At 42.2% G+C, this 1,122,389-nt stretch overlaps 3 protein-coding genes and 1 long non-coding RNA gene across 4 annotated transcripts; 2 read left to right on the top strand and 2 right to left on the bottom strand.

The window, feature by feature from the left end:
- The first annotated feature begins 241,889 nt into the window (after positions 1-241,889).
- LOC121283397 (cytochrome c oxidase subunit 7B, mitochondrial-like) lies at positions 241,890-242,292 on the top strand. Its single transcript, XM_041197949.1, has one exon. The coding sequence runs from the start codon at positions 241,916-241,918 to the stop codon at positions 242,153-242,155; it is 240 nt and encodes a 79-aa protein (XP_041053883.1). The 5' UTR covers positions 241,890-241,915; the 3' UTR covers positions 242,156-242,292.
- Positions 242,293-502,750: 260,458 nt separating this feature from the next.
- On the bottom strand, positions 502,751-1,049,689 carry LOC121282868 (autism susceptibility gene 2 protein-like). Its single transcript, XM_041196681.1, has 4 exons — positions 1,049,310-1,049,689; positions 746,012-746,221; positions 523,705-523,806; positions 502,751-502,834 (listed from the first exon to the last, which is right to left on the bottom strand). The coding sequence occupies exons 1-4, from the start codon at positions 1,049,598-1,049,600 to the stop codon at positions 502,751-502,753; spliced, it is 687 nt and encodes a 228-aa protein (XP_041052615.1). The 5' UTR covers positions 1,049,601-1,049,689.
- LOC121283255 (cytochrome c oxidase subunit 6C-like) lies at positions 716,639-716,869 on the bottom strand. The gene has a single exon (XM_041197639.1). It carries the CDS (start codon positions 716,843-716,845, stop codon positions 716,639-716,641), a length of 207 nt encoding a protein of 68 aa, XP_041053573.1. The 5' UTR covers positions 716,846-716,869.
- Positions 1,049,690-1,050,806: 1,117 nt separating the features above from the next.
- On the top strand, positions 1,050,807-1,054,116 carry LOC121283394. Its single transcript, XR_005944249.1, has 2 exons — positions 1,050,807-1,051,600; positions 1,052,394-1,054,116. It is a non-coding gene; the product is annotated as an uncharacterized LOC121283394 (long non-coding RNA).
- The last annotated feature ends 68,273 nt before the right edge of the window (positions 1,054,117-1,122,389 follow it).

The following is a 1,122,389-nucleotide window of genomic DNA, read 5'->3' as shown; positions in this document are numbered from 1 at the left end:
AGATGGCTCACTACCACCTCCTCAGGGATGGGCAATAAATGTTGGCCTCGTCAGTGAAGCCAACGTTCCATGAATGAATGAAAAAAAGAGGACAATAGTACAGTTGCAATGTTTTCCCCACAAATCTAAAGCAAGAAAAGGCAGTTTAGCGTGTGATTTCATGCGTCAAGTTCTGGTACAATTCTATCCCCTCCCATCACTTCAGAATGTTTAATGTGTTCATATGACATTCCTTTATCTAGCATTTTAGTGGCAGAGTCAATCATTTTATAGTAAACATCCATTAAAACAATGGACAGAGAAATATCATGCAAACATGTTAAATGTTCAGGCGCTTTATCACCATCAGTAATATTTAACCTCTTGTTTTAATGTTCTAAAAATAAAAATGTTTGAAATGCAGCAACTCATTGATCCTCATGTATGAGGTGAAAATGTAAGTTATTGTTTAGGGAAGAAGTGAACTCACTTCTTTGGTTTTGCTTATAAAGAGCTGAATCACCATCCCCTCAATCTATTTAATCCACAGTTTCTGAGCTACTATGGGGCCAAGAATCAGGCAGGGACCAGAAGATCAGCCAGTTACATTTCTGAATTCACTGGTGATTATGACTACTATGGTTGGTTGATGGCGGGGTGGGTGACGCAGCGAGGGAATCAGGAGCCAACGTAGGCCAGAGAAGGCAGGAGCAATTGGGTGAGCAGGATACGATACATCTGACTTTTGGATGAGTTGAAGTTATTGGAGGGTAGAGAATGGGAGATTGGATGGGGAAGTATTACATTAGTTGAGTGGCAGATCTACTTACTGCATTGGAAGATGTCTGTCATCATTTATTATGCATCAAGTGACCCGGGTTTGACAAGTGGGATAAACAACAATACATGGTGGGAAACATTTAAAGGGCTCCATTCTCTCGAACTGAGCACCTTAGTGCATCAAATCAGGCTGGTGCAACATTGTCAAAGTCAAATCAGAGTCATTTTTCTGCAAACAGTGATACAGAAAAATTTATATTCAATTGAATCATTTAAATTGTCCAGGAATATTATAAACTTAGTGAATCCCTTAGTGGGCAATGTTTGATGTGGTTGTCACAGTTTTCAGGTTTCCATGCTAGACACTTCCTCAGGTTGAGCATCACTGCTCACTCCATAACAGGATTTCAAGTCCCTTGCAATTGAGAGTGCACCCTTTTCTGCCAAGTATCTCAACAGTAAGGAACATATTTTTTTATTTTTTACTGGACTATGAATTAAAATGACAATGGCTGCAGCTTGAAAGACGTGCCCATCGAAATAGGATTAGACATATATACAATGTTGCAGTCCTGGAACAGAGTGTGCCATGAAAGACAGGATAGTGCTGGAAAGGAGTCCTGGACCAATTGAGCTGCCTGACAACAGCATTTTAATTGGCTTCTGACCAGGTTTTGAATGAGAAGCAGCACAGCAAAATAGCTCCTAGCCTAAAAGGAACAAGACCTAAAGTCCCTTGCTCCTGTATGTGGAAGATTCCAGAAATTCCACAATAATAGCTAGCTGCCTAGCTCCTCATATCTCTATAAAGTGCTCTCTCTCTGAAAACCCCTGTCAGGAGGCAAAGGGGAAAATCACTGTTAGACACATTGAAAGGCAAGTGTTCAACCAGTGAAATAAGTGCTGAAAGACCACCTTATGTCATCAACAAGAACTGAAAAGAATTTGGAAGACATTGATCAAAATCAACCCATCGAATCCTGTACTCTGGAATTGGTGCTATTCAACTGTTTTATCCTACCTTTAAAATCCATGTTCTTGTGTGTCTTATGTGTCTTATATGTCTTGTATGTATGTGTGTAGGGATTTAAAAAGGGGGTAGAGTTTAATTTATGGTGTTAGAAATTAGCAGTTCATATTTCTTTCTTTTACCACTGGTTAAAGACAATTTGTTCAATAAACAGTTATTTACTCAGTAAGTTGACAAACCTGGTGCTTGTATTCTGTTAACCTAAATTAAACAATTAGGTAGAATTGGGGCAGTCTGGTGGTTTGGTCAAACTTTTCACATTTGTCGCAGCTCGGGAAACAGTGGGACTTGATATTACAGTGCACTATCCCAGTGCATCGTGATACCATAAATAATGAGAGCCAGGGATTATAACAGAGACAATACTCTATAATATTCTGAAAGATGATGTGCTATCACATGAATTCTCCTCTTTTTGGAGAAAGCACATAGAAACAGCACTCCAACAAGACAAAGAACAGCCTCAGGCCATCAACTGGTTTATTTACATAACAGACATGCATCAACAGTATACAGTTTTCAGTGACTTCTCCTCAGTCACGAAAAAGAACAATAAGGAGGATCTCTCTAAATATGCTTAGCTTCTTGGGTTTATGTTCCAATAATCATGCCTTTTACTGCTGCTGCTTTGAGGCTATAGATTGAGTGAGAGGTGCAGAAGGAGAGATGGAGATAGAGGGCACACAGGGATAGAAAGAAAGAGGAAGGAGAGAAATACAAGTAGAGGAAGAGTGAAACAGGAAAAAAGAAAGGACATTCATACAACTGTTCTTTTATGAGCTGCCATTTATGTCCACTAGATGGGAGTTGGTCCACTAAACTGTCAACCATTGTTAACAAAAATAAAAATACCTGGAAAAACTCAGCAGGTCTGGCATCATCTGCGGAGAGGAACACAGTAAAAATAGATGTTCTGTTGAAGAATAAAACGGACTTGAAAAGTTAACTGTGTTCCTCTCCGCAGATGCTGCCAGACCTGCTGAGTTTTTCCAGGTATTTTTATTTTTGTTTTGGATTTCCAGCATCCGCAGTTTTTTGCTTTTATCTTAGCGTCAACCATTGTTACTACCCTAAGGCAAGAACTCAGATCTTTGATATGTGTGAAGTAGGCAAACAAGCATTCACTTAGCTAAGGCTCCCTGCTGTACAAACCTAGTAGAATGACCAGTTGAAACCTCAGGTGTCCCAGGCAGTGATCATCTCACAATCGCCTGAAGTGCTTAAGGTTGTAACTCTTTCGAGTGCAAACCCGTTTCCATCTATTTCAGATGAAGTTACATTGTTTCATAGTTTGCCATTGTGAGATTTGAGCTCTTGATCTTGAGGTTACAAACCCAGTACCGTAACCACTTGGCTATTTAGGCCAAGCATGCTTAAGGTTGTACATAATGATCCTACCTCTGTATACTAATTAACATTCCAAATTACTAGTGTTGAAGTGAGCTTCAGATTACTAGCCCAATGTTGAGACAAAATGCTGCATGCAGTCTTGGGATTTAATCCTGATAAACTAGATCAAATATAAAAATATAAATTTTTTTAAAAATTCAACTCAGAGTAACCCATGCAAAAATCCAATTAGCCACAATGCAAATGAGCGATACACAGCAGAAAAGTCCCAGCTTCAGTCTCTTGTCATTTGCTGAGTTAGGTGACCTCAGCTGTGAAAGTTCAAAATAGAATGAGCTACAGAGGGCTAAAATAACCTGCATTGCTGCTCCAGATTGTAACCCAGTGACACCTGCTGGAAAGTGCACGTGTGGACAACAGATGCAATGCCTTCCAGGGTCAAGTAGCCTGCCAGCACTTAGTGTCTAGGTTGTCAGGCATGAAGAATGGGCACATTACAAGGTACCAGAGGGTTGCTAGTATTGGTGAAACAGTACAAAGGTTGATGTCTTCACTAGAAGAGAGCAAAAAGAAAGCAAATTGGATACAATTATTTTATCACTAGTCTCTTGGAGAATACTGTGTGTGTGAAAATGTGCTTCCTGATTTCACTTGAAAATGGCCTAGGTCTTATTTTAAAACTATGGCCCCTTGTTCTGGATTTCCTTACCAGAAGTAGTTTCTCAGTATCTACCCTGTAGAATTCCTTTATCTCTTCAAATATCTGAATTAGATAATCCTTCAACCTTATATACTTAAGCAAATTTATGCACCCTGCCCTTATAATTTACCTCTTCAAGCCCTGGTATTAACATGTCAATATATCTTTTCTTTTGAGGTCTGGTGTCCAAAATTAAATGCAGTACTCCAGATGGGGTCTGATCAAGGCTCTGTATAATTAAAGCATCACATCTTCATTTTTGAATGCAAAGCTCCGAGTGAAAGATCAGCAATCCATGAGCTGTGATTTGTGTACCTCGACACATAGACCTGAATTTTAGCTTTGGCGGGTGCGCACAAGCAGTGGGCCCGGGAGCAGTCGGGAAACGACCCCTTGACCGCGATCAGCCTCCAACCGCTCTTTCACACTGGCTGGCCAAATAGCGGCCAGCCAGCGTGAAACGTGCGCTGAAAAGCTCAGCATTGCCAGGGTGAGGGCGGGCGATGACATTTTCATGGGCGTGGGTGCACATTGAAAGAAAGCTCTTGAAGTCAGACAGCTGCCTCAGGGAGCTGCAGGCCTGAAAATCAGCAATTAAAGTTTCAAAAAGCTGCAAAAAGGTGTCCATGCATCAATCAGGCACCTGAAAACATAGCTGATAAAAATGCTGTCCACAGATTTTTTTTATTTATTTTATTTCGGAAGTTTCATTCTGCCCTTGAATGAGGTTTGATGAAAAACGTAAAGGCCGCCTGGCCGATTGGCCCGTCCGCCAACCGTAAGGCTGGAAAGGCCACCAAAAATCTGAGACAATTGCACCATTAATGGGCTTAATTAACCTCCTAATTGTTGGCAGGCACACTTCTGATTTTTGCACGCGCCTGAGCAAAATATCGTGTGAGTGCGCAATGACATCAGGACCCTCGCCCAACATCTTCTCGCACGATTTTACGGCTGAACGGACTTCCACCATGCCTCAGGATGCTCAGTGAATAAGACACAATGGCAAACATTTACCAACACCACTAACATTATTTTGAAACAATTATGATCTTGATGCTATGGTCATTTTCAAGGATAGGAATCGTGAAACAAATTCAGAGAGCCATTACTCAGAAAAGACAATAGAAAGTGAAACAGCAGTGCCTTGACTTACAAAAGGAAAAGCTTTGAATGAACACTTGAAACATTATACGTGACCATTTTAGATTTAAAAATCTTTTTGTTTGGCTTTAGGGATTTTCTGCACCGATTCTTAGAAATTAATATATTTGCCCACTGAATTTCACATCAGATTTGTGTCAATTGACCATGGAACAAACAACATACATTTGAAAGATTTCTGAACAATGTTCAGTCAGTTGAGTCTGATGTGGTACTAAGATGTACACACCAGATGGCCAAGGTTTCAACCCTTGGCCTCTACTACAATGTATACATTAGTTGATCCCAGACATAGCAACAGCTGGGGATCTACAAGTGGACTCAGAATTCCTGTGCTATAGAAAGGTAAAGTAAATAGGTCAGGGTTGATGCGCCTCTTTGTCACCCTGTCGACAAAAGGCTCGGTGTGGATTGCAGATGAGAATAAGGCTGCAATACCCCTCTGTGGCCAAAGAAACCTATTGACGCTCAAACCTAGGCTTTTCAGTCTTTTAACACTAGAGTTAAGCAGGTGTTACAGACAGTGTCAGGAGTGAACACTTGTAACACTTTCCCTAACTGGCCATAATCAGTGTGGTTTTTGGAGAGGAAGATGCGCATGTTTCTAAGCAACCACTACACCACCACCCCCCACCCCCCACCAGCACCACCACCACCACCCCCCCCCGCACCCCCCCCCCCCCAGCACGCTGGGGTATGTGGCCAATTTAAATAACAGTAGCAAGCTTTTGTGGGTTTAAATACAGAGGATTATTTGTTCACGCATTCACCTCAAAATTCTAAATGCCAATCACTAAGCACTCACACACGTACACGTGCTCAAGAAAAAAATAGAGAAAATAGTGTACTTTTACAAGTTGTCAACAAAAGAATAATTCATAGTTCATGCGTCTGATTCATTGTAGGCAAACAGTCATTGTGGGCTCGTTAAAGAAAGGAGTTTTCTCCACTCAAACAGCTGAAGTTGGATATCAGGGTTACTGCAGGATTCCCTCGAAGAGATAAATGTTCAGCAGGTCACAAAGCTAGGCACTTATAATTTTCATATTAGGAAGTCAGATTTCTTTACAGGTGGACTTGGGTTTAGGAATCAAGCTGTGAGGCATTTTAGGCTTTACAGCCTCCTGTTCTTAAAGACAAAGATGACACTGCCTTTTCTGCAACTGCTGTGGCTTGTGGTGTTCTCTGCAGACTGCCCAGGTCTTTCTGGGTCTTCAGATAAAAAAAACCTGTTATTTCTAGAAGGTTTTGGTCACATGACCAATACTGGTGTTGTCCACCAAGGATGGCTCAGCTGAACACTATTGCTATGCAATGGAGATAATGGATGAGTTTTTAAAAAATTTGTTCATGGGATGGGGGCATCGCTGTCCAGGCCAGTATTTTTTGCCCATCCCTAATTGCACTTGAGAACTGAATGGCTTGCTAAGCCATTTCAGAGGGCATTTAAGAGTCAACAACATTGCTGTGGGTCTGGAGTCACATGTAGGCCATACCCGGCAAGGGCATCAGATTTCCTTCCCTAAAGGACATAAGCAAACCAGAAAAGTTCTTCACACTTATTCAGGATGAACTGATTTCACCCAGCCCTCATTGTTCGGGTTTCAACTTGGAGACTTGTGTCTTGGGTAAATCCCCAAACAATAGCAAGTGTAAATTCCACAGATAGTATTCGCCTTGGTATGTCCATTCCAAGGAGAGGCCCCCACCCAGGATTCAATTAGGAACTTTCCAGAAACTGCAGATAATCTGCGTGGAAGTTGCAAAGGTCACCTGATGCTTGACAGCCATCTTAGCCACCTGGTTTTTGCCATTAATAAAAGACAGTTCCAGAAGCTTCCATACAAATGCAGCCTATGTTTAAAGTGATGAGTAGGATATTCCTTCACTGGGCATAACACTGGCAACATTGGCATACTTTAATGTTGGCATTAAAATAATTAGTTGGAAAATCTAGCCTTCACCATTCAGGCTGACACACAAAAGTAGCCAGCTGGATGAGCTCTGAAAGAGCTGTTAACAGGCATGGAACAATCCTTCCTCAGTAATCCATAACCAACCATTACAAACATCTGCTTTCAGCCACAATCTGCCCCCATTTCAGCAAATACCCTGTCTTCTTATTCTGCTAATCAGTACCAAATTAAATATCCCTAATTGATTCTTGAAATCTATGTCTGATCAATAACCCTATCATATGAATCTTCAGCCTTTTCTTCCCAAATGTGAAGAGTCCAGGTTCTGAGTCTGTCCTCATATGTTTTATTCTTTAGTTCCCTAACTATTCCAGTAACTCTTCTCTGCACCCTTCTATGTTCAACTACACCCTTCCTGTAGTGGTCTAAAACCGCACACAATAATCCAGTGCAATCTGACCAACATTCTATACAGTGGCAAGAGAAAATCCCTCAAACTACACTCAGCCTAACCAACATTGCTTCCTTGACAGGTGTCTGGCATTGATTCGATGGTTGAGCAAACAATCTGTTATAATTCCAGATCCCTTTCATCTTTTATCAGTATTTTTACGTTAATCCTATAATCCCTCTGCTTAATTCACATCCCTAAGAGCATGGCTTTACACTTATCTACATTAAATAGCATCCGCCAATTGTCAGCCTACGACTACCACCCCTGAATATAGTTCAAGATCTCCTATAGCTCGTTCCCATCTTTCACCACAGAAAGCACTCTACTATCTTGGTGTCATCCACAAAGATAGAAGCAAAGCTACCCACATTCTCTGAAAAATTGTGTATGTCATAACTCGGGCACACTGAGTTCAGTGCTCAGTTCTCAAATTCTCAACCCTGGAAATGAAGCTTCACACATCAAAAGGTTTCCCCTTCCCAGCCAGGTAGCAATGCAGTGGATGAGAGCTGGAGAGCAACACAACAGAGTCCAGACAACCAAAATATGTGGTACCATATCACAGAGTGCAATGGCAAATTAGCTGCTTACTAATTAGCCACAACAATGAGACTGCAGCTATCAGTTTTTTAAACACTTCAAGGTTCATGAGTAAAGTTACACCTATCAATGTTGCTTGTATCCATTGTCAAGTGCTAGTTTAAAAGCACTTTAATGATTGGCAGTTCTCGTCTAGTTGAAATAACTTATTGACACACAGCATATTTTGAAGTTTTGATGTATTTTCAAGTTTGTTATCAACTGAATTGCAAATACTGCATGGTACCAGAATTGGAATTTCCTGCAACTCATTGAATCTCCCTGAATATTTTAAATGACATTTTACTTCCCCTCCATATAAAATAATGAAACTAATGGCTAGGGCAAAACTTGAGGATCATCTGTACAACAGTACCTTGGTTAACAGTACTGAAGGGGGAAAGGTCCTGTCTGGCTAGTCTCCTTGACTTATTTGAGGAAGTGACAGACAAACTGAATTGTGATTAATTCTATGATGCACCTTGATTTCCAAAAATGATTAAATGTTCCACATATCAACTGAAAGCTGTGGTAATTCAAATCCTGGGAATGAATAAGAAATGGATGAAGAGTAGAAACACTTAGCACTCATCAATACAGTTAACTTAGAGGAGGGGTGAGCAGGGAGTGGAGTGTCTCAGGCTTCAATGCCAGGGCTGTTTCTAATTTATATAAATTACCTAAGAAAGAAGCTAAATGCAAATTGGATAAATTTGCAGATGAAGGCAAACTAGGAGCGGCCATGGAACCTGAAGAGGTAGGCAGCAAAAAAGTTGGGCAAAATATTAAAGTGGGCAGAAAACTGGCAGATGACGTTTAATGCAGATAGTACACAGTGTTACAGATGGAAAGGCACAACAGGTGACATTCATACTTTATGAATGGTGCTGAAATAGCTCAGGATGAAGCTGAGAGCGACCTATAGGAGTCCTAAGTGAAGTTCAAATTTACATGTCCAATCAATGCAGAGCAGCAAGCAGCAGGAAAAATCAATAAGATGTTGAACTGCATAGGCAAAAACAGTAGAATACAAATCAAAGGAGGTAATGATCAAGCTTCAGAGTTGGAGTGCATCTTGAATATTATATCCACTTCTAGTTGCCAAGAAGTAAGGCAGATGTTCGAGCAGCCCAGCTGAGTTTCAAATAGTGCCAAGTGGACGTGGGCCTGTTGTAGGTGTGCCACTCATTCAACATAAGCAACTTGCACCAATGAACTAGGAGGACATGATGATGAAAGATGATTCATCAAAACTCACTAACCCAGATTAGCAGTGAAGTGCCTGGATGTTTTCAAAGGCGAGGGGAAGTTAGGTGGCTTTCTGCACCTTCAAATTGGCCCCAGGGCTCAATCTATACAATTGGCAGCCAGGAAACTATCCGTCTGTGAAAAAGCAAATCAGCCTGTTGATAGGACGCTCTTCTGAATGACTGGGCCTCTTTAGTGGCAGTGGTAATGAAGAGAATGATGAAGTACACCTGTGCACTGATCCAAAGCCACTTAACACAAACTTTAAACATAATCATTACCCATTTTAAGCAATAGATGATGTTCTGCTTTAATCAGCAAAGGCTATTCACAGTTGCAAAGGCAAAGACTGAGTTTTGGCACGTTATATTACAAGAAGAAATGAGAGGCACTTTTTCACCATTTGGAAGATTTGGTGATTCCATATGCCTTTCTGAAAGTATCAACATAGTAAGCTAAAGCTCGAACAGGAACCTCAGATAGAAAGGCTCCTGTTAACATATAAGCATCAAGCATTCCTGAAAACAGAGTAGGCGAATAATGTGAAAACCACCTAACAGCGATGTGTCGACCAGTGAGTTTGGATGAATAATTAATACTGGAACAAGGACTTTATAACGCATAAAGATTTTGATCGTCATGATGATAAAGTGCATCTTATTTTGAACGACAGATATATTATCAGTGTAAATTTGTCATTATAGGTACAGGAAGTTCCCTCTGGTCTGGAATGTTTGATTGACTGCTGCTCGAAGTCCAGTTGAGATTCCTGATTTGTAAACATCACACTTTGAAGTTCTTCAGGTTTTCTTGTTTAATTCAACTAAAATTAGCAAGTACTATAGGGTTTGGACAGCACTGTGGCAGATAGAGTAATAATACACTGCAACTTTAAGGGCTAATTTCATTAGTTTAGCAGGGAGCTGCACTTCCAGAGAGACAGATCACAGAACCAGGACTACAAGGTCACAGTCTGACCTCCAGCTAATGCTACCTGCTGGAACAAAGAATCACAGAATTATCTCTCCTACCTCTCCAGAGTAAAAATAGTACTTCATTAGATAGAGAACCAGATAGTAATACACTAGCTGCAGCCCGGACAACAGCACAACAAATGGATAATCAGATAGCACCATGGCCCAGGTAACGCTCCTGCAAATAGAGACCAGAGAGCACTACTGTGGATACGGAGACCAGACAGTGCTTCATCAGGGAGACTAGAAAGCACTACAGCAGATAAAGACAGCGGACAGTATTACACAGTGGATAGAGACACCTGGGAGCACAACAGCAGATAGAGACAATGGAGAACTACGGCAGATAGAAAGCATGGTTAACACTAAAGCAGACTGAAAGCCCAGGGAGCATTACAATGGATAGAGAAGCCAGATATCACAATCACAGAAAAAAAAAGTTAGCCTGCTCCCTAATGGCATTGTCATGTCTTTCTCAGTGATCCAGGAATTCAGCTAATTGACAAAGCCTAAAAGTGGTGCTCTAAATTGTAGTCAACTAGATGTATAGGACAAATGTACAACAAATAGAGGAGTGCGATTTTGCATCAAATTTCACTTCTTTGCACATCGGAATTTATCATATAGAACACACGGGCAAGTTTAGTTACGCGTATGCAAGGATACCTATTTTATTTGAAGTTCTAAAGCAATATTATTCATTAGTTGGTTCCTTAATTAAATTGCAGCAATACTACGTCTCATCCTAGGCTATATAGTAAGATGGTGGTAAAGCTACCTTGCTACATATCTATCTATACACCTTTAAAATAAGTTGTCCTAATATACATCTTAACAATGATCCTTCTAAAATTTAACATGCATTATGTACACAGGCAAGCTGTGAGGTGGTAAATCTTGTTAACTAAGGTTCGCTGCACAGCTGTGAGTAATTAACGGTGGCATATTGTAGAAATGAGTAATAAATAAGCAAGAGGTCTGTCTGAAGCTATTGCCAAACAAAATGGAGTCTCCACAGCCGTTTCTATATTTGAGCCAAAACTATGTGTTTCCAACTCCTCATTTTTTTCCCCCCACTCAAACAGGCATCTTTCAATGCTTCACCAAATGGGAATTCAAACCTCTGGGTGTTTTTGGCTCAGTTTCTCCATTAAAATAGATGCCAAAATCCAACAAAACATGATCCTGGCCTTCCTTCACCAGAAATGTGTTTTTTATTTCAACGTACTGTGCAGTCAAGAACGTGAACTGATGATGTTGAAAAATGGAGCTTTTGCCCCTAGTGACAGTAGCACAGATGGGTAACTCAGTAAGGCAGGTGTTGTCATTTGAGTTTGTTGTGGAACAGGCTCTATGGCACAAAGCTGTCTTTGAGTTTATGGCCTCCCTTCCTCTCCCCTCCCCTAGCTTCACAGTTGTACTAAAAAGGTCATGGAAAAGGCACAGCAATTCACTAAAGGGCAAGGAGTATCGTAGAACTGCAATGTAAATGTATCAGATGGAGGTATGTAAGGGAGAGAAAGTGGGCTGCATCAAGATATCACACCCAACTGTGCTAATTGAAGCTAGTTCTGAGGTGGGAGAGAGAGGATCCAAGGGAAGCGGGGGGGGGGGGGGAGGAGCCGTTGAAAGCGGGGGAAGAGGAGCCGGGGGAGGAGGAGGGTGGGGAGAGAGGACCAAGGGAAGGTGGGGGAGAACAGCTGGGGGAGAGGAACCGGGGGAGGCGGAGAAGAGGAGCTGGGGAGAAGGGGGAGAGGAGCCAGAAGAGTGGAGCCGGGGTTGTGGAGGAGAGGAACTGGGCAAGTGGGGAAATCAAAAAGAACATTTTAATGGCCTATGATAACTGTCTACAGCAACAAAGCCTTGGATTTTATTGCCAACATTTTCATCTACCCTGCCTAACAGATTTACTTTTCCCTAACTTTACTGACTTATATTTGTGCTAGTGGGCCCTAAATTTTTTCATGTATGAATCTGTGCAAGTTATGGGCAAAATGGCAGAATTCTCAAATTAATGGATAGTACAAAATTAAAACGTTTGTACAGAAAGCAGTTTAAACCAGCAAAATCAATTTGGCTGTCGATACTTGCTATGAATAACTATATCAAGAAAGCAAGGTTGAAAACAAGTAGAGCTGCCAAACATCGTTTGTGCCTGCTGCAATTATCTTGCTCCAGCTCCCCATTGGCACTGCAGTATTTACGGACACTGGTATATACGGTTTCCAGTACGCCTGGCCTCCCACCAATGAAAAATTAACCACTACCTTTGGTTAAAGTGAAAAAAATGATTTTAAATTTTTAACTTATTTTGTTACTGTGAACATATCTCTTTATGGTAATGAATGGAAGAATAAAAAACCTGCCTGAGATACGAGTAACAGGAAAAAGCTGTGAGCGAAAGCTGTCAGAATGTAATTATAATGTGCCATCTGGAACCTAAATGAAGTGGTACTCGAAGGGCCACTGTTAATGAGGGTTTTTTTTTAATACAATGTGTTGCAATTAGAGCTTTGGAAGTCAGAAATTCCTAAATGTAATCAAATCACCTGTTGCAATCTGTCCATCACTACCAGCGGGCTCAAAGCTCTTGTCAGAACCTTTTCAATAGCACTATTTTTAAAGCATTTAAACACTGAAGCTTCCAACTAACCGTTGCACAGTTCCAACAGATCAGAAATAGTGCTAGTGAGAGGACCATTGCAGACTTGCTGTCTGGCAACACACTGGATTCCTGCTACTACTATCGCTAACAGATTCAGCTGTTCTAACTTATATCTGTATTAGTTCACCTTTCTGCCCTCCCTAGTGAGTCAACACCACCTGTTTAAGTAGGAGAGGTCATTAGGGCTAGTACAAGCTGTCTTCTTACGTCATCTGAGTGGCCTTTGTCCAAATGGAAATCTGAGCTCGCTGACCATGCTGAAGCTTTTGAAAGCAATCTCTCACTGTGTAAATGTGCGTTGGTCTGAGATCATGATGGTACAAGATCAATCCCTACCCTTTCTGAAGGCATTACCATTGGCCTCAGTATCCCTTGGGCTGGGATGGTGAGAGGAGAATATATAGCAGCCTTAGACAGCATCTTCCAAACCCATGACCACTACCACCTAGAAGGAAAAAGACAGCAGACACATGGGAACACCAACACCTGGAAGTTTCCCTCCAAGCTACTCATCATCCTGACTTGGAAATATATCGCCGATCCTTCACTGTCACTAGGTCAAAATCCTGGAACTCCTTCCCAGCAGCATGGTAGGTGTACCTACACCAAATGTGCTGCAGGGGTTCAAGAAGGCAGCTCACCACCACCTTCTCAAGGGAAATTAGGAATGGGCAATAAATACTGGCCTAGCCAGCGATGCCCACATCCCATGAGTTAATAAAGAAGAGTTACTGTTCCTCGTTATTACCTTATGAACCCTACTGAAAGTGCATGTACGGACATGGGTTAGGACAAGATTAATGTTAGCCATGATGCATCACAAGGATACATAACCCACTCACTCATTATCTAGGCGCACTCATGAAAGAGCCGATATGGCAAACATTGACCAACTATATTTCCCAAATGACTGTGACCATGTGACTGTGGAGCCTCCACTGCAGGTCACTCAATTGCGACAACTGAGCTAAGATTCAGTGCTTTTTATTCTTGCTTTCAGTGAGAGATTTCTGCCAGGAGATAGGTTTATCCAGATTTCATGGAGTAAGTGAAAGGCCTCTATTAAAGTGGAGGCATGCAATAGAATTACATTAATACTGCAATCTTTTTTTGTCTTCGGGGAAAAGCTTGGCCACCACTTGGCATCTGTGCGGAGGAATTACAAGAGAAGACCCTCATCCTATTTTGCAATATGTTTCGACATTCCTGAGAGTAGCCCTCAGGCAAAATATTGGCTGGATGTTTTTGCAGGTAGTGTGTAACATCCCCACTACACAAATCCATCTTAAATTCATATCTGACATAGCTAATCTTTGGGAGTTAACTGGATTTAATAATAGTCGTCATCATCACAAAACATTCTAGTCTGTAGCAAATGGTTGAAATTCTTTTCTATACTGATGCAGTACGTCATAGGGAACATAATTAAGTTGGACACTGTAGCCCAAGAAAGTTGCATATATTTCCCAATAAAAGTATAAATAAATTAGAATAAAACTTATTTAATCCAGAAAATGGGCAGATTTACATTGCTAGAAGACACCTTTGTCTCATTTGCAATGCCAGTGAGAAAGAAGCTATAAAACCATTGTATCATACAGCATTGTTCCCAATTACAGGTGAGAAAAGACAGAGCTGCAAGCAATAATTTAAATTTACTTCAAAATTCCTAAGTCTTTCTCAAGTATACAATGCTAAGTAGTCCAGTGAATATCATTGTTTCAAATTGACTGTTTCTCTACGAATGGGTTGGAGGCTAGAAGGATCAATTACAACTATGCTTTGTAACAGCATCTGAATGAAGAAGTGATTTGTGGCTCAGATCTGTCTGTCTCGCGCCACGCCATGTCCTTTTGTATTCATCTGAGAGTTCAACATGTGTGTGTCGTAGATTGGCACCAGCTAAAGCAATTAGATAACAACTGGACCAAGCTGATTTCTTGCTAAGTATGCAAATTGCCATTTACTAATTGAAAGCTTTTAGTTTGAACTAGGCTGGTGTTCAAGGACAACTTAAACCAGGCTAAGTGAAGTCAACATAGCTCTCAGTAGTACTTTTCCCCACCCTTTAATGAACAGTACAGATTGAGAATTTGCCACAGAATTGAATTAATAGCTCAAGTAGGCGGTAAGTGTATGGCAGAAAACCACAGTTTATGGAACTATAGTACTCCTTTCTCAGCCTCTCAAAGGTGTACTGTGAAATATACATTTTTTTGTTATAAGCAAGCATATATGAAACAGTGGCTTCACCCTTGTCACATATTCCTGGTATTTGTGTGAAAATTATGACAGTTATCAATCAAATAAACCGAAGTGTTACTGATGCAAAATTTCTGCAACCTTCATTTTCCTTAATATTAAATGCTCACACTCCTTTCTTCCATGTGTACTAAAAGCAATTGCTCCTGCTTGTTGTCCACTGTCACTCCTGTTGCCATTGCACTAAGTTAAGTAAGCAAACTGTGATCTAAACCTTCCCTGGCTGCTCAGACAGAATTTCCTTCCATCTGACCTTTCAACAGCACATCGAGATCAACCTGACAGCTTGGCATCCACCTGAGGGCCTTATTAACCCATCTTCTTGCATTAGACAGGCCATCCCCAAACAACCCCAACCAGAGGCAAAGTCTCTGATTGACAGCAGCATAATTGAGAAAGACAAACCTTATATCCAGAGCAACAGCTTACGGCTCTTCAGAGCACTCACTTTCCCCCTGCCCAACCCCTCCCCCCACCACCATTCCCCAAACTGCCAGCACAATCCATTCCTCCAAAAATAAGAACCAAATGTTGACCATTGCACGTCACTTCAAATTTTCAAACATGACCTGCTGCTGACAATATAGACCTAAAACAAATCTGTAAATATCACACCATTTAAAGAAAAAGCACATATACAAACATGGGACCGCTCGAGTCCTGCATTATAAAATGCTGACAGGTGTTGAGTTGACAGCTGAAAGCAGCTGCTGCACATTCTACAGGTAAAAATATCAACTGGAGCTTGCTGACCTTTCACCCTAGGATGCAAGGGTTATTTTGTAAACGCTACTCGTCATGAAATGCTGACTAGCTGCACACGCTTGGGAGGTTTTAAAAAAAAACAATCAAAATTTACCAAAAATTCTGGATCAAAAATGCTATTAACATCTAGCATGCATTGAGCTGAGTGAATTTGTGGATTAATAAACTGGCCTGTTACTTTGCAAACATAGAGATTGAATGTAGTCCCGACTCATGAGATAAAGGTTTTCTCCATTAGCTGTCAGGGCCTATATGAAATGACTCTGGGCAGTCTCGATCCATATCCTAGTAGACGTGGGCCTGAAGCACATTTGGCATTAACTAGCACAGACACTCAAATAGACTAGGCTGTCAGCATGGTACAGCAGGGGCTACTCTTTTGAGATAGTGGTTGAAGCACTGTATTGGAGAAGAACAGAGGCTGCTATACTTCATATCTCACCTTGCTATAACTGAACAGGAGTTTCTCATGTTGCCCCTGGATGCCTACATTAACAAAGTGTTTCTAGCATTAATATTCTTCATGAGCAAACCTAACTTGAGCAGCTTAATTTACTGGGAATTCATCCTCTTCTCAGTTTTAAAATTGCAGATAAACAAGTGTCAAGGTCGAAAACAAAATGAAAATGATCAACAACTGAGTTGCCTGGACAACATATGGGCATCTTCCAGCTTTCGGTATAAAAAAGCTGCCAATGTAATCATGCCAAGTTGTTTTTAAAGTCCAACTTTGCTTTTCCCCAGTGGCTGGAGAAGGTTTGCAGAAGCCAGCAAATGCAAAGCCATTGGACCAGCTCCAAGTCCTGACGGTCATTTTTCAATGTTCTATTTTGAGGACTCCCATATTTAGCCTTTCCTGTGGCTTGTCTATGTAAACTAAAGCTACCACTTTTGTGTCCACTCCAGACCCAAGTTCCCTTAACTGATTACTGGTGACCTTCCACTCCAATATACTGCCCCTTTATCTCCCATTTCCTCTCATCTTTGCCACGTTCCCTTTAGGGCTGGATTCAACCCATGAACTGGACACCATAGGATCTAAAGGATTGACGTGGGTTTCAGTGTGAACTGACCGACCTGTTCATACATCATCATCGGGAAAATGGAACCAGTTATTTAAAATTACCCACTTGACTTGGGTGAAGCACAGACACATTTTCATATCGTCCCAACTCAGACAAATCAATTACGTTTAAACTACAAAATTGAAAATAAAAAATATATGAGCAGATTTTTTGCAGTAATGGCACAATGAAAATCAAAACATGATGAGCACATCATCCTGAGGTTAAGGGAAAATAGTCGTAAGATTTCTGCAATTATGAAGGGCTCACGATGGACAAATGCCAATGGTAATTTAAAGGTCTGGCAGGCTTGAAATGTGGTTTCATTCAGGAGAACCCAGTGTTCCTGTCAAAAAGCTAATTGGAAAAAATATCCAGCGTTTTAAGCTTTATGATGGTTTACACCTTGTTACAAACTCAAGGCAAAAAACACAGTAGCATTTAACACTTATCAAAGATCTGGTGTGTTTACAGGTCATGTCTGACAATGCCTCACTTTTTATTATCCACGTTCTTCTATCTTTAATCCTAAATTCTCAAAAGCCCGAAAGGTGAAAAAAGTCAGTATTCTCGGCCGTTTCGCTCTCAGATTGCAGACGCTATTTAGCTGCCTAAAGAACAGTGATTCTCCAGTGCATGTCCTTTAGTTTCAACTGTCCTTCACCCACTTCAAACCCTATCATTGAGACCCAGTACAAATTAACCAGCTAAGTATTTGATACTGTCAACCTTAGATTCCTCGTTGCTTTCAATATGTTAATCAAGAGTGAAACTAAGTGTAGCACTGCAATGTTGAATCAAAGGACACAGTACAGTTACAGCTAAAGAAAAAAACTTACATTATACAGTACCTTATCTTGATTTTTGGAAATTTCTCAAGTGGGGCATAACAGCCATGCTGTGCATAGGAAGATTTTGCAGACAGCAAAGAGATGAATTGCTATTTATTCGGTTTTGGATGTGTTGCCTAAGCAACCAAGAAACAATACTCGCATATCATTTGTCAAATTGGATATCTTTAGTGGACCTGAAGGAGCACTTCCCAATAGTAAATACAGGGCCTATCTAAATTCTGTGTTATATAGAATCACAAAATGCATTATCAATTTTATCTAAATGACTTATAAAATTAACTCTACATTGCCCCATTTTCAGTATCTGTGCCATTAATAGAATAGCCCAGACCTTATTCCAACAGCAATTCCACTTTGGCATTGTACACAGCAAGACGGCAGCACACACAGAGAAATGATAGCCCCCTACATCGAGTTAGGATACTTATTTCTGCAATGTTGGCTTGAACACAGATCTATACAATGTTCAGGAAAGACTTTCCTGATGTTAGATAACCAATGTTGCGTCACACTTAGCCATACTGTACAGAAAGGTAGCAAGCTTGATCACGAAGCTACTCTAAATCTATGTGTAGTGAGGCCTAGCCTCATATTTGGCTGTGATGTTCCTCAGAATCAGGTAAGGCACTGATACTGGCTAATTAGGCTCACATGTAAAGAGTGACCACCTAAATGAGGTTCCACAAGGGCTTCCAGTGCTGATGGAACTGCACCTGAACATGAGGCAAGAATGGAGTCAACACGGGGAGGAAAGTGTTGGGCTGGCATTTTACCTGTTGTCAAGCTCCCATGAACAAGCTGCTGACTTTGTATTGTGGGGAGTATTGTTTAACATCAAGGAGGATGCACAGATGCATTAGATGCTACCTTGAACAATAGAACATCCCCTTCATTCACAATCAATTAGCATCTACACTCAAAGGCATAATCCATTTCAAAAGAGGGCCCTTGAAAGGTTTAGTGGATCTTTTGTTTGCAATCTCTAGAGAAAGTTTACACTAAGCGTTCAAATAGCTCTCCCAATACCATGCAATGTATACTGAAGGTGTGCCATTGAGCCAGCTTCTACTTTGACACATCAGCGTGTGTTTGCTGAAGGGAGCTCCACACAGAATGTAGGATTGCTGAAACAGTCCAGACACTGAGCTGTCATCTTTTATCAAGATCACTGCGTAAGGTCAGGGCATTTATCAGTGCTCAGGTCTGTTCACTTCACAACTTTGAATTTAAAGTAAACCTTTCAAGTATTACCCTATCTTTTATTTTTCAAATCCAGACATTTTCTGTCAAATAACATGGACCAAAAGGATTTTCTGCAAGTGTTTCATGCTGGAAAAAAATAGGATAAACCTAGGGAAGTATGCAGAGCAAGCAAACATCTCATAATGCCTTTTTCTCTCACTGATATAGGACTTGTGATTCCAACTGTCTTGATTAGGAGAAGGCCAGATTTCCTACTTAGTTGTCATTACCAATACAAACGCACCTGTCTTTTATGGTTATCAAGCTGGTCTGAGCAGAGGCTGGGTGTGAAGAACATATGTTCTAAAATATAATGGAAAAGACAAGTATGGTTTTTAACTTACTAATTGCTTTGTAGCTTTTGAAATGTTAGTTTCAGCTTTTTAGCTTAGCAATAGGCCATGCATACAGAAATCTGAATTGACATACTGTTGTAACTGTCACTTGATTAAAATCTGTTACATCTCGAATTGCTCCCAGTTCATTGCCCTGAAATGTTAACTCTGTTTCTCTCTTCACAGATACTGCCAGACTTGCTAAGTATTTCTAACATTTTCTGTTTTTATTTCAGATTTTGAGTATCCACAGTATTTTCCTTTTTGTAACTGTCTATGTTGGACTCGTTAATCTAGGAACTGCTAGGTTGATGTTGATGTGATGTTGCTTTCTTAATTATATTATTCAATTGACTCTTTGAATCACAGAAATGCTATAGCATAGAAGGAAGCCATTTGGCCCACCATGTCTGCACCGGCTCTCTGAACGAGCAATTCGCTTTACATCCTTCCTAAAGGGCAGCATCCAGTACTGGGCACAACACTTCAGATGAGGCCAAACTAATGCCTTATACAGCTCAACATAAACCTTTGCTCTTGTACTCTATGCCCCTATTAATAAAGCCTAGGATGCTGTATGTGGTTAATGGGTGTTCATCGGGATAGAGGAAGGTTTGTAGGGAAGTGTAACAAACTTGGCGTACCAGACAGGTTTCTTGTAAGAAAGAGTAATCTTTATTTACAGAACTCCTGATGAAGCTACATGCTTGTACTGAGCCCAAGGCTAGAAAGCTCCACCCCTAAGATTATCCACGTTTAGGGCTGATTCATATGTACAGTCACATGACCCTCACAACAGTACAAAAGGTTTTACTTACAATTACTACATGTAGTACCCCAGGAGTCAGTGTTGGGGACCGTGTTTTTCCTGGTATATATTAATGACCTATACCTTGGTCTACAGGGCACAATTTCAAAATTTGAATTGTGAACTATGAGGTGGACAGTGTAAACTTCAAAAGGACAAGTTGGTAGAATGAGTGGACAGGTGACAGATGACTTTCAATGCTGAGAAATATGAAGTGATTAATTTTGGTAGGGGAACATGGAGAGACAATATAAAATAAAGGGTACAACTCTAAAGGGGTTGCAGGGGTAGAGGGACCAGAGTAAATATGTGCATAAGTTATCAAAGGTGGCAGGAAAAGTTGAGAATGCGGTTAATAAAACATACAGCATATTTCTAGAAGTCTCCCCACTGCTGAGGTTAAACTGACTGGCTTGTAGTTGCTGGGCTGATCTTTACACCCTTTTTTGAACAATAATGTAACATTTGCAATTCTTCAGTCCTCCGTCACCAACCCTGAACCTATGGAAGAATGGAAATAAATGGCCAGTGCCTCCGTAATTTCCACTCTCATTTCCCTCAGTACGCATCTAATCTGGTCCTGGTGCCTTACTAACTTTAAGTACAATAACCTATTCAATACCACCTCATCAATTTAAATTTTTCTAGCATCTGAATTCCCTCCTCTTTCACAATGGCCTGGGCAGCATCTCCTTCGTTGGTAAAGCCAAATGCACAAATATTCATTTAATACTTCAGCTATGCCCTCTGCCTCCATGTGTAAATTACCTTTTTGGTCACTAATTGACCCTACTTCCCTTTTACTATTCTTTTACAATTTATATGCATATAGAAGACTTTGGGATCCTCTTTTACTTTAGCTGCCAGTTTCTTTTCATACTCCCACTTATTTACTTTCTCATCTCCCCTCGAAACCTTCCATATTCAGCCTGGTTCATTAGTGTATTTTCCACCTGACATTTGTTATAAGCATACTTTTTATTTATTTTAATTTCTACCCCTTTTGTCATCCAGGAAGCTCGATTTGTTTTGCCCTACCTGTCCTTTCAAGAGAATATACCTTGATTGTGCCCAAACATTCTTTAAAGGTAGCTCATTGTTCAGCTACCAGTTTTCCTGCCAACCTTTGACTCCAATTTATTTGGCCCAGATCCATTCTGACCCCACTGAAGTTGGTTTTCCCCCAAATAATTATTATTGCACTGGATTGTTCTTTGTCTTTTTCCATAACCAGCCTAATAAACCTTATAATACAATGATCTCTGTCTTCTAAATGCTCTCCTACTGACACTTGACCTGCTCTTCTTTTTAATCTTGACAATGGTACATTTGACAGTAGTTCGTTCATCTTTCCGGTGGCGAAAATACAATAGGCACGCACAATGAGGTTGCATGTCTATACATTTATGCACCAATTTGCAGAGAATTTGCCTATCTTCTCCTTTATAACTCCTAAAAATTATGTCTTCCCATTTTCATGTATTAGATTAACAAATGGCATTAAATAAAATGTAAAGAATAGCAGAAATTCCCTATTTGTAAAGTGAAGTGAATAAACAAAAATAAAATGACAGTACGCATCCTGTTTGATGATTGGGTCAGTGGCCCAAAGCATTTGAAATTTTTGTTTCATCTTTCCCCATCCCCTGCTAATCTCCATATTGATTGTCCTTAAAAACAGGTTGGAATTGGTCTCAGGGATGTTAGTTAAAGCCTGTTAATTTTAGGCCACAGCCTTCAGACATGTCACACCCACTCTTGCATCTCAATCACTATGTAGATTACACAGTCACAAAAATACTGTCATTGCCTCCAATGGGTTAAAGGCCACACAGCTCTGATGATTCTTAATTGAATACAAGCTTTTGACACAGTATGTTGCATTTTTGTTATTGTAATTTAAGCAAACAAATGATTATCCAACACTTTCAGTCATACTAATTGGCCTGTTAATTGGTGCTCACTGAACTTTCTCCATTTCATTGAATGATTAGACTTGATGCTAAATGTTGACACATCTGTGGGCAAGAGACTACTGTCTATAATTACTGTTAATGCTAAATAAATGTTAGTTAATTGGAGGTTTCATTGAATGCACTATTCTTGAAAATGCTGAATAAAATTAGTTATTTAGCCAGCAATCTGACTGTGAAGAAAAGCTTTTATATGTATGTAAACTAAATGACTTGTTTTTAAATACCTAGTTTTACAACAGCTTCTGAAATCTGACTTGTTGAATATCAGCAACTGTATTTGGTTTACTCAAGATTCTTTTTTTCTGTTTGATGTTATAGTTACTCTGGAAGAGAGATGAGTAGACTTAGCATCTGGATGGGGTTAGGGCGGTGGTCGGGAACTTTGTGTATTTGCACCAACAGACACATGTCATTGGGGCAGAGAGCAAATATTCAACGTTAAAAATTGAGGAAACGTTCCCAAAATTTCTCACTTCCTTTACGTCAGTCTGCCAATATCTGTGCCCGAGCGCATCTCAGCATGTTGTAATGATCCACACCCACTTCACAAGCTAAAGAAAACTGTACACACATATATCCTGCAGTCACACTGGCAAGAGTAGTTAGGAATTTGAAGTTTCACACACCAGATGATCCATTGCCTCCTTTCCCTGGACTTCTTGTCCCCAGGACTTGAGTGCACACACTTGTATTCATTGTAAAATATGCCGCTTTCTATCTTCTGGATTAAGATATAATCTGTTTCTCTTAAATTGCTTAATTTGTATTATTAAGTACTGAATTCCACTTTGGACAATAATAAAACAATGCGGATATTGGAAATCTGAAATAAAAACAGAAAATGCTGGAAATACTCAGCAAGTTTGGCAACCTCTGTGGAGAGAGAAACAGACTTAAGGTTTCAAGTCAATGACCTTTCATCAGGTCCCAATTTGGACTCTATTTAATGTTGCATAATTTGAATTTCATTTCAAATCCATTTGAATTACTAACAGCAAATTATTTTTAAAAAAATACAATATTGCAATGAGTGAAATTCCAAGAACCTCCAATTGATTAGCTCACCCCAGCCAAGGCAATAAGATGAATATGTTGCTTATGCCTTCCAAAAGCCATGCCTCCTGGAAGGATCATCCTCCAAATAACATTTATGCCACACTCCCTGGCCTTCCAGTCTTTCTGAATAAAGCTAACAACACTGAATACTTGGGCAGTTTCATATTGCTTTCTTGGGATTTGAAATCATGAAAGCTTGTTTCATGATACCCCAGTGACAAAATACTTTTGCACCAGGGAAGATTTCAAAATTCCAGCAAAAGAAAGCAAAATGTTGATGTTCAGACATGAGCTTTCATCAAAATAGGCAGTTCTGGCAGATCGGATGAAGGGTTATGACTGAAAATGACAACTTATCACTTCTCTTTCTAGGTGCTGTGCTTGATCTCCTGAGTTTTTTTCCCAGCATTTTTATGTTTTTATTTCAATTTTCCATGATCTGCATTTTTTTGTATTTTGTTCAAAAATTCCAGTCACAGATATACAATTTAACTACCTCAGTTTGTTCCACATGAAGGGAAACCTACACCAGCTCAACTCTGACCACCCACATGCCCATCCATGCTGTGGGTTCCAGATTCCATAATCCAGAATACAATGTGCTGTAAGATGACTTATACAATGTCACATAGCATTATTACAAAGCTTCAACTGTAGCAATTAGATGTGTACCATCCCATGTTTCAATTGCGAAGTAAATGTTTGCAATATAGGAAATTCGCTTATAGTATAAATCAGACCCATTCAAGACTTTAGGCATGAAAAGCCATTTTAACCAAATTATGTAGCCTGATAGAAATGGGAAAGAGGACACTTAAAGTCTACTAATGAAACTGAATTCAAACAAGTTCTAGAGCTAAGAGGGCAATTTTAGATTGAGCACTATCAAAATGGAGGATATCCATTGTGTTGATAGGGGAAAATCCGATTAGAACATGTACACATACCTATGGGACCTCTAGTCAAGAAGTTGAAAGACCATTGAAAAAGACATAGATAAAGAACAATGTTGGAAATAATCTATTAAGTCACACATTGTCTTAGAAAAAAACAACTTAACAAGATGAATTTAAGGGAATAGCAAATATGTCCCTCTGGCTAAAACATATTAATTACTAAGTTGGTTGAGTGAATTTGACAATTAGCTGCAGCACATGGCATGGTTCCCAATGGCAGGCGTCAATTCTCCAGCTGCCACCCGGTGCTAAAGGCAGGTTAATTGCTTAATGACCTTTACTGCAGTGGAGGAGGCTTGTTTTGGGAAGACCTTTTAAAAAGGACTTGCAATCTAAATTGGAGCATATAACAGGCTTACCTCATCAAGGTCAGGCCAACAGGTTGAACTTTTACGTCCTCAAGATATGGTTACACACTAATAACTGACTGAAAAGTATTACACTGTATTGATTTTGTATGCTTTACTCCCATGTTCATTTAGCTCTTGGCCTCGATGTCTTGCCAATGCTTCCAGGTGAAACACCTTTTGACTTTTTGCCAGTATTGTCAAAGATGATTATTTTGAAAACCTGTACATACTGCCACAGTGGCACTCTGGGGCAACTAGCCAATACCTACTAAATACAATGGGGTTAAATTTGATAGTCCCTGAAAATGGGGATTTAGATCGTAATGCAGTGTCAACTTGCGCCCGTTGCTTCTGATGCAGGCACCATGCCAACTTTGTGGTAACTGCTAATTTGCAGGATTGCTACGTGCAGCCAGTGCTAAGCATGTTGCTGAGTGGCTGCACACCTCAGCAGGGGCCCAAGCTCGTGCAAAATAGACACCATTTAAAGCTAGCCTGCACTGCTTAAGGCCAGCCAGCACCACTTAAAAGGGATGTGCGATCTAGCTGGAAGTAGGGGTTGTACTCTTTGTGAAAGAGTGTCTGAGCAGGAAGAATAGTGTATTATGGTGTTACTAGGTAGAGAGCATTCTTCAAGATTCTCTGACACTTCATTGCAGGCCTTGGTGAGGAGGTAGAAAGGGAGGAAAGATGTGCTTTATCTGAAGAAAGTCAGGGGGCTCTCCAGACAAACTGTGCAACAGAAATGGAAGCAGATTGCAGTGGTGGTCAATGCCAGGAATCAAGCCTGAAAACTTTGAACTTCTTGCGGTACTGTGTCTATGATGTCACATGAGTGTTTAAGGTCAGTGAAGTCAACTTTTAATCTCAAATCCTTACAACTGCACAATTGGTCTCACATGTTGATCAATTCACCACATTGCCTTCACTCACATACCAACAACCTTCATACATCAGGACTCATAAATAACATTCATAGCTTCTCCTCACCCTCAGACACTTAGCACTGTTGCAAGCCTCACACCCATATCTCACAGCCTGCATGCATTGTCCACTATTCAGTCATAACGGCCACATCACCCAAACAGACTGCAGCACAATTACTGAGTTATACACTTTAAGAATTTGCTTAGAATTGTGTTTCATACTAGGTCATAAAATAGTCAGGCACATGGGGCGGAATCTTCGGTTGGCAGTGAGGATCTTGCCTGCTGGCTGGAGAGCTGGTGGGAGACCCGCACTGCATCTTCTTCGAAAGGCCCACTGAATCTTAATCTGGCAGATCCGGAGACACCATTGGGCCTTCCTCCAGAATTAAGTCCCTGGAGGTGAAAGTCCTGCCCACCAAGAGCTGCTGGGCAATCAGATCGACAGCGCCATGGAGGAGGCTGTGCCTGTCATCAGACAGCAACCCACCCCCAGCAATCCCAATGCCTAGGAGAAAGGTAAGTAATTGAGAAGAGGAAGGAGAGTTCTTGGGGTGGGAGTTATAGGGAGGCAGTGGCAGGGAGTTAAGAACCAAGGGCAGGCAGTGGTTCTCAGGTGGTAATCCCCTGCCCAACTTCCATGTCCTTGCTCAGACATGGAGTGCCTTTGATCGAGGGAACCCCCCCACCCCCACCACCACCCCCAAGTGAGAGGCAGCCTGCACTCTTTAATCAGTCATGCTGGCCGCATGTTGGCAAGCCTGCCTGGAGCTGAGTTAATCACAGCAGTGGCGGGAAGAGGCCCTTACATGGTCATTAATTGACCATTTCAGAGTCTTAATTGGTGGCAGGGCATAAAAGTTGACCCTAGGCCTTTCTGCCCTGAACTTAATTCTGGTGGAGGCAGGGAAGTGGCAGGGTTTAGGTACACCACCAACCTGCCTAATTACGTGTCCCTCCCACATCCAAGCTTGCCAACTCTGGGAGCATAAGATTCCACCCAAGTAGAGAGGCATATAGACAGCTGTGACTGCAGAGATGTGTGGACAGCTGTGGCTATAGATCCATATAGATTGTTGGGTTGGGACATCTAGCTTATTCTGTAATGGCATATAGTGTATGTACTGCATAAATGAGACTGATATTGAATTTTCGGAGGCAGCCAAAGAATTAAAGCTTACGAGTCAGGAAATCATCGGAAATTAAACCTTCACAAATAACAACTTTAAGCAATAAGTGAATGTTACACATCAAGGAGCTATGAACAGGTCCCAGTCCCAGATTTTGGTGGACAGTTACACTAAGGGCAGGATTTTCCACACCCATCCACCGCTGGGATCTTCCAGCCCCTCCACAAGTCAATGGGCTTCTGGCTGGGATGCTGCCTCACCCACGACAGGGCTGGAAAATCCCGGCCTTATTTACATTATGTTAATGCTTATCATCATTTTATATTCCTTCATCTTATATTCATTCTATATGATGCTTCACTTTACATTCTTTTAGGATATTATGTTGGCTACAGCTGTTATCAGCTCTGTCATTCCTCGAATCTTCCCTTTTACAAAGCATATTTGTCTCTCTCCAGTCCCTTATCACAACACTCATATTTAGCAATTAACAGTTCCACTCATTCCAAATTATAAATATGGACTGTAAAATCCAGAACTGAAGATACATCTTTCAGGAATTATTTAACACTCTGCAAGCCAGTAGTTGGTTACTCGGATGGGGTGATAGTTGTTGGCAGTTTGAAGGGATCTCCAAAAGCTCTTTGCTGGTCTGTATGTCTCTGCTGAAGGCAGGAGCTCAATCCATGGATGCCGTGTGGAATCTTGTCTAACTGACAATCATTCATGTGTGAGTCTGAACAGAGTGTTGTTAGGCTATTGAGAGTAGGGAGCACCACAGTAAATTCCAGTCCAATGTCAGTTGTGGGTCAGTTGGTAGTACTCTCGCCTGTAAGTCAGAAGGTTGTGGGTTCAAGTTCTGCTCCGGAGACCTGACTAGGAAACCTAAGCTGACACACCAGTTGAAGGAATGCTGCCCTATTGGGGTGCCTTCCTTTGGATAACTCAAGGCCCTGTGTGCTCTCTCATGGCACTCTTTCAAAGGGGAGCCCTGGCCAATATTTATCCCTTAACCAACTCCGTTAATACAGATTATCAGGTCAGTAACAGATTACTATTTGTACACTCAGGTTAGGGGTTCATTCCCCATACTGGCTGGGGGGGGCAAAGATGTTCTGCCTCAAGGAATGCATGTATCTTTATTTTTCCTGTCCTCTTTTCAGCAGAGCCTTCTGGGTGCATATCAGCCTTAGCACTCAATTTTATCCCCACCACAACCCTACCAAACACCCTAGATGGTGAACATGGTCATCTTCACTTTGACGGGCGAACAAGAGATTTGTAAAAGCTTGCATTGTGCAAATCAGCTGCCAAGTTTCCTATATCACAATGGTGACTATATATCAAAAGTCCTTCATTAACCATAAAGCACCTAGGAACACTGTGAAAGGCACTAAATGAATGCAAGTCTTTCTTTTCACTCAATGGATACCTACATGCATTCTTCCAGTAGGGGTCAGTGGATAGCTAATCACAAATGGGAACTCTGGGTAGTTATATTACCTCTAGCTGAAAACACTTAAGGTAATTGTCGTGGCCTGACACTACCCCGGCTGTGCTCAATTAGCTGAGCTGCATAAGATAAAAAACAGAAATTTCCTCCGCTGTACAATCCAGTTTGAATTGTTACTGTACATAGACTACATAAATTCCAGTTCCTGTAAACCTAACACTATAACAATGGCTAGTGTGGAGCAAGCACAAACAATTATTCAGGAAGCATCACCCAGAATAGAGAGTAACCCACATACAAAACTTCAACTTATAAAAATTGTACTTCTAAGTCGCTGACCTGATAATATTTTCAATATTGGGCACAGTAAAATGAAAAAGGAAGAACATAATTATTAAAAAATGGGGAGCACTTTAAAGTGGCAATTAATGTAACAGAAAATATAATATAATTAGATCCATATATTCAAAATTGGAATTCAGGTCAACTGCACTCATTTGTGAAATTAAGTCTTTTTTCACTCAAGCATTTTAAAGTGAGTGCTTCATTTTAATATATTTCATACAAATCTGTATGGAATCACAGATGTCTGGGAATGTGATAACAGTTAGATGTAAAGATCTTTAAATAAACAGTACCCAAATCAAGAAAACATTTCTAATAACAATAGCAAGAAATAAAGTTTAAATGCTCTGTATAATCATAGAAAAAAGACCCAAAGAACAAAAATATTGTTGCCTCACGCATCTGCCTTGAAGCAAACATTTAGATTATTTCTTCACAAAAAGACTCCTCTCAAGCACAATTTTCTTCAATGCTAGGACAGTGAATACAAGTTCCCTTGAACAAAACAGTTGCCGTACTTTCATTGATCTCTGCATCCCCAATAAAAATTCCAAGAGTCCAACCTTCCAACACCTGCATTTACATTTATCTCTTGTCACTTATGCTGGCAACACAAATTAGCACATGGCGTGAGGAAAACACTCATGAGGAGAAAAAAAAAGGTTATTTTCATGGAAATAAGGGCAGAGAAAAATATACTAAAGGCCTATTTGTGTGTGTTTCCTGGCAATGTTTTTTCTTATAAAAAGCTGCTGTTGATTTAAGGCCACACAAAGAAACCTTAATCCTTTCACAGGAACTAAATCACCTCAAAAAACTGCAGTTGGATAAAGAATCTCTGTCAAGCATGGCCATTCACAACTAAATGGATGCCACAAATCAAACTGTATGAGTAAACAAAGATGAGAATGTGGGAAATACATTCAAATCCAGAAAGAAAGCAGGGGCAAGAGGAAAGGCCTTTTGTTCATCAATCATCCCTTGCTTCTACAACTTGAGAGCCCTTCACCCTAGTTACCAGCAATGAAGTAGGAATGTTGATTCACTGGTTGCCCTCTTTTATACTGGCTGCAAACCAAAAAAAAAGGAATACTCAAATCTGAACGCTTTCTCTACAATTAGCAGTTTAAAAGTGCCACTTTGCATATGGCTTAAGGTCAGTAGGCTCGTTAAGGAGACAGCCGTTGGTAAGATGGGGGATGGCCTACCTTTACTTGTGGTCGTATTGAAAAGTTTCTCTGAAGTGGCATCCGAAACCTAGAGGAGAACAAAAAAGAAAGTTATATTTTGATTAAAGGAAAAATTATAATTCCAGAGCAAATTAGAGCAAGTATTTTTCTATGTAGTTACTTCAATCCTCCACAAGATAGAGCCAGAGTATTTTTTTAAACTGCATTTAAAGATTACACTTTAAGATAGATAATCTTGTACATCTTTTGACTACATATTGAAAACCAATACTTTAGCATGGAGTGCAATAAATGCAATTTTGTTGTAGGTTTTCTAACTAGTTGCGGCATATTGTACTCTACTAACCACCATTTTTGTTTGACTAGACAGCTTCACCAATGTTGGAACATTCTGGACCTGAAGATCTCATCATCCAGCTCAACGTTCATACCCAGAGATGTAAGCTCCACCCTTTTTTACTTTATTTGATACAGATTCAACCACTTCCCCTAGTTCACACTGTTACAAATGAAGAAACATTTTTCTTGAATAAACTTATTGAGTTGTAAACATCCACAAATATTCATGAAAGTCACAAAGCAAGCTCAAGACATGCCTAGACAGAGTACAGTTTTTGTCTTCCCCTCCCTCCCCCACCTCACTCCCTCTGCCTGCATTCAACTTAAACCTTTAACCTAACCCTATGGCACAGGGTCACAACATCAACAACAACTGTGCTCCCAATGCACCTTTTTACAAAGAGACCCAGTTCCAAAAATAAAGGAGTTCAAGAAACAAATTATTAAATTCTAAATTACAAGTGGTTTTCAAGAATATTAATCATGTGAGAATATAAAATTAAAACACACAAAATAAATTATAAACTCAGATTCCTCAATGGTCTCTTTCTCAGTTTCTTGGGATAAAACACTTATTTATAAGTGATGGACATTCTGAAGAGGAATGTTAAAGAGGGACAAGAACTTCCAGCTGCCAAGCTTTTATTTGACACAAGATTTTTTTAAAATCGCAACGCAAGCCCCCTCTCCCTTCTCTCTAGGGGCTGTTGGAAATCCATCGCTCCCTTATGTCATTCCATTCATGCAGTAAAGTCCATCTTGGGAACTAGAACATTTCATGAATCGAAGAGCAAGCTTCCCTGGCAGGAGGGCGGGAACAGGGGAAGAGCTAGGTAGCTGGATGATATGCCGCCACTTGGATACACATGTTAGCTGCTAATTATTTCCCAGTCCCTGCATTTCAAATGGCCGATAAGTTGTCACTTAGAGCAGTGTGGCAATTGAAGTGGTACAGTGTTCTTGATCATCTATTATCAGCAACTGCCAGGGTGCAGCAGTATCAGGTTCTGTGATAAAGCACCAGCTTGACACAAGTAAATCATCATCCCCTTGCAAGAAGGCTCTTTCCTCTCATTAAATGTAACCTTATCGCTTGAACACTGCAATCCTTTGCAAATGACAATGACATTTAATCTAATTTTCCAACAAGCAAACCTGACAGCACCCTCGTTTCTTTCTGACTCCTGAAACACATAGCCCGACAGAAATTAATCTGTCAATCAAAACCTGTGAAAGAGGACAAAAAGAACCCCCCCCCCCTACCCTCACACCTCCCATTGCTTGTTCGAACATGAAAGACTGATGAGATAGCCAAATGAAGCTCAAACTGAACCTCACATGCTAATTACTGAACCCATGACAGTTTAACCGGAAGTTAGAATGGCTTCTGAAGGTTAAAGGTAAAGGAATATTAAAGCTGTTGTGAACAGTGTTCAATTACATGCACAATTGACTGGGGTAGCAATATAAATCGGATTCCTTTCTTCAAAGAAACAGAGACAGACTAATAGAAATGCTACTCACTGATGCAATATCTAATTTCCTTTATGTCCTGGTTTTGCACAGTACCATTTCATTTGAGTCAAAATCTCTTTGCTGTCAATCCTTCATTGGTTGCTATGCCAAGCATTCTTTACTCTGCACCTATGCAGATTATTCTTGTGCCAATCTAATGACCTGATAATGCAGCTCTATTTCTGTGCAATCATCTTGATCCTAACATTATATTGCCTTCTGGCAATTTTCGCCCTTTTCTCCTCTCCTGAAGGTCTTGTGTTCTTGCTGCTCAATGGTTCTATTGGTGGCTGTCTCTCTCTTTGTCTGCTACCTTGACTAAGTGGATCATATTCATCCGTGATCTTTAAAAGTGTCAACAGTCCATTCAACCATGGGAAGTGGATTACAGCAATCTGATTCTACCTGGCATCAACAGGAGCAACTTCCAGCAAGGTATGGTGTCCCATCTTTATTGTTAGGTCAGTAGTTTGTGTAAATAGGAGTTACTGTGGTCAGAATTTGAAGCTGCAAACAGTTGGCTCTCTGTTGCTGTACTAAAAAGCTCCATTAGTATACACACATGATCACATAAGCAACAGCAGCCTTATGGTACCTATTCAAGGAACTCTTAGTGTGATGGTAAACAGTGCGTGCCAACAGGCAGCTTCTCATGGTGGGTATCACAGCTGAACCCAAACCTGAGGAAATTAAGAGTTTACTTTTTCCCTTCCGCAACTCAGGAGGCCAATGGTGGCAGCTGAATCTGAGGCTTTCCAGTAGTATTAAATTTTCTGTGCTCCCCCATTAACGTGCAAAGTGATGGACGTGGATGAGGAACATTGGACCAGGAGGAGGCCATTCAGCACATCGGGCCTGCTACACCACTCACTTAGATCCTGACGTATCTACATTTCATTTCATGTTTCTGCCTTTCTTCCACATCCCTTGGTATCCTTACCCAACAAGAACCTATTGAACTCAGTCTTGAAAGCTCCAATTGGCTCAGCATCCAGTCTTGTGGTACAGAGAGTTCCAAATTCATAGCACCTTTTGTGTGAAAGAGAGCACTGAGAACTGCCTACTGGAGGATTACTGATTGCTATAAAAGTTACAAATAATTTGCATAATTGATAGTTGATTTTGATGTATTCTGTTCTTTTGACTGGAACATTTAATCTTTTGAAAAAGAAAACAACCTCAAGATTCAAGTTTACATTTATATTTCTCTCAGGGTGACCAAATGTCCTGGATTTCCCAGGACAGTCCTGTAATTTGGCTTCTCTTCCCATGTCCCAGGAAGGCCTGACCCAGGACATGTTTTGTACTGTATTTCTTCTGTCTGAGATTTCTACTGCAGGCGTTGTTTCTGCACATGCATTGGGCACGGCAAGATTGATATTGTGTGTTTAGGGCTGTCCTGCGTTTGTTGAGTGGCAGGGCCCAAGCTGGCAGCATCAGAATGGGAGCAGGCTATGCAACTCTCAAGGAGTCACCAGCATTGCCACCCGCCATCCCCCTGCCGCACCCATGGACTAACCACAAGTCCCTGCCCCCATTCCAAAGGAATCACTTGCACCCAACATGGCGAAGTGTCCCTCAATCTTTTTTTATCCATAGTCACCTTGATTTCACTACATACAGCAAGTTCACAATTTCAGCTAGTGTCAAAGGGCTAAGACTTCAAACAACTTGTTGTCTCTGAAAAAAACCCCTAATGACCTCCTGTGGGCTGCAGAGATCAAATTCAAAGGGAACTATACAAAGGCCATCCACATTTCATAAGCCAGGCTTGGCCAACCAGAGCCAATTCGTCTGCTAGGCCAAAGGACCCCACAACCTTCCTTTAAGACTTAATGGCTGGAACACTAACAATCTCAGGGACCTAGACAAAGTAATACACCCCCATTTGTCAAAGCCAGAGTGGAAAGGTGGGCATCAAGTAACATGGCCCCTAGCTGGTGATATTGCCTTGTGGAGCTGCAAAGCTCAGTCTTCTATCTACCGAGCAGCAGCACAGTAAAGGGGCTCATGCCAGGCTAAATGCCTGGCCCCATCTACATTGTTTCGACTGAAACTTCTGTACCATCACCTGCAAGACAGATTCATCTCTGTATGCCTATCTCATCAAGAAAGTCAACTCTAATGGAGAAGTGAATTATCCAGCATCAGTTCAGCCTGCTGACCTCTGTGAAGGAATACACCATTAGACTTCGATTCTGGACCCTGAACTAAAGGAGCTATTTAGCAGATACGAAGAAGTTTACAACTTGTTGTCTCTGAGAAGATCTTAACGACCTCCTGTGGGCTGCAGAGATCAAATTCAAAGGGAACTATACAAAGGCCATCCACATTTCATAAGCCAGGCCTAGCCAACCACATAAAATAATAATTCTTTTCTCTGTGGTCTTTGCCCTGTAAATCTTTTCCTCCATCCATCTTTATTGAATGAGGGCTCAGGGGGCTACATGGTGACCCACCCTCCCACGTTTTGAGTATGTGCAAATAAACTAACCCTTTGAGTTCATCCTATCACGAGATTGCTGTGGGGTTATTAATAGAAAATTGGATCACACCAAAAATGAGGGGTTGGGAAATACACCACCACTTATTAAGGGGGAAACAAATCAAAACACCTTTCTGCTTACAGATGGGTGGAGAGAGGAGAAATCAGCGCTGTTTAAATGACCCCTCGCCGTCCATACTACCAGACTGTGATGCAGAGGATTAAATGTGGTGTCTGCCCTTAAGATTTAATGAGGAAGAACATGAAAAAACCTGATCAATAGATACTAGGAAGGCCCACTGGTTTACTCCTTGCTCTGTGTTGAGTGTGCTAACCTCAGCTGAGACCGCAGTAAGGAGACCATAATTGGCTTTGGTGTCCTTTCCCTAAGCTGGAGACAACAAACAACAACAACCTGCCTTTATATATCACTCTTATCATAATAAAACATTCCAAAGCCCTTAACAGCAGCATATTCCAACAAACTTTTGCCACTGAACCACGTAGGAGATATTAGGATAGGTGACCAGAAGCTTGGTAAAGATGTAGCTTTTAAGAAGCATCCCAAAAGAGGAGAGCTAGAGATGCAAAGCAATTTAGGGGGGGAATTTCAGAGCAGAGATCTCAGATAGTTTTAGGGATGAAGGAGATTACAGAGATAAGGATGAGCGAGGCCATAGAGGGATTTAAAAATAAGAATGAGAATTTCAAAATTGAGGTGTTGCTGGACCAGTAGCCAATGCACAATTAAAATTGCAGCATTTAACTTTTGTAACAGTTAATCAGGTAGTTTTAAAACAATTTAATAGAACATTTTCAGTAAATATTACAAGAACCTACATGTGGAAATGTTGCACAAATACTCAAAATGCACAAGTTCATCCCATTCAAATTCTGATTACTGGGCCAAAATTAAATGTGAGTATTTTTTACATGCACTGGCGTGATGGGTGAATAGATCAGTGCAAGCTTCCCCCTCCTAACTGTCTTTAGTAATCCCTGGCTATCGGGAACACAAACACAATTCAAGAGGCAAATGCTCTGACAGCGAAGCTGAACACGTTACTACAATTGCTGCCTTTCAAATGAACCATGCAATTTTCCTCAGGACATGGTGAAAACGTTTTGAAACATACAAATCCCTATTTAAGAGTGAGGAGAAGTACGAGAAATTTACCGCACAAGTCTGGAGCTCAAGAAAGACATTGAAAGAATAGATTCAAAAATCAAAACATGAACAAAATGCACAGCCACGTAAAATCTGTAAACTACAAATGAGCAAAAAGCCATGGCAAGTGGAATAGTCAGGAAATCAATGCAGAGAAAGTTTGAAAATACATCACATATCGATGGGAACTTTTCGTGAAATCAATCTTTTGTTTTTAAAATTGGAGATGTGCAACATTACCCTTTGGATTAATTTTTGGATTATTGATATATCTAAAAATCATTGTTTTAAAATTAACTTTCACGTCAAAATAAATACCATGGTGTGATTGTAAATAAGTCAATTAGAAATTAGTGAATGATTTCCTGAAATATTTATTTTACACCACCACATAAAAATACTCATTTAATTTTTGGCCCAGTAATCAGAATTTGAATGGGACAAACTTATGCATTTTGAGCATTTGTGCAACATTTCTGCATTTGGGTTCTTGTAATTTTTACTGAAAATATTCTATTAAATGGTTTTAAAACTACCTGATTACCAGTTACAAAAGTTAGATACTGTAATTTTAATTGCACATTGACAAATGTATTGGTCCCAAAACTTATGGGGATGCAGGGAGGATGAAGCCAAAAATAGTCGATGAACCTGGCAAAGCCGGAAACACAAGACGCTCATTCGAATTTAATGACAGGGCCTCTTAAAACTTTTTAGCTCTAGTTCCCGCCCATCAGTTGGACAAATGGATAGCCTGACTGGCGGGTGGGAGAGAACAACGTGGCAAGAAGAATTGTGTTTGATAATAGGATGCTGAGAGAGCCCTGTAATTGGGGTTGGGGACAGGGAGAAGAGGCCCATGACAAACGCTGATGGGGAGGCCCATGATTAGGAGAGGAAAGGCCGAAAACTTCCTTCAGGGGTCAGGGTGAGCACCACTGCTGCTCCTAGCCCAGAAGGAGTGCTGGAAAAGACACTTACCCTGTTGAATCAGCAGCTCCCACCTGCCTTTCACATCAGGTTTCCCGACAATGGGCTCCAATTGCACTGCCCAATTACGTGTGAGAATTATTTTTCTGTTCCAAGGCAGGACTTCCAGAATCTGCCGTGTAGGCAGATGCATGCATGACATTTTGGGGATGTGTTTCCCACATTTACTCTTTAACCATCGCCATCAGCCAGAATAGATAATACCAAGGCCACTGAGTTCACATTCTTTTTAACACCAGCATTAATTTGAAAATACAATTGGAAGACTGCATTTTGCACAAAATTCCAATTTTTGCAAGTATTTTATCATATATATCATATAAAATCTGTAATATTTAATTAATTCTATGCACTTAGACCATTGAGCTACTGACTGACATTGTAAAACATGTCCAACAGTATTGACAAAAGTAAAATACTGCGCAAGCTGGAAATCTGAAATAAAAACAGAAACACCTGCTGGTAACACTCAGCAATCTGGCAGCATTTCTAGTTGGAGAAATAAAGTTAATGTTTCAGGTCTGTGACCTTTCATCAGAACTTCAAATGAAAGGTCACAGGCCTGAAATGTTAACTCTGTTTCTCTCTCCACCGATGCTGCCGGAGCTGTTCAACCCAGTTTCGCAAACATTACTTGGGTGGCTCTTCTTTAAATTCATTCTCCAGATATGGGCACTGTTGGCATGGCCAACATACATTGCCTTTGAGATGATGGCAGTGAGCTACCTTCCTCAAACACTACAGGTCTATGTGGTGAAGGGGGTTCCTGGACTTTGACCCTGTGACCATGAAGTTCCAAGTTAGGATGTTGTGCGACTTGGAGCTGATGATATTCCCATGCACCTACTGCCATTTTCCTTCTAGCTGGTGGAGGTTATGGGTTTGGGAAGTGTTGGAGATTTGGCCTTGGCGAGTTGGTACCATTCAACCTGTAGATAGCACACGCCGCAACCACAGTGTGCGGATGGTGGAGGGAGCGTATTTTTCAGCTGGTGGATGGGTGCCAATCAAGTGTTGTACCTGAGGTCAATTTATTCAAGAAAGAAAAGGAGATAACAGAAATAAACTGGGAAAAAAACACAATTAGTGGTGGAAATTGAACTGCTCAGCCTGCAAACATTGGGTGTATGGAAGATATCCATCAGCTGTCCTTTTGCTTTGGAATATATCAAAGGTGTAAACAGCCTCATGCTACACTCAAATTATTTCATGTTCTAGTCGACAGGTCAGTGTAGCTGACAGACAGGAAATCTGATGGAGTCCAACATGCATTCTGTGATGAGATTCAAAAAATGCCTCCAAGAAACAGTCACTGAAATCTAGTGCAGTTATCTCACTATTTTCGCTTCCACAATGCTTTTGAGAGGAGCGACATCAACAGGGATTACAGGGTTGGAAGAAAGAAACTTCTGCTGACAAACAATCAGCTTACAATGTTCTTGGTCCTCACAAAAGTAACTCATTGAAGATGGCGGCTGGCAGGTCAAGTCCAAAGCTAGCTGAAAAAAATATTGTTCCGAGGAATCACAATCCAAAGTTTTCTCACAAAAGTGTGTTTTATATCAAAGTCCCATTTCTGATGCAATTTTGGCATCGGTCAAAATTTTCCATTCCTGTTGGCAGTGGATGTGCTTAGCGGCATGAGCGGACAATATGGTGAAAAAGCCAAAAATCAGTTTTATGCCGTGGTGAAACAAGGTTGCGATCGTTCGCCCTGCCTGTTGATGGCAGGCCTCCTCTTTCCCACCGTCCAACGCGAGAACCTAATTTCAATATTTTAGCATCTCATCATCTTGCCTGCCCACCCGAATCATCCTCCCCACACTGGATCATCCAGGCACGTCAGCGTGTTTCATAATTGAACATAAATGATGTGCATCTGGCAAGCAGCACTCCTCTCAGGACTTAGAGATTTGTTTGCCTACCTTGCTTCAGACAGCACTTGCAGTCATCAGCGCCATGCTTCACAGGCAGCACCACATCAATTTTAGGGCGGCTCATGGGCAAGTCGTTACCTACCAAATTAGCCATAAGGCAGGAGGTTTTTCAATGGCTGCAGGGCTAGGGCTTGCTTGGGAAGAAGTGGGCTCAGGCAAGGGAAGAGGCTGCAGGGCAAAGACTGTGCTGGGGAAGGAGGGTATCCCAGGGTGTGTGTGGGGACACATGTTGAGGCAAGTGGCCTCAAGATGGTGAGGGCTGAGGAGGCAGTCTCCAGAGGAAATGAGGCCAGATAGAGATGTGAGGGTGTGTGCGAGAGAGTGAGTGGTGATGTCCTTTGTGCTGGCAGCAAGTGAGATGCCCGGTGTGACAGGCTTGTGAATGTGAGAGTTTAGAGTGATGCGTTGGTTGCCTTACCCTGGCAGCACGGATGAGATCATTTACCCTCTTTCTGCACTGGATGGTGAACTTCTTCTGTGCAGCATTGGCACTGACTACCACTGCCACAGCCTCCCAAGCCGTAGTGGTGACACTGATGGGCCTCCTGCGGCCAGAGCTATGGTAGAGGACATCGCAGCGGCCCTCCACAGCGACCAAAAGGCGTTCCAGGGACACGTCAGAAAAATGGTGGGCTGCAGTCTTCTTGCCTTTTGGGACAATATTTTCTGTGCAGCAGTCCTGGGCTGCAAGCATCGAGAGCTGTGCACGCAGTTGCAATTCAAAGGAAGCAGCAAGGTGAAGGCGCACAGGGCGAATTGGAGGAAGCCCACCAGCAAAACGGCGTGTTTTTCATGACTGCATAAATAATGAGGCAGGAGGGGGCAATACAGTGCCAAAACCCACCATTGTGGCCGGCGCTATACATTGCTTTACACACCTGCGACAATACTTAGGGCAATTCTGGGACGATTCCACCCATAGAGTCTTAACAAACTGGATATATCAGCACTATCAACACCATCACTAAATTAACTGCCCCGCTAAGATCAAGGGTTCACATAGTAAATTTTTGATAACAATTCAAACATTACTCTGTTCTGAAATGTTTTTCTGATAATAGCTGATGATCATTTTTGAGTTTCCTGATGTTTTTCTAATGCAGTCCCCAATATGAGGTGGATTTTCCTCTTAAGTTTAAATGAATTAAGGAGTAGTTTAATTTGAAAAAAGAAATGAAAGTATATCCTGCCAGAAAGAACAACTCATATTCATACATCATCCTCAAAGCAGTTTGCATAAAATGAAGAATTCTGAGGTGCAGTAACTGTTGTTGTTTGGGCAAATGCAGCAGCCATTTTGCTTGCAGCAGGATTCCATGAAAATCAGTGAGATGAAGGATCAGTCTGATAGCAGGAATTGCAAACTGAGCTAGGGTGCATTCTTGGGTGTTCGAAGGAACGATACATAACTTGCAGCTTTTAGATTGAAATGTTAGGAAACTGGAAAACAGACATGCCACATTAAATAACGTTACAGTTAATTAGTTTTGTGCAGAATAACCCAAATCGCAGTCAAAAAGTTTAGGTTGGAGCCCTTTGGAGATTTAGATTGGATCTAGTTCAGTCTAGTGCAGAGTTAAGTATCCTTCAGTACAATCAAAACAAAGTTACTAATGGCTCACTTTTGTCTTTAGAGCAAAGGGGAAGCACCTTCTGATCAAAAGTCGCAAATTAACTTATACCTTTAATGCTTCGTTTAGTGGGTGCTCACTTGTTCAGCAGTTCAGGTTAAGGAGATTGAAACCAATTTAGTTGAGGAAATCTGACTCAAAAAAGTCAGATTTATATAAATCTAAAAATTTCAAGTGAAGTTTCGGTATAACAATGTGAAATTTCTCAAGCGGTATTTAATGGGGGCGGCTGGGGTCTTGTCCATCGGCTGGAGAGCCAGTGAGAGCCTCACATTGCTTCCTTTTGGGAAGGCCCACTGAATTAAGTTCTAATCAGGCACTTAACTGGGCGAGATTATCCCAAGAATTAAAGGGTGGGTGCTCACTTGTTCAGCAATTCAGGTTAAGGAGATTGAAACCAATTCAGTTGAGGAACCCAGGATCAAGAGAATTTCCCAAGAGTGGAAATTCCACCAGCCATCAACCCACCCCTCCCCCCCTGCCCGCCCCACATCCCCACCTCCGAGAGCTGCCGGACAATCAGAGGCCGGCAGCTGTGCATAGCTCGACAGCACCACTGGGGAAGCAGTAACTGCTGCCAGCAACGCACCCACCCGATGCCTAGGATTGCTGAGGGACCAAGGCCATAAGTCAGTGATGCTGGGATGCGGGTCACAGGGTGTGAGCTGGAGGTTTTGGGGGGGTGAGGACGGCAGCAGGGACAGAGGAGTGGCTTTCAGCAGTGCTCCCCCATTCCCAGTGCCATATCCTTCAATCAAGCACTAAGTGTTTTTGAACGTGCGACCAGCCCCACTCTCCCATCCCCCACCCCACATCCCCCACAAACCAGGGTTTGTTTATCCGGCTTCCTGCATGCCACGTCTCCCACCTGCATCTGATGATACCAGCAAGGGGGGTTAAGGTCTGAAGAAGGGTCATAGGGACTCGAAATGTTAACTCAGTCTCTCTCTCCACAGATGTTGTCAGGCCTGCTGAGTTTTTCCAGCATTTTCTGTTTTTATTTCAGGTTTCCAACATCCGCAGTATTTTGCTTTTATTATACCTGCAAGGAGGTACTAATTACCCTCTTAAGGGTTCAAATGGTGGTGGGGCGTGGAGGATGTCCATGAGCCTTTCTGCCCTGGACTTCATCGGGGCAGGGGTGGGGGAGTGTCCACACCAGTCACTCTCCGGCCTGATTAAATGCCCCCACCTTCAAACTCACCTCAGGGGAGGGCATTAAATTCCACCCCACATTTTTGCACCCTAAGACTCATTTTATACAGAAGGCTATTAATTTTTAAATATTCCTCAATGGCTTTCTTCCTATTTCAACCCCTTTTAACTTAATGTGCTTGCAGAATAGTCAGCAAACACGCTGGCAAACGATGGGTTAAAACATATTATAAAGGCCTGCTTCAGTTTCTGTGTTCCTCCACTGCTCTCGACAGCAGGTTAAAATCTGCCTTCCATGTACTAAACCTCTACTCACTGAAAGAGAGAGTTACTGCAGAGGAAACAAGTCATTACTTGTCCAACCTCTGTGAAATACAATCAGAACCAGCTCCCTCCCCCCCAACTCCCCCCAGGGTCTGTGGGGTTTGACCTGAAGAAAAGACCTCCCAGATCTAGATGTCTGCAGGCTTTGAAGTCTTGTGCCATCTCCGATCCCTGTGGAGAGCCATCATCAGACCCCTACTTTCGCTATTTAACAATCACATTCAGCAGGCTCTCTTCTTGCAGGTCTGACAGAATGAACTCTGTGGGGAGTTTCTGGTGGTTGAACATTTCAGCCATGTTTCACGCCAGGATGAAAAGCTCCATGGTAAATGCACTGAAGCAACTGAATGCAGTAAAAGTCATAGCTCCTGAAGGCATTTCCTTTTTGTTTAGTTTTCCCCTTAAGACTTTTCAATGCAGCCTATGTTCCTTCAGATGAGGGAATGGAAGAGTCTGGACCTGGAATCCCTGGATCACCTTTTATCAAGAAAATGTAGTGATCGGCCTCCAGCTACAGCATTCTAGCCTTTGAACCAAACACTAGTTTAAATTTTGTCTAAGTTAAAATGCCACACTTTACAGCAACACTTTATGTCTGTTATGTTTGACACCTAGATTATAGCCTCTGAAGCGGCCCACTATTTTTGCTTTTGATTATAGAAGACTGCCTTTTCCTCCTTGCCAGTACGCCATTTTGACTTTTTCTTTTATTTTTTGCTGTTCATCAATTACCTTCCCCGAAAGAAAACCTTCCCAAATTAAATTTCTGCTCCAATCATTAAAACATTCATAAAGAAATTACATTCCGGGGACACAGTCACCAAAGCAGTTCCTCAACCCACCACACACACCGTTGTAAAAATAACGCCAATCACACAGCAAATACAAAAGATATTCACGAAACTATCCTGAAAATTGGCTATTAACTCAGCTGCCGTAATATCACCTTCCACAAACAAAACCGTAGGGCCTTTAAATATTCTGGTCGCTTCCCCTGAACTCCACCCCATTCCCTCCCCCACCTCCCACCCATATCCCACAATCTCTACTGGCTAGCTGACTGCAATCAAGCTTTTTCCAATCAGCGATATTCTAACAGCAGTAACTCATTTATTTTAAATGGGCTCCTGCCAGCGTCAAAAGAATACTCATCAAAAAATCTGAGATTTCTTGTTCAGAGGCCCATTGTAAAGGCCTTCATGTAAACAAACAAAATGTGAACCCGCAGGAGTCCACCTCCAATGTAGGAGATTACAATTCTCAGGCGGCATCATGCAGCTAGAGCTCTCTTACATGTAGAAAAGAATACACTTCTTTCTTTGTGCAATAGTCTCTGCTATGGAGGCAGCCACCCCCGATCCTTTCTCTTCTTTGTGCTGCATCAGTAGCCTCAGCCCCACTCCTTCGCAGTCTGTGCCACATTGGCAATCTCAGTCCACTCGCTCTAAGTTTCGATACTACACCAGGGAGCCAGGTCTGCCCCCTCCCACTGTTTGTGCTTCACCATTGACCTCAGCCCACTCCAATGCTATACCAGCAGTCCTGCCCAGCCCAACACAAACCCTCCCATTCCCTGCTGTATCAGTGTCATCAACCAGCAACCTTCTCTGTTCCCACACTGCACTACAAATGCTGTTAAGGAATGGAGCAAAAAAAATTGCTGTGGACAAACAAGACAGAAGAATAAAAACTGAAAAATGCAGGTGATAAAAGGAAAATGGAAGGAAGCAAGATCGAAACAGAAGTGAAGTTGTGAGAGGGGAGAGATAGAGAACATATGAAAGCTCACGCATTAAAGCACAGAAGGCAGAAAGTGCAAGCACAGCAGGAAGGAGAGAGAAGATAACACACTTATGCAAGAGAGCATGGAGGGAGAGGAAGGGAGAGCAAGAGCTCCTCCTTGAGATCCACTGCTAATTTACTATATGTAACAGAAAAGTGCAATGTTCTAAGGTTTTTGGACATGGACATTTCCATGGGGCAGAATTTTGCCCTTGATGGGCGGGTGGGCCCGACTGACTCGGCGGCAGGCGGGCAGCCGATCGCCGCCGCCGAAATGGGCCCTGCCATTTTACATGGGTGGGCCAATTAAAGCCCGCCCAGCGTGCTGCCCGACAGGAAGTGCTGCGCGCTTCCTGTGCAGGCTTGGGGGGGGGGGGGGGGAGGTATTCCCCACCTGCGAGAGTGCGCTCTTTCAGGCATGCGCACGAAAGAGCGCACATACTCCTGAGGCTAATTGCTGCCTCAGGGAGATCGCTGACAGTCTGTGAAACTCTAAAAATAGAAAAATAAAAAAATCATTAACATGTCCCCCTCATTTGAAAATGTCACATGAGATGGGACATGTTAATGAAATACACAAACACTTTATTAAACTTTTAAAATTTCGATATCAAACCTCATTCCACCACTGGATGAGGTTTGTAAAAAAATCACTCACCCGCCTGTCCGTTGGGCCCGTAAGCTGAGCCGAAGTTTGCACGGGTCCCTCAAAATCCTGGTCGATTGGTGAGTTAATGGCCTTAACAAGACCTTTAATTAATGGCGGGCGCGCGTCCCACTGCATAGCGCAGCCGCCGAACGAAACATCACAACGCTGCGCACTGGCGTCGGGACACTCGCGCGACATTTTAAACGCTGGTGTGCAGGCTCCGCCACCTGCACACTAGTCAGAAGATTCAACCTATGGTCGCCATTCGATGACCTTCACTGATTAACTAGCAAGGAGGTTAGTTATATTCCCAAGGCAGAACCCTTTTACACTTTAGCACCAATGGGGTGGAATCCTGTGGAGCCAACAGTGATCTCGGCTACTGGCTGAAGAGCCGGCGAGACCCCCAGGTTGCCTCTTTTAGGGAAGCCACGCTGCATTTTGTTCCATTCAGGCACTTGACAGTGGCGGGTATCAATGGCGTAGAGGTGCGTAGCGGTCTCATCTGCCGAGACCTGCCAGGTAATCGGAGGCCAACAGCTCTATTGAATAGAAGCACCATTGGGAAGGCAGTGGCTGCAGCAGATATGACACCCACCGAAAGCCTACTGGATCCCAGTCCAGAGGTGAGTGATGGAGGTTGAAGAGAAGGAGTTGGCAGCAAGGGCAGGGGGTGAATCTCAGCAGGATCCCCTTCGTAATGCCCGCTCCCTCAATCAGGCACTAAGTGCCTTTGAATGTGGGACCTGTCCAACTCCCCCACCCCTGTCTGGGAACCTACATGCAACCCCCCCCCACTTAAGGGCCCCAATTGGTAGCAGGGCAGGAAGGCTGTCCACATCCAGCCTGAGTTCAACACCATCCTGTTTCAATAAATCTATATGTACTTGTTGGCCATTTGTCATGGATACTTGTGCTGCAAAGCATGTCATGATGTTGACAGTTGCAACAACTAAATATTTTTTCATGACCAGTTCTCAGACATTTGCAATTAGAAAAAATTGTGAAGTTTTTTTTATATATAAGCATATATTATATATATTCTATATTATTCATTACCTCACTTTCCACAATCACTGCTTTTTTTTGGAACATCTGTCTATATCTGTTGGGGAAGTGGGTAGGTGAAGTGTGTGTGCATGTTACCCATTTCTGAAGCCTTTCTCACCTCTCCCTACTCTGTTATATATTAGTTATAGTTTCTCTGGGGACTTCAAATTCATATCATCCCATGTTTGGGGAAGTGATGAAATTTTAATTAAGCCAGCCCAAACACAGATCTCTAATAGTTATGTCAGATACCAGATATTGAATTTTTTACACTGACAACACTTTCTATGGTTTATAAAATAAATGATATCTGCATCAGAATAACATCCATAACAGCTTGAATCTTGCACTAAAGATTACATTTTCAAATACAGCCATAAATGAGCAGCCGACTGCATATTCAAAATGTACATATTCCAAGCAGTTAACTGGAGTTCTGCAGGAACTGATTGAACGGTTCACACTTTGGATATCAAATGAAATAGAAATGCAAATCTATTAGTTCTTTTGGTGCTTGCTATTTGATTTGACATTGTAATCTACATTAACCAATGACTGCTGTGTCTTCCATTTCCTGACTACCAGTTGACACAGCTAAGAGTATGCCTCACCTGCTGGCTCTTTCTTCTTTCATCCATCCATTTACATTGCTCAAATCCATCATCAATAAAATTGCTCTCAGACCAACTCGGGAACCTGCAACGCTTTCAGCTAAATGGCTGTCAAGTGTTCTCTTTGTCATTTCAAACAGATGTGACTAGACCACGCTGTGCTAAGCTACAGGCTAATCATTTTGTTCTACAAGCTGTTAAAAGGTCAGCTCCCTGGAACCAAGCTAAAGATTTCACAGGGAGTTCATTGGAAACCGCCAGCCAATAGACTGAAATTGCTCCATGAAAGGGAACGTTTTCCATGCTCAGTGGAAAGATTTCTCAAGTAAATGCAAAAGAAAATAGAGATATGAATTATCACCGAATAATTGGTGACACTGAATACATGCATGTCAATTGTCAAACTCAGTTCTTTTCCCACCAACATTAGAGGGCATCAGTATCAACTAGTCTTGTGATTTAGAGAGTGAAGCTGGCGCCTGTGAAGACCATCTAGTTGGAGGGCAGGGCTGGAACTGATCAAACATTATGATCTTCCAATGTTTGTTATGTGCAAACTTGAGATGGCAACGTTTAAAATGGCCAGTTATTTTTTTGAGCATCCCAAGCTACATGTATGTTCTTTTTTTAAAGAGCCCCCTAAAATGTTATATGTAACAAATAAAATCCAACTTCTAAATACTTTCCATTTCCTGATTTCTTGAACAGTGTTTGCAGATGGATTTTTTTAAAGATGCAACAGCATTCCCATATGTCAATTCATGAACTAGTTTATTTGACCCCTATTCTTGTTGCTCTACTTTTGGAAAAGCCAAAATTTACAAATAAAATAGAGCTGGAGTGATGATATATTTAACTTAAAAAGAATTATTCTGAGAATCACGCACCACAAGCTCCAAAATTCTAGTAAATGCACCAAATCAGATGCAAAAACTAAAGTGCTCCAGAGGGGCAACGCCCTCCTAGAAAATAATTCTCATTCCATCAGCGCTGATGGAAGCACCGAAGCAGTCCATGTCCAAATGCAGCAAGACCTGGACAATATCCAGGCTTGGGCTGACACATGTTCCAGGAAATGACCACAAGAGAGAATCCAACCATCGCCCCTTGACATTCAATGGCATTACCTTCACTGAATGCCCCACTACCAACATCCTGGGGTTACCATTGACCAGAAACTGAACTGGACTAGCTATATAAATACTGTGGCTACAAGAGGTCAGAGGCTAGGAATCCTGCGGCAATTAACTCATCTTCTGACTCCCCAAAGTCTGTCCATCATCCACAAGACACAAGTCAGGAGTGTGATGGAATACTTTCCACTTGCCTGGATGAGTGCAACTTCAACAACAGTCAAGAAACCTGACGCCATCCAGGACAAAGCAGTTCGCTTAATTGGCAACACATCCAAAAACATTCACTCACTCCATCACCGACGCACAGTAGCAGCAGTGTGTGCCGTCTACAAAGTGCACTGCAGGAATTCACTAAGGCTTCTTGGGCAACACCTTCCAAATCCATCACCACTACCATCTAGAAGGACATGGGCAGCAGATACATGGGAATACCACCTCCTGGGAATTCCCCTCCAAGCCACTCACCCATCATGACTTGGAAATATATCTTGGAAGTGCCATTCCTTTACTGTTGCTGGGTCAAAATCCTGGAACTCCCTCCCTAACAGCACTGTGAGTGTACCTACATTGCAGGGACTGCAGAGGTTCAAGAAGGCAGCTCAACACCACCTTCCCAAGGGCAATTAGGGATGGGCAATAAATGCTGGCCCAGCCAGCGAAGCCCACATCCCGTAAATGAATTTTAAAAATCTCATATTATCCTTAACAATAAGTCCAGTAATGCAACTCCTTACATCACCACCGTTGCTAACTTTCTTTGGGATATATGCAGTGCAGGTTATACCAAGGCCAGATCCCCTTAGCTGTCAATGCAACTCTTTGCTGTCATGTGCTGTAGTTCCTTATTCGGAGTTAATTTTATGCTGTTATCCAGTTTTGTTAGTTCGCTAAGTTGGTCAGTATATGCAAAAAAAATTTTAGACTTCACTTAAATGGGTGTCAAGAATTTGTGTAATTGCTTATCATTACAGAATAAAGCCAATGGCCTGGATTTCCAAAAAGACAGAAGGACCGCAAGTCCCATCTGCACATCCAACATTAACCATTTTCAATGTTGGGGGGAAATGGGATTGGGACATGACTCCCACATGTGGGAATCCCGAACTCAGCAGCGTCACTTGAACTCTGTGTTATTTTCATTTGCAGACATGATCCTAACCCACAGTCTGGGAGTTACGAATCTTTACAGTAGTCATAAATGCTCATGAAGGGTGAACAAGATATGGAGAACTGTCAAGTTATTTAAATAGCCAGCCCTTTAAGATGAGAAAAAAAACTGCCAGTCTGTGTCTGCAAGAGTTGGAAAACATCTGTTCCAGCAGTTCAATAGCTGTTTGGTGACAAAACTCTAAGCATTACCATTATAGCATTATCAATGTTTGGCGGCTTTACTGACAGCTCGTAGAGATTACTAAAGTACTTTCTGTCTTTGATGTAGGGTTATGAATACAAGACTGTTTGTTTGATTAGGAGTTAAGTACTTAAGGGGATTTAAGTGTTTTGAATGGGCTTTTATGAAAGGGTGTGTTTTTGATATACTGAATTCTGTAATAGATATTTAGGACTATATTGAATTTCATCTCAGCATGGTTTCTGATGTCTACCCTTAGTGGTGACTGGGTGAGTTGGCATGGAGGGTATAAGGACAATAGGTGGTTGGTAGGGGGGGTCATGAATTGGCATTAAGCTGGCATAGGGGTTATAAGGGGAGTATAGGTTAGCATGTATGGGCATGGGGAGTGGATGGGGGAGTGAGGGGGTGTGAGGGGTAAAGGCTAGAGAGCCTAATGTTTAAGGAGACAACTGGGACCAAGTCCCAAAGAACCAAAGCAGGCCTTTTAAACAGCCTGCCTTGGCATTCACCAGCCCGTGGCTTCCTTTAATCTGCGTACGGAGCAGTGGCCCTGACTCAATCCCATACCCACCTACCCTGAACGAGGATCCCAGCTTTTGGGCCACCTTTCCCTGAGGCAGGTGTGGTGAGCCATGCTGCCTAACTTGGAAGCAAAAGTCCAGGCGTAGTGATATTGTCTCTGGGTTGATAATCCAGAGGCCCAGGGTAATGCTGTGGGGATCCGGGTTCGAATCCTACCATGGCAGATGGTGGAATTTGAATTCAATAAAAATCTGCTTTAAAAGTCTGATGATGACCATGAAAATATTGTCGATTGTCGTAAAAACCTATCTGGTTTACTAATGTCCTTTAGGGAAAGGAAATCTGCTGTCCTTCCCTGGTCCAGCCTACATGTGACTCCAGACCCACAGCAATGTGGTTGACACTTAAATGTCCTCTGAACAAGGGCAATTAGGGATGGGCAATAAATGCTGGCCTAAACAGCGACACCCATGGCATCCAGTGAGCAAATAGAGGTAGAGTTTTTAATGACTGCGTCTGAATTAAGGTTGCGTCAAGTTTGGAATTGTGCTTCATTCTCATTTGGAATGTCTTTCCAAGTTGTCAGAAAGATCTGGCAATCCATCTTTCCATCTTCCACAAACAACATAGTAATTGGGTACAGGTTACTGAAGTAGAAGACAGCAATATTGTTCTGTATGACAACCTGTCGGTTGGTGACGTGGAACAGATTTGAGGGGCTGAATGACCTATTCTTATGTTTCCATATTAAGAACACAAAAAGGTACCATAAAATGAGTAATACTTATACACAGCTATTTTATTTGTGTGCACTTCCCTTTTTCCCTCTGTAATACATTTATACTCCTAGCCTCTTCTCCAGTTTGTATCATGTAGTTGTGAAGACAGTGGGCTGAATTGTCCATGCCTGCTAGCAGCAAGTGTGTTTGGTGGCGTGAAAGGATAATACAGCAAGGCCAAAAATCGGTTTCACAATGTCGTGAAGCCAGTTTGCAATCATCCGCTCAGCCTGCCGATGGGGGCCATGGACGTCGGGAACCTCATTGCAATACCTCTGCATGTCATTAGAGGACTAGCCCGCCGGACTCATCCCCCACACTGGATCGTCCGCCCACATTAGCGTGATTGCACACCAACATGTTTTACAACTGCACATAAGTGACGTGCACCTGGTGAGCTGTGCTTCACTCGGGACTTTGAGATCTGTTTGCCTGTCTAGCTTCGGGCAGCACTCGCAGTCATCAGCGCCAGGCATTGCAGGCAGCACTACATCACTTTTAGGGGGGCTCACAGGCAGATGTCTACCTACCAGACCAGCCATAAGGTGGGGGGTGGCTTTGTATGGCTGCAAGGTTAACGCTTGCATGGGGAAGAGGGAGAAGTGGCCTCAGGCAAGGGAAGAGGCTGCAGGGTGAGGGCTGTACTAAGGAATGTGTGCCCCCAAACAAATCGTGGCGCACAAGTTGATCTGTGCAAGCGGCCTCAAGATGGTGAGGACTGAGAAGGCAGTCTCCAGAGCAGATAAGGCCAGATGGAGACGTGAGTATGTGTGTGAAAGAGTGAGTGGTGATGTCCCTTGAGCTGGCAGTGAGTGAGATGCCAGTAAGTGTGTGATGGGCTTGAGTGTGTGAGTTTAGAGTGATGAGATGGTTGCCTTAACCTGGTGGCACAGATGAGATCATTCATCCCGCTGCACTTAGTGCAAATCTGGGACGATTCCGCCCAGTATGTTTTACATCAAGGATTTCTCAATGCTGTTCCACACATGTTGACGTATACAACACAGGATGTGCTCAGCCCAATTCCAAAAGGCTCTTCATTTTCCAAGAGGCATTCCACATCACAGAAGAGCATCAAAAACCCATTGATGAATGTTAATCAAGTTTAGGCTGGGTTTCAACATGGATATCTGAAGGAAATACTGATTTTTCAGATCTAGACCAGTCTGCTTTATGGGAAATTAATGATCTACTGGACTTAGCAACATGTTTTCAATCCACTTACGCTAAGTTGAGTTAACCTTTTCAGGGCCAATGCATCCTTTGCAGCTTTAGATAAATGCAAAATCTTGATCACCTTTGGTGCACCTACCAAAGAGCCATCTGTTACATTACACATCACATTTAGGAATTGAGCACAACCTCTGATAAATCCATTGCTTACTTGCCAGAAAATCTGCTTGATTCAGGATTTCCAGAGATGGCTTCATAAAAAGGACCAGTTTGTTAAGCTTGCACATCAGCCCATTTAATTACTCATGATGGAACTGAATCTAAATTAAATCTCTGTTTTACACAAAATATAATCAGTTACACAAGGTTGTTAGTGCATGAAGAATGACTAAGAAGAACTAGGCTGACAACCATCAGTTTCCCTGGCAATGATGATGGAAGCTTGAAATGCAAGCCAGATCGTCATCGAAGCAAAAGCTCAGTTGCAATTTTGCACTTCCTAACTGATTGCTGGCCAATATCATACCATGTCCTCTTGATCAACGACTCATTATCCTGAACCTACCTTTACACGATTTTGCTAGCCCCTTTCCATCAAACTAGGTTGGGTTACACCCCTTCACAAAGATAAAGTTACACTTCCATTTTCATGACAATGCGAAGAATTGTAAGTTGTTCATCATCACAAGAGTAAGAATATAATTCAATGGTTCTACCTGTAGCCTAATGTTCAAGGGTACTAAGACCATGAGATATCAGACCCCTCCCCTTTGAGGTCATATTTAAATTCACCTCAGGCGCAGTTTTCATTTAATTCCAGCCTGACGCAAAACAATATTTTGTTATTTGTCCTCCATTGCATTTTCAGGCCATTTTCTAAACATGTTTTTCAATGTTTTAATGTTAGAAGAAAGCAGATTTGAACTCTCCTAACCCAGCCACCAGGGAAGTGCAGAGCTCTTCCTTGGCTAACCTCAGTAAAGCACCCCTCTGGTAAAACTCTGCTCAGTTTTCTGTGCATCACACCTCCTTCACTGATACAGTTCAAGAACAGTAGCTGCCACCTAACACCAGCTTAGTTTTGACAACTGATGCCTAATAAGCTTATAGAATGCAGGTTCCTGTGGAGTTGCTCAGAGAGACCAGCATTTGGAGCTCTGTTTCAGATGCTCACTATGTCCCCACAATCGTCTAAATGTAATGGCAGTTTATAGTGTATTTATTGAAGCAATTTATCAAATGACTAAAACAAAATAAAAATATTACATGCCATATCACACAAAGGAGCTCTGTTGCTGAAGCAAAGCCCATAAATTATTTTAAAAGGGAATGAAACGTTTATTTGAAAAATAATATTTAAGAGCGTGGGGAGCAAGCAGGAGAATGAGATTAAAGTATGTAACTCAGTCTAATAAAAACAATAGTGTGGACTCGAAGGGCCGAATGTTCTATTTCTGTGCTATGAAATTGTATTTTCCATGATGGATTTGTAGTTCACCCGCAACCGCTACTATTTAGATTCACTTCTACTGATATGCTCGTCCATGTCACACAGCAAACCTTGCTTGGAGATTTCACTTCATATGTTCTTATAGATTTAACATTACTATTGGCCTCTTTCAAAAGATCCTCACAATTTGAGAGGTGGTTTTACTACAAGTATAATACTTACTCTCCTTGCATTCAAACATGAAAGGGGTAGTCCCCTTAATGACAAAATACAACTACAGTGACTCTTGGAGTTCACAATCATCAATACTACAATTAGCCAAATATGAACAATTTCCTGCGAAAAGAATACACGTAAAACTATCTTTTCCATCAGATGACATTGGATTGGTCACAGTACTTTCAGCAGGATGCTTGTAACACCATCAACATAGCATGGCTTGTAGAGTCGAATTTTACAGCCACATTGCGGCAGGTGTGGGGCTGGGGCTGTAAAATGCAGTGAGCCGTTCAAAAGTCCATTGACTTCAGTGGAACCGTAAAATCCCACTGGCGTAAAATTTCACCCATTAGAGAAAAAAAAGTGGCCAGTTTAATATTTTCTTGTAATATTACATTATGTTAGTCACTTAACCAAGGCTATTATCTGAAACCATGCACAGTATGTTGATTGTATAAATGATGAAAATACAACAGCATTTCAATTGTTAAAAAAGTATGATAGTATTTTTCTGTCACCTCACATCCTCCTCTAGATGGCCCACAATCTTCTACCCTTTTGAAACTAAATGACCAGCGATCTGACATAGGGCAGAATTCTGATCATCAGATAATAACAAAGTTTCTATTTTGTTGGAAGGTACCAGAAAATGTATCTATAATGATTTCTTTGTGGAACATCTCTATGATCAAAAATTGACTACTTGTGCCTTTTTGTGCTCACAAGTACCATGCAGTATTTCAATTAGGCAGGAGTCATTGGAAAAGCCAAGATAACAGATTTTCCCCTCCATTTCTCATGATAAAAAAGCCGACTAATGGACTGGTTTCAAAAAGATGAAATTAAATGAATTGTGACAGCTAAGTATGAATGATAGATAGGTCTGAAACTTGAACTCATGACCTTCTGGTTAAGTCTCAAATTCTCAAATACCCCTGCAGCTCATGACTGGTAATCACCATTTTTACAATATATCAATTACACATGCTCACTCTGCAGGCATCAGAGGTCTCGTAACATAACCATATAAAAGGAGTTCACCACTGATTCAAAGTTTGGTGTAAGTTTGAATACTGTGTTCATGTTTGTCTGCTGTTGAATCAATCTTTGTATAGATTTATATCTCAAAATAACTTTAATAATTTAATTCATTTAATGGTTTACAAATTTATATCTTCCATGTAAATATTACTAAATGAAGCTTTATTTACTGATATTAAATTGGGCACAGAACAGGTATATAATTTATAGTGGTTCTTACTTTTGCTATTGCTTGACCACAGGTAACGTGGTGTTTCTGCTGTTCATATCATTTTACTCAAATTTTGGGGCCTCCAAATTGGCTCCCAGGTCAATCTGAAATCACAACACACTTTGTACTGAGGAACGTGTCCACGCCAAACTCTGCTATATTAGTGATGCCATTGACAGGATGATTCTCTATTCAGATAAATCAACTTTAAAAACAAAAATCAAGTGATAATGTTTGTAAACCAATTTAAATAGCTATGTGAAGAATACCTAAAGCAAAACACAGTTGCAAGGTTTTCCATTTCCTTTTGGAAAGTATTCTTGCTTTCTGCACTATATACATACATATATGTATGTACTTAAAAAAAAACCCATAAACGGTTCCAATGTAGAAAAAAGAAAAACTAAATAGTCCGTGTGCAAGAAAAAAATGACTTGAAATTGACACATAATACAGTATACTGTAAACAGGGACTTTTACCTGAGAACCTGCTCAAGACAAAACACAAGATCTAATACATCCTCAGATGTGGTTAGGTTTGTTGTCGATGGCCCGATTTGCACTGACGGCACTACAGAGATTGCATTCCACCTGGGTCAGGCTGCAAGTCTCATGCTTTGCTCTCCTAGTCAATCACAAGGTCAGTGTTCCACTCATCGCAAATGACCAAACTGTTGCCCGTTCTTGACTGTTTCGTTCAATTCAAAACTGAGCCCACAAAGAGGCTTAAGGGAAGGAGCATTAAATTAGGAAAACAAATTCTACAGGCAGGAGTACACGTACAGGATTTGATCTCCCCACCACCATCACCAATAGAGATTCCAGTACCATCAACCAACTCCAGCTTCCATTCATTTCACGGTTTCTATATTTACAGAGTATAAATAATTGAAGCAGCGACTTTAATATGCCTTTTAAATTCACTTCCACACGTGTGTTTTATAAATATTTTACATTGTACAATTTAGAAGACAAATGTTGGCGAAATGTTAGGCAGCCTATCTTTCAATGTTGAACAGCGCTGAGATGCAGCCACTTTTAAGATCTTAACACCTCCTCATTGTTGGCAGCTCAAAGGTCGGCAATTTCATTCTGAAAAGACACCCACAGTAAATGTCAACTGGATGCGTGTCTAATCCCTGTCATCATCCTTCAGTGCAGAAGATATTTGCTTTGGGAAATTAAGAATTTTAAAAGCAATTTATGGCAACAGAGGTGTCCTCACTAGGTGGTTTCATCAGTTAATAATCCCCACCTTAGATCGCTGCATGTTTCTCACCATTTTTTCAGAACTCTTATAATATCTTTCTTCAGTCTGATGAATTTACCCGTTGCAATTAGTAACCACCTCCTAGAATGCAAGGGCAACTCAGATCAATTAATTTGCAGCTGCCTTAATTCGTAGTCCACAGTTACACTGGTGAACTGATTGAGCCATCAAAGGTGCCATCTTCATAGCAAACCCATCTATCTTTAAACTATCCCAAGAGTGAAACAGTTATCTGACATGCACAGTGATGAACTCACTTATTCTAATTAGTATCAGTTTAAAACACAAAATATTCATTTATAATTCTTTCACCTTCTGACTTTACCTTCAATGCCTTTTCCTACAACCTGATGTATGAGGTCGCAGCAAACCCGTATCTATCTTCTTTCTTTTAGTTTCTCATTTCTATGTCTGCTGGCATGCTGCAAGCCCAAACTCAATTTCTGATTTTTTCTTCTACTCTTAATCTAACACAATCTGAGCATATTTTTTATTCTTACCCTAGTACAGGTGTGGGGTGTAGAGGTTTGTAAGGGTGGGATAGCTCCTCTCACATGCAGGCTCGCCACGCTCTTTGGAGTGGCTCAAGTTGCATTGGTCCTCAGCTCTTACCTGTGGTTCCATGCATGTGACAGTGGCCATACCCCACTTTGACAGGCGGCACAATCCAGGTGAGGATAGCTGTCTGGTCTCCTGCCTTCACCGGCTTATGGATTTGTGAACCCTGGCAAGCAAAGACTGATTCCGGCAGACTGGGCAGATGAGACCAATCTAAGGTCCAACAGTCTTGAAGGTGAGTCAGCACCGTGATGTAGGATGCCTAGAGCTCCACAAGACACAGAAGACATCCTGGCCTCTTGCTGCATCTGGATTTGTGTCCAGCTATCAAGACTCATCTTGTCACTGGACCAAGTTAGGTCGGGATGAGAGTGAGGCTGATGATGCACAACTCTCCCTCACTATAAGCTTATTCACACGCAAGTCATGTCCTTCATCTTTCCATCATCCGTCATCCATCAATTCTCTGTCACAAGTCCTGTAGCGATGGGTGGCCGATGCAGCAGCAGGTGTGAATTGGCTGGGAGCTGAAGCCCTGAACTTGCACACAAGCAGCTCAGGCCATAGGGTCATTTTTCACTGGAAGAAATCAAAAGTGGAACTCCCTGAACGACGGAACAGCTCTTTTCAGGGCCACACTGCTTACTTCCCTCGTATGAGGAAAGACTTAGAAAAGATGCTCTATGCATTGTCTGCTTCACCTCCCTGGCCAGCATGCCACAGCTGGCAGGGATCCCATCAATATCTACGCAATCTTGCACAGAGTCATTTTGTGTGTGTGTGTGCGTGTGTGTTCAGTGGATTGCTCTCTTCACATGTTGCATTTTCTGTGATGTCACTAGAATTTCTGCAGTTTTTGTTGTTATCTTGGCACACTCAATAATTTATCGCCAAAAAATACGCACAGCAAAGCAGTTCCTTAAAAAAAGCTTTTATTGAGGTCCTGAATTTCTTTCTGAGCCTCGAAGGAGCTTTCAGTCTGTAGAAAAGGTGGTTATGATAGGAACTTTGACAAGACATTGTTTATTATAAACAGTTTCCCTGTTTATGGCTCATCAGGAGACAGTCAAGAGATTTAAGAATCATACAGGGTAAAAAACTGCAACTCAAGTCTCAACGGCCACAGCAACAAATATTCCCCTCCCTAATTTTCTGCAATTCTACCCGAATTGCACAGATGTAACTACGGGAAACAAGCAGGAATTTTTTACGGATGATTCAACTGTTGGTGTATTTGTCTTTTTTTCTGTCTAGTACATAGCAAAAATGATTATGCTAAAGGAAAAGTGCATTAAATTAGGAAAACATGTCCTACATTTGGCCAAGCCTTCAAGGCACTAATTTGTCCTCAATCTGTTCCCTTATCATTGATCTTGATGTGAATCTTATTATCAGCCAGAACAGGAACCATGAACTTATAAACAAATTGTCATCGTCTTTTACTATTTTAGAAGCTTGTCACTGAGAGTAAATGATTTGAGCTGCTGAGTCACATGGTGTTTATTCAATTTCACAGAGTTGGAAGAAAATCGCTACTTCAAGATGTTTTTAAAAACAGACAATAATTTGTTTAACTTGTGGACTTGATCCTTTCACTACCACAAAGCAACATCTTTAAACTGATTACATTTGCCTTAATGAGCACAGATCAAATCCCAGGCAGTCACCCTGCTTACTTTACAACCATGTTAGCACTCTTCACTGATTTATAGTTGAATTGTAATACGGTGAAAGTAGAAGAGTAAACCATACGGAGAGAGTGATTTGTTCTTAGTTCAGATCTTACCATCTCTTGACCCAGCGTCAACATTTCTTGATTGTAAACAAAGTTGTCTGTTGTGAACCAGTGGCTGAGCTGGGAGTCACAGATAGCGATGGAAATAAAATTGGAGCAATGTGATCATCAAATATGAAAAGTGAATATTTACAAGTGAGGGATTTTTCTGACCTTTTACTGGCAATTCATGTAAATACACTATTGAGAGGAACAGGTCATATCACAGATCACAATCCCTTTGTAGTATTTGAAATTCATGCTGAATTGAATACAATTAATCAAATGATGCTGCTTAATATTGCACTGCACCAGACAGGATCACCATTTTTAGTATAGGTGCACATTAAATGTATGTGGAAAAATACAACCAAAAGTCTCACTTTAAATGTCCAAAAACAAAGGCTGTAGTCTTCCAATGATTGAGAAATTTTGATTTTTCAAACGTAGTTTACAATGGAAGACCAGTAAACAACAAAATAGTGACTTTAAATAAGAAGCACAGAGAGGAGTTAAAGCAATGATAAGATCACCTATCACTTCTGGCTGATGGTAGGTATCAGTCACACTCAGACAAGATTACTATCAGTGGGTTAATGCCTTTACAGTGAAAAGCAGGACTTTGAAAGCCCCATACAACATGTTATCAGGATATCTGACAGCTAGATAGGCCCTTACTCCTCTTTCACTCAAGCACCACTTCCTGAGTAATGAAATGGCAGATGCTAAAGAGACAACAGATTACATGGAAGGATTCACATGCAAGAGCATACATTTTACATCAAGCACTTAAAATCAATTTAGTTATAGTAAGATTGCAAAGTTTTGTAAATACCAGGGTTTATTTAAACCCCAATTAGCACCTTTCTTCAGAAAACGTCATCTCTGCTGCCCTAAACAATTCAAAACTCATTAGGAATTTATCAAAACCATATCTACTTAATATTTGCATGCAAATTGCCTGGACAGAAAAATTACTTTGGCTGGGAATTGGTTCCTCAATTTAATCAAGTATTTTCATGATTAAGTGAGTATTTTCCACAATTTTCCTACATTTTTAAAGGTTCAGCAAAATCTTTGTCAGTCGGGCTGTCCACTTTTAATATGACTCCAGTCACTGTGCATGCAAGTCTGGTCACTACTAATTTTCATCCCAACTTATTGCTTATAATAGGACTGCAGGTTTTTAAAAAATCACTACTCCATTCATTGTTTAAGTGAATTCTCCCCAACCATTCCCTCAGAAAAAATCATGAGGAAAAGTGGGCAAGATTTTTGCAGAATTCTAGCCAGCATTTATCCCTCATATCAACACCTCAAAACAAGTCATGAGGTTATTATTACATTGCTGTTTGTGTGAGTTTGCCGTGTGCAATTGGTTGCAATGTTTCCTATGTTACAACAGCAACTGCACCTGAAAAATACTTCACTGAATATAAAGCCATTTGGGTTGAAAGCACTATAGAGTTGCAAATCTTTCTTTCCAATAACTTTATGCCCCTTCTCAAAACAAAATATTTTTATCAGAATTTGATCATCCACTCACAAGACTATTAGAGTAATCCTACAATTCATATATCAGGCGTTACCTTATGGACAAAGCTGGCATTTGGTGCCTTGTGTCCATTAGCACAATGAATTAGCAACCCATCGGCATTAACTTCTACGCCACTCTGATACTAATTTTCTTGTCAAAGGGCAAATTTGATGATGGCAAGATCAATGTTCACCTGCCAGTCTGATAACAAGGGGAAACATTTTACATGAACAAAAACAACTAAGGTTTATATAACGCCTTTAATGTAATAGAACATACAAAGATGCTTAACAAGATTATTCTCAGATGAAATATGGGGCAGATGGCCAAAAGCTTGGCAGGTTTTAAGAAGAATCTTAAAGGAGAGAGAGGTAGTAAGGTGGAGAAGTTTAGGATGAGGGTAAGGGTCAAGGTAACTGAAGGTATAGATATCAAAGATGAAGATGAGGAATGCACAAGAGGCCAGAATTGAAGGAGTGCAGAGATCCCAGAGGGAATCAAGGTGCTGCTGGACCAAGGAACTCCCTGAGAAATTGATATAAGAAACAAGTGCATAGATGAAAATAACAGGTGACCTGTCTGCTGGGTTTGTGACCTTGCTGTTAGGACTTTGATCATTTGCAAAAACAGACAAAAAATACAAGAGATTCTGCCCAATGATCAGCTTGTTCATGATCTCTAAGGGAACGTTTTTTTTTACTGACACAATTTTTCTCATCTGTTAGACACTTTTATTGCAATAAAAGAAAGCTTTTATTTACAGCATAAGATTTGAGGTTAGAAAATAAAACATTTCATTTATTTACATTATACACCTCCCAGGAACTATACACTAAAGACAAAATAAGGTTCAGATTAAATTATTACTGAAAGAGATTTGAGAAAGAAGACTATTTTTCCATAGCCAAGCTTTCTTTTGCATTCCAGCCTGCATCAGGTTCTGCTGCATTGTCTCCACGGAGGCAGTCAATAACTAGCTAAAATTCCGAAGAAAATTTTCCCAAGGAAGTAATTAGATTTCATTTAGTAGGATGACAAATTGATCCAGCGTGAATCACACCTAGCTATGAATCTAAACTAAACTGCCATGTCTGCAGCTCCATTTGCCAAGCCACAGGTGTAAAAGATGTGTTTACTCTATGGAAACACAATCCTTCTCCCACCATCCAGCCTCCCCACCCACATTCCCCCCACCACCCCACCTCCCCAACCACCACTCCTCACCCCCTTTGGCAGTGGGTGTGAAGCTGAACTGAAGACAGAGAGGGAAAAAAGACACAGTTCTTCTCGAGTTCATTATCGCCTCACTTAAAGCGTGAAGGTAGTGTGAAATGGGTTAGTTGCAAGAATGCTTCTGCTAGTGGCAAGCTGCACATCATTAGGAATTGAATGAACAATATTGCAGAGTGGGACAGAAATGATTTGACTGTCAAGCTAGGCATCTGAAAAAACCTGGAAAAGGACCAAATAACCAGAGCGAAGGCACGTTACTGCTCTGAATAGCTTCAGTAGCACTCAGCAACCTGATCATTTGACACACAAAACAGCCAGTACATTAATGGTAATGTTAGTTAAATAGCTACACGAACGATGCGATTCAGTCTAAAAATATATCCTGAGAGTGTAACGGTTCACATGAAGAAATTAAAATATGAAAAGGTATTTAATATTAGGTAGGGTCTTTCCACTTACAGGAGAGGTTAAAACAGGGGACACAGATTTACAATAACTGGCAAAAAAACCTGGGGTGTTGAGCAGAATTTTTTTCCTCAGCGAGATATGATGATCTGGGATGCACTGCCTGAAAGGACGGTGGAAGCAGATTCAATGGCAACTATCAAAACAAACCTGGATAAATATTTGAAAAGGACTATTCCAAGGGGCTACGGAAAGGACAGGGGAGTGGGACAAATTGCTTCCTCTTTCAGAGAGTGGCACAGCCATGAAGGGCCAAATGGCCTCCTCTTGCGCTGTAAGATTCCATGATGATTTAATTTTGTACAGATCTCCCGTGACCTGACCTCTGAAGCAGTGCATTCAGTGGGAGGCAGCTGTTTCAGGGCCATGGTGAGCGGCACAGCTCGTACTCTACATAAGCCATTTGTGGCTGTGTGGTTATGGAAAGTCCTATTTGTTCTACCAAGAGTGTGTCCTTTCAAACATATTTATGCTTTTGAATACTGTTGCACATATTAAAACACAACAGGTGTGGGGGATGCTTTTAGGCCTTAGGTCCAGGCAAGAGTAACCTTCCGCACTAATTACAGCTAGACAAATGGTCTACCGCACTCTAGCTAATCTCCCTCCGTAAACTTGAAGTCATCCAAAATTATATGCCTCCACTTCATACCTTGTTTTGTAATGCTCCTATGAAGCGCCTTGGGACATTTTATTACGTTAAAGGTGCAACACAAATTTAAGCTGTTGGTGTTGTCACAAGGGGTGGAATTAATGCCACAGTGGCAGGCCCGTCCACTGGCTCGAGAGCCAGTGGCAAAGCTGTTCCAGCCATTCCATCCCCCCCGACTCCATTTAATGCCAATTAGACATTTACCTGGTTGTCGCTGGAGTCCTTATCGTCTTCAGGGCAGATATCCCAACTCTAAGAGCTGTGAGCCAATGAGAGACTGGAAGCTCTCCACTACCTGCAGCATCACCAGTTAGGGCAATCACTGCTCATACTGCATGAGGCCCAAGCTGCAAGATTGTCTCTGGAGTGAAGGTAGGTAAGGTGGGCTTTCTAGGGCCAGTTGGAGAGGCCCTGGGAAGGTGGGGAGGGGTGTTAGTATTAAGGGCAGGAAGGGTCTTCATCCATGGGGTGTCCTCTGTCTCTGGCAGGGGCCACCTAAGTAGAAGAGACCCTCCAACAGGCCATGGGCAAGTCCACCAGGGTTTACCTGGCAGGTTGCCCACAAAGCATGGGCTCTGCCAGCTGCTGGTTGAATACCAGCATCAGTGGGATGAGGCGTTTAAGTGGCCACTTATGGGCCTCAACTGGCTTCCAGGCAGGAACGTCTTCAGGCCTCAGGCTTAATTGTGGGAAGTCGGGAAAGCAACAGGAGCTCCATCCCAGACCTTCCCACCCGACTGAAGTGGGCTTCTCCACTTCCCAGCCTGCCTCTGGGAGGGAGAATTGAATTCCGTTCATGGCTATGAATAATCTTCCATGTAGTCTTGACACTGCACGAAGAATATGACTCAAAAATCCATATATTTATTTGGACAATTGTATAAAGATTTTTTTTCAAAGTGTATTTTGTAAATAAAGGCCCAGGTCATATGGTACTAGATAAACTTGGCCCCAGCCATAAAACCAGTGTCACAGATTGGTTGCCCATTACTGAAGCTACCCAATTTTCATTCCCAATGATTATCTACCCAATACTCTTCATCACAAAGTACAATCAGGCTGATAAGTTACCTTGAAATTTGCCTTAGCCATACTGTATAAAAGAGTATTATTTTTCTCTTCTTCCTAACCTCTGCAAAGCTTTTGAGCACCGTTGCAAACAGATATGGTATGGCAGACTTTTCTGAAAAAGACAACTATTTTCTCAGTAGTTGCCCCACAGGCCCCTTGTGCACCCAAACCCATGAGTTCTGCCATTATTAGTAAATAGATTTCCAACCTGTCTGATTGTTTTCAGCCGTCTTGAGGATTTCCAAATTATTCCCTATCTTCGCACATCATACATGTTTGCATTCCAACAAAACAAGCAAAAACTATCCTCATGTTACCTTGCAATACAAAGAACATCATGATTCACTGCAAGACCAAGATTGGAACAGCGCCAAAAAGGCAAAGCTTCAGCAACAGTTTGCTTGAGCTGGATTCAGTTTCAAATTTGGCAGATTTCTCTGTTCTCTAACTTATTCGAATGATAAGCACATGAGTTGCTGGAGACGAGCCAGATTTACCTGGACCATTGACTATGACACAGCAAATGGCTGTAGAATTTGAATAGCTTTGATCTAAATTAAGAATGGATGGATGCGAGTCATTTGACTGAACCAAGTAGAAATTTGGAACCAAGCCTTGCTCACTCATCCATGCTGCACAAGAAAATCACAAGTGCCGCACAGTATAGAAGGTAGTTTAGTGCACTTATTTGATCAGGAAAAATAATGCAATAATTCAGGGATGGAAAACATCAGTTTTTCAGAGGTCAGAACCTCAGACAATTTTGGTATCAAGTGCTCAAATATTAAATTAATAATTGACTTTTGATCACAGAATCTCAAGAAACACAAACTCATTATGTAAGTAAATGCCCCTTGTTAACTTCAGATATTATATGCAGTAACTTGCATGTCTGTCCATCCTTGGCCACAGTCAATAATTTCTAGTGACTGACCATACTAGAGACAGGGCTAAAAGGCAAAGAAAATCCCTGGATGTGAGCATTTGAGTATGTATAATTATCCACAAAAAAGCAATCTACTTGCTCATCAGAAATTCAGTTTTCTACTTTTGGTTCTCTCCTTGGACATTGTTCCTGTCAAACAGAGACTGTTAAGACTAATCTCAATCCGTCTGCAGCCTTTGACATGGCTGACAGCACCATCCTCCTGTCAAGCCTCTCCTTCGTCATTACTTTAGGTCCCTGCCACAAACTCCAATCCCGAAAGACAGAGCCCATCTCTACTCTTAGCAACTGTCTGAGGGTGCAGCCCACCGTTTGCAAACTTGGTGCCATATTCGACACCAAGATGAGCTTCCAACACATATCTGCTCCATCAGCAAGACCACTTCTGTAACATTGTCCAACTCCACCCCATTGCCTCAGCTCATCTGCTACTGAAACCTTCATCCATGCCTTTGATACCTTTAGACTGTACCATTCCAATAGTCTCCTGGCCAGCCTCCCATCTTCCACTCTACATAAACTCGAACTCATCCAAAACTTTGCTGCCTGCATCATCCTAACTCGCATCAAGTCCAGTTCAACTGTCAGCACTGTGTTCATAGGCCTAAAATGGCTCCTGGTCTGGCAATGCCTCATTTTTAACATTTTCCACCTTTTCAAATCCTTCCATGGCCTCACCCCTCCCTACCTTTGTAATCTCCTCCAGCCCTAATCCTTTGAGATTTCTGCGCTCCTCCAATTCTGGATTCTTGTGCGTCCCTGATTTTAAAAGTTCCTCCACTGGTGTGTTCAGCTGCCTGGGCCCTAAGGTCTGGAATTCCCTTTCTAAAGCTCTCCACCTGTCTACCTCTCTGTTTTCCTTTAAGATGCTCCTTAATAGCTACCTCTTTTGTTCAGTCTTTTGGTCATCTGTCCTGATACCTTTTATGTAACTCAGTGTCTACGTTTAGTTTGATAGTTTTTGAAAAATTCATTTACAGGATGTGGGTGTCGCTGGCTGGGCCAGCATTTATTGCCCATCCCTAAATGCTTTTGAAAAGATAGCGGTCAGCTGCCTTCTTGAACCACTGCAATCCCTGTGGTGGACATTGTCCCTAACAGCACTATGGGTGAGAGTTCCAGGATTTTGACCAAGTGACATATATCTTTCTGGTGATATATTTCTGAGTCAGGGTGGTGAGTGACTTGGAGGAGAACTTCCAGGTGGTGGTGTTCCCATGTGTCTGCTGCCCTTGTCCTTCTAGATGGTAGTGGTCGTGGGCTTGGAAGGTGCTGCCTAAGGTGCCTTGGTGAGTTTTGTAGTGCATCTTGTCGATGAATGTGAAGCACCTTAGGAGTTACTTTGCTAAGTAACTATATAAATGTAAGTTGGTATTGATCCAAAACATCCCACACTGGTGCAAATTAGTTTCAAGCCATTAACTTGAAACTTCAAACAATTAACTTGAAAAGCCATCTTAAACCTCAGATTAACCCCTGCTCAAGTTACAGTAGGAGAATTGTTTACCCCTAATAGCCAAGGTCTAGAAAATGTGGGAGCAGAGAAAGGATAAAGGTTATTCCGTCCAAAGTTCAAGTTTTAAACTTGACTGAAATTATTGTTCTAAACAGTTAATTGTTCAGCATCAAACAACAATATTCTAAGAGAGTGACTTATTTTGATTTTTTTTCATTCTTTCATGGGATGTGAGTGTCGCTGGCTAGGCCAGCAGTTGTTGCCCGTACCTAATTGCTCGAGAAAGCAGTGATGAGCTGCCTCTTTAACCGCTGCAGTCCATGTGGTGCAGGTACACCCACAGTGTGCTCAGAAGGGAGTTCCAGGATTTTGACCCAGCAATGGTGAAGAAAGGTTGCAGCAGTTCCAGCTTAGGAAAGAGAACTACAGACCAGTGAGTCTCACATCAGTGGTAGGGAAACTATTGGAGAAAATCTATCTCCACTTGGAGAGGGAAGGTTTGATCAGGGACAGTCAGCATGGCTTTGTCAGAAGGAGGTCATGCCTGACAAATTTGATTGCTTTGTTGAGGAGTTGACCAGCTGTATAGGTGAGGGTAATGCAGTTGATGTAGTTTATATGGATTTCAGCAAAACCTTTGACATGGTCCCACATGGGAGACTTATAAAGAAGACAAATGCACATGGGATACAGGGTAATTTGATAAGGTGGATTCAAATTGGCTTAGTTGTAGGAGACAGAGAGGGTGATGACAGAAGGCTGCTTTAGTGACTGGAAGCCAGTGTCCAGTGGCGTACCACAGGGATCTGTGCAGGGTCCCTTATGATTCGTCATTTGTATAAACGACATAGGTGACATTGTTGGGGGGGTAAGGATTAGTAAGTTCGCAGATGACACAAAGATTGGCCGGGTGGTTAACAGTGAAGTTGAGTGTCTTGGGCGACAGGAAGATATAGACAGGATGGTCAAATGGGCAGATAAATGGCAGATGGAATTTAACCCTGAAAAGTGTGAGGTGATACACTTTGGAAGGAGTAATTTGACAAGGAAGTATTCAATGAACAGCATGACACTAGGAAGTTCTGAGGAACAAAGGGACCTTGGCGTGTGTGTCCCTAGATCTCTGAAGGCGGAGGGGCATGTTAGTGGGGTGGTGAAAAAGGCATATGGGACACTTACCTTTATCAATCGAGGCATAGATTACAAAAGTAGGGAGGTCATGTTGGAGTTGTATAGAACCTTGGTGAGGCCACAGCTGGAATACTGTGTGCAGTTCTGGTCGCCACATTATAGGAAGGATGTGATTGCACTGGAGGAGGTGCAGAGAAGATTCATCAGGATGTTGCCTGGGATGAAACATTTAAGTTATGAAGAGAGTGGATAGACTTGGGTTGTTTTCGTTGGAGCAGAGAAGACTGAGTGGCGACCTGATCGAGGTGTACAAGATTATGAGGGGCATGGACAGGGTGGATAGGGAGCAGCTGTTCCCCTTAGTTGAAGGGTCAGTCACAAGCGGACATAAGTGCAAGGTGAGGGCCAGGAGGTTTAGGGGGGATGTGAGGAAAAACTTTTTTACCCAGAGGGTGGTGACGGTCTGGAATGCTCTGCCTGGGAGGGTGGTGGAGGCGGGTTGCCTCACATCCTTTAAAAAGTACCTGGATGAGCACTTAGCATGTCATAACATTCAAGGCTATGGGCCAAGTGCGGGTAAATGGGATTAGGTAGGTAGGTCAGGTGTTTCTCACATGTCGGTGCAGACTCGATGGGCCAAAGGGCCTCTCCTGCACTGTGTGATTCTGTGTGTTGCTTTTAAGGGAACTTGCAGGTGGTGGTGTTCCCAGGTGTCTGCTACTTTTGCCCTCCTAGGTGGTAGAGGTTGAAGGATTTGAAAGTGTTGTCAAAGGAGTGTGTGGCAATTGACAGTCACCAAAATTCAAATATTTATATATCTAATTCTAAAATAAATTCAACTATTCAGAAACTGGAAAGTAGACCATCCACATATGGTGGTCTGAGAAAACTGCCAGCATTTCATATGAACACATAACAATAATTGGTTGATGCCTAAAGTCAAGGCAGCATATTGCCAAATTGGAGGCAGTTTTCCCCAAAATCCTGAAAACTGTAAAACAGGTTTCAATAACTATTAAAGTGTCAATCGGTCACAACCCTACTCATCCTGAGTTAATGTGTAAAACTGTAGGATTCAGAATCCATTTTAATTTAAATGCAGTGTTCACATACTCCTACTTTGTCAGGAGAACAACGCTCTATTAAAGACAGTTTTTGTTAACACTCAGATCCATTAAACTATTATCAACTGCAATTACTGGCATCTGAACCAGCAAAAGAAATCAATCAACAGTACCAACATTGTGTTTAAATGGATTAGCTGGCAACTTTCTTAAGACTATGCTTCTTTTTAATCCTCCATTCCTCCTTTGTTTCCACAGAGCAGTTTATTCAGCTAGAATGTGAAGTAAACCTCCATGCTTGCAGCTCACTTTGGAAATGCTATCAGCTAATGGGTCTTTTATTAAAACCCAATGCTGAACAGTTTGCAGTGCTCAATCTACACCCACCAGCACTTTTTCTTTCTAAAACAGTAATTGCGTGGTTTAAGACTGTAAAGTCCTGGACATTATTAAGATTAGAAAAGACTTGCCGAGATTTTTAAAAATTCATCAATGTCATTTATTTGGATTGTGATTTATTTAACTTCAATTCAGGTTCAAGTTATATTTACCAACTTTGTTTGATTCTGAACCATCTTAGTGAATCTGCTAAAGGCGATTGGGATGAACAGAGCTGTCTCTCAACAGCACTGGAGGAGGTTAATTAGCTTCTCAAAGTCATCCTGCATTACTGTACCTACCTCAGCGAGGACAAAAAAACTGACAGACAGCAACCCAGGCACTATCAAGTTAACACGATACTGTAACCAAGTATGCACTTAAATCAGACAGGAATCAATCTTGCAATGCCCAGACTGCAGACAGATACCAAACCTGTGAGCCCCAATAGCTCAGTGGACAGATAAGGATTAATTACATGGCTGAGCTGAGATATGGCAGGTGGATTTCAATGTGGATAACAGATGTAACACAGTCTTTAACCCAAAATGGTCCTAAGCAAAGCCACCACTGACAGATGCCAAAAATGAAACGGGTTTGGCAGTAATCAATTATCAGCCCCTGAAAGCATCTGGTCAGTGTGAAGCAGATATGAAGTCATGCATCTGCAGGGCATTGAACTACAAATCAGAACAATTCACAATGTGTACAAATCAATGTTGAGGCCAATCTTGGAATACTGTGTGCAGGTTTAGTCACCCGACCTCAACAAGGATATCGTTTCATTAGAAAGGAGTCAGAGAAGAATGTGAAAGATGATTCCAGGCCTTAGGGGACTAAGTTATGAACAAAGGCTACATTTATTTTCACTGGAGAAAAGACAACTGAATGGGGACATAATACCGGTCTTCCGCAATAAAAGGTACTGGTGAAGTGGAAGCAAATGGGACTTATCTTGGACAATGAGCACATTACCACAGGAATTAAGTAAATCCTAAAGTAAGGTTACAGATTAGAATTTTTTTTCTCCCAAAGGATACTCAATATGTGGAATAAACCCCAATAAAAGGTTGTTTGATTTGAGAGTCAATTGTTATCTTTAAAGAGGAGCTGGATTAATATCTATTAAGATGCAAGGTGGAAGGTTGTAGAGATATTTAATAACACTGCTTGATTTCTTTTCAGCTGAAGTTTCCCAAAATTCATGGTTAGACTCATTTTAGTCCAGTTTCTGCCTGGATCATATACAAAGCTTACTCCAGCCAAAGTTCTAAATGTCAATTTCTGTGATGGTGTGATGCAATATTTCTGTTGACCTCGTTGTAGTATTTGAAATAGTTGATCATGTTATACTTTTTTACCTTCCTCTGTTGCCCAGCTCCGTAGGGTTACCCTGCATTGTTCCACTCCCATCTTTATGAATTCATCTCTTCAAATGGCTTATCCTTGGCCCAATCGTCTCTCTTATATGCAGCTGCTGACATGGGATTAGTTTCCATCTGCACAGTGACACCACGCACCTCTACTTCTCCAATGATTCCTCTGATCCCACAAGAACGTCCTGCTGTTAGAATGCGCATCCAACATGAAGCTATGAATCACAAATTCTTCCAAATGAATATTGGGAAGACCAAGGCCATTGTTTCAGGCCTCTGCCATTGAGACTAACTCCCTCTCTGTGCACTTGCTCCGGCCGAAGCAGGTTGTGGGAAATCTTGCTGTCCTGTTGGATCCGAGCAGGGCTTTGAACACATCTATGAACAAGACTGCTTATTTTCACCTCTACAACAGTGTCCATCTCTAACCCTCCTACAGATTGTCTGTCATTGACATCCTTACTTGTAAGGGCATAAGAAATAGGTGAAGAAGTAGACCATACAGCCCCTCAGGTCTGTCCCACCATTCAATAAGTTTGTGGTTGAACTTTAACGTCAACTCCCCCTTCCCACCCCATCCGCATATCCCTCGATTCCTATCATATCCAAGAATCTATTTATCTTAGTCTTGAATATTCTCATTAACTGAGCATCCACAGCCTACTGGGATAGAGAATTCTAAAGATTCTTAACACTCTTGAGCGAAGAAATTTCTCATCTCAATCCTAAATGGCTGACCAATTTATCTTGAGACTGTGACTTCCAGTTCGAGACTCTCCAGCTAGGGTAAACAGCCACTCACCATCTATGTTGTTAAGTCCTCTAAGAATGTTACACACATTTCAACAAGATCACCTCCCATTCTTTTAAACTCTGAAGAATAACGGCTCATTCTATTCAATCTCTCTTCATAAGGCAGCCTTCTAATTCCAGGAATGAATCCAGTGAACTTTCACAACATCCCCCCTATGTCAAGTTTATTCCTCTGGGCTTGATCATACCTTAGTTCCTGGAGCTGCAAAGGCAAGCTCGGGAATATCAGAAAGGGACGTCTGCTGCACTCAGATTGCAAGGCACAATGAAGGAGTCTGTCCGCCTTCAGTCAGAGGTGATAGCGCCAGCATGCCAAAGCACCGAGGTCAACACTGTAGGGTGGCGGCCACCACCTTGGTCCAGAGCCTCGTTCCTGCAATGCTGCGCGGGCCGAGCTCCATTGCTGACACCACAGTTGGCCTCCAACAGTGTCAATGCAAGAGGGATGCAGGGCAGCTTGATCTCACTCCAGCTTCCCCTTCTCCTCAAGGAGTCAGCCAGGGGCCCTCGGGCACCCACAGGGAGGAGGATCAGCAGGTGCACATCCTGGGGCCATCCACTCAGGTGACTCCGGGAGTCCGGCCCATCTGAATCCCCTCTTCCTGTGACCCCAGGCAGTTCTAGCTCCGCAGGCCAGTGAGGGTGCCACTGCCACACAGCAGGGCCCAGAAAGCAGGCCAGGGCCATCCAGGTGTGGGCTCTCCAGAGGACGCCCGCCAAAGTCATCACAAGCGGCGTTGCAGTCAGCAGGCTGCCTCCACCTCCGCTGCGGATGTCAGGGGAGCACCAAGATGTAGCAGCAGGATTAGGAAGGTTAAGATGATGTAACTCTTTCGAGTACAAACCCGTTTCCATCTGTTTCAGATTAAGTTACATTGTTTCATAGTTTGCCATTGTGAGATTTGAACTCTTGATTTTGGGGTTACAAACCCAGTACCATAACCACTTGGCTATTTAGGCCAAGATGAAGTAATTGCATAGGCTGGGCATGGGTGTTAATCACTTGTACTCTGCTCACTATTGTAAATCAACTTCCAAGAACATCTCCATGCCCATGGCTCCTTGTTATGATGAGCATGTTTGTGTCACTCAGATGTCAAACCTTGGTTCCTGCACAAGATAAAGGCAGATGTCTCAGTCCAGGGTCTCTTCCCTGTGCAGTGTGTAACATTCAGACCAAAGTGATGGTCCGGCTTCACACTTACTGGACACATTGGTGATGCCTGCACCTCAAAGGTGCTTGTTATTGCTGCCAGAATTCATAGGCAGGCGTCAAAGAGTTTCATCATTCTCTTTGTGTTTTCAGCACCTTTGAGGTGTGTCTGGTCCCCCATCTCTTCAGCATCTGTGATCGGTGACGCTGTACTCCTGTAGGGGTCAGGTGCTGCAGGCTGACAAAGGATCAGGTACTTTTCAAGTTTTAAAAATGCATCTCCATGATATGTGCCAGAGAACTGAGGGTATGTAAGCTGCCATCAGCCGTACAGGAGTCAAACATTCACAGATGCAAGGTGAGGATGTCAGGACTGATCTCACTGCATCTTGTCATCATCCTCCATGAATCCTGTGACTATGAGGACCTCCTGAGTGCCCCTGCCTCGTCCGGTCATCGCCGGCATCCTTACCTTCCAGGACCTCATCATTGTCATCCCCTTCAATGTCCTCCTCATTGGAGGATATGTGCAGCTTCTCCTCAGCCAGGTGCTCCCCGCTTTGCAACGGCAGATTGCGGAGCTTGCAGTGACACCCTTTGGAGGCCCTATTGCAGGACTCCACCAGGCCTGTCGAGGCACTGAAACCTCAAAATGCCTATCATTTGCTCCACCAAATTCTGGATTGTGACATGAGCCTCGTTATACCATCGTTCTGCTGCAGTCTGAGGCCTCCGCACAGGCATCATCAGCCACGCCCTCTCTGGGTAGCCCTTGCCCCGAGAAGCCTGCAGCCTCTCTGGACCTTGGGAGATGTAAGGGACCTGAGACCTGCCAAGGATCTAGGAGTCGTGCATGCTCCCTGGAAATTGTGCGCAGACCTGTAGGATGCATTCGTGGGTGGTTGCACACCAGCTGAACATTCAGCGAGTGGAAGGCTTTGAGATTGACATAGTTGACTGCTCGTTGACACAGAGATCTAAGCGCCACATGGAAAACCTGAGATCTGTGCAAATCCCAGCGCTCTTGCTTCCTGGCTTCCCTGATCCCAGGCGCAATGCACAAAGCTTTGTGCCTTTGCAAAGATGGATCTCCTGGATACATTTGTGGAGGGTTATGAGATCCCACATTGTGGGGCCCTGGAAGAAGCCGCTGACATAAAGATTGAGCGCCGCGGTCACTTTCATGACCACTGACAGTGGATGTCCTCCATGCCCCCGTGGCACCAAATCCTGCAGCAGATGGCATATGTGACCAACCAGTTCCCTAGACATGTGCAGTCTTTGGTGGCACTGGTTCTCAGTCATCTACAGGAATGACAGGCGCCGTCTCTTGATCCTGGGTCTAGCGAGGCACCTATGGGCAATGGCACACTGTGGATCTTCAGTCGTGTGCGTAGCATGCCCTGCTACCCCTTCATCTTGACAGAGGTGCTCCGCCCTTTGCCGAGCCAGGTGCCCCCGCCGCTCTCTTCTTCTCTGCTCTCAGTAAGCCATGAGGCATATCGCTAAATCACCAGGTTCCATGATCCTGATGTTCTCCTACTACAGGATCAAAGAAAGGATGTGTGGGTTAGCATGGGTGTACTCTCTTGGTTAAGTCTGAAGGCCCTTTCACACATGCAGGAGAATGCTGGCCATCACTTGGATGGCCAGTGTTTAGTGCGCTCATTGGCCACCTGAAACCCCACCCACCTCCGCCCCACTCCACTTGTCCGACCTGCAGCTGCTTCAGCCACTGGACTGCATGCTGTGCTCTCAGCTGAGGTGCAGGCATTCTCCTAACCCACACTGCAAGGCTGCACTGTTAGCTTGAACCATAATGGATACTGATCCGAACCTTATCAAAGACATTGCAAGGGGCTTTGAGCACCTCCACCAGTGACTGTACCATTGCCACCTCTCACAAGGGGATTGTACACTTGCCCAGTCGGCCAATTGTTCTGCTGACCCCAAAAACGCACATTAGTTTGCAGTCAGCGCCTGAGGGGTGAAAAGTTCTGGAGCATTTGGTGGCACTTTGATGCGTTTGCATTGTTTGATGGAGAAAACAGCTTTAGAGGCCTGACGCCAAGCATGTTAATGGAGCTGATGCTGAACGGTCTCAGCTGTGGAAATTACTCACTTTTGACAAGCTTTTCTAAGTGCGTGGCAGCTTCCCTCAACCCCCTCTCCCTCCATCTCCACCCCCACCTCCTCTCGGTATGTGCTTGAGTATTTCCTTCAGTCTGCCTTTCCCCCTACCCCTTCATTCCACCCCTGATCTGACCCGCACTGAAGTCAGCTCCAGCACTACATTGAAAGCTGAGAAAGCAACTTGCCTGTGCGCCCCCGCCCTGCCAACCCTCCCCCCCAACCCAAATGCTTGGCACCTCTTCCTTGATATCCTACGGGCAACATTCGCGAGCACTGTGCAAAGTTGTGTGTACTCACCTCCGAGTTCCCCCTGATGTTCAGGTTGCCAGGTGCACACCTTTTAAGGTAGTTGTGAAGCATGCCATTCTGAAGTCACGGCAACATAGGCAGTATATTTGGCGTGGGGGGTTGATTCTGGCAAGCAGTGCTTATAATTAGATGCAAATTATTAAAATTGTATTTTTGACGTGTGGCAGTGGGAATGGCGGCCCGCCACTGACGGGTGGAGCGGATGATCACAAACTGGTTTGGGGGCGGACTTCCAGGTCTGGATCCCATCTGCCATTTTTAAAGGTCCGCAGAGACTCCATGGAAATCTGGTCTAGTGTCTGAACACTGATCCTAAATCTGTGGTGTAAATATACCACAACACAGACTGCCACTAGTTCTCCCCAACCTTTGCCTTCACATCAAAGATTCATATGAATAGAAATATATGTATCGTGCATCTACATAAACATACAACTGTAAACAGTTGTAACCAGATATTTCTCAGCTGCTCATTGTAAAAAGAGTTTTCCTCTATCTTTTCCACTCTGCAAATTTTAAACCGAATCTAATCAGGAGTGCATTACGCCTAGGCAGCATAGTCATGCGGCTCCAGTAACATAATCAACTGAAAGAGCAAAGCCCCAAGTGGGTTATAAACAGTGAATTTACATTCCAACCTTGTAACTTTCTCAGTGATAAGTTTCCTGACTATCCTCAAGATTCAGAGATAAAAGCTATGATGTTCATGAAGGTCCCAAACTCGAACCTCGCTCTGTGCTGTGCTAGTTAATCTCAGCTATGGAAACAGGTGGGAGTACTACCATTGGCTGCACCAATCCTGGGGAAGGAATGGAAAAATTGGCCTGGGTTCCTGGTCCTGATTGCTATCCAGTGGGCACTGGTGAAAATGTGCTAGCATGGATATCAGGTGATGTCAGAATTGTAATCAACCACGAGGTGCTCGCTGGTCAACATCCCAACACTCACTGTCAAGGTTCACACAAGAACAATGGCCCCTTGGGTAAGATACTCCTGAGAGAAATGGATGCTTCAGCAAAAAGTTGGAGAGAAAATTAATCTGACATATGTATGCTGTCTACAAAGCATATGTATCTGATTAAGGAATGAATGTTGCAATGCCCTTGCATACATAGATATTACACAATTTGAAGAGTAATGGTACATATGGGATTATGCAGCGCTCAGGACTTTACAATCTAATCATACTAAAGCAGAACATATGCCTCTTATCTAGGGGATGTTGAATGATGCTTTCATAAAAATATGATGCATTGTCCATTCTGCCATCTATTCCTTCCTTGACTGTCACTACATGTTGTTTCTGCTGGCATCTGGTATGAGGCAATTGAGAAACAGCATCTTGTAGCAAGAGGGAATCTGAGCAAGTTATTGTTTGTGGTTTTGTTGCTGTTTGCTGGAAAAATTAAGTAAAACAAGCTGTCAGTTCCCTACAGTAACTCTTCCCTATTGGCTCAATCAGGAAGTGGAGGTGAGCTATGCAAACCATGAAGCATTCAGGTTAGTCCAGTCCCTGGTCCATGCGGGCATGTCTGATCTCAGCAAAGGTGGCAATAATGGGGCAACGCATCTTCCCCTCTGAGCTACAGAGGAGAAATTTCAACCACCTATTTCCAGTTCAGGTCAATATCCAGTGGCTTTTATTTTATTCATTTATGGGATGCTGAACATCACTGGCAAGGCCAGCATTCATTGCAAATCCCCAAATGCCCTCAAGAGGATGATGGTGAGCTGCCTTCTTGAACTGCAGCAGTACATGTGGTGTAGGTACACCCACTGTGCCATTCAGGAGAGAGTTCTGGGATTTTGACGTCATGGCAGTGAAGGAAAAGTAATATGGTTCCAAGTCAAAGCGGTTTGTGACCTGGAGGGGAACTTGCAGGTGGTGGTGTTCCCATGCATCTGCTGAAGTAGAGTAAGTGTATGTATTTGCACATACACACTGGATGGGAACAGAATTAGGCTCAACTCTGAGGGCCCAATGGTTGCTGAGTTTCAACATTCTCAATCTCTTTGAGTGAAGCATACTGAAGGGCACCAGGTCCTTGTGGAATTACACCACCGCAAACATCACTTTCTGTGGAGGAATAGTCTTACTTTCAGTTAAAAATCAAACACTCAAACTCAAAGTCAAAGTGCACTTTGGAACTACAACTGCCATTGCACCATATTTTATAAAAATATCTGAACATAACTATATTTGTCTGGTGTCAGTGAAAAGCAATCATTTGAAGAAAATCATCCTAAATGCTTTTGATTTTGTGAGATGAAGTTGAAAGGATTACACTCACAACTTCTCACAGAAAGCATTCTCTTTTGGCATTGATGTTGAGATGTGTTTAATCAGCTAGCAACATAAAGGATTAGTCTCAGTCTATTCCCGTCAGCGACACAAACCTAGCCTGAATTCAGCAGCCTTGCAGTTCAATGAAAATCAGGTTAATGGTGTGGAAAATGCTGTCGCCACTTTCATGTAACTCACTGCCTTCGCCAACCTTCAGGTTCAAAATGTCTCTACAGCCGAGATGGCTATTATTTTTACTCACAACGGCCAGTTCCAGTTAATACCAGGCATCACTTTTCCTGTGGTTTTATTCTGCTATCTGTTGAAAACAGTTACAGGGAAGAATTGCTCTGACCACTGCGTGCGCTAAGGTTATGAGTGCATTGAAAAAGAGTGTTTGCATTCCACTGTGCGTCAGTGCAAATTCTTTGCACTCTTTTCCTGTTAAAAGCAGGGTTTGGCACAACAACTTGCATTTGTATAGTGCCTTTGACACAGAAAAATGCTGCAATGCGCTTCATGGGGACATAATCAGACTACACCGGAACTGATCATCGCAATGAGTGGTTAAAAATACATAAAAAGGAAACTACAAAATGAAGTTCAGGCACTACCTGGTTTCCTACATTTTATGCTGAGAATGTAATTACTTTACACGAGCACAACTTACGTATATGATTCAATTTAACACAAGGGGGCAAAATTGTTCATTCTCCACTAATTTTTAGAGTTATTACTAGCCAGTTTTAATGATGCAACAGAAGAACATATAGTGCAAAGCAGTGTTTATTTTCAAGTTGCATCATTTTTTTTTCCATTAATTGTGATAATTAATTTGGAATTTTACCAACATTTCTGTTAGCTCACTTTTCTGTGTGGATTTTGCACAGTGTCATTCAGCTCTGAATACAGCCAAAACATAAAAGACAACAAATGTTGTTTAGGATTGAGTCAGTGAAAGAATTAGAAAGGCAATATCACCATGCCTTCCAAAGTTGGCATATGTGCTCGTGAACAATTGAGAAAATTTGGAAAATGGATTGATGAAAGAATTTCAGCATGATCTTCACATCAGTGCAGTTCAAACTCTAGAGGAATCTTTTTGTGGGAGTGGGAACCTTTGAAATTCTTCATCACCTGCATGGTTGTAAAGCTCATAATTGGCACATCACCTTGACTAGTGTCAAGCTCATGCTTGCAACTGCAGTGCCACTATAGGTTATCGCCCTCTGGTAGCTGGGAGCCCGGGTTTCCTTGTGGATGCAGCCATCTTGTCTAATTGCTTTGTACTCTTGTATTGGTGGCTGCATTAAAATTTCGACGTTTTCACCTCAACACTATTGTGAACCTGTGTATGTGTCAATCTAAAAGTAGAAACAACCTACTGGCATGATGGCAGCTTCAGAAAATTTTCATGCCCCACAAAGTAAATTTAAGAGTTTATTTGCCACTTATACTTGGATATTGACCTCTACTTAGCCCACAATATTACAGTACTGTAACAGCAGAAACTATGGCAGCCATGCATCAGGCACTGAGGCAGTGGTGCATAGGAATTGAGCATTGGTGACAAAATCTAAATTACCCTTTGATGCTTGATCCCAACTTTGCCTCGTTCCTTGGTGCCGGTTTCACATGGGATAAGAAAACCAGGGATAACCCTCTCCATGGAGTCAGAGACTCAGAAAATGAAAGGACATCTCCAGGACTCCCAGACAACAAAAAGTGACCTTATTGGACCAGACTGGTAAATAGCAAGTTACTGCCCCATGTTATCATGCAACTCCATAGTTAAAGCATCGACTTAACTTGCTTCAGTATCCGCCTACATTATGGCTTCCAGACCACAGGTGCCCACCTCTTAGACCAGCCTGATTTCAGGTTCCAATCAGATGAACAGAATGAGGATCTGTATCAACATCTGATGGCTTCTTTGAGGATAATCTCTTGCAGAAAGGTGGGCTCAGTCATCACATCGACCTCTTGACAAGGATGAAAAGATGTCACCCTCACTGGAAAACATAATGGTTCTATATTGGCTACAACTCATTCACCCTAGCTTACCACTTCTAGTCAAGCAGAGAGTTATGGCACTGAGCTCAGGTCACGGGCATCTGTCAAGCCAGAGATCTCCCAAGCCTTGGATTCGTTGTTAGTTGAGATTCACATCTGCTGATGCCAAGGCTCCCTGTGTTGCTTGTTCCGCCTTCCAGAAGCTCTGGACTATTTCACTTTCACCGGACAAGAGCAGACTCCGTGATTCCCCTCTTTCACATTCACGACATTACGTAAGCAAATGGATTGACCAGATATGCATTTTCCCAGCAAATGTAGTTTTCGGCCAGATCAAGACCACCAATACATGGCTGAGTCTCATAAGATAGCTGCTATCTTGGATGGTGATGATAGCATCTCAGATGCTTGTTTAGACGAAGGGATGAGGAATCTGTTGACGTGTCATTGGAATCAGCTGCACTCCGTGTACAGATCTGTCAGTCACCCTACTTAGACACATTCTTCAAGCACCATGCTGATCAGGTGACCATCGTCAGTGGAGCCACTGGCAATATGATCCATGCTTCACAGTTATGAAACTCAGTGTTCCAGTCAAAAATTCATCCCAATCTGCCCACCAGGCTGATGATTTGTCACCTTTCCATATGGTTGGAGATGATTTGTCACCCTTTACATGTGCAGAAAATGTACTTCACTTAATTAAGGTACATGGAGATCAGGAGATTGAAGAACCTCAACAAGAACCCAGCAGCAGAGAATACAGTACAGGAATTGGAGGATGGGCTCCCATGCCAAGACACAGGAGGTCCTATCACATCTTTAGCTCTGTCCATCGCCAGGGCATAAAACAACTCATGTCGCCAGTCTCGGGGTCTTTCTGCTGGAGAATTATGGACACAAACAGACCAGTTCACCAATGTTCCGATTCCTCTGTCTGACGATAGGGTTATTGAGACTCAACATTGGCTCCATCAAGTCAACCACCCGCACAGTCAGAAGTCCAAGTGCAGCCAACACTCACCTCAGTTGATGCTGGTAATCTGGTCTACCTTCACACTGATCACAAGTCACAGGCCCACCAAAGCTACTTGGTTACCCATTGATGACAGCTGGTGCAATATTTACAAATTCATTGTTTCTCAGCTGCGTAGCACAACTTATCAGGTCAAGAGATCTGAATGCTACAAGGTCCCTTCCTTCTGCTCTGGCTCTGCCATCTGCTCCAATTGCAGTTATGGTCCTACCACCCATGGTGAATGCCCCTCACCCATCTGGACTGTTCCTGCAAACCCTGACATATCAGCTGACCTATCTATGTAGACAGTTCAAGTGATGTCAGGTATATCAACTATTGGTCAACCTCGCAAACTCCTACAGTGGATCCCATGGTCCTGTCTCCATCACTTCCTCTGGGAGGAATCCCTGAGCTACCCCCCCAATATGGAGATGCTGATACCAGATCCAAGACCACAGTGTTTATTGCCCACTCTGGTTTACAGCCCCCAGCTCAGGCTCCTGATTCCTTAGCACCAGCCTTTTTGAAAAAAAAAAATTCTTTCATGGGATATGAAAACCACAGGCAAGGTCAACATTTGTTGCCCATCCCTAATTACCTTTGAACTGAGTGGCTTGCTAGGCCATTTCAGAGGGAAGTTAAGAGTTAAACCACATTATTGTGGATCTGGAGTCACATGTAGACCAGGCCAAGTAAGGATGGCAGATTTCCTTCCCTAATGGACATTAGTGAATCAGATTTGATTTTAGTACAATCAATGATAGCTTCATGGTCACCATTGCCAAGACTTGCTTTCAATTCAAAAAAATTTTTCAATTGAATTTAAGTTCCATCAGCTGCCTTGGCCATTACCCTGGGCCTCTGAATTACTACTCCAGTGACATAACCACTGCACCACCATCTCCCTGCCACAGGCCCTGCAGCACGCCTAGCCAGCTGCCCAGCATACCACTAGACCTGTTCCCTCAATGCCTGTTTTAAAATACCCCACTCGTCAGACATCCCCAAGACCATATATCAGATTTCATACTTGATGCTGAATAAACCTCAGTGGCTACAGGGTAGTTCACCCCTTTGAAATGTGTTTGTTTGCCCAGTATGTACACCATTTGTTGGGATACCTATGCATGTGTTTGGACTGCTGTTCTCAACAATGTTTTTGTTTCTTACGTTTATGGTGTATACTTCTTGGCTACTGAGTGCATTTTGATGACAGAACACTGTTTACATGTATTCGTCTCTGTTTGTTTTTGGGTATGTTAACACAAGATGGGTCTGTGATGTGCAGGAGAGAGGGAGAGATAAAGAAAGAGGTCATGCCACTATAGGTTATCACCCTCTGATGGCTGGGAGCCTGGGGTTCTCTTGTGGGTGTGTCCATTTTTGCCTCATTGCTTTGAACTATTGTTTTGGTGGCTGCAGTAAAGTGCGACGTTTTCACCTCAACACTGATTGTATTGCAATCCTGTGTATGTGCCAACCTGAGAATAAACACAGCCTACTGACACAGCAGTTAAACCTAATATTGCACTTAGATTACAAAATCATGCTGCATGTTTACATTGTGAAGGGACTGCTTTGTGTGCTCGAATGGCAGGCGACGTAATGTGCGATCAATTGTCTCAACCAAGCGTTCTCCAATAGCCTCTAAGGTCTGTGTATGTCAGGGATTGGAAAACTGCAATATTGAACTGTACGAATAGGCTAAGCAATCAATCTACCAGTTGTCCAACCTCCACTAAGACTTCTGTCTCTGGTGGTGCCAATAAAAAAAATACCTCTTTAGGTTGACATTTAATTGTAGCATAAGTAGTTCCCAGCATCAGGCTGTATACTGCCCCTCCAGTGGCAGGGCAGTAATGTAATTGTGCCCACATGACGAATGTAACTCAAAAAATACACATGGTGTATTTAGGGCATGAATAATACTGGCATCACAATGACATAAAGGTATATTTTGAGTTTAAATGACATTTTGAAGTTTGCAATATCAAAGCCACTTTAAGTCTGTTGAGTTTTGGGGACCAATGTGTAAAACTGACACAAGCACGATGTCTACTAAATTAACCCAGCTTGCTTCATAATATTCAACATGGCATTAACACTATGTGAATGAGTCCATGGGCCACTGAATGGGTTAATCTTCCATGATACAGAGCCAGCAGCTTCCTTATGCTATCTTATGGCAGGTCGAAGACTAATAGCATTAAATTACAGTCTGAAAAATTTCCAATGTGCTGCGTTTCTTGCTTGCAGCCCTACAGTGAGACAGTGTCTCCAGGCATCTGAATGTGACATGTTTAACTTATTACTGAGTCTGCAGCTATACTGCGCAGATGAAGCCTGTGGCTGCAAGTGGCTATTATATATTATTTATGGCGCCTATAAAACAGAATTTGCAGTAAATGTTAGACAAAGTTAAATATGTTACCATTTCAGGAGCAAAAATATACAACAGAGAAGATTCTGTCCTCATTATTGTATTTATCAAACAATTGCTACAAACACTGCGGTTTTTCTTCCCTCAAAAAAATCCTGAATAAACATGAAAGCCTTTCAGTCTTTGCCTAGGCTGTCAACAAAGAGCAATAAAATAACAATAAGTGTCTCAGCATGATGTGTTTGACAGGACTCCCCTCTGCTGCAGATCTTTTCAATTCCAGCTTGCAGGTAAACTGTATAATCTCTTGCTCTCTTGGGAATCCTGAATCCGATGACCTCCGAACCCTCACAGTTGGATGGATGACCGGAGATTTGTCCCGCTCATCATCGGCTAATAACCATTTGAGCAGAAGGAGATGACTCACACCTGCTGCCCAGTGTGGGGCGAGACCCGTCTCCAAAGTGAGTGGATCAATGTGGAAAGAAATGCAGACAGCGACAAATCCACTCCTCACCCGCACTAGAATTGCAAATTCAAAGCCTTGCTTGTAGCTCATTAGTTCCCTAAAAGGCTCTGATTTGCCGCTAACTAGTGCCTCAGCTGCTGTCTTTTTTGATTATTGTTGCTACGTTCAGGAGCTGCTGCTGCTGTATCAGTAAGCTTTGAGCTCTCAAGACGGATGACGTGCAGCTGTGGGGATTGGGGATCAGCGAAAGGTTTGGTTTTAACAAGCCCCCTTTTAATGGCTTACTCACATTTCCTCCTGGACATCTAGAAAGAATTGATTTAACTGTTTCATTAAAATAAATTTTCCTTGCCGCTATTTTCCAAAGACACGTTATATTACCTTCATGGAAGGGTATTAAAAATGCTCTTTTGATTTGTAACGGGCAACAACAAAAAATCTCAGTCAGTAATATAATGGTGTCATGACATCCACATGGACACTGAGATAATTGATTGGCGCCTGGTTCATAGCTTGGATCCCCATTCCTACGTCCTTCCCCCACAGTGACCAACATACCCAAAAAGCAACAAAAGCCACATTGTTTAGCTGAAGGAATATTGGTTGTTGATGAATCAAAGGCATTAGGTCATGAATATCAGTGCACTATTGCTTGAATTGGTAGTGTTGGTAACAGCGGTGATGTTCTTGAGTATGCAGGAATCGGCTGGAAAACATCAAAACCCCTGGCAACACTAAATGGCCCTTAAAGAGATATCTCTAACCCAAACTTTTTTTTTAATCCCAGTTGCACATTTTGGGATAAGTGCAAATTTAAGCCCAAAATCCAAGCTGTCCTGAATTTGGCCAGCTCAGCATAGCAGCAGGAGTAGGCCATTCAGCAGGTGAACTAGAACTATTCTAGATTCACATGTCTTTCATTCCATTGCATCTTAATAGCAAAATGGAAATATGGACCACAGCCAAGTTTTTACTTTGTGGCAGAGCTGGATGACAGAGTAGTAATCATACAGTTAGGATTTGGTTGCAATACATTGAGGGGCCATTTGCTCATCTCGAGTTTAACGACTTTACAGGGATTCATTTATTAAATATTTACAGCAAAAAAATTGCTTAATGGCAAAACTAGTCTGGAGATAGTTTATCATGACTTGGTTCAGTGCCAGCTGTTTTCTGTGCTGGAGTACCCATTGAAGAACATGACAGATGGTAGTTAGTTAAAACATTGAGTGGTAGCTACACATCACAGAATTTAATGTGATGATGGGATGATTTGTCTCAGCTTTATACACATTTCTTCTACCATGCTCAGTACAATAATGTTGCACATCATTAAAAAGTACATAGTCGGGGATTTCCAGTCATGTAGCTCTTGGTAAGTCGAATGATGTCATTTATAAAACAGAACAGGAACATTATATCATGTTATGTAAAATGTCACGATAAAACAGTAAAAATGAACTTGCACTTTTATAGCTCCATTCACTCTCTCAGGGCATCTCAAAGTACTTTACAATTAATGAAGTACTTTTGAGATGTAGTTACTGTTGTAACATAGGAAACGCAGCAGCCTACTTGCACACAGAAAGCTCCCACAAAAAACAATGTGATAATCTGTTTAATGATATCGGCTAGGGAAACGGGAAGAATTCTTCTGCTCTTTTTCAAAATAGTGCCATGGGAGAGGGCAAAGAGGGCCTTGGTTTTTAATGTCTCATCTGAAAGATAGTACTGAACAGTGCAACACTCCTGCAATACAGCACTCGAGTGTCTGCCTAGATTTCTTTTTGCTCACTCTCTGAGTGGGACTTGAACCCACAATCCTTCATGGACAGCGATATAAATTAGGTATCATGTCCTCCTGCAGAGCATGACACAGAGTAGTTATTGAGGAAACAGCAGTTCAGGTTTGGGGTCATGGCTGGAATCAATCTCTTGGCAAGAATAAGAAAAGAAATTTTCCTATATTACAATGAATTTGATGATAACCATTACACATTTGTCTATGCTAAGTGTGACAGAGAAGTATTACAAGTCTTATGGGAAGTATCTAATGGTGCAAGCCAAACGTGAAACATATGACTGATATATCTGCTGTGATGTTGTTCATGGTGTGTAAGGTTTGTTTTTAAACAATAATGACATTCTGCCATGTAATACATAACATCATATCAAAGCCACTTACTTAAAGTAATGGCAGAAGAAATTATGTTTTATTAAATCAGTATTTTCTCTGGAAGCCCTAAATGTACAACATTTACTATAACGTACAACAATTTCTTTAGCCATGTAATTCATACTTAATATATAAAAATATAGAAGATGTAGCAGGTTGGATGTAAGTATGTATGGAACAACAGAGGGAAGGTGGGATTGTGCACTTTTGTCTTATGCCCTTGACACTGGGATAACAATGGGTGTTGGTTCTGCATTGCAATAATAAGTGGACTCTGCAACTTGGCAACACTGTGTCTGGAATCTCATGTTTCATTTACTGGATGATTCCTGGGATCTGGTTGTTGTTGTGATGTCCAAAGGTTTGGGTGGGAGAACTGACCTCATGTAGGACAACAATTGGTACTGGGACCAGGAAGGTGTCCAGGATGTGAAGGGAATGGGGCTCTGGGAGAAGGTGATTGTGGTAATTCTGGGGAAGTCCAGATAGAGTAGAATCCCAAGGTTGGGTAGCATTAACAAAGTGGCCCTGGGATATGGGAACATTGAAGGGGCACACAGGACTCAGGCAGTATTGAAGGAGGTCTGGAACATGGCTGCATTGGATGTTGCGTCCCCAGGAAGACATGGCCAGACCCAGCCTAGTGTTTCTAGCCTGAAGCTAGTCTTTGAATATGAAATTCATGGTTATTGTAGTTGTTGACAGTATGCCAGCATGTACCGCATTTTAAAGTGCCTCATATTTATAACTAGGTTCAGCCTGGGCTTTCATAATGGTGGAGTGTGCTAAAATTCAATTTTTTTCAACATTATGAAAAACAATTTCAATCAAAAGAATATCTGGAATTTTGTGACAGGGAAATATTTTCACACAGATATGAGCTGATTTTTAACTTGCCACAGGCTACAGAACCTGTTTAGTCTAGGCTATGGCCAGCAACTGTCAATATCCTATAGCATTACCACTGGCTGCAGGCTAACAGGCTACCGAAAGGCAATAGCTTTTCAGGACTCCACGTGAAGTTCATCAGTGAAGGTGAGCACCCATCCTTCCAACATTAACATTCAGAAGCAGTGTGGATTCAAAGAACTTGGATTCCAAAGGGCGTCACTGCAATTCAAATAACTGGAATCGTACATGCTTGTAAGGAGGCTGAATATTGAATTAGCTCAAGTTTGCTAACTGTGGACTCAGATATATCAAAGCAGTACCGTGCTTAATAAAACACATGACTTTAATAAAAACAATGACTTCTCTAAAATTATTTTTACAGTTAGCTTATTATAACTGGTAACTAAATGACTCACTGAATTGATATAAACCAGCTGGCAATCAGTAGTAACATGTGAAGGCAGGCAGTACTCAAACATTAACATGCCTGTAGTGTTCATCCTCACAGATGATGAGAGTATCCATAGTCACTGAATTGCTGCAGTTTTCTTACATGAAAAATACCCATTATTATGTTGATATTTTCTGAGTGACGAAAACTGTGCATCTGCAGTGCTCTCAAGGCATGAAGGAAGGTGCTTCGCACAAGTGAAAAAATCCCACATTATCTTAATCAATGGACATGATGTTCTGTCAATGTTGCTTTAAAAAGATAAGCCATCATATACATTTGAATGTTAAACTCCATTTCATACTGAGGTTTCAAGCTCATTCTCAATCTTTTGGAAAGCAAAATTGTAAACTTAAAAATATAACCACAAGCAAAAAAGGGGGAAAAATTATTTTCACAATCAGACATGGATCCAGCAGATTTTGGAATGCTTAGTCCTTTCACTCTGAAAAATGTGTAAGTTCCTATCCTTGCCCACATGAATAGGCTGCCTATTTTCCTACATTACAAGAGTGACTACACTTCAGAAGTCCTTCCGTGGCTGTGAAATCTTTCCAGACATCCTGGGGACTTGAAAGGCACTTCATAAATCCAATTCCGACCACTTTCCACCTGATACAAGGGAAAGGGTAATAAAGGGTTTCTGTGTGATTCCCAGGAAATCCCAGCATTTTGATAGGTATCTGATGATGCACATGACAGCACTTTGAAAATCTTTACCTGTGCCAATTTACATAGGTGAAGGTGGCCTGGCTTTGGCACAGGTAAGGGGGAACAGGATAGGAATTTGTATGTGACTCATGGGTTGAGATGGTGATACAATTATAAACTCTACAACATAGCTTCAAGACTGAACTTATTTGGGGATGTAGTTTATTATAGTACATAACATCAGGTTTAGTCTATGTCATGAGTCGAATTTTGGGATAAACTATTTTGCCTCCGCACAATTGTGATATTCCTGAAGAAAAATGCATTAATTATTTTACATATTGACAGCACTGCAAGGGTGCTGAACCTTACACCTTGAAAGGGGCAAATGAACCAGCAGAGAAACATTTACAGCCTATTTAAGCGCATTCACTCACTATCATGTCCCAGCGACACTCAAGAGAAATCAACAAAACTGAAGTGTTCCCCCTGTCAATGTAATTTGCTGCTTATGGCAGTTTGACAGCAAATATTATTGAGGAGAATTGATGTCTAATAATTAAAACAGGTTACCAATTAACCTTCAAGCGACAAGCTCCTTCGCAATTTAACAAAGCATGGGAAAGATTTAATTCTGGAAGCTTCAGTGAATTACAAGAATGTAACCAAGAGCTACAAAATACTCGGAAGGGAAGAAAAAAACAGATTACCGAGTTTTTCCCACTGTGCCATTAAATTAAGCATGTCTGAGTGAAGTGTTTTTTAAAAAATTTATTCTTTTTTTATTGTATATTTACAGGATGTGAGTGTTATAGGCAAGACCAACATTTATTGCCCATACCCCTGAGAAGCTGGTGGTAAGTCACCTTCTTGAAGCCGCTGCAGTCCATGTGGTAAATGGTCCTTTGCTGTGCCGAGCTCCAGCTCACAGGGTAAGAAATGGAAACCAGAGATCCCTCACAGAACTAACCTTCACTGATGTATATTCAAATCCCTGACTACAGAGCTGCACCTACTAAATTATTTTAACATGTATTAAAAATTTTGTTTTTTGTAACAGGAGTTTGGAAGTGGAAATGGGTTTGATTCTACATCCATGAAGTGTATTCCTTTATGAAAATATTAATAGCTGATCAATACAAGAGCAAAAAACCTGATCATTGATCCTATAGACAAGGTTGGACTAATAAGAAATACAAAAATTCAATGAATGAAATATTCCAATGTACTAAATTACAATATTTAACTGTGTTTCCTGAATGGTTCCAACAGATTTATTAAAAATGTCATTCCTGTACTAAATGTTTCAGATCATATTTTTTAATCGCTGGAATAGGGAGGATCAAAAGTTAGAGTCCTTCATCAGTAAAGTGTCCTGTACTTTACAGTGGGATTGAATTGGGAAATTGTGTTTCTGGTGACATGCTCAATAACGTGTGTGGTAAACTGAATGGCTCTTTGGAAATAGTTATTAAAGTACAAGTAGCACACTGTGATTTAAAGCAGTCAATGAACCAGCCTTTATTATCATGAATGATTGTAGGTTAAAGAATTGCCTTAGAAGCCAATGCTGCTGAATGAACAAAGCTTTGAAGCAATAAAGCTTTACCCTTAAACCACTACACATGAGAATAATGGACTATATGGCAATGTAGCAGTTTTACCCCCTCCATCCCCCAATAGATAATGATGTGAAAACAAAATCTATAGGCTGGTGCGGTGCTGATAAAGTCCTGTGGTGAGGCATTAGCTCAAACTGAAAATATCTTGTGTCCAGCAGGGACCCACCTGGACTCTTAGTCATTTGAGACTGACATTTTAATAGTGCCTTACCAGAAGCCAAGCGGCTGTTTGTCACCGAGAGTGGCACACTGAGGGCAGACCTGAGCTGCCTGTCATGTCAGCCTCGGAGGAAGCAGCCCATCCTGACAGACTGAGCAATAATTTGAACTTACTGCACCAAGCCTGTGGGACATCAATGCCACACTTTATCTTCTTCATTAAAATACACTCAACGAAAAAAAATCCATTTTCCTTTAAAGTCCCAAGAACAGATGGAGCAAAATTAATTGCGCCATTGAGTCCCGGTAGACAACATCAGAATGGCTCCTCTTTCAAGTGCTCATGTGTGTTACAAAGTACTCTTCGTAAAAAGCAATTACTGCAACATTCCCTTATAAAATAAAGGTTGCTTTAATGGCCAATAAAAACAGGCTTCAAATTTTTATGAAATTGGTCTCAGAAGAGTACTGTTATTTCCAGTTCAAAGACTCCACTAGCTTTGGTGTCTATACTGAGGTTCGAGACCTTCCAGTAGATTTCTTTCATTGCCTACATTCTGTACTGAACGTTTCCTCTCCGGTAGCTGCTAGTAAGGATAAACCGACAATATTCAGCATTATAATGGCATGAGTATATGGAATGGTATGAACGTGCCTGTGCAAATACCTGAATAAATGAACACAGTGCTCAGCCGATATATGCTCGATTGTGCCACAAGTCTACGCTTCTTGATTAATACCACAGTCTGCAGAAATGGATGCCTACTCATTCCTAGCTTGTGAATAATGTCCATTTCTTGGCAAGTAATTTGTTCGTTTAGCAAGTATAATCTTAATAAAGTACAGCCAAAAATCCCACATGTAATAATACTGAATTGAAGTCTGTTTACCAAAATATCTAATCCACTTGATACATTGTAAATGCTATTTAACTCTTTTTGTTCTGCCAGTGTAGGGTTGTAGGATTTATTACATATAAAACGTAATGCAAGCAAACTGCATATGCTACTATGTGTAATAAAAGCCTATAATTTAATAAAAGGGAAATATGTGCTTTGGTCAAAAAAATACAAAGGTCGGAGAAGCATGTTTAATACTGGAATATGATGTTATCAGTTTGTACATCAGAGGCATTTTGGTGGAAGTCCACAGTTAAGATTTCTTTACTTCCCCTCCCCACCCCTCCCTTCCACATACACAAAAGGAAGATGAAATTAAAAATTAAAGACTGATTCAAATCAGCAGCATCCTTCAGCACTGCTGCCGTTTCACACTTTCACAACACTGAGCTCAACAGGGAAGCCAAGGGGCTCCTCGGAGCTCCTCCATTAAAATAAGATCACGTCCAGTATGTCAATCTTAAAACATCAAACATACTGTAATTTGTTTGGCAGATGCTAATCCCACAGCAAGGCGTGAGATGGTGGTGGTGGTGGGGGTAGGTGAGGGGAGGGGGTTCATCTTTAAAATATCTGAGTTGAAAACAGTCTGCTCCCCCCAACTGCTCCATGCTTGCCTTTAATGAGCTGCCCTAAATGACAGCCTTAATCACTGCCTCTGGCCACTGAAAGAGCCCATTAATGATAAAAAAAGAACTGAGGACCATTTGCATCAATCAGCTTTAAATCACTTTTTATGATAATGCATCCAAGCAGAGCAGATAATCTCCAATGCCTCTTGCATGATGAAGTACCGCTGTACTGGCTGCTTAACCCTGACCGTCATATAGTAAATCTTTTAAACTCCATCTTTATTACAAACAATTTTTTTCCCCTCCATTTGAACAGCCTCTATCGCAAGAGTCACAGTGCGATTAGTGAAGGCTGTGATTAAAGCCTGAAGGAATTTCTTCAATGTACTTTTCAATCCATTGTCAAAATAGTGAATTATTAGATGTCAGGTTATAATTTTTGTCCATAAAGTCATTCCCTCCACTCTTGCTACACTGCTGTCGCCAGAAGTGCTGGATGGTAAGACCTGATCTGAAGAACGATTTCATTTATTCAGAGAAAGTATATCTTACAGAACACTTGTGAAAAGGTTCGAAATTAAGATTACCCTTTACTAGAACTCATCCACTTTGTCAGCTGCAAATCACCTGCAAAGTCTAGCCAGTTTTTCTCAATAGCTAATGTCTCCCATGTACAGCAACAACTGAGCACTGATAAATACTGGTATTATTTATTGAATGAAAGATTATGTCTGTGGTAAGCCTGTCGAAATGGACTTTCTTATCAGCATTACAACCAACTGCTGATTCTTTTAGGCAAATTCACTGCAATTAAAGAAACCCCAAAACCAAAATCCCTGCAGCAGAAACAATCAGTCTACATTCAGAGTTGTCTCTGGATATTTCTGAGAGCTGCTACAGTCTTTCCCCACTAATTTGAGTTGATCAGTAACAGTTATTCCTCAGCCACAATGCACCCCATGCCTTTGATCAATACCTTTAGCTGCAATAACACCGGACATGGTCTTGACAACAAACAAGAGAGAGGTGGGTTTACAGTGAACGGCTGGGCATGTTTTTCTTTCAGGGTTTACATGCATTTCTCTTGTTAAAGAAAACACTGATTTTAATAGGAAGTCTGACTCACCACTGAAGAGAGCACTGAATTTCTCAGATCCCAGTGTATATCCCAAGGTCTCGATCGAACCGAGGTTATAGATATAGATTTTTTTTAAAATCCAGATACGAGCAGGACTTCAAGAATCTCCCCTGACTGTCAGAAGTGACAGTTTGTCTTTTCCCCAGTGGTCAGCCAGCTATGCCAATAAACTGATGCGAGAGCACTAAAAAGGAGCCGAGGAGACAGTCTCGCCGGCAACAACACAAAAATCCTCTTTGGTAAATAAGAGCCCTCGCGAGTGAATCGTGGAGACAACTGGATTCAAACTGCAAGCAGGCATTAGAGTGCCCCTCTAGGCAGCCTGGCTCCCTCTTCCACACAGCGGCTTCCTTCCAACATGCGAACAGTGATGTGCAATTTCCCCAGTAATCCCCAGCCACACAGATGGTAACGCTTGTTACTGCTCTCCCTGATAACAACAGCAAGTCAAATTTGAGCCAACAAAAGGTCGCCTCGTATTAGACTTCTCTCTCCCTCTCCACGGATACACCTAATTCCCATGATAAGCTGCTCTGAAACTACAACTGTTCATCCTTACAGCACTCGCACTCAAATCCTGTTCTGCACTAAGACCCTAAATCTGGTTGGAGCTAATTTACACTGCCACAGATCACAGAGACTGGAGCTTTTCAGTGGCTAGACCAGATCCATCAAACACGGAGACAGTGATCTCACTCAAAAATAATTTGTGGGATAACAAAGAATTAACAGATGACACAGAAAAGGGGTGGCGAGGTGAGGCCAAGAAGGGCGGGGGAGGGGGTCATTTTGAGGGAGGGAATGGCTGCTAAGAGAGCCAATACTTGCAGCCAATCAGCTAATACAGAAGGGGTGGGGAGAATGAAAGGAGGAATAGAGAGGGCTGTGTTTAAAGAAAGGAAGGTTTCATATTCACTGCAATCTAACAGCTAAGTAAATTGCATTTTATTGATTGCTTTTGCCTCACACTGTCATGCAGTGGGCCACCCAATCAGATTGATGCAATGTGCAGAGTTTCAAGAATTTATTTTCTCTTTGGCTAATCTACAAATGTGACACCAGCAAAACAACATATAATTTATAGGAAAATAAAATAAAAGCACGGATACAAAATAAAGGTATTCACAGCATCTTAAGTACGGAACTGGATAAAATACTTCTGTAAACATGTCTCGCAAATTGAAAATTCCAAGGGGACAAATGAGGGGATTTCCAACATGGTGACAGTTGCTGAGGTCCTACTGATGCTGCCAGCAACATTGCAATGGTTTGAAGGATTCCATTGTGTTTGTGTTTGTGAAATTATTCGACAGTGACATCCAAATTTCCGGCTTTTGGTCAAAAGTCATTGCTAGAAGTTTGATCACCTGACATTCTGATCGCATGACACTTGCAAATGTTACTGCATTTATCTTGTAAATCTTGGGTTCCCTGTAGTTGAGTTTCTTTGATCATGATTTCATGCTAGCAGCTGCTGTGCACTGAAGTTCCTTGAATTAGAAGGCAACCCATAAGCAAGTGAAGATGGGAAGCTGATGAGGAACAACTTTAATTTATACACAGTGCCATGTTGATAAAACATCCCAAGGCGCATCACAAGTGTGTTATCAATTTGAATCTAAATCACTAAAGGAGATATCGGGATAACGAGCAAAAGCTTGGTCGAAGTCATGGGTTCTAAGGAATGTCTTAAAGGAGGAAAGGGAGCTATAGTGGGGGAGATGTTCAGAGAGGGACTTTCAGAGCTTAGGACCAAAGTAACCGAAGGCCTGATTGACCATGGTGGAATTATTAACATCAGGGATGTGCAAGAAGCTAGATTTGGAGGAATGCAGAGATATATAGAGGGCAAGAGGGTTGGAGGAGTTTACAGGGACAGGGAAAGGGAGAGGGCGAGGTCATAGAGGGAAGTATGGGCGAGAATTTGACAACTGATACACTGCAAGACTGGGAGTCAATGCAGGTCAGCAAGTTAGGATAGGCCTACACAGTTTTGGATGAGCTCAAGTTTATATAGGGTGCAAGGTGAGAGGCTGACCCAATGAATGTTGAGATAATCCAGTCTACAGGTAGCAAAGGCATGGATGATGGTTTTAGCAACAGATGAGCTGAGGCAGGGACAGACAAGCAACATCTCCCTCTCTCCCCATCCCCCAGCCCTAATTCCCCAGTCTCCCTCTCTACCCACTCCATTCCTGAAGGCAGCAGGATATTCTCATGGGAAATTTGAAGCACAAAGTTTTGGCTGCGTGCTAACAACATGTTCAGGAGATTCATGCCTCACGTTTTAAGAGAGGCCCTAGCAATCTGCCATCAGTTCAGCAATGAAGCTGTTTCAAATAGTTTATACCATCTTATGTTTGCAAGATATCCTTTCATCTTCTCTCAATATTCTTCTTCTCCCTCCCCATTCTTGAAATCAGTGTCATTTGCTCAGTCTTGGTTTCATAGCTGCTGACAGTCAGCAGTTCCTCATCCAAATAACTACCCTTTGTTTTACACAGTATGATCCTCCAGAGATTTATTAACAAGATTATTCAATGGGCGAAGGAGCAATACTGTCAAGCCTGATCCTTCCCCTCTTGCACCATCCAAACGTACAATCTTAAAGTCTTCAGACACCAATTAGGAACAGGAATCTCGGCTGTTTTAGCATCCAAGTGCAAAACCTCCACTGCTACCTGCATGAAGTAAGGACAGAGAGGGAAGTGAACTTGAAATCTTCCAAGCCCATATGGGTCAGTATCACACCCAGTGATTTTACCAATCTTCCACCATGTCAAACCAGGCACAATGTTCTCCTGAAGGATAAGGAACATCACCATATTTTCTTGAAAGTATGCCTAAATGTTTATATCTATACTTATAAAAGTACTTGAGACCAGATGTACCAAATCCCCTCTCTTCTTAGACACCTCTGTAACATCACTGATAGGGATTCTGAAGGGGTGCCATTGCCTTTAGCTGCCAAGTGCACAGGTAAATCCTCATTAGTGGGATGGTTTTTCTTGAGGTCAGCCAGATCCACATGGGCCTCTAGGTTGGTATGAAGTGGTTAAAATGAAGCTAACCATTCAAGAAAGCACAGGGGCTTCTCCTCGTCGGCCACATCATCACAGCAGCCTGCAAGGAAAGAGCCCTGACGTGGCGCTAAGGTAAGGCATTTCATTTGTAAGAAACAAGGGATATCTTTATATGATTTTTGAAAATAGACGTCAGAGGGTTACTTTGAATAAAAGATCCTCCTCCATAATTTCCTTTAAACTGACCCCAGATGACCTCAGCAGTTAGATGAAAGATCAGCAATGCTGAAAACATTTTATTTAAAAAGAGGATAAAGAGCAGAACCTCAGTTAAGATATTATAACTAACTGTACACATTTAAATAAAAATACAATTCCTTTAAACCCTACAAATATCTATTTTTATGTGTACTAATTACAAGAGCCATTTCAGATCCCTGGCTGCAGAAGAAAGAAACTACAGTATATTTTTGCCTAATTAAATAAGTATTTTTACAGTATCGGCAACTTAATGTATAAGTTTATTTTTTTATCAATTTATATTTCCCTAGCGAGACTCATAAAATGCTGTGTCACTTTCAGATATGAAAAGAAGGCTTCTTTTCAATTGAAAACGCACCAATAAATATGGCACAAATTCCAGTGCACAGCAGTAGAGTAAAATAAACCAGAGGAAGGATTAAAGGAAATAGTGGAGTGGGTGGTGGATTCCAATCTCTAATAAACCCCAGCTGAATATATAAAATGACTCTTGCGCTTAAGACTATAAGAGTTTCTTTTAATGGAACCACACTGATCCACAGTCTTAAAGGATGGAATTTAATCCGAAATAGTCCAATTAAACAGCCTCGCACATAAAGTTCTCCACAACAAATAAAATCTTCAGCAGTTTAAAACTACGCCAGAACTGGAAGGAGAGATGCAACAGTGAGGAGGAGGCCAATGACAAGGCTCATGTCAACCAGTGAACGTCTCAACAACTGCTCATGATGCACTTGGAACAGCCACACAAGCTCAGCTTGAAATCATGTTGATGGTGGAGAAAAGGACAGAACTTTACCTCAGACAGTAAGCCAATGATTCTTAAGTAATTTTTTTTTCTAAATTTGTGAAGTTAAATGGCTTACTTTTATATTTCCAATTAAACAACATTGCAGTCTTCCCGAGTGGTAAACCACTACTCACAAGGAAGCTGAGTCGAAAAGACCAAGAGGATGTCTGCCCTTTTGGCTCAGCTGGTTGAGCAGTGAATAGCTGGATTGTGTAGGGAGGTCCATTCCCAGATTTGATCATCTGTAGCAAGGTGTTGAAAGATCTCCATGAATGGGTTTAGTGTCCAAGGAAGGTGGGGAAAGAAATTGCGAGAGATCCTTCTCCTGATTGCTACCCAGCAACAATGGATGGCAGAAAGATTTATATAACATCCGTAGAGCGCCTTTCAGTTCCTCTGACATCTCAAGGGGCAGAATTTTGCCCTTGGTATGTGAGATCAGAGGGGGCAAGCAGGGGCGGTCGGGAAACTGACCACCGCCCGTGATCGGCAGTGCACCATGATTATACCCAGACAGGCCAATTAGGCACGCTCAGCGTAAGAAGCAGCTGTAGAATGAGTATTAAGGGGCAGGCGGGGGCCAGTGCTTAATGTCCGCTGGGTCCGATGGTGACCCGGCAGCCGATTCAAATTCAGCCTCGCAGCCCTTGGAAGGTTGCCACCGAAGAATGTGGAAGTCGTGATGGACAGCGTTGCGGTGGACACAGCAGGCGAGAGGGCAGGTTGGTGGGGCATTCGGCCTTGCATTTCTCCAATGAGTGCTGTGGCAGCACAGAAAGAAATCCTTATCCCGTGGACGGGAGAAGGAGGCCCCCCACCGCGCCGCCCCCCCCCCCCCCCCCCCCCCCCCCCCCCCGGGAGGAGGTGGCATCCAGGGTCAGCAGCCACAATGTGGTGAGGTGCACATGGGTGCAGTGCCGGAAGCACTTCAATGATCTCCTGCGATTGGGGAGGGTGAGTACTGTGTTGACATGGGTCACTTAGCACAGCAGTTAAGAGCTGCCCATCCTCCCCGTGGACCTCAGAAGTGTCAGAGTGAGAGTGGCAAATGTCAATGAGGCAGGAGCTGGGAAAGAGGGTGAGCCCTGGCTGCCTGGACTGAGGGCCTTGCGGCTCCAGGGTCACGAATTGGCTGAGCCCTGCGAGGTCTTCCTCAGGTGAGGTTGGCCAGGCTGCAATCGCACTGCAGGCAGAGAGTGGACTAATCAATGCTCTGCTGCCCATTCGTGAGAAAACATCCCTTAACAATGCAGAGGAGGTCATGGACTGGCAGGGGACCACCACACCTACTAATCCTCACTCGTTGTGAGCAGGAGGCCCTGGAGCTGAAGCGACAACATTAGCCTAGGTCAAGCTGTCGTAGTGAGGTTGGGATGTCACAGGGAGGTAAGAGTGCAGTGCACTGATGTGAGAATGTCTGTAATTGCAACCATTCCACTGTAGTCGATACATTGATGTCAGCCTTGAATTTGGAATTCCCATTGATAATGGAAAGACGAGGGCACCCTCATGCATATCTCAGCTAGGTGCCTGTCCATCAATGGTGAACAGGGAGGTCCAGAGTGACCTCATGTTGGCGCACGAGCTGCCTGTTGTCTCTGTGGGCTCCTCTCAGGGCGCTTCGGACAAGGGCAGCAGCTCCTCCGCCCCTCTGCCAGTGACCATGGCATCTGATGAGGTGACTGGTGGGACTGGCTGCTCCCTCCTGGGCAGGGCCAGCACAGCCTCCGCTGACCAGAGGACGCCCACCAAAGTCATCACGGCCAACAGGATAGCAGACTGAGCAGGCTGTCTCCAATGCCAGTGCCAGCGAGGGGGGAGCACCAAGACTTAGCACCCACAAGGGAAAACTTAAAGCATCTTAATCACAACCTGGCCTGATCACAGGTGATATTTGTTTCCCCCATTTTTCCGCTCAGTGTTTATGAGTGTGATGGAAAACACCTGTCAATGTTAATTTGTAGAATGTTTGCCAGGCACCAGTTAATTAAATGAGTTTTTGTGCAACTGGCCTCTGGATGCTTCATTTGTTCTGCAGGGTAAGCCATGATTTATGATAGCTCTCCTTAAACTTTATTGAAATGGCACATAGTGACATGTTGACCAAGGAACTGGTCCTGTCAGGGGTCGAGTATGGAGCCTGCAGCCCTGGCATGTGGTGGTGGCTCTTGGTTGGCTGGCTGAAGGAGCATTGGATCAAAGCATCTCGGACGCCACTGCCTCCCTGGAGGTTGCCCAGGTCAGTGCCCATGCCCTCAGCGTTCTCCTGACCATGCTCGTCCTCGGACTCACTACTGGACTCGTTGTCTGTTGCATGTGCAGCTCCGTTCACATCTGCTTCCTCCACTTTGTCCCACCCGTTTCCAGTGCCAGATTGTGGAGAGCGCAGCATGCAATCACTATCAGTAACACATGATCTGGGGGATATTGTAGTGCTCCGCCTGAACAGTCCAGGCATTGGAAGTGCATCTTGAGAAGACCTCTGGTTCTCTCTACCACTGCCCTGGTGGAGGCGTGGCTCCCATTGTACCGCTGCTCAGCCTCTGCTCTTGGGTGGCGGTGGGGCTCTGAGAGTCAAATTCTGAGGGGATAGCCCTCATTACCCAGCAGCCATCCATCCAGTTAGGCTGGAGCACTGAAGAATCTTGGCACCTGGGAGTGTCTCAGGATGTAAATGTCATGGGAGCTGCCTTGGTACCTCGCATAGACTTGCAGAATCTGCATCCTGTGGTCACACAGTATCTGCACGTTCATGGAGTGGAATCCCTTCCTGTTGACAAAGACACCCACCTGACCTGCTGGCGCCTTGATGGCCACATGTTTGCAGTCGATCGCACCCTGGATGTGCGTGTACACAGCAATGGCTGCAAAGCCTCTGGCGCAATTTGCCTGGCTGGCCTCCTCCGTGTGGTAGTGAATAAAAGTCAATGCACACCTGAACAGAGCGTCTGTCACCTGCTTGATGCAACTGTGGGCAGCTCCACATAGATCCCCCAATGAGTCCTGGAAGGAGCCAGAGGCATAGAAGTTGAGGGCCACCATGACCTTTAGCACCACTGGCATGTGGTGTCCACCCTCACAGTCGAAGCTGATCTCAGGGCCGATCCTCTGACAAATGGAGGTCGCTGTCTCCCAAGAGGCAGAGCCTCCTTCGGCATTGCATCTCAGAAAAATTGAGGTAGCTGCATCGCTGCCTGTAAACCCTGGCAGCAGGATAGTGGCGTCTTCTGCGGCCCCTTCAACCTTGGACTTCCTGTTGGCCCTGCGCCCCTTGTGCCCGTGCCTCTCCTCCAACAGGCCACTCCCCTGGAGGCTGAATAGGGACACCTGGCCTCCTCACCCTTCTGGCCCTCTCTTCCTCCTCAGAGGAGGTGCCACCAACGGAAAGCGCCATCCCCATTAACAGGGTAAGGGAAAGCTGTCTGATACCTGGAAGGCCCCAAGTGGTATAAATCCTCCTGGGGCATGGAAAATAACACTGAGTCCTGAACTGAAGCCTGTTATTTCTCTCAATGCAGCTCTGAAGCAAAATGAAGGTGCCCTGTTCACACAAGCAACCAGCAGCTAGTTACATCCTAAACTACAAGCCACTCACATTTACAAGCCCATTGACCCCTCTTATCCTGCCCGTGGATGAGGTTTTTGAAACTGTGGCCTGCCCACCTGCCCATTTAGCCCATGCAGCAGCCAGAAAGTCGCACAGGCTATGTAAAATCTGAGACAATTAGTGTCTCAAGGGCCTTAACTGGCCACTTAATTAATGGCGAGCACGCTTACTGAAATATCGTGAGTCTGCGCGTTGATGTCGGCACACTCAGCCGACATCAACGTGCTTTATTTCATGTCTGGGTATGCGCCCGCATGCCGAGCTAACAATTCTGGACAAGGTGCTTTGCAGCTAATGTGTTGTAACGTAGGGAAAATACGGCACCTAGTTTACACATGATCCCACAAATAGCAAAGCACAAATGATCGCCTTCTCGTACCATGCCCTAAGAGGGCGTTGGCGACTATGGGCTTCTATTGGATTGGTCCATGATTATGCTTGGCAAAGTATTGCAGTGGTTTGCTGTTGCCTCCTGCAGTATGGCAGATAAAGAAATCTTCCTGCTCTACCGCCGCCCATCAGGCATATTGGAAGGATTTACAGGCTGATAATCAACCTGTTTGGCCAGATTATGAACGCACCTTCCATGGCCATCAAGTCCTGAAGTGGCACTGAAACCTGGAGGTCCTGGCCCAGAGTTAGGGACATTACCATTGCACCATAAGACCTTCCTCAAAAATGACCAGATAATCTATTTTCGTGGTGTTGGCTGAGGAATAACTTTTCCCAAGGACACCGGGAAAATTCAAAAAATGCCAAGGCATCTTTTTTGTTAACCTGAGGGGACAGATCAGGGCTCGCTTTAGTGCCTCATCTGAAAAACAGCTCTTTCAACCATGCAGCATTCCCTCAGAACTGTCAGTCACAATCGTGTACCCAAGTGTCTGGAGTGCAACTTGAATCCACAACCTGCTGAGAAGAGATAGCAGATTATTTTCCAAAGGACTTTTGTTGGAATCCTAGATCTTTGTAACTGAAGATAAAGTTCATTTTCTAATGCAACAGTTTCAGTTAATGATGCAAAGTAATTCTCATCTCAGAAACAAAAACCTAAGTTACTTTCTTATTACTGCCAACAGTGTTTCTTAGTGTTGCATAAAAATGCAACTTTTCTCTTTACACACTCTAAGTAGTGTAACTGCATGCACCCACCACTGAAACATATTTTAAAGATATGCTCCTGCAGAATTCCTACAGCTCTGTCCATCTCATGCATTGTGGTTCCTGCTGAGCTAAAACAGAACTAAAATGAGTCAATTTTGCAATGCAAGGGGGTTCTGCCAAAGGCTTTGGATTACAATACGAGAATGGGAACGCCCATTTGGAATGTTTCTAATTGGCTGTGACCTTCAACAAACTTTACCAATTCAAACAGAAGGAAACGCCAGAGGAGATACTTTGAAATCACCCCAGATACATTCCATGCAATTATTTCATTTTTAGAAGGGATTGGTTTCCAGATTAAGGTGATACATTTTAAGAAGTATGGTACCAAGCCTTAGACCAAAACATCAAGTGGAAAAGCACAGATGTTACTACTGAAGTGCAATTCTATTTTTTTAATTTGTTTTCAGGATGTGGCTAACAACTTGGCCACATTTATTGTCCATCCTTTGTTTCCCTGAGAAGATGGTATTAGGCCTTCTTGAACTGCTATAGTCCTTACTGTGATGGTGCTCCACTGGTCTTCAGTAACTCTTTCGAGTACAAACCCGTTTCCATCTGTTTCAGATGAAGTTACATTGTTTCATTGTTTGACATTGTGAGATTTGAACTTTTGATCTTAGGGTTATAAACCCAGTACCATAACCACTTGGCTATTTAGGCCAAGCTGGTCTTCAGTAAGGAAAACAGATTTTGACCCAACAACAATGAGGAATCAATGTCCTAATCAGGAAGGTGTGTGGCTTGGAAGAAAATTTGCAGCTGATAAGCATTTCCGACATTAGGGAAGTTGTGGGGCTGGAAGCTCCTGTTAAAGTAAGCTTGGTGAGGTGCTGCAGTGCAGTGCAGTGCAGTGCTGAAGATAATATGTCCCACAGACATATTGTGCTGGAGGTAAGAACATAAGACACAGGAGCAGGAGTAGGGTATTTGGCCCTTCAAGCCTACTCCACTATGCAACAAGATCATGGCTCATCTTCTACCTCAACTCCACCTTCCCTGCCCTATCCTTGTTATCACTTAATTCTTTTAGTACCCAAAAATATATTGACTTCTGTCTTGAATATAACCAACAACTGAGCATTCACAGCTCCCCAGGATAGGGAATTCCAAAGAGTCACAACTCCTTGAGTGAAGGAATTTCTTCTCAGCTTGGTTATAAATGGCTGACCACATCTTCTGAGGCTGTGACTCCATGTTCTCGATTCCTCAGCCAGGGGAGACAGGGGCTTGGATTTTAAGGCACCGAAATGGATAACAATGGAGGTGGGGGAGGGCCATAAAGTTGTGTGGGATGACATTGGGTGGCATCATCACGCTGGGCCGCAATTTTACGAGCAGCGTAGGTCAAGCCATGTAGCAATGCTGTTTGTGATTCTGTAACGAGCAATTGAGAGGTAACTGAAGTTGTTAAGGAAGTGTATGAACCTGTTTTTTTTTTTACAGGCCCCTTCTTGCTTTTTGGTAAGTGCATGGAAGATGGGGGGTGGATGGGAGCTTCGGCACTGTTTAAAGGGTGGTAATGGGTGGTGGTTGTTAGTATTCCTGCACTCAGCAGCTGTACAGGGTGGCTTTTTACTTTCTTTTCCAGAAGGGAGTTGGGTGTTGCGTACTTCTGTTGAGCACAAATGTACCAATCAAATAATAAGGATTGGTTGAACAATAATGTGGGCTCTTCATTTGAAGTTAAGGCTATATACATACAATGGTAACTGGGAGGCTATGTAGAACACATCTCATCTGTAGAACTGCTCCTCTGTCTGTCTACAGAGTATATGGGATTCTCCATCACATCCTGTCTCGTGGATAGTGATGGACAGCAGTTTAAGATACTCCCTTAAAGGTACATCACAACATTGGGCAGTCATTGATTTGGGTTTGAGATCCCCTTGAGGAGATCGGACACCAGGCTATTGGGGTGGTCACTGGCTGCTGGATGTTTGGAGGCCTCAGTCTTCCCTAGATGGCTGCAGGTAGGATTGCTGAGGCAAAGATCGTTCAGCTGAGCTTTGAGCGCTGGCAGCCTTTGAAACATGGCGCCAAAACTTCCTTTTGCATCAGCTGATGATGTGGCCATCGCCTCAAAGCTAGTCTCTGGCAACTGAGAGTTTGGCCACCCCATCTGCCAGCCAGCAAGAGATCACACCACGAGGTGAGATCAGAGGGGGAGTGCCAGTATCACCTGCCTCTGGTTCTGCCTCCATATTCCTGCCAGGTCCAGAAAAATCTGGGCCATGCTCTCAGTATGTACCCTGTCACCTTTCTTCAGAATTTTATATGTTTCAATTAATAAGCTCTCATTCTTCTAAACTCCAGGGAACATAGGCCTAGTTTACTCAATCTCTTCTCAATTCCTTCATCCGAGGAACCAGCTTAGTGAATCTTTGTTTCACTCCTTTTCAGGTATTATGCCCTTCCTTAGGCAAGGAGACCAAAACTACACACAGTGCTTACTCCATGTGTGGCATTACCAATGTGCTGCATAATTGTAGTTAGATTTCTTTTCTCTCACACTACAATCCCTTTGTTATAAAAGCTAGCATACCATTTGTGTCCTAATTGCTTGTTGTAACTGCTTAACTTTCTGTAATGCATACAATGACACCCAAGTCTCTCTGAGTGCAAACATTTCCCAGTGTCTCACCATTCAAAACATATTCTGCTTTTTTATTTTTCCTCCCAAAGTGGATAACTTCATACTTCACCACCATCGTACAGTATTCCACCTGGCATGTTCTTGTCCATTCTCCCAATTTGTCCGTATCCCTCTGCAGCCAACTTTGATATTTACTCAAAGATTAGTTAGGGGTGTATCAAAAGACATATATACCCACATTACCCAATCTCAACTTGACAAATTAATCCAAAGCACTCGTGAAAAGGTTTGAAAGCACTGCTCAGGCAACATGAATTATATTTCCACAAGAGCAGTTTTGATTTGCATTGTTTAGAGATTGAAGGTAAATGGAATTGAGAATCCCAATCCATCTGGAATCAGAGCATTTCAGACCTATATGGAAAAATATTGAACTTCCATTCAATGGATCACTTTGAATGTTTTTCATCAGCTGTCTGTTTTTTTTTTGGTAGAATTTTACCATGTACCTCCAGAAAAGTCATCATAGGAGAGAGAAAAATCATTATTCAATTGGTTGCCTGAACTTCAATAATGTTGTATGTAGTAGGTAAAATACCACATGAAATGGGAGGTTCAGGTTCAATCCCATTTGAACTGCATGAATCTGCCTTTAGTACAGAGGGATGAAGCTAGTAGAATAATAAACTCATGTTCCTGAGAAAGTATTATGAGTTACCGACACCAGGACTTCCTATCAAATATTCCTGTGTGTTTTCATGTTATACAAAGAACAGACTTTTTCAATGAGTTTAGTTATATCAATCCAGAATGGAGACAATCTAGAAAAGAATCACAAAATAGGATTATTGGCAATTCAATTAGAGGTGAGGTTTGAACATGAGGTATTAAGTCAGATGGATATTTGTGAAGTTTAAGCGATATGCCCTTAATGGGCAGATGCTGACACGAGCAGTAAGATTGACGGGCCGGTTGTTAATTGTCAGTTCCATCGCAGCCTTAATTGTTTTAGCAGACATGCCTGCAGAAAATGAAGGGGAGCATGATCTTCATATATGACAGCATTCATAAAGAATGCGTGTGAAAGCCATTATGGTATTAGAGGTGTCATGTGCCAACAGAAGAATCCTCATCAGATAGACAGCCTTCTGGAGTTTGCTTTAAGGTTATTGGAAACCTGTCATTCACATTAGGATGTTGAATGCAACTGAAATTCCTTCATTAGCTTGTTTTGCTTGGTGGAAGAACACACCAAGCCTGCTGTTGTTTTCTGCGTATTTCTTATTAACAGCTGATGATGGTGAGCAAATGGTGGAGAGCGCACCAATGCACTCCACCTCGTGTCCCGGCTCATTAGCAGCCCGTGGTAAAATCGAGAGACGAGTGGACACTGAAGCAGGTTCCTTTTTCCTTGCATCAGCAGGCCAGAGAGCTCTCAGTAGATTTAATTAAAGCTGCAGTGAACAGATGGAGAAGATGGAAAGAAGTCTAGCTTGAGACCGCTCATCTGTCTAGGCCTTGCAGCTTTCAATGAAGCTTTAGCTCTTGCCTGTTTCAGTTCCAAGCTTCTGTCAGGGTTAGGATCTCACGCGCGCAGCTCATCCTCATCTGTAACCTTGGCTGAGTTTAAAGTTATGCACTCATATGAAAAAAAAGCAAAACTTCAAACGAGTTTCCTCTAAACTAGTTATACAACACTGTAAAAAGGCTTTTGCTGAGTTCAATTCACTACTACATTAATCTCATTATCCCTTGAACCGTTTAACTGGGAATGCCAAATGCAATTTGTATTCTGGAGCAAGGCAAATGTTCTAAACTGATTATCCCAATATGAACCATGGCAATCCTCTATATTGTTGGGTTTGAAAGAACATCTAACTGCTGAATAGTGTTCCCATATGCCTTCTGAGTTTCATGACACACTGTTGCGTCTGCTTTGCAAGGGATAAATTAAGCGTGTGAAAGTCTCAGCAAAGCCCTCATTTTCCAGTTAATCAAATCTCCCCTAATCAAATTAGCACACATAATTCCTTGAGCCGCATTGCACAAAAGTACATTATCTCCTTCTTTAGGAGTTGAAAAGAAGAAATCAGCATGGTGCTTTTCTCCTCTGCCTGAGCAGGTCTGAATAGAGGGGCTCTTCCGAAAGCTCCCCGAGAAAAGCAGGGAGACTGTAAACTTCAGCACTGGCGGAGTTCCCAGCTCATTAAAAACTCTGCCTCCGTGGCCACCTCCGGGGACCACTGAAGCATTTGGTAATGAGATACTTGTTTAATTTTCTTTCAAAGCGAGACATCTGTGATAAAACTCCCTGTGTTAGCCCCACACAAGGCAGATCTATCAATGAACCAAAGGCCTCAATCTAGTTGATGGAGTGTTTGTCATTGAATGAACTAGATAATAAATTTTGAAGAGAAGAGAACAATTACCATTAACTCTGCACTCTCCAAAGAGTCAAAGCCCATCATGAAAATTCAACAGTGGAAGCTAAAGGGATAAATGTTCACAGTCAACCGTCTTAATTGATTTCACTCTATAAGATGGACTATTGGGCCGAAGCTCCCCATTTAACCCTCCTGTTTCATTGCAAATGCATTTAGGGCCGCTGCTAAAATAGTAATCCCTTGTGGGAAAAATAAATCTGTGGGGGATTGGATTATTAGATCAATTCCCAGTAGTGTCAACAGACTACAAAAGGAGAAAGCATATCATAGCTCTTTCAACACCTCACCAATTTCAGCCTTTATTGAAAGCTAGCAATCCGCATCTTGACAATTGACACAAATAAGTAGCAACAGCAATCTGACATAATGGGAATCAGATGAACGTAGACATCTTTGTACTGAAATTAAACTAATTCGACTGTGCCCAATAATGGGGATTGCACACACTTTCTTTTTCTTGTTACACTGAAGCGCTGAAGAGGAGATTATCCATAAATCTGCATGAACCTGGCTAATGGGTGGGTATTTAGGAAAATTCCAGTGATGAAACAATAGCAAATTTGAACAGGAGTGCACAATGACACAGTTGAAGACACTGTTAACAATCACTCCAAGCCAAAAAAAAGTGTATCTAAAAGCACTGCAAGAGTTCATGCCACAAAAGAATAGCATCTGCTCCTGTATGAAATCAGTGAATCTTCCATCATAGTGGCTCAGACTTTAGCACAGAGTCTTATTGATTGTTCCAAATAAAATAAGCGGGATAACATTTTCCTGTCTGTAAAATTAAAGAACGCCCTTCTGAATAAATTATTGAAGACCAAATGACAGTTTACTGAAAGATTTCTTTACAGATACAGAAGAAGATAGCCACCGTAACAATAATCCTTTAGTTTGAAAACCAAAAGCAAAAATAACTGATGCTGGACATCTGAAGCAAAATAAATAGTAAAAACAAAATAAATGATAAAGGCCAAGTGTAGATTAGGTAACTGCTTTGCCAAATGTCCCTGTTCTGGGTACAAGGTACAAGCAATCCTAAGCTTCTGGCCCCATGCCATTTTAATTCCCCATTCCTTTCCCAGACTGGCCATTGCTTTGGTTATTAACACAGTTCCAAGGAAACTCAAGACAAATTTGAGGAAGCTATGATAAGATCTCAAAGGTGGAGCATGATCACCACTTAAGCAGCAGCAAGTAGCTGAGCCATACAAAATAGATTGATCCCACATCAATCCATAACCTATGCTGAGTTGGGTTCATCTCAGCCGGTGCTGAGGTAGATAGCGATGGCCACAACTGACCTCAGCAGCTGTTGATTAATGTGGGCAAATTTGATTTCTGTCTTAATAGATCGAAATGTACGTGTGGATATAACTCTTTAGAGTACAAACACGTTTCCATCTGTTCCTATTCAGATGAAGTTACATTGTTTCATAGTTTGCCATTGTGAGATTTGAACTCGATTTTATATATATATAGGCCTCAACTGTAACTCTTTTGAGTACAAACCTGTTTCCATCTGTTTCAGAGGAAGTTACATTGTTTCATAATTTGCCATTGTGAGATTTGAACTCTTGATCTTGGGGTTACAAGCCCAGTACCATAACCACTTGGCTATTTAGGCCAAGCCTTACATGTGGATATAGGTGAAGTTTGATTACAATGTCTCAGGATAACAAATGAAGAATGACCAATGAGGCAAGATAGATGACAATTAGGCCAGGATTTTCTGTGCCCGCTGGCATTGGTGCATTTGGTGGCGTGAGCAGACAATATGGTGCAATCGGTTTCATGACAGTGTGAAACCAGTTTGCGATTGTCCGCTCAGCTCGCTGATGGCGGGCTGCGTTTCCCACCACTGGGTGTTGGGAACCTCATTGTAATACATATGCATATCATTTTAGGCCAGACAGCCAGAATCAACCCCACTCCCCGAATGGTGTGGGGGGAGGTGGGGCGGGAAGTGGTGATGGGGGGCGGTGTGCCTTAGCTGCAAGGTTAGGTTGGAAAAGCTGTGGTTGTTCTCCTGGAAGCAGAGGAGATTTGATAGAGGTGCAAAGCTTATGACAGGCTCAGATAAGGTAGGCAAGGAAAACCTCTTCCCATTAGCTAATGGTACAAGGATTAGGAGGCACAGAGTTTGGCGTGAAACGCAGAGAGAAAATGAGGAAGAACTTTTTTTACCCAGAAAGTGGTAATAACTTGGATCTCACTGCCCACCAGAGTGGTGGGAGTGGAATCCATCAATCATTTTAAAAGGAAATTGAATGGCACTTTAAAGAACTAAACCTGAAGGGCCAAGGGGATCCAGTAGAGAGTGGGGTTGACAGGATTGCTCCTTGGGAAACCAGAAAGGACTCAATGGGCCAAATGGCCTCCTTCTGTGCCATAAATGATGCTATAACTCTAAATTTCCAACAACCTTCCACTTTTTGTAGCTTTTACTTCCACATAAATCAGAACCAATGCAAATTAAACATGAATTAAAAGGAAAATGATACTTCAACTAAAGAGTTGTCGCTCAATTTAAAGATGACATCTATTCAGGGCCTCAAGTTTCTGCCTTGGGTCTTCACGGGCAAAAACGTTACCTTGGTGGGCGCACACCCGACCTGCTTGAGTGTAAAATGACGCGTGTTGACGTTGGGCGCGTGTCCCAGTCGGCAGGCGTGTGCTGACCACTAACAAAGTAATTAAAATAAATTTTTCGCTGACCGTCCAACATTACGGTATTGCCAGCAGGCGAAAAGGCCAAGCGACCTTTGCACTTCTGAGGAAACCTCATCCATGGGTGGGATAATGTTCCCTAGAGCAAATAAAAATAAAATTTAAATTTAAAACTTTAATGAACAACATGTCCTTGCTCATGTGTGACAGTGTCACATGAGGGGACATGTTTTATAACATTTTAAAAAGTTTTATTTATTTTATTTTGAAAAGTGTTCATCTCCTTGAGGCAGCTCCGTGCCTCAGGGACATTTGCAAGCATGGATTCGCCCTGCTCGTCCTCCTCCCCCTGCCGGCCCCCGCCTGCAACAACTGCGCCCCGCCCAACAAGGGCTAAATTCTACCTCATGTGACCAAACAGGCCAGTTCTTGATCCACAGGTCTTTGAGCACATGGGGCAGAGTAACCCACAATGTAGTAGGATCCAGAGTGCAGGATTTGCACTCCTTTTCTTTCTTTCTCTGCCACCGCTCTGCCCCATCTTTAAGACATTGTGACGCAAGATATGAAGCAACCTGATGGACAAATTATCGCCATTTTGAACGATTTGTAGCAAGTTCCTTCCTGTCATCCGCATTTCAAAGAGAGCTTCAGAAGGCCCTTGAAGCGTTTTCTTCATCCTCCCCGAAATGTTGCCAATTTGAGAGTTGGGAAAACGTGACCTGTTGGGAGAGATGTTTCTCGTCCATCCAGACACAGTGGTCAGCCCATCAAGTTGATTTTGCAGTTTTGCCTGAATGCTTGTGGAGCTGGCTTAAAGAAAGACGCAAGCTTTTGTTTGATGGTACTCCAATTGAATCCGGAGGATGTTGCAGAGGCATTGCTAGTGAATTTTTTTCGAGTGCTCTTATGTGTTGCTAATACACAGTCCGGATCTCAATGCAATACAGGAGTCTGGTGCCGATAACTACTCTGTACGCTAGGACTTTTGATGGCTTGCAGAGGTCTTTATTATAAAAGGCAAGCTACTGTAGTTGGTAAAAGGCTAAGCTGGCGCAACTGACCTGGCGTTGGACTTACGAACATACGAAGTAGGAGAAGTAGGCCATTCAGCCCCTCTAGGCTGCTCTGTCATTCATTAAGATTGTGCTTGATCCGTTTGTGTTTCGAATTCCACATTCCCTTCTACCTTGATAACCTTTGATTCCCTTGCCTAACAAGAATCTATCTCCCTCCTCCTTAAAAATATTCATTGAACCTGTCTCCACCACCTTCTGAGGCAGAGTGTTCTAAAGTTGCACAAAGCTCAGAGAAAAAAATTCTGCTCATCTCTGCCCTATAAGGGCAACCCCTAATTTTAAAACAGTCTCCCCTAGTTCTGGGCTCACCTACAAAAGGAAACATCCTTTACACATCCATCATGTCAAAACTGTTCAGAATCTCAAATACTTCAATCAAGTCACCCATCACTTTTCTAAATTCCGGTGGAAACAAGTCCAATCTGTCTAATCTTTCCTCATAAGACAACCCACTCATTCCAGGTATCAATCTCATAAACCTCCTTTGAACTGCCTTCAACACATTTACATCCTTCCTTAAATAAGGAGACCAAAACTGCACATAGCATTCCAGATGTGGTCTCACCAATGCCCTGTATGACTGAAGCATAACATCCTTAATTTTATGTTCAATTCCTCTTGTAATAAAGGATAATATTCCATTAGCCTTCATAATTACTTGCTGCACCTGCATACTTACTTTTTGTGACTCATGCACTAGGACACCTAGATCACTCTGCAGCTCAGAATTCGGTAGCCGTTCTCCATTTAAGTAATACTCTGCTTTTTTATTCTTCTTGCCAAAGTGAACAACTTCACATTTTCCCAAATTACACTCCATCTGCCATATTTTTGCCCACTCACTCAACCTATCTATATCCATCTGCAACCTCCTTATGTTCTCTTCACAACATATTTTCCTACCTATCTTTGTGTCATCTGCAAAGTTAGCTATCATGCCTTCACTCTCCTCATCTAAGTCAGTGATATAAATTGTAGAAAGTTGAAATGCCTGCAGGACTCTATTCGTCACGCCTGCCAATCGGAAAAAAAAACCCATTTGTGCATACTCTCTGTTTCCTGCCAGCCAGCTAATCTTCTATTCATGCCAATACATTACCCCCAACATCATGAGCTTTTAATTTCCGCAATAATCATTGATGTGGCACCTTATCAAATGCTTTCTGAAAATCCAAGTACAGCACGTCTTCTACAGGCTCCCCTTTATCCAAAGCACATGTTATTCCTTCAAAGATCTCCCCTTTTGAGAGAGGCAGTTGACAAGGTATGGGAAAGACTCAACATATTCCAATCTCTCCTTCACCATATATTGGAAGTGGAACATTTGGCTGGCCAGGCGTGGAATACTATATGAGTTTTCTTCTCCGAACATTCAAGGCTAGGCCGAGTTTCTTTTGTACAGAATTGCAGGGATTAAGAGGGGCTTACAAATCTGGTGCAAAGTGGGCAACAACACTGCAGTTGTCTGCAAATTGTAGATCATGTATGTCTATGATGCTTAGTTTACTTTTGGCACGGAGGCAACTGAGGTTAAAGAGTTTTTCATCTTGGCAGTATGTAATATTGACACTCAGGGGCAAATGATTTTTCATGAGATTCCACTTTTTATAACTTTTACTTTAACTTGAGTCCAAACCAATGCAAATTAAATATAAATTAAGAGGCAAAAAATACTTCAAATAAAAAGATAAATTTCATTTTAAATAGTCAATGCAACAAAGATACATCTGACACAACCATAAGCACCGCATTACTCCCCACAAAAATGTGGCAATACGTGCAATAGAACCACAGAACCATAGAAAAGTTACAGCGTAGAAAGAAGCCATTAACTCCATCGTGCCTGCACTAGCCTAAAAAGAGGAAAAAAAGAAACTAGCCACTCATTTTAATCCCACTTTCCAGCACCTGGTCCATAGCCTTGCGGGTTACAGCACTTTAGATGCAGATCCAGGTACCTTTTAAATGACAAGATAAAAGCAAAATACTGCGGCTGCTGGAAATCTGAAACAAAAACAGAAAACGCTGGAAAAACTCAGCAGGTCCAACAGCATCTGTGGAGAGAAAAACAGGGTTAACGTTTCGAGCCCGTACGACTCTTCTTCAGAGCTAAAGAGAAGTAAAAATGTGATGAAGTTTACACTGTTTAAGGGGAGTGGGGTAGATGAAGCTGGATAGAAGGCCAGCGATTGGTGGAGACAAAGGAGGGATTGACAAAGGTGTCATGAAGAAATGGGCAAAGCGGATGTTAATGGTAGTGGTAAGGGCTAAAGGAGGTGCTGATGGTGGCATTAAGATAGGAAAGCAGGATGTGATAATAGGGTCCATCCTGCTCTCAAACCCAAATGTCCGTCCTTGGCCTGCTGCAATATTCCAGTGAAGCCCAAAGCAAGCAGGAGGAACAGCATCTCATTTACAGCCTTCTGGGATTGACACTGAGTTCAACAACTTCAGACCATGAACTCTCTCCTCTATCTTCACCCTTTTTTTAATCCCTTTTTCCAATATTCATTTTTATTTTTTAATTTTAAGTTTTTATCCACTTGTTTTTAGTTATTTGCGTTTTTATTCATTTATTCATTGTTTTATCCCCACTTTTTATCCTATTTTCGATCTTTTTACCCCACCACCGTCCCCTCCCCCACCCCACCCCCACAAGGGCCATCTGTTACTTGTTCATACTGTTCTTTTCAGAGTGCTTACCTTTGTCCTGCTATTATCACATCCTGCTTTTTTACTTTAATGCCACTATCAGCATCTCCTTTAGCCCTTACCACAGCCATTAACACTTGCTTTGCCCTTTTCTTCATGGCATCTTTGCCAATCCCTCCTTTGCCCCCAGCTTTCGCTGGCCTTCTTTCCAGCCTAACTTGCTCCACCCCACCTTAAACAGTATAAACTTCATTACATTTTTACTTCTCTTTAGCTCTGAAGAAGAGTCATACAGACTCAAAACAACATCTCTGTTTTTCTCTCCACAGGTGCTGTTAGACCTGCTGAGCTTTTCCAGCATTCTCTGTTTTTGTTACCTTTTAAATGAGTTAAGTGTTTCAAGCTCAACTACCAATTCAGGCAGTGAATTCCAGGCGCCGACCACCCTCTGGGTGAAAAAGCTTTTCCCTCATATCCCCTCTAATCCTTCTACAATCACCTTAAATCTATGACCCCTGGTAATTGACCCCTCAGCCCGGGGAAACAGGCCTTTCCTGCCTGCCCTATCTAGTCCCCTCATAATTTTGTACACCTTAATTAGATGATCATTTAAATAGAAACAATGTGCAGGGTTACAGGAAAAGGCAGGAGAATGGCACTGAGTCATAAAGCTCATTTGGAGGCCATGTGCAGGCACAATGGGCCAAATGGCCTCCTTCTGCACTGTAACAATTCTGTGATTTTGTGAGGTCACCCCTCAGCCTCCTCTGTTCTAAGGAAAACAACCCCTGCCTATCCAATCTTTCCTCATAGCTGCAATTTTCAAGTCCTGGCATCTTTCCTGTAAATCTCCTCTGTGCTCTTTCCAGAGTAATTACATCCTTCCTGTAACGTGGTGGCCAGAATTTTACATAAAATTCCAGCTGTGGCCTAACCAGCTTTTTATACAGTTTCATCATAACATTCCTGCACTTGTATTTAATATCTCGTCCAATAAAGGAAAGCATTCCATATGCTTTCTTTACCACCTTATCCCACCTGCCCTGCCACCTTCAGGGACCTGTAGACATAAGCTCCAAAGTCTCCCACATCCTCAATCCCTCTCAACATCCTCCCATTTATTGAGGATTCCCCTGCATTTTTTGCCCTCCCCAAATACATTACCTCACACTTTTCAGAACTGAGTTCCATTTGCCACTTTTCTGTCCACTCAACCAAACCATTGATATCATTCTGGAGACAACAGCCATCCTTTTTGCTATGAACTATATGGCCAATTTTTGTGATATCTGCCATTTTCCTGATTATGCCTCCTACATTTAAGTCCAAATCATTAATATATACAACAAACAGCAAGGGCCCCAAGACTGAGCCCTGTGGAACGCCACTGGAAACCACTTTCCATTCGCAAAAACATCAACCACCATTACTCTTCGTTTCCTGTCGCAGAGTCAATTTTGGATCCAACTTGCTACCTTCCCTGTATGCCAGGGGATGTCACTTTTCTGACCAAGGTCAAAAGTCTTGCTAAAATCCATGTAGACAACATCTACTGCACTACCCTCATCAATCCTCCTTGTTACATCCTCAAAAAATTTGATTAAGTTAGGAAGACACCATCTACCCCTAACAAAACCCTAACAATTCCACAGCTTTTCCAACTCAATCAATTCAGCCCTCAAGTTGCAGTCCCCGGTAGCAGTATTCCATCTGAGATCCCTGGATATGGTTAACATCGACAAGGTACACGCCTAAAAACCCTCTCTCACTCAGGTCATGGCAGTCTTGATGATGCTGCTTTACAGATTTCCTTTTCAACTGACCAACCGACAATACCCGGTTCATGATAAACACTCAGTTCTTTCACATGCCTGAACAATTTGCATCACTTCTTAGGATTCAGTCCCTTTTTAGCTCACTCGTACATTGCCCGAGGGCTATTGGAATTCTGTTTTTCATCTTGCTGCCAAACAGAAAACCAACCTTTTCATAGAGAACTTTGCTAGCTTCTTTTCACATGAATTCTATGCTTCTCTTTCTGTGACTGTCTGCATTCCCTTTTTGTCTGCACTGTGTGATCATATTCTACAGCTCTCCTTTTCTTCTTTACAGCAGTAGCTTCTTTGTCCATCTTCTCTGTGTCTGGCCACATACCTTTCGTATCTTAATTTCCTGCTGGTACTGCTGCCAGGTCAATTGTTGCCAGGTCACATGGACCAGTATTTCTTACAGCTCCAGGAAATTACAAATGATCCCTTTACAATTGATGTAAATTCTTAAGAAGTCCTTTTCGAACATTCTTAGAAACAACTACAGATTCCATAGACATTTTTTTAAAATTACAAATTTTCATTACAACACTGCTTCCACGTCAAAGGTCACCACACTTAGCATGTTGAACCTTAATTGACAATGCTTTCAGGGCTAGAGAGGAAATAAATTGGTGCAAAAGAGGCAGGGGGTAAAAGGGGTTGGGCTTAATCTACATCTGTCAAATCCATAATGAATTTGATTTCAAAATTTCTAGCCACACACAAAAAGTAGTGAAAATCTGGAACTCTCTTCCTCAAAAATGCAGTTCAATTGACCATTTTAAAACTTAGGTTGATAGATTTTTGTTAGGTAAGGGCAAAGAAGTGGATGGAATTAAGATGAATAATTAAGTTCAGGCATAAACCAGCTATTATCTAATTGAATGGTGGGATAGTTTGAGCACTGAATGGCCTTGGAGAGCTCTCAGCCAGTCAGAAGGCCCGCAGCACTGTAGTCTCAACAGTGCCAGACCTGGGCAGTGGCCACTGCTGGGACTACAGGCAGTCCTCGATAGATTTCATCATTGCAGCCAGACACCAAGGTAAGTAAGGAGGGGGTCATGGGAGTGGGGTGGGGAACGACTGGAGTGGGAAATCAGGTATGAGAGGTCAGGGTGGGGTGTAAAGAGGCAAGTGTGATCTTGGTGGAGTGCCTCTGATGGGCAAAGGGTTGCCCCCCCCCCACCCACCCTCTCCATCAAACACCAGCCTGCGCAGCTACAGCTTCCAGGCTTCCCACATGGGGCAGGCCATATCCTGCCATGGCTAAAATAGCAGCAGTGGTGGGAGGCCTTTACGAAGCCATTAATTGGTCCTTTAAGGGCCTCAATTGGCCCAAGGGTGGGCAGACCGCCCGCCATCTCCACTGGCCCCTGTAAAATTTCATAAAGGTTGGGGGAGGGCGGGTATGCAGTGAGAAGGCCATGCACAGCATTTTACAAGCCCTTTTGCCTTCAAACCCAGTGGCGGCGGAACATAAAATATCGTCCAGTGTTTCTATGTTCAATGATCTGAGGCTTGTGTATTGATGTCTGGTGATAGGTTTGCTCAGTTATCAACTGATTGTTACTGGGGTTCCTATTTTCAGGCTTCCTTAGTAAATCCAATGGTCTGGAGTTTTTGATAGTAATGATGGTGAAACTGTCGGTGTTCGTCACCATTACATCTCTAAAACTGACAGCAAACTCTGAAGTTTGCACATGTGCAGTTAAATGCAGATGTCCAAAAGTTGCTGTCAGTGACTCTACACCTCCCCACAGGTTGTGTTTTTGAAGTCCCCCCAAAATGCAATCAAGTAGAAGTCACTGAGCCGGTGAAAACTTAACCAGTTAACATTATTCATCTGGCTGTAAAAACCCTTGCAAAAGTTACACTTTGTTGAATGATGTTCAATATTTAACAGAGTACTTAGTTCATAATTACCACTGAACAGCTTTTCTATTCCCAAAAAAAATGTTATATTTGCGAAATTCCAAATTACTCCAATATGATAAAAAATGTTTTTTTTAAATAGTATTTTGGGAAGTTTATGAATATATTTCTTAATTCCATGTGAAGCCCCAATCATTTCTTTCCCTCGCTGTAAAATCTTAATTAATTGCAATAATCCAGTGCAATTTACTTCCTGTTTTGCTGTCTACGAGCATACTTCAATGTGATTATCTGTTTGATAACATCACTGTTGCTGGAGATTGCCTCGAAGGCACCCCATTCAAGCTAAGATCAGGATAGGGGAAATCCAAATCAGAGACATCCCAGGATCATTATGGGCAGCCTTCTTCGAGGTTAGTGGTGAGCACTGTTGCTTCACCACTGACTTGTTAAATCCAGGCCAATGAATTTCCAACCCTTGGAAAAATTTGGAGTCAGTATTAACTTCGCAAACTGAATATCAGAAATCCTAAAATCAGAGTAGGGCCAGTGTTTTGCTGCACTGTTATAAGACGGTACAATGTAAATTTACTAAATGATAGTGGCATTTCCACCCCCCCGCCTCCTTGTTTTCCTGCTCATCCAACTAGGACATGAGTTTCCAGTGGTAAAAGCCAAGTTGAGAAAGTGCAGCAACTATTAGCTGATCACGCTGCAGAACAAAACTATTTGTGATCAATGTGTTGTCTGAGAAGCAGGGCCAATCCTGCTGGCTGAAGACAAGACAACGCTGTTGGCAGATGAAGGGCACGCAATAAAATCAGGAGCCCAGTGGCCATGAAATGCAAAGTAAGCGTGGTTGGAGATAGGAAAATTGGGTGAAATATGTAAAGGGAGGTCAATTTACTACTGCCAATTTGACACTTCTGCCTCATTATTCCAACATCATTATCTTAAGATAAAAATACCAGAAATGCTCAGCTTCAGCAAAAGTCTTTAAGGCACATTTTGCCTTATGATCCACATATGCTTCTGACCAATAAATGCTGAGCTGGTTTTAGTAGACCAGCATCCTAATACTGTGGCATAAATATACAGACATATGGAAGCATCTCAGTATGAGGCCCAAGCCCTACCAAATGCAACTTTGAAATAAAATTCACACAACGTTGAAAGAACAAGAGCAAGGTTGGAATTCATCATCTATTTCTGCAAACTCCCTATCACCTTTTGTCTGCTGAAGGGTTCAATTTGCCTCCTAATCGATAGCAACGTCTCTTTTCCAAATAAGGCACCTTAGAAGAACTGAGTCAATCGACAGTTTTAAACAAACATATCTGATTGTGGGAGACCACCGCTATGTAAAGTCAAAGTGCCCTGAGAGGCAACTTGAACAATGAATGAGACGGAAAATTGATGAAAAATAAACATGAGACAAAAAGGAATTCTATCCCATTTTCATGATTAATATTTCAATCCTGGTATGAATGCCTATTGTGAACCACGCACATGAGCTTGCACACCTACAAATCATTGGATATCAACAATGTAAGGGGATGGCTATCCAAGTGCTTCACAGTGCTAACACACTCTACTCTGTGCTATTTTGATTTGTGGGTTCTCAGACTGACAGAGCAACATTTCCATCTTATTAAAATCACTGGAACATAACAAGCGGTCAACTCTGGTCTGAAATCCTAAATCAAACTGCCCCGATTCCATCTCTCAAGAACACTGAGGCTCATGTGTCAGAACATTTTGATTTTTTGTAGGTTAATTTTCCCTGTCCAATTTTCTATTTTCATTTCAAGATGTTGGCTCTTTAAGTGATATGGTCTGGGGCACTGACCATCCTCCAGCGCTATCCCAAATGTTTACTCTTCTCGTACAAGCTGAGACAATGACTGCTGACAGACCAGAGCCACTCCTGAGTCTTCACAAGCAATTCTTCAAATTCCAGCTTTTTAAACTTACTTTCATTTGATTTAATTTTTAACAATTGTTTGGTTGGAGTCGTATTGGTGTCTTCCAATCATCCAATCACTTTGCACATGCAACTTCCAGCCCAGGTCACTGGAGAGCCTAGCAGCCAATGAAAACATCTGTTTTAGAGCCAACTGAAAGTGGTCACATTTGACCCAACAAGTGTCTCAAAGGACGACCCCACAAGTGCCTCATAAGATGATACCATAAGGGTCTGAAATAAGGATGACCTCACAACTGCCTCATAGGACTACCCATCTCATAGAATGAGTTCACAACCACCTCATAGAATGGGCTCATTACCATGTGGAATCTAACATTTATATTATAAACACCTTCTAGAATGTATCACATATTAAGGAGAAGTAAGTGTTAATTAACTACAAGTAGTTATCATTTTTACTTTTGCGATAATTAATTATCACATTCCCAGGCCACAGAATTATCACAAACACACATGGAACATAATGTTTTTAATAAACACTGAAACAGTTAAAAGAAATTCAAGCAACAAGCCGATGAAAGCTGTAATGGATGTGGTAGTAATTGTTCACACAGAGGCTGTTATGATTTTTTCCATTTGCCAATATTACCATAATTTTTCATTCCCTAAATTTCCTAATATATATATTTTTAACTGGTTTGGGTACTTACAAATGCTGGAGCCTGGATCAGTGTTCTCTATGTGTGAGCCCAAACGCTGTGTCAGTGACAAATTATTCATGCTGGGAAGGCATCACACTCGAGCCAGAACCTGTTCTTGCCCACCATGCAACAAAGAGTCACTTGAAAGCTATTGGGAAGAGAAATTCTTGCTGATTTTTATCCTCCCAAGACCAGGGCCGCTAAGTTCAATTGTAAAAGCCTTATCTGAGATCAGCAAGCTCAGTATGGAATAGGCGCATCAAAAGTATGTAAAATCGGATGTAAAGTGGTTTTAGCGCCACACCCATGTTGCATTACCTCACCTAAACTGTCAGGAAAGCTGCTTCCTCTGTTTTTTTTTCTTTTAGCTCCATTAGGGATGTCACACATGCACATGACTGAAGGACTGACAAAATGAAACACATTTAAATGACAGAGAATTATGTAGAATTTACGGCAGAGAAACAGACCATGTAACCCAACCAGTGCGTGTCAGTGTTTATGCTCCACATAAGCTTCATCCCATCTTAATTAATCTCACCCTCTCAATATATTACTCCAATTCCTTTCTTGCTCATGTATTTATCCAGCTTCCAGTTAAATGCATCTTTGCCATTCGCCTCAATTACTTCGTGTAGTAGCAAGTTCCACATTCTAACTCCTCTCAATGAAGATGTTTCCCCTAAATCTCTTAGTGGATTTATTAGTGACTACTTGAGAATTATCACCCCTAGTATTGGATTCCCCAAGTAGAAACAGCTTCTCTGCAACTAGCCTATCAAACAAAGTAAAAGGGTTGTGTTGATATGTTCCTGAAATGGTAAATGTTTCAATTTAAGGGTGTCCCATGTACATCGATCATCCTGTGGCAGTCCCAGTTTCTAAAGTACTTTCGATACTGCATACTGGAATCCAAATCATTGATGCTTGTCACTTCTCGGTTGCCAAGTAGTGCTTGCGTTGCTCAATATTCCAGTTTCAAATGTTGATTTTTCTAGAGACTCTTCAGATAGTTTCTTCCTTCCTCTATTTTCAATCTCTTCCAGCTACCCAGGCTACATACAATTCTGCAGCTGAGAAGGCAGAAGTGGTTAAAACTAGGCTTCCAATTACCAGTATGAGCATGCTACCAAGAACTGTAAGGGAGCTGTGCACTCATTCTTGTTATTAATGCTTTCTGGAGCATCTGCTGCCTTTCACAATGATGAAGTCGAGATCAAGAATTCAGTGAGTGAGGGACTGAGACTGTGGGTGGACTTTAATGCTCCCTTCAGAAGTGGGCTGGGAGGTGGGGCAGCCCGTATAATCAGACACAACGATGCAGGATGGAGACACTGTTGCTTTCTTGAACTCCCCCGATCAAGTTCTTCCTAATTCATTTATGGGATTTAGGCTTTACATGCTGGGCCAGCATTTATTGCCCATTCCTCATTGCACTTAAGAAGGTGGTGGTGAGCTGCCTTCTTAGACTGCTACAATTCCTGTGGTGTAAGTACACCCACAGTGCTGTTAGGGAAGGAGCTACAGGGTTTTGACCCAGCAACAGTGAAGGAATGGCGATATATTTCTAAGTCAGGATGGTGAGTGACTTGGAAGTGAACTTCCAGGTGGTTGTGTTCCCATGTGCGTGCTGCCCTGGTCCATCTAGATGGTAGTGGTCATGGGTTTTGAAGGTGCTGTCTAAGGAGCCTTGGTGAGTTCCTGAAGTGCATTTTGTAGATGGTACACACTGTTGCCACTGTGCATTGGTGGTGGAGGGAGTGAATGTTTGTGGACAGGACACTTTGTCCTGGATGGTGTCAAGCTTCTTGAGTGTTGTTGGACCTTTACTCATCCAGGCAAGTGGGGAGTATTGCATCACACTCCTGACTTGTGCCTTGTAGATTGTGGACAGGCTTTGGGGAGTCAGGAGGGAGTTACTTGCTGCAGGATTCCTAGCCTCTGACCTGCTCTTGTAGCCACAGTATTTATAAGGCTAGTCCAGTTCAATTCCTGGTCAATGGTAACCCCCAGCGATGTTCAGCTGTTTCTTGATATCACATATGGAGTGAATCGAGTTGGCTGAAGACTGACATCTGTGAACCTGGGGACATCTGGAGGAGGCTGAAATGGATCATCCACTCGGCACTGCTGGCTGAGATTGTTGCAAATGCTTCAGCCTTATCTTTTGCACTGATGTGCTGGGCTCCCCCATCATTGAGGATGGGGATATTTGCAGACCCTTCTCCTCCAGTGAGCTGGTTAATTGTTCACCACCATTCATGATTGGTTGTGGCAGGGCTACAAAGCTTAGATCTGAACTGTTGGTTGTGAAATCGCTTAACTCTGTCTATCACTTACTGCTTATACTGTTTGGCATGCAAGTAGTCCTGTGTTATAGCTTCACCAGATTGACACCGCATTTTTAGGTATGCTTGGTGCCCTCCTGCACTCTTCATTGAACCAGGGTTGATCCCCTGGCATAATGGTAAGGGTAGAATGGGGGATATGCCAGGCCATGAGCTTACATATCGTGGTTGAGTACAATTCTGCTGCTGCTGATGGCCCACAGAGCCTCATGGATGTCCAGTCTCGAGTTGCTAGATCTGTTCTAAATCTATCCCATTTAGCACAGTGGTAGTGCCACACAACACAATGGAGGGTATCCTCAATGTGAAGGCAGGGCTTCATCTCCACAAGACTGTGTGGTGGTCACTCTTACCGATAGGTCATGGTCAGATGCATCTGCAGCAGGCAGGTTGGTGAGGATGAGGTCAGGTATGTTTTTCCCTGTTGTTGGTTCCCTCACCACCTGCTGCAGACCCAGTTTAATAGCTATGTCATTTAGGACTCGGCTAGCTAGGTCTGTACTGGTGCTACTGAGCCACTCTTGGTGATGGACATTGAAGTCCCCCACCCAGAGTATATTCTATACCCTTGCTTCCTCCAAGTGATGTTTAATGTGGAGGAGCACTGATTCATCAGCTGAGGGACGGTATGTGGTAATGAGCAAGATGTTTTTTTGCCCATGTTTGACCTGATGTCATGAGACTTCATGTGCTCTGGAGTTGATGTCAAGGACTCCCAGGGCAATTCTCTCCCAACTGTAAAATACTGTGCCGCCATGTCTGCTGAGTCTGTCCTACTGGTGGGACAGGATGTATTCAGGGATGGTGATGATGGTGTCTGGCACATTGTCCGTAAGGTATGATTCAGTGAGTAGGATTATATCAGGCTGCTGCTTGTCTAGTCTGTGAGACAACCCTCCCAATTTTGGCACAAGCCCCAAGTTGTTACAAAGAAGGACTTTACAGGGGTGACAGGGCCAAGTTTGTCATTGTCGTTTCCTGTGCCTAAGTTGATGCCGGGTGGTCCATCTGGTTTCATTCCTTATTGACTTGTTTTTAGCAGTTTGATACAACTGAGTGACTTGTGAGGCCATTTCAAAGGGCATTTAAAAGGCAACCACATTGCTGTGGGTCTGGAGTCACATGTAGGCCAGACCAGGTAAGGATGGCAGATTTCCTTCCCTAAAGGACATTGGCGAACCAGATGGGTTTTTACAACAATCGACAATGGTTTCATAGTCATCATTAGAAGTTTTAATTCCAAAGTTTTATTGAATTCTAATTTCACCATCTACCATGATGGATTTCGAACTTGGGTCACCAGAGCATTGCCATAGGTCTATGGATTACTAGTCTTGAGACAATACCACCACAGTCAGGGGTTCTTGGAATGACTGGTGGGATTGGCACCGGCCCACTCCTTGGAGCATTAAATTCCACACAGTATCTCACCAGTACGCCACTGCGGACCCTGCCACAAAATATCTATGTTCAAAGCGAACAGTCATTTATATTGATTAACATCAAAACAAAAAGAAGAAAGACATGCATTTATAGTATTTGATGGTTTTCACAACTTTAGGACATCCCAAGTACTTTTAAAGTGTAGTCACTGTTGTAACAGTGTAGGAACTCAGCAACCACTTTGCACAGCAAGGTCCCCAAAACAGTGATGATGAGCAGATCATTGATTTTAATAATAGTTGTGTGGTTGTACAAAGCTTGGGTATTGCTGAAAAAAAGAGACATATCGAAGCTTTTCATCTTGCACTCATCAGGACACCTCACAAGAATACCAATATAGAGGGAAAACTACAATTTATACTGTGTGAGAAGAGAGTCCACTTGCCAACCAATCAGCATTCTCTTCTCATACAGCATAAATTGTTGTTTTCTCCTGTTATTGGTATTCTTGTGAAGTGTCCTGATTTTAATAATGCAGTTGAGGGATAAATATTGGCCAGGACACTGGGGAGAACTTAACTGTTCTTCGAGCAGTGCCACGGGATCTTTTACGTCCACCTGAGATAACAGACAGGATTTTGGTTTAATGTCTCATGTAGAAGATGACACCTCCTACAGTGCAGCACTCCTTCACAGTACTTGTGTCAGTCTAAATTTTGTGTTCAAATCTCTGGAGTGGAACTTGAACCTATAACCATCTGATTCAGAGGAGAGAGTGCTACTAACTGAGTCCCAGCAGAATTTTGCATTGGTGCCAATTTTAAAGTTGCATGAAGGGCTGCATTTATTTCAGGCAGAAACAAACAGCATGGTCCAGTAATTTGATTCTATGGGTGTGCAGACTGGATGACTATATTAACCTCGCTCCTGTAGGAGTGGCAAATCCTACAAATGCCCTTTAAGGGGAAATATTTCCAGAAGACAGGTGGACAATACATTGAAAGTTTTTGAAGGAATCCTAGATGAACATAGTTCTTAAGCTAGGCATAGCTATGAAAACTAAGACCCCTTGGTTACCGGGACCTCTCAGTCAGGTGGCAATGATACAGCAAATGTTAAAAACTTTTGGCATTCATGGTCCCCAGATGTCATGTTCAGCACAGATAACAGGCTAAATCTCATTCTCAGGGGCTCGCACACTGCAAGCAGCGGGGACTGTACTGCTATCACTCCACACCTGTGGCAGTTCACAGAATCACAGAGTGCAGAAGAGGCCCTTCTGCCCATTGAGTCTGCACCAACACGTGAGAAACACCTGACCTACCTACCTAATCCCATTTATCAGCACCTGGCCCATTGCCTTGAATGTTATGACGTGCCAAGTGCTCATCCAGGTACTTTTTAAGGAATGTGAGGCAACCTGCCTCTACCACCCTGCTGGGCAGTGCATTCCAGACCGTCACCACCCTCTGGGTAAAAAAGTTTTTCCTCACATCCCCCCCTAAATCTCCTGCCCCTCACCTTGAACTTATGCCCCCTTGTGACTGACCCTTCAACTAAGGGGAACAGCTGCTCCCTATCCACCCTGTCCATGCCCCTCATAATCTTGTACACCTCGATCAGGTCGCCCCTCAGTCTTCTCTGCTCCAACGAAAACAACCCAAGTCTATCCAACCTCTCTTCATAACTTAAATGTTTCATCCCAGGCAACATCCTGGTGAATCTCCTCTACACCCCCTCCAGTGTAATCACATCCTTCCTATAATGTGACGACCAGAACTGCACACAGTACTCCAGCTGTGGCCTCACCAAGGTTCTATACAACTCCAACATGACCTCCCTACTTTTGTGGTTACACAATTTGTGAGCTTGCTTCTTTGGAACTATGACATCACATACTCAGAGAAAAGACCCGTGCATACGCTGAGAATCCTCCTTGGACTGTACAACTGATAGTTGAGTAACAAAACAAAAACAGAATTACCTGGAAAAACTCAGCAGGTCTGGCAGAGTTGTGAATAAGTGAGGCGACTGGATTAAGAGGTTGAGTGTTGGGTCAGTTAAATAGCCACTTCTTCAGTTCCATCAAGCTCAAATTTAGCTGTTCTGCATTTGGGAATAAAAAAGTAAAGGCCGATTTTCCTGGCCCTGATCAGGCTGAAGCGGAGATGGACAAGTAAGAAAAAATGGCGGCCATGTCACGTGGCTGGAGGTCCTGATCCATTTCCACCCTCTGATTTTCCTGACATCAGGGGACAGCACAAGCCTCAGCACTGGCCCATACCTTTTATGAGGCCAATTAATATCGCGACAGCTTATTAAAACCCTGTCTCCTGAAACTTTTCCAATATTCCCTGAGGAGCTGGTGTTTAGCAGCTGTTTCTGCCAGATCAGCTGCATGGAGGTGAGGAACATGTTTGGGGCAAGTCATGGAGGTGGGAAGAATCTAAAAGGGTAAGTAAAAATGTTGTTCTAGGTCCTTACCATTTTGAAGTTAAAGTTGCAGCAGCCCACCTTAGGTCACAGGAGGAGACAGGTTTGCCAATTCAGGGGTCATCACCCTCCTGATTCACGTGGGCCTTGGAGCAGTGTCCCATCGGAGGAGGGTTTCTGAGACAAAAACAGACCTGGCTCCTATTTCCCATCTCCAAGAGGAAAATCCAGCCCCCCAAAGTCAGAATATTTCAGTCTCAAAAGAGAAACGGGTGCATCTATCCAACTCTGTGATTCAGCAAAGTTCCACCAATGTACGGTTTGTATTTGTGGATTTGGAATGAAAAAATGACTTCCTAAAATGACATTTCTACATATTGTACTGTTCTGCGTGAGCTCATTGTGATTATAATTTTTAAACTTAAAAAAAAAACAAGACTTGAATCCAAAAAATCAACCCGAAGTTGAGAGCAGCTTGAATTTCCTTGCTCTGTGATGAACATATTCTTATAAATCTCCAGAAAATTGAGCTTAAAAAAGACAGGTCTGTCTCAATGGATTGTAAAACTGCCTGCAATCAGACCGACACACCATTATCCCCAACGTATTCCAGCATGGCAATTTAGAAGACAATTTAAATAAATGTAGTTAAAGATGGCGGTACTTGAGCTAAATAAGAAATATGGTTTGTTCTTACAAACTGGAAAAAGTCAAAATTGCAATTAAAAAAAAACACCGAAAAACTGAAAAAATCTGTTCCATCTGTGGGGAATTGTGGAAAGGAAGCTCAATTAAAACTACCAATCGAGGTGCTGAATGGCTCGATAAAACCAACTCAATGGTGCCAAACAGTGAAAATGTATCTACATGAGCTGTTACTTTTAAGGAACTGAGAATTGTTGTGCAAGCTTGTTCATCAAAGCTTATTTAGAACTGCACTGAACTGCAAGTCTAATACTATAAACCTAGCTGCTGAGGTTGAAATAAGCAATAGGTTAATCCTGCCACCCCATATCAGCTCTGCATCTGGACTATAAAGTCAAGCAGGCCCCCATTGTTAAAACTAATAATTGCCTAAAATTTACTCTTGACAATGCTACAGGACAATCACCCAGTTCATTTGTATGATTTTCCTCTGCTATTTTAGTCCAGGTGTTAATCCATTTTAAATAAACAAGGCAAAACCCTGCATTAAAAGAACTAACAAAGGAATGTAGTGTTAAGTTTCGGACTATCAGCTGTAATTTCCTGGTTTATAGTTTCCAAGGTAAAAACAGAACACCTGGGAATACTCAGCAGGTCTGGCAGCATCTATGGAGAAATAAAGAGAGTTCACAGCGGGACTTTTCGGGATTAGAAATTCTCAACCCAAAGTTAACGGGCCTTTGGCTCATCGTCCCTCCCATGACGATCGCTGCCACAGGCGGGACCAGAAAATCCTGGTTTCAGGTGGTGGCCTTTCACAGATGCTGCCAGGCCTGCTGAATGCGAAATCGTGATGCGTCAGAGTTGGATGACATGAGATTCCAATTATGTCGAAGTTGTCAACCATTCTCGCCAGTGGAATAACAAATCCCATTATACGATGCTCCTGATAAACTGAAATTCCACCCTGTAACTCCAGAATTTGTCTAAGCTTGTCATATGACCAGTGTGGAGTTAGACCACAAGAGAGCATGAAATCATGGAGCGCTGGGGAGCCATCACTTGACATCGAGATCTCCCTGTGAAAGAATGTGCAAAACCTACAAGTATGGCCAAGCCTGTGAGAAAACTAAAAGTGCTGTTGATTGGAGAGAAGGTGAAGTTGATACTGTAAGTGGAAAATCATGGCGCGAAGAGGAAAACAGGTGTTGCAAAGGAGTGGGAGATTCCACCGTCAAGTTTGTCCACCAATATGAAACACAAGGTTGTTCCAACCTTGGAACAGTTCGACAAGCAGACACTCTCTCCTGCAAGGAAGAAGATGAGGACGGCTGCCTATTCTGATGTTGAAGAAGCTCTGCTAACAGGGTTCAAGGCAGTTCGATCAGAGAATGTTCCCATCTCCGGTCTAATCCTGCAAGAAAGGGGAGTCACCGTGACAAAGAAGCTGGGCTACATGGAGTTTACCTGTAGCAATGGATGGCTGGGCCAATTCAAGATAGGACACGGCATCATCTTCCACACAGTAAGTGGTGAGGGTGCAGTGGTTACGTTAGTAAAGACAGGTGATTAGTTCCAAAATGGTCTCGTCCGCATCCTGAATGAGTATGCGCCACAAGACATTTTAGCGTGGATAAAACCAGACTGTTTTACAGTCTTTTTCCAGATCCGCCCTTTGATGTTTAAAGGTAAAACATGTGATGGTGGAAAGTGGAGCAAGGAAGGAGTCACTGCTATGAGCTGCACCAACTTGGATGGCACCAAAAAGCTGCCACTTCTTGTGATTGGAAAGTCAAAGAGGCTACGTTGCTTGGCAAATGCCAAGATATTGTGCACGCAGCATGAGGAAAACCATAGAACCACAGAGAAGTTACAGCACAGAAGGAGGCTATTCAGCCCATCTTGTCCATGCCAGCCCGAGGACACCCAGGTGCCCTTTCTAATCCCACCTTCCTGCACCCAGCCCATAGTCCTGCAGTTTACAGCACTTAAGGTGCAGATCCAGGTACTTTTTCAAAGAGTTTAGAGTTTCTGCCTCCAACACCAACTTGGGCAGCGAATTCCAGACACCCATTACCCTCTGCGTAAAAAAGTTCTTCCTCATGTCCCCGCTACGCCTTCTGCCACTTATCTTGAATCTATGTCTCCTGGTTCTAGAATTCTCCACCAAGTGAAACAATTTTATCCTGTCCACTCTTATCTATTTCCCCTCATAATTTTGTACACCTCAATCAAATCACCTCTCAGCCTTCTTTGTTCTAAGGAAAATAACCCCAACCTATCCAATCTCTCTTCGTAGCTACACTTTTCTAACCCTGGCAACATTCTTGTAAACCTTCTCTGCACTCTCTCTAGAGCTATTACGTTCCTCCTGTAATGTGGTGACCAGAACTGCACACAAAACCCCAGTTGTGGCCTCACCAGTGTTTTATATCCATACTTTTATATTCTATACCTCTGCCAATGAAGGAGAACATTCCATATGCCTTCTTTACAACCCTGTCCACTTGAATTGCTGCTTTCAGGGACCTGCGTACTTGTCTGCCAAGATCTCTCACTTCATCTACCCTTCTTAGTATATTCCCATTTATTGTGTAATCCCTGTAGCTGTTTGACCTTGCTAAATGTATGACTTCACACTTCTCTATGTTAAAATCCATCTGCCACTTTACCACCCACTCCACCAACCCATCTATAGTGTTTTGGAAATTATGGCTATCCTTTACACTATCCACTACTCGGCCAATCTTTGTGTCATCTGCAAATTTCCCAATCGTGCCCCCCACGTTCATGTCCAAATCGTTAATATATAACACAAACAGCAAGGGTCCCAACACCGAGCACTGTGGTACACCACTTGAGACAACTTTCCATTCGCAAGGGCATCCATCGACCATTACCCTTTGATTCCTGTTACAAAGCCAGCCTTTTATCCAGTTTGCCACATTACCCTGAATCCCATGGGCTTTTACTTTCCTGACCAATCTACCTTGTCAAATGCCTTGCTAAAATCCATGTACACAACATCCACTGGACTACTTTCATCAACCACCTGGATGACCTCCAACATTTTTGAGGCATGGATCAGGAAAGTGGACAAAACATATCAGTGAAAGAAAAGGGAGACTGTCAGCATTTCAGACAACTGCCCAGGCACCCTGACATTGCTTGCCTCAAGAATGTCAAGCTGATGTTGTTGCCTCCCAACGCCATGGCCAATGGATCATAGGGTGCTTAGGAACCTGAAAACCCACTACTGATGGCAGCTGATCTCTCAGGTTATTGAGGCCATCGATAAGTAGCAGGAGTACTATCCAACTGTTCGAGAGGCCATGTCCGTAATGAAGGAGGTAAGGAAGATGGTGATGGAAGCCACAATTGCCAACTGCTTCCACCACACTAGGGTCAAACAGGTTATGACTGCACAAGGCATCGAAAACAAGGAGCAGCAGGGTGAAGCCAACCAACCTGAAGATGAGGCACTTCTTGGTTGCTTACCAGAGGCCAGCATGGAAATTCCAGCAGAGACGACCATGGAAACTTGCGTGGAGGTGGAAAATGCCTTATATGCTGCATGACAGAACTCCCAGATGATGTCATCATAGATACAGTACATTCTTTGACCGAGGAGCCCGAGAAGGCCAATAACCCTGAAGAGTCCAACAAATGCCCACCCGCTTGCACTCCTGTCTCCATAAAGACAGAGATGCTCCGGGATTTCACACTACAGCATGAAAACACCAAAAACATGTTTGACTGCATTGACGATGTGGGGGACTGTATCACACGCACCCAAAGACAACATATTAAGCAGAAAAAGATTATGCAGCTATTCTGGAGCTAACTCATGACATTCTTCAATGCAAAGCTCCAGCCTTTTACAAGGTCCGGCCATTGTAAGGCATGAACAAATTGAATAAAGATTTTTTTCAACATTTACTGCTTTATTTTGTTTTCAGTTCACATTTGTACCTGTTGTTTTGACATAGACTGCATTTTTAGGTATATGGGGTTACATAGAGACACATTCATGTGGGAATGGGGTCTCCTTGGCTATCACGAGGTTCACTTTACACAAACTTTGGGTGGATCCTCTGGTATTCAACTCACTGGGATTTTACTGTATTTCCAGCATTTTCTGTTTTTATTTTGGATTTCCAGCATCTGCAGTATTTTGCTTTTAGCTTTAAAATTTCCATGTTTAACTTCAGCATGCTGCAGCCAATACCTTATCTAGTGTAAATAACAATTTTTTGTTTATGTTTGATATCTTCACAAAACCTATGAATCAAATGACATCGCTTGACAATATAGCATTAAGAAGCTCTGCAAGACTGATGTCCATAGTACTAACTTCAGCAATTAAAATGATGTCATATACTGACTTTTTAAAACTGAAGGAGTGCAAATGACAGAAGATGGGTAGATCTGCACTCAGGAATATGGATGACCTGATCTGCAGATAGTCAAGGGCCAGTGTGGGTCTATACATCTGCCACTGGATTAAGGCTCCCTGGTGCAGCACATTTAGTTTTAAGATCAAAACCCACGTGTTTTCACTTCTCCAATAATCGGACTGGATCCCAACATGGCTAATTGTGCATGTTCGTGCGCGTTTGCTTGTGCATGTGTGTCATGCATGTCATATATAGTCAGAGCTATGGATAGTGGTGGTAAAGGCTCCAATTTTCTTTCTATCACATGGCTGACCAAGAATCTCTCCCACTCTAAGAGCGGGATTTTCTGGAACCCGACACCAGTGGGCATTGTCGCGGATGGGACAGAGATGCCTGCCATTGTCGGGGCAGGAAAATCCCAGCCTATTTTTTTTTTACGGTACCCAAGGACAAATCTATGACAGGGAGAGTGGCAGTGGAATCTGGACTCATGGGAACTGGAGTAGGCCATTCAGGCTCTTGAGCTTGTTCCATCGTTCAGTTAGATCACTGCTGATCAGTACCTCAACTTCATTTACTCATCTTTGTTCCTTATATCTTCATACCCTTGATCAGTAAAATATTTCCATCTCAGTCCTGAAATCTTCAATTCAGTCAGTATCCACCAACTTTTTGGGTGAGTAAATTCCCGACTTTCATTACACTTTGTGTGAAAAGTGCTTCCACATTTCAATAATAAATGGTTTTGCTCTTATTTTAGGATTATGTCTTCTTGTTCTGGATTCTCCCATTGTCAAATGAAATAATTTCTTTATATGGATCCCATTAAACCCTTAATCCTTTGACTAGATCACCCCTCAATTTTCTAAACTCAATGGAATACAAGCAAAGTTTATGCAACCTGTCCTCATAATCTATCCCTCAATGTCCAGATAATATTCTAGTGAATCGGCAACGTACCCCTTCCAAGGCCAGTGTTACCCAAGGCTCTGTATAATTGAAGCGTAACTCACTTCCCTTTGCAATCCAGCCACCTTAAGATAAAGGCCCATTCCATTAGTCTTTTTGATTGCTTTTTGTACCTGCATATTATCTCTTGAACCAAAAACAAAGCAAAACTGATAAACTAAAAAGAAAGCCTTAAGAACATCATAAAAGAGGTCTTAATGTGTGTTTACAATTTTGGAGAGGCAGGCTGACACAGATCAGAAGCAAGATCTCTGAAATCACAGTGCCTGAAAAGGATTGCACTGAGTCAGCATCTCAAAATAAGAAAGTATACCAGATTTAAGTTACATACAAAGTTCTCCCTCTCTGTATGCTTCAATGGCGTGTAGCACTTTATATAAAAAACATTTTCAAGTATAAATGTTACCACAAGATCCCCCTCTTAAAATTTCAAAAATGCTGGGAATAATTTCAGGTGGTTCTGCCCATCCGTCACATTATTACCTCAAACAATTACTGCTTTATGCATCAAAACGTATGCACGCCTGCAATATACCTCAATTTAATCCTGCATCCACATTTGACATTTAAAATTGAATGCTCACATTTCATATCTGTACTTAAATGGTAACACTTGTAGTTGAACTTACATCTTGTACAAATACGTACATTTCAGAATCCCATTGTTCATACTAGCATTACAGAATAATGAGCTGGATGAGAAAATCCAATAGTAAAACTTCTCTAAAATGAGCAGATGTGATACATGACACAGAATATTATGCATGTTAAGGCTGTAGAACAGGGATGTTTCAACTGGTGCTGCTGCTCTTCAGTTCCTTTGTTGTAGAGAATGGGAGAGCACCAAGAGGGGTTGGACAGCAGTTTCACAATGTGGGAAAAGATTAGCTTTACACCATTGACAAGCTTCGTCTCACATCTCCTTCACTTGACAGTTTTAAAGTGATTTAAAACTTGCAGCATCATATCCGTTAATTAAAGTGCTGTCTGCCCACAAATTTACCTGCTGGATTTCACATTCATGGTACAAAACTGGCCTACTGCTGTTTATGGTACTCAAAAGAACAACAGTTATGGCATTTTCACTGCATTGCGGTTTCAATAAGTGAAGAGGGCACCCAGTAGAGCACAAGCATCCAATATGCTGTGTTAACTCAAAGTTATTTCAATTACACAGCTTTTCCCTGTCTGGTTGATGCTCTGTCACTACAAAGCTGAAAAAAAGAAATCTTTTTATCAAGAGCTACCATCTCACTGAGGAGGTTTGAGGCCAGTCCACATCCAACAAGCTGCCCTGAAAACTCTGTTCACATTTTGACAGCTGTGACAAATTCCACCACACCAGCTGAGGCAATCTACAGCATCCTAAATAAAACAACCCACAACATTCTTTAAAAAAAAGCCAATTCACCCAATCTTAATGGATCCTTTACAAAATTCCAGGATCCACATATTCACCAAAAAACAATCAGTTCTTCCTTTGGCTATACCCTGTGTACCAAGTTTTGTTGAAATCCATCTATTAGTTTTTGCGTTATATTGTTCACAGACAAAACAGACCAACAGGGATGAAAACATTACCTCTGTTCACCTCTGCTTACCTCACCTTGGCAGAGGTAACAAATAGAAGGTGGTTTTCTAATGTTCACAATGAATATCTTTAGTAACCATTTTTTTAAAAAAGGAAACTGTTGAAGGACAAGCCTATTCTTCCCTGTTTACTCGACAGAGCTCAATGAGGGAATGTTTTTTTAGGTTCAATCCTGTTAACTGTGGATGAGAATCCACATGTTGCCTGTGATTCAGCACTGAATTATCAGCACTACTCGGAGATTGGTGTGGGAAGTGAAAATATCACACTGGAGCAGGAGGGTGCGCTACTCCTCGCACAGAGTTCAGTCATTCTGTTGGGGGCAATTAGAGCTGGATACACTGAGGGAGAGCTGAATGATGCAGGTGCAGTGGAGAAAGTGAATATTTTAGACTCTAGTAGTGATATCAGTCAGTCTGAACACATTTCCACTGACATCCCATTCAACACTTCCAGCCTTAATTACTTAAATCTGAATGGTGTTTGCTAAGAGGTCAGTCTCTGCTGAATAATTTTGTTTATAGGCCTGTAAAACCACTTTGTATCCACTGAATTTGACTGTCAGTGCACCTCGCTTTTTTGCGCTTTTGTAAAAATTAGTTCATCCTTTGAAGCGTAGTGCTTAGTACTGCCTACATGTAGTAGCTCAGCCACAGGGGCAATTCTGCAAAAAAAAAAATGACATAGTAGTCACCATCTCATATTTTGAATATCCTTGATTGTCAAAACTGCACCAATACAATTATTTCTCCAGCATCATCTGTGTTATGGAATCCACTCTGCAGCACAATAGGCTAGATTCCGGAAACATCACAACATTCCCGAACTCCTTCATTGACTTTCAGATCTGGGACTTATCCAAGTGCGGGGAGAGTTACCATGCCACAGAAAGGGTATACATGTGTATGACCACCTACTGTACTGTGATAAGGTTTACGTAACCCTTTTGAAATTATAAACATAGGTTGTGGAAATGCACAATAGCTCAATCACCTTAGGAAAGAGAAAGTATGCTTATGTTGCAGGCATTTTTAAAAATTCTTTCATGGGATGTGCGCATTGTTGACAAGACCAGCATTTGTTGCTCATCCCTAATCATCCTTGAGAAGATGGTGGTGAGCCGTCCTTTTTGAACTGCTACAGTCTATCTGATGTCGGTCATCCACAGTGCTGTTAGGAAGGGAAATCCAGGATTTGCGACAGTGAAGGAACAATGATACGAGTTCAAGTGCAGACGGTGTGTGGTTTGGAGAGGAACTTGGAGGCGATGGTGTTCCCATGCATCTGCTGCCCATGTCCTTCTAGGTAGAAGAGACTGTGGGTTTGGAAGGTGCTGTCAAAGGAGGCCTAGTTTTCTCTTTCAGATGCTGAACGACTTGCTGCACAGTGTCTGTTTTTATTTCTGATTTCCAGCATTCTCAATTTTTCTCGGTGTCCCACAATGCTTGACAAAAACCTACACAAAACTAGTCAATGGCTGAGGCACAAGCTCTCCACACAATGCACATGAGTGATTGCTCCTCCAAATGGCTAAGGAGAGGTAAACAAGTTAAGGATGGATTTTAATTTAAACCTTTAAAGGGCAAGGGAAATGCAAGTTTATTCAGTTACTTAGAGATTAGTTTTAATATTTCTTTCAAATTATACTGTCTGCATATAGGAAGAAAAGGGCATGTCACCTTTGAAACCTTTCAAATCAGTCTCTGTAGGCTCATGGATCGACCTTGCGTCTGTTTGTATGTCTCTTGCCAACAAACCAGTGGACTGTAAACCACAATGTCAAACTCTGGGCAACCATTTCTGAATGGATGAATGAACGGATTGTAACAGCCAGTATGTGCATACGGCTATCAGTTTCTGACAACTGTCATCCTCCCTGTCGAGGCTAAGTCTTCGGTCTAAATTCTAAAAGCAGTATGCGTGATCAGGTTACTGGGACAGGATGTCAAAATTCTTCACTGTGAAAAAGAAAGGCAGCTAACTAAGCTCTCATTAGTGGAGCTTTCTGTCATCCCTAGCCACAAGACTCCACTGAATAACACTGACACCCTGGAAATGACCACATATAGCTCAACTGTGTACCATCTGGTCAGTGCATTGGGGCCAATCAATCAGAGACTTCTTTTTCAGTGGGACTTGGGACAATTATATACAACATGCTCATATTTTTGTTTGCAAGCAACAGTAAATATCAGGCACATAACTCTTACACAGATATTATTCTGTATTCACAATATCCATGGAAAATAAATGTTGTTTAATAAATTACTTACTCCAAATCCATAACATTGGGTTGGATTTTAGGCTGCCCCACAACAATTTAACGCAGGGAGCAGCTTAATTGCTTGAAGGCGAGACGTCCTTGCTCAGGAGGAAGACCCGCTTGAGAGAGCTGCCAGCCAATGCAATGGCTGGCAGTTCCGTAGCCCCACCAGTTCCAGCAGGAGTGCTGGCAATTGCTGGGACTACAGGCAATCCCACCACTCTAAAAAGCCCATTTAAGTCTGGAGTCTGGTGTCAGGGGGTCTGTTGGGGTGGGGGGAGGGTGTGGGATGGCGGGGAATGGGCAAGGGGAAGGGGGAAGGCCAGGTTCAAGAGACCAGGGGAGAGGGTTAAAGGGGACGGCGACCTTTATGAGGGGTGTCTCCAATGGGTTTGGGGAGGCTCCCAAAGGAGGTCCCTAACTGTCCAATACCAATTAAACCTGCCGGGCTTCCCGCATGGCATGCCCTCCCCCTGCCACATGTAAAGTACCGCTAGCAGCAGGATTAGGCCCTTAAGTGGCCTTTACTTGGCCACTAAGGGCCTCAACAGGCCCAAGCACAGGCCGGCTGTTCAATGTCTCTCCCGCCCCTTGTACAATTTCAGACAGATAGGGGGCAGGTGGCAGGATGGCCACTGCTGGACTTTACCCATCCCCATTGCCTTTGAACCTTCTGGTGGGGAAGCATGAAATTCAGCTCATTGTGTATAAAATATATAGCCACTTATTCCTACATCACAACAGTGACTACTCTTCAAAATAAACTAATTAGCTTATGTCTTGATATCATGGAGATGCTACATAAATGCAAGTTCTTTCTTTCTTCATAATATTTGTACTTTTTGTTATTCTTTTACTGGATGTGGGCATCAGTGGCTAGGCCAACATTTATTACCCATCCCTAATTGCCTTTGAGAAGGTGGTGGTGAGCTGCCTTCGCTGCAGTCCACATGGTGTAGGTACACCCACAATGCGGTGAGGGTGGGAGCTCCAGGATTTTGACCCTGCAGCAGTGAAAGAATGGCGATATATTCCCAAGTCAGGATGGTGAGTGACTTGGACGAGAACCTGCAGTTGGTGTTCCCATGCATCTGCTGCCCTTGTCCTTCTAGGTGGTAGAGTTGGGGAGTTTGGAAGGTGCTGTCGAAGAAGTCTTGGTGAGTTGCTGCAGTGCATCTTGTAGGTGGTACATTGTGCTGCCACTGTGCGTCAATGGTGGAGGGAGTGAATGTTTGTGGATGGGGAGGCAATCTAACGGGCTGCTTTGCCCTGGATGGTGTCGAGCTCCTTGAGTGTAACTGGAGCTGCACTCATCTAGGCGAGGGTGTGTATTCCATCACACTCCTGACTAGTGCCTGGTAAATGGTGGACAGTCTTTGGGGAGTCAGGTGGTGAGTTATTCTTTGCAACATTCCCAGCCTCTTTCCTGTTTCTGTGGTATTTATATGGCTGATCCAGTTCAGATTCTGGTCAATAGTAACCCCGAGGATGTTGATAGTGGGGGATTCAGTGATGGTAATGCCATTGAATCTTAACAGGAGATGATTGGATTCTCTCTTGCTGGAGATGGTCATTTCCTGGCACTTGTGTGGCATGAATGTTGCTTGACACTTATCAGCCCAAGCCCGAATGCCATCCGGGTCTTGCTGCATATCAGCACGGACTGCTCAGTATCTGGGGAGCTGCAAATGCATTCATCAGTGAACATCCCCACTTCTGACCTTATGATGGAGGGATAGTCATTGATGAAGCAGCTGAAGATGGCTGGGCCTAGGGCACTATCCTGAGGAACTCCTGCAATGATGTCTTGGGACTGAGATGATTGACCTCCAACAACCACAATCATCTTCTTTTGTGCTAGGTATGACTACATTAATGAAGAATTCTCAAGGTTGGTCCACAAGCTCAGGTGGCCTACATGGGGTGAAAAGCTGGAGCAGAACTAGCTTTGGTCTAAAACTTGCCATTAACAGTCCTGACTGCCTCCTCCCTTCTGGCTCATTTCCACCTAAGATAAATCACATTAAATAAAGGGATGCTTTTACTCAAAGGGGTTGTGAAGGTAAAATATCATTAAAATGTATGAATGAAAAAATGTCGCTCAGCCTACAGAATCTCAGCCTTCACAGGAATTCAGGCATAATTTGTTTTATTTTGGTTTGGGGTGTATGTGCTTGGGCAGCATTACTTATGAACAATGTGAGGCGGGTCAGTTGTGTGTCCAAATTGTGAATAAATATGACTAATCACAGCTTCAAATGGGTATATTAAACTGCCCTCTGGGAGTACAAAACTTTCATTAAAACAATGGCCAGAATTTTCTGGCCCCATTGGCTTCAGGTGTCATGGCGAGCAGGGAGGGACAATACGGCAAGACAGCCAAAAATCTGTCCTCAATTATTTACAATATATATTAATAATTTAGATGAGGGAAGTGACACAAAAATAGGTGAGAAGGCAAGTGGTGAGGATGACACAAGGACTCTACAGAGGGCTATAGATAGGTTAAGTGAGTGGGTAAAAACTTGGCAGATGGAAAATAATGTGGGAAAATGTGATGAAATGCACTTTGCCAGGAAGAATAGAGGAACTGAATATTATTTAAATGGAGAAAGACTGCAGAAAGCTGCAGCACAAAGGGATTTGGGAATCCTTGTGCATGCATCCCAAAAAGCTAACATACAAGTTCAACAGGTAATAGGGAAGGCAAACAGAATGTTGGCCTTTATTTCAAGGGGAATGGAGTATAAAAATTGGGAAGTCTTGCTAAAACTGTACAAGGCACTAGTTAGACCACACCTAGAATACTGTAGACAATTTTGGTCCCCTTATCTTAGGAAAGATATACTGGCATTGGAGGCAGTCCAGAAGGTTCACTGGTTTGATTCTGAGCATGGAAGGATTCTCTTATGAGAAGAGGTCGAGTATGTTAGGCCTGTACTCATTGGAGTTTAGAAGAATGAGAAGAATGGGAGGCGACCTTATTGAAACATACAAGATTCTTAGGGGGCATGATAGGGTAGATGCTGAGAGGTTGTTTCCGCTTGTGGGAGAGTATCGGACCAGAGGGTATAATCTTAAGAGTAAGGGGGGGGGGGGGCGCCCATTTAAAACAGAGATGAGGAGGAATTTCTTCTCTCAGAGGGTAGTTAATCTGTGGAATTCTTTACCGCAGAGGGCTGTAAAGGCTGGGTCATTAAGTATATTCAGGCTGGAGATAGACAGATTATGAGGAAAAGGCAGGAAAGTGGAGTTGAGGATTATCAGATCAGCCATAATCTCATTGAATGGCGGAGCAGACTCGATGGGCTGAATGGCCTACTTCTGCTCCCCTGTCCTATGGTCTCATACACCGTCTTGAAACCAGTTTGCGATCGTCCAATGGCGGGCCATGTTTCCCATTGGCGTTCACAACTGCACATAAGCAGCGTGCACCTGGCGAGCAGCACTTCACTCGGGACTTCGAGTTTTGTTTGCCTACCTTGCTTTGGGCAGCACTCGCGATCATCAGCGCCAGACTTCACAGACAGCACTACATTACTATTAGGGGGGCTCATGGGCAGGTCTCTACCTACCAGCTCAGCTGTAAGGCAGGGGTGGCTTTGTATGGCTGCAGGATTAGGGTTTGCTTGGGGAAGGGGGAGAAGTGGCCTCAAGCAAGGGAAGAGGCTGCAGGGTAAGGGCTTGTTTGGGGAAGGGGGTATCCCAGGATGCGTGTAGGGGCACATGTTGATCTGTGCAAGTGGCGTCAAGATGGTGAGTGCTCCAGACGAGATGAGGCCAGATAGAGATGTGAGGGCGTGTGAGAGAGAGTGAGTGCTGATGTCCCTTGAGCTGGCAGCGAGTGAGATGCCAGTGAACGTGTGATGGCCTTGTGAGTGTGTGAGCTTAGACTGATAAGATGGTTGCCTTACACTGGCGGCATGGATGAGATCATTCATCTATTTTCTGCCGACCTCTTGGGTACAGCAGTGGCACTGACCACCTCTGCCAGCGTCTCCCAAGGCGGAGTGGTGAGACCGATAGGCCTCCTGTGACCAGAGCGGGGGTACAGGACATAAAGGCAGGCCTTCACGGCATCCAAAAAGCAACCAGGGCTGCACTCTTCTTGGTTTTTGGAGCCATGTCTTCACCAGAGCAGTTCTGGGCTGCAAGCATTGAGAAGTGCGCCCACAGCTGCAGTTTAAATATGGCGGCCTGTGTGAGGAAGCAGTGAGGTAATAGCATGATGGGCAAATCGGAGGCCGCCTGCCAGTGAGACAGTGTGTTTCCGGTGCCTGCATAATTAATGAAATGGGAATGGGATGATATGGCGCGAAAACTCACCATTGCAGCCAGCAGGTAAAACGACTTTCATCCCATCCCCACTATTTCACTTTGCGAATCTGGGAGTATTCCGCCCAATGTGTATTAATATACAAAAGGGCTTTTGTTATTAACTGTACACACAGGACTCAAGGGACAGACAAAGCACAGCTGTTTGATTGCAAGAATCTATGCTTGTCATGACCCGAGTCATCTATGAACCTTTATGATAGAGGAGTTGAGGTAATGGACACTGAAGAATGATTAATGATCTGTCAGGAGTTTTATGACACTGTTTATAGCAGTGTTTAATTTCCAGGAACCATTTGCCACCTCATAATATGACTTCTCATGTATGAAAAGCTAGTCTGAAAACATACATAGGCTTTTTTAGATCAGCTCTTGTACGGTGAGGTCAATAGGTGGTCTACATTACACTGTCACTTCTATCTGCACTAAAAACGAACTGCGAAGTGATATCTCTGTCTGCTGATTTAGTTCTCTCAATGACAGGTGCATAGGGTCTGTACTATGAAGTTCAGTATAGATAATAATCAGACCTTATGAACAGTCAATTGACCGAAACACTTCTTCAGCCTTTGCTGAATCATTGGAAAGATAAGTGGGCTACCAGCAATATAATGCAGACTGGGAAATATATATAAAAGGAAATGAATTTTATGGGAAGAAAACAGCATCAAGCCCATTACAAGCTTTGAGAAATATACCGAGTCCCAACACAGGAAGCAAGGTTTGATATGAGACTAGGGGTAGGAGGTGGATTCTTTTAAAAGTTGATGAACCTGCTCTAAACTTGAAGGGTTAAGCAATGCTTTTGACTGCATTCCTCTCAAACGATGAGTCAGTGATTCTAAAGCTCAGTTATCCTAACCCAACTCCCATCACCTTGCAGCTTCGCTCGTCAACACCGGCCTGTTTGAACCTCATCTTTTCTACAAGACTCACATCCTGCCCCTGTGATCTCCTCACAACCGACTTCTGACAACTCAATGTCAAGTTTGCTCCCAGTGTTTACCAACATGACACTGCCCCATTCCTTCACCATCATTCCCTCCTCAAAAATCCAAGCTTGACTTATCATGATCTCCATCTCGTGCCAAAACTCTAGCCCTTGAAGGCATCATTGCCTCCCAGTTCTGCAATCACTTCTCCCACAACTCAGCTCAAAACCCAATTTCAGGCCGCCTCATGACATTTTTGAGAATAGCTGGTGAGTGTGACCACACCCACATTGCACTGTCTCTCCTTGTCCTCACTGTGATGTTTAACAAGGCCGATTACAAAATCCTCCAATATTCACCTTCGCCTGTCCTTCTGTGGTCCAACTCCTACTGGCACCAACACAGGCAGCTTTTCCTGCAGTTCCTTCATGACCGCCTCTGCTCTCCCTCAACGATCCATCCTTTGCTCCCTTCTCTCCCTCATTTGCTTGCTAACAGTGACAAGATTCAGGACGTGGCACAATGTCAGCTTCCAAATGCATGCCATTGGCACCCAGATTCATACCATTGCCAATTCTCTGAGTCGCGCAGCTATCTTCTGTGCTATCACCCACGTCATGGTGAAGTTAGAATCTCATCCATTTAATCAGGAATGCAAAATCCATAATTTTCTTCTTCCTGGCTTCTCTCTCAGGTGAAACAGCCAACCTCATCTTTCAGCCCTCATTTTAACGACATTGCCCAACTCTGCTCTAATCCATTGCAACTGAAACCTTTATCCATCCTTCAACCTTCTGGCTCAATAACTTCAATGTCTTCCTTGCTGGTCTCCAGACATCAAAATCTTTACTACCTAAATGCCCTAAACACTCATCATCACCTCAGTTTTCACAAATCTAAATTGGCTTCCTTTTGCCTGGTCCAGGATACATAGCAGAGGTTGTCCAGCACAGACCTGCCTCTCTGGTCATGAGCATAAGATGATGAAATTACGGGCAGAAACGTACACTGGTCAGTAATCTTTCTCAACAGAAAGTTTCCAGGGCAGGCTTTGGCCCAGTCTTGGAAGTTTGGTCACAGGTAGCCGAAAGTTATTTTTAAGTCAAGCAAGCTATCCTGATTTCAATATTCATCTCTTGGGTTACACTATTGTGGTATATAGATATTGGGCAGTGAGATGCAAGGAATACAAAAGATATGAGACCTGCTCATGGAATGACAGATGCCACTGAATTCATGATGATATCTTTCTTTCCATTTATTAATTTATGGGATGTGGGTGTCATTGGCTAGGCCAGCATTTATTGTCTATTCCTAATTGCCCTCAAGAAGATGGTGGTGAGCTGTCTTCTTAAACTACTGCATTTCATGTGGGCAAGGTACTGCCACAGTGCTGTCAGGTAGGGAGCTCCAGGATATTGATCCTGCAATGAGGAAGGAACAGAGGTATATTTCCAAGTCAGGATGGGTGGGAAGACTTGTAAGGGATGATGTTCCCATGTGCCTGCTACAGTTGTCCTTCTAGACAGTGCAGGTTGCACATTTGGGAATTGCTGCTGAAAAAGCTTTGGCAAATTGCTACATTGCATCTTGTGTTTCGTACACACTGTACCGTAGTGCATTGATGGCGGATGTAGTTTATGTTTAAGGTGCTGGATAGGGTGCTCACCACCCCGACCTCTCAAGGGGCTCCCCCCACCTCCCACTAGCGCCTGAACTCCACGGGACTCACCCCCCCCTCCCACTGCCTCCCCTGACTAGGCTGCCAACTCCCCCACTACCCCTCTGACTAACCCCCTGACACTCCCACAGAACTTCCCTAACCCCCACAGGACTCCTTGACTACCCTACGGGAGTCCCCCCCATACTCCCCACTACCACCTGACCCAGCCTGCCAACCCAAACTACCCAATCAACCAGACTCCGTCCCCCTCAGCCAGCCCCACCCAACACCACCACCCCCAATCCCACCGACCCAACCTCCCCAGCCCCCAGGCCCAAACTGACTCAACACCTTGCCACCTCCCCCAGGCCCAGCCCCACCTGACGAACCCCCAGGTTCAACCCAAACCCCCAGGCCTGGCTCGACAGTTTCAAGAATTGTGATAATCCCAGCGACAACAGGGGCCAAAATTTCCATTGAGACACAATGAATACCATCCTAGTAGCAATTCAGCAACTCATTGATAATCCCACTATAAAGGTAACAGATCTACATTATCCAAGCAGGCACAGAAATCAACAAGACTTTTGCTTGGCTAGGGTCCTCAATACTTCATGTAATGTCATGTCTACACAGTTGTGCATGAACATAATAATTATGAAATGTGAGTGTCAGTTAGAATGGGTTTGTACTTTGATCTTACATGTTGAGGGGTTAAAAAAAAAACAAAAACAGAACCAAAAGCACAGTTGGGAAGAAAGCAGTGGCCCTGATGTTTGTGCACTTCTTACATGGCACAACCTTCATAATTCAAGTACTTTTTTCAATCTGTCATCTTCATGCAGTTTAGTCATTTACAACTGAGAAGCTGTTTCATTAATAATAAATAGAGAGCCAAGCAATCTGCCTCAGACCACAAGTCCAATCAGTGGCCATTTCAACTGCAAATTTTTATGTCAATGAGTGAACCTATCTCAGAGACCTTGGTGAAGGACTAATCCACGAAACTCTACAGGTCATCTGCTGTATTACCAGTTTCACAAATCTTCATTATGGATTTGAAGGGCATCAGCTCATGTCTCTGCATCAAATATGAAACAATTTAAGCTGGTTTGTCCTGGATCAGATAACTTCATTGTTCCTTGCAATTTCCAATTTTATTTCTTCAGCTGTAATTTAATGGTTATGAGTCAAAATCAAAACCCAGCTGAGCTCTATGAATTTGGGATATGCTCTACCCTTTTCCGCTAGTAATACTTTCATAGGGCTGAGGGTCATGTCCCTCGAAAAAGCCAGCCTACCCTACTGCACAACCACAAGGTTTGAAGGGGGAGCTTCATTCAGATGTTTGAATTGCTTGTGATTCAGTGCATGGGTTTCAAATGTAGTTTAAAGTTTCTAAGTCAATCTTCACGGCATGCTTCTCATTCAGGTGCTTTAACACAAGATGCAAAATCCAGAATTTGATGAAACTGGCATCAGCTTTGCAAAACTTACTGACCCTAACATTGCAGCCCTCGCTCTTGACAATGGCAGCCAGTTTCTGTAATGATGCCTCAACTTTCTAAATAACACATATGGCTTGCTTCACATCCATGCTCCAGGTTTTATGTTACAGTGCTATTAATGTCAAGCTGTTCTTCCTCCACAGTGCCATCAAGCAAGTTGACATTCCAGTGCAGCACCTGAAACAGTGCTAGGTGCTTCAAATGAAGTATCACCCCACCAGCTTGTTTCAATAGTTAAAAATATACAGAAACAGGAGAAGGCCATTTAGCACCTCGAGCTTGTTCCACCATTCAATCAGATCGTGGCTGATCTGCAACCTACTCCAAGTACCTACTTTTGCCACATATCCCTAAATGCCCTTAGCTAACAAAGATCTATCAAAAACAAAAACAGAATTACCTGGAAAAACTCGGCAGGTCTGGCAGCATCGCCGGAGAAGAAAGGAGTTGACGTTTCGAGTCCTCATGACCCTTCGACAGAACTTGAGTGAGTCCAAGAAAGAGTTGAAATATAAACTGGTTTAAGGTGTGTTTGGGGGGGGGGCTGGGAAGAGAGAGAGAGAGAGAGAGAAGTGGAGGGGGTTGGTGTGGTTGTAGGGACAAACAAGCAGTGATAGAAGCAGATCATCAAAAGGTGTCACAAACAACAGAACAAAAGAACACATAGGTGTTAAAGTTGGTGATATTATCTAAACGAATGTGCTAATTAAGAATGGATGGTAGGGCACTCAAGGAATAGCTCTAGTGGGGGTGGGGGGAGCATAAAAGATTTAAAAATATTTAAAAATAATGGAAATAAGTGGGAAAAGAAAAATCTATATAATTTATTGGAAAAAAACAAAAGGAAGGGGGAAACAGAAAGGGGGTGGGGATGGAGGGAGCTCAAGACCTAAAGTTGTTGAATTCAATATTCAGTCCGGAAGGCTGTAAAGTGCCTAGTCGGAAGATGAGGTGCTGTTCCTCCAGTTTGCCTTGGGCTTCACTGGAACAATGCAGCAAGCCAAGGACAGACATGTGGGCAAGAGAGCAGGGTGGAGTGTTAAAATGGCAAGCGGCAGGGAGATTTGGGTCATTCTTGCGGACAGACCGCAGGTGTTCTGCAAAGCGGTCGCCCAGTTTACGTTTGGTCTCTCCAATGTAGAGGAGACCACATTGGGAGCAACGCATGCAATAGACTAAGTTGGGGGAAATGCAAGTGAAATGCTGCTTCACTTGAAAGGAGTGTTTGGGCCCTTGGACGGTGAGGAGAGAGGAAGTGAAGGGGCAGGTGTTGCATCTTATGCGTGGGCATGGGGTGTGCCATAGGAGGGGGTTGGGGAGTAGGGGGTGATGGAGGAGTGGATCAGGGTGTCCCGGAGGGAACGATCCCTACGGAATGCCGACAGGGGGGGTGAAGGGAAGATGTGTTTGGTGGTGGCATCATGCTGGAGTTGGCGGAAATGGCGGAGGATGATCCTTTGAATGCGGAGGCTGGTGGGGTGATAAGTGAGGACAAGGGGCACCCTATCATGTTTCTGGGAGGGAGGAGAAGGCATGAGAGCGGATGCGCGGGAGATGGGCCGGACACAGTTGAGGGCCCTGTCAACTATCAATCTCAATCTATCTATCAATCTCAGATTTAAAATTAACAATTGATCTAGCATCAAATGCCAGTTGTGGAAGACAGTTCCAAATATTTACCATTGCGTGGGTTAAGAAGTCTTGCCTAATTTCACTCTTTCACTCCTGAAAGGTCTGGCTCTAATTTTTAGACTATGCCTCCTCATCCTATATTCCCCAAACAGCAGGAAGTGTTTCTCTCTATCTACCCTATCTGTTCCATTAATATTTTGAAAACTTTGATTAAATCACCTCTTAACCTTCAAAATATCTCACCTCATAACTTGTTACAATCTCACCTCCATTTAAACTTGGGAGGCCAGGTATCATTCTGGTAAACCTATACTGCATTCCCTCCAGGGCCAATATATTCATCCTAAGGTGTAATGCCCAGAGCTGCTCAAAGGGTTCTGTACAGCTGAGCATTTTATCTTCAGCAAAACCCCCCCAACCTTGTATTCTAGTGCTCTTAATATAAAAGCCAGCATTCCATCTGCTTTTTTGATTATTCTCTGTAACTGTTCATAACATCTAATGATCTATATAACTTGACCTCAAACTGGACCTCTCTTTGGATCTCTGCTGTGTCTAGCTTTTCACCAGTTAGTGAGCACCCTGTTCTGTCCTTTTTGGCCCCAAGTGGATGATGTCACATTTGTCTACATTGAAATCCACTGGCCACAGTTTTGCCCATTCGATTAATTTATAAACATCTCCTTGCAATTTTCCTGCTGCCACCTATCTTTGTCTCATCAGCAATTTTGGATATGTGGTTATTTGGATATCATCTAAGGCTTTAATAAATACAATGAATAGTTGAGGCTCCAACACAGATTCATTGGGGGGAACACCATGTTGCCAATTAGGGTATCTACCCCATTATCTCTACTCTCTGACTTCTGTTGCTCAGCCAATTTCCTAGCTAGGCCAACAGTTTGCCTTCAATTCCATGAGCTTCAACTTTAGCTAACAGTTTCTCATAAGGGACATCAAATGCCTTCTGGAAATCCAAACAATAGTATCCCATAGACATTCCCCTGTCCAGTGCTTTAGGCACCTCTTCAAAAATTCAATAAGGTTCATAAGGCATGTTCGACTCTTTACAACTCCATTCTGACTCTCTCTGATCAGCTGGAAGTTTTCAAGATGCACAGTCACCCTAACCTTAAATATAGAGACTAATAAGTTGCCAACAATAGATGTTAGGCCAACTGGACTGTAATTCCCTTGCTTTCCTCCATCATCCTTTTCTTAAATAGCAGGGTGGCATACATGATTTTCCAATCTATAGGAACTTTTCCTGAATTGAGAGAACTTTGGAAGATTGTAGTTAGGACATCTGCAATGTTCTCACCTACGTCCTTTAAAACCTTGGGATAGTCATTTAGTCCTGGGGGTCTGTCACACTTCAGTGCCATTACTTTCTTCCTTATTGATATTTTGCTTACATTAATTTTGATGAGTCCCCTGCACCTGACTCAACGTTGGGTTGCTTGGGATTTCTGGCACGCCATCTCTTATCCTTATAACTTATAAATACTTACACAAAGGATCATTCCACAAGTCCCTTGCATGTCTCTTTTCATACTCCTTTTTTGTAGCTCTTACTATTTGCTTTATCGCTTCTTGTTGTTCTTTGTATTTTTCCTATTTGCCAGGATCTGTGCTATTTTTGCATTTTTGTATGCCTTTTTCCTTTATCTTTATGTTGTTTCTTACCTCTTTAGAAAATTATCAATTTTTTTGGCAAATAAAACTTGTCCCTTAGGGGCAAAAATGGCTTCTGTGTATTTTTTTTTGAACAACCACCACCCCCTCCCCCATTATCTTCTCTCATTTTACCCATTGTGGACAGTCCCTGTCTCATCTCATTGAAATCAGACTTACCTATATCTAGAATCTTGAGCCTTCTGGGTTGGGTTCACTGGCTCCAGCAGTACAGCCCTGGGATGAACTCCAAAGCTGTTTCACATTTCTCCCTTTCAAACAATCTGCTGAACTTGGTCATATTATAATTGCTATTAGGTAAACGTTTATGCACAGTTAGGCTGTTAACTGAATCTGGCCTATTGCTCATTATTAAATCTAATCTGGCAAGCCCCTTTGTTGGGTTCTAGGACATACTGCTGCAGAAAACTATTCTGGACACTTAAGAAATTCACTATCTTTCTGGTAACTAGCCTGCTTGTCCCAATCTATATTAAAGTTAAAATCCTCTGTTAAACCCATAATGCCTTTGCTATATGCTTGCCTAATCTCTGCATTTAGGCAATCTGCCACTTCACAACTGGCACCTGTACACAACTCCCAATATAGTCATATATCCATTTCTATTTATTACTTGTATCCATTAAGGCTCTATTGCCTGCTTGCCACATCTCAATTTATGCTCTCTTATCATTGAAATGATTTGATCCTAAACTTTGAAGCTCCTAACAGGCCATCTGAAAAACAGTTCTTTGGTGCCTTGGTCAACATTCTTCCCTCAACGAATATCACAAAATTAGAATCCTGAGGTCCGACTGGGCACAAATCCATAGTTAAGAGTGCCCACATAAGACAGTCTCTACACTTCAAAGTATTTATTTGCAGGCCAAACACTGAGACAATATAGACAGCTTGTAACAAGATGTTTTATAAATGCAAGCCTTTCTTTCTTCCTTTGCATTGACAAATGGCTCCACTTTAATTTCAAACTGATTCATGTTATGATTGGAACTTTATAGTGATATAACTTTTGGGGACTGGGGCTTTCATATATCGTCGGTTACCCTTTTCTCAGAACTCGTGAATCACAAAGTATGTAAGCAAAAACTTTGAAACTAAGGTGTATTTGATATTCATTTGTAAAGTGCTTTGAATGCTTATTCTCACTTAGAAACTGTACCAATTATAAAATCGCTACATTTTCTTAAACTGTAATCAGTTCTGGTTTTATTGCTCCTATTGTTAATTTTGACCAATAGGGATGAATGAATTTAATCTTGTTCCATAGCACCATTAATTTTCCTGGTATTCAAATAAGGGAATGAAGGTTTAACTGTTTATGGAATGCAAGTCAAAAACACAAGAACATAAGAAATAGGAGCACAAGGAGGCATTTCAGTCCTCTGAGCCTGCTCTGCCAATTAATAATATCATGATTTGCTTCATCTTTCCACACTATCCCAAAACTACTAATAGCAGAGTTGCAAGGTTATTCCAAGGGGTCCCCAACAGTTCAGTTCATTGATGCATTGCGTAATTGAGACAATAAGACCAGGAAAATCCCAAATTTAGTTTCCAATCTGTATTGAGCTATAATGGAGTGGGGAAAGGTCCACATTCCTGATCACTATCAGGCAATCTCTGCTAGAAATTCCATGCCTGGATATTAAACAACAATTGGACAGAACTGTGCCATGATGCTCCATACAATTGACTAGCCAAAGCACGTTATCAATGCTCACAAGTGAACAATGGCCGCTTGGGACAGTTACTGGTGGAACCAAAATCTGCAGGTGAGGATGTGAGGGGGAAAAAAAACTCTCAGGTTCTCACATGCACTCTGTCCTGAATATTCCATGGCTGTCTCTGCTCTTTGTTAAACACTAAGGAAAGATTTTTGTCCTTGGCATGTGGGATCAGCTGCCCACGATCGGCAGCACACTGCAATTTTATGTGGGTGGGCCAATGAAGGCCCACTGAGTGTAAGACATAGCTACAGGATAAGCGTGAAGGAGCGGGTGCTCAACACCCACCGGGTCCAATGGCGACTAGGTGGCAAATTCAAATGCAGCCTCGGCAACTCTTGGAAGGCTGTCACCAAAGGACACAGAAGTCGTGATGGAGAGTGTTGTGGGTGGGCACAGCAGACATGAGGGCAGATCAGTGGGGCATTCAGCTCCATGTTTCCCTTTTGGGTGCCCCGCAGCTCTCCTGAAGGAGGTGGCCATGCGCAGAGAAATCCTTGGCCCCAGGGATGGGAGGAGGCACCTCTCATGGCGCTCCAGATGAAGCAGCAGCTCCTCCGTCCCTCTGCCAGTGACCGTAGCATCTGATGAGGTGACTGGGGAAATGCCAGCCGTGGGACTGGCCGCTCCCTCCCGGGCAGGGCCAGCACAGCCTCTGCTGGCCAGAGGACGCCCGCCAAAATCATCACGGCCAACAGGATATCAGACTCCAATGCTGGTGCCAGCAAAGGGGGAGCACCTAGACGTAGCACCCAAAAGGGAAAACTTAAAGCAGCTTAATCACAACCTGGCCTGATCATGGGTGATATTTGTTCCCCCCATTTTTCCGCTCAGTGTTTATGGGTGTGATGGAAAACACCTGTCAATGTTAATTTGTAGAATGTTTGCCAGGCAACAGTTAATTAAATGAGTTTTTGTGCAACTGGCCTCTGGATGCTTCATTTGTTCTGCAGGGTGAGCCATGATTTATGATGGACGTGTTTCTCCTTAAACTTTAATGAAATGGCACATAGTGTATGTTGTTGACCAAGGAACTGGTCCTGTCAGGGGTCGAGTATGGAGCCTGCAGCCCTGGCATGTGGTAGTGGCTCTTGGTTGGCTTGCTGAAGGAGCATTGGATCAAAGCATCTCGGATGTCCCTGCCTCCCTGGAGGATGCCCAGGTCAGTGTCCATGCCCTCAGCGTTCTCCTGCCCGTCCTCGTCCTCGGACTCACTACTGGACTCATTGTCTGATGCCTGTGCAGCTGTGTCTACATCTTCTTCCTCGACTGTGTCCCCTTATTTCCAGTGCCAGATTGTGGAGAGCACAGCATGCAATCACTGTCAGTAATTCACCATCTGGGTGGTATTGAAGTGCCCCCCCTGAATGGTCCAGGTATCTGAAGTTCATCTTGAGAAGACTTATGGTTCTCTCCAACACAGCACTTGTGGAGGCGTGGCTCCCATTGTACCGCTGCTTGGCCTCTGCTCTTGGGTGGTGGAGAGACTTCCCCTTTTGAGGGGATAGCCGATATCACCCAGTAGCCATCCATCCAATCGGGCTGGAGTGCTGAAGAGCCTCAGCACCTGGGCATGTCTCAGGATGTAAGCATCATGGATCTGCCAGGGTACCTTGCACAGATTTGCAGAATCTGCATCCTGTGGTCACGCACTATCTGCACGTTCAGGGAGTGGAATCTCTTCCTGTTGATGAAGGCACTCGGCTGACACACTGGCATCTTGATGGCCACATGTTTGTAGTCGATTGCACCCTGATGCGCGAGTACACAGCAATTGCTGCAAAGCCTCTGGCTCGCTCTGCCTGGCTGGCCTTGACGGTACAATAATGAATGAAAATCAATGCATGCCTGAACAGAGCGTCTGTCACCAGCTTGACGTAACTGCAGACAGCTGATTGGGAGACTCCACATAGACCCTCCCGTGACCCCTGGAAGGAGTCAGAGGCATAGAAGTCAAGGGCCACTGCAACCTTCAGCACCACTGGCATGGCACCACCCACACAATCGGAGCTGATCTCAGGGCCGATCCTCTGACAGATGGAGGTCGCTGTCTCCCTTGAGGGGTGGAGCCTCCTTCAGCATTGCACCTCAGAAATATTGAGGTAGCTGCATTGCTGCCTTCAAACCCTGGCAGCAGGATAGTGGCATCTTCTACAGCCCCTTCCACCTTGGACTTCCTGTTGGCCATGTCCCCCTTGTGCCTGTCCTCCCACAGATCACTCCCCTAGAGGCTGAATAGGGACACCTGGCCTCCTCCCCCTTCTGGCCCTCTCTTCCTTCTCAGAGGAGGTGCCACCAGCAGAGACCACAATCCTCATTCCCAGCATAAGGGAAGGCTGTCTGATATCTGGAAGGCCCCAAATGGTATGGATCCTCTGGGGGCATGGAAAATAACACTGAGTCCTGAACTGTAGCCTCTTATTTCTGTCAATGCAGCCCTGAAGCAAAATGAAGATGTCCTGTTCTCACAAGCAACCAGCAGCAAGTGATATCCTAAACAACAAACTACTCGCATTTACAAGCCCACTGACCCCTTTTATCCCGCCCGTGGATGAGGTTTTTGAAATTGTGGCCTGCCCGTTTAGCCCAAGCAACGGTCTGAAAATTGCACGAGCTACATAAAGTCTGAGACAATAGGTGTCTCAAGGGCCTTAGTTAGCCACTTAAATTATGGCGGCGCGCCTCAGTCTTCATCGCATGCTCGCCTACTGAAGTATCGCGAGAGCGCACATTGATGTCGGCACGCTCGGCCGATGTCAAGGTGCTTTATTTCATGCTTGAGCGTGTTGGGTGCCCGCACGTCGAGCTAAAAATTCTGGCCAAATTAGGTGGCACAGTTTGAAGGATTGCTACAACATATGGCTATAAAATGGGTTATGATCCTATTAGGGAAAATCAATATATATATATATATCTATATATAGATATATGTGTATTTCATGTATAAAAATATATATATATATGCAAAATGACATTTTATTTGACATCATCAATATATTATACCTCAACTCCTGGAATATTCTTTTCTGTGGGGGGTGTATAGGGTGAGCCCTAAAGGGAGCACCTCTGTCAGGCAAACAACTGCACTCAGAAAGGTGATTTTACCAGCTGTTGGTCCTGACAACTCACCCAGTTAATTGTCATGCGCTTTGAGGCCTTGCCTCAGCTGGCACATCAAATCCAGTAAGAATAGCTAAGAGAGCACTTTGCAAATCAAATTTGGAAATCGATTTGGCCCCATCATCGCTGCTGAGACAACAGGGGGAATTTAGTCACAGAAGTAATATTTCAAGTGAGTTTTACTTTTACAAGTGAACTTTACAACCAAACTGGCTTCTTTCCAGTTGTGCCCTGTTGCCACTCTGCCTAATATTCATTGCTCAATAGGGTAGCACACAACCACTGAGAGTCAGTCAAATAAAGCACATGTCTACCCTTGTGAGCAGCAATTCAAACATCGCACTTGAACTCTTGCTTGTTTAGTCAAAAGATTGTTGTTCCCAAGTAAGTATTTGAGTGAACAAGGCAGAATATACATGTTTAAAAATATTGAAAGGGAATGACTATTGAGCACAAGATCATGTAGCAGAATTTTAATCATGATAGAGAATTTCTGCTCTATGAATAATGTTTGCCATAAGAGACCACGAGCACAAGGGTATCAATGAGTTCCGCTCAAGCATCTAGTCTTGTTGAATGAAATCACTCACTGTACTAACATCTTGCTGCTGGCAACACCCAAAACTCACTGCGAGGCATCTGTACGAGTTGCTGTGAACACAAAAATAAGAGTACAGTATTCTCTTGTTTATACATCTGAAAGGATTCAAGTTCACTCTTCATGGGACTCACTGCTTTCCACCTATTGACATTTAAAAAGCAGCTTAAATCATGCATGGAAGGCCTCAGGCATATAAAGCTCAGATAACAACCATTCATCCCAAGGAATCAAAACTGACCAATTGTCTTCATCAGAGTAGGCTATGAGTGAAAGCTTCTGCAAACACCTTAAAAGTCTCCACTCAAATGATGGCTATTGGAGTGCACACAGGTAAAGGAAAGTACTTACCAAAAGTATGCAGACACTTTGATGGATAGAATGCCTTACTAACCATTTGATGAAAGGAGTTGTTAAAGGTCGTTCATCATCAATTATTTTAAAAACTGCAACCCAGGAATAAAATTTTGAAGAAACGGCGCTTCCAATTGGAATTTAACACTTTTGGCCTGTTCCTTGTATTATACATCTGCGAGGAGGATGACAACAGGGCTTTAATTTCCCTTCCTGGGGTGAGAGGTAGCAGGTATTATCTTTGTACAAAGATCTTGAATCAAGTTTTTAGACAGAAGAAAAAAAGAAACACAGGCATTTGTCTGTGTTGAGAAATCCATTGCCATGTACCAGATGTGCTGCAGCAAATCACCAAAAGTTCTTCAGCAGCAGCTTTCAAACTGAGGCCTCCACCACCTTGAAGGACATGGGCATCAAGTGCATGGGAACATCATCACCCTCATTAAGAGGCCACTGGCACCAAGGGTACTGGAACCCAACAAGGAAGTGATACCAGGAAGGAAGAAAGCAAGATAATTAGTGAGAAAAATGGGAGAAAAAATATAATACTAAAATAAAAATAAAAAAGAACAGCCTTAGAATGTAGTATTTAATAGAAGATCACAAGCAAAATGTACCTAGAGTTTTGACATTTCTCTATTGGGAGCTAAAACTTAAAGAACATTATCATAGTAAGAAAGCAACATCTGACTGTGTCAAAATCCTGTTTATAGCTTGGTTTGCTGTTTCTCAGAGTATTTTGTTTTGATGACCTGGACATAAAAACGCTAGCGCCAGTCAGACAACAAAATCCAACCTGTGTTAAAAGTGAAAACTTTGCCTCAAGAGTGTTGTAAAATGAAGCTGCAATATGAAATACTTTATAATGGACCTCCTTGTCTTTACATTATAACTGTGAACGCTGCTATTGTGCTAAGTGCAAAGCTTTTATGCAAAGTCAGTAAGCTGGTTAATGAACCACTGGAATCTCAAACCATCAACTCCTGATTTTCCACAATCAAAAATATAAATTGAAAATAGCTTAATTACTTATTATTCTGTGGGCACAAAAATTAATGTTTAATATTTATAATTGTAAGGATTGTTTGAAGAGCTTACCGTAGGATCTTTCCACTGTCTGCACTCTAATAAGAATATGAATAATTAAAAGACTATCTTTTGCAATGGTATCAATCAGCTTCCGCCTGATGTTCCTAGATGCCAGTCTTCAGCCAGTTCATCTCACTCCACATTATATCAAAAAACAGCTGAAGGCACTGGATACTGCAAAAGCTATGGGTCCTGACAATATTCTGGCAATACTTCTGCAGACTTGTGCTCCAGAACTGGCAGCGGCCTTAGCCAAGCTGTTCCAGTACAGCTACCTGACAATGAGGAAAATTGACCAGGTATGCCCTGTACACAAAAAGCAGGACAAATCCAACCCAGCCAATTACCTTGTCATCAGTCTACTCTCAATCATCAGCAAAATGATGGAAAAGGTCGTCAACAATCTAACAAGTGGCACTTACTCAGAATTAACCTACTCAGTTAATGCTCAGTTTGTGTTCCACCAGGTCCAATAAGCTCTAGGCTTCATTGCAGCTTTGATCCAAATATGGATAGAAGAGCAGAACTCAAGAGGTAAGGTATGAGTGATTGCCCTTGTCATTGAGGCAGCATGTGACTGAGTGTGGCATCAAGGAGTCCTAACAAAACTGGAGTCAATGGGAATCAGGGAAAACTTTCCACTGGTTGGAGTTGTACCTAGCACAAAGGAAGGTGGTTGTGGTTGTTGTAGGTCAATCATCTCGGCCCCAGGGCATCACTGCAGGAGTTCCTCAGGGTCGTGTCCTCGACCCAACCATCTTCAGCTGCTTCATCAATGATCTCCCCTCCATCATAAGGTCAGAAGTGGGAATGTTCATTGATAACTGTACAATGTTCAACACCATTCTCGACTTCTCAGATACTGAAGCAGTCTTTATCCATCTGCAGCAAGACTGGACAATTTTCAGGCTTTGGCTGAAAATTGGGAAGTAACATTCATGCCACACAAGGGTTAGGCAATTACCATTTACAACAAGACAGAATTTAGCCATTGTCCCTTGACGAAGGCATTACCATTGCTGAATCCTCCACTTTTAACATCCTGGGTGTTACCATTGACCAGGAACTGAACTGGACTAGCCATATAAATACTGTGGCTACAAGAGCTTGTCAGAGGCTGGGAATTCTGTGGAGAGTAACTCACCTCCTGACTTCACAAAGCCTGTCCACCATTTACAATGCACACGACAGGAGTGTGATGGAACATTCTCCACATGCCTGGATGACTGCAGCTCCAACAACACTGAAGAAGCTCGACAGTCCAGGACAAAGCAGCCCATTTGATCAGCACCCCATCCACCACCTTAAACATTTACTCCCTCCACCACTGATGTACAATGACAACAGTGTGCACCATCTGCAAGATGTACTGCAGCAAACCACCAAGGCTCCTTCAACAGCACGTTCGAAACCCATGACCCCTATAATCTAGAAGGACAAGGGCAGCAGATGCATGGGATCACCACCACCTGGAAGTTCCCCAAGTCACACACCATCTTGTCTTGGAAATATATTGTCCGTCCTTCACTAGGTCAAAATCCCGGAACTCCCTCCTAACAGCACTGTGGGTGCACCTACGCCACATGGACTGCAGCAGTTCAAGAAGGTGGCTCACCACCACCTTCTCAAGGGTAAATGGGGTTGGGCAATAAATGCTGGCCTAGCCATCGACGTCCACATCCCGGGAACAAATTTTTGTTTTATTTATATAATAAAATGAAAAATAATAAAATAAATGAAGACAAGAACTGCCAAACAACATTCAGTGGAAAATGACCCTAATCATCTAAATGCATGCTTTTGGGGTTGACACAAGATCAGTGTGATGACTGAATTCACACTGGGAGTGAACACTTTTGGCTTTCAGTGTCAGCATCAAGCTTATGTCAGGTTAACACTGGCTTGATGCGCAAGCTCTCCAACAATGCGATTTAATAATAACCTCAAGATCCACTACTGGGAATATTTTCACTTCCTGCCTCGTCACTAAGTTGCGCTGCCACTTTATACTGCTCCTAATGGAAGGGCAGTCAGGTACTTTTCTAACTAGCCTGGGACTCTCCCTGCCAGGTGTTCCTTGTTGCACATCACCTGGGTGCCCGCTCAATATTGAAATGGAAAGATACAAGTTTTCCCCTATAATTCTATAACAGCAAAGCCCCAATGCAGATTAAGCCTTATGTATGTAAAACATGTGACCAAACAGTTCTCCTTCCAGGCATAATTTAAAAGCCCTTCTTTTAGACTGTGTGCAAGAACCAGGACTAAGCTGTGAGATGGGTTTGTGAAGAATAAGGAAAACTGATAGACAGAGTGAGAGATAACCCTGACCTACTTTGACATGCTATTGAATATCTTGAAGGGAGAGCTGGCTTCATAGCGAGCACATGTATTTCACCAAGCTCATCCTATGAGGGCCTAGTTTACACAGCTGGTGCATTGTACACTATGTAGAATGCCACAGTCGCCTAGTTATTAACTAACACAGAGGAATTGAATTTATAATCCAATCATGAGTTCAATAAATCTGGTTATTTGTGACCTACCGCCAGCAAAATGACAATGAAAGCTGCTGGATTCATGTAAAATCCCAACTCTTTCATGAAAGTCCTTTAGAGAATGGGTACTGCTATCCCTAACCAGTCTGACCTACACATGGTAGATTCTTATTGCCCCCAGGTTAATTAGGGATGAGCGATAAGTTCTGATTTACCATTGGCATTAGCAGCCCCCCAGGGTACTTTCTCCTCCAGCATACAAGCTATACAATAAATGGAATCCAGTTTAAGTTCAAACAATCTAAAGTGGAATTGCACTCTCACTCTGGATTTTCGAGGGACCGAGGGGTCTCTTGCTTAGCCAAAATGGTGCCAAAGCCCTGAATCCAGAAGTCCCGTCCCCAAGTCTGCCACTCACCATTTTTTCCAGGGGTGTGGGGAATGGGGCGGGGGGGAGTTAATTTGCATATCCATGGTTTACAGAGGCAGCTGGGCATGTATATGTGTAGCTGCCTTAGAACAGATGCAATTTTCATTAGTGGGATGTTCAAAACCCGGTTCCTGGGCTTTAAACATTTGAGCAAAAGGCCTAAAGCTGCTGCAGTCATTTGGGGAGGTAGGATACCCTTTTGGATAGGTCCAGGGACCCCTTTGGAGAGTCAGGTGCCATTTGGGGTTATTAAAATTAGACATGTATGTGTGTAAAAAGTGGATAAACTCATTGGGCTTGATTTTGCAGCCCGACACCGGCCATCGTCGCAGGCAGGGCGGGAAAATTTCGAGAGCCATTAAAAGTCAACGGCTCTGAAGAAGAGTCATATGGACTCAAAACGTTAACTTTGTTTCTCTCTCCACAGATGCTGTCAGACCTGCTGAGATTTTCCAGCATTTTCTGTTTTTATTTCAGATTTCTAGCATCTGCAGTATTTTGCTTTTATTTAAATTTCTTGCATTTTAAATTTTAGAAAAAGCCTGCCATGACTGCTTGCAATTTCATTTGCTGTCCATTGGCATAGCTAGAGGGCTTGTAAGTTCAAGGTTTGATTGACTGCTCCAAGTAGGGGTTATAAAGTCTTTGATGTGGGGCAATGAATACAAATGTTTGTTTTCATAAGGAATTAGATATTTGCAGGAATTTAAATGTATTGAATGGGTGTTTATCAACAAGACTTTTTTTTTAAATAGTGAAGTCATCAATGGAGATATTATCTTATTTAATCTCAGCATGGTTCCTGAGGCCTGGCCATGGTGGATACTGAGTGAGATGGCATGGAGTGTTTAAGGGCAAAGGGTGATGGGTGGGAGGTTATGAGTTGGCACTGTTTGCATAAGGGCTAAAAGGGCCACGGGGACGGATCAAGGGGCATAAGCATCGAGGGTATGAGGGGACATGGGGATGTGGGTGAGGGGCATGAGGTGGCATGAATTGGCAGGGATGGATTGTGTGTGGTGGGTGAGGGGTGACAGCTCGAGGGCTGTTTTTTGTTTTATTGTTTTTTTTTTTACAGCTGGGACAAAGTCTCCGGATCACCGAGCCGGGGCTTATACACCGACTGCCGCCGCACCTGGCAGCCCTGTGGCTGCCTACCAAACCCTTTCCGGGCATAGCGAGTCTGACTCCAGCATGCACCCACCCTCCAGAACAAAAATTAGAACAGCCGGGGCCCTTTCTCCCAAGTCTGCACTCCCAACTTGGGAGCGAAAGTTCGGCCCTCAGTGTCAGCATTTGTTTTATACGTGTCATATATGTTCCAGCTTTCATAGAAAAATGAACTGAACTGCAGAATGCGATCCCCAAGAGCTGCTAAATATACTGGCATCCAAATTAATAGGAATAAAATTTAACTTCTTCAGTCATTATAAAACATTAGGATGGTCATCAGCTTATATTCAGCATTACTTTTGAATTCTCAATCTCCTTTGTTTTTGTTTAGTTGTTAGCTTCTGTGGGGGTTTTATCAGTGTAATTGATGTTGCTAGTTTTCTAGGTTAGCATGAACCATGTCACTTAGTGGAACAGGCATTGAGGACAATGTTTATTTCACCTCATTTCTATATTTCCTCAGTTCTGATTAAGAGTCATACAGACTCGAAATGTTAACTGTGTTCCTCTCCACAGATGCTGTCAGGCCTGCTGAGTTTTTCCAGCTATTTTTATTTTTGTTTCTTCAGCACTGTCTCATTTATGAATCTGAAATGCCACAGACTTTGGAGCTGCCATCCTGGAGCTTGACTGTGATGGCTGAGAAGACGCAACTGGGAGAAGAGTTCCTTTTACTGAAGAAAGTTTGCTGTTTGCTGCTGAAGGAGCTGTAGTGAAGTTGGAAACGGTGGAGGCAAACAGTATCCTCCTTTCTGAGCCAGCGTGCAGAGAACATAGCAGGACATGCCTAACATGTAAATGGAATCTCGTATACCATTGCCGATATGACTGAGGAACAGTGCCTATGTATAACTGAGTTAATTGTGTCCACCCAAAATAAAGGGATGTGAATACCATACACATACCAGTTACTGCACCCCCAACATTAGATAAGCAGGTTGAAAAGCACTGGCCCCGCTCTTCATATCTTTCCCGTCCCCCAATTACAATGTTTCTAAAGTTTGGGCTACAATTTGGTGATTACCAATGACAAAAGCTTCCTTTGCCTCAAAAAACACTTTCATTTCAAGGTCACTAATCACTATGGTGTCTCAAACAACTTGCATGCTCTTCATTCACCCTTTCGCACATACTGAGTCTTAATGCAGCTGGCATCGATTTGGTCACGGCAGCGGTGGTAAAGCAAGCCAGTTGCACCACTTCACTTACCACGAGGAGCAGCCCCTGAAAATTGTTTTCTTTGAGGCCATTGGGAATTTGGGCTAAGGAGAGCATGGTGTTATTGTGGTAACTCAAGAAGCCATGCATCCTCTTCAACTTTTTTTCTCCTAGCCCTCAATGAGTCATATAAATAATCATTTGTCCGTCAACAGCAAAGCATCATGCTGTCTTAATTTTTACTGCACAGTTATTTGTCACAAACCACAGGCTAACCATACTTCCTTTCCCTTGTTTAGGGATTCCAAAAGTGATGTAACAAGCAGCTACCAGAAAGCTGGCCCATCTCATAAAAACATGCCAAGGGCATAAGGGCATAAGAAATAGGAACAGGAGTAGACCATTCGACCCCTCAAGCCTGCTCCGCTATTCAATATGATCATACCTGATCTTGTGTTTAGATTTCTACATTCCCATCTAACCCTGATAGCCTTTGATTCCCTTGCCCATCAAGAATCTATCTACCTCTGCCTTAAAAATATTCAATGAACCCCGTCTCCACCACCTGAGGCAAAGAGTTCCAAAGTCGCACAATCCTCCGAGAGAAAAAAAATTCTTCTCATCTCTGTCCTAAAAGGACAACACCTAATTTTAAAATGCCCCCTCGTTCTGGACTCACCCACAAAAGGAAACATCCTTTTGACATTCACCTTGTCAAGGCTGTTCAGGATCTTGTATACTTCAATCAAATCATCCCTCACTCTTCTAAACTCCAAGCCCAGTCTGTCCAACCTCTCCTCATAAGACAACCCACTCATTCCAGGTTTCAATCTAGTAAAGCTCCTTTGAACTTACTCCAATGCATTTACATCCTTCCTAAGGAGACCAAAACTGCACACAATATTCGATTGGTCACACCAATGCCCTGTATAACTGAAACATAACAACCTTACCTTTAAGTTCAAGTTCCTCTCGTAATAAAGGATAACATTCCATGAGCCACCTTAATTACCTGCTGTACCTGCAAAATAACTTTTTGTGACTCATGTACTAGAATACCTAGAGCCCTCTGCAGCTCAGAATTATGCAGACTCCTCAACCCACTGGCATTAGTGCAAAAATATCCACTTTGGGGGATTTAAATTGAGAATCAAAATGCAGCACCAGGTAAAAGCCCAACTTCAGTGCAAGGAGAAGCTGCTGCAGGCAGGCAACAAGAGCAGAGAGCTCTAGGCAAATCTGTCCAGTCTGCTCGCTCCTTGAAATATGCTGGTACCATCAATTTGGCATTAGTTAAAGACATTGTGGTTGCTGTCAGGGCATTATATCCTTCCTGTGGTCCCAATGACACCTGTGCGTTGAAGAAACAGAAGTCTTTCTACATAATTTTTGTCTTAAGGTTGACAATAGGAGCCTTGATGACTATATGTATACCATCAATGAGATCATGTACATTTGAGAAACTTATCACCTTGCAGTTTTATGTAAGGTGAGGGGACTTACATTTTTGTGTACGGGGTATCACGTTTCTCCATAATCATATATGGTCCAGTCAAATGTACCGGATTCTCAACTCCAAAAGGGTCAGAGATTTCTGAACAAAACCCTTGAGTGGTGTTACAGTACAGAAACATTTCAAGTGTCTGCCTTGTGTACAGGACAGAGCACATCTGCTATTTGAACAGTTGCACAACTATCAGTTTTGCAAAAAGGTGAACAATTTTACATGGACAATAACAATATCAGTTTGGTCACCCATAAAATCTCAATAGGTGACCACTCAAGCAATCTGCATGTCTTCCTAATAGCTGTGTAGAAAATGATTCTTAGGCATATGAAATATTAAATATCCAATCAATAACTGGTTTAGCATGAGTATGACTCATTATGTCATTCTTGATAATATTCCTTCTTTGATTTTTGTAACTATGGGGCTCCAACACTGATTGATAGTGACCTTAAAGCAATCCCACAGTGATATCTTAATCCAGTCAATCGCGACAAACTATATTGCAGATAGTGACAGTGAATTGGAGCTCAAACAAAAAGATCAAAGATAAAAGGACTATTATTAGGATCATGCATGGATCAACTATTTCTCAAAGTTAGAATATGCAAATAAATAAAGTTGTGCCACTGTAAAACACAATTATGACAAATCAAATGGAACTTTAGTGTTCATTATTCAGGAAGCTCAATGTTGGGATTTTCAGGATAAAGAGAGAGATGATAAAGCAGTGTCTTGCTGTTATTGAAAATGTTTGAAATAAGACTGATCGGAAGATCTAGTTCAAAATATCAGCTTAGGGAGAAAAACCGTTCCAGGTTCGCAGTTGTGCAAGCAGACAGGGAGGTTGTTGGCCTATCAAAAATCAGGCCTCAAGCCTCATCTACGTTATTGGGGCTGCTGGCACCTGCAAGAAAAACAAATTTCAGACTGCCAGTGTGGCACAAGGTAAGTTCCAGGAGATGGGGTGGTTTTGGGCAATGTCCCGGGGTGGTGCTGGGTGGGCAAAAGCCAGGACCATGAAGACAATGGGAGCAACCTAATTTCTCCTGGCTTTACAAAAAGCATTTTAAAAAATTAAAATTATAAAAAAATATATACTTATCTCTAGTTGCTGAAGAATTGATGCCTCAGCAAGTATCCTTTAAAAAGAGCACCCATATGGTAACATGTCCTATACTCCCTGTAAATCTACTTTCCCTCATTTATGATGTTTCTTGGTGTATATTTTCACAGATTATGAACATTAGAGAATTACATTTTTTTCTATCCACAGTTACCATCAGGGACCCTATGGCAGATACGACAAGGTTACTTGAAACACATGTCTTATCCAGATAGCTAGATAGTGGCCATCAAGAAGAATATCTCATATTACATCAGCACATTTCTAGTTCCTACTTATTGCTTCTTATTCTCTCAGAAATTTTTCCAATAAATTACCATTAAAGATGTACTCAGAGAAAAGTTCTTGGCTTCTCAGCAATCAACTCCAAAAGGATAATTTTTAAAAAGTAGCCTTAAATCTCTTTGCTTTTTGAAGGTTTGTGTTAATATATTTTCATTTTCTTGTTTCTTTACTTGTATCTAATAATGTCTCCCCAATCTCCTTTCTTTTCACAGTTACTATTAGGCACTTCAATAGCCTTGCTCATAAGTGCAACTATTGGATTAAAACCACGATAAACTGACAGCAAAATCCCGAAAAACATTGCTACCAAAAAGAAAGGAAATAGATCAAGGCGATGATAGAATGGTTGAGTGAGAGAGAGCGAGAGAGAGGGGCAACCAAATACAAAGGGAAGGAAAAGAGAACAAAAATAATAGCAGCTTGTCCACTTTCTGATACAGTTTTTGACTGGTACAGAAGAGAGGAGATTCTATAATCTGGCATTCCCAATGGCAAATGTCACTTGCAGCCTGTGATTTTTAACCCATTTGTGAGCCATTCCCTGCTGGGAGCATCAGATTACACGATCACCACCAAGGACCCAGGGCATCAGCGCTTGTGCCCCGCACACTAGAAACAGCTTTGTGGGGAGCCTCATCATATCAGATTGGACGCGAGGAGTTAAGGCACATGTCATGCATGATTTTCTGACCAATTGGCTGCAGCACACATGGGAATTATCACAGTTCTCTCAACAGGCAAGGACTAAGGTCTGTAGCATGAAGTTGGAAAATGGTGTAAATAATTTTTAAATTTCAAATTGTTCTGCAGCGCTTTAACAAATGTTTGAACCATGAAAAGCTTCATTGTCTTTATTTAAGACTCTTAGGAAGAAAGATATTGACTTTGAGATCTCTAAATGAAGATAAAATCCAGTGATAAAAGCAAAAAACTGCGGATGCTGGAAATCCAAAACAAAACATAAATACCTGGAAAAACTCAGCAGGTCTGGCAGCATCTGTGGAGAGGAGCACAGTTAACGTTTCGAGTCCATATGACTCTTCACAAATCCAGTGTTGTGTTCATTCAGTCCTCTAATGAAAAAGCCACCAGTTTATATGAATGGTTGCAATACAGAATAGTTGTTTTGTGAGGCTATACCATATAATCCAGCCAAAGAAAAAAAAAGGTGACACCCCGTTCAGCATATTCACTGACAGTATCTGACAATTTCTATGATATAACTGCCTTAGGGACACAAGGACACATCTGCAACTGAATGTAGTAGCTGCCATCTGTACTAACTGCATTATTTAACTGCACTGGTACTGATTAACATTTGCTGTAACCTATGGTAATGGACTCTTGGGTTTTACATGTCTGCTGTGTTCTGACAGACGGTCCACTGTCCCAGCTAACAAAAACAAGGCTGTTTAATTTTTAATACAGCACATGTTCGATTGACTATACAAACAAAATTAGCAAAATTGAACTGCACAATAAGCTCTGTTAAAATTATAGGATTCCTTTATCTTTGTGTGTCAATTTTGACACCTCTAACAAATTAAATGAAAACCGTTACTTGGCTCTCTTTCAATTCTAATTGGATCATTTTTCTTTTAAAAATCATTGATAAGAAGAAAAAAAGTTTCCACATACCCTGCAATATTAATTATGCTCATGGAAGAAGGCTTTCTCTTTTCACTATTGGGATTACGCTGAAAAGAAATCCTAGGATCAAACTGGATTTCTAGGTAGTGCATAATTCCCAAATCAGATAGAGTGGTTAGAAACTAACAAGTTAAACCAACCCAGATAAAAGAAAGCACTCAAGAACTAAAGATTAGTGCAATGCAGTATTGCAAAGCCAATTAGACCACTGCCACTTGTTAGTGTGCACCAAATTTTGGATACATTTAAATTGAAACGCTCCTCTTCTTAAACTCATTTGCGCTTTCAGCTTTTTCCATGCAACATGGGGTCGCCACAATGCAGCTTGATCATCTTTCATGCAAAATATATATTTTTTGGATTTGGTGGGTGTTTTTTTTTTTAGCCAATGCCCTTCCTGCTGCTAACCCTCCCCATTTGGCTGGGGACCGGCACAGATACATACTGGCTTGCCTGCACCTGTAGCTTGGCTCTTCTGTGGCCAACAAGTCCTGGAGTGAGACTAGAACCTGGGAGCTCAGAGGCAGGAGCACTACCAACTGTGCCACTTGCTCTTCTTCTTAAAAAGAGGGCCAAGTGTCATTCTGAATTTACATAGCGCCACTATCCACAATCAATTTCAAGTTTCCTATCATCAAGAGGGCACCACACACTCCTCTGTTCAGAGCTAGTAATTTGCCTTGCAAGAACTTTTACCAGATGATGATGGCCCTTTGAGTATACTGTACCAGTGTGTCGTAACACGAAGTCTACCAGAAGCATGTCAATCATCCAAATTCATAAATTGAAGCACCACTAATTCACAAAGGTACCTTGTACCTGTATGAGTATCAATTTACTTTATTAATTAGATTTTTTTCCATTTTGTCTGATAACTGACACAATGGATCCTCCATCAGCTTAAGAATGCAGGCCAAACTGTGACAGAGGCTTCCCTATAGTCACGTTTCTTGACACAGTGACAGTATTATTCCAATGGTGTTGCTGAAAATTGTGAAATGCTGTCAGAGCTTTTCATTTTGCACTCATCAGGGCAGACAGAAGAATACCAAATTTCAAAGGGAACAACAATTTACACTGCACGAGAAAAGGGTGCTGATTGGTTAGCAAGTGGACTTTGATTGGTCAAGGCAAAGCCTTGGAGAATGCACCAGGAAACAGTTATCCTCCCAATCTTTTGTTTAAATTCAAAAAAGGCAAGCTGACTCTGATTGGTTGAGCCGTATGGAATGCACCAGGGAAGAGCTGTCCCTGTTAATCTTAAATTGGTTGTAGAATCATTATTAGCATACTCAGCAATAGCAACATGAATGGCATTCTTCACTAACACGATGCTGCTGTCAAGCCACACAAATGATTAACATGGTATATGAATTTCAGTGCCAGTGGGATACCAGGTGTTGTAGGCCATACATCCCAAAAGCTGGCGGATTGTATCAAACAGCATGTCCCTTTGGCTGTTAGCAACAGGCAGGGTACTGACAGAACTCAGCCGGCCCGTGTTAGCAAAACTCAGAACATAGGCCAGAAGTTTACATCGTTTGAGTGGGTGTGTGCCCAACCTGACAGTGTATGAAATCGAGCAAGGAGATGTCGGTCAGGCATCCCCAACATCGCGCAATATTATGCTCGGCATGCACAGCAGTCAGAAGCACACCCACCAACAATTTAGCAGGCAATTAAGCCCATTAAGGAGTCAATTGAAAGTGATTTTATGTGGCCTGTCCACTCTTATGGTTGGCAGAAAGGCCAATCAGCCAAGTGACCTTCACATGTGCACTACAACCTTGACCCAGGGCAGGATGAAATGTCCGGGGTGAAATATAATAAGAGATGTCTGGGGACTGAGGTTTTTTTGAGTTCTGCTGTCAGGCGCTTGAATGTGCTGCATAGACACGGTTTGCTGCATTTTTTTCTTTTTTAATTTGTACAGATCTGCAGCACCTTGAGGCAGCTCCGCAGCAGCTATCTACCTTCAGGGAGCTCATGAGAAGCACCCACCGGCACCCTCACTTTTCTCGGTACCCGTCCTCTTCCTGCTACCCCTCTTCCCGGCAGCTCTGAGCCTTTCTCAGCGCACATTTCAGGTTGGCTGCCCATTAATTGGCCAGCTGTGTGAAATCATGTTCAGGGGTCGCTGGAAGTGCATTTTGCATTCATTTCCAGGCCCGTCGATTATGTGTGCCTGATGAGCACAAGATTCAGACCAGTGTGTCCAACATTAGATGTGATTCTGCGATTGGACAGCACTTATTAAACAATCCCGAATGTGCTAAAAACTATACTAACCGACTTAAGAATATCAGTTGAGCTTGCAATCTGATTCACTTTTGCTTGTTAGAAGCTACACATGTTCATATGTAGGGCTCTCTCTTCTGCAAATAGAAAGAACATGTCCAGACATTTTATCTTTTTCAATTAAACAAACACATGGGAGGTGACTGTTCCCTGGTGCACTCTCCATGACAATGCCTTGAGGAGTCAGAGTCCACTTGCCAACCAATCAGCACCCTTTTCTTATGCAGAATAAATTGTTGTTCCCTTTGAAATTTAGTATTTTTGCATCTGTCCTGATGAGTACAAGATGAAAAGCTTTAACAGCATGTCACATTCTGTACCATCTTGCAGCTATTATTATTCAAACAAGAGAAATTGGGCATTTTCAGATTTTCCATCCTTCAAGACAGCAACCATCATCACTCACATACTCATGGGTCATGCAATTTGCAACAAATGTCATCCAACTGGAACAAATGAGTTTGCGTGAAAGGCAACTCTTCTGATTGCTGTGGATGGGAAGTAACTATTCAACTACTTGATGTAGGACTCCAAAATCTGATGGACAGATACTTCTTACTTGGCTGGAATGAGACAATGTTGGTCAAATACAACCGTGTTATGCAGCCTTTCAGCAGGTCGGCCACACAATCTTCCTGTAATACCCCTCTGCCATTGTCCAGCTCAATGAGATTACCTACGCTTGGTACCACACTAATCCTATCTATCCAATCATCTGTGCAGAGCATTTCCATCAATATCTTCTCTGCCTATTCTCACAACATTACCTCTGAGTTTCCTGAGGGCCTATTCTTGGACACCTCCCTCTTTTACATTTACATGCTGCCACTTGAAAACATCATCACCAAAGGTAGCTTCAATATCTAGGCTGGTGAAATTCAGGTCTACCTCCCACAACCCATTCCGATCCCTCCACTGCTCTGTGTTGTCAAACTGCTTGCCCAGTATCCGGTCTTGGAAGAAGTACAACTTTCTTCAGTTAAATATTGGGAAGACCAGAGCAGTGGTTTTCATCCTTCGACACAAACTCTGTACCTTTGTCCTCAATTCCACCCCTCTCCCTAGTCACTGGCTGAGGTTTAACTACACAGTTCATAATCTTGGCATCCTATTGACCCCTGAGCTAAATTTCCAATTTCGTATTCTCACAAAGACCATGCCCTATTCTATTCTTCTCTATAACCACCTCCAGTCCTACAACCCCATACAGAGCTTTTTGTTTCACCAATTATAGACACCTGTGCACCTCCCATCCATTTGCTCCACTACTGACAGCCATTTCATTAGCCATCTATGTCCCATGCTCTGAATTCCCTCCTTAAACCCTCCCACCTCCCTATCTTCCCTCAGGAACATAATTAACTACTCTTCACCTAAGCTTTTTGATCACCCCTCCTTCTTTAGCCTGGCATTTGTTTTTGCCGAATTAGAACTCTGTGAAGTGTTTCAGAATGCCTTATTCCTTTAAAGGTGCTGTATAAATGATGATCTTCTTAGCAGGATCACGCTACTCAACAGCTCCAGCCTACTCCATGCATATTAGTAAAAAGTCATGTGTAGTGTTGTGTGTCAGAGTAGGTCATAGATTCTGAGTAATTGAGTACAAAGGATCAGTCAGCAATAAATGAACAACAGTTTGATTGGGGCTAGGTCCTTTTTAACCTTTGATCTTTTAAGGCAAATTGCATACGGAGGAGTCACTGATTTGAGGTAGAATTTTATTTTAGAAAAACACTCCATTAATATCATGCCTCTGGCCTGTTATAGCAGTAGCCATTCAGCCCCTTGAACCTGATCAATGATTCAACTAGACCATGGTTAATCATGGTTCAACTCTATACACAGGCCTCTGCTCCATAGCCCTTGATGCCCTTACCTAACAAAAGTCTACCTATCTCAGTCCTGAAAATTGATCCAGCATCCACAGCCTTTTGGGAACAGAAAAAGAAGTCACATCACAATCCTTTAGCAAGCAGCAATACTTTATGACCTTACAATAACAGAGTAATAAAAAGAACAGGATCCACAAAGCTCCCCCAGTGGTTCAGTGAATAAACACTGTAGTACTAAGCCATATAAACTAAGTTCAATCCCTGTTGTATCATTTTATCTCAGATAGGGTAGCAGTTGGTACATTGAGGATTATCTCAATGGCTGGTATTTAACATTGGAGGCGATGGACCCCACCCACAAGCCGCAAAGTCAGAGGTGACTCTGCCAGCTCTGGAAGCCACGGCCGAGTTTAATGCTGCAGGAGGCTGTGGCTTTGTCCTCAGGAGCGGCTGCCACTGCTGGGACTACAATAGGTTTGGGAGCAGAAGCAGTGCGGGAGGTCTGGAGTAAAAGTAATTAGGGTGGGCTCTCTGGGGTCAGTCAGAGAGGCACCTATGAGGAGGGGAAGAGGGATGATCGAGTCACCATGGGGGATTTCAAGAAAGGATGTTTCTTATGATGGGGGGGCCCTTCCATGGGGCACAGGGTGCCCAAATAGGAAGACTACCTGCAATCAGACTGTCAAGGTATTCCATGTGGGCTGGAGAGAAGCCCTTAAGTGGCCATTAATTAGCTATTTAAAGGCATCAATTGACCCAAGGTCAGCTGGACTGCCCACTATTACCCCTGTCACTGGTAAAATACCAGTGGAGGCAGATAGAAAATGGGCACAGCATCTCAGCATCCCACCCGATTTTACGCATTCTCCCTTCCCAGCCTGCTTCCCAGGGGTGGGGGAGGCATAAAATTCCAGCCACATGGGTGAGAAAGATTCAGAATGTCTACTCCTGATTGTTATCCAGTGATCCCTACTGGAAAATGCATGGACAAGTATTATGCAAGCGTGGAATTGGGCTCATCTGCAATGCAGCCATGTTCAAATAATGTGCCAACACTCATTACTTCAGCCCATGCATTGGCGAGGGAATGAAGCACAACCAAGCACTCATGGATCTGTAGCCCAGCAAGAGTTAACACTTCCAAATCAGAAAGGGAGGAATAGGGCAGGGGAAGCAAATTGATCACATACTATTAGCTCTGGTACTACTAAAGGCTTTATGTACCTGGTCAGCATAACTGATAGTTCTGATGTTGAAGTTTATTAATGATTTAAATTTATATATCACAGTATCCTCCCGCTGTTAAAACAGCTTCTAAGGAGTCCACAAGCTCTGGTGCAGATTAACAGGGTTATATTTTTCCTGAGGGAAATTTCAGCAACCTTGTGAAACAACTTTTAAATATCAGGTTTTTTTTGAGTGGCGAATATTTGAACAGCCTGCTAAAAATATTGCAAAGCAGCATTACTGTGATTTTGCTGAGCACAAAAAAATTCAGAAAAAATAAACTTACACAACTCCATTATTCGTGTGTTTTTTTAAAAAAAACTCAAGGGGCACTCTCTTTAAACCTGTCCATCTTTTATTGAAGGGCTGATTGATTCTGCCCATCCTGCCTGAACTGAAGTAAATGTGAACATTACAATGCCTGTATTTAAACACAGTCAATAATTTTGACTTCTTTTTCTTGTCGACCATCATCAACCTAGTCAGCAAAACTGTAAAGATCATTACTTGTTCACACGTAGCTTGTCAGCTGTTTATTTCGGTGATTTTTCTGTTAATTTAAAAATGCCGACTTACTTTTGAATTTCACCAATTTCTGGTATGGTGGCCTGTGAAGATAGAAAACCTTATAGCCAAAGACTGCAATCAAAATATGTGATTCAGTGACTACTTTCTATCAAACTTAAACCACCTTGTGAACCTCCTTTTGTACTGGCAAATCTGAATACCATTTGCAGGATCATTTGCAGAAATCATTTGCAGGATAAATTTCGATGGAATTTTTGATTTAAAAATGCCATCCTCTGTCCATCACATAACCCAAACATGCCTTTAAATACCTTCCAGAATGGCTAAGTTATCCATTGTACTGACCACAATGGAACTGAGCAAAACAAATAATTAAGTTCCCAGATCTAATGTCCCAGCCTGACTCCAGTTGGCTTATCAGCTGCGGTCATGGTTGAGTGCACTATCATTGTCCTCAGTAGAAGAAGGATCAACAATAAGCCAAGGTTTCCACTCCTGATTGCCATCAAGCAATTCCTACTCAAAAATATATGCGTTCATAGCAGCTAAGGGTAGGATCATCCATGATCTCCCACATCATCTAATAGTCTACCAGAGAATGACTAGATCCTGTAGTGCCAAACATCACCATACATCAGGCAATGATGTACTCTCAGCCTCTGGCACTGCTGTGAAGTGGTCAACAAGAGATTTACACGCAAGGCTGATTATTTAATTTCCCATCATTGCCAATAGCTCCCAGAAATATTGCAAATTCACCATGTGGGGACTCTCAGGGACAAACTGGATTCCCTTCCTTAGTGCACATTGGTGCACTAACCATCTGAGCCACTGGGCTGTCCCACTCAATGTTTTTGATTTATTCCTCCATAAACTGTGAGATACATCACTAAGCCACTGCAATCAACCTTGTCACACTGCATGATGCACAGCTCCACCATTCCAGTAAACGACAGAGATAAATGGAGAAGGGAAGGCAGACTGTTACACCTGGATAAATGAATGGGGCCAAGATTAACTGATGAAAATGCAATTATTATTATCTATTATTGAATCAAAAAATAATATACAGCTACTTTCTCCTTCCATAGCACAGTGTTTAGTAATAGTGCCCTATCTACAAATACACATACCAAGACTCAGATCCAATCAACACCTGAGAAAATTGATATGGAAGAATTACATTTAGGTACTAAGTATCAGGGGAAAAAAATTAATGGAGTGAATATCAGAATATCTGCCTTTCCTTTTTAAAAAAATACATTTTCTCTTTTGGAGTCCCATCATTTCTCTATATTTAATACTCCTTAAGAATCAAAATATAAATTTATTTTTAAAACTCTGGTACAATTATTTAAAGATTTGAAATCACTTAGTAGAATTCAAGAGATTAACCTACACCATATTCTGAAACTGCGTGTCATTACAACTTGCAGGTCTTTCAGGGATTACAGCATATCATATATATTTGTCAAATTCTCATTTATTTAACTCATCATGGAAAACAGATTTTAAAGAATTGTTTATCGGATGCTATATTCTTAGAAAAATATTTTTCAGAAAGTGGTAATCAGGGAACTAGCTGGTTTGATGGGTTAGACACTAATTCTTTAGCTCTGGGATTTGGATTCAAATCTAACCAAGATTAATATGAAGAGTCTCCTTTATCTGCCAGCTGTAATGGTTTGGGCAGTCTTGATCCATTTCCTAGTGGGCATGGATCAATAGCACAAAATTGACCCCAATTCAGCACTAATTTTCAATCTCTCACAGGGATGAATACCTTCAGGAATTCAAAACTCTATAAAGTTAATTAACCCATCTTGAAATACTGCCACCAATGCTAAAGCAGTCAAGTTTCCGACCCGCAAAAAACACTTGCATGTCAGTCTGATGAGGGAGAGGTTTGCATGCAGATGGAGGAAGCAACAATGTAATTTATTTTTATTTGCTCATGATACGTGGACTTCACAGGTAAATGCAGCATTCATTGCCCATCCCTAACTGTCTTTGAGAAAGTGGTGGTGAGGCATCTAATTGAACTGCTGCAGTCCGTGTGGTGTAGGTGCATGCACAGTATGGTTACGAAAGGGAATTCCAGGATTTTGACCCAGCAACAGTGAAGGAATGGCAATATTTTCCCATGTCAGGATGTTGAGTGATTTGGAGGGGAACTTGCATATGGTAGTGTTCCAATGCATTTGCTGCCCTTGTTCTTCTAGGTGGTTAGATAGCAGGTTTCAAAGGTGCTGTCTAAGGAGCCTTGGTGAGTTGCTGCAGTGCATCTTTTGGATGATACATACTACTGCCACTGTGATTAAAGTGTTGCGTGGGGGTGCCAATCAAGTGCATTGTTTTGTCCTGAATGGTGTTAAGGTTTTTGTCATTGGCGATCTCCAGGATGTTGATGGTAGGGGATTCAGTGATAAGAATATCATTGAATGTCAAGGGAATTAAGTTAGAGTTTTCTTGTTGGAGATGTCATTGCCTGGCACTTGTGTAGCACATATGTTACTTGCCACTTAACAGCCTGAGTGTTGTTCCTGCCATGCTGCATATGAGCACTTATGCCATGCTTCAGTATGAGGAATTGTGAATGCTGTTGAACATTGTGCAATCATCAGCATACATCCCCATTTCTGATAATGGAGGGAAGGTCACTGGTGAAGCAGCTGAAGATGGCTGGGCCGAGGACACTACCCTACTCTCAGTATGAATCTCCAGATGGTACACAGGAGTGAGACCCTACCTGATTTTTCTTTGCTGTCCTTAGTCCAGCAGCACCAAGGTCAACAGTAGTGGCTCAACAGACACTGCAGCTGAGACTGGTATGGGTTATGAATCAAATCACAGAGGTTCTAGCCTTGAATAAGGATGAACATTCACAAAATACTTAACTCTCTCCAATTTCTGTATATTCAGTGTGGTACGCCAAGGCTTTTCCCCATCACAACAGACGGCAAATAAATTCCATGGACAGTAGAAAGAGAGCTCTACTTGTTCATTTTCACAGATTATTATGGTGAAAAGGAGTTTTGTTTTGTCACCATTTAATATTTATAAGTTATTGCTCTTGTCTACTTAAGCATTAATGAGACCACTGCATATCATTTTCCTGGTTCAAAAATTGAAAATCGCTAAAAGAGGCAGATTGTTTCTGTCAATTTACTTTTGTTTTGTAATGGTATCAACTAGTGCATGCCAATTTTCCCATGTATAAAAATTGAAAATCGGTTAAAAGAAAGAAAGGCCTGAACTTATAACTTACACAATGGCCAATAAAGTGCTTTGAAGTGTAGTCACTGTTGTAATGCAGCAAACATGGGAACTAATTTGTGCAGAGCAAGTTCCACAAACAGCAATATAATATTGACCAATGGGAGGCGGTAGTGTAGTGGTATTGACACTGGACCAGTATTCTAGAGACCCAGGGTAATGCTCTGGGGACCAGAGTTTGAATCCCACCAGAGCAGATGGTGAAATTCGAATTCAATAAAAATCTGGAATTAAAAGTCTGATGATGACCATTGTCGATTGTTGTAAAAACCCATCTGGTTCATTAACGTCCTTTAGGGAAGGAAATCTGCTGTCCTTACCTGGTCTGGCCTAAATGTGACTCCAGACCCACAGCAATGTGGTTGACTCTTAAAATGCCCTCTGAACAAGGGCAATTAGGGATGGGAAATAAATGCTGGCCTAGTCAGCGACACCCATGTCCCATGAACGAATAAAAAATGTTTTTGTGATGTTGATTGAGGGATAGATGTTGCCCAGGACATGGGGTGATCTCTCTCGCTCTTTTTCAAACTAATGCCATGGAATCATTCACATCCACCTATGCATATAAAATTATTTTGAGTTATTCTATTTGGTGTACATTTTAAACTTGTAATATGTTATAACACAACTTTGTTTTTGCGTAATGCATGGAGATTACCTACCTCCTGCACTGGGATGCACTGAGAAGCACTAACCTATACAAACAAGTCAAGGGCAGTGTTTTACCTGTGGTCATAATGACTGGCCAACTGAGTCCGTGATTCGATTTTTAATCAATACAATGATTTAAGTGATTTAAAGAATCACATCCAGTTAACTTCAGCAAATATGTATCATTAAAGCACCATTTCAATATTGGATTTGTCAACTTAGGTATTATAAGATCAGGGTGTTACAACGCTTCTGAAATTTGTATTCCTGCTGGCTCTCTGCCTGAGCCTTCAGAAACATGAGCCTGAGTGAACATTAATATCATGCTAGCTTCAGAATAACCATGAGATGGCACATGAAATTTAATGCAGAGAAGTGTGAAGTGATTCATTTTGGTGGAGACAATATAAACTAAAGAGTACAATTCGAAAGGTGTGCAGGATCAGAGGGATCTGGTAGTATATGCGCATAAATCATTGAAGGTAGCAAGATGGGTTGAGAGGGCAGTTAATAAAGCATAGAGCCTGCTAGGCTTTATTCGTTTGGGCATGGAGTACAAAAGCAAGGGAGTTATGTTAAACTTGTATAGAACACTGGTTCTGTTTTAACTGGAGTATTGCATCCAGTTCTGGCTGGCACATTTCAGGAAGGACATGAAGGTGTTTGTTGGGGGTGCAGAAAGGATTCACAAGAATGGATGAGGAAGTTCATTTATGTAGATAGATTGGAGAAGTTGGGATTGTTTTCCTTGGAGAGGAGAAGGTTCAGAGGACATTTGATAGAGGTATGCAATATCATGAGGGGTCTGGACAAAGTAGATAGGTAAAAACTGTTCCCATTGGTGGAATGATTAAGAACAAGGGGGCACAGAGTTTATCATAATTGGCAAAAGAGGCAATGATGATCAGGAAAAACTTTGTCACCCAGCGAGTGGTCAGGATCTGGAATGCACTGCACGAGAATGTGGTGGAGGCAGGTTCAATCAAGGCAATCAAGAGGGAATTGAATAATTATTTGAAAAGGAAGATTATGCAGGACTATAGCCAAGTGGTTATGGTACTGGGCTTGTAACCCCAAGATCAAGAGTTCAAATCTCACAATGGCAAACTATGAAACAATGTAACTTCATCTGAAACAGATGGAAACAGGTTTACTCAAAAGAGTATCAAGAGTTCAAATCTCACAATGGCAAACTATGAAACAATGTAACTTCATCTGACTAAACAGATGGAAAAGTGTTTTTTTGCTTGGCCTAAATAGCCAAGTGGTTATGGTACTGGGTTTGTAACCCCAAGATCAAGAGTTCAAATCTCACAATGGCAAACTATGGAACAATGTGACTTCATCTGAAACAGATGGAAACAGGTTTGTACTCGAAAGAGTATCAAGAGTTCAAATCTTACAATGGCAAACTATGAAACAATGTAACTTCATCTGAATAGGAACAGATAGAAACGTGTTTGTACTCGAAAGAGTTACAGGAAGGGGGCACCAGGGAGGATAGATGCTCCACCAGGTGGGGAGGCTGCCAGCTGATTACAGACAGCCTCCCAGCAGCAGCAGGCTGTCGGAGGGGTGGGGAGGAGGGGCGGAGGTAGTGTTTTTCTAAGCAAAGTGGGGGCTACAGGCAGGAAAGACAGCCCCTGTGACCCCCAACCATATCTCCAGAGGGATTTCCCTTCCATCAGTGGTGCTTTTAAAAAATTCTTTTTGGCCTAGCTTCTGCAAGCTGCAGAGCCCATTCCTTCCTCAGGAGTGGCCACCATTCCTGGTGATGCTGCTGAGGCTCCTGAGCTGCTGGCGAATCTGATTGGCCGGCAGCTATCTGAGGCGGGACTGCCTCCCAAGTGAGGGGTGGAAGTGTCTTCTCCAGCCGATTAATGCTCTGCGGTGCCTTGAACTGCTGAAATTGAAGAGCCAACTTTTTTGGCAGTGGGGCAGCAAACCCCACTATCCAAAAAATCCTGGCCATGAAATCTAAACAAAAAAATGCCAGAAACATTCAGAGGATCAGGCAGCATCTATGCAGAGTTAGGATTTCAGGTTGATGACTTTTCATCAAAGCTGTAAGGTGTTATAGACAAACAGCCTGTTAAGCAAGTACAGAGCCCAGGATTATCATCTCCTTTTGCCACCATTATTTTTTCCATTTAATTTACTCATGCCCTCCACCCTATCACAAGCCTCTCCCTTTTGTTCCTTTCCTGCCCCTTTTCACTGGTTCTGAACTTTTTTAAAAAACTGTTCATCTCTAAGATCTTCCAATCTCTAAGATCTTCATCTACCTGAAACACTAACTCGATTCCTGAGTCTGCAGATTCTGCCAGACCTGCTGAGTGTTTACAACTTTTTTCTGTTTTTATTTCTAAATCTGTTGGCTCTTGGGTTTTGGTTTTATAGCCTGGGATGAAGCAAGTCTAAAATACTTATGTATTTCCTCCTCCCTATGCCATTAGAGGCATTATTACTGTTGTATTTAAGTGGTACATAGTTTAAGATTTAAAATATATATTAGCATAAAGTAGTGAGGTGTTAATCTCTATGGTTGAGACCATGGGGAGGAAAATACAAATTAAACACATGACAGACCCAATGCCTTTAGTTTTCATCTGATCATGAATTAAATTCAAAAAGCCAGAATAATAATAATGGCTGGGATTTTGTGGTCAGTGCTGAAGCAAGAGCGCCTGCCACTGCAAAAGCACTTCTTTAGAAATTTTTACATAGAGTAAAATAAAGGACGGAATCATCCCAGATTCGCACTGAGGTAGCAAGCTGAAAAAGAGGACGTTTTACCCGCTGGCTGCAATGGCAGGTTTTCACACCGTATCATCCTAATCCCACCTCAGTAATCATGCATCTTCAGGAAACAAACCGTTTCGCTGGCAGGCAGTCTCCAGTTCAGCCACCATGCCGTCACCTCACTGCTTCCTCATGTCAGGCGCCATATTTAAAGTGCAGCCGCACACACACCTCTCAGTGCTTCCAGCCCAGGACTGCTGCACAGAAGACACGGCCCCAAAAGGCAAGACAACTGCAGCCCCCCAATTCAGTGATGTATCCCTGGGATACTGCTGGAGCCTGTCATGATGTCCCCTACCCCTGCTTTAGCCTCAGGAGGCCCATCAGTGTCACCCACCCTGGTTTAGAAGGGGGTGGCAATGGTGGTCAGTGCCAACGCTGCACAGAAAAGGTTCGCCATCCAGTGCAGAAAGAGGATGAATGATCTCATCCGTGCTGCCAGGCTAAGGGAACCATCTCATCACTCTAAACTCACACACTCACAAGACCATCACACATTCACTGGCATCTCAGTCGTTGCCAGCTCAAGGGACATCTCCACTTACTCAATCACACACGCCCTCACATCCCCATCAGGACTCATCTCCTCTGCAGACTGCCTCCTCATCCCTTAACCTCTTGAGGCCACTTGCATAGATAAACGCGTGCCCCCAAATACAACCTGGGATTCCCCCTTGCCCTGTAATGCCCTAGCCCTGCAGTCTCCTCCCTTTCCTGAAGCTACTTCTTTCGCAAGCAAGCCCTAGCCTTGCAGCCATTGAAAAGCCACCCCCACCTTATGGCTGGCCTCATAAGTAGAGACCTGCCCATGAGTCCCCCCTAAAAGTGATGCCGAGCTGCCTGCGAAGCCTGGTGCTAATGACCATGAGTGCTGCCTGAAGCAAGGTAGGCAAACAAGCCTCAAAGTCCTGGGCAAAGTGCAGTTTGCCACGTGTTCATTTGTGAAACAGGTTGGCATGTGTGCCTGGATGATCCAGCATGGGGTGGGGGATTGACTCTGGTGAGCTGGGCTTAGAATGATATGCCGATGTATTACAATGAAATTCCCGACTGTGCTGTGGCATGAAATGTGGCACGCCGTTGACGGGGTGCAGTGCGTGATTGCAAACTGGTTTCACAAAGTGGAAACTGATGTGGCATGAAAAAATGTTTTTAAAAATTATTTTAGAAAATTCATTTAAAAATCTAGAAATTAATTGTAATAGAAGCATTTAACAGCATTCCATAAATAAAAAATTATTTTTTCAGGGCCACGTTGGTTGTTCAACAATAGTTATTACTCAGGTTACCATAAAAAGAATGGGGTCCGTAGTGGTGCAGTGACTGACCCCAACTTCAGGATTTCCACATTAATCTGCCTATACGGCTGAAGTTGCATTCAGTTCCAGAGGAGTAATGACAGTAAAGGCTGACAGCTCAGAGCCAAAAAACCCACAAATTCAAGGCTATTATTAAGAAATAAAAATGTTAGGTGATTGAACATTCCTGGTAATGTGCTCAGTTGCATAAATGCCCCTATTTTGACCACGTTACTGATGCAGGCAAATTGGGCCGAATGGTTTATTTCTGTGCTGTATCACTCTGTGAAGCTAGCAATATGAGAGGAATGCTTACAGCTGCTTACCTGGGGTGAGTGAGCCACACGGGTGAAGTGGTTGGTTACAATTAAGAACCATTAGCAAATGACAGAGCAGCAACATTACAGATTTATTCCCATCCGTATTTCAGAACATGCAGAACAGTGTTGGCCTTTTATTTGTTTTTTTTTTACCGCTTTGCAGGGATTCAGAACCCTGAACATGGGAGGGGGGGGGGGGGGGGGGGGGGGGGGGGGGGGGGGGGGGTAGCCAAAAAAAAACTCACAAGAAAACATACAACAATAACTTAGTATTTTACATAAATCAAAGGGATTTAACTAATAAGAGGGTTGGCAAATGGAAACAGGGATCCTCCCATCCAAAGGATTAAACTATTCCACCAGGAATTAGGGCATGAAGAACTCAGCATAAGGTATCTATCCAGAATGAATAGACGTATAGAAACTGATTTAGGACACTGACATCTACAACGGTTCTACAACCTCCTATTCCCAGGAGGACATAACACAGATGGCAATTAGATCAGAAGGACATCAACAATAACTAGCTTCATATAGCAACACCACCCAGAGACGGGAGAGCAGACTCCCATGATTCAGTCATCAGACTGTTTACTGCAAAGCCTCAACAAAATATCCTCCTGATAAAACTTCTATGGTAAACTTTTTCTTTCATAATGCTGATATTATCTCTGCTGATCTTTTCTTATCACAACTCAAGACAGGTTTAATTTATTGGAAACTTCACCAATGGGTGCTGGTGCTGGTAAAAGGATGTATACTAGCCATGCTTATCTAGTAAAAGAGAGATATATAATCTGAAGGACATGTGTTCTAACCCTAACCATCGAATGAAGGGGCATACCAGCCAGTGAAGGAAATACATGATCCATTCCAGGCTACGTAGTGAATGAGCCTATTTATCCCATTCCTAGCCAGTGGGTCAGGACAGATATGCCTCTTCTGCCCACCCACAGTGCCTTGCTAGGAATTCTAATAACATTAATTAATAAATAAATAAATAAATAAACAAACAATCAATCAATCTGTTTGTCCTACAGTCCAAAATAAATTTCCACACAGGAATTCTGATGGCTTATAAGTTCCATCTTGCAGACTGGCAAACTTATCCAGGCTGGATCTAACCAGTTGCCTAGATACCAAATTTACTGGTGTCATGGGAAAGTGCCTAAATTCTCATATTCAAATTGATGCCTGGTAAATGTGTAGATTTGCTATCTTTGGCCCACTCAGTAGGTATATGCATCCCATTCTGAAAAGACTCGAGGGTGATTTGCTGCACCTCTAGTCATTTGCAGATCCCAACTGCAAGTCTGCGTAACCTGAAATGGGTGGATGAAGGAAATACCTTTGCTCAGAAAAGAATAGGTTAAAAAACTCACACTAGAAGACTGAACTTATTATAACTGGTTTTAGTATAGTAGATCTTTGAAAAAAAGACGTATAAATAAATTTGATTAGATTCTCTAATCAGCATCTGTACAACATTCAGGAAATGAAAATAATTTCAAGCATTGCTGGGTATCTAATTTCATAAAAATCGTCAGTTTTAATTTGACTAATGAAAGACTGAAGCCTTTTATTTGCTTGTTAAAAATAAGTAAAGGCTTTAAGTATACAACAGAAATAAACTACTACAGTAGAAGGTTAAATCCCACTTGGAATTTGAGATCAATCGCCTCTGTCATTGGCGATAAAAATAAGGCAGAGTTATGTGGCATTTTTTAATCTGAAGATGAGATAACAGCCAATTGCACGATGCCATAACTTGTATTATCATAATAGTGTTTGGCAATGTGATAAGGTTTTTGTATTTTTTCAGTAAGTGTTTTCCCTTTTAAAAATCTAACGCTAGGATGTAACATTAGTTACATTAGTTTTAGAAATTCAATTCCCATTAAAAGGGGTTATATAGTACTGCATTCTTTGTATAAATATGGTGTCCATGAGGGCTTCATCACATTGCTGTTTGTGTGTGCTGTGCTCAGTTTTCAATACAAAAAAAACCTGAAGTTAAATTCTGCTTTTTAAAACCCACTTGGGAAAATCTCACACTGTAGGAACCAGTCTGTTGCCCAGAGTGGATAATTACAGCCTCATGCAGCAGCCTGTTCCCTACTGCCTGAGGGATGGAATTAGCGTACACAACCACCCCCTGATAACATAGCGCCTTTATGATTAATAGATTAAATCATAACTGGAGCCTAGGACTGCTGTTAGACTTCAGATTCAGACAGTGCAAACTAGCAAACTGGAGTGAAGCTTTCTTTTCTTTGACCTCAGTGTTAGCTGTGTAGGTTGCATGAATTGTGTGTATTTTGTACAGAGCCTCATGTGAACTTTCTGTCGTAAATTTCAGGAGTTTACTTCAAACCATAACTGCTGTTAGATAGATGTATTTGGGTTTGGTTCTACAGTTCTGAACTCATGTATAATTAAGTCTGTACAGTGAATTTTGTCAAGGTCAATCGCTCGAAATGTAATTTAATTGATCAATTAAATCTTTATTTTCATGTGTCCAGAAACTTTGATGGCAATGTGCTATGGAATGACAACAGAAATCACTTCTTAGTTAAAAGCTTCTGTTGAAACTTAACTTTGGTTATTACAGGAGAAGGACACCTCAAAATTGAGTGAAATGTACATCTTTTAAAAATGTTGGCATGTATGGAATCAAACAATCTTATGGCACAGAAAGAGGCCATTTGGCCCATTGTGACAATGCCAGCTCTTTAAAAGGGTGATCCAATTAGTCACACATATACCTCCCCATTTTAGATTCCCCTGCAACTGGAAGGATTGGTGAGGCGGGGGGGGGGGGGGGGGGGGGGGGGGGGGAGGGGGGTTGGTGGTGGTGGTGAGGTTCACAATAAAAGGGGATAATTTCAAAACTTTGGCCATTAAGGAACAAAATCAGTAAACACTTCATAACACAAAGGGTAGTGGGAAGCTGGAACTTGCTCCTTAAAAGGGTTGTAGTTGCTAGGCCAGCTGGAATTTTGAACAGTAAGATCACCAAACAAATAAGTAAGGAGAGTAAGGTTTGTAAGGATATCAAGCAAAATGGAACAAAGGTGGTAAATAGAGTTGAGGCACAACTCAGCCTTGATCCAATTAAATGGCAAAAAAGGCTCAAGAGTTGAATAGCCTACTCCTTTCCCTCTTTTTCTTTCTACGTGCTTTCAGAGAAATATGTATCTGCACCCATTCAGGATTTCCAGTCGTGGCTGAGAAATGGGGTCTGCATAATGTTACTTTCCACAAACATGGAGTTGTACAAAGCTGCCAACTCCATTTTGTTTCTTGTTTTTAACTCAGTTCCGTATTCTTCAAAGTCTTCAAAGCAGAATTCTCAGTTCAGGCAGGTGTCAATTATGAGACTGTGGACAGCTGGCTCTGGTACTGTGTTTTTCTGGGGAGTTTATGTATACTTTTCGTTGAAGTGTGGCACAGAAAATTGAATGTGATGTTCAAAGTGAGGCAGGGAAATGTGACATTCACAAAATGCACACAAGGGCATGGATTTTTGCTCCTGGATCAGGAGTTGGGACAATTCCCAGCTCCATAAACTCAACCCGGGAAAAGTGGCCCGGAAGGTTGGATTTTTGGTCTGTTTCAGGGAGTGGGGTGGGGGGTTGGGGGATTGTGAGTTGTGGCGGGAAACCCCAGAAAGAGGTTGGAGGTTGCTGGGTGCTGAAATGGGCTGAATGAAAAGTTCGTCTAAGTGCACCAGCTATGAAAGAAAACTATAAAATGAAAAACAGCACTCTAGCCCTCACCTCTCACACCATTTCACCACTCCCCAAGCCCTATCCATGCCAACCCATGCCACCTCATGCCCCCACCCACTCCCATGGCCCCTCATACCATCCATGCCAACCCATGCCCATCCACCCAACCCCCCCCCCCACGGCCCTTTATAGCCCCTATGTCAACTTAGTGCCAACCTATATCACCAACCACCCTTTGTCATTACACCTACCATGCCAACTCATCCAGTACCCACCATGGTCATGCTGACATTAAATAAAACTGTGCAGTGTCTATGGATGAATTCACTATTTCATTTAAAAAAACACTTCATTGATAAAAACCCACTGTACATTTAAACAAGTATTTGTTTTCATAGCCCTACTTAAAAGAGTTTGTTACCGCTTGGATCTGTCAGTCAAACTGTGAACTGTCAGGCACCCCACTGTGATAATGAAATGTTGTGAAATCAGTCATACAGCACTAATCCTGTAATGATAACCTTCAGGTTTATGTCAACAGAGGAAAATAGCAAGCAATGATATTTTTTAAACACTGCAGGCTATTCGATTAAAAATTTAAAGGGCAGGAGATTTAAAATCATTCACAGCTATCTTGATGGTTTTCTTGACAGTTCCATTGAGCTTGATAGTTCAAATGAATTTATGCACTTTTTACATACATTCATGTCTAATTTTAACAATCCCAAAAGGCATCGTACCACACCCAAAGGGCAACTTACCACTCAAAAATGACACCACACCTCTCCCATAGGTGTCCCGAGACCATATCCAAAAGGTACCCTACCCCTCCAAAGAACTCCGGCAGCATTAGACCTTCTCCTACCTGGTCTAAAGTGCACACATCATGTTTTAGAATTAGCACTAACCAAAATCAGATCTGACTGAGGCAGTTGCACTTTAACATGTGTAATTGATTCTGTGAACCACAGATGGGTAAATGAGAACCTGCCCCCTACGAAAATAATGAGCAGCAGATTCAGAGGTAGAACTTACGGATCCGGGACCTGTCACCATTTTAATAAAGATGGAGAGCTTCTCCATCTGTGTGAAAATTCAGGCTTCGATGTGCCATTTGTATAATATTGTTGGATGACCTGTGGTGGTGGATTGAGGAAATTGTGGAGGAGATTTATCTGTGAGACGATATGAGGGTAACAGAGAACTAACACATGGTATTAATAAAAGTACAATACAATACAGTAGCAGTTTAAAATGTTAACTGAAATGCAAGATTTTAGAATGGTTAATTGGAGAACTGGGAAGGAAAGTTTATGAAGCAATTTAATTTAGAACATTTTATTTATTTTACTCTATGAATGCTCTACTTCTCGAAGCAAAGCAAAAGTGGTGTTACTCAGAGTACAGGCTGCGCCAAATTTCCTGACAGAACTCCCTCCACTAATTTAGCAAATTAATTCCTTCCAATGGCAGGTGTTTAAAACAAAGTATATTCTGAAATAGTACCTGAACACAAGGTGGCTATTACAGGAATGAAAACTGCATGTTATATTACAAATCACATTTGAGGCTCCTCCTGGGTCATTTGGCTTAAGTATTCACTCGATAAACTTGAGTCTTCACAACAGTCAGATGGTGTGCTTAACTATTGAGTCACTGGGGTGTTTCCTTTGCTTTGAAGTAAAAAAATTCAAGACCCTGATGTATAACTGCAGCAGGAACCTTTATTAACACTTCCAAAGTCGTGGTCAACTCCCATACTTTAAATGAATAAATGAGCCTCTGGTCTATTGTACAATTTGCATTGACTATCGATCTTACAGTAATGGCTAGCGATAGTTATCTCTGAAGCACTCTCCCCTAGCATCATTGCAGTAATATGTAGCACAAAAGCCATCTGACATTACCAAAGGACTGGCTGCCTCTTAAAGTGACATTCAAGAAGTCCTTTATAAAAGGCCCCAGGCCATGGAACTAATGAGAAGGAGAAGGAACAAAGGGAAGTAAAGTTTTCATAACTGTATTTAGACATTACAATTCAACGTTGCGGTTTAATAAACTCCAGGTTGTTATCTGTCCCTGATCCAATATGTAATATGAGCCATCACTTGAACATTACAACAGCCACTGATGGAAATTCTCAGTGAAAATGAAGAAAATGCCTCAAATATTTCGGTGAGAAATTCTTAAAGCTATTATACTATCTAGTAAGTTGCGAATAACAAATAGTAGCATGAGTAGTTCTCGGCTGCTCATACCAAAGTGTGTTTAGTAATATCATGTTGTAGAAGTGATGTGATGGGAACAGATTGACTTTGATACATTTATTTCCAAAATAATACTGTACGTGTTGTTTGGACTGTCTCAGTTGAAACTCTTATCTAAACATGTTATCAAGATCGTGCAGCTGAATCCATTCCAGGATGGGTTTACTGCAAAATTACAGGAGATTCAATCTGTTGAAACCTTTCCTGTTATCGAATATGCTGCTCCATGAGAAACAGGGAGCTTAGATACAGCAGGGGTCGTCAGCAGGAGCTTCAGATGAGAAATTTCTCAAGACCTCCAACATAGCTCAATTCCTCAGTTTACAATATGCATGATTGTTGCTTCTGACAGGTGTGACAACCTTTGACCTGGAAGTAGTACAGAAAGGAAAATTCATAATCTCTTAAAGGTCTGTGGAATCTGTAATTGTTTTAGGAATGTTTGAAAAGGGCTGTGAAGAGTTTGCATCAATAGTAAAGGTATCAATTGTAATTTTCTTTGATAATAAGAAATATTGGTCCATGTGGCCTGGCAATCTTTGACCTGGAAGCAGTAACAACAGGAAATAAGTTAAGAAGATGGTTGTGTGGCTGGCAGGATCAAAGAAGAGCTGGAGGGTGAAGGCAATCGGTGCACAGAAGAAACAAAGAGAAAACAAGACAGAGACAGAAAGATAAACATGCTGAATTCTTGTGAGGAGAAGAAACAAATCTCTTTCAAGAAGAGGGCAGTTTTTCTGTTTGGCAGAAAAGGAGACAGGAGCTCCTGAAGATACTATACGAGCTGGCTTAGAAGGTCTAAAACCTGCAAAGTTGGGTGATGCTGGTGTGGTGGTCATGTCATTGGACTAGTAATCCAAGACCCAGGCTAACGATTTGGGGACACAAGTTCAATTCCCATCATGGCAGCTGGTGGAATTTAAATTCAAGTAATAAAATTTGGAATTGAAAGCTAGTCTCAGTAATGGAAACCATGAAATTATCACTGATTGTTGTAAAAACCCATCTTTGACACTAATGTCCTTTAGGGAAGGAAATCTGCCATCCTTACCTGGTTTGGCCTACATGTGACTCCAGATCCATAACAATGTGGTTAACAGACCTCTAAAATGGCCGAGGAAGTCACTCAATTAAAGGGCAATTAGGGATGGGAAACAAATGCTGGCCTTAAAAGCAATGCCCACATCCCATGAAACAATAAACAGAAAACTAAAGAGCTGGGTGTTTTCCAAGACATGGCCAAATCGGGAACCGGAGTGTTATTGCTTGGCTGATTGAAAAGGAACTCTGCAAAACTACACCATCAGGGCTGCTGCGACCCGAGAGTTTGTAGAAGTGTACCTTGCTGATGATAATCATACCCGTGAAACTTGGAGATGAAAGTTGTTGTCACATAGGACTCCTGACCTACCTTGTGTGAATAAAGAACAGCATATTGTGGAACTGTGTACCTAGTGCCACATTTGAGCAGGCAGTGATGTGAATTCTTGTGCTTGTGTGAAACGTATCTTTGTTGTATCGACTATTTAAAGGGAAACTTATCTTTTTATTTGAAGCATCAGTTGCCTGTTAATTCAAACGTAATTTGTGTTGTTAAAGTAAAAGCTGCAAAAAGCGGAATCTTGTTGGGTGAGGGGAGCCGGTTATCCAATAAATTTGATTGTTTTAGTTTACAGTTGCCCCACGGGGATCATAACACAGGTTTCAGAATGGGGAGATGCACAGTGTGTCAGGCTGTGCAAGGCACTAAAGATAGCAGCACTTAAAATATGCATGCATTAAACCTTTTAAAAAGAAATTATTTCCTTATTAAAGGGATAAAAATGTAATTGAGCACATCTGTAGTTGCTCGCTAAACTAATAGTGGCAACCTTATAATATAAAGGTAAGCTTTAATATCTTTTAATGAATGCTCCACTAGTCCTAGAGAGACATCTTTTAATGATTCTTCCTGAAGTCTAGGAAAACCTTATGAGGCAGGGCTTAGTCCTTGCAGTTGAAACAGAAGTTCGCATACTGCTATCTAAAAAATATGAAAAAATCATAAAGCAGCACATAGTAATGAATCTGGGGAATTCTGCCAAGAGAGGCCTGCCCTTTCAACAGGTGAATTTGAAGGTGAATCATGATTTGCAGCTAGCAGGCATGGAGTACTCTTTTGTAAGATGAATAATTCTGTTTAGGTGCGATCTAACTGAATTGATATATAATTCTGTTTAAAGTCCACTATTAATATATATTTCAATTCGTAACCATAAAAAAAATTATGAATTGCCTTTCAGCCTTGGTCTTCCCCAGCACTTGCCACTGGCATTACATTTACACATTTTCAACACAATTTTCATGGGCTGGGCAGAATGCTGAAAAATTCATTTTAACTTCTTCTGAGGAGTAATCTTCCATTTGAAAAACTGCAGCTCGGTTGACTGGAAACGGCATGAGCTAAAAGTTTAAAATCTGAAAACAAGCCTCTTATTCTGAAGGGCTCCTTAATCCATATTTGAACACCTGTTTGCCATTATGGTGACATGTTCAACCGGTTCCTTTTTCTATCAACACAGTCAGTGCTTAAGTTCAGAGTACGTCTCTTTTAATTGCTGGCATCTGCAAAAGCCAACTTTTAAATTGGACTCAATGTGGCTTTGAAACATTGAGCATGTCTGATGGATTCCTGTGGTACTTAGCTGTCTGGACAAGTTTATCAATTTACACTCCCAAGTCTAACTGACAGCAGCAATGAATAAAGATCCACATTCAAGTCTGAAAATCGTTTTCACTGCCAATCTCAACCGTGATTTAAAGTGGTGGCGCATGCCCCGACAGAAAACCACCACGTGGACCACCATTGTGCTTCATCTGCCAGGGCCCAGACTGTGGTAATCACAAGTGTATTTTAAGTCAATACTTTGCTTCCGAATGATTAAGAAAGCTTGAGAAAGCCTCGCCAAATGCATCACAAATGTTAAAAGTTGGCCCCCTTTTTAATTGTCAGTAAGAAATGAATGTCGTATGAGCTGCCCTGCCATAACACCAAAACAAGTTCATACTCTCAAGACCAAATGACACAAGCAATGAGTAAACATTCATAATCACATCTAAAACCATTTTTACTTCCAGGGCTTAGAGACTTGAGGCATCGGAATAATGCCAAAGCCAATTAAAATATATCCCTCTATTTTAATTTATTAGAATAAACCTTTCCCAGTTCTAACCTTCCTTCTTCCCCAAGGTTCTTGAATACAATTCTTTTTCGCTCAGCTGCATACTCTCAATTCCCAATGTCTCTCTTTGAAGCCCAAAGACATTCGCTGTGACTAAGATCCGGGCACAATATCCCTCTTTGTCCTCCTTGACCTTTCTGCCGCATTCAACATAAGTTCACTGCTCCATCTCTTCCAAAATCCCTCATCTGTGGTCCATCTCCAACACACTGATTCCACTTCTGCTTGATTCAATGCTGACACCATATGTACAGTAACTCCTCTCATCCCCACACTAAGATTCCATGCCTACTACTTTCCTTGTCCTAGTTCAGATGTTGTTTCTGAGACAATATCCTTATGTATGTTGATAGCACTCAGTTCCAACTCTCCATCACCACTCTTGATTCCACAACCACTTCTCTGTTGGCAGACTGCACCATTTGACATCGAGTCACAGATAAGGCGAAGCTTTCTCCAATTAAAGATTGAGAAAATCAAAAACCATCTTAATTTTAAAAAACCCTCAAATTCTTGCTTCAGACTACAACTCTCTTCCAGCAGCTCCCTCATGTTGAATCAAATGGTGCACATTCTGAGAGTCCTGTTCAGCGCTGAGCTGAACTTCAAGCCTTCAGCTGAGCTCAAAGCCTACATCTGATCCATCACCATGACCACCACTCAAACCCTAATCTATATTTTAGGAAGCTCAGGCCTCCACTACTCAAATGTCCTGCTTAACCACAGGAGAAGAGCTAAGGTCAAAGGATTGTGCAGTGGAGGATTGTCAAAGTCCAAATTTAGATGACCTGGCAAAGGACAATCACAATGACATAGTCCAATGCTGCACTGTTATTCTCATCAGACTCAAAAAGGAAACACGTTCATGATAGGGAATTTAAACATTAAGTGAATCAATTATTTTGAACCATGGCCTGCCCTGCATTAAGTCCCACTTACTCTCGCTCTCAACCTCACTAAATCACCCTAGTGCACTGAATTCAAGTTCCACTTTAACAAATCCACCCATGGTCTTGCTGCATCTTATAGCTGCAATTTTCTCTAGCCCAACACACCGGCTATGATCCTCAAACCCTGAATGCTTGTGCATCTCACTTCCTCCCTGGTATGGTCTAGTCAGCGGCAGAGCCTTCAGCTATCAAGTTCCTACCTTTGGATCTCTCTCCTTAGTTCATGGACCTTGTTAAAATGTTCATTACCGTTAAAAGCCTGCTGGAAAACTATCTTTCTGACCCTACATTCAGTCAATTCAGCATTTATATAGTACCTTTAATATAGAAAATCATGTAAAAAAAAATCTTTGCAGGAATATTATCAGGCAAAATTTGACACCAATCCACACAAAGCGGCATTAGGACAGGTGACCAAAAGCTTAGTTAAGAGACAGGTTTTCAGAAACAACTTTAAGGAGTAAAGACAGAGAGATTTTGGGAGGGAATTCCAGAGTTTAGGGCCAAGGCAGCTGAAGGCATGGCTACCAATGGTGCAGTGACAGAAATCAGGGACGCTCACGGGTTCAAAATTGGAAAAGCATAGAGATCTTGAAGGGTTGTAGGATTGTAGCAGGTTTCAGAGGTAGGTATGGGCGAGTGCTTGGAGGAAACTGAACACAAGGATGCAAATCTACATAATCAAGATGTTGTTGGACCAGAAGCCAATGTATGTCAGCAAGAAGAGAGGGGATGGATGAGGAGGATTTGTTGTGAGTTAGGATACGGTTGGCAGAGTTTTGAATGAGTTAAGGACTGCAGGTGGGAGGCCAGCCAGGAGAGCATTGCAAGTTTGCAGGGAACAAAGACAGGGATGGGGGTTTTAACAGCACTTAATTCTTCAACTACTGGAGGAACAGCACCTCCTCTTCCGACTAGGCACTTTTCAGCCTTCCAGACTGGATATTGAATTCAACGACTTTAGATCTTGAACTCCCTCCTCCATCCCCACTCCCTTTCCGTTTCATCCCCCTCCCTTTTATTTTTTCCAATAATTTATATAGATTTTTCTTTTCCCACCTATTTCCATTATCTTTAAATCTATACCTTTTATGCCCTTTTAGTCTTATTTCACCCACCCCCACTAGAGCTGTACCTTGCCATCCATTCTTAATTAGCACATTCTCTTAGATAATATCACCACCTTCAACACCTCTTTGTTCTTTTGTCTGTGACATCTTTTGATTATCTGCTCCTATCACTGCTTGCTTGTCCCTACAACCACTCCCCCACCCCACTTCTCTCCCTCCACACCCACTCCCCCACCTTAAACCAGCTTATATTTCACTCCTCTCCTATTTTTACTTAGTTCTGTTGAAGGGACATGAGGACTCGAAACGTCAACTTTGTTCTTCTCTGCCGATGCTGCCAGACCTGCTGAGTTTTTCCAGGTAATTCTGTTTTTGTCTTCAACTACTGCTTGGTTTACATGACGTGCCTGAAATATTTTATCACATTGAAGGCGCTGTGTAAATGCAGGTTGTTTCTTTTAGAATGCAAACAATTGAACACAAACTTTATCAGATTAAAATATCACTTGATCACTTCACAGTCAATTGCTTCTAGAAAGAACTTAGACTAATGGAATACTGGCAATGTTGCAAATTGTTGCCATCACACTTCCAAGTAATCCCTTCCTCCCCCTACCAATTTTTTTATATGCAGGTGATAATTGAGGACCGGCTCTTTGGAAGAGAAGACAAAAAAATGACTACTTAATTGGAAAATCTAACTCGGTGAAGCGCCCTGTCGCCCCAGACCTACATCATTAAAGCTGCCAGCCAACAAACATCAAACACACGGCATTATTAATGAACCAGATGTATTAATTTCCCATTTATGAGAAGCTAAGCAACTGGCTAGCTTCTCTGACAGTGCTATTAATGATCTTTAATGCCCCACAGGCAGTAATGGGTCCCACTGGGAGCACAGGAATACTGCAATTTGTACTGAGGATTTAGACATAACAAAAAAAAACTATGCTCCTGGGAGCGAGCATTTGATCAGAAGGCTGCCTCAGTGGAATACTGCAGCCGAATAATAAATGACAGCTCCACGATTAAATCAAACATTCTGCCTTAAGTGTGAAAGCGTTTGATTGCCATTAACAACCTAGTGCTTGTGAATGCCTCTGGGGTCCGAAACAAATAGCTGGTCTACCCACAAAAAAATAAAAGGAAGGGAAAAGCAAAGGCAAGAAAAGGAAAGGCGAAAGAGGATGAAGATGAAAACAGAGCTTGCGGCTGGAGGCAGAAGATTAAAAAAAAAGTTTGTGAGACATTGCCATTCAGCTTGCTGCATAATAGATTGAGGAAGACAGAGCTTGCTTTCATTTTTAAAAAATATTTTTTCTTTAGCAGTTCAAAATCCAAAATCATCCAGAAGGGGGTCTGGCAAATCGTCACGTTCTGTAGTTGTGCAGATGGTCTGCAGAAATTATTCTCTGTGAGCGAAGCTTTTCATCCCCACCCCCCACCTTTCTCTGATGTTCAAGTCTACCCCCACCCCCTGTCAACTATGCCCCCACCCCTCCCCCCATCAAATTGCTGGAATGTTTTATTAAATGGGAATGTGTGTCTTACTTGGGTGTTAAGATCTCAGCGATGTCTCTGCTACGCCTGGGTTGGAAATGTGGCTGGCATCAGGTCTTCTGAAAGTTTACAGACCAGGTGGGTAAAATGATGCAGCAAGGCTTAGTAAATTCTGGCAACGTACTCCGTGATGCTAAAACCCAATGTTCAAATGGGCCACTCACAATATTATATTATATTTAGCTTATACCTAACTCATGAGTCTCTGCTCACAATGGAGCTTTTACACCTACTTACACTGAATTTAGACAACACAGAGGCAAATTCTATGACAATGTCAGTGATATCCTATGGCTAGTGAGATACTAGAATTCACATGTCACTGGTCATCTCCAATAAGACTGGTTCAATTCCACCAAAACAATATTCACAAAACAAAACTCATATCTGCAAGATTAAACTGCATTTCAAATTAATCAATTAGTCTTGTAACAAGCTGAAGGAAGGTCTGTTTGTTCACTTTCACTTTGCGCATTATTGGCACCTTTCCATTTGTATACTGTTCTCCATCATTGAGATCGAACCTAGTTCACGTCAAGATGATTCCATATAAGTTGGTAATGAGGATGTCTCCAAGTGAAGGCATGCGGCAGGTATTAAATTAATCATCCAACCCATTCGCTGACTTTTTCTGCTTCACAACCTTAAAGGATATGGGTCCTGAAGAATGCTTCTCCTTGATTCAACTAGTTTTAGCATCAATCATTTCAAAACACACAATAAAACTCTCTCTGTGCTGCCCCAACAACAGGCTGGATTTCAAATTATCTGATTCTCCAGGAGCAGGAGGTCAGTAGACTGAAGTTCGGAATCCCCTATACACACTGTGGAGTTTTACTCAGGGTCTCAGGGAGCAGGTGGCGGGGAGGGGGATCCCATAGAAGACTGCAGGCCTCGGGGGGAGATTAATGGCTCCTATGGGAGCAGTAGAAAAGGAGGCCTGGGGCGGGAGCAGAGAGGCATCAGAGGCATGGGATGGGGAAGGCCGGAGGCCCCTCTGGTGGAGTGGGGTGAGGGGGGATGGGGGCTGGGTGTGGAGGTCAAGGCATCGGGGTGTGGGAGAAAGTCAGAGGAGAGCAGAAAAGGTCAGATAGAGATTTCCCGATCCTGGCGTTTATCTGGGGCAGGCACACTGGATCCATCAGGCAAGTGGAAGGGCACATGACTCCTGGATCTAAGAGTCCTCGCCTAGGTTTAGCTGCCGGGAAACTCTGTCAATCACAGTTAAATACAAAATAGTGAATAAAAATGAGGCTCACACCCTGATTTTAATATGTTAAGTGCCAGCCCGCCTCCTTGGAGCAGATTGGTTACATGTCCTCTGATCTGCCTCTGGTAAAACCAGAAGTGGGCATGTTTGGAGATGGGTTGGGGTCGGGATTCAAATTTCTATCACTTTCACCCGACCCAAACTAGCCCATGCATTAGGGTTGAAATTCCCCCCAGTGTGTCTTAGCTTTTATCTCTGAGGAATCTCTCCATTTGTGCTGTGATCTTTCCATTTCACAGGCTGGCAATCTTTACAGGTCCACAGCCAGATTCCCTGCCAAATTGTGTTGTGAACTGGCACCAATTAGGAATTAAACTGCAATTGTTTGAATTTCGTTCACTTTGGACTCTTACAGTTGACCAAAAGAGAAGACTTGCAACTGTTAAATTTGGGCTTTATTTTGACCTCGAGGTCTCAAATTGAAAATTGTTGTCTACCTGAATACATCTTTTGGTCTTCAAATTTATTTGACTTTCAAAGTTCAAGCTGACATCTATCTGGCAATGAGCCACATCAGCTACTGTCTTAACGTAAGACTATTCATCTGTGTCACTGACCCAGAGAAAACTGGCACAGGAAGCCATGAATTATTACTTCAGAGCAGAGCTGCACTGATTTTCTCAGAGGTGATTCTGACTGACAGTAACTGCAAATCAACTTCTAAGCATTGAACACTGAAATCTAACTTCTTGTCTTACTTCACAAAGAAGCCTGGTCTTGAGGCCTGGTGGTGGCCCAAAATTGCTCATCCCTCTTCTGCACAGGATCAGCTGATTTCTTGATAGTCTCTGCCGTGATTCAGCTAATTGGTAACACTCTTGTCTGAGTCAGAGGTTGTCGGTTCAAGTCCCTCTCCAGGGACTTGAGCACAAAAAGTCTCATTTAACATTCCAATGCAGTACTGAGGGAATGCTACACTATCTTTCTGATGAGATGTGAACCTGAGATCACATCTGCTCTCTCAGGTGGACGTGACAGATCCCATAGCACTATTTTGAAGAGAAACAAGGGAGTTATCCGTGCCCTGGTCAATATTTATTCCTCAATCAACATCGCTCAAACAGATTGCCCCATCATTATCACACTGCTGTTTGTGGGAGCTTGCTGTGTGCAAATCCCCACATTACAACAAAAACTGCCCTTCAAAAGTACTTCATTAACTGCAAGGTACTTTGGGAAATCCTGATAGTGTAAAAGGTCTGAGGTAAATTTAAATCTTTCCTTTTAGATTAAATTTGTCTGCAAATTTTCCTCAACCCAGACTCAACTACTGCCACTGACGCAAATGTTCATTGACATGCAGACAATCCATCTATGGCCTTGCCTTGAATATGCCCAAAGTAATGTGACTGCGTTGCCACAGCTCTGTTAACCCTTAAGTTGTTGCAATGTTGATTTGCCCCCCAAATCACTGTCCTACCATTATAATCTGACAGATTCCGTTTCATATACCCTATTTGTAGAAAAGCACCACATCTAAAATGACCTGATCCCATCTTGGTGGATAACTGGTTTATAACTCCTTGATCATTTATTATTTTGTATTTATTTTACAGGTGTCCATGCTAACTGTCCCAGTCCTGGACTGTGGAATTATCTACATGTAGTGGTTATTCAGCAGCCTGCACCTGCAATGCGCAACACATTCCGTCATGCATTTAGAAGTAGACCCATAGAATAAATAGCCTATTTCACTTGTGTCATTGACTGACTCATGAGAAAGAGTCATAACTCCTTTGTGCCTGAAGCACTCATGATTTATGAGTCTCTCACAATCCTATATGAATTCCCATAATGCACTCCCTCCAACACAATAGTCTAAATCTATTAAATAACTTATTGTCTGATTCTTCACAGGTTAACTAGCTAACTGATGAAGCGCCATTAACTAGTTATTTTTCTGCACTAATTATGAAGTTCTAAGGACTTAGAATTCCTCCAATGAGGGACGAATTGTCCTTTTTAAGCAGAGGTGAGGCTCACTGCAGCTGCTGAAGCCACTTGCAGGTCTGGGCTGCCAAGCTGTGGCAGCCATGATTTACAGCCGTGTTTAACTGAATTTAATCAAGAACGTGAACATTCCACGCTTTCTGGCAGACATCATAACTGCTATAATTATTCACACATTTTGGCACGCTGTATGGTTATCTCCACCAAGCTCCCAAATCCCAACGGATCACTTATAATAAATGAAATGGAATCAAAAAAGGTTTTAAAATTAAATTCCCTTCCAAATGTATCTGAACTAGTTCCGGGTCATTTGTGACATTGGCTTTAGAGGCAATACCCATGAAACCCTAGATAGACAAGCAATAGTTTTTTGTGTACATGTGTGCAAGTGGTTTTATAGGCCTGATCTTGAGGCTCCAATGCAGGAGAAAAAGAGCAGAAACAATGAAGATTTAATTGTATACACTTTATTCTACAGGGATTGCAAATGACCATGTTATGAATCGCATTTGGAATTCATTGCTCTCCATTTTCAAAATTAATTCTTGGATGTGGGCATTGCTGGCAGGGCTGGTGGTTGCCCTTGAGGAGAGGGCAGTGTGGCACTGCTTAACCTGCTGCAGCTCGTGTGGTGAAATTGCTCCCACAATGCTGACAGGTAAATGAAGGTACGGCTTTCTATGTCCAAGTCAGGATGGCAACTGTGCAAAGTTAAAAAATATATTCAGGAGCAATATTAAATGCCAGAAAAGCTAGCTAATTGAAGCTGGTATAACAGCTCCAATGCTATGACACCAGGCACTGATTAAGATGTGAGGTTTTTAGACTTAATTGAGGTCATCCAAGATCCTTGATACAAAAGTGGCCAGTGAGTTGGTCTAAAAATGAGCACTACTTGCGATTGTGAAAGTGTCCATGAAGCATTCTAACATTCTGGTCAGGAACAGCAGTTTGGTTGGGTGTAAAAAGGAATGAAATTAGGTTACTTGTGCGGTACCCCTACAGATTCTCCAACAAACTATTTCAGTTGCCCTCAGAATACAGGGAAAGGTTCAGGAAACTGAAATATTTCATTTATGCCCCCTGTATTCTTACGGCTCTCTTGAAGGCAGTGACTTACACTGGAATATAGCTCCACAGGTGCCAGGTTGATTTAACCACATAGGATGAGGCACTATCACAGTTCAGCCTCATCCTCTCCCTTTCGGACATTCACACACAAGCTCATTATACAAGATACCACTGAATAAGAAGGAGGATTATTGGCTGTAATTGATTTCTCTCCCCAAGCCAGGGATCTGAAAGCCAACACTAACACATCCACCAACATGTTGACTAACTGCATTGACCAGAGATCGAACCTATGAAATTCTTAGTGTCTATGGTGAAGTACACACCACTCAATGTATTTGTCCATGGAATGACATAATATTTCTTTGCAATCAGTTTCACATACTGATAATGAATCAAGATGTAAGACATGGGAAAAATCCTCAACTTCACCATCTGGGTGATAATCTGGAGCAGCAGATCGCTCTCCCTTTGTAGAACTCATTTCTACATTGATTTCAATAGAATCAAACCTAGGGCAGGTTCTCCAATGGATAGCTGACTGACTTCACCAAATTATTGCTCAAGCAGTGAATATAAAATTTTATCCATAGTTTCTTGTGCATGTGCAGGGATGACTTTTGAATTCATGGGCAATAAAGAGGTGAGAATTTGGAAATCACCTGGGTGCATCAGACAGAATGGCGGACCTCAGCTAATAAGTGAGATTTTGTTTATACCAGTATACTCGTGCTCAGTTCAATAAGTTAACAGTGCAGACTGGAGATAGAAACAAAACAAAAATATTGTAAAATTTATAAGGGAAAAAGCAATACACTGCAACCCTCCATTTCTTATCAAGCCTGCAGCCTTCAGCAAGTAAAGCATCATGGCAAATTAGAGGGATTAGGAGCGGTCTACTAAGCCCTCGACCAATATTGGCAGCTTTTCCTACTGTTATCTCAGACCTGTCACCATGATTCACCAGCTTCAAGGACTGGCAGTACCAAGCGCAGAAGGAAGTTGCCTCATTGATATTTATATGCAGCAGCCAGGTACGGCGCAGGCAGTGATGGCACTGGCAGAGGAGGAAGGGTTGAAACTCAGTACCAAATTCCAGCAGTTGTTTTGTCTCTGTCCCACACAATTTCTGGCCAGATAGTGGAAGAAAATCCACGCCAAATTCTTAATAATCCAATGTACAAATGGAGTGGCCTAGATACAGTTTGGATAAAAGTTTAAATATATGGAGTGTGAGAATGCACCAGCATATGTGAAATTAAATTTTAAGGTTATAAGAGCTTAGCGACACTCTTTCAAGAGTAGTTTAGTTCAGGTTCTGAAGGACCAACTCACCACTTCTCAACTGATGAATGTGGGTCCCTCGTCTTAGCAGCATTTTCATGTCAAACCATCTCCCAGAACCCAAACTAAATAAGTCCTAGTGTAAAAAGACCTTAAAAATGCCACAGAGGCATTTCAAATGTAATCTTCAAAGAAAAAAGCTTGGTGACCACCGGCCTTTAATCACTGAAGTTAGTAGTCATTATCTCAATCATCCCAAGGGTCTGAAGGCTTTAGAGAGGGTGCAGAAAAGATTCCTGAGCATGGTTCCAGGAATGAGGGACTTCAGTTGGACGGACAGATTGGAGAAGCTGACACTGCTCTCATTAGAGAAGAGAAGGTTGACAGGAAATTTGATAGAGGTGCTCAAAATCATGAGGGGTCTAGACAAAGTAGATTGCGAGAAACTGTTCCCATTAGCAGGAGGGTCAAGAATTAGAGGACAAAAGAACCAATGGAGGCATGAAGAAAGGATGGAGGAATGGGAGTAACTAAATCGCTCATGCAGTGAGCCGATTTAACCACTCTATCATTAATATAAGAAAGCTAGTGAAATAACTGCTGATATGGCATTTTACACAGACAATATCCCACTTCTACAATTACAGAACCATTACAGTGACTCCACAAGTCTAGCTGGACTCTAAGGTCAGCAGCTGAGGTGAGAGAGGTCCTGGCTCCAAGTCCCAAAAGACTGTGATTGACAGCAGATCGCACAGCCTAAGGTTTAAATGCACTACCTCAATTTCTCTGTTCAGATCTTTACATCAATCTTTCCTCCCCTCTCTCTTTGTCTATTGCCTTTCCTTACTGTGCACATAGCAAAACAATTGAGAAAGGTTAGCAAAGATAATGTTGTGGAACTGGAAAGAATAAATTACCTGATCTGCTGAAAGGCTGCTGACACAGTAACACAAATCTTTTTTGATTCACGCTTTTAAAGATATTATCATATCTGAACCTATGTATTCATATGATTTTAGTTATTTTGTTTGATTTGAACCTTGCTCTTGTATGCTTTTGCCTACATAACAACAGTGACTGCACTTCAAAGTAATTCATTGTACATTAAGTGCTTTGGAAAATATTTTAGTGGCATGATAAGGGAAGAGCTTTAAAATGATACTTATTCCTCAGTCTACCAAGTGGAGCTCGCTGTGTGTTTTGCTAACTTGTCCCTGAGCCTCAGTTATCTCTGTCTTACTTACCTATGTCCTGGGCTAATAATGACCAGGGGTCATAATCCTGAGTCAGTTGTGAAATTTAACATGCTATCATTTCTCTTCACTGTGTAATTTATATTGTGGAACATAGGACGAATATTATTGACCTTCAAAGGATAGTGCTGATGAGCAACAATGATTGATGGTTGTGGGTATCAGGAACTTAAGTTGTAAGAAAAGGTTAAGGAGGCCTTTTTTTAAAAAGAGACTTTGTGGTGATCAGCTGCAGATTATGGAGGAAATGAATAAAATTGGTGTTATCTATTTGTTCATTATGGTGCAGTCATTAACCATCAGGACTCACAAATTAAAAAATAATTTAGAGGAAAGAACCAGAAGTGAAATCTGAACTTTTTCACCAAAGGGCAGAGCTCTAGATGAAGTTATGGGGGAAGATCACAGTTACTTCTATATCGATTTTAAGCACCTGGTTATCTTGTACTCAGCTGGCATGTGAAGCTGCATCACTAGTGGCTAAAACAATGCAATTTTCTTCTTGTCCTTTTCATCTCCTGCTGTCAAGCACTGACCAGTTAAGAGTGCTGCTCCATGTCAGCACAAACTTTGTGCACTTTGGCCACACTTGCTGCTGCTACCAATACGTTTTAGTAACAGCATGTACACAGCAGTCCTAACGGGCTGACAACATGATGCAGCTAGATTGTGCATGTCGCAGTCACTTTGTGCATATGTGTCCCTGGGAGCACAATGTTAAGCCTTTTTTGCTCCAATACTTATCTGACTTCACCATTGTAGACCACTCCCATTGGCAAGCTCTTGCTACTGATGATCTGACCAACATCCAGGTAGTGTGGAGCATACCCAGAATCAAAAGTCATCGTTTGGCAGAATAAACACTTCACTAAACTGTGGCTTAGGCAGTAAACTGGCAAAAGGATTTATTGAATAGTAAATGGATAACTGAGCAGAAGCCATACCACACTGTAGATTCACAGTAGTTATAAGTCTAACTATTCCCCTCTAGAAGATACAAAATAATAGATGGTCACATACGCTATGCTAAAGAGCAACATAAACTGGTCCAAACAAAGCCCTTGACTATTAACATTTATGTGATGATGCTGACAGCCTATGGAATTTCTCTCTGGCTCCTCTATCTCTTGTGACTTTAGATGGATCATTCAGCAGAACCCAACAGTGTGAAAAACACTGTCAAAATTTATCCTGGACAAAGGAATTTTACACTCCAAAAAGAGCTGCTGATCAAATATAAATACAAATAGAAACCACAAGATGCTTGTACTTGAATTGAATTGTTTAGCCCTCCCTTGGATACCTGTCCAGACAGAAAAATCTATATTCTGGAGTCATGTGGATCAAAAGAAATTGAACCATTTTCTGTGAGTAAACCTGGCTATTATCCCCATATGTGTCATCCCCATAACCGAAAGCGAAAACAGCACATTATATTGTGGACAGAAATCCTTCACTTTTGGCACATGCTCTTTGCTGCCAATTCACAGAGTAACTCATGGCAAAATGCGTGTAAATTCAGGAGAAATGTGCTCTTGGGCTGCACTCCCAAGACCCAGTCTCTAGTTTTTTTCTGTTGAAGCTGACAGTGTAAATGGGTCCACGAGACACTTAATTGTGTCTCTGGAGGATGGAGAGAGGAACATGATGGGCAGGATGCAATGATCTCTGAAGACGAATAGCCTTAGCCTGTTTCTGAGCATTATTTTTCAGATATTTACAAAATTTTATAAGGCATTACAATGAGTTACTTTAAAAACATGGTCTATATAAACATTCCTTTCTCCAGGGCATACACATTCATACCCATCACCAAACTCTAACATCATACTGCTACTATACCACCTCCAGATTCAGCTAAAGTGTATACTATGTACAGCTCACTTTATCTTTCAGGCAGTCAATATTCAATATCCAAAGAAGATGGAATTGACAGGAAACATGAGGTCTTTGAGATCAACTTCTATTTTAATGAGTATAAACTTTTTGCCAACTGCAAAAGATTACAATATCAGAGGACTGTTTCAAATTCAAATATACAAATTTTTAATTCCTCTCACAATCAACTCCTTAATTACATGCTGAAGCAGGCAGTCTCCAAGATTTTTTCACCGCCATTAGTTTCCTTCACCAGTTTACCATTTAACAACTCTTCTTGCACCTTCACCTACTCCCCAGAGTCTCTCTTCCCTTGCATCTCAAAGCTAGTCAGCATGTTGCTAATGCTCAGGAGAAAAGAAGCTTTGTAAAACCCATTGTGCAAACAAGCCTTCCTGCTCATTTATCACATTTAGCATGCGCTCTGCCACACTCCATCAAATAAAGCCATAGCTAGTAACTTACTTCCCTCTCCCAATTACAAATTAGCCCATTAGGCAGTCTACAGTAAGCCCTCTGTCTCCTCTTGATAATGGCTTCTGAGATTTCCACCATAATCATAATGGCTCCCAAAGCACCCATGAGTGCAGATGGAGGCAGCTCTTGGGTAATGAGCTATCATGCTACCAAAGGGCAAAGCTTCAGCTTCATTATTCAGCATTGGTTTTTGATAACAAGAAAGATAAACACTAAAGTGAACATTTTATAGCACCACAACCGGCAATTTAAACTGCTTTTATATAATGTGAAATTGAAATGAGCAAATGTGAACGATGCACATTAAGCTGTCATAAGATGCCTATGGAGGCCTAACTTCTTGAAAGTGCATTCTGTGCGCTGCTGAGATTATTCTTCTGAGAGCTTTCAGCTCTTACCATCTGCTTGTGGATCTCCATCCAGGAGAAAAAGGATGGAATTGCACAACAGTGTTAAATTATCACTGAAAATGCAGCAGGCCTCACTATAGCCTAGTCTAACAGCTGTCACATTGTGACATTACTCAGCACCCCCCTCATCCAATAATCTGTGATGTTTACTTACTGAAGTTACATTTTCTCAGCCCTAAGTGGCAACATAAATGCATATCTCCCTACTCATTATCAGATTATCTCCCTGGTATACACAAGGCCTAGAGTGCAAAACATCACATTTTTGTGATTAACAGCATAGTCCCACTGAATATTTTCAGAGTTTTCTCGATAATCGCTTTTTTGTATTTCAGATGTTAATGCTATATGCTGAATGCAAATGCTTTAGCAAAAATTCCACAGATCTGAATGGAAATACAGCATTATAAATACTCACTCGCTCACTTTTCCAGAACCGCTTCATCCAATTCAGGGTTGCGGAAAGTCGGAGCCTATCCCGACAGGCAATGGGTGCTAGGCGGGGCATAATAAATACTTTGTGTTCAAAATATATGAAGTCGAAACAATAGTTTGCAGGTTGACGGGCAATAATTCCTGAAGTCTGCCTCCAGTACAACAAAGAAATTCAGCTCAAAACTAGAGGGTGTCTTGAAGTCCCAGACAGTTGGGTCCCATTGTGTCACTACTTAAACAGTTTGGAACACCTCAGTCTACTTTCCATGCAAAAGACTTGATAACAACATTAGTCATTGAAGTCAAATGTGCACGTAGTTTAAACCACTGACTTTTTGCAAGGATTTTAGACCTGAGTATTAACTTAAGCAAGAACTATGTTTGTCTTGTTGACTCTAGACACTTATCCAGTGACTAGTTGAATTTTGTTCTGGACATGAAGTCCCAGTATTGATTTATGTTTTCAATTGGCTGATCTCAGCCAGGATGATGGAGGAGGCTCTTGGTTTAGTCATAGAAAGGTCAGAATTCTTCATCTGAATTGACAGATGTAGAGCAGGAAAAGTATTGGACTTGGTGTGGTGGCACCCCACACCTCCCCAGCACCTGGCATCACCTGGACCATACCCAGCAATAGTTAACACTTTAGGAGGATGGGAGAGTCAAAATCTACAATTTAACCTATCACCATTTTGTACAGATGTTCACCATTTGTCCAGCTCCGTCTCCCCTGCCCTGCCATTCTGCCTCCTAAATTCCAGCTCCATCTCACAGAAGAGAGAGTTGTGAGTTTGAGATCTTGAGGCACTGGGAAAGTGAAGTTGGTAAGAGCTACATTTGAGGAAGAGCTAGGTTTCAAGTTATCCCTAGATCATATTCAGACCTCTACCTTATCTATTATTTTTTGAACATGCATTTAACTTCTATCATAAGGTAAGCAGCAAGAAGCCTTTAGAAGTCAGAATGGTATGTTTTAGTTAACATCCTGTATGAACGATATAGTTTGTTTACAAGTGTTATGCTCAGAAGGGTGAAAGGTGTTAGGCTGGGAATAGCATTTCAGAAACCTACAAAGCATTCCCAGGGCGGTCTGCACAGCTCAATGTAAGCAAATATTATGGCCCAGATTTTCACCATGACAGAGGGGCTGTCCATTGTGGTGAAAATCCCAGAAATTGATAACATTTCTAAGTGCCACCCCTGATGATGGCATTTCCCATCTTCACTGGGGCAGGACTGAAGTCGGGCTGGAGTTCGTGCGTGCGTGATTCGTGGAGGCAGCTGGCCATTTACATCACCAGCTGCCTCCACTGACTTCCGATTTTTGAACCCTAGCTTCATGAATCCTGGCGTGCACAGAGCAAATCAGATAAGAAGTTTCCCCATCAAGATTAATATTTAAGAAAAGAAAGCTGACATAGGAATTTATTCCTGATCATTCAATTAAAAGATTTAAACCTTTATTTAGTTTTCTAACCTCCCTCATAAGTGCGCAGATTCTTGGGAATGTGGGTGGGGGTAAGTTCCATAGTTAACAGCAATCCCTACCCACAGGGCCATCATTCACATCTAAGTGCTTGTAGGCTAACTAATTTGTGTCCAATCCCATCCTGTCCTCACCTGATTTCTACAAATATGTGTCACCAGATAGGAATCAGAAATTGCCACGATAACATCAACAGAATTCCAAAATAGGATTAAAAAAACAATTTTATTCAATTTATTCATTCCGCTGCTACACTGTAAGAAACCTCAATATAATGAAGGTTATAGGTCAAAGGTGAAAGGTCAATGAGAAGACTTGATATCCAGTCTGAACTTGACTAGCAAGAATTGACAGATGCTGTGGCATTGAGATCCCCCTCCCCCAACCCTGGAACGGTTATCCAATTTAAAAAAGTGAACTATTCACATTTTACACGGTTATAGAGGACTGTAGGCATGCCCCGATTAATAACTCTATACTGCTCTGGAACAGCAAAATGCACCCTTCCACTTACAAGGAAAAAAGCAGCCGGCAGGCCAAGACCTCTTTTGTATTCCCAGTTGTAAGGTCTAGACAGAAAGTTGATGGGATCAATGGCAACCCAGTAAATGAAAATTGTATTATAAATATGATCTAATTTCCCTCGAGGTCTCTGTCTAATACTAAAAACAAAATAAAATATCAAGTTTGCTCTGGGGTAATGCTATAACTAGCACTAGCATTTAAAAATGACAGCTTTCTATTATGTTGACTTAACTAGATCATAATTAAGAATTGCACTACAAGTGCTGAGTTATTAGCATTGGTTTATTCCCAGTCATTTTTTTAAAAAAAATGATTAAGCATTATTTTTATATGGCAGCTTTGCCATACAGGAAGGAACGTGTAGGATCTCAGCCCCGACTGGCCCACTCCTCCATCAAAACACTTGAGGAAAACTCCAACCCATGAGACTAAATAAGCAACTGTCTTCACTATCTGGAATTACAACAAAAATAGGAAGTCCACTCCCAACAAAGATTCAAGGTTCGCCCGATGTTTCATCTGACCCCTCTCAATAAAATGAGTAAGTACTAATGTGCTCTAGCCAGGAAACACAATGTTAAGTCCAAATTACAGAATTTCAGCTTACTGATTCATGCGTTCAATAACAAGTGCCAGATTTTAGCCAATAAATTCTATAAACAGGATCAATAGCTTAAGGATATGGTTTTAGGCATGAAACTCGAGCCTCGATTTTCCCTCAGGATCGACTCACTGCTGAAGGAAAGTTAGGGTAGGGCTAACCCCCCCCAACTGGCCAACCCTGCCATGAACATAAACTGTTTTCCTTGGTTCAGGAGTGGTGAGGTAGCAGGGGTGGGGGAAGGGGATCTTTTTGTTTTGCAGAGTATGTTGAATTCCTAGCATCAAGGGAAAAGCCCACTGCCAGGAACGATGAAACAGGTGTGCTGTGGTGGGACATCCACTGCACTACCAGAAGAGAAGAAGCCTAAGTTAAAGGGGGCAGAAGAACTGGAAATGTCTGATGCAAAATTTTAGGCATTGACCGAGCCTTGACCTAAGATAAAAGTTACAGTTTTGGGACCCGAAGAGAGAATGAAATTCTCTTCACTGGGATCCCTCGTTCAAAAGTGACTTCAACAGGCCTTCCCCTGCTGCCTCAAACCACCACCCTTTTCCTGGCAGAAGACAGGGAGATCAGGTTGTTTTTTTGGACTCTGCCTCCCTGCCACCATTCATGCGTGGCAGAGTGGTCAAAAAGTGACCAGCTGCCTTCCATGCTGGGGCGGAGTGAAGTAAATCTACAGCAGTACTGGCAGGAATGTGATGCGGGTTAAGTCCCTCTATCAATTTCCTTCAGTTATAGTGGAGGAAATTCCAGCCTGTGATAACTTCGTATCGGAGTCACACTGGTTGATTTCCCAGAAAGCCATTCCCTCCGTATCCCTTATGCACCAATGGGAAACATTCATAACTAGCAAAACACTTGACATAATGGAATCCAGAGCAAGTTATTCCCCAGACAAACTGGAAAGTTGCAGTAAATTTTGGGGTAGGATAGATGTTGGGCAGGATTTTCCAGCCCCGCCACTGTTGGGCATTGTCACAGGCTGTACGGGAAAATCTGGAGAGTTGCAACAATGCCTGCCAGCGTCAGGGCCAGAAATTCTCTCCCATCATCTTGGGCTAAATCTTCTGAGGAGCGACAATTGCCATTGGATTGCCACTCTGCTCCTATTTACTTACCTTACACTGAAGCTGTGCATTTATAACACTCCCAGCGTACTTACTGCAGGACATAGGTTCCAGAATGCTGCACGACAATGCTAGCGGTAAATCACCTTCTGGCCAATGGCTGTCACTTAATTTGTTTAGCTGAAACAGGCACATTGTGTGTACAGCTGTACAAAATAAGTACAGCCATTCATTGATTCGTTCCTCAGGGCAATGTCTTGACCAATTAGGGTCAAGCTGTCTTGTTTAAATTTCAAACAATGCTTGGCAGTTAACTGTCAGTAACCATCACTGGTGCATCCTCCATGGCAACGCCTCTACCAATCAGAGTCCACTTGCCAACCAATCAGCAGTCTCTTCTCAGACAGTATAAGTTGTTGTTTTCCCTTTATATTGGTTTCCTTGCGAAGTGTCCTGATGAATGCAAGACGAAAAGCTTCAACATGTCTCTTTTTTCAGCAATAGTCAAGTTCTGCACAACCAAATGACAATTCTGGTAATAGCCAAAATGAAAAGGCAGTGTGTGCCATTTTGCATATTTCATCAGGTCCTGTTTCAGCTCACAGCAAAATAATCTTGCCATGGCAATATCCCCAATATGGAATAATTATGTACCTTCTTATTATCAAGAGATACTCTTTCCATCAATTCCCATTCAACACGGAGTTAAAGAACAGATGCGTGGTTTTCCAAATTTAAGCAGAAAATTTTCAATGGAGCAAAATGTGAATCAGTAGAATGTTCACAATTTTGCTCTCTTATCTCTGCCGCTCACTTTATACCATCATTTTTAATAAAGTTTTATGGTGTAAGAATGTATGTAAGAGCCATCTTCACTATTATTCGCAGTGTTGGCACTTCCTAAGTGCTGTCAGTCAAAGCAGTGATGCTGTAAACACCAGCAAAAAAAAAAGCAAGCCTCTGCACAGACTTTATTGCATGTTGCTACTCAGGACAGCCACACTTCACTGCTTTGACTGACAAATGAAATTCAGACACTGTGAATACCGAAAAAGGCGTTCCTACAGGTCAGAGATTCTACAACAACAACTTGCATTTATATAATGTCAGTAATGCAGTAAAATGTTCCATGTAGCTTTACTGTAGCTGATACAACTATACAAGCTCAATTGTAATTGATAAATGAGATTTACACCGTTCAAGAAATGATTAAACTTTAAGTGCAAAACCCTGGGTTTTAATCCAACTGTGCAATTTTCTATTTAGATTAAAACATTGTCAAACTCTGCTTCTTTATCAAGAAATGAAGATTTTACTTCAAGCTTATATTTTTGCACTTTTTTGAATTTCTGAGCAAAAACACATTCTCATCCGTGGGAAGCAATGCACCAGACTGGGTGCAAATGAGATAACTGTGATGAACTTGCCTCCTGCAGCAAAATGACCTGAAGGTCAAGTCCGGAAGATTCATAAGTAGGTGCCAACTCCTCAGGACTCTGCCCAGCATGGATGTGGAGGGCTGTACACATATAGGAGATATGAAGTGGAATTTTCAGTTGTCCCTCCCACAGGTGGTTGTGCTGGTCGACAATCTAGGAAGTGTAAACCAAATTCCTGTGGTCTGGAAAGGATGGCCAATTTCAGTTGCAGCCAAAAAAGGCAACCAAGAGGAAAGACAAACACTCCACCCATGTATCCACTCTATGAGTAATTTTTTTGAGAGCAAAATGATTCATCAGGGCTGAAACCCTGAGGTGTAATGGGTAATTGTGATTCCACACTCTCAGTTGGAGCCACACCCATGGGCCTCAGAATTGCAGCTAGAACATTGTTGAAATTGCCCCTTTAAATGCCCTTCTTCCCCAGAGTTTGACAGCACAGTCAAAACAAAATACTTGGCTCTCCATATAAATTATAATCCCCACCAGTGCCTGGTGTGCTGGTTGGTAGTTGTGGAGAGGGAGGCCATGCCTGTTGCCTGCCCACCTCTGCTGGTATTTTACCTGCAGCAGTTGGAGGCATCACGCCAGTGGATGCCTGTCCTTGAGCCAATTGAAGCCCTTAAGCAGCCAATTAATGGCCACTTAAGGGCCTCTGTGCCACTGCCACTGATATTTTACACACATGTGGTGAGGCCATCAGACTTTTAAGCCTGGGGTGTCGCCATCAGCTCCATGTAAAATCCAGCCCTATGAGTCACAGAGACATAGGCTTAGCTACATTCCAGGCTGTACATAAGCAATGTATTACTAAAGAGACATTAAGAGAATCAAGGGTTGCAAGAAAATTTAGGTTTCAGCCTTGACACAATAGTAGCATTCTGGCCTTCGAGTCAGTAGTTCATGAGCTCAAGCTCCTTGGAGGCTTGAGCTGGCACTTAAGTGCAGTACTGAAGAAGTGCAGCACTACCATCCTTTGGATGAGATGTTAAACAGAGGTTCTGTCAAATAGACCTAAAAGATCCCTTGACACTACTCCAGCTATAGCAGGCGTTTTCTTTCTGGTCTGTTCTGGCCAATGTTTCCTGAAAACTGCAGGGATGGCCATGCAGCAGCCTGGAAGGTACCATTCATATGTTCCCCATACGATACAGCGTATGCATGATCAGACAAAAAAAAAAGGCACAGTACATTCAGATAAACAGATTGTGCACAATAAAAAGAACATTTATCCCTCAACTAACACCTAAAACAGATTATCTGGTCATTTATTTCTTTGCTGCTTCTATGACCTTGCTGTCGGCAACTTGGCTCCAATATTTGTACATTATTTCTTACAGTATACAATTCTTGACAGAGCAGATGACAACATTATCAACGCAATGTAGAAAGTCATTTTATTTGGGAGGGGCATCAATCATCAGCCCGAACCCATTGAAGGCATTGCATTCTATGTTGAATAGTTAGTAGCTGATTCTAAAAACTACTATTTTTTGTTGTACTTGGATGCATTCCATTTAACTCCACAGCTCCACAACACTTGCCTTTTCATAAAGCTTGCATTCCTCACCACCTCCTCCTCCTCGCTTTGCACTGCAATTCAAATACTATCAATTACTCAAAAGGAACCAATTTCCTAAGTTCTTTGCCAAGGTTAAACTCCGTGAACGAGAGGAATGCTGCCAGAGGCTCTACACCTTTTTGCACCAGTCCCACGTGGCCTTGCTCAATTTCTCTAGCAGTAACCACTGCCCTCCCATTACCCTTTGACAGGCAATATATTTTGTTGACATTCCCATAATTAATTTTTTATTGGGCAAATTCGAATCCCACCACAGAGACTGGGCGCACATTATATGGAAAATAATGCAGGCTGATTCTAATATGGAAATGCAGACAATCTGTCACATTCACTACATGAAACGCAGATCCCTCAAAGGAGGCCTTTTCAGGATTGACGAGGGCTATTCTCACCAATTAACAACCACTTTAGTGCTCGTCATCAGTCAAGGTTGTAAGAATTAAGTTGCTTCTTGTGGCTCAGTGAAGAACCTTGATTAAACTGCGACAGTTCAGCCTACAAGGTCATATGCTTTTGTTTCACGAAATGTAGCCTGAGGCTGTAATGAGTTTCTTTGCTCCTTAACACATTAAGGTGCACATAAAATAAGACAAGTAAAAATCCTCAGATAAAAATAAAAAACTGCAGATGCTGGAAATCCAAAACAAAAATAAAAATAAAAATACCTGCAAAAACTCAGCAGGTCTGGCAGCATCTGCAGAGAGGAACACAGTTAACGTTTCGAGTCCGTATGGCTCTTCAACAGAAATTAAATACCGAATGTAAATGGTGGCCATTAGTCTTTGTGACCGTCGTTTTTACCTGCTGCAGAACAGGCCAGCAATTAATTCTTTGCATTTCTGGGCAAAACAGACCTTCCTCTGACATCAAGGTTGGTTTGCAGTCAGAGGCACTGCTCATTTACATTGTTCCTGTTTTACCTATTCTTGGGATCTGCCCCATTGGACAAACGGCAAGGATTCAAAGCACAATGCGCAGTACACCATTTCCATTGGAACTGGGAATGCAAATAAAAATAATGTACGAATTAATGCCTATGTCAGTGCTAATGGAAATGTAAAGGAAACCAAACTGTGACGTGACGTGTTTAGAAAGATGGAAGGGAAGTGTGCAAAACAAGAAGATGGAAGAGCAAGTTAGAGAGTGAGAGAAGGGGTGAGAGAAGGGGAAAGAGAGAGAGAGAGAGAGAGACAGTTAGAGGGAGTAAAATGAAGCCTACAGAGATGGGCCTCACTACATATTGGCACTATTCCAAATTGTTGTCAGATTCATCAAGTCAGAAAAGAAGCTTTAAGCTGTCATCAGTAGCCATGATCAGATTTCATTTTGTACCGACTGCTCCACCTAATGAGGGCTATAAACATTCCCACTGCCACTGCTGACAGAGAGTGGAAAAAAGGTTTGCAGCGTGGTTAGGTTAAATTGTGCTGGGCAGAAGAAATAATTTCAGCACAAACTCAAGCGTGTCTTTGGGCTTTGCTAATGCCAGCATGTCACTCCAAAGCTGCCCTTTGGTGCAGAGCGTAGCATCAGGAGACCACAGGAAGCAAGCAGTCCACAACATAGGCAAGGTTGTCTTGACAAATGACATCATCCAATCACCTTGCTGAAGGATGGCAGGAGCACTGAGGCTTTCATCATTAAAGCTTGCCCGGGGTGGAGGCTTGCGTAGTGCAGCTCACTGGAGGAGCTGGTAAAAATTTAATGCACTCTGTAGACTGGTCATGTCATACTTTGTTATGGCAAATAATCCCAGATGTCTGCAAGCACTAAAATGGAGCTGTAATGTTCTTCCCTACTAACCCAGGCTGACAAGAATGATGTACGACTACCATTACCAGGAAAATATCACTTCAACTAACCCATGATCCGGCTCCGCTAAGGGTCATATTATCCAGGAGGAACAAATTACACTCCCAAAGTAAATACAAATTTTCTACATGAAATGGGTATAAAGCAGGGAAAGGGGCGATATGTTACCTTTGACAACACGCTGAAAAGTGACATTGGTGATAAACTACTTGACAAATCATTGCCTGACAGAGCATTCTGGCACAATCAACCGCTGCCTCGGCCTAGCAAGCATGCACTCAAGCCTGTAAACACAATCTTCTATCCTCAGCAGCAAAAAAAAGCCACATAATCCTTTAACATCCATGTGTATTACTCTTATTTCAATGCCTTTACTCTTTTCTGATGGGTGGGGGAAGCTGTGTATTAAGCGTAACACATAAAATGAATCAGATCATACACATTTGCTCTAAATTACCTTTATATCTTAAGAGACTTGCTTTATGATTGCTTTAGGCTGAACAAAGAAACAAAGTGTGCTGTGCAACGGCATGTGCTTGTATGGTTCTAGCATTTCTTGTACCCTAGATCAGTTTAATATGTAACCACATTTATAAATCTCTATGATATGCCACAACCATGTTAGAACAAGCATTTGCAAGCAATGCCCTTTAATCGAGGATTGATGGGAAACCCTCCTTTTAACTCACGTTTTATTTATGGCTTATAAAGACAGGGGATGGGGTTAAATTTAAATGGGATCACACCACTCGTCTGCCATGAGTTTGATGAAAGAGCTGTGGAAACCCAGGAAAAGCAGTGCAAATGCCATCCCCCAGTGGTTAACGAGGCCCTTTCATGGCCGTCACAGTGGTTCAGCAGGTGTATAGCCATGGAAATTCACGCCAGTGTAATAACTGTGGCCTTAAAGCCCTGGGGCAGTGAAGAGAAAAGAGTCACAAAATGTTAACTCTGTTTCTCTCTCTACCTATGCTGCCTGTCTTGCTGAGTGCTTTCAGTATTTTCTGTTTTGATTGTTGCTCTAAATTTCAGTCTTCATTACATCTTCTAAATACATTATATAAATGGAGCTGAGATAGAGATCAAAAGGGGAATAGGCTGCTTCTTGTTCTTACATTCTTGCACATTTGGTGCAAGTTTTCAAGGGCAGGAAAATGCATTAGGGTGGACAGGATTCTGTTATGGATTTCTGAGGGAGGGGGGCCTGGTCCATAAATTCTGGGGCCGATACAAATGGTGTCACAGCCAGTGGGCGGGAATGGGAAAATTGGGAGAAAGTGAACCCTGCCAGGGACCCAAGGGAGCTGTTCCCGATTAAGGTTAGTGCAAGGGGGAGGAGATTCCTAAAGAGCTGCCAATGGTGGGAGGGAAAGGGAAAGCTAAAAGTTGGGGTTGCCCAAGGATTCAAAGTGGAACTTGGAGGAACGCTTCCATTGCTCCGGGCCCACAATGAACTATCACAACAATAAAATTAATATGAGTATAGCTGAAAATAGAGACATGTTGCCGAAGGTTTTCGTGCACTCATCAGGACAAATGCAAGAATGACAAATTTCAAACAAACAATCACAATAATTTATACCACAGGAGCAAAAGGGTGCTGATTGGTTGACAAGTCGACTTTGATCGGCCAATGTCATGGAGAAAGTAGTGGTAGACTATAGGCTCCCCACAACTTTGGGTAATTCAAAAAAGGCGCAAAGCTTGGAAACATTCATTTTGTTTGCAGAGAAGGGGCCTCTGTGTAAGAACGTTTGTCACTAATAACAAACATAAAGCCACTTTAATGAGCTCAACCGATTATCTTAAATTGGTTGTTAGTGTGGCTATTAGCACATTCAGAAGTGTTCAGTAAGTGCTGCCCAGTCACAGAATCTATCTAATAGCAGACATTTTGTTTTGGGTTTTGCAATATAGGCTGGTTGAGTACGATCCATATCCTGCCAATTATGAACTGCTGAAGCTTTGTCCATGGAAATGCCTCAGCCAGAGTTGGCTTGCCAGCCCATCAGCACTCCTTTCTTCTGTACTATAACTTGTTGTGATCATCTGAAATTTGGCATTCTTGCCAACTCCTGATGAGTGCAAGACAAAAAGTTCCAGCAATGTGTCTCTCTTTTCAGCAATAGCCAAGTTCTGTATTACCAAAACTTAATATGCTTACCCTGGTCCCTTCTGCCCACTGCTGTCCCCTGATAGGTATTATTGATGGAACTGGCATCTAGGGGTCTCCTACGATTTTAGGTTAAAATTGCTTTGTGGTGCCAACCATGTCATTAGATGGATTGCGTGGTGGGTGGCCTGCAGGCTGCTGAATCCCACCACTTAAAATGTCAGGGAGCGGGACTGCTTAGAGAATGTAGAGGCTCTCACAATTGGCTGTCATTTTACTCACAAAATCCCATTGTTTTCACCACATGGGCTGGGTTCAATCAGGGCACTGGTATTGGAGGCAAGGGGTGGGGTGTTCAGTCCATTCAGGTAGCTCTATAAGCACAATCAAGGAATGGGCAAGCTCAGGGCATCAAAATGCCGTTATCTGGGGTCCTGCCAAATATTTAGGTAGAAATCTGAGCATTCCCCTAAGATTCAAAAGCCTACCAAAATAAAGATGTTGCAGCAACTTTGAACACTTTTGCTCAGAAGGTGGTTCATAGTTCAGCAGAACAAATGAGAGCACCAGGTTCATGGTGAAAGTCTTCTCAATGAAGTTATGCAGAGAAGAGAGGCATTATTTGAAGTTCTACTATATTGTCCAGCAAGGAGGCAGCACTGCAGCTCAGGCATTCAGTGCCAACTCCACAGTCAAAGCAGTGGCACCAACAATTTAATGCCCATTTTAGGTTTGTTCAGTGGAACCAACTACACCCTCCAGGAATGTATTGAAATAAGCATATTTGAACATTATAATCAACTTCCCTTCCTTGTGCTAAGTACGCACCATCAATGTCCATGGGTCTCCTATGTAGGACAACTGCCCTTGCTAAGATTGGTAAAGGTTTTAAGGAGGTACTCTGTGCAAGCTAAAATGTAAAGAAAAGGGACCTCAGTCGATGCCACCTTTGTGGTGGGAAGGGGTAAGATATACTCTGGACTATTTGCACGTTGGCCAGATGTTAAGAGAAGGCTTCCCATGGCAGGCTGGTCTGAATGTCTCTTGCACCCAGCAATCAGTTGCACCCAGTTTTGGCAGTTGCTACGATGTGTCTGACCAATTCTACTCCCTCAACTAACATCATTGCCTTGGGTGCCTTCCTACTCTGGGGCCTTCATGATGAAGCTATTTGCAATAGGCAGCACAGAAACACATCCCTTGAGAATAAAGGTGGGCTATAATTCAGTGCACACCCCCAAAACAGAGAGATCCAAACACCTGAACCATGCCTTCAAAATCCCAATGTTGTGGTCTAAAATGACTCTGCTTGGTAAAATGGATCCTATATTGGGATGCTAAGCTAAGTTGGGAAAGTGTACAGGAGCCATCAACCATCGCTTTAGGTGCTATCCTTGATCTCCCAGGGGTTACCCACAGACTTGCTATACCAAATGAAACAGTGTAGCTACAGTGAACTACTTTATAATGAAGGCATTGTAGCAACAGTTGGGTAAAATGTGAGCATTTTTCTATGGGATGTGATACTGCTGGTTGCAAATGAGCTGGACATCGCGAAAGTGGATTCCTATCCTGTCTATACAAGTGGATACTGTCCATATAAGTGGACACTAATCAAGGGAGCAAGTGTGGCTACATGGGCGAAATTTATGACTTGTTGGATCCTGGGGGATTCTGCCACTCCTTGAAGCTGCGGTGTTCCACTGTGCGGCTGCCTGTTATTTGAAGAAGGTGATAAACTGACAAGTTCTGACAAGCAATGCACTACGACTTGCTTTATTGCTGGGGGTGGCAATTGGTCACTGGACTAGTATTGGTGGTATTGTCACTGGACTAGTATTCCAGAGACCCAGGGTAATGTTCTGGGGGCCTGGGTTCCGATCCTACCTCGGTAGATGGTGAAATCTGAATTTAATAAAAATCTGGATTTAAAAGTCTGATGATAACTATGAAACCATTGCCAACTGTCGTAAAAACCCACCTGGTTCAATCATGTTCTTTAGGGAAGGAAATCTGCCATTCTACATGTGACTCCAGACCCACAGCAATGTGGCTGACTCTTAAATACCCTCTGAACAAGGGCAATAATTTTCTGGCGTATCCAGCAATGTCCAGATCCCATGAATGAAAAGAACTGATTGACTCATGTTGTTCATGTCCCCAATGGCAGTTGATGGAGTTGCATAGATTTTCTCTGTTAAAGTCTTGGCTGAAGATGCTTTTACACAGCCCATTTTATTTTACTCAGCTAGCAGCAGTCTAATCAGATGATTATGGGGTCAGATGGCACTTTAGTCTGGACAACCAGCCCTGTGAAATATCGAGCAAGTGTTTTAGAGGTGCTGTCTTTCAGATGAGATGTCTGCTGTTCAAACTTTCCATCAATATTGCCAGATGAACTGGTCATTCAGCTCACTAGATAATGTGATTTGCCATGTATGCCAATGACTTTAAGTGTATGTCAATTCTTTGCTGATGATAAAAAGTGATGTAAATACAAGATGGGCAGTGGCTTCTAGAGCCATTCCTCAATATTCTCGTTCAATACATTATCAAGTGTTCCTATTATCCTGAATTTGAAATCCTATCCAAAAATGCAGCAATGGAATTACACTCTCTATCCCAAATGAAAATATATTAATGCCAGGGAGGACATTTTGAAGGAAAGTGACAGTAGAGCCTGATGTTTTATGACGTGAAACTATATGATTATTTCTGGAGCGGTCCCTTTTTCTACCAGAGATGGTGAACTGACAGGAGGCATGGTATTCAGTGCTTTCATCTTAGGCTTGCAAGGTGATCGATTTTTTTGGGATGATCTGGTGATCCCACGATTTCAGCAGCAGCCAGACTCACAATAAGCTCGAAGCAAAGGATTAGGGTGACAGTGTTGTAACTCTACCTGTGTGATTGCCGCTCACTGCTCAGAATGCAATCACCATTTTACTTAACAGCAAAGATGCTTCATTGGAAAATGCATTGGTGCGATTACTCCTTTAATTGTTTAACATAGTTTCTAGCATGTAGTCTCTTATATGCCCATGAAATAAGAGTGAATGAATCCTACCACCTACTTTGGGCCAAATCACTGCACAGAGTCAAGGATAATTCAAACTGCGCAAAATGGCTTCTCCATGCACACCCTGATATCACTCGGTTACCATTCTATATTTGACTCAATATCAGCTTTTCTTAAAAATAGCATAAAAAAGAAAAAACAAACGTTATTCTAAAAAGGGGTCTCTTTCCCTATACAACAAGAACAAGCACTGATCTCAGAACATGGAAGTGTTCAATTAAAGCACAAAGACATACTGCAAGGCTGATAGCGCAATGACGTCTTTCAGGCCTCAGTAGTGAATTTAATGGGGAACAGTGTGCACGCATCAATCACCACTGTAATTGATCAATTACATGCATCTCCAATGACAGCAAAACTCCATGGTAACCATCTGTGCCTTATAGAGCCTCAAATAGATTATTGTATATAAGGGCACTACTCTGTAAAATGTTCAATACCACTTTAACCAAGTATCGAGTTTCTTACATATTTACCTGTGTTTCTTGAAAAATATTCCATGAATCCTTATATTCATTACATGCATCAATAAAACTCTAACCCTGGGCCTGCAAAGGAATAACACTGAGACAGAAAGTTTAGGGAGGTGTGAAGATGAAGAAAATTAGAGCATCATGATTTGACAGAGAGCAGTTTGAGACCAATAACCGTTTAGGACAAGGGGTTGATGTATCTGAGTAAAATAGTCATCTCAATAATACTCTCTGCCTAGAGAAAACAGAGTCGTGTGTGTCAATGGGGTGGAAATTAGCTTGCATTTATCCATTTGGACGTAAAATTGATGTAAAGCATACCAACTTGGCGGTGGGACAGCTTGTGCCAAATCTGCCCAGACATTGCTTCCACTGGTATTTTTGTGGGGCCCTTTATTTAGGTGTCCACATCAAAATATAAATTAGGGGCCTAACAGCTGGTGAAGAACCCCCATCAAGAATTGAGTTAGGTGTTGGCTCTATTCCTTTCAGGATTCTTTGGCGGTACGCTATTCTAGGGAAATAATTTTTTTTAAAAGTCTAAAGACAAATGTGTCCTGTGGAGAAAGGAAGAGCAGGAGTGCTCCCCGTACGCCAAACAAGTGGCAATCACAATTCCCTGGAGCCCATTCTAACCACCCCTCACCTGAGGACTGCTTCCAGTGAGGAAGGTGGCCCAACATGACATCTTTGCTCGGACGAGTGTGTTGATGAGGCCTGAAAACTGATTTCCATCTACCCTTGGGCCTCCCCGCCACCCCCGGTTTGTGTACACCCTCGTCGCTCAGTGCTGAACCTGGGCTCCAATAATGAGTTTCTAGGCCACTGACACCTGATTGCCAGTTACATTTCACAGTTAACCACGGGCCAGATACCCACTTTCTGCTAATATTAATAAAACTTGAAACAAACTTTAAAAAGTTTCTTTGTAGTTCCTTTTGACAAATGGATATCCATGGGGCTGCATTTCTACTGCTGCAGGTAGGAAACCAAAGCAGTATGAGAATAGTTTCAGGAAGTGACTATTCCTCCAAATTATGCTACTTACAATGATGCAAACCTATAACCACTTGGCACTGATTCAAACCGTATTGCATAGCTATCCAAATAATAGGCTCTGCTTGCTGCCAATTTCTGGAGCAGTGATAACAAGCAACTGCACAGCTATGTATCCTGTCCTACAAAATGGAGGACATAGGATAAAAGGAATGGGGACACTGTCAATCCAAAAAAATGGAATTACAGAAGGGAACGGAGTATGAATTTTCTAAGGCAGCAAGTCAAGGTAGTTTATCAGGACTTTAAAAGTAGGAAACTCAACCCTACTTTACATCTGGCACATTTCACTCAAGTGCACAATTACACTATGGTGGCAATCTGCAGAATAAAGTCAATCTACAAATGTGCCAATCTGTCTGAGGCCATTGGTAACTCTCAACGAGCCCTTTAAACACAATTTAACATTCTTGGTTCTCAATAGAAATACATTTCATTGAACAATTCATAACATTTCCGAGCACTTGAAGCTCTATAGGAAAAAACAGCGTAACTTAAAAGCCTGCTAAAGCTTTGAATGCAAACTCTCAAGTCTCACCTATAAATAGTGACTAGCTGAAAATGAGAACAATTGCTATGACTTGAGTGTCCTGATATATATTTTAAAAATCCCTCAATGCTGCTCACTGCAATGGGGTTGGATTCTAGGAGCCAGTTCATTTTTGTGCATATACATGAGACATTAATGAAACATTTTTGCTATGTCTGCCCCAATTTCACAGAACAGAATACCAAATCTGTTCAGATGTCGATTGCTGCCCGCCATTTGCACTTCACTTAAAATCACCCAAAGTTACAGGATAAAACAAATGTACTGTCCTATCAAGTCTATGTTAGTGTCTTTTTCCATGAGCCCCAAAGTCTTGTCCCACTCTCCTACTTGGCCCCATTACCTTTAATATTCCTCTTTATTTTAGAATTATTTCATTCCTGTTTGAAAGGATTCTACAGGCCCTGCTTTACAATAGTGCTTGGCAGAGAATTCCACATTTTAACCACTCTTTGGATGAAGACCTTTTGCTGCATTGTTCCAGTGAAGCCCAACGCAAACTGGAGGAACAACACCTCATCTTCCGACTAGGGACTTTACAGCCTTCCGGACTGAATATTGAATTCAACAACTTTAGGTCGTGAGTCCCCTCCCCCATCCCCACCCCCTTTCTGTTTCCCCCTTCTTTTTTTTTTCCCAATAAATTATAAAGATTTTCCTTTTCCCACCTATTTCCATTATATAAAAAAAAACCCACTAGAGCTATACCTTGATTGCCCTACCATCCATTCTTAATTAGCACATTCGTTTCGATAATATCACCAACTTTAACTTTAACACCTATGTGTTCTATTGTACTATTGTTGTTGACATCTTTTGATGATCTGCTTCTATCACTGCTTGTTTGTCGCTACAACCACACCAACCCCCTCCACCTCTCTGTCTCTCTATCTCTCCGCCCCCCACACACACACCTTAAACCAGCTTATATTTCAGCTCTTTCCTGGACTCGAACTCAAGTTCTGTCGAAGGGTCATGAGGACTCGAAACGTCAACTCTTTTCTTCTCCGCCGATGCTGCCAGACCTGCTGAGTTTTTCCAGGTAATTCTGTTTTTGTTTTGGATTTCCAGCATCCGCAGTTTTTTTGTTTTTACCTTTTTCTAACTTGCTTTTAATTCTTTTTATGATGGCTGCAAGTAGATGAAAATATATAGCAGATCGGCAATGGTAAACGTATCACAAATTAAAATATAATTTGCTATGAATATGATTTCCCTTAATGAATAAAAGCCCACAGGAAAAGTGGCCCAACCATGACTAACAAGGGAAGCTAGAATTATATTAAAGGAAGAGCCTTATAATGTTGTCAAAAAGAGTAGTTAGTCAGCTTGAAGATTTAGAGGATTTTAAAATTCAGCAGAGAATGACAAAGAACTGGCTAAGGGAAAATTGGATATGAGGGTACACTAGCTAGAGATCTTTTACTGTCTCTGATGGACAGCTAGGAGATGGGAAGGGTATTTAATTAGGTGGGATTTGCTGCACTAGAAACCCATCACCTTCCCACCTTAAGTTATGGGCAGGAAGGCCCGAGGTTGATCTTCCCACCCCACTGTCAATTGAGGCCCTTAAATGGCCAATTAATGACCAGTCAAGGGCCTCATCCTGCCTCTGCTGGTATTAACCCAGCTGCAGCCCTGTCGCTATGCCTCATACAAGGCAGCTAAAACTCTGTGACCAGCTTGTCACCTCCTAGGGGGTTGGGTCCCTCAGTCAAAGGCATTCATTGCCTGATTGAGGGACTGGACATCGAGAAGGGGGAATCCGCTGAGAACTATCCCCCCTCCCTTACTGCTGACCCACCTGCGCCCCTCTCCCCCTGACCCCTACACCACAACATCCATAGCCCCCTCACTATTTACTTCTGCCCTGAGTCATTCCACAACCCTGGGACTCTGGTGACTGTCCCTCCAGCAGCAGCCACAGCCTCTCCAATGGCGCTGCTGAGCACAAGAGCTGCCGGCCTCTGACTGCCAGCAGATCTCGCTAGGCAAGACTTCCACCCCTGGGATCTTGATTCCAGGGGAAGGCCTGTCGTCAGCCTCGCCACTGCCTGATTGGTTTGTGGTTAGACAGGCCTTCAGGAAAGAGGCAGCAAGGGTCTCTCACTGGCTCTCCAGCCAGCAGACGAGACCCACCCAATGCCTCAACAAGGTTCTGCCTATAAAAAACAAATTATAAAAGCTTCTATAGGTATGGAAAGAGGAAGAGATTAGTGAGAGTAAACACGAGTCCCTAAGAGGCAGAGAAAGGAGAAATTATGGGGAATAAGGAAATGGCAGCAACATTAAACAAATATTTAGTATCTCTCTTGATAGTGAGGAATCTGGAGATTTTTGAATAATAAGGAATTCAAGAGATATGGGGATAGTGTGGGAAGGTGTCGCTGAGGTAGATCAGGAGTGATTTTATTGAATGGTGAAACAGGTTTGAGGGACTGAATGACTTACTGATGCCAGATCCTATTTCTTGTATTTTATATAAATTTACTGCTCTTTATGGCAACTATTTTTGAATATTATGAAAAAAGACTTCAATTTATTCAGCATTTTTCATGATCACTAGACATCTCAAAGTGCTTCATAGTCAATGAAGTATTTTTGAAGTGTAGTCACGGTTTCACTTCAGGAAGCTATACCTCCCCTATATAATTCATTACACTTTGGACAAGTACAGTTTTTTTTAATGCATAGCTTTTATATAGTCACTGTGCACTTTGTCACACCGTGTTAAAAAGGGATACAGTGGTACTTTGAGGTTCTTGCTTCATTGTCCACACTGGGAACTATTGGCCTTAATTCTGGAATCTGGCTGGTTCAGCAGGATCATTGGCAATCACTGTGTAGAGTTTAAGCATTGTCTTTTGTGGAGCAATGAGATTAGTTTGGGACTTCACTTCGATTTCCTTGAGGAATTGTGGCGTATGCCTGAGACATGTGGACTTCAAAGAATGTGTTTTCAAATGACCTGGAATTTTTCAGGTTCCAGAAGGAGCAATGAACCAGTCTCTTTGTCTGGCATACTTTCCACAAACCTTTCACTTATACCTGTTGAGAGGAGGATTCTGTCACAGTGAAGGATATAGATCAACTTGCGGTCAGCAGAGGCAGAACATCCAAATTGCTGCCAGAAAAGCTGAAGGGGGTGGGTACAGGGCCAAAACATATGCAGCAATGTGTTCTTGTGACAGAAACCCCTCCAGCAAGTTTCCAATTCGAGGGGTGGTATTTATGGAGCAGTGTCAAGCATCAATATATGAGCAGGCATTTTGCTGCAATGTGGTAAGTTTGTCAGAGTTTGCTTTCATATTTCTCTCCATTCTTCCACTATTAACTGGTGACTGACATCTCACTCCCAAGTCCTTTCTAGGCTTTCTGTAATATCTTTCGTACCGTTTTTGATTCGGAAACAAATACAAAACAGAGAGTAAAGTTGTATTTCCAGGGAGTTGCATGGAGTGGACTTACAGATCTGAGGTGGGGTGGGGGTGGGGGAGAGGGAAGGGCGCTGGTTGGCTCATGAGAGTTTTTTTTTAATATGCCTTTGGGACTTAGTTAATTCATAAATTGACAGAATAGATTGTCAGCTGTTAGCAATAAAGCAGAAAAGCATTTACTGGCCTTGCTTGAGAAGTTGGCCTAACCTGGTGACACTTTTGGCATGCCAGGTTTGGAATCCAACTGCTGTAAATGCATCTGAAAGTTAACCATCTTGTCAGATTGGGGAGGTGACTGATAGGTCCTAAGGGGGTTTCCAGGACATTGGCTAGCCTCACCATTAGTATCATGTGTTTTTGAGCTTGCATCAAGCTGTGTTGAGTGAATATCTGGGAGGCCTTATTCTCCATCCTCACACAAGGATTGGAGGTGGAGGCAATGAAATCTAGGCCACTGCTACCCATGGCAGGGCTGCCTGAGTTTGGGAAGGCTGAATCTTCATACTTGGACAGTTTCTGAGACATACCTGTGGTTTCCTGCCTGCCACAGAAACTTGGAGACGGGACCCGTGACTGTTGCTATGTTTGTGTTCCTTCCACTTAACAGCATTTTAAGATTACTTTTCTGCTTACACCACAAGATGGCACAAAATTCAAGAGATCAGTTTTCAGCTGGTCAAAGCTTTATAAATAAACAAGTTCTTGACTTTTTGGAGGAGGGCACCCTGTACATTCTTCCGTATCAGACATGGGCAGAGTAGGGAAAGGACCCACAGACTCATTGTGTTCTGCTATTAAGCCCTCTACCCCACTGTTCATTTATACATACCACCAAACATCTCACACAGCACCATGAAGTGCAAACTGACAGTACCCATGCCACAAGAAGAGGTTGAAACAAAGCTACTCACTGGTCAGACCAGGCTTCTGCTGGAACTGTTGCTCTCACAATGACATTCAGGTTTTGGATTGTGCAGGAACAAGATTGAAAATAACAATGCAAACTGTAGAAGGATGGAGCAAGCACAATGTGCTTCTTTTAAACAAAATCAAGATGAGAACTAAGGACATGGTTCTTGGCAACTGAGAATGCAGTCAATGGTGAGTTTTGAAGATAAAATAGAATCAGTGCTCCTGATTTGAATGTTAGAAGAGATGACAGGCCTAATGTTTAGCCAAAAGATTAGACCTGCAAACATCCAGAAATCAAAAATGGAAAACCCTGAGTAGCAATAACACAGAGATAATTAACATACACACAAACTTCAAAAATATTCACAGAGGAGACTGTAACTACAATAGTTCTTTCATGTAAGCCAGAGGAAAACTAACAAACATCCCGGTTTAATAGCACGTACTTTACCTGTCATCCAACAGCCCATTAACATGTCACACCTGAGTACTCATTCCCAAAGGTCACTTTGTTTATAATGACAAGAGTAATGCACATGTCAACGAGCTGACAGACATGACTGTCCTTCAAAGATGAAAATGAGAGCCAAGCACCTGTTCTTATCTGAGAAACATGCTTATGTCTATCATCTAAATGAAGCAAAATGCCATTCCTCAGGAGAGCTCTTTCTTCATTTCCTGGCTTCAAGAATATCAAACAAGCACCATTTGTCTTCCTATCAAGGCGCATATGCTTGAATAATTAAGAGAAACTTTTGAAATGCTGATAAAAGTCCTAAGGAAGCACTTCAGACTCATGTAATCACTTTTCATTTCATATTTCACTCTGACACATGGTCAGAGCACTGAATATAATTCAGGCTCATAATGTTACAAAAATATATAACAATGCACAAAAATAAAAATTATGTTGGACCCATTCAAAGCCAAGTGACTGCCTAAAACTGGGATGATCCACCCTTCAAACAAGTATCAAGACAAAACATTGTCAGTATGCAACAGGAAGGGGACAGAATTCCCAGAAGTTAAACAGTACTTTCAATTTTGTATTATGTGGATGATTAGGTGTCTGCTGTATGTCAGCAGTGGCTCAGTTGATAACACTTTCTTCTCTTGCGTCAAACGTTTCTGGGTTCAAGGCCCACTCGAGGACTCGGGCACAAATTTAAGGCCGATACTCAAGTGCAATACTGAGGGAGTGCTGCATTGTTGGAGATGCTGTCTTTTAGATGAGATGTTAAACTGAGGCCCCATCTGCCTATTTGGGTGGTTGTAAAAGATCCCAAAGCACTATTTTGAAGAAGATCAGGGGAGTTCTCTCCAGTATCCTTGTTAATTGAGGAATAAATATTGGCATCACCAAAACAGATTATCTGGTCATTATCACATCACTGTTTGTGGGTGTTTGCTCTGTGCAAATGGCTGTTGTCTTTTCTATATTACAACAGTGACAATACTTCAAAAGTGCATGCCTTATTGGCTGTTACACTGTGAGACATCCAGTAGTTGTGCAAAGCATTTTATAAATGCAAGTCTCTTCTTTGCTCTATGGAGCCAAAGCCATGGTGAAGGGAGCTCTTCTGTAAAATTACTGGTGGTGGATGATGTGTTTTGAATCCAGGCAGTCTCACAGTGTATGAATAGAATTCCCTGGTGGTCTTTTCAATGAGACTGCCGAATTCCTCGATAGCGTGGTGGTGAGTGTACTTTGGTAGTCTGGTGATAAGTATACATTCTGTTCCATAAGCATGTGCGTTCTCAGACTGCACAGTAAAAAGCCATAGCAGCATCCCTGACAGTCACCAAGGGCAGAGCAGGTAGATGCATCCATTGTCTGACAAGACAGTGGAAAAAGGGGGATATGTGCTCATTACCTGACAGCCTAGTGAGGACAGGGAGATGTACCCATTGTCTGGCAGTGCCGTGTGTCAGCAGAAAGGGAGTTGCAGCTGCCTTGATCTCTAGGATTTCCTTTAGGGTTTTTGTTAGCATGATGATATGTTATGTGAAATGGAATGAGATAATCAGGTACTCTCAGGGAATAAACATAACCTCTCCACTTGTACTCCAGTTCTAGCCCTTTAGCCCAGCAGTGATGCAGAGTTCCTGCTCTACTAATAGCACCAATCCTCCAGCGTTTTGTCCAAATGGCTACTCCGTATGAACAAGTCTGAACAGTGGCTACTGAACTGAATGTGAAACTGTGATCACTCAGCATTTATGTACGCATTCATGTAATAGGGAATTGTTGGGTAATGGTCAGGAGCAAAAACCCTGGACAGCATCTCTCTCCACATCCCAGGGCCACTGAGGCCTCCACCCAAGGTAAGATTCATCCAAACAAGACAAAGAACCTAGGAATTTGCAGTCTATCATGTTATGTGGAGCTCTGCCTGAAGGCAGGTTCTTGGCTTATTGTCTGCTGATGCTTCATCCTGAGCCATTTTGGTGGCAGTTTTTGTCAATGATTGTTTGCCCTCCTCACGGGGCAAGGAAGCAGGTCCCAAGTCTACCTCAGCCGGATCGGAAATAAAACCCATGCATTATTCACTAAGATAACCAGCCCCCTCTGCAGTCTATATGGTAAAACTAAAGTTCTCAAATTAAGGCTAAGCATGTCATTATTTCACAAGCATTGCCAAAAATAAAAGCAGAATCTTGGAGAAAATTTTACACCTGGCTCAGGAATTATATTTGACAGAAACAAGTGGAAATTTGCTCTGATACATCGCATGTCAGTAATAGACTTATATGGTGAGATGAGAATAATAATTTGGTCAAATAAGTACTTAGTGCCAAACTGGCTGTATTTCCATATGAAGTACACATTTGAAATTCCCATTACTTTCTGAAGATAAAGTAGGAATCATTTGGGATTTGCAAAGTACTTGATGTCATGCACGTTTGTAGATTACTGCCTGAAATGACAGCTGAATAAACAATCTGCTTAACACAAGCCCGGGCCCCCAACCACCCAACAACCAACACAAAATGTGTAACTGATTATTAATTCTAATTATTCATCTTTATTTATGGTGCACAGCTGTTGGGACTGCTTAAGTTACAAAAAATGTGCCTTGAAGTACAGAATGTTCCCATCATAAAGATTGCCAGTATGTCCCCTGTGATGGATCCATGCAATATATGGTCCTGTTGACAGTCTAAAATGCTGAATTTGACTGTGTTTATGGGTCTTACAGTCCCTTTACACTTTAAATATGAAACAGCACTTCGATAATGGCCCATTAAATCTGCATCCCTCAGACGCAGCAGCACAGCCAATTCCTGTGATTGTCAAGTTTAATTTAGAAATCTGAGTGCAACGGTAATGCCCCATTCGATTAAAATCCTATTGCAAAATGTTGAGAACACACATGGTAGTAAAAGTTGACAATTTGTTAAAAACATTTATTTTTGAGGCTGACATATCAGGATTTTACCAATATGTATTCTTATTGGACATTTTTCTGAGGTAAAATGGTTGAACCCAAGGTTTCACCTAACATTGTCTTCCTATTTGGCACTGCACACCAAAAAGTCTAGACTCAGTGAAGTAAGGAGCATCAACTAGACTTTCAGGAAGACCTAAAGCAACGAGAACCTTTAGCTCACTTGATCTCAGCTCTCCAGGATGCCAACCATACCACCTTCCCACTTCTAACTGCTCCTGAAATAAATCAAGTGCCCTAGCTCCAAACACTGTCAAACTGAATGTTGAGTAAACTTGCATTGCAGCAGTTGATAGACATCCAGTGCATAAAGGGCTGCAATATATTATATAGCACCTACAGCACAGAAAAAGGCCATTCATCCTACTCCTCATGATTACTCTTAATGAAACATATAAGATTGTTAGGGGGCTTGACAGGATAGATGCTGAGAGGTCGTTTCCCCTTGAGGGTGAATCTAGGACCAGAGGGCATAATCTCAGAGTAAGAGGTCATCCATTTAAAACAGAGATGAGGAAGAATTTCTTCTCTCAGAGGGTAGTTAATCTGTGAAATTCTTTACCGCAGAACGCTGTAAAAGCTGGGTCATAAAGTATAGTCAAGGTGAAGATAGACAGATTTTTAATCAGTAAGGGAATCAAGGGTTATGGGGAAAAGGCAGGAAAATGAAGTTGAGGATTATCAGATCAGCCATGATCTCATTGAATGGCAGAGCAGACTCAATGGGCCAAATGGCCTACTTCTGCTCTGACATCTTATGGTCACAAGCCTCATCCCATCTTACCTGATATCCCTCTATTCCCTTCTCGCTACTGAGTGCATCAAACCTAACCTTTTATATATATTAACCTGCTTCAGCAACTTCATGTGGCAGCAAGTTTCACATTCTCACCAATGTTTTTTCCTGAAGAGCAGTTTATATTTACTAAGAAACTTAAGGGATTGTGTAGTGATCAGAGATACTAGACTGCTGAGTTAGGTGGTACACTTTCAGCAATTCCGTAACTTGTCCAATGTGGTGCTGAGGCATACACTTGAAGGAGTTCCTGGATTGGTCCATAATGAGTTAGTTCAACTCTGCTGAGAAAATGGTGGGATATGGGAAAAATTAAGATGGGTTTCTCAGTCCAAATCATTGCACAAGACCACTGCTGGATAACATATTTTTGGCAAACAAACACACAAATATATATCGGTAACAACGGGGCCAGGAGGCTATTCAAATGTTGGAGCCATGAGTGGTGGAATAACCTGCCAGCAATTACTACTAAGGTAGCAAGTATCCATTTAGGTGAGATTTTTGAGGATGCTAATGCCTTTAGAGCTACAGTCCACTTTGAGGAGAGTGTTAGAAGAGACGGAAGGGAAGTGGGAAGGGTAAAAGAATAATGTCTTGCTATGTATCGACAAAACAAGCAAAGAGTCTCACTAGACAGATGACCAGGCAGCAAAACCCCCTTTCATAAACTGATTCATGTTAGAATCCTGGGGTCAATCTGCTGTATTATTTAAGGATCTCAGTAAAGTAAATGTAATGTGAACCTGCACTAGGCAAATGCTTTCTGCTTTAATTTATCACTGTACTTACACGCCAAGGAGCTTTCTCTACATGAGATTCGTTCATTTTTTCCTGTACATGATATATATAAAAAAAAAACACACCTCTTTTTACATTAATTTGAATCACAGATTCTTTCTTTCTGTTTGCCTCCAAACAATGTGAGTTTATCTTCAAATACTGTTACCAACCACACACTTTGTTTATCATCCATTGGGCATTGCTTTCACGGGGCTGGGATGGACACCAAAGGGTAGAGCACATCATGATAAGTACTATAGCAGACACTGTGCCACTGTGAGGTGTCAGCCAAGGAAGGAGGTATGCACCACTTTCAGGTGAGCACTTTTGTACTTATCATGGAACAGCTGACATGAGTTTTCTTCTTCTGCTGTACAATCACATCATGATTATGTGGTTTGTTTTGAAGGATTTTTTCAACCCAATTTACTAAAAGTTTGTTTCCTCTTCATTCTCTTCAGTGCTTTTTTATGTTGTCATCAAGAACTTCCACCTACCAGACCAGCAGAGAACTACTGATTACTACCCAGTCGGACGCAGAGGCCTTAGTTCTTTAAGCACAATATAAAAGCACTTCTGGTCTAGCTCACATGCCTTGCTGCAGCAAAGCCCATCGTTGTGGGTCCTATTGACACTCCTTATCGGGATAACAAAAAGCTTATTGTGGCATTCACTGCGTTTATGCAGAAAAATATCACAGCCATCTGCAAACAATAACATACTCTAGCAGATGTGGAAAAGCATTGTGTGCTGTAATCTCAGTGTCCCTTTGTTTCCTCTCCGCTCATCTTCGATGCGTACGTGACTTCAAGCGTTCCCCATATCAGCCTGTGACAGACCTGAGAAGAACCATCTGGTGTGAACACCATCAGAACACAATACCTATCAACATGACATCACTCAGCAGTGACTGCTGTGGCCTCTACTAGACTGCAACACTCTGATACAAAGAATTAAAACGTTATTCTTTAATGTTAGAAAAGACAGCAGTGAAGATTCAGGGGGATCTACTTTAGGCTTACAAAAGTCTGAAATGTTCTGAAAGTGTAAACAGTGAAAGATTAGCCAAACGGTCAAAAAATCAGTAACAAGAGGAAATGGATTTGGGATAATAACTGGGAGAAAGAAATATTCTCACACAGAAAGGAATTAAAAGCATTGAAAAGCTTTACTGAAAGTGTTTATTAAGGCAGAAACCATTACAACAGTTAAAAGGATAAGTATTTGCAAAGAAAACAAAACAAGTGGGGATAGCTCAGGGTTATGTGGTGAAATGAGATAGCTGCAATTGAAGAACTAGTGCTCACAATGAACTGAATGGGCTTTTTCATTAACCTAGTTTCTATGATTCGATGAAAAGATGAGAATTTCTATTCTCATTGAAGTTACTGAACATAATTAAAGAGCAGTAGGACCATCAGGCAGCCCAGTAGACTTCTTTTGAAAGCCAAATATATTTTGATAATTTTACTAACTGTTCCATCACTGCTCCATTATCACCAAAACCCCATCACCGCTCCATTATCACCAAAACCCCATCACTGCTCCATTATCACCAAAACCCCATCACTGCTCCATTATCAACAAAACCCCATCACCGCCCCATTATCAACAAAACCCCATCACTGCTCCATTATCACCAAAACCCCATCACTGCTCCATTATCACCAAAACCCGATCACCGCCCCATTATCAACAAAACCCCATCACTGCTCCATTATCACCAAAACCCCATCACCGCCCCATTATCAACAAAACCCCATCACTGCTCCATTATCACCAAAACCCCATCACTGCTCCATTATCACCAAAACCCCATCACTGCTCCATTATCACCAAAACCCCATCACCGCTCCATTATCACCAAAACCCCATCACCGCTCCATTATCATCAAAACCCCATCATCGCTCCATTATCAACAAAACCCCATCACCGCTCCATTATCACCAAAACCCCATCACTGCTCCATTATCACCAAAACCCCATCACTGCTCCATTACCACCAAAACCCCATCACTGCTCCATTACCACCAAAACCCCATCACTGCTCCATTATCATCAAAACCCCATCACCGCTCCATTATCACCAAAACCCCATCACTGCTCCATTATCACCAAAACCCCATCACTGCTCCATTATCACCAAAACCCCATCACCGCTCCATTATCACCAAAACCCCATCACCGCTCCATTACCACCAAAACCCCATCACTGCTCCATTATCATCAAAACCCCATCATCGCTCCATTATCACCAAAACCCCATCACCACTCCATTACCACCAAAACCCCATCACCGCTCCATTATCACCAAAACCCCATCACCGCTCCATTACCACCAAAACCCCATCACTGCTCCATTATCATCAAAACCCCATCATCGCTCCATTATCACCAAAACCCCATCACCGCTCCATTATCACCAAAACCCCATCACTGCTCCATTATCACCAAAACCCCATCACCGCTCCATTATCACCAAAACCCCATCACCACTCCATTACCACCAAAACCCCATCACCGCTCCATTATCACCAAAACCCCATCACCGCTCCATTATCACCAAAACCCCATCACCACTCGATTATCACCAAAACCCCATCACCGCTCCATTATCATCAAAACCCCATCACCGCTCCATTATCACCAAATCCCCATCACTGCTCCATTATCAACAAAACCCCATCACCGCTCCATTATCAACAAAACCCCATCACTGCTCCATTATCATCAAAACCCCATCATCGCTCCATTATCACCAAAACCCCATCACCACTCGATTATCACCAAAACCCCATCATCACTCCATTATCACCAAAACCCCATCACCGCTCCATTATCATCAAAACCCCATCATCGCCCCATTATCACCAAAACCCCATCACTGCTCCATTATCACCAAAACCCCATCACTGCTCCATTATCACCAAAACCCCATCATCGCCCCATTATCACCAAAACCCCATCACTGCTCCATTATCACCAAAACCCCATCACTGCTCCATTATCACCAAAACCCCATCATCGCCCCATTATCACCAAAACCCCATCACTGCTCCATTATCACCAAAACCCCATCACTGCTCCATTATCACCAAAACCCCATCACTGCTCCATTATCACCAAAACCCCATCATCGCCCCATTATCACCAAAACCCCATCACTGCTCCATTATCACCAAAACCCCATCACCGCTCCATTATCACCAAAACCCCATCACTGCTCCATTATCATCAAAACCCCATCACCGCTCCATTATCATCAAAACCCCATCATCGCTCCATTACCACCAAAACCCCATCACTGCTCCATTATCACCAAAACCCCATCATCACTCCATTATCACCAAAACCCCATCACTGCTCCATTACCACCAAAACCCCATCACTGCTCCATTATCACCAAAACCCCATCATCGCCCCATTATCACCAAAACCCCATCACTGCTCCATTATCACCAAAACCCCATCACTGCTCCATTATCACCAAAACCCCATCATCGCCCCATTATCACCAAAACCCCATCACTGCTCCATTATCACCAAAACCCCATCACTGCTCCATTATCACCAAAACCCCATCACTGCTCCATTATCACCAAAACCCCATCATCGCCCCATTATCACCAAAACCCCATCACTGCTCCATTATCACCAAAACCCCATCACCGCTCCATTATCACCAAAACCCCATCACTGCTCCATTATCATCAAAACCCCATCACCGCTCCATTATCATCAAAACCCCATCATCGCTCCATTACCACCAAAACCCCATCACTGCTCCATTATCACCAAAACCCCATCATCACTCCATTATCACCAAAACCCCATCACTGCTCCATTATCACCAAAACCCCATCACTGCTCCATTATCATCAAAACCCCATCATCACTCCATTATCACCAAAACCCCATCACTGCTCCATTATCATCAAAACCCCATCACTGCTCCATTATTACCAAAACCCCATCACCGCTCCATTATCACCAAAACCCCATCACTGCTCCATTATCACCAAAACCCCATCACTGCTCCATTATCACCAAAACCCCATCACTGCTCCATTATCATCAAAACCCCATCATCACTCCATTATCACCAAAACCCCATCACCACTCCATTATCAACAAAACCCCATCACTGCTCCATTATCACCAAAACCCCATCACCGCTCCATTATCACCAAAACCCCATCACTGCTCCATTATTACCAAAACCCCATCACTGCTCCATTATCACCAAAACCCCATCACTGCTCCATTACCACCAAAACCCCATCACCGCTCCATTATCAACAAAACCCCATCACCGCTCCATTATCATCAAAACCCCATCATCGCCCCATTATCACCAAAACCCCATCCTCACTCCATTATCACCAAAACCCCATCACTGCTCCATTATCACCAAAACCCCATCACCGCTCCATTATCACCAAAACCCCATCACCGCTCCATTATCATCAAAACCCCATCACTGCTCCATTACCACCAAATCCCCATCACTGCTCCATTATCACCAAAACCCCATCACTGCTCCATTATCACCAAAACCCCATCACCACTCCATTATCACCAAAACCCCATCACTGCTCCATTATCAACAAAACCCCATCACTGCTCCATTATCACCAAAACCCCATCACTGCTCCATTATCATCAAAACCCCATCACTGCTCCATTATCATCAAAACCCCATCACTGCTCCATTATCACCAAAACCCCATCACTGCTCCATTATCACCAAAACCCCATCACCGCTCCATTATCACCAAAACCCCATCACCGCTCCATTATCAACAAAACCCCATCATCGCCCCATTATTACCAAAACCCCATCACTGCTCCATTATCACCAAAACCCCATCACTGCTCCATTATCACCAAAACCCCATCACTGCTCCATTATCACCAAAACCCCATCACTGCTCCATTATCATCAAATCCCCATCACTGCTCCATTATCATCAAAACCCCATCACCGCTCCATTATCACCAAAACCCCATCACTGCTCCATTATCATCAAAACCCCATCATCGCCCCATTATCACCAAAACCCCATCACTGCTCCATTATCACCAAAACCCCATCACCGCTCCATTATTACCAAAACCCCATCACTGCTCCATTATCACCAAATCCCCATCACTGCTCCATTATCAACAAAACCCCATCACCGCTCCATTATTACCAAAACCCCATCATCGCTCCATTATCACCAAAACCCCATCACTGCTCCATTATCATCAAATCCCCATCACTGCTCCATTATCATCAAAACCCCATCACCGCTCCATTATCATCAAAACCCCATCATCGCTCCATTATCACCAAAACCCCATCACTGCTCCATTATCATCAAAACCCCATCATCGCTCCATTATCACCAAAACCCCATCACCACTCGATTATCACCAAAACCCCATCATCACTCCATTATCACCAAAACCCCATCACTGCTCCATTATCATCAAAACCCCATCACTGCTCCATTATCATCAAAACCCCATCATCGCTCCATTACCACCAAAACCCCATCACTGCTCCATTATCACCAAAACCCCATCACCGCTCCATTATCATCAAAACCCCATCATCACTCCATTATCATCAAAACCCCATCATCGCTCCATTATCACCAAAACCCCATCACTGCTCCATTATCATCAAAACCCCATCACTGCTCCATTATTACCAAAACCCCATCACCGCTCCATTATCAACAAAACCCCATCACCGCCCCATTATTACCAAAACCCCATCACTGCTCCATTATTACCAAAACCCCATCACTGCTCCATTATCACCAAAACCCCATCACTGCTCCATTATTACCAAAACCCCATCACTGCTCCATTATTACCAAAACCCCATCACCGCTCCATTATCAACAAAACCCCATCACCGCTCCATTACCACCAAAACCCCATCACTGCTCCATTATTACCAAAACCCCATCACCGCTCCATTATCAACAAAACCCCATCACCGCCCCATTATTACCAAAACCCCATCACTGCTCCATTATTACCAAAACCCCATCACTGCTCCATTATTACCAAAACCCCATCACTGCTCCATTATTACCAAAACCCCATCACCGCTCCATTATCAACAAAACCCCATCATCGCTCCATTATTACCAAAACCCCATCACCACTCCATTATCAACAAAACCCCATCATCACTCCATTATCACCAAAACCCCATCACCGCTCCATTATCACCAAAACCCCATCACCGCCCCATTATCACCAAAACCCCATCATCGCTCCATTATCACCAAAACCCCATCATTGCTCCATTATCACCAAAACCCCATCATCACTCCATTATCAACAAAACCCCATCATCACTCCATTATCACCAAAACCCCATCACCGCTCCATTATCACCAAAACCCCATCATCGCTCCATTATCACCAAAACCCCATCACCACTCGATTATCACCAAAACCCCATCATCGCTCCATTATCACCAAAACCCCACCATCGCTCCATTATCACCAAAACCCCATCATCACTTGATTATCACCAAAACTCCATCATTGCTCCATGATCACCAAAGCCCCATCACTGCTCCGTTATCACCACATGTCCACTACCATTACATCATCCATCGACCCTACAATAGTGAGGGGAAGGAAACTGCTTTTCAGTTAAGGGATCCTTCCTTATGCCAAGTTCATTATCTCAACCATAGCATTGCTACAAAATGAAAGAAATTAGCGAATTGAAAAAAAATTGTTACAAAGGCATTTACAAATGCAATTCCCTGGAGATACAGTGGCATTTTTACAGCAGTCCGCGCTCATTGTTTTAAATTTAGATTAACATGAAGAGCACAATTCCAAACTGCCACAAATGGTACTTATTTGCAACATTTGCGTCATTAACAGATCATTTAAATGACATGTCCACCTGAGTTTAATACAGCCAAAAGGTACTGAGTAGAGCATAAAGCGCTTTTCTCAATTTAGAATATGTGAGCATTGCAGAGAAAAAAGCATGGTACAAAGGAGCAATCTAACAGTTCATATTAGTGCAGTGAATCTGTCAAGACAGCTCATTGTTGGCATCGACTTCAGGTGACCTGTACAGGTGGTCTCCAATATAATTTCAAATTAGATTCAATAATTCATGAAATGGAATGTTGTTACACACTTAGTCACCACAGACGGGCCTATAAAGTCAGAGTTTGGTGAAAACTGTTGTGCATCTCATGTCTTGTTAAAGGAAAACGTCAAAATTGAACCGCTTGCGTTACTGGTGCAATTTGCTCATCATAGGTACAATTAAACCCAGTCCAGGCAAATTTCTAGGCAGTCTGAACCTGTTAAAAGCAGATTACAGTTCTTAGGTTGTTTCTGAAAAGTGGTTGCAATGAAAGGTTGGCTACTTTTTCAACATCGGTTAGCATCCTGCAGTGCTATGGAAGCAGCAGGTACACCCCACATAAAATCCATGATGCAAAGACTGCCTATTGCTTCATGCAGATGCTGCGGGAAGTCTGGACTTGATTTGGAAAAAATAGAATCAAAGCATCAAAGACGCCAAATTTGAAGACCACAGTTGCTCAATCCAATGCAAGGTGTGTATGTGTGAGTATGTTTGCATGTATGTGGATGGGTGGGTGTGCGTGTGTGTGGCTGGGATTTTAGTGGAGTCAGTCTGAGTCGGAAGGCCTTTAAATATGATGGGCAGTACCCGATTCCTGGAATCCCACCCCCATTTCTGTTGATAGCAACTTTTGCTGGCACGGGATAAGAGTGCAGGTAGCTGGCCCGCACACAGCACTCCCACCCTTGCAGTCTCAACTGCCCAGGTGGACTTTTCAAACACCCCACAATTTTAATAGAGCTGGGCCTGTTTTGTTAGTAGATGTGGCTCATGCTGCTTCAGAGAAGTCGTGAACCAAGGGGTACCCTTAGTCGAGAGTCAGGAACCAAAAAAAAACAGCTATTCTACATCCCCTTTGAAATACATCGCCCCTTCTTACCTCCTCATAAAGCTGTCAATCAATCACAGCCACTCATAGTATCAATGACAAAAAGCCTTAATCCACTTCACACTTCTTAATCTTGTGTAAATGAACAGGCATTGCAGAAACCCTTCAAAGAAAGATCAGGTTATTCCAAGGTAATTAAGGTTTCAATCAAACAAAGTTAGCACTCCCCTTCAAACTGTGTCAATATTACAGGCCTGAGTCCATTAGCCATTCGTCAAGCTCAACCAAGCATTCATAATGAGGCCAACGAAAGAAAAAGCAAATATTTGGCCATCAGTTCAGCCTGCTTCTGTTGATATAGTTGCAGATGGGTTCGGTACCTTCCAGTGGATACTGGAAGAGTGGGAATGGAGGATGCACGGGGGCATTAAAGGGGTGTGGCATATATAAGGGTGCTCAGTGAGAGCATGGGAGGTATATGGGGCAAGGGGGAATCAGAGGACATGGAGGGGGCATGGAGAAGATTTGGTGGTAAAGGGGTGAGAGCTAAAGGACCTAACAGTCTTGATTACAACTGGAACGATGCCCCATTAAACAGGCTTTCTAGTCTGCAGACCTCACCGTTTATCCACCTCCATTGCTGCTGCAGGCCTATCTCCAGCCCATCCTCGCATTCCCGACATGAAAACAGGACAGGCAGGCTCCTCCAAAATAGAAACAGGATCGTGGTGTATTGAAAATTCCCGACTCCCAATACCTGTCTCCTTGACGAAAATCCGGCCCAGTGTACAGCCGTGTTTTGTGTAAGTGTACACCAGTGTTTACTGGCAATACAAATGTGAAACACCTATCATAAGTTTGAACATGTGACTCACCCCCTCAGTAGTACAGTTGTGCAAACAAGATAGAAAAAGCATTCAACATTTCATATTCAACGCTAAATTATATCACTGTACTTCAAGCCTAATCATAATCTTTATAGGCAATAAGAACCAGAAATTTCCTGCATTGAAAACTAGCAGGAGCTGAACAACTACTTCCAAACCTACAAAACAGTTGGATCTTGAGAAAAGTCCTGGAATAGATACACAAACAGTAACATGAGACAGGAATTGTCAGAACTGTTCCTGAATCCTGTACAATATTCCTTAATTTTTATAGCAAGTGAAGAAATAGTGGGCTATTACTGATGCCTGCAGTTTATTATGTTGCTTTATAGTTTTATTGACACGGAGACACTCTCCATCCCTCTTCCCCAAGTGCATGGAAACTCTTCCCCTGCAGTTCATTCTCTCCTTCAATCTATGCTGCTTATCTCTCTCCCCAGGCTCTCACTCAGATTTTAGTTGCTTCCACTCCCAGTTCAGGGTGTTAATTTCTTTCTGCTTCTCCCATTCTGGCTCCTACTGTGTTCCAGGGACTAAGCTCTGCCACACACTGTGGGCAGGAATAGTACTAATAGACTGGGGGTGGGATTTTACAGTCCCGCCAAAGTCAATGGATGTTAGAATGACTTGCTGCATTTTACGGCCTCACCCCCGCCTCAAAAAAGCCGTAAAATTCTGCCTTAGGTATTCTCCATTCACAGGATGCATAAGCCTTTGATCCTGGTGTAAAGCAACAGTGACTGGTGAAAAGGACTAGTTCAGCGTCAAGGACCAGGGCCAATCATATCATCTCATCGGCAACCTCACTGGAGTGTGGGTAATTTGAATCTACACTATTGTATACAAGGGGACATCAAGTTTGAAATGCTGGTTGTCTACTTAATATGTTTGGTGTATATATGTGCATACCTGTTTATTAGTATTTTTCTCAACATATGCAACAAATGTCACATATATATTGAATATTTACTTCCTACTCTGTAACTCAATGTACGCTACACTGTAACACAGAACCATTTACATTCAGGCCCAACTATCTCACCTTCAATACCTCAATACCAACAGAACTCTAAGAAAGAAGGGGCCAATGGAGAAAAGAATGGCTTGTATGTACCAAGACGACAGGAAGAATGGGCTCATCTAGCTTGGCTTTTATCTATCTCTTGTGTCTTTCCACCATGATTCCATTGTAACAATGCCAAAATCACCTATGTTCCTGCATTGCCGCTGGGTCAAAATCCTGGAACTTCCTTCCTTAACAACACTGAGCATGTTCTACAACACTAGGACTGCAGCAGTTCAAGAAGGGGGCTCACCCTCTCAAGGGCAAGTAAGGATGAGCAACAAATGCTGGCATAGCCAGCCACATCCCATGAAAGAATAAAAAAAAATTCTCCTGGGTTCCTTCATACCTCCATGGCCCATGCACCTTCCACCTCTCTAAAAGTCACCAGCATGGTAACAAGGTTTAATGCGAGCGGCAGTAATGAAGCCTGCTGGTCAGAAGAAAGGCAATCAAGCCAGAGAGAGAGAGAGAGAAAAAGAGGGAGCGAGAGAGAGGGAGAGAGCGACAAGACATAAAGCAACATCAGAATTATTTGAAATGGCTGAGTGTATGCAGAACACAGGATAATGGGATGTTGAAGTGGCAGCCTTTAGGCAGCAGGGGGATATGCTGGATGTTGTCAGAGAGTCCTGACTAGGGGACACTGACTAGTCTACATGAGATGGGGGTGGTTGCAATGTCTCCAGCCATGGTTTGCTTGGATTTAGTTTCTCATTCTTCATAATATAAAACTAGATAAGGGCAGCTAATCCGAGGGTAATTACGCATAAGAGCATCTTTGATTATACAAGGATTGATTTTATAAATCCTGGTATCAGTGGGACTTGCAGGATTTTCCATCCATTCAATGGAGGCCTGACAGCTCTGATTGGATGTATTCCACGAGGCTGCATCACATGACCTCCAATTACCTCACCCAGTCAAACAGCCTTTTCTTCCATCTGTAACTAAAGCAAAACGTTCAATGGAAAAGAAATATTGGTTGGGATTTTCTAGCCCTGACACCAGCGAGCATCATAGCGGGCAGGTCGGGAAAATTTGGAGAGCCTTTAAAAGTCAACAGCTCTCCAAATCTTCCTGTCCTGCCTGCAACAATGCCCACTGGTGTCGTGGCCAGAAAATCCTGCCCATATTTTGAATTTCTTGCTGATTTTTTTTTTCTCCTGGGTTGCTTACAGCAATGTCCAGGGAGACTAGTTTTTAAATCTTGGGGCCTCCAGGAAATTTCTGGAGGATTGGCAACCCTAATCTGCGCTGAACCTTCATGCCTAAAATTTTCAAAGTGTGCTCCGGGTGAATGAAGCTCTGCAATACAAGCACAAATTCGTAAAACACTTACTCTGTACAATATTATCAGCCCATGTGCCAACAAGTTAATTAAAGCCTCGAATAAATCCTAGTGTATTTTGCAGATAACTTGCTACTATTGCTGCATTCTCTATTTTTCAGTTCAGACCCTATTAAATTCGACAGATTCCTGGCTGCCCAACACATTCCACATATTACTTTCCATTTCTGCCACATTATATCGATTCTCAGTTGACAGCTTTCCATAGATTACATACTATCCCTGCTAGATTCTGCTTATTCTTTGCAAGCCCACCCTCTAAGCACAGATTCCAGGCAGCCCACGTTGTGTTCTACTCATTCTAATATTTTTATTCCTATCAACTACATGCTGCATCCTCCACACTATTAGCAGAATCTGTTGCATCCCACAGATTTCAGGCCGGTCCACATGGCATCGCACCCAGCCCATGCTCAATCCTGCACATTCCTGGTCAGCCCTTACTCAATCCTGCAAAGTCCTGGTCAGTTCATGCTGAATCCTGGACATGCCTGGTCAGCCCATACTGCATGCTGCACATTTCTGATCAGCTCATCTTGTATCCTATACATTCCAAGTCAGTCCATGCTACATCCCTCCGATTCCTGGTCAATCATGCTGCCTCCCACAAATTTTTCCACAGCAGATTCTGCATTCTAGATTGCTTGCCATTCTATACAGCAATCCACAGGTTTCTGACTTGTTAAACTGTATTCCACAGTTTCCAGGCAAACTCATTATCAAACAACCAAAGAAGGCACTCAGTACAGCACATAACGCCATCATGTTATGTTAACATTATTATAATTATGCAACTCTTCCTTGAAGCTTTTGCCTGTCTGGCTGATGCTCTGCAACTACAAAGCTGAAAAAAGAAATCTTTTCACTAAGAGCATAAGTCTCACTGATAAGGCTTCAGGCCAATCCACATTCAACAACCTGATCTGAAAACTCTGCTCACATTTTGACAGCTGTGACAAATTCCATCACAACAGCTGAAACAATTCTCAACATTATAAAATAATCAACAACATTCTAAGTAAAACAACCAACAACATTTTTTTTAAAAAGTCAATTTGCCCTATCTCCCAATATTAATGGATTCTTTAAAATATATCCAGGATCCGGATCCACACCTTCGCCAAAAACTAATCGGTTCTTCCTTGGGCCATACCCTATTTGTGTGCCAACATTTATTGTCCATTCCTAATTGCCCTTGAGAACTGAGTGGCTTGCGAGATCATTTCAGAGGGCATTTAAAAGTCAACCACATTGCCATGGGTCTGAGGTCACATGTAGGCCAGGTCAGGTAAAGATGGCAGATTTCCTTCCCTAAAGGACATTAGTGAACCAGATAGGTTTTTATGACAATTGACAATGGTTTCATGGTCATCATTAGACTTTTAATTCCAGATTTTTTATTGAATTCAAATTTCACCATCTGCTGTGGTAGGATTCAACCCCAGGTCCCCAGTGCATTACCCTGGGTATCTGGAGTACAAGTCCAGTGACAACGCCACTACACCACCACTTCCCGTCACCGTGGCAGAGTTAAGGAGCAATTACTTCAACATATTGAACTAACTTTCTACAGAACAAATAATGAACATCCTTCCACTCTGGTCTTCACTTGTATGGATCAGAAGATAATATTTGATTTTGGGAAATTGCTGTTAACTCTGAACTTTTGCATGAGGGGTCTCTGTATGTATTGAAGTAAGTAACAGCAGCTCAAGGTAAAAATTATATTTTTAAAATCTTGATTTCTCCCTCTGCTGAAACCAGTGACTAAAGTTTGGGAATGGTCCCATGGGTACCAGACAGCAACGATACCTCATCCAAGTGGCCATTCATGTGTAAACTAAGAGACTGAGTGCCAGCAAACTAATTAGTAGTAAGGTTCATCACAGTAAAGGCTGATGGTTTGATTCAATGACAGCACTTTCCTGGTAATTAGGAATGGGAACACAGACTGATTCTTCCTTTCACTGGAGATGGTCTGTAGTGCCTCTAATGCGAGGTCAGCAAAGATCAGCCAACTGAGCACAGAGTAAGAATCTAACACAGGAGCTACTGGCCTCTATACTTTAGCTTCACACCTACATTGAGCTTTTTGGGATGGTGATAAAACATTAATTTTAATCACCTGTTACTGTTCCCCAACATAGGATAGCATAGTGCATGATTTATCCTAGGAAAGGATAGGCTAAGGTTTAAAATTCATGTCGCAGTGCTCTATGCAATTAGCTTTAACTTCAGATCAACGTTTTACCACCCTGACCTTGCAACTAAATGACTCATTAATTCCCTGGCTACCTTGCATTTTGGGAACTACTTTTACTGTGTTCTTCAGGCTTCTAATAATCTGGTGGCAACAAAAAATTAACAATAACTTCAGTTATAAAGAACTTTACATTCAGGCATCATTCAGATTGCTCAAACTCTGCACAGAACAGCCAACTTGCAGTCCAACCTATTTCTCCAGCCTAGTTCTAACCAGTTAGGCTTAATTCCATACATGGTTTTGATCCTCAATGAAGTACTTAAATGATGAAATTTGTATCTACTTCAGTGCCTGCAGTGTAGGAACGTTGTATTGATTTGCAATTTTAATATAATTTTAATTCAACATTATTCTTCCTTTAATCCACCATCCACCCGTTACCTGCTGAATTTGTTTGTCTATTTTTGTCACTACATGGTTGTTACGGGTCTGTGCATTTTTAACCTGAATACTTAGTCTATATATGCAAATCACACTGAATTCAGCTTTTGGGCTGCGAATGCGTTTCTTAAATAAAATGCCATTATTATTATAATTGAAACATTCAGGGATATCTGCAAATTCTCATACTCTCAAACCTGCGTAATTATAGAAGCCAGAGAACAATTCTTGAAATTAAATACAAACAAGTTCTCAAAAGCACTATGAGTCCCAGAATTTGTCTCTGAACTGGGCAAGACTGGAAAACTTAAGTCCAATTCAAATAGAACTCTGTTAAGTGCAGGTTCACTAGTAAGTCACTTTATTGTGGAAGAGAGACATGTATCCCATATGTCAATACCGTTTCATCCAAAAATAAGTGATTAATGGCATTCAGACAGATAGCAATGTACTTTTATTTTATCAAATGATAGGCCAGGAGAAGTCAAGTGGTTTTAATGTAAAAATGCGCAGCATGATAGCAGAACAGAATGCAGTTATCTAATTGGACATTCTCGTTAAGCAAACTCACGGTGGCCATCAATGCTTTCACCACAGAAACAAATAGCACAGACAAGGTGGGGGTAATCTCAATGTATCTAGGCCTACAGCCATATACAGTTGAAAATCAATTCAGCACCTAATCCCCAAACTCATTTAGATAGCTGCACAAAATGCAATTATTATTGAATGAACAGGATTTCACAATCCCCAAACATCCCTGATTCAAATTAATTGCAAGCAATGTGATAAGTATGAGCAATTTTCACCTTGCTTGGCTTCAAATGATAATTATGATTATTTTTGCAAACATTATCCAAGGCTACAATCCCCAGCCTCATTGATTACTTATTTCCAAACATGACTTTTACTTATTTCTATAATACTTCATTCATAGCGGCATAGGTATGATTAGCCAAGCCCAATGGAACTTCACCATCGCGTGCAAATCATGTGTTGTGTATGGATTTGAACCATACATGTTGCTGCATTCCCATTAAAGATCAGACGACAGTGAACCCACTGCAAACTATTTCTCTTCTGAAGCTGCCAGGCAACAACCAATCATTTCTGAAAGTTGCACACTCTCTCACTGAATTTGCACAATAATCCAAGAACATATGGCGGTTTTGTGGCTGCACTTTCTCTAAATCAAATAATATAAATTTAATCTCAAAACATTTTTGAAAATACAAAGAAAATCCACTTCTGGTTTCCAATATAACTACCTTTCTTTTAAATGAAATTTTGTATGTAATCTTCCAAAAAAAAAGATACTGACATAAATAATTACATGGATTGTCAGACACTGAGAAAAAATAATCTTACCTTCTCATCTGGATCACTTTCACTGTCACACTGAAACAAAAAGGGAAAAAGACATTAGGAGAAATTGATAAAGAGTTGGAGCATTGACTCAATGAAAGTTAATAAACATTATGGTGTTTTTCTTTCTTTCAAAGTTCAGCGGAATACTGCAATTTGACAGAAGAAACAACTAACTCTGAAGTTATACCATTATTAATGAACACTAATCAGAAGTGATTAAAAATAACACATTCACAAAGTGTCAACAGAGCACATCATAAAGCTGCCACAAGCTAATGAATTTCAGCAACATTATTGGGCAAGGTGGGCCAGAACTTCATTAGTTGTTTCTTTGTGGGAATTTTAGGTGTGAATCTGCTGAATGTTAAGTGTTTTCTCTTTCACAAAACAAATTAAAATTGCAATCAAGTGCACTTTATATAATTGTTATATTAACAAAAAATAATGATATTTCAATGCAACCATGAAACTGTTCCAAAGCAGAAATGCCTCACACTGACTGTTCCTTTGAAATGAGAATGAATTGAATGAAATTTAAGTGGACTTAAAGAAATCAATCCCCCAACCCCACCTCAATATTAGTAAGAATTGTCCAGCTTCTTTGAGTAAACTGAGAAACTCCCTTAAAATCTGAGCCACTCAGAACAGAATCATTTCACAGGGCAAAAGAGAGTGGCTTTTGTCAATATTCAAAAAAGAGCAGAGGAAGGGAGGATGTGAGAAAGGGGGAAAGGGAAAGGGAAAAGTCTATCCTACTCTCAGACCACAGTAGACAGGGGAGAAATTCTCCACAACTTTTTTCCATAGCTGCCAGTTCTTCCTACTAGTTATTAAAACATATTTGCTCATGGAAAAGTAAGATTTCCAAACCCCTCAATGGGTGGAATTTTACAGCCCCTCCCACCGGTGCAATCTATCATTCCCGCCCGAGTCAATGGAGCTTTGAACGGCTTGTCACATTTTACAACCGCTCTATGACGGGACCGTAAAATTTCCCCCATTAAGTAATTTGAGTGGTCAGTTTGGTCCACCAGCATTTTTCAAATATTAATTTAGGTGGTTGAAGGATAAATAATTCAGAATTTATTACCACCAAACTGAAAAAGATGCATTTTTAGAATTTTTTTGTTATACATAATTCTGGTAATGAAACTCTAACTCATTTAAGAATAATACCTTAAGGTGTTGGTATGCAAAGATTCCATTATTGATAATTCTTACTGACTGAAATTATATGAAGTTAAGAAAAATGAAGAATATAGAGCCAAAGAACTTTGCCTTAAAGAAATATCACAACCCTGGTTTTAAAAAATATGGCAACAAAAAATGCCAAATATCGATTCCCTCTTGGCTTTGCATTGTTGAAATAGATTAACTGCATTACAGGAAACATGGCCACGGCATTATAAAACCTGTATGATGCATTGGCTTATTACTTCTGACAGAAATGAATCGTTTTTAAAGGTTAGTTGTGCATACAAAGTGAGAATTTAGATTCAGCTCAGCTTGTGCACTGTGGCCTGGGCGTGGAATGATTAGCTGCTGTAATAAATTAACATTTTCAAGTAAACATTGCAGATGTAAATTATTGGAGCAAATGAAGGATCTTTCCCCACAAGCAGAAAGGTCTGCGTATAGGGAAGGCCAGTGGCACATTTATGAGGCAAGTCCAATTGACTTTTTAATTAAGTTGTTTATTGAGTTAATGGAGATATACACAGCACAAGATGCATTATAGATTGTTGTTCATAACAGGGGCTGTATACATAAAAACATCGCATAGTAATCAGAAGTCACATTTCTGTTTTGATCGTTCTGGGTATTAGATGTGGTAGGTCTGGATTTACAGACAATGCTGGAGGCAAGACTGATTGTATAATATTCAATAAAAGGTAGAAATTACTAACTATGTCCAAACAGACTCAGCAGGAGGCTCTACATAGAACGATCCCTTTCCATGCTGTTGTCGTGTGACTTACATCACTGATGATGTAGACTATATATCTATCTATATATATATATATATATATATATATACACATACTTAACATTAACCCTTTATACCAAAACATTATTCCCACAGAAATGACACAAGATATTATGACATACTGATTTGCAACATGCCAATAACCATAAAGTGCATACCATCCTTTGAAGGAATCCACCTATTAATCGTTATAAAATTAAGAAGAGTGATTCTCCTATAAAGTATTGATTAAAATTAAAGAGCAGAAGTTTAAAAGGTTTAAAAGTTTATAAACATGTCTGGGCATAATTAGGCACTCAAGGACACCAACATCCTGTAGCATAGGACAAGGCATATCCCTTACCCACAAGGCAGACCCAAAAAAACAGGAACTGGCCTCTACAAGCAAGACATTGATAAATTGTGAGATACCACAATCTAACAATGGATAACCTTAAGATTGGCCCTAAATAACCTGATTGCTGAATTCTGGAAACTGGGTGTAGTGATCATTAACTGCACCTCTTAATATCCTGTTTATTTGAAGGATGTGGACTAAAAAGAAGGATGTTGACAAAAGCAAAGGATGTTGTCCAGCACGAGTATGCAACATGCTTCCTGCTGGTTTAGTTCTCTTATGGTATAAATACTGAAACCACACAGGAGGATTTTTAGATTCATTAGATTCACTACAGTAAAGGCATAACTATTGTAGTGTAATAATGATAGTTCTCCCCTTAATTGGGATAGAGATATCTTGCTAAATGCTGTAGCTTTCTATTCTGGGATTTAAGATAAGTACTACTTTAAATATTGATGGATTTCTTACACGTCTCTCTGCAACATTAATAAAACTTGGATTCTCTATTTGAAACAAGTTTATACTTTCTTTCCCTAGGGTTATCAATTTTGCAATTACCATCAAAAGTTAATTGTATGTTCGGTTCTTCAATAAACTTTTATATAATTTAGGAAGTATATTGTCTCAGATTATCTTCTGAATCCAAACTTGACAACCCAGCTTTGTACACTCTTCAGTGGAGACGCATATTGTTGAGGAGAGATGCCCACACCTTGTAATGTCTGGGTTTTAACAATATAGCTAAAACTTTTGTTAAAAAGGCTACCTAGAGGATGGTAATATTCTCTGGTGGTTCCTTTCATTTGGGGGGATCAGTTAGATCAAGTTCTTCATTTAAGAGTCTGCAGGTCTATTTTTCTCAACCTTAAGCGAGAGTGATCATCCAAGGAGTACACCTGATCTGGGATAGTCCCAAAAGGGGTTTGGATTATAATTCACTTCAAGCCATTACCTTTCCATCTACTCAGTTGGAAAATACAAGGAGTGGATCATATAACGGTCTTCCCATTCTAATAATGAAAATCAAAGGGTAAACCAGGTTTGATAGGTGAGCAAATACATAAATCATCAATCTTCTTAACATCCCTTGTATCAGTGTACAATTATTTTAGGACATAATAGTTTTCCTCAGGCAAGTAATTTGCAGAACCTAAATATGCACGGATAAACCTTATTTTACAAGACTGGCCGTGTGTGGAAGCCATCATTGTGTGATATTTAGTAATGGTCAGTAATGCAAACTCAAACTTCAATTAACAGAGGAACACAAATTGATGAGGGTGCAGTTGGAATTTTCCAGTTTTTTAGAACTATATATTGAGAAAACCTAACTACAAATATAGCATAAATGTAGACTTACGTGAGTAAGATCAGACACTCTGCTGAATTATGTTGTGCAGCTTTCACTTGCTGCAATAAAGCTAATGATTTTTTTTGTGCTAGGATGTTTCTGTTTTGTTCCAATGCTTTTGCCTTGCAGTGACATGAAGTGATCAACGAAGTGCAGCAGGTGGGTATCATTTCTGGGTCAATTATTATTTTCAGTGTATAATAATAATTCAGAGGAAAGGATTGGAACAACACCCTCCAAGTTTACCAATGGCACTAAATTGGATAGGATTGTAAATGGTGGAAAAGAAGTGAGCCAGTTGCAGAGAGATTTGGATAGTTGAAAAATTGCCTAAAAATGGGAAGATAATATTTAATGTAAAGAAGTTCAAAGTCAAGGAACCAGGGAGGGGAATTTTAAGAATGGGAACACAAAATAAGTGCTGTTAGGCTACAACAAAGGATAGAAATATGCAAATTGTAGTGGAAAACACTCTTAAGTTGTCACCACAATTTCCTGAAGGGTAAACGGACGCGAGGTGGAGATGGTGCCTTTAGCCAAGAGTCTGCTTTCCCTGTCCGGTCGGAGCATTCGTCAAATTGTAACAAGACAAGCTCATCACAAAACTGGTCCTGACTTTCATGACAAGAATGGAAATGCTGTCCTTGTGGGAGGATTAACATTCTGTGTTGCAGTCTGGGGTTATGTTGCAACGCAGACTGGGCTCACATGGAACGTGTCTCCCATTGGCAAGATCACCCCTCAAAATTGGAGGGAAGACTAGAGGAATGGACCAAGTGTTTGCAAGAAATTGAGTAAAGATGGGCTGGATTGCAAATTTGCGTCTAGCTCATGGCTTCTACTGTACTGATTACCTCTGTATATTGGGTATCATAGTAAATCAATAAATTATAGAAACTTTAAAAAAAAAAGGAAACATTAAGCATAGGATACATTCCTCACCATATACGGCACATGTCTAGACATATCTGATGATGCATCATGGATACCTTGCTCTCAGAGTTTCTTTGACTTCCTTAGGAGGGAATGTATTTACTTCTCTTCTCTTGCCTTTATGAGGAGTTGGGTTTGCAAATGATTGGCGAAGATGTTGCATTACGTTACAACATTTAACAGCAAGGGTGAGTGTGCAATAGGCCTTTTAGTCTTTGTTTAGTTTCCTTTTCACTTGACTGCAATACTTATCAAGCAAATAGGGAAGTAAAGACTCTATTACAATTAAATTTTCAAGATAACTATTAATATATTAATATTTCCTAAATTAATGAACTCATAATTACATTGCATTGATAGTAATTAATAGGTGTTAATTAAAACACTAAAATGTGTCATGAAGCATTGTAAAAAAAAAGACTTATTGTATTAATTTGGCGAAGTTTTCTTCTGACCCCAACTCAGGCCAAATTTTTCAGTATTGAGTCCTTTCATAAAATGGACCTCAGTAGAAATAAAAATGTTTCACTATGAATGCAAGCTAGCTACTGACCTGACCTTCCTGTGTAGCTCCAATGTGCATTATTTGCACAGCACCACCGAGGACATATGCAAGCCTTTTAGATGTTCTACAGGCATTTACGGCTATGGACCAGGTGCTGGAAAGTGGGATTAAAATGAGCAGCTAGTTTCTTCTTTCTTTTCTTGGATGGCACAGACATGATGGGCTGAATGGCCTCTTTCTGCACCGTAACTTTTCTATTGGTAAGATTTTTGGGTTGGCAAGCGGGGGCGGGTGTCCTGACTTCACTGCGTGTCATTTGGCTTTTCAGTTTGGCGGGTGCGTAGCCAACTTGGCTGCGCACCCACTGAACTGTCAAAGGCCTATTAAAAACTAATTGAACTAATAAAATGAACTAATAAAACCTTAAGGTTAGCGGGCAGGCGAAGAGCCCAGGTGGTCTTCGCATTTTTATGGAACCTCATCCACGGGCGGGATGAGGTTTCATGAAGTGTTTAAAAATTCAACAAAGTTTTAAAAAAAAATTCATTGACATGTCCCAACTCATGTGATACTGTCACATGAGGGGACAAATTTTTAAATTTCTTTATTTTGATGTTTAAAACTTAAACTAATCTGTGCCTCAGGGAAATTTCTGCACTCTTTTGCGCGCATGCATGAAAGAATGCAGGCCCTGACTCAAGGAATTCCCCCCTCCCACCCCACCCCACATAGGGAGCATTATGCTGGGTGGGCCTTAATTGGCCCGCCCATGTAAAATGGCGGCACGGATCCAATCAGGGGCGCCGATCGGGTTCACGCCCACTCCCGCACAACCCCCCCCCAACGGAGGGAAATTCTGCCCTATGGTTCTATGTTCTGCTGTAACTCTATGTTCATTCAGGTATCATTTATTTTGAGAAATTAGGGCAACTATCATTGACCTTTTGGAACAATAAAGCATTTGGTGGCAATTATAATTAATCACATTTAAAATACAAAGTAACAGGTCAAAATATTTCCTACTGGTTGAACATTTTTTCTTTTGTCAATTTTCTCTGCCGTCCTCCCTTGCTCTGTAATCACAAAGGTGTTGACTCCTTGGGCCTGTGGATCTCAGTGGACACCTCACCCAAGTAGTCAACCTTCCAGTGAGAGTCTTGACCACGAGTGTTGTCATGTTGATTGACTGTGATGAATACATGATCGAGAGTCCAATTCTGTCCTCCCTGATTTCTAGACTAATGCACTTTTAGCAGGGAAGCTTGCTGAGTAATGATCAGGCGGGGCGGCGGGGGGGGGGGTGAAATTGGATGATTTTCCTCCTCCCCAATCTGGAGACACTAAAGTTAATTGGAATGTGCCTTCCACAAAGAGACAATTTAGCACAGACTAGAAGATTAACCCAGAATTGTTAAATATACAATGTTAACTGTTCTTAAAATAAAAAAGCATGATGAAAATGCAGACATTATATTTTGAATTTTATATTATGATTCATAGATAATCTGGTTATTAACCACAGTAAAACTATCCAATGTGGCCAAGAAGCTACCAGTAACCCAATCAATTACCAGATTGAAAATGTTATAAAGTGCCAAACAATTCAATTTCTTGACATTTATTGCCTGTCACTCATTGTTATATTCATTATAAATCTGTAATTTGCCCTCTTGCAAATTCTGAACAGAAGCTTCAGCCCACCAGGCCGATTTCTTGTTGCTAAACCAAATTTTTATGATTGGTTCAAAGCCTGCAACAGCTTCATTTCCAGAACTACGCACCCAGCCAATAAGCAGGTTCTGTTAGTGGCCGTTCTGTAAGCAGGCTGTAAACCAAACATATGCTTTCCTTGCAGCCAACAGAAGATTGACAGGCTGTGAGTTGGCCACCATCATCACACTCGGCTCCTGACAAAGCTTCTGCTGCTTTGGAGACTTTGTAGGCTCAGAGGTACCAGCTCAATTTCTGGCACAGAAGCTCTCTGCTGACCTGCGGCCAGCTCACCAGGAGCATACCATTGAATTTACAATTCTGTCCCCTCAAGAGCTCAATGCGCCATTGCTTGGCAGAGATGGATGATCTCCAGCAGCACATAAATTATGTAAAGGCAATAAAATGAATTGTGCAAAACAGTTCAAACAGTTGCAAGTCTGGGACCCAAGTGCGTTTTATAGACAGGAGCTGTACTTAACGAGATAATGTCTTTTTAACTGACTCATATAGTCTTAACTGGTAGAATATTCTTCTCTTATCCATCTTACTTTTGGCATACAGATCAATATGTTTTGTATGTACATTTGTTTGCACTAGGTATCTTCACATTGCAAATATTAATTGCCCCAATCTATCAAACATATATATTTTCAGAATGGCATAATTTTTATGAATGAATTTCATGGAGCAAGTTCATTCATGGAGCAGGCATGAGCCAATCATTACCTTGCCAAAGATTTGGATCAGTAATCTGTCAACATGCTTTGCCAGAATACCATTCTTCAGTAAACACAAATAACAATTGCAAATTAAATACCCACTCATTTTCAAAAGTGCAGTCATATTTAAGATATTTGTGAGCATGCCCAAATTCTGCCTCTACTCTTGAAAAGAAGAGAATACATAGAAAAAAAGATAAATTTCCAATCCATGATGCTCAGAAATTTGTTAAGTACTGAGCTACCTTCAGTGTCTTGCTATTACAACATTATGCTGTGAAAAATGTACTGTAAAAATCTCCACCGCTGTCCACATTTACAGGATCCTTATCCTCCCCTCCTAGTTTTATAAAGCCCAGGGCTGTTTGAGTGAAAACATCTAAGTCTTGCCCTTGAACGAGAAAAAAAGATTCTTACATACAGTAATATGAAGGTATTTCTCACCAATTTTTCTGTCAAAGGTAACAATTGAATTGTTTCTCCATTTCTCCACTGGAGGACTGTGAATTGAACTCCAAGCAAAGGAAATGGAGGGGAGATCAGCAGCAATGGCTCAGGGCCACACATGACTTCAATGAAAATCTTTACATTTCTCGGTTTGGCCAATTCAAAGTGGATGCAAACACATTTTCTGTTCCTCCTCCTTTATCAGCTTCAAATTTCCCCCAAGGATGAAGGTGGTAAGGCAGAAGGGTTTAATGAGGGAATCCCAGAGGACAGTGGCAAAGTTTTCTCGACGCTTGAGCTTGCTTTTATTGTCATTTTAATCAATCGTGCTTATAATTGTGTTATTCGTGGCCTAACAATGCCAGAAGAGCATGCAGGAAGTGCCACAGATGCTGTGCAATAGAACACAATCTATGAATAGTAAATTGTTATAGTAGCTGAGTGACAGTTTTGCAAAGCTTATGCTCAATTTATTTTTGTTAAAAAACATGGAATGATATGCACCTTTCATACAATTTACTTTGTCAGTATTGCTGTCTGCACAGACACAACAAATGGCAACCTGTCGCCCAAATAGCTTTTCACAGAATAGCGCCGATTAAAATATCTCATTCATGTAATTTCATAGAAAGTGCATTTTTGTTCTTTAAAGCAAACTGCACTTTTTTAAACAGGGAAATCTCTTCAATGGTGTTGTGATCCATTAAAAATGGGCCATTCTCTTCCTTTTGTGCCAAATTGTTTTGATTGCCTCCACGCAAGCACACAGAAATGACTTCCCTGACTTGTGAAGCAGATGGAGTATGTTAATACAATCCGGCATCCTGCTCGATGCAAAAGTGCCATACTTCATTACTTTAAGATAAAAGAAGATCATTGAAGACGGGAAGCAGAATTGACTTTTTGCAGTGTTGACTTGATGATGATTTAATCAACTGCACTCTTTCAGTTCTTATACACGCAGCTGTCGTTTCTCAGGTAGCCCTAAATGAGAACCTCTCAAAGTAAGGGGGAAGAACAGGACTTGCCGTCACACCTTCACTGCGAGGTGATATGCAAATCCAAGAGAAGAAACTGCAGCTCGCATTCACCCTGAAATTTGAAGGATTGCAACTGATGGGTAAGGCCAGATAGTCTGAATCCATTTCAACTGAGCCAATTGGGCTCATTTAGTAAAGGCAAGCTCAATAAAACAGCACTGCTTGATGATAAATGCGCTCAGTGAGGGGATAACTGCAGATGTTTACATGAGGGCAATAACAACAATGACTTGCATTTATACTGCACATTTAACATGGCTTAATGTCCCATGATGCTCCAAAAAGTGATATTTGGTACCAAGCCGCAGAAGAAAGTATCAGGACAGATGACCAAATGTTTAGTCAAAGGACTAAGATGTGAGGAAGAGAGAGGCAGAGAGCTCGAGCTATCCTGGACAGCATGACTGCTCTTCCTCAAATTTGGAATAGAGTACCATCAGTTATATGGGAAGCACAAACAATATTAAAACAGCAGTAGCATCAATAACATGCAGCCCATTTAATGGCTCACTAATTGAATGAAGAGCTTAACTTCCAAAGCTAAACATGCATCCCCCAATAAATGAAGAGGTCTAACCAATTTGTTTTCCTCCTAGTGGGGTGGCCCTCATTCGGCCAGCTTAAAGCTGACTGAAGTTGACTAATCGACTGGCACACAGTCACAGGGACTTAAACTAGCAACCCCAAACATTGACATTACCTAGATCAATGCTCCCACACAGAGATGTCACATTGGCATATACGATTGTAAAGCATGAAATTATCAATGGAATACTGTTTCAGCATATCACTGAATTCCATAAGAAATTGTTTAAGTTCATGCACTGCAATGTGGTATAGAAAGTTTTCATTAACTTTACATTTTACGTAGCTCTTAACAATACTAATTAAAGTAGAAATTATTGAAATGAGATGAGTTTCAATATACATTTATTACAACACTTAAATTGTTCACTAGCTAACATAATACTTTGTAGTAAGAAATCAGGGCAGGGTCCCCCCCTGCACGGGAGCGGGCGGGTTCTTGAGGCGTCATTTTATGTGGGCGGTCCAATTAAGTGCTGCCTCAGGGAGATTGGCTCAGGTTTGAAACATTAAATAAAGATGAGGATAAAAAATTACTGACATGTCCCCTCATGTGCCACTGTCACATGAGCTGGGGCATATCAATTTCTCTTATTTGGAGATTTCATACAAATTTTAATACCCTCATGAAACCTCGTCCCACCTGTGGATAAGGTTTCATGTTTTTTCAGAAGCCTGCCTGGGCTCCCGGCCTGCCCACCAACCTTAAGGCTGGACAGGGAGGTCCATTGATTGCCTCTATTTATTAATGGACTTTATTAATGGACTTACGTGGCCGTTGACAGGTCGGCGGGGTGACGTCGGGACCGTGTCATTTTACGTGTCGGCGAGCGGGCCCTGCCCACCCTGCTCACTGACCAGAAGATACAGCCCCATGTTTCACTCATCGTAGTATGTTGTAGAATATTAGGGTGGATTTTGCAGTAGAAATAACAGTGAGGCTATCAGTACTCTCCATTATTGAAGTGTAAATTAGACAGCAGCTTCCATTGACAGCAAAGGCACAGTTATACGTGGAAATCAGGACGTTTCTGTCTGATTTATCCAGCTCTTCTACAAGCTTTGTTATCCCACTGTCTCGCTGTGAGGCTCAGCATGCAATGGCATGGAGTTTCTGTATTTGCATAATAGACACAAGTAAACACACCAGAAAATGTTAGGGTTTGACCATTTCCATGTAAGTGAACTTGTAACAGTGTGTTACGTTTTAATTAGTACCAAACAACCTCTCTGGCCCTGAAAATTAACTTCTACTAGTGGAAGTCTTATTTTTTCAGATTGTTTGAGATTTTTAACTTCTCCTTTGTCCCTTTTATCTCTCTCTCTTAATTCTATCTTTCTATCATTCTCTAATTCTCTTTCTGCACAAGACTTGGCACTGAAAAAAATACTTGATTGACACTTTCTGGTTCAGACTCTGCACTGTTCAGTAACCATTCTTGAGGCTGATTGTTACATTCTGTCCCAGATTTCTGAGTGTGCCACATCAAAATGGCTTTCTATTACAGCAAGTTCTGGTATAAAAGCCCATAGACAGCTTGTGGACAAGTGTCATGTAATCAACAGCTGGCGCCATTGTTACATATATCCGTAAAGTTTGGACTACTATAATGGCAATTTTGTAATGCAATTTTGATCACTGAAATTGGCATATGGCTAACACATGACAAAAGTACCACTGCTGCTTTTTTTGCCTTTGCTTAGTAATCTGGTTGCATGGATAAGCATATGTTTTGGTGTTATTACCAAGTCATATAAACCAGGAAGATCCCCACTAAATCCCTGATGTGTCCTGCGAGAGGTGATGTAAGTCAAGATGTCAGTAGCTCAGTATTTAGGAATCATACAAGGAAAAATTACATAAGGTTGCCACTCAGTATTATCCAGTAACCCCTGCCCGTGTGCCAGCCATTGCTCAATTAGTAGCAATCTTACCTTTGAGTCAGAAGGTTCAAGTTCCACTCCTGGACTTGAGCACAAAAATCAAAGCTGACACCCCATACAATACGGAAGGAGTGCTGCATTGTTGAAGGTGGCCTCTTTTGGATGAAATGTAATACTGAGGCCCTGCCTGCCCTCTTGGGTGGACACAAAAGATCCCATGACACTATTTTTAAGAAGAGCAGGGGAGTTATCCGTGTGTCCTGGAAAATATTTATCCCTCAATCAATATTACAAAAACAGAATAACTAATCATTGGGCAGAATCATCCTAGATTTGCACTAAGTGTGGGAGTGGGCAGGTAAAACGGCGTTTTACTCGCCTGCTGCAATAGCGGCTTTTCACGCCGTATCGTCCCAAACCTGCCGCATTAATTATGCATCCTGGGAAACATGCCATTTCCATGGCGGACGGGCTCTTATTCCCCTGCCACTCCATCACCTCACCACTTTAGCATGCCAGGAGCCATATTTAAAGTGCAGCTACACACATATGTCTCAGTGCTTCCAGCCCAGGACTGCTGTATAAAAGGTGGATGGCCTCGAAAAGCAAAAAGACTGCAGCTCCCAGGTACAGTGACGCGTTCTTCGAGTGCCTTTTGGATACCTTGGATGCCTGCCATGATGTCATCTACCCTCGCTCTGGCTGTAGGAGGGGCAGCAACATTACCACTCTGGCTTGGTAGGTGATGGCAGTGGTGATCAGAGTCAATGCTGCACAGAAGAGGTTGGCCATCTAATACAGACAGAGGATGAATAATCTCATCTATGCCGCCAGGGTAAGGCAACCATCTCATCAATCTAAACTCACACACTCAAGCCCATCACACATTCACTGGCCTCTCACTCACTGCCAGCTCAAGGGACATCACCACTCAATCTTTCACACACATCTCCATCTAGTCTCATCTCCTCCAGAGACTGCCTCCTCAGTCCTCACCATCTTGAGGCCACTTGTACAGATCAACTTGTGCCCCCACACAGACCTTGCGATACCCACCTTCTACAGTACAACCCTTACCCTGCAGCCTCTTCCCTTGCCTGAGGCCACTTCTCCACGTTCCCCAAGGAAGCCTTGCAGCCGTACAAAGCCACCCCTGCCTTATGGCTGGCCTGGTCGGTAGAGATATGCCCATGAGCCCCCTAAAAGTGATGCGGTGCTGTCTGTGATGCCTGGCTTTGATGACCAAGATCGCTGCCCAAAGCAAGGTAGGCAAACAAACCTCGAAGCCCAGAGCAAAGCGCAGCTGTTGTGAAACACGTCAGTATGCTATCACACCAACGTGGGCGGAGGATCCAGCGTGGGGGGAGAAGTCCGGCGAGCTGGCCTTGTAATGATTTGCAGATGCATTACAATGAGGTTCCCGTCATCTGATGGCAGGAGACGCAATCCGCTATCAACAGGCTGAAGGGATGATCGCAAACAAGTTTCACAAAGCCTTCTCGCCATAATGTCTGCTCAGGCCACCAAACACGCTCGACGTCAGCGGGCATGGACGATTGTGCCCATTATCACATTGCGGCTCGTGAGAACTTGATGTGCTCAAATTAGCTATTGCATTTCCTACAATAGAACATGATTGGCTGTAAAGCATTTTGAGAAGTCCGGCAATCATGGAAGATGCTACAAAAATGCAAGTCCTCTTTTGTGGGACATTGTTCAAGGACAGGACTGGGCTCAGCTGTGATGGGTGAACAGACTGCTAACATTTACTATGAAGATTCACATTTGAAGAATAGCAAGTCACCATAATTTGTAAAACTGCACCATAGCATGAATCAATGGAGAGGATTGAGTAAGAGTAGAACATTAAAAAAGGGAAGGAAAGTGCTGAAGTAAACCCTGACGCCTCCCAATGGGCTTTGGGGGGGGGGGGGGGGGGGCCACCCGTTTGGGCGCTCAGGCAGCACTGGTCACCCCAGTGGCACTGGCACTGTCAGCCCTCAGCAACACTCACCTTCTCACCCCTTTCTGGGATTTGCCTGATTGGCAAACCCCAGACACCGTTTAACTTAATTTGAGGGCGCACACCTATCGATGCACCCTCATCCTCCAGTTGCAACCTCAGCAGTGGCCACCACTCCTGGTGGCATTGTTGAGCTGCCAGCCCTCTGATTGGGCCAGCAGCGTTTGGGGTTGGGCTTCCATCCTTAATTGGCAACTCAGATGCTGCCGTCCGCCACTTTCAGCCTCAGCAGAGGGACACCTGTGTCTCCGACAATTCCTGGCAATTTAATCAAAATAAAACATTAGAAGACAGGAGTTATTGCTTTGGGCTGTAACAAACTTTACTGCAACCAATTCGCCCATCGGGCTAGGTTAGTCCTGTGAATCTTCACTTTGGGTGATGGTAGATTAAAGGAGGGGGTCCAGTTAGCTCAGTTGGCTAAATGGCTACCATGTGCATCAGATTAATCCCAACAGAATGGGGTTCGATTCTGGCTGAGGTAGACTCAGAGCATGCCTCCTTGCCCTACCTGGAGTAAAAAAAATAATTTCGGCACTTTGCTGTAATTTTGCGGATAATCACCAAGGACCTGCCTTCGGGCTGACAACCAAGGTGGTGGTTAAATAAGCAATATTATCAGCAAAATATGTTCAGAAACTGTCAAGTCACATGCTCTGTATGGATGGAATAATTAATTGAATGGAAACTTACCTCAGTGACCAACAGTGAAGGCATGCAGCGGAATTTTCAGTGCATGTTTCCCGCACATTCTAGGAAAATAGGCTGCTGAAAACTCCACACTACAAGCAACATGACCCCTTTAATTTGCAACACCTGACTTTTGAGGAGATACATAATATAAAGAGTGTGGCCTCTCTGCAGATATGAACAGTTAATGCTGCAGATTGCCTTGCTGAGAGTGCAGGACAGCATGAAGGATGGATGCCATTGCCTCGGTCTAAACTGACAGTGCCAGTTTGATGTGTTGCTGTCAAGGGCCTGATAAAAACGCAGCATCCTGATGGTTTTCTGATGCGAACAGTCGCATCGCAAAATGGCTTTGGTCTCCCACCGCCTCTGCTTCCATCTGCCGCTGAGCCACGGTGCAGCCGGCTGCCTGCCTGTCACAGCATGTATGCAAATTAGCTAGGGAGGAGGCACTCAGTTGTGCTAATTACATTTTAATCATTAGAAATGTGTTGGCAAATCAACCCTTGATTGCCATCTCCAAGTCTGTCTTCTCCAGCTGAGTGAAGGACCTGGCTGCATTAGCTGAGGCCTGCTGGGCATCTCTTCCTGTGCAAGATGGATACGGTGATTGCTGTTCCCAGCCGGCCCACCACTGAGGCTGTTCTGGCACATTATTAAAAAGCCACAAGCCTCTTTTCAAATCGTCGCTGCGTGAGCTCTATTCATTCTCGTGTCTCTATATTTAGAGCATCTCAGTAGTTTAACCCATCTGCGGCTTGTCAAAAACCAGACTGTTAATGTCACACTGTTAAGGGCAATGGTCATGTTTAGTCTTCTGGTACTGTAGCACACTTTCCGCTAGCTTCTGAAGCCATGAATCATGTACAAAGATAAATTTCCAGTTTGCAATATATTCATGCTATTAGCACTGAGTTCTCACTTTTACAGACCTTAACCCTTTGTCCTCAACATTCAAAATTAAATTTAGTTGTGCTGAAAAAATATTGCCAAAGGCACAGACTATCAGTCCTAATAAAATATCACTGTTCTGCAAGATGTGCAACTGTCATTTGAACATATTTGCGCTCCTCTTATTAGATACAAAATTATATCCAAACGTTATTTGTATATTAAACTAATTCTGGAAGCCATTCTATATTTGAAGAAGATAACAATACATATCCTGACTCCATCGCATAGATCAGGAAGATTTCCGTTTCGATGTGTGGTTGGTCCTGCATTAGCTGATCTTAACCCCAGGGTGCCAATGGGGCTACAGCATGTGGCCTTGGTGTCTTCAGGTTAACAAAGGACACAAGTAATCCAGGCTTCCAAACCTTTAATCACAATCCAGTGACTCCTGCTGGACAGTGCATTCACAAGGACATCGGGTGACAGCATGGCTGTCGTAGCAATCCTCCTCATTGTCTTAAGGTCCCACACCAGATAGACAAAATAATAGGGGTAATGGAGATCCTGGGGATCCATGCCCCTACACAATTGAGCACCTTCAGGAAACATTGCACATTATCAAATTTCGATGGGTTTTGGAATACCTATCCCTGAAGCTCATTCGCTTCTGTTCAGTAACTATCCTCATTCATCTCTGACATTACTGAACAGGCTATCATACAGGAGCAAGACATTGTGTGCTGAAGCAGGAGAAACAGGAACACCAGGTGGATTTCAAGAGCACTTGGGTTGGACATCTCAAATTTTATGAGATGTTACACAAAAGATGTTAAACATAAGAAGTTAATCAGCACCCAAATAAAATATATTTCAGTATGGTACTCCATCTGGGGGAAAAACTGACACCAGACCAGTTTGGTTCGCTTGAGTTCCTTACTCACTAGCTGATTAGTTAACAGCATTTGAGAGCGATCTTATATAGACCTTCAATCCAGGCTATCCTGCTGCCTGGACTAAAGAGCTGCTCTTGCAAATTGGGGGCAAAAGATGATATTAGACAAAATTAAATTTGTTTTGCAATGCTTGTACCTATTAGCAGTCATCGCCTTTCTCAGTTTAGCCATGAAAGAGAATTACTTCACTGCTCTTCTATTTCCCTCTCCAAAACCAATGTAATAATGTTAAGGAAATTGAAGCTTGGAATAGTGAACCTATTTCCAACAGCAGTGTGGTATTTTCCAGTACTGAATGTCCTTTTGGCTTTTGCAGGTGAGATTACTAATTTCTGCAACAACTCTTTAGACCCTTGTGCGCAGGAATATTACTCTCGGGGGAAGAACTTCATCCTTTTTGCCAGAACTTCATCTAGTTTGTGTGTGTCAAGAAATAGTTTTACACAGAAATATAAGCCAGAAGTAAGGAGTCAAACAGTATTTGACATAACATTGATAGTGTGTTATCAAACACCAATATTGTGTGAATATCATAAAATGGTTGACTTGGCTTTAAATTTAGTTACTATTTCTGAATGTTTTCATATTCCTCTGAGCATCACAGTCTTTATTTGCTTATCCAAATCAGCTCACTTGCTGTGACATTTATCTCTGAGAAAAATGACAGGCGAATAACCAATGTTTTGAGGTAAAGGTAGTAACACCTTTCCTGTAATGATAAAAGGAAAAAAGCTTATTTTGCGATAACAAACAGAACTCGCTGATTGTGAATTTTCATAACCATTAGAGGGTGTTGTGCCAGATAGAAATTGCGAAAGGGTTTGCATCAGGCCTGATGCAATGCACAGCAATCATACTTCAGTTGTTACCCACATCCTTAAACTTGTCTGAATAGTAGAAATAATTAGTATTATGTAATTATCATCTGATTAGAAAGAATCAAAGGTCGCCTTCAAAGAAGCAGGCACCACTTTGAAGAACTTGTGAGATATATATGCATAGCTATTCTAGTTTGTTTCCTTCATACCTCAACTATTCATTTATGCATCACAGCAGTAAGATGGAGCTCAAAGGACACAAAAGCTACTCATGAAAAATTTGAATTAGAGTCTTGAGAATTCAAATACTTTGCAAATTACATGTAAGAGGCAATTTAATGTTAAATACTGTTTGATTACTTACCTTTTGGCTTATATTTCTGTATAAACCTATTTCTTGTAATAAATATGATATATAGTTTTAGCCAGAGTAATATGTCCTAACATTCTGGTGCTTCTACACCTATTAAAGAAAGCGTAGAGTGGGTATCCCATATATTTAATATGTAACACAAAGGTGCAAGGCATATCAGATGAAGAATCATTGACCTAAAACATTAACTCTGTTTCTCTCTCTACAGATGCTGCCAGACCTCTGAGTATTTCCAGCATTTCCTGTTTTTATTTCAGATTTCCAGCATCCACTGTAGTTTGCTTTTGTATTATGGCACAGGGTATGTTGTTAGTCTTTAGTACTCCTATTCACCACAGGCTCGATAAATTGTAGGTGTTTTTAAATTCATAGGTAACATGCGTATGCCACGAATATGAATGAAGAGTTTTCGGAGAGGGTCCATGCGGTAAAGTGGAGTACCATGGACCTTTAAGAGAATGCAAGTGGACTAACCATGTGATAGTACTGATCAGTCACTGTACAGCATGAGATACTGGTTGACTGGAAGTCTAGTACTGATCAGTCACTGTACAGCATGAGATACTGGTTGACTGGAAGTCTAGAACTGGAGGTGGTTGTGGGAGCACACAAGGATTTAGTGTTCTGCCCTCTGTTGCAATAAACAATCACAGTTTGTTCTTATATCAGTCTCTCTCCGTTATTGATAGTAAGTATCAACTGACAGGTGTATATGAAGGCAATCCGAGTTTACTTGACTAGTGAACTCATCGACTCAAGACATAAAACTGACGCCAAGGATTAAAATAGAAAAATTGCAAGACCCCTGAGTGCAAATTCACAAGACGGGTGAGCAGAACATTGGAAAGAGAATCTATACTTGCATATCAAATAGGCAGCGATCAGAGCAGAAAGAAGTGCTGCAGTTTTAAATTTGAAAAAAAACCCCTGCAGGATCGCAATCGTGGGGATCCCACAAAAACTCAAAAAGAGCACGAAACCCAGCACAGAAAAGCCGACAACTGCAGAGATGGAGTTGAAAACAAACGGTGACAGCTCTTAAAGCGGCAATACATTTAAAGAGGTACATGCAAGAAAAATGCCTATGGACAGGAAATTATAAGAGCGCCCAGAAAGAGGGCTACTCTGTGGAAGGCAGAACACGAATTGATCACCGGCAGTCAAGAAAGCTGCAGTAAGCCAAACACCTGAATTTGTCATTAACTGGGAAGCCATTGGAAGTGTGGTCCCCTTGCAGTCATTCACGATGCCGCAGTTTAGCTGTTTCAATCCATTTGACCCCAGTTCAGATGACTGGTCTCAGTATGCCTGGCGTACTTTTTTACCACTAACGACATCACAGGGGAGGAAAAGAAGAGGCCAATTCTTTTGTCCACACACAGGAGCAAAACGTACAGGCTGATCCACAGCCTTATGTCACCTAACACCCCCAACTTGAAGACATTCAATGAGCTAATAAAAACTGTACAAAGCCACCTGAGACCAAAACCTTCAGTTACTATTCAGCACTTCAAGTTCAATTCAAGAAATAGGCTTCTAGGGGAGACAAAAGTTGACTAGGTTGCCATCTTAAAGGCATTAACTGAACATTGAGAATTCGGAACATCCATTTGGGATTTATTGAGAGACCGGCTGATATGCAGGATTGGAGATGGTACTATTCAAAGGTGTTTGCTAGCCGAAGTTAATCTAGACTTCAATAAAGCATTAGAATTAGCCACAGCCATGGACAGTGCTGTTAGAAATTCACAAGCTATAAGAGATGCATAAAATGGCGCTGTCCATCTGGTAGGGTGGGACAGATCAGCATCAAAAGGCACAAAAACATCCGACCCCACAGAAAGGCGGGAAACATGTCCTATGTACAGATAAGTAAAAAACAGCAGTACCACAGCGAAAACCCACAAATGAATGCAAGAAATGCATCCAGGCATCCAGTAGGTGATCAACAATTCAAACAAGACAAATGCTTTTTCTGCCACCGCTATGGTCACATAAGGCAGCACTGCAGAGATAAGCTGAGACAGCATTTTAAAGGCAAAGCGGGAAATCGTGACATATGTCTCATGGAAGAACCAGAAGAAATAGAATCAAACATCCATTCATTATATAACCTGAAAGTGGATAAAACCAAGTCGATCTAAGTAGTCATTGTAGTGAATTGACAACCCGTTAAGATGGAAGCTGATACTGGAGCATCGATGTCCGTCACTGGAGAACATACATTCAGATGCTTGAATAAAGGAACCCATCCTTTAAGATTGAAAGTTTCAGACGCTAAACTGAGAACATACAATGGTGAAGAAATAAGACTGAAAGGGATATGTCACGTCAAGGTAAGAGGAACAGTCTGCAAAATTACCCCTATTTGTCACGTCAGGCAGGGGACCCAGTCTCCTCTGACGGAACTGGCTGGGAGAGATAAACCTTGAGGGTCCACTAAGTTCCTAACTGGAAACTAGGAGCGTTACTACAGGAAAAAATGAGTGCGCAAAGACACAACTGGAGAAGCCTGTAGAAGTGTTACACCAGGACAGAGTGCAAGCTGAAGTCAGCATCCTTCAAGAAGAAAAGGTAAACCTATTAAAGGACTTTCGTGCACTACAGAATTCAATCAGCTCCCAATTTGTGCCATTCAAAAGACATGAAGAAGAAAAGGAAGAGTTAAACCTGTCTCTGGCCGAGTTAAGGAATTAATTATCTGAGAAGGGGCAATGATATGAAGTTCTCCAGCTAGCTATTAATAAGAATAGGAAAGAATTAAAAGAGCTGAAGCAGCAACTGTGTAAAAGCCCTAATGTTTTAAAACTAGAAGACCCTGAGTTCTCAGAAGAGTTGTGGGAAAACCCAACTATTGAGCTCACTCACGTTCAGCTCTCGCCTGAATCTAGTCAGGTCAATAGTGAAATTAAAGAGAAGACCGAGATACGGATCAGTGCTACCAAGAAAAGGACACGCAGGAAGAAGAGGCATTATTGGCAATCCTCAAAAAGAAAAACAATTTTTTTTCTTTTCTTTCTGTGTTGCTTTGTGCTTGTTGCCTTTATCTGTTTCAGCTTGGAGGGGAAGGGCAGCAGGAGAGAATGTGACTGCACCTGGAAGATGGTGAAATCATCCACTGAGGAACCTAGTGGATCACTGTCCCTGAAAAGGTGGTCTCGGAAACACCAGCAGACATTGTTGAACTGCAATGCTCAACATGTCCAAGAATGCCTCCTGAGAGACTTAATTTGTAAATAGTTATTAGTGTAAATAGTTCACGTTATTAAGTTTGTCAACTGGATTTTTTTTTAAGTAAAGGGGGAGGGATGTGGTAAAGTGGAGTACCATGTACCTTTAAGAGACTGCAAGTGGACTAACCATGTGATGGTACTGACCAATCACTGTACAGCGCAGGCTACTGGTTAAGTGGAAGTCTAGAGCTGGAGGTGGTTCTGGGAGCACGCAAGGATTTAGTGCTCTGCCCTCTGTTGCAATAAACAATCACAGTTTGTTCTTAAACAAAAATAGAAAATGCTGGAAAAACTCAGCAGGTCTAACAGCATCGGTGGAGGGAAAAAAAAGAGTTAATGTTTCGAGTCCTTATGACTCTTCTTCAGCTCTGAAGAAGAGTCATAAGGACTCGAAATATTAACTCTGTGTTTTTTTTCTCTCCACAGATGTTGTTAGACCTGCTGAGTTTTTCCAGCATTTTCTGTTTTTGTTTCAGATTTCCAGCATCCGCAGTATTTTGCTTTTGCTTAACAGTTTGCTCTCACGCGGTCTCTCCTTTATTGACAGCGAGCATCAACTAACAGGCATATATGAAGGCATGCAATTCGAGTTTACTTGACTAGTGAACTCATAGACTCAAGGCATAGGAGTCCAGATTACAAAATCTAGTTAACTGGTTTCAATTGTACCAGCATACGGAACACAGTGTGTGCTAAATATGGAACCTCATAAGGGTGCAGTTTTACTACAGATATTGGTTTGAGACGGAAGGGACTGAAGATCCCAGAAACACTGCCAACTCTGCGTCCTCTTCTGGTGAGGAAAAATGGAGCACTACAGTTAAAGGAGGCATTAGTGAAATGTGCAACTACCTACTTCAGGTAGACACAAACCAATTACTGTCATTGTGGGTGGTTTAGTACTGGAGTACACTTGCACATTTAAAAGAAGTCAAAATTGCTTAAATGTAATGCAAAATGTTTCATGTAAAGAGCCTATAAAATTCCATAATACAAGATATTCATGCTTTCATTGACAGGAAAACCATTTTACTTCTGCTTTTTAATTCATCACAACATGCTTTCTGTATGACTTTCAGCATTACACACAATGGGTGAAATTTGACCCACTTGGTATCATGACCCAAGTCAGCTTCGTCATTCACAGGCCTTTACAGTAGATCATTTACACAGTAAGGCTGCGCTAATTATTTCAGTTGCTGCTGTCTGAAATACAGCTGCAGCATTTTGGTTGAAGTCGTTATACCACCAGCCTGCTACAGCTTTACAAGGTCCTGCTCTCCACTGAGTTTGGTGGGAAATTGGGACTCCTCCAAAATGACTTGTGCTTTTATTTGCAAAAAAAAATCTGTTTTCTCCATAGACTGCGAAGAGTCTGGATCAAAATCCAAATGAGAAAGTGAACAGCTGCCAGCACAGCCCAGTAGCACAGGCTGCAGAGCGCCTGCCTACCTCTCAAGCAGATGGCTGCAGGTTTTAGTCCTCGGCTGCCGTCACTCAAGCCTGCCTGACACTGCTGGGAGGGAGCATTGCCAGTTCTCAACCCAGCCTGTTGTATGGAGTACTTCAAAATAGGACTGAATGATTTGTTATGGGGATGGGTGGCAGGGTGGTGAAGTTGAAGGTTTCCAATGCTGTAACTGCAATTCCCTGTTGGCTGATCAGCATGATTGAAGAAGGTTAAATATTTGGTAAGCAGATTCAAGAGGACATAGTAAAAATTGAATGGGGGATTAAATTCTATTCCAACCAGCCCCACAACCCACTGAGAACTCTGCATTCCTCCATCTCTGGCCTTTTGTGCATCATCAATTTCATTCACCTCACCAGTGGCTGCTGTGCCTTTAGCTGCCTCAGCTCTAAAATCTGTAATTCCTTCCCTGAGTCTCTCTGCCTTTTGCCTCCTCCTTTAAGATGCTCCTTAAAACCTAATTCTTTGATCAAGCTTTCGGTTACTGATCCTAATGTGGCTCAATGCCACACTTTAGGTGACAACGCCCTTGTTAAGCACATTGGGACATGTTACTGCATAAGGTGCTATATAAATGCAAGTAGTTATTGTTGCTTACTGATATGGTATCCTGCTGATATAATTAGCATTGCACAGCTCTCTTCGAGGGAGGCTGAAGCAGCACTGAGTGACTGTTGCAAATATCAGGGCAACTTTACTTTACATCCCAGAGACCCCAGTCACACTTCCTTAATAGATTGGGCCCTGCTACATGGTCTACAAGGACACATTTCAGTGTTCAGGCAAGCAAAGACTACCATTCATCCTTTAAACAGTTCAAACACAAAACAAAACCTAGAAATGCAGCTGAAATCCATCAAAATAACTTGTCAAGAAGGCTGCTCCCCGCAACAGATGTGGAGGCAGTGCTGAGAGTGGTATATGGCAGAAACAGATGGTGCCTGAGGGCAACTTTCTGTTCTGTCACTCTCAGGGGTATCAATGGGCAAGGAGGGAGGCTCTGGTGTTTGCAAGCAGCAGGTAAAGTCCATTTGTTACGCCAGCCTGAAACAGCTATTGGCATGAACGTTAATATCTAAAGCCAATGAGGCATTCTTCCCGGTCACTAGCCTGAAAGACCCAAAGGAGACTGACATAAAGGTCTTTGAGTACATGACCACTTCTATCTTCCAAAGGATGTTGGGAAATTCTATTATAGATTTATCACAGTTATACTCCCCTTCCACTGCAATGATATATTATGCTTACAGCACTGAATGTCATTTGCAGCTTTTGAAATGCAATACGCAATTTAACACACCATCTGTAAAATCGGTATCCTCTCTATATGTCTAATGTCAAACATTATTAAGTAGATTTAGCCAATTCTCTGAGACCAGAGAACATTTCTTTAATTATGTAATTCTCTGCTTAACCTTAGTCACTGTAATCTGAATAATTGTCAGCATTATATCTTGCAGCAATTATAACCTTCAAAACGCTACCTATTTCACTGTGATTCCTAGTATGTTGATATAGTCACCATGCGAGCAGACAGGATCAGCAATAATCTGTCACATAGGAAGTTACAACAATGTAATCATAATAAATGTGTGCTTTATTTCACTGATGCATGGAAGTTATTATTCCCTATTACTTCCTGAAAGTGCGCACCTGTTCTGGGGTTTGGGTGCACAAGCAAAGGTTTCCCCCCAGTATCATGACTGAGTGATAACTCTTTACCGGATCCAACACACTGAGCACCAGTTACCTGATTGCTTGGAGATTCAGCATGATGTCCCTATATTGGCACTGTCCAAAGATGATCACTGATCAACGCCTGGGTTGGAAACACTGCCTGATTTTCCTATCTTTGCTCAGAATTTGGCCCTGGCCCAGCAACAATTCTGCTGTCCTGTACGGCTCAGCAATATTTTGAGCAGCCCCCATTAACTTGCGTTTATTCCAAAGTCCTGTGGTTGTTACCTCTTAAAACAATGTTAATTTGACAAATCAGAACAAATCTAATGTGTTGCCATCATGCTCAATATTATCAAACACTGCGCTGCTCTGTGCAAAGGCTGAATTGCAGAGCACCAGTACTTTGTATCATTTGGTTTTTACGAGCTTTAAATGTCGTTAGGTCAGCACAAAACATTTCACAGTAAATTAATTACACTGAAGTGCAATCACTGCTCTTATGCAGATAAAAAAGGTAGTAAATTTGGACACCAAGATCACACAAACAACAGATAAGAGAGATAGCAAGATTATTTTGTTTTTGGTACTTTTGCCAACCCCATATTAAAACGTTGGGCTCCTGCCAACCACTGATTGCCTCTCCTTCCTAACCACTGCCTCGCCCTGGTCCCCAATGACCCCTATCCTGTTGTTCAAACACTCTCCCTTTCCCGACTACTTTTCCTTCCTCTTTCAGCACTTAGCTAGCAACTGCTGCCAGCAATGGAGAGCCATAAATTCAAAGCCTTTTCTCCAACGATACATCTGAAGGTGGCCATCAAGTGTCTGCACCTCGCCTGTCTCATTTAAAGGAGGCCCGAGGCCTAATATTGGGCATACCTCAGGCCTACTCGTTCAGGCACAGGGATCTCTGCCCTTGTCCTCTGCACTGCATTCTAAATGAATGAGGAAGTCCCTTGCCTGAACGTCGTTCTTGGGGGGGGGGGGGGGGGGGGGGGGGCATCCATGACCTCAATAATTCATTCCAAAATAAGGTATGGTGACAAAGTGGGAGTGAGGTCCATTGCCTGAAAAATAGATTTATGCTCCAAAGACTCAATAGAAAGATCAATTGGGATGGGACAAACAACACAAGGTCAGATGAGAAAGTTCGTTGAATCTAGAGTACTGCTCATTCCATAAGGGAACTTCATCACCTAGCTATTCTACTCAAAAACTCCATGGCCTGTCCAGATTAGCTGATGCAGAGCATCCATATTTCCTAATGATCATGGTAAAGTACAAATCTTTGCCATAGAGGAATCCCATTACATAATCTTGCCCGCATTTAACTTAGCTCCCCTTCACAGGGACAGGTTTCCCATCACTTATTTCCCCTTTCTTCCCAAACTAATCTCATTGTCCTGTCATCTTCCCTAACATCACAAATTCTTCTTCCATAAGAAATCATCTAGTACCTTTTTGAATGAAAATGCAAGCGGACAATAATGTCAGATTATATCTTAAACCATTTTGGTAAATACAATTTATTCTACATTCAGCTAAATGATACCAATTTGCAACATTTTAAGTTACCTACGGGGTGTTTTTAACTCTGACAGGAAAGTACATAAAATTATCCAGGTTAATAACCTGCTGGAAAACTGCCAGGATCCCATTATTTGGGATTTTAACCTGCTCTCCAAAGCAGGTAGCAAAGACACCCACTGGAAAAGAATCCTTCTTTACTAATGTATGATGCTTTAGTATTGCTGAAAGAAAGAGACGTGTCGAAGCTTTTCATCTTGCTCTCATCAGGACACTTCACAAGAATACCAATAAAAGGGGAAAACACTTCTTGTGAGTGTCCTGATGAGTGCAAGATGAAAAGCTTTGACATGTCTCTTTTTTCAGCAAACCTCAAGTTCTGTACTACCAAACAACTATATGTATAATACATTTTTAATTGAGGCCTGAGCTGGGAAGGCACTATTCCTGCGAGGTAAAAGTCAGGACCTTATGGAAAGAAGAGGTGGCTGGAAATGGCAAGTTTTTTTTCCTTTCTTTGTGGGACCAGGAATGATCCTCTAGGCCCCGCAAGGAAGACCTCTCCTGTACTCGATTCCCAACCTTCTTGTCCAAACACAATATCCCTACGAGATGATTTCAGAACTTAATACATATACTTACCTGGTGTTAGACAATTTTCCATAGCTTCCTGCTGAGTTCCAATCCAGAGCAGGAATGGGGTTGAATTGCTGCAATGTGTGTGTCAAGGCACTCTCAAAATGCTGTCAGGTAGAATTGTGACCCAGTGACAATGAGGATCAGTGATATATGCTCAAATCAAGATATACTATTACTTAAATGAGGCTTGGGAGTTAAAATAGCCTGGGTATTATTTCTTCAGCAAGTTTCTCACTCACCTTGCTATCCAACCAACAAAACCCAGCTGGAGTTAAAATTGAGGCCTAATCATTAATTGCGACACAGCTGTGCAAAAAGGCACAACAAATAACATTGGGAATTCAGCTTCCGAATTTCAATTCTTTATGTCTAAATTGTATAATTCCTGCTAATCATGCATTACAAAAGAGCACTCTGTGGACTACAGAAAGACATCTAACACTGACCTGCTATAATCAAGCCAGTCCCAGAGTGTACCAGTCCAATAGAGTTTATTTTCCCTTCAAAGTCATTTGTTATAAACAGGAATAAAAATGAATCTCAAGGCATTGCTGTAAGGGCAACTTCCAACTAGTCCCTTGGGTCTTAATTAGGCAAAAGTTTACTGTGTGCACATGGGAGAGGCTGATGAACTGATCACGGTTTATTTGAAGAATCTCTACAAGGCTGTTCAATCTATTTCACAAGGCACCGTACCTTATTGTAGAAGCAACATCTTTCAGTTCAAACCTTTCAGAGATAGTGACTAGGGGAAGACACTGAGAGACACAATAACACGATGCTTTGGTATGCAATTGTACACCTGAAGTATATTTCTGATCACACTAGGGAGCTTGCACATTCTTGCCATTGAAGAACTCTTCAATGTTTTACCCAGTGCTGACTGAATACAAAAGCTCATTTCACTGACAGTTTGACAGAAGAAGCTGTTTTTCTTTCCGTTTCACAGACTTCACATACGTATGCCATCAAATGTGTCAGAAGCTTCTTCTATCTCTTTGAATGCAGGCTTGGCATTCAGTCCCAGTAGGGAGCACTCATAACCTGCAATATATTACATCCGACCTACATATCAGCAAAAATTTGACGTGAGAAACTTGGAAGAAAAATCTCTTTGAATTGCTCATTGGTTGGTCTATCACACAACCACATAAATGCAATACTAAGCTTACTTGCTTGTCTCCTGCCACCGCACAACTGCTTTCTAGTAGGAGGGTGGTAAATAGGTAACTTATTTCTCTGCTGCTTAAGCAACAATGTCATGCAAAGTTCAGCTGGGAGATGACAAACTGAGCAAAAGGATCTAATAGATTGTGCACAAATGCAGGCTCGAATTCCCAATTCATTCACGTTTTTGTGAGAAAATATGTCATATTAACAGCTTTGTTTTGGATCCAAATATAAGGGTTTCATGAGTACTGAGTATTTCTCTGCCTGTAAAATAAAACAATAAAATAGACAAGAGCAAGCAGGTACGCAAGACAAACAATGACTGGAAACAAACCAAAATGTCAGATTCTAGCACTAGTCTAGGCTGGATTTTTAAAACAGGATGGGTCAGGATCAAAGGCAGGCTGGTGCGCAATTTAGGGCCACTGGCCTCCATGCCAGCTTCCCGCCATGATCCTGACCAGAGCCATTTTGAAAGAGGCTGGTCAAGAAGTGGGTAGCCAATTTAGGTAAATGGTGTTCAATTAAGGGGCCTATTATGGCCCTATTCCCACGCCAACTGCGATTTCCAGTTGGTAATGTGGGCAGCCCAAGTTGGCCTGGACCACATCCAGGGTGGGAAGGTGGGGGTATGATGGGTCACATAAAGAACTACCTCCCAGCACCCGCAATGGCTGCCAGGCCACAGCTGTGGCTGCTGGCCATCCCCTGGAGGTGGTGCCCTTCCAGCATCATGGTGAGGCAGCTGTGGCATTTTAAAAATGAAAACACATTTTACCTGCACTTGTTCCTTGCTGTCTGCATCCTCACATCAACAGCTTCCACCTCAGCTGGACGCCCTGCTCACTGGCCCTGATTGGACAGCAAGCCTTCTCCCTAGCTTTTAATTGGCTGAAGCATTGAAAATTGTGTTGAGCTTGTCTAAGGCATGCTGCATGGTGTTGGGACCCAGAACTAGCCCCATGCCTGGTTCCTGACCCCTGACTACAAATACAGGCTTTTATGCCTTGCTCCAATTGTGGAAGAGCCGAACAGTGATTAATAGAATCCAAGAACCATTGTTAAAAGGGCCATGAAGGCCTGCTTAAAGAATATTAATGAAAAGATTAGATAAACAATGCGGGGAGAACAAAATAACTGAATTTTGATATCTGAGTCAGTGATTGACCATTTGGACGTATTAACAGGTCTGTTGGTTCAGAAATAATCAGTCGTAGATTTAGGACAGATGGACTGGATGTGGCTTGATCCCTTGTGTAACCAGGCTCCCTGTGACATTCTGACCCCCAATAACAGCCCAGACCTAGTGATTCTCTGCATATTAAGGCTGTAAGTTGTTAGCTTGAAGCTTATTCATTGTAGTGCCACCAATCATTGGGTATGGGTTGAGTGTTCAAGTCAGGAGTTGGACTTGATGGAGCTGTCAGCAAGTCACCACCGGAGTCAAATCTAATAAGGGCTGACAGCAGGCATTTGATGAGATCGTGACTGACAATAAGAATTTGGTCAGGGTATTGTATTTTGATCTCTCTGTTGGGACATACGTAAAAGGGGTTTTGCAAAATGCACAAGTTAAACAAGACGCTTGCCATGTACAACAACAACTTGCATTTATATAGCACCTTTAATGCAGTACAACATTCCAAGATGCATCACAGGAGGGTAAATCGACAAAAACTGACAATGAACCAAGGAAGAGGACGTCAGGCGGTGTGACTAAAAGCTTAGTTCAAGGGCAAGTTTTAAGAAATAACTTGAAGGTGAAGAAGTAAGAGAGGTTTAGAGAGCCACATCCAATTTAGCATCTTCAGAAGTGACAAGTGATCATTAGTGAGGTGTCATGATGAGTCAGTTTTCTGATTTTCCTATTTTAAAATGTGTTGGGATAAACTGGGTGCGGTAAAAATGCATTCCTATTTTTAGTGCTGATCATTAAATGCCTTGAAAAGTAGGGTACAGTAGGGCTTTGAGCAAAGAGGAAAACAGAAGCTTTAGTGTGGTTTGAGCAGGACTGAATCTATGTATCTTAACCAAGCTTTGTTTTCTCACTGTTAGACCATAAATAAACATTTCAGCATGTTTTGTGTCAGAAATAAATGGCAGAAAGCTAAATAATTTATGATTTATTATCTACTATTCTAAGAATACAGGTTTTTCCTAACACTGCCACAACCATTTATTAATGGCCTATCATCAGTTTGGCTTTTGGCAGTGGTAAATTCATGCCATAGGGACATCATTTGGATGCCATAAGTGCTGGAAAGGACCTGAGGATGTTGAGAATAATTCATGGAAAGGATAAACCCTACAGTTATTTCTGAATTTGCATCAATCCTATTTTGATTCAGTTTTTGCCATTTTGGACTTGAGGTACAACTTCAGCCCATCTCACATGTCTCACATTACACAATGTTTTGTGATTGTACTCCTTTATATAGATTTTGTTTGATCATTTAAAGATGAATTCCACTACAAAATTGGCCGATTTTCTTCAGTTACTCTGAGACACACACAATCATATTCACCTCAAATTGTGTTGTATTCTAGAGACACTTAGCTTGTTGCACTGCCATTTTTAATCATACAGGAGGGAGCTATTCATTCCCATCCAGCAGTGTTTATGAGTCAGTGTGGCTTGGATTTCCCTGTGGAATACATTACTGAGACTAGCACTGAGAGTTGCAAATACTTTGCTCTAATCATAAAGTAGCTGAAATGGGTTTTTTTTCAAATTCTGAACTATAATTTTGTTGCAATCTTCATAATAATGCCATTTTCAAAAGCTTTTAGAGTGCAATCTTCCCACAGAAATTCAAACTGTTGAAACTCCCCCAAAAAGCACAATTAAAAGCATCAAGCTAGATTTTCAGTCATCCACTGTCTTATGTGTAAGCTATATATTTGTCAGACAGAAATTCTGGCTAACGAGACAAAAATCTTTTATAAGCTTTTCAAGTCGGGATCATTAAAATAAAGAATATAGCCAATGTGATATTTTTTTCTTAAACTGGATAGAGTCATGCAAGTCTCATAAGGCAATTCATAAGATTTAGCAATGTTATGCAGTGTCATGAAAAATACAACATCATCATAACATGCTTTTAGCATGGACTGCAAATTCTCAGCTACTCAAATTAAAACATTGGTGGGAAAACTGAGGGAAGAAGATTTGCTGAAAAATTGGAGCACAATTATTTCTTCCTTTACTGGCACAGTTGCCTTTACTCGAATCCAACTAATCATGAGAATGCTACTACAAATGATTAAATATTTTGTTTTCTGTTTTGCCAACCATATTTCACAATGGTGTTGTAAATCTAAAGCTGCAAAGGGAATCTAATGCTCATACGCTTAATGTGTCATCAAACTTACTCAGAACATTATGAGAATAAGATTGGGTTCTATTCAAGGGAAGCTTTGGCAACAGGCTTTCGGACAGGTTTCTATCAGCTTATACAAGCCATATTTCTTTTAAAAAGGACACTGAAATCTTTGGAGAATTGACTGCTTCGCTAACTTAGTAAGAATATTGTCAGCACCATTTAGATTTTAGAAGCCAGTTCAAAAGTGTATTCCTATTTTGTAGATTCTGTAAAACAATTCCACAATAGGAGGAAGCTGTCTCAGCAGAGAAATGGGCTGACCTGCTTAAGGGATTCAGAGCATTCAGCTCAGCAGGTGGGGCCTGTTCAGCAGCATTTACTGTTATTTCAAGGCTGACAGGAAGCATACATCATACAGAGCCATAAATACTGCCAGATTCTGAAGCAACATGATCAAAGGCTGTCACCAGACAACAAAGTGGTTTTAATATGATGTTTTGACCATATAATTGGAAACTAATTACGGCTGACAAAACACCTTATCATTTCCAAAGATGGGATATGCCCTTGATAATGCACACTTGCCTCTGTCACAGGAACAAAGGAGCAGCGCTGATGGCCTATCTACTGTGTAGTGTAAACCTCTTCTCTGGTGAATATTTCCTTTCAAGGAGAAAGGATATTCTTCCCAACAATTTCAGCATCATTAAATACTTACGGAAAACAGAGTTCTTCCCCACTCCCTCTCCAAACCTAATTGTTCCCTTACCATGTTGAAGGTGGTGACTCAAAGGTTTAATAGGTAGCTATAGCCATCCAGTATTTTGACCAAGTGACCTTTCTTCAAGTACGGTCCTGGACAGGGTACCTCAATAGGCCACTCAGTCTTGAGAGGACCAATCTGATTGTTACCTCATCTGACATGTGTACTTTCCAAGAATAGGAACTAAGTAGTAATTGGGAGTGGGAATTCTGGCCAATTTTGTCCTCCTTACTGTTATTCAAACTGAGATCAACAAAAATAGCACATAATTCCTGGTCTCTAAAGCTTTGATTGCACTGTGCTTATCCATAAAGCACTGGAAGTAGATGTAAGATCATGTTCCTGTGCTATGGAGACCAAGACTGAATGCTTCCACTTTCCATTTAACGTTGACTTCAAGAGATTCTAGATCTGATTTGACATGGGGCATTCCGTATAGCCTGTTCTAACCTTTATTGTCTCTGTTCCTCGGAAGACCACCCCATTACTTCATCAAAGTAACATCAAGGTAATACATCAAAACCAAGCTACAAAAATAAACTGTTATGAGTCATGTGATAGAAATGCTTGTTGCTAACCTGATGCTATAAAATTAACTCCCTTAAACAAGTATTACTTACCTAGTGTCATGAATATCAGATTTGTGTCAGAGCTCTGTCTATCGTTGGCTACCTAAGATTACTTGAATAAGAGAGGCCAAAGGAATAAAACCCATATTTACAGAAAGGGTATGGAGCTGCTGATAACCATTTTTAAGCGTACCTATACAATGGAAACTGAATTTTGGAGAGCATGGCCATTCAATCAAGTACAATGAAGTCCCAACATATTCTTGACATCCCAAGCACATTCAACATTGATTAAAAAAATTAATTAGCAAGATGGCCAAATATTATGGGGCAGGCTTTTCTCTTTATTGCATCTGTAACTTAAGCACGATCAGGTGTAGCAGAGGAAACGGGTAGAGAATCACCATCATGTTTCTGCCTTCGATACCTTGCTTTGTGATTTATGCCTGTCCCCAGTTTAGCAAAAGACACAAAAATACTGCAGCAGAAAACATATCTAGTCTCCGCCTCCCCTTTTCTGACTTTGTTCATTGGGTGCCTAAACTGAGGAATGCGTGAAAGATCTGGGAGCACCCTAAAGATCCCCCTCTTCACTGTCTTTGTTTGAAACCCAATTGTTGACCAGAGAGAAAGAATGGTCCCTATGTATTTTTTTTTTAAATCTAGAGAGCTAAAGGTGTGGGGGCAAATGGACAGAGTGTGTGTGTGTGTGTGTGTGTGTGGTAGCAGGAGTTGGGGGGGGGGTGGGTGGCAGGCCAGGGGGATGGTGGAGGGAAGGTACAGGAGAGATTCAAGCCTGGATATTAGAGTTTGGTTTTAGTTTTAAGTTGTAGCTTAGCTTGTCCATTGAACCCACCTCCTAGTCCCTCAAACTTATTTCCACTAAACTGATAGCTGCCCAACTTCCCTTACCAATCCCCACATTAATGGTTCTCTTTCCTTAGGTACTGTCACCCTCCTCTTCAAATCTGCTGTCATCACCCCTCCCCTAAAAAAAACCCTCTATCTTTGCAACTACCACCCATCTGCAGCCTCCTTTTGCTCTCCAAAGTCCTTGAGCATGCTGGCGCCTCCCAAATCCAATCCCATCTTTCCTGGGACTACATGTTGAGTCTTTCCAAACAGCTTTTTGCCTTGCCAGGCTACCAAAATAGCTATCATCATAGTAACAAATGACATAAGCTCATAAGAAATAGGAACAGGAGTAGGCCATTCAGCCCCTCAAGCCTGCTCTGCCATTCAATAAAATCATGGTTGATCTAATTGTGGCCTTAACTCCACTTTCCTGCTGCCCCCCATAATCTTTTCTAGCCTTGTCATACAAAAATCTGTCTAACTCAGCCTGAATATATTCAGTGACCCAGCCTCCACTTTTTTCTGGAGAAGCAAATTCCATAGACTAAAGACCCGCTAAGCGAGGAAAATTCCTCTTCATTTCTGTCTTAAATAGGACACCTCTTATTTTTAAACTGTGCCTCCTTGTTAGACTCCCCAACAAGGGGAAACATCTTCCCAGCATCCACCATCAAGTCCTTTCAACCTTATAGTTTTAATAAGATCTTTTGTCATTCTTCTGAATGCCTGCTGAACATTTCCTCATAAGGTGCAGAGTGCACTTTGTCTAAACTGCTTCTAATGCAATGATATCCCTCCTCAAGTAAGGAGACATAAACTGTACACAGTACTCCAGATGCTAAGGCACTGAACAGCTGTAGCAACACTTCCCTACTTTTATATCCTGTTCCCTTTGCAATAAAAGGCCAACATTCCATTTAAGTCTTCTGTAACTGTGGTAAACTACCCCTCTTGATTCTTCTGGATCTGTTTGCAGCCTTTGGCATTGCTGACCACACCATCCCTCTCCAATGCCTCTTGACCATCAACAAATTCGGCTGGACTGTATGCACCTGGTTCTACTCATCTATCCAGTCATAGCTTGCTCCAACAGCCTTACCTCTAGTTTCCCCTAAGGATCAATCCATGAACGCCTCCTACTTCTAATCTAGATGATGCCCTTCGGCACCACAGCTGAAAATATGTCAGTTTCCATATGTAGACTGACAATATCTAAACCTACCTCACTACCACCTCTCCTTACCCCTCTACTGTCTTTAAATTGTTTGGTTTTTTGTCTGGCACCCAGAACTGGATGAGCAGAAATTTCCTTTCAGCTAATTATTGGGAAAACCAAAGCCATTGTCTTTGGATCCCACCATAATTGCTCCTTAGTCACCGACTCCATCCCTGTACCTGGTAACTTGAGGCTGAATCAGATTGCTTGCAATCTTGGTGTTGTGCCAGATACGTTTCCAACCAAACAGCCAAACCATCACCAAGACCATCAATCCTACCTTCACCCTGCCTCAGCTCAGGTCATCTGCTGAAAGCCTCACCCTGTACTTGTTACGTCCAGAATTGATTATTCCAATACATTCCTGTCCAGCATCCTATTTACACTCCTCATAAACTTGAGGTCTTTCAAACTCTGTGGCCTTTGTTATTATCCACAAATCCTGCTCCCTTAGCACCCCTGTTATTACTGACCTACATTGACTGCTGGTTAAGCCTCAATTTTAAAATAACATCCTGTTTTCAATACCTCCCATCACCTCGCTTTCTCTGGAACCTTCTCTTGGCATACAGTCCTCAGATATCTGCACTCCTCCAACTCTGGCATGTTGTGCATCCCTGATTTTTATCATTCCACTACTGGCGGTGGTGCCTTCAGCTGCCAAGGCCCTAAACTCTGGAATTTGATCCCTAAATCTCTCCACCTCTTAAGACACTCATTAAAACCTATCTCCTTTGACCAAGCTTTTGGTTATCTGCTCTAATATCTCCTTCCATGGCTCAGAGTCAAATGGTGTTTGATAATGCTACTGTGGAGCACCATGGGGTATTGTTAAAGGCACTATATAAATACAATGTTGCCACACTACAGTGTGTGGGAGCTAAAAACAAAAAACTGTGGATGCTGGAAATCCAAAACAAAAACAGAATTACCTGGAAAAACTCAGCAGGTCTGGCAGCATCGGCGGAGAAGAAAAGAGTTGACGTTTCGATTCCTCATGACCCTTCAGCAGAACTGAGTGAATCCAAGGAGAGGGGTGAAATATAAGCTGGTTTAAGGTGGGGGGGAGATGGAGGGGGGTGGTGTGGTTGTAGGGACAAGCAAGCACTGATAGGAGCAGGTAATCACAAGATGTCACAGACAAAAGAACAAAAGAACACAGAGGTGTTGAAATTGGTGATATTATCTAAACGAATGTGCTAATTAAGAATGGATGGTAGGGCACTCAAGGTATAGCTCTATGGGGGTGGGGGGGCATAAAAGATTTAAAAATAATGGAAATAGGTGGGAAAAGAAAAATCTATATAAATTATTGGACAAAACAAAAGGAAGGGGGAAGAAACAGAAAGGGGGTGGGGATGGAGGAGGGAGGTCAAGATCTAAAGTTGTTGAATTTAATATTCAGTCCGGAAGGCTGTAAAGTGCCTAGTCGGAAGATGAGGTGCTGTTCCTCCAGTTTGCCTTGGGCTTCACTGGAACAATGCAGCAAGCCTAGGACAGACATGTGGACAAGAGAGCAGGGTGGAGTGTTAAAATGGCAAGCGACAGGGAGGTTTGGGTCATTCTTGCGGACAGACCGCAGGTGTTCTGCAAAGCGGTCGCCCGGTTTATGTTTGGTCTCTCCAATGCAGAGGAGACCGCATTGGGAGCAACGCATGCAGTAGATTAAGTTGGGGGAAATGCAAGTGAAATGCTGCTTCACTTGAAAGGAGTGTTTGGGCCCTTGGACGGTGAGGAGAGAGGAAGTAAAGGGGCAGGTGTTGCATCTTTTGTGTGGGCATGGGGAGGTGCCATAGGTGGGGGTTGAGGAGTAGGGGGTGATGGAGAAGTGGACCAGGGTGTCCCGGAGGGAACGATCCCTATGGAATGCCGCCAGGGGGGGTGAAGGGAAGATGTGTTTGGTGGTGGCATCATGATGGAGTTGGCGGAAATGGCGGAGGATGATCCTTTGAATGTGGAGGCTGGTGGGGTGATAAGTGAGGACAAGGGGGACCCTATCATGTTTCTGGGAGGGAGGAGAAGGCATGAGGGCGGATGCGCAGGGGATGGGCTGGACACGGTTGAGGGCCCTGTGTGTGAGAGCAGCAGGTGCAGTTACTTCCATACAATGAACAAAAGATAATTAGATCAAAAAAAGAGTTGCACAATGTTTTGCATTAAACATTATCTAAAGCTTAGAAGTCCACAGGAAGAGCATGATGTTATAATTCAGGCTCCTCACTAATATTTTTGTCCTACATTAATGACAAAAGCCATGCTTTCATGGACTGAGTTGCCTATGATCCAAAACTCTCAGCCTTATATATGCTGTGAAAGGGCGCTGAGAATTAAAAATTATCTAATTGTGTTGTGTAAATGACTGGAGATTACATGCTATTACATGGGATGTACATCAACTCTCTTGTCTCTCTGAAAAGGCAGATAATATCTCACCATCAAGCCAAAATATACAGTCCAACGCTAATAGCCAAATTGGTTTACAGTTTAATTAATGTAAAGGAACTAAATGGTACATCAAAAAATAAATCAACACAATTTTTGAAAACTGAATCAGAAAGTCCATAAAGGGTTAAAATATACATTTTACAATTTATTTATTACAAATTCTGATAAACAACAAGTCAGGCTTATCTTTTGGAAGGTTTTCTGGATGCAATGTTGTATACAGACAATGTGAATCTCAGTTCATCCACAGAGTTCAGATCTCATGGAAGAACTAAAAAGAACAAATGAATTCCCTAGTACCTCTCCAGTCTAAAAGGCTTCCTTAATTGTTGCTGCCAATTATCCACAATTAAAGACACAATAGTCAGGATTATTACTTAGAATGTTAACGAGCAAGTGTTTACACATTGTCTGGGTTCCAAGTGCCTATTAATGCCTTGACCATGTACAATTCAATTAATGCCTCGATGAGAGTCCCTGACTAATTTCCGGATCAATCAATCTGGTCTGGCCTCATATGCAACACTTTTCCTGACCTTCGCTTAGAAATTTGGTAAAAGACATCTTACATTTTAACTCTAGCTATTTCATTTCACATAGTTTTGAAATACAGAAACCTGTTTCATCACACAGGTTTTGATTCCTACTTGTTATTAAGCTATTTTAAAATGAAACAGGCTAACAGTCAAATGCATACAGTGACCTTCAAAACTTAAAATTGTTGACAAATAATATTAAGTTTATCTATTCAAGACTGTTTACCATAATTCTGAGTGAATTTATGTTCAATTTAACACACTTGACATGTTTTGGTAATTTCTAAATCAAGTTATTTTTCAATTTGTGGTAATTAAGTTTACAATAATCTTAATCTTGCCTGCATAGCCAAGGCTACATAAAGTGTCAACTTGGCTCAACAATCAACAGTAACACTCTCATATGAGTCAAATGTCATGGATTCAAGCCTCATACCAGGACCCAACTATAAAAATACAACACCAAGTACTAAGAAAGAGCTGCATGATTGAAGGTACCAACTTTCAGATAAAATATTGAACCAACAGCCCAACATGTCAGTTCAGATGGATGTAAGTGATCCCACTGCACTATCTGAAGAAGTGTAGGGAGTTATTCCAGTATCCTGGTGAATATGTATTCCTGGTAAAGTACAGAATAAGAGTGAGGAGGACAACATTTAAGAAATTTAACATCTAGGAGGCTGCAGCCTACTTAATCGGCACACCAACCACCGTCATCTAAAACATTCATTCCCTCCACCACTGCCACACAGTGGGAGGAATTTAATGAGGTCAATGGCGGCAGAGGAAGGTAGGAGGTGGGGGGTCAGGGGGACACCACATCTACCACCAAAACTGGCAGCACCCCTGATGAACTGATCTCCGGGAGACTGGAGGGAGTTAAATCTCTAATAGGCAGCAGCAATCCTGCCTCCTGGGCTTCCAGCTCCATTGGGGGCATTTAATTGCAGCATTTACCCCAGTGGTGCAGAAATCCCATTCCCAAGAGCTGCCAGCCAATCAGAGGCCAGCAAATCTCATTTACCAGTGTTTCAGAGCCAATTAAGTACTTTTTGAAGTATAGTCACCGTTGGAATGAAGGAAAAGTGGTAGCCAATTTGGACAGAACAAGGATCCACAAATAGCAAAGTGGTAATGATCAGATAATTTGTCTTAGTAGTGTTGTTTGAGGTGTTAATGTTGGTCATGGAAAGCTCCCTTGCTCTTTTTTGAAATAGATATCATATGTCCATCGGAATGGCACCTCTGACTGCACAGTATTCTCTCAGTATCGCATTAGAGTATCAACCTGGATTAGGTGCTAAAATTTCTGAAGTGGGGTTTGAAATTATGACCTTCTGACTCAGACACAAGTGTGCTACCAATGGAGTCAGAGCTGACACCTTACCTAGGATGAAACCATATCATCCACGCATGTCATTGACTCTAGATATTACAGAAAACATGCAGGTCCATACAGTCACTGCACTAATAACCATGACATCTTAAATTATAAGCCATCTATTGATCCAGCACAACGATCTAGAGGACCACCTCAATCCACAGAGGCACATAGTTAATAAGCAGAAAAATATATTGCAAGCATTTGCAAAGGGGAGACACACTGAATACACCTGCACCACACATTGCTAGAGTTTAAAAAATAGGTTAATAGATATTTTTGTATTTAAAGTCATGGAAATATATATATATATATCTATATATATATATCAAATTGTATAGTTTACAGCACAGAGGAGGCAGTTCAGTTACTTTGCCAAAACGTTGGCAAACGTTGTCCCTTGACCTTGAATGATTCCTCATACATTGTACGTTAGGAGTGGGATGATACCAGGTTGATAAGCTAACCTTCATTCAAATGTGTTGCACTCAAAAGTCTGCAGCCTCACATAATGACAGCTACTACACCAAATCCATTGTTATCTTGTGATGGATGGAGAATGCAGGGATAAATAATTCACACTTCACTTAGGTTGCCATGTCTTTCACTCCCTTCCAATCAGTTCCTGCTCACCACAAAACTCCCCCATCAAATTCTCTACTGGCTGTGATCACAACAAACCTGCATGTTGGAATTTTTAGTGAATTGTACGGAAAACTACATAGCCATGTTCAACAATATTCAACAAATCTCAATCATTGTTCATCAAACTTATGGTCTTATCTGAACTTTCCAACATATTACACACTTCCAAATTTGATTTTCCTGTACTGGTATTTTTTACGCACTATTGTGTGACATCTCATTGACTCTTGTTCACAAGAAACTCCAATAGTTGGTGGTAAGACAGACATGATCTTAACTGATTTTAGTTGTTCAGTTTGTGAAGACTGAAAACTTGGGATCTACATTTAGAGGTCCCATGTGACACAAACTGATGTAAGCACCTACTTGCTATCTGGCTAAAACAGCAGTTTTGAGTATTAAGAACAACCAAGTATCACTGAAAATTACTGAGCCCCTATCCTGTTCATTGTTTCAATTTTTAAAGAAAAAAATAAATAGCAAAAACAAACACATTTAGAGTGACAGCTTGATTTCATTGGTGGAATCTTGCCATTTAAACCACATGAAGGATTATTTTTGTTTTGATTCTTTCATGGTGTGTGGGCAGCACTGGCTAGGCCAGCATTTATTGCCCATCCCTAATTGCCCTTGTTCAGAGGGCATTTAAGAGTCAACTACATTGCTGTGGGTCTGGAGTCACACGTAGGCCAGACCAGGTAGGGACAGCAGATTTCCTTCCCTGAAGGACATTAGTGAACCAGATGGGTTTTCACAACAATTGGCAGTGGTTTCGTGGTCATCATCAGATTTTTAACTCCATATTTTTATTGGATTCAAATTTCACCATCTGTCATGAAAACTACCATGGGTCTCTGGAATACTAGTCCAGTGATAACACCATTATGCCACTGCCTCCCTGCTATTACCACACTTCAGTTCCGTGCAGAAACGTTGAACTGTCTTGTGTGCTGGCTTTTAGATGAGACATTAAACCGAAGACCTATATGACTATTCAGATGAATCTCCATGGCATTATTCAAAGGGGAGCCAGGATTCTCTCAGCATCCTGTCAACCTTCCTTAACAAAAGAAATGATTAACTGGTCATTTATCATATGTACCGTGTGGGGGGCTTAGTCGTGAATACATACCTACATACCAGTGACTGTACTTAAAGTAATTAATTGAGATATGCTTTGTCAGGTTCTGAGGTTCTAATACAGTACAATTAAAATACAAGTCTCTTCTTCCTCCCTGTAAATTTTACATTGAAAATACTACGGGCAAGTTTAATCCTGAACTGAAGTAGCACAATAATGTCCCACCTCCACCACATTTTTCTTCCCAATCTTTTCTATGTAAATTTAGATATAATCATTATTGTCTGTTCACCTTCAAGATACAAACTGACTTGAATAGGTGAGGGGTCAGTATTTGCTGGATGTGAAAGACCACTGAGAATTCTGGATGCTCGTGGAGACAGAAAAGCCTTATACATGACAGTCAGCAAAATGAGTGATCAAATCTGAAAGTCAGTCACTGACTGTTTGCCACTTTACCTGAGGCTTATGAAAAAAGGACTCAGCCCCATTTAGTCCAAGAAATGTCACAAGTGTGGAAGAGGTCGAAACCTTGGAGACTTGGAATTCTACAACTGTGATCCATAATAGAAACTGACAACAGGAAACATGGCTGTATTTTAATCAATTTTGATCGTAGAAGTGTTGGTTTTAATGACCAGACATGCACACACAATCACACCTGCAAAAGCATCAATAAGCAGATAAACTCCAGCATTAGTGCAGCCATATCCATGACAGATGTGATGAATGCCCAATCACCAATGTTTAACTGAATCAATCCATTCCTCAGTGGCTGTAGGCCCACAGCAACATGGTCTTATTCGACACTAATTGACATTACTTAGGTAAAAATGATTAGAGAGGCATGGAAAATCGTACTAGCACAGAAGACAGTTGAAACAAATCATTAGGGCTTGCACTAAACAGCTGGGCCCTATCTTCGCAGATCTGCAAACTGAGATTTTCTGACCGAGCACCATGCAGCCCAACCAGAAATAAAGTGATGCAGGAAGGACATCTATTGACCTTTAGCGCGCCGATTCTCCCTGCTTATATCCAGAGTCAACATTATTTGCATAACGGAGGCAAGCTCCCAGCTTGAAAAATGTTCATCATGTGGAGTTTGCCTTTAGGAGATGGGAAGTCAGCTACTGCTGCAGGATTTAAAGGCCTGCAGCAACTTAAAAAGGCAGTAATCTTACAAAGAGTACCAAAAGAATTGACTGATGAAACTGGTCATTTTCAGACCAGTAACTTCAAATGGCCATTCAAAGTGTAAGTAATGCTTGAAAACTGAAATTAGCTGACATGACAACAATCTTTAAAAACAGGTATATGGACAATCTTAAGAATTGCCATTTGCTGTAGATAAAGTACTGGATGGCACTGTGAAAGAAAACAAAACAACCAACTTGATACAGCAGGTTAAAAACTTGCCTTATTTTCCTTAAATTTGTAGTGCGCAAAACTCCAGGCAGTTTACTCATTCAAAAATTGGAACTGAAATATTCTCAGCAAGCGTGATAATATATTTGTAATTCTCATGGTCATAAAGCACTTTTGGGACATCATGTAGACGTGAAAGGTCCTATGTAAGTGCAAGATCCTTCTTCAAAGTATTTCTGAGACAGTGGAATGCAAAGTTAGCATTTGGAAGGAGGGGGAGAGAATGAAATTATGTTCAAAGAAATGCAAATAAACTGGTCGCGAGTTTCCAATCTTAGCTGTGTGAATGAAGCCATGAGACGTTGTTGCTCTGCATCTGCCACACATCACTGCAACAGTTATAGCTTTGAGAGAAGTGTTGTTAAAGATACTGAATATTCTACAATTCTAAGTTAAAAGCTTTCACCACAGTGAAGGAAGACAAGCTTTGAGCAGTGATAAAGACATAAAGCATCATGTAATGTTTTTGGGTCTTGTGTGAATCTGGAACCACCAAAAACAACATAGGGCAATTTGTCCTTTCAACTTTGGGATCTGAGTTCAAACCAGAGTTAGACAGATGAGATGAAAGGCTCCTCTCCAGAAGAGAGAGATGTAAAAGGCCCTATGTGAAACAAGCCTTTAAAGTCCTAGTCTGGTTCCCAAGAGACGAGAGACGGTAGGTCGGAATTCTTTCACTAATCTTACAATGAAGAACTGCCATCTGCTTTCTAGGATGAAAGAAAACAGCAAAAAAAAAATGACCAGCCATTAAATAGATTAAAAGGAAGTTAGGGAACTATTCTAGTTAAATCAATCCCCCTCCACATATGAATTTTGTCACATTTATTTAGACTAGTACAATGACTTCCTAGAAATGCAAACTATTCCCCTGGCATCAAGTGATCCAACGGGATTTTTCTTTATGGGTATGGATAAAATCCTTCAGCTTTCCCTGCCAAAATAAAGCAAAATCCACTGGAACTAATTTACAAACCAAGTTAGCGTCTATAGTAAAATCCAGCACAATAAACAGATGTGCTAATGGTGGCCATAGGTTCTTTTCCATCACTTTTCCACATTTTAGTTAAGTAAACCAACATAAATACAAATCAGCTGCAAATTTGAACAGGGGAAATACACCAGCAATCATTAAAAACAATAATTCACAAAGATGCTGAACACATGCAAAAATGGCAACATTTTTACCCTGGAAACCCACTCAAGAGATTTGTTGCAGTAGAAGTGCCATTTAACACTGACTTGCAGTGTCCTACTGTATTTTTCCATCCTGTTTTCAGTGCAAGCTTGCAAAACCCGGTCCCAGACAACTTCATCAATTATTCAGATGGCATTACAGTGTGTATGTCAGCAGTCTCCCAATGTTTTAAAAACGTAACTACAAGCCAATTAAAATGTAAACTGAGAAAGACGGATGGGGCTGGGTCATGGTGCTATGAACTCCAGCGGCATTATTTCTCATAACAATACATACTACAATTTCCAGTCTCTCTAATTTGACAGCTACTTTCATCAGTGTAGCTTTTCTACATTTGCAACTTCTGTTAGGGCAAGCAGCAGATTATTCCCCCGAGCCCTGCATCGCTGCACGCAGTCACTACAAGGGAACAATGACTATTTCTATTATGAAGAAAACAACAGTTGCACTTCTTGTCCAACCTCTTGGTGGTAGGCCCTCCTATTATTACCAAGGATCACTGAGAATTGGAGCATCTCTAGTTAAAAGGAATCACGGTATCAACATTTACTTAAAGCTATGATTATTAGGGAGAAATATTAATGAATAGAAATTATAGTTATTGCTAACTGGGCTCATCATTAAACTAATTAAATCTAATGTAAATATATATCATCAAGCCATTGTGTTCAGGACAGTCACTGACCTCCCATCCAATGGAGATCTTCCCTCAGCAGCCTCCAACCTCAGAGATCCCCAAATCCCGAACAGCCCACTTCTACTTATTTCCTTAATCCATAAACAAGACTGGTTAACCCATTGTTTCAGCTTGTTCCTGCTATTTCTTCCCAGCTCAGCTCCAATTTTTCTCCAATTGTACAGTCTCTTCCTACCTACATCTTTCAATGCCCCATGGCTCCTGAGTCCCCAAAGCCTGTCCACCATCTACAAGGCACAAGTCAGGAGTGCACTGGAATGCTCCCCACTAGTCTGGATGAGTGCAGCTCCCACAATGCTCAAGAAGCTTAACACCATCCAGGACAAAGCAGCCCGCTTGATTAGCACCATCCACAAACATTCACTCCTTCTTTCTGAAGTGTGGAGTGAAAATTACCATTGACCAGAAACTGAAGTGGACTCACCATATAAATATTGTGACTACAAGAATGGGTCAGAGGCTAGGAATCCTACAACGAGTAACTCACCTCCTGACTCCCCAAAACCTGTCCACCAACAAGGCACAAGTCAGTACTCAAGGAGCTTGACACCATCCAGAACAAAACAGCCTGCTTGATTGGCACCACATCCACAAAGATTCACTCACTCCACCACTGATGCACAGTAGCTGCAGTGTGTACCACCAACATGATGCACTGCAGGAATTCACCAAGGCTCCTTAGACAGCACCTTCCAAATCTATAACCACTATCATCTAGTAGGACGAGGGCAGCAGCTATATGGGAACACCATCACCTGGAAGCTCCCCTCCAGGTCACTCAGCATCCTGACTTGGAAATATTTCACTGTTCCTTCACTGTCGCTGGGTCAAAATCCTGGATCTCCCTTCCTAACAGCACATGGACTGCAGCGTTTAAAAAAGGCACCTCACCACCATCTTCTCAAGGGCAACTAGGGATGGGCGATAAATGCTGGCCCAGCCAGCGAAGCCCACACCCCGTGAGTGAATAAAAAAATATATTAAATTTGGTACAGGGGCATGTTTGATTAAAATATCACTTTGAACGAATTTTGTGTGTTAAGGGTGGCACTCAGTGTGACATAATCAAGCAGCTAGTGATTTATAGGGTTTGTTTCAACTCTGGGTGGAAACTGGGGCATAGGAGCCAGGGAGCTGAAGTGGGTGGTGATCCGATTGGGGAACTGGGTACTGAATGAGGCACACAGAATATGTTCTTGGCCATGTAAATGAGGAAGAGGGGTAGGGGGGCCAGTCGGGGTTAAATCAGCAGCAGCACCTACCTACCTACACCACATGACCTGTAGCGGTTCAAGAAGACATGCACCACCTTTGCAAGGAGAACTAGAGATGGGCAATAAGTGCTGGCCCAGCCAGAGAAGCCCACATCCCGTGAATAAATTAAAAAAAAGTAATGAATGGAGACAGTGGGGAGAGCCTGGGGCAGCTGGGGTTGAAGGGGTTTCTGCTTGGGTATCCCTTTCTGATCATTAGGTGTTCTCCTGCTGCTTCTAGTCCACAAGGAATCATGATAAGTGAAAATGAATATATTTACTTGGTTCTGCTGTTGCTTGCTGCCAGCTTTCACTGTGGATCCAAACCTATGCAACCCTTTGTCACCCCACAGTTAAAATGCCAAGCCCATCCAAACTATGTAATTGGATGTTGGCTTCACTATTTGAAATAGGCCCTGTTTCTTTAGGATATGTAGATATCTGTGGCTGGTATCGGGTGTTAAAACGATGGTGGTGGGGCTTATGAACACTTATGGAATCTCGATCACTCCCACCAGATGGAGTTAAAATCAAGGCTCATAGTACACAAAAATTAAGCAATCAGGTCAACAGGTGATTACAAATTGCTCAAAATGTTTTCTAAAAACTACTCACTTCCCATTTGTTTACAGTAACTGAAATTTCTAATGCTCAAAACTGAGGGGGGATGGTGGTGGGTGGCGGAATCCAACATCATCTCAAGGGCAAGACTAGAACTAGGGGGCGAGTTTAAAAATAAGGGGTCTGCCTTTTAAGATGGAGATGAGGATTATTTTTTTCTCTGGGGGTCTTTAGCATGTGAAATTCTCTTGCCCAGAAAGCAGTGAAGGCTGGTGTTCTGAGATGGTCCTTCTATCTTGGACTCTAAGTATGGGACTTGGATGGTAGACAGACTGCAGTCATGCTCTGGTATCTGCTTAACACTTGTTTATTAATACTAAATCTGAACAGGTTACAGAGTAGGCAGGTTGCTCCTAGGCATGGCGTTCCAACCTCTCTCTCTCGAGAGAGAGTCTAACACATGACTGACTGATGTCAGTGGTACATCATCATCCATGTCATTCATTAGCATATCCCATGTTAATCCTTTATACTACACCCACCCACTCCCGAAGTATACTATCCAATTTTCAACAGCATGAAAGCATATTAATAACTATATATATTGCATTTCTGTAACTCCCATTTTACAACTACAGGTTCTACCCAACTACAACTCCTCCCTTCCTCAAGTCTCAGTCCTGGGCGATTCAATCTCCCACAGTATCCTCTGCTCTAATGAGATACATCTTGGAGACATGAAGACTTTTGTCTACCTTCGGTAGGACATTATCATCATCTGCAGAATGGGACAGCACTTCAACAGCATTGCTGGGAAACGGAATGTAGGGTGCAGGCTGACTGAATTGCAAGGGCAACAAAGACTTTTCAACAAAAGACTAATCCAAGAAAGAAGGTCGAAGAGCGCTGCCATTTGGGCCCTCTGGGACTAGAAGAAAAGAACTCGAGACACTCTGAGAAACTTGTTGCTCCCTCGAAGCACACTGGGGAAGACATTCAGAAGAGGAATGATCTTCAACTCCAGGGAAGACTGTCACAGCCATTTCATCCATAACGAAGACTGAAAAGGCATTGAAGGTCTGAGATTTCTATTAACTTAGACAATGAAGGAAAAAAACAACACAATTCCTATAAGACTGGGAAATCATCTCTTTTCCTGACAATGGTATTTCAGAGGACTCTCCACTTTCTGAAGGCCGTGGGAAGACAGCTATGCTGCTCCGTGTGAGGTCGCTCCATCATGGGCAATGGGAAGATTTGCTGAGGATATGAAGATGACAGCCTCATCTTCTGTAATAAGACTAAATTTCCTGTAGGTAATCAACTTGGGGACAAGAATACTGTACAGGATTCTGCAACTTCAGAAGTGCTAAGGGTTCTGGCACAGCTTCTGTGCTGACATCCAGCTCGGGGAGTGTTTGTGTGTGTGTGTGTGTGTGTGTGTGTGTGTGGTGGGGGGGGGAGAAGATTTTCAGCTGGGACTGAAGTATGGGTTTAAATTGACTTTCACCCCTGGAATGCACCAGTTCTTTAGCAGTGTGATTCTCGATGGATTCTGATAGTGCCTCAGGCAAGGCATCCTCTCTACAGTATTCTTCATGGACAACAGGAGTTGGTCTAGGCAATACATTGGTAGGTTCAGTGGGTCAAAGAACTGATTGCTGCTCTGTCACTAGAAACACAGCTGACTCCTTGAAAAGAAGAGCAGAAATTTCATATGGTGCATCTCTCAACTGAAAAGACAGGACATCCTCTAGGACCTCAACCTCCAACAGATCACACAGTACTCAAGGGAATCTTCTTCATCACTTTCTAGGAAGAGCAAATTCAGGTCCAGCATGGTCATTCATGCGGATGGTCACTGTCTGCTCCAGTGCCTTCTGTATCTATCACCTCTGGCCTTACTTCATGAAGAATTGAGAGATTTATACCTTCAACCTCCACCTGGTGTCAAGTGGATGGTGTCTCTGTGAAAGCAAGGAACTTGCTGCTGATTGTATAAACTTCCTCAGTTTCTGAAGGCTGAAGTTCCACTGCTTCTAAATAAAAGGTTGAAGATTGTTGCATAAACAACTATGAGTCATTCAAATGGGGGGCATCATCTGTTTTATCTAGGATTCCTAGAAGTATACTAACATTGCCACTCAATAAGAATGTGTGTTGATTATGAAGAACATAGAGAGAATCAACAATCTATTGCCCCTTGTAGCAAAGAGGTGCGATAATTCTGCCTTTAATTGGAAGGTCTGTGCTGCCTGGACCTTGTAATTTGATTCTGGCAGAATCATTGGCTGAAGCCAGTTGAGGTCATCCGTTAATATGTTAACAGCAGCTCCTGTATCAATTTTAAAGGTGGTATTGAAGCCTTGAACTTGCGCTATGACTAACCAATAGTCTGGACTGAGACTATCAACTTCTCCTAGGAATTCCGTAATTTTGTCTTTTTCTTGACTTTCCATTTCTTGGGTAGAGTGTATTTCATAAATACTTTCTTGTCTTCTACCTTGATTAAAATTGTTGGATTCACAGAAACACTTGAAATGTCCAGTTTTGTCACATTGGAAGACCCTGCTGGGCAGTCCTGGCATCTATGTTGATTTTTCACGCCACGATGTGAGCATCTCAAAATGGCCACTGGTGTGGAGTCTCCCGCCCTTTCACCTGGTTTGGCAGGCTTTCTTGTGGGTGGGACCACTGCACCGTGTGCCTAGCCAGTCAATGGAGTCATGTGAAGCCTCGGCGTCCTGTCAAATTATAGCACAATTAAATTTTCCAAGCTTGGCCTGCCTCGCATACTGGACCACTTGATCCAATGTAAGGTCATCTGTGGTCTGCAGAAAGTCAGGGAGTTTTCATCTTTGATACCCATGGCTATGCGATCATGGATTAGCTCATCCTTCAGTACCCTGTATCCGCAAGAACAAGCTAGGCGATATAGGTCAGTTAGAAATAATTTAATCGATTCCCCATGTCTTTGCAACTGCTGGATAAAACCTGCTCATTCAATTACTAAGTTTTGCTTCAGGCTAAAGTAAGTGTCAAAGGCTTTAAGAATGGTCTCAAAGTCCATGGTGGACTCCTGCACCACCTGCTTAGGAGAATGTTGTTTGTTACTGTTCCTACAGCAGAAAGAAAGAAACTGACTTGAAACTTTTGCTTCTTTTTATGAAGGCCTGATGCTCTTGACACTGGAGAAAATGGCATTTCTATAACTCCCATTGCTGGCCTCTCTGTGGGTCCTCAAGACAGTGAAATGGGTGGGGCAGAGGCAGGGCCTGTTTACCAGGGACAACCAGCGATACCTCTGTCCAGAGTGCCTCCTCTTTCCATTGATTTGTTATAAGCTGCTGTCAAGGTTTTCTTCACCCTGTGGCTCCTTCAATAACATCAGTGTTTTTTACATCAATGTCTCCACTGCTGCCACCATGTTCCGAGATGGTCTTTCCACCTTGGATTCTAAACATGGGACTTGGTTAGTAGACAGACTGCAGTCATACTCTGGTGTCTGCTTAACATTGTTTATTGCTGAAAAAATACATTTTTGTTGAAGCTTTTTGTCTTGCACTCATCAGGACAATTTCAAGAATACCAATGTCAGAGAAAGCAACAACTTTATACTATATGAGAAGAGAGTGCTGATTGGTTGGCAATTGGACTCTGATTGGTAGAGGCTTTGACATGGAGAGTGCACCAGTTAATGGTGACTAACAGTTAGTGCAAGGCAAAAAGCTTGAACAAAATGTCTTTTTTCAGCAATATTCAAGTTCTGGGCTACCAAATGACTATTTAACACTTGTTTATTAGAACTACATCTAAACAGGTTACAAAGTTGGCAGACTACTCCTAGGCATGGTGTTCCAACCTCTCCCTCGAGAGTCTAACACGTCAGATGTGTCTGACATCAGTGGTACATCATCATCTACGTCATATATTAGCATATCCCATCTGTTAACCCTTTACACTACAGCTGGGTCATTGAATTTATTCAAAGCTGAGTTAGGTAGAGTTTTGATAGACAAGGGAGTCGAAGTTACAGGGAAGCAGACTAAAAAGTGGAACTTGACTACAAACAGATCGGTCATGATCTTATTGAATGGCAGAGCAGGCACAAAAGGCTGAATGGCCCAATCCTGCTCCTAAGTCCAATATTCCTATGTTGAAGTCCCAGTCTCTCCAAAAGCCTGGACTAGAACTTTATAGTCACAACTCTGGGTTTTACTTAGAGTTGTGACTATAAACTGAACTTGGATTGTGCAATCTATACGTGTGACATGTACCTAATCTCCTAGGTGCTTCAGCACTATTAAGTCAGCTGTAATCCTGAATTTTTTAACCTAATACTTTCTGCCCTTTAGCTTTTCTTCAAACAATTTTGATAAGCAAGAGGACAAATTTCCCAAAGTTTGTGTGGAGTAAACTTATTTGAATATTTTATTTAAGTAGAAACGCTATTTGTGGGTAAATAAGAGACAGAGAGACAAGTTTCCTGATGACACCAGTTGTAGCTTTTCATTTGAGTTTTGTAAACCTTAAAAAGTATCTGACTCAAGTGATGGGGCTGGGAGGTGGTTGGAGTGGGGGTGGTGAAACACTAGTGAGAGGGGAGAGAGATACCAGGGTCAGAGAGAGACAATGGAGGCAGAAGGAAATAATCAAAGTCTGTTGCTTCATGTAATGTTAGTTCAATCTTCAAAAAATTACCAGTCAAACTTTGAACCCAACTAATTATCTCATTTGTGCTTTGCTGACAGAAAAGGTCAATGTTAATCGTATACACCTGTAAGAGACTCTAATTTCTGTCACCATGAGACAAAGGAAGTAAGAGAAGACAGACAGAGAAAATATATATATATAGATAGATAGAGAGAGAGAGAGAGAGAGCGAGAGAGAGAGAGCGAGAGAGCGCAAGGCAGACTAGCTGATTTCTCCTCTTCTCAGTTTAATTTCTTCAAAAAGATGAATTTTGAAAGCAAACAAAACATCCTTGAGAGAAACAGATGGGCAGAGGTATAGGGGACAGAAGAAAGAAAGAAAACTGGTTGACGGCGTGTATACACCTACTCTTCAGTGGAGCGAGTGACAGTGGCGAAGAATAATTGGAGGGTTAGTGAATGATATGAGTTACTGAGGAGCAATGGGGAAAGAACAATACAAAAGTTGCAGGGGTAGTGCAAGGTGAAAGTTTTATTTTATTCATTCATGGGATGTGGGCTTCACTGGCTGGGCCAGCATTTATTGCCCATCCCTAGTTGCCCTTGAGAAGGTGGTGGTGAGTGAAAAGAGTCAGTGAAAAGAGGTAGTGAAGGAGTGAGGGATTTGTTAGAAAGGGAATGGATGATGGGCAGGTCATGGTAAATGCATAAGAGCTATGAGAGGGCCAAGGGTTGGTGGGAAACAGGGGTGACTAGTTGGTGGGGATGGGAAGGCAGCAACTTACAGCTACATTTCCCAGTAACTCCCAACACAAATGAAGCCTGCAATCATTGGTGGCTAGTGTTCCTACAACACCACCCGCCACCTCCCACCCAAAAGGAAGACGACAGGAAAGAGGAGAGAAGCAGCAGAAAGAAGAAAGAGAGACAGAAGCAGATGAAGACACATAAAGACTCAGCAACACGAAGACAACAGAGGGTGCTCATAGTCTTAGATAAAAGGATACACATATTCTCCAAATTCTTCTTTACTTCATTCATGGGATGTGCGCATCACTGGTGAGGCAGTATTTATTGTCCTAAGGTGGTGGTAAATCATTTTCTTGAATACAATTGAGGACATTTCAGAGGGCTCTTAAGAGTCAACCACATTACTGTGGGTCTGCAGTCTTGTAGAGGACAGACATGTACAGGTGCCAGTTTTCCTTCCCTTAAGAACATTGTCCTAAAAACCCATGTGGTAGACTAATCTGGTAGTCATATGGTTACCTTTACTGATACTAGCTTTTTATTTCAGATTTATTTGCTTAACTGAAGGACACCCAAAAACCACAGTGGGATTTGCACTCATTATTTGTTTCATTTGTCCAGGCCTCTGGGTTGTTTTCCGGGAACATAACCACTATGCTACTGTACACTCCTGATTTACTGTGAAAACACTACATGGCGTCTGCCACTTCTTTGTGTCCAGACCTCACCTTCCAACAGCCAGTAGTAAATTAACTAATACCCTTCTGCACCCCTTCCCTTGTTCCTGATGTACTCAATGAATTCTTTGAGATTGCCCTTTAATATTTTCCACTGTATCTCTCACATGTTCCTTTGTAAATTTTAGTAGTTTCTTCACCTTCTGCCATCTTATTTTATATTTCTCGCTATCCTGTCTTTTTCCCTATACTTCTTGGAATTGTATGCTCATGTCCTATCTGCCTAATGACTTGCATGACCTGCCTTTCCACCCATGCGGATTTTCTGCTTGGTCCTCCAGTGGTTTTTTGGAAAAACCGTAAAAATCTTCCTTAAAAATCCTCCTGATTTCCCTCCACCTCTTTTTCTCAAAATAATTCCTTTTGTGCATAATTTCATTTCCTCAGAGCCTTCTCTTGAAGTTCAATGTTTTAAATAGTTTTTATTATCTGATCTGCCCTCATTTCAATCTTAAATTTAACAACTTTATGATCACTGACCTATAAGTTCTCTCATTTCAACATGGCTTATGTTTTTTATTCACTTATGGGATGTGGGAGTCACTGGCTAGGTGAGCATTTATTGCCCATTCCTAGTTGTCCTCGAGGAGGTGGTGGTGAGCTGCCTTCTCGAACTACTGCGATCTACGTGGGGTAGGTACACCCACAGTGCTGTTAGGGAGGGAGTTACATGATTTTGACCCAGGGACAATGAAGGAACGGTGATATGTTTCCAAGTTAGGATGGTGAGTAGCTTGGAGGTGAACTTCCAGGTGGTGGTGTTCCCATGTGTCTGCTGCCCTTGTCCATTGAATGGTAGTGGTCATTACAAGTTAGGAAGCAAATCCAATATTGCCTTTCCTCTTGTGGTGTTCACTAATTTGCTCTTTAAGGAAAGATTCTTGAAATATTTCAATAAACTTACTGATGCATGCAGATTGCCCCCACTCTCCCAGTCCATGTCAGGAATTATTGAACTCCCCCATGATTACAATTGAGGTTTTGGCATCAATTTTTTTTTAAATGGCCTCCTCCAGGAATACTGCTGCCCCTCCATTTTATTGACTAGTGGCTTCTAACATATTCCAACCACTAGCATTTCTGCTATCTTCCAGATCCAACCAGAGACTGTGTAAATTCCCAGTTCATTCCTCTCAACTTCTCTGATGAACTATACAACCCATCCCCCCAACCAATTCCTTTCTTTTCAGCTCTGTGTCTTTGACACACATAGGCCTGAATTTTTAGGATGGCAGGTGCCCAGTTGTCTTCTGAAGGCAAACACATTGCCGCCAACTCTGACAACCCCACTGCCATTTTACACTCTAACAAGTATTGATTGGCATAAGGTGACACTTCTGCCTCTTACTCGGGAGGAAGTCCCGCCTTGGAGAGCCGACGGTCAATCAGATTAGCTAGCAGCTCCCAGTACCTCCAGCAACAGTGCTACAGTGGCCAGAAGAGGAACTGGAGAGAAAGGTATCAGGGGTCCCAGGGAAGGAAGGGTAGAGAAGGCCTGGGGGTTATGGGAGGGCCACTGGGGGATAGGCAGAGAGCGGGGGGTGGGGAGTGAGGGTCGGAGCTCACCAGGCCTTAAGGGGAGGGTGGCCCCCCAGTCACAAAGGGACTTTTGATGGAGGGGCCCCACTGCAGTCCCTTCCAGTCCAAGATCGAACGTTTTTGTTTCTGGGATCCCCCCGCGAGCTTTCACCTGCCCAACAGCCTAAAACTTGATACTGGGCAGGATACAGCCCTTAAACAGCCATTAATTGGCCACTTAAGGGCCTCAAATGGGGCAAGGGCGGGCTTCCCATCCAAGGCCCTGCATGCCGCAGCGTAATTTCCCTACGAGGTTGGGGCCGTCAAGAACTCGGAGGGAATCCTTTCCATGCAATTTCATGGTATCCCCCGACCCTATGTCAGAACCCACTTGGGGGGGTGGGGAAGAGCATAAAATTCTGGTCATAATCTTACAGATGTGTTGATTAATCACCTCTTCCACTCATCAAGTTTCAGCTTCACCTCCGATATCTATTAGTTCCCTATTTTCCAACACTTCTAATTCATCCACATCATTTCTTATGCTCCTGGCATTTATCTTGGATCATTCCTTGCTGAACTGACATGACATTTTCACAGTAATTGATTCACGCTGTTACCCTTCACCCATTTCTCTAGTTCTGAATTCTTTCCAATTGTTTTATTTATCCCACCAGCCAAGACATATTGTCTTGTCAGTTTAGATAATATAGCCCCAACAGAATTGAAACCTTCCCTCCGACACAATGTGCTGAGCCACACACTGACCTCTCTATTAGGCCACGTATGTGGTATGGGCATTAAATCTTGTTGCAACTATCCTGAAAGTCTTTTTTTTCCAATCTATTCCCTAGTTCCTGACGTTCCCTTTTTATCATACCATCCTACACCTAGCTATGTTGCTGGTTACCATGTGAACTACGACCTCTGGTTGCTCCCCTTCTCACTACATGATCTTATCCAACATGCTCAAGTCAAGTCTCCAACCTTCAAAGCAATGTACAATTCAGGACTTTGCTTTGTGTCCGAAGAAGATTCAATTAGTTTCTCTTACTATAGAGTCCCCACAATAACAATGCTAGTTGTAATTTTATTTCCTCTGTGACAAACTTTGATTTGGCTTTTAATCAAGTCAGAATGTTGAAGGAGTTTTAAGTTTAAAAACACAAGTCCATATCCTAGCTAAAGGTTTTACATATGTTACAAAGTTGGTGGAAATTAGTTTGAGGGAATGAACCAAGATACTTTTAAACAAATACAGGCTTGTGCGATTTGTTCAGTTAAATGTTTGGCAGCCAATTATTTTTAAATCTAAATGGCAGCTACCAGTCTTTTAAAGAATAGTCACTGTGTAATTTACTAGTCCCAACACGGAGTTTGTCGGGCATGTCAGTCATTACTCCTTAACAAGTATGTATTATTTTCTATGCTTCAGACAATTTTTAATTCATTCCCAAGTTTTGTCCTGAATCCTCACAGCTTTGAGTTTAATTAGTAATCTTGTGTGTGAAACTTTATCAAATGCCCTCTGGAAGTCTAAGTGCCATGACATTATAGGTAAGTAAATGCAAGTTGTCACTTCCTCATAGACAGAGAGAGAGGAGGTTGGCTTAGCAGGATTTTTGTGTCTAAAGCTGTATTAACTACTGCTTACTTGGTTGTTGTCCAGATAATCCTCAAATTCATTCCAGATAATCGATTTTATTATTTTACATTGAATTGAAGTAAGGCTAATGGGGCTATAGTTATCTGTGTCTGTTCTGTTATGTTTTTTGAATTCAGGCACATTAGCCTGTTACCAATCTACCAATATCTCCCCAGTGTCCATTGATTATCTCCTAATGATTGGCAGTGCCTCAAAAATGTACTTGCTAGCTTCTTTCAACACTCTCTCAAAGTACCAGCTAACCCAAGGGATTTATTTATTTTAAGCCCTTTCAATTTGTCTAGGACTTTCATCTCATTTATATTGAAGTTCTGAATTATGCCAAGGTACTTCTTTTGAGGCAGTGTATGTTGTTCATGTCTTCCCTTGTGAGTTCTGTGAGTAAGTCATCATTCAGGATATTCACCATCTTGAATTCATTATCAGTTTCAAGACCATATGCGTCTTTTAATGTTCTCACCTCGTCTCTGACAGTCCTCATACTATTAGCACTGATGGAGTGTTTGTATTGTTATATTCTGCCTCTGTAGCAATTTTTTAGCTATAACTATACAATTGCATTAGATTATTTACTCATTCATTATTTACTAAACCTGCTTAATATTTTAAATCTAAACTGAAGTCTGATATGATGCTCCCACACTTTCAAAACCCAAGGAGAGATCCTGTGGAAGGTAATTCCAGCAGTTTAAAAATAATTACCATGCAGATAAATGTGAAGCATTGGTAGGAAGGAAATGCAATATAAAATAAAGGGTACAATTTTAAAGTGGGTACAGGAACAGAGAGACCTGGGGGGTCTATGTGCACAAAATGTTGAAGGTAGCAGAAGGTAGCCATTGAGAAAATGGCTAAAAAGACATATGAATAGAGGCATAGAGCATAAAAGCAAGAGAGTTATGAAAAACTTTTATAAAACATTGGCTGAGCCTCAGCTGGAGTTTGGTGTCCATCTGGGCCATGTACTTTAGGAAATACGTAATGGCTTTAGAGAAGGTGCAGAAAAGATTGATGAGAATAGTTCCAGGGGTGAGGGACTTCAGTTATGTGGACAGACTGGAGAAGGTGGTTGGGGTCTTTCAGCTGAGAGAAGAGAAGATTCAGAGAAGATTTGAAAGAGGTGTTCAATATCAGAGAAGATTTGATAGAGGGTTCTGGACAGAGCAAGTGGACAGAAACTGTTACCATTGGCAGAAGAGTCAAAAACCAGGAGACACAGACTTAAAGTAATTGGCAAAAGAACCAACCGCGACACGAGGAAAAACTTTCTTATGCAGTAAATAGTTGGGATCTGCAATGCACTGCCTGAGAGTGTGGTGGGGACAGATTCAGTCATGGCTTTCAAAAAGAAATTGAATATGCACCTGAAGAGGAAAAGAATTGCAGGACTATAGGAAAAAGGTAGGGGAGTAGGGTTGGTAAATTACTCATGCCGATAGCCAGCATTGACAGGGCAGGACTCCTTCTGTACTGTAACTGTTCTATGATTCTATAATGTGAATTTTGATATGTAGTGGATTGTAAACTGCACTTGAAATTCTGAAATCTTTTGGACTGGCTTAGCTTATTTGCTGAAATGTTCCAATTCCAGCTTTGTATCCTCGATACATGCAAATGCTAAGTGTTGCCCATCAATTAGAAAAATTGGCTACGTATGCATCACTGAAAAACCTTGCAAAATATAAATATATTGCTGGCACTGCGATATATTGATCACTGCCAAAGGAAAACATTTAGCATCTTTTTTATTTCTTGCAATGCATTGAGCAACACTTGCTGCAGGAGAAAATAACTCATCAAAAGTATGTTGATGAGAAGCTTGTGAAAATGATTCGGAAACGAGTCAATACATGATAAAGGTAATTACATGCAGACATGAAAATGTCCCGGTAAATTGGAAAAGTCCATCAGTGCAGTGATGGTGAAAGCTCGAGATTATTTTTGTGGAAGCATAACTCCTCAGATACTGAAGTAGTCCATGTCCAATGCAGCAAGACCTGGACAATATCCAGGCTTGGGCTGACATGTGGCAAGTAACATGCCACGCAAGTGCCAGGCAATGGCCATCGCCGACAAGGGAGAATCTATCCATAACAATTGTAAGTTAAACCCATTTATTACTGTTATGGGGATCAGGTGATTGTATAGACGAATCAGCCTGAAGCGTGGGGCATCTTGGGGGCACAGCACTTTAGCCTTGGTATTGGAACATGCACGTAGCCTCATCTGGAGTCAGTAAATAAAGTTTCCTGTTTCTTACAAGAAATCCACTCTGTATTCCAAGTTTAGTACAATTGGCGATGAGGATAAATAGCACTGACATAGCACCTTGCCTTGCGACTGTGAGTATTCTGATATTTTAAGGAAAGTAAAGAAGAAAAGAAGTGTACTCATCAGCAATGCCTCTCTTTGGCAGAATTGACCCATACGACATAACAAAGGTGTTCCATAAAGTGGTCACCCAGTTTGCATTTCGTCTCTCTCCGCAAGCATGACCCAGACCCCCCTGTCGCTTGCCATTTCAACACTCCACCCTGCTCTCGTGCCCACATGTCCGTCCTTAACCTGCTGCAATGTTCCAGTGAAACTCAACGCAAACTGGAGGAATAGCACCTCCTCTTCCGACTAGGCACTTTACAGCCTTCCGGACTGAATATTGAGTTCAACAACTTTAGATCATGAACTCGCTCCTCCATTCCCACCCCCTTTTCGATCCCCCTTTTTTCCAATAATTAATATAGATTTTTCTTTTCCCACCTATTTCCATTATTTTTAAATGTATTTCCATCCATTGTTTTATCTCTACCTTTTAGCCTATTTCGATCCCTTCCCCCCACCCCACCCCCACTAGGGCTATCTGTACCTTGCTTGTCCTGCTTTCTACCCTTAATGTCACCTATTAGCACATTTCTTAGCTAATATCACCACTGTCAACACCTCTTTGTCCTTTTGTCTATGACATCTTTTGGCTATCTCCACCTATCACTGGCCCTCTATCCAGCTCTACCTGTCCCACCACCCCCCCCTTAAACCAGCTTATATTTCACCTCTCTTCTATTTTTCCTTAGTTCTGTTGAAGAGTCACTCGGACTCGAAACGCCAACTGTATTCCTCTCCGCAGATGCTGTCAGACCTGCTGAGTTTTTCCAGGTATTTTTATTTTTGTTTTTGTTTTGGATTTCCAGCATCTGCAGTTTTTTGCTTTTACATTGCAAGGTTGTTTGGTTTGCCGCATAAGCGATGACGCCATTCAGCACCGTTTGCTTGCAGAAGTTAAGATAAATCTGAGGCGCGTCAAGGAGACAGTGCTAGCAATGTAGATTGCTGAGAGGGCTCGCAGGCTTTATAGAGTGTGCAACATGGCATTGTTCTGCAACTAGGGCAGGATCCTGCTGCTGGGCACGGTGCAAATATCAGGGATAATATCATGAATCAGGACACGGTCCCTACCACTAGAATAATAAAAAGAAATACTGGAAGCAGCTCACCACTAATCCAGAAGTTAAAGTGTTACCATTGTGGGGGTAATCTTGGACCCAAAGTCTGTAGATTTAAAGAGGCAGAGTGCCATTATTGCCATAAAACAGGACATGTTGTTAAACAGTGCAGGACTCGATCAAGGCAGGTTTTCAGATATCAGGTCAAGTTAAATCAAGTACACAATATAGGCGAATCAGAAAATACTGAGGCTGACGTTTATTCCCTACACAATCTGAGGGCTAGGAAAACTGAACCAATCATTGTTACACTTCCAAGTAAATGGAAAGCCTCTGGTCATGGAGGTTGACACAGGAGCATTGACCAGAATGGTGAGAGAACACATCTTTAAATACCTCAGAGAAGGCACCCAGCCATTGAATTTGGAGAAAACCACTGCTCAGTTAAAAACATGGACAGGAGAACTTGATACAGATGAAAGGCATCACCTCTGTACCTGTATCATACAGGCAACGGACCGTTCAGCTGCCAATAATTGTTGTAACTGGAGATGAGATTGGTTGAAAGAAATCAAACTAAACTGGTCAGAAATTTTTCAGGTCAGCACAGGAGGAATTCCAGAGTTGCTGAAAAAGCGTGACAGAGTATTCCGAGATGAGTTGGGGAAAATAGAAGGTCCACAAGCTAAAATATGCGTGGACTCTGAAGCAACACCCCAGTTTTTTAAGGCAAGACCTGTGCCTTACACTCTAAGAGAAAAGGTAGATGCAGAATTATGTCATTTGGAGAAGTTAGGAATAATACAGCCAGTCCAATTTTCAGAATGGGCAGCGCCCAGAGTCCCTGTGCTAAAACCAGACCAAACCATTCATAGCTGCAGGGATTAGAAGTTAACGGTAAACAAGGCTGTGAAATTAGACAAACAGCTAATACTGAAGATTAAAGATCTGTCTGCTAAACTTGCAGGAGACAGATCCTACACTAAACTGGATATGAGTCATGCGTATTAACATTTTGAGCTGGACAACAATATCAAGAGTTTATGTCACCATAAACATGCACAAGGGCCTGTACCAATGAGCATACCTACCCTTCAGTGGGTCTTCTGCCTGTGTAATTTTCCAAAGAACCATGGAAAGCTTACCTTATAGTGTACTTGGATGACATCCTAATCACAGGATCTACAGGAGCAGGACATGTGGCAAACCTGGAAGAAGTTATAAAGAGATTTCTGGAGGCTAGTGTTCATTTAAAAAAAGAAAAGTGCATCTTCCAAGCAAAGGAAGTTGTGTATCTGGGTCATCGAGTGGATGCCCGAGGGTTGCATCCATTAGAGCAGAAAGTCAGGGCAATCAAGGAAGTGCCCTCTCCTATCAAGTCTTTTTTGGGCATGGTAAACTATTACGTTGAATTTTGCCTTATCTAACTACAATGTTAACCCCCTTACACTTATTATTGAAGAAGAACCATAGATGGTCTTCAAAGGCACAGCAAGAGGAAGCCTTCACAAGAGTGAAGGAACTTTTACACTTGTTGTGTCTGCTAGTGAACTATGACCCCTCTAAGGAATTGATACTCACTTGTGATGCATCTCCCTACGGAGTGGCAGCAGTATTGTCATACAAGATGGAGGATGGATCTCAAAGATCGATAGGATGTGTATCCAAAACCATGTCTGCAACCGAGAAAGGATACTCGCAAATTGAAAAAGAAGGCTTATCTATCATATTTGGAGTAAAGTTCCATCAACATTTGCTCGGTCGACACTTCACCATAATGTCAGATCATAAGCCACTGTTAGGATTAAAAACAGAAAATGCTGAAAAAACTCACTAGTTCTGATAGCGTCTGTGGAGAGAAAAACTGAGTTAACGTTTCAAGTGTGTATGACTCTGAAGAAGATAGGTATCTTGTTATGGGGAGCAAGAGTCATTATCCCTTTGCCAAGGAAGAGAACAATTATTGGAAGAACTTCATAGGGCACATCCTGGTATTTCGAAAATTAAGATGCTTGCACAAAGTTATATTGGTGGCCAAGTATAGACAGTGATGTAGAAAAAATGGTGAAACACTGTCTCCAGTGTCAGCAACAGCAGAAGTTGCCCATTTCAGCTCCACTGCATCCGTGGGAGTGGCCTGGTCAACCCTGGGTTAGACTGCATATAGCCTATCTAGGTCCATTTCCAGGTAGCGTGTTTCTGGTGATTATCGACGCACATTCCAATTGGATGGGCATATTTGAAGTGGCATCATCTACTTCGTCTACAACCATTGAACGAGTGCACCAGAGTTTGTTCATGGTTTACCTGGAGTTATGTGGTGCTGCTTTCATGAACACTGAATTCCAAAGATTTGTGAATCTAAATGGCATTAAACACATCAGAACAGCACCATATTATCTCTCTTCCAATGGGTTAGCAGAAAGAACAGTACAAACCTTTAAAGCAGGCATGAAGAAACTATCAAAGGGAACATTGGAAACATGAATTTCATGATTTCTATTCAGCTATCGCACAACTCCTCATGTGATTACTGGTTTAATGGCTTCTGAATTGCTAACGAAGCACTGACTTTGTACAAGAGTGAGAGTCTAATATACCCTAATTTAGAGGGGAAGGCGGAGAAAAACCAGAGTAGTCAGAAAGTGAATCATGGTGTTCATAGTAGGTCAAGAGTTTACTGTGGGAGACAGTTTTTGTACAAGATTTTGCAACTGGACCGAGATGGGTCCCTGGTACAATCATCTCTGAAACAAGACCTTTATCTTATCAAGTTGAGGTGAAAAACAGGATTGTTAGGAAACACGTGGATTATCTCAGAAGTTGAGAAACCCCCGACAACCAGTAAATCCACCTGAAATTGAAATCAAAACTTCAACCCGAGATGCCAGATTGACAAAGAGTAGACATACTGGATGTCTCTCCTGAAGAAAATAATTCTGAACTGCCATTGTCTAGGGACATCCCTGATGCTGCAGTTTCTGTGCAAGTCAATTCAATGGAATAACCTCCAGTTGTAGAGTTGCGTCGCTCTACCCAAACCTGAAAACCTCCTCAAAGACTAAAGTTATAATGACGTGAACTGTATATAACTGTATATAACATGGGTTAAGATTTTTTGTAAAAGAGGGTAAAACAAAATTCAAAGGGGAGGAATTAATTATTATAAGTGAAACCATTTCTTATGTTATGGGGACCATATAACTGTATAGACAATTCAGCCCTAAGCGCGGGGAATCTTAGGGGCAGAGCTTTTTAGCCTTGGTCTTAGAATAAGCATGTAGCCTCACCTAGAGTCAGTAAATAAAGTTTACTGTTTCTTACAAGAAACTAGTCCTGCATTCCAAGTTTATTACACTAACCATCGCCCCTTGACATTCAATGGCATTACTATCGTTGAACCCCCCCACTCTCAAAATTCTGGGGTTACCATTGACCAGAAACTGAACTAGATCAGCCGGAGGCTAGGAATCCTGTGGTGGGTAACTCACCTTCTGACTCCCCAAAGCCTGTCCACCATCTACAAGGCACAGGTCAGGAGTGTGATGGAATACTCTCCACTTGCCTGGATGAGTGCAGCTCCCACAACACTCAAGCAGCATGACACCATCCAGGATAAAGCATCCCACTTGATTGGCACCCCATCCACAGATATTCACTCCCTCCACCACCAATGCACAGTGGCAGCACTGGAAATAACTTTATTAGAAATCTTGCTTTTTGTTTATTGCCTCCGAATTCCTTCCCTTTTCTCCTGACCAGCTCTCCTCAGCACTCGGCTGCCCCCATGGCCGTCCAGGGTCTGCTTTGGGGTTGTCAGGCCCGACCCAATTTTGCTCCGGCCTCCCCACTGGGCCCTTTAAACCAGGGCGGGTTTGCTGAGTCAGGACATTTCTCGACTCAAGCTACCCACCTCAGTAACAAAATTCCATCCCCTGGTTTTCTGCACCTGTGGAAGATAATGTAAACGTAGAGCCATTGAGGTCTACAGCACAGAAAAAGGCCCTTCAGCCCATCGAGTCTGTGCCGGTCAAACAAGTACCTAACTATTCTAATCCCATTTTCCAGCACTAGGCCCATAGCCTTGTATGCCACGGCATCACAAATGCACATCCAAATACTTCTTAAGGGATAAAGACTCCAACAAGTTGGTTTGCAGCTGCTTTTCGAGAACCGAGAGCAGGTAATGAACAACTCCAGAATAAAGCTGCCCATAATCGATTACAGATTGGTACAGACATCAATTAATGCTCCTCATTTTTAAAATGAACAAAGTTTGAGAGCATTCGTGCCTGTACACAGTGATGGGTTGCAGAAAAGGAATAATAATCTTCCGTCCAAGAAAAGAACTAGCCAGGGTGCTTGCATTGGCATGGTTTGTTTTCTTACATATCACTGCTATTTAACGCGACTGAGATGTATTGTTTGTGCTCATCAATCTACTCTCCTGCATTAAACACAAATACTTCACCTTTTCCGCAGTTTCAATCAGGATTTTTGCTTTGTACTTCGTCAGTTTGGAGCATGGTGCAATACTGATTTTATAAACCAAAGCTTTTCTGACTGAAATGCTTTGGGGCTGTTTCAAATATTCAGCAAAATCCTTCAATATTAAAAACTAAAGCTTTGATACTGTCAGGAATTGTTAGTTTTAAAGCACAGTGCTCTTTCATGGGCATTTCTGTCCTTGATTTCTGACTTGAAGATCCAGAAATCCCAGCTGGCACATTTAATTGGACTGTAATGGTTGGGTAATTCAAACATTCATATTCATAAGGCCATGAAGGCCTTGAGCAGGTGTCAGCCTTACCACACTCACCTCTGAATCAGAAGGTTGTGGGTTCGAGCTCCACTCCAATAATTTGCTCACATAATCCAGGCTGACACTTGGGTGCCGCAATGAGGGAGTGTCAGCCGAGATTACACGAACAAGCTTCTGAAAGTTTCTCTTGAAGTGCTGCCTTTCGGATGAGGCATTAAACCAAGGCAATCAAATTGTGTCACAGGCGGATGTGAAAGATCTCATGGGGTCCTGATCGATGACACCAAAACCAGTTGTTCTAGTAGTTCACTGCAATGCTGCTTGTGCAACCTTGCTGAGTACAAATAAACTGCTACATTTCATCACGTAGCAGTGATTACACTTCAAAAAATACGATAGCAATGAAGGGCTTGGAGGAATCCTGGAACCATGAAAGGTCTTTTATAAATGCAACCCTTTTTTGCAGTCTTCCAGTTCTGTGCAAATAGGTCCCACAACTACTTGTTTGAATCCCTTGGATTCCCTTTCCTTTTGTGCCGCTAATTGGCTTCCTTCCCACCGGGCGACCACTAAATGACCATCCGACACTTGATTCGCCATGTCGAGGTGCGAGCACAGGAGTGAGTAAACCACTCGCTTTCCATTCTGCTTCTCTCAGCCTGCCAAAAACAGTAAAATCCAACCCATTGTCTAAGTCTGCTTCCCTTGACACATAATGGCTATTCCCACAATCTCATCATCTCCAAATCATTTCTCCAAACTCAATCTCCAAATCATGCAAATCTCTGTTGCCTGCAGCCTGTTCTCCACCAAACCCCAATCATTTATCAATCCTGTTTTCACCATTCTACATTAGTCCCCTGTTCCTGGTCTACTGAACTTAAAATAGTCCCAGCTACAAATCCCTCCATGGCCTTACCCCTGACCTTCTGCATCCAATATTCCCTCACATGCTCGCTGGTCCTTTGACGATGGCCTCCTGTCTCCCTTCATCTCGTCAGGCATTTCTTTTCCCTCTCTGTGATGCCCTGTTGATAATCTATGAAAAGCCTGTAGAAGTAGAAGCTGTTGTTCATACTGCTTGTGGTGCTATAAATAACTGTCAAAATCATAACAACAACTTGGAGTAATGGGATCACTGCAATGAATACATTTGACAATCAGCATTTCAGAATGTAACCAGTTAAAGTCCTCAACGCAGGCATCAATTCCCACCTTTGGGTAGCTCTACTGCAATACTGAGAACGACCAAAGTTTGACTCTTAGAGTTAGCAGCTATTGGCCAGGCTGAAAGTAGGGACATTGCAACTATCATAGTCCCTAGGATAACTAGGAGAAAAACTATTAGGGTTCCAATTCCTCATTACCACCCAGCTAACCCTGAAAGAGATGTATGCAGATGGACTTCAACTCAGCACAGTTTTAGGTGCAGTTGTACTGGTGTTCATGATATAACAACAGTATGTTGACACTCGCTAACCATGGAACAGCACCCCAGCACAGGTCATAGCCATGGGTGTAAAGGAAAAAAAACAATCTATTTTATTATTCAAAAACTATTCAGAGCAGTTGGTTTATAGTTGACTCTGGGTTGTTGTTTTGAGTCCAGACCTGAGGTTTGGAAATTTTACAACTTTGATTGTCAGAACCATCCACACAGGCATCTCAAAAGATTGCTAAGAAAACAAAACCACATGACCTCACAGTGGTCCCCTCCTGCATGACTAAGGTGGACTTCTGTACCCTAGAGCTGTGTGCATGCTGCACTGAAACAAGAGAAGAGATGTACTGGGGTGAACTCAAGGTCTAAAGCATGATTAGGTTGTGCTGATAATAGGACTGTAATCTAAGGTCCCATTCCAAATTTTGCTCTTAAACTGATGCTGTGGCTAATTTATTCCAGGACAACACTGGGAAACATATAGGCAGCTTCACTGGGGACCAGGTCTGGATGCAGTCTACTTCATTTAAAAGTATTAAAGTGATTTTTTTTTCATTCAGGGGATGTGTTTTCTTTTATTCATTCAGGGGATGTGGGCTTCTCTGGCTAGACCAACATTTATTGCCCATCCCTAATTGCCCTTAAGAAGATGGTGGTGAGCTGCTTTTTTGAACCGCTGCATTTCATATGGTGTAGGTACATTCACAGTGCTGTTAGGGAGGGGGTTCTAGGATTTTGACCCAGTGACAGTGAAGGAACGGTGATATATTTCCAAGTCAGGACGGTGAGTGACTTGGAGGGGAACTTCCAGGTGGTGGTGGTGTTCCCATCTATCTGCTGCCCTTGTCCTTCTAGATGGTAGTGGTCGTGGGTGTGGAAGGTGCTGTCAATGGAGCCTTCGTGAGTTCCTGTAATGCATCTTGTAGATGGTACACACTGCTGCTACTGTGCATTAATGGTGGAGGGAGTGAATGTTTGTGGATGTGGTGCCATTCAAGCAGGCTGCCTTGTCCTGGACGGAAGCTTCTTGAATATTGTGGGAGCTGCACTCATCCAGGCAAGTGGGTAGTGTTCCATCACACTCCTGACTTGTGCCTAGTAGATGGTGGACAGGCTGTGAGGAGTCAGGAGGTGAATTACTTGCCGCAGGATTCCAAGCCTCTGACCTGCTCTTGTAGCCACGGTATTTATATGGCTAGTCCAGTACAGTTTCTGGTCAATGGTGATTTCCATTCTACACTCCAAAAGATGGCACCGATTAGAATTGTGTAGCCGTTGTTTCAGCAAATGAGGACACCTCATGAGAGGTTAAGGATAACAATACTGGTACACCAATGAATTCAATTGGCCTGAATTCGCTGATCACCTGTCTGGTCATAATCACACAAGATTAAATATGATTTGCTCTGATCCTGGACCCGTTGAGATTTTACATATACATTAGTCAAAATAGCTAAAGGAAAATAGGCGGAATATTGTTTTTCCCCTTGTAATACTCATAATCCTATCTTTCTATGTTCCTGTAATAATTACAGCAATCCATGTTGCATGTCTACTCTATGATGCCGGTAATTCACAGGAAGATAGTTAGCACCACAGTAAGGAAGTGAGATCCAGTCCAGAAATGACAGCTACAAAGCTAGAGAGATTTATGTGATTGATTAAGCAATGACAGAACAAGTCTGCAATAAAAGACAGCAGCGAAATTGGCAATTATCTTGCATTCAAATGATTATGTGGACCCTACAGTTTCTCTGACAAGTGAGTTATCCCATATTCTTCCTGTATAATGGCCAGTAAAATGCATTATTTGATAATTAACAGTTCAGACACATAAATTACAGGGTGCAGCAATTCATCTACATCATTCATTACTTCAGAGTATTGATTTAAAACACCATCTACCTTTTCAAAGGTCCGAACTGCAACATAATATATGTGCATATCACCTGACAAATCAAGGCCCAATTTTATGTCTTCAAATACCACACCAGCCTCAACCACAGTTCATTGAAAATTTTACAAAATTCTGTGTAATTCTGAATGATTGATCCCTTTCTGAATCCCTAATGAAAAGAAATTTCTGAAAGTCCATTCCTTATTTGGAACACATTAATTAAAGTGTTAAAGGTATGAAGCATCGATGTCTTTTCCTGGCCTTCCCCCAAGGTAATGTCTTGTACTTGTTCAGCCCTGAGGTATACTTGCACTAACTGAAAAAGCCCCACTAAGACCAATTAAGTCCTTTACTAAGAGGCTGAAAGGAAGACAAATGGAGGTAGAAAGCCCGATTACAAGGAACCTTTGTACAGATGTAAAGCAATTAGAGTAGTCTCAAGAGCCAGACAAAGCGGTACCTGCAAGTAATGGATCCTGCAGCTTGTCTAAACTTGGAACAATTCCTCTATTTTGTGTTATAGGGATAAAATCAGCCTCGTATTGGTATCATATAACAGTTGATAGTAGAGTATCACATTCCGGGCCTAGTGAAGTAGCATTGGTTTCCTGAACAGTATTACTTTAATCTCAGAATACGTCAGATTTCATCTACCCAATGTTATATACATCTTGCAAATTTTTACATGGCTGTTACAAAAAGAATATCTTAATTAAAATCAATGAGGTATGGATGAGTGAACAGTCCATAATTGACTTACCCTGAAAAGGACAAATTCTTTGATCCAGTTTCTTTGGAACTTTTCTACAGTTTCCGAACCAAGAAATAGTAGCAACCCTCTCTGAACAAAATCGAAATTAGTTATGACTATTGTGTTTGTTAATATTAGAAGATCTACTTTTGTAAGTAGTGGCCAAGTTGATAGCATTGATCAGCAGACACTTCTTGGATGGAAACTAAAAGTTTATTTACAAGGAATTCAGCAGCAATACCTGTGTGCTTTCAACTCAAACTCTATCTCTATACTAACTATGAGGTAGTCCATGCTACTCTCCTATTGGGTGCTAAAGATCATGTGATCTTCCTTAACAAGCATTATTCTTAAAGGTATATTAAACACCAAATAAAACCATAATTACTACATCTACCTTTATGCAAAGGATTGAAAAACTGATAAATACATGAGGGAGATTAGCAAAGATAGCGTTACTGGTTTTCAAAAATGAGAGTAAAAGATCAAAAGAAACCATATCAAAAGATCCACTACAAAGAGGGAATCATCCTCAGTATCTCTTGTTTGATTGACTATATCTTTGATCTCTTGTATATTTTTGCATAAACAGTAGGTCTTGATGAGAGAGGAATTGGGAAAGAGATCAGAATCTGATGGTGATCAGGAGCTGGTTTAACACCCATAAATAAATAAAAGGAAAACTTGCATTTAAATAGCACCTTTGCTGAGCTCAGAAACATCTCAAAGTGTTTTAATCAACGAGCTGTAAAAACCTCTGCTGTGTAGATAAAATTGGGAACAATTCTTTTACATAGCAAGATCCCAAATGAAATTGAAAGACCTAATTTGCTGGTTAGATGCAGGTGCAGTCACTTATCTGATTATGTCACTAGTTTGCATGTTTACAAAAGAAAATTCCAGAATTTTACAGAAATACTGCAATAAACATAAATACAGCATTATTTTTAATAGATCAATTTGAAAAAAATGGCCATTAAATACAAGATTTTCTCATTACATTGGATAGTTTAATGTGACCTATACCTTTAATGGTTTGATTTTGAAGGAACTCCTGGTCAGCAAAGTACTACGTTAATGGACAATTTTTGTTCCAATGGGGAGAGCGAGGCATAACCAATTATTGAGAACAGATTTGGACAAGAATAAAGATAGTTGTATTTAACATTGTGACTGGTTAGGAGCTTCATTGCAATTTCCTCTACATTCACTTTGAAGGGTTTAGATAGACTAATCATCGGATGCATGAAAAATAGTGTCACTGAAGATATTGTAACAGCCACATTGGCCACCGTTATGTCAGTTATGGGAAGTGATTATGGAAAAGTCTAAAGCTCAGATTAGTCCAACGCTTTGATGATTAAAATCTCCCTCAGGCGATAACTGTGGAGAAAAATATAGGAAAGACAATCGACAAAATTAATTTAATTCTAGAGTTAGATAGACAAAAATGAGGCATTTCTTGTCTTTTTTAATTGATTTATTTCATATTATCAATACCTGTCCCTTAGTAATCAGGATTAGCAATCAGGCTGCCGACTCCTTCGCAGCTTTCAACGTCTGTTCAGTGGCAGGGAATAACTTATGGTGTTAGTTTATCAGTCAAAGCAATGTAAATATGGACTGGCAGCAAACGGTCTGATTGTTATTGCAATAATGCTTCATGGGGCCTAGTTATATTGAAGAAGTTCTCTAGTTGAGATTTCAGGCTAGTTTTTTTGCAGCAGTCTGGCAGAACTAGTGGTCAAAAAGGATGGCTACTGCCAGCTGTGGATCTGAAGTCCCCTGCATCACAACTGTTAAAAGCAACAAAGTGGTTTTGCTGCTGCTGATCTTTTCAAGAGCAGCATGTGGGGTTCAGTAGCACTCTTGCCTCCACATCAGAAGGTTGTGGGTTCAAATCCCATACAAACATCCAAATTAGGAGGAGTAGGCCACTCAGCCCATCGAGTCTGCTTGCCATTCAATAAGATCGTAGCTGATCTGATTGTAACCTCAACTTCACATACCCCCATAACCTTTCACCCCATAACCTTTCATCCCCTTGCTTGTCAAGTATCTTTTCAAAGACTCTGCTTCCACTGCCTTCTGAGGAAGAGAGCTCCAAAGACTCACTAGCCTCAGAGAAAAAATTTCTCTTCATCTCTGTTCAAAATGGGTGACCCCTTATTTTTAAACAATGGCCCCTAGTACTAGATTCTGCCACAAGAGGAAACATCCTTTCTGCACTGACCCTGACAAGGCCTCTCAGGATCTTATATGTTTCAATAAAGTTGCCTCTTACTCTTCTAAATTCCAGTGGATACAAGTCTACCCTGTCCAACCTTTCCTCATTGGAAAACCCACCCAATCCAGGTATTAGTTTAATAAACCTTCTCCGAACTGCTTCCCATGCATTTGCATCCTTCCTTAAATAAGGAGAACAATACTGTACACAGTACTCCAGATGTGGTCTCAACAGTGCCCTGTATAACTGAAGTGTAACCTCCCTACTTTTGTGTATGCTTCTTTTTTATTCTTCTTGCCAAAATGGTCAATTTCATACTTTCCCACATTATACTCTATTTGCCAGGTTTTTGCCCACTCACTTAACCTATCTAAATCCCTTTGTAGCCTCCTGTCTCCTTCTCACATCTTACTATTTTATCTAACTTTGTGTCATCAGCAAATGCAGCAACCATATCTTTGATCCTTTCATCCAAGTCATTTATATAAATTGTAAAACGTTGAGGCCCCAGCAATGATCCCTGGGCCACACTACTTATTACATCTTGCAGACAAAGACCCATCTATGCCAATTCTCTGTTTCCTGTTAGCTAGCCAATCTTCTATCCATGCCATTATGTTACCCCCTACACTACAAGCTTTCACTTTTAGCGATAACCTTTAATATAGCACCTTATCAAATGTGTTCCGAAATCTATGTACAGTACATCCACCAGCACCCCCTTTATCCACAGCATAACTTGGTTAAACATGATTTCCCTTTCACAAAGCCTTGTTGATTCTGCCTGATTACCCTGAATGTTTCCAAGTGCCTTGCTATAACGTCTCTATTAATAGCTTCTAATATGTTTCCTATGACAGAAGTTAAGCTAACTGGCCTGTAGTTTCCTGTTTTCTGCCTCCCTCCCTTTTCTAAATAAGGGAGTTACATTTGCTATTTTCCAATCTAATGGAACCTTCCCTGAATCTAGGGAATTTTGTAAAATTAAAAACAATGCATCAACTAACTCACCAGCCACTTCTTTCAAGACCCTAGGATGAGTTCCATCAGGACCCGGGGACTTGTCAGCCCGTAGCTCCAACAATTTTCCCAGTACCACATCCCTGGTGATTGTAATTTTCCTGAGCTCTTCCCTCCCTTTCATTTCCTGGTTTACAGCTGTTTCTGGGATGTTGTTTGTATCCTCTATAGTGAAGACTAATGCAAAATATTGTTTCAATTCATCTGCCATCTCCTTATTTTCCATTATTAATTCTCCAGACTCACTTTCTATTGGACCATGCTCAGTTTGTTAACTCTTTTCTTTTTAAAATATCTATCAAAACTCACTACCTGTCTTTATATTTCTAACTAGCTTCTCTCATACTCTAATTTTTCCTTCCTTATCAATCTTTCGGCCATTCTTTGCTGATTTTTATATTCTAACCAATCTTCTGACCTACTACCCATCTTTGCACAATTATATGCTTTTCTTTTAAGTTTGATACTATTTTTAACTTTTTTAGTTAACCACAGATGGTGGGTCCTCTGCTTGGAATGTTTCTCATTGGAATATATCTATTTTGTGCATTCTGAAATATCCCTTTAAATGTCTTCCACTGTATCTCTATTGACCTATCCCTTAAACAAATCTGCCAGTTCACTTTTGCTAGCTGTGCTTTCATGTTCTCATAATTGCCCCTTTTTTAAGTTTAAAATATTAGTCTTGGACCCACTCTTCTCTCCCTCAAACTGAATGTAAAATTCAGTCACTTTATGATCGCAGCTACCTAGGAGCTCCTTCACTATGAGGTCATGAATTAATCCTATTGCATTGCACAATACCAGGTCTGGTATAGCTTGCTCTCTGGTTGGTGCCAGAATGTGTTATTCTAAGAAACTATCCTGAAAACATTCTATGAATTCTTCACCTACACTATCTTTGCCCATCTGATTTTTTTCAGTCTATATGCAGGTTAAAATCCCCCATGATTATGGACACTCCTATTATTTCTTCCTTTATACCTTGTCCTATTGTATAGTTACTGTTAGGAGACCTATACGCCACTCCGACAAGTTGATTTCTTGTCTTTATCATTACTTATCTTTACCCAAACTATTTCTACATCTTGGTTTCCTGAACATAGGTCATCCCTCCCTGATGTGCTAATACCATCATTAATTAACAGAGTGACCCCTCCACCTCTTGCTAGCTTTCTGTCCTTCCTAAAGGTTTTGTACCCTTCAAAATTGAGGTTCCAATCTGTGTCATCCTGCAGCCAGCCATGTCTCTGTAATGGCTATCAAGTCGTACTTATTTATTTCTATTTGTGCTCACAGTTCATCTGTTTTGTTTTGAATGCAACATGCATTCAGATATAGAGCCTTTAGTTTTGTCCTTATATTATTTTTGTAACCTTTAGCCTTATCTGCTGATTTACACTTAATGATTTACATTTACGCTTAGTACTTTTAGAGTACTCCCTGGAATCTCTGTCCCTTCCTGTCATGTTCATAATTTCCCATATTAATACCTTTCTCTCTTGCCTTTTCTCTACCCTCAAATAACCACAGCTTCCCAGATTTGATCCCTTGCCCCCACTCTTTGTTTAAAACCCTCTATGCTTCCCTAGTTATGCAGTTCATTAGAACACTGGTCCCTGCACGGTTCAGGTGCAGACCATCCCGATGGTACAGCTCCACCTTCACTAGTGCTGATGTCAATGCCCCCCAAACCAGAACCCAATTCTCTAGCACCAGTCTTTGAGCCACATATTCATCTCTCTAATTTTATATACCCTTTGTCAATTTGCATTTGGCTCAAGTAATAATCCAGAGATTATTACCTTTGGGGTTTTGCTTTTTAATTTAGTGCTTATCTCCTCATACTCTCTATGCAGAATTTCTTTCTTAGTTCTACCTATGTCATTGGTGCCTACATGGGCCATGACAACTGAATCCTCCCCTTCCCCTTGCAAGTTCCTTTCCAGCCCTGATCAAAGGTCCTGATCCGTGGCACTGGGCAGGCAACACAGCCATCTGGATTCTCGATCTTTGTTGCAGGGAGCAGGGTCAATTCCCCTGACTGCCCCTTATTACCATTGTATTCATTTATGCCCTCCCTCATTGCCACTTGAATGGCTTCCTGTACCATGGCCAGTTTGTTCATCTGCCCTGCATCCCCCCTCTCCAAAAAGCTGAGAGAACCTCAAACCAATTAGGCAATTGCAAAGGCTGATGCTCTTGCACTCCTGCCCTTTGGGTCCCTTTACCTGCCTCACTTTCAGTCACACTCTCCTGTCCCTGACCACTGACCAAAACAGAAGACCCTATCCTAAGTGGTGTGACTGCCTCCTGGTACAAAGTATCCAGGTAATTCTCCCCCTCCCTGATGTGTCACTGTGCCTGCAGCTTAGCCTCCAGCTCAATGACTCCGAGCCAAAGCTCCTTGAGCTGTAAACTCTTACTGCAGATAGTCATAGAGTCAGAGTTATACAGCACAGAAACAGGCCCTTCGGCCCATCATGTCCATGCTGCCCATCAAGCACCTATCTATTCTAATCCCATTTATCAGCACTTGGCCCGTAGCCTTGTATGCTACGGTGTTTCAAGTGCTCATCTAAATAATTGTTAAACGTTGTGAGGGTTACTGCCTCTACCACCCTGTCAGGCAATATGTTCCCCAGATTCCAACCACTTTCTGGATGAAAAATGTTTTCCTCAAATCCCTTCTAAACCTCCTGCCCCTTACCTTAAATCTTTGCCCCTGGTTATTGACACCTCCGTTAAGGGGAAAAGTTTTTTTCCTATCTAAAACAAGAAGAAAGAACAAACAAATGTACAGCACAGGAACAGGCCCTTCAGCCCTCCAAGCCTGTGCCAATCTTTTTGCCCGTCAACTAAAACATTTTGCACTTCCGGGGTCTATATCCCTCTATTCCCATCCTATTCATTTATTTGTCAAGCTGCCTCTTAAACACCACTATTGTACCTGCTTCCACCACCTCCTCTGGCAGCGAATTCCAGACACTCACCACCCTCTGCGTAAATAAATTGCCCCGCACATCTCCTCTATAGTTTTCTCCTTAAATCCTTATTCCCCTAGTAATTGCCTCTTCCACCCTGGGAAAAAGCTTCTGACGATCTACTCTGTCCATGCCACTTATAATTTTGGAAACTTCTATCAAGTCGAAATCTACCCTATCTATGCCTTTCATAATTTTGTTATGCCCTTCATAATCTTGTATACATCTATCAGGCCCCCTGTCAGCCTTCTCTGCTCTAAGAAAAACAACCCTAGCCTATCCAATCTCTCTTCATAGCGGAAACGCTCCACCCAGGCAACATGCTGGTGAATCTCCTCTGCGCCCTCTCCAGTGCAATCACATCCTTCCTATAGCTTGGTGACCAGAACTGCACACGGTACTGCAGCTGTGGCCTAACTAGCGTTTTATTCAGCTCCAACCTCCCTGCCCTTATGTTCTATGCCTCGGCTAATAAACTCAAGTATCCCATATGTCTTCTTAACCACCTTATCTACCTGTGCTGCTGGCTTCAGGGACCTATGGGCATATACACCAAGGTCCCGTTGATCCTCTGTACTTCCTAGGGTCCTACCATTCATTATGTATCCCCTTGCCATGTTAGTCCTCCCAAAAGGATCACCTCATACTTCTCAGGATTAAATTCCATTTGCCACTGCTCTGCCCATTTTACCAGCCCACCTATATCGTCCTGTAATCTAAGGCTTTCCTCCTCACTATTTACAACATCACCAAAATGTGTTTGCCCTGAATCACACTAGCATCCAGCACCTCCCACATGCTACAGCTTTGATACATCACCTGTTCTGCCATCCTTAATGTGTTTAAACTAATTATTTAATTATATTATACATTAATTACAGCCTTGGTTCAAACATGGACAAAAGAGCTGAACTCCAGAAGTGAGGTGAGAGTGACTGCCCTTGACATCAAGGCAGCATTTGGCCAAGTGTGACATCAGAGAGCCCTAGCGAAACTGGAGTTAATGGGAATCAGAGAGAAAACTCTCCATTGGTTGGAGGCATACCTAGCACAAAAGAAAATGATTGTGGTTGTTGGAGGTCAATCATCTCAGTTCAAGGACATTGCTGCACGAGTTCCTCATGTTAGTGTCCTAGGCCCAACCATCTTCAGCTGTTTCCATCATAAGGTCAGAAGTGGGGATGTGTGCTGATGATTGCACAATGTTCAGCATCATTCACGACTCCTCAGATACTGAAGCAGTCCATGTCCAAATGCAGGAAACCTGAACAGTATCCAGGTTTGGGCTGACAAGTGGCAAGTAACATTCGTGCCACAGAAGTGACAGGCAATGTCCATTTCCAACAAGGGTGAATCTAATCATCGTCCCTTGACTTCAATGGCATTCCCATCACTGAATCTCTCACTATCAATATCCTGAGGGTTACCATTGACAAGAAACTGAACTGGACTAGCCATATAAATACTGTGACTACAAGAGCAGGTCAGAGGCTAGGAATCTTGTGGTTGGTAACTCACCTCCTGATTCCCCAAAGTCCATCCACCACCTACAAAGCACAAGTCAGCAGTGTGATGGAATACTCCCCACTTGCCTGGATGAGTGCAGCTCCAACAACACTCAAGAAACTTGACACCATTCAGGACAAGGCAGCCCACTTGTTTGGCACCCCATTCACAAATATTCACTCCCTCCACCACAGATGCACAGTGACAGCAGTGTGTATCATCTACAACATGCACTGCAGGAACTCACCAAGGTCCCTCAGACAGCACCTTCCAAACTCACAACCTCTACCATCTAGGTGAACAAGGGCAGCAGACACATAGGAACACTGCCACCTGGAAATTCCCCTCCAAACCACACAGCACGCTGATTTGGAAATATATTGCCATTCCTTCACTGTCGCTGGGTCAAAATTCTGGAACTCCCTCCCTAACAGTACTGTGGGTGCACCTACACCACGTGTACTGCAGCATTTCAAGAAGGCAGCTCACCACCACCTTGCCAAGGACAATTAGGAATGGGCAATAAATGCTGGCCCAGCCAGCGATGGCCACATCCCATGAATGAATTTTTAAAAATGATTTTAATTTTTTATATATTTTATTAATGTTACAACCAGTTTATATACTATTTTAAACCTTAGGACTGGAACAGACCTTAACCACTTACCAGATACTCACCAAACAACTAGCTCCTTTCCCTGTAGTAGAGTAAGAACCAATTCCTACAGCGTGAAAATGATAGTGAAAACAAAAAGGAAGGAACACCTCCTTCCCCTCCTCACCGAACTCGCCACTCACCAAACTTCCAAGTATGTACTCAGTTGCAAAGCTGCACTTGTTGGCCACTCTAGAGTCTTGAGGGCATAATCTACGCTGACACTTAGTGCAGCACACCCTCAGTACTGCAGATGTCAGAGATGCTATCTTTTAGGTGAAATGTTAAAAAGAGGCCATGTCTGCACTCTCAGGTGGACAAAAAGATCCCACAGCCCTTTTTTGAAGAAGGGTGAGGGAGTTTCTCCACAATGTCCTGGTCAATCTATAAACCTCAAAGAGAATGACTAAAAAAAATACCTGATTATTATTACACTGCTATGCAAATTGGTTGTCATATTTACCACATTACAATAATGACTAACATTTCAAAACTGCTTCAGTGCCTGCTAAGCACTTTGGGGCATTTTACAATGTTTAAGGTGCGATATAATTTCAAATCTTTGCTCACTAACAATTTGAGGAATGTGCCAGGAACAAAGAAGATAATAAAGTTCCGCCAGATGCTCTGGTTTCCTCCCACCATCCAAAGATGTGTTGGTTAGCTGGATTGGCTACAGTTAAATTGCCCCTTAGTGTGTGTGCCTCTGTTGTGCATGTGCCCTATGATGGACTGGCGTCGCATCCTGGGTGTACCCTGACTAGCACCCATTGCCTGTGGGGATAGGCTCCGACTCTCCGTGACCCTGAATTGGATAAAGCGGTTCTGGAAAAGTGAGTGAGTGAGTTTCAAAATACTTGTGAATGAGCAAATGGCCCTGAAATTGATGCTCTTAATTATTTTCTTCTGCAGTGTGCATGGGACAAGAAGATTTTGTTGCCTCTACATTTAATTGCTTTTAAATGGTGCTTTACGTGGAAACAATAGATGATGAAGCAGACAGAACAGGGTAAATGGTGTCTTGCATTAACACTCTGACACAAGAATTCTTCAAGCCATAAGTGACTTGGTAAATGCGTTCGTAAAGATCGCCTGTGTTTTGCAAATGTAGCAAAATTGTAAAAGTATTCTTTCAGAATTCTTATTAATGCTTTTGTTGGAAATACCTAAAAAAGAAATGTTCATAAATGCATTGAGAATGCCACTTCACAGATTGACTTGAGGATTTCTAATTAACCCTCTCCCAGTTAAAGTGTGGATGATCAACATCCATATATTGTCCGTAGTTTCCATCACAGTAACTGTTCTACATTACTAATGTGCCAGATTAAAAATCACAAGTGAACAATTTTGTTTTATATATAAATGAACAGGGAAAAGTTATGAATAATTAATTACCCTTTAGGAAGTGAACAATACATGAATTATAATGGAGAAGGGAAGTGTTGATGAGGCAGTGGATTTAAAAGGTCTCACCTTCCTGATACCATCTAAAGACTATTGTCCAACCCTCCTTGCAACCTTTGATATTATTTTATACCTATCTTACCTAACAGGAGGAAGATATCTGTCCAATGTTTCCAACAGTGCTACAATATTAGTTATAACCTTGTCTCTTAGCAGGTTCGGTGTCAGGGAGTTGTACCCTGAGTCCCACCTCTTCGGAAACAGTGTTCTGCTGAGACTCTTTAATAAATATCTCACAACAGTGTACTATGTTCAAAATAAAAATATTTAGTATTCAAAGGACAACAGAGAAGAACATCTCTGGTACTGCAATAGCTTAATGACTGTCATTAAAAATACCTCACAAAACAGTGTAGTTGAAAAGCAAAACTGAAGACATTATTTCCAAAGCATTAGATTGGTTTCACATGAGCTGATTAGAATCATCCATGCTAATTACAGTGAAGAGAGCCAATTAGGACAACCTTTCATTCTGTAATTAGGGGTTCGACTTTAACCTTGTCTGTATTGAATTTATTTTATAGACTGCAGCATATTAACAAAGCTTTCTGTCACAAAATAAATGGCAAAATATAACCTATATTTTCAACTACAAATCAAGAGGGCACTTTTTCGTCTATCAAGCAGCAATGGCTTGGATCCGCTAAACTACTCTGCTACTATGCAGTTTTCTAAAATTTGGCTACAGATGTTCATTTACAGGGTTTTTGAAAGAAAAATGCAATAATTTACAGATATATAATTCACTTAATGCAAAGTTAGGTCATGACAGCAAAGAATATTAAATGAAACATGATACAAGGAGCAGAATCATGTTGAGGGTTCGGAGGTCTCACCAGCTGGCTGGAGAGCCGGTGCGAGATCCACACTGCCTCTTTTTCGGAAGGCTCGCCGAACCACAAGCCAATCAGGCAGTGGTGAGGCCACTAGTGGACCCTAACCTGGAATTAAGCACTTGAGAGCTACCAGGCAGATTAGAGGTTGGCAGCTCTTGTGCTCAGCAGCACCACAGGGGAGGTGGTGACCACTGCAGGAAAAACACCTACCCGAGCCCCAGGACCACAGAGCAACCCAGGCCATAGGCAATTAATACGGCGGGGGGAGGAAGAGGAGGAAAAGGGGTAGGAGTTGCCTCGTATGGGGTCACGGGGAGAGGGATGTAGGGAGGTTGTCAGCAAGGGCACGGGGATGGTTTTCAGGGCACCCCCTTCCCCCCCACTGATGTTGAGTGCCGCGATCAGGCACTGGGTGCCTTTGATCAAGGGACACCCCTTCCCACCACTCCACCTGCCTCCTACAGTGGTAGCCATTGTACACGCTGCATGGTGACAGGCCTGCCTGCAGCTGGGTTAATACCAGAAGTAGTGGATGAGGCCCTTAAATGGTCATTAATTAGTCAGCTAAGGACCTCAATAGGTAGCAGCGTGAGAAAGTCGGCCATGGTCTTCCTGCCCAGAAGTTAATTTTGGTGGGGGTGCGAAGGCGGCAGGCATCCGGTACGCCACCATCCTGCCTAAGTACATGCCCTTCCCACCTTCAAGCCACCAGCCAAGAACAAAAGATTCTGCACAAGATTTCAACTGGTGAAAAGAGACTTTAAAATATGAAGTTGCAAGTTTTTTGTTCTGAATGTATGGCATTAAACAAGAGAATACAAAAGAAAGGTTTAGGAAAAAGGTCAAATGACGATAAAAAGTGTCATTTCTCATCTCAGATCAGAAATCTGAATAGAAGGTTAAATTTTACAAATTATCTCCTAGAATAGAGCCTTGCTGTTGGCACAACATGCAGGCAACTCTGAGGGAACTGCCAATACTTGTCTAACTACGTAATTGGACAAAAAAATTATGGCGGGCACAATTTTCCACAACGTGCTCCCAGAAGCTAAGGCTCCACATTAGGCGAGTACATTCATAAAATTTATCCTATGTGATAAACCACTGTCTCAACCTATTAGTGCAACTAAAGTGGACCCATGTAAAAGGGCTTTAGGTAAGTTTTAATCATATGAGAGAGGTGATTACATGCAGCAGCTAAAATGTCGAAAGTCACTGAAAGTTTGATTGGATTTAAAATTCAGACAGGCAATCCGTTATCATATGATAAAAATGAAACATGATAAAACATGCCTGGAAGCTTTGTCAAGTGATCTATTTTGCCAAGTGGTTCAGATAGCCAGTACATGAGAAGCAGACTAGTGTAGTTTTGACATTGACAGTGCATATTTTATCTGGATTATACGCAACTGGATTATGTGCAACAGGTTACATGCAGTTAGCTGTTGATGTTTGGACCCTAGCCACTTGGCAATTGGCGGAAATTTGGAGAGAAAGACTTCAGATAGGTGAGTGAGCACACTGTTTGGTGTAATTTCATCAGCAAATGAAACCTATCCTTACATCATAGATCAAAGCAAAATACAGCGGATGCTGGAAATCAGAAACAAAAACAGGAAGTGCTGGAAAAACTCTGCAGGTCTGGCAGCATCTATGGAGAGAGAAACAGAGTTAACATTTTGAGTCCATATGACCCTTCTTCAGAGCCTCAGACCCTCTCCTTACATCGTTCAGTTCTTCATAACTCTTAAAGGTTAATTCATGACCAAGATGTACTACACCACGATACACTGCTTCCATGAGAAAGTCCATACTCTGGTAGGGATGTAGGAAGCTTAAACATCTCCACTTGTTGACTGGCACACAGTTCATTTCATAATTCCTACATCTAAGAAGGGAACATGTCCAGGGAATTATAGACCAGTCAGTTTAAAATCAGTGGTTGGTAAAATAATGGAATCTCTACTAAAAGGAGAGACTGGAAGGACATCTCGAAACAAAAAAAGTGTTACAACGAAGATTCAGCATGGATTTCAAAAGGGCAAACATTGCTTGACCAACCTTATTGAGGTTTTTGAGGAGGAGACAGATAGAGTAGACAATAGTAATGCAATGGTAATTTATCTGAATTTCAAAAAGCCTTTGATAGGGTGCCCCATAACAAACTAATAAATGTGCAGTCAGGAACATGCATCAGAATGGATTTCAGGCTAGCTTCAAGACAGAATGCTGAGAGTGGGAGTATAGGATAGTTATTCAGAGTAGCAAAAGGCGGGGAGTGATGTTCCATAAGGATCAATGCTGAGACCACTGTTGTTCAGAATTTACATTAATGCTTTGGACTTTGGAATCAAAAAAGAGGGCCTGGATTTTGAACATTGAAGAGGGTAGTGGGAGCCAACAAAATTGCTGGCAAGACCTGTCCAACTTGGAAGAAAGTGCCCACAAGGATGGGATTTTAATTGTAGGTGGAGAGGTTGGGGGAGGCGCAGTTGCAGGCTGGAGTTGGTCCAGCTGACCCTGGAAAAGCTTGGAGGAAGCCAAAGGGACTGTCGGGTGCTGAGGCGGACTGTTTTAAAGGCCCGTCTCAGTGCTGTGGAACTTCATCTCAGTTAAAATAAAAACAGGAAGGCCTTCCATCCTTCGCCTCTCTTACACATGCCCCAAGCTCTATCCATGGCATGGGGGGGTCACGAAGGGGTTCTTTGAACTTAACTTTCAAAAGATCTCCTTGTGCAGACTATGGCTCACAAAACCCCTGAGGTGCCGTGAACCATGAATCGTTGAACACCTGGTCAGACTCCATCAAAAATGCAGAGGACGAGGACATGCTTATCCCCACAATGGAGCTGGCCAGATCAGGAGTGCCGAGTGCAGACTTTTGACCCGAACCAGCCCACACCCTTAAAAGGCACTCCTGAAAATTGGAAACCCTGGGAACGGGGGTCGGGAATCCTGGAACCAGGACCGAGTCATCCCAACTCAGTGAAATTTCAGGTGTTGTAAATACCTAGTTCATTGTTCATAGTAATATTTTAGAGGTAACTTTTAGTTCTAGAAAAGTTAAAGTTTAACTGTAGAAAATGGGATAAATACAATTAAAGCAGCTTGAAGACTATTACACTTAAAAGGTTGGGGCCATGCTGACTTAAGAGGTTAACAGCCAGAAGCATAAGATCATAAAACAGCAAGTGGGCTTACTTGGCTGGAGAATTGGAGATCAGGGGCCTACACTGATGATCAAGCAATGCAGTCCTGAGAGTTGTTACGTTCTGTGTAGTTGGGGCTCAGGAGATGTCCCAGGAGCCATTTGATAGCTCCGCACAAGTCTCCTGAAAGTAGTCCTGACAACTGCTGGCTTTCTGAAGTCAAACTTAGGAATTTATGAAGTTTGCTCGAAACAACTGAAATCTTTATATCATTCAGGTCATTATATAATTTCTTTTTGTCACTGATGTGGTGATGCTTTGAACTGTTAAGTGCACTAACATTAGATCTGGCTTGCAGGAAACTATTCATCTTTTAAGTTAACTGTGCATCCAGGAAATAATTCACATGTCCCTCATCAATCAAATTAACAAGGTTATAACAAGCAAAATTTGGCTTTTTCAAAAATAAATTTTTCACTAAATTTGTTAATCAGTTTTTTTTTTGGAGGGGTGCTAATTCCGCAGGGTTGCACCAAACTTGGATGAATAATTTGTTAAAATTTATGTAAGGTCATCTTGACCTGAAGCGATAACTCTGTTTCTTTCCATAGATGCTGCCTGACCTGCTGAGCATTTTCAGGATTTTTTATGTTTTTTTCAGGTTTTCAGTATCCTGCTTTTGTACTAGTTGTTACTCCCTACATCCGTCCTCTTTTTGTACAAAATGTCATGTCCTTCGCTTTTATTATGTGTTGGGGCTAAGAAGTGGTTTTGAAATCATCTGTCCATAATATCAACAGTGCAGAACTCTTCTGTGGTGGAACAATAAACCTCAAATTGTTGTGGTGCTTGGCAGTAACTCTATATGAAGGGTCATACAGTAAAACAAAAAGAAATGGCCCATGGTATGCTATGAGGCCTTCAGATGAAGTTACAAACTGTGGCTTTGAAAGGTTATCTGAACTCAACTATTATGGCTTCGAACACAATACTAACTATTTCTGGCAGAATTACAATTTTTGAAACTGTAGGGATTCTTAGCCGAGTGAGTTTCTTCTTGTTTTTAAAGCCATTTCTGGGACTTTTTCCTGCTGTCTTAGTATTGTAGTCACTGTGGCCAGTGCCAAAGTCCATTAGTGTTGTGCTAAATAGTGGTGAATTAGAAATTAACAGCAACTCTGTACATTGTACATAGTTACACAATAAACATTAAGGGTTCAGCAAGTCTTATCTATCTAGTCTAATCTGTCTAGCTGGGTCTTCAAAATCTCCTGTCAGAAAACTCCTATATTTCTTAAAATTAAAGTCTCTTTAACACCAAGCAACGTTTTTCTGTTCCACTGCCTCTAATGTTAATTTGTTTCACAATTCCATCACCATCTTATTAAAAATATGTTCAAATTCTCCTCTGAGTGAAATGCCTTAGGTTATTTTTGATGTAAAAGGCACTACATAAATGCAAGTTGTGTTATGCTTAAGGTCACCAGGTCTAATTGCTACAAAAGAGATCTATTAGAAGATAATTCTGTTTACATACATCCTGATGTCAATTAGATCATAACCGTTCCTCTGTAGATTGACAGATGCTTATTTATCAATGGCTTCTCCTCAAACTGAGAAGAACGAAGAAGAAATGACTGCCTTTCTGCATATATATTATTTTTTCTTGATATGTATTATATTCTGATACTTAACAAGGACTAAATTAACATCCACCTAGAGGGAGAGAAGGTGATTTTTATGAAAAACATATTCAGAATCAAGAAATGACACACGTGCAGACCTCTCACAGTGAAGGTGTTGGAAGAATGTGTTACCAAGGAATAAGCCAAGAGCATATAGGAAAGTATATATATGGGCAGGTGGGGGCTCAAAAATCATGTTTTTATAGGAAGTTTTTGAAGGAGTGAGACAACTGGAAGGGTTAAGTGGTTTTGGAAGATAGTCTTAAATGATAGGGTCATGGTGGAGGAGGCAGAGCGGGGACAAGAGTAATCTACAGTCAAAACAATCAATGTGGAATTACTATTCCTGTATACAATGCAGCCAGAAGGGGTAGGAATGTAACCTGGGTGGTGGCACAAAATAGGCAATACAGCATTGGCCACCCATTAAATGCAATGCCAGATATACAATTCCACTGCAGTCAATCAAACAACATCCAGATGCTATGCAGAATATGTGGCTCATCTGATATTACTCATTTTGCGCCACCACCTGAGACGAACTTCTACCCCAATATATTTTAAAAAATTGTCAGAGTATACTGGAAACCTATGACGCTTTTTGCACAATATGGCACTGGATTGACAAAGGTTCTGCTCATCGGAAAAGCGAAGACATGAATAATTGAGATGAATGCTTTAATCAGAATTACAGATTTAAGTCTACTGGCTGGATTAGAAATTGTACTTAATGAAAGTGGATAAGCAGTGATTTGGTACATTGGAATTCTATGCTCGATTCATACTACCATATATGGCTCAATCAAATATCTCCTTATCAGAAGCAGATAAGCCACAGTTTTTGATGTTTGCCAATCACAGATAATTCTACAAAAATGTGTAAGTAGAAATCAACACAGTGACACTGAGGGGAAATGTTTTAATATATGTTATGCATATTACGTAGATAAACAGACATTTTTATTTAATATGTTGAAAAGTTAGACTGAAAAACAAAATAATGAAAAATGAATTCCAGAGCACAAAATCTCTGCTACCATTCAGATATTAAGTCAGAAGCATCAAAACCAAACAAAAACTTACTACATAGTGTAGTTGGAGTCATGGCCCAGATGTTTTGGGAAAAACTTATATTTTGTGTTGGGATGATTCTCCCTTTAGGAACTAAATTTCTGTAGGGGATGATTTCCAATAAAGCACTTTGCATCCAAATTTGCAACCAAATTCCCTGGAATATAAACAATAGAAAATAGGGTAACACGAAGGTAATTACTGGGTCAGTAGATTGTTGGTGTGGCTCTGGTCTCAATCAGAGTTTCAGTTTTATTAGGAAATAGAGATAGTTTACATATGTTATATTTGGGTCTGTGGGTGTTAGGAATGAGTTTTAGCTTTCATATTTAAGTTTGATTTGTATTTCTGTACCTGTGTGTTAAGAAAGGTCAAATAGAGTTTTGGTTTCACTTTAAAAGGCTGCTTGCATTTCTAATGAGAAGGTTACAACCCCTATAAAGTAAAAGTAATCATACAAGAGAAGAAAGAATAGTGCAGTTGCCTAGCAAAGCGGGGCCAGATAAGCAGGTTCCTCCTATAAACATACACACAGAACCAAAGAAACAGCAGTTTGATTTGGAAGCTGTTAGGGTTTAGCTGGCTTTGGAGTTGCTGCCAGGAGAGACTGGAGCAAAGGGGACAGACAGAAGCCCCAAGCCATAGAAAAACCCCAAAAATCCAAGGGAGCGGAAAGGGGAAAGTCCAAAGAAGACCTTGTAGTCAAAGTAAGGACAGGAAATGGGGAAAAGGTGCTGTAAGTAAAGTTAAGAATGAGGGGCAGAGAGAAAGGCTCCAAGCTTCAGATTTAAAGTGAGAACAACTTGCAAGAAGCAAGAAGCTGCAAAGAGACAACTGAAGGTTTGTAATTCTTTGCTATGGATATGTGAAGCAGTGGTGTACTCTTAAGGCTGAGTTGGTGAGAGAGAGTGCATGGAAGACAGCTTGAATCCATGTGGTGACCCAGGGAAGAAGAACATCAGGAGAGTTAAAGTGTTTCATTCTTTTGATAAAAATTCATCAGCTGACTCCTATGCCTCTGTTCAGTAGCTACTCTCCACGTACCTAAACAAACAAAATAAAAATTAAGATCTATCAAGCCGGGTTCCACTCTGGGATCAGGCTTGTCCAGGAGTAACCTCAGCTTGCTTCAGAACACTTCAGAACAAGCTTGCTGCAGGAAGGATCTCTTTCAAGCAGGATTCAGTTGCAATTTTGTGTGCTGGCTAAAAGAGTTTACAACTCGTGATAACTGAAGGACTCCTAACAATGAGTTGGACTTCTGGTATAGCCAAGTTGAGGGGAGCGAGAGGGGGAGAGAGGAGAGACAGAGGAGGGAGAGAGAGCCCTGCGCTCGCAGGTAGTTGGCAATAGCAAGACTGGTGTCCAGCAGAGAGAGGGTGAAAGTTTCTTGAATGCCCTATGGACGTGCTTCCAATTTTGTGAAGTGGTTTCCAGTTGATACCACTTTTGAAAGATGTCTACTGAAGCATCTGCTGAGGCAAATGAGTAGGAGCAATTGATGTTTTCTCTTTTACATGGGGGCAAAGTCAGAGGATCAGCCAGGAACGGAGACCATGGCTATTTCAGAGAATAACTTTCACTGAAGAACCATTGTCTCTGGAGTCAAGCACACCTTCCACTAGTGCAAATACAATGACCTTGTCTTGTGACTTTGGAATGGGTGGCACAAGGTGAGCATCATGGCACATGTGAGCAGGAGCAAGTGTAGGAGGCAGAGGGTGCTGTGGGTAGTGTTTAACAGGAGAAAGAGGACAGTTCCAGTCACAGTTACCCTGCCAGAAATGCTTAAGCTTGGGGGCCATGTACAAAGGGGTAACAGGAGATGTGTAGACATCCGGCAGAGTTTCCTGAAACAGTGTGGTCCTTTGCAATGAAAATCGAGGAGTCCATTCATGACATGAGCACCACAACGTCTCAGCCATGTGAATCCGTGAACTCCTCCATTGAAAGAGTGGCCACACCCATGGACAGTCATGTGCCTCAGTCCACCAAATGGATCCAGAAGCAATCGGCTGGCATGAGCAGAATGTAAGATGCGTTCTGTAGCATTGACTAGTCTGTTGCAGCGATGGCATTGTTAATGTCTTGTGAAATTACACTGTTAAGGTTAAGAGAAACAGGTGATGGGTATTAATTGAGCACATATAAATAGGGGATAGCTGGAACACTGGGTTGTGTGAAAGGACAGCTGTGAGACATCACAAGCCAATGAACTCTCTCAATAAAAAAAAGCTCTGTGCCTTTCTTTCTGCCTCATCAACTGGTTTGGATCCTATTAACAGGCACATAGATGTATGCAAGCCCAATCAGGTGTTCTCACACACCTGCTAAGTGCAGATGTGCAGCTGAGCCATCAAAAGGGCTGAGGCAGGAAGGGATGATGTTGATGGTGTCACAACCCAAGTGACCCCATGTTCTGAAGCTGCTTTCCACTCTTCTGATTGAGACATACGGTAAAGCTTCACGCCCCCTAACCCACATTGTCCCTACACAAATGCAACTGGCATAAACTCTCGTGGTGCATTCATGCACACAGCAGGCCTGAGGAAGGATGCCATGGGCATCCTTCTTGAGCAGCTTTCTCCACATCTGCTCCAACCACAGGGGGAGCACTATGCAGTAGCTATCACAACAGAGCAGGGATGCAGCGTTAGTATCACAAAGGGGTTCACCACCAGGCTGCACATTATAAAGCTTTTGTTAAATCCATGCACTTTAATGTGTCTCAAAATGTTACATTTGTCTTGTTTGTTGTGGGGCAGAGCAACATTGTCACAAGATCCCACCTATATATGAGGCTTGGGTGCCATTTGCCCTCACAAGATCAGTCCATGGTCTCTGGATGGGGCCGCGATGTATAAACCGGCAGTTCAATTTAGAGTTTTCCATTATATCTGCTGTGTGCGAGAGAAATATTCCTGTATCAGGACAACCTGGGCTTCCCAGCTATCCTGGTCAGCGGGTTTTCACTTGATCTCTGGATCGATCACTTGATCCCTGGATTATCATGACTCGCCACCAGCCTTCTGCAGAGCACAACAAGCTGGGAAACCCTTGAAGGAGTGTACTGGAGGGCTCCCTCCCATGTGTCAAGGCACTAAAATCACAACTTCAGGAAGCTGATAGCCTACTCAGTGGTGGCAGGGTTTGTATCACTCTTGTGCTGCAATTGTGGGGTTTCACATTGGCAGCAGCAGTGATCTCTTTACTGGTACTCCTTGTCCACCAGGAGCCATCCACATAGTCCTTGTAGTGGAACAAATAGCTTTGGCACCTGAGAGTGCCTCAAGGATGAATGAATCATGACAGCTGCTAGGAAACTTTTTGCGCAGCTAAAGGAAGCATTTATGATGGTCACACACCAGCTGAACGTTTAATGAGTGAATGCCCTTCCTGTTGGTGAATGCTCTGGCTTGAGAAGATGGGACTTTTTTCATGCAGTCGTGGGATATGGGCATTGCTGACTAGGCCAGCATTTATTGCCCATCCCTAATTGCCCTTGAGAAGGTGGTGGTGAGCTGCATTCTTGAACCGCTGCAGTCCATGTGGTGTAGGTGCACCCACAGTGCTGTTAGGGAGGGAGTTCCAGAATTTTGACCCAGCGATAGTGAAGGAATGGCGATATATTTCCAATTCAGGATGGTGAGTGGCTTGGAAGGGAACTTCCAGGTGGTGGTGTTCCCATGTGTGTGCTGCCCTTGTCCTTCTAGATGGTAGTGGTTGTGGGTTTGGAAGGTGCTGTCTAAGGAGCCTTGATGAGTTCCCGCAGTGCATCTTGTAGATGGTACACACTGCTGCCACTGTGCATTGGTGGTGAAGGGAGTGAATATTTGTGGATGGATTGCCAATCAAGTGGGTTGCTTTGTCCTGGATGGTGTCAGGCTTCTTGAGTGTTGTTGAAGCTGCACTCATCCAAGCAAGTGGAGAGTATTCCATCACAGTCCTGACTTGTGCCTTGTGGATGTTAGACAGGATTTGGGGATTCAGGAGGTGAGCTACTCGCCACAGGATTCCGAGCCTCTGGCCTGGTCTTGTAGCTACAGTATTTATATGGCTAGTCCAGTTCAGTTTCTGGTCAATGGTAACCCCAGGGTGTTGATAGTGGGGGATTCAGAGTTGGTAATAGCGTTGAGCATCAAGGGCCAATGGTTAGATTCTCTCTTGTTGGAGATGGTCATTGCCTGGCACTTGTGAGGCACAAATGTTACTTGCTACTTGTCAACCCAAGCCTTGATATTGTCCAAGTCTTGCTGTATTTGGACATGGACTGCTTCAGTACCTGAGGAGTCACAAATGGTGCTGAACATTGTGCAACCATCAACAAACATCCCCACTTCTGACCTTATGATGGAAGGAAGGTCATTGATGAAGCAGCTGAAGTGGTTGGGCCCAGGACACTACCTTGAAGAACTCCTGCAGTGATGTTCTGAAACTGAGTTGACTGCCCTCCAACAACCTTCCTTTGTGCTAGGCATGACTCCAGCCAGCGGAGAGTTTTCCCCCTGATTCCTATTGAGCCCAATTTTGCAAGGCCTCCTTGATGCCACACTCGGTCAAATGTTACCTTGATGTCAAGGGCCGTCACTCTCACCTTGCTCTGGAGTTCAGCTCTTTTGTCCACGTTTGAACCAAGGTTTTAATGAGGTCAGGTGCCAAGTGGCCCTGACGGAACCCAAACTGAGTGTGAGCTTGTAAGTTATTGCCAAGCAAGCGCTTGATAGCACTGTTGACGACCCCTTCCATCACTTTACTGATGATCAAGAGTAGACTGATGGGGTGGTAATTGGCCAGGTTGGATTTGTCCTGCTTTTTTGTGTGTATAGGACATACCTGGGCAATATTCCACATTGCTGGGTAGATGCTAGTGTTGTAGCTGTACTGAAACAGCTTGGATAGGGGCGTGGCAAGTTCTGGAGCACAAGTCTTGCTGGAATATTGTCAGGGCCCATAGTCTTTGCAGTACCCAGGAACTTCAGCCATTTCTTGATGTCACATGGAGTAAATTGAATTGGCTGAAGACTGACAACAGTGATGCTGGGGGCCTCCGTAGGAGACCGAGATGGATCATCCAATCGGCACTTCTGGCTGAAAATTGTTGCAACTGCTCCACCCGTACCTTTTGCATTGATGTGTTGGGCTCCCCCATCATTGGGGATGGGGATATTTGTGTAACTCTCTCCAGAGAGTTCTTTAATTGTCCACCACCATTGGATGTGGCAGGACTGCAGAGTTTCAATTTGATTGGTTATTGTGAAATCACTTAGCTCTGTCTATCATTTGCTGATTATGCTGTTTGGCATGCAAGCAGACCTGTGTTGTAGCTTCACTAGATTGACACCTCATTTTTAGGTATGCCTGGTGCTGCTCGTGGCATGTCCTCCTGTCTTCTTCATTGAACCAAGGTTGATCCCGTGGTTTGTTGGAATTGGGGTTATCCTGGTCTATAGGGTTACAGATTGTGGCTGAGTACAATTCTGCTGCTGCTGATGGCCCATAGTGTCTCATGGATGCCTGGTCTTGTTTGAAATCTATCCCACTTAGCACAATGATAGTGCCACACAACACGATGGAGGGTATCCTCAATGTGAGGGTGGGACTTCGTCTCCACAAGGACTGTGCGGTGGTCACTCCTACTGATACTCTTGTGGATCTACAACAGGTAGATTGGTATCACATGGAATGAATTGAATTGGCTGAAGGTTGGTATCTGTGATGACGGGGACCTCCAGAGGAGGCTAAGGTGGATCATCCACTCAGCACTTCTGGCTAAGATTGTTGCAAATGCTTCAGCCTTATCTTTTACACTGATGTGATGGGCTCCTTCATCATTGAGGATGGGGGTACTTGTGTAACATGTGTGCAGTCGATCACATCTTACACCAGAGGGAATCCTGCCATTGAGGCAAACTTCACTGCCAACCCTGAAACAAGCCAGAAGCCAGAAGGTTCCCATTGCTCCAGCCCACTTCTGAGCAGGAGTATCCCCAGTCTCGGGTACTAGGACTTCAGCTATCAAATTTCTATTCCACCCTTACAAGAGATGTTCTCTAAGACCCTCCTTTCCTGTCACCAATTCTAATCGCACAGCTCTGCTTCAAGAATGGCAGCTTTGTGGTTGTGCATGAGCTTCTGCTTGATGATTCCTTATTTTCAAGGGAATTCTAAATGGTTGGCACTCTAGTCAATTGATTTCCACTGTGCAGCCACCTCATCTACTTGGATGAGGTACTGACACAGTGTTGGGGCCCATGCGCCTCTGGTCAAATCTCAATTCCTTATTTAATTGCCACCACTAGTAGGCGGGGTGGCCATCCTCCCAGAGGAGCCACCTCAGAATAAATTGCACAGAGGTGGCTTCACATCAGGCAACCACGCCATGAATTTGCTGGCTCACGTGCCCTCTAGCCCACCTCCACCACCATGTCAAAATGAAGTCAAGTATATATTTACTGACACAGTGACCGTGAAACACAATGTGAGGCCATTATTCTCACCCAATCTTTATCAAATGATTTCTAATTTGATCCAGAACCATGAGGAAGTATTAAAATGAAGAATGGATGTACCCGAAGCAGCCTTGCTCAGTCAGTGCCTCAAGAGTTAATTTGTTACAAGACACAATTAAGCTTTCTTATGACAATCACAGCCAGCGTGATCATATTTCCCTTTTTATACTGTTTGCCTTGCAAATAGAAAGCCGGCTCTCCAAGTCCACTTAATCCTTCAAAACTGTTGCAGCAATCAAAATATTAGAGTTACTTTATTCAGAATAAGAATCCTGGAACAACTTGTTTGATTAAATCTAAGAGTAGAGAGCGCAATTTGCTAAATTACAAGCATTTTGAACATGTAAATATAGTTTAATTACTGCAATTAGAGTAGATTACTGCAGATTGGCAGATGGGGCTGCAATGCTGTTCTAATTAGGGCTTTTTAATGCTCAGCAATATGAGGGAAACTTTAACTATTTGGATAGCTGGAGGCATTTAGATAGCTAAAAATATCCAGTACTTTCATCTGACTACAGTTAAGTCTAGATTAATAAATACCTAAATATATTTCTGATTCGGTATAAAAGGCTCAATGTTATCTGCACTCTTTGATTTCCAAAATAATTAAATATGTTTGTAATTATGTTGACATTATGTCATTGTTGACCACAAACATCATCTGGCTGGCTTATGTGCATCTTTACAAGGTCAATACTAAAAAGTGAATCGTTAAATTGTATCAGTGAGAAACCTGGTTACCTTAAGGTTTTTGCTGCAAGTGCTTTTCACAAAGCCAAGTAAATGGGGCCTTACTCAATGCTATAATTTTCCCCTCATGGAGCTGGATTCAAATCCAGGCCAAGCTGATGGTTTGAAAGACTCCTTTCTTCAGATGACTGTTAAGGTTCCTCAGTAATTAATTTTAAATCTCACTTCAGTTCCTCGTAATGTGACCACAGACAGCACAAGCCTGGCTGTAATGTGACATTAATTGCCACTAATTGGGCAATCAGATTTAGAAAGGCCAAAAGATCAATGATACAGGAAAAGGAAATGTCACACCATTAAAAGGTAGATTGCTCTTTGAAGAATTGGATTGGAGGCAATTGTCAAAGCCATCATGGGTTGTGGGTAATACATTTAGAAGTGAATTCTACAGAGACTTTTAAATGCTTTCTGTCTCCACCTGTGTATAATTCCAGTGGTATCTGAGGGCATATGTTCTCAGAAAAAAATTATTTTTCCACACTAAAAGTGGAGAATTCAGGTAATTTTAAACACTTTCCTACATTTTTAAATAATCTATTAAATTGGAGGTAAAAAGATGATTTATTCAAATTCAGGGGATAAAGAAGGCAACCACTTCCTTGAAAACTACCTGACCTGTCACTTTTCCTTTTAGAATTCCCCTCCAACTCTCAGTCTAACTCAAAACAAAAACAGAAATACCTGGAAAAACTCAGCAGGTCTGGCAGCATTGGCGGAGAAGAGCAAAGTTGACGTTTCGAGTCCTCATGACCCTTCAACAGAACCAAGTAGAAATAGGAAAGGGGTGAAATATAAGCTGGTTTAAGGGGTGACGGGGTTGCTGGGACAAGCAAGCAGTGATAGGAGGAGATAACCAAAAGATGTCACAGACAAAAGAACAAAGAGGTATTGAAGGTGGTGATATTATCTAAAAGAATGTGCTAATTAAGATTGGCAAGCAGGACAAGCAAGGTAGCTCTAGTGGGGGTGGGGTGAAATATACCATGGGTGGAATACATTTAAAAATAATGGAAATAGGTGGGAAAAGAAAAATCTATATAAATTATTGGAAAAAAACAAAAGGAAGGGGGAAGAAACAGAAAGGGGGTGGGGATGGAGGATGGAGTTCAAGAACTAAAGTTGTTGAGTTCAATATTCAGTCCGGAAGGCTGTAAAGTGCCTAGTCGGAAGATGAGGTGCTGTTCCTTCAATTTGCGTTGAGCTTCACTGGAACAATGCAGCAAGCCAAGGACAGACATGTGGGCAAGAGAGCAGGGTGGAGTGTTAAAATGGCAAGCGACAGGGAGGTCTGGGTCATGCTTGCGGACAGACCGAAGGTGCTTTGCAAAGTGGTTACCCGGTCTGCGTTTGGTCTCTCCAATGTAGAGGAAACACATTGGGAGCAACGAATGCAGTAGACTAAGTTGGGGGAAATGCAAGTGAAATGCTGCTTCACTTGAAAGGAGTGTTTGGGCCCTTGGACGGTGAGGAGAGAGGAAGTGAAGGGGCAGGTGTTGCATCTTTTGCATTTGCATGGGGAGGTGCCGTAGGTGAGGGTTGAGGAGTAGGGGGTGATGGAGGAGTGGACCTGGATGTCACGGAGGGAACGATCCCTACGGAATGACGCCGGGGGGGGGGGGGTGGGGGTGAAGGGAAGATGTGTTTGGTAGTGCCATCGCTGGAGTTGGCGGAAATGGCGGAGGATGATCCTTTGAATGCGGAGGCTGGTGGGGTGATAAGTGAGGACAAGGGGGACCCTATCATGGTTCTGGGAGGGAGAAGAAGGCGTGAGGGCGGATGCGCGGGAGATGGGCCAGACACGGTTGAGGGCCCTGTCAACTACTGTGGATGGAAAACCTCGGTTAAGGAAGAAGAAGGACATGTCAGAGGAACTGTTTTTGAAGGTAGCATCATCAGAACAGATGTGACAGAGGCAAAGGAACTGAGAGAATGGGATGGAGTTGCAGGTCTGGCAGCATCGGTGGAGAAGAGCAAAGTTGACGTTTCGAGTTGCAGGTCTGGCAGCATCTGGCACCTGCTGAGTTTTTCCAGGTATTTCTGTTTTTGTTTTGGATTTCCAGCATCCACAGTTTTTTGTTTTTATCTCAGTCTAACTCAAATGGGTTTGTCTCCTCCTTAAACTACTCCCCCTCTCAGGCCACATCTAATCTGCTCAAATTCACTGAGGTACTTTCCTACTCCAACTGCCTCCTACTTCACAGATTATGCATGACCTTCTCACCCTCATCTCGAATTTTCCTGATGCCATGGCGGCACTCTTGAAAGCAGGAGAGGCCAGGAAAATAGGGCATGAACCAGGTCAGGAAGGCTCCCAGATGAATTCCTGCCACTGGGGAACTTTCCAAGGGGCAGGACGGGAACTGAGTGGGCTGCCTGTTCCGCGGAGGTGGGGAGATAATTTGTATAGTTAAGGCCCCAATTAGGATTAATTTAGGGCCTTGCTACCATTTTGTCATTTTGCTGTATGTGGAGGCCGCCAGCTAACTGGGTGGGAGGAGGGGGAGGAGGTATCTAGGGTGTAGGCTGTAAGGTGTAGGGGCTGGGGCGGGGGCGGGGCGTGGTGGGTGGTGTGCAGGGTGCAGGGGATGGGGACTGTGCTGAGGGTGTGCAGGGGTGGCATTTGATCGGAGGCTCCATGCCGTAAAGTAGGGGCTGAAGTATCACAAGGTTGCAATCAAGGCCCAAACCAATTCAATGGAAGGGTTTCTCCTCCATCCCATTTGTATTTAACTAGTCTGAATCATTCTTATTGGAGTACAACTGTTCATGCCAGCGAGGGTGCCTTCATGTTGATGTGCGCTTGTGGTCCCTGATCTGCCTCACCAGCACCCACCTCTCCCAGTGAGGCTGCTAATACTCTAGAGTGTTAGCCCTCTGACTGGGCCAGCAGCAGAATGGATGTCTCCAGAAGATTGTTACACAGACTCAGGACCCCATTTGGTGCTGGCATCGGAGTCCCGAAGTCCATGCCAAAATCCAGCCCATTAATTCTGTTCCCCTTTCTTGATCTGCAGGGAAGTCGGGGGTTGTGGCAGGGGAGGGCGGTGGGGTGGGCAGGAGGGTGGATTTGGGGCCATGCTCAGATTGGGCATAACCTTGTTGCATGGCAGAGTGGGCTTGATGGGCCAAATGGCCTACTCCTGCTCCTAATTCTTATGATTTCCACAGATGCTACCTGACCTGCTAAGTATTTCCAGCATTTTCTGTTTTCTTCTGGCATCCGGGGCATTTTATGTTAATAACCAGAGAGGTGGCCTGGCTTCCTGGAAAGGGATCCTTCGGGATCACCCCGGAAAAAAAAGGCGACATCCAACAATGCAGCCCTCTGGAAGCACTCAAGAGGGCACTTGGGAAATCTCCCAGTCCGCATCTTCCCCATTCACAAAAGCATTTCCCCCCCTTCTTCATCTCACTCTGGTCCCAGCTGCACCTCCCATTGTTACTTCACTCCACACCGAGAGTGGGCTAGGTGCTGCAGCAGAGGATCTGTGATCCACCTGGAATTCTCATTTACAGCCTGAAGCACATGTCTGCTCTCCAAGTGAAGCAGCAGTGGTAGGTGCGAGCTGTCAGTGAGAAGATTATTGAGGGTCCAGAGCAGCAGCAGATACTCTGCCACATCACTCGAAGCAGACAATCAACACTTGCACCAAAAGCCCTCCAATTTGACACCCAAGGGGATGATAGGAGCTGCTCGTCCAAACCATAGATGAGGAGCTACGCCAGTGCATTCAAGCTCTACTTGACTGGTGAGCGCTTCATGCCCTCGCATTAAGGGGCATAACAAACCCCAGCCAAATCTTTGTTTGCTTGGTTCAAACAGGGTCTAATGCAAAAGGGTCAAAACAACATCAGGAAAATGGACATGAAACCATTTGTTACATAGAATTGATTCAAATAAATTGTTCAAATAGTCTGGTTCATTCTGCAAAAACAGAAAGCAGCAATTATATACACTCTCTGAAGGGTCTTCGTAGGCTGTCTCTTCTGATAAGTAGCAAATTACATTATACAAAGTATTTCTGGCAGATTCAAAGGCATCTCAGTAAGTTTTTATCCGTAAAAGTCAAAAGCTTATTAGAAATTCCAACTGAAGGTTCAATACCCTGCACACTGTGCAGTAATTAAGGCTGACATCAAAAAGCTATTAAAAGAGCCTAATCTCTATTTACCATTTGGTATTTCAAAGCCCAACTTTGTACTTGTTAGGCAGATCAATTGCATTAATTTACAAATGGGGGGAAAATGTCACCCTTCAGCCTTTAAATCTCATTGTGGCGCAGATCAGCATCAGTGAATCAGACCGTGCGTTTCCCATATTAGCAAGAATAAGTGTCGTGGGAGACTTGACCTACAAATTTTAATTACTGCATTTAAAAAAAATCCTCTCCTTAGAGGAACAGTGACACCAGAAGAAGAGAAGTTCACTTGAAGTGTCTGGGGTGATTAAAGGAACTTAACAGCTAAAGACTTTTGGTGCTACACCAGCCAGCAGCTTTTAGGCAGATTCCACAGAATGGTCCTTTCACATCAACAGGCGTGTGACTAGCCACACAAAGGCCTCCTTCCAGTAATCCCATGAATGTGCTATTATCCGAGAGACTCTGTACACAGACATACATTTTATGCTTCTGTCACCTGTGGCTGCTTTTTAAAAAAATATACAACAGTTGCTGGGAACAGCATTGATGAAAAATAACTGCTTAAAGACTAAACAAGTGTGATAACGTGCTCCAAGAATTCGACGACCTTGTATGCTTCCATTCACCAAACTGTTCTTATTGTGCCTATTAACTCCAGGTTGGGATGAAGACAGCCTCTCCAATGGAGCAATGGAGATGTGATTTTGGAAATTGTATACTTTAAATCAAATCTTTTTCACCCGAGAGCATTGGAATCACAAGTCAAATGCCTAGAGATCAGGCGCGCGTGTTTTAATTGGATTGACGTCATGCAGATTATTCGCAAATCTTAATACAAATCGAGAAAAATGGTGCTATTATTTTCTAGCTTTATTGGGTTCATGCATCAGGAACACTCAAATATTGCAGGAACAAAAAAGTTTAATTCAGTTCACTGCTTACCATCACTGATCATATGAGTCATAAATTAAAAATGCACAGTTAACTAAATATTCCCCTAAAACTGATAAGTCAGTATGAATTATTTAATTTGCTTTATGTTTACTGTAAAGGGAATATATTTTAGGAGAAAGGGTGTGTTAGAATTCCTTTTCACTTCTGAGATTTAGGTACATATTTGGCCCGGGCTCTGATTATGGAGAAGGCCACAAGTGAAATAATTCAGATTGTTTGCCAGAGTTCCAGAATTTGGATTAACTGACACAAGGACTGGTTGATCTATGAAATGCATGGCACACCATGCAGTAGGGATGTGATTAAAAGACATTGTTGAGGCAAAATAAAGATAACTTTATTCTATATCTAGACCATGTTGTACCTGACTTTGTGGTTCTGACACCAATTAAAATATTCCACTTCCCAGAACCAACACCCCTTTGTCTGATGGGCACAAAAATAAGAGTCATTCTCTGTCAGTGATAAATCAAAACAAGATTTCAAGGAAAAGAAAAATTGTAAGTGGTGTATAAAGGGAAGTTGATCCAACACCACACACCAAATTTGAATTTTATTCCTGAGATGTTTACAAGAATTTACTGTAAGGAAGAACTTGCATTTCGCATACCATCTTTGAAGATGGTAGGAAAAATTAATAAGGATGTTAAAAATGCATATGGGATCCTTAGCTTTATAAATAGAGGCATTGACCTGAATTTTTGCGAAGGTGCCAAAAGAGGCCCAAATCCGGAAGTCCCGCCCCCAACTCTGGCCTCTATTTTCACAGGGAGAGAATGGGGGCGGTTCTAAGTTGCACATCCATGGTTCTCAGAGGCTGCTGGCCATTTAAATCAGTAGCTGCCTCCACTCATGTGTGATTTTCGTGAGGTAAGTGCCTGAAACTCAAAGTGTGCAAATTAAATCTGGTGGGAGCAGGTCTGAACCTTATGGATTCATTTGGATAGCCAGGGTACCCTTCTGGAGAGGTATGGTATACCTTTGGATATGGTCTTGTGACACCTTTGGGAGAGATCAGATACCCTTTGATGGAGGGAAGGTACCCTTTGGGAGAGGTCAGGTGCCCTTTGGGAGAGATCAGGTACCCTTTGTGATTGATAAAAGTAAACATGAATATGTGTAAAAAAGTGCGTAAAGTCATTGGGACTGTTAAAGCCATCGGGACTGTTAAAGCCATCAAAGAACTGTCAAGATTTTAAAAGCTGTCAAGATGTCAAAGAACTGTCAAAACTCATTGGAACTGTCAAAGCTCATTTGAACACTCAAAGCTGTCAAGAGATTTAATTCTGCTGGGCTTTACATTCAAAAAAAATGTGAAGCTAAAAAAAAATCAGTGCTGGCTATTTTGCTCTGTCTATTGACAAAAGCCTGAGGGCTATCATTATAGCATTTGTATTGCATGACTAATTTCACAACCCAACATTATCACAGTGGGGTGCCTGTTAAATGAGTGGTTTGATTGACAGCTCCAAGTGGTTATAGTTTAGAGATATTTGTTTTCATACGAGATAAGTGCTTAAGTTAAATGCTTGTTTTCATAAGAAATTAGTTGAAGGAATTTCAACTAATGTCACAGTGCCAGTACATAGAGGTAGGCTTTAGGCCAGCCTGCCCCCTGCCCCCTCCCCCCTCCCTACTCCAGGGATGAAAATCCCAACTTCTGGGTCCCTTTCTCCAGTGTTGGGTTCACAGAGCCAGGAAATGTCCTGACTTTGCAACTGACCCGAGATCGAAAATCTGAGCCATTGAGTAGAAAAGCAAGAAAGTTATAGCAAGCCAAAAATCATGGATTAGGCCTCAGCCAGCGTAATGTGCTTAATTTTTGGGCACCAAAGTTTAAGAAGGATGTTAAGACCTTGGAGAGATTGGAAAGCAGATTTACCAGAATTGTACCGGGAATGAGGTAATTCTGTTGCATGGAGAGTCATCTAGAAGTTGGGATTCATAGAATCACAGAATCACACAGTGCAAAAGAGGCCCTTCGGCCCATCGAGTCTGCACTGACACGTGAGAAACACCTGACTGACCGACCTAATGCCATTTAGCAGCAATTGGCCCATAGCCTTCAATGTTATGACGTGCCAAGTGCTCATCCAGGTACTTTTTAAAGGATGTGAGGCAACCTGCCTCCACCACCCTCCCAGGCAGCGCATTGCAGACCGTCACCACCCTCTGAATAAAAAGGTTTTTCCTCACATCCCCCCTGAACCTCCTGCCCCTCACCTTGAACTTGCGTCTCCTCGTGACTGACCCTTCAACTAAGGGGAACAGCTGCTCCCTATCCACCCTGTCCATGCCCCTCAAATTCTTGTACACCTCGATCAGGTCGCCCCTCAGTCTTCTCTGCTCCAACAAAAACAACCCAAGTATATCCAACCTCTCTTCATAACTTAAATGTTTCATCCCAGGCAACATCCTGGTGAATCTCCTCTGCACCCTCTCCAGTGCAATCACATCCTTCCTATAATGTGGCAACCAGAACTGCACACTGTACTCCAGCTGTGGCCTCACCAGGGTTCTATACAATTCCAACATGACCTCTCTACTTTTGTAATCTATGCCTCGATTGAGAAAGACAAGTGTCCCATATGCCTTTTTCACCATCCCACTAACATGCCCCTCCACCTTCAGAGACCTATGGACACAGACACCAAGGTCCCTTTGTTCCTCAGAACTTCCTAGTGTCATGCCATTCATTGAATACTTCCTTGTCAAATTACTCCTTCCAAAGTGTATCACCTCACACTTTTCAGGGTTAAATTCCATCTGCCACTCGTCTGCCCATTTGACCATCCCGTCTATATCTTCCTGCAGCCCAAGACACTCAACCTCACTGTTAACCATTTGATCAATCTTTGTGTCATCTGCAAACTTACTAATCCTACCCCCCACATAGTCATCTATGTCGTTTATATAAATGACAAATAATAGGGGACCCAGCACAGATCCCTGTGGTACGCCACTGGACACTGGCTTCCAATCACTAAAGCATCCTTCTGTCATCACCCTCTGTCTCCTACCACTAAGCCAATTTTGAACCCACCTTATCAAATTACCCTGTATCCCATGTGCATTTGCCTTCTTTATAAGTCTCCCATGTGGGACCTTGTCAAAGGTTTTGCTGAAATCCATATAAACTACATCAACTGCATTACCCTCATCTACACACCTGGACACCACCTCAAAAAATTCAATCAAATTTGTTAGGCATGACCTCCCTCTGACAAAGCCATGCTGACTATCCCTGATCAAACTTTGCCTCTCCAAGTGGAGATGGATTCTCTCCTTCAGAATTTTCTCCAATAGTTTCCCTACCACTGACATGAGACTCACTGGCCTGTAGTTCCCTGGCTTATCTCTACAACCCTTTTTAAATAGCAGAAACACATTAGCTGTTCTCCAGTCCTCTGGCACCTCCCCCATGGCCAGAGAGGAATTAAAAATTTGGGACAGAGTCCCTGCGATTCCTCCCTTGCCTCCCTCAGCAGTCTGGGACACAAATCATCTGGACCTGGAGATTTGTCCACTTTTAAGCCTGTGAACACTTCCAATACCTTGTCACTTCTTATATCAATTTGATCATTGGTCTCCTTAGAATAGACAAGATCAAGTGGTGATTTGATAGAGATGTTCAAAATGTTGAGAGGCTTTGAGAGAGTAGGGGAGAAAGTCTTTCCATTGACAAGAAGATTGGGAACCAAAGGATACAGATTTAAGATAATTGGTAACAAAGCTGAGGTTGTTCTCCTCAGGGAAGAGATGATTGAGAGGGAATTTGACAAAGGTATCCCAAATCATGAATGGTCTCGACAGCGGATAAAGAGAAACTCTTCCCATTGGCAGAAGGGTCAAGAACCAGAGAACATGGATTAAAAGTGATTAGCAAAAGAAACAAAGGTCACATGAGGAAAAACTTTTTTTTTTTTACATAGTAAGTGATTTCAATTTGGAATGCCTGAGAGTGTCATGGAGGTAGATTCAATCATGGCTTTCAAAAGGGAATTGGATAGTCACCTGAAGGGAAAAGAATTGCAGGAACACAGTGAAAAGACAGGGAGTTGCACTGGCTAAATTGCTCCTGCAGACAGCCAGCAAGGGCTTGATGGGCCAAATAGCCTCCTTCTGTGCTGCAACTATTCTATGGGCAGAATTTTGCCCTTGGTTGGCGGGCAGGCCGCCAAACTCCACCACCGAAACGGGGCCCGCCGCAGTTTTGAGTGGGTGGACCAATTAAGGCCCACCCAGCAGCCTGCCCATCAGGAAGTGCTATGCGCTTCCTCTGTGTGTGTGTGTGTGTGTGTGTGTGTGTGTGTGTGTGTGTGTGTGTGTGTGTGTGTGGGGGGGGGGGGGGGGGGGGGGGGGGGGGGGGGGGGGGGGGGGGGGTGAGAGGAGAGGAATTCCCCAACTGTCAAAGTGCGCTCTTTCGCACATGTGCGCACTGCTCCCTAAGTCAACGTGATGTCAGGGAGATTACTGACGTTCTAAAAAAACTTTTAAAAATAGAAAAATATTAAAATTATTAACATGTCCCCCTCATGTCACAATGTCACACAAGATGGGACATGATATTAAGAAGCACATAAACTTTATTAAAGTTTTTAAAACCGGACATGAAACCTCATCCCACCAATGGATGAGGTTTCATGTATTAACAGAAGCCCGCTGGGGCTCCTGGCCTGCCCGCCAGCCTTAAGGTTGGACAGGCAGGGCATTTAACTACCTTAATTATCCTGTCAATGGCCTTAATTGGCCATTGACAGGTCAGCGGGTGGACAGCTGATTTCGCTGTCCACACGCCTTCCTCAATATTTAAATGGACCGGGATGACGTCGGGGGTTCCTACCGAAGTCATCTTGCTCCATTTTTCCGTCAGCGAGCAAGCCCCGCCCCCAAATCGCAGGCAGGAAAATTCAGACCTATGATTCTACAAATCCAGGAGGGAAATTAGGAGAATTTTCTTTCTCCATGTAGCGAATTTTAATGATCTGGAATCACTGACTGAAAAGATGATGGAATAGTAATTTTGAAAAGGGAATTGGATATATATTCAAATATAGGATGCAACTAATCCTTTGTTCAGTCACACTACGACAGCTGTGTCATGTGACAGAGACCTACCTGTTGTTACATTCTTGCAAACAACCCTCAAATGTAAGCACTGACTCAAAAGAGCATTGACACATTGTTTCCAGCCTCAGAAACTGTCCCCAGTTCTGACTAACTGATGAACAATGTTCCCTCTAAGCTGTGCGGTACCTGAAGGTTTCTGCGCATGCTGTGCACAAGTCAGCCCCTTTAAGTTACTGCTGCGCAAAAAAATGCACATATAAATGAATTGCCTGTGCCGTATTAAAAAAAGAGTACTTTGCTTATGAATCTCAGACCACCAGATTACAAAGCTTTAAAAAATAACCTTAAGGGTTGTTTGATATCTCCATTCACAAAATGTTGCTCCTACTAGATGGCTGGCTAATAACTTAATTATGTCCCATAATAATTTTAGTGCCTGTTAAACATAAGCTCTCATTTCCAACAACTTTTTATAAAGGTGCAGGATGACATATTTATTATTTATTATATACAGAGATAAAAACAAAAAAACTGCGGATGCTGGAAATCCAAAACAAAAACAAAAACAGAATTACCTGGAAAAACTCAGCAGGTCTGGCAGCATCGGCGGAGAAGAAAAGAGTTGACGTTTCGAGTCCTCATGACCCTTTGACAGAATGTCGAAGGGTCATGAGGACTCGAAACGTCAACCTGCTGAGTTTTTCCAGGTAATTCTGTTTTTGTTTTTGTATTTATTATATAGTCAGTCAAATAATTGCAATGTGCAAATACTGTGATGAACAGTAAAGTAAAATGGCTGCTACGTGTCAATTTGAAACGGCTGTGTCTGGAATGGCCTCTTTTCACTTCTTCTCAGCCTCAAAATTCCTGGACTGGAATTAGGTGATATAGTCAGTTGAAAAGAAAGGTCAGAATGACCATGAACCTTTTAGGTTTCACAACAAAGTGATGCAAAACTCTAATGGTTGTTTCAGCCAAGTATCTGCGACATTAAATGACCCTCATTTGTACTCATTATCCACCAAGGCTGTGTAATATGTGGGGATCCTCTAAATGCCACAAGCACTTAGCACTAACAGAAGTTACCACTTAGATAAATAATAAATTATGCCTTTTTAGCTGATAATCAGCTACTTGATTGTGCTGTACTGTGCCAATCACTATAACACTGTTTTCTTATAGCTCCCAAGGGGAACATTAAAATCAGAGTCACTTATTGTACAATATCTGTTATCAGGATGTGTCTCGGGGAGTTCTGATAGGTTTTTCATTAAGCTTTCAGATATTTTAAACAAATATAAATTTGTGGAAGATGTCAGGTTATTAAAATGCCCAGCAGATGACAAGAAGCCAAGTTACCATTAGTTATATTGCTTACATTGTATTAAAAGTAAGGATTTCTGCTCTGCACTCCACAAGCATTACGTTAGCAGTGGAATAATTTTACATTACAAATCATTTATTTACAATTTATGTCTGTTTTTGATATTCATTTCCAGCTTTATAATTTAGCTTTTTTCCCCCCGAATCATCCTTCAGCTTGGAGGCTGCACATTTTGCACACTGTCTTAATGTCTGTGTTCAACGAGTGACATAGCAAAAGAAAAATAACAAATGTCTGCCTACTCCCTCATGTTCCAAAACAAAAGTCTTTCCATAAGGCCTAGTCCAATTACCATGTGACTGATTACTTCAATATATTTGTAGTTGGACAAGATAAAATGGAGAGTGCATTGATTCTTCCATTAATTCATGTAACTAAAACATCTCATGTTATTTCTGTATGTTGCAGACAAGTATTTTTCAGGCTTCAGTTCTCACATATAATCTGTCTTTTCTTTTAGCAGATGCTGACTAGCTTGCTGTATATTTCCAGCATTTTCTGTTTTTCTTTCATGTTCCCAGCATTCACAATTTTATAAATATTTATTAAACTGGTTCCTGGGCTTAGGCTATGAACTTGATTAGATCAATCATGAAGAATTTTACAATACTGAAGAACGTGGCTAGCTAACGATGAGGATAGTCAAGTCTACTCTCTGAAACAAAGTAGTTGCGCACATCCACCCATCCAGACCTCCCATCTAAGTTATAACATGCTGAAACAACAAAATGTATCCTCTCTCTAAGCAGTTACAAAATATCAGTAGCCAATATCCTGCAGGGATATATAAAGCTTTCCACGTGGTACAGATTATGTTTAAAATAAGTCTCACACACAGGCCAATTTCTAGGCTTAATAGCACAGTAAATACTACCAAAGTGGTGTTCTGAAATATTGCATATAAACAACCAGCAGACACACACACTTCTTTATGCATCAAGGAATTGCTTCCATTTTCTAGTTCTCTTACGGGTGAATTGTCAAGCACGTGACTAAACAAAAGGCTGATTAGCAAGGTCCCATAAGTTGCTGCTTGTGACAGCTCTGCCTTGGCCCATGTACCAAAAGCTGACATTCTGCACTCCAAGCTTAAGGCAAGTTGTAATCAAATGCTCGGCTAAAAATCAAATTTGAAAAAGCGAAGAATATTAGAATCACAAGCTGCATCGCTGTATGTCAGACTTAACTTCAAAGCCATTGCCAAAGGCTCTGAAAAGCATTTTCTTTTCCAAGACAAAATATCCCTGTATGAAAGAATCAGAAACTATATGGTTCCATTTTCATAAATGCATAACATGTGAAGCCTTTATTACTGTTGTTTCTTCATATAAATTTCTGCAAGATCAATACAGACAATACAGGCAAGGTATGTAGTGGATGACCACAGAATGCCCTGTGACAAATCTAACTGTATAACCAATAATGGAGACAAAGAAGTTCTAAGTGAAGTATACCAAAAGCACACCAGATGCAACTATGTTCAGGTTGCAGCCATGGCTTAGTTGGTAACACTCTCATCCCTGAGTCAGAAGGGTGGCTCATGTCCCACTCAAAGAGACTCGAGCATAAAATCTAGGCTGACATTCCAGCGTAGTACTGACAGCAGGTTGCATCATTGGAAGCACTTTCTTACAGACGATATGTGTAAACTGAGGGCCCTCCTGATAAACTATGACATTGTTTCAAAGAAAAGTTCTCCCTGATGTCCTGGACAATACTTATCCCCCAACCAACATCTCTGTAAAATATTTCCTAATTATCATCACATTACTGTTTGTGGGAGTTTGCTGTGCACAAATTGGCTGCTGCCTTCCCTACATTACAACAGTGACAACACTTAAAAAGTACTTAATTGGCTGTAAATCATTTTGTAATGTCCTGAAGTCATGAAAGTCTTTAGAGCAATGCTAGTTCTTCCTTTCCTTCTTTAAAACAGGGGCTGGGTGGGAGAACAGAAACTGAGTTGGTGTGCATTGCATGTATCGCTGACACTGGAGGTGCCAGATAAATTTATGATTCTGGGCCTTAGCATGCCAAGACTCTAATAGATGACAATGCAACCAAATTAAACATGGCCGGCCTGTTAGCCTTTATTTGTGGCTTAAGACAATTTATCATTGGATGAAACTGGCTAAAAATTGACAATGTGAAAACCTTGTGCTCTATGTGTTATGCAGTAGTTGTTCTAATGGTTGTTAATGGATTCCTGCATAAACTATGAATAGAATATTCTATTGGATCAATAGTAGTGTAGTGACTTAACTTGGAATTACTTTTAATATTGATAGGAAATATAATTCCTTTCAAAGGACCATAGTTGCCCTAGCTAACTGATACCCCTTATCACATACAATTAATGGCTCCCTTATGAAAAACCTTCCATGAAGCATCCTCCTATAATGTTAGTTTTTACTTTCACACACTAACTAACCCTTGTCCCCAAAGCAAGGAAAAACAAGAAAACTAGTATAGTGTTTTCTGTAAAGACTTAACTAACTTGGTGAGTTAAGACAATCCAAAATTGGTTATGATTTAAAATCATTTAACCTCAAAGATGAGCAATATTGCACAATAAAAACCCATTTCAAAAGAATTATCTATATTTAATTACAAATAATTTGTTGTACTCATTCGACTAAATGAATTAAATTACTTCACCTAACTTTAATTCCCTTAAATGAGGTGATATTGCTTTGTGGATTCGTAGGAGAAAGCTTTCCCCAAGTGATATAGAGCAGACTTGAATCAAGTTAATATAATTACAACTAATGAAATAAGTACTTTTTAGACGACACTGCAGCATTTGCTTGCACAGTATATGGTCTCAATTTAATGAGTAACTGTTCAGTTACTCTGTCTCTTTGCAAGTGCAAATTGTCATCAAGAGGTTGACGATAGTAATAGTTGTTATGGCAACACTGGCAGTTATTCCTGCTGTTTGAAATGCCCATGCAGATACACAGCCTCAATTTCCTACTTATTGCAGCCATGGTTCAGTTGGTAGTACTCTTGCCTTTGAGTCAGGAGGTTGTGGGTTCAAGTCCCACTCAAAGACTTCAGCACAACAATCTAGGCTAACACTGCGCACAGCACTGAGGAATTGCTGAACTGTTGTAGGTGCCGTCCTTCAGAAGAGATGTTAAATCGAGGATTTCATCTGCCGCCTTCAGGTGGATGTAAAAGATCCAATGGTGCTATTTTCAAGTACAGGGGAGTTATCCTCGTATCCTGGCTAATAGTTATCCCTCAATCAACATCACAAACAGATTACCTAATCATTATCACATTGCTGTTTGCACGCATTTGCTGTGTGCAAGTTAGCTGCCACCTTTTCTGCATTACAACAGTGACTACACTTCAAAAGTATTTAATTGGCTGTAAAATGATTTGGACATCCAAAGGTTGTGAAAGGCGCTACAAACAATAAACGAAAGTCTTTCTTTTCATTTCACTGAACATCTGCCAACTACTTCTTAAACCTCTTGTCTGTCAAAAGCATAAGAAAACTGGGCATTAGTTCTAATCACAGTGAATGCAGTGTCCTGAAAAGTGTACAACTTTCCATCAATGCCTTTGTCAAACGGCATTCTCGGCATATGATAACCATGAGAAAAATATCAATTGAAATTCAATTTGAGCCTATCACTTCACTTTCTTTTGATAAATGTGGCTCAGTGTCTACTTTCTGCCTAGTTCTTGGAGACTTTATTTTTAACAGAAAGTTCACCAACAACGCAAAATCAAAGTAACATAGCATATGCCCCAGAATGTGTGTTCGGTATATCAGGTAGAGTAACATGGTGTGGATGTTACTGAGCTCATAATCCAGAGGACTGGACCAATGATCTAGAGACACAAGTTCAAATCCCACCATGGCAGTTGGAGAACTTAAATTCTGTGAATTAAATAAATCTGCAATAAAAAGCTATCACTAATGGTGACCAGGAAACTACAGAATTAAAAAAATCCATCTGGTTTACTAATGTCCTTTTGGGAAGAAAATCTGCTTTTCACCCCATCTGCCCTATATGTGGCTCTGACACTTAATTGTCCTCTGAAATGTCTTAGAAAGCCACTATGAAAAGGCATAAAAATTGGACAGATCTTTCAGCTTCAACCTCAGAATTGGATTTGGATATGACAATGGCGCAGATTGACACGGCAAAGTCCTCCTCACTAACAACTGGGGATGTGTGCCAAAGTTGGGAGAGCTGCCTAACAGTCTAGTCAAGCAACAGCCTGACATAACTATACTCACAGAATCATATCTTTCAGCCAACATCCCAGACTCCCTGATCACCATCCCTGAGCAGTCTTGCCTCACTGGTTGGACAGACTCATCAGAGATGGCAGCACAGTGGTATACAGTTAGTAGCATACAGACAGATTCAGGAAGGTTCCGTTAGATTGGAAAATAGCAAATGTAACTCCCTCATTCAAAAAGGGAGACAGAAAGCAGGAAACTATGCGCCAGTTGGCCTGATATCTGTCATAGGGAAAATGTTAGAAACTATGACTAAAGATGTTATAGCAGGGCACTTAGAAAAATTCAAGGCAATCAGGCAGAGTCAACATGGTTTTGCGAAAGGGAAATCATGTTTAACCAATTTATTGGAGTTCTTTGAAGGTTATACAGTGGATAAAGGTGGATGTACTATACTTAGGTTTCCAGAAGCATTTGATAATGTGCCATCTTAAAGGTTATTGAGGAAAATAAAAACTCCTGGAATAGGGGGTAAGGTATTGGCATAGATAAAAGATTGGCTAGCTAACAGGAGGCAGAGATTTGGCATAAATGGGTCTTTTTCTGGCTGTTGGGATGTGACAAGCAGTGTGCCACAGGGATCGGTGCTGGGACCTCAACATTTTACAATTTAAATAAATGACTTGGATGAAGGGACCGAAGGAATGGTTGCTAAATTTGCTGATGATACAAAGATAGCTAGGAAAATAAATTGTGAAGAGGACATAAGGAGACATAGGTTAAGTAAGTGGGCAAAGATCTGGCAAATGGAGTATAATGTGGGTATAGTGAAATCGTTCATTTTGGCAGGAAGAATAAAAATTAAGCTTATTATCTAAATGGTGAGTGACTGCAGAGCTCTGAGATTCAGAGGGATCTGGGTGTCCTCGTGCATGAATCACAAAAGGCTAGTATGCAGGTACAGCAATTATTTAGGAAAGCTAATAGAATGTTATAATTTATTGTGAGAGGAATTGATTACAAAAGTAGGGAGGTTATGCTTCAGTTGTACAGGGCATTGGTGAGACCACATCTGGAGTATTGTGCACAGCACTGGTCTCCTTATTTTAGGAAAGATGTAAATGCGTTAGCAGTTCAGAGAAGGTTTACTAGACTAATACCAGAAATGGGTGGATTGTCTTATGAGGAAAGGCTGGACAGGTTAGGCTTGTATCCACTGGAGTTTAGAAGAGGTGACTTGGTTGAAACTTTTAAGATCCTGAGAGGTCCTGACAGAGTGGATGTGGAAAGGATGTTCCCTCTTGTGGGAGAATCTAGAACTAGGGGTCATTGTTTAAAAATAAGGGGTCGTGCATTTAAGACAGAGATGAGGAGAATTTTTTTCTCTTACGAGGGTAATGAGTCTTTGGAACTCTTCCTCAAAAGGCGGTGGAAGCAGAGTCTTTGAATATTTTTAATGCAGAGCTAGATAGATTTTTGATTAACAAGGGAGTGAAAGGTTATTGGGGGTAGACAGGAACGTGGGGATTGAGGTTACAATCAGATCAGCCATGATCTTATTGAATGGCGGAGCAGGCTCGAGGGGCAGCAGTGGCCTACCCCTGCTCCTAATTTGTATTTTCGTATGTAAAGTGGCCCTGAGAATCCTCAACATTGATCTGGACACCATGAAATTTCACTGTGTCAGGTCAAACAAGGCCAAGGAAACTTCTGCTCTCTTGCCCACATGTCTGTCCTTGGCTTGCTGCATTGTTCCAGTGAAGCTCAACGCAAACTGGAGGAACAGCACCTCATCTTCCGACTAGGCACTTTACAGCCTTCCGGACTGAATATTGAATTCAACAACTTTAGATCTTGAACTCCCTCCTCCATCCCCATGCCTTTTCCATTTCTTCCCCCTCCCTTTTGTTTTTTTCCAATAATTTATATAGATTTTTCTTTTCCCACCTATGTCCATTATTTTTAAATGTATTCCACCCATGGTTTATTTCACCCCACCCCCACTAGAGCTACCTTGCTTGTCCTGCTTGCCAATCTTAATTAGCACATTCTTTTAGATAATATCACCACCTTCAACACTTCTTTGTTCTTTTGTCTGTGACATCTTTTGGTTATCTCCTCCTATCACTGCTTGTTTGTCCCAACAAACCCCCACCCCCATAAACCAGCTTATATTTCACCCCTTTCCTATATCTACTTAGTTCTGTTGAAGGGTCATGAGGACTCAAAACATTAACTTTGCTCTTCTCTGCCGATGCTGCCAGACCTGCTGAGGTTTTCCAGATATTTCTGTTTTTCTTAAGGCCAAGGAAACTTACTGCTGACCCCCACCTACTGCCCTTCCTCAGCTGATGAATCATTAGTTGTCCATGTTGAATACCACTTAGAAGAAGCACTGAGGGCAGCAAGGGCACCGAATGAATTCTTGGTGGAGGACTTCAATGTCCTTCACCAAGAGTGGCTAGGTAGCAGGTAGCACCACTACTGATTGAGCTGGCCAAGTCCTGAAGAACATAGCTGCCAGATTGGGCCTTTGGTGAAAGAATCCACAAGAGAGAATAAGTTACTTCATTTTGTCCTTACCAATATAACTCTCGGAGGTACATCTGTCCATGACAGGTAGGAGTGACTGATGTCCAATCCTTGTTGAGACAATGTCCCATCCTCACACTGAGGACACCCTCCATTGGATTGAGTGGCACTACCACTATACTAAGGGGTTAGATTTGGAACAGATCCAGTAGCGCAAAATTGGGCATTCATGAAGCCATCATTTGCAGCAGAATCATATTCCACCAGAATCAGTAACCTCATGGCCCAATATATCTTTCACTCTACCGTTACCACCAAAACAGGGGACTAATTCTGGTTCAATGAGGATGGTGGAAGAGCATGTCAAGAACAGAACCAGGAGTACCTAAAAAAGAGGTGGCAACCTGGTGAAGCTGCAGCATGAATCACATATATGTAAAACAGTGGTAACAGCAAGCTACTGACAGAGTTAAGCAATCGCACAACCAATGGATCAGATCAAAGATCAGCAATGCTGCCACAAATGGTCGTGGACAATTAAACAACTAGCCAGAGGAGGAAGCATCATGATCATCCCCATCTTAACGATGGGAGAACCCAGCATTTAAGTGAAAAAGTCGAAGCGGAAGTATTTGTACCCACCTTCAGTCTGAAATGTCGCTGCATCTTAGCCTCTTCCTGAAGTCCCCCTCCTTCACAGAAATGAGACTTTAGCCAATTTGATTCATCCAATATAATATTAAGAAAGAGCTGTGCACACTGGATACAGCAAATGCTATAGGCCCTGACAACATCCCGGCTGTAGTACTGAAACCTTGTGATCTAGAACCACCTGTGCCTCCCAGTATAGCTATAACACTGGCATCTACGCAATAATGCACAAAATTGCTTAGGTATGTCCTATTCACAAGAAACTAATCCAACTGATTGCAGTTCCATCAGTCTACTCTCAATCGTCAGCAAAGTGAGGTGTTATCAATATTGCTATCAAGCTGCAGTTACTCACAAGAAATGTGTAAAATCTGAAAACACTGAAATGAGTTTGTATTATTGTATCTGATAGGTTGTTTATTGTGCTTGTACCAATCCACTCCCTTATGCTACTTCAACTGTACACAATGTCCCCTGTCCTAACTTTTGTCTTAGGCAAATATGAGACATCTAAAAACACTTCTAAAACACCTCTGATAGTGTATAATATTGAATGGAAGATTTTGTTTTTACAATTTGAAATTGAAATCTCGATGCAAGCTAATTATATTCACAGATAACACAAAATGGAGGAGACCGTGGGTTTGAAGAGGCAGATAACATTTTACAGAGTTCCACAGAATTTGCATCTGGGTTGAACAGCGACAACAGAAAGCCGACACAGATATTTATAAAGTACTGCCAGCAAGTACTGGAAGTAAAAATACTAGAGACCTATACTCAACGTAACTTGCCAAAAAGGAAGCTGAAAAACAATATGTATTCATTCAGTTGTTGCTCACCATGTCCAAACAGTGTTATGTGGCAATAAGGAAAGTAAATAGGATCCGGGGTTATTTTATTAACACAGTCCAGTTCAAATCTCCAGAAGTTATGGTTAAACAGTATAGTAGCCTGACCAGATTACATCCAGAGCACTCCAAAATGTTCAACTCATACTGAACAGGCCTTAGGAGCATTGTACAGGGAAGCACCAATATCAATCATGGTTGTGAGAAAAAGGAGCTGTGGAGAACAATTTGATAAATTAGAATTCTTCAGTTTGAAAAAGCAATGACTAAAGGTTATTCATCGGGATAAAGAAAGCAAATCTAAAACAGTTTGAGGCATACCGGGGCAGCAAGACAGGAGGACACAAGTTCAGGTTGTGAAAGGTGATGAATCTCTGGAATAGGTTGCTAGCAAGGGTGGTTGAGCTTAGATGCTAGATTCATTTCAAACATCTAGATGCTGCCGTGATGTGAAAATAGAGTTGGTATTGTGGAGGGGTGAGATAAAATGGGCCACAAGGATCCTATTCTTCCAAACCTACCTTCTGATCTTGTATGGACACCAAAAACTAGGAAAGATCCAAATTCACATTAGCTGGGTTATCCATCTTAGTAGCTTGTCAACATGTTTTTCATTTCACTGTTATCTAAAAATATGGTACGGTTAAAAATTTTATCACTAACAGAAGATATTTATGAATGTAAAAATGACTGTAATGCAGTTACCAAATGGACTCGGGTCAGCAGGAAGACCCCAGTCCCACAGGATTACAGCCAAGTGATTTCTTTAACCTTTCTATTGCTTATTAAAGGAAACCTAAGTGGTTTCCATAGCATCCATTATTGCTGTGTTTTCATTCATTTTCTCTAGAGATGGGATGCTCCATCACCGTAAGGTTTATTTCTCATCTGGCAGTTTAGGTATCATCCCAACTGATTTATTTAACCTGCCTATGAGTTAGTGACTTCACTTAATTGGAAATATCCAAGTTAAGCTAATAATTTATAGTGCGCAAACTGAATCAGAATATTTACATATTTATAATAACCATGCCTGTTTGACTCAATTTCCCATCAAGCCAGATTTCCCACTTTAACTTAGCCCTGAACCCCTGAACTAGTTTCTCTCGCATTTGCCTCCACGCCTTATCTTAGCTCTCCTCATCCATGAGATCCACTGCTTCCCTCCCTTGGCCTGATTCCTACTAAACTGCTGACCATCTTCTGCAAGTCTGTCTCCCTACTTTTTAAGGTCACTCTCCCTCTTCAAAAAATTCCACCCACAAACCCTCTGTTCCTAGAAATTACTGCCCTTTCTTGAACTCCTGCCTTGGTTGCGTAAAGTTTAACATCCTTGCCTGACAAAAATCTTATCAAGCTCAGTTTTGAAATTTCTAATTGATTGAAGTCACAGCAGCTTTTGAGAGGGTTTGGGGGTGGGGGTGGGCAGTATAACAGTTCAAGATTTCCATTATGTGCATTAACAAGTTATTCCTGACATCACCCTTAATTCTTAACTCTAATTTTAGGCTGCTTTGTTCTGGACTCTCCCACCAGAGGAAATAATTTATCTGTATTTACCCCATTTATCATCAATCCATTATGAGATAACCCTTAATCTTCATGCTTCAAGCTAGTGCAAGCCTAATCTATGCAACCTTTCCTCATAAAATAATCCTTTTAGACCAATATATTTTTTTGAATCCACGCTACAAACCTCCATCTAAGGCCAGTATATTTTTTATTCGTTCAAAGGATGTGGACATCACCGGCTAGGCCAGCATTTATTGACCATCCCTAATTGCCCTTGTCCAGAGGGTATTTAAGAGACAACCACATTGGTGTGGGTCTGGAGTCACATGTAGGCCAGACCAGGTAAAAAGGGCAGAATTCCTTCCCTAAAGGATGGATTTTTACTTCATCTTACCCACCGGCGACAATGGCAGTTACTCACGCTATATCGTCCCAAACCCGCTGCATTAATTATGCATTCCTGGGGATCAGGCCGTTTCAATGGCAGTCAGGCTCTCATACCTACACTCCATCACAGGAACCATGGGTGAGTTCCTGCAGCGGCAATGCAAGAGGGAAACGGAGTACCACGACGTCCCTCCAGGTGCTCTTTCCCCTCAAGGAGTCAGGCCAGGGGCCCCGGGCACCCGAAGGCAGGAACAGTGGCAGCTGGACACCCCTGAGTCATCCATCAGGAATCTCAGAGGCTGTCCGCTCCCTGCGTGTCCCCTTTGCCTGTATGCCCCTCAACTTTGTCCTCTGTCACTGCAGAGGGAGCAGCTGGCCAATAAAAGATTCTGGAGGGAGTAGTGTGTGTGTGGCAGGGCCTTTTGGAGCCTCGTGCAAGGATTCACCCATGCGTGTGGATCCTTCATCCATCACACTCATCTCAATATCCTGTGCATTTTCAATGCTGCCTGCTGGGGTTCACTTTCAATTGTCTATCTGACCTGACCTGCATCTCCATCCACCCACTGATCACACTCCCGTGCAGCACCTGATCTTGCCCACCACGACTTTCGTTTCACTTTTGATTTGGACAGCATGGTTGTGATTGTTTTTCGTGTGCTCCCCCGTCTTTTCCCCTCCCCCAGTCACCCATTTCCTTTCCCTCATCACTGTTGACCCCCTAGCATCACATTCCACCTATCCTCCGTTACCTACCAGCAACAACCCTTACACATTTCCTTCCTTCCCAAAAATCCCACCCCCATCCACATTAATCTCGCTGACCACCTCCTTCCCACCCCCCGGGGTCCATGTCTACCTCAGAGTCCCCACCAACTACCCTCGCTGTCCCTTCTACCGCTACTGTTGAACCTTCCCCCCTCCAACCCCTCATTCTGCCCTTGGTCATTCTCACCATTCCCTCGTACCACATCCATCCTCAGTTTGCTCCCCAGGAGGCAGACATGGACTCATCGTAGCCCTCCCTTTGCATATTCACCTGGAGATCCCCTCCTTTCCTGCAAGGACCCCTTTCCCCCCGCCAGAACCCATTGCTACCCTGAACTACCCCACCCCCGGACTCTGCCCCCACCCTTAGTCCGCGCTGTGCCCCTCCTGGACCCCCTACAGCTTCACCCTTACCCCGTCCTGACTCCTTCAGACACCCTTACTTCTTCCTCCAGCCTTACTCCCTCCCCTTTCCATACTCCTTCCTGCCCCCAGACTCCCTCCCCTCTCCGTACTCCTTCCTTTACACCTTCCACCTCACCCCCCTTAAACCTACCTGCCCAGTTGCCATCTTCTCCCCCGTTAACTGCTCCCCCCGAACACCTTTATTCCCCCCTGCCACCCCCACCCTGTTACCTTCATTTCCCCGCTCCCAACCTCACCTCCCCCTTGGACACCTCTTCCTTCCCTGGTCAACCCTAGATGTTCCTCTCCCAACCCCATGGTACATCTTCCTCCCCCAAACACAGCTGGATCTTCCGTTCTGCCCCCTCAATCATCATCCACTGTGAGCATCAACAATGACTTTCCACCTTCCGTGAGCTGCTTTGCCCAACATGTCATGGACCTTCTCCAGTGTCACTGCTGTCGGGCTCCAGCATCATCTACTCCCCGGATGTCTGTGATATGAGCAAGGGCCTGACGAAAAGTCCTGACTTTCGCACGTCGCACTTGCGAAGATGTGTTCTGCACCAGTGTGCAATGACACCAATGCAGGCGGACAATCCAGCAGGAGGCGGGGGGATGATTCCAGCCGGCTGGGGAACGCGGCCCACCATCGACAGGCCAAGCGGATAATCGTAAACTGGTTTCACAACGCCGTGAAACTGATTTCTGGCCTTCTCACCGTATTGTCCGCTGATGCCAAAGGGTACACCCGACGCCAGCGGGCCTGGAAAATTCTGCCCTTTGTCTCCTATCCTAATCAATTCCTTATCCAAGTCAATAAATTGTCACCCTTCACATTTTTGTTGACAAGTTTCCATCCCAACCACAGCACCAAAATGACTCTATCCAAAGTGACAAATGACATTTCCTGTGACTGTGGTGCATTATTGTTCTCAATCTCTGCAGCATCTGACACGTTTGATCACACCATTCTTCTCCAACATACTTTCTTCCTTTATCCAGTTTGATGGGACTGTTCTTGTTTAGCTCATTCCAGGGCATTTTCGACACTGGCTTCACATCCTGCCTCCACACTGTTACTTCTGGGGTTTTCCAAGAAGCCTTCCTTGGCTGATGAGCTGAAATTTCCTCCAGCTACACAATGGGAAGTCCAGGCTAACATCTTTGACCCCCGCCATAAACTCCATTCCTGTTTTGTTATTGTCACAGGCTGACACAAACTGTTCATAAGCTCAACAATTTTTTTAACATCAATGTGAGGTTTCAACCTGGCACTCTCTCCATCATGAAGACCTCCTAATTCAATTTTTCTTTCATTCTCGGTCTATGGACATCACTTGCTAGGCTAGCATTTATTACACATCCTGAGCTGCTCTCGAGAAGGTGATAAAGGATACTCATCTTGAGCCGCTGCAGTCCATTTGGTGAAAATATTCTCACAGTGCTGTTAGGTTTGGAGTTCCAGGAATTCAGTATGATCCCCCAAAACCTCTACCACTGAAACATGAATATGGGTCTTTGCCACCTCCAGATTTGGCTATTCCAGTGTTTACATGATGTGTCTGGCATCTGCCACCCTCGTAAACTTCAGCTCATCAAAATCACTGCTGCCCTCATCCTATCCGGCACCAAGTCATGCTCATCATCCCTGTTTTTAAAGATCTCCATTAGCTTCCAGTCCAAACACCATGAATTTAAAATGATCATCCTTCTGTTTAAATTCCTTAAAAATCTTGTCCTCCCCTATCACTATAACCTCTTCCAATCCAACAACTTCCCCTCAAACTCTACTCCTTCTGTGCGTCTTTCCTTCATGTCACCCCACAGTTAGTGACAGTACCTTCAGTTGCCTAGGTTCCACATTCTGGAATTCCCTTTCTAAACTCCACCCTATCCCCACAATCTAGACTCCCATTAAAAACCACCTTCTTACCAAGCTTTTACTCAGCACTCTCACATTTATTTCTTGAGCTCAGCATCCTTCTTTTGATTATGCCTCTGTGAAGCATCATGTGATATTTTTCTACTTTAAAGACAAATTATCAATGCAAGTGTCTCTTGAATGAGCCTTAGGTGTACTATACAATACAGCTAGACTTTCGGCAGCTTAGATACACCAGGAAAAACCATACTAGAGAATGAAGTTACTAACTTCCCTTTCAGATCTGTTAAGTTGAGAAAAAGAGTCAAATCTCAAATGCATTATTAAAGTTAAAAATTCCAAATTCAAGGTTTGCTACAGGATCAGTAGCCAGTTCAATAAAACCATGTTTCAGCCAGTTAGAGCCAATGGCAGCATCATTTTCCTGCTAGACATGTCTTGATCTGGCAAGAGGCCAGTTAATTGATGGTTGCTTGGTTTCTGAACGACAGCTCCCCAGGTGATGCCACGAAGATGGTCTTGATCTTTACTGATGTTAGTTTGAAGTTGGAAGCGGAGAAAGCAACATCCAAAACAATTACTGCTCGACATGACTTCAACCTTTGTTTACCTCTGCTTTCTCAATTTAAGTTTTGATTTTTCTGCTAGGCTTCAGCAGCTTTGTTTGTTGCTGTCTTGCCAGATTGTGAGCTTTGATCTTTATAATTGCAACCTTTACCATTCCGTACAACTTGGATTCCAAGGCACATCTTCAGATTTCCAAAAGAAAATTCACCGAAGTTCCATCCGTTTCTTTGAGTTATGTACAATAGGCTAATTTGCTCCAGGTTATTTTCTATCAGCATCAATGCTTTTCAACATTACAAAGATTGCCTTGAACATAAAATAAAGATTGCAATTATGTAATACTTTACCCAACCACAAGCTATCCCAAAATGCGTGACAGCCAATTAACCTTTCCTTGAGAGCTACTATCACGGTTGTATTAAGTCTACCATGATACCACCAATCAGCACCACTGGGCCTTCAGTGCTATGAGCTATCTCTATGATCACCAACCATTATCCAGCCTTGATGACCTGCATTTATGTCTACCTCAATTGTCGTTTTCAGTTTTCTATTATTGCCTCCAGAGCTGTCTTCGTTAAGGTCCCTCTGTCACCAGATACTGAGCTGCTTTGTCAATTCTACTCATAAGCTCCCCATTGATTTTTGACTTTCACTGGCAGAATTATTGCTGTTATGTACAGTGGCGATGAATATGCAATTATCTTGGATGCTCACAAATCAAATCTTCAATTGTATTCAACATGAACCACATACTTCAAAAGTGGCAAGAGAAAACTTCCGAGAAGCCTTGTGATTTTCAACACAGCTCCCACCATTTCTGGTACATAGACTTGTGTGAATTTTAGGTATATATTGAGGGTTGTCTTATTCGTTTCTGACTTAGAGCTACCAAAGTCTATCTGGCTGACCCCAGAATAGCCTATGTTACACCCAGTACTATTCTGGTGAGCAACGAATGGAATGGAACTGGATGGACCACCCGATATTGGCCTAGGCATTGGAAACGACAATGGCAAACTCAGCCCTGTCGACCCTGCAAAGTCCTTCTTGCTAACATCTGTGGGCTAGTGCCAAAATTGGGAGAGCTGTCTCACAGACTAGTCAACAACAGCCTGACATAGTCATTCTCACAGAATCATATCTCACAGATAATGTCCCAGGCAGCACCATCACTCAGTATGTCCTGTCCCACCGGCAGGACAGGCCCAATCGAGGTAGCGGCACAGTGGTATACAGTCAGGAGGGAGTTGCCCTGGGAGTCCTCAACATCGACTCCAGACCCCATGAAGTCTCATAGCATCAGGTCAAGGGAATCAAAGGTTATTGGGGGTAGATGGGAATGTAGAATTCAAACCACAAACAGATCAGTTATGATCTTATTGACTGGTGGACGGCTCGAGGGCCAAATGGCATACTCCTGCTCCTATTTCACATGTTTGTATGTTCGGATGTAAGGCAGCTCACCACCATCTTCTCAAAGGCAATTAGAGATGGGCAATAAATGACGCCCATATCCCATGAATGAAAAAAAGAGGTTGAGTGAAGGGGCAAAAAATAGCAATAGTAACTATTTAAAATTGAATTAGCAAATCATAACCATAAGATTTCCTTTTTCAAAATTATATTTTCAAATGGTTTCAGAAGTTAAGGAAACATTTTCATATCCTATGTATCTGGACTACAAGCAAACGTGAGGGTCAGTGTTGCAAAACAAACTCTAATTTTATTTCAAACTATTAATTTTGTAAAATAAAATCCCTTAGTTAAAAAAGGCTAAAAACAACTTTCAGGCCCACTGCCTACACCCAACAAAGCATTTTTCAGCCATGCACTGAGCTGCACAATTCAACACAAATGGGCTAGTCGATTTTCACCTCAGTTGTTAAAAAATCTAGTTTGAGTCAGAAATTGCTGAGTTTAAGTATCCCAGTTTCTCTCATTTATCTGGATTAGGCTGGAAAGTCACTACATCATGAGTCAAATGTGAAAGTCTGTGTCTTATCACAGCATGACAAAATGCACTGTATGTAAATCTGCTGCACTGTTACCAAACTTGCTTTAAGAATCAAATGGTTGCATAGTGCAAGTGTATGGGAACACAAGCACCTCCAAGTCATGTACTATCCTGACTTTGGCCTATATTTCTGTTCCTTCACTGTCGCTGGTCACAATCCTGTAACTAATTCACCATCAGCACGTGGGGGTGCTTTCTACATACAGACTGTGATGGTTCAAGAAGGTGGCTCACTATCACCTTCTCCAAGGCAACTAGGAAGAGGCATTAAATTTTAGCCTTGCCAGCAATACTCATGCCCTCAGAGTGAATTTAAAAAAAAAACAAACGTTGGATTACAGACTGGATCCAGACACAGAAGCCCACAGTAGTCATTAGCTATAGAACAATACTGATCAAAATCAGCTGCTTTCCTGCATAGTTCTTTGGTCCCTTGCAGATACAATTACACAGCAGGATATCTTCTGTAATTTGCCAATCGTGCTTCAGAGAACTTGTTGGCAGTGTACAACGTGTAATTGTCACATTAGTGTAGTCCTGTATTGGTGGTATCAGGAATGACTCAGTTGGTCGCACACTCATCTCTGAATCAAAAGGTTTAGGGTTCAAGTTCCACTGCAGGGCTTGAGCATAAAAATCAAGGCTGACACTCCAGTGCAGTATTGAGGGAGCATTGCAATGTTGGAGACCTTAAACTGAGGCCTTATCTGCCTGCTCAGGTAGATGTGTAAGGTCCTATAGCATGACTTTGAAAATGACTGGGGAGTTATCCCCTGTGTCCTGGCCAATATTTATTCCTCAAGTAACATCACAAAATACAGATGATCTGATCATTATCACATTGCTGTTTGTGAGAGTTTGCTGTGTGCAAATTAGCTGCAGTGTTTCCTACATTACAATAGTAACTGCACTTCATTGGCCATAAAGTGCTTTGAGACGTCGGTGATTGTGGAAAGCACTACATAAATGCAAGCCTTTCTTTAGTGTTCTTCTGATGTTGGGTTGAAGGTACATTGTTACAGCAGTTTAAAAGGATGCTCTGCATGTGCTGTATTTGTTATGACAGTGAACGGTTGAGTGGGAAAGTGGAAAATCTAACCTCAAAGTTAACAGTATTCACTCCTCCCACCCTCCTAAAAATATTATGGAAACAAACAAGATTTTTTCTTATTTTTCCCAAGATTCATTAACTTCAGAATTAACTGAGAAATACTAAATTATGGGGCACCTTGATTGTTGTTTGTATGACTTATAATTTAGCAGTTTGAGGCTTCCTACTATTTAAGTGACTGAGCACCTAATTCCCAAACCGGAAGGTCTTAAGTTTGAGATTCAGAGCTGACAGCCATTGAAATGGACTAGAGATGACAGTGGGAGGACCAACTTCAAGGGGAGTCTTCCATACATTTCGAAGAGAAGACTAAGTTCATCAAAGTCTCTCAGCTTGAACTAAATATCCTAACACCTGTCTGTGGGATGAATTTGCAAGTAGAAATTGAGAAGCATAGTGGGCTGGTTAGATCAAATGGCTAGATGGCTAGTGTGTGGTTCAGAATAAAACCAACTGCATGGGTTCAATTCCTGTTCAAACTGAGATAGACTTGTGACCTGCCTCGTCACCCTGCCCCTGAGAATGGGAGGTAGTGGCAAACCATTGCTGATGACAACTACCAAGAAAAATGGTTCAGGATGAAGAATCAGCAACAATGAGCCACAGACCTAACTTTGGGCAGAGCACTCATGAATTGGAATGGAATGGAGAGACAAACAGCCTGAATGGCTGTGTCTTATCAGTGGAAGTGGTGATATTGTGGTCAGGAGTCCAGAAGAGAGAAACTGGGAAACAGGAGTGAGGGAAAAAAATTCAAGACAAAGATTAAAAATCAGAAGTTTGATAATTCTTAAGTTATCTTGCACAAATATTATCAGATTGTAGAGTCTTCAACGTACAATACTGATCCTTCTAAATGACTCAAGAGCTCTGAAATGGTAAGTTCCACCCCAATCTATTGAATGTCTTCTACTTACACTTGTAAACTACAGGAAGGAAGGAAGTATGGTCACTTTAGGCATTACTACTGGCAACCACTTTCACTGTACAGCAAGCAGATTGGAAACCATAAAAAAACCAATGTTGTGCTTATTTGTACGCACTGTGAGGTGCATTGATTGCACTCTGAGCTAAAATGTTTGTGTGTCAGAACAATCTTTTCACAGAGCTGGACAGCTGTACTCGCAGGGGATCAGGAATCAGCCTGCAAGGAACTGCTGCTGTCCTTCATCTAGCAATTAACGCTGAGTCCATTACAGCTCCTGAAGGGCTCCAGGGAGCCACAAAGGCATCATCAGAAAGGTCATATCCATCCGAGGGTGCAGCCAAGCTCTGCCTCGTGAAATGGAGTAGAAAGCAGTAGCCATTTGTCACTCGCCAGTAATTTGGGCTTTAGAATTCTTGCACAACCATCAGCGTGTGTCACTGACAGGACCATAAATAAAATCACTGGCTTTGGTTCTGTCAAGCTCTCCGGGCAAGCCAATATCAGCATTCAGTTTAACTACTACACAGACTGCACAGGAACCTCTTTCTGGTGCAAGCTTTATATTCATGAAATCTTGGAATGAACTATATTTGACAAATCAAGAATGTTTTCATTTGTTTAAGAGTTAAAACAAACTATGTTCATATTGTTTAGTACACAGATTTTAATGCTTTAAAGCATCTTTGTTACTTAGTACTACATTGCATTTTACAGAGATACTTTTTGTTAAGCCTATCATGTCTGTTAATCTTTTTTTAAATTGAAGCTCAAGTGGATTTATTCAAATTCTATCAACTAGCAGTATTTGTGAAATGTCACTAAACAGATTAGTGTGTCAATAGCTTTGAAATGAAACTTAATTGAAATATAGTGATTATAAGAATTTAGATTGAGGAAAAGTCATTTTCAAAGTGGTTTACATTTTACCGTAAAAGACAATACTGCTTTTACAGGCAAATATTTGGACACCTGTGGTGCTACGTTGGGGGTATAACTGCATTGAAAATGCTCACATTGCTGGAGAATAAATTAAATGTAAAGTTTTTTTTGAAAGCAATTGTTATTGGTAATAAAAAATGCTGGAAATACTCAGCAGATCTGGCTGCATTTGTGGAGAGAAACAGAGTGTGAATGGGCAGAATTTAATGCCCTCCTCTGAAGTGAGTTTGGAGGTGGAGGGCATTTAATTGGGCTAGAGGGGAACCAGCCACCATTTGGCAATGATGGCCAGGGCAGGAAGGCTTCTGGATTGCTTTCCTGTCCCAATGCCAATATAGGCCCTTAAATGGAAAATGAATGGCAATTTAAGGACCTCATCCCACCATTGCCGGCATTCAACCAGCAGCGGGCAGGGCAGTTGCCATGTGGGGAGCCCAAAAAGCAAACCTATCAGCAGGCTCCAAGGTGCTGGGGAGGAGAGGTCCTTGATCAAGGCACCTGACTTCAGGAAGATGTGGTGGCATTGGCTGCTGAGAGCTAAACCCCTGCCCTTTCTACAGATGGCCCTGCCCCTCATTCCTCCCCCAGCATCCACAGCCAGCAACCCCCTGCCCACCCTCACTCACCTGTGGCCTGCATCCCTCACTGTTCCTGGACCTCTGGTGGGTGCATTGTCAGCAGGTGTCACCACTCCTGGTAGTGCTGCTGCTGCAATGGAGTTTGGCCCTTAGGAGTGTGGGATTTCCACCCCAGGGTCACTGATCCTGGGGAAGGCCTGGCTGATTGACATTTGATATGGCAGGCCTTCCTCAAAGGAGGTGACAAGGGCCTTTCTCCGCGTAGTAATTATAGTTTTGATAAATGAAGGACTGTAATTTAAGAATAATCCTGTGTTTTAAATCACACGATCTGTGTAAACCAATCAGTTTGCAGTGTGGGGAACCTCTAGGAGGAGTTCTTCTTTAGTTATATAGGGCAGAATTTTCTGCCTATCAGGCAGGCAGGCCCAACCCAATCTCCGGTGGGCGGGGAGCCGATTCCCACCAGAGAAGTGGGCCCTGCCACCATTTTACGTGGGTGGGCCAATTAAGGCCCGCCCAGCGTGACATCCGGCAGGAAGCGTTATGTGCTTCCTTAGAGGGCGGGGGGATTCCCTAAAAGTGAGGGTGTGCTTTTTCGTACATGTGCACGAAAGAGCACACATCTAGCCTCAGGGAGATCGCTGACAGTTTTAAAAACATTAAAATAAGAAAAAAAAATCCTTAACATGACCCCTCATGTGACAATGTCACATGAGATGGGACATGTTCATAAGTTACACTAAAATTTTATTGAACTTTTAAAATCCCTACATGAAACCTCATCCCGCTGGTGGATGATTTTGCTGCGCCCCCGCCTTCCTGAAAATTTAGATGGGGCGGGATGACATTGGGGGTTCCCCCTGACTTCATCCCGCGTCGGCGAGCGGGCCCCGCCCCCTGCTCACCGATGGCAAAATTCAGCCTACAGTTAGGTGCACACATAGTTAGGTACAAGTTGCTGCTGCCAACTTGTAAACAAAGTTCAATGTTTCCACCAAGAAAAGTTGCCTGGACAATCAACTCGATAACAAACTGATGACGAGGATAAATCAGATCCAATGCTATTCCTCACCCGGCTATTGTGGCTATCTAAGAGAATTAAAAAGAAAGAAGATATGCTCATCTGAGCTGCCACAGTTTGGCAGAATCAATCCCTTAGAACCAGTCACAGACGACTGGTCTGAATATATAGAACGTCTCGGGTTATCCTTTCAAGCCAACAAAATCACGGGGGAGGAAAAGAGGAGACTTCTAAGTCTTTGTGGGAGCAAGACCTACAGTTTAATTCAAAGCTTGACGACTCCCAATGCCCCTGATTCGAAGTCCTTCACTGATTTAGTAGACCTCATTAAGGGATATTTTCAATCCAAACCCTCAGTCACAATGCAGAGATTCAGGTTCAGTTCACGGAATAAAGCCCCCAGGGAGACCATTGCTCCCAATGTGGCAAAATTAAAACAACTAACGGAATATTGTGATTTCGGTGAAACCCTGAATGATATGATAAGAGATTGTTTGGTCTGTAGCATGCAAGATGATGCTATTCAGTGAAGATTGCTGGCTGAAGCGGACCTTGATTTTAAGAAAGCATTAGAAATAGCACTTACGATGGAAAGCGCTGTCAAGGATTCATAAGTGATTCAAGGTGCACAAAATGGCGCCGTTTTCCCAGTTGGGCGGCAACGGTCAGTCAAAAGTGGCACAAAAAGCCGGAACCCTGCCACAAAGCGGGAAACAGCCCCCACTATCTGAAAATTTAGAGGAAGCAGCTCAGCAGCAAATTCAAAAACCAATCGTTTTCGATGGGGAAACAATCATACTTCTAACGATTGGCAATTTGAAGAGGTGGGGTGTTATTTTTGTCTTAAAAGAGGGCACAGGTTGAAAAATTGCAAAGCAAGGTTAAAACAGGCTTCCAGGTAACAAACAAAGTCAAATGAAGTATATAGTGTGGAAGAACCAGAAACATCCAATTCTGACATTTATTCCTTATTCAACATGAAAGTTGGGAAGACAGGGCCAAACACTGTCACTTTACAGGTGAATGGGAAACCCTTAAAAATGTAAGTAGATGCTGATGCTTCTTCCACAGTAGTAGGAGCACACTTTCAGATGTTTAAATAAAGGTGCTCAACAATTAAATTTGGAACAGACTTCTGCCAAGCTGAAAACATATACAGGCAAAGAAATCCAAATAAAGGGTATTACCAGTGTACCTGTTTATTATAGACACCAAACAGCACAACTACTAGTGATGGCGATAGAAGGTGAAGGACCAAGCCTTCTAGGTCATGATTGTTTGAAAGAGATTAAATTAGACTGGTCCGAAATCTTCCAGTTGTGAGGAGGACGACTGCCAGAGCTGCTAATAAAAAAATGACACCGTCTTCCGGGATGAACTGGGGAAAATTAAAGGCCTAGAGGCCAAGAGATACATGGACTCTGAAGAAACTCCTCAATTCTTGAAAGCAAGACAGGTGCCATACACCATGAAAGAGAAGGCTGACGTTGAGTTGAACCGGCTAGAAAGGCCGGGTGTCATAAAAGCAGTTTGGTTCTTAGAGTGGGCAGCTCCCATAGTCCCTGTCCTAAAACCAGATCAGATCGTCTGGTTCTGTGGGGACTATAAACTAACAGTCAACGAAGCAGCCAAACTGGACAAGTACCCTATTTCCAAAATTGAAGACCTCTATGTTAAACTAGCAGGAGGGACAACGTGTACAAAGCTAGGTCTGAGTCAAGCATTATCAGCAACTGGAACTGGATGATGCTTCCAGAAAATTTGTGACCATAGACACCCACAAAGGGTTATATCAGTAAACACGCCCGTCCTTTGGTGTTTCTTCGGCCTGTGCCATTTTCCACAGGATGATGGAGAGCTTGCTAGAAGGAATACCTGGACGATGTACTAACAACTGGATTCAAGGAAACAGAACACTTGGCTAATCTGGAGGAAGTCCTGAAATGATTTTAGAAGCAGGGGTGCACCTAAAGAAGGAAAAGTGTACTTTTCAGGCAAATTAAGTCATTTATTTGGGCCATCGGGCAGATGCCTAAGGGTTATACCCTATTGAAGAGAAGGTTAAAGCAATCAGAGAGACACCTACACCTAAGAACGTCTCTGAATTTAAATAATTTTTAGGGATGGTAAATTATTATGGCCCATTTCTATCAAATTTATCAATGGTTCTAGCTCCTCAACATTCACTGCAAAAGAAAAAACAGTTGTTGGGTTTGGAAGTCACCCCAAGAAGAAGCTTTCATGAAAGTCAAACAGCCCTTGCACTCTTCAAATTTGTAACTGCACCATGACCCGACAACGGAATTAGTGCCAACCTGCAATGGTTTTTCCTTATGGAGTGGGAGCGGTACTATCTCACAAGATAGACGACGATGCAGAGATGCCAATAGGCTATGTATCCAGGAGACTCACCACAGTCGATAAAGGATATTCTTAGATCGAAAAGGAAGGTCTGATGATTATTTTTAGCGTAAAAAAATTCCACCAATACGTGCATGGGCGACACTTCATGATAATATCAGACCACAAACCCCTTTTGCGTCTGTTTAGCGAAGAAAAGGCGATACCTCCCTTAGCTTCTGCATGAATTCAAAGATGGGCCCTAATTTTAGCGGCATATGAATACACTTTTGTGTACAGACCAGGGATTCATATAGTCAACTCCCTAAGTCACCTTCCTTTGCAAGAGAACAATGACCATGTCCCATTTCCCCAAGAGACTGTATTAGCGATGAATTTCCTGGATTCCTCACCAATCTGTGCCAGGCAGATAGGAAACTGAATGAATCGTGATCCAGTCCTGTCTCGAGCGAGAGACCAAGTGTTAAATGGGTAGTCTGAGGCACCAGTCCCTGATGAATTGAAGCCATTTTTCAACCGAAGACATGAAATGAGCAGTCAAGATGGTATCCCATTATGGGGTGTGCAAGTAGCAGTTCCTTCACAAGGAAGGGAACTGCTCTTAGTAGAGTTATCCAGGAATCTCACAAATGAAGATGATCTTGCAAAGTTATCTTTGGTGGCCGGGAATGGATGGCGACATTGAGAAGGTGGTTAAATACTATGCGCAATGCCAACTACAGAAGTTGCTGGTGGCAGCCCCATTACACCCATGAGTGTGGCCTGGTAGGCCCTGGGTGAGATTGCACATAGATTACATCGCTCCTTTTCTTGGAACTGTGTTTCTACTGATTATAGATGCTCATTCCAAGTGGTTAGAAATACATGAGGTTAAATCGCCAACGTCAGGTGCTACTATAGAAAAATTATACCAAAGCTTTTCTATTCATGGATTGCCAGAAGTAATCATCTCAGATAACGGTGCTGCATTTACTAGTGCTGAATCAAAGATTTGTCAGCCTAAATGATATCAACCACCTGAAAACTGCATCATGCCATCCATCATGTAATGGACTGGTGGAAAGAGAAGTACAAACTTTTAAAGTGGGAATGAAAAAGTTAATAGGTGAATCATTGGAAACTAAACTTGCTAATTTCCTATTTCGCTACAGAACAACCCCCCCCCCCCACATGACTGCAGGTACAACACCTGCAGAAATACTGATGAGACGCTGTCTTTGAACAAGACTGAGCCTGATACTTCCCAATTTGGAGGGGAAGCTGGAGAAAAGTCAAAGGAACCAAAAAGCGACTCACAATTTGCATAATCATGAGCGACAATTTACTGTTGGAGAAGCAGTATATGTAAGGAATTTCGGTGGAGGACCAAAGTAGTTACCTGGTAAAGTAAGCTCTGTGACCGGACCATTGTCGTACCATGGGGAAGTGGAGGGCTGGATCACCCCTAACCATGTGGATCATTTAAGAAGAAAGGTACCCTGTCAAAATTATGTTTCACCTGTAACCATTGCTGAACCTGTGGCTGCTGTTGAAGTTGTTCAACCAAGGATAGACAAACCCGATGTCTCTATCAGAGTGGATGACACTGAACTGCCTGTGCCTAATGAGGTACCTGATGCTATTGTGGGTCCAGAGACTGTAGTTCCTGACAAAGAATCAAAACTCATGGAGCTACAATGTTCAGGAGACCACCTGAAAGGCTGAACTTATAATTTCATGACCTGCGTGAATATTGTAATGTCATGCAATACATATTCTTGTAAATACAAAATGTACAGAAAAGTTAAAGGGGGAAGAATATAGTAATTATAGTTTTGATAAACATAGGACTGTAGCTTTAAAAATAACCCTGTGTTATAAGATCAGATGATCTGTGTAAACCAATCATTTTGCAGCATGGGGAACCTCTAGGAGGGAGTTCTTTAATTATAGAGTTAGATGCGCACATGTAGCTGCTGTTGCTGTCTTGTAAATAAAGTTCAATGTTTCCACCAAGAAATGTTGCCTGGACAATCAACTCTATCACACTCTGGCTCTCCAGCTAGTGGTGGGACCCCTGTCGGCCAGATTAAATTGCACCAAACATTTCAGGTCAATGACCTTTCATCAGACTCAGGTCAAATATAAGGTCATCAACCTGAAATGTTAATTCTGTTTCTCACTCCACAGCTGCAGCCAGACGTGCTGAGTATTTCCTGCATTTTCTGTTTTTAGTTCAGATTTCCAACATCTGCCATATTTTGTTTGTGTATCAATGCTATTGGTGATGTGCTATTGGTAATGTGCTTTGCTTTGAGTTTCATTTTATGAGAAGTTTTTCATCCCCTGTAAATATTGATGAATTGCTACAATTTAAGAAAATTGCACAATGCAGACTGCTAAATACACCGTGCACTGCAACCTTTGAGCATGTGGTAGCCACTGCAAACAGTATTAAAGGGAACAGTGATTCAACCTTTTTACAATATGAATTTGCTGCTTTTAAGGATTGTTTTCATAATGTTTTTAAGGGAATAGGTATATACTTACAGTTAGCAGTGTGATCCGTGTGCCTGCTTCTCACTGCTGTCTGTCTATGCTTGGCAGGAGCCTGGAGAGAGGGCAGGAGCCCAGAGTGAGGGCATGAGCCCAGAAAGATCTGAGCAAGGAGGGAGCAAGGACATGGAGAGAGACTCAGAAAAGCAGGATCCTAAGGAAGAGCAGAGTACGTCTGTGACTGTCACTCGCTTGCTCTTGGCTATAGTGCCCTGGGCAATCACTCACCTGTAAGACTGACCCTGCATCGTGGACCCCCGAAAGTTCTCTGCGGACCCCCATTTGAAAACCGCTGCTATAGAAAAACCATCATTGCCAAAAATCGGATGCATTCTTTTAATAATCAAGCTGAATTAAATAAATCAGTATTTGTTTGAAATTAATGATGGACTAGGTGTAATGTCAGCTAATTGATCAGATCAAACAACCAGTTATATGCAGAAATATAGTGAGGCATTTGAGAGCTTCATTTCAGTGGGATATGATCCAATAAGAAGTGTGAAAGACAAAAGTAAGGAGGAGGGAAGAGAATGGAAAGGGAGGAATAAGGGAAACAAAAGAAGGAAAGGAGGAAATTAGATGTATTATAATGGATACAATCTATTGTACATCCCATGAGTGAATTGATGTAACAATTGACAGGCAGTATTGTGGTCATCAGGAGTAGGATATAAACAACATTTTAAAAATCTTCATCAAGCTCTTTACTCTCTATATGTGGCACAACAGGTGAACAACTAAAATAAAACCAAAACCTAGATGATAATTAAGTACAAACGACAATGATGACTGACTCCAGAGATTTTCTCTTTGTGCTCTTGGTTCTCAATTATGATCTCACCTCACATGCTAAACCTTTTTGAGTGAATAACATTGTCATTAATAATACTTTGCAGTTTTGCAAACTTTCCAGTTTCAAAACAATGAGACGGACAAACAGCTGGTTGCTGACACTGAAATGTAGTTAACATCTGTCTTTGCTATGAAAAGTCTAGCCTTCTGTAACCTGTTTTGCAGTCCATACAACACAATGTTACAATTGTGTAAATTAACGGCAATTTATAAAATTGACAACCGCTGCATAACAAAGCACAGCAAAACAAAACAGCCAGACTGTTGTTTCCCTTGCAGTTGGCAAATCCTAGCACCACAATAGGAACGGGGTAAGGCAAGTTCTGCTTTTCAAACAGGCTGCACCAACTGCTGAGCACGAGAGAGGCTAGAATACAGCATTGAGAGGCTAGACAATGACTCTGCAGGGTTGTGTGACTACGATTAACAGGGATAGGATCAACAACTATTTAGAACTAGTCCATATACCATCTAGTCTGGCAGCAAGAAAAGTGCTAACCAACAATCTGTCTGTTAATACTGCATTAAACGGAAGCTAAGAGCACCTGTTCCCTCAGTATCTGCATAATGCAGTTTTAAAGTTTCACTGGATAGGGGACAGAATCCTATCCGAGGGTTAAAAAAAATTGCTGGAGTTTCATATTTTAAGCCTGTTGCAAAATCTCAGATGGGCTGCTACACAGTATATTTTCTTTAATTTAACTTAGCTAAATAAAGCATTCCATTTCCATGTGAAAGTTATTACCTTTATGCTTACATAAAGCAGGGTAAGCACTGCAATAAACAAAAGATTTTGATCCTTTTGCTGTCTCCAATTTCATTTAATAGGGCTGCCTTCCATTTTATCTGACAGCCATTAAAAGGGTAATGTCTGAATTGGGTTTAAAGAGCTTGTTATGCCCCCAGTGTGTTGAAAGTCCCCTGTTCTGTACATAGGTTGATGATTACTTCACATTGCAAATGCTAGAGGGTCAGCAAATTTCTCCTCGAAATAGAACTCCCAAGCTGAGAAACCTTTATGAGTACCAATGCAATTCCTTTACAAAAATCTTTCCATCATACGTTGTCACAATTGTTTTCAGTTCTTTAATGATGTCCACTAAGCTAATTGATCCTTTAAATATTGAAAGTTCTTTTAGGATTTTCCAAAGCACATATCACATTTAGGAATATATCACAACAACACTAGGCATTACAAAGCATGTCTACCACAAGAAGAATCAGAAACATTTCTGACTTTTTTCAGAAGCAAACATACTTTGTACAAAATAAATTGCTCCTTTTATCTCATTGGGCCTCATTCATGCCCAAGAGTGTGTCACAGCCTATCTACAGGCTTCAGTTAACATCACCCTGAAGCTAATTTATCCTTCATCTTGTGGTGCTCACCAGTCCTATTTTGTACTTCTCCACAATAAAGCAGCCGAGTTCAAGAACTCCCTGGAATGGGTGAACATGGGCACGAGGACCCAAGTGCGGCACGAAGTACTAGTGCTCTACCATACTGTGTGACTGAAAATATCACTAACTTCTTCATTAAACAGTCATTTGAACAAAAATTCACAATATTTATATTGTTTTTCAGTTGTCATTATGGAATTGAAGTACTTCTGCAGCCTTCAAAATTATAACAGATCAACAGACTATGGAGCACTAATCAACATCCTCCCCACCATTCTTCTCTCACACTGGCTTTGCTGGGCAAGGTTCAATAGATCCTGATCACGCTCTGTTATCTTGTTGAGTGCCTAGTGGAGACTATATATTTAAACCCAAACATTGAGGACCACTTGTTTGGGTAGTAATTCTTTTGAGTACAAACCCGTTTCCATCTGTTTCAGATGAAGTTACATTGTTTCATAGTTTGCCATTGTGAGATTTGAACTCTTGATACTCTTTTTGAGTAAACCTGTTTCCATCTGTTTCAGATGAAGTTACATTGTTTCATAGTTTGCCATTGTGAGATTTGAACTCTTGATCTTGGGGTTACAAACCCAGTACCATAACCACTTGGCCATTTAGGCCTTTTTTTTAACATGTTTCCATCTGTTTCAGATGAAGTTACATTGTTTCATAGTTTGTCATTGTGAGATTTGAACTCTTGATCTTGGGGTTACAAACCCAGTACCATAACCACTTGGCTATTTAAGCCAAGCCCTTGTTTGGGTAGTACTTGGGCAGGATGAGATCTGGGGTAAATCTGATGTTGCATTCCCCAATTACTTCATCACTCATCCAATATTTTAAAACAGGCTTTCTGAATGACAAAGTAGGCATACTTAAGTGTGCTGGTAACGAGGTGGTGATGTTATCACTCCAATTTCTTGTAATTACAACCTCATTAACAATGAACACAAGTCATACCTGCATAAAACAGGCATCTGGTGTTTCTAAGTAGTGCTGAAGTATGGGTTGATTTAAAGGCCCCCACAGGGACTTTAAAAACAATCGCAGAAAGCTTATTTCTCAGCCAACATTCATATTTTCTTGAATTAATCTGCTGCTGCCAACTGAATTTTGCTGATGGGTTCCCCTTCTACTTGCCCCCAGAGGCTAGAATGCATTTCCCATTCAGAATATTCCTATACCTTAGCTCTTTGGAAGAAGAGTAAAGAAGGGAAGCCAAGGCCGATCAACCTGCGCAAGGGACATTTGGTTATCCACCTGTATCCCCACACCAGTCAGTTATACTAGAAAGGCAAATCTCTGGATCACTCCGAGGATCTCAATTCTCCCTTCTACAACCAGGGCTGATGAAAACTGCATTTCACAGCCATCAGCTGAGCCACCACAATTGGCATTTTGAACGTGTCCTTCGAGTGCCGGAATTAATCTGGAGGTTTTCTTCAATCTGGTTCAGGTTACAAAGATCATCGTTGTGTGCTGCACAATTTTGCCTTACAAAGAGGCCTCCTCAGAAGATGATAATTATGATAAAGGCCATTTTGTCCATTTTAGTTCAACCAACCAAGAATGGCACTCAAATCTCCACCATCGCAGTATCTGTTTTATGAATTGATTCAATGATTCAATTTATCAGCCCATTCCAAGATTCCTGTGTGTGTGAAGACAGAAACCCTAAATTTGCCATTTGAACCTGTAGCCATTTGTCATGCTCATGATTACCTTCCATCATGGGATCCACAGGAAGAAGACAGTTAAGGAGAGTGGTGGGATCAACCAGAGGAGCAGCAGCAGCCAGAAAAGGATCCGAAGCATAAATACTTGTTTTTTTTTTAATTCATCTGCATCGCTAATAAGTGTTAGGGAAGGAAACAATTAACTGTCAAGGGGTGTTTAAGTGGTAATTCTAAGTTAACAAGCTAAGCCCTTCACTTGGTGTATAAATAAAGGGAAAACATGTGTCTGTGGAGTTTTATGCTTCACAATAAAACTCTGTTTAGAGAAGTCAGTCTTTGTATTCAAGCAGCTATTGCAATTTAGCAATAAGGAGACTTTTGTTGATCACCAAACCTGACTAATATTTCAGTAATGTATCGTCCCCCCCACCACCCCATCATAAAGATGCCTTAATGACAAGCTCATAAATAAATAAGCTCTACATTTAAATTTCACAATATTAGTGTATAAAAAGTCTGTTCTATAATGCCATGATTTAAGACGTATACCATCATGAGATCAGGCTGAGGGACCAGATTCAATTTCTTTCCTGCTAAATTGGCTTAGATGCATACTAAACCATGAGGCGATCAGTGAAACAGGCCAATTCTTACTGAATCACTGATATAAATGGGCACATTCCATAAAATCCACTGTGTAGATTGGACTTTAATGTAGATTTTATGAGCTGCAAAAAATTGAGGATGCAACTTTATGCACTGCAGCAATTTGAAAATTCTAATGGCCAGAGTAAAGATCTTGTATGTAGCTTGTACAACCAATAAATTAGATTTTACAGCCTCCAATAAACTATAATTAATTAATGCACACCGCAAACCATCACAAGGAAAATAGTCTAAACATATCAAGTCGCTTTCAGTCATCCACATATCCTGTAACAGAGCCAAAGGTCTTCTTGTGGGTAACACAATAGCGCGGCAAATACACTTACTGCTTGTTAACAAGAGAACAGGCATATCTGAAATGGGATAGTTACAGTCCTCAAGCATTTAAAATAGAAGCTTAGCATCTCATTGATTTACTTACTCATCTCACACTGATGAGCTCAGCAAGATGTGTTTGCAATGATCAAAATTTCTCAATTTAAAAACAAGCACTTTCATTTTCTAAAAATATCCTAATTGACTTTTTGGATTTAGCACTCATCAGTTCTAGGACACGATTCCCAATTTTATACAGCTGAAGGAGATCTTCCATAAAAGCATCAATGCTTTTGGAAATAAGGATTTTTTTTTAAACAAACTGGACTAAATTGGACTGCAGATAAGTTCAAATACACAAGATTCTGAAGGGGCTTTACAGGTTGGACACTGAGAGGTTGCTTCTTCTGGTTGCAAAATCTAGAACAAGGGGGCACAGACTCAGGATAAGGGGCTGATCGTTTAGGACAGAGATGAGGAGAAATTGCTTCACTCAAAGGATTGTGAATCTTTGGAATTCTCTGCCCCAAAGGGTTGTGATTCTCCATCATTGGATATGAATAAGGTTGAGATTGACAGATTTATAGCCTCTCAGGGAATCGAGGGATATTGGGAGTGGGTGAGAAAGTGGAGTTGAAGCCAAAGATCAGCCATGATCATACTGAATGGTGCAACAGGCTTGACAGGCCCCATGGTCTACTCCTGCTCTTATTTCATATCTTCTTATATTCCTACATGCGTCTAAGTCAATTTCTGTTTGTGTCCAACTGAGAAAAATGTTGGTGTAAATACCCCTTTGAATAATGGCCCCTCTTCTGCTTTCCCGTTGGGAAATAATTATGTAATCAGGGATCGGAATCTCCTTCTCCGGGCAGTTCCTCTTCTGGGGTTATTCATTCAGCATACAGAATTATTCAAAACCTTTGGAGTTATTTTTCATGCACAACTCTGAAAGTACAGAAATGTAAGGAATGGTGACAGTTATGACTGCAAGAGAAATGGCCTGCGATGGGAACTTCCTGCCACCGTCGCATCTCAATTCTGCACACAGTCATTTCCTGTGGAGATGAGATTGTCGTCTCCAGTGCTGGCGTGTGATTAAAATGCAGAGGTGGCAGCCAAACTGTTCTCATCACGCAACTCAATGCTAGAGACAACATTCTTATCTCCGTACAAAATGTCATTACACAGCATATAAACAGATTATAATTCATAAAAACAAAATTATGGTCTTATCTTTAGGCATTATAAATCTGTTAGGTTACTCATTTAAATTCACTAAATGCTCCACACAGGGTAGCTGATAAATCATCTGGTTTGTACTGTAAATAGCAGCATGAAACTGGTAATGCAGTTATCTGATTGGCCCGTCTTCATGCCATGATCCAAAGGCATCACTGTAGCAAAACTAGACAGCACCATTATGTTTCCTTCATTAATAAATCATTTTGAAATCTCCAATTGTTTGAACCTGTTATACCTCTCCATCTGAGGTTCTCTGCCAAGGCTTTCTCCATTACCTGTCTTTTGTGGACCATAGCAGCTTCACAATTGATGCTTCAGGAGTGAGGAAAAGGTCGCCACTCACAACTTTGTCTCCTCTATGCCTCAGCTCCAAGTTGAATCATTCTGGACATCAAGTGGGACTAAAACCAAACTCAACTGTACAGGGCAGCCAAGGCTCAAGTCAAAATGCCAGGATGTACAAATGGGAGCCAACACTCCAACATTAGAAGCTGCTGATATCCTTGACGTACCTCATTTTAAAAAGTTGAATGGGTCTCATACAGTTTGCAGAATTGCTCATGAACAAACACATACCTTAACGCTATAGCATTTTTTTCCAGCACCCTACTCCCAACATTATTAATTTCCAATTTCAAGGCAAGTATATAAAGTTATGACAGAGAAAAGTCTGTAAAATATTGTCTTTTAGCAATAAACTTTACCTTCATGATCTGGACATCTAATTAATCATTTGAATGAATTATTTTTTTTTGCAGATAGGTTTCACCTTTGGGGGAATGTTTTCAATTTGACTGGACATATTGACTTATCTACTTTTATTTTCCCTTTCTGTGGAGCACGAAACCTGTTAAGAGTGTTGCCTTTCTTTACTATTTCATCTGTTGTTTCGATGAGCCACCTTTTTTGAGCTTTGAGCAATATAAAATCAATATTGCACAAGTGAATTGGCACTTAGCACTCAGCATAATGCAGTGTTTCAGAGCTTGCCCCCGGCAACCCCTAAAGACCAGCTAGTGTACACAATCAGGAACAATGAGATGTAATTTATCCCAAGAGCGAGGAAGACCTCAAAGCACAAGAGTGGCAAGTGGTTCTCAAAGTCTTAATCACACATAGGATATGCTCTGAACACCTGATATTAGCCAAATATTTATTCTTTTTATACTTCAGGTAACATACAGCCAAATTATTTATGTGGCAGAGCACTCCAATACAGCTTCCACTTGCCTGCAGTCATAAGGGGGAGCTGCTGAAATGGCCTTTCCCTTGCAGTCTATGCATATAGTAATAGAATTCCCACTTCCCATGCTTATGGTGGCCATCTTGGTACCAACATCATTTTTTCAGGTGTATGTGTTGGTCACTGTAACCAAGAAAATCGAAAAGTTACTTGCAGACATGGGTTTCAGCAAGAGGGACCCACAATAGTTCTAGAGGTCACAGGGTGGGCTGCGGGTTGATTGAAGACAGTGGAGCTGTTCATTCCAACTGCCTCCTGGAGCAGTTGACAGTACACTTGGCTGATTGAAGCTGCCTGAAGTCTCCACTGGCAGTTTGCACTGTTAGCAACTAAGGGAGATAATGGGAATTTCAGGGCAGCTTCAATCAGCTGATAAACATAAGATCAGGTAATCCTTCACTATAACCGTCCTTTAGCTTGAAGTTGCACTGTCCTCAGGGTTTGTGAAAAAGCAACAACTCTCAGACTTGGACGCATTTTCTCACCAACCACAGTTTAGCCATGATCACATGAAAGGCCATTTTATTTGTAGACTCAAAATAGATGTTACTGAAAGCAGATGTTTCAGTCCTTTTAGTGACGTTCCCCCTTCAAAACAGAAATGTACCTTCAATACAGTAGATAATTCTTAAATTGCTCGTCACCCTTGAGGACAATCACACAAGACAGTGGATATTAACAACAGCATCACACCTGGGCCATACAGCACAAAGGAATTCTTTTGATAGTGGTGTGGCTTGGCATCTTTCTGGTCTACAGCTCTCATCAGCTACAAAGTCGTACTCCAGGGACTCAACCTCCCCGAGGTCTGGCATCAGCACACACAAATGTATACTCATCTACGTGACCACTAAGATCCTTATTCCCTTCTCTGGGGGACAGATTTATCTTACTACTATAAATAAAAGTAGCAGGTGACATGTAAACAACATTGATAGAGCATGGAGATTCATACCCCACAGAGAGATAGGTTGCAAAGTTGCTGCGTTGTAAAAAAATAAACGATAGTGTTTCACTGGTACTTTGGCTATTGTTTATCCTTCCAACAGCATCAAAAGACAGGTTATCTGGTCATTATCCCAAGCTATTTGTGTGGGTTTGTTCTGCACAAACTGGCTGCTACATTTCCTACATTACGACAGTGACTACGCTTCAAAAGTACTTCATTGGCTGTAAGCTCTTTAAGACACCTGGTGGACTTTTTTTCAAAGAACTGGTGATCTGAGTTTCAATATTACTAACCATTGTCCCTCAGCTTTCACAGGTGACACCTTCAATCATGCTGGAAATCTGCCATAACTGTCCATGTGGGAATCAGTACCTTAAAGTTGTAAGTTTTGATTTGTCATTAAGACAGCTTGATTCTTGTACAGGGTAATCCTAATGGACAGGCACATTTTTCAGTTAGTATTTTCCCAGAAGTTTCTTCTCTCAGTTATTACTTGCCAGTAATTTACTTGGTAGGAGTGCTATCACCACAAGGAATGTAACAGTAGAAGATCCATGATCTCAGGGCAACAAATGCGTCTTTGCCAGCCTCACCCACACGCTGAGATTTTTAAAAGTATTTTATTTACCACTTATTATTTTGACCAAATTAAACCTCTCGTCTTGTGGTGAACACATTGGGGGTGATTTTAACTTAACCCACTCAGCGAGAAATTGACAGGATAAGGTTGGCTCTCCAGTTTGCATCCGTCCCGTTTTACTCCCAAGTAAAAGTTGGACAGGAAAATAATCAATCATTCGGCTGTTAGGTTAAAACTGAGGCTTCTTCGTTTGGGTATTGTTTCAGGTGCTCCACGCTCTAGCACTTTATCCAAGTGACAGTTATTTATGTGCGAACTTTAAAAGATCATTTTTTCTTTCCATTCCTGGGATATAGGTGTTACTGGCTAGACCAGCATTTGTGACCCATCCATAATTGCCCTTGGGCAAGTGCTAGTGAGTTGCCTTCTTGAACTGTTACAAACCAAGTGCCGTTAGGAAGGGAGTTTCAAGGTTTTTATCTAGCAACGCTGAAGGAACAACGGCATAGTTCCAAGTCAGGATGGTGCGTAGGTGGCGGTGTTCCCATACATCTCCTGCCCTAGTCCTTCTAGCTGAAGAGGTTGCAGGTTTGGAAGGTGCTGTCAAAGGAGTTTTGATAAGTTGTTACAGTGCTTCTTACAGCTAGCACATATTGCTGCCACACTGCAGCAGCGGTAGAGGGAGAAAATGTTTAAGATGGAAGTAGGGTGTCAATCATGCAGGCTGCTTTATCTTGGATGGTGTTAAACTTCTTGAGCTGCACTCACCCAGGTTAGTGGAGAGTATCCCATAACATTCCTGACTTGTGCCTTGTAGATGGTGGACGGGCTTTAGGAGTCAGGAGGTGAGCCACTCACCGCAAAATTCCCAGCCTCTAACCTGACCATAATCCATTCCCAGCTGTGGGAAAAATCTCAAGCTATCTCATCCTATTCTAACATGATGTCATATATTTCATACATATTCAGCAGGAGATATTGGATAGTGATCCAAATTTGGAACCTAGGAAAATTTCCCCCTTTCTAACACAGGAATGTGAAGACCAATTGTATTTCATTCCATCACCCAACTGAGATCCACTAACTCAGCAGTTAAAACCAGGATTGGGCATTTTGTATTATTCACTAACTATACATGTTGAGCCATCAGGGAGGCCTCAGTTTCTTTTTTAAACTATCCCATATGAATGATGTTATGGTTGGTCACAAAAGTAGTTCATTCCCCTGTGAAATGAGAAAGAAAGTCACTTTTGAACTTTCAGCTTTTGAAAAATCACACACTGATGGCACAATTCAATGATCAAATCTTGACCATGTTTGCACACTGTGGAAATCTAACTTGCATGTCTAAAACAAAAGCTCATTCAATTCCTTTTCAAGTCAATAAGCCATATCTCTCTTCATGAGTGGTGTAATTTGTCATAACGATTTACTGCTCAATTTCAGTTACTTGAATTTGGAAACAACACAACATACTTTGTTCAGTCATAGGAAACAGTCTAAGTTCTGAAAAAAAACAATTTTGTTTTCAAAGGAATGGAGCAGGAATAAAGCCCCTTATTCAACAAATATCACTCCCCTTGGCTGATTCAAGTGCTTATCTATGATCTTCCTGCAATGCAAAGATGGCACAAACTTTTAGGGCATGATGAAGCAATATATCTTGGAACAACTGCATTAAGAAACAATGGATACGATCTTACGGTTGTGAAGTAAATATCTGGAAGATATGACTGTACATCAGCTAATGAGAGAATAAGGAAGAGGTACATGAGGAATGCAGATATTTTACCCTTTTTGATAACAGTTGCTAGCATGACTATTTTCCTTTCGTTGATTTGTGAGCAAAAATATTGGTGCAAGTGTACAAAGAGAGGCCCATCTAGTATTATTTCTATATTTTCGGAGAAATCCCAGGTTTTCTCAGTAGGTATAGATTGAACACCAATATTTTCTATCCATTCAAAAGAAATAAAAGTCAGTGTTTCCTGCAGATTGACCCAAAACCTAGCAGAACATTTTAACACCCTGGTTAAGCAGTAAAACAAGAAAAGGTTTCAATCACCTCATAAATGGTTATCTATATAAAAAAATTGCAAACTCCAAACTGCTTAATACCTTTAATGCCAATATGCCCACTTATTATTTACATTTTTAATTTGTTGAAGATTAAAACTCTCATGACTAAGAGGTACTGACTGCGTCCTGGATTGGTTCGGCGAAATCATCGAGTATATATTACAATCCCTTAAACAAACGCATCAGTGGTATGAAGGACATTTTAAGGTCATTTTTGAGTTGGGTTGTTCGCTGCTGTGCGAGATGAGAAGTGTTCTAGGAAGTAAATGAGTAATTCACCATTAACGTGACATCTTAGTGAGCTTGTGGCCCTTAGGTTAAACAAACACCAATCTCGCCAAAGCATAAAAGCACATTGCCTAGCAACCCCGTCCACAAAACAAAAACAATGGCATCGTACTGTTAGAAAGAATTGAAAAAATAAGTTGTCAGGGGTGTAGTACGAAAATCATTTTAATACAGCTAAAAACTAAAGTAAATTTATCTTAATAGACCACTCAATGTTAGCAATTGATTCTCAGAAACATACCTGCACAATCATTAATGTAGGTAGATGGACATATTGTGAGTAACCAGTGGTCATCTGCCCGAACATCTTGTTTTCTGGATTGTTGCTGAGTCTTGCTTTAATGTTCCTGTGAAGCACCTTGGGACATTTTACTATGTTAAAGAAGTTTTATAAATTGTTGTACATTGTCATTTGTTCACTTATCCCATCACAGGAATGGTACTGAGGACAAAAATGCTTTGGTCTGGCCCTTTAGCAGTTTTACTTGGTAAGATAGAGAAATCGATGGTAACAGGACTAGCAGAATGTGCCATTAAGATGATGAAATGTTGGGGGAATAAGGTTGCCAATGGATGTGGCTTTCCAGGGGAGGGGAGGGGGGAAAGGAACAATAAATGGCAATAATGGTGTCAGTAAGTGGCAATGGGGGAGAGAAGGGGGAAATGATGGCAAAGGATGGAAGGATAGCAATCAGTGATAATGAAGGGGTGTGGGAAGAAGTCATGAAGGTGAAAACAGGTAGTAGCTAGAGCCTACTGCTGTAGCAATTAATATGAGCACGGAGCAAGAATGATAGTCTTCATCAGCTGGGGAGCAGATTGAACGAGGGACAGGGTTAAGCTGTCTAAACTGGGCAGGGGATTGGATGTGGGAGTTTGATTGTTGAGGTAATGTCTGGTGAATTGGTGAACTTGCTGGCTTGTTGAAAATCAAAATGAAATTTTGAAAGGGTAAAAAGCTCTTAGTTGCGAAATATAAAGGTACTTAAAATGAACCATGATGTTTAATCTTATCTTAAAACTTAAAGATTTGTCAGGGGTCCCTTTACCCACCTATCCACCCCCAGAAATGCATCACCAACTTTGTACCTTCCTCCTTCAGGCACCTTGAACTCATGTTTTCCTTTCTTTCATTTCAAGTGAAAGAAATGTTGCACTAAAGTTCTAAGTCTGTGTAATATCTATTTACACATTTCTAAAAAATATATAACCAGAACGACCATTGAGGCATCAACACTGGCAATGCACAGTATTTTTTAAGCTGTTGGTCAGAAATTTTCTTTAAATTATATGTGAGACATGGAATAAACAATAATTGCAAGTATATTACTGGACCCCTAAAGTCTCATGGCATCAGGTCAAATATGGGCCAGGAAATCACCTGCTGATTACAGCGTTTCACCCCCCGCCGTCCCATAAGCTAATGAATCAGTGCTCCACCATAACAAAAACAAAAACAGAATTACCTGGAAAAACTCAGCAGGTCTGGCAGCATCGGCGGAGAAGAAAAGAGTTGACGTTTCGAGTCCTCATGACCCTTCGACAGAACTTGAGTTCGAGTCCAAGAAAGAGTTGAAATATAAGCTGGTTTAAGGTGTGTGTGTGGGGGGCGGAGAGAGGACACCACTTGGAGGAAGCACTGAGGGTGGCAAGGGTGCAGGGACTTCAATATCCATCACCAAGAGTGGCTCGGTAGCACCACCACAGACCAAGGTGGCCAAGTGCTAAATGACATAGCTGCTAGGCTGGGTCTGTGGCAGGTATTGAGGGAACCAACAAGAGGGAAATACATACTTGGCCCCATCCTCACCAACCTGCCTGCAGCAGATGCATCTGTCCATGACAGAACCAGTAGGAGTGACCACTGCACAGTCGTTATGGAGACAAAGTCCCACCTTCACACTGAGGATACCATCCATCATGTTGTGTGGCACTACCACCGTGCTAAATAGAATAGATTTCAAACAGGTCTAGCAACTCAAAGACTGTGCATCCATGAGGCACTGTGAGCCATCAGCAGCAGCAGTATTGTACTCAACCACAATCTGTAACCCCATGGCCCGGCATGTCCCCCACTCTACCATTACCACCAAGCCAGAGGATCAACTCTGGTTCATTGAAGAGTGCAGAAGGGCATGCCAGGGGCAGAACCAAGCATACCTAAAAATGAGATGTCAACCTGATGAAGCTACAACACAGGACTACTCTGCGCCAAACAGCATAAGCAGCAAGTGATAGACAGAGCTAAGCGATCCCACAACTAACGGAGCAGGTCTAAGCTCTGCAGTCCTGCTACATCCAGTCGTGAATGGTGGCGAACAATTAAACAATTCACTGGAGGAGGAGGCGGCTTCAAAAATATTCCCATCCTGAATGATGGAGGAGCCCAACACATCAGTGCAAAAGTTAAGGCTGAAGCATTAATAACAATCTTCAGCCAGAAGTGCCAAGTGGATGACTAATCCCAGCCTCCTCCAGAGGTCCCCAGTATCACAGATGTCAGTCTTCAGCCAATTCGATTCACTCCACCTGATATCAAAAAACAGCTGAAGGCACTGGATACCTCAAAGGTCATGAGCTCTGGCAATATTCCAGCAATAGTACTGAAAACTTGTGCTCCAGAATTTGTCTCGTCCCTAGCAAACTGTTCCAATACTGCTACAACACTGGCATCTATTCAGCAATGTGGAAAATTGCCCAGGTATGTTATGTACACAAAAAGCAGGACAAATCCAACCCAGCCAATTACCACCTCATCAGTCTACTCTCGATCATCAGTAAAGCGATGGAAGGGGCTATCAACAGTGCTATCAAGCAGCACTTGCTTAGCAATAACCTGCTCACTGACACTCAGTTTGGGTTCCACCAGGGTCACTCAGCTTCTGACCTCATTACAGCCTTGATCCAAACATAGACAAAAGAGCTGAACTCCAGAGGTGAGGTGAGAGTGACTGTCCTTGATGTCAAGGCAACATCTGACCCAGTGTGGCATCAAGGAGCCCTAGCAAAACTGGAATCAATGGGAATCAGGGGGGATACTCCCTGCTGGTTGGAGCCATACCTAGTACAAAGTAAAGTGGTTGTGGTTGTTGTTTGTCAATCATCTCAGTTCCTGCAGGAGTTCCTCAGGGTGGTGTCCTAGGCCCAACCTTCTTTGGCTGCTTCATCAATGTCTTTCCTTCCATCATAAGGTCAGAAGTGGGGATGTTCACTATTGATTGTACAATGTTCAACACCATTCATGACTTCTCAGATACTGAAGCAGTCCATGTCCAAATGCAGCAAGACCTGGACAATATCCAAGCTTGGGCTGACAAATGGCAAGTAACATCTGTGCCACGTAAGTGCCAGGCAATGACTATCTCCAACAAGAGAAAATCCAACCCTCACCGCTTGACATTCAATAGCATTACCATTTCTGAATCCCCCATTATCAACGTCCTGGGGGTTACCATTGACCAGAAACAGAATTGGATTAACCATTTAAATACTATGGCTACAAGAGCAGGTCAGAGGCTCGGAATTCTGAAGTGAGTAACTCACCTCCTGACTCCCCAAAGCCTGTCCACCATCTTCAAGGTACAAGTCAGGAGTGTGATGGAATAGTCTCCACTTGCCTGGATAAATGCAGCTCCAACAACACTCAAGAAGCTTGACACCATCCAGGACAAAGCAGCCCGTTTGATTGGCACCCCTTTCATAAACATTCACTCCCTCCACCACCAACAAACAGTAGCTGCAGTGTGTACCATCTACAAGATGCACCGCAGAAACTCACCAAGGCTCCTTATGCAGCATCTCCCAAACCCTTGGCCACTATCATCTAGAAGGAAAGGGTAACAGATACATGGTAACACCACCACCTGGAAGTTCCCCTCCAAGCCACTCACCATCCTGACTTGGAAATATATCACACTTCCTTCCCTGTCACTGAGTCAAAATCCAGGAACAGCACTGTTGGTGTACCTACGCCACATGGACTGCAGCAGTTCAAGAAGGCAGCTTATCACCACCTTCTCAAGAGCAATTAGGGGTGGGCAATAAATGCTGGCATAGCCAATAATGCTCACATCCTGTAAATGAATAAAAAAAAGATTGAGGTGCTTAGATGATGTCAGTGAAATTCTAAACACATGATGGAGCCTTTAGAACATTAGTACAATGGGTTTATACCTTTTGTACGGTGCTTCATTTCACTCTGTTTGGCTTTCAGATATTTCTTACTAAAATTATACTTGTATTTTTTTAACCATTTGTAGGTGTGGGAGTTGAGCTATTAAAATAGGTTTGATATTAGATTTGGGTTTATTGTAGAGTTTCAGGCACGAAAAGGGTTCTACAATGAAACAACATGCTCAGAGGTATAGTACTTCTTTGTCTGTTGTGATATATCCAGCATTATTTTCGGATGTTTGGAATTGTAAATCTCTTTACATTGCACAAATGAAAGGGAGTTCTTAGCCACGATACACTTAAAAAAAGTCTTTCATCCCAATAACAGTTTACATCCACAGTTTTTCTGCAGAACATACTCTCTCAAGTCCCACAAGAACAGCCCTATTCAAACCCTACATCAATGCTTTCAGCGCCACATTCATTTCTGCAGTGAGCCTAGTGAATTTGAACCTTCCAGAATCATTTGGCCCTTATTACCAGAAGGCTTTGCACTTAAATAGGTCATAACTCCTGCTAATAGGCTCCATAATCAGAGCTGAATCGAACTAAGAGGCCCAGAACATCCTGCCATCATTCATGCTTACTCTCAATCAACTCTTATCAGCGCAGTAGAAACACTATTTCTGGCCAAATACCAATGTCATTTCCTAATTGCTCCCCATTATAGAAAGTCAGTATCCCATATGCATATTCAACACCCTTTGGTGTTTATTTCCTTAATTATATTTGGCCTTTTCAGTGTTGACTGTGTGCATTTTTGAATTAACAGAACGAAATACATTTATAAAGTATATTATGACTCTCAAAGGTCTCAAAGCAGCTCCCAAACAGTTACTTCTGAAGTGCAGTGACTATTGTTACGTAGACATGGTGGCACTATTTCCACCACTGCAGAGGAAGCTAACAGGAGGTTTTTAAAATGATGACAGATTTTTGTAGTGTGAAGAAGGATAGGTTATATTCTCTCAGCAGGGAGTTCGGATCAGGGATAATCAATTTTAAATGTTCAGTAATAGAATGAGAAGAGGAGGAGGAGAAATTACTTCATGAAGTGGTTTGTGGAGATTGGCGGCATTGTGGCCGCATGCAATGTGGGTGTCGTTGGCATTCGTTGCCTAATTGGCCTTAAGAAGGTGTTTGTAAGCAGCCTGTGATATAAAAGAATGACACACAAAACTGTAATGAAACAACAGGCTGCCTTTAGGTTCAGGTACATTCCTGAAGGAGAAAGGTAGGACAAACAAAGCCAGAGCTCCCTGGATGATGAAAAATATGGAGAGCAAGACAAAGCCAAAAAAGGGGCATATGACAGATGTCGGGTTGATAATACTAGTGCGAATCAGGTGGAATATAGAAAGTTCAGAGGGATAGTGAGAAAGGAAACAAGAGAGGTAAAGCGAGAGTATGAGAAGAAACTGGCAACTAACATAAAAGGAAATTCAAAATTCTCCAAAGGCAGATGTAGTAAAAGGGTCATAAGAGGAGGGGTGAAGCCGATTACGGACCATGGGAGAATTTTATGGAGGTCACGGGGTTCTCAACTGCTGGCTGGAGAGCCGGCAAGAGACCCGCATTGCCTCCTTTATTGGTCCACCAAATTATGAGTCAATCAGTATACTACCAGACCATCTAAGGCGGACTTTCCACAGGTTCAGGACCCCCAGGTACAGGAGGTACCATCCGCCAAGAGCTGCCAGCCAATCAGAGGCCAAAAGCTCTTTTGCTTCTCTATGCCATTAGGAAGGTGACGGCTGCTGTGCAAAATACATTCACCAGACGCCCAGGATTGCACAGTGACCTAGCCAGAGCTAAGTGATGGCTTGAGAGGTTTCACGGGGTACGGACCGTGGGGCAGAGGGTGCAGGGGGGATGGCAGCAAGGGCAGTGGTGGGTCTCAGTGGGACCCTCCCTTCCCGCTGCTAGGTCCCTCGATCAGGCACCAAGTGTCTTTGAACAGGGAACCCTCACAAGATCCACAAATAAACATACGCATGTTTGTTATCGTACTCCCCACATGGTGAGTCCCCCGCTCGCTGCTGGTATGGGATGAGGCTTTTAAGTGAGCATTAATTGCCCACTTAAGGGCCTCAATTGGCAATAGGGCAGGAAGGTCGAGTCTAGCAGAGTGGCGCCCATAACCCAGAGGTCAATGTATCAAAACCATCCGCTGCTATTTACATTCTTGTTACACTGAAAAGAACAATTTGGCTTCTACACACAAACATATCCGATACTTCTTTTATTGAATATCGTGAGATAAGTGTGAAGTTATCCACTTTGGTAGAAAAAACAGAAAAATAGAGTATTTCTTAGATATTGAAAGGTTGGGAAGTGTTGGTGTCCAAAAGGACCTGGGTGTCCTTGTTCATGAGTTACTAAAAGCTAGCACGCAGGTGCAACAAGCAATTAGGAAGGCAAATGATATGTTGGTCTTCATCACAAGGGGATTTGAGTACAGGAGTAAAGATGTCTTCCTGCAATTGCTTGGTGAGACCGCACCTCGAGTATTGTGTACAGTTTTGGTCTCATTATCTAAGGAAGGATACATTTCCCATAAAGGAAACACAATGGAGGTTCACCAGACTATTCCCTGGGATGGCAAGATAGTCTTATGAGGAGAGATTGAGGAAACTAGGCCTATAGTCTGTAGAGTTTCGAAGAAGGAGCGGTGGTCTCATTGAAACTTACAAAATTTTACAGGTGTGACAGGACATGTGGATAGGATGTTTCTCCTGGCTGGTGAGCCTAGAACCAGGGGAACAGAGTCTCAGAATAAGGGGCAGGCCATTTAAAACTGAGATGAGGAGGAATTTCTTCATTCAGAGGATGGTGAATCTCTATAATTCTCTACCTCAAACGGCTGTGGAAGCTCAATCATTGAGCATGTTCAAGAGAGAAATTGTAAGATTTCTGGATACTAATAGCATCAAGGAATATGGGGGTAATGGGGAAAAATGCCCTTGTGGTAGATGACCAGCTGTGATCTGTTTGAATGGCAGAGTAGGCTCGACAGGCTGAATGGCCTACTCCTGCCCTTATTTCCTATGTTCCTAAGGCCATTGCTTTTGGTTCCTGCTCAAAACTCCATTCCATAGCTACCGGTTCCATCCCTTTTCCTGGTAATAGTTGAAGACTAAACCAGTCTGTTCACCATCACCAAGACCACATATTTCTGCCTCTGTAACATCCCCCAACTTTGCCCCTGTTCAGCTCATCTACTGCTGAAACCCTCAGCCATGCCTTTGTTACCTCTGGATATGACTATTCCAACAAACCCCTGGCTGGTCTCCCACATTCTACCTCTGTAGGCTTGAGGACATTTTAAACTCTGGTGTCCATGTCTAACCTTGCACCCAAGTCCCATTCACCTGTCAACCATGTGTTGACTGATCTACATTAGCTCCTGCTGAAGCAACATATTGATTTCGAAACTCTCATCCTTATCTCCTGTCCATGGCCTTATGCGTCCTATCTCTGTCTCCTCCACACCCACATTCTTCTCAGATATCTGAGCTCATATAATTCTGGTTTCGAGTATTCCCGGTTTTAATCGCTCCACCATTGGTGGCCGTGCCTTCAGGTGCCTAGGCTCTAAGTTCTGGAATCCCATCCCTAAGCCTTGCCATCTCCCTATCTCGCTTCCCTTAGAAAAGGTTTACAAAAACGATTCCAGGGATGAGAAACTTCAGTCGTGAAGATAGACTGAAGAAGCTGGGAATGTTCTCCTTGGAGAGGGGAAGACTAAGAGGACATCTGATGATGTGTTCAAAATCATGAGTTGGCTGGACTGAGTAGATAGTGAGAAACTGTTCCCGCTAGTAAAATGATTGAGAACTAGAGGACACCGATTTAAAGTGATTTGCAAAAGAAGCAAATGCGATGTGAAAAAATAATTTTTCGCACAGCGAGTGGTTCGGGTCTGGAATGCACTGCCTGGAAGTGTGGTGGAGGCAGCTTCAATCAAGGCATTCAAGAGTCATTACATGATTATTTAAACAGAAACAAGATGCAGGGTTACAGGGAAAAGGAAGGAGAATGGCATTGAGTCATAATGCACATTGGGGAGCAGGTGCAGACACGATGGGCCGAATGGCTTCCTTCTGCACTGTAATAATTCTGCGATTCCGTGATCTGACCTAATATCCCATTATGTGGCTCAGTATCATATTTTGCTTTGCAATGCTTTTGTGAAACGCCTTGGGACGTTTAGTACGTTAAAAGTGCTATATAAATGTGAGTTGTTGTTGTTGTATGAGGTACCACTGGAACAGAAGGAAAATTATTTGCACCTGCTAGGTACTTGTGTGCTAAAATTTCAAGGATAAATTAACATTTTTAAAAACGGAATTCCAATTTACCAAATCACTTCCAATTCTCTCCCAATGTCCAAGACGGAACCAAGCTGTGGTAAAACCACACAATGCTCTAAGCCTGTTCTGTCCTATGTTTGAAGATTTCCTTGCCACTCTCAAACAGTCCAGCACACTGGTTAGAAATTTTAGTAAAGCTACGGACATTCTAAGTCACTAACTAAATAACATCTTAAATACTGTACAATAATTAAAATACTCTTCACAGACTTAAAATATTATATATTTTTTTAAGTGTAGGAATTCTTATATAGGTATGCAATTTCTTAAACAGACATAGACTTTTACCACAAAGATTCAGGCATGTAATTTGATCGGGGTATTAAAATCAGTTCATGATATATAATCCCCAATTTTGACCTGATTGCCTCACATTTAAAAAAAGGTGCCTCTGAAATGCCACACAATCGAAAGCATTATTAAGAGAGACTGCCGCGCACTTACTGTTCTGTCTCTGTTCCTGTGTTTTATGTTTTGAAACTGTTGCTCAGAGGCATCGTGGGAGCAGACATTTTGTTCAGAATCCCTCTTCAGTGCCACCATGAAGGTCAACTCCAGTCATATCATAAATTCAAACTATAGCCATCTTTCCCCATTCACAACATCACACAAGAGGGAATTCGGCATAAAATGTCTGTTCCTAGGTTACCTCTGGGTCGTAGTCTTAAAGCATAAAGCAAAGAAGATGGAGAGACACCTGTGAGTGTACAGAATTCTCCCTTGACAACACTTAGGTTTTTAAATGACAACTCAGGCAAATACACTAAAGGCCACAGGAAGAAAATGTAAAAAGCATAAAATACCACACCACTGGAGGAACAGAGCTCAAGGCTTAGGCACATTCAGTAAGTACACTTATCTATAACGCATTCCTGTAGTCCTCCCAACAAATAAAGACAAACAGAAAGCGTGGTATTTACATAGCATCTCTTGCAACCTCCGGATGCCCCAAAGTGCATTACAAGTAATGAAGTGTAGTCACTGTGATAATGCAAGGAATGCGACAGACAATTTGCACACAATAAGTCGATGTAATGCCTGAGCAGATACTCTGTTTTAGTGATGTGTGTTGAGGGGTAAATATTGACCAGGACACCAGGGAGCACTCTGCTGCTCTTCTTCAAAGTATTGTCATGGGATTTTAACCATGCACCCAAAAGGACAGATAGCACATGTGTTTTACACCTCTTCCAAAAGATGGCACCTGCAGCAGCACAGCAATCTGTCAGTATGCACTGAAGAGTCAGCCTAGATTTTCAAAAAAGGTTTCTCGATGTTTCCTGAACCTCCATGAACTTCTGCTGAAAACTGGCCAAGGCATAAAATGCTTGTCTACCTCAACTTAAAATAATGGGCCCCCATCCACAAACAGTCTGAGATATACAGTATCTCAGTACATAGCTCCATATTTGCAGCATGCACAGGAGAAAAAGCTCCTCTCTCTTGGGTCCTCCAACAATGATCATGACATGGGGGAAACTAATCTGTCAACACCGACGTGAAACATAACAGAGGCATGCACTGAACGCTGACAGGATGAAAAGAAAACAGGAGTGAGAGAAGGGAAGGAAAGCATGAGAAAGGAGGTAGAGAGAAAAGGAAAGTTACAAAGATAAAGAAAGGAACAAACCTGGAGAAATTATCTGCAAGAAGTAAAGGTGTTGAAAAGAGAGAAGTAACACAAAAGTTATTAGTGAGCATGATGTCTAACAGCTAACCATAGATTAGAAGGTCCCACAGGCACAGAGTTAAAAACACAAGTGCAGCAGCTGGCCAAATGGTCCATTAATGCTCCAAATGAATCTCCTCCCACATCACTTCATCTAACCCAATCAACATTACCTTCTATTCCCTTCTCTCTCATGTGTTTACCCAGCTTCCCCTACTTGTCTCAACTGCTTCTTGTGGCAGGAGTTCTGTATTGATACCATTTTTTGGGTAAAAGTGCTTCAGAATTCCCTTTTGGATTTTTTGGTGACTATCTTCTATTTATGGCCTCCGGTTTTAGTCTTCCCCACAAATGAAAACACCTTCTCTCTGCATTTACCTTAAACCAACTGCAATTGGAGAATCCAGATTTGAATCTAAAACATCTTTAGTAGGGCAAATTTTAATTCTTTGGCAGGAAAGTTGGTAAGGACCACATGGCTTTTCCACCAGGGTGCCTCTGGTGGGGAGCCTCAGTGATCTGGACAATGTAGCCTCACTTACATCCCTCCACCTAGCTGCCCATCAAGCAGCTGAGTTTCAGTAGGTCAAAATCGTGGGGTCCAGAGATTCCCCTCTGGCACAAAGGTGGGGATGGGAGCAAGGCTGTTTTGCAGGTGGGAAGGGGAGAAATCATGCCCCAAATTCTGCTGAACTCCTGACCACACAGGGAAAGCTTTTAAGTATACCCTAGTGTGCCTTCTCTCCTTCTCCATCAGGTTATACTGAATGGGGAACCTGTAGCTATACCATGTTCAGTATGATGCCAAAATGCCATCGGGGTCCTTCCTATAAATAATATACGGTTAAAATGTGGCTGACGGGAATTGAGGGGAAATGCAAGAACTGAACGCCAGCCCTGTTCTGGACAGGTGGGGTGGAATAAAATAACTATTTAGTGCATTTATATAGCACCTCAGCACTGCGCAGGAGTTAAATTAAATTAAATTAATGCAGAAAAAAATTGGTTGTGATTTATAGGAAAACCCTGATGTTGTCCTAGGAGTACAAGAGAATACCAGGACTCAATAAAGGAAGTGGCTTGACTATTTCCATCCCTTATTGACGGTAGTTAATGATGTCAGGTGAGAGAAAAGTCATCTTTCACTTTGATAAGAAGACACACATGCACAATAACAGCTAATAACTTCAATTACACAGATTTCCTATAGGATGTCCAAATTATTCAATCATTTTACATTTACCTAACTCTTTGGGGACATATGAGATCACAACAAGTGGGATCATGAACAATTTCCCTTTATATAATAGCAGCATTTTGTTTGTGCAGGAAAAATTATTTTTTGTGGCAAAAATGACAATGGAAGTTGCAGTGTATATGCATGGTTGCGTTTCACCCTTTCACACTTGCTATATTAACACTTCATTGCTTTGAGCCCGCAGCACAAAATGTAGGTTGACATTCTGGTGCAGTGCTGGGGGAGTGTGGCACTGTCGGATGTGTCACTTTCAAATCAGAAAATATCCCATTATGCTACTCAAAGGAGAAGAGGGGTGTTCCACATGTGCCTTGGGCAACACTTAGATTTCAGTCAACAGCACCAGAACAGATGATCCAGTTAATTATTTGATTGTGGATTCTGGGATCTTGCCATGTCCCTACATTGCAACAAAGATAGCACTTCAAAATTATTTCATTAGCTGCGAAGTGTTGCGAAAAATGCTGAGGTTATGAATGGTGCCATATAAATGCAAATCTCTCTTTTTTTCTCCTGACCCTGCATGTTTACTCTCTTATTGCTGTGATGCATGCAGCTTTGGCCACACTTAGGCCAGGAATTTTCATTGGTCGGGTGGGCTCGGTGGCAGCGGCTAGGGAGTTGACCACTGCCCATGATTGGCTTGGCACCATGATTTCACGCAGGCGGGCCAATTAAGGCCCACCCAGCGTGGATCGCGAGCGGCAGCGCTGAGTGCTACCTCTGCGGGCAGAGAGGAGGGAGAGTTGGGTCCAGCGCGCAGTTTACACATGCACACGAAAGAGCGCTTCAATCTCCCTGAGGCACGGAGCTGCCTCAGGGAGATCGAAACGATTGTTTAAAAAAATAAATACATTAGAAATTTAATGACACATGTCCCCTCGTGTGACTGTGTCACATGAGATGGGGCATGTTTTTATTTTTTAAATAAAGTTTGTATTCAAGTTGTAATAGCTTTAGGAAACCTCATCCCACTTGTGGATGAGATTTCCTAAAAACGTAAAGGCTGCTTGGCTTTTTTGCTTGTCCGCCAACCGTTAGGTTGGATGGGCAGCATAAATTTGGAGTTAATTAATACGTTAATGGCCTTAATAGGCAGGCGAGCAGCTGACTCCTGCACGCGCCCGCTGAACAAAATATCACAAGACAGCACGATGACGTTGGGATGCACGCCCGACATCATCGCACGTCATTTTACGTTCCGGCTTGTCGGGCCCGCCCGCGCATGCCGAATGTAAAATTCTGCCCTTAGGTCTGATGTGAAACCAGATTTGACTCCTTCAATATTTTTGTGCAAGAATTGTGATACTTGACAGCAAATCATTCTATACACTGTTGGCATAGAGATTTTCAGCAATTGTTGGGGGCTGCTGGGTGAGGACATATTCTTTTAATGTTCATTTTGAACCACAAGTTGGAGGTGAAACCAATGTTGTCACTTGTTTTCCAGCTTGATCAATGCAGTTGCACAAGCAACAATACAATTGTTTATGTGTTCAAGGAAGTTAAAAATATTTTAGACATTCATACCAATCTCATCTATTTCTAAATAATTGCAGGTGGTAGAAATGTGCTAATCTCCGAGGCAATGAAGTTTATCAAATAATCAGGATGTGGACTGCATAAATTCAGAGCCTGGAAAATTTATGCATTGTGTGTGAAGTGTAAGGCCGGCAAATGTAAGAGTTGAGTTTGCCTTTAGCCTGGGCTCTGTCCGCGCACCCAGCACCCACCACTCCAAACCCCGCCCACACTCACAGGACCCTCTCCTCCATCCCTGCAGCACTAAGAGGGTTGAGGTGAGAAGGAAAAACCCTCAGCATTTGTTCCTCTCACCTCTTGCCCAGAAAGCATAAGCCATGATCAAGAAGGTCACTGAATCCCCAGCTGACTCATAGTAATATGGGGCAGACTTATTCCCTCGTCAGGCTGGCACGGCGGGTGGGCCCGGAAGCAGCCCCATCCACAATTTCATGCTGGCAGGCCAATTAAGGCCCACACAGCGTGAGACATGGCTCCGCACTGGCCGGAAAGGGCAGTGCGGGGGCAGGGGCCTGTCAGCCGCCGGGTCCAATGGCGACCCGGCAGCCGGTTTTAAAACGGCCCAGGCAGCCCCAGAAAGGCTCCCAGGGAAGGACGTCTGTCTGTCATTGTAATGATGGAGTCAAGTGCGGCTGCATGGTTGGAGGGCAGGTCGGGTGGGCACTCGGCCCCCAGATTTTCTGATGAGTGCCTTGCTGTCCTCCTGGAGGGGCTGGCTGCCAGGATGGATACCCTTGTCCCCAAAGATGGGAGGAGGAGGCCACCACACCTCACACAGAGGGCATGGGAGGAAGCAGCAACCCTGGTGAGCAGCTATGGCATGGTGCAGCGCACATGGGTGCTTTGCCGGAAGCTTCAATGACCTGCTATGCTAAGGAAGGACGAGTACCGCGTTGGCATGGGTCAGTGTGCAGAAGTGTTAAGGTGTGGCCGTACCCCCATGGACCTCAGAAGTGCTAGAGTCTGAGTGCCAACTGTGAATCATGTCAGAGCTGGCCAAGGGAGTGAGCACTGGCTGCTAAGACCGACTGCCTTGGGGCTTGAGGGCCACGACTCGGATGTGCCTTGTGAGGTGGTCCTCAGCTGGGGTTGGCCAGGGTGCAATGGCGCTGCAGAGAGTGGACTAATCAATGCTCCTCTGTCCTTTCAGGAGAAGATGAGCCATAACCAAGCCAAGAGGGCAAGTACAGGCAGAGGCACGCCCAACCTGCTGCTGCTCTCCCGGTTCATGCAGGATGCCCTAGAGCTCAAGCCCGTACAACTGGGCATGGAGAGGCGGGGATGCCAGACAAAGGTAAGAGTGCAGTGCACAAGAAATGAGACTTTCGGCTTGTGCAATCATTCTAGTGTAATCTCTTCATTAATGGGAGCCTTGAGCTTGGAGTCCCCATTGATCATTGAAGGACGAGGGCACCATGATGCAGATCTCCATTGTCTCACCAGGATGCCTGGCATGCACATTGACAGTGTGATGACTTTAACTATTGACATGTCCTTCTCCTCTCTTTTAGGTTCGCCAGCAGGCGTCTGATCTGCAGACCCCGAAGGGGCACCCCTGACACTGGAGGACCATCGGGCATCATTTTCACCTGCATCACACCTGCTCTCTGAAGCAGGCACCAGTGCAGATGCCAACACCTCGGTGGGCATTAGAGCGATGGCTCGTAGCTCGGAGCACATTGGTGAAGGCACTTCATAGTCACTTGAGGTGCAGGCAGAGGCAGAGAGTGCCCAGGGCGCCAGCAGTCAGAGGGCTGCTGGGGACCAGGACGATGCTCAGTCGAAGGCAGATGTTGAGGCTCTAGAGTTGTCCATTAGGCAGCAGAGATTGGATGTGAGGTGTGCAGGAGGATCTGGAGGAGATCCATGAGGGTCTGCGTGCCATGGTCTCCATGATGGATGAGTCCATGAGGAGCGTGAGCACTCCGTTGACTGTCATGGGTGAACACAATGCCTCCTCCATTGACAGAGTGTCGACCACGGACAGAATCAGGGATTCCTGGGGTTGCACTCGGACCTGCACAAGTCCTCACAGAGGCAATGATCTCAGGTGGTCAGTGTCAGTGTGGGAGATGGATGAGGTACCCAGTATCCCAGTTAGGTGCCTGTCCACCAATGGTGCCCAAGGAGGTCCAGAGCAACCTCATGTTGGCAATGAGCTGCCTGTCCTCTCTGTGGACTCCTCTCAGGGTGCTCTGGGTGAGGGCAGGAGCTCCTCTGCCCCTCTGCCAGTGACCATGGCATCTGATGAGGCTGCGATGACTGGGGAAATGCCAGGCGGGAGCAGCACAGGCTTCACTGGCCAGAGGACGACCACCAAGGTCATCAAGGCCAACAAAACAGCAGAGTCAGCTGCTGTCTCCAATGCCGGTACCAGCGAGGGGGGAGCACCTAGACGTAGCACGTGCAAACATAAGTTAAAGGCACCATGAGCACAAGAAGGGCAGGTCATGAGTAATTTTATATTCATTTATGTTTACTTTATCTATACTGATCTGGGAATGAAGACCAGATAAGTTTATGTAAAGAGTTTGGAATTGTCCAAATGGGATAAATTTTGTTTTTGTCGCATGGCCTGAGCGTGCTTCACCTTTTTATTTTATTGGTGCAGGGTATGCCAGTTTGTAATGTTGGACGTATGTGGCTTTGACTTTATTGCACAGGTACTTAGTGTTCTTTGTGTTCAAATAAGAGGGTCCTTTCAGACATCAGGATGGAGGAGGTGGCCCTGGCATGCGTTTGAAGTTGATCTTTGGTAGCCTAGCTGAAGGAACGTTGAATCAAGGCATCCCTGGTGTCCCTGCCTCCTTAGAATTTACCAAGGTCTGGCTCCACACCCTCAGTGTTCTCCTCACCATGCTCATCTTCGGACTCACTATTGGACTCATCACCTGTGGCCTGTGCAGCTGCATCAAGATCCCTTTCCTCCAGTGGGCCAGTGCCAGATTGTGGAGAGAGCAGCATGCAACCATGATTAGTGACACGCCCTCTTGGGGGTATTGTAGTGCTACTCCTGAACAGTTCAGGCATTGGAAGTGCATCTTGAGAAGACCAATGGTCCTCTCTACCACTGCTCTTGTGGAGTCATAACTCATATTGTAATGTTTCTCTGCCCCTGTTCTTAGGTGGTAGAAAGGTGTCATGAGCCACCTCTTCAATGGATAGCCCTTGTCACCCAGCAGCCATCCATCCAGTCAGGCTGGAGTACTAAAGAGACTCAGCACCTGGGGGTGTCTGAGGATGTATGCATCATGGGAGCTGCTTGGGTATCTTGCATAGACATGTAGAATCTGCATCCTGTGATCACACACTATCTGCACGTTCATCAAGTGGAAGCCCTGGCTGACCTGCTGGCTTCTTGATGGCCACATGTGTGTGGTCGATGAACCTGGGGGAACCCAGCAATCTCTGCAAAGCCTCTGGCTCGCTCAGCCTAGCTGCCTTTTCCGAACGGTAAAGAATAAAGGTCAATACCTGCCTGAACAGAGCGTCTGTCACAGGTTTGATGCAACTGTGGACAGCTGATAGGGAGTCTCCACACAGATCCCCCACTGACCCCTGGAAAGAGCCCAAGGCATAGATGTTGAGGGCCACTATGACCTTCAGAATCACTAACCTGGAGTGTCCACTCACAGCCAGAGCTGATCTCAGGCCTACTCAACTGGCAAATGGAGGTCACTGTCTCCCTCGAGAGGCGGAGCCCCTTTGTGGCATTGCACCTTGGACACATTGAGGTAGCTGCATTGCCGCCTGTAAACCATGGCGGCAGGTTAGTGGCATCTTCTGCGGCCCCTTCTGCCTTGCACTACCTGCTGGCCCTGCACCCTTGTGCATGCGCCCCTTCTCCCACAGGTCCCTACCCTGGGAGCTGCATTGGGACACCTGCCCTCCTCTTCCTTCTGACCCTCGCTTCTTCCTCAGAGGAGGTGCCTCCAGTGGAGGCCACAGTCCCCATTATCATGGTTACAGAAGGCTGTCTGATACCTGGAAGGGGTCCACATGGTCTGAATCCCCTGGAGGCCTGGCAGACAGCAATCATCCCTGAGATGAGGCCTGGAAATGCTAAGAATGAAGCCCCGAACAGAGATGAAGCTGCCAAGTACCAATAAGCAACCAGCTGCAAAGTATCTCCAAAACTCCTCACTACTCACACTGGCAATGCTGTGGCCCCTTTTATCCCGCCCTTGGATGAGGTTTGTGAAAATTTCAGCAGAAAATCGCACGGGTAAGGAAAAATCACCATCAATTGGAGTGTTAAGGGCCTTAATTAGCCTGTTTATTAATGGCAGGCGCCACTCCGACACCCACACATGCCTGCCGAGCGAAACAGCGCGCGAGTATGTGATGGCGTCAGGGCACTCACCCGACTTCATCGTGCACTATCTTCCCCAATTGTGGCAGGGAGTGTGCCCACCCATGGGATGAAAAATTCTGCCCATAGAATTCAAAGACTTGAGTCACATTTTTTAAACAACTTAAGACACACGAAGCATGACTGCCCTTCAATGTATGCCGATGTTAATGTTTCCCATTTAAAAACAGCAATGCACACTTTACTTCCTCTGCTCAGTATCCATTTTGCGTCTGCAGTTAAAAAAAATGGAATCTCTTATCTGCAGAATTATGAAAATGTGATGGGAGTCCAAAATATCTGAAAACAACAAGAAGCTTCTTTGAATCTATGTCCTCAGGAGAGTATAAAGCACAATCTCATTACCTCGTGCTGAGAACGCGTCCCAGCCAGAGAGTTCAAGGTGATGGGAGATTAGGGCATTTGGCCTCGCCTCATTCATATGCAGCGCACATTACTCCCTGCCTATGAACATGAAATTACATTGAACCTGGGGAGTCTAACTCCATTAATTTTAAATGGAAGATTAATTTAACAATATGCGTCGGATATTTGTTACAAACCTATCATGTAAAAGTGATGGTTAGCAATAAATTGCACAGATACCAACTTGCCAGCGGTTCCTGCACAAATAAATCAGGATGCATTTAGACTAAATTACTGTTTTTTAAAGAAGGGACAGAGGAGATATGTTATTCTGATGAAAGAATAGATATCTTTCCCTTTCAAAATAAAACCAGCTTCTATAGCAAACCTTTCTTGAAAACTGCAGAGTGCCATTATGCAGACTCTTAAAAACTATATTATTAGTAATGGTGTCCAAAACCATCAACACAGCCATGAACCTGTGACTCTACATGTCCATTGTAGTACCGACTGCAATCCGTGCCAGTGCGACATGGAAGAGAACTGCAAAGCTGTCACGTAAGTTGGGTGTCTTTCAACAACGCTGCCTACCATAAGATCCTGGGCATCATCACATGGAGAGGCAGCATCACCATCAAAGAAGTGCTGCATTATATTTTCCAGTAATGCACTGCTGAAAACACTCTTGTAATGCTATGTAGTGACGTATGCACCGTAGGTATATCGCAGCGCCTGACACCATGGCCTTTAAAGTCTTCATGTTAGCTGTTGCCCAATCACAGCAATATTTTTGCCTTGGAAAAATAGCATCAAAATATGGTGTAGAAAGCATTTCTGATTGATGAATATTGTTCTGTAATGGATTTGCCAACGTTCTGATTTCATATTCAGTAGTGTCGGATCATTTTAGTTTGGGATGGGTTAACTTCTGGAAGTGGGCATACTCTTCTGTTTGCAGTCAGCACAGAAAGTTGATTCATTGCAGTGAGATTTCATGAATTAATCAGTGGATGTCCAGTTAAATAGTGAGCTACTAAATCTGGCATTACTTATTTATTTAGACTTAGTTCCTCCGGTCCCATGCAGGACAATGGGCAGCAAGACTCTGCCACCTGACCTGGTCCATCGCTATTTCTTTTGCTCCAGCCCAGGTAGTGTCCCACTTTTGAAGGCCCTTCTTAAATGTACTTTGCCAGGTCTTCTTTGGATGGCCCCATCTTCTTTTTCCATCTGATGGTGTCTATTTTACTGCCAGAAGCGCCTGCCGGATGTCATGACGGAGAGACGACGGAGATTGCAGGGACCCGCATTTCACCTCCTGGGTGTATGCCCCGCCAGAGTGGCAGTAGAATGGACACCACCAGATGGGGAAAGACGATGGCGGTGTCTTGCTGCCCATTGTCCTGCACGGGACCAGAGGAACTATGGGCAGGACTTTTCATCCCACAGGCAGCCATGTGCCCGACCCGATCAGGAATGAAATAGTGCATGACGGTGTTGGGCGAGCTTCCCGACATCATCGTGCACTCTTGCGATCTTTCAGTCGGCAGGCATGCACGAAAGGCAGCAGTGCGCCCGCCAACAATTACAAGGCCTATTAAGGCCCATAATTAATTAATGAATTTGTATTTTTTGCTGCCCACTCAACTGTTCAATTGGCGGGTGGGCGAATAGGCCAGGTGGCCTTTGCTTTTTTACGAAATCTCATCCATGGGCAGGATGAGGTTTCCATTGGTTACTAAAAAAAAAAATAATGTGACTGAGTCACATCTGGGGACATGCTTATATCATTTTAAAGTGTTTATTTTTGTATTTAAAATTCTTCAGCTCCCTGAGGCAATGCTGTGCCTTCAGGGAGCTGTCAGCGTGTGCTCCCCCGTGCACACACGCACTCCCGCGCTTGCACTCCGTCCGCCCCCAGCCCACCAGCACTGAGGCTCTTAGTGCGCATTTCACACTGGCTGGCTGTTAATTGGCCAGCCACATAAATTCGGAGCCCGATCGCGTGGCTGTTCCCAGGCTGCATGCCGTGCCCGCCCGACAAGGGGAATATCCTGCCCTATCTTTAATTAAGTAAGTAATGCCAGATTTAGTAGTTCACCGTTTAACTGGACATCCACTGATTAATTCATCAAATCTCACTGTAATGAATCAACTTTCTGTGGCTGGCTGCAAAAAGAAGAATATGCCAACCTCTAAAAGTTAACCCATCCCAAACTAAAATGATCTGACACTACTGAATATGAAATCAGAACTATAGCAAATCCATTACAGAACAATATTCATCAATCAGATATGCTTTCTGCACCATATTTTGATGCTATTCCTCTACATTACACGAAGCAAAAATATTACTGTGATTGGACAATGGCTAACATGAAGGCCTTAAAGGCCATGGTGTCAGGCGCTGCGATATGCCTTTGGTGTGTATGTCTTCAAGAATATGTTTTCAGCAGTGCATTACTGGAAGATATAATGCACCCCAGACAATACAATAGTGAGAAATAAGCCACACCTGGGGCATAAACATCCAAGATCTCAATACACTGAAACACTTCAAACATGGTCTCCATAACTACCATCGACACTATCCATTGAGCAATAACGCTTGGCTTTGATTAATGCTTCTTGTTGTTCTGTCGCGATGTGATTTTCAATATTTGTTTCACTGCACAGCCTATCGGATATAGGGCCAAAATGGACAACAATGGGTCCATCTCCTTTGCTTCTTGTTGTGCACTAAAAGAGGAAATTTCACATGGGACTATGTTGCCTAATTACTGGAATTAATACCTCCACTGCTTCATAATGAGGCCAAGACATTTCAATGTCGTTAAAGATTAACAAGGCAATAGCTCTAGACCTAAGCAGCATTTCCTCAGAATTCACAGGCTCTCCTTTGAAGGCTTAAAAAAATGAATTAAAAAAAAGCAATCCCTGACTAGTCAACTGTAAATGTTGGTTTATTGCAATTTTTAAAACTGACAGCAAGAAGAAAATTACACGGTGAGATCTCCTTTTCCACTTAATGAAGAATTAAGGCCCACATTTACCATATTAGAAGGTTCATCAGAGGCCTCCATTCTGCATTGCCTCTATTTGACAGCAATGTCACTTTATCTTTGAATGAGCTCAGAAGTGCGTGTCAGTACATCATCCGAATCTGTCAGAACTGCTTATCTGCCTCATTGTCACTCTGCTAAGAAATTCAGGTCATGTCTTTGTAGGAAAGGGCTTAACTGTTGGTGTACTGAATTCCAACTAAGCTACAAGACACCAATACATTCTCCCCTGCCAGCACCACAACAAGCAAAAAAAAAGTGAGACCTTACTGTGTGCAAATTGACTGCTGTGTTTGCATATATTACAACAGTGATTATGCCATGAATAATTCATTGGCTGTGAAACATATCTTGAAGATGTTATACAAACACAAGTGCATTTCTTGCCTTTGATTCAACACAAACTCTCTCTCAGAATGTCTTGGCGTGTACAGGAAGTGTAAACATGCATTCTTGTGCCATTTAAGGATCACTTCTGAGTTTGGGCTTAGGCACATTTTAGGAGTCAGAATAGACTAATTTTTCCCCCTAGCTTGAGTCCTTAGAGCCAATAAAGGTAGAAGCCCCGAACATTTATATGCCTCATGTGTGCAAAATTCATCCAAGAAAAAATGTAGAATGACGTCTAACAGTCTCAATGGGGTTGTAAACTCACTGCAGGATTAAAATAAATTTCATCAGCTAACAAAACCAGTTAACATACAGCACATGGAATGCTACTGCCAGGAGATGATGTTAACTGACTAAAGTAAAATTACAGAACTTCATTTTCCATAACATTTCATAAATTAGGTATATCACTAACTCATTCAGGTAAATTAAGAAAGGAAGCCAGTTAAACGTGCATGTGAATAGATTTGTAAGATGCACACATGAACAGGAAACAAAGAACATTCTGCAAGCTTACTTTGCAAATACAGCCAACAGTAATTATGACCATTTCACCACTTGATTCTGCATAATGAGTGCAGACCCCCACATCCTCCCTGTGAAGGTGTCAATATTTTTGCGTGAAAAATATATAAGGGACAGCTTGCACAAGTTAGCATTTACAGTCTTAATTCACAGAAAGGCAAATGGACAAGCAGATACAGAGGTCCTCCCAATTTTTCAGTTAATTGTTTTAAATATCCCCATGTGCTTGCAAATTTTGATAAGAGCTTGAGCTCTTCACTTAAATAGAGCATTCTAAAATGGAGGAATCGCCCATAAATTTGCTGTTACAAGCCTTCCTGCCAGATTGAAGTTAACTAGGCTCATCAATTTATTGACCATGAACACCTTGCACATAATACAGATCACACACTAAGTCAAAAGATATTTCTGCATGCGAACAATGCTGGCTTTTCCCTCAACATCCTGAATTAAGAATAAATGTGTGAAAAGAGGAATATTATACAATGCAGGATGAACTTCAAAACAAGAAAGGTACCACTGTAAGCGTAACAAAACTTGACTGATATGAACTTAGACATCATAACTATTTATTCATATGGCAAGCTTAGTTTCCCAAGAAATTAAAATCCAGTTGATTCATGTAGGTGTTCTAAGTGTCAGTCTTTAGGCAAAATCTTCTGCCTGTTGACTGTATATAATGTTAACATTGGCCCAAAACATGCTGTGGCAGGGCAAAGAATAGGCACTATTTCATGTTTCAGATTTCCAGCATCCGCAGCATTTTGCTTTTATCAAAGAGTAGCTCTTGCCTGTTTAATGTCAATGATATTTTACCTTGCAAGTTACGAGGAATGGGAGATGAAAATGGCATGACACCCTTTACAGGGTATCAAGGATCTGAGTAAACTGGACAAGCAATTGTGTATCAGCTAAACCAATAGATTGAGAGGTTGAAGATCAGTGTGAAGTCTGATCAAGGAAGTGCAAATTAGAGTGGGTGAATTCAATATTAAATCAGATACAGAAAGGAGGAGAGGGAAAGGAATATTAGACTGATAGAGAAAAAAAAAGAGACAAAGAAAATGTAAAATTAATTCTATTTAGCTCTCCATAACAATTAAAATGAAGGAATGAGACTCTACATTTGTAATACAGGTACAGTGTCGCAAATTGAGCTGTCCAAAAACAGGTTGAAAGCAAAATACTGCGAATGTTAGAAATCTGAAATAAAAGTAAATTTGGGAAAAACTCAGCAGGTCTGGCAGCATCTGTGGAGAGCAAAACAGAGTTAACATTTCAAGGCCATATGGCTCTTCTTCAGAGCTAAAGAGAAGTAGAAATGTGATAGATTTTATACTGTTTAAGAGGGGGTGGAGCAGGTGGACCAAGATAGAAGGTCAGGGATAGGTGGGGGCTAAGGAGAGATTGACAAAGATATCATGGACACAAGACAAACAGAGTGTTAATGGCAGTGGTGAAGACTAAGAACGGTGATGATAGTGGCATAAAGATAAGATAGCAGAATGTATTAATGGCAGAACAAGGGTCAGCGTTCTGTGAAAGCACAACATAGAAACAAATGACCGATGGCCCGGTGGGGGGAGGGGGGAGGGGGGTTGAGGGAAAAGGATTAAAAAATGAATAAATAAAAGAATAAAATAAAGTTAAAAAAATAAATAAATAAAAATTGGATATAAAATGGGGTCACGATGGAGGACAGAGTTCATGGTCTGAAATTGCTGAACTCGATGTTGAGTCCGGAAGGCTGTAAAGTGCCTAATTGGAAGATGAGGTGCTGTTCCCCCAGCTTGTGTTGGGCCTCACTAGAACATTGCAGGTCTTGGCCTGCTGAAATGTTCCAGTGAAGCCCAACGCAAAAACTGGAGGAGCAGCACCTCATCTTTGGATTAAGTGCTTTACAGCCTTCCAGACTTAACACTGAGTTCGGTAACTTCAGACCATGAACTCTCTCCTCCATCTTGGCCCCTTTTATAATCCAAGTTTTATTTTTTAAATTTTATTTTATTGTTTTATTTATTCATTTTTTAATCCTTTTACCCCAACACCCCCTCAGGGCCAGATGTCACTTGTTTCTATGTTGTGCTTTCACAAAGCACTGACTCTTGTTATGCTATTAACAGCTTCTGCTATCTTACCTTTATGCTGCTATCAGCACCTTCTTTAGTCTTTACCACTACTATTAACACTGTTTTTGTCTTGTATCCACGAAACATTTGTCAATCTTTCCTTAGCTCCCACCTATCCCTGACCTTCTATCTTGCTCCATCCCCTCTTAAACAGTATATAATCTATCACATTTCTACTTCCATTTAGCTCTGAAGAAGAGTTATGTGGACTCAAAATGTTAACTCTGTTTCTCTCTCCACAGATGCTGCCAGACCTGCTGAGTTTTTCCAGCATTTTCAGTTCTTGGTCCAAAAACATGAGTTGTCTGAAAACTGGATATTTTTACAATGTTTAATTCATCAACTTTCATTGAGTAAAATTAAAAAATACTTGGAGAATTTGGCTATGTGCTGTATTGGGTTGGTATGGCACCTGCCTAGTTATCAGCTTTGCACGCCACTCAATCTCGTGCTCCAAGTAACCCTTGACCCCAACTGACCTGGCTTGACCTGAACTGCCCACAGCCCGAACTGAAATCCAGCAATATCTGAAATTCAGCACAGCCTTGAACCTGAGGTTGCTGGATTTGGGCTGCTGTACTTGTAGTTAATTTTCAACATCAAAATGTTAGACTGGCAGTAATTAACACATCATGTTATAAGAAGGGTGCTTATGGACTTGAACTGATTTGACTTAAATTTCTGTGCCAAGTTCACTTCACATAAGAACATAAAAAATATGAGCAGGAGCTAGTTATATGGGCCATTGAGCCTGCTGCGCCATTCAGTACGATCATGACTAAATTTCTACATCAACTCCACTTTCCTGTTCCATCCCCTGTATCTACAGTCTAAGTTAGTGGAACTTTGTGCCACTTAATGAATTTCAAGTGAGGCACTCAGTTGAGATATCATTTTCGAAAGTTAATGCTGGAGTAGTACATCTTGTGCAGCAACCTTTTGATTTCCACATTTAATACTGCATCCATCCTCATTCTCAGCACTGAAATTTAAGACAAGTCAGTTCAAGACTAAGTACCCATCTAATAATATGATGTATTAATTGCTACCAGTCTCACACTCTGACACTGAAAATTAACCATTACAAATGTGGATTCTCATTCCTTCATTGTAATTGTTGTGGAGGACTAAACAGAAACAATTTTACTTTCTATTTGTCTCTTCTTTTCCTCTTCTAATCTAATATTTCTTACTCTTTCTTTTTCTTTCTATGGCTGATTTAACATTGAATTCACCATCCCTAACTTGCACTCGTTGATCAGACCTCATGCTGCTTAATTTTGCAATTGCTGTGGCATTTAAGCATAAATAACTGTAGGTGCTATTAGTCTCAACATTAGCTTGATAGCAAATATTGGGCAGTTGTTATTGTAAAGATTTGTCTTCCATAGAATGCAAAGGAAGGTTTGACTCAGCAACCGGCATAGTTACAATTTTAGTCATCTTTGACTAAAAATTCTATTGTGTACATTTAAATTTCCAGCTGCCAGCCCTAGAGCACCAAGATGCAATGATAGAAAGTAGCAAGCCATGTGTTTGTGTTTGCAATACCACGATTGCTAAGTTCCTGATCTCAGCAGTAACATCATGAGGTCTGAGTATGAAGAGGTGCCTGGCAGGAGAGTCTCGCCACACTAGAGTTTTGCACCTGTTAGCAATGTTTGTCCTTCTCAACCACAGTTGGGGTGCCGCCAAATGAAGTCAAGAGAGGGGAAGAGAAAAAGCAGTCTTAGAGAATTAACTCAAGGGCCCCATGAAAATGGTTGTGTGGGAAAATTGTTTGGTTACACGGAATAGGTTTTTGTATTTATTGCCTGGGTGGAACACAGAAAGGAAAATTTAGCAGAGGGACTCAAACAAACTCTCACAGCTCCTTCAATTGAAGTTAATGAGAGGAAAATTCTGTTGAGCTGTCCCAGTTGACAATTTAGTGATCTTTTGATGTGACGCATCAGGCTGCAGAAGCATGGTGGAATTTCCCGTATTCCAAGTTCTTGAACCCAGCTAGGGAAAAGCTTTCAGCTGAGTATGAAATCTCTCCTCTCACTGAGAGGGGGGTAACAAGGGCTGCCCAGAGGATGAAGCAATCATCCATGACTGTAACATTGCCACAGTGCTGTTAATGGTACTGTACTATATTTGAACACTTTATACATTATGACCTTCAAATAAAATTTTAAAACATAACAAAGATAACATTCTCATGTACAATGTATCCTGTCGCACTACAATGTAAAACCATGCACACCTTCGTTTGTTTCACTTACGTAATTGCCTTCCGTAAATTTTTTGTTCTTTCATTCATAATTCATTATATCTCCTAGCTTAGTATCATCAAAGATAAATATACTTTCTATCACAAAAATTCAGAACTTTACACAGGAAATAAAGCACTTAAGACCCAGCAGGGAAACGACACTTTTCACTGTTCATCATTTTGAGAAAGTTATTTTTCATCCCAATTAGCTACCTATTACTTCCCAATCAATGTTCATCTCCAATTCTATTCACCTTAATTTAAAAATAATCTTTTGCGCAGAATCTTATCAAATTCTTTCTAAAAATCCATGCATAAGACATTCATTGATCTTCCTATGTCTGCCATTTCAATAGACCTTATGTCCTTGAAAAAAAGCATTTAAGGGACAAAGACACTTCACAAAGTCCTTAGAACTCCAAGTTATATGGTGGTACAGTGAGATAGAAACTTCCATCAAATAACTTTACTCATTAACTAGACAAGATATATCTTTTAAAAAATCATGTTGATGTCTTCCCAATAAACACGTGCTATTCCAAATCCCTGAAAATGCAGTTCTCTATTGCTGACATTAAGTTTCTTAGCTGCTTGGATTATCCTGTATTCCTTCTTTGAATAAAGGTATAATGTTTGCTAATGTTAACCCAGAATCAAGTGATCTTCACAAGATGATAACAAATACATCTCAATCTCATGTATTTATTTCAATACCTTTGATAAAGGGTCATAGCTCAAATATTGCTTCATAAGTATTAATCTATCTTCTTTTCCAAAAGCAGATTCATGAACCTACATTTCTATTTTGTGCTCTTAGCTCAGATTTCCAATATCCATTGTATTTTTTCCCTAGTTCTGTCTGTCAGGTTCACGTTGAAGAATGTTATGCTTCTACTTTATTTATTTCCCTTTAAGAAATTAAACTGTGTTCCATTTAAAAACTTTTAAAAAATTTCTGGCTCAAATCACTCCCATTGCTCCTCATCCTTTTTTTCAAAGCAACATTTTCTTCACCCTGATCCTCACCAGGCTCCAATGACTCTCTGCCCCTTTATAAAGTAATTTCAAAATCCTTATTCAAAAATTGCCTCCACAAATTTGCCCAAACCCACTTCTATGGCCCTCTTCAACCTTACGTCCCTCGCTTGTAGCTTCTATCTTCTCACGCTGGTTTGGTTGTTGCCTATTTCCATTGCTCTACCATAGATGGCTACTTTATCAATCACCTACTTCTGGAGTTCCCTCTCTGATTTCAAAAACCTTCTTATAAATAAACTTCCTTTATCAACCATTCCCTAATACCAATCCTCCTCCTGTGTTCAGCTTCTTCCCTGTTCTTTTGAAGTACAAGAAGTCTTTACACAGGTAGGAATGATATGTAGATGCAAGCTGTATAGATGCTATTGTAGAGAAGCTACCACCAAAACATTAAAATTGAAAATAGCTCATTGAAATCTATTCCTAATGAAAAACCCCGTGGCCCTAGTATTGTCATGGAGGAAGAAGTTTGGACCATTCTCCTGTCGCTAAACTATTTCTCTTCTTCTCAACAGCAATGGGCACACTTTAAACGAGATATGCTCCTGTAGAACATTTCTGAACCACCAAATGTGACAGTACACTTTTTAAAACTCCTCGCTTGGGATAGAACTGTGTCTTTCTTTGGAAACTGCCCCAGGCACATTTTTTTCTGGGTTTCTTTGGTTGCTGTTATAAATCATGATCTGTAATCGAGAAATCAGGTTAATTGAAATTATTTGGAAGTTTATCATGTGCCTGTACATTGAAGCTTGGGGATGGTAATCTGTTACTTGCTATCTTTCCAAAGGGAAGCATTGGCACCACCAGAGATCCGTTTTTAATGAAAAATAAATTAGTCAAAAAGAAGTTTCATGTTTTGCCTCAAGCTAGTTCATATTAGCTTTGAATTCAAATTTGTGGAAGAAATTACTGAGCCAAGCCATATTAACAGTCTCTGAAGCTACATTACCATCCTTTATCCAGGTGTATATGATAATTATGCTTCAATTCCACACTATGAAATTATTTTCTTCACAAATAAATGCAATTGATGCACGTAGAACACTTTTTTTTTGCTGAATTGAAGTGAGACTGTTGCTGTACCAGCTCTTTTCACCAGAGCAATGTTTGAAAGCATCTTTAGGATTTTATGAAGCCCAGCTCTAAAACTTTGCTTCTTACAAAATAAATGGCGGGGGTGGTGGTGGTTGGGGAGAACAGGTGTTAAAAAGGTTCTGAAGGTTTGGTTCAGGTTTTCTGAAACTTTCAAGCGCTTTAAAGAACTGATGGGGTAGTCTTCCTCAGTTTGTAGCAAAATCGTTAACAGGAAAAGTTTGTAAATAGTGAACCAAGGAAATCTCTCTCCAGAGTGATTTCTGTAATGGCCAGTTCAGCTCATGATTTCAGTCCTGCTTCTTTTCAGGAACTCTCCCAGTCATACAACCATTGTGCTTCCTAGGCTGACCACACTTCTGCACACATTAGTCCTGGATTTTAAACCCATTTCCTTTGAGGAAAATTGAGAGTTGGTAAATGCAGGAGCAGAATGTGTACCCAATTTTGTTTCTAGGAGAAAACATGATTGCATTTATACAGCATTGTACTACATCTCACGGGAATACCTAAAAAATTACCGATGTAAATGAGCAATTCACTCAGTTTTAATGGTGTTGGTTGAGTGAGAATTGTTGGTCAACACATCGGGTGAGCTGTTTAAATAGTGCTGTAGGACCTTACTGTTCATTTGAATGACCAGAAAAGGCACATAGGGATTCACCCAAATTATTGCACCTCTATCAATACAAGCCCCTTCTTCAATACGAAATTGAAGTTATCAACCTACATTATGGCACATAAGTCCTGGAATAGGGTTTGAACTCACAACCTTCTGATTCAATGGGGCAGTGTCACCAGCTGAGTTAAACTTGCATTTAATCAGTCCGTCCTTTTAACTGGAATTTTCTGGTTTTGTTTAAGATTTTCAGTGACTGCAGTATTTTACTTTTTGCTCATCTTCTCTTAATTGCTTGCTGTCCATATAAAAATACGATCCCAAATCACCTAAGTATATAAGAATGTTAAACTTTAGGGTTATAATTAATTGCTGTAGTACTCAATGCTCCATAACTTCACATAACACAATATCTATTCAAAATGTGTGTAACAAAATCATAAACACACATATTAAGAAAAGATGTAAAACCTTCAGTAGAATAAAATAATAAAAAAAACTCTTGCTTCATTATAATTAATTTAGGTCTTTCTTTAGAAACTGAATTGTAAAGCCCCTTTTCTTACTTTTCAAAATTACTTGTTTACCACATACTACCCTATAAATTCGCAAGCATGGCAGGACAAAGGAAATTAAGGCAGACTATTAGTTTTGTCGTGTAAGAAAAAACCTAAGGGGAAAATTACATTAATGAGCTAGCTATCAAAATGTTCACAAAAAATAGTGGCTCTTTAAAAAGTGAAGCCAGCAGTTACCACCTCTTAAGAAGTTGGTTAAGTTAAAGTCTTTGCACTTCCTAGTAAAAAGCCCCCAACAATGTCTCCATGAGCTAAATGAAGCTTTAAATTACAAAATCTGCAGGTTGGAACAAATGAAGCTTCTTAGCAGAAGAGGAAGAAAAAGCAGCATCAAAGAGCTGCTGGGGATATGGAACAAAAAGAAAAATGACTTCTGACTTGCCTGATCCTTGTACTTTTCATTTGTACATTTAAGTAGAGGCCTATAGCCTATACATGTTAAATGAAGCAGTTAATAATAACCCTTCTGAGAGCAATCCAAGTTTAGCAACAATATAGTGACATTAGAACAGTGACTACACCTCCAAAGTATTTCATTGGCTGTAAAGCACTTTGGGAAGTCCTGAAATTGTGAAAGGAGCTATATAAATGAGTCTTTCTTTCCTTAAAAATAAAATTAATGCATTTTGCTGACTATATTCAAATTTTCCATTTTTCATACTCCAGTACTATTACTGAGAATTGCCCAACCAACATACCTTGCATTTCCTTTTACACAACTGTAGAAAGTTTGGAAAAAACTTGAGAGAGAACATCACAAGAATAGACATCCCACTAAGAGGACTCTGGATGAAGATTGCCAGCCAATAAGTTCACGGAATATCACTTTGGCAAACAAATTGGTTGACTGGAGTTTCCTTCTTTCTCTTGGAGCTCTAATGATGTTGTATGTCCTCACACTGCAAACTGAGTTTAAGAGTAGGTTGGGATGTCCACACTTATTTTGATTTGGTAACAGGAGATACACTTAAAGGAGGGAGATAGATTGGTTTTTCATTTCCTACCTGCCCGGCACCCCCAAAAAGAATTGATTCTTATTTTCTCACATTGTCCCTCAGGGAGACAAGTGAGAACTGAAAAAACTTAATAAAAGAAGGCAGATAACGGCACGGTAAATGACAGGATACAAATTCTGATCTCATTGTCCAACACTCTACAACTGGGAAATACATTGTGAAACATACAAAAAATATATTTACGGTCTAAACTGACCTCAATTATATTAAAAAAAAAGTTTGTGAGATTTATTCTTTCAGTATACTCTGATTGTCAGCATTACTTCCATGTGTATTACTTAAGCAGAATACTAAATTCTTCAATATTCATGCCAATGTTTTTCTCCCTTTCCTCCTCTGTGGACTGTGACTCATACTGGGGTCCAGTTCCTCAGCTCCAGTAGTCACAAGCACTTTGGCCAAGCGGCTGTTAATGTGTGGGCTGAGACAGTGAGTACTGGCAGAACATTTAATCAGAGAAAAGATTATAGCCAAGCCTAATTCTATCATTACCTGGCATCTACACATGAACACTTTCCAGCAAGGGTCGGTAGATAACAATCAGGAGTGCAAAATCTTGGCTGATTTCTCCTTCCCCTAGACCAGGGTGGAAAGGAAATTGTAGTGACTACATGGTCATTCCAGCTAACTCAGTACAGAGTTGGAATCAGCACAACCTATCTGGTCTGAAATTACACTGTATGCAGTAAACCATCAGGACCAATCAGCTAATTATTTTAAAATTTCTGGTGATCAAGAAAATGACTAAGATTTAAAAAAAAAACATAATACTTTTGGAAATTGGTCCAAAGTAACTGAAAATAGCCCATATTGCTGTGCACTTCTGTGCCATGCTTCAACTGAAGCAATTAGCAGGAAGATTAACTCATTAAAATTGACCTTCGTAGCCTGTGCTGAGTTAGCAGATCTCAACCTGGACCCCAATATGGTCATAGATTTCCTCAAGCTATAAATGAAGAGCTCATGGATGTGCCTGGTCTATGCCATCAGAAACTCCTTACTCCAGGCCTCAGTTATGCCTTGCCTTGGATGCGAGAGGAAATACTTTAAGTTCAAAGGATGGAGTTTGTCACTACTTTCACAAGAAATATAGATGTGTACAGTCTGAAAAATAAGATTGTCATAAAAGTACCTATTTTTATCAAGGTTCTACCTCTGAAACTTGTTTCACAGAAGAGATAGCACTCCAGCGGTAAGCCAACTGTTTAAAGCAGAAACAGGATCCCACCACAGAAAACAGGTACATTGTTCCTCTTGCCAGCAAACATGAATAAGACTAAAGGGTCTTTAAGTGCAACAGAAGCAATTATAGATCATTGGCATCATAAACATGGAGCGAAGCTCTGTATGCTTCTGAAATACTCACAGGCTAAAGCACAGTGCATTTACCACAGGTAATACGCCTCTACTGCTTAACATTCCACATGCATTCCTGCTTTCTCGGTGTAATACTTCCATCAGACACCCTCACTGACCTCTGCAGTTGTTGCTGCCCAACATAACTGTAGTATCACTGCTATCAAACAATTTCAAAATGACACTGTGTCTTATATAATGTTAGGCCGCAACCAACAAGTACCAGGTAACCTGTGCTGACAAAGCATTACTGAGCTGCCATAAGCAATCAGCATCTGGGTGAAGCCAAACAGCACAGAAGAATTGTTGGAGTACATTAAACCATGTGAATATTGAATAGGTTTAGCATTTGGTGAGGCAATATTTTTGCAGCAGTAATAGGTCTAGGTAATTTTTATTATATCAACGAAGAATAGCAAGTCTTCAAAACTGAACATGTTATACTTTTCAAATATGAATATTTTTAGCCACGTATGGTGCAACCAAGTGGATTTACAGCTCTTTGGGTAAATCTGACTTCACAATACGTTTCGACTCAGTTCCAATTTCTGGAGATCATGTCCCATCAGTTCGTCCAACGTCACATTCCACCAGTGGTGCCAACCTGGCAACTTTGAATTAGAAATAGGCCAATTCAGGTCATCTTTGGGGAAAGAGTCCACCAATGGATAAGGAAAGTGGTTCAACACTGCTCTCTCTCAACCTTTATGAGCAAAAAGGTAAAACAAGCTAGGACCCCAGAAAAGCACCTGGTAATTGTTGTTCATGGATTCAAAAGAAATTCAAAGTTACTTTGAAAGACTATTTTTTCTGTCAAGAAAAAGCTTCAGATACAGATTTAAAAAAAACTGTTGAGGGACTTACAATACTGTGTATCCAATAACTGCAGATGTAAAATGTATGTGTGGTTTTGGAGGTACTTGTTCCTCGGTTTCTCTTGTCTAAAATCTAAGCTGAAGGTAGAAATGTGGAGACAGTCTCACTGGCTCTTGATGGGTAACAAACCTGTTTGCATAGCACCACTTCAAAGCAGTGTTATGTAGGCTATGGGGATTCCCTGTGGGTAGGCCACGCTGTGGGGTGATACCCGCATGACCCGCATGGGTTTCCTCAGGTCAATGGAGAAACCCATTTTGAAGTGGCACAAACAAATAGTCCAATAGTTTCTTTCGAACTATTTACAAATTATATTTGGCATTTGATATTTTTTGGAATGACTAATCCAATCGATCCCAAGCTCCACAGTTAGAGAGGCAGTTGACTGAGAGGCATCAACATGCTAAGCTACCGTCACAAAGGTATTCAATTAGTTGAGATTCTGGACAATTGGTATTTACTTTCTCAACACCTTTGTCTTTGCAATAATCTAAGAGAAATAGTTGTGTTGCTTCATGATGATTGACAATCTTTTCGAAGGAAATTGGCTTTGTTAACTGAAAATGTTTGTTGCCAGAAAGGACTGTCACCGAAAGTATATCAAAGTGGCTCAAATATTTCAAAAGGCTCACATTCTGTACAGGGAACATTTGAGAGGAAACCCCAAAGAACTGATCACTGCCCCATGTGCCATTTGAACAGTATGATGATAACACTTTGTGAGCATTGTTATTTTCTATCGAAGGTAATAAGAAAAACCAACTGGCCATTTAAGTCTTGACGTATGCATTTTGGAAAACAAAGTAGTTTTGAACTGCATAGTGTATTGTGGTTTTGAACCTTCAGAGCTTCATTTGTAACAAAATAATAGCAATTTCATTCTGTGCAAGTCTGATTTGGTACATGAATATTTCCATGTTCAAACTATCAGGAGACATGATGTGAATTCCAGCATCGTGTCATTTAAAAATAGGGTGAGGGGAAATTCTGGACTATGCAGCAAAGTAAGTTCCTCCTTGTAACTCTTGCCCAATAACAAGGCGGGGGGAAGAATGTTTTAGCTGCCAGTGGAAGATCCTACACATGCTGCCCTTTGTGCTATAAATAGCAGCAGTTTCTACTGAGCAACAGAGATAGATGTAATAAGGCATGTTTTTTTTTACCTGACACTATACACATCATCAAAACAAAGCAACCTAAAGAGCGTATTCATTTTGTCAGGTGTCACAAGCTATTGCATTATTTCAGTCGGGGTGTCACAGACTGTTCTTCCACACTTATAACTCAACTTCTTGTCCCTTCACCACTTAACTCCTCAGCCAGATCCCATGTCACTTGACTGCAACTGTAATTTTAAATTATATATATACATTATATATTTTATACAGGAGAGCAAAATTACTTGGCAGTATGCTTCAAGGCTGTGAGACCTCTCATGTACAGTTAAGATACATAAATCACCCAGATCTTTACTTCGGCAGTTTCTAACTTGACCTGAGCTCTACAACGTGTTCAAATGCACAAAATACCTGTTACTCAATATGCCACTTATGTAGTCAGGTTTTCAAAGTAATCTAGGGCTAGACTTTCTGGGACTCCACATTCCCCGTACACCCTGTTTAAAAGGTCAGGGGAGGGGAACTCATTCACAATGCTGATAGCTACCCCACAGCAATTTAACACTGGGGGCAGGGCTAGCCGATAGCAGGCTGGTCCACCCTGCTGCGCAGCCCAGTTAAATCCAGGGTGGGGGGGTCTCAACGAGACAGGTAGGGGGCCAGATTCAAGAGTCTGGGAGAAGGGCTGAAGTGGGGTATTGACCTTGGGGGAGGGGAAAGTGCCTCTGATGGGAATCCCACAAAGGAAGCTCCCCTCCACTTGCCCGACACTAACCGACACAACTAAAGCTGCCAGGCTTCCTATGTGGTATAGGCCTCCTCCCCACCATGGGTAAAATACCAGAGGTGATGGGATGAGTGCTTTAAATGGCTATTAATTGGCCACTTAAGGATCTCAATAGGCCCAAGGGCGGGCAGGCCACCTGACGCTTCTCCATCCCCGGTAAAATTTCAGACTGGGTCAGGTGTGGATGGAGAGGTGGTAGGCAGGCTACCCGCTAGATTTTATATGCCTTCCCCACCAACACCTTCAAACCCACCAGCGGGGGAGTGTAAAATCCAGCCCCTAGTGTAAATCATTCATTTAGGCTTTATTAATTTCTTTCGGTCAAATTAATTGTCCAATTTGAACTGTGCACTATCAACACAAATCACCTTCTGGCCCACAAATTACTGTGTGCTCCACCTAACCCTATTAGTTTTGAAAATGATGCGTTGTTTCATCAGTGCAGCTGCTCTCTTTATTACATTGCAGAATTAGACAGAAGAAACATGGCCAAAAAATTTGGCAGTGTTACAAATTAATCATCAGCAGCCATTTGCCAGTTTAGCTCTAAATATAGAGCTGTCAGCTTTGGACAAAAGCTTGAGGTTTTCAGTTGCCATGCATTTAAGGCTTCATCATGTCAAAAAAATTAAACTTTGAACCATGTTAATTAAGAGTTTTCGCTATCTCTAGGGTTGGTGGAACAGTGCAACTCTCTAAGTGTTCCCTTGGTTTCTTTCATTCCCAAAGGATGAAAATGCAAGACTTGTGACAATTTTAATCCTAGGGCGGGGGATTGTGATCTTGTGCATAACTCCCTTTTGAATTTGGATGTACAGCTACGCCAGTCTAAACTGGGCATGCCATATTAAAGGTGACACCTCAAATTTTAAAAGTTACACTAGCTAATATTTGTGAAAAAAACATCAAGTGGCAGGCCAGAGCGGTGGATATTTAAAATAAAAAATTAAGGGGTGCATCCCAAGTCACTGCATGAAACTACTGCATTTTTAAATATTCTTTCACAGGATGTCAGCATTGTTGGCTGTGGCCTAAAGGCATTTATTGCCCATCCCTAATTGCCACTAAAGTGGTGGTGGTTGAGCTGCCTTCTTGAACTGCTGTAATACATGTGGTGTAGTTACACACATAGCATTGTTAGGAAGGGATGTGTTGGGCAATGTGCAAGTCACCTGTCTCTGACAGGAGGAACACTTATCCAGCAGCTAAATGGAGGTGAATGCTAATGGCTCCAGCAGGCAAACCCTTTTTGGACCACTTTGTGTCAGCCTGGAGGAATCAGAGTGCTGCCCCCTGGCCTCACAAGGAAGCCTCCGGCCTCCATCTATTCCAATCGTGACCTCTTCACCAAGCCCCAATCTCGATCCTCCTGCTGAGTCATGACCATGACTTCCCATCAAGCCCCCAGTCTCTTCTTCCTTCCCTCCCACGCTCGTTTAAGACAGAGATGATAATTTTTTTCTCTCAGAGGGTCATGAGTCTTTGGAACTCTCTTCCTTAAAAGGTAGTGAAAGTAGAGTCTTTGGATGCTTTTAAGACAGAGCTAGATAGATTCTTGATGAACAAGGGGGTAAAAGGTTATCAGGAGTAAGTGGGAATATGGAGTTGAAGTGGGAATGTGGAGTTGAGGCCACAATCAGATCAGCCATGATCTTATTGAATGGCAGAGCAGGCTCGAGGGGCCAACTCCTGTTCCTAATTCGTATGTTTGTATGTATACCATCTCCAAGCCCTGATCTTTCATGATTGGCAGGGCTGTGCGAATGTAAGCAATCTCTGATCTCCTAATCTTAAATGACAGTTGCAAAAATGATTTTCTCTGATTTCCTTTTGTTAAGAATGATGCTGACCAACACACACGCCATACACAGGACAGCACAGGAATGATGAATCTGTGACAGGAAATCACAAAGCAATAACACAATCTCAGAGTTTATGTCAGATCACAAACTATAACAGGGAAATGCTTCACACAATTCATCTGAAACTCAGGATTGTGCTCCTATTTTTAATTCCCTCCTAAATGTGCACCTTTTGAAAAGATATATGCTGGTAAGAGCTAAACTTTCTAACATTGCTGCAATGAGAAAGGGAGATATCAGTGAACACAGATCACAGTTATGTAACTACCAGAGGACAACTGGAAGTTGTATACAAGAAGAATGGTATCATTAGGTCTTCACTCCTGGGACAAAGGGCAGAATCTTCTAGTTCCATCAGCAGCGGGACACAATATGAGGAGGCCCTTATGCATGCACTAGAATGTCATGCATGTTCATTAAATGACCACTTGAAGGAATTAAGTTCCTCCTCCAAATTAAGTTCCCTGTCAGCGAGAAATTAGAACATTCACTTTTATGACTGTATATAAGTGGTGTGCACATGGCGAGCTTCACTTTTTCCATGATTAAAGGTGAGTTGCCACTGCATTGTCCTCTTTGGACAGTGTCTGTAAATGCCAGCCTATGCTTCAGAACGGGTGGTGGCAGTGAAGGATGACCAAAGGAGGGAGGGAAGGAGACAAGCTTAGCATGGAAGGGTGGAGCAGTGGCTGGGGAAAGATGGGGGAGCGCGGGCTGTACAGGGTGGGGGAGCGCGGGCTGTCCGGGGTGGGGGAGCGCGGGCTGTCCAGGGCCAATTGAGGCAGGCTGATCCACTCAAGCGGGCATTGGTCATGCTTTTGCCTGGGGGAGGTACTGTCTCGGTTGTGATGATGACAAAGGAAAGTGTCTAAAGTGTGGATGCTGAGGGTTAAGATTAGGGCACTGGAAGGCAGAGGGTATGGTGACAGTGATGGGGGAAGTGAATCTGGTGGGGTGGCCATGGCAGGACCATGGTCTTGTAGGGTTTCATGGTGGCAGTGGTAAAAAGTCAAGTTAACAGTGGCCTCGAGGATGGCAGGCGTTGGGGTCAGAGTGGGCACCTGCACTTGGACATTAACCAACAGTTAATCACGCAGTGGCAGGGGGGAGCAGAGATAAAGACAAAGTGTTATAGGGTCAAGGGCAACAGGGGGAGCTGCTGGGTGAACAGCAGGGAGATGAAGGATAATGTTGGTGAAGGAAGATGGGGGAACTTGGTGGGTGACAAGGGAAGGGTAGAATTTGTTGCACTTTCCTGCTGCCATCCCATGGAAACAGGACCTCCTGCCTTCGCTGGATAGCCTGGAGAAGAGTCTCTAGGGGGACTTTCTGTGAACTGTGGAGTCGCACATTGTTTTCTTCTCTGGGGCATTACAGATGTCCAGACTGAAGCTCTTGGCTTTTAGTGAGTGAATGACTGCCCGGGTGCCCTTTAATTATGGTGCCTGGAACTGTGAGCTCACAGCAGTGGGGACAGCAACTTTCTGCCCGGCTCTGCCGCGAGATTTGCACGGATGCATATTTAATGAGCTAGCCAGCACAAGATTGCCCCTTGCTGTGGGAATTTGCTCCCGGCACCAAGCTTAGACTTCAGAATGGAAGATTCCATCCCAAGAAATTACATAGCAGGCAGCACCAAGAATTTCATTCTCCATGTTTGCTGCTTCACAAACTTCAAGTAGCAAGATCACTGGTTGAAAGGCTTGTGGCCTCGGCTTATCCTCAACCTTTGTGTAGGGACAATGGTACCATCCTTCGAGTGAAATGGGTTCCAGGAAATAGTACCCAATCGTAAAAAGAATAACTGCTACAAAACTGGCTTGAATACGGCTGTCTCTTTCAGAGACTAGCATATAGAAAATGAAGATTCTTCAACTGTGCATTTCTTGCCTTCATAATTTTAAAAAAAAGCATTTGAAAAGCACAAAACTCCAAGCAAATGTCAAGTATCTTTACAGTGCAGAAGGAGGCCATTCAGCCCATCAAGTCTGTACTGGCTGTCTGAAAGAGCATTCCGCCTAGCCCCACTCCCCTACCTTATCCCTGTAACCTTGCACATTCTCTCTTTTCAGGTAGCAATTCAATTCCCTTTTAGCCTTAGGCCAGTCATTTGTGGCTTGCTTATTTCCTTCATCTTTAGCCTTTCAACCACCTCCCTACTTCTTCTGATTTAAAAAATATATAATAGTGATTACCAACTAGTAACTACTTATATTCTGAGTACATCATGGAGAGCTGATCATATTTTTTAAGAATCAAAAATTTGCAAAGCTGATTGTACTGGACACAACTGGCTTTAAATAAATAAGAAGATGAAGGAAATCAAGAAGTGATGTTAAGGTGAGGCCACGTTTGAATTGTAAGAACCTGAGGATTGTAGGAAGTTGGTAAAATAGTAGGAGTTAAGGAGCACCTAAGTATTGGATTGGATCCTTCAAAATAGCCAAAAGCTAACTGATTCAAAAAAGTTACAACTTATTACAGGACTCCTTCAGAGACAGGATGATGAGTGTCATTCCTTGGTTGAGCCTAAGAAGCTGATGAAAGTATGGCATGCCAGATTGGCAGAGTGAAAGCTGCATGCTGAACTGGCCCATCTAAGGGCCCTCCTAACTGACAGAGGCTGCCCTCTTGACTAGAGTGTGGTGCATACCACTGACAAACCTGAACGCATGGAATGGAACAGCTTACAACAAAAAATAGACAAGTTACACAGGAGGAGCCCAACAATCACCACAACACACTCAAAATTTCTTAATTCTTTTCCTCGCCTCCCGCTAATAATTTATGGAAAATCCCTTTGGAAACCAGCTTTGCACTAAACATGCTTTATCCTTGTACAAGTACTAGACCCTCTCTAATGGTACTTTTGGGAGCCATACGGAGAGCATATTAAGGCATACGGAGAATTTTAACACTGAGGGGCCTCAGTTCTTTGCTGTTAGCGAGGGAGTCATAAAGGTGCGTTTGAGTACTCTGGGACAGCATTACGGCGAGGGGCTACCGGGCACTATAAACAAACAATTTAGATATTCGTCAAAAAGAAGATCCTTTATACATAAACAACAGCACACAGAGCTCAGAATTGTACCATCGTCTTTACCCACACTGGGAAGGGTGCCTCCAGGTTTGCTGGCACTGTAATAATACCTTTGAAACAAAAGACCCCAGCCGTGTCCTAATTAAAGAATCTGAAGCGCCGGAATTTAATCTGCATTGCGTGACAATTCAATTCCATGATCGCTTCCCCTCGTTTTGAAATTCACACAGAACGTATTAATTCAACATGATGAATCCTGTATTCAAGCCACTGGAGTGAATAATTAAAATTAGCTGATAAAACTTTCAGCAGAATTACTTTGTGAAATTGCTGAACAGATGTGTCATTTTAATGAAAATCCACATACAAGCACATTCCCCCCTCGGCAGGATAAAAAATATTATCCCCACAGCGCAAACTTAATTTGGTGGTAAATACACTCCGAGCGGATGGCAGGAGCGAGAGACAGAGAAAAAAGCAACTTGTCACACTCAGTGACTTGATTTTTCCCCAGCATGCACTAACAGCTATCTACTGTAATTCATGGCGCTCTATTGTTGTGGCAAATCCCAAAGAGAACTTATTAAAATGCAATAATCTCCTATTTAAACAGAAACAATAACCATTAAATTTCCTGTGGATTCAAAATTGAGCGCAAGCCCCATCTGCTAAGAATGATTAGAGGCCTGTTGAGGGAATTTAATTTGCAACATTCAAAGACTAAATCTGAGCAGATCCTGTCACAGGGGAGTTGAGCACTGCCTGCTGTCACCAACCTAATGCAAACGAGTGTCCTACAAAAGCTTACATTGTGGCAGTTCTTAGGGGTTATGCCCTTGGGGTTTTTTTTTGTGGGGGGGAGGGTTTGGTGAGGGCAGTGGAAGGGGAGTGAATGTTGTAAAATATTGATCAAAACTCTTCTTCCAGATGCTCACAGCCAAGTAGGCGCTCTAGCTTAATTGGATTATGCTTAACTCTTTCAGTGAAGGCTATAAACATTGGCACGGCATGTTTGAATTAAAAGTCTTGGACTGTAGGTGGGAGATTGTACATCAGTCAGAACATGAAGCGTTCTGAGCCATCCTGTTCGCTGTTCGCGGCAGAACATCTGGCACAGCACACAGCAAAGACAACAAGTATTAGAGCTGCCCAGTTATCTCATTTTTTGTTTGCAATCAAGAAAACAGAGCTCCACAAATACACACAATCAGTACTTATAGACTGGGATCAGCACTGTGTGGAAAAATACACTGTATATGAAAATAGTTCACTGTACATGCATCCAGTGTGGATTACCTGGCAAACAAACCGCAAGAAGACATGTTTCATTCTTACTTAACGGATCCAGACTTGCAGTCTTTTTAATTTTGATGTATGCAGCTGAAGAATTTAAAACTCAGATGGATATAGACAATAACATTTGCCCATGTTGAGGACCAAGAATTTTTTTTCTGGCATTCCTGTGTGCCATGTGCAGAATTTCACAGCAGCAGGATTTTACGTTCCCGCTGAAGTCAATGGGGTTTATAATGTCTCGTTGCATTTTACAGCCCCATCCCCGCTGAAACGGGGCCATAAAATTCTGCCCAGTGAGTTGGCCCACTGTGCTTTCACATTAAGGTCATGATTTTAAAGTGTAATAGAAGAGCTTAAATTGACTCTGCATGGGGGATTTTTAGCCCCATTGGGATTGGGAATGGACATGGGTGAGCGCCCAGCTCCATCCCATCCCCAAGGCCATTTTCCCGGAAGTGGGTTGTAGTTTGAGCGGGGTGGGGGGGGATTGGTGGTTGTAGAAGGTGGTGCCATTGGGCAACACGCCTGCAAGGGGCGAATAGCCAACTGATGTACTTAAAGGCCTATTGAAGGACATCACTGGGATTTTCCAGTCAACCTTCTGGTCCCCAAAGGCAGCTGGGGGGAACAGTTTAGCTTCTTGGAGGTGGCCTCCTGTCAGCTGACCGTTGGCCCAGTGCTCCACGGAGGTTTAGAGGCCACCTTGCCTACCTGGGTTCAGCAGCAGCTGCAGGCTGCCCTGTGGTTGGGCTCTCTGGCTGCAAAGTCCTTTTTTTACTTCAATTTTGAAGGAGCTGGAGAGAAAGAGGGAGAGAGAGAGAGAGAGAGAGAGAGAGAGAGCACCCTCTCCAGCATTTATCTGCCATGTCATCTAGCTACTACTTTAAAGCAGGAAGGCCTCTTATTGGTACTCGAGCTTCAAGAGCCTGCCCATCATCCTTAATTCGACAGTGATTACACTGTCTGGCTACTAATTGGCCAATGCAGGAAAATCATGTTGAGTCGGAGAAGTAAAGTGTTGACGTTTCGAGTCCTCATGATCCTTCAGCATAACTGAAGTTCTGCTGAAGGGTCATGAGGACTCGAAACGTCAACTCTTTTCTTCTCTGCCGATGCTGCCAGACCTGCTGAGGTTTTCCAGGTAATTCTGTTTTTGTTTTGGATTTCCAGCATCCTCAGTTTTTTGTTTTTAAATCATGTTGAGTGACTGTTCCCCACACAGTGCAGGCTGCCATTGGAGCCTGACAGCAGGATTCATAAACACACTGAAAATGTTGGATTCCAAGAATTGTTCATTCATAGCAATGGGTCACCAGCATTTTTGTGCATGCTTTTTGCTGTTCTAAATGCACATTTTTAAATTAAAATCCATGTGATGTCACATGATATCAAGAAATGGCTGAATACTGGATACTGCAAAAGCTATTGGCCCTCATAATATTCTGATAGTACAGAAAACTTGTGCTCCAAAACTAGCTGCGCTCCTAGCTAAGCTCTTCTAGTACAGCTACAACAGTGGCTTCTACCCGACAATGTGGAAAATTGTTGACATATGTCCTATCCACAAAAAACAGGATATATCCTACCCACCAATTACCGCCCTATCAATCTACTTTCGATCATCAGCAAAGTGATGGAAGAGGTCATCGACAGTGGCAATTACTCAGCAACAGCCTGCTCACAGATGCTCAGTTTAGGTTCCACCAGAGCCACTCAACTGCTGACCATATTGTAACCTTGGCCCAAACATGGCCAAAAGAGCTGAACACAAGAGATGAAGTGAGAGTGACTGCCCTTGGCAGAAAGCAACATTTGACCAAGTTTGGCATCAAGGAACCCTAGCAATTCTGCAGTCCATGAGAATCTGGGGAAAAACTGATTGGAGTCATACCTAACACAAAGGAAGATGGTTGGGGTTGTTGGAGTCAATCATCTCAGTCCCAGGACATCAATGTAGGAATTCCTCAGCGTAGTGACTGAAGACCAACCACCTTCAACTGCTTCATCAATGACCTCCTCTTCATCACATGGTCAGAAGCGTCGCTGATAATTGCACAATGTTCAGTACCATTTGTGACTCCTGAGATACTGAAGCAGTCCATGTCTATATGCAGCAAGTAGACAACATTCAGGCTTCGGCTCATAAGTGGCAAGTAGCATTCGCATCACACAAGTGCCAGGATTGACCATCTCCAACAGGGAGAGAATCTAATTGTTTCCCTTGACATTCAATGACATTACCATCACTGAATCCCCCACAATCAACATCCTGGGGGTTACCATTGACCAGAAACTGAACTGAACCAGCCATATAATTACTGTAGCTACAATAGCAGGTCAGTGGTTGGAAATTCTCCAGGCAGTGACTCACCTCCTGACTCCCAAAACCTGTCCACTATCTACAAGCAAATATCATGGATGCTTCCTATTCGCCTGGATAAGCTCTGTTCCAACAACACTCAAGCAGCTCGACACCACCCAGGACAAAGCAGCCCGCTTGATTGGCGTCCCATCCACCATCTTAAACATTCACTCCTTCCACAACAAGGCAGCAGTGTGTACCATTTACAAGATTCACTGCAGTAACTCACCAAGGCTCCTTCGACAGCACCATCCAAACCCAAAACCTCGACTACCTAGAAGTATAAGGGCAGCAGACATATGGGAACACCACCACTTGGAATTTCCCCTCCAAGCCACACACCATCCTGACTTGGAACTATATTGCCATTCCTTCATTATTGTGGGATCAAAATTCTGGAACTCCCTCCCTAACAACACTGTGGGTGTACCTACACTATATGGACAGCAGTAGTTCAAGAAGGGGGCTCACCATTACCTCCTCAAGGGCAATTAGGGATGGGCAATAAATGCTGGCCTAGCCAGCGCTGCCTACATCCAGTGAAAAAAAATTGATTGTATCAATAAAATGTGACAAACAGAACTGACAGCTAGGAAAGGAAAGGTGCACTGGAACAAGTCTGTAAGTTAGATCTTCTTGGTGTGAATTCTTTCTAAGGATATCACCACTGCAGTCATAGAATTCCATGCTTTGGCTTTACAAAACATAGCAGAAAAGTCATCATTCTTCCCAAATAACTACAACAGAGGGGTTTCCAACCTGAACTAACCATCCATTTTGATTGAAATAAAACAGGTTATAGTGACCCACTTGCAGTTGCCCATCTAAATAAGTAAAATGCATCTTGCCTAGTTAGTGCTGGCAGATGCTTTAACTTGCAATGAAACTTAATATAGGAGCTTTGTCATTTTTTAAAAATGCTTGCATTAGGTGTGGGCATCACTGGCAGGCCAGCATTTGTTACACATCCCTAAGTGACCTTGAGGTGGTTAAGAACCGCCTTCTTGAACCGTTGCAGTCCTCTGTTGTAGGTACACCCACAATGCTGTTAGGTTCCAGCATTTTGATCCAACAACAGTAAAGGGATGACCATATATTTCCAAATCAGGATGGTGTGTGGCTTTCAGGTGGTTGTGTTCCAATGCATATGCTGCCCTGCCCTTCTAGGAGGTAGAGTTTGTGGGATTGGAAGGTGCTGTCAATGGAGCTTTGGTTGAGTTGCTGCAATGCATTTTGTAGATGGCACAGGGAGTGGATGTTTAAGTTGGAAGATAGGGTGTCAATCAAGCGGATTGTCTTGATCTGGAAGGTGTTGAGCTTCTGGGGTTAGAGCTGCATTAATCCAGGCAAATGTAGAGCATTCCATCACACTCCTTACCACTCCTGATTTGTGCCTTGTAGACGGAGTACAGGCTTTGCGGAGTCAGGAGGTGAGTTACTTACCTCAGAATTCTAAGCCTCTGACCTGGTCTTGCAGCCGTGGTATTTATATGGCTGATCCAGTTCAGTTTCTGTTCAGAGGTAACTCCCAGAATGTTGATAGTGGAGGATTCGGTGATGGTAATGCCATTGAATGTCAAAGGGAGATGCTTGGGTACTCTCTTGTTGGAGATGATGATTGCCTGGAGCTTGCATGGCACTAATGTTATTCGTCATTTATCAGCCCAAGCCTGGATATTGTCTAGGTCTTGCTGCATATGGGCATGGACTGCTTCAGTATCTGAGGAGTTGCAAATGGTACAAAACATTGTGTAGACATCAGCGAACATCCCCACTTCTGACCATATGTTGGAGAGAAGATCATTGATGAAGGAGCTGAAGATGGTTGGGCCTTGGAGACTACCTGAGGAACTCCTGCAGTGGGACTGAGATGATTGACCTCAAACAACCATAGCCATCTTCCTTTGTGCTAGTTATAACTTCAGCCAGCGGAGAGTTTTCCCCTTGATTCCCATTTTCAATTTTGCTAGGGCGCCTTGATGCCACACTGAATCAAAAACCACACTTGATTAAATGGTAAATCACCTCCCAATACCTATAGGTCAGTATGTAAATAGGGCTATCCAACATTCTACCTTTATTCCCGAATAGACGAAGGTAAAACATTGCTTGTTGTTCACTTGTAATCAAGGTCCAAATAATGTTTGTTATGATTGACAGGTCTGGGAGAAATATCCCTGAAAGTATTTATGAATGTTTAGATTTATTTTCACAAGTGGCAGTGATGAGGTTATGTAAGAACATTTTAATTAGATGAATAATTCAAGCATGAAAACAGGATTGTGCAATGAGCTTCTATGTTGTTTTAAGGCTTGAATAAAGGAGGAGCTTCAGTTACGTACAGTAATAGTTCAAGCCAATGAATAATTTGCATTTCTGGAAATAGCCTATTGAGAATATGTTAATTAAGTAGAGTATATTTACTACAATGATTACATTGACAAATAATAACAGAAAAGGTAAGGTGGAAGACTTTACACTTTCAAATAAAATTAAGGAATAAATTTTCATTAATAGATCAGCAGAGTTCCAAGCAGTGAATCAGAACTTACACTGTCATATGATGTCTGAAATGTGAGGAGTGAAGTGTTTCAGGAAGTAAATGTGATGCTTTTAGGAAATAAAGCTACAAGGAAGACCTTTTATATATTATACATACAAGTAACCTTGATAGGAAAGGGGGTGAGAAGACTAATATTTTAACTTAAATGTCTGTGCTCCATTGGGAGCCTTGTAATCAACTCTGATGCTTCCTACTTTATCGATATGTTGACAATTATAGTGACAAAAATGGGAGAAGATGAATGCAGTTATAAAGCATGTCCTAACTTTCATCATTGCCACATGTTTTCTTATTCTCCATTTGGCCTCTTTGAACTTCAATTTTTCCTGCAGTGTGTTTTTCAGAAAAATGAGTTATAGCACATGGATTGATAGCTATTTCATTTACAGCTGGTTTCTATTTATTTCATGGTCAGACAAGACTTCAAAAGTACAATAGCAACTAAACAAGCATCTGTACCCATTCCCTTGATGGAAAGGCCTTCAGACGAGTTAGTGTATCCAAAGTGGATGATGTAATTACTGGTCTTCAAGCCTTGGGGGACCAGTTGGAGAGGACAACGGAATGGGACTTTTGACAGCTTTGGGATAACATCTCTCAGAGTCATGCTCAGGAGCCAATACAAGTGATGTGATGAGAGCCTGTTACATGACGTCTATTATGACACAGCTGATGGTAAATGCTGAGTTGTTCAAATCTCAGAGGGAAACTTGAAACAACTGTCATAGCCAATTTTTGAAATTTGTTTATTTCGAGATGCAGGCTTTGAATTCAGTTATAAGGCCACTGTGTCTCAAGAGGTTTTTACAAAATAAATATAAAATAAATTAAACATTTATTAATTAAAAGACTGTAAGCACCTATATGTCTACAAATTACTATGATAATAACTTCTAAAAAATCCCCTAATTACTCTGACTCTCAGTTACACCTCCGTTAAGGAAACAGTAAAACACACAGGTCTAAACAGACCCCTGGCAAAGTGCACTCAGGACAGTCACATTCAAAATGAGTTTCTTTTAGCTCTGGGTCCTTGCGGACTGCAGCTTGAGGCTTACAGGCCACAGACTTTAGATCTTAGAACTCCTCTTCTTTACCTTTATTCATATTTTCTTCTTTAAATGCAAATTCTCATTGTATCACTAGGTGTTTTGAACTTTACCTCTTCTAACAATAAAACCCCTTCATAACATCAATTTTATTAGTAAGCTTTGAAAAAAGTAAACATATTGTTTAGCTTCTTCTGGCTAGGTGTAATATTTCACCCATTCTTTTGAATGGTTTGTTAAAAAATGCAAATTGCCCCCTTTACACTTCACCTTGTATCTTCCCTATGTTTACCTAATTAACATTTCAAACCTACTTCTCTTCTATACGTCACAGCCTCTGGACCAGCTGGCTTTAATCCATTTAACAAAAACACATGTAGGGCAGAGTATTGCCGTCGGCATGCAGAAAGCGGGCAAGTGTTCCAACGTCACTGCGTGTCATTTTGATATTGTGTCTGGCAGGCGCGCGCCAGAGGCGGCTGCACGCCTGCCGAACTGTCAACGGCCTATTAAAGCCATTAATAAAGTACTTTACCTGATTAACAACCTGATTAAGGTCCAACCTTAAGGTTGGCGGACAGGCGAAGAGCCAAGCGGCCTTCGCGTTTTCCAGGAAACCTCATCCACGGGGCAGGATGAGGATTTATAAAATTAATAAGTTTGGTAAACTTCACAAACATGTCGCAGCTCGTGTGACACTGTTATGTGTCACAAAAATTATTTTAAAACTTTTATGTACTTAATCACCCTGAGGTAACTCCGTGCCTCAGGGTGACTGCTGCACTCTTTTGCATGCATGCACGAAAGAGCCCAGGCCCTGATTCTCCCTCCTCCCCCTGCCTGCATAGATAGCGCTGAGCTTTACCAGCCACATGTTATGCTGGGTGGGCCTTAATTGGCCTGCCTGTGTAAAATGGCGACACGCAGCCGATTGTAGGTGGTGATCGGCTCCGCACCCACCCCCGCCCAGTCCGCCCGACATAGGTAAGATTCTACCCATAGATACAGACATGATTAGAACTCTATCTTAAAATAATTTCCAATAATATTATAAACATAATTATATCTTCTTGACATTGTCATCCTTTCTTCTCGTGAGAGATCATGGTACCTTTACAGCCAGGCCCCTCAAATGCCTGGTCACATAGGATACAAGATCAGGTTGTTCGCACAATGACAGCAGTGCAGTAGCCTGATGAAAAGTCTACTTGGGGCTCGCACAAGGTTCAAAGGTCACCCCACACCACCAACCTCATGACACCTCAGACCAGGCAAACACCACCGTTGTCCTTGGTTCTCAGCTATCACCTGGGCACAGCTTCAGGTCAGGTTTAAGTACAGCACAGAAAAGCACTGGGGTAGGAATGGTCAAAATAAGAATAACTTGCTGGAAATATAAATATATATTGTATATATGTAAAGCATATGAAATTGATTGTTCTGAATTTGAATACACTAGGTTTTTTTTTGATGGCTGGTGCTGAAGGATATTTTCCTAACTTCAAGACTGCTCCCAGACATGGGTATAATTGTTTACATTCCTCTTGGAATACAAACTTGGAGAAGGAACAGAGGCCAAGCATATCAAGACAAGCTGCGACAAGAGGAAGGAGCAGGAGGATGAAAAGTGCTCAGCAGCAAGATGATATCCACACAGAGTGAGGAGGCAGCAAGTCTCCAATTGAACCTCAAGTGAGAAACAACATGTATGGCGCCTGTGCTTCAACAAGCATGTCCTCCCCAAAACCCTGCTGCAGCCACAACTGCAATTCCAGTGCAAGGCATGGATTGTTGCTGTGAGGGTAACCACTGTGATGAACTTTTATGTGTTTGGCTCTTTCTAGGCTGGAGTTGGAACCATTTACAATATCTCACAGTTTGCCATTCACCAATATGTAGGGCAGAACACTGAGGCTCTGTCTTCAATGAGAGCTAACTCCATTTCATTCTGTCTTGCCAGAAAGAAGCTGGCGGAGTGAGCATGTGGCTTGGCAAGGATTACAGGCCTCCCCATGGTGCAGGGTGCCACTGACTGCATAGCTGAGGCTTTGTGAGCACTGCATGCGACATCTGCCCTAAACTGAAATTGAAAGGGGTTCTACTCCCTCAAGCATCAGAAAAACCTTGCAGTCTGCTCTTCCCATGTTGTGCCATTCCTCATTCTCTCCCAGGTCAGATTTTCTTCAACCATGACTCCCAGCGCCTGCTCCAGCTACAATGCAGCCCCTCTTTGAGAAGTGCATGCTAGCTTTCAGTGGTGCTTGCTATTTGTGATATTGGCCCCCTGCTGATGCGCCCAGCCAATGAATAGTGCGCTTAATGCTGGCTGGACACAAATCATTTAAATGAGCAGAGAGCATGAAGCTGGTGCACAGGCTGCATCGAAAGAAGCTCACACGTGTTAATCGTGCATCACAATCCTGCATCTTTTTTCAGGAGCTGTCCAATTTAGCCTCCTATGAATAGATCCAATGGTGAAGTTAAATTGAACAACTGCCCATTTTCGGTTAGTGAACATACACTCATTTAATCAGCAATAGCCAATGGCAGACTCTGATTTGCAATTGTAAAACACACCTTACAGCATACTCTTAAATGTTGCACGCTGGGCTGCCAATGAAGCTCAAAGATGATGTGCAAGTAAAATTGACAGTGATTGTTTTACTAAATCAAAGTGTTTATACGTTAATGACCAAGGGAGAAGTGTGCCAACCTGGCCCAGTTGGTGCATTCTCCCCTCTGTGTCAGAAGGCTGTGCATACATTCCAAGGCTTGTGCTCATAATCTGGGATGATATTCCTGCTAAAGCATTAAAGGGGCCCAAATGCATCGTCTTGCTGATGAGATGTTCAACTTCTTCTGGACAGTCAATTCTGGTGGATGCTAAAGTTACCGTGGCACCACCCAGAGCGTTTCCCCGTGTCCTAGATGGATTCCGCCCTCAAATAATGCCATCAAAAAAATATGTCAACTGGTCATTTATCACATTGTTGTTGGTAGAACACGGTTGATGCATAACAGCTAACACATTTGCCTATGTAACAGTCTCTGTACTTCAAAAGGAATTTACTGTGTGAAGGTGCTGTATGATACAAGGTGCGAGCGTGGGATGATGGAAATGTGAGCTAAATGTTATGTTTTTATGGTACTTGTGTGAATATGAAAATTTTTGTTACCATTGCTGTTGATCAATGGAATTCATTAGCCCAACCCTAAATCATAGAACTGTTTGGTACATTTTATGCTCCTGCAATAACTAATTTCCCTTTCAATGTTGCAAGCATAGGTAGGTCTTGACAAAATTATTGTTTGCAAGTTCCAGTTTGCAATTATCTCTTGAGTGAGGTGACAAAGTTAGGTGTTTTTAATAAAAGAATCCTGTCAGCCTTATTATAAAGTGGTGACGTGTTAAGCCAGTTGGATACTGGGTGCTATTGACTATTAACTGTGCTTAATGCTGCTATCACTGTGGTGCAGCTTGCTGGCTCAGTTGTGCCTGCACATTACCCCATGTGGTTTCTTTGATAAAACCCTGCACAGAAGACTGCCTCAGTGTTTATGGGCCACTGCTCTTCCAGAGGAAAAGACATACGTACTCCTCATGTAGTATGGCCAGAGCCACGAAACAACATCATTGTCCAATACTTCCTTTTTGTTTAATGCAAAAATAAATTTATCATGAGCAAACTGACAGAAACAATGAGTTAAGAAAAAATTTAAAATGCTTTATATTTTGACAGGGTATAGAAGCTACATCTGAGTGAAGCTATTTTGCAAGAGCTTCCACCTGGTTAGGATTCGTGTTGCTTCCTGCTGAGATATATGGAAACTCTATTCAACTGCAAGATGAAAGTTTGACAGTACCATTATCTCTTAATACCCAACATAATAACACTGTTACAAAACAGCTTCTCATTATCTAGAAAAATACAATGCTGCAGAATCATCTTTTGGATTGCAGCAAACTGGCTCCTTATGTAAGGTGTCTGTAAAGTGTAGGTAACATACAATGACATTTTATGGTATTTTAGACAGGATTAGGGCTGTTAGCACACAGTTGCAGTATTTAGTCATAGTGAGCTATTCTTGGTAAAAGCCTGCAGGAAAGGGTCTGAGAAGTGCCACCATACTGGCACAGAGAGAATACTGTAGACCCAAAGGGTAAATCGAAAGCTTTTGACTACTGTCATATCAGGACCCTCTCAGCCATCAATTTAGCTGAAAGTGACTCATGTACGGTATTGAAAGGTATTTGGCAAAGTGATTCAGGCAAATTGTTCAGTATAGGAAAGGACTAAGAACCAGCAGGAGAAAAGCTAATTTTACATTGTTAGAAACTAAAATTCAAGTAGAACTTTTACAGTTCAAGGAAAACCATTGTAGAAGGCAATGCAAATGGCTTCAAATACAATGAATTTCTGAAGCGAGAAGGGTTTGAAGAATTGGCAGGAAAAGAAGATAAATGCGTTTGAAAAAAGGAGGGACTCCTGAGGCCGAATGGGATTTTTAGTTCCAAAAGCAATGTGTTTAATCTTTAACCTTTAATCTTTGCACAATTATGCTGAGCTGATCCAGTTGATAAGTCAGTCGTGCAAGCTAGAAAACAAGGTTGCATTTATCTTTCAAATATATTGAAGATTATCTAAAACTGAGCTAATTAGTAATGAAATAAATGACCTGCAGAGGCATGTGAACAATTCTAAGTTCTTTTCCTGCAGCAGGCAAGCCTAGTTTACTTCTGTGTGCTAACCACAATGCAGATAAAGCTGAATTTTAGGTACTTACACTCGACTGAATATAGGGATATGGGCCAGAAATCTCCCCCCGGCAGGGGGGGGGGCGGAGTGGTTTGCGCGGGGGTGGGCAGGGGCAGGCGCGAACCCAATCGGGTCCGCGCTGCCATTTTATGTGGGCGGGCCAATTAAGGCCCGCCCATTGTGACATGCGCCTGGAAACGCTGAGTGCTCCCTGAGCGGACGGGGGCGTGGGGATTCCGAGTGGTTCCCTGTGCTCTTTCGCGCATGTTAAAATCTTTTCAATAAAGGATTTTTAAACTTTTAAAACATTTCCCCTCATGTGACACTATCACATGAGCTGGGACATGTCAAAGAATAAATGTATAGATTTTTATTAGATTTTAAAACAGTTCATGAAATCTCATCCCACCTGTGGATGAGGTTTCATGAAAAATGCGAAGGCCGCCTGGGGTCTTAAGGTTGGACAGACAGCTTATTAAATTGAGTTAATTAGGTTTTAAACGGCCTTAACTCAGCTGCGCGCCCACCAAACTGAAAACCTAAATGATGTGCGGTGATGTCAGGGCACCCAACCAACGTCACTGCACGCCATTTTACGCGTCAGTGAGCTGGCCCAGCCCCTCACTTGCCAACGGGAAAATGCTGCTCATGATGATATGGGAAGGTTTGAACCAGTAGAACAGGTAAGAGTGAGGTCACTCAGCTGTGCAGTCAGCCGAGGCAGAGGTGGGTATAGGGGTGCATCATTTGACAAGTTTTCTCAGCAAAGTTCTGAGCAGTTATCACTCAGTAGGTAACGGTAGTAGGGAAATAGAAGTAAAAAGATAGCCTCCATTATTAATTCCAGTTTAAAGAAACAAATAAAAACTTCCCTTTGGATCAAAGGAGATTGAGGGGAGATTTGATAGAGGCGTACAAGATTATGAAAGCTTTGAATCAGGTAGACAAAGAGAGCTATTCCCATTAGCTGATGGTACAAGGACTAGGAAACATATGTTTAAGGTTTTGTTTAAGAATTTCAAGGGGGATCTGAGGAAAAATGTTTTTACACTTGAGCAGTAATGACCTGAAACTCGCTGACTATGAGGGTGGTAAAAGCGGAGAAGATTAATGATTTCAAACGGAAATTAGATGGGCACTTGAGGGGGGAAAAAAGCTTGCAGGGCCATGGGGATACAGCACAGCAAAAAAAAAATCCCACAAACAGCAATATGAGAATGACCAGGAAATCTGCTTTTAGGTGATGGTTGAGGGAGAAGTATTAGCCAGGACACTGGGGGGAACTCCCCTACCCTTCTTTGAAATAGTGCCTTGGGTTCTTTAACAGCCACCTGAGAATACAGATAGGGCCTCGGTTTTACTTCTCACCTGAAAGGTGCCAGCTCCGACAGTGCAGCCCTTCCTGGGTACTACACTGAAGTGGCAGTTTAGATGTTGTGTTCAAGTCCACAGGATGGAGCTTGGACCCATGATCTTCTGCCACAGAAGAGAGTGCACTATCACTGAGGCATGGTTTAACTGCCCATTAGAGTGCATAACCTCTAGTGCAAACAATTTTGGCTATAGTCATGACAACTGTAAAGGCTTTCACATTAACCAAAAATTTTCTTTTGCATTCATTGTAGAATGGCAGTTTATGCAAACAGGACCAGGACCTGCCACTGCATATTGTCTGCGTCTCAGACAGAGTTCCAAGGATTAACAAATTGCCTTTGCTCTTTGACACTGAGCACTGGGGATCATGGATCATGCCCACCATGTTCTCTTATTTTGTCTGAAAAGCAGCAATGCGCTTAGGCTGAAAAACATATTCATACGTTACATACACATAGTGTAATACTTGAAGCAATAGGGACAAAATCAGTTCTCGAACTCCTTTCTTACGCTACATGTTGATCTGCAGGAATTTTGGATGGAAATAGTCTTTCATTTGACTTGCTGTTTGTGATGCTGTTTTGGGATGACATCAGTCCCCAAGCCACAGTGTACCAATCTCCACACACACATCATGCCATAGGAAACCTTTCAATTTCACAGGCAACTGGAAAGCACAACAGCATTTCTCATTTTGTCGGATAAGGTATTAATGTTGGTATATCGCTGTCTGCCTGCAACAGCTCACTTTAACAGTTCAGCAGTCAAAGTAATTAATTTTTCTGTTCGTTTGCATTTATTAAGTTATTAGGTGAGAACAAAGCTTATAAGAAATAGGAGCAGGAGTAGGCTAATAGAATCATGGCTGGGCTCCCACCTCAACTTCACCTTCCTGCACTAATCTCATGTCCCTTAATCCGCTAAATATCCAGAAATCTATCGATCCGAGTCTTCGCTATACTCAATGACTGAATATCTGCAGCTCTCTGGGGTACAGAATTCCTAATATCTGCAACAGTTTGAGTGAAGAAATTTCTCCTCACCTCAGTCCTAAATGGTTGGCCCTTTATTCCCAGACTCTGACTCCACAGCCAAGGAAACATCTTCCCGGCATCTAGCCTGTCAAGCCTCTTAAGGATTTTATATGTTTCAATGAAATTATCTCTTATTTTTCTAGACTTTAGGCCTGATCTACTCAATCTCTCCTCGTAGGACAACTTCCTCATCAATAACTTATATTTATATAGCGCCTTTAACATAAAACATCACGAGACTCTTCTCAGGAGCGTTATAAAACTAAATCTGACACTAAGCCATATAAGCAGATATTAGGTCATATGGCCAGAAGCTTGGTCAAAGAGGTAGGATGCTCAAGAGGCTGGAATTGGATGAGCGCAGATATCTCAGAGGGGTGTGGGGCTGGAAGAGGTTACAGAGATAGGGAGGGGTAAGGGCATGAAGCGATTTGAAAGCAAGGATGAGAATTTGAAAATCAAGACATTGTTTGACTGGGAGCCAATGTAGGTCAACGAGCAATGGGATTTGGTGTGAGTCACATCTAATCCCTTTTTCATAAACTCAAAGTTGCCATTTGCTTGCTGTGCCTGCATGTTAAATTTCTGTAATTCTTCTACAAGGACTATGAGGTCCCTCTGAATACCAACTTTTCCTAGTATCTCACCATTCAAAAATATTAGTCCCCTAAATTATATTCCATCCACCATGTTTTTGATGAATTAATTAATCTATCTGTAGCCCTTTGCATTCTTCTCACAGCTTACATTCCCTGCTAGCTTTGTAACTTCAGCAAACATGGCTACTTTAGATGAGGGGACCGAGTGGAAGTTGTTAATAAAGTTTGTAGATAGCTGAGCCCCAAGCACTGATCCTTGTGACACCCAGCTGCTACAGCCTGCCAACCCGAAAATGATCCCTTTTTTCTCACTCTTTGCTTTCTGTTCATTGACCAGTCCATGCAAGCATACTACCACAATTCCCATGAGCCTCAATTTTGTATAATAATTTGTTATGTCGTCCTCTTCTTCGACAGTCCCTCAGGACTGAGGATGGTTTTCATCCACTCCGGGGTTGTGGCTCCTGAGGTGACTGAAGAATCCAATGCTGAATCCGCACACGCTGCCACAGGTGGGGCAGGTAGTTTTTGATGAGGCGGGTGGGTGGGATGCTCGGATTTTGGTACGCTACTTCCACCGTTTGCGCTTGGCCTCCACCTGGGCCTGTCAGAGACGTTTGAAATGGCTGGCTCCTTCGTGGATGCTTCTTCCCCAGTTTGGCAGTCTCATGCAAGAGATTCCCACATGTTGCATTTTTTCAGGGAGGCTTTGGGGACATCCCTGAAACTTTTTCTCTGTCCTCTTGGTAACCGCCTACCTTGATGAAGCTTGGAGTCAAAAGTTTATTTTGGGAGTCTTGTGTCAGGCATGAGGATGATGTGGCCTGCTCAACGTAGCTGATTAACTATAAACAGTGCCTCGATACTGGGGATGTTGGTCTGAGAAAGGACACTAACATTGGATGGCAGGATTTTGCCGAGGCATCACTGGTAATATTTTTTCAGGGAGTTAAGGTGTCTGCTGTACATTACCCATGTCTCTGATACATACAGGAGGACAGGTAGCACTGCAGCCCTGTAGAACATGAGCTTGGCACCAGTGTGCGCATACACAGGCGTCATCCGCATATTGCAGCCTGATGACAGAGGTTGAAGTGATCTTGATTCTGGAATAGAGGCTTAGTAGTTTGAGTCATTTCCAGCCCATCCTGTAGAGTGGCTCCACAGGGATGGGGTGGAGTGTTGCAGTGAGGAAGGTGGGAAGGAGCGTTGGTGCAATGACACAGACTTGCTTGAGCCAAGTTTGCACTCATATTGGATCCATGGCAGATCTATTGGGTAAGGTTCACAGCTTGCATGTCATCAGGCAGCAGGTGGAGGATGGTGATGAATTCCTGCGGGCAGCCAAATTTGAGGACAAACCTCCACAGTCCCTCCTGGTTGACAAAAGTCAAAGGACTTTGTGAGGTCAAAGAAGGGCATGAATAGAGATTGCTGCTGCTCTCTGCATTTTTCTTGGACTTGTCTTACTGTGAAGATCATATTCACTGGGCCTCTTGATGGATTGAATCCACACTGTGACTCTGGTAGGAGCTCTTCAGCCACGGGGAGAAGGTGATTGAGAAGAACTTTTGCAATGACCTTCCCTGTGGCACCTTATCAAACGATTTTTGAAAATCCAAATGCACTGGTCTGGATTTTCATGGAGTTGAGCCAAGTCAGGAGGCCTTTAGAAATGTTGGGAGGAACCCAGCTCCGGGATTCCTGCCCCCATTCTCGTTTCTGGAAATTTTTGCCAGAGAGGGGAAAAGGTGTGTGTAGCTAGCCTGCATGCAACACTCCTGCCCTTGCCAGCTTCATTGTGGGCATGCATCCCGCCAACCACCCCCATCCACCCCTCACAAAAAATAATTTTGATAGTCGAGCACATTCTGATAAGAGACATGTATAAACAGATGTCTAGCCATCTGTTCTGAATGCTTCTCTGGATACAGTTGCCAGGTGGTCTCCTTATGAATGCTTGGCTGAACTCCATGAATGAGTAATTCATTTATCTCTCAGCAGGCAATGTTTACACAGCTGCAGGGGACAGTGAAAGCTTTGTTTGATTGGCATCTTTATAACCATGTGTTATGATCATGTGAGGGGTCAAATGGCTCCCCTCTTTTTACCTCCTCGTTTGACTGTCACAGGGTTTTTGTGAAAAGGAAACACTTGCCAATTCAGTTCACAGCGCTGTGATCATACAAGACACAATCAGGCAGGTTTTCTCGAGTTTATACTTAACTCGGTCTAAGGAAAAATTTAAAAAACACACTCCGACTTTCATGCATACACACAGACATTTGAAGTTCACATGCATACACACACACATGCATACACACACACAGACACACACACACACACACACACAAACAGAATGGAGAAGAAGAGATTAATCAAATTAAAGTCCAGAGAAATAAAAAATGTACGTTCTGCAGGGGTTGACTTCAGGCTGAACTTGGTGGTCTTGCAATTTTCCCTCAGTGGCCTTGATGCTTTCAGCATCATGGCGATTCAAAGGTTAGATAGTAGATTTGGCTGATCTCCTGGCGGCTGTGATGCCTGGTTGAATTCCTTCAAGAAGTCTCTGTCTGTAACACGGGTGCCCGTGGCTGGTCACAGTCAGCAAACAGGGTTCCAAAGCTTTTAAGTCGGCTTGGATAGAAAGGGAGGAAGGGGGGACCCCGCATGGGCTTCTCTCGTCAGTATTTTAGCAGCTTTTCTACTTACTGCAGAGAAAGCAGATGCTTAAACACACAAAGGGTTAGCCTGTTACATGACTGTAACCCAGTGATTCAAACAAGGTCATAAGTAGTGTATTCCCCCTTGTTAGTTAATCAGTTCATGTCTGGGAATCCCTTCTCTCAGCCAGCGTTCTATTTGTTCAAATGATTGGGTTTAAAGAGTATTCCCATTGTAGCTGTGATGAGTTTATATCTGGGGATCGCCTGTTGAATATCCCAAGCGATTGCCTCATGCCTTGCTAATGGGTAGGATGTGTGGCTTACTCATATCCACCTGAGATCATTGTCCTTGATGGGTCTTTGCAGATGTGGTGTCTCCATCTCGGTGGATTAGAATGTGGAGAGTACAGTGATATAAATTGGGTAGCCAACTTTGGCTGCGAGCTCAAGTCTAGGCCTAGATTTTTGCTTCGGGGTTGGAAGTGCAGAGTCAGGACATTTCTCAGTTCATCTCAGCTCCAGGATATCACTGCAGGGGTTCCTCAGGGTAGTGTCCTCAGCCCAATCATCTTCAGCTGCTTCATCAATGACCTTCCTTTCATCACACAGTCAGAAGTGGGGATGTTTGCTGATGATTGCACAATGTTCAGCACCATTTGCGACTCCTCAGATAACGAAGCAGTCCATGGCAAATGCAGCAAGACCTGGACAATATCCAGGCTTAGGCTGACAATTGGCAAGTCACATCCGCATCACACAAGTGCCAGGCAATGACCATCTCCAATAAGACATTTTGGACATTTCCCAGCTCTGCAAACCCAATTTGTAAGTAAGTGCCCCTGAAGTGTGCATTTTTGTTTCAGGGTGGTGGGGTTCTCTGGGGATTGTAAACATCGCCCCAGGAATGCGTGTGCAGCTTGCCCAGTACCAAGGCGGCCTGAGCAGAAAACATGCCTCCGTGCTCCAGCACTGTGGGCAAGACTTTTTAAAAAAGCAATAAAACAAAAAAACAGCCCTCTAGCTCTCACCACTCACGTCCCCTCACCCCACGCATTCCCCATCCATGCCAACCTATGCCCCTCCACCCATTCCCCATGGTCCCTCATATCCTCCATGCCAACCTATGCCCCTCTACCCACCCTAAGAGCCCCTCATACGCTCCATCTTATTTTTATTCATTCATGAGATGTAAGCATCGCTGGCTAGGCCAGCATTTATCACCCATCCCTAATTGCCCTTGAGAAGGTGGTGGTGAGCTGTCTTCTTGAACTGCTGCAATCCATGTGCTGTAGGTGCACCCACAATGCTGTTAGGGAGGGAGTATCAGGATTTTGACCAAGAGACATTGAAGGAACAGCGATGTATTTCCAAGTCATGATGGCGAGTGGCTTGGAGGGGAACTTTCAGGTCTTTGTGTTCCCATGTGGCTGCTGTCCTTGTCCTTCTAGATGGCAGTGGCCATGGGTTTAGAAGGTTTTGCCTAAGGAGGTTTAGTGAGTCCCTACAGTACATCTGTTGATGGTACACACTGCTGCCATCGTGCGTCAGTGTTGGAGGGAGTGAATGTTTGTGGATGGGGTACCAATCATGCTTTGCCCTGGATGGTGTCAATCTTCTTGAGTGTTGTTGGAGTTGCACTCATCCACACAAGTGGCGAGTATTCCATCCTTCTCCTGACTTGTACATTGTAGATGGTGGACAGGCTTTGGGGAGTCAGGAGGTGAGTTACTCACCACAGGATTCCTAGCCCCTGATCTGTTCTTGTAGCCACAGTATTTAGATACTAGTCTAGTTCAGTTTCTGGTCAATGGTACCCCCCCAGGATATTCATAGTGGGGGATTCAGCAATGATGATGCCATTGAATGTCAAGGGACGATGGTTAGATTCTCTCTTGTTGGAGATGGTCATTGCCTGACACTTGTATGGTGCAAATGTTACTTTCCACTTGTCAGCCCAAGCCTGGATATTGTCCAGTTCTTGCTACATATGGACATGGACTGCTTCAGTATTTGAGGGGTTGCAAATGGTGCTGAACATTGTTCACTGATGATTGCACATTCTCACTTCTGACCTTATGATGAAAGGAAGGTCATTGATGAAGCAGCTGAAGATGGTTGGCCCTAGGACACTACTCTGAGGAACATCTGCATTGATGTCCTGGAGCTGAGATAATTGACCTCTAACAACCACAACCATCTTCTCTTGTGCTAGATACAACTCCAACCAACAGAGAGTTTTCCCTCTGAATCCCATTGCTATTTTGCTATTTTCCCATTTACCATGCCAAACCCCCTACCCGCCCCAATGGCTCCTTACTGCACCTGTACCCCCATCTATCACCCTTTGCCCTTACACCTACCATGTCAACTCACCCAGTATCCACCACGGATAGACCTCAGGAGCCATGATGAAATTAATTTAAATAAAGTTCTAAGTGTCTGTTGCAGACGTTATTTTAAAAAAAACTCTCATTCATTAATAAATTCACTAGATTTACATTCTTTCAATTACATTCTTATAAAAATAAGCATTTCCTTCAAGTGCTTAATCCACCATAAAACAAACATTGGAACTGATAGTTCCACTTCAAAGAGTCTGTAACAACTTGGAACTGTCAATCAAACTGTGAAGTGGACAGCACCATACTGTAATCATTGAAGGTTGTTAGTCATTCAGCACTAACCTAGTAATGGTAGCCCTCAGGCTTATGTCAACAGACAGAGTGAAACAGCAAGCAATGATTTTTTTTAAACACTCCAGACATTATTTTTCCAAAGACTTAAAGGGCAGGGGTTTTGAATGTCTAGACAGATTAATAGTTGTTTCTGATAGTTCATTTTGGCACTTCCAGTGAGCTTGACAGTTAATGAGTTCATGTACTTTTTTATACACATTCATGTTTACTTTTAACAATCCCAAGAGGTACCTGACCTTCCCAAAGGAGTCCCAGGACCATATCCAAATAAGTTCCCTACCTCTCCTAAAGGGTAGCCCACCTCTCCAAAGGATTCCACAAAGTTCAGACCTGTTCCTACCAGATCTAACCTGTGCCATTGTGTTTTACACACCTGGGTCATCAAAACTAGACATGAGTGGAGCCAGCTGCTAATTTATATGGGCAGCTGCTTCTGCGAATAAGTATGCAAAAATCCTGACACAGGCCCATTCCCACACCCATTAAAATGGTGGTGATTTGTTCGGGGTGGGACCTCCAATTTTTGGCCTCTTCCACCATTTTCACAATAACAACAAAGCCCTCCATTGTTCTGAAAATCCAAGCCATTGCCTCTGTTTTTAAACGTACAGTTTGGGTTTCTAGAGAGTGTATTAAAATATCATATTTGACATAAAGCTTGTTATTGTGACACACCTAGTAAGTTTTTTCTTTATTTGAAGAGTTTATTTGATGCCTGTGTGTTTATTTACACAATATTAAGAGGTGCGAAGTGGATAATAGCTGTTTGTCACTGATACTATGAATGTCAGTGGTTGATTAACACTTTAAAGAGGTAGCATGAGTCAGGAAAGCTCCTGACTCCAAAAACCCTTCTCAATTAAGGAGGTCCCTATCCACAATATTTTTGTCCTGGGGAGGTGGGGCAGGATGGAGTTTGGCTTGCCACCTCACAAGTCAGCCTCAAGTGGGAAATCAAGCTGAGCAAATGGTGAAGCCAGCAGACTAGACGAGCAGTTTTTTGAAGTATATTTTCAAAGCCTCTTTGCTTGTTGAGTTAGTTTCAGGATCACTTCAAAGACTTTTCAGACTTATTGCTCTGGCTCTGTACATAGTGGATACTGGGAGAGTGAGTATGGAGGATGCATGTGAAAGTGTGAGGGCTTGAGGGCCTGACAGTCATGATTACAACTGGGCTGATCCAGTTTACTGTCCCAGTAAACAGAAGCGGCCTGTCTAGTCTGCTGGCTTCACCATTTGCTCAGCTTGATTTCCCACTTGAGGCTGACTTGTGAGGTGGCAAGCCAAACTCCATCCTGCCCCACCTCCCCAGGACAAAAATATGTGGATAGGGACCTCCTTAATTGAGAAGGGTTTTTGGAGTCAGGAGCTTTCCTGACTCATGCTACCCATCTCCTTCATGAAAATTCAGCCCACTACATCCACTATTCCCACTTATCTAACCTGCTAATAATAACCGCAAAAAACTCTGACTGATTTGTCAGACAGAATTCCACTTTCCTTGATCTCTGTTAGCTCTGGCCAATCATGTTATGTTGTCCTAGATGCACTGCTAACATGTCCCTAATAATCAGTTTGTGTATTTCCCAATTACTGATGTCAGGCTAGCTAGCCCATTTTTCCTTGCTTACTCTCTTCCTCCTTTCCTGAATAGCAGGGTTATGTTTGCTACCTTCCAATCTATGGGGACTGTTCCAGAATTCAGGGAATTTTGGAAGATCAAAACAAAGGCACCCACTATCTCTGCAGTTGGCTCTTTTAAAATCCTAGGGTGCAGGCTTTCAGATCCAGGGGAACTGTCAAGTTAATATCTCCAATAATGTTTCTTGATTAATAATATCCCTAAGGTCTTTATTTCCACTAGATCCTTGGTTTGCCACTATTTCTAGATTTTTAAAAATTAGTTATTATTTTATTAACCCTAGCCATCAGCTAATTTATGATTAATAATCAGAACTAAGGTGTTGAAGCAAACAAAGGGAAGTTACACAGGAGAAACATCTCCCATTGTCACAGAAATAATGAACTTGACTTGGAAATATTGCCAGTTCAAGCCAATTTTTAAAATCACATGAAAGAAAATGGGGCAGATTTTGTTCTCAACATAATGACGCACCATTATTTATACGTAAATGGTACAGCAACAGTAATTATGCTGTGGATATGAAATTAAATTTGCCACAGAAAGTTAAGTCTAGGCATTATAAACACTAGCTTAATGACATGCTAACTAATAATTACCACCAATCAACCTCTCTGGCACAGAAATGGGTTTTGAAGATTTTAACAATGACAAATTTCAAATTAATTTTTTTGTTACTTTTCTGTCTCTTCTCTATTGCTCTTAATCTAATCACCCTTTCCCTCTTTTTTTTCTCTATATCTTATTTTATATTAGCTTCAGCCACTCTAATTTACACTTCCTTTCTAGTCATTCCTCTGCTTATTTCTCAATCCTTCATTCTAATTGATGAAGGAGACACACAGTTACTTACTCTCTTCACTTAGGTCTTTGTTGCCCAGCTCCCCCTCACTGGGCCCATTACCAGCTCACACTTTGAGCAACTAGCCCCGCCAAGATTTTTAACACCCTAAATGTGTAAGGGTTAGTCTAACTAAATGCAGGTGAATCAGATGCCCAGTTACTGCAAACTCTGGGCCAATACTTCATCCCCCATTTTGACACATCAACAAATATCTGCATTCATTGAAGGCCTTGTGGTTTTATGAGAAACCTCCTGGTTTTCAGAAAAAAAATGACTACTCAACTAAGGTGGCTATTTATTTAACGAGAATCTATTATTATGGTTTTTGCATTTTTACTGAAATAATCTGGAATAACTCAGGCTGTTTCCTATGACTCGTCATGTTTTTGACATTAGGTGGAAAGTTGAAAGACAAATGCATTCATAAAAGGAGTTTGACATTTTGTAACATTGGCCACTTTCAAACTTATAATTAGTTGCTGGAAACCAGTGAAAGGGGAAGGGTAGCATTTGAAAAGTAATCACATGGACAGATTTCACTATAATTTATAGGGAAGAATAACATGTTGATTCAGGACTGTCACCACTGGGTACAGAGTTACTTCCTTTGTTACCGAAACCTTGTCTTTGCCTCTTAACATCTCAGATTCACAACACTCTCACAGTAAAAACAGATTTCTTAATCAGCCCCCAAGGCAAATGGAAGGAAGACAGTTCCATGCAACATTTCTTTGTATAATATCCCTCTGCAGCTCCGGGGAATACTTAATGCACAAAAGATTGAGGCTTTATAATGTTAATTCGAGAGCCAGACTTTAGCCAAAGGAAACAATCCATCATTTTAAAGAGCAACAATGTTGTCCCTGACAAAAAAAGTTTACATCTCAAAGGCAGTTTAGATTCTGCCGCACCATTTAAGCTCTACCAGACACAAGAGCAGTCTTGTACAAATGTAGAGCTCTGAACTATATTCAACCACCATTTAAACTACAATGAAGGCGATTGACCAGTGCAGAGATTTATAACTGTACTGATTGTGCACATAAGGTTTGAGCTCCACTGAGTTTCTTCTATGAATACCATCGAGGGTGCAATTCACTAATGTTCAAAAGAAATATTTAAACCTCAAAATACACCAATCTCTCCAGCTGGAGACTGTACACACTGGTTTTCCAATTCCTATTAATACTCAATTTCCTGGATATAATTGTATCACTGTGTGCTGTAGTAACTCTGCTGTTAATACATTCAATTTATTGAGAACACTAAGGATGGCAAAGGAATATGCAGAAATATGGCAACTCTAAGATGTCCTTTCTTATTCGGTAAATTAGCTAGTCTAGTGGCAATTTAGAGTTAGCGTTTTTATTCATTCATGGGGTGTGTCCATCAGCGACAAGGCCAGCATTTATTCTCTATCCCTAACTACCCTTGAGGAGCTGGTCACGAGCCCCTACTTAAATACAACTGGATTGAGTATAGCTCCAACAACACTCCAGAAGCTCAACGTCATCCAGGACAAAGCAGCCTGCTTGATTCATTACCCCATTCACTACCATCAACATTCAGTCCCTCCACCACCAATGCACTGTGGCAAAAGAAGCACTGCAGCAACTGACCGAGGTACCTTTGAGAGCACCTTTCAAACTCACCACCTTTGCCACCAAGAAGGACAAGGGCAGGAGGGAAACACCACCACCTGCAAGCTCCCCTCCAAACCACTCATCATCCTGAATTGGAAGTACATTGCCATTCCTTCACTGTCGCTGGGCCAAAATCCTGGAACTCCCTCCCTAACAGCACTGTGGGTGTACCTACACCACATGCAGCAATGGTTCAAGAAGGATCTCATCACCACCTTCTCAAGGGCAATTAGGGATGGGCAATAAATGCTGGCCCAGCCAGCGATGCCCACATCCCATGAACGATAAGTAAAACAAAAACTGAGTGACTTGTTAGGCTATTTCAGAGGGCAGTTAGGTGTTGACCACATTGCTGAGAGTCTGGAGTCACATGCAGGCCAGACTGTGTTAGGACGGCAGATTTCCTTCCCTCAAGGGACATCAATAAGCCAGATGGGTTTGTATAATGATCCGGTGATTTCATGGTCACTCTTGCTGATTGTAGCTTTTTTATTTCAGGTTAATTGAATTTAAATTCCTCAGCTCCTGTTGGATTTGAACCTGTGTCTCTGGATCGTTAGTCCAGGCCTCTGGATTACAACAAAAGCAAAATACTGCAAATGCTTGGAATCGCAAATGAAAACAGAAACTGCTGGAAATACTCAGCAATTGATAGTTCTCCAGCAAACTCAAATATTGATCACTGGCATCATCTGTGGAGAGAGAAGATGGTTTAAAATTTCAGGATAGTGACCTTTCATCAGAACTGTTCTTGACCTGCTGTTCCTGACAGTTCCAGCATTTTCTGCTTTTCCTCTGAATACTAACCCAGTGACATAACCACTTTGCTGCCATTCCTCTTCGTTTCACAAATATAATGATATTTAAAATGTGTCTATACAACAAAAAATATCCTGCATACATTATGTCACATCCTGTCCGAAGAATGTCAACCTTCCTGAATTACACTTGAGGCATATTTGGCCTAAGCACAGAAGTGATGAGCTACATTGTAAATCTATTATTCTATGGGCTGTAACATAAATATATTTAAAGAAACAATATTTCATAATAACAAAATTAAATTTTGGGTCACTGTTACATCCCCATGCATTGTGGAAATACCTGAAAATCACGAGATGCACTCACCACGCCATTCCCTACCCCTGCCATCTTCTTCTGCATGGCCAATCCAGTGCTTGCTTGTTTGAATTGAATTCTCACATGCTAATCGGAATCCGGCAACACATGTGGACTCCCCCAACTGAATTCAGAGGTGTCTGGCGTTCCTGGCACATACCCGCTGTCAGCTTCTTGAGAAGCTGCTCTCCATAAAGGCTGTGCTACAAGCGAAGATTCACCAAATGCCATCTTATTTTCCAAGTTGTAGGCCAATGCTGCCCTGAAATAACCACATTAACTACAAGCGACAGTGATCAACATTTGAGTTTAGCAGAGAACTATGAACTGTGATGCAGAGGCAAAAATTCCTGCTTCTTTAATTGAACTGACATGAGGGAAATAAATGACTGACCATTGGCAAAATCAAAATGACCATCATATAATTTTGACTGATCCAGTACCAAAATTGTATAAAAACCTTCTAATGTTAATGTGTCCAATATTGTGCACTTAACTGTCATCAGTAGTTGTATTTCTTAAAAATTAGTTTGGTATTCCACATATTTAAAATAATCTCTCTTTTGGATTTTACGATTCTATCTAGATAGACACAAAGGAGATAGTAAAGCAAATTCCCCTGGTTCATTGTGTTGCTGTAATCTATCGTAATCCTTCTATTTAAGATTTATATGCGCAAGGAGCTGCTAATGAAATGGTCTCTACTTGTCCCTTCACCACTGAGAGTTAAGCTAATGAGCTGTACAGTACTCAGGAAATAGAGGATAGTTCCCATAAGACACCATCTAATTATCTACAGTAGGTAAACCTGCTCCCAGTATCCAACACGCTCTCACAGGGGTGATGTGAATAGAGTTTTGCTATGGCAATTATGAGGCATACTTTAGTTCTTGTCAAGTAGGAATGGGTGATTTCACTTAAAGGGGGACTAAATCTTAGGAGTAAATTTTTTTTCTTAATTGAACTGCTTTTTTTTCTCTCACTGCTCATACTACATTTCTCTGCTGTTACCGTTTTCTTGTTATCCTGTTCATTACTGCATCTAGAATACTCGGTGATGCCAATCCATCCAACATATTATTACAAAGATAGAACGGCACGCTGCCCAGTGTAACCACTGATTGCCATGGTGCCTCCCTTCTATTAATAAATCTGGCTACATTATTAAATCCTATTACCTTGTTAAGGCTGGTCCTCGCAATATCATTACTACTGCTCATAGATCAATTTACACAATTCTCTGCAGTAAAAGAGCTTTCAAAAACAGACAACCATAATGTGTTATTCTCAAGTATAGGAATTAGAAGCCATAAATATAAAAGCATCAACACAGGTGAAAGTAAATAATGGGGGAATAGAGAAGTTGTCCCAACTCCTCAAATGTTGCCTTGACAGAGTGCATTTAGCTCGCTATTGAGGATAAGTTGTTCATAAGCAGTTTCTTTTGAAAACCAATCGTCCACTGTATAATTTAGTTAATACATGCGTGGTTGATTTATTTAATTGTGCTGTAATATTAAAATATTGTTTAAAAATAAATTTTAAAATGTCATTTACTATCTCACAGTCGATCACCGCCATTTTTTTTAAATTGCAGTTTTAACTACAGAAGGACAATAAAAGCTGCAAGAAGGTGATAAAACCCAAGTGTTTCATGAACATCCTTCGGGGAAGTGGATCCACCACATTAACCGGTCTGGCCTACAGTCTCACACACCAAGAGATGGATAATAAATTCTATTTTCCTGGTGTTACCCGCATCCCAAACACACCATAAAAATATGTAATGGTCTGCAATATTTAAAATGCAAACTTATAATATGAGCAAATTCTCTGACGCATGACAAGCAATAAAACTGCCACTTTTCCCACCATGCAGGTGCCAGATATCACTGATGCATTATTGTAGTTTCAGCCCGTACAACACAACCCCTCTACATGAGGTGGGAGGAACAGATGGTGCAGTTATCAGCTGCCATCTCGAACAATCTAAGCATACTTTTTGTTAATCTAAACTTTTTTTTTGCATGAGTCAGCAATCCACCAGAACACCCTATGCATCACACGGCCAGCCATTTCTCCTCTTGTCAGGCCTTCTTCTAAGAATCACCATATCCATGTCCCACAAATCCATGACAGTGTACCTTCATTTCACTTACTTTCATCTGCATCTCTGCACTGAACCACCAGCTCTGTAGCTTCATGTGTCCCCCTGATTTTGTCTACAAAACTGTCCAGTTTCTTCGTTCAATTTGATTATAACACCATAGCCAACCTCAGATTGGTTCCAACCATCTCTGGTGCATAAAAGTGCCTCCCAAACTCTACTATCAGGTTTCAAACTTTTATGCCAAACAATAATCCATCTTTACTTTTGTTCTTCTATCATTCCTCATCCAGTGGTTCTCCTTTACAAACTCAACTACTAACTGCTCCTTCTGATTGCCATCCCTTTAAAACCTCCATGTGCTGCTTCGCTGCATCCTTGACAACCTTCAGTGGCACATTACAAAGCCATGTTCACCAATTAAGCGTAATTTAAGTTGCCACATGCATCCCACTTACAGCACCCACAAAGGGAGCCACTTTATTGAAGTCAGCCTAGCTGGCAAGCAACCGTCATGCCAGAGCGAAAATGGACACATCCATTGACCAAAGCTAGTTCCATGACACATTTCACTTCTTCATGCTCTTTCCCCACATTCTTGTGCACTCTGCTGTGAAATCCTGCACTCTTGCTCTCCGAATTTCAGTCCTGATGTTACTAGTTCACCACTGCCACTTATCGTCTACTTGCTCTGCCCTTTTCATTGCTATGTGTCGTGTCCCCGTCTCCTCCTCTTGCAGTTTCTCCCACAAATTTGCTTTCCGAATTATTAACTCTGCCTCCTCCTCAGGATTCCACTTTCAGAATAAATATGTACTGGGTTATAATTATTACTGCTTTCCTATCAGTTGCTCTTGTATAATTTTGAGTTATATAAGAGGAACTCTAATTGGATTGCAGTCTTACAGGAGAACCTTTGCAGTAAATTATGAATGTTATCGTCATGACTATTGCCAGAGAGGTCATCATGAAGCATAAAAGCTGTTTAGCCACATACACCTATAAGTAATTCCCAGCTCTTCCACAGACGCAATTGGAAAGTTCATTTTTTTAAGGAACTGGCTGCTCCTACAAGCTTCAATTATCAAGTCAAGGTCAAACTGATTCACCATTGCTAGAGGCATACCCATTTGTGTATGTATAAATGCACATCTCTGAAGTTCCTTACCTTACTTTTACAAGATTAATTTACTTCAAAATCAAATAAGATGCAATACAGTAGCTCCTCACTTTAAGTTGTCCCACTTAACTTCGCCTCATTTTAACGTTGGTTGGGCCTGTTTTTCCCACCTGTGTTGCCATTTTCATGTTTACAATGTCTGCACTCTGCCCCCCACACCACACCCCCCCCCACCCAGGTGCTGCACTCTCAGCTAGCTACTACCATGTTCTCATGCCAAAGTCACTGCTGCTATCACCAGAGGGAGCAAGTGAGGCCCGAGATCCAGGAGCAGGAGCACGGGGCAATGACAGGAAGCTGCCCACCGCTGTTTGGGTGGTGAGGTGAGAACCTGGTGGGGGGTGGGAGGGAAGGAGTGACCTCCTTACCTTATTCTGCGGCTCCCCGGCTCCTCCATCTGCAGTCCGCTTCGGCTGCATCTGCGCCTCGCCCCACCCCCACCCGCCACCCCAGGCTTCATCCGTGGTCCAGGATCGGGCTCAGTCCACTGCAGGCTGTTAGGAAGAGGTCCAAGGTCCAGGCTCCGAGTCAAGGTACAGCCTCTGACAGGGAGTTGGCCAGAGTCTTGGGTTGTTGAGTCACTGCCCTGGGCTGGGTGAGATGAGGTTGAGGAGGATGGGGGTGAGACAGTTTGGGAAAGAGAGAGAGAGAGAAAGAAAAATATAGACAGACAGGCTGAGTGGGAAAGGAAAGCAAGCACAAAGTTCAGCTGAGTTTCAGGAGTAGGTGAGACACAGAAGCTATGCTACTCAGGCCTTGGGTGTTTGGCTTATTTAGTGTTATCTAATTTGAATTTACACAGCATTTCTATTATATTCAGTGATTTATTTTATTTTGCAAGTTATTCCAGCTGGGAATGCACAATGTTGTACAGGTGTGGTACAGTATTATAATGTGTACATTGTTATTTTCGGGCAAGAAATGTCTGAAGGAACTTAACTCCGACTTTAACATTGATTCCCATGGTAACCTATGACTCACTTAAAGTTGTTTCATTTAAAGTTGGGACTTTCAGGAACACAACACAGCTTTTAGCGAGGACTTAGTGCATCAGCAAGTAATGGCATACAATACCCTTAATCCAAGGACACAAATAACTCGATGGACTTCAATTTTGTATGTGTAACATTTTACTGACTCTGATTCCCTTGGGAACTGTCTCATTATACACTCTTTTCTATCTGAAACATATTTAGATTGGCCCGTAAACCCATTGCTTATATAAATATTCTTATTAAAAGTATTTGTTAGCAAAGGTGAGTAAATGGAGTTGAAGTGCGGATTAGCCCTGATCTAATTGAAACAAGACGCTGAATGATTTACACATATTCTTAATGTTTCTTTGTTGTAATAGCATTGGGGGAAGGGGGATGGGGGAGGGGTGGAGTGTGAAATGCTGTTTGAATGGGCAGTGTGATTGTGAGCAAATCTCCAGAAATATGTTCAAGCAGACTTAAAAACTGATGAGAACCACTTATGAAGATAAAAAGAAATTCAAGGCATAGAATGAAACTGAAGCTTGTGTACCTAGGCTTGGAGCACACTGGTTTAAAACGTGGGAGTCTCAGACCATTATCTCAATGCCACACTATGATTGCTTGGAGAAACTCAATGGTCTAGATTCATTCTCTGATCATCACATTGTATCTTGTTACAATTGAGGTTTAGAAGATTGTTACATTTTGGGGCTGGGTCTTTAACTGAAGGTATAATGCAAGAGGTCATATGACCTGTTTTGAACTCTACCTCACAGCAAGCATGGGTGGTTTAATCATTAGAGATTGATGGGCCCCAGGTTGTTTTACTGGGAAGGAAGTGCAAGGTGTTTACACTTGGAGACAATGACAAGGTGTGCTAACAGTGGACAAACTATGGAAAGGATTTTCCCTTCCACGGACTAAGTGCAGTGGCGGGCAGGAAAAGTGGCATCTTCCCTGCCAAGAGCAATGGCGCTTTTTAGCGCCTGATTATCCACCTCTCGCTTCATTAAATATACGTCAGCTGGGAACACGCCATTTTGCCAGCAGGCAGCCTGTGATTCACCTGCCCTGCCATGACCTCAGTGGATCCTTGCTCTGGGTGCCAAATTTAACCGCACCCACAAACACTTCTCTCAAAGTCTGCAGTCCAGGACTGCTCCAGGCGAGAAATGGCCCCCAGGTTTAGTGATGCCTCGTTGGGTCACCTTCTGGGCAATGTCGAAGCCTGTGCTAACCCCAGGATGGCCAGTGGAGGTCCAACAAGATCGCCAACCTAGCCTAGAAGGAGGTATCTGTAGCGGTGAGCGCCATCTCAGCCCACAGGGGAACAGCGATACAGTGCCTCAAACTGATGAATGGTCTCATCTGCACAGCCAGGGCAAGTCAACCTTCTTATCCCACTCAGCTCACACTCCCACACGTTCGCAGGATGACAGTCCACAAGGATCTCACACATTACCAGCACAAGGGACATCATCACCCTGAGATACCTATCCGGGCTCACCTGTGCAGTTTGTGTCCTCATCCTATACACAGCTCCACTCAGCACACAAACAAGGCAGGCCTTGTCCTTATCATCAGCCTTGGCATGCTTCCTGCTCACACTCTCTCCATCAGTCTTCATGCAGGCCGAGCTCACCCATAATAAAAGAGAGAGGTCCCAGACCAGTGGCGGGATGGCAGAAACCTGGGCCCTCATCCAGTATGAGATGCATGCAGTACCCCTGCCTGGAGAGGACCTGGGCTGTGCCTGTGCTGATAGTGAGGTCGGGGACGCACACCCAAGTGAGGACCCTGCACCAGCTGACTCTTCAAGCAGCGAGACTGAGAGTTCAATGTTATGTCTTGGAGGCTGTTGCCATGCACTAATTATCTCTATTCTCTTACATTGGCGCCACAACCAAGTGCCCCAGGGACAATGGGGAATCAGCCCCTCATTCCTAGCCCGAAAGACACCTCAGATGAAGATCTTGAGGACCCACTTTTTGAGTCACAGCGCTCACCCATACTCTCCACCAGCACACACCTTGGTGGGACCTAGGTCTAGAGCAGGCTCGGTGTCACAATTTGGTGAGGACATTGCATCTGTGCTGCTGCAGAAGTTGCACTCCATCGCTGTAGGAGTTGATGACATTGACTAATGGCTACACGAGAGGGAGCCAGGGCAGCCATATCTTATTCCAGTTGCCCCTTTACCTTAAGGAATCAGCCAGGGGCCCCCGGGCACCCATAGGGATGAGGACCTGCAGCTGGACACCCCAGGGCCATCCACCCTGGTGAACCCCAGAGTGTCCAGCTGATTCTAATTCCCTTTGCCTGTAACTTCAGCAGCTCCAGCTCTACAGGCCGAGGAGACACCTGCCCCACAGCAGGGCACCCAAAGCAAGCTGAGGCCCACCAAGTCTCGGCCCTCCAGAAGACGCCCACCAAAGTCATCACAGACACCAGGAGATAAAAGTCAGCAGGCTGCCTTCACCTCTGCTGTGGATGTCAGGATGCACCAAGTAGCATTAGGGTTAGGAAGACAAGAAATATTATGAGCACAACGGTGGCACGGCTGTTCACCACGTCTCTACTTTCCACCAATGTAAATAGAATTGCAGCCATTCTACATCTCCTCTGTGTATGCCTCCTCTGTATGCTGAGTTGTGTTGTGCTCGATCAGATGTCACAACATGTTCCCTCCTCAAGTTATTGGAGATTTCATACTATGTGCCTCTGGTCAATGTTGTGCGCAGCACAGTATATGTCCCTTCTCAGTTCATTACTGACATCAGTGATGCCTGACCCTCAATGCTAAGTATGCGTGTGCAAGGCATCTTGTCAACAGGTTTTGGAGGTTGGTTACTGAGCACAATTATAATTACTCATGCTTTCAACATACATGTTGTACATATTAGCCAAATGCTGGTCTAATACCTGAAACACTTACATTCTAAATTTGTAACAAAGGCTGAATCAAACAATCAAAGAATTGTAATTCTCAGAGGCTAATTTGTATCAATGTACCGCAGTAGTTCCCAGAAACATGTGATCTTGTGATATCCTGCAACCAAGCTTTCTTTCACAGATTGCTGGATGGTTTAAAAATACTCCAATAGGTTTGTTGGTTATTTAAGTGATATGTTGTGGTGCACTGACCATGGAAACACTATTCAGGGAGCACTGATATTAAATGATTTTCTTGTCACCACAATCTGATAACCCACTTACATGGATAGTTCAACATCGCATCAATACCCACTTGTGTACTTAATAACACATCATGTTTCAGCTAACTTGTCTTGTGAGCTCTCATTTACAAAGTGGCCTCAAAAGTTAAACATAGTCATTCAGTATGTTTACATGCAACAGATTCATTGACTTTACAATAAAGTCAATATATCCTCGCTGTGCTTTAAAACATCATTACACGGGTCAACATGAGACAGGCTGTCAGAGTTATACAAGTCAGCACGTATGGGTAATGTTCCACATCCGTAGTATATAACAAAATGTTTGCCTTTCCCCACAGAAAATTAACATGGAGTGTGGCACGACTGTTTAGCTAACACAGATACCCTGATGTTAAAGGTGCTCATGTGTTCTATCAGCCATGGCTCAGTTGGTGACCACTCACCATCCTGACTTGGAAATATATCACCGTTCCTTCACTGTCGCTGGGTCAAAATCCTGGAACTCCCTCCCTAACAGCACTGTGGATGTACCTACACCACAGGGACTGCAGTGGTTCAAGAAGGCAGCTCACCACTAGCTTCTCAAGGGCAATTAGGGATGGGCAATAAATGCTGGCCCAGCCAGTGATGCCCACATCCCATGAATGAATAAAACAAACCTCTCGCCTGTGTCAGCAGGTCATGGGTTTAAGTTTCATTCTAGGACTTGAGCACAAAAATCAAAGCTAACACGCCAGCATAGTACTGTGGAAATGCTGCTTTGTTAGAGGTGCTATTTATTGAATGAGGTGGATATAAAAGTTCCCATGACACTACTTTGATAGAGAAGTTATCCCCAGTGCCCTGGCCAAGATTTATTCCTCACTCAACATCATACTACTAGATTATCTGGTTATCATCACACTGGTGTTTGTAGGAGCTTACTGTGTGCAAACTGCCTGCTGGGTTTCCTACATTACAAGAATGACTACACTCGCTTGGCTGTAAAGAGCTTTGGGACATCCTGAGATTGTGAAAGGTGCTATATAAATGCAAGATTCTCTTCTTTTTTAAAAACCTTCACAAAAGCAATTTCTATGCAGTTTGTGTTATACAGTTTTGAAGTAACGAGTTAAGATGAAAGCTGAACATCAATATAATGGGTTGGAACAGACTTGGCTACAGCACCTGATTCAGTTGTTTGATCAATAAATTAGTCAAGGCTCAGATATTTTTCTGAGGTATGAGATGGATTTGGTCAAAACATTAATAAATATATGCAATCTGGATGAGCTCCAAGCACCAATTTGTCAAGTTCTTGCTAATGCACAGAATGCTCCATTGTGTATTTGTATTTGATTGACCAATCATTCTTCAATCAGGCTTTCACACACTGGCAGAGATACTGGAGATTTTCTTGTGGCTTTCAGTTCAGCCGAACAAATAGCTCTGTGCAGTATGGAGGGATTTCACTTTGGCAGCAACGAAAACAACATGCATTTAGAAAAGGAACATGGAAAGATTTACAGCACAAAAGGCCATTCGGCCTACTGTGTCCATGACAACCTAGTGACGCAAACTTTATGCAGTTCTCTAACTATACACTTCTATCTGAAGAAGAGTCATACGGACTCGAAACATTAACATTCTTTCTCTCCACAGATGCTGTCAGACCTGCTGAGTTTTTCCAGCATTTTTTGTTTTTGCTTCAGATTCCAGAATCCGCAGTATTTTGCCCTTATCTATACATTTCTATCATAAGCTCTCTACTATTATGCTCTCAACCTCAGCCAATAAAAGACAGTATTCCATATACTTTCTTAACTGCCTTATTTACCTGTCTTTCAAGGAGCTGTAGACATACACCCCAAGGTCCCTCTGTTCTTTAACAATTCTCAGTATCCTACCAGTATCACCTATTCCCTTGTTTGTTCTCCCCAAATGCGTAACCTCACACTTCTCCGGATTGATTTCCACTTGCATCTTTTTTGCCCATTGATATCTTTCTGCAGTTTACAGGCATTTTTATAGAGCATTCCTGATGTGAAGGAAGCTGCCTCAGAGCACTTTACAATAAAGATGAGAATGCTGGATGCCAAACGTAGGGAAATGGAGAGGATAGTTTGAGAAAGCAAATGCATGGTCAAAGAAGGGGAGAGTTTTGATGCATGGAGAGAATTCTTGAACACAGCAATTTAGTGTGAACAAGCAGCTACTAATGGTGGAGCATGGGGACTGAGATGAGAAAGGAGCACAGCATGCATACAGATATCTAAAGCAACAGGAGGTAATTGAATTAGAGCATAGGAGAATATGGCTGCGCACTCAGGTCTTGAAATATTGGACACAGGGAGCCAATGGAAATCAAGAGGGCCAGGTTGATGGTAATGTGGGATTTAGTGTGGTTAGGGAAATAGGCCGCAGTGCCTTTAAGGTCTTAACTCTCTGAACTCTGTTCAAAACTGATGAGGGTCATCCATCTAGAAGTATCTTGGCCAAGTCAAAAAGTGAGGTCATGGGCACGTGATTTGGCAGTAGAGTAGAGAAGGATGAGGAAGTGGGCAGTCTAACTGCAAACACCTCATCACAAAGTCAATATAAAATGTTCATCGAAAAGCCTTGCAGATTATTGGATGTTTGGAAGAAATTTGTTCTAAAGTGGATAATTGAAGCACTTGTGGGTTGAATCACCATTACTGTATTCTCGAAGTATTGCACTATCAGGAATTTGCTGTCCCCCGGTGTTTCAGTTTAGCTTATCAAGTTAAAAAGTGTTGGGAGCTTTCAAGCACTAACTCCTTACTATGCACAAAGTACAGCTCTATTCTCCTACATGACAACAGCATTTGCAATTCAAATGAATTCACTTAATGTGACGCATGGGGGATATTTCCACCAGAGTTGGTAAGGTGCAAGAGAAATGTAAATCCTTTCTTCTGTGCTCAAAATATATATGGCTGGCTTTCCGGGAAGACAGGCACCCAGGACAACGTGAGATCAGTGCACCTGAGATGTGCTCTGCTGTGTCAGGGGGAGCTGAAATGAGCACACAATTTTCCAGTAGAGTCTTGTGGATGCAGTCAATTTGGTACCAAGATGAAACTAAGAGGAAGACTTAGCACTAGCTAGGTCTCCAAGGCAGCAACAATGTTTAAGGAATGGGTCAAATGGAAGCCCACAGAGACCTCAGGAGATTTTTGAATTGTAAAGGTAAGGGGCACAATTTTTGCATCTGATGTGCCATTGTTACTTAATTTAATTTATCCTTGCCAGAACCTGTGGTTTTTGCATGTTAATTTAAAGTTTCATTCCATATGACTGAGTGTGCGCTGAATGTTGAGCAGCAGACCAGGCTCCTCTGCAGTCTGCCTTGGAGGTAAGAGGTCCTCGCAGTAGGAGAAGGAAGAGGAAAACTGGCGAGGCGATTGGTGGTTTGTCAATACTGCTGCCTTGACTTTGGCTTTTTATTTCAGGTAGCATGAAGTGTGGTACATTGTCTGGGAGTGGGGATATTGCTTCTTTTTGAGGTAGGCAATTGTTGGTGGCTCAGGCAAATTTCTTCAGCAGCTACCAAGGGAGCTTGTGGTTGCTGCTGTTCATCTGCTTCCAAGTAAGACATCTAACAAAAGCGAGGTAGGAGGAGACATCCACAATGAATGCTGATCATGGCCTTTCACATTTGCCAGTGTAGACAAACAGCATTCCAAAGGACTGAAGGAGCAATGCAATTTTAAACTCAAAACTCCAAAAACGATAAGCTGGCTCAGCCTGAAGCTCTGGAATTCCCTAAACACGTTTCCCCCATTTGACGTCTCCTCCTTTAAGACAGTCCATAAAAACTACCTCTTTGAACAAGCTTTCCATCATCTGTCCAAATATCTCCTTATCTTGTTTAGTGTCACATGCTCCTCTCAAGTGCCTTGGGACAATTTACAATGTTAAAGGTGCTATAGAAATGCAAATTGTTGTTGTTGTTGTTTTTGACAATACTAGCTTATCCCTTTAAATGGATAACATTTAAACTGCAGTTCTCAAAAAAGGAGTCCAACATCTTTTTTTGAAAGACTCTGTGTTCCTTATTTGCACACAACACTATTGCAGGGAAGATAAAAGCAAAATACTGCAGATACTGGAAATCTGAGACAAAAACAAAAATAGCTGGAAAAACTCAGCAGGTCTGACAGCATCTGCAGAGAGGAACACAGTTAACGTTTCGTGTCCATATGACGTTTCATCAGAACTAAGGAAATGTGGAAATGAGGTGAAATATAAGCTATTATAGGGAAAATGTATTGCAACAAAACAATCTGATATTCATTTGCAGGTTAGTTACATCACTGCATCCTTTTCAACCACAGTCAGCTGTAGCTATCTAAAATGTTAAAAAAAATTCAGAACAATGCTACTCAGATGTAGAATGTGGAAAAAAGGTTTACAACCAATTTTCCTATGAGTACCTCCATTTTCCATCTAAAACCCAGGAAAATGGCCTTATCTAAATTATTGAAAAGACATCATGCTTCCTATGTTAATTTTACAAGCAATAATATTTGAACTATTTTTTTCTCCTTTGGAGAGGGGATTTACAAATTTACATCAAATATAATTCTGTTGATAAATTGATTTGAGGGAACCCAAATTTTGACTTTGCGTCCAGAAGCATCTTTAATTATTCCATGGCTTTCGAAGAATGCCTACAATGCAAAGTCCAATGGTGTGCAAGAAGTTTTGGTGGCAATTTCATAAATCAGCGGGATTAACATGATCAACTTTGATCCTGAGTGGAATCAATACCTCGTTTACTTTGAAACCATAGCTCATGCTTTATATCTTTGTGCAAGCTCCTTGATGCCTTCTGCTACTTTTTCTTATTTTCTAACCGTTGAATGGACACACTTAATACACTGTAACAAAATTTGTTATACACATTAACATGAAAGAAATAGTTGCCTAATTGTGATAAATTCAACTGGACAATTATGTCACATGTACAGCCAAATAGGTCAACAACTACGCAGTAATCATTTCAATTCTAAATAAAGGATTGCTTCTGATGTCAATAAAGTATTCATTGCAGACATGGCATGCAAGTGTAATTACATGGTTAGAAGCTGTTCAGCTACATCAATTTAAATTGGTACATAGCTTTCCAAGCTTTGCAATAGTAAGGACTACTCTTTCCATGATAGTTCATCATCGTAAAGATCTGGGAAATGGCTTCAGTAAAGAGACATTGGGGTGACCAATTAGAAACTCTGAGGATGATAAAAGTAAAAGATTGCATCAGACAAAGTTAATTCAGGCAAATTGGTCACTGCCTGTGAACAGGATTGACTATCAGGGAATGGAAGTTAAAATCAGAGTTAGGGACATTTTCTTCTGCATCTGTATAGCACCCTTCATGACTTCAGATGTCCCAAAGCACTTTGCAGCAAATTAAGTAATTCTGAAATGTAGTTTCTGTGGTAATGCAGAAAATTCAATACCAGGAGGTATTTAATGGAGGTGACGGCGTCTCGCCCACCAGCTGGATTGCTGGTGAGAGCCCTGCATCACCTACTTTGGTTAAGGCCCGCTGAATTATCTGCTAATCAGGCATTTAACTGGGCAGCAGTGACCTTCCCGATGGGCTGAAATCCCATCTCCTGAGAGCATCTGGCCAATCAGAGGCCAGCAGCTGTGCATTGCTCAAAAATAGCGTCACAGGGGAAGCAGTAGTTATTGCAGTAGTACACCCACCCAGGCCCAGGATCAGTGAGAGACCCAGATCACATGTGAGTGGTGGTGGGATGGGGGTCATGAGGAAGGAGGGAAGGAGCAGCAAGGTCAGAGGCTAGCTCTCAGCTGGCACCCCCTGTCAATGCCCGGTCCCTCAAACAAGCACCGAGTGTATTGAGTGCGTAAGCTCGAGGGACACCCCCAGCACCCCTACCAGGAGCTTGCAAGTAATCCCAACAGGGTTTGCTTTTCAAGCTTCCTGCATGGCAAGTCCCCAGACCTTGCTGAGTGAATACCAATGACAGCAGCAATGACAGATGGGCATTAACTGCCCACTTAAGGGCCATAGTTTGCAGTAGGGCAGAAAGGCCATCCATGAGCCTTCCCACCCTGGACTTAATTTGGGCAGAGGCAGAAAGGTAGCGGGGTCCCCACCAGCCACTCACCTGCTCAATTAAATGCACCCCTGCCTCCAAACCCATCTCACAGAAGGGCATTAAATTGCACACAGCAGATCCCAAAAAAAGCAATGTGGTGATGACCAGATAATCTGTTTTTAGTGATGATAGTTGAGAGATAAATATTGGCTAGGGTACAGGGAGAAATCCCCTGTGCAGGATAATAGACTTGTGGAATAATTGCTGTCGAGGTCCATTGAAGTGGGCATACAAATGGATCTGAGAGGCATTAAATGTGTTTGTGAAAGGCTTGTGATATGGTGAGAAGGTTGGCAAATTGGATTGAGACTGAACAAAAAGGGATGATAATCTTAGACCTAATAGCACTAACTTTTTCCTGAAAATTCTCCATGATTCTGGGATGAAAATAAAAACATAAAACTATGAGAAATAGTATGTAAAGGAGCAAAGAAAGAGATCAGAAAGGCTAAGAGAGTGTCTGTGAAACGTTTGGTGGGGCATTTAAATGGACCGTGCAAAGGCACAAAAGTGTAAGCACATAGGAAGCCAAATATTGTTAAAAGAAAAACAGAATTACCTGGAAAAACTCAGCAGGTCTGGCAGCATCGGCGGAGAAGAAAAGAGTTGACATTTCGAGTCCTCATGACCCTTCAACAGAAGGTTCACTTAGCAATGTCTTCAGCATGTGAGAATCGAGCAGAAAATGAATGACAACACAAATGCATTTGGTGCTTTTAACATAGGGAAACCCTGGAAGCTCTTCACAGAGGTGTATTTAAAATAATGGGCACTGGGCCAAAGAAGGAACAATTAAGAAAGGTGACTCAAAGCTTTGTCAAAGAGATGGGTTAAAAGGAGGGTTTTAAAGGAGGAGAGAGAAGTGGAAAGCTAAAGGGGTTTTTAAGACATGGAACCTAGGTAACTGAAGGCATGTAAATGAATGGTGAGGCAAAAGGATGGGGAGTTGTGGATGGTCCAGTGTCAGAGGAATGCAAAGTTCTGGGAAAGTTGTATGAGGATACAGAGATAGGGAGTGGTAAGATCATGATGGGGTTCTCTCACAAGGTGCTGGGGGGACCAAGCGCCTAGATAGGTCAGAGAGCAACGAGCAATGGATGAGCAGAAGTTGTTGCAGGAGAGTTCTGGATGAGTTGAAGTTTGTGAAGTATGGAGGATGTGAGGTCAACAGACCTGAAGCCATGGGTGAGGGTATCAGCAGCACATAGACTGAGGCACAGTTAGATGAAGCTACAAGTAGAATTTGTGATGGAGAAATGTGGCAGATGTTGTATAAATGGATTTTCAAGTGAAATATGAAATTGGAAAAGTATTTACAAGAATATTAAAGGAGGCAAGGAAAAGAGAAATGGGATTATAGTCGGTGTGTCCAGTAAAGACAGTGCTAGCCCAAACAGAATGGGTCAATGGCTTCCTGCTGGAATATAAATTCAACAATACTATGCAAAATTTAGGAAGGACATATGATGCTATAGATGATGTAAGGTTAAAAAGACCTGCAAGGAAGTCATTTTATATCAAATGATTAAGGTGTCACTTTCTAATTTATGCATATTTGTATTCATGCTGTCGTCCTGAAGCAATGTTGTCAGAAAAGCTTGTTTCCAAATTCAAAAGTAGTATAAATAGGGTTGTGTAAACAGTACACACAATCTCATCCAGTTAAGTCTCCTACCAGTTAGGTTAGGCTAAAATGACACTTCTTATATTTAGTTACTTAACGTCCTTGTATAACTCTTGCTTCATTTTTCTGAATATAATGTGCAAATGAAAAATCAATTATAAGTGAACTGACTTCAAAAAGTATTACAAACCAAATATGAAGTGCAGCAACAGAAGTAAGAAATGGTTCCATTCAACAGAATCTCTCCTACAGTCATACACATATTTAAAAATAATGGATCACATTCATTTTTTTGATGAGTAAAGGTTATTTTAAATTTGAGGGTAAAATTCCAATTTGTGTAGTCACATTTGTTCATAAAGCTTTGTTGATGGTGCTGTAACATCGATCATGAGGGAGAGGGTGAGGGCAAATTGAAAAAATCTCTGTTTCTGCATTGTCATATGTCTTTTATAAGGTCTGTCATTCACTACACACAGCAAATTCTTTACTCTTTCTTGCCTGTATTTTTGAACAACACACTGGAAAACACACAACCTAAAATGTAGCTCTTGCTAGTTATATCGTTGCCTTAACATTTCAGCAATTTAATTCCAGCAGTTTTGAAAAGTGTATAATGGCCGCCAAGTTCCTATCTTGTCAGCTAACTATACCAAGGCTTTTACAACTTTGTGCAGAGTCTCAGTATCTTTGCGCATCCTGGAGAATCCTATAAAGTGGGCACCAAACATCAAGTCTTTCATTTATACACGATTTCACTTCCTTGTTTCTACCTTCCATTTCTATCTTGCTGTTTGGCAGACATAGGTGGCAGGGGTGACAGGAAGGACAGTAGAGGGTTCCTAGGGCAGGAGTCCCACCTTGCACCAGTGGGGATCTAAGGAGCAGAGCGCTGCATGGAACAGACCCATCTAGCAGGTCTTAAAGCTACGTTTTGGTCTCCCAGTAACTGATGTGGCCCGGATGAGGTGATTTTTCATATTTTTGTGGAGTGTGAGAGGTTGCAGCTCCTCTTTTGTTATTTGAAGGAGCTGCTCCTCAACTTCTGGCTCCACAAGGCCCATTTTGGGTCTTTAGATGCCTGGTGCTGAAGGTGGTGGAGGCGGCGTGTGCACAAATCTCCAGGTGGGCCTGCTGCCCGGCCTGGTCAACGTGGCCAGCCACAGATATGGGCTGGATGCATCCTTTAGGGAGTAACTGCCCTGCCTACCTCTGCCCTGCACTGTTTTCTGCACCCTGATGAGCCTGGAGAAGCAACATGCAATATCTGCTGGTACGCTGGAGGCTTTTCGCAACTAGTGGGCACCGCAGGGACAGAAGTGTATACTGGATACTAACAGCAATAGATAAGTTTACAAGTTTCTTTAGTTTTTCTTAGTTCTTTAATAGTTGCACTCCTATAAAAATGGGCACTTTGTTGTTTAATGACACTGAGATGACCCAGTGTCTTCTTGCTGGTTTATTTAGAAAAGGTATATTGATGTTCCAATGTGCTGCAGTAAGCAAGTCAGCTAGTCAGTTTATTTGTAATGAATTTCAAATATACTTCAAGTTATTCTCATATTGAGAATGCACAATTAGAGAGGAGATTAAGCTAAGTGGAACAATGTCAACTTCGACTAAACAAATTAAGTTACACTTAGAAAACATTAAAATGTGGTCCCAATTTCCCCATACACTGGGCACAAATACAATATGTCCATGGGTAACCATCTTTCAATGTCAAATTAATGTTTCTCTGTGTTTTGGTGAGATACCTTTTATTAAACTAGAAGTAAATATGGAACAAATTAGATTTTCAAATGTCATGATTAGTGTTACAGCTCATTTAATGGTTCAACATCACTCCAGGAGAAGCCAAACTCTACCCAGCTTCAAACAATGTTAAGATCAGTATTATGTATCCGGTTTCAATTAATTCGGCTATTAATATTGGTTAATGTCATTGTTTTTGAACTGACTAGTGTTAAGATTGATGATGTTGTACCCTGTTGGCCACAAAATGCAGGGCCAGTGCTCGCAATTTCCTGGATCCAGGCCAGAGTCTTTGATTTGTACATCAGATAGAATGCAATGTTTTGGCCTAAAATAATCTGATTAAACCTCATCAACGTAATGCCTGGAGAAAGGTTTGAACATTTGCTGCAACACTCTGGATGTTCCATTGTGGGTTCGAAATTGAATGGTCAGTAGCTATTTTCCACGGTCAGTAGTTATTTTCTATTGTCTGCTGGACTGGGATATATATTCAGCTGACTTCTTCCCATATCCAGTTCAGATGTCTTTTCAGTTCGGTTTCAGCAGAAGATCTGAAGTTTAGATACTCTGGCCTTCTACACAGAAGCATCTCATCAGGAAGTTTACCATAGTCACTCCTCTGTGAGGCTTGCTCTGCACTGGACTGTGTAAGAGCTAACATCTAAAGAAGATACAAAAACAAAAATAGCTGGAAAAACTCAGGAGGAGAAAACAGTTAACATTTCAAGTCCGTATGACTCTTCATCAGAACTATAAATAAACAGAAATGAGGTGAAATATAAGCTGTTTGAGGGGGGGTGTGACAGGTAGAGCTGGATAGAGGGCCAGTGATAGGTGGAGGCAAAGAAGAGATTGCCAAAAATGTCATAGGCAAAAGAACGAAGGGGATGTTGACGGTGGTGATATTAGCTAAGGAATATGTTAATGGTGACATTAAGGGTAGAAAGCAGGACGAGCAAGTGACAGATGGCCCTAGTGGGGGTGGGGTGGGGGGAAGGGATCGAAATGGGCTAAATGGTGGAGATAAAACAATGGATGGAAATAAATTTAAAAATAATAAAATAGGTGGGAAAAGAAAAATATATATTTTTTTTAATTATAAATTATTAGAAAAAAGGGGGATTGGAAGGGGGGTGGGGATGGAGGAGAGAGTTCATGATCTGAAGTTGTTGAACTCAATGTTAAGTCCGGAAGGCTGTAAAGTGCCTAATCGGAAGATGAGGTGCTGTTCCTCCAGTTTGTGTACAGCTTCACTGGAAAATTGCAGCAAGCCAAGGATGGACACTTGGACATGAGAGCAGGGTGCTGTGTTGAAATAGCAAGCGACAGGGAGGTCTGAGTGATGCTTGCGGACAGCCCGAAGGTGTCCCACAAAGCGGTCACCCAGTCTGCGTTTGGTCTCTCCAATGTAGAGGAGATCACATTGGGAGCAGCGAATGCAGTTCCCCCTACTCCACCCCCACTAGGGCCATCTGTCACTTGCTCGTCCTGCTTTCTACCCTTAATGTCACCATTAGCATATTCCTTAGCTAATATCACCACCGTCAACACCTCTTTGTCCTGTTGTCTATGACATCTTTGGCAATCTCTCCTTTGCTTCCACCTATCACTGGCCCTCTATCCAGCTCCACCTGTCACACCCCCCTCAAACAGCTTATATTTCACTTCATTTCTCTTTTTCTTTAGTTCTGTTGAAGAGTCATACGGACTCAAAACGTTAACTGTATTCCTCTCCGCAGATTTATTTTTGTTTCAGATTTCCAGCATCCGCAATATTTTGCTTTTATCTAAAGAAGATTCTTGCTTGAGCTCTTATGGGCTTAGTCAATATTTGTTGTTTTTATTAGCATTTGTACCATGAATACCTACTTAATTTTGTTTCCATGCAATTGTATTTCTTCTAAATAAATTTAACCTATAGTTTTGGCCTGAATTATATGGTCTGGTAGCCTGGTGGCTTTTCTATCTGTCACACAGAGCAAGTGTATATTGTGGGTAGCCTGTGCAGCTTCCAGTGCAAACTATTTCAGGGAAATGGTTAATTGTGAGTTCTCTGGTATTCTTATCCTATTCACAAAATACATTAGGTTACAAGTTTTAGATCAAAGGGAATTGTCCACATATTGAAACTTGAACTTGCAGTAATGTAACACAGATAAAAGAGTTTGAAGGGAGCCAGGTAGCATTTACATTTAACAATTGAACATCATTGCAAGTGTATAGTTTTGTACCCATTTTATCTGTGGTTAACGTGCACTTAACATAAGTATTATAGCATCCACTGTTATATCTGCATGGTTAAAAAAAAGACAAAATGAGTCCTGATCTGGGCCCTGAGTAGAACAGCGAGAGACCTTTTGAAGGCAACTACCTTGTACAATTTGTGTTTAATAATGCACAGAATCAAACCAGCGTTACAGATTGCTCAGGGACAGCCAGTTTGCTAGATTTAAACACTTTAAGATTGTGCTCAAAGCTTATTTAAATGTATCATGGAAGCAGCCACAGCCCCTGCCTATGCTTTATTTTGAGAGCGCAAAAATTATTTTGAGAAGGTGGACTGTGCCCATACATCGACGCATGAATGCACAGAGCCCTCTCCTGGGCCTAAAAGCCTCATTTGCAGCCAGGCACAATAAACAAGGTACTGCTGGCTGTGAAGGAACACTGCAGCTGCCAATCTGTGATACACTATATTAAAAGGGTAATTGCAAATGGTTGACTGGCTGAATGATAATGGAAAATGCTGCAAATATACACCACAGGAGTTGGTATCTACAACAAGACAGGTTAATGTTTCACCTTCATGGTGCTCCGTTACATAGCTCCAGCCCAGTTAGCCTTAACTGTCACATGACAGTATAATTTTTTGCTATCCCAATTAACAGTTTATTTTTACAACTGTCCTGTCATTTCAAGTATATATCTGTGTAGTTCTGAAGGGTTTCTTCACCCACGTCCTGAAAATTCAACCTCTCTTTCCGAGGCTGACTGACCACTGTGCATTTCCAGCATATTTCTGTTTTCTTTTTCAACCTGCCAGATTCCTTAACTGGCACTACCGGTACATCGAGAGCTTGTCAGCCTCTGATTGGCCAGCGGCTCTCTGAGGTGGGATTTCCTGTCCAAGGGGTAGAAATACCATCTCCAGCCAATTGGTCCTTAAATGGCTACAGGGCAGCTGTTCTTTGCCTGGGCGGATTCCCCCTCCCCCTCCAGACTCTTTTAGCCCTGTATAATTTAGGCCCATATTACACCTTGCAAAGCTCTGTGCTTAGCACAATGAACCTGTTCATTTAAAATGAGATAATGGGGAGAATTTACGCCACGTTGACTGGGGGCGGGGCCCGCTCACTGAGGTGTAAAATGATGCAGGGTGACATCGGGTGTGCGTCCCGACATCACCGCGTGTCATTTAGATTCCCACGCCCGCCGAATTGTCAAAGGCCTATTGAGGCCATTTAAAAATTAATTAAACTAATAAACTGAGCTGTCCGTCCAAACTTAAGGTTGGTGGGCAGGCGAAGAGCCCAGGCGGCGTTTGCATTTTTCATGGCGCCTCATCCACGGGCGGGATGAGGTTTCATGAAGGGTTTATAAATTGAATAAAAATTTTTATAAAAATTCATTGACACGTCCCAGCTCATGTGACACTGTCACGAGGGGATGTCTTAAAATTTTTTCTTTATTTAAATTTTTAAAACAAACTAATCTGCCTAAGGCACCTCTGTGCCACCTGCCCCCACCTGTCCCCGCACCCGCACAAACCCCCGATGGGGGGAAAATTCTTCCCCATGTTTTCTTGTGCGTTCAAGTATGTGACCAATGGGGCCACAGACAATTGCAGGGAAGCACTTATTCCTGCTTTATCCTTAGTGATAACACTAAGCCCTGTCACATCAGGCATGATTTGGCTAATGTGTAATACACAGGTCTCCTATATTATTCTGACAATGTGCATCATTAGATCACACATGTGCACCCCCCACCCCCCCAACTTCCCCCACCCCCAATCCCCAACTGATGGTTTATTCTTGTTAATTTATTTCAAAACCAAGAAGTAATTGTCAGATTACTTAAAGTCACAAAGGGTCAGAGGGATCACCTGCATTTCTGAATAAAAATTGATTAACTTACATTACTGTCTGATCAGCCATGGCTTTGCACATGAGTGTTATAATCCTGAGAGCCAGTTGATGAAGGACGATACTGGAACCAATCTTTACTCAGTCTTATATTCATTTACGGAGTCAAACATTACAAGCACATACCTCCTAACTCAACCACAAACAGTTTGTGTCTCTTAATATGCGCTCAAGAAAAGCCTCAATTAACGCCCTCTACCAGCATATATTTAAACACAATTGAAATGCAATTAATAATGGATGCTAAACACCATGCAGTATTTCACTTTCTGATTTTGAAAATGCAAAAGAAAATGATGTTGTTCCTTAAAGCATCAGATAATCAAACACCCCTATTAATGAGAGATGCAAATGAAAAGGAAACTGAATAAACAAGCAAAGTTTGAATCCTGTGAAATGCATCTCTTTTCTGTTTTATACCACATAATGCCTAAGCACCACCTCAACTCAAACAAAGCTGAAATGTGCCAAACATGCCACTATTGTCCTATAGCAAAGGCTAAACTCAGGCTAAGGCTAAGCACTGCAGGAAACCAACTGCACATCAAATAAAACCAATCAATCCCACTCGCATCAACTTTAAACATGCCACAGCAACACACTATGGAGAAACGTCCCCACTACCACTCCAATTGGCATTTTGAATGTCAATTGTCAAAGTGTCAAAAGTATTTTAATAGACATGAATAACGAATAAAGACCAAAGAAAATTCTGTAAACTAAATGAAGGTACCATACTCAATACATCAGAAAAGAAACTTAATATGAGTAACCAATAAAATAAAACTGTTTACATGCCACTGTTGTAATATAGGGAATTGCTGCAACTAAGCTGGGCGTACAAGATTCCACAAACAACAATGAGATAAATGACCAGATTTTTTTTTCCTCCAAAGTGATGTAGTTTGAGGGATAAATTTTTGCTAAGACACTAGGAAAATTCCCATGTTCTTCTTCAAATAGTGGGATGGGACCTGTTACAGCCACCTAAGAGGGTAGACTGTATCTTAGTTAATTGAAACTTCGAGACTGTACCCATGTCGATTGTCATTACCCACACTCCCAACTGAAGAAAAACTCCGTGCCCAGGAGTTAGAGGTTTGAAGTAGGAGCTGACGTAGATTCCAGTTAACCTTCCTTGCCTTCCATTTCTGCCTCCCTTTAGTGCTAAAGTGGGAAACTTAGATAAATGAAGCCACTCTCAATCTAGAAGGAACCCAGGAACCAAAACTAGTTGAGGCTTTATTCATAGGTATTTTCTCGCAAGCATGTTAATATACCACAGCATCAGAGCTCATCACAATTTTACCTTTACAGTTTGATGCAGACCAAAACTCCCCCTACAGTCTTAACAATGGACCTTACCTCAGAAGTACATCTCTATTACACTAAAGCGTATCTTTCCATTTTTCACACACCAGACATGCTTACCAACGAGATTACAGTTTAACACCAAATTGAATTGAGGACCCAAAACTCATTTCATATAATATCATTAGAGCCAACAGCAATGGAAACTAAAGAACACTATTATTTGACTCTCCAAGCTTGCTGTCCCCAAACTGTGGGCTGTGACCCAGCAACAGCAATGGGAATGGTATGTTTCCCCTCCTCCAAGACTGCACCCTGCACTGGGAGACAGGCAGCATCCTGCCTTTGCCCTGCTAGCCTATCGGTCTCAGGATTTTTTGCTTCTTCTCATGACGATTTAAAAATGTCGCTTGCAGGGCCACAGCCACACACTGACTCAGGCTTGGACATTCAGAGCTGTTGTGCCTCCCCAATGGACACCAGCCACATGTGTGAGTGGGTGGTGGGAGTTGGTGGGGGGGGGGGGGGGGGGGGGGGGGGGGTGGGGGTGGTGGGGGGAGTGGCAGGATGGTGGAGAGGGTCATTACTTTATCTTCTGTCACTGGGGAATAGAGAGCTTGGCTGAAACCTCAGTGTCCATTAACTGTCGCACGTTATATCCTATGCCTGTTCAGAAGCACTCCACTTTCCTTATAAAGCCGGAACCTAGGTTGGCAGGAGCATGGCTCCATATTCAGGTAAGTTGTTTAGCTATTTTAAAGTTTCACTGTGTGTAGAAGAATCCACAGAGCCTCTAGGATGATGAATATTATATTGTGTCTTTTGAAATCCTCAGTGGAAAATTAGAAGTTTATTTGACTTATCTCGCATTAAAAACTATGATATTAAGATGGTCTTTGAGGAACCCTAGTGTGATGTTGCTATACATCAGTAATGCTGAATACAAATTTGAACATCAATAATATCCGCTGCTTCTTGACTGAGGTCCATGAGCTGGAGCAGCTCATATCAAATAATGCACTGGTGAGTACATAAAATAATATTGTTACACAGTACTTTAAATACAAATTTTCAAATTTATGAATAATTATATATTGATCTATAATATGCAAACTTTAACACTTTAATAATCATGTATTGAATGCATGTTACTTATTGCTGTTTTGTTTTTGTTGGTGTCTGGGGTCATGTTAATTTTCAAGTGTTAAAATGGGGTCACATTTGAAAATAGTTTGGGAAACACTGTTCTAACCAATGCTATGATAAATACTAAACACTTAGGATAACCCAAAAGGTTCAAATGTTCCACAATGTCACTTACAATCTTCACCATAATCAACATGGCTTCCAGTTACAACCATTTCATACACATTTCTGTTTTCAATCCAATATCTGCAGTGTTATGAGAGTCATCAGGTAAAAAATAACTGCACTAATCCTTGATAGAACTAACAGTCATGATACAAAAATACTTTCTTTTACTATGTGAATCTCATTTTTGAATTGTGATACCATCTCCTCCATTAAAGTTAATCAAAAAGTACTTCTTAAAATGTTTCTCAGAAAACAGACATAATGCTGCATTATTTTCCTCCTGTTTGTTTCATGGGATTTAATTCTGAAAATTAACTCCATATATAATTCTTTAAAACAATCCAAAGTTAAAAAAAAACTGCTTCGGGTTATGGCAACAAATTAAAATAATAATAGCACAAAGACATGTTTCATTTAAGCGACAGAGGTGGAAAATTCGCTCTGCCTTAATATTAATGTATTCAATATGGGGGCTAGATTTTGAGCTGGAGATGTGGCAGATCAATGACTAATGCTTTAATAGCAAAAATGTATTAAAATAATTTTGATGTAGTGTTCTGTTGCAAGCAAAACACTGGAGTCCACATTTAAGAAGAAGGAGGAAATTATATGATTACTTCTACAGATCGACCAAGACCCAATGGACCTTATTCACACAAAGACTTTGCATCTGCTGAAAACCTGGAGTCAGATGAAAGGAGTAAATGGAGACATGTGTTACGATTCTGTATAGTAACGCAATACAAACGCTAATGGACTTTCAGAACCAAAGGCCAGAAGAGGATTTGGTAAGTAAGACCAATTTGCCCCACATTACAACAATCACACCACAAGTGGTTAAATATGAGAAGCCTGAGAGAGCAAACACAAAGGGATCTGCCAGGATGTGTAAACAAAGTTTGAACCCTCGTCAGTCACCTTCAATAAAAACAGTTTCTAAATGGTTTCCAATCAATATCATATTTAGGCCAGAAAGGGCTGTTGCTTTACATGAAGCTTTGACTGTAAAGCAGACATAAAAGACAGGCGATACTCTCTGAGGTCCCTCGCAGCTATAATATCCCTCCTTCACAGCACTGTTGGCATTTACTTGCCCTGCTTTCTAGTCATCTTCTAACAGCTATACTATACTCTCTAGGGCTTGCCGACCGAGTGAGCAGATAACAAACCTGTCAAGAAGGGTTTAGCTCGGGAATAAATCCTGCATTCACCGGGAAATGATGTGTACAAAGGGAAAATGTAAGGGATGACATGAGCTTTACCTCCGAGACCCAAGCTGAGAGACGCCTGAAATGTTACAATGTGTGGTAAATGGACATTGCGATGGCTGATTAGATCCTATCTCTGCTGTTTCAAGTGACTGCTTTTTATTTCTGTATGTGCAGGTACCAAGACAAGGAGTGCTGACAAAAAGACTTTTTTTAAAACAAAAAAAGTCTATGTTGGCTCCAGCCTGCAAAACGTCTCAAACCTTTGACTCCGGGCTACAGTCACATGGGAGCTTTCTTTATTTATTGTTCTTTGGGTACTAGATACCATCAAGTATAATTTACTTAAGAAACCATATGTTCCTGCAAAAGCCATTGTTAAAAATACTGTTCTGCATCAGGAAATATTGTGGACCACCATCCGAATGCCATTGACTTGTACTCTGAAACACTTTGGATGTCATATTTTGACGCTCAAATAAGTACTATGAAATTAAATACCACAATGGAAACAGAATTCCAAAAACTTACAAAAACAATATAGATAAAAATGTACTTGCACTGAGACTCCTCCATTAATCAATTATGTATGTAAGATTCAAGGCAATTTAAAATGGAACTCGGGTCATTTTCCCACTGCATACAACGTAAGCCACTCTAAACTGGCAGAAACAATTGAAATACCACAACCTGCAAAAGCATGTAAAATGTTAATACATTCTCTCAAACCTTTTTTCTTCAAAACTGGAGTTAAATGTCTGAGGTGCAGCCAGTTCTCCTCCCCCACCACTAGTTTTTCATTAGTCTCCATTACTGGATGCAATTGCACCACCAATAAAAACATTTCCCTCCACAGTCCTGACTGCACATGGCTCACTCCTCACCAAACTACTCAGCATGGTTGAAATCATTCTATGAATGATACTGTGCTTCCACTGTGTGCCACACTTTTGTTCACTGTTTCCGAGTTCTAATAGCAAAGAGCAAGGTGTGGCAGCAATCTTGGGGTCAACCCAGGATGAAGACAAGGAAAGATACAAATAGAATTTTATAAAACACAATTTGAGAAATAACAGGTGACAAGAGTTTGAGGCACTCAATGATCAGGGGAAATATAAAAGCAATGATTGCTGTACAGAAGAAAAGGTAAGGGCATTGGAAGGGAAAGGCCATAACTAGTGAGGGCACTGTTAAAAAGTGTTTAGTGGTTCTTTCAGAGCAGTGTTTTCTCTTTCAGTCTGCACGAGTGTGACCATGAAGTTTAGCGATGCTACAGAGCTAAGTATGGAATGCTACCAGCAACTTCAGGCCTAGCCCATGTAGCAATCCCTGACAGTAAGAAGGCTGACCTGCTTGTTGGTCTGCGACCATGCTCAGAAGATCCTGGCAGTGAATGTCCTGACAGCAGTCACGACACTTTCAATCAGCACCAGTCAGCTGTTCCATTCATCCACCAAGAGCAACCAGAGGCTGGCTGCGGGGTGACAAGGGATACCCAGTGTATACCTGGCTCATGACTCCTCTCTGCCACCCAACCAGGCGAGAATAGCACAGCCACAATGAGAGCCATGCTGCCAACAGGAACGTTGTGCAGCAAACTACTGGCATCCTGAAACAATGATTCCGCTGCCTGGATGGCTCAACAGGACAATTCCCCAAGTTCATGGCGGTGTGCTGTGCCCTCCACAGCTTCATATTCATGACAGTGCAACCCTTGCCACCAGGCCTTTGGAGGGCTCATCGGGAGGAGGAAGAGGAGGAGGAAGGGAGGTGGCATTGGGACCCCTTCGCCCCAGACATGCTGTTAGTGTGCAGATACTCAGACTTCGGTTCCCGTGACCTCATCTCCCCATCACAGTTGCCCCATATTTTCCCACATTTCAGCAACAATGCTACATCCCATCACACATCCCCTTGGCCAAAATCCTTAAAGAAAAACCATCACTAAATGAACCATTCCATAATAGTTTCATTCAAGAACACTTCCAATAATATGTGCTCAATGGAACTATTCACCCTTGTGTATTCCTTTAGTACTTGTAGTGCAGGTGCCTTTGCCTGCCTGGTGTTCCTACGCAGTGCTACCCCAGTGGCTGCAGCATGGCTGGTAGGAGGCTCCTGACTTTCAGTGGGGGAGGCTGCAGATGGCCTTGCAGTATGTCCTCAAGCAGCTAAGGACCTTCAGGGCGCAACTTCGGACTGCACCACCTCATGGTCATGGGTCTCATAACCTCAGTCTGAGCTTCCACTGCACCACTCAACTTCTGTCTGTGCTGCAATGGAATGTGGGACATCAGATGTTGCATCGTAGTTTGATCCACAGGTGATGAAATGGAGTTGGCCACCACTTCCATACCGTAAGGAAAGGTTCCATGTTCTATGTGAAGCCCTGTGCCAATTTGGAGCTGGCTCCTCCGTGTTCCTGAAGTTCTGTGGCAAGCCTGCCAATGTACCAAACATCTCAGTGTGCATGCCCATCAGTGTTCTCATGTACCCTACTGCATCACAGTCCGCATTTGAGGCCAGTGGAACAGAACTGGTCTGTGACCTTACCCTTGGGCAAGCTGGAAGATGTGCTACCTTTTCCCCCTTGCCCTGACTGCAGCCCACTCGTGCCAGGTGTCTCACCACATGCAGGTTCTGAGTCAGTGCTACCCTCTAACTGTGCCAATAACTGAGCTGCTGGCTACGACAGTCAGATCAAATGACAGTGCTTCGCCAGAGGTCTGCTGTTGCTCTTGAGATTTGGAACTGCACTAACTGACCAGGTTACAAGTATTGGGTATCTGAAAGCAAAATCGCTGAATGGGAAGGTTAGGATGAGGGAAGGTGGGCAGAATGGAAAGCAAGAGGTGCATGGTCACACCATCTACTGCTTGCAATTCATGTCTGGTAGGAGGATGTGGTAAGTGAACTGTAAGGTGGGCCATAAGGAGGTTACCATCCTTCCTGAATGTTCATAGTGACACCAGATACAATGGCCTCAGTGTGATATCTTCGCAAGACAAAAAAGAGACAGTGTGCTGACATGGAGTCCAAAGTACCCAACTGAAAACTTGTTTATTCTATAAGTACATACGCACACAAATGCCCACAGAGAGCGCTAGTACACTCAGTCACAGCCATCCCATGACTGAACTTGTTGGATTACTACAGCCAGGCCCTTAGGCCAGATTCCAGTAACTGATCTCCCTGGTCACCTGCTTCTATTTCATTCACATTGTGTGCCTTGAGGGCCTTCTGGCCCCCTGTGAAACAAGGTCTCTTCTCCTATTGCCCCCCCCACCATCGCCAGATCTGAAAACCTAGGAGCCCTCTTTCTGTTCTGCTGCTCTATTACTGGCCCTCTTCCTTCCACCAAATCCTTCCTGACAATGTCCCAGCAGTTGCTATAGCCTGAGTGCACCTTCTTTTAAGAGGTCCAGGCCAGCTGTGCATCATGCTAGCCACATCAAGCACTGCCGGGCTGTGTCTCAAGCGTGCAACCAGTCAGCAGTGGGTTTTGTGCTGGGTTGCGCGCTACAATCATGTTGTTGAGGTGATGAGCACAAAGTTTGTTTGCATGCTGCCTGCCTCAGCAGGACTGGGCGTGGGGTAATCACACATCATGATCCCAAACTGATATCGTGCCTAATTGGATTTTCGCCCCTTCACATTTGAAAATAACCATTCCCTTTGAAAAAAGACATGGCTCAAAATTTTGATGAGCAATAAAACTGCTCATTTCTCTAAAATATCCATTTTATATGTATTTTTTTCTCATCTTACAATTTACTTTTATCTTCCTGTACGCTTCAATTTGGCTGTGAAGATATCTGAACATTTGCTGGAAAAATATAGTCTATTTGTCTTGGTTGAATGAAAGTGTTGAGACAATTTTGTAACCGCTGTTCCTGGAGAATGTCCGAAGAACTGGGTCGAATAATAGAAGTGATTTGAATTTTTATCAGTTCGAAAACGTTGGAACAGAGTATCAAGATAGAAAAGATTACCGTTTGTCCAAGTTTGACAAAAGTAGTGGATTATTCTAGGGGGAAAAAATCAATCTTGTGTAAATGGCATTGCAACGCTGCATCCAAGTATTATCTGTGTCGTTAAGGCCAAAAAAGCAATGATTGTGGTATAGAAGAGGAAAAGGGAATTAGAGAGGAGACACTTAGAGACTTAAGTTGAAATATGTGGAAACCTGTACAAAGAAGGATGTTCACACAAAGTTCAAAGAATTATGAAGCAAAGTTACAACAGCAACTGCTGTTAAAAGTGCATCCGTTTGAGAGGACATAAGCTGCAACTATTCAATATCATCACTGGAACTCATGCATCAATGTTAGCAAATTCTTCACTAACAAAGACGTTAGAGGATCTGAGAAGAACGTAGATCCTATCTAATGGAGGTATTGCAGGAAGCTGAGCGAAACTAAACCTTTGTAGTCACAGTGAAATAGCTTTAAAGACTTTGATATAGGAAGCAAGCTCTAAATTTGACCTGGAAACGGCAAGGTGAATGGAATTCGGGCATCCAAAAAGGGTTGAAGGGAAGAGGAACAGGTAGATTGTAGGAGTAGAAATCTAAAACAGGCAAGAGTTATTTCCTAGCTTTAATTTTTTTTTTTGGGGGGAACAAGATACACGTCCTGTGCTGCTGTATGTTGCATCAGTGAAAAGGTTCCTAATTCTTAAACTTTTAAATGCTGTACTTGTCTATTTAAACAAAACTGGTTTGCAAGTCTTGCAGAATGGAATTTCGAATAATCAAAGAATTTCCTCACTGAGGGGACCCATTTGGCCCATTATGCTGCTACAAGTGCGAGCTCCACATTAAGGTCACCTGCTTTAAGCCCATTTCTAAACACCTAGAAATCGTTTCTCACTTGTTATTAAATGTCAGGATTGTCTGGTCTCCAGTGGTCACCTGTCAAGGTTTTCAAGAGGTTGAGAGGGCAAATAAAGGAAAAAGATTATTTTCACTGGTATGTGAATTCATAATGAGGTTTGAAACAATTTTTTTCAAATAAAGGAATATTAAAATGCTTCATCAGCATTATAGGCCAAGTAAAGGCAGAGCTGGATAAGAGTGCAGAGGTGAAATAAGTAATCATAATCATGGACAGAATATGGGGCTTTTGGTTTGTGCGCCAACTGATTCAGCCTCAATAGAAGCACTGGGGTAGAGGAAAAGGAGAAAAGTAGGGAGTTTATGGCAGCAGCCAAATAAGTCCATTTTGGACTGTCTAATGCTCAACTCGATTAAGCTCCAGACCATCTATGACAATGTCAGACCAACACTTCGACATCATCTGAAAGATGGCTGTGGAATCTAGAGCAGTGACATTGGTCATGGACCTATGTATCCTCAGCGTGCACATGGAAACTGACTAACATGCCTACAGATATCATTGAAGGGTAAGATGTAAAAGAAGTAAAAAAGAGAGAGACGGTCTTGTGGTTATCTGGGGATGATTGGGTGAAAGCAGAAAGAGAAGTTACTGTTGGAGTTGCAATAGTTATGTTAGGACAGGTAGGAGTAGAAGCACTCTATATCTAGGCAATTAAATGCTTTCCCAACTCCCTTTTTTTAAACCTCTCTCCTTTCCTGCCTCTAATGTTAATTAAAGAAATTTAGGGACTATTTTATCTCCTAGGTCTCTGACTATATGCATAGCAACCTTAGCCACTTCCTCCTCCACCTTTAAAATTGCCAAGTCAGATATGGTTGGTGAACAACTAGGGCATTCATAATCAGGAAGTGCTCAAATCTGCAACCCTCTGACTTTAGAGAATGGGGGTGAGTACTATATAAGGGTAAAAGTCAGCTTGAGGATAGCACCAAGGATTCAGTGTGAATGTAAGTCAATAAAAGTAGCTGTATTGTGAAGGATGGATGCCACCAAAAGGGAGTTGACAGTTGCAGTATGTTAGTGAAAAAGCTGAGGTTAGTTTTTTTCTCCAGGGGTAAAAAATGAGGTTACTGTGGTTGGAGATGGTCAAGGATATGTAGATACAAGCAAGTAGGGAAATGAGGAAATTTCAGATGGCAACAGTGAATGAGGAACTGCTGGTGACGAGATAGAATGAGGAATGAGAAGCAAGTCAGTTGCAGAGGAACCATACTTATGTGCAGGGATGTACAGTTGGAGGAGATTAGCAAAATAGGGAGTGGCATTGCCATGAGGGATTTGAAGGCCGCTTCTCTAGTTATAGAGCAAGCCAATGAACTGTCGTAAAGTTTGGGGTACAGGTGCATTGGTGTGTGAGAGTATGTGAACCACAGTCAAAGTTCATCATTTCTGGACTTAGCCTCAGGTGGGAGCAGAGGAGATTAATTAATTTAAGGACAGAAGAATGCAAGTACTTGCGAGGCTTTGGTTTTGCTGACATGAACTGAAGGAAGTTGTGGTTTATTCAGATCTTAACATCAGATAGGACAGAATGGCCACAGTTTTGGAGTTGACGAAGCAATCACAACTGAGGGTGGTTTCCGAACATGCGGAAACTGCTTCCATGTTTTCCAATGATGTCACTGTGGGCAGCATGTAAATAATTAAGAGAGAAGCCAAGTGGCTGCAGAACTGCAGGACCACACATTTAACCCAAAATTTAGCCCCATGGGGGAGGTACTGCAACCATGCACCCATTGGAGCTGCAAGGTATCTCTGCCAGCAACTTCCAAATTTCCATGTTTAACTGTGCATGTGCACATTCCAGAAATTTCTAGAGTTTATGGCTTTAAATAGCAATGGAAACATCAAGATTGGAAGCACCAAGATAAAGGCAGTGGACAACTTCAAGTACCGTGGCTCAATGAAAAACGGCCAAGTTACATCCAAGAATGAATTCAAGATCAGATTAGCTACAACAAGAGGCGTGACCAGTGACTTAAGTTGTATCTAGAAATCCAAAAGCATCAGAATGAAGCTGAAAAAATGTCTAGTACAGTCACTAGTGTGCAGTGTTGCACTATATGCATTTGAGAGTTGGATTCTGAAGGAAGAGGATGAGAGGAGGACACCTGCTTTTGAAAATGGGGTGTTGCAGACAGTGCTCAGAATCAGCTGGATGGGCAGAAAGACAAAGGAACATGCATAATCCATAAATTTCCTTCAGATTTCCTCCATTATAACAATGAGTGCTGGAGCCTCACCATTATTCTCATCACAAATTCCAGGCCAATAGCAGAGCTTTTGTTGAGAAACAAAAACTCATACCATTGGTCCTTCTAAACATTTGTTCCATACGGTTGAGAACTTGATTTTAGTTGCGTATTTTTGAGAAACTAGCTTCTTTTTAATTTAATCTACAGATTTCTATTTTTGAATATTTGAGGCATTTCTAATTTAGTGCTGGTAAGTTATAAGAGAGGGGATGCTTTGGATCAGTTGCAGTGTGAAGAAGCTAAACTAACATTTATAGATATCATCACACTCAGTTTTTCAATGATTGCATTGAAATGGACTATGCTAATCCAACTGCCTTGCATCAACTGCTCTGAATCTGTGTTCCCCTAACAGTGCCCCCCATTCCCCCTCACCCATGTCATTGGCACAGTGTAGATGTCAGTCAGTGTGACTTGCCTAGTTCTGCTGTTTCTGGCAGAGAAATAACTTGCTTTAAAAGATCAGCAGAAATAGGTTGGCAAAAATGTTAAGAGTATACATTAATTCTTTGCATTTGATTTTTAAGGATATGTATGTTGTAGTAATTTCATTTTATGGAACCTTCTGTCAGATAAACAGAGGGGCACCCAAAAGATTTTGAATATTTTATGACATGTTCCATTGTAATAGATTGGGCTAATACTACTCTGCAACACATCTAGCTGTGATTTAATTTTATTTTTGCTTAAATTTTGTTTAAGATATAGTTTATTTCACATACTATTAACGGACTTGACAAATTAATTTGGTATATGCTCCTTTTGACTCTTATGTTCCTTGCTTTCTTTGAAAAATATATTTTAAGAAAACCAAAAACTTGTCTCAAATGTTATGTTAAAAGAAGGAAACTGATCATTTTCTTGGCCTCAATCCATTAGTGTCACTGAAGCTCAGTTGATTTCCCATGTCCAATTATTTCTCTTTGCACGAAGTCTCCAGAATAGCACATAATGCCTAGGGACGGCTGCCTGCCTAAACACAGTGTGCTTAATAGAGTCCCTGAAGTTGTCTCCATTTCATGCTTCTAACTAATGGGCTGTGATATTTTCCAAACAGGCTGTTTCTCTAACAGTTCCCCTTCCCCCACCCATGCTTGCCCTTGCTGCTTTCCAGCCACCTCATGTATAAGGAAAATACAGAAATCTACAATGAGTTAAATTTGTGCTCTTCCTGTCTCAAGACACTAGATGTTCTTATGCAATGACACACCTTGTTATCTGTTATTGATCAATTGTTAAGAGGTTTGGTTCCCCCTCTCTCCTTGTCCATCACCAAGTAGAAGACCTCAGAGAATGGTTTCAGGTTATAGGATATAAGATCGTAATCGGATAAAACTTTGAAACAGATGCTTCTTTTTTTTCCTGCCTAATTCGGCTTTTCCTGACCTGCCTGATCCTTTCAGTAAAGGCCATTGATAGGTTAATCTGCACAAATCCTTGTCAAGTTGCTGTCAGATCCCAGCACAGCACAAGGCCGATTACTGTCTCTGGCGAAGGCAGTATTCAACTCAGCATTCCGGAACTGTTTAACTGCGTTTTTAATTATACCATTTGGGGTTTTGTTCCCCATTTCAAATTACATTCACCTCCAGGTTGTGGGGGTAACTCTTCAGCAGAAATGTCTTTCTGGCTGCAGTCAAATGGCGGCTTATCTTGCCTGCTACACAACGCTAGGGTCTGCTTTCTGCCCCAGTTTGAATGGAGTGACTGCCAAAGCTCATCACAAACCTGGGTCCTGGTTTAAGCGACAAGTGCCTCTGGGATTCATAGCAGCAGCAACCACGGGGCTTGAGTTGACTGCAGTTCAAAAGAAAATAAAAATCCCAGAAAACTTTCACTCACCTTTTAACATATAACACATGCCATTTATGCACCAATTGTATCTGATAGTAATACATCTTAAATGACTGTTTAGCAAAAATTCTTGCCTTCGAAACTGGAACAAATGCGATGGGAAATAACGTTACATTGGTCTCCTTTAACTGGATGATAAAGTTGATTTAGAGTGTCATTCTTTACTAATTGGTACACTAACGGAGTGATTTAATTCAAACATTAAATTTCATTCCTTTCAAGCCTATGATCTCAACAATTCTGAGATAAAATCTGCACTATGTAAAGATTCATTGGTTTTTCACAAGAAGTTATGCTCAACATCCAAAGGGATTTTAAACTTCATACTTAAATGCCTTACTAAAAGGTCAGAGAACACCCCCAAGGATATGGGCTGTATGATTATAGGAAATCTGTACACCTGATAAGCTTCTTTCATAAGGCATCAGCACATCAAAGATGGTTCTGGAAGTTTGGTGTGCTCAGTGATTTCACACATCTGGGCTACAGGTTTGATGTTGGCCCAAACGAATAAGGATGAAACACAGTCTCTATGTTGGTTAGAAGGGTCCTATGTGAAATGAATTTAGACATTCACAAACAAGTTCTCTGTGGTTCTGTAACTGTAGCACCCATTTGTCTATTATGTACTATTAATTTTATTCTCACTCAGCAAATCAGCATGGGAAGTGGAAATTATGGGGGTGGTGCAATAGAGGGGATTCATCTGAAGAAAATAATGATGGTGGATAGCTGGGAGAGAGCAGGGGGGAGCTTTATTCCACGTCTGACTAGTGCAACACATGAACTGGAAGTATTTGGTATAGACTGTGGGAAATATTCAGTTCCCTGCATCTACTCTCACCATGATGAACATAACATGCTGCAGAATTTACTGAAGAAAAAAGAAAATACTGTGATCAACATATGACTCTGTAGAGCAACTCTCTCTAGTTTAAGGCCTTTCAATTAACAATACATTTAAAAATTGTCCCAAAACTGTCTGAACACATACACTTGGGAAGCTCATATTTACTTTCTGCATAAAATAGCAAGCTATTTCTCAGCAGAACTAGACAACTCACACTTACTGACATCTATACCAGGTCAGAAATATTACTGTTAGTCCAGAACTTCCTACTTGGGTCAAGTCTTTAATCAAATCTGAAAATAAAATGATTTTGAAAACCCCTTGGAACTTATCTTCATATAAAATTCACTTTTTTTCCTTATTAATGGTAATATAAAACTCTAAAAATATTGATATGCAATCTTCTTATTACCACCAGCCCTTGGCACTAAGCAAATTCTCTTATCCTGGTTTCATTATCCAGCTAACAATCTTGCTGTGATGAATACTTGGTCTGGAAGCAATAGCAGTAACTCAAGATAATTGAGTTTATAGTGCACACTAGGGCATTAAGCAATCAGGAGAAAGTCACATCTGGGTATTTTGTCTCATCGATGAAGATAAACCAAATCACAAGTGGGACATGCCCTTTGGAAATATTCTACACTCACATACAAAAATAATAATAGCATTTAATGCTTCTTTAAACAGCAAAGTAAAGGGATGTGGATGTAGGATCTCAATGACTTACAGTTGAAAAAAGCCACCCAAAAGCACATAAAAAGTTGGGCACGGAGCATCAGGAAACTTAGGAAAAAATTATTTGGGGAGGGGTGAAGGCTCTGTTGAAGAAGAATGTTTTTGGCATACCTTTGAAGGCACAGAGGAAGGCAAACTTATCAAAGAGTATTTGGGAGAAAATTTCAGCAGCTGAAGGGGCAGTCCCTGACAATACAGTAGAGGGAATGGGGGAACTAGCAATAATTCAGCGCTGGAGTAGGGGGATGCCTACAGAGTTGTAAGGATTGCGATGATTGTTCAAAATGGCTAAAGCAAGACAGTGAAAGGATCTTAAAGTTTATGTGCTGAGACACAGTGAACTTGGCAAGAATAATGGCAGTGAATGTATAAGATTTTGTGTGGAAAAAGGTTATGGACCTTGAATTTCTGAACGCAGAAAACTAAAACAAAACGGCGTCGGAGAGGTTGATCCTTGACGTAATGAAAGCCGATGATGACTGTCATCAGACACTCAGGAGGAAAATGAGCTCATTGAGAAGTAGCATGTATATGGTGAAAAGGAGACAGCACAGATGAAGCCCTAGGGTACACTAGCTATGATCATGTGAGCACAGGAGATAAAACCATTAGAGGAAGCAGGGTGACTACGTTGTGATAGAGTTGAGAGAATGGTGGCTATAGAGATGTACTAAGGAGGGCAGATGGTGGAGGAGAATGAAGTAGTCAGCAATGTCAAAGGAAACAGAGGAGATATAAAAGATTAAGAGCAACAAGCAGCTACGGTCACAACTGCACAGTAAGTCATTTGTGAGTTTGACCAGGGAGGCCTCATTCATAACTTGCAGAAACATTTTGTTATCTTGTTTATACAGCTGATTCTACACACTGAGCAGAGCTTTCCTTTGAATACTTGAACAGCTTTGATATACTGAGGTTAGCAGAAGATGTCTTTCCGCTGTTAACATCAGAATACAAGAGGAATTCCAAGATACTCAAACTTCACATGAATGAAAGTGTAAACTTACATAATTCAATTTTTGATGCATATTTTAATTGCCATTAGTAATTGGAATGACTTTGAAAAAATTCTGGATTTTGTAATGTAATATTAGCCAATCTCCTACAAACGACAATACAGATGCATAGTCTTTCACTCTTCGTGAGCAACTGAGAGATGTTCTGTACCCAAAGCAGATGTAAATCTTAATGCAAGTCCACTACAACAAGCCTTAACATAGCTCCTAGGTATAACAAGTGAAAGTCTGGAACAGGGGACATACTGTATGCACATTCTGAGGTTTCTTTCTTGGATTTTTTTTCAAAGAATCCTTTACACTTCCAGAAATGAAAACCAAATTGATTGCTTCAATCTCACTGCGTATATTTACTTGGACCTAAAATGGTCCCTTGTCAGTCAATAACGCAGGTCAGCAATACATGGCCCTTCACGAGTGGCAGAAGTTGCTGCTTCAAAACCTTATTCATTAACCTCATGGCAATTCATTTTTATTTGACTGTTGGGAACTAGTATTGAGCTTAAGTATCTGTGTGTCCAAGGAAATGCCTCCTGGCCCCTCAGTGAACATTTCAGCATCCCCAACAATACATCCGACTAAAACAATTGCACTAAAACATACATTCGTACATACACTGGTAGCTGAGGTGAACAGAAAACAGACTTGCATCTATATGGATCCTTCATGACCGCGGGATGTCCTAAAGCATTTTACAGCTGACAAAATACTTTTGAAGCGTAGCCATTGTTGTAATGTAGGAAATGTGGCAGCCAATTTGCGAGCTCCCACAGATAGCAGTGTGATAATGACCAGATAATCTGTTTTTATGATGTTGATTGAGAGATAAATATTGTCCAGGACGGTAGGGATAACTCCCCCGCTCTTCTTCCAAATAGAACCATGGGATCTTTTATGCCCACCTGAGAAGCCAAATGGAGCCTCAGTTTGATGCCTCATCAAAAAGACGGCACCTCCATCAGTGCAACAATCCCTCAATACTGCATTAGAGTGTCAGCCTTGATGCTTGTGCTCAAGTCCCAGAGTGGATGTGAACCCATAACCTTCTGACTCAAGAATGCTATCAACTGAGCCATGGCTGACAGGAAAACAAGAGGTATTATTATTGGTCTTCTCATGTGGCCAGGCTTGAAGTCTGATTCCTTTCCACAGGCTAGATCCTGCTAACTTCTGCGTGGGAATGAGGGGATAGAGGGGGGCATCTGGCTGCTTGCAAGTCTGTTCATAAAGTACACCAGTTGCTCTTTTCCTTTCATCCAGATACTTTGTTGAATTTAGTCTTCAGATTCACAAACTATGAATGTTTTAATGACTTACAACTAACTTTCCTTCACCATAGATCCCTCACAGTATGACACCAAGACATCTTAAGAGCAATTTCCTTTATTAACTGGCACGTTCTGAGTTATCAACAAACTGTGCAATTTCACCACTAAAACAATGTAAAATGCAAACAAATGATGAACAAACACGATCAATAAAACACAATGGAATCACATCTAGGGCAGTTCAATCCCACATCACCATGACAACCTATGTCATAGGTTGTGCTTTCCAGACTTTAAGGTGCCCATCTTACATCCTGACCACGTTTCATTCCCACTGCGAGAACAGTCAAAATAATTGTTCCTGCCAGCTCATATAACAGCTCTTAAGAAGTTTGTAAACCTGATGGTTAGAACTTCTGGTCAGGGAGGAAAGTAGAGGGCATACAAGTAGCAAAAAACTGAAAACAAAAAAGAAAATGTGTATCAGAAACAATGAATAAAATGTGTATCGGTAGATATTTTAATGTGGGTGGTGGTTAATACAAGTGAACATAATGGCCAATAAATTAAACTATTTTTTTCTGTCATTGTGAACCCCTACAGTACTGTACACTAGGACTAATATGTGAGACTAGAAGTTACTGTGTGCAATATTGGCAGATGGACACGCACTGTGTTCATATGACATTGCTATTATTTTAACAAAGATGTTAACCTACTGGTTACAGAAAAGCAAACGTTAATAGTATGATCAACATTGTACATTATCAAGCAGTGAGGGCAAACCTGGACCATGAGTGGTGAGCCATTGTGCTGGATCAAGATATTTTTGTCTTCCTCCTCCACCTTCAGATTTGAGTTGCGAGTCTGGGCCCACTTGACATGCTCTGCTAAAATATATCTTTCTTTTGACCATTTATGATCTCCATGAGGGGAGGCCATGATTCATTGTGGAGCTGGATATAATTGTCTACACAAATGGAATGAATTTCTACCTGCATCATTACATATTTTTCTGTATTACAAAGCCTGTAAAAGAAAAAACAGGAACTGAAAGAATATTTTCAGACTTAGTAAGGAGATACTGTAATTAAAAATGAGCACTATTGTCTTCCTGACTGAGTGTTACTAAGAGTGCATTATGAACCAAGGATGTTTATACTTTGTTAGGAATCTCTCCTGATGGAAGCCAGCTGGGCAATCATCTGATTATTAGCTGTGCTGTAACTCAGAAATCAGAGTCTTATAATTGGAAAAAGCTTTCCAGTAAAAACAGAATGACTAAAAAACTGTATAGCTTGTTGCCACCTCTATGTAAAAAAATCTCACTCAAATTCTAGTTTGAGCAGGAGGTTCTTTATCCTGAACTATTTGCGGTTCTAATGGATTTTACAAGCAGGTGAATTGAGACAATCAAGTACTTGCACCTTCAACGTCACACCCAAAAAATATTCCCCACAATGCTTTTGAAAATTGAGACTTTGCATTTCACAAATAAATCTTGTATTTTACTACAACTTTAGTCATGTCTGCAAAATAAACACAAAATAGAACAAAAAGTAAATAATTTATTGTGGTGTATTTATTATTCTTACTAATTTAGTTCTAAATAAGTTTAAAGAAAAACCAAGAAAAATTATTTGATCAACATTAGGACCTTCTGGGCACAGGAATCTACATGGGGACTGACAATATAATTACCCACACAGAATTATGGAGTCTTGACATGTGACCAGACTGAGCTGCATTGGGAATCCTTGGGCTCTTTCTAGACAATCTATCAGCTACCCATCAAATAAATACTATTTTCAATTTTCTCTTTTGGCAGCATATTATCATTTGAATCAGTGCAGCCAGGCCAGGTCATACTGTCCCTGGGTGGAGTAACTTACCCACTACATTCTCTATATATCAGAGCAACTGTAAACATTGCTACTGCTGCCGTCCTTGGCACTGAAGCTACTGCATTCTACTCAGTGGAACGATTAGCACCAGCATGCATTCGAAAGAAACTCATTTAAATGTCTTTTTTTAACCCAAGCGACAGAAAGGAGAGAGGTTATCAGTCTGGTATCCAAGGAAACTGAACAGATGCGCAGTGGGGCATTATCCTATGTGGTGTATTTTTATTTTCATCTCTCATATAGATTATTTGCAGTTTTCAGTAGAAAATCCAAGAAATATAAATTTCCAAAACCTTTACATCTCTTGTATTTTCTCAAAAACATTTATAGGAGGTTTGAATGGTTTGAACACAGACAAGCTCGTCCTCTCAACCTTAAAATAGTCTGTGACAGATTATTTCTTCCTGTCGGAAGCTTCATCAGCATCTGCAGTGCAATGAAATTTAAGCCGAGCAGGCATTTCTACAGACTTATAAGCAAAAGTCCTCCGGTATGGTTGCTGAAGTCCTGACAAAGTTCCTTAACTAAAGTTATACTTCTAACAAGTTGTTTGTGTTATTTGGGATAATCCATAGTTTGAGAGAGAGAAATCATAATGTGCATAAGGGAACAAGTTTGCAGTACCTATGTTGAAATTCATAAGAATGAATAAAACTGGAGGTAGATCACAATGGAAATAATTATATGTCCCAGGTTGGTGCTACATGGGCCAATATTAACTGTACCAGTAGGACAGGGGTCACAGCTACTCATGGGAATGCTCCGTTCTCAGAGCTAACTCAAACTAGTGTCCAGCTGCTTAAGGTGGCACATCTTATTAAGAATTAATAGGCTAAACCAATTTCAAACAGCTTCATGCTAATTAGAATTGAGGTCCTGATCTAGAATTTCTAAGCTCGATATAATTCTCCAATTATTCAAAAGCCTTTCATGGCAATGTTACTGAACCTATATTGGCCAGTGCTTAATAACATATACCATAATGGAATAAACTGGCAAAATCTAGCACTAGTCTGCCACTGATTGTGCCAAAATTATAATTGCTTTTGATAGGTCCATCTGCTAAATTCAGCACGCTTCACTGACTTGTCAAATGACTAAAGCTCTCAGCTGCAGATCAGCTCCAATGAAGAGATACGAGCCTTCTTTCGCCATTTGAAATAAGCCATAATTGGGGGGTTAGGGGGGCAGCTACCAATGACCTTTCCTCAGTTATTTTAAAGTTTTCTTAAAACTTAATAAGTTCTGTTTTAACAAGATATATCCAGGTGTAAGTCAAAAGAAAAATAATCCATCTTTTGGGAACAAAACTTTTCAGGGAAAAAAATCAACAAAAGCCACTTGTCCAGTTATTTATTAATCCTTTTAATTCATTATTTCAATCTTCTTCCTTATTTCGTAGGGGATACAAATTCAATTTTTCCATGGTGTCAGCTGTGGTTCAATTGGTAGCACTCATATTGAAGTCAGAAGATTGTGGATTCAAGTCCCATTCAAGAAACTTGTACACAAAATCTAGACAGACACTCCAGTGCAGTACCAAGAAGGTGCTGCACGGTTGGGGGCTTCCGTCTTTCAATGTGACATTAAACCTAAGTTTCATAAGCCCTATCACGTGGAAGGAAAAGATCCTTTGGTCCTATTTTGAAAAGAGCAGGGGAGGTCGCCTTGGTGCTCTGGCCAAAGATTATCCCTCAGCCAACACCTCAAAACAAATTTGGTGGTCATTATGACATTACTGTTTGTGAAACCTTACTGTGCTCAAATTGTGCCATGTTCCCTACATTATAACAGTAACTACACTTCAATAAAGTACTTAATTATCCTGAGGTCATGAAAGGCAGTATATAAATTCAAGTCTTTCTGTTGTGTACATGAAAGGAGATGAAAAGGTACCACACATAAGTGTAGCTTATGGTACACCTTATGCATCTGAAGGTGCACAGAATCAAAATGTGAGAGTGATAAAAATGTGCCAGTGTGGAGATGAGGGATTTGGAATTTTACAGTGAAGTGAGGCGTTCCTCTTTTAATGAACAATGGGAATATGTTTGTTTCTTCACTGTAAGTTAGAATATGCTACCTAAAATCATTAAATACGGCTTGGAAACATTCAATACCTGACAGTAAAGTTTTGCTGGTAAATCTCAATTGGGGGGAGGAACAAGATTCTCCCATTTTTCAACAAAAGAGAAATTTCAGCCTTCCCTTGTGTGACAGCTTGGTAATATCATTCAAAACATCAGTTATGGGGCTGAACATAACCCAAGCACTTGAAGAGGAGACCTGGAAGCTGTCCTTCAGTGGTCAAAAGGGAGGTTGGCATTCATAGTATTTGTAAGGGTGAGTAAGACTGTTCAGTCTCCCACTGGGTAGCACAGGAGGGGACAGTAAAATCCATATAAAGGAGAAACCAAAAGGGGCCAATGGCATTTTCAAATGTGCCCTGTGGGTATGACTCTAATTTCTGATTATGTTAGAAATGAAATGGAATTAAGCACATTGACCATATAAAGGAGCAGTCTTGTAAGGTTGGGCTGGTTAGATTAAAAGTGGTTTGCTAACATGCAAGTATTTTATCTTCAACACAGTCAACTCTCTCCCTTTTGGTACAAAAACATTCTTGAAATTGGAAAATTCTTGAAAATTAAAAACTTCCTACAAAGTAGTTTGACAAAGCTTTAAAAAAAAGCTTGATTTAAGTTCCGCGATAAATACGGTTCCTGGAAATGGATTTCCTGTGATGGACTGTTGCTTATCATGAAATGACACAGTGACAGGGGCAACATGAAATTAGATAGACTGCTGTGTCAAATCTGCTAAGGCCTGATTTACAGGCATCACTCTCGTCAGGGAAGATGGCTGGGTATCTGCTGGAAAGAAATTGTGGGAATCTTTTCATCAAAGATCTGAAATGAAAATCTATAGGGGGTGGAATGGGTGAGTTATTTCTGCAGTAGTCTGTTGCCATTAAATCTCTATGGAATCACTGTTATGGAGAAAACTGAGTCGTTAGTGACAGTAATCTATTATGGTTTCCTCATTTTTTGTGAGGCATGATCTTTGAAGCAGTGGCCACAGTCAGCAGAATGACATTGCCTGTGGATTTCTTTACTGTTAAATGACTGACAGGACTAACAGCACATGGAAGGATTCCTAGGCAGATAATTCTGGTTAATCTGCTTTTTAACATTGTGCAAAATGTAGCAATGGGGCGCAGCATGAAGAATTGTCTAAAAGAACAAAACAAACAGGAAACACACTCCAATATCCTAAGTTATGAGATTCCCTTTATGCATATTAGGGGCATCAAAATATCTTGATGTTTCATTTGGTGTGTACATATGTACGCATATAAAACCATATGGTAGCTACTATGCTAATCAACCCAAGGGCATCCCTATAAGTCACCACAAGATTTTATGCATGTAGTTTAAAATAGACCATAATAGAAACAACTGATTTTTATATAGTGCCTTTTAGATAATAAAACATCCCAAGCAGCTTACAGTACACACTGAACAGGAATTAAGGGAGAAATTGCAGAAGGATGGTTACAGGCATAGAGTTAAATTCGGAAGAGGCTTCTGAGGAAGGACAGAAAATTTGCAAACCCAAAGAGGTTATGGAAGTAAATTTCAGATTGCGTAATGGGGACAGGTAGTGAAAGGGGTCTCCGGTCAATGGATTTGACATGCAGGAGAACAGTGCGGGAAGGTTGGAGAGTTGTCATACTGGAGAAGGCTGCAAAACTATTTGACAGCAAAGACATGGAGAGTTTGAAGAATCTAGTGGATCATCCTAGAACTTTATTAATTTAAAAGACAATACCAAAATATATCAGTGCAGCCAGAATCAGCATACATCATAACACAAATAAAAGCAGTGGTCTTAGCTGATTGCAAATCTGGGAAACAATGTACCAATTTAAATTTTCTGTTCCTCTCATCCTCAGGGAATAAGGTCAGCAGCAATCCTAGAGAAGACCTACATCTATGAGCACTGTGCTGACATTATTTCCCCAATGCATATCAATAACATGCAAAGGCCATGAGATTTAGAAGTGGGAGATGCGTTTGCTTACAGGGATTCCCCCTCAGTATTGCACATGGGGATTGGAGACAAATTGTAGTCTACGGATGCAAAGGGATTAAAGGCCGTGGGGTAAATATGAATGACTCTTTTAGCTCAATGTTGAGCCTCTGTGAATAATGTATACCCTAAGTTACTACTCTTACTGTCCTGAAAAATGACAAGGTTTTGATCAAAATTCAAATGCATTTTAATGTCTGAGACAAAATACTATCATATTTAAGCATGACCAGAGCTGGTATCTTTTGGAAAAATACCAATTAGCCCAGACTTAACCAACCCATGTTTCTATGTTGCACACCTATCATGAATTATATATATTTTTAACCAAGCAACTGAAACTTCACCCTCAATTGTGTATCCTACCCTTTTTGGTTCACCCTAACCTGAAAGAATTTTATTTAGATCTGAGTAAGAATGTATTACATTGAAAGGGGTTAAGATGACAGGTGAAGCCTGGGCAGATCTGTTAGAGGAATTTTTACGGTTATTTAATTTTTGATTGGCATCTGCCTGGGGGCAGTATGACCTAACCCAATCATGCTGTCCAATTACATTTCCACAACTGTGAACATAAAATGTATTAAAGGAAACTGTGGTATGGGGACAGGGTTTGGCAGATGTAATGCATGTTGGTGTAGCTGAAGGCCAATTTACTTTGAAGGTCAGGGGTAAATTGGCCTCGTAAACTTTCCAAGTGATATTCATTTGCAGCACGAGAAAGTCCACGTGTGTATTAAAAAATACTAAGGTCTCAAAATAAAGAAATAGATATGTGACATGCAGACAGCATCCATTAAACCCTTCACTGTGGGTTTGAAGCAATGTTTAGACATAGTAATACAAGACTGTGATGTTAGCTATCAAACAATTGAATGGATTATATGTTACATGTAATAAAACATAAAAATCACAAACCTACTTAACAGAAACTATTGTGAAAATGTCCCATGCTGTCTGAGCACTGGTAGACGGATAACTATATCCTTGGAATCCATTCCTTATTAAATGTAAGGAGCAATAGAAAAAATTACAAGCCATCTGTAGCACCCAATGTAATTCATGAACTCAAAATCAATACCCTGCTAAGTGCATGTTTCAGCAGTGTTATAAGCAGCTATTAAGTCCTTTGGAAAAATCAATTTATGATGCCTGAAGCCTTAAAACCTTAGACTTCTGATTCAGATTAACCTTTCATTATTTTTAACACCATTATATCTTCACCGGCAATGTAGGAAAAAAAAACAGGCCATCTACAATAATATATGAAATGTAGCGCCAAGTTATTGAAAGCATCTAGTAATGTATAAAAAGGTATTTATATCATTTTATGCCTAATATATACTAACAAATCTCCTGAGCCAGAAGATATGTTGCTTTATAGCAATAAGGGTGCTTTCAATAAAATGTGATAGTGAAGTGTAACAAAAGTGAATGCTTTATGCAAATTTCTTAATATATTAAGGATATCCTTCTTGGAAATATTGGATTCATTACCTTGGATCAGTTTTGTAATGGATGAAAACTCCAGTGTGTAAGAAGATAGGAACTAACTATTCTATCCTTCTTGTCACCTTTTCACTTCAGCCTACAATCAGGACCTACACCTTTCTCCTCCCCAAAGCACACATCTTAATCCAAAGTCTTCCGGCCTGATGTTAACACATTCAAAACCCGCCTACTTCCAGAGTTAGAATGGGGCTTTTTGTATCTAACCTGTCTCCCGTGTTAATGAAACCATAGAGGCTGATGGCTGGATATTAACTGTATAAAATTCAAAATATTAACTTTTGTATTAAATTTATCACATGGGAAAATGGCTACTGGCATCCAGAGACCTCTGCGCTGACTTTTGCAAGGCACTCAACAACTATCAGGTCTTGGAAGAGCTGCTTAGATTGTCGCAACAAAAATTGTCCAAAAAAACTCAGCAGGTCTGGCAGCATCGGCGGAGAACTCTTTTCTTCTCCGCCGATGCTGCCAGACCTGCTGAGTTTTTCCAGGTAATTCTGTTTTTGTTTTGGATTTCCAACATCCGCAGTTTTTTTTGTTTTTAAAAATTGTCCAAGTCTATCTCCAATATCAACTTCAAATTGGCCTTATTCTATTCTAAAAATGTAATGTGCAAGAAACTCAGTAGCATAAAAACAGAATTTGCTTCATGCTGCTATGATTGTCAGATCAAATTCAGGAGCTGCCATCTCTGACAGCCAGTTAACTATACAGATGATAAGTGACCATTCATTTTTATATTAACATGACACATCTATTGATATAGGTGCAATGAGTTTTGCAGATTCTCAAATGTGGTTTTGCAGCATGGATGGAAAAGGCAATCATGCAAACCTCAGCCTGTGGTCATGCTCTTCCTCCTTCTGTTCCCTGGGCAGCAACAACGTTACAAATGGTGAGATCTAATTGCTTGCCAGTTAGAGCAAGACTGAGTAGGTAGAAAAATGAATGTATGCAAATGATCAGAAAAGTCATATTTCTGAAGAAAACACTGACAGTATTGATGTGCAACATTCTTGCTGAGATTGAAGGAAATGGGAAGTGTCAGAGGCCAAATCATTAAACGTTGAAGAATTGATGCTGAAAATTTGTTCATCTGTTTTCAGTTGAAGCCTGAGTGTGAATTTTGAGGCCCTGCCAGGGCTTGGAATGGAGGCAAGTGGGTACACAGTGGGTAGGACACAAGGAACAGGAGCAAGGAGTATGCCACATGGCCCTCTGAGCCTACTCCACCCTTCAATACGATCATGACTGATCTTGGGCTTCAACTCCACTTTCCCATCTACTCTTCATCTCCTTTAATTCCCTGAGACACCAAAAATCTGTCTATCACAGCCTTAAATGTATTCAACGATGTAGCATCCACAACCCACTGGGATAAACAGTTCCAAAGATTCGCAACCCTTTGAGTGAAGTAATTTCTCCTCATCTCAGTCTTCAATGATCGGCCTCCTATCTGGAGACAGTGCTCCCAGCCAGCAGAAACAATCTTTCAGCATCTATCCTATCAAGCCCCTTCAGAATTTTGTAGGTTTCAATGAGATTGCCTCTGATTCTTCTAAACTCCAGAGACCAAAAGTCCAATTTACTTAGCCTCTCATCATAGGGCAATCCGCTCATCTAAGGGACCAATTTAGTGACCCTTCGCTGTACCTGCTCCATTATGAGTATATCCTTTCTTAAATGTGGAGGTCAAAGCTGCACACAGTACTCCAGATGTAGTCTCATCAAAACTCTGTATAACTCTCGCAAGACTTCTTTATTCTTGTACTCCAATCCCCTTGAAATAAAGGCCAACATAGGCTAGCATGCCATTTGCCTTCCTAATTGCTTGTTGCACTTGCATGCTAACTTGCTGCATTCCTTGTGCGAACACACCCAAATCTCTCTGAATATCAACACTTAAAAGTTTCACATCTTTTAAAAAAGAAATTGCTTATCTCATCTTACGACCAAAGTGAATAACTTCACACTTCCCTACATTATACTCCATCTGCCATCTTATTGCCCACTCACTTACCCTGTCTATATCTCTTTGCAGCCTCACTGTATCCTATCCACAGCTTACCTTCCCACCTAGATTGGTATCATCAGCAAACTTTGATACATTATTCTTTGTCTCTTCATCTAAGTCATTAGTATAGATTGTAAATAGCTGAGACCCCAGCACTGATCCTTGCACCACTCCACTTCACCGACTGCCAACTTGAAAAAGCCCCATTTCTGCCCACACTCTGTTTTCTATCTGTTTACCGATCCTCTATCCATGAAAATATTACTAACTCCATGAGTTTTATTTTGCACAGTAACCTTTTGTGCAGCACCCTATCGATGCCTTTTTGAAATCCAGGTACACTACATCTACTGGTTCCCTTTATCTACCCTAGTTGTTATATCCTCAAAAAACTCGAATGAATTTGTAAACAGGATTTCTCTATAGTAAAACCATGCTGACTTGTTCTAATCATACTATGCTTTTCTGAGTGCATTGTTAAGACTTTCTAAAAAAAATGGGAGAATGCCTCACTAATACATCCCTGCAGCAGATGGAGGCAGGGCTAGGCCAGGTCTCAGGCACTTAGGAGGGCTGCTGGAGGCAGATGACCAGCCTCTGAGAGTGGCCGCCAACTCAATGCTGGAGATGCAACATCAAGTGGCAGGGTAGAACATCAGGCAGAGATTCTGCAGGCACTAAGCTGACTAGAGAGTGAAGGGAAGGAGAAGTCCGTCCGCGTTCTCTCTGATAGAGTGCTCCGACATGCCAGCGCCTCGAGGTCAACATGGTTGGTCCAGCAGGTTTTGCCAGATTTACACTAAGTCCTGGACTCCGTGGCCACACGCCCTGGTGGACACCATCAAGATGTAGGTGTTAAAATCTTTATTTGAAGTGTGTGATATATGCGCTTCTAACCCTTTTTCCTCATGGAAGACCATTGTGTGAGGGCAACTCATCAGCCTCAATTGATTAGCGGCAGTTGTGTCTCCTTAGTGTTAGTGGCAAAGGACAAGACATGGACGGGAGGAGGAGAACCCTAATCATGTCCTCATCTCACTGTCTACGGTAGTTTCTTAATTACGGCAATGGCTTCAAGTCACTTCTTGCATTGCTCTCGCTGTTGAGTGGATCTTCGCTTCTCAGAGCGAGTGCATGCAGAGGGTACTATAGACCTTTGTGGGGGTCATGGCCTGGTGAATCATGAGGCCAGAAGGTGTAAGAGTCAATGCAGGACTCGTTCTCAGTTCAATTGATTGGAAATCCCTTGAGAAGAAAGGGAATGACATTGAGGGCCGGAAGGACTGTGGCCAGCTCCCTTTGCCTTCATTCTGCTCCTCCTGGAATCGAGCAGCAATTAAAGTGTCACGGGCTTGGCTCCCACGTCTTGCTTCGTCTATGGCATCGTCACCTCCAATTTAAGCCTCATCACCCTCTTGGTGCTCCTGGGCCTTCTGCTCTTCATCGTCCGAAGAGCTCTTATCCTCCACCATTTCACCCTCTGGCAAGGGATCACCTCTTTGCAGTGTAAGGTGGTGAAGGGTGCAACACACAGTGATGATGTGTTAAACCCTATCGGGAGCGTACTGTAGTGTGCCACCAGAGCAGTCCAAACATCTGAAGCACATCTTCAGAATGCCAATGGTCTGCTCTATAAGGGAGCGTGTGGAGCTGTGAGCAGCGTTGTACCTCTCCTTGGAATGAATCTGAGGGCGATGCACCAGTGTTATCAGCCAGTGTTTCAGTAGGTACCTCTTATCCCCAAGCAGCCATCCCTGCAGATGTTCAAGCCTCCAGGATGTAGGAGTCATGGCAACTCCCAGGGTATTGTGCACAAATGTGCAGTATGTGCTTCCAATGATCACACACCAATTGTACCTTCATGGAATTGTAGCTTTTGCAGTTTATAAACATTAGGGCCTGCTGCCAAGGAGCCTGTAAAGCTAAATGGGCACTGTCGATTGCACCCTGCACTCTTGGGAAGCCTGAGGTAGCTGTAAAGCCGGTGAATCTTGCAGCCTGGCTACCTTCGTCCAAATCTGACATAATGATGGGCCTTCGTCTAAAGGGCATCTGTGACCTCCTTTGTGCATCTCTGTGTTGCGGATGGCAAGATGCCACACAAGTCCCTGTGGATCCCTGGAACAAACCACAGGCAAAGAAATTGAACGCAGTCACCTTTAAAACCACTGGCAGGGGATACCCTCCAACTCCACATGGTGTCAGGTTTTAACAAGGAATGTGGCATATGTGATTTGCCAGAGCTCGGGACAAGCTCAGGCATGCCCGGCGTTGTCTCTTACTCATTTGTAAATAGGAGAGACTTCTTCAGTATACCCTTGGTGTGGTAGTTCACCTCCATTGTGTGGATCTCTCCTCCTGACCCTCTTGTTGTTGCTCTGGTTCCCCTTGAGCCTGGACCTCAGGCGGGGCCTCCTGGTGGAGCCGTGCTCAGTGTTGCCTCTCGCTCCTTCATCTTGACAATTGTGTTAGGACCCTCAAAAAGGCAGCATTGAGCCCTGGATCCATTTTTGCTTTTACCTCCTCTCTGAAATGAAACATTAATGAGTAACGGGTCAAGATATTGAAGCTCACAATCTGTTACCTATAACAACTGCATGGTCTATAGTGGTTTCTGCCCATTGTCGCTGATGCAGCCTTGTCTCTGAGGCATCAGCACCCACAATGAAGTGACCAAGGTGCTATCCCAGAAACTTTCCATCCTAATCCCTCATTGCTATGAGAAGGTTTGAATGACAAGCGCCACCTAACCTAGCTCAGTGCTCCAATCTATGAGCTGGCCTTCTAGTGAACAATAACTTGCTGGTGATTAATGACTGGATGGCCTTTGGCCCATTAGGAATGCCAATTCTGGAGAGCATGTGGCTGGCCTCCATTAATGCAAAGCCATGTGTGCTGCACCTGTGCCACCTTAATGATTGTCTGCATTCTCAAATTATACACTCTGATAGGTTAATGCTGATTTGCTGCGAATGTGATGTTAAACCACTGATTTCTGAGAATCCCTGTTACAGCACCGATAAAGGCTCTGGCTTCCAATGGCTTTCTTCACAAGGAGGTCTTCCTTCTTTCTCTGTAATAAGACTCCAGTTCACTCTTAGAGTGCCATAACTCCAGTAGAGCAAGATGGTGGTTCTGCACTACTATTTCAAAATGAGTTGCAGTGCTCTCCGTCTCTCTGTCCGTGTCCCAGAGATCTACCTGGAACCTCATGATGTGAAGGTAGAGCTTCCTCCTGTTAGTCTCCAGCCTCCCCCAACAATACTGGATCCCACAGTTGTTGTGGTGGACATTCCTACCCTTTCCCCAAGCCCATCACTACTAAAGCGTCCATGGCCAATGTGGACCTCTACCCACCCATATGGAGGGTGTGTGCAGTCACTTACCGGATGAACCCCCTCTCCCCCCGGAAAGCTTCACATACCTTCCCCCTTTATTATGTGTTTCCCAAATACAGGCTGCAGATGCCTACCAGTACAATCACCATACCATCTGGAGCCCAGTACAGAGAAGACAAGCCCATGGACAGTGACTGTGAGCCTGCCCTGTACACCAAGCTGTGCATCATTTCTACTGAGCATATAGCCCTTGCCCATCACTGAAGCAGGAGAACACCGTGCTCCCAATGAATACTGCAGCATGCCCAAGACTGTCTCTACTCTCAGACTGCTTTCCACAGAGCCCCAGGACTGTCTTTATTCTGACTCTTGACTGCAAGCCACAGACCAAGGAACTTGACTTTCACAGAGTTCCCCGTTGCCCTCAAAACTGAAGACTACAATGTCTCCCTTCCCAACACCCCCCAACCCACACCTTATGAGTCTGTGCATGATGCATCCCTCTTGTGACACAGTAACAACACCCCACCCTTTCCTGTCCGGAGTCTGCGTGCATCCCCTCCCATTCATACATGTATTATCCCTTTCACCCCCTTGTTAGTCAGTGTTTCAGTTTCCCTTGCTGGACTCCAGCTTTCCACCCCTCCATCCACCTTTTGCCTCCCATCGTTCCCCTTCCTCCTCCACTTCCTTGCAAAGCCTTCCTGCCCTTCTGCCTTCCATCGTGCCCCCTTCTCCCCAACCCCTTGCAAAGTCTTCCTTCCCCGTTGCCCCCTGCCGTGTTCACCCTTCCTTGCACCCCTAACCCCTTGTATAGCTTTCCTTCCCCGTTGCCCCTTGTGTGTTTTCCCTCTTCCACACCCCAAACCCCATGCAAAGCCTTTCTTTCCTATTCCCCTTCCCTACCCCCAACTCCTTGCAAGGCCTTCCATCCCCATTGCCCACCCCCATGCGTTCCCCCTTCCCTTCTCCGGTTGAAATGCTGCTTTCTGAATGCTCAGCCCTTATGAGTACAGCTGCACAGTCGTGTCCTTCTGGTCAAAGGTGGCACCTATCGGGAACAGGTGATCCTTAAACCCCATGTATCCCAGATACAATAATGGTCAGTGTCTGAAAGGTGAGCCCTGCTGGAGTACCACCGCACAACCATGTCCTTGTGCCGACAGAGGCAAGCATCAGGAGCAGACCAGCCCTACAGCCCCAGCAGTGTGAAGTCCCACTGGCATTGCAATGAGACCGGCGCAGCGCTATTGAAGGTAGGCTACTTGTGTTGCACTTACCTCGAAGTCGCAAGCAAAGTGAGGTCCGACCTGTGCACACGACCTTTTTTACAAATGAGATTCCGACTAACCTGATTTCCTGTTGGCATGATGCAAAATTGGAAGGCAGCACCTGATTCTGGTGAGAAGCTAATTTAATGAGTATTCACGAGATGGTAATGATGCAAATGGTGTTCACGCCATTTGGCAGCCAGATAACCGACCCGACATCAGGAGAATCACAAACTATTTTTATGCTGGGGGCATTCCAGCGGGATGGGAGAATTCCACCCGTTAACTCCGTTTCCCACTCCACAGATACTGCCTGACCCTGCTGAACATTTCTAAAATGTTCTGCTTTTATCTCAGATTTCCCATGTTCTCAGTATTTTATTTTTACACTTGAGAACTGTCGTTGTTTTAGCTTGGTTGACATTCTCTCGTATACAGGATTGATGTCATCATTTACGGACATGGACAAAATGTTAAAAAATACAATTGCTTCGAATCACCATTTTAATAGCTCAAGAATTTAAATAACATCTTTCCCAGGGCTGACATATTACAATGAGCACATTTTATATCAGCAAAAGGGTGGGAATGTAGGCTATTGCAGGTTTAATGCCCTTTGTATTACTTTGCTTCTCAATTTTTTTTTAACTCAAACATGCGATTGAAGTGTTATGTTGATATACATCTGATATAAAACTTTTTAAGTTATAGTAAATACATTCATGACTCTTACCTCCGCCGATCTTCAACAGATTCCTGCGTCCCTACACATCAACTTCAAAACAGAATTATCTTTAAAAAAAATCACTCTTTCATTGTTAAAACCCACAACAAGACTATAAAATGTTATGCATCTCCCACAACTAAAAGCAGTACATGATTCATTCAACAAACATTATTTTCCTATTTTAATCTGTTCCAAATAAAACACTGAGATCTACAGCTTGTCCTTTCCGCACATCACACAAACAACAAAATCTGCTACTTCTTCCACATTTAAGCACATCTGGTGCATCACTGTAGCTTTGGGCTTTGCAGACTACCACTCAAGGAGTCAATAGAGCTTTTCACCAGCCCCTCAGTTGCAGAGTGAACCTTTTTTCATATCACCATGCCATTTCCCTATCCCACCACCACTACTTACTCCATTATGCTTATAATCACCTTCATTACATTGAGACTTTGATCCTCGCATTCCCCTCCTTCTTAGAAATTTCCTCTTCCACATTTGCACAAAATCTCAATGTCCTAACTCCACTTTGTAAACATCACATTTCCGCCCATCCCTCTGCACTCTGCGGGGTGAAGTTGAATGAAAAGAAAGTTTTACTATGATTGATCAAATGAAGGGGATTGAAAAGAAATAATAAAGGTGAGGCATTATTGAAATATTATGAACTCTGTAAGGAGGAAATATATCCAGGACTTTGTTGTAACATCTGAATGTAATATAACCAGGATTCTAAAGGATATTGAATGAAATAACCGGCAATGTAATTAAAGTCAGATCTTTGGATTCTTTCATGAAATACTTAAGAGGGGTCCATGTTTTCAGCTTTAGGTATTAGTAGAAAAAAGGCAAAGTATTGCCCCTATTAACGATTCACTAGCAACAGCGCTCTATCTCCTCGGTGTAGCCTGCAAATGAAAATATCAGGGCATGAAACAGATTAAGTTAAAGATATCAATGACTTTGAAATAGAAGTTTATTTTTCCATTTCTTCTCAACATGGGAAATGATGGCAAAGTCATAGTTATTGTCTGCCTCTAGGAAGGTGGAGGTGGATTTTCTGCGCTCCCTGCAGGTGCTGCTCAAGACGAAAATCAACATGGCAGATTTTCTGAAAGTGTTGCACCTTCTCTGGCAGCTGTTCCCACTTTCTGAAAGTGCTTTATGCAGCATTCAACCCGGCGGCAACTATCTACCATCTTCGGGAAAAAGTATTCTAGATTTTCAAACATGGCATCCCACTTTGATTACTCCAATTGCAAACTTCTACTTTGCCAATCATCACGCAGGTAGTCAAGTGCTGCGCCATTCCATCATTTTCCCAAAGACTTGATTTTGTGCGTCCACATTTATTTTGTCAACTACAGAGTTGTGTTATCTCTTCACCCCACCCCATTCCCCCAATCACACCTCCTGCAGCTATTTGGTAAAACAAGATGTATATTTTCTACGTTTTCCTGTCTTTTTAAATAACTACAACCTGCCTTTATAAAGTGTATTAATGTATTAAAACATCCACAGGTGCTTGACAGGAATGCTTTCAAACAAGATTTGACATCGGGCCACATAAGGAGGTATTAGGATCGGCGACCAAAAGCTTGGACAAAGAGGCCAGTCTTTAAGGAGATTCTTGAAAGAGGAGTGAGTGGTAGAGAGGCATAGAGGTGAATAGGGGGAACTCCAGATATTTTTAAAGGCCACAAATTTGGCTGCATTTTGTGGAAGTTGCTATACCCCCTTAAATTTTCTTGCACACCTTTTGATGCCCCTACTTTGGTAAACTTCAGGCAAAAACTACGCCAGGAGTTCACATATACTGCGTAAATTGTCTGGCTTTAGACTGAGGTTGAAGTTTGCAGATTTCATTGAATGGTGAACATGCAGCAGCATTCAATGGAAGTGTCAGCCTTCATGCCCAAGCTGTTCAGCTTTAAGGCCACCACAAAAGTTTGACATTAATATAGCAGACTAACGGCACATCTCACATTGGGAGTTAAGTATGAGTCAGAGAGGTACCTTTCCTTCAATATCACTAATGATTTTTCACCTTTTAGTCTCTGGAGTGCTGTTGTTGCATGACCTTGACTTCTATCCTAATCTTCCTCAAACATTGGCAGTTGGCTGAAAGACTGCATCCCTCTCCTCAGTTAAGGCAACCCAAACAAAGAGAGTAGCCAACCATCAACAAACACAGCACAAGTCTGCAAGTATTTGCTGGTGCTAAGATTGGCCCTGTGTTCAGTGGATCAGGAACCGAGTGTTAACCACTCAATAAAGGGCCATCCTTATTATTTGGTACTGAGTAACGCTCATTTAGAACAAATGGCATGAAAGCTTTCCAAATTACCATTTATATTTTGGAATGATAGAAAAGAGAATTCTATAGCTTGGGATCAGTCACAAAATTCATTTGTCTAAAATATGTTTTTAATAAATCTCTGTACACATTTTGTTACAAAATAACTAGCAAAGCACAGCTGTTTTTTATTTTTTCCATGTACGTTAATAAGAGAATGTGGATTGTGTTGTAAATCGGCTGATCTCCAAAGTAACTTATCCTTCTTTGCAAAAAAAAATCTGAACTGCTTCCAACAATTTGCAAAACCAGAATAGAGTTTTTCCTAAATAATATCAGAGATTTCTTTTTGAAACGGGAACAATAGGTTACTTGACATGTTGATATTTCTAATACAGCAACTGAGACACAATACTCTCTTTGTGTAATAAGGCAACCCTGCTGGGGGTGGGAGGCGGGGGGGGGGGGGGAAGAAAAATCAGCCAGGGCTAAGAGAGACTAGATTGAAGTGTTCTGGATAGTTTTGAACAGGTTCCAGTGAGAATTAGTTTACTCAAAACCAATTTATCAAGACCAGTTCAAGCCCAGTGACAGGACTGAAAATAGTTTAAACTCTTATGCAATTACACTTCCATTGCGCATATAAGTTGGGGTACCAAGCCTTTCACTAGGCTATTGCCCTGAGCAAGAAGCATTTATTAAATTGCTACAATGCATTAGCAGAACAACACATCATTTTAAGTGGTACTCAGCCACACATACAGAAAGGTGCCAGGTTCAATCGCTGGACTATGATCAAATCTGGGACAAAACCTCTGGGGCCACTACTGATCTCAGGCTGGGTTTGACTATACTGCCCACCTAGCACTCTGATGGCTATATTTTCTAATGTGCAAGTTCAATCTTGAGGGATTTCCCAAGAATAGCCCTTATTCACCCAAACATCGCAGGATCTTCAGTATGTTTGGTGTCATGCTAGGGGGAGGGTAGAATTTTATGTGGTTATCAGTCCTTAAATTGAAAGGAACATTTACCAGTGGGGTAAAAACTGTTTCAGCTGAATCTGCAGACAATACTAACCTGGAAGAAATTCAGCAGCGGCCATGACTGCCACTGGCAGTGCCATCTCTCTGGTGCAGGTTGGCTGCAGGTATCCTTGCAGGAGATGGAACCATTATGCAATAGGCTCCCTGCTGACCCAAGTCACATGGAGTCTTGGTGATTGCAAGAATGCCAGGGGGCCTGCCGGTATAGTTGGTAGCATAATGATGGCAATCCACTTCCAATACCTACTGATCTCCCTGGTGTGCCTTCAATTTTTTTTGTGTCACTGCCACCATGACCATACAGTATCTGGTTGTTTTAAAACGAATCCCTATAATTAATTTGAACTTGACTCGCTGACTGTCACAAGACTCTGTAGCCTTTTTAACAGGCCTTGTCATTCTCTTGAAGTTTGTATTGTTATTGTGCTTTTTTTCTTTTCATAATCCCTCATTTACAGCTCTTCTCAGTTTGAAGAGTTGTAAACATTCAAATTATAGCTGGCTTTCATGTGAATTAGCAGATAATAATACCTGTTCAGGTTCCATTTAAATAAGTATTATTCATAACAAGACTAAAAATTTTAAGTGCTGTAAAAACGTACTGTAAACTAAAATATATGGCTACAAATATTCTTGTCCCTTTAAAAGCTCCACCACGCATGGAACTACTCCTAGGCTCAGTCCAGATGGGCTAAAGGAGAGCCCAGTGCAATCCTGCCCAAAGCAGGCACTAAAGCTCATTATGCTTCACTTTTAATTGAAGATATTGCCTATTTTAGTCAAAATCACTTTGAGCAAGAGCTAAAGAATTAGCCAGATGATTGAATGTGGCGCACAAGTGGCACCAATCCAACTACATGGTCCTGGTGCAGATTCTCCTGCCTTGCCACCTCCGCCACACCCCCACCTCATCACCTAATCTCAGTCTAAACCTGAACAGAGCTGTGCAAGCTCACATGTGAAAACTCGAGTGAAGTACGTGAAGGCAGCTAACAACCATGGAACAAAACCCCAGTTTTAGTGGCTTAGGAAAGGAGGAAGGCATAGGGAAGAAATTGGAGCATGTGCGAATTATTATGGAATTGGAGTGATGTTACAGGAGTGTTTTGACTGAGTTCAAAGTTTGATATTCACTGCTTGTTTACAGTGCTGAGCTGTAAGTAACCATGCCTTGGTGTGCACTAGATTGACAAATCAAGGGTAGGGTTGGACTGAACCACAGGTTCGATGGTCTCATGCCATCTCCCTGCTGCAGTATACACAATCTTACTGCTTAACGGTATCCTTCATTTAATTTCAGCCATCAAAAGCATAGCTCAGCTTTGCAGAACATAGAGGAGGTGACCACAAAGGGAAGTGATCCTTCTGCACACCAAGTTGGGAATCAAGCTAAGTGAGCTGCAATATTTAACATCCATTCTTAAATTTCAGTGGGAATTGAAGCCACAAGCTCATATTGAACCTTTCAGGACAGAACACTTCATGTTAACCAAGGACATGTTCTCAAGTCAACACTATTAATCCAATGTTTGGAGTTTCTGCTGATGGAAAAGAAGTATTGGTGTGTGCAAATCTTCCTAATTGTGAGTATGTGCTCAAAATCAGTACTGTAGTAGCAATTAGAATATACAGGGTCTAAAAGTCTATTGGGGTACTGTGAACCTCCCTGATATAACTGTTCGATAGAAGGTGGAAACTAGAATTTCACTTTGAAATCCTAGTTAAGGCTTTTGAGGGGGAAAGGAAAGCTGCATAAAGCTTAAGCTCACTAGATGACTATAGTTATAGAGATTGAAATGAAACAGAAAAACGTGGCTTATGATAAATGTTGAGCTCATAATTTAATAGAGAGCTGAACTAAATACAAAAAGTACAGGGGACAAGGAGGAAATTAGTGATAAAAGGTGTGTATGAAAATAGATTAGATGACAGCATAAAAGGGAACCTCAAAGTCTTTTGTAAACATATAAATAGCAAAAGGGTAGGTCGATTAGGTACCAAAATGGAGACCTTCATGTGGAGCTAGAGGATGAGGTTGATGTACTAAATGAGTACTTTGCATTACCAAAGAAGGGGATGTTGCCAATGTCACCATAAAGGAGGCGGTACTTGAGAAATTAGGTAGCATAAAAATATGTAAAAAGGAGGTACTAAAATGGTTGTCAGCACTCAAAGCAGCAAAATCAACCAGTTCAGGATGGTGAGGGAAGGAAATGTGGAATTGTGGAGGCTTTGGCCACAATCTTTCAACTGTTCTTAGATATGGGAGTGGCACCAGAGGACTGGAGATTTGCAAATGTAATACTCCTATCAAAAAGGGGAGAGGAATAAACTCAGCAACTAGAGGCTAGTCAGTTTAACTGATAAAGTTCGTTGATGAAGTAGCAAATAAGGCTGATGAGGGGAGCAAGATTGATGTATGCATGGGCTTTCAAAAAGACGCGTTAGCAAAGTTGAAGCCCATGGGATTAAAGGGGCAGTAACATGGATACAAAACTGGTTTAGGGACAGAAAGCAGAAAGTAGTGGTGAACCATTGCTTTCCTGACCCCTGGGATCAGTGTGGGGAACACTACTCCTATTGATGTAGATTAATGACATGCATTTCAATAGACTGGGCATCATTTCTAAGTAGCAGATAATATCAAACGCAAACTGTATTAAACAATGGGAAGGAGAGAACAGGTCTCAGGAGAAGAGAGACTGGCAAAATAGGCAGAGGCATGGCAGATGAAATTTAATTCAGTGAAGTGAATCACTTTGGGAGGTAGGATGAAGGGGAGCAATAAAAACTGAAGAGGGAGATCCGAGGATCTACATACTCAAGTCTTTGAGGACAGCAGGACAAGTTGAAAAGGCTGTTAAAAAGGTATATAGGGCTCTTGACATAATAAGCAGGGTCATAGAATACAAAAGCCAGGAGGTTATGCTAAACCTTTATAAAAAACTGGTTAGGTCGCAGCTGGAGTACTGCATTTCTGAACACCACACTTTAGAAAGGATGCCAAGGTCTCAGGGAAGGTGCAGCAGATATTTAGTAGAATAGTACCAGAGATGAAAGGCTTCAGTTTAAATGAAGAGATTAGAGAAATTGGAGTTGTTCTCCTTTGACCAGAAAAGGTTGAAGGGGGATTTGTGGTATTCAATATCTTAAAGGGTTTTGATTGAGTCAATAAGGAGAAACTGTTTCCACTGATAAAAAAGTTGGTAAGTGTTGTGAGATACTGTTAGGAGGTGTGACTATGTTTTTAATGTACCACAGCGTAAATGAAATTATGTAACTTACCATATGACTTATACCCTCTGCGTCTCTGTGTGAAGAGAGCACATGTCCCGAGAAGATCTGCTGCTGTATGTATGTAGCCAGCCCTCAATAAAGAACCCAAGTTGAAGTGTTAATTGATCTCTTATGTGTGATCAGTACTCTTGTGTGTATTCAATGCTAATACAAGGGTGAAGCAAACACAATAGTAACCAGAGGACACAGATTTAAGGTAGTTGGCTAAAGAACCAGAGATAACATGTGAAAATATGTTGTTAAGCAATGAGATTTTGTGATCTGAATGGACTCCTGAAAGGGTGGTAGAAGCAGATTAAATAATGAGTTTTAAAAGGGAAATGGATAAATACTTGTCAAGGAAAAATTTATTGGACTATGAGGAAGGAGCAGGGGAGTGGGACTGACTGGATAACTCTTTCATAGAGCCAGCAGTACAAGCAGGATGGACCCAGTGGTCTCTTCTGTGCTGCATCATTTTATCATTCTGTGAATATTCACTTAAAATGGCTGAAGGACCCTTTCTTAGACGTGCCTTTACAGATTATGGCTACCTGGTTTCATAGATATGGCAATGTCTTCAAAAATAAAAGATGGTAGGATGCTTCTGCATGTTTTCTTTTTATCTTACAATTGACCAATAGTGAAGATATTTATAAAAGCAAATCTATAAATAACCAATTTATCATTGTGTCAATAGTCATTGGGATCTTTGGGTGAAATTCTGCATGTTAAAATGGAATATTAAGTTATTTTCTATAGCTTGTAACATAATACAGCCATTAACACACACTCCAAAATCACAGGATAGCACTAACTACTGTTCCAAAAGCAATATCTTCTTTGATACACACCATACATTTTAAGCTCTCAAATGTATCACTCCAGGTAACAAAGTTATTATTAAGCAACATTAGTTATATGGAGCTAATAACTCCACTAAATCATTTATTACAGCAAGAGACTGGCAAGTGTTCCAAAACAGTGTGTGGCTGTCAGAACAACAGTGATAATGACCATTGCTATTCTGTTCATTACTTTCAGTACAAATGGATTCCAGTGTTAATATAATGGCTCTTCCATTAACTTTATACGTTTATAATGATCTTTGGAGGTACAGTAGCCCCTTACCATTACATGCTCTAATATGCCATGACCTTTAATGTACCACAAATTATCTATTACAGAAATCTTCAATGTAACAAATATTTTTGCATGGCTCCCCGAGACTGTTATCCAAAGGATCACCGCATTTGTCTCATTTTGAACATATTGTCAAGACTCCTTCCTGTGTGCTAAAATTTCCAATCTTCAGCCATAGAACGATAAAGAGACCATACTTTCAAAACAAAGGTATGTATATCTCACAGACATTTAAGAAGCTGTACGCAGAATCAGAAGTGCTGACATCCTTCAATATAGTAGCAGCATCTTTACATACGAGATATTGCAATTTCTTTAACACATTTGGCATAAAATAGTGTCGACAGCCAGTTGACAGATTGTTAAATCTAGACTCTTTTGCATATTATTTACAGTCTTACTTCATAATTGTAATTATTAAGTATTAACAGAAGATATCTGAGCACCAAAAGAGTTTGCACACCCTGTCTCATGCGTGTTGATCCATCTTCTCTGATTCACACACCTGTCAAATAAGGCTGCAGCCAGTAGGCTCGCTGTGCAAAATTTACCCTTTAATACCACGATAGTCCTTTTAATCAACTCAGCGTTGTCAGTTTTCAGAAGTATGTTAGTAGCATATGTTTCTTTAAAAAAAAAGTCTGCTGAATAACAAATAGTCTGAATAACAAGAACAGACTTGGAGATCCAGTGCAATATACTCTGCATGTTAATGAGATTTCATTCCAGAAATGACATTGACAGTTTCAATGTTGTTTGCCACTGGTTTCCCAATGGGGAGCAGCAAGTTAATACAATGACAATATAATTGCAATTCCTTCCTCATTAGGCAATGGATGTCTTGCATCCTTGCATGACCCTCAAGTTACCAATGCAGCGGCATTAAATTTACTGTAGCAGTCCCCAAGGAGCATTACAATTCTTTCACTTGTACCTGTTTTAATACTGAGCAACTGAAATGTATAATGGCTTAAAAACGAAAAATGTATAATGATTGCAAATTTGCATGCATACTCACAAAATAACCAGTTCCCAAACTGGAATGAGCAGAACTCTGCAAGAGAATACAAGAGAAGAAAGGGAAATTAGTGATCATATTCCACATTACTCTATCCTCATGAGTTCATTAGCAACCCTCATGTGCTTTCATCGTGGTGTTTCAGCGTTGGGGGAGGGTCGGAGGGGAACCTTGTCAGCTGTTTTGCAACAAGCTTGTACGGTCTCATTTTCTTCTCACATCTCTCATCAGGATTGAGAGGTAACACTCTATTTACAGATCTCCACATCTCTGCTGCCGCTGTAATTGCCAATTTATATGACAGGCAGCTGGGTAATGATGGCATCTTTACCTTGTGCTGAGACTTAACAGACTAGTATCAGGTGACCTCTGTGGCTCTTGACATTCAGTGGCTTGGTTTCGAGTTAGTGAGCCAAGGCTGTTGTGCTCTGCTGCGTGACAATGTAAAAGAAGTCGATCTTCAAAAGGGACCAAAGAAACTCACTGATTCTTTCGAACATGACACAGTGAGTCAGTGTATTCATGCAGAGTATTTCTGCTGTGATTTTCAATAACATTAGCAAGGTGTTTGAAAAGTAACACTTTAGACAGTTAAGGAACAATGATGGCATTTACTTGGACCAAAATAAGTTATAAATTCAGCAAAGCTAATATACATTCAGATTGTTGCATAAGAGCATACATGTACAGTATCATACAGAATAAAGAACAGCAATATGCTATTCAGTCCCTCAAGCTTGATCCATAATTCAATCAGTTCACGCAACTGTCTTGGGACTGTAACCTTAACACCCTTGCCTAACAAAAATCTACCAAATTTTGTTTGGAAATTTTCAACTGACTGAGACTCAACAACTTTTTGGGGTAGAAAGTTCTGGATTACCACTAACCTTTGGGTGGAGGTATGTTTCATGAAACCACCACAGAATGGTCTAGTTCCAATTATAACGTTATACCTCTTTGTTCTGGAGTCCCCCACTGGGGGAAATGTTTCTCTTTGTCTTACCAACTCCTTCAATCATCTTAAGCACTCAATTAGATCACCTCAATCTTCCATACTCAAGGGTATACAAGCCTAGCCAATGCCGGAATTAACCCTTTTAGCCCTGACATAACTCTGGCATATCTGCACTCCATCTCTTCCGAGCCCAACATATATTTCCTGAGGTATGATGGACAGAACTGAATGTAGTACTCCAGATGCAGTCTAAACCAGAGCTTTATACTTTAGCATAATTTATATTATTTTATATTCCAGCCTCCTTGAGGTAAAGGCTAATGTTCCATTAACCATTTAAATTATTTTTTAAAGTAGAAAGAGAAAATGCTGGAAACACTCAGTAGGTCAGGCAGCATCTGTGGAGAGAAACAAGTTAACATTTCAAGTCGATGATTCTTCATGAGAACAGCTGCTGCCTGAACTGCTGAGTGCTTCCAACATTTTCTGTTTTTATTTCAGATATTTAGCATCAGCAGTATTCTGCTGTTGAATTAATTATCTTTTATATTTGTCCACTAGTTTTAATGGTTTCTGTACATGGGACCAGAAATCTCTCTGCTACCTCTACAGTTCCTACCTTCTCACCTTTTAATAAATACTCTGGTTTACTTCTATTAGCTTCAAAGTGGAATGGCCTCATATTTCCCCCACATTGAACTCAGTTTTGCCCACTCCCTTAATCTAGCAATGTCCCATTATAACTTTCTGCTTCTAGCTACACTACTTACTATGCCAATAAGGCTGAAGTTTATTGAAGTTGATGGAATTAATGTTTGAAAAGTGGAGTCTAAGATGTCCTATTAATAATGCAATTTGCTAAGTAATGACTTGATGCCTATTTTTCTACTAATTAGATAGTTTAGACCAACAGTCTGACCTACTGAAACAAATCAAACTATCTTATTTAAGAAAATAGATTTCATCTGCTGGAGCTTGTTGAGGATAGAAGAGACAAGTTCGTAACCCAAGTGAAGTGCGGTTGACTGAATTAAGAAAAGAATCCGTAAAATATTAACATCCTATGACAGTACTAAATTAAAAATGTAGCAGTGACCTAAATTCACCCAGGAATCATTTGATTATCAAAAGGATTCAAGTGAGGGGATAAAGCTTACATTTTAAAATATGTGCTAAGTTGTTAAATACGACTCAGACAATAAAATTAGTAAAAACTGATGCAGTGGACACAATACAAGTTTCTGATGGAATTTACCTTTGGCAAGTGGGAGTGACGAACATTTTATACTGTCCAGGTGACATTTAAAAATAGCACAAATTATTTACAAGCAATCCCCCCTCCCTCCTTTACGAAGAATCTTTAGAAACACCAGATAAAGAAAAATATTAAATATGGTGCAAATTTCACTGAATAGTTAAGTTATGAAAGTGACAATAAGGTGTAGATTTAAAATAATTAATAAAGGATTTTTAAAAAGTTACGATTCGATCTCCCATGGAAATTCTTCCAGCTAGTCTTACTGGGCCAATTCTCTGCGCAGTGGTCAAACTTTTATCACGAACTGCCAGGAATCCACTTCCCACACCCCTAGGTTTTCAGTTAAGCATTGGCTTAGTTCCATTGGTAGTATCGTGTGCTGATGCCCCACTCCAGGACCCAGGTAACGCTTTGGTTTATTACGAAGGGAATGATACACTGTTAAAAGTGCATCTTTCTGATGAGACAAATCATCCCCTGGTACTCTACTAGGAGGAACAGGGAGTTCTCTTAGTTTCCTGGCTAACATTTGTCCTTAATCAGCATTGTCAAATTCAAATTAATTTGTCATTCACCTCATCTGTTGTTTCTGAGATTTTCTGTTGCATACATTACTGCCACATTGCATACACAACCAAGTATTTCACTGAATCTGATGTACCTGGGGAAATTCTAAGGATGTGAGAAGTTGCTACATTAATGTAAGTTCACTCCTTTCTAATATCAAATATTTATTTATTTAATCTACTTCACAAGATTAATTTGCAGCATTTGCTTAAGATGCAAACACCTTATATTTGTTTTTTTTCCACTCAAAACCTTCCTTCCTCTTTGCCATAATTGCAGTGTCATAAAAAGTATTTCTTCCTCATCTTTCTTCCCATAGTGATTTGTATTTCTCAAAATTTCACCAATAAGCCCCTGAACTAGAGGTCACCCCTCAATGTTTGGTTTTGTTAACGGTGATTCTGGGCACAATATCCAATTGCACACAGTCAGATTCAAAGCACAACATAGACATCCTCTCTGATCCCTTTTATTTGTCATTTTTTCTACCATTCATGCCCATTAGTTTGTATCTTGTTGCCAAGAGATCCAGATCATTGTTGTCATATTCCAGAAAGCCAGTTGGTGAATGATAGAACTGGAGCCAATCTTTACACATTTTTATATTTATTTACAGAGTTACACATCACAAGCATGCACCTCCTAATCCAATAACCACAGTTCCTGTCTATGTCTATTTATAGCGATTCAAGCAAATCACTAGTTAATGCCCACCACCTGCGTACAATTAAACACAATTAGTATACAATTAACAATTGTGGCATTCTGGATAGTGTGGTTCCACAGGAACAAGGATAAAATTACTACTCCTATCATGCATAGCTCTCTCACATGCCTCAAATTTGTCTACAGGGAATTGAACTTCCCAGTCTAACTGTCAAGAAACACCAACTGTCATGGCAAAATCTGAATATTGTAGTTACACAGAAGCCAGTTGAAAACTATAACTCATATATTATATCTCTCTCTTTCTCTCTCCCATTCCACACTCATATTTTCTCTCATCTTTTCTAGTATTGCTTCTTTGGCATTTTTTCTTTCTTTCTTTATGTCCTTGGGTGTAAGGTGCTGCATGACCTGGTGTGGGATTGGGAAAAGAGTCAACAGAGCCACATGTTGCATTTAGCATGTTGGAGTGGTATGTTTAGGCACCAGTCAAGGATGCCCAGTGCCACAGAAGGCATGATCACTTTTGGGCTGTCAGAGGAGGGAAATATGAAAGAAATGTTTTGTTTAAACAGCAAATACTGCTGCTACTAAGACATGGTTTTCAGAGACGGGAAAGTCTTGTAGATAATCTACTCGCCACAGCGTCCTTTACCCCACCCACCAACCCAAGTTTCAACAGGTGCATCCTCCTCACCAGATATTGTCCTGAGAGACCACCTGTCATTCCACTCACCAGGATTCTGATCCCATCAAGTGCTGCTTACCCTTTCATGAATTTGAGCTCCCAATGCCATCTACACCCTTTGCTCTTGTAGTCTGCATCCCACCAGACCCCTAAACCCTTATCAGCTATTGCACGCTCCACACAGAAATTCACCCTCATCCACCAGCTACTCCGCCCCCTCCTCTGAATTAGCCTAAGCTGCCAAGGGCCCAGGCCCTACCCATCCTGTGAATCCTATTACATCACTCTGGATCCCTGCCACTCAAAATCCCCATAAACCCAAATTTCCAGCCCTAGCCCAAGCTCCCTCCTGTCAACCAGGATCCTTGTATCTTCCTGGCCCAAATCAATTCTGCTATAAGCAGAAACGGCTTCATATCTGTTTAGACCTGAAAATCTTAAATCTAATCCACAGTCATGACACCCGAGCATGATGAAAATAAAGTGAAGTAAACTTTTTATAAGTGGTGATGTGGAACTGTCAGAGAAGGAAATAATGGACACATAGCTAATCCCATAATCTCTGTTCCCATTTCTCCAGCATGGGAATTTAGGAATGGAACAACTTCCCTGTCTAATCAACATCTAATGGATGCAAGTATGAAAACAGAGCGAATTCAATCTCAAACTGAGTATTTTTGTTTTTATTTCAAATATCTAATCTCCTTTGAATAAACCAGACACAAGAGCTTTGTAATTAATGAAACAGATAATGAATTGCATGGTGTATTCAGAATACCACGAGCAGAATTTAACCCTGCCAATGGGATAGATAGCAAAGTGGTGGGGTTGGGTTGGGGGGCATTGAGGCACAGCAGCGCCTTTGAATGTGGAGTTAAGATGGAGTCCTATTGCCTTCCTGACTCTATCCAATTCACTCATGGCCAGGGAAGGTGTAGGACAGCCTTCCCGTCCAGAGCCAATTGTGGTCCTTAAGTGGCCAATCAAGGACCACGTAAGGGTCTTTTCCTGTCACCATGAGGAGCCCCGCCATGTGGACAGATGACCCAGTAAAATCTGGCATCCTCCCTGTGGGCTCGGGGCACTGGCTTCCTGATTGGGCACCCTGTAACACACACACACACACACACACACACACACACACACACTCATCCAGGTTGTGGGGCCTGCTCCTGGTCAGGTGTAGTTCCAACAGTGGCCACCATATCCAGTGACACTGCTGGCACTGAAGAGCCTTGGACTCAGAATCTTGCCTCATAAAGGGTCTGGAGCCCCGACACCAGGTAGTTAACTGCCTGATGGGCACAGGGTCAGGCCGAGGCTCCCAGGAACAGTTAAGGTGGGGTTGTTCTCGACTTTCTGGCCTGCCATTGGCTGCTGGCATTAAATTCAGCCCACCCAGTTCAACATGAGACAAAAAACTGTTGAGGGACATTAACTGCAGCCAACCAATAAACATGACTGGCTCCAAGATGACTGCAAGGATAACTTAGGAGGCGAAGCCAGGGGTTGCTTGGCTTCTGCAGTGGGTTTTCTGGCCTACTATAGATATTTTCCAAAAGGCAAATCTTCAGTAATATGGAATAGGACCTGTTCAATCCAGCCAGCTAGATCAACTAATTCACAGTGTAAAATAATATAATCAGAATCAACTCAGAAAGAGTGTTTCTATTTTTTTCAAGACAGTATTAAAACATCTAATTTGGTAAATCCATCTGTGACACCATGTAAACAGCAATCTTGAGTTATTCAGTAATTAGCTTTTAAAGAGACTGCACATTTTCAGTCAGTGGGAAGTATGGTGTGTTGATGTGACTTGACAACTGGGTATTAAGGTCTATGTTATGCACCTGTAGAGAAATGTAACAAGGTGGAAGAAGTGAAATTTCTCCACATAACTGGCTGGTCCAAGTCATGCTCCAGTTACAGCATAGCTCAGTGCACTTTGAAACCATAACAGAGTAGCACAGGTGCATTAAACCCCACTGCAATGCCATTATCATGGGCTTCTAAGGCATACTTAAGAGGAATACTAGGTCCGCTTTTATATGCCACCAACTCTGGCTTCACTCCAGTGTTTAACAGCTTCAGTTGCAGTGTTTTTAGAATGAGCCCACATTGGAAATACTCCCAATTGCAATGTTGGGCTCATTGCTGCAGTATTAATTCACCATTTACTCCACCACATATAGATTTCAGGTGGGCAGACAGATAGGCAACACTTAAAAAAGTACAACTTTCCTCTTCATCTTCATTTCTGACAACCTTCACTGAACTTGTCTCGTTCATCACTCACAGTATGCAAATTATTTTTATTAATTCGCTGGCCAGCATTTATTGCCATCCCTACAGAACTGATTGGCTTGTTAGACCATTTCTGAGGGCACATTGTTGTTGGTCCTTAGTCACACATAGGCAAGATCTTCCCTCTCCAAAAGGACATTGGTGAATCAGATGGGTTTTTACAACAAATCTGGTTGTCTTATGGTCACTATTACTTGATGTTAATACTTTTTTGATTCCACATTTATTTAAGTTAAATTCCTTAGCTTCCATGGCCGGACTTGAACTCAAGTCTCAGGATCATCAGTGAGACTTGTAGCGCAACCACTCTGCTACCGTACCTCCGGTCAAATTTCTTGATTAACTTTGTGTGTGGTACTTTTTAAAAATTCATTTATGGGATGTGGGCATCGCTGGCCCATTTATTGCCCGTCCCTAATTGGCCCAGAAGATGGTGGTGAGCTGCCTTCTTGAACTGCTGCAGTCCCTGTGGTGTAGGTACACCCACAGTGCTGTTAGAGAGGGAGTTCCTAGATTTTAACCCACATTTAGTCGATCCCAAAGGAATTTTGAATCCTGAAGGCACCCACCCATCTCCATGAGCAGAGGCCACTGGGGTGCAGCTTGTGTTCTGAACCCTTCCTATTTCAATGGAATTTTCAAGTATACCAAAGCCACTCTTAATATTGTCTAAGATATTGAGTGGCAATTCCTCAAAATCAAAGCCAAAGAACTCCTTGGAGGTACTTCAACTGCACTAGCTATCTGTGCACAAATGCCACTGAAATTACTTAATGTTTAGTGACAGCCATGATGGGTCAAAATTACATGATCCAGATCAAGATGACAAGCGGTTGGACCGCCCTTCCTCCCAAAGAATCCTCTCTTTCAAAATTAAACCTGAGTTTGGGATCGTAAATTGATGCAAAGAGCCGATGAAAATGGTGGGCCTTCATCCAGCAACAGTTTAACTATCTTGAGCCTCCAGCTCAAGGTTACTCATGCCTTATTTACCCCATGATCTATGACATACCCAATGTTCCTTCTTTAAATATGCTTCTTAAACGTGTGTCAGCTGTGGCTCTGTTGGTGGCACTCTCGTCTCTGAGTCAGAAGGTTGTGGGATCAAGTCCCACTCCAGGACTTGAGCACAAAAACCAAGGCTGATGCTCCAGTGCAGTACTGAGGCTGTGCTGCTCTGTTAGAGGTGCTGCCTTTCATCCCCTCTCAGGTAGAGGCCCCATGGTACTGCTTTGAAGAAGAAGGGATATTCCTGGTGTCCTAGCCAATATTTGAACCTCAATTAACAATACAAAAACAGATTACTGGTCATCATATTGATGTTTGTGGGAATTTGCTGTGTGCAAATTGGCTGCTGTGTTAGCTACATTGCAACAGTACTTCATTGGCTGTAAAGCACTTCTAGACATCTGGTGGCCATGAAAGATGCTAGATATTTATTTCTTAAACTTGGTAATACCCTTCAGAATATGTAACTTTCAGCTGGTGTCTGGTTCAACTTGTGGGTGAACATTGTCGGCCTGAAGGACCTGCTTCCGCCAACTAACCTTGTAGACTGTTAAATTAGAAGATGAAACATGACTGCACAAGCTTACTTATAAATATTGTCCCTCTGCCACTCTGTGGTGTCATCTCCTTATGGCAACAATGGAGCATGTCAGCAAAGAGGTGAAGCCAAGAATCAGGACACAGTTAAATGCTATTGCTTTTGCATGTGCCATTCTTATGCTGCATGGTAACTGTAGGTGTACTCACAGCAAATGGCTGCAACTTTCCATCTGTGCTGACTCAAACCCCAAGAAGGCTAGTTCCCATGGTCATTGTCAGGTAGTTGTTTCACGGTCTGAAGAAATAGCATTTAGATATCTTGGCAGCTTTGTTGGCGGTCTCTTGGCATGCCTTCCTATGGGAAGAGGAACTTTACCACTATACGGCTCTAATGTCAGAAGACATTACTGCAGCACTTCCACATTGTAAAAATTGGCCACATCAGCCATCCTGTGGCGTCTCTGAACAAGGTGGCCAATTTGTTGCCAAATTCAAGTCACTGCTCTGTAACTTCCCAAATTCATATCATATGTAAGTCCCCAGCAGCCAATGGGGGAAATTTTCAATCAGTCTAGACTGGAATTAAACTTGAATTCCAGACATAAAAAAGAATCCACTGTTGCATCTCTGTAAGTTTACATTAATAGTTTGGGATAATAAAAACATTTTCTCTCAAACTAAATCTTGATAAAATCATGACAACATGTGTGGGGGTAAATCTACTTAGATAGGATGGTGAAAACCAGACCATTTAGAAATCCATTTTAAATACAGTGTACCAATTCATTTCTGGTGCACTGCAACAACATTGTAGATAAATGTTTAAGAAACAATTTATTCAATGTGATTGTCAGCAGACTGCATTAGCCTACACTTAAAAAAAATAATTGTGTGCAATTAACTTAATAAAAATACACACCAGGAATGACAAGTTTTAAATGCATATTACTGCATTGCAATACAAAATCTGAAAAAAAACTCTTATGTATAAATTGCAGTCTTTAAAAGATTAATATCCATGTTTTCACATGGCTAAAGAGTCTCTTCATTTAAATGGTTTAATTGCTCACCAATTTTTAGTAAGGGCAACCTAGTTCACTTTTTCTTTTGCCTGAAGTTGTCAAGGTTGAAGACAGCATATTATCTGAAGTACAAGGTAAAAGATGAATGTTGCAGCAACCCCTTGGCTCTCATTAATACCCATCACACTAATGACCACATCATATTGTTCAAACATCAAATGTAACCAATGAGTGCCCAAACAACGACCACATATTCTACTTTGATGTTTCTTTACAAGATCTTCAGTAACTTGGTCGAGGTAAAAAAAAGTACAGCAGTGCCAATGTCAGTTGAGTCCATCAAGTTTTGTCAGTTCAGACAAGCTGAGAACTTGTCTGCAATATCTGCAGAATTCCATGTGAAGCATCAGTAGTCATATCAATGGAAAGGGATCATTTTTATTCAGTAGTGGTCTTCAAACAGGAGGTAAATAAAAGAAAATGACGTGAAGGAAAGGTCAGAACCATTGTAATTTGTTATCCTGGTCACTGGAACACATACAGTGTAATGGGGTTCACTGTGTTAGTGGATTTTCTGAATATTTATTCCTCACCAGAAAAGTGTGAAATTTTCATCTACCTTTCAGCTTTCTGTGTTTCAGCATACATTAGCAATATTCTCAGATTATGATCAAGCTTTTCATTTGTATTTCCCCACATTTTACTCATTTTTTAAAGCTATACTATGTCACACAGTGTAGACCCCACCACCCTCATCTTCAATCCCTTATGTCCAGTGGGCACAGACTTGAGCGTATATCTATTGCACACTTGGCTTAGCAATCCACCATCAGATGAGGTGCACAGCATCAAGCTCCACTGAGCCGCAATCCGCTCTACCAAAGTTATGCAATATTCTAGGAGAGGTAAGCTAACCCCTGATTTCTTTACTTCACCAACAACTATCTACTTAAACCCCTTTCCCTTGCCCCCTCAATCCTCACCTCTAACAACACAAAGCACATTATTTCTTTGCTACTGAGAGAGAGTCCAGTCACTTGCTTCTACTGCTTTCCACTCTACCCTGTCAAATGAAGGCTCTCTCCAAGTTACTTGACCTCAGCCTTACCTTGAACCGCTTTCTATTTCTACTTTCTCCTTTATCCTATGTTCTCTCCAAGCTCATCCTGTCCGGACGACCAATATTTCTTCTCCCTAGACCCCATTCTCACTAAATTACTGACCAACCAACCCTTCCGGCCTCACATAGTAGTTGACAGTGCTTCGTCCTGTCAAAAGCACTTCCATCACCCCTCCATCAACCTGCCCCACCCCTTACAAATCCTTATAAACAGCTGCTGAATGAACTGTTGTCCCCAAATCCATGCTCATCTCTTCTAAAACTTCCCACTTGAATCTTTCCAATTAGTTTTCCATCCTACAGTACTGGAACAACCCTAACAGGCAAGCACAAACAAAAGTCTCTGTGACTGTGACATTATGACTTTAACACCTTACACTTCATTTTGTGTCCTCTCTGTTTCTTTTGACATATTCAACCCTGCCATCTGCCTTCAACAACTCTCCTCCATTGTCCAGCTTTATGGGATTGTTCTCATTATTTGCACTCATACGATCATAGTCTTAGTTCCAACAATGATTTTCTTTTACCACCTCCATACATTTATTGCTGGACTCCCCCAAGGATATATCATTGGCTCTCTCCTCTTCTCTATCTTAACGCAGCTGCATGAGATTATCTGCAGGCAACCCTGGCATCTTGCTCATCCCTGATCTAAACTTATGCTTCCATATACTCTTTGTGACAAAAGGCGTCCACTTCCACCAGAATAACAATGGGAACAGGAGAAGGCCATTTAGTACCTCAGGCCAGTTCCATAATTCAATTAGATCATGGTTGACCATGACCTTAACAACATCTCATTGCCTTGATTCCATAATTGGGTTTTAAGAAGCGTTTTAAAGTAGCAGAGACAGATGGAGAGGTTTAAGGGGGAAATTCCAGAATTTAGGGACTAGGCAGCTGAAAGATGGCTGCCAATGATTAAATTGGGGATGCGCAAGAGGCCATAATTGGTGGCGTGCAGAGACCTTCTGTAGGAATTTAGAGATAGGGAGGTGTGAGGCCATAGAGGAATTTGAAAACAAGGATGAAAATTTAAAAATTGAGGCATTGTTGGATTGGGAGCCAGTGCAGGTCAGTGAGTGATGGGTGAACCAGACTTGCTGCAAGTTAGGATACGGGCAGCAGAGTTTTGGATGAGGGTGAAGGCGGGTGGTCGGTCAGAAAAGCATTAGACTAGCAGTCCAGAGGTTGAGAGTTCAAATTCCATCATTGTAAGTTGTAAAATCGAGGTCAGCAAGTCTGGTGATTTGTGGGCTAACAGCAGAAAGTGATCATCAAAGCTGTCAGATTGTTAAAACTAGTTCACTAATATTGTCAGGGACAGGAAACCTACCCATCTGGCCTCTGTAACAGTAGTTTTGCACATACATAGGTGACTCTTAATGCCCTCAGAGTACTTAGTGATAAGTGAATAATAGTGAAAATCCACTAAAGTTTAATTTTTATTAATCTGTTCTTAAGAGGTGAGGGATCTTTTTTCAGATGAACAATGCTCCACTGATTTAATCCTTACTCTTGAAATAAGGAGGCCTCACAAATTCAATAGATCCTGTCACCTGTCTGCTAGCAAGAGCTAGATCCAAGAGGAGGGACCCATGTGCTTCTTTGGCTTCCATGCATGTGCACAAAGATTTTCATGGTTCACAAATACAAACAATTCTGAGTATTCATGAAGTATTGCTGATTCATGCATATGCAAAAATTTCACGTACTGAATCAACAGGTGTTTGTTGCAGAGTAATTTTAACATGTGGCTTCAAGTGCAGCTGGCTGTAGAAGTACACTGAGTTGAAGTGGCAAATGCATGTCAACAGGACGAAGGCAGCAGTGACTGGCAGTGTGAACTGCTGGCAGTTGGCATTTCTGCACTGAGCCTAAAATAATCTGCCCATCAAATATCCCTGAGTTTACAAGTCAACATATTCACTAGGGACCAAACATTGATATAGATATCACTGCATGATGTCTCAACAATTGGAACTATTCATTTCTACTCTGCTTGCAGAAGACAACTGACAACAAGCAAGAGAGAACATGCAAAGGAAAAATCCTTAACTCTTTTTCAATTCATTCATGGGATGTGGGTGTCACTGGCTAGGCCAGCATTTATTGCCCATCCCCAATTGCCCTCATTGAGAGGGCATTTAAGAGTCAACCACGTTGTCGTGGGTCTGGAGTCACATGAAGGCCAGACCAGGTAAGGACAGCAGATTTCCTTCCCTAGTGAACCGGCTGGGGTTTGACAATCAGCAATGGTTTCGTGGGTCATCATCAGACTTTTAATTCCTGATTTTTACTGCATTGAAATTTCACCATCTGCCATGATGGGATTCAAACCCAAATCCCCAGAGCATTACCCTGGGTCTCTGGATTACTGGTCTAGTGACAAAACCACTGTGCCACCGCCTCCCCCAATTCAGCTACTAATTCTGTATGAGCAAGTACCCTAAAAATCCTTGAAAGAGAGTCTGCGGTAGGTGCCAAGGATGTAGGAGGAGGATGGCTGGGGTCACTTCTGGGTTAATTGCTGCTCTACCTTCTCACTTTAATCTCCCGTTCACTTAACGCCAGAGATACTTAATGTCCATTAACTGCCGCAACCAGCTGGCATTTTGTTCTGGCAGAGAAGCTCATTGACCTGAAGTGTGACCTAATTCCCTCTCCACAAACGCTGCCTGACCAGCTGAGTATTTTCATAACTTTCTGCTTTCATTCAGATGTCCAGGATCCACATTTTGCTTTAATATACTTAATGAAATTCATTCCATGGACAGCTGCTCATATTGTTATGATCCCAGCTGATGTCACTGCTGGACAAGTCAGATCCCAGGGTGGGACCTGGTTTGATTGATCCTAATTTTTATTTTTTGTTTAGAAACGTGGAGGGCAGCTACTGAAAAGAGTTACTGAGTCAGCTGATGAACTTTTAACAAAAGAATAAAACAAGAGATCAACTATATTACACCACTCCTTCACCCACTACAATACCTTTACAGATATATACAGAATCATAAGAATAACACAAGTTACAAAATCTATCTTATTCTCTAATTTTCCAGTAAGTTTACAATCCAGGTGAACTAATAGGCGGACTGTGGTCAGGTACATCATACTCCGAAACCAAGTGGCAGATACCAACCAAAGCAGATGCTATGGATATCTTATCATCTCCCCCAGGCGCTTGTTACACCATGAGTCAATCAGTCTCACTGAACTCCGTCTTTCATACAAGGGTTTCCAATTGCCACTCTTGAAGAACTCACTTTGGATCTTCTCCCAAACGACACTTTCTCTCAGACATCTTCCACAAGGATCCACTTCCAGGGTTTTGATCTCTCCTTCCAATGTTCCTCTATCCTGGATCGCTATGTGCATTCAAGCTTCGCCTTCCACTCACTCTCCCAGATACTCAGCCATGCCAAAAGAACACCACTGCTTCACAGGCCGATAATAAGGAGTCACCCACCTTTGGCTGTCTCCTCGGATCTGCCGGCTTCTCGCAAGCCCACTCTGTTCCATGTTTGCTTCTTGCAGTTCTGTCTTTTAAATTGAAGCCTTTTCCTCTGCTCCTCACTCTTAACTTCACTTAACAGGACCTTTTTCAGATTCCTGTTCTTTTCCTTTGACTGGAAGGTCTTCCTGATACCTGCTTTCTGTCCCACTCCCTGGCTTTGAGATCTTTCTTCTTTGCTCTGAGACCTTTCTGTCTTCACACTGTGGGTGGAATTCTATGGTCCCGCCGAAGTCAATGGGCTTTTGAACGGCTCGCCGCATTTTACGGCCCCACCCCCGCCAAAACTGGGTCGTAAAATTCTGCCCTGTGGCTTTCACATACCAACTGAACTAAAACTGCTTTCTGTTTCTCCCTGTCTCTCTGTGGGTCTCTCTCTCTCTCTCTCTCGACCCTGTGGCTAAGCAACAGCACAGCTTTTTCTACCTTGTGGTTTGTTTTAACTTCCCTAAGCTACTAACCCCACCTTGGCACCGCAGCTCTTCACTTTAAGCGCAGAATTTTTCGCTTGGCTTGCGGGCGCACCCAACACGCTCAAGTGCGAAATAATGCATGGTGATGTCGGGTGAGTGTCCCGACGTCATCGCACCCTCATGCAGTATTTCTGTCGGCGAGTGTGCCTGCCAACAATTAAGAGGGCTATTAAGGCTATTAACGTAATAATTAATGTAACCTGATTTTTCACTGCCCATCCAAAGTTACGGTTGGCGGGCAAGCAAATTGGCCAGGCGGCTTTTCCTTTTTGAGGAAACCTCACCCAAGGGCAGGATGAGCTTTCCGATATTAATTTTAAAAAAAAATGTATGCACAGAATTTCCACCTCGTATATGTTCAGGTGTCTGTTTCTGTTGCATGGGCGTTTTTTTTCCAGATTTTAAAATCTGTTTTGATTGGATTTGAATTCTTCAGCTCCCTGAGGCAGCTTTCTATCTTCAGGGAGCTTAATGTGAGTGCACCCCCACACCCGCGCTGACCTCAGCAGTCCCCTTCCTCCCACCCCCACCTCAGCGGCACTGAGCATTTCAGCACGCTTTTCTTAATGGCTAGCCACTAATTGGCCAGCCAGCGTGAAATCATGGTCGGGGGCCGATCGCGGTCAGTGATCCATTCCCCAAACACTCCTGGGCCTGTCGATCGTGCCCAGCTGTCGAGCTGAAAATTCAGGCCCAAGAGTTGTAAAGCTGCATTAAAAATACAGGTATACAAAAGGAGTTTAGAGTCTTCTCAGCTCCGTTTTACAGAATCTCTAAAATGAATTCAAACCCAGGATTCACCTTTCTTGACAGGGAAATAAAAAAAATATATAAGTTAAAGTTAAAGCTGTATCTTGTTCCTAACACACACAAAACACAAATATAACTTACTGAAAACTAACTCTAGTTCCTAACAATATGGATGCCATTATAATAAAAACAAAAACTGCAGATGCTGGAAATCCAAAACAAAAACAGAATTACCTGGAAAAACTCAGCAGGTCTGGCAGCATTGGCGGAGAAAAAAAGAGTTGACATTTCGAGTCCTCATGACCCTTCAGCAGAACTGGGTGAATCCAAGGAGAGGGGTGAAATATAAGCTGGTTTAAGGTGGGGGGTGCGGGGGGGCTGTTGGGTGGGGGGAGAGAAGTGGAGGGGGGTGGTGTGGTTGTAGGGACAAGCAAGCAGTGATAGGAGCAGATCATCAAAAGATGTCACAGCCAAAAGAACACAGAGGTGTTGAAGTTGGCGATATTATCTAAACGAATGTGCTAATTAAGAATGGATGGTAGGGGACTCAAGGTATAGCTCTAGTGGGGGTGGGGGGCATAAAAGATTTAAAAATAATGGAAATAGGTGGGAAAAGAAAAATCTATATAAATAAAGCCAAGGACAGACATGTGGGCAAGAGAGCAGGGTGGAGTGTTAAAATGGCAAGCGACAGTGAGGTTTGGGTCATTCTTGCGGACAGACCGCAGGTGTTCTGCAAAGCGGTCGCCCAGTTTACGTAGGGGGTGATGGAGGAGTGGACGAGGGTGTCCCGGTAGGGTCACTCCCTACTCCTCAACCCCCACCTATGGCACCTCCCCATGTCCATGCATGGCCCTTCACTTCCTCTCTCCTCACCGTCCAAGGGCCCAAACACTGCTTTCAAGTGAAGCAGCATTTCATTTGCATTTCCCCCAACTTTGTCTACTGCATTCGTCGCTCCCAATGCGGTCTCCTCTACATTGGAGAGACCAAACGTAAACTGGGCGACCGCTTTGCAGAACACCTGTGGTCTGTCCGCAAGAAAGACCCAAACCTCCCTGTCGCTTGCCATTCTAACACTCCACCCTGCTCTCTTGCCCACATGTCTGTCCTTGGCTTGCTGCATTGTTCCAGTGAAGCCCAACGCAAACTGGAAGAACAGCACCTCATCTTCCGACTAGGCACTTTACAGCCTTCCGGACTGAATATTGAATTCAACAACTTTAGATCTTGAACTCCCTCCTCCATCCCCAGCCCCTTTCTGTTTCTTCCCCCTTCCTTTTGTTTTTTCCAATAATTTATATAGATTTTTCTTTTCCCACCTATTTCCATTTTTAAAAAATCTTTAATGCCCCCCCACCCCCACTAGAGCTATACCTTGAGTGCCCTACCATCCATTCTTAATTAGCACATTCGTTTAGATAATATTACCAACTTCAACACCTCTGTGTTCTTTTGTCTGTGACATCTTTTGGTGATCTGCTCCTATCACTGCTTGCTTGTCCCTACAACCACACCACCCCCCCTCCACTTCTCTCCCCCCACCCAACACCCCCACTTCCCTTAAACCAGTTTATATTTCACCCCTCTCCTTGGATTCACCCAGTTCTGCTGAAGGGTCATGAGGACTCGAAAAGTCAACTCTTTTCTTCTCCGCCGATGCTGCCAGACCTGCTGAGTTTTTCCAGCTAATTCTGTTTTTGTTTTGGATGCCATTATAACCTGTCTTCCTCTTTTTCTTCATTAGGGGATTAAGAGAAGATTTAGTAGAGGTATCCAAAATTATGAGGGGTCTGGACAAAGTAGATAGGGAAAAACTGTTCCCATTGGTGGAAGGATCAAGAACCAGAGGGCACAGGTTTAAGGTGATTTGCAAAAGATTTAATGGCAACATGAGGAAAAACTTTTCACACAGTGATTGCTTAGGGTCTGGAATGCACTGCTTGAGATTGTAGTGGAGACAGTGTCAATCAAGGCATTCAAGAACAAATTGGATTATTATCTGAAAAGAAGGAATGTGCAGTGCTATGGGGAGAAGGCCAGGGAATGGCACTAGATGAATTGCTCCTTCAGAATGGTCTCCTTCTGCACTGTAACCATTCTGCGAATCTGAGGCATATAATTAGAACAGGCTAACAAACCTGAGTGGTGCTGCAGAAACTAAGTGCTCAACTGGAAGAATGCTTACACGTGTTCTTATCTAGAAAGTGAAAAATATCAATGGGTGATTCTCTCCTTGATATTGGACCACCCTTGCTTCTGGACCCTTTTCTTTCGCCTGCCAGTGGCCAAATCCTGCGAGAAGAATTAGGGGAAAGAAAATGATTGCATCTTAAAAGGCTGCGGCAACCAGATACCCAGCCTGGACCTACATGGCACTCTTAACATATCATGCACTACATAACAGCAGTACCTCAAATACATTTAAATAAATTGTCCTTGCATTATCAGACGAGATTAGTTCATTTGAGAGTAGTTGTACTGCTGCAGGAACACACTGGCCCAGATTTTTTGCCAATTCGGAATGACTCGAGGATGATTTAAAAATAGCAGGCGGGTCTCGATTCAGGTGTTTCAACAGATTAATGGATTTCTAGGCTCTCAGCCAAGCCACATTATGTACACTTAGCTGACAGCTCAGAAATCCATTAGAGTACTAAAACATCTGAGCTTCAGGGAAAACATTAGTTGACAACTCTGGCTCTCTGATCTCTGCTGTCAATTGTACAATGTTCATTTACACAAAATTGAGAAGTTTCAATTGCTTGCAATTTCGGCTATTGATACTTTAAAGGATCTGGATAATTGATACTTATATTGCCCTGTAGTGAACAGACTTTTTTTAACATTGTGGAGTTATGAACGAATGATTGTTTTTTCACACATCCTATTGTCGCCAAATGGTTCATTGGTTCTATACAGTGCATAGTAGGTCAATGGGCATGGAAGGGCCACTGCTTGGCATAGGGATTATGAGGGGCCATGGAGGGTGGGTGGAAGGGCACAAGGTGACATGGATTGTGTATGGAGAGTGTGTGGGGGGATGAGGGGGTGTGAGGGGTGACGGCTAGACAGCGTTTCTATAAAAATTATAACTGGGATGAAGCCCCACAGCACGATTGTGGGCTTTTTAAACAGCCTGCCTCGGCACCCAGCAGCCCCTGTGGCTGCCTCTGACCTCTTTCCCAGGTCGGCTGACCCAGCTGCATCCTGGACCCGCCACCCTGGCAATGGAGATCCCATCTTTACAGATAATTTCTCTTGAGGCGGATGTACAAAGCTGGGGATTTTCCTGACTCCCACTAACCATCTCCAAGGTGAAAATCCAGGTCATTATTCCAAGTATCACGGTGAAAACTAAATTATGCCCTCGAGTCCCAAGGCTGTCCAGGAGTATTTGCACTTGGGTGTGGCTAGGGGAATGATCAGAGCACATTCCTTATAAGTCCAGCCATGAGATCAGACATGCTCATTGAAGAACTAGAAGCCAACAAAACACTTTTCTTCCAATAGATGGTTAAGGATTAGGTACACTTGCATGAGAAATCAGATGCCACCACCACCACCACCCCCCCACCCCCCCAAGCCCCCTACCATGCCCCCCAACAATACACAACCAGCCAAGGGCATTCAACATTAAATTATCTACTTTGGTTGTCGGATGCAGTCACTATCACCTTGCAGGAAACTACTGACAGAGTAGTGAAGATGATGTTTATTTAAAAAGACATATTCACAAGGGTTAGTACACGTTCCGGGAGCCTAGTTCAAAATCAGCCTAGACGGGTGGGGAAAGAGAAGATTCCCCTCAATCCAATAGAATCCCAAGGAGCAAACTTTTGTCAGCCTCACCTGATGCAGGAATTGCAGCAAGTTGTAAGGCTAAAGGATAGGAGCCTTTACTCTGCATCTAAATAATACTAAATCTAACATGCTGAATGTAAAATTTTGAACATGTTGCATTTCCTATCACGGCCCAGCAACTGTAAAAGGAAAGTGCATAGAAAAATATCAAACAAAACCGTATTTTCAAAAATGTATTTAAAATTTTAAAAATTAAAATAAAACAAGACTAAATACTTATCTGGCTCTTATTTGGCCATGCATTGTTCAGTCAAAGCACTTCTAGACTTCCATTTTATACAGTACCTTTCACAACCTCAGAAGGTCACCAAGTGTTTTACACCAATGAAATACATTTGAAGCATCATGTGTTCATGTCGGCAGCATGGCAGCCATTCTGTGCACTGCAAGCCCAAAAACAGCAATATGATAATGACCAGATGATCTGTTTATATGTATTGGACGAGTGGTAAATATTGGCCAGGGTGCTAGGGATAGCTCCCCTGCTGTTCTCAAAATACCTGGGAACGGATTTGGTGCTTTGGTTTAATGTCACATCCAATAGATCAATGCAGAGCTTGCTCACCACTGCAAAGGAATAAATTTTGAGTCTAAATTTTGTGTTCAGGTGCGTTGAGTGGGACTTAAACCCACAACCTGCTGAGTCAGAGGCAAGTGCACTACCATTAAGACATGGCTGAATTACTAATCAGTTTAAAAATGTACCTCAGCACGCATTCAAGAAAACAAATCTCGTGGTCTATTTACTGCATGTGTCAAGTTAGAGAAAAATTGGTTTCTTGAATTGAGCTTTGTAATGCCAGTCTTTACTTTTTAATGATACACAGTGCAAAATAGTATTTGTATAGCTCTAGATCTTTTCTCTAAAACATGATATTTTATTCATTTTTTTTCTCTCATGAATGGATCTACATTGAACCCTACATTGATAATTATAAATAGCCTCTAAAATATTTTAAGCAAAGAGTTTGGTTCTCTGTATTGCTGTAATATGTCCTTATATCTTCACTCATATCCTTTAAAGAAGAAAATCTGCCATTCTTACCTGATCAGGCCTAAATGTGGCTCCAGTCTCCAATGTGATTGCCTCTTGTCTTAACTGCCCTCCAAAATGGCTCAGCAAGCCACTTAGTTGTATCAAAACAACAAGGAAATCTTCACCACACAGATTGCAGCGGTTCAAGAAAGCTGCTCACACTACATTCTCAAGAGCAATTAGAAATGGGCAATAAATGCTGGCCTTGCTAGCAACACCCACACCCCAAAAATCAGTAATTGAGAAGTACAGAACTTGGTTCTCTGTACAGCTCTGCAGTATTGACATGGGAGCAGTTGTCAATGAGACCTCATGATGGTAACAGTAAGAGTGACAACTGGGTTAATGAATCTGCTTCTATGTCACTGAGCAAAATAGCATTTACGAAAGGCATCATCATTTCGGCAGGTAACAGGATAATGCCAAAGGGTTAAATGTTAAATTGAATAGACCACAAAGCGAAAGTATGAACAGATATCCAATTGAATTTGAGGAATATACACACACACAGAGCCAGAGAGTCAAAGTAACTGCGGCCAAGAGGGAACTAGGCCCCATCATGGACCGATGCTCATTCAGTGCATTGATTGCTTTTCCTAACTTATTTAATATAAACATATAGTCTTATCAAATACATTGTACACTGGGGAGGGGTTGCCTCGGTATAAGTGCAGGGCTACTTTAAATGCAGGATCATCAGAACAGGGACAGCAAGCATCAATTCAATTTCCGACGTTAACATCAAATTACTTATTTAATTTCACGCCTGATGAAGCATCATATAGCTACACACAGAATCATTTCACTTCATTTGTTATGCCATGTTTTTTCAGTTCTTAGCTTGTCTGCCAACTGACAATTTTAATTACGACATGAATTTGATTGCACTTTTGAATAATTAGCACATCAAACACAAACCATTTAAACACCCAACATTTCTCATAAAGGTATGTGCATATGTTTGCATGGTGCCCAGTTCTTGCTGATAACAGTGTATATTTAAGGAGAGTTTGGGGATGCTTGGGGGGGTGGGGGGGAGAGGGAGGGAATGATGTTCGGGGTGGGGGGAGGGGGGGAGTGGGAGATGGAGGGCGGCGCAGTGGTGAAGATCATTAGCCAGATGTCTTATACTTACATCACTCAGTCTTTCATGTGAGCAGCTCCGGTTGGAAGCCTTAGAATCACTGCTGATACTTTCACTGTCACTATCCCTGCAGCTGTGTTGAGAAGGTTTGAGCTACAAAGCAAAGCAAAAAGATGAAAGCTATAAAGATGGAGGTAGGGACGGTCTTATCATACTTCAGCAGCAAGTAGAAAGCAGTGGAAGTCATTTTCCAGACACAGTAAAAAAGACATTTATAAAACGGAAAATGATATGGCCCAAGTATCTGAGTCCAACAGTTTGGAGAACAGTACATAATATTTGTGAACTTTTCATCAGAGATAAGGCAGGATTTATTAGCTGCCTAGCTTGCTTTGGTGCATTTTTCAACCAGTCACCTTTGCCAACACCCTTGGATTCTTTTTAAAAAGCACCCTTAACTGCTTCTGCCTCAAAAGCCAACCAAATGAACCAAGCCAAAAAGTCACCTATTTGCGAAGCAGGTGCATCACAAAACACGCTCTGAGGGATTGTTTACCATGATAGGCTATTTTCATGTGGCAGCAGGTTTGCGCAAGTTGTACTTTATAGGACAATAAAAATGAGGACAGAGAGAAAAAAATTGCCATTTACCAACGCCATCCATCATTTACAGCAAACAGGAGGAAAAAAGAAACACCCTGGAGTAAAACACATAATTAAAATGAAAACAGCCTTTTTTGTAGCCATTAGCACTTTGAATGGATGCTTTTCCTAGGAGGACTGCAACTGGGTCAAAGGCAGCGAATCGCTTTGTCGCCTTAGTAGGAAATGTGAGAAGAACGACATGCCACTCGAAGCCACTATTCAGCTTGATGCGCGTAACTTGCCACACAAAAATAGCTGAAGGGGACACAATATACTAGATGGAAAGAGGAGGGCACGCTCTTGATGGGGTTGAGGGGGCAAATGGTTTGATTCCACTATTTGTATTATCCATAGCTGCTTTATTGATGGGGAGACAAATACAAGGTTTCAGAATACACAAGTAAGGAAAGACTTGAGGGTGCGGAGAGCACAGTGGTCTGAACAAAGAATTTATTTTCACCAATGATGCCAAGTCTAATCCATCAGTTTTATAAAATATATCAAGGTATTTGATATTGATGTTTACTAAGCTTGTCACTTTGCCATATTGCCCCATTAGGCGGTAATTTAGTCTCCTGCAAAGTCAATGTGTCAGCACCAACAGTTTAAAGGCTCTCTTTCCAGCTATTCTGTTTTGCACTTTCCAATTAGAGGTAAGTGACACCTTTGGTAGTTAAATTTGCAAACATTTCATTAAATGCACCAAGATTGAACTTGGCAGTTGCCTTGTTCAACGGTGTCCTTAGGATTCGCGAATCTAAAAATGTAAGATGAAGAAAATAAATTATGAAGTGGGAATTCAGTAAGCTTAAAATGGCCGTCAAAAGCAGCACTAGAAAAAATAGGAGAAACTCAGTGATTGAAGAGTTTGACAGTACTTGTGTAGCAATTTCTTCCTACAAACTTGCACCCAGGAATCTTGTGTGCTGAAGTTTTTGGTTTTAAGATTGCTAAATTGCATGAACAGAAAGGTAGAAATTCTGAACAGCGAACTTTACATTAGAATGCTTAGTACACTCATGGTACATTCCTTGGTGCATTATTTTTATGCAAGGCATTAGTGAATTTAAAATAATGTGCTAACACGAAAGTAAAAATGGCACTTTGAGGCGCTGTAATATAAGCATGTTAAGCGTTCAACAGTTGGAATTTCTACCTTATCATGTTTACCCAGGGGAAGAAAGCAAAGATGCAATAAAACTGATCATCACAAGATGGGAGAAAACATTTTATCTGTTCAATATTTGTAATGAATCATAAACACAAGTATAAAGAATATGTTTATGATATTGTTACATACAACAAAGAAAATCGCCACACAAGTGATCTAAAAGCTGCAAACTACGCTCGCAAAGAATCATAGACCATTGATCAGAAATTTCATTACGTATCAGATTTTTTACTTCTCCTCCGTTTAACCTTTCTGTTGAGGAAAATCATTTCAATACACAATGGAAATCTATAGGCTAAGGTTAAATATATTTATACTCAGTTTCCTGCACCATGCACCGTTCTCTAATTGAGGGTAAGCACAAAATCTATCTGTAGACTCCTGATAATTTCTAACTATGCAGTATAAAAGGTGTGTCAGAGTGGGCTCAAGGTAAGTTACTCATAGGTATTCCCTCCTTTCTTAGAAATGACATGTTTGACTCTCTCAAATCTTCCTTGTACAGCCTTGCCAAACTGGTAGCTTATTGTGAACAGAAACCTGTGTCTCAGCATCCTGACATAAAATGCAGAGACAGGAAGTTGTCCTTTTTGGTTTACACAGGAGATTGTGAATGTCACTCTGTGCCACTCATTTCTGCCGATCAATAAGCAAAGAATTGTAGAGCAAGTGAGTCCTATTTGTAAGACCAACGAAAAAGACAGGATCAGAATGGTGTTAAAAATCCTAAAGGAATTACATGGGGAACAGTGTCATTTCACAGTAATATTCACATTTGTAATGTAAGGTAGAATGGCATAGTTCTCAAAAACCCGCGAAATCTACCTGTAGGGTTAGAAAATATATAAACACTTTCCAACATAGTCATCATTCAGCAAAACTCCCTTTTAAATCCTCAGACACTTATCACTGAGTATTTTAGCTCCACATCTTGACTGCATGGGTACTTGAAACGACAGAAATTAAAAATCCCAAACAATTCTTAGAATCGTGTGTGGAGACTAAAAATCTACAACTCCAGTTTAATGTAAAATGTTGGTATTCCTTTGGCAGCAATATTGTATATGCAAATTTCCAACACAGTATATTCTACTCCCACCTTTAACTTGAATGCTTACTTCATTTATGCCAGAATGCAATTTTCTTTTCACTAAATGCAGCCATTTAACAACAACCAATAGGCTAAGTTACTCACTCTTCAAAACATGGCAAGGAATTAACTTATACAGCACCCTTTTCATTTAACTTGCACCATCAAAACTGCCAGGAACTACATCTGTCATTGATTTCCACGCAGCAAGTGTTCTGTTTTTATAACACTGTTATTGAAGGAAGAATTTTTTCCACTCTGTCTCGTTTTAGTTTATCATGCACAATTTACAACTGTTTTTAATAAGCAATCAGCATGTATCCCTGGAATAATGTGAACAAGACCACAGCCACGTTACTGATGGTTTTTTAAAACCTAATTTCTCTTTCTTTGATGTTTAATGGTTAGCTGTTGAAAGAAAAATGAGCACAAACCTGTTAACACTTTAAAAACTTCATTAACTCTTATGAGGCAGTGAGAAGTAAGGTACAGGATGGCAAGGTGCAGTGGAAAAAACAGCTCAAGAAGAAACATTGGCACGCTTAGTTAGCAAAACATCCAACTGTCAGATGGACTGGAGTGCAATTTGCTAAGCATTATTTATGCTAGTATCTGGAGTGACCGCAGTATAGACCCATCCTTTGCAGTTGCCAAGCAACAAAGGTTAACAAGCTAAAGCTGATGTGTAGTTTTGTAGCGTAGATGTGTGCCACAAGAACTCTGCAGCTGGGCTGTTTAGATTTGCCAAGCTGCGACTCCTGTGTGAAAAGGTACTTCTGCGGCACTTTCGTTTACAACACAACAACTTGCATTTATGTAGCACCTTTAACGTTGTAAAACATCCCAAGGCATTTCACAAGAGCGTTATCAAAGACAATTGGAGGCTGAACAATGGTTCCACCACCAAGGACCGTCAGCAAATATTTAAACCCCTGTCATTTAAAAACATCTATCAGTAAGCTAAGAATCATTTACCCATTAATTGATCCCCTTCTTACCCAACTCAATCAGTCTACTACTTCCTAGGCACATAATGGAAGGACTTGCTTTAGCCCATGTGAGAGATCCAGGACCACCTGCTGTTTGCATTATTTCTTCATTTGGATATGGCAGCTGCCTTATGCTGACCATCCATTACCTTCTGATGTGAAAGTCAAGAGTTAATTGCAACTTGTATATAATATTTACGCAAATTAAAATATCTAATTTTATTTTTCAAAAGAACAATATAAGAGCTCCAAAATTCTGGAAGAGCATAGAATGTAAAATAAAATTCCAGAGGAGACATAGCCTTAGAAATAAATCTCCACCTGAGTGCTCATATCCACTTTCACAAATTGCCATATTTGCTGCTGCAAAATTAGATTTTTATGCATTTAGATTTTTCCTGCAATCAAGATTCAGTGAGGGAACATCAAGGTCAGTAACACAACTCTTAATATGACAGGGCTCGGATCTTATTCTTGTACAGGACTAGTTGGATAGCTCTTTTCGAGAGCCAGCACATGCACGTTGGGCTGAATGGCCTATCTCTGTCTTGTATGTTTTTATGATTCTGCTTCTATAAGGAGATATTAGGGGAGGTGCCCAAAAGCTTGGCCGAACAGGAAAGTTTTAACGAGTGCCACAAAGTAGGTGAGAGAAGTAGAGGTAGAAAGCTTTAAGAAGCTTAATTCCTGAGCTCAGGGCCTATGCAGCTTAAGGTGAAGCAATGAAAATTGAGGGTGCTCAAAAGGCCAAAAAGTGTGAAACCGAATTTACATGAAAAAAATGTTGTGGTTTGGTTTCAGCTCACCAAAGCTTGGTCTCAGCCCCAATTACTTAACCATCAGTGAGGACTTCAGGGGGAACTAAGTGCTGATCAACTGATCAATGCAGTTAAGGTATCATGGGCTCCTGGAATTACTACAGAACTTGTTCAAGAACACAGTGTTAAGCAGTCGATGTTTTCACTATGAGCTTATGAGTATGACAGTCAAAAATGCTCTGGATTTGGTGGATTTTGTAATGGGATTTTCATACTGCATTTATTATGCTGTAAGCTAACAAAGGTATTAACATTAAGTCCAACGGGGTTGTGGTAGTCGAAGGCATAAGCAAAGTATAATTTGCCAAAGAAGAATATTTAAGCATTCTCTGCTGCCCCCAACAGCCATGCTTCCTCCTTCACCTGGGAGGCAGGATGTTTGTAGAGCACCTTCTTTTCACAACCATTATCCAGGATACACACTGGCAAAAAAGCAAAATGCACACATGCTGACTTGGAACTCTGACAAAAAGCTAACCAATAGCTTCAAGAAAGCTGATATAATTCAAAACCGCACTAAATATAAACCAATGACAATGCAAGTGCATGAAGGACACAGGTCTGTCACAGATTAAACTGCAGATTTATCCAACATTCCACAAGAGGGGGTTATGATAAAATTACCTGTTGGCAACTTTTTGCTCATCAATGTTCTTTGAAAATAAGTTGATCCTTATAGTTCCCCTTAAAAGATGACGTAGTTAGCTACTCCAACCAGTAGAGCAAATAAAAGCCCTCTGAAATACCCAATGCTACAAGTGAATTTTAATGCATATTGCTGGAGCTAAAATTCAAACTGATGATCTTTTGGAATGCGCATTCAATGATTTATAAGTAGATTTCCCTCCATTGTGTAAATTTTGGCTCATTTGGTCACATTCATGCCTCAAAGTCAATATGTCATAAGCACATAAACCAGGCAGTCACTCCCGTTGCAGTACTGAAGGAGTGCTGCACTCTCAGAGTCTTTCAGCTAAGTCTTTAAATTGAGGGTTTGCCATCTTTCAGGTGAGCATAAAAAGATCCCTCAGCCCTATTTTGAAGTAGAGCTGGAGAGTTCTCAGTTCCCTGGTCAATATTGATATTTCAATCAACATCGCTAAAATTGAATGCTAGAAATAAAATTAATTATTTTGTCATCATCACTAATTGTTTATGGAACCTTGCTGTGCACAAATTGGTTGCTGCATTTCCTCCATTAGAACAGTGATTACACCTCAAAAGTACGTCACTGGCTGCATAATTGGGGATGACCCAAGGTCCTAAAAGGTGTTATATAAATGCAAGTTCTATTTTTCTTCAACAATAAACTAGCATGAGTTCAAAGTAGCATTCTCTCCCACAGCTCCATTTGTTTTCCCAAGTACTTTTCCAATTAATTAGGAAGAAGAAAATATAGCACTTCAGCCTAAAGCTAATTAACGGGTTGAAAAATGATGGTTGACTTAGCGCTGGGAAGATGGCTGACAGAGATAAAATGGTTGCTGAAACTGAGAGTTTTGTTAAAAATCCTGCCTTTCTATGACAGCAGAAAGGTATGCTGCAGTTTTCAGCCATTGAGATTCCGTGTCATCAGCTCTTGGTCTCCCTTAGCAATGCCTGGCAACAGCTGCACAGTTCTGCAGTAATAAACCTGGGAGAGTTTAATGGATTTTATTGTTCTGCATCAATGTTTAAGCATCAGCATTCTTACATCCTAGGATCCTACACTCCCTTGAGAGCTGCAACGAGGAGATCTAATTTACCTAAAAGCGTTTATAAAATTTTAATTTGATTTAACAAGTAAATTAACAAGTCCCTTATTCAAGCAAATTTTATGGCCTCGTGTCACTCAAGAACGGCTGTGAAGATTTTATACTTAACCTAGTGCGCTACTGAGGGCCATTGTCATAAATTGTCTGCTTGGCGTTCATCTGTGAATAGGCAGTGTGCTATCGTCATTGCTACTTCAGAGGAGGGGAAGGAATGTTACTTCCAGATTGTTTGTCAGGTTACCGCATAAATTCCCATTTTGGGAGGGAAAGAGAAATAAATACGCAATGGACATAGTTAACAGAAAATAAAGATGTGCCTTTTTCAATTTTAATATGCTCCTTGAAAGTAGATGCTGGAAAAATTAGCTGTGATAAACAAGTTAAGTATCAGCTACATATCCTGGCCTATCACGATTCTTACACAGGGAGTGGAATGGCCAGAAGCAGAAGAGATGAAGTGGTAGAATGAATAACTAATCTGCCTCTTGTCAATAACCCTGTAGTAATTTGAATTCATCAAGAGCATTGTACAGTAGCCTCACACCACAGATCAACTCCATACCACATAATCCATAACCTGTTAAATTCACGAGTATGGAAAATAATTTAATATAACTGCATTTAAAATAGGTTAAAACAATTGTTTTTGACTGCTAAATGGACAGTACTATCCAGGGTGTTCTGCAAATATGGTGTCACAACTGAACTGTACAATAAAAATGTATACACATTGTGAATTTTTTCAGTATTCTGCATCCCTGTTCAGCATATGCACAGAATAGACATGTAATGCTTAACACTGCATGAGACCAGACTGCTGTTGGACTATTAGCTCAATCTGAAAGATACACAGCACTTGAGAACCAAAGGCAAATAGGGCAGCTACAACAACAGGTGTCATGGAATTTGTTTCTGGGAAAAAATGTTCAGTACTGAAGTTCATACTACATGAAACTTTTGTTCAGCATTTGCACAGAGCAAGCGGCTGGGATTGACACTCCCCTTGTAGAAAAAAGTAGACTGATTAATTTGCAAAAAATTATCAGACATTGACCCCTCTTGATTGTTGAGGCAAAAGAAACTTCAAGGGAACGGGGTGCTCTGATCATGCACAGTGTGGTGAGTATGAAAGTCACCTCATGGACAAGTACATTGTGTTTTTAATAATTATTGCATGCAGGTTCATTGCATTTTACACAGGAAAATTAGGAGCCGGAGTACGCCGTTCAGCCCATCAAGCCTACCCTGTAGGAAAACTGAATCAGAATTAGGGCTATATTAAAAACCACAAAGACAAAATGAAGGCTTGGCGAAATGTTTCTCAGCTCACTCCATGTAGCTTGAAAAAAATACCTACTGATGCAACACTCAAGTCCTATGGCAGGATGAGGATCAGATTCTTCCCACTCCACATTATCTCTACAGAAAAGATGGCCCAAGCGCCAGTCCTTACACTTACTTCCTTTTCACGTTACACGGTAAAAAAATCAAGTATCCAGCAGCAGCATGAAAGGGCCCTTACGCTCAAGTTCCTGTTAGCAGTCAGCGACTTATTTTGGAGGGAAGGGTGGTTAAGAGAAGAACTTGCCTTTGCAGATTAACGCATTGATTTTTTTTCCTTTGAGATATAGATGGGGGAAAGGGATGGACATGGAGGAGGTTACCACTCAAAGTTGAGCTGTTTTGGTGGAGGAGGGGATCACTTTGATACAAAAATGGGGAGAATTTGCATCCAAGCTTCTGATGGTATACTGGGGAAAAAGAAAGTCTTTAAGAAACCAATAATTAGCATCAGTGTCAGAGTTCTCTATTAGAGGGAAGTGTATTCATCTGAGTTCTTGGGTGGTGAAACAGGATTGGAATATCTAAGTAATTCCCTTATTGATCTTGGCTGCATGTTCAAATCTTTCACACTCTCGATTTTGTCCTTGTAATTCAAATTTAAGTCATGAATTTGGCTGCTGAAAATCCAACAAAAAGTAATTCTCTGTAGCCCAATCACAAACCTGGGGCCCCAATAATCTGCAAGGTATAAAAATGTCAATTAGATTAGGATCGTATACTCCACTAAATTCCACTGATGATTTTATCAAAGTCAGTGAGTCAAGGCAAAGGACCTGGGGCATGTAGGGAACACATCTGCAGCTGCCCCCCGTCCAATCGACCCACCAGAAGGTGTCCGGCCCAGGGAAGGATGTGGAGTGCTTCCACAAAAGCCTATACCCCAGACTTAATTCACCCCATATCTCCATTCCCACCCAATGAAAGCTATTTCTGCCCTCAAAGAGACTGAAGTGATGACTCTTTCTTCAAATACTGGCTTCCAACTATATGCCGCGACCCACTTTAGACTGGGGGAGCTGAGCTCACTGTGTGTGGTGAGTCTTCAGGCCTCTTCCCTCAAGTGACCAGCCGTTTTTGGGAGGGTGGTAGAGACAAGGCCACAGGAAATGCCTGCACTCCTACGTAGGACTTGGACTCAGTAGGAGTCTAGCTAATGGGACAGCCCACAAAATCGGGGCCCAGCTCTTCAGTCACACATTTACAATTTTGCCACAAAGAGTGAAGTGGAAATTTTCCCTCTTGAAGTGCCAAATTGTGTTCTACCCAGCTCAAAGCCATTGAAATTATCCCGAACATTTGCGTTTTCAGAAGGAAAATAACACACACAAAACCTTAGCAATGATCTTGAGAGAAATACAATCTGACCTGCCTAAGGCAACAACAAAAATCATGCATATAATCCATCTACAGTAATAACCTGTGTTATGTCTAGCTATTTTAAAATGGATGCACTTATGATTATTGTCCTAAATCAGAGGAATTTGTATTCCTAGGGCCAATAATGTTTAATAAATGAGAGTAGATAATGAACCTTGCCCATGGCACTTATTCTGATTACTAAAGGACAGCAACAGTGCAGCAACACTCAAAGTAAGCAAAAGTATTTTACACAGTTAACTCCTTTGTTATTCACATGTAGGGCACATCATGTGTGATGTCACCATAGGTTGGTGCTGGAGGAACTCGAGCCAATCTAAAATTGTCGGTAACTGAAGGGTCATATTCTATTACAAGTTAATATATATTTATGCATTTGCGTTAAGCAGAATAAAATAGAAGTCACCTTTAAAAGGTGGCAGAAAACATATCCAAATCAAATTATTCTTCTCTGATGTGATTGAGGACAGTCACATACTAGCCAATTCTTGTCAGTTCTGGAATTACCAAGAGTTATGTAGTATTCAGGACACTGAAACAGGCCATTTGGCCCAGGTGGTCCATTCTAGTGTTTAGCCTCCACATGAGCCTCTTTCCACCATGTTTCATCAAACCCCAATCAGAATACCCTTCTACTCCTTTCTCCCTCATGTACTTACCTAATCCCCTAAATGGATATATGCTATTCACATCAACTACTCCTTATGGTAGCAAGTTCCACATTCTAACACTGGGTAAAGAAGATTCTCCTGAATTCCGAATTGGGTTTATTAATGACAACCTCATATATACAGCCGCAGCATTTTGGACTCCCCCACAAGAGGAAACATCATCTTAAACTTATTTAAAGCATACCTCTGCTAAGAGTTAACAATAAACTATTTTTGCCTTAGGTGGTGCTTGCAGGAGAACGCTGCTGTTTGGAGCAGGTCATGGTGCACAAAAGGTTTGGCCTATGTTACTTTCTGGGTGTAAATAAACTCAATCCACAATACTCCACTTTCTTTCGCTTCGGATAAAAGCAAATGCAAATCATATACCAAAGACTCTCATTCCTGCTGGGCTCCTACAGGGAACTTCAGTAAAAATGAAATTAAACACAGTCCTCAACAACTCCAGACTGTCTGGCTCCAATCAATCATTCACTCAGAGTTCCCAGGTGCTACTTAAAAGGGCTCCAACTAAAAAAGCCATAGTGCACTTAGTTGCCTTATTAGCGTACTACAGACTTCCCATGTCGTTTCCCTGGATGGCATGCTGGCTGTTTATCATCATGCTGCACTTTACGTCTATACTTTGCCTTCATTTTTTTTTTAGATTTTCTTGATCTTTTGACTGATTGTAATGAAGGTCATGATAGGCTGTTTTTATTTTTGCAGTATTTATAGAACCCATTACTAAAAGGAAGATTTGCCTCTTTATAAGTCTGAACACTTGGTAATATTGCAGTGCTTTTCACTAATTAACTAATGTTCTTTTTCAAATTTTGTTTATCCAGCAAGTGCTGCCATCAACATCCACAGGTACCAGCGAAGAGAAGTTAGAGAACACAATAGCACGAAGCAATTATTATCCATCATTAAGACAGCAATCTTATAACTTCAGCTGGCTTAATTGTTCACTTGGAATTCAATGAAATAATTTTGGCAGTTAACAAGATGTCTTTTGTTTCTACCTTAGAATAGCTTAACTTGATGATGATGAACACTCTTTATATAGGCCTAAAGAGATCAGACAACTGGATTCTTGATTTTAAAAATTTAATTAGACACCCAGGCCAAAATTATCCAATCAGATAACTACTTGTTCACATCAATAATAGTCCTACTTATACCTTGTTAAAAAAACCCAGCCTTTTCATATAATTCTTCGAGTAACATGATCTGATTTACTTGCTTAGGTTATAAGCAGTTGTAATACACACCAGACAGGAAGAAATTAACTCAAGAATATTATGTCATTGGGGTTGAAAAATTGTATCACTTAGATGAATAATGATTTAACAAAACAGACATCTAAAGAATTCAGGCAAAGTTCTTGTCCTCTTGCTTTATTATATCATGTGAACAGCTTAACTTTATTACTGCCTTATAACTTCCTCCTAGTGCCCATTATTGTTTCCTGACTAGACTCTTATCTCAATATGAAATAGCAAAAGTGCATCGTGTTGCTAAGTTGCACTAAAGGTATCATGGCTTAAGGAATGTTATGCAAGCACAGCATTATTCAAGCTTAACCCTACGTCAGAAAATGCAGTCTCAAGTGAACATCCTAACCAGTGTGAGGTTTCGTGAAGGAATCATGTGGTATATCAAAGAGCCACTTCTTTTTAAAACAGTAGGAAAATGTCTTGTATGTTATGACTCAAACTGTAAAACGTATTGTCCAAGCTACCTATTTACATGCAGTCATTGCAGATCAATTTCTATCTTCAACAAGTGAAGATGCATGTTCTCCAGAAGCCTACTTCAAAAAAAGAAGACTTTGACCAACACTGCCAAGACTGTGGTTTCAGCTTTCCACCAGAACATCTCAAAGGCCAGAACTTCATATACTTCGGCATCACTCTTCAGCATACATTAAGCCACCGGCAACACCTCCAGGACACCGGAGCCAAGGTCACAACAAGAGTAAATATCGCACGGAAACTGGCAGGTACCACCTGGGGCAGTAGAGCCAATACACTACACACAGCTTCAATTGCCCTGGTCTACCCTACATCAAGGGGTACTGCTGCTCAAACTGGCTCAGAAGCCACTCACAAACATGGTAGATATCCACCTCTGGAAGGATTATTTCTGGGACATTGAGATCAACACAGTTTGATTGGCTTCCTGTGCTAGCACACATCAAACCTCCAAATGCCTGCAGGGAAAACATCCTCCTCAAACAACACCATCAGCTGACAGCTAACATAACACTCCCATTGACACAGGACATCAAAAAAAATCCATGCATCCATCTGAAATCCCATAGCCCCTGCTGGAACATACCCAGCACCGTACAAACTGACGACAGTCCCATTTCTTGATGGCGTACCTCCTGGTTGACAGGAAACATCACCAACCGCAACCTGGTAACTGACCCAATTGGCGAAGTCCCAGGTTTCAACCATCCATGGAAAATGTGGACAAATCCTCAACCGCTTGAGCTCAGGCCAGGGAAGACATAGCCGCTTGCACCACAAATGGAACATGAGGAACATTCAAGTTGTGACTGTGACCATCCAAGTCAGAACATCACCCACATACTGAACTTCTACCCTGGTGGTATCACAAACATTCACACTGCATCAGCTGAAACTGTTGAATGGACTGTTAACCACGACATCCAAACTATAACTACTTCCCCAGCCATATACCCTGATGTCCTGTTTTTAGGCTTTTCCAATGCAATAGTATTGGTTGCAATGGCTCCACATTTCTTCGGAGATTTTCCCAGATTTCTACCAAAACTGCCACTGATGGTGGGATTTTTTGATTGACATTATAGGGAGTGGAACCTTTTTGTGCCTCTTACAAGTCGAGGGACAGCATGGGGAGGCTTGTGAGACTAGAGGCAAGCATTTCAAATAAAATTACATGTACTGGCCTCTAGCTGGGCTTAAGTCCAGACCAGGAGATCACCCTGGAGCCCCCCCCAAAAAATGTAACTTTATTTTTCTTACTAAAATTGAGATCAGCCCTATTACAGGAGGCCAAAGGATAGATGGCTGGGGCATTGAGTTGACCTTAACAAGCCGGCCTTGGCAAGTAGCCAGAAATGTTGCCAATCATGTGGGACTAATGATGCCAAATCCACACCCATAGTTGCACAAGCATGGAATCATCCTATGTAAACCAGATGTGCTGCCACTAATCTCACAAACTCCCACAGGGTTAGCATTGAAAGGCTCTGGCAGATGTGACTCCAGATATAATTGCCAGGACTGTGGCAATTTTTAAGTTATTGTCTCTAATTAAAGGCTATGTTTGGAAAATTAGGAAGGATAGTGCAATACTGCGCTGAAAGTTAGTGAATCAGAAAAGAAGTTAAAGGTACGTGGATTTACTGACAACAATCATGATTCAAAAGTTCAAATCATTTCAGCAAAGACAGGCCGGAAATGTCTCCTGTGTTTTGGCACTTTCATTAATTAGCTCAGAATTGTTCAACAAATTCTGATAAAAATTAATCGAACCAATGCAGAAACATGGCAATCTTTTGGAAAATTTACTATGAGCCGATTTGAAGAAAATGAAGTGTTCGGCAACATTTATGCTTTCATAGGGATGGTGCACACACGCCTGCCATGAACTGACAAACTCAGCCCTGCATCCTTCCTTCAGACCTGCAGAGAACCAAAATGGGAACCCATCCAAAACTGCAGCTGTCTGAAGCCATTAACTGCTGAATCACATTCTGTTGTTCGACCTCATTCTTATTACAGCATAACTGTTCATTAAAGAAATTTCTGTGCAATTAATTAAATTATTCCCATGTCTGCACCACAAAGCCATTACTCCAATATCAGCTTTCACTTGTACTCATTTCAGTATGCGTTCAAATGCCAAGTCACATCTCTGGGGGCAGCCAGTCCCTGTAAAAATGCACTCTTTACTGCTCACTTAGACTATCATTTCTCTTTTTATTGCCATTCATTTTCCACTAGGAATTGTGTGCTAGTACATTGGCAAGACTTCCAGTATATTGAAGCAATGAAATTTGCTACAGACACTTAACACTGGATCAGGTTGGCGCAAAGCTCATACGTAACTTGATAAACAAACATTTCCAGTTTGAAGATTTTGATAGCACAAAAAGTAGGAAAGTTATATCTGTGCAATATAATTTTTAAGCAAATACTCTTGAATGTCGTTAGTATATGCACCTATGCAGATCCCTATCCTTAAAGGGGTAATGCATTTTTTCTTTTAAAAGGACACTTGCAATTCAATTGTCAGGATTTTTCATCTGCATTATTACACACAATAAAGACAGCTGGGAGATGTTGAGAGGCTGTCAGACACGTGGATGAAGTCGTTGACTGGTTCAGAGTTTTCCTGCTTGGGTCTCCAGAAAGACCAACAATGTTTCTTTAACATCTCAACCAATGCCAGTAATGCTATTAATTCTAATAGTATCTGAGGCTTACAATCTGGTCAACTGTTTACCAGCATTTCTTAGTATGTTATTGACCTACTGTGCTTTAAATGTGCAAAGTGTAAGGCTTTTCCCTTTTTTTGGATATTAAGGTATGAATTAGATCTATTAAATCTTTAAAAAAGCTAGATAAAATTTGGTAAAAAGTACTAGCGAAGCCCTCTTAAGTATACTCTTGATGGGTCATCACCCAGAGTTTGCTAAGAGAGGATAAGTATTTCTCCACAGCTGAAGCACACAGCTGTTGAATGTTGTGTCTGCTTTCACTGATGAGTAGGCTGGGTGATTTGCTGAGGCACTTTGGGATGTCATTAATGTGTTAGGAAAGGTCAAAAGTCACAACAGTACTTGCAATCTCGCCGAGTCTTGGTCTTGGTGTGGGAGTCGCCTTGTCGGTGTTTCATGCAAAACCCCCATGCTGCTCAATCTCTCACAGTTTCTCTTTCTCCCCTTTGTCCCTTAACATTGCACAACATGTATGAAAACTGCATGTGATGAATATGCTGATTCAATAAAAATCTGCCTTGGCCAGTAGTGCAGCTTGAGTAGTGATCTACCCGATTTTCTTTCCCATTGACTTTAAGGTGCAGCCAATGCACTATTGCCCATTTTATGTTATGATCCAAGAGAAAGTAATACCCAATTCACCCCATTCATTGACAATTGGTTCCTATAGGACCCTGTCGGATTTAATGTTACAAGGTGGAACCACTAACCAGAATTTGTGTATTTGTACTGCCTCCTGGATTTTTAAATGTAAAATGGTGTTACTTGTGGAGAATTTAAGGCTACATGAGGGATCCAGTTTGGGATGACATGCTACACCAGACACACGTCCTAAGGAGATCAGGAATTATTAGCAACATTGTTGCTTTTCAAATATTTCTGCTTGAAGTTAAAAATAACATTCTATTTTTCTTAACATTCAAGTACATTTTCCAGTAGTGAGTTGCTCTCCATGTAAATGGTGAGTGTAAGCCATTTCAGAATAAGAAATTGTGGTTCTTTGATGTAATTCAGGACAGCCACATCCCTTGTCATTACTGGAGTAAAATAGAATTACAAAGATTTATATTTATATAAGCATTTTTAACTTAATAAAATGTCCAGAGACACTTCATAGGAGCATTATTGAGTAAAGTTTGACACTGAGCCACATACCGCGACAATATTAAGACAGATAGCCAAAATCTTGGACAAAGGGTTAGGTTTGAAAAAGCATCTTAAGAAAGGCAAGAGGTGGAGACACTTAGTGAGGGAATTCCAGAGCTTAGAGTCTGGGCAATATTAGAACGATTAAAATTGGAGCCAGAAAGTGATGGCCCAGTGATGGTGTGGATGTGCAGTTTGAAGCACATCTCAGAGTCAAATATGAAACCAAGGTTGTCACGGCTGGTTCAACTTAAGTCAGTCTTTTTTTTCTTCATTCAAGGGATATAGGTTTCACTGGCTGAGCCAACATTTCTTGTCCATCCCTAATTGCCCTTGAGAAGTTAGTGATGAGCTGCCTTCTTGAACGCTACAGTCCCTGTGGTGTAGGTACACTCACAGTGCTGTTAGGGAGGGAGTTTCAGGATTTTGACCCAGCAACAGTGTAGGGACGACGAAATATTTCCAAGTCAGGGTGGTGAGTGTCTTGGAGATGGTGGTGGTGGTAGTATTCCCATGCATCTGCTGCCCTTGTCTTTCTAGATGGTAGTGGTCATGGGTTTGGAAGGTGCTGTCTAAGGAGCCTTGGTGAGTTTCTGCAGTGCATTTTGTAGATGGTGCACACTGCTGCTACTGTGCGTCGGTGGTGGAGGGAGTGAGTGTTTGTGGATTGGGTGTCAATCAAGCTGACTGCTTTGTCCTGGATGGTGTCCAGCTTCTTCAGTATTGTGGGAGCTGCATTCATCCAGGCAAGTAGAGATTATTCCATCACACTCCTCACTTATGCCTTGTAGATTATGGCCAGGCTTCAGGAAGTCAGGAACTGAGTTACTCACCGTAGGATTCCTAGCCTCTGACCTGCTCTTGTAGCAACAGTATTTAAATGGCTAGTCCTGTTCAGTTTCTAGTTAATGGTAACCCCCCAGGATATTGATAGTGGGAAATTCAGCGATGATAATGCCATTGAATGTCAAGGGCGATAGTTAGATTTTCTTTTCTTGGAGATGGTCATTGCCTGGCACTTGTGTGGCATGAATGTTATTATCAGCCCAAGCTTGGATATGTCCAGGTCTTGCTGCATGTGGACATGGACTGTTTCAGTATCTGAGTCATCATGTAAAGTGCTGAGCATTGTGCAATCATCAGCAAGTATCTCCACTTCTGACCTTATGATGGCGGGAAGCTCATTGCTGAAGCAGCTGGAGATGGTTGGGCTGAGGACAATACCCTGAGGAACTCCTGGAGTGATATCCTGGAGCTGAGATGACTGACCTCCAACAACCACAACCATCTTCCTTTGTGCTAAGTATGATTCCAACAGAAAGTTTTCCTCCTGATTCCCATCAACTCCAGTTTTGCTAGGGCTCCTTGATGCCACACTCAGTGAAATGCTGCCTTGATGTCAAGGGCAGTCACTCTCACCTCACCAATGTTGTTCAGCTCTTTTGTCTACGTTTGAATCAATGCTGTAATGAGGTCAGAAGCTGAGTGGCCCTGGCAGAACCCAAACTGAGAATTAGTGAGCAGGTTATTGCTAAGCATGTGCTGCTTGATAGCACTATTGATGACCCCTTCTATTGCTTTACTGATGATGGAGAGTAGACTGATGGGGCGGGAATTGACCAGGTTGGATTTGTGCTGCTTTTTGTGTTCAAGACATACGTGGGCAATGTTCCACGTTGCCTGGTAGATGCCAGAGTTGTAGCTGTACTGGAACAGCTTGGCTAGGAGTGCATTAAGTTCTGGAGCACAAATCTTCAGTACTATTGCCAGAGCCCATAGCCTTTGCAGTATCTAGTGCCTTCAGCTGTTTCTTGATGTCACATAGAGTGAATCGTATTGGCTGAAGACTAGCACCTCTGATACTGGGGACCTCTGGAGGAGGCCGAGATGGATCATCCACTCGGCATTTCTGGCTGAAGGCTGTAGAAAATGCTTTAGCCTTATCTTTTGCAATGATATGCTGGGCTCCCTCATCACTGAGGATGGGATATTTGTGGACACTTCTTCTCTACTGAGTTGTTTAATTGTCCACCACCATTTACGACTGGATGTGGCAGGACTGCAGAGCTTATATCTGATTTGTTAGTTGTGGAATCGCTTAGCTCTGTCCATTATTTGCTGCTTATGCTGTTTGACATGCAATAAGTCCTGTGTTGTAGCTTCACCAGGTTAACACTTTATCATTAGCTACTACTCCTGGCATGCTCCCCTGCACTCTTCATTGAACTAGAGTTGATCTCCTGGTTTGGTGGTAATGATAGAGTGGGGGATATGCCGGGCCATGAGGTTGCAGATTGTGGTCGCGTACAATTCTGCTGCTGCTGATGGCCCACAGTGCCTCATGGTTGTCCAGTCTTGAGTTTCTAGATCTGTTTGAATCCCATTTAGCACGATCGTCATGCCACACAACATGATGGAGGATATTTTTAACGTGGGACTTTGTCTCCACAGCAACTGTGCGGTGGTCACTCCTTTCGATACTGTCATGCACAGATGTTAAGACAATGGTTTCATGGTCATCATTAGACTTTTAATTCTGTGGTGGGATTTGAAGCCAGGTCCTCAGAGAATTATCTTGCATCTCTGAATTACTTTTCCAGTGATAATACCACTATGCCACCCCCCTGTTGCCAGGGAGTGGGACAGAGTCAGTAGTCAGGGAATGGAGTTTTTAGTGAAAACCAAAGACAATGGCTTCAGTGTTTCCAATAATTAATTGGAAGGAATTTCTGCTCATCCAATACTGGATGTTGGACAAGCAGATTGATAATTTGGATAGTGGGGAGGAGTCAAGAGAGGGAGTGACGAGGTAGATCTGGGTGTTGTCAATGTCCGTGTGTAAACCGATACTATATTTTCAGATGATTTTGTTGAGGGGAAGCAGTTAGATGAGAAATTAGAGGAGCCAGGGATAGATCTTTAGGAGATACCAGATTTAACAGACTTAATAAGAAGTTGCAAAAGACCTCTACAAAATAGGTCATTTGATCCAAATAGCCTCTGTCAGTGTTTATGTTCCATAGGAAGCTACTCTCACTTTATTTCATCTCACCTTATCAACAAATCCTTTTGTTCCTTTCTCCCTCATGGGCGTATCTAGATTTCAATGAAATGCATATATACTCATCGTCTCAACTACTCCATGTGGTAGCAAGTTCCAAGTTATAACCACTGTATGGGTAAAGAAGTTTCTCCTGAACTCCTAATTGGTTTTAATGGTGACTAGGCCATTTTATTTTATGAAGCTACTGAACAAAATATTATTAGTTATGCTTCCATCAGCTTCACAAGTGTCTCCACACAATGACAATCAGCTCAGGTTTAGTATATGTCTGCAGGGGCACTTTGCATAGATAGGAGAAGAAACACAAAGCAATAATTGGTACTCTTCATCAAGGTCGTCATCAGAATCACAACACATTTTGGTATGGTACAATCTGGTTAAGGACCAGCAACATTTTGTTTAAAGTGCACAAAGTTTGAAATCCCAGTTAACCACTAGGAGAATAAAGCAACAGGGTTCCACATTTTTAACAAACAAAATAAACTTTACTATACAAAGTTAAAAAGGTAAAACAATCTACAGGTTGCGCATCCTTTATCTGTAAGTACGAAAACTGAACATATTTAGCACAGGAAGTCTGTGACCTGAGCCAACACGAACTTCACCGACTGCACTTGACCTTTATTATTCGGTGGTACATTTTACTTTTCTAGCCATTTTCTTTACTTTAGACTGTAATTAGCTTAGGCTTAGACCTTGTCACAAAAGTAGGCCCAGGCCTAACCGCAGTATCCGAAAACCAAAATTATCTCAAATCTGAAACTCAATTGGCCCAGTGTTTTGGATAAAAGATAATCAACCTGTACAATATCTATCTTATACTCTAGCTTTAGAAGCAACATGAGGTAAATATGAATTAACAGGCAAACTGAACACTGATGGCATATGCAACCAGACAGATCCCAGGGATTTCTCAGCAACCCATCCAGCCATCAGTGACCATCGTTAGTCACAAAATCTTGCTAAAACTCTGTCTCCCTCACAAGGGAATTCAACTCTTCACTTTTGAAGATCTAGCCTCTGAATTCCCTCAAAAGCTACTCTGACTCAGATTGCCTCACTGACTGCTCATCTCCTGATGGTCTCTTGACTCTGTGTTCCATGGGATTCACAAAGCTGCACTCCTGCCTTTCATTACTGGCACAATTTCCAGTTCTTTTGTAGGCCACTAGCTTCACTAAGCTGCCACTGCCCCGGGTTTCTCCAAACTCCAGTCTGCCGCTGCTTCAAGCTACAAATCGCTCCCAGGACTTCCCTGAGCCCTAATCACCTGGCACAGCACCAGTGACCTTCCATTATCTTCTCAGCTCCCCAGGCCTTATCTGAGCCCTAACTGCATTGAATGGCTCTCAGGGCTTCTCTGTAACTGCAAACCATGCAAGGTCCAAACTGCAGCTAATAGCTGCACCTTTTCAGTCCCCAGCCACTTCTCCTATTGTAGAACACTCAGATCAATTGAAACCAGAGCACCTTCTTAAGCTCCACCCATCTCCATGCCGCCACAGCCTTTCAGGGTTCACTGAATGCTTTCAAAGTAATTTAAGTCTAACTCCTCAAACAAAACATTTCTCTGGAATGCACTTCTTTGAAAGCAGTGAAGACATTACATCTCAATTTCTCCAGCTAAGTAAGCCCACATGCTGCTTCATGGCTCTATCTCTTCTATTCTGACCCTATTGAACAAACATGGCTAACCTTCTGAACTACCATTTTCTTTTAGGTGTTCTGGTAATCTCTATAGCCCAGGATTTCAGTTATCTTACCTTCACAAGAACAATCTTCCCAGAATTAAACATTACCTCTAAAATATTAACATGAACTCAGAACTGAATATTCGTCATGGTGAAAATAAGAGCTTCTGTGTTTCTAGGACATAATCGGGTTAAGCATGAAATAAGAAACTAAAATCGTTATGGAAACATCCACCATGAGCAAAAAGACATTATTGACGTGTCACGTTAAGGTATGCAGAGGTGATGATTTTAACTGCAGTCTCTATATAATTCCATTACACATCTAAAGTGTGTGTTATCTTCAAAAAGTATCTCAATTCATACAAACATTAAAAATATGAATAACTATATCACTTACATTTTTAAGTTTATTACGCCAATTCATCTCTAAAATTATCTACATTTCTCACTTATACTTTGCAGCTGGCTATTATTCTCACTTTCTTGAAAAATATAATCTACAGATCAACTGCTGAAGATGTCTGGGTTTGAACATTTTATAATGTCCACAACAGTTATCAAACACTGAAAGCTTGTCAGAGAAATAAAATGGACCTTCGGGGATGCTTAAGCAATTTAAGAATATTGAATAAATTCTAAGAGGGACAAATAAGGAGGGGATAAGAAATAATATGAACACTTGGGGAAATCACAGCAATAAAAGCTATGCAGTGAAATAAGACATCCACTAAAACAAACGGCATTCTTTCTTCATCCTGACCCTTCAATTAATTTATTGCCCAGCTCTCCACAATAACAGCTGGGTTACTTATATCATTAGCAGCAACTGAATCCAGAATGGACAGTTCATAAGAGTTGAAACCACATTTCAACTTCCTTTTAGGCCTTACAAAGTCTGTGTTAAGTAAAGCTGGGGAGATATAAAAACATGAAAATGAAGCATCCGAGAACAGATAGGTGCAGAGCTAAATCCAGCAGGCCAAGGGTATTAACATGTATTATATTCGTTCATTGGACGTGGGCATCAATGGCTATGCCAGCATTTATTGCCATCTCTAATTGCCCTCGAGAAGGTGGTGGTGAGCTGCCTCTTGAACCACTCCATGTGGTGTAGGTACACGTACAGTGCTGTTAGGGAGACAGTTCCAGGCTTTGACCCAGCGACAGTGAAGGAACAGCAATATCTTTCCAAGTCAGGGTGATGTGTGGTTTGGAGAGGAATTTGCAGATGGTGGTATTTCCATGTAACTGCTGCCCTTGTCCTTCTAGATGGTAGAGGTCGTGGGCTTGGAAGGTGCTGTCTGAGAAGTCTTGGTGAGTTCCTGCAGTGCATCTTGTAGACGGTACTTACTGCTGTCACTGTGCGTCGGTGGGGGGAGTGGGGGGAGTGAATGTTTGTGGAAGGGGTGTCAATCAAGTGTTCTAGAAATATAGAAACATAGAAGCTAGGAGCAGGAGTAGGCCATTCGGCCCTTCGAGCCTGCTCCACCATTCAATACGATCACGGCTGATCCTCTATCTCAATGCCATATTCCCACCTTATCTCCAAACCCCTTGATGCCCCTAATATCCAAAAATTTATCAATTTCTTTCTTGAATATACTCAGTGACCCGGCCTCCACAGCCTTCTGTGGTAGAGAATTCCACAGGTAGACCACCCTCTAAGTGAAAAAATTTTTACTCATCTCAGTCCTAAATGGCCTGCCCCATATCCTGAGACTGTGACCCCTAGTTCTAGATTCCCCAATCAGAGGAAACATCCTCCCTGCATCCAATCTGTCTAGTCCTGTTAGAATTTTATATGTTTCAATCAGGTCCCCTCTCATTCTTCTAAACTCTAGTGAATACAGGCCCAGTTGAACCAATCTTTCCTCATCTAATAGTCCTGCCATCCCCAGTATTAGCCTAGTGAACCTTTGTTGCACTCCCTCTATGGCAAAAGTATCATTTCTTAGGTAAGGAGGCCAAAACAGCATGCAATACTCCAGGGGTGATCTCACCAAGGCCCTGAATAACTGCAGTAAGAAATCCCTACTCCTGACCTCAAATCCTCTTGCAATGAAGGCCAACATACCATCTGTCTTCCTAATTGCTTGCTGCATCTGCCTATTTACTTTCATTGACTGGTGTACAAGGATACCCAGATCCCTTTGTGCATCCACATTTCCAAATATATCACCATTTAAATAGTACTCTGCCTTTCTGTTTTTCACACCAAAGTATATAACTTTACATTTATCCACATTATACTGCATCTGCCATGTGTTTGCCCACACACACATCTTGTCTAAATCACCCTGAAGCCTTCTTGCATCCTCCTCACAACCCCGCCTAGTTTTGTGTCATTAGCAAACTTGGAAATATTGCATTTGGTTTCCTCATCCAAGTCATATATATGTCGTGAATAGCTGGGGCCCACACGCGGATCACTGCAGTACACCACTAGCCACTGCCTGCCATCAGAAAAAGACCCATTTATTCCCACTCTCTGTTTCCAGTCTGTCAACTAATTCTCAATCCATGCCAGTATATTACCCTCATTCCCAGGTGCTTTAATTTCACCCACTAGCTTCTTCCGTGGGACCTTAGCAAAAGCCTTCTCGAAATCCAAAATCCACATCCACTGGTTCTCCCTTATCTATTCTACTAGTTACATCCTTAAAAAACTCCAGTAGATTAGCTAAGCAAGATTTCCCTTCCATAAACCCATGCTGACTTTGTCTAATCCCGTTAATGCTTTCCAAGTATTGTTACCACGTCTTTTATGATAGATTCTAGCATTTTCCTCACTATTGATGTTAGGCTAACTGGTCTGTAATTCTCTGTTTTTTCTCTCCCTCCTTTTATAAATTAAATTTGCCACCCTCCAAGCTGTAGGAACTGCCCCAGAGTCTATAGAATTTTGGAAGATGACCATCAATGCATCCAATATGTCCAGGGCCACTTCCTTTAGTATTCTAGAACATAGTTTATCAGGCCCAAAGGATTATTCAGCCTTTTAACCCCATTAATTTCTCTAGCACCATTTTTCTTTTACTAATATTGATTTTCTTCAATTCCTCCCTCTCATTGGAACATTGGTTTCCTAACATTTCTAGGAAATGATTTGTGTCCTCTTTTGTGAAGACAGAAGCAAAATATGTGTTCAATTCTTCTGCCATTTCTTTGTTCTCCATTAAAATTTCCCCCGTTTCTGACTGTAAGGGACTTCGTTTCGCTAATTTTTTTCTCTTCATATATTTATAGAAGCTTTTACAGTCAGTTTTTATGTTCCTTGCAAGTTTACTCTCATACTCCATTTTCCCCTTCTTGATCAATCTTTTTGTCCACTTTTGCTGAATTCTAAACTGCTCCCAATCCTCAGGCTTGCTGCTTTTTCTGGCAATTTTATATGTCTTCTGGATGGTGTTGACCTTCTTGAGTGTTGTTGGAGTTGCACTCACTCAGGCAAGTGGAGAGTAATCCATCACACTCTTGGCTTGTACCTTGTAGATGGAGGGCAGGTTTTGCAGGGGGGTCAACAAGGTGAGTTACTCACTGCAGGATTCCTAGCCTCTGACCTGCTCTTGTAGCCACAGTATTTATATGGCTAGTCCAGTTCAGTTTCTGGTCAATGGTAACCCCCAGGATGTTGATGAGGGAGGCAGGGGTCAGTGATGGTCATGCCATTGAATGTCAAGGGCGATGGTCAGTTTCTCTTGTTTGAGATGGTCATTGTCTGGCCCTTGTGTTGGGCAAATGGTACTTGCCATTTGTCAGCCCAGAGGCGCAAAGACAGAAGAAAAGTGAAGGATGTGGAAAGGGGAATTCGGTCCATCAATCTCATCTTTCTGACACCTTAATTCTCCCATTTTATCTTCCAATTGTATTTTGAACTTCCCTAATGATTTGGTCTTCAGCGCCCCACTTGCCAGATAGTTCCAAACTTTGATCACTTTCAGTAAATGAGGAGGAAAAATCCATTTAAATTTAATTTCGCTCATTTAAATTGGTATTCTCAGGTCCTACTTTCCTGCCTTCTATGAAGTGATATTCATGGTTTATTTTGTATATAACTACGTGGTGTTTTTCATGTTCCAATAAAGTCTGCTTTTCAATCATTGTCGTGCAATTGGCTGAAAGGTTGACTTTGGGCTCATTTTTGGCCAATCAAATGGCAATTATTTCCAAAGTTGTTCTAATCTCCAAAACAGAGTGTGAACTGGAGGGGCAAAAGACACGAGCCTTAGTTTTTAGTTTTACAAATAGAAAATCAACATTAAATCGGTAAAACAGAAAATGCTAATTACCAAAAGAATAAAATTCAGATGAAGAAGCTCTGCAGAGAGGAGGCCAAGAATAAGTAAAGGATGAATGAGAAGGTGAACAGAATAAAAGTATTTAAAGATTTTATTTAAAATTGTGTTTTAGAGTGACTACAATGGCCATAAGTTGCAGTTTTACTGCCGCAGTTTTCAGTATTAATGCTGAAAATATACAAAGCAGGTAGGGTGAAAAGCAAGAGCATTTTCCAACATTGGCTACCTTGTTGAGAAGAAAAGTAATGGGAGTCCCAAGGTTTTCAGGTCGGATGTCCAACCTCTCATCTGAAACAGGTGAAAGGCTGCTTACAAATGAGAATGGCGGTTCTACACTAGTTGTAGGATCCTCAACTGCTCATACTTGACACATATGCAGGTACTGGGTGACTTAAGCTGTCGTCTTTAAAAGGGCTGCTGGAAGCTACTCCAACAACAGTCTGGACCAAATTTGGGGTGGTAGGGGGTGGGGGAAGCATTCTTGCGGTCCCACTAGTGTGCCTGACGCTCCTTTTACTACCAACCTCCTATTTGGCTTACTGTTTGCCAGATCAAGTACTCATCAAGTGCTGGGCAGCTGGCCAATTGTCTTCTAGTAAGGCCAGGACCAGAAAACCATTCAAGACAGAAGTTAAAAATGGACTAGCTGCATATCAAGGCATTGCAGCCCTGCTTAGGAAGGGATAGAAGTGATTATTGAAACAGTTTTAAAACTCTTAGCAGCAGTAGCACTGTCTAACTGCATGTGTTTCATGATGACAGTATTTCTGAAAAGTTTAAGCAGTGGGAAATTCAGCTGGAAGCTCCAATATCAAGGTTGAACTGTTCACATATGCATTACTAAGGAAGATTACAGAGGACAATGTCTCCTTAAAAATAGACTTGCCCGTACAGCGCAGCTTGGGAAACATACAAAAGCATATTAGGCTGGCTCTGTCAGGGAGCTTGAACAGGAGAAATTACTACCTCTCACTTGCCGTTTCATTTCTGCTGTTATATAATGGTTAAAAGCTGCCAAGTAATAGGCTTCTGTTGAGTTTTCTCCTGGGCAGAGGCTGAAGCAGCTAACCCTACTATTAGAGCCCTGACAAGCTTTGTCAATGCAATCTGCTGAATGCCTTGAGTGACAAGCGATCGATAGTCTTCACTCTCTGGGGTCATCACAGGTGAAACAGGCCTAAGTAATAAAACAGCTTGGGCTGCCTCCTCCAACTTAAATGCTTCCCCTGTCACAATATTTCTTTTGTCTAAGCGCCTGTAGCTAAATTTATTATAGATCGAAAGCATCAGATAGGAGTCAAGGTCTTTGGAATTGCAAGATAGTGAAGGCTCAGTGGAGTCTATAAATAAGCTTGGGTAAATACAGGATGGCTGGGTGTATGCAGCAAATTTGGAAACATTGAACTTTGTTAAACAGTCGAGTGGCAATATGGACAGAAAGTAAGTCACAAAATTCATTTGTAAGTCAGGCTTCTTTCGGTGTTGCCCATGGTGAGTCAAGGAGGAGGCTCGCAGGCTGCACCAGGGCTAGAGAGCAGTTGGATGTGAACTTCAGCAGCTGCAAGGCCTTTAATTATGCAGATGTTTAAACTTGGAAGTGCAGGTCTGTGGACAGGCTCACTTCCTGGAATAGCAGTGACACCATGCTGAGACCAATGGCGTCCTAGCACATGCTCCATCCAATCATAGCTAATTCTTTTACATTGGTTTATCAAGGTGAAAGGCTCAAAATGATAAATGAATGGTCCATGCAATGTGTTCGGTGTAATTGTACTCTTTGTTTGAAAGTGAGGTTTAAATGCTGTATCAAAGTAGAAAACGTTGGAAACATTCAGCAAGCCAGACAGAGGCTGTAAACAAAGGTAAAATGTTAATGTTTCTGGAATCACCCTTCAGTAGAACCAGAAGATATTACAGGTGAACAACTTATAAGGAGGGACTGAATGAAGAAAAGGGGGAGGCACATACACAAGAAAACTAAAGGAATGTGCTGTAAAGTGATTTGGGCGGGCAACAGGGGATAAGTAAAGGACAGAAGTGTGTACAACTAAAAGAACCATGATAAGAGAAATTTTGAAAACAGAAGACATTTATGAGATTTAGAGGATGTGTTAATAGTTAAACCTGGTGAGTTAAGTTGGAGCGAGGGGGTATTAAAACCTATTGGTGTCTTGCACTTTAAATTCATTCAAGTCCTTAAGCTCACTGAAGGCCACAAACATCCAGTTATCCTTGCATTCAGCATTGCTAAGGTGCAAATGACAGAAAATATGTCCCATAATTTATTTATCTGATTTGTACGATGTCATAATACACCTGCTGTAGGTGCGCAGTTCTGTTGTTCACCTGGACTTACCTTGTGTTTCTTGACAGGTATGAAATGGAGTATACAGCTACTGAATCAAGTACCACTTAAAATTAAGCCTTCAATTGCCCAGATGTTTGTGTGTCCTCAGGCCGTAGAAGTTTGAGGCTCCTCTCCCTTTCTCGGCTGATACCCTCGATGGCGCAAGAAGGTTCTGAATTCAATCTCTCACCTCAGCTAGTGTTGTTTCAACTGACTAGGTTTCCAGGCTGGTGGAGGGGAAACACAAGTGCTACACAGTGCTCAAGATTGGATTTAGCTGTGAAGCCACCCATGGTCAACACTCACTATCTTGGTCAGACGTGAAAAATAACTAAGGAACTGTAAGGTTGCCATTTGCAGTACTTGTACCCAACAAGAGTCTGCAGACCCATTTGGACAAATAGTCAAAATCTTTCTTTAACATTGGTGTAATCTGCTGATTTTCCTCAGACACATATTGCTTAGAGTCAACTTGTACATTATTAACTTACAATTTTTATCACTCTGTAGCAATGTATTTTTAATAAGATAATGACTCAAAATCTTGCTTAGGCCCTTTGTGTATTTATAAATTTACAAGATATCTTGCATACCAGATACATAACTGGCACAGTACCCAAGTCTTTATTTTTTTTCTACCTCCTACTACTTTTTTAAATAATAAATGCTCTCACAAAATGATTTAAAATCAGAATGTGAAATGAAGATGCATACTAGTGGTCCTTATTCATCTCTGGCCTTGAAGCATCCATTTTACAGCACATGCTGCAGAGATCTGTTCAGCCACAAACATTTGTGCAAACTTCAGGACCCTGCACAAGTCACTGAAATTCTGACTTTACGCTGGTTCCAGTGAGCCATGAGGCAGCACCATGACACCCTCCAGCTCTAGGATACGATAGAGCCACAATCTGAGAAAGGGAAAAAGGGTCAAGCAGGGGCAATTCATATCATTTTTAATATTTTATGACATACCTAGGAGGACATCTGAGCACAGTGAACACATTTCAAATGGGAAAACAACACGCAAGGTCTTACACTGCACTGACCAGTGTCAAGCTTGTTAACTTAAAAGGGAGAATGCACACTGCTGAATCATCCCACAATTATGAAGTGCTGTAATGTGAGGCTGTGGTGTATGGTCCCAGTTCATGTTATATACATGGTACCAGGAGTCTGACCATAAGGGTTTAGTTCTTTGACAGCACCTCCCAGGCCCATGACCTCTATCACCTTACAGGTCAAAAGGAGCAGGTGAATGGGAACACCATCTCCTCCCAGGATCATTTCTAAGTCACACACCTGACATGACCTGACTTTTTCCCACTGTTCCTTCATTGTCGCTGGATCAACATCCTGGGACTCCCAACTATCTTAATAACATAGAATTGCAGCAATTGGGTAAATGGGAATCGGCTACAAATGTTATCCTTGCGAGTGGCACCCATGTCCCAAGAATTAATTTCAAACAAAACGGGTATCTGGCAGGCACCAGTTAAAATGGCAGTCAAGGTTTTTCACGTTGCTTTTAGCAATAGATAGGTTCTAACTCTCCTGAACTATATGGGTCCATAGTCATCTCATCGATGACAGTGATTGCAGGGTGAAGGAGAAGCAGGCTGCTACAGTCCTGTTACATGAAACTGTGTTGAGCTAAGTCGCTTGTTTTGTTTAAACATATTAGTTATAAAACCCAAAATTTCACTGCTTTTTATCGTCTGTTCTACATGCACTCATACATTCAAGGAACTACATATTTGAATTAATAAGTCTCTCTTCAGTGTCTTTCTATTAAGTTTGTTATGTCATTCCTAGCTTTTTTTGTCTGAGGGGTTAGTCATGGCTCAGTGATAGTACTCTCCCTTCTGAGTCATGACTTGATCTACAGGCTGACATTTTAGTACTGAGGGAGTAATGAACAGGAGTTATCTTTTGGATAAGATGATAAACTGAGGCTCTCTCAGGTGGATGCAAAAGATCCAATGGACATAAAAGATTTGAAAAGCAGCACAGTACCTCTGAAGTTTGGCCAATTTTATCCCTCAATGAGCATTACTAAAACAGATTATTTGGTCCTTGTTGTGTTTGGATTTTTGCTATATATGAATTGGATGCCATGTTTCCCTCCTGAATAGGAAGCAATCCAGACATTTCCATCCCTGTAGTCTCAATGTTTCATCTCGTGTCTAATGACTGAAACTCTATCTGCAAGACCTCAAGCATACAGCGTTCTCCATAGTATAGGGAGACATTGGATTCCAAATGAGTTATTCAAGACAGTATTAGAATGGGCACTGCCCGAAACATCTTCTGTCATTTTGCTTCACTAAGACAAAGCATTGAAAACACAACCGCACATGATCTAAACTGGTTTAAAAACAAAAAATTCTGGCAATACTCAGCAGGTCAGGCAGCATCTGTGGAGAGAAAACCTTTCAGGTTGATAGCCTTTCATCAAAACTGAAGAAAGATAGAAAGCGTTTTTAAGTCAATAGAAATGCCGGGGATGGGATGGTTGCAGGAAGAGCAAAAGGGAAGGTCTGTGATAGGGTGGAAAGCAGGAAAGATTAAGATTTCATGATGCAACAGCCAGCGAGTGGTACTGGGAATAGTAAAAGAACACAACCTTTGTTCCTTTATTATAGATATGGATAATGATGGTAGAGGCTCCAATGTTCTTTCCATCACATGGCTGGCCAGGAACCTCTCCCGCTATTACGGCCTGCCAATGATGTGTATTGGAAGGATTTAGTGGTTGATACTCAACCTATTTGGCCATGTTACGAATGCACCTTCCTTGGGAATCTAGTCCTGGGATGGGACTCGGACCTTCTGGATCAGAGGAAGGAACACCACCCATTGTGCCACAAGATGTCTACTAATGCAACACCACACCAAAAGTGAGCTGAGAGAAGAATGGATTCTTCAAACCTTGCACATGACACTGCAAAGCTCCTCAAACCTCGCACCTAACATGCTAGCCAAATTTAAATGATTGCACAGACTTTAACACATTGAGAAAATGAGCAGCAACAGGCTGAATACTGCATGGAAAGTGTTGAAAATTTCTACATTAAGGATGTTACCTATTAGTTTGTAGGCCAGATAATCTGTCTTTTAAACAAGTTATACAGAATGTACTCAAATCTAAAGCAGACAATGGGAAAATAAAACTCCAACGGCTTCAACTGAGATGAGGATAGCATGGTAGGGAGGGGATGCCACGAGAGGGCTGGCATGGGAGGGAGGGGATGGCATAAGAGGGGGATTGCATGGGAGCAAGGGGTTGGTGTGGGAGGGGGGAATGGCATGGGAGGAGTGGATGAGAAGATGGAAGTAAGTATAATAATTTGACCACAAATGTTTTGTGGGTCTCTGCTAGTATTGAAATAAAACTCAAATGTTTCCCTTACCTCCATATTTCAAAATGTGGAGCCATTAAATGTATTAAAATTTTAATAAACTTATCAATGAAATAAGTCTCAGAACAGAAGGAATAATCCCACCCCCTGTCCAGCTTTAGACTTAGCAAAAAGAGATAACTGTACTCACTACTCAAAATAGCCCAGTTTCCTGTGAAGTTCCATACCACAGCCTCAAATTCTGCATGATCTTACGTCACTAAACCAGAATATTAAGAGATGCAGCTGCCAGCACAGCCAGAACTCCACACGATGCAGCATGTTAGTTGTGTGTCAGCGGATTATAGACAGGAATTGAACTCCAAGATTCAAATTTGCTTCTTCAATTCTGCTGTCACAATTTATCCTGTGAACCCTCAATTACAATATTGCTTTATCATTAACAATCAAACTGAATTCCCTATCTATTCATTATCACAAAGTGCAATGATTCCCTTTTAGCACAAACTTTGTTTAACCTTCCACAAATGCAAATCACAGGGATAGAAAACACATCAAAAATGGAAGGCAGGTACATGTAGAAATTACCTAAGTGGGGGAAATATAAGACATGATGAAAAATAGAGAAGACCAGAAAATAAAAAGGGCAACCCTGGTCAAATCTCTGAAGAATAAGCAAGAACACTAAAGGAACAACTGATAGATAAATTACAAGCTCAACATTTCCTATTATGTCTGAATAAGTCAGTCCTATTTTGAAACAGGAGGCACACACACTGAATAAAACATGAGCTGATAGCTGAATGCTTTAATCAGCTTGAGAATAGAAATTATGCTTTCCTTCATGATACTTGTCACTAGATAGGCCAGTATGTCATCTCAGAGAATGTGCATGGATCTGATTTTAAAATTGAGCTTTATAACTCTGCTGGGGGTTAGTGCTTGCCATTGAGCCAATGGATCGGATCATTAAAAAAAACGGTATTGATTTCCTCCCACAATTTTAAAATGAGCTTTCCCCCCTTTCTTTCAAGTTCCTCTCTCCACATTGTGGTCAACTGAAAAGGACTACAAATTGGTCCCAAGATCTCCCAACATTAGAGTTATTGGTCAATAAAAGCAGAAAGAACAAACAGTCTTGGGTTGATTGGGTGGACAATTCACTCCATGCAAGCCCACCCCTCAGCCATAACACGATGTGAGCAGGCTAAATTGGCTAACAATGGGACCTCTGCCCCTCACTGGGGAAGAATTCCGCCTCTCGGGAGCTGCCAGCAATCAGACTGGCTGGCGGCACCAAGCGCTCTGTAGTGGGCACTGCCAGAACAGCAACCAGTTCCAAGAAGGCAGTCCAATGGATCCCGAAGTGAGTTAAGTCCGGGGTATTTAGCGGGGAGGGTTTTGCCAGCTTTGGGGGGGTGGGGGTTGGGTTGATGAATTTTGGAGAGGAGGTGAGTAGAAAGGAAGGGGGAAGACTGTCTTTTGGGGGATGTCCTTTACAAAGATAGCACTCCTCTTCCTTCCTGCCCTTTTAAAAACGTATTAAAAAAAAAGCCTGCCCACATCTGCCTGCCAGTCCACATCAACTATACTATGGCATGTGCAGCATATCATCAGGGGTTCATTGGCTTGTTATCATGCTCAATTAACCCTGGCGGGCAGGCTGCCAGTTTTGGCATCTGTCCACTTAACATGTTATGGGGTGAGATCAAGGGTGGGTGGGAAGGTGGTGGGCTGGGTCATATTTTATTTTATTTGCCCTCCTGCCAAAAACATGCTTGAGAGGGGCATGAAAATCCAGCCCCAACTTTGTTGATCTCATCTCTAATTTGACTTAGTCTTTGTGGTGTTACCTTCATTAGGACTTAGGCACAAAGATCAATCAAGGTTGACACTCCAGTGCAACACTGACGGAGTGCTGCAATGCCAGAGGCATTATCTTTCAGATGAGACATTAAACCGAAGCCAGATTTGCCTGCTCAAGTGGTCCCATTGCATATATTGAAGAACAGCAGAGGAGGTATCCTGTGTGTCCTGGTAAATATTTATCCCTCAATCAACATCACATGGACATTATCATGGGAGCAGGCCTGGTGCAAGAAGAAAATATGGAAGCATTCGCATCAAATGCTCTAACATTAGCTGAGACTCGATATGCAAACATAGAAAGAGAGCTTTTCACAGTCATGTATGCATGTGAGAGATTTCATACATATCTCTATGGGAGAATGCTCATTGTAGAGAGTGATCGTGTTCCACTGGAGCAGATCTACAAGGAAAATCTGTGTGAAGCAGTAACAGGACAGCAAAAGTTATGCTTGAAGCTTCAGAGTTACGATTTCACTCAGAAATACAAGCCAAGAGGAGAAATGGAGCTGGGAGATGCCCTATCTCAGTTGTTGCCACATAAGAAACACAAGACAAAAGAAACAGATGTGAAGATCCAGCAGCTAATGAAGGTAACACCACAAAGACTAAGTCAAATTAGAGATGAGATCAACAAAGATGAAGGGTGTCAAGAAACAGGGATTTACCTGATTCCTGAGCTGAGATCAGGAGCTACAAGGCCCAGGGTGCCCCAGGAGTTTCTGCACATGCACAGATCAGGAGCAGGCTGCACACGCACGGTGCAGTGTCTTAGAGATATTCAGGCCAGGGGCAAGTGCCCAGTGTGCCTGCCTGGGAAAAAATGGTAAGGAAACTGGGTCACAGGACCCAGGAGTGGGGTGCCATGCCAGAGAGTAGTCGCAGGACAGTAAGAGGGGACAAGGAGATGTTCCAAAGAGGAAACCCATGGAGAGGTCCGAGAGAGAGAGAGAGAGATAGAGAGATAGATAGATGGAGAGAGAAAGGTAGTGAGGCAGATAGAGGGAGGGAGAGATAGAGAGAGATAGGGAGAGAAAGCATGAAAGGGAAAGAGAAAGATAAATCTGGGGAAGGAGCCACTGGGAGAAGACAACCACTGGTAGGAACCACTGGGGAGAAGAGCAAAGAAAGAGGCTCCTAGCAGTAAAAGTGAAGTGGTTGGCAGGCTCCAATTACTGAAAGCTTGGGAGAAGCCCTGGAGAGTGAAAATGCAGAGGAAAGTTGTTTACTCTGAATTGTGGGCCGCTGGGGAAAACCCTTTGGAGCAGTGGTCTTCTGCTCGGTGTGACAGTCACAGAATGGAGAAGTGTAAACTTAGAGACAGATAAGCTGTGTTGGCTAGACATCTACAAAGACATTGAAAGAATGGTGTCTACATGCAATGTAGAAATACACAGCAAAAGAGATGACAGCTACTGAAGTACCATCCAGACCATGGCATATTGTGGGAGCCAAATTATTCACACACAATCAAGAATGACATCTCATAGCAGCAGAATATTACTTAAAGTTCCCTTTTATCAGAAAGGTAAAAGATTTGAGAGCTATAACAATCACCCTAGCAGTACGAGTTCCATTTGCTGAGCAAGGGACTCTTGAAAGAGTAATATATGATAATGAAACCCAATTTGCCTCCAGACAGTTTAAGGAATTTGAAGAATAGTGTGAGTTCAATATCATCACCTCATCACCGCATTACCCAAAGTAATGTGGTGTTATAGAAATATATGTGCTGATGGTCAAGAGAACCCTTGTGAAATGCCTAGACTCAAAGGAAGACTCAAACCTTGCCTACTAATCACTCTGAGCTACACTTCTCAAAGTTGATCTGAAATCACCTGTAGGTCTACTCAATGGCAGAAAGTGCAAGACAACCTTGCCAAGCAAGATACACCTTCTGATTCACCAGGAGGAAGGGAGGCAACAACTCAATGATGCACAGGTGGAAGGAGGTAAACACTTAACAAGCATGCTAAATCCATGTGAGCTGTTGAGACGATAAACTGTGCTTGTACAGGATCCAATCATGATAAACTGGAACCCAGTAAAAGATGTTGGTGAAGCTGAGACTCCAAAGTCATACATCACCGATACTGAAACGAGTAAACAAATGAGAAAGAACAGAGTCCATATTCGGCCTACACCTGAGCTGGAAAAGCATAAAAGATAATCAACACCGCCAATAACATCACTCACAAGTGACAACATTAACAACATCGCCAACAAGCGGTGCATCATCAACATCACAAACACGTGACACAACATCAGCAACATTAAGCACAACTTCTACAACACCAGGAGAACATGGACAACATGGCCAGTACAGCATACCAACTCATCACTGAGATTGATGACTACCAAGTTCATGAGATGGAGGCACAGCAGCTTACTGATTCTGTGCCTAATATTTTGAGAAAAGAAACCAAGCTATAAAAGACTCTAAGTGTTCAATTTAATTATAAAAATCAATTGTTAATCTTCTTTCATTTGGACAAATATAAAAAAGTTAAAATTGGAAGTTATATTGATATATAGAGGCACTATATTTTTTAAAGAAGGAGAGATGCTACATTGTTATCTTATTCAGAGAGTTAGAAATGATATTCCTATGCACATGTATACATATATATCCATAATGCCACATCACTTAGTACTTCACTAGTCAGAATACTGAGCAACAATGTATCACTCCACCAGCCACATGGAGAGCTGCAAGAAATACACCTGAATTCCAGCATTTAAGTCTAAAATTGTGATTATTTCAAACTTCTGGAAAGCACAAGACGTATCAATTATAAAGCACTTTGACATATCCAGTGGCCATGAAAAATGCTATATAAATGCAAGTCTTTTCTTTTTAACTTCCTGTTTTGCTGTGTGTGAATACTTCAATGTGATTGGCTGCTTACTGCTTGTTGACATCACTGGTCACACCCCCTTGAGTTGGAGCTTCGCCACTGATTACAAAATGTTAACACATTCCCAATCACAGACAGAGGCTTCTGTGATGTCCTAAAAATACTGCAGTCCTACTGTAGAACACCTACCAATATTGGCAGTCTCCCAAGGGATACATACAAACTTCTGAAAACAGCTACTCATAGGAAACAACAGTCACTGCAGGAAACATTGTTTATTGGTTTGTTGTAAACAGAAATAGCATTACAATATGAACAGATGCATAGATATGATAAAAGGTGAAGATTTCAGGGCCGTATAGGGATCACCATTTTGATGTAAAAAAAAAGTTTATTCCTCAGATCCCAAAATCGCATTCTAAAACCTTTGGCCTCTTTCAACATTAATCTTACCCTCTCACTGTTAGGATTCAAGAATTGTATTTTACACAGGTTAATGGAATGCCACTTTCCTCTCTTCGGGACCGGTGAAAGGTTCCAGCTGAAATCAGTTCGAGGCAGCTCAGTCCCAGTCCCACTGGAAGTCAATCTGTGGGACAAAACTATCTGGAATCCTGCACTAATTGGCAATCGCAATCCAGTAAATTCTAGTTATAGTTCAGTCCTTTAAAGGAAGGAGAATCCACTTCAGGTTCTGGCATCTTGAATGTATAGGGCAGTCCCCCACAAGGTGCCCAGAATAAAATGACTTCACTTTTTGCTGAGAATTAAATTCAGCACCATATACTCTGAATATAAGATATAAAACAGGAAAGTGAAAAGATAAGTTAACAAATTGGATCGAGTCCCTTGTATAGATTTTCTTCCACTTTCCCAATTGGGGCACAACTCAGTATGATAGAGGCGGGGGAACTTCCTGAAGGTGCCCACTGACCCTGCTCACATCTCTGGCCTTACAGTTATTTGCATAGTGGAGATGGGCTCTCCAGCATCTGTTGGGGAGTTGTGCCAAAGATTGGAGAGTTGTTGCATCAGACTTCAGGAGAAAGAAGTGGCCAGGGAGCTGCCATAATATTTTTTCTTTTACTTCATAAACTCTTAATTTCGCTAATAGAGTGTGGCTGTGCATAAAGCATGAGTATTTTCATTCTTGCCTCCCAGTCTCATTTGCTGATTTCTGAATGCCAAGGCCTAAATGTGCAAATGGCTGAAACAGTGTAAGACCTCATATCCCTCTTTATTATGTTCCCTGTGAAGGACAGACTGGTGGAAAATTGCGGGGAAATGGAAATGGGGACGTAGCTTAGCATTTTGCCAACTGCTTTCCAAATCCACTGAAAAATCAATGGGGGAGAGCAGGAGAAAAGAGATAAAGAACCTAGGCCCCCATGTTGAAACTGTCAAATGTCCATTAGAACAGTGAGCAGTAGAGCAAGAAGTCACATTTAGTCTGATGGCTGGTGCAGTGTAGAAGCAACTCTAAACTGTATCTTACCCATAATATCTGTGACCATGGGGTGATCAAAGGGACTGTTTTTTTGCATGCCCCATTTCCCTCGCTCCACCATGGCCAGCCATGCCTCCAATTAGTTAGACCATAAGTCCTGAAAATCTCTTTCTAAGCCTCTCTGCCTTGCTTTTCCTTCCAGCCTTTCCTGAGAACCTATCTCTCTCACCAGGCTTTTGGGCACCTGTCCTAATAATGCCTTCTTTGGCTCAATGTCAATTTTTGTCCGAGTATGCTCCTATGAAGAACCTTGGGATGTTTTACTATGTCAAAGCCGCTGCATAAATGCAAGATGCTATTGGATGAAAATAAAGAGCTAACAATTCCCAGGCACTGCTTGATTTGAGAATAGTAAAAAATCCACCAGGATTTCATAGAATACAATCTTCCATCCCCAGAGCAATGTTTCACTTAAATGGACATCCAATTGATCTTCAGAATGTTCAAAGCAATTTAAAAGAACGAAAAGAGATGACAAAATTATAATCAAGATGCAGATATCACAGTCTCATTAAATTTTACAACTGCTCATCTTATAAGTTAAAACTTAAAAGGTTACACAACACAAAAATTAAATGACTCAATGATTTGTCAGTGGGTTTACTGTAAATGAGAGCTTCTGTTATCATTCATTAATGATGAGAAGATTGTTTTAAAAAAAAGCTTGTAGAATCATTGGCTTTACAAACAGAGATACAGGGCTGGATTTCTGTCCCCCAGCGGAGGTGCGAATTAGGTCGCAAAACATTGAATTTAGATTTTGTGTGAGATTCAAGCACACTGTAGGTAATAAAAAGTGGATCCTTTATTCCTCTGGCATCAAATTTTTATAAACATTGGTGGATCTTCCAATGGTAATTTCCCATTAACCAGGTGAACCAGGTTACTTTGTCTCCTTGACACAAAGAGAATCTTTCTCTCCTCGTGGTCTCTCGAATGCAGGATGGCTGGTCCACCTAGGTCTCCAGCAGCCGTATGCACGCTCCACTTCCATTTCCCGAGTATCTAGCCACTGTCAGAGGCTTTGGGCTGCCCTATTTGTGGCCTTGGCTCCTCCACACCGCAACTGAGAAGTCCCATGCTTCTGCTCCTTGTTGCTACTCTCTCTCTCCCTCCTCTTGGCTTCTGCTCCACCCCTTCAGCTTCTTCTGCTCCACCTCTTCTTCAGCCTGCGCTCCTAGTTTCAGGCTCCACCCCTTCTTCAGCCTCTGTTTCCAGGCTCCGCCCCCAAACTGCTGAGAACATCGCTTTGTGTGTCGAGAGGGCCCCACAGGACCAACCAAGTCTCCTTGCTTGGTATCCGCCCAGGCCAACGTCCTCTGCTGGTGGGGACCCAGTGCCCTGCAGGGAATGCCCTGCAGTGGGCAGGGCCTGGCCTCATGCTACAGTCAGAAGTCAGGATGCCAAGGTCCTGCTCAGCTCTCCTATTACACAGACTTTTTTTTGCTGGAAAAACAATTTTCCTCTGCCTTCCCAAAGCACACCATTTTTATGCTGCCTTTTCATCAGTCAGGAAGGCCTTGGGTGCAAAATTCTTCCGAGGTCGGAACCTCCATTGTGAGAACCACAGGAAAATTGTATTTCCCCCCACATGTAATTTTCATGTCCTGATCTGTGTTTTGGAAGCCCTAAAAGCAACGAACCTCCTTGGAGAGTTCATGATCACTGGGGGCAGCCTGCTGAGGAGTTGTGAACATTCTGAAAGGTAAGTGTAAATGTTTTGAAACCTTCAAATGTTACTATTATACACATATTGTAATGTAGATGTGTTCCTAATGCAGTAATTCATCATTGGGATCTGTCTTGCAAATGTAAATTGACCCTTACATTGACCATCATTGTGTAAGTGTTGTCATACACTAAAGTACTTTTTCCATTAGAGATAGTGCCATAACGCATTAAAAGTGTAAAAAAAAAAATCTGTTGTTTCGCTTTATGCTGTGATTTTATTTAGCTGATAGCTCTGGTTTAAAAAACCCTGCTTTTGAACTTTGAAAAAATCTCTACACATGCTCTCCTCCAACGAGTTACAGGCACTCTTATTTTGAAATGGAAATAATCACCATTTTGTTCTGTCAGTTTCAGGTAATGTGCTTGTGAGATTTTGTTATAACAGCTATTAATGCTTGTTTGGGTTTCAAAAGCTAATAATGGCTTCAGCTCAGTGGGTGGACTTTTGATCCATGGAAGATTGAAACTCTTAAGAGGTTGCAATAATAAAATGTGTCTTTTATGTGGTTTCTTGGTTTTTTAAAACCTAATAGGTGCTTAAAGGATTACAATTTTTCTTTGCACTGGGGTAGTTTTTTAAAATTTCTTTTCCAATAATAGTTTGAATTCACTTTTTATTAGACGCTTCCGAATGCTTCCCATTGCTCTTGCACGGATCCTGAGGATTGGACAAAGTGCATACTGGGTGATAAGGAGGATCATGAGGGAACTACAGGGGCATGGGGTGGCATATGGAGGGAGAGAGGGTGCAGGGTGAGATTTAAGAGGCCTTTAAATGCTTTTGGGAGCTGGGTTGCTGTGTTGGAGAACCGAGATGGGCTTTCTAATCAACCCACATTCCTCATGCCCTCCACTATGGCTTGTAAAACGCACTGTAAACCTGACCCCATGTGAAAAGACAAAAGTCCTGGGCAAGGTCACACATAGCCAGATGTATATTCCGGAAGGCACAAAAGTGCGGTCAGGTTTTCCCAAGCCCACAAAAATGTCCAGCCCATAGAGGCAAGGAAGTTATTTTAAATGTTTATAAATCAATGGTTAGGCCCCAACTAGAGTACTGTGCCCAATTCTAGGCACCACACTTTAGGAACGGCGTCAAAGCCTTAGCTAGAGTACCGAGGAGATTTACTAGAAATGCACCAGAGATGCAGGATGGAGACACCAGAGGAACAGGCATTATTCTCCTTCAAGCAGCGAAGGTTAAGAAGAGAATTCAGAAGGTGTTCAAATGATAAGATTAAATAAAGAGAAACTATGTCCATTGGCAGAAAGATCAGTAACCAAAGAACACCAGTTAAAAACAATTGGAAAAAGAACCTGAGACAACATGAGGAAAAAAAAATCTTTTTTTCACACAGCAAATTGTTATGATCTGGAAAGCTTTCTCAAAGGCCAGTGGAGTGGATTCAATAATAACTTCCAAAAGGGAACAGGATAAATAATTGAAAGGCCAAATTTTTCAGGGTTACAGGGAAAGGATGGGTTAGTGAGACTAATTGGACAGTTCTTTAAAAGAGATAACACTGGTAAGTTGGATCAAATGGCCTCCCGTGGTGTATAGTGTTATGATTAAGATTTATTGCATGTATAACAGACGTTAGCATCCATCAGTGCTATTTCAGTACTTCTTCCCCTTACCACACTCTCCCCACTCTGCAATAACCCAAAATACAAGAGCGCAAACTTTGGATAAGCACCAACAGCAGATAATAAATTAGATAAATTACGATAACCTGCATATTGAACCTCTGTTTATTTCCTTGGTAACATTTTCTGTATCTATCTTAAACACAATTTATTCCAGGAATGAACGACAAGCTGGAATGAAAGAAAGCAACCTGCACAGTACAAACAATATCAGGGTTGATCTCTCATGTAGGTGTGTTTATTCTTAGCTTTACTGTTTCATTTTTATTATAGTTATAATATTTCCTGATGTTGATAACACTCATCCATGTAGGATTTAAACATCAGAAGAAAAATACCACAGATGCTGCAAACCTGAATAAAAACAGAAAATGCTGGAAATACTTAGCAGGTCAGGCAGCATCTGTGGAGACAGAAACAGAGTTAATGTTTCAGATCTGTGACCTTTCATCAAAGCTGAGAAACATTAGAAATATAATTGGTTTTGAACAAGTAAAAGGCAGGGGATGGGTGAGGAAATGAATAAAATGGAAGGTCTGTGATGGGGTTGAGGGCAAAATGTTTCACACCCAGAGGGAGTGGTAATGGGACAAGTGAAGAGGCTAAAGATGTGACTGCAGGAGATGTGAATGCCAGGATTCAGAATAGCTGCCACATGAAAGCAAAGGAAATAAGAGAGAAACAAAAGAGAAGAAATAAAACTAAAGAAAATGGGGCCAGAGATTGTGATCTAAAATTGCTGAATCAATGTAAAGTGCCCAGATGAAAAATTAGATGCTGTTCCACTGATCATGTATTCACAACACCCTCCAATCTTCCCCTCTCTGACCCTCAAGAATATGCTTTAGCAAAGGTTGCAGCTTCACCCCCCCCCTTATGCCCCGCAACTCAATAAATCCGAAACTTGGTACCACACTGAGCTCTTCTTTCATTAACTTTGCATCCATGCCCACTTCTTTGGTCAGGAATCTTCACCCATGCTGCAAACCTTTTATTCATCTCCAATATTCGCCCACCTCCTGGACCCCTCTCCCTCTAGCCTCTTACCCTCTTGACATCTTTTCATAGAGACTGCTGGTATGACATCGGCCACCTTCATTTCTCTGTTTCCCTCACTCACTCTAACCTCTCTCCCTCTGGACATGCAGCACACGTTTCTATCAGGTAGAATCCACTGACAAAGATGATGCTGTTGTTGTCTGTGAACCGACCTTTACCTAGCAAAGACTGAAAGTCAACTCCCCGACACTTCCTCTTGCTCCCTCTGACCATGATCCTACCACCAGGCAACAAGCAATCTCCAGCACTTTCCTCAGTGTCACTTCCTCTGGAGATGTTCCTTCCATGGATTCCAATCTCATTGTTCGAGGTTGGGGCAACAGTCAGTTTCTACTTCCTTCCCAAGATTCAGAAACAGACTGCCCTGGTCGACTCATCATTTCAACTTGTTCCTGATCCACTAAACTGATTTCATCCCATCTTGATGCTTTGTTTGCTCAGTCTATCCCCATCTACATGTGGGAATCTTCCAATGCCCTCTGTCAATTTAACATTTTCCAGTTTCCTGGCCCTTATCATTTCCTTTTCACAACAGGTGTCCAATCCCTCTACATCTCCATCCCCACCAAGACAGTCTTAGGGCTCTCTGCTCTTCCTTGAATGCAGGCCTAATTTGAGGTGAGAGTCACTGTCCTTGACATCAAGGCTGCATTTGACCGAGTGTGGCATCAAGTAGCCCTGGGAAAACTGGAGTCAATGGGAATCAGAGGGAAAACTCTCTGCATGTTGGTGTCATACTTAGTACAAAGCAAGATGGTTATGATTGTTAAAGGTCAATCATCTCAGTTCCAGGACATCACTGCAGGAGTTCCTCAGGGTCGTGTCCTAAGCCTAACCATCTTCAGCTGCTTCATCAATGACCTTCCTTCCGTAATAAGGTCAGAAGTGGGGATGTTCGCTGATGATTGCACAATGTTCAGCACCATTCGCGACTCCTCAGAAACTGAAGCAGTCCATGTCTAAATGCAGCAAGACCTGGACAATATCCAAACTTGGACTGACAAGTGGCAAGTAACATTCACGCCACATAAGTGCCAGGCAATGACCATCTCCAACAAGAGAGAGTCTAACCATCGTCCCTTGACATTCAATGGCATCACCATCACTGAATCCACCATTATCAACATCCTATTGACCAGGAACCGAACTGGACTAGCCATATAAATACTGTGGCTACAAGAGCAAGTCCCGGGCGAGGAATTGTGCGAAGAGTAACTCCCCTCCTGGCTCCCCGAAACCTGTCCACCATCTACAAGGCACAAGTCAGGAGTGTGATGGAATACTCCCCACTTGCCTGGATGAGTGCAGCTCCCACGACACTCAAGAAGTTTGACACCATCCAGGGCAAAGCAGCCCACTTGATTGGCACCCCATCCACAAACATTCACTCATTCCATGCCCGATGCACAGGACAGCGGTGTGTACCATCTACAGGATTCACTGTAGGAATTAACCAAGGCTCTGTAGGCAACGCCTTCCAAACCTCAATAAGTTCGAAGCTTGGTACCACACTGAGCTCTTCTTTCACCTTTGCCTCCACGCCCACTTCTTTGGTCAGGAGTCTTCACCCATGCCGCAAACCTTTTATTCATCTCCAATATTCTCCCTCCTTTTGGACCCCTCTCCTTCTAGCCTCTTACCCTCTCGACGTCCACCATCTAGAAGGACCAGGGCAGCAGACACATGGGAGCACTACCAACTGGACATTCCCCTCCAAGTCATTCACCATCCTAACCTCGAAATATATCACCGTTCCTTTACTGTTACTGGGTCAAAATCCTGGAATTCTCTCCCTAACAGCACTGTGGGTGTACCTACACCACATGGACAGCAGTGGTTCAAGATAACAGCTCATCACCACCTTCTCAAGGGCAATAGGGAAGGGCAATAAATGCTGGCCTAGCCAGTGAAGCCCATATCCCTAAAATGAATTTTAGAAAGTCTCCATCCACCACCAACTTTCTCCACCTGGCTGATCTGGTTCTTGCACTGAACCAGAACGCTTAACTCCACTTATTTCCTCTAAATATAAGGTATTGCAGTGGGTACGTGCACTGGTCCTGGCCTGGTTTTTGGGGGAATATGTGGAATGTTTTTTTCCTCAATCCTATTCAGACCCCCTCCCTCAATTCTTTTTCTGGTACACTGATGACTGTATCAGTGCCATTTCCTCCTCTTGCCCCAAACTTCAAAACATTTCAAAAACTTTGTTTCCAATTTCCACCCTTCTCTCACCTTCACATGATCCGCCCCCAACTCTTCCCTTCCTCAACTTCTCTGTCTCTATTTCTCGGGATAGGCTATCAAACAATATTCACCATAAGCCCACTGACTGTCACAGTTACCTTGACTACACTTCCTCATACCCCGCTTCCTGTAAGGACTCTATTTGATTCCTTCCATTTCTCTGTCTCTGTTGCATCTATTCAGACGATGCAACCCTTCATCTTAGCCATCCTACTTCTTTTTTCCTCAACTGATGATTCTCCTCCATCGTCCAATTTATTTCAAGCACTCCTGCTCTCTCCTCTTACCCTCCCTCGCAGGACTACAGTCGGGTTCTCCTTGTCCTCACCTTCCCCACCACTAGCCTCTGTGTTCAATCAATCATCTTTCAACATTTCCACCACCCCAGGAGTGCTGCCACCACCAAACATGTCTTCCCCTTCCCTTTCAGCATTCCAAAGGGACTGTTTTCTCCGTGACTCTTTGGTCCACTCCTCAATCACCCCCAACACGCCACCCCCTTTCCTTAAGCAACTTTCTGTGCTAGCGCAGGAGGTGCAAAACCTACCTTTTAACTCCTCTGTCCTTACCACTCAAGGCCCCAAAAACGCCTTCCAGACGTGGCAGTGATTTTTTTTTATACTTCTTTCAACTTAGTAGACTGTTTTCACTGCTCGCAGTGTGGTCTCCTCTCCAATTGGTAGACCAAATGCAGACAGGGTAACCACTTAGTGAAACACCTCTGTCCATCTGCAATTGTGACCCTGAGCATCCAGTCACCTGTCATTTTAATTCTCCATCTTGCTGTCACGCTGACCTTCCTGTCCTCAGCCTCCTGCAGTGTTCCTCCTGCAATGCAGAAGCTCAACACAGTTTGAAGGAACAGCACCTCATCTTCTGACAGGGCATTTGACAGCCTTTCTGGACTCAACACTGAATTCAAGAATTTTAGATTATCACCTCTGTCTACATTTTGTTTTGGTCTTCTTTGCTGGTTTGTTTTTTTCTCTCTCTTAGATCCTTTACATTCACATTGCAGTTATTCACGATCCTGCCATTCACATCTCCTCTCGACATATCTTTTGTTATTTCAGTTGTCCCATTACCACTCACTTTGGCTTTGCATGATGAAACTATTGTTATTTAATCTCTTGTGCTGTCCACCCTTCCACAGACCTATCCTTTTGTTCTTCTCCCCACCCTCCACCTTCTTCTCACCCCTATCACTCAAAATCTACTGCGTGTCTAGTCTTTCCCAATGCTGATGAAAATCACAGACCTGAAACATTAACTGTTTCTCTCACCTTGATTTAAATTTCAGTCCGGCACCTACTGAAGCAAAATGTAGTGGGTGGCACAAGAAAGATTTCTGAGAGAAAATATCTGGGCACAAATTCTTTATTTTATTACAAAGTTTTCTTCTGTCCTCATATGTTGCATTTTTGTTTCTTTTCTGATTTTAAGGCGTTTTTGTCAGTGCTAGCGAAATGAACACTTCTCAATCTCAGCAAAACATTTGGAGCATAGACTCTTCTGCCTCACCAGACACTGAATTGGACAGGGGTACAGCGCAGTCTTCAAGTATCTTATTCAAGGCAGCATTCTTAGTGTGTTGATCCAGACTGATTTGAGTGTAGGACATTTAATGATGGAGGGCTGCACAGTGGAAAGTATTTCAGCTGTTTAAAATAAAGGCTATTATCTCAAACAAAGAAACCTGTGCTAAATTAATAAACATGCACAGGATGAAACAAAATGGCCACCACCTCACTCCCTCATGATTTCTCAGAACTATTTTGTACATGGTCACAGTTTTGAAGTTAATCTTCAAGGGAAACCGGTAGGACTACAAAGTGGAAGTAAGAAAATATTTCCATACAGGACTGGTAACCTGGCAACTGGTCGGTATAGATTTTAGAATTTTTGCTAATTAATACTCAGTTGGTTTCTGCACCTAAAGGTATTGTTCATGGATTAGAGAGTTAGTGCTTGCCCTTTCTTGCCTTCTATTGGCTTGGTTAGGGAAATGTAAAAGATAAAATAGAAAACTTCCGGAGAGAATGGTTTTCAAAAAGGAACAGAAAAGGGAACCAACACCCTTTTCTCCAAATATATCACCATATGAAGGAGATCTGTAAAGACCATATGGTCCATTGCTCTTCTTCCATCCAGGCATGGTGCAGCAAATGTACACTATCGATGCCTTCACTCCCCCATCATGCAATCTCCCAGGAAATGCAAAAATCGCAGAAAACAAAACTATTCCAGAAAATATTTCCAAAGCATTTCTTCTGAACATTGTCATTGCATCAGCCACATTTATTACTTTCTATTTGTTTATTTTCTAAAGCTACATGTAATGTATGATGAACGTTGACATTTTAGTGGCAAGATTTCTTTTAAAGAGGTGACAGACAGGAGCTGAAGTTTTCTCAGTTTAAGACGAATGACTATGGAATACTCCGTGACTGACTTAACACTCTTTAAATGAGATTCAAGCTCAATACGGTGTGCAAATAACTCCATCTTGTGTCTCCAAGAGCTATTATATTTTAGCTTAAAAAACTGGCGAATTCACATCTACAGCCACACTGGCCTGGATTTTCCTCTGTCAACTGTCTGCCACATCTTCATTATTTGAAAGCAGCTGCTAGAGAAAAATGAGCAAAAGTTCTGTCTCATCAGAATGCACCCATTCCCACCGAATTTTGCCCTAATGCACTATTTAGTGGCAGCGCCAGAATTGGGTAAACATCAATCTCAGTGCAGGAACGGCTCTTTCCTGCACAACAATCCCACATACAGGACATCAGATATAAATCACATGAGCATCAAGGTTGCTGGACAATGGTCAAGTATATGGAAAATTACTAAAAGGACACAGTGCTGTTACGATAATGTTACTAAGTGCATTTTAGCCATTTTCTGTCTGTTCTTCTGACAGCTCAGTCAAGAGCATTTAATTCAATTATAAATTATTGGACTGGGCTTTGTAGTAGTAATGGTGGAAAAACTGTCAGCGCTTGCCCTCATTACTCCACTGAAACAGACAGCAACTTTGGGAGTCTACATATGTGCAGTTAAACAGGAATCCCAGAAGTTGTTATCAGTATTTCTCTGCTTGTGCAGCAGGTGCACTGTTGAGGTCCCCCCAGAATGAAATGAATTAGAAATCATTAAACTGATGAAAACTTTGACTCTTACACTTTGAGCCTTACTGTTAAAAACCCTTCAAAAAGTTACAACCTGTTTAGAGATGTAATTGGGTTTTAAATGGCCGACTAAATAAATAATGATTGCTAAATAACCCTCACTGGCTTTGAGAGACAAATTTTATGCTTGCTGAATCTCAAGTTTCTTCATTATGAGAAATTCCACATATTTTAAAGATATTTTTAAAAGTTTCTTTATTTTAGTTTCTAAGTTAATCCCATTAGTAAGTTCTAATCATTTATTTCACTATCTGCAAAATTTAAAATTAAAAATTAAGGGGCTCAGTGAGCTTACTTCCTGGTTTGCTGTCAATGAGAATGCTTCAATGTGATTGGTAGCTTACCCTGCTTGATGACATCACTTTGCCGGACAGCTGGAGATCCCTTTGACCTGGCACCCAATTCAAATGGATCAGGAAAAGGGAAATCCACGTCACAGTGATCACTAGATCTTTGATGATAGCATTCTCTAAGGTCAGTGGCAAGTGTCGTGGATTTGCCGCTGACTGCAAATCCAACCATTATACTTTTGCTCAGTGTTATTGCTGGCACCAATAGGTTTCCCAATGGAAATTTTCCCTGTCAGGTGTATTTAAAAGAAGAGCAGCCAACCTTCAGGATATTGAATGCTGCTGTCACTCGTAAGCAACTTGGATTTCCTCTCCCTCAATTTGGTTGACACCTTAGTCTCCTGCACCATCAAAATTTAGCAAGGCTGATGCATTAAAATGCCTATGAATGCCATATTCTTTCTAAATTTTTGGCATGCTGTTGTGACACTTCACCGCATTGCATCCATCCCTTTAAAATTCACACATATAACTTTCTATTCCTATCACTAATGTATTCCTTACATCTGTCTGAATAATCGCCTGAAAATATATTTATGATCCGATCACACAAAAGAGAGTGGATTGGAACAGGTCCACTTGCAACTGAATCTTTGTAAAATGTGCCAAAGGCTTTTGAAGGTTGCAGTTCTGAAGTCTTTCAAGTCATGACCCCATCCTTCAGACCTCACATCATACCATTTATGATCTTTAATTAACCTGTGTCCCAGGTTCACCCCAGCATCTAAGAAAGCCATGGCCCAGGAATGTCTTCCCTTTCGTAGCAATCTCCCCAATTTTATAGAGCAAATGTGGGTCTAACAGAAGTTCTGTCCAACCTAGGCCCTAGTGGATATTATCAGCCTGGTATGGTACCTCACTTATCTGGACCTGCCCCCAGTTCCACTGTTAATGCCACACTCTGAACTGACTTAGACTAGGAGTGCACTGTTCTGGATCAGCCACAAACAGGGTTGGCAACTCTGGAGATTTCATCACATGGCCGCCTGCTTCCATCGGCACTGGGCCAGCCGAACAACGTTTTATCCCAGCTCCAAAAGCATTTTTTTTAAAGTAATGAACGAATGCTCAAAACAGTTGGGGAAAATGACCCATAATTTTTAAATGCCACCATGATTTTTGCAACAGTGTCCGGGAGATTAGCCTTGATTTCCTGAACATGCCAGGACAATTTTGGAGGTTTAGCAACCCTAGCTAGTAAGGTGGATTGGAAAGCTATCCACTGTTGCACAATTTATTCAGGATTGGAACTGATGGTTTGTTGTGACAAAGCCGTGTAGACCACTCCTAAACCGATCCATTAGAAAACCCAACCAAAAGTAACAAAAATGTATGAAATGTGGATGTACAAAAGGGATTGGTAGCTGCCACAATACAGCGCATAAAATACAAATACAAAAGCAAAACGCTTTGCGGATTCTGGAAGGCTGAAGTGAGAACAGAAATGCTGGAAATACTCATCAGGTCAGACAGCATCTAACAGAAAAACAGTGAACGTTTCAGGTTGATGAGCTTTCATGAGAAGTTACAGATGTAACAAGTTTTTAGCAAGTACAGATGAAGTGAAAGGGGGGAGAAATAAACAAAATGGAAGGCCTGTGACAGGGTAGAAGGGAGGAGTGATTAAATGGCAAAAGGGATGATGTTGCAAGGCAAAGGGAGATGATAATGAGGCAAGAAAAGAGACAAAAGCTAGGTCTAGAGTTAACCGGCAACAACAGAACCATTACCAGCACTTATTTTGTGATAAAAACAGGGGTAGGGATTATGATCTTAAATTATTAAGAATGGTGTTGACTCCGGAAGGCTGTTAATTGCCTAATCAAAAGGTGAGGTGCTGTTCCTCGCGCTTCTGTTGAGCTTTATTAGAACAGTATAGAAGGCGGAGGACAGAGATGTTAGAGTGGGAGTGGAGCAGGGAATTAGAATGACCAGTGACTGGAGCTCAGGGTCATACTTTCAGGCTGAACAGAGGTGATCCACAAAGTGATGAGCCAAATTGCGTTTGGTCTCCCTAACATGGAGAAGACGGCATTGTGAACAGCAAATACAGTAAACCAAAAATTGTACAAATAAAAATCAATACAAGCATCAGTAATCTCAGCAGAGAAATGTAAATGTTACAACTCTTTATAAACCTTGAATTTCATGTGATTAAATAGAAGTGATGGAACTGTATCTTAGGAAATTAAAAGTTTGGGACAGCGGGCAGGCATTTCTGCTCATTTTCTGCTTTGGATGCAATCAGCTATTGAGGTACAAATTGCATCCAAATTAATGTTTATATTACGAAGCCTTCTTTCCCTGAAATTTGCCACTCAAACTCATTGGCTCGTTACCAAACGTAAAACTTGCCAAGAAGCAATGCAATCAGGCAGTGTTTAAAAATGAAACTTTAAAAAGCATTCTGCTTTGAAAAAGTATTCCTTGATCCAATGACGAGTGGTAACCTATAAGCCTGCTTAACTTTTAAAGCCTCCTTGAAGGCCTGCAAATGAGGGCAATTAGTGAAAATTCCCAATGGTGAAAAATTTGACATGGCTGCATGGCCAGTTTTGTGGGCAGGACTAACTTCCAGCATGGTGTTTTTCAAACTAGCACAAAAGTTCATAGAAATTCAACATGCACTGGATGCAATTTGCACTTAAAATTCTGCGATCTTTTGCACTGGTTCTGACCAAATATGCTGAAAAGGGTGCAGCCAAGAAGAAACTCCAAGCTCCACTTCTCAAACTTGTGCAATTCCACATGCAATTTGTAAACGAATAGCTGATTGCACCCAAAGCCACAACTCCAAGCCAGTGTGTAGCAAATGGGTCTTAAGGCTCGAAATGGCAGACATGTCAATGCTGCAACATCCTGCAGATGGTGCTAGTAAACTATCTTTTGACAAAACCTCAGACCTTCCTGAGGATTTAGGCTGATCATTTTTCTGGCCCCTAAAGGGTCAAAAGTAGCATTTCTGTGGCAGAACATTTAGCAATGTTGCCATCAATCCATGTATTCCTATCCCACAGGTATCCCTTTATTTTAAGACAGGACACTTGGGAAATCTCAGATGCATTTGGTAGCAGTCTGAGTAATTAACTTTTTGTAGAATGAATTTCAGTATTAAACCACAAAATAATGAATCATATAGTCAATGTAATTTATTTAAGGTTTGCTTGAAAGCTATTTACACTATGGGTAGGTAAGCAAGTCTTGTAACTGACCCCTTGCCATCTTTACCAACACATAGATCCCCACACCTATTTTATGTGCTTCTATCCTTCTGCTGATGTAGCACGTCATATCCTCAACAAAGGGCGAGGAGCTAACCTCTTGGCAAGCCTCTGCCAAACCTGCTATGCAACCAGCACAAGAGGCCACTTGCATGAGGGTACTGATTAAACTTCTTTTTCGGAGTAAAATTCAGTGCTACTTCATGTCACCCCCTATCTCCAGACAGTACAGCTGAGGTCAGAAGCTGATCATGTGAGACAACTGGACCACAATCACCTATTATCCCATTCTGTTGGCCAGGGGTGTAGTACCAAATTTGAGGTACAGGAGCTCTAAGGAAATGTGTTGGCCATATCATTTCTAACTCCAGTATTACATTGTTTTCTTACGTATTAATCATTTGAACTCTCAAATGTCAGTAAAACTATGCTTTTTAAATGAAAAACGTTCGTGCTAGTAAGCATTTTATTTCAAATCATTTGGTATTTTGAATAATTAGTTTTTAGCATAGCTAGAATTTCATTATGCAACAGTTTAATTACTTAATTCAAGCCTATTAAAACATGAATTACAGAAAAAATTACTTCTGACTGGGGGATCTTATATTGGGGGGCTACTGATTTTCTTGATTTATATTAATAACCTAGACCTGGGCATACAGAGCACAATTTCAAAATTTGAAGAAGATGCAAGACATAGGAGTACTGTGAACGGTGAGGGAGGATAGTGATAGCTTTCAAGAGGATATAGAGTGCCTAGTGGAATGGGCAGACACGTGGCAGATGAAATTTGATAAAGAGAAGTGTGAAGTGATATATTTTGGGTCAGAAGAACCAGGAGGGGTGTCATAAAAGGAATGGTACCAAGGATGAGAAACTTCAGATATGTGGAAAGATTGGCGATGCTGGGGCTGTTCTCCTTGGAGAAGATAAGGTTGAGAGGATATTTGTTAGACATGTTCAAAATCATGAGGAATCTAGATAGAGTAAATGAGAAGCTGTTCCCATCAGTAGAAGGTTGTGAACCCTAAGGTGATTAACAAGAGAACCAGAAGCGACATAAGGAAAAGCTTCTTTCTTAGCAAGTGGTTTGGGTCTGGAATGCATTGCCTGAGCGTGTGATGATGACAGTTTCAATTGCCGTTTTCAAGAGGGAACTGGATAATTATCTGAAAACAAAAAAAAATTACAGGGCTATGGGAGAAAAGGTGTAGGACTAGTTGAGTTGCTGCTGCACAGAAATGACACAGAGACAATGTGCTGAATGGCTTCCTTCTGCGCTGTAACCATTCTATAATTCTAGAATAGATACAGTGAAGGAGTTTAATAAACACATGACGAAGAAAGAAGCTGAAGGTTACCCCGATAGTATGATCAAGAAGGGTGGGAGGAGGCTTGTGTGGAACTGTCATGAAACTATTAATGTATATAATATTATTACATACTTGTCCTTTTGCCCCAAATAATAATGCAGGTTGAAATCACTCTACATGAACCCTGCGCTGGCTGCCTCTGCGTCACAAGTCATGCAGCCCCAATTGTAGGAGAGAGGATTTCAGTTCTGACTGTTGCCATCTATAAGCCAAATCCCCCTGCAACCTGGAAACAAGTAGCTTCAATATTGGAGGCAGTGAGGATTGAAATCAACACCAATATTAGAGATTAAAAATCCAGTCAGACAATTAATGGAGTGGATTCCACTGAGATCAGTGAAATGAAAAATCAAGTGGGGCGTATAACGGATGGCCAATCAACAAAGGAGAGTTTACCATCCAACCTTTAAATAGGAGGTGCCGAAGGTAAAATATTAGGTATTGGAAGTGGGATGAGGCTGAAGCTAGAGTTACAGAAAAGCTTAGCTTTTCCTAGTTACTAATCTTTGGGACTATTGGACAGGCTCTGCTGGTAGCAAGAAAAAGGCTCTGTTCCGTTTGCTGGTATCTAAGTTGATTGAAGCAAAAATATGGTGGCCATTCGCACCATACATACTTCCTATAGGTGTGGCGAGTAGCTCCAGTACCATATACGTACAATACATGAAGGATGTATCCCCTAGTGTCGCCTTTCATGCAAAGGTGCACTATAACTGACAATCTGGTGTTTTATAAACAAATCTGGAGTTTAACAAGAAACGTGAGCATGGTAGAAATGGAGCTTGACTTTATCCACTTTCAGATTTTTTAGTTCTCACCCAAAATTTACTCATCCTTAAGGTGTAGCAGAACTGAATGATAGGATTGCTCTGACTACTTCAATGTGAACATAGGAAATAAATTCATTCAGCATTGCTAATGGGATCCTTTATTATAAGAGGAATTGAACATAAAAGTAAATATGTTATGCTTCAGTTATACAGGGCATTGGTGAGGTCACACCTCAAATACTGTGCAGTTTTGGTCTCCTTATTTAAGGAAGGATGTAACTGCTTTGGAGGCGGTTCAGAGGAGGTTTACTGGATCGATGCCTGGAACGAGCGGGTTTTCTTTTGAGGAAAGGTTGGACAGACTGGGCTTGTTTGCATTGGAGTCTAGATGAGTGAAGGGTGCCTTGTTGAAGAATATAAGATCCTGCATGGTCTCAGCAAGGTGGACGTGGATGAATCTTGTGGGTGAATCTAGAACAAGGGGCTACTGTTTTAAAGTTAGGGGTCGCCCTTTTAGGATAGAGATGAGGAGAATTTTTTTCTCTCAGAGGTTCATGCGACTTTGGGACTCTCTGCATCAGAAGGTGGTGGAGACAGGGTCATTGAATATTTTTAAGGCGGAGGGGGATAGAATTTTGTTAGACAAGGGAATAAAAGATCAAAGGTTATTGAGGGTAGATGGGAATTCAAAACACAAACAGATCAGCCATGATCTTATTGAATGACGGCGCTGAAGGGGCTGAATGGCCTCCTTCTGCTCCTATTTCACATGTTTGTATGAATTAGTCAGAACAATCCTATCATTTGTTCTGCCGCATCTTAGGGATGAGTACATTTTGGGTGAAGAACGAAGAAATCTGAAAGTAGATAAAGTCAAGCTCCATTTTTTTTATGCTCATGTTTCTTGTTAAGCCTTAGATTTGTTTATTATGAAATATATTTTTAAAATATTTTTACTTATTTGGAATTTTCAGCCTGACAGCAGTTTATTTTTTTAACACTCATTCATGGGAGGTGGGCGTCGCTGGCTAGGCCAGCATTTATTGCCCATCTCTAATTGCCCTTGTTCAGACAGCATTTAAGAGTTAACTGCATTGCTGTGGGTCTGGAGTCACATGCAGGCCAGACCAGGTAAGGATAGCAGATATAAAAACAAAAAAACTGCGGATGCTGGAAATTCAAAACAAAAACAAAAACAGAACTACCTGGAAAAACTCAGCAGGTCCGGCAGCATCGGCGGAGAAGAAAAGAGCTGACGTTTTGAGTCCTCATGACCCTTCAACAGAACTTGAGTTTGAGTCCAAGGAATAGCAGATAACCTTCCCTAAAGGAAATCTGCTGCTAAAGGACATTAGAGATTTCATCACTTTGCATTTTTAACTGCCCTCCCTCCCCACTTGATACTGTTCTCATGTTAGTTTCAAAATTTACAGCTGACCCCTGGAAGTTTATATAAATACGTCTTTCATGAGCGATTTCACTTACTTGGCAACATTTTGTATTGTTATCAGGGAAGAGAGACTGGATTTGGACAGGTTGAGCTGGCCCAAGAGCTCTTTGAGTTAAGGATGGGAATCTAATTGCCTCAGGCAGTGTTGGTATTCATTATGATCCCTCTGAATCATGTAGGGACACTGGGTGGTGGATTATAGGACTAGCTATTAAAGCCTTTAAATAGGAGGTGCTGGAGGGGCACCCTGGTGCGCTCCGGCAGCACTACACTCCTACTGTCAGCAACAAATCAACCGATCAACAGATCATATCTGAGTTTCCCACAAATATACTTCTAAATAAAACATTATGTTCATTTTCCCTCTGATTTCCAGACTGATTAAAACAGATTCTAAAAGTCCACCTGGTGAGAACTCAATGCCCTTATGTCGCCAAAGCTGTCCTTATAAAAATGACTTATTTCAAAACCGATCACTTTTTGGTGTGAATTGTTGCATGTACTGATGTGGATTTTTATTATCGTTGTCATGTTCTCAATCCTACAGTTCCTTTTGGCGTCAAGATCTGGGATTATTAAGACGACAGTGCAAATATATAAGGTGCTACCTGTTGAACCAGGTGTGAAATTTTCAACTTTTTTAAGTTTTGAAGCAGAGAACATTAAAATATTTTTCCTTAAAAATACATTCACTAAAATGTAGTAAATTCTCTCCTTTGGGGCATATGTTAAAATGCTACACGAAAGGGGTTGCTTTTCAAACCGGATTTCTATGAGACTAAGGGCGGAATCGTCCCAGCACTAAGTGCTGTAGTGGGCGGGGTAAATGACGCAATGGCAGCTTCTCACACCATATCGTCCCAACCCGCTGTATTAATTATGCATTTCCATGGTGGGCAGGCTCTCATTTACACGCCAGGCCATCACCTCGCTGCTTCATCACACCAGGCGCCATATTTAAAGTGTAGCCATGCGCACACCTCTCAGCGCTTCTAGCCCAGGACTGCCCCGTGGAAGACAGGATAGCCCCAAAAGACAAGAAGACTGCAGACCCCAGTTTAGTGACGCACCCCTCAAGCATCTTTTGGATGCCATGGAGGCTAGCCGTAATGTCCTCTACCACCGCTCCTGCCACAGGAGGGGCACGGCATCAAAAATCCAGTTTGGGAGGCAGTGGTCAGCACCAATGCCCTGCAAAAGAGGTCAGCCATGGAGTGCCGAGAGGGGATGAATGATCTTCTTCAGGCCGCCAGGGTAAGTCACTCTTTTCATCATTCTCAACTCACACTCACAAACCCATCACACATCCACAGGGCCCTCACTCACTGCCAGCTCAAGGGACATCACCATTCACTCTCTCACACTCACCATCATTATCCTCATCCCATCCATGGGACCACTCACCATCATTATCCTCATCCCATCCATGGGACCACTCACCACCCACTCAGCCCAGGCATACATATCGTCTGGCCTGGCAGGCGTCCTGCTTACATTCTCTCTATCTCTAATCATGCAGGACAAGCTGGCACACAACAAGGGGGAGAGGTTGCAGACTGGTGGAGGAATGCCTGAAATCAAGGTCCTCATGGACTTTGAAAACAGAGCCATCCAGCTAGCCTGTGACGATCTGGACCATTCCTGTGCTGATGGTGAGGTTGGCGGTGCTCTACTAAGTAAGGATCCATCAGACAACAATGCTTTGAGTGATGTGTCCTGTTTCACAGGCCACTGCCACACACTAATTATCTCTCCTTGCTTTCGCAGGCACATCTGAGAAACAAACGAGGGAGTCTAAAATGCTGGTCCTTAACTCAAGCCCCGAAGAAAACTCTGAAGAAGAATCTGAAGTCGCCATCCTTGATGGTGACGAGCCTCTGGACTTGGTCATATCTCAGTTGTTGGAGCTGCAAAGGCAGGCTCGGAAACATCAGGAAGGGATGTCTGCTGCACTCCTCAGATTCTGAGGCATGATAGAGGAGTCTGTTCGCCTTCAGGCTAAGGTGATAGCGTCAGCATGCCTAATGCACCAAGGTCAACACTGGCAGGATGGCAACGCCATGGAGACATTGGTCCAGGACGTCTCTCCTGCACTGTTGCGCAGGCTCAACCCCATCACTGATACTATAGTTAGCCTCCAACTGTGTGTACATGAGAAGGGTGCCAGGTAGTTCGATCTCACTCCAGCTACCTGTTCTCAAGGAGTCAGCTAGTGGCCCTTGGGCACCCGTAGGGGGGAGGATCAGCAGGTGCACACCCTGGGGGTTTCCACCCAGGTGACTCTGGGAGTGTACGGCCCATCCGAATCCCATCTTTCTGTGACCCCAGCAGCTTCAGCCTCACAGGCTGAGGGTGACATTGCCATTGCCAGCAGGACGCTGAAAGCAGGATGGTGCCCTCCAGTTCTCAGCACTCCAGAGGATGCCTGGTGAAGGTAATCACAGACAAGGCGCTGCAGTCAGCAGGCTGCCTCCACCTCCACTGTGGATGGCCATGGAGCACCGAAACATAGCGGGTTAGGAAGGTTAAGAAGATGTAGTTGCACAACCTGGGTAGGAGTGTTAATCACTTGCACATAATGTTCACTATTGTAAATAAACTCTCAACAATGTCTCTCTGCCTATGGCTTCTTAGATGCAATGTGAGGGTCTATGGTGTCTCCTCATTGCATGCCGTCATCATGCTCCACAAATCTAGCAGCTACGAGGGTCTCCTGAATGTGCCTGCCTCACCTGGCCAGTGCGAGGGCCTCATCACTATCATCGTCACCTTAGAGGACTTCTTCATCCTCATCACTGCCAACGTTCTCCTCATTGGGGGGAGACCTCCAGCTCCTCCTCAGCCAACTCCTCTCCCCATTGCAGCGCCAGATTAATAAGGGAGTAGCAAGTGACAAGTATGCATGCACCCTCTGTGGACAATATTGCAGAACTCCACGAGACTAGTCCAGGCACCAGAGTCTCATTTTCACCATCCCAATGGTTTGCTCTACCAAGTTGCAAGTTGCAGCATAAGCCTCGTTATACCCACGCTCTGCTGCAGTCTGAGGCTGCTGCACGGGCATCACTAGCCACATCCTCTGCAGGTAGCCCTTGTTCCTAAGGAGCCATCCCTGCAGCCTGTGTAGACCCTGGAAGATGTCAGGAGTCTATGACTGGCTGAGAATGCAGGAGTCATGGACACTCCTTGGAAACCATGTGCAGACCTGCAGGGTGTGTTTGTGGTGGTCGCACACCATCAGTGAATGGAAGCCCTTGTGGTTGACATAGTTGACTGCTTGTTGTGATGGAGATCTGGGCACAACAGAAGTGCCATCGAGCACACTCTGCACCTGTGAGAAACCTGAGATCTGAGCAAATCCACTGACTCTTGCATCCTGGCTGTTCTGGACCAGGGTGAAATGCACAAAGTTGTGTGCCCTCACGAAGGTGGCATCCGTGACCTCATGGATGTATTTGAGAGTGGAGCCCTGAAAGGAGCCACTGGCGTAAAAATTGAGCACTGCGGTCACTTTCATAGCCAGTCCTCCATGTTCCCGTGGCGCTAAATCCTACAGTAGGGGAGGTGACGGCGTAGTGGTATTGTCACATGAGATGGGCATATGGTCGTTTTCAATAACATGAACTTCAAGTGACCGCGCAGTGTGAAAAGAAATTGCAGGATTTCTCATTTCGCTGCCAGTTTTCTTGGAGAACACAATGACAGTGTTTACCCTGAAAAATAAGACATCAGTAACTTCCTTGATGTATCACTGCACTATGGATTGACTTGCTAATATCCCCTGCATTAAATTGGAGTGAATCTGAAGCATAACATTTCAGAGCTGTTGTGATCTTGACTGCCAGTCACAGAGCTGTCACTGTCATGGAGGTTGTCCGCAGACCAGTTTCCAAACTCAGCACAAGTCTGTGTCAGACTGTGTCAAGTGTCTTGTCTTCCTGGTGAAGTGGAATCTACAAAAATATTTATCCTGATCACTTTGCGGTCAGTGTGCCCAAGTAGATGTGAACGATTGGCTCTGACTGAAACTCTCATCCATCCTTTGTTACCTCTAGACCTTACTATTCCGATGCTCACTTGGCCAGCCACCCACTTTCTGCCCTGCATACACCTGAACTCATCCAAAGCTCTGGCGCCTGTGTTTTAACTCGCATCAAGTCTCATTCACCCATCATACCTGTGCTTACTGGCCTACATTATCTCCTGATTCAGCAACACACTGATTTTTAAATTCTCATTCTTTTCAAATCCCTTCATGGACTCACCTCTTCCTATCTCTTTAAGCTCCTCCAGTCCTATAACCCTTGAAAATCTCTGCGCTCCTCCAATTTAGCTGTTGAAACCCACATCGCTAAGTGAGCACAGGAAAAATCCTTTCAATGACATTGTCACTGCTCTGTACCTCAATGCAATTTACCTCTTGAGCATCGCCAATTTTTATTTCCTCCACCATTGGCAGCAATGCATTCATCCACTTGAGCCCTATGCTCTGGAATTCCCTCCCTAAACCCTCAGCATCTCTACCTCTCTCCCCTTCTTTAAGTTGTTCCTTAAAACCTCTCTCTTCAATCAAGTGTTTGGTCACTTGTTCTAGTTCCTCCCTGTTGTGTTCTGCATTGAGAAAACATTCAACGTGTGGACTCATTGTAAACAGCAAATGGTGAACAATTTATTTATACCTCCCCAACAGAGGGGGCAGTATGACAAATCGCTCAGCTCTTACAATATCCTACATTCCTTACGTGGCTAAGTAACAAATTTTGTTTGATAATGCTTCTGTGATGTACCTTAGAATGTTTTAATACATTCATGGTGCTGTAGGAAAGTAAGTTGTTGTTTAAAAAAACCCCAGAAAATTCCTGAAGTCAATAAGAAAATAGTCACTTTCACAGACATATTCCATCAGGAAAATTTTCTGCCACGATGCTGCCTTTGAATACAAGTTGTTATTGGTACAAGGAAATTGGTGTCATGTCCAGTACTGGCATTCCCTGTTCTAAAATTCAAACTAATTTTTATATTTTAAAACTGGATGCAAAATGCTTCAAAGATGGCCACCAAAGGGGCAACTGACTTCTTTTGTGGTTTGAAACCAGTCCTTTGTCTCAAAAGGGAACAAAAGGAACATTCCAGACTGATGTGAATCAATGCCCTTTCCTGAAAGCAATCCAAAAATGTATTATCAAATTGAACAGGTCATTCAAAAACGAAGACTCCGACTGTCTCAAATCCTAAAGGTATTAAACCACAACACAGTTGGAATCAACATGAACACCACCCTTATTTGAAAAATGGCTTGGACTTGTAGAAAGTTACGTGATGACATAGCCATGTTTCTACCTGCTTTTAAAAAATCAGCACAAGCCAACAAACTAGTTGCAAATAATTCAAGCAGCCAAGGTAATTAACAGAAATGCCTTGTAAGCCTCTCCCAGAGAGGAGGACTCCCCAAATTTGTTCCAACTTCAAGTTCAGCTGAGACATAACTTCTTTGAAATTCAATTACAAGAGCCGCACTTCAATCTTAAAGCACCAACTTGCTTCAAGAAACCAGGCTAGCCTCATGGGAGAGTGGGAACCGTAAACCAGAGACTGAGTTATTCATAATTTGTATAGTGTACTACCTTTAACTGTAACCAATGTTTGTGTGTGTGACTGTGCATGTGGCAACAAGTGCGTGAGATGTCACATTTTAAATTTGGGGTAAGTGTGAGAGAATAAATGACCTTCTTTGCTGCTGGAATTATTTAATTAGGATTCATACACCAAAGTTAGGAAAACTCACATCTCTTTCATACAAAACATACTGATTGCAGGCAGTGAAAGAAACCCATAAATTCTGTCCATGAAACTGGTCTCACACATCCCTCCTTTCAACCTCTTCTTCTTCCCCCCAACAAGTGTAAGAGGAATGCTCAAAAGAATTTTGTGCTTTGCCCAAGAGGAATTTCTAATCCATTTTATCAAAATAAATGCTTGGAAACAAAGCGTTCACAACTTAGCTGTTGAAACCCACATTGCTAAGCGAACACAGGAAAAATCCCTCCAATGACGTTGTCACTGCTCTGTACCTCAATGCAATTCACCTATGTTCCTTATCCCTAAGCCTTACCTACCAAAAATCTATTAAACTCAGTCTGCAAAATTTCAACTGACTCCCAGCATCCACAGCCTTTAGGGGGAGCAAGTTTGATACTTACACTACCCTTTGCTTACAAAAATGCTTCTAAGTTTTACTCCTGAATGCCCTTGTCTAATTCTAGGATTATGCCGTTTGTTCTGGATTTGTCTGCCAGAGGAAATGCTTTCTCTGTATCGACCCTATCAAATTCCTTTATCATTTTAATCATCTCCATAGATCAGCCTTCAATTTTCTAAACTCAGCAGAATAAAAACCAAGTTTATGCATAACTTAACCGTTTAAGCAGCAAAATCATTTCGGTGAGTCTACAATGTTATCCTTCGGTGGTCAATATATCTTTCCCAAGCTTCAGGCAAGCCAAACATAACATTTTCCCTACAATCTTTTCAGAGGGATTATTATGCCACAGACAGGAGGGCTGAAATGGTCAAACCTTATGATCTATTCCAAAGCTATAAACTTACTATTGGCCCAATTCTCACCATACCCCCACAAAGATCAAGCAAGCCATTAGAGAGCTCCATCTAACATTCCAGCCAAGCCACAACAGCAATTGCGTCCCAGCAAAGTAGATAGAAGTTCTCCAACAATGTTACCTGGTTGGGAGGCAGTCTGTCACTTGTGCTATTATGATGCACTGACATTTACACTTGTAATGGTATTTTGAAAGGTTCCATAGCAACGTGAAAACTGTACAGTATGATCGCCTTCCGTAACTATGGCTAAAGTCAACCATTAAAGAATTTTTGTACTATAGGAAGCAAATGCTAAACACTGACCTCTGATGAGAGGATACTAAATCAGCAATCTTTTCCAGTGTGTTATAATTTCTGGGTTTTCAATGCTTTTTCTTTGAGTGATTTCAAATCTGTGGACCTTGTGCCCTACCATGTAAAAGCTGCAATTCTGTCCTGCTTGATCTGGTGTGTTTGCACAGAATCTACTTTACAACAAGCGGTTTGTAGCATAGCTTGACAAGAGTAGCATTCATAAATCCAAATGCAGCCACATACACTATTTTATGTAAGTCTGGTTCTCAACCATATTAGCACAGAATACTGCAAGCAGACATTGCTGTCTGTGAAGTTGTTCTGACTGATGCATCCTTCCAAACAATTTTTATCCAACCAAGAGTGATCAGCCATTTTTTTTTACCAAATGTCAGGCCTACTGCTTTTTATCCTGAACACCCGGAGGATAAGTTTCCCAATTGTTCAATAGCTGAACTGCAAATGAGATAGTAGAGGAATAAAGTGCATCCACTCTGTAAGGTGATGACTACACATGTATTATTGGGGATGGCTGACTTTGAATGTGGTGAGGGATGTGTGGATATCTACGACCAGTGGGAAATTGCATGGGGAAGGAGAAAAGGTCGATTGTTCAAGCAAAAAAGGCATCAGTCACTTGCTATGCACATCAATGGGCCAGCAGACCTACGGTAGTGTTGCTCTCAGTGAATTGGAGATGGCTTTATTTGATGATAATAGGAGCATTTCGATATGCAACATATAAGTAGTGTCAAAAGCAAAAATAAAAATACCTGGAAAAACTCAGCAGGTCAGGCAGCATCTGCGGAGAGGAACACAGTTAACGTTTCGAGTCCATATGACTCTTCAACAGAACTGAGGAAAATAGAAAAGAGGTGAAATATAAACTGGATTAAGGTGGGGGGGGGGGGAGGGAGACAGGTAGAGCTGGATAGAAGGCCAGTGATTGGTGGAGATAGCCAAAAGATGTCATAGACAAAAGGACAAAGAGGTATTGAAGGCAGTGATATTATCTAAGGAATGTGCTAATTAAGAGTAGAAAGCAGGACAAGCAAAGTACAGATAACCCTAGTTGGGGTGGGTGGCATGAAGGGAAGGGATTGAAATAGGCTAAAAGGTAGAGATAAAAAAATGGATGGAAATACATTTAAAAATAATGGAAATAGGTGGGAAAAGAAAAATCTATATAAATTATTGGAAAAAAGACTGTTGGGGGGGTGTCAGAAAAGGAGTGGGGATGGAGGAGAGAGTTCATGATCTAAAATTGTTGAACTCAATATTCAGTCCGGAAGGCTGTAAAGTGCCTAGTCAGAAGATGAGGTGCTGTTCCTCCAGTTTGCGTTGAGCTTCACTGGAACAATGCAGCAGGCCAAAGATGGACATGTGGGCATGAGAGCAGGGTGGAGTGTTGAAATGGCAAGCGACAGGGAGGTCTGGTTCATGCTTGCAGACAGACCGAAGGTGTTCTGCAAAGCGGTCATCCAGTCTGCGTTTGGTCTCTCCAATGTAGAGGAAACTGATTTGGATTTCCTGCATCCACAGTTTTTTGCTTTTATATAATTAGTGTCATATAGATGATCCCCTAGAGCAAGGGTCTTCCTGTAGCTGTTTCTCTAGAACTCAAGAAATATCAGCAGGAGTAGGAGTAGGCCATTCGTCCCCTTGAACCTGCTCCATGATTCAGGAATATCCTGACTGATCTGGTTTTGGCTTCCTTAAGGGCCTCAACTGGCCCAATGGCATGGACCCACCCTGTTGTTATAATAGATACAGGTCTATTCACATGAAAGCTAGAAAAGTAGTAGTATTTTAATCCCTGTATACTTAGACTTAGCTGGCTTTGATTCCTCTAGAGTCAAATAACCTCACTAAGTGTTTTATTTTGGGAATGAAATCTTCATGATTTTGTGTATTGGGCTTTGTGGTTCCAAATGCATTAGGTGTAGGTTTACGTGATGTTGCCAACAATACCAGTTTAACACTTGAGCATTGGGAAAGAATGGGGTGGTTATCCCTTTGTTTCTTTTTCAGTTTGGGTTTGAATAATTCATGGTATACTGAGCTAGTAACAACATCTGAAAAAGATAGCTTCTTTTTTTCTGATGCATCTCTGTCAACAGCATCATTCTATCAGCCATGACCGGGTTGCTACCAGGCTGGCCTCTGAGTCCAAAGATTCTACGTTCACGTCCAGGGACTTGAGCACAAAAATAAAGCTAGGCTGCCATTCCAGTGCTGTATCGAGGGGGGTGCCGACTTTTGGGTGGGATGTTAAACCGAGGCCCTGTTGCTTTCACACAGTGGACTTAAAAGGTCCCACTGCACTATTTTGTAGAAAAACAGTGAAATTATCCCTGGTGTCCAGGCCAACATTAGCCCTCAATCAATATTACTAAAACAGATCATCTGGTCATTATTGCATTGTTGTTTGTGGAAGCTTTGTGTATAAATTGACTGCCACATTTCCCATGTTACAACAGTGACTACACTTTGGAAACTACCGTACTGTAGAGCTCTTTGGGACGCTAGAGGTCTTAGGAACCTAGAAGCAGGAGTAGGCCATTCATTCTCTCAAGCCTGCTCCACCATTCAACTAGATTATGGCTTTTATCATCTCCCTCAACGCCATTTTTCCACACTATCTCAATATCTGTTGATGTCGTTAGTATCCAGAAGATCTCTGCCTTGAACATGCTCAATGACTTGAGCTTCCATAGCCCTCTGGGTAGAGAATTCTAAAGATTGACTACCCTCTGAGTGAAGAAATTCCTCCTCACTTCAGTCCTAAGTGACTTGCCTCTTATTTTAAGACTGTGTCCCCTGGCCTAGATGACCCACCCCACCCACTCCAACAGCCTAGGGAAACATCCTTTCTGCATTTAACCTGTGTAGCCCCTTAAGAATTTTGTACTTTTCAATGAGATTGTCTCTCATTCTTCTAAACACTAGACAATTAAGGAAGACGGAGGAACATAGAAACAGCAGCAGGTTATTTAGCGCTTCAAGTCTGCTCCACCATTCAATGAAATCATAGCTGATCTTCAACCTCTGCCCCATATTCCTTGATATCTTTGGCTAAAACAGATCTATCAGTCTCAGTTTTAAAATTAGAAATTGAACCAGCATCAATTGTCTTTTGCAGAAGAGATTTCCAAACTTCTACCACCCATTGCACATGAAGTGCTTCCTGAAAGGGTTTGCTCCAATTTTTTCACTATATCCCAGGCTATGTTCTAAAACTCCTCAACTAGCAGAAATAGTTTCTCTCTATCTATCCTATCTATTCCTCTTAACATCTTGAAAACTTTGGTCAAATCCCTTAACCTTCTAAATTCCAGTTTGATTAGTTTCTCCTCATATCTGGACCCCAATGATGAAGCTATCATTCAGAAAACTTAAACTAATCTACCTCCAAAGCAAATATATCCTTCTTAAGGTGTGGTGGCCAGGACAGGTTACAGTGCTCAAAGGTGCGGTGTAACCTGTGTGAATGGCTGAAGCATGACGCCTAACCCCAAATGTATTCCAGTCCTGTGGATATAAAGGCCAACATTCCATTAGCCTTTTTAATTGCTTTCTGTGCCTGTTCATGAGATTTAACTGATTTGTATACCTAGACCCCCAAGTCTCTTTGGAACTCCACTGCTTTTAACCATTTAGAAAGCAATCTGTTCTATCCTGGATGACCTCATATTTGCCTATGTTGAAATCCATTTACCAGACTTCTGCTGCTACGTAAACGCAAATTTTCTTCTCTTTTTTTCTTTCGCTTGCTATGATTCCAAACTAAAGTCCAAGTTAAGATATGAGGCAGTTTAGCCCAGTTATTGCAATGTTCTCCTGAGAATCCACAAAGCTGAAGCATGCTGTAGAAACAGTTCCACAAACAACTTATTACGGGTCTTCCAACATGCATCCAGAATTTTCACATGACATTCATCCATTGCAGGCAAATTTATACAGCAATAATCACTGCATTGTGTAATCCTATGACATTTTCAGTCCACCATAACGGAGCACCAGGTTGCCAGTTTATAATATAGCAATTAAATTTGTATAAGTTAAGGTTTAGGATGTTTGGGACGAAAACACAGAATGATGCACCATACAGTAGCAACAGACATAATTTGCATTTATATAGTACCTTTCACAACCTCAGGACGTACCAACAAAATTTACAGCCAATGAAGTATTTCTTGAAGAAAACATGGCAGCCAATTTGTGCATAGCAAGGTCCCATAAAAAACAACAGCTTATATTTATCTAGCTGCTTATGATGTAATGAAATGTCCCAAGGCGCCTCACAGCAACATTACAAAACAAAGTATGACACTGAGCTATCAGGCAATATTAGGTCTGATGACCTAAAGCTTGGTCAGAGGGCTAGGTTTTAAGGCACGTCTTAAAGAAAGAAAGCAAGATAGAGAAGTTTGAAGTTTAGGGAGAGAATTCCAGAGCTTGGGGCCTTGGGAGCTGAAGGCACAGCCACCAATGGCAGAGCAATTAAAATCAGGGATGCACAAGAGGCCAGAACTAGAGGAGTGCAGATACCTCGGAGTATTGTAGGGCTGGAGGAGATTACAGAGGTAGGGAGGGGTGAGGCCATGGAATGACTTGAAAAAAAGGTTCAGAATTATAAAATCAAGATGTCGTTTGACCTGGGGTCAATGTGGGTCAGTGAGCACAGGGGTGGTAGGGGAATGAGACTTCCTGCAAGTTAAGTTTTTGGAATTTACAGAGGGTAGAGAGTGGGAGACCAGCTAGTGGTGTATTGATATAGCCAAGTCTAAAGGATATCAAGGCATGAATAAGGGTTTCAGAGGCAGAGGACCTAAGACCAGGGCAAAGCCAGGTGATGTTACAAAGATGGTCTTACTGCTAGCACAATCACTAGCTCATCTCAGGGTCAAATGTAACACCAAGGTGACAAGCAAACTGGCTTAATCTCAGACTGTTGCTAGGGAAAGGGATTAGATCAGTAGTTAAGGAATGGAATTTGGAACAGGGACTGAAAACAATTGCTTCAGTCTTCCAAATCTTTAATTGGAGGAAATTACTGTTCATCCAGCACTGGATCTCAGATAAGCAGTCAGATAATGTAGCAACAGTGGAGGAATTAAGAGCGATGGTGTTGAGGGAGAGCTGGACAACATCAGCACACATGAGAAAACGAATACTGTGCCTTTGAATGATGTCGCCGAGTGGCACCATACAGATGAGAATTAGGAGAAGGCCAAGGAAAGATTCCCGAGGGACACCAGAGGCAATGGTAGGAGCAGGGAGAGAGTCATTGCAAGTGATTCTGTGGCTACAGTTAGATAAGAATGAAACCAGGTGACAGCAGTGCCATTCAGCTGGATGAATGTGGAGAGGTGTAAGAGGAGGATGGTGTGGTCAACTGTGTCAAGGGTTGCAGGCAGGTCAAGAAGGGTGATAAGAGAAAGTTTACCTCTGTCACAGTCACGTAGGGTGCCATTTGAGAGTTTCCTAAATGCCGACTCAGTAGTGATTGGAGGGCTTCAAGCTTGCAATTCAAGGAAAGATGGGAGTGAATTTGGGAGGCAACAACAATCAAGGAAAACACAGGCTGAGAGCCTTCAGCCAATGAGATATTGGTTTGAACTTGTGTGAAGTTAAGCTTTTCCATCTCTAAAAAAGAAATGCCCTCCCCAAGTAAGACAAGAGCAAAATGTGCATACATCCTCTAAACTTCAAACAAGTTTAACCACATCTGTGAACATCCTAAGACCTTTATAAAGCCAAAAATGTTATTTTAACATAAACTAAGTACTGCATGCGATTTATTGGTTTGAGTTTATCTGGTTTATAATTTTCCTTGTCTCAGATACAGGCAGATGGATTTGGAAGAAGCGTTTGGCACATTTGCCTGACTTTTACCTTTAATGGGGACGCACGATCGGTGGGCCAAGGAGGGCTCGAGAAACAGGCCCCCGACCACGATTGGCTCCTGACTGTAATTTCACTCCGGCTGGCCAATTAATGGTCAGCCAGCATGAAACGCGCTCTGAAAAGCTCAGCACTGCCGGGGTGGGGGCAGGAAGAGGGCTGGCAGTGACATTTCCATGGGCGTGGGTGAATACTGCGAGAAAGCTCCCCGAAGGCAGACAGCTGCCCCAGAGAGCTGCAGACCTGAAAATCATCAAATAAAGTTTTAAAAAGCTGCAAAAAAAATGTCCATACATCACAGTCAGGCAGCTGAAAATATAGCTGATAAAAATCCTGTCCCTCCCTAACAGCACTGTGAGTGTACCTGTGCCACATGGACTGCAGCGGTTGAAGAAAGCAGCTCATCACCACCTTCTCAAGGACAACTAAGGATGGGCAATAAATGCTGGCCCACCAGCGAAGCCCATATCCCGTGGATGAATTTTTAAAAATCCCACCCTTGGATGTAGTTTGATGAAAAAAGTAAAGGCCACCTGGCCGATTCACCCATCCGCCAACCGTAAGGTTGGACGGGCCACGGAAGATTGGAGACAATTGCGCCATCGATGAGCTTAATTGCCCTCTTGATTGCTGGCGGGTGCGCTTGACTTTTGCATGCGCCCGCCAAGCGAAATATTGCGCCAGTGCGCGATGACGTCGGGATGCTTGCCTGACATGTTCTTGTGAGATTTTACAACCGATTGAGTCGGGCGCGCGCCTGCCCACGGGGTGTAAAATTCAGCCCAACATGTTTCTTTGGATGAGGGGTGGGGGTGGGGAGGGGGCATGATGCCGGTTTTACTCTCATAATGCAACCTGAAAGATCAAAAGCTAGCTTTGAAGTATGATGATCTACAGTCCTTCTGTGTTCCAATTTGGTTATAGATCAGCATATGCTTGGATAAAGCAAATCCCAGGCAGCAAATGACTAACGTGGGGGATAGGGAGGAAGCCAGAGCAAGGAGGAAAAACAGTGATTAATTTCAGTCAACTGGGGTTCATCTGACAGATGTTGAAAGTTTTTTTTAAAACAATAGAATTCACTCCTGACTTTTGAACTGATTGTGCTGGATTTGTCAGAGAAGAATCAGGAAAGGTAGCTTAAAAAGGGCAGGGAATGGGAGGATGGTGGGGGAAGAAGGGAAGTGGGAACAAGAAGTGGATGAATGGGAACATGGCCAAGATAGAGAGAGGGGAAAAAAGTGTCAGTGAAGGTGGGGGGAAGTGTAGTAGGGTGAAGGGAGGGGTTTGTGGGAGGGAAACTGGATGGGGATTGTAGTATTTATGGTTTTATTTAGTGCATAATGCACCTTTAAGAATAATATGTTAGGAAAGATCACATGATCTGTAGTAACCAACAGGAGAGAAGCATGGGCTACCTCAGCAGCGTAGAGATAGATTTGGAGTTGAAAGCACATGTGTAGTTGCTGCTGAGTATATTGTAAATAAGCTTCATGTTTCCACCCAAGAAATGTCTGTAGATCAACTTTATCAACAATAATAGCAACATAGCCACCCTACAACAGGGATGAAGGGAAGGTGGTGAAGGGAAATATGGAAGTTAGTAGAGTGTAAGGTTGCCAACCCAAAAGGAAAAAACAGTTTGGATCACTACTCTTATTTCCCAGTTTTTACTGGTTTTCCATTTTAAGGAATACAAGACCAGTTCCAACCAGTTTTCTTATTCCCCAGCTTTCACTGTTTTTTCATTCTGGGAACTGTGATTAACTGCATTCCTGGAGGTTTCATCACACGACCTGCCCCCACTTTCCAGCTATTATTCAGCTAACACATCCATCCTCGTGATGTACTGCCTACCTACACCAAAATGGAAAGCAAAAAGACTCACTGTCCATTTGGATGATGCTTGACTGTTGACTTTTCTATCCTCTATTTTCAACATTTTTACATCTGGTAAAGAGAAATTTTCAAAGAAAATTCTTTTTTTTTAAAAATGTCCAATGATTTTTCTCCAGGGTTGCACACAGCAATGTCCTGGAGATTGTGTCAGGGTGGGAGTGAAGGGTAATGAGGCAGGGCGGGGGTGAAGGGTAATGAGGCAGGGCGGGGGTGAAGGGGAGTGAGGCAGGGCGGGGGTGAAGGGGAGTGAGGCAGGGCAGAAGTGAAGGGGAGTGAGGCACGGTGGGAGTGAAGAGGAGTGAGGCAGATAGGGATGAAGGGGAGTGAGGCAGGGCGGGGGTGAAGGGGAGTGAGGCAGGACGGGAGTGAAGGGGAGTGAGGCAGGGCAGGAGTGAAGGGGAGTGAGGCAGGGCAGGAGTGAAGGGGAGTGAGGCAGGGTGGGAGTGAAGAGGAGTGAGGCAGATAGGGATGAAGGGGAGTGAGGCAGGGCGGGGGTGAAGGGGAGTGAGGCAGGGCGGGGGTGAAGGGGAGTGAGGCAGGGCGGGGGTGAAGGGGAGTGAGGCAGGGCGGGGGTGAAGGGGAGTGAGGCAGGGCGGGGGTGAAGGGGAGTGAGGCAGGGCGGGGGTGAAGGGGAGTGAGGCAGGGCGGGGGTGAAGGGGAGTGAGGCAGGGCGGGGGTGAAGGGGAGTGAGGCAGGGCGGGGGTGAAGGGGAGTGAGGCAGGGCGGGGGTGAAGGGGAGTGAGGCAGGGCGGGGGTGAAGGGGAGTGAGGCAGGGCGGGGGTGAAGGGGAGTGAGGCAGGGCGGGGGTGAAGGGGAGTGAGGCAGATAGGGATGAAGGGGAGTGAGGCAGGGCGGGGGTGAAGGGGAGTGAGGCAGAGCGGGGGATGAAGGGGAGTGAGGCAGAGCGGGGGATGAAGGGGAGTGAGTCAGGTAGGGATGAAGAGGAGTGAGGCAGAGCGGGGGATGAAGGGGAGTGAGTCAGGTAGGGATGAAGAGGAGTGAGACAGGGCGGGGGTGGAGGGGAGTGAAGCAGGGTGAAAGAGAATGAAGTGGGGTGGAGTTGAAGAGCCCTGCCTCTTATCCAAAAATAATCAGCAATATTTCCCTGGTGTCTTGCTTTGACGACATCCCGACATCATGGTAATCAGTTAGTCCCACACAATCTCCTCCATTTTAAGCCCTTGCTGACTTTAATGGATTATATTCATGTTAGATAAAGGGCCATGATTAGAATTCCTCTTAATGATCTTCTTCTGGAGTATATCCCTGTGGTACATAGAACACTTTTTTCCCCTCTGTAAATAAAACTGTTTTATTTACACTGAATCTGAATGAGGAAGTTCCAGACCATTTATGCACTGCATTTTAACTATGATCTACAGCTGATAGCAATTCAATCTGAATTAATTGCATCCTTGCAAACAGTGCTTTTGGGAACGTGGAAGAAAAAGCAAATATGCTCACTGAATATGCACTTCTTACCACACAAATCAACAAATTACTCAAGCAATTTACAGCTTGATAGACAGCAATTTACCATGCAAACGCTCTCGTGATTCATGCTGCAGCTCTTTCGCAGATGAAAGCACTTGAGAAACTGCTTCCCTCCTTTCAAGAGCAGCAAAGCTGCCATTTTGACACTGGCATGCTGGCAAGGTATACTCACAGCTAACAAGCTTAGATAAGTAGCCATTTTAGAAACCAGCTCGCACAAGTTAGCAGTCATTGCTGGTGCAACAAATGTACCTTTTTCGCTTTTTCAGCAAGTGCATTGTTATTGAGAGCTGAAGAAATGTTGCTAAAACCGTTAATTTTAACCCAAGTTTCTCTCACAGTCTAATTTAATCCACTGTGCATTGAAATACATCTCAAATGCAGTTGAGCCAATTTAATGAAGTGAAATTGAGAAAGAGCTGCCTTGCAGCACCAGTTTCTGGGAAACAGACAAGTAAGCAGGCTACATGCTCTGAGCCGAATGGCAAACAGCAGATTAAACTATCATTACAAGCAATTTGTCAACTGCATGCACTTATCTGAATCTAATAATCGGCTGGAGGCTGAACTGATAAGTGTCACGCACTGAATTGACCACTTTTAAATCATTTCTTCAGAAAATGGTGGGGTATTCACTGACCAATTCACTTGAAGCAGCAGCTGGGAGCGTTTAACCCTGTACCAGCAAAATAGTTTTTTTGAGGTATTTCTCATTGAAATTTAAACTCCTATTGGTTACCGCATTGCATGGGATAAAATTAAAAAGGGAAATGGTTTTATTATTTGCAGAACCACTGGGTGTAATGACTGAAGACACTGAATTCAATTTTTATGATAACCTTCATAAAAAAAGCAATTTTCATGTACAAAAATAGGTAATAAGGCACTTCATGGACAACTGATTAGACACCGCACTGGGGAAGTTTAAAGAGAGACCGTTGAAAGCTTACAGGATGGATAGATTGCATGTTAAAATCTAAGTCAAAATTTCTGCTGATGTTTTGGCTTTTGTATCCCACAATTCTGTTAAATTTTATAGGATAATAGAAAATCATGGCGTTGATGGAAAATGGAATGAGCTCTTTGTTGCTACCTTTTATATTGTCCAGAATTTGTGTGCCGTGATATTGGAGTTAAATTGTCAAATAAAGAAAATGGATCAGTCAATTTCTGCTAATCGTCATTATTCTGGTAAATTAAAATCATTCAGAGTCATACCCCCTCTCCCTTAACTATGATCACTAATTTGCAAGTATGTTTATTTACTGTGTTTCAGAAAAAGTGTGTGTATTTTCTTTCGTTCATTGTCAGCCACAAAAAGACAGCAAATATAAAAGAAAGAAACCCAATTTTTTTTGCCAACATTACTACAGAATTCATGACGGAGTACTGCTGAAATAATGCTGCCGTTGACACAGTTTACCACATAATCCTCCTCCATAGCCTCTCCAGTGCTGTCCAGCTAGGTGGGACTGCACTCACCAGCTCCATTCTTACCTATCTAATCATAGCCAGAGAATCACTTACAATGGCTTCTCTTCCTGCTCCCATACCGTTACCTCTGATATCCCCCAAGGATCTCCCCTGAGCCCCCTTCAGTTTCTCATCTACATGATTCCCCTTGGTGACATCAACCGAAGGCACACCGTTAGGTTTCACATGTAGACTGACAAAACCCAGCTCTACCTCACCACCACCTCTCTCTCGACTCCTCCGCTGTTGCAAAATTATCTGACTGACAATCCGACATCCTATATTAGATGAGCAGAAATTTCCTCCAATTAAATATTTGGAAGACTGAAGACTTTGTTTATCAGTCCACACTCCAAATTCCTTTCCCTCACTACTGACTCCATTTATGTCCCTGGCAACAGTACGAGATTAAATTAATTGCAACCCTGGTGTCACATTTGATCTCAAGATAAGGTTCCAACCTCATGTTCGTGCTATCACTAAGACCACCTATTTCCACCTCTGTAACATTGCCCGACTTCTCCCGTCTCAGCTCAGAGAGTTGAATGAGGGTTTTTGTTTTTGCCTTCATTAACTCCTAGACTTGACTATTCCAACACACTCCCAGTTGGTCTCCCACAATCTACCCTCCGTAAATTTGAGGTCATCCAAAACTCTGCATAGCAAGTCCTGTTCCCCAGCACTCCTGTGCTCATTGACCTACATCGATTCAAAGCCAAGCAACACCTTGAACTTAAAATTCTTAACCTTGTTTTCAATTTTCTCCGTAGCCTCCCCGCTCCCTATCTCTGTAATTTCCTCCAGCCCACCGCTCTTTGAAATATCTGCACTCCTCTCATTCTGGCCTCCTGTGCATCGCCAATTTTAATTGCTCCACCGTTGATGGCTATACCTTCAGTTGCCTAAGATCCAAGCTCTGGAACACCCTCCCTTCAACTCCTGGCCTCTACCTCACTTTACTCCCTTCAAACAGTCCTTAAAACCTACCTCTTCAACCAGGCTTTTGGTCATCTGCCTTAATATCTCCTTATGTGGTTCGTGACACACACAGTTATATAATGCTCCTGCAATAGTCTTGGAAAGTTTAATTTCCCTAAAGGCGTAGAAACAGGATAGATATAACAGGCTGTTGTTGATAGTTCCAAATTCTGAATCTTAATCTTGACACCTTCCTGCTCAGAGGTTTAATCTGTTGCTATTTGACACAAGCCATCTTCCCTGATATAAACTCAGATTGAAGACGCATTATTTTTAGAACTCTGCAGATCCCAAAATACTGCATTTACATAGAGTATGTTAACATACATGCTGCTACATTTTTTAATGGACAATCTCTCCCACCCCATCACACTTGTTCAACCTCATCTGAGGTTCATCAAAGGCGGCCAATTTCAGATGAGTAAAATCACTAGACTGGAAGACACTCCACTTCAATAGATGCAATAATGTCAATGACATAGAGGAGATGTGCACTCTAAGTAGATAGTTGAGGGAGATAGTGCAGTGAACAGCATGCAAAACATACTCATCCTGAGTCATTCATGCCAAACAACCACCACCTTGTGTTTCCTCACCGTGGTCATGTGTTATCATACTGTATGGGTGAAACTGCCCTGCATCATAAATGGGATTGTTAAGTTCAGAGTGTTTAATGCCCGGAGTAGCTTGAACACAAATGAGATATTAATTTTCACTAAATGATTGCAGAATTACAACACAACATGAGGTTGAGATTGGTTCCTCAGCCTTTAAGTCATCTCAAATTGACTGAAGCAGCCTCTTTAGCTTTTCGATGCATCCAACCACTAACAGATGGATAATGGTATAAAAAGAGAAAATGGTTGAAATACTCAGCAGGTCAGCCAGCACCCGAGGAAAGAGAAAGAGAATTCATGTTTTAGGTTGATGACCTTTCATCCTGAAACATTAACTCTGTTCCATCTCCACAGATGCGGGCATCGCTGACATGGCCAGCATTTGTTACCCATTCCTAAATGCCCTTGAGAAGGTGATCGTGATCGGCCTGGTAGGGAGGGAGTTTCAGGGTTTTGATCCAGTGACAGTGAAGGAATGGTGATATATTTCCAAGTCAAGATAGTGTATGGCTTGAAGGGGAATTTGCAGGTGGTGATGTTTCCATGAATATGCTGCCCTTTTCCTTCTAGGTGGTAGAGATAACACATTTGGAAGGTACGGCTGAAAGAGGCTTGGTGAGTTACTGCTGTGAATCTTGTAGATGATACACACTGCTGCCACAGTGCTTCAGCGGCAGGAGGAGTGAATGTTTAAGGTGGTGGAAGGGGTGCTGATCAAAGGGGCTACTTTTCCCGGGATGGTGTCCAGTTTCTCGAGTGTTGTTGGTGCTGCACTCATCCAGGCAAATGGAAAGTATTCCATCACACTCCTGACTTATGCCTTCCAGATGGTGGACAGGATTTGGGGAATCGGGAGGTGGACACCCAGGCTCAGGCCTGGATGGTCCAGTCCAGTTACTGGTCCATGATAATGCCAAGATGTTGGTAGTGGGGGATTCTGCAATGGTAATGCCATTGTACATCAAGGGGGGATAGTTAGGTTCTATCTTGTTGGAGATCGTCAATACATGTGGCACAAATGTTATTGCCATTTATCAGCCCAAGCCTGGATACTGTCCAGGTTTGTTGCATGCCTAGATGGACAGCTTCTGTATCTGAGGAGTTGTGAATTGTACTGGACACTGTGCAATCATCAGTGAATATCCCCATTTGCCTGAGCTGCTGAGTATTCCCAGCATTTTCCCTTTATTTCAGATTTTTAGCATTCACAGTATTTTGCTTTTGTAGATGGAAAATAGTGCCATATATTGATTTGAGAAAAAGGGCCAACAGGAAGAACTTTGTCTCCTGCCAACCTCTCAGCCTAATCCAGGCTCATCAAGCCTTGGTACTGATGCTCAATGAAGGATATACGAACACATTGCTCACCAGTCATCCAATGACTGTGGTGTCACAACTGTGCACCTAATGAAAACACAGTTCTCCCAGGCTTTTACAGTAGTGATGCTCAAAATACCAAACAGCCCAGTGGATGACATAGGGCAAATTAATCCTCTGATCTGGCTTCTTTTGCAAATGGACCAAGTGTTGCTGGAGTTCACTTGACACATCATTGAAACCTGATACCGCTGGATTCTAACATTTCATGGAACTAAGATAGAAATTAAATTTGTGGAAGAAACTAATAGTTTGCAAAAAATATTCTCGTTGAATAATAGTCTTTGAGAAAAGTACAGCCTCCATGTGGTTGCCGGCTGAAATACAGAGCAATTAAGATGAATTACTTGTTTTCTCATTGGGTGGAAATTCTGAATAAACAATATTGCAATTAAGAGTTTAACTGATACTAATCAATGATGCTAAGACTTTGCATTTTACGTTTGGCATTCCTTCTCCTATCATCCAGTAGCAGAAAGCAAGGAAATGGTTCTAGGAAGCACAGCTATCCCAACATTGAAGAGTACAAGTGAAAGGCTCCTGCATTATTTCCCTTAAAGGCTCCTGAAGGAGCTGACCTTTTAGTTTCACTGATGTCAACAGACCTTATCTGTGTGACCATTTGCCATGCGTGAGGTTAGACTATCAGCATTGTCAAGCAATGGAAGCCATCATGGCCAAGCTCCAAAGGTGGGTAGTGTGGGGAACTGTTGAAATAAGTTCTCAATGTGGGAAGTATTATACACAGAACTGCCCCATCAGTCCATGTCAGAGCATGGGTTGGGCAAAACTGAATTAGGCTGTCAGCACATGTTGCTCAGGATTGTGACCCCTTGCAAAAAGTTTGTGAACAACACTTCTCTAAATTATGAAATTGGTGCATCTCCACACATGCCTTTGAGATGAATGGCCATTTGCCCATTTCATTCCAATATGGTGACCCCCATAGCCAGGCTGCAGTGTTGCATGTTTTCCAAATGTATCTTTGATATTATGGAGATGACAGCCATGCAGACTGAAAGGAGCTTTGCTTTTCTTTCTCACTGATTCTTTTCATATGAACTTCTCAGTAGAGCTCAATTACCCCCAGGCTTTTACGTTCTGTCATAAAATATATCTGCAAACAAGCCTTCATTTCCAACCCAAAATGATCACTTCAAAACATTAGCAGTAATTAAATCTTTTGTTTGTACTCAGTGTAGTACTTATAAATAATGTATAATTACTGTCTGATTCAATGTCATCCTTCATCATGTTTCAATTCACTGTTACTGTTCACAGCAATCCTGTTTGCAGTTTGAAGTGTTGCCCTGGCAGCTGTAATGTTGGAATGCTCCTGCAGGCTGTTCCAGGGAAGGAACCTGTCTGAAATGCAACCCAAGATAGTGATGCCACTCTTTTTTAACCCATTTTTGAACAGAGAATGTGTACCAATATGAATGGTGATCCAACAATGTCAATTCAAGCCTACTGCTCCAACTGCAGGAGAGGGGGGCACAAGACATTGGTTGACCGTTCAGTTGTTCAAGCCTGTTCTGTCATCGAATTAGACCATGGGCGATCTTAACTTCATTTATCCACTTTGGTTCCATAACCCTCATTATATCGTTACCTAACAAAAGTCTATCAAAAACAAAATACTGTGCATGCCAGAAATCCAAAATAAATACACAAAATGCTGGAAGTACTCAGCAGGTTTGGGAGCATCTATGCAGAGAGAAACAGAATTAATGATTCAGGTTGATAACTTTTCATCAGGACTGATCTATCAATCAGAAAAATCTATGCATCTCAAGTTTGAAATTTCCAACTGAGCTGGCCTCAAAAGCTTTTTAGGGGCAGGGGATTTCATTCCCATTATCGTTTGTGTGAAGAATTGTTTCCACACATTACATAACCCCTGAATGGTCTAATTACAAAGTTATGCTCCCTTGTTCTAGACTTCCATACCACCCCCCTAACCCCCAGTCAAAATGTTTTCTCTCTTTCTACCCTATCAACTCCTTTAATAATCTTAAAACCTCAATTAGATCAGCCCTCGATCTTCTAGGTTCAAGGAAATGCCAGCCTAATCTACACAAAAGTTTAAGTCTGCTGGCAATCCGAAAGAATAACAGATGATGCTGGGAATGCTCAGCAGGTCGGGGTAGCATCTGCGGAGAGAGAAACAGGGCTAATGTGCCAGGTTGATGACCTGGCATCAGGACTGCGAAAAGTTAGAAATGTGACAGGTTTTAAACAGGTACTCAAACAGGAAAGCTAGACCATGCAATCTGTCTTTATAATTTAACCCTTTTAACTCTGGTATCATTCTGCTGAATCTGCACTGTGTCTTCTCCAAAGTGAATACATTGTTCCTGAACTGCAGTGTCCAGAACTGAAGGCAGTATCCTGGAGAATGCTAAACTTGCTCTTGTTACCAGATAACTTCCTCCTCTGAACATTAAAAATACAGGAAAAAGGTCCAGTCTCAAACAACCCAGAACATGGGGCAACCAGCCTACCTAGAGGGCAATCCTGAAAAATCCGGGATGGTTGGTCACCTTGCATCACATACCCCAACACTATTTTATCTCACACTGATACTGCAACATGCTAAAGCACGCAACAGGCCTAACATTTTTAAAAGCAAAAAACTGAACAGGAAGTCAAGAACCCACACTACACGAGGCATACAGACGGAAGATATCAACATCTTCTACAGTGGAAGTGAGTTATGATCAGGTACCTTCATAGAAACAGCCACTGTTAAATAATACGGCTGAAGAGAGGCAATAAAAGCTAATGCACTTGAAGGCATTTACGTGCCTGAAGGTCATTCACGTGTGATTCAATGCAGGCGACACACAAAGAAAACGTTGCCTTTGCACAGTCATGTTGCAATGGAAAATTATTCCTTGCAAACAAAACCAATTGCATTTAACAGGAATTTAGTGCCATAACAATGAATGAGTGGATCCATACTCAGATCAAGCTTGCAGTTTATTAGCTGCTTGCAAGTGGGGTCGTGTGCATATCACAAGCAGACTGACAAATATAGATACTCTCCCTTTAATACATTACAACTAAAAGCAGCTTTCTCCAGTCCTATTACATTAGCAATTTTCCTTCATTGCACATTAAAGGTTTCACCAATTAAGGTCCGTGATTAATTTGTACTGAACTGAATCAATTCCAATTACTTAGGCGAAACCGATTTATGCAGAAGGTTTTGGCAGCCAGTCTAACCTAAAAATTCTACAGTGCATTACCATATATCAATGAGAAAAAAGACAAATTAGCTTGGGCACACATGTTCATTATGGTTAGCGTGCAGGCTGCAAGGCTGATGGGAGTTTGTTTGCTTCTCCCTCTCCAAATAAGAGTCTATGTAGACCACAGCGATCCCAATAACATAAGTCATTGTTGAGGTTCACTATTGCAATTTTACTAAAGGTTGTTGTGGCCACTGGGCTTATTACTGGTGAGGTAAAATTTTTAACATGCTCATCAGGGACAGAGCACATTGGAACTTGTAGGGATACTAGAGTTGCCAACAGCGATTAAATGTATTCCTGGAGGTTTCATCAAATGGCTTGCCCCCACGCTCCAGCCATTAGTCAGCCAACACATCCCTCCCAGTCACACACTGCCTTCCTATGCCAATTGGAAAGCAAAAATACTCATTACCCAATTGGATAATGTTTGACTGTCAGCCAAACAGCCTTTTTTTCCTCCCCATTTTAAATATTTTTATATCTGCTAAAGAGAAATGTACAAAGAAAATGACCAAAAGTGAAGAAGCTTTCTTAATGTCCCGATGCTTTTTCTCCAGAATTGCACACAGCAGTTTCCTGGAGATGGATCTTCAATTCCTGGAGATGGATCTTCAATTCCTGGAGACTCCAGGCCAATCTTGGAGGGAGGGGTGGCAACCCTAAGGAGTGCACGGAGTTGGATCTGCAATTTTTTTTCAACATTTGGTTGGAAAAGACAGTGCGCACTTCGATTTCTGACGTGCAATGCCAATGGGTTAAGGCTGCCTGTAAGTAATGCAGCCCAGAGAACTACCCCATAGTGAGTCATTACGTTGGGAGAAGGACTAAGTGCAGGCCTTACAGGAAGTGGGAGGGGGAGGGCTTTTAACAATTTGCCTATGGCTGTCCAAACAGTATTGGCAGAGACTTAGAGCCAGTTCCTTTAATGTAGTGTTATGGACAGGAGAGGGGTTTAAATTTAAACAGCCCTGATTTCCCCTCTCACCACTTGTCCATAAACAGAAAGGTGCTTAGATTTTGATATCCCCCTTTATAAGCAGTGGCTTATTTCCCAACTCCTTGCTTTTTGTATGATCTAATTTTCTATTTAATAACCCCACAGCAAACTTGAGATGGGATGATCTCAAAGGATTAGTTGATTTGCACCATCTCTAACCACAGGAAGAGGGTCACCACATTGCCTCTTGTGCTCTCATATACGAAGAGAGCTGTAGAAAATAAATATTTACAGTGCTGAGACCACAGAGAAAGGAAATGTTTTTCATGTCGGTTCCAGAGTCCAGAATCAAACGTCCAGTGAGGTATTCCTTCATGGAGATCAGGAGGCTGAAACCATACTGTATAATTCACTTTTCCGGTAAGAGTTGACTTCACATGATGAGATGGGCAGGCAGAGATCAATCAGTCTTGTAGGCAATGGTACAGAAGTTCCAGCAGAATCAATGTAGATGGGGCCAGATATTCAGCCCGGGCAGAGCCCCTTTTCTGTGTTGCCGCTAGTTAGATGGTAAAATGGCAGACTGAGGTTTTGCAGTATAGCAAGGCGTATTACTGATTACACAAGCTACAGATCCATGTCACACCACAGGTGCAAATTTCTTTGATACTGTCAGATTGTCCCTTTTGTTCAGGGGTCACAGGCAGATATAGATTTAGTTATTTTAAAAGGTCTTTGTCCAGTTCTTAAAATTTTAGAAGTAGCCATGAGAATATCTATATGTATATTATAAAAATATACAATGTGAGGTCTTAGTTCCCTCACAGTCCTTGAAGCCTCAGAGAAAAAAACTCTACTTCATTTTTTTATATCATCTTTTGAAGGAAGACTAGGAAGTGAAGAAGCATGCATTCATTCTCTCATTCACACTGGCACATCAGACACACAGCTAGCAGCGGCAATGGCAGTTCCTTGCTGCATCTTCCTTCTTTTGAGGTTTAAATCTGGGTTAATGCATCAAGCAGGACATTGTCCTTTCCTGGGATGTGGAATGGGTAGGTTGACTTGGGAAGGTTCAAATCTGTCTTTCTGAGAAGTTTATTCAAGGTTAGAGTTCTGGATTTCCTCTGTTGGGAGTGGGGGTGGAGTCAGGCATAAGCAATGGTTTCAGAACTCTACAGGAAACTTAATGAGGTGTTGGACAGGTAAAGGGTCTGGGGGTTTTACAGGGTGGTTAGCACTCATGGGAGGCGGGGGGTGGAATGAGTGATGGTCAAGCTGCTCTGGGCTACCTTCAGGGGAATGCTGGGTATCTCACTCTGTGAGTACCAAGTCCTTTGATCATAGGGCGTAGCTCCTCCCTGTCCACCTTGGTAACTTGAGGGTTCAGCTGTTCAAACCAGGGGCTGTATTGCGCTGATTGTCAGGTGATTGGGGTTCTTTAATGGGATTTTGGCCTCTCAAGGATTCAAGTTCCATGTCTGGCTTGGCTGCTAGCAGAACTGGGGTGTTCCACTCTCTGTTGCTAGGTGCTTTAGTTTGGCCCAGCAATAGGCGGGAAATCTGCTCTGGAACTTGGGGCAGCCTTTCTGGACCTGGATGATAGAAAGATGACCTTCTGGAAGGGGCCTCTCCCACATCTATACCAGATTGGACTACAGTGCTGTAGCCTGCTTGTTACAGACTGGAGGTGGGAGGAGGGGGTGGAAGTGGTATTATCACTGGACTAGTAATCCAGAGACCCACCGTAATGCTCTGGGGACCCGGGTTTGAAGCCCACCATGTCAGATGGTGGAATTTGCTTACATGTGACTCCAGATTCACAGCAATGTGGTTGACTCTTAAGAGCTCTCTGAAATGGCCTAGCAAGCCACTCAGTTGTATAAAACCGCTAGAAAGTCAATAAGGAATGAAACTGAGGGGGACCACTGGCACCAACCCAGGAACCGGATACAACTGCAAACTCAGCCCTGTCAACTGCAAAGTCCTCCTTTCTAACATGTGGGGGCTTGGACAGCTGTCTCACAGACTACTCAAACAACAGCTTGACTCACGGAATCATACTTTACAAATAATGTCTCAGACACCACCATCACCATCCCCGGGTATGTCCTGTCCCACCGGCAAGACAGACGCAGCAGAGGTGGCGGCACAGTGGTATACAGTCAGGAGGGAGTTCCCCTGGGAGTCCTCAACGTCAACTCTGGAGCCCATAAAGTAACTTGGCATCGGGTCAAATATGGGCGAGGAAACATCCTGCTGATTGATTAAGTACTGCCCTCCCACTCCCCCCCACCCCTCCCAAGCTGATGAATCAGTGCTCCTCCACGTTGAAGAAAGCACTGAGTGTGGCAAGGGTGCAGAATGTAGTCTGGGTGAGGGACTTCAATCAAGAGTGGCTCAGTAGCACCACTACTGACCAGGCTGGCTGAATCCTAAAGGACATAGCTTCTATACTGGGTCTGTGGCAGGTGTGAGGGAATCAACAAGAGTGAAAAACATACTTGACATCATCCTCACCAACCTGCCTGCGGCAGATGCATTTGTCCATGACAGTACGAAGTCCCATCTTCACACTGAGAATACCATCCATCGTATGTGTGACACTACCACTATGCTAAATGGAATAGATTTTGAAATCAGAAAGCAACTCAAGACTGGGCAACCATCAGGCACTGTGGGCCATCAGCAGCAGCAGAATTGTACTCTAGCACAATCTGTAACCTCATGGCTGGGCCACTCTACCATAACCATCAAGCCAAGGGATCAACCATGGTTCAATGAACAGTGCAACAGGACATGCCAGGAGCAGCACCAGACATACCTAAAAATGAAGTGCCAACATGTTGAAGCTACAACACAGGATAAGCAGCAAGTGATAGACAGAGCTAAGCAACTCCACAACCAATGGATCAGATCTAGGCTCTGCCGTGCTGTTACATCCAGCCATGAATGGTGGTGAACTATGAAAGTACTCACTGGGGGAAGAGGCTCTACAATATCCCCATCCTCAATGATGCAGGAGCCCAGCACATCAGTACAAAAGATAAGGCTGAAGTGTTTGCAGCAATCTTCAGCCAGAAGTGCCATGTGGATGATCCATCTCAGAATCCTCCAGAGGTCCCCAGCATCACAGATGCCAGTCTTCAAATAATTCGATTCACTCTACGTGATATCTAGAAACAGCTGAAGGCACCGGATACTGCAAAGGCTATGGGCCCTGACAATATTCCAGCAATAGTACTGAAGACTTGTGTTCCAGAACTTGCCACACCCCTAGCCAAGCTGTTCCAGTACAGCTACAACACTGGCATCTACACAGCTATGTGGAAAATTACCCAGGTATGTCCTGTACACAAAAAAGCAGGGCAGAGCTAACCCAGCAAATTAGCGCCCTATCAGCCTAATCTCCATCATCAGTAAAGCGATGGAAGGGATCATCAACAGTGCTATCAAGCGGCACTGACGCTCAGTTTGGATTCCGGCAGGGCCATTCACTCCTGACTTCGTTACAGCCTTAGTTCATATATGGACATATGAGCTGAACTCCAGAGGTGAAGTGAGAGTGACTGCCCTTAACATTAAGGAAGCATTTCACCGAGTATGGCATCAAGGAGCCCTAGCAAAGCTGGAGTCAATGGGCTCCAATTGAGCTTGAATTTAGCTGCTTGAATGGGGTGTGGAGTTGGGCGGTGTGGGGCGGGGAGTGGAACTCAGAGTCATGGTTAAGCCCCACGTCTAACTGCTCTACCAACAACTGGGTCAGTTCACTTCATTTCACTTTACTGGGAAATTTTAACTGTGCCTCCCTAGCTACAGCTTTCAGTTGTTCTGCGCCAAGGACCACTAAAATTTCACCATTCAAATTCCCTTGATGGACCCAAACCTCGGCATCAAAAGTTACCATTTTCTTAATGTTAGGGATAAGGAATTTTTTGTGGTAAGTTACTGTGTTTGAAAATTTGTTCCAGCACTGAATTTTTCCTTTTTAGTTTCCAATTGACTGTTTTAAATCAGATTTGGCCCACGTCTGCTTGGTCAAATTCAAATGGGTGATACCAGGCTTGAACTCCCAATTTCTGTTGTGGACAGGAGGGGGGTTAATTTAAACAGCTCTGATTTCTCCTCTCGCCATTCATCCATAAAGGTAAAGGTGTTTTGATTTGCTTCCCCCTTTAAAGGTGTTGGCATATTTCTCAACCCCTCAGTTTTGGTGTGATCAATTTTCTATTAATAACTCCACAGAAACATCGAGGTAGGATGAACTCAAAGGGTTAGTTGATTTGCACACTCTCAAACCACAGGAGGACAGTCACCACATTACCTCCTGTGCATTCATACAGTAAAAGAGGGAGAGAGAAAAGAAAGATTTACAATGCAGAGGCCACAGAGAAAAGAAAAGGTGTTTCATGTGGGTTCCAAGCTCCAGAATCAAAGTCCAATGAGGTATTCCTTCATGGAGGTCAGCAGGATGAAACCTATGCTGTATAATTCATTTTTCTGGTGGAGTTCATTTCACACAATGAGATAGGCAATCAGTGAAGAATCAATCTTTTAGGCGATGGTACAGAAACAGTGCAGGTGGAGTCAGGTATTCAATCTGGACAGAGTTCTTTTTCTTGGTTCTGCTAGTTAGATAATAAATGGCAAACTGAGATTTGCAGTACAAGGCAAGGCAATATTATTGGTTACTCAAGCTAGAGGTCTATGTCACATCGCTCCCACCTCCTCAGTGTTTTTGACAAAGGGTGTGTATCCCTCGTCTGGGTCCCCAAGATGGTTAAATGTCTCAACCATTAAGAATTGAAAGGTAGCTGGCAGGGCCCTTCGTCCTAGCAAATGATTAGACGCTGATTGGCCAACCGAGATTTACAAATGCAGATGGCCTTTGTATTGCTCTCTTTGAATTTGATCTGTGCAGTCCACAACATTCATTAATGTCTCTTCAGAGAAAACGAGGTGCAAATTTCTGAAATAATACCAGATTGCTCCTTTTGTTCAAGGATCACAGACAGACATAGATTCAGCCATTTTAAAAGGTCTTTGTCCAGTTTTAAAATTTTAGAAATAGCCATACAGATATCTATATATATTTTATAAAAATATACAGTGTGAGGTCTTAGTCCTCTCACAGTGGGCAGAGATGGCAAAGGGAAATAATTAATAGGATCTTCCGATCGAAAAAGATGGATACAATAGTGGCACCATGATTTTAACAACAGCACATAAAGCCATATATCTACTCTATTATCTGGGCTGTGAAAATTATCGTAAATTCCATTGTGGTTGTGTATAAGGAAGCAAATATAAAACAGGACAGACAATGTCAGTTGTTCTTCAGCTAAACGATTAGAGTCTGCTTACAGCCATTTGTACTGGACTGAGGTAGGCAAATGTAGGAGACAGGCAGGGCTCATTTACACAAGATTTTCAAGTCGCCAGGAGTGGACCATACTTCAGAATGTTTCAGAAGATAGTTGAAGAAGAGATCAGCATGCCAGACATCCCAAGAAATATTGCTGAATCAAGGACATGAACACATAAGGTCACAGTAATTGAGAAATTAATGGCACAAAAGAGCAACAAATCTCTAGGGCCAGATGGTTTCCATCCCAAGGTTTGAAGTAGATAAGAACATTGCAGATGTCTGAACTAAAATCTGTCAAAGTTCTCTTGATTCTGAAACCATTACTTTTTATTGGAAAATTATACATGTCACTCTGCTATTTAGGAAAGATGACAGAGGAGAACTAGGGAATTATATTAACAGTCATTTAGTAGTATAGAACTTGAGTATTGGTGAAAAAAGAGACATGTTGTCAAAGCTTTTTGTCTTGCATTCGTCAGGACAGATTTGCAGGAATACCAACTGTAGAGGATACATTATATGAGACTAACATATGGCGTGGGGAAATTATGAATTACTACTATTTAAGGATAGGGTGACTGAATACCTTGAAAATTCTCAGCTGATCAGAAAGAACCAGTGTGGATTTGTAAAAGGCAGTCATGCCTGATGAACCTGATTGAATTTTTTGAAGAGGTAACTATAGGACAGGGAATGTCTATGGGTGTCGTTTGTATGGACTTTGGAAAGCATTTGATAAAGTCCCTCATAAGAGACTGTTGGTTAAAGTTGAGGCTTATGGAATTGAAGGCAAATTATTGACCTGCTTAGGAAATTGGCTGAGTTGCACCAGTCAGTGAGCAGGGATGAGGCTAAATGTTCTGAATGGCAGAAAGTGACTAGTAGTGTCTCATAAGGATCAATGTTGGGGTCTGAACAAGTCTGTATATTCATTAACAACTTAGCTGATGTTATAGAAAATCACATATCTAAATTTGCCAATGCACAAAGATAGGTAGTATCATAAACAATGTTGGCAGAAGTATACAATTACAAAGAGATATTAAGTCAATGGGAAAAACTGTGGCAAATGGATCTTGATGTAGACAAAAGCGAGCCCATCTATTTTGGAGCTTAAAAAGGATAGAACGGGGTACTTTCTAAATAGTGAAAAGCTAGAAACAGTGGTGGTCCAAAAAGACTCGAGGGTTCAGATACATAAATTATTAAAGTGTCATGAAGTTATAGAAAATAATTAAAAAGGCTAATGTAATTCTGGGCTTTAAATCAAGAGGACTAAATCCAAGGGGGTGGGGGGGGCAGGCGGTGTTAGGATTCATTCTTCACCAAACAGAGCATCTGTTAGACAATACTCGAGTACTGCGAGCAGTTCTGACAAACCTTACTTGAGTAAGGGTATGTTCTTTTGACCTTGGAAGGAGTACAAAGAACATTACACCCTGCAAATTCCTCTCTCTAAGCCACACATTGTTCTGACTTGAACAACATTGCTGTTCATTCACTGTTGCCAGGACAAAAACCTTGAACTCCTGTAATCACAAAAGGCTACAAAAAGATGGCTGCCCAAGGATCACCTGACTTCTCCTGTGGATTGAAACACTTCCCAGTCAAGAGGAAATAAAAGGAACTTTCCAGACTGATGTTGACCCAATGGCTTTTCCTGAAATTAATTTAAAAGGATAATTTCAAATTAAATGAGTCATTCAGATGCAAAGACACTAGATGTCTCAAAATTTCAAGGTGTGAATTTCATCACACAGGATGTATAATTGACCTTGCCACCCACATTATTTGGAAAAGGACTATGGACTTGTAACAGATCACATGGTGAGACAGCCATATTTGTTTCCTGCTTTTAATACAGCAAGTTGTTCTGCAGACAGGTTCCACCAAAAGTCATCAATCAGCTGCAAGACATCCAAGCAGCCAAAGTAATAGACAGCAATATCTTTAAAGTGGGAGGTATCTAAAACAGAGAAGGGCTTTCTCCAACCTGTTCCAACTTCTAGTTCAGCTGAGAATCAACCTCCAGGAAATTCCACAAGAAAGCAAGCAGCTTACTGAGTATCCTTCACATTACAAGACCTTCCCTTCAACCAAAACATCAACTCATCTAAGAAACTACAGGTCCACCAGGAAAGAGACTGAGACAATCATAAATTGTAATTGTATTGTCTTTTCCTCATCCACATCTAATCTTTGTGTGAGTAACAGCGTGTTTTTTTTCTGTGTTCATGGGATGTGGATGTCGCCGGCTAGGCCAGCATTTATTGCCCATCCCTAATTGCCCTTGTTCAGAGGTCATTTTTAAAGAGTCAACCACATTGCTGTGGGTCTGGCATCACATGTAGGATGGCAGGTTTCCTTCCCTAAGGGACATTAGTGAACCAGGTGGGTTTTTACCAAACTCAGCTATGGTTTCATGGTCATCAGAATTTTAATTCCATATTTTTTTTTTATTGAATTCAAATTTCACCATCTGCCATGGTGAGATTCGAACCCAAGTCCCCTGGGTCTCAGGAATACCTGTCCAGTGACAATATCACTATGCCACTATGTAAGAGACAAGTGAGTGAGACATTACAATCTTAAACCTCTGGGTCAAAGAACTTTCCTTATTTTTAAATTCACAAAAAGCTTGCTGCTGAAGTTGTTTAAATCGGGACAATTACTCTGAGGGTAAGAAAAAACACACTCCTCACATTTAAAACACACTGGTCATGGGCAGTAAGGAAGGCCCTAAAATCTGTCCATAGCAAAATACAGCATGAAACCTGAATAATTACCAGAATGGCACATGCACTCCACAGATTAAGCTATGAAGAGAGATTAAACAAAAGAGGGTTGTAGTTCTTTAATTCAGAAGGTTCAGAAGAGATTTGATCGAAGTATTCAAGATACTAAGGGAACAGATTGGGTAGATAGAGAGGAAATTTTTCTGCTGATTAGGGAGTCTAGGACTTGGGGACAGAATCTAAAAATTAGAGCCAGACTTTTCAGGAGTGAAACTGGAAAACAATTCTTCACAGAAAGGGTGGTAGAAGTTTGGAAACTTCTTCTGCAAATGGCAATTGATACCTGATCAATTGTTAATTTTGGAATTGAGAATGCTAAGATTTTTGTGAACCAAATCTTCCCCGGGATAGTCAGGACTTCGGTCACAGATCAGTCATCATCTCATTGAATGACAGAACAGGCTCAGGGGGGTAAATGGCTGACTCCTCTTCCAATGTTCCCATCCAAACACTTACAAAGAGGTTTGAAGAGAAAACATAAAAACTGAATAGACCAGAAACAAGTCCACTGGAATGCAAATCAGGTGCAGAAACAAACATTTCTCTCTTTCCCTGCAAATCCAAGCTTCAGCATTCTTGTGTGCTACTGCACATGAACTGGGGACTCGGCGGGGTAGGGGGAGGTGGGGGCCACTAACATGCTAAGCGGGTGCCCTTGGCAAGTGGGAAGAAGACTGGGTACTCAACACTCATGCATCAAATGGGATTGACACTTGTATGGCAGTACAGGGGCAGGAAAGCAGGGGGCAAGACAGCCAATCACAATAGGGCCACCAGTTTAAATGGATGGCTGCAGCTGGCATTGGGACATGACCTGTCAGATTTTGGACCCAATAGCACTGAGGAGCAACACCCTTCACAGGAAGGATGGAACTCCAGGCACAGAAGACCAAAGAGGGGCAGAGAGGCAACAGAGGTCATACCCTCAGCATCCACCATATAAGGCGGAGCTATCTGGAGATGACCAAAACCGATGACCACAGGAAACTGTGACTCTCTAGGCAGATGGTCACCGATATCTGTGCTCTCATTGCCAAAGAATTACACCACGCAGCACTGATTGCCATGCCCTGCCAGTAGCCATCAAAGTCACTGTGGCCTTGAACCTCTGCTTTCTGGCTTCTTCCAAGGATCAGCTAAGGACTTTGGTGGCGTCTTACAAAAGGTTGCACACCCCTGCACCTCCCCAGTCATTGATGCTCTCTGGCTGGCAATGTATTTTTCCATAAATCCTTGTCACTTGTACTATCAATTCATTTCCCTCACCAGCCAGTGTCTCAGCTGAACCAGATAGCTTGCAACCTTGGCATCCCATATGTCCACAAGCTGAACTTCTGACCCATATTCCCTTTACCAAACTGGCTATTTAATTCCACTTTCCTAACATCATTTATCTCTGCCCCTACTCAAGCCCAGCTTCTGCTAAAACTCTCATGAGCCAATGTGATTCACTCCACATGATATCTAGAAACAGCTGAAGGCACTGGGTACTGCAAAGGCTATGGGCCCTGACAATATTCCAGCAATAGGACTGAAGAATTGTGCTCCAGAACTTGTCACGCCTCTAGCCAAGCTGTTCCAGTACAGCTACAACATTGGCATATACCCAGCTATGTACAAAATTGCCCAGATATGTCCTGCACACAAAAGGGCAAATCCAACCCGGTCAATTATCTCCCCATCAGTCTACTCTCAGTCATCAGTAAAGTGATGGAAGGGGTCATCAACAGTGCTACCAATCAACACTTGCTTAGTAATAACCTGCTCAATGACGCTCAGTTTGGGTTCTGCCAGCGTCACTCAGTTTCTCATTACAGCCTTGGTTCAAACATGGACAAAAGAGCTGAACTTCAGGAGGTGAGGTGGGAGTGACTGCCCTTGACATCAAGGCTGCAATTGACCGAGTGTGGCATCAAGGAGCCCTAGCAAAACTGGAGTCAATGGGAATCAGGAGGAAAACTCTTTGCTGATTGGAGTCATACCTAGCACAAATGAAGATGGTTGTGGTTGTTGGTCAGTCAGCCCAGCTCATTGACAGCGCTGCAGGAGTTCCTCAGGGTAGTGTCCTACGCCCAAACAACTTCAGCTGCTTCATCAATGACCTTCCCTCCATCATAAGGTCAGGAATGGGGATGTTCGCTGATGATTGCACAATGTTCAGTACCTTTCGCGACTCTTCAGACACCCTCAGTCCATGTCCAAATGCAGCAAAACCTGGAAAAGTGGCAAGTAACATTCACGCCACATGAGTACCAGACAATGACCATCTCAAATAAGAGAGAATCTAACGCTCCTCGACATTTGTTTGCATTACCATCGCTGAATCCCCCACTATCAACATCCTGGGGGTTACCATTGACCAGAAACTGAACTGGACTAGCCATATAAACAGTGTGGCTACAAGAGCAGGTCAGAGGCTAGGAATCCTGTGACAAGTAACTCACCTCGACTCCCCAAAGTCTGTCCACCATCGACAAGGCACAAGTCAGATGTGTGATGGAATACTCTCCACTCGCCTGGATAAGTGCAGCCCCAACAACACTCAAGATGCTTGACACCATCCAGGAGAAAGCAGCCCACTTGATTGGCACCCCATCTACCACCATTCAGTCTCTCCACCACCAACGCACAGTGCCAGCAGTGTATACCATCTACAAGATGCACTGCAGAAACTTACCAAGGCTCCTTAGGCAGCACCTTCCAAACCCACGACTATCACCTTCTAGAAGGACAAGGGCAGCAGACTCATGGGAACACCACCTCCTCGAAGTTCCCCTCCAAGTCACTCACCATCCTGATTTGGAAATATATCACCGTTCCTTCACTGTTGCCAGGTCAAAATCCTGAAACTCCCTGCCTAACAGCACTGTGGGTGTACCCACACCATAGGGACTGCAGCAATTCAAGAAGGCAGCTCACCTTCTCAAGGGCAATTAGGGATGGGCCATAAATGCTGGCCTAGTCAGCAATGCCCATGTCATAAATGAATCAATAAAAACATTCGACTATTTGAATAATGTCCAGGCCAACCTCCCATCCCCCACCCTTTGTAAAATTCAACCAATTTAAAAGTTTGCTGCCCACAATCTGTCCCATACAAAGTTCCATTCACCTATTAACCATGTCCTCACCGACTTATACTGGTTCCTTGTTCCCCAAAGCCTCTTATTTAAAATTATCATTCTTGTGTTCAAGTCGCTTAGTGACTTCACTTCTTGTTATCTCCTGTAGTCTGAGATTCTAACCCACAGTTCCACAGCCCTCTGATTCATGTACCCCCTCCTCTCCCTTTATTCCACCATTGGTGACAGTACCTTCAGCTGCCTTGGCTCCATGCTTCAGAATTCCCTTCATGAACCCATTCACCTTCTTCTCCTCAGTTAAGGTCAATTTGAAAACCCACCTCGAAACAAGCTTTCAAACACCTCTCCAATGCTACACTTTTAAAAGAAAAAGCAGGATTAGGCCATTCAGCCATTTGAACCTATTTTTGTCCTGATTCAGAAGACTTTTAGTCAAGAACTTTCCACTCATTTTAGCGCTAAATGACCAACCCCTTATTCTGAAACTGTAACACCCCTCCAACCCTCCGCTACCAGTTCTAGACTCCTATGAAGGCAAAATTTCCTTGCAGTATCTACCCTGTAAAGCTGCTTAAGAATTTTATAAGTTTCAATAAGATCTCCTCATTCTTTTAAATTCTAGGGAATGCAGGCCTAGTCTACTCAATCTCTCTTAAGACAATACTCTAATTCCAGGATTCAGTCTAGTGAACCTTTGTTGCAGTTACTCTAAGGCAATTATATCTTTCCTTTGGAAAGGCCACCAAAACTGCAAACAGTACTTCAGGTGTGCTCTCTCTCACCAAGACCCTATATAATTGCAGTAAGACTTGCTTATTCTTCTGCTCCAATCCCTTTGTAATAAAAGCTAGCATAACATTTGCCTCCCTAATTGCTTGTTGCATTTGATTGTCGACTTCCTGTGATTCACTTACAAGAATATCCAGATCCCTCGGAATCCCAACATTTACCAAATCTCCCGCCAACTAAAAAATATTTTGCCTTTCTACTTTTCCTACCAAGGTGGATAACTTCACACTTCTTATCACTATAACTGCCATGATCTTCTCCACTCACTCAACTTGTCTATAACCCTCTATGGCCTCTTTGTATTCTCTTAGTTTACTTTCCCACCTAACTGTATATCATCAGCAAACTTGGATGTTACACTCAGTCTTCTCATTTAAATCACTGACATAGATTGCAAATAGCTGAACCCCAAATATTGATCCTTGTGGTACCCTGCTAGTTACAGCCTGCCAGCCTGAAAATGTTTATTCCTACTCTCTACTTTTTGTCCATTAACCAATCTTAAATCCATGCCAACCTAATCCCATGACCTCTAATATTGTCTAATAACCTGAATGAATTTCAAAATCCAAATACTTAATATCTATTGACTTGCCCTTATCCACTCTAATTATATGCCCAAAATCTCTAACAGATTCGTCAGATTGGATTTTCCTTTTATAAATCAATGCCGTCTCTGCTTGATTATATTCTGATTCTCTAAGTGCCCTGTTGCCAAAATCCTGAATAATAGATTTTTTTTTAATTCATTCTTGGGATGTGGGCATCATTGGCTAGGCCAGCATTTATTGCTCATCCCTAATTGCCCTTGGGCGAGGGAGCATTTAAGAGTCAACCACATTGCCAGACCAGGTGAGAACAGCAGATTTCTTCCCCTAAAGGGCATTAGTGAACCAGCTGGGTTTTTTATGACAATCATCATTAGACTTTTAAGTCGAGATATTTATTGAATTCAAATTCCACCATCTGCCTTGGTGGGATTCGAACCCTGGTCCCCAGATCATTACCCTAGGTCTCTGAATTACCAGTCCAGTGACAATATCGCTACACCACCACCTCCCCCCAAATAAATCCTTACATTTTCTCTGTGACTAGCGTCAGATTCACTGACCTATATTTACCAGTTTTCTCTCTCCCTCCTTTCCTGAATAGTGGGATTACATTTGCTACCTTTCAATCCATGGGAACTGTTCTCCAATCAAGGGAATTAGAGAAGATCAAAACCAGCATGCCAACTATCTGCAGCAACCTCCTTTAAAATCCTAGGATGTGGATGATCAGGTCTAGGAAATTTGTTAATTTTTAATCCCATTAATTTCACCAGTACAAATTTCTTTAAATTCCTCATTCTTTCTGGACAGTGGTTCCCCACTATATCTGGAATTTTTTTTTCTCTCTTCTACTGTGAAGTCAGATACAAAATATTCTTTTAATCTCTCTGCCATTTCCTTATTCCCCATTATAATTTCCCCTGTCTCTGCCTCTAATGGGCCCACATTTTCTTCTGTTAATCTTATTTCTATTTATATACCCATAGAAGCTTTTACAATCTGTTTTTTATGTCTCTTGCTAATTTACTCTCATGTTCTCTTTTCACTTTCTCTATCAATTTCTTGGTCATTCTTTTCTGAATCCGAGTATTACTGAAAAAACAAGAGACATTTTTGTCAAAGCGTTTCACCTTGTGCTCGTGAGGACAATTGGCAAGAATACCAAATGTAAAGGGAAGAACAACTGTTGTTCCATGTATATTTGGTATTCTTACAAATTGCCTAATGAGTGCAAGGCAAAAAGTTTTGACAACAATGCCTCGTTTTTCAGCAATACTCAAGTTCCATACTACCAAGTGACTTGCCTGAATTATAAAATCCTCCTCATCCTCAAATTTACTACTCTTTTTGGCAACAACATAAGCTTCTATCTTTAATCTAATACTATGTTGAACTTCTCTTGTTAGCATTGGTTGAATCACTTTTCCTGTGGAAATTTTCATTCCTTAAGGGAATATATATTTATTCCAAATTCCAAATTAACTATTTAAATGCTAGCCATTGCTTATTTGCCTTTGCATCTATTAATGTTATTTCTCAGTACATCTTAGCCAACCCGCCTCTCATACAAACATAGTTTAGTTTGTTCAGATTTATGACTCTAGTTTTGGGCTCAACTAAGTCACTTTCAAACACAAAGTAAAATTCCATCATATTATGATCAATCTTCCCTAGAGATCTGTTTACACAAGGTTACTATTAGCTCTTTCTCATAGTTGATCTAAAATAGTCTGTTTCCTCAACATACTGACCTAGAAAACTATCTTACATTCATTCCATGAATTTTCTCTCCACACTTTTACTGCAAATTTGGTTTGCCCAATCCATACAAGGATTAAAGTCTCCCATATGTTACTATTGTTACATAAGTCTTTAATTTCTAGATCAGCCACAGCACTGTGAGCATACCTCACATGAACTGCAGAGGTTCAAGAAGGCAGCTCACCACTACCTTCTCAAGGCAATTAGGGATGGGCAAAAAATGCTGGCCTAGCCAATGATGCCCACATTCGATGAATGAATAAAAAAAAATTCTTGATTTATATTCTGCCCAAAACTACTCTTTGGGAATGGATCACTCGCCAATGTTTTCTGCCCCTTCTTGTCTACTCAAACTGATTCCAGGTCTTGAATTTCCAAGCTAAGATCCTTTGTCTCTGCAACCTTTATCCCATCATTTATTTTCAGGGTCCCTCCTCTCAGTGATTCAGTATCCATGTTGTTTTATTATTACGCCTCTGTGAAGCACCTTGAGACATTTTGCTAACTTAAAGCTGTTTTATAAACACAAACTGTCGTTGTTGTTGATCAAAACCCTGGAGTGGTTTGAATCATTTGGCTTAACTTGATATTCCCAATTGTAAAAACTAACCCTGATCTTCCAACACAATTCAGCGAGTGAACAATTGGTCTCTAAGGATAGTAATAAAACTCTCCTGGCAGGGAGAGAGATGTGACAGCTGCCAGAATTGACAGTCTTGCTCTGTCAAGGCTCTTTTCCATGTGCACGTCAGGGTTGGCCATCAATCCAAGAACTAAGCAGCTGCTGTGATGACAGAATCTTTGATTCTCTCATCAGCCAAAGTGACTGCATGACCTTTTACAATCTATAACAGCTGTCATGCTTCCTCAATCCATTATGGAAGAAGGTAAATCCCTTCGGGATGATCCTCCTCACTTTGGCTGCTTTGAAAAAGTCATATTCAACAGTTTGCACTACATCTATAACATATCAGCCAACAAAAGTTGTAGGTTTTATGGTAAAAACCATCACTGACTTCAATCAATAGATGGGTGCCCAGTTCTCTTACTAACAAGGTTAACAGTACTTTGAGCTATGTTATAGCAGCTGTTAATTCTATGGCGCAGTTAATTCAGATTGTGAGTATAGTAAACATATTTAATGTAATTAATATTGGATCAAATATGGGGAGATGGTGGCATTGTGGTAATGTCACTGAACTAGTAATCTAGAGGCATGGGTTCAAATCTCACCATGACATCTGGTGGAATTTGAATTCAATTAATAATTCTGCAATTGAATGCTAGCATCAGTAATGATGACCATGAGACTCTCAATTGTTGTAAAAAAAAACCCATCCAGTTTACTAATGTCCTTTAGGGAAGGAAATCTGCCATCATTACATGGTCTGGCTTGTATGTGACTCAAAACCCACAGTAATGACTCTTAACTGCCCTCTCTAATGGCTCGGAAGCTACACAGTTCAAGGGAAATTAGGAATGGGCAACTATTGCTGGTCTTGCCAGCAATGCCACATCCCATTAAAGAATAAAGAGAATAAATTAATGTCTACTTTTGATACCACAGTACTTTGCCCCCTCAAACTCTCAATTTTTGTCACTTATTTCCTCTGCCAATCCCTTTGAATTGCCTGTGTGTTACCTAGACCCACAGTTTTCGCTTTAAAATGAATCTGCAACTTTCTTTGCCTCAGAGGAACTGAGAAAGGCTTTTTTGGAAAAGATAAAAGGGCAATGTTTGGAAGAGTAGACTATTTTACAAGGGAATTTGTTACATTCACATTAGCAGAAGAAGCTGTGGTACATCTGTTGAGGTAATAACTTACACTTTAATCATTCTTTTTTAATCTGTTCTTTTTCAGATTAGTGACATTTTGCTTTTATATTGAGAATCAGCTGTTTAAGCCTGCTTAAGGAATTTAGGGGTTTATTTTGATTGAAAGGTTGAAAACAGGCACAAAATGGATGTTGTGTGTTAATAAGACACACCTGTTAGCACACAATCTTTGGTCCTAATTGCTGATTACCATAATTTCAACCCATCAAGTGCTGATTCAACACAATTTTCATGAAGCAGTATATGAGGGCTCCATGCATCCACTTCTACTGAAGATATGGAGTGGGCTAGCTGACACACAGAGGCAAGTTTCAGAAAGAGTCAGGGTTTGAGTGAGGGAGGGTACTGGAGTCCCTGGCGGAGGAAGCCCAGAGAGGAGGAATGTCCTGTGCCCAGGTGAGAAAGGCAGTCCTCCTTGTTCCCCTGTCCCTCTCTCCTCCTTCTCTTGTGGGTCCTGAGCTTGATCCTCTGGCAGAATTGTTGGTGGCAATAGCTGGTTTCTCATGACGGCCAGCGTGTGAAGCATGCAGCAAGTCATAATGAATCTCTCTATCTCTCTCCTCCAGCAGCCAGCGCTGCTCTGCTCATATGCTCCTCACATTCCTCCTGCAGAGGAAGGGGACTCCTAGCAAGATGATGACCAAATATCTGGTGATGCCTAAAAGATGTCCAATAAGGCAGAGTAACACCGCACTTATTCTTTTTAGGTGAATTCTCAGAATTTCCAGAATAAATGTTGATGCAGCATTAGTGAAGTGATGACAAAGTGTCCCAGGAAGTTTCCTGATGTGTTGCAAAAGTCGTGAACTTTTAGCAGCATATGCACAGTCAAAAATGGTATACCTTTAAGTAGCACTCGAAACCCTCAGCAACAACCTGTTTACTCCTGATCAGCTGATCGCTGTTAGGAGAAGGTGTTAGGTTAAGCACTAGCCAACAAAATGCCAAGCAGCCTTGATAACGAACAAATAGTTTAAGCGGCAATCAGCAGGTTAACAATCCTCCCGGTGATCGTTCCTAGCACAAGCTTCAACTCTATTACTGAGGTAGCATCTTATGCTAAACCCAGGTTAAACCAGTGCTTCAGCTTAATACCCCATCTTGGCCAACATGGTTCTTTTGTGCCAACAGCAATTGAAGGAAAAGTGCCCCCCATTGTTTTCTTACAGTTACAACAGAGCAATCAAAGAAGCCTGAATTAAAGTAACCCCGAATGTCAGAAATTTTGGGTCTCTCTCTAAGATTTGGACAGAAAATTATGGACTTTTTTTCTCATGGACTGCGAGACCCAGAAATTTCCACATTGACTTTTATTCCATCCACTTTAATCCGTATTTGAAGATAAGGTTCAAGTTGTTATTATTCCAAGTCTGCACCAACAATCTCAGAGGAGTTCAGATATCTGCTTTTAGAACTTTACAAAAGATAATCCAAATGGCCATCAGCAGTGGTCTGCTGACCTATTTCCACTCCTCCTTTGTGAGAAATTGCTGTCTTTTACTCTGCAAACCTCAGTCCGCAGTCTTTGCGTCTGAGCCCATGTCTCAACATACTATGGCACAATTCATTGGTCTCCAACATGCTGTGTTGGTCTGTTGCAACATTTTTAAAATTATGTACAGCTGATATTACACATGGATTCATGCATATACAAACTGGACGGGGTGTAGAGAAACTAAGTGTTCCCAAGACATGAATTATATTCTGGGTTGTCTGTATCACACACTGCTTTATTTCTGTAGAATAATCGCTCATACAGACTGCTTCACTGATGATGACATGCTAGCCAGATTGAATATTTCTTTGCATGTGGTAATGGGTTGTAAATGAATGTTCCCTGTAAAAGAAAATCTCCTGTTGCAGCTTTTTGTGTGCTTTGTTAAGCTCAAATTCAGAACAGTCCTGTACAGAACAACATTACCACATCTAAAGGAGGTTATTATAGACATGCCCTTGATTTCCAAAAAAGAGGTTTGTAATTGAGGCCAAGTTTCCTCATTCTGCCTTTGGGAAGAGTTTGCATACGCTTGTGACAACATAAATCAGACTAAAATCAATTGCAATGATTATGATGAACGGTATTTTTTTCCTTACAGTCCATGTTTGTCTGGATTAGAATCCCAGTCCCAATCGATTCGGCACCATATAAAGTTTAACACTCTTGAACCACCTGTAATATTTTATTTAATTCGTATTCTAAGCCTGTTAATATCAAACTCACATCAGTATTTGTAACGTCATGACAGCAGCTTCCATGTAAGCAGAATAGCCCATGTACTGCAGACGGCATCACCGAGGAGTCATTTTGGCCAGCAACAGCCAGGGTTCTTTGTAACATTGTGCATCACCCCTTCACTCAACCAGCCAAAAATAATGAAACATTTTGCAGGGTCACTGGAAATTTAGCCCCCAATTGCTGAAAATGTGTTTGAGACGCCAATATACAGCCGGGTGAAGGTTAATAGAAACTCACAGTTGGAGAAAAGGGAACAATATGGACCAATCCAGAACAAGGATGTAAATGACATTTTTCAATGCCACTCAATGTTCTGAATTAGACATAATCATATATAATCCTAAATGTTGAAAAAGGTGTGTATATAAATATATATATATATATATATATATATATATATAGTATGAACACAGCATCCGAACAAAACAAACCAAACATCTGCGGGCTTTATGTGCAGCTTGGAAACAGCTGGTATAACCATTATCCAACTGAGTTTTCAAATCATAAGTTCTATAATAAATTATACAATGATACATGCCCCACCATCATTATACACTGTTTATTCAGGAGAAATTCACATATTCAACCTATAATCTAGACCTTTTTGCTTTTAATGGGCCTAATGTAGCTATAATAATGGGCTCAATATAACCCTCAGCAGATTTGACAGCAAGAACTGGTGGTACAGTACTGCAAATATAAAAGAGGATTCATGTACTCAAATATCTAACCTGAGCTGCCTGTGGCTGACATTTTGTACAGGAAGTTGCTCTATGATTTTGCCATGAATGCTTCTGCTGTTGGTCATCTCAAAAATGCTCAATTCTGATTACGGAAGAAGGATTTACATTTCTATAACACCGTTCATGATCTCAGGACATCTCAAAGCGCTTTACAACCAATGAAGTACTTTTGGGATTTTATGGCCCCTCCCGCTAATGGAATCTTCTGGTCCTGCCGAAGTCAAAAGGAGTTTTGAACATTTTCCAGCCCCACCCTGCCACAATGGGGCCATAAAATTCTGCCCATAGACACAGTTGTAATGCAGCAAATTGCGACAGTCAATTTTGCAAATGATAGGGTCTCACAAACACCAATGAGATCATGACAAGGTAATCTGTTGTTAAGGGACAAATATTAGGTTAGACAACAAGAAGCACACCAGTCTTCTTTGAATAGTATCATGGGATTTTTACGGCATCTAAGAGGACAGTTTAACTGTCTCATCGGAAAGCTGACACTTCCGACAATGTCGCACTCCCTCAGCATTGCACTGGAGCGTCAGTCTGGATTATGTGCTCAACTGCCTGGAGTGGGACTTGAACACATAACCTTCTGATTCAGAAGCATATGTGCTACCTCTGGCCATGGCTAACACCTGATGTACACGCATAATGCTATAGCAGGGTACTTAACTTTCTTCATAAAAGGTTCATTCAAAAGCCATCCCACAGAAGCAATCGTACAGTATTTAAATACATCACATCATTCAAGGCTTGTTCTGATTCAAAGGTATTGCCTCATTGATCTAGCACTTGAAAAAATCAAATCAGGATTGTGTGAAGTGCTAATAAGTAGACAGCAATGAAAGAGTTATTGAATACTGCAAGAGGCACACAACCAGAAACTCCAAGCAAGTTAACATAAGTATTTTTACCATCTGCCAGGGTAGCAAAAAAACAGCAGCTGGTGGAAAGGGGAACAAGATGTAGGACTTGAGTGTGACAAGATGGGAGATGACAGCAAACAGCTTGTCATCCAAGTGAGGAAATATGAATATCACAATCTGCGTTCAGATATACGCACGTGTCCAGATGCAGCCTTCTGCTTCAATTTACATACCTTTTGCATCTTTTTGTGCCATATTCAGAGGAAAATGCTGCTTCTTTTTATCATGAGATATTACTATTTAAAAATTCCTTCTTTGTTCTCCTTCTCTGGCTACATTTCATGCTTGCACTGTTGCAATGAGAGCTAGCTGATTTTCAGAGCAAGCATTCCCCCCTACCCACCACGCTCCCCTTTCCCCACTAGAAACTGAAGCTTCATGGATTTGGGGAAGTACAATGAAAGTGTTGCACATCGACTATATATTGTCACAAAATGTATTGGATCACCCAGCTTCACAGCACTTTGAAAGGTTTTGTAAAACAAAATATGCCCCTGTGCAAAACGTGTGGTCCTACAAAAAACTGCATCCATGCAAAGCATGTCAACTTTTGCAAAAATGATTCAGATGCTTTCTTCTGAGCAATAGGCTTTTATCATTATAAAATGCATGCACATGATTCAACTGACCTAAAAGTGAGTTTTAAGGAAAGCTTTAATGCTAAAGTGTTCTTTCATGTTATTTGGTTCAAATTTGTGAAATGCAAAGCTTTGTTTCTTTGTAGTAATGCTTTGAAGAAAATGGGCTGCAGGGTGGCACACTGGAGCTCCGAAGCCTTTTAATAATAGTGGCAGGATGCAAATTGGCACTGACAATTCCCTGAGCAGTGAGGTTTTCAAGCTCATCAGCTGAAGGTGCTGAGAAGAGGCTGAACATTTTGCCACAGGGAGTGAGGAGAGGAATCTGAGGGCCATCCTAGTGGTTCTCTAAGTAAGACTGCCAATTTAGACTCAATTAGTGGAGAATTATTGGCAGTTTTGTGTAGCGGACTCAGGCCTACTGGGAGCTGGATGGAGAAACTGTTTAATCTCGTTTCATTTAGGACTTTTGCAGTTGGCAGAAAGAGAAGATTTTCATTCAATTAGTCTGAGCTGAATTCAAATCCAGGCCCCAGAAGTGAAAGGACCGTGTTCTGATCCACTCAATCACCTTCCCTGATGTTTTTTCCCCCCACGATATGTCATATAATGATGTTTCTTTTTTTAACCTATCCAACACATGCAGAAAATTCCTCCTCTTTCTGAATCTGTCCAGCTTCACAAAAAAATAATCAACCAAAGCCAACTCCCCAATTACATCAAACTGCTTTTGAACAGAAGGAAATTTCTCTCGTTGCATGAGCTTATGTATTCGATAGTAACTTTCAAAAGGGAATTGAATAAATACTTGAATGGGGAAAGAATTAGAGCTCAGGGTTGTGAGGGGAGGGGGGCGCAGTTGTCGGCAGGGAGATACTTTTGAACATGAAGGCAGTTTTGAAGATGGAGTCTAGTCTATGGTATGTCATAAAGAACAATGGTTATAATAGCTAAACGGTGGCAATCAATTTGATTTTTTTATTTTAGGAATATATCAAACTACAGGATTAGAAGGTGAAAGTATTTTTCTTTATCATACTATTGAAATCTGTTCCACAGAAATGGTTCACTGCACCTCTGGAAAGATTACATGGCATTTAAAACTAACTTTTCTCAACTATAATGAAAGAGAGTCCAAAACTTCAGGTCCTAGATAAATGTTCGATGAGAAGTGGAAAGTTGCAATGGGATGAAAGTAACGAACATTTACTACACAGTAAGACCTGAATTTTCATTCCCAGTTCCAGGCATTTTCCGACTCTGCAAACCCAACCCAAAAGAAACTGGCTGGAAGATTGGATTTTCGTTCCAGAGTGGTGATTTCCCCAAGAGTCAGGCCGGGTGACCCTGGAATGGGTTCAGTGGGTGCCAGGTACAGAAGGGGGCTGGGTGAAGGTCTGCCTCAGTGTACCAGTATTGTATCGAAGTTGGAAAAAAATCTGAAAAACTCCAGCCCTCACACCCCTACACCGTCCTGATGCCCCACTCATGCCAACCCATGCCACTTATGCCCTCCACCCAGCCCCATGGTCCCTCATTTCCTCTGTGCCAACTTATGCTCCCCCACCCAACTCCCATAGCCCTCATCCCCTCCATGCCAATAAATGGCACCCTGCCCACCACCCATGGCCCCTCATACTCTCCACACCAACTGATGCCCCTCTGCCCACCACGCTTGGTCCCTCAAACGCACCATGCCAGCCTATGCCTCCACCCACACCATGACCTTTATGCCAACTTAGTGCCAACTCATGCCAACCCTTGCCCCCCACCTACCACCCTTTTCCATTACACCTACCATATCAACTCACCCAGTATGCATCATGGACACACGCTGCTGAGATTAAATAGAATAAATTTCCAACTGTCTATTGCAGACTTAATTTTAAAAAATACTATCATTCTTTGAAATCCATTTACATTCCTTCAACTACATTATCCCTTATAACAACAAACATTTCATTCAATTGCACAATCCCTTTTAAAACAAGCACTGAAATTAATGATCCCACTTCAAAGCATCCATAACCACTTGGAGCTGTCAATCAAACTGTTAAATGGCAGGCACCGTACTGTGGTAATGGACAGTTGTGAAATCAGCATGTAACACTAATCCAGTAATGGTGATCCTAAGGCTTATGTTAACAGAAAGAATGAAATAGCAACCAATCATTTTTTAAAAACACTCCACACTGTTTTCAAAGAGTCAAAAGGCTGGAGTTTTAAATACTTTGACAGCTCCCTTTGATTGTTCATCTTGGTACTTTTGACACCTGTTTTTCACAGTTCCAATGAAATATGTAATGCACTTTTTACACACATTCATGCCTATTTTTAGAAATCCCAAAAGATACCTGACCATTCTCTAAGGGCACAAGGCCTCCCTGAAGGACACCAGATCTCTCCCAAAGGGCACCTGACCTATCCCAAAGGTGTCCTGGGACTAAGCCAAAGGGGTACCTTACCTGTCCAAAAAGATACCCTAGCTATCCAAACAAATTCACAAAGCTCAGGCCTGCTCCTACCAGGTCTAATCTGCACATGTCAGGTTTCAGACACCTCTGACACCAAAATCACACAAGTAGAGGCAGTTGTTCATTCTTATGGACAGCTGCCTCCATGTAATGTACATGCATAAATCCTGACCAGGACCCATTCCTACCCGGGTAACAACAGTAGATGTTGCGTGCGGGGGCAAGACTTCTAGATTCAGGCCTCTTACACCATTTTCACAATGATGGAGGGGCTCTCTGTTGTTGCAAAATCCAGGCCTGAATGTTCATACTTTATCTCTCAAGACTCAATGCAGTACTCTTTCATCGTATTTATTTTCCCATCAAAGTTTGGAAGGCATTACTTGAAGTTCTAACATTATATTAAAACAGCAAAATGTGTTTCTCACACTGTGTACAAATGTGTTTTTTTTTTAAAGATACAAATTATATGCAGGACAAAGTCTTGTACATACTGCTCCATTTCTGTTCAGTTCCAAAACTTTCATTGCCAGTGGAGGAGGCCTATGCATTGCTGCCATCTGTTTTATTTGTCTTGTTGCCATTGTTGGTCTCTTGCTTCTAAGTGGCATTCAAAGACTCTGACTGGCTCAGTGCTATAGGTCATTTTGCCATTTACACTAGGCTTGTTAACCTTTTCGCAAATCCTGAACCAGTGTCATTTTTGGCAGCCAGCCTCCTTTCAACCTTGTCAAATAGCCAAACCAACAAAGCTTCCAAAGTCTGATGTGATCATATTTTGAGCAGGTTTACTTGGTACCAGATTTATTCTTTGATAGCTCAGTGACATAGAAGTTGCTTTTAAAAAAAAGCAAATTTCAATAGCAACATATTTTGAATTGCTGCATTTGCTTCCCCAACACCTGCTCCATCACCCAGCGCTCACACTCATAAATCAGGACGGTGAGCACCAATGTTTATGGTAACTGGAGTTACCTTTGATATTATAATATCTCGAGCTTTTGAAGAGCTTCAGGTGCCATGGCAATAGGAGGTCTCACCTCCAACTACAATTGGCCTCATAGATGACACTGCTTCCTAGGTATCTGAAATCATGGCTAAATTCTGATGTATTTATTCCAATATTAATGCTAATTTGCTCTGTATCTTTATTTGTGAATATTATCAGCAGGATAATGTCAGGTACTAAACCATCCTTGCGTTATACTAACATTCTAACTCATATGATTCCCTTGGTTCTGAATATATTAATTCACACAAGCCACAAAAGGCTAAGATCACATCTTCCATCTCATTATTCTTGACTTAAGAAACATGTTTGGCTGCAGTTACTGCTGAAAAAGCAAAATTCACCCCACATTTTTGCTGAAAGGTTTCTTCAAAGTTTCTACATTCCACTGATGAAACGTTCTTAGCTCTCTAATCTCTTTAGGTAAGAACTCTGAGGCCACTTTGATGGCCATGATGAATTAAAAATTACGAGTAAATTCCATCAACAAGGACTCACAGTAGTTCCAAATGGAAACTTCCTTTGGAAGAAGTTTCAGGTTGGGCCTTGAATAGGAATCAGGAGTTTCTAATTAAACCATTTTCATATTCTTTTTCAGCAGTAGATAAGTGAGCACCAGGTAAATAAGAAATAGTAGGACACAACACACTGAGGAACTGTGTTTAAGGAATATAGGGTAAATACCTAATCAACAGACTACCCAATCTTGTTTTTTTTTAAAACCAGAATGTGATGTCCAGCATTTTGTACTGCGGTTGCACACAATAGGAACAAAAAAGTCAGTGAGAGACATTGCCAGGCTACCATCACATACCTTCTAGTAGTGAACTTCTTAAAATTCTTTCTTGAAATCTAGATACCATTGCCATTTATTGGCAATCCCTACATTCCCTGAGAAGGTGGTGGTGGATCTTCTTGAATCACTGTTGCCCCTGTGCTAAAGGTACTACCACCATGCTGAGGAAGATGTTCCAGGATGTACTGGTTTGATACAACTGAGTGGCTGCTCAAGTCACAACCCTCTGAGATATCTGCAATCCTCTAAATCTGGTAACTTCAGCATCCCTAGTTTTAATTGCTCCACCATTGGTGGCTGAGTCTTCAGCTGCTTGGACCCCAAGTTCTGGACTTTCCTCTATACATCTCTCTACCTCGCTTTCGTCGTGTAACACAGTCATAACCTACGTCTTTGACCAAGCTTTTGATCATCTGACCTAAATACACCTCGTGTGGCTTGGTGTCATACTTTGCTCTCTAACATTCCTGCGAAGTACCTTGGGACACTTCATCTAAGTCGTTGTTTTTGTTGCTAGGTCTCTAGAGGGTAGCTAAGAGTTAATCATGTGGTTGTGGGGCTGAAGTTACATATAAGCCTGACCATGTTAGGAAACTTACATTAATGAACGATATTAGGTTTACGGATAGGTTTTTATGGATAGTAGCTTTAGTTCTCTGGATTGTTACTCCAGGCCTTTTATGTTTTAGGTTATCCAGTTCACTTTATCCAGCGAACCCAAGTTTCAAACTTCATATTCACACATTAGTTGGTGCTTGAAAAAATAAAGGCAGAGAGACCGATTAACTGAACCAATGCTGGTGGTTTATTGGAACTAAGAACAGGACACTAACACAATAGGCAGAATTTTCACCTCGGCAAATGGGTGCGCGCCCGACCCACTTGAGCGTGAAATGACGCGCGATGACGTCGGTTGAGCATCCCAACTTCAACATGCAGTTGCATGATAGTTCGGTCAGCGGGCGCAAGCAGGAATTGACAGTGCGCCCACTGACAATTAGAAAGCCTATTAAGGCCATCAAAGTATTAATTAACTTAAATTTTTCGCTGCCCGTCCAATCTTGTGGGTTGCGGGCAGGCGAAAAGGCTAAGTGGGCCTTTGCATTTTTTTGGAAACCTCACCCGAGGGCAGGATGAGGTTTCCAACATCAAATAAAAATAAGATTTTTAAAATTTCATTTATAACAGCATGTTTTATAACATTTTAAAAATCTTTATTTCTAATTTTTAAAACTCATCATCTCCCTGAGGCAGCTCTGTGTCTCAGGGAGATTTTGAAGCACTCACTCGCGCACATGTGTGAAGTTCCCCGCTTGCCCTCCTCCCCTGCCCGCACAGGCAGCACTGAGCGCCGCCTTTCGTGTTTCGTGCTGAGCGGGCCCTAATTGGCCCACCAGTGTGAAATTGCAGTCCAGCCCCAATCGTGGGCAGCGGTCGGCTTCCGAATTGCCCCTGCCTGCCCCTGCCGAGCCTGACCGACACGGACAAAATTCTACCCACTGTGTGCTTCTTCAATCACCTCCAGCTCTAGACTTACAGTTAACCAAGCAGCCCCTGCTGTATAGTGATTGCTTGATACAGTCATGTGGTCAGTTAACTACATTCTATTAAAGGTGTAAAGCACTCCATTTTACCAGAAGGCCTCTGGACTGTTAGCCCAATAACATAACTACTACATCACTGTAATCTTTAAAGAAATTTAAAAAATGACTTTCATGGAGGTCTGGGGGCTGGTCATCCCCCTGTACACACGAACATACAAATTAGGAGCAGGATAAGCAGTACTCCTACCTATTTGAGGTATGTGACTTCTAAAGAAAAAAAATAGGAAAATGTAGAAAAAAGTGGCACATTACTGACTGTCACAATTTTAAGTTACAGTGTAAGTCTGAAAAGTCGGCCAACGTGTTTAAGTGTACACTTCGCTGTTCCAATTAAATACAAATCTTTCATACTATGAAGGAAAGATAAAGAAAGAAAGCCTTGCATCTAAATAGCACCTTTCATGACCTCAGGACATTCCAAAGTACTTTACAGTCAACAGATACTTTTGAAGTGTAGTCACTGTTGCAATGTAAGAAACAGGGCAGCTAATTTGCACACAGCAAACTCTCACAAATAGCAATGCCATAATAAGCAATTTGTTTTTGTGATGTTGATTGAGGGATAAATATTTGCCAGGATAGCATAACTTCTCTATTCCTCTTCAAAGTAATGCAATGGGATTTTTAATGTCCATTTGCAAGGTCAGACAAGGTCTCTGTTTACCGTGTCAACTGACAGGCAGCATCTCCAAGACTGCAGCACTCCCTCAGTACTGTACTGATGTGTCAGCCTAAATTATGTGTAAAAATCATGGAGTGGGACTTGAATCCACAACCTTTTGACTCAAAGGCAAGAGTGCTATCAACTGAGCCACAGCTGACACTTCATAATGAATCAATTCAATAATTAAATGTCACAGAAACAACATCAAGTGAAACGGAAATAAAGAATACAGCTTATAATGCTAGTTGCTACACAGTGGAGGTCACTCGACATGCCACCATCACGTGCCTTGTATTGATGGTTCAAAGCAACATTGTTAGAGGCTCAGAGCAGATCAGCCATCTCTCTTCTCGTTTGTGTAATGGATTGAAGAGACCAGAAAATGGGAGGGATTTCTGCTGTGAACTAATAGATCCAAATAAGCAGGAGCCACATTGCAAAATGAATGAAGTTGACATCAACATGTCAGTTTAACTAAGAATATAGAACGTATTTTTAAAATCTTCAGATTACGGAGGGGAGAGAGAAGGAGGTAGAAGAAAATGAGAAAGAGTAGAAGAGTGAGCAATTACATGTTGCCCTTTGACATTTCACAAAAACTTTTCAAACATTACATACCATTTTTGAAGTCTGGTTATTGTTGTTATTTAGGCAAACACAGTGTTAAAGGTCTTCAGACTGCAATGAAAATTAACTCTGCAAATATCCTCATTTTTTTTACCTTTTACAAAACTCTACTCTGACCCGAGCAGCACTGTTTAATAATGATAGAGAGGCCTTGCCAAAACTGAGTGGATTTGAACAAAAAACTGCTTGTATTCACAGGACAAACAACACAAGAGAAGTATGTCATCTCTTGAGTACAGAACATGTACCCTGCCCACCACACGGACATGATGCCAGCTTCTGATTGGTGCCCCGGTAGTTGGAATCTCAGTAACAGAGAGACCATTCAAGCTCCAAGCACAGGGTGAACCCACTGTGGGTCAGAAGCCACAAAAACTATGGGAATAATCCAAGCAGCCAGTCAACAGGAATGTAATCAAGGCGCAGCAGAACAACAGAGGTTGTCTGCCAACTGACGGTATCTCAAATATCAGACAATGTACCTTTTATCAAAAATTAAACTATACAGAATCTAGCAACTCTCCTGAAATGAAGTAAATTTTCTGTCAAGAGGAAATAAAGTAAAAAAGAGGGTCAGTATACACTGGAAGCTAAGCTTCACTCATCTCTATGCCTGATCTTCAATACATCCCAAAGGGTCTGCTCTACACCCTTAATTCCTCTGCAAAAGAGTGGGGAAGTAGGTGAGATGTAAACAAAAAATGTAAAAATTTGGAATTCAGAAAGCAAAGCATGCTTATAAGCAATGCAACTTACAAAGAGCAAGAACTGAAATGTTTTAAAAAGTAGTACAGAATATCTGAAACTGGAAAGTCTGAAACCAGTATTTGTTATTTCTCATGAACTTCCTGTGGTGTTCAATAGGGTAGGGCTTACCACAGAAGGTTGTACGAAGAGTGGGGTTTCTGGAATTCATGCGAAGACCTGTTAAGTACACACAAGGATGTAGCAATCAAACTACAGCAGAATGTCAATTTTCAAACCAAACAGCCTGCATTATTGTCCATCTGGTGTAAATGCTGAAAGGTCGTGGCATGAGTTAAATCACAGGTGCATCTATCATGGCCCTTAACTTCTGAGCTCCAGGGCGTCAGAACTGGTGCCCCAAAGATGCGTTGGGGACCTACCCATCCCCAGAAGTCCCAACATAAGGACTGCATGGCAAATGTCTGGAAGTTCAAACTTCCGCTGGGCGACAGGAACCATCCAAAATTATGATGTAAATTGCAAACTTCAGCTGGTTCTGACTCTCTTACAGTACAAAAAGTTTGACGAATTAAAACCACTTCTAACTTGGGATATCTATCGTACTGACCCCCCAACCTCCCTCCTCCATGGGACCACTCACCTGCCCTCCCTACCCCATGACTATCCCCCAAACCCCCAAGGGACCCTCCAACTACCTCCTGAAGACCCTCCCACTACTCCCCACGTACCTTCCCCACAAACCCCACAACTGACCACCCTCCCAACTGACTAACCCCATCCCTGACCCCACATCCTCCCATTACCCCCCACCATCTTATGGGAACACTGCCTGCCCGCCACACCCTCTGACTACCCCTCTGACCTCCCCCCACAAGAACCCCTGATCCCCCCCACCATGGGAACCCCTGCAACTACCACATCAACCCCCTCACAAGGCCCTGACTAACACCCAAGATCACCCCCCACCAACTACCAACCTGACCCACCCCCCGCCCTATCGACTACCAACCCAATCCCCTCCTGGGATCCCCCCAGACTACCAACCCAACCCCCCCCAACAGGACCCTCCCCCGAATACCAACTTGACCCCTCCACCCCACCCTGAGATCCTACCCTCCCACTACCCCCCGACTAAACTCTTCCCCCCAACTACCCTTCCATTAACCAACCCCCCCCCCCCCCCCCCCCACCGTCTAAATCCCTCCCTTGGCTACTCTCCCCACCCACAACTGACCACCGGACCCTCCCTGACAACCTGACCTCCTCCACTCCTATCCCCCATGACCATCCTCCTAGCCCCCACTCCTCCACCCACCCCCACCAATGTTACCCACTTATCTTCTCCCTGGCTTCTCAAAATGATCAGACTTTTAAACCATCTGCTTTACGGAAACTAGTGCCATAAAAAAGGCCCATGGCTTTCTTACCTCCAGCTCTGCTACTCTCAGCACAAGGCCTCAGGAGCCCGCTGCATGCACTATTCTCACCTGGCCTGATTCGGAAGGTCAGGCGAGGAAGGAGCGGCTGGGTTTCAAGCTAAATAACTAGGAGTGGAGTGGCAATCCAACTCTAATTGCCACTCCAAGGAAGATTCGGGCCCAGATGTAAATGCAGCAGCATATTTGACGTACACATGAATGGAATGTCTTGTCTACCCTGCGGCTACTTGGGGAAAAAGTTTGGCAATTTTTTTCCCAGCATTTTATTATCCTGTAAACAATTTGGATGACAAAAAAGGAGCTGCATTTGTACAGCGCCATTCACAACCTCAGGGCATCCCAAAGGGCTTCACAATCAGTGAATTTGTTTTGGAGTGCAGTCACAAGTGCAATGTAGGGGACATGACGGTTAATTTGCAAGGCCCCACAAAGCATGACGTGATAAATGACTAGATCATTGTTTTTGTGATGATCTGGTTTCAGGGAAAAATATTTGCCAGGACACCGAGAGAACTTCCTTGAACCTCTAGCTTTGAACAGTGCTGTGTGACCACTTACATCCACCTGACTCTGGCAAACAGGGGTAAATTTTCTTCTATTTGCAAATAACAGATTAATTGCCCTAAGTGTTGGTAAAAGTCCAACCAAATCAAAATGGTGCACATTTGATTTTCCATCTGAAACATTTGCGGAATGTTGAACTTATTACTGTTCACAGGCAAATAGTTAACCAGGACCCACCTGTCAAAATGCTGCTTTAGCATTTATCAAACACGTAGGTGACACACAACCAAGAAAATTGACAAGTGCTCTCTTAATTGAGCTGTGGGACGCAAAAAGCTCAAGTGTAATGGTTCCAAGTAAAGCTGGAAAGGGCTGATTTTTCCCACATGGGTTAGCCTTCATGAAAGGTCGTTGAAGATCTGTCCAAATGAGATTATGTTTTCCCATTATAGAAGGACAATATTCACAGGAACAGCTGAAACAAAAGGAACATTGGGAGAGCAGCTTCTCCTCAAGCTGGATTTTTGCCTTCCACTCTGGATGGCTGCAAACGTGATCAAAACATATTTCACTGCAGGCTTTCCAAAAGCAGGCTTTGCCACTTTAGTAAGAATGCACATTAGGCGCAGATGATGAATTGAAATGCTCAGCAGACAAAACAAAAGTAAACAAATCTGTTTCCCCTTTTCCCTTGTGTGCATGGATTAGCATGGATTTAACTATCAGGTCAAATAATGGAAAGTTAGAACTAATTCAAGTCTTCACATTTCCCAGTTTCTGGTGCAAAGGTGTCAGGGGATTCTCAACCATAGTACATTTTAGTCAGTGCAAGTTACATCGGAATTTTCTGACAAACAAGGCTCTGGCATAGGTGGCTGGTGGATTAGAAGTAGACAAGAGTTTTGGTCATGCTGTACAATAGATAGCCGTAGAGCACCTTCAGTGCAAGCATCATGGGTACAGGATCATTAGATTGAAAGAAAACTTGATCATTATTACACTGCTGAAATATCTCAAAATGCATCATTCAGTGAAATACTTTTTGCAGTGTAGTGGCTGTCGTTATAAAAGTAAAATGGATAGGATATAAGCATCCAATTGCTCATTTAATCTCATCTTCTTCGAATGCCAACTGTACGATTTTCCCATTACAGCAACTATTCTTTCCTAATTATTCCAGCAATATGGCCTCAACAGCCCTTCCAAAAGAGAGAACTTGCATTCAAATAGCATCTTTCACAACCTCAGGAAATGGCTGCTCAGATTGTGTGCTCAAGTTTCTGGAATGGGAACTGAACCCATTATGCTTAAATGCAGAAGTGAGGGTGCCACCCACTGAGCCAAACATCACACCTTGCTACCTGTTCCAGCTGCATTTCACCTTCTGTGTGTAAGAGAAAGTATTTCTTGGTAACTGTAAACAGCAAAAACATGTTTCCTGGGAGAAATGTTGTTCCCATCTATGTCAGCCAATATTTAAATATAGCCTGTTTAGGTGGCTATTTTAGGAATCTGCCATCTCGGGAGAGGGATTTGCGGGCAGAGGATCAATACAAAAGTTAACGGGGCTAAGCATGCTCAGTAAGACTTAAAGTTAAAAGTATACAGAATAGAAAAAAATGATTTATGAGTCTGTACTTTTCGGTTTATAGTAACTGTGTCACATAAAAAAAAATGCCTATTAACTTATAAAACCATTAAATTTGTCTGAAAAAAAGGATGTTGTCTCCTTTCATCAAGGGAAAGTCAAGATTTTATGTAAGGGAAAAAATCTCTCCATCCCCACCCTTCACAGTGACTGGCATGAGACAGGAGACTATTCTGTAATTAAGGAGACAGGAATGTCAGCACTAATAAAAAGGCCTTTGTCTCTCCCTAAAGACTTTCAAGGATCACAGAAAATGATCTTTTTTCCCCTAGCAGATGAATGTTTCTGTTGCTGAGGTGCCAGTTTCATTCCCTCTGTGCATTTGAAGCTGGCAGATTAAAAGAGTGATTGACATAAACTGCTCCTAGTTCAATGAAAAGAGGAAGTGACCTTTAAACAGGAGGTCAAACTCAGACATTGACAACTGAGAGTTTGGTTTGCTGTCTTTCATATGGAAATTTAATAGCAAAGGAAGGGTTTTTTTTGGTCGAGTTGTTTATTGTGATTTATAATAACTTGGATCTCAAGCTTATAAAAAAACTTGTGCCTAGTCTCCTAGCTTGGCTTTTTTAGCAGGCACACAATGAAATAATTTAGTGATTGTAATGATGATAACCTGGCTTTACGACTTGGCTGATAAATGTTGACTTTTCTGACTGGTTAACAATGTGAAGAGGTGACTTCTATTGCAGTGTTGAATATGTTAAATTCTTTGAAGCTTTTGTTTAGTGTTTAGAATACGCAGTTTTGATGTGAAATCTACAAAACTGATTTTCTCTGGACTTTGAGCATTCTCAGATGGAATGCACTTACAGAGTTACAGAACAGATTATGCTGTTTTGTTCTGAATTCCTCCACCAAAGGATATAGTTTCTCTGTATTTACCTTATCGAATCTTTTTAATATGTCAAATAACAACTACTTGCATTTATATAGCATTTAAAATGTAGCAAAACATCCCAAGGCCCTTAAAAACTGATTCATTTTTACTGAATGCACCATCAGTGAGGTACTTCACAAAGGTTCTTTTACAGTTTATGTTTAATCTCTGACATTGGTGAAACCACTTTAATCTAGCCTGAATAGCCAGTGGAAGGCAGGCATATTCTTTTTAAGGAAATCGATCAAACCAAAGTATTTCTATAATCCCAAATTTATAATTTCAGTTAACAGAGAAGTAAGCATAATGAAGACGGATTCAGGCATTCAGTATGTTCAATGCAGTGAATAAGTCCTAGTTTTATCCCCTTACTACTAAAGACTTGCTTGCATCACAATATGTGACAGAACAGATAAAGTGGATTTACTTCCATTACAACAACCACTGATCACCAGAATAGACTAGAGAAATGAACTTATTTTTAAAAGTACTTTTAATTATTTTTATTCTGTATTCACAACCCATCTGTTTTTAGTTTCTTCCTCTATTTATAATCACACACCCTTCCTGGTTGGCCACCAATGGGCTGGGTTGGACTCAGCATTTGTCTGTAATTAAGCGATAGGAGATATACAAAGTAAGCCTTTGAGGCAACTTACTATTCCACCCTGATGCTGAAATAACCAGTCCTTGGCATTTTTAAACCAAAAGAAAATAGATCCGGACATTGCATTTAATTTATTAAATACACAATTATTATTGACCATGGTCTGACCTACACAAATATATCAAGGCCACTTAGTTTTTTCACAGTTTTGAATAATCTGCTGGGGAGCTAATTAATAATGAGAGGGACAGTTAAGCCTCACGATACTGTTGTGTACTTCTTTACATTTGTTTGCAGGGCACAACTGGAAACTCCCCCTGTCTGGTTTCCTAACAGTGAAGCACTGCCTTAGGAAGCTTTTAAAATCTAGTGACAAGAAATATAATTACGCATTCGGTGCCATACAGTTTTCGGAGAAGCCAGAGCATTCATACACTCATTTGAAGGAGTTAACCCATTTTTAGGACTGTTCGAAACTGTTAGGTCGCATCTGGACAGTATAATTTTCTATCTGTTCAACTAAAATCGCTGAAGAAAGAGACATGTTGCCAAAGCTTTTTGTCAGGATAAACGCAAGAATTGCAACACGGCTCATTTATGCAAGCGACATGCATTCATATACAGGGACCCGTTCTCTGCAAACAAAAGGACTATGTCCGAGCGTTGTGCCTTTTTTGAATTACCCGGAAGCATGGGGAGCCTATAGTTCCTGTTGCATTCGCCATGGCAACACCTCAGCCAATCAGGGTCAATTCACACTCTTTTTCTCCTGTACTAGAAACTATGATCATTTGAAATTTGGCATTCTTGTGTTTGTCCTGATGAGTGCAAGGTGAAACGTTTTGGCAACATGTCTCTTCAGCAATATTCAAATTCTGTAATACGAAGCAACAGTTCAAATAAAATGAAAGCATTTGGTTTAGAGTGGATCTTTTCTTCTCTTCCTGCATAATCTTGCTATTAGAATCCACACAAAAGCTGTGTTGAAAAGATTATTTCATGGAAAATATGTTTGTACACTCAATGCTCCTGGAGGAAATAGGATGGGGCTTGGTGCCCTGAGGCGAACATCAGGACATTAGAAAATCACAAGCCATTCCATTTTTCATAAGAAGTGCCCCTGTCCTGAGTCTGCAAAAACCCATCACTAAGCATGAGCAGATTCTAGATGACAGGGCCAAGTCTTCTGCTCTGCCCTGGATATTTTGAAGTTGTACCCACAGGCAGCAGCAGTTCTCCTTTCTGCTCAAGGTCAGCAAAACATGGCTGCTCAACCTCGAAATAACTTGTCAAAGCAATCTCAAAATATGCAAGTGTAAACAAACTGCAAGCAGAATGAAAGGTATTGTAATTATATCCCCTTTCATGATGTCAGAACATTCTAGGGCACTTTATAGACAATGAGGTACTTTTGAAGGGTAGTCACCATTGCAAAATAGGAAACACAACAGCCAATTTTTGCACAGCAAGCTCCCAAGAGCAGCAATGTGATGATGAACCAGATAATCTGTTTTTTGTTAAGTTGATTGAGGGATAAAAATTGGCCAGGATGCCAGGGATAACTCCCCCCACTCCTCTTTGGAATAGTGACACAGGATCTTTTATGTCCGCCCGAAAGGACAGTTGAAGTCTTGGTTCAATGTCTCATCTGAAAGATGCCACCTCTGACAGTACTCCACTGGAATGTCAGCCTTGATTTTAGTGCTCAAGTCCTGAAGTGGGACTTGAAAGCACAACCTTCTGACTCAGAGGCAAGAGTGAGAGCCAACTGAGCCACAGCTGACACTATGCAGCAATTAAATGCATGTGTGGACTGGATATACTTTCAGTTAAGGGCTTGGCCTAAATAGCCAAGTGGTTATGGTACTGGGTTTGTAACCCCAAGATCAAGAGTTCAAATCTCACAATGGCAAACTATGAAACAATGTAACCTCATCTGAATGGGAACAGATGGAAACGTGTTTGTACTCGAAAGAGCTACAGCAGACTATTTTAGCTTGGCCTAAATAGCCAAGTGGTTATGGTACTGGGTTTGTAACCCCAAGATCAAGAGTTCAAAATCTCACAATGGCAAACTATGAAACAATGTAACTTCATCTGAAACAGATGGAAACGGGTTTGTACTCGAAAGAGTTACACTGAATTGCCTGTGTAACTCTTTCAAGTACAAACACATTTTCCATCTGTTCCTATTCAGATGAAGTTACATTGATTCATAGTTTGTCATTGTGAGATTTGAACTCTTGATCTTGGGGTTACAAGCCCAGTACCATAACCACTTGACTATTTAGGCCTGTGTATCTGTTAGTCGTTTACTAAACAACTTGTTCCATTAGTGATTTCGGACTCTCAGGACACGTGCCCTTTTTGCGGTCTTGTGGAGTCCGTGGACCATGTATACATAGGGTGTTGTAGGCTGCACTCCCTTTTTAGTTATTTGAAAAACCTTTTATTGATGTTTTGTTTGCACTTCAGCCCCACGCTCCTGATCTATGGGCACCCGGTGCGGAAGGGGGTCGGGAAGGAGGAGGACCTCCTCGTGAACCTGCTCCTGGGCCTGGCCAAGTTGGCCATTAACAGGTCCAGGCAGCGGGCGATCGACGGGGGAGTCCCGCCCGATTGTTTGTCCCTCTTCCGCGGCTACGTTCGCTGCCGGATGTCCCTGGAGAAGGAGCACGCGGTGTCTGCTGGCACTCTCGAGGCCTTCCGTGCTCGGTGGGCACCGCGGGGACTGGGGTGTTTTGTTGACCCCTTTAATCACATTTTGATTTAAAGTTTGTAAGTTTCCTTTAAAACTTTGTTCTTGGTTTTACAGCTGACCTGAATTAGGGGCTGTGCCTGATTTTTCCCAATTTTGTTGATTTGGTTTTCATTTAAAAGATTATCAAGAGTTCAAATCTCACAATGGCAAACTATGAAACAATGTAACTTCATCTGAAACAGATGGAAACAGGTTTACTCAAAAGAGTATCAAGAGTTCAAATCTCACAATGGCAAACTATGAAACAATGTAACTTCATCTGAAACAGATGGAAACGGGTTTGTACTCGAAAGAGTTACTTTCAGTTAAGCGAGTAAATCTGGTAGTGTTTGCTTGTAGGTAATGATAGTTATCATTCCTCAAAATGCTGTGCGATTTTCTATTTGTTCAAGGTGCCTAACAAGACATATTATGAGCGCACTAAGCATGCGTGCTCCAATCAAATTTAATAACTATTATTAAATCTTGGTTAGGTGGTACAGCTCATTAGGACTATGTCCTTTTACCACTGAGATATCCATCTCTGCTAAAATGAGATTTTCTTTGTAATGGTAATAAGGGCTATCTAGGTAACACTGTTTGGTTTAGTGAAGATGAGTTCACAATTTGAAACACCATTAAATTGTCAATTGGCAATTTCATTAAGAATGGCTGGGTGGGAAATGCAAATCTCACATGGGTGTTTGTCTAAGATTAAAGGTACATTACTGAACGACTGTAGAGGAAGCTATGGGTGAGCAATCTAATGCATTCAGCATCGGTCTTAGGAGCTTTAGTAAATGAACTTGATCACAAAGTGGAAAAGCATTCTATTCCGCAGCGCTAGCAGCAAGGGCCTTGATAAGCATATACAAAAACAGATTGTAAAAGGTCAAACTGGAGCAAATCTGGCATCTGCTGTTGGATAAACTAGTCCCCTGTGGCAAGCATGGCAGAATTCTGGTTTAGGTTGTTCCAAACATTTTTACAAAAATTCTCCAAGACAATCATGACAGCCAGTTTATCTACTTCAATCTGTCTTTTCATATTTACAATCAACTGTAGAATTCTGCAATTCAATATGAGATAATACACACACACACAAAACTATATAAATACATACGTACATAGAGGGAGAGAGACACTACATAAAAGAAAGCAACATATGAAACTGTATGCTGGTTCTGAACCTGTACATGTGTAAATCAACCTGCTACAAACAAACACAAGACTGGAGCATGATGAAGCAGGGGCAAGTCATGATGTACACTGCTTGCTAGACGTTTTTCTGAACAAAAATTCTTCGTGTTGTAACTTTCTGAATGTGCAAGCTGATCACGGCATGGCAGAGGGACCTTAGTGAACAGCAAGATTATGAGTCTACCCCTTAACCAATGGGATTTAAGGATTGAGAAAGAAGCAGGAACAAATGAGAAGGAAGTAGGGTCAATTAAGAGTCAAATGGGTAGTGAAAGGAAAAGAAAGAAAAAAGTAAATTTAAAATTTCACATTTTTAAAATCTCTATGAATAATTCACTGTGAGTGAGGCTCCTCAGTTTAAATGGTTCTTTTTCTGGGTCAGAGAGATTGAATGACAGTCAATAATAATCACATTGTTAAGAGGGTACTTGTTCAATTAATTGGCAGACTTAACTTACTCTGGTGAGTTTAATGGACAATTAATGTGCAAATCCAGCAACTTCTTAAAAATAAAGGGGTGGCAAATGGTGAGATGCCGTTCATACAAAGCAAACTGACCGAGCAGCATAGCTCAACCATCAGGTTTTGGAAATTCATGACTCATAGTGTATCTCTTAATCTCCCATAGTTACACTTCAACAGCGTCCATCATTAATACAGTGTTATCTTTCCAGCAAGGTCCAACCCAAACTAAGCAAAAACGAAGGTTCAGGGGTTGGTGGTCATTTTCATTCTGTGTGAGTCAGCAGCTTGGTGCAAATAAATATCAGGAGAGATGTAAAAACTGTCACAAAGTCAAGATCTACTCTAAACATTGAAATTCAGTTTTAAACCCAATTAATACAAATTGTTTTCTTTTTAATTTACTTTGACAAAATTACATTGATCCAATTAGGGAAAATTATTTTGAGCATTATTCCTCATTTCTCTTTCCTCATTTGAAGTTTCCCTGTGGGCACACATTGTTCTCAGACTGAAAGGCCAGAGAGGAGACCTGCTTCCAGCCATCTGCCAATGCTTTGCTTGCAGCAAGGAATCACCACTGATTGCCCTTTCATTTTCCTTTCCATGCCTAAGTGAAAACACCTGGCTTACCTTCAGCACTTCTCCAGCTGGTGTGGTTAAGATCCAGAGCTCAGTATGTCAGGGCACAAGCATGTACTCGACCATGCTGTGGTGCAGTGTTTTAAAGAGCTCCAGCTCATTTAGTTAGCTCATGTTCCTGTTTATTTGCCTTCCTTTAAGCCAAATGACAGTGAATTTTTTTTGTGGCCAGGGTGGTGGGGTTGGAAGGGAGGCGGGGGCAAACAGGAATTAGGGAGCTTGGAACACCACTCACTGGAATACAAACACACCAATTATTCAGAGATCATGTTTCTCTTTACCTTGTACAACACCAGGGGTGCTTTTTAAAACTTCCCCTTTCTTTCCAAAACCAAATGATGATATCACATGAACAATAATGGTGTAAATATATGGAAAATTCGAAGAATGTTTGACATTTTTTTTTCCATAAGACGCAGGGGTTTCAGTATTCCCTCACCATAAGTATGCAATGCCTACACTTCTTAAATAAATCTACATATCATAATTATATTATTACTATATTACACATCTTATCACCATGTTTGCACTGGCCAAGCAGCCTCAGTATGAAAATTGTATTTTAGTCTTATACTGTCACTTGACCACACACACGCAACACACCCACACATATGCACTATAAATGCATCAATAAGATATTCCTCGACCACAAAACAGAAAGCTCCCAGCAGTCAATTTTGCATAAAGCATTACAGGAAAGCTATAGTCAAAGGATCTAGCCCAAAATCCAAACCAGTGACTTAAGCTTTCAAATCAATTGGCTTGCTTGTGGATCAAGACTTTAGGGCCTTCACAGGCCACACACAGAATGTTATCTCCCCCCGTTATTAAAGTTGGAATTCCAACGTTGCACAGGTTAAAATGGTGCTTTAATGTATCCATCCTATTTCATGAAATTGATATCACTATACAAGAATGAGTAACACATCATAGGGAGTATAGGTGATATTGTTATTTAGATCAGTGGGCTTTGAATTCCTTAATGTCAACGACAATATGTACTAAAGGTGTTGTAACTTACACATAACTGAGGTTGCAGGGCCAAGAGCTGGAAAATAAGGTTAGGTTGGATAACTCTTTTTTGGCCGACACAAACATGATGGGCCAAGTGGCCTCCTTTTGTGATGTAGCTTTATCTATGATTATAGATTATGTAGATTATAATTATGATTAGAGCTGTTTCACCAAAGCCAAATGACATTGCTGCGTGCACATTGGTTTCCTGTGTTACAGCAGTGATAACAATTCAGAAGTACTCGAGCGGCTTTAAAGTGCTTTGGGGTGGCCTGAAATCATGAAAGTCGCAATATAAATGCAAGTTCTTTCTTTCTGTCTTAAGTTTTCAACTTAAGGTCCACAGACTCATGTTCTCTTGGAGCCAGATAATATCCTGCACCATGAGAACAGAGACTTATGAAATCTGCCCATTTATATCTTTGATATGTTTTTTGAGTTATGCACAAGTTATATCCATAAGTTAATCATTTTCTCCAATAATGATACTCTTCCATAGGTTCAGAGCCTGGGACAAGGCTTCCTCAGGGGCTTTTAAATATTCACAGCCATCTCCCACAGAGAAAAGTTTAAACACCCAACTAAGAATAAATCAAATGCTACATTACATTTATCTTCCCTGTTAAACTGGGATTGCAGGCTTAGGACAATATTGGATTCAATTGTGATGGTTCCCATAACTTGAATGTAATTATTCATTTGAACACATGTTCCAATAATGGTGGTAAGCTATTGAGACATGAAGTAAAAGCAAGATATCAAACGAAGCCAGGTATTAAGACACTAACTGGCAGTTCTGGAGTCACAGAAGGCAATTCAAAAATGTCAGAATCCCTTGTAATAAATCTGTAATTTCAGACATTTAGTCATGGTAAATCAGTGGTCCTGACGATTAAGTTTAAATGATATTTCAATAAACACCTGGTAGATATAGAAAGGAGTTTCATTTGAAAATTCTATATTTAGCCCCTCCCTTATTTTTCATCATCCCATTAGCTGTTCACCTGTGACGGCTCAGGGCCATTACTCATGTCAAAATGCACATTTATGGGTGCTAGGGGCCCTTGGCTATCTCCTGCATGTGTCCATCACTCACGTATGAGCCTGGGTAATGAGTGCTAATGGACTGTTGAAATCATCACAAGTGAGCTCAATGTTATTTTCATGCAGCAACCATGTGTCGTTATGAATTCAAGACTTTATCATACAGTTATGTTTCAAACTGTCTCCTTTAATTCAAGGTAAAATGGAGTAGTTTAGAGAGGGGGATGTGTCTTCCTATCAAATCTGCCCAGAGGCAAACCCATGTGACATGGTTGTCATGGGAACTAGTGCCCAGATCAAAATTTATTGAAAGTAAGGTTCATGTTTTAACACCTGGGCACAAAGAGGAAGCAGCTGGTCTTGCTGCACACACGCTCACAGCAGGACCCAATTCCGGGATTCCCTTCCCATTCTCGGCATCAGCAATTTCGCTGGCAGAGAATAACGGTGTGGATAATGAGGCCGCACTCTGCACTCCCAGTCTGGCCAATTCCATTTCACAGGCAGGCTTCTCCTACTCCCCTAACAATTTCTGTGGAATCAGGCCAGTTTCTAGATGAATTGTGGTTCACAGCCCCTCAAAGGAGCCATGAACCATAGTATGGATGCGGGAACCTTTTGAAAGGTAAGCCTTACCCATGCTCCCATACCCCATCCATGACCCTCCATGTCCATTCACCCAGTATGCACTTTGTACAGAACCAATGAGGCATATAATAACAATGGCAGGTCCTGAAATGCTGAGGAAAAAAAACATCCATTTTCCAAAATGCTTTGGAAAAAAACTTTTCCTACAACTCTAAAGAAGTGTCAATCAGACAGAGCCATTCATAGCATCAGTAAGAGTTTTTCCTCACTTCACACCTCTTAACTTGTCATGCAGACATTGACATGACAAATCAAAAAAAGTGTAATTTATTATAAACTCAAAACCAAATTCAATCAAAGCAAACACTCCAGTTCCACCTGTCAAAACAGGATTCCTGCTGAACTTATCCACTAGTGAATTTTGGAGCTCAGCCAAGCATCTACAATGGGCCCATTTGGAGAAAAAGATATCCGGCCTTCTATCTCTATTGATACAGTTCCCCATGGAAGACAACATCTCTGCTTATAACTGGGATGTGCAGTGTTTGGTTGTATTAAGTTAATTGGGTGCACTTTTTCTGTAGTTTAGTGTATTTTTTGCCAACTAAGTTATGTTAAGTCAAAGTTGATTTTGGTTTGTTTGTTACAGTAAAAGTCTTAAAATGTGAAATCTTGTCATCCGATTCTTTGTGATAGTCACGAGGAAATTCATATCTGTTTTGAAAAGTTATCCATCTCTATGGGGATCGTAATAACGTGCATACTCTCAAAGGGGGTGCAGGAGGATTAATCAAGCTGAGAGAAATTAGTTTCCTATTAAAGCCCCAGAACAAATACCTCAAATCTTTCCCTGGCCCTCAACAAAAATCATGGTCAATTATAATAATCACTGACTGGGTGCTGTTGTTCAGTCACCGAATATAAAATGACCAAGCTGTTAAGTTCATTTTGCGGCAGCTGTGAAGCTGTATTAGTTTAGACAATGAGTTGTACAGTGTAAGCCAATGGTTAGTAGGGCAGAACTTACTGCAGGACTCACATCAGGAAATTTATGCTACAGTAAACAAAGTCTATTTACTCAACAAACTGAGTATATTTGAACAGTGCACTACAGCAAACAGTCTACGGAGTCTATTTAGCAACCTCTCCAGCTGCAGCATCCAGAGCTCATGATCAAAACTACAGCAACAACTTCCGATCAAACAGGGTGATTTCTCCAACAAGACATAGTGAGTTAAATGGCTGCATATAGTAGCACTGCTATTTTCCCAAAATTGATATGGAAATTTTTTAATACTTCTATAAATTTCTCTCCTTCCCACATTCACAAGGAGACATCACAAACCAATGTCTGGATAACTGCACCAGTCAGGCCAGTCCTTAGTCTACTTGCCAGATGATGCATTTGATTTGTGTTGAATGGTATATTGTCCCATGTTCCATTTTCCTTGTCCAATGCAGGTTACGCTCATGCTTCCACCAAGTGATTTAAGTAACTAGTCACATTCCAATTCAACAAATGTGATATTCGTGTTTTTAGTTCCTTAACTGTGGGCTGTTTGTCCTTGAATGTGCCAGTTTGCCTTACAAGTTCTGACTCTATGTTTTATTTAACAAGGTGTGTTAAATCCATTGCACCAATCATCCAATAAAGCAGATAAACAGCTATTCTAGCAGCAATAATTGAAGAGTTTGTGGACCGTGAAAGAAGATGCTATACCCAGTCTAACAACTTTGCTGAAATTTATTTCTCCAAGCCTGCTGGCGATGCTCAGATGCTAGCTAAGACTGGCCTTCAAACTTGAGCCTCATGGTTTGTAAGCCAGCAAAACGAACCTGAGGAACTTTCCACAAAGGGTAACATGGATCCTGGGGGAATGGGTGAGGGTCTTTGGTGGGGTTGGGGGCACGATGGTTAACAGAAGAGAAGGATTAATTAATTTGAAATGTTTTGCTGCAGCATAGTATTAGCTGTTTTAAAGCAAGCTAGTATAGAATATACAGTGGACAATTTTTATTTTGGATTTGGACAGTTTTCATTTATTGCTTTTCCACAGAAGCTACAATTATTCAAAGATTTTGCATACAACACCAGATCCTTGAAATAAAATCAAATTTCCTTTTTGGATTTCAGTAATAATGTTTTAAAGTGCAATGCACTTACTTTCCCCATATAATGCTCCTCTGATGTTAAGTCACAGTTTTATAGCAGGAAGGTAAGCAGCAGCTCCCAAACATTAAAAAAACTAAAGGACATCAACTCAGTAATAACTTTGCTGAGGGAATGTTTCCTCAGAGCAGTCAAATGGCCCTCCAAGGAGCATCTTATACTGAGCTGAATGCTGAGCAGCGTCTTTAAATTAAATTTAAATTAAGGGACTTTCCTTTGAAACGGTGATTTATTTTCTTGAATGAGTCACTTTAATTTCAACAGTACTATTGCTTAGGTTTTTAACTCTGAAATGAAAAGTTACCAAACTGCTACTAACAATCTGAATTTGTTCAATTGCCAGAGCTGTTGTTGCTACTTATTCCAAAACATATATAAGTAAATTGTTGCAATGGTAATGTACAGCAAGGCACTTCACAGAGGTGTGAGGGAAAATGGCCACTAAGTCAAAAATAGAGATGTGAGGAAGGCTGACCAAGACTGTGGTCAAAGAAGCAGGCTTGGGGGGTGGGGGGTCATTAAAGCAGAAGTGGTAGAAAGGTAGAGGGGCTTACATAAATTATTCAAGTGCATTGAGCTAATGGAGGCAAGACCACCAATGGTGAGGCAAAGGGGTTTGGTGGTGGTGGTGGTGGTGGGGGGGGGGGGGGGAGGGAGGTAGGGGAATGCACAAGAGTCTGGAGGTCAGTGGTATGGAAAGTTCAGGAAAGGCATGAAAGAATTTAAACAGAAGAATTGTGAAATACAATAAAGAAGGACAATGGGATATTTAAACATTCAAAGTTAAAGCTTATGTTTTGATTTGGACATTTTCGTTGGGACATAACTCGACTCTGGTCTTTGTTGTGACTTAATGCTGGAAATACTGCATCTGTGAAGTTAATGAACAGCATGCACAAGAAAGAAAACAGTTGGGGAGCAGTTAATAGAGGAAGAGCTGAGAAAAGGGTGAATAAGTAGGAGGGAAGGGCGAAGGGGAAGCAAACTCAAAGGGCAAGATTTTAACTCACTCAAAACTCTTTCACTTATACAGGGAACAAGTAAATAGGGAAGAAAGGAAAGGGTCACTAGCCATAAGTATTAACATATTTTACTAGTAACTCAATATGGAGGTGTGACATCCAACAGGATTGCTAAACGAATGTGCTAATTAAGAATGGATGGTAGGGCACTCAAGGTATAGTTCTAGTGGGTTTTTTTTTATTTTATATAATGGAAATAGGTGGGAAAAGGAAAATCTTTATAATTTATTGGGAAAAAAAAGAGAAGGGGGAAACAGAAAGGGGGTGAGGATGGGGGAGGGGACTCACGACCTAAAGTTGTTGAATTCAATATTCAGTCCGGAAGGCTGTAAAGTCCCTAGTCGGAAGATGAGGTGTTGTTCCTCCAGTTTGCGTTGGGCTTCACTGGAACAATGCAGCAAGCCAAGGACAGACATGTGGGCAAGAGAGCAGGGTGGAGTGTTAAAATGGCAAGCGACAGGGAGGTTTGGGTCATTCTTGCGGACAGACCGCAGGTGTTCTGCAAAGCGGTCGCCCAGTTTACGTTTGGGAACACCTGCGGTCTGTCCGCAAGAATGACCCAAACCTCCCTGTCGCTTGCCATTTTAACACTCCACCCTGCTCTCTTGCCCACATGTCTGTCCTTGGCTTGCTGCATTGTTCCAGTGAAGCCCAACGCAAACTGGAGGAACAACACCTCATCTTCCGACTAGGGACTTTACAGCCTTCCGGACTGAATATTGAATTCAACAACTTTAGGTCGTGAGTCCCCTCCCCCATCCTCACCCCCTTTCTGTTTCCCCCTTCTCTTTTTTTTCCCAATAAATTATAAAGATTTTCCTTTTCCCACCTATTTCCATTATATAAAATAAAAAAAAACCCACTAGAACTATACCTTGAGTGCCCTACCATCCATTCTTAATTAGCACATTCGTTTAGATAATATCACCAACTTTATCTTTAACACCTATGTGTTCTATTGTACTATTGTTGTTGACATCTTTTGATATTCTGCTTCTATCACTGCTTGTTTGTCGCTACAACCACACCAACCCCCTCCACCTCTCTGTCTCTCTATCTCTCCGCCCCCCACACACACACCTTAAACCAGCTTATATTTCAGCTCTTTCCTAGCAAATGTTGACTATAGTGAGACTCTGGATATACCTGAAACCCCTGTCAACAGTTAACAGTACTGTGGTTGCATTTATTGTTCTCTTAAATATTCCAGAAGTCAATCTCAGTTTATACAAAAACAGAACTATTTATAATACAGAAATTTTAAAAAATCAAGTGAAATGGCTGAGATGAGAAGGCATCCCCAAAACTTGCACTGGTTGGAGAAAGTAAATTTACATCCATCACAATATATTTAAGATTCTCATCACCCTTCATTAAAAGTCAAGAACATTATAAGGAATTCATGTCAGAACAAAGACACAGACACAAATACAGAAACATAATAGTTATTAAAGATTTATTCAATTGCTGATTGAGAGTCGAGGTCAGATAAAGAAAAAGCATGTGTTTTAGTTTGTTTTAGAAGAATACATCAATGTTAAATATGGAAAGAATAATTTCATTGGGCATTAACGCAGAAATATTTCACTGACTTGTCAAAGATTAGGAATTTTGTTCCTCGTGTAAGTTATTAAAGTAATAAACACTGAAGAATTTGTAGAATCTTTCGATTTTTGCCTACATCAATGCTTAGCAAATCAAACTCAGTGCACATCAAGATATCAGGATCCAGCACTAATCCCTATTATTTTCCAGTAATTTAATATTTCTTAAGAATTCAGCAACAATTGCTCCATTCTTCATTGCTCCTTATCTTACCCTGTTCTATTGTGAACACCGACAGTTAAATGTGGAGACCCTAGCTGAAGAGAAATTCAAACACACTTCACCACATGGGCTGCAACTTATTGTCACACCAGAGAGAGCAACAGCAGCTTAAATAGTCGAGAACAGCATTAAGATCCGTGAAGCACTGCAAAATTAAAACAACGAAAGCCTGCAGCGTAAAACAAAAATGACCACTTTTATTTCCAGTTAACTCCGGGCAGGTGCCTGTCAGCACAAATTATCCATGACACAGCATCCATTGTATTAAAAGAACTGAGAAAGAAAAAGCCACAAGCCTGATCAAGCAATAGCTTTCTCTTTCCCTCTGCCGACACACAGGGACTGTCTACCATAAGGGCTGGTCCGCAGGGAGGAACTGCCTCACCTTGGGACATAGTGAAAAGGAAAACATATTGACTTACCTTCTCTGCATACTTGAACTTGACATAGAACCAGCTCGATTTAATCATTATCTCACCTCCTGTTCCTCACAGGAAAAACTAAAAATATTAAAAAAAGGAACTGTGTTCACTAATAAAAAGCTTTTGAGTGTCAGCAGGATTCCTGTATGATAGATGCTTTCCAAGGAGGTTTTCTCTTTTTTTTTTCTGTGTTACTCTGCCCTTAAAACACTCGGAGCTTGCTACTGAGCCCTGCTTCCTCAAAGCCTTGCTCTGCGTGGCTCTGACAGATTGGCTGCATGACAAGAGAATTTCTCAAATGGACTTCAGCTGCATTCATCACAAATGGCATATGTCAGTAAGCCAAGAGGCTTCAGACCTGGCCCAGTCCCAGGAGGCCAATCCCTCTGTGGAATGGATAATGAAATCCAACGCTTCCCCTCCAGACACAGATTAACACCTGGCTAAACATTATTCTGACAGGAAACTGCAGTCCATCCGAGTTCACATGCAGGACTGCGCCCTAGTGCCACATCAGAATAACAGAACACAGATTCTGAAAATAATTAGCAGGAGCTTGACTGAACCAGCCCTTTCACATCTAGTTTCATAAGAATTGTGTTTGTCATCCAACTTGTTCAGCCCGCAGTTATAACAGATAACAATATAACAATGTAGAGCTCACTTGCTTTCCCCGATCTAAATCTTACTCTGCTGTGTACCGCATGCTTCATACTTTTCATCGTACAGTGGTTCAGTACATCAATTATAATATTAGAATAGTATTTGCAGCAAAACATAAATGTCAGATTAACCCCATCATTCCCAAATCTTTGGGAAATGGTCATGTTTTTAAACTAAGCAATTAATTTGGTTTTGGTGTCATTGATATAGTAAGGGTTTCTATAATTATCTGGTTTTTAGATACCATTTGTTCCTTTATATTTGAATTGATCCTATTATTTGAGAATGATGCAGCGCAGTGAACTCGGACACTATCCTTTCATAGGCGGAACTGGACTTGAATTAGCCCCGATTAGACAATTAGGACTTTTATCTAACTTAAACAGCAGTTATTTTCTGATTCTAATACACTCTGCTTTATGACAACAATTGACTGACTGCTTCTGTGACATATCACATAATAGAGCTAGCAAACCCCCAATCTTCTTTCTTAGCTTGAACAAACATAAACTTTACAGCTCCAAGGCAATTCTAAAAGAAGGATTAAACTGTGCAGTCATTTAGGACGATCTTTCCATGATTCTTCAAGCATTGTTAAGCGTATTTAAAGACATTCTTGAGAGCAGTGTGAATTGCCTGTAGTTCCTCACCAAACTGCACAACTGCATTTATTTTTGACCCACAGTTAACAAGCATTGCCTTCAATGAGCAAGGGGGCAGCTCAATGGACCAGCTGTGATACAGTTTAGAATTTTATGCTTGTTCAAGCAGACCCTTGAAATTGAACTGCAGGTGCCTTAAACTAGTTACCAGATATTTGTTATTCTTTATAATATCTTACAAGATCTCCCTTGTTCTTGATAAGTTATGCTGTTATATAGGTAGAAGTAGCTTATACTGTGTAAAATGTATTATTTTGCTGCTAGGGTGGAGCTGTGTCCCTTTAAAGACACAAAATCTAATTGTAAATTGTTAAATAAATATAGTATCAGATTAATTCGAGTTGTGCCAATGCCTCAATTTAAAAATTCTCATTCTGTTTTTCAAATCCCTTCATGGTTTCACACCTCCCTATCTCTTTAACTCCAGCCCCGCAATCTTCTTGAGCATCCTCAAATATAACTATTCCACCATTTTTGGCCATGCCATTAGCTGCCTTGAACCTAAACCCTGAGATCTTTCCCTAAACTCTCCAACTCCATTTGCTTCTTAAAAACCCAAGTCTTTGACCAAGCTTTTGGCCATCTGCCCTCATAACTCCTTCTGTGGACCAATGTTAAATTTTGTTTGATAATTACTCCTGTAAAAAGTCTTGGGTCATTTTACTATGTTAAAGGTGCTACATAAATGCATCTTGTTGTTTAATTTAATTGTTTAATGGTGGAAATGTGCAGGGTGAGTTCAGCGTTTAATTTCTGTTGAGGTTCCAGATCAGAACATAGGATGTAATGTCTGGTATGCTTTATCTGGTCTGATTGCAAAAATTTAAGCTTAGACTGCAGACAATGCTGAGACCTGTGCTCAGCAGGAATTTCATGTTGATGGGAAAATTTCTGCATAGGTCCCAAATAACTGTCTTTTTAAAATAAGTACCGTCGGAAGAAATTCTCATATGAATTAATGGCCTGCAGGAAATTTGCTGAGAACAAATTTGGCTGTTATTGAGTCTGACAGAGAAGTGGGATAACCATGTGTTGGATAGGAAATGCATACAGAGGTGTCATTTTTATTCTTTTACCTGCGGATCCCTTGTGGTGTTGTTTACGGTCAGTCAGAGGATACACTGTCTTATGTTATGTAACACACAGTATGTTGCCAGGACCACTGCACTTGATGATTAAACAATTTTCCCAGCATTTGGCCTGAAAGGCTGTCTTGGATATTTAAAGCACCTATACAAAACTGCTGACTGTAAGTTGTCAATCACAAAATAAGTCCTCTATATGCTCTAAATAACTAGAGCAAGCTTTTACCACAGTGCTGGAAAAACCCACCCTCATTGAAGAAAACCGTTAGTTGCCTGTCTGGCTGTAATCTAGGATCAGTCATAGTTTTCTTTCAGTACCTTAGTAATAGTGAAATAAGCACCTGAATTTTAAAGAACTTAACATCTGTCACTGGTTCATCGCCATGAATACAACTGCAGGGTTTTCCTAAAGAAAGGGCAAGGGAAAGTATGGGCATTCAGGGCAGAATAGTGAGAGGTTTCAGGAAAGTATGAAGGGGAAAGGGAAATTCCAATGATGGCTGAGCAGGCTGAAAACCAAGAGAATCACTAGAGGCACCGAGGAGAGGAGGTAGGAGGGAGCTTCAGGTAAACGCCAAATTTTCACGAGCCTCAGGATGGGGATCAGTGCCGTATAATGTGTTGATGTTGCCGGGAGGACTGAATCAGAAATAAATAGGTATGTTAACCATAATAGACAAATTCAACACAGAAGCATGGTGGAAAGTGCACTGCTAACAGGACGTGCACGCTATAAGCAAGAGTGAACATAGGATAGCTGAATGGATAGATAGATGGTGTGCAAGCATGCAGAGTCCAGTAGGTACATTACTATGTCAGATCCAGATGCATGACGCTCCTAGTAATATCAATAAATCTACTTATGATACCAAATGATGTAGCTCAGTGACTAGAGTAAGGGAGATTGATGACAAGCAAAGACATCCAACTCAATTAAACAAATGGGCTGAAGTGATAAATGGACTTTAATGTGTACATATAATGTAAAGTAATAGATGTTGGAACAGGAATCATAGACCATATACAAATGAATTGGCACCTGTCAATTGAGGTGATAAAGGAAAAGGGTTACAGACTGTTCATTCAAAATATCCAGCAAATGTGGAGCTATTAGCGACAAGGCTACTGGAAGGCACTTCAAGGGTACTGAATTGTACTGAGGTGAATTAATTCTCATGTTGTATGGGCCATTATTGAGACCCGTCTTTTTTCCTTCACCCAAAGAGTTGTCATGTGGAGATAAGAAATTTAATTTAAAATACTCAAACAAAATTTCACATTTTTACTCCTGATTTTCCTCCTGAAGGCATTGACTCCTTACTGGGGAACAGTTTCATGGACAGTGGGCAATGATTTGATACTCTGTTTGAAATGGACATTATTCATGCTGGATGCCTTAAGGCTAAAGGCAGAGGATTGAGTGAAGACGATATAACTGAACCTAATTCTGCCCTCACCTGACTTCTGAAAAGCTGCGTTTCCAGCAGCTAACTCATTGGGTCTTCCTACTTGGAACAATTCAGAGGTCACATGCTTAGTTGTAAACCATAGGTGAAAGACATCCGTCCCTTTCTAACAAACTGTCTATTCTACTTAATATACTGAAGAGTTGGAATGTCCTAAGGATATGAATTTTTTGGTATGCTTTGGAAGCAGCTGTTCAACTGATAATGTTCCATGTTTACCGTATCTGGTGTGATACAGAGACCCAAATGTGGTGGACATTGATTGCTTTGTGCATTCTATTGTCAGGCTGAAAATAAAAGCTCACTCTTTGATGTGGCTCTAATTCAACATGTGCATGCAATCTAGAGCCAATTTAACATATTGTCCAGCTACATTAAAAAAAAGTTAAAATATTGCCAGCAGTTCATCCACAACTGATGCTGGGTGCCCAAGCCAAACCTCAGGAAGTCTATCCCAGACCCTTGTTTTATTTTGTTCCTCAAAGTAAGTCACAGCACCCAACATGGCATAGAACAGATCACTTTTCTTTCATATACAGTATCAGTAGCAAGTGTTTTCAGTTCAGGTATAGGTTTTCCATTATTCATAAAGTACTTAATCGGCTGAGGAGCGGCATGATCAAGTTGTGAAAGGTGCTGATAGTCCTAAGATTTTTGTTCCTTTTCTCAGTGTAGTATAGGGGTGTTTAGCATAGCAAGGGTTAATGTGGACTGGCAAACAGTACCGCCCACAGTATGATGTCACATGGTAGTGGACTGAGTACAGTAGTAGTCTAACAGAAGCTAGCATGGAGGGCTTATACCTTGAAGATGTATACAGTTATGAGTTATAAATAAACTTAATGTGCAACCACACAAGCCTCCAGTCGTCTTAGTGAGACACCGAACAAACCCCTTACAAAACCCAAGCCTCAGCCATCAGTGACAGCTGAAGGCTTGTTTTAAAAAAGAAGTTTTTCATCGATCCATCTGGGTCTCGGGTGGGCCTCAGGTAGATGTTTCACCTGAGAAGGGCAGATCAGTTGGAGTGGAGGAGGACAGGGCAGGTGCCTCTGCTGTACTCTTTGAGGTGCCAGCATCCAAATCTGAATTTTCAAATGACACATGCCCACAAGTTGGGATGGCATAATCGGCCTTGTGGAAAACTGAGCATGTGTTCCGCTCGCCTCACTTAAGCTAGCATAATGCAGTCCAAAGAATTTGCTGGCTGGATTATATGTGAGATTTGTTCCTGATGATCCCTTAGTATTGGGGAATGCAACACTAACACAACAGCAGGCCCTGGTATTAACATGTGAAGGCATGGGGGGGGGGGGCGGTTGTGCCAAAATAGATCGACGATCCCAGCAAGGCTGGACACGTGTTGACCCTGCCAATCATAATGGCAAGACTTCATTAACATATTGTAGGGCCATCTCTCTCTCTCTCTCTCCTAACAGGCAGCCAAATGGGCAGCCTGGTCAGCAGGGAACACCAGAGAGAAGCCACAGCCGAGGATTCTTGGAAATGGTCCCTAGGACTGGGAGCTCTGAGTGGTGATCGGGAAGGCTGGATGGGAGGCCTGTGATTGGGAGATGCAGAAATTGGAACTGGGGGAGGCTGCAGAATTCTCTAAGGGGTCAAGAAGTTGGGGGATAATGGGGGGTGAGGGTTTGGTAGACAACCCTCCCACTTCCCCTGGACTCCAAGGAGTGCTAAAAGAGCCACATACCTTGAGGAGCTGATGCCAGGAATACAGAAACTTTGAAAACCACTGCCTATGGGCCTTTCACAAGACACCTTTGGACAACTATCAAAAGCAACCGTAGAAATGTCTAAAGAAAACATGAGCTATGGTAGCAGCTGAAAATTGTCAGTTTTTTTTTTAAGTTCATTCATGGGATGGGGGCATCATTAGCTAGGCCAACATTTATTGCCCATACTTAATTGCCCTTGAGAAGGTGATGGTGAGCCGTCTTCTTGAACCGCTGCAGTCCAGTATGTGCTACATATTGATTTCATGAAATGTACAGAGATTTTATTTCTCTGTCAATTGACTGTGAGTCAACACTCATTAATGTAACACGTGTTAATCATTTGGTGTAGTTGTCAATCATCAGCCATTCATTGGTGTCTGTCAATGCACCAACCATTGGTAATATGTGTGCACATATATTTCTATATGTACATTAAAACCAATCCACATGGAAATGCGCATGTTTGGGATCAGGTGATTGCTAGAAATCTGTCAGGCTGTGATCTCATGGGGAATGATTCTCTAAAGTTCTCAATAAAATTATAGCCAAATGGTCACTTCCTGCTATCCATTATTTTTCCTGTAATCTGACTTCAGCAAAACAAACACGACAGGCTATTTAGGTCTTATCTTTGAAAATCTCTTGGGTATAATAGTCCTGGGTACTTTCTGAGGTTGTCTACAGGGGGAGGAATTGAACCTCCTTTCGTCCATTTTAAGCAACATTGGGTGGGCTGGATCTCGAGTTGCGCTCTTTCATGCATGTTCTCCTTCAGATGTGCGTCGGCTGCCGCGTTCGACTCTGCCGACTGCCAAATGTGCAAGGCACCCTGCTGAAACAGGTCAGACATGCAAATCAGGAACCTGACGCTGCTTCAAGGGCCCCAAAGCAAAATTGGCAAGCAAATATACAGAGCAAGCACAGATGGAGCACACACTTCTCATCATTCATGATTGAGCTAAATGAGTCCAATCCGTACAAGTTGTCTTTGCATAATGATATAAAATAATCAACACATTATCCTTCCCCATGCCAATGAGTCATCTTGCTTGACTCGAACAAGAAAACTTCAATGTGCTTGTTTGCATCTCATACCCTGGGCTAGGTGAAAGCTTGCCCCCAGTTTTCTGTTTAAAAGCTATTAATGAATTTTCTTTTTGTCTCTGTTCCCAAACAAAGAGGAGGGCCTAAACTAGAAACTTGCTGCTGAATGGTCAGAACTACAGATGTCCCAACATCGGGCAGAGCCTTGTGTCAACCCCCATCATGAGCACAAAGGAACATAAGAAATAGGAACAGGAGTAGACCATTCAGCCCTCAAGCCTGCTCCACCATTCAATAAGATCATTGCTGATCTTCTTGTGTTTCGATTTCTGCAAAACTATCTAACTCCAATAACCTTTGATTCCCTTGCCTAACAAGAATCTGTATGCTCTGCCTTAAAAATATTCAATGACCCCCGCTGCCACCACCTTCTGAGGCAGAGGTCCAAAGTCGCACAGCCCTCAGTGAAAACATTTCTCCTCATCTCTGTCCTACAAGGGTGACCCCTCATTTTAAAACATTGCTCCCTAGTTGTGGACTCGCCCACAAGAGGAAACATCCTTTCGACGTCTAGCTTGTCAAGGCCGTTCAGGATCTTGTATACTTCAATCAAATCACCCCTCACTCTTCTAAACTCCAGTGGAAACGAGCCCAGTCTGTCCAACCTTTCCTCATAAGACAAGCCATTCATTCTGGGTATCAATCTTGCAAACCTCCCTTGAACCGCCTCCAATGCATTTTCATTCTTCCTCAAATAAGGGGACCAAAACTGCACACAGTATTCGAGGTGCGGTCTCACCAATGTCCTGTAGAACTGAAGCATAACATCCTTACTTTTATGTTCAATCCCTCTCATAATAGAGGATAGCATTCCATTAACCTATTTAATTATTTGCTGTACCTGCATACTAATGTTTTGTGATTCATGTTTTAGAACACCTAGATCCCTCTGCATCTCAGAATTATGCACTTTCTCCATTTAAGTAACACTCAGCTTTTTGTTCTGCCTGCCAAAGTGAACAACTTCACATTTTCTCACATTAAACTCCATATGCCAGATCTTTGCCCACTCACTCAACCTATCTATATCCATCTGCAACCTCCTCATGTCCTCTTCACAACATACTTTCCTACCTACCTTTGCATCATCTGCACATTTAGCTACTAAGTCTTCACTCCCGTCATCTAAGTCATTGATGTAAATCATGAAAGATTGAGGCCCCAGTACAGACCCCTGTGGAACTCCACTAGTCACATCCTGCCAATCAGAAAAAGATCCATTTATGCATTCTCTCTGCTTTCTGCCAGCCAGCCAATCTTCTATCCATGCTAATATGTTATCCCCTACACCATGTGCTTTTATTTTCCGTAATAATCTTTCATGTGCCACCTTATCAAATGTCTACAGGCTCCCCTTTATCCACTGTGCATGCTACTCCTTCAAAAAACTCAAACATGATTTTCCTTTCACAAAACCATGCCAACTCTTCCTGATTGCCTTGAATTCTTCTAAGTGCCCAGTTATAACCTCCTTAATGATCAATTCCAATAACTTCCCCACGACAGACATCAAGTTAACTGGCCTATAGCTTCCTGTTTTTTGCCTCCCTTCCTTCTTGCATGGTGGTGGGGCATTTAATCAGGTGGGAAGGAGGTGGGTGGGGATGCCACCACCTTCCTGCCTCCACCCTGAATTATTCTCTGGTGGGAAGGCCCATGGACAGTCTTGCATTCCGTGGCCAATTGAGGCCCTTAAGTGGGCAATTAATGCCCACTTAAGGGCCTAATCCTATTTCTGCTGATATTAAGCCAGCCTCCACAAGATATTAGATTAGCCGCGCATTATACATCTCCCCCAATTTTCACAAATAAAAATCAGAAGAGGTGTATAATGAATGGTTGATCCAACATTGCCATTTTGCACTGTTGCACAAAGTTACCCCCAGTGGTGGTGAGGGATTATTGGTCACTGAAACAGGCTAACACAGTGATTATTGCAATGTTTGGGGAAATAGCTTCAATGTCTAGTTAACTAACATGTTAACCACCTTTCAGCTCACTACATTTGTTCTCAACAAAAACTTATATGAAGATATTTTCTTTCAAAGCCCAACATTTAAATGCCACTTCTTTAAGAATCTGTAGAAAAAAGTGAAGAAATTCTGAAACATGACACAGCCATTTCTTCCATTGCTAAACTTTATACTAAAAAAAAGCTTTAAGATCATTTTTGATGTAGCTGCTATGAACTCAGCATTTCATCAGGACTGCTGTCATGACTAAAACGCACATTTTGCATCCATTGACTGTGCTCCAGGGAAGCTGCCTTTTTAACAATTGTGATGGAAGCAACAGCCGGAGCTTATGCAGCACCCAGATGTTCTCTTGCATTCTGCTTAAGGGCACAGTCTGTTCACAATTTTTCCATTAAGCCCACAAGAAGAAACAAATCTTAATGTAGACTTCCTCCTCATTCCTACAGTGGTTGCTTTAATCTCACAAGCTTCTGGGCCTCCTCCCAGAGATATCATAAAGAACATTTATGAAAGAGATGGACTATGGATTCCACACATTCTTATGATTTGTGATCAGACAAACGCTTCAGTCTTAAGGGACTATGGTTTTCTTGACTAAAAAGAGTATCTGACCAGAATCCCTGCAAGCTTTAAGATTTACCCACTTTTGGCAGGCATAATCAGGAATAGAAATATTTTCAAAGCATTGCAGCCCCAAAAGGTTTTAAAGATCCATTACAAAACATAAGGTGTTGAGATTTTGTTCCCATGCCACACTCTCAGATAAACTGAATGTTTCATAACTCAATGACCATGCAGCCGGGTGGAACAGTGCTTTGCTGTGGTAATACCAAGGGAGTGCTAAATTGCACATACATGCTGTGGCTTCACACTCCCAACCTGGCCATCAGAAAAATTCAACTACTTCCTCACAGGGAAGAAGGAAAAACTGAATGGTGGATCAACTTGGGACATGTCTTGTCAGTGATATTTATAAGACAACAACCCAGACAAGCTTAAATTTGAAGCCAAGTTTTTTTGGATGTTCAATATGTTTTAAAATTTGCTTCCTGTCTATTTTTTAAAAAAATTAGGAAAGGCTATTGTAATATTGGACTATCTGGCAGGCCTCTGGACTTCAGGAAGGCAGATGTATGGAAGAGCTTGGAAGGGGTTCGATCCCAGGACAAGGTTGGGGGATGGGGTTTGGGGGAGAAACCCGAGTTGCAGCGATTCAGGTTGGGTTTGTGGAGCTCACAGTCACTGTTACTGTATAAGCAATGTTGAGTGGAGCCAACAGTGCTCTTGAATGTTGCAGGAGCCAAAGCTTGAAGCCTGAAGGCTACCAAGTTAACTCCATATTTCCAAAGCAGCTCAAATCACTGTAGGCTCAAGGCTCACAATGGTCACAAAATTCATACAAATAATTGTGTATGGTAAGGCCTCCCCACAGTGCTCCACTTGTTCAGTGTCCATTCCCAATTGAATCTCTCCACTGGAAGGCAATCAAATTTTCATTTGATTTGTACTCAGTTGTCATGAAGAGGCAGGCTCTCACTGTTCTTGGTTTTAACATTCAGGTGAAGGGAGAAAGAGAGTCCCAAGGAAAGGCAATCATTTCCCCACACACAACAGCATGTGTGTTAACAAAGAGGATTGGCAATGCTCAGGAGGGTGTCTGCGAGTTAGATTTGTCTTCCAGCATTGACTGGGCAGGATTGTACACAATGCAGAGAGAAAGGGGGAAAAAAGTCAGGAACAGAAGGTCCTGGTTTGATCCAGTTACATTAGTTTGGCCAAATCAAGCTGGAGGGATAAACAATGGAAGCTTTCTTTATCATTCTTTGGAATCATAGGCAGATATATAAATTCAACTGGTTTAACAAATATCAAACAAGGACTAAGAAGAGTCACAAGTATAAGGCTTTAGAGGAAAGGTTGAAGAATCTGGTCAACAGGATGTTTGACAGCAATAGAATTTTCAAAAGGCCCACTGCTTCAACAACAAGTACTTATGAGCTTTGCACGCAGAGCTCATGCCGACAGAATAGGCCCTTTTCAATGGTTCAGCTGCTCTATCTTTAAAGAAAAGTGGATTGAATAAAGCATAAGAAAGATAAACTCAATGTAATTACTAGCAGATGAAGACAAACAATGTAAAGGCAGGAAATTAGGAAGCTTGCCCTATTACAAATGCAAAACAAAGTCTTTGCGTGTCCTGGAGGACTAAACATTTATCAATTGAATTTGGAAGCAAATCATTCCCAGAAGTGGAATTCTAATAGGCAAGAACAGATAACCATTGCAGTCATGGTCAGCCAAGCTTATTATACTGCAGAGATATACAAGCAGAAACCATATCCCTTTTGGTATCCCCTCCCAACCAAGTCTTTACTTTAAAAAAAATCAATGATACCAACATTTTTAAATTTTACAGTTTGATACTCTGAAAATATCAGTTGATCTCTTATGGCATTGGTCATAGGTGGTTGGTGATGTTGAATCATGAAGAAAAGGGGACCATTCAGCCCAGTGTGACTGTGCCAGCTCCTGGAAAGAGTCAAGCAATTATTTCCACTCCCCTGTTCTTCACCCACATCCCAGCAAATTTTACCTTTTCAAATACATAGCCAAATCCAATTGAAAGTTGTGACTAAATCTGTTCCCACCATTCTTTCAGGAAGTGTATTCCAGATCATAACAACTTGTTATTTCAATTCTTATCTCTCCTCTGGAAGCTTAGGAATTTACCTTAAATGTGTGTCCTCCGATTACCAACTCTCCTGCTACTGGAAATAGATTCTAGCTAATTTATCAAAACCCTCCTAATTTTGAACAACTCTACTAAATCCCCCCTTAACCTTCCCTCCTCGAAGCATGTATGCACCCAGAGAGCACACTGTTCTGTATATGTTACCTGTACTAAGCGAATGTCATATTTTATTTCTCATCAAGCTATGCAGTGGTGTCTTGCTGGTTGTACAATTTCTTTTGTTGCCATCTGGTTAATCAGAAGATTTCCCTTCAATATAATTGGTGAATAATGAAAGTACAAAATAAACAATTAGTAAGTCAAAAAATATAGAAACTTAACAAATCAGGAAGAAAACTGGTGACCTGTAACCTCCGAGCTTCCAGGTGCCGTAACTGGGTGTACCCCAAAAAGGCGCAGGGAAAACCCCACCCCTGGAAGATCCCAGATGCGGGCTGCCCGGCAATTGCCCGGGAAGTTCAAACTTGTGTTGGACAAGTGCCCTGCAATCGGAACCGTCCAAAAGTACACTTTAATTCGCAAACTTTGGATGTTTCCCATTTTCCTGCAGCAATATTACAAAAGGAAACAATAGAAGAATTAAAACCATCTCTAAACCCTGGGTAACTATAGTACTGACCCCCACCAAGGGACTCCCCATGACCACCTGCTCCTTTCCCACACTGACCACCCAATCTCCACGACCACACGAACCCCACCACACTCACTGACCATTTGACACCCACTCCCCCCGAGCAACCCAGCCCCTGCCCCCCCCCACAGACCTCCTGACTCCCATCCCCCATCCCACATTGGCCTCCTCCACTGAGCACCTGACCTCCTGAATTCCACCTCCTCCAATCCTAGCCACATACCTTACAAATCTTCTTTGTTTTTATTCATTCATGGGATGTGGGCTTCGCTGGATGGGCCAGCATTTATTGCCCATCCCTAATTGCCCTTGAGAAGGTGGTGGTGAGCTGCCTTCTTGAACTGCTGCAGTCCATGTGGTGTAGCTACATCCACAGTACTGTTAGGTAATTCCAGGATTTTGACCCAATGACAGTGAAGGAATGGCAATATATTTCCAAGTCAGGATGGTGAGTGCCTTGGAGGGGAATTTCCAGAGGTGGTGTTCCCATCTATCTGCTGCCCTTGTTATTCTAGATGGTAGTGGTTGTGGATTTGGAAGGTGCTGTCGAAAGAGCCTCAGTGAGTTCCTGCAGTGCACCTTATAGATGGTACACACTGCTGCTACTGCGCGTCGTGGTGGAGGGAGTGAATGTTTATGCATGTGGTGCCAATCAAGTGGGCTGCTTTGTCCTGGATGGTGTCAAGCTTCTTGAGTGTTGTGGGAGCTGTACTAATCCAGGCAAGTGGGGAGCATTTCATCACACTCCTGACTTGTGCCTTGTAGATGGTGGACAGGCTTTGTGGAGTCAGGAGGGGAGTTACTCTCTGCAGGATTCCTTACCTTGGACCTACTCTTGTAGCCACAGTATTTATATGGCTAGTGTAGTTCAGTTTCTGAATTTTTCAATTCAGTGATGGTAATGCCATTGAACTTCAAGGGGTGATCGTTGGATTCTCTCTTGTTGGAGATGTTCATTGCCTGACACTTGTGTGGTGTGAGTGTTACTTGCCACTTGTCAGCCCAAGCCTGGATATATTGTCCAGGTCTTGCTGCATTTGGTGAAAGGCTGCTTCAGTATCTGAGGAGTCTCAAACGATGCTGAACATTGTGCAATCATCAGCGAACACCCCCACTTCTGACCTTATGATGGAGGGAAGATCATTGATGAAGTAGCTGAAGATGGTTGGGCCCAGGACACTGCCCTGAGGAACTCCTGCAATGGTGTCCTGGAGTTGAATTGATTGACCTCCACAACCACAACTATCTTCCTTTGTGCTAGGTATGACTCCAACCAGTGGAGAATTCCCCCCCACCACCGATTCCCCTTGACTCCAGCTTTGCTGGGACTCCTTGATGCCACACTCTGTCAAATGTGGCCTTGATGTCAAGGGCAGTCACTCTCACCTCAGGAGTTCAGCTCTTTTGTACCTGAAAGTGGTTGGACCATTAAACGTATCTGACTTCTGGCAGCTACTACCGTTAAAAAGGGGGTGTGGCTTCCTTACCTCTGACTCTCCAGCTGTGACTAAAGGCCTCAGGAGTGTGCTTTCTACACAGTGCTCCCCCAGCCTGAGTTGTAAGGTCAGCGAGAAAGGAGCGGCTGGGTTTCCACCTAAGTATATAGGAGTGGAGTGGCAATCCGACCCCATTTGGACCTAAATTTCATCTGAGTGGCAATGTTCACTGTTGACACATAACTTTGGATATAGCTTGATTGTAACTGTTGCAGAATAATTGAGCAATACCGAGTGGGTGGGAGTGCGATAAACTATAATTGAATTCTGCAGCTTGACTGAAGGATGTGGCCACAGAACAAGTCTCTCAAATCAGTTTGCAGTGCTCAATTATCTACCAAAAGGCCAGCAATTCATTATAACTTGTTATTCGAAGAATATTCATTTAAATATTTTGTACTGGTAGCCAATTGGTTTGGAGCCTGTTAAACATGTCTTCCTGGGCATCTCAGTCACCACATTGACCAAACAAAATTCAACAACTGAATCAAACTGTCAGATCATTTTGGATCATTAGGCTCAGTTTGATTTTTCACTTCAACTGAACTATCTTGCTTTTTCAAGTTAAGTCAATTTCCCTGCTCCATCTTAATATAATAGTAAGTACAAGAGGGAGAAAGAAACAGAAGGATATGTTGGTAGTGTGAATTATTTCAAGATGGGGGGGAAGTTCAGTTGAAGTGAAAAAGCAAATGGAGCCTAATGATCCAAAATGATCTGACAGGTTGATTCAGTTGTTGAATTTTGTTTGGTCAACATGGTGACTGAGATGCCCAGGAAGACATGTTTAACAGGCTCCAAACCAATTAGCTACCAGTACAAAATATTTAAATGTGGAGCATAACCACCAGCATAACCTGTAGAGCCAAAAGGCCAGTTTTTGTGCTATAAGTTCCCATGGCATCAAAAACAGAATATCAGTAAAGGCGAGTTACAAAAGCTCCATATATTTTTCACAAATAATCCATTAATGGAAACATAATAGAAAGTGAATGATGACAAAACTGCACAACCCAAGGAAATCCTTCAATTCTGCAACAGTTGCAGAGAACACAGAGATATCATCAAATTGTAGGAAACATAAAGAGGGAAAAGCTGCTAACTGGGAGCTGTAGAACAGTAACAGCGCAGAGACACGGGTGAACAAAAATAGAAACAACGATCAAAGTAATAACATAACATGAGACAAATTAGCTCCAATTGTTTGTTGATCCAGAAATTAACACACCAGGTACAGAAATACAGTTATGATGTAAGGGCAAAGATCATAACTCATACCCAACGCTGCACTGGGAATTTGGTTAAAGCTGGTGAAGGTCAATGGTAAGGAAAGAAAGAGAATTCTTGAAATAACTGTGTACATTAAAATCAAGAAAAGTACTTGAATTATTAAGAGAAGAAAGAAACTCTTCCCTGTCAATCAGCAACATATGGATAAAACACACTATAAAATTATCTTTATCTTTCAATAGAATTGCCTTATGATAACATCTGTTCTTGAAGTGAACAACATACCAGTGCATGATCTAGCCTGGGATCTGATATAATTGGGCAGCATTGCTCCACTGATTCAAAATCAAACCTTCAGGGCACCACAGAAGTACTTTATCCAAGTGGTTGAATTTGTCGTTTGTATATTGGTATGACTAAAATTCCTCTTGGGCAGCATTAACCTACAGTTTCATTGCTCTTTTCTTTTGAGAAGTCAATGATGTTTCTTATTTGAGTGCCATTGCTTTATGTGAAGTACACATGAAAAACAATAACTCAGTCAGACATTGATTTTAGTCAAAGCAGATTCAATTGCCTTTGACGAGTTCAATACCATCCAGGTTTTTATCAGACAGAGCATTTCCACATATTCAGCCAATCCTTGCTATCAACAATATTTAAACACTGGCCATATGTATCCAAATCATGAAGAAATGGACTAGGCTACAAGAAAGGACTATTTAGCTAATTTAGACTAATTTTGGCTCATGGATCCAACAGGTCATGCCTAATTCATAAGGCCATGGACTGTCATTGTCAGAATGTTATGAATAACTCAACCATTAATTCTGAAACATTGTTAGCCTTTTTTCTTGGACTTCACCCCTACTCATTAACTGTATTTTGATAGTATTTAATTGTTCTTGGGACGCTAGCAAAGTTCCTGACTGATAATGGAGCAAAATTTGTCAATGATGAGTTCAGGCACATGCGTGGAAAATATAAATATCATGGTTTGAATACCCCAGCTGAAAGTTCTTTCAGTAATGGACTTTGTGAAAGGAATCCTGTAATGTTCAGTGAAATAATGCATAAAACGTTAGCTGATCAACCAGCATTGGCAGTTTCACACAAAGAATTCATTCTTTGGTGGGTATAATCCCTATCAATCAGTGTATGGGTGAAATGCAAATTTGTCATTGCCTTTTGTTCTGTGGAATTCAGAAATCTTGAGTGCAAAGGGACTTGGGAGTCCTAGTCCAGGATTCTCTTAAGGTTAACTTGCAGGTTGAGTTGGTAGTTAGGAAGGCAAATGCAATGTTGGCATTTATTTCAAGAGGACTAGAATATAAAAGCACGGATGTGCTGCTGAAGCTTTATAAGGCTCTGGTCAAACCACGTTTAGAATATTGTGAGCAATTTTGGGCCCCATATCTCAGGAAGGATGTGCTGGCCCTGGAGAGGGTCCGGAGGAGGTTCACGAGAATGATACCAGGAATGAAAGGCTTAACATATGAGGAATGTTTGAGGACTCTAGGTCTATACTCGATGGAGTTTAGAAGGATGAGGGGGGGATCTGATTGAAACTTACAGAATACTGAAAGGCCTGGATAGAGTGGACATGGGGAAGATGTTTCCATTAGTAGGAGAGACTAGGACCCAAGGGCAGAGCCTCAGAGTAAAGGGAAGACCTTTTAGAACAGAGATGAGGAGAAACTTCTTTAGCCAGAGAGTGGTGAATCTATGGAATTCACTGCCACAAAAAGCGAAGGCAGGAGAATGGGGTTGAGAAACTTATCAGCCATGATTGAATGGCAGACCAGACTCGATGGGCCGAATAGCCTATTTTCTGCTCCTATGTCTTATGGTGATAGTCCTTCCACCCTAGGAGGTAGTACAATTAGCTTCATTATTGCACATTTGGATGCAGGGAGAGTTTTCAACAAGGCTGGAAGTCTCTGAGAAAATTCAGGGAAGCATCATATAAGAACATCGGAGATAAAGTTTAAAAACAAAATACTGTGGATGCTGGAGATCTGAAATAAAAACAGAAAATACAGGAAAAATCAACAGGTCTGGCAACATCTGTGGAGAGAGAAACAGAATTAACATTTCAAGCCCGTATGACTTTTCTTCAAAGCCCTGGGATAAAGTTTAATTCAGGAGATTTGGTGTACTATAAAAGATAGGGTCATTGGGAATGGAAAGTCCTAGGTTGTGTACACTGAAAGCAGGTCATTGGTATCATAACGAAAAACTTTCAGGAATCTTCATGGTCTATGTTGATTTTCTAATGAGGTGTAACTGCAGAATTTGAGAAATGTGTTACTAATAAGATTACAGTAAAGTTTAAAATTGGGAGATGGATTTATGGGTTTTTAAATATATTGATTGAAATATTAAGCAAGTTAAGTTTAGAATAGCATTAAATCACCAGTCCTCTTTAGAGAATGTTATTCTCATCATGGTTAATCATCCCAGTCCTTCACAGAAAGATGAGACAGAAGAATTGCAGAGTTTGATTGGTCAGTTGAACCGATTATGTACTCAGACGACACCAAATGTTAGTTTTGATGTGTTGGAGTTAAGTAGTATATTAAAATACCCAAAACAGGAGAAAGTTTTAAGGGAAAGTTAAACATGATAAAAGTTTAATCTAAGTTCCCATTCTTAGGCGACACAATTTAGTCAGTTTTCAGCGATGCTTTACATTAATCTCAGACGTTTACAGCACAGAAGGCAGCCATTCAGCCCATCATGTCCACACCAGTCAACAAAGATCTGACCACACTCGTCCCATTTTCCAGCGCTTGGCCCATAGCCCTGGAGGCTATGGCAACGCAGGTGAAATCTAAATACTTCTTAATTGTTACGAGACTTTGAGTCAACCACCCTTTCAGGCAGTGAGTTCCTAACTCCCACTAACCTGTGGGTCAAAGAATTTCTCCTCAACTCCCCTTTTAGCCTTCTACCTCTTACCTTAAATCTATGCCCCCTGGTTATTGACCCCTCTACTAATGGAAAAAGTGCCTTCCTATCCACCCTAAGTATGCCCCTCAATCTTATACACCTCTACCAGGTCCCCTCTCAACCTTCATTGCTCCAAGGAAAATAACCCCAGCCTATCCAATCTTTCCTCATAGCTCAGACCCTCCAGCCAAGGCAGCATGCTGGTAAATCTCCTCAGCACCCTCTCCAGTGCAATCGCATCTACCTCATGGATATTTTAGTGCAGCTGGTTTCATAATAATCCTGACGGGTGAGAATGGGAAATGTTCTCCTTTAGCTTGGGAAGCTAAGAAAATAAAACAAGTGTTGTTAAAGTACCCTAGCTGCCAAAACACTGGTTCTCATGGAGGTGCTGCACACGCAATTATATTTGTCAAATGGTTTAAATGAGATTATGAGTAACAGGCATACTAAGGTAGTATTATTGTTGAACCTCATGTAGTTAATCGCTCCTTGTGGGATAATGCATGCTTACAAAAAGTGAGAGTGAGGAAAGGTTGCAGATTGACCTTGCTGGCTTAAAACAAATGCAGGGGAAAAAAAAATTCTGAAATTAATTGGTGGATGCAAGTTATCAGCTGTTGGATTGTTTTACTCAAAGAAATACATGTAAGGAGAAATTGTTAGGGGTCTTAGAGGAGGTATGTCTTACAATTTAATGCTTTATGATATTTTGAAGTATTTAATAAATTGGTTTTGAAATTTTGGTTGTACATATCAACTATACGAGTCAGTTAGCTCAACTGGCTACATGGCTAGCATGTGGTTCAGGATGATGTCAACAGCATGGGTTTGATTCCCATTCCAGCTGAGGCAGACTTGGGACCTTGATCTGCCCCTGAGAATGAAAGGTGATAGCGCACCCCCACTGACAAAATCTGCTAAGAAAATGGCTCAGGATGAAGCATCAGCAGACAATGAGCCAAAGACCTGCCTTTGAGCAGAGCACATGTGCACGATTGAATATAACTTTTCTTTAAACTTAAATAGGAAGAAGGAAATATGTTAATTGCATATTAATTATTTGCATGTAATTGGCTTTAACTATAGATTCGCTTGTGCTCCTATAAATAGGAACAGACTGAACTGGGGATGTTGGGTTTGAAGGTATGTGTTTGTAATTTCTCTCTCTGTTTAAAAAAAAAATGCTTATAAAAGTGTGTAAAGATTGGCTCTAATTATATTCTTCAGCAGCCTGGCTTTCTGGAAGGTGACATTCATTTCCCACATGCAGCAAAACCCAGGGTCATTGTACATCTTCTTTATCATCAATCAATCGAACCATAAGAGTATGGATCCTGGAGATAGTCACTATCGCTCTACAGGCAAAAATTCAGTGTGGCCAATTCTGGAGAAAGATACAAACAACTTCTCAAAAAAAAAACTGCCAGGAAGTTCAGGAGGTGCAACCTGTCTGAAAACTGGGCAGCTGATGACCTTCTCTCAGTTGATGTCTTGTTTTGATCAAACAAAAATCTACCATCACATGAACATTCCCTGCAGGTTGGTCTTCCTTGTACATTCCCTCACAGTTTCTTTTATCAAAGGCCAACAAGGTCATTAATGAAATTCAGTGAGCAAAACTAGAGCCAATTTCTTCATTGCAGAACCAAGTGCTATTTTACAAGATTTTCAGTTAACGGAATTGTCTTGGAGGAGGGGGGATGCAACATACCGTTGTTCCATCCAAAGATTTTTTGCTGCTTTGTTTGGTGTGAGATGGCTGTTCATCAAATTCTTATGAGCAAATTGCCCAGTTTCGTCAATTTCACAAATTATTTAGTCAAGTTACCTAATAATTTGGGATTTTTTCAAGCACTTGACAAACTATTTTTCCCCCAATGCAGTTTCTTATGTTCATTTTGGTTGCAAATAAAAAATCAGATAATAACTGGCTGGCCATTAACACTTAGTTGTGTGGGAATTGTGTCTTTGGATATGCTAGATATTGGAATTCGTGAGCCGTTCTGGTTTAGTAATAATATAGTATTAATAAAGAATTGAAATTGACAGTTATTGAATCATATTTAAACTATTCTCTACAAAGTTATTCATTATGATCTGCAAATCAATTTTTTAGTTTTATTATGTGGGATCTTGGTTTTTGAAGAAAATGTGGAACCATCTTTTGTCAATATGAGTCAGTTAACAAGATGAGAGGACAATTCCAGTGGTAATATGTTTTCCTCAGAAAGCAAGGTAAAAGATCAGCATGGGCCCATCATGGAGAGCGCTACTGAAGTTCAACAGAAGAAAGGAAATGAGGTAATTCAGAAAGCATTGCTTAAATGACACCAAGATTGACTTTTAACAGTTTGAAGATTGTAGGAATATTTGAGTGAATTAAAGAGTTCCAGGCTTTGGAAATTCTTGTGAAAAACGAGCTAGAAAGAAAAAAAGAGACTGTGCAATGAATCTTGACTTCAACACAATGATACAGGGAGCAGGAAAAGAGTGTAGAGAGTGTAATTCATGGAGCAGCGACTACAATACTGTCCAACCCACTTAATCAAACACGTTTATGTTGACATGCTGCTTATATCATGAAGTCCCAGGCCCTTTTGTGTATGTTTTCCTTCAAAGGCAATCTAGAACTAGGGGGCACAGTTTCAAAATAAAAGGTTTCCCATTTAAAACATAGATGAAGAGGAATTTCTTCTCTCACAGGGTCATTAGAGTTTGGAATTCTCTTCTCCAGTGGAAGCCAGGTCATTGAATATATTCAAGGCTGAGTTAGACAGATTTTTGATCGACAAGGGAGTCAAGGATTATTGGGGGGAGCGGGGGGCTCAGGCAGGTAGGAAAGTGGAGTTAAGGCCATAATTAGATCAGCCATGATCTTGTTGAAGGGCAGAATAGACTCAAGGGGCCATATAACCTCTACCTGCTCCTATTTCTTATGTGAATAATAATAATTTAAATGAATACCAAACAACTATCCTGTATGTCGACATTAGAATAAATGCTCATATGCTTAATAAAACTATTTTTCAAATCACTAAAAGTACTAAAAGTCTTCTATTATGATTACATTTATGTCAAGGGGCCTTTATTTTCATGTAGGTTTGCATTTTTTGGCTTAACAATCAGACTTACAAGTGAGTAAGTTAGAAGGGTGGAATTCCATTGGAGCCCTATGCCTTTATTTTAATCTGTTTCTCAAATTATCTGAATTTTCAGGCCCTTGGACTTTATATATTTTTGCAATGTTGATACTTCTGCTCTTTCTCCCTTCTTTCTCCAAGTCACTAGAGCAAAGTATTCCATTTGCAGTGTTTGAAAACCAGTTTCAGTCAGGTCCCAGCATTGATAAAGGTCCAGAATCACACTATTTGTAGACAGGGACAATAAGGTCAGAGTTTGCCTCTCTCCCCCTGTGGATTTGTGGATGCTTAGTGGACTGGCAAGAGTGACATCCAGTGTTTGCTTCTGCCTCCTTCCTCTTAAAAAATTGAATATGAAATCCAAGTTGCTCTTGATCCCAAAGCACTTCACAATCAATTACTTACTCCTGAGGTGCAACAACTGTTGTATTCTAGGCAAGCACAACAGCCATCTTGCTGCACAAATTTCCACGAATGGGAAATAAAATAAATGATCAATTAATCTCTATCGGTGTAACAACGCTGTACCCCTTCCAAGGCTAATATATCCTTCCTGAGATTTGGTGCCCAAAAGTATATCATTGGCTGTAAAGTATTTTGGAGTGCCTGGAGGTCATAAAAGGTGATGCATAGGTGCAATTTTTTTTCCTTTCCTATTTGAGTTAATGACCCTGATTACAAACTATAAGCCACAATCAGTGTGACATCTGGGCTCAGTCAGTTTTACATGTGAGATGTAGCATATTGGACTATTTAAGCTAAATGACATACTCAAGAGATTCAAATGAACATCTCGTTTATTTGCGTTTACAGAAGACTAAAATGGAGGCCTTGAGACAATGTAGTCAGTTGATTGGCAGGAATTAGACACTTGTCATTGGAGCAGGCAACACTGGAGACATCTATATGCTGAAAATGAGTAAGACATAGCATAAGCCCATTGCAACTCATAGGGCAAGATTTGTTTTAGATTGAGATAAGTGGAAATTGGTCAGAATTTGAAACAAAAATGTTGCAGTCTCACTTCATATGGCAGCCAGGCAACATGGATGCCTTCTACTACTTAACTGTCATACAATTGCACAGATTCTCTTTTACTGATTTCAGGTACTTAGATGCATGTTGTCACTACACACCACCAAGAATAGGATATTTTTCACTTGAGCAGGTATAATTTTTTTGATTTTCATTTGAAGCCTTGCAGTGCCAATCACAAGCAACAAGCAGTTTGTGTCCCACGACGATAGGATACCAGAAGCAACATGACTGTTAAAAATATGTGAACCCAAAGTTGCCTACGTTGACCTCAGCTCATTTTTTTTCTGAGAATTGATTCAAAATATACCTGACTGGGCTCAATTTCAAGTTCCAGGTTTAACTCTGTGCTCAATCTTCAGCCAACTTCAAAGGAAGTCTCAAAACTGATTTCTGCCTTCCCAAAACCCCTCAACACAGTGAGCGAAATATCACAAAAAACAAACACAGACAGTGAGAATCCCTATAGGGAAAAGAGAACTGTAAAAGCCAATACTGTTCCAGGCACAGCATGCATTTTTAATTATCATTAATGCAGTAATAACCTGCAAAAGGACAAGAACGGAACACTTTAACCAGCAAAGCTCTTCTCCCTATAAATAATCCAACTTTTTACATTGTGTATCATTGCCAAATTCACTCTACTGTTACATGTAACCATCCTACGGTACTAATTCACTTATTATGGGTCACAAGCAAAGCATATGGTAGGTGTAGAAAAAAAATGAATACATCATCTTAAATTTGCAAACCTTAAATTCTCAGCTTTGATTATCAGTGTAGCGCCATCAGAAAAGCGACAGGCAATGTATCTTACCATTCTAAACTGCTGAGGCACATCAAAAAAGCATCTGTTAGCAGTCACTCGGATGCAGGGCCACGTATCAGCGCAAGCCAGTAATGAGATGCACCAGCATCTGTCTGACACAACAGCTCTATAAACAGAATGAGCTTTGATCCCACTGCATTATATGGACACTATTCAGCTAGAAATCGTTATTATTGAAATTCAAGATTTATTCACAAACAAGTTAGACTGAGGAAATGCCAATGATAAAATGAAGAATCATAATCTTTGAATTTTGGTTGGTCATTAAAGAATATGTGCAGTGGGTACTAGGCAATCTTAGCATAAAATATACCATATGTAGATTAATCTCAGCTGGTAGAGAAACTTTGGAACTGCACACTGATCCTAAAATTGAAAGCATCTCTTACACGCACTTCTCAATTCACAATAACTATGTGCCCTCATTGCAAGAGTTTTATACTACACAAATTGAAGTTCAAAATACCAGGTTTGATGCAGCTTAGACTTTCTCCGCATATAAGGGCTCATTTCCTATGGATGCCCACAACAGTTCACAGTTTGAGATCAGTGAAAATTTTTCTTTATTTTAGACAAAATATTGGCAAATTATTTGACTTTTGAGCTAAATTTGCATTTCAGAATCCAGTCAAAGGTGCCCTTTGGCTGCTCATCACCGGTGCCCTCACTCACAGCAAGGGTTCAGGAGAGGGAAGCAGCAAGGAGAATCAGTGAGTGGGAGGGTCAGGGAGCAGGAGAGACCGCCAACCGGAGGGTGAGGGAGCAGGAGAGGTTGCTCCAATATGTGCCAATTGGGTCACACAGCCCTACATCAAACCCGTGTGAAATGACTTTAAAACGAAAATCGTAACACTAAACGTGGATACAGGATCCATTAACTGACTGACATTAAAGTGAAGCAATGTTAAACTGGCATTTACTGTAATCTACAGCACCAAGAGTTGCCTGATCATCAAAAAGCAGAACATTCAGCCACCCAGAGCCTGAGGCATAACTACAAACTCCACATCAGAAAACTAGCTGAGGCAGTTTCTCTCTTGCATCACCTGATTACCCACCTCTCCTTAAAGGTGGAGGCTTGCAGCTGCTGGCAAAGTGTTCTTCAGGTACAAAGCTGTGGAAAATCAGCTCCATTGTACCAGGTCCAGCAGCACAATCATCCCTGAGTATCTTAAGCCAACCTATGATCATTAGTACCACATCTGCTGAATCAATGTTACCCCTATCCAGCATTAATGGCACCTCAGTATCAACTTGAGTCAGGGAAGTACTGATTTAGTGCTTCAGCAATATCGGGGTCCTCATATCCAGCCCGCACTGGTAAATATTCCAAAGGACCAATGTGGTCCTGAATCATGTTCTGGTTTCCAACAGAACCGACAAATAAATCTTCACTATCACGCCTGTTCACGATCTTTATTTCCCTAATTGGTTGCATTTTTAACTGTGGCTTTAGTTATCTTTCCCACACCTAGCCTAACTTCCAATGATTATTTGCTTTCAACTTGGTGTTTTTTTTAAAAAAAAAGTTTAATGCTTTTATAAACCTAAGGCTTCACTATATCATGCACTCTCCTTTTAATCTGAAGGACAAACAAGGTTTTCCTGTCCCTAGATTTAAATAATTATTTCTTTTGAACCACATTCATTTTCACCTAAAAAGCACATACCAATCTATCACTCCAAAATCTTCTCATTCTTGAAAACTGAGTTGTCCCAAAATCAAGCTATTAACATAATTTTTTTTCCACTGGTAATGCCTAACAAACTGAAATCTGACATTACAACAATCTCAGTTGCCTGGACTTATGCTCAGATGTCACTGCTTAGGATTAAATCAAATGTAACAGTCACTCAAGAATTCTCCTCAACGTATTGAGTAAAAACACAATTCTTGACAGAATTAATAAACATTTCGATCTTGGCTCCTTTTAGCTGTCCTCCATTTTACTGGCTGGATAATTGAAATCCCTCATGACAATAGCACTTCATGATTCTGCTGCTTGTCTAGCTCACTCACAGAATTATCCATCTTTCTGAACTATAATTATAAGCAGAACAGCATTTAAATGGAATGAAGTGATTAGCAGGACATCAGAGGGAACAGTACTAGAACCATTGTTGATTTCTATGTATAATCAATGATGTGGAGAAGGAGATGGTAATATACTACTCCAGATTTATTGGAGATAACACAATTAGGAGCAATGAGAAATAGTGGGAAACAAGTGGACCAGTTGCAAATGGTCTGAACAGGTTCAGAATTTAATTCAAAAAGAGGAACATGTTTTTTAATGTATCATGGTGGGGACATTCTGGTGTTAAAGAAAGAATGAAAGGTGACATGAATATGACTCACACTCTGAATGGTTTTGACAGGCAGTAGGACTTAAGGATTCTGATCTGGAGATGAGTGGACATCACCATTAGAATCGACATAGAAAAATTAACTCAGCAATCCCACAGTCCCAGTGAGAAGGGGCATTGGGCAGAAAAGGGGTTCCATGAATGCTGTGCCTTGTTTGAACTCAGGACATTTCAAAGCACATTACAGCCTATTAAATATTTTTGAAGTATAGTCACTGTTGAGCCACGAGCAAATTGGCAGAGAGTTGAATACGTGGCTCAAAGATTGGTGTGGGAGGAATGGGCTACTATTCATAAGGCACTGGTACCAGTACTAGGGAAAGAGGAAGCTTTACTGATGGGCCGTTCTTCACCTGAACCACGTTGGGACCTATGTACTAGCAAATCATATAAGTAGGCAGTGGAGAGGGCTTTAAATCAAATAGTGGGGGTGGAGGGGTGGGAGTTAGGATTCATGTGAGGGAGATTTGGAAAGTTAAAGAGAAAGCACAAGATAATAATACAGGATAATGATACGGCTAATGGTAACCAGAATTTTAACAGGAAGTGTACTAGGGGACACCAGCAAATAGTCAGGGTAGGGAAAAAGAGCTTTAAACTGACAGTAGGGGAGGAGGGCTCGAGTGAAGGGAGATCTAGAAATCCAAAGATGAGGCAGTAGAAAAGTATATATTGATATGGGTAAAGACAAGCTGAGCAGACCAGGAAGACAGAGGTTTTAATCATAATAGTGCATCAGAGAGCAAGGCTTCATACAGAGAATAGCAGTAAAAAAGTAAAGTTGAAATCACTTTATTTAAATGTGTGGAGTATCCACGATAAGATACATGAATTAGTAGTGGCACAAATGGAGGAAAATAGTTTAGATCTAATTGCCAATAAAGAGACATGGTTACAAGGTGACCAAGGTTGGGAAATAAATATTCCAGGATACACAACATTTCAAAATGATAGGCAGAATGGAAAAGGAGGAAGAGTAGCCCTGATAATATAGGACACTAATAGGAAATTAGAGAGAAAGGATCCTGGCTCAGAAAATCAGGAAGTAGAATCAATATATGAGTGGAATTTAGGAATAACATGGGTGAGAAAATGCTGGTAGAAGTAGGCCAACTTACAATAGTTATACTATTGGACAGATCATTAAACAACAAATTATTGGAACGTGTAACAAAGGCAATGATTTTAAACGTCATATAGATTTTACCAATCAAATTGGCAAAAAGTGGTCTGGAAAGTGAGTTTGTAGAATGCTTTTTTGGAGCAATATGTTGTGGAGCCAACTAGCGATAAAGCTATTTTAGATCTAGTATTGTGTAATGAGGCAGGATTAATGAGTGATGTTATCATCAAAAATCCTCTGGGAAATTGTGATCATAATACAATCGAATACTCCAATCACAACCAAGAATCTTAAACTTAAACAAAGCTGATTATATAGGTTAAGGTGGAGAGTTGGTCAAGGTTAATTGGGAAAATAGATTTAAATGCATAGCAGTAAATAAACGGTTGGAAACATTTAAAGAAACAATTCAAAATGTTCAACAAAAATACATTCCATGGAAAAACAAAAACTTAGCAAGAAAGATTCATTCATGGCTTATTAAGGATTAGATTAAAAGAAGAGGCTTATAATGTTGCAAAGAATCACAGTATGTCTAAGGACTGAGAGGTTTAAGGAATCGGCAAAAGGTCCACCAAAAATTATAAAAAGGGGAAAAAATGGAGTATGAGAGAAATCTAGCCAGGAATAGAAAAATAGATAATAGGAGCTTTCCTAATTGTATAAAAAGGAAGACAGTAGCTAAAGTAAATGTCAGTCCCTTAGAAGGAAACACAGTAGACAGTATCATGGGGAAAAGGGAAAAGGCAGAGGGATTGAACAAATATTTTGTGTTTGTCTTCATAGTAGAAGTTACACACGCAAAATAGAGGGTAACCTAAGGGCCAACAGGAGTGAAAAAATTAATATCAGCAGCAAAAAAGTACAGGAGAAACTCCAAAGGCTAAAATTTGATGAATCCCTAGGACCTAGGCCAACATCCGAGGGCTCTAAAAGCTGCAGTGATAGTGGATGTGCTGGCTATGATTTTCCAATTTCCCTAGATTCTGGAATGATCCCAGCAGATTGGAAGTTAGCAAAGGTAACACCATTATTCAAGAAAGGAGGGAGAGAGAAAGCCGATTAGCCTGACATCAGTCATTAGGAAAATGCTGGAATCTATTATTAAGGAAGTCTTAACAATACACTTGGAAAAGCATAGTATGATTAGAGCAAGTGAACATGGTTTTACAAAAAAGAAATCCTGTTTGAGTTAAGAGTTTTTGAGGATGTAACTAGTAGGGTAGATAAAAGGAAACCAGTAGATGTAATATATTTAGATTTCCAAAAGGTATCTGATAAGGTACTACACAAAAGCTTATTACACAAGATAAGGGCTCATGGAGTTGGGGGAGATATATTAGCATGGATAGAGGAGTGGCTAATGGGCAGATTGTGACTAGTGGAGTGCCACAAGGATCAGTGCTGGGCCTTAGCTATTTAAAATTTAGAAGCTAAGAACCCTGCGATGAGTAACTTACCTCCTGATTCCCCAAAGCCTGTCCACCATCTACAAGGCACAAGTCAGGAGTGTGGTGGAATACTTCCCACTTGCCTGGATGAGTGCAGCTCCAACAATACTCAAGAAGCTTGACGCCATCTAGGTCAAAACAGCCCGCTTGATTGGCAATACATCTACATTCACTCCCTCCACTACTGACGCAGTAGCAGTGTGTACCATCTATAAGATGCACTGCAGAAACACACCAAGGCTCCTTAGACAGCACCTTCCAAACCCACGACCACTACCATCTGGAAGGACAAGGGCAGCTGACATATGAGAACACCACTACCTAGAAGTTCCCCTGCAAGTCACTCACCATCCTGACTTGGAAATATATCACTATTCCTTCACTGTTGCTGGTCAAAATTCTGGAACTCCCTTCCTAACAGCACTGCGGGTGTACCTACACCACATGGACTGCAGCGGTTCAAGAAGGCAATTCACCACCGCCTTCTCAAGGGCAGTTAGGGATGGGCAATAAATGCTGGTCTAGACAGCAAAGCCCACATCCCTTGAATGAATAAAAGAAAACAAACGGACAGAGTGTAATGTATCTAAGTTTGCTGATGATAAAAAGCTAGGTAAGAATGTAAACTGTGAGGAGGATACAAAGAGACTGCAGAGGAAATAGGTTAAATGAGTGGGCAACAAGATGGCAGATGGAACACAATGTGGGGAAGTCTGACGTTATTCACTGGTCATAAGAGTAGAAAAGCAGGGTTTTTTTTTAAACGTGTGAAACTTGTAAATGTTGATGTTCAGAGAGACTTGGGTGTGCTTGTACAAGGAACACAAAAAATTAGCAGGCAAGTACAGCAAGCAATCAATTGGCATGGTGGGCTTTAGTACAGGGGGATTGGAGTACACGAATAAGGAAGTATTGCTACAATTGCACAGGGCTTTGATGAGACCGCACCTGGAGTACTATGTGCAGTTTTGGTCTCCATATTTAAGGAAGGATCTACTTGCATTAGAGGCAGTACAGCGAAGGCTTATTAGATTGGTCCCTGGCATGAAAGAATTGTCCTATGATGAGAGGCTGAGTAAATTGGGTCTCTATTATCTGGAGTTTAGAAGAATGAGAGATGGTCTTATTAAAACATTCAAGATTATGAAGAGACTTGATAGAGTAGATACTGAGGGGTTGTTTCCTCTGAATCGAGATCAAGGGGGCACAATCTCTGGATAAGGGGCCAATCTTTTGGGATTGAGATGAGGGGAAATTTCTTTACTCAAAAGGGTTGTAAATCTAAGGAATTATCTACCTCAAAGGGTTGTGGATGCACCATTATTAGGCTGAGACAGACAGATTTTTGGACTCTCAGGGAATCAAGGGATATGGGAAATAGGTGGGAAAGTAGAATTGAAGCCTAAGATCAGCCATGCTCATACTGAATGGTGCAGCAGACTCACCAGGCCAAATGGTCTTCTCCTGCTCCTGTTTCTTATGTTATGTAACGTAAAAAAACTCAGTGGCCATTTTGCATGCAGCAATTGCCCATAGGCAGCGAATGATCAGGAGCAGGTTTTTTGTGATGTTGACTGAGGGATAAATATTTACCAGGACACTGGGGAGACCCCCTCTGCTCTTCTTCATAATAGTGCCTTGGGTCCTTTTACATCCACATGAGAGAATAGATGTGGCCTCGGTTTAACATCTCAATCAAAAGATGGCATCTCTAACAGTGCAGTGCTCTCAGTGCTGCAGTGGAGCGTCGATCTAGGTTATCTGCTCTTGTTTCTGGAATCAGATTTACAGAATAGGTTCTGATCAAACGGGAGAGCATTTATATTCCAACTGTGAAACAGCTTCCCTTTGAATAGATACCAAAATAGTAGTGGGAAACTAAATAAGGGCACAACCTAACTTTCGAGTAAAGTGAACTGAGGCTCCTTTCTTCAAAAACTGAGGTTGCCTCACAGCAATGCTACAGTTGCAGTATAAGTTAAGTCGAGGAGACATTGCCACTATGGTTATTACTATATTATCCAAAAGTTTTAGGCAAATACAATAAGATAAAATTTCAGGCTGACATGAAGCTGGCCATGGAATTTGTAGAACTTCCCCCAGGGGCTCATCACATGCAGGAACTATACAGTGGGATACCTGATCTCCACAACCTGCAAGTTTAGGAGTTATGAGGTCAGGGCACATCAATGAATACTCCTCATATACAGAAGGATTCCCAAGGGCAATCATGCGTCCAGTGCAGAATTAGTTAAAGCCATGCAATCATGTAGTAGTCAGTTCATAGGATTCTTTGAATATTATTGTACTCATTATATCACTGCATTCCCAAAAGAGACTCGGCATCTTCTACCAAGGTGAATTTCTACTCAGAATTGTTTTAAAACGTGGACATTTCAGTTTGCAGTGTGGTAACCCCCAGTAGAGATAAAAACCTAAGCCTCAAAAAAGTAAATGGCCTGATCTACCAGGTTTTGCACAATTGTTTTTCTTACCTGTTTTTAGTTGGAGATTCAAAAGCCTTTAAGAAAACACTGCGCTGGCTTACTCCTTTTTTTTGAGAACCTCAGCATCAGTGGTTTTAATTTCCCTACAAGGCATTTCACAAACACAGGGTTCAAAGTCCTGCAAATGCCACTACCCCACCCCTGTCCCCCTTTTCCACAAATAGTGAGAGGGACAGATATCTGAGAAATTTACTCCATCCAAGAGGGAAAGAAACGTTCAAATAAGCACCAAAAGACATAGTAGCTAACAAAATGCATAAGAAAAGAGAGCCGAAAGGGAAAGTCCCATTACATTCTTCAAACACTGCCTCTGCAATAAAACGCAGAATTTTCATTAATGACATGTCGAGTTTCGATGGCAAAATATCTCAGAAGAATCGCAGGCCTGAATTTTTCCCAGGTCAGGCAGGCTCGGCGGGAGCTGACGCGGAGCCTACCGCTGCCTACGATCAGCTCTGCATGATTTAACACAGGCGGGCCAATTAAGGCCCGCCCACCGTAAGGCACGAGCGATAGGGCTCAGCACTATCTGTGCGGACGGGGTGAGGCGGGAGAGTCGGGGCCAGTGCTCTTTCGTGCATGTGCGCGAAAGAGCGCTTCGATCTCTCTGAGGCACGGAGCTGCCTCAGGGAGACTGAAGCGCTTTGGAAATAAATAAATGGTATAAAAATTTAATTAAACATGACCCCCATGAGATGGGACACGTTTTTATATTTCAGGGAAATTTTTTATTGAATTCATGAAAGCTTTAGGAAATCTCATCCCGCTCGTGGATGAGGTTTCCTAAAAAAACATGAAGGCCGCTTGGTCTTTTCGCCTGCCCGCCAACCGTAAGGGTGGAAGGGCAGTATATAGTGGACCTTAATTAGTTCCTTAACGGCCTTCTAAATATCGGCGGATGCGCAGCCAACTCCAGCGCACACCCACCAAACGAAACATCATGATGATGTTGGGACCTACGCCCAAAGTCATCGCACGTCATTTTATGCACCAACGTGTTGGGCCCTTCCCCGCTACAGACTGAAAAATCTTGGCCAAAAAGAAAGACTCAAGGGGCTGAGGAGGGTGTTAGGCATCCAATGAATTCCAGCAGCAGTGGGGAAAATGAATAAAAACAGAATGTGCGAGAAGTATTCAGTTGGTCAGGCAGCACCTGTAGAGAGAGCAATAAAAGTAATGTTTCAGGTCAATGACCTTCTGTTGAGACCTGCACAGTTTGCTGTTATTTCAGAGGACCAGCCTCCATTGTATTTTGTTTTAGTAATGGAGGAAGGGATGGTTTCATCCCAAGGCAGGAGAAAAATTGGGCATAATCGTTTCATGACTAAATCACACTCTGTTTTTGTACCATATTAATAAATTCTGACCTGATTTACATGATTATAGTACAGTGTGTTGCAAAAAAAAGTTTGCAACATTTCAGTAAAGTGTGCCCTTTAATTGCTCCAAGCATGTCTGTGATCATTTATCACCGTTGTGTATACCTGGTAAAGAGCAGCTAATTGTTGCACAAGGTAAGACATTCTTGTACATCTCAACCTCAACAGCAACATGCATTTGTATAGCACCATCAACTTATAAAAATGTAGCCAAGGTGATTCATAAGGCAAAAAGAAAATGGACATCAAACCAAAAAAGAAATTAAGGATGAAGCACAAAGACTTGGTCACAAGTGTCAATTTTAAGGAGCATCTTAAAGTGTCAGGAAATAATTTTTTAAAATGGTCTTTACATTAGCTGACACTTCACATTATGTGAAGTGGAAGAAGATCTGAAGAATATGGCTTTCATTCATATGTTTTATATTGAAATTTTAGTTCAGACAGCATTGGCATTAGGGTTTAATTTAAAGAGTTAATGCTGATATTGAGGAACAATCAGCCTTACTTGACATTTTTGATGCAAGACCCAAATTTCAGACCCAAAGTCTAGGTCATGCACATTGGACCATGTCATATGCTTTATTAGATCAATAGGCAACATGATTACAATTAGGCAAGATGGTGGCATAGTGGTAATCGCACTAGACTATTAATCCAGAGGTCCAGCCTAATGCCTTGGCCAAATGGGTTCAAATCCCACATGGCAGCTGTTGGAATTTAAAAGCAATTAATAAATTCAGTTAGTTAATAAAGCTGGAATTGAAAGCTAATTTTAGTAAAGATTACCATGATTATCATTGATTGTCATTAAAAACCCACCTGGTTCACTAATGCCCTTACCTGGTCTGGGCTACACGTGACTCCAGATCCACAGCAACATCCCTGCCCTCTGAAACGGCCGAGCAAGCCACTCAGTTCAAGGGCAATTCGGGGTGTGTAACAAATGCTGGCCTTGCCATTGATGCCCATATCCTATGAAAGAATTTTTCAACAGCCTGAAAATAAAACTACCACGGATCAGAGGCAGGGGCCGATTTTTGTCTACTGGTGCAAATCGAATTAAGACTTAGTGCAAATCTTGCTAGAATGGTGATTTGTGAATAGCAGTCAAAGTTTATGGATCAGTGCATTTGCAGAATAATTTGCAGATCCAGGTGCAGATTTGTACAGCTATAGGCAGCGCACCAGTGAGAAAAGGAAAAAATAAGCATAGATTAAAGCTCGAAGAGATAGAGACAATTGGATGGGACCCTCACGAAGGCATGAGACAAATTCTAAAAATTGTTTGCTAGGACTGAAAGTCAACTCAGCCTATTAGTGGCCTTTAACAAGCCTAAAGAATGGCAAGAAATGAAGGGAAAGGACACCCAGGATGAATGCACAAGTCTGCAGGCAAATAACAAAGTAGCCCAGGATTCAAGGCCCTGGTTTGATAGCTGCTGAATTTGAGTTTATTTTTGGGAATTTTCTCAAATCATGATGGAAGATTGTGAATAAAAATATGAAAGACAAAGTTCAGTGGAAGTTAGAGGAAAAATAATTGCGTGACACAAGTCAAAAACAAACTATGTTAATGTTATTATTATCCTTAATGTTGTCTCTCAGGGACTTGTGAGAAAGTTACTTTCTACTTTCTTGCTTTGGTGCTTAGAGGCTCACTAAAGAGACTGTCTCTGAACCAGAGTATGAAGACAATGCTTTTGGGAAGGAGGAGGCTGCACATTAGGCACTGGACCCTCACAATAAAGGGTGCTGAGGCCTGAGGCCTTCGAAGTACTCAATGTATGGTGCACACATAATGACTTGATCCAAAGCGCCTGAGGTGTTACAGTTTGCAAATCAGTTGGGAATTAGGTTCCTTAAGGACTCAATTTTAATTCAATTAGCATTGACCTTAATAATGTGCTTGAAGCAACCATTTAGAATTATTGCTGCATTGTAGGCCTTTTTAGTCACTTGGGTCCCTGTTTTTAATAGTCTGTTGCTATTTTTGGTGCAGCTGTTTTGAGTTCACTGATTCTCCATGATCTTGCTACTGCGAGACAAAGGAAAGTAGACAAACTTGCTGCAGTCTGACAGCTTCTTAAGCTATATTGTGTCTGTCATTTGTGCCTATATTTCCAGTTTTAATGTGCTGATTCGAGAAGAGCAATACCGTTATGGAAGTCCCTTTCTATCCGCAGATTCTAAGGAAAGATCACGAGAGGCATTTGCACCATAAATGCTCAATGAGGAGTCATCCTTATGCCAAAACCACTGTGTACTTATCCAAGCTATCATACCAGGACATATCCTGGTGCAGCTGTCCCGAATTTTTTTTTAATAAAAATGATAAACTGCAAAAAAGGACGAAGATTCAGGTGAAAACTCTGCACCTTGTCAATTCCTCACATCCTTTGCCCTAACATTGGAATCTGTGCCTTCAGCCCTAAGCTGTGATATTCCTTCCCCAAATCTCTTCACTTCTCTTCCTATAAGACGCTTAAAGATTACCTCTTTGACCAAGCATTTGGCCATTTGTCCAAATCTCTCTTTCTGTGGCTCGGTATTAATTTTTGTCTGGTCATGTTTCTGTTAAACGCCATGCAATTTTAACTACAGTAAGTTAGAGGTGCTATATAAATATAAGTTGTTGTTCAAAGCCGCAAAGAAAAACACCCTGTAGTTAGGAGAAAATCATTGAGGAAAAATCATCATTCAAATCTCTCTGTAGAGTGTATAGGCTCAATGAGTTAAATATTTTCAAAACTAGTAAAGGATATTAATTTTGGGTCCCGTGTTTCTACATTTTAGAACAAATTTCTGATCTCAAGCATCAGGCAACCAACCAACAAACAAACAAAGAGCAGATGCTCAAAATTGTAGAATCTGAGTGAAGTCAATGGGCAGGAGGGAGGGGTTTGGAGCAAACCTCAGTTACACTGAGTTTCTGTCCCTTTGTACTCACAATGCCTAACTCTGACTGGGACTGCACAGTGAAGGTCGAGTGGGGCCAGACTTCTCTTGTACCTATTCCCTCGCATTATGAGGTCATTGTGATGGGAAAGACTGGGGGATATAACCTCAGGCCACCACTGGAAATCTTGCCAATTCCACATTTTTTTGTGATCAGTGTAAAGTAAAACTGTATGATGGACAAAAATCTATCGTACAAAACTCTGGCTTCCTAGTGGCAATTCATCGCCGAATCTTTTTGTCAGAAACAGCTCCAAAATCCCTGCCCCCCACCCTCACAAATAAGGTGTTTATTTTAGTCTATTATAGAGGTCCTGAATGTTTCCTGGTTGTAGGGATTTAGCTATCTACTGAAAGGTTTTGCAATGGTGTGCACTTCTTGTGCACATTGAACATTTCCTGTGCTAGCACACTTTAGTGCTTAGGTATAAACAAGGCCCAATGACAACTCACTGGCATACCCCACTTTAAATTCCGGGGACCAGGAAGCTCAGTTGTAGGGAGCTAAGGCGGTTTGGAGAAGCCACCAATCAATAAAGCAGAGAGGTCTGGAGTTTGACCTTAAGACCCAGGGACCAAGAACAGCTAAGGTCGGGAATCCAGGGAAAGGGTCCAGAAGCTCAGGGCAGATAAAGAAGATGTGGCAAACAACAACTATCAGGCAATGAGGAGGACACAAGACTGGAAACTGCAATTCTCAGGAACCCAAGGAGCAGGTCCATTCAGGGCAAGCTCTGAAAGCAGAATAGAGTGAGGCAAAATCGACACCAGGGAAGCAATCATAGAGCAGCAAAGCAGCAGAGCTAGACCAGCTGGAGTGCAGTGTCCAGTGTGGAATGGGAGTTATTTCAGCAGTAAGTAGAGCAAATGTAGCATCCTTAATGCAGAAATATGAACGTCAGGGAATCATTAGTGAGATTTATGATCAGAAAAAGCAAAACAAAGCAGTGGTCTTTGGGGAACACCCTGTCTACCAGGCTGGTTAACAAAATTGAGGCTCTTGGAATAGAAGGTATAGTGTACAATGGATAAAAAAAGTTGACTTAAGGACGGAAAACATTGAGTCATGGTAATTGTTTATCTTTCAGACTGGATCGAAGATGGTAGACAATGGTGTTCCCCAAGTGTCGTGCTAGGACCACTGCATTTTTTTGCTATATAAATGAGTTGAATCCTGAAATACCAAGCAGAATTTCAAAATCTACCAATGATACCATACTTGGAGAAGTAGCAAACAGGAATGGCAAACAGTGAGCGTGATACGAATCTTCTGTAACATGTCATAAATAGGCTGGCAAAATGAGCAGCCAAGTGGCATATAGAATTTTATATAAAGTAGTGGGAGGTAGTGCATTTTGACAGTGGCGACAAGGAGGCTATATGGACTTACTGGCGCAGTTCTAGAGAGTGCGTAGGAACAGAGGGACCTGGGGGTGCACGTGCATCGACTTTGGAATGTGGCAGAACATATTGAGAGTGAGTGTGGTTAGCAAAGCATATGGGATCATGGCCTTTATAAATAGAGGCATTGAGTTCAAAAGCAGGGAAGTTATGCTGAACCACACTTTAGAAAGGATGTAGAAGAGATTTACCAGGATGGTTCCAGTGATGGAGGATTTTAGTTACAAGGTTAGATTGGAAATGCTGGGATTGTTCTTCTTGGGGCGAAAGAGATTGAGGGGGAGATTTGATAGGCGTGTACAAGATTATGCAGGTTTGGGTAAGGTATACAAGGAAAAACTGTTCCCATTAGCTGACAGTACAAGGACTATGACACACATATTTAAGGTTTTGGGCAGGAGATGCAGGGGGAATATGAGAAAGAACTTTTATGCAGCTGGGACTCGCTGCCTATGAAGGTGGTGGAAGTGGAAACAATCAATGATTTCAAAAGGAAATTGGATGGGGTGCTTGAAAGAACTAAACCTGTAGGGCTACGTGGATCCAGTGGGAGCGTGGATCCAGCGGGAGAATGGGACTGACTGGATTGTTCTACAGAAAACCGGCATGGAGTCGATGGGCCGAATAGCCTCCTTCTCTGCTTTAATGACTCATCCTTTGCCTACAGACACTGTGTGCCTTTCACACAACCAAGAAAGAAAGCAACTGGGAGTACGGAGTACTTATTGGCATATTTCCTGTCATGACCCTCAACTGACACTGTCTTCTCACCTTGTTTTCACTGGCAAGTTCGAGGAAGGTGGGGGAATCCACAGAGTCAAGGTTAATCTACAAAACTATCATTCTAACTGAGTGATAAATGTATTGATGTTGACAGCCCGCCTCATCAAGGGGATTACGCGCACACCGCCGAACATGCTGCAGTTAAATGCAGAGGTCGGCAGGCTGCAACAGATTTCCAGACACACTTGTATTTTTCCTGGGTTTCAGCAACAACCCCCACCCCACGCCTAAACCCACATTCTAATCCACATGAAGATCCTCCCCCTTTCCTGCTATCTAATAAGGGAGGTGCAGCATTGGTTAATGGCTTATCTGAATCGCAGCACCTCTGCAACATTTCCTCACTTACTGCACTGATGTGTTGACTCAGGTTATTTTCCTGTGCAAGCAAGCCATACAGTGGCACCTGAAACAGCAACCTTCTGACAGAATCCTACCAGTTGAGTCAAGCTGACATTACAGTATTAGCTTACAGTTAGTGCCTCTCTTAAATTTTGCATTCTGAGCTTGAGCAGTGTACAAAATTTCCTCATGATTGATCAATACCATCTAGTTAGCCTAAATGACAGAATGCTTTCTTCAGCCTTTAACAATATCTTTTCAATTGCTTTTTAGAATGGTTTGGAGAAGAGCTAGAGGGTAAAGTATATATAAAATGTTTCTAAAAACAGAGAGAGAGAGAGGGAGAAGAGGATAGGAAGAAAGGGAGAAAGCTATTTCAAACATGATAGATGAACACTTGTTACAGCTCAGTGTTCATATCATAAAATTTCCATAAATCTCATGATCATACTAAGCTGAGAGAAAGATGGAGAAAAAGGACTGGAGACAGTGAGAAACAGTGCAATAAAAAAAATGCTGTAAATGGACAGTTCTGATTAAATGTCATAGCTGAAACATTTACCCCATTTCTCTTTTCATAGGTGCTGCCTGATCTGCAGCATTTTCTGGTTTTATTTCACATTTCCAGCATCAACAATAGTTTTTTGGAGAAAGATAGTCTATCTGTAACCTAATCGCAGCTATTTATTCAGAATTTAATCTTCTCAGTCAAATAAAAAAAATTATAATCACAGACTTTTCATTCTGATTTTCCTTTCTGCTGAAGCCCTTGTAAAGGAGAACTGGATGGCTGATCTGATATCATCCACTTCATTGCTAAAAGTTAAATTAATCCACTTGTGATCAATGTTTGCAGACATAGCTGAAAATGCTCCATACAAATACTACCAAACCTAGGAGATGCCTGTAGTGCTGTCAATTGTTGAATTGAGTACCTGAACTCAATGCTGCTAGCAGTCTTTACACATTTCTAAACATTGTACGCAGAAAAACTTTTGCATGGGTTCATTCATCCACCAAATAGTCATCATGTTTGTATTAACTAGAAGTAGTACAGATCTACCCACACACCAAGCAATGTGCGTTGTGCTTTTCAGTTGTTCCCCCAGAGTTCTGTCATTACAATAAGTGGACTACTCAAGGGAAAGCTATAAAAGGTCAGTCGACAAGAAGAAACAGGAACACTGGCAACTGCTGCTCTGTAAAAAAAAAGGCAGATTGGGGAGATGGTGGCATAGTGGTAATGTCACTGGGTTAGTAATCCAGAAGCTCAAGCTATGCTCTGGGATATGGATTCAAATCCTTCCATTGCGGCTGGTAGAATTTAAATTCAATTAATAAATCAATGGTAACCATTGACTGCACTCTGCCAACCTTACCAGATCAGGCCTACATGTGACTCCAGGCCCATAGCAATGTGGCTGACTCTTAACATCTCTCTGAAATGGCCTGGCAAACCACTCAGTTCAAGGACAATTGGGAATGGGCAAAAAATGCTGGCCTTGCCAGTGACACCCACATCTCAAGAACAAATAAAGAAAAAGAAAGTATTTTCCTGAATAAAGGATCCACTTTTTCTAAAATATTAACTAAAGGCAAGGCTACAAGATTGAAAGCATTTCTTGTACACAGAATCAGAGATTTATCTCACATTTTGTTCGTTAATTTTCCTACCAGAATCAGATAACATAGGCTGCAAAAGTGAAATTTTCACATCTTTAGTGACTCATTTCAAGATGGTGCTCTTAAAATAGTGTGGCATGGAACAAGTCCTGTTCTGTAATGTTTTAGGGATTCTTATGTAATTGCTTTTCCAAAGCACCTCAAAATGTCTACATTGGCATTTCTAACATTAAGCCTATGATATTGATAAGAGAAACATCATATGACATTCCTAAAACAATATTTCTTAATGCAAATTTTAAATATTTAATATATTTTCAATGAAAAGCTTTATACTTTTGTAAATGTATTTTATGGCCTTGTCACATACTAGAGCTTTTAAAAAATGTATCATGATCAATATAGCACATGTTTGTACCACCAGTCAAAAAAAACACCCAATGTGTGCAAATGATAGACTTCCTGGAATGTTCTTGATCCATTAAGTTAGATAGCCTGCAAGTTAGGACCTTTTTGTAGTACATTGTGATTGAGCGATTGCTGCTCTCAGTGCATGTTACTTCTTTTAATCTTAAAGCACATCAGGAAAGTGACATACAGCTTCAATTAGGCTGTCATTTCTCCACACCAACGAATGTTTAAATTGGCTACGAGTTCTTTTTTTAAATTTGTCATTTGTCAAAATCAGATAAGCCAAGATTATAAGCTTGGACTCTGCCACCCTATTGAGATGTAGCAAGTTTTCAGATTGTGGGAATGTCTCTGATGCCTCTCAGACCACTGTCACTGTTCAATTAGAGTGACACAATTAGGTACTGTGCAGAGCTTGCTCTATTATAAATAAAGTGTATACGCAGCCGCAATAAAAAAATTAAAGGGACCATGCATAACAACTAAATTTTAAAGGAAACATTGCTCCATAGTCCTTGCAAATTGAATCAAGGAGACAACTATTTTGTGGCTAAGTTAGTTTGTGTTTGCTGCAAGCAATAATTATCTTTTCAAGAGGAACTTGAACATGCTTGGATAATAGGATCCTGATCAGTCAATATTCAGAGAAAACAGCAAGATATTTATAAAACAAATACTTTATAAAAGATTTGGAAGAAGCAGAAGGCAATGTAGCTCAAGTTGAAGTTTCCCTTCAAACAGGAACAAGGACTGACAGAATAACCAGAATCTCACTGACATGTACAGATTCTTAAGTGGAAGAATGTCACTGTTCATTTGAGTTAGTCTTTCAAGTTTGTGAAAGATTGAATAAGCCCCAATGTTTTGTCACTGCTGAGTTGGTTTGTATTTATACCTGACTTGTGTGTGGTTTACAGCAGTTGTTCATAAGCCTCATGCTACTATTGAAACAATTTTCAAGATTACAGCAGATGCCCATAAACACACTTCTTTTTTCTCACTTGTGAAGGTTGATATTTACTTTCTTCCCAGCCTTTGCATAAAGTTCCATTGCTCACAGTTACCTTGGTCCTCACTTTTCCTGGTGCTCTTTCCCCTCCATTTTATTTTACATAAGTAGAGAAACTAAAACAGAGTTCCCAGACAATACCGACCTCCAGAGGCCTGTGAAGTTTAAAAATAAGAACCTGCCGACTATCTCACCCCTCTGTAACTTAGCACATCACCAAAACTAACACAAATACTTATGGATTTTTTGTCCAACCACGTCTGGGCCTCTTATGGACTAATTAATGATTCCATTATCATCGTAACATATGGCTACCAGGATGGTAGAAGGCAAGTTAGGCATGGTCTTCTTAAATCTAGCAGTTCCTATTTTCTTATGAAATCTTTTGTTAAAACTTATAAAAGTTATTTTGCATGAACAAAACACATGTCAGCATAGTTATGGATTAGGAAAATTAATCTGAAGATAACATAATCAGTGTAGGATGGGTACGCTGCCTTAGTTTATTGGCTATAGCCTTAACCAAACATTCAGCATTTTCTTTTAATGAGTTATCCCTTGTATGACACAGTGGCAAATGGACTATGTTGCAAGGACCAAAGACTCAGTAAGCTTCAAACCTGTTCCATTCAACAATGATGCAGAGAATTAGAGCTGAGTCTAAGATTCCTGAAAGCAATATTTAAACAGTTGATCATCATATCTCTCAATTTGAAGGGTTTGCATGTTGTGGAACAGCAAAAAGACATTGAGAAAAAACCCTATTTGTAATGTGCCACCTGGGGGAGTTGAGCTTTCCAGAGGTAGGATTATTTCAATGATTCTTAGTAATCCACGAGCAAGTATATAGATCAATTATATTGATTCTTCACCATTTTCCTTCCCAAAGTGAATTAAACAGAGATGTCCTCTGTTGTTTGTGTTGGTGATTGACCCTTTGGCCTTTGGAATCAGGTTGAGCCCAAATATTTCCAGTGCTTGTATGTGGGGGTAGAGTCTCATTATATACAATGTTTTTTCTGATGTACATCACCCAACCTTTCATTACTTTTATATGTTATGTACAAAGCAACAATGTGATGATCTTTCTGGTTACAAGATTGGTTTCAAAAAACAATCTCAAGCTATTAGATAGCGCAAGTGATCATTTTGAGTCTTTTTGCACCTGTAAAGGTTGAAGTTCAAGTAATGCTCTATGACAATTTAGCTACAGATATTGCAACAGCTTTACCAAGACTGAGAGCAGTGAGTCCCTGCTTGAGGAACAAGGGTGAAAATGACTTAAAGAGATACTTGTGTTTTGAAATGAGAGTTGAGTATTCACTATAGTTCATAATTTTATAGGTTGTTAAGAAACAATAATATGCATTTTTACAGGGCCTTTAATGTAGAAAATGTTTTCACAAAGAGATATGGAAAACCATAGATATCCTGACAAAAAAAACTAACTTTTTATGACCTCTGGATGAACCAAAACGCCACAGCCAATGAAGTACTTTAAAAGCACAGTCACAGCTGCAATATAGGAAATGCAATGAACCAATCTGTGCACAGCAAGCTCCCAGACAGCAATATGTCAATGACTTATTTTTTAATGATGTTGATTGAGGAATAAATATTGGCCAAGGACACCAGAGAAAACTTCACCATTCCAAAGAGTGCCACGGGATAATTTGCCTCCACCTGAGAGAGAAGGTGAAGCCTTGGTTTAACGTCTCGTCAAAAAGACGGCATCTTCGACTATGTAGCACTCTTGGAATGTTTGATCAGAGCTGAAAATTGTTACCAATTGAGCTATGGTTGACACTGACAAAGGAATTTAGGGGGAGCAAACAAAATCTTGACTGCATGGTTAATACAGTGTACAGTATCCTAAGCTTTATTAAAGGGGTATAGAGTACAAGAGCAAGAAGGCTATGTTAAACCGGCACAAAAACTGGTTCAGCCTCAACTGAATACTGCGTATGTTTTGGGTGCCACACTTTAGGAAAGATGTGAAGGTATTAGATAGAGTGCAGAAAAGATTAATAAAAATGGTTCCAGGGATGAGGAACTTCAGTTAGAGAAGTTGGGGTGCTTTCCTTGGAGAGGAGAGGGTTAAGAGCAGAATTGTTAGAGGTATTCAAAATCAAGAGGGGTGTGGACAGAGCAGATAGAGTAAACTGTTCCAATTGGTGGAAGGATTGAGAATGAGAGGGCACAGATTTAAGGTAATTGGCCACCGAAGCAATGGAGGCATGCATGAGGAGAACATTTTTCAATCAGCAAGTGGCTAAGATCTGGAATGCGCTGCCTGAGGGTGTGGTGGGGGCAGGTTCAATCAAGGTAATCAAGAGGGAATTGGATTATCTGAAGAGGAAGAACGCGAGGGTTACGGGGAGAAGTCGGGGGGATGGCACTAGGTGCATTTCTCATTTGGAGAGCCAGCGTAGTCACAATGGGCTGAATGGTCTCTTTCTGTGCTGTAACAATTCTGTGATTCTGATATTGCAATACTTTTACCAATCTGCACTGACCGGCTATCTATTCAATCATTGAATTCAAAATCCTTGTACTCATTTATACATTCCTCCACAGTCTTGCTGCTCTGCAAGCTCCTGCAGCCTTACATGCCAGCCTTTGATCCTCTAGTTCTCCTCTTGGACAATTGCCCCACTCCATGCCCCCTCCATTTCCTGCACCATCAGTGACAGAGCATAGAGTCATCTCAATTCCACTCTCTCCCTAAACCCCTCTGGCAAGTTACTTCCTCCCTTTCTTTAGATATGTTTCTTTTCAAAGCTTTCTCATCATCTCCAGGATTTCTTCCACTACTGCTTAGCATTCATGGTAGACAGTGACAATGTTACCAAACAACAGTGGCAGCACATAGATAGCAGATAAACGGTGGATAGAATTTAAAACAGAGAAGTGTTAGATGATACATTTTGGCGGAAGGGAGCAGGAGAGGCAAAATTGATTAAATTGCATAGTTCCAAAGAGTGTACAGGGACAGGGGGAACTGGGATGGGGGGGAAGGGAGAGGGGGGCAGGGGGGTTCATGTGCATAGATCTTTGAAGGTGCTTGGACATAATGAGAATGTTGTTAGCAAAGCATATGGGATCTGGGCTTCATAAATACAGGTATGGAGTACAAAAACCGTAAAGTTAGGGGTGAACCTGTATAAAGCTCAGGCTAGGTCAAAACTAGAGTGTTGCGCCCAATGGCCTCCACAAGTTAGGAAGGATGTAAAAGTTCTGAGAAGGTGCAGAGGAGATTTACCAGAATAGTTCCAGAGATGAGGGATTTTAGCTACGAGGTTAGGTTGGAGAAGGGTGTTCTTAGAACAAAGGAGATTGAGGACAGATTTGATATAGGTGTACAAGATAGACAAGGTAGATAAAGAAAAGCTGTTCCCATTAGCTGATGGTTAAAGGATGAGGGGACACAGATTTAAGATTTTGGGCAAGGGACGCATGGGGTATGTAAGGGAGAACACTTTTTCCACAGCGAGTGGTAATGACTTGAAACACGCTGCCGTCAAGGGTGGTGGAAGCAGAGAAGATGAATGATTTCAAAAAGAAATTGGATGGGCACTTGAAGGAAACAAACTTGCAGGGCTTTGGGAATAGAGCAGGGGAATGGGACTGACTGGGTTGCTCAACAGAGAACCGGCATGTACTCAATGCACCGAATGGCCTCCTTCTGTACTGTATTGACTCTACATTCTCCAACATGAAGCAGCATATGTTGCTTTGTACGTTAGAAACGCTATATGATTCAAACAGCGGTTGTTTACTTTCGTGTGACGGTCTATCAGTTTTCTGCCTGTAACGGCCAAGTGATCTGTCTCTCCACAGCAAGTACAGTATCTCCGAGTGGTCTCCCATCTTTCCTATTGGCCAGTTACACAGGGATAGCGGTGAAGCAGAGAAGCAAGTCATCTCACTGCACTCTTTGGAATTGCAGGGGCTGCTGGGAAATTTTGGCAATTGAAAATTTGAACAATTATATTTTACTTTTCGAACATACTAATCCCACTTATACACTGAACAAAAATGTAATAATTTACCTTTCTAGCTCCTTAGCACAATCACAAACCCTTGAAAAACACTGATAAAGGGGCCCTTAATAGATGTCCATGACCTTAGAATGCTTTCTGCTGTGCAGCCCTGCTGTAATTCCTTTCCCATTGTGAATATGAGCAGTTAAGCGAAGAGCACTGATGTTTTCCTCTTGTGTTACTGCTCCTCCTTTAGGTGGCAGTTGATTTTTCAAGGCTGCACACCTGATTACTTTTTAGTGCAAATTTCCTCAAAATTTGAAAGCTTAACTGTTCTTAATCAACTGTTATCCATCTGCTGAGCTGGAGTTTGAGGGTTGCACAATTAGCCAAATTAGTCCTGAAACTACAAACATCAAAAGAAACTGAAACAGATGCAGCAGCCCAGCCTTGTTAGCTCCATTGTTCAGTGTCATTTTTTTCCAAAGCAGGCTATAGAGGGAGACATAGTACCATTCTGTGTAGATACCACAGTCAAACTTTGTCGGTTTCAAAAATCAGTTTCAAAATAGGCCCACTGCTGATGCCAGCATTTTATAGAAACTAGCTATTAAATTAGAAGCTTTTAATATTTACAGTTCAGCTCATTTGCAATAAAACAAAAATGAGCTAGCAGTTCTATCATCCTGTTCCTAAACTATTTGTACAAAGTGTCCTGAAGATATGATTGGACACTTTATTGAGCACAAGCTTAATGTTTTATAATGTCTGAAATTCACAAATGATGAACATTCACACACATGGGGCATTCCATAGTCTGCCTCTCCTCTGAATTTACTTAAAGATACCTCTGGGGAATGGTCTGGTGGGTCAGCAAATTAAACCAGCTTTGCCACAGGGTGACACATCGCACATGTTCTTGTCACAAGCATGCATCAAGTTGACCATCTCAGATCAGACCTGAAGGATGCAGAGAGCACAGGCAATGTCCATGCTAGTAAGAAAGGCAAGTCAATTTGGACAGTGATGAGATGCTTCCTAGTCACCATTTACAACTTGAATGAGGCTTGATAGCAATATTCCCTGAAAGCTGCAAGTGTGCATAGTTGTACAGCAACCTTGAAGGTACCGTAGAGATACCCAAGTTGACTCATATAAATTTTTTGCATAGCCATGTATGTACTTTATCTCTAAAATATCACACATTCAAATGAACACCCTATGCACAATGAAAACAATTTGGAGGAAACATTGCTTGGTAATAGGTCTAAGCTATTTCCAAATAAGCATATATTGCAGTTATTCCTTTGAATGAGCAGCATAAGTAAACAGATGGGCCTGGAATTTGCAGTCAATGGTGAAGGAATTGACCATTCATCACGCTGACAACTGCCCACAAACTTTTGAATGGCAACTTGCACTATTTGGAGATCATTTTATGCATGACACCCTCTACTTCTGTGGCATCTGTGGTTTCTGTGAGTAGGACACAAAATAGCAAGGCTTAAACTAACCAGATTGAAGAAGGCTCACTGCAGCACACAGAGTCTGAACCTGAAAGTGTAAATTAGATTCAATTCAATGTAAAATCATGTAGAGAAAGCAAAATAAAGATTCAGAAAGAAAGTTGGGATTGAGAGAGGGACAAAGGATATAGTTAGAAACAAAAATTACTTTAATGGTTTTAAATCTCTCCAACACCAATTAAGTTCTGAAGGAATGAGAATCCACACCTGTAAAATTAATCTTCCAGGACCAGAGAGGTTGATTAATGATGATTATCATGTATTAAAAATTCACTGACTCATGAATTCACCAGTCCTAACTTTGTAAGAAAGACATAACAATTCTCATAATGTTACTGGAGTTTATTGTAAAATAGTGGTACCTGTGTCTGTATGTGTGTGTGCGTGTATGTGTGTGTGTGAGAGAGACTTAATTGGATAAAAGGCAGCTGGTCTAAAGGCTTTGATGTAAACATGGTAACCTTGGGGGAAGCTTAGAATGTAAGGTGTAAAAGGACATCTGCATTTTTAAATAAACCAGACTCGATTGTTTTCAAAGGAGAGGTGAAATGTGTCACCTAGCCAGGTGAAGTTTAGAAACAGTGTGCTTATTTTTCCCAAAGATTACTAGTGAAACTTAGTGCTATGAGAGATTTTGATTATCAGAAAGATAAAGTCCAAAGACATAGTGAAACAAGGGGAATTTGTATTCAAAGGGGAAAATATGTATAAAGGAGTGAAGGCTGTGTGTAAGGGTAGGCATTTTTAAGATCTAACAAGTGTGAAAAGCCTTCAGCATCTATGCCCGAAACTGTTGTTTTCAAGGAACTGAAGTTAAGAAAATTCACTATGAATTCAACTGGTTCAGGATATTGTATCTCACCTTGCCTGAATCTTCTAAAATGTGTGTGTCTTACTGTTGCCTTAACGAAAGTGTAACTGGGAGTCAGATTAAGTAGGAGGTTTAGAAGTTTTCATAGTAGCAATTTGTAGATCTATGTATGTGTTTAAAATCATTTCTCTTATTAATAAATGTTTAATATAGTTTTGTAGAAACCTGTAAGACTTGGTGGTCTTATGACTGAATTCAAGGCACACATCTCAAAATTTATACAAATTGCAAAACAACATGTGGCAATTGTTTCAGGTTTCCCTTTGGGATTTGAACAACTCAGCATTTACCATTGGCTGTGCCATAACAACTTTTTCTGGCATATTTAGCCACCAGAGGAACTGGTGGGTAAGTGCCCCATCTTTACATCATTACATCTATCATTAAGGATTGTTGCAGCCAGTGTATGAGAACATCTCTGACAGCAACCAATGGATTTTGGCATTCAAATGTACATTTGTGGATGCAGTGACTTTTTGATTTACTCCATAATAGAAACATAGAAACTAAGAGCAGGAGTAGGCCATTCGGCCCTTCGAGCCTGCTCCACCATTCATTATGATCATGGCTGATCATCCAACTCAATAGCCTGCTCCCGCTTTCTCCGCATACCCTTTGATCCCTTTTACCCCAAGAGCTATATCTAACTCCTTCTTGAAAACATACAATGTTTTGGTCTCAACTACTTTCTCTGGTAGCGAATTCCACAGGCTCACCACTCTCTGGGTGAAGAAATTTCTCCTCATCTCAGTCATAAATGGTCTACCCCATATCCTCAGACTGTAACCCCTGGTTCTGGACTCCCCCACCATTGGGAACATCCTTCCTGCATCTACCCTGTCTAGTCCTGTTAGAATTTTATAGGTTTCTATGAGATCGCCCCCTCATTCTTCTGAACTCCAGTGAATATAATCCTAATCGACTAAATCTCTCCTCATATGTCAGTCCCGCCAACCCAGGAATCAATTAGGTAAACCTTCGCTGCACTCCCTCTATAGCAAGTACATCCTTCTTCAGATAAGGAGACCAAAACTGCACACAATATTCCAAAGTGGTCTCATCAATGCCCTATTTCTATAGGTATGTGAAAAGAAAAAGATTGGTGAAGACAAACGTAGGTCCCTTACAATCAGAAACAGGGGAATTTATAATGGGGAATAAAGAAATGGCTGACCAACTAAATACATACTTTGGTTCTGTCTTCACAAAGGAAGACACTAATAACACACCAGAAATGTTGGGGAACACAGGGTTTAGTGAGAGGGAGGAACTGAAAGAAATCAGTATTAGCAGGGAAATGGTGTTGGGGAAATTGATGGGATTGAAGGCCGATAAGTCCCTGGGGCCTGATAATCTACATCCCAGAGTACTTAAGGACGTGGCCCTAGAAATAGTGGATACATTGTGGTCATCTTCCAAGAATCTATAGACTTTGGAACAGTTCCTACAGATTGGAGGGTAGCTAACGTAACCCCACTATTTAAAAAGGGAGGCAGAAAGAAAACAGGGAATTATCGACCAGCCAGCCTGATGTTGGTAGTGGGGAAAATTCTAGAGTCCATTATAAAAGATTTAATAGCTGAGCACGTGGAAAACAGTGGCAGAATCGGACAGAGTCAGCATGGATTTATGAAAGGGAAATCATGCTTGAGAAATCTACTGGGATTTTTTGAGGATGTAACTAGTAGAGTTGATGAGGGGGAGCCAGTGGATGTGGTTTATTTGGACTTTCAGAAGGCTTTCGACAAAGTCCCACATAAGAGATTGGCGTGTAAAGTTAAAGTGCATGGGATTGGGGGTAGTGTATTGAGATGGATAAAAACTGGTTGGCAGGCAGGAAACAAAGTGTAGGAATAAACGAGTCTTTTTCCGAATGGCAAGCAGTGACTAGTGGGGTACCGCAGGGATCGGTGCAGGGACCCCAGTTATTCACAATATATATTAATGACTTAGATGAGGGAATTAAATTTGCAGATGACACAAAGGTGGGTGGGAGGGTGAGCTGTGAGGAGGATGCAGAGATGCTTCAGTGTGATTTGGACAAGCTGAGTAAGTGGGCAAATGCATGGCAGATGCAGTATAATGTGGATAAATGTGAGGGTATTCATTTTGGTAGCAAAAACAGGAAGGCAGATTACCTGAATGGCTATAAATTGAGAGAGGGGAATGTGCGACGAGACCTGGGTGTCCTCGTACACCAGTCGCTGATGGTAAGCATGCAGGTGTAGCAGGCGGTAAAGAAGGCAAATGGCATGTTGGCCTTCATAGCCAGAGGATTCGAGTACAGGAACAGGGATGTCTTGCTGTAAATAATGGTGAACGTTGTTAGTTTCACTGTTAACTCACAAGGCAAATTCTAGGGATGGAATTAAACGGTTGAAAACTTCATAATAAGGTATTTGGTAAACCTGTTGGTTTGACAATAACCTCAAATATAAACAACCCCATTTCACTGTGAAAATTATCACCATCTTATCCATGGCATTGTGATGGATATGAACACCACCACTTGCCTTTGCTCACACCTTCAACATAAAGACACCAGAGTAAATGTTGTGAGGCCTTTACTACTGTGTGCAGCTGGTATACAGCAAATAATCTGTGCGCTGTGTGTTATTTTCAATCCATCCACTGCGATGAACAAAAAAAGATGGCTGGCATGCTAATCATTATGCAATATGCACTTCCTGGAAAATCTCTCCGGTGTCTCTTTAAGGTTTTATCATGCATAGCTCAGCCACGTAAATCGTACATCTCACACATGACCATGCATTTCAGGTATTTGTACATATATATGCAAGACAATGACCTCATCCCTCTAAACCAATGTACATTTCTGCAAGTCAAATCAATAGGAGACATCTAGCTCAGTAATTTGTGTGCAGGGATCATTTTTAAAACACAGAACAATAATCTTTGATTTTTCATCTTTGCGAAGTCTTGTAACCTAATACAGAGCCAACTGTGATGAGTATGTTAAATGGTAGAATCCTGTTATTTTTAATCTCGAGACTCTCTCGACGCCTGCTTGAACCTAGTGCTGGAACAGTTATACCACTTGTGTCCTGCAGATCCCAAAATAGTTTCGGATAAGGAAGGCCATTTGGCCCCTCTTCATTCATTCATCTAGAAAGATCTCTCCACTATTGCATCTAACTGTTTCTGAAAAAGATTCCAGGGTCTGCTGCGTCGATTGTGCTATGATCACAAAATGATGAAGAATCTCCCACTCTCAGCCATAAAATAATTACCGTTTAAGTTTACAGCATAAAAGGAAGCAGTAGACAGTGGTACTAACTCAAAGGGAATGATGGGCCAAATGGCCATTTTCCATGCTGTAAATTTTCTACGATTTCTATGAAAACAAAACTTAATGTATGTATAGCACAATTTGTGCTCTGAGGACGTTTCAAAGCACTTTGTAGCCAATTAAGCACTTTTGAAGTACTGTTGAAACTAAAACACAGGGAGAATGTTTTTTTGGTCAAAGAGTGAAAAGAGATGCTAAACAGCGATTGTGTTAATAAGGCATACCTGGTCACACAATGTTGGTCCTAACTGCTAATTATCATAAGCTGTATTTGTCTGGAGGTGCTAAATCAGACACCTGCAGGTTTAGCTCTCAAGCACTGATTAGATGCAGTTTTTGTACAGCAGTGTGAATGGCTCCTTCACTTCCACTGAAGATGTGGAGTATGCTGGCTGACACACAGTGACACAATGTCTGATGGCTCAGAGCCTGAGTGAGGGGCAAACAGGTTCTTGAATGCAGCACTAGAGGCCCTGCTGGTGGAGTCCAGAGGTGGGATATGTCCTGTACCCACAGTAGGGGAGGAGTGCACCTCATCTTCTCTATCCTACTCTCCTGCTGCTCTGCCTGGCCTCATCTCCTCCTTCCATTCTTCCTGAAGACTAAGGGGGGGCTCCTAGCAAGATGCTGATGACCAAGTATTTTCTTTCTCCCAGAGACTCCGATAGGGTATACAATAAATATTGAGTTACACAACAGTTACTTTTTTTAGGCAAAGTTCTTAAAGAGCATTTATTTAGAATAAATGTTGATGCAGTGTTTAAGTATTGCCTAAGTATCCCACTAAGTATTCCACTGTGTTCCCAAAGACCTCCTCACACCCACAGCAACAAGTGCAGAGTAAAAGGCGATATACCTTTAAGTAGCACTCGAAATCCTCATCAATGATTTGTTTTACTCCCTATCAGCTGGTTGTATTAGGACAGGTTGTTCCATCAAGCACCATCCACACAAATCTAGCTTGGCCTAAATAGCCAAGTGGTTATGGTACTGGGTTTGTAACCCCAAGATCAAGAGTTCAGGGGCTTGGCCTAAATAGCCAAGTGGTTATGGTATTGGGTTTGTAACCCCCAGATCAAGTGTTCAAATCTCACAATGGCAAACTATGAAACAATGTAACTTCATCTGAAACAGATGGAAACAGGTTTACTCAAAAGAGTATCAAGAGTTCAAATCTCACACAATGGTAAACTATGAAACAATGTAACTTCATCTGAATAGGAACAGATGGAAACGTGTTTGTACTCGAAAGAGTTACATATATTGGCTTGGCCTAAATAGCCAAGTGGTTATGGTACTGGGTTTGTAACCCCAAGGTCAAGAGTTCAAATCTCACAATGGCAAACTATGAAACAATGTAACTTCATTTGAATAGGAACAGATGGAAACAGGTTTGTACTCGAAAGAGTTACAAAACAAATCAAGAGTTCAAATCTCACAATAACAAAACTATGAAATATCATCAAGAGTTCAAATCTCACAATGGCAAACTATGAAACAATGTAACTTCATCTGAAACCGATGGAAACGTGTTTGTACATTTTGTCGCCCGGATCCGACTTCTGTACACCGCCGCGGAGTGTCTAGTGAAGGTTAACGGGTCCCTGACGGCGCCCCTCCGCTTTGGGAGACGGGTACGTCAGGGCTGCCCCCTGTCTGGCCAGTTGTATTCTATTTGCGTGGAGCCTTTCCTGCGCCTCTTGCGGAGGAGGTTGTCGGGATTGGTTCTGCGCGGGCCGGGCATCGGGATGGTCCTTTCAGCTTACGCCGATGATGTGCTCCTTATGTTTAGTGACCCGGCTGACCTGCGGAGGATGCGCGAGTGCCAGGAGGTCTACTCTGCCGCTTCTTCTGCAGGATCAACTGGGGTAAATGTTCTGGACTCCTGGTTGGTCAGTGGCAGATGGATCCCCTACCCGAGGAACTCAGGCCTTTCACCTGGAGCAGGACCAGCCTCCTCTACCTGGGGGTCCATCTCTGCCCCGCTGAGGAATCCTGGCCGGCAAACTGGCAGGAACTGGAGACGAAAGTCACCGCTCGCCTGCGGTGCTGGACAGGACTGCTCCGAGTGTTATCTTGCCGAGGTCGAGTTCTGGTCATAAACCAGCTGATCGCCGCCATGTTGTGGTATCGGCTGGTCACTTTGACCCCTCCCCCGGACTTTGTCACAAGAATCCAGAGATTGTTAGTCGACTTCTTCTGGGACAAAAGATTGCACTGGGTCGCTGCCGAGGTTCTGAGTCTCCCGCTTAGGGAGGGTGGTCAGGCGCTAGTGTGCCTACGCACACAGGTGGCGACTTTCCGCCTTCAGACCCTGCAGCGATACCTCTACGTTGAGCCTCCTCCTAGATGGTGTGCCCTGATGACGTATTTCTTCCGTCAGGTGCACGGCCTGAATTATGACGTGCAGCCCCTGTTTATAGAACAGCTGGGCCTTGGTGGCTCCTTGCAGGCGTTGCCCGTCTTTTACCAGGACCTGATCAAAGTCTGGAAAGTGGTCGCCTCGCGACGCAGCTCTCCCCCGTCAGGTGTAGCGGCTATCGTCAGAGAGCCGCTGCTCAGGAATCCGCCCCTCCGTCCTTTTCAGTGGTTGGCGGAGAGGAGGGCTGTGGCTGCAGGGGTGACCAGGATCGGGGACGTGCTGGGTGGCGGAGGACTGGGCTGGATGCTCCCGCAGGAGTTGGCGCGATGCGCGTCTGTGAGTGTCCAGGTCGCAGCCGATGCCATCCAAGACCTGAGAACGGTCGTGCTCGGACCCGACGTTATTTTGGGTCTTGAGGTGGCCCAGGTGCGCAGTGGTCTTCCGTCTGAGCGTTCCCCTGTTCGGACAGAATTCCACATTGGCCCCAAGCCCCGAACCCTCCCTCGGGTGCTGGTGCCGCGCAATATGAGCCGCCTTGGGGACATGCCCTCTGAGCCTTTTGGCACGGCAAAGAGGGGCTTTTTGTACGGACTGCTGCTGCACACCTTCCATTTTCTCGCCCTTGTCCGTCGACCGGACACGCCCTGGCGTGCCTTGTTGCCGTCCGGCGGCGGAGGCCCCCGATGGGAGGCCCTCTACGGAGGTGTCCTCCCCCTTTCTATCGGGGACCTGGGTTGGAGGGTGTTGCATGCAGCAGTCCCCTATAATAAGAGGATGCACAGGTTCACGGACTCTCAGGACACGTGCCCTTTTTGCGGTCTTGTGGAGTCCGTGGACCATGTATACATAGGGTGTTGTAGGTTGCACTCCCTTTTTAGTTATTTGAAAAACCTTTTATTGATGTTTTGTTTGCACTTCAGCCCCACGCTCCTGATCTATGGGCACCCGGTGCGGAAGGGGGTCGGGAAGGAGGAGGACCTCCTCGTGAACCTGCTCCTGGGCCTGGCCAAGTTGGCCATTAACAGGTCCAGGCAGCAGGCGATCGACGGGGGAGTCCCGCCCGATTGTTTGTCCCTCTTCCGTGGCTATGTTTGCTGCCGGATGTCCCTGGAGAAGGAGCACACGGTGTCTGCTGGCACTCTCGAGGACTTCCGTGCTCGGTGGGCACCGCGGGGACTGGGGTGTTTTGTTGACCCCTTTAATCACATTTTGATTTAAAGTTTGTAAGTTTCCTTTAAACTTTGTTCTTGGTTTTACAGCTGACCTGAATTAGGGGCTGTGCCTGATTTATCCCAATTTTGTTGATTTGGTTTTCATTTAAAAGATTATCAAGAGTTCAAATCTCACAATGGCAAACTATGAAACAATGTAACTTCATCTGAAACAGATGGAAACATGTTTATGGGAGGCTTCCCCTCCTTGAGGCTATGGTGGGACGTGGGCAAGACTCACGTCCGAGTTTTCTGTCAAGAGTACGTGAAGCGGTCGACAAAGAGACGCAAATCCAGGGTCGAGGAGTTGGAGAAGGAGGTGCTCGACCTGGAGGCACGTCTCCGTCAGCCCGACGCGGACCCGGCCCTGCGGTCGGTGTAAGATGAGAAGAAGGGCGCGCTGCGGGACCTGCAACTGGTCGGGTCTCGGGGCGCGTTCTTGAGGTCACGGATCTGTTTCCTTAAGGAGATGGACCGTGGCTCCCCCTTCTTCTACTCGCTGGAAAAAAGGCACAGGGTCCGTAAGCAGCTCCTTTCGCTGCTGGCCGACGACGGATCCCTTGTCTCGGATCCAGAGGGCATCAGGGCCATCGCCCGAGATTACTACACTGCCCTGTTCTCTCTGGATCCGTCCAATGAGGAAGCTTGCAGAGTTTTGTGGGAGGACCTGCCGCAGGTCGGCTCGGAGTGCGCTGGAAAGCTCAACTCCCCTATAAGTTTTGGGGAGCTGACCGGCACACTCGACGGTCTTTCTAGGGGCAAAACCCCGGGACTAGACGGGCTGACCGTGGAGTTCTTCAGGGCGTTCTGGGACGTCTTGGGGAGCGACTTCGCGGGGGTCCTGGGGGAGAGCATTGCTACCGGGGAGATGCCCCTTTCGTGGCGCAGGGGCGTGATTGCCCTGCTGCCGAAGGGGGATCTCCGCCTTCTTAAAAACCGGCGCCTGGTCTCCCTCCTCAGCACGGACTACAAAATCTTCGCCCGAGCCATGTCTTCTTGGCTCGGCACCGTGCTGGACCACATGATCCACCCTGACCAGTCCTACATCGTCCCGGACCGAACCATTTATGATAACATCCATCTGGTCCGGGAAATCGTCCACCATTCCCAGACGGCTGGTCTGTTGAGCGCCTTCCTGTCTCTCGATCAGGAGAAGGCGTTCGACAGGGTGGATCACGAATACTTACTCGGAACTCTGCGAGCGTTCGGGTTCGGGACGCATTTTGTCGCCCGGATCCGACTTCTGTACACCGCCGCGGAGTGTCTAGTGAAGGTTAACGGGTCCCTGACAGCGCCCCTTCGCTTTGGGAGAGGGGTACGTCAGGGCTGCCCCCTGTCTGGCCAGTTGTATTCTATTTGCGTGGAGCCTTTCCTGCGCCTCTTACGGAGGAGGTTGTCGGGATTGGTTCTGCGCGGGCCGGGCATCGGGGTGGTCCTTTCGCTTACGCCGATGACGTGCTCCTTATGTTTAGTGACCCGGCTGACCTGCGGAGGATGCGCAAATGCCAGGAGGTCTACTCTGCCACTTCTTCTGCCAGGATCAACTGGGGTAAATGTTCTGGACTCCTGGTCGGTCAGTGGCAGATGGATTCCCTACCCGAGGAGCTCAGGCCTTTCACCTGGAGCAGGACCAGCCTCCTCTACCTGGGGGTCCATCTCTGCCCCGCTGAGGAATCCTGGCCGGCAAACTGGCAGGAACTGGAGACGAAAGTCACCACTCGCCTGCGGTGCTGGACAGGACTGCTCCGAGTGCTATCTTGCCGAGGTCGAGTTCTGGTCATAAACCAGCTGATCGCCGCCATGTTGTGGTATCGACTGGTCACTTTGACCCCTCCCCCGGACTTTGTCACAAGAATCCAGAGATTGTTAGTCGACTTCTTCTGGGACAAAAGATTGCACTGGGTTGCTGCTGAGGTTCTGAGCCTCCCGCTTAGGGAGGGTGGTCAGGCGCTAGTGTGCCTACGTACTCAGGTGGCGACTTTCCGCCTTCAGACCCTGCAGCGATACCTCTACGTCAAGCCTCCTCCTAGATGGTGTGCCCTGATGACGTATTTCTTCCGTCAGGTGCACGGCCTGAATTATGACGTGCAGCTCCTGTTTATAGAACAGCTGGGCCTCGGTGGCTCCTTGCAGGCGTTGCCCGTCTTTTACCAGGACCTGATCAAAGTCTGGAAAGTGGTCGCCTCGCGACGCAGCTCTCCCCCGTCAGGAGTAGTGGCTATCGTCAGAGAGCCGCTGCTCAGGAATCCACCCCTCCGTCCTTTTCAGTGGTTGGCGGAGAGGAGGGCTGTGGCCGCAGGGGTGACCAGGATCGGGGACGTGCTGGGTGGCGGAGGACTGGGCTGGATGCTCCCGCAGGAGTTGGCGCGACGCGCGTCTGTGAGTGTTCAGGTCACAGCCGATGCCATCCAAGACCTGAGAACGGTCGTGCTCGGACACGACGTTATTTTGGGTCTTGAGGTGGCCCAGGTGCGCGGTGGTCTTCCGTCTGAACGTTCCCCTGTTCGGACAGAATTTCACATTGGCCCCAAGCCCCGAACCCTCCCGCGGGTGCTGGTGCCCCGCAATATGAGCCGACTCGGGGACATGCCCTCCGTGCCTTTTGGCACGGCAAAGAGGGGCTTTTTGTATGGACTGCTGCTGCATACCTTCCATTTTCTCGCCCTTGTCCGTCGACCCTGGCGTGCCTTGTTGCCGTCCGGCGGCGGAGGCCCCCGATGGGAGGCCCTCTACGGAGGTGTCCTCCCCCTTTCTATCGGGGACCTGGGTTGGAGGGTGTTGCATGCAGCAGTCCCCTATAATAAGAGGATGCATAGGTTCACGGACTCTCAGGACACGTGCCCTTTTTGCGGTCTTGTGGAGTCCGTGGACCATGTATACATAGGGTGTTGTAGGCTGCACTCCCTTTTTAGTTATTTGAAAAACCTTTTATTGATGTTTTGTTTGCACTTCAGCCCCACGCTCCTGATCTATGGGCAGAAGTGGGTCGGGAAGGAGGAGGACCTCCTCGTGAACCTGCTCCTGGGCCTGGCCAAGTTGGCCATTAACAGGTCCAGGCAGCAGGCGATCGACGGGGGAGTCCCGCCCGATTGTTTGTCCCTCTTCCGCAGCTACGTTCGCTGCCGGATGTCCCTGGAGAGGGAGCACGCGGTGTCTGCTGGCACTCTCGAGGCCTTCCGTGCTCGGTGGGCACCGCGGGGACTGGGGTGTTTTGTTGACCCCTTTAATCACATTTTGATTTAAAGTTTGTAAGGTTCCTTTAAATTTTTGTCCTTGGTTTTACAGCTGACCTGAATTAGGGGCTGTGTCTGATTTATTCCAATTTTGTTGATTTGGTTTTCATTTAAAAGATTATCAAGAGTTCAAATCTCACAATGGCAAACTATGAAACAATGTAACTTCATCTGAAACAGATGGAAACGTGTTTGTACTTGAAAGAGTTATCCACACAAATACTATGCAACCTTGTAAATGAGTGCTTGTAAACAATTTAAGAAGCAATCAGCCCTAAATGATCTTCCAAGCGGTTGTTTCTCTTGCAAGCTTCAACTCTTTTACCAAGATGACCCCTCGCTCTAAACATGGACTATCTAAACCAGCATTTCAGCTCAACACCCCCTTGTGGCCAACTTGGAGGTGTGAACTCAGAGCACTGCTACCAAGTCAAGGTAACATTTTGGAAATGTGCAAATTTTTCTTCTCTCTATGCAACTTCTTCTTGGCATTTGAATATGAAGAGCAATTTGCTTACCTTCCTGTTTGCTCAGGGGCTTATGTTTGGAAGGAAACCTGACAGTAAAGTGCAATTTGAACAATGCATGTGACTATTCTCTTTGTCATGTGTTTGTCATAATGGGGAGGACTGCTAGATGTGTTTGTGGAAGGCTGATGGGAGTATTTGTCCAAGATATTCAAAATCCCATGTTGTTTAGATGGCCTCTTCACAGTACCAAAATTGCCATTTTTGGAGATGTCACACATTCTGAATCTGAATTTAAAAGTAAAAATTCAATAGATGTTCATCTCGGACATACAGAAAACAGAAAAGTGGAAAACACCAACTGGGATCAAGAGCTTGATTGAATGGGGATGAATGGATATAATTTGCTCCAATGGCATTCAATGCTTGGCTCAAACATGTATTCATCTGGAGTCAACTGTACCCTGTTTATTTTACCAAGAGCACAGTGTGCTGCACAGTTACGAGGAAAGCTAGGAAGCATGCAGTCTGGGCATAGTGCCACAGCAATGGTTTCAATTACCTCCCAAATTAAAGGCGGCGCAGGCTGATTTTAATCTTCATCAATAATACTGACAACAGTGAAGCAGCATTCCTTTTCCCAACCACAAACAAACATCCAAATCAAGAATAATTTGCCTCAAAGTCTGAATAAAAACTACTATTAACTCATTAACCATTTTCCTGATGAATGAAAATATTCATATTGAGTCACGCAATAGTTTTAGAGCATTAAGTTAAAAGCTGAAAGTCAAAGCTGCTTTCTCCATCCTTTTCAGTCTGCTTGGAAAAAACTCTCACCGAAAACACAGAAAAATGCCCAGATTGGCATAAATTTGATCTTCGACATAAAGAGATACACTTCCATATTGATAAAGAAACAGTAGGCTTATTTCACCAATGCTACAAAGGGATATGATACCACAAATTACGTTTAAATGTTTAGAGCTGCTTAAACCAGTTTTTAGACCTCCACCTCTTCGCATAAAGTGAGCTCATGTGTAGTTAAACTACATCTTATAAAATAAATTCCTTGATTTTTAAATAAATGGAAAACACTGTCCTATAGTTATTACCAGCTAAAACTGAGGTTTTAAGAATTAACCTTCCACTGTTTAATGTTACAAATTTTTGGCCTGCCTCAGCAATTTTCTCAAGTTCAGTGGCATAGGCACTCACCTAATCAGTCCTCTTACCTTAAATTCACAAGTGCACTTCTACTGCCTAATACCTAAACATTTAATAGTTTAACTCACCCAGGTAATAATGGTAACCCCTTTGTGACCTGGCTGGACATTGGGCAGAATTTAGTTCCAGATATGGGGGCTCCCCCGACTGGCTGCAGGAATGATGAGGGACTCCCCGGGAGGCCCAAAGCAACTTAATTGCAATCAGGCACTTAATTGGCCAGCAACAAGCTTCCCACATGACTGAGTCCTCTGGAGGGCAGAAATTCCAGCCAATAGATGCAACCACGATTGCAACTCCTCGGAAGAGTCGGTCCATTGTTTCTACTGAGCACTGTCTGTATACCGGTAGTTGAAAGTTGTCTATTGTTTTATAGCTTGAGCCATAGTTTGACAGTGGGTATATTCTTCTGCCTACCCAAGACAAGGAGATCATGTGGTGACTTGTGGTTCAGTTCTAGTGAGCCAGATTAGTGTGACAAGGTTTCCCTGTTTGACCCTGGGCCTCACTGCATTTACCTCGATACTAGGTCAGAAAAGCAGTACAGATTCCAGGAGCACTCAAGATCCCAGTTGTATAAATGTCCTGTCACACTGAACACAAAGTAAGCATCTTGCATAAAGCTTAACAGAGGACAGTGTTTAAATTTATATCAAATCTATGAAGCGAGGCAATTGATTTGCTCTGAATTTATATGATGTCACAGAACACTCAAATAATGTGATTTCCTTTTACTTCCTGCGTACAGATGAAGTTCGAGACTTTCATTTTAATTATTACAATACACCACACATGGCAAATTAATGGCAGTGGTGTATCACAGTTCATTCAGAGTTCGAGTTGCTGTGGCATCTTGTACATGCACGTTGTAGTCTGGAGCTATGGATAGTGAAGGTCAAGGCGCCAAAGTTCTTTCTATCACATGGCTGACCAGGAATCTCCCCCGCTCTTAAGACCTGCCATCGGTGTGTGTTGGAAGGATTTGCAGGTTGATACTCACCCTGTTTGGCCGCATTATGAACATGCCTTTCTTGACCATCAAGCTTTGGGGTGGGACTTAAACCTGGAGCTTCTGACTCAGAGGCAGAGACACTCCCCACTGCACCACAAGACTTCTTGGTTAATTCATACCCTGCTTCAATTAACCACAATATGTCTGATTTGTACAGCTACCTAATAAGTTAGGGATTTGGAGAACTAGAGTTTTCTTTAATCAGTGTATGTGCATGAATGCACATTCAGCCATTCCACTGTCAATCTGCAGATATAATTTTAAGTGTTTGAGTTTTATTTAATGTTTGGGAAACATGAAGAATCCTCGAGATTAATGTTGAATCAAACTACTACATCTAGTACAGTAAAGTAGGGGCTGCTTCTTGCAGCTTCCCTGTTGTGGATTTTACAAAAGTGCTTGTGTAAATTGCCAGCTCTTAATTTTATTTGATATATATTTAAAGTTGTAGTTCAAACAAGGTTAGCTGGAAATGTGAGCAAAGGTAAGTGACCCTTTTGGGCTGATAGGGTTTAAGAGTGAAACGTTTCTCCAATAAATGTTTGGTTGCAATCCGTTTACTTCAACCAATAACTTAATAATTACATAAGTCATTAAAAACATAAAATGAGATCTTCTGATTGCAGTGCAGGTTGCCATTAGCAATACAGTTAGAAAATCTAAGCTACAAGGCATTTCAGAATCTGGCATTAATCACACATACTCTTAATTTGGAATATGTTGTTTAGTTGCTAATCTGAACTATTTATTTTCAAGCAAATTGAATAATACTTTGGGGAAGTGGTCTTAGTAGGTCCTCTGCTCAACTGGTAACCATTATTGTTCAAAGCTTCCAAATTGACAGCAACTTGGCTCCTCTTCTTTGCAGAGGCCAGTTTATTTCAAGGTCAGGAGAATCAGCATGAAGTGATTGGCTTTGTTCTCTATACTGAAAGGTTGTTCAGTTATGATCTATATAAACAGAATTACCTGGAAAAACTCAGCAGGTCTGGCAGCATCGGCGGAGAAGAAAAGAGCTGACGTTCCGAGTCCTCATGACCCTTCAACAGAACTCATGAGGGTCATGAGGACTCGGAACGTCAGCTCTTTTCTTCTCCGCCGATGCTGCCAGACCTGCTGAGTTTTTCCAGGTAATTCTGTTTTTGTTTTTGTTTTGGATTTCCAGCATCCGCAGTATTTTTGTTTTTATGATCTGTATAAAGTTTGATATAGGAAACTGTTGGACACTTGTGTCAAATATAAATTCCATAAATAAAAAAATGCTCAAGATGATGGCTTGGGTGTGCATTTGTCCAGGTAATAACCCTAAATCAAAAATTACACTGCTTGTTTCAGACTGCGTTACATTGAGTGGGCAGCACCATGAACTGCCAATCCAGTGGATGCGGGATGTGTATTTTGCATTACAAATGTGTGTTTGGTGTTTCATACAAGCCAGCACAAGGAGAAGGTAAAAATAACACAGGAGCACAGAAATTACAGCCAATATTTAGTGTCCCTAATCTGTAACCTGAGCATGCTTGGTGTCTCATCATTTTATTATCCACTTAAATTGCTTATACATCAATTAAGTACACATTCCGATTCACGTTCTATCTTAGAGACATCTGAAACAAAAGCTACATGACTACACCTTTTCTCTTCACAGATTTGGTTTAATGAAATCTGAAACCTGCACTTAAAAATCCCCTAAAGCGTGACAAAATAATTTTAGTGATGCTTAGCTGGTTGTACAAACTATTATATACTTTGTTGATCCTAACATGTTTATTTGATAGATGAGACTTCAGAAATGTGTCCCAAACCCCTAATCATCTTGCTAATTTAGCCAATCTCAACATTTTTCCTCATCTTCAATCCTAATTGATTTACTGCAGTGTCTTGTGCAAAAAGGAAGCATAAGAGACGAGGCAGTACTGAGAGATTGTACAGGCTATTTTGGATCTGGTAGTGTGTAATGAGGTAGGATTAATAAATGATCTCAGAGTGAAAGATCCCCGAGGAAACAGTGACCATAACATGGTAGAATTTAGCATTCAGTTTGAGAGTGAGAAATTTGGACCAGAAACAACAGTGCTAAACTTAAATAAGGGTAATTACAAAGGAATGAGGGCAGATTTGGCTGGAGTGGACTGGGAAAAGAGTTTAGCAGAAAAGATGGTTGATGAACAATGGCAGATGTTTAAGAAAATAGTTCATGACTCACAACAAAGATATGTCCCTGTGAGGAAGAAGGATTCTAGGAAGGGGATAAACAACAATGGTTAACCAAGGAAGTTAAGGATACTATCAACTGGAAAGAAAAAAACATACAATGTGGCAAAGATTAGTGGTAGGCCAGAGGATTGGGAAAGTTTTAAAAACCAACAAAAGATGACCAAAAAAAATCAAGAGGAAGAAAATAACCTTTGAGAGTAAACTAGCATGTAGTATAAAAACGGACAGTAAGTCCTTCTTTAAATATATAAAAAGGAAGAGAGAGGCCAAAGTGAACATAGGCCACTTAGAGAATGAGGCTGAGAAAATAACAATGGGGAACCAGGAAATGCCAGGGGAGTTGAATAAATGCTATGCATCAGTCTTCATGGTAGAAGACACTAATAGCATTCTAAAATACTAAATAATCAAGGGGCAAAAGTGGGGTGGGGGGGGGGGGGAATAAATACAATAACTATCACTAGAGAAAAGGTACTAGGGAAACTAATGGGACTAATGGCCAATAAGTTCCCTGGACCTGATGGGCTGCATCCTAGGATATTAAAAGAAGTAGCTACAGAGATAGTGGATGCACTGGTCGTAATCTTCCAAGAATTCTTAGATTCTGGAAAATCCCCAGAGGAATGGAAAACTGCCAATATAACATCTTTATTCAAAAAGGGAGGGAGACAAAAAACACATAACAATAGGCCAGAAAACTTAACACCTGTCATTGGGAAAATGTTGGAGTCTATAATAAAGGATGTAATAGCAGAGCATTTAGAAACATATAATATAATCAAGCAGAGTCAGCATGGCTTCATGAAGGGGAAATCATGCCTGACTAATCTACTAGAATTCTTTGAGGAGGTAACAAGCAGGCTAGATAAAGGGGAACCAGTAGATATAATATATTTGGATTTCCAAAAGGCATTCATTAAGGTACTGCACATAAGGCTACTTAATAAGATAAAAGCCCATGGTGTGGGGGTTAGTATATTAGCATGGATAGAGGATTGCCTAACTAATAGAAGACAGAGAGTTGGAATAAGGGGGGCATTTTCAGGATAGCAACCTGTAACTAGTGGAGTGTCACAGGGCTCAGTGCTGGGGCCACAATTATTTACAATTTATATTGACGACTTGGATGTGGGAAGTGAATGTACTATCACAAAGTTTGCAGATGACACAAAAATAGATAGTAAGGCAAGTGATGAGAATGACACAAAGTCTTTGGAGGAATGTAGACAGGTTAATTGAGTGGACAAAAACTTGGCAGATTGAATATAGGGAAGAATTTTGCCCTTGGTGTGTGGGATCAGCGGGGGCAGGCGGGAATAGTTGCAAAGCCGCCCGCTGCTTGTGATTGACAGTGCACCGTGATTTCACGCTGGTGGGCCAATTAAGGCCTGCCTAGTGTGATACGTGAGTGGCAGCGCTGAGCGCTACCTGTGTGGGTGGGGGGAGGACGGGGAGCAGGCTTAGTGTGAACTTCGCTCATGCGCACGAAAGAGCGCTGAATAATCTCCCTGAGGCACGGAGCTGCCTATTAAACAACAGAAAAATTTAATAAAACATGTCCACACATTTGACTGTCACATGAGCAGGGACATGTTTTTAATTAAAAATTAAAGTTTTTATTTCATTTGTATTTGCTTTTGGAAACTTCATCCTGCCCGTGGATGAGGTTTGTAAAAAAAACCGCAAAGGCCACTTGGCCTTTTCGCCTGCCCGTCAACTGCTAGATTGAACGGGCGGTGAAAAATTAAGGACAATTGCTAACTTAATGGCCCTAATAGACCTTTTAATTGTCGGCAGGCGCGCTGCTGGCTCCGGCGCACGCCTACCAACATAACTATCACACAACTGACGTTGGCACGCTTGGCCAACATCAATACATGTCATTTCACACTCGGTCAGGTTGGGCGTGCGTCTGACTGCCAAGTTAAAATTCTGCCCATAATGTGGGAAAATGTGAGGCCATGCACTTTGGCAGGAAGAATAGAGGAGCTGAATCAGCTTAGCCATCAGTTGTTATGTGTGAAGCACCTGGGATGGCAGAATTTATAGACGCATTTGTTCCAGTTAACTACAGCAAATGGGTCAGTTTAATCACTATTTCTCCGTAAAGCATATAATCCCGTTCACAACGTGAACCTCATTTGGGTTAAGACCTTGTTAATCCATTAGTTAATTAACCAGTTTAATTTCAGGATGAACTGAGTCTTTGCAATAACTGATCTTCCATATTCTGCTTTAAATTATCAGTTAGCATCTGATGTCGAGAGATTTTGCAGAAATTAGATTTCACTACTAAAATGCAAGTCAAAACAACAACCTCCGGTGCAGTGGAGATCAAATCTACTTTACTTTTCAAATTTTAAAATGCAAATTTGTTGAAAGGAATTTAAATATTTTCTACGCTGTGTTTATTCCAACCTGTCAGCCATACATAATAACCACTGGCAATTTGTCATTTTCTGTGCCCCTGTGCATTGCCCTCCCATGAAATAATATTGGTATTTCAGGTCCTACTAAAGGGAGCTGTTATTGCTAGTCAATCATCTCTGATGCTGATCACACTGTACACCTCCCTAACTGATTTCAGTCAGTCCACAAGCCAGGGAATATACGAACATGAAGGAGCTAGCAAAGAAAGGCGTGATCTCGTCACAGGAATTTCAGCAAGCGTGTGTGTGAAATTGTGTTGAGGTTCATTTCAATGTCGGTGGCAGGGCCGGGGGCAGAAAATGTACAGCAGTGAATTGGCCACCTATAATGCCCATGAAGACACGGGAAAGGAAGGTCAAGCTGGATGCATCCTGGGCGGCCAATTTGCTACCATCTCTTTTCTGCCCCCTACCAAAGTGGAAAATTAATCCCATTGTATCTACTTCAACTGTGGAAGCAAAAACAACCAACAGAAAAGTCAGAGGCCTTGTTGTTCTAAACTTGGGCTGTACCTGGAACAGCCACCTTGAGCATCAGGAAATCTTTGGGCAAATAAGGGCTGGTCAAAGAGTTTGAAATGCTTGCTGCTGGAATAAAGACTCAGAGGATGGTAGTCAGGTTCAGCACTGATTCAACTCTCTTTGAATCATTAGGCTACAGTATGAGTGCTGCCTCCCTTCAAACTAACCCAGCCCAGTTATGGTACCGCAAATGGCTGATACCACTGATGGGAATTACAGACCTCAACCCAGTATCTTCATTTAGTTTATCACTGGGCCACAACTTTATGATGCCTCTTCTGGAGCTAATCCAGTCCACCAGTTTTAAAACATAAACTATAGAAACCTGAGAGCATGCACCACCATTCTGTTTGCAAATTTTAGTGAAAGCACAGGAGTGTATGCAGAGAGATGCTACATATAGGCCCTGCCGCAAATTTTCTAAATGATATTTTTAACCCTCTTTGAAGCTGTGAGAGGGCCGCTGCCTCCTTCTCCTCATAACTTGGAAAGTCAGATATCTGGAGAGAACATTCTGCTATTCCCTTCTAGTATCTTGAATATAGAAGATTAAGTGTGATCTAAAGGAGGTATTTAAGAACATTCAAGGATTTAATAAGATAGAAAGAGAAACTATTTCCTCTGATGGGGAGTTCAGAACAAGGATGCATCACCTTATGACAGAGCTAGGCTGCTCAGAAGCGATGTCAGAAAGCACTTCTTCACACAAAGGGAAGTGAAAATCTGGAATAACACCCCCACCTGAGAAAAGCAACTTGTTTGAGGCTAAGTCAATTGAAAATTTCAAGATGGAGATTGATAGACTTTTGTTAGCTAAGGATTTTAAAGGTTATGTAACATATGCATCGATGGAATTGAGGTGCAGATCAGCCATGATCTAATTAAATGGCGGAACAAGTTTGAAGGGCCAAATGGCGTACTCATGTTCCTATGTAATTTAAGCCTACCATCCAGGCATCGCACTAAACATATTGCAGTCTGAGACAAGCATCCATATGATAACTGAAGTCTTCCAGAGTTGCTACTTTTTTTAGCTTTTGGCAATACCATTTTCAGAGCAGGCTGTTTTGTTCTTCACACAGATTATGCCCCATCTGTCAAGAAGGCATATTTTCTTTCCAATTTTCCCAGAGAAGATTTTATTTCACAGCTGTTTATTGCAGCAACATTGCGATTGTTCTCTTTAGCTTCTAATTCTTGGTCCTGTGATTTTCCAGACAAGATTTAGTTTAGTCACCAATAGGCCTGCTTTACCAGGCGTGGTCTCTAGGTAGAAATATGGCACAGATAATATCACAAATAAGCCCGTATAGTGTAATTTTGTTTAATACACCACTTAAATTGCCAATCTCATAACTTCAAATTGCATCATTGATTACTGTCACCACCAACAACAGTCCAATAACTGTGCACATATCTGCCTGATTTTATTCAGCCATAAGATTTCTCTCCAAACACAACTCCAAGTTTGGAAAGAACTAGAGGCTTTTTCACACTTTAAGTGGACAAAGTCCGAAAATCTCACATTGAAATCTAAGTGACAACACTGCCCACTATTGGAGAGATTTTCTCAAAAACATCCACGAGGATTACATGTAGATTATATTTCCATTTGCAAAATCAAGTACATTGTAATTTTAATGCTAAAAAAGCAGTGGCACAGCAAATCAAATGAAATATGTTGAAGTTTGTTGAAGGGCTGCTGTATATTCAGGAAACCATCTCAGTTTAAATGGGTAAGTTATCATTAACCAGCCTGTGAGGCATAGCTTCTGTTTAATATTGCAAAGAAAATTGTCAAACTATTGAAATGGACTTTCCCCAGGAGTCAGCACAAACAGTTCTTAGCTGTGGCATGTCATCCAATAACATGTTAATCACCAGTGACAAAGAGTTTTTCACACTCACCTACTCCTTTAGAAGGAGGGAAAAATACAAACTTCTATTTGGAGTTTTCCTCAATGGGCATGCTATTTCATTACCTGTGAAATCAATACTTAACTGTGCACCAGAGATTGTGGAGTTTGTATTCTTTGCTGGCCTCTCATCTTGCACTTCAACCTGTTCAAATCAACTAACTGAATTCTGTCCTGCACTCAGTCCCAGTCACCCATCATCCTGTCCTTACTGAGCTATGTTGGCAAGTTGTGCCCCAATGAATAGAATTTAAAATTCTCATCCTTATTGCTCCATGCCTGCCACACTCACAAGTCTTATATCTTCTTCCGCGTACTCCAGACCTTCAATATTGTGCATCCATTCTTTACCACTGCTCCAACATTGTTGGGAGAAACTTCAACCACTTACAATTACTGAAACTTCTGCATCAAAGGTTTCCACCTCTCTACCTCTTTCTATCTTTAAAAATCTTTTGAAAACTTATCCATCTTTACATTAACCTTTAATCTCCTCTCATGACTCTCCCACTAGACCTCAGCATCCACTTTGTTAAACCATGTATGGATTTTTCTTCTCTCCCTGTAAAGTGCCTCAAACAGTTTTTCTATGCTAAAGGAGAAATACCAATGCAAGATGCTTTTGCTCAAAGATCTCTCATTTTCATTTAAAATATTCGCCACGATTGCCTTCCAAATGAGGCAAAATCTTCTCCACCAATAAGACAGTCTGGACCAATGCCATAAAGTAAACAATTACCTCAGACATGATGAAAACGTCAGCCTCACATTGCCACCTCATAATTTAACCCCACTAATAGCAATCATCAGACAAATTGAAAACTCTCTCTGAATGTTCTCCAACCCAACTGCCAGTTTAGCTGTCCTTTGGTGGTTATAATAATAATGACATTATTCTAACATTTACCCTTCAATCAGCTTCACTAAAACAGATTATCTATTCATCAACCCATTGCTGTTTATGGGGCCTCAGTGTGCATACATTGCCTGCCACATTTCCCATGTTACTATATTTCAAAAATACTCAAGTTAGTTAAAAAGCAAGCTCGGAGCTCCCAGTCATGAAAGGTGGCATATAAATGCAAGTTATTTCTTTATCAGGGAACATAATGGTTTTAGCCTGCAGAATATTTCCCTGCAAGCTAACAACCCGTTTCAAGCATTGTGGCCATTGAGGATTGTCTGGACATTTTGTCTGGACTAGTGTCAAGATGCAGCTGTTTGATGAGGACAGCAGATGCCCAGTGTGTGGACAACTTCACCAGGAAATCAAGTCATTGTCGAAGTTGCTCATTCTATATTTAGTCCCCAGAGTGTTTTTTTTTAAACGGTCAGAAAATTAAATGTTTTATTTATACATCAGGTACAGAATGCACAAAGTATATCCTTTTGTCTCAATTTCCCAGTGTGTATTGGAGGAGCAATCCTGTCACTTGTTCCAAGTTTCCCTTGCAAGAATTTACTTCTTTGGTTTCACACTTTCAAACACACCAGCATCCCTCATGGCTTCAAACGCCTTCATGGCATCATATTTCTTACAGAAGTCAGCATATGCTCTCTTCCTGGAGTCACCTACTATGAACTTGAAGGTACTAGCTATGGCAAAAGCTGAAGTAAAAGCTGCAGCCAGGTGAAACAGTAGACGTTTGGCCAACAGGCCTCTCATCACAGGCTTGGCAATCACAGCTGAAGATATGGTTTATTCGCTATCCACAGAGCCTTTGCCTGCCACAGAAACCAGGCCTTATCAAACAGAAACAAGACAAAGCCTTCAATGGACTCTGTAACTTCCATACTTCAAGTCTGTTTCCCATTAAATAAAACCAGCATGGCCTGGCAGTCGTGTGGGGTATATGAGGGAACATGAATCCCTGTACCACAGAGATTTATCTTATATTACCAGCAGTTCGTGTAGCCCAGACTTATTTGACCCAAATGACAAAAAAAAAATGAATTCCAAGAGTAGTAAATTAGCCATGGTCAATTAGTGAAGAGGAATCTCATCAAAAGTCAACCAGTGACTTGCATATCAGTCCCCATGTGTACATAATCTCATAGTCATTAAAATAAAGAAAAAGAATACCAAAGGATTTGCATGCTAATCCTTATCCAAAGTGCAATTAATGAGCCTTACAAGCAGTCCCAGTGAATGAACTGCTAAATTTGCTGATCTGTCCAACTGAGCTATCCTGATCAAATCTTTCACTTCCCAATTATGGGCCCATTTCAACTCTGTTAATCTGAGCGCTTCTGAGCCAAACAACAGGTACTAAAACGAGCCAACCTCAGCAACTCTGGGCAGGGGAGGAAGTGAAGGAATCAACTACAGTTCTCGCATCCAATTGCTCGAGTGACCTCGGTTGGAAGGTGGGCCCTTGTGGACGTTCAATGAGACTCAGCTGTGACACCTCTCCCGGCCTGCCCCTAATGGTCAACTATGCATAAAACAGACACTCTCATTATCCAATTTCACAGAGGAAGAATGATCTCTTGGCTGTTATGGTACTTGGAGCCAGCAAGCATAGGTGTGTGTGTGGGGATGGGGGCATAACTGAACAGTGGCATAGTTATAATGTTTCTGTGCTGATGCTGCAAAGAGATCAGTTCAAATCCCACCACAGCAGCTGATGGAAGTTAAATTCAATTAATTAATCAATGTAGAATAACAAGGTTGTCTCAGTAATGGCAACATGAAACTACTGGAAAGGCTTGGCCTAAATAGCCAAGTGGTTATGTTACTGGGTTTGTAACCCCAAGATCAAGAGTTCAAATCTCACAATGACAAACTATGAAACAATGTAACTTCATCTGAATAGGAACAGATGGAAACATGTTTGTACTTAAAAAAGTTACAATCTAAATGTCCAAAGATGGTGGCTGGGAAGGTCCCAGTCCTCCATAGTAGTGGCTATGCCAGTGATGTGTAATCTTTGTGAATAATTTTGTGGAGATTTGGTGGAGTAATGGTAATGTCGCTGGACTAGTAACCCTGAATCCCAGGCTAATGCTCTAAAGCTTGGCCTAAATAGCCAAGTGGTTATGGTATTGGGTTTGTAACCCCCAGATCAAAAGCTCAAATCTCACACTGGCAAACTATGAAACAATGTAACTTCATCTGAAAAAAACAGATGGAAACGTATTTTAGCTTGGCCTAAATAGCCAAGTGGTTATGGTACTGGTCTTGTAACCCTAAGATCAAGAGTTCAAATCTCACAATGGCAAACTATGAAACAATGTAACTTCATCTGAAACAGATGGAAACAGGTTTACTCAAAAAGAGTATCAAGTGTTCAAATCTCACAATGGCAAACTATGGAACAATGTGACTTCATCTGAAACAGATGGAAACAGGTTTGTACTCGAAAGAGTATCATCCTGTCGATGAGGCAAAATTTGCTTGGCCTAAATAGCCAAGTGGTTATGGTACTGGGTTTGTAATCCCAAGATCAAAAGTTCAAATCTCACAATGGCAAACAATGTAACTTCATCTGAACAGATGGAAACATGCTTGTACTCAAAAGAGTTACAATCTCAGCAGGGACCACTAACATTTTAGCTTGGCCTAAATAGCCAAGTGGTTAAGGTACTGGTCTTGTAACCCTAAGATCAAGAGTTCAAATCTCACAATGGCAAACTATTAGGCTTGGCCTAAATAGCCAAGTGGTTATGGTACTGGGTTTGTAACCCCCAGATCAAGAGTTCAAATCTCACAATGGCAAACTATGAAACAATGTAACTTCATCTGAAACAGATGGAAACAGGTTTACTCAAAAGAGTATCAAGAGTTCAAATCTCACAATGGCAAAACTATGAAACTACTGGAGAGCTTGGCCTAAATAGCCAAGCGGTTATGGTACCGGGTTTGTAACCCCAAGGTCAAGAATTCAAATCTCACAATGGCAAACTATGAAACAGATGGAAACGGGTTTGTACTCAAAAGAGTTACATAGTGCCCCAGTTAAGTAACTTCAGTGGTTTGGAAAGTGCATTTCCCTTTTCCGCCTTCAGACCCTGCAGCGATACCTCTACGTCGAGCCTCCTCCTAGATGGTGTGCCCTGATGACGTATTTCTTCCGTCAGGTGCACGGCCTGAATTATGACGTGCAGCTCCTGTTTATAGAACAGCTGGGCCTCGGTGGCTCCTTGCAGGCGTTGCCCGTCTTTTACCAGGACCTGATCAAAGTCTGGAAAGTGGTCGCCTCGCGACGCAGCTCTCCCCCGTCAGGAGTATTGGCTATCGTCAGAGAGCCGCTGCTCAGAAATCCGCCCCTCCGTCCTTTTCAGTGGTTGGCGGAGAGGAGGGCTGTGGCCGCAGGGGTGACCAGGATCGGGGACGTGCTGGGTGGCGGAGGACTGGGCTGGATGCTCCCACAGGAGTTGGCTGTGAGTGTCCAGGTCGCAGCCGATGCCATCCAAGACCTGAGAACGGTCGTGCTCGGACCCGACGTTATTTTGGGTCTTGAGGTGGCCCAGGTGCGCGGTGGTCTTCCGTCTGAACGTTCCCCTGTTCGGACAGAATTCCACATTGGCCCCAAGCCCTGAACCCTCCCTCGGGTGCTGGTGCCCCGCAATATGAGCCGCCTCGGGGACATGCCCTCCGTGCCTTTTGGCACGGCAAAGAGGGGCTTTTTGTACGGACTGCTGCTGCACACCTTCCATTTTCTCGTCCTTGTCCGTCGACCGGACACGCCCTGGCGTGCCTTGTTGCCGTCCGGCGGCGGAGGCCCCCGATGGGAGGCCCTCTACGGAGGTGTCCTCCCCCTTTCTATTGGGGACCTGGGTTGGAGGGTGTTGCATGCAGCAGTCCCCTATAATAAGAGGATGCATAGGTTCACGGACTCTCAGGACACGTGCCCTTTTTGCGGTCTTGTGGAGTCCATGGACCATGTATACATAGGGTGTTGTAGGTTGCACTCCCTTTTTAGTTACTTGAAAAACCTTTTATTGATGTTTTGTTTGCACTTCAGCCCCAGGCTCCTGATCTATGGGCACCCGGTGCGGAAGGGGGTCGGGAAGGAGGAGGACCTCCTCGTGAACCTGCTCCTGGGCCTGGCCAAGTTGGCCATTAACAGGTCCAGGCAGCGGGCGATCGACGGGGGAGTCCCGCCCGATTGTTTGTCCCTCTTCCGCGGCTACGTTCGCTGCCGGATGTCCCTGGAGAGGGAGCACGCGGTGTCTGCTGGCACTCTCGAGGCCTTCCGTGCTCGGTGGGCACCGCGGAGACTGGGGTGTTTTGTTGACCCCTTTAATCACATTTTGATTTGAAGTTTGTAAGGTTCCTTTAAACTGTGTCCTTGGTTTTACAGCTGACCTTAATTAGGGGCTGTGCCTGATTTATCCCAATTTTGTTGATTTGTTTTTCATTTAAAAGATTATCAAGAGTTCAAATCTCACAATGGCAAAACTATGAAACTACTGGATTGTCTTAAAAACCCTACTGATTGACTCATGTCTTTTGGGTAAGAAAACCTGCCATCCTTATACCCAGTTTGACCTACATGGCTGACCCACAGCAATGCAGTCGGCTCTTAATTCTGAAATAGCCTAGTGAAACACTCAGTTGTATCAAACCCCTACAGAAAAGTAAAAAAAAACAAGGATCACTGTGGGTGTACCTACATCACATGGACTGCAGTATTTCAGAAGAGGATTCATTGCCATCTCCTCAAGGGCAATTGGGGATGAGGAACAAATACCACATTGCCAGCTACACTCATATCCCTTGAATGATTAAAACATCTAACAAAAACTGCAATGAAAACATTGGCCCAGATTTTCGCCATCACAGAGAGCCTCTCCGTTATGGTGAAAATCCCGGAAATGGCCAAAATTTTTAAGTACCGCCCCCAAAAGCAACATTTCCCATCTTCACAGAGACAGGAGTAGAGTCGGGCCAGTGTTTGTGCATGTGCGATTTGAGGAGGTAGCTGGCTATTTAAATCACCAGCTGCCTTGATTGAAGTGTAACTTTGGAAAGCAAGAAGGTGGAGGTCAGAGTGCTCAGATTAGAACAGGTGAGAGAAGGTCTTAACTTGGTGGATTTGTTTGGATAGCCATGGTACCCCTTTGGAGAGGTAAGATACCCCTTTGGATAGGATCCGAGGACACCTTTGAGAGAGGTACAGCACCCTTTGGGGTTGTTAAAAGTGAACATGACCATGAACTTTTTGCACATAATCTCATTGGAACTGTCCAGCTGTCAAGGAACTGTTAAAAGGAAGTCCAGCTATCAAAGCTGTCAAACCTGTCCAGGAAGTGACCAAGCTGTCAAAGCTATCCAGGAAGTGTCAAATCTGTCAAACTGCCCAAAGATACTAGGTGAGTTGGCATAGTTGGGATAAGAGCAAAGGGTGGTGGATGGGGGACATGGTTGGCATGAGTTGGCACTAAGTTGGCAATGGAGTGGGTAAAGGGGCACTGTTGGTATAGGGTGGGTAGAGGGGCATTAATTTGGCATAAAGGTGTGATGGGCCATGGGGCTCTGTGGGGAGCATAGCTCGGCATAGATTAGGCATATGTGAGGGCAGTGGGGGAGTGATAGCTGGAGGGATGTTTTTTGTTTTATTATTTTTTTTTATTCATTTAAACACATTGTCAGATCACAGACGCAGGTGCCCAGCCTACCTCTGCACTGGTTCTGGGGTCACCTGCCCAGACTTCTATTTCAGCTCACTCCCCACATCCCGCCAACCGAAAAGCCAACCTGCGGGCGGTCATTTTTAAAGGTTGGGTTGACGAAGCCAGGAAAGCTTCCAACTCTGCAAACCCAACCCAGGGATGAAAATCTAGGTCATTATAGTGGCTTTGTAGTCTAATAGAACAGAGAATTTTTTTTGAGTAAACACAGCCATCAGGAACCTTGTCCAGTATCAGTTAATGCTCAGAAAATTGGCCCCAGTTATTCTGCGTAATATATATGTTGCTACTGGTATTGTTTGTAAGCATGCAAGCACTAGCACTTGACGGTAATGTGTACTCATCTTGTTTGTGCACCTTTAGATGCATAGTATAAGAATAAGACACAGCTTCAGAAATATTACATTGTCCTCAATGCACACACAGCTGATCAACAAGATTGGCACTTATTTGCTATGGGGATCCCTTTCAATGGGCTGCATCTGTTATGCAGTTAGCACTGGTTTCACATGGTACTTCTTGTGAGGCGTGATAGGAAGCAGCATGCTGTTCCTTGAGGGTGAAATCTTCAGCTGATGGATAGCCTTCAGGCAAGAAGCAAGCTCAAGGAACTGTGAACAGTGTTGAGCGCTGAGGGTTGAATGCAGGGTGGGTGGAGGAGTAGAAAGATAACAATGCTTGAAAACCCCGGAGGGAAGAGTGGAACAAAAGCACAGTTAACAGGTGGAAATGACATCTGGTCCCCTGTGCCATGCTCCGCTTTGTTCTACATCATGTCACTGGATTCCTTTCAAGCAGCGTTTACCGGGTAACAGAAGCAGAAACTGCCTTGCCCCTGGTGGCCGCCTGTTTGACAGGAATGTACAGTGCAAGCACAGATGGGCCGCCCTGTGTGGTTCTGATCACAAGCACAGTCACGACATGTATTTACAAAACAGTGCTGCATTTTCATTATGTCACTCCTTTTAATTTAGACCATGTTCAATCTTTATTCTCATCTAAAAACAATTGCCAGAAACAGCAATGATTAAAATCACCTCTCCAGTTAAATTTATGAAACACATTCAAGTGCTAATTCTCAATTTTCCTCAAGTTTGAAAACTTTGTACATTCGCGTTAAGATGAGGGTTTCATCTCCAATGCCTCATTTTGGTTCCAGAGTTTACACAATTGCTCCTCTCCATACTGTGTACTTTTGGAAGAGTTCCAGACAGAATACTGCACTACAGTGGCCGTACTGAGGGAGGAGCAGGTTTGTTCTAGGACTGAGGTACTCTCTTCTGTCAATGGTGTAACAGCCAGCTTTGCAAGACAGTTCCCATGACTTACACCATCCTCACTTATCCCAAAGAGCCACCCATGTTGGACAAATAGCAGGAACTATTTCATTGCCAGAAGAGTCAATTATAACGATGACAGTTAATCTGCAGTTACTGGATCAGCTATTTTGGGCAGTTCAATACTTTGCAAATTTTTAATAAGATGATTATTTTGACATTGGCTGCATGCACTCAGCATCTCGTGTTGTAACATGAACAGGTTGATGTTAGAATCACAGAGAAAGGAATAGAACCAAGACACTGCAGCAGAGGATGACCTGATCACATATTAAATATATCAGTTAATTAAGATGCTCCTGATAGTTGTTAACAGTGCAAACATCTGATGGAGCCTTCAAAAATCTGTTTACACAGTTAACAGTCATGGGGAGCAGCCCCATGGCAACTGCTACTAGCCCTTGACAAGCCCCACGTCAAACTTTTAAAAAAATTTCTCTGTTACACCAGCCACTGCATATCACGTTGACACCAACAGCTCTATTATAAGCAGTGCAACTGTATTAATAATGGGTGCACAATGAAGTGTCAACTTGTCTGTTCGCTGCACAGATGTTGAGCTTATACAGCATTTTCTATTTTAGTTTCAGATCTGCAGTATTTCGCTTTTTGTGTAACAAGCATCAGTTTATCAGGAGCTTGGTCTGTTTTTCACTTAAGTTTTACAAATTCTCACTCAAGTTGTTGCTGCCTGTGCTTGCAGGGCAGCACAGTAAGTTGGTTCAGACATTGGTAGGTGCAGGCACACACCTATAATACCACACACAGGAAGGCTTCGGTTTTTACCATGCCATTCATAGAAGTACAGAGCTGAGGCCAGGAGGGAACATATAAAATTTGAAGAGGGAGTCAATCCTGAGCCACTAATCTCGTGATCAAGTTCAGAAAGCAGCACTGGCAAAGAAGATCATCCAGCCCAATAAAGTGATAGGGTATAGTTAAATTTAAATTTAAAAAATTATAAATGAACAATTAAAAAACTTGCTATATTTATTGTGCGTATAACGTCATGATCAATAGAACACTCTGGGGTATATTTTCAGATTTTTAGGTGATATGTTATCAAATGGCAAATGGGGTGGCGATCCAGTGTGCTGGACATTTACCCATGCTGCACTCTTTATACACTTTAGGTTCTGAGTTATAATAACACAGGAAGCACCCATGTGAAACCAGCTTAACTATATTGAAATTAAGTCTCCACAAGGTCATTCAAAGGACACTGTGATTTCCCAGTGCTTCACAAAAAGGGCATTAATTCATGTTGCCATTCATTGCGAGCCCAGGATCACTAAGCACTGATATATGTAGAAATGGATTTTTGAAAAGTTCACCATGAACACATGTAGATTTTTCTTCAAAGCTTGCCTTGTTCTTCCCCTGGAATCAAATGGTTAGGAACCCAGTTCCAAAGAAGAGTCATACTGAGTTTTTCCAGCATTTTTTGTTTTTATATCAGGTCTCCAGCATCTGCAGTATTTTGCTTTCATAACACAAACATTGATTGATTTGTTAGCTAGAGGTGATGGAGGCTTGTTAAGAAATATCCCAGCACTTGAGAAATTAGACATTTCTATTTGTTTTCATACAGTGGGAGAACTGGGTGACAGTAGTAGTTTTAACTGGCAGCAGTTGTAGCTAGCCCTCAAATCAGACTGCTATTTCCTGTGCAACCAAGAAGTAAGTGGGTCAGAAACACAGCCTGGAGAGCCCATATTGCAGAGCTGGTAAAGGGAAGATGGTGTGTGAGACAAAGGGCTGACTTTTCACCCAGATATGGAGAAGAGAACAGAAGTGGGCAGGTGCATAGATTCATGCTGCTGCCTGGTTTGGTGGCACCATCCCATCTCCAGACCATTTTCACGGAGGTGGGATTAATGCGGAAGGATTACTGACCTATGAATAGTGGGTAGCTAATCTAGATAAATTTATGGGCAATTAAAGCCAATCATCAGAGACTGACTGGAACAGACCCGCTGCCTGGAGACAGGCTACCCACGGTAGACAGGGGTGACCAGCACTCCAGGCAAGCTTTGAGGCCCACCCCTACTCGATGACCATAACTGTGGCTGCAGGCTGACCTATCGAGAGGTTCCCTTCACAATGGTGGTCTGACAACTGTGGCCATTTTTTATTTCAATTTCTTTCAAGTGGCTGAGAGGGGGCTCCTCAATATGGAGTCACGGAGAAAAGGGGACAATTTGAAAAGTGCACCTACCAGGTAACAGGAAATATGTACTTTGTTCTATATGTGATGGGAAATGTTAGCAGAGTAAGTTAAAATTCAGAATCCACCACAGTAATCAGTCATACATTATCTTTAAAATAAACTATCTTGATTTGTCAACGGGCTTATAACCTTTTATCTTTCAAAAGCCATATTTGCACTGGTGGGTTCAGTGGTAGAATCTTCATCTGCCACACTGCAAGTTTGTGTTTGATTCCTGGCCATTGTTGAGCCCTTTAAGAAGCAATTTCCTCTGGTGGATGAAAAAGTGGGCATAACCTTAAAATTAGAGGTAGGTCATTCAGAGATGACATGAAAGGAAGGAAGCACTTCTTCACACTAAGCATGGTGTAAAACTGGAGCTCTCATTCATATTGAGGCTGGGGTCCAAATGAAAATTTCAAACCTAACCGTGATAGATTTTTGTTAGGCAAGGGTATAAAAGTTTTTCCAGCCTCACCAGCGGCAGACATCTTGGCAGGTGGGGTGGTAAAATTTGGAGTGCGGCCAGAGGTCAATTGGCATGGCTCTCCAAATTTTCCCACCCACCCGCAATGATGCCCACCACTGGCAGGGCTGGAAAACCCTGGCCATTTTCTTTGGCATCTGATGCAAAGAGTTCATCAAATTCATTCTGAGTCACTCTGACTTTGGCATCTTCATAAGGGTCACATTCTGGATCAGATTTGGTGCTTTTGGTTTCAGAATCATCCCTCCACAACAAATCATCTTCCTCCTAATCCACTGGATTGGATATTCTACATTTTTTGAACAATGACATTCTGTGCATTAATGGCATTGCACAATTTGATGACACAACCACACAAAGCATTCAGCAGGGCATTTTGCCACTCTTTGTGCAGGGTTTTCCTCCATCCACTTATTCCATTCAGCATGAACATGATCTTTGAATGCCTTGAGGCACACTTCCAAAGGTTGAACTACAAACATTAGACTCCTTGGTATAACTGCAATTTGGGTGTTATTTCTTCGTAGGCATCTTTTGATCTCATCGGTTATATGGTACCAGAACCTGTCCCACACTAATAAGTTGCCTTCTTTGCATTGGCCGCAAGGAAGTTGATTCCACCAATTATCGCTGCACAACTTCACTCCATCCTCATCCATCCAACTGTTGTCATGAACATGCACAAAAACTCCTGTGGGGAACTTGGTTTTTGATGTGGTTTTATGTATGAAAATCACTATAAGCTTTAATTTTGCTCCATCAGTCACAAAGGCCAGTAACACCATGAAGCTTGTCTTCTCACGTCATGTGGTTTTCACTGGAGCTGCTTTCAGCCTTGCCACTCCACAATTCGGCTGCTGGGCAAATCAAAATTCAAGGGCATCTCATCTATGTTGCTGATGTGGCATTATGGGTACTTGTGTTTTTGCCACTGTCTGATGGGGCAGAATCTTCCGGTCGGCGAGTGGGAGCGCAGCCCACTCGCCAATGCATAAAATGACGCAGGGTGATACCGGGTGGAGATCTGGCGGGCTTCGGAAAAAACATGAAACCTCATCCATGGGTGGGATGAGGTTTCATGAGGGTATTTAAATTTTTATCCAATCTTTCAATAAAAGTTATGGACATGTCCCAACTCATGTGACAGTGTCACGTGAGGGACATGTCAAGGAAATTATTTTTTCATTTGTATTAAAAATTTTAATTTCAAGCCGATCTCCCTGAGGCAGCACTTAGCCTCAGGGAGATCTGTTCACTTTTTCATGCGCATGTGCGAAAGAGCGCACTCCCAGCTGAGGGAATCCCCCACCGCTTGCACAGCGAGTGCATAGTGCTTCCAAGCAGACATCACGCTGGGCGGGCCTTAATTGGCAGCACACCCCTGATTGGAGACGCTGATCAGAGGCGTAACCACCAGCACCCACTCCTGCCTTTCCCCCCCACCCCGCCCAACAGGAGAAAAATTCTTCCCATGATGTTTTGTTGGAAATTGGTAATTTTGGCATTGTGGTCTTTTGGTAGTCTCTGAGTGATCCTGGTCTTCTGCCACAAGAGTGGACATTTTAGTTCCATAATGTGGCTACACCAACTAGCTGTTGTTCTGATATCTTCACTAGCTTCAGGGTTTGATTTGCGCTAAAGTGTGTATACGCTATTGCATTTCCTGGTGATGATGTAACCATTCTGATGACTTTCGAGAACCCATCCTGAAACATGTTTCTCAAGGTCAGACCAATAGCTGGTCCCTGTTCTGATGGCGCATTTGGTCTTGGCCATCTTCTTCAGGATGGATCCCTCCTCCTCCTATTCTTGCACCAGTATTTCACTAACACTGAATATCCTCACTGTAGCAGCTAGTTGACGAGTTAGCAAATGTTATGACTTTTAGCTTAAAACCAACTTTAAACTTTATTCCTTTTGCCAGAGGACCCATTTCTGCTCACCGTTCATCATGCACAGCCTGATCTGTGTGGGCATAAATTAAATGCTTGAGCATTTTCTTGGCAACATGGCTCATATCACCTGCTTGATCGCATGCGCTGACTAACAAGGTGAGCATAAAACACATTTCTGAAGTGAAAAATTGAGGTTGACCCCAAGCATAGCATTTCTTAGCGGAAATTTGGGGAGAGAGGTTGGTGGGTGGTGGGGTGGGTTGGGGGTCGTCTTATACATCAAGTATAGGCCTCAACATGATTTATGGTGCTGAAAAAAATGGGGTCGTCTCGTACGCTGAGTCACCTTACAAGCCACAACCTATGGTGATTCTTACTCATAGGCAACACTGAAAGCACATCAAGATGGTGTAAAAGGGAGATCATTGTGAACGCCCTTGCTTTTTAATACCTTGTATTAGTGGGCCTGACAGGGTAAGGGCTTTAAACACCTGCAGGGCACCTCACATCCCACTCCTTGCATCTCATAGCCCACTCTGTTAATGCCCTATTGAAGCGGCCAGCGCTTCTGTCCTCTAACAAACTAAACTTGGAATTGCACAACAAAAGTTGCTTGGAGTTAACCCAAACCATGTGAGTACCCGGAACCTGAGAGATGCTGCAGTTCAATATTCTGCATTGGCATTTTGAATGAAAATGAACAAGCTGTAAACCTTCACAGACTGTTTCACTCCTAGTGGAAGTGTGGTTAAGATAAGCTGTCAGCTGGAAGACTGTTCTTTGCTCAGAATCAAAATTGCTGAAATTTCCATTCATCTGTTGGAAAATTGGCGATCCTCGTCTGTCCGATGCACCGTATGTGATCCCAAGGTCCTATTAGCTATGCCACCATCTGATAAATTTTACATAATGGACAGTAACAAATGTGCTACAATGCATAAAGTGCATGTTAATTAGGGTAACCCGTTCTCCTTGCTCATCAATCAATGAGACTGTGCTGCTAAAATGTATCTTAGTATAAATGCAAGTTCCTTCTTTTTCCTAACTTAAATCAGATCCATTCCCTATACATTCTAAGCTGTTCACTTTTAGGCATGAATGCACAAAAGGAACATGTGTCTTCCCACCAGGATGTTCTCATCAAGAGATTTTGACTCTAACTGTGCAACATAATTAGGATAAAACAAGGGCATGAGTCAGGCAACTGGAATCTAGCCTCGTCCCCTAGACAGAAAATATTAAACAACCTGGAAAGTGGTCTTTCAATTGCCAGACTCTGCTGAATTGGCTGAACACAGCCAGGGCAGCGATGCCCTTCCATGCAAAACAGCTTGTCACTATTTATTGATAAGGCTCACAAAAGAAGAATAGTCCTCAGGTTGGGGTAGCAGGCCAAGAAAAGTGAAACCCTACTGCAGCAAGAGTTACTGACCTAGCTTTTGCAATAGGGATAATGCAAAGCCTATCAGTGCTCACCATTATTATGGCGTAAATCAGACACCAACTTTTGAAGTCCACGCGTGTGCCATTAAACATGGAATTCAGGAAGTTGTTTTCAGAGTTGCCCTGCTTTTGCACAAGCTTCACTGCGTGGGTACCTGGCCAAAAGATTCCTCATATAAAGGATGTGAAATTGGAGTACTTACCCATGAGATTTCCATTAAAAGTGCCAATAAAAGATAGGGCTGATGCATCAGGTAGAAGTGCATTTCCAACAGCTATAATTTACTGTCAAACAATCTCTCTGGCACACAAAATTTAACTTTACAAGCATGGAGTCTCATTCTTTCAGTACATAATTATCAGAGATGTTTTTGAAATTAACAATTAAAAATCAAAAACTTCTCCTGTCTCTTTTATTTCTTTACCTTAAATCTATCTTTCTTTCCCTCTCTTTATTTAGTTTTCTCTACATTAGTTTACTTAAATTACATTATTTTACATGGAATCCTGGTTTAGACTCTGATGGCTCAGTAAGAATTCTTCAATACAAGTGGTTGGACAGAAACACTTCAGCTTGCTCTTTTCATGCAGGTGTCAGACCTCCTGCTGAAATGGCTCTCTAATGACCATAAGTTGTTACTCAAAAGCCCACAACAAGTCTGTGGGAAATTATAAGCATACTGAATAGCGAGCGCTATTCCTTCACTGCTGACTGCAAAACCCACATCAAATAGTCTTCAGGAGAGGAGCAAAAAAAACAAAGCCAACTATTTCTAATCTCATAGACTGCAGTGGTGAGCTCAAAACCACCAAAAGGTCTGCCAAAAAGCCATCCACTTACCCATCTGGATTAACACACAGAGTCAAAAATAAAAAAGATTATTTCAGGATCTCCCTTGTCTCTGGTATGCAATTCTTTTAAAAGGAAGAGTATCAAATTCCTGAACAGAGGGACCAAGTGGCACCCTGGGCACTACAGATCAACATCTATGCTGTCACAATGTTTATTCAATCTGGTCGCTCAGTTTGAAGTCCAGAAACCCTTTGCTTCAGTTATTCCTTTTGCATGTTATAGACTTCACTTTCAGGAGGTTGTGTTTTTCCTGATATAAATTCCCTCTCATCAGTCTTTCTGGTATGCTGGGTTTTTTTATTTTTATTTATTAACAACTCATTCTTTGTAATGAGAAAAACTGAATCCTTCTATAAAAGAAATGTTCAAAGACGTTCAAATGAGTCAGTTTGCTGCAAAAAAAAATGTTTCCATACTTCTAAAAGTAAAACTCTAGAACAGCCAAGACTGACTGGGCATGAAGTTGGCAGATGGAGTATAATATGGGGAAGTGTGAAGTTATCCTCGTCAGTCAGAAGGGTAGAAAAGCAGAATTTTTTTTAAAAGATGAAAGACAATAAATGTTGGTATTCAGAGGGATTTGGGTGTCCTCATTACACAAATCACAGAAAGTTAACATGTAGGTACAGCAAGAAATTAGGAAGGCAAATGAGCTGCACCCAAAAATACTAAGGGAAGTGAGAGTGGAAACTTCAGAAGCACTGGCCATTAGTTTTCAGTCTTCTTTAGACTCAGGAGTGATGCCAGAGGATTGGAGAAATGCAAACATTACACTCTTCCATGAACAAGGGTATAAAGATAAACTCAGCAACAGGCTATTTTAAATTCAGCGGTGGGGAAACTTCTAGAAACAATAAATCAGGAAAAATTTAATAGGCATATGGACAAACTCAGGTTAATTAAGGAAAGCCAGTATGGATTCTTATGGGAAAATTATGTTCAACTAACTTGCTGGAGTTTTTTGAAAAAGTAACTGAGAGGGTTGATGAGAGCAATGATGTTGATATAGTACACAGAGACTTCCAAAAGGCATTTGATACAATGCTGAACAACAGACTTGTGAGCAAAGTTATAGCTCATGGAATAGAAGGGACAGTAGCAACATGGATACAAAATTGGCTCAGTGACAGGTAAGAGAGAGGAATGGCTAATGGTTGCTTTACAGGCTGGAGGAAGATTAGTAATAGAGTTCTCCAGGGGTCAGTGTTAGGACCCTTGCTTTCCTGAAATACATTGCTGGCCGAGTCCTTGGTGTACAGGGTATAATTTCAAAGTTTGCAGATGATATGAAACTTGAAAGCATTGTAAACTGTGAGGAGGATGATGTAGAACTTCGAAAGGACATAAACAGGTTGGTGGATGAGGCGGACGGGTGGTAGATGAAATTCAACACAGAGAAATGTGAAGCGATTCATTTTGGTAAGAACAACATGGAGAGACAATATAAAATAAATGGTACAATACTAAATTGGGTGCAGAAATAGAGGCACCTGGGTGTATATGTGCATAAGTTATTGAACATGGCAGGACAGGTTGACAAAGCGGTTAATAAAGCATACAGTATCCTAAACTTTATAAATAGCTGCATAGAGTACAAGAGCAAAGTGGTTATGTTGAACTTGTACAAGACACTAGTTGAGCCTCAGCTGGAGTATTGCGTCCAGTTCTGGGCACCGCACTTTAGGAAGGATGTGAAGGCATTGGAGGGAGTGCAGAAAAGATTCACAAGAATGGCCCTGGAATGAGGAACTTCAGTTATGAAGGCAGATTGGAAAAGTTAGGGCTGTTTTCCTTGGAGAAAAGGCTGTGAGGAGATTTGAAGAGGTATTCAAAATCAGGAGGGGTCTGGACAGAATAGTTAGGGAGAAACTGCTCCCACTTGTGGATCAAGAATGAGAGGGCACAGTTTTAAAGTAATTGGCAAAAGAAGCAAAAGCAAGATGAGCAAATACCTTATCATGTGGCAAGTGGTTAAAGTCTGGAATGCACTGCCTGAGAGTGTGGTGGAGGCAGGTTCAATCAAACCTTTCAAAGGGAATTAGACTGTTACATGAAAAGGAAATGTGCAGGGTTTGCTTTTCAGGCTTCTGGCATGGTGAGCACCCCATCCGCTGCTGGGTGAATACCAGTGGTGGTGAGTTGAAGCCCTTAAGTGAGCATTAATTACCAACTTAAATGCCTCAATTGGTTTGGGGTGGGAAGGCTGTCAACGAACCTTCCCACCAAGGACTTACCTGGGGCAGAGGCGGGAGACAGCACGGTCCCCATCCACCCTCACACCCAATGCCTCCTGCCATCAAACTCGCCACAGGGGAGGTCATTAAATTCCGCCCACAATCACACAGCATTCAGTATTTCATTGCCAATACCTAAACTGCAACTACAGCTCTGCTCTTAATCTAGCCTTGCCCCTACTGGTAAATGTGGTTAAAACACAAAGTCCCACATCTTGGAATAACCTTCCATGTGAAAGGATGGTAATTACCCACCCACTAAATAAAATGGCATATGTTTGGGGCAGTTCGGAAACTGGGATCCATTCCCTAGTACAATAACAAATGACCCTTACAATTAGGCAGTACAGTCTGCTCCAAGATTACGTTATAATGACAGATTTTGCTCCTGACAGCTGGCAAAGATTCAAAGAAACGGTTGCCTCCCTCTTTCTATTTCTAACTGCCCTTCATTTTGCTTCCAACAAAAACTTTTCAGCTGTCAATCTGAGGTAATTACATTTTTGTGAAGAATAATCGCCCAAAGTAATTGATTTCATTGATGACCAATCGTCAAGCCTTGTATTCATTTAGTGCTTCCACTGATTTTTATTCATTCTCATATGGTTTCTATCATTATTTGCAATGGCTGCAATCAAAATGCTATTCAAATAGCATTTGGAGTACCATGCTTCACTGAAGACTGAAATCTTCTTAAAAAAAAAAGATTTTCCTCCAATTTTAGAATGTACTTTTTGACATCGGAGGAACAGGGGTTCAGGAAGAATTGATTTTCACACATTATGAGAGGGCTGACACCTTTTGCCACATCCAAAGCTGGAAGTGACTGGGCAATTAGTGAATGATAAGAATGTTATATCAAGGGAATCTTATTGTGCCAACATTTTGAGCAGGTGTGTCATCACATTATTTATCAATTGAAAGCTTGCATTTGCAAAATTATCCCAAGAGCATATTTATTTTTCCAACAATAAACACAATTGTCAGTTAGTACAATCAGTCACAATTTCAAAAGAAAATACAAGCTCATTTACCATCAGCATTTTTTATTTTTATTCATTTTTGGGATGTGAGCATCAGTATCAAGGTCAGCATTTATTGCCAACCCTAACTGCCCTTGAGAAGATTATGGTGAGCCACCTTCTTGAACCGCTGCAGTCCATGTGGTGTAAGCACACTCAGAATTTGACTTTCCTATAGTGGTTTGATAAAACTGAGTGGTTGGTAGGCCATTTCAGAGGGCAGTTAGGAGTTAAGCACATTGCTGGGAGTCTGGAGTCAATGTCCAGGCAAGTGTTATGAAGATGTGTTATATAAAATGTTAATTTATAATGTTATTGGCTGGACATAAATTACTTTATTGAGACATGCACATGTATTGAACTTTTTGAAAAGAACACTTTTCATAAGCAAAGAACACTGGCCTACAGCAGCTACAATGTTGCATTTGTGAAGGACACAGCTGTTTTTATGGAGACAGTCTATAGAGCTCTCAGAGCGAGGTCACATGATCCAGCTCCTGGGTGTAAAAAAAATGCTGTATTTTTATATAGTGAGATAGAGACTGCCACAGGGGCAATAGCCTTACCCGATCCCTCTTTCTTCCGAAACCTCTCTCATCAAAGCTGAGCTGTTTGTGATTTGAAAAACCCTCCAGAAGACCTCATTGCTGTAAGCCTAGAGTTATTAAAGGAGAATTCCAAATAATACCAGTGTCTCCAGTGAGAACACCCAAGAACCAGCAACTACAGTGGGCCAGGACCCTTTAGCTGTGAACAAGCATCTGGACGCTGAACAATCTTTTTTCTGACTTTACTTGTCACTTGGCCAAGTTTTTGATACCTGATACTCTGCAGGGGTTTACTTCTTTTTTACATGATTGGGGGAATCGTGTCTATGTTTTTTTTTGCATTAGTGAGTAGTTGGACAAATTTGTAGATTTTAAACCTTTAGTTAATAATATCTGCATCTTTACCTGAGTGAATTTTAACAATAAGACTAACTGTTTACTTGTTAACTTAAGGAAGCTGACTGGCTTATTTCTTGCACCAAGCTATACACAGTTAAATATATATTTAAAATGGCAATATCATCTCCCCTTTAAATTCAAACTTACTCGCGAGTTGATTATAACAAAGAGAGGACTCATTTTACCCCTTTTAACCTGGTTGTAACACCAGGTAAGGCGATTAGTGAATCAGATGGATAAAATCCAGTGGTTTCATGATCATGTATCAGAAGTGAAGCTAGGTTCTGAAGTTCTAGAATGTGAGGTGTAAAAGGAAAGTTTTAATTTTGAGATCAAACAGTGTAGTCATGAATTTCAAAGAGAGAATGAAATGTAACACTTAGCCAGAAGAAGCCAAACAGTGTTTATTTTTCCCAAAGCTTACTGATAAAATTGGTACTTTGAAAGATTTTTATTATTAGGAAGGTAAAGTCCAAAGACATATTGAAACAATGGGATTTACATTAAAAAGGGAGAAACATGTATAAAGGAGATGAGATTATGTGCAAGGAAAGAAGGAATTCTAAGATCTAACAAGTGTAAAAAACCACCAGTCTCTATGTACCAAGCTGCTGCCTATAGGAACCAAAGTTGAGAGAATTCATTGTGAATATCCCTGTCCAGGGCATTGTGTGCTTTGCCTGGGTCTGTTAAAATCTACTTTGTTTTACTGTTGCCTTAACAGAGGTGTAACTGGGAGTTAGGTTAATTAGGAGAGCTAGGAGTTTCATAGTGGTAAACTGTAAACCTATGTATATGCTTAAAAATCTTTTCTTCTATTAATAAATGTTTAATTTGGTTTTGTAAAAGCCCCTCTAAGACTCAATCAACTTATTACTACTGAATTCAAGGCACACTTCACGAAATCAAAATACAATTTGCAAAACTGTTATTTCAAGTTTCCCTCTGGGATTTGTGCTGCTTAGTATTGACCACCCACTGTGCCATAACAAAACTACAACACAGGGCTACTTGCATGCCAAACAGCATAAACAGCAAGTGATAGACAGAGCTAAACAATTCCACAACCAATGGATCAGATCTAAGCTCTGCAGTCCTGCCACATCCAGCCATGAATGGTGGTGAACAATTTAAAAACTCACTGGAGGAGGTGGCTCCACAAATATCCCCATCTTCAATGATGGGGGGAGATCAACCCATCATTGCAAAAGATAAAGCTGAAGCACTCGTAACAATCTACAGCCAAAAGTGCCGAGTGGATGATCCATCTCGGCCTCCTCCGGAGGTCCCCAGCATCACAGATGCCAGTCTTCAGCCAATTTGATTCACTTCATGTGATATCAAGAAACAGCTGAAGGCACTGGATATTGCAAAGGCTATGGTCCCTGACAATATTCTGGCAATAGTACTGAAGACTTGTGCTCTAGAACTTGCTGCACTCCTAGACAAGCTGTTCCAATACAGCTATAACACTGGAATATACCTGGCTATGTGGAAAATTGCCCAGGTATGTCCTGTACACAAAAAGCAGAACAAATCCAACCTGGCCAATTACCACCCCATCAAGCTACTCTCGGTCATCAACGAAGTGATGGAAGGGGTCATCAACAGTGCTATCAAGTGGCACTTGCTTCGCAATAACCTGCTCACTGATACTCAGTTTGAGTTCTGCCGGGGTCACTCAGCTTCTGACCTCATTATAGCCTTGATTCAAACATGGACAAAAGAGTTAAACTCCAGAGGTGGGACTGACTGCCCTTGACAGCAAGGTTGCATTTGATCGAGTGTGGCATCAAGGTGCCCGAGCAAAACTGGAGTCGATGGGAATCAGGGGAAAATTCTCCGTTAGTTGGAGTCATACCTAGCACCAAGGAAGATGGTTGTGGTTGTTAGGGGTCAAGCATCTCAGTTCCAGGACATCACTGCAGGAGTTCCTCAGGGCAGTGTCCTCGGTCCAACCATCTTCAGCTGCTTCATCAATGATCTTCCTTCCATTACAAGGTCAGAAGTGGGGATGTTCGCTGATGATTATACAATATTCAGCACCATCCACAACTCCTCAAATACTGAAGCAGTCTATGTCCAAAAGCAGCAAGACCTGGCAATATCCAGGCTTGGGCTGACAAGTGGCAAGTAACATTCACACCCACAAGTGACAGGCAATGACCATCTCCAACAAGTGAGAATCTAATCATCGCCCTTGACATTCAATGGCATTACCATTGCTGAAACACCAACTATTAACGAGAAACTGAACCGGACTAGCCGTATAACTACTGTGGCTACAAGAGCAGGTCAGAGGCTGGGAATTCTGCGGCGAGTGACTCACCTCCTGACTCCCCAAAGCCTGTCCACTATCTACAAGGCATAAGTCAGAAGTGTGATGGAATATTCTCCACTTGCCTCGATGAGTACAGCTCCAACAACACTCGAGAAGCTTGACACCATCCAGGACAAAGCAGCCCAGTTGATTGCCACACTTTCCACAAACACCCACTTCCCCCATCACTGATGAGCAGTAGCAGCTGTGTGCACCAACTACAAGAGGCACTGCAGAAACTCACCAAAGCTCTCCAGAGGCAGCACCTTCCAAACCCACAACCGCTACCATCTAGAAGGACGAGGGCAGCAGACACATGGGAACACCACCACCTGGAAGCTCCTCTTCCAAGTCACTCACCATCTTGACTTGGAAATATATCGCCGTTCCTTCACTGTTGCTGGTTCAAAATCCTGGAACTCCCTTCCTAACAGCTCTGTGGATGTACCTACAACACATGGACTGCAGCGGTTCAAGATAACAGCTCAACACCATCTTCTCAAGGGCAATTAGGGATGGCAGTAAATGCTGGCCTAGCCAGTGATGTCAACATCCTGCAGATGAATTTTTAAAAATATTCTAATGGTTGAATAGCACACACCAATGTTTCGAGGAGTATATATCATATCATAACAATTGATTTCCTTGTTAGCAAAAGCACAACACTCCACATGTAGCACCACCTCCTAGCTGGGCCTTATACCAGGAGATCCAGAAGGAAATTGGAGCACAGCTGCAGACTTAAGACACGTGAAGTGCCACATCTCACCACTGACATCAGTGCCTCCTGGCTGTTGCTGAAAAGCAGCTGGTAATGAGCAGTAGCCAGAAATCCCAGAGTGGCTCCAATTGTCCTGGTCTGCTGTGTTAAAACAATTTGCTTTCAGTGTTTTCAGCCTGTTTCTGGAAGCTCTGCAAGTTTGTACCAACCATCTTCAGGTTCCCCTACTCTGAGGTCAACAGAAACAGGAAATCAAGCAGATGGGGCTCAAAATTCACCCTTCCCATCGATTTTAACAGCAATACTGGCCCTGTGCCTATTATGGATGTAGGCCTATTTAGGTTCCCTCCAAAAGCCCCAGGAAATCTTGGGCATGGGACAACATGCATTCTGCACTGCAATAGTGACTACAATTCAAAAAGTGCTCCATTGACTGCACAGCGCATTGGGATATCCTGAGATCTTGAAAAATGTTACATAAATGTAAGTCTCTCTTTCATCTTCGAGCCAGAAAGTTGTACATTCAAGCCTGACTCCAGGTCTTCAGCACACTGTCTAAATTATCATTTCAGCGCAGTACTGAGGAACTATCATATTATCAGAGGCGCTGCTTTTCAGATGTGGTATTAACCTGAAGTCCTGTCTGCATGCTCGAGCAGATGTGGAGGATCCCATGACATGATTCAAAGAAGATCAGCGATGGTGCACTGGGTGTCCTGACCAACATTTATCTCTCAATCAGCACTGCTGAATCCAAATTAATTGCTCATTTAGTTTATTGCCATTTGTGGGAACATGCTGCGAGAAAATTAACTGCTGAGTATCCCCACATTACAATGGTACTTACACCATAAAAATAACTAATTGACTGTGAAATACTTTGGGAAATTCAAAAATTCCCTTTTTTTCTGGTCAGTTTCAATCTTGTGTTCTGCTACTGTTTCCTTCTTTGTAATCTTCTGCCTCTCCCCATCTCTTTTTTGGATTTTCTCTCCCCAACTCCTTCTGAGTTCCCTTCCCATCCCCAATCATTCAAGTTTATTCCCATCCCCTCACTCCCATCATATCTGCTGCCCTTTCTGCTTCCCACTATTCCATCCCTTTCCTCCCACTCTCTCGCTCTCAGCACTAGCTTCCCCATTCCTCGAGTCCTGTGACAAGGTAATATCTTCAACAGAAATGTGAAAATTAGCAGAAAAGGGGTTTTAAAGGTCTGGGCTAAGTGCTGTATGGTTGACTTGGCAAATAAATCATTAAATGACTATAACAGAAACAAGCATTTGTATTTAAGCATTGGGCAGTAGTAGCTAGCAAAAGAGAAGAGAGAGGTGGGGTTAAAATAACAAGTACATTCCCATTCAAAGAAAATAAATCTTGGCCTCGCCCTTCTTAGGCAGTTAAGAAAGAACTTGCATTGAAATATTGTAATGTTTTTCACCACCTCAGGACACTCCCAATGAAGTACTTTTGAAATGTAGTCACAGTTGCCATGTAGGAGACATTGCAATGTTTTAAGGTAGTAATACAGTGCTATACTGCAGCTCTTCATCAATTGTATGGCAATTCTCTATCAGCAGCTTGCTACCAAAGAGAACTGGGCGTTGTTTGGGGGGCCGGGGGGGATCATCATAAGCTGTACTGTGTGAAGAAAGTTTTTATGAAAGTGTGTAACCATTTCTGGTGATCGAACACTGTCACTGCCTGCTTTACGACTGCAGTGACATAAGAGAGCCTTGGCAAGTCCTGTTATGGGATTGCATTTTTGAATTCATCAGTTGGGCATCGATTTCCACTACAAGTTCATGCTGACTCCAGAATCAGTGCTGTAAACAGGCTGTGCTACTTGCTCCAGCATTATGAAGAACCACTCATGAACTGATATATCCCATGCTACCTGCAAACAAAGGCTACTGGCAGTGGGTGCCTCAAAGGTAGAATGAAATCTCAAGCCACCCATACAGGCAGCAATGCATGGTTACCACTATTCCCCTTTGGGATTAGACCTGCAGTTAGAAGGTCAAAGTTACCATTGTGGCTTTTGAAATTGCACATGCACAATCTCTAAAGCTAGTCCTGCAATGGAAATGCAGCAGATTCCAGGGCATCAAACGCCTTGCTTATTGTGAGACCACAATGTGAATGCAACATTAATTGCTTCATAGCAGAATGATTAGTTCCCTGGTTGCAACACTTCAGATTACATGATGTGAGCTAATCTATGCAGCCCAGTAGTTCCTTGGATTGTGCAGAGCTGTGCCATGCTTTATTGCAGCCGGCAGCACTAGTCAGTTGTGGTTGTTCAATCATGAAAGAGAGGCATGTGATATCAGCACCCATTACCATCATAATACTGTGTGTCTTTTCTTCTTCATTATCACAAGATGCGGCTGCCATTAAGAAACCCCTCCCACACACATTTTCACGTTCAATTAACAGCTCACAGAAAGTTATTATGAAAGCAGCTGCTAAAGAGCACTCTGAACCAATGGAGGACTGTAACCCAAGCTGTAAATAGCACGTTGTAAATTGCTTGTTACTGATGCTGTCAGTGCGTGCTGGGAAAGCTCAGTCAACACCACCACTTCCATCTGTTCACTTTACTCCAAGCACCCCCTCCCATTCTGTGCAATCATAGTTAGTACTTACCTACAGTTGCGGGGAAGACTGGATAAACACTAATTAAATGCCACACAATTACAGCAACTTCAGTTATTTGTCTGGTTTACTTGCTACCACTGACCTTCCTTTTGGTAGTTTGGAGGAGGGTACACAATGTACAGATTTTAAAAGCACACCAGCTGTCACATGTATGAACTCACCAATTAACAGATTTTGAACAAGAAGAGGCACCGTGTGTGCTTATCTGCCATTGAATGCCAAGTCCCATTGATAGATTCAAGAATGAGCAAACGGTTTTCAGTTCAGGGTGCCAATTCTAATTATGAAAGAATTGGGGATCCCCCTGTTTCCAGTTATAATATTTTCTACATCACAAGTGGATGTCCCTTCATTACACATGGCAAGCCAAAGTAAATGGTCTCTCTCTCTCTCCTTGCCTCCAGTGTCATATTGCTTAACAACCCCCCACCCTTCCACAACCCCTTGATCCAACATCTTTTACCTTCACTTCATCTTTTACCTTCCACCCATTCTCCCACTCCGTCAAGGGCAGGTGCTGAGACCATAAGCACCCCACACAACCCCTCCCTTCTCAACCAGATTCCCTCCTCCCTGACTCCTCCATTTACACCTGTTTCTCTCAGAGAGGTTTTGTTTATTTTCCAAGATCAATTTGATTTTATTTTCAAAAAAGTAAACAAATTTGAACATATGGACAATGACAGGCAGGGAAAGACTGACTGGTCAATCCAGCCTGTCCCACACAACTGCCTTGTTTATCAGAACGCATATGCTTCCCACACTACCTGAAGGCCAAGTAATTTCCTCAGAGAGGTGAAAGATCAGGTAAAATTCCAGGCAAATTTGGGACAAAATATTCCAGGAAATTCCTCTCCAGCCCCATTAGGCAATTGAAATGAGATTAGGAGACCACTCTGATCCTGAATATCATGCAATATCTATCAACCTTTTCTACAAGTTGATCTCCACCCCAGACAGAAACAGCTCTATGAACATACAAACACACAAAATAGGAGCCATCCTGACTTAGAAATATATCGCTGTTCCTTCACTGTTACTGGGTCAAAATCCTCTTCAATAAATGCATCCCAACAGACTATTTTCTCTATCACTAAATAGCATTGTTCATGGATCTTGGATATTTATACACTAGATTGGCTAAATCTCTCTCCTTCTTCACTGGCTTTAGCACATTTCCCTGAGTGGTGTTCTTGTATTCATCATTCCTCCTGTCCAAAAGCAGTACACTGCACCTTTCTAAGTTAATCATTGAATGCCAGTCAGATGTCCAATCCCCCAGCACTACTGTCTGCAGTAGTCAAGCATCATCTATGGATCTGGCACATGCAACAACCTGCCAGTCATTGCCCTAACATCAACATCTAGATTATTACATAAATTGTAAAGGGCAATGGTCCTAGCACTAATCTCTGTGGGATACCAACGGTAATCAATCTCTAAACAAATTCATCCGCAAACACTTTCGGCCTACAGGCTTTCAGCCAGTTCTAAATCCAGTGCAGTGGATCGCCACTAATACCAGAGGCTTTGATCTTGCAGAGAACTCTCCCTTTTTCACTTCCAAAAGCTTTTAGGAAGCCTGAGTAGCTAATGTCTGCTGGGTTTCACTCATCCATTACCTTGGTGAATGTTTCCAAAGATCAATCAAATTTGGAGGACATAACCTTTTGTTTCCTTAAGCTACGATATCTCAAAGTGTCAAATACTGCATTCTTCCTCATTCCCTCAAGCATCTTTCCTGTCACTGATGTCAAATTTGTGGGCCAATAGTTACTTGGATCTGCCTTATTTCCTATCTTAAAGATGGGGACTAAATTGTTCTCTGGTCCAGCAAGCTCTTAAAGATATGGGCAAAGGACTCTGACAGCAGTTGTTCCATCACTCCAAGGATCTTTAGGTTGTTATCATCTAGACCGGCTGTCCTATCCATTTTAAGATTCTTAATCCCAAAGCAATATGGTCATCCATATTGATAACATCAGTTTTATTAAAACATAATTTAATTCGGGCAGTAGGGCATCATCTTCAAGACTGAAGACCAATGCAAAGTACTCATTTAATAATTCAACCTTACCCTGTGAGATGGCAAGAACTTGGCTTTTCACATAACTGAAAAAAGCTTTAACCACGACTTTCACAATGTCTACGATTCGCTTTCCATTATCCTTTTAGCTTATCTTATTGTGGACTTAGTTCTCTTTAGCTGTTCCAGGTACCTTCCTTTGTTTAACTGAACATTGGATGACTTCAGTTCGTAGAAGCAGTTTTGTCAACAATTTTGATTTTGCCCCTACTCCTAAATCCTATGTTCCTAGTCCTATGTTCCTAATGTCCTTGTTATAGCAACAATGTAAGCTGGTCTCACCCATACCATTGCTCTGTTGGCACGCCCTTCTCCCTGAAGGCTATGTTTGTGCTTTCAATACAGACTTTCTTCGCTAAAACTTATCAAATGTAAATGAGAAACAAATTCAAAATTAAGCAAATGGGGCGACATTGTCCTTGTAGAAGTCACAGCACGAAATATCCATTGCATTAAACAAACAACAACAATCTTTTTCCAACATCACAAGAGGTGAACAAAATGTTTTCTATATGTAATTGTTCATATTCAGCAATAGGGCAATACATGGGGAATTACTCAGTGTCTGATTAAGTGTTCCTTTTAAACGAAACATTGTCACTAGCAGGGTGCCCCATAATTGGCTTGTATTGTATTTATCTTAGCTGGGAAAGAAGCCAATTGCTTGGAGATTAACCTTCAAAGAATTGTGTTTCCCGTTTCATTTTCAAGTACACACAAGGTTTCTGTCGCAGCATCTGTGGAAATTATTTTTCTCTGAACTTCCAGACATGAACAGCATAGCATTACAGAAATGTTCAGAGCCACTGTCCATCCTCTTTTTCCGGTTCTCCCAGAAATGTAAATAGTTGAACACCATCAGTAGCAGTTCATTAATAAGGAAACAACTGTTATCCAATGAGGCAAATATATACCAGATCTTTATTCCTGAAAGGTTTGACATTCAATTGGATCATCCCGCAAATACTGTTGGCAGCAACATTGTCAAAATAATTCTGTGACATGAGGGAGCAAACTCCACACTGCAATATATATGAGAATGCTTGGGCTGATTGTAAAGACTACAAAATCAGACTGAATATTTTGGACTTTGCTGTGACCAGTGAACAAATAGTGCCAGCCAGCTGTTTGTTAAAATTGTACTTGCCCATTGACAATCTAATGTTATTATGAACTATTGAACAGCAAGTTGGTGTCAGAAAAACCTCCAAGAGGCATAGCACCCTCAACATGTCATCTGGGACCTATGTGAACAGGGCAAGCAACTGTGTATCTCCTTAATCAATCAGATTCAATGGTTGTTAATGAGCAGTGTAGAATCTGAACCAGCAAGTGCAAGTTAGAATAATGAATACAACGTCAAATCAGGTGGAGAAAGCAAAATAGAGAGTGAAAGAGGGACAAGCGTAGAAAATTAAAACCTATTTTTAAATAAAATCTTCAATGATTAAAAGCTGACAAAGTGAATCTCCACACTCAAAAGTTAATTTTCAGCACCAGAGAGGTTGCTTGACAGTAATTAAGACTTGCCATCAAATGGATAGTTACACTGGCATGGGCAAACCCTAACATTTTATGGCGAGCTTAATCTGTAACTATGGTGTCATCACAGGAAATTCACATGATTCAATGCACTTGAATGGTGAGCCAGATGGTGAGATGCTGCTTTGACACAGCTTATAAAAGAGCTCGCATCTTGGATGGCAACTTCCAAGTTTTTGCTTTTAACTGTGGTATGTACAATTTGCATTATAAATAATGTTGAGTGCTGTTAGCTTCGCTGTTACTTTCACAGTGAAATCCAGCCCAATAAGATGATGGCCCATTGGAGAGAGGTCCAGTGTAGAACTCACATCAGAGAAAGCTAATAACAATATTAAGGCCATGAACCTCAGGAAATCCCTCACAAATGGTGTATAAGGTAAGTTTCGGGGGGCATAAGTCCTAAAGACAAACCATAAAAACACAGTGTCAAATCATACAAATTACTAATTTCCATCCCTCACTGTGGGAAAAGGGTGACTTCTTAGGAAAACTATTGGAATTGGTGACATATGGTCTCCAACTGACAGGTTCAGAAAATCAATTTGATTGGATTGGAGTATTCTCCGGTTAAAAAAAATCATTTTGTTCAGGTACAAAGCACCACAGCAATCTTGCAAAGGCTTAAATAACCCTATTTAATTGCTTTAATTAACTTGAAGTGGATGGAACATGACACAGCTTGCAGCATTTGTTGCTATAGTAGGCAAAAATTATGCTTACAGAGAAACAAGCAAACAAAATGTGTTGCCTTTTTTCAATGTGGAAATCATCAGGCTACAACGAATTGTATACACTTCGACTTCAGCCTACTTCAGGGACAGGCCCGATTCCCTCTCCTCCAAGGATCTATTTGATCTGTGTCCACACTTCTGCTTGCTCTGTTACTTCCGTTTTCGGCCTGCTCAAGTGGTTGTTAACTCATTTATTCAAAATACTCTCATCTCATCCTATACTTCCATCCTCCCTCTCTGTGTAGGATCTCCTTTCTGCATAGTTCAAACAGATAACTTGAGCTCTATTAATTCAGTCTTTCATCTTTATTGAACACAGTTCAAATTAACAAGTATCTATTCCTGTATACCCATTACCTACTGCTGGCACCATTTGCTCACTGCTCAGTTATAAACCATAGCCTCAATAATATTGCAGATAGAGTGCCAGAACTGAATGACAATAAGATATGGCTTTGACTAGAAATGTCAATTGACATTCTGAAAGTATTAGTATTAATCTACCATGGAAGTAATGAACACATCAATACTGAATCTTGATATTATTCTGGAACTTTACTTTCAGCATTTGAATTGCAAACCACTGGAGAGTTAAGCCACGTCCTAACCACACTATCAGAGCATATAAAGAGGACGGAAATATTAAGAAATTGAATTAGTGCATAACCATCTTCATGACGAACAGTGGATCGATTATCAATTCTCAGCAATATTATATAAAGATTTATTATCATGAAATCTACTTGATTTTATTCTAATCTTACACAGACAAATGTGCCTTGCTCTCTGAAAAAGATACTCTCCATATTTTCCCCAAGTCGCCACACTTACTGATTCTCAGTTCAAGTTGACTGGTCACAGGGCTAACATTTTTGGTCACTAAGTGTATGCGAGTAGGGAGGTTTTTATTGAATCTCATGAGATTTTCTGAAGAGTTAGAACAAAGTAGGATTCTTACAACTTCAGCTGGGGTTATTACACTATACTGCATGGAACCTTAAGCAAAATGCTGAAGTGGAGAAACTGAGACCATTGTGACTATGCTAACTCTAATTTATATTTCCAGGAGCCACAAATGGATCTGCTGAAGTGTCTTATTGTCAGTGAATTCAATCAATGGAGCTGACATTAAAGTCAAAGCTGCAGCAGCCTCATGAATACAGTACAGTCAATAGCTCAACTGACTGCTGTGAAAGTGTGCTGCCTTTGGAAAATCCTTTGCAAACACAATTAGCTGGGTCAAAACTGATATTAACTTGGTTGCAGCTCTTGTTCTGTTTGCCACAGCACTAAAACCAAAATGACATCTTCATCTCCCACGTGTATCATCCATACAACTTCAAACTAAAGTTTCTGAATCACTGACAGCCTAGGCCAATAGTTCACACTCATTTTCACTGAATTGGGATTGCTTGGAATCATTTTGCTTTGAATCTTTGACAACCTCGGAGAAGAACTCTACAAACTGTGTGGGGTGGAGTACGACTGAATTCTTAAGGTACAACAGATTCATTTCAAAACGCTTGTGCCTCCATCATCTATTTTTTAAATATAAAAATGAGCTGGCCATTCTATATTTAGGGAAACTGTTATGTAACGTATTGGCTAAATCAGAGTGGAACAAAAATTAATGTTTTTGAAGTTCCACTTTAGAGTGTTCCATATCATGCTCACAGTTCTGTCCTATATGAAGAAGAATCAATCCTACCTGTTTGTGCCTCTTCTGGAAACGCTTCTGTTTCCCATGGCCTTGACTCAAGCTGGGGCCATTATCCCTGTCAGAACTTCCATTGCGGTAGCTGTGTCTATTCTTGTTGGCATGGAAACTCAGGCCATTTTGAAGTTCATTGCGTTTTTTCTTTGCAAGAGGATTCTGAAGTTTCTCTAAGCGTTCGTGGGGTTTGAGTGCGATGTCCTTCTACAATAAGAAAAACATCTCATGAATCAAATGGTTAACTACCACCATATTAATATGCTTTGTCTACCAATTGTATTGGAATCATGACTATTCGTCAAATATAAACACATCTGGTTGCTTTGTATTTTCATAAAAATTCTTCTAGTGACAAGCTGTTGTTCAGATGTATAATTGAATGGCCAGTACTATAAATTTGATGATCTGGTGTAGAATTATCAGAAAATACCTGCTGATGCATGCTTGAAATTATAGAAAAATGCTAAATGACGAATAGAACACAATGAGGAATGCATAAAACTAGCAAATTCAATGTTTAACAGGAGCTACTGCAATGGTAAGTGACAAGAGTTTGACAGCATTTGTGATTTGTTGATAAAAGTACATTAAATTTGTATTTGGCTCAGATTTTTTTTGTTCTTGCATTTTTTTTTTGTCCAGCCTTACTTCCTTTTCTGAAGATGTTTATTCATTATTAGCCCTAATGTTATGGATGACAATCGCCCTCGCCTAACTGATCATGATTCAGGTGTGACTGACAACAGGTTATTGCGGTGTCAGGGGCATTGCTGCAAAGTCTCTTCCGGTCCTCCACAAACTTCTGCTCTCAGGCACTTCAAGTAAGGATGATCAGGAGTGAGAATACTGGCCAACTGGACCTCAGCTCAGACTGTCACAAATCAAAGATTGAATCTGGGGTCTTCCTAGGTCTGTATATATGAAAAACGCATTGCGCTAAGTCAGCAGCAGTTCAAAGCTGGGAGTGAAGCACACAGGTCACAGGCAACCAAGGTCTTTTGCCCCCAAAATATACTCAATTCATTTATTTAGCGGTGACGCTGAGACTCCAGGTATGCATGAAGGATCTGACAGGGAGGACCCTCCTCACCACCAGCCAAGTTACACCTTGGATGCTTGTTTGAAAGTTCTGGCGATGAAGCATTCTGCCAAATGACTTTGTCGGGCTGCTCAGGGAACCCTCCAACAAGATCCATCGCCTCCTTTTCCCACTGGGCCCCGATAGACTGCAGCCTACGATTCCCCCAGCCAAAACAATCCCCCTGAACTTTAATCACGACAAGTCATGAACTCCCACTGTTAGTTCCGTTTCACTACGCGCGTTATTACGGGCTGTCTGGGTAAGGCTGCTCAGTTTGTGACAAATTAAGTGCAATCTCTGTGTCATAGAAGCGCTCCCACTGGGAACCAGGCTGAAATTGCCCAAACACATTTCCCTTTGGGCTTCATACAGCTGACAGAAATGCAAGAGGGTTTAACCCAAAATTCCCTTGGGTTAGATTTAGTCACATGAACCCAGAGGGAAGAGAAAGTGCTCCATCAGTCTCAGTATGTTTATTACTATTTTCAGTTTGCATTCAACAGCTCCGAAACAGCACATAACCAACTGTTTTTTTTTGGAAGAGCATTGAAGCGTGAAGGCATTGGTCGCAACGTACAAAAACATCTGTCGCGGTGACACTCAATAAAAATCATGTGGTGTGTCAGCAGACAAAAAAAAGCGGCTCTGCGTCAGGCACATGCAGTTATGCTAACAACATAACCTTTTGTGCCCTCGGCAATGTATTCCACTGGGAGCTGCTGTCGGCTCAAGAGTTCAAGGAACAAAACCCTTTTTATTTGGCGTGCACGTGCTCAGTTTTAAATGCCTTGTATTATTCTGTTGTTGGTTGGGGTGAATCACAACAGTTAGGGACCACAGCCTGTGCTGTAATGTATGAATAAGAAAGAAAACAGAACTTGCATTCGTATGGTGCCTTTCACATCCTTAGGACATCTCAAATGCTTCACAGCCAACAAAGTACTTTTGAAGCATAGTCACTGTTGTAATGCAAGCAAACAAAGCAGTTGGGGCCCGCAAACTGTTGTTAGACAGTTAAATGACCATTTAATCTGTTTTTATGGTGTTGGCTAAAAGTAAATGTTTGCCAGGACTCCAGGAGAACTCCCCTGCTATTTTTCAGGTAGCGTAATGAGATCTTTTATATCCACTTGAAAAGGTAGAAGGGACCTCGATTTAACGCACATCCTACAGATTGCACCTCTAAGAGCCCCCAATGCTGCTCAGTAGTGTCAGTCTAGATTAAGTGCTACAGTTTACGAAGTGGGCCTTGGTATCATGACCTTCAGACTCAGGGATGAGCGCGCTATCATTAAACAAAGGCTGTCACTTGTAACAGTATGTATGTGAGAGCATAAATATTTCACCAGTGCTCATCTCTGCAAGATTGAACTTTCAATTTGTCTGCAGACTTGGACAATGCAAACTAACCATGCTGGCCCAGGGATGTCAGCGTGGCTCAGGTGGTGTCACATTCACTTGAGTCACAAGGTTGTGGATTCAGGTCACAGAGGCTTGAGCACAAAACTCTGAGCTAACAGCATTGAGGGAGAGCTCCACTGTCAAAGGTGACATTCGTTGGATCAGACATTCAGACGAGGCCCACTGTGCTCTCTTGGGTGAATGTAAAAGATCCCGTGGCACTATTTCAAAGAGTAGGAGAGTTATCCCCCAATGCACTAGCCAATGTTTATCCCACAATCAACATCAGTAAAACAGATTATCTGGATGTTATCACATTGCTGATTGTGGGAGCCTGCTTTGCACAAATTGCATTTCCTACAGTACAACAGTGAATACATCTCAAAAGTACTTCATTGGCTGTAAAGTGCTTTGGTGCATCCTAGAGTGGTGAATTATGCTGCATAATTTTAATTTGCATCACAACTTTTATATGGATTATCATGAGGTGTAAGATAGGAAGCAATGAATTGCAGAACTGTTAGCCCAACAATATCTAAACATTTCCTCAGGCAGAATTTTAGTGGCAAGATGATGGTGAAATGGAAGCAGGCAAGCCTGGAATTTCCCATGGCTGGTTGGTTTGCCGTTTCCTCGGCACAGTCCAGACTCCCAGCCAATTTCCAGGAGGCAGAGCCAGTTCTGGAGCAGCAACTGTCAAGCGGCAGGCAGCCTATTGAGCCAATTGAGGGGGTTATTGAGGCTTTTGCTTGCCGAGACAGCAGGTGGGCCCCCTGCAGTGGCTGAAACATGGGTAGAGAAAGGAAGTGGCCTCTGGCGGCAGACCAGGCGCTAGTGCTCCACATTGCTTAAAAAAAAACCTCACTGCTACCACTGTTGAAAAATCGCCACTGCTGCAACTGCAACCCACCTTGTGGATTATAAAAAAGCAGTCCAACAACTGTGGCCATTTTCACTTTTATAAATGTGCTGAGAGGGCATCATCATCTTAGGGCACCCTCTCTCTCTCTCTCTCTCTCTCTTGCAGGCTGCAGTTCTTTCACTGCTGGAGAACCTTCTATTGGCTCTCCAGAGTTGGCAGCCTACTGGTCAGCCTTAATTGGGCAGCATGTGCAACCTCTGACTATTAGTTGACCAACTGACCAAAAGTCTCATCAGGTGACATGGTGTGGGGTCGGGACCCGCATTTGATCCTGACTTTGGGGTCCCAATCCCAAATGGAAAAATCAGCCGCTAATATTTATTTTATTCCTCACAATGAAGAAAAAACACTTCACCTTTCAAAATGGAAACCATTTTCATCAAAACCTTTGACACCACTTTGTTTGAAACAATACATTAGGGTCGATTTTGACTCCCCCAACCTGCTGGGCAACAAAAATGAAGCAGGGAACTGACCCAGCCTGTTTCCACCCAGATCTTTTTAAATTGCAGGCAGCAAGGACACTTGCCCAAAGCTAGTGGGGGGGGTGCATCTTTAAATGAGCAGCTGGGGTTTCAATGATGTCTTGGAGACTGACTGCTATTTTAACCTGAAATCTTAGAGGAGGAACAGTTCCAGCTGACCAGAATCTGCCCAAGACAGCATAATTTATCAATTCTTTTACAGATTTCCATGTAAGCCATGTGATGCACCCCTCCAGTCCACACAAAGAAGCCTCAGGCTACCCCAGGCCTGGGTGTTCTCCCCCTCCCACAGCTGCAATTTTCCCTCTGATCTACTCTCTCCTCTCTCCTATAGGTCCCCAACAGTGGCCTGAGTTGTAACAGCTGCTTCCAGATGACTTTTTGGTCCTTTTGGTTGGGAACTCAGCAAGCAATATGCTCACAAGGCTCAGTCATTAAAGTCAAGTGCAGCCTTTCTGCCACTGCGCCCAGATGACCTGGCTGTGTTGCTGCCAAGAGTAAAAATTGACCCCAGAAATGGTCATCGATCACAATGAGAAAAAGATCACATGGTTTATCGCCCATCTCAAATTTTTAAATAGCTCATCCAAGATTTTTTCATAAGGCCAGTGCCCTGAACTGAACATACCAGCACAGCATTCCATTGTATTACATAAATTTTTCCATTACATTTGCTTTGTGAACTCAGCTATTTTTTTTCCAATTCCCCTGGGCTCCCATGGAACAAGACGTCCATTCTGCAAATAGGCAGCGGTACAAGAGAGAACAAAGCCTTACAAAGAAAACATTCTCATTAAGTACCTAATCGGGCCACTTGAGGGAGAGGTTTTTCAGCTTTTATAATACTTGCAATTGCGCCAATTATTTCACCAGCATATTGTTACTCCTAATCAACTCAATATATTAGAACGTTGTATTTCCTTAATATCTTTTTAAAAGCTATTAGAACACCTTCTAAAGGGAGGATCGATAGTCTGGACAGATAAGGTCATTTACAATCTGATAAACCCAAAGGTTTAGAGCCCTCCTGTTATCCCCACATGCTTCCCACATCATTGTCTAAGTGAAGCCAATAAACCACAAACTATCCTTAATTCAGTACAAATGACCAACCTCCCCCACATTCCATAATGATTATCAGTGTGGAAAATAATACTATTTATGTTATGAATTTCATATTTCACAGAAGTGAAATCATGTTCTAATTTTTTTCATACTAATCTTACTACCAAAATTAATTTGAAGACAATATTCATGGTAACCATCGGGATAATTAACTATCACACTGACACCAGCTGCACGTGACCCCAAAAAAAGGGCTGCTGTTAAAAAACCCTAACATTTTCCATCTTTACCCAAATAATTTTAACTTATATAATTTGAACATATGGGGCCTGATTTTCACAGAGTCGTGGAGACTCCGCAGACCTTTGAAAATAGTGGCTGAACCAGACTTGGAAGTTCCGTCCCTATTTCAAACAGGTCCCATATTCGTCGGTAGGGGAATGGTAGCAGGTATCACTCACATGAGGGAAATCCAAATTCACCAGGGCCGTTTGAACTCAGTGCTGATTTCAATCAGACCCCAATTTTGCTGCAGCAAGGGACTTAACCTGCAGGGAATCACTAATTTTTTTTTAGAGTGGATATACATGCTTGTGAAGGGCAGGTCAGGTCTGTACAACTGTCAAGCTGTGAACTTATTTAAATCCCCAGCCCTCTAAAAATTAAAAAAATAGGCTGCCTGTGTCAGTGATAGTTCAAAGAAATCTGATCCAGCAGTTACAATCGTTGTTGACATTCTCCCAAGGGCTATCATTGTCATTATATGTCAATGTGTCCCACAAACTATCATTTTCACAGTAGGGAGCTGTACATTCACAGTTCGAACAACAGCTCAAAGAGTTTATTAAAGGATTAGCTGTCTTTGATGTGGGGTTATGAATACAAGTCTGCTTGTTTTATAATAGATTAAGTGCTTGATGAGATTTAAAAATTTTGAATGGGTTTTCATGAATGGGAATTTTTTTTTCTGAATATAATGTAGTCCATAACAAATATTTCGGCCTTTATTTAATCTCAAAATGGCTCCAGAGATCTGCCCATGCTGGGTTGGCATGGAGTGTTTAAGGGCAAGGGGTGGTGAGTGGGGGCATGGCTTATGAATTGGCACTAAGTTGACTTGGGGGCGGATGGGGGGGACATGGGTTGGCATGCCTAGGCATGAGAGTGGATGGGTGGGGAGTGATGGGGTGTGAGGTATGAGGGATAGATGGCCTAAAATTTCAGAAAACAACTGGGGCAAAGTTCCAGAGAATCGAGGAGGGCTTTTTAAGCAGCATGCCTCAGTATTCAGCAGCCCCTGTGGCCCTCTCCAATCTGCATCTGGGGTGGTGGGCCCGAATCCATTCTGCACCCATCCTCCCGGAGCGGAAATCGGGTCTGACAGGGCGCTTTCTCCCATGGGGGCTGCAGCAAGCTGGAAAATTCCCTGATTTGTACTACCCGCCTCAGGAGGGAAAATCCAACCCATGATCTAAGTGGTTAAAATCACAAAATCACCTTTAGGTCTTGAACTCCCTCCTCCATCTCCACCCCCTTTCTGTTTCTTCCCCCTTCCTTTTGTTTTTTTCCAATAATTTATATAGATTTTTCATTTCCCACCTTTTATGCTCCCCCCACCACTAGAGCTATACCTTGAATGCCCTACCATCCATTCTTAATTAGCACATTCGTTTAGATAATATCACTTTAGATAACTTCAACACCTGTGTTCTTTTGTCTGTGACATCTTTTGATGATCTGCTCCTATCACTGCTTGCTTGTCCCTACAACCACACCTCCCCTCCACTTCTCTCCCCCCACCCAACCCCCAACCCCCCACCCCCCTTAAACCAGCTTATATTTCACCCCCTCCTTGGATTCACTTAGTTCTGTTGAAGGGTCATGAGGACTCGAAACGTCAACTCTTTTCTTCTCCGCCGATGCTGCCAGACCTGCTGAGTTTTTCCAGGTAATTCTGTTTTTGTTACTTATTTACACATTTCATCTGTATCCACACTTGGAGATCAGGGGTTGTCTTCTGAGGTAGGAGTAAAGTACTGTGGATGCTAGCAATATAAAATGAAAGCAGAAGATGCTGGAAATACTCAGCATGCCTGGTAGCATCTGTGGAGGGAGACACAGAGTTAACGTTATGTCAGCAACCTTAAAAGTTAACTTTGGTTCTCTCTCCACAGATGTTTTCAAACCTGCTGAGCATTTCCAGTATTTTCTGTTTTCGTTTTTGATTCGCTTCTGAGGTTGAAACTTCAGGACAGCACAGGGAGCTTTACTCTGTTCTGAACCTATTGGATACTTGAAGTTAGAGAACTTCGCCCTGTCAAGTACCAACAGGGGTGAAGTTTTCCAGCCCCCATTTACTCACACCCCTCATTTCAATGAGCGTAAAATATATGTCACATATATGGTACCTGAAAAGCTGCTTGTTTATAGCACAGTTGTTGTGTGCTAGCAACAGAACTGAGCTTTGCACTTTAACTGAATGACTGCTGCAAAACAGACTCAAACCAAAAATAGTTGAAGAGAGCAGCTTAGATCTTTCTGCAAACTCACTGCAAAAGTAGTTAACCATTTTGTATAAGATAGTCCACCACTACAAGGACCAACAACTGCTTGAATTTATTTGGTGCCTTTTGTATGATAAATTGTTGCAAGGTGCCTCACAGGAGTATAATTGAAGGAGATGACATTAGGACAGATGACAAAAATGCTGGGTCGAAAGTCTAAGTTTTAAGGAGGGTCTTACAGAAGGGAAGAGAGAGAGAGAGAAAGAGACACAGGTGAAGAGGTTTAGGTCATGAACTTCAGAGTTCACAGACGGCCAGCTGAAGTTATGGCTTTCAATGGTGGATGAAGGAACTGGTGATGGGCAAGAGGCCATAAGTTGGAAGAATATGGAGTTCTCAGAGAGTTGTTGGGCTGCAGGAGGTTACAAGGTGGGGTGGGGGTCCGAGGCCAAGGAGGGATTCGAAAGTAAGGATGACAATCTTTAAAGCAAAGCATTCAGGCACCCCATGCAAATGTAGGGCAATGGCTACTGGGTGAACGGAACTTGCTGAGAGTTAGGATCCGGACAGCAGTTTTGGATGAGCTAAAGTTTACAGTGGGTAGAGGATGGAAAGCCAGCCAGAAGACAGTTTGAAAAGAAACTTTTGGATAAAGGAACTGACCTCTTTGGTGAGAGTTCCCATTAAGAGGTTTCCACTATATTGATAATTTCTAGTTTCCACTGTTAGTAATTGATCCAATACGTGTATTGTTCACCTCCAACTCTGAAGGCTCTTTAATGCTTCAAAGTGTCTGACATCATTAGTTCATGGGGCACACGTTCGTTTTACACACACACGCACGCACACGCACACACACGGTAGATTTCACATCAGGCTTGTTATTTGCCCTACCCAATTTTTCCTCTGCACCCTGCCCAGGGAATGCTCAAAATGACTTCTTATGGAAATTATTTCTGGTGACAATTTGCTAGCTTTTAAACCCTGTGCATGAAGTTTTACCTGGTGTGCGTGATTCCATTCCCGCAAATTAGGCTCTGCAGTAAAACTGCCGCAGGATGCCCTTAACAGTCCCCAAAATATTCACACCAATGCAGTCTGTTCCCCAGGATGACAATGGCGGATTTGCTGTGCAACTCCTCCTAGAATGGAACTGAGCAGAACCAATACCCAAGTAGGCAGTTGAACACTTGCAAAAGCCCCATTTCAAGACTTGAACACATGAACTAAATTGCCACTACTGAGGGGATGCTGCATTGTTGAAGATGTTGTCCCTTAAATGAAGGATAAAATCAAAGCCATTCTGCCTGTCCCACTGATACAGGTGAATCTTAAGAATCTATTTGCAGAATAGTGAGTGTTCTCACAGTGCCCCGACAACCTCCCACCCCCATCCAAAATAATAAAACATACCAGATTACTGACAACCATCTCTGTTTGACTGAACAGCTTCTGCATTTGCCTACATAACTGCAGTCACTACGTTTCCAAGTAATTCAGTGTATGCAAAGCACTTTGAAGTGTTTGAGAGGCAAGTTAACAACAGAAAGGCAAATCTTCCTTTCTTCCAACAGGCACCAAAGAGGTTAAGATCATTACTCTAACTTTAGGGAAAGGAGGATTTGAATTTGATGTTAATTAGCACTAAATACCATTTTGCACAGTTCTTATCAATCTATAGAATGCTTAATGGGGTTGGCAACAGAATTAAACCCTTCATATGAACAAGACTAATGATGAACAGCTGCACACCAGGATTCAACTTGTCCGAATTCCTGTCTGACCTATTTAGGCAACTGAAACAAGTTCAGGAGATTACATTGACTCTGGGTTATATTACAAGTTTCCTCTAATAAAGAAGGGTCCCCTCCCTTTCCTTGCCACCCGGCCTCCTCAAAAAATTACCAATATTGAATTTCTTAAAGTTTCAGTTCTCAAACTTTTTAGGTCGCAGGATCTCTTTTCAAATGTGTTATTGATCACTGATCTCCCACCTACATTATAACACTATATAATACTCACAATATGGAAGTGTTGCATGTAAAAAATATTTTCATAATGCTTTTAAGAAAATAGGTGCTTACCTACAGATATCAGAGATGAGGACGCTTGCTTCTCACTGCAGAGTTTATCTATCCTTGAGCACTCCCGTGCTCAGTGAGAGAACCAGCCCCTACGCTGCTGATGTGGGGTTTGCTGTGATCCTGCCTACCATCTCGTATTATTTCACAGGCCCCATGGAAAGTGTCTATGCAACTGGACTGCGGACTTCGGTTTGAGAAAAACAGCAAGAAACTGCGACCCCAGGAGAAGGGCACAGTAGAGAGGGATAATTGCCCAATCTGTGCAGATTGGTAATCCTCAAATATAAGCAGTATCCTCAAAACATTGGACATCTGTGTCAAATATGGATAGCTCCACATATCAGACATCAAAAGTTGGCATATTATTAGCTATAGCCTTTTCTATCTGCTGCAAAATGCTGTTCTGAATGTATCCTGTCATCTTGTTTTACTCAATGATCCCAGTGGCTGGCAGTCATGAGGTAAATTGTGCACTCAGCAAGCTGTACAAAATTGCAATACTTTTTTTAATCATTTGCTAAACAATAACAGAGGCCTCAATTATTATTTCCTTTGGAGTTTTCAAAATACTTATGTTCCATCACATAACCAGGAGAACTCCCCAAGAACCATTTTGTGCTAAAAATACTTAAGGGAAAGGAAGCTAAGCAATATAGACTAATGATGCTGGTCAGCAATGGAAAATGGCTTCCTTTTCCTACTGAGGATTAGGAGAAGTTAAATTTAAAGAGCTATAGAGGAATGGTTAAAACAAAATCAAACAATCACCATGACCTCTGGCCTTGCCGAGCAGTATTAACAATCCACTGCTGTCAATGCAGGACATGTGGTAATAATGAAGTTACATCTGTAATCTCATCAGCTCCATATATGATGTACCATGGCTTCCAGCAAGGGGAGGGTTGCCTACTCTGGATGGACATATTCTGAGAGACATTGGTGGAAGTGACATCACGAAAAGCCGGAGGTGTGACATAAATGGGGGAATTTCCTCACTGGCCCAATTTCTCATCCTCCCCACCATCTCACCCCACTTCCCTTGGCCGCTCCCCGAGACTGAGTTTTTCTGACATTTATTTCTCTTTTTTGCTTCTCCCTTCTCTGCCCTGCAACCACTACCTTGGGTGTGTCTTTAAATGTTTAATTCTGGCTTGCAACATGATGTGATTTGTGTTCAAAGTCCCAAGATGAGAAGAACACAAGTAAAACAAACCACATTAAAAATCGGTGACACTCCCGTCCACTGCCTCTTCAGGGTTGAAGTAACACACTGAAGCCTTAACAACTCATACAGGTGCAGGAAAGTCCCAGGCTTTAAGCAGGACCGAGGTTGTCATTTCCTGCTCAGTCGCTGCCATATCACTATGTACTGACAAGTTACCCAGTCGAACATATTTTCAAACAAAAAGTTGCTAACTCAGCAGCTTCACCGATTACACTACATTAAGCCAAGTGACCCTTTTAGGCCTTTTTAATCAATGTAACTTTTCTAGCTTAGCAGCAAATCAGGCAGCAGCGTTCCCTCTTACTTCAAATCCTGGGACTTTCAGCCGCGTGTAAAGCTTTCGAGGCTGCTTACTTGTGCTATGAATTTTCCAGTCAGGAGCAATTGAAAGTTCAGACAATTTTTTTTTAAAGATTCTTTCACGGGATGAGGACGTCAGCATTTATTGCCCATCTCTAATTGCCCTTGAGAAGGTAGTGCTGAGCTGCCTTCTTGAACCACTGCAGTCCATGTGTTGTGGGTACACCCACAGTACTGTTAGGGAGGGAATTCCCTTAAACGAAGGTGGGAGTGCCCTTCGCTTAATCAATCACTCATTCCTTTACCTCCTGTCTCCTTCTGAGTTCTCCTGGTCCCTCTCGAGGTCGACTCAAGGCTCAGACAGTGCTGGCAGGAAAGAAACAGGCAGTGGTAGCAGTGATGTTCATGAGTGCAGTACATGTGCGCAGTCATGTTGGTTATGTTCTATGTCATCACACTGTGCCCCACTGCGAACGCAGTTAGCAACACTCATGAATGGATAGTGGTCGGGGACTCCAAATTACAGGAGGAATCACAGAATTATTGTTTTAAAATCTCCAGAACTGGTTTTAAGTAACAGCTGGGAGATTGATGGCGAATCTGGGGTTCTCCCGGAGGATTGGCAACCCTAAACAGGGTAGAGATCCTGAATTGTCTCTGGTCATTTTCCAATTACAATTTTATTTCCTGCCAGTACCCTGGCTAAAAATTATTTATATTGCATTCTTCTTTTCCCAGCAGTGTACATCTGCACAAACACACTTTCACACAGCTGCCAAAGACATTCTTACCCAATGCCTGCACAGAAGCTTGGCCAACAGGGTCTGAGGGCCATGCACAACTCCAATCTTCTTCAGCTGCACAGAAGTAAGTTCAGGCCAACGAGCTGCGAGAGTTTTATCAGTGAGTACAATGCAGGTCAAACTAGTTAAGACAGCTCAATAGATACAGCTGCAAATATACTGGAGACTCATGCTGATGCGAAGTATGGGCAGTTAGTAAAGAACACAGAAAATCTTGGGTGGATATTAGGTTCAGGAGTGGCCTCATGGACCTTAATCCAAAGCTACCAGTATACAAACAGTCACATTATGAAATTTGAACTGCTTCCTCCCAGAGGGTCTTCCCCCCGATTACCTTTCTCAAGGGATGTCAGGGGAGGAGAGCCACTCTCACGATGACACTTAGAATATCAATGCAGTTAATATGAAAGGGGGCAATCAAAGCACTCATTGTGAACCAGGGCATCTGGAAACTACACAGCAAAGGAAACAGGATCTCTGGGATCTGGTTGAACACCCGAGCAACCAGCCATGTATCTCCTTAATCAATCAGATTGAAGAAGTGAGAAATAAACAGCACAAGATCTGAAAAGGAAGTGCAAATTTGAGTGAGTGAATTAAATATCAAATCAAATGTTGAAAAAGAGAGGGAAAGAACAATTGCATTAAGGGAGAGAGATAGAAGTGACAAAGGGAAAATAAAACAAAAAGTGGCATTTTTAATTTGACATTTTTAAAATCTCCAATGACAATTAGTATTGAAGGAATGGAACTCCACACTTGTAATAGTTCTTTTCATTGCCAATTGGCAATAGTTAACACGTCATCTTGTTGTTAAAATGGTACTTATGCTTGAAATAATAAGACTTAACTTTCTGTGGCGAGTTAATGTTGATGTCTGCTGTGCAAACACAGCAACTTTATGCCATTCAATGTATTTCAACAGTGAGGCAGACAGTGAGATGCCATTTTCATTCACCTGAAGGCAGAGTGTCACAGCTTTGATAGCAACTTTAAGATATTGGCATTTATTTAATTGCCTATCTGCTCCTTGTCTGAAGTTCCTATACCATTTACACATGAATAACAGTGAGTGTCATTAACTACACCATTAGCAAAATCTGGTCCATTACCTTCTCAGGGTTCATGCTTTAGCCACAAACAACACCTATTGTTTTATAACAAAAACAGAATTACCTGGAAAAACTCAGCAGGTCTGGCAGCATCGGCGGAGAAGAAAAGAGTTGACGTTTCGAGTCCTCATGACCCTTCGACAGAACTTGAGTTTGAGTCCAGGAAAGAGCTGAAATATAAGCTTATATTTCAGCTCTTTCCTGGACTCGAACTCAAGTTCTGTCGAAGGGTCATGAGGACTCGAAACGTCAACTCTTTTCTTCTCCGCCGATGCTGCCAGACCTGCTGAGTTTTTCCAGGTAATTCTGTTTTTGTTTTGGATTTCCAGCATCCGCAGTTTTTTTGTTTTTACCTATTGTTTTATTTTTCACTTAACTATTCAGTGCCTGACCAGTCCAGTGGCTTAACAGTGATAAATAGAAGGTCAAACAAACCTATCTGAACATTGAGAACCAAATATTCCTTTTTGCATTAAGTTTAATTTTTTTTTAAATGACATGAATAGAGGAAAGTGGGGGAGAGACATATGAGAATTTTTAATCCTTTTTTACCATTACTGAGTCACTCCCATACTAGAATGTGACAATAAAGGAAAAGCAATTGTAGAGGGGTCACAGCCAATGTACCCAATAAGCTGCACCTGAACGTTCTCATGCAGGCTGTGCACAAGTCAGCCTCTTGAAGTTACCACACACACGCAGCCATGCAAAAAATGGTTCATTCATTTAAACTGCTGCACACTACAAAAAAAGAGGGCATTCAATAAGGCCAACGTGCTTCCAATTAGTACAAACATCATTTTATTAAAACAGACTGATATTTAACGGGAAATCATGGACTAATTTTTTGTTCAAGCACAACAATTGATACAAAACATGGACTTAAAGTAGAAAGGGGTCTAGGCCTATAAGTGACAAGCGGAGTGGGGCCACTGCTTGAGAGCTTTGGCGTGGAGGGCCTAAAACACCAAAGCCGACATGATTTAGATTCCAGTTAAATGATTGGAAGGTGTATAACATGTCTGCTGTTGTCCATGTCTAACATTCCTTAATGCACGCCACCCAGGCGATAAATACAGAAGTCTCCACCCAATCCCTTTTAAACTTGGGCGCAACTTTTCAATAAACTTTGTGTGAACTGATCAGCATGGGCTGGATTATTGTGAAAGTACGTTGTATGCAACATGCATACATTTATAACCTGTTATCAGTTATATCTGTTAAGTGGTTCTTTCCTAATTAAATGCGAGAAGAGCAGCCATGGGTGGATTGTGAGTGGATGGTTAATGCCATCCCTACTGGTGAATTCAGGTTTCATAAAATTGTCCTCAGGAAAATGCAAGCATATGTGCCCTTTTGACTGGGGGTGAATAAATTCCACAACAAAAAAGGGCACTTAATTCTCTGTACAGATATGGACATATAATTTAAGAGCTTAACATTCAGTGGAAGTGCATTTAAGAACCAGTCAGCGAGATATATACCAGAACTGCACTGATGATAAAGTATTCTGTCAATGTGTGCTGTGTACAGATACAATGCCTAACAATAGCCCACATGATCCCTGGTGAGTGTTTGCATAATTTGCTTCTTTTCCAGTTTCTGCCTGGTGCAGGGCAAATGGAACAGATTTATTATTATTATTATAAAATAAAGCCTGAAGACACACTCAAAAGAATCCACATGACCTGCAAGAGTAGTGACAAGGCACAGAAGAAAGAAAACTATGGACAGGATGAGACAATAAGCTAGAGTTCATGTATTTAGTAGTAGTTACATGAATGTAACTGGGCAACAGACGCGTAACAAGATCAACAGGATCCTGATAACTACAGAAAAACGAAAGTCAAGGAATGTTGTGCTAGAATTTGAATAAGTAACAAAATTAAAAATTTCTTATATTTTACCTCAGCTGACTGGATCATTAAGTACATAAATCTTCAATTAGAATTGAAACAAAATGCTCATGAATATCTGCAAGGTGAAGAGATTAAACCTTGAATGTGCTGTTGCCTTTGTTAACAGTAAGCAATATTCAGAATGCTATTCATAATAAGGAATCATTATATCAGGAAACAACAAAAGTAAGCAAGCCATGGAATGTGAAAAGGCCAGCAAACTCATTCCTTACATACATCAGTCTAGATTCTCCAATTGTGCTACAGATAGTAACCCATTCATTGTAAATGGGTTATCATTGGAGTTGCAATTGGAAATTCTAGGCCATCATATTTAGTCCACTTGATTTCTAGCCATTTAGTTCCCAATGAAAGATTCTTCAAAGTCTCTCCCTGCACCTACCCAAAGGTAGATTGAATATAATATTTACCAATATTAATAATATTTGAAATGACTGGAATGATTTTACCCGTGGCGATAGGCACTTCGCCATCAGGGCAGGCCACCCAGCAAAGCCTGGTGGTCTCCTCGTGGGCTCACACAGGTGAGTGGGAGAACGGCTGGTCCCACTGCCCTCACAATCAAACCCCTGCCCCTCGCAAGGGCCTGCCTGACTGCCCCAGGTGAGCCCTGACTCCACTTACCTGAACGCCGGATCTCCTCCATCACTGCTGCTCAGGTACTGATGCCTGTCCCAGCAGTGGCCACTGTTTCCGGTGATGCTGGAAGCCTTGACACAATTTTACATTGAACAGGAGGCTCCTCTCCCCCAACCGTCAAGCCTGCAGGTTTTAGTGGACAGGCTCCCCAGTTGGTCAAGTGCTGATCTGCTCTTAGTAAATCACCAGTGGTGGTGGGAAGTGGCCCTTAAGTAGTCATTTATTATAATACTGCAGATGCTGGAAATGAGAAATAAAAACAGAAAATACTGGAAATAATCAGGTGACCTGACAGTATCTGTGGAGAGAGAAACGGAGTTAATGTTTCAGGTTAATGACCTTTCAGCAGAAGGTTACAGACCTGAAACGTTAACTTCGTTTTTGACTTGCACTATCATCCCTTTTGACATTTAATCTCTCCTGCCTTTCATTCTATCAGGTTTTTGCATTTGTTCTTTCCTCTCTCCCTCCTTTCTCTGCCTGGCTTAAGAATTGTCACATCACTAAGCAACCCTACGTCTGACAGAGGGTCACTAACTAGAAACATTAACTCTGTTTCTCTCTTCACAGGTATTGCCAGGCCTACTGAGTATTTCCAGCATTTTCTGTTTTTATTTCAGATTTCCAGCAATTGTAATGCTCTGCTTTTGTACGGGCCTAGACCTTATTGAATGAATGGCCTATTTCTGTCCTGTAAAATTCTGTGTAATTCTACAAAGTCTTCTTTTTTCATTTGTTCTTTGCATGTGAGTGCCACTGGCAAGGCCTGCATTTGTTGCCCATCCCGAAATCTCCTTGCCTTCTTAAATTACAGTCCTTGTGGTGAAGGTACACCCACAGTGCTGCTAGGAAGGGAATTCCAGGATTTTTATCCAGTGACAGTGAAGGCATGGCAAGATAGCTCCGTGTCGGGATGGTGTGTGACTTGGATGGGGGACTTGCAGGTGGTGATGTTCCTATGCATCTGCTGCCCTTGTCCTTCTATATGAAGGATGGAGGTTGCAGAAGGTACTATGGAAGGATTCTTGGTGAGTTACTGCAGTGCATCTTGTTGGGTAGTGCACTCTGCGGCCACTGTGCACCGGGGTGGAGGAAGTGAATGTTTCAGGTGGCAGATGGGGTATCGATCAAGGAGGGGACAGTTGCCGAGTGGCAATGTTTCCAGATGAGTGACCCAGCACCTGGACTAATATGCTGGGAATTTGAGCTCAAATCCCACAACTGCTGGGGAAGAATTTAAATTCAATTAATAAATCTGGGATAAAAATGCTAGTCTCGTTAATAATGATCATGAAACCACCAGACTGTTGCAAACACCCATCTCATTAACTACTGTCCTTCAAGGTTGGAAGTCTACTGTCCTTACTCCCTCCACCTGCCCTACACATGACTCCAGATCCACAGCAATTAGGTTGGCTCTTAACTGCCCTATAAATGTACACCAAATGAACCCCATCTTCTCAAGGGCAATTAGGGATGGACAATGAAGGCTGGCCTTACCTGTGACATTCATGTCCCAAGAACAAATTTTAAAAAGGCTAGCTGCTTTGTCTTGGATCATGTCGAGCTTCTTGAGTGTTTTTGGAGCTGCACTCATCGAGACAATTGAAGAGTATTCCATCACATTCCTGACTTGAACCTTGTAGTTCGAGGAGTCAGGAGGTGAGCTCCTTGCTGCAGAATTCCCAACCAGTGACCTACTCTTGTAGCTACAGTATTTATATGGCCAGTCCAGTTAAATGTTTAGAAATTTCTAGAAATCTAACAACAGTAATCACCAGAATGTTGATAGTGGGGAAATTCAGCAATGGTAATACCACCGAATGTCAAAAGGATATGGTTAGATTCTCCCTTGTTGCATAGAGTCATTGCTTGCCACTTGTGTGACACACATGTTCCTTGCCTGTTGCAATCCCAGCCTGAATGTTGTCCAGGCCTTGCTGCATGTGGGCACAGGCTGCTACAGTATCTAAAGAGGCTCAAATGGTACTGAACGCTGTGCAATCATCAGCAAACATCCCTGCATCCAGTCCCATTGAGGAAGCAGCTGAAGATGGTTGGGCCCAGGACACTACCTTGAGGTACTGCTGCAGCAATGTCCTGGGGCTGGATTTTAGCTCTTCTGTCCATGCTTGGACCAAGGCTGTAATGTGTTCTGGAACTGAGTGCCTTTTAGGGAGCCCAAACGAAGCATCGGTGAGTAGGTTGTTGCTGAGTAATCGCCACTTGATAGCCCTGTCAATAATACATTCCAAGAGTAGATTGATTGGGCAGTAATTGGCCAGATTGGGTTTGCCCTGAATTTTGTGGACAGGATATAGCTGGACAATTTTCCACAATGTCAGGCAGATGCCTTTGTTTCAGCTGTACTGGAACAGCTTGGCTAAGGGCACGGCTAGAACTCGAACATAAGTCTTCAGTATTAAGCCGGATGTTGTCAGGCCCATAGTGCTTGCTGTATCCAGTGTCCTTAGCAGTTTCTTAGTATCACGTGAGTGAATGAAATTGGCTGAAAACTGGCATCCATAATGGTTGGGATCTCAAGAGGAGATCGAGGTGAATCATCCACTCTGTACTTCTGCCTGAAGATGGTTGCAAATACTTCAACGACGTCTTTTGCACCAGTGTGCTGGTCTCCACCATTATGGGAATGTTTTTGAAGAAGTATTCCAGAGACCCAGGGTATTGATCTGGGGACCCAGGTTCGAATCCCACCTCAGCAGATGGTGAAATTTGAATTCAATAAAAATCTGGAATTAAAAGTCTGATGATGACCATGAAACCATTGCCAGTTGTCAGTTCACTAATCTGGTTCACTAATGTTCTTTAGGGAAGGAAATCTACCATCCTTACCTGGTCTGGCCTACATGTGATTCCAAACCCACAGCAATGTGGTTGACTCTTAATTAGGGATAAGCAATAAATGCTGGCTGAGGCAGTGACACCCCTATCCCATGAACAAATAAAAAAAACTCTTCTTTCAGTTAGTTGTTTAATTGTCCACCACTATTCACGACCAGATGTAGAAGGATTACAGAGCTAAGATCTGATTGGGGATTGCTTAGCTCTGTTTATTGCATGCTGCTTCTGTTTAGCTTGCAAGTATTCCTGTGTTGCAGCTTCACCAGGTTGGTGTCTCATTTTTAGTTCTGCCTTAGTTATGCACCTGGCATTCTGTCCTGCACTTCTCATTGAACCAGGGTTGGTCCCCTGAAGGGTGAGGGATATGCTGAGCCCTGAGGTTACGGGCTGTGGTGGAATACAATTCTGCTGATGCTGAGGGCCCACAATGCCTCCAGTTTTGAGCTGCTAGTTCCATTTGAAATCTATTCCATTTAGCATAGTGGCAGTGCCACAAAGCACGATGAAGGGCATCTTCAGTGTGAAAACCATACTCTGTCTTCACAAGGTCTGTGTGATGGGCACTCCTACCACACCCCCATGGACAGTTGCACCTGCAGCAGGAAGATTGGTGAGGAAGGGGTTCAAGTAGGTTTTCCTCTTGTTGGCTCTCTCAACAGTATGGCAGATATGTCTTTCAGAGCTCAGCTAGCTTGGCCAGTAATGGCATTATATGTGGCCATTGTTTCTGTGGTGTTCAACATGGAGGAGCACTAATTCATCAGTTGAACAGTAAGTGTCTGTCAGCAGGTCTTGTCTGTGTTTGACCTAATGCTATAAGACTTCATGAGGTCTGCAGTCAATGTTCAGAACACCCAGGGTCACTCACTGCTGACTGTATAACCCTGAAATGGTGCCATCTCTTGTTTGTTAGGTCAGCAGGATGGTTATTAAGGAGTCTGGGACATAAGTTCTAAGTTATTATTCAATGAGTATGATATGCTAGGCTGTTGGTTGACTATTTTGGCACATATCCGCAGATGTTAATGGGTTGGGCTTTGAAGGTCGACTGGTTAGTGTGTGACTTTGTCACTTCCAGTGTTCAGGTTGATACTGGGTGGTTCATCTGATTTTACTCTTATACAAATTTTCGGTAGCGGTTTGCTCCAACTGTGTGACTTGCTAGGCAATTCAGAAGGCAGTTAAGAGTCAACTACATTGTTGTGGGTCTGTGGAACATGTTAGGATGGCAGATTTCCTTCCCTTCAACTGAAATCTGGTCGTTTGATGTTCATGCTTGATTTGAACTCGTCTCTCCAAAGCATTGGTCCAGGCCCCTGCATTTTTGAAAATTTTTTCACAGGACACGGGCACTGTTGCTCGGCCAGCATTCTTATTGCCCATCCCTAATTGCCCTCGAGAAGGTGGTAGCAAACCGCTGTCTTGAACCGCTGCAGTCCATGTGGTGCAGGTATACCCACAGTACTGTTAGGGAGGGAGTTCCAGAATTTTGATCCAGTGACAGTGAAGGAACAGTGTTACTGTTCCAGTAACATCAACACAGTGCTACCATCAACCCCCCCCCAACTCCTGTATCTTGTGCGCAATTACCTTCAGGGTCAAAAAGTGTTCTCATAAAAACTAGTTACTGCAGCACATATCACAAAACTAGCAACAAGCTGGAAATGTTATCCAGTATGAGCATCAGGATAGTATGAGAAATGCAAATTGTTAACTGAAAATTCTTGGTTGAGGTTGGTATTAAAGCACGATATTGAGATGGAGGAAGATTTAGCTTTCATCTACTCAGCCAAGGAGCACTGAATATTAATATTGGGCACACAAAAGAGGGAGAAGAGTTACATTTCTCATCACTTTACTGCACGTTAATGCAAGTAATTATCTGCTCACCCAGTTCAAGAGTTTCAAAAGTGGTAGTCTCTAAACTGTTGCTATAGGCCTTATGTGTTTATTAAAGCCATAAGCTGCTTAACACCAACCTATTGCATTTGGAAATGAAAATTACATGAGTCCTTCTCAATACTGATAGCATTCTACTGCAGTCTTCCAGTCTAATCACATTGCTGCTGTGGTGCATTCACTAAATGTGTTCAGGAAAGGAAGCTTCTTATGATTAAATTCTAAGCAACCTGAACGGATAGAAGGTCCAGTAACTGTATGTTTGCACACAAGAAGTTAGTATCATATAACATCACACTGCTCACTGGGAGTTGTTGTTAAAGAATTATATCCTGTACTAGATAAGACATTTTGAGATTTTGGTAAAGATCATAGCAAAAATTCAGATTAGTTAGCTAGCTAACACAAAACGTACAATTTTACTAGCGACTGTTGATAGGCTATAACATTAATTTGTGCTCTGCTGACAAGATCCTTTTGAAAAATTACAGTAACCCACATATCCCTGTTCCTTCCAAGTTAACTAAATGTCTGCATTCGGGTTTTCACCTCTACAACGGCACTACTACAGCCTCTGACTTTGACCATGATAAGGTATCCCTCCTTACCCATCCTGACCTCTCTGAAGCCTTTGACATTGTCAACCAGGCCATTCTCCTCCGATGCCTCTTGTCCAGTTCATTGGAACTGCCCTCACTTGATTCCAATCTTACCTATCCAATCACAAACAGAGCATCTCCAGCAATTGGCTTCTCTTCTCGTAATGTGCTTTTGCCCGGATTTTACACTACTCTTCTACATATTGCCCTTGATGACATCATCTGAAAACATGAGGTCAGCTACACCGATTGTTAGATAATTCAAACGCAAGCTGTGGAAAATAAAAGCATTTTGTGCCATTTTCATTCAAATGCTTCATTTGAATTATAGGAAAAATCTAAATAAGACTTTGTATTATCAGGAGCAGATTCTTATGAAATAATCTTTCCTTCTGCTTTCTTAGAAAGGCATTGGCTCTGTCTGTCATCATTTGCACTGGAACATCAACAGAAAGTGCACTTTTTACAGTTGAGTAAAACCCAATCTAACTCGTTCCAGTCTGTCACCTCCCCGTGCATCTTCATCTGAAAAGAAAAAGAATCTCCCTGACGAGGAAGACAAGAACATATTGCCTCCGCTCTGCACTGCTGAGGTTCAAAACTGCTTCATGTCATTCTCCCCAGCCTTAAATAAGGCACTGATAAGGACAGCCTCACAGCAGTCAATGCAAGCGTCAGCAAAGCACAACATGATGGCCGTGAGAATATTAATCTTACAAGGTACCTTGAAATGCTGAGCAGACAATAGTTGCGCAATTTGGTGGTAAAGACATCCCATTTAAAAAGAGCATTTGGACTGACTGATGAATGAGGCTCAAGCATCGATTGTGAGCGCCAAAGAAAGCATTTCATACATCATGTCATTCGCTCTGCAAGTGTTTGCATGCAGAATTAAATTCTGCACTGCCATTTTAACTAGGAGGCATAAACTAGCTGCCAAGTATTTTTCTGTTTAAATGACAGTGCAGATGTGATTACGTCATAAACTGGGGGGAATAATGGCTGTTATGAGAAACATCTCAAAGTCACAAGAGACACAAGAATCTCTCCAATTTCCTCTCTCTTTTCCTGGAGGTGCTAGGTTTTTCCGGGATGCAGTTCCAAAAATGTCAGCCGCTTTCGTACCTTGCCAAAACGATCCGTCTTCATGTGTGATCTTCAGATTGTGAATGCCGGCAGGGAATTGAATTGTGGGGAGAACCAGCCAAGCCTAACTCTGTCCTCATCAGATATTTAGATCACACATTCCATTGCAGGTCACGAGTAATAGGTCAATAGCAATCACGAACCAGATGTTTTCACCTCCATAAATCGAGACCACTGTGGTCAATCATAGCGTGCTTGCCACTCTGGTTTGTGATCGAACTTGCATGGTAAATACACTAGGCAGTGTGTTTGCTCAGTGAGCCTTCAACAAGTTATGGAACATAATTTTCTAAAAGGGACATCCTATGCCAAGGCAAACACATGGAACTTTAACCCAAATAATAAAATTTATGAAATGCAAAATGTTTTGATTCATGACCTTAGGGTTTTCAATCTATCTTTTTATAATGGTAACAATTTGATGTGAACACATGAAAGTAGTTTGCTGCCAAAGAACGATCACAGTAGTTTTGTGGACCAGTGATGATCAGTTCTAGCGAAGGGCCTCTACCTGAAATATTAAACTATTTTTTCTCTTAAGGGGATCTACTGAATATTTCCAGCAATTGTATTTTTTTTTTAGATGATCAGAATGTGATGTTTTTGCCTCTTTTATCATACCAGTGATGATGTATATCAGGTTCATTGGTGCCCAGTAATGGTACAGGTAAATTATGATTTCATAAGATTATATCAAATCACTATATTGTTGCTGAATCATTACTTCAACCAACAAACGTACAGGATACTCAAAATAAATGCCTTGCTGCATATAACTTATTCCGCTTTTAGTGACACGTGTTCCTTCATAGTTCCGCTTGGTTGTTTTTCCCTCTCTTCATAATGCTCCATGGCGTTCCAGATACTTTTTGGCTGTTCCACAACCTAAAATGCCTTGTTAATCCTGCACGTGTGAGCCAGCACAATGAATGTCAAAGGCCACTCACCAGGGAGGGCATCACAGCTGACACCAATTGTCCCCTTAAAAGAACAACTACGCATTAACAATTGCAGTCAGGAATCACTAGATGCATAAAGAAAAAAAACTTGCATGTATCAGGTTATCCCAAAGCGCTTCATCGCTGACAAAGGGTGGAGTTTTCCACTCTGGAGACTAAGTGCGGTGACGGGCGGGGTTAGCAGCGAGTTTCCTGCTGATTGCCGGGCCGGGTTCTCATGCCCCGTCTTCTGTTTGAAGCCTCTTTAATTATGCATAGGTGAGCTGCTCACTCAATCACAGGGTAGGGTGGGCATTGATTCATCTGCCCACTGTCACCTCATGGGAGGAAGTTCTTGGCACCACATTTAAGTCCCACCCAAAACACACACGTTACTCTCTGCAGCCCAGCTGTGTGGTCAGCAGTTCCAGAGATGGCCCCGAGGAACTAGAAGAGTGCATCAAGGTGTAGCCACAGCTCCCTGGAGGCTTTAATTAGAGGTCTCCGCCAGCACCGGGAGGTTCTTTTCCCCTGGGATGAGTCCAGAAGGTCCACCAGCCTCACCTTGCTGGCCTGGGAGGCAGTCACAAAGGAGGTCAGCTCTGTGGGAAACTGCCAGAGAAATGCCATTCAGTGCAGGAAGAGGATGAATAATCTCATCTGCACCGCCAGGGTAAGTCAACCTTCTTCTCCTGGAACCTTATAGCTAGGCGTGTGTCATGGGCACATCTTCCATGTCTTGCAGATTTGATTGCATCATGTGGAAGCTCTCCATCATCCCCCTCGTCAGGTTCCTGCCCTTCCAGGTCTTCATCGTCCACATCTCTTGACAAGTGCACTGTCTTTCACTCATCTCCAAATAGGAACGGCGTCTTTGGTAGACCCTTGGTCGTGCGAGTCACCTCCATGGGATGGGGCTGACCTCCTCATCTTCTGGGTCTTGCTGGGGCTCCCCTGGACTATGGTCCTAAGGCTGAGCCTCCTCTGGAAGCTGGGCTAGATGGCAATGCACCCTTCTTCCCTTCCTCAAAAGGACCACTGCCATCAAGAAGACAGCGTTGCACACAGGCTCCATTTTTCAATCCTCCTTCTCCCCATAGACAGATAGGTACTACAGATTAAAGAGTAATGGATAACTATAGTAGAGCTCCCAATCACTACCAGACTGCCACTGTCGTGCCCTACAGCTGAGCCTGTACTACTCGCCTTTCCCTGATCCAGCATTTCAGCTGAGGCGCTAGTCACAGATCCAGGTGACCAAGATGTTATCCCAGCTACTTCACATGTTAATCCCAGAGAGGCTGGAAGAGGCTTGAGCACATCCAGGATATGTGCAACCTTATGTAATGCACGGCTATTATGCCTGATCTGGTATACAGATTATGCCTAACCTGCACTTTTGGAATGACTGAATGCCCTTTGGCCCATTAGCCATATCAATTGGAGAAAGCACCTTAGAGGCTTTCATTGATCATCCTGCAGATATCTGCAGCTGTGCTCCCTTCTTGGTCAGCTGCATCTACCATTCTCACAGTCCTCTCTGTTAATGCTCAAATTGGTCATCTTCATTATGAACCCAATGCTCCTGCAGTCTCAAGTTAAAGCATTCCAAATGTCAGTGGCTCCAACTGTATCTTCAATAAACTCTTCCTGAGTTCTATCAGTTCAGACTCCATTTCCATGTTCTTACTCTAAGCAGTATGAGCTCACCCCCTGTTAGGGTCTGAGGCCAACTGTGGGCTCCTCCCACACTGCCCCAGCCCCCTCCCGTGCAGACTATTTTCCAGTTTTGAATCTAAACTGCAGGGTCTCAAGATGGGGGTGCTGCATTTTTGAGACCAGCTTTGACCCCCTCCCCCCTCCCCTGTCAGTGTTCGGGTCTCCACAATTTTCCTGGAAGCTCTCGATATGCAGGTAGACCTCTGTCTGGTTATTCTCCAGCCTCCCCCAGTAACCCTGGATCCCAATGTCATTGTGGTGGATATTCCAGCCCTTTCGCCACTGAACCCATCACTGTTGATGTCCCCATGTGGACCGCACCCCTCCTCATTTTGAGGCTGTGTGCACATACAGAGATGACCCCCCCCCCGCCACTCCACCAACCTTCAAGAGAATTTCGAGTATCCTATTTTATTATGATTTCCCCATTTACAGGCTGAAGATGCCTCCCCTGACCATGACCATCCCATTTACAGCCCGGAGCCAAGCCATACACCCCCATCACCACTTTTGTGAGACTGTGACCATGCTCTGCACACCAAGCTGTGCCTGTTTCCCATTGAGCACACAGGCCTTCCTCCTCCCTGCAGCAGAAACACTACATGTGTGTCATGCATAGCTCTGTAGCATGGTCCACAGAATCCCAGGACTGCCTTTAATCTCTCACTCTGACGACGAGGTCCACAGAGCACAAGGTCCTCCTTTAATCTCTCACTCTGACACCTTGGCACCAGTCCAGGCACTATGGCTGTCTTTTGCTCAACTCTCCAGCTCCTCAATGAATGTCCACAAGACTGTTTCCCTTCCCACCACTCCATGAGTCTCTGTGCAAGCCTTCCCTCTTGTGCAAGCCTTCCCTCTTGTACCACATTAACACTTTAGTACTCAAGAGTTTGCGTGCAGCCCCTCCCCTTAATGCAAATCAAATCTCACCCATCCCCTTCTGTGTCTGCGTTTTGCTGTTCCACGTCAGGCTCCAGCCTCCCCACCCCCAATTTTGTCTCTGCCTGCCGTCATTTCCCCACCACACCCTCCCAAACCCCCTTCACCCTCATGTCTCCGTCATCTCCCTCCCACTGTTCACCATGCTGGCCCCAGTTTTACAGTGCAGCACTGCCTGAGACTCACAGCACACAATGCTGTCCTACCAGAGTAGTGCAGCAACCATGGTGAGCAGCCCAGCTCAACACCCGAGGCAGCCACAGTGAGCAATCCTACCATACATAAATAAAAACAAAAAAACTGCGGATGCTGGAAATCCAAAACAAAAACAGAATTACCTGGAAAAACTCAGCAGGTCTGGCAGCATCGGCGGAGAAGAAAAGAGTTGACGTTTCGAGTCCTCATGACCCTTCAACAGAACTTGAGTTCGAGTCCAAGAAAGAGTTGAAATATAAGCTGGTTTAAGGTGTGTGTGTGGGGGGTGGAGAGATAGAGAGAGAGTGAGGTGGGGGGGGGTGGTGTGGTTGTATGGACAAACAAGCAGTGATAGAAGCAGATCATCAAAAGATGTCAACGACAATAGTACAATAGAACACATAGGTGTTAAAGTTAAAGTTGGTGATATTATCTAAACGAATGTGCTAATTAAGAATAGATGGTAGGGCACTCAAGGTATAGCTCTAGTGGGGGTGTTTTTTTTTATAATGGAAATAGGTGGGAAAAGGAAAATCTTTATAATTTATTGGAAAAAAAAAGGAAGGGGGAAACAGAAAGGGGGTGGGGATGGGGGAGGGAGCTCACGACCTAAAGTTGTTGAATTCAATATTCAGTCCGGAAGGCTGTAAAGTGCCTAGTCGGAAGATGAGGTGTTGTTCCTCCAGTTTGCATTGGGCTTCACTGGAACAATGCAGCAAGCCAAGGACAGACATGTGGGCAAGAGAGCAGGGTGGAGTGTTAAAATGGCAAGCGACAGGGAGGTTTGGGTCATTCTTGCGGACAGACCGCAGGTGTTCTGCAAAGCGGTCGCCCAGTTTACGTTTGGTCTCTCCAATGTAGAGGAGACCATACATGCCCACCGATGTGGGGCAACACTGAAGAACCGGAGCAGCGCTGTTGCAGGTAGACTTTGAATATTGCACTCACCTCACAGTCACGGGTGAAGTGAGGGTGGACAGCTGCATGCCACTGAAATCTGGCTTGTGATTTAGACCGGTCTAATTTCCTGCTGAATGGCAAGTAATTGGGAGTGGGAACGTGATTCTGGTGAGTAGTGTTTTGAATGAGTATTCATGACATGCTAATGCTTGCAAATGGCATCCCCAACATGGATCAGTGAGAAGGCTGATCTGCCATCAGCCTGCCACAAAAGTGGCGAGTGGAAAATTCTGACTTCTGCTGGCCGGAATCTGACTTTTGGCCTCTCTCTGAATTTTCCACTCCTGCTCACCACAAAATGTGCTGCTGGTGGGACCAGGAAATTCTGCCCAAAATACTCGTGAAGTGCAATTATTATTGTAATATAGGAAATCATGGCACCCAGTTTACACACAGCAAGGTCCGAGAAATAGCAATGAAATAATAATCAGCTTTTCTGTACTGGGGATAAACGTTGGTCTGGAGACTTTGACAGTTCCTCTGTTCTTCTTCATATAGTGACACGGCATGTTTTTATAACTTGAAGGGCCTCGGTTAATGTCTCATTTGAAAGACAGCCCTTCCAGCAGTGCAGCACTCCCTCAGTACTATATTGGAATGTCAGGCTAGATCACATGCTCCCACTTTGCAAAGAGGCTTAAACTCAGAAACTTCTGACTCAGGGGTGAGAGTGCTATCACTGAGCCGCAGCTGGCACTTGATCACTATCACCAACCGCCCAGCTTCTTATCCTGTCCAGTCTACCAGCTCAGCAGCAAATTTGAGATATACCACTGATTTCACATCAATAGCAGAACAGCCTCAGCTGAAACCAACAAAAGCAGCCTTCAATCATCCATATTTCCCACAGGTAACTTTAAAGAAACCAACCAACATCAATTCATTAAAAAATGTCTCCCAAGCCCAATCAATCAGTTCACACAAAAAGAGGGGTGTTGCTGTGTGAATGGAGACATGAGTGCAGCTTAAAGGGGGAATGTTTTGGTCGCTGATGGGGGAGAACAATAGTGCACAGTTTCAATTGTGGCAGCACGCAGTGTGCTTCCTGACTGGTGTGGGTCTTGGTATGACCACTTAATGGACACGTACCAAATTCCAAGCTGTGCTGTTTAACACACGTATAAATTCATTTAAAATAACTTGCATTATGACACAGGCTAGAATTTGGTACAAGTGTGTTCCAATTTTTTTTACCAAAACAGCAACGATCGGGAAATGTACTCTCATGTACAACATTTTCCACTGACATAGCACTTTTAAGGCAGTAAAAACATTGCAAAACGCTTCGCAAGAGCGTTAGCAAACAAAATTTGACACCAAGCCATGTAAGAGATATTAGGCTAGATAGCTGAAAGCTTGGGCCAAGAACAAGTATAAATGACAATGAGACTTCCACAATACAGTGGCAGGTGTTTATACATGTTCCCTTTTTAAAATTAATGCATTAAAATCTTCAGTCATGACAGCAAATCTGGTGGAAATCATAGGTGAAAATATAATTGGTGTGCTATAGAACTGATTCATTTTGACTCAGTTTTCAACAATAGGAACATAGGAACAAGGCTAGGCAATGCAGCCCCTTGAGCCTGCTCCACTATTCAATTAGACCATCATTTGCCTGTCGTGGTTCCTTGTCCCTTAATAACTTTACTGAACAAAATTTATCTATCTCGGATTACTTTTCTTCGTAAAAACTCCGATGCCCTATCCCCAGTTCACTCTGAATGTGTGAACGGTGGCAGGAGAAATTTATGCTTTCTTCAAATATTCCTCCCCAAATGTAAAGATTGCTACCATCTTGCCTCCGCTTGCCACAACTCCAATGGCTCAGATGACAACAGGATAGGAACCTTATGGCATGTGGTCCCATTTTTTGGTGGAAAGCAGGATCCACTTAGTTCTTTTTATATTTCAGATTCCCAGTAGCTGCAGTATTTTGTCTCTATAGAGAAATGTTTGCTGGCATCCAAACATGTTCATTCATATGTGCAAGGCTTCAGATACACCATTAAAGAGAATAAAAATCCAAACGGTTGTGCTAGCCCACTGAAAATATATAAGAATTGCTGTGCAGATCCTAGCAGCCATCTCAAGTGCAGCAGGGAGCTGGTTGCCAGTTGCTTAGCTGCTCTGATGCCTGGCGTATGTTTATGTGTAGGTTTCCTGACAATGACGTTCATTTAATACCATGGATAAGATCAAATTAGATTAATCGAAAAATGATTTCAAAGCCACCAAATAAGCTTCACAATGTTTGCATCAGTAGAGATTCCTGTCTCTGCAGGAGATGTTTATTTCTTGGCATTTGCTGCTTTTTAAGCTTTCTTTTCTACAGATCTTCTCCTGGTTGGAAGCTGAAGAAATAGACAGATACAGGAGTAATTTGACAGGTTTACAAACATTGCAGCCTTCATTCTTCACATCAAAGTTAACCCAGTGAAACATATCAGAAGGTGGAAAAACGACTTCTTTTCCTTAATTAAAACTAATTTACCTTTGCAATAACACTACTTATTAACAATGCCTCAGAACTCTGTTTGGTTATAGAATCTATTATGTACTTGCCTTATGTTTGCTGACAGTACGAGTGACACAAATTGTACATTTATGCAGCTTCTTGTCAGAGGTACTGCCTATTTGTAAGCCATAAAGAGCTGTGCCATAAAGTAGGAGTTAACTTTTTGTTCCCCTCCATTTCTCTACGTGGTCATTTACATGTCTCAGTCACACTATTAGCCATGGCAAGAGTGTACAAGTACATCTAAATAAAAATATTTTTAGGGTTACAGTACTACCTTTCCTATCCCCAGAGACTTGCAAATATTGCAGCAACTAGTTCATCCAAGGGTATTAACAGAGGCTCAAGATCAAATTGTTAGCCTGCCCTTCCATTGAATGTTGCAGAAGTCATTTCCAGGGTAATTTTCATCTTCATCGCTTGGGCATAGCAGAGCAGCCACCCATCAGAGAATTTGACCTACCTGCATTTCCATTCATCCTCTAATCTCTTCTACCAATGATTCACATGTTACTGTGTAAACATTAAGCTCACCTGTTATCATCACCATTACCAACACCATTATTTTTCAAAATGCACTTCTTTCTAATATGGGGTGACTCACACCCTTGTGGATTGCCCTAATTCTCCCAAAATGGGGTGGATCTCCAGGGCGCTGCTACCTCCAGCTTGGGGGGCCCCTGTCTCCTCCTCTATGCTAATGTCTATAGGAAATATAGGAAAAAAAGATCAACCTCAGTGTGGATGGAGGAGTGTTCAAATCTAGCAATACCCTCACTGTCAGAAGCAAGGCTATGTAAGGAGAAAAATAAAATCTCTCTAAAAACATGGTCCCAGCTGCAGTAATTGCTAATCACTCTCCATGCTCTTCAGGCTCAGAAGCTCCTTAACTTCTGTGTGTCTTAGCTGATTCTGGGAGCAGCTGTACCCTACACTTCCCATTTGAACTTAATCCTTGGTGCATTGTTAATGTCAAAATCAGGAGATTTACGGCTGCCGGGCCTCTAGATCTCATTATCATAACAAAGTGGCTAGGGACTCTGTAGGCAGATCACACGGAAGGCCAAATTGCATTAGCAAGCGCTGAGGGACTGAAAACTGATAGAAATAGCTTCCTCATCTTTTTGCTGTTCTGATTCTGAACAAACATCAAAAGTAGCACGGTAAGGAATTCAAGGCCTTTGTGTCTTTGCCTTACCCACTCATTCTGAGCACCCCGTCAAATGCCCCTTAAACTTCAATGCTGAAGAGCATTAAATTCTAGCCACTCCAGCCTTTCCTTGTAAGTCAGACCTCTTCATTCCTTCTTGCATCTTAAGTATTGTGAAACAAGTCTTCCTGTTTATAATGCAACGTGAATTCTTCAACTGATCTCTTAGCCATTGATTAGGCACAAACCAATTGTCATGATATGGCAGATGACGTGTGCCAGACAGATCAAATCCACAAGGGAAATTTGATCACCTGGTCACAACTGTTTTGCAATTTCTATTTTATTTCAAGATGCATGCCTTGAGTTCAGAAGTAATAAGACTACCACGGCTTGAGGTTTTTTGAAAACTAAATTAAATATTTATTAACAAAAGAAAAGATTTCAAGCACATACATAAGGATACAAATTATGATTATAATAACTCCTAAAACCGCTAATTAATCTGGCTCCCAGTTACACCTCCATTGAGGCAATAGTAAAAACAGATAGATTTAAACAGACCCAGGCAAAGCAACACAAAGCAACTGGACAGTCGCATTCAAAATGAGTTTTCTCAGCTTTGGTTACTGTAGACAGCAACTTGATGCACAAAGGCTGGAGGGTTTTTATACTTGTGTTGGATCGTAGAATGCCTTCAGCCCTTACACATAACCTCATCTCCTTTACACATGTTTCTCTCTTTTACTGCAAATTCCATTGTTCCAATATGTCTTTGCAACTTTTTCTCATAATATAAATCTTTCAATAGTATTAATTTTATCAGTAACCTTTGGGAAAAAATAAACACACTGAATAGCTTAGCTTCTTCTGGCTGGATGTGACACCTTGCCATCCCTTTGAAATTCAAACTACTCTGGTTTATCTAAAAATGCAAATTTTCCTTACACCTCACATTCTAAAACTTGAGCCATGTTTACATATTTAGCATTTTAACCTAGCTTCTTGCTGATAACTCAAAACCTCCAGACCAGCCGTCTCCAATTCAGTTAAATCCGCCCCCCGCCCCCCAACACACACACACACACACGAGAGAAACTGATCCAACCCCTACTATTAACCCCTTTTTACAAGAAATCACAATTTTATTTTATAGTGCAAAATGGTGAAATATACTTGTTATTTTCATCTGTGTCAATAAAATGTTACCTTCGCTCTGTCTAAAAAAATTCCCTCTGTTCAAACCTTTCAATCTTTTCTATTGTCTGCATCGTAAAGAACAAATACTTCAAATTATGTTTCCATTAATGCCTCTTAAGGTATTGCTGACATTGACATACTGTTTCCAATTGCTCTTATGGTTCATGACATCATCTGTACCTTGCAAGTGCGTCATTGCTGCATACCAAGCTTGCCCTCGAGTTGAGTATGACTGGTTTATTTTGAGGGAACAAGTGTTTTTTCACAAAACTGACTGAATCATTATCAGAATTTGGATTCCTGACTTCTCCTATCCCCATTCCGCTTCTGCAATCCAGTCAACTTCCACCCCAAACAAATGCTGTTTCCAATTTGGCATTTTTTCCTTCCAAGTATTTTGCAGTATTACTAGCTGTTGCTATGGCCACAGAAAGGCCCTTGATATGTTTATTATACCTCAGTGCTTAAAGGGAACATAAACAGACAGCATTGATTTTTGTTATGCATTTCAGTGCAACACATGCACTTGGGCTTTCTGAGAACTGAGCAATACCATTCACAGCAGTGGCCCTCGGGCTCCACTTGCTGCCAAGACATTATTGTTGAATTCTGGTGTCTTTAGTGTGTAAACCCCTGCAGCAATTCCCAGGTTGCTGTAACTAGAAAGCTCTTTACACTGGGTGAGGCATTTGAGAATGCAGTTGCACCGGCCAAACAGCCTTCGAGAATAGTCAGCATGCTGATGAGAGGAAAGGCCGGGGTAAATCTAAGGGGGGAAAAAAGAAAGGGCCCTAGCTGAAACTGGTCTGATACATCTAGTCATATTGTTGGATAGGGATAGGCCTCCACATCTCTGTAACCTACTCCAGTCTTAAAACCCTCTCAGAACTCTGTGCCCTCCTTCATCCACCATTGGCAGCCTTTGGTCATGTCAATCCAAAGTAAGCCTTTAAAATTTCTTTACTTTTCCAATGCTTTCTCCTCCTTTAAGACACTTTTTAATGCCTAGTTCTTATCCAGGCCTTTGGCCATCTCTCCTAACATTCATTTCTCTAGTTTGGCATCAATTTTGTCTAATTAAGCACTTATGAAGCACTTTGGTCCATTTATGGCTGGACATTTTCAGTGTTGTATATTTGTCACAGTTTCTTGTCAGGATAACTTCAGACACCAGTTCGTTAGGATCACTGGGTTAGACTCTACAACATCCATTGACCAGAAAATTAACTATCGCTGGGTTAAAATCCTGGAGTTCCCCTCCTAACAGCACTGAGTGTACCTACACTACGTGGACTGGAGCGGTTTAAGAAGGCATCTTACTAGCACCTTAAAGGATAATTAGAGACAGGCAACAAATGCTGACCTTGCCAGGGACGCTCACAGCCCATGAAAGAATAAAAAAAATTGGTTGTTTTTCCACAGAATCGTAAAACCACTGATTGGCTACAGTGCAGGAGGAGGTCATCAGTGCCAGCTCTCTGCAAAAGCAGCTCAGCTAGTCCCACTTGTTAGATTCATATCTCTCAAGACTGACTTTTTCTTTTACCAAATGGAAGGACATAATATGATCTAAATATTTGGATGCCAGTCTGGGATTTTTTTTTAAAAGGTTGTAAATTCACCTTGGAACTGCCAGAAAGCAGGCCTCTTGCAAGAAATCACCTGGCCTTTATGGTACTTGAGGAAGATCTGGTTGTTTGAAATGCGATCACTTTAATTCATGGAGGAAAAAATGCTGAAAAGGAAGGTTGGTGACTTGCTGGAAATCACATGGTGAGAGGAAAAAAACTTAAGTTGTGAAATTGCTGGTTTTGAAGGCAATCTTGTTGGGGAACAAACTGAGGAAGCAAGGCTACCCTAGCTCGTTCCCTCTCTCTTTGCCTAAAATTGGGCATGACTATCAATCTGTAGCCAGAGAACCCTCATCTGAGTGTAACTAGTCTGCACTTGGACCTACAAAGCTGAGGCCAGTCAGTGAGACACCCACCGGGACCAGCAGCCCATCTTCACATGAGAGAACTCCAGGTCGACAGCATCAAGACCCTGCGGACTTTATCCTCTATTTTATAACGCCCATCTAAAGCCCATCTCCACAGAGAGATTCTATCTGCTTGACCTTTGTTTGTCTGTGTGTGTGTGCTGGGGGAATTCTTTAGGAAGTGATAGATAGTTATACTTCCCATGTGTGTTAAGCAGTACTTGCAACTTGTTAAAAGAAGTTTTGTTTTAAAATAAATTAATCATTCTGAGTTCTTTGAAAGAAGCCTGGTCAGAGTCTATTTTCTTCTGGGTACTAGAGGCATAGATACACAATTGGCCATTTTAGCGAGAAACTTAAACATTTAAATTAATGGTACAGCCTGCAGAGTAGTGGGGCTTAATAATTTGCACACTCCTCCCATCCTGATCACAACACACTACATTACCCTTGTCCTGTGGTCTAACAATTTTATTCTCTTCAGGTGCTTGTCCAATTCCCTGTTGAAAGCCAAGATTGAATCTGCCTCTACCACATTTTCAGGCAGTGCACATGCTACATGAAAACGTTTTGTTCAATGTCACCTTTGGCTGTTTTGCCATTCACTTGAACCTACTGCCAATGGGAATAGTTGCTATCTATCTCCTCTGTCCAGACCCTTCATGATCTTGAATGCCTCTAGCAAATCTTCTTTCAACCTTCTCTTCTCTAGGGGGAACAGCGCCAGCTTCTCCAGGCTATCTGCACAACTGAAGTCTCTCATCCCTGGAACTATTGTCATAAATATTTTCTACAACCACTCCAAAACCTTCACATCACTTCTAGAGTATGGTACAAAGAATTGGACACAATACTCCAGTTGAGGCTTAATAAAGGTTCATTGTAATCTCTTTGCTTTTGTGGTCTATGCCTCTATTTATAAAGGTCATGAATGCCTTTTTAACCACTTTCTCAACCTGCTTTGCCATCTTCAATGATCTGTCCGCACAACTCCCAATTTCTGTTCCTCCACCCCCTTTAAAATTGCACCATTTTGTTCTCAAATTGCCACAATGGAATATGAACTCGTGTTCTCTGGATTCTTAATCAAAAATTATTCATAATTTGATACTGAGTGGCAGGCACTCAGGGAAAGGAAAAATATCAATCTGTGGTAGTTGTTTGGAATTGAGGTATATTGTTGGGGCATGGCAGAAGGAACTCACCATCTACAATGCCCATATTTAGCTTTGGGATGTTCATATTTATATATTGGGGATGTGCAAAGGCCAAAAACCCTTATTCATCCCTGAATGCTTGATGCTCTCATTTGATGCCAATAACGGAAAGTAGTCTGTTTGAGGACGGTGAAAGGGAGCTTTTGTTACTCAGTTTCCAGGTTTTTCCCTGCCATTTCTATCTCCCTGCTCCCAAGTTCTATTTGTAGTTTGAAGAACTGGCAGAAATCATGAAGAGAAAACTTAACTCCAAAAAATTTGGGTCAAAACTGGAACATCACTGAAGTTCAAGACAACAAGCAAGGGGTTAAAGAAATGGAAAATATTAACTCCCAGTTATCGACATGGTATTTTCCAATTTTATTATTTTTTAGAATAAACATCCTTACATGTAGGCATTACTATGGACAAATTGAGGCTGACTGAAGTCAGATTTGGATAAACCTGACAGCTGTAAGATGGAACTGGCCAGTCTGTTTGGCCTCAAACGTATTAAAGCAAGGCTTGTCAAATTAGATATTACATCATCACCTTTAAAAGGTATTTAAGTTTGTTGCATTACCTAACTTTATTTTCAACAGATATTCACTTCTGTTCAAGTTGGCACTGGATGTCACGGCCTGAGATGTGAGACAATTTTCACACGAGAGTTATAAAAAGCAAATTTGGTTTTAGCCACTCACCAAATCAAAATGCGCATGAAACTATGGTTAACTTTAATGATCCCCAAACACTGCTATCACCTTGCCACGTGAACACAAAAATAAAAGTTTGTTTTTTAAATGGTGGAATAGTCTGTGATTCCTTACATACAACCTCAATATTTCAGTTCTGCTGCTTTCTCATGCAATTATGATTTAGCCAAGTTTCACAATGCTAGCCCCTGGTACATCGATTCTTCTGCCTGACCCAGTGATCATACATACCATACTGTTTTACTGTCATGAATCTCAAGTCAATAGCAATCTATCTTGAACATCTAGGTAACATGCATCAACACTTATGATTTCATGCAAAATTACTCACATTCACTTACAGCAAAATACTGGCATCAGTTCATATGAGAAGCATCAGTGCGTCAATCTGGCATCAACCTGGCAAAATGGGAAATTGCCCAGGTATGTGCTTTCCACAAAAAGCAGGATAAATCCAATTCAAGCAATTATCACCCCATCAGGCTACTCTCAATCATCAACAAAGTGATGGAAGGTGTTGTCAATAGCACTATGAAGTGGCACTTACTCACCAATGACCTACTCACTGACGTTCAGGCTGAGTTCTGCTAGGACCACTCAGCTCCAGATCTCATTTCAGCTTTGGTCTAAACAAAAACAGCTGAATTCAGGGGGTGAAGTGGGGCGGTTGCTCTTGGCATCAAGGCAGCATTTGACCAACTGTGCTATCAAGGAACTCTAGTAGCAGTGAAGTCAATGGGAAACAGGGAAAAAACTCTCCAGTGGTTGGAGTTTTACCTAACACAAAGGAGGAGGCTGTGGTTGTTGTAGGCCAATCATTTCAGCACCAGATATTGCTGTAGGCATTCCTCAGGTCAGTGTCCTAGGCCCAACCATCTTCAACTGCTTCATTAATGACCTTCCCTTTATCATAAGGTCAAAATCGAGATGTTCGCTAATGACTGCACAGTGTTCACGGCCATTCTCAACTCTTCAGATAATGAAGCAGCCCACAAGTAGAAATTCTTGGACAACATTCTGCCTAGGACTGATAAATGTCAAGTAACATAAACACTACATAAGTGCTAGGCAATGGCCATCTCCAATGAGAGAGAGTCTAAACACGCCACCTTGACATTCAATAGCATTACCATTGTTGAAACCAGAGCACATGGTCACATTCTCAGAATAAGGGGTCAGCTATTTGGATTCTTAACCTCAATAGAGCTGTGGAAGCTCACTCATTGAGTATCTTCAAGGCAGAGATCAATAGGTTTCTGGGTGCCAAGGAATTAAGGGATAGGGGAATAGTGTGGGCAGCTGGAGTTGAGGTAGAAGATCATCCCTGGTCTTGTGCTATATTGTAGTGGGCTTGAACAGCCAAATGGTCTACTCCAGCTCCTATTTTTATGTTCTTATGAATTCCCCACCAACAACATCCTGGGAGTAACCATTGACTAGAAACCAAACTAGACCAGCCATTAAGATACTTTGGCAGCTCGAGGAGGTCAGAGGCTAGATATTCTGTGTGAGTGGCTCAGCTCCCGTCTCCCAAAAGCCTTTGCACTGTCCAGAAGATGCAAGTCAGGAGTGTGATGGAATACTCCCCACTTGCCTGGATGAGTGCAGCTCACACAACACTTAAGTAGATTGACATTGTCCAGGACAAAGCAGCCCGGTTAATTGGTATGACATCCACAAACATTCACGTCCTCCACTACCGACACACAGTAGCAGGAGTGTGTGCCATCTACAAGCTTCACTGCAGGAATTCACCAAGGCTTCTTTGACAGCACCTTCCAAACCCACGACCACTACCGTCGAGAAGGGCAAGGGCAGCAGATAGATGGGAACACCACCACCTGGAATTTCCCCTTCAAGACACTCACCATCCTGATTTGGAAATATATCATCATTCCTTCAATGTCGCTTGGTCAAAGTCCTGGAACTCCCTCCCTAACAGCACAGTGGGTGTACCTCCACCACATAGACTGCAGCGGTTCAAGAAGGCAGCTCACCACCACCTTCTTAAGGGCAACTAGGGACGATCAATAAATGCTGGCCCAGCCAGCAATGCCCACACCCTGCAAATAAATAAGAAAAAAAAAGTTCCAACAACAGTCCAGAAGCTTGAGATCATCCAGGACAAAGCAGCCTGCTTGATCAGACCCTACCCACCACCTGAAACATTCACTCCCTCCACCATCAATATACTGTGGGTGCAGTGTTTACACAATAACATAAGAACATAAGAAATAGGAGCAGGAGTAGGCCACAAACCCCTTCGAGCCTGCTCTGACATTCAGTAAGATCACGGATAATCTGATTGTGGCCTCAACTCCACTTTCCTGCCTGCCCCCCATATTCTTTGACTGCAGGTCAAAAATCTCTCTAACTCGGCCCTGAATATTTTCAATGACCGAACCACCACTGCTCTCTGGAGTGTAGAATTCCAAAGATTACCAACCCTTTGAGAAAAAAAACCTCCGCATCTCTGTCTTAAATGGGAGTCCACTTATTCTGAAATTTTTCCCCTAGTTCTCGATTCCCCACAAGGGGAAACACCCTCTCTGCATCTGAATATTGCCCACTCAGAATTGTATATGTTTGACTAAGATCACCTCCATTTTTCTAAACTCCAACGAGTATAGGCCCAATCTCTCAACCTTTCCTCATGAGACAACCCGTTACTCAGGAATCAACCTAATGAACCTTCTCTGAGCTGCTTTCAATGCAAATATATCCATCCTTAAATAAAAAGGCCAAACCTGTACACAGTGCTCTAGGTGTGGTTTCATCAACACACTGTATAGCTGTAGCAAGACTTCCTTTTTTTGCTTTAATCCCATGCATTAAAGGACAGCATTTTATTTGCCTTCCTAATTACTTGCTGTACCTGCATGCAAACAGTTTGTGATTCATGTATGAGGACATCCAGGTCCCTCTGTATTGCAGCATTCTGTAGTCTCTCTCTATTGAAATAATATTTTGCTTTTCTATTCTTCCTACCAAAGTGGATAGCCTCAATTTCTCACATTATACTGCACTGCAGCAACTCACACCAAGGCGTCTCTGAGGCCAACTTCCAAACTCATGACCTCTATCACCTAGAAGAACAAGAGCAGCAGATGCCTGGGAACATCACTGTCTCACAAACCATCCTGACTAGGAAGTATATCACTCTTCCATCATTGTCACTAGGTCAATTCCCTCCTTAATAGCCATTCAGGAGTACCTTCAGCACAGAGACAGCAATAGTTTAAGAAGGTGGCTCACCACCACCTTCTCAAGGGCAATTAAGGATGGGCAATAAACGTTGGCCTTGGTAGTGATGCCCAAACCCACGAGTGACTCAATAAACATCAATGCATTTCCACCCTTCAAATGACTGAGAGAGAAAAGATTTCCTCTTCAACATTTCTTCAACTTTCACCTGCATGGTTAGTATGTCTGAGGAGAGACGTTTTTCTATTCAAATAGCTTGCTGTTCAAGTGGTAAAGCACAACTGTGCTATACTTTGTACCATTTATATACTTCCTGTAAAGGGCTCTGGGCTGCAGCTCATTGTTCAGTCCCTGATACACAATACTATTACAGCACATACCAGATTCCTTAATCACTAAATCTAAGGGTGGACATTATTGATTGGAAAATGAGGCTGAGGATCTTTGTATCAGCTAATTTACTCAAATGTCAGTAGGGGATTTGATGGTTGCAGGGAAGTCCCAACAGAAATAGGTCATCGTTTCATGTGAATGTTTTAATTATAATGGACTTTCCCATCACTTTGACAGATAAATGTTCAGCAGGGAGGTCAACTATTCACCATCTAGGTTGGTGTCACTCCATATGTGATGTTAAGCCAAATCTTGATTTGCAGATCCAACTGCAGATATTACATATGAAGTCGTGGTTGGAAGGCTGGGTAAATGTACTGGCTTTGCAGCATGCTCGCTTAGTCTGTAGGGATCTATCTCTGCTCTCCTCAAATGTTGAGATTGTTTGATGACAGACACATCTCTGTCCACGGTTATTTTTCCCATGTGGCGGGGTCCAATTTACAGGCTCTGAGATTGGCTTTAAGATCTCTTTGTATCTTATTTTGGGGTGCCCTGTGGTACAGGTTCCTGTGCTCAGCTGGCTCTGAAATACCACCTTTGGTAGGCAGAAATCCTCCATGCTAACTACATGGCTGACCCAGCGAAGCTGAGCTCTGATCAGCATTCGCTCGATACCAAGTATGTGGCACTTTGCAGAACTTAGGTGTTAGAGATTTTGTCCTGGCACTTTATGTTGTGTATAGATTTAAGCAGTGAAGGTGGAATGCACCCAGTTGCTTTATATAAGGCAGTAGGTTGTCCATGCCTCACAGCCATGGAGAAGTGATGTGAGAATCACTGCCTGGTAGGCTGTTTTAATTAAATCCCTCCCAATTCTCCTTTGTTTTGTTTGTCCAATACTGTCATCTATCTAACCACATAAACAAACATTAATGCTGGCTAGGGACTGAACTGCATATAGAAGTTTACTGAATGAGCTAAGTAAAAAGAGTGCTTTTCAAAATTTGAAGTGATTTCTTTTCTTGCTTCTTTCTGTCATTGATGTGCTCAGCAGCTACTGTGACATTTCCAATAGTTCCAATCATGCCAGAAAGGGGTTCTCTCTATCCCCAACTGCACTATTCTTTGAAGGAAGAAGCGGTGGGCCCTTTTCCCAGCATCCTAATGCCAGCGTCTACAGGCTGAGCCCTGCACAATACCCCATTTGTCTGAGGAACATTACCTGTAGAGAGGAACATCCAATGGGATAACAATTAGTCCAAACAGCACAATGACTGTTCCCTTACTAACACCTATAGGTATAAAATGGGGTGCGAACTGAAGGTGGTATAAATAGCTGCAGTCATGATGCCCAAGGATACCAAGAAATGAACAATGTTTATGAGATGGGACCATTGTTCTGCAGTAAACAAGATCATTCCATCCATGTTATTCACCTCTGAATTGTAAATGCACTGACTGACAGAAATGATGTATAGTGGAGTTCATAGCATTCATAAATAGGACAGTAAAATTTATAAAATTATGTTTATAAATGCATGTTTAATCCCATCCATGACTATCGCTTCTGATGAACAAATGGAATTCTTGTTCGTGAAATTCACAGATTTAATTTCCCCCTAGCAGCGACTGTGTTAAATAGTGCACAAAGGATTTTTATGCAAATGCACTAATCAGTGTATCATCAAAGGAAATTAAATCCCTAGGAGTATTCCACGGGTCCCCACTGTGAATCTTGGACAGCACCATTTACTCTTTGACACACATATAGAACTACACCGAGCCATTCTCATCCTGACAGAAAAACTTGCACTTCCACCAAAGCTCATCACATGAAATGAATTACTTTGAAACAGTGTGATTGTTGCTGTAACTTAATGGAAGTAAAGATTAGATTCATCAATAAATAAGTAATGGGTGTGCAGTAAGTAGATCCATAGCTCAGCATGATTCTTATTGCAGGCATCAACAAGCAGCACTAAGTGCACACTGCTGCATAGAATTACAGAAATTATTGCACACAAGGAGGCTATTCACCCCATTATACTTGTATTGGTGCTCACTCTTTAACTGAATATATCTTTTAACCCATTTCATGCTCCTGGCTTATGGCCACCTGTAGTAAAGCACATCAGGGTGGTTTCTAACTAGTGCATAACAAGGGCAGGCAGTGGATGGGCATCTGCTGGGTCCACTGATGACATTGGAATGAAGCCCAAATCATGCAACTAGGCGGCATTACAATAATATCAGAGCTGCCTGCTTTGAGAGTGAGAAATCTGTTGGATTCGCTGAGAATTTGAGCTAGGAACTCAAAGCGCATTAAGGTGAGGGTGAGGGTGACGGTGGGGGTGCAATCCTAGGCAAGAAGGTAAGACAGGGACAAGCATCATCATCAACAAGGTGCATCATCGACAAAGGCTTTTTAGAATTATTTTTCTGAATAACCCAATAGCTCAACTGGCTGAATGGAAGTAGATCTACTGGGGCCAGTTCCAATTCCAATTAAAACTGGAGCTGTTGACAACTGATTTTTCCCTCACCGGCTAGCCCACACAGTGAAGGCAACATTAAAACGAGGGTCCTAAGTATGGTGGGGTCACCAGGACCAGATAGGATGCACGAGAGAATACTGAGCAAAGGGTGGAAAGTGTAGAGATACTGGCCATAATCTTCCAATCTATGTCAGATGTAGGGGTGGTGCCAGAGGACCGGAGAACTGCAAATGTTACACTCTTGTTTAAAAAAAAGGGTGTAAGGATAAACCCAGCAACTATAGGCCAATAAATTTAACCATAACTTTTAGAGACAACAATGCAGGTCAAAATTATCACTTGGACTAATGTGGATTATTTAAAGAAAGCCAGCACTGAATTGTTGAAGGGAAAGCATGTTGAATTAACTTGTTAACAGAAATGGCTAGAGTAATTTGGTTGATGTGGTGTGCATGGGCTGGAATAAGGCATTTGATAAAGTGCCAAGTCATTGACTTAATTGCCAGCAAAGTTAAAACCCATGACATAAAAAGGGAATATGCCAGCAGTGACTGAGTGTCAGGAAACAGTGGTGAATAGTTGTTTTTCAGACTGGAAGAAGGTGTACAGTGAAGTTCCGCAAAGGACAGTACTGGGACCACTGCTTTTCTTAACACACACTAATCACCAAGACTTGGGGTGCAAGGTGCAATTTCAAAATTTGCAGAAGATGCAAATCTTGTAAGTATTGTGAACTGTAAGGAGATAGTAATAGATTTCAAGGGGGCATAGGTAGGCTGTTGGAATCAGCAGAAACATGGCAGATGAAATTTAAAGCAGAGAAGTACAAAGTGATACATTTAGGAAGGAGAAATAACATAAAATAAAGTGCACAATTCTAAAGGGGAAGCAGGAGCAGAGACCTGGGGGGATAGGTGCACAAATCGTTGACGGCGGCAGAGCAACTTGAGAAAGTGGTTAAAAAGGTATATGGGATTCTGGGCTTTATAAATAGAGGCATAAGTATAAAAGCAAGGAGGTTATGGTGGAGCCTTTATAAAACCCTGCTTAGATCTCAACAGGAGCATTTTGTCCAATTCTGGGCACACAGTTTAGGAAGAATGTGAAGACATTAGAGACGTGTAAAAAAGATTTACATTGACTGGTTCCAGGGCTGAGAAACTTAATTAAGTGGATAGATCAGAGAAGCTGATGTTATTCTACTTTACAGAAGGTTGAGAGTAGAATCATGAGAGGCCTGGACAGAGTAGATGGAGAGAAACTGCTCCCTTCAGCAGAAGGGTTAAGGACTAGTGGACACTGATTTAAGATGACTGTCAGAAGAATTAACAGCAAAATGAGGAAGAACACTTTTATGCAGTGAGCAGTTGAGAACTGGAATACACTACCTTAGAGGATAGTGGAGGCAGATGTAATCAGGGCTTTCATAAGGGAAAAGGATACTGGTATGTGCCTGAAGAGGAAAAAAAAATTGCAAGACTATAGGAAAAGAGCAGGAAATAGGACTAGGTAAGTTGCTCTTGCAGACAGCTGGCACAGACATGACAGGCTCTTTGGCTTCCTTCTGTTCTGTAACCATTCTCTTTGAAAGGAGCGTAGAGAAGGCAAGAAGATACGTCAGGGTAAGGTGAAAACACAGGCTGGGATACACAGAACTGCATGAGGTAAAATGCAAAAGAACCATTGGTTATAGCAAGGGGCCCTCCATTACCCTTAACTTTCAAACAAAATGACAAGTCCAGAGGCCTTGGCCTAATATTATAAGGAGACTGACTCCAATGATGAGGTCTCTTCAGATGGATGTAACTCATTAAAACTTACCAACCAGGCCAACTCCATTGTGTGTGCTTCTATATTTTCATATCAATTTGTTTAGAATCAAATGGCTTTAGAACTAGAGGAAACCATTTTCTGACATTGAAATAAAAATGCAATTTTGAATGACACTGAAAGCTGATTGCCTGTTCAATTTTACTGTCTTCCCTGTGCTTTAGAAGTGCCACTACATTCTCTGATAAGAATCATTAATTTGTATCTTAAGGGCAGAAAGCTCACAGAGTACTTGAAGGAAGCTTTCAAAGTATTAAGTGGCTCAATCATTTATCTGAATTAACATTCCACTCTAGACAAGGTAATTAATTAGGTGAAGTAAGGCAATCTTCAGTACTTTGTACTGACAATTAACAAGCTTACTTCTGCCAGTGCTAATTTAGAATGACGAGGATATAAAAGTTATACTGTTCAACACAAGGTTCAAGCCTCTAATCTGCACACAAGCTATTACCAATACGTGCAAACAATCAATCTGCTGCACTTAATTAACAACTGACAATACATACAAGAGATACCACTTGGAACACTGAAACAAACAGCCTCAGGATCAACACATCAGCAACCATTCCGATTTTTCATGATGGATTTACAGTGGTAGTAATGCATATTATGTCATTAAAATGTACAACTCATTCCTGGCTTGTTGCCAGAGAGGAAGTCAATCCTTTCTTGTTGTAATCGCCACTTTTCTTGGAGATGTTTACTGAAGTAAAGGTCTATTGCGAGATGCCCTGAGAAATTATCTTAAATCAAGGGTAAAAGGAGATGGGGCATGATCACTGAGCCCAGCACTTTCTTCACTGGATCACCCCACACACACACTTTTTGGGTGGGGTTGTGAGGGGGACTGGGGTGTGGTAATGGGTAGTGGTCAACTGACGTGCTCAAGACTGGAAACACTGGCTAATTTCCTGCAGCTAGAGGACCAATGGCAACAATTTACATATTTTAAAATAGTAAAACATCCCAACATCAAGCAAAATATGACAATAAGCAACACAATAAGTTGTTATGACAGGTGGCCAATAACTTGGCCAAAAAGATTGGTTTTCAGGACCATTTTAAGGGAGGAGATGGTGGGGCAATTAAAATTAGAATCAGGAATGTGCAAGGTGCCAGAGTTGAAAGAGCGCAGAGATTCAGGAGGCACAGGTAAAGTGCAGTGACTCAACAACCATGCAAAGTTGCTCATCAATTACTCTGTCCTCTGGTCCTGGTACTCTGTGTTCTCTAATTTATGCAGTCTGAGATCCCACAGATTTTGTTTCTGGTAAAATGCTGTAATCATACATTATAATTCCTAGAGAAAATGTTCAGCTGTTTCCCAGACAATCCGCCACTGCGCCCACAAACTACCACTGTTTGATATGATTTTTCTATTTAAGTAGGTACCACACCTTGTGTACAAGCTTTATACAGGGGTAGTGAGGAAGTACTAACATCATATTTCATTGAGTAATTAATGAGCCCAGTGTAACAGGTCTTCAGCTCAAAGGGTTAGCTTCAGCTCAGTTGGTAGCATTTTCACCTCTGAGTTCAAAGGTTTTGAGGTCAACCCTACTCCAGAATGAGAGCGCATACTCTAGGCTAAAACTTAAGCTCAGTACTCTATGGAAAACATGTTCCGACAAAACGTGAGAGGATAATTTTCGGCTAATGACCTCACCTTCATTTTCAGCCTTACAAACAAGGCTAATATTTGTTTCTCTTTGTTAAGATTCAGCAAATCTATGTCAACAGGCATTCTATCACTTTAAATGCATTTTACATACCAATAACAATATCAGTATAGCACATATATTTATCATGTTTTAAAAAATATATCCTCAATCTAACTAAGCAGTCCATAGATTGCACAAATGGAACTTCTAAAAAGGCCTGAAGCCTCCTTAGTGGGGCAGCTCAGGAAAGGAAGCCATTTCTAGAATTTGAAGAGAAAGTCGCCAAAGCTGGGAGGTAAAGAGCTAAACTGAGAAAAACAATAACTTTTGATCAAAAGGTTCACTGGGCCACTAACCTAGTCTCTGAAGTAGGATAAAGTTCTCCTTTGGTTTTTTCAGCCAGACCTAAAACCTGCTCTCTGAAGCAACAGAGAAAAACCCTCAGACCTAAAGCTCATTCGATAGCAGTATATTGTTGTGCTTAAATCTCACCATTGGGTGGCACTATAATGAACATAATTGAAACATTGCAGTGCACAATCTCTACCATGCAGTGCTTCCATTCAGAATGAAAACATGCCATGATTTCTTAGATTTCAATGCAAGAAAGAATGTTTAAACTTCAGTTAAAATGTCTGTCGGAATGGTGTACTGGTGCCGTAGCGTGGTGCTCAGGGAGGTAGTGGAGCAGATGCTAGCTGTTACTGAGTACATCTCCTTTTCATTTTGGAGGTTGAGGTTTGAATGAGGATTAAACTTTAGGGGGACAATTTTCTCCCTGTCAGGCGGGCCGGTCGGGAGTGGTTGGGTGTGGAGCTGATCACTGCCTGTGATTGGCTGCGCGCCGCCATTTTATGTGGGTGGGCCAATTAAGGCCCACCCAGCGTGACGTGTACCTGGTAGCGCTCAGTGCTACCTGTGTGGGCGGGGGCGGGCAGGGGGGTGTTGGAGGGATAATCGCGCATATGCGCGAAAGAGTACAGAAATCTCCCTGAGGTAGCTCCGTGCCTCAGGGAGATCAAATTCAGTTTTAAAGTTCAAAATAAAGAAAGGTAAAAATCATTTTGCACATGTCCCCTCATGTGACAGTGTCACATGAGCTGGGACATGTTTATGAAATGTTCAAAAAATATTTATTAATTTGATAAACCCTTCATGAAACCTCATCCCGCCCGTGGATGAGGTTTCATGAAAAATGCGAAGGCTGCAGGGGCTCTTGGCCTGCCCGCCAACCTTAAGGTTGGACAGGCAGCCCTGTCAAATTGGTTAAGTGGTTTATTAATGGCCTTAACAGGCCTTTTACAGTTCAGCAGGCGCTCAACCAACTCTGGTGCGCACCCACCGAATGAAAGATCAGAATGATGCACGCCCAACGTCACCGCATAGCACTGCACGCCAAACAGAATATTCTGCCCTAGGAGTAATCCACAATCTTATGCTCCAAAAGAGAGGCATGCTTGCAGGGCGTGTGGGTGACGGGATTGAAGCTAAAGAGCGATAGCCCTCTGACAATATTGCCGATGGGCACAACTTCTCTTGAAATGATAGGATCTCAAAATTACCCCATTGTACATTATAGTTAGTCTTCATGAGTTCCACATACAGAGAAATACACTGGCCTCCAAATTCCTCTGGGCATGACCCTGACAGGTACACAGGCTGTTTGCAGAGCTAGCACAGGTCCACTCTGTTTAATCTTTATTCAGAACTGATACACTTCATAAACTGTCTCAATTTATCAATGCATTCTAAGGTTCATCCTCATTCATACCAAGTCTGTATTTCAAGACCTTTTTTTTCCCTCATAATCTTAATTAAATATATATCTGATTATAAATCCCCAATCAACTAATTATGAATGGTTCACAGTTCATACAGTTATTATTTTCCATCATATCTGGCATCTGATTAACAGTTTATGTACATCTCGTGGTCAACCATCTCAACACTCCTTGGAAAGCAAGGTTTTCAATTATGATTTTTTGAGATGGATCTATGTAGCATCACTCAGCACCAAATCTGTGCAACCAGTTAGCTTAATGCATGAGATCCCTTTGGTGATCTGTGTGGGCAGGTCAACAGCTCAGTCAATCTCTATCATATCCAGGGTTTGGCATAAATATCACTGGCGCCACCAGCGAATTCAACAACTTTAGATCTTGAACTCCCTCCTCCATCCCCACCCCCTTTCTGTTTCTTCCCCCTTCCTTTTGTTTTTTCCAAGAATTTATATAGATTTTTCTTTTCCCACCTATTTCCATTATTTTAAAATCTTTTATGCCCTGCTAGACTTTCCACCCCACACCCACTAGAGCTGTAACCTTGAGTGTCCTGCCATCCATTCTTAATTAGCACATTCGTTTAGATAATATCAACACCTCTGTGTTCCTTTGTTTTTTTGTCTGTGACATCTTTTGATTATCTGCTCATATCACTGCTTGCTTGTCCCTACAACCACCACTCCCCCCCCCCACACCCCACACCCCACCACCAAAACCCTTAAACCAGCTTATATTTCACCCCTCTCCTTATATTCACTCAGTTCTGTGGAAGGGTCATGAGGACTCGAAATGTTAACTCTTTTCTTCTCCACCGATGCTGCCAGACCTGCTGAGTTTTTCCAGGTAATTCTGTTTTTGTCCCCTTTAAGTTGTCCCTTTTACCACGTATGCATTGCAACACAGGCCACGCACAATGGAAAAAACCTGGAGGGGACATTGATAATGATTACATTTCAACAAATACCTCATTGGTTGTAAAGCACTTTGGCACATCCTGAGGTCATGAAACGTACTACATATTTGCAAATTCTACCTTTTCTTTTACAGTTGAATTCCTGCCCATTTCAGGTACAAGATGTGCCTGGGAAAAGGCCCACTGATGTGGTAATAATATCTTCTAAGTCCCAATGCCCCTTCAGGCACGTAAACTCACAGGAGAAGACATTCACACTGTATTGCCATTCTTTTGATCCCTGGCTCATAAACCATTGGTACACTAATCCTCACCCCAGAAATTTGTTTCAGACTCAGCACTTACAGTAAATATTTCACAGGTACAAGCCACAGGCGTTGGGCCAAATGACTCAAAAATGACCAGTTTAAGCTCTCAGCCACTTGAGCTCATTCACCATTAAGTTGAACCCAGCAGCTGCACCATCTATCAATAGTATTGTGACTGTTCTTCACATACCTACGCTTGATCCCAAGTACTCACACTGACCTGTATCATTAATTTGATGAATGGAGATAGCAGGCTCACTGGGCAATTAGTTAATTTACTTATTAGGGGCAGGTTTCCTAAGTACTTCTACAGGAATCTAATGATTTATAATAAATGAATAATCATCAATAGAGTGCGCGTCAGAAAAGTTCAGAACAAATAGCAGTTATATTATCTGCAGACATGGGCAAGATTAATCTTCCAATTAGTTAAGAGTATAGTAATGAAACAAAATTGCACTTCATCAATCATTACTACTGGATAGTTTAATAGAATAATGTGATCCAGTCAGCTGGTGATTGGGTGCTTACATTAGAAATAATCTCACAATTAAAGAATGTCATTTATTTCAGAAGGTTCATACCAGGTTTTATTCTGTCTTAAAGGGACTGCACAGTTCTAATGGTGAGAATGCTGCAGGAATAGGGCTACTGAGTGAAGTAATGAACTCAGCTATCATTGTGAACTTGAATTATTACTCTAGTATCTAATGTTTTATAGAACATGAGGTTTAAAGACTACAGCCTCTTCATACAACATTTATATTTGATTAAAGGGACAGTGCAGGCTCTATTGGAATACAACATTGATTGATGGGTAGGGGGCAGGATTGTTGTTGACAGGCTGTGTTGCTCTCCATGACTAAAGCCCCCACCAAGACTCTGATGTGAAGAATGGTCCACTTGGACTGAGCATTGCAGGTGCCCATGAAACCACTTTCCAACATGAAACACTCTTTAGGAAAGGAGGAGCAAAAATGGAAGGAATTTGAGAGGAGAGGAGGAAACAATTACAGCAAGGGTGTATACTTTACAAGCAATTAGTTTCCCTCAGTCCAGCATAGATGTCCATGAGCCATTTTCTCTTTTTCTTGTATCCTTAAATATCTTATGCCTTGTGGACAGGGTACTCTGACTGCCTGCCTTGTACTGCCAGTGGCCAAGCGAAGGTGGCCTGTCCATGGAAACTGTGGGCTTCCTTCTCCTCACAGGAACAATGCACCTTAGGTATGCTGAGCTTGTTGGGCACCCAGCGGAGCAACTAGCAAAAGAGTCTCTCTTTATTTTTCAACTAAGAATCATTTGGTACATGATCTTACAAAACACTGGTAATTCCTGTACAAAGAAGTGCTTCTACGAAAATATGGAGGCCCACTTCCTGATAAAACGAAAGGCTGTAATAGCAAAACATCAACATGCAATTACTTTCTTAGTGATGTCCAGCATGTAAAGAATCAGCTACTCATATTAAAGAAATAATAATGATGAGAAATTTTTGAAATCGAAATATTAGTATTTAAAAAAAAACATTTTCTCTAATTTCCTCCCCTCAAGGCACTATATACCGATTGAATATATATACATAGATATATATCACAGCACAGAAACAGATCATTTGGCCCAACTAGTCCATGCTCCACTTGAACCTCCTCCATCTTTTCTCATTTGAATCTACCATTATAACCATCTATTCCCTTCTCCCTCGGGCTCATGGATGCCAGTAGCCCTGCAATATATTCACCATGGATAGAGCTTTCAAACTCAATAGAAGCCTAATATGAGGAATATTGAATTGGCCACATGTTATACATGATTTATCTGTCTATTCCTATCCCGATCCAATACTGCCATTTTAAGCCAGTGCAAAATGAAAGTTATGTGAATCTTGAGAGTTGATTTCAGCAGTCTATAAAGCTCATGATAGCCAAACCTGATCTTTATCAGCAGTTCTGAAAGACCATGGTTTTGGGCAACTCCTGAACCTAAGCCACTCCCTGATGCTACAACAGATTGGAGAAGACCAAGAATGAAACATGGGATTTCTCATCAATGCCACACCAAGCCGCACAGTCACCAAATGGGCCAAGGAATATTTTTAAACCAAGTAGTCATAATTCGTTTACCTCAAATGAACTTTCACACCCAAATTACAACTATCATATTTTGCTTTTCTGCCCTCAAAAATGTTCAACTTCCCTTTGTTTTCCCATCCTCTTTGCAGTCTGAAGTCCAGTATAACAAGCTGATTGGCCAAGATTGCGAGCTAATCCAACTCCACTCTCAATTTATGGCACAGGGAGGATTCTGCTGATTTGGATTATGGTTGAGCCTTTCACTGATGGATTATTAAAAAAAAGCAACCCCAGAAGATCAATCCAAAACCTTCATAAATGCATTTGATTTGTTTCAAAATGGGAGCTAAATCTAAGTAACTCTCAGAGTGTGTGCAATTCTGTTTCATGTGCTGTAAGCTGCCAAGTCAAAAATGATGCCATCACAAAGCCCCTTTAAAACATGACTAAAATTTTGGCTTGTTAGCCTGCACATATAGTGCTTTAATTCTGTTAAGAGTGATGGACATTGGTTTCTCCAAAGGAGCGTGTAGGGGCCAGAGTTGTCATGGTGCATGCCAGAATGGGCATTCAGGGCTGCCAGAAAGACTTCTGGTGTATTTTCAAACTAAGGGACCAAAGATCTTTGCATCGATAAGAACATTACTGTTCATTCAGATATTGCTCACATTAAACTGTTGCAAAAAACTAAGGTGGTTTCACACTAAATCGAAACCAAAGTCTGATTTCCTAAATAGAGCACTGCACAAATGTGAAATTCAATTGTGTTCAAACAATAGGACCAGAACTGCAGTTTGCCTACACAGTATTTTGAAGGTCAGCATTGCTACAAACATTTCTCGAAGAGCCCTACGGCCTCCACACAATCTCTCCCAGCAGAGAGGGGCAACGTGGTCCAGGTTGCATATTTCACCTCAAATGTTGCTGATACATTATGGTGAAGTGTCCACAGATTTTCTCCCAGCAGGGTAGAGGAGGATGTCATCAGCATGCTATACTCCCTGAGGTAGAAAGCTCTATTACGAGATCCTTTTGTGCATTAACCTTTAACAATAAAAAGGTCCTTCTTTTGCTCTCTCCTAAAGGTTCCTGAGTCACATATACTTACTTGACAAGAAAGGTTGGCAATGACCAGCTCTTAGATGCCACTTGGTTCTATCCTGTAATTGGCTTGTAGGAGATGCCTGTTTTCCTGCACTTACAGCTTGGGGCATCACTACATTCACCTCCTGCATGCTACAACTACAGTCAAGGTTTCACTCCACTGTGGGACTTAATTGTGAACTCATCACTCAATGCAATATTACATCAGGGTCCTAACCAAGGCAACCAGTTTATAAATAATAAATCTTAACTATGCCAGATGAATTACAGAAGCAGCTCATTGCTGTCTACCATCTAGAAAACGAATACTATACCCAATGGGCTAATCTTCCACAACCACATAGAAAAAGAGTCTAGATTTTAAAGCTCATAATGAATCAGTGGTCTACATAAATCTGAAAACTACGAATTAGCAGCCACAGAAAAACAAAAATCATGGCTTCAGTTATAAAAGGATCTGGAAAATATCTGTCTGACATTCGACAACATGTGGAATGCATTTTCAGTGAGCCTTAAAGCCCAAATCAAGTTAACTTTTATGTCGATGAAATCTTATAAACAAAGTCAGTCAATGGATTCAGAACTAAACTAACAATCCAGAAAAGATCGCTGGCTGGCAAGCCTCCCTCACACACTTGGTTATTTTAGCATTTAGATTTGCCAACCCTTGAAGGCCAGACAGATTTAATCGATATTCTGTCAAAAACAGAGGGAAAAAAACTTTGGCAAATATAAGTGTGTTTAGCGAAAAACAAAATGAAGCACATTAACACCTGATTTAGTATGAAGTGATGGCATAGGCATTTAATGAGTCTTTGGCTAACACTATCATAATACGCAATTATACTCTTCTGTCTTCAAAAATGTCTCTCAGCTGCTGTTTCTTGCATAACTTTGCCTTCTGGCTTCAACAATTCTTTTGTTTCAGGAATGGTGTAGCCAGATGTCTGGTTTTGTAGAGGACAGTCCCGTTTTTAGCCAGCCTTGTGACTGTCTGGTACTGGACGGCTTCGTAGCAGACATTTTGGTCCTTAGTCCATTTGTCTTAGTGAAACACGAGCCTGTGCTTGTTTCTTTCCTCAGCTGCAGCAACCTTAAAGCAATGGAAACACAGAAAGCGTTTTTGTTCCCAATACTCTTTCCCCAGCCCCTCCGCTTGTCTCTTGAACTGCGCTGGACCCCCGAAAGTGCATACGTAGCACCTCATCCACAAACATTCACTCTCTCCACCACCGAAGCTCAGTAGCAGCTGTATATACCATCTACAAGATGCACTGCAGGAATTCACCAAGGGCTCCTTAGACAGCATCTTGGAAACCCATGACCACTACCATCTAGAAGGACAAGGGCAGCAGATAGATGGGAACACCACCACCTGGAAGTTCCCCTCCAAGCCGCTCACCATCCTGACTTAGAAATGCATCGCTGTTCCGAAATCCTGGAACTCCCTTCCTAACAGCACTGTGGATGTATCTACACCACATGGACTGCAGCGGTTCTGGAAGGCAGCTCACCACCACCTTCTCAAGGGCAATTAGGGATGGGCAATAAATGCTGGCCCAGCCAGCAAAGCCCACATCCCATGAATTATTTTTTTTTAAAAAACATGATGGTGCTACCACCCACCCCACCCACTGCAAAATGGTATCCGGTTGGAGTTGTTTGGCACTGGCCAATCTGTATGGGATCTGTTATGTAGCATTGCCATAGCTGCAATGACCATCTTTGCAGTCGTTTATTCCTAGGGGTGTCACCTTTTTGCTATATTCAAAACCACTGGGGAGCTAGGAATGATAACTTGAATTTATTTTTACACCAACATTATATTGCATTTATATAACATCTTTAAGTAAGGTCTTTATCATAGTAAAATATCCCAGGAGCTTCACAGGAGCATTATCAAACTAACTTTAAAACTGAGCCACAGGAGGAAAAGAAAGACTTGCATTTACATAGCACCTTTCAAGACCCCAGAAACATAGTTTACATTTAACAAAGTACTTTTTAAAATGTTGTAATATAGGAAACTCAGCAACCAATTCACAGACAGCAAGACACCATAAACTGCAATATAATGGCCACATAATTTTTTTTAGTCATGTTGATTGAGGAATAAATATCGGTCAGCAATGAGGATAGTTCCCCTGCTCTTCTTTGTAATAGTGCCTCAGTTTAACACCTCAGACAAAATGTGGCACTTCCCCAAAGTTCAGGACTTCCTCAGGACTGCAGTGAAGCATCAGCATAATTTTTGTGCTCAAGTATCGGCAAGGGACTAAAAGCTCGGTGAAAATAGGTTTAAAAGAATGTCTTAAAAGATATAAAAGAGGGTTGGAGAGACAGGGAGGGAGGAAATATCACAGGTTAGGGCCTAGATGGTTGAAGGTACAGCCACCAAGGGTAGAGTAATGAGAATCAGGGATGTGCAAGAGCCCAGAATTGGAAGAGAGCAGAGAATTCATAAAGTTCTAGGCCTGAAGGAGACTACGGATAAAGTTTTCTTTAATGCTGATGAAAATTCATTAGCAACCCAACTTCATCCTGGTTATTCCCAGCCACAATTCCGAAAACATAAATAAGAAGGGGGAAGTACGTGCTTGCTTTCATTAATTGGTAACTACTTGCTGTTTTCCTCTCAACAGTTTCTTTTAAACCAAGTTGGGTCATTGCCTACAGAAAAATAAATATCCCAATATAGAAATCGTGAATGGCTCAGGTGTGAAACTGTCTGATACCAGTACAGGTCACTGCTGTTCATAAACTTTACCATGTGGTATGAAATTAGATTACGATAAGTTTGATTTAATATAATTTAATATGGTTTGAGACTTCTATGACTACAGGTCATGTTATCGCCCAGCACCATCACATTAGCCATCCTGCTGCACACACTATAAAGCAGGAAATCGGTGAGATGAAAATAAAGTTTGCTGGAAAAACTCAGCTGGTCTGACAGCATCTGTGGAGAGAAAGACAGAATCATATGGACTCAAAACGATAACTCTGTCTTTCTCTCCACAGATGCTGTCAGACCTGCTGAGTTTTTCCAGCAATTTTTGCTTTTGTTTCAGATTTCCAGCATCCGCAGTATTTTGCTTTTACCTTAAATTGGTGAGGTATCCCTCTCAGGAAAGCTAACACTCTAGGCAAGTCCGAGGCAAGTTAGATTTGTGTTGAAGTTTGTTTCTTTTGCGAGGCAGTTTGCAAAGTCAGGTCCCTGTCACTGTGACTGATTACTAATAAATAGTTAATAAGCATAGATAAAATGCTGGAAACACTCACTGGGCAGAATCGTCCCAGATTTGCACCAAGTGTGCTAGCGGGCGGGTAAAACGACATTTTACCCACCGGCTGCAATGGCAGCTTTTCATGCTGTATCGTCCCAAACCCGCTGCATTACTGGCAGCCCAGGACTGCTCCAGTGCAGACATGGCCCAGAAAGCCAAGAAGAGTTCAGCGACCTGTGCCTGGAATGCTTTTTGGAAGCCTGAGATGATTGTTCTCCATGCCCACTCTGGCTGCAGGAAGTCCAGCAACCTCACCACTCCGGCTTGGGAGGCAGTGGCAGTGGTGGTCGGTGCCAACGCTGCACAGAAGGGGTTCGCCATCCAGTGCAGAAAGAGGATGAATGATCTCATCCATACTGCCAGGATAAGGCAGCCATCTCATCACTCTAATATTACACACTCATAAACCCATCACACATTCACTGGCATCCCACTGCCAGCTCAAGGGCCATCACCATTCACTCTCCCACGCACACACCCTCACATCTCCATCTGGCCTCATCTCCTTTGAAGACTGCCTCCTCAGCCCTTGTCATCTTAGGGTCACTTACACATTTCTGCCCAACATGTGCCCCCACACACACACACCCCTTCCCAATGCAAGCACTAGCCCTGCAGCTGTTGAAAAGCCTAACCGCTAAAAGCGATCTGATGCTGCCTGCGAAATCTGACGCTGTTGAACACGAGTGCAGCCCCAAGCAAGGTAGGCAGACGAACCTCAAAGTCCCGAGCAAAGTGCAGGTCACCAGGTGCACATCGCTTATGCACAGTTGTGAAACATGATGGCATGATGAGCCCATGATCTAGCATGGGAGAATGAGCAAGGCTTATAAAGAGATGCTAAAGTATAGAAATTAGGCTCCCAACGTGCAGAGGCAGGAAACGCAGCCCACCATTGATGGGTGGAGCAGACAATCGCAAACTACTTTTACAACGACGTGAAACTGATTTTTGTGATCTCCCGATATTTTCCGCTCCCACCCGCTCTTGACGCCGGTCGCAAACAGGAGTGGAAAGTCCCGGCCTTTGACTCTGTTTCTCCCTGCACAGGTGCTACCTGACCTGCTGAGTATTTCCAGCATTTTCTGTGCTTAATTGCTATGATTGATTCCCCTGCAGGTACATATACCGTTACTAAGGGGGAATAATAAAAGCAAAATACTGCAGATGCTGGAAACCTGAAATAAAAACAGAAAATGCTGGAAAATCTCCACAGATGCTGCCAGGCCTGTTGTGAGAAAAACAGAGTTAACATTTTGAGTCAAATTCTTCTGAACTGAAGAGAGGTAAAAATGTGATTTTTTTTTTGCTGTTGAAAGGGAGGAAGGGTGTTATGTTCTTTTATTCGATGTAAACATTCCAATCATACAAGGATTGGTAAAACAATAATGTAAGTTCTTGATTTGAAGATACACACAATGTTAACTAAAAGACTAAGCACACATGCCTGACCTCCACCACTGCTGCTGTACTCTGAGTATAGAGTCATTGGACTACTGCATTATGCCCTGTCTAGAGATAGTGACTGACATCAGTTTAAGATAAATTCCCTTAAAGGTACAGGCACATCATATCACATCATGGGGAAGGAAGAACAAAGGGAAGATCTGAGATAGGTTAGAGGGAAGATCTGAGATAGGTTAGAGGGTGGGAGAGATTAAATCAAACACCAGGAGGGAACTGGAAAGCAATGAAGGCGAACATGGTGAAAGAGATAAACAGAAGTCCAACTGGAGAGAAGAGCAGTACTTCTTCGAGGTAGGCATTATTGGAAGAGAAGTGGCAGTGAATTAAACACTAAAATGAAAGTATAACACTGCAGATGCTGGAGATTTGAAATAAAAACAGAAAGTGCTGGAAAAACTCAGCAGGTCTGGCAGCATCTGTGGAGAGAGTTAACGTTGAGTTGAATGACTTCTTCAGAACAGAAGGGAGGTAGAAATATGATGGGATTTTACGTTTACACAGAAAGGGAGAGGTGGAACAAAGGGAAACAAAGAAATGAGAAACCTAAATGGGGAAGCAATCTCAAGACCTAGCCAGCAGACTCCGCATATGCACCATGCCTGGCAGGAGGTGGTGATTTTATGATCTTTGCACCTTTTCTTCCTATTTACCACTTTCCACAATCTGAGAGCAACACCTAAACGAGAACATGAACTCAATGTGTGTGGGAATGGTGGATGTTCATCTGGTATCTGATCACGCTACAAGTGGCACCAAGGCACTAGGTGGCTAATTTTACTTAAACTTTCATCATCCCCAGAAGTAAACCAGATGATAACTATCAATTTAACTTGATAATCAGTGAACCAATGGGCATACTGCCAAACATTACTTCCATTGCTTGTTAGCAAAACAAGTAGTGGGAGAGGTGCTACAATTAATAGAGACAATATACAATTGCGAACACCATAATATCATCAGGTTATTCCTAATACCAATCACATATTAAAAGGGAAAGTGGCTGAGAAAACACTTCACTCAGAGCAATAAATCCACTCAGTGCCAAAAAGGCCTGGTTCTTTATTCCTATCCTTCATTTTGTCTGCCCACCATGGCATGTGTGGCAAAGTTACACTGTCCAGGAAGGTGAACTACACTTCTCTCCCACTCTCTTCCTTAACACTCAGGAATGCCAAGTCATGTTCAGCTAGGAAGGAAAGAGGAGATAAAAGAAATTAGGGGAAATTTTAAAATAATGTTCTTCGTATTAAACAGCTTAATCAAAAAGGTCATGATTCAAGAAATTACAGTCAATAGCATTAAAAGGAAAAAGCTAACTGTGCTCCCTTAACACTCAGGGCATTTGTAAAACTATTCTAGTGGATGTAGAACATTAAATTCCACCAAAAATGACACAGTTTAATTTAGGGTGTTTGCAAAGGTACAAATACTTAATTATAGTCATAAAACCAGATGACCTGGTGGTAATTACAAAACAGCTATTAGGCCATAACTTCATTTCAGTGCAAACGTCTGGTCAAATTATTCACCTAGTAATATACTATTATGAACATCCGCAGTATTATTTACATTTACATTATAAATAATAGCTACAAAAGACTTCAAACCAAAATGGATGTCCAGCACAAGTCTTAGCAGCTATCATCCTTGCCTCTCTCACCTTTGAGTCAGTAAGTTGAGTTCAAGTTTCACTCCAGATTTTTGACTAATCTAGGCTGACACTTCAGTGTAGCACTGAGGGAGTGCTGCAATACCTATGCTGCTGTCTTTCAGATAAAACATTAAACTAAGGAACCAACTTCCCTTTATGGCGGATGTAAAAGGTCGCACACTAGTAGTTGAAGAAGAACAAGAGATTTCTCCTTGGTGTTCTAGCCACGATTTATCCCTCAACCAACATCATCGAATTACAGCTTATCTGGCATTATCACATTGCTTTTTATGGGACCGTGTTGTACATAAATTGGTTGCTGCATTTTCCTACGATACAACAGTGACTCCACTTCAAGAGTTATTTCATTGGCTGTAAAGGGCTTTGGGGCATCATGAAAGACTCTGTATAAGTGTAAGTTTATTCATTTACTTTTAATACAGTCATCAAGAACAGTCCCCCAAAAATGGTAAATCTACAAACTGGAATAAGGAAAGGCCAAACAAAACAAAGGCTGTTACAATTCCAGGAGTTAATTTCTCTAAGGCACAGGAGTGTTAAGTTTAAAATTCAATCCTCATTTAGAGATAATTTTGATGTGGAGAATCCAATTGAGAATAAACCAGGTTTCCTATGATTGCTTTTACTTTCCTGTCCCTCATCGTCATTAAGCATCACTTATTATGATCTGATAGTAGGAGTGCTTGGCTGCTCCCCAGCATCTCAAGGCTTTTTGCATCTCAAGCCTGCTCATCTCAGTTGAGCATTTCTAGCAGTTCTCAGCCTGGCTGCTGAATGGTAAAGTTAGGGAGGGCGAAAGGCATTTACTGGAGAGAGAAGTTGACAGGGTTAACCGAAAGCAGGACTGTAACTAGCTGTTCACAGAGTAACCCTGACAGTAGCTGTGATGACACTCATGGACTTGACCATTTTGGCAAGAGGAGTGTTAGCATTGAGATATGGGATTTGCTTCAGTAAATGGAAAGAAACCAGAACAAACTCCAAAAACATACAAGAAGATAAAAATTGCAGTAATATCAGCCATGCGCCTGCAGCTTCTGCTCAATTCTGACATGCATACTCACACTAATCTCAACAATTACACCTGCCTTTTCCTTACCCAGAGAGAACAGCTTGCCACATTTTGTGGGAGATACCAAAAATCTTTTAAAACAAATCAAGGGCCCCAATTTTCCAACTTGCCTGTAACATTTCAGCCTGTCCTGGCAAAGGCTGTGGTCTTCCTGCTGAAAATGAAGCACAATGTTTCCGAGTTTGCCAAACGAAGTCCCCTGTGGGCATGAGGAGGGATTGTGCACCAAAAGACCTGCCCACTTCCCCTTGTGCAGGATTCCAGCACTGATTTACATTGCAGCCTCATAGAGAGGTAAATGAAGGAACCACAGGGTACTAAACAGGGGTGGCTAATAGGCAAAATCAGTGCCAAGCATTTACATAAATTGTTGACCTAGGTATATTCGTATTTTGCGGTCATACATGGCAATGTGAAACGAACACTCCCATGCAAAGAAACATGAACTTAACATGGTAGCATCTTCTGTAATCTTTGTTGAAGAAGTGTGAAACTACAGACCAGTTTTTTGACTCAATGCTGGTCGATTTGCCCTTGTCCCTCCACATTGGGATCTCAGAAACCCAGAGGCTGATTTTAGGTTTTCCAATTGCAAGGTGACAGGAACCGATTTAGAATGACTGGGTTCCTGCTGACATTACAAACAGAAAACCTAACCCATAATCTCAGCAGGGTGTGGCATTTACAGAACTGTCATCCTGTCTCTCTCTGCTCCCTACCCCACCCTCATAGTGAGAGCATGTGGGAGCTTCTAGTAGTTACCAACACCATCCTAGTAAGACTCATCTCCAACAACAATCTTAAAACCTGAGTACACTGCCGACCATGCAGTGCCACTGAGCACTGTGCTATGAAATAATGAGACATGAGCCAGCATTTCAGAGGGTCAGTTAAAGCAACTACTTGCGACTGCCTCCTTGTAATGGAGTTCTTGACATGTCAGGAGTGAGATTTACAATTCAGTTATTTTGTTAGAAGGTCAAAACAAACCATATAAAACTGCAAATGCTGGAAATCAGAAATAAAAATGCTGGGCATGAAGTTCTAATGAAGACAACCAAACTGTGACAATTTGTAATCTTTACAGTTGCTGAGTGAACTCAAACCTGTCCTGTCTATATGGTGTAAGGTATCTGACTATGATGCAAGTCATTTAAGTATGAGGTAGGATGGGGCTGGAAAAGACAGTCCTGTTCAAGTGTAAATGGAGAAGAAGAAGCGTTGACAGAGACTGGGTACAAGGAAACCATATTTGATCAGGGAAACAAGTGGAGAAGACTATGAATTTATCTATGAGTCCATCCTGATAGAAAGCTAATAAAAGTGAGACTCATTTCAAAATAATTTGAATAGATGGAGCCATGTCTCAAGGTCACATATATGAAAAGAATTTACACATTAAACCAAAGTAAGTCTTGGGCCAAGTGAGTGAAACTGGAGCGTTCTGCAGGGATCGGCTGAGTAACAGCACTGACAGAAGCTTGGAGGAAGGTGATCTACTTTTAGGGTTAAAATAGGGAGCAGTGCACAGCCTCAGAGATGGGAACACAGATCATGTGGAACAATGGGAAGCAGGGATTTTAAAAAATAGAAACTGTGTAGATATTGAAATTAAGGTTCAAGACATTTTTGTTCAGAGCCTGGGCTGGGGTAGGTGCATGAAACGAATCATAAGAAGCACTATTACCCCCTAACTATATATAATCGTATTAGGCTCCAGCCTCTCCCTGAAGGAAAATGGCTGTATAAAATAATTATCACTAACTGGCCTATCATTTCTCACCTTACATCTGGACTACTAGGCAGTAAAACAAAACCTCTTCTGCTAAGTTGAAATCTTTTAATATGTTCACCACAAATGAATCATTTTGTTTTCTCCAATCTTGGCATTTCTTTCATTTATACACACACATGGGCTTATTTGTAAGGCTCACTGGCAATATATCGAACACTAAGTGTGACAGCTAGCCATCTGGCTGCTTGTTGAGCCAAGGTTATGACAGAAATCACTTGGCTGACTTTCAGGCTCTGTCCAGTCTAGTCCACTCCCCCATCACACTGCTGCCTTCTCAAACACAACAAATCCCCTGATTTCTAAGTGGTGCTGTAAAATATTGCTGAATCACTATATTATGCAGCTATATAGTTTACATTATAGTTTAAAGTGAATCCTTTGTTCAATTGATACACATTACATGGTATAATATTCAAGGCATAAAGATTAGAACAGTCTGAAAATGTGCAATGTGTTAGTTACCTTCATTCAGGTATTGGAGGCCTCAGCCTTTCTAGTCTAACAAACTCAGTCAGTTCCCATTGCTAGTAACTACCTAGTGCCCATGCTGGAAAAAGTCTCAAGTATATACATTGAACGAAGACACTACTGTAGCAAACTATGGCTTGGCTGCAATGGCCTGCTCCCTTTCCATTGTCCAGTAACTAGGCCCCTCTCTTGGACTGCTGGATGGCCTGGAAGGGAAGAGTTAAAAGGCCAGCATTACAAAGGAATTGTCCTTAGAAAAGCAAATCACTGACCCAGGTGCTACAGCAATCAATTGTGAATTATAATTCAGTTCTGTCACACTTGTGACACAGTTAACACAATTAACCCTTCCTAAATCAGACTCTGCTGGAGATGTGATTTTAGTTTTACTGAACTGGCAATACTTCTGAGCTGCACCAGACTCTGTAAAGGTCCATACACTAGATTTTCCTGGATTGAACAACTCCCTTGGAAAGCAATAAATTCTTATTCATCAGGCTTGAGATTCATGCACTTTGAACCTCTCTTAAAATATGTAATATTGTTTGAAAGAAAGGTGAAAACTTGCATTTATTTAGAGCCATTCATGACCTCAGGGCATCCCAGAGTCTTTATAGCCAGTACTTTCAAAGTATAGTCACTGTTGTAGGAAATCTTGCAGTCAATTCACACACAGAAAGGTTCCACAAACAGTAATATGTCAATGACAAGTTAATCGGTTTCAATCATGATAGTTGAAGGGTAAATATTGGCCAGGACATGGGGAGAACTCTTCTCCTCTTCTTCAAAATAGTGCCTTAGGGTCACTTCCATCGGGCTAATCTAACCTTTTTGCATGAGAGAGCACATTTCCATTTTTTCTCACTCGAGCAGCCAATGAGCAAATTTCGGAAGGATACATGAACTTCAAAGCAAAATTCAGCATGAAGAAGAGAAACAACTTGCTGAGCAAAAATGAAGCAAAGCAACAAATTGATAATTAACAAAAAGAGTAAAGATGACCATTAGAGTGTGAGAGGGTCAGAGTGTGTGTCCAGCACACTCCCAGTCTCAGGTTGCTCACTCACTCACCCTCATCTACTGGTGAGCGGGTTTGAATATCTGTTGGTGTCTGGGGATGAGGGTGAGTGAGGATTCTGAGACTCAGAGTGAGCCAGACACACACACTCTCCCTCTTTCTCACACACATTCTCCCTACCCCGTGGCCCCTGCAGCCTCTCCTTCCCCACCCTTGAAAACCTCTGTTTTTGCCCAGCATATTCACTGCCGCTGGTGTTCGCTACTCTCCAATCACAGCTTGTTTAACTTCCACATCACTAGCAGGCCTACTGGCAGCAAAAGCAGGAGAGGAACAATCTGTGATTGGAGAAGCAGCCCCTTGTAGAATCTTCAAATTCAGTTAGATAAAAGCAAAAAACTGCGGATGCTGGAAATCCAAAACAAAAATAAAAATAAAAATACCTGGAAAAACTCAGCAGGTCTGGTAGCATCTGCGGAGAGGAACACAGTTAACGTTTCGAGTCCATATGACTCTTCAACAGAACTAAGTAAAAATAGAAGAGAGATGAAATATAAGCTGGTTTGGGGGGGGGGGTCGGACAAGTAGAGCTGGATAGAGGGCCAGTGATAGGTGGAGATAGCCAAAAGATGTCATAGACAAAAGGACAAAGAGGTGAAGGTGGTGATATTATCTAAGGAATGTGCTAATAAGGGCAGAAAGCAGGACAAGCAAGGTACTGATAGCCCTAGTGGGGGTGGGGTGAAGGGAAGGAATCAAAATAGGCTAAAAGGCAGAGATAAAACAATGGATGGAAATACATGTAAAGATAATGGAAATAGGTGGGAAAAGAAAAAAAAATATATAAATTATTGGAAAAAAAGGGGGGATCGGAAAGGGGGTGGGGATGGAGGAGAGAGTTCATGATCTAAAATTGTTGAACTCAATATTCAGTCCGGAAGGCTGTAAAGTGCCCAGTCGGAAGATGAGGTGCTGTAGCTCCAGTTTGCGTTGAGCTTCACTAGAGCAATGCAGCAGGCCAAGGACGGACATGTGGGCATGAGAGCAGGGTGGAGTGTTGAAATGGCAAGTGACAGGGAGGTCTGGGTCATGCTTGCGGACAGACTGAAGGTGTTCTGCAAAGCGGTCACCCAGTCTGCGTTTGGTCTCTCCAATTTACTTACTTACCTTTCTGACCGGCATTTTGAACAATGACTCCGGGAGGGGGGAGTTGCCGGGCCACATAGAATGGCTTCAGCAGCCACAATCTAGCCCACAGGCCACATGCTGAACAAGCCTGATTTCCATCAATCTGAAGGGGCAGACAGGGTGTCAGCTTTAACTTCTCATCTGAAAGTCATAAAACTCCCTCAGTACTGCAGTGAAGTGTCAGAGTAGGTTTTGTGCTCAAGTTTTGAACTGGGACTTGATCCCGCTGACTGAGAGGTGAGAGACAGACACCAACTGAGCTACATCTGACATTGAAGACCTTGAACACACTAACCAGCATGCAGTGCACCATGTCGTCCTCCTCCCCCAGTTTCAGACATTAGATGTTAGACTGTTTAAGTTGCGGGAATGTCATCACACACACCGCCACAATGCTGAAAGTTACATCAATGGAAGTGAGCAATACAGTGGGAGCAGTGGTCTGGTTTTGCTCCATTGAGTGTTTTCATGGGGCAGTTTCCTTGAACCCATTTCTGAACTGCTTTTCGTGCACTGCTCCATCACCGTTAAGCGCAAGAAAATTAAAACAAAAACATAAATGATTAACTTATCATCAGTGACAGGACTGTACATGTCAACAGATTTATGCCAGTAGTTGCCAACTGTGTGCCACAGCCATCAAGCTTTCCTTTCAAAGACAACAGAAGTAGGAATGGGTAGCCAAACACCATCCAACAGTTGGTGGGAAGCTTGTACTGAAGTAGCCATCAGCTTTCTTTCAATGCAAAGAACAGTCATCAACACAAGCTCTTCATCTGCCAGCTTACAGAAAGCAGACACAAATTCACATCTGACAGTATTCCCTTAACTGCAATCCCATGGGTATTAAGTTAAACCATTCTGATGGAGAGCTCAGCCAATGGGACTAATATTAGCTTATAGTGAATCTCTCCATCAGCAAATTCAATAAATCTTGGCAGCAGAGTTTGATTTGTGTTCACAGAATGAGCTTCCCAGCAGCCTTGCTATCACTTCCCACTTTCAGTAACAGTGCTAGTGAATACGGTTACCCGACCTAGTCCGCAACAGTTTTAATTTGTACCTCTACAATTTGCCTTTCGGGCATTTTCATATTCCATGCCAGAAAGTATAGTTCAAATTGCGGGAATGCTTTGAAACACTGTTGCAATGTCTGCCAGAATTGAAATGAGAACCATTTCAGCATGAAATTAATGCAGAGTGTGGCTATGAAATATGTAGCTGAACAAACGTCACATCTTCAGTTAAAGAATGAATGCGTGTGTAATTCAGGTTCACAAAGTTATGGAAATATACATGTCGAGTGCAGCAAAATGCAATGAACGAAGTCAAAAGATTCAGGATCGCTTTTAACTAATTTAAGGACCACTTCAAATTAATCCAGGGTACTGGGTGGCACAGTGCTTGCAACATTATTCCTTGAACTCTTGGAAGCATCTGAGCTCGAACGTAGCCCAGCCTGATTGGGGGCAAAAGTCTGCTCTCTCTAGCATCGGTGTGAATTCTAAGGCATCCTGGAGACTTTAAGCCTAGTTTCTTTTGTCCCTCAGTCCACAGCACAAGACTGTTTATAATTTACACTAAGTGGACTCTAGATTAGTCATTCCACTGAGAGAGACCACAAGGATTGCAGGTGTGGCAATTGAACATTTCACATTAATGCAGCAGGGAGCACTCTTCTGAGGTTGTAGCGAAGGCACATTATTGTCAGGGTGCAAAGAGAGCTTTGCACTTTATTTAAACCATCAATTAGCATCTGAAAGGAACCACTTGATGCCAATGTTGAGTGCTAAAAGTACTCTATCCTCCAGAGCCAACAGAACTCACCTAAGTCAACAGAACAAAAAAAAAAATCACCAGAGTCCTACTTGAAAGATTAAAGTCCTTTACCTCACCAGGTTTGAGAGGGATTATCAAGAATTTATAGATTTTAAAAGTTAACATCAAAAAGTACTGCACAGACAGAGCACCTATTGAAGAGCATTTCACTGTGGCAAACAACAAAGGATTTCCAATGGGGTGCATATTTTGTCTCAAGAAAGCAGTTAATCTGCCAAATGTAAATGAAAACAGAGAATTTGGAAAAAAATTGCTTACAACCCTATATCATCTATAGGCTCTGGATTGTAATCAAAGAAGTTATTGGTGACTTTGTCACATTAGAGGCCTGATTTTCCTCTGCTCGACATGTTTATTTACCTGCTGCAAAGCAGAGGATCAGAGGAGCAGAGGTTCGATGCAGTGTTTTCGCCCCTTCTGCATCGCCTCATATCTCCAGCCTCTCCCTTGAGGGTGCGTCAAGGGCTTGCGCTTGTAGCACAATGAAAAGATCAATCAAATGAGGTGGAAGTGCTGTCTACCACTTACTTTATTTTTCTGAGTTTCCACCTGAATGGAGCAAGATTTTTTGAGTCTCAGTACTCACATCCACCCAGGCAGGGCCAAGCAGGAAGGCCACGGTTGTTAGAAAGGTTAAGTGCCAACATTTTTCAGGGCCCGAGGAAGACTATGGGAGTGGAGGCCCCTGACAGCTATTTCTGGACAGCTGCCAAAAAGGTCTGCTACTTGTGGTCATTTTTATGGTTAACACGGGTCTCTCAGGCCTGATGCAACATGCATACTTTTACCTGGGGTAAGCCCATTCATGGGTAAGTCAAACAAATTAGAATGACCTGGATCTGGTTCAGGTCAGGTCAGACAGTGAGTTCTGACTATCTGACTGACTTGCAGCCAAGTGGAGGGGAGTAAACGGTAAAGAGTTAACATCAGAAACACACAGTGCTGATGTAATGATGAAGTAACACCACCTAGGAACAGGAATAGGCCATTTGAGCCTGCTCCACCATTTAACTAGATGATGGCTGATCCTCTACCTCAATGCCATCTTCCAGCACTACTCCCATATCCCTTGATGTTATTGGTATCTAGAAATCTATTGACCTCTGCTTTAAATGTACTCAGTGACGGAGCCTCCACAGCTCTCTGGGGTAGAAAATTCCAAAGATTCAGCACTCTCTGGTTGAAGAAAGTCCTCCTCATCTCGGTTCTAAATGGTGTACCTTTTATTCTGAGATTGTGTCCCCTGGTTCTGGATTCCTCGACCAGGGGAAATATCCTTCCTGCATCGACCCTGTTGAGCCCTGATTGAGTCACAGAGATCTGGAGGGAGCAGGAGTTCCAACCTTGTGCAGAGGTCTTAGTATGTATGTAGTAACTGTTAATAAAGGGTATTAACAAACAGCTTATTTTGGTGAACACACAAACCCCAAAGAACCCTATCTGATCCCTGAACGCATGACGAAACGGGGGAGGGAAAACAGGCTCAGTTTCATCACCATCACCTGTACATAGAATGTGCCGACACCAACTGGTTTTTAGAAAATCAAGTTGCAACTTCAGCCACTGCCTTGCCTTTTCCCTCAGTCATTATTCTACTGAACAGCAACTGCCCAAACTAATTCACTTGAAGCACTTTAGTGCCTAATTCTGAGCAACAATCCATCTTGCAGTGCCAGGAACAAAGCCACTCAGGCCCAGTGGCTGGTTCAAGCTGTGTAACTTTTTTAAAGTGTCCCCCAGCAGCCATCCTAAACGCCAGTAGAAGGGAGTGGGGGGGGGGGGGGGCAGTAAAAAGAAAGGGCAAATCACTCATCGGTCCTACCTCTGACGAACTGAAAATCACAATTGCAGATTTTTTTCACTTAAATCAGTTTTCCATGTCAAACAAGTATAAATCATTGAGTAATAAAGTAGCTGATTCTGATAAGTTGAGTACCCGCTCCTTAAAGTTATTGACAGTTGCAAGACCACTTCAGGCTCATGCAGAAATATAGATCATATTCCAACTAATTCAATTTTAAAACATATTTATTCTTCCATTCCAATCTGACTCTCGTTTTCTTTGGGCAGGATTTTAAGGTCGGTGCGTGGGCGCAATCGGTGAACCCGGGAGCAGCCGGGAAATGGACCATTGCCCGAAACCGGCCCCTCACCGCAATTTCATGCTGGCTGGCTAATTAACGGCCAGTGTGAAACACGCACGGAAATACTCAGCACTGCTGGGGAGGGGGGTGGGATGATGGTGGACGAGCATTGTATGAAAGCTTCCTGAAGGAAGAGAGCTGCCTCAGGGAGCTGAAGAACTTAAAACCAATAAATTAAGATTTTAAAATCCATTAAAAAAATCCGCGCATCAGAATCAGTCACCTGAACACCTAAAAGGATGAAAATTCTGTCCATACATATTTATTATTTTCATTTAATAACAGAAACTTCATCGCACCCTTGGATGAGGTTTCATAAAAAAATACAAAGGCCGCTTGGCTGATTCGTCCATCCGCCAACCGTAAGGTTGGACGGACCATGGAAAATTGGGGACAACTGGAACTTTAATGGGCTTAAATTGCCCTCTTAATTGCCAGCGGGCACGCTTCCAGCTTTTGTGCGCGTCCGCCGAATGAAATATCACACGAGCGTGGGATGACGTTGGGACACTTGCCCGACATTGTCACGCACTATTTTACCCCTCGAGTGGGTCGGGTGCACGCCCACACGCTGAGCTAAAAATTCTGCCCTTTGTACCAGTTTTGGCTTTTTGCACTAGCTGCTGTTATCTGGTCCAAAGGATAACCAGTCTCAACCTTCCTCAGGGGGGAAGACCTGTATTCATATATCACCTTTCATGACCTCAGGATGTCTCAAGGTGCTTCAGAGCCAATTAAATACTGATGCAAGTGTAATCAGTGTCATAATGTTGGAAATGCAGCAGTTCATTTGCACACAGCAAGCTCCCACAACAGTAAGATGATTATAAAATCATAAGAAATAGGAGTAGGAGTAGGCCATTCAGCCCACTGAGCCTGGTCTGCCATTAGGCCCATTGAGCCTGGTCCGCCATTCAATAAGATTATGGCTGATCTGATTGTGGCCTTAACTCCACTGTCCTGTCTGCCCCTCAGAACCCCTGACCCCCTTATCCACTAAAAATCTGTCTAACTCTGCCTTGTGCATATTAAATGACCCAGCTTCCACTGCAATGGAAGAGAATTCCAAAGATTCATGACCCTCAGAGAAAAAATTCCTGTTCATCTCCATCTTAAATGGGAGACCCTTTACTTTTAAACTGTGGCCCCTAGTTCTAGATTCACCCACAAGGGGAAACATCCTCTCCGCAGATACCTTGTCAATCTCCCTCAGAATCTTAAATATTTCAGAAGATCATCACTCATTCTTTTTAAGCCCAACGAACACAGGCTCAACTTGCTCAAACATTCCTCTCAGGACAACCCTTTCATCTCAGGAATAAGTTTAGTGAACCTTTTCTGAACTGCCACCAATACAAGCATAGCCCTCCTTAAGAGACCAGAGCTGTGCACAGTACTCTAGGTGCAGTCTCACCAATTGCTTGCTATAGTTGTAGCAAGACATCCCTATTTTTATACTCCAATCCCCTTGCAATAAAGGTCAATATTCCCATTGCCTTCCTAATTTCCTGCTGTACCTGAATACTAACGTTTAGTGATTCATGAACAAGGACACTGAGATCCCTCTGTACTGCAGTCTCTCCACTTAAATAACATTTTGCTTTTCTACTCTTTTGTCAAACCGGATAACCATACATTTTCCCACATAATAATTAATAATCCGTTTTGAGATGTTGATTAAGGGATAAATATTGGCCAGGATACTAGGGATAATTCCCATGCTCTTCTTTGATATAGTGCCAGAGAATCTTTTACATCCATCTGAAAAAGCAGATAGGCCCTCAGTTTAACATCTCAATGCAAAGTCAGCACCTCTGATAGTGGAACAATCCATCCGTATTGCACTGGAGTGTCAGTCTCAATATTTACTCTCAAGTCCTGGAGTTGGACTTGAACTCACAACCTTCTGACTCAAAGAAAACTGTGCTGCCAATTGAGCCACCAATGCCACCTTAAGCTCATCCTAACTTCTGATGAAAGGCCATTGACTTGAAACGTGAACTCCATTTCCCTCCTTACAGATACTCTTGGATTTCTGGGTATTCCCAGCATTTTCTATTTTGATCTCAATATCTCTTATGCTATCTTGGTTCAATTGGCTGTACATTTGCCTCAGGAATCAATAGGTTGTGGATCTGAGCCACAATCCCAAGTTCCTTTTCTAACAAAGTATTCACCGTTTGAAGAATCGGGATCTCTTCTTTTGAGCTAGACAACACTCCACCATCCAAAGTCAGTCACAGACCATTCATGTCATTGCTGTTTTTAGGGCCTTGCTGTTTGTGTAAAATCACTCGTTGTCACTGCAATTCAAAGTAGTTAATTGTATGTGAAACCTTTGCGGAGATGCTATTGAGAAGTATGCAAGGTGGCATTTAAGTGCAAGTCGTTTGGACAATCCTGTTCAATTAGGTTACTAAAAGGCACTGCCCCAAGAGACACAACCTTTGATTTTTATTGTTCTAATCCAAAGGGAGCTTGGTGTAATTTTTTCTAAAAAATGAGAATATTGAAGTTGATGGTTCCATGTTTTTTCTTAGTCATTTTGTAAACTAGTTCAGGCAGATTGACTGCAGCAGATAAATCAATATTTCCTGAATCACCTTTATCTCATGAACTCTGATGTAGTGCATCCACCTGAAACATTAACTTGTCTGTTCTCTTTACACATACTGAAAGATTTCCAGTATAGTTACAACATTTTGTGTTTTTCTTTAACCTGTTACACACTCTGGTGTCTGTTCCTTGCCTCTGTTGAATTAGTAACATCACACATTAATTAAATATCAAAATCAGTTATTGGAGCCTTTTGTTTATGCTTGGAATTTGCTCAATGCAAAATGAAAATACAAAATCCCTTTCAAGAAAGATAAGAGCATAGGAAACATTATAATGCAAGTATGTGTGGTGGTAACAAACCAAAAATCACTTCAATAGCAATGCAAAGTGATCTCTTTGTTGCTTTTTGCAATGGATGGGGTAGATGATCAATAATTAGGTAGCCAAAGGGTCAACAATGCCAACTGCATGCACCCAAAACTGAGGAATAAGTTTTAGCTTGTGTTGAGCATGTAGATAGATCCAAATCTAAAGCTGCTGACCTGCAATCCTGGTCCTGTTTTGCACAGCTCTAATCTTACTTTCCTCTCTCAGTAACATAAGATTAAGGAGCAGGAGTAGGCCATCTGGCCCTTTGGGTCTGCTCTGCCATTCAATATCATAGCTGATCCAACTGTGGTCTCATACTTTCCTGTATGCTCCCCACCACCGCCCATCCCCATAACCCTTGACTCATTTCTCTGTCAAAAATCTATCGAACTCAGGCTTCAATAAATTCAATGATCCTGCCTTCACTGCTTTCTGGGGAAGAGAATTGCACGTATTAACGATTCACAGAGAAAAAAATTCTCCTAATCTCCATCCTAAAAGGGAAACCTCTTATTGTCACACTGTGTCCCTGAGTTCTAGTTTCCTCCCACAAGAGGAAACATCCTCCTGCTATCCACCCTCTCCAATCCCCTCAGGATCTTATATGTTTCACTAAGACCCACCTCTCATTCTTCTAAACCTTAATAGGTATTGGCCCAACCTGTTCAATCTTTCCTCATAAGATAAGCCCTTCATTCCAGGGATGCATTGAGTGAACCTTCTCTGAACTGCTTCTAAAACAATTATATCTTTTTTCAAGTAAGGACACCGAAACTTTACACTGTACTCCAGATGATGGTGTAGGAGTGTAGGTGTCTGTGTGTGTGTGTGTGTGTGTGTGTGTGTTCATTTAGTCCATCCTACTTCAAATGCAGAGGTATCTGAAGCTTTGTATAGGAGACCAAAATAATTTTTTTAAATGTCAAGCTTTGTTGTAGTCCTTGTTTTGTGATGTCAAGATGGCCAGAAACAAGAAAGAATGATCCCATGTACAATATTTTGTTTAAGCTTTTGGGGAGATATATTAGCCTCCTGTCAAACAAAACGAGTAACCTTTCTGAGGTCAAAAGCACTCCATGATAAATTGTCCACTTAAAGCTGCATTTTGAACAGTCTTGATCTAAAGCTTAACAATTACTTCACATCAAAGCAACAAAAATACCATACCGGTGGCTTCTTTGAGCAGTGCTGCACAGGGAGCTAATTGGATGACTCTATAATGCAGCAACAGCAATATTCTATCTTTAGCAAAAAGAAATTATTGTCCCATACTGGTAACATGTGTTGTTTCAGGCTTAATAATGTGTCTCAAAATTGTTTGCCTTCATCCTTCAGAGAGGATTAGAGTTGGGCACTCTTTCATTCATTCTTAAAATGTAGTTTATTCAACTTCTTGGTCATCCTGATTTTTAAAACCATTTATTCCATAACTGTCCTGAAATCAGAAATACTTTCTCATATTAAAGTGAACAAACGATAAACAATATTGAATTGCCTACAGCAGCCAAGTATTATGTCAGGATTTTTATTGTTACAGATCAAGATTTCAAGATGACAAACAGCAGTCTTAATTTGTAGGCACCACCCAATTTAGCAACTCATTTCCCTTGTACCAAATTTCCTCGATTGCAGGAACACAGTCTTTAAAAGAGAAATATGAAGAATTTCAGATACGCAAAGGAGATTCATAAAGAGAAAGAGAGGTTAAAGTTTGGAGTTTGACCCTTCATGAGTTCAGCCAAAAAGCCACACAAAACAATCTTTCAGATGCTGCTGGTCCAAGAATGTCCAGTAGCTTCTGTTTTCCAACATTGATATTTTCCTTTTTCAGTTCTTTGAGGGAGAACATTGCTTTCAGTGTAAATTACTTCCTTTATGCGGTTTGAATTTTTTGGCTTTAAAGGAAAAATTTACTTTGCTAACAAGCCACATTGTTCATTGCATGCCACACCGCATCCCCATGCCTCCTCCCATCCCCAATCCTCTCCCTCCCTCACACTCTTTGGGATCATCAGTGGATAAATGACTATCACTTTGGAAGAAACAGAAAAAAAAATCACATAAATTCAAATGTGAAGGGACAATGTTACCTTTAGTTTAATATGCATTTTGTAACAGCTTAAAAAAAAGGGGTTCATCAGAATATTGGAGCCTTGGGACATTCATGAAAGGTTTAGAAAAGGCTTCTCTCCCCTGATACAACCCACTCTTTGTACAACAGATGAGCAGAATTCAAAATTACTGTAATCACTGTCAGACAAATGATAATCATGATGAACAGTTTAATCATAAAGTCAACAATAATCAAAATTATGACTCATTTTAGCCTGCTATTATGGAAATACTGATTATCTCTATAACCTTATTACCTGCTTAATCATGTCAAATACACAACTGGGTTATTCAGCAGTCCTTTCCCAATTACCATATTGAACAGAATATAAGAAGCAATTTTATGAGGCTTCAATGGGACAGCAATACACTGAAAATGAAATTATATATAAAAATCATATGGTAGAACGGGGAAACAGCTGCTCTCTCCTGAGCTCTCCTGTGTCATCTCAGTGCAAGATAAATACATGAGGGAGAAAGGAACAGAATGACCTGTTAATAGGGTAAAATGAAGTAAGGTGGGAGGAGGCTTTTGTGGAACATAAGTGCCAGGATATACCCAAATGACCTGTTTGTGTGCTGTACAATTCTACATAAGATTATGGAGCAAAGCGAGAAAACCCTGGCTGTGCCTGAACTGCTTAGCTATTCATTTTGTGTTCGGAGGATGGAGAAGCTTGTAAGGTTATTGAGGATTATAATGAAAAATGAAGCCAATGCACTACTGACTGGCGGTTGTGGGCTAATCGGATACATACTGCCAACTTTGGTAGGCTATATTACAAGTGTTATAAATACTTCATAGAACACTGTCCTATAAAGCTGCTGACAGTCAAGCTTCTAAAAAAATTTTATTTGATACTATGATTCTGTGGAGCAAAGGGTTAATAATCCACATGATGTTTAGATGTTCGATGATCAAAATTTACTTCTTTTGCTTTTGAGAGATGTAAACAGAGGTATTCTTTATACGTGCGAGAAAAGTGAAATGTACAGATGGATCTGTAGTAATGTGTCTTCAAGCATGTTAATCTCCAGTTCAGCAAAAGTTACTATGACAAAAATGAAGATCTTTTGAAAGTCTAAATAAATTAAATCCACTGGGTTACATTCTGTGTTGCCTCTTCAAAGACTTCAATGAGGTTGGCCAAGCAAGACATTCCCTTTTAAAATACATTTTGACAACATATTATTATTATTTTTTGATTTCTAGATTTTTTTAATTTTCTCCGTTAACACTATTCCATTGTTTTTCCTACCACCAACATTAAGCTGACAGGTCTACAATCCTTGGAAGCATTCTATCTCCCTGCTTAAATATATTTAGCTATCTGCCAGTAGTCTGGCATGACACTTTTTTCTAATGAATTATTAAATATATGTAATAGTGTCACTGCTAACTCTTCTCAAGATTCTGTTAGAACCTGCAGACGTAATCCATCCAGATGAGGGGTTTTATCTTGAGTTAGAATAGTTTGCTGAATACTTCACTGTTAAATGTGGTGATATAATTTATAATTTCATCCGGTGGTTTCATGCCCACTTGATCTTTCTCCCTGGTAAATACTTGTAGTAATTATGGTTTTATTTCATGTGTAATTTACCTTTAAGAATAATACTTGTTAGGCAAGATCACATGATCTGTAGTAACCAATAGGAGAGTAGCGCAGGCTGCCTCAGGAGTCAGTGTAGGGATAGAGTTGGAATTGAAAGCACACGTGTAGTTGCTGCTTAGTATGTTACAAATAAATTTAATGTTTCCACCCAAGAAGTAGCTACAGATCAACTCTATTATTAATAGTACAACTTGGCCACCCTACAACAATGCTCAAACACAGTAATTATTTAATATTTTTGCCGTTTCACCCTGCCCATACATTAGTGGTCCCATTCCCACTGTAACTTTCCTTTTTGATATTTATGTGCTTGTAGAATACTTGTAGAATATAATGCTCCTTGATAATTTCATTTTATTTTCCGCTTACCTTCCTAATTGTTTATTTTACTTCCTTTCTAATCTCTTTGTATTCTAGTTTGTCATGCCCTCCACTTCTATATATGTATTTTGTATATTCCTCTTTCCTTATCCTCAATTTTTCCTTTATATCTTTATTGATCCTTGGTCTGAATTTTCATAAAGCCTGAGAGCGTCTCCAAAATAGTGCCAAAGCCCCAGTTCTGGAAGTCCAACGCCTGAACCCAGCACCCATCATTTTCGCCAGGGGTGGAAATGGGGCCGGTTGTAGTTTGCACATCTGTGGTTCACAGAGGCAGCTGCACAGTGAAAGGTACAGCTGCCTTCAAACAGATCCAATTTTTGTAACTGAGTGGGCTTTAGCCCTTTCAGGAGAAGGTCTAAAGCTGCCGGAGTTCTTTGGAAAGTCAGGGTACCCTGTTGGATCGGTCCAGGGACACCTTTGGAAGAGGTAATGTGCCCTTTGGAAAGGTTGGATGCCCTTTGAGATTGAGAAAATTAGACATGAATGTGCATAAAAACAGATAAATTCACCTGAACTGCAAAGCTGATTGTAACTGTCAAGATGTCAAGGGAACTGTCAAGATGTCAAGACATTTAAATCTCCTGTGTTTTAAATTAAAATAAAAACATGCTGCATTTAAAAAAAAACTGCTTGCTGTTTCACTTCCTCTCATGACATAAGACTGAGGGCTATCATTATAGGGGTTGTGCTTCATAGCTGATTCAAAACCTATCATTTTCACAATTTGATTGATGGCTCCAAGTGGTTACAAATGGCTTGATGTGTGGCTAAGAATGCTCGTTGTCAATGTGCCAATTTCCTGACTGCTTGTTATGTGTGCCAATTTCATTACTGCTCGTTGTCCGTGTGCTAATTTCCTGACTGTGTTGTCCGTGTGACAGTTTCCTGACTGTGTTGTCTGTGTGCCAGTTTCCTGACTGCGTTGTCTGTGTGCCAGTTTCCTGCCTGTTGGTTGTCTGTGAGCCAGTTTCCTGAATGCTCATTGTCAATGTGCCAATTTCCTTAATGCTCGTTGTCTGTGTGCCAATTTCATGACTGCTCGTTGTCTGTGTGCTAATTTCCTGACTGTGTTGTCCGTTTGCCAGTTTCCTGACTGTGTTGTCTGTGTGCCAGTTTCCTGACTGTGTTTGTTTTATAAGGGATTAAGCACTTGAATGATGTTTTTGTTTTATAAGGGATTAAGTATTTAAAGGAATGCAAATATATAGTGAATGGGTTCTTATGAATAGTGAAGTCAACAACAGAAACAAAGAACTTTATTTGTTTCATCTCAGCATGGGTCCTGAGGTCTGTCCATTGTGGATACTGGGTGCTTTTGCTTGAAGGGTGTAAGGGCAAAAGGTAATGGGTGCATGGGTTGGCATGAGTTAGCACTAAGTCAGCATAGGGGCTATTAAGGCCATGGGGGTGGGTAGGGTGGCTCAGGTTTCATGGAGGATGTGAGATGCCATGGGGTGGGGGAGGGGCATAAGTGGCATGGGCTGGCAAGGATAGAGCATGGGGAGTATATACGGTGAAGGCTGGCTTTTTGTTTTATTGTTTTTTTAACAGCTGCAACAAAGTCCCCAAGCACCGAGGCGGGCCTTTCACACAGCCCACCTCTGTGGCTACCTCCAAACTTTTTCTGTGAGCAATGGACCTGATTCCTGCTAACACCCACCCTCCTGGAATGAAAATCCAACTGTCCAGGGCACTTTCACCTGAGTTGGGTTTGGGGAGCGGAGAATCTCTACGATCCTGTGCTCTCAACTCAGGAGTGAAAATTCAGGCCATGACATCTCATGAGTATTTGGTTTTTTTAAGCAGAATATATTTTCCCTGACTCTTCCTTCTGCAATTCATCATAATTGTTTGCCACTACTGATGTCCATTTTTGTTTCCCAAGTTCTATTCTCAGCCCCTCAAAAATAGCTTTTCTCCAATCCATTACTTTGGTCTTTGTCATGTTTATGTCCAGCTTAATCATTATCTTAAAAGCATATCGCATAATGTCACCACGGCTTACAAGTTCCCCTACTTCACTTATCAATTTTAGTTCATTCCCCACTACTCGATCTAGTAGTCAATCTTCCCTTGTTAGGCTTCCTACATACTGGGTTCAAAAAGAATCGTGTACACATTGTAGGAACCCAATTCCCTTGTCCCCTTTACCCAACTCTTCTGCCCAATTAATTTCAATCCAATTGAATTCCCCCAGAATCACTATTCTATGATTTTTATATTACCCTAATTTGTTTGTGTGTTTCTTCCTCCACCTCCCATGCACTACTATGTTCTCAGAAAAGCAGATAGGAATTTGCAGAGCTATAGGGAAGGAGCAGGGGAGTGGGACAAATTGGGTAGTTCTTTCAAAGAGTAGGCACATACAGGATGATCTAAAAAGCCTTCTACTGTGCTATATAGTTCTGTGAGCACTACTTCACTTGAACAAACTCAAACCTTACCAATTGCTAAACTCCTATAAAAATCGATTCAGGATGTGCAAAAGGTGCAACACCAGAAATACAATGGACATTTGCAAGAGACAACTCGCAGGCTTCAAGTACTTATGGAAAGAAAACCTTGGCTGCACACACTCAAGGCTTGCATATATAAGCGCAGATTTTTCAGGGTTTGCAAGCTGTAGCAAAACTTTCCCTGTCAGGGAAACACTTGCAGTGCAAAACATTCACCAGCTACATATCATGTAGACTTTCAGGATGTGGTGATCGAGAGTAGTGCTGACCATGGAGATCCATTGTATTTGGTGCCGGGGTAGACAAATTGGTAGAGCCTTGTGGCCTTAAAAAAAAATCCCTGCAAAATCTAAAGTTGACTCAGTTCAAAGAAGAGGATAGATCAGGGTTTAAATGCTCATATTTGACTTGGCCAGGCACCAAAAAAGATTTCTTTCCATCCAATGACCTGGGCAAAGCTTACCCCTTAACCTCCTGCATAATGAAAACAATGGGCAGAATCTTCTGGTCCCGCCAGCAGCAGAACTCATGGTGGGCGGGGGGGCATTTTTTCTGGCAGGATGCAAAAAAAAACTTCCTGACAGCGGGATGAACAGTTGGAATTTTGTTCTCCCAACTTTCAAGTGGGGGGGGGGGGGGGGGTGTTAAAGATGGGTCAAGTTTCCTGACGAACAATGTCAGGAATCCCATTTGCATGCAATAGCGTCTCATGCCTGCTCACTAAAAGGCCACCTCGCTGGGATTAAGTTTGTCCTCCAAATTAAGTTCCCTGCCAGTGAGAATTTAGAATGTTCAGTTTCACAACCGATGAGCCTCACCTCTTGCATGACTTTGAGGTCAATAGATGTTGCTTTCGCCTTCGTGGGGACCTGGCATAACTTCACTCATATTGAGTGCCAGCAGCAAGAGCTGCGCCGAGACTGGGCACGGGAGGCAGGTGAAGGTTAGAAGGGGGGGTAGGGTGGGTTGAAGGCTGGACAGGGGAGGCAGGCTAAACGGGGAAGTGGGGGGTGCTGGGAAAGAGTATCCAGGGAAGGCAGGGGGAGAGAGTATCTGGGGAAGAGGGAGGAGAGTGTCCGGGGAAGAGGGGTGGGTGGAAAAGAATGTCTTAGAGGGCAGGGTCGGTGGTGTCGACGGTGGGCCCTGGGGTGTGAATTCCAGGTACGGGTAGTAGGAGCAAACAGTCACAGTCAGAGTGGGGGGTGGGATGCGGAAGGGTGGCAGGTCCAGGGTGCGAGCTTGGTAGGGGAAGGTCTCATGGGGGAGTGGGGGGGGAGGGGTGCGGTTCATAGAGTGGGACTAATCAGGTGGCTCAGATAACAGGATGAGGCAGGGTCAGGGTGGGCATAGGGATGGTAACCGGTGTTGGCTCTGAGGGGAGGGAATGCACATGGAGGTAGATTGTGATAGGGTCCAGGGTACCAGGGTAAGTGGTGGGCTGGGGGGAGGGGTGGGGAGGAGGTTCAAGGGCGACAGAAGGGAGAAGAATGGGGGTATTGGGTGGGTCAAGGGTGGTGGGGAGAAGTTGGTTGGTGACGGGGTGGGGGGGAGGGGGGGAGGTGGTGGTGAGGAGGGTAGAAGGTGGTGGACTGAGCCTGATGCAGACCATTTTTAAAATCTGACCCTAAGCATGCAGTCAATCTGTAAGTGAGAACCCTCAAAGTGAGAGGAAGGTCTTTTCAGGTGGTCCAGGTCAATGCAAGTGGCTGACTAAAGGGACATCCTAATAATCATGAGACAATTGGCTCTCAGCCATGCTCAGTTGTGTTCTCCTCTTATTGGTGAAGCCCACATTGCAGCAGGTTTGTCCCCAACTTACGGGTCTCATAACATAATAAGGTGTGGAGCAGGCATTCATCCTGCGTCATTTGCCGACCGCTGTCAGAGGCAGGAATGAAGGGAGGGAGGGAGGGGGAGAGGTGAATGCATCCAAGAGTCACGGCTGGTGGACCGGCAATCAACTTGCGACACCAAACCTCCACCTCCCGGGTGAATGGTCATGGCTGACAAGGGTCATGTGGTTAGTCTTTCTATGCTGGCAAGGCAATGATCTCTCTATAGAGTCTAGAGCGTAGTGGAAGCAATATTGTAAGAGTGAGATTTCTGGCACATGGCTCTCATCACCCTGGTCAAAGAACAATGTCTCCAGCCACAGTCATGTATGAATGGAGGAACACCCATTTCTGCTCCTCCAGGATGTCCTTCGCCTGGAAGGAGCTGGGTGGGGGTACCATGTCTAGACAGAGACCAGGTGAAGGGCTTAGCACTGGCCTGCTGACTTTGAGATGGAGGATATCCTGTAAAGGATAGGATCACTAAATTTATCAATTCAACTTGTTCCCAGGTTCACTGAGGAGTAGATGATGCAGGCAACCCTGCCTTGGTAATGGCTCTCATCCAGGTGAGGAGAAGGAGGGCCCATCACAGGTTGGCACAGGCCAGGAGGGGCAACAGCCTGAGCAACAAGAGGCAGTGGGGCTTAAGAAGGTCAAAATGCTGGCAAACAGGGTCCACAGCAACGGTGAGCATTGGCCTGACCATGGTTGTATTGCAGGCAGTGTTCCTATCTAGAAATACGCAAAAGGCAATACAGGAGACGCCTTTGTGTGTACCAGGATATGGCTGCTCACTCCAACCAGCTTCTCTAGTATAAGCTGCGGCCACAAGGACTCTGTAGGAGCAGTGTTGAGCTCCTGACCTGCATTGAGACAATGGTTGTCTAGCTGCCATTTTTATATGGTGCCCCTGCCATGTTCCCCAATGAAGTAACAACATGGGGAGCAACTTCCTGCCTGCCCCACCACAAGATTCACCACGACTGCTCCTCACTGATGCATAATTAGTAAGCTGAATGGCAGAAAATCACGCACGTTCAGCCATCCTGCCGCCCAGGGGCATCACTCCAACTTCCCCACCCACTACTGGACTTGGACTCCAGAACAGAAGATTCCATCCAATATTTTCTACAACAAAATATCATACTCATGATTTGTTATGTGCTTTGTAATAAGAACAAAGTTAATGTGCATGCACATAATATAGTTATAACTATACATCATGGAATGACATTATTTACATAGACTACAAGTAACCTTCAAGTGTCAAAAATGGCTGCCATTGTGGTAGATGCTGTCACACTGTCACCTTGAAAGGGAATCGTCCAAAATCTAGCACCTAAGCACTAGCAACCTTAATTTTCAATTGACTTTGACTAACTGAAGCATTAAGTAATCAAGGTAGGTAAGTTAATATTTGGGAATTGAGTTGATATTGAAACACCGATGTGATGGAGTCCCACTCCTTTGATAGATATTCTCACAGCAAATGTGTTATAGAACAGCTTTACTGAGATTACCACTGCCCTACATACACTGCCACTGCTGCCAAAAGCACCAGGCTAGGAGCTAAATAAATTCAACACTGCAAAGAGCTGTCCTGCCACAAAACACTTGAGAAGACAAGTATTTGCTGAAAGGATGGCAACTGGTTAATGCCAATGGTTGGAGCACTTGCTGATAACAGTGCTCATACGCTGCCACCTCACCTGCCATTGGAGAAATGTTGGTTGGAAGCAGTCAGTTGACATCCCACCATCAGCAATTTGTGTATACTCCCTGCTGCAATTAAGTCAGATACCAGTTCCAGGTACTACACTGATAAATGTTCCTTGCTGTTAATCCTACCAGAGTCCACTTCAAAGATCAATTGGAGCACAGACACTGCAGGACAGCTAAATGTAGTAATGTGTCACAACGGAGTCTGTAGTTGGCAACAGAAGGCATTCTATTGAGAAATTCCAATCTTTCCTGGCTAACTCCCTGGCGACTACTGCACACAGCTCTGCTAACAGTTATGATGCACTTGCCTGAAATGCAGGTAACTTGCTGATTGATTTCAAATGTTCCGACCTTCAAAAAAATAAATGCTGCGCACTGCCATGTTTTAAACAATCATAGCACAATAAAGTTCTGACTCCAGCTGTTTAATGGTTTATCAGGATTTAGCTACAGGAATCCCTATCCCATGACTTCACCAGATTGAAAAGTGAGAAAATCCTCAAATTACAGGTTCGAATCACTCCTTTAATAATACACAAAGGGCTTGCGTCATTGTGCTATGAGGAGGTGCAAAGGCATCAGGTTCGAGTTACTGAGATTCTATTTTTGAAAAAATAAATTGCCTGTAATTCTCTTTCTTTCTTAACTGCCGTGTAGTGGTAAAAGCATGCAGTTCATGAAAAGCAGATTTCCGCTGGGTTTTGCTGCACCAAGATTAGGGCCCAGGCAGGAAGTGCTTCAGAAAAGTTAGCTTTATTTCAAACAACAGTCCACAGCAAGTGTGGATGCAATTTTGTAAATACAGGAAGTTGACCATGGGGGAAGTGCACAAAACTGTGAACAACACGTCCCTTTGAGTGAAAGAGCATGCTATGAGGGTGAGTGAACGAAGGAGCAAAAAGATCCATAACAGGCAGAAACCAAAAACAAAACAAAGGAAGCAGATGTACTTATCCCTGGGAGCTCTGTTAATTGGGGCATACACACGCGCACATAGCACACTCCTGCTGAGGAAACCCAAGCCTGGCTGTTGGCCAGCTCATCTTTGGGTAGGTTTAGCTTCTATAGTCGATCCACAGGCATTGTTCAAGCTGTGTAGATGGTCTATAAACAAATCTTCCTGATAAACTGAAGATCCATCATTGCTGTGTTGAGATTTCAAGGGAGCAAGAGATTTAGAAAAAAATACATTTTTTTAAAAAAAGGAACGCAGTCTTTGAAGTCTCATAACTTGCTCAGGTTTTATATTGTTATTCTATCTGAAAAAATGTTCAATCATGTATATCATGTGGAACGGCTAGACAGTTTTACATATTCCAAATAGAGGAGCCAGTCTTCCTCACACTGAAGGTATCTCATCTGTATGCCAGAGTTCCCATAAAGAGGCAGAATTTGAACACTACCATTAATTCACACTCAAAACAAATATCATGTGCTTCCACTTATTCCAGAGTCATTTTGCAGCTCTAAATGTCAATGTTTTTTTTCATCTCAGAAACAAAAACTCTCTCATATCTAGAAAGACACAGCTTTAGTTTTTAGGCAAGGTGCAATCCCTCCAACACTGATAGACCAGCCTCATTGGACAGGCTGTACGAGTGGGATTCTAAAGGAATTAACTTTCAAGTGTAGAGTTCTATGCTCATTTTCAGAAATATACATCTTTTGTATTATACATTATTTGCTAAAACTGTGACACACAAAAAGAACTAAAACCTAAATCTGGGATTGGAATAAACTAAAATATTGTTTTGGTATTCTTACATTTTGTGTGTGTTAAAAACATTTACACTGAGGTCCCAGATTATTATGCAATCCTAACTGCTTTAAAGGAAGGTACCTCATATACGACATGTCTGTTTTCACGAGATTTATGGGTTATAATAGCTGTTTATATAGAGCCAGCCTGAATAAATGGCAAGGCATCCTCTTCAAGTAAAAATATTCTAAGTACAGGAAGTGCACAGATTTGCAAGATAATATCCAATGCAAGCCAACATGAGCTTTGTCATACATAGCCCTTACTGACTGGTGTGAGTCTAGCTCATTTTGTTTTTAACTGATTGGCATTTAAGTATTTGTAGATTTGAGCCTATTTTGTCAGTATTATTGGGAGGTGAACTCAGGCCACGTAATTAAATTCTGCTCTGATCTGAAGGAAATCGAACTATAGCAGAACATATTACAGAACACAGAATCATAAATGTAAAAGGATAAAGCTGATGTCTGCTCGGTTTAGATAGATTTCCCCAGATATTAGGCTAAAACTGGGTCCTAGTGTGTGTTTTTAAAAAGTATTTCTTTGCTGAGTATACACAAATGGTGCTAATAAACTATCACTTTTTGGGATATCAGACTACAGCGCCATGGGTGGATCTTGGTATAACATGTATGTTTAAAATGCAACCATAAGTTTCACTTAGCATCCTCTATTGGTAGATATTGGGGCAGTACAAATTTGAACTGCAAGAGTCATAAAGTCCATTAACAGGAGTAACCTGTGCGAGGATATCACAAAAACCAGAATATGGAACGCAAACCAAATCCAGATTTTTTTTTTAAAAGTTGTCAACTTCTATCGTCAAATTTAAATTTTAAAAGTAAATAGAACAGTTTGATATCAGTTCTGCAATATAATAATGAGACATACTTGAACTTGGTCAAACTATTTCACAAAATAGTGTCAGTGGCATGAATGAAACATTTTTACACCAGTTTTCACATAATGCCTGCCCAGCTTAGGTACAACTCACACATAGTAAAGCTTTCTCTATCATTCACACAAAATGGTGAGGAATACCTACTGTTTAGGAAAATTGTAAATCTGCCTAAGATGTGATGATCTTTGAACTGGAAGCAGTAACAGCATGGAAAATTTGTAATTACTTCAAAATGTTTAGGGAATCTGTAATTGTTCTAAAAAAATGTTTGAAAAGGACCTTTAAGAGTTGAAAGGGATCAATTATAATTTTTGGATAAGAAGAAATACTAGTCCATGTGAATTGGCAACACTTGACCTGGAAGCAGTAGCAACAGGAAGGCAGTTAATACATGGAAACCATGTGGCAGGCAGGCAGAGCTGGAGACAGGAGACAGTCAGCATGCTGAGTTGAAAGCAGAGCTAGTAGATCCACACAACCATGACTGATGGAAGCTGAGAGTGTCAAAGGTTCTGGAAAGAGGTGCACCATAAAGGGAAGATTGCACAGACAGAACCCTGTATGCATGGATGCTGCTGCCTGTGGAGTATCGGCTAAGTCTGAGAAGGAAAGGGACTGGGATTCAGCTTGGAAGAACTTTGTGGCTGGAACAGAGGTCACACAAGTGGAGTGGACTGTCTACTAATCCTGAGTTTTTGTTGCATGCCCTATTCCATATGTAATTTATAATTCATACTAGCCACAATTTGCCTGTTACTTTACGTTAATTGTGATTTGGGTTAATGTATAAGTTACAAAAAATGAAATAGTGTTCAGTAATTTCTTCATTGGGTAAGTTTGGTTATTTAGGTTTACGGATCCATTGGGGTACCTGGGACCTCAGTTAACAGCAGGACCAAGTGTGTACTTCCTAAACCAATAAATTTTAAAGATTGAGAAAGAAACAGAGGAATAACAGATAAGAAAATAGGGTGAATTAATATCAAATCATACAACATGTAAAAGTGCATGTTGCCACAGCAACTCAGACTCCTTGTGGGTAGAGGATTGGTTGGCTTAGTTGGCTGCACCAGATTGTGGATCAGATTGGTGCCAATGGCATGGGGCTCAATCCCCATTCCAGCTGGGGTGGATTTTGGACCTGCCTCCTTGCACTACTCATAGTGGAGATCTTGGCGCTATGGGTCTGACCTGCCTTTAGACAGAGAACTAAAGATGATTACATGCAGGACTAAGACTGGACAGATTAAGTTGTTCTCATTCTGGACCTGAGAAATTGATTGGCACTATATTAACAACTGTCACATCATTAAAACTTACTTTCTTAATTACAAAACTTAACAGTGGTGTATGATTCAAAGCTAGATCTCAAATGAAAAAAAAAAGTTCAATACATCAGTCATGTAAAGATTGATCTGTATCAACCTTCTTGTCAAGTTATCTATCTACTAACTTGACTATTTGAATGCACTCCTGGCTGGCCTCCCACATTCTACTCTCCGTAAACTTGAGTTCATTCTGAGCACTGCTGCCTATGTCCTAACTCATACCAAATCCTGTTCAGCCATCACCTTTGTGCTCACTGACCTTCACTTACGCAAGGCCTCATTTTTAAAATTCTCACCCTCATTTCCAATCGCTCTATGGCTTGGCCCTCCCTATCTCTCTAATCTCCTCTAGCCCCACAACTGAGATCCCTGGGTTCATCTAATGCCAGCCTTTTCAGCATCCCAATTTTAATCATTCCACCCACTGGTGCCTTCAGATGCTTTGGCCATAAGCTTTGAATTTCCCTCCATGCACCTTTCCACCACACTTTCCTTCTTTAAGACGCTCCTTAAAGTCTACCTTCATGTCCAAGCTTTTACTTGTCTGCCTTAATATCTCCTTTTGTAGTTCACTGACATATTTTGTTTTATAATTCCTCTGTAAACACCTTGGGGTATTTTATTATGTTAAAGATGCTATGTAAGTATAAGCTGTTGTTGTCATCCATTGATTTGATTTCTATTCGATCCTATCAAGAGGACTGTTTAAATTTACAGACTGTAACCCATTTATTGCTATATGAGTTATTTGCTTGAAAGTAGGAGCAAGACATAGGGAATTAATATTACACCCATCACTCATCATTCACATCTCTTTGCCTTCTGTCTCCCTGCTCCCCCATATATCTGATCTGAGTCTGTTATTTTTACAAGTTTGCAGAATTGATACATCAGTGTTGGTATGACAAAGAATGCTGCCAAGGTGACCTGTACCTCTTCTGCAGCTGCTTTATTTTGCAGTGTGACGACCTTTGATCCGGGAGCAATACAGTGACAAACATTTTTAACAAATTCTATGTAATCTGTAATTGTTTCTAAGAATGTTTGAAAATGACTTTTAAGAGTTTGCATCAATTGTAAAGTGATCAATTGTACCTTTCTTGGATAATAAATACTGGCGACCCTTGACCTGGAAGCAGTACCAGATAAGAACACCATGTGGCCAGACACAATGAACAGATGCAGACACAAAGGAGGGCTACAAGCAGAGTATTTGGAGGGTGAAGGTCATCAGCACAGATGCAAATACAAAGAGAAAGCAACCAGAGACAGAAAGAGAAGTACAGAGAATTCTTGTGAGAAGCAGCAAATCAGTCTCAGTAAAAGATCAGTTTTTCTATTTGACAGAAGAGGAGACAAGAGCTGTTGGAGGCAATGCGCAAACTGACTACATTGTAAAACCTGGAAAGCTGTGTGAATAGCTCAGAAACATTAAGGAGTTGGATGTCTCCCCAGAAGTGGCCAAACCATGAATCAGGGTGTTATTGGTTAGTCAGTTGAAAAGAACTCTGGAAATCTACACAATCAGCACTGTCATGGCCCAAGGGGGAGAGGGTTTGTAGAAGTGTGCCTTGCTGATGATATTTGTACCTGTGAAACTCAAAGATGAAAGCTATTGTCAGATAGGACTCCTGATCTACCCTGTGTGAATGACGAACAGCATATTGTGGAACTGTGTAGCTATGTAGTTTTGTGCGGGTGAGTGATGTGCATTGTGATTGCGCAAGGTATGTTGTATCAATTACTTAAAGTAAAGTTTATCTTTTCATTTTGATGCATTATTTGCCTGTTAATTAATGTGTAAGTTGCATTGATTCTCATTCATGTTAAAGGAAAAGCTACTAAAAGTGGAATCTTGTTGGTAATTTCTTCATTTGGGGGTCATTCAGTAAGTTTGGTTATTCTGGTATACGGTTTCCCCATGGAGAAATATGTATGGAACAATTTCAACATACCACCACCAGAACAAAATCTTCGTCAATGCATAAGTGTACTGATCTCAGCTAGGATGATGCAATTTGTCCAGTCCTTTGGACTAGATTCCTGCTCTGAAGCTCTAGTCAATTCCTTGCTACAACGTCTGCATGTATGAACATCATGTGAGAAAGCAACTGGGTTTGGGGGTAGCTGTGTTGTCCTCCATCGTAAAATAATTTGCTGACATGTTCGAGCTCTTATATTAAGAATGGCCACTTGGGTGGGTTATCGAGGTTTCCTTACACTTTTGATCTAATCAGCAAGAGGAGTAGGCCATTCAGCCACTCAAGCCTGTTTTGCCATTCAGTTAGATCATGGCTGATCTAATCAATCAACATCTAATAAAGAACAGCCTCTGAAATCTTTATAAACCAATAACACGGTGTTAGTGTCAAGACAGAGGTTGGCTTGGCCTAAATAGCCAAGGGTGGTTATGGTACTGGGCTTGTAACCCCAAGATCAAGAGTTCAAATCTCACAATGGCAAAACTATGAAACAATGTAACTTCATCTGAATAGGAACAGATGGAAACGTGTTTGTACTTGAAAGAGTTACAATAGGTTGCAGGTGTTTTCTAAAGTCAATCAAGACAGAGGTTCCATTGCCATATAAAAGAAAAATAGGTTTTACATTCAAAAATACCACCTTTAAGATATAGAAGTGCAATCCAAGAATTTGTGAATAAATGCTCTACAAATAATTATTCCCCCTGAAGATCAGCTCCCATACCATGTTATGCAAGTTATAACGAATTTTATTTAATTGGCAAACTAAAGATATCCCCTACAATTTTTGGAACCATACAAAAGTGATCGGTATATTGAGCAAGGAGTATTCAGTGCACTCTCTCTATTAACCAGGGAGCTATAAACAGTTTGTATGAGATGCAAGATTGCAGAATATCAATTAGCTTGTCCATAATAGCGCAGTAAAACAAGATGATGCATAGGCTGCAATACACAAGCACTTTATCTTGGAAACCCCTGGATTAATGGAATGTGAAGCCAGTTTAGGGTCTCCTTTTTTATTTAAGTACTTTAATTTAAAAAAAAACTTCACTTCTTTAGCTGCTGTACGTTGTACATCTCTGCCCAAGAGAGAGGATGTTTAGTGATCTGGTTCCAGGCAATCCAACTGTGCCCACCACACACCCCCCCCCCCCCCCCCCCCCCCCCCCCCCCCCACTTTCCTTTCCACACCTGTACCCCCACCCCACCCACTGAAGCTAATCCCTGTTCGGGATAAAACCCGCTTGCATGTATAAACAAAATGACACCACCAGCATAAGGGCCAACAAACCCCTGAGCCTCTCTGCTTAATTTTCCTGCTGTTACCATGATGACACAGAAATGGATGTTTTGCCTGGACAAGTTAATCAAGGAATTTAGTCACTGCATTTGCAGTAGACCTGGACCTGTGGTCCACTGGTAGCTCTGTTGCCAACTCCCCTCCCCTTCCCTGGCGCTCCTCCACCTCCCCCAAAAAATGTGCTCTATGTAACTCTCTGGTGTAGCTTCCTAAATCTTAAAACTTGTGGTCCCCATTCAATTGTCCAATGCCCCTGGAGCAAAACATCTGACTTTTGTTCCATCGATTCACCCGAGGCTCCTGCTGAGATCAGGGGATTATGAATACACTGCCACATCCTCTGTGGCACACTGTATTCACTAATATTTTGGAAAGCCATGAAAAAAAAATACACATGTGGCCCCAACTAATTCTTCTGGAGAGCTTGTAAATACTGAGCCCAGGACTGTACAGCAGGCTTGTTTGGTTTCCCATTATCGTCCTTCACTGTGTACCTCAGTAAAAGCCAGATACAGAGCTACGGGGACAACCTCAGTAAAGGGAAAGGACATCTGCAGCAACAATTCACTGGCATGTTCTGAATGCCACCCAGCTGACAAAAGTCAAATTTGTTCCCTTAATTTAGTTTATTTATGGGGGAAATGGTATGTGCAGCATAACCATATCATGACTAAGAACTCTCCCATAGCTGTTTGCTGCAGGAATCACTGCTGGAAACTGCATGTGTATGGGCATCACAAAGCACTAATTCCTTTGGTTGCTCTTTATGAAGGCACTCTAAATATGTTGTAGAGTTTCTCCATTTAATAATTCTGGTACACGTGAACATATGAATTAAGAGGCGGAGTAGGCAACTCAGTCCCTTGAAACGGCTCCGCCATTCAATAAGGATCATGGCTGATCTGACTTTAACTTCATATTCCTGCCTACCCCCAATAACCTTTCACCCCCTTGCTAATCAAGAATTTAACTAGTTCTGACTTAAAGATATTCAAGGGCTCTGCCTCAAACGCCTTTTCAGGAAGAGAATTCCAAAGTCTCACAACTCTGAGAGAAGAGTTTTCTGCATCTCTGTCCTAAATGTGCAACCCCTTATTTTGAAACAGTGACCACGAGTTCTAGATTCTCCCACAAGAGGCAACATCCTTTCCATATTCACCCTGTCAAGTCCCCTCAGGATCTTATATGTCTCAATCAAGTCGCTTCTTACTCTTCTAAACTCCAGTGGATACAAGCCTAGCTTGTCCAACCTTTCCCCATTCCAGGTATTAATCTAGTAAACTTTCTCTGAACTGCTTTAATTCATTTACATCTTTCCTTAAATAAGGAGACCAATTCTGTACACAATACTCCAGATGTGGTCTCACCAATGCCCTGTATAACTGAAGCATATTCTCCCTACTTTTTTATTCAATTCCCCATGCAATAAGCAATGACATTATATTAGCTTTGCTAATTACGTGATGTACTTGCATACTAACCTTTTGCAATTCATGCACAAGGGCACCCGATCCCTCTGCATCTCAGAGCTCTGCAATCTCTCACCGTTTAGATAATATGCCTCTTTTTTTGTTCGTCCTACCAAAATGCACAACCTCACATTTTCCTATGTTATACTCCATTTGCCAGATCTTTGCCCATTCACCTAACCTATCTATATCCTTTTGTGGCCTCCTTATGTCCTCTTCGCAGCTTACTTTCCTACCTATCTTTGTGTCATCAACAAATTTAGCAACAATAACATCAATCCCTTCATCCAAAACAATTTATATAAATTGTAAAGAGTTGAGGCCCCAGCTTGTCACATCCTGCCAACCAGAAAATGAGCCATTTATGTCTATTCTCTGTTTCTTGTTAGCTAGCCAATCTTCTGTCCATGCCACTATGCTATCCCCTACACAATGAGTTTTTATTTTCCACAATAGCCTTTAATGAGGCACCTTATCAAATGCCTCTGGAAATCTAAGTATAGTACATCCACCAGTTCCCCTTTATCCACAGCACCTATTACTTCTTCAAAGAACTCCAATAAGTTGGCTAAACATGAGTTCCCTTTCACAAAGTTATGTTTACTCTGCCTGATTACCTTGAATTTATCTAAGTTACCTGTTACAAAGTTTTTTATAATAACTTCTAACATTTTCCCTATGACATATGTTGAGTTAACTGGCCTGTAGTTTTTTGCTTTCTGTCTCCCTCCCTTTTTTGAATAAAGGAGTTACATTAACTATTTTCCAATCTAATGAAACCTTCCCTGAATCTATGGAATTTTGGAAAATTACAACCAATGCATCAACTAACTCACCAGCTATATTTTTTTTAAGACCCCAGGATGAAATCCATCAGGACCCAGGGACTTGTCAATCTGCAGTTCCAACAATTTACACTTCCCACATGACTGTAATTTTCTTGAGTTCCCCTCTCTGATTTCCTGATTTACAACTTTTTCTGGGATGTTACTTTTCTCCTCTATAGTGCTAACCAATGCAAAATACCTGTTCAAATCATCTGCCATCTCTTTATTTTCCATGATGAATTCCCCAGACTTACTTTCTATAGGACCAAAGCTCAATTTGTTAACTCTTCTTTTTTAAATATTTATAGAAACTCTTACTCTCTGTCTTTATATTTCTAGCTAGCTTTCTCTCATACTCTAATTTTTTCCCTCCTTATTAATCTTTTAGTCATTTTTTGCTGTTTTTTATATCCTGTGCAATCTTCTGACCTTGGTGAAACTGTAATAAATGTATCCTTTTACAAGTCTTTACCAGAAATACCAAATGGAGAAAATTTTTATAAACTCCTTTAAAATGTTTTTACAGACAGCAACCAGAGATGTTCTTCCCCCCTGATGTGAACATTAAACTCTCCATTTTAATATCTCAAAGGCCATCATTGATTTAAATCTGGTCTCCTTTTCCTCCTCAAATGAGTATCAATGATAATAAAAAGACTGTAATATCATGCATGGCTGTAAAGTGGATTCATAAGCAAAGATCAGAGTTCTCTCTATCTGCATTCTTCTGTAATCTGGAAATCCAAATACATCAGAAGAAGGGAGTAGCATAATATAGAACTAAAGTAGTACCCCGTGTACAATCCAATAACAGTAATAACTCAATTTATCATAGGTTTCAGAACACGATCTCATTTATCATTACCTCATTTTGATTCATTCAACAAGTGAATACTCACAAAATTAACAGAGAAACACTTTTTATGATGTAGTGCCTGTAGTGGGGGCAGGAAAACACACAGCAGGTAAATGAATTAGCGACTGGAATATGTCAGTGCTTCAGGTAATAACTTCAAGTGTCTTTTATCACAGCCCTCCTTAAGGAAACATTGCCAGCCGCCCACCTGAATGATGCTGTTGATGGAAATGATCAAAGCACTCAAACCTTGGAATGTGCAGTAGGCTGGCATCAGCACCGTGAGAAAGAGACGTTTGAAAAACTCTTCAAAAAAGATCATTAGAAGCAGGCTGCCTTTGTGTGTCAATCGAACAGAAGTGTGATCACAGGCTGAGGTTGAGAAGACTGAAAGAACTGTCAGTAAGAATCAAGAGCTCTACTAAAACAGGGATTTATACTTGGAGAGGCTACTTTAGGTGGAATGGCCTATTGCGAGTGAAGGTTCTTCAGCAGTATGGATAGCCAAACAATTTTTCCAGTAGGAATAAATTAATCATGTACATATGTAGCTTTCCTTTCCTTTGTCTTTCATGCCAATAGCATGTCACATTCTTAACTCTTCTATGAAACCACAAATAAGTACCACTTTTAGTAAAACTGGCCCATTTTCACTGATTCTAGTTACCTATAAACTATTCAGCAATTTAATGCACAGCAGATCAAGGAAGCAGCATTATTGATCTTAAGGAGAGATCCAAACAGGATCCTGATCCTGACAGGATCCAAATTGCAATCGGTTTGCAAAAGAATTTGTAAACAACTGATAAACACCACTCCACCCCCTGCCCCCCCACCCTCCATCCGCCAGCAGGCACCATGCAGTTATGTTGCACCTTGACCTTTTAACTTAAGTATGGAGCTGTACATTTTCATAACATATGTACAATTATGTATCTAAATTTACCATGAATTCATAACATATCTATGTGAATGTACTCTTGAATATACCATTTCTTATAAAATGTACATATTCATGTATAATAGCTCCATAAAACATGAACATAATAAGAGAAGTTTCAATAAAAGTAGTAAATATAGATGGTCTCTCTTAATTCCCCAAATGTCTATTTAAGGCTAAAATTGATCCAATGCTCCATTATTAGACTTACAGATTCATTAGAAGCTTCCTCAAGTGTGTATTAATAAATGAGCGGGTCTTTCTAAATCCTGGGGCAGCATCCCCCACCCCCACCCCAACCGTTGGGGGGGGTTGTGCGGGAGTGGGTGCGAGCAGCTGGTTCCCAATCGGCGCCCCCACTTGGGGGCACGCTGCCATTTTACATGGGTGGGCCAATTAAGGCCTGCCCAGCATGACGTCTGCCCGGAAGCAGGGCGGGGTGGGGGGGTGGATTCCCTGAACCCGGAGCTAAAGTGCTGCCTTGGAGATCAGTGTTACTTTTAAAAACCTAATTAAAGATGGAAAAAAATTTAAGGACATGTCCCCTCATGTGAAACTGTCACATGAGATGGAATATGTTCATTACTTTTATTAGAACATTTTTTGTGAAATTTTAAACCTTACATAAAATCTCATCCCACCCGTGGATGAGGTTTCATACATTATCCGAAGGCTGACTGGCCTCCTCGTCTGCCCGTCAACCTTAAGGTTGGACGGGCGGGCCCATTAAGTTCATTGATTAGTTTTTTTAATGGCCATAATAGGCCTTTGACAGTTAGGCGGGCGCGCAGCCGAGTCAGCTGTGCGCCCACTGAACCGAAAATTTAAATGACGCAGGGTGACGTCAGGATGCACACCCGACGTCACCCTGAATCATATTACGTGCCGGCAAGCGGGCCCCACCCCCCAACCGGCAAATACTGCCCCTGGAGAATGTTGTTAATCAGCTATACTACTGATTGTTTAAGCATGTTTTTAAATTTGTTTTCCATTTTGAGTGTTCGCCTATATAAAAGTATGAAAGTACAGAACACTCAGAAATCTTCATTTCTGACACTGAATAATCATATATGCCTGGAGTTTCCACTGGGCTTCTCTTGATCGCCAACTGTAACTTCAGAAAAGAACTGGCAGAAACCCAGGAAGAATGGGCTAATTGTCAGCCCAAGTTTCAGTGGACGATCACGAGGTCTCCCGTGGAAACCTGAGGCCAAAGTATTAGGATATTTGTGGGGTCTACACACTTATTCATATTTGCTCAAAGGGTGATTGATGTCTGGCATGATCTAGGAGACAAGCTAGTGGAATTAAAGACATTGGATGATGGGACAGATGAGTTAAAATATTAGAGGAAAAACAATGGCTTATTCTGAAGCATGACTTTTTCTAATGTTCTTGGATAGATGTGAAGTACCACAAGCAGTTCCAAGACATTGGGGGTAACGATTGGAGGATAAGATACAGATCTCAGGAAGAATTCATCCTTTTTCTTAAAAAATAGACTGAATGCTGATCAAAGGTGAAAAAAAGATTCCTCTGAACTTTGGCACTAATGTCTCACATACTGCAAATTCCAACAAAAAGAACATTCATTTTCCCATTCCTGATGCATTCCATCTTACAATTTCCAGTTACAGCTGAGCAGTTATTTGTCTTCCCTAATGCTATTTATATCAAGTAATCAGGTACCTGGGCACTGATCAGGTACCTGGTCAGTGCAGGATAGAATCTTGCATTGACATGCAAATACTTAAATTGTGGACAGCAGGTAGAATAAAGTCCAAATTTCCTCCTCCTACCTTCAGCACTCAACTGTTGGGAAAAGTCTTATGGATGTCCAGAACTTACCATATATTATTGTAGATTGTATTTGCTGCTCTGACTGTACTCAGTTTTCTCCAGACCTCCAAAGGCTGATAATGTTTAGGTTTTTTCTCTCTCATATTATGAAGTCATTTAGCAAATCAGAGACCCATACCAGCAAATCAGAGGCCATTCCCTATTGACTTACACAGAACCCCATAAATACCTGAAGGATCATCTCATTAAACCCATAACCTTGGAAATGCCTGTCAAGGTCTCCACTAAGGTCATAAGATTCTGAACAAAAGGCGAAGGGGAAGATTACACAGATTTCAATTTGTTGTGAAACTGTAAATATATTCTCTATATACAGAATTATGATATTGCTACAAATAGCAAAATTCACTCTCCCCACCTCCAATGTTCAAGTGTATAAAGAGATCAGCATTGTTTGGATTCCCCTGTTCTTCCACCACTGGCGATCCCATACAATGTTCCTGCAGGACCACCTCCTGCGACAGGCTTTCAAGAACAAATGGGCAGCAGCTGTTAAATTTGTTTCACTAGATGAATGGGAATTATTTAGCACAATGGAATACCAGTTTTATTCATTCCAAAATATTTATCTTTCGACAAATGTATGAGGAAGTAAATATAACATTGTGTAAGTAGCTCTTGCTGCTCAGTTAGGTCATTGGTCCAACAAAAAATAAATCCAGACTATTTTTATTTCTTCCCCCTCACACACCATGCAGCTATCTCGAGATTTTTTTTTAAACTTCAGTCCTGCTCTCTGACCCAGTGCTGATAACGCAAATAAGGAACATTGAAGTATAACAGGGTAAAGAGAATCTCTGTAACCTTTTCACTTGTGACCCTATATAGTCGAAATAAATCTCCCTCTTAATCAGCTCTAAGCTCTATTAACATACCAGAAACCTATGAAAAAACTGTTGATTAGTTTATAGATTTTAGTTAATGATCACGTCTCCTTTTGAACCACTCATGGCTGCAACAATGCTTATCAGGAATAATATGGAACAGTGCTAACCAGGCATAGTACACACTGTGTAGCCACAAATGTTGGTAACATTTGTCCAATAGTGGCACATTTGGATATGATCAGACTGGAGCTGAGATATTCCCTTTTTTGATTTTTAAACATTTCTTTTTAAGCATCTGAACAGCTGTACAATTTCCACTGTATTGCCTCTGTGATAATAGATTGCCTCTAACGTAAATATGAAAGCAAAGATTATGAACCAGTGTTTAGTTATCTTTGCCACCATGCTCCTTAACAGAAACTCCAGATTTGTATTGTTCTGCAGACAGCTGTGTATTCATGTGACAAACAGATAAAAGATGGAGGCTCATCTATTCACAAAACCTTGCTCGGTTTTCAAATCAGCAGATTAATTGCATAGTTTCTGATGTACTGAATTCTCACATTTCTCCGAAGAGAATTTCTCCACCTTCTATTGTTCGAATATCTACAACTTATGACAAGAATATGGAATAGGGCATTGTGTCTTGCTTAGGTTTGTTTCAATGATGAGATTGTTGGATTTTTACTCATCAGCAATAATATCAGCTTAGTGCCCCCTAACATTTGCTGGGAGATGGGGAGGGAACATTGTGGCCAGGGTGGTGGTGAAGAATTTTGAAAGTACGGGTTTCCCAGATGTCCTGCAGAAATTAAAACCAAGTCGCATCTAAAAAGGTTTTCACCAGGTTTTCCTTTTGACAGACAGTCAGGGGCAGATATAGGGGTGGGGCAGCAGAGGTCATTGTGGGGGTTTGTGGTCGAAAGGGATTGCCGAGATTGGCACTGTGGGAAGAGGTCAGTGAGGTGTTAATGAAAGTGGGGGCAGTTTGAATCAAGGAGCTGATCATGGTGAGGACAGGTGGTAAGCTTGTTAGGCCTGGAAGAAACATTTTAGCTCATCCTGGCCCACAAGCAATGCTGTAGAACATTTACCTTATGAGTGTGGTCTTCTCACCTTCAAGAAACACAGCTGAAACGGGTACAAAAAATGCCAGTAAAAATGGAGGCACAGTGCCTCCTTAAGAGCTTTTACCGACTGACCTGACTCCTGAGAGCAGATTGGTCACCTGACCGAACCTCAGCAGTACAGTCAAATAGGCAGCATTCACAGTCAAAAGACTAGCCACTTCTCAGTAACTTCTTCAGTTCTGTGCACAATGAAATGTCTAAACTTGTAATTGGTTGTGTACAGCAACTGGAGTCTTTCCAGTTACTTTAAAAATGTCATGAGGAAGAGATTGTGATATTATAAATACCCATGAGCAATTATCAATTTAGATTTAAGTCCTATGGATCACTGATGCAATCTAAATTATCTGCTGGCTATATTTATCAACATCACAACAGTAGATAGAAAGCAGCAAAAAACAAAAATTGATTTTTACATTGATATAGACAGAAAAGTATTTGGCCTGAAAAATTTAATATACACAAATAAACGCTAACATTGGAATCACACCAGTTGGTGCTGAATTACTGGAGTTTGCAGGATCAGCAGCAGGGCACCTACTCTGACCAGGGCTGGCAGGAATCTATGTCACGACAGGTGTATTTATCTCCAGTGCCCACCTACCTCGCACATCTCGAAAATTCAGAGAATCAGAAACTCCCAAAGCTGCATTGAGTGTATGTTGGCTATCCCCTTCCCCACCCCAGCCCCCACCTCGTCATTGGCCTTCTGAGAATAATACAGAGGCAAAACCTCTCATCAGGCTGACTAGAAAACCCCTAGATTTGCTGTGGACTTGGCCTTTCTCTGCTGGACTCCTGCGAGCATTATGATAGGAGTCCGGGAGAACTATTAAGTAAATTCACGGCCTTTGTTCATAAACCAGACTGGAAAACCCAAATGGGCTTCCCTCCTTCATAAGGTCATGCTGGACCTTTGAATATAGTAAGACAAATTAATCAGTTTCTTCCAATGGAACATCAGGGAGATTACACCCATGTTCTGCAGCTTTGCTATCTTGCCACTGACTTGATCTCCCCTCTGGCCACTCATTCAAGCTATAATGCACCATTTAAAACTTTCGTAACCCGTTCAACCCATAGGCAAGCTTCAAATTCCACATCCTATTTACTTCTGCAGCCGCAATGTTACCAGTTTCTGCCATACCGCTGCTGAAACCTGTGTGCGCGCACTTGCCACCTCTAAATGTAATTTCTCTATTGTGTGTTTCCCTTGCAGTCACCCATCGCCCATCCTCCATAAACTTCAACTTGTCCAAGATATGTCCTGCCTGGATTTGTTCATGTTCACTTATCATTCTCACCCTGTCCCCAACACATGGAATTCAAAATCCTTGTCCTCATCTTCAAAGCCCTCCAAGACCTCACACCACTCTATCTCTGTAACCTTCTCCAGCCTGCTTACATTCCCTCCCAAATCCTTTAATCCTGCAACTCTGGCCATGTATGCATCCCTCTCCCTTTGTTCCAAAATTGATTTCTGAGCAATCAGCAACCTTGATCCTAAACTTGCAAAACCTCTCCAGCTCTTCACTTCTCTCGATGTTTGAAAACACTCTGAAAATAAAAGCAACTTTTGAATCAAGCTTTCAATTGTCATACTAGCTCTCCCACTATGGTTTGCATCACTCCCTTGTTTGAGTTTAATGATAACAGTGTCTGTAAGGTGCTTTAGGCTGTTTGTTATGTTTAGGCCATGTATAAATGCAAGTTTTGTTGTTTGGAGAGAAGGTTGTTTTTCTACGATACTGCACCCATCACTTGACGGCTACAGATATTGAAATGTGAAGAATCTTAGTTTATTGAAGTTAAATTGAAGACGTATAGTGATATCATTGTATAATTAAACTTTTAGTATTCTGCCCTTTCCAATCTCTTCTGAAAGGAAAATTAGATGTAAATGTAAATATACACCAAGTATCGAAAACCTGTTCTCTTGGCTTACAACCTAGGACCACTAAGAAACTTAGCTATGCACTTGATAACATCTGTGATAACATTTCCACTGCTGCAGGATCTGCATCGCCAAATAAATTGCTCAAAATGAGAAACAACTTGCACATTTTACATTTTGTTTAATAGCTTAAACAATATCCTTCTCCTGCCTGCAAAGCATAATGAGACACAGACCTTCTTTTCCCCCCTTAGAGGAATTTGAATGGGAGGATGCATGTGCCAAGTATGTGTTCTCAAATCTGTCAGATGGAGATACTTTTGGTCAGTCAGCCAGTCACACAAAAAAATGAGATGGTGCTGTCACACTGGGCTGAAAAAACTACCAATTAAAAAAAAAAATTTTAAAAGATACATTTCTTGATGGGTGCTCTGCAGTCCACCACCTGAGGAATATTACTTTTGTGATCAAGTGGGATTTATGTAAAAACTATCTAGTTGCCTCCAAATTTTGCCATTGAAAGCCCGATGATTTGGCAGAGTTGTCAAATCTCTCTGATGGACGACGAAAAATTGAGCTGCGGAAGCACCAGTGTTTCACTTACGTGACCTTTAAGGCATTGAGCCTGAACTAATCTAAACAGAATTGAGTTTCACGTTACCAACATTGGTTTCTTTTTGAAACATTAACAGAGTAAGCACATTCTGTAGATTTCAATGCCTGCAGGATAGTCATTTGCATCTTATTTTTCAGAACAGCTTCTTCCACTAAATTCTAATGAATAGCATGTTAGTAAAGCTCTCACAACACAAAATAAAAACCGAGGCCAAGAAATAAATAGGATTACAGGATACTGACATGAGGTTGGCCATTTGGCCCATTCTGAATTGTCCATTCCAAGTATTGATTACTGTGGGAACCTCCTAACGACATTCCTAAAGTTATGTTTTACCAATATGAACCCATGTTCACTTATCTTTCGCCCACTATTCAATTTAAAACAGTGTTCTAGATTAACCTTTTCCATACCATTTACTTTCATTACTTTTACAAGACCACCTCTGGGATGAATCTTTTCCAGCTGGATAAACTCAATTTTCTATAGCCTTCCTCATAAGTCAGACACCTGACACTAGGGATCAGCTTCATTGCTTTGCTCTGCATTGCCTTCAACACTGAACAACTTGCTTGTTTCTTGGCAACCAGAACTGGACACAGTATTGAAGATGCAGCCTAAACCTGGATACTGGAAACTGCCTTATTTCAGTTTTGATTGTAACTAGTTTTGATGCACATATTAAATTGGAACAGAAAATGCTGGAAATACTCAGCGGGTCAGGCAATATCTATGGAGAGTGTTATGACCAAGTGAGATCACGTGAACTGGCACCCACTCTATTCAACCTCCTTGGTTGGTCACAACAAAGGTTTAATTTTCTTTTCCATGAGGATGTGCCTTTTCCAAATCAGAATGTATTTAACAATAAGGGACCAATCAAACAAGATTTTCTTGAGTTAAAGGAAGGGCAGATATTTTAACCACTAAGCCCAAGAAAAAAATAAAACGTGACAGCATATACACATACAGGTATCAGAAATAAGGGAAGTTAGAGTCCAAGAAAAAAAATTAAAAGAGTATAATTTTCTTTGAGGTGCAGATTTTAAACATTGTAGCCAATTTAGTTAGCTGGTTTCTTCGGTGCAGTCAGGTGTAGAAAATGTTGTCATTATTATGAATCTCGATTTGCTGGTAGGTTTCTGAGAGTTGACTTTTCAAACACGGTGACGTGCACTTTTTCCAAAAGAGACAGAGGGAGAGAGCACAGCTTTTTCAGCTGAAAACTTTCTTGATGCTCCCTCTGTCCCTTGCGATCTCTCCATAGTGTCTGCAGCCTGCCCTGTTATACTTCACCCATTGTGTATCTCCAAGGGGTTTTGGGTGAGCCTATTTTGGCAGCCATTGTTTCAATATCCAGCACTTTGCATTTTAATGTCTCTTCCTTAGGCAGTGATGAGTTTAGATGGGTCTTTGAATTATAGACCATCTCTTCACACTCCCAAGAGTGTCTTGTTTGCTTTTTTCACTGTCACTTTGGAAGGCCACTTTGCATTTTTAATTAGTTTGTTCTGTCTCATTTCAAATTGCAAAATTTTCTGCCAGTTGAAAATTTAAAAGTCATATGTTCAAAACAAAGGAGCAAAGCCTCATTATAAGCGAAAGAGAGTTAACATTTCAGGTCAATGACGACCCTTCATCAATATGGCTGAGTATTTCCACCATTTTCTGCAGTGTCTGCAAATATTGTGCTTTCTATTGAGGTAAATGTTCTTTATTGTCTATTTCAAGAAACATTTGAGCAAGACATAAGCTCCTTTATATAAGAAGCTAATCTGGATTGGTCCACTCCTAATTTATAAAAAGCCTTGCATTTACATGGCACCTTATCACACCTCAATACTTCATGCACAAAAGATGACTTCAAATGCCATCTTTGGTTTTGCACTGGAGATTCCAGAAACAACAATTCTGATTTAAGGAAAACTGTTGGTCAGGATAGCAGCAAAATTCACTGTTCTTCTTTGATCTTTGACAACCATCTGCACCAACAAAACAAAGAGGGCAACAATTTAGTACATTGTCTGAGGGAGTGTGCCTCTTAGTGCTATCCAAGAATATGTACTCAAATACTAGAGTAGGGCTTAAATCTGCCGTCTTTTGATGAACAAGGGTGTTACCAGGAGCCAAAAGTTTCTTTGTCCCGAGTATGCTGATCTACACGATGGTGTAAAATTTATTTAAGCATCAAGATCCAATTGCAGTACAAGGTTTCCAAAAGATCGCGACCACCCCCGAACTTTGGTAGCTGCTATGCTCCTAACATGGTCTCTGTAACTGTGGGTTTTGTTTAACATGAAGGATGCAGGTGATTGGGATTTGGGATTACTGCATTTGTACATGTGTATGTGATGTACAGTATTTCCAGATACACTAGGTCGAATCAGGGTCTACAGGCTGGTGCTGCTGTTGCCGCTACATCAATTTATATAATGCTTATATAACCATTTAAGCTAGCAACAGGACTCAAAATCCTATCAAACATAAAAAGATATCAAGCCAAATACGGAGATATTAGGACCAAATTTTTAGTGCTTGATGAATCTTTCGGAATTTTCTGAAGATGCAGCTGGCAGGTTAGAATAGGAGGAACCAGTGGACGTAGTGTATTTGGATTTTCAAAAAAACATTTAATAAAGTGTCACACAAGAAGCTTTTACAAAATATTAGGGCTCAGGGGACTGGGGTAATATATTAGCCTGGATTATGGATTGGTTAACAGGCAGAAATCAGAGAGTAGGAATAAATAGGTTCACAAGCTGTAACTATTGGGGTACTGCAAGGATCAGTAATTGGTCCTCAGCTATTTACACTCTATATTAACAACTTTGATGAAGGAACTGAGTGTAATGTTTCCCTGTTTGTTGATGATACAAGGTTAGGTGTGAAAGTAAATGGTGAGCAGGATGCAAAGCACTCCAGAGGGGTCCAGGCAGGTTGGTTCAGTGGGCAAAAACATGGCAGATGGAATATAATGTAGCAAAGTGTGGAGTTATCCCTTTGATGAGAAAAGCGAAAAAGCAGAATATATTTTGAATGGTGAGAGACTGAGAAATGTTTGCACTCAGATGGAACTGGCTATCCTTGTACGTGAATCACAGGACGTTAACATGCAGATGCAAGAAGCAAATAGGAAGGCAAGTGTTAGCTTTTGTTACAAAGGATATAAGAGTAAAGAAATATTGCTAATCATTCAGGCCATTGGTGTTATGATGCAGCAGATGATGTGTGCCAGGCAAATCAAACCCATAAGGGAAGCATGAACATGCAAACACAATAGTTTTGCAATTTGTATTTCTTTCAGGACGTGTGCCCTGATTTCAGAAATAATGGGCAGAATTTTCTCCAGCAGGCGGGGAGCTGATCCCCGCTGGAGAAGCGGGCCCTGCCGCCCTTTTATGTGGGCTGGCCAATTAAGGCCTGCCCAGCGTGATGTCCTGTGCAGGCGTGGGGGGGGGGGGTTCCCCAAAAGCGAGAGTGCACTCTCTTTCACATGCGCATGAAAGAGTGTATATCTCCCTGAGGCTAAGTGCTGCCTCAGGGGGATCAACGACACTTTTAAAAAGATTAAAAATAGAAATTTTTAAAAAATCCTTAACATGTCCCCCTCATGTGACAATGTTACATGAGATGAGACATGTTCATAAATTACAGCAAAACTTTATTAAATTGTTTAAAACCCTGCATGAAACCTCATCCCGCCGGTGGATGAGGTTTCATGTTTTTTCTATTGCCTGCCGGGGCTCCTGGCCTGCCCACCAACCTTAAGGTTAGACAGGCAGGTCCTTTCATTGTTTAAATGATCCTGTCAATGGCCTCAATTGGCCATTGACAGGTCGATGGGTGCACAGCTGATTTTGCTGTGCCCCTGCCTTCATGAAAAATTAAATGGGGTGTGATGATGTCGGGGGTTCCCCCCAACGTCATTCAGCATCATTATACGCGTCGGCGAGCGGGCCCCACCCCTGGCTCCCTGACAAAATTGGGCAAAATTCTGCCCAATAAGTTCACTAAGACATCAGAGATTTTTTTTTAGAAAACTAAATTAAATATTTATTAATAAAAGAAAACATTTCAAATACATGCATAGGTCTACAAATTACTACTATAATAACTCCTAAAACCCCTAATTAATCTGGCTTCTGGTTATATCTCCCCCCTTATGGCAATAGTAAAAAAATAGATTTCAAACTGGTTCCAGCAAGTTATCACGCTGGACAGTAGAATTGAAAGTGGCTTTTCCCAGCTTTGGTTTCAGTAGACAGCAGGCTTATTGCACAAATAGTGGGGGCTTCTCACACTTCTGTTAGATTTTACAATGCCTTTCCTGACACACAGCCTTATTCTCCTTTGTACACTTTTCTCCCTTTTAATATAAATTTCATTGTTCTCATATGTCTTTGGAACTCTACCTTTCTCATTAATAACATAAATCTTTTCATCTTGCTAATATTGTCAGTTACCTTTGGGAAAAATAAACACACTGCTTGGCCTAGCTTCTCTGAAATTCAAGCTGTCCTGATTTATCTAAAAGTGCAAATTCTCCTCACCTTACATTCTAAGACTTCAGCCATGTTTACATATTTAGCATTTCAACCCTAGCTTCTTTTGATGAGTCAACACATCCAGACCAGTGGCTCCAATTCAATTAAGTCACACAGAAACTATCCAAACCCCACTATTAACCTACTGTTACAATAAATCACAATAATATTATGAGAATTATTACACTTTCATGGCTTTGGTGAAGCCAGACATGGAGTAGTGTGTATAGTTTTGGTCTCCTTACCTGAAGGTGATGAGGGAATGCAATGAAAGTTCACTGGATTCATTCTTGGGATGAGGGGGTTGTTCTATGAGGAGAGGTTGAGTAGAGGAGGCCTATATTCCTTGGAGTTTAAAGTTGTGAGGTAATCTAATTGAAACATATAAAATTCTTAAGGGGCTCAACAGGGTAGATGCTGAGAAAATGTTCCCCCCAGCTGGGGGAACAAGAGGGTCACAGTCCCAGAATAAGGGAGTGGTCACTTAGGATTGATATGAGGAGAAATTGCTTCACTCAAAGGGTTGTGAACCTTTGAAATTCTATACCTCCGGCTGTTGATGCTCAGTTGTTGAGTACATTCAAGACATAAGTCAATAGATAATTGGATACTAAGGGAATTAAGGGATGTGGGGATAGTGTGGGAAGATGGATTTGAGATAAATCAGCGAATGGCAGAGTGGGCGGGAAGGGCCGAATGGCCTACTCCTCTTCCAATTTCTTGTGGGTCCTTATGTAATAGCTTGGTCAAAAAGATAGGTTTTAGGGAGTGTCTTAAAAAGGGAAAGGCAGCTGAAAAGACAAAAGTCTTTATGGAGAGAATTCAAGAGCATACAGTTCAAACAGTTGAAGCTATGGGAAATAAGAGTGAGATGAAGGGAAGAGGGATGCAGAATTGGTGGAATTAATACATTTGAAGGGGCTGTAGAGCTAGAGGCCTTTACAGAGATAGGAGAGGCAAGGCCCTAAATAGATTTAAACACCTACCATAGAGTCCAATCCTTTTAATATTTCTGTAGTAGTGTCCAATTATTGTAATAATGCTAAAGACGACTACTTTTCCCAGGAGACCACTCCTGTTAACTAGTGCTACAATTAGCTGGAGATTAGAGACTGTTCATTTATTGAAATTAACTTGTGAAGTTACAGTAATTAAACATTTAGTACCATCTTTTCCATCCTGCTCCAAAGGCCTATCTGCAAGGGAAATCAGCTGTAGCTGGAGATCACTTGAACTCAATGTTTTATTTACTAATTGAGCTTCATGTACCCATAATAATATCTAAATATTTATGGAGTGATTGGGTGTCAATCTGGGCTCAGTGGTGGGTACTCACTTCTGAATCAAAAGTTCCTGTTTTCAAACACCACTCCAGAGACTTGAATACATAATCCAGTTTGACACTTTAGGGCAATGCCTCTCAGTATTGAGGGAGTCGCCTATTTTCACAGGCGCTGGCCTTCAGATGGGTTATTAAACTGAGGGCACACCTACCCTCTCCAGTGGCACTATTTCAATGACGAGTGGGAAATTTCCCTGGACAACATTCATCCCTTCGCTAACATAACCAAACAGATTATCTGGTCAGGTATCTCATTGCTGTTTGTGGGGCCTTGCTATGCTCAAACCAGCTGCCACATATTCCCGTGGGCTGCTGCTCTTCCAACCAGTGTACATGAAGTGAGAGGACCTTTTTAAATCCAACCACTCAGCAATAGAGCAATTGGAGTCATACATGTTACATAGAGGTCACTCCCAGTTGATAGGAGTGAATGATGACCAAATGCAAAGGCAGAATATTTTGCATCCTGTTCGAGTCCATAACAACGCTAGCTATATTTATATAACCCAGAACTCATGGCAATTCAACCTTAAATGCCTGTCTTGAGGCCATACCCAGATTCATTCTGATACAGGACCAATGACTGGAATAAAGTGTGGGGCAAGTGAGGGGAATGTTTACATTGCAGCAAGTGATCTGGACTTCCATGCCTCGTTATTCTGTCACAAACTTCATTCTAAATATGAACACTGAAGGATTTATCACATAGGGAATGTGCATTCGTTCTTAGCTGGGAGCTCCCAGCATTTATAATAAAAATTAAACTTAATTGAATTTAATTGAGACTGGTCGCAGTTAATTTTTGTTGATTCATTGTGTTTACCTAGTGCATTTAAATTCAGATTAGCAGTTTATTCAAACCAAATCTGAACCATGGCTCACTGTGGAAATGGGGCTTCAGGGAACATTTTTATTTCCTCAGTGTGACTGCTAAGTAACCAAGTGCATTACTGTAAACTGGCTGCCAGGAGCCAGAGTCAGCAGTTCTGAGTCTGCTTTGGCTAGTGGCTCTTTCATTCACTCATAACGCAAATCATTTGCTTGCTACTTCACAGCACCCCAGGGGTCTTAAAAGCGTTTTCTCAACACATTACCAGAGCTGTCTTTCTTTAACTCTTAATGATCGATTTTATTTTAAATAAAGAAGAAATTATCCTTTGCAGAGTAGCCGTTCATAAAAAAAATAACAAACTTAGACTGTAATACAAATGAAGAGCTTGCTGCAGTTGTTTTTCAGTGACGGCACATACCTCATGCCCCATTTATGTTGCAGTCTCAATTTTAGTGCTAGTGAGGTAACATACATGTGATGGTGTACATGCCTGCTAGGGCACATAGCATCACCACGTGAGACGGTTTTTGCTCTGTGCTGCTGCAGGCAGAGCACTGCTGCCAGCTAATGGAAATGTGTTGGATTCTGGGGCTGCCATTTTATTCCAACCACTGCCAGAGATTGCAGCCTTTCAACATTAATCAAGGATTCAGTTTACACATTACATCTCTATGGATCTTCTGCAGACAACAGGAAGCTTGTATTCAGAAATTAACTGCTTTGAACCACTTGCTGTGCCGCCAATAAGTAAAACTGGAGCAGGGTGACCGACTATCCTGTATTTTACAGAATTGTCCTGTGTTTTGACTGTTGATCCTGCATCCTGTACTACGTTCCCCCAACATGACTTTTGTTCCATATTTCTATGACAGTGATGTTGAGACTGCTGAGTAGTCTCCTCTTGCCATTACATCTTTGACTGTTTTGCATAGGAGCACTGATACTTTAAGGTCAGCCATGAGGATGAGTAGCACAGCAATGGCAGATAATTGGACAACTGTAACTTAAATGATCATCGGGGGAGGCCTGTGCTGAGGGATGCCTGGCAGCAGACGGGGGTGCATTGATTGCATAAGGTCAGTTTAAAGTTCTGCTCTCTCTCCCCACCTCCACTCCCACATTGCCTCCCCCTAGCTCTCACATCTCTCTCCCCTGCTCCCAATTGCACCCCCATCCCTCTGCTCCCACATCTCCCTCTCTCCCCCAACCCACCTCTCCCCTGCTCTCATGTTTGATCCAAGTATCCCTTATTTTCGTTAACAGTCGGTCACCCTGAACCATAGGCCTATCCTCTTGGACTTACAGAGCCTATTTATTCAGATTCAAGTACTAAACCATCCAGGATAAAACAGCTTGCTTGATCAGCACCCCATCCACCACCTTAAACATTCACACCCTCCAACACAGTGGCAGCAGTATGTACCTTATACAGAATGCCCTGCAGCACCTCACCAGGGCTTCTTCAACAATACTTTTCAAAATCATGACTTCTATCACCTCGGAAGACAAGGGCAGTAGGACATGGGTACACCACCAACTGCAAATTCATCTCCAAGTCATACGCCACCCTGCTTTGGAACTATATCGCTCGGTCAAAATCCTGGAACTCCCTCCTTAACAACCGTGTAGGTGTACTTTCAACACACAGACAGCAACAGTTCAAGAACCTGGTCAGCACCAGGGGTACTAGAGATGGGCAATAAATGCTGGCCTTGCCAGCGATGCCTACATCCCGGGAATGAATGAATAAATATGGCTTCCTAAACCTGTGAAATGGTGGACAGGAAGTGTACGCTCATTACGAGACAGCAGTGTCTCTCAGCTAATGTTTAGGGTGACGAAGCAGACATCAGAACAGTGATATGTTTAAAACCCCACAGGTTAATGCTGCAGTTTGAAATGCGGTGTGTTGTAATCAGACTATTTGTTAAAAACAGAAAAGATAGGCTTCCCATATCCAAAGTTGTTCAATAACTGTAATTGATTTTTAACTACAAGTTAAAACTCATGAGTACATGACAGAATAATTAATCAGCAATTCGACTGGTCAAGAGTGTGAACATGTAAAACAACTCTGCATTGTCAGCTCAACTGCAAAAGCTTTTCATAGATGACTTCCCAAATAATTACCTTGTCAACTTACATTTAAATGTAACTGTGCAACAATTACAAATATTTTTTTCTTCATTTAATGTAATATAACTTACTTATCATTAAGGACCACTCTCAGCAAAGCTCCAACAACACACCATACAGAAATAGTATGTGGGTTGAGCCTGGGGTTCTTCACTGAATGAGCTTCTCCTCATAAGTGGAGAGCAGACAATAAGTAATAGTGAAAGTGAAGAACACTATCCACTCATTCACTACAGTTTTAATTCAGCCCTGGGACTAAAAATGGGATCTCTTGTCAGGAAATGGTTTCACTTAGTCTGAAACAGCCCTTTAAAAAATTCCATGTGCATAAATGGAGATGATTGCCACAACATTGGTTTAAAGGGGTGAAGTGGTTCACATGAGGTGAGGAAGGAAAGCTGCTCGGTTTTGATCGGAAATAAATCAATCAAGTTAAAGGTGCTTTGAACCAGTTACAAATGGAATGTACAAACCATGTAATGTGGATTGAAGCTGCGTCAGAATTGTCAAGGCCAGTGGCCCCAATTTTCCACAGAGATGTCTCCCAATTTCCTGCTATAACTTTGGCAGCAGAGCAGTGAAACTCCTGGAAAAGCAGCATAGACAGCTAAAGGTGTCCACTGATGCTGATTCACTGGGGATTTTAGTCAACTTCTGTCAAAGGTTATGGCGGGTGATTGGAACAATCCCTGCAGAAACTCAGGGCCAGTAACTTATTAACAGGGGCATTTGATATACATTCCATCGAGCCACCCATGTGGTTATCCACATGACTTTCTGTTCAGAATTGCAAATAATATGGTAAATTTTGCATTTCCAAAAATCACAGATCCACTATCCTACAAGCTGCTCCTCCCAGTTTTTCATCATTTGAAATCAAATTAGCTCAGGAGTCAATCAAAAGCACTTCATCATTATTCTCCACCCCCTGACCATATCCCTCATAGACTCCTGAAATATCACCAATTACCAGGAGTGTTGGCACAGGAGACCCACGGGTTTATGAAACAGTTCTGAAAAGTACAAAAGTTGAATTGGTACGTTGATCTTTTGAAACAAAAAAAACCCACTAAGTAACAGTGATGCATACAGTTTATAGATTCCCAAGCCAGTAGTTCCGTTATGACCTCTCAACTAATGGTTACAGAAAAAGGAGCATTCTTCCTCCTACTTCAGTGTGAAGTATTCACTGTAGCTACACCACTAATTAAGCAGTTTCTATATTGAAAGTATAGAATTATATACCTGGTATAAAAATCAAATAATTAGAGATTCCCTTTGAATGAAGAGCAGCTTGTTGCATTTTTCATTATCTTTGCTAGGTAGCGCTCAAACTTTAGTGCAGAAAACAAATTGAAGCACAGACAGATAGGACAAGAGGGAGCTTAAATGAATAAATCGCAGAGGTATGTCACTGAATTGCATTTTGTTCATCAGCATCAGTGATTCAGTAATGTTAGGAAGTACTTGTTCTTGCGAATTTGTTTTTTTTTTCCAACATAACCATCATCAAACTACACTGACATTTCCAACAACTCAAACTGCAGGGGTGGCATTATCAAGCTGGCAAGTTTTCATCAGACTTAGTTCATAAAACAGCCAGGAGCAGCCTACAGCATAGGCCACGAGACACAACAGCAGCTGGGCAAACAGTTCATGTTGCAACAGACTCTGAAAAGCTAGTTCCACACAGAATTAGGTGCTCCTGAACCGCATGGACATTTGACATGTAATAATTTACAAACTAGGTGCCAAAGCAAGATGGGGTAGCGTTTGCTCACAAGTCTATTATTAGCTAAACTTTTTAAGAAACTACATGTGACAAGGTTGGGGAGGGTGAAAATTCTACTTTTGTCAAGTGGGCGCATACTGGCAGATTGAACGTGGCATTGCTCAAGGTAAATCAGACAATGTACTATTTTACAAAAGGAACTGCGTTTTACCAATGCATTGTTCTATTTCTTAATTTAGAGCTATGTTTAACATGGCATGCCATTTAAAGGTCTAATCACAGTAACTAGGTACAATAATTACGAATTAATTACCATTAGGAATATATAGAACATAACTAGAGGTGAATGGTTGGCTGTCTTTACTTTACAATGTAGGAGAAAAAAGCAAATGTGATTAGTAATTTGTTGGTGCCTCAACAACGTTTGATCTCTGAAGTGTGATGACAAGTCTCAGTGCATTTTTCATATTTATGTGTAGAGACAACCATCAATGGGATTGCTCACAACGAGCAGGAGATCATATTGTTACATGGTGCAGAGTGTAAGGCTGGGAGAGGGACTTTTGTGAAAAGGAAAGGACTTGGAAATAATATTATTGAGAGAGACTAGCTCAAACACAGTGAAGTTCTTCTGACTGGAAAAATAAATAAAATCTATTTCCCTTTCTCCCGCCTCCGGATAAATAAATAAGTACATTTGTTCCGCTGGCATAGCACACTTCCATTACTAAATAAATCAATGCATGTATGCCAGTTCTTAATTTGGAATATCAAGCAGGGAAGCTGACCCATTCGTTCACAGTGTAGGTTTTATGGTGAGGGCTACAAAATGTAAAATTTAAATGTTTAAACTAATTTGCATAACTCAATCTTTATCAAATCTCTGCAACAGTTCTTAATGGTGCTTAAAGGTTCTAAAGGATAAAAACATCTACATTTTGAATTTTTATACAGCAACTCTTTTCAAATTTGAATGATGGTACAGTCATCCAGAGTTTTCCACCTCTTAGATATTTTTCCTGCTGTTTTTGAATTCTTGCTCAGGTACACAAAGAAATATAACAGCTGCAACTGTTTACAATAAATTATAAAATAACACTTAAACATTGACAAACATTAAGGTTTACGTCTTAATTGGTAACCAATGTAACCTGCTGCTTTTGTTGATAAAAGCACTCCATTGATTGGAATTACTTACAATTCAGACAACAAACTTACCTCAGGTAAAGCTTGCGCTTTTAGTATTTTATACAAACATGGAATATCCCAGTTAGTCTCTCTCTCCCTTAAATGGCTAATGTCTGCCGATGGTTCTCCATCCTTCAACAGGGTAAGTGGGTGGGCCTTGCATTATACAGACTGGGAGTGCACACACAGATCTACTGTGAGTTGCACCTGCTAATATATGATATGTTTTCATATAGTCAATGGTAATAGCTCTGAGAATTTACATGGGCTGAGACTCAAGGCTTCTCAGAAAGGCTTCGATAAACCATGTTCAAAATATAAATGCTGCTATATAGGGCTATTTCATCATCAACTTGTAAATCTTATATTTTTTTGTCTTCATTCTGCTACTTATCTATTTCCAGCAATAAATTCCTCATCTTATGTGAAAATCCAAGACAGCAGTCAAATGGATTCGCTAAAAGTTGGAAAAACTTAATTGGTTTATCTTTGATTCATTGCTATTGGCTGACTTCAAATTCCCAGTTTGTAGTTTTCACGTTTTGTAATTGCCAGTTTCATTGGTAAATTCTAATAGCGGAATGCTCCTAAGCATACTTGTTACAAAATTATAAATCTGTTATATTATTACTGAGATAGTCTTCATAGCCACAGTTCCAATATTTACTCTGACAAAAAGTGTAAATTGAACATATAAATATCCTAACAGTAATGCCACTAAGTATTCCCTTACAGTCCAGGCCTGTGTAAATTCATTAGTACACTAAAAATATGGCACCTCAGGGTAGAGAAAACCAAGTTCACTTATTCGAACTCTGCTGTTCTTTGTTAACTTGAAGCCATCTTCATCACAGTCAAGACACATCACAGCACCGTTTGGTGCTGCTCTTTCCTTTATGAAGGCTTTGGTCAATTTGGAAAGAATTTTGTTTAGTGTAAATAATTTATAATGCTGCAAAAATCCTGATTAGCAAATAAGAACCCTCTCTGCAAATGTGTAATGCAGAGGATGGCCTCATTATTCATCCTTTCTTTGGTTTCCAATCCAGCCTATACCAGAGATGGATGAGGTTGAGAGTAATATACTTACCTTGTCATAGTTAGTGATATGGTGCAGCACTGAAAGGTCTCAGAGGGTTCATGGTTTTTTGGTTTTTGAAAGCAGTAAGGAAAGATTGATGTACTACTCACAATTTTCATTGTGTTTACACTACACTTTTCAGTCAGAACTCCTTGGTCCTGTTGAGAGAGTCATAAATTTTAAAAGATCTTGCTTGAAACAGATTGAACATCAAAGATTTAAGTGACATTTACTGAATTTCAAAAGGTGACTACAAAGTGTGACATAATTCAGAATTCACAGCTGGCTACATTTGATATCACAACAAGATTCATTTTTGTGAACGTTAATTAAACTGTCCAAAAAAAAAGTTGAGTAAGCTTGTTAGAAATATTAGTTGGCAGGATGGAGCCAAGCAGTCCATTCTCATATACATCTTTGTCCACTCTAAAAGAAAAAGAACTTGCAAATATTTATATAGCATCTTTCACAACCTCAGCATGTCTCAATGTACTTTATAGCCAATAAAACACTTTTGAAGTGTAGTTACAGTTATCTCTTCAGCAACTTCTTCTTCTCCTTGAGTTCTTAGCCTGAAGGCAGGTCCTTGGCAATTATTCGGCAAACAACAACAAAGTACAAAGTACAGTGATTTTTACTACCGGCAGGCCCTGAATCTACCTCAACCGGAATGGGGATCGAACCCAGTGCTGCTAGCACTAATCTGAGCCACACCTCAGCTATCTCGCCAACTGAGCTAACTGCACCCCCCAGTTACAATTTATGATCTAGGCAAAAGTGGCAGTCTATGCACAGCAAGATCCCACAAACAATGATGAAATAAATGATCTGGTAATCTGTCTCTGATGTTGTTTGAGGGATAAATATCGACCAGGGCACCTGGAAAACTCTCATCCTCTTCTTCAATAGTACCATGGAATCTTTTATGTCAACATGAGAGGGCAGATGAAGTTTCACTTATTAGCTCACTAAAGAGTGCAGCATTCAGTACAGCATACTCCCCTAGTGCTTGACTAGATTGCATTCTTAAGTTTTTGGGTGGGGCTTGAATCCATGACTTTCTGACTTAGAGGTGAGACAGCTACCAACCAAACTAAACTAAATCTGTTTTCTTATGGGGGTATGTGTTGCACCACCACCCCTAGCCACCCTCATCGCACCTGAGAGGGCACTACCACCTTTTTAAGCGGCTCTTGCACTGGGCACTCAGAGATGAACAAGGGTGCCATCCCTTTTCCCAATGGAAAAACTCTTAGGGCCGTATTTTGGCTGTTGAAGCAAGTAGTTCCCGATTCGGTAAAAAAATACCCTGATACTTGCAATTTTCACTTCAGTGGGTGGGGTAAGGGATGGTATTGGGCCTGTCAAACACACAAGCAGAGTGCAGGTGGCCATGGGTGCGGGTGGCGCCCAAGGTGGGCTGGTTAGAAGGGCTACTTCAGTTCTCTGGGACTTTGCCCAGTTGTTTTAGAAGTGTCCGGTACTCTAACTCTCATACCTCACACCCCACCCACCACCACCCCTACCCCTCCCCCGCCATAGCACCTCATACCGTCCAGGACACAGCATAGCCCCTCATACCCTATCTGCCCCAACACTATACCAACTCATGACCCCCACCCTCCCATATGGCCCCTCATAACATCCATGCTAACTCCATAGCCACTCACCCAGTATCCATCATGGGCAGACCTGAGGAGCCAGATGGAGATCAAAAAAATAAACTTCTAACAAGTAATACAGTCTCACTAATACACACTGGATAGTGAAAAAACTCCCATTCCTAAAAGCCATTCAAAGCTTTGAAATTTCTTCAAGTGGTTAATTTTTTACAGAAACAATCTTCTATTCATACTCCCACATCAAAGATAGTTAGATTAAAGAGCCTATTAAAGGACTGTCAATCAAACTATGAACTCAGAATCCCCTGTTCAGATAACTATGGTTTTTGAAACTCAGCTAAGCATTCATAATGACAAATAATAGCCCTGGGGAAATGTCAACAAAGAGCTCTGTTGAAACTGCACAACCAGGTGCTACTTCCTTTTTCCCTAACCTATGCCTGTCAATCAACGCAGTCCAGCAGAGGTTTTTTTTAAAAAATCTCAATGACAACTACCGCTATTTTTCTTTAAAGTTTAAAGAACAGGTGATTTCAAAAAACTTCTGATCACAACAGTTATACAGATCTTATCTGTCCTTCAAAAGCATTTACTTTTATTTTGATTCCCTCAACGTGGGTTATGGCTCTTGCAACAGCCAGGTTGGGGACTGTTTCAACTCTCAATTATTTTGTAAATGGACCATCAGATTCATGATTCACACTTGTGGGAATCATGCTGTGCTCTTTCCCCTACCAACAAAATTGGTATCAGCTGGAAACGGGGGAGGACTTCGGAACCCAGGTCCCACTGTCGTTTCTGAAGGTCCACAGAGGTATTCCCAACCCTGTGAAAATCCAGCCCATGGAATCTGTTCAGCAGGTCAATTGAAGGCACAGCCATATTGAGGAAAACCTTGCATCGTGGACCCATATTCACATGCTACCACTTCATAGCACAATACCTGGAAGCATCGATCTAGCTTACACACCATAAATCCACTAAAAGTCAATAAGTCAATAGAAATTGCAGCTAAGCAAGCTAAAAGCTGAACCAGGTCAGATCCCAAATGGACTAAAAATTCAAGTATTTTAAGCAATTTGAATTGGGCTCCATTAATCTTTAAGTTAAATCAGAATGTTGGCCCATTCCTTTTATGGTAGCAAATGGACAAATAACGCTCTGATGCACAGAGAGCATATCCTGATCAGTCCACATCTCCCAAGAACAATATATTTTTGGACATACAGACATATAAGATGACAGGAATGCAGTTACTGGGCAAACTAATAAAATATAAATGGATTCTCGTAGCGTCAAGGCTCCAGGTGGAAAAGATACCATGGTGGCAATTAGTATGATATGATTGCTATTACAGAGATATGGCTGCAGGGTGACCAAGGCTGGGAACTGAATATCCAAGGGTATTCAATATTTAGGAAGGGCAGGCAAAAAAGAAAAGGAGGTGGCACTGTTAGTTAAGGATGAAATCAATGCAACAGTGAGAGAGAACATTGGCTCAGAAAATCTAGATGTAGAATCAGTCTGGGTAGAGCTAAGAAGCAACAAGGGACAGAAAACATTAGTGGGAGTTGTCTATAGGCCTCCAAACAGTAGTGGTATGGTAGGGGATGGCATTAAACAGGGAATTAGAGATGCATGTAACAAGGGTGCTACAGTAATCATGGGTGACTTTAATCTACATATAGACTGGGCAAACCAAATTAGCAATAATACTGTGGAGGATGAATTCCTGGAGTGTGTATGAGATGGTTTTTTTAGACCAATATGTTGAGAAACTGACTAGGGAACAGGCTATCCTAGATTTGGTTTGGTTTTATGAGAAGGGGTTAATTAACAATCTTGTTGTACAGAGTCCTTTAGGGAACTGTGACCATAACATGATAGAATTCTTCCTCAGGTTGGAAAGTGAAGTCGTCCAATCCAAAACTAGGGTCCTAAATCTAAACAAAGGAAACTACGAAGGTATGAGGCGTGAGTTGGCTAAGTTAGATTGGGGAACTTCATTAAAAGGCATGATGGTGGATAGTTAGTGGCAAATATTTAAAAAAAATGTATGCATTACAACGGTTATATATTAATTCCTAGCGCAAAAACACAACAGGAAAAGTGGCCCTATCATGGCTAACAAAAGAAATTAAGCATAGTATTGGATCCAAAGAGGAGTCTTATGAAGTTGCTAGAAAAAGTATCAAGCTTGAGGATTGGGAGCAATTTAGAATTTAGCAAAGGAGGACCAAGAGATTGATTAAGGGGGGAAAAATAGAGTTTGAGAATAAATTTGGAAGAAACATAAAAGCGGACTGTAAAAGCTTCTATAAATATTTAAGGACAAAAAGATTAGTAAAGATAAATGTAGGTCCCTTACAGTCTAAAATGGGAGAATTTATAATAGAGAACAAGGAAATGGCAGAGCAATTAAACAACTACTTTAGTTCTGTCATCACAGAGGAAGGCACAAGTAACTTTCCAGAAATACTCGGGAATTGAGGGTCTAGTGAAAAGGAGGAATTGAAGGAAAATAGTATGACTAAAAAAAGTGCTGGGGAAATTAATGGGACTGAAAGCCAATAAGTCCCCAGGGCCTGGCAATCTACATCCAGGTAATCCAGGGTACTAAAGGAGGTGGCCATGGAAACAATGGATGCATTGATTGTCATCTTCCAAAATTCTATAGATTTTGGAACAGTCCCAGCAGATTGGAGGGTGGCAAATGTAACTCCACTATTTAACAAAGGAAGGAGGGAATAAAAAACAGGGAATTATAGACCAGTTAGCTGAATATCAGCAGCAGGGAGAATACTCGAGTGAAATGTGAAAACAGGACACTTTGAAAATATTAACGGGATTAGACAAGGCCAACATGGGTTTATGAAAGGGAAATCATGTTTTACAAACCTACTGGAGTTTTTTGAGTATGTAACTAGCAGAATAGATAAGGGAGAACCAGTGGATGTGGTGTATTTGGATTTTCAAAAAGCTTTTGAGAGAGCCCCACATAAGAGGTTAGTGTGCAAAATTAAAGCGCATGGGATTAGGGGTAATATATTAGCATGGATTGAGAATTGGTTAGCAGACAGGAAACAGAGTAGGAATAAATGGGTCTTTTTTAGAATGGCAGGCAGTGACTAGTGGGTACCACTGGGATCAGTGCTTGGGCCCCAGCTATTCACAATATATATCAACAATTTGGATGAGGGAACCAAATGTAATATTTACAAGTTTACTGATGACACAAGGCTTGGTGGGATTGTGCGTGGTGAGGAGGACGTTAAGAGGCTTCAAGGCAATTTAGACAAGTGAGTGGGCAAATACATGGCAGATGAAGTTAAATGTAGATAGTGTGAAGCTATCCACTTTGGTAGAAAAAACTGATTGGCAAGGTATTATTTAAATGGTGATAGTTTAGAAAATATTGATGTACAAAGGGATCTGGGTGTCCTTGTACACCAATCACTGAAAATAAGCAAACAGTGCAGCAAACAGTTAAGGTGGCAAATGGTACGATGGCCTTCATTGCTAGAGGACCTGAGTACAAGAGTAAGGATGTCTTACTGTAGCTATACAGGGCCTTGGTGAGACTACACCTGCAGCAGTGTGCACAGTTTTGGTCTCCTTACCTGAGAAAGGATATACTTCCCATAGAGGGAGTGCAGCAAAGGTTCACCAGGCTGATCCCTGAGATAGCAGGATTGTCATATGAGGAGAGATTGGGGCGACTAGGCCTGTATTCACTGGAGTTTAGAAGAATGAAAGGGGATCTCATTGAAACATATAGAATTCTGATAGGGATGGACAGACTGATGCAGGGATGATGTTTCCTTTGGCTGGGAGTTTAGAACAAGGGGTCATAATCTCAGGATACAGGGTAGGCTATTTAGGACTGAGATGAGGAGAAACTTCTTCATGCATAGGGTGGTGAACCTGTGGAGTTCTCTACCACAGAAGGCTGTGGAAGCCAAGTCACTGAATATATTTTAGAAGGAAATAGATGGATTTCTAGACTCTAAAATTGTCGAGGGGTATGGGGAGAGAGCGTGAGAGTATGGCGTTGAGATAGAGGATCAGCCATGATCATATTGAATGACGGAGTAGGCTTGATGGGCCAAATGATCTACTCCTCCTTCTATTTTCTATGTTTCCGAGTGTCACTTGCCAACAGGTGCTGCCTGCACTATGTATTTTCTCCACTGGTGGCGCTGTAGCACTCCATACAACTCTGGGGCTGATTTCCAATTGCTCTCTCCAAAACTCAGGCATCCCCTATGAACAGATCTAGCTTACAGATGCATTTAATTTATCTTCTATTTAAATGTTTTCTTTCTTAATATGTTTTGTCTTTTAATCTACACAGCATGAATTTATTTTTGGAAGTGCGTATGAGCCCTGAGGTCTGGATGTCATAGGAAATAAATGAACAGCAGCAAGTCAGAGGTGTCCTCTCTAACTCAGCTTTGAAGCTCACTTATAAAGTTCTTTGCCTTAAGGTAGGCAGTTCCATGGAGTGTCTGCATTGTTTTTGTTCTTGGATCAAAGTCCTCATTAGCCCCTTGGTCCCCTTTTTGTTTTAGAGGGAATAGATAATTGGCCCTCCTTTAATAACTTGCCACTGCATCAAAAATGATATCATGGCCCCAAGCTGCACCTGCTGAGAAATTTATTTTGCTATGCTTGAAAAGATCATCTCAGTGTGCCTGGCCAGTCCCAAAAGTTCAAAATGTATTTTTCTGGAATACACAAGTTAAGAAGTAGTCTGGTTTTTCGGGTATTCTGCACTGCTGCCCATTAACTCATAATTTCAGATGTTTTGATCCATTGGAAAATATTTTAAAGATTTTCACACAAAATAAACTTTGAAGATGACACACAGCACAGAAATTGAAGCCATGTTCCACAGGTCAGACTCATTTAAAAAATAACTAGCATTGCAATGACACACAATTGCCTACAGTATTTCCTTATTAATAATGTTGAAAATTGAGAAAAATGCTCTAATCAATTTGTTCACACATAGAGTGCCTTACTGCATACACCAATAGACGATAAAGTGTTGATGCCTGTTAGGTCCTAAGTATTTAATGCTGCCAGGCCTCTGCCCACAGAAATCTAGGCCAGAGAACTTTATTTCTCTTTGTTTGCTCCTTTGGAAAAGATGCTTCCTTGGCTCAGGCAATATTATGCCTCATAGCTAGCTACTTCTGCATCAGTATACCACTAGGGTATCTTCAACCAGGACTGGGTCTCCCCGTCAAGTTTGAGAGTATACAGTTCTGAGGCAACCACATCAAACTATTTCCCAAACATCATGGTCAAACTGCATTTTGAATATATAGATATACAAGGACACATTACAGGCATGAGTGAACTGCTTTACATAAACTTTAAAGTAAATCCATAGTAAATCCAGCTCAAATCTCAACTTCTAAAAGTCACTACTCTCTTGTCAAGCTCAATAGCAAAGTGCAGACTTGGCTCAGCTCCAACTTTCAGTTACAATAAAACCTCAGAGCTTATCTGAGCTTGAATCTACAAAGCTTAGTTTGAACTCAGTCCTGCTGAACCACCCATATTTGGATAAGCCCAGGTTTTGGATGTGGATTTATACTCATCCCTGGTGTGTGTTAAAGGGAAGGATTCTGATATCTTGTACATTGATACCTCCAGATTAACAAAATCGCAGCGTTAGTATATACTGTGAATAGAGACAGAAACCTGGAAAATATCCTTACAGTATTCTTCCTATCAATTATTGTGCATCAAAGGCTGAGGGGTGACCTAATGGTGGTCATCAAATAATGAAAGAGTTCAATAAAGTAGAAACAAGGAAGCTGCTGCCACTTGATGGGGGGGGGAGAAAGGAGAGACCAAAACTAGGGGCCATTAATATAAGATGGTCATTAGAAATTTAGGAGAAACTTCTTTCTCACAAGAGAGATTAGAATGTGGATCTTGCTATCTCATGGAGTAAAGTGATTAGCATAGATGCACTTAAGGGGAAACTAGATAAACACATGAAGGAAGAAAGAACAGAAGGCTAACTGATAGGGATGGATGAAGTAGGCTTGAAGGAGGCGCTTGTGGAGCATAAACACTGACATGGACCAGTTGGGCTGCACAGCCTGTCTCTGTGCTGTAAGTTTTATTTAATTTTTGTTGATGATTCACAATTTGGCCAACATTTATTGCTTAATTCCTAGCTGTCCTTGAGAAGGTGTGCCTTCTCCTTGAACCCTTGCAGTTTGCAAGATGAAAATATTCCAACAATGCTATACGTTGATAAAGGATTTTGAACCAGTGACAATGAAGGAAGAATGATAAATGTCCAAGATTTGGAGGCAATGGTGTCCCCATGCTCCAACTGCCTTGTCCCTCCAGATAATGGAGGCCATGTGTTTAAGAGCTGCTGCAGAATAATCATTGGTGACTTTCTCCGGTGCATGTTGTAGATAATACGTTGTGCAAACATGTTGCACTGATGGTTGAGGGAGCGGATGTTTAATCTGGTGAATCAGGTATCAATCAAGCAGACTGCTTTGTCCCAGATAGTGCTGAGTTTCTTAGGTGTAACTGCATCCATCCAGACAAGTTGGGAATATTTTATCACACTGCTGACTTATGCCTTGTCAGTTATTTAGAAACTTTGGGGAGTCAAGAAGCAATACTACAGAACATCCAGCCTCTGGCCTGCTCTACTAGACATGGCAACTATATGGTTAGCTTAGTTAAGTTTCTGATCAACAGTGACTCCTAGGAGGTTAATAATGGGAGATTTGGTGATGGTAATGCCATTGAGTGTTTAGCTCCAGCTACAGATAGACATTGGCTGGCACTTGCGTGGCATGAATGTTACTTGCACTTATCAGCCCAAACCTGGATGTTATCGAGAACTTGAAGAATGCTTCACTACCTCAGAAACTGCACTTAGAGCTGAATACTGTATAATCATTAGCAACCAACCCAACTTCTGACCATGATAACGAGAGGTCATTGGCCAAATAACTTAAGATAGTTGAGCATAAAACATTGCCTCGGAGAACTCCTGCAATAATGTTCTGGTGCTGAGATGATTGGCCTCCATCTCATGTTATACCAAGTAGGGCTCCAGCCAATGGAAACATTTTCTCTTGATCCCTGGTGACTTCAGTTGCAGTAAGGTTCACCAGTTAAATGGATTCTTGGTGAGTAATTACCACTTGTTTCCACTGTTCCAGACTCCTGCCATCACTCTTGTTGGTAAGATGGGTTGCCTTTGTCCTCCTATTTGTGAGTAGGATGTTTCTGGGCAATTTTCCACATTGTCAGATGGATTCCAACATTGTAGCTGTACTGAAATAGGTTGGCTGGAGCTGATTTAAGACTGTTAGAGAAAGAAAAATGCCTTTCACAACCATCGGATGTCTCAAAGTGTTCTATAGCCAATGAAGTACTTTGAAGTGTTCTGGTGTAGGTAATATGGTAGCCAATTTACACATAGCAAGCTCTCACAAACAATAATGTGATAATGACCAATTAATCATCTTTTTGTGATGTTGACTAAGGGTATCAGGATACCAGGGATAAATCCCCTATCCTTCTTTGAAATAGTGCCACGGGATGTGTGAGACAGACAGAGCCACTCCTTCAGTACTACACTGGAGTGTCAATCTTGATTTTTATGATCAAGTCCTGGAGTGGAACAATCTTCTGTTTCAGAGACAAAAATGCTACCTACTGAGCCATGATGAACACAAATGCAGGTTAAAAAAAAAAATCTCTGGCAATGATGGCAATACTTTTCAGGCTACAAAATAAAGCATTACATTCTCTTAGTGTGGAGGTTGCCGCTCTGGATTTATGTTCTCACTAAGCAGCACACTGTAACCATCTCCCTTTCAATTGGGTAGTAATAGGGACAACATTCCTTTTTCTGCCAACATCAATTTGAATGGCAAAACAAACAATTGTAGGGATTTTCAATAGCCAGTCCCTGTGTAACTAATACCAAGAGCTCTTCCTTTCACAGCTGTTTTTGAGATAAGGCCAATCTTGTGTATTTTGCACAATGAATCTATGAAGGGGTCAGATTTCCCCCCAGGACATGAGTACTTCCCAAGATATAAATAATGGATGTGGGTAAAAAGATCACAGAATTTACAAATTACCTTGCACTACCTGTGACCTACAATAGAAGGCAAAATGTCCTATTTACACTTGGAATTTTACACAGCTCTGAACATGGCATGGAGGGTATACCAGTGCACAATTGAGGAATTGTCAAAACAAATACTTGTCAGCCTGTACATGATATTGTAACTCACTGCCAGGGGTTTGACTTTAGTACACTCCTTCACATTTTTGCAGAAGTGCAACGTTCACTGAAAATAGTTTGGGACTGGGTTTGCACCAGGTTGCACAGCTTTTTATAGTGCAAGGCACCCAAAATCAGTCAAACCAGCACAAAAGATGGCGGAAATGGAGCTTGCGTGATCTCTTGCTCTGGTTTAAAAAACCCCCAATGAAAGCCAGCTCCACCCACAAAACTGACCACAATCAACTGAATTAATCAGCATGGAGAGTTCTGCTAACTCTGCCTGTTTGATGTACTTTAAGGAGACTCTACTTGCAGATCACTAATAGGCACCTATTATAATCTTTAAAAACTAAAAAAGAATATTTACTAAGAAATTGACTCATGTACACCAATATGCCGGCTTAAGATTTCTGCATAGTTCCTTTAAGTATATTTTTTAGTTATTTAAAATTAGGTTACTCACAGAGAGTCTTCCTAAAAATCCTTAGATCAATCCATTTTCAGCTGCATTAATAAAAACATACCAGGCTATCATTCTTAAATATACCAAGGAATCTCTTTTCATCGGGCAGGTTTTTCCGGTTGGCAAGTGGGAGCAGGCCCGCTTGCCGATGCATAAATTGACGCGGGCATACATCAGGCGGGTGTCCCGACGTCACCCCGTGTCATTTAGATTTTCAGTTTGGTGGGTGTGCAGCCGATTCGGCTGTATGCCCGCCAACTGTCAACGGCCTAATAAGGCCATCAAAAAACCAATTAACCTGATTGATCGACCGGCCCGGCCAACCTTAAGGTTGGCGGGCAGGCTGGGAGCCCAGGTGGGCTTTGGAAAAGCATGAAATCTCATCCACGGGCGGGATGAGGTTTCATGAGGGTATTTAAATTTTTAAGAAAGGTTTCGATAAAACTTATGGATATGTCCCAACTCAAGTGACAGTGCCACATGAGGGGACATGGCAGGAAAAATTTTAAACATGTTTATTAAATGTTTTAAATCAGAGCCGATCTCCCCAAAGCAGCGCTTTGCCTCAGGAAGGTCTGTGCGCTCTTTCACACACATGCACGAAAGAGTGCACTCCCTGCTGAGGGAATCCTCCCCTGCCTGCACAGGGAGTGCATAGCGCTTCCTGGCAGATGTCATGCTGGCGGGCCTTAACTGGCCCGCCCACTTAAAATGGCTGCCCCACCCCGACTGACCGGAGGCGCTGATCGGAAGACAACCTGCTGGCACCCGCTCCTGCACATCCACAAATGTTGCCTGTAGAATCAGAGAATGATTCCGTTCAGCCAATCATGTCTGTGCTGACCCCCTGCAGGAGCACTTCACCTAGCTCTCGTCTCCTGTTTTTTAATGCAAGGGAAGATGTATTACATTCCATAAGGTTTCTAAATTTTGCTGGTTCATGCAAAATTTCACATTTGTGATTAAATAAATGAGTTTAAGCAGAAATTTGTACTATAACTTCATTTCGGAAAAGCAGTGCAATTGCCTCACGATTGTGCCCAAAGGGGAAACTCATGCCAGACTCCTGATTAATAGGCTGCTTTGGCACTTTTCCATATGTCTGCACTAGGTGCTTGATAATAAGTTGCAAGTTATGGTGCATTAGACGCAAATTCATTGAGATGTTTATTTGTGTGCTGCTGCTGTCAATGATGCCCAAGATATCTTGAATTCTAGATTAGGGATTCTAGACTCCATTGTGCATACAATAATGCTAACAAATGTGGTTAAAGTAGAAATACCCTATTGAGAAAATCAAATGCAATCAAGAAAATAGTATTCAAGGTGAAAAATCAAGTCCCATTTATTCAGTACCCCTGTGACCGCTGATCAAACCTAGCTCCCTGGTTCTGCAACACCTTCATTTTAAAATTCTCTTCCTTGTTTTCAAATTCCTCCAAGGCCTCACCCCTCCCTATCTCTGTAATCCCCTCCAGCCCTGAGACTCTCCATTTTCTCCATACTCCCTAAAGTCTGCCTCTTGCACATCACCAATTTTTATCTCTCCATTATTTGGTGATAAGCTCCGGAATTCACTCTCTAAATCTTGCCAACTCTCTGCCTACTTTTAAGATGCTCTTTAAAACCAATCTCTTTGACCATGGTTGGTAACAATTGGTTTGGTAAGACTCCTTTGATCCATCCATATTTCTGCACCATTGTGTCAGTCATGGCTATGAAAGACTACAAAGAGAAATGGATGACCACGACAAGATCACTATCTTAGCACACATCAGTCTTAGCTCTCTCACCTGAGTCAGAAGGTTCAAGTGCCCTTCCAGAAGCTGACACTTCAGTGCAACACTGCTGCAGGTAACATCATTCAGATTTGACATTAAACACTGCCTCTCAGTGGATGTAAAGGATCCAATGGTGCCATTTCAACAGGAGAGCAGAGAAGTCCCCCACCCGCCCCACCAGTGTCCTGGCCAATATTTATCCCACATCAAACATCATTAAAATGTGGATTATTTGTTCATTATCACCTGGCTGTTGGTGGGGCCTTGCTGTGTCAACATTGACTGCTACAGTTCTGACACCGCATCAGCGATTACACTTGGTTGTAAAGCTCTTTACAACTTCCTGAGATTGCAAAAGGCAATTGCACACTTTTATTTATCGAGATGGTTCCATGAGAAAGGATGGGGAAATCAGTTGCCACTGGTGCCAGTGACTATTCCCACACATTTACACCAAAAGCAAAGCTGAAGGTGGCAACAGAATTGAAACATAAAATGAGAAAATTACAAAGGCTGTATTCTGAAATCTAGTTCAGTAAGTGCAGGGAAAGGGGTTGGCGGAGTTTGGGGGTGGGGGGGACAAGATCTCCAGAGGCAGCTGGGAACAAATTAAGGACACAGCTGAGTCCTTGTCACAAAATGCAGGGGATTCAGGCTTCAAGTTCATTCAATTCTCATTTCAGAACTCCCAATCTGTTCTGCCTCTGCTAATTCAGAAGCTGAGTGCTGATTTACAGAACTGATATTGTACTAGATTGCTTTGTCTAATTTTCAGGTCACCACAAGTAAAAACACCAATTGGTTGTTGGGGAAGAGGCACATCTCTCCCCACCACCCACCTGTTCCCCCCATACCCGCCAAGGCGAAGGGCTGACCTTCATTTGCTTCAGTAAACTCTCCAGCACTTTCCTAGCAATTTACCAAATTCATCCAGCAAAAAACCCTGACAGGCAGTTTGATAAATTACAAAGAGGCTTGTGCCTGAGAGATAATTGGAACCTGTTGAGTGACTAAATTCTGACTGGCCTAAATGATTGCTTGCTTTTAACCTGTTAGCTATTAATTGGCAGTTCCAGGCGGAATGTTTCATGCTACATTTACCTTGCATCAATGCTACCAGCGGCAGCCCCAACCTCAGCAGCAGCACAGTGTGATAAATAAGACAGGGCTGCTTCCCACCCGAGGCGGTAGTTTTGCTGGCGTTGCTGGAAGCTGCACTAGCTGAAGAAGTAATGGAAATGCTTCACTCCAATACCATTGGCTGGCAGTTTCTCTGGCAACAGGTGGGCTGACTGATGTAAATGGTCATGGGAGTCATGGCTAAACAGAACTGTTTCTACTCCAGGTCATATAGAGAAGATGCTTTTGTTTTTGTGCTTGCAACCACACAATGCAAAATGTGTATTTAATGAGGAGCGAGTGGTCTTCTTTTGGTCCACTCTTCCTACAGGATGCAGGTGACAGGTATATTAGTGTCTATGCAGGCTGGTTGCTTAAAGATGATCACAGGATTCCGCGCAAGAGCTGACTAGTTAGCCCCCCTGGTTGTGGTAGCCCATGGCAGATGGTGGAATTTGAATTCAATAACAATCTGGAATTAAAAATCGGCCTTCTGTGCTCGGTGGGTGTTTTATTGGCCCTCTTAATCACATTTTGGTTTAACATTTGTAAGTTTCCTTTAAATTTTGCCTTTGTTTTTGCAGTTTCCCTAATTTAGGGGCTGATTTTACTTTGTCCCTGATTTTGTTAATTTAGTTTATTTGGTTGAACTCAAAAGAGTCAATTACTAAAGGAGGGAACCCTCATTCTGGGGCACCTGCCCTGCTGGGAGACTCAGACACATACTAGTAAAAGGATGCAATTGCTCTGGTGCAATTCTCTGTTCTATTCACTGAATTATCTATTTTGTGCCTGAAGCGCCACATAACACATGGCAGGGCTCCCTGACTGTATTCAAACACAGTTCATTTATCTTGGCCAATGATCTCAATGGAACAATATTGGTTTTTATGAAATGTATCCGTCTCTTTTACTTGCTCCTGAGGTTGGAATTCATGTTTTCATGAACTTAAACAGAAAAGCAGGCAAGACTTAAGGTAACATTCACTCCAGTGAAGACAGAAAATATCAACCCTCATTCCTTTGTCATTTTTACTGTCTTTCACTCTGTTTCTTTTTCTACTATTGTCCTTTTCTCTTTCTGTTCTTTTTCCTTTACCCTGGTGCTTTCCCTCAATAGTTGTCTTCTATTATTCTTTTCCTGGTTCTCTGTTGCTCTCTCACTTTCTCCCTTTTACTCTCTGCCTCTGTTACATTGCCCCTTTTATTGTTAACCTCTGCCTGCCTCTGGTGCGTTCCCTCTTACTTTAGTAAATCTCTTAGATTGTCAAATGTTCCTGTTTCTCCAGCAGCCCCCAACTGTTAACTTATTCTCTAGTAATTGATCCCAACTCCGCACCCCCATTAGTGCACACATACTGTATAAGACCATTAAACTCCTCTACTCCCAGAGCTCCGAAACATCTCATCAGTGCATATTTAGCAATCAGCAAACTTTGGAAAATAAATTAGAGCTGCATAAGATTTACATTTCTTGATGTTGGGACTCCCTTTTGCAACCTCAAGAATTCAAACATACCTTGATCAGATTCTGTCATTCTCGTGCACCAAGCAGATAAGCTGGCTCCACATCTTACTTGCAATTAGAAGACTTCCCTCGCTGCTTGCTGTTCTACCTCAAGCACTAAGGTATTTTTCCTCAAAGAAATTTTAATTTAGAAGAAAAACGAAGAGTGGCCGAGACCAAGGATGACGGACAACATTTGCACAGTTTCTTTCTGCGACAAAAGGATTTCTTCAGTCTGCCTCCAAGTAAAGTAATGGCAGGGAATTAAAGCAGACCGCTGGGAGGCCAGTGACTTAAGTGAAGGAACCTGTCTACAAAGGCAGCAGTCAGCTTCTTCCTTATCCTGCTGGCTTCAAGCACACCCATCTTGAAACCAACAGGGGTGTGGACAGTGAATGAAAATACAAATTTAAAGGTCGGTTTTAAACTAAAGCAGTTTTACTATGGAAGAGTTGTGACAAAAAAAAATAAGATTCTCTCACTTTCACTTCATTTTTTTGAGGGGGACCATAAGTCCCAGCCAGAATCATGTCATGTTGCAACTGGGATTGACTTAATGTACCTAAGTTTTATCATTTAACTACCTTCAAGGCACTGCATTTTGTTGGAGAAATATATTTGGAAGACTCTTGTTGCTGTAGTTTTGGCCCTGAGTTCAGAGACTCTTCTAGATCAGAACCACAAATCCTGCAGCACCTACTACTCATTCACTGACACATGGTGTCATTCTTCACTCATGTTAAAATAAAGTGGAAGCAAGGGTCTGAGTCCCTCGGTTGCAGCAAACAAGGCCAGGGAGAGAAATTGTGGGCTCTGGTGCTTCTCCATGAAGAGGCTTCACAATGTGCATTGGGTCCTGTAGAATAGAATACTGCAGCACAAAAGGAGGCCATTCAGCCCATTTAGTCTGCACCAATTCTTTTGAAGAGAAATCCAGTCAGTCCTACCACAACCACTCCACCCCCACCCACTTGTTCTTCATATTCATTTTCTCCAAGTATTTACCAAATTTCCTTTTGAACACTAATTTGAGTCTGTATCCACTATAATATCAGGGAGGGAGTGCATTCTAAATTCTAACCACTCGGTGTAAAAGGTTTTTCTCGTGTTGCCTTTGGTTCTTTTGCCAAATAACTTATAGAAGTTAAATCTGGGACATCTGTTTGTTGATCCTTCAGCCTTTAGAAACATTTTCTATTTATTCTGTCTAAATCCTTCATAATTTTATACGCCTCCATCAAATCCCCTCAGGTTTCTTGGCTCTAAGAGGAACAATTCCAGTTTCTCTGTAATCCCTCATCCCTGGAGCCGTTCTAGTAAATCTCTTCTGAACCCTCTACAAAGCCTCCCCATCCATCCAGTGCCCAGATTTGGAAACCATAGCCACAGTAAGGTCAAGCTGTTTTATATAGGTTCAGCAAAATTTCTTGACTTTTGTACTCTATACCTCTATTTATAGAGCCTATGAGCTTTCACCATGATAGACCTTCCAACCTCAACTTTGTCAGATAATTATACACAACTTGGGTGTTCTTTGAACCTGACCCTATACAATATATTGACAGCAACAGCCAAAAAATTTGACCCTCACAAGCACCGCCACCAACAATCCAATGTACAAATGAGAACACCTTAAATAACAGTGACATATATGATTAGCGTATGACTCATGGTTTCATTTCCAAGTTTAAAAATGGCAAACTCCTCCAGAAAATTAGCACTAACCAATTCAGCTGCAATAATGTGCTCTATCCACACAAGTGAGTTTTATTAACAGAAAAAATACACTTTGCATTGAGTGTTAAATATTTTCCAACTTTACATTGAAACTAACCACTCTTACAAATGCCCAGCATGGAGCATATTATGAGAGCAAAGTACTGCAGATGCTGAAAATCTGAAATATAAACAGAAAATGCTGGAAATACTCAGTAGGTCAGGCAGCACCTGAGAAGAGAGAAACAGTCAACGCTTCAGGTCCACAATCAGCTCTGGTTCTGATGAAAGGTCACTGACCTCTTGTTTCTCTCTGCACAGATGCTGCCAGACATGCAGATCATTTCCAACATTTCCCGTTTCTACTGAAGCAAAAATAACCCCTTCTATCAGCCCTCCAAAAAGCAATCAGACTTCTTGTGAGCTTCCCATTCCCCTTCAGCAAGAAACCCCACAGCAGCTGCCTGAGATCTGGTTTGGCACAACATTAAACATGAATTTCAAAAGAAAAAAAATTAAGGAATGAAGAAAACATAAAAAACTTACTGGGCAAAAAAAAAAATCAATGCCAAAACAATAAATTGATCACTTAAAAATATTAGTAATTAATAAAAATGACCATTAAAATATGCCAAGCAGCAGCGCTAACTAATAAAACCTTTTTTTTGCCTTTTTGCTTAAGAAGCAGAGGTAGAGAGAGACAGACTAGGCCCCAGGTCGTAGTCATCTGGGAAGGGCGTGAGAGAGAGAGCCAGGGCCAGGCTAAGAAGCTACAGGTTTAAATAACATCAACCTTACATCCACCTCTGGCGGCGCACACTCCACAGCCACCATCAACTTGAGGGAGGAGATCGGGAAGTCGGGGAAGGGGCCACACCATTGAGGGAGGAGAGGTCGGGAAGGGGCAGGGCCACACCATCGATTTGGGCGATAGGAGGTTGGTTTGGGAAGGCCCAGGGTCACACCATCAAGGGAGGAGGTCAGGAAGGTCCTTCTGGGGTAAACTAAACATAGAGGTAAGGCATTAGTTGCTTTACCTTACCTTGCACCCCAGCAGCTCTAGCCAGTTCAGAAGTGAGGACGTAAGAAAGCACCCAACGACACCAATAGAAACAAAACAATCCATGGGGCAAGGGAGAAAGGGGAGACTGGGGAATTTAGGGAGTCCTACTTGGCCAATAAATGCTGTTGTTCAGAACAACAGCAAATATTGGCTGAGTAGCCTGTCAATCACGATGATCTACGTGCCAGATTGGCTACTTTGCACACAGCCGAAACAACTTGTTCTGGCAGTGTCCAAAGCAGCCAATCTGGTGCATAGACCATAGATCGGGAAGTCGGGAAGTCACTTCCCATTGACAGGCCACTCGATGAATGAACCCAGGCCTCCATTAGAGCACGTGCCCCAGTGCACCCCCCTCTGTCCTGGGCCATGATGGCAAGGGGTCACAAGTCATCAGCTTCAGGCAAGTCTTGCCTGAGGACAGTTGCACTAGGTAAAATGAATAAACTGGTGTGGGACATAGAAGTTGCAGGTCTCTATTTCAGCATTGTTCCCCACCAACCATGCATCTGCCAACCCCTCCCCCAGCAACTCCTCACCCCACCCCCAGAGACTCCTTAGCTAAAATAAAGCACCTTGATTGAGGAGTCATTCACCTGACAACAGTCGGCCCTGTTAGTGATACACCGATTGTGATTACAGGTCCTATTTAACCATCACATCTCACTGCTCCCAAAGATCGTCAAGTTGTAAATTATAAAACTGCAGCTAGAAATTAATTTTTAAATTTGCATGCCCAAGTGACCAAGTAAAATGGGACCAGACGGGAATGTTATGCGCATGAATGGAAAATCCATTTGAACACACGCTACAAGAGTAATGAGCCAGGGAAATTACACAGAAGAAATCAGGCAAGTTGATTAACATTTTGAAGACTAAATTCTTTTGTACCCTATAATGTAGCAAGGCAAATTTAATAATTGCTCATCAAACTAAACTTCACGCATTCCAAAGCACAAAAAACATGCAAAAATATCCTCAAAGGATTGCACTTCTACTAGGCACACCATTTGTTGGTTATTTCAACTTCTTCATGGGTATTTTAAGATTTGAATTCTGAGTACACATTTACAACCAATCATAAAGACGAACAAATAAAATCCACGAGCAGGGAAGAAAAAACAGCTGGCCCATGCAGTCTGCCCTGCATCAAAATGGATGGAGCATCATGACAAAATGCTCTCTGACTCCATCCTTCTCAAACAGTCCAAAGTCAAATAAATCAGTCTGTCCAATCAGTGGAAGCTGGTGCAAGATGCCATTGTATTATTGGAGCAAATGTAATGCAGCTGATCAACATTTAAATAGATTTAAGAAGGTGACCCCAGCGCAGCTTGGCCACAAGGAGCCACATGCAATGAACTCAGTGGAAAATTTACTCCTACCAGGCCGATAACTCTTCTGCTACTGCCAATTCAAGCTGATACTTCTCTCTCCCTCGCTCAGAGTTCATCCCAGTACATCAAAGATGCTCTATCTTTTTAAGTGAAGTTTGATGGCACTATTTTTCTTCCCTCCCAACCCAGTTAAAATCATTTGTTTATAAATATCCTATAGGCTACTTAGGTCCTCCAGCTACTTAACTTGCTTTCCCTTTCACTATAAAAATATTCCTTTTTTATATTTTCCTCAGCGGTGGCCAAGCTTTATGATATTAATGAAAATCAGAGGAATTCCAGGTTGCCCCAAACTCCAGGTTAGAAGATATATAGTGGGTGGGAGACAGGGCAGGGTGGCTGCTGAAAATCAGTGAAAAAGAAAGAAAATAATTACAAATAATATCAAAGGCTTGTCTGCCCTTAGTTATTTCCAGAACAGAGATCTTATATTCCCCAAGACCACAGAGAATTGGCTGATGATTAGCTAAATGATATTATAAATTACAAGCAATGATACATGGCTAGTTTGGAGCTCAAAGAGCAAGAAGCAATTATAAATCAGTACTTCACAGCAAGCGATGGTGAAAAATCCTTCTGTATTTCATGACAAAACCAAGAGATCGCCTACAAAGATGTCACATTCGGAGCACCACCTGAAGTGCCATTTTAACCAGCTTGCGGTCCACTGATCTGCAAAACCTTTGTACTGTGCAACAATTTCAGCTGGTGAGACTCAAAACTGTCATTATTGTCCTGCTCAAATATTCAATTGACCTTTTCCTTCCTAAAAATTAAAGTAACTCAACTCAAGAGAAAAGGCAAGTGCTTTTATTTTGCCACTTTCTTCCTGTCACTGAATAATGTTATGACCCTGGTGCGTTGAAACAACATTGCAAAGCTCTTTTTTACCTTCATCCAATCTATAAACCTGGACAAGAAGTAAAAGTCTGTGGAAACAAATAGAAGCCTTTGAAATGTGGACGCTAAGACGTGTGCTAAAAATTCCATATACGTACCATAAGTCAAAAGACAGGTGCTTGAAAAAGCAAGAGGAAAAGAACCCTAAAAAGTGACATCCAGAAAAGAAAATGTCAGTATTTCTACCATTTGATCAGAGCTGAAAAAGGACAGAAATCTCTACAATGAGGTAAAGTGGAGGGCAACAGAAAGAAGGGTCAACCTAGGCGTGGCTGGATGACGGACGTCACAGAGTGGTGGCAGACGAGCTACAGTGGATGTGTGAGGATGCTGCAGACAGACAAACATGATGTACAATGACAGATCTCTTGATAAGAGTCATTACAAGCAGCAGGTTGAAAAAATTCATAGCAAAATTCACGAACCACAGTGATGGTTCAGGGGACTGCTGATGGGGGTAAGAGACACTCTGGTGCCTCATGCCAAAACCTGGATGGAAAACCTCACAACAGGGGACCGGGAAATAGTGCAAAAGAAATGTCCACAAAACAACTCAGAGTAACTTACATCATTGAGGATGATTGTATAAACAACTGCATTTTCAGCTCTCATTGTTTGCAAACTCATCCAAAGTACCTGAGTATACTTTGGGCAGAATTTTGCCCTCAGTGGGCAGGCAGGAAGCTGACTGCTGCCCGCGATTGACAGTCCACCACGAATTCACGCTGGCAGGCCAATTAAGATCCGCGCAAAGTGAAACGCAAGTGTGGGGGTGGGGGTTTGGAGGAGTATAAGCAGGCTGAGCGCGAACTTCACGCTTACGCGCGAGTGAGCGCTGCATAATCTCAGAGCATGGAGCTGCCTCAGGGGGGTGAAGAGATATTAAAAAAAATTGAAAATAAAAATGTAATAAAATGTGTCCCTGCTCATGTGACTCTGTCACATGAGCAGGGAATGTTAATAATGAAAACTTAAAGTTCTTATTTTATTTTTATTTGTTTTTGGAAACCTCAACCCGCCCGTAGATGAGGTTTCAAAAAAAATGGAAAGGCTGCTTGGCCTTTTTGCCTGCCTGCCAACTGTTGGGTTGGACGGGCAGCAAAAAATTTATGTTAATTGATTACTCAGTGGCCTTTGACAGGCCTCTTAATTGTTGGCGGGCGTGCTGCCAGCTCTGGCGCACACGCCCGCTGACCGACTATCACACCACAATGTGGCACACTCGGCCGATGTCAAGGTACATCATTTCACCTTCAAGAGGGTCGGGCATGCGCTTGCCAAGCAAAAATTTCTGTCCTTTGTGACAGAGTCCAGTCAGCCATCCAACCATAGTCCAATCACAGTGCAAACAGTTGAAAATAAGACTTCCTTATCCATGGGCAAACCTTTGGCTAAGATACCCTTTTTCCTATTGATATGAATTAGTTATAATTATTCTGAAATATGCTTTTTAAGATAGAAAGAAAACATGGATGTGCAAACAGAACTCTGATTCGAGGCGAAGGTATTCCCAAACTGAGCTGGCACTGAACTATTTAAATATTATGGGTAACTGTTGTTTAAATCTTTAAGTATCAGTTGACAATATTCTCATCTCTGACTCCTGAAAGACGTGTGTTCAGTCACCGCTCCAAGATTGCAGCACTTTTTGGAAGCACTGGGCGCAATTTTCTGTGCCTGCTGGTGGCGGGCATGACAGGTGGCATGTGCCGAAAACATGGCACGACCGATTTCATGACGGCGGGAAGGCAGGTTGCGATTGTCTGCTCAGCCCGCCAACGGTCTCGGGGAGCTCACTGTAGTACATCAGCATATATTAAAAGGCCATTCTACCAGGCCCTTGGACCCCACTGGACCGTCCGTCCATGTCGGCGGGAAAGCACGTCGACATGTTTCATAACAGCACAGAGGCGACGTGCACTTGGCGGCCTTCACTTTGGGGGAACTGAGGTGAGTGAGCAGCAGCAGCATTCTCCACAGCTCACCAGGGTTGCCTGTTGCTTTGCAGGCTTCAGTGGTGCCAGGGGGCCAGGGTGAAGTGCCACTCTGTTACCAAGGTGACAGTTACTGGTGGAGGGTTTCCAGGGGCAGCTGCTGCCCAGCCTCAGAGGCAACTGGTGTTGGGGGGGAGGGGGTGGGGACTGCTGCCCTGGCGTTGGATCCTGCACACAAAAAATCAAGGTGGGGGCCAGGGTGGGCGAGGGAAGTGGCCACCTGTATAAACTGCCCATTCCTCTGCAGCCGAGACAGGTCAGGCGCAGCCACAGTGACGTGATTAGAGTCAGGCTGCTAGACTGCCTGCCTATGCAAGCAACACGAAGGCATCAAAGTTCCATCAAGCCCTCCAGAACTTATCCCCCAACACCGGTACAGACTGCGAGTCTGTGACCATTTTACTGGACCCCACGGAGCAGTTGGTCTGCACACGTTGTACAATCTCCTCACCAACGCTGGCCTTGTAGAGAGCCAGTGCTGGAGGTGCTCACAGCCCCTTGCAATCTCAGCATCCAAGTTAGGAGCAGTCTCGTCCATGCCGCAGATTGACAAGGCAGCCATGCAGCGCACTCATCTCTGGCCATCCGTTAGTGGGCCGCATTTCCCGCCAACGGTCTCGCGGAGCTTTAATACAGATTTGACTTAATTTTTTTAAAAAACAGTAAATATGATGAATTTAATTATTTCAAAAGAATACTCATGGTAAAACTGATCATTTTATCAGCTGCACCACCTTAAACATTGCTAGAGTTACTCATCTGATTAATGTTAATGTTAATTGTTGTAGGCTGCACTACCTTTACAGTTATTTAAAAAACCTTTTATTACTGTTTTGTTTGCACTTCAGTCCCATGTCCTGATCAACGGACACCTGGTGCGGCGGGACGCTGGGAAGGAGGAGGACCTCCTCATGAACCCGCTCCGGGGCCTGACCAAGTTGGCCATTAACAGGTCCAGGCAGCGGGCGATCGAGGGGGTTGTCCCACCCGATTGTTTGTCCCTCTTCCGTGGCTACATTCGCGGCCGGGTGTCCCTGGAGAGGGAGCATGCGGTGTCAGCCGGCACCGTCGAGGCCTTTTGTGCCCGGTGGGCACAGCAGGGGTTAGGGTGCTTTATCGACCCCCTTAAATCACATTTGTGATTTAAGTTGTAAGTTTCCTTTAAATTTTGTCTTTGGTTTTGCAGTGACCCTAACTTAGGGGCTATGTTTAATTTATTCCTCGTTTTGTTAATTTAATTTATTTGGTTGGCTTTAAAAGAGCTAATTTTCCTTAACCTTCCTAACACTGCCGCTATGTCTTGGTGCTCCCCGGACATCCACAGCGGAGGTGGAGGCAGCCTGCTGACTGTGACTCTCTGTCTATGATGACTTTGGTGGGCGTCCTCTGGAACGCCGAGACATGGAGGGCCCTGGCCTGCTTTTGGGTTCCTGCTGTGTGGCAGTGGCACCCTCCTTGGCCTGTGAAGCTGCAGCTGTTGAGGTCACAGGAAGAGAGGAGTCAGATGGGCTGGACACTCTTGAAGTCACCTGGATGGATGGGCCCGGAGTGTGCACCTGCTGATTCTCCACCCTTTGGGTGCCCAGGAGCTCCAGGCTGACTTGAGGAGTAGGGCTAGCTGGAGTGAGATCGAGCTGCCCGGCACCCCTCTCACGTACACACTATTAGAGCCCAACTATGGCATCAGCGATGGAGTTGAGCCTGCGCAGCAGTGCAATAGTGAAGTCCTGGACCAAAGTCTCTATGGCGGTCGCCATCCTACCAGTGTTGACCTTGGTGATACATTGGCATGCTGGCACTATCACTTCCTGAAAGTGGATGGACTCCTCCATTGTGCCTTGCAATCTGAGGAGTGCAGCAGACATCCCTTCCTGATGTTCCCAAGCTTGCCTTTGCAACTCCAGCAAATGTGACATGACCAAGTCCAGAGGCTCATCATTTGACTTGGACTCAGCAATGTTCTGGCCTCCAGCAGTCCTACGAGTGCTGGACACCTGGGAAGTCCCTGCCACCACCTGCTGTGGATCAGACAGTACAATGTGCTCACCAGATTGTGTTGTGTGCCAGCTTGTCCTGCATGGATAAAGATGGAGGGAGTGTAAGTAGGGTGCCTGCTGGGCCAGATGATAAGTATGCCTGGCATGTCTGGGTGGTGAGTGGTCCCATGGACAAGATGAGGACAATGAAGGCTTATCTGAGAGAGTGAATGGTGATGTCCCTTGAACTGGCAGAGTGTGTGGGTCCTGTGGATCTGTGATGGGTTTGAGAGTGTGAGAGTTAAGAGTGATGCAAAGAGTGACTTAGCCTGGCAGAATGGAGGAGATCATTCATCCTGTTGCAGTGCTGGGTGGCTGTCCTCTTCTGAAAGGCAATGGCGCTGACCACTGCTGCCACCGTCTCCCAAGCTGGTTTGGTGACTTTGCTGCCCATCCTGCGACCAGAGCGGGGGTACAGGACATCCTGGCAGGCCTCCACGCCATCCAGCAGTCACTCGAGGGACCCATCATTGAAGCAGGGGGGGCTGCAGTCTTTTTTCCTTTGCTGGTCATGTCTCCTGGGAAGCGGTGGTGAGCTGGTAGTGGTGAGCGCTATGCTGGTGGCTGCCTTTTAAACATGGCAGCTTACGTGATGCAACACCAGGGCGATGGCAGGCGGTCGAATAAGAGAGAACTTGCCCGTCATGGAAACGGATGTTTCCCAGGAATGCATAAGCAATGTGGCGGGCTCAGGACAATACGATGTGAAAACCTGCCATCGTTATTGGCGAGTGAACGCCATTTTGCCCGCCCGCTACCATGCTTAATGCAAATTTGGGAAAATTCCGCCCACTGTCTACTAACTGGCTTGTGTATGTGTGAGCATGCCTACCTGAAAGTTACTTTTTTCTTGTCAACAGTAGAAGTCTCATCCTCAGTGGGCAAATCGCACAGTAAAATTTCTCTTTTATTAATTGCTGCATTAGGCATGAACCACTTATCACAGAGACAAGTCTCCCTGTTGATTGACCGCGTAGTGGGGCTTCACCTCCTCCACCCACATACCCACAGGACTTCTACAAGTGGCAGAGCTTGTCTGAACAATTCCAATTTTCATTATCCTGCCAGAAAAAGGTGGCAAACAATCTGAAGCTACAAGGCTCCACAGTCATCAGATTGTAAAAGTCTGTGATTTAACCTACTTACACATAGTGTGGGCATCGTTAAAATCCCAGGTTTCTGTGATACAGTTTACACACCAATTGAAAACAAATGTGGTTATCTTCAGTGGTTTTGTTGAATAGTTTATGTCAGCTCTCTAGCTGCTCCTTCCCCATTCCACACTCGTGCTCTTTGCCTGCAACATAGTTATTTGATCTTGCTGTTGCTTATTTGAAAGATTGTCCCCACCTAACAAATGGATTCATTCATTAATAAAAAGGGCTCCACGTGCAGCCAACAATTCCTCAGTATCATCAGACAAATAAAGGGCCTTATTTGGAAAATCAAACCAAGTAATCAGTTCCAAAGACAAAATGCATAAATCATTTATTTCTTTAAATATAAAAATCAAATAAACATAGAACAAATAAGCAAACCCATAGCAGCCACAAGGATCACGAGAGAAGACAAAAGATTCTCATTGAGGGTAGAAACAAATATGCATTTTTAGGGATATGTGCAACAAAATTACTCTTCAAAGGAACTATCTTGCCTGGATAGGAAATGCAGCATATCTAGTGCTTCTGTACCCAGTCTGCACATCTGAGGGAACAGGCCCACTGAACTGAGAGTGATCTAAATTATTCTGCCATCTGTAAGCATTTTTGATTTTCTGTTAAAGTATCAGTAAATCACCTGCGGCATAGTGGCTGTGAGAGTGCAGAAATTTATAATGTTAGAAGTATGTTATGCAAAATGTTTGTTAAATTGAAAGGGGAGGGGCCACATCTTGACAGCACCTTTCTGGATTGCATCAAGTGGCTGCTTTGAGGCAAGCTATGTGACTTCTCCAGGGCAGATACGAACAGCCTTTGAGGTGACAGAGTGGGAATGGTCAAAACAGGCGGCTCCTGAGGTCAACGAGAGACTAATTTCAGTCGCTGAAGGGATTTAAACAGGTAGCTGCCTGTACATTCCTGATTCCACCTTTTGGGGGGACACCACAATAATGTGAGGCGATATCAGCAGGAATTGACTGAATTAAGAGCCTTTTTCTCTTTTCGCTTTTGAAGATTTTTCAGCTGTAATTTGTTGCTGTGTTTATGTTCAAGCTATTTAGTGCAAGTGTGATACACATTTTGCATACGTGACACTTTGAAGTCTGGTAGACAATACTATATGAGCCACTGATTTATATTAACTGAATAAAGCAGATTTTGTTTATTATGTCATCTGTGACTCATTTTGATGTTTTCTGGACTGAAGTCAAGGGTATTCAGTAAATTGTTAGCCTCAATTATTCTTATATTCGAGTGACCGTTGCATCGTCCCTCATCCATACATTTACCGTTTATTACTTAAAGCTGGAAATACATAGCAAAATGCACTGGTCAAGGCAGGTACCTGGTGTTTCCCAGTACTCAGGTTGGATGGGGTCATGAGAGGTGGCCCACTGGTAGCCATTGGGAAATGGTTGGGGTAGCAATGAAGTGGGGGAAACTGGGATTTGGCAAAACTGGAGGGTGCAACATGGGGGTTGGCTCACTGAATTCTGTCAAAACTGGGAGAAGTGAAGGGCAAGAGCTTGATAGAATTCTTTGTTTTTTTGCGAAGTTGGGGTGGAGGGCAGATGGTTAGTGAGAGGAGCGGGGGCGGGGGGGGGGCGGGTGGTGCAGGATCCACAGGTGTTAGGGAACACTGGCCTTCAGATCCCGGTATAGGTTGAATTAGTTGTTTTATGATTAATTCTGGAAATAATACTCAATTGTTAGGAAATTAAAATCACAGTTGCGTTAATAAGCATACAAAATTTGACTCTGCTTTCCTGCAATGTTAAATAAACACATGGCTGTTTATCAGGCATTTACTTTTATTTTCAATCAGCACAACTCTGACTAGAACAACAACTCTTGGAAAGGGAACAGGGTTTGCAACATCCAAGTAAATTACTATTTTTTCTGTCAAACAGAAGCAGTTACAGAATTTATCTTAAATAAAAGTCCCAAAGTGATTATATTGGATAGAAACCAAGCACTGAATGATTTATGTTATCAGCTTAATATTACCTCTTTGGAAAATAAACCTAATTTCTGGGATCTTCTGTGGGAAAGGAAGGGCACGATGTGAATGTGCCAAATGAAGTACTCCTACCCACTTCCATAGATGGAGGGAGACACACAAGGGGGCTGTCTTCTCAACACTGGTGCAGGCAGAGGCTTGGGAGAAGATAGTCTACATCTGTGACAAGGCTGAATAGGAGGGGAAAGTTGATCTAAAGTGGAAGAAAACACCTGAAAAATAACTTCTCAAATAATTTTGTTGAGAAGTTGGGGATCTCTCCTCATCTCTCACACTATTGACGATCGTCTCAGGGCCAAGCCTGGGGAGAGGCTGCAGCAAACATTTCTACTGTCTGCTTCTCTCGTGCAATTCCTCTTGTAGGGAGGTGCTCAAAAGTGGACACAGGGTGGCCAGTATTATTGCAACCCCTGTAGACGATCACAAAGGTCAGTCAATTGAGGATGTGCTACCCGTAATACTTTTCATTCTTTCTGAATGAAAATCTACTGAAGCAGTGAAAAAAACGAGGCCTGCAGTTAAGGCCAATATATTTTGATAAAGCATTCCTATTTTAGGCTGGAACTATACATCAACTATGGTCCATTAAAACTGCATGAACCCCAGCTAACTGAGAACCATAATTTCAGACATCACGCTCAAAGAATTCATAAATACTTTTAATACCTAACATGAAACATTACTGCCCTGTCTATGCAGGATATTAGTTAGGAGTCAGTGGCTTCATCAGTTAGGTCTACAGTTGTCAAGCAAGACCCATTAACACAGTATTTTTCATTCCTTCATGAAAATGGTTGAAGAGGATACTTTAATATCTTGATTTTTTTTAACTCCGAACCTTTGTCAGGACTCTTATTACTAGGAATTAAGACTGCTGGTTGAAACAACAATCAGCGTGCTTGAGCAGAGGTGTGACATTCCATGTAAGCCTAATAAATTAATACTTGAAATTTAACAAGTACATTAAAGATGATTAGCAATGATAAACTGGCTACTCATTATTATATATTTAATACATTATACCCCATTTTCTTCTAGAATAAATATTCATCATTTTCTCTTAGCAGAAGCTTGCAATCTGTCTGCAGTGCAGGGCAGCCACTGGTAGCTTGGCAGCAAGCCTGAATCACAGTCCCTTTTTATCCCAGCTGGGCTCAGTTGTTATATTCTGTCATCACAGTAATCAGTGCATAGAATTTTTAAATTGACTTCAAATCAGGATTTAAAACACAGCAAAGATGAGAATATGTTTAACTTGGGAAAACTCCGCAATCATTTTATTGTACTTAAATCAAAATAACGCCCCTTCCCCTCACTCAAATATTTCTTTAAATTACAAGAGCAATAATGAGTCCCAGCGATTTTTAAAAAAAAATAGTCCAACAATCAATGTGGTTTTGAACATTTTCTTGTGTTACAGCTGATTCCCCTTTCTCCCTTTGGGTTTCCTGGCCCAAGCACTATTTTTCAATCATGAGTGGAGAGAGGTGAAAAGCTCCCAACCCTCAAAACATCACTTGCTTGATTGAACCCCCAGTGGGTGCAGGAAAGGCCCACTCACCACTCTCCCCGCTACCCCCCCCCCCCTCCCCCACCACACACACACACACACACACACACACACACACACACACACACACACACACACCACCCCCCCATCTTGTCTTTCCTCCAGCTGACATGGTGCTTTGCTTCTACATGACTGAGAACAGGATTACACTAAGCGGGGTATTAGGGGAGGGGTCGCAGGAAGAGCCCATGCCTTAATAAACAACATTATTCGGAACTTCATTTAAATTTCTTGTAGCAGCAATTCTAACGAAAAGAAATTGAAAACACATTTGGAACATTATGCCACGTGACATGATCAAGAAACTGTAGCTACCCCAACATTAAGAAGGAAGGCTGACATTTGCAAGAATCCCATGGGTAACAGAGTTGATTGAGGAGAGATAGAAATCGCTGATACTTTATTCTGGAAGCAATTCATTCATAGCCAACACCCTTACCTCTTTAAGAGCAGGAGAGGGACTTCAAATGTAATTTGTCAGAGCTTTAGGGTTGTAAGGGACGCTGGCAAGGCATCATTCATTGCCCATCCTAATTGCCCTTGAGAGGATGGTGGTGAGCTACCCTCTTGAAGTGCAGTCCATGGACTGTAGGCAAAGTACTTGTCCTGTCGTGGTTTTGATACATCTGAATGGAATTGCTAGGCCATTTCAGAGGGCAGTTAAGAGTCAATCTGGAGTCACATATAGGCCAGACCAGGTAAGCACAGCAGATTTCCTTCCCTAAAGGACAGCTAGGTTTTTATAATTAGTTTCATGATTATTATTAATAAGACTCGAATTTTATTCCAGATTCATCAATTGAATTTAAATTCCCCCAGCTGCCACAGGAGGATTTGAACTCATGCTTCTTGAGCAGTAGTCAGGTCTTCTGCGTTACTAGTCCAGTAATATACCACTACGCTACCATCCTACAACTTGCCCATTGATCAGCAACAGCAGCAGATCAGGGCTGCTTGCTTTCCAAAAAGACTTACGTTTATATACCTCTTTTTCACAGCCACCGGACATAACAAAGCTTTCCATATGGAAGTATTTTTGAGGTGTCGTCCCTATTGTAATGTAAGAAACATTGCAGCTAAGTTACACACAGCCAGCTTCCACAAACAGGAACATGACAATGACCAAATAATCTGTTTGTATGATGTTGACTGGAGAATAAATATTGAGCAGGACACCAGGGTTAACTCTCTTGCTCTTCTTTGACATAGTGACAGGGGATCTTTTACATCCACCTCAGCATAGGTAGATAGGACCTCAGTTTAACGTCTCATCCAAAATATAGCATCTCCAAAAGCACAGCGTTGCATCAGAACTGCACTGGAGTGTCAGCTTTGATTTTTGTGCTCAAATCCTGGAGCAGGACTTGAACCAGGAACCTTGTGACTCAGATGCAAGTGTGCGACCAAGTCAGCAACCCAACAATGCCAATCAAGGTAGTTATTGAGACCTCAGCCATATTGTAATGACTTATGTGAACAGGAAGGCATTCTACTCCATAACTCTTTAGCTAGTCACTGGCCACCAGCACTGCATCAGGCAGATCAATGCCCAGTTCTCATGTAGCACTTAAGGCATTTATTTCATGCCAATTAGTAAAGGAAGACTAGAAGGCTCCCTATTCATTTCTGTCCTGGCTAATAATGCCCCTGTAGGACAGAAGCAGGGAGAATAAATAACTAGGTCCAGACAATCTGCTTGCCATTGCCTGGACAGATCATGGAGCTTCTCGCAGTACAGATCATACATCATGGACTCCAAAATTACTGTCATGTGCTGCATAATCGCCAAGTCTATACACAGGTCTAATGTGAAGGAGAAGAAAGCAACTTCAGAATCAAGATCACAGCAAGATAGAGAGTGAGCAGGAGACAGTAACAACAACCTAGGCACTACCTCAACTCTCATCTGTTGTGCTCTGTTGCTGCCTTACTCTTCATAATCACAAAGCTAACCCCAGGAGAGTTCAAAACTGCACTCAAGTTATTGCACTAAATCACATGATATGTGAATTATGTTATTGTCTGCTGCTCCCACAGTGCTTCCCCTGGGTACGAATGGGTATGCCATTTAACCCTTAAGTTCATCACAGTATTGTTCCTGTGGAAGGAGTGAGTTATGCTGGCTAAAGAATTGCACTGACAGCAGCTGACAGGTAGCTCAGAACTTCTCAGGCTGGATTCTGGAGGTGACTTTGGAACTGAAACAGCCATATCTGCTTCTGCCAACATTTTGGTGCTTCCACTCTCAGTGCAGGGATGCTCGATGGATCCAGGTACACAACAGCCTTGTCCTTGTCCTTGTCACTGCTCGTGAACATGCCCTAGTATAGGCATGCAAACAGAAACCCTGAGCAGCAATGAGGTCTGAAAATCCCTGCATCAAGGTTGCCTTATGGGGATCCTCCATATGTTTCAGGCAAACAAGGCAGTCTCTTGTAGAAGGGAGCCGAAGCTTCCATGTCAGGAGGATAAGCACTCATGAGAGACACTCCCACTGTGCTTGGAACACATGCCAGAGTGGACTTCACTGCAAATGCCACTGAAGTTGTCACGGAGATCTTACTGCAGACAAGCATGCGTCTATCACTTTTGAAACTCCAAATAATGGACATTCATCTTTCTCAGAGTTCCTCTATAAATGCTGAAGTGACTCTTGTGGATGACTTTACTCAAATGGCAGTCTGTTTGAGAAGCAGGCTTCAGAGGTTAGAATCCTGAAGCGCTAAGTTCGAGGCACAAGCGTATTTTCACTCTAGGCAACAGCTGCCATCAGTATTTGCTCTTCCTGATCCTCTTACTTGTGAGCTGTGACCCACACTGCTGCCCACCTCTTTATGCTCACTGTCAAAGGTGGTGAGAGTGGTGCATGGTCTTGTGTGGTGCCACCTTGCTGAGGGAAACTGGCTACATTGGCACTACATCTTTCCTACCCCAGAGGCCCAATATATTTCAGATGTTGCCTTAAAGAAGCACTAATAAATAATCCTTCCACTGCAAAGCATGCGTATCATGTTTGAGGTTCAATATGTCACTGCATATCAGTAAGAGTTGAGGGCGAAAAGGCGTAAAAAGTGCTGTTGCTGAGCTTGGCAGGGGTTGTCAGCTTCACCCTTCCCTGCTGCCTCGCTGTTGTCGCATCCAGTGATGTTCAGGATTTGTAATACCTCCTTTATTTCTATCCTTTTGCTTGTTGTGTGCCATCTGCTTGTTCTGTATTAGGTAAGTAATATTTAGATTCTGTAAGCTTAGATAACACAGATGGTGACACACAGCTGCCGAATATACAGCACCTGCTGGCTGACACCACATAGAAATCAAAAATAGCATGCAATTATATAGTATATTTGAAGATCTCAGGATGGCCCAAGGCACTTTAGAGCAAATTAACTTTTCTTTTAAGTGCAGTCACTGTTGTAATAGGGAAATCCGCTGCAGTCAATTTGTACACAGCAAGATCCCAAAAACAGTAATTTGATGATGACCAGATAGTCTTTTTTCCCTTTAGGGTGTTGATTGAGGAATAAATATTGACCAAAGCTTGAGAGAGAGCTCCCTTGCTCTTCTTCACAATACTGCCATTCAACCAAGACAGTGGGCAGGGCCTCAGTTTAACATCTCAACTGAAAGATGGCACCTCTGATAGTGAAGCACTTCCTCAGTATTGCACCACAGTAGCCCAGATTTTGCACTTAAGTCTCTGGAATAGGACTTGAATCCACAACCATATGACTTTGGTGACAGTGCAACCCACCCAGCTGACACGTAATGAGCATTAGATAGGCTTATGAAAGTGTGCTGTGTCAGAGTTTCTATCTCATTACAGCATGAGTTATACACTGCTTCTTGCATTTCACTAAGGATGCGGTACGTTTTTTTTTGATGCAGAACTGCACAGGATACAGTTCTATCATTAAAAATCAAAATGATATACAGGCCTGAGCATACACTTTATTGTCAAGCATTCGTGCCATAAAAATTGTACATTGGCTAGTTTCTTCATGTCTGCCATTTTCTTCCTGTCCTGTATTTCGATGCACTGGATCCTACATTTAGCATTGCTATCAGCAGCCTGCTTACAAATATGCTGAATTATTTTTTATATATTTTTGGGGAGAGGCAGAGGCTATTCTGTTGACAGAAGGAAACCCACCCTTCCAAAACTTCATTAATAAGCACCCGCATCGCTAGCTGATTGAGCTTTTGCCAATATTGCTCTGCTAAACTCCATGCTGTAGGAATGCATATATTTAGGGGTCTAATACCAACATAACCCACTTAATTATGGCTGTGGATGATCATTTTCAACATCTCACCAGTGTACTTTCTACACAGCAATATTGAGGAAGATGGGAATTTGCCCTAAGACCCCTTAATAACCAGAAGTTAATCACTGACAAACACACTAACAGCAATTCATAGGCTCAGGCCAAGGTAAGAAAAATAAAAGGTGGTTAGGTATTGAATTTCTGCTTCGAGATGCCACTGATATATAATTAAATATTCCTACAATTCAGAAGCTTGTAAGGACTGGGCAAATGAATGATTACATTTACCGTCGAGGCCAACTTCCTCGGGACTCTTCCCTGCTCTGTTGACATAACTCCAGCGCAAACCCTGTTTACACCCACAAACAGAGTCATGAAGCTTCAATGAAATTATGGTGGGGGAGCAGGAATCCCAAGGAAGGGGCTTCCTTCAATACTTTAAGAAATTTCTCATTGGAGTCTGAATCAACCCCTACTTTTGGAATGTAAACTGTAACAGTTTTGCGGATTGCTTGCACTCAGAAGCTTCATTATATAACTTTCTTTTAAAAAACGAATTTTTTGCTCTTCAAAAGCATTTAAAATTTATTTTTAAACCAAGCGGTTGACTGAGTAAATAATTGAAATGTGTCATTTATTAAGTGGGCTTTAAACTGGCATTAGGCCCTTTGGTTTCTGATAGAACCTAGCACAAAACATCCATTCACACTGATGTTACTCTAGAGTCTGGTAAACTGTCAGGAAAATGAATGTCAGCAAAACCTCAGTTAACATCCTGGCACCAGTGCACTCACACTAACCAATTTCAATGTCAAGTTGCAAAGTGATAAATACGTTTTCATGACATTTGAAGATGCACAGTGTCCTGACTGACCAAACGGCAGTCAGTCAAAGTCAGTTCATGAAGAGTCAAAAAGTCCCCTCGACTGGCGTGCCACCCAATTGCCTCTTTCAACACAACATTGATAATTGGAAGTTCTCTGCTACTGTTTGAGCAGAGATCTCAGAGAGCCAAAAAAGCCCATTACAAATCAGCCACAGCTCAGACAGCAGCAGAAACAATGACTGCATTGTAATAATGAATTTGTGCTTGGATGCAGAGTGGGGGATAACGGACTGATTGATGGTCAAGATCCCCATCTGGACTAATGCATTGCCACAATTCTTTAAGCAGTCTCCAGGTGACAATGCAACAGGTGGACATATGGTCTTTAGCCAGAAATTCTTCCGTTCTCATTTTTAAAAAAATACAATTATGGTCATCCATTTATTATTGTTCTTAGCTCAAATATGTGTTCACATTGCTACTGGGGTTATGATATTCCAACTCTTGTGATTCCAAATCACAGGAAGTAAATTTATTTGATGAGTAAATATTAATTCACTAGCAAATAATGTGATGCTCCCTACTGAGGGGGTGGGGGGGATATATCAAAACACTTCAGTTCTATTATCAGTGGAACCAGTAATGATGCAAATAATACAAATTGCTTCATGTTCTTGTTCATTAATAGCTTTTGACATTCTGATGGAGGTGTATGAGTGGCACAGGAGGTGACAGCAGTGCAAACAATAGCTACAAGGAAGTTTGACAACTGAAGCTTTGCATTTCAAATTCTGAGAACCCGGCTCCCAGCACAGCGAGAGGCTCAACCAATCCCAGCAGCAGACTTCTAGCACAGCGAGAGGCTCAACCAATCCCAGCAGCAGACTTCCAGCACAGCGAGAGGCTCAAGCAATCCCAGCAGCAGACTTCTAGCACACTGAGAGGCTCAACCAATCCCAGCAGCAGACTTCCAGCACAGCGAGAGGCTCAACCAATCCCAGCAGCAGACTTCCAGCACAGTGAGAGGCTCAACCAATCCCAGCAGCAGACTTCTAGCACAGTGAGAGGCTTAACCAATTCCAGCAGCAGACTTCCAGCACAGCGAGAGGCTCAACCAATTCCAGCAGCAGACTTCTAGCACAGCGAGAGGCTCAACCAATCCCAGCAGTAGACTTCTAGCACAGTGAGAGGCTCAACCAATTCCAGAAGCAGACTTCTTGCACAGCGAGAGGCTCAACCAATCCCAGCAGCAGAATTCCAGCACAGTGAGAGGGTGAATTGTAACTATGCTGAAACGCTTTCAGGGACAAAGTCCCATTTCCTGCTTGAAAGCCTAAAACTATGTCCCTCCCCAGCCTCTTTCCAAATGAAACCACCTCCCTTCCCCCCTCCCCCCACCCTCTCCCCCTCCCCCTCCCCTCCCCTCCCCCTCACTCCTATTCTCACACTCAAGAAAAATCACATGCACAAGTTGCTCTTCATAATCACATCTTGATTTCTGCATTTTCCGTTTATTTTTATTTTACAGAATTAGAAAGGTGAAGGTAAAGGCCAGGAGTAGAGGAAGTGACTGGGAGGTTAATGAACAAAAGGAAAAACACAATTACAATCTTTAGGGCTAGAGGAAAACAAATTTGAAGAAAATAAAGGAATCAAGATATTACTGCAATGCACGGTGCACAGAATACGAGTGTACAGTAAGCAGATGTAAATTGTGTGTGGGAAGCGCAGAAAAAAATCATATGACCAACTTCCATGGTAAACCAGGATCTTCAGGATGGCCAAGTCAAATCTACCCTACAGCAGCCTGTTTTGGGTTTGATTTTGCAGACAGGTTTCTCATTAGAAACATCGAACTTTATTTACAGGTTGCAGCAGCAGTCACATGCATCCATCAAGCTCCACAACGAGGAGGAGAACTCCACTCTAATGTTTCCCATGCTTAGAGCTGATGCGTTCACACTGTCACGTGATACTATACAACACAATAAATCTTAACGCTACAATTTCTCACTACATTCCTTAATGCTATAGTTACTACCTTAAAGAAATTAGCATAGAAAGGGAGGAGGTTCTAAGTAGTCTGGTGGGCTTAAAAGTAGATAAACCTCCAGGCCCAGATGAAATGTATCCCAGGCTGTTGAGTGAGGCAAGGAAGGAGATAGCAGGGGCACTGGCAATAATTTTTATTACCTCTCTGACCACAGGAGAGGTGCCAGAGGACTGGAGGACAGCCAATGTGGTACAGTTTTTCAAGAAGGGAGGAAGGGATAAATCAGGGAACTACAAGCCAGTCAGTCTAACTTCAGTGGTGGAGAAACTATTGGAAGCAATTCTGAGGGACAGAATTAATCTACACTTGGAGAGGCAGGGATTAATCAAGGGCAGTCAGCATGGTTTTATTAAGGGGAGGTCATGTCTGACCAATTTGATTGAATTTTTCAAGGTGACCAGGTGTATAGATGAGGGCAACGCATTTGACGTAGTCTACTTGGACTTCAGCAAGTTTCCGCATGGGAGGCTGATAACAAAGGTAAGAGCCCATGGGATCCAAGGCAATTTGGCAAATTGGATCCAGAATTGGCTGAGTGGCAGGAAGCAGAGGGTGATGGTTAAGGGGTGTTTTTGTGACTGGATTCCTGTGTCCAGTGGGGTTCCACAGGGATCAGTGTTGGGTCCCTTGCTGTTTGTGGTATGTGTAAACGATTTAGACTTGAATGTAGGAGGGTTGATCAGTAAGTTCCCGGATGACACAAAAATTGTTGGGGTAGTAAATAGTGAGAGGGTAGCCTTAGATTACAGGAGGATATAGACGGGCTGGTCAGATGGGCTGATCAGTGACAAATGGAATTTAATCTGGATAAGTGTGAGGTGATGCACTTGGGCAGGACAAACAAGACACAGGAATGCTAGGACCCTGGGAAGTACTGAGGATCAGAGGGACCTTGGTGTGCATGTCCACTCATTCCTTAAGGTAGCGGGACAGGTAGATAAGGTGTGTAAGAAGGTATATGGGATACTTGCCTTTATTAGCCGAGGCACAGAATATAAGAGCAGGGAGGTTATGCTGGAACTGTATAAAACGCTGGTTAGGCCACTGCATGCAGTTCTGGAATCCGCATCACAGGAAGGATGTGATTGCACTAGAGAGAGTGTAGAGGAGATTTATCAGGATGTTGCCTGGGCTGGAGATTTTTAGTTATGAGGAGGGATTGGATAGACTGGGGTTATTTTCCCTGGAGCAGAGGAGATTGAGAGGGAACGTGATTGAGGTGTATAAAATTATGAGGGGCATAGGTAGGGTAGACAGGAAGGAACTTTTCCCCTTGGTGGAGGGATCAATAACCAGGGGACATCGATTTAAGGTAAGGGGCAAGAGGTTTAAAGGGGATGTGAGGAAGAATTTTTTCATGCAGAGGGTGGTGGGAATCTGGAACTCACTGCCTGAAAGGGTGGTGGAGGCAGAAACCCTCATAACATTCAAGAAGTATTTGGATATACACTTGCGATGCCATGGCATACAAGGCTATGGGCCTAGTGCTGGAAAATGGGATTAGAATAGATAGGTACTTGTAAGACCGGCGCAGACTTGATGGGCCAAGGGCCTTTTTCTGCGCTGTCGATCTCTATGACTCTATGATCTAAATTCCTCCCCCTTTACATGTTTTGTATAAAAACATTTACCTTCATGACATTACAAATATATACACACAGGTCATGGAATTATAAGTTGTCTTTTAGGTGGTTTCCTGATCTGGGTGGAACGTCGTAGCTCCATGATTTTTTAATCTCTTACAGGATCCACATGATCTGAAATCGCAGCAATGTTAGGTACCTCTTTACACACAGGCAGTTCAGTGTTATCTGCTCCAAATTCCTGGGACTGCAGCAACTTCAGGTAACCACTCACATCTTGGAAAGTTATACGACTTTTCCTTTCAATGCCTCTTTAGCTTCATTCAGCTGATTCTTCAGCTCTTTGCTAGACAGCTAGCTTCACTGAGCCGGCACTGCCTTGCAGTTTCTCTAAACTCCTGTCTCCTGGTTGTATCCAGCTATAAACAACTCCCAGAGCTTCCTGTGAGCCCTCTCCGATTACCAGGGCTTGCCCTGAGCCCTCCTCGAGTTTCCTCTGCTGTGCTCCCGTTCTATTGTTTAAGACAGTCTTCATTTCTTCATTTTTCTTTATTATTCATACATGGGATGTGGGGGCCGCTAGCTAGGCCAGCTTAAGTCAACTTAAGAGTCAACCACATTGCTGTGGGTCTGGAGTCACATGTAGGCTAGACCAGATAAGGACAGCAGATTTCCTTCCCTAAAGACCATCAGTGAACCAGATGGGCTTTTATGACAATCAGCAATGGTTTCATGAGAGTTTTAATTCCAGATTTTTTTGATTGAACTAAAAAAGGAAAAGAACCCTGCAGAATTGCTCAGAAAATGGAGACGAAATTGCTGCTGTGTTTATTCGAGCAGGAACGAAATTTTGCAAAGTTTAAATAAAAAAGCAGCCACATTTGCCAGTGAGCCCGCCAAAATGTGAAAAGCATGGGAAACTCAAAAACAGCACAGAAAAGCTAACAGCCCAAGTGAAAATAAAGTGCTGCTCTTAAAGCAGCAATACATTCAAAGTGGTAAATACAAGAAAAATGGCTATGGATAGAAAATTAAAAGAGACCCCCAGAGGGAGGGCAACTCTCAATACAGGTCCATTGACAACAAAAGACCCCACAGAGGGGTCAACTCTGCAGAAAGCAACAAGAGGCTCCAGAGAGGGCGCAAGTCTGCCAAAGACTTGTTGTGTTGTATCGTATCATGTAACAATGTGAACGAATCAGTTCTAAGCGTGGGGAACTTTAGAGTGGAGTTCTTCTTCTCGTTGTGGAGCTTGATGGAAGCATGTAACTGCTGCTGCAGCCTGTAAATAAAGTTCAATGTTTCTAATGAGAAACCTGTCTGGAAAATCAAGTCCATAACAAACTGACTACGAGGATGGGATCGGGTCCAGCTTTGTTCACTATCTGTCATGGTGGGATTCAAAACCTGGTCCTCAGAGCATTACTCTCAGTCTCTGGAATACTAGTCAGTGTCAATACCACTATGCCACCACTTTCTGCTTGTGCCTAGAGAATAGGGTTTCAGCTAACAAGCATGAGCTAGATAAGACTACATGTGACTCACTGAATGGTTACAAATTCCTTGTGCATTTGATTTTGAAGGACAATCAACTGTTCTTTCAACTGGTTATTTTCTTGTTGACCTCCCTCTGGGGTCTCTTGTTGCCTTCGACAGAGTTGCCCTCTCTCTGGGGTCTCTTCTAATTTTCTATCCATAGCCACTTTTCTTGCATTTACCACTTTGAATGTATTGCTGCTTTAAGAGCAATCACCTTTATTTCCCTTGGGCTGTCAGCTTTTCTGTGCTGTTTTTGAGTTTCCCATGCTTTTCACATTTTGGTGGGCTCACTGGCAAACGTGGCTGTTTTGTTTTTAAAATTTGTCAAACTTTGTTCCCGCTCGAATAAACACAGCAGCAATTTCTTCTCCCTTTTCTGAACGATTCTGCAGGGGTTTTTTTTCTTTCTTTTTTTATTAACTCCGCAAGTTCTTTTGATGTTGAATGTCCTGCACTTTGGGAGACCCAGCAGCCTTGTGGTCTGATCGGGGCTGTTTTTTAAAAAAATTTAAAATTGCAGCACCGCTTTCTGCTCCAACTGCCCTTTTTTAAAATTTGCAAGCTGTCAACTCTGCAGCAGTTTTTTAAACTCTGCAGTCTTTTTTTTTTAAACTGTGCACTGCAGTTTGTTTTTAAACCTTTCTTTACTTGCAGCAATGTGCCAGCTTATCTAACCTGCTGCCTATTGTACAATCTAAGCACAGATTCTCTTTTTTTTTCACTTTTTATTTTTGCCTCTGTCGGTCCTGTTTTTTTTTTAATGTCGGGAATGCTCTGGGAGATTTCTCAGCCATTTGGATTGGGGCCCTTTTTTTTTCTTTAACTTAAAATGACAACTCTTCTGTTTGAACTTCGCAGCATACCTAGTGAGTACATTTTCCTTTTCTTCTGTTTAAACAAGATTCGGTCAGTGCTGGGCGAGGAACAAAGCCCGACCTAATCCCATCCTCATTGCCAGTTTGTTATGGACTTGATTTTATAGACAGGTTTCTCATTAGAAGCATTGAGCTTTATTTACAGGCTGCAGCAGCAGTTACATGCTTCCATCAAGCTCCACAACGAGAAAAAGAACTCCACTCTAAGGTTCCCTGCGCTTAGAAGTGATTCGTTCACACTGTCACGTGATACTATACAACACAATAAGTCTTAAAGCTACAGTCACTACATTCCTTAAAGCCACAATTACTACACAACCCAACTACTAGGATACAAGAACAAGCCCCAAGCCACTCCTACAGGGACACAAAGTTGAAGGGTGTTGTTTAAGATACTAAGAGATAAATTAATGCTGACATTGGCTCCAGATCAGATAAAATAACTGAATTTCTTTCTCCATTTTTATATCGTTTTCATTTTGAAATGTGACATTTGAAATACGACAGCTTTGTACTAGATGTAAAACTTTTCCATATTCTGTATATATTTTTAAAACTCAAGTCAAATTTTGCAAATAAAATACAGAGATTTCATGTTTTATTATAAATACACTTTACTGTAAACTTTCCTAAAAAGCCTTCTCAAAAGCTTCAAATGCCTGAAGGTTTGATGTTTGCCAAGAGCCCTGACACTAAGAGCTGAGAAGCAACTATTTAGTCTCTTGACAACCAAACACAGGAGATTTTCTACAATGTTTAAATATTCAGTGACAAATTAAACTGACAGTCCAGGAAATCTAACATCACTATTCTCCAGTTAGCTCCCTGTGCTGGAGAGAGAATAAGCCCAACAGAGCTCCAAGTGGGCAAACAGGAGCGCACTATACAATGCCCTTGTGTGCAACAGTTGCCAACCTGTTGTAATTTTTGCAATCCCATAACATCTAGTACTCTAGTGCTTGGAATCTAACTAATTAGATGGAAGAATCCACTTAAAACCAGCAGTTCAAGGTAATGGATTTGCCACTCTGAACTGTTGCCATCACTGTACAGATAAACCATGAACCCCTGTCCTATATCTTGAATATTCTTTTCTGGTTTTGGAGTCTTTGGTGAACTGGGGACCAATATATGTTAATGATGACAGTGGTAAAGATGAGCAGGACTTGGGTGTGTGATAGACCAACATTATGGATGAGCTTAATATAGAGCGTGCATGATGCGAGGCCAACCAGGAGAGCACAGGTGTAATTTAATGTGGAGGTGACAAGGACATGGATGACGGTTTTCAACAGCAGATAGGATGAAGTGGGGTGAAGATGGGTGATGTTACAGAAGTGGAAATGGCAGTCTTTGTAATGGACAGGATCTGAAATCAGAAGGTCAAATTGGGGTTGAAAAGGTTGCAAAGTGTCTAGTTCAGCCCACAACAGTGGGGGAGGGGGGCAGGGATAGAGATAGCAAGGGCATGGAAATTGTAGCAGGGCCAAAAATGATCGTTTTGGTCTTCCCAATGTTTACCTGCAGAAAATTGGGGCTTATCCAAGACATGATCTTGGAAAAGCTGTCTGAGCGTAAAGGTAGACTAGGAGTAAGAAATTAAAGAGGTGGCATAGAATAAACATACAATCAGGAACACACATCTTGAGAATGATAGAAGGAATATCAAAACCAGATGCCAGACTCAGCAAGACAGCAGAGATTCCAATGGACATGGTAAAGGCAAAATGTGTGAAGTAATCAATATTGGCAGAATCAAATGCCAAAAGCATTGAGATTAGTGTTGGAGAAGATCAGTGTGCCAAATTTTTGTTCTTTAGGGGATCTGGCAACTGTACTGTTGATGTACAAATGAATGGAAAGGAAAATTCACAGATGTTATGAGATTCAACTTTGACTAGAGACTAGAAGAGACAGCTGTTGGAGGAGCAAGAAATTAATGCTCCTTTTAACAGAGTTCTGTATAACAGACCTACGAGTGAATTTACAAAAGTTAAGAGCAGAAATTAAGTTGACTCGGGAGGCTTCGGACTGATCAATACACCTTGTGAGAGAGGTAGAATGACAGGATGTGCCAAGAAACCCGAATCTTTACAACCAATGGTCGTGTCTTTCAGTCCGTCTGAAAAAGTAGGAGGAAAATATTCTTAACCAAATTTTATGGACAGCTGAAGAGTAAGGTCAGGCAAAATGATTTCTGAAATATATGTTTCTTTATGCTTGCTGATGAGGGAGGGAAGAGCGAGAGGATTTTCCTTTCAACTCTTATCTAAGGGACTGTGGGTTGACAGTAAATGTTTATTTTGTTCCTCTGTGGTGGCAGGGGTAATGGGGGTTGGGTGGACAGGAAAGGGGTTGGAGGGAGAGAAAACATGGTATTCAGTGAATATTAGACTTCTGACACTGGACCTGGGCTGAAAATGCTGTGTAAAAACCATGTTTGCTGGGGTGGTGCCTGTACAATACTTTACTACATTTAAAAGTGATCAGGGATTTTTTTTAAATCGTCTTTAATTATCAACCAATGTGCATTGAAATATTTTAGTTACCTTAAGTTTTTAGGCATATACACAATGTGAAAGCAGAAAGTCATTAATTATGAGAGACTCCTGCTAAGCAGTGATATGAAATAATGATATTAAAGCAAAATGCTGCAGATACTGAAAATCTGAAACAAAAAAGTCTTGGAGATACTCAGGTCTGGGAATATCTGTAAAGAGAGAAATAGAGTTAATGTTTCATGCCCAATATGATTCTTCTTTGGAACTAAAAGGTGGTTGAAACGTGATGGGTTTTATGCTGCATAAAAGGGGTCAGGTAGAACAAAAGGGAAGGTAAGGGATAGGTTAGAGGGCAAGAGAGATTAAATAACAAATATGTCATGGAACAAAAGGCAAAGGGAGTAGCAATGGTTGTGGTAAAGAAACAAAGCATTGATTCAAAGTAATTGTCAATGGCAGAATAAAGGACAGCTCTGTCTGAAGGCAAAGACATGGGGCTGGATTTTACCATCGGCGAATGGGGGCGGGTCTTGCTCGCCGACACGTAAAAGGACCCACAGTGACATCAGGTGGAACTCCCGACATCATCCCGTCCCACTTAAATTTTCAGGAAGGCGGGGGCGCAGCAAAATCAGCTGCGTGCCCGCCGACCTGTCAATGACCAATTGAGGCCATTGACAGATCAATTAAAGTAATTAGTGGACCTGCCCGTCCAACCTTAAGGTTGGCAGGCAGGCCAGGAACCCCGGCGGGGACTGGAAAAAACATGAAACCTCATCCACGGGCAGGATGAGGTTTCATGTAGGGTTTTAAAAATTTTAATAACCTTTTTTGGAAATTATGAACATGTCCCAATTCATGTGACATTGTCACGAGGAGACATGTAAGGGAATTTATTTTCTATTTTTAATATTTTTGAAAGTAAAGCTGATCTCCCTGAGGCTGCACTTAGCCTCAGGGAGATGTGCGCTCTTTCGTGCACATGCGTGAAAGAGTGCACTCTCAATTTTAGGAATCCCCCCACCCGCACAGGGAGCGCACAGCGCTTCCGTGCAGACGTAACGCTGGGCAGGCCTTAATTGGCCCATCCATGTAAAACGGCACAGCACTTCCGATTGGGGTCGCCGATCGGAAGTGCGCCCACACGCGCTCGCCCAACAACTTGGAAACAAGATATAGACCGGCACTTGGCAAAAAAAGAAACAAATTAGAGGAGTTGACGGTCTGAAGTTGTTGAACTTAACGTTGAGTCCAGAAGGCTCTGAAGTACCTAATCAGAAGATGAGATGCTGTTCCTCAAGCTTGCATTGGGCTTCACTGGAATATTGCAGCAGGTCGAGGACGGAAATGTGAGCATGAAAGCAAGGTGGTGAATTGAACTGGTGAGCGACCAGAAGGTTGGGGTCATGCTTGCGGACTGAGCAGAGGTGTTCCACAAAGCAGTCACCCAGCCTGTGTTTAGTCTCCCCAATTTCATATATTATATGAAATCATGATGTGCTTATTAATGTTTATTAAAAGTGCAGAGAGCTGCCATTGCCATTGTGTGGATATCCTTGCAAGCTATATAAATCTTTTCCCAATCAGATGAAGTTATTTTCCTGCTCTCTGTTAAACTCTTTGTGCCATGTTCCCCGGTACAACTGATCATCTAAGTTCCTGCAACTTAACATGACATAAGTCAGAATTTTACAGACTCCTGCATGCAGGATGGCAGGTGGATGGATGGTCGTAAAATTGGGTGGCATGGCAGTGGCATCATGCCTGCCACCCACCCATCTGCACTGCGCTTTTAGTAACTAAAGGCCTCCTCCTGCCACCAATGGGATTTTATGCATGGCAAGGGAGGCCAGCACCAAGTGTCTAGCCTGCCAGGCGAAACCTGGCATACTGGTGGTCGGGCAAGTGGGGGATGATTCCTTTTCGGGCCACCTGTGTCCAGGAGGAGCCCCACCCCCAAGCTAAGTCTCCCCCCTGGGTTTCTCCTCTCCTGCTCCCCCTGCTGCCCTGATGATCCCAGCCCCCCAACACCCTCGCCAGGGCCTGCCAGCCTGGCCTTGGCGAGACCCTGGGTTTACCTTTGAATCTTGCTCCAACGGTGTGTCCCATTCTTGGACTGCCAATGGGGTGAGAAGCCCGCCTTAAGTCTGATGGCCATTAAATGCATGCAGGCCCCTGGCCTGGGGCAGGGCCAGCCCCCAGCATGAAATTCAGCCCATGGATTCATACAATATAAAAGGAGGCCATTTAGCCCAACATGTCTGTACCTGCTCTTTGAAAGAGATATCCATTTACTTCCATTTCCCTATTCTTTCCCCATAAACCTGCATTATTCCCCTTAAAGTATATATCAATTCACTGCTCAAAGTTATTGTTGAACCTTCCAAGAAGTGAATTCCAGATCAAAACAACTTGCTGCCTAGAAATAATTCTCATTTCCCTTCTGTGTCATTTGCCAATTCCTTGAATCTTTGTTCTCTGGTTATTCACCTGCCTGCCAATGGAAACTGTTTCTCCCTACTTACTCAATCAAAACCCTTCACAATTTTGACCACTTCTATTAAATCTCTCCTTAACCATGTCTGTTCTAAAAAGCAAAATCCCAACTTTTGAGTCTCTCGTGTAACTGAAGGTCCTCATCCCTGGTGCAATTCTAATAAATCTCCTCTGCATCCTCACTATAGAAGCATTCGGGACAGGAAGCCCCCTCTTTTCATTTCAGTAAAACTCATGCATTATACAGGAACAAGAAATTCTTAACTTAACCCCATTGCAATCTGTTCAGGAAGAAAAAAATGAAAGTGACAGAGACTGGAAAATAAAATGTTTTAGATTTATTGGCTCACTTTCTTTACTCAAATGAGCAATACTGGTTGGAACAGCGTTTAAAAAACTGTGTTCCAGTGGCTGTGGCTGGAACTTCCTGCTATCTTGCACCATCACACCATAAAAGCCACAGAAATTCAACAATGCACTTCAGGTTTAAGGAAGTTAGGTCAAAACAACACAGTGAATGTGCAAAATCATTTTCCTTGAAATACTGACAGGGGTTTCAACAGATGCAGACATCCAGACAATTTCTCCACCTATTTCCTGGTAAATTAATGCTTTCTCTCCTTAGTTTTCCAGAATTGTTTGTGCCTGCCCACTTGTGGCCATGTTTGCTGATGCTTTTTTTTCAATGTTTTAATTTCCACTTTAAAACAGAATGACAACCTGACTTGATCCTGTGGATTTCTTAAAACCAGCTTATTCTATCACAGAATGGCATCAAGCCCATGATTCCAAAATGAACAACAAATGCACCATATGTACCATGATACATTTCTTCAGGATGGTTCAAATTAGTCACAGAATCATCCAGCACATAAAGACACCATTCAGCTGATCGTGTCTGTGTCAGCTCTTTGAGAGAGATGCATTTTATCTCAAGCCCTTGCTCTTTCTCCAATCTTTTTGCACTTTTCAATAACATATATCCAATTGTCTTTTGAAAGTTACTATAGATTCTGTTTCCACTATTCTTTCAGGCAGTACATTCCAGATCATTGCAGCCCACTTTTTGAAAGAAATTTTCCTCCTCTTGATTCATTTTTTTTTTGCCCATTACATTAAATGTGTGTCCTTTGATTCCTGACTTTCTTGACAGTGGAAACAGTTTTTCTTTATTTACTCCACCAAAATCACTCAGAATTTTGAACACATTGATTAAATCTCCCTTCTCTGTTCTAACGATCTCTCATAACTGGAGCCCCTCACCACTGGTCCCAATCCAGTAAACCTCCTCTGCACCCTCTCCAAGGAGTCAACAGCCTTCCTAAAAGCTGGTGCCCAGAATTGGACACAATATTCCAGCTGAGGTCTAATTGGTGATTTATAAAGATTTAACACATAAATGTGAAACATTTAAAACAAAGTGAAGACCTGCCTTTGTACAGAGATCTCTCAGAAACATTTCAAAGTGCTAGGAGATGGTTGACTAATTAATCTGTTTTTGCAGGTGCTTCTTGAGTAAGGAATTGACAGGAATGCTGAGAGATTCTCAATTGCTGTCTGAAGTGTGAATGACGTGTACTAGAGGCAAGACATTCATATATAGACTACTAGATAGTCCAACGGGATCTGTATGTATCTGAAGCATCAGAAAAAGGGAAATGGGCAAATCAGCCTGGAAGAAAAGTGGCACCAAATATTCTCCCATATTAGGGGACAGGTTTTCATCTGGGCTCAGGAAAACCCGAATTGTGCACTTCTGTGCAAAATGCACACCCGACCCGTGTGTGACCTTGCCTGGGATTTCTGACCTTCTCACACAGGGTTCGGGTTTACAGTGCATTTTGTGAGCCGCAATGGGAGTGTGTGAGGAGGAATGCAACCTCAAGTTTGCAATTTGCACTCTCAGTTTTCCCGAATCACAAAAAGGCCAGAGGAAAATGGCATGGGGCTGGGAACGCGGAGGTAAAACTGATTTCCTTAAAAAAAATCAAAGTGTGGCCATTCGCGCACTGGAATGCACCTCTGCACCCGGCCCTGGGTCTGACTATAATACTGACATTTTAGTTCCCATTGTAGAATCTTTATAGTTTTACACATTTGAGTTATGGGAAATGTGTGCACTTACTGCAGCAGCTGGGTGTGCAGAGGGGGAGAGTGCAACAGTTTCATTGCAAATTTGAAGGCATTATGTTGTATGTCACTCTCAATTTCTCCCTTTCCAAAACAAATGTCAAATTAATAAAAATCACAACTGCACAGTCTTGGAAAAAACAAGTAGAGAGATAATGAAACCGAGGCATTTTCTGATGGTGCCTCTGATCTCCAGATTCCCCCGCCAGTTCCCAGAAGAGGTACCAATTGAGAGATATTTCCTGTCATTAGCCTGATTGATTCAGGGCCTATAGAGACAATTTCCATGTAGGAAGTAGCTGAACAATGGAAATAAACCGATAGGCAAGGTTAGTGACTAAGCATCACAACTGTGCCCTAAACTACCCATGACCAACTCCACAGGAGATCCGATAGTCCAAATATGAATCTATTGCTTTGAGTACAAATCAGTCACTCTTTAGCCAATGTATAAAACGTCCTATCTCAGATAGGACACAACGATGTGTTTTGTCAATGTTCAGAAATTAAAAGAAAGCTATTCATTTTATCTGGGTTCTAATCTTGCAAACATGCCAGGAATTTACAGACCGATCTTAAGAGAAACAATTACCCACTAACTGATCTCAGGATGTGACTATTTACAACAATTAGGCTACTGCTCTTAAAGGGGCTAATCAATTACATACAGCTCCAAATTATCATCAGAACAATATCTATTCCTTATAAAACAGCATATCTTCCGCTTAACTGTGAGCAATGACTCTCGAGATTAATTAGTTTAAGAAATATTTTCCCTTTCAAGTCACAGATGTGTGCAAAAATGTCTTATAGCTATTTAACTTCTTCTTTAAATAATTAGTTTATGAGTATTATGTGCATGCAGTTAGAGAACCAACAGATAGAAAGAATTCAATAATTCAGCATCTACAGTCAGATTTAATTGTACACAGTTCCAATGTAGGTTATGTACTGAAGATAGAGGGACTACTCACTTATTATACATAATAATAATAGATCAATTGCATTTATCATGCAAACACATTTTAAACCACTCCACATAATTAGCTTGACACACAGTGACCAGGAATCAGGTGGCACAGGGACTGCAGCGGTTCAAGAAGGCAGCTCACTGCCACCTTCTCGAGGGCAATTCGGGATGGGCAATAAATACTGGCCTAGCCAGCGACGCCTGCATCTTGTAAATAAATTTTAAAATATTCCCCATTCTACTCCATGTTCCCTTGCTCACCCACGCCCAGCCCTCTGATGTCATATCCTGATAAGAGGTCCTGGGAAAGTCAGACGTAAAGAGTTTCCATTGAACATCTGCTGACGTTAGAGTGGCAGAGCAAGAGTAGCTTTGGAGAAATTTCTGGCCTGTGAATACTGTTACAGTGGCACAGACAGGCACTCGTGTGGAGATTTACAGAATAGAATCATCAAGTGGTTACAGCATAGAAGGAGGCCAGTTGGCTCGTCATGACCGTGCTGGCTCTCTGAAAGAGCAACTCTGCTAGTCCCACTCGCCTGTCCTTTCCCTGTAACCCTGCAAATTTCCTCCCTTCAGGTGCTATCTGATTCCTCTTTCAAAGCCACAACTGAATCTGTGTCCACCACACTCTCAGACAGTGGAATTTATTCTTGATGCTAACCACTCGCTGCGTAAAAAGATTTTCCTCATGTCACCATTGCTTCTTTTGTTAATCACCTTAATTGATGTCCTTTGGTACTCAACCCCTCACCCAACAGGAACAGTTTCTCTCTTTCTACTCTGTTTCAACCCTCATGATTTTGATCACCTCTATCAAATCTCCTCTCAACTTTTTCTTCTCTAAGGAGAACAATCCCAGCTTCTCCAATCTATCTTTGTAACTAAAACTCACGTTTGGCACCATTCTCGTAGATCTTTTCTGCACCCTCTCTAGGCCCTTCACATACTTCGTAGCATACAGTACCCAGAATTGGACACACTGCTCTGAGGCCAAACCAATTTTTTCTAAAGGTTCACCTTACCTTCCTTGCTTTTGCATTCTATGCCTCTATTTATAAAGCCCAGGATCCCATATGATTTCTTTATCACTTTCCCAATCAGTTCTGCCACCTTCAACGATTTGTGCAAATAGTTCTCTCTGTTCCTGCACACCCCCCTTTAGAATTGTATTCTTTATATTGTATTGCCTCCTCCGTTCTTCCTACCAAAATTTATCACTTCACACCTCTGCATTAAAATTCATCTGCCAAGTTATTGCCATTTCACCAGTCTGCTGTGTTCTCTTGAAGTTTATCACTATTCTCCTCACAGCTCACAATATTTCCAAGTTCTGTGTCATCTGCAAATTTTGAAATTGTGCCCTGTACACCAAAGTCTAGATCATTAATACAGACAAAGAAAAGCCATGGTTTGAGTACCGACCCCTGAGCAATCCCACTGTGTACCTTCCTCCAGTCTGAAAAACAAACCTTCACCACTATTCTCTTATTACTTAAAGGCCTGAAGACAGGAACTACCTTTGTTGACTTATCTTGGGCCTATGACATATTGTGGCACACAAGCATGCTGCAGAAGCCCTCCAATGTCATCAGCTGTGTGAAAACCCTTCTACTAATCAACTCCATGATCATTAACTGATAATTCCTCTTGCACCCTGGAGACCAAATCAGCTGTCCATGCATAACCAACAAGAGGCTTCTGCAGGGACCAGTCCTCATCCTGGCTCTCTTCAACATATACACCAGTGATCTCCCTCCCACAAAGTCAGCTCTTCGCTTATGCTGACAACTTGGCCCTGGCTTTCCAGACTAAAGAATTTCAGGACATTGAGAAAAAATGATCTATGTTCTCTGGAAGCCTACTTCAAAAAATGGAGACTTTGACCAAACGCTGCCAAGACTGTCATCTCAGCCTTATGTCTAAACAACTCGAAAGTCAGGGAAGAACTTCATGTCCAGTTGTGTGGCCAACCACCCACCCACGACCTTATGCCAAAATATCTAGTGCCACTATTGATCGTACATCAACCTACTGGCAACACCTCCAGAACATCAGAGCCAAAGTCAAGAGGAGAGTGAATCTTGAATGGAAACTGGTGGGTACCACCTGGGGCAACAGAATCAAATCACTACACACTCGCCCTGGTCTATCCAACAGCAGAGTCCTGCTGTTCAAACTGGCTCAGGAGTCGCCACACAGATATGGTAAATATCCGTCTCCAGGAAGTCATGAGAATTATTTCTGGGTTGTTGAGACCAACATAGTCTGATTGGCTTCCTGTGCTAGCACCTATTGAACCTCCTGATGTCTGCAGGGAAAACATCCTCCTCAAAGAACACTATTGGCTAACAGTCAATGAAGCACTCATATTGGCACAGGACCTCAAAAACTCCATACAGCCCCTGCTGGAACACCTTCCACACCCTACAAATGGATGACAGCCCCACTTCTGGATGGCGCACCTCCTAGCTGACTGCAAACATTGCCAGTAACAACTGACCCGAGTGGCAAAGTCCCAGGTTTCGACCATCCACGGAAAATCCGGACAAACCCTCAACCGCTTGAGCTCAGGCCAGGGAAGACGTAGCCACTTCCTCCGCAAGTGGAACATGAGGAACATTCAAATTGTGACTGTGACCATCCAAGTCAGACCATCACCCACACACTGAACTTCTACCCTGAGAGATCCATTCCTTGTGGTGTCACAACCATTCACACTGCATCTGCTGAAGCTGCTGAATGGATTGTTAACCTCGACATCCAACTATAACTGCTTCCCGGGCCATACAAACAAAAATAAACAAACTCAGCCAACTTTGTCCCTATGCTACCACTGTCCTTTTGATTCCATTTGTTAACAAGCCTATTATGTGGCACTTTATTTGGAGCCCGAATGTATTACATTTCTGATGGTGAAGGTAACTGAATGTCTCAGAATATTCAAAAAGGAGTATTCCAGCTCTTTATTTTGCTGTCATTCAGAATGAAAGGTCTTTCCAGCCTGAAGGCCCACAACATTCTTCATATAAACCTGCCAGTCATAAACTACAAGTGCAATCTCAGACTTTGGCATGACTATATCAGTAACTCAGGCTTTCTGCTTGTAGTTTATGTTGTGCTGCAGTTTTGAATTAAGCACAAGGTTGCTGTTACGCCATCCGCAATAAATTGTGATGAAATCATTTTAAAACATTCCTTGGGAGGGAGTAACACTGAAATTGCATTCCAAACTGGATTGTTGGCCCATTTGGAACTATTAGCATCAAAATGTCCAGTCTCTATAGCAACACGTTATTGTGCGTGCTTCAGAGGAATTCTTTATCACCCGTGTCCTACCTGCACATGTGTGAAACAGATTGCCCTGAAACATCATATTCTGCCCCCTTTTGTTTCAAGGATTGAGGCTATTTTGCACCTATATTAAAAACCATCACCTTCCAGGTTTTCTGAAGCAGTTTCGACAGGAAATTTGTGACAATGATAAGTATTAGCAGCATAGCTGCAAGTATAGTTTCAGCTAAAATATACAATGAAAATGAATGTCCATTATAAAATAATCCAACCAAACAGAAAATTCAATCCATAACCATAACAAGCCCGGAAAGCAGTTTTCTAATTACTTGGAGAAGAACAGGAAAATATTAATTTCCAAGATAAATTTGTGTAAATGAAAGGAAGGCAAAACTACACCACAGGCAACAATCTAGGACACAGACAAGGTTGTTTAAGAGTTGTGAATACCACCTATTATACATGATCGCATAACCTCTCCAATGTTTTGCCTAATGGGAACCACATTGTCAGCTTCTCCAATTCAACTAGGCACCTGGCACACCCAGGAATATTGATCTGACACCACCTGGACTGTTAGTTATGCTGCTGCTTAGGTGTCACTGCCCATTATCATGAGACAAATGCATACTCCATGTCAGCAACTGTGCGTGCCTGTAACTGTGTGCAGACAGTGGGGAATGTCACACTGTAACTGTGTGTGCAGACGGTAGGGAATGTCATACTGTAGCCGTGTGTGCAGACGGTGGGGAATGTCAAACTGTAACTGTGTGCAGATGGTGGGGAATGTCAAACTGTAACTGTGTGTGCAGACATTGGGGAGTGTCATACAGTAATCAGGTTCCACTAAACCGAGATTGACAGGGTTTCCTCCTTGCCACACCCCATAGATTTCAATTTGATTCAAAGGACTGCCTGAATTTTGGATTGGCTACATCAGAAGACAATGTCCAAATGCAGCAAGGCCTGGACAATACCCAGGCTTAGGCTGACAAGTGGCAAGTAACATTCATACCACACAAGGTTCAGGCAATGACCATCTCCAACAAGAGAGAATCTAACCATCCCCCCTAGATACTCAATGGCATTAACATCGTTGAATCCCCCATCGCCAACATCCTGAGGGTTACCATTGACTAGAAACTGAACTGAATTAGCCATAGAAGTACTGTGGCTACAACAGCAGATGTTGTGGAAACTAACTTACCTCCTGAATCTTCAAAGTCTGTCCATCATCTACAAGGCATAGGTCATGAGTGTGATGGAAGACTCTCCACTTGCCTGGATGAGTGCAGCTCCAATGACGCTCAAGAAACTTGACACCATCCAGGACAAAGCAGCTCGCTTGATTGGCACCCCATGTACATACATTCATTGCCTTCACCACTGATGCACAGTGGCAGCAGAGTGTACCATCTACAAGATGCACTGCAGGAATTCAGCAAGGCTCTTTCAACATCACCTTCTAAACCCACAACCACCACCATCTAAAAAGACAAGCGCAGCAGACACCTGGAGGTTCCCCTACAAGTCATTCACCATCCTGACTTGGAAATATATCGCTGTTCCTTCATTGTCACTGGGTCAAAATTCTTACAAAAAAGACTTGTGCTGTTCCCTTGACTGGGCTCCTCAAGTTTATCTAGTGAATGGGTGAACCATTCAACGGGAAGATGCCTGATTCAATTCCCAAGGGCTACTGAGTTAGTTGGTCTCAGATGGGACCTGAGTTGAAGAGGCAAAAGAATCTTCCAAGTTTTCTGCTCCTGGTCATTATCCAGAAACTCCTGCACTTGTTAATCATAGGGGAAGGGCAGGAATGGGTTTGATTGTCTGAGACATATCCTGTGTAATGTAGGCAGCATTGGCCCACGCAAAGATGGCCACTTTGGCAAATACCAGAAGATGAGCAATGCTCATGAACTGTACTCAGAGTCAATATTTTCAAATGCCAGACAGCAGGACAGAAAATTAGCAAAGGGATAAAAAGGTCTGTGTTGCAGCATGTAACCTTTGTCAAATCAAGTTCAATTCCCTAGTAAACCACATGGGTTAGGCTCCTTCCGAGTCCACCAACAATGGAGGCTAACCAACAGAAAGATCCCTAATGTAGCTGGGATGCATCTTTCAGTGTAATGTTATGCAGGTTAAAAAAACCACTGCTGCTGCTACTTGAAGCTACTCCTGCCAGGAGATCTGTCATGGTGTATCACACTCGTCTGTCTTGTGCCATACTCACACATACACTGTAGCTCGTCTGCGACTACTCTGTAACATACTTCATCCAACTACACCTAGGTCAACTCTTTCTGCTGCTCTCCTTTTTGCCCTTTAGAAGAGATTTCTGTAGCTCTGAACAAATGGCCAAAGTACTGACGTTTCTTTTTCTGGATGTCACTTCTTAAAGTTCTTTTTGCTCTTATGTTTTCAAGCACCTCTTCATTTGTCTTATGATCTGTATATGGAATTTTGAGCATACATATTAGCATCCACATTTTAAAGGTCTCTATTGTCTTCCACAGGTCTTTAATTATTGTCCCAGGCCAGGATTTTACATTGGTCAGGCGGGCTCAGCGGGGACAGTCATGGAGCTGACCACCGTCCACGATCAGCTCTGCACTGCAATTTTACGTGGACAGGCCAATGAAGGCCCACCCAGTGTGGATTATGCATGGTTGAGTGCTACCTGTACGAGGGGAGGGAGGAGGGAGAGCTGGGCCTAGTGCGCAGTTTGCACATGCGTGCGAAAGAGCGCTTCAATCTCCTTGAGACACGGAGCTGCCTCGGGGAGGTTGAAGCGCTTTTTGAAAAAATAAAGACATGAAAAATTTAATGAAACGTCCCCTCACGTGACTGTGTCACATGAGATGGGACATGTTTTTATTTTGAAAATAACGGTTTTGTTTCATTTGTAAAAGCTTTAGGAAATCTCATTCATTCCACTCGTGGATGAGGTTTCCTAAAAAATGTAAAGACTGCTTGGCCTTATCGCCTGCCCGCCAACCGTAAGGTTGGATGGGCAGCGTAAATTTGAAATTAATTAGTTTGTTAATGGCCTTAATGGACCTTTCAATTATTGGCAGGCACGCAGCCGATTCCAGCGTGTGCCCGCTGAACCAAATATCCCGAGACAACGCGATGACATCAGGACGCATCCCCTTCGTCATCATGCGTCATATTATGTTCCGGTGTGTCAGACGCATGCCCGCACGCCGAATGTAAAATTCTGCCCCGGGTTTCTGAGACACAGGGAGGTGGACAGAATGTAGCATCTTATGATGTTTTTTCCTTGTTACAAGCTTGAGTGTTCTTGTTGTTAACACATCCTTCATTTTTATAAAGTTACTTCTGGCGATTTCTAGCCCTCTTCTGACTTTGGCATCAAACTTGTCAACTTCTGTTATCATTTGTCCTAAATAGACAGTCGTATCAACTTGTTCCTGTGTGACATCGTCCACTTCAATCTTCACTCCTGTTTTTTCCAATGTATTGCTTCTAATGACAATTGTTTCAGTGCAAAAACTAAATATTGATAAATTCTTTTTGGATGCCGCTTAAGGGAATCCAAGCAAAACAGTATAAAACTGAACCCTGATGCTATAATTATAAACAGTTTACAAAAAGTGTGCCATTTTGACTTCTCAATTCCTGTTTCCATTAATCCACTTAGAAAAACTATGTCAGGTAAAAGTGGAACAAATGATTTGCGATCATTGCTGCACTGTCTGGCTGCTGTCCCAAGCAGTCGCCTTCAGTACGGGCGGAGGTTACAGATTCCATGGTCCTATTCAAAAAAGGGAATGTACCTGGCGTCTGAGTTAATATTCCTCTTGCAATATCATGTACAAACAGAATGGCTGTTCATACATCACGTGGCTGTTTGTGGGACATAATGTGCACAGAAAGGTTGCTGTATTTGCCCTACACAAAATGCTACTGTACTTCAAAACTAGTTAATTGTTTGAAGCATTTCAGGCTTCTCATTATAAGTATTCTATAAATGTACTACTGAATAAACTGAATTACCCTAAGCATGTGCCTCATAAGAATATTCAACTGTTATGAAAAATAAAAAAAGATAGTATTTTAAAACCTTATTAAATGACTTTGAACACTGCTGAGCAAAGGGTCCAGCAAATAGGCTTTTCAATTGCTAGTTGTTGACGCAGTAATCTCACTGCTTGTTTTTTTTTCTCTCCATACAGAAGAACCATATAACTCGCTCTCATGTAATGTCCAGATAATCACACAAGGGTAAGCAGTTGAAATCCAATCAAGAAACTCAACAGGATGAAGCACATGACAAGCCTGCCTGCCAGGCTCTTGGCTAAATGCACAGGATGCTAATCTGCTTATTGTAAGATTGAGAAAAGTGCTTTGTTAGCAGTACATTGTGAGCTCAAGCACCACTGCAACATCTTCACTCATCATTCTCCGTATCTACAAAATGACAGGTGAATATGAAGTAGAGAATACAACAGGTTGTCCATTAAAGCTACAGTATCCCTGTTCCACTTACAATATGATAAATTTCTGCCCAGCAGTGATGTATGTATATACTGACTGGCTTAGGAATGAAACTATTAGTCCGAGGCTTCCCAAACTGTGGGGACAACCCTCAGTGGGGCCACGGGATGAGCAATTGTGGCTGCGGGCTCCCTACCCTCCGTGGCAGCAATGGCCACCGTGGAGCAGGGACTCGGATGGGACAGCCCTGGGATTGGTTCTGAATGACATGAACGCGTTATTTTTTCCTGCCTCTGGTAGGTGTGACCTAATGAAATCAGCTCCGACGCCCGATCGCTGGCTCCAATTGCGCCTGCGAAACAGTAGGTGAAAAAAAAATTGCTGCCTGATCTCCAACCGCATGCCCCCCCCCAACCCACCTCCCCGCCCGCCCCCACCCTCTCAGCTTTACTCTCCACCAACCCTCAACCTGCTCTCGCAACTCAAACCGCCCACCCTGTTGACTCTCACTCTGGGGTCATGGCAATTTTTAAGCTTCAAAATGGGGTCACAGTGGGAGTAAGTTTGGGAAGCACTGCATTAGTCAGCAGATTAGCACAATAAAGTTCCAGCTTTCTTTTTAAAGAATTATTTTCCTTCAGTGTTTTTGCCCTTGCAGGATACCTGGTACAGTGCGGCCCAACCGTTCCCATTCTATGTGGAGACATCGCAGTGTCACGCCCTGCTGTTGTCCTGGTCAGGTGCCAACTCTTCTCATGGGTGCCTGCAGTGCCACAATTTATGCTGCGTTTATATTAGGGTCACAGTAGTACACTATCAGCTTACAACTGAACACATATACATCCTCCTCTAACAGGAATGAAAACCCTACCTGATTTCTTTATCCTCCCTCACACAAGTTAGCAATGATATCAAACTGGAGGAACAGCATCTCATCTTCCGATTAGGCACTTTACAGCCTTCTGGACTGAATATTGAATTCAACAACTTTAGATCTTGAACTCCCTCCTCCATCCCCACCCCCTTTCCGTTTCTTCCCCCTTCCTTTTGTTTTTTTCCAATAATTTATATAGATTTTTCTTTTCCCACCTATTTCCATTATTTTTAATTCTATACCTTTTATGCCATTAGTCTTATTTCACCCCACCCCCACTAGAGCTGTACCTTGTGTGCCCTGCCATCCATTCTTAATTAGCACATTCTTTTAGATAATATCACCACCTTCAAAACCTCTTTGTTCTTTTGTCTGTGACATCTTTTGGTTATCTCTTCCTATCACTGCTTGCTTGTCCCTACAACCACCGCACCCCCGCCCACTTCTCTCCCCGCAGCCTCCCCCCCCAACCTTAAACCAGTTTATATTTCACCCCTCTCCTATTTTTACTCAGTTCTGTTGAAGGGTCATGAGGACTCAAAACGTCAACTTTGTTCTTCTCCGCCGATGCTGCCAGACCTGCTGAGTTTTTCCAGGTAATTCTGTTTTTGTTTTGAATGATATCAATATCCTGGCTGAAATCAAGTAACTCAGCACAGGTTGATGATTGGGCCTTAGACATTCCTATTCTGCGTGGTTCTCCTGCTCACTGGTTAAGCCCATTAAGTCGTTGGGAGAGCTCCATTAACTTTTATGCTCACATTTGGAGAATTCAAAACTTTTTGCGTTTCTTCAAAAAAAATGTGATGAGGCATAAATAGATTAAAACCATGAGCTATTCAAGACATAAAAACAGAAATTATGGAAATACTCAGCAGCTCTGGCAGCATCTGTGCAAAGAGAAAGAGAGGTAATGTTTCAGGTCCGTGACCTTTCATCAGAGGGTTCCGGCATTTTCTGTTGTTATTTCATATTTCCAGCATCCGCCCTGGTTTGCTTTTGAACTAGTCAAGACAGTTATACACTTCTTCAGTTTGCAGATGTGAAGTCAAAAGCATTCAACAAGGTATTTGATGATTATTTGAATAGAAACAATGTGCAGGGGTATGGGGGGGTGGGGGGAAAGCAGCGCAATGGCAGTAGGTTATAATGCTCATTTGGAGTGCTGGTGCAGGCACAATGGGCTGAATGCTCTCCTTCTGTGCCATTAAAATTCTGTGATTCTGTGATTTAACTAAAATGAGGAAGGTCCGTCTTAACTCAATCATCTAGAATGCCTTCTAGATTCAATTCTTTCTCAAATGGTTCCACAATTTTCACTTCCACCACTCTGGAGGGTGTCTATTCCATTATTGACTGCTCTTTTATAGAGAAAGACCTCCTGATGCCAATATTAAATTTACCTTTTCCCTGTTTGGATCCATATCCTCTCATTCTATTTTCATAATTCAACTTCAAGAAATGTTCCAGATTAATTTTATGCATTGCCTTCAGAGAATCATTTGGCACAACTGGAAGCCATTCTCCCATTGTACCTATGCCAGCTCTTTGAAAGAGCTATCCAACTCGTTCCGCTCCCTTGTTTTTTCCCCAAAGCCCTACTTTTTTTTCCTTCTCAAGTATAGATTCATTTCCCGTTTGAAAGTTACTGCTGAATCTGCTTCCACCACCCTTTCAAGCAATGCATTCCAGTACACAGCTCCTACATATCTCCAAGATCTCCTCTCAGAGACCATCTTTCCAGACTGAAAGTCTAAGTTAACTCAGGTTTTTTGAGACTAGAGATAACTATATTGCTCTTCTCTGCACTACTGCTTGTGCTTTACTGCTGCTCATGTCTTGGTCACCAGAACATGCTAATGAAGGTGCGGACTAACTTGAGTACTGTGTAGCTTGCACTTCCTCTGATGTGTATTCTATGGCGTTAGCTGACAGTGAAATACAGTTACATATTCTGGGCAAACTTTCTACTTCAGAAGAGGCACAAAACGGGAGATAGCAGGTCATCTGTCTGTGACACATACCCTGTTTAACCACAATGGAAAGGAAAACTGGGTGAGGGTGTCACTGGATAGCCACTACCAGCCATTTACTTTCCCACTGGAGTTGAACACACTGCTGCTCTTTTAACCCTCAGTTTTTGATGAAGCGTATACATCCAAAATATCGCACACCTGTCTTTTCTTGTCATGGATGCTGACTGATCTGCTGTGTACTTTCAGAAAGCAGGTCCTTTCCCTTCAACTTACTTTCTGCTTTCCTATTTCAGCCTGTTTTGTGTGAGTTGACCACATCCAGTGTAAAAATGTCTCTGATTTCAGTTCATTTCTCTCTTTAATCGATTCCTATGCCACAATCTTATGGCAGTGCCCTGCTGTGGGTATTTTCAAAAGCTACCAACATTGGGACAGTTTTCACCACAAATGTCACCATGATGCTCATGAATCTCACTTCACTCATCTTCATCCAATGAGTGGAGTGCAATAAAACTGATGTTTGCCCACCTCCCGTGTTCACTTGACTGTCACTTTTCTTCACCACTTAATTTTACTTCTTTAGGGCCTTTAATGCATAAAAAGGAATCTCAGGGTACTTCACAAATATAAATAGAAAGGCAAACAGACCACTGAGCTATAGAGCAAGTAATTCAGAGAGCTGATCCAAAGCTTGATCAAGCAGGAATGAAGGAAGTACGAGAAGCGGAAAGGAGTTCGGTAGGGAAATCTAGGCAGTGAGGCCAAGCTGATCATTGTCCCAGAGCTGGGGTAGATGGTGGAGTCACAACTCAGGCCAGAGTCCGATGACCAGATCGGGAGCCATTCAGCAGCAGGTGTGAGAAATTGAGAAATACAGTAAGACAACCAATGGCAACAATGTTGACAGCAATGTCAATATAAATTGTATTATGTAGTGTCTTTATTGTTAGAAAAAAGCACTGCACTGGTTAAGTATAAGGAAACTGAAGAGTTAGCAAAGAGGTTTTATGAGCAGGACATCAGCACAGCTTGTGACATTGGAAGAGAAGTGAAGATACCATTTTCCGTTCAGGTGAAGGACAAGCTATAACTATTCATGTTTTAACAATTAATTTATTAGAAAACAGTTACTGGTATGAGTTCCTCTCTAATGTGCCCTTTTTCTTCAATTTGCTTTCTGTTTCCTAGTCATTATGAAAAGATACTATCGCGTCAAAAGGATCTCTTACTTTTAGACTTTATTTGTGTTTTTTTCTTGCACCAGATAAGATCAGGAATAAAAAGAAAAAAGAAAAAAATCAGTGGAGACACCAGAAAAAAGAACTGCAACAAAGAAATGGAATCCACAGGTCAGAGCTCTGAAAATAGACACTTAGCTATTTATTGAATTAAACACAGAAACTATAGAAATAAGGACTGGATGTGGTTTTCATTATATCTTTAGAATTCTTAAGTTTCTGTGCCCCATCTGTTTTACTCACATCTCTTTATTTTAGAATGGAATTAGTGGAATTGTTCTAAAAGGGCTAAAACATTTTTTCCTAATTCAAGATGGTGGCATTTCATTACGTCTAGTCAGGCTGATACCTTTCTTCTTTCTTATGGATCTGTGCGAGTGATTGGCAAACCCAATGACTTCTCTGAGTTCCGGGGAATTGGCTATAATGACCTATGATCTTGCTCAGCAACCCTAGGAAGCTCAATGAAGGATGGGCAGCCCTAAGGAACTTGGTGAGAGTTGAGCAGTTCTGGGAGATCTCAGGGACTGACCAGCAGTCCTAGAGAGCTTGGTGAATTAGGCAAGCAGTCCTATTTACCTCGTTGAGCGATGAGCAGTCCTCAAAATTTCTTTGAAGAATCAAAAGAGCAATGCCACAGCCCTCTTGTTGGAAGTCCTGAAGTGGACCACTTTTTACTGATGGTGGGATTTCAAATAAAAAAAAAAATCAACAAAAATTATATCGATAGGACTTAGAAATTTTCAGAATTAAAAAAATGAATCCAATGAAGCAAAACACAACTCTATTAAAATTGCAGTAACCTTTGTGCAAGCTTATATTATGTCAAAAATATAATTTCAAAAACATGAGATCTTGGATGGTGCACTGGGTTAAGCTTTGACTCTTAATCTCAAAGAATTTTATTCATCTCCAGCTCAGAATGATGGGATGTAAAGGCTTGATGTGAAATGAATATACAAAGTCTCAATCCATCTTGAGTAGGCTTGGGTTTACAGTACAGAAACACTGAGTTTAATGGCACATTGACAATATCATGGTGGGAGCCCACAGGAAGGCGGGTGTGGAAAGTGCTACTCAAAGGCTCAGCTGAGATATACTGTTGGGTCTAACCATGTTTGACCAGACCTGGGGAATTTTTGATGCTCACAGCCGGTGCTCAAAATGGAGAGCGGTCCACTTTCTCGTGACCATTCCTCATTTCGATTAACACATTTTAAGGGTGCCATTTTAATATTTTCATTTGAATAGTTCATATCTGCACTCTGATAAACCAACTAAAATTTGAATTTAGCAAGGAGGTCTATTAAAATAAGTCACAAAGCATCATTAAAGACATGAGCTAAATATATACAAACAAATTCACTATCATTTGTCGACGATCCCTGAAATAGTAGAGAAACATGAGAGCATAGCTCATCAGAATATTCTTCAAGTGCAGTATGCTTTCTACGAGCCTCCCAATAGGTTTCAGGAATAAAATTAAGTTCAAAAGCCCTCATAAATTGGATATTACCATTAAAGGTAATTGGGCAATGATTCAAATGTTATGAATTAACTAGTACATTAAACTGAGATTCAAGAAGCTGATGACACTAGCACTGAATCGATAAGGCCTTCAAGGAATAGGCTTGAAAGGAGGGCTGGGACCATTTTAATAGATGATCAGAAAAAGAATGGAAACTGAGCTCTAATACAAGAATTAACAAATTGTTTGATTTATTCCCATAATAATATGTCAATATCACTCATTTAATCCCAGTCTCACTGCTAACTGAATGCTGCTAATGAGGGATTGACTATGCAGTACAGTCCTAATGATCCACACTTTGATAATCTAAGTGAACTAAAGCATTTAATGTTTTTCACTCAATTAACTCTTTGACTGCTGATGTCTAGTTATCTGAGCTGTTCAACTAATTATATCCAGGTTTCTTCTGGATAATCTTTGGGTTTACACTCATTAGGATGCAGCCTCCTAAACCACAGGCACACAAACCAGGTTTAGGTAAACAGCAACAGAATTACCTGGAAAAACTCAGCAGGTCTGGCAACATTCGGCGGAGAAGAAAAGAGTTGACGTTTCGAGTCCTCATGACCCTTCAGCAGAACTGGGTGAATCCAAGGAGAGGGGTGAAATATAAGCTGGTTTAAGGTGGGGGGGGTTGGGTGGGGGGAGAGAAGTGGAGGCAGGTGGTGTGGTTGTAGGGACAACCAAGCAGTGATAGGAGCAAATAATCAAAAGATGTCACAGACAAAAGAACACAGAGGTGTTGAAGTTGGTAATATTATCTAAACGAATGTGTTAATTAAGAATGGATGGTAGGGGATTCAAGGTATAGGTCTAGTGGGGGTGACAGGGCCCTCAACCGTGTCCGGCCCATCTCCCGCGCATCCACCCTCATGCCTTCTCCTCCCTCCCAGAAACATGATAGGGTCCCTCTTGTCCTCACTTATCATGCCACCAGCCTCCGCATTCAAAGGATCATCCTCCGCCAATTCCGCCAACTCCAGCATGATGCCACCACCAAACACATCTGCATTTGTTGCTCCCAATGTGGTCTCCTCTACATTGGAGAGACCAAACGTAAACTGGGCGACCGCTTTGCAGAACACCTGCGGTCTGTCCGCAAGAATGACCCAAATCTCCCTGTCGCTTGCCATTTTAACACTCCACCCTACTCTCTTGCCCACATGTCTGTCCTTGGCTTGCTGCATTGTTCCAGTGAAGCCCAACACAAACTGGAGGAACAACACCTCATCTTCCAACTAGGGACTTTACAGCCTTCCGGTCTGAATATTGAATTCAACAACTTTAGTTCTTGACCTCCCCCCCCCCCCCCACCCCCCCCACCCCCCCCACCTCCCCCCTCCCCCACCCCCCCCACCCCCCCCCCCACCCCCCCCCCCCCCTCCACCACCCCCCCCCCCTCCCCCACCCCTCCCCCACCCCCCCCCACCCCCCCCCACCCCCCCCCCACTCCCCCACCCCCCCCCCACGTTTCTTCCCCCTTCCTTTTGTTTTTTTCCAATAAATTATATAGATTTTTCTTTTTCCCTCCTATTTCCATTATTTATAAATATTTTTAAATCTTTTATGCTCCTCCCACCCCCACTAGAGTTATACCTTGAGTGCCCTACCATCCATTCTTAATTAGCACATTCGTTTAGATAATATCACCAACTTCAACACTTCTGTGTTCTTTTGATCTTTTGTCTGTGACATCTTTTGATTATCTGCTCCTATCACTGCTTGCTTGTCCCTACAACCACACCCCCCCTCCAATTCTCTCCCCCCACCCCACCTTAAACCAGCTTATATTTCACCCCTCTCCTTGGATTCCCCCAGTTCTGTTGAAGGGTCATGAGGACTAGAAACATCAACTCTTTTCTTCTCCGCCGATGCTGCCAGACCTGCTGAGTTTTTCCAGGTAATTCTGTTTTTGTTTTAGATTTCCAGCATCCACAGTTTTTTGTTTTTATATCTTTAGGTAAACAGCCTTTGCTGCTTCAAGACAAACACTATCACGACAGAATACTGATGTCCATGGTGATATTATTTATTCTCCATCCAAGGCACTGTGCTTCAGACTCGACCACAACCAGTAGGGCAGAGCAAATTTCCTCATTTCTGCATTGCCAAGTTATTTGCCGAAGATAAGAAGACTGAGTTATTGGGAGAATTGGGAACCTCCCACACCACTCCCCCAAGATAAACACAGATCTTTTCGATTGAATAACATTTACCATAGAATCATATCGCACAGAAGGAGCCCATTCAGGCCATTGTGGCTGTTCTTTAAAAGAGCTATCCCACTCCCCCACTCTTTCACCACAGCCCTGCACATTATTTCTTTTCATCCAATCACCTTTTGAATATTATTATTGAATTTGCTTTCATCCCTCTTTCAGGCAATGCATTCCCAATCATAACTCAACACTTAAAAAAAAATTCTTCTAATTTCCCCCTGCAGTTTGCCAGTTATCTTAAATTTGTGTCCTCTGATTACTGACTCTCCCACTAGTGGCAATAGTGTCTCTCTATTTCGTATCAAAATCTATTTGTGCCACTCTATCAACGTACATTTTGATATTCAGGCATCCCATGGACATAGTTTTCTCCCCAATTTCCTCCCCTCCATTCCCTTGGGCATTCATTTCTTGCTGGTATGCAATAACTCTCCAGTGGCATTATCCACGTTAGCTTTGGGCAAGCTATTTGGCCACAAAGATTGTCGATTCCAATCTTCAGCCCAGCTGGCATCCACACATGTACACTTTTAGCAGTGGAGAGGGAAATCTGATCGATTTTCCACTCGGCAACTCAGTGGACTTGAAACCAATTGTGCTGCCCTATCACATCCATGGTTGAGGTCAGCACAGTCCAAGCACTGAACACAGGACATTCTTACTCCACTTGGCTCAGCTTCTCATTGTGTAAACCCACCAACATACCATGGCAGCACCTCCCCTATATCAAACACTACCCTGTGGTCATTATAATAGATTGCTCAGTCTTTGTTCTACCCATTCCCATAGGAAGGGGAATTCTGATGAGCTTTTCTAATGTACCAGCAACCCAGATAGAGGCTATATACTTTCTATTCACCTTAGGTACATTGTAAACATGCCCATTTTGCATCATCTCTCTTCAGAGACATAGTATTGGACAGCCCAACAGTCTTTAAGGGACCAGTGAGTGATTGCAGCCATGGTGCAACAGCCCCAGCTAAATTGGTACAATTTAGATGAACAATTCACCTGACTACACTAAGGTTGTCTATAGCATTCTATGAGGTAAATCCACAACCATATAACATGATGAAGGGGTTGTGTGATTTGTAGTTGTTTCCTGTCACCTAAATAAAACAAATGGCAGCAACATTGAAAGATGACAGGATCTACTTCACCTTAATTTTTATTTTGCACAAAGTGCAATATCACAGCAGAATTCAGGGAACACAGGGAGCAAAATCTGTTGCTGCCTACAGCAGCCTGAAGTTATAGCAAGCAGCTGTCAGACGATGCAATTTGACATTAAAACTGCCCCTGAGCAACTTTTCTTCAATGAATCTGGACTGCGATGCTAAATGCAGTCCACGTACTAGAACATTCTGTAAAATGCCTTAGCATTGTGAGCAACTAAGACTGTCTGGACAACCGTATCTTTGGCGTGTGAGTGAGCTGAGACTACAAAGCTAACATTTTTCCACCTGCCATGTTAAGTTTATGCAATTGGCAACATCCTCTCAGCCCTTAATGATGAGAACTAAATGCCATCATTGAAGCTCTTTAACACTGATGAAAAAAGAGATTCATGCAATCAAGCATACAGCATACCAACTCCCTCCACACATGCTCACTCGAATACCCAGATTGTGGCTGCATTAATCAAGTCTCATTAATTTGGCAGAAAAACAGGACCCAAGGAACACAGCATGGGTAGGTAAGATGAAAATCCTTCACAACTAAATGCAAGGGCCTCCTGAGTAATTGAGCAGAGGGGTCATGGCTGAACTCTGAGTCACTCTGAAGAACTAGAGGGTCCAACTTGGTGATTTAACCCTTTCTAGCTGAGAAATGGGTATGATCAAATGTCACCAAAATCATTGACAGAGGGTTTGAATACAGGCTGGGGTTAAAGATCCAGCTGCCAGCTGACTGGTTCAAGCTTCCAGATGGAATGCAATAATGTAGTAATCAGTTTCTGCTGTGACAAGTGTCAGCACAAGAGCTTTCTACACTCCTACATACTGTTCGGTCTGGAAACTGTTATTCCATAATTAATTTGGCAAAATCTGAGAAAACTGCCACCACTTTATTTCAAGGAATTTAAAACCTACAGTTCTGGGCATGAATACAGCCAGTGATATAATGATATCAGTAACAAGATATTGTTCCAAAAAAATTACACAATCATTGGACTCAATGCACGAAAGTATGAAATTCAGCCCATTGGTGTCTGTGCTGGTGTCATGTGCTCCAGTCCAATTTGTCTTTTGCTATTTATTCTCTCTTTCTTTTTCAATACCTGTCCAATTAGGTTTGAATAAATTTGCTGTCGAAATAGCCACTCTTGGTAAAGCCATCCATGTTCCGCTGACTTCCTGTGCAAAAAGCTTTGTCCAGCTCTCCCTTCATTCTTCAAATCATAATTGACTTCATATCATCAGCTAAGTTACCTTGTTAACAGTGCTGCATGAGGAGCACCATGGCTTTGTTATCAAACAGCAGCAGCCACAAAATGGCTATCTAGAGGAGCAGAGTTGGGATGGTCAGAGGGTCATGCAGTCGCCTCTGCTGGGGCTAAAGGTAGAGGTGTCTAAACTTGTTGCTTATTTTAAAGGGGGTCTCCAGCCATTCAGATGCTATGTAACCAGGACATTCCTGAGGTTGGCATCTAATTTGCATGTAAGTTAAGGGCACAGCCTTAGCTCCCAGGCCTCTTTGTGCTTGCTGATTGCAATGGGATGCGATGAAAGCTCTGGGTATATTGTAGTCCTCAGCAGCCAATTTCCCAATGGCTGACACCATCGTACTATTTGGCTCTAAAAGTTTACCCACAACTAACAGTCCTGTGATTTTCTGACTGCTTCCTTTCTCCTTTCCAGGGCAGTCATGTAGCTTTTTCTATGCTTGTCTTATTCCCATTTCCAAAGTTTTCTGGGCAACCTCCTTCAAAGCTGATGCATTCCTCCTGGTATGATCAATATATTTAGTCCCGTTGCATGTCTCCTGCCTATCTTGGACAGTCCCTCAGGTTCAGCAGTGCTGGTCACTCCTGTAAGTTGTCCAAGCATCTTCAGGGGTTCAGGACTATGCTTGTACTGCCCTGCTTTATAAACACATGGTAGTATCACCCAACAATGGAATATTTGAACCTCTTTGTGATCTGAACTAGACATTATGTCCTTCACATGTACCCTCACATGCACTTCTCCAATCTTTCTGAAGGCAGACCAAACCAGTTTAGTGAGACAAAAGCAAATTTGAATTATTAAGCAGCTTTGTGATGGTACAGAGTGACAAATGCAATCGAATCTCTCCAACTCGAGAAAGCTCCTTGAGATCAAAAGTAGTAATAAAAATACTCAACACTACACTTATTAGTGGGCTCTCAACTTAGCTGGTCAGTCTTATGTAGACCTGCATCCATCTCAATATATCATCAGTGTACAGTGACACTGCATCATTGGGATCACACACCTATTCATACCAGCATGCACACTCTTTGGAAGATGTCAAACATATTTTAAGGGGGAAAAAAACACACACATGGTGGTACAAGACAAATTTACATGGGTCAACTTATATATTTGTAGCTATACCTGAAAACAGTGTTTTATTTCCTTTAGAAGTTTATTTCCTTCTAATTTTTTTTAACTTTGCTCCTGTGTGATGAGATAAAATAGGACCCTTTTTGTTACACATACAGCTGAATGTTATAGAACCACATCAAAAGAAAAAAATTCAGGAGTGTTAAATGGCAACAACTAGTCACAAACAAAAGGAGAAAAGTTGCTGTAATTACCGGAAGACATGAACTGAGGTGACAAACTCAAACAGGATGAGCATGGGCAGAAAAATGACAAAATCGAACAAGAATCTGTGTTGAAGACAGTGCCGCTTTCAGGAGCCAAGCAACTCTGCAGAGAGGATCAAGGCTGAAAAATGTCCCATCACAGACTAAACTTGGATAAACAAAATTAGAATTCTCATATAAACTTGAATTAGCCTAATACAGATAAAGCTCTGAATCAACATTCCTCTCTTGTCCTAATGTAGAGAGAATAGCTACTATAGGTCAATGACTGCAAATGTTATTTCATACAAGTATCATACTTGTGTGTATAACGTGCTTGGAAGAACTGAAGTGCTGCTTTCAGAGACAAAATGAACACAGAGCAGTGATCAAAAAGAAAACCTATGAGTTTTGTGATTTCTCCATTAACCTTCAATGACACCACTGCATAAGCTCTTCATTGCTATCACATAGCAGAGCTAAAAAGAGATACAGCAGCTTAACTCTGATGAAAATGGCTGGAGATGTACTCTTTATACAAGCTTTATAAGCTACCTAGAAAAAGGCATTAACATTTCACCACTGCATTTGACCTATAGTGCTCTTCAGAAGTGGGAACATGACCTCTGCTCCTCAAGTTCTTCACAGTGTAATATAGTTCCATGCCAAACGATGTCCACTGATAGTTATAACAATGCATATCCTCTGTACATTTCATTCACTAGACAGGTCAATCAAAATTCAATTAGAGCTCAGCAGCAAATGAAGATCATTGCAAATGCAAAACTACGGTATCTATCAGCCAATGATTGACTCGTCAATTTCAGATCAATTTCGTAATCTGTAGAATAATGCATCATTGATGTCTAGGGCTGGTTTCCAGAAAATATTTCCCCCTTTCAATGAAGGTATAGGGCTGCATTTAATGCAACATGTTACAGCAGGAAGCACAGACACTGGGCCCACTTAATTGAGGGGGAAGCCTTGAATCAGTCTCCCAGCAGGAGGGGAAGCCTCCCTCAATGAAGTTGGAGGGTGGAAGGAGCTGATGCAGGATTCCTGGCCGCCAGTGGCGAGATGTTGATTAGGTTTACTAATGAGCCAACTGGTTATCCCTGAGACCACTGCAATTCAGTGATGTGGCAGGGGTTTAACGGGAGCCGCACGGCTTCCCCGTGTCCTTGCAAGATCACCTTTCAAACCCTGCCATGTTTGCCAATGGCTTCTCGGGGAGGAGGGTTCCCTCGTTATCAGGCACTCTGGGTGGGACGCGCTCGCTGACACATAAAATAACGCAGGGATACGTTGGGCAGGCGTCCCGACGTCACCCTGCGTCATTTAGATTTTCAGTTTGGTGGGTGTGCAGCCGATTTGGCTGTGTGCCCGCCGAACTGTCAACGGCCTATTAAGGCCATTAAAAAACTAATTAACCTGATTAATGGACCTGCCCGTCCAACCTTAAGGTTGGCAGGCAGGCCGGGATCCCAAAAAGGCCTCGGAAAAGCATGAAACCTCATCCACGAGTGGGATGAGGTTTCATGAGGGTATTCAAATTTTTATTAAATGTCTCAATAAAAGTTATGGACATGTCCCAACTCATGTGACAGTGTCACATGAGAAGACATGGCACAGAAATTTTGAAAAAACTTTTATTTAAAGTTTCAAGTCAGAGACGATCTCCCTGAAGCACCTCTTAGCCTCAGGGAGATGTATGCACTCTTCCGCGTGCATGTCTGAAACAGTGCACCCCCGGCTGAGGGAATCCCCTCCCGCCTGCACAGGGAGCGAGCGCCTCCTGGCGGACATCACGCTGGGCGGGCCTTCATTGGCCTGCCCACACAAAATGGCAGCGCCCCCACCAGACCGGGGGCGCTGATTGGAGGACCACCCACCCGCAGCCACTCCCGCACTTCCCCACCCCAACAAGGGGAAATGTTGCCCCTGGTGTCAGGAAGGGGAGGAGCTGCTAGAAGCCACACCTCCCTGCAACCCCCGCTCCCCACCCCGGTCCGCCCTTGCTCACCTTTGGTTGGGGCTCCCATGACTTTCCTGGGCCTCTGGTGGGTGCAGTGCTGCCAGCAGCTACTGCTGCTGGTAGTGATGAGTAGCTGCTGGGCCCTGTTTAGCTGGCAGCTCTCGGGGGGGGGCAAGGCTTCCACCGCCAGTCAATCATGTGGGAGGCCTGATGGTGGTCACTAAGTGCCTGAAGGCCACTTGAATCCATTGGGCCTCCAACATGGAACTGACAGGGATTACCCCTCGATTCCCCAACTGGTGGGCGAGACTCCTATTGGCCCAGCAAAATCCAGTCCATAGTGATTGCTTCTTTTAAAGACAACACTTCAATAAAACTGATGTCTTCCAGTTGTTTACTCTGTCTCGAGGCTATGCCCCTTTCATTTTGAAAATATGATTTTCAAACTTTCAAGCGATTGGAAATTTTGCAATTTGAAATGAGACAGAACAAACTACTTAAAAATGCAAGGCTGCCTTCCAAAGTGAAGGTGATAAACAAATAAGTCCCATCATCAGGGGCATGTGAGGGAAGAGATATTTTCTATCATTCAGAGTCCCATTGAAAATCACCACTGTCTCAAGAAGCGACATTAAAATGCAAAGTGCTGGATATTGAAACAATGGCCGCCACAGGCAGACCCACCCAAAAGTTAGTTACTAAAAAAAAAAGTTACGTACACTAGAATAGCCATTCCATAGCGTTTACTGAGTACCTATCATATAAATACCCCAACATCATACCCCTGGGCCAGAATTTTAAGGTCCCAATGCGGTGAGCCTTCCAAAACACTGCTGACTTCAGTGGGACTGGAAAATCCCACCGGCGGGAGCGGCTGTTAAATTCCACCCTTTTTTCCAAATTTTTCTGCCCCTTACCCGTCTCTCTTAATCCTTTCTTTCTTTCCCTCTCTTTATTTTGCTTTCTGTACAAGAATTGGCATTGAATTAACCATCCTAATTTATACTTCCTGGTCCATATGACCCATGTCTCTAGCAGCAACATACAGGCTTAGCTTCATCAGAGGTGTCAGCTGCGGTTCAATGGTAGCTCTCTCACTGCTGTGTCAGATGGTTGCGGTTTCAAGTCCCTCAAGTCACTATAACAGATTATCTGATTGCGGATTGTGGGAATTTGCTATGCGTAAATTGGCTGCAGTTTAGTTCCCTAAATATAACATTTGCCATACTTCAAAAGGAAGTCACTGCCTGTAAAGCACTTTGGGACATCCTGAACTCATGAAAAATGTTACACAAATGCAAGACTTTCAGCCATGATCTTCTTGAATGGTCTTACAGACTTGAGAGATGAATGGTCTACTCCTATTCCAATGTGACCTATGTGGATCTTCCTCAGCCACAAGTCAGAGGGCAGGGGTGGTATCTGCTTCTGACAATAAGTTATTTGCAACCCGAAAACAAATGCACATGTGCAAGTTTAAACATGCATCTACGGTGTGGAAAGCATCCTACAATATTATCAGGACTACTTCCACAGCATGGGGAGCTGCAGACAGCATTTCTGAAATGATTTTCCAATTTAAATGATTTTGCAAACACAGATGGTTGGAGGAAAAATAATATTGCAAGTTTGATTTATGTTCAGAGTTGTTTAAAACATTTGGTACAGGATTTTTTGTGTGAGCAAATTATCCTTATCCGAACCACCTTTCCAACATTATTAACTCCTCTGAACGTGGTGCGTAGGAGTAAATTACTCCTATTTCTGTTTAAGTAATGTAACCTGTAAAGCTCAACAAAGTTAACTTCATTTGACAGCCAGCAGTTGGGTACCTATCAGAAAACCCCTAGAGCCAAAGATAAACAAACAGGATTGCAGTGAGCAGGGAAACGAGAGTGAAGCTTGGTACCATAAAAGGCACGAACAGGAACAGTGAGAGCTGCGGAAGGCAGTTAGACTGGCAGCTGTGGTTATTTTATTTGTCGAAGCTGCTGTTGTGCCTGTCAGCATTTGTACTGGGAAAATTGAGTCCATTCAAAATGATCAAACCTACTGAGAAAGGTAAATTAGGCTGAACAGTCTTCATATTCAGAAACAGAAGTCTAATCATCGATTACTCACTATAAATCTCAGTGCACTGGAGTCAGACTAAAACAGGACTGAATTTTATTCTTTCACAGTGCATTGGTTGCAACCGGATGCAAAACAAATTCTCTTCAGTGACAAAAGTTTGACAGTCAAATTAAAATGCACGTTCACAATTAAACTGGGACCATCACCCTCTAAACAAAGTGATATCAAATTTGATTTATTAGTGTTAGATCTTACCACATCCTTTAAAATGACACTCTTGGCATGAAGAGGTTATGATACTTGTGTTTATACAGTTATATCATAGATCAAAACATTTTAAGCATTTCACACATTAATGATCTTGTAGTGCAATGATTATTGCTTTTTTTTTTATATATATATACACGACTGGTTAATTGTTTTGTTTTTGATAGTATTGACTAAGGGAGGAATGTTGGCCAATTTGCCCTCTTAGAGCAATGCCCTTAGGATTTTTAACTTCCACTTGGCACCACAAGAACAAACAGAGCAGGTCTCAATTTAACAAAATGGTTGACACCACCACTAATGCAGCCCTCCATCGGCACCACACCACTACTTAAAGCATGCAACTCAAATCTATTAAATTCTAACACAACCTCTAAGTGGAACCAGCTGAGCCAAATTTAAAAACTGATCCTGGTATTATCGGGAGACAGAGATGGCATGGCGGGAAGGGGACAGTTTTGCAGTCAGGAAACCCAGGAGAATGGTTTTCCTCCCTCAGGTTCTGATGAGTAGCGTTTTGGAAATTTCTTGGCTGCAGCCAGCCAGATTGAGAGATTGCGCAGTTGCTGGGCAGGTTGGAGCCAGCGGAGATAGGTAGTTGGAGGGTAAATCAATGGGGAAGCAAGGGGTGGGTGGACAGAAAACAGCCAGGAGAGTTAAGGGGAGGTGGAGAGAGGATTGCTAATGGAGCTGCAGAGATCAGGGGAGGAGGAGAAGTTAGTGGGGGATTTGTGGAGGACATAGTGGGATGGGAGAGGAACACAGTGGAGGAGATTGCAGACCGTGTAGAATTTCAGAAGGACATTGGCTTGCAAGGTGGGAGTTGGAAGGTGGGGCCTGATCCCTGCCCCCCTTGACCCACAAGCAGTGCTGGAAAGGCACTTACTGCCCTTGCCCAACTTCAGCTGTCAGGTTTCCCTGAGGCCCTGGAAACCAGGCCAGCCAGCATTTAAAACAAAAACAGAATTACCTGGAAAAACTCAGCAGGTCTCAGCCAGCATTTAAGTTGGAACAGAGAAAAAAATCTGAGGCTTTCATCCTGGTTAAAATACTTAAAATAAGACAACCATCTCCAAGGAGCAATTTAGTCACCCATCCACTTCTGTCAAAACCGGCAGCAACTGGTTTGAGATACAGTACCTCCTGCCCGACTCATACCCCTGATTCAGATTTCTTGAATTGTTTGTGTAGGTGTGAGTACAACATATCTCCAAAAATTACCTGATATCAACTGAAAATGCCTAGTTCTCTCCATAGTTTCTCACCATAGCCCAAATGCTACAAATGAAAAACATCAATTTAATTCCAAGTCTCAATCCTATTCCCACTAAACTGATCATTTGACTTCCCCTCCTGGCCCCTATGTTAGCCGATATTGTTACTGGTTCTCTCTCTTCAGGTGTTGCACTTTAAATCTGCTGTTCTCACTCTTCTCCTCAAAATATCAACCCTTGACCTCACTGTCCTTGCAAACTCCCTTTCCTGTCCAAAATCCTTGAAACTATTGTCACCTCCCAAATCTGTTCCCATCTTTCCTGGAACTTCATCTTTGATTCCCTCCAGTCTTGTTTCCATCCCAGCCACAGTACTGAAACCGCTTTTATCAAAATCACAATGACAACCCTATGTGACTGTGACAAAGGTAAATTTACCCTCCTCGTCTGTCTCAACCTGTCTGCACCTTTTGATAAAAACAAAAAACTGCGGATGCTGGGAATCCAAAACAAAAACAGAATTATCTGGAAAAACTCAGCAGGTCTGGCAGCATCGGCGGAGAAGAAAAAAGTTGACGTTTCGAGTCCTTTTGTCATGGCTGACCACACCATCCTCCTCTGATGCCTTTACAAAGTCATCCACCTGTGTGGCACTACTCCCACCTGGTTCCATTCGTATATATCCAATCATAGCCAGAGAATCACTTACAATGGCTCGTCTTCCTGCTCCTGCACCATTACCTCTGCTGTTCCACAAGGATTGATCCTTGGCCCGGTTCTATTTCTCATCTACATGTTGCCCCTTGGTGATGTCATCTGAACACAGTGTTAGTTTTCACACGTACACTGACAACACCCAGCCTTACCTCACCAACACCTCTCTCAACTCCTCCACTGTTGCTAAATTATCAGACTGCTTATCCAACGTTCAGTGCTGGACAAGCAGAAATTTCCTCCAATTAAATATTGGGAAAACTGAGGACATTGTTTTTGGTCCCTCCCTGCTCCAAACTCCTTTCCTTAACTACTGACTCCATTCCTCTCCCTAACAACAGCCTGAGATTAAGTCAGTCTGTTCTCAACCCTGGTGCCACATTTTATGCTGAGATGAGTTCCCAACCTCATACTTAATCCATCATGAAGACAAACTATTACCAGCTCTGTAACACAGTCCAACCTCATCCGTCTCAGCTCATCTGCTGCTGAAACATTCATTTATGCATTTGTTACCTCTAAACTCAACTATTCCAATGCATTCCGAGCTGGTTCCCACATTTTACACTTCATAAACTTGAGATCATCCAAACCTCTGTTGCTCATGTGTTAACTTGCAGCAAGTTCCATTCCCCTATCACATTGACTCCAGGTCAAGCATCTTCTTGATTTTAAAATTTTCATCATTGTTTTCAAATCCTTCCATGGCCTCATTCTCTCCCCCCCCGACAAAATCTCTGCAATTTCCCCAGCCCAACAATCCTCCTAAATATCTGTGCTCCTCTAATTTCTGCCTCTTGGGCATCCCTAATTTTAATCGTTCCACCATGGGTGGTCATGCTTTCAGTTGCCTTGGCTCAAACCTCTGGAATACCCTCCTACATCTCTCAGTCCCTCTGCTTCATGTTGCTCCTTTAAGACACTCTTTAAAACCTGCCTCTTTGACAAAGCTTTTGGTCATCTGATATCTCCTTAAATTTGGCTCAGTGTCATAATTTGTTTTATCATGCTCCTGCGAAGCACTTTGAGACATTTCATTACATTAAAAAAGTGCTATATAAATATAAATTGTACTTGATGCTGCTGCTGCGAAGGCAAACAAGCCTGGCCTGTACAGTCAGAAGCAAAACAGCATGCTTGGGAAATAGATAATGAAAATCAATCCTTTTATACATCCAACTTGCTCTTAACTTATTCACCAAACACAAACATAGTGCTTTTCTTGCTAAGCTCCATAGACATCCCGCACAGCTACAATGAGGACACCATCTGTAGCCTGCTTGTGCTCTGGGATTGTAGTTGGACATACACCAAATATATGTTAAATAGACCAAGTGCTTAGTAGTATTTGTTTGTTATGCACTTGCTTTCAGTTGTAGAAGCTTGTTCTTTTAGCATACAGACTGGCACTAAACTGAGTTGAACACAAATGCAATTCATTTCAGTGTATAACAAAAAATAAAAAATACCTGGAAAAACTCAGCAGGTCTGGCAGCATCGGCAGAGAAGAGTACAGTTGACGTTTTGGAGTCCTCATGACTCTTCAACAGAACTAAGTAAAAATAGGAGAGGGGTGAAATATAAGCTGGTTTAATGTCAGGGGAGGTGGTGGAATACAATAATTTATATAGATTTTTCTTTTCCCACCTACTTCCATTATTTTTAATGTATTCCACCAATCATTTATCTATACCTTTTATGCCCTTTTAGTCTTATTTCACCCCACCCCCACTAGAGCTATCTGTACCTTGCTTGTACTGCTATCTATTCTTAATTAGCACATTCTTTTAGATAATATCACCACCTTCAACACCTCTTTGTTCTTTTGTCTGTGACATCTTTTGGTTATCTCCTCCTATCACTGCTTGCTTGTCCCAACAACCAACGCCCCCCATGCCTTCTCTCCCCCCCTCACATTAAATCAGCTTATATTTCACCCGTCTCCTATTTTTACTTAGTTCTGTTGAAGAGTCATGAGGACTTGAAACGTCAACTGTTCTCTTCTCCGCCGATGCTGCCAGACCTGCTGAGTTTTTTCAGGTATTTTTTATTTTTTGTTTTGGATTTCCAGCATCTGCAGTTTTTTGTTTTTATCACTTCATTGTATAGTTTTCAAAAGCCTTTTTACTGGTAACCTCAGTTTAAATACTATGCTGAGGAGCAATACTATTAAACCAGAAAGCAGTGTGTCTCAACATATTCTTTCACAGCAGGTTATATACCTAGATCATGCCTTGCAATCTCTGAATCTATTCTCAGCCTCGCATTGCCAAGCAATATGGGGGTGATAAGGAGGTTCTCTCCCTGACACAGCTCTTGGCCTTCAAAAGGGAAATCAAGGCTCTCCCTCCACTGCACTTCCTATTTTTCATACGAGAAACACAGACTCATCATGAATTATTATTCTTCCCAAGGAAATTGAGATCCCTCCCCCAATTCAACTGTTCTTATTCCCAGTGGTGGCTGCTTTCCTCATAATGCCTCAGGTAACATTTCCAAGGCTGCTCGATTGCCAAAGTACAATCAGTATCTGATGATTCCAAAGTGATCAGCAAATGTTGAATTTGGTCAAGACAGACTGAAGTATTAAATTCTTCACCAAAACACCTTAGGATTCTTTGGTACATTAAAGCTGCTGTTTGAAAATCAAATCTCATTGCTCTGTTTCTCTTATGTTAAGTAATTCTTTCTCTGCAGAGAAAACTGTAGAACATCTTACTTTCCAGTCACTCTCCTACTCTGCAATCCGCAGCAGAAGTTTTTAAAATCTTTAGTCACCCAATCTCCACTTCTTCGACCACCTGTCCTTCTTTCCTGATCTTTTCAGCTTTGATGGGTCGTACGCTAAGGATGTCCCCATACATACCACTTATTTGTATTTGAATCAGACAGTCAGCACTTCAGGGGCTCTGATATGCAATTCTAAGCTCACTGGTGAAAATTAGTTCCGATCAGCCCCTCCAACTCTGCTCCAGGGTGCTGCTCCCTGAGCCCAGTTGATGCCACTGCTGCAAACTAGAAATTTTATGCAATTGCAAACTGTTTTCAGAAATTTTCATGAAAAAGAGTTGCATTTATATGCTGCCTTTCGTGACCCCAGGTTATCCTAAGACACTTTACAGCAATGAGGTACTTTTTGAAACGTAATCACTGTCAGAGTGGCCAACTCTCGGGGGAAAAAAAAATTAAGTGACATTTTGGCAGGGGACAGTGAGAGTGGGAAGGGGTTGCTGCCAAACCAATGAAAGTGGGTGGCGGGGGCAGTGTCAACTCTGTCAATCAGGAGGAGTGCAAAAACGCAAGTGCTTACTGCACATGCATGTAGTTTAACAGTCTAAATTAAATGCAGCATCCCAGCAACGTACAACCAGGGATACAGTACAATCGCCTCAGTTACGGGACGATCCCGTTAAATCCAGTGAAAGGCTAAAGTGTTGAGCGAAAGCAGAACCCACCGAGCAGGCCCTTGTTCTGGATGTGCGGCATTCGTTTAACACCTCGGTGATTTCCCCAGCGGTGAAATGCCGGCACTGCAGCATGTGGCAGGCGGCCATCCTGGTCACTGTTATACTACGGGAAATGTTGGCTGCCAATTTGTACACAGAAAGATCCCAAAAACAGCATTGTGATAATGACCAGGTCATTTTTTTTTAATGTTGAGTGAGGGATAAATAGTAGCCACGACATCGGTGAGAACTCTCCTGCTTCTCTTTGAAATATTGCCACCTGAGCGAGCAGGCGTTTAACATCTGTTTAACATCTAATCTGAGTGATGGCACCTCCAACAGTGCAGCACTCCATCAATAGAGTGTCAGCCTAGATTATGTGTTCAAGTCTCTGGAAAGGTCTTGAACCTAAGACCTTCAGAATCAAAAGCAGCAGGGCAGCATTTCTCTTTTTTCAGCAATACTTAAGTTCTGTACTACCAAGCGACTATTCCTCTGTTGCGTAGATTTCTATCAACTCCTACCTGAACAGCTCTCATTGTATCATCCAGCATAGTTCAGGGATTAAGTGTCATTATATGTTATGTCCCATCAGACAGTGTAATTACTTGTTTCCAAGTTGCTTGGTTTTATGAAGCTATCAGTTCACTGTTACTAGCTGTCTTGATTAGCATGTAAACTTTCTTTTTTGAAAAGACGTTTGTGAAGATTCCTGCTTACTGTATATCCTGTATTACTCCTGCTCAGTTTCAGTTCTGGGTAGCTCGTAGGAGGCATTATGGAAAATCTATAAACTTATCAGCAACATTTCATGAGATTCTGATAAGTTTATGAGACATAAAAGACTTAATAGTCATTAAGGTAGAAGCTTATTTCAATATAATGGGCCACCTTTATGTACGGAAGATGTGACAGAAAATGTTGTCCTCTCTATTATTCTTCACAGCATGGCTCAGAAGATAATAAATTATCTGTGTGAAGTCATTTGGGATTTCTGGCTTACAACACAGGAACTCCTACACATAAAAACTAAGTGGAAACGGCAATAAATAATAGTGGAATCACAATCCTGACAGAATGTTCTGGAGCAGAATGTCTGTACCAAGATCACATTAGGAAGACTTTTCTGTCCAAAAGTGTATGTGTAAAAATCATGTGCACACAGACACATTTACTCACACCAGCCTATGTCAGTGATGCAACTTTCTTTTATTCAAAAATCCAACTCAAATCGTAACCTGATTTGGACTGTTGCAACACTTGCAATAAAACCCAATGTCACTCCAAACAAAAATATTAGGCTATCCTGTTGAAATAATTGGAAAATGAAATCATCATTCAAAAAGTAGAGCATTGCTCTTTCAGTCGTTTCTGGTAATGCCAAGACACTCCCATTGATAAGCAGTTGATGCACAAGACAGCAAGAAACTGCAATTTACCCCTCTCTTGCTTTCTATAGGAGAAGAAATGAGCAGTGCAAGAGCCCTCTCTCATATATTCAAACCTTAACTTCAGAACACATTTCTCACTGAACTAGTTTGCATATTTACCATGTCAGCCATTTTTTTTGGTTCCAGTTTTTGGTCCCCTCTGCCTATGGCACTCTATTTGGCTTAAGCCCACTTCCAGTACCTTATGCAAATAGACAATTGTAATGAGTAACCTAGACAGTCAGTATTGGCAGCTACTCCACTTAGAAGAGCATCACAGTCAAGTCTGATTGTTACATTTTCAATGTTACACACATTACTTATCTCAAATTAAGCATCACAGTTAATTGCTGATCAACTTGGCTGATAAGTGGCAGGTGACATTCATGCTACACAAGTGCCAGGCAATGACCATCTCCAACAAGAGAGAGTCTAACCCTCCCCCTTGACATTTAATGGCATTACCATTGCTGAATCCTTCACTATAAACACCCTGGGGGTTGCCATTGACCAGAAACTGAACTGTATTAGCCATATAAATACATGGCTGCAAAAGCAGATCAGAGGCTGGGAATTCTGTGACGAGCAGCTCACTTCTTGACTTTCCAAAGCCTGTCCGCCAACTGCAAGGCACAAGTCAGGAGTGTGATGGAACATTCTCCACTTGCCTGGATAAGTGCAGCTCCAACTCAAGAAGCTCGACATCAATCAGGTCAAGACAACCCGCTTGATGGTACTCCATCTACCACATTCACTCCTTCCACCAGTGATAGACAGCGGTAGCAGTGTGTACCACCTACCTGTGCCCAATTTATATTCTATTACATCATCCTGGGTTTTCCCAATATGCTTGCCATTTGGCAAGGAAAACTGTTCCTATGCTGTTCCATGGCATGAATCTTAATAATGCCTTTAATTCAAACTATTTAGTGTATAACATGTTGTAACACTAGCACAATGTTATCATCGTGGACCTATAAAACCAGGTGAACAGCAATCTACTCAGGTGCAAAACTACCAGGTTTATCAAGATTTATGGCTCTTTTTGCATTATTTACCTTGCATTACTCCAGTAGCAATGTTTGTTCACATTTAATTGATTCCAATATGATCCTTTGCCTCTTTTTAAAACTATTCAAGATGTTTCTCCTTAGCAAGCCAACAGCCACATCTTGCAAACATGGGCACTCCCTTGGGATGCATCTTCGTTTCAGGGAGCTTGCTGAAGAAAAAGTGTAATTTTTGAGCTTTCAGCAGAGGGATATCTGCCCGTGTCAAGTTGAGAGTGCAGTTTGGCATGGGTTAAGGAGTTCATGAGGGCCAGGCAACATTTCCCTGTAAGCAATCTTTAAAACATATATCAGATCCATCATACTGTTGGGTGCTGTCTCCATCAAGTACAGCCTTCTCTTCCATCTATTCCCAGGACATGCAAGTAATACATGGTATTTGATCCACTTACTGCCTGACCTCAACGGTGCTGTGACAGTCTCTTCTAATGTGGGTCCCCTGAAGGGCAACACTTGTCATACAAATGCATATTCATTTAACTATCAAACAAAAGGTTAGGTGCTGTGCCCAAAGAAATCAGTTTTGCGCCTCTACATTGGATTTCCTTTCATCCCACAGATGTCCAACTTTTCCCACTCCATCCCTCATCTTGGCAAGGCTGAGAAATATGGGAAATCACCTTTAAGTACATACATCCCTTCAGCTTAGACTTGCTCTCGACTATTCTGGTGATCTTGAGTGGAAATTCTGGGACACACAAAGCACTACTCTATTGATGCATTTAACTCCAGCACTGCAGCCAAAAATGCCTCTTTTTCCTCCATGCACCCGTGTGTGTTTCCCTTGACTTTGGTAAGCATAAGAAAAATGCTTAATCATTGTTATTTTATCTTAAGTTAATTCAATTGAACATTAAAGAGATACATGAATGGTTACTAAATACAAACAATAGATTTACAGTCATTAAAGACTTCATTATTCTTCATGCGACAAAATGCTTCTGTGTTACCACAACATGAAATTGAATCTAGAGACAGTATAACATCGTTGCCATGGAGATTTGACTTGTCCCTTTCTCTGGCAGCTTCAGAATGACTGTTGACAGGGTGAAAGTCAGCCTCTGATGTATACCATTCAAAATACTTTGAAGAGCAATCAGAACAAAGGACATTAAAAGACATGTCTCATAACTAGACCGGGCAGTCTGTCATTCATAAATCCTGGGTTTATCCATAGAAATACAGTTTCCAGTCAAACATGTATGGGGTTCTGCTGCTGTGCGGCATTACCTCCTATGACAAATTTATAATGCAATGACTTGGCCGCTGACCTGAGACCAAATCATCATGGTCCTCACGACATTAGCAATCCAATAGTCATTTATGTGGATATTTGGTGGACAACAGATCAGGCCAGTCAACTACTGTGAAATATCTGCAGATCCCACTGATGGGTTATAGACAACTCATCTATGTCCAGAGCTCTTGTATATTAAATAGGCTAGCCATTTTCTTTAATTGGCACTAAGCTTTAACCACAAGGTATTTTTAAATATGGTTGTTTGCTGCTGTTCAGTTTTCTTTAACTGAAAAATGTTTGAATAGCTTGTGTTAGGTGATTAATATTCAATGATCTCCCCCACTGCTACCATCACTCATTGAATGTGAAGCGTGTCGAGACATCCAGCAGTCATTAAAGTCGCTGCATAAATGCAAGTCTTTCTTTTATGATTCATCTGTCAATAAACTAATGAACACTTCTCCAATTCTTTATTTAACATAGCCCCCTATTGCATGATTCCTGGGTTGAAGTAGTTGTCTTATGAGAAAAGGCTGAGTAATTTGGGCTTATCCTCATTGGAGTTTAGGAGAGATCTTACTGAAATATTTAAGATTCTGAGGGGACTTGACAAGGATGGTTTCCCTCCTGAGAGAATCTCGAACTAGGGGGCACAGTTCCAAAATAAGGGGTCTCCCAATTATAAGGATGAGGAGGAGTTTTTTCTCTTGGAGGACTGTTAGCCTTTGGAATTCTCTTCCACAGAGAGCAGTGGAGGCTGGGTCATTGAATATATTCAAGGCTGAGTTAGACAGACATTTGATCTACAAGGGAGTCAAGGATTATGGGGGTAGGCAGAAGAGTGGAGTTACGGTCACAATCACCTCAGCCATGATCTTATTGAATGGTGGTGCAAGCTCAGTGGGCCAAATGGCCTTCTGCTGCTCCTATTTCTTATGATCTTACCTAGCTGTGTACCTATGTCCCTTACTTCTTGTTTTATTTTACCCTCCTGCACACAAGCATGATCTGAAATTTCATATTTGGCACAGTTTGAACTATGCTGATTAATACTACATGCAGACATTGCTGTCAAAAACCTTATGTAATGACGGCAGGAAATAACTGGGAATGACAACCAATCTAAACGGCATGAAACACTTGCCAGCAGTCTGGTAAATTATAGGCCAGGTGCCTGACAGCTACCTCAGGTGTCACCTACCTCATGAAAGCCTGCGATATAAAATACTTACAGCACACACAAAGGGTCAAGGATATTTCAAAAGGCTTTTCACTATGTCTGTAAAGTGCATTAAACTTTATCCTTAGTTCCAGTAGTGAAGAGTTTTCTATGGGCGATGAGCATTAGAGATGGATTTAAACACTAAGTATACTGCTCTTTTGTTAGTCTAGAGCATTTAATAGTGCTCACAAGCACTTGATGCCTGTTCTGCAGGCGATAAAGTGGCTTCCTCTATTTTTGAATCATAGAACCAGTAAATGGTTATGGCACAGAAGGAGGCCATTCAGCCCATCGTGATCATTCCACTATCTCCAAGAGCAACTTTGCTAGCCCCACTCCCCTGCTTTTTCCTCTAGCCCAGCCCATCTTTCCTAAATGTGGTGTTCAGACAGTTATGTACAAGCCCTGTTCAGCAGAGGTCACTGCACAGCAGTCATGTGGGGAAGCCCAGTGGTATTATGCTCCATGTTAAATGGTGGTCCCTGTTACTGTGCTAGATACAATTTATAGCCCCAATGTCAACACGAAGCATGAGTACAGTGTGGGGATGGGTAACAACCATGCATGGCCACTCAGGCAAGAGAGCAGAGTCATTTAACTTGTGAACCAAGTTGCCATATCACATGATGGACTCTTACCAGAATCCAGTAGGAATGATGAATACTGATTCAGACAATAGTGGTGGGTCTATATCGTCATGATATAATGCCGTAATGCAAATGTCTATGGCATCCTTGGGTGGTACATTGGTGAATAGACTAGCAATGTCAAATAAGCACATGGACACGGCATCACTATCTGGATGTAAGTCCTGTATATTCTTCATAAATGTGAAGGAATCCTTCACTGTGTATATGGAATGCTTGCTTAAAATTGGTGTAGCAACTTGCCCAACTATTTGGCCAATTCATGTTGTGCAGATCCGGTCATAGATAAGATAGGGTGTGAAGTGACATCACTTTTGTGTATCTTGGACAGCCCCCCATACATACGTAGATACAGTGAGCCATGAGGACGAACCCTATCATATGTATCACCTGGCAGCTTATTGCTCTGACATAAGTCCAACAGGAGTTTTATAGCTTGCTTTCAAGCAAGGCTGTCTGATCATCCTGAGCAGCAAGTCCAATGGATACAAATTTGGACCCGTCATTAAGAATGGTGTGCATTTTGTTGATATAGTCACACTTTTTAAGGATGATTATTTCAGTCTCTTTGTTGGGTTTACAATACATATGTCTGGGTTGGCCATGAGGCCTCACAATTGTGACAAAAGTATAATAATTTTCACAATATTTTTCTGATTTGTTGTGAAGTAGGTTTACGGGGGTAAGTATACAAAACAAAAAATAAAAAAAGAACTGAACAGTTCTGTTGAAGGGTCATGAGGATTCGAAACATCAACTGTACTCTGCTCCGCCGATGCTGCCAGACCTTCTGAGTTTTTCCAAGTATTTTTTATTTTTTGTTTTGGATTTCTAGCATCTGCAGTTTTTTGTTTTTATTTTTGTTTTTATATATATATATGGGGGTAAGTATAGTTGTGTCTGTCTGTGTGATTTAAGTACATTTGGAGTCAAGTAGACTACAAGCTTGAAATCATCAAAAGGAGCTAGGTGCTTGACATGCTAATGAGTAAACATGGATGCTGGCTCAGCATGTAAGGTGTGAAGGGAATTTGCATTTTTAGATAAATGAAGGGACTCTTGGATTTCAAAGGGATGTTAGTCTGTTTACAATTACCAGATAAGCAAGACTAAGGAGTGTGTTTATTTTTCCCAAAGGTTACTGACAATATTGGCAACATGAAAGTTTTATATTATGAGGAAAATCCAGTTTTAATAACACATGGAACAAGAGACTTTACATATTAAAACGAGAGGAACATACATAAAGGAGAATGAAAGGCTATGTGGGAGAAGGCCATGTAAGATCCAACAGGAGTGTGTGAAACAGCCTTCAAGAAGCCTCTAGCCATTTATGCCTAAATTTGCTATGTAAAGTAACTGAAGATGGGAAAACCATTTGGAATTCCACTGTCAAGTGGGTATTGTGTTAACTTGCTGGGTTTGTTTTAAATCTAAAATCTATTTGGGACTGCTGCCTTAAAGGGAGTGTTGTAACTGGGAGTCAGATCAATTAGAAATTTTAGGATTTGTTATAGTAGTAAGTAACTGTAGTCTTATGTATGTGCTTGAAATCTTTTATTTTGTTAATAAATGTTTTAATTTAAAATTTAAAAATTACTTCTGAATTCAGTGCACACATTTTCTTGTATTAAATATAAATTGCAAAACCGTTGTGATAGCGTGACCAAATTTCCCTTCTGGATTTGGTCCGCCTGCCATGTCATAACACAATGCTAATCCAGTGTAGCTGCCACTCAGGATGACCAGACAGCACTGAACGGAAAGCAAGCTAAAATAAGCACTAAACCGGAAGTGTTTCTGTTTGAACTGACTCAAATATGTGGTGTATGCTGCCTATTACCCCATCGATTTTTCCTTATCTCACCTATCCCAAAACTTTGGCTTTAGATTTTGCTTTCTTCAAAAGAAAATAAAAATAATATTGTCGTTGTATAACCTTGTAATGTTAGCAGGCTGCTGGAAGATCAATTCTGTATCAGTGTGGTGCAGAAAGCAACGAGAAAATTCTCTCACACACACACCCATGTAGCCACTCACACTCACCAAGGGACCTGTCATCGGGAAGGAGAGGGTTCACTGAGATCCACCTTCCTGCCTTCCCTGCCCCTTTCCGGTGAACCCCCTTCTGGGGAAGGCCTGCTGCTGTCCAGTTAAGTGCCTTAGGGGCACTTAATGCAGTGGGCACTTCCCCAAAGGTGACGACGCACGGCTCTTGCCGGTTCTTCAGTTGGCAGCTGAAACCCTGCTGCCTCCATTAAATACCAACAATTGCAACTAATTTTCCAAATTACTTACACAGTTTAAATATAAATTTTCAAAGCCTCTTTATTTTTGGCAGCGAATTACAATTTATCATAACATAAGGATTATAAAGGTAGTTTTTGCAAACTGCCAGGAACGAAAGGCCTATCTATAGCTTTGTGCCTTTTGATCCTGGATAGCCGCTCTCGTAATACTTCGAGCACCTCATAATAGGATGCTTATTGCTTTTCTCTCATACCCAATGTCACAAGAGAGTTCTGAATATCACTTTGTACATGGAAGTGGCAAAGAGTTCTTGTGTCCTAATTTTCACGACTATGCAAGTCAAAAAATAAAATGAAGACAGACTTTTATGTCCTATCAATTGAAAAAAGACCACCTTTCAGGTTTGTTACGTGTAAAAAGATGATCAGCGGAGTTGAAATCTGCGCAGATCAACCTACATTTCCAAAAAGAAACTGCAAAATTGCACTGGACATGCACATTTCTGTGAGCTGCTTAACAATGAGTCATCAAGTGTGAGGAAATTATATTATGACAGCTGTCACGCCAATGTAGTTGTATGTAAGAATTTATGGAAAAATTGACACTTTACTTTTAAAAACAGAATGGAAAATGAACAATTGACTTGGAAACAAAATGGAGTCGGGAGGTCAGATGACTTTTTCTCCATTTGTGTCTGCTAAGTAAACATGAAACTGCCTAAGGCTGCAAGTTAGCCTGCTTGTCTGGTCAGGACATTAAAACGTAAATGATTTTCTGGAATATTCTATTGAGAAGGCATTAAAATGCAACAGATCTTTCCTGTGGATTTAACACCTGCTATTGTCCACATATCTACAGAAACTATGGCACAATGATCCCAAAGATTTAGCAGCTGCAAAAGGAAATTCCACAGAATGGGTGGGAGGAAAAAGCTTTCTATCACAAGGAGATGCATATAGCTGAGGTTCAAATCCCACTGTGTTTCGATGCTTCTGTTGCCAGGGGCCATTTACGTAGTGATAGAAACACTGATACCATGGTCAACTGATAGAAACAATCTTGCAATAAGAAACATTTATCAAGATATTTTTGGAGAGCTGCCTCATGTCTGTCAGTCTGGGAGACACAGAGACCACAGAGGGAAGAGATCCTACCCAGCGAAGGAAGGACTTTGTCAAGAATCCACGAACAGGCAGAGAGGTGCAGCTAGCCATTTACCTACCAACTTGAAGAATGAAGCCAAATCCTCACTACAGGGGCTGAACTCCACCAAAGCCTGAATCTTACTGTTGCAAGTAGTAAACCATTATAATTTGAAGTTAGAAACTTCCAACGTCCATTTCCTCAATGAACCAAAAGAGAATCATCAAGCCTGCAATGTCTCCAGCTTCCATCTTGAAAGACTCAAGAGAAACAGTGACTTTCTGGAACTTTTGTTTTCAAAATCTACGTGCATGCTACCACTTTTGTAATCACCTTTCTGTGTGTGTGTGTGTGTGAGAGAGAGAGAAAGAGAGTGAGTGAGTGACTGTGTGAGAGTGTGCGCGCACGCATGTGTGTTTTGTATACATGTGTGCTCTTACAAAAACCATTTATCCTTCATTTTAAACTTAAAAGTCGTGTCTGTTCATGAGAGTCACAGGACTCAAGGGGTTAAAACACTTCTTTAAAACAAGTCTTGTTCCGGTCAGCTGAGAGGTGGAAATAAAGGGAACTATCCTGCCATCGCTCCCCTGTTCTTAACACAGTGAAGACAATGTGAGATACTTCAATGCTTCTGATGTTTAACAGCTGTGGAGAGATGAAGTAGAGCTAAGCAATTCATGTAAAACAGGCTGGGGAACGGAGGTAGGGGTTGGGGTAATGTTAGTCTCCAGAATATAGCCACTAGATCACGCCTTTTGCTGCTTTCCAGTCTCAAGGGTCATTGCAGATCTATCTCCATTACAAAGAAATGAATTCTAAAATAAACTCTGAATCTTATCCAATTTAACCAGTCTAGACCCAATTTAGACTTTATAATAGGATTTGTGCACATACCTCAAAAAATGACAAAGTTAAGAATGTTTCAACTTTTTATGAAATGGTTGATGATTAAGAACTATTTACACAATGTAGCATTCACCTTGGCCTTCAAAATATCTTTTTTTTAAGGAAACCTTTAAAAACAAAAACGATTTCATGGAAAAAGTGTGCTGTTGCTACTACTGGTAGCCAAATACTCACGGAGGTTACAGCGAATCTATGGATTTCCCAATGACAACTAGTCTGAAAGGAGTGGTAGTGTGTTACAGTCCACTCAGGGAGTCTGAGTTGCTGTGACAACTTGCACTTTTACATGAATTTTGTAATCTGGAACTTTGGTAGAGTGATGGTAGAGACTTCAATTTTCTTTCCATAGCCTGGCTGACCAGGAATCTCTCTCACTCTTACAGCCAGCCATTGGCATGCATTGGAAAGATTTGCAAGTTGATACTCAACCTACTTGGCTGTGTTATGAATGCACCTTCCTTGACCATCAAGTCTTGGAGTGAGACTTGAACCCGGAGCCTCTGGCTCAAAGGCAAGGACATTGCTTACTGCACCACAAAACTGCCTCTTAAAGGAGTACATCAGCGGTATTCTTTTTGCTCCGTTGCAGGGTAATACTAAATTAGCAGTGGCCAGATCAATCCATGATTAACTTTTCAACAATGTAAGAGTGATACATAGTTTTAAGTTCAGAACATCCCAGTTTCCTCCAGTGAAAATAATGCAAGCGCAAATACAAAAATCCAGTGCTGTTTCTATTCACTGTGTTATCCAGTGCCTGTGCTGTTTTTATTCAGTTATCCAGTGCCTGTAGTGTTTCTATTCACTGTCTATTATCCAGTGCTTGTGGTATTTGCACTTTGTGTTAGAGAGTCTATGATGTATATATTTAAATTGTGTTGTTATCAGAAGGAGAATTTCAACAAACTACGGGAGTGAGTGTTTTGACAACAAAGATCTCCAGAAGTTAATCAAGTCCCAGGATACAGAGCAGTTGTTGACACCATACTCCTGTACTGCAGTGAGACGTGGACTGCATATAGAGACATTCCACAGTAATACCTCCCCACATCCTCCGAGCTCAATGGGAGGACTGTCGAACAAACGCCCAACTTCCTTCTTCAAGCCAGCTTCAAAAGCATTCAGGCAAAACACCTACAAAATCAATACGATGGACTGGACACTGTGAGCAGATGGTCCAAAAGCATCTACTCCATCAGGTCCTGGTTTCTTAACTCTCAAATGGCCGACGTTCTAGGGGAGGTCAAAGCAAATGCTACAAAGACACCCTGAAACTCTCCTTGAAGTGCAGCTAATGACTGGGAAGAACTTGATACCAATCATCCAAAATGGCAACAACTTATCCATCAAGCCTGTATCATGCTTTTGAGTCCAAATGCCTTTATGATGTGGTAGAGCAGCAGCAGAAAAGGAAAGGAAGCAAAGCCTGCACCCCAGGATCCCAGTACTTTGTGGGACATCCTGCCCCACGTGCCCAAAGATTTGTGGGTCAAGAATCAGCCTGATCAGTCTCATGAAGACCCTTGGCAGAAACTCTATATACCCTAAGTGGACGTCATCCTCGAATCGAGGAACAGCTGACGACAACAACAATCAGACTGTGCTGTTTAGATTCACTTTGCGTTAGAGAGCTTATGTTAAAAATCAACCAGGGGTTTCACAGTAACATTTCAAACTGGGATTGCCAATAAAGCTTTATGTATATTAAATCTACAGACTTGGATCAGTTCAAAGCAAAATTGCTCTGTTTAATTTAGGATTGAACGTTCAACCCTCAGAAATCAGAAATTTGCCATTTTGAAGTGATGTTCAAAATTCACGAGTGCAAGAGCTTCTGAGTTTGGATATAGTTGCACTGGCTTTTTTTCCATCAGTTGGGCATCCAGTACATGAGGAAACCCATCAACATGTTCAACAATCTCTAGCCCAAGGTGGTTACCTGGAATCAAGGGGGAAGAATCCCAGCCCTCCAGGATTATTGAATCAGACTGCCTGCTTTAATCTTCATGAATGAATGCCCTGAAGCACCTTGAACTTGCCTGGTTCAGGTACTGGAGCCAGCCATAGAGGCCTGTGTTCCAAACTTCCAGCCAAGGTATGTTATTATTGTGCCACTGCAACCCCAAAAAGATCCCACTTGATTGTACTCTTTGGCAGGAAGTTATTAGGCAAATGACAAGCATTGGTTTGAGCTCCTTGTCTTGCAGACAGGAAACGGCAAGAGCTCCTCCTAAACAGGATGGAAAGGCAGCACAATTGACTACAATATATATGCGAGTATCCTGCCACTACACTGTAACCTCTTGCCTTGATCTCAGATGGCAATTAAGTTTGACTACCATAATGCAAGGGTATTGTTTGACAGTTGTTGAAATCTGATTGTATAAAAGCTGTCCTACACACACAATCACACCTACAAGATTGTCTAAGCACTTCTTTGTTGTAAAGGTGGCAGCAGTACTTTCAATTTGTCATACAAATAACATGCGACAGATACAATTACTACAGAAACAACTTTAGAAGTGTTTGTACTGGCATGGTTTTAACTTGGGTTCCAGAGACTTCTGTCCTTGGGTATACTCCTGTTTAGCCTAGCCTGTCCACTGATCAGCCTAGTTCTATTATATTGGAGGTAGATCATTGGCCCACTAGGATTACCAAACGGCCACTAGGATTACCAAATCAGATTGAGCAGCGTAAATTTCAGGAGCTGATTCACGCCAAACTTCTGGAATTCCAATTAAAATGATACCAATATAAAAGCAGCTTTAGGCTGTTTGAAATTATTGTATAATATACTAACCTTCCTCTTTAAAACTGGCTCCACAATAATGGATTCAAATCAGGTCAGTGTAATTAGATTAAATTGAATTCTTTGTTGCCCCCAGCCCTGCTTTTAAAATTTAAGGTTGGGGAATTCATGCAATAAGAACATCCTATTTTATAGAATAAAATATTCTCTTCTATGGAATACTCCAATAACAGAGGTTTTAGGGCTTAATGTGTTGGTTCATTATTTAGTTTCATACTAATTGGCTGAGTGATAGGAAAGAGAGACTAATGGTTAATGGATGTTTTTCATGCTGGAGGAAGGTTTGTAGTAGAGTTCCCCATGGGTCAGTGTTGGGACCCTTGCTTTTCCTAATATGTATTAAATGACCTAGACCTTGGTGTATAGGACACAATTTCCAAGTTTGCAGGTGATATAAACATTGAGAACTGTCAGGAGGAATAGTATAGAAGATCAAAAGGGACATAGACAGGTGATAGATGACAGTCAATGCAGAGAAATGTGAATGATTAACCTTGGTAGGGAGAACATGGGGAGACAATATAAACTAAGTGGTAAAACTCTAAAGGGGTGCGTGGGTGTATATGTGCATAAACTATTGAAGGTGGCAGCACAGGTTGACAGAACTGTTAATAAAGCATACAGTATCTTCGGCTTTATTAATAGGGAAATAGAATACAAGAGCAAGGAGGTTATGTTGAATCTGTGTAAGTCACTTCTTCAGCCTCAGCTAGAGTATTGCGTCCAGTTCTGGGCGCTGCACTTATGCGAAGGCATTAGACAGAGTGCATAAAAGATTCACGAGAATGGTTCCACGGATGAGGAACTTCAGTTATGAAGATGGATTGGAGAAGTTAGGACTGTTTTCCCTGGAGAAGAGGTGGTTCAGAAGAGATTTGATAGAGGTACTCAAAATCATGAGGTGTCTGGACAGAGAAGATAGGGAGAAAATATTCCCACTTGTGAAAGGATCAAGAATGAGAGGGCATAGATTTAAAGTAATTAGTAAAAAAAGCAAAAGTGATATAAGGAAAAATGTTTTCACAGTGAATGGTTAAGGTTTGGAATGCACTGCCTGAGGGTGTGGTGGAGGCAGTTTCAATTGAAGCATTCAAAGGGGAATTAGTCAGTTATCTGAAAAGGAAGAAAATGCAGGAGAAGGTCGGGGCCTCGTACTAGGTGAGTTGCTCATTCAGAGAGCTGGTGCAGACACAATGGGCCAATTGGCCTCCTTCTACGCTGTAACAATTCCATGATACTGTGACACAAGACCAGAACGAAGAGAACTCTTAAATCTCTTGGCTTTTTGTCTTTGTCACTTTGAATTTCCCTATTTATTGATCCATTCATACCGAAGGAATCAAAATCTAAACTGCAATCTGGACTCAAGAGCAAGTTTTCCAACTTAACTGAGTACTACACTTGTGTGTCCTGGAATCCAATTCAGTATCAGCCAGCACACTGTACTTCACAGGTAAGGAACAAACAGTAGTCAAGGCAAGTTCAATACATATCAATGCAAACCAAATTTAAACCAATTGCTGCCAAGTAAATGTCAATAAGATTTTAAGCACACAATGAAACATTTAATCCTGTAAACTACTGCCTTCAATAATGAATAATACTTCAAAATCCTGTTATCTAATGGTGCCCCGCCATATCCCTATACTTAATAAGTAGCATAGTTCAGGACATTCTATCTTGATGTCTGATCTAGAAAAATGATTTATTGTACAGCCAGGCTAACCAATGCCATAATTGAACCAAAACCACATTACTTAATTGAAAGAAATACCATACATTAAATATTATTAAAATGGTACACATTGCACTGTTGCACTCACATTTCTGTATCATACTTGGAAAAATTAAAGGAGAAACAAAGGAACTTGTCAGAAACACAAAAAGCTGAAGCCTCTTAATTGACTTGTGCCTGACCTCACTCAAAGTTTACTTAACAGCAAGCAATCAGATGTTCGAACTTTGAAGGGCCACATATCTACAGTTCAGCAGAAGCATAGCATTTTTCATGGTGTCATATCCAACCTGTGCACACAAATGCACATCAGAGCAAAGGTATTGGGTGAATTTCTGCCAGAATATTGCTCATTTGCCTAATCCCAAACAGATATGGGAATTTGCATTCTCTCAAAAATAAGTGCAAAAATTGCACTTTTTGTTGCTGAAATTGGATTGTCAGCAACAGAATGGAACATTTTCCAATAGTTGCTCCAATTGCCTATGCTAAGTCAAGTTTGCTTGTGTTTGAACTAAAGATAGGTTCTTGATCACCAACAAACATGACTGAATAATTCTAGAAATGCACAGGTGAGAAATTTATGAACCCAGCCATCATTGCTGCTACTCAGTGAGATAATAAGTTTATTGTGGAACTGAGAACCCTAATGCTGTGGATTAATACTCACCACGAGCTGGGCTGAGATTACCGTGATTTAGGGCATTTACAAAGAAGACTTTTATCATATGTCACTGAACTGAATTCAAGCCCAGATCTTGGATGTAAAAAGGTTCTGTTATAATATAATGCATGACCCTGATCTCCCTTCCTGTGATATTGTCAAACTTTCTTTGTATTTGCAATGTCCTTATTATTTTCCCAAAGAGTGGAGAGTGATAAATAGCTCACTTGAATATAGTGACAAAGCTAAGAGCCTAATCAATTACAGCAATGTTCTTAAACATCAGCCTCAACAGAGCCCCATTATTGGCTCAGAGTTCTACTACAATTTACCCCAACTACCTTATTAATGTCACCACAGATGGTCAAATTAATGTTAATTTGAAATGAATGATGGGTACTTCATGCAATGGGCTCAAATCCAAAGAAAATAATTTCAAAATTCCAAAACCCATTCACTGAAGATTACCCAAAGTAGCAGAAAGGGAGGAGATAACCATATCTGTCTGTAAAGATTTGTATGAAGAATGTTGAATGGAGAATGCCCAGGAGCACCATTCCAACATGGAGCATTCCAGATTTATTTTACCCTGAACAAAATAATATAAAGACTATAGTAGAATGGCACGCTAGATCATCACTTCATTCTGACTGAATAATAGACCATCCAGATATTTATTATTTGTTACCTTGTTCTTAAGTAATAGGTAATCACATTAATATGATGGTGTTGTAGCATGAATTCTTTCTTTGCAGGTTCAGCATTGTGGCTAACCCGGTCTTATCACTGTATTTGGTGGATTAGCATATTGAGTTTTTTTATTCTGTAGACTAAATTAAAACTCATCATGCAGTATGAAACCCTTGACCACGTAACTATAAAGTGCAAATTTGCAGAGACTTTTCATCACTAGAAAACATAATGGTGAAGAGTCCGGTGCTTCTCAGATATTTTTCCTCGATTACATCCTCATTCCCTTTATTAGCCAGAATCTGCTCCTCTCTCAACAGCATTGCTCGAGAACAAGTAGAACATTACACAGGAACATGGGATGTGATTTCCCCACAGACAGGGCCAAATGTCTACTGCACTCACAATTTACAAATGATTATTCTTTGAATTAATCACTCTTGAAAAAACACAAACAATAACAGGGCTGTGATGATGGTTGAACTGCAAACACTACCCAGAATCAATCCATCATTATTACCACATGAACACAATACAACCTGAAAACATCATTACTCATTTTCTGCAAGCAGTCAAATGAGGTCTTAGACTTGTTAACCATCTGAAGCCTGTAATAACACTCGCAACAGACTGAATGTGGCAATTCATTTCACAGAAAAGGAATAGACCCAGAGGAATACAGACAGATATGCAAATACTTATTTGGGGAGACATCCAAAAGGTGAGATTAAGGTGAGATCTCTAGGAGAGAGTTGTAAAGAATTGGGGTTGGGCAAGTTGGTAGCTGGATCTGCTCCCAAGGAAGGTATGAGAGATGCACGGGCCAGGGTCAGAGGATTAAAGATGCTGATCGAGATATGGGATGGGAGGAGGTTGTAGAAGTAGAGTGAGGCCACAAATGGATGTGAAAATGGGATTGAGGATTTGATTTCAATGCATTGAAGAACATTAAGGGGTAACAAGTGAGTGGAATTCACTATAAGGCAGCAGCAGAACTTGGGACAAATTGGAGTTGATGTATGATAGAGCTTGCAATGTCAGTGAGAGGTCAAGTCTAAAAGTAACTAAAGCATGTTCAGGGTTTCAGCAGTGCTGGGGATAAGGGTGAGGGTGAGGGTGAGGGTGGGGGTGGGTGACACTGTAAAGGTAGAAGTGGTCTTTGTGATACATAGAATATTGGGTTTCTAAATCATTTTTGAATGAAATAGAAGTCCAGAATTTCCTCAGAGCTCCTCCTGCTTTGTCATCATAACTTTACCTGAGGTACAGTGGAAACCCTAGTTATGCATTAAATCAAGGTTATACAACATTTCCAGAGAAACTACAGAGACCAAACAGATGTGGCCAACTTTGTGGGCAGAAACTCGTTTGGATGGAAGCTTTGATGGACAGATGTAAAATATCAAGGACGCTTGATCATATCATAGCTATGTGCATACCTCATCAAAAGAAAGAGTTAGAAAACAATAGGCTGGACTTAAAAGCACCAAACTGATTGCATAGAAAATGGAGCAGAGAACAGATCACTCTCTAAGAGTGAGAGGTAGTATTGGAGATGTGACACAATGCGCTTTGAATGAACATCTACCAATGACAAGTGACTCTTGAAGACATATTTCAGATAAATTGACTTTGCAACACCTATAGAAACATAGAAGGATAGACAGTTGTGGTGGCCAGTGCTCAGGTTGGTCTACCAACCAGATTAGTTTTGACAGTTTTTGGCTAGCCTTCTTCAGGGGACAAATCCTGGAAGCAGAGCATCATGCTTCATTGGATGAAGCGATCTGGCCTTTTTGGCTCAAACAATATGCAAGCAGCAAATGTAAAGCAAAGGTTACACTTGCCGCTTGGCTTCAAATTAGCCCCCTAATGCTCATCTGCTCTTTCCATGCAGTGACTGTAAGTAAGAATTTGATTGATTTGTCACTTTACAATGGTTCCTTATTTGCTTTGTAAATCACTGCACTCCGCTTCTTTGCTGTGCATCGAGGTGGAGAAGTGTTGGTGAGGTTAGCGGCAAAACAAGGGATATTTTTATCCTATACACCAAGCGGTTCTGAAAACCTTCCTTGCTATAATACAAATAAAAAGCTCAGAGATGAATTGGCCATGGGACCAGGCCAGGATGATTGATTGAGAAATTAGTCAGAATATGGGGAATTTCTTTCCAGTTGCCAATTAAATTGCATATGATTAAAGTATTAACCAGTCATCAGAAATCAAATGACATGGCTGCTCCTACTCATCAGCATTCTATACAATGTGTCTTCAATCATAGATGAATGACAGTCTGTCTTCAGAAGCTCTTTGGACTAATTAGTAGTGGCAAAGTCATCACTTGTCTCAGTTCTGACAGGAAATCTGAACTTTGTGGATTAAATGATGATTTGCATTTTCTACTTATGGCCGCAACATCTCAAAGGCTCAACCAAAGCTAATCCTGACTTTCATCCAAAAGTCTTATCACTATCAGATTCTGGAATAAATATGGTTTAAAAATGGATATTTTATTATGGGTTGATTAAATTTTTGTTAAGCATTATGCTGATTTGATATCTCATTTCATTTAGCTTCTTTACATTAGTTAACTTAGAAATAAACCTGACCATGTCATTTTAGGTGATGTGCAATGATCTGTTGTTCTGGGGTTTTCCACCTTTCAGGAGAGATAAGGGAATATGACGGGCATCCTGCATGACCTCCAGGGAATTGTGTGTCATAATAAAGGGGCAATTGTTTAAATTTAGACACATCACTCCACACATGGCACATAAAAGAATTGGAATTTGGCTCACTGGAGACTTTAGGGTCCAAAATACCAATGCAAAGAGTGCTCAAATCTCAGGTCTAAACTACTTTGAATAATTATTCACAACTGCAGGACCTGACTCAGATAGGTCTACAAAAGACAGTCGTAGTGAGAAAGGAAAATCGCATGTTAGTGAAATTTGAAGAAACAGGAGTAATGCAATGGGGTATGATTGAGAGCAAAACTTCAGCCATATTTTGGACAGTCTTTAAAGACACCGTGGTTTCCTGGGTCCACTGGAGATTGAATGGAATTGTGCCCCAGTCTTTGTTTCAGAGCTTCCAATGTCCACCCCAAGACGAACTGGAATTTGAAGGACCAAAATTAGGCAAAAATCCAATGGAATAAAATGGCAACTGTTTCCACGATTAAATGCATCTCATCAATGCCCCAAAGAAGTGCTTTTGGGATGTACCAGACACTAAAATCAGATCCTCTATCTGAGACTGAGACTCCCTTTACACCCATGAATACAAAAGTGTAGAGAGAAAGTTTAAACTGTATCAAATATGGCCCAACTCCAAATTGATGAGCAGCTTTTCGTTACCGTTTCAATAAGGTGTTACCAAATATATTGAAAAAAAAAACAAGTGTATAGCATTAAAGCCCCAGTCTCAAGTTCACAGCATGAAATAAACGCTACAAAAATCACTCCTGCTGTCATCCGTTTGCTGTCTTGTTCCAAAATTCCACCGTAAACGTTTTCAGACTTAACTGGGTTAACTTGTCAAAATGTCTCCAATAAATGAATAATGATTTTTTTAAAACTTAACTAGACTTGCAGTCAATTCTGGAATCCTTTCATTGAAGCAGTTCAGAGAAGGTTCACTCAACTCATTCCTGCGATGAGGGGCTTACCTTATGAAGAATGGTTGAACAGGTTGGGCCTATACTCATTGGAGTTCCAAAGAATGAGAGGTGATTTTACTGAAACATAAGATCCTGAGGGGATTTGATTGGGTAGACACCGGGAAGATGTTTCAACTTGTGGGACAGACTTGAACTAGGGGACACAGTTTAAGAGTCAGAAGTCTACCGTTTAAAATGGAGATGAGAAGAAATTCTCTCTCTCAAATGATAGTATGTGGAACTCTCTTCCCAGAAAGCAGTGGAATCTAGGTCATTGAATTTATTCAAGGCAGAGTTAGACAGATTTTTGATAGACACGGGAGTCAAGGGTTATGGGGGAGCAGATGGGAAAGGGAGTTGAAACCCCAACCAGATCAGCCATGATCTCATTGAATGGTGGAGCAGGCTCGAAGGACTGAATTGCCAACTCCTGCTCCTAAGTCATATGTTCCTATAACTTCTGATGGGAATAAAAATCCTTATATGAAGCAAAATTCTCTCCATGTGTCCACTTCAAGTGATAGCCCATCACATCCTTGAACAAATGGTCCCTGCCAGACAAAGACATGGCTAGAAGCACAAGTGACACTTAGACTGATGTCTCAGGGTGTGACTCCTTAAGTATAGAACCATAGAAAAGTTACAGCGCAGAAAGAGGCCATTCAGCCCATCGTGTCTGTACGGAAAGGGCAAGAAAACACGTGCAAACATGAAAAAAAAATCAAAATATCAATCTCCTGCTACTTGCATGTCACCTACTGGTGTGAGTGAACAGTAAAATAATTTGCTGCATGCAATAATTATAAATTAAAGGCTTGATTTAACAGAAGAGAAAAACTTCTCCTCCTGTGTCCCAAAATAGGAAAATTGAAAATGAAGTACAATGGATTTAGTGATTGCATGATCTTTTTCTTATACGGTAATGCCACACTTGGGAAAGGATATCCAGATTTTCTGCACTTTTTTGTGCGCGCTTCTCGGTTTCATATTAATGACATGACAGATACATAGATCGTTTCCCCCCGCCCCCCGCCTTTGATCATTAATCTTGTTGTTTGTTTGAAAATGTTTTTTTGTTTTTTTAATTCTGATTGGGCCTTCGGTAATCATAGTGAGTGATGAAGTGATGCCAAAGTGAGCCAATTGTACTTCAATAAAACTAAAGTCATCAGAATTCCAGTGAAGCAGAATGGGTTGGTGTGTGGTGTCCACACACTCCCATGTGTTGAGGGTAAAGCTACAACACTGGTTAATGGGCTGTCACTGGTAATGGGAATTACTTGAGATGATGAATTAACAATATCACATAGATGTGCTACACAACAATACATTTTGGCTCAAGTGCTGTTTTTTGTGTAACTTGATTTTCAAAGTGGGGTGCTCAGAGAGAATCTTCCCAAAGATTTTCCTAAAGTATCACTTTATCTGCTTGACTTATAAGAGTTTGGGGATTTTAGAATAGGTACAGCTTGACTGGACTGTCTGATCTATTCCCAGGCTGGTTTACATCTTTTGGTGTGCATTAATATACTAAATATGCCTCATAATAATACTGCCCAATGTACATAAAAATATACAGAACTTCTTTGCATAGAAAAACTGACAGCACATGGCCAGAACAAAAATTAAAGGAATTTACAATGTAATTAACCCTTCCCTAAAAAACAGGTAGAGATAAAACCCACTCTTTTTAAATTTGTGATAAAAATCCCATCAATCTATTTGGGCACAGTCCTTTTCTGGACATGTCCAGATAAATTTCTGATTTGCAGAGCACTGGGAACATGGGTGTTGTAGACTCAGCTTCTATAGAGATAGCAACGCTTCAGAAGCAGTGCATAAAGGCAGTTTGCCAACAGTAACCTATCATTAAACAATCCCTTCTGTTTGACTGCATTGTAATACCCAAGCCAAGTACATTCTCCTAATACTAGGTAGGTAATTTGAGTTGATTGAGGCTGCTGAACTTAGCATCAGCTTTGTGGAATCCAATCTAGACCCTTTGCAAACAGCTAATTATCCAGTACCTCAGCTATTTGGCTTTACTTGTCCTGTCTCTACTTCTGGCATTTAGGATTGTGCATACATTTGCTTATTGTCTAACTGCTGACATTTTTGCAAACCAACTATCATACTCCAATTGCTTTTGCATCACTCAATTAAGCTTACCAGCTCCACTGAAGAACAGGTGAGTCAGCAGTTATTTCGATGAATGGGTGAAAACAGGTGCTAAATGGGGGTTGAGTTAATAAGACACACCTGTTTTGGAGTCAGGTTTTAGTTTGAACCTGCCTGTAGGCAAGTCAGAAACCTGCAGGTTCAGCAATCAAGTGCTGATTAGTAGTAGTTTTCATGCTCCCTGTACCTACTTCCAAAAGTGCTGGCTGACACAGCTCCGGTTTCCAGGGTGGCTCAGGGACTGAGGGAGAGAGTGCACAGGTTCTCATATGTGGCACTGGACGTCCTGTTGGAGCAAGACCAGAACAGGAGGGATGTCCTGTACTCACAGGGAGGAAGGTTTCACCTTACCTTCCTGTCCCTCTCTCATGTAGCCATTGGTGCTGCAGTGCCCAGCATCATCTCCTCCTCCCATTTCTCCTGCAAACCAAGATACAAGATATCAGTGACCAAACATGCCCTTTCTCCTGGTGACTCCCATAGGGTCCAATAAGGTATGGTGGCACAGCATTTACCCTTTTTGGGTGAAGTCCTGAAAGAATCTCTGGAATAAATGATTCCATTTCCACTGTGTTGAGGTTAAAATATCACAACGTTTTCCATGTGCTTCAAAAGTCCTCTTCAAATCTCCAACAGCAATTGAACAGTAAAGTAGGAAGATTTGTTTACTCCTGTTCAGCTGATCGTTGTCAGGAGAGGGCATTAGGTCAAGTGGTTTCCATCAAAATCCTGTGCAGCCTCATTAATGAGCACTAGCAGGTAATTGAAGTGGCAATCAGCTCCTTCATTTTTGTTTTTAGCTCCTTCATTATCCTCTGTGTGGCCATTCCTGGTGAGGACTTCAACTCCTTTATCAATATGGTGTCTTGTGTGAATTGGGATTAAACTAGTACTTCAGTTGAAGACTACGTCGAGGCCAACTCAAAGGCTCTATAGTGCCTAAAGGGGGTGTCAAAAATCACCTCTTAAAGTGAGGATTACATAGTCCAAACATCATTACTGTAAAGTTCATGGTAGATTTGCAATACACAATGCCATGTTAGATCCGGATGATTTCACAGCCATTTAACATACATGTTAAGAAGCTTTACAAGTAAACCCACCTATTTACAGTCATTTTCAGGGGGAAATGGTGGCATAGTAGTAATGTAGCTGGACTAGTAATCCGGGTGGCCAAGTTAATGGTCTGGGGACATGGGTTCAAATCTCACCATGACAGCTGGTTTGAATTCAATTCACAAATCTGAAGTAGAAAGCTAACCTCAGTAATAGTGACCATGAAAGTATCACAGATTGTCATAAAAACCCATCTGGTTAACTAATGCCGTTCAGGGGAGGAAATCTGCCATCCTTACCCAGTCTGGCCTACAGAAATGTGGTTGACACTTAACTGCCCTCTGAATTGGCCTAGCTAGTCATGCAATTCAAGGGCAATTAGGGATGAGGGACAAATGCTGGCCTTGCCAGTAAGGCCCACATCCTATGAAGAATAAAGAAAAACCTCACAAGTGGAGATGTTCATCCTGTGACATGGCTAGCCAGTCTATGTTGCATTTAAAACAATTGCATGTGGTAGTCATTGGAAAGGATTAAAAGTCTTTTTTGTAGATTAGGAAATCATCCAAAACTATTTCTCACATTAATTTGTCATTGGGATGTCATTCCTCCTGAAATATGATTATCTCCACACACAGCTGTGGGCCGGAACCCTCACAACATTTAAGAAGTATTTAGTTGAGCAACTGAAACTCCATAGCATACAGAGCTATGGGCCAAGTGATGGAAAATGGGCTTAGAATAGATAGGTGTTTGATGACCGGCAAGGACACGAAGGGCCTGTTTCTTTTCTGTATAACTCTATGATTATGACAAATGTGAAGAGTTATCACATCGCCATTGCCCTTTTACAGATAATTTAAGCTGTTCCATGGCCTGTCCTTCTCCTACAGGGTAATAATGAAAGCCACAAACAGAAAACAGAACCCCAGTTATCTTTTCAAGCATTTATTGTGGTTTTATGAAGCTATATCTTTAGCACCAACAGAGAGACAAAGGCCACTTAAATCCAAAACAAAAATAAAAATACCTGGAAAAACTCAGCAGGTCTGACAGCATCTGCGGAGAGGAACACAGTTAACGTTTTGAGTCCGTATGACTCTTAGTTCTGTTGAAGAAGCATCTCTCCACAGATGCTGTCAGACGTGCTGAGTTTTTTTGGGTATTTTTATTTCTGTTTTGGATTTTCAGCATCTGCAGTTTTTTGCTTTTATTCCACTTAAATCCACTCTGCCCTTCATTCTAGAATCATGTTTCCCAAGAATAGCACCTTTGACAATGCTAGATTTCACCAGCACTGCCCATAAACTTCCCGTCCCTTCAATCATTCCTTTTATTGTTCACTGTTTTTCATTCAATTTATGTTAATTCTGCTTTAATTCCTCAGACTATTCTGCACACATTCTGTTGCTATGATACAAATTTTCTGTTAAAAATCATCAGTAAACTTGGTATTCAGGGATCTACAGTACTTGGGTACAGTTCATCTCCATAATATAGCTCTCATTACTTAAATGCAATGAAATTACTTTTTTCAAAGGTACTGAAGTGTTTCAACAACCATGTAAATATTAAAGTCAGAGGATATGTTGTTTTATAATGAAAGGAGGTGTTTTATAACACATGTAACATACATTGCATTATTATATTCCTATCAGACGGTGAACATTGTGATAGCCCTTTCTAAATAGCTTTTAATGGAGTGCTTCAAGGAAAAGTGATTAAGTCTAACTGGACTAGCTCAACTAATCCCTGTGGGGGTTCTGCTGTAAATAAGTATTTCCTAATGCTAGCTGGACACTAAATGCTGCTGCTCAAGGAAATCTTTGCCAAAAAGAAACCTTCTTTTGAAAGGTGCGAACTGTTCATCAGTAGGTTCCCAATGTATTCAGTCGTGATTTATTACAACCTTATATGATACTGAACCAACCATGCACAAATGTGACATAAACGGAGTTGTGAGGGATATGCTGCAGGCGAGGTTTTTATTCCATGTCGCTATCAGTGATGTGCATATCTACTGATATTCTCTGCCCCCCCACTTTTTTCTTTTAATCTTATTAAAAAGCCTGTTCATCTTTTAACATTTGGTTTTGATGAAAAGCATATGAATTTAAACACAAGCCAAAGCTCAAAATGTCAAATTAACCAAATTGGCCTGAGAATTAGTGTGCATATATGAAGTTTAATTTACAAAGGGTAATATGCAGAAATTAGATGGCCGGATACACAGGGAATTGATGCTCATGAATGAGTTCTCAGTCTGAGCTCTCACTAACAAAGAGGTTACAAAATTCTGATCATTACAATCACCCAACATTGAATTCTCCACCTCAAGCCCACTGTAAGGTTCTTCCACCAGAATTAATTTCCCACTGAGAAAAACTGTCAACAGATGACAGTTAGTCTCTGTGATTTGGCACTATATCCGGGAAACCAGACCGTATTACTGGAACTCTCTGCTCACCTCTACTTTAATTCACTTTTTTTTTGTTATTTTCTCCTATTTAGTCTCCAATTCTTTAACCAAAAATCATGGGAACAAGGCTCAAGGCCCATGTCTCCTTCAATATTATTCTATAACCAGGCAGCCACAAATGTGCAAGAATATTTGAGGGTGCATTAATCAAAAGTTAAACCACACCCCAGTCTTACATCTCCACCCAAAGAACCAGTTAAGTTGGAAAATTAAACTGTATGTAGGATCATAGGTGAAAAGCTAGAAGCTGCAGAGGTCCAAAGCGACTTGGAAGTCCAAGTACACAGATCAAAAAAACATCATGGGCAAGCACAGAAAATAATCAAAACGGCTAATGCAATGTTGGCTTTTATATCTAGAGGACGAGAATAGAAGGAGGTGGAAGTCGTGCTTCCAGGATACAAAGACCATGTCAGCTTACACCTGGATTTCTGGGCACCTCACCTTAGGAAAGATATATTTACTTTGGAGGGAGAGGAGCATAGATTTGCCAGAATGATACATGGACTCCCAGGGTTAAATTACGTGGAATGATGACACAAACCAGGGTTGTATACCCTAGAATTTAGCCAGTTAAGGGGTATTTTGATTCAAGTTTTCAAGATATTAAGATGAGCAGTTAAGGGTAGTTTGGAAACATCTATTGCCATTGGTTGGGAAATCTAGGACTTTGAGTATTGTTGATAAAAGAGACATGTCGAAGCTTTTCGTCTTGCTCTAATCAGGACACTTTGCAAGAATACCAATATAAGGGAAAAACAACGACATATACTGTACGTGAAGAGAGTGCTGATTAGTTATCAAGTGGACTCTGACCGGTAGACGCATTGCCATGGAGAATGCACCAGTGATGGTGACTGACAATTAACTGCCAAACATTGTGTGAAATTTAAGCCAGGCAGCCTGACCCTGATTGGTCAAGGTACTGCCCTGAGGAATGAGTCAGTGAATGGCTGTCATTTATTTTGTTTAGCTGAAAGAGTTGCAATATGTGTACATGTTCTTTCTGTCTGCAAAGAACAGGGCCCCATGTATTAATATATGCAACTTCCAGTACATGCAACCACACCACACTGTAAGCCTGACTGACAATCTTAAACTGGTTGTCAGTGTAATTCTTAGCACACTGAGGATTATTTGGCAAACATTGTCCAATTGTGAAATCTCAGACTAGCAGGGGACAAATGCCAGCCATTTCAGGAGTAAAATTAGGAAATAGTTCTTTATGCAAAAGATGGAATTAGTTTAGAACTCTCTACTGCAAAATGCAATTGATATCAGGGGCAGGATTTTGCAGCCCCACCTGCCGGCAGGATCTTCTGGCCTCTTGACTGGCTCGCATCCGCCACGGCGGCTGGAAAATCCCGGCTTCGGCCAGTTGTTAATTTTAAATCTGCAATTGGCTAACATAAAACTACCTAAGGTTATCTAGGGCAAAGGCCTAAAGTTATATGGAGTTAGGTCGCAGATCATCTCACTTGAATGGCAAATAGGCTTGAGGTACACAGAATCAGCGTGGAAAGTATTTGTACAGTACAAAGGACAGCTACATAGATATTTTATCAGGATACTAACTGTCACATCCCTACAGCTACAGGCAATATCTATGTATAGGCAGAAAGGCAGCTACAATGTGCATTTTTAAAAACAGATTGCCCTTTGTGGACATCCTTGCTAACAGCCATATTTAATTTGCAAAGCATTTTAAATTACAAAGTTGAAGGATTTCCCATGTCAGTTTAAACTAGCAGTATCATCACAACACATGCAGGCTTTGTGGAAAGCTGACATTTATGTTCTGGTGCAAAGCTAGAGTACCAACGAGCTAGTGTTTAGTTTTAGCGTGACAGCAGAACTTCCGCAGACAGCGTGTCTTGAACTGGAGGTGTGTAGCATAATAAATTTGAGGGGTTCATTTGTCCTCGGGAAATACATTAGCAAAGCTCTGGAATTTTTATTTTGTCATCTGAATGTCTAGATGGTGTTACAAGCTTCTCACATTCTTAGACACCTTGGGACTTGCCCAGGGCAAAAAAAAAAACAGCCAGTGTGTACTGAGGAGCCATCAGATTTTGCCACAACCACATTATTTGGCAGTAGTCCCAGGATGAGGAACCCATAAGAGCAGCCTGTGACAGTCGCATATTTCACCTCTTGCATTGTACACAGCCTCTTATCCTGCTTATACACAGCTGACAAAATCGAGTCTGAAAGTGCATTAGAACTAGCTCAAACTACTCAACGACTTCCATGCATAAAAACAGCAGTCTGACAGTTGTGCACTAGTAGCATGGTCAGCATGGCTGTAAGTCAGTTGGTTTCACAGACTGGGTTCCACAGTGCAGAAAAAATAATGATGATAATAAGGTCATTCAAGGTACAGGGAAGCTCAGAGCCAAATATGCCTTCCATGGTAGACGAAACTTGAGCCAGGCAAATCCTCAGTACTCCAGGACACTGCTGGCAATTGATCAGCTGGCCTGACTCACTACAGGACTTGGAGGGGTTTAAAATATATTATTGCTAGGCAAATGGAAAGTCCATATTGGCAAAATATGGTTTGGGGCACTTCAGCATAATTATGGTTTTTTAAACTCATGTTAGACACTTAATTAACTGAAAAAAATACGCACTACTGAACGCTTCAGTATACATGTAAAATCCAGAGTAAATGCCCCAATCTCCTTTTTAATCCTAAATAGATTACATTGGTTAGACGTTAGAATGCATTAAGAATTTCCCAGACTGCAAACAGGAATGGAACAAGGATCAAAGCAGATTTTACAGAAATAAAAGATGACACACGATTGTACCCCAACACTGTTACCTACACTTGTGACTCTCTAACAAATTCCCAATCTCAGCCCTGCTGGAACAGCTGCAGAGAACAGGATAGGAAAAATTTTAGTGTACCACTCATGTAGTTTTTAGCAGAGAAGAGATTTTGGCACAAGATTAAGATGCCATGCCACAGGCTGAAATTGAATCCACTGGGGATGAAAAGAGGAAGCTACTCAAAAGAGAGAAAAAGTGTAGAATGAGCAAACAGAAAAGAAATGGAAAAATAAAAACAAATCCAATCAATCAATCACTAGTCTGCTGTTTCTTGCCCTTTTGTATGGAACCCCTGTTGTTTGGTTCAGTTGGAATGTGATTGTGTCGCCCTGCAGCAATACTAGACCAAGTGAAGAATGCAGAACATGACAGCAGCATAGTCTAGCAGTACAGGAAAGAAGTGATTGTGAATGTGGAAAATTTAAACCTGATTTATATCGTGACAGCGGGGGTGATTGATTTAGGGAATGAGAGACTTGGTTAACAGCCATAAAAAGAAATGTTGAGAAGCCTTGTGGACTAGACGGAACGACACATAATGTAACTTTCTTCCAAAGACACTCATTTCAGACAATCAACAACTTATATTCATTTAGTGTCTTTAACATAAAACATACAAACATACAAATTAGGAGCAGGAGTAAGCCATTTGCCCCTCGAGCCTGCTCTGCCATTTGATAATATCATGGCCGATATGATTGTGGCCTCTACTTTACTGTCTACCCCCTATACCCTTTGATTCCCTTGCCAATCAAGAATCTGTCTAACTCAGCCTCAAGAATATTCAATGAACGTGCTTCCACAACTCTCTGGGGAAGAGAATTCCACAGACTAATGACCCTCTGAGAGAAAAAAATTCTCCTCATCTCATTCTTAAATGGGAGACCCCTTATTTTTAAGGTATTTCCCCTAGTTTTAGTCTCTCCCACAAGGGCAAACATTCTTTCCGTATTCATTCCTGTCAAGTCCCCTCAGGATCTTATGTTTCAATAAAATCACTTCTCATTACTCTAAACTCCAATGGCTACAAGACCAACCTGTCCAACTTTCCCTTCATCCCAGGAATCAGTCGAGTGAAACTTCTCTGCGCTGCTTCTAATGCAATTAGGTTGTCTTTTCTTAAATAAGGAGACAATAATTGTACACAGTGCTCCAGATGTGGTCTCAACAATGCCCTGTACAAGTGTAGCAAAACATCCCTACATTTATATTCCATTCCTCTTGCAATAAACGACAACATTCCATCTGCCTTCCTAATCACTAATCCCTGAATGCTAACCTTTTGTGATTCATGTACCAGGACACTGAAGTCCCTCAATACCACAGACCTCTGCAATCACTCTCCATTTAAATAATATGCTGATTTTCTATTCTTCCTGCCAAACATAGGCACACAAGACTTAAGAGGAAGAGTAGGCCATTCAGCCTGTCAAGCCTGCTCCACCATTTAATAAGATCATGATCTGGTTGTGGTCTCAACTATACTTTCCTGTCTGCCCCCCATAACTCTTGACTGCCCTGTCTATCAAAAATCTATCTAACTCTGCCTTGAATAAATTCAATGATATAGCCTCCACTGCTTTCGGGGGAAGATAATTCCACACACTAATGACTCTCATCTCCCAACTAAAGAGGAAGACCTCTTAAACTGTATCCTCTAGTTCAAAGTGGCAAAGTTCAGATATTCCCACATTATACTCCATCTGCCAAATTTTTGCCCACTTAACCTATCGATATCCCTTTATGGACTACTTATGTACTCTTCACAGCTTACTGTCCAATCTATCTTTGTGCCATCAACAAATTTAACATTCGGTCTCTTCATCTAAGTCATTGATATAGTTGAAAGTATTTCAGGCCTCAACATTCATTCCTGTGGCACTCCACTCGATACATCTTGCCAACCCAAAAATAACCAATTCATCTCGACTCTTCATTTTTTGTTGGCTAACCAATCTTCTATCCATGCTGATATGTTACCCCCGACGCCATGAGCTCTTATTTTGTGTAGTAACATTTGATGTGATACCTTGTCAAATGCCTTCTGAAAATTCAAGTACACCACATCTACAGGTTCCCCTTTATCCATGTTGCTTGTTAATTCTTCAAATAATTATTTGGTCAAATGATTTTGCTTTCACAAAATGATGTTGACTCTGCTTGGTTGCATTAAGATTTACTGCTATAACCTCCTTAATAACAAACTCCAGCATTTTCTCTCTTACAGATGTTAGGCTAACTGGCCTGTAGTTTCCTGCTTACTGTCTCCTTCCTTTCTTAAATGGAGGAGTTACATTACTATTATCTAATCTAATGGGACCATACCAGAAGCTAAGGAATTTTGGAAAAGTAAAACTAATGCACTATCTCAACAGTTACGACACTAGGATGAAGTCCATCAGAACCTGGGGGCTTGTCAGCCTTTAGTTCTAATAATTTTCTCAGTACCATTTCCCTGGTGATTGTAATTGTTTTAGTTTACTCCCTCACTTTCACCTCTGGGGTGTCATTTATAACCTCTACAGTGAAAATAGACACAAAATATCCATTCAATGTATCCACCATTTCCTTAATTTCCATTATTAATTCCCCAGACTCTCTCTCTAGAGGATCAACACTCACTTTAGATACTCTTTTCCTTTTTAAATACCTGTTTTTATATTTCCAGCTAGCTTTCTGTCATACTCTAATTTCTCCCTCTTCATTAGTTTTTTTAGTCATTCTTTTGTTGTTTATTATATTGGGTCCAATCTTCTGACTTGCCACTAATCTTAGCATTATTGTACCGTTTTTTCTTTCAATTTGATATGATCTTCAACTTTCATAGTAAGCCATCGATGGTGTGCCCTGACCCTGGAATCTTTCTTTCTCATTGGAATGTATCTTTGCTGAATATAATGATGTATTTCCTTAAATGTCTGCCACTGCATCTCTACTGACCTATCCCTGAATTTAATTTAACAGCTCACTTTAGACAACTCTGTTTTTATGCCCTTAGAACTTCTTTTATTTAAGTTTAAAACACCAGTGTTAAACCCACTCTTCGCTCCCTCAAACTGAATGTAAAGTTCAGCCATATTATGATCACGACTACCTAAGGACACCTTTACTATAAGAATATTAATTAATCCTGCCCCATTGTACATTACCAGGTCTAGAATAGTGTACTCTGTGGTTGGCTCTAGAACGTGCTGCTCTAAGAAACAATCCAAAAAATCTCTACGAACTCATCCTCCAGGCTACCTTTGGCAAACCGATTTATTCAATCTATATGTAGATTAAAATCAACCATGATTATCAATGTAAATTTTCACAAGCCCCTATTATTTCTTCCTGTATATCCCATCCTACAGTATAGTTAACTTTAGGGGTCCTACAAACTACTCCCACAAGGGAATTCTTACTTTTGCTAACCCTTACCTGTACCCAAACTGATTCTACATCTTGATGTTGAGAATTAAGGTCATCTCTCTCTATCGTACAATGCTTTCCTTAATTAACAGAGCTACCCTATTACTTTTTTAGCTTCCTGTCCTTTCAAAATATCCTGTACCCATGAATATTCAGGTCCCAGCCTTGGTTACCTCATAGCCATGTCCCTGTAATGTCTATCAGATCATACATATTTATTTCAATTTAAGCTGACAATTCATCAGTTTTGTTATGAATGCTACATGCATTCACATACTGAGCATTTAGTTCTGTCTTTGTACTATTTTTGCAACTACTAGCCTTATCTGCTGTCACAATCTTAAGTTTGTATGCTCTCTCCCTTCCTGCCACGTTCTGATTATGATTATCCTTATTGCTACCTTGCTCTCGTCTTGTCCTCTCCCTGTAATTTATCACATCTTCACTCACTTGATCCCTCATCCCTACTACTTAATTTGAAGTCCTCTCTACCGCCCTAGTTATATGGCTCACCAGAACACGCGTCCCAGCATGGTTCCAGTGAAGACCATCCCAATGGTACAGCTCCCATTTTTCCCAGTATCGGTGCCAGTGCTCCATGAATTGAAACCCGTTTCTCCTACACCAATCTTTGAGCCATGCATTCAGCTCGCTAATCTTATTTACCGAATGCCAACTTGCTCATGGCTCAGGTAATAATCCAGAGATTATTAGCTTTGAGGTTCTGCTTTTTAATTTAGCTACTAGCTGCTCATATTACCCAAGCAGAACCTCTATTCTAGTCCTATCTATGTCATTGGTACCTATGTGGACCACAACAACTGGATCCTCCTCCTCACACTTCAAGTCCCTTTCCAACCGAGAGTAGGTCTCCCAAACCTTGGCACTAGGCAAACAAAAACTGTCTGGACTCTCACTCTCAGCTACAGAGAACTGTGTCTATCCCAAGGGGCCTCATATGAGCAATATAAAACAAAGCATTGCACTAGCACAAAGGAAGATGGTTGTGGTTGTCGGAGGTCAATCATCTCAGTTGCAGAACATCGCTGTAGGAGTTCCTCAGGGTAGTGTCCTCAGCCCAACCATCTTCAGCTGCTTTATCAATGACCTTCCTTCCATCATAAGCTCAAAGGTGGGGATGCTCGCTGATGATTACACAATGTTCAGCACCATTCACGATTCCTCAGGTACTGAAGCAATCCATGTACAAATCAGCAAGACCTGGACAATATCCAGGCTTGGGCTGACAAGTGGCAAGTAACATTCATGCCACACATTTGCCAGGCAATGACCATCTTCAACAAGAGAGAACCTAACCATCAACCCTTGATGTTCAATGGCATTACCATCACTGAATCCTCCACTATCAACATCCTGGGGTTACTATTGACCAGAAACTGAACTGGACTAGCCATATAAATAGTGTGGCTATAAGAGCAGGTCAGAGGCTAGGAATCCTGTGGCGAGTAACTCACCTCCTGACTCCTCAAAGCCTGTCCACCATCTACAAGGCACAAGTCAGGAGTGTGATGGAACACTCTCCACTTGCCTGGATGAGTGCAACTCCAACACTCAAGAAGGTTGACACCATCCAGGACAAAGCAGCCCACTTGACTGGCACCCCTTTCACAAACATTCACTCCATCCATGACCGACGAACAGTAGCAATAGTGTGTACCATCTACAAGAGGCAATGCAAAAACTCACCAAGGCTCCTTAGGCAGCACCATCCAAACCTACAACCACAAGTCAGGAGTGTGATGGAACACTCTCCACTTGCCTGGATGAGTGCAACTCCAACACTCAAGAAGGTTGACACCATCCAGGACAAAGCAGCCCACTTGACTGGCACCCCTTTCACAAACATTCACTCCATCCATGACCGACGAACAGTAGCAATAGTGTGTACCATCTACAAGAGGCAATGCAGGAACTCACCAAGGCTCCTTAGGCAGCACCATCCAAACCTACAACCACTACCATCTAGAAGGTCAAGGACAGCCAATACATGGGAACACCACCACCTGGATGTTCCCCTCCAAGTCACTCACCATCCTGGCTCGGAAATATAACGTCGTTCCTTCACTGTCGCTGGGTCAAAATCCTGGAACTCCCTCGCTAACAGCACTGTGAGTGTACTTATACCACAGGGTCTGCAACAGTTCAAGAAGGCAGCTCACCACCACCTTCACACAGGCAATTAGGGATGCGCAATAAATGCTGGCCCAGCCAGTGAAGCCCACATTCCGTAAATGAATTAAAAAAATACCGAGACACATAAGGAGATCTGAGGTCAGATAACCAAAAGCTTGGCCAAAGAGATAGGGTTTAAGGAGAAACTTAAAGAACAAAAGCGTGGTAGTGAGGCAGCAATGTAGCGAGGGTTAGGGAGGGAATTCCAGAGGTAGGACCTAAGCAGTCGAAGGCACAGTGTCCACCAATTTTGGAGCAATTAAAACCAGGGGTGCTCAAGAGGCCTGAACTAGAGTATTGTAGGGCTGGAGGAGATGAGAGAGATAGGGAGGGGAGCAGTCATGAAGGTATTTGAAAATAAGGATGAGAATTTTAAAATGAAGGCAATGATTGAGTGGGAGCCAATGTAGGTCAGCAAGTACAAGGGTGATAGGTGAATAAGACTCAGTGCAAGTAAGGACACAGGCAGAATGGTTTTGGATGACCTCAAATTTCCAGACAGTAGGATGTGGGAGAAAGGTACAAATGAGGGTCTCAGCAGCAGATGAGCTGAGGCAGGAACAAAGTCAGGCGATTTTAGAGAGATGGAAATAGGTGGTTTTAGTAATAGTGCGAAAATGTGATCAGAAGCTCAGCTCGGGTTCAAATATGACACCAAGGTTGGAAACAGTCAGGTTTAGGCTCGGACAGTTGCCAGGGAGAGGGATGGAGTCAGCAGCTAGGGAATGGAGCAAAGACCAAAAATCAAGGTTAGAATTTTCCCTTTGGCGATTTGGGGGTGGGGTCTGCTCGCCAACAGGAAAATTACATGAGATGATGTCAGGAGGAACCCCCGACGTCATCCCAGTCCATTTAAATTTTTAGGAAGGTGAGCGGACATCGGAATCAGCTATTCATCTGCTGACCTGTCAATGGCCAATTGAGGCCAATGATAGGTTCAGTAAGCTCATTGAAAGACATGTCCATCCAACCTTAAGGCTGGCAGGCAGGCCAGGAGCCCTAGCGGGCTTCTGAAAAAAGATAAAACCTCATCCACTGTGCTCTTTCGCGCGCATTCGTGAAAGAATGCACTTTGACAGATGGGGAATCCCTCCACCCCCCCACACAGGAAAGTGCTTCCTGTCAGGCAGGCGTAAAATGGCGGCCGGTGGCGGAGATCGGCTGCCTGCCCATCAAGGTTAAAATTCTGGCCAAAGGCTTTACTCTTAATAATTAATTGGAGGAAATTTCTGCTCACCAAGTACTGAATGTTGGGTAAGCAGTCTGACAATTTAGCAACAGCAGAGAAGTCGAGAAAGGTGGTCACATGGTAGAGCTGTGTCTTTAGAGTGCATGTGAAAACTAGTGCAGTGCTTTTGGAAGGCGGAACAGCGGCTTTCTCACCAGCCTAATTCAGGTCATAATATTCAAGGTCCATGGGGTGTCTATTGAATACCAGTGTTTGGTAAACAAGCTCAGTCACTTTTAACATCTTTAAATCATATTTAGAGAGTATCACAGTGATAACCTTCATGTCAAATATTCATTCCCATACCTATTAAATCAGATTAATACTTCCCCATAAAGCTTAGACAGACATTAAATACTTGAACCCAATGCAGACATGGCATGGGGGCGAGAGTAATCACCGCTGAACATGTCAGAAGGGAGTCTGATGCTATTCCAGTTTACTGAAGCATATCAGGATCCATTACTGCTCACCTTTCCCATTTGTGTCTCACCGTAAAACCCATCAGCGCAGGATTAAAATGGAGCAACACATTCTAATGTTTTTTAATAGCTTAACTTAATTTTGAAACCTATTATGTGAGACACAGACAAGGTGAGCACCCGAGTGTAAGTGATTCCACCTCTACCGGTGTATTTCTTAAAGAATTACAAATGGAATTAAAGTCTGTCCAATATCATGCATTCATGTTCAATTTCCATTCATTTATGGAAAAAGAACACTGTAGGGCAGAATATCTCTTATTTTAAAGCACAGGCGTTATGAACTTCAGGAAGCCAGAAAGTAGCTTGGGTTTCTCGTGGTATAGGGAGATTTTTTTCACGCCAAGGGAGACAGAATCAATGGCACCACTATAGTTCTTAGTAATGTTCATTTTTGCACATGATATAATATTCCAGTCAGCTTTCAGTAACACAGTCTTCATTGAAGTAAAGAAATTCAATACATTAATCCACTTCCCATTCGCTCCCAGCTTGCCTTGTGCTCAGTCACACTGCCAATCTTCAACATACAGCAGCACATTTTAGAAAACTCCATCATTATGTGTAGATTAAACACCTAAGCCCAATGCATCAGCTTTGATGCCTCATGCTGCTGATCTTGGTTGATGTTTCACAAAAAAGAAGTTGAGTGATGCATCCAGAAGCAAATTGCTTAACTTGTTAAGTGGAGCAAAACAGCCAGTTGCCCCAAATTTCCATTACGATAGAAACTGCAGTGGGAGGAAGAGAAAAAAAAAGTCAAATCTTCAAATCAAGAAATTCTGACTTTGAAGTAATCCCAAACACAGCATAAGTAGCAGAGACCATCTAACTATTCCCTTTGCCAAAGCAACTTCAAAAGAATTAAGAAACCAATGGCTAAATTTCCTGCTTTCAATGCAACCTTCCTGGACAGGGTGACAGTCTGTCAGAGCCTTCCTTTCCAGCACATAGGCACACATGTCCCATTCTGAGCCTCTGCTCAATTGCAAGGAGATTTCACGGTCTATGGCAAGTTTCCTCTGATATGTAGCAAAGATGATATTAGCGATAGCAATTTCCATGGTAACAGCCGAGTTGATCATGTGTAAGGGAATTTATTTGAGGATATTCAAACCTGTTCCCATTTGAAACAGTTATTATTTCCCAGTTATCACCAGCAATCAGAAAATAAATAGCTGAGAAAGAGGCTATCTGTAAGTGTCAACATGTTAGTTAGAAGAGGTCTCTTAAAAGGCCAAAAGGTAAACTGAACAAAAAGTCTCTATCCCAACTGTTTATTTTAAGATTACTGTTGATAATACTGCCACGTTTAGTAACTTAGCGTTAATCAGCATTCTCAATCAATTCATAAATGTCTGCCTCATTAAAATATTGATTTCGGCACTCCACTTTAACTTTTAGAGTTTCCATGTAGGGGATATAATTTTGAAGCAAATACACAGGGAGATACACGCAACATCCAGCGCTCTCAAATTTTTTATTTAAAAAATCAACTTTTAAAGATCTGTATAATTGATTAGTGCAGTTGTTCAGCAAAATTTCCCTTTCAGCATTGGATCAGGATCAGATTGCTTAATTGCTTCTCATGAATTGGTTGTAAAGTTCCAAAATGAATTTTGGCACCTAATACCCAGTCCCATCACAAAATTTTGGACTTTTGTATTAAGTTGCCACCCTCATGCACACAAGAAGTTCAAGAAAGGCTACTGGGAGAAAAGACACACATGCATGCACACTCATGCAATGTTACTGAGCAAGGTCAAGAATTTCGTAAGCAACTGACTTCCATGGATGTCACTCGGATGATTTTGCCTGGATTTCCTCTATCTTTCACACCAATTCTACAAAAACAAATATGGAAACTGCTGCTATTCATTAAAAATGTTCCCCCAATCGCATCCCACCCCAACCCACAGCCCCCTGCAAAAGTACAGCTCAGGAAAATCTACCGAATTTCTTAAGTTCTTAAGTAAGATCCAATGTTATATTGTGGTGTTTTAAGGCAAATCTTCTCAGTGACCTTAAAATAATCTGCACAGACCTAAAATGTATATTTTGTAGCGAATGTATTTTAAAAAGTTGTTTAATTGCATTTTAACATATACATTGTGTCTAATGTGTATACATGATGGCCCAATAGCTTCATACTTTAGTTTTCATGCACAAAGAGGCAACAGTGAGAGGAATATAGTGCAGGTTTGGCGCTTTCCTTAGACCCCAATAGTTCACGCTGAGTTCCACTTGTTTTAGGCTGGGTTTTGCACTCCGATGCTCGTTATCAGAAAATTTTGTATCACTTGCCGAAAGGGAGATCGATGCAAGTTTCAATATGGCTTGATGGTTACACCTTTTCAGGAAATTCCAGGTCTGAGACAGTTTTTTGGGGGCCAGAACTTCACCATGTACGTGAGCCACTCTATACATGGCAGTGACTGCTTGCTTTGGGATGCAGGTGTGGTCAATGCTCCAATCCTTAGCTCTGACCTTTCTCACAGAAAATCACCTCTATTACAAAAAAAAGCTTTGGATTCAAACAGGCAAATATTCTCCATTGAAATTGTGGACAAAGATGGTCAAAGGAAAGAAATATCTGCCACCATTTTCTGTCTGTAGACTTTTTTTCCCCCATTGTTGTTATTTCATTAGCAACATGTTCAAGGTTTATTGTTGGCCTCGGGGTAAATCTCAACCAGTGCAGCTTCAGGAGAAAAGGTCACAGTGAAGGAGAAATAGTTAATCAGGTGTTTAGAATAAGTAGTGGTTGAACTGTGGCACAGGTTTAAGTCAAAGGTTTCACCTGCATGTTTCCAAATGGCTGCTGTTATCTGCTGCAAATTAACAAGGGGGCATTTGTTATATCCCATACCTCCAAAGGCTCAGAAAACACTCAAACGATTGTTCTGCCTCCTGATGTCAAGGGTAATGCCACACAGTCTCACTGCCAACTGACTACTGAATGGGAGTCTTCTGTTGTTGCAAGACAAATAGGATAGCAGCAGCGCATTGTTAGAGGTGCTGGTAGACAAGGGCTCTCAGGAAGTTTATTTGGTCCCCTGGAAATATAAAACATCAGTGACACAAGTGCAGAAAAATAGATTCTAGACATTGGAATGAATCTGGCTGGATCCACCTCTATGTTTGTAATTATAGAACAAAAAAGCTTCACATCTACTTTCTCAGAACATCAAAATTTATCTGGTGCAGACATTAAACGCACATTCGTAGAACTTCCCGAAAGCAAAGAGGGAGATGTGAAAATGGCAGTGCAACTTGGTGCTGTCTTACCCGGTGCTCAAAGCAGGAAATGATGTCAAAGCCCTTGCAATCTTCAAACCTGATTAAAAGAAAAAAATCTTTGACAACTTTTTGAAATGCGAACTCTGACCTGACACTGTGGTACTATAATTATTGCTGTCGTTGCAAAACCTTGCCAGACACTGTGTGGGCTAGAGAGGGGCCGATGACATTGCAAACACTATCCTGTACTCCACACCAAGATATTGAGTCTCTCAGTAAATGCACGTTCACACCACTGATACCTTTATTGAAGCTGCACAGGCTGCTAACGAATACACACTTCCCCTGAATCACAGATCCCTTCATTAAACAAGGACAAACACATAAAATATACTGCCATCTCTGTTTACACCCTACTCCAGTCCATTATAGTGTCCACCTCCACAGAATATGGATTTACTCTTATTTACGTCATCACACTGTCTTCTACGGCTTGCTGGCACATTAGAAAGAATAATTGAATGCTCTCCTTTTGGCTTGTCCTTTATTTGACATCACTGACCATGTAACAATCTTCATTCTCCTATTTTCTTATAACTGGCATGAGTACCCAAAGTGGATTGTAGTGGGAGGAGTGACTAGCCGGCAACTGAAAATGCCGACATTGTTAGTGAGATATAAAGGAAGGACTTGCCTTCCTTATTTAGTGCTTTCAGAGCTAATGAGCACGTTACGGTCAATAAATGACTTCTGAAGTGTAGTCAGTGTTGTTTTGTAAACAAAATGGTATTTATTGGTACCTTGCCTTGTGAAGTGAAAGTGTACTGCTGCAACAAATCGTTTTGCTCTTCTCGGAATCTAACCACCAGGCTCTGCTAAGAACGTAACAACTTGTATTGCACTTCCCAAACAGAGAGATGTCAGAGTGTGCTTCACAAGGGAATGGGCACTGAGAAGGAAAGAGAAAAAGGAAAGCAGGCTAGGAGGAGGAAGGAAGTGTGGTTGAAACAGAATTTAGTGGCACAGCTGGAAGTAACAACCAGAGGTTCTGAATAGGGATGGTAAGAAAATAAAGCCATCACAGCAAAAGGAACAAACACTATCCTGTACTCCACACCAATCGTCATTGTCCCCTCTCTAGCCCACACAGGCAAGGTTTTGCAACGACAGCAATAATTATAGCACCACAGTGTCAGGTCAGAGTTCGCATTTCAAAAAGTTGTCAAAGATTTTTTTTCTTTTAATCAGGTTTGAAGATTACAAGGGCTTTGACATCATTTCCTGCTTTGAGCACAAGGTAAGACGGCACCAAGTTGCACTGCCATTTTCACATCTTCCTGTTTGCTTCCGGGAAGTTCTACAAATGTACATTAAATGTCTGCACCAGATAAATTTTGATATTCTGAGAAAGTAGGTGTGAAGCCGCTGCTGGCAGAGCAGAGAGGTGAACAGGGAGCAGATTGGCATCAGAGGAATAGAGAATGCAAAGACAAATTGCTAGTGCCCAGAGCACAATATCTTGTCTTTGCACAAGACTCTGGTTACATCATGTCCGGAATACTGCAACTCTCACATGGCGGGTGATGCATTAGCTTTGGGAAAAAATTCAAAATGAAGGCCATTAGGATAAAAGTTATCTGGTTATTCTGAAGAGCTTAAAATGCTAGGTCTATTCCTGTTGGAAATGCTTAGGCTTTGGGGTGAGTAAACAGAAGTATACAAATAGTCGAATGGCTGGTTGTGCTCCTTTGAGAAGCTATATCAATAGGGTTGGTCATCCAAAGCTCATGCATTTCAGTTTTGGAAGAGTAAAGCTAGATTAAATGTTATTTGGTCCTTTTTTTACCCAGCGGATAGCATATTTACGGAACAGGTAACCGGCTCAATACAGACATTCTCCAAGCTTTCAAGAGAGTACTGGATCAGTTCCTTATTGGGAAGAAGGTAATGTCTTATAACAGGTAAGTAAAACACCAGGTGCTATTTTCATGGCCTATGTGCTCCTCTAGATTAGTTTTAATTGCCTAATTGTTGGGGTTGGGGGGGTGTGGTGTGGTGAGGGAGGATGAAGTGAACAGAAGAGCACTATCCAGATTTCTTTCATCTGATATTTTTCCTGTTTGTTTTGCTCCTCCCAGGAGATTACCTGATTGATAATGGGCTGGTGGATATGTCTACTGGTGGATAATCATGATGTGCCGACCGTTGCCTTTACTTGGGGCAGCCTTGATAGACCAGCTGTTCTTTTCCTGCTCGTCCATTTGCAATGCTCTTGGCAGCATAGATGTGAAAGCTGACCTCATGATTCCAAATGGTGCAAAGCAAGGTTTCGGATGATTAAATAATGAAGAGCAGGTCACCAAGGATGGAACCATTCAACTTGGGGCAGGAAACAATTGGAGTGGAGGAAGTAACTACATTACGAAAGGTAGGAGTGGAAGCACAAATGAGCAATGCTGTGGAAGTGAACTATGGAGAAAAGATGTACAGAGAGGATGGAATGAATTTTGAATAACATTGATGTTTCTTTTTCTATTATTGTGTATTACTATGTTTGGTAGAGTATTTGAAACAATTACTCCCCTGAATTAAGAAGTGGTGTTGATACCTATTTTAAATTTCTATCGAATGGATTTCCATTATTCCTCTGATCCTACTTATCATCTTTAAGTAATAATCTGTGTTCTTAGGCATATTATTTAATATTCTATCCAGTTCATAACTCTTTTCTTTCCAGGTTGTAAAGCATAAATATTTCTAGTATTTCTTTATAGTTAAATCACTTTGGATCAGGCTACTTTCTCTTTTGTGTCATCTGTGAATTCACCATATTTTAACAGCACAACTAAACGTTATGCTTTTTTTAAGAGAAAGCATTTATTAGGGGATTTTGAATGGTGAATTATTTTAATGCTCAGAAATAGGGAATATTTCAATGAGGCCTTCCTGGCTTCATCCATAGACATAATAAGGGTTTCGTAGTAATTTAATATACTCTAAATAACTCGATTTCTGTAACTATATTACATTTTGGCCACTGCTCTTGTATCGGTGTAAGTCATCCTTGTACATGGTCACTGATGTGCTATTATGCTGGTTCTAGTACCACATAACAAATTTTGCATTGCATATTAAATTAGATTAGCACATAACAATGTAAATTATGGTCAGAAAGTAAATAGCCCCTACAGCATGGATTGTCTGAATTGTATTATCTTTAACTTTGATATGAAACTGGCTGCCTCATTCCTTAATTATTTCTTTATTTGACTGATAAGATTGGAACGCAGTGCATTCTCAGAATGTGTTACAGACATCAAATATCAAGCGACACCCTCACTATTTCCCTTAGTACCCGAACAACCAGCAACACTTCACTTCAAAAGAGAAAAATGCACCAACTGAACTGCTACATTAAAGGCAACATTCAGAAAGGAGACAGTCATTTTACAACCTGTCCAACTTTCCTTCACATTGAAGTTGCTGAAAAGGAAAACCTGGTGAGGGTTATAACAAAATATTCACTGCCACCTGTTTTGCAAACCCAACAAAGATGAATTTCACCAGCCAAGTGTCTAGGCTTATGTATGAATATCCTGAGAGACATATCAGAAGTAGCACACAGAATTACATTCAAACAAGGGGTCAGTGGCTTCAGGAGAGAGAACAGGAGAAAAAAAATTCTTCTCTGAGGCAATCTACTTAATATGCAATCACTTCTTTAATTAATTCTGTCCAGCAATGGCTCAGCATCTAACTGAAATAATATTGAATCATTTCTTTGTTGTCACCAGAGCCATTGGCATTGTCTTGCTGGCTTTCCTCAAGCCTCCCTTGATCCATGTCTCAATATTATCCACTCATCCGATTTTTCTTCCTCCTCTGCTTTTACCCTCAATTTCTCCTTCAATTGTTACTAGGATAAGGCTGTCTGGTCTTTGTTTCCAATGTCTGTACCTAGCTATTTTTCTCTCTCTCCAACTGTACTTAGCAAATCTCTTGCTATGTTGAGCACCTAACAAAAAATATTCAGCAAATACTGTAAACATGCTATAAAATTGACAGTTCTTTTCAATGCAATTTTAATGAAATCATCATGACTGGGGCTGCAGCAATCATAACTTCCCACTGTTTCATGTGAGCTGGCTTTCCCTGTGCTCCAATAGGATTTTCCTATTGTCCACTGCTTAGGATCCTCAGGATTAAAGTTAAGAATTGGGCCAAGTACAGTCCCAGAATCCTATCAATTTTAAGTCATCAATCTAGTTTGCATTTCCAGCTATGTGACTCATTAGCCCATCAAGCACAAACAGATATAGTTAAATATCAGTGCTTTAGCATTTCAGCATCATGGATGCAAAAGCACGTTCACCCACTTCCTCAGAGCTGTTACCTGTTAGACTGTAACATTAAAATATAGTTTTCAACATTCACAGTCCAATGGGTCATGGAATTGCAAGTCTAAACTGGGTGTATGACAAAAATTATTGAAAGACACTGTCAGTTTTGAGTGTCACAGCTGAAGAGACGGCAACCCTTGAATTATGCAAACAAGCAAATAACAAAACTAGCATAAGTTTTACCAAATTTACACCTAAATTACTTCACGTGCGGGCTGCTGTTCGATACTTCCTAAAAATCAGTTACCAACCCCAAGCATCTTCCTCATTCAAGGTTACGAGCGCTGTTGAAATGTTGAGAAATATTAATTATTGAACAGGAATTTCACTGCATATGCATATAAATCAGGGTCAGTGCTTCATGAAGAATAAACTAAGGGTAGCACTAACCTTACAACTTTCCTTCAAAACCTTGATCCACATTACATGTTCTCTTTACATAAAAGACTTAAGTCTGGAAACACTCTTTACAGAGATAAGTACCAATTTTGGTCACAGCAACAGTACAAGAGGTTAAATAGGTTAATAAACAGACAGATACATGAAACAGAATTAAAGACAGATACCTCCAGTTAAAGACCAAATACATAGACAGATGAGTCAGGTGGGTAGACTAATATTAAACAGAAAGATAGGCAGGCAGACATTTACCCACAGATGAAGGGATATGGACAAGCAGATAGTAGGTATTTAAAGCTGGAGAAATAGGGATGGGCAAAAGTAATGTATAGAGCCTTTCACAACTTCAGGATGATCCAAATCACCTTACATTCAAGGATGAAATTTTTGAACTGTAATGACTTTGAATAGTTCTGTTAAGTATCTTTAAAATCCAACTGAACTACCAGAACAGGCATTCAATACCTCAGTTTAGTGGTATATTAAACAGCAACTCTCACAATGCAGCGCTGTCGATGTTTTACTGGAATGTCAGCCCAAGTTAAACATCCAGGCCTTGGTGTGGGGCTCAAATCCACAATCTTCTGATTTGTGTATAGTATTCTGCCAAATAAATCGCATGAACCGTCTGGCTGAATTCCATCCCCATTCCTTACCCACCACACCCCACCACACAGCCGCCTCCCCGCCCCCCCCACCCCCCCCAAACCCGCCCTCAAAAAAACTCTTTGCCAAACTCTTTTTCATGATGAGAGTGCCCTTTTAAATAAAATCTAATAATGTATTGTAACTTGAAAATTTTCATCTTGAAAGGCAGATACTTTTTTGGCAAATCTGTTTTTATAAAACTATTAGTAATTACTTTTAGGCATAAAGCACAATGTGGTGTCACCCAGCTTTAAATTACAAAACGAAACACATAAAAACGTGCTCTCAAAGTCGGACAAGGAGGGAATGTCATGGAACATTTATTCAGGGTCTGTCACCAGCTGTGAGAGAGGAGTAGCAAGCAGCATTTATACAGAGCATGGTACAAGGGGAAGTTTTTGCTGCTGTGTTTATTTAACTGCAATTCATTGTTTTCAGAGGCAGGGATAGAATTTCCCAGTAGCATTCACAAATTCATTTTAAGCTTCTGATTACAGCTTTAATGCCATTATTCAAACATAGTGAGTCTTTATGAAGCAGTAAGAGAAGAATAAAATTGTATTCCAAGTTAAATTTTTTTCAATTCATGGAGGCTGGATTAACACAAGAGAATGAAATACTGTATCCACAGAATTAGAGGTGAACACTGATCCAGTCACTCCATTGCTCAACAATGCAGTGCACCAATTGGCCTCCCATAGAGTCCGAATTGTTGGGAAAGAGGAAGGAAACATCGAGACTATCTCCTCGCTAAGATATCTGACAAAATAAGCTAGGTACAAAGCAGACCATCTGGGCTTTTTCTTCAAAGTCTTTGAAAGAACTGCACAAACCGCAACTCCAGTCTTATCCAAAACCCCTCTGGAATTTATGCCATTAAACACTATTTAAACAACCACATTTTATGTCAAAATATTTACAAAGCACATAGTGAAGTGTTATACTCAACATGCCCAACGACTGCAATAATTCTTGATATATCATAACAGTCATCATACACAGTTCTGAGTAAATATACTGCTTTCCATAATAAACACATGGTCCAAAACAACTCACATTTGAGAGGTACAAGACCTCTATGTGAATCCACCAGTACTTACTGGTATTGTTATATCAAGTCATAAGTAACAAAATGACAACCCACTAGAATAACAATTTGAGGACTACAAAATATTAGTACCACATCAAGAGGTTTGAATGATTAAATTTAAGGCGCAAAAGTTACAAGAGATCATTCCACTTGGGATTCTCGATTTTAGCCTGAACTGTATGGTCCATCAGCACGATCCTTCCATTGGATTTACAGAGGTCAGGAGTGGACTGGTGGGCTGGTGGGATCAGGCAGGGGAGGTAATCCAAACTGTTCCCCAATGTGCATGCTAATGACAATGGATTTCATTGCTCATGCTGAGTTTGCTACATCCTAGATACTTAGCACATATGGTCATGTTTCTGGTTCTTATGTTGAGCATGAGTGGGAAGTATCAGGAGAGAGCCCAACGCATAGCAAGTGCCAAGCACCATTCCCTGACAGACGGTGAGCAGACAACGTCTGCCAATGCTGCTTTGTAACAGGTTGCTAGGATTTGTGGAACAGTGCTGAATACTGACTCACGGTTATGAACCCATATCCTACCACAGCATGTTGCATCAACCTGACAACAAGCTGGCATTAAAATGAATGAATTGAAATGTTAGGCAGCTCCTTAAAAGTACAGCTCGTGCTAAACTGTATTCAAATTCTCAAACTGCTGTGCAGAGATTTGAACTTGGATTATTGAAGCTGCTGATCCTGAAATATCACCACTAGAACACCAAGCCTATACATAAGTAAGGTACTGACTAAGACTGTGAGTGAGTGCAAGAATCAGTGTGAATCAATGGAACAATGAGAGTGTGTGTGAGTAAAGACTGGGGTGTGCACATCAGTGAGTGAGCACAGGAGAATGAGTGAGTCAGTAAATCGGTGATAATCAGAGTCACAATGCAAGGGACACACAGCTGCCGTATCACCCACCCCACTCACCCTCCCGCAGTCATGGCTGAGGTGGGAAATGGAGAAGGCAAAATTCTGTTCTTGTGTATTACAAGTACCACTTGATTACTTGGACACTGTACAACACTGCACTACATCCAAAGCACAAAAGCTATTTTGAGTCATCATATGGCTCATTTTCTGGCGTAGCATCAGTTTTTAAGACATTTATAATTGTTCACTGTCATTTACTCTTGTGTTTTCAATCGTTTATCACTTTAATTATTTTTTGTATTACTTATTGTAAACATGCTTTTTCACAATTGTGTGGATTTGACAGCAGATTAAGTTACTAGTTTTTAATAGCATTTTCCAGTATAATGTAGAGACCTCAACAAGCTTTGCACAGAGGTCCCTAAAAGGAAAGCTCCGCTCCTACCCATGGGTGATAAACTAGATTTTCTGTGGGCGGCATTGCTCTGTTTTCATCCTGCTCAAGTGTGTTTCCTGATGAGACACTCAGAGCACCAACTGAAGTGATTTGTTTCTAGACCATTTGATCAACTAACATGGAAGTGGACAATGTCACGGAGTGAGAAACTTATATCAAAGAGAAAATAAAATCATAAAACAATTGTTTAGATTGAATATCAAATCCAAAAATGTATGCATTTGTGATGATGAACTCTGATCCTGGGTTGTAGTCCAAGGAAAGCATAAATAAAATAGGTAAAGCACTTGCACCTGAAATTAATTGCTATAAAACTTTTAACTGACTGTGAGTCACTCGCAGTCACACATACTCATTCATTGTCTCACCCTACCTTTCACACACGTTCACACTCTTAGTCAGTCACTCATTTATTGGTATGGTGGTACAATGATCACGTTACTGGTTCAGTGATCTCGAAGCCTGGATCGTGGCATGAGGAGCATTACTTATCAACTGCATTTTTCTTTGCTTCCTGTCCAGGTGCACAAAGTGTGATGGTGAATTAAGTGTAGACCACGGCACCTTTACATTCAAAAATAATCCACATTAGGTTCATAGCATCCTGTGAAAATGGCTGCTTAGAAACCCAGGAACACCCTCTACTGCTGCACTATTTATTGTGGGCAAACATCCATGTGAATGTTTATTTCAGCAGAGCTCAAAATAAACCAAACCATAGCACATCGTCAAAATTTAGCTTCGGCTCGTCTTTACTGCAATTAGGATAGTCAGTACATCACTGAATTATTTAAATGAAAAATAATCAAATGTCTGTCTGGAACAGGACCAACATAAATAAAATATTCCAGATGGAAAATTGGATATCTGACTTGCTCCTAAAATTGAAAGTGGTGAAGCTGCGATGTGCGTACGTCTAACAGGGTTGTACTCCCAATGTAGATCACAGGTTCCTTGAAGTCTGTCACTTAGCTATACAGATTTTTCCATAAAATAATACAGACAATTTTCATATTGGGAACAACCAGATCTGTTGAGGACCAGCATGGAACCAGACATTCCTCACAACAAGACTATACAGTAGCACATTCATATCAGAAACCGCTGGGGCTACAAGTCAGTCTCTGGACATGGATCAAAACTGACCGTATACTGTTGACCGTATAAACTCAAATAATTTTTAAAAAGTAAAGCTTGGATTTCTGTAATACCTTTCATAATTTCAGAATGTCCCCATGTGCTTTACAGCCAATATAGTCACTGCTGAAATGTAGGAAACTCAGTGGCCAATTTGCACACAGCAAGCTCTCACAAACAGTAATAATGGTCAGATAATCTGTTTTACTGACATTAGTTGAGGGATGAATATTGTCAGGACACCGCAGGATTCTTGATCATCTTCAAAATATCGTCTGAAAGGGCAGATGGTGCCTCACTTTAAGATCTCATCTGAAAGCCAGTACCTCTGACAGTGCCAGCTGGATCATGAGCTCAAATCTTTGGAGTGGGGATTGAACCCATGACCTTCTAAGATGAGAGTGCTACCACTGAGCCATAGCTGACAACTAATACAAATATACGAATTAGGAGTAGGCTATTCAGCTCCTCGAGCTTGCTCTGCCATAAGATCATGGTTGATCTGATTGTGACCTCAATTCCACTTTACTGCCTATCCCGATATCTTTTGACTCCCTTGTTAGTCCAGAATCTATCTACCTCTGCCTTAAAAATATTCAGTGACCTTGCCTCGACTGCTCTCTGGGGAAGAAAATTCCACAGGCTCATGACTCAGAGAAATATTTCTCCTCATCTCGTCGTAAATGGGAGACCCCTTATTTTTAAAAAGTGTCCTCTAGTTCTAGTCTGTCCCTAAGGGAAAACATCCTTTCAACATCCACCCTGTCAAGTCCCCTCAGGATCTTATGCGCTTCAATAAGATCACCTCTCTTTCTTCTAAACGGCAATAAATACAGGCCTAACCTGTCCAACCTTTCCTCATAAGAAACTCCTTCATCCCATGCAGGAATCATTCAAGTGAGCCTTCTCTGGACTGACTTTAATGCAATTAAGTCCTTCCTTAAAGAGACCAAAACTGTACACAGTACTCTAGGTGTGGTCTCACCAATACCCTACAAAACATTCCTACTTTTATGTTCCATTTCCCTTAATAAACAACAACATTCCATTTGCCTTCCTAATCCCTTGCTGTACCTGCATACTAACTTTTTGTGATTCATGTACAAGGGCACCCTGATCCCTCTGTATCAACGAGTTCAGTATTCTCTCTCCATTTAAATAATGTGCTGCTTATCTATTCTTCCTGCCAAAGTGGACAAGTTCACATTTTCCCACATTATGCTCTATTTGCCAAATTTTTTGTCCACTCACTTAACCTATCTATATCCCTTTGAAGACTCCTTATGTATTCTTCACAACTTTCTTTCTTACCTATTTTTATGTCATCATCAAATGTAGCTACCATGCATTCAGTCACTCATCCAAGTTGTTGATATAGACTGTAAATAGTTGAGGCCCTAGCAATGATCTCTGTGGCACTCCACTCGATACATCATGAAAACTTGAAAATTACTCATTTATGCCTACTCTCTGTTTACTATTAGCTAACCAATCCTCTATCCATGCTAATGTGTTACCCCCTACACCATGAGCTCTTATCTTGTGTAGAAACCTTTGATGTGACATCTTGTCTAATGCCTTCCGGAAATTCAAGTACACCACATCTACAGGTTTCCCTTTATCCATGTTGCTTGTTACTTCCTCAAAAATCTCTAATACATTAGTCAAACATGATTTCCCTTTCATAAAACCGTGTTAACTCTGTTTGATTGCATTGAAATTTTCTAATTGTCCTGCTCTAATTGATTCCAGCATTTCTCCATGACAGATATTGAGTTAAATAGGCTGTAGTTTCCTGCTTTCTCTCTCCCTCTTTTCTTGGACAGAGGAGTTACATTCACTATTATCCAATATGATAGGACCTTCCCAGAATCTAGAAATCATTTGAAAATTAAAACCGTCTACTATCTCAGCAACCACTAGGGGGAGACAGTGGTGTAGTGGTAATGTCACTGGACTAGTAATCCCCAGACATGGAGGATATGGGTTCAAATCCCACCATGGAAAAATTGAATTCAATTAATAAATCAGTAATGGGTCATGAAACTATCAATTGTTGTAAAACCCCCAGCTGGTTCACTTCCTTTACCTTACCCAGTCTGGCCTACATGTGACTCCAGGTCCACAGTAATGTGGTTGACCCTCAACTGCCCTCTGAAAACCACTCAGCTCAAGAGCAATTAGGGATGTGCAACAAATGCTGGCCTTGCCAGTGACAGCCACATTCCGTGAAAGTGTAAAAAAAAAATAAATCAGTAGGCACATTAACAGCACCACTTGGGCCAAGATAATGAAATACAACATTTCTTTTGATTGCACATAGATTAAATGTACAGCATAAAATGAGAGTCCTGCTAATTCAGTGTAATTAGAATTTGACTGTAATCCCAGCCAATTCTATAAATGACATTTTGAAATGTGCAGAATGTTCATTGAATAGTATAGCATAAAATTACATAGGGTTACTGAGGAAAAATGGCATAGGCCATTCGACCCAACCAGTTCATGCCAGTATTTAGGTTTCACTCAAGCCTCCTCACATCTTTCCTAATCTAAATCTGCCATTGTAACCCTCTATTCCCTTCTCCCTCAAATACTTGTCTAGCTTCCCCTTAAATACATCTAGACTATTTGCTTCAACCACTCCCTGTGCTAGCGAATTCCACATTCTCACCATTCTTGGGTTAAATAAGTTCCTTCTGAATTCCCTATTGGATTTCTTATACTGACGCCCTCTCGTTATGCTTTTCTTCACAAAAGGGAACATTATCTCTGTATCGACTCTATCAAAACCTTTCAGAATGTTAAAGACCTCTATTAGGTCATTACTTGGGGATGGGGTGGGAGGGGGAGGGGGGGAGAGAGAGGAAGGGAGGGAGGAGGAGGAGGGGGGAAGAGGGGAGAGGAGGGGGGAAGAGGGGGGGGAGGGGGGAAGAGGGGGGGAGGGGGGGAAGAGGGGGGGGAGGGGGGAAGAGGGGGGGAGGGGGAGGGAGAGGACGGAGAGGAGGGGGAGGGAGAGGACGGAGAGGAGGGGGAGGGAGAGGACGGAGAGGAGGGGGAGGGAGGAGGACGGAGAGGAGGAGGAGGGGGGAAGAGGGGAGAGGAGGGGGGAAGAGGGGAGAGGAGGGGGGAAGAGGGGAGAGGAGGGGGGAAGAGGGGAGAGGAGGGGGGAAGAGGGGAGAGGAGGGGGGAAGAGGGGAGAGGAGGGGGGAAGAGGGGAGAGGAGGGGGGAAGAGGGGAGAGGAGGGGGGAAGAGGGGAGAGGAGGGGGGAAGAGGGGAGAGGAGGGGGGAAGAGGGGAGAGGAGGGGGGAAGAGGGGAGAGGAGGGGGGAAGAGGGGAGAGGAGGGGGGAAGAGGGGAGAGGAGGGGGGAAGAGGGGAGAGGAGGGGGGAAGAGGGGAGAGGAGGGGGGGAAGAGGGGAGAGGAGGGGGGAAGAGGGGAGAGGAGGGGGGAAGAGGGGAGAGGAGGGGGGAAGAGGGGAGAGGAGGGGGGAAGAGGGGAGGGGAAGAGGGGAGAGGAGGGGGGAAGAGGGGAGAGGAGGGGGGAAGAGGGGAGAGGAGGGGGGGAGGGGAGAGGAGGGGGGAAGAGGGGAGAGGAGGGGGGAAGAGGGGAGAGGAGGGGGGAAGAGGGGAGAGGAGGGGGGAAGAGGGGAGAGGAGGGGGGAAGAGGGGAGAGGAGGGGGGAAGGGGGGAGAGGAGGGGGGGAGGGGGGAAGAGGGGAGGGGAGGGGGGAAGAGGGGAGAGGAGGGGGGAAGAGGGGAGAGGAGGGGGAGGGAGGAGGGAGAGGAGGAGGAGGGGGAGGGAGGAGGGAGAGGAGGAGGAGGGGGAGGGAGGAGGGAGAGGGGGAGGGAGGAGGGAGAGGAGGGGGAGGGAGGAGGGAGAGGAGGAGGAGGGGGAGGGAGGAGGGAGAGGAGGAGGAGGGGGAGGGAGGAGGGAGAGGAGGGGGAGGGAGGAGGGAGAGGAGGGGGAGGGGGAGGGAGAGGAGGGAGGGGGAGAGGGGGAGGGGAGGGGGGAGAGGGGGAGGGGAGGGGGGAGAGGGGGAGGGAGGGGGGAGAGGGGGAGGGAGGAGGGAGAGGAGGGAGGGGGGAGAGGGGGAGGGAGGAGGGAGAGGAGGGAGGGGGGAGAGAGGGGGGAGGGGGGAGAGAGGGGGGAGGGGGGAGAGAGGGGGGAGGGGGGAGAGAGGGGTGAGGGGGAGGGTGGGAGAGAGGGGTGAGGGGGAGGGTGGGAGAGGGGAAGAGGGGGAGGGTGGGAGAGGGGAAGAGGGGGAGGGTGGGAGAGGGGAAGAGGGGGAGGGTGGGAGAGGGGAAGAGGGGGAGGGTGGGAGAGGGGAAGGGGGGGAGGGTGGGAGAGGGGAAGGGGGGGAGGGTGGGAGAGGGGAAGGGGGGGAGGGTGGGAGAGGGGAAGAGGGGGAGGGTGGGAGAGGGGAAGGGGGGGTGAGGGGGGGAAGGGGGGGTGAGGGGGAAGGGGGGGTGAGGGGGAAGGGGGGGTGAGGGGGAAGGGGGAGGGGGAAGGGGGAGAGGGGGGGAGGGGGGAGAAGGGGGGGAGGGGGGAGAAGGGGGGGAGGGGGGAGAAGGGGGGGAGGGGGGGGAGGGGGGGAGGGGGGAGGGGGGAGAGGGGGGGAGGGGGAAGGCGAGGGGGGGAGGGGGAAGGGGAGGGGGAGAAGGGGGGAGAAGGGGGTGAGGGGGAGGGGGTGAGGGTGAGGGGGAGGAGGGAGAAGGGGGTGAGGGGGAGGGGGTGAGGGGGAGGAGGGAGAAGGGGGTGAGGGGGAGGGAGAAGGGGGTGAGGGGGAGGGGGAGGGGGAGGGAAAGGGAGGGAAGTGAAGGGAAGGGGGAGGGAGGGAGCGAGTGGGGAGGGGGGAGAGGTGGGAGCGAGGGAGAAGGAGTGGGAGGGAGGGAGCGAGGGGAGTGATGGTGAGGGAGAAGGGAGGGAGAGAGGAAGCGAGGGGTTGGAGACAGGGAGCGAGGGGAGGGGGAGAAGGAGGGAGGGAGAAGGAGGGGGAGGGAGGAAGCGAAGCGATGGGGGGAGGGAGTGAGGGGGGAGGCTGGGAGGGGGAGGGAGGCTGGGAGGGGGAGGGAGGCTGGGAGGGGGAGGGAGCGAGGGGGGAGAGGGAGGAGGGGAGGGACAGAGGAGGGGAAGGAGGGAGCGGGGAAGGCGGGAAGGAGGGAGCTGGGAAGGGGGGAAGGGAGGGGCAGGGGGAGTGAGGGGAAGGGGAGGGGAGGGAATGGGAGGGAGGGATCGAGGGGGGAGTGGGAGGGGGAGGGGGAGGGAGAGAGAGAGGGAGGGAGGGAGAAGGGAGGGTGGAAAGGGGGAAGGAAGTGAGGGAGGGGGAGGGGAAGGAAGAAGTGAGGGAGGGGGAGGAGAAGGGAGGAGGGGAAGGAAGGGAGGGGAAGGGAGGGGGAGGGAGGGGAAGGGGGAAGCGGAGGGAGGGCAAGGGGGAGGGAGAGGGGGTAGGAGGGGGAGGGGAGGGGGAGGGGGAGGGGAGGGTGGGGGAGGGAGGGGGAGGGGGCAAGGTGGGAGGGAGGGGTGAAGAGGTGAGAAGGGGAGGGAGGGAGACGGGGAGGGAGGAGGGAGGAGAGAGGGAGGGGGAGGGGGAGGGGGAGGGAGGAGAGAGGGAAGGGAGAGGGGAAGGGAGAGGGGAAGGGAGAGGGGAAGGGGGTGAGGAGGGGAGGGTGGGAGAGGGGAAGGGGGGTGAGGGGGGGAAGGGGGGAGGGGGAAGGCGGAAGAGGGGGGAGGGGGAAGGGGGGAGGGGGGGAAGGGGGAAGGGGGAAGAGGGGGAGGGGGGAAGAGGGGGGAGGAGGGAGAAGTGGGAGGGAAGGGGGGTGAGGGAGAGGAGGGAGAAGGGGGTGAGAGGGAGAAGGGGGTGAGAGGGAGAGGGAGGGAGGGAAGTGAAGGGAAGGGGGAGGGAGGGAAGGGTGGGAGGGAGGGGAGAGATGGAGCGAAGGGGAAGAGGGAGGGAGCGAGTGGGGAGGGGGGAGAGGTGGGAGCGAGGAAGAAGGGTGGGTGGGAGTGAGGGAGAAGGGAGCGAGGGAGAAGGAGTGGGAGGGAGGGAGCGAGGGGAGTGATGGTGAGGGAGAAGGAGGGAGAGGGAGCAAGGGGAGAGAGGGAGCGAGGGGGGGAGAGAGGGAGCGAGGGGGGGAGGGAGGGAGAAGGAGGGGAGAGAGGGAGGGAGGGGGAGAAGGAGGGACGGAGAAGGAGGGGGAGGGAGGAAGCAAGGTGAGGGTGCGAGGGAGTGAGGGGGGAGGCTGGGAGGGGGAGGGAGCGAGGGGAGGCTGGGAGGGGGAGGGAGCGAGGGGAGGGTGGGAGGGAGCGGGGAAGGAGGGAAGGAGGGGGGAGTGGGAGGAAGGGATCGAGGGGGGAGTGGGAGGGGGAGGGAGGGATCGAGCGGGGAGTGGGAGGGAGGAGAGAGGGAGGGGGAGGGAGGAGAGAGGGAGGGGGAGGGAGGAGAGAGGGAGTTGGAGGGAGGGAAGGGAGAGGAGGGAGGGAGAGGGAGGGAGAGGGAGGGGAGGGAGAGGGAGGGAAGGGAGAGGGAGGGGGAGGGAAGGGAGAGGGAGGGGGAGGGAAGGGAGAGGGAGGGGGAGGGAAGGGAGAGGGAGGGGGAGGGGGAGGGAGGGAAGGGAAAGGAGATGGAGGGAGGGAGATGGAGGGAGAGGGAGGGAGATGGAGGGAGATGGAGGGAGATGGAGGGAGGGGGAGGGAGGGGGAGGGAGGGGGAGGGAGGGGGAGGGAGGGGGAGGGAGGGAGAAAGGGTGGAGAGAGAGAGGGGGAGAGAGAGAGGGAGGTGGGAGGGAGGGGAGGGGAAAGGAGGGAGGGGAGGGGGAGGGGGAAAGGGAGGGGTGGGGTGGAAGGAAGGGGGAGGTGGGAGGAGGGGGAGGGAGAAGGAGAAGGGTGTGGGGAGGTAGGGAGGGAGGGGGAGGAGATAGGGAGGAGGAGGCGTGAGGGGGAGGGGGAAGGCGTGAGGGGGGAGGGAGGGGGGAGGGAGGGGGGGAGCGGGGAGGGGGGGAGGGAGGGGGGGAGGGGGGAGGGAGGGGGAGTGGGGGAGAGAGAGAGAGAGAGAGGGTGGGAGGGGGGGTGAGGGGGAGTGGGCAGAGAGATGGATGGGGGAGGGAGGGGGAGGGGGAGGGGGCAGAGAGAGGGAGAGGGATGGGGGAGGGATGGGGGAGGGAGAGGGATGGGAGGGGGAGGGGGAGGGGGGAGGGAGGGGGAGGGGGGGAGGGGGAGGGAGGGGGAGGGAGGGGGAGGGAGGGGGAGGGGGAGGGGGAGGGAGGGGGATGGGGACGGAGGGAGGGGCAGGAAGAGAGGTAGAGGGAGAGAGAGGGAGGGAGAGAGAGGAGGGGGAGGGGTGGGAGGGGGAGGGGGCGAAGGGGGAGGGGCGAGGGGCGAGGGGTGAGGGGAAGAGGGGTGAGGGGGAAGAGGGGGAAGAGGGGTGAGTGGGGGAGTGGGGTGGAGGGGAGAGGGGTGAGGGGGGGGAGAGGGGTGAGGGGGGAGGGGCGAGGAGGGGGAGGGGGAAGGGGGTGAGGGGGGAGAAGGTGAGGAGAAGGGGTTGAGGGGGGAGATGGGGGGAGAAGGGGGGAGGGGAGGAGGGGGGAGAGGAGGGGTGAGAGGGAGGAGAGGAGGGGAGGGAGGGAGAGAAGGAGAGGGAGGGAGAGAAGGGGGGGAGGAGCGAGAGGGAAGGGGCGAGAGGGAAGGGGGGAGGGGGAAAGGGGGAGGGTGGAGAGGAGTGAGAGAGGGGTGAGGGGGGAGAGAGGGAGGGGGGAGAGAGGGGAAGGGGGAGGGGAGAGAGGGGAAGGAGGAGAGGAGGGGGGAGCGGGGAGGGGGAGGGAGGAGAAGGAGGGAGGGAAAGGAAGGGGGAGAGAAGGGAAGGGAAGGGGGAGGGGGAGGGAAGGGAAGGGAAGGGGGAGGGGGAGGGAAGGGAAGGGGGGGGAGGGAAGGGAAGGGGGGGGAGGGAAGGGAAGGGGGGGGGAGGGAGGGAAGGGGGGGAGGGAGGGAAGGAGGGAGCGAGGGAGGGAAGGGTAGAGGGGTAGGGGGAGGGGGAAGGGGAGAGGAGGGGGAGTAGAGCAGGGGGAGAGGGTTGGGGGGGGAGAGGGGTGGGGGGGGGAGAGGGGGAGGGAGAGTAGGGGGAGAGGAGGCGGGAGAGGAGGGGGAGAAGAGGGGTGAGAGGGGTGAGGGGGAGAGGGAGGGAGGGGAGGGAATGGAAAGGGGAGGGAATGGAAAGGGGAGGGAATGGAAAGGGGAGGGAGGGAGGGAATGGAAAGGGGAGGGAGGGAGGGAATGGAAAGGGGAGGGAGGGAGGGAATGGAAAGGGGAGGGAGGGAGGGAATGGAAGGGGGAGGGAGGGAGAGAATGGAAGGGGGAGGGAGGGAGAGAATGGAAGGGGGAGGGAGGGAGAGAATGGAAGGGGGAGGGAGGGAGAGAATGGAAGGGGGAGGGAGGGAGGGAGGGAATCGAAGGGGGAGGGTGGGAAGGGAAGGGGGAGGGAGGCTAGGGGAGGGAGGGAAGAGGAGGGAAGGAGGGAAGGAGAGGAGGGAAGGCGGGAAGGAGAGGAGGGAGGGAAGAGAGAGGGAGGGAGGGTAGGAGGGAAGGGGAGGGAGGGTAGGAGGGAAGGGGAGGGAGGGTGGGAGGGGAGAGGAGAAGGGAGGGTGGGAGCGAGGGAGAAGGGAGGTTGGGAGCGAGGGAGAAGGGTGGGTGGGAGCGAGGAAGAAGGGTGGGTGGGAGCGAGGGAGAAGGGAGCGAGGGAGAAGGAGGGGGAAGGAGGGAGCGAGGGGAGTGATGGTGAGGGAGAGAGGGAGCAAGGGGAGCGGTGGGAGGGTGAGAGGGAGGGAGGGATGGAGAGCAGGAGCAAGGGGAGCGGTGGGAGGGTGGGTGGGAGGGAGCGAGGGGAGGGGAGGGAGGAGGGGAGGGACGGAGGAGGGAAGGTAGGGGGAGGGGGAGGGAGGGAGTGAGTGGGAGGGGGAGAGAGAGAGGGAGGGAGGGGGGAGGGAGGGAGGGAGGGGGAGGGGAAGGAAGGGAGGGGGGAGGGAAGGGGAGAGAGAGAGAAGGGGAGAGAGAGGGAGGGGGAGAGAGGGGGAGGGGGAGAGAGGGGGAGGGGGAGAGAGGGGGAGGGAGGGGAAGAGGGAGGGAGAGAAGGGGAGAGAGGGATGGGGACGGAGGGAGGGGCAGGAAGAGAGGTGGAGGGAGAGAGAGAGGGAGAGAGAGGGAGAGAGAGGGAGGGAGGGAGAGGGAGGGAGGGAGGGAGAGGGAGGGAGAGGGAGGGGGTGGAGGGGGCAGAAGGGGAGGGAGGGGGTGGAGGGAGGGAGGGAGAGAGGGGAGGGAGGGAGGAGGGAGAGGGGAGGGAGGGAGGAGGGAGAGAGGAGGGGAGGGAGGGAGGAGGGGAGGGAGGGAGGAGGGAGAGAGGAGGGGAGGGAGGGGGAGGGAGGGGGTGGAGGGGAGGGAGGGGGTGAAGGGGTGGAGGGGAGGGAGGGGGTGGAGGCGGCAGGGTGGGATGGAGGGAGCGAGAGAGGAGGGGGAGGCAGAGCGAGGGAGGGAGGAGGGGGTGGGGGGGGGCGGGAGGGAGGAGGGGCCGGGGGGGAGGGACAGAGGGAGGGGGAGGGAGAGGGAGGGGGAGGGAGGGGGAGGGGAGGGGATGGGGCAGAGGGGGAGGGAGGGAGAGAGGAGGGGGTGGGAGAGAGGAGGGGGCGGGTGGGAGGGAGGGGGCGGAGGGTGAGGGACCAGGAGGGGGAAAACCTGAGGGGGAGGGGTGGTGGGGAGGCAGGTGGGGGAGGGAGGGAGGGGAGGGAGGAGGGGTTGGATGGGAGGGGCTGGACGGGAGGGGAGGGGTTGGACGGGAGGGGGAAGATAGAGGACGGAGGGGAGGGGAGGGAGGTAGAGGGGGAGGGGGGGTGTGGACGGGGAGGGGGCGAGTGTAATGGGGGGATGGGTGGGGGAGTGGAAGGGAGTGGGAGAGAGGGGAGAGTGAAAGGGGGAGGGGGAGGGGAGGGGGAAGGGAGGGGAAGGAGAGGGGGAAGGGAGGGGGAAGGAGAGGGGGAAGGGAGGGGGAAGGAGAGGGAGAAGGGAGGGGGAAGGAGAGGGAGAGGGGGAAGGGGAGGGGGAAGGAGAGGGGGAAGGGGAGGGGGAAGGAGAGGGGGAAGGAGAGGGGGAAGGGGAGGGGGAAGGAGAGGGGGAAGGAGAGGGGGGAAGGGAGGGGGGAAGGAGAGGGGGAAGGGAGGGGGAAGGGAGGGGGAAGGGAGGGGGAAGGGAGGGGGAAGGGAGGGGGAAGGGAGGGGGAAGGGAGGGGGAAGGGAGGGGGAAGGAGGGGGGAAGGGAGGGGGGAGGGAGGGGGAGGAGGGGGGAGGGAGGGGGAGGGAGGGGGAGGGAGGGGGAGGGAGGGGGAGGGAGGGGGGGAGGGGGAGGGAGGGGGGGAGGGGGAGGGAGGGGGGGAGGGAGGGGGAGGGAGGGGGGAGGGAGGGGGGGGAAGGGAGGGGAAGGAGAGGGGGGAGGGAGGGGGGAAGGAGAGGAAGGAGAGGGGGAGGGAGGGGGGAGGGAGAGGGGGGAAGGAGAGGGGGGAGGGAGGGGGGGAAGGAGAGGGGGGAGGGAGGGGGGAAGGAGAGGGGGGAGGGAGGGGGGGAAGGAGAGGGGGGAGGGAGGGGGGGAAGGAGAGGGGGGAGGGAGGGGGGAGGGAGAGGGGGGAGGGAGGGGGGAGGGAGAGGGGGGAAGGAGAGGGGGGAGGGAGGGGGGAGGGAGAGGGGGGAAGGAGAGGGGGGAGGGAGGGGGGAGGGAGGGGGGGAAGGAGAGGGGGGAGGGAGGGGGGAGGGAGAGGGGGGAAGGAGAGGGGGGAAGGAGAGGGGGAGGGGGGAAGGAGAGGGGGGAAGGAGAGGGGGGAGGGAGGGGGGAGGGAGAGGGGGGAAGGAGAGGGGGGAGGGAGGGGGGAAGGAGGGGGGAAGGAGAGGGGGGAGGGAGGGGGGAAGGAGAGGGGGGAGGGAGGGGGGAGGGAGAGAGGGGGGAGGGAGGGGGGAGGGAGAGAGGGGGGAGGAGAGGGGGAAGGGAGGGGGAAGGGAGGGGGAAGGGAGGGGGGAAGGAGAGAGGGAAGGGAGGGAGGGAGGGAGGGGGGAAGGAGAGAGGGAAGGGAGGGAGGGAGGGAGGGAGGGAGGAGAGGAGCAGGATGGGGAGAGGAGGGGGAGGCGGGGGAAGGGGGGAGGAGGGAGTGGGGTGGGAAGGGGAGGGGAGGGGAGGAGAATGAGTTAGTGTGTGTGTGTGAGAGAGAAGCTTACTACTCAGGGCCTGATTGGGTGATTAAGTGTTATCTAATTTGAATATATACTGCTATATTCAGTGATTTATTTTATTTTGCAAGAAATACACAGTGTTGTATATGTATGGTACAGTATTACAACGTTTACACTGTTATTTCTGGACAAGAAATGTCCAATGGAACCTAACTCTAGTTTTAGCAATGATTCCCATGTGAACCCTTGACTCACTTAAGGTTGTCTCATTTAAAAGTTACCATTTTCAGCAATGCAACCACAACTTTAAGTATGGACTTACTGTAGTCCCATTTGTTAATTCCAATAAGTGATCGTTGTGGAAGAATGAGTCCAAAGCTCGTCTTTCATCTCAAGCAGGTTTATTCTTAAAACAGCACTGCAGTGTAACTTATTCTCCCAGTCCCTTCCATACCAGTGTTACAGCTGTACCCATTTCTAGGTGAGCCAATGCCATCATCTGTTTTAACAATGCAATTGTCTTAACAATGTAATTGCTATACAATGTTATTGCCATCAACAAGATGATTATTATTGGACCTTGACAACGTAATTACTGATACATTGACACCATTCCCTGCAGATTTTTCTCCTTTAAGTATTTAGTGAATTCCAGTCTGAAAGCTGCTATTGAATCTCCTCCACCCTATCAGTCAGTGCATTCCAAATCCTAACCACTCATTGCCTGAAAAGGTTTAGCTTCATGTCATCTCTGGTTCTTTTGCTAATCACCTTAAATCTGTGCCCTCTGATTATAGACCTTACAGCCACTAGAAGCAGTTTCTCTTCAATATGATCTATTTATCCTTCATGATTTTAAATACCTCTATCAAACCTCCTTTTAACATTCTCTGCCCTCAGGAGAACAGCCCTAGCTCTCAGGTTATGTTGTGTTCACCATCTGCTGCAGTCAATAATACTCCTGAACAATATTTTCAGAGAATGCTGCATCCCACAGATTTTGGCAGTCTCACTTTGGTACCTGTCCAGTTAACACTGTTGTTTAACTATTCAGTCTATTCTTGTGCTGCATACTTATCACACAAAACCATTGGGGAACATGAACAGTTCCTTTTCATTGGTCAACTGTCACTGCTGCATTCACCTTCTGCCAAATTTCCCCACTTTTCAATGAGATCTGATTGAGTTTGGGCGGATTCCACCATCCTTCCATAAAATCCTGTTCCTTGTGCATAGATTCTGTACGTTCTATGTATTACGTCTCAGCAACAAACATTTGCCAATTCTGCCAACACACTATCACACTGCAGCCACTGGTCAATGAGCACCTTTCAGCTCAATGTCAATCAAATGCATCCTGTTTGTGTCATTTGTTGTTGAAGTATGACAATCCATTATTTGGAACTAAGTGCCCTAAGTACCTCGCACAGAGACAAACTGATTACAGTTCAGACTTTCCTTGAATGCATTGGCCTTGCACTCACTGCAGTGACAATTTTCAAAACTGACAGCAGTGACAGTTTTCAAAGGTAGGCCTATGAACAAAAACTTCACACTAAAGGGCACATCAGTGGTTTAACATGAGTCAATTATCAATTAACACTTATCCCCTACCTTCCAGTGCGTAGAGATTGCAGAGGATATGCACCAGGTTCTTCCATCTGCATTGAAAGATGGTAAATACTCCACAGTCAAACTATAACATTCAAGTTAAAACAATCAGATTTATTTCCACTCAGGATAATTAAATTGAAGCAGAACACTACAATAAGATTACTCTTCTTATCATGTCCACGGACAATATATACATGGCCCAGCCAGAACTGGACACATTTTTGCGCCTTGTTGTTGAATTCGGCAAGATCTGCAACAGTGCAGTGCAGTGTTCATATCGCGGCCCTGTTTCAACCAATTCTACCACCACCACGCACAGCAAGTAATAAGATTACTGATGATACAGATACTAGAAAGAATAAAGATAGAATCACTCCATAGAGTTAAAGTATCTGCTTCAAAACAAATTGCATTTATTAGTGCCTGTAAAAAGGAAAGATTTTCATTTATATAGCATTTTAACATAAGAACCATTCCAAGGAGCTTCACAGGAGCGTGAATAAAGTTTGACACTAGACCACATAAGGAGATATCAGGACAGATGACAGTGTTAAGGTGTGTTTTAAAGGAAGAGAGAAAAACAGATAAGTTTAGGGAGGGAATCCCAGAGATTAAGGCCAGGCAGCTCAAGGCACAGTCTTGGTCAAAATTGGAAATTTGCAGGAGGTGAGAATCGGAAGGCAAAGATTCAGAGAGTTGTAGGACTAGAGGAGGTAACAGAAATAGGAGGAGGAGGATGGCAGGGAAGAGGCCGTGGAAGAATTTGAAAACAAAGCCGAGAACTTTAAAATCGAGACAGGGCTGGGTTGGGAGTCAATGTAGGTCTGTGAGGCACAGCATATTTTTCACATTGTGTATATATGTGGAACTTCTCAATGCAAAGCAACCCAAACCAAATGAACTAAAGATTTGGTGAAAAGCTGATTGTATGTGCTCCAGCCCAAAAGGAATGACCAGTTGTCAATTAAACAAGTTCAAAAAATACAATCTGTATAAACTCATTTGATGAACTATTGTTCACACCTCAAGCTGGTATCCTGAAGGAATCTGAGTTGCTATGGCAACATGCACTTTTACATGCACGTTGTAGTCCGGATCTATGGATAGTTATGATAGAAGTTCCACTTTTCTTTCCATCACATGGCTGACCAGAATCTCTCCCACGCTTACCGCCTGCTTCTGGCGCATATTGAATGGATTTACTAGTTGATACTTAACTTGTTTGGCCACATTATCAACACACCTTCCTTGGCCATCAAGTCCTGGAGTGGGACTTGAACCCAGACCTTCTGGTTCAGAGGCAAGGATGCTATCCACTGCGCCACAAAGCTCTACAAATTCATATAAAAATATAAAATTACATGATGTAGGACGTTGTCAAACAATGCTAATAAAGAAATAAAACAAGAGTTTTAGAGGCAGAATATTTTACTCTCTATGCAACTGATTTGAATGTGGTGTCGTTATTGTGCACTATTTAAATTACTTATTTATTTTTTTTATTAAATTACAAAATCCACTGATTAATGACAACTGATTGAAACTATTCAGGCATGCACCAAATTGAACGGGTACATTTCTGTGTCTGAAATTGAAGATAGTTGATGAGAAGAAATCAGCTCCCAAGAAGGGAGCCAAGAAAGCCTTAAAGAAACCGACAGCAAAGGGCAGGAAGAAGCGATGAAGGTCAAGGAAGGAGAGTTACTCCATCTACATCTACAAAGTGATGAAGCAGGTTCACCCCGACACTTGCATCTCTTCTAATGCCATGAGCATCATGAATGCGTTTGTATTTGACATTTTCGAGGGCATCGCAGGTGAGGCTTCCCGCCCGGTCAAGTACAACAAGCACAGCACCATCAGCTCCCAGGAGATCCAGACCGCTGCTGCCCGGGGAACTGGCTAAGCACTCCATGTCGGAAGGGGCAAGGACAGTGACCAAGTACACCAGCTCCAAGTAAAGCTCCAGAATGGACTGAAAACACATTCAAAACACACCAAACTAGTTGAGTACATAATCATGAATGACCATAACATCAGACAGACTGCTTTTCAGTGGAACTTTCAGCCAAATCTAATTAAGAACTGAAATAGGTTAAATCTCTATGTTGCTATGGGTGAGTTACTGGGTGACAGCTAAGCAGCTGCTTGGACATGAAGCCATATTAAAAATCGTAGGTGTCATTTGAAATATAAAATAAATCCAAGCTAAAAATAAATCATTACTGTGAACTGGCAGTCTGATAGGCTGGTCAACTAATGCTTTCCCAGATGCCTTGTGGAAAATATAAATCAATTTTCTCTTACAATGAAAAATGGGATGGATGAAGGCTGAATTTAATCTTTGATGATCTACCGTCTGCTCCTTCTACCTTAGCCTTCTTGGACTAATTGATATTCCCAACTGATTCCTGGCACTCGCTTGGAAGGAGGATTGGAATCAAACCTTCAGTCTCATGAATATCCAGGATGAATGTAGGGCCAAAGAAATCAAAAGCAAAAATCAAACCCCACAGCATCCAAAACTTGCACATAAAAAAAATAAGTTATTTGCACTATAAAGGGCAAGTCAGACTGGAAATTGTGAATATTCCCATTAAAGAAAGGTAGAAAGAGCCAGTGACACTATGTTCACTGATGTAGAGTCTCACCCTTTCTGCACGTTGCCCTCGAGGTGGCTGTGGTGGGAAAGAGACCATTGTTCACCTCCTTGTGGATTGTGCCTTTGCAAAGAAGGTCTGGAGAGAGATGTAAGGTTTTTGTCGAGGTTCATCTCGAGCAGTTCTGTGACACAGGACTCTGTGCTCTATGGGCTGTTCCCAGGGACACACACCGAGACAAACATCAACTGCAGCTGGAGGATCATCAACTCGGTGAAAGATGCTCTGGTCTGCTCAAAACTTGTTGGTCTTCCAAAGCAAAGTTGTCCCCGACTGAGTGTTGCAGACTGGCACATGTCAAGGTCCAGGACTACGTGTTGGAGGATGCACTAAAGCTTGGGACAGCTGCTGCAAAAGGTGCAATGGGGAAAGGTCGCTGTCTAAGACCTTTCTGCCACAGTGCACCGAGGGGCTGGGAAAGGTATAGATCCCTTGGGCTGTATGACTCACATTCAATGTATGCAGTGAATATTGCATGTATCACAATTGTAATGAAGCACCTCAGAGTGTGACATGATCTATGTGGACACTTAAATACATAGCGCTGTCTGACTGTCTGTAATGACCATGATGAAATGTCTGTAATGTTTATTGATTGTATTGAAGCACTCATGATCTATGTGGAAAACTTGAATATGATTGCGCTTTTTGTGATGGCCATTTTGAAATGTTTTGTAATGTTTTTTCAGACATTTTATGAATAAAGTATATTTTTACAAAAGAAAATCAGTGTCAAAACTTCAGCAATAACGTGAGCAGGACTGACTCTTGTACCACTTGCCTACACTACCCGGAAGGAATAGTATAAAAGTCACACAGTCACGCTATACATGAAGCTTCAGGCTTCCTATATGTGGAGATTTTTAAAAAATAAGATTAAAAGCTGGCACAACAACTTAACCTGTAGTGAAGCAGCACACAAGAACTTTAACAGCAAAGTTAGAAATAACCAATCATGAATTTCCCTTTGTAATAACAGCATGAAGCTTGTTCTGGGTTCTTTTTTGTTCCATCTCTTTACGCGTGACCTAAACCTCTCTCGTTACACTGCACAAGGAAGCAATCGTGCTGAAAAGCTAAAAGGCAAGTAGGGAATAATCACAAATGATTTCTGATTAATTACTCCAGAACTGAAGTTAGCCTGCAGCCATTTGGAAACTGGAAGGTGTCGATGTCTTGCCTTGTGCTGCTTTCTTGCTTGTATGAAAGAAAGCAGATGCCACTGTTGGGTAATTTGGACTTCCCTCAGGCACAGAGAACAACTGGCCACAGCTTCACTATCTGCTGGCACTTGAATTCATTTGATAAGATTATTTGAAATAAATTAAATTTGAAAACAATTGACATCATTAAACCTTCTGATCATAAATGTGTTTCATTTTCAATTTAAGATATAGAACCTCAGATATCTTTAGGACCTTTCAACATGCTTTACAGTGAAGACGTTACTTTGCAAGTTTAGTGACTGTTATGTAGGCAGGAAAGCTGGCAGCCACCCTGCACACTGCAGTAAATGACATAACTGAAAACATCTATCTTCTTCTATGAATTGAGGCCATCCATTCTCATGTTCACAATAAAGGCCCTGTGTTTAGTGAACAAATATGGTTAAGTTTCACACCACTAAGAGCATAGCTCTACCTACAAAAATTGCCCCTTGTAGTAAACTTGTGAACTAGATATTGGAGCAAATCCAAAGTGCAACCATCCCTTTGCAGAATGAAATAGATTGAAAAAGTGGCATGTAGGTAGATCAGTCCCAAATTTGCCCTAATGCTAGCTCTGCAAAATGTGACAAGAGTTCACAGACAATTCCCTCACCAGTGATAATTTTGAGAATTCAAAGCAATTTGGTCTAAGTGACAAATTTGCAGGCACTATCTTGATACCTGGAGCTACATTTTTAACCCCTGCTGGTGCCAGGAAGGTAGCTGACTGAGCAAGGAATGTAGAGCAAGCAGAGTTGATCCAATTAAAGACCTATTAAGTTTCCAGTCACCCTCCGGGTTCCTGGGAGCAGACCAAGGGGCCAGCACTCCAGGTAGATGTAGCAGCCCGGCCTGCCTGCCTTGGTGTAAAAACCACCACAAGTTCCCCTGTAAAGGGGCCTCCGCAAGTCGCCCGGCTGCAAAGGCCATTTTTAAGTTAAACTTTGAAAAAGTTGAGGGTGCCTCCATTTTGAAGCCCCCCTCTCTCTCGCCTGCCATGGCATCCCGCTGCTCCTTTCATGCCAGAAGGCCTCCGATGAGCCCTCTGGCTTCAAGAGCCCACCCGCCATCCTTAATCAGATGGTAAACCCACCTTCTGATCATTAATTGGCCGCTCCAGGGAAAATCACTGAGTGACTGTCCACCACACAGAGCGGGCTTCTGACACCCATTTGGGTGGGAAGGCAGGCTTCAGAAGCTCACAGGGTAAGTTCTGCCCCTAGAATTGTTACAGCACAGAAGGTGCTGGTTCTCTGCAAGATCAATTTAGCTAGTCTCATTCTACACACCCCCACCCCACCCCCCAACTTTCCAAGCAACCCTGCAAATGTTTTCCTTCAGGTGCTTAAGCAGCTACCTTTTGAAAGCCTTGACTAGATTTGCCTCCATCACACTCTCAGGCAGTGTACTGCGAATCACAAACAGTCACTATGCAAAAAAATTATTCCTCACGTCGCCTTGGTTCTTTTGCCAATCACCTTAAATCTGTGGTCTCTGGTTCATGACCCTTCTACCAATGGAACAGTATCTTTCTATCTACCCTGTCTAGACCCCCTCAAGATTTTGAGCACCTCTGTCTGATCTCCTCTCAGCGTTCTCTTCTCTAAAGGAAACAACTTCAGCTTCTCCAAGTTTTCAATGTAGATCAGGTTTGTCCAATGAGCAGCCCGTGGACTGAAGCCCCCCAGAGGTAGTTTACAAAATGCCAGTAAGTGCAATGGGAGATTCTGAAATAAACTGATCCTCCAATCACAATCTGTTCCTCTCCTGCGTTTGCAGCAAATTTGGGAGAGAAGCAGTTTGTGATTGGAGGAGCAGCATTACTGGTGGCAGCGAGTGTGCTCCGGGGAATGGGGGAGGGGAGGGGAGGAGGTGTATTGAATAGAGAGAGAAAAAGAGAGAAAGAGAAAGAGAGAGAGAGAGAGAGAGACTGCTGTGCCGTGCTGTGCCGAGCTGGGTGGGGGAGGGAGAAACTCACTCTGTGCCGGGCCAGGAGACACTTGTTGCTGGGCCAGGCGAAGCTTGTGCCAGGCTGGGCCAGGCGAAGCTTGGGCCAGGCTGGGCCAGGTGAAGCTTGTGCCAGGCTGGGCCGGATCGGGTGGTGGAGGGAGAGACTCACTGTTGGGCTGGGGAGGGAGCGGCTCGCTCCATGCTGGGCCAGGCCGGGGAGGGAGAGACTCACTCTGCACTGGGCCGATTGGGGGAAGGAGCGATTCGCTGCCAGGCTGGGGGAGGAAGTGACTCGCTCGGTGCTGAGTCAGGTGGGGGAGGAAGGGGCTTGCTCCGTGCTGGGCCAAGGGTGGGGCAAAGGGGAAGACTCACCGTCAAGCTTCCCACTCACCCTCACATACAATCACATCCACTCACACGGCGCAGTGGGTGAGGGTGAGTCAGTGAGCATCAAGAGACTGGGAGTGAGCCAGATAAACAGACTCTGTCCCTCTCACAATCTAATAGTGATCTTTATTAAGTACTTTTTTTAAATTATCAATTTATTGCTTTGACATTGCTTTATTTTTGCTCAGCAAGTTGTTTCTTTTCTTCGCATCTCAACTTTATTTTGAAATTCATATTTAATGCTGTGCAAAACTTATCTTTTTTGTTCACCAGCCCCTTGAGTGAGAAAATGAGATGTGGCCCCCAAGTGAAAAGCTTGGACAGAGGTAGTTAAAGTCTTCATGTGGTGATTGCCTCCAGTTTACTGCTGGTAGGTAGTTGGTTGGTTGCTAGCAGGTCACCTATCAACTTCCAGCTGTGTGGTGAAGAAAAAACAGCGATTTGACCATTTCTTTCATTGATTCATGACTTCCCATACAACTACTTCTGGATGCAGTTGTAAGGCACATTTGGTTGATGAGTGTAAGTCGCCACTCTGCCTGTACTGCACTGGCTGGTTAGACAGAAATAGGAGATGGAAATAGTCCCTCTTCACAAGGTTGTGCATAACTTCTGACATAGAGGGACCTGGGGTGGGTAGGGGGTTAGTGGGATGACTGCTGTTTTTCCCAGTTCGCAGTTCTTCTTGTGCATTTCATTCTTTCCTTCTTTCTAACTATGTTCTCATTTCTCCAAATTCCTCCGCCAATCACCCCCCCCCCCCCAACAATGTAAGAAAGAAAGACTTGCATTTATATAGTGCATTTCATGACCACCGGATGTCCCAAAGCATTTTGCAGCCAATGAACACATTCTGATCGGCAGTTGTGGCACACTGCAGTTCAAAAGCATTACTCTGCAAAACAAGTTATTTCGTAAAGTGTAGCCACTGTTGTAACATAGGAAATGCAGCAGCCAATTTGCACACAGCAAGCTCTCACATCAGCAATGATATAATGGCCTGATATGATGTGAAGTTGAATGAGATATAAATATTGGCCAGGACACCAGGGATAACTCCCCTACTCTTCGTCAAAGTAGTGCCATAGGATCTTTCACATCCACCCGAGAACATACATGAGGCTTCAGTTTAATGTTTCATCAAAAGATGGCACCTCCGACAGTGTAGCAATCCCTCAGCACTGCACTGGAATCTCAGACTTCAATTATGTGTTTAAGTCCTGAAGTGGGACTTGAACCTACCACCTTCTGACTCAGAGGTGACCAACTGAGCCACAGCTGACACTACATTTATATTAGTTCACAGAGCACTGACATTAATGATTAAAGGTGACAATGTCTGTGCTAGATGGTCCTTGCATTGCTACACACCTCCAAGCTTATACAGCTCTAAGACAGTAGTGACTCAACTCCGGCTGTGCAAAAACCAGGCATGTTTAGAATGTTTCTTGCATCAATTTTAATTGAGTAAACCAAAATTACTAACACAATTTGGCTAGGCACTGCATTGGTACGGTGTGGCACCTGACTAGTTTTCCCCTTCACTGCTTGCGCACTGGTTTGTTCTTCACTCCAAGTAACCCTTAATCCCATGATTTAACACAAATCCACCCATGGCCCAAACCACCAGATCCGAAATCCAGCATGGCCTTGATTCCAAGATTGCTGGTTCTAAGGCACTGTACCTGCATTGGATTTTATTTATTTTATCCCGTATCTAAATCCCTACCTGTTTCACAGAGATGCTTCCCCATTTAGCAGCAAGTGCTTGAAAATATGATGTTGAAATTTCAGTTAGTCATAATTCAAATCCAAATCTAGATCAGTCCCTGCCCATCACTCTCTCTGACACATTCTGATCGGCAATTGGGGCACACTGCAGTTTGAAAGAATTGCACCACAAAACAAGTTATTTAAACTTACAAAAGTGCCGACCAGTTTGAGTCATGGTGTTAAAAATCTCATTTTGATTTGTAGAAAAGATTTACTATATGGATGGACCACAGCACACGTAACACACATTGGTTTTGGTCAACCAGTTTGAAATGTGGCAGATAACTGTGGAAAGGGACACAGCTACCCAAAGGAGTCTGTGGGAGAGGCATTTCCTGGATCACCCCTCATTTGTTTGTAAAAACAAAAAAACTGCGGATGCTGGAAATCCAAAACTAAAAGAGAATTACCTGGAAAAACTCAGCAGGTCTGGCAGCATCGGCGGAGAAGAAAAGAGTTGACGTTTCGAGTCCTCACGACCCTTCGACCGAACCCTTCGTTCAGTTCACCATCAACCCTGCTGCCAGTTCATAAGGGCATGCAAACAGCGTAACAGGAAGCATTCTTTTTGTAACCAAACCAGGGAAGCGGCATGAAGAAGTCTGGGGGAATGGGTAGGGGAAATGTCCCATCAGGTCTCCAAGGCTTTTGGATACAACCATGGAATGTTGGTCAAACTAATTTGCAAGAGGAAGCACCTCCTTTCCTCAGGCAGTCAGCAGGAGCCAACTCAATTCTGTGAAAAGGCATGACAAGTGTGGAACAATGTATGAATGGGAGTGGAAATGTCTTCTAGACCAAACTATAATGCGGAAACGTATTTAGTGGCCTCACCGGAACTGCCATGATAAGACCCCTTTTTACATCTCAGAACATATTGAAAGATGGCTACAAATAGAGGCTTGGAGTCAATGGAGGTGTTTCAAACTGGCAGAAAGTGTGAAGTAATGTCTTTCAGAGATCCATGCTTGAATCACCTTTGTTTAACAACAATAACTTGTATTTATTTGGTATCTTTGACATCCTAAAAAAAATGTCTCAAGGTGATTTACTGGAGCGTTAGGGAACAAAATTTGACACCAAGTCACTTAAGGAATTGAATAGGTCAGGTGGCCAAAAGCTTGGTCAAAGATTTTAAGGAGCACGTTAAAGGAGTACAAAGAGGAAATGAGGCAGAGAGGTTTAGGGAAGGAATTCCAAAGTTTAGGGCCTAGGAAGCTGGAGGCATAGCCCACCAAAGGTAAAGCAATTAAAATCAAAGATGCTCAAGAGACTAGAATTGGAGGAAAGCCTGAACAGGGGAGATGCACATGTGGGGATTGATGTGAGTTAGGAGACAGGCAGCAGAGTTTTGAATGAACTCAACATTTTATTCCATCAATCCTTTCCTCTGCTACTTGTATGTCTATTCATAAGTCAGCAAAGAAGACTTCACTGGGTCTCTAGGCTACTTTCCCTGTGTGCTCACAAGCTGCTACTGCCCTAACAACTATTCTCCCTCTTGGACACAGGGCGCGAGGAGCTTGCGCTGGGAGGTTCACCAAGCAGAAGCGTGCAGGAGCTGGCAAGGGTGGTGAAGGGAAGAGTTCAGGTCCTAGCTCTGCTCAATCATCTCCTCTGCTTTGCTCAGGCTGGGGATCAGACGGATAGAGGTTACAATCAGATCAGCACCTTGGGACATTTTACTATATTAAATATAAGCACAGCAGTAGTGAGCTGCTGGTGTCTGCTCTCTCGCAGATCAGCAGGAGTGCTAAACTGCAGCCCAGTTGCAGTTACGCAATAGGAATGGAAAATATATACACAATCACTCTACATATAATATTTAACATACTTCACACCCGACAGACAACACTTGCATATTCTTACTCCAAATTGACAATTTAGTAATGATGCATGAATTTCAAGCTGTTTTAATTATTGTTAAACACAATAACTTTCTTTTGAGAATGTGGGAATCAAACTAATGATGACACAGAATCTTGCACAGGTGACAGAACTCAAAATTGGAATAGCATAAGCTGGATACCAATATTGCTTGTGAATTATCGCAAGTTTTAACCACTGCCAAATAACTATTTTAACCAGATTTCCATTAAGTTGGGGTTGTGTTGTCATATTAATATTCATAATCTGGTAAGATATCAGTATACTAGTGGTATATGAATTCAATATGAGTTTATATGGCAAAGTGTGAGATTATACACTTGGATCCAAGAGATATATCAGCGTATTTCCTAAATGGGAGGGAAGCTAGACACTGTAGATGAGCAAAGATTTAGGAGTAAACAAATCACTAAAAGCTAGCGAACAGGTACAAACAATAATTCAAAAGGCTAATGGAATGTTAGCCTTTATTGCAAGAGGGCTGGAATACAAAGGGGCTGAAGCTATGCTCCAGAGCTCCAGCTGTACAGAGCTCTGGTTGACTCATTAGAGTACTCATTGCTCAGTCCTCAATTCTGGGCACCACACTTGAGAAAGGAAATGTGCAGTGCACATTCATCAGAATGATACATGAACTAAAAGGGTTAAATTATGAGGATAGATTGCATAGGCTACATTTGCATCCCCTTGAAAATAGAAGATCAAAGAGTGATGCAACTGAGGTGTTTAAGATGATCAATGGAGTTGATAAGATAGGTAGAGAGAAACTATTTCCCCAGAACAAGAGAACTTAGCCTTAACATTGGAGCTAGGCTGTTCAAGGGTAATGTCAGAAAGCACTCTCTCACATCAAGGACATAGGAACTCTGGAACTACCCCCTCCATACCCACAAAAGAGCTGTTGAGGCTGGCTCAATTGAGAATTTCAAAATTGAGATAGGTAATACCCTTGCCGAACAAAAAATTTAAGGGTTACAGAAATAAGGTGGGTAGACAGAGTTAAGGTTCTATCGGAATACTGTGGAAGCTGGAAGTCTGAAATTAAAACAGAAAATACTGGAAAAACTCAGCAGGTTTGGCAGCATCTTTGGAGAGAGAAACAGAGTTAGAGTTTCGAGTCCAATATGACTCTTCTTTGGAACTGAGTTAAGATACAGATCAGCTATGATCTAATTGAATGGCGGTACAGGATCAAGCAGATGAATAGCCTACTTCTGCCCCCATGCTCCTTGCCATGAATGACTAAGAAGCCTAAAAAAATTACAAATAGCCATAAAGAAAATCATCTACACCTTTTGTTTCCTTAACAGTCAACATCACGAAGGCAACCATGCAATTCAGCAGCTGAAAGCTCTAGAGAGAGAGGGAGGCAGAGACAGTGAGAGATCCAGCATCTGCTAACAAGCTCAACCAAGGATTGCCTGCATATATTAGAAACACAAAGTTGTGAAGGTTTTTCTAGCGGAAGGGAGCAATTAAAGTTCAATACACAGAGTTAGATGCAATGCATCCAAGAATTTTAAATGAAACAATCACATATGATTATAGGACAACTATAATTCATGTTTATTCCCGTAGAAAGCATTTTTGTATTTGCAACATTAGAAACAAAATACTGAGCTAATAGTTGCATTTATTTTTTATAATTTGATGCTGGATATTCACAAATGGCAGCAGGTGACAGAGTGGATAGAGTCATCACAGACTGAACAATCTACACTAGCAATCCACTGCACTGTATCCTTCCTGGACATAAGTTGTCAAAACATACAGTAGAGGTTTGGCAAAACAGGTTAGTACCTTTTTAATATCTTTGATTTTGAGGGATGATGAGCAGGGGGTAGAATATATACCATATCAAGATAGAGAATCCTCTCTACTCCTGCACCAGGACCATTGTCGCATTTAAAAAAAAAACTTGCTCTTGTAATCTTCCCAAGCAAGAATGCAGTACCATGTGAAAAATAAAAGCTTTTCGAGGCACTAGGTTTATAACTGACTGGAACTGATTTGGATTCCAATGAACATTCTTCGACATCCTTCAGAAATAGACTGACAAGTGAAACCCACGCCCATGGGGAGAAAGGACAGGTCTAATGCTCCACTTGGACTGCTGCAGCTTTGCAGACAGGACATTAATTGCAGAGCAGCACTAAAGATCCAAATTGACCTGGTCTAGCTTGAGGTAAAATGTTTATCTTACATACTTCCAAACTGGTTTGATCCATTTTTGCACATATGTCAGTCTTGCACTTTAATATTGCTCATTGTACATGAATCATTTATTGAGATTATTATATATTATTATTATACAAATAGTGTTTTTTTTCTTGTGCATCTAACCTTGCTAGTGCCAGAACCTACAGTCAATCAAAACCGTCTGCTTTCAAATTATATGTTTACTAATAATAGTCTTTGCATTTCTTCCAATTGCAATGTAACTAACACTTTTTTTTCTATCCTCATGTTAATTTGGAGGGGTATATACTTATAGGTAAACAAATGAAAAGGCTTTTTGTACAAATATGCAAGCCAACATGCCTTCACATGCATGTCCCTTACTCTTATGCAAGCATAGCCTACATTAGGTTTCAAAGATTCACTAACACAAACACAATGGAAGGTCACTGATATCGAGGTAACACTATTGAATCAAACCAGGCAGCACTGCCTGGTTTAACACCACTCATCTGGTACCTGTAAAACCCAACTTGCTTCATATTTGGAAAACCGAACTTGCTGTCATTGAACCAAAACAAATATATCTTCATTGAGCCTGATACATTTTTCCATTGAGGGACTTGTTTTGATAAGACCAACTGGTTGTGAAGAGTCATCAATATGATTTTTATTATTGATGACTTATGCATTCCCATGTTAGAAAAATGTTGGATCTAGTGTGGCATAAAGGAGATGCATTGAGTGGTGTTCAGTCATGCAAGATATGAATGCAAAGAAATCCAGGTCATAAATAAAGAGGGCATTGGCACTAGCACTGCAAATCGGCACCTGTGGAAGCACACAGACCAATGTACTGTCATCCAGCTCTGCAAAGGCACGATGAAAAATAAGGCAGACCATATCCTTTCCTGGAAAATGTAATGAAGGAGTCGGGGCTCCCAGTCATTTATACTCTGTATTTCCTCAGTAAACATCAACTGAGATGATGGGTTTCTAAAGAGAAGGAATGACAGGAAAGATAGAGAGCCATGGATCACTCGAGTCTAAAAATGGTGTCCAAGACCAAATAAATTTTTCCTGTTCAAAACAGAAGTCAGACTGAAACAATTGGCAAAGCATGTGAACACAGACAGATCACAAGCATTTGGCTTCAGAGTGGAATGCATCAACGTGTTACAAATAGTAGAAGATCAAACAGCTGGCTCGTTCTCGTATCGAGAGGATCTCCACAGGGAGACTCAGAAGATAATGCAGAGGATCAGAAGCAGCTGTCAATGCAAATAATAGTTATAAAGAAAGATTTGCACGTATATAGTACCTTACACAATTTAAGGATACCTCGAAACACTTTACAGCCAATGATGTACTTACCAAAGTGCAATCACTGTTGTAACAGGGGAAATGTATGCCCAAAAATACTTAACACTTCCAACAAATCTTTAACTCTTTGTAAATTTGGACCTATTTTCACATCTTGAATGAGGCGGATAATTCCTTTCAGTAGTTGCAACAAGTTATTTGCTGTTCATTTCAGTTCTTGCATATGGCAAAACACAAATAGAAACTGCAGGGATTCAGTTTTCTTGGAATAAAGTAAAAAAAATTGTTTTGCCAAAAATGAGTCCTGAACATGGAGTTTAGCAACAGGCCAAATTATGTGGGCTGACTGGCTTTCACTCATCTCTACAATGGTTTTGGTTTTCACTACTATTGCTGTCCTCAAGGAGTTAAGCATGAGTCATGAAGCAGTGCAGGCTTTCCTGAAGACATCCACATAAGTATGTGATGTAAATTAGGTTTCTTGCTGTACAAATGAACACAGAAACAACTACCCTTCAGAGCTGACAGAGATATGATTTGTTGGGTAGTGTCACCATATTCATTTTCATCTGTCAGTGAAGGCAGTCAAGCCGTGCAGCATATTCAAACACATGCGGGTGTTCACCAGGTGCAGTTGTTCCTGTAGTTAGAGGAGATACGATCCAGTCACTGAAATGATGACTGCCATAAATCAGAGATGCAGTGTGGCTAAATTAGCAAGACCTTGGACTGAAGTATTTGGCCAGAACTTAGGTACCTTTACCACTCTTTTTGACAAGGCTGTCTCAAATCCATGGCTGATGACCAACTGAACAGCTGAAGCTTTGCCCAATTCTGACAGCTCTTGTAACATTTTTAAAAAGCAGACCTGCTTTGGATCATTTGCCCTGAAGTGCACATCCAGCATAACTTCTCACTTCCCATGTTCTGATCCAACTTATTATTGCCTTGCAGTACAACGTGTGCAGCCATTTATAATATTCCAACTTCCAGCACAATCACATAATGTTATGTATTTCATTCTGAAGATGAAATCAATCTGAAATGTCATGCAGAGCAATAGGTTCCCATTAGGCCAGCAAGTTTTCATTCAGCACTAAGCAAAAGCACTTTCCAGTTTTTTAAAGCATTCTTAATACATTATTAAAGCCCACGAATTGCACAACAGCTAAAAGAGCTTATAACTGATGTAACAAATTGACTAACCCTTAGATAAAAAGGCAGTGTCTGGTGTCATAAATACAAGTGAAGGCCTAACTAAAAATGTTTCTGGGTGGTTCATCAGAAACAGTGCTCCATGAATTCAGTGGTACTGTATAAAAGAAGACTTGCCAGGGTGCCATAGCCAACAATGCTTGCTCTGCAGCAGATGATGGAAGCTGGCCCTAGCGTGTACATGACTTCATGTGTAACACATGGAGCAATTTCTAGCCGTTTATTGCAAAAGGCTTATTCAGGGAACCTTTTTTGTCTTAGAAGCTATCTGTGTAAACAAACTAAGGTCATTCTCAATATTGTTTGCTTCATAAACAGAGCAACCTCTTGTATTATCTTCCCTTGGGGTTTCTTGCTATATCCAGATGGCTCTGAAAGAATTGGCAGAATTTCCCACCATCACGTAAAGTGACACTTCCTCGGTTGCTGCTGAACCCCTCAATCATTTTCTTTCCACCTGACAATTCTACTTAATTTACTGAGCTGTTGATATTAGGCAAACCTTGCAGCTGATTTTCTTTTAAATTTGCAAGGCAGCTGCATGCCCAATATATCACCTGGTATAAAAATTATCAAAAGTAACATGATAAGTAACATTTATCACTTAGATTATAAAGAAAGGTCTGTCCATGTCTTTAGTCAAGGTTTGCTGTCATCACGGCTCCCAGGGACTTGCACAGAACTGCTGACATCCATTGGTTATGCTTACATCGATCAAGTCATATTCCCGCCAGAGAGTCTATTGACATCACTATCAGCCAATGGTTGGAGGCTAGTGAAACTAACATCAGGACTCATGGCAACAGCCTATTTTACAGCAAACAAAGTCTATTTACACTTCAGAGTCTATTTGAACAGCACACTACAGCAAACAGTCTACCGAGTCTATTTAAAAAGTCTCTACGAACTACAGCAAACAGAACTCACGACCAATACTTCAGCAATGGCACCCAATAAAAGTGTTGGTTTCTTCAGCAACAAAAGAAAGAGGAAGATAGTTACATACAAAGTATGTGCGTAAAGTCAATCCCAGCCATTTACAGTAGGGTGGTCTCCAGGTGTGATTGACAGGGTAATGACCCAATCATTTTCATTTTGGCCAAAAATGGTGGTGTCACTACATGTGGCCATCTCTTGGAATTTAGAAGAGGAGGTACTTTTACTGGATTGCTTACACTGGGAAGAATGGACATTCGCTGTAATTATTAAAAAAAGTTCTTCATGGGGGACCATTGAGAAATGCTCTATACATGACCTGAACTTTAGGCTGGCTCAATACGATGCAAGTAAGCAGTGATAATATGACTTCCACTGGTTCAACAGTACTGTGTAAAGAAACTCAGTACTGTATTCTTTAGTCCAATAAAACCTAGCAGTGACCTATTTTCTTATGGTCTCCCCTTCAATCTTTTTTCCTTTTGCCCAAGGTGGAAAATTGTGATCCTGAAACGCAAAGGCATAAGAAGCAACAACTTTTTATTGCACCTTTGATGGAGTAATACACAGCACTTCGAAGAGGTATAAGCAGACAAAAAAAATGACACTAGGCCAAAGAAAGAAACATTTGATCAAAGAGGTAGGTTTTAAGCAGAGTCTCAAGGAGTGGAATGAACGCGACAGACAAAGAGGTTTGCGGAGGGATTCCCGAGATTAGAATGCTGAGGATACAGCTGCCAATGTGGAATGCACATCAGGCCTGAGGAATGGTAAGATCTCAGAGGGGGTAGGCTGGAGGAGGACACAGATAGAGATGGGCAAGGTCACAGAGGGATTTGTAAACGAGGATGGGAATTTTAAAACCAAGGGGGACTAGGAACCAATGTATGTCAGCAAGCACAGGGGCATTAGGTGAAATGGGACTTAGTGCAAGTTAGGATAAGGCCAGCAGAGTTTTGGATGAGTTTGTGTTTACGAAGGGTGGAAGATGAGAGTTAGGAGGGGATTGGAATCATCCTAAGGCACAAGAGCATGAGATCTAATGGTGCAAGTTATGTGCAAGAGATTTGAGAGGCATTTTGTTTGTTTAAAAATGCAACTTTGAAAGTGCATTTGAAACAGCATGCTATAAGACATTAGTGGATCAGGTGAGTTTCATTTTTAATTCCAGATTTTTATTGAATTCAAATTTCACCATCTGCTGTGGTGGGATGCGAACCTAGGTCCCAAGAGCATTAACCCTGGGTCCCTGGAATATTAGTTAATGACAATACTACTATACCACCTTAGTTTTTAATATTTCAGTGAGATAAAGCCTGGTTAAAGCATGCTTTAACCAGGCTTTGCAACTGAACTAATTATTCAGATGATGAATGATGAGGTGTTCATTTGAAAATTGTCCTCAAACAGCCAAAATGGACAAGAGCTAAACTATCCTGTAAGCTATACAGCTCACTGTTAATGTAGTAATAGGTCAAAGCAGAGGTTAGTTTAAAAAAAGTATCCAACGCAGCACATTACAGTCTAACTACATCGTACAAAAAATGACATTGTCCTCAAAGATTTATGTTATCTGACAAAAATTACTGAATACTGACTATCATTATCTTCTTCAAACATTTTTAATTAGGAGCTTTTGCCTGATATTGCTTTGTGCTTAGAGTCTTGTTAAACTAGACTGATAATACAAAAGTGACAACATTTCTTTAGGAATCTCCAAGGCTCTGAGATTGATCTTGGCCCCAACAATAGTGTTTTTCTGCCGACGGCGCTTCATTAATTTATTCATGCTAAATTATAAGGAGCTTTTGAAACATATCCAATCTCTTACACATTATGGCATACAAGCCTTGTCCACATTTAGTTCAAATCGCTTAAAACCTGGTCTTTCATACTCAATGGACTCTTAAAAATGATATTCAAATTGCTTAAAAATATTCATTATAGGTTAAAAATAAAATCCTATCACTGCAAAATTTGCAGAACTGCTTTGGGCCATACATATTCATTATATGTTGAATGCTCAAAAAATCTTTTCCATTATCAAATAAGTGTCCTATTTTCAATACGACCACCCAAATGTTTCTCCTTATTTTCTGAAGGCACTGACAGGGGTCTTGTTTTCATGGACATGAGTGTTATCTTGAACCTGAGGCTTCATGTGAAAAACAATCAAGTAAACTGAACAATGAGAAAGACGTTTAGTGGTTTGAAAAAAATAATAAATCCATGGCGTTATAGAATCTTCTGATAATCGAATGTCTGAATAACGTGAGGGTCATGAGCCTTACAAAGTGAACAGCAGCATGAATCAATGACATGAAGCAGACTGGGAGTTAGTGACATGGTGTCTGCTGCAGGCACAATAAAAATTAAAACCCCACATTTCAAATTAAAGAATGACAGACTGAGGGGTTTAAATGGTGTCATAAAACCTGAGAGCAAAGCTTGCCCAGTTTTTTCTCTCTCTTCTCAAACTGGAGTTATGCTACAACCTCAAAACACATGTAGGAATGTTTAAGTATCGTGGGATTAAAACCATTCCACAAGATGTGGAGAATGTTTGCTTTTCTCTGTAATCAGCAAGCCACTGATGAAATTACAGTCTCACTGGAAGGTTTCCAGCCACTTTACTCACTACTTGGCTTCTCAATTATTATTCTCCCCAAACTACTCAATCACCTCCACTGCTACACATTTCCTCAGCCCCCACTTAACTATTCCCACACCATCCCAAATCAATACAAACCCAGAACCCTTCCCATAAGCCACCTTCTTCCCACTTATCTGATGCAACACGACAGCACATTCACTTCCTTGTAAAACAACATCTCCTCCTGTGAGTGTCACCAGGGTAACTATGTAAAAGCCTTGTATCTCGTGTGCATTTGTCACATCTAAACAGCATACATTGTTACAGATTCAAACAATCTTACATGAAGAGGAAGAATGAGAAGTATCTGTCCAACCTTCTGAATGCAAGCCTGAAATTTACAAGTCATTTACAAGTTATTGACTTAACTCTAATTAACCTATATCATTTAAAAACAGAAAAAATGACCTGGATTCCCAAAGGGAGAACGTGAGCAGTGGCCTTAAAGAAGTAGGCCATGTTAGAAGCTAAGCCTCACAGTGTGCCCGAGACTTCAGACTGCCTGTGAACAATGGGAAATCTGCTAGTCTGTGTCATTTGTCACACTACTATGTAGCTTTGGTGGCTCACATTATCCAAGAACCAATTTAAAAATATCTATTTCAGTACTTAGTGCACTATCTCCAAGCACATCTTGAAAAATACCTTCCAAATCTTTTTAGCAGCCACAATATTTTCTTCCTGACCCCTGGTTAACACCCACATATAAAATTTATAACACAAAAAATGCATCACGAAAGATGCATAAATTTGCGACCGACAACGCTTCTCCACTATTCTTTCACTAACCAAGATGCAATCAGCCATGCTGCAAGCCCCTAAGCTACAGCTTCAACCTCCCCTTGATTTACCATCTCCATCTAGCCACCTTACTTCTCTTCTGAAGCCCATTAATAAAGGCCTTGATTTAAAATTGCAAATTGTGCACGCCTCCTTCCCTTAAGATATCTTGCTGCAATTCGCTGCAGCCATTTCACACCCTCCCTTTATTTAATGTTCCTCCCTGATCAGAGTTCCTCTACTCCTCCGATCACAATTTTAGTTTTTCCCTCCCTCTCCAACACTTCTTAAAGGCCTTGAGCCTGTACTCTTGGTTTTATGACTCAATGTGAATAATGGCACAGTGACTTCACTCGTTCCTATTACTACGTTATGTAAATGGAAGATTTAGGATATGTAATTTAAAGTAATATTTTACACCACCTACTATTCACCCCATCTTCTAACCATCCCGAGGTATCCATTGCTCTTTCTAAACCAATTTAAATAGATTATGGGCAGGATTTTATGTCCCATGGACGGGCGCACACCCGACTCAATCGGGTGTAAAATAGCGGCGAGCATCCTGACATCATCATCACTCGCACGATATTTCAGTCGGCAGGCACGCACGAGAGTCAGCAGCACATCCGCCAACAATTAAGAAGCCGATTAAGGCCAACAATCAATTAATTAACTGCTATTTTTCGTTGCCCGTCCAACCTTAAGGTCGGCGGGTGGGCAGATCAGCCAGGTGGCCTTTGGAATTTTTTAAGGAAACCTCATCCACGGGCGGGATGAGGTTTGTAACAGGAATTTTTTAAAAAATGTTTCAACAGCATTTTTACGATGTCCTTGTTCATGCGAGTGAGTCCGATGTGGGGACATTTTTTTCACATTTTCAAAATCTTTATTCTCGATTTTAAAATTCTTCAGCTCCCTGAGGCAGCCCCCTGCCTTCAGGGAGCTTTCAGTGCACACTCCCCCACGCATGTGCAGACTTTTGCGCTCGCGCTCCTCCCACCCCCACCCCGGCAGTGCTAAGCTTCTCAGTGGGCCTTTCACGCTGGCTCGCTGTTAATTGGCTAGCCAGCGTTAAGTCGTGGTAGATGGCTGATCGCCGGAGGCGGACCGTTTCCCGGCTGCTCCTGGGCCTGCCCACCGTGCCTGCCCAACCACCCAAAAATCCTGCCCTGTGGTTTTGTAGTTATTGTATGGTATCTATTACTCTATAGTTGTTTCTCTTCTGATTATCGCTGATTTAAGGCTGTTTATTTAACACCATTTAGAATCATGGAAGTGTTACTACACAGAAGGTGGGGGCTTAGCCTAAATAGCCAAGTGGTTATGGTACTGGGCTTGTAACCCCAAGATCAAGAGTTCAAATCTCACCATGGCAAACTATGAAACAATGTAACTTCATCTGAATAGGAACAGATGGAAATGTGTTTGTACTCGAATGAGTTACACAAAAGGTGGCCATCTGGCCCACTGTGTCCATGATGGCTCCTCTAAGGAGCAATTCATGTACCTCCACTCCACTGGCCCTTTTCCCCACATCCCTGTATATTCCTCAGTTTTAGATATTTAGAAAATATAAAAAATGTAGAAAAATTTATGGCACAGGAGGAGGCCACTCTACCCACTGTGTCTGCGTTGGCTGAAAAATGAACCACCCACCCTAATCCCATTTTCCAGCACTTGGTCTGTTGCCCTGGAGGTTATGAGACTGCAGGTGCATATCCAGACACTTTCTAAATGAGTTGTGGTTTTCTGCCTCAGCTAACCTTTCAGGCAGTGAGTACTTTGTGGCCTTAAAGTAACACAGCTGCACTTTTAACACTCCCGCAATGCCCTTTCTCACTGGGCTACAATGGCTTCCAGTGCGGCAATGCCTCAATTTTAAAATCATCTTTGATTTCAAACCCCTCCATGCCCTTGCCCCTGTCCCTCCCTAGCTCTGTAATCTCCAACCCTAACCTTCCAAGAACCTTTGTGTTCCTCCAGTTCCAATCTCTTGCACATCATTGGAGGCTGTGCCTTCAGTTGCCCTGGCCCTAAGTTCTGGAATTCCTTCCCTCAACCTTTCTACCTCTCTGCCTCCTTTAAGGCTCTTTTAAAACCTACCTCTTTGACCAAGCTTTTGGTCACCTGTCCTAATATCTCCTTAGGTGATGGTGGTGTGTTAGAGATCACTTAGGGAGTCCGAGTTGCTGTGTCAACAAGCACTTTTACATGCTTGTTGGAGTCTAGAGATATGGATAGTGATGGGAGAGGCTCCAACTGTCTATCCATCATATGGCTGACCAGGAATCTCTCCCGTTCTTACCACTTCCCATTGTTGTGCTTAGAAGGATTTGCAAGTTGATCATCAACCTGTTTGGCCATGTTATGAACACACCTTCTTTGGCCATTAAGTCCTGGTGTGGGACTCGAACCCGGAGCTTCTAACTCAGAGGCGGGGATGCTACCCACTGTGCCACAAGACCTGCCATCTCATTCTGTGGCATGATGCCAAGTTCTGTTTGATAATGCCACAGTGAAGCACCTTGGGATGTTTTATTACATTAAAAGATGCTATATAAATACAAGTTGTTGCTTCGCTCCTTCATTTAAACATTCACCTCAGACACGCTGCTCTTCATTTTATTAGTTTTCACTTCCTAACTGGTGTTTCTTCTCTTTCTTGTTTGGCTTTATTCAGCCAAGTCTCCAGAGCTCTCTCCCTTTCAGCTGAACAGAATCATAGTAATAAATGTGAAACACTTTGCTCACAGATCAAACTTGCTCTTAAGCAGAATGCGTTCTCCAGAGAAGGAGCTTGTACCTTGCACAGATGAAACAGATATTTACATTTAATCTTCATTCAGTTCAGACAGAATTACACAGGTGTATTCACGAGGACTGGTAAGTGATGTTTTTGAAATACAATGCCTGTAGGTCATCACAACATAACTACCGAAGTGGTCTAATTGCCTTCAGTGTGATGTGTTTTGTCATTTAGCTTCCATAATCAAACAGTTATTTGTTGCTCGCTGACAGAAATGTTGGCATTCCCCAGTGACAGGACATGTAAAAAGCAACCTGCCACAAATTAAGTCACTCCACAGTGACCTCTGTCTTCGACGAACTACTCTGCCAGGTTTAGTGTCTACTTGAAGGACAGAGTTGCTTAATTGGACAGTTTCTGCACAGGCACAAGCTGTGGCAAAGCAATGGTCATGTTAGCTATTGGAAAAAGACTGGATCCCCAACACGTGTTTTGTCTGTTTTAGCAAACAATTTGCAATGGGGCTTTTCCATTATTGGTTTAGTTTTAATTTTGTTCTATTCCAGACCAATCATACTCTCCATTGCCGGTGCTTTGTTGAAAATCTTTTCATTTCCAAGTCAAATAACCTCACCAGAATCTTTGTCAGACAATCATGCTCCTTCAGCAATAAAAGTTTCTTGTGTGAGCTGTGGCTCAGTTGGTAGTACTCATCCCTTTGAGCCAAAAGGTTGTGGGTTCAATTTCCACCCCAGCACCAAAATCTAGGTTAACACTCCAATGCAGTACTGAGGGAATGCTGCACTGTTGGAGGTGCTGTCTTCAGAGGACTCGTCTGCCTTCTTGGGTAGATGTCAAAGAGCCCACGGCACTATTTCAAAGAACGAGGGAGTTACCCCAGTGTTCTGGATAATATTAATCCTCAGTCAACAACAGGAAAACAGATTATCTGGTCATTATCATATTGCTGTTGGTGGGAGCTTGCTATGCGCAAAAAGGTTACCACATTCCCCATATTACAAAAGTACTTAATTGGCTGTAATGTGCTTTGGAGCATGCTAAGGTCATCAAAAATACCATACAAATGGAAGTCTTTGTTTTTTTTCTTGCAAAACCCACATCCCTCACAAAAAACCTCCCCTGCCCTCTGCTGCCTCCATGTTGCATAATTCTTCAGCTACCATTACATTACATAGTATAACCCAGTACTCACAGCACAGAAACAAACCATTTGGACTAACAGGTTCATAATGGCGTTTACACTTCGCACAAGTCTCCTCCACCCTTCACTTCATCTAATCCCATAAACATATCCCTGTGCTCTTTTCCCTCTCATGTGTCTATCATAAATCAAGCAGCTGAAAAGAACTGATTTAGTTAAGAACTATTAAGTTAAAATATCACGCACCATCAGAAAAAACAGCAAACCGCCCTATCGTTTATGATCACTGCACTTTAAAACTACAAGCTGCGAGGTACCTAAACCCACAAAAAATTGAGACAGTGGTAAAATTGTTCTTGTGGGAAAAATAACATCAAATAGTGATAGATATTTAGCTGGAGAATCAAACAATGTGCCATTAAATACTTTCAGTTCTTTTAAAAAAAAGGAGTTTTTTCACACAGTAAAACAAAGAGAATGGATTTTACTTTTTAGTTCGGAAAATGCTATGACTTAAAGAAAGTATTTGTAAATGATCCGGATTTCTTCATGTACTAATTAACATTGGAAGGAGACACATACAAAATGGCTGCACGTTCACAGGAATCGCATCTCCCTAGACTGAGCTTTTAACACAGTTTTGCCTAACTGGTTGGTGTCGTTATTTCTCAGTTGGGTGGTCCATAGTGCTGGACTGTTCTTTCTCAAGAACCAGCAGAAAAAGAAATCTCACTCAGCCTCATGGGATTCTCTTCCTGACTGACAATAGCACTAGCAGCAGCAGTGGACAACTCTTTGAAGTGTGCGTGTCAGCTTATGTTAATGTGGCAGCAGTCTTCCTTCTGAGTGAGAAGACTGTGGGCTCTAAACTCTACCACGGACTTCAGCACATGATCAAGGCTGATCACGGGGCAGTGCTGTGTTGTTGGAGGTACCATTTTTTCAGATGAGACATTGAAATGAGGTTTAATCTCCCCGCATCCAAGTCAACGTCTCTTCCTCAACCAACATCATTAAAAAACAAACCCACCTGGTCCTTGTTCATTTTTTGTTTCTTGTGCTGCGTGAAAATTGGTTGCCACGTTTGCCTGCATTGTAGCAGTGGATGCAATTCAAAAGTAATTCATTAATCGCAAAAGCACTGAGCTGCCTTGAGAACATGGTGGACAACATATGTGAAAGTTATCCCTTTTTCCTATCACCCCTGTGCCCACTGAACTACACTGACTCCCGGTCAAACAACATCTTGCTTTTAAAATTCTCATCTTTATTTTCAAATCCCTTCATGGCTTTGCCCCTCCCTAACTCTCTAATCTCCTCCGGCCCTTCAACGCTCCATGATATCCACGTTCCTCTAATTCTGGCCTCGAGTATCCTCAATTTTAATTGCTCCACCGTTGGTGGCAGTGCCTTCAGTTGCCTAGGCCCCAAGTTCTGCAATACCCACTCCACATCCCTCTGCCTCTCTACATTGCTTTCCTCCTTTAAGACACTCTTTTAAACCTACCTCTTTGACTAAACTTTTAAGCATCTGATCTAATATCTCATGTAGCTTGATATCATACTTTGTTTTATAATGCTTCCGTGAAGTGCCTTTGAACATTTTGTCATGTTAAGGGTGCCATATAGGTTATTGTTATACAGCTCTATCTTCCTTACAAGGAGGATAGTAACTAGGCTGGAAGGGGACACAAATGTTTATTGTATATACACACAAAGGAAGAATAATTATCTCGGTTTCCCATTCCAGATCACAATGCAGCAAACCCTTCTGGAATATATAACTGATGAGGACCAGACTGCCCTCACTGTCATTGGCAGTTTCCACTTGTGGGGAGACCAAAAATAGGGACCATAAATAAGATAGTCACTAATAAACCCAGCAGGGAATTCAGAAGAAACTTCTTTATCCAAAAATTGGTTAGACTGTGGAATGTGCTACCACAAGTAGTTAAGCCTAATAGCACCGATATATTTAAAGGGAAGCTAGATAAACACAAGGGGGAAGTCAATAGAAGGTTATATTGATAGGGTTAGATGAAGAGGGTTGGGAGGAGGCTCATGTAGAACGCAAAAACCAGCATGGATCAATTGGGCCAAAAAGCCTGTTTCTGGGTTGTAAATTCTATGTAATTCTACAGAAGTTAAGCTCCAGAGGTGAATAATGACCTTTTTGGGCAGAGTTCCAGTGGATGACCACTGTCATGGAATTAGAACCCAGGGACAATACCTTCAGGAGGGGGGCCAGGCAAGAGAGAGCAGTAAAATAAACAAAATCAGAATTAAACATCAAATTGGTGGATCAGTATATTACATTTACAAGTCAGGTTGTTAGATTAAGCAGTTGCACAGTATAATATATCCCAGGGCTTAGAGTGCTAAATGTAGGAAGTATTTATTCAACAAAAAGCCAAGTGGTTATAAAGTGCTAACATCAGCATCTCTGTACTATACATGCACATGCACATATATACATGGAATATGAATGTATATTCATTGCACTGAGGGAGTTCTCAATGTTCAGACACTTCAGGAGTACTCAAGCATTATCACAATACAAACATTTCACTTAAACCCGCATAGATTTCTCCCATTTGCCATAGAGCAATCTGATGTTAATCTTCTTGACTGATGCGCATTCAAGTGCACCTGTAGTGCTCATTATAAATGCAGAGTCCCCTGCAGTCTTAAAGGAGCCCTGTCGTCAAGGTAACACATCTCTTGCCTGGTTCAGGAATAGGAAGATTTGACAAAGTCAGCCCCGGTGTATTGGCAATTCTTTTTGCTCCTAACAATTCTTTTGTCAGCCCTACTAAAAAAAAGGCTTCATTTATTCTTTTTAAGTTTGCAGTACAGCAGATCAAAATTATTTCAGCTTAACCCTTCCAAGGTTTCCGTCGCGCCTTGTAACAAAAATTGTTTCAGGTTATTGTTCAAGGGCTGTTATTCTACAAGCTCAAATCAACAGAAGTGTGTTTCCCTTTGAGCTGCTATAGAATAGAAAAGCAGAATATTTTTCGAATGGTGAGAGACTGAGAAATGTTGGTTTTCAGAGAGATCTGGTTATTCTTGCACATGAATCAAAGGAAGTTAGTAATTAGCAAGCAATTAGGAAATCAAAGAGTATTTTGGCATTTGTTACAAAGGAATTGGACTATAGGAGTGAAGGAGTCGTAGTGTAATTGTACAAGGCCTTGCTGAGGCCATACCTGAATTACTCTGTACAGTTTTGGTCTCCTCACACAAGGAAGTATTTACTTGCCTTGGAATGAGTGCAACAAAGGTTCACTAGGCTGATTCCTGGGATGAGGAAACTGTCCTGAGGAGAGATTAAGTCGACCAGGCCTATATTCCCTAGAATTTAGAAAAATGAGAGATGAGATCTCAATAAAACATATAAAATTCTTCAGGGGCTTGATAGGGTAGAGGCTGGGAGGATATTTCCCCCAGCTGGGAGTCTATAACTAAAGGCCACAGCCTCAGAATAAGGGGTTGGCAATTTAGAACTGAGATTAAGAGATTTTTTTTCAATCAAAGGGTTGTGAATCTTTGGAATTCTCTACCCCAGAGGGCTGAGGATGCTCAGCTGTTGAGTATATTCAAGACTGAAATTGATAGATTTTTGGATATTAAGGGAATTAAGGAATATGTGGATGGTGTGAGAAGATGAAGTTGAGGTACGAGAGATCAGCCATTGCCTTACTGAAAGGCAGAGCATCCTTGAAAGGCCAAATAGCTTACCCCAGCTCCTGTTTTCTATATTCCCAATCAATTTGGATGACCTCAAGCCCACTCTCTGAGTTACCAACAGATTCAACTGCTCTACTTCTATGCCAATGAAAATGCCTGGGCTCAGGGTAGTGTGATGCTTAGTATCAAATTTCCTGACCAGCCAACTGTGGATAACTGCCCATTGTGATCCAAAGAATGCGAGTTCAAATCCCACAATGGCAATTTGAGATTTATTGAATTCAACTTTTAGAATAAAATCTGGAAATTAAAGAAAACTAGTTTCAGTAAAAGCCACCATGGGGCTGTAGATTTGCCGCGAAGACTCCACTGGTTCACTAATTTCCTTATGGAAGGAAACCTGCCATCCTCACCCAGCCTGGCCTACGTGTGCCTCCAATACCACATCAATGTAGTTGACCATAAGTGGCCTAGCAAGACACTTTGTTGTACTAGAGGTGGACAAGGAATGCTAGCCTTGCCCACATCTTTAAAAAAAAAATCTCCCAGTCCTGCTCAGTTGTGCTTAGAAGAACATGATGACAGTATAAACAGAGGAGAGTGCTATCCAAAAGCTCATTTTCCTGACATCAGAGAAAAGGTTAAATAGCAAAGCATCTATAAATTAAGAAGTCCTTTTCAGCTAATGTGCAATGCTCTGGTGTTTAAACTGTGCAATTCTGCAAGTTTACAGAGAACGTATTATACAGCAGACTGTTACATTTCACAGATGTTTGGACATTGAGTAGGCACAATGGGTTAACAAGCCGTACATTGAGTAAAATAAGATTGGTAGGCTAAGTATTCCTGAGACAAAACTTTGAACTGGACGTCACTGTCTAAACCCAGCAGAGCAAACTGAACATAAACCTAAAAAGGTGCTACCCTTGATCTTTCAAGCCCCGTAAATGGTGAAAAATATGAAAGTCTAACCCCATTACAGACAAGAAGGCTGGTGAGAGAACGTATGGGTTGTACAAACCAATGTGCGACAGTTATGAGGTCTTAAAAGTACAGACTAAATTAGTTATAGTGATGAATGCATATAAACTTCAGAAAATTCTGTACCTTGGAAGAGAGATTGGCTCATTTTTCACCAAGTTCCTATCTACCTTCCATTGAATGAAAAGAATTAGGTAAAATGTTTAAGCAAGAAATGTAGCCAGCCTTACACATTAATCTTTAATTACAATAACATGATCACAGTCTTGTAGTGGAGCTGGATATATTTGATGTCACAAGGAAATATTGGCTTAATGATACAATGCTTGTTTAACTTCTGCGGATTAGTGAAAAGCTATTGGATGAATATTTTACAAACATACACACCCTTAACCACTGTCTTTTACTCAGAGTGTTCTTGGGAAAGCAGGGGTGTAATGCAAGACCCTCCATATAGCTACAATCTACAGAAAACCACAGCACCACCCACAGTGTTGATCTGCCCTGTCAATATACTGCAGTTCATGGGTCTCACTGCTCTTGAATGATCAGATATTCAGATTTTAAGTGCCCTACCGTGCAGGGGAAATTTGCTACAACAGTACAATTCTTCCATATACATCCCGCAGAACATTTCATGTCAAATTAGATTTTATGAATCAGGATTTGCATGCGTTTGTGCCTAGAATTAAAATGAGCATGTGTTGGAATGCTAAAGATTAGGTGGGCTGTTTCTTTCCACCCCTACTTGACCTCATCAGTGTCAACCCCAAACGCTGAACATGACCTCGGGTGACCTTAGGAGAGTCCAGCGCTTCTCTTGGCTCTCAGGCTATTTCAGAAACTCAATGCACACAAAAGAGAGCTGCAGAATAGCCCAAAGTGAAAAGGTCACAGAGGTTATATTGGTGATCACTGCCATGAGAAACAGACAACGTAAAGCATATGCACAGCGAGGAAGCCTTTGCAGACTATAAACACAAGATAAATTTATGGACATTTCTCCACAGATAATAAAGTGTACACCACCATTGAGTGCACACAGTGGCTTAAAGGATTAGCCTTGTAACATTTAGCTAAATGATTAGAAAAAGTGATAACGTGTGCTAGCCTTAATTAAGGTGCTGGCCAGACGACAGCACAACACTATTTCCTCGATGCATACTACTGTTAAACTAGGTAAAGGTGGACATCTAGCAGCACAGGAGTTAAGGTTCCTCTGATAACACAGACCACACATCCTGAGGCCTTGTATCCCATCTCTCCCCTTAAAAATGTGAGTCTACTTGGGCTGTGTTGTGTGGATATCAAATAACATCATTTGTTAATGATTTCATAGCTGTGGAGTTCCACACAGGAAAAGGAAAAGGCCAAATCACCTTGGCCTCATTGGCTAAAGGAATCTAGCGTCAGATTCCAACTGTTTGTGTTTTGAGCAAATTTACTTAGGTCTGAATTTCCTCAACCTTCTATGGCAAAGATTAGAATTTCGTAGAAAGCTTTGGTGTGATGACAAAAAGTGTGCAGTTGCATCCTTTTGAAGCCAATTACGTGCAAGTGAATCTGAATTTTATAGTATAATACCACTAGGCTCGCAATTCAAAAATGCAGCCCAACAGTCCAGTTCAAAGGTCCAAGGAACGAATTTCCTGTATTTTCCGCAGTTATTAGAAAGCATATGTTGAAGCCCCAAATTTTAATGTAGTAGGACTCAATGTAAATGCTACTGGCATTTTAAAGTGAGCATTTTAGCAATTTCCATGAGGACTGACAAGAGGTCCAATTATGGGAAACATCTCTTTCACAGTACACTAAAATAATGAAAGCAGCACTGCCAGGATTGTCTTCTACTGAACTCATGATCATGAATTATAAAGTGCCCACAAATACATAAATGGAATAACTCAAGAAACCTTCCAGGAGCTTTTGAGAAATGATGTGTCCATTTGTATTAAAAGCCAAAAGGTATTACCACTTCCACTGTTAAAGTTGCAGAGACATTAGCCTCAAAATTACTGGCGGGAGGTATGGGCAATTTGGGGGGGGATGGGGGAGATGAATAAACTAATGAAGAGAACATAAAACCTATGTTCAGACACGTTGCATTTGCACGTATTAAAAGTTGGGGAAGAGAGGACAGGCATTTTTGCATATATATAATAGATATATATAAAAGACTCATCATAAAATGGAATAGAGCCAGAGGACTATATTTCTATATTTAAAAGGGAGCTAAAACAAGTCCAGGAAACTATAGCTTGATGTCATAGGCAGAAAAGGTAATGGAATATTTACTCAAAGATGTAATAGAGAGACCAAAAATAGAACGAAAAAGTCACTATGGCTTTAAAAAAAGGAAGGTCATGTTTGACCAACATTATTGAATTCTTTGAAGTAACACAAAGGGTAGTACTGTAGATGCAATAGCTTTGAATTTGCAAAAGGCCTTCAATGAGGTACCACAAAGTACACCCTTAACTATGGTCAGAGTATGTGGAGTCAGGGAATAAGTAACAGAATGGATAGCAAGCTGACCACAGAACAGAAAACAGTAAGGGTTAAGGCAGCTACTCAGGCTGGATTTAAGACAACAATTGTTCACAGAAATGATCTGGACTCAGGAAACAGAAGTACAATTTAAAAATTTGCAGATAACACCAAATTTTGGGGCAGGGATGGGTGTTATAGTTAAAAGTATTGAGGAACAACATGACAAAATACATGGCAGCATTAATAAAATGACATAATGGATGTCTAATTGGCAAATTAATTTCAATATAGATAAGTGTGAGGTTGTGCGTTTTGGTAGCAAGAATAAGGAAGCCACATACCATTTGGATAATAAGAGTCTAAAACGGGTAGAGGAACAAAGGGATTGAAGGTACAAATGCATAAATCATGAAATGTAGCAATGCAGATTAATAAAGTCTTCAAAGAAGGAAGCTAGGAACTGGGTTTCCTTTCTAGGTTAACTTGAAAAGCAGAGACATTATGTTAAATTTGGCTAAACCACAATACTGCATTCAGTTCTGGACTCCATAATATAAAAAGGATTTGGGAGCATAGGAGAAGGTGCAAAATATATTCATAAGGATGAAAACTGAGTGGATATACTCATCAAAAATGGTGAACAGGCTGAGGCTCTTTTCTCTAGCAAAAAGGCTGAGCAGTGCCCTGATAGAGGTCTTCATGATTATGAAAGGGTTTGACATGATAGACGTGTTCACTTGTGGAGGAGTTAAAACAAGAGGTCATAAATATAAGATGGTTACTAATACATCCAATAGGGAATTCAGGAGCAACTTCTTTACGCAAAGAGTGGTAAGAATGCGGACATGCGACCACAAGAAGGTGAATAGCATAGATGCATCTAAGGGGAAGCTAGATAAGCACGAGGGAGAAAGGAATAGAAAGATATGCTGATAGGATTAGATTAGGGTCAGAGGAGGCATAAAAACTAGACAAGCTTGGCTGTCCTTCTTCAATATCTCTCCACCATCATCCAGTTGGGTGGCACTGCACTTGGCCAGTCTCATTCTTATCTATCTAATCGTAGCCATCATTCTTAGCTTCTCTTCCCATTTCTTCACAGCTACATTTGGCATCCTCCAAAGTTCTATCCTTGGCCCCCTCCTATTTCTCAACCAAACGCTGCCCCTCGACAATATCATCCGAAGACACAACATCCACAGGCACACCGGCAACACCCAGCTTTACCTCACCACCATCTCTCTTGATCTCTTCACTCTCTCTAAATTGTCAGATAGCTTGTCTGATACCCAGTGCTGGATAAGCAGATAATTTCTTCAATTAAATAATGGGGAGACTGCAGCCATTGTCTTCCATCCTTGCCATAAACTCTGCTCCCTAGCCACTGACTCATCCTTCTTCCCCAGGCTACTTGCAACCTCGGTGTCATATTTGCCCCCAAGATGAGTTTCCAACCACATATCCGTGTCATCAATAAGACTATTTTCATCTGCGTAACATTGCCCAAATTCTCCACTGCCTCAGTTCTTCTGTTGCTGAAACCCTCATCCAGCCCTTTTCACCTACAGACTCGACTATTATAACACACTCCTGGCCAGCCTCCCACACCCTCCGTAAACTCGAGGTCATTCAAAACTCTGCTGCCTATGCCCTAACTCACACTAAGACCCATTCACCCATCTCCTCTGAGCTCATTGACCTACACTGGCTCCCAGTTAAGCAGCACCTCGATTTTAAAATTCTCATCCTTGTTTTTAAATCCTCCCATGGCTTCGTTCCTCTCTATCTCTGTAATCTCCTTCAGTCCTTCATCACAGATATTTACACTACTCTAATTCCAGCCTCCTGAGCATGCCTGATTTTAATCACTCCATCATTGGTGGTCACGCCTTCAGCTGCCTGGGCTCTGTGCTCTGCAATTCCCTCCCTAAACCTCTCTACCTCACTCTCCTCTTTAAAGCTACCTCTTTGACCAAGCTTTTGGTCTTATGTTCTCATATGTTCTGGCATGAACTGATTGGGCTGAATCATTTGGTTCTGTGCTGTATATCCTAAGTTATATCCCCTTGCGTGGCTAGCTGTCATATCTTGTTTTTTAACTTCTGTGAAGCGCTTTGGGATGTTTTATTACATTAAAGGCACTGTATAAATACAAGTTGTTGAATGGCTTGTTTCTGTGCAGTGGGCTCCATGTAAATCCATATTCTTGAGGCAAGTGGGAAGCCAAATAAAAATTGAACGGAGATAAAAAATCTACATTGATCTGTCAATTCACAATTCCTGGATTCCAAGAAGCATTTTCCATCACTTTAACCGATTATTTCAGGTTTTATTTTCAATTGTGCTGCTGCTACTGATGTTGTGCTGTGCACAGAGCACAGGACGCAAAACTGAATGACCACTACGTGGGGAAAGCTTTGTGAATACACTGTCCCCATCATGCCACACGTGGTTCAGCTCATCAACCTCCCTCCCCAAAATTACAAAGTTCCAGGATAATGGTCATAGCACAGCCAAATCAGTGATGCTGAAAAGGTTAAATATCGAAGCGGATCCCTCCAATACATTAACTCCCCCACCGCAGCCATCGTAACATCTAATTGTACTCTGAACAAATGCAAAATGTTGCATATGCTGGAACTCTGAAATAAAAGCAGAAAATGCTGGAAATACTCAGCAGGACAGGCAGCATCTGTAGATCTTTGCACCATACACCTTTTTGTCATGTAATCTCTCCTGCCTTCTAACTTATCACAGAACTTCCTTTATGTTTTTTTTTCCACCACTCTGCTCTTTCACTTGCTTAAAACCTATTACATTTCTAAACTTTCCCAGTTCTGTTGAAAGGACACAGAGCTGAAATATTAACCCTGTTCCCTCTTCACAGATGCTGCCAGACCTGCTGAGTAGTTCCAGCATTTCTTCAACAACCCTGAGCACAAGGATGTTAATGCTTACAGCAGTGCATGAAATATATCCTGACAGGAAATGCCAGATGAACATATGTGATAGGACACAGAATAAGACATGGTGACTGATGGAAAAAGAACCCACGCAACACAGGAAAATCAATGATAATACCAATATTCTGTTGGTGACTTATGCTTTAGGGAAACCATTGTGTCCAGGCATGGATGTGCCTATAAAGATGACTATGCAGGTATTCTCAATGCACCATTCTAAGATCCTATGAAAACTGCTGAATGGGTCATGGTAACATTCATTGTGCATGACTCAAAACTGTTCCACACAAGAAAACTGCAAATAATTTTTGAATTGTCATGTCAGTCTAAATGAATAATGATGAATGCTTCAACAGTACTTAAAATGATAGGTTTTTAATACCTGTGTAATAAAGCAGCCTCTGTGGCAAAAAACAGGTGTGATAAAAACAGGTGTGATAAGGGTCTGAACTGTTGATCCCTATCATATATCCGCTTTCTGCAGCATCTTATCTGGGAAGAACTGATTTCCCAGAAATTCCTGCTGACAAGTGTTATAAATTATAATTATAAGAGCAAAGAAACTCCAGACTAGTTCTCATCAAAAACAATATACACTTGGAGATACAGAATTTATCTGCGATAAATTTTTAGTGATGACATAATTAGTAGTCATGTCAACACCACGATGCATCAATACAAATTTACAGCTTTCGTATCTGCGTTAAACTGTTCAAAAATAGACCACATTCAACTGAACCGGTGATCATCAAAATCACACATGCTTGAGAGAAATTTCTTCAGAACTGCAGCTCAAACCCAGATCTTAGATTAAAAATCCTTCAGTGTTGGTGTGAATACCAGGCCTCAGGCCTGAGATTATGGGGTCAGCTCTAAAGCTACCGCCACCCCACCCTCCCCTCCCTCCACCAATATATGATGGAAATCAGGCAGGGAGAGGTAGTTAAAGTGGTGTAAAATTTTTACACTCCTTTCCTGCCCCAATTTGGCCAACTTGCACCTTTAAAGTACAAGCAGCAAGAACACCTGCCACAAAGCTGATGGTCTCATTAGGACCCTTCCTGCCATTTTAAACCCAAGGTCTGAGCAGGAGAGCAGTAATGGATTCCACGTGACAAAACCTGGCGTGAGCAGTAACCAGGGCCAGAAGGGGAGTTTGTTAAAGTCTATATACAGCACCCCTTGTGCACCTGTAGAAGTAGGAGTGCTCCTCTAGGCCCCACTAGGAAACTTTGGACCTCCTGTGTCCTGGGCATTCTGCCTTTCTCCTGACTGGGCTTTCACTCCCTGCGCACTTACCTTGTTCCCCTAGTGTTCCCCCACAGACTATCTGAACTTCCAAATTAGTTGCTTATTTATAAGAATCCATCTGTGTTACATGTGACTGACTTTGCACTGGTGCATAAAGTAAGCGCTTACATAAATTGTCTGCTGGACATGCTGGAGTTCAGGTTTCTTTGTCAAAATGATGCATTTTACTTCCCCCTGGCCAGACAAGTAGCAGGCTTCTGTTCTCCAGTTCTGCTGTGCATGTGATCAAATGGAGCTTCTCTTTCAAAGAAAAGAATGAACTTGCATTTATATAAACACCTTGCAACCTCAGGACATCCCAAAAAGCTTAACAGCCAACTAATCAGTTTTGAAATGTAGTCATAGCTGTACAGCTACAGCTACCAAAGCAAGTTTGGACACAGGTCATCAATGAGATGAATGGCCAGATAATCGTTGCAATGAAATAAAAACAAAAAAATGTTAGAAATACTCAGCAGGTCAGACAGCATCTTTGGAGAGATTTCCTAAAACTTCAACTCTGTTTCTGCCTTACCTACTTGGTATTTCCAGTATTTTCTCTTCTTATTTCAGATTTCTGGCATCCATAGTATTTTACCTTTATAATTATTTCAGTGATGTTGGTTGAAGGATCGCTATTGACCAGGACACCTTTGTAAGACTGAAAAGAGGGATAGTACCTAGGCGTCAGCCATGATTTTCCCATGTGGGGCTGGGGGTTTAGGTTCAAGATCCACTCCAGGACTTGAACACAGAAATTGAGGCCGACACTCTAGTTTAATATTGAGGGAACGCTGCACTGTCAGAGGTACTGTCTTTCAGATGAGATGTTAAGCTGTGTGTTTGTCTTCTCAGGTGGGTGTAAAAGATCCCATGGCACCGCTTCGAAGAAAGGATGACCCCAGTATCCTGACCAATATTGAAGTCCCTCAAGCAGCATCACAAAAGCAGATTATCTGCTCATTATCATATTGCTGTTTATTGGAGCTTGCTGGCTGCTGCATTTCCTACATCACAACAGTGACTAACTACACTTGAAACTTACCTCGTCGGCTCTAAAAGTGCTTCGGGACATACGGTGATCGTGGAAGCTGCTATATAAGGCTAGCATTAAGTCTCTTTATTCTTTATTTGAGCAACAAAATACATACTTTTGGAAAAGAAACTTGAATCCAAGATGCCTAAATCGGACAAGAGAGAAACATTTGTGCAAGATCTGAGCAAATAGCTAAAGAACAATCTTAAAGACAGTGTTAAACAGACAGTGTATATTCCTTCATTTATTATGAAAAATTCAAGTTTCAACTCATTGATGTACATTGGGCACATGTGTTTAAGAACCTGCAAATGGAGAAGCTTAATGTGATTTATACAAATGATATAAAAATGCATTAAAAAAATCCAGAAAATAACAGTGCAGATCTCAATGAGAACTAAAACATCAGAAAAATGATTGCTTCCTGCCCCATTAGAATCTGACTGTAATTTGAAGAGTGCTTCTGTACAAGCACAATTACAGGAAACCCATGTATGAGTCGTTCTAACTTGAGGTAGGGTGCAGTTTTATGGGCAGGAAGGCGCTTGGGAAGAGGGATCAATAAAAAAAGATCAAAATGATCAGGGTGCATTGTAGTTACATACTTAAGTCACTCACATACAAAAGCCACTTACATACAAATGGTCTTTTAAATTACACAATTGTTTATTTTTCCCGGATTACATGCATCTCTGGGCACAAATGCACAGGAAATTCAAAGTCCATGATTGTGAAGACAAATGGTATTTGGATTTCTAGGTCAGGGACTTGGACCTTCACTTTGTACAGGGCTGGGGTTGCCAGGGATACAAATGTCCCAAAGCTGAAGAATATATTCATCAGATGCTCACCTAACACAGCTGACAACCACTGTGTGTGTGCAGGTATTATTTCTTCTTTTCTCTCTTGAAAGCACTCATGTTGTGGTGTGGATGGTCCCACACCCTGGGCAACCTTCCACACTTTATCTAAATGCTCATTCTTCACGCATTCGTCTCGATGTTCAAATGTGAGCAGACTACTTTCCCATGCAGGCATCACTAATAATTAACAAATCAAGTTCAACACTGACAAATGTGAGGTCGTATGCTTTGGTAGGAAAAATAGAGAGTTCACTTATTACCTAAAAGGTGGGGTGGAGGAACAAGGGGATCTTGTGGTACAAATACACCAATCTCTGACAGTTGTGCTACAGGTTAGCAAGGCCATTAAAAAAATTCAAAGCAAGCACTTGACTTTATTTCTAGAGGGACAGAATGGAAAAGTAGAGAAGTTATGCTAAACCTATATCAAACCTTTGTAAGACCACACCTGGAAGTACTGCATAAAGTTCTGGTCACCGTATTATAAAAAGGCATGGTGGAGGAGCAGAGAATATTTTCGAGGATGATCCCAGACAAGCGTGGGTATACATATCAGGAAAGGATGGACAGACTGGGACTCTTTTCTCTTGAAAAAAAGGATGAGTGGTGATCTAATGGAGATATTTAAAATGCTGAAAGTTTTTGATAGAGTAGATACAGAGAGAGTGTTTCCTCCTGTGGGGAAGAGCATGACTCAAGGCCATCAATATAAGATAGTCACCAAGAAAAGCAATAGGGAACTCAGATGAAACTTCTTTACCCAAAGGGTGGTGAGAATATGGAACCCACCACCACAGGGAGTGGTTAAAGTGAATAGTACAGATACATTTAAGGGGAAACTAAACAAGTATTTGAGGGAGAAGGGAATAGATTGTTACGACGATAGATTTAGATGAGGATAGATGGGAGGGGACTCGAGTGGAGCATAAACACCGGCATGAACGGGCTGGGCCGAACGACCTTTTCTGTACCATATATCCTATGCAAACAAACCTGATCCTATTCTCACCTGACTATATACATTTCTAACAATAACCAGTAAATCATATTCAGCAGCAGGAACTCTGTCTAGTTGTTCCCTCCTTAGGTGAGGAGTGCAATAAGCAATTTTTGCACCACACCACCCTGCCACTCATCCCCGACAGTAATGAGGTCAGTTAACCTAGTAAAACGTAGGATGGAATCTGGTCGAGTGTGTGTCGCCGCAAAGCCATTGGAATGGCCCGTGCTTTCAATTCAACAAAAGTTTGCTTCCCCAGACCCTTTCAATAATATAGCAATGAGACACAGAACAGACGCAGGACACAAAACATTGGCAACAGTTACATTTCTTTGTCCTAGGTCCTTAGCAGTCCTTTAAAAAGTCTCAAAGATGTTTCATAATTCCAAGGACCAAAATGTGCATGGCAATGTACTCACAGTAACGAATGCACTCATCGATACATTATTTACAGCTGATTATTATTTATAAGTGTTCTGAAACCCAGTCTTCAAGTTTGAAACTAATTCATTTTTTAAAAAATTCCAGTACTTAAGTGCCATTGTTACTCTATGGAATCTTCATAGGCATCGCAAGCCTATGATGTGGCAAGGTCATCTGGAATAACACTGAATGTCTGTAATTCCTCAAGCACACTCATTTTAAAAAACTGACAAAATTAAATAGATAACTCCATCTGGTCAGCAGTATGAGGCTACAGCCCTGAACATATATTTGATTCAGTCTTTCAGCAAACTGCTGGCTTGTAAGAATAATAATGAGGAAAAATACAGTTTTCACATCTTAACTTTGAGCATTTAAACCAATATCAATTTTAGTTGTTATCAGAATAAGCTGGCACGAGGGACTTGTACTATTTTAAACTCACCACGCAGCAGGAAAGCAGCCGTTTTTATTTGTGCTGGATTATTTCTGAAACCAGCACTTATTTTTGACATTGGCAATCATACAATACATCATGGCATACTCGTATGCATACTCAATGATACCCGTCTTTTGAAGTGTCTTCCCTCATATTGTTTCCCATCATTTCCAATTACTTAATCTTTGCTATACATTGCAAGACTGCACATTCCATTTCAAGATTGCTGTTCTAACTAAAAATTCAATCATTTTTTCCACTATTTTCCTCAACTCCATCACATCAAGATGATATGCCCAATGATGCAAAATGGAAAATAAGGCAACTTACCATGGCAGCCTCCATAATCATATACCTCAGCTAAGTGGTTCTGCTCCACTCCAGGACAATGTTGATGATTAAACAGCCAAAGTGGTTCATTAAATGAGACTTGTCCCTGTTAATTGGGATTCCGCCCCACTCAGCTCCAGATAGCCTTACATGCCAATGTCCTAATGGATAGCCAAGTGTACAAAGACCCTGTGGCGTAGGCTGCACACTTTTAGCCAGCTAAACTCCAGCTGTGGTCACCTACATACTGAGGGTCCTCAAGCCTTGGCTTTTACAAACTGTGCATAAGCTGTCTCGACTTAGGGAAGAGTGGAACTCTGAGAAGAAAGTGCACATTCTGTACTTTGAAAACAGAAACACTACCTATGTAGATTTCTTATTGGCAAAGTTCTTTAAGCACACTGACAGGTTTCGAGATGTGCCAAACACAGAGTTGGCCAAAATGTAAACCACCTATAACCTGCACAACAAACAAATCACCCCCACAACTCACACAACACAAATCACCCTCTACAAAACCGCACATCACAAAACACTTCCCACAACACAAAATACCCTCCACAACCCAAACAACAACACAAATCATCCCCTACGACCCATAAAACAACACAAATCATCCCCTACAACCCAGACAATACAAATTTCCACCTACGACCTGCATCATATCGCAAATCTCTAGTACAACTCACTAACTACCACAGAATTACCTCATGGGATGCCAAATTCCAAAACACATAGAACACAAACAGCCTCCTTCAAAGGCAATCCTACCCAGATTAAAGCCATGATGTCACCTCAACTTTTAAAACAAAACATAAAGCTTGTAAAATCAAAGTGTAGTATAAACAAAAATACAACAACATCCTTTGGTAGCTTGTGATAAAAAGTAAACCAGCAATGAGACAGTTGTACATAACTCGTTCACCATTCAGTCTGGTGACCTGCAACTGCCACTGCTTGGCAGTTCATTTATCAGTGAATCACCGGCTCCAGATATGTATCCATCATATAATGTGTGAGTGGGTCCGTTCAATTCATCATTTCAATTGACAGGTTATTCAATTACAAAAAAAAAATTGCATTTGCCTTTCCCCCTTATAAATACCGAATCCTAACTTCTTTAATTGGCTGAAGATGAGGATTTTTCCATTCAAGGGGGTTCACGTGTGCCCCACCTTATCCACCAGTTAACATTAGTGTTGCCATCCTACACTGATCGAGCTAGCAGTTCACTTCACTTCAGCCTTCAGCACTCATTAACGAAAGGGAAAAGGAAACATTTCTTCATGATTCCTGAGCTGAATTCACTAGGCATTTTGGCTCCTTTATTTGAGTTGTACTGTCTGGAGTCATCTTTGAACTTTTCTTAAATGAATGGTCATAAAATTATTACAAAAGTTGCCAAGGCCTGGCAAGATTAATGGACTGTAGATATTGAAAAAAAATCTTTCAAAAGCAATGGAAGTGAATCAAGTTCTTCTTTCCCATCACAATTCAACAGTCAATCTTTTTTGTAAACTGGCCAATTATTTCCAAAATTCATTTCTATTTGGCTCGAGCAGGATGTACATCCGGATTGAACAGCGACTTGCTAATATGGCCATAGTCACTGGAACAAAAAGGGAACAGGCCAGTAGAACATGAGGCGTGACCAAATCCAATCTTTGTTGGCCATCACTTGCCTCATATTTGCTTTCAAAATGACATCTCCAAGTTTTGACATGGGTACACAGAGAGAGGTCTGGCCATTCTTGCCAATAGAGGACCCAGATTTTTTTTTTTAAACTGCATTCTGTATTTTCTACCACATGGGAAAAAAAATGTTTCCTGATGTCAGCACAAAAGCAGCAACCTCTTGTAAATGGAATTTTCGTCTGGATTCTACAGGAGCTCTTTAAAAAAAAAGTCAAAAACTTGAATCATCACAGTAAATGATTTGGAATTCTGCAGTGGTTCAAGTGACAACCATGGGATTTATACAGTGACTTTTGAAGAAACTTTTCAAGTAAGAATGAAGTCAACAATGCTAATAAATAGAAAAAGGAGGGTTACACACTGGTAAAATGAGCACTACTATACATAAAGTGGATGAGGGTTTGCAATCTCAATGTGGCATATGTAACAACTACTGCAGATGTTTTTCTCAAACCAATATCTACACAGTATTGGTCAGCTAGCAAACGCCAGTTTTTTACTCCCAGCTGCAGGCCTTTTGGATCCCAGTGACAGAACAGCATGTGGCTTCCAAGGTGGGTCATATCTGTTGTATAATGGTCTGGCATTGAAAAGGTTTAACATGCGACAGGGTACCATACTACCCACACTGTGATGTAAAAGAAAACATGACCTACGTCTAGAGGGTAGTCTTGTACTGGACAGAGGCTTGTGTAAAGGCAAGCACGGAGGCAGCTCCTAGACTAGTCCTTATACTGTATAAAAGTATATATTTACTAGTAATTCATAAACACTTACTTCTAATCTATACAAGACTCAGAACTTCCTTACGAGACCTGGCGAACTACGCACATCTTACAACATGGCGCCAGTGATCGGAACAACTCAGAACCTCTCAAAAGGTGGAAAAGAAATTTAAAACCTGGAAGACTGAAAAAACAGAAGTATTCTGACCTGATGAAAAGCACCAGGAATAAAGACACAGAAGGAAATCACGGGAGAAAAGCTCCAAAGCAGAATTGGAAGCAGAAGGCAGAGATAAAACTCCATACTATAGCAGAAAATTCTATTGAATCCCCATGGAAGTCCAGCTTCAATACCCAAAGGGTGCAGAGTCAGAAGACCTAGCAGGGGTGGGATAAAAAAAATAAGTTTTTGGCCAGAATGAATTTTAAAAAGCTTTTTAGCTCAGCAGCAGTCAGAATTATCGTTTTTAAAAAGCACTGCAAACAGTCCGGGTTTCCAAATTGGTGCTCCATGATGGCCAAGTTTGTTCCGGATGAAAAACAAAATTGAATTTTTAAAAGTCAGCATTTTAAAGAACCAGCAAAAGCTGGGAATCAATGGTTTCATGACCTGAAAATACCTCAGAAAGGTCAATCCAGAGATTTGCTGCGAAAATTTTAAAACACAGAAATTGCGAACACCATCAATGTGGGAACCCGCCAAAACTGGCAGGCACAGATTTCATTAAGAAGCAGACAACAGTGCCATGTCGCATTTCCTTATAGCATTTAAAGTAAAACACACTTTTAATTTTAAATGACCATGGATCAAAAATTTACCTTACCAGACCAGTTTTGACTCGTGAAAGGGCCAAATCTAATGCAGAATTAGGTTATCTGGGGAGGAAAGTTTTTAAAATACTGGCGTACATGAAGTCTAGGTAGGAAATCTGAAGTCGTCCAGACTGATATGTTTTTACACTTATTTGGTGAACTCACAGATGAAGTAATCCTAATGCAAGGCAGTGATGAATCTTCAACCAGCACTGATGAAATGTTAAAAGCCTTTGACAAATGCTTTAACTTTCAAGTTGTGGAGCACACAGACCTTAAAAAGAGGGTTAGAAACCCCCCAGTAATGCTACGAAAGAGGAAAAAACAATTTCCAAGCAAACCACACGATGGTACCAGAGAGGCAGAGAACTTTCTGGAAGTCTTAAAAATAAATATTTTTGGAAATCCTGACACATTACCTGAACTGCAACAGCAGTTGAGCCACCTACTATGATTGAAGGCAAAGTAATAAAATGTTCCAAACTGCAGGTGGAGATAAAGATGGAAACACGATCATAAGATGTAGATTTCGAGCTAAAAGCTAAAGAACAAGAAGGGATTACACTGGACACTTTAAACTTACTGAGAACCAGTTGTTGATAAATTAAATGACTGAAATGGAAATCAAAAATCTAGAATGGCAGGAGAAAGTAAATGTTCTCACAAAAGAGCCTGAAGAGTCTCAGAAACAATTGGCAGAAGTGCAGTTACATAATGTGAGCTTGAAGGGTTAGTGCAGAGGAATTATGCTCTGCTAAGGAAAAACTGATCATTGTACAGAATGAACTATCACGGACAAAAGATGAGTTTGATAAGGAGAAGCAAGAACTGAGGAGAATACAGAATGTTGTTCACTGGAAGTAAAACACTTGAAAGATGATTTGAAACACCCAAATGATAACTTTGTAGAAACAAATTCAACAAAAGCAGATCTTAAAACTTGATGAACTTCAAGCATCAGAAGTCTTTAGTAAGCATCATGGAAAATGCCTGGAACAGGAGAAAGAATTGCTTCTGCATAAGAGCAGTTACTTGACAGCAGAATTAACAACCAAAACTGATTGAATTCTTGAACTCCGATCCAATCTGAATAACATGAAGGATGAGATACACTGTTTGGAACAGCAAATCCAGACTATTTTCTTCGTTTCTATGTAACATCTAACAAATGAATTGAAAGAGTCCAAGGAGCAGTGAGCATGGAAGAAACATTCTGAAAAAAACTGAATGCCCAGGTGAAGTTGTTAAAGAGTTCTATAGATTACTCTGAAACAAAGACAACTGAACTTACCAGACTAGTTGCTGAGCTGAAAGAAAAGATTCATAAGCTCAATACTAGAAAATAACAGAATAATCAAATTTTTGGATAAAGTTGTGAAACAAGCAGGAATGAAGGTTCCACTCTTGAAAGGTAAACTCCCACAAGCATCACGCTGAACTGCACATAGGAATAAAAACAGAATGTCACTACAGACGAGTGGAGATTTTGTTCTCCCCATAAGGAACGGGATAAACTAATGACCATCCATAACACCAGATGGGAATTTGAGAAGGAGCAGTTCAACTCCAAAGAACAAAAAAAAGACAATTAAGATCAATCAACCAAATGCCAGAAAGACCACATCCAAAACAATCTCCTATTCAACAAAGTTTACCCAGCACAACAGAGTGTACCACTCCTCCAACTGTTGTAAAGACAAGATCTGGAAGAATTATAAAGCCTCCAGACCACATGAACATGTGAACACTTGAGGCAGGGATAAGGGGTAGTAGAAGTAATGTAAATATGCTGGATAAACAGGAATGCAACATAAATACGTTGGATAAAGACTTGGGTGGAGGTGTAGTATAAGGCATAGAAAAGGTTAACGTGGGACTGGATATAGTACTGCCCACACTGTGAAGTAAAGGAACACATGACCCAAGTGTAGAAGGCAGTCTTGTACTGGACAGAGACATGTCTAGAGGCAAGCATGCAGACAATTCCTAGCTTAGACCTTATAATTTATATAGTTACTAGTAGTGAATAAACACTTACTGTTAAACTATATAAGACTTAGAACCTCCTCATGAGACCTACGGAACTATACACAATATCTTGCGACAATATTAACATTAGAAGTGAGTAGCTGAGATAGTTTGCTTTCAGCTAACATTAGAAATATCAACAATAAATAAGTTGCCAGGACCCCAAATACTCTGCTGTACTTTGAAAAGATTCACAACTGGGTCGGAGTTATTTCATTTTCCTTTGTATTATTCTTCTTCCATATTTCTTCTCTACTGGTAATGCCTTCACTTACAGATTTGCAGGAAGTTGTCAACCCTCCAGTGCTCCTACATCAAGTGCAAGTCAACAGGCTGTCCAACAATGGGAGGAGATAAGAACCTAGAGCAATCCTGTGCTCATTCAGCATGCACGAATGTGTAGTTCCAGTAGGGGTCATTGTGTGCCGTTCAGGAATGGGAACCTTACTTAATTTTATTTTTTTTGTGCTTTGATCAATTCTAGTCCCCCTTAACTGCTTCTCTGGCTGCAATCAGCTACCTCAAGCACGGAACAGGGATCAAACCTGGTAATTTCCTGACAGTGTACCATACCAACTCTGTAAACTCAGGTGATGAGAGACCATCGACACAAGATTGCCTGCTCAGCAAATACTCAGCTCGCCACCTTTGTTTAAAATTTGAATTTGAATTAAAGTGTGGGTAAGTGAAATGCAGCACATGCCAATTAGGTGAGCAGGTGTTATAGTAACCAGCTGGAAACTTCCTTCACTCGTAGACAAGACTGAGAGAAAAGCAAAACACTGGCAATTTGAAACATGCTGCTGATTAAAATTAAAATGATGAGCAGATTAACCGACAGGGCAAGTTGAACTGTACAGTGAAAATTATGGGGTTCCTCATGAGTTGTTGAGTCACAACAAATCACTTATCCTATTTATGATATGTACGTGAGTGATGGATCAGGATAACATGAACTATTATGTTCAATACACACATGCTAAGCACACAGTGTATTGTATATACAGAATGTTTGATCCTATCCGGTTAGCATCACATAAATATACAAACATTACGTTCTTGCATATTGACATCTATGTAATATATCAGGTCACAATGTCTTATTTATCATTAGTAAAAAGATTATAGAATCCTGACAATGATTCTGGCCAGAATTATGTATTAATGCATGGTAAATGGCTTCTTCTGTAGAACAAGCTGAACTGCAGCTGCTCAGCAATAAAATCACTATCCATCTACTAATGGTCCTAATCAATGTTTCAATGTGTGTTATACTGGCAATAGGAGATCTTGAGATGATTAAAGCACCGAATACAATCGCTCTCCTCCACACCAGCAGAGAGTTTCTTGGAACAGTTTTTTACAACTAAACTGAACCTCTCTCTCTCCCTCCCTATCTGCTGGAACCACTCCAGCTTTGATATAATGTCACAATCTTGTAAAATGAAATCTCTTTCTGCTATGTGATGTGAAACCACATGGAAACACTTGGCAGAACATAATGCTGGCAGTCAGTGGAGATAAGATAAAGATTGCTGGCAGCGAGATATGGAATTCAGGAGTAGAACTTAAACTTGAAAACTCCCAAGAAACAAACATGCAATAGATTATTTTAAAGCTACACTTTTTTTAATAATAAATAAGTCTGGGGAGCATAAAGGCACTGAGTACTGCAGTGTTAATACAATAACGTCCAGTACCAACTGGAATCATTTGAATCAGGAACTGGTTGAATTGGTACCCATCCTGTGATTTCCAGCAGGGAGGCACTGAAGTTTTTCTTTTATGGGATGTGAGCATCAATGGCAAGGCCAGCATTTGCTGCCCATTCCTAATTGCCCTTGCTAGGTCATTTCAGGTGGCATTTAAGTGAGCCTGGAGTCACATGTAGGCCAGCCAGACCAGGGGAGAGTGGCAGATTTTCTTCCTCAGATGGGTTTTTAATGACAATCAATGATAGTTTCATGGTCACTATTTCTGAGACTAGCTTTATAATTCCAGAACTATTACCCAAAGTCAAATTCCATCAGCTGCCATAGTGGGATCTGAACCCATGTCCCCAGAGTATTAGCCTGGGTCTTTGGGTTACTAGTCCAGTGACTACTACTATGCCACCGTCTCCTACTGGTGAGGCTGATAAGGTTGCTCCAAGAAAGGGGGGAGATGAGAAAATGTATATGGAAGGGTTCAATTTGGTCATTTCTGGTGTTTTCTAGCAGTTGGTTATGAGGGGCATCAGATCTGACCTGGAAGCAGGATTTGTATCCACCCACCCTTATCTCAAGGGGTCAGGTGAAAAGAAGAGGCACTTACCTCAACATCACCTTAAAAATCATAGAGAAACATATAACTGTGAGCTTATGATCCAGGATATAACCCACTTTTATGGTTATGATAATATACAAAAACCATTAAAGCTTTGTTTCTACGTTTTCTGACACTGTTTGAACTGTGATTAGACCCCAAACTAGTATATACAGCATAAGTCAGCTGTTAAATTTAATTTAATGTTTGGAGATTATTCATAATGCAGTACTAATTCTTTTAAGAAAAAAAGTGTTCCTAACAAAAATTGACTACATCAGCTTTGTATTTGGGGACCTGGGCATTAAGCGACTGTGGACTCCTCATAAATGTAGAAACTTAGTCCGAGAATGTCAGTACGTGAAGGCTGCACTACACCACTTTGCCACTTCCATTATAGTGTATGAAATTCATCATCAAGGCATATTGTTTAAATGCATACAGCTGATTCAAGCATCAAATTGCCTCCTGTTATTTGTGTTGTCAGTGCTCGCCACATTAACTATCGTCAGTACGTTACTTGATTTCACTTGGCAGCGTGATAAACCTAATATCTGTGTATCAACTGCAAAATAAAATTACTCCCCCTCCCTGCCGGACAACAAGCAATAGGCTAGAGTTTGATTAAAGGCTACAATTGATGTTGATTATCTTGGATTGGGGAGAGAAAAACAAATTAGATTAGTTAGGACTTGGAATCATGACTACTAACCAGTTAATTCAACTCTAGAGAATGCGCACGTAGGAATAGGACTGGGCTCAGCCCATTCCCCCATATACGAAGATATAAAAATAGCAGGTAGGAAAAGGTCCAATGTTTAATCAAAAAAGCATTCAATTCACAGAAGCAGTGTGTTAAGCATAAATCAGCAATCTTTGCCATTGGAACCATTTTCAAAATAAACTATCAGTGAAATTCACTCTGCAAAATAGAATCAGGATTGGATAGGTCAACTGAATGAATCAGCAGACTCCTTTTCAAATTAATTAGCTCATTCTAGAAAAAAAAGAAAGAAATACCTTTATATCGTACCTCTCATTACCTCAGTACATCACAAAGTGCTTTACAGCCATTGAAGTACTTTTGAAGTGTGGGAATCATTAGGCTCAAATTGAATCTAACTTTGCACATATATCTTACAAATATAAATACATCTTCCACCATCACTGAGCTATAGGTTAACTCTCCTATACGACATATCATACTTCATTACAGTGAGTTCTGATGAACTATTAACTTGCTTCCCTTTCAGATAGTGATAGTATGTACACACAAAGCAATAATAGTATGGGGGATACTAATCCAGCAATTTTTGACTCCTTACCCTGTCTGTAATACAAACTAGCGTCTGTTGTTCCCAGAGACAATGACTAATCCCTGATCAACACATCAGCTTGTGCTGTTCATCTGTTGTTTAAGGATTTGTAGCAATGAGAAGGTCATATACATATTTGAGATTTTTAAAACATTCAGAACTTTGTGACTTTTCCAGGAAAAATATTTTAAAACAAAATTTAAAGCTCGAATTGAGGGCAGTGATTCTAAAAATCCGCCTTTCCTGAAAAATTCTGTCAGGTGGATATAGACAGTTTAGCCTCTGATTAAAGATCACCTTGTGTGGATTAAGATAATACCTGCCTAAAGTCAGTCATTACTTCAATTTTTCTGAGCTATTAACTGAAGACACTTAAGGTGTCACCTTTCCTTGACCCATCTGCATCACAGTGCATACCAATAATTGGAATATTTAGTTACTTAGCTGGGCTGGGTTTGCTGTTTAGGGGGAATTAGGTCGAATTTTTAAAAAAAAAATCCTTCTTTGTGCTACACTGCTCTGCTGAAAGACCAACCAAAATAAACCTTGGAATCATTTCAATAAGATCACAGTTAAAGCTGTCTAACTTTCCTGCCACACTGAGTGCAACCAACCTCATTTCTGCAACCTATTACACTGATTTGAATAGGAAACATAGTCTTAAAAAATTGTACACGTTTTCAAGACTGCTTTTGAGCTATACGCAGCAAGTAACAGTGTCACAAGCAATTCAAGTAATGCACAGGCCACAACATTTTCACATTTGAACAATTAGGAACATTCAGCAGTACAGTTATAGATTTAATCCTAACCATGAGTTTGTGTTTGGAGAATGCATTTTGAGCTGTATAGAAAAAGGGTGAAATATTGGTGAGTTAATATCTATCAACAGCAGTAGTGGTGGTGGGAACAATTTGAGGTGAGGAATTAAGATTCTCCAATGCTTTATTAGAGCATATTAATGATATTAAATACGCTGTGGTGAAAACAATCACATTTAAGTACATTTCTTCCTCCAACCTATTGGTATCAATAGGCTAATTATGTTTAAGGCATCTCAAAGTCAGTGGGGGACATTCCCATAGCAATGTGTAATATGTCAAACATGTAAAAGATGAACCTTTGTGATTTGCAGGATTTTAGGACTTTAAAAAAAAATCTGCCATTTTGAATGCTGTTTGCTATCAGTGGTAGAGACTGTGTTTAGTGGAAATGGTCTTCAGTATTACATGTTAGGATCTGAACCCACCATTATCACTAGCTTTATCTATTGCATTGGTACCAGTGTGCTAAAAACAAAACTTGCACTTAAGAAAACATGCCTAATTTTGTACCAAAATGCTTTTCATGTGATGATAATCTCATATTGTCTTCTCCAACATCAGCAACCATGGACATGTAACCAACAATGAGAAAGAAAATAATTTGTTCTTGCATAGTGTTTTATCATGTCCTCCTGGACATCCCAAAATACTTCACATCCTATTAATTACTTTTCTGAAGTGTAGACACTATTGTTAATTGGGTAAATGCTTCAGCCAATGTGCATAGAATAAAGTCTCACAAACACGGAGTGCTCAGTTTATGAATTTTTTTGATGTTGATCATGAGGGTAATGTTGGTCAGGCCACCAGGAGAATTCCTTGCCTTTCTTGGGAGTCTTTTTCTTTATCCTTGCATCACTGCTGCTGATTCACATCTACTGCTCATCTGTTGTGAGTCTTTGAGTGGGAGTACAGTCCAATTCAAGCAAGGCATTGTCACTTGCAATGAGGGCAGGGTCTACTGCTGCATGTTCCTTCCCGTGATGGTGCTTTCCTGTGGCAATCTGAAGAGGTAGTTCAAATTTCCGTGCTCCTGTGTGGAGACATCGGCGCCAAGTGCTTTGGTCATGTACAGACTGTTCTAAGTTGTTGAAGCCAAGTTAGCATGAAATGATGTCTCACTTACATGAATCCTTGCACCTATGTTTTGGTCACCCAGTGGTCACCAATGGGTCTATTGGCACCATCAAGCTTTCCATACAGTCAAGCTTTTGAGAGTCCTCTCCACCCACACCTGCCCCCAGCCTAGTCCTAATCATGAGCACATATTCTTTGAGTAGTTTCTTTGGAAACTTTTATATCCATCTGAGCCACTGGAATGGACAGGCAGGAGCTCAGGTATACTGCTGACAGTGTAGCATTTGGTACTGCACTGGAATGTCAGTCTAAATCATGTGCTCAAGTTCTGGAATGAGGCTTGAATACACAACCTCTGAACTCAAGAGACAGCCAAATGAACCAAACTGACACCTGCTTCCCCCACATGTTTTACAATGCAAAATGTCCTCCCCAGAAACAACTCAAATTTACAACTGTAAGCATCACTAGATATCTTTAGACATTTCATGGTTCATATTATTCACACAGATTACATGCCGATCATTATGTGTGGCTTAAATCTCGGTTAACGGGGTTTTTAAAAAAAACTACTTGTTGCAACATGGACAAAGCTTGTGCTTTGAAGCACTCCACCTCGAGGAATTAATCAATGCTACAGAAATCTGACCCACACAATTATGAACAACAATCAACTGAATCCAGCGCTGTGTGCATTAACAAAGCTAATTGCCATTTGACAACAAGTCTATAATTAAATCTACACCTTGTGATACATCAAAATACTGCAGTTTGTTTCCTAAATGCCAAAAAGAAACTTAGCATCAGAAGCATTTTTCCATCTTTTTAAATTCATTCAAAGATGTGCAGAGTGCTGCGAAGTAGCTACATTTAGTCTAGGCCATTCATTTTTAACATTCCTTTCGACAAGCACCATCAAAATGAACATGATCTCTTCATGACAGGAAGAGTTTAAGAGCAGAATAAGAACAAGGAGCCAAAATAGCAGGTTATTGTATCCTGTTAAAGCCCTGGACCAGCATTGCAGCATGTCATTTTTCAAGCATAGACTTTTTCAAATACTGTAGCAAAACTTTATAGCAATCAACTCTATTATGTTTTAAGGTATAGGGCATAAAGAAGGAGAAACTATTTACTCCATTAATTAAGGTCTCATTGCCCAAGTGCAGGAATCAAGTGAGTTATGAAGGTCTAACAAATGCAACATAATCAATGTCACCCTGGCCCAATTGCCTCTTTTGCACAGTTGAAAAACATGGACATGTGAACAAATGCAAATGCATTTAGAAATGACTCTGGTGAAATGTATTGAAGGCCGATATAAACTTCTTTTTACGATAACATGAGGAAACCATGATGTGACCAGGCATGCGAGGATGTTGAGGTCATCTCCTGTAAACAAACAACAGGCCAGGACAAATATACCTGGGAGGAGAGTAACACAGTAAACCGTCAAGGGATTCAGAAAATACTGCAAACTGCAACTGTGAAACTGAAACATTGTAGAAATTCATCTGTACAGCAGTTTATATTACACTGATTTTTGTATTTTAAAGCATATATGTTTAATGGATTTCAGAGGTGGTAACAAAACTGGTTAACCAACTGCCAAAAAGGAATATATCATATCCTAAATTGAACTATGTTTGATACAGGGACTGGCATATATAGTACACATTGTGTGATGGTCAGTGTTCCTCACATTCCATATTAACCATTGTTAACTGAGCTGTTAACACCATCTTCACTCAGATTGCTGTAGACTGCAAAACCATGAGAATTCGCAATCTCTCCTCCAAGCCTAACACAGGTCACAGCATTGAGCAACTAAACCACCTTCATTTTGCAAAGATGAATAAAGCCCAACTCAGATAATTGAATTTATATCAACGTCTTGACTATGTTCAGTACTTTATTGACTGACCAGCAAAACTACTCATAACAACGTGCTACACAAAATTACTGGATCTGTTCTCAGCAGGGCTGCTGCTGATCAATGCCTCAATTACGAGGCTTCATACTTTTTGTTGCATTTTCAGACATACAAGTAAATTCTCAATTTCTCACGCGTCAATGAAGTGAGCTGAGACAAGGCTGAATTTTTTTTTAAATCAGTGTGTAATCCTGCTCTGGTGAATTTCATGCAAAAAAGAAATACATCCCAAGTAGGAAAAAGTACACTTCAAATGTCTGTACTGTAGTATGATCACAGGGCAATTGTGCGACCACTAACACTAGAAATCATACTGAAATGGAGGAATCAATTTTTGCCAAAAATAACAGCAATTCCTGATATACTTAAACATAAAAAGGATTCATTTCAATATAAATTGCTTTATATAACTATAGTAAGGTCCTTTAATGGTGCACTCAAGCCATTTTGGATCACCTTTCAGGATGGTAAATTTTATATGCGACAATCATGCAGTTTATTATAGTTCTGTTACTATCTCTACCTCTTATTTAAAAAATTACACTAGCCCACAATAAAAATCACCCTCCCTTTTATTTTAGTTAATATGAATCCCTAATGAAAAAAATTTCTATTTGCTGACCAGCATAAAAGGTTCTCTATTTAGCTATGAAAAATATATCTGTTTGTTTGCAACTATATGTAGATGGTCCCTGACAAAAAAATTAATCAGCATTACCGGCTTGACTCAAAAGTCTACCCATCACAACTTGGAAGGTGAGTTTTCATTGTTTTGCCCCCTCCCTCCATTTCATAAAGTACAAAAGAACTTAACTTTTGATCATGCTTAATTCATGCATGAATTCTGAAATATTGATGAATCTCTTGTATTAATGTTGTCAAGTGCTAACAACTTCAAAAGCTGGCACAATAGACAATTCTTTAGCAATAAAATATTGGTCTCAGAAAATAGAACAGGATACAATGCTTGAAATAGACAAGGACAACCACAAACTGACTACAGCCACACTTAGGTCTCCATAGGTATCTAATCAACAACACTGTGGAACACTGGATATTGCACAAATGTTTTCGGGAACTACTGAGTGCATTCGATTTTATTACAACTCTATGAGACCAACAAGTTAGGTATTTCCAAGAGGATAAAATGTCTACGTTTCTAACCACTTAGTTTAATGAAATTATCAAATATTCTTGTATATTGCATGAAATCATTGCAATAGTGCAAAATTCTAAAAAAAAATGCATTAATGAAGAAAGTTATCAATAAAGATACACATGTTCATTTAGAGCACAGTTTTTAACTAGATCATAAGGGCATCTCTTTGCTGAAGTGTGGACCTTTTTATTGATTATTTCCCTCCATCTTTGAAGTACATTAAATCTCTACGTTGTTGGATCTTCAAAAAGGTAAAATAAGGCATTTTATTTTAATTATTCAATGAGCACACTATTAAAACAAGTTATCATTCCTCAGTTTTGCTTCAGAGGTTTAGGACCCAGCCACAGCAAACAGGTATTAAAAGTCACCCATTTTCAGAAAGGATGGTTGTCCATCTGCTCCCATAAAAGCTTAAAACAAAACTTGCATAAGCGATTCTGTGATTCCAGTAAATGTTAACTAGCTTCTGGACAGTTGACTCAAATGATCAAAATGAGCTGCATGTGCTTTTGGAAACTAACAGACCTCACTATCAAGTGAATAAACTGATTATATTCCCATAATTTTTTTTAAAAAAATGGATCAATACCGATCAAATTAATTTAACATGGCTCTGAAGGATTTAACAGGGTTTCACTGTAAGTGTGACATGTCAACAACAATTCCACCAATGAATATCAGAACACGACACAGCAAAGTCAGACCAATACAACAGTTAATGTCCAAAATTAAGCCATGTTTTAAGGCTGAATATAACCCCAAGGCTTCTTATAATGAAAGAGAAACATAGCATTTGCTATACATTGGCAGTACTAAAATCTATGAAATTCCTTCAATTCAAATGTCTAGACATTGTCCAAGAAGGCTAACATTGAACATGTGACAAGATTTCACTATCAATTTGGAAAAAGAAGGCACCAGCTAGACTAGCATGTGCAGTTCATAACAATACAATGGCTTCGCTGAAGTAATTTTCTAGGCAATACCATGTATCAAAATAGAGCCATAATTTCTTATTGTCCCTTTACTCTCTCCAAGGAAACTCTAAAATCAATTGTGAGCACAATAATTGTAACAGTTCACTGCAAAATAATTTTGCAAATTTAACTCGCCATTTACATCCGTTAAAAAAGGTTCACGGTAAATGCATTTTGCACCTCAAAAAAGGGACATGATGGTAACCAACACCCCAAACTTTGATTTCAGAACAGCTTCTTAAACCAATTCCTTTTACCATTAACCTGATGTTTAAAACAAAATGAAACTCTGTAGAATGTTATTCTAAGCAAATAACAATCTCTTCCTATAGATGTCACTGACAAGATCTGATGGTTAAAAATACACACTTCATATTCAACAGTGGAAACATGCAATTCAGAGTGTTTAAACAACTTATAAAGAAACAGATAGCAGACATACTGACCTATTACTGTGCTACCATTCCTACACACAGGTACTGTGTATGAGGTTAAAAACAAATGCAAAGAGCTTAGAACTAAAACTGTTGGAAAAGCTGCCCCAGCCAGGTCACATCTCCAGCACAATTGCATTTATATTTCAGTGAAATTTAAAATTAAAACTACATTCCTCCTTAATAACAAGAGTTAGGTACAATTTGGTCCTCAGAAGTGACTTAACAAAGTAAGCAATCCCAAACTAATAAACAGTAAGGGGTGTAAAAACTAAATCAACACTGGTACTTTTGGACACTTAAAGTAACCATTTAAGTTGCAATTCATCCACTACTTCTGTTTAAAGCAAGAAAACATGTGGATTGGGGCTCTTTACTTACATTTCTCAATAGATGGTGATGGAGATGAATCCAGCTGCTGTTAAATCAATGTAGCTGGTCCTCCTGAAACAGGACTTGCTCAACCAGTGGTTCAACGGTTTATTATCCAGTACCAACCACCATTAAGGATGTCCCTTACTTAACACTGACAATCTGATGACCTTTGGGCAAATCTTAGTCAGTTCTACCTCCTAATACCAACAAAGTAGCTATGTGTAATCAACATAATTTCATTGTCATGAGATGAGGCAGTACATGTAAATAGCAAAATATAACTTGAATAGGGAAAGCATTTATCAATCATATTCAGGAATTCTACCAACATTACTGACTTTTTCATAAAATGCAGAAACAGTGTCACATTTACAATGTAATTTTTCAAAGTGTGCCTGAACTCTTAAGTCGTATTTCCAAAACACTTCTCAACATACAGTTACATCATTTCACAATAATTCCCATTCTTGCAAACTTTTATTAGCCAATCAGAGATGTGTTGCACCAATCCCTTCCTTCGGCTCTGTATTTTTTCCACTAGTTGAGTTGGCTTCCAAATCAATGCCGATAAGTTGGCAGCTTTTAAACCTTCTCAGTCACAACTCATTTTGGCCATAGTCTCCACATCTACAGAATTCTTAATTCTCCACAAGCAAGTGCCTCAATATGATAAACTTAGCAAAATTACAATGCATTGACAAAATGCTGTCACATATGAGTGAAATAGTTACACAAACCTCAACCAGCTCAAATCACTGCACTCCTTTCACCCTTTATAGAGTATCAACATTGTTTTCACACTTTCAAACATTTCTTACTTTATCTCAATTCTCAATGGTCAGGTGGGGAATGCAAGAAAAATATCAAGAGAAAAGGGAGAACATACTGTCCAGGAAAGGTCTAGCTATGATCGAGGAGCACTGAGTTCAACTCCGTAACTGATAAAATAGTTTAATCAAACACTATGAAGTGGGGTTTAATCATTTCCTACATGCTTTGCCATTATATTTTAATATTAAAAGGTCATTGTTCTTTTTTTTAAACCTTAAAGCTGAATCACATTTAAATATCCAGACTTAAGAAGGCAGGAATTTGCATTATCCAACAGTGCCTTACCTCCAGAGCTTCCAAGGTGACGAAGCTGGCAATTCCAAAGCCATCAATGAGGTCTTCCTCTCCTGAAGTGGAATCTTTCCTCCGACGTCTCGGGGGTCTGGGACGGGATGAGGCCGGGTTTTTGTTGCTGCCCTCTCGCTCAGACCCTGATGAGGAGAGAGTGTTGGTCGCCCCCGAGGTGCCTCCACCTCCTCCACTTCCTCCTCCAGCTCCCTTTGCTTTTCTGTCTCGATTTCTCTGAGCTCGAGATCGCCTACTCCGGCGGAGCCCACTGCACCGCGGGCCATCCATTGCACACACAAGAATTCCCCACAGCGATGTGACTGCTTATAATTTTTTTTTTATATAACTCAACAAAATTAACAATAGCAATTCCACAAAAGCCCAGGCAAAGCACTTTGCAGGAGGCGATGGCTGGATGCACGTCGTCTGTGTATTAATCACCGAGGCAAAAAAAAAATCCGCAAGAGGAGAATCCGTTTACAACTTGGATGGAGAAATTATTCCAGTATTCCCATAATAATTCCAAGCGAGCCGCCGATCCAGACAGAAATTGACAAAATTCCAAGTAAAATTGACAAGAAAATCCCCAGGTGAAATTGACCAAATTCTCAAGTGAAATTGACCAGGTCTCCACAGTGCAGACTGGCGTTGATTCTATAATCAGACACTTTTATATTTTTTTGCCCACAAGAGATACGAGTTTTTTTTAAATTCCCCCAATAGTTTCAGCAGCAGTAATCTCCCGGAATCCACAATAACCACGACCACAATTTGGTCCTTCCTAAAAATTAAAAATAAAATCATACACTTGCAAAATGCTCTTTCCTTCCACTTGTAGCGACCGGAAAATAACTAGAAATTCTGGCTGATTTTAATGTCCCTTCCATTATTTCTGCATTTGATCCAGTTACTAAAAAGGTGCTTAGCGACAAAATGATGTTTGATCCACACCTTTTCTCTCTTCACACTCACTATCTCTCATCCTCTCAATCTCTCCCGCACACATTCACTGTCTCTTTCCCTCTCTCTTTCTTTCTGTGCCTGTGCTCTCTCTCCCCCCCTCCCTTTCTTCCTCTCTCCTTCCCTCCCTCTCCCCCCCCCCCCCCCTCACTGTCTCCCTCTCTCTCGCTCTCTCTGACTTCTCTTTGTCTGAAATAAAATTCACGCACCGTACATCCCACCACAGTAGATTCCAGCTCTAGCCATCAGACTGAAGACTTTCGGAGCTGACCGGTGTTTTTTTGTCCTCCTCCAGATGCCGATCAAATGCAAGGAGGGGGGGATGAAAGGCCCCTAATCGAGGAAAAGGGGAGGGGGGAGATGAATAAGAATGGAGAGAGGGGAGAAAGACAAATCCTTTGGAAAGAATGGAGCTTTCCCCAGTCTGTAGTACACAGATCCACAGCCCCTTCGGCGCAGGGATAACAACTTACGCCAGTTCCGCTCATGTCTACTTCCTCACCAGGAAATAGTCCAACCAGTTTCACTCGGGCATTTTCCCAGATTTGAAAATGAGCCACTTGTCTTGAAGTGCCCTCCGCTCCAGGGCGTGCGGTCTCGCAGCCCGGGTACCCGCAGTGTTTTACAGCCGGTGCCTTAATGACATCTCCTTCATTAGCTTCCACTTTGCATCTGTGTTTCTTAAGTTCTGCTGAAGTCAGACAACAAACCAGGACGGTACGGTTTAGAGAGAGAGAAAAAAAAACCGCTCGGTGGCATTGGCATCTGGTTTTCAAAAGGAAGTGTTGAAATTGCACCTTCAGTTTGGAGCCAGTGCGGTGTGAGTGGAAGCTCACCGGGTCCCCGTCGCTACCTATTGTGCTTCGCTAATTAATCGTGTTTTATCGAAATGATCCACTCGAAAGATCGGCGGAACTGCACGTCCAAGTTGGAGCGATGATTCAGTGTGCACGTTAACTGTAGCAAGGTGTCAGCCCGAATTTAGGATTCTTTTGCAAGTTTACTCCAAGTGGAAAATTCGGAATAAAGATCATTTTCTGCCCAAGGCTGGATCTCACGAGTGTATATGATCGAGCCAGGGTTAACGGATTTGGTGCCATCTCGGATTCCTGTCAATGGGGAGAATCTCATCGCCGATGATCTTGAGAGCAGCTTTATCGGACCCTGGCGGTCTACAGGCTCCATACCCAGCAGTTTTCCAACTGATCGATAATCGGTAACCAAGGTTTACCCAATGTAAGGAAGCAAGTCAGTTTTTGTTTAAAAGAAAACCCACTCCCAATGTACCCTCTGGTGCTTCTGACAAAGAGAACTCTTGGTCGATTGAGGTAAGTTACATGGAAAGCCGAGGCGTGACCTTTTTAAAATTAATAAGCATTTGATTTTCAGTGAGTTGGGCCATCATTGAGAACATAAAACGATATAATCGCACATAAATACACAGCATTCAAGAAATGTTTAACAAAAAATAGGGCAACAAGTTTGGATGTCCTTTGATTTGAAAGGAACAAATGTTTATTTGCCCCTGATATTTTACCAGCCAATGAAACCAAGTCCTGGTCAAGTTCATCTATTTGCCCCACACCCAAAGTCAGATGTAGTTGAGGTTTTCGGCTTTTTCGATATTCTTCTAGTTACCAAATCAACTAAAAGAGTTTTTTAATATGACAATGCTTGCAATAAAATGCATAATTTATTCAAGTTGTTGACCTATCATGTTGCAGTGACCGAATTTAAACAAGGCAAAAGCAACCACGTGGCTAATTAGCCCTCATTGCCTTTTGAAACTTACTTGAAAATTCATCATCCAAAATCCCAAACTTGGGCCCATTTCCTCTTTCATATGTGGATCAAGTCGCTGTGCAAATCCAGCAGGCTGGTCGTACTTCCAGAATTTTGGTGTGTGCGCCTGTGTTTATTTTATAATTTCAAAAGAAAGATGGAGAATTTAAAGGAGTAGCACTTTAGCTGTTGGAGTTTTCAAATAGATTCATTTTCAGCCGTAGCCAGGAGCACAGGTTGTGTCCGTAACTCTGGCAAAAAGTCACCATGTTGAAAGCTGTGGCACGTTCAATAAATCTGCTGCAATGCTAAACAATACAATTTTTATATTTATCTCAGGTCGGACAAAAGACGGATTATCAACTTGATGGATGTCAGCACTGAGATATGGGACATATTCTGCATTTGGGCGATCAGTGTGAAACAACTGCACTCACATATGTGATACTTCCCCCTTACTCTCCCACAAGGTGTCTTGGACTCAAAAGGTCACGTCTGAAGGAAGAACTTGCTTTTGTATCGTGCCTTCAGAGGGTCCTAATGTACTTTTCAGCCAGTAAATGCTTTTGAAGCATAGTCACTGCTGCGATGTAGAAAACATGGCAGCCAATATGTGCAAAACAAGATCCCACAAACAGCAATGTGCTAATGACAAGACCACCTTTTTTAAAAAAAAACAATGTAGTTTGAGGCATAAATTCTGGCCTGGAAACTGGGGAGAATTGCCCTGCTCTTCTTTGAATGGTGTCATCAGACCTTTTACATCCACCTGAAAGGTTAGATGGGTTCTTGGCCCAGCCAAAAGATAGCAACTCCCCCAGTGCAGCCCTTCCCCATTTCAGCACTGAAGTCTGGATTACAGCCTGGATTATGTGCTGAAGGCTCAGAAGTAGGACTGGAACCCACAACCCTCCGACTAGGAGGCAAAAGCACTAGCAACTGAGTCCAGGCAGTGCAACTACTGCACTCATGTGACTTTTTTTGCATTTCCCACATCAACCATTCTGTTACTCCTGAGTGAGATTGTTAATCTGTTCTGTTCTATGGTCCCAATTCTCACTAGCGAATTGGGTGAGACTATCCAATGTCCCCTGGGATCCTTTATGTCAACAGAGAAAGGAGACTTTGACCTCCTCAATCTCAACTGGATTTGAATCCATATCCCGAAGTCCAACATATTTGAGTTGAAATCACTCCCCATCTGACAATTCATTTATTTCAAAAGCTGTAATTGTTGGCCTAGCAACAAACCATTAGTTACATCATACACTATGTATAAATTTTATGAGCCATAATGCAGACAGCCCTGTAGCATATGAAAGAACGTGTAAAGTCTTGAAGAGTTTATTACACTAGGATCATCCAGATTAACACTTCAGCAAAGCTTACTGTGAGAAATTTTGTACAGGTACATGCCAACTGTTTTGCAAATCAAACATCTAGAAATTACTTGAATTGCTAATTGACTATGGTAGAAGCTGCTTAGTACAATCACCCTCAGAAGCTGCCAACACAGTCAAATGGCAGTGTTTGTTCTCATGACATTTTTATTCCTAAAGAAAACAAAGGTGGTAAAAATCATTCAGAAAGCATGGACATGATAGATTTGTATTTTATTAGTAACTCACACCATGCCATTAACCTATCACCCCTTGTGTTCGCTGACCTATACTGGTTCTCTGTTCAGCAACACATCCATTTTAACTTTTCATCCTTGCTTTCAAATCCCTTCATGTTCTTGCCCATGTCTATCTCTGTAACCCCCTGTAGCTTATAATTCCCTGCAGTCCTTGTGCTCCTCCAATTCTGGTCTCTTGGGCATCCTCAGCTTGCAGCCATATTTTTAGTTGCCTGGGCCTGAAGCTCTGGAATTCCCTCACTAAACCTCTGTGCATCACTACTTTTCCATCCTCTTAAGATGTTGCTTAAAGCATGCCTCTCTGACCAAGGTTTCAATTGCCTCCTTATATCTCATGTGATCCAATGTCAATTCTTTTTTAATAATGGTTCCGTGAAGTGTCTTAGAACATTTTATTACATTAAAGGCACCATAGAAACCCAATTTGTTGTTAAACAATTTTCTTATTAGATCTTATCTCACTTGATTTCACTAATTTATTTTTTCGTATTTATTCTTGGCACCTGTACCCTGATAACTAATTGAAGTTGAAAGTGTGTGAAAGCAAAATTTCCAGAAATCAATTGCTTTCAAAAAGTTTACCTGGCTGGTAGCAATGAAAAATTGTATTCACCAAGGTGATCGCAGGAACAACCAATGTCACTCACTAAGTTCAGATGGAGAGGTGATGTCATTCATTAATTTCACTAGTAGAGATGATTACACTCAGCAAATTCATATGAAGCTGCAATTCCACCCACTCATTTGACACAGAAGCAAATGTATAGAGTTTGCAATCATGCAAAGTAAGTTCACAAACAGGCAAATGACTCAGCAAAATCACACACAAAGCATCATATTAAATTCACACAGACAGAATCACTCTCAGCAAATGCACATAGGCAGTCTAACACATAAAGCAGGTTCAGGAACAGAGGCAGGGATGCTCAGCAAATTCACACATCATTTCACTCTCCCAATCATGCATCAAGAAGCAGTTACAGTCAGCAATTTTCAAAACAGAGACAAACCTACTCAGCAAATTTACCTGAAGAGACAACTACAATTGGCAAGTTCACAGAGGCAATTAACCAAAGAAAGTTCACAAACAGAGGGAACAGCACTCAAGCACACAGGCACAATCAAACCCAGAAAAATCTGGAAACACTCAACAACTACAGAGGAAACAAGTGAGTTAAACTTGCAAGTGTGGGCCTTGTGCCACAAGTGTGTTCTGATCAAGGCTTCACACCTGAAACATTGGAGGTCATGTTCACCTAATCCTGCCTGGGGAGAAAATGGCAGGTTCAGATCAGCTACCCCTTTAACACCCCACCGATTTTATGTTGTAATGATGCCAAAGAATAAAGGACTTGCATTTATGTAATGCCATTCACGACCTAGAATTCTGGAATCTTAGAACGGTCACAACACAGAAGTAGTCTATTTGACCCATTATGACCATGCTCTCTGCAAAAGCAACCCAGCTAGTCCCAGTTCCCAGCACCACCTCCCTGTCAGGACATGGCAAAGCATTTACAGCCAATTAGGTAGTTATGAAGTGCTGTCGCTGTTGCAATATCGAAAACATGGAAACAAATTTGCACACTGAAAGCTTCCACAAAAAGCAATGACTGGACAATCTGCTTTTGTAGTAATGTTGACTGAGGAATAAATATTGGCCAGTAAAGTGAAATTGGGCTGATTGTTCAGTGACAGTTCAGATCCCAGCGGCTTCCTGTTAGGGAGGTTAAGCTAATATTACTTCCATTAACTCTTGCTCTCTCCCCAGATGCTGGCTGACTCATGTTATTCTAGCATTTTCTGTTTTTGCTTCAGATTTCAAGCATCTGCACTTTTTTGCTTTTTGTCCACAGTTGAACCCAGCAAGTTCACAACAAGCAGAGGCAACCATACTCAGCAAGTTCACAAAAAGACACGACCATACTCAGCAGATTCACACACAGATAAGACAATCATGCAAAACAAGTTTACATGGAGAGGCAATCAGATTCAGCAAATTCTCGGAGGAAATCACACTCTGCAAGACGACACACAAATACACCCAGCAAGTTCACACACACACACAGGTAGTGATTCCCAGCAAGCTCAAACACACTCATCAATTTTAGACGGAAAGGCAATCACACTCAGCAGGTTTAGATGGAGGAGTAATGACATTCAATAATATCACCAAGAGGCAATCACAGGAATTTCAGATGGAAGAGCAGTAACGCTCATCAAGTTCACACACAGAAGCAATCACACTTGGCAACATCTCACACAGGGGCAATCACACTCAGTTACTCACTGGAATTTTATGCAAGATACTGTACTTTTAAAGGGGACTGAAACTGACAAGCTCACCAACAGACACAAGACTTCATCGAGAAGCAATCCTACCCATCAAATTTACATGGCGAGGCATACTCAAGAAATTTACACACTGCGATAATCATATACAGCAAGCTCACAAACACACAGGCAATCAAATGCGACAACTTAACAGATTTACACAAGAGAGTGCTTTTAAAGATCAAAATGGGAAAATTCATGCTCAGATGAAATTATACTCAGCAAATTCATTGGAGGGGCAATTACTCTGCAAGTTTGTGTCATGAGGTGAACGGACTCAGCAAGTTCTTACGCAATGAAATGCAGAAAATGTTCTATTTTTGTCTATAATCTAGTTTAGAATTGGCTTCTTCAATTATTTCATGGTACATAGATGTTAAAATGCTATTTTATTCAACAACATGAACTTGCATTTAGATAGCACCTTTAGTAAAACACCCTGAGATTCTTCACAGGAACATTATCAAACAAAATTTGACATCTACCCAAGGCAATATTAGGACAGATGTGGATTTTAAGGTGCAAGGAGGAGAGAGGCAGAAAGGTTTAGTGAGGGAATTAAAGAACTTAAGGCCTAGGCAGCTGAAGCCAATGGTTAAGCAGTTAAAATCAGCTTGTGCAAGATGCCAGAATTGGAGGAGCGAAGAGATCTCAAAAGTTTGTGGGGCTGGAAGAAGTTATAGAGGTAGAAATGGGTGAGGCTGGATCTAAGCCAATATAGATCTGAAAGCACAGGAGTGATAGGCGAAAGGAACTTGGTGTAGGTTAGGGAACTGGTAGTAGAAGCTTAAACTAGCTCAAGTTTATGTGGGGTGGAAGGTGGGAAGCCAGCCAGAGGAGAATTGGAGGAGCCAAATCCAGAGGTAACAAAGGCCGGGATGATGGCTTCAGCAGCAGATAAGCTGAGATAGGGGCAGAGTCTGGCAATGTTACGGACACTGTAGTAGGCACATTTGGTAATGGAACAGATATGTGGCTGGAAGCTCCTCTTGGGGTTAAATATGATGCCAAGGCTGCAAGCAGTATGATGAGCCGCTGGCAGATGCCAAGGAAAGGGATGGAGCTGGTGGCCAGGGAATAGAGTTCATGATGGGGAACATAGGACTTAGGAAAAGGAGAAGGCCAAACAGCCATTTGAACCTGCTCTGCCATTCAATAAGATCATGGCTGATCTGGTGGTGGTCTCAAATCCGCTTTCCTGTTTGCCCCCCATAACCCTTGCCTCCATTGCCTATCAAATATCTAGCTAACTCTGCCTTGAATAAATTCAATGACCCTGCCTCCACGGCTCTCTGGGGAAGAGAATTCCATATACTAATGACTCTCAGAGAGAAAAAAAATCACTTCATCTCTTTCTTAAAAGGGAGACCCCTTATTCTTAAACTGTCTCCTAGTTCTAGTCTCCCCTACAAAAGGAAACATCTTCCCGGTATCCACACTATAAAGTCCCCTCAAGATCTTAAATGTTTCAATAAGATCACTTCTCATTCTTCTAAACTCTAATGGGTGTAGGCCTAACCTTTTCAACCTTTCTTCATAAGATAAGCAAGTTGTGGTCCTGGTTCTGTTGACTATCCTTTGCCAGGCTACCTGTCGGACAAGGTCTAAATATTTGCATGGTTGCCAAGCTCCCCCAAAATTGCTTTTGTCTCTGCTGTGTTATGGGGATGAAGACCAAGTCACTGGTCTTCCAAATATTTATTTGAGGAATTATCTGCTCATTCAAGAATGGATGTCAATGAAGCAGTGTAGTAAATGAGAGCCAGTGAAGAGATCAAGCCAGGAGTTGGTGAAAAAGAGCTGGATGTCTTTGGTGTACATGTGGAACCAGCTATCTTTCAGCTGAGATGTTAAACTGAAGCCCCTTCTGCCGTGTCAAGTGGACATAAAAGATCACACAGCACTATTTGAAGAAGGACAAGGGAGTTCTTCTAGTATCCTGACAACATTTGTCCCTCAACCAACACCTAAAACACATGATCCTGTCATTTAACAGATTGCTACCTGTGCACTCTTGCTGTGTGCAATTTGGCTGCCATATTTCCAACATTACAACAATCACTGCACTTCATTACTTCATTGGCTGTAAAGTTCTTTGCGATGTTCTTAGGTGATAAAAAGCACTATAAAATGCAAGTCTTTTAATTCATCTGCCTGGAGTCTATCTGGGATCTTCGTGAGGAGTGTGGAATCCCTAAAGGTTATGAGTTTACATTTAGCTACCATAAATGGTGGGAAAAATAAATGGATCCACCATATTAAAAAGTACTTCCATTCTTATTTACCATAGGAGTGATGAATTAAACATTATTTACGACCATTCAAAGATCTAGCCAAGTTGAACTACTATAAAAATTGATGTTGTGTTGCTGCTACTATTTGCTTGTTCAACAATTAAAGCCCAAGATGAAATCTAGCATTCTGCTATTCTTTCGCCTGCCAAAAACAAGGAGGATCCCAAAGTCAGGCGAAAACAGCTGAATCACCTAACATGGATTCTATTTTCCAGACATGTGGAGATTTATAGCCATATCAAGGTACTTTCAGGGTCATAGGAAGCCAAGGCTATCCATGATAGGAATCCAAAAGCATGAACATTAAAATTTCCTCGAGCTGACAAAAATAATGAAAAGAAACCCACATGGCAATCATGCTCAGCAAGTTAACATACTCAGCAATCACATTTGTGAACTTATTGGATTTTACACAAGAAAGTGTTTTTGAAGCTGACTAAACTTGGCTAGAGCCTGCTAATAATAGAGGATGTGGCAACTTCTTGGGTATTCACAAAGATCAACATTTTGCATTCTATTCAAAATAACAGTTCCATCCAATGAAATACCCTCCTCCAACAACAACAACTTGTATCTATATAGTGCCTTTAAAGTAATAAAATGTCCCAAGACACTTCACAGGTATATAATCAAACAAAATTTGACACCGAGCCATCTAAGGAATATTAGAGCGAGTGACTAAAAGTTTGGCTGAAGAGGTACATTTTAAGAAGCATCTTAAAAGAGATAGAGAGGTGAAAAGGTTTCAGGAGGGAATTAAAGAGCTTGGGGCTCAGGCAGCTGAAGGCATTGTCACCAATGACATCCAACTCTATTTTACCAACTCCTGTCTTGGTCCCGTCACTGACTCTCATTTACCACACTGCTTCATTGGCATCCATTATTGAATGAGCAGATAATTCCCCAGATAAATATTTGGAAGGCCAGATACATAGTCTTCATCCAATGTTGGAGTGAAATCAGGGATGCCCAAGAGTCTAGAATTGGAGAAGTGCAAAGATCTTTGATGATTGCAGAGCTGGATAAGATTATAGATTTAGCAAAGGGCGAGCCATGGAGGGATTTGAAAACAAGATTGAGAATTTTAAATTCTATAGTTGCCTAATATTTTTAGCCACTTCTGTGAGTTTGAGACAAGAATGGGATGTTCAGATAATCAGTCTGCTGGCCCCTTGACCTTTTATTTCTGGTATTAAGGTGAACTCCAGAGGTTAACAGCAGGGGTACACAGACTATTATTTCTGAATCAACTTCAAATTCTAAAGATTTAAATCTATATATATAAAAGCAAAGAGTCTGTCTGTTGGCAAATCCTCAGGTCCTTGGGTCAATCTCAACTAAACCCTGATGGGATGATACCTTGGACCAAGAGGCATGTTGGAGGGGAGTTCACATTTAACTACACCCACCAGCAGAGTGCTGGGGGGAGCTTATGCCTTCTAGCAGGGGATCTCATGGCCCTGCCTACAGTGTGTCTCCGCCTACACTGTAACTCAAAACATGCTTTAACCAACCTTAACCATGCATTTCAAGAAGAAATGTGAGGAATTTAAACCATAAATCCTTGACTTTCTTTCTCATTTCATTTTTTTCCTCATACTTTATTTGTTTCATGTAAGTTTTGTTCTGAGAAACTATACATTATCACTTGGTAAGGGAAAGCGACAGATGGCTTGCAAAGCCAAAGAAGATGAAGAGGCGAGAGCAAAAAGGCAAAAAGTTGACAGGAAACAACTGGTAGCAATTAGAGAAAGAGAAGATGAAGGGGATAGAGCGACAAGTTGACAGAGAAAAACAGGATGCAAGAAGAACCAAGTAAGAGGCCAGGATTCTTTAAGGAAGCTTCTATCTATGATTCTCATCATAATTATGAGTCAGACCCAGAATGTGTATGTCAGAAGTATATACATATTGTTTTCAACAAAGTGGAAAAAAGAGCCACCTTCAAAGTGTTCTGCAAATGGTAAAGCACAATTGTCACCCTTAAATGAGCCACCTGACAAACTGAATGTTCTTCCTTTAACAACAAAACAACAGCAACAAAATCAAAACACCTCTTGAAAAACGTCAGAAAATGTAACAGCTAAGTAGAAATCCCTTTATTTTGGCTCAAGAACTTCCAATGTAGTCTAACCTGAAATATTCAACAAACACTGAAAATACAGGCAGTGATGCTGAAAATCTAGAACTGGTAATACAGATGTTACCTTTGACACTGATGATGAAATATTCAGAGCAGTGACAAACATTGAGGAAATAGGCATAGATGTAGATTTTCGTCCTGAGATTTTGAGAGTGACACTGAGGATGTAGACAATGATTAGTTGAAATCATATAGTAAAAGTTGTAAATCTAATTGAACTAGAGGCAAGCCAAGTAAAATTGAGTAAAGCAAATGAAAGTAAATTCATGGTGAAAAAAATATTTTTTGTCTAATATTTTGAGTGTAATAATTTTGTGAATTTAGGTATTTATATTTCATATTTGTGGACTTAAAATTGATCATTAAAATAATTTTGTGAAAGGTCATTAAGAGAACATCATAAAATCCTGCCTTTAGAATATCTCCACCCACAAACACTTTCCTGTAGGAATCACCTGATCAAGATCAGCAGCGGGATTCTGGTCGATTTCCCTCTCTCTAGATCAAGATCCTGGAGCCAATTTCCACTCCCCTATAGCTGAGATCACTTAATTCAGCACAAACCAATCAGATTTGCAGGGCTCAATTACAGACTAGCTTCAGCAACTGAGCTAATGGGAGAAGAAGCTGGTATCTACGGACAGTTGTGTTCTTCAGCTACTTTAAAATTGGAAGAAAGGATTTTAAGTCAATTATTAGCATTGCAGCCTTAAAGCAGCATTAATGTAGAACTCGTTCTTGCTTAAATATTTCAGGAGTGGATGCAGGTCATATTGGGATGAAGGTCATCTTGTTCAGGCTATATTTCCTTACATGTCATTCCCAAACTTAATGGTCAGTGTTCTGTTACCATAGCATCAGCAGACTGCTATAGAACAGAATCTAAATATCCAGATCAAATGCATGTTCAGCACGGCACCGCAATTGTACTCAATTTCTCAATGGCTAGACAACTAAAAGACTGTCAGTGTAGGGAGACATAAATACTCATCATCCTTGCATATCACCCAGCATTTGGATTGCAACAGAATTGTATCACTGAAGATTATATTTTAGGCTCTTTTGCAAAGGTGGTTAAGGCCAACACTGGAGGGAAGATGCAATAATTAACCAACCTCAAGTGAACAAAGTGCAGTAGGAGGACAGTGTGAAGCAGTGGAAGTATTCACAAGCTAATTAAACTGTCTTGACAAGTCACAGTATGGACAGTCCTTTCATGATCAGAACCACCTTTACACCAGCTGATAGAGCTGTTAGAACTGTACTGTACTCGTGGGCTCCCAAAATCCACGCAACACAAGGAAACCACCCATATCTACTGGACGAAAGTATCCTGCTGGATGCCAACCCAGTTTTCAGAGTTGGAGATCCCGTATCCACTCGCCAGTTGTAGGGAGGGGTTCAAACGCTGTACTTAGAGGCAGACAAATAACCATTAAAAAGGCCTTCTCCATGAAGGATGGTGGGCCAAATCGACAACACTTCAAAACACAACTGCCCAATTCCAGGAAGAAGATAAAATCCCTCTTGAAAAGTACAAGTATGTGCATCTATGCCAACAGACGATGTGCAATAATGTCTGTACATTCTGTTCATGCTACTGGCAGAAGCAATGATTCAACCAATATAGAAAATGACATAAAACTGTTTCAAACAAAAAACAATTAATGCTGTACAGACCAGGGGCGGAATTTTACGCCAGTGGGATTTAACAGTCCAACCAAAGCCATTGCACTTTTGAATGACTCACCACATTTTATGGCCCCACCCCTGCCACAACAGGGCCATAAAATTCTGCCCCAGGAGTAATTCTTCACTCAAGTGACTGAAACAAAGATGGGTGGAGAATCACCATCCATTGTGGTCACCTGTGGATGCTGAATGCATTGCAATACATTGGTACAGCAGGACCAATTAAATAATTCACCTTTCACTTTGTAAAGCTGTCTTCACAGTGTCTTGCTCCTGGTTAAATTCACAGAAACCTAAGCAGTTTAGGTATAAAAATAAACCTTTAAACAGTTTGTGGCAAACCAAGGACCACATGACATATACTGGAATAGTAAAAGCAAAATACTGCGAATGCTGGAAATCTGAAATAAAAACAGAAAATGGTGGGAAAACTCAGCAAGTCTGGAAGCATCTGTAGAGAGAGAAACAGAGTTAACGTTTTGAGTCCATATGATTCTTCTTCAGAGCTAAAGAGAAGGAGATTTGATGGCTTTTATTCTGTTTAAGAGTTGATGGAGCAGAAAGAGTGAACTAGAAGGTCAGGAATGGGTGGGAGCTAAGGAGAAATTTGACAAAGATGTCATTGACACAGGACAAAGGCAGTGTTAATGGTAATGTTAAAGACGAAAAGAGGTGCTGATAGTGGCATAAAGGTAAGATGTTAATAGTGGAACAAGGGTCACCACCCAGTGAAAGCAAAATATAAAAGCATAATGGAATTGGTTGCTTACACTTATAGCACCCACTTGCCCCTACAATAGAACATAAAATTAAGTAATTAAGGCGTATGCACAAAAAAGATTAGTGGAATTAAGAAAAGTAATTTTGAGGTGTTAAAGTATGAATGCTGTGTTTAGACAGGATTATGATTACTTGTGATGTTACCCATTGGGGAATAGTTTGCTTTTATTATTTTGATTTTTCTCCAGGTGCTCACTCATGCTGGAAGCACCAAGTGAACATTGATTAATTAGAGCCTATGATGAACTATGATTGTTTGATGGTGATTTTAACACAGGAAGTATCACAATAAAGCCTGATCCTGTCCTCAGTTAAGGTGTATGCACATTCACCTTCTAACACAGGTCATTTGGCAAGATTCACAAATGGGAGCCCTGGCTTAATTTTCTTCTCCATGGAGATTGCAGAGATGTTAAAGCTATTGGACACCACCCTCCCACACAAGACTACTGGTGCCTCACCTGAAATAAGATAACCCCATCTTAAAATATACTTTATCTCCATTTGAGCCCCTGTTCCATATAGCCTCCCTGAAGTGAAAGGCTATATACTCTAACCCCTGCCCATCATATAACCGTCTGCTGGGAAACCCCTTGCCCCAGTGAAATAATATTGCAACAAACATTGGAATCTTACTGTGTGTAACAGTGGAAGTGAACTTGCATCATGCCATTGCACAAGTAAAGCGATGCCAACATGCCACCAGTTGGGACATTGTACATGTAATGGAACAGAATGATACACAGTGGATTCAGTGGAATTGGCAGCAACAGCGCTGGAAAAAGTCATTTCGTAATGGCTACAACTGACCTCAAGAGATTGAAGTAGAACAGTTTTGAGCAGAGGTGACATAGAGCTAAGCCTGGGTTCAACACAATGTTCAGAAGCACTGTTTTATCCAATTAGTATTGCTTGATTGCATTTTCAACTTTGTCAGCTTAGATTTCATATATTTGATTAATTGATCAACTGATTTATCAGCACAGCTGTCTGTGTTTAAGAACAGATGTACATAAACATCTGTGACTTAATGCTAACTCATCAAACAACTTTAGATTTTATACAATAACTGTGGACAGAATTCTAACGATTAAATGTTTGAGAGTGTTTAAAGCTTTCATTTTGTTTGTTCTTTGCCAATGAAAGTCTTTTCTGTATAAAGCTGATAAAGGTTTGTGAATTATGAAATTTTCTGTTCCCGTTAGCAATAATGCTTCAGTCGACACATCTACTTTTAAACACAAGACCTGCATTGTACAAGGCATCCCAGTTAGTAGTTTGCTGAAGAAAAACAAATTAAACCCAAATATGGCTGGCAGTTTGAAGGCTTGTAGTCTTGGCAATCAAGCTTATGAAAACCAGATTGTGTGAAGAAAGTTAATAACATACATTACAGACCAACTCATTTCAATGAATCTCATCAAAATCCACCATGTTTAACGATGGGCACCATTAATCTGCATCACTGATGTAAAATATAAACAATACTGATTTCAAGTCCATCAGTGCCATTTCATCAGGTTAACTGAGCCCCACTTTTTAAATCATGATTACTCGACTGCAATGTGTGAAAAGGGATGTGTAGTAATTGTAAGTTAAAGCTTTCATACCGTTATGGGGATCATGTGACTGAATGGACAAATCAGACCTAAGCACAGGGAATCTTAGGGGTGGAGCCTCCTGGCCTTGGTCTTGGAGCAAGCATGTAGCTTCATCAGGAGCTCTGTAAATAAAGTTTACTGTTTCTCACAAGAACCAGCCCTGCATTCCAAGTTTATTAAAATTGGCGACAAGGATAAATAGCTCCAATGCTGCACCTCGCCTCTTGAATGTGAGTATCATGACTTTTAAGGGAGAAAAAAGTATACTCACCAGCAATGCCTCTCTTTAGCAGAATCGACCCATATGACTCATCCATTGAGGACTGGATTCAGTACATAGATCACCTAGGTTTCTACTTTATGGCTAACGAAATAACTGTAGAGGAGAAACAGAAGGCAATTCTCCTTAGTGTCTGTGGAAGCAAAATATATAACCTATTCTGTAGTCTGATGGCTCCAAACGCGGCAAATTCCAGATCCTTCACTGAGCTAGTGGACCTCATGAAGGCACATTTTCAGCCTAAACCATCAGTGATCATACAAAGATTCAAGTTGAACCCTAGAGTAAGTCGAACACAATGTACCTCGCAAAGTAACCAGTTAATGGAGCACTGTGACTTCGGTGATATTCTAAACGACATGTTACGAGATCGTTTGGTTTGTGGCATACATGCCATTCAGCACCGTTTACTTGCAGAAGTTAATATAGACTGAGCTAGTAGACCTCATGGATTATTGCGCCATGGAGATAGGGCTAGCATTGGAGAGACCTCAAAGAGACTTGCAGACTGCAGAGTGTGCGACATGGCATTGTTCTGCAGGTAGGGTGGGGACCTGCTGCTGGGCATGGCGCGAAGACCAAGGAGGCTACCCCAAAGTTGGACACGGTCCCCACTGCTAGAAAAACAAAAAGAAATGCTGGAAGCAGCTCACCAGTAATCCAGAAATTAAAGTGTGACCAACGTGGGTATAATCATGTACTGGAAATATTCAGTTTAAAGAGGCAGAATGCCACTGTTGTTACAAAAAGGCAAGTTGTTATACAGTGCAGGGCGAGATCAAGGCAGCCATTCAGACTGCAGGCCATGTTGAATGAAGTGCAAAGTATAGGTGAACCAGAAGCTGCTGAGACTGACATCTATTCCCTACACAATCCAAAGGCCAGGAAAACTGAACCAATCACTGTTACCCTTCAAGAGTAACTAGAGATGGGCAATAAATGCTGGCCTAGCCAGCGAAGCCCACTTCCCGTGAATGAATAAAAAAAAGTAAATGGAAAGCCTCTAGTCATGGAGGTTGACACAGGAGCATCAACCACAGTGGTGGGGGAACACATTTTTAAATACTTCAGAGAAGGTTCCCAGTCATTGAATTTGGAGCAAACCACAGTTCAGCAAAAACCGTATGCTGGAGAGGCAATACAGGCAAAAGGAATCTGTACCTATATCCTACAGGCAACAGACAGCCCAGCTGTCAATAATTGTTATAACAGGTGAAGGACCTAGCCTTTTGGGCTGTGATTGGTTGAAAGAAATTAAACTTAACTGGTCAGAAAGCTTTCAAGTCAGAACAGGAGGAACTCCTGAAATGTTAACAAAGTATGACAGAGTATTCCGAGATGATTTGCAGGAAATCAAAGGTCTACAAGCTAAAATATATGTGGATTCTAAAGCAACACCCTGGTGTTTAAGGCAAGACCTGTGCCTTATACCCTAAAGGAGAAGGTGGATGCGGAATTGCACTGTTTGGAGAAGTTAGGAATAATCCTGGCTAATTTTCAGAATGGGCAGCGGCCATAGCCCCTGTCATGAAACCAGATCAAACCATCCACATCTGTGACGATTATAACTTATGTGAATAAGGCTGTGAAATTAGACAAATACCCAATCCAAAGGATTGAAGATCTGTATGCTAAACTTGCAAGAGGAATATCCTAAACTGCACTAAACTGGACAGAGCCATGCATACCAACAGCTAGAGCTGCACAACACATCAAGAAGTTATGTTACCATAAACACGCACAAGGACCTGTATCAATATACATGCCTACCCTTTGGTGTGTCATCTGCTTGTGCGATTTTCCAAAGAACCATGGAAAGTTTACTACAAGGACTTCCCCGAGTTATAGTGCACCTGGATGACGTCCTGATTACAGGATGAACTGAAGCAGAACATTTGGCCAACCTAGAAGAGGTTCTGAAGAGATTTTTGGAGGCTGGCATATGTTTGAGAAAAGGGAAGTGCACTTGCTGAGCAACTGAAGTCATGTATTTGGATCATCGAGTGGATGCCCAAGGGTTGCATCCCGTAGAGGAGAAAGTCAGGACAATCAAGGAAGTGCCCTCTCCTACCAACATCACTGAGCTCAAGTCTCTTTTGGGCACGGTAAACTATTACCATCGCTTCTTGCCTAATTTATTTACAGTGTTAGCCCCTTTAGACTTATTATTAAAATAGAACTACAGATGGTCCTTGAAGGCTCAGCAAGAGGAAACCTTCATAAAAGTCAAGAAGTTGTTACTTATCATGTCTGCTAGTGTACTATGACCCATCTAAGGAATTAATACTCACTTGTGTTGCATCTCTCTACAGAGTGGGAGCAGTATTGTCACACAAGATGGAGGATGGATCTGAAAGACCAATAGGATATGTATCCAGAACTCTTTCTGCAGCTGAGAAAGGTTACTCACAAATTGAAAAAGAGGGCTTGTTTATCGTATTTGGAATAAAGAAGTTCCATCAATATATGCACGGTCAACACTTCACCATGGCGTCAGGTCACAAACCACTGTTGGGTTTGTTTAGTGAGGATAAGACAATCCCACTGATAGCCTCAGCTAGAATTCAAAGATGGGCTTTAATTTTGTCAGCATGCGAGTGCACTTTTATGCACTGTCTGGATGTGCATATTGCAAATGCAGATGCCCTCAGTCTTCTTCCTTTGCCAGACAACATTACATATGCTCCTGTACCTCAAGAGTTAGTACTTGTGTTGAATTTCTTGGACTCCTCACCAGTCTGCTGAAACAGATAAAGACAAACCGGAATCCAATTTTATCAAGAGTCCGTGAACAGGTATTGCAGTGATGGTCAAATGCACAGGTCCCTGAGAATTGAAACCATTCTATGCCCATAAATCTGAACTGAGTTATCAAGATGGGTATCTTGTTGTGGGGAGCAAGAGTTGTCATCCCTTTGTAAGAAAGAGAACCATTATTGATAGAGCTTCTTGGTGCACATCCTGGTATTTCGAAAATGAAGATGCTCGCATGAAGTTATATCTGGTGGCCAGGTAGAGACAGTGATACAGAAAAAATGGTTAAACACTATCTCCAGTGTCAGCAACAGCAGAAGTTGCCCGTTTCAGCTCCACTGCATCCATGTAGCCTGGTTGACCCTGGGTTAGACTACATATAGATTATGTAGGTCCATTTCTAGGTACCATGATCATCGACGCATACTTGTCTGACTGTCCTCTGTCCCATTTGTGCGGTTGCTGCTAAAATTTCTTTTATAGAATTTAGCAGTGATGTGGAGAGTTCTTGATTAACAGACATTGGGTTTTGCAGTGCATGGCAGCACCATTTCCAATGCCAACATGCCTTGAATTAACATAGCACAGGGGTCCAACAGTTCCCCTGCTGGGTGGTCTCGCCCGCCTTTGCCACCTCCTTCTGTAGGCCCTACCTTCAGTCACCTCCCCAGCTCTTCGATTATTAATGATCAGTGCTTATGTTTATTTCTTGAGCTTCTTTTTGTTAAATTAAAGGAGCTACATAAATACAGTTATACTTGTGGTCAAAGTGCATTTATAAATTACTCAATGTTATTACCTGGACATCTTTTAAGTGGGGCCACTGCACAATGATCAAGAAGAAAAAGGAAAATAACTTGCAATTATATTTTACAATATTACCATGTCCCTCAGAAACATTGCTAAGAACTTCAGAAATAACAAATTTCTTTGAAGTACAGTAGCTTGTGCAATAAGTGGCTGCTGTATTTACCTACACAGCATAATATCTCGACAGGAGTGAGAACTATTACCAGTTGATCTGCTTTTAGTGATGTAGATTGAGAGAGGGATGTTGCCCAAGACAGTGGGAGAACTACCTAGTTTTCTTTGCATAGTGCCATCTTCAATATCCACCGGAACATTGCACGAAGCGGACAGAGCTTTATTTTATCTAAAAGATGGCACCCCCAGTAATACAACACTTCTGAGCACGGCACTGGAATGTCAGCTTAAATTATGTGCACAAGTACTAGGAAGGGGCTTGAATCCATAACCTTCTAGATCAGACACAAGTGCTACCCCATGATTCAAGGTGACAAGTGGTGAAAATAGGGATGACAGGTGTTTCTCTTTTTCAACATTTATTGTCCTGGTTGCCCTTAAGAAGGTGGTGGTGGGAGCATTCTTCTTGAACCGCTGCAGCCCATTTGGTGAAGGCACTACCAAAGTACTGCTGGGTAGGGAGTGCCAGGATTTTGATCCAGCGGCAATGAAGAGTCGGTGATGCATGCCCAAGTCAGGATGATGTGTGAATTATTAGACGATGGTGTTTCCATGCACCTGCTCCACTCCTCCCTCTAAGTGCTAGAGGCTATGGGTTTGGGAGGTGTAATCCAAAAGTCAATTATCATGCAATTATTGTCTTCTGGATGACATCAGCGCAGACTAAGTATCAAAACTCATGGTCAAATAATGTGCTGACACTCAGTGGAACTGCATCACAACACTGCAGATTAGTACCATCAGGAGGATACTGGCTGAATTAATTCTCAGTGATTATCAGCACCTAAGTTGAATGATCACGTTTAAGGCAAGTGTACAAATTGCAAACATGCTACAGTGGACTTTAAGGCATAATTCAGACATCAGATGTTATAATGTGTGTAAAAAGATTCAAGTAAATATCCAAAAATGGCTCTGCTGTTCAGCTACATTTCCTTTTAAGAAATTGCATGGTCCTTTTCCAAATAACAATGGAAACATTGTTTTTCTGTTATGTTTTATGCCATTAAAAGTCAGACGAAGTATATGACTGCTCTCTAAAATCTACATTATGGGCAGAATTTTACGCTGATCGGTGGTGCATGCCCGACCCGATCCAACATGAAATCGTGTGAGATGACGTCACGTGAGCGTCCTGATGTCATCCCACGCTCGCGTAATATTTTATTTGGCGCACGCTCGCAAAAGTCGGAAGCGCGCCCGCTGACAATTGAGAGGGCAACTAAGTCCAGTAATGGCACAATTGTCTGCAATTTTTCATTGCCCATCCAGCCTCACAGTTGGTGGATGGGCGAATTGGCCAGACGGCCTTTACATTTTTCATCAAACCTCATCCACGGGCGGGGTGAGGTTCCTGTGAAGAAATGAAATATAAATAAATTTCTGTGGACAGCATTTTCAGTAGTTACATTTTCAGGTGATTTATTATGATTCATGGGCACTTTCTTTCAGCTCCTGAAACCATTATTTTTGATTTTTCGAATCTTCAGCTCCCTGGGCAGCTCTCTACCTTCAGGGAGCTTTCTCTCAGTGCTGGCCTGTGCTTGCATTGATGCCAGCGCCGACCCTCCTCCTGCCCCCAATCAGGCAGCGCTGAGCTTCTCAGCGTGTGTTTCATGCTGGCTGGCCGTTAATTGGCCAGCCAGCGTGAAATCGCAGTTGGGGGTCTGATCGTGGTCAGCGGTCCGTTCCCCCATCGATCCCAGGCCCGCTGATCGCACCCGCCCGCCGACCTAAAAATTCAGGTCTATGTTTAACACGTTATAGAACTTTTAGTGAGTTCAGTTCTTTCAAGAAATTGAGTTATATTTGATGATATTCATTAAAACACAGCAATTATCTTAATCATAGGATAATTCTGGATCTCTGCTGGATACCTACCAATACAATTTTGATAAGCTACAATTTCCCAAATCTGTGTCACAACCAACCCACCTTCCACACTGCCACCCATTATCTGTGCAACTGACATCAGTATTCGTGTCTTCAAGCCAGCTCATTGCACATATCCAATTACAACAAATGACTCTTACTTGGATAGGTCATTTACTAAAACTAAACTATGCAGATAAGAGTTTAATGCACATTAAGTCTCAAAGTACTTAACTGTCTTTAATTTTCAAACACATTCAGATTGCTAGATATGAATAGTGAAGAGTCAAACAACGGCTAAAAAGTTATAGTTCTCAACTCTTCTAATTTTTTAACCAACATTTCTCCATCGAAACACCAGTGTTATGACGCAGCAGATGACGTATATCAGGAGGATTGAATCCATGAGGGAAACTTGATCACGAGATCACAATGGTTTTGCAATTTGTATTTTATTTTGAGAATTTGGACATGGAGTGCTTCAGTATCTGCGGAGTTGCGAATGGTGCTGAATGTTGTGCAATCCTCAGCAAACATCCCCACTTCTGATAACAAAAGAACAGATTTCAAATGCATATATAGGTCTACAAATTACTGCTATAATAACTCCCAAAACCCATAATTAATCTGGCTTCCAGTTACACCCCCATGAAGGCAACGGAAAAAAAATAGATTTAAACAGGCAAGCCAACACAATACCCTAGACAGTAGAATTCCAAATTGCTTTTCCCAGCTTTGGTTTCTGTTGACGTAATGCACAAATACTGGAGGCTTTTCATACTTCTGGTAGATCTTACAATGCCTTCCCTGACACATAGCTTCAATATCCTTTATACATGTTTCTCCCTTTTAATGTAAATTCCATTGTTCCCATATGTCTTTGGAACTTTACTTTTCTCATAATAAAAATCTTTTCATGGTGCTAATATTATCGGCAACCTTTGAGAAAAATAAACATACTGCTTGGCCTAGCTTCTCTGGCTAGGTGTAACATCCTACCATCTCTTTGAAATTCAAACTACCCTGATTTATCTAAAAATGCAAATTCTCTTCACCTTGCATTCTAAAACTTCAGCCATGTTTACATATTTTGCATTTCAAACCTAGCTTGTTTTGGTGAGCCAAAGCCTCCAGTGCAACTGTCTCCAATTCAGTTAACACACACGGAGACACACATGCAGAGAAATTATCCAAAACACACTATTAACCTACTTTTATGATAAATCACAATAATATTATGAGAATTATTATACTTTTGTGACAACCAGCAAAAATAGATTAAAATGATCATTCTTCTCTTTGCTATTTGTGGGGTTGTGCTGTGCTTATTATGTTTGTTGCCTGGAAAATGCTTTGCTCTGCACAGTGTAGCTGCTGTGTGGTACTGATAGCCTTGGAACCATTGATCAAGGACCATAGGACTGAATTTTTAGCTCGGCGGCCGGGTGCATGCCCAACCTGACCGAGCATTAGATGACATGCGATGACATCTGGCAAGCGTCAAGCCTTCAATTAAAAGACCTATTAAGGCCATTAAAAAAGTAATTAAAAGAAACTTTTCGTCACCCATCCAACCTTACGGTTGGCAGGCAGGCGAAGAGGCCAAGCAAATTTTGCATTTTTTAGGAAGCCTCATCCACGGGTGGGATAAGGTTTCCAACAGCAAATAAAGATGAAAAATAAATTTTTGAAATTTAGTTAATAACATGTCCCTACTTATGTGACAGACTCATATGAGGGGACATGTTTTATAACATTTTTCATTTCTTTTTATTTAATTCTTCATCTCCCTGAGGCACGGAGCTGCCTCAGGGAGATTTTCAAGCGCGTAACTGCATGCATGCGCGAAGCTCGTACTTGCTCTCCACCACCCTCTCCCCCACCCCAACAGGCTGAGTGCTGCCACTTGTGTTTCTCGTTGGGCGGGCATTAATTGGCTTGCCAGCACGAAATTGCAGTCCGGCCCCGATCACGGGCAGCGGGCGGCTTCCTGACTGCCCCCGCCTGCCCCTGCCGAGTGTACCCGCCAAGGGCAAACTCTTGCCCATAGACAATATAGTGACTGTACACAAGACTGGAGGGGACACTTCTTCCTTTATAAGTGCATGAATCCTCTTTTAAAAATGCTCACTGTAGAAGATCAGAACATGCTAGGAGTGCTGCCAAAACTTAGTGTTCAAAGCTAATCATCAGGCGGTGGCTATGTGCTCACTTAGCAATTCAGCGGGTGATAATCACAAATATTGTATCTAATGGGCCAAACTGTGAATGTTGGAAATCTGCATTAAAAACAGAAAAATGCTGGAAACACACAACAGATCCATGAACATTTGAAGAGAGAAAAAGACATGATTAATGTTTAGGGTAGAAATCCAAGCTGAAAAGTCAACCTATATTTCCTCTTTGTGATTGCTGCCTGTGTATTTCTGGCATTTTGTTCTTTTTTGTAGGCTATTCTGAAAAGTGAAAACATACCCAATACAGAACTTGAGTGTTGTTGAAAAAAGAGACATACTATCAAAGCTTTTTGTCTTGCACTCATCAAGACAGTTATGCATGATAAGGCAACAGTAGAAGGAACAATAACTTATACTGCATGAAAGTGCACTACTCTCTTCTCATGTAGTATAAATTGTTACTTTGCTGTTGGCTTATCTTGAGTAGCTGCCTCGATGAGTGCAAGACAAAAAGCTTCGATAACATGACTCCTTTCAGCAATATCCAGTACAGTTAGTGGGAAATTTAGAGCTTTTATTGGGGTCATCTTTTTTTCCTCTCAGGCAAGTCATTCACTCAAACAGACAGCAAAAATTATGTTGACGCTGGAAATCTGAAACAAAAACAGAATTGTGTAATTTCATGCATCATTTGATATCGGGTCACCTGCCACCAATACACAAACTGAAGCTAGAATTTTATGTTCACCAAAGGGTTCTTGAGAGACCAGTGCTCAAAGACTCAGTAACTCTTTGTGTCACTCTCTTTCCAGATTAGCTGATACCTGTGCTCCTAATCAAAGACTGTGAGAAGCCAGAGATCCCCACAACTAAAAGGGAAAGGAAGCTGGTTCTAGGGCTTTAATTTTAAGTAGACAACCAACAGAGTGAGGGCACCCACATAAATATGCAAGATGGCTGACATCCAGAGAGCTGATCTCTGAGTTCTCATTATTGAGTTCTCACAGCAGAGAGAATGCCACATCTTTGAGGCTGGCCATGCTCATGGAAAAATGTCCTGTTGGGCCAGAGTTTGCAAATGCAGGGCAGTGAATAATCTTCCTTTTCAGCTATTGTGAAGTATTTCTGTCGCATAGGCATGACACTTCATTGCTCAAACCAAGGTTACAGAATAATTATGAATGATGAGGTGTTTTGGCCCATCTCAATTCATCCATTTAAAGAGCTTCAAATGATACCATCACCACCTACCTGCCCCACCCCATACCCACAGCATCAAAACATCCATTTGTCCAATTGTTTCCTCAATGATTCCAGTGTTTATACCTCCATTATGCTACAGGAAGTGAAAATACCACTGTAAACTGACATATAGGTTACTATTGGCCAGCAAAGTTGTTTGGATATTTATCAAGCTTGCCACAATGGTAGAGTTCTTTCTCCTTCAAGATCCTGTCAAGATCTAAGCTACTGGTTTTCAAACTCACATGTCAGGGCTCCCGGCAAATATATATAGGGCCCATTGCAGTGGGAACCATGGCGGCCAGGCCCAATTAATCACGGGAGAGGCCCTGTGTCAGTCTCCCAGTGGCAGGGGAATCTCCCCAAATTAAGTTGGAGAGCGAAGGGGCTGATGTGGGATTCACAGCCACTGGTGGCAGGATGCCAATTAGGCTCATTAATGAGCCAATTAACAGACATTATCCCTGAGGCCACCACAATTTAGTGGTGCCTCAGGGATTTAACATGAGCCTCACAGCTTTTCCGCACCCTCAGAAGGCTGCCCAACAAACCCTCTTGGGATTGCCAGCGGTCTCCTAGGTGATTATCAGGCCTGACTCTGTGCCTGATTAGTAAACCCTGCATTGGGAAGGGGTTGGGGGTCGGGGGGAGGTCCTGAATGCTACTACCTTGTCCTTGCCTGTGACCTCCTTGACCCTCTCTGTTCTGCAACCTCCACTCCGTGACTCAAATCCTACCCTCAGTCATCTTTGGCCCCACAACATTCCTGGGCCACTGGTGGGCTCAGAACTGCCAGCGGCGACCACTCACACTGGCCAGTGCCAACAAGTGGCTGCTTGCCTCTGATTGGTTGGCAGCTCTTGGTGGGGGCGGGAGGGGGACTTCTGCCACTGGGGACTTCAATCGCTGGGTAAGCCAGATGGTGGCCACTTAAGTGCCTGCTTAATTCCGTCAGGCCTCCCCCACTGAAGTGATGGGGTTTCCCTGCTAGTTCTCTGACCAGTGGGTGAGATCACCATCGGCCCCTCAAAATAGAGCTCAAAGTATTTACGGGAACCCCAGCAAATTATTGAACCCTTAAAATACTTCGAAATCCAGAAAATATTTGCATGAGATCAGAATACTGACATCAGGGGCTTCAGCACAAAAACCCAGGATGACATTCCTGTACCAAGGGAGTGGTGCTCTGTCGGAGGTGCCATCTTTTGAATGAGATGTTAGCCCATCTACTCCCACAGGTGGCTATCAAAGTTCCCATGGTCATTTGTTGAAGGAGAGTATGGGGGTTCTCCCTCAAGTCCTGGCCAATATTTATCCCACAATCAAAATGACTGAAACAGATTATCCAGGGCAGGATTTTTAGGTTGGCGTGCGGGTGCGATTGGTGTGCCTGAGAGCGGTCAGGGACCAGACTGCCGCCCCTGATTGCGATTTCACACTGGCTACCCAATTAATGGCCAGCCAGTGTGAAGTGCATGCTGATAGGATCAGTGCTGCCTGGGCTGGGAGTGTGAGGGGGACGAATGCTGAAGTCAACGCGAGGGAATGCTCACAGAAAGCTCCCTGAAGGCAGAGAGCTACCTCAAGGAGCTGAAGATTCAAAATTATCAAGTAAGGAATTTTAAATCTGGAAAAAAATGTCCATGCAAAACAAACGACTACTGAGCATAGACATTATGAAAATTCTGTGCGTAGATTTTTATTTTTTTACATTTAATAACGGAAAGGTCATCCTGCTCTTGGATGAGGTTTCCTGAAAAATGCAAAGGCCGCCTGGCCAATTCGCCCAGCAACTGTAACTTTGGACGGGCTACGGAAAATCCTGGTTAATTGAACCATAAATGGGTATAATTGTCGGCAGGCGTGCTTCGGAGCTTAGCGGAAATATCACGTGAGTGCACGATGATGCCAGGCCGTTAGCCCAACATGATCACATGCTATTTTACACTCGAGCGGGCATGTGCCCGCCCACTTCTGGCCCTGGTCATTATCACATTTCTGTTTGCAGTGTGCAAATTGGTTGCCGTGATTCCTACATTACAACAGTGACTACTCTTCAAAAGCACTTCATTGACTGTAAAGTGCTTTAGAATATCTTGAGCTTGTGAAAGGTACTGTATAAATTTCTTTCTTCACTGTCTAACTGACCTCTTTCCCTGACTTCTGAATGAGTCACAGTGACCAAAGCAGGCAATTCAGAAAACATTTTTATTAGGTAAATAAATAAACCACAGAAATTAATGTACTAGTTAAGTCAACAGAAGAATGACATCTAAAATTGGCTGGTCAGAAACATGGATGTTTCCATGAACCCTTCAGAGCTGAAAGATCCCAGTCTGAATACTTGAGTCTTAAAACATTGTCCCAAACTCTCAACTATTAGGGCCCTTGGCCTTGTCTGCCACATTTTCTGCCCTTTTGCTCCACCATTTCCCCTTCCTTCCAGGACCATGATAGGGCTCCCACTTGTGCTCACTTCCCACCCCACCAGCCTCCAGATTCAACAGATTATTTAATGCCACCATTTGATTTGGCACTTTACAGTCTTCTGGACTTCAGACCATAAACTCTGCCCCCGTTTTGCTTCCTTTCCTTCACATATTTTGTTTTTTCTCTTATTTTCACTTTCAGACAGTAGTTCACCTGCCCTAGGCACATTGTCACATTATTGCTTTTCTTCTCCCACCACCATTCTCTTTGGTCCTGTAAGACCGAGGGTGGAATTTTCCATTCTGGGGACAGAGTGTGGTGGCGGGTGGGAAAGGCAGCATGCCTCCCACTGGTCGGCATGGTGCATTGCCATGCTGGATCGTCCACTTATTAGTTCATTATCTATGCATAAATGTGCACCCTGCCATGTGTTGTGGCGGCACGAGGCGGGCTGGGAATCATCTGTCCTGACTTTACCTCATCGGCTCGTATTTCTGGGTGTCATATTTAAGCAGCACCCACACACACTTTCCCTGTCTGCAGCCCAGGCCTTGTCATGGCGAATTATGGCTCCGAGAAGAGACAAACGCTCTGTGCCCAAGTTCAGCAACAAGGCACTGGCAGCCCCCCTCCAGGCAGCTGAGGGCCGGAGAGGGATCCATAATGGGAGCCAGAGGTCCACCAACCACACCACCAAGGTCTGGGAGGAGTTGCCAATGTGGTCAGTGACAACACTCTGCAGAAGAGGACTGCTATCGAGTGCAGGGGGGGGATGAATGATCTCACTTCCTCAGCGAGGCTAAATCAACCTTCTCTTCAATGTCCGCTCACACTCTCACAAGGCCATCAAGCATCTTCGGCTTTACAGTCCATAGGGATCTCACACACTATCAGCACAAGGAACATCACCACTGGTTCTTTCACAAACACTTTCACATCTTCATTTCTTATCACATTCTGCACAAGTTGGGTCATCAGCCCTTACATAGGTCCACTCGGCACACTGAAGATAGGCAAGCTTATCATCTACTTTGGTGATTGGTGACTCTGGTGGTCCTCCTGCGGCCAGAGTTGGGGTAGAGGACATCGTGGCAAGCTTCCACTGCGTCTAGCAGGCGTCCCAGAGAGGCATCATAAAATTTGGGGGCTGCCGTCTTCTTTGCTTTTGAGCCATCTGTCACCTGGAGCAGCCTTGATCTGTAAACATGAAGTAGGCTGCGCTCTGGTGCGTTTTAAATATGGCCCCCGGGGCGAGGATGCTACTCACAATCCGTCTAGCTGTTGCCATATAGGAGATCCCAGAGCAGGCAGCAGAGCTGGCTGGTGAGGACCAGGACTATGCCTGTGCCGAAGGCAAGCTCAGCACCCCCAACAAGCCAGGGAGGCCCCATCCACTAGTCTTTGCCTATCCACCGAAACTGTGAGTGCTTTTTAATGTTGGTGGCTATCCAGGCAATCACTTATTTTCTCTTTTCTCTATTACAGGCACCAGCAAGAAAAGGAGGAGACACACTGCCAGCCAGCCCATCAGCCCCCAGCCCCCAGACCACCTTGAATGAGGATCCTGAGGACACATTAGATGTAGAACTGTCACAGCACTTACCAGCGCAGAGATAAATGGACGGAATCATCCCAGGTTTGCACTAAATGCAGTAGAGGGCGTGAAAGAAGTTGTTTCACCTGCTGTCCGCAATGGCTGGATTTCACGCTGTCACATCCCCTCATTAATAATGCATTCACAGGAAATACTCCAGGTCACTGTCAGGAGGGCTCAGATTTGCCCACCATGCTGTGACCTCAGCGCATCCTCGCCCCGTGGGGCCATATTTAAAACGCACCAGAGCGCAGCCTACTTCATGTTTACAGATCAAGGCTGCTCCAGGTGACAGATGGCTCAAAAGCAAAGAAGACGGCAGCCCCCAAATTTTATGATGCCTCTCTGGGACGCCTGTTGGACGCAGTGGAAGCTTGCCACGATGTCCTCTACCCCAACTCTGGCTGCAGGAGGACCACCAGAGTCACCAATCTGGCCTGGGAAACGGTGGCAGCAGTGGTCAGCACCACCGGAGCACAGAGGAGGTCAGCCATCTGGTGCAGAAAGGGGATAAATGGTCTCATCTGGTCCACCAGCATAAGTCAACCACCTCATCATTCTCAACCCACACGCTCACAAGCCCATCACACATCCACAGGGATCTCACAGCTCCAAGGGCAAGACCACACCCTCACGCGCACCTTCGCATCTCCATCAGGCTCATATACTCTGGAACCCTCGTTCTCATTCCTGTCCATGGCTCTGCTCACCACACAGACATTTCACGCAGTGACATATGTCCTACTCACACTCTCTCCATCTGTTTCCATGCAGGAGAAGCTGGCTCACAACAGCAGGGAGAGACCCCAGACCGGGAGTGGAGTGGCCAACATTAGGCCCCTCACTCAATCTGAGGAGTGTGCCATCGTGCTGACTGGCGAGGACATGGGCCGTGCCTACGGCAATGGTGAGGTCAGTGGCGAACACTCACATGAGGATGCTGCACCAATTCATCCCTCTATCAAGGCAACTGTGAGTGCTCTCTCTCCTGTTTTGACTCTGCTTCCATGCAGTCATTATCTCTACTTTAGTTCACAGGGAGCCCTGCCAAGCGACTGATGCCTTTAGCCAGCCAATCGCTTAGCTGCATCCAGGTCCTCACCGTCAATGAAGAGAACATCTCTTCCATTGAAGAGCTGGAAATAAGCAGCCTGGAATACCTGTCACAGCGCTTACCCATACCATCATCGTAGAGACACACAACCTCAGTGGGACCTAGATCTAGAGCAGGCTCATGCTCACAATCTGGTGGTCACCACACAGACACGCGTCCACAGGAGGAGGAGGCAAGTTCAGTTGAGCTCCCCGGCACTCTGAGGACTGCTGGGGAAGAAGCATCTGCGAGGTTTGAGTCAGATGATGAGCATCTGGACTTGGCCTTCCAGCTCATCCTGGAGGGTCAGTAGAAGGCGGTAGAACATCACACAGAACTGTCGGAAGCCCTTAACAGAGTGGCACATGAGTTGGAGGAGTGTGTTTGCCTGCTCTCTGATGACGTGGTGCTCACATGTGCGCGTATGGAGGTCTCCATGGGAAGGATGATGGACACCATGGAGACCCTGGTCCTGCAGAATGTGGAGGTGCATGCAGACCTGCACTTCATCACCGTAGCCATGGGTGAGTTCCTGCAGTAGCAATGTGAGATGGAAATGGGGTACCTCAATGTCCCTCCAGGTGCTTTTTCCCCTCAAGGAGTCCAGGGCCCTTGGGCACCCGAAGGGAGGAGGGGCAGCAGCTGGACACCCCTGGCTCATTCACTCATGAATCTCAGAGGCTGTTCTCTCCCTCCGAATCCCCTTTGCCTGTGACCCCCTCAACTTCATCCTCTATCACTGCAGAGGGAGCAGCTGGCCCAAAGGAGGACAGCGAAAGCAAGCCAGGGCCCTCAAGGTCTTGGCTGCCCAGAGGACATATGCCAAAGTCATCAAAGGCAACAGGGCCAACAATTGCACAGTTTGTCTCCACCCCTACTGCGGATGTCAGTGCAGCACCTAGAAGAAGTGGTAGACCTAGAAAAATTAAGAAATTCTGATTACAAGTGGTTGCATGGGTGAACACATATTGTCACTTTATAATTTGAAAATATATTCACTTTCACTGAATAAAGTGTAATGTTGTCTTTCAGCTTCATTGACAGGCTTCGTGAGTTCTACCCCTGCATTCCCCCCAAACAGCAGTTTAGCACTACGTGTCCAGATCAGGAGAGATTCTGGAGGAGCAGGACCTTTCAGAGCCTCATGCAAGCACTTTCTCATGCATGCGGAGCCTTCCTTAATCGCATCATTTTACTGTCCTAAGCATTTTCAGTGCTGCCTGCTGGGGTTCCCTTTCAGTTGTCCATCTGAGCTGACCTGCATCTCTGCCCACTCACTGATTGCACTCCCAAGTAGTACCTGATCCCGTCCAATATGAGGCTCGGCTCAATATCGATTTCGACAATAATGGTAATAGTTAAGTTTTAGATCAACTCCCCTGTCCTTTCCCCTCCCCCAGTCACCCATGTCCTTTCCTCCATCACTGTCAACGCTCCGGCAACACCTTCCACCTCCCCACTGTCACTTACCAACCCGAACCCTTGTCTTTCCAGGATGTCCAGGTGAATGTGTATGTTCCCCATCTTCTTGAGAGCCCACCCCCACCTCCTCCTTCCCACCCCCAGGGTCCATGTCTGCCTCCGAGTCCCCATCAACTACTCTTGCTATCCCTTCTACTGCTACCGAAGCACCCTCAACCTCCCACCCTACCAGCTCACTCTGCTCCCTCTCATATTCAGCATCCCCTCCTACCATAGCCACCCTCAGTTCACTCCCCCAGGAGGCAGTCATTGACTCCACAGGCTCCTCCCTTGCACGTGAACATCACCGCACCGCCCCCGCCCCACCACCTTACTCTGTCCTCCCCCTGGAAACCTTCCCCCCCTCCTAACTCCCTCCTCCCCCCGGACACCTTCTCCTCTCCAAACTCCCTCCTCCTCCTCGTAACATCCCACCTCCAAACACCCTCCTCCCGATAGACACCTTCCCCCCTCTGAATTCTCTTGTCTCCCCCCAGACACATTCCCCACTCTGAACTCCTTCCCCCTTCCCAACTCCCTCCCTTGCACCTTCCACCCCACACCTTACACCTACCACCCCACTTGCTGCATTCTCTCCTGTTACACCCTCCTCCCCCCATACTACCTCCTCCTCCATCCCAACCTCAACCCCCTGACACCTTCACACCCACCCTCCCAACCTCACCCCCCGACACCTTCGTCCCCCTGACCCACCTTACCCCCCCATTTCCCCCCCACCCCACCCACACTGTCTCCCCCAGGTACACCTCTCCTCCCAGTCAAACCTAGACCTTCCTCTCCCACCTCCCCTACCCCACGGTACACCTTCCTTGACACCCCACTCACCGGTCATCTGTAGCAGCCCATGGCCAAGAACATGATATTCCAAAGCAGACCCGAAGCATCAACTGAGACTGCCCGACTTTTTTCTTCTTCATTCATGGGATTATGGACTTCAAGGGCTGGGCCAGCACTTATTGCCTATCCCTAATTGCCCTTGAGAAGGCAGTGGTGAGCTGCCTTCTTGAACTGTTGCAGTCCATGTGGTGTAGGTACACCCACAGCGCTGTCAGGGGGAGAGTCGCAGGAATTTGACCCAGCGACAGTGAAGGAAACACAATTTTTTTCCAAGTGAAGGCGGGAATTTGTCTCCACGTTGACTGTGCTGTGGTCATTCCTACTGATACTGTCATGGACAGATGCATCTGCGGCAGGCAGGTTGGTGAAGATGAGCTGCTGTGCGGCAGAGGCATGTCCATGAGGATCCACCCAGCATGCGATGCACGTGTTCCTCCAGGGTCCGGTAGCTGTTGGGCTCCAGCATCTTCTTCTCCTTGGATGTCTGTGATTTGAGCAAGGCCCTAATGGTAAGTTCTGAATTCTGCACTTTGCACTTGTACAGACATGTTCTGGGCCGAAGTGTTTTCCTGCCTGTGTAACAGCAAACTTGATATAGGGGGATGATTCTGGTCGAGTGTTGCTTTGTCTTCTGTTATTGGGATGCCGCGGTAAGCCATTTTTTGGACTTCTTACCATATTGTCACCCCCCCCCCCACCCCCCCCGCCCGCCTGCCATGACGCCCGATGCCAATGGAGCCAGACGATTCTGGCCCACACTTCCATGGGACTTAGTTTTAGAGCAGGCTCGGGGGTCACCATCTGGTGGGCACAGCACAGATTCCAGTCCACACAGGCGGAGGCAGGGACAGCCAAGCTCACTGATACTCAGAGGACTGCTGGAGGCCAGGCTCCTGCTGAGTCCGAGTCCAATGACAGGCTTCTGGAATCAGCCCTTAGAGAAAAGTTGGACCTGCAAACACAGACAGGGGCACAGCAAGCAGCGTTGTCAGAGGCTGTCACCAGATTAGAACGGAGGCTGGAGGAGCCCATCCACATTCAGTCTGATGTTGTGCAACTGAGATGCCAGCACATTGAGGTCACCATTGGAAGAGTTATGACCACCATGGAGACCTTGGCCCAGCAGTTTGTGCCGGATATGTGTGAGGACCAGCACAACATCGTTTCAGTCCCGAGAACATTGAGGAGTGGCTCAGCGCGAGGAGGCCGGGACACCTTGATCTCCCTCCAGCAGCCATCTTCTCCTCAGGGAGTCAGGGAGGGGCCCTCAGGCACCCACAGGGAGGAGGCGTGTCAGCCGGATACCCTGGGGCCAACCATCCAGGACTCTCCTGGGCTGTCCAGCTGCTCCAAGTCCCCTCTGCCTGTGACCCCAGTAACTCCAGTTCCTCAGGCTGAGGAGGGTGCACCTGCCCCACAGCAGGAGACCCAAAGCAGTCCGGGGCCCTCCAGAGGACGCCCGCCAAGGTCATCACAGACAAGGCGTAATAGTCAGCAGGCTGCCTCCACCTCAGCTGTGGATGTCGGGGATGCACCCAGGCGTGGCGGTAGGGTAAGAAAAATTAAGAAATTTAGAGATCACAAAGGTGGCACATGTGTTCACAAACTGTATCGACTTTGCACATATGTAAATATATTTTGTTTCTGTGAACTTCTCATCTAGTGATTGGCTTTTCTGTCTGATGCAATGTTCTGAGGTCATACAAATGCAGCAGATTCCCCCCTCCTCACAAATCTCCCATTGTGTGCTTCAGGTCTATGGTGTCTCTGGCCAGTGCGTCGCTCCTCTGTGCACATCAGGGACATGAGCAAGGAATCTGCCTGCAGCAGAATGGTGGTTGGGCAATGTATATCTGAGACTTGTGTCAGAGAATCATATTATGTGTCCTCATGAGTATAGATGTTGCAGCCTGGCTTATTCACTTGATGCTTCTTCACTGAAGACTGGTCAACGTGGACCTTATAGCTTTTAATGGCGAGCTGCATTGGAGTCAATCTCATTTGGTGCTTCTTTCAATAGCTTCCTTGTAATGGCAGTCAGGTTTGAGTGTGGGTTTCATATTCACCAATATTCAAGGATTTTATACGCTCCAGGCAGCCTACAGTGTTATTCCATGTCCATGTTTACAGCTAGACATCTGCCCTATAGTTGCCTCCACTTCTCTACTGCATAATGCAAAGCTATGGACCTAGTTAACACTCGGTGACCCTGAAATGCCTGCTAAAGGACAATGATTATGCCAGAGCAGAGATGTGTGTCAAGGCCCCCGTGCCAGACTGTTACATGGGAGGATGCTGCTCTGGACCTGAAGGCCTGGCTGGCGTGATTTGCCCACATCCCTGAGGCAGCCCTCCGATGGGCAATCGACATGGTTATCTGATCGAGAGAATGCCACCCGTGTGCCTGGTTTCCATGTGGACATCTGAGACTTCTGGAATGAAAATGTGGAATCCCCAAATGGGATCAGAGCTAAGCTCTACTTCATCAGATGTGTGTGCTCTTTATTATCAACGAACTAACTAATTAAATTCAGTATTGGCATTCTCAGGCCACAGATGCAAAGGCTAGACTGCACAGGACGTTGGGATACTCCAGGTGCAGGTAAGGTTATGGGTGATTGTCAATGATCAGACGATGCTGCTGCTGAAGCTCTCACAGTGCACATAAAGGTGACCTGATTCGCAGACTCGCATCATCACTGAGAGTTACAGACCACTGCATCATAAAGAACCATTTCATGCTGTGGACTCATTTTGATGACAGGTCCTGAGCACTAATCTTGCATGAGGAATTTCCTGCGGAGAGACCCAGCAGTCCAGATTCAGATTAGACCTCAGGTGTCAAAGCGAGAACTAGTGAGTGATGATTATCCCCCTTGAGATGCCTAGCAACACTCCAGGCATACTGCCACGAGTGCACTGAGGCTGGCAGTGCCGCTGCTGCCTCCTGAAGGCTGCCATTGGCAATGGAATGTTGGTGAGATACTTGAAGAGACTGCACCGTGTCTACTCTGTTCACAGTATCTGCTGGTGGAGTTATGATCCCATATCAGAGTGGCCACATGCTCCAGAGGCTGCCTAGCATTCCAAGGATGAAGCCATTGTCACACAAGATTGTAACTACTCAATTGGAGATTGATCGCCTTCATTGAGATGCTGAGGATAGCAACAAAGGTGCTAAGGTTGTGGCAGCACAGGGGGCACAAGTTAAAGGTGCTCGTATGAGTTAGTTATCATCATCATCCTGGAATCTTGTGGCTACAAGTATCTCACAGGCACATCTGCCATTTCTGGGCCGTGCTATGGCCTCCTCCTCTGAAGCACTTTGTGACTGCCTAATGGGTGTCATTAGCCATGTCTTTGGAGGATAGCCTTTGTCTCCGAGGAGCCAACCCTGGAAGCGTTGAGGGCCCTCGAAGATCTGTGGCACCTGCTAGTGACTCAAAATGTAAGAGTCCTGCAAGTTCCCAGGGTATCTCGCACAGACCTGCATAATCTGCTTCTGGTGGTTACAGATCAGCTGCACATTGAGAGAGTGGACGCCTTTCCTATTGATGAATCATAATGGCAGCTGCCAGGGAGCTCTTAAAGCCACATGTGTGCAGTTGATGGCACCCTGCACTTGTGGGAAGTTGGAGATTGTTGTAAATTCCAATGCTCTGACAGCCTGGCTGGCTTCATCCGGGGTGAACAGAACGTAATTGTGTGCCTTGCGAAATAGGACATCGTTAATCTCTTGGATGCATTTGTGAGCAGATGCTTGGGATATTCCACAAAGCTCCCCAGTGTTGCCTGCTACATCCATTCTCCACTGCTGCTTGTCTCTGTGTAAACATTTAACAGAAACATGATTGCACATAACCCTGCAAGCTACGGAGTCACTGTGAAGCCCTTGGGCTACCCTCATCCCAGGCATTCCATCCCCAGATTATCCCTTTCAGCTGTAACACAACCTTGAGCATCAATGGAAGTGCCCCCGGCCCCCCTACCCTCAAAGGCCCCAGGCCTGACAGCATTTTATGAAAGAGACTTGGATCTAGATGAGTGCAACCGGGTGCTTTCAGTCTCAGTTAGGATTCTGTCAGACTGACTCTTTCTGATTAAGCTAGAGCCCAACCTTGCACTAATGTAATGACTGTAATCGGGCAGGCATGTAAATCCTGGACTGTCAGCTCTGAGGTGTGGAGGTCTTTGGGGTATTAGGCATATGCAGTTTGGCCATTGGCCTTTTACAGTTGGATCCTTCTGAGGATTGTGCTTTCTTATGAGAGGGACAAATGGTCATGGAACAAATCAAAGTCTGGCCCGAGGGTGGAATGGAGCCTCACAAGAATGCGCACCATGAGTTAAAATGCCAAATCCTTCAATTGCATTTGGGTCTTCCTAACATGTCTCAGCTGAGCAGTGATCTCCATTTGGTAAAACACAAATTAGTAGGGTACCCCTTCACCCAGCCCAAAAGTGCAGTATTTGACTCCTCCCACAAGCCCTGAGCTCCCTCCCCAGGCAATATTTCCATAGTTTATTTTTGTAATGCGTCTTTGGATCAGCTTGCAATATGGTGGTGCTCAGGTTTTACTATGGGACCAGCTTCCAACCCCTGCCCCCATCACCGTTGAAGTCCCTCCCATTGTGCAGGAAGAGCAGCTTCCTCCTCCTCAAATCCTGGATCCCATCGTGATTGTTTTTGATATCCCTGTTCTCCACCCTGAACCATTTGATGTTGATGTCCCGATGCCCCATGTCAAACTGACTCCTTCCCATCTTGAGGCCCTATGCATAGGGACATAAAGAGTTCCCCGTCCCCCTCCCAGCTGACTGTATTACTTGTTCCCAATCTATAGGCTGCGGACACCTCCCCTGGCTGTGACTGTGCCATCTGCTTCACAGTGCCAATCCAGTAGCACTGACATGTGTGAGGGATGGGCCACACCCTGAACACCATGCTGGGCATGACTGCACAGGATGGACAGGCCCTTCCCCTCCTTGGACTGGGCCCAGGACAGGCTTGTCAAGCACAGCCCTCTAAGTTGGTGCACAATTGCCCGAGCGAGTGCTACGTTTCTGGCTTGAAACTATCTATTGTGCTAATGCCCAGAACAGTTTATACTTTCTGGCCCTGACAATGTTTTCTATTCATTCACAGCTTGTAGGTGTTGCTGGCCAAGCCAACATTTATTTCCCATCACTAATTGCCCTTGAGAAGGTGGTGGTGAGCGGCCTTCTTGAACCACTGCAGTTTATGTGGTGTAGGTACACCCACAGTGCTGTTAGGGAGGGAGTTCCAGGATATTGACCCAGTGACAGTGAAGGAACAGCGATATATTTCCAAGTAAGGATGATCAGTAACTTGGAGTGGAACTTGTGGGTGATACTGTTCCCATGGGCCTGCTGCCCTTCCCCTTCTAGATGAGAGTGGCTGTGGGTTTGGAAGGTGCTGTCTAAGGAGCCTTGGTGAGTTCCTGCAGTGCATCTTGTAGATGGTACACACTGCAGCCACTGTGCACCAGTGATGGAGGGAGTGAATGTTTGTGGATGGGGTGCTAATCAAGCTGGCTGCTTTGTCCTGGGTGGTGTCCAGCTTCTTGAGTGTTCTTGGAGCTGCACTCAGCCAGGCAAGTTGAGAGTATTCCATCAAACTCCTGACTTGTAGATGGTGGACAGGCTTTGGGGATTCAGGAGGTGAGTTACTCACTGCAGGTTTCCTAGCCTCTGACCTGCCCTTGTAGCCACAGTATTTATATGGCTCTTCCAGTTCAGCTTCTGGTCAATAGTAACCCCCAGGATGTTGATAGTGGGGAATTCAGTGATGGTAATGCCATTGAATATCAAGGGACGGTGGTTAGATTCTCTCCTGTAGGAGATGGTCATTGCCTGGCACTTGCATGGCACAAACGTTACTTATCACTTGTCAGCCCAAGTCTGGATAATGTCCAAGCCTTGCTGCATTTGGACATGGACTGCCTCAGTATCTGAGGAGTCGCGAATGGTGCTGAACATTGTGCAATCATCAGCGAACATCCCCACTTCTGAGCTCATGATGGAAGGAAGTCCATTGATGAAGCAGCTGACAATGGTTGGGCCGAGGACTCTGCCCTGAGGAACTCTTGCAGTGATGCCCTGGAAATAAGATGACCGACCTCCAACAACTACAGCTATATTCCTTTGTGCTAGATATGACACCAACCAGCGGAGAATTTTTCTCCTGATTCCCATTAACGCAAATTTTGCTAGGGCTTCTTGATGCCACACTCAGTCAACTGTTGGCCTTGATGTCAAAAGCAGTCACTCTCACCTCACCTCTGGAGTTCAGCTCTTTTGTTCATGTTTGAACCAAGGCTGTTATGAAGTCAGGAGCTGAGTGACCCTAGGCATCAGTGAGCAGGTTATTGCTAAGCAAGTGCAACTTGATAGCACTGTTGATTCCATTACTTTACTGATGATCGACGGTAGACTGATGGTGTGGTAATTGGCTGGGTTGGATTTGTCCTGTTTTTTGTGTATGGGACATACCTGGGCAATTTTCCACATTGCCGGGTAGATGCCAGTGTTGCAGCTGTACTGGAACAGCTTGGCTAGGGACATGGCAAGTTCTAGACCACAAGTCTTCAGAGCTGGAATATTGTCACGGCCCATAGCCTTTGCAGTATTCAGTGCCTTCAGCCGTTTCTCAATATCACATGGAGTGAATTGAATTGGCTGAAGCCTGGCATCTGTGATGCTGGGGACCTCCAGAGGAGGCCAAGTAAGATCATTCTCTTGGCATTTCCAGCTAAAGCTTGTAGCAAATGCATCGGCCTTATCTTTCGCGCTGATGTACTTGGCTCTCCCATCATTGAGCATGGGGATATTTGTGGAGCCTTCTCCTCCGGTGAGTTGGCTAATTGTCCACCATCATTCACAACTCGATGTTACAGGAGTGCAGAGTTTAGATCTGATCCATTGGTTGTGGAATCACTTAGCTCTGTCTATTGCTTGCTGCTTATGCTGATTGGCATGCATGTGTTGTAGCTTCACCAGGCAGATACTTAATTTTTAGGTATGCCTGGTGCTGCTCCTTTTAGGCATGCCCTCCTGCACTCTTCATTGAACCTGGGTTGATCCCCTGGCTTGGTGGTAATGATAGAATGGGGGATATGCCAGGCCACGAGGTTACAGATTGTGTTTGAGTACAATTCTGCTGCTGCTGATGGCCCCAGCGCCTCATGGTTCTCCAGTCTTGAGTTGCTAGATCTGTTCAAAATCTATCCCATTTAGCACAGTGGTAGTGCCACACAACACAATAGAGGGTATCCTCAAGGTATCCACAATGACTGGCTGGTGGTCATTCTTATCGATACTGTCATGGGCAGATGCATCTGTGGCAGGCAGTTTGTTGAGGATGAGGTCGAATATGTTTTTCTCTCTTGCTGGTTCCCTCACCATCTGCCACAGGTCCAGTCCAGCAGCTGTGTCCTTTAGGACTTGGCCAGTTGTGGTGCTACCGAGCCATTCTTAGTGATGGACATTGAATTGAAGTCACCCCCCCCCCCACCACCACAGAGTACATTGCGCCCTGGCCACCCTCAGCGTTTCCTCCAAATGGTGTTCAACATGGAGGAGCACTGATTAATTAGCCGAGGCGGGGGCAGGGAGGGTGGGAGTTGGCTGTGGTACCTGGTAATCAGCAGGAGGTTTACTTGCCCATGTATGACCTGATGTCATGAGACAGCATCGATGTTGAGGGCTCTCAGGACTACTATGTCACAGCTGTATCACTGTGCTGCCACTTATGCTGAGTCTGTCCTGCTGGTGGGACAGGACATATCCAAGGATGGTGATGGTGGTGTCTGGGACATTATTTGTAAGGTATGATTCCGTGAGGATGACTACATCAGACTGTTGCTCGACTAGTCTGTGAGACGGCTCTCCCAATTTTGGCATAAGCCCCCAGAAGTCAGTAAGAAGGACTTTGCAGTGTTGACAAGGCTGAGTTTGCCGGTTTCTGGTGCCTTGGTTGATGCTGGGTGGTCATTCCAGTTTCATTCCATTCTATTGACTTTTTAGTGGTGTGATACAACTGAGTGGCTTGCAAGAGTAGCATTTAAGAGTCAAGCACATTACTGTGGATCTGGAGCCACATGTAGGCCAGATAAAGTAAGGACGACAGATTTCCTTCCCTAAAGGGCATTAGTGAACCAGATGGGTTTTGACAACAATTGACAATGGTTTCACAGTCATCATTAGACTTTTAACTCCAGAATGTTATTGTATTGAAATTCCACCATCTGCCGTGGTGGGATTTGAAGCCAGGTCTCTGAAGCATTACCCCAAGTCTCTGGATTACCAGCCCAATGACAATACCCCATGACAGTCTATGTTTTCTGGCCCCGACTAACTTCCCTCCTCCCCGCCGATCACGTGTCTCTGTGCACCCTCCCTTCACCCCTCCAGTCATTTGTCTCTAGTGTGCCCCACCCCAATCATCACTCCTAGTCATTTGTGTCTGTCCACCCTTCCCCCACCCATGTCTCTATGCACCCTTCTCCAGTCATTCCCCCCAGTCATGGTTGTGTGCCCACCCTTCCCCACCAACCCTGGGGTCTAGTCAACCCCCCTCCCCCACCCCAGTCAAACATTTGCCTTCCAGCCCCTTCCCTTATCTCTGCCTTGTCTCAACTCCCCTCAAGCAGTCAAGCCTTTGCCTTTCAACACCAGCCCCCCCCCCCCCACCCCTCCCACCACCACCACCACCCCCCGCCCTCCCTTCCTCCACCACCCTTATCTTTCTGTTGGCCTTGCCTGAGCAGCCTTGGCACAGAGTCAGAGAAGTGGTGATGGTAGCGCTGTGAAAGATAGGTGAGCGCTGTGCCCATAAACCTTGAAGCCGCAAGTGAAGTGTAGTTTGCCAGGTGCAAGTCACATATATCTGGTTGTGATTCAATTTGAGGCTGGTTTGGCTGTTTGATGTGGAAGTGGGGGATGTGATTCCCGTGAGCTGGATTTTTAATGAGCATTCATGATATTCAAATGCCCGTAAATGCATTTCCTGACATGATGCGATGGGCTATCCGACCCACCATGGAATTTGGGAGCGGAAAAATTAAATCTTTTCTCACACCGGTGAGAACCTGTCTTTTGGCCACACTCCAGACTGTCCCACCCGCCATAATGCCTGCCACTGGCGGGACTGGAAAACCCTTCCCTAACTCTTCTGTCATTCAATCTCCCTTGTCTTCCACCCTATCACAGACTTTCTTCTTGTCCTTGTCCCACCCATCCCTTGCTCAAAACTTATTACATCTCTAACTTTTCCCAGTTCTGATGAAAGGTCATCGACCTGAAACTCCGTTTCTCTCTCCACAGATGCTGCCTGACTCGTTGAGTATTTCCAGCATTTGCTGTTTTTAATTTCAGATTTCCAGCATCCAGAGTATTCTGCTTTTCTCTCGAATATTGTTGTGCCTAATGGATAATTGTAGAGAAACAGTTAATAAATCTAACATAGGATGTCTCCACTATTGCATTATATGTATTGGTGTTTCCATTACATCAGTTGAGACTTCTGAAAGAACATCATTGCGTTATTAACTGGAATTATTGTTTCGGGATAATTACAGCTATTGTATATTCATATCCTCTTTAAGTCAAAACCATTTGGCATGATTTTAACATGTTTGACATGAAGATAAATTCAGCAGGCATCATTCCACCCAACTGAATTATAATCAGGAATAAAAGCTGCAAACCAAGCTCTTTCTACAAGCCCTGGTACTTGCTGACTCTGTGTACTATCCGAGAATGTATGAAGATCGATTTAAGCATAACTTAACCCCAGTTAAAGAGGCAATGAAGTCATGTAAAGTGTTTAACTAACCTCTTAATGGTTATGGAAGGAGAAGAACGTGAAGGGCTGTTGGCTTCATCAGATTGATGTTGTGTTCGAACATGATTTGTGCGATTCAACTATTGACGTACCTGTGCCACAGCAAAAATAAAGATAAGTTTAGCAAAGGCAGCCAAAAAAAGACTAACAAATATTATTTTCCTGACCAGGTTTAATCCTATTATCTAAACAAAATGAACAACTATGCATTTGTAAACCATCCTTCATAACCTCAGGAGAATCTGAAGTTCTTCAGAGGCAATGAAGCACTTTTAAAGTGTAGTCAGTCATATCCCAAAGTAAGCAAATGCAATAGTTAATTTGCACACAGCAAGGCCCTAATGAAATAAATGATCAATTAAATGCTAAATGATTTTGGTTGAAGAATAAGTGTTGGCCAGGCCCTGAGTGAATTCCCCTGCTCTTCATTGAATAGTGCTGTGCGATCTCTTACATCCCCCTGAGGGGGTAGATGAGACCTTAGTTTAACATTTCACCCGGAAGCTGACCGCTCCTATATTAGAACATTCCCTCCGCACTGCATTGGAGTATCTGCTGAAGTATTTACTCAAATCCTGGAGTAAACTGCTACCCCAAACTTCTGACTCAGGCAAGAATGCTTAACTAACCCCAGCTTAAATGTGTTGTAGACACATTTTTACTTTGATTGATTGATCTCAGCCATCATCAATAAATTCCTGAATGACTTTCATATGCTTCCGGTCCTAGAATTTACAACCTGGTTTATATTGACTCAGCTACAATCTAAATGTTGGCTTGGCCTAAATAGCCAAGTGGTTATGGTACTGGGCTTATAACCCCAAGATCAAGAGTTCAAATCTCACAATGACAAACAATGTAACTTCATCTGAATAGGAACAGATGGAAACATGTTTGTACTTAAAAAAGTTACAATCTAAATGTCCAAAGATGGTGGCTGGGAAGGTCCCAGTCCTCTATAGTAGTGGCTATGCCAGTGATGTGTAATCTTTGTGAATAATTTTTAAAAGGTTTTCTCCTAGCAACATAAAGTTTATTTTTCTTCATTCATGAGATGTGGGCTTCGCTGGCTGGGCCAGAATTTATTGTCATTCCCTAGTTGCCCATGAGAAGGTGGTGGTGAGCTGCCTTCTTGAACCACTGCAGTCCATGTGGTGTAGGTAAACCCACAGTGCTGTTAGGAAGGGAATTCCTTGGTTTTGACCCAACAACGGTGAAGGAATGGCGATATATTCCCAAGTTAGGATGCTGAGGGGCATGGAGTGGAACTTCCAGGTGGTGGCGTTCCCATGTGTCTGCTGCCCTTGTCCTTCTAGATGGTAGTGGCCATTGGTTTGGAAGGTGTTGCCTAAGGAGCCTTGGTGAATTCCTACAGTGCATCTTATAGATGCTACACACTGCTGCCATTGTGCGTCAATTGTGGAGGGAGTGAATGTTTGTGGATGTGGTGCCAATCAAGCGGACTTCTTTGTCCTGGATGGTGTCAAGGTTCTTGAGTGTTGTTGGTCTTGCAATCATCCAGGCAAGGAGTGAATATTCCATCACACTCCTGACTTGTGCCTTGTAGATGGTGGACAGGCTTTGGGGAGTCAAGAGGTGGGATACTTTTCATAGGATTCCTAGCCTCTGACCTAATCTAGTAGCCACAGTATTTATATGGCCAGTCCAATTCAGATTCTGGTCAATGGTAACTCCAAGGATGTTGATAGTGGGGGATTCAGTGATGGAATATGAAGGGGTGATGGTTGGATTCTCTCTTGTTGGAGTTGGTCATTGCCTGACACTTGTGTGGTGTGAATGTTACTTGCCACTTGTCAGCCCAAGCCTAGATAATGTCCAGGTCTTGCTGCATTTTGGGCATGGGTTGCTTCAGTATCTGAGAATGGTGCAATCATCAGCGAACATACCCACTGCTGACCTTATGATGGAGGGAAGGTCATTGATGAAGCAGATGAAGATGGTTGGGCTGAGGATACTACCTTGAGGAACTCCTGCTGTGATGTCCTGGAGCTGAGATAACTGACTTCCAACAACCACAGCCATCTTCCTTATGCTAGGTATGACTCCAATCAGTGGAACATTTTCCCCCTGATTCCCATTAACTCCAGTTTTGCTAGGGCTCCTTGATGCCACACTCGGTCAAATGCAGCCTTGATGTCAAAGGCTCTCATCTCATCTTGAAAGTTCAGCTCTTTTGTCCATGTTTGAACCAAAGTTGTAATGAGGTCAGGAGCTGAGTGGCCCTGGCAGAACCCAAACTGGCAGAACCCAAAATGGGCATCCGTGAGCAGGTTGCTAGGTCAGTGCTGCTTGATAGCACTGTTGATGACCCCTTCCATTACTTTATTGATGATCGAGAAAAGACTGATGGGGTGGCAATTGGCCAGGTTGGATTTGTCCTGATTTTTGTGAACAAGACATTCCTGGGCAATTTCCCACATTGCCAGGTAAATGCATCTGTACTGGAACAGCTTGGCTAGGGGCACGGCATGTTCTGTATCTATACCATTAAGTAGTATTGCCGGAATATTTTCATGGCCCAGAGCATTTGCAGTATCCAGTACCTTTAGCCATTTGTTGACATCACGTGGAGTGAATTGAATTGGTTGAAGGCTGGCAGCTGTGATACTGGGGAGCTCTGGGGGAGGCCAAGATGGGTCATCCACTCAGCACTTCTGGCTGAAGATTGTTGTGATTGCTTCAGCCTTATCTTTTGCGTGGATGTGCTGGGCTCCCCCATCATTGAGGATGGGGATATTTGTGGAGCCTCCTCCTCCAGTGAGTTGTTTAATTGTTCACCACCATTCATGATTGGATGTGGCAAGACTGCAGAGCTTAGATCTGATCTGTTGGTTATGGGATCGCTTAGCTCTGTCTACCTCTTGCTGATTATACTGTTTGGCACACATGTAGTCCTGTGTTATAGCTTCATGCTGTTCCTGGCATGCCCTCCTGCCTTCTTCATTGAACCAGGATTGATTCCCTAGCTTCATGGTAATGGTAGAATGGGGGATTATGCCGGGCCATAAGGTTACAAATTGTGGTCGAGTATAATTCTGCTGCTGCTGATGGCCCACAGCACCTCATGGGTGCCCAATCTTAAGTTGCTAGATCTGTTTGAAGTCTATCCTATTTAGCACGGTGGTAGTGCCACACAACACAATGGACGGCATCTTCAAAGTGAAAGCGGGACCTCATCTCCACAATGATTCTGCTCTGGTCACTCCTACTGATACTGTCATGGACAGATGCAACTGCGGCAGGCAGGTTGGTGAGGGTGTTCTTTCCTCTTGTTGTTCCTTCAACACCTGACCAGAACCAGTCTAGTTCAGCCAGTTCGGTCAGCAGTGGTGCCACTGAGCCACTCTTGGCAATGGACATTAAAGTCCCCCACCCAGAGGACATTCCGCACCCTTGCCACCCTCAGTGCTCCCTCCAAGTGGTGTTCTACATGGAGGAGCACTGATCCATCAGCTGAGGGAGGGCGGTACGTGGTAATTGGCAGGAGGTTTCCTTGCCCAAATTTAACCTGATGCCATGAGCCATCATGGGGTCCGGAGATGATGTTAAGGACTCCCAGGGCAACTCCCTCCTGACTTTATACCACTGTGCTGCCACCTCTGCTGGGTCTGCCCTGGCAGTGGGACAGGACAGACCCAGGGATGGTAATGGTGCTGTCTGGGACCTAGTCATTCTCATGGAATCATATTGTACAGATTGTGTCAGGTTGTTGTCTAGTCTGTGAGACAGCTCTCCCAATTTTGGCATCAAATGTCAGTGGGGCGGGCTTTGCAGGTGTCGACAGGGCTGAGTTTGTCATTGTTTCTGGTGCTTCGGTTGATGCCGTGTGGTCCATCTGGTTTCATTCTTTTTTTGAGGCTTTGTAGCAGTTTGATACAAATGAGTGGCTTGATAGGCCATTTCAGAGTCAACCGCATTGCTGTGGATCTGAAGTCACATGTAGGCCAGACCAAGTAAGCATATCAGATTTCCTTCCCTGAAGGGCCAGATGGGTTTTTACAACAATCGACAATTTTATCATGGTCATCGTTAGACTTTTAATTCCAGATTTTTATTGAATTTAAATTTTACCAATTGCCATGGCGAAATTTGAACCTGGGTCCCCACAGCCTTGCCCTGGGTCTCTGGATTACTAGTCTAACAACAATACCACTACACCATCACCTCCCCATCGCTCTATTAAAGACAGATTAACTGTCAATAACTCCTCTTAAAATTTAAACATTTCGGCTCCACCAATAGTTTGGTTGGGGACACTGTACAGTGATGGACTGACTCAGGCACTGGTGTCGGCGCTGCTGAAACCCAGAAATCCAAAAATGTCGGCCAGACTGCCTCCGACCGCTTCTGGCCCAGCGTGGTGTTCCCTGACTTGAAGGGTACCAGTGTGGGCGTGCATGTGTGTGCCGTAAACATGTGGAGTGTGCAGATCTGGATGTCAAACAGTGTCTTACGCTGATTAGGTGCACTAGTTTCAATTTTCAATACTGTGGGTCCTGGAAACGGGCTCTGTATGCACACTCAGCTGAACATGCATTCAGTTGCATGGAGGATTCCCCACTAACGCTACTTAAAGTTCCAACATTGGACTTCCAGGTGAAGTGCTTTTGACCTAATTTTGCTGCTGCAGAGTTGGTGGAAGTACAATGTTCAGTGTTATTGGAGGAGTTTAGAAGAGTTTTGGGATTTACTAGGGAGTGGAGCTCTATTTAAAAGAATTAAACAAAACAAGCATTCTTAACTTAACACTATAGATTATAACTATATATATATATTGCACACTCAGTTTTACTCCTTACTTCCCCTAAGCCTTTTCCTTATAAGACACATCAATCTTAAAGTTATTTACTTCTGTCAGGTCCACCCATAAATATGTCACAGTCCTCTGGATTTTATTTTAATTCTCCTCAGATCCAGCCATTCCCCGAGTAAGACTTTTTGTTTAGTAGCTCTTGACTGTGGATTCTTCAGTCTTTTATTCTGGTTGCTTTCTTAATGCTTCCCAGCTAATTTTGCTTATTTCTTTTCTTTTGTCACAAGGCTCTATGAGGACCACTGTAGATTTTTCCAGGAGTTTGGCACATGCTCTGTCAAGTACTGGAAGGCTTGCCCCGAGCATGACTCTTATATTAGGTGTGCCGTTTAAGGGTAGTCAGGTGGCTGAGACAGGTCATGAACCAGGTCTAGAACGGGTATATCTTGTCACCCTGCAGCCACTTTGTTGTGGTGGCTAAATATGATGGCTTGGCTGGCATGGTGGGTATGGCACTGAATGAAAGCATCATGGCTGCTGCCACTATAGTGGGCCTCCACTGACACGACGTTTTGTTCATGGTCTCACATCAACTAAGGATTGATAAGGTGGCAGCTATTATGGTTGCAGTATATCTCTGCATTAACTTGTGAGATCCACAGAACCACGTGCATACAATTGATGCCACCCTGCATCAATGGAAATCGTGCCAGCCTGGAAAAGACACTTGTCTGCTCTTCCTGCTTCTATCTGGCATACAGGGCCTCTGTCACCTCCTGGCAATGCATGGCAAACTGTGATATGTTTGTCTGCTCCCACTCAGTTTCTACATCAGTGAATCCTTCTAAGGCCATGGTGAACTTCATGAGTACTGGTCACAATGTTCTCACCCTGCTGTGCAGCTGTAGGTCCAGTTGTCGGGTATGGCACAGCTCAGTGGTCACCCCCTTGCTGAAACGTAATGGTCTCAGACACAGCCCTTAGCTGAAGTGTAGGTAGAAGTGCTTTCTGGGTGTTATTGAGTATGGCCTTCCATTAGGAGCCTTCCTCTGTCTCCCTCTGTGAACTGCTTGTCCCCTTGGCTGCCAGTGCTCCATTTCCAAATCATGCCTCATGCCAAGAGATACTGCAGTTATTGCCCCCATTACTGAAAGCAGCTTTTCTCCTGACGTGCCTTCCAAGTACTCTGAGGACAGCACACCAGGCCTTCAGACGGCACCTTGGTGGGGGGGAGGAGCAGGAGAAGGAGGAGGAGGGATAGAAGGAGGATGATTAAGAGGAGGAGGAGGAAGGGAAGGAAGCCTTACTCTAAAGGGGCTGTCATTGACCAGCTACTCAGTCTCCAGTTCCCCTGGAATCACAACTGCTCTATAATTCTTAATCTTACCATGCCTCTGCTGTGTCCCATCATATCATCCTCTTGGCCAAAATCCTCAATCAAAGATACCACAAAATAACCATCAACAACTTTATCCAATGACAATTCCCATAATATATACAAAACTGAACTATTCACCTGCATTCTCTTAATGTTTGCCTTGAGGATGTGGGGACTAGTGTTCCCATGCAGTGCCACCTCAGTGGCTGCAGCATGGCTGATGGAAAGCTGCTGACTTTAAATGGGGGAGACTGAAGATGGCCTTGCAGCAGCTCTGGTCCTTAAGGACTTGGCCTCGGACTGCAGCACCCGGGCATGGGCGGCAGCAGTCTGGTTTGGCTAGCTGACAGGCAGCAGTAAGTGCACTGGTGGAGTGTCAATGGCGGGAGCAGAAGTTCTGCCATCCTGAGAGAGCACAGCAGGTTTGTGCTCCATGGAGCCACTGACACTGCCCCCTCAGCAGTACCTCAGCAATCCTAGTAATCTACAGGAGCACAGATTGTTGGACTGTAGCAGGAGCACCACACGCTCCTCGCACACTTATCAATGCTACCATCTCACATCCACTCTTTGCAGCTTCCAGAGCTATTCAGTAATGGCAGGCATATCATCCAAACACATTGCAATACACTCACTGACCCTCTTCCCTCTCTCTTGCAGGGCAGGCTCGCACATAACCATAGGGGAGCAGCAGAGAACCAGCTGGGGACAGACATGCCGACATCTCCTGAGTCTTTTGTAGGAGATGCTGCTCCACATTATGGCACCAGCAGTCACTGAGGCCATTGCATCCGATTTCATCAAGAATTTTCAGGATGTCAGTATATTCCTGCCTTATGCACATTTTCAAATCCCACTTGAGGTGGAGCACCTCAGTGTCCCTTTGAACACAACCACATCCACAGCCTTACTGAAAGCAGTTTGAGCCTGCATGGCACCAAGCTGGGCTTGCATGGCAACAAACTTGGATCTCATTCTGTTATTATTGTTTTTGGTCGCAGAAGTAGTAGTTGTGGATCTGGACTGATTGTAATTCTTTGCCTGATTTGCACAATACTTATCCTCATTCTCCTTTACTCTCTCAGAGGTTTTTAAACATGGTATGAGCATGTGCGGAAGAACAGGGAGTTGTGTGCATAATCTTCTTCTTGTCAGTAGTTCTGACAGAACTAATTTGTTCTGAAGTGGTGTGGGAACGGTAGCTCTACAGTGCCAAGTTGAGATCATCATTCTTTTTCAACAAAGCTTTGACTGTTCTTACTCCTCTCTCAGACTCATCACTTGCTTGTGGGTACCCAGGTGAACTAGTTGTGTGAACAAATCCATAGTCTTCTGTAAATTTCATGAACCCTTTATTTGCAAGCTATGGACCATTGTCTGAAATAACAAGATCTAGAATGCCATGAATGGCAAATAGTGAATTGATGGTTGTTCCATGAAGATGTTTAACCTCAATCCATCTGGAGAAATTGTCAACAACTATGAGGAATGTTTTCCCCTTGAGCTCGAAAAGGTCTATTTCAAGACTTTCCAAACATCTGGATGTCAATAATGATACCATCAAAAATTCTTTCTGCTCTTGACGATGGTTTGTGCAGGTGATGCAGCTCAAAATCATGTCCTCTAGTGATTTTAAAATTCCTGGCCACCAAACTGAATTTCATACCCTAGCCTAGGTGCCCATGGTCTATAACCTCGCAACGATTAATAAGTTGTCCATAGTACTGAGACGTCAAAGTCCTGTTTCAGAATGAGATTGTTAGGAACGTAATCTGCCTATCCATCTTTGCAGTATTCTCTGATTTTAGCACATTATTCATCTGTTTTCTGTACTTGCCATATTTTGTTCAGCCTCTGTGTGGTTGTTGCTAAGAACCCCATAGTCAGTGAGCTGTGTGACTCTGTACCTCTTCAACAAGATTTTTGTCTTCCTGTCCTGGCTTCCCAATGGAATGTGTGACAATGCATCTGCTGTTTGCCTTGTACATTTTTCACCTGCTGTTCCCAGGGAAATTTTCAGCCTGGTTTCCTCGCGGTTTTCCAATTCATCTCCTTTAAAGGTGAGTTGTAAATTTGTGCAAGCTTTCCAGTTTAACGGTGAATAGCCTTGATTGTGAACCACACACAAAGTTTCTGTGATTTCTCTCCCTTTTTGCTGGAATTTAGTAGTCAACTCTTCCTTGACTTTCAGCTGAATGCCTCCTGGATCGTGGATTCTTATGGACAATGGCTGGAGTATGTCCGGTTTTAACCACTTTTCTGACAGAATTGGAACTCCTGCTCCAGAGTCTAACTTAAAGTTTGTTTCATGTCTGTTGACCATAATATTTGCACTCCAATAATTTCCATTTGATCCTGTGATTTCCCCAAGAATGGTACTTCTGGTTCCTTTTCTTCTTCAGCTCCTTGAATGGTCCTTGATCTTGACTGTTTCTCCTTTAATTGTTTGGTTAAGAGTCGTTTGCTGTGCCAAACTGATTTGAAATGGCTTCCTTATTTCAGGAATGACACTCCGCATTTTTGGTGGACATTCTTTGTGCCAATGCAGCCTTTCCCCACTACAGTGAGAACACAGAATAATGGCGGCGACTGCACCCTCCTCTTTTCCTCTGTTTGGGGTTAGAGACACTGCAATTCCTATGTGCTTTCAACTAACTGTATCAGCTATTTTTTTCCATGAGATTTATTTTTTGCGTTGAATAAAAATTTTGTTTTGCATTCTTTCTTCTGCCTGCTTTATTATCTGTATTACGTTCGATAGGGTCAAGTCTCCCCACAACTGCAAAAAATCCAAGACTGTCTCTTCTAAGACTCCAACAAGAATGCCATCCCGAATTAATTTGTCTTTCAGGGCTTCGTGTTCACAATTTTCTGCTGATCAATATAATTCATTAATAAAAGACTCTATGCTGTTCCCAGTCTTTGGATGCACCTACTGAATTTTGTCCATACTATGGTGATGTTTTTCTGAAGACTGAAATATGCACCAAAGGCTTTGCTAACTTCTTCATGTGATGCCGTGTCTTCATTTATGCCTTGTCTGACCATAATGCCATCTGCACTACTGCATATTGCATAGATTAAAGTACTGCCCTGCTCCTTGCTAGTCTTTTCTGCTCATCCTAATGTTGTTCTGTACCTGGCAAACCTGTGACACTGACTCTACCACTTATCAGCTTGATCCTGGCCTTCCACTTGGTTGATGCACTCTGGTAAAGGTAGGATTTTTTTCACCTCTTCCTTTTACTGTTATTTCTTCTGGAGTGCAGTTGAAGATTTTCCTGAGCTGTCCTTCGTCTAGACTCATTTCTTGTGCTGCTCTTTCCAGTCGCTGGGCTCTTCACATGTTTGTCCTTTTGTAATGTTTACCAATGTGACAATCCATTATTGTTGTTTTTGGCCTTAGAAGTGGTAGCCATGGATCTGGGCTTACAGGCAATGCTGGAGGCAATACTGTGAGCAAACTCTATGGGCAGAATCTTCTCTTTGGCCTGCGGGGGCAGGCCCCGCATGCCGATGTGTATAATGGCATGCACTGATGTTGGGCGTGCGTCCCGACGTCACCGTGCGTCATTCCAAGCTTCCATTCGGCAGGCATGCACCGGAGTCGGCTGTGTGCCCGCCGAACTGTTAAATATTTATTAATTTAATAAAACCTTCAGTGATGGGAGGCTGCCCGGCAGACCAGCCAATGCACTAAGCATCTCCATCAGCATCCTCCTTCATGACATCCCCATCGCTGTCCACATCTGAATCCTCCATAACAGAACTTGTCGCAACCTTGCCCTTCAGTAAGCTGGCAAGCAAGCTATCCTTTCCCCTAACCTGGCTGCAGCTCATTCTTGCCTGGTGACTCAGCACGTGCTGATGTACCTCTATACTCCCCTCTAAGATACAGGATGTGCCAATATTTGAGCTGGAGTCTACAAGTATCAGGTCAAGTGATGGCGCTTCTTTCCCAGAAGTCTGCAATGCTGTGTCCTTCTTGATAAGACTACACTGGCTTGCGAGACTACAAATCTCGGGTGTCTGAAAGTAAAAATGCACAAGAGGAGGGTTGGCGTAAGGGAAGCAAGGGCAGGTGGAAAACAAGGTGTCCATGCTCACACCATCTGAAACTTGCATTTCATGACAGAAACTGGGATGAGGCCGAAGTGGGATTTGGGAATGTGCATAAGGTAGGAATATGCTGGCATCCTGAATGTTCTTGATGATGCCAGATGCGATGGCTTCCGTGACTGCCAGCTCCATAATGCAGAGCACCATCTCCTGCTAAGGGCCAAGAAGATGTAGGTAGGCCTGTCCCTAGCTCGTTCTCTGCTATTTCTTCTGGTTATTTGTGACCATGTCCAGCAAGAGAAAGGGAAGAAGGTCAGTGAGTGTGTTGCAATATGTTTGGGCAATGAATCTGCCAATGCTGAGTAGCTGAAAGTATGTGGAAGCTGTGAGAGGTGAATGTGAGGCTGGTGGCATTGGTAAGTGTGTGAGGTGGGGTAGAACATCTCAATGTTAGGCATGAATCCTGATTGCTGCTGATGTCGTGGTGCACTGAGCACTGTGACAGGTTGGTGGTATGGCAGGTAGGAGATGTTATTTGAAGATGCATTTACAGACTTTGACTACTCGTGTGAGACCATGTGCAGCACTGCAACCAGGGCCTTGGGGCCAGGCTTCAGGAATGGACACCCCAGGCCACCTACTCCCATTTGCTTCGTAGGCTATGGCTTGAGAGTCTCCTGGTCCACTTAGAAACATGGCCCTTCTCTACCTTTCAATCTCATGGATTAAGGCTTCCAGTGTCGCATCTGAAAACCTGGAAGCCCTCTCTCTGGCCAGTTGCTATAGCTGCTATTTTCTGGCTAAAATCAGAGTTTCTGAGACTGTTCCAGCAGCTGTTGTAGCTTGAGTACACCATACCTTTAAGAGGTGCAAGCTGCCTTTAGGAAGTGCAGGCTAAACTGCATGACGTGCTAACCACATACATGCACCTGGGCCCCATGCTGAACAGGCAGCCAGTCAGAAACACGTTTCGCACTGGGCTGCATGCTGGAATCATGTTGCTGAGCAGACAACATGAGGTTTGCAGGTTATCTGCCTCAATGAGGCATGACGTAACTGGGCAGTGCTTTTACCTAACCTGCTAACAAATCTAATCGAATTGAAATCCTCCTCCCTATTATCCAACTCAATGCAATGTTTATAATCATAAAGTAATTGAGGTCATTCAGTCCATCCTGCTTGTGTCAGCTCTCTAAAAGTACTATACAATTAGTTCTACACCCCTGCAACTTTTTCCCCCCATCATGGATATATCCAGTTCCATTTTGAACGTGACACTAAATCTGCTTTCTCCCAGCCATACCATCAAAAGCGAATCAAAATGGTTATTTACTCATTGCTGTTTGTGGGTTCTCACCAGTGAAAAATGGCTGCTATCTTGCACAATCGCAAATTCATGTATGAAGAGCACTTTGAGATGTGATCAAGATAGGAATGCAATGTATCTTTCTTTCTGTAAGCTGCCTTGCTTTCACAGCTGACTGAAGCTGCACAGTCCCCAGGCAAGTTAGAGGGTGGAAAATCCCTAACCTCTGCAAAGTCCCTTTTCAGAACAGTCCACTCCCAGCCTATTGATCTTTAGGGGGCACACGCAGGTAGCTCAAGTTATGATCCATCTGATTTTACCTTCCTACTCCTGGGAAAGTGTTTGCTTCAGTACCCCTTACAGAAGCATGGTTGAGACTGGCAGCTCATCTAGTGGGAAAAAAAATCACACGACTGGGTTCTCTCCATTGGGGCTGCCAAAAAGACTATTCTTTAATAAAGTAGGAAGCAGAACGAACCAAGTGTTAAATGATTCCACCTTTAGTGAGGTCTGTCCTGTTCTACTCAATTTAGCTGAACAATGTGTGGCTCACAAACAAATAAGATGCTAACTGCAGCCAGCCCACAGCTGTAATCAGTTCAGTATTACAGCTATTATTTCTGTAAGACTTTAATGCATCTGATACTCTGTATGCCATCCAACACATTTAATACCAACCATCTTAGGTTTCAGAATTATTTTGCAGCCGCATTGACAGGTGATTAAGGAGTTTGGGAACCTGCTTTGCCAGCTGCTTCATTATCATGGCTGCAAGTGGATTGCAAAGAAGGCTGAGATTTGGAGTTAGGCTTCAAGGCATTCATGGTACACACTCAGACCAAAATACTCCACCAGCAAGCCTAGAGTGGTTCATCTCTGTCCAGTTTTTATACTCTTCCTTTTTTTCCCATGGTGAAAATAAGTCGTTTACTCCTGTGGTGGTTCAGTGTCGTATCAGACTAGGGTCCTATTAGTAAGGATTGTCATCTTCCACCCCCCAACATTCATCTCTCCCACCGCCCACCTCACACAGCCCAAAACAGAACAGGGGACATTAAAATAAAAGGCAAGAAAATGGGATGTTTACTTTGTGGCTGAGTGAAGTTCATTGACAATCTTCATAACATTAGTACGTGATGCATTTTAACTGCAGAGACAAATGAGAAAACTGAGCTTCTACTTAACAAAAAATAATCTGTCTCAGGTTACAGTTAGACTCAAAACTGGATGGCATTGGCTCAAGTGCTCATTGGACAAAGGTCCATCACCCCAGGCAACAATTTGTGTTATGAAAATTTGCCATCTTAACAGTTATATGAGACAAAATAAGCTATCTCCCTGCACATTGGGAAGTCAACAAGCTCATTTGTGGCTTTTAATGTGCAACTGCAACTAAAGGAGAAAAAAATATGTGGGTTATACATTTGTTTTGTTTCTGCCTAAACTGCACAGGAGGCATCAAAATGGTCTGCATCTCCCATTCAATCAGCAAATCTCTCACTAGTATACATCAATTATTATATATATACTTGTGGATATAATAGATCTAAATTCCCTCCCCTCATGTCCAATGGCTTTTCTCACTTCAACCAGTTGTATTCCCCCCAGCTGTTGCCCTCCTTCAAGTTAAACATCTCCTCCTGGATCAATCCTTCTGGGTTGTCTTCTTTTAAAAGCCGGGAGCTTGGGTAAACAAGGAAAGCTAACATTTAAATATCAGTGGAGGACTGACGCGAATGAACAGCTTGTAGAAAGACTACAAGGTGATATGCTGAACTGTGCTGTTGGATCCAGTACCTTTTAAAAAATAGTTCTGGTGGAGGCAAACCATCTGGGAGGCAAACCCACAGCAGGATATGACCAATGTGCAAGAATAGACACCCATTTTAACCCCAAATAATGATACATTGCAAGACCCATGTTAAACCTGAGTGAAGGGGAATAGCCTTATCTACATATATGAAAAATACAATATAAAGATTATAATCTTTCACAAATTTATTTTCAAAAGAAATAAAATAGGCAAGTTTGGAAGAGTCTGTAATTTTATTTCATCACATTCAACATTAAAATAATTGAAAATCAGGGATGAACTGTCAGGAATGACCACGGTGTTCGAAAAATAAAGTAACTTAAGATTTATTTTCATAAAAGTCATCATACTTGTTCAATTCAGACTTCATTTGAAGTGATCAATTACAATGGAAAAAATTATTTTGCCTTGGCTGACCCAATAGTTCTTCACCCAGTGGTAATACTGTCCATCTCCGAGTCAAAAACTTGTCCACTTCCACTCCAGTGTCTGCAGAGCAAAATCTATGTTGACACATCTGGGCATTGCTGAGAGAGTGCTACACTGTCAAAGATGCCCTCTTTCAGATGAGATTCTGTCTTCCTTTTCAGGTGGATGTCAAAAATCTTAGCTTTGGTACTATTTAGGTAATACAGGAAAATTCTCCCTAGTGTCTTGGCCAAAATTAAGACTCAGACACCCATATAGAGGCAGTAGCCAGGTCTTCAATAGGATAACTCTGGATGGGAATGAAATAGTGGCCTTGCCAGCAACGCATATTCCTGGAAGGAATTAAAAAAAAATACAAGGTGCAAATTAAGGCAGTTTAAAAACCATAAAATAATCAATGCTTACTGAAAGCCAACTTTCCTGGCATATTTGTACACTTTATCTTGCAGAGAGTTGAGTGAATGCCTGATGTTACCATGGATTCTCTGTTACTGTGGTATGGCTTCATAGATCAGCAGTATCAAACATCTTGATAAAGCTGCTTGGTACTAATACACAGATATGACCTCCAATTTACCAGAATCTCCTAAAGTATTGCACCATTATCCTTTCAGATATTATTAAACCCTGCAAGAGACAGTTAAAATCTTCAGCCTGGCTCAAAGGATCAGATTTTGATTTGTTCCACCAACATCTGTAAAGAATTCTCCACATTTGAAAAGTAAGCGTTCCCGCAGGTCACGCTGGCAAGAACTGGCTGCAGACAGATGCTCAATAAAGTGAACAGCCCTGGGGCAATGTGAAGTACATTAAAGTTTATTTGTTTTGTTAAATTGCGGTTTGGATTTGTAGAAAGTGTTACACGTTTGATTCAGGTAGATCTCCTCGATTTTTATGTCAAGCAGTGTGCACATAAAAGGCAAATGCAAACTTGCAAAGGGGAAAATGATGCACATCAAAAAAATGTGCATAAGGCAATGTGTATATTTGTACAATCCGATGCTTCCACTATCTACCACAATGGAAGGAACCCTCTGGTGGGAGATAGGAAACAATAGTGGATGGAGAGTCATCAAATGTTGTTTTCATGGACCTGGAACCAGATGCAAAGCCCTAGGCAGAGGCATTGTGTCACGTACACGAAAAACATAAACATTGAATTGAATATTTCTGCACAAATGAGCTCACTGGCTCTCCATTGATTGCTGGGAAATTTGATTGATGTCAACCAAGAGGAGAATGAGATAACAACAGAAAATGCTGGAAAGACTTAGCAGGTCTGGCAGCATCTGTGGAAAGATCAAAGGGTTAATGTTTTGAGTCCATATGACTCTTCTTCAGAGCCAAGGAGATTGATGTTGACCTGATGTCCAGGGAGACCTCGTGTAAAGCATTCAGCCATAAAAATGTTGGTGGATTATTGGGAAAGTAAATAATTAAATTGCAGACAATGGATGTTTGCATTTTCCATTATGCACCAGAGAGAATGCAATCCTGTACATGAAGGAATGGCTTAGTCCTGTTACATTTTCTTTAAGGAACACAGTGCAAATTGTCCTGATAGTGCAAGAGAAAACCTCAAGAACATTGGTGCAAGGGGCGCATTGTGCCCAGCAATACCTCAGAAGATTATTCCCTCTCCACGACCCTAAGACTGGCTTCAGAAAGTTACCTCTACTCAGGAGAAAAAAAAGGAAACAGTCGATTTGACCTGTGTGACTCCCACCTCAGCTATTTCCCTGTAATCAGTTGGAAGGAAAGGCAGCAAACACAAGGGAAAAACTGTTCTCATTTCCAAACAAAATGATTATTTTTGTTGTCACAAGCAATAGGAAGATCCATAGTGCAACAAACATCCTTCTGCCCTGGTCAAGGTAATATTCCGAGCTGCTTTCCTTGCGTGGATTTGTTGCAGTGTCACATACAATTTTAATGGTTGGTGCATTAGTAGCTTTAAAAGAAAAAGTCAGGTCTACTGTGTTTCTCCTTCTATTGATAAATACACACTGTGAAGTCACGGTGCAGTTTTGTCACAGTATTTACTATGGAATACATTGGTACATTGGGGTTGTCAGTACGCTGTATAAGCTGCTGGATCAGCTCCCTATTTGGGGGAATCAAGATCCTTTAAATGATGATGCCAAGATTTGGTTTGTTCAAAGCACATCAGATCCACTATTCGTTCACAACACTGATCTTCATTTCAGTGAAACAATAGACATACAGTATTTGCAACTGTAGTTACCAGATTTATTAACAAAATGATAAACCAGGGTTCAGCCTAGATGGCAAGAGATCAACCAGCATCCTCCTTATACTTGAACTAGACATTAGCATTTGTTTAAAATAAAATCAGATAACAGTTCCAGAGTTGATGTAATTGTAAGGATTAAGGGCGGAATTGTCCCAGATTTGCACTAAGTGCAATAGCTTGTGGGAAAAAATGTTTTACCCACTTGCCGCAATGGTGGCTTTTCACACCATATCGTCCCTATCCTGCCTCATTAATCATGCATTCCCAGGAAACACGCTGCTTCACTAGCGGGCGGACTCAGATTTGCCCGCTGCATGTCACCTCACCGCTTCCTCACACAGGGCTCCATATTTAAAGTGCAGCCATGTGCACACCTCTCACACCAGCTCACAACAGCTGCTCAGAAGACACAGCCCCGAAAGACAAGAAGACAGCAGTGATGTGTCCCTGGAACATCTTTTGGACACCATGGAGACCTGCCGTGATGTCCGGTGCCCCTGCTCTGGCCGCAGGAGGGGCAGCAATGTCACCAATCTGGCTTGGAAGGTGGTGGCAGCAGTGGTCAGAATCAATGCCTTGCAAAAGAGGACAGCCACCCAGTGCTGAAAGAAGATGAATGATCTCCTCTGTTCCACCAGGGTAAGTCACTCTTCTCAGCATTCTCAACTCACACACTCTCAAACCCATCACACATCCACAGGGCCCTCACTCACTGCAAATTCAAGGGACATCACCATTCATTCTCTCCAGGCACCACTCACCACACACATACCAGGCGCACTTATCATCTGGCCTGGCTGACGCCCTGCCTACACTCTGCATCTGTAATCCTGCAGGACAAGCTGACACACAACAAAAGGGAGTGGTTGCAGACTGGTGGGGGAATGCCTGAAATCAAGGTTCTCATGGACTTTGAAAATAGAGTCATCCAGCTGGCTGGAGAAGATCGGGACTGTTCCTGTGCTGGAGGTGAGGTCGGTGGTGCTCAAGCATGTGAGGATCCAGTAGACCAACAACCATCAGACAACCATCCTGTGAGTGATATGTCCTGAGTGACAGGCCACTGCCATGCACTAATTATCGCTCCTTGCTTTTGCAGGAACATCTGGGACACAGCTAAGGGAGTCCCGAAGACACCTCAGAAGAGGAATCTGCTGAAACTCTCATTGAAGTCCTGTCACAGGGTTCACCCACAGCCTTTACCAGCACAGAGGCACACACCTCGGTGGGACCTAGCTTTAGAGTAACATTGGGGTCACAATCTGGTGAGCGCATCGCACTGTCTGATCCACAGCAGGTAGAGACAGGGACTTCCCAGGTTCGGGCACTCAGAGGACTCCTGGAGGCCAGTAATCTGCTGAGCCTGAGTCAAATGATGAGCATCTGGACTCGGTCATACCTCAGTTGCGGGACCTGCAAAGACAAGCTTGGGAACATCAGGCAGGAATGTCCGCAGCACTCCTCAGATTGCAAGGCACGATGGAGGAGTCTGTCCACTTTCAGGCTGAAGTGATTGCACCGGCATGCCAATGCACCAAGGTCAACACTGGTAGGATGGCAGCCACCATGTAAACCTTGGCCCAGGACATCGGTCCTGCAATGCTGTGTGGACTGAACTCCATTGCTGATGCCATAGTTGGCTCCAACAGTGTCAACACAAGAGGGGTGCAAGGCAGCTTGATCTCACTCCTTCTCCTCAAGGAGTCATCCGGGGCCCTTGGGTACCCATAGGGAGGAGGATCAGCAAGTGCACACCCCAGGGTCATCCACCCAGGTGACTCTGGCTCTTCTGAAACCCCCCTTCCTGTGACCCCAGAAAATCCAGCTGCGCAAGCCAAGGAGGGTGCCACTGCTACAAGCAGGACGCTAAAAGCAGGCTGGGGCTCTCCAGTTCTTGGAGAGGTCATCAAAGACAGGGCAAAGCAATCAGCAGGCTGCCTCCACCTCTGCTGTGGATGTCGGGGGAGCACCAAGACATAGCGGCAGAGTTATGAAGGTTAAGAAGATGTAGTTGCACAGCTTGGGCACGGGTGTTACTCACTTGTAAATAATGTTCACTTTGTTAATAAACTCCCAAGAATGTCTCCTTGCCTTTGGCTCCTTGTCATGATGAGCAGTGTTTGTGTCACTCAGATGTGAAACCTTGGTTCCTGCACAAGATAAAAGCAGGTGTTTCAGTCCAGGGCCTCTTCCCTCTGTTTTCTGCAACCTTCCTAGCAACTGATGGTGCCCCTTCACAGTCACTGGACACATTAGTGATGCTTGCACCTTGATGGGGCTTATCACCTTTGAAGACCTCCTCGCCTTCACCCCCGTCGGCGTCCTTCTCATCAGAGGAAACATGCAGCCCCCCCATCTCCTCCTCAGCCAGCCCCTCTCGCTATTGCAACACCAGCTTGTGAAGGGCGCAGCAGGTGACGATAATGCATTACATCCTCTGTGGACTATATTGCAGGGCTCCACCAGACCCGTTCAGGAGCCGGAACATCATTTTCAACAATCTGATGGTTTGCTCCACCAAGGTATGAGTTGCAGCATAAGCCTCATTATATCTTTGCCCTGCTGCAGTCTGAGGCCGTCACACGGTGTCATCAGCCACATCCTCTGCAGGCAGCCCTTGCCCCCGAGGAGCCAACCCTGCAGCTCATGTGCACCCTGGAAGACATCAAAGATCTGAGATCTACTGAGAATGTAGAAGTCATGGACATCCCCTGGGAACTGTGTGCAGGTCTGCAGGATGTGTTTGTGGTGGTTACGCACCAACTGAACAAACAGCGAGCGGAAGCCCTTACGATTGATGTAGTTGACTGCTTGTGAGTGGAGTCACCCTGCACCTATGGAAAACCTGAGATCTGGCAAATCCCAGCGCTCTTGCAACCTGGCTTTCCTGATCCTGAGCGAGATGCACAAGGTTGTGTGCCTTCAGGAAGATGGTGTCCGTGACCTCATGTGTGCTTTTGTGCATGGAGGCTTGCGATATCTCACAGAGGTCACCTATGGAGTCCTGAATGAAGCCACTGGCATAAAAATTGAGTGCCGCAATCACTTTCACGGCACTGGCAGTGGATGCCCTCCATGTCCCCGTGTCATCAAATCCTGCAGCAAGCGGCAGATGTGACTGACCAGTTCCCTAGACATATGCAATCTTCAGCAATACTGGTTCTCTGTCATCTGCAAGAATGACAACACTTTCTACAGATCCTGGGTCTAGCTAGGCACTGACCAGCCACAGCTTGCTGAGGCTCTTCATTAGCATGCGTGGGAGTTCCAGCCACACCTTCTTTGTGAGGGTGCTGCTTCTTCCTCTACCCAGCCAGGTGCCTCTGTTGCTCCCTTCTCCTTCGTCTCCACTCTCTGTAAGCCATGAGGCATACAGCTAGTTAACTAGCCTCCATGATCCTGATGTACTCCTCCTGCAGTATGAAAGAGAGAGATGCGTGGGTTAGCATGGGTATACAAAGAACCTCCCTTGGTTAAGTCTGAAGGTCCCTTAACGCATCCCAGAGAGTGCTGGCCGCCACTTGGATGGCCAGAGATTAGTGAGCTGCATGGCTTCCCGAAATCCCACCCACCTCTGCCCCAACCCATTTGACTGTTTTGCGGCAGCTTTGCCCATTGGACTCCATGCTCTGCTTTCAGCTCAGGTGCAGGCAGTCTCCTAAGCCACACTGCAAGGCTGTACTGTTGGCTTGAACTATGGGGTAGACTGGTCCAAACTGGGGTGATGACATTGCAAGGGGCTGTGAGCGCCTCCATCAGTGACTGCTCCATGACCAGTTTTAGCAAGGAGATTGTACAACCTGCCCAGTCTTCCAATTGTTCTGCAGTCCACTAAAATGCTCATTTGTTTGTAGTCTGTGCCTGACGGATGAAAAGCTCTGGAGCACTTGGTGGCACTTTCATGCCTCTGTGTTGCTTGAGTGGGCAGAGAAGTTAGGGGTCCGACTCCAAGCATGTCAATGTGACTGTGCCTGAACTGTCTCAGCCGCAGAGGAATGGTCACTTCATACAAGGTTTCCCTAATGCATGGCCGCTTCCCTGCCCACCCCTCACCATACGTGCTTGCGCACTACTGTCAACCGCAGTGTAGCCCTTGCCCCCCACATCTTCTCTCAGCCACACTTTGCTTTGACCACAGCACAGCCCTTGCCCTGGCACCACACTGTCAGCCAGCTGTCAAAATACAACTTGCCTGTGGCCTTGTCTGACTGCTTGACGCCTAAACCTTGAGGTCCAACATGCAACTCTCATGAGCATTGTGCAATGTTACTGTGCACTCACCTCCGGGTTCCCCTCGAAGTGCTGCCCGCCAGGTGCAAGCTGTATAAATGCTGTTGTGAAACACATCGGTGTGCAATCACACCGATGTGCTTGGATGATCCAGCATGGTGGGGATGAATCCGGCGAGCTGGGCTTATAATGATATACAGGTGTATTACAATGAATTCCCGGTGTGCAATGGTGGGAAACGTGGCTTGCCATTGACAGGTGGAACAGATGATTGCAAACTGGTTTCACGACATTGTGAAACCAATTTTTGGCCTTCCCGTCATATTGTCTGCTCACTCCCGCCATGATGCCCGACGCCAGCGGGCACAGAAAATCCTGCCCTAAGATTTTGAATTAGGCATTTCAAATGACAAACAATTCTTCACAGTTGAATAACAAATGGCTGATGTGACATCCCTATTGTTATAAAGACATGCTTTATATCAAAAATGACTCTATGTATTTGCTGGCTAAAAAGTACTGACTGAGTAGAAAAGTCTGAAACAGTATCCCAGTGACTTGAAAGAGCAGCTTCTGAGAGTATGGATATTTGCATGGCTACATCACAAATTCCAAAGCCATTAAAATAGAATCAACCTCTCTAGAAAATCAGAGACAATCACCTTGAAGTAGTGTGAATGGGACCACCTCCTGACGCACTCACAAAACATCCAGACAGTCACCTGGTGTACTCAGCTGTGTGGGGACCAAGCATTAGAAGTAATCACCACAGGCAATGAACCCTGGCTGAGTAAGGAACTCATCCAGCTGTAGTCTAATCAAATAAACCATGGACCTGGAATCCACAAGTCATGGCCATGTTTGGGTAACTGATCAGTTGGCGAGGGTGAGATCATATGACAAGCCAACTAACTCTATTTTGTGTTTAAGTATTGCTTTTCTTCAGGCCACAAAACAGGAGCAGAAGTAAAGTCAAAGAGGCAAGACCCCTGAGTGGGACTCTCTCTCTCTCTTTTTCTCTCCATTCTCTCTCTCTCTTCATCCAACCTGCAAGTTTGAGCCTTGTCTGCTGTTTGACCATCTACACACTGTAGTTAGTGTTTTAAGGCTGCTAACATACATAAGTCACATGATGTGTTACATTACACCCCTTACACTACTGTACATCAGAAACATATTTGCACCTCTTAAGGGCTCACCTCAATGAGAACTAATTCCAACTTCCCCTCCAAGTCACGCACCATCATGAATTGGCATTATATTGCTGTTTTTTCATTGTCATTGGGTCAAAACTCTGGAACTCCCTCTCTAAGAGCACTGTGGGAGTCCCTTCAACATACAGACTGCAGTGTTTCAAGAAGGCTGACTGCCATCTTTTCAAGGGTAACTCAGTTGGGTAATAAATGCTAGTGCTTGAGGTTAATATTATTGTACCATACTCCCCTCAACTCCCCTGATCCTTTATAGTTTCTGCTTCACTGTCCATATTTTTGACTGTTAATTTCTCTTTTTTGAGATGTTCCATTTATTTTTAACAAGTAAAGCAGTGTAGGTACCTACTGTTTTCTCACATCCTGCAGGGAACTTGTTCCCCTGGTGCCACTCCACTGTGGCAGATCAGAAATTCATTATGGGGCCTTATGGGCATGAAGGTACATTATAGCACTCTAAGGCGTAACTCATTAGATCTCTCAAACCACTTTTGTATTTGCTTGAAGTACTGGAAATAACTAGCTTGGTGGTGATTATGATTTTGAAGTCTGCAGTCTTTTTATTGCATTGCATAATTGGTTTTTGCAGATTTTAATGTAATCTGTAACTCAAATTAACCTGGAGTGGAACTTGTGAACACAAACGCATCTCAGCCAATCTGGGAATACCAAAAAAATACATTGTATAAGATTTATCGACAAGCAATTTGTATATTACCATATCTGATGAGGAAATCTCAAAGCACTTTATATGCAGCAAACTACAGTTTACACTGTAAACCAATCTGTGCACAGCAAGGCCCTCAAACAGCAAATGGCATGAAAGACCAGAAAATTTGCTTTGGCAGCATTGTTTGAGGGAGGAATGTTTGTTGCACTAGGATGGAATCTACCCCGATGAGAGCTCTGGAGGTGCCTGAACCCACAACTTTCACACTCAGAATAATGGAAAGTTATATGAATTGAAGTAAATGATTGTATCTATTTAATGATAAAGTGGCTTGTCTAGAAGTCATTAAACATAATCATTTCAAAGTTGATTATATCAGAATACAATTGACTATTGAATATGTTTTGCCAACTGTCACACTTGAATGTCCTTGGTACCTTGCGAAAAGTCTTGAAATGAGTTCAATGATAGATCATCCAGCTTAAATGGCGAGTATTGTTTTTCAACAATGCACACAGATCTATGAGAAAAACCTTTGGAATGACATGACAAAACCCATGTAGGAACCTATGGGAAATCTGAAGGTCATCAAGTCCAGCACTTATTAATTACAGGAAAAGAACAGGCTTACAATTAGAGAGCCAAGTCACAGGATCTTGAGTTGGATGCTTATAAAAATCATCTTTCACTGCTCCAGTAACTCTGAATAAGATAAAATAAATGCTATTGACTAAAAATTGGTTGGCACCCGTTGGCAGTTGTGGGGTCGCAATTCACGACCTGCTGGCGCCTGTTCCCATTGAGACAGACAACACACAAACTGGCAAATTGGTGACTGGTTCTTTAAATAATCTTAAGGGTGGGGTGGGGAGTGATCCCTTGTGCTGTTGAAAGGATGAGTGATTAGCACAGACGTTCAGTGGACAGGCACAGACCAGGTTTGTGAAACAAATATCAATTCAACTGGAACAACTGATTGACATCAAGATAGGACTTTTCTTGACAATTCTGATGCATGCACAGCATGCCCACACTAGCACCCTTTCCAGCCTGGGGCATTGCACCGCAAGTGGCCAAAGCAGGCTGGCACCATTTTAGGCCTTCAGGCATTCCGTGGCACCAACACCAGTGGCGCTGTGGAGACCAGTTCCGCTGACCATGTCTGTTCTGTCTATATTCTCGCTTTCATGGTCTGCAGGTAACCATTTCTATCTTGATTTGGTTATTTTGTTTTTAAAAAAGGCAATGCCAGCGTGTTTTTATCAAGGCATATGCCATTACCATGATTGCTAATAGAACGGAACTCACTGCAGTGTGATGATTCAACTGTGCCACAAATCAGCACTAGCACCATAAGTACATTTTTAATCTCAGTTTTAATAAAAAGCAATGATTAATAAAAAAAAGTACTGTGCCAAATATGGCAAGTTCCATTTTACAAAAAAACTCACATTTTATTTTGCTATTCTTCTTCCTCTCTCTCTCTCTTTCACATTTTCCCAGGCTGTACAATATTGCCAATGAAAAGGATGGAAGATAACCCACTCCCAATCCCCTGGCTTTGCCACTCTCCAGTCTACTGTTCAGGGTTGTGAAAGAGGAAAAATAAAAATCACATTGCATCAGATTTCTCACCTTCCCTTCAGGGAATTAGGGCGCGGAAACCCATCATCCAGTAGCTGACAGAACAGAACCTAAGTTCTTCTGCTTTGGATCTTCATCTTGTCTTAGGTAGTCCTTCGAGATCAAGGATGACTTGCTTCCACTCCAGTTCAATATGTGCTGGGATCGCTGATAAGTCCAATGCGCGATTTAAAAAAAAACATTTTTGTGATGTAGTTGTCGCTGGCATTTCTTTTATCACCCATCTCTAATTGCCCTTGAGAAGGTGGTCGCCAGCGGCCTTCTTGAACTGTTACGGTCCCTGTGGGGTATGTAAAGCCATAGTGCTGTTAGGAAGGGAGTTCCAGGATTTTGACCCAGCAACAGTGAAGGAACGGCGATATATTTCCAAGTCAGGATGGTGAATGGCTTGGAGGGGGACTTCTAGGTGGTGATGTTCTCATCTATCTGGTGCCCTTGTCCTTCTAGATGGTAGTGGTCGTGGTTTGGAAGGTGCTGTCAAAGAAGCTTTGGTGAATTTCTCTAATGCATCTTGTAGCTGGTACACACTGCTGCTACTGTGCAGCAGTGGTGGAGGGAGTGAATGTTTGTGGATGGGGTGCCAATCAAGCAGGTTGCTTTGTCCTGGGTGATGTCAAGCTCCTTGAGTGTTGTTGGAGCTGCACTCATCCAGGCAAGTAAAGGCTATTCTATCACACTCCTGGCTTGTGCCTTGTAGATGGTGGACAGGCTTTGGGAAGTCAGGAGGTGAATTACTCACCGCAGGATTCCAAGCCTCTGACCTGTTCTTGTAGCCACAGTATTTATATGGCTAGTTCAGTTTAGTTTCTGGTCAATGGTAACCCCCAGGATTCAGGGAGATTCAGTGATGGTAATGCCATTGAGTGTCAAGGGGTGATGGTTAGATTCCCTCTTGTTTGAGATGGTCATTGCCTAACACTTGTGTGGCATGAATGTTACTTGTCACTTGTCAGCCCAAGCCTGGATATTGTCTAGGTCTTGCTGTATTTGGATATGGACTGCTTCTGTATCTGAGAGGTTGAGAATGGTGCTGAACATTGTACAATCATCAGTGAACATCCCCTCTTATGACCTTAGCATGGAAGGAAGGTCATTGATGAAGCAGCTGAAGATGGTTGGGCCTAGGATACTACCCTGAGGAACTCCTGTGGTGATGTCCTGGAACTGAGCTGATGATCTCCAACAACCACAATCATCTTCCTTTGTGCTAGGTATGACACCAAACAGTCGAGCGTTTTCCCCCTGATTCCCATTGACGCCAGTTTTACTAGGGCTCCTTGATACCACATTTGATCAAATGTTGCCTTGATGCCACTGTCACCTCAACTCTAGAGTTCAGCTCTTTTGTTAAAGGCTAAAATGAGGTCTGAAGCTGAGTGACCCTGGCAGAACATAAACTGAGTGTCAGTGAGCAACTGCTGCTTGATAGCATTGTTGATGACTCCTTCCATCATTTTATTGATGATGGAGAGTAGACTGATGGTGTGGTAATTGGCCCGGTTGGATTTGTCTTGCTTTTTGTGTAAAGGACTTACCTGGGTAATTTTCCAGATTGGTAGATTCCTGTGTTGTAGCTGCACTGGAACAGCTTGGCTAGGGACACGGCAAGTTCTGGAGCACAAGTCTTCAATACTATTGCCAGAATGTTGTCAGGGCCCATAGTCTTTGCAGTATCCAGTGCCTTCAGCCATTTCTTAATATCATGTGGAGTGAATCCAATTGGCTGAAGACTGGCAGCTATGATGCTGGGAACTTCCGGAGGAGACCGAGATGGGTCATCCACTCGGCACTTCTGGCTGAAGATTGTTGCGAATGTTTCAGCCTTGTCTTTAGCATTGCTGTGCTGGGCTCCTTCATCAAGGAGGATGGGGATATTTGTGGAGCCTCCTCCTCCAGTGAGTTGTTTAATTGCCCACCACCACTCACAACTGGATGTGGCAGAACTCCAGAGCTTAAATCTGATCCATTGGTTGTGGAATCGCTTAGATCTGTCTATTACTTGCTGCTTATGCTGCTGGCATGCAAATAGTCCTGTGTTATAGCTTCACCAGGTTGACATCTCATTCTTAGGTATGCCTGGTGCTGCTCTTGGGCATGCCTTCCTGCACTCTTGATTGAACCAGAGTTAATCCCCTGGCATGGTGGTAATAGTCAAGTGGGGGATATTCCAGGCCATGAGGTTACAGATTGTAGTTGAATACAATTCTGCTGTTGCTGATGGCCCACAGTGCCTCATCGATGCCCAGTCTTGGGTTGCTAGATCCATTTAAAATCTATCCCATTTAGCACAGTCATAGTGCCACACAACATGATGGAGGGTATCCTCAATGAGAAGATGGGACTTCATCTCAACAGCCTCTGCCCCATGCGGAACAGGTGGTATTTGGAAGGTTGGGTAGATGGGTTGTTTGGAGCATTGTGCCCTCCCTCCAATACCTCAACTGTGCCTCTGCATGTTCCTGAAGTCTCTTGATATGTTTAGTGCTTCCTCGAATGAGCCTTCTCCATTTTAGTTGCTCAAAAGCCAAAAACTCCCATGACTCGGCAGGAATATATCACCTCTTCAGACTTGCTTTGAGGACATCCCTGAAGCAATTCTGCCGTCCTTCTGGGAGTCTCTTGCCAGAATCGAGTTCCAAGTAGAGCAGATGCTTTGGGAGTCTGGTGTCAGGCGCATGACCTTGTGGTGCATGTTTCACAGGTTTTTATGTAAATGCATTGTTATAGACCCTGTAGGATTCTTTCAAATTTGGATTTTACATTTGCCAATGAACACCCATGACTATTTCCTGCAATAAGTGGTCAGATTTGTAACTTGTAAAACTTGAATACATACACCTGCAAACTACATATGGATGTAGAACGTAGCTGAAACCTGCAAAGAGGGGCGTGAAAACACCATTAGTCTGTAAGTGAGAGAACAGCAATGATGAGCTGTTTGATCACATATTTGTAACCTGTTAAAATGGAGGTGTGGTATGCACCTGTAATCTATTAATAAGCTTTATAAACTGCTCTAACAATTTTATCAGCAATAAACATTTTAATCAAAATGTACTAAATCTGAAATAACCTTACTTTTTAATTATAATAGTTCATCCATATTTATGTGATATTAAGTACTCCTTGTTGATCCATTAGGATACAAGGGCTGCTTCATTTGAATCTGGGTTATTGTTAAGGTGACTGTCTGTCATGTCCCAAAGGACAGATCTGAGAGTAAGTGACAAGTGTGCTTTCATACAGTTTAAAAATGAAACCAGAGTGAACATCACCTGTTCTGTTGGTGGACTTCAAGAGGACATAGACAGGCTGGTGAAATGGGCTGACATTGGCAGTTGAAATTTAATGAAGAGATGTGTAAAGTGATATATTATGGTAGGAAGAACAAGGAGAGGCAATATAAAATAAAGAATACAATTCTAAAGGGGCTACAGAAGCAGAGGAAGGGGTATATTTGCATAAACAATTGCAGGTGATTGAGAAAGTGATTGCTAGGCATACAAAATTCAGAACTTTACAAATAGAGGTGTGCTTGGCTTAAATAGCCAAGTGGTTATGGTACGGGGCTTGTAAACCCAAGATCAAAAGTTCAAATCTCACAATGGCAAATTATGAAACAACATAACTTCATCTGAAACAGATGGAAATGTGTTTGTACTTGGAAGAGTTACAAATAGAGGCATAGAGTACAAAAGCAAGTTATGGCAAACCTTCATAAAACACTGATTTAGCTTCAACTGGGGCAGTAGCTTGAATTTTCATCCTTGAGGTGGGTAGTGAGAGGTGGGAAAATTCCCAGCTTGTCTCACCCATTTTGGGAGAAAGTGCCCGCAAAGGTGGAGTGTTCATTGCCTGGGAGGGGCTGGGGTGGGTGTGGGTTGGAGTCTGGCCAGTTGGCCAGTGAAAAGGTTTGGAGACAGGGGCCGCCAGGTGCTGAGGCAGGCTGTTTAAAAGACCTGTCTCAGTGCTGTAGGACTTCATCCCAGTTAAAGTAAAAATACAAAATCCCTCTATCCTTCACCCCTTGCTCCTCCTTATTGCCCACGCACTCTCCATGCCCCATCCATGCCACCCCATGCCAACATGCTAGGTGATGCCCCCACCAACCTCCATGGCCCCTAATGTTCCCTATGAAAAGCTATGGCACTTCCATGCCTCTCGACCCACTACACACTGTGTAGAACCAATGAACCCTATTGTGACTGTAGAAGTGTAAAAAAAAAACTTTAAAAAAAGTAATTCATTCATTCATTATTTTCGACTATGTTACAAGGTGTTAAAGTTTAAATCATACAGACCCTTTAAAGTAAACTGAAACCACAAACTCCTGAAACCACTTAACTTTGTGTAAATAAACATTGTGAAATTGACTGCAGAGGTCAGAGCTGTCAGCTCAGATCAGCTAACAATCAAGCAATGTTTTATCTAGGCACAGCTGTTTCAACAAGATAAGGGTGTCTGGGCTCTCAGTCAAGCATACATAATAAGGTTTACCTACTTTATTTAAACAAGGTTAAGTGGTTTCAAAGGTTTGTAGCTTTTGCTATTAATACCTTAAAGGGTCTGAATGATTGGCACTATTATTGCCTTGTAGTGACATGACTTTTTTAAGTGGAAAGTAGTGAATGAATGAATGACTTTTTTTAAAGCTTTTTTTTCACACATCCTACTGTCACTGTTGGGTTTATTGGTTCTGCAAAGTGAATAGAATGGATGATGAGCATCGAGGTGCTATAACTTGGCATAGGTGGCATGAGGGACCTTGGGGGTCATACATTGGCAAGGGGGGCATGACGGGGACCTTTGGAGCTCACCTTTTAAAAGATTCCCTCATGCAGACTAGGGTTCACAACTCCCCTGAGGTGTCGTGAACCATAACTCTTAAAAAACCCGGCTCATTGAAAGTTGTGGAGGAGTAAGACATACCTATCTCTGCAATGAAGCCGGCCAGGTCAGGAGCGTTGGGTGCGAGCTTTTGACAAGAACCAGCCTGCACCCTTTAAAGGCACTCCCAAAAATCAGGCATCCCGGGAATGGAGTTGGGACTCCCAGGATCAGGTCGCCCCCGCCATTTTAAAAGGGCTCCCGAGTCATCCCAACTTGGTGAAAACTCAGCCTGTTGTGTTGAATTCTGGACAGCACACTTTGGAAAGGATGTGAAGGCATTAGAGAGGGTGCAGAAAAGTTTTACAAGAATGGTTCCAGGAATGAGGGACTTCAATTACATGGATGGATTGAAGAAGCTGCAGCGATTCTCCTTAGAGGTGGAGATGAGATTTGCCAGAGGTGTTCAAAACCATGAGCGGTCTGGACACAGTAGATAGGTAGAAACTGTTTCCATTGGCCCAAATGTCAAGAACCAGAAGATATTGATTTAAGATGAATGTCAAAAGTATGAAAAGCGACAAGAGGAAAACTTTTTTACTCAGCAAGTGGTTAGGATCTAGAATGCACTGCCTGTGAGTGTGGTGGAGGAAAATTCACTTGTGGCCTTCAAAAGGGAATGAAATAATTAATTGAAGAGAAAATATTTGCAGGGCTATGGGGGAAGGCTGGGGAGTGGGGTTAGCTCAGTTGCTCTTGCAGAGAACTGGCATGGACATGATGGGTCAAAGGGCCTCCTGTTCTGTTGTAACCATTCTATGATTCTATTATGACTATCGATTTTAGCATCAAATCAGCATCAAATATCAGTTTAAAGCCGATTGCAACCCATGGGTAATGGCTTTATATTTTTTGTTCCTTTCTGCATTTTATAGTATATAAATAAAATAGTCACCAATAAATCCAATTGGGAATTCGGGAACAACTTTCATCCCCAAAGATTGGTAAAAATATGGAACATTCTATCGCATGGTATTGTTAAGATGAATGGCATGGATGCATTGAAAAAGAGGCTTAGGAAGCATGAGGATAAAAGGAATAGAAGAACTTGCTGATAGGGTTAGTTGAAGAAGATAGGATGAGGATCATGTTAGGCATAAACCCCAGTATTGACCATTGGGCTAAATAGGCTGTTTCTGTGCTATAGCACATTGTAATTCAATGTGACAGAACTTCTTTATAGTGGTTCAGCGGTACCAGTGTATTGAATTCAAAAATGCACTGTGTAAAGCAGGGCCAAAGAAGAGTTCACATTGGTATCATTTGCCTTCCTGCCAAACACTATTTAGAATCATCCCTAAAGATATTAATGGTAATGGGAGCAAGTCAGAGATCAGTATATTGTTACTCATAGCTAGCTCTACCTTCTAGCATCAAACCTACTTCCTTCTGTTAATTGAGCCTCCAATTTAGTTTCAGGGGAAATCATGCAGCCTGCTTAGTATATGGGGTATGCTTTTAGGTCAATGAGTTTCTTTATTTTAAAACATTTGGTAGAATTGTTTTCTATTTGGGTTGGCATTAGTGTTAGCAATGTGTGTGGCTCTAACACTATTTAACACTACAAACACGCCTTTGTGTTTTAATTACTTCATTTAGCAGGAATGTCAGATTTCCACATTGCAGTGGAAGGAGCAAGGACAGGCAGATAGCCATTAACATAACCACTGGCAACATTTCTCTTCCCCATCTCCCCAAATAGCACCTACCTCTGCCAATTGTGTCACATTTGAGGAAGTGTCACAGTACTTCTCACAAGAGATGAATATATCTTTGATAAATTGAAAAAATCTAAAGCCCCTTTAAGGGCTCCTTCATGCTGAGCTTGGTGGGGAAGGTCTCTGAAACTGATCACCCTCCACAACTCAAGCTGCCTTTTTGAAAGAAGCACCATTGTCAATACAAAAGCACACTAGAAAAATAACACTTCTATTTGAGTTTAAATATTTATAGGACAGTGCTAACAAATTGCTTTGCACCTGTATTCTGTGTCATAAATAATATTTTTATTACTGCCAACAGTCACTGTGATTGAAAAATCTTTCTTTCCAGACTGCACATCACAAGCTGTATATTTAAAAGGAAACCTTTTCTATTAACATAACTGAACTTAGCTAGAAATGCAAGTTTGATTAGGATTCGGTCACCGTGAGTGACACACAGGTCAATGGAAGTGAAACAAACTTGACATGTCACCTTTGATGTGTCTGGAGATTGCATGGGAAAGGTGTGCATAGAAAATGCTACAAAGGACATTAGCAAGTGATGCAGTAACTTGCAGAATACTGATAATAGCAAAATTTTATGCTTTAACTGTCGTGTAATGGTGTGAAGTTATGGCCATCAGTACCAACATTAAATTTGGTGTGTAAATCTGAATTTGGGTTTCTCAGGCTGGAACCCAACTCCAGAATGGACTGCTACACCTTAGAATTGTGCATGGAAAAACCACTATCAAGGCAATGAAACTGTCCACCTTTACTTCAGCACCAAATTTTCAAGTCCAGATGTACAATATGCCCATCTAAACATAAAGAGGTATATTACATTCACAAATAAATTAGGTAAATATGTTAAACTATATTTT

This window comes from Carcharodon carcharias, chromosome 10 (assembly GCF_017639515.1).
Source record: "Carcharodon carcharias isolate sCarCar2 chromosome 10, sCarCar2.pri, whole genome shotgun sequence".
Classification (NCBI taxonomy): Eukaryota; Metazoa; Chordata; class Chondrichthyes; order Lamniformes; family Lamnidae; genus Carcharodon; species Carcharodon carcharias.
Note: the sequence above shows the minus strand (reverse complement) of the source record. Positions and strands in the feature narration are given on the sequence as shown.

Bases quoted from the DNA above. Each gene is read 5' to 3' on its own strand.
- LOC121283397 (XM_041197949.1), top strand. From the start codon at position 241,916: ATGGTGCCTTTAGCCAAGAGTCTGCTTTCCCTGTCCGGTCGGAGCATT.
- LOC121283255 (XM_041197639.1), bottom strand. From the start codon at position 716,845: ATGAGAGGCCTGTTGGCCAAACGTCTACTGTTTCACCTGGCTGCAGCT.
- LOC121282868 (XM_041196681.1), bottom strand. From the start codon at position 1,049,600: ATGGATGGCCCGCGGTGCAGTGGGCTCCGCCGGAGTAGGCGATCTCGA. The intron at 746,222-1,049,309 runs GTAAGGCACTGT...TTCTTATTGTAG, and splicing joins TCACCTTGGAAGCTCTGGAG to AAGGACATCGCACTCAAACC. The intron at 523,807-746,011 runs GTAGGATTGATT...TTTGCTTTGTAG, and splicing joins TCCAGAAGAGGCACAAACAG to CTCAAACCTTCTCAACACAG.